The 1,153,433-nt window shown below is 40.5% G+C and overlaps 2 protein-coding genes and 3 long non-coding RNA genes across 10 annotated transcripts; 1 reads left to right on the top strand and 4 right to left on the bottom strand.

Annotated features, from left to right (window-relative positions):
* On the bottom strand, nucleotides 2,619-16,983 carry LOC106503513. Its single transcript, XR_001297206.2, has 3 exons — nucleotides 14,838-16,983; nucleotides 14,467-14,654; nucleotides 2,619-3,853 (listed from the first exon to the last, which is right to left on the bottom strand). It is a non-coding gene; the product is annotated as an uncharacterized LOC106503513 (long non-coding RNA).
* On the top strand, nucleotides 118,336-121,946 carry LOC106503516. Its single transcript, XR_001297208.2, has 3 exons — nucleotides 118,336-118,506; nucleotides 120,170-120,251; nucleotides 120,822-121,946. It is a non-coding gene; the product is annotated as an uncharacterized LOC106503516 (long non-coding RNA).
* Nucleotides 286,018-893,598, bottom strand: CDKAL1 (CDK5 regulatory subunit associated protein 1 like 1). 5 transcript variants are annotated; one of them, XM_018039026.1, is made up of 16 exons: nucleotides 893,516-893,598; nucleotides 892,650-892,693; nucleotides 884,968-885,142; nucleotides 883,643-883,755; nucleotides 787,196-787,280; nucleotides 723,346-723,442; nucleotides 704,768-704,816; nucleotides 678,055-678,175; nucleotides 612,670-612,773; nucleotides 522,614-522,780; nucleotides 482,807-482,952; nucleotides 427,288-427,468; nucleotides 398,222-398,284; nucleotides 310,880-310,963; nucleotides 307,248-307,412; nucleotides 286,018-286,600 (listed from the first exon to the last, which is right to left on the bottom strand). In XM_018039026.1, the coding sequence occupies exons 3-16, from the start codon at nucleotides 885,135-885,137 to the stop codon at nucleotides 286,409-286,411; spliced, it is 1,737 nt and encodes a 578-aa protein (XP_017894515.1). In that variant the 5' UTR covers nucleotides 885,138-885,142; nucleotides 892,650-892,693; nucleotides 893,516-893,598; the 3' UTR covers nucleotides 286,018-286,408. The 5 variants fall into 5 exon arrangements, with proteins under 5 accessions (XP_017894515.1, XP_017894516.1, XP_017894517.1 ...); XM_018039027.1 differs by having other exon boundaries at nucleotides 892,650-892,707; nucleotides 893,516-893,585; XM_018039028.1 differs by having other exon boundaries at nucleotides 893,470-893,578.
* E2F3 (E2F transcription factor 3) lies at nucleotides 935,793-1,019,249 on the bottom strand. 2 transcript variants are annotated; one of them, XM_018039226.1, is made up of 7 exons: nucleotides 1,018,764-1,019,249; nucleotides 948,942-949,053; nucleotides 947,536-947,755; nucleotides 946,002-946,160; nucleotides 942,580-942,694; nucleotides 940,724-940,859; nucleotides 935,793-939,372 (listed from the first exon to the last, which is right to left on the bottom strand). In XM_018039226.1, the coding sequence occupies exons 1-7, from the start codon at nucleotides 1,019,139-1,019,141 to the stop codon at nucleotides 939,110-939,112; spliced, it is 1,383 nt and encodes a 460-aa protein (XP_017894715.1). In that variant the 5' UTR covers nucleotides 1,019,142-1,019,249; the 3' UTR covers nucleotides 935,793-939,109. The 2 variants fall into 2 exon arrangements, with proteins under 2 accessions (XP_017894715.1, XP_017894716.1); XM_018039227.1 differs by lacking the exon at nucleotides 1,018,764-1,019,249 and adding an exon at nucleotides 1,017,529-1,017,644.
* Nucleotides 992,924-995,162, bottom strand: LOC102169347. The gene is made up of 3 exons (XR_001917131.1): nucleotides 995,036-995,162; nucleotides 994,836-994,947; nucleotides 992,924-993,656 (listed from the first exon to the last, which is right to left on the bottom strand). It is a non-coding gene; the product is annotated as an uncharacterized LOC102169347 (long non-coding RNA).

The raw sequence follows: 1,153,433 nt of genomic DNA, 5'->3' as shown, positions 1-1,153,433 counted from the left end.
CATGGTGGATCTCTGTAATAGTCAAAGTACTTACGACTCCATCTCACAAATTGTGAGTGTTGGTGATACTTTTCCCGTCAGTCATTTTTATTGGCCTCACACTTATCCACATCACTGACTCTAGGTATTTTGGTTTCTCAGTGTCAATATATTTGGGTGAAGGAGAATGATATAAAGAATAGACTAAGACTGGACTTTTTGGAGCTAAATTTGGAGAAATTTTCATTTTTTTTATAACATAAAAGTATTGTCTGCAAATGTTGTAGCAAGCTATTTGAAATATTGGGTTGGAAATGTTTTAAAATTTTTCTAATGCTACCTTGAATATTCTTTTATAACAGCTATCTTAAACTACAAGCAGTGTGGAACTCTTACTTTGAATTATAGTAGAAGAAATCATCAGCAGAAGGCTAAATCAAGCCAGCTCTCCATTGAGTTACAATCATGGAGACTCTAGTGATCTGGGCTGCATCTCAAGTTGTGTTGTGATTCATTAAAATTCTTTTTGCCCCTTTTCAATGGGGTGCATATCAGCATTCTAAATTCTAGCCTCTTCCTGTTTCAAAAAAATGTAGACAGTTAATAGAGTATATTTGTATCTCATTTGTTTGTTAATTTGATTTTGCAATGATCTCTTTGTCCCTTTACTTCATAACCCTCTACTGTGTCTATACTACCAGTCAAAATGCAAATTTCCTTAAAGGCCTGCCCCGACTGTCCCTAGCAAAAGAATTTTGATCTTGCAAGAATGATTTGCATTTGGATGAAGGATTCCCACCACATATATGAATTCACACCTAGATGTAAATCCAGGGAGAGGGGGGCTCAGTGTTGGGCTTGGGGAGAGGGAGCTGAGAACTTTTGGGGTGAAGGGAGGTGTTATATTACGTGAGGAATGCAACCTCGTGAGAGAACAGGACTGAGAGTGAAGGCTTTGATTTTTGCCCTTTTGGAAGTTCTGCAAAGGTTTGTATCCAGAAGATGTTGGCAGGTTAACTACATGTTGTCAGGGCAGTTGAGTTTATGTCAATATCCTGCCCTTTGGCTTTCAAAGATAATTCTGGGCAGCCCAACTAGGAGAGGTTATCAGGTCCCCTGCCTGCTGTTGGAGATCACTATTTTACTTGTGTAAACTCCGCGTGGGAATGTGTATCTTTCCTCACCACGGATCATATCCTTTCTGTAACTAGGCACCCAGGGAAGTCTGGAAGTTTCCCTCCTAGGGATGCGTAGCCTTGGAGCTGCCCATGTGAAGTTTATCTTTGCTTGTTCTAATGTTTGCTATCTGGAGAGGATTATCCAGGGAATCATTTGGCTTAGGTGTGAGGCTGATCTTTTTCATGTCTTTTCTGAACCCTGTGAAAACATCAGGGCTTTAGATTACAAACCAAACCTAATTCCTTTAGGAAGAGTGGACTCCCAGGAGAAAATAGGAAAAGTCAAGGATTACTGAAAATTGGGATACAATATGTTTTTCTTTATACTTTTTGGAGAAGAAGGGCCTATGATTTATGTTGGAGTTCTGCTCTGTGTTTTAAGATGTGAATCAGAGAATCTTTTAGAAACCATTGCTTATTCCTACCAAAGCAAAGGGGAAAATGAAGTTAGAAGTAACTTTTAATACATATCCAGTTACCTGAATATTATTTTACCAGTCTGAATAAAGAGAGAGAACATGATTTTAGATTATATATTATAGTTTAATATTTGTTAATGATCTCATAAAAATTAAATCAGATTGTGCATCATATACTCTACATTTTAACTAATATAGTTTTAATATAGGGACTTTTGAGTATAGTTCAGTATTACTAATCACAGTAAGTATACTGGTTAAAGGTTACATACTATAAGAATATAAAAGTATTTGGGCTGATTAGGAGTTTTATCTAATTACACTGGTCCATTAAAAAAAGTCTTGGCTAAATGGCAAAATCATAATACCTAAACTTGTTGCTGGAAATTCAAATGCTATCTCTCTAGCTTTCTCCTCTCTTTATCCTGTGGAACATGATGTACCAAAGATCTTATTCTGCAAGTTTTTGCAAGATTATTTCAACAGCTCTCCCTCTAAATTCTTTCTGTAAGAGTCATTGCTGTTTTTTGAACAGTGACTGTCTTTATAATTTTGGCTTTGCACCCCTGGAAATCCTTGGAGTTCCTTTAAGGGGTCCTGGAATCTATATTTATACCAAGTACTATCAAGGACAGAATAAATAGTGCATTGGAATATATGCACGTTTTTCGTGTGTAGGTTGCTGTTGTCATGATTAATAAATACAAAATATGCTGCTTTCACAGTAGCTTTTGGTAGTCTCAATCAACACAGACTAAAACAAAACTATTATTAGGTAGAACAGGGGCTCTCATACTTGAAAAACTTGGAAACTACTAGAAAAAAGGAGTGCAAAATGCCGCAAATACGGCATATTTCCATTTGAACTGAAGTTCCTTGTGTATACTTCTGAATTTGTTGTTTAGTCACTAAGTCATGTCTGACTCTTTGGGACCCCATGGACTATAGCCCCCCCAGGTTCCTCTGTCCATGGGATTTTCTAGGCAAGAATACTGGAGTGGGTTGACACTTCCTTCTCCAAGGGATCTTCCTGACCCAGGGATAGACCCTGCGTCTCCTGCATTAGCAAGTGGATTCTTTAAGCACTGAGCGACCAGGGGAGCCCATGCCTCTGAATTGGAGATAGTCAAAAAGAGTTATTCCAGTCTAAGAATGAATCATGCTTACAGAACACACTGGTAACAGAAGTGTAGGTTATTTAGGATTTGTGGGGGAGAAAAGGAGCCCGTACAAATGATCTGCTAATATGAACGTTTTTTTTTTTTCCCCCATAATGCTTTCAAATTAGCAAACTGTGGCTAAGTAGATGACAGCTGGCCTCAGAGGTCTATAAACTCATTTTTATTGTGCTTCCTGCCAGCCAGGATCCATTGAATCAAATTAAGGAGAACACTCCACAAAAGGTACCCAGCTCCGCCCCCTTCTCCAAGCTGAGCTCCATTTCTCCCAACCCTTGGTCAAGATGCTGGGTCTAGAAAACCAGAGTGGTGGGTGCAGAGGCCAGTGGGAGGCAGATGTCCCAAGGCCAAGTTGAAAAGACAAAACATCCTACTTGTCGAAGGACAGAACTGAGAACTCACAGATGGAGCACATAATCCATGTTGAGTTCATACCTGCCCTCTGCTAGAAACAAAACCGATAGTCTAACATTGGGATAGAAAGGACTAGGCCAGGAGGAGGCATTTCTAAGCACCAGAGTTGTCAACTGCCTGGAAAAACCTCCGCTTCTACTCTGAGTAGGCAAATCAGTCCATTCATTTGATACACTCCCCCAAAGTTTTTACTGTTTATAAATAACTGCAGCTCCCTTTCATGTTTCCACCTCCTGGGTCTGAGGACAGAAGGGAATGGGGCCTGGTAACCTTCATCTGCAACTAAGAAACAGTTTATGGCCGGCCAGGTGCAAACACCCTATCTAATCTCTGCCTATGTCTGTCTTGGAGCAGCTGCAGCAGTTGGAGGGAGTTATTAAATATCAAGGAAATGTTTGTGCCAATATTGTCCCACTTCAGGGAGGTAAAAGAAGTTTACAAGTTGTTTTCCATTTAGAAAGAGTGACAGTCATCACTGGGGAAAAGCTATTTTTATAGAGATCCCAACAATGGGGGTGAGGAAAAAGTGATCAAATCCAAATGGAGACTCTTTATCAGTCTGTTTCCTTTTTGGCACCATGGCCCCTACAGGTACAAAAGCGTTTAAATGTTCTTTTCTTACTGCCACTGGTTCGCTGTGACTGTGGACAGGATCCTCATGTCTCAGAGCTTCAAATATGTTCACCTGGAAAACAAAAGTTTTCTTTAATGCCTCCTGAATGCTCAAGGATATTTTAAAGGTTAATAATATAATTCTGGGTACAGTAAAATGAGATCTTGAAGAAAGATAGTATAAGACCAAAGGAAGTTTTGTATGAATTATTCAGAAGGGGTGGTACATTGCAGTGAACATTGGCTAAGAATCTGAGAGTGAGCATGGGCTCCCGGACTTGCTGAGAGCCTGCGGTGGAACAAGGCATCTGAGCCCATGAGGAGTTGATCTTTGCAAGACCCCTTTAGTTTTACAAATCTATACTGAATGCATATTACTGATCCAGGAGAGGGGTAGACACTGTGTCAAATATAAAGGAAATAAGACATAATCCATGTGTTCTTATAATGGAGATAAGACTAGCACAGGTGAAACAATTACCTATTGACATGACATTTTTTACAAAGTAAGATATTAATGTAAGAACAATCTTTATATGTGTATTTATATATATGTGTGTGTGTGTGTGTGTGCCTGCATGCTAAGTTGATTCAGTTGTGTCCAACTCTTTTGTGACCCTATGGACTGTAGCCCACCAGGCTCCTCTGTCTGTGGGATTCTCCAGACAAGAATATTGGAGTGGGTTGCAATGCCCTCCTCCAGGGTATCTTCCCAACCCAGGGATCCAACCCACGTCTCCTGCATCGCAGGCAGATTCTTTACCACTAGCACCACCTGGGAAACCCTGTTAATTAGTTCTGTATTATACTATTTCCTAAGGAAAAGTGATCTACTATCTAAAGAAGTTACTCAATCATGAACTACGTTAATAGTATCACAGTATTTATGTCTAGGGAGGTAATAGTCTGTCTTTTCTGATCAGAACATGTTCTCAGTGTTTCTGTAAAGTTCATTTTTCTTTTTCGCTGCACTTGGTCTTTGTTGCTGAGCGTGGGCTCTCTCTAGTTGTGGTGAGCTGGGGCTACCCTTGGTTGCAGTGCTCCGGCTTCTCCAAGGATGCTCTTGGCCCCATCCTGTGTTTCTCTGGAACTCCCATCAATCAACCCTACTATCTTCCATATCTCAATGGATCATTTTTACTAATAACATTTCCTCAGCCAATAACTTTATTTTAAAAGTTTCTATCCTAAATAAATACCCCCCGAACCTCATGTGTAGAAATATGTACCTTTTAAACTACTGCTTCTAATGAGTCCTTGTTAACCATCGTTCTTAAAAGAATATTTAATGTCATATGCTGTCTCCACTTTTTGCCTCCCAGTCACACCTTCCTCATTTTCCAACTATGTTGAATATCATCAGCCTTTGCAAATACAATTGGCTTTAGAAGTCCAGGTTGCTTATTGGGTGCTTGTATGTTAAGGGCTGCTTATTTATCTGATTTGCATCCAGAAAGCATTCATAAGTCTGTTATGAAGTCTAGTTTTCACAAATGTGTTCTCCTACTAAATCAGGATGACTTTTAATTCACTTTGAAACTGTGAACCTAAACTCTGCATGATTTATTGACTTGTTATTGGTTTTCTTGTTATATTATTTTTAACATAATAAGGCTAACTACTTCAGCTCTTTTATACTTAGGAAATAATTTTGATGGTTACAATATTATTTTACTGTGGAAACGGTGGTATGTTGAGTGATACAGTAAATGAAAACTGGCTAGATTCATTTTGAATTACCAGTGGAATAAGCGTTTGTGACATGAAGGGTCTGAGAAAAGAAACCATATTGGCTGCATCTACCCTGGGACCGGCATCATCCAGCACCCCAGCCTCTGAGAATAGAAGAGACATAAATCCCTTTGGCAAAATGCTTTGCAAATAATTTCAAAAAGCCATGGCAAACCTTAGGTTTCGATTGCAAGTATAATATCTTGCTAAGCTTCACCATCTAGACTATATCAGCAATACTTTTGGTGGTGTTCAAAAGTTCTAATTCTTAGCAGTTTCAATTCTTAGACTATTTTTGCATCCAGTTGATTGTAGCAAGCAATATCCTTCAAGGAAAAATTCCTAAAATTTCCTAAAGGTAGAAGTGCAACAATAATTAATTTCCTGTTAAGATACAAAGAACAAGTTTCCTACAAGGTTTGGCTTTTTTTTTTTTTTTTTTTTTTGCAGTTTCCTGTGCTTGACCAAAGCGTGATTAGAACAAGAAATTGCCAAAGACAGGATAGAATGAGAGGCAGGGTCTAGGAACAGTGAGGGGGTGGAGAGTGAGCAGTGGTATATAACTAGATCAAGTTCTATTACTAGGCTTTACTCAAAAACTTAAAGAATACTGTTATATTAGTGGCTGTATTTTAAAATAGTACTTACAATTTTTTGAAACACATTCACATACACTATGCATTTGTAGGCGTTGCTCACAAAATGTACTCATTCTCAGCTTAAAATTAATCAGCCGGAGATGGAGAAGGTGAATGATTTGCCCTGTCTTCTGTTTCCTAGCTCAAAGACTTCTCCCCAATGCCACAGGCATGCGCTTGTTTACTTTTAGCTCGTGTCTCAGATGGTAGAGAATCTGTCTGCAACGTGGGAGACCCAGATTTGATTCCTGGGTCAGGAAGATGCCCTGGAGAAGGGCATGGCTACCCACTCCAGTATCCTTGCCTGGAGGATTCTGTGGACAGAGGAGCCTGGTGGGCGGCAGACTACAGGATCACAAAGAGTCAGACATGACTGACTAATACTTTCACTTTCATCTCTTTTAGCTTCCATTTCTGAAATGAGAAAGGAGGCAGAGGGAGAGAGAAATACAGCTAGACTTGTTATTAGAATAAATGGAATAAGAAGCCAGTGATACTTGGGGAGAATTCTCCAAGCCCATCTAGGTGCTAGAATAGAGCCCTCCATTAATAAGCAAGAAACTTGCATGGCTATGTGTTTTCTCAAAGTAGGCTGTATTTCCAATCAGCTTTTAAAGGCGGAAAACCCTTACTCTACATAACACAGGAAAAAAACCCCAAATTTTGTACTGAACTCTAACTTCCACTTAGAGCTTGCACTTTAGTATATTGTGAAGTGAAGTGAAGAGCCTGCACTTTAGTATATTGTACCAAACAACATTATTCAAAAGAGTTATGGCTTAGCATTAAACAGAACCAAGGGGGAGGAAAAAAAAAAAAAAAGAATAACTTCAAAGTGTCCCAAGGTACAAGAAATGGTGTTGGGAATCCTCTGTTAAAGCTGTATGAATCAAATAGCATGCAGTTATTTTGTAACTGGGCTTCCCTGGTGGCTCAGATGGTAAAGAATCTACCTGCAATGCAAGAGATCCCAGTTCGATGTCTGGGTCAGGAAGATCCCCTGGAGAAGGGAGTGGCTACCCACTATAGTATTCTTGCCTGGAGAATTCCATGGACAGATGAGCCTGGCCGGCTACAATCCATGGGGTTACAGAGTCAGACATGACTGAGTGACTAACATATTGTTTTATAACTACCTTTCAGTCCCTTGCTGTAATTATTCATTTGGTTATATGTGCTTTATGTATGAGCTTCCCCAAAGATCTGAAAACAATGTTACAGAGAACATGGTGATTATCCTTAAAGTTACTTGGGTTCTCAAAGGGTAATTGCAGTTTAATTTGCTAGGTCTGAATTCCTATCATGACCTCATGGTAATCATGTACTTACAGAGTGACTTTGCATGGGTATGGGGACCTCAAAATACTGTGTACTGGCTAAAGCACAGGGGAGTACTTGAGAACAGGTGCAGATCCAAAGTGGTGAGTGTGGTATGTTTGTACAAGCACCTGGCGGTACAAGGCTTGCAATAAAGATTATTACATGCGTGTGAGTATTGGGGGCACATGCAAACTTTCACCTGCAGGCTCCTCAGTTCTCTTGGAAGCTGACCAATTCTCAGAGTAAACAACCTTTTACCCAGTTAGGCAAGGGTCACTCCCACTTAGAAAGCTATACACCTTTGTCAGGTTTAACTAGATAGTCAATGGAAGAGAAATATAAATGTCTCACCTTCCTTTAAAATCAAGAACAACAGAAGTAAAAACGTCTTTCATTAAATATAAGAGGTACAAGTACAGTTTGGGAGGGGAACAAGAAAGATACAGAAGACTATGGAAGACCTTGAAGCATCAGAGAGCTGGGGTTTAATCAGAGAGGTGAAGGCTGACCTGGAAGGAGAGGCATTGATCTGCTAAGGGCTTCTCCTACGAGCTTGCGAGAACCAATTGTTAAATATTCGGGAATCTTGGGAACAGGTCGTTACTGTTGGAGTCTTGAAATCAGCCATGGTCGGGGTATTTATACCATGAAAACTGGCAAACGCTACAAGCCAGGGCTTCCAGTCCCCACCCACGCCAATTTACCAGGATCTCTCTGAGTTAAAATATCATTAAAGGAACACTATAATGAAAACTCAGTTTTCTAATAATTCTTATGGGATAGGGTCTCCCTACTCACTAACTTTTAGACTTTAACCCTTCTCCTGTTGTTGTTTAGTTGCTAAGTTGTGTCAGACTCTTTTGTAACCCCATGAACTGCAGCACACCAGGCTTCCCTGTCCTTCACTATCTCCTGGAGTTTGCTTAAACTCATGTCCATTGAGTCGGTGATGCCATCCAACCATCTCATTCTCTGTCATCCTCTTCTTCTCTTGCCCTCAATCTTTCCCAGCAGTAGGGTCTTTTCCAATGAGTCAGTTATTGACCTCAAGTGGCAAAAGTATTGGAGCTTCAGCTTCAGCATCAATCCTTCCAATGAATATTCAGGGTAGATTTCCTTTAGGATTGACTGATTTGATCTCTTTGCTGTCCAAGGGACTCTCAAGAGTCTTCTCCAGCACCACAATTTGAAAATATCAATTCTTTGGCGCCAAGCCTTCTTAATGGCCCAACTCTCACATCCTTATATGACTGCTGGAAAAACCATAGCTTTGACTATACTGATCTTTGTTGGCAAAGTCATGTCTCTCCTTTTAATGTGCTGTCTAGGTTTGTCATAGCTTTTCTTCCAAGGAGAAAGTGTCTTTTAATTTCATGGCTGCAGTCACTGTCCACAGTGATTTTGGAGCCCAAGAAAATAAAATCTGTGACTTCAAATCTCTGTTCCATTTTTTCCTTCATTCTGTAGCTCTTCCAACCCTCTCAGGAGACTATTACAACTGAAAACTAACCTGTAAGAAGACTGTGCGTGCTTAGTCTCTCAGTTGTGTCCGACTCTTTGCGACCCCATCAACTGTAGCTCACCAGTCTCCTCTGTCCATGGGATTCTCCAGGCGAGAATATTGGAATGGGTTGCCATTTCCTTCTCCAGGGGATCTTCCTGACCCAGGGATCAAACTCGTGTCTCTTCCATCTCCTGCATTGCAGGCATATTCTTTACCACCTGAGCCACCAGGGAAGCCTGTATTTGCATATTAATATTCAAGAGCATAGATTTGAATTTGAACCCAGATCAGACAACCTGGGTTTGAATCCACAAACCTGTATACACCAGATGCGTGATTTAAATAATGCTCACCTGCTGGTGGCTCAGATGGTAAAGAATCTGCCTGCAATGTGGGAGACCTGGGTTCGATTTCTGAGTCAGAGTCTAAAAGATCCCCTGGAGGAGGGAATGGCTACCCACTCTTGTATCCTTGCCTGGAGAATTCCATGGATGGAGGGGCCTGGCGGGCTACAGTCTAGGGGGATCACAAAATATCAGACATGACTGAGCAGTTAACATTTTCATTTTTTTTCACCTCTTCAAGTTTTGGGTTGTGAAAGCATCATAATAGCTCCCCAATGTAATGGAATCATTGCAGGAATAATATCTTCCTATAGTGCTGCCGTAGGTATTAAATAAATTTTTTTTCTTTTTAAATTTATTTTCTAATTGGAGGGAAATTGCTTTACAATGTTGTTTTGCTTTCTGCTGTACAACAACGGGAATCAGTCATAATTATATATATCTATATCTCACCTTCCCCTTGAGCCTCCCTCCTCTCCTCCTACCCCACACCTCGAGGTCATTACGGAGCACCAAGCTGGGCTCCCTGTGTTAAATGGGTTCTCATGTGTAGTGCATTTGGAACTCTGGCCATAGGAGGCCCTATGTGTGTCTCTGTGACTGTATTTCCCTGGGAAGATTATCATGGGCTTAGGCACACTGTAGACACTCACTAAATGGGAACGTCTTTTATTCTTCTTTCTGCAGTTCTGTCATTATTCAGAATTGGCATTTCACTCTACAGGTGAAAACACATTCACGAGGGCTGATTGCACATTTTGTATACAGCGATTCCTAGTACATTGTGAGGTTTTATTTTGGCTTCTCTTTAACCTCTAAATCGTGCTGAAACTGATGTCCATCAGTAATTTTTCGGTTGGATTGTGATGCTTTCTTAGATTCTACAATGTATGCAAAAATAGTACCAGCCCTTCAAATCTCTATTATCCACAAGAGTCAGGAACCACAGGGAAACCTTCTGTTCTCCAGAATCTTAAGTCGGTTGTGTATGTGTGTATTTGTTTTCTGCCTATAATCTCTTTAAAATATCTTCACTTATCTCAGTCCAAAAAAGGTCAGTCTGCCATGCTGATCAATTAAATGAGATGGAGGAAGAGCAGGAGGAAGAAGAAGGGGGAAATAATCATGACTAATAGCCACTGGGAGCTTTGCCTGAGTGAGAATCCATGTAAGTGGTTTTATGCATGAATATAAACATATGTATACTCATGAATATACATAACTTGTGAGGTGCACAGTATTATGAGCCCTGTTTTATAGGAGAGGAAGCCGAGTCTCGCGGTAATGAACTTACCCAAAAAGTCTTAGAGATAATCATTGGTACAGGAGTCAAGGATAAGCCCTCTAAGCTATGAGCCTGTCGCTTAACCATCGTACTTTATATTTTTAAGCATTTTGGATTCTGAGTTTGAAATAAAGCAACATATTACAAGTTGGCATAATTAAATATATCACAACATGTAAATCCACTCTCCAGGAAAAACACCACCACCAAAGTTTTAGTATTTGTCTACTTCCATGGTATAAATATTCCCAGTATGGTTGATTTCAACTGCCTAGCTTTTATAATCCCTACACTGCTGCTACTGTTAAGTCACTTCAGTCGTGTCCGACTCTGTGCGACCCCATAGATGGCAGCCCACCGGGCTCCCCCGTCCCTGGGTTTCTCCAGGCAAGAATACTGGAGTGGGTTGCCATTTCCTTCTCCAATGCATGAAAGTGAAAAGTCAAAGTGAAGTCGCTCAGTCGTGTCCAGCCCTCAGCGACCCCATGGACGGCAGCCCACCAGGCTCCTCCATCCATGGGATTTTCCAGGCAGGGTACTGGAGTGGGGTGCCATTGCCTTCTCCAGTCCCTACACATCACTGATTAAATATGCCATAGGGTGGGGGAGGAGATTTTTATAAATACCAATGCGTGGGCCATTTTTGCTTGGTGAGTGAGGATTTGAGAGAAGTCACAAGGAAAGATAGGGTGCCCAAGAAGAGGGGGAGAGGCGCTGTCAGAATCTCTCTGGCCCCTATGAGCCACACTGACCATACGCATTCAGGCGTGTAGTGTCTCTGGTGGGTTCTAAGCCAAGCCTTTTGCTTAACCATTCTACTTTTTATTCTTAAACGTTTTGGATTCTAGAGTTAAAATAAAGGAACATAGTATAACTTGGCATAATTATATTACAGCATGTAAATCAGCTTTCTAGAAAAATCAACAGCACTAAAGTTTTAGTATTTGTCCACTTCCATGGTGTAAATATTTCCAGTATATTCCCAGATTTCAAGTACCCAGCTTTTAAAATTCTTGCACATCACTGGGCAGTCAGCACGTGGCACAGACCTGCCATCCAAGGAAGGAGATGTGCCCCGCCTGGAAGGCCTCCTTGCCCCATAGAAATGATTTCCCACCTAGAGCTTTGGTGCTTGAAATCTACCCCCAATAGGTAGCCATGCCTTTTCTGGAAGCCCTAGGTTCTTCAAAAGTATGAGTGCCTCTGAGGAATTAAATGAAACCTTATGGATTATTTGTACCATCTAGGGGCTCATTCCCTGATAGCAAGTTTTGAAAGAAGGTGGCACAGTGAATTTCTGAGATTTGGACTCTTGAATGGGAGCTCAAAAAAGGGTACAGGAGAGATGGCCTCTGTTTGGTTCTCTCCAGGTAGGACCCCCTCCGCAAGGGTGGCCTACACCCACCCACTGCCTCAAAGTAGAATCCCTGCTTTATTTATTTATTATTTTTTTTTTCCTGCTTTATTTAAATGTAACTTACTACTCATAGCAGTCACCTAATTACATGGAAGGCGCTTTTCCATCCAATTTTTTAAAAATATTTATTTATTTATTTTTAGAGCTTCCCTGATAGCTCAGTTGGTTAAAGAATCAGCCTGCAATGCAGGAGTCCCCAGTTCAGTTCCTGGGTTGGGAAGATCCCCTGGAGAAGGGATAGGCTACCCACTCCAGCATTCTTGGGCTTCCATTGTGGCTCAGCTGGAAAAGAATCCGCTTGCAATGCAGGTGACCTGGGTTCAATCCATGGGTTGGGAAGATCCCCTGGAGAAGGGAAAGGCTACCGTCTCCAGTATTCTGGCCTAGAGGGGTCGCAAAAAGTCAGACATGACTGAGCAACTTTCATTTTCACTGTTTTTGACTGTGCTGGGTCTTCGTTGCGTGAGGGCTTTCTCTGGCTGTGGCGAGCGGGGACTGCTCTCTAGGTGTGAGGTGCCTGGGCTTCTCATTGCAGTGGCTTCTCTTGCTGCAGAGCGCAGGCTCTAGAGCGGGTGGGCTTCAGTTGAGGTTGCGCGTGTGGACTCAGAAGTTGCGGCTCCCACGCTCTAGGGCACAGACTCAGTAGTTTTGGTACATGGGCTTAGTTGCTCTTTGGCACGTGGGGTCTTCCAGGACCAGGAATTAAACCCTTGTCTCCTGCGTTAGTAGGTGGGTTCTGCCCCACCCCCGAACTTCCCAGGTGGTGCAGTTGTAAAGAATTCACCTGCCAAGGCGGGAGACAAAAGAGACATGGGTTCGATCCCTGGGTTGGAAAGATCCCTTAGAGAAGGAAATGGCATCCTGCTCCTATTCTTGCCTGCAGAATCCCATGGACCGGGGAGCCTGGCGGGCTACAGTCCACGGGGTCACAAAGAGTCAGACACGACTGAGCCACAGGACACACACACACACCAGGGAAGACCACTCCTTCCAGTTTTGATCTCTCTGTGTGCTGTTGGAAAACTTCCTCATTCAATCAGGATTTGTGTCAAGAGAACCAAATAAAGAAAAGAAAAAAAAGGACCAAATAAAAAGCAAACAGAAGGACTTCCCTGATGGTCTAGTGGTTAAGATTCTGTGCTTCCACTGATGAGGGTGCAGATCCAATTCCTGGCTGGAGAACTAAGATTCCACATGCTATGGGACACAGCCAAAAAAAATTTTTTTTTAAGCATTCAGTAAAAAAAGAAGCAAATAGAAAAATAAAATTCATAAGGCACAAATAGGGGGAAAATGGCTCAGTCCTTGCAGAACAACTGGCATGGGTCAAGGTGGTGATCGTCTGTATGCAATCCATACAATATGTGTCCTTCTGGCATAGAACCCAAAGTGCCTGTCCTCTGAGGGGCCGGTCGCAGATTGTTCTGTAGAGTGCTTAGCACATCTCTGAATGTTGGGGATGTGAGATCTCCTTAAGGGCATGTCCTGTCAGAAGAAGGTGCCATGCAGATACTAGTATTGTTATTCTTTTAGTGCACATTTATAATTGACTTTCTGTTACACACTGCAGCAAGTTAAATTAATTCAGTATGATTACAGTCATTAAACAAATGCCTGGTAATGACGGCTTTCTTATTTTAGCATTCCTCAAATCACCGGGGTGATACCATATAAGGCTGTTTGCTCTATTGTCCATTAATTGGGATGCACAACCTGCCTTTTGCAATAGAGCCCTGCACACTGCTTTATAGCAGCTGGACCATGATTTAAGGCTAACCGCTGGATGAATTTACCTGCGAGCTTTCGCCTATTGCTCATGCCATTCCATTAGGTACAATTTACTAGTTCATTACGGCATACCAGTAGCTGAAGGCAATTTCTACCTGCTAAAAAAAAAAAAGCAGCGTGCTTTTAAAACCAAAACGCAGGTGAGAACTCTCTCATCATTCTCCTTTCGGTGCTGAAATGAACCTGAACAATAGGAACCGTGAAGGCTTTCACCTGTGTTTGCACTGGGACCGTCACCCCAAGAATCACCTGCCTTCTCAGCAAGCAGGACAGAAACAGTTAAGTCCCGAAGGCTGTGAGTTAAAAACTGTGCCTGAGAGGCACGCAATAGGAGGTGTCCCTGCCAGATGCGGGTTTGGGGGGGGCGAGTAGCCCTGCCAGGTGCTGCCCTCCTGCAAGTCCGCTTCACAGTCAAGGTCGTCTGACCGGTGCCACCCTAGAAACTGAGCCGCTTCTGTAGAGGACATTGAGCAATCACACCCTGCAAGTCAGCTGACTGCTGTGTCATCGCTATTGCTTTCTGCATCCCCGCTCTGCCCCAGCCCTGGCCCCTGCCTGTTCCTCGTCACAAGGCGTACAACTAGCAAAAAAAAAAGCGACAGTTTGAAAGTGGTCTGTTCCTGCTGCTACCTAGCATTTCTTCCTTGAGGAGCATTTACCTGTGTTTAGCCAGGAGCAGAGAAGCAGTCTGAATGCACACGATGGCTTCACACTTGGCAGCGTGCGTTTGCAGCAGAGCAGGTACTGCCCGGAGCCCGGTGGCCAGACCGCCCCGGTTGGAGCACGGCTGGCTCCCCAGCACTTGTGGGAATAGTTTGTGGGCTTCTCACGAAGCGCGGCGCCCTACCTGCGGGATAAAGGGTAGGACAAAGGAGGTGCTGATGCTGTGTGCCCGGCTAGGGCCTGGGCAGGCAGATTCCTCCACCGCACTGATGTTCCAAGCTCCCCGTTCGGGCGGCTCACGGGACTGGCCCAGATCCCCGGCTCCTCAGTTAGAACACGATTTAAAGGAGAAACCAGACTCACTGACCTAAATCCATCCCAGTCCTCTCTGGATTCGGGGACAAGCTGTCGACCAGCAGTGACACAGCCAGCCATCAAGTGGAGAATCTTTGTGACTGCAATCTGGGCGCAGGTGGAGCCTGGGAGATTGACAGTTTAATTGCGGTCCTCCGATGGCTTCTTGTTATTTTTCCTAAATAATCGTGCTCGCTAAGTTGTACGCTTGCCTGGATTAGTCTGCCTTCCATGCCGTCTTCATCTGTGCTGGTTGGAAATCAGGGTGCCAGGCAAGCCTGTTTAGTGCTGGCTCCTTCCTGCGTGATGTTATTCAACTGGGATGGGTCATTCCGACAACAAAGAAGGAAGCAGAAAGCGTCACTTTATCTCCTCTTGTGATGTTAGTGGAACATAACTCTTCTTTGCAGGATTCCCTCATCTTTGTGTGTGTGTGTGTGGGGGGGTGTGTATGTGTATGTGTATGTTTTAATTCATTGAATCAAGGAGCCTCACTGATATCATCATGAATGTGTGTGTATGTGTGTTTAAAATGATTTTGGGGAAAAAAAAAAAAGGCAGCCTGTGGAGACAGCGATTTGAGACAGCCACACTTTTAGGTTACTGCCAATTTGAAATACTTTGGGTTTGTGAAGCCGAGCCCTAAGGGACAAGCTGGGTAACTGAGAAAGAGATCGTAGATAAAGAAATAAAAATGACAAGCATAATGGAGGCTCTGTGGAAGGATCGTCAGAGCATCCACTCCTGGATGGCAATTGCACCAGGCTGAGATTGAATAATTCATAGATTGAAATTACTGTGCTTTCACCTTTCCATTTAAACCGGCATGATCTGAATCTCTAATCAATTTCCAAGATAAAGGAAAATGCCAGTTTGAATCTGAAGAGCTTTTGAAAGCAGATGCGGCATCCCTGAGCCTGAATCTTTCAGTATCTTTCACAATTATCCTGTGAGAACTATACTTCATCACGAAGCACCACTACCAGGGAAAATGACTGTGATTACAATAGCAACAATAGAATACCATCAAATGACCGCTAATTTAGCTAATTTGCTGAGACTGACTATATGCTTTTAATGCCCATGGTATGTCACCCTGCCTGGAACCCTGATTGCTCTCCCTCCAGAACAAAAATGAGGCAGTGTGTGCGATACCTCCACATTCTCCTAGGTTTCAATGTCTCTTGTTGGGTTTGCATTTGTGTGTGTGTGTGTGTGTGTGTGTGTGTGTGTATGTGTTTGTGTGTGTGTGTTTCCAGTGCCTATAGCCCAAATGGCCATTTGGGGAGATGGTGAGCCTGTTGTGGATTGGGGGTTGATTCTTCGGTATCGGAGAGTATGGACTTGTTTTTACACCCTTTAAATTTTAATGTATACAAGCATGTGTTTACCAGAAGGGAGGGAAGATTCTATTCTGGGAGAGGAGTTTAAAAAATGCAGCCAAGATGAAGTTTTCATCTTTGTCTCTATTTTGAAACAAATGCTGTCTGCTTTCAGGTTAGAGAGCCCAGGATTATAATCCAGGGTGATACGTTAAAAACTTTGCAGGTTGAAAGAAGCTCAAGAGACATCCAGTAACAACTGGATGCAGCCCCTTTTAAAGAGCATGTGAGTCTGAGTCAGTGAAGCTTCGGTCCTTGACTTTGGTTGCTGTTTGTGTCTGCTCGCTCTCCAAGCAGAAGTTTCACCTAAACAAGTGCTTCAGGTTCCATCTCTAGGGTCATTGTGCCACCCCAGGACCATGGCATGGCTCTTCAAGCCTCCGTGGAGAACAGACTGTAGTCATTTAATAGGCGCAGGGGCTTGTGGAATTTTAGTCTCACTAGCAGATAGTATGTGGGCTCCTGCTAGTCAAGTGAGTTCAGTTTGACTGTCTAGATAGGGTTTCTGGGATGACAGTCTCTGGTGGTTGGGGGAAGGTAGGGTTGAAAGGTACCTGTCCAATATTGAGTTTTTGGCTGAAGACTCTGAGCTTTGGTATATTTCTTAATCCATTACCCCAGCTTTACCCCTCCCTGCACCCCTGCAAATAGAATTGTCAGAAAGAGGTAAGTTCTGTTTCTAATTGTTTCTTTAATTGATGATGTTCCTTGTTGTCTGGTTTCAATAGGTATATGTTTTTTTATGTTGTGCTTTTTTCCCCACTCACTGTTATTCTAATTAACCATGGGATAACAAACAACTTTTTTCCTGTGTTTTTTTCTAAATACAAAGAAAACATGGTGTTTTTAAAAAGTGATTTAAATACAGTTTTTGTTTCTTTTCTCTGAATACATTCAAGGTTTTAAGGCTTTTCAAAGGAGAAGGGGAAACAATTTTACATACGACATAATTTATGTAAAAATAGCAACAATTCACTGGAGATCAATTGTGTTACCATACTGTTTTGTGAGATAGCTCACATTTTAAATACTGAACCTATTATGCTTATCTTTTGGAAAAGAAGCTTAGCTCTTAGTGAAAAAGGACTTTTCACAAACCTACACTGCCTAGATGCTAAAGTGTTTTCTTTTGTAGTAAAAAAAAAAAAAAGCCTTGATATTTTGCACAAGGTTTTAACCTCCTGGCATTTTAAAGCTTTCCAATAGTCAAAACTGGAGCAGAGTAATTAATCATTGATTGAACAAACTGGTATACACATCTGTTATAAGTAATAACAGGTATCCCCAAATTCTCTAAGAATGATTGGAGATCAGATTTTTGTTACTATTTTGGCAATCAGAAACTAATTTTATTCACTTGATAAACTAGCAAATTTTAAACATAGTTTTATGATTCAAGTATTTGTACTTCATATTCTTGGAAAATAAGGGGTTTGTTTTATTTTGTTAGGATGCGAGTGCCCCTAGTACTGTCTTGTATAAGAGCTTGATGATATTGAAATTCCCTTGTTTTGCCACCAAATAAGATGCAGTATTTAGAGCTGCTAACTTAAAAATCTTGAACTTTAGTATTTCTCTAAAATTAAATTTTCTCTTTACACTCTATTTAAGTCATCGAATGTACATGATAATAGTATTTTTAAATAAGTTCTTTAGATAAATTTTAATTCATTATTGACAAGTTTCTCACTATGGATGTGTCTTACGATGTTCTAGATAAGTATAACATAGCTGAAAAAGACTACCAGGATAACTTTACAACTGCAAATAATCTGAAAAATTAAAGAATCAACCGTGAAAGTAGATTGGCAGGGGTTAGTTTTGGTGAATCTCAGATAGTCATAGCTTAACACTACTTTGCAACTTATTTTTTTTTTTTTGATGAGCATGAGAAAGATAGGTAAAAAGTTATCACTTGCCTCCGAATTCCTAACCCCCAGTCACTGCAGAGAGTAAGCTACAGTTAGGAGCGATTTCAAGTATTACTACCTGGAACCATACTCACAGAATCTAGAAGAATGCCTTTAATGTGCTTTAAGATAGGGTGTACAAACTTTATCACATAATACCAAGTGTTTTCTACAACACAAATACTGTGGTGAAGGATGCATTTCACATGTAGTCAAATAGAATATTCCTAGTTGACATGGGATTTCTCTAATTAGCATATGCTACAAGAACAATGGCATAGTGTAGTTTTTCCCAAGTTTTAGGGGTGTAGTTATGAAACATGTCTTTCCCAAGTGCCAATATTTCTGCTGTCCTAGACTGTCAGAGAGAAAAAGGCAGGTGAGACAAAAGAAACAGGTGAGGAATATAAAAGACAAGCCCTCACAGTGAGGCTTTTTTAAAATAGCATAATCAAAAAGATTGAGAATCTTGTGTCTGTGTCCTGGGTCTATGTACTGTCTTTTAAAGAGAAACTTCTCTCTAGTAAGAACATCTTTCCAACGTTTTACTGTGAAAAATTACAAGCATACAGAAAAGCTGAAAAGTACATTTGAACACCCACATACTAACCCCTTAGACTCTATAAACATCATTTTCCTATAGCGACTTCATCACATCTACATCCAGCTATGTACCCCTCTGTTCATTCACCAGTTCCAGCTTATTGTTTTGTGGCATTTCAAAGTAAGTTTCAGGCATCAGTACAGTTTACCTCTAAGGAGATCTAGAAGGAGATGCCTGCTGAAGTGCTTAAAACTAGATTCAGCCTTTGTTTATAGTGTTTTCCTTTAAGTCAAATTTATATATGACGAAGGTAGAATTTTGAGAACATACTGTTTTTTTCTTATGCGGCAGTATTTCTTAAACATGATGAATGGCTGCCTGCAAAGCCTTACGATCTTGTGTTTTAAAGGTACTTCTCTTATCGTTTAGTTGCTAAGTCATGTCCGACTCTTGCGACCCTGTGGGCTGTAGCCCACCAGGCTCTGTCCGTGGGATTTCCCAGGCAAGAATACTGGAGTGGGTTGCCATTTCCTTCTCCATGTAAAGGTACAAATCCCACATCTCTGGTGGAGGGAACAAGGCCCTTCCCAGTCTGAATGCCCATCTCCCAGGAGAGCCTTCACCCACTAAGCCTGGGGACCACTAGGAATGCAGCATCAGTACTCGGATGCAGGAGGTTTCAGGTATACATGGTTAATTTCCAAGGTCTATGCCCATACTTGGACCAGTTTTTTCTTATTTTATCTGCAGATACTTATAAAGTTACGCCTTTGTCTCTTTCATCATCACCAGCTGTTCTTTCACTTGGGTTCTTCTCTGCCGTTTCCATTTCCTGCCCTATTTTTCCCAGTTGGCTTTTCTCTTTTCCACTTTGTTCTGACTCCTAATTTTTTTTTTTTTTCAGAACAAAGAAATAAACCTCTTTATTTTTCAAGTCATTCTTCTGCATGCAATTTCAGGGAAATGATTATGGGAAGCAGAGGTAGGGTGATAAAGAATCACAAGAACACTTACAGGGATTAATTTCTCTTGGTCATTTATGTTGTAAATACATAAATGAGTTAAGGATTGCCCTCTCAAGACGTCTTCACGAATTCATCTCTTGAGTCCAGTGTTGTGGGTGAGATTTATCTGGTCCTTTCTTAGCTGGATGCTACACCAAGCTCCTCTAAGGTCTTCACTGGTGCAGCTCCTAAGAATGAGCACATTCTCTCTGCTTCCCAAATCTTCTAAGTTTCAGAGACTCAGCTTCTGGTCACCAGTTCTGGTCCATAACACTCCTATCAGTAGCAGCACAAAGCCCTGCTTCTTAAATTATGCTTCGCCCTGACCCCTCAGGATGAGAAAATCCTCAAATCTTTGGTCCGTTTTCACATGGCAGTCACTTTCTAGGTGACTTCTCCCTAGGGCCATCTTTCCTCATTCATTGCTTTCATTAGATATTAGATAAAGAGATCATTAGAGCATTGTGACTGGGTCTGTCTTTGACTAGACTGCCACCAGTTTGCCTATATTTATAAAGTGCTTGTTGGTTTTAACAGGCCAGTTAAAAGTTTAGGTTCGGTAATCAGACAGACCTGGATTGTAATCTGTATTGTCACTTAACTAGCAACATTACTCTAAGCCAAGTTACTTAACCATTTTAACCTTCACTTCTACAGAGGTTGCTATGAGTATTAAATTACATATACATGTAATTTATATACATAAATTACATATATATATATATATATATATATATATATATATATATCTGTGCTTCCCAGGTGGCACAGTAGTAAAGAATCTGTCTGTCAGTGTAGGAGACAAAAGAGACGTGGGTTTGATTCCTGGGTTGGAAAGATCCTCTGGAGCAGGAAATGGCAGCCTGCGCCGGTATTCTTGCCTGGGAAATCCCATGGACAGAGGAGCCTGCTGGGCTACAGTCCATGGGGTTGAAAAGAGTAGGACATAACTGAGCACAGCACAACAGCAGCATATATAATATAGACATATATTTATATATAAATAGATTATAATTTATATTTTAAACCTTTTATTTATAATTATAAATTATGTATTTATATAAATGAAATGTATAACTATATAATATCATTAAGATATTTTATTAGGTATATATGATGTATTTAGCACAATGCTTGGCCCCCACTTGCTAGTCAGTATATTTTAGTGTCCTTACCATCATCATCATGTCAACTGAAGGTGCCATCGTCCTAGAGCTCAACTGACCCTCCATCACTCAGTGCTTTCTAATAGATCCTAGCACACTGCCCTCTCTTGTCATGCCCAAGTTTGCTCATCTTAATGGACCTCCCATTAAAGTCCTCCCCGTCCCCCTTTTAAGTCCTAAAAATACCCCTCTCCCCAGCTTTCAGTCTGGGGTGGAGCAGAAACAACCAATAAACTCACTGAACGACCAAGCTCTTCCATCTGAGGTCTCCAAGATTTCCCCAGGTGTTTCCCCTATGAGACTGCCCTCTGTCTTTCAGAATTCTGCTTTCAGTTCAGTTCAGTCCCTCAGTCGTGTCCGACTCTTTGCGACCCCATGAATCGCAGCACACCAGGTCTCCCTGTCCATCACCAGCTCCCGGAGTTCACTCAAACTCACGTCCATCGAGTCGGTGATGCCATCCAGCCATCTCATCCTCTGTCGTCCCCTTCTCCTCCTGCCCCCAATCCCTCCCAGCATCAGAGTCTTTTCCAATGAGTCAACTCTTCGCATGAGGTGGCCAAAGTACTGGAGTTTCAGCTTTAGCATCATTCCTTCCAAAGAATACCCAGGGCTGATCTCCTTCAGAATGGACTGGTTGGATCTCCTTGCAGTCCAAGAATTCTACTTTACAAAGTATGAAATACATACAAGCACAGGTTTAGTCTAATTTTGACAAAAGGGGGAGGCACAGGGTTTTTCCTTCCAGGAGGGTCAAACGTAGAGTTGTGGAAGATTAATTTCCTACCACGTCATCCCTGACGCTTCCCATCCCACAAAACATAGCAGACGACCAAGGATATACCAGAGAAAATAACAGCCTTAAGACCCAGCCAGGGGGGCCTCTGCCCTGGGCACCATGCATTCGAGAGTTATCCTTTAGAGGGTCCTGCTGTGGCCCCTTTGCTGTCATTCCCTGTCACAGCGTTCCCCACAGGGCAGAGTCAGTGGGTCAAGGGGACACCCCCTTGCAGAACCTGTGCTTCTCTCGCTCGGAGAGCATGCTCCCTGGAACCCTGAATTCCTGCATCAGCATCCTCGGCCTGCCTGGCTGAGGATAAAGGATGCTGCCAGTGTGTTCACTCCTAGACCCAAGAGGCGGGTGGAGGTGGCTGCTGATGGGGCTGCCTCAGGTTGTAGCCAAGCAGGACCCCGTAGAGGCTTCCTGGGAACAGACTCCTCCCCGGTATCCTCTGATTTAACTCCTCCTCACGTACCCAGATCACAGTGTCTGATGCCTGCTGCCAAAGTTGTTTTACAGATAAGAGAACCCCCACCAGATGGAAGATGTTAACAACTTGATGATCATGGCCCCATGCCTACTGGGGGTTTTACTAATGGATCACGTTAACAGGTGTGACACCTGTTACCTCGCCATCAACCAGAGTTGTGCACGAGCGGCTCACGTACCCTGGGACGCCCCCCACTCACCTGGCCTGTGAATGTGCTTTGCTGAGACCCACGGAGGAGCTGAGGATTTTGAGCACTAACTGTCCTGGTTTTCTTGCTTGGCGCCCTGCAGTAAATGCTGTTGTGTCCTTCATCACAGCCAGGTGTCCTTCGGTGCACCTGCTGGAGTCGGCCAAGGGGCTGGTCAGTCCAGAGGCTGCTGTCCGTATCCCCGCCAGGTTCCGGCTCGGAACCCCGGAGCAGAGAAGAACCCCATGTTCCATACTGGTCCCAGGAAGGAGGATTTGTCAAGGTAAGGGAGTGGGATTGGTTTTATTTAATAGCATTGTTGGCTCAGATTGTACCTTTTAAATATTTAGAGATGGCATGGAGATCTCCATCTACACTCTTGCCCAGACCCTGCTCATGCTTGGGTCTACACAGGAGCTCAAGCCTGAACCTGAGCTCTGGAGGTCTCAGCCCCTCAATAACCTGATTGGTTGGCTATTGTGTCTGTGGACAACTCAAGCTCTACTAGTTAGTACAGAGGGGAAGAGGCTGTTTACTAACTCAAATCTAGGAAGCTCATTCTCAAATTGAGGTTTTTTTAATCCCAAAATTGTTTTCTTTTAAACATTTGTTTATTTTTATTTATTTATTTGGCTGCACTGGGTTTTAGTGGAGGCATGTGGGATTCTTGGTCTTCGTTGTGGCATGTGGGAGCTTTTTAAAGTTAGTAAATTCGGAAAATATGAAAATTCCATTTTGTATTTACATATAGAACATTCTGTGTGTGTGGGAAACCTGAAAATGATTCTGTCTCTCTATGGGCATATTAAAGAGGAGTAAACTGGTCTTTTTGTATTTGAGCCAGAAAGCCAGCAGCTAACTGAATTAGGCAGGCACTGGATAGTATTCGTATGTTAGAGATTGTGTGAACCCAAAGGCCGCATTTTATTGAGCTACTTAAAGATGTGAATTTGCTTTCGAAAGTATTAAATTCAATATTTAGTCCTGAAGGGATGAATTGAAAGCAGAGAAGTTAAGAAATTAATACCTGGTAGTAGAGTACTTGTTTCATAAAATAAATCCTGGAGTGTATATGAGATATCTATATATGTAGTTATTATTTATTTATTTGGCTTCACCGGGTCTTAGCTGCAGCATACAGGATTTTTTGTTTTTTAGTTGTGTGCATATGGGTTCTTTTATTAATAGTTGCTGCAAGTGGGATCTAGTTCCCTAACCAGGGATGGAACCCAGGCCTCCTGCATTGGGAGCATGGAGTCTTAGCCACTGGCCCACCAGATAAGTGATATTTTTAAAACTGGATTTCCAAATGAAAATTCAGGGGACAAAAAGAGATTTGAGAAGCATGGAGAGGGAAGATGCTCAGGGCTCTGTGGGTGTTTTACATACAGTAAGTGATAGATGTATTGATGTCATTGAGTCCAGCATAAGACACAGGGCTGACCGTCTGGAGCCGGTCAGTCCGGATTTGAACCCTGATCTTGTTGCTTTACAATCTGTGTGAACTTTGTGAGTTTTTAACCCCTCTTCGTTTCTTGGTTTCCTCATGTGTAAAGTAAGGGTAATAGTTCTCTCCTTGTCAGGTAGAGACGAGGGTTAACTTAGTTAATATTTGCAAAACAAGGTGGGCACAGAGTAGATGCATTTGTTAAATAACAGAGCAAAAATGGAAGGTGAAGAAACTCAAATCGAGAGGTTATTAACTTGTTCCCAATCACTCTGTGAATTAATAAAAGATCCACCATCCAACACAAATATCAGGCATGTTTCTGAGAGTGGAGCATTGCCCAAGAGCTGATGTTGGCCAAAATAAAGTATCTGTTTGTGTTACTTATTAGATGTCTAAAGGGGAAACAAGAAGAACTTCTTAAAAAACTGCAGTACATTATCCTGATATATTTTTTAAGCTTTTGTTTTACCCTTTCTGTACTTAAATGTTGTTTTACACACTGTTATTCCATATTCAAGTTAACTCTTATAATAATGATAATCTGCCAATAATAATACTCTTACAACAATCTGCCAAGACAAGATAGCTTGCTGCCTCACTCTCTGCATTGTCTCCTCCAGGAAAAGGGCCACTGCCACACACATACACACACCTCCAACCACTGTACTCTGTAGTGAGTCTCGATACAAGAACAATACAAATATATGGGAGACATTGGGGAAATGCACAGAAGCTAAAAAGCAAAATAAACTTCAACAATAATCCCACTACTCATAAAATGAGCACTGATTGATACAATTGTGTGTATATATAAATTATAAAGATGGGACTTATATTGTATATCTTGCTTTGAAACCTGCTTTTAAAAAGTGAGTATATCAAGAACAGAGCCCTTTAATTGCTGTGTGTTATTCCATATACAATCCCTTGGAACATTTAAATTCTTCCAGATTTCTACTATTATAGATGTAATTGGAAACATTAAAAATTTAATGTGGCAGAATGCATTCAGAACCAGCTGGGTTTGTTTCCAGGCTGCGGGTTCATTATAAAGTAACCAAGGTCTGTCTTTCCTCCTCTTCCCAAGGACCTACATGGGGCTTTGAGTCATGGCTACTGGTGTTTTCTTTGGTCCCGGGGCAAGTCAATAGGCCCTTGTGTTTTCAAAAGTATATGTTTAGGGAGGTGAGTCAACCAGGAGTCCTAGATAGGAAAGCATTGGAGGCTTTGAACTTCTAGAGTTAGGAGGGGAAAGGGCCAGACCGGAAGCAGAAGATAGAATATTCCAAGATTGGGAATGGGTGGTGGGTTTCTCAGGAGAGAGGAATCCTCAGGAGACCGTGGTGGCAGCAAGCTCATGGTGGTATCCTGCAGGTGGCAGAACTGTGAATGGGGGGCTGTGGAGACCTGGGAACACCCTACACTCCTGTGGCTGAATTGGGTCCAGAGGGTGTGATGTCATCCACAGAGGCGTTGACCTTGACTATATGCATGCAAGCCTGAAGAGTAAAACTTTTAGGGACTAAACTACCTTGCCTAGATTCTTCTGCTGCCTAAGCCCAAGGATTCTCCACAATCCCAAGGGCTGGAAGAGGAAAAACTAGAACTTAGGAAAATGATAGAGTATCCCACCAACCCTAGGTGATAAGCTAGACTTTTTTGTTGTTGTTTAGAAAGATGATGGTACTCAAGTATTTGGGGTACTTTGCATGTATGTTTTGGGTTGGCCAAAAAGTTCTTTTGGGTTTTCTTGTACAATCTTACTGAAAAGCCCAAATTAACTTTTTGGCCAATCCAATATAACTTAGTATGCCTGATGATCTGCTTAGGATAAATTCCTAGAAATGAAATTAGTTAAAAAAAAGAAAAGGACAAAAAGGAGGCTCCAGCTTAAGGGGTTTTGTATATACTATGTCTTATAAGTTTCTGTATTTTTCAAGTCCACCAATTCTGTTTATCTCTCACAATGGATTGTTAGGGAAAGATGGAAAAGCAAAATTAGTCAAGTTAATTGATCATTAAACATAAATTTCCATTTATAATCTACCCCATTTGAGAGGACTTCAATGACTGGATTACTTTATTGATAAGCCCAAGTGATCGTTAATCATTAAGTATTTAAGCAAACAACATAAATTTCCACATGAGCAAGTGACATGCACTTTATCAGTTAATGCAGACTGTCAATAAATTATGTAAAAAGCCCAACTCCTTGGCAAACTTGCCAGTTGTATGACCTTGAGCAAGTCACTTAATTTCTCTGAGCTTCAGTTTCCCCTTCTATTAGCAGAAGTAATGGGTAATAATATAATAGGACTGACTTCTTGGGAGTGGTTGGGAGAATTAGAAGTGGTGATATGTGAGATACACTAGAAAAGTACCTGTTACCTGGTGTGTGCGTGCAAAGTCTCTTCAGTTGTGTCTGACTCTCTGCAACCCAATGGACTGTAATCCACCAGGCTCCTCTGTCCATGGGATTCTCCAGGCGAGAATACTGGAGTGGGTTGTCATGCCCTCCTCCAAGGGATCTTCCCGACCTAGGGATCGAACCCACGTCTCTAACGTCTCCTGCATTGGTAGGCAGGTTCTTTACCCTAGCACCACCTGGGAAGCCCTGACACCAGGTGAGCACCCTGTAACTATGATCATCTGAGCAGGCAGCCTGTCTTCCAAGGGAGGCCTCCTTCCTGACTCCCCAGTGTCGCCTCTCCTGCTGCTCATATTAGGCGCCAGCTATTCGGAATCACAAGCTCTAACCTTTCCACGCTCTCATTTTTCTTGCCATTGTACATGCCACTCATCAAGCTGGAATGACCTTGACCCTCTTCTTTCCCCAGCAAATTCCCTTATCGCCGCTCAAGATTTAGCTTCTGTGTTATCCTTCTTCCTGCAAAGCCCTTTGACCTGAGCTGGGCATCCCCTGATGTCCATTTATGAGATGTGCATGCTCAGTCATGCCCAACTCTTTGCGACCCCCTGGACTGTAGCTGTCCAGGCTCCTCTGTCCATGAGATTTCCCAGGCAAGAATACTGGAGTGAGTTGATGAGATGTAGCCAAGTGTATTTTAATTGCTTGTCTATGCTGCTGTGCTCCATGCCCAGGTAACCTCCCCAAGATCAGGGAACATGCCCAATTTTCTGTCATATCTCCAGGGCCCAGCCCAGTGTGGTCCATCATTGATATGATCGCTCCGTCGTGTCCGACTCTTTGCGACCCCAAGGACACCAGGCTCCTCTGTCCATGGGATTTTCTAGGCAAGAGTACTGGAGTGGGTTGCCTTTTCCTTCTCCAGGGAACTTCCTGGCCCAGGGATCGAACCCAGATCTCCCGCACTGTAGACAGACGCTTTACCGTCTGAGCCACCAGGGAAGTCCTCAATAATCATTTGCTGAACGACTGCATTTGTCATAACGTCACTGAAGGAGGGACGGGCCCATTAATGTTCACAGTGCTTTCAAGCATTGCCGGAAATGTCTCATTTGATTTCTGGGGACCAAACAAGCAGGGGTAATTCCCACTCTTCCAGACATGGAGACTAAGGCTCAGGGGAGTTGGAGCTCTTACCCAAGATGTTGTAGCGTGCAGTTACTGAAGCCCAGTTCCTCTCCTTCCTCTCCCCTCCGGGCTGCATTTTCTCTGTTTTGCATTACACAGCTCCATCTTTCCACAGCAGTCTCTGTAAGACACTGTGTGTGTTTCTGAGTAAGGGCTGGTCTCTCCAAGTAGGGTTAAAAGAAAGTGGGAAAGGGCAATGTAACACCCGGGGACAGGCGAGCGAGCTGGAAAACTGGAGTGGCTGATGAAGCAAAGGAACGCAGAAGACGCAGGTTTTGTGCAGGTTCTTAGGTGGGAAGGTGAGTCCCAGGGTTGTGCACCCACCTCTGGGTTTGAGAAGCGGATCAGAATTCTTACTATCCCTTTCCCGGGGGGCTTTAGGCCAACAGAAATTATTTTGACTTTCTTTCCTTCATGCCTGTCTCTTGAGGCCTCGGGACACTTGAAAACCTGCCTCTGGGATTCTTGCCCATGGGCATGTGGAGATGATTTGGCTCCATCAACGAAATGGAAATCAGCTGCCTGCTTTCCTCTGCTGTACTCTGAACTTTCCATTCAGAAGCTCTGATTGATACCCACTGGTTATCTTTCTTGGTTTTTAGATCGGTGAGGCAGGCGGGATCCCCTCTTGACCACAGTTGCATTTACGCTCGAGAAGAACGAATGCTCTTCAGAATTTCATGCCCCAGATACCAGTAACAAGGGAGCTGTGACAGACAACGTTTAATTTTATTATCCCTCCTTGGAGGCTTATAATTAAATGATGCTTTATTAGGAGTGTTGCAGAGTTAAGCCGATGTGTTCCTCCATGCTGCCTTCAATTTTCAGTCCCTTCTGCTTTGTGAGTTTGGATAATGGCCATTATTTCTATATTATTTTCCAATTTGCCAACCACTCTCATCTGTGGTATCTCATTTGTTTCTTATGACCCTGACCTTGAAGCACAGAGAATTTAAACAACTTAAAGTCAGGTGGACGGTGAGCAAGCAGATCAGAGGCTCAGCTCCAGGCTGCAGATTTAGGCTCTCTCCTCACCCCTCGGAGGATATTCTGACCCAGAGCTATGGGATGCCCAACCTAAGACTAGCCTGCCAGGTCAATTTGTGGAAACATGGATTAGCGCTCCTTACAGCTTCAAGGCTTCTGAAACCAGATCTTGAAGGTGAGCTGTCTGGGAAGGAAAGGACTCAGTGAAAACTCGCAGACCAAATTCAAAGGTAGAGACCCTCTTCCCATTTTCATACATGAACCTCTACTTTTCTGGCAGAGTAACTGTAAAGTTTCAGGAATTGTCGTCTTGAAAAAGAGTCCATGCATGTCCCATGATGGGCCTTTACAATAAGGCCAGTTGCTGGCAGGAAGGCAGCAAGATACTGGGTGGAAAGCATGCAATAGGGAGTGAAATGGACCTGTCTTCCAAGGCAACTTTGCCATGACTGGCTGTGTGACCTTGAGAAGTTAATTACTCTCTCTGGGCCTTTGTTTCTTAATTTTTACAATGTAGATAATAACAACTACTTTGTAAAGTTGTGAGGGTTCCCAATATCATGTACCTCCAACACTTACTTAGAACACCAGCTCATTAGTAGATGCTGAATAAAAATCTGTTGCATGGAAGAAATGAATTTGAGATATGTTTGGTGCACCTGGCATGGAACCTGGTGTAAACAACCAGGGCTTTCAGCTAGCAGAGCTCCACAGAAGCACTAGAAGTGAGTAAGTTTCCTTAAACTAGTCTGTGCTATGCTGTGATTAGGTACTCAGTCGTGTCCGACTCTGCAACCCCATGGACTGTCGCCCACCAGGCTGCTCTGTCCATGGGGATTCTCCAGGCAAGAATACTGGTGGGGGCTGCCATGCCCTCCTCCAGGGGATCTTACCAACCCAGGGATCGAACCCAAGTCTCCTGCATTACAGGAGGATTCTTTACCGTCTGAGCCACCAGGGAAGCCCAAGAATACTGGAGTGGGTAGCCTATCCTTTCTCTGGGGGATTTTCCCCACCCAGGAATTGAACTGGGCTCTCCTGCATTGCAGGTGGATTCTTTACCTGGTAGCTGAGCTACAAGAGAAGCCTAAACTAGTCCAGCAATGGAATTTAAAAAAAATGTGTATGAAAGAGGTGATTTGTTTGGTTATTGTGAAATCAATTGCAAATCTTGTTCTGGTCATTTGAGAGACTGGCAGGAAAGAAAGTGTCTTTTCTCTTTATCTTTTTTAAAGATTTTTTTTTTTTAACGTGGACTGTTTTTTAAGTCTTCATTCAACTTGTAATAATATTGCTTCTGTTGTTTATGTTCTGGTTTTTTGGCCATGAGGCACATAGGATCTTAGCTCCCTGACCAGAGATCGAACCTGCACCCCCTGCATTGGAAGGTGAAGACTTAACCACTGGACCACCAGGGAAGTGCGCAGAAGTGTCTTTTAGATCGTCTTGAAACATAGTTAAGAAAAGGGACTTTACCCCAGTCTTTCTCGGGCTTTCTGGCTGACAAGTATAGGCTAGTTGAAATCTTCACTGGGTTTGTGAACTTCAGGCCACTGGTACGCCAAAATTGCACCACATTTGCAAATCTTGTGCAAGTTCACAATGGGGCATTGTTTTCTCTGCCCCAGGGTATGAGGATTGTCTGGGAAAAAGGTTAGTTGTTGCCATTACGGAACTTGGTATAGCCAAGACCGCAGTGCAGTGTTGAAGCAGAAATAAACCATGGACTCTCGACACGTTTGCCAAGTGATTTACAGATGTGTTTACTTTAAAAGTAAGCATAACACATACTCTTGTATAATACTATGTCTAGGGAAGTTTTGTGACTCTGCTATAAAATGCCCACACCATATTTAAGTAGGGGCTTCACATCTCCTTAATAGGATCTCAGACCAATTTTTGCCTTTATCCGAATGTGTTTCAGTAAACTTAACCTATCTTGATTTCCTGATTTTTACTTACACCTCATTTATCCAGTTTTCTTGACATACCTAAAACTAGTTTTGAATAAGAGGAATGGCATTAACATTAGAACTTCTAAAAGCAAAGTGCTGTTAGAAGTTTTCCAAAGAAGTAGATGGAGGGGAAAAGGGTGTTCTTACATTTCTTTTTTTTTTTTTTTGGTGTTTCAAACTATGATATAGTTAATCAAATATCATAGACCAAATGAATCACTTGATCCAGTCTCCAGGTCACAGGCAACAGAATGTCTAAATCTAAGTCATATAATAACGAATATTCCTCAACTTTAAGAGGTGAAGGATAGAGACACTGCTGTCCGCCTTAGTAACGTGACTAAAGGGTTAAAAACTTCTCATATTAATACATTCAAGTGAAACTTTTGTTATCTAAATAATAAATGGAAAGATAACTGATTAGGCTTCTTGTGAAAGACAAATAGATTGATAGACCCAACACCCATTCCTAGCACATTTTCCTTCCTGTCTTCACTGTAAAATCTGGGAAAGTTAGCCAGTCCCTTTCTCAGCTTCTTTATAGAGAGAAATAATGATGCAAACTGTGTGGATCACAACAAACTGTGGACAGTTCTTCAAGAGATGGGAACACCAGACCACTCATCTGCCTCCTGAGAAATCTGTATGCAGGTCAAGAAGCAACAGTTAGAACAGGACATGGAACAACAGACTGGTTCCAAATCAGGAAAAGAGGATATCAAGGCTGTATATTGTCACCCTGCTTATTTAACTTATATGCAGAGTACATCATGAGAAATGCTGGACTGGATGAAGCACAAGCTGGAATCAAGACTGCTGGGAGAAATATCAATAACCTCAGATATGCAGATGATACCAACCTTATGGCAGAAAGCAAAGAACTAAAGAGCCTCTTGATGAAAGTAAAAGAGGAGAGTGAAAAAGGTGGCTTAAAACTCAACATTCAGAAAACTAAGATCATGGCATCTGGTCCCATCACTTCATGGCAAATAGATGGGGAAGCAGTGACAGACTTTATTTTGGGGGGCTCCAGAATCACTGCAGATGGTGACTGCAGCCATGAAATTAAAAGACGCTTGTTCCTTGGAAGAAAAGTTATGACCAACCTAGACAGCATATTGAAAAGCAGAGACATTACTTTACCAACAAAGGTCCATCTAGTCAAAGCTATGGTTTTTCCGGTAGTCATGTTTGGATGTGAGAGTTGGATTGTGAAGAAAGCTGAGAGCTGAAGAATTGATGCTTTTGAACTGTGGTGTTGGAGAAGACTCTTGAGAGTCCCTTGGACAGCAAGGAGATCCAACCAGTCCATCCTAAAGGAAATCAGTCCTGAATATTCATTGGAAGGACTGATGCTGAAGCTGAAACTCCAATACTCTGGCCACCTGCTGCAAAGAATTATCTCATTTGAAAAGACCCTGATGCTTGGAAAGATTGAGGGCAGGAGGAGAAGGGGACGACAGATGATGAGATGGTTGGATGGCATCACCGACTCAATGGACAATGAGTATGAGTAAACTCAGAGAGTTGGTGATGGACAAAGAAGCTTACCGTGCCACAGTCCATGGGGTTGCAAAGAATCGGACACGACTGAGCGACTGAATTGAACTGAATGATGCAAAAATTCAAGCTAATGTTCAGCAGATGAATATCTGCTGGGGGTGGCAATAGAACTAGGCTCTGGATAAGCTTTTGTTGTCCTGATAAAGCATGACAAATTTGTCTTGCAACATCTTTCTTTCTTCTGGTCTTAAATGCAGATGTGATGCCTGGAGCAACAGTAGCCATTTTGAATCCATGAGGAAAAGGCCAAGAGAATCACACAGATACTGGTCCTTCAGTTTTTAGCAGTTGAACCACTGCCAGCAACCACTAAGCTCCACATTTCTAATAAGAAAAATCCACCCCTCTTCCTTTAGGGCATTATTATTGGGTTTTCTTTTATTTGCAGTTGACCTCAATTCTATCTGAAATGCATTATCTGAAAGATTTCATGTGACCCAAGAGTCAAATCTATTCAACTTCTCAAGGCAGATCCTGTTCTCCCACTGCACTTTTGTAAGTTCCTCCTTTCCTCGGTCAAAACAGGCCCATGAAGGCATTAGTTCCTTTTCTTCTTTTCTCTGTTTACTCTTGGTTTACTTCTCTCTCTGCCCTCATCCCTAAATCTGCTCCATCTTTAAAGGCACATCCTTGTCTGTAGTCTCTCCTATAGACCAAGCCCTCCCCAGTTCCCTGCGAAAACACTTGCGTGTGGTCACTGTGTTTCTTAGAGTTTCCTGAGAAGTCTCAATTGTTCACCTGCTTCTCCGAGTCTGTCCACTAGAAATGCAAAAGAGGTGCAGGATAAATACTTTGGTTGAGATGAAGAAATGGCATTAATAGCCGTGGATTACTTTGAAAATGTGATAGAGCATCATTCCAAGTAACAATGGAGCTTCTAGAAATAAAAAGGAGATTCTTTAAAGAAGTGGTTCTGACTCCAGAAGCAGTTTTATAATTACAGCTCCATCAACGCAAAAGCTTTTTTTTTATTTACGACTCAATTTCTCATTAGTCAGAATAAGAAAAATTATTCCCAGATATTAGTTACTAAATGAAATAAGATGGTTGAGTTAGATTACCTTTATGTTTTCTTCTAGCTTCAAATTTAATGAACTTTTCAGACTTTTGCTTGATAAAAACACATCTCTACAAATAATCAAGTGATATTTTTCGGGAGCTAAACAAAATCCATTTCCTGCTCTTTCTAAATGATTCAGCCCCACAACGATTAGATGAAGCACAGGAAAGTAGAGGTTCATGGTGAGGGGAGGAAGAGATACAGGGTGGCCCAGGATGGGAAGTCAGAGGCCAAGCCCAGTGAGGAAGGTGTTCCCATGCTGGAAGGGGTAGCCCAGCATGAAGTTGATTGATCGAGTAAGTGTATTGAGAGTAATGGAAACCATGTGTATTCATCTGCTCAGGCTGTCATAAGAAAATACCTTGGACTGAGTGGTTTACACAACAGAACTTTATTCTTTTACAATGTTTGAGGCTGAACATTTGAGGTCAGGGTGCTAGAATGGTCCAGTTCTGGTGTGTTGTGGGCGGGGTCGGGGGGGGTGCTTCCTGGCTCTCATACAGCTGGCTTTTGTGTCTTCATATGACAGAGGGATTGAGTGTCTTTTCCTTTACTTTTCAAATGTTTTTAATTGTGGTAAAAGTCACATAATACAAAACATACTCTTTTAACCATGTTTAACTGTACAGTTCAGTGGCACTAAGTACATTCCCATTGTTGTGCAACTCTCGCCATCATTCGTCCCCTGAGTTTTTCAGCTTCCTAAACTGAAACTCGGTCCCCATTAAACACTAATCATTATTCACCCTTCCCAACCCCTGGGCCCTGAGGGGCATCAGCCTATGTACTTTCTGACTCTCTGAATTTGACTGTTCTAGGTACCTTGTATAAATGGAATCAAACAGTATTTTTCTGCAGCTAATATATACTGGAATGCATTTCTAAGGTTAACTTAATATATGTCCTATTAACAGATTGTACCTTCTTTTTTTCCTCTGTCCTATACAGTAGGCCTTCATCAGGCATCTACTTCATACACAGTAGTATATATACGTCAATCCCAGCCCCCAGTCCATCCCACCACCTCTCCCTGCTTGGTGTATTTGTTCTTGATGTCCGTATCTGTATTTCTGCTTTGAAAATAGGTTTATCTATACCATTTTTTCTAGATTCCACCTATCTGCATTAATATGTGATATTTGTTTTTCTCTTTGACTTCCTTCACTTTGTATGACAGTCTCTAGGTCCATCCACATCACTGCAAATGACCCAATTTCATTCCTTTTTGTGGCTGTTAATATTCCATTGTATATATGCACCATATCCTCTTTATCCACTCATCTGTCAGTGGACACTTAGGTTGCTTCCATGTCCTGGCTATTGTAAATAGTGCTGCAATGAATATTGGGGTAGCTGTATCTTTGGGAATTATGGTTTTCTCCTGCTTTGTGCCCAGGAGACGGATTGCTGGATCATATGGTAGTTCTACTTTTAGGTGTGTTTTTTTTAAGGTTTACTTATTTGTTTATGACTGTGCTGGGTCTTCGTTGCTGCACATGGACTTTGTTTGCGGCGAGTGAGGTCTACGCCCCAGTGGCAGTCCGCAGGCTTCTCGCTGCAGTGGATTCTCTCATTGCACCGGCTGTAGGGCATGTGGGTATCAGTAGCTGTGGCAGGGCAGGCTCAGTAGTTGCAGCTCCTGGGCTCTTGAGCACAGGCTGAATAGTTGCGGCATACAGGCTTACTTGTTCTGTAGCATATGGGATCTTCCTGGATCAGGGATCGGACCTGGGTCTCCTGCATATGCAGGTGGATTATTTACTGCTGGCTCACCAAGGAAGCCCTCCCTTTCTTATATAAGGTGTTGCCTGATGTACTGTGCTTGCAAACAGGCACGGAATCCGGGCAGGGTCCAGGCAGGTCAGAAGCAGATCAGAGGCCTGCTCTCCTGCTTCTGAAGCCTGAACAAGACTTCCCCTGTTTTAGTTTCCCTAACACTGGCTTTACATCCATTTGAGTTTATTTTTGTGTGTGGTGTTAGGGAGTGTTCTAATTTCCTCCTTTTGCATAGCTGTCCAGTTTTCCCAGCACCGCTTACTGAAGAGACTGTCTTTTCTCCATTGCATGTTCTTGCTTCCTTTGTCATATGTAAGGTGCCCATAGGTGTGTGTGCTTATTTCTGAGCTTTCTATCCTGGTCCATGGATCTATATCTGTTTTTGTGGCAGTGTCATACTGTCTTGATTAGTGTAGCTTTGTAGTGTAGTCTGAAGCCAAGAAGGTTGATTCCTCCAACTGTTTTTCTTTCTCAAGATTTCTTTGGCTGTTTGGGGTCTTTTGTGTTTCCATACAAGTTGTAAAAATATTTGTTCTAATTCTGTGAAAAATGCCATTGGTAATTTGATAGGGATTGCATTGGATCTGTGGATTGCTTTGGGTAGTATAGTCATTTTCACAATGTTGATTTTTCCAATTAAAGAACATGGTATATTTCTCCATCTGTTTGTGTTGTTTTTGATTTTGTTCATCAGTGGCTTATAGTTTCTGCATACAGGGATTTTGCATCCTTTTGTAGGTTTATTCCTAGGTATTTTGTTCTTTTTGTTGCAATAGTAAATGGGATTATTTCCTTAATTTCTCTTTCTGATCTTTTGTTGTTAGTGTATAAGAATGGAAGAGATTTCTGTGCATTAATTTTGTATCCTGCAACTTTACCAAATTCATTGATTAGCACCAGTAGTTTTCTGGAGGCATCTTTAGGATTTTCTGTGTATAGTATCATATCATCTGCAAACAGTGACAGTTTTACCTTCTTATCCAACTTGGAATCCTTTTTGTTTATTTTCCTTCTGATTGCCATGACTAGGACTTTCAAAATTATACTGACTTACAGTGGTGAGAGTGGACATCCTTGTCTTGTTCCTGACCTTAGAGGAAATGCTCTCAGTTTTCCACGATTGAGAATGATGATTGCTTTGGGTTTGTCATATATGGCATTATTATATTGAGGTAATTTCTGTGGCTACTTTCTGGAGAGTTTCCATCATAAATGGGTGTTGAATTTTGTCAAAATATTTTTCAGTGTCTCCTGAGATGATCATATGATTTTCATTCTTCAGTTTGTTTATATGGTGTATCACATTGACTAATTTGCATTATATTGAAGAATCCTTGCATCTCTGGGATAAACTCCACTTGATCATGGTGTATGATGTTTTTAATGTGTTGTTGCATTCTCTTTGCTACTATTTAGTTGAGAATCATTGCATCTGTGTTTATCAGTGACATTGGTCTGTAATTTTCTTTTTTATGTGTGATATATTTGTCTGGCTTTGGTATCAGGGTGATGATGGCAGCATAGAATGACCTTGGGGATGGTTCCTTACTCTGCAGGTTTGGGGAAGAGTTTGGAAAGGATGGGTGTTTGATACAATTTACCTATGAAGCCATCTGGTACTGGACTTTTGTTTCTTGGAAGATTTTTTTTTTAAACTGGAGTATAATTGCTTTAAAATGTTGTTAGTTTCTGTTGTATACCAATGTGAATCCATTGTTATACACCCCTCCTATCCTACCCTTCTAGGTCATCACAGAGCAGCAAGTTGAGCTCCCTGTGCCAGACAGCAGCTTCCCACTAGCTATTTTATACGTGGTAGTGTATATATGTTAATGTTACTCTCTCAATTCATTCCACTCTGCTTCCGCCTCTGTGTCCATAACTGTCTTCTCTATGTCTTTGTTTCTACTTCTGCCTTGCAAATAGGTGCATCAGTACCATTTTTTTCTGGATTCCATATACATGCATTAATATAAAATACTTATTTTTTCTCTTTCTGACTTATTTAACTTTGTATGATAGACTCTGGGTTCATTCACATCACTGCAAATGATCCAATATCATTTCTAGCTGAGTAATATTCTATTATATATATGTACCACATCTTTATCTATTCATTTGTCAGTGGAGATTTAGGTTCCTTCCATGTCCTGGCTATTGTAAATAGTGCTGCAGTGAACATTGGGGTTGTTGTTGTTGAGTCACTGAGTCATGTCCGACTCTTTGTGACCACATGGACTGTACCACACCAAGGTTCCCTGTCCTTCACTATCTCCTGGAATTTGCTCAAATGCATGTCCATTGAATTGGTGAAGCTGTTTATCTCATCCTCTGCCGCTCTCTTCTCCTTTTGCCTTCAATCTTTCCCAGCATTAGGGTTTTTTCCAATAAGTCGGCTCTTCTCACCCGGTGACCAAAGTATTACAGCTTCAGCATCAGTCCTTCCAATGAATATTCAGTGTTGATTTCCTTTAGGATTGACTGGTTTGATTTTTCTTGCAGTCCCAGGGACTCTCAAGAGTCTTCTCCAGCACCACAATTTGAAAGCATTAATTCTTAAGCGCTCAACCTTCTTTATGGTCCAACTCTCATGTCAATACATGACTACTGGAAAACCCATAGCTTTGAATATACAGACCTTTGTTGGCAAAGTGATGTCTCTGATTTTTAATATGCTAAGTCTGTCATAGCTTTGCTTCCAAGGAGCAGGCATTTTTATTTTTATTTTTTAATTTCATGGCTGCAGTCACCATCTGCAGTGATTTTGGAGCCCAAGAAAATAAAATTTGTCACTGCTTCTATTTTTTCCCTATTTGTCATGAAGTGATGGGACTGGATGCCATGATCTTAGTTTCTGAATGTTGAATTTTAAGCCAGCTTTTTCACTCTCTTTCACCCTCATCAAGAGGCTCTTTAGTTCTTCTTTGTTCTGCCATTAGGGTGGTGTCATCTGCATATCTGATGTTGTTGATATTTCTCCTGGCAATCTTGATTCCAGCTTGCGATTCATCCAGCGATGTACTCTGCGTGTAAGTTAAATAAACAGGGTGACAATATACAACCTTGTACTCCTTTCTCAATTTTGAACCAGTCAGTTCCACGTAAGCTTCTAACTGTTGCTTCTTGGCCCACAGACAGGTTTCTCAGGAGTCAGGTAAGGTGGTTTGGTATTCCCATCTCTTTCAGAATTTTCCAGTTTGTTGTGATCCACACAGTCAAAGGCTTTAACACAGTAAATGAAGCAGAAGTTGATGTTTTTCTGGAATTCCCTTGCTTTCTCTATGATGCAACAATTGTTGGCAATTTGATCTCTGATTCCTCTGCCTTTTCTAAATCCAGCATTTACATATGGAATTCTTGGTTCACATACTGCTAAAGCCTAGCTTGAAGGATTTTGAGCATTATCTTACTAGCATGTGAAATGAGCATAATTGTCTGGTAGTTTGAACATTCTTTGGCGTTGCTCTTCTTTGGGATTGGAATGAAAACTGACCTTTTCTAATCTTGTGGCCACTGCTGAGTTTTCCAAATTTGCTAACATATTGAGTGCAGCCCTTTAATAGCATCATCCTTTATGATTTTAAATAGCTCAGCTGGAATCCCATCTCCTCCACCAGCTTTGTTTGTTGTAATGCTTCCTAAGGCCTGCTTGACTTCACACTCCAGGATGTCCGGCTCTAGATGACTGACCACACCATCATGGTTATCTGGGTCATTAAGGCCTTTTTTGTATAGTTCTTCTGTGTAATTCTTGCCACCTCTTCTTAATCTCTTTTGCCCCTTTTAGGCCCTTACTGTTTTTGGCCTTTATCATGCCCACCCTTGCATGAAGTATTCCCTTGATATCTCCAGTTTTCTTAAAGAGATCTTTGCTGCTGCTGCTAAGTCACTTCAGTCATATCCAACTCTGTGCGACCCCATAGACGGCAACCCACCAGGCTCCCCCGTCCCTGGGATTCTCCAGGCAAGAACACTGGAGTGGGTTGCCATTTCCTTCTCCACTGCATGAAAGTGAAAAGTGAAAGTGAAGTCGCTCAGTCGTGTCCGACTCTCAGCGACCCCATGAACTGCAGCCCACCAGGCTCCTCCGTCCATGGGATTTTCCAGGCAAGAGGACTGGAGTGGGGTGCCATTGCCTTATCTTTGCCATTCTGTCATTTTCCTTTACTACTCTGCATTGTTCATTGAAGAAGGCCTGCTTATCTCTCCTTACTATTTTCTGGAACTCGGCATTCAGTTGGGTATATCTTTCCCTTCCATATATCTTTTTATATTATTGTTTTCTCAGGTATATGCCCAGAAGTGGGATTATTGGCTGATATGGTATTTCTGCTTTTAGATTTTAAGTAACCTCCATACTGTTCTCCATTGTAGCTGTACCAACTTACATTTCCACCAACAGTGTCAGAGAGCTCCCTTTTCTCCAGACCCTCTCCAGCATTTATTCTTTGTAGACTTTTTAATGATAGCCATTCTGACCAGTGTGAGCCCTCATTGTAGTTTTGGTTTCCATTTCTCTAATAATTATAGATGTTGAACTGTTTTGGATGTGTGTGTTGGCCATCAGTATGTCTTCTTTGGAGAAAAGGCTATTTGGGTCTCCTGCCCATTTTTTGATTGAGTTGTTTGTTTTTTTGATATTGAGCTGCCTGAGTTGATTGTATATTTTGGAGGTTAATCCTTTGTCAGTTATTTTGTTTGCAAATATTTTCTCCCACTCTGGGGGTTGACTTTTCATCTTTTTTTTTTTTTTATGGTTTCCTTTGCTGGGCAAAAGCTTTTAAGTTTGATTAGGTCCCATTTGTTTACTTTTGTTTTCATTACTCTAGGACATGGGTCCAAAAGGATCTTACTGTGATTTATGTCAAAGAGTGTTTTGCCTATCTTTTCCTTGTTGTTTTTTTTTAAAATTAATTTTTAATTCCAGGATAATTGCTTTCCAGTGTTGTGTTGAGCTCTGCTATACAATAACATGAATCAGTCATAAGTAGACACATATCTCCCTCCTCTAACTTCCCTGCCACCCTTCCCCCATCCCACCCCTTTAGGTCTTCGCAGAGCACCAGACTGAGCTCCCTATGTTATGCAGCAGCTTCCCACTAGCTCTCTGTTTCACACATGGTAATGCATGTGATTTAATGCTACTGTCTCAGTTCATCCCACCTTCTCCTTCCTGCGTTGTGTCTGCAAGTCTGTTCTCTATGTCAGCATCTAATCCTGCCCTGCAAATAGGCTCATCAGTATCTTCTGTCTAGATTCCATATATATGTGTTAATATACAATATTTGTCTTTCTAACTTACTTCACTCTATATAACAGGCTTTAGGTTCATCAACCACATAACAACGGACTCAAATTTGTTCCTTTTAATGGCCGAGTAATATTCCATTGTATATACGTACCATCACTTCTTTATCCATTCGTCTGTAGATGGAGATGTCCATGTCCATGTCTATCCATGTCCTGGCTATTGTAAATAGTGCTACAATGAACATTGGGGGTACATGTGTCTTTTTGAATTATGGTTTTCTCAGAGTATATGCCCAGTAGTGGGATTGCTGGGTCATATGGTAATTTTATCCCTAGTTTTTGGTTTTTTTTTTAGGAATCTCCATATTGTTCTCCATAGTGGCTGTATCAATTTACATTTCTACCAGCAGTGCAAGAGACTTGCCTTTTCTCCTCATTCTCTCCAGCATTTATTGTTTGTAGATTTTTGCTGATGGCTGTTCTGACTGGTGAGAGGCGATACTTCATTGTAATTTTGATTGCAACTCTCTCTCATAATGAACGATGTTGAGCATCTTTCCATGTGTTTATTGGCCTTCTGCATGTCTTCTTTGGAGAAATATCTGCTTAGGTCTGCCCATTTTTTGATTGGGTTGTTCGTTTTCTTGATATTGAGCTGCATCAGCTGTTTGGATATTGATTGCAAATGAAGCAACTGAAAAGATTATTTTCTCCCATTCTGAGGGTTGTTGTTTCATTTTGTTTATGGTTTCCTTTACTGAGGAAAAGCTTTTAAGTTTAATTAGGTCCCACTTGTTTATTTTTGTTTTTATTTCCATTACTCTTGGATGTGGGTCAAAGAGGATCTTGCTGTGATTTATGTCAAAGAGGTTTCTGCCGATGTTTTCCCCTAAGACTTTTAGTGTCCAGCCTTATATTTATCTCCTTAAACCATTTTTGGTTTATTTTTGTGTATGGTGTTAGGGAATGTTCTAAATTCATTCTTTTACATGTAGCTATTCAGTTTTCCCAGCACGACTTATTGGTCACCTAATCTATGACAAAGGAGGCAAGAATACACAAGGGAGAAAAGAGAGCCTTTTTGATACGTGATGCTGGGAAAACTGGAAAGCTACATGTAAAAGAATGAAATGAAAACCCTCCCAGTGTCCTGGTCCATGGATCTGTATTTCTGTTTTTGTGCCCGTGTCATACTGTCTTGATTAGCGTAGCTTTGTAGTGTAGTCTGAAGTCAGGAAGGTTGATTCCTCCAGCTCCATTTTTCTTTCTCAAGATTTCTTTGGCCATTTGAGGTCTTTTGTGTCTCCATACAAGTTGTAAAAATATTTGTTCTAATTCTGTGAAAAATGCCATTGGTAATTTGATAGGGCTTGTGTTGGATCCATAGATTGCTTTGGGTAGTATAGTCATTTTCACAGTGTTGATTTTTCCAATTAAAGAACATGGTATATTTCTCCATTTGTTTGTGTTGTCATTGATTTTTTTCATCAGTGACTTATAGTTTTCTGCATACAGGGTTTTTGCATCCTTAGGTAGGTTTATTCCTAGGTATTTTATTCTTTTTGTTGCAATAGTAAATGGGATTTTTTCCTTAATTTCTCTTTCTGATCTTTTGTTGCTAGTGTATAGGAATCGAAGAGATTTCTGTGCATTAATTTAGTACCCTGCAAATTTACCAAATTCATTGATTAGCACCAGTAGTTTTCTGGTGGCATCTTTAGGATTTTCTGTGTATAGTTTCATGTCATCTGTAAAGACTATTTTACTTTTTTTCCAATTTTGATTCCTTTTATTTATTTTTCTTCCCTGATTGCTGGGACTATGACTATTATTACGTTGAATAACACTGGTGAGAGTGGATATCCTTGTCTTATTCCTGATCTTAGAGGAAATGCTTTGTTTTACATCATTGAGAATGATGTTTGCTTTGAGTTCGTTGTATATGGCCTTATGTTAAGGTCGGTTCAGTCGCTCAGTCATGTCCAACTCTTTGCGACCCCGTGAATTGCAGCACGCCAGGCCTCCCTGTCCATCACCAACTCCCGGAGTTCACTCAGACTCACGTCCATCGAGTCTGTGATGCCATCCAGCCATCTCATCCTCTGTCGTCCCTTTCTCCTCCTGCCCCCAGTCCCTCCCAGCATCAGAGTCTTCTCCAATGAGTCAACTCTTCGTATCAGGTGCCCAAAGTACTGGAGTTTCAGCTTTAGCATCATTCCTTCCAAAGAAATCCCATGGTTGATCTCCTTCAGAATGGACTGGTTGGATCTCCTTGCAGTCCAAGGGACTCTCAAGAGTCTTCTCCAACACCACAGTTCAAAAGCATCAATTCTTTGGGATGCAGCTTTCTTCACAGTCCAACTCTCACATCCGTACATGACCACAGGAAAAACCATAACCTTGACTAGACGGACCTTAGTCGGCAAAGTAACGTCCCTGCTTTTGAATATGCTATCTAGGTTGGTCATAACTTTTCTTCCAAGGAGTAAGCAAGCGTCTTTTAATTTCATGGCTGCAGTCACCATCTGCAGTGATTTTGGAGCCCCCCAAAATAAAGTCTGACACTGTTTCCACTGTTTCCCCATCTGTTTCCCATAAAGTGATGGGACTAGATGCCATGATCTTTGTTTTCTGAATGTTGAGCTTTAAGCCAACTTTTTCACTCTCCTCTTTCACTTTCATCAAGAGGCTTTTTAGTTCCTCTTCACTTTCTGCCATAAGGGTGGTGTCATCTGCATATCTGAGGTTATTGATATTTCTCCCGGCAGTCTTGATTCCAGCTTGTATTTCTTCCAGTCCAGCATTTCTCATGATGTACTCTGCATAAGAGTTAAATAAGCAGGGCGACAATATACAGCCTTGACGCACTCCTTTTCCTATTTGGAACCAGTCTGTTGTTCCATGTCCAGTTCTAACTATTGCTTCCTGACCTGCATGCAGATTTCTCAAAAGGCAGGTCAGGTGCTCTGGTATTCCCATCTCTTTCAGAATTTTCCATAGTTTATTGTGATCCACACAGTCAAAGGCTTTGGCATAGTCAATAAAGCAGAAATAGATGTTTTTTCTGGAACTCTTCTGCTTTTTCCATGATCCAGAGGATGTTGGCAATTTGATCTCTGGTTCCTTTGCCTTTTCTAAAACCAGCTTGAACATGTGGAAGTTCACGATTCATGTGTTGCTGAAGCCCGGCTTGGAGAATTTGGAGCATTACTTTAGTGGCTTGTGAGATGAGTGCGATTGTGTGGTAGTTTGGGCATTCTTTCGCATTGCCTTTCTTTGGAACTGGAATGAAAACTGACCTTTTCCAGTCCTGTGGCCACTGCTGAGTTTTCCAAATTTGCTGGCATATTGAGTGCAGCACTTTCACAGCATCATCTTTCAGGATTCGAAATAGCTCAACTGGAATTCCATCACCTCCACTAGCTTTGTTCGTAGTGATGCTTTCTAAGGCCCACTTGACTTAGCATTCCAGGATGTCTGGCTCTAGATGAGTGATCACACCATCATGATTATCTGGGTCGTGAAGATCTTTTTTGTACAGTTCTTCTGTGTATTCTTGCCACCTCTCCTTAATATCTTCTGCTTCTGTTAGGTCTATACCACTTCTGTCCTTTATCGAGCCCATGTTTGCATTAAATGTTCCCTTGGTATCTCTAATTTTCTTGACGAGATCTCTAGGTTTTTCCATTCTGTTCTTTTCCTCTGTTTCTTTGTATTGGTCTCTGAAGAAAGCTTTCTTCTCTCTTCTTGCTATTCTCTGGAACTCTGCATTCAGATGCTTATATCTTTCCTTTTCTCCTTGGCTTTTCACTTCTCTTCTTTTCACAGCTATTTGTAAGGCCTCCCCAGACAGCCATTTTGCTTTCTTGCATTTCTTTTCCATGGGGATGGTCTTGATTCCTGTCTCCTATACAGTGTCATCAGGCACTCTATCAGATCTAGGCCCTTAAATCTATTTCTTACTTCCACTGTATAATCATAAGGGATTTGATTGAGGTCATACCTGAATGGTCTAGCGGTTTTCCCTACTTTCTTCAATTTAAGCCTGAATTTGGCAATAAGGAGTTCATGATCTGAGCCATAGTCAGCTCCTGGTCTTGTTTTTGTTGACTGTATAGAGCTTCTCCATCTTTGGCTGCAAAGAATATAATCAATCTGATTTCAGTGTTGACCATCTGGTGATGTCCATGTGTAGAGTCTTCTCTTGTGTTGTTGGAAGAGGGTGTTTGCTATGACCAGTGCATTTTCTTGGCAAAACTCTATTAGTCTTTGCCCTGCTTCATTCCGCATTCCAAGGCCAAATTTGCCTGTTACTCCAGGTGTTTCTTGACTTCCTACTTTTGCATTCCAGTCCCCTATAATGAAAAGGACGTCTTTTTTGGGTGTTAGTTCTAAAAGGTCTTGTAGGTCTTCATAGAGCCGTTCAACTTCAGGTTCTTCAGAGTTACTGGTTGAGGCATAGACTTGGATTACTGAGATATTGAATGGTTTGCCTTGGAAGCGAACAGAGATCATTCTGTCGTTTTTGAGACTGCATCCAAGTACTGCATTTCAGACTCTTTTGTTGACCATGATGACTACTCCATTTCTTCTGAGGGATTCCTGCCTGCAGTAGTGGATATAATGGTCATCTGAGTTAAATTCACCCATTCCAGTCCATTTTAGTTGGCTGATTCCTAGAATGTCGACGTTCACTCTTGCCATCTCCTGTTTGACCACTTCCAATTTCCTTGATTCATGGACCTGTCATTCCTGGTTCCTATGCAATATTGCTCTTTACAGCATCGGACTTTGCTTCTACCACCAGTCACATCCACAGCTGGGTATTGTCTTTGCTTTAGCTCTATCCCTTCATTCCTTCTGGAGTTATTTCTCCACTGATCTCCAGTAGCGTGTTGGGCACCTACTGACCTGGGGAATTCCTCCTTCAGTATCCTATCATTTTGCCTTTTCATACTGTTCATGGGGTTCTCAAGGCAAGAATACTGAAGTGGCTTGCCATTCCCTTCTCCAGTGGACCACATTCTGTAAGACCTCTCCACCATGACCCGCCCATCTTGGGTAGCCCCACGGGCATGGCTTAGTTTCATTGAGTTAGACAAGGCTGTGGTCCTAGTGTGATTTTCTGTGAGTTTGGTTTCAGTGTGAGTTTCAGTGGTTTCAGTGTTTCTGTGAGTATGGTTTCAGTATGTTAAGGTGGTTTCCCTCTATACCCACTTTCTGGAGAGTTTTTTATGTCAAATAGATGTCAAATTTTGTCAAAAGCTTCTTCTGTATCTACTGAGATGATCATGTAGTTTTTATTCTTCAATTTGTTCCATTAAATTGCTCAGTCATGTCCAACTCTTTGTGACCCCATGGACTGCAGCATGCCGGGCCTCCCTGTCCATCACCAACTCTCAGAGCTTGCTCAACCTCATGCCCATTGAGTCGGTGATGCCATCCAACCATCTCATCCTCTGTTGTCCCCTTCTCCTCCTGCCTTCAATCTTTCTCAGCATCAGGGTCTTTTCCAATGAGTCAGTTCTTCACATCAGATGGCAAAAATATTGGAGTTTAAGCTTTGGCATTAGTCCTTCCAATGAATATTCAGGACTGATTTTCTTTAGGATGGACTGGTTGGATCTCCTTGCTGTCCAAGGGACTCTCAAGAATCTTCTCCATCACCACAGTTCAAAAACATCAATTCTTTGGTGCTCAACTATCTTTATAGTCCAACTCTCACAATCATACATGACTACTAGAAAAACCATAGCTTTGACTAGCTGGACCTTTGCTGGCAAAGTAATGACTCTGCTTTTTAATGTGCTGTCTAGGTTGGTCATAACTTTTCTTCCAAGGAGCAAGTGTCCTTTATTATCATGGCTGGAAGTCACCATCTGCAGTGATTTTGGAGCCCCCCAAAATAAAGTCTGCCACTGTTTCCACTGTTTCCCCATCTGTTTGCCATGAAGTGATGGGACTGGGTGCCATGATCTTAGTTATCTGAATGCTGAGTTTTAAGCCAGCTTTTTCACTCTCTTCTTTCACTTTCATCAAGAGGCTCTTTAGTTCTTCTTTGCTTTCTGCCATGAGGGTGGTGTCATCTGCATATCTGAGGTTATTGATACTTCTCCCGGCAATCTTGATTCCACCTTGTGCTTCATCTGGCCAGCATTTCACATGATGTACTCTTCATAGAGATTAAATAAACAGGGTGACAATATAGCTTGTCACCAGTCTGTTGTTCCATGTTTGGTTCTAAGTGTTGCTTCCTGACCCCTGCATACAGGCTTCTCAGGAGGCAGGTAAGGTGGTCTGGTATTCCCATCTCTTTAAAGTTTTCCACAGTTTGTTGTGATCCAAAGTCAAAGACTTTGGCATAGTCAGCAAAGCAGAAGTAGATGTTTTCCTGGAACTATCTTGCTTTTTTGATGATCTAAGCAGATGTTGGCAATGTGATCTCTGATTCCTCAATTTGTTAATATGGTATATCACATTGATTTTCCCATATATTGACAATTGTTGCATAGCTAGGATAAATCCCACTTGATCACGGTGTATGATGTTTTTAGTGTTTTGTTGGATTCTGTTTGATACTATTTTGTTGGGGATTTTTACATCTATGTTCATCAGTGATGTTGGTCTGTAATTTTCTGTTTTTATAGTAGCTTTAGTTTTGGTATCAGGGTGATGGTGGCCTTGTAGAATGAGCTTGAGAGTGCACCTGTGTCTGCAATTTTTTGGAAGAGTTTGAGAAAGATAGGTGTTAACTTGTCTCTAAATTTTTGATAGACATTGCCTATGAAGCCACCTAGTCCTAGACTTTTGTTCATTGGAAGACTTTTAATCATGGTTTAAATTTTATTACTTGTGATTGATCTATTCATATTTTCTATTTCTTCCTAATCTAGTCTTGGGAGGGTATATGTGTACCTTTCTAAGAATCTGTACGTTTCTTTCAGGTTACCAATTTTATTGGCATATAGTTGCTTGTAGTATAATCCTTTCTGTTTCTGCAGTGTTAGTTGTGATTTTTCCCGTCTGATTTCTAACTTTATTGATTTGTGTTGTCTCCCCGCCTTTTCTTCTTGATGAGCCATTTTTTTTTCTTGATAAACCTTCTAAATGTTTATCATTTTGTTTATGTTCTCAACCAGCTTGTAGTTTCATTGATTTTTGCTATTGTTTTCCTCATTTCTATTTCATTTATTTCTTCTCTGATTTTTATGATTTCTTTCCTTCTACTAACTTTGGGTTTTGTTTGTTGTTCTTTCTCTAGCTGCTTTAGGTGTAAGACTAGGGTGTTTATTTGAGATGTTTCTCATTTCTTGAGGTAGGATTATATTGCTATAAACTCCCTCTTACAGCGTCTTTTCTTGCATCCCACAGGCTGTGGACCATTGTGTTTTGTTGTCATCTGTTTCTATAGATTTTTTTTCTTTCTTTGATTTCTTCAGTGATCTCTTGGTTATTAAATAGCATATTGTTTAGCCTCCGTGTGTGTGTGTGTTTTACAGTTGCTTTCCTGTTATTGATTTCTAATCTCATAGCATGGTAGTCAGAAAAGAGGCTTGATATGATTTAATTTTTTAATTTACTGGGATTCATTTGTGGCCCAAGATGTGATCTATCCTGGAGAATGTTCCCATGTGCACTTGAGAAGAAAGTATATTCTGCTGCTTTTGGATATCAATTAGGTCAGTTTGGTCTAGTGTGTTATTTAAAGCTTGTGTTTCCTTATTAATCTTCTGAATGGATGATTCATCCATTGATGGAAGTTGAGTGTTAAAGTCCCCCACTATTATTGTGTTACTGTCAATTTCCTCCTTGATGGTCGTTAGCATTTGCCTTGTATATTGAGGTGCTCTTTCATTGGGTGCATATTTAAAATTATTTTATCTTCTTATTGGATTCACCCTTCCTTGTCTCTTGTAACAGTCTTTATTTTAAAGTTTATTTTGTCTGATGTGAGTATTACTACTCCACCTTTCTTTTGATTCCATTTTTATTTTTTATTTTGTCTGATGTGAGTATTACTGCTCCACCTTTCTTCTGATTCCATTTCCATTTTTTTGATTTCTTTTGATTCCATTTTATGGAATATCTTTATCAATTCCCTCATCTTCAGTCTATATGTGCCCCTAGGTCTGAAATGGGTCTCTTGTAGACAGCATATATATGGATCTTATATATATCCATTCAGTCAGTCAGTGTCTTTTAGATGGAGTATTTGATTCATTTATATTTAAGGTAATTATTGATATGCATATTCCTATTATCATTTTCTTAATTGTTTTGGGTTTGTTTTTGTAGGTCTTTTCTTTCCTCGTGTTTCCTACCTAGAGACGTTCCTTTAGCATTTGTTGTTAAGCTGGTTTGTTGGTGCTGATTTCACTTAGCTTTTTGCTTACCTGTAAAGGTTTTGATTTCTCCACTGAATCTGAATGATATTCTTGTTTCATAGAGTAGTCTTGGTTGTAACTTTTCCCCTCTCATCACTTTAAATATATCTTGCCACTCTCTTCTGCCCTCAGTCTTCTGTGATACAATTATTTTCCAGTTTTGCGGTCACCCATCTAGCAGGTGATAGCTCAGTTGGTAAAGAATCTGCCTGCAGTGCGGGAGACCCTGGTTCAATTCCAGGTCAGGAAGATCTGCTGGAGGAGGGATAGGCTACCCACTCCAGTATTCCAGCCTGGAGAATTCCATGGACTGTATAATCCATGGGGTTGCAAAGAGTTGGGCACGACTGAGTGACTTTCACTTCACTTCACCTAGCAAGAATGGGATTTAATTTTATTGCAACTGGCCCCTCCTTCCATCTCATTGTGGCTCCTGCTTTGTCTTTAGGTATTGGTTGTCTTTTTTGGTAGGTTGCAGTGTTTTTTTGTTGATGGTTGTTTGGCAGTTAGTTGTGATTTTGGTGTTTTTTTAAGAAGAGGTGAGCACACATCTTTTTATTCCACCACTTGTCCCCATTTCCCAATATTGGATTTTTCCCAGGATCTTTTATTTAAACGAAAAACTAATGGGAAAAATCAGAACTTTCATAGCAGTCCTCCAGGCGTTATGATACAAATTATGGTTTACCCCAGCAGAAGAAGAAAATATTGTGGAATGAGAACTTGCTTTATCTATAACCAGGCATCCACTTTTCACTGCTTCTGCACAATCCTCCCCACAGCCCCTTGCAGATTCCACTGACTCCTTTTTGTCAGTCAGACCTCCATCCTGGCCACTTTAGGGTCATTGGAAGTGCACCCCACCAACTCAAAAGTCCCCAATTTTCATTTTGTCTTTTTCCAAGGTATTGTTGTTTTTCAGTCGTTAAGTCGTGTCTGACTCTTTGTGACCCCATGGACTGCAGCACACCAGGCTTCCCTGTTCTTCACTATCTCGGAGTTTGCTCAGACTCATGTCCATTGAGTCAGTGATGCCATCCAACCATCTCATCCTCTGTTGCCTTCTTCTCTTCCTGCCCTCAGTGTTTCCCAGCATCAGGGTCTTTTCCAATAAGTTGGTTCTTTGCATCAGGTGGCCAAATTATTGGAGCTTCAGCTTCAGTCCTTCCAATGAATATTCAGGGTTGATTTACTTTAGGAGTCACTGGTTTGATCTCCTGACTGTCCAAGGGACTCTCAAGAGTCTTCTCTAGCATCACAATTCAAAAGCATATCAAGATATATGTTCAGAATAGTAATAGAATTCTTTTTAATATTAATATGCATGAAACAGAAAAATCTAAGGTTTTCAGCTGAAATATAACAGGGAAGGGTTATTTTCCATTTTTGAACTTAGACTTTAAGTAAACCTATGTAACTTAGTTATGATTGCTTTAGCAGATGTTAGGTGACAGTCCTTTATGTCATTGGCTAAACAAAACTTTCATTTTGGTAAACCCACATTCTTATTTCCGTGTTTATTTTGTCATCTTTGTCAGTGGGCATAGGATGTTTATGTTTGTCTATTTGTTTTCCAAATGTGTCTAATAGTTTACTACCTACTGGGCATCAGACTAAGGCACTGAAATCCACCAGTTAACAAGATTGTCATGGTCCCTTCCCTCATAAAGCCTCACTCTGTTCTGTGTACAGCTCAGTGCTGGACTGTAAGGCTAGAAGCTGGGGAGCTTATCTATATTCAGGGGTACTAGGAAAACAAATTACTACATGAAATTGTGAAAACTTTACTGGAGATAACTGACATTAGAGGACTGTTTACACATGCATTTGTTGGATTACAGTCACCTTTTCTAGAAAAAGGAAAAAGAGTGGACCACATTTTTAGAGCTTTTAAGTTCTGGGTTTCTTGTTTAATCTGCGTATTTTGTAAAAATATTGTTATCAAACATAATGGTGACTCCATTGGCCAATTATTTGGTTTGCTTTTTCTAGAAATTGGGACAGCTTGCTTCGTTCTGTCTACATTCTCCTCTCTGGTTTCTTTGACAACTGACCTCATCAGGCACTTGATTCAGAATTCAAGTGAGACTGAGGCTAGAGACCATTAAAAAGAGGGAAGCTAATTACTTGGTCCATATGGACTTTGGATTTATGTAAATATGGATAAAATAGTTCAGTCAGGAGGGACTGATTTAGATAAGCATCCTGGGAGGCAGCAGGGATAAAGGAAAGAACTTGGGCGTCACATTGACTGCCTTTCCCCATTAGGCGCAGGTCTGTGTGACTCTTCAGGTATACGATCCTCCTTCAATGGTTTAGCAAGACACCTGCTTATGGAAGTAGGCTTCCATGACACTGAGGCCAGAGGAGCGGGTCCTGTAACTGAGGACTGGTGGCTAGATGCTTTGACTCAGATAGGAAATACCATGTCTGCTCACTTTGCATTGGTAAAACCTACGGCCATGCCTAAACTCAAGAGGCTAGAGAAACGCAGCCTTCTGTGTTCCCAAAAAGAGGACCAGAAATACTGGTGATGCCCATCAGTGTACCACAGTGAATAATCTCTAACCAAGATGGAGCTCTGGAGTGCGTGCTAAGAATTACTAGAAAAGTTAGAATTCTAAACCTTTACAAACTATAAAACCTTTCGTGGCCACTTCTGAAAATGATACTCTGTCTTAGAATAACATGGCTGTCTCTTTACTTATATTGCCATTAGCGTGCTTTCAGTTCCCTATTTTTCATCTTTCCTGTGCTTCTGTGACTCAGAGAAGTGGCAGTGAATAATACCAAGCACATAGGGAGTACTTACAACTCATTTGTTGATTAGGTCAAACCATCATAAAGAAACCACATTTGTAAGGGCAATGAATTGATATGTTTCCTGTTCAAAGTCACAAGGCAGTGAGGGAGCCAGAAAGAGACGTTCATGCTGTCATTGGCCACAAGGGTACATTTTATTACTTCCTCGAGAAAAGCTGGCCCCAGAAGAGTTATTCATGTTTGTTGGCAGTTTCCAAAGGTGATTACCTCTTTTAGTCTTGCACTGTAGTCATGCCCTGAATGTTAGGAGCAGTAATGATACAAAAACAATGGCAGACACAATTAAAAAGTCCTGAGTGCAGGCCACTCCCCAGTGTCTGCTCGAAGGAAGTATAAAACTTCACTCATCTTTCGGCTCAAATGTCACTTCCTCTGTGACTCCACTGCCAGTCCACAATCAGAACTGGTAGTTTCTATAGCTTTTAATATTTCTAGTGCTCCATAGTCAAATTTATATTAATAGCACTTCCATATCTTTTACTGGATTTTGACCTCTGTGACAGCACCTGAGAGACTTCTTAGACAAAAGAAAGACAAAATAACTTTGCTGAATTGAAGGCCTGCATTCACTTCAAAAACCCAAACTGCAGTACTTGCCTCACCCCCTTGCTGTGTTTTAAAATTGCTAAACCAAAATCTATAGGCAACGAAAGAGGATGGCGACAGTTCTGTGTTTTGTCACCGTGATCCAAAACACGCATCATGCCAGAGAAAGAATTTGATTCCATTTTAGAGCCAAGGTCTCAGGTCCAATTTAATTTGATCCCCAGATGACCAAGCTGATTAATTGTCAGCTCCAGCTTTTCTTCACAGTAAACCTTAATCCCTCCTAATTTGCCATGAAATGAGTGGGAGTTGACTGTTCCAGGCATGAAACGCGTAGGTCTTGTTCAAAGCTCCCCAGGCCTTATTGAGGCAAGGTGGGGATGAGACTCGCTGCTCTGGAGAGGAGCAGGTGTCGTGAGGATTAGGTCGCAGGGGGGAAAGGGGGCCGCAGTGGGCAGGCAGCTGGTGAAATCCCAGGTGTGTGTGAGCTGGCAGGGATACAAAGAGAGAGGAGAGTTGCAAACAGCTCAAAGTCCCTGGGCTGTGCAGCTGCTCGTTTGGCACTTGCACGGGACCCACCTGTAGTGTTGATGGGCACAGCCCACTCCCAGGAGCAGGGAGACATGAAAGGTCTCGAGTGAGCAGCAGCGGCCCCGCTCCGCCCAGGCAGAGGCTGGAGGAAGCACTATCCTGCCCGAGGACCCCTGGGTAAAGCATCTCCCCTGCATTTCATAAACCTCCCCAGGCTGAAGGCACGGCAGCTCTAGGTTTTCCTTTTGCAAACGATGGCCCTTGGAGGACTAAGATAAAGATATTTACTTTCTTTCCGATCGGGGTCCCTGTTCCCAAGCACACCTAGGAAGTACATGAAGAACTCCCTGAGCTGGAGAGTTAAGTCAACAGGCAGAGATAAACTCAGGGGAAGGGGGAAAAAAAAAAAAAAGCAGGCTCAAGGCCGAGAGGCAAAAATAAATGATCATCTCTTCTCCTGGGCTGCGGGGAGCTCATGTAAACAAACTCATCATAACAAGCCTTCCTTAACCTGTTCCTGTCCCACTACTAATCACTTCTGTGGTTTTTGCTGCACAGGAGGCCCTGCTTGGTGCTGGTGCTAGTGTTTCGGGTTTGTCACTGTGCAGGATAGAATGTCTCCTGATCTCTGAGGACAAGAGGGGACCACTGGCCACAAATCTAAATGCCTGTTGTTCCTGCCAGGTGAAATAGCCGTCTCCCTGCAGTGTACCAGCCCGTCAAGAGTGGTGACCTCTTCTCTCCACGTTAAGCCAGCCTCCAGAACAACTGTGACAGACGCAGGTTAAGGACTTCTTGACCCCTTACTGCTCTACTTTGGCTTCTCCCGTCTCTGCTTTCAAGTGCAAGTAGCAGAGACCACCGAGTTCCCCGCATACAGAATCCACGCCTCCACCCCCGCCGTCCCTCTTACTAACCTCTTCGCGACAAGGGGACAATGGCGATATGCACAGTTAACACATACTCACTCGACAGCCAGACTCTGTATCATCCCGGCACGGCTCTGTGATGTTTACTGTCAACAGAGACATAAGCAGAGACTGTCAGGGAAAGATGCGAGACCCACTCATTGTGGATTTGCCCATTTTTACTACCTGGCGTGCAGATGTGGCATCGAGAGCAGTGGTCCCCAACCTTCTGGCACCAGGGACCAGTTTTGTGGAAGACAGTATTTCCATGGCCTGGATTTGGGGGGCGTGGGGGGCTAGTGCAGGTGGATGGTTTCGGTTCCCCCTGCCAATCACCTCCTGCTGTGTGGCCTGGTTCCTGACAATTCATGGCCTGGGGTTTAGGGACCCCTGATCTAGAGTACATCTTGCTCCCGCGAAGATGAGAATCGTATGCTGAATATGTCAGAGCAGGGGGAGGGAAGCAGCTGGCATCCTCAGCATTGCTAAGTCAGAGTACCAGCTCCAACTGCTTCAACACTGGGCTTCCAGTTAGAATAACCCCTGTGGTCCCCATACTCCAGTGGGCATCTTCATCACCTGGAGGGCTCATTAAAACACAGGTTTCTGGGCCCCTCCCTCAGAGTATCTGATTCAAAAATTCTGGCGTAGGACTTGGACCAAGTTCCCAGGTGATGCTCATTCCACTGGTCAGAGATCAGGCTGTGAGAACCACTTGGAACTCCCATCTGTTGAAGCCACTGTTTTTACATTAATATATTCATAGCTAAACACAGTCTCAACTGATACACTGCCCTTTAACCCCTCAATAGCTGTAGGGCATTCCTGGTGGCTTAGACAGTAAAGAATCCGCCTGCAAGGCAGGAGAACCCTGGTTTGATCTCTGAGTCAGGAAGATCCCCTGGAGAAGGGAATGGCTTACCCACTCCAGTATTCTTGCCTAGAGAATTCCATGGACAGAGGAGCCTGGCAGGCTATAGCCCAGGGGGGTCACAAAGAGTCGGACAGGACTGAACAACTAACATACACACATTCATAGCTGAATACAGTCCCCACTGATACACTGCCGTTTAAGCCCTCAGTAACTATGTGGCTCACCTAATCTTTTACCTCCAAAAAAGGGCTGAAAACTAAGTTAATCACAAGGCATAAATAACCAATGAGATTAACAATCTATTAGGATTCTAATCAGAGAGCATTAAGTCAAAGAAAGGAATCTCCACTTTTAACTTTGAGGCATCACTGGAGCTGATTGGAAGAGAGATTTTGGAGCAGGAGAGCTTACCTGGAATCTCTGAAATTACACCAGACACTTACCTTTTCTGCTTACAAGTGGATTTCTCTAGTACCCTTTCTTTCTAGAGACCATTCACCAATGACAGTAGGGTACATTAGCTATGGGACTTGGGGCATTTTTTTCAATCAAAATTTTTTTTCATTCTTTTTCATCTTCTTTTCCATTATGGTTCATTACAGGATATTGAATATAGTTCCCTGTGCTACACAGTAGGATCCTATTGTTTATTTATCCTATATATACTAGTTTGCATCTGCTAATCCCAAACCCTCAGTATATCCCTCCTCCACCCTGGCAACTACAAATCTGTTCTCTATATCTGTACGTTTGTTTCTCTTTTGTAGATAAAGTTCATTTGTGTCATATTTTAGAATCCACATAGAAGCAATAGCATATATTTGTCTTTCTCTTTCTGATTTATTTCACTTTTATTTCACATTTATTTCACTAGTATGATAATCTCTAGTTGTATCCATGTTGCTGCAAATGGGCAAGTTTCATCCTTTTTATGGCTGAGTAGTATTCCACTGTGTGTGTGTACAGATACCACATCCTTATCCGTTCATCTAATGATGCACATTCTAGTCTAAATAGTGTCAGTGTGAACATTTGGGAGCTTGTATCATTTTGAATTATAGTTTTGTCCAGGTATATGCCCAGGAGTGGGATTGCTGGCTCATAAGGTAGCTCTGTTTTTAGGTTTTTGAGGAACCTCCATGCTGTCCTCCGTAGTGGCTGCGCCAGTTTACATTCCTACCTATAGTATATGAGGATTCCCTTTGCTCCACACCCTCTCCAGCATTTGTTCTTTGTAGACTTCCTAATAATGGCCGTTCTGGTTGGTGTGAGATGACACTTCACTGTAGTTTTTATGCGCTACTAATTAGTGATGAGGAGCATCTTTTCATGCCCCTGTTGGCCATCTGTATGTCTTCTTTGGAGAAATGTCTGTTTAGGTCTAATGTCCTACGCCATTGTTTTTTTATTGAGCTGTTTGGATATTTTTGAAATTAAACCTGTGTTGGTTGCATCATTTGCAAGTATTTTCTCCTAGTCTGTAGGTTGTCTTTTCATTTTGCTTATGGTTTCCTTTGTTGTGCAAAAGCCTGTAAGTTTGATTAGGTCCCATTTATTTATTTTTTGCTCTTATTTCTGTTGCCATGGGAGACCTAAGAAAACACTGGTATGATTTATGTCAGAGAATGTTTTGCCTATGTTCTCTTCTAGGAGTTTTATGGTATCAAGTCTTATATATTTAAATGCTTAAGCCATTTTGAGTTTATTTTTGTGTAGGGTGTGAGAGTAAGTTCTAATTTCATTGATTTACATGCGGCTGTCCAACTTTCCCAACACCACTTGCTTAAGAGACTGTCTTTTCCCCCCTGTATATTCTTGCCTCCTTTGTTGAAGATTAATTGACTGTAGATGTGTGAGTTTATTCCTGGGCTCTCTATTATGTACCAGTTAGCCACATGTCTGTTTTTGTGGACTTGGGACTAACTTTTTTTTAACTTCTCTGAACCCCAGTTTTCTTTTTCATGATTTTATTATTTTTGGTCGCACTGGGTCTTCGTTGTCACACAGGCTCTTCTCTAGTTGTGGTGAGTGGGGCTTCTCTCCAGTTGTGGTGCACGGGCTTCTCGTTGTGGCGGCTCCTCTTGTTGCGGAGCACTAGCTGTGGGCTTGCGGGCTGCAGTAGTTGGGGCTCCTGGGCTCTCGAGTGCAGGCTCAGTAGTTGTGGCGCACAGGCTCAGCTGCTCTGTGACATGTAGCATCCTCCTGGGTCAGGGATCGAACCCAGGTCTCCTGCATTGGCAGGTATTCTTTACCACTGAGCCACTAGGAAAGCTCTGAACCTCCGTTTGTTGTAAGGCCGTAAGTGATGTCAGAGAATTAGAGGCAACCTGAGTGTCCATCAGTGAGAGGATGGACAAGTAAGATGTATGGGTGAAAATCACAGGATATGATGCAGAAGCAACAGAACAGCTGTGCCCATAGCAAGACCTTGAAAACACAGTGCTTGGTGGAAAAAGACATATAATGCAACCATTTTATGAACTAAAGAATTCAAAATAGGTGTGTACCAGTTGGGTTTCCCTGGTGGCTCAGCGGGAGACCTGGGTTGGGAAGATCCCCTGGAGAAGGGAAAGGTGCTGCCCACTCCAGTATTCTGGCCTGGAGAATCCCATGGACTGTATAGCATACCAAAGAGTACCTGTCCTATATAATATGAATATATATTAAATATATTAGGGGCTGCCCAGGTGGTGCTAATGGTAAAAATCCACCTGCCAGTGCAGGAGACATAAGAGACACGGGTTCAATCCCTGGGTCAGGAAGATTCCCTGGAGGAGGAAATGGCAACTCACTGCAGTATTCTTGCCTGGGAAATCCTATGGACAGAGGAGCCTGGCAGGCTACAGCCCATGGGGTTGCAAAGAGCTGGACACGACTGAGCATCTGAGCACGCAAATAGATGGGTTGTCTGGGAGGGGAAGGCAATGGTGGTATTATATGAATATAAAAAAAAATGAGTGTCTATCAGATTGACAAAAAGTATCTGACAATACCTGATTTTAATGAACACTATGGAGGAAAAGGAACTCTCGTACCTTGATGATAGTGTAAATTGGTACAAGTCATTGGTACAGCCTACTAGTTAATCCCTGTATCCATTTCCCCTTCTGATACCCACCAGGGTTCTTGGCCTCCTTAATCAATAGAAATTGATCAGAGGCCAAACAGGAAATTCAGGCAAGGTTTTCTTGGGGCTCCTGCTGCAGGAGCAGGGAGTGAGAATGAACAACAGGTTCCCTCACTTGCTCACTCACCAAGGCAGGGCACCCTGGTTCTTATATGGGGTGAGGGGAGGGGCGTGTCCAGGAGTCAGGCTCGAGGGGTGGCTTCAGTGGTTTGCCCAGCCCTTTGGTGGCATTGTGTGCAGGGGGCGTGTGCAGCACCCTGCTTTTTGTTCCCGACCCTTCGTTCTTGCTCCCGGCTCTTCAGAAATGGCAGTTGTGCTCTGTGGGTTTTTTGTAGAATATGCCCCAACTGCAGAGGCACACAGTTACTGTTGCTGTTCAAAGAGACATCTGTCCAGGAGTAAGCATTGCAGCAAAGGGTCCCGGGTCCCAGCCTCACTTTTATAAAGTCGAACCCTGATTCTTTAACTTGGCACATGGCCCACTCAGGATCATTCTCCATTTCCCAGACTCCTTTTGAAACTAAGTGTGGACATGTGAATAAGTGCTGGCCAATGGCATAAGACTGGAGGCATCATCTGAAATTTCTGGGAAGTGTTATTAAATGAAATGAAGTGGGGGGGGGATGTCTCAATAAATGACTGGGGACAAAAGAGGATGGCAGAGACAGATGGAAATCATCTGTAATGTCTGTAATGTCGACAGTCGCCTTAGCTGACACAGCCTCAAACTGGGCAGCAAGTAATCCAAAATGCTCACTCTGTCCTTGAGGAGGGGTGGGGAATAGGCCTGTAATACACAAAATGATCATACAGTATGTAACTTAGCATTGGTACTGCTCCATACTAAGAGGATTTTTTTTTTTGTCGCTCAGTCGTGTCCGACTCTTTGCGACCCTGTGGACTGTAGCCCACCAGGCTTCTCCGTCCATGGGGTTCTCCAGGCAAGAATACTGGAGTGGGTTGCCATTTCCTTCTCCAGGGGATCTTCCTCAGGAATTGAACCCACATCTCCCGCATTGCAGGCATCGCTTTATGGAACTGTTAAATGGGGCAGCCGTAAACAAAATTTAGAGTGAAGTGATCTGACGCAATTGAAAAGAAGTTCTTTACGATTATGATTTTTTAAATTGTAGTATAATTCCTTTACAATGCTGTATTAGTTTCTGCTGTACAACAACATGAATCAGCTAGATGTGTGTTTGGATGTGTGTGTGTGTATACACACACACACATACATATATATATGTGTATATATATATCCTCTCCCTCTGGGATCTCCTTCCCACCCACCCACCATCCCGTCTCTCTAGGTCATCACAGAGCACCGAGCTGAGCTCCCTCTACTAGATAGCAGGTTCCCACTTCAGTTCAGTTCAGTCGCTCAATCGTGTCCGACTCTTTGCGACCCCATGAACTGCAGCACCCCAGGCCTCCTTGTCCATCACCAACTCCCGGAGTTTACCCAAACTCATGCCCATCAAGTTGGTGATGCCATCCATCTCATCCTCTCGTCCCCTTCTCCTCCTGTCCTCAATCTTTCCCAGCATCAGGGTCTTTTCCAGTGAGTCAACTCTTCGCATGAGGTGGCCAAAGTATTGGAGTTTCAGCTTCAGCATCAGTCCTTCCAGTGAACACTCAGGACTGATCTCCTTTAGGATGGACTGGTTGGATCTCCTTGCAGTCCAAGGGACTCTCGAGAGTCTTCTTCAACACCACAGTTCAAAAGCATCAATTCTTCGGCACTCAGCCTTCTTTATAGTCCAACTCTCACATCCATACATGATCACTGGAAAAACCATAGCCTTGACTAGATGGACCTTTGTTGGCAAAGTAATGTCTCTGCTTTTGAATATGCTGTCTAGGTTGGTCATAACTTTTCTTCCAAGGAGTAAGCATCTTTTAATTTCCTGGCTTCAGTCACCATCTGCAGTCATTTTGGAGCCCAAAAAAATAAAGTCAGCCACTGTTTCCACTGTCTATTTCCCATGAAGTGATGGGACCAGATGCCATGATCTTAGTTTGCTGAATGTTGAGCTCTAAGGTTCCCATTAGCTATCTGTTTTACATATGGTAGTGAATATCCGTCAACACTACACTCCCAATTTATCCCACCTTCCCCTTCCCCAGTGTGTCCACATATCTGTGTCTCTATTGCTGCCTTGCGAATAGGTTCATCTGTACCATTTTTCTAGATTCCACATATATACATTAATATATGAATTTTTTTTTTCTCTTTCTGACTTCACTGTGTGTGACAGACTCTAGGTTAGGGTTAGCAATCTGAAGCACAGTGGTAAAAGAAGTTCTTTATAATTTCTTTCTAAACCTCTTTCTCAGCCTGGAGATTGCTTATCACAAACAGCTCCCTCCACCCCCAGTGTTTGTTGTGGGCTGTTCAACATGTGCATAAATAAGTGTCTTAGAGTTTGTTTCTGATGGTTAGGCGACCCCTTGAAGAAAAAGATTCTGAATTCAATTTGTTACTATTTTTCTGTCCTAAAAAAGAAGATATTATATGGTTCTTAGTCAGCTGCTTGTTTCAATAACAGTTTGTCTCCTGCTGAAAACCAGGGCCCCACATCTGTTCCTAATAAAAATCTATAATCAGCAATGCCCATTGCCTTTCAAAACCTATTTTCTTCATCCCCAAACTATGTACAGACCTGGCCAAAGCTTATTTCTGTTGTCACCAAGACATAATGGCATTGCACTTATTCCAGGATAAATAAATCAACAGTGATTCCAAGTGGAATCAGTGTCAGCCACTTAGGCGATTGAAAATTTGAGCCTTAATTACAAATTGACATCTTCACGTATTAAAATGCTGGCGTAGGCAGGTTGTTGTTGTTGTTGTTTTTTTTCAAGTTTATGACATTCAGACCTTTGTGATACTTTGTTTCAGATCACAAGGCTAAAAGACATTTGATAATAAAAACAGTTCACATTTTCTAGAAAAACAGGCTCTCAAAACAGCAACCTTAAAATACCCTTTCCACAAGAAACGTTTATTTATAAAAATTATGGACTTTGAATGGAGCCTGAAAGACAGCACACAAGGCCACTATCTAGCAAAGAACTGGCCTGAGGCCTGCAGGTTCCTGGATCGGAGATTTAGAGGCGGTCCACTGCCCCACTTGGGCAAACTATCTTGTTGCTATGTGAGAACTAGCTGGGGGGGCATTTAAAAACAGTCTTTGGAGAAAGATAGTATATACTTCCAGGTCAAAGTTTAGTGCTGCTTCTCCCGGCACTGACAAGCCCTCCACGTTTTTCTTCCTCCTTTGAGAACAGTTGATCCTCACTGTTTTTTCAGCTTTGAGTCATTTTTAAAGAGAAGCATAAGTTGGGAGCTTCTGCAAACTTGTTTGTCCTAAAGCAAAGTAGGGCACGTGTGCAAAGTAACAGGAGACTGAACAAGCCCAGGGCACGTCGACACCGGCAGAGAGACATGTGGTCTGGGAGAGGCCTCATGGCCTCAGGAGCAGCCACGTGGAGCTCACTGCTGGGGATTTATTTATAACTCGACGACCACTGTCCTTCACCGTTCAGAGGTGGGCACCAACCTTCGGTCGCTTCAGACAATAACATCTACTAGTCCCACTGCTGACATTTAATAGGCATCTTTTAGCTACAGCCAGATCACCCACTCCAGCACTCTTGCCTAGAGAATTACATGGACGGAGGAGCCTGGTCGGCTGCAATCCATGGGGTCGCTAAGAGTCAGACACAACTGAGCGACTTTACTTTCACTTTTCACTTTCATGCATTGGAGAAGGAAATGGCAACCCACTCCAGTGTTCTTGCTTGGAGAATCCCAGGGACAGAGGAGCCTGTTGGGCCGCCGTCTATGGGGTTGCACAGAGTCGGACACGACTGACGAGACTTAGCAGCAGCAGCAGCAGATCATTAAAAGATGCTGAAAACAGCATATTCCCTTTGGAAGGATTTACATATTAGTTTGTTAAAATCCACATTTTTTCAAACCCAAGGCCTATGTGTGTCACAAGTTGACCAAGACTTTGTGTAGGGAGGGGGTGGGGGCTACATGCATGGAAGGGACATAAAAAGGGCATAATTTTGGATTTTGAAGTAAAGGAAGACATCACGGGAGGATGACCTCAGAATGATATATTTTTTTTCTCTACCAGGTAGCTCTTAGCTGTGATATGAAGGATACTAATTTTTGAATTTAGGGCAAGTGGCCGTCAGTCCATTAGGGCTGTGCTGGTTTGTGCTTCGTTTGGTGAGAATGTATGCAAAGAAAGGAACGATGATAGAAAGAAAGATAGATGATAGACAGATGGGTTAGTGCACAGAAAGCTGTAGCAGGCTTTCCCAGAATCCCCTAGAAGAACTGGGATGGTGTTCCCAGCAGGGGGTGTGGGAGCTAAGACTTGCCTCCAGATCCATATGTGTGAGACTGAGTCAGAAACAGAGGGTGGGTCGGCCCTAGGGGACCCTCGAAATAGAAGAGGGTGAGCTACACGGGGGGTCCTGTTGGCTCAGAGGCTGGAAACTTCTGGCTCATGGGTGATAGCTGCAGGTGCCCAGCCCTGAACTCTGTTTGCACAGACCCATCTGTGTTGGGTGCAGCAGTCGAGGTGTGTTACTTTGTGTGAGCACCTGGAAAGAGAAGCAAGGTGAACAAGCCCTCTGCCCTACTCCCCACTAGCCTGGCGGGTTGCCTGTAAAACTTGCAGACCCAGACCCCAGAGGCGCTGTGGCCAGTGAAGTTTTGAGCAGAAGCAGTGTGTGTGTGCGTGCTAAGTCACTTCAGTCATGTCCGACTCTTTGCAACCCTGTCCAAGGGATTCTCCAGGCAACAATACTGGCGTGGGTTGCCATTTCCTTCTCCAGGGAGTTTCCCTGCACCAGGGATTGAACCCAGGTCTCTTATGTCTCCTGCACTGGCGGGCAGGTCATTACAGAGTCCTCTCCATCACCCCGCTAGAGCCCACAGAGAAGCTCCAGGGCTGCGGAGAGGAGACTCCCAAGTCGTTCAAGTGGTTGACATCATGAGGACCTTCCTCAGGAGGGCACTGGCAGCAGGATGGCGGGCAGGTGCCTTGGCCAAGTTTGCATGGAAGAACATGTCAGAAACACAGACAGGAAGAGGTGTCGAGAGCCTGCAGTTACAGGGGTGGGAGTTGAGAGCACCTCGGATTGATGTTTCAGTGTCGAATCATCTCCCTTGGCTCTACACAAGGGTGAGGCCTGAGATACTCAGTTTGTGCATACAAAGAACCCCTTCACTATTGTACCCTCCACCAGGTCAGTGACCAATGAAGAGGGGATCTACCAGATTTCAGGCTGTCAGGGGCACAGCCAGAGTCTGGGGGGCCCCTCTGATGAACCCTGTGGCCCCTGGGAAATATGAGCTGGGTGTCCTCCCCTGAGCATAGTCAGGAATGGCAGTCAGTGGCCCTGGACCTGCTCTCAGTCTGTTCCTCATTCACGTTTATCCAACAAATGATCACTGAGCACGTAATCTGTGCCAGGCACTATTCTAGGGGCCCGAGATACAGGAATGAACAAAAAGGATGGGTGATCCGACATCATGGGGTATATGTTCTAAAAAGCAGACGGATAAAAAGATACGTTTTTCAACTACCACAGTAAATAAGACAGTCCTGAGTGCTAAGGTGGAAAAGTAAAGCAGAGGAGGAGGATGGCAGAGTGTACGAAATTATATGAAACCATGGAAAGGAATGGGAAAGGGGGGAGAGAGACTGCAGCGTAGGTCAGAGCCACTCTTTCCCTTGGCAAGTTCATGAGGAGAGGTGGATTAGGAAAAAGTCATGGGGTGGAAAACTTTGAAGTTTGGGATACTTGAATCTTTAAATTTTTTAATTGGAGGATAATTGCTTTATGATGTTGTGTTGGTCTCTGCTCTATAATAACGTGAATCAGCTATAAACAAACATATATCCCCTCCCTCTTGAGTCTGCCTCCTGCCCCCAGCCCGCTAGGTCATCACAGAGCACCAAGCTGGGCTCCCTGTGCCATACAAGCAGCTTCCCACCAGCTGCTTTACACACAGTAGGGTGTATACGTCAGTGCTACCCTCAGTTTGCCCCACCTTTTCCTTTCCCTGCTGTGCCCACAAGTCTGTTCTCTGTGTCTGCCTCTCTGTTCCTGCCCTGCAAATAGGTTCATCGGTACCATTTTTCTAGATTCCCTATGTATGCACTAATGTACAATATTTGTTCTTCTCTTTCTGACTTAACTCCACTTTGTGTAACAGCCTCTAGTTTCATCCACATCACTACAACTGACTCATTCCTGTTCACGGCCGAGTAATATTCCACTGTATATATGTAGCACATCTTTATCCATTCACCTGTCGATGAACATCTAGGATGTTTCCGTGTCCTAGCTATTGTAGATAGTGCTGCTCTGAACACTGGGGTACATGTGTCTTTTGGAATTATGATTTTCTCAGGGTGTATGCCCAGTAGTGGGAGTATATGACCCCATATGACCCACACACTGGGTCATGTGGTAGTTTTACTCCTAGTTTTTTAAGGCATCTCCTTGTTGTTCTCCATGGTGGCTGTATCAAGTTACATTTCCACCATCAGTGCAAGAGGGTTCCCTTTTCTTCACATATTCTCCAGCATTTATGGTTTGTAGATTTTCTGCTGGTAGCCATTCTGATGGTGCCTCAAATTCTTAGAGCATCAGAGCACCACTCTTACCTTCTCCCTCAGTAGAAAATCATCTAAGATGAAAGTTCCCCAGGGTAGAACAGCTTCCAAATTGTGCTGTAGATGGAGGCCTGGGCACAGAGACGAATGAGCCTGTGCCACCAAGCCCGGGAGAAGCAGTGGGGATTGGGGGTCACCAAGCCACCCTGGGGCCCTTCTCTCCAACGCTCAAATGTGAGCTGCACAGAGGGTCCCACAGGCGGGTACAGGCCGTGACTCCTGCTGAGAATGGGGCCAGTGGCTGGAGGCCCAGAGCTGCCCTCTGAGGAAACGAGGATGAGGATGAACAAGATGGCATCTGAGCCCAGACTCTGAAGTGGCACTGAGCCTGTTTCCTTTAAAGGTGTGGTGATAACTCTGGACTTACTCTTTTGCCCTCACTTTAAAAAAATCATGGTAAAATCCACATAACATAAAATTTACCGTCTTAAGTAATTTTAAGTTCAGCGGTATTAACACATTCACAATGTGCAACGAACAGCACCATCCAGAGCTCTCTGTACCTTGCGACTCTGAAACTCTGCCGTTAAACCATGACTCTCCGTTCTCGCCACTGTCCCCACCCTCACTCCCTGGCCGTCACCATTCTACTTTCTCTCTGGACCTGTTCTCAATCACCCTGTAAATGTTAGGGGAAACCTCTTAGAGGTCAGTGGGGAAACCTCTTAGAAGTCAGTGGGTGCAATTGGAGAAGGGGCCCAAATCAGGGTTCTCAGGTGGAGTTCTGCAGGGCCCAGGCCTTGACCGAGGGCTGTCGGCTCAGCTCCACTGCCGCAGGGAGAGGCCGTGGGTCCTCCCGCCCCGTGTGTCCTCCACGGGCACTGGCTGAGGCCCAGCAAACTACAAGGGGCCCCCTGCAAAGACCGCTGGACTCGTGCCACAAAATAAGAACTCATTACCATAAGGGTTGTTTCCATTTTAATTTTTTTATTGCTTTTGACTAGAAAAGCAAACAATTTGGGGAATTTGTGTGGCTGATAAAAAGGCAAAAAGACTGGACTGTGAGAATTTAACACATACCCACTTACCAAGCAGGATGAAACTTGTCTTTACTGAAGGACTGCAGGGTAAGACGGGACCGTCTGTCTGCAGGTTGAGGTTTGCACACAGAATTTCCCAGGTGCTGAGCTTCAGTGGGGTGACTGCGGAAAAGTCAGGACTCACCTCCCACGTGAACTTCTCACATGGAAGGGGGACTTGGCAATTGAGACTTCACTAATAAGTGACAAAAAATGATGTGGGTAATAATTTGACATTTTTGGTGTGAAAGTCTCTATTGAAATAGGATGCATAAATTAATCCTCTTAGGAGACCTGCAAAGAGGAAAAACAGAATGGAGATCGTGAACCCTATTAACTCACATGTCTCAAGCCTCCAATGAAACATTCCTGAGGGAATGGGAATGAGCTGGATGCTCTGATCTGTAGGAACTTTGTGAAGCCCACAAGCATGTGTTTTGTAAAGTTGCAGAGTCCTCAACTGATTTTATAACTGAGATTTATGTCTCCAACAAAGTAAGATACATAGCAGAAGAATCACTCTGCTAGCCTTTTCTGGAGAGGGAATGATAAGTTCTCAAAAGATACTGTTTACTCTGCTGAGTTATTTATTTTTTCTGTAAATTCTCTACATCGCCCCAGGTCAGAACTCCAAATCTGCTGTTCCTATCAAATCAGTTTCCCCAGAGAATGAAGAGTGCGGTAAATACTGTGCTTAAAATTCATTGTTATCTGTTAAGAACCCAACTCAGCAAGAATCACTGGAAGATTAAGAGGCTCTGTGTGGTGAAGGTGGAGCGAATGTAGAAAAGAGAGATCCACACGCTGATTATTTTCTAATAAAACTGTTCATTCTATCAGTAAGTAGAGAGAATTAAGTATAAACAGACAGATTTGTTTAAACCCGATTTTACTACTATTCTGTAGGTTGCCTTAACCCCATTCTGACAGAAGCTATTAAACAAACGGTGATATTTTCACAGACAGGAAACAATTGAGCCGAAGTTACCCAGAGCAACAGGATTGTTCTGTATTTAAACTTACACAGGTTGAAAAAATTATATGTCTATAGAACAGATTCACAGATTTCACAAGCTTGAATACCATCCAACAAAATGACTATTTGTCAAGAAGTATAACCGAGTTTTTAAAAATTAAAATAGAAAATAGCAGTAACAGCAACAACTTATTCAGTGCCTACATGACAAGAGACTTTATATTAAACACAGAGTTTATGCCTCTAAGCCTTCCAACAACCCCGCAAAATAGTACTAATATTCCAATGTCACAGAGGAGAAAAGTGAAACTTCTAGAAAATACCTAAGGTGAAATACAGTCTTATCCATGGTTAACTGATGCATAGAACCAAGATTTTACCTAATTATCTAACTCCTGTAATATTTCCCATCACTGTGTTCTATCCATTACTGTAAGTAGGTAGCTGTCAACTAGATATTCAAAAACCTTAATTTTCATAAAGAAAATTCCAGATCCACAGTAAAGGGACATAAATTGATTGCAAATGTATCTGTGTGTGTGATTCCCTAATCAGGTGGTAAAGACTCCGCCTGCCAATGCAGGAGACACAAGAAATGCAGGTTCCATCCCTGGGTTGGGAAGATCCCCTGGAGAAGGAAACGGCAACCCACTCCAGTATTCTTGCCTGGAGAATCCCATGGACAGAGGAGCCTGGTGGGCTACAGTCCACGGGGTCGCAAAGAGTCAGAGACGACTGAAGCAACTGAGCCCTTCCCGAATCAACTTCCTTGATTGAATTCAAATTTAATGGACTTCTTTACTATAAAAGGAAAACAGAAAAACTGGTTTTTATTTCCTTCTTTATTAGGTAACTGTGAGGGCCCAGATACTATATCAAACATAGGGATATGGAGGTACAGAGATTTCAGTCCCTGTCATTAATGCTTTAATGACAGCCTTTGTGAACGCTGCAGCAAGTTTTCACACATAATGGTTTAAAAGGCCCGATAATGGAAAGGACAAAAGGGCTCTTCAGTCTTAATAGGTGTTTCGATTTACCTCTTCTAAACTCACATGACAATTAAGCAACAATGCTGAAAAACATTTTATACTGCATTGAAAAAATTGAAATACAGAGAAGCCTAGCGGGCTGTAGTCTTTGGGGTCGCCAAGACTTGGACATGACATAGCAACTCAACAACAACAAATAGTTGATTTATAATGTGGCTAGTTTCTGCTGTACAGCAAGGTGAGTCAGTTATACACACACATATATCCACTCTTCTTTTAAGATTCTGTTCCCATAGAGGTCATGACAGAGTATTGAAAAAAGTTCTCTGTGCTTCCGGTTCTTATTAGTTATCTAGTCTATATATAGTAGTGTATATGTGTCGATCCCAAGCTTCCAATTTAGCCCCCGCCTTTTCCCCTGGTTATCACACTTTGTTTTCTACATCTGTGTCTCAGCTTCTATATTGTAAATAGGTTCGTTTGTACCATTTCTTTAGATTCCACATGTAAGTGATATCATATTTGTCTTTATATGGCTGACTTCACTCAGTATGACACTCTCTCAGTCCATCCATGTTACTGCAAATAGCATCATGTTCTTTTTTATGGCTGAGATTTCATTGTATATATGCACCACGTCTTCTTTACCCATTCCTCTGTTGATGGACATTTAGGTTGCTTCCATGTCCTGTCTACTGTAAACAGCTCTGCAACAAACACTGGGTCCATGAATCTTTTTGAATTATGGTTTCCTCTGGATATATGCTCAGGAGTGGGATTGCTGGATCATGATTTTTAAGGAACCTCCATACTGCTCTCCATCGTGGCTGTACCAATCTACATTTCCACTAACAATGTAGGGGAGTTCCCTTTCCTCTACACCATCTCTAGTATGTATTGCTTGAAAAATTTTTGATGATGGCTATTTTAAGTGTTGTGAGGTGACACCTCGTAATTCTGATTTGCATTTCTCTAATAATTAGTGATGTTGAGCATCTTTTCATGTGCCTCTTGGCTCTCTGCATGTCTTCCTTGGAGAAATGTCTATTTAGATCGTCTGCCCATTTTTGGATTGGGTTGTTTGTTTTTTTTTTATATTGAGCTGCATGAGATGTTTGTATATTTTGGAGATTAATCCCTTGTCGATTGCTTTGTTTGCAAATACCTTCTCTCATTCTGTGGGTTTTCTTTTCATTTTGTTTATGGTTTTCTTTGCTGTGCAAAAGCTTTGCAGTTTAATTAGGTCCCATTTGTTTATTTTTGCTTTTATTCTCATGACTCAAGGAGATGTTGCGTTTTTCTTTTTATATGGCTAGGGGTTATAAATGAAAAGTGAAAACAACATTGGATTGGAAGCCAGTTCTATTCTATACACACCTTGTGACCAGGCTTCTCTGCATATAAAAATGGGAATGGTAACATGATTTTTGCAAAGCTTTTGCTCACACTCAGCACGACATCCAAGAACTGTTATGGTCTCCTTTCCAGTCCAGCCTACAGCCCTTTCTATAGTTCTGAGTACACTGGGATCCGGTCTCTTTGAACTATTGGCTTTCTCCAACAGCTCAAATTGTTGCTGTGCTTGCATGGCTCTTTTCGGTTCCTCATTCAGGACTGCCTGGCACTCCCTTGCATATGGAAATCTCTCACTTGGAAACCTTCTTCCCAATACCCCCAATCTGAACTAAGAGCTCCCCTCTCCCTTTTCCCTGATTATCATCTGGATCGTGTCTTAATCCTGTCTGTTTCCTTCCCTGTGCTCTGGATGCTGCTCTCCAAAGAGTAGCATTCAATACACACTGAATGAGTGAGTGAATCTCTTCTCCGTTAGCACAGGGAAGGGGCTGGAAAAGAAGTCCTCTTCCTTAGACTTCATTCAGTAATTCAGTTCAGTCGCTCAGCCGTGTCCGACTCTTTGCGACCCCATGAACCTCAGCACGCCAGGCCTCCCCATCCATCACCAACGCCCAGAGTTTACTCAAACTTATGTCCAATGAGTCGGTGATGCCATCCAACCATCTCATCCTCTGTCGTCCCCTTCTCCTCCCGCCTTCAATCTTTCCCAGCATCAGGGTCTTTTCCAGTGGGTCAGTTCTTCGCATCAGGTGGCCAAAGGATTGGAGTTTCAGCTTCAACTTTGTTCTGTTGTGAAAGACATACCATTTTTAAACAGTGTATTTTCCAGTGAGGATATGATTTTTCCACCACTTAAAAGCTCGGACTCCAGTAAAGAAGTGCTTCTGAAGGATGATAGTGATCTCCAAATGTTTTTACTTGTATACATCTATTATGAGAATATCTTTTTGTGTAACATATACAAATTTTAGTTAGCCCTAATATACATAATAATTTATAAACTATGCATATATCCTATTGTACTAATATATATCATATAAGATATACAGAGAAAATATTTTTTCATGAAGAAATAAAACTACAGTTTTAATATTTTCTTCTTGCACCCCAATAAATGGTTTACACAAGCAAAGACAGATCTCAGCTGAGCAGCTACATTTTCTGGTAGAAAGGAAATCATGGTTTTCTTTCTCTAAGATATTCCCTGATGTTGGCTATTTCCTGTCTCTATTCAGGTTTCTCTTATGAGACCACCAATATTCTGCATATGTTGGTGAAATAAAACAGGAGGAGGGTTTAGAGTTCTGGAGTCTCAGTCTGGAAATGTCAGTTTGATCTCAAGTTTGCCGTGAAGTTGTAAGCATGACAGTGTGAAACTCCACATATTATCCTTGAGTTCCTTGTTTGTTTTCACTGTGACCTGACTCTCATAAAATTTTATTTTACTTTTTTCTTTAAAACTCCCAGGATGTGTGGTCACTCCCAGGATGTGTGGTCATATGATTCAACGGAGGAAAACACTGTCAACATAGTATGAAGGAATTATCACTTTTATAGTTTTTGTTTAAATAAAAAGCCCTAATAATCAGATAACCTTTTTATCTGTATCTTAAAGGGAAAAAAATCAATAAAGATTTAAACAGTTTTGAAAATGTATAAATTGTCCACAGTGTTAAAACTATTTTAATTGTGTGCAAACACACACAGAGATAGAGGAAAATAATTTCATATGGGTATTCTCCAAAAGTTAACAAGGTAATACAATCCCAGGATGGTGAGATTGAAGTTAATTTTTTTCTTCTTCGTGCATTTCTGTAATTTTCCAGACATCCTATAATGTCCAAGTGGCTCAGATGGTAAGGTATCTGCCTGCAATGTTGGAGACCTGGGTTCAGTCCGGGGGTCAGGAAGATCCCCTGGAGAAGGAAATGGCAACCCACTCCAGTATTCTTGCCTGGAGAATTCCACGGACAGAGGAGCCTGGTGGGCTATAGTCCATGAGTTCACAAAGAGTTGAATATGACTGAGCGACTAACACACTATAATGGCCAAGTAATTTTTCTGAAGTATAGTTGATTTAACAGTGTTATTGGGTTTCAGGCATACAGCAAAATGATTCAGTTTTTATACATAAAAAACCCCCACACATATATACATGATTGTTTTTAAGTTGCTGATCTCAGTTTCAACTGCACTTCAAATACTCTTACAATTACTGGCTTGGATAGCATATTTGTGTGTGACTTCCTACCTTGACTGTATGTTTGCCTAATGAGCTTTCCCATTTCATAACTTTCTTGTTTCTAGTTTTGACCTTTTTTTCCCCACCTAGAAAAGTTCCTTTAGCATTCGTTAACTGGTTTGATGATGCTGAATTCTCTTAGCTTCTCTTTTCAGTACAGTTTTTGATTTCCCCATCAAACCTGAACAAGAACCTTGCTGGATCGAGTAGTGTTGTTGTAAGTGTTTTCCCTTTCATCACTTTAAATATATCCTGCCACTCCCTTTTGGCCTGCAGAGTTTCTGCTAAAAACTCAGCTGGTAACCTTATAGGGATTCCTTTGTATGTTGTTTATTGCTTTTCCCTTATGCTTTTAATATCTTCCCCTTATCTTTAATTTTTGTGAGTTTGATTATGTGTCTTGGCATGTCCCTCCCTGGGTTAATCCTGTATGGAACTCCCTGCACTTCCTGTTCTTGGCTGTTTTCAGCTATTATCTCTTCAGATAGTTGTAAAGGCTCCTATTAAGTCAGCTGCTTTTGCCCTGGGTCCCAGGGCCCATGACACCTCATGTGCACCCTCCAAAAGTGAGTCTCTCTCTCCTTCAGTCCTGTGGAACACTGTATTCAAGACCCCTTGGTCTTCAAGGCCAAAAGCTCTGAGGGGTCTTCCTCCCAATGCCAGACCCCCCAGGCTTGGGAACCTGATGTGGGGCTCAGAAAGTTTACTCCTATGGGAGAACTCCTGAAATATAATTATCCCCCAGTTTGTAGGTCACCTATCTGGGGGGTATGGGATTTGATTATATCGAGAGTGCATCCCTTGTGGTCTTGCTGTGGGTTCTTCTTCGTGTCTTTGGATGTGGAATACCTTTTTTGGTAGGTTCCAGAGCGACTTCACTTTCACGCATTGGAGAAGGAAATGGGAACCCACTCCAGTATTCTTGCCTTGAGAATCCCAGGGACAGGGGAGCCTGGTGGGCTGCCGTCTATGGGGTCGCACAGAGTCGGACACGACTGAAGCAACTTAGCAGTCTCTATCAACAGTTGTTCAACAGTTAGTGGTGACTTTGGTGTGAGGAGGTGAGAACAAGGTCCTTCTGCTCTACCATCTTGTCCAGGAACCAAAGTACTTTTTAAAAAATGAGTAAACCAGTTATAAATAATTTATGTAGGTTTCTATAATATAAACTTCCTGTAGAAAATTTTAAGTTTCTGGAGTTATGGGTATTGAAGAGAATATTGTCCATTATTTTAGCTTTGTGATGCATCATAACACAATTTTTAATGTTATTATGTTATTTCTAATGTTTCACATAAGAAAATTCCATTTAAAATCAAATGATTTAATAGTAGAACCTCCCTTATCTAGATTTTAAACACAGTTTAGATAGGGGATACAAAGAGGTGGGTTTCCCTGGTGGTCAGTGGTAAAGAATCTGTCTGCCAATGCAGGAGAGGTGGGTTTGATCTCTGGGATTGGGAAGATTCCCCTGGAGAAGGAAATGGCAACTTCACTCCAGGATTCTTGCCTGGGAAATCTCATGGACAGAGGAACCTGGCAGGCTACAGTCCATGGGGTCCCAAAGAATTAGACATGACTGAGCGAGGCACACACACACACACACGCACACACGTACACACGCGTGTAAACTAATGGAATCAAAGCAGAAAAGAAGCGCCAATCAGGTCTATCTGGAGACTAAGACTGTAGAGAGCCCCACGTGGTCGTCCTTCTAAGGAGAAGCACCGTCACTTAAATCGTCTGGAATCCCAGTTCCTCTCATTATTTTCTGGCAGAGTCTCAGTTTGGCTCAGATGTCCCATGTGCCCAAGTTGGTCTAACTGTATATGTTGGTCTCTCTGCCCTTGTCACTGACTCACTGAAGTTCCAATGGCAGGGACTGCCTAAGAGGTATTCTGCTGAGAGCATACTGGATAGACTTTCCCCTTTTCGCCTCCTTATGAAGGTTGAACAAAATATTTAAACCAACTACTGAAAGCCATAGAAGAACAATGAAGGCAAACAGGAATTGAGTGGCCAAATTTCTGGAGAGAGAGGAGAAAGAAGCCCTGCATTCCTCACCCCCCCACCCCACCATCAGGACGTTCTACTTCTACCCATCAGTGGTGTAAGGAGAGAAGGTGGAACAGGAAATGACAGTGGGGAAGAGGGGCAATCTCTCTGGACTGGGAAAAGTTCAGGTTTGGAGTTTCCAAAGAGGATGAACAGAGAGAGGTTGAAGTTTGAGGTCCAACATGACTGAAGGGCCCAGATACTGTTGAGACCCCACCCCACCCCCACCCCCCGCCAAGATGACTCTGCTGAGAGCAAGAACAAACAATGAAAAGATCAAGCCTAACGAAGCCTAGGATCCACTCTTAGCCAAACCAGGAGGACCTGAAATTATTCTATCTGCCTTCCAGAAAATAATTAAAACCTCTGTGAATGAAAATATCATTAGTAAGAGCCTTACAGTTTTTCATAAGCAATGCCTGACAGTCAATGGAAAAAAAAAATTAAGCAGTATGTAAACAAATGGGATTGACTAAACACACAAATGAATAGAAACATACATTAGACCTAGGGGTGATATATTTGAGTAATCAGACAAGGAAGTAAAAATAATTATGACCAACATGTTTAATAAAATAGCAGAAAAGTGGAGAATTTCATCAGAATAACTATAAGAATCTCAGAGGGGGCTTAAGGTTCCACTAATGTTTATATCTTTATCTGTGTGGTGATGACTTGAGTGTTCTGGTAAAAATTTATCAAGCTGAACATTTTAGATTTGGGTATGTGTGTTGTACTTTTTAAGAAGCTAAGTAGTAAAAATTTACTAAAAGAAAATGTCTAACTCACCTTTGCTGGACATCATCATATCTGTGATCCTTCAAATTAATGAACCTCTCTTATCCATGGAGGAAGCTATTGTCGATGTGATGAAGATGGCAAAGGAGAAAACTGGAAATCACCTAGGTCCAAGAGAAGGAAATGGCAACCCACTCCAGTGTTCTTGCCCGGAGAATCCCAGGGACGGGGGAGCCTGGTGGGCTGCCATCTGTGGGGTCGCACAGAGTCGGACATGACTGAAGTGACTCAGCAGCTTAGCAAGGGTGATACAGCAAATATTTAAAAGCAGTACGCTACAGGCACCAACAAATCCGAATGCACACCACCCGTAAATTGAGTGGCATGCTTGAGTTGGTATGTTCTATCATTTATGAAATTATAGAACCAATGAATTAACTATTTAGACAACAGTCCTATTACAGTAGTTAGAAGAGTAGGAGCTAGACAGCTTGGGTTTAAATTCTGGATCTTACACCTAATATCTGTGCAAACTTTAATAATAAACTTTCCATACCTGAGTTGCCTCATCTCAAGTTCGGGATACATCATGAGCTTTATACAAGGGAATAAGTGACTTAATATAAGTTGAGAGCATAGAATAATATCTGGGACTTAGTCCTTTAATGTTATTTCTGAAATGATTATTAATACTATTATTTCTTATGGATTTTTATTATGTCAAATAATAAACCCCTTCCAGTTTAGGCTCTTATTTGGATCTTCTGTTACTCATCAGAACCATCCCAGTGATTCATGTGGCATTCAGTAAAAACACAAGTAAGCCTGGAGAATCCCAGGGACAGAGGAGCCTAGTGGGCTGCCGTCTATGGGGTTGCACAGAGTCAGACACGACTGAAGCGACTTAGCAGTGGCAGCAGCAGCAAGGCAGTTGCTAATTGGTCTTAAAATAAGAGTTTTTCTAGATGAACACTTAAGTAAGGATTCTTTCCAGCTAGTTCTTTCCCTTTTTTCCTCCCATGGATCATCGTGAACATGAGTGGTGCCATGATACAGATTTCTCCACATAGCTGCTTCATTTCAGCAGTGATCCAAGTACACTTTTCACATCGTCTTTTTTAAAACATTCCTGAACCTCTATTACCACTGTAGAGCAGTACTAGAATCGTAGCAGCAGAGCTGTGGAACACCTTCCCCTGACCTAGTACCTCTCATCTCTGGGATTCTTGCCACCTGGTTTGGAGTTGTGCTCAGTTGCTATCCAAGGTTACCAACACCCATTCAAAAATGTCTTTCCTAAGACTTGGTTCTACGTTGTCATACTCTTTTTCTAAGTAATATTACTTCTGAGACTCCTAAGGATAAAATCCCAAAGCAAGCAAGCAAGCAAGGAAAAGCTATGGTCAGGAAGATGTTCATGGCAGAGTTATTACAATAGTAAAAATTTGAAAATAATCTAGAGTCCCAATAATAAGAAAATATTTAAGTAAATGATTAGATAGCTACTCAGTGGAATAATCTGTTGCCATTAAAAGGATAGCCATGTTTGGCAGAAACCAACACAATTCTGTAAAGCAATTCTCCATCAATTAAAAAAATGATAGTGATGAAGATGTGTGTGTGTATGTGTACAGCAACAAGAAATATAGTTATGATAGTGAATTTTATTTTTATTTGGAGGATAACTGGTTTATAATATTGTGTTGGTTTCTGCTGTACAACATCATGCATCAGTTATAACCATATATCCCTGCCCTCATGAGCCTCCCACCCCTCTAGGTCATCACAGAGTGTCAGGCTGGGCTGTGTTTTATAGTGCCTTCCACTAGCTATCTAAGCTATATATTTTACACATGGGAGTATATACATGTCAATGCGACTCTCTCAATTTGGCCCACCCTCCTCTCCCCCATTGTGTCCGCAAGTCCAATCTCTGTGTCTCCTTTCCTTCCCTGCAGATAGGTTTATCAGTACCATTTTCCTAGATTCCATATGTATGTGTTAATATACTATATTTTTCTCTTTCTGACTTCACTTGGTATAACAGGCTCTGGGTTCATCCACCTCATTACAACTGACTCAAATTTGTTCCTTTTTATGGCTGGGTAATATTCCACTGTGTATATGTACCACAAGTTCTTTATCCATGACACAGTACATTTTACATAGTGCATTTTAAACACAGGATGTAAAAATACAAAGAGACTCCTATGAACAACTTTATGCCAATACAATGGGCAAGCTAGGAGAAATGGAAAAATTCTTAGAAAGGTACAATCTCTCAAGAGTGAACCAGGAAGAAATAGAAAATATGAACAGACCAAATACCAGTGCTGAAATTGAATCAGTAATTTAAAAAACTCCCAAGAAACAAAAATCTAGGACCAGATAGCTTCACAGGGGAATTCTACCAACTATTTAAAGAAGAGTTAACACCTGTCTCTGAAATTATTTCAAACAATTGCAGAGGAAGGTATACTTCCAAACTCATCCTGTGAAGCTACCAACCATCACCCTAATGCCCAAACCAGACCTCCCCCCAAAAAATCACAAAGAAAATTACAGGGCCAATATTACTGATGAACATAGACACAGAATTCCTCACAATACTAGCAAAGTGAATCCAAGAATAAATTAAGAGGCTCAGACAGGAAAGGGAACCCTCCTATACTGCTGCTGAAAATATAAATAGGTGCAGCCACTATGGAAACAGTATGGAGGTTCCTCAAAAAACTAAAAATAGAGTTGTCATGTGATCTAGCAATCCTACGCCTAGCCATATATCCAGAAAAGAACTTTAATTTGAAAAGATACATGCACTCCAATACCCATAGCTCCATTCAATAACCAAAATATGGAGGCAATCTAAATGGAACATTACTCAACCATAAAGTGATATAACCACAAAAAAGAATGCAGTAACATGAATGAATCTAGAGATTGTCACAGTAAGTGAAATCAGAGAAAGACAAATACCATATGGTATTACTTATAGGTCTAATCTAAAAAAAAAAAAAAAAGAACAGAAAAACCAAAGAGGTGAGGGATAAATTGGGAATTTGGGATTAACAGATGCAAACTGCTATATATAAAAGAGATAACAAGGACCTACTGTACAGCACAGAGATCTATATTCAGTATCTTATAATAACCTATAATGGAAAAAAATCTGGAAAAGAATAGTATATATAGAGAAGCATAACAGAATCACTTTACTGTACACCTGAATCATTGTAAATCAACTATACTTCAATACATTTAAAAATCCAGGATAAACACTTGTATAGAAGATGTCAGGATGTTTGCAAAAGCATATGTATGCATGTCAAAGAAATACCCCAAAGGGCAAGACATGGTAGAGTTAAGATTCAGGACTATGGGTTTTCGGGTTGTTGTTCCTCTGTATAACAAATTCTCTGTAATAGAATTATGTTAATCCTATTAGTGGATGTTTTACAAATTAATTAGAAACAAATAGCATGTTAACATATTGCATCACCCTGAAAATATGAAACTAAAAGCCAGAAAATAGAAAAAAAGGTTCTATAATCTGAGTATCTCATATAAATCTCTATCAGATGCCTAAATTCTATGCTATAATTAGCAGCTTTTATTAATTTCAGTGGTACCCCATTTATACAGTCAGCTCAGATCTTTGAAATGCGGTCAAAGAACAAAAGTGAAAAATACAAAGTTTCTAGCAAGCAGTCAATATCACTTTGCTCACAGGCCCCTACTGAGAGCCAGTTAGACTACAGTTCTGATGACTTAGAGGTTTAGGCCACAGCATGTTAAGAAGCAGGAAACTAAGTGGATGGGGTTGTGAAAAGCGAAATTAGCTAGCCTGACAGCAAAGTCCAGAGGCAGAGAAAACCACCCACAAGTGGACTAAGACATTTTCAAAGTGACTTCCTGTTAGGTGCCAAGCATAACTATAGTCCAGCATTTTCTGTGGCAGTTGGCTCTAATAATGACATTGGAGCTCTCAGTTACGAGACACTGACCCTCCTTGGGATGCTGTCTAGTCAGAGAAGGATGAGGAACACACATTTCAGAAAGAATTCCACTGAATATGGTTTCTTTTAAACACATATTTTTAGTACTTGTTTTGCCTTAAAATACACACAGATGCACACAACTGCAAGGAATTGCTCCAATCTCCATTACAGGCAAAAAATGAGGAGTTAAACTTGAGCTTTTCTGAGCCAAAAAAAAAAAAGTGGCAACTTTTTACTGAAGCAGTTCTCTCCTCAAACTTCCCTGTTTGGGGAAATTTGGTTTTGCTCTGTTACTAATAAAGTGCGATGAAAACGTGTTTCAATCTCAAGGCTTGCAATGTATCCTTTGTCTCCTGTTCCATACACCCCTCCACCCATGCCTTTTTTTTTTTTTTTCCTCTATACTCCATCCCCCCGCTTACTTATCACAGGCTTGAGCTGTACCAGTCTGCAGGGAATTAAAACTGAGATACGTAAATGTCAGATCCTATTATAGTTAACAAGAAACTTCCAGCAGGATCCCCACAAGCACTGTAACCCCTGGGAGGCGAGCGCCCCCCTCCCAGCATCGGTCGCCTGTGGATCACAGCCATGGGGGCGGTTGGGAAAGTTTTTAAGGTTGTTTGCTTTAATGGGTTTGTTCCAAGTGAGGCGCATGTTTTTCAAAAACGAATGCCAAAGATAACAAAGAATGCAAAGGAGAGGGGAAAGGGAGACTTATCCAGAATATATGAGTGAACCCGGATAAGACTTTACTAAACAGCAGAACGTCCAAGGGCACTTGGCTCTCCACCTCATTTGGAAGGACCCACAAAGACGGAGGTTAAAAACAACGTACATAATCACTTTGGAAGACAAGTGATTTGGGACCCGGAATGTGTTTAACATCTTCTTCATGTCACTTGGGGGCATAGGTCACTGCATTATTCTGTTATTTAAGCTGTTTACAGCTATATTTGAGTGGTCTTTGTTGACAATTTTGTTTCCAAGTCATTTTCTAAAAACATTCTAATTACTGTTCCCTATCATTAGCTACTGTAATTTGTTTTCAGGGCTGATGGTCAGCACTATAATTGCGTTCAGAACACTGAATGGGTTTGCAGGATCACTTGATGCACCTCCCTGTTCAGCATACTGCTGTTTCTTGAACCCACTTTAGATTGAACAGAGTTATGTTATTTACATCTTTAAAGAAGATAATGGAAGATGATTATTTTCTCCTATTATCATTTAGCATTTGCATAGCACTTCCATTTCCAAAGGCATTACAATCATTTATTCATTACCCAGCCCTGCACCCTTGAGCTCTAAGCCATATGGAGTCTCTGATTTCTAGATAAGCCACTGAGGCTGGGGAAGGGCTGTTGCCTAGTGAGAAGTCCCTCCCTTCCTGTTAGGATTCCCACCCTTTTCCCAGGCCACCCCACCCAACTGGGATCTGCACAGGCTGGCCTCATTGCTGTGTTTGAAGTTTTGTGTTTGATGTTCTCTGAATATGTGTATAAAATACATTCCAAAGTCACATATAGATTACTTTGGGATTATTTGATGTTTGGGATTTTCCCTGTTACTGTTCACTCCCATTCATTCATTTGCCCCTTCATTAAAACCTGTGTCAAGTGGCCCCTCTATGTCAGGCAGTGAGCTAGGCTCTGGGGAATGGGGAGCTTCAGTTTCACCATGCAGGTCATTAAGAATAAGGCTGAGAATACTGTTAGATGTGGCGTGGGATGGCGTCTGAAGAAAATACCTTGGAAGAAGCAGTAGAGTTGTTTCTTGGGAGGGCAGGGGCCACATTTTTTGAGCTGGAGGTTGGAGGCTCTGGTTTCTGTGTGTGTTTTGGGTGGTAAGTGGCAGGGGTGGGGGGTGGGCATGAAAGGTAAAGAAGAGATGGAAAGAAATAGGATTATTCCAGGGAGAAAAAAAACAACAGCATGGAAATTGGGAACTCGGGGGGAACAGTAAGTCACTTATTTGCCCTGATTAAAGGGCTTGTTGTAATGAATGACGGTAATGAGGCTGGAAAAATGGTTTAGAGGAACATTCTGGGTGGTCTTGAATTGTCTGCTGATCAGAGTGAGCTTCTCCATTAAGCTCTGTCTACAACCAGTTAGACTATAAGTGATTGGAAGTAGCCAGAAATATAGGGATAGTAGTAATAGGTTTGGTTACACACATGGTATGAGACAAAGTCACATAGAGATTAATTATGCAGATGAAAAACCAGCAACCAAGAGAACCAAAGAAAGTCAAGAGAATCGACTTTAGGAAGGAAAGTTAAGGGTTGATCACATTGAAGACTATAGATAGAAACAAGATCGAGGGGAATTTTCTTAAACAGCATGGGCTTCTCTCAATCATTTACTTATTGTAGGTGATTAAAAGGCTGAATACTCTGAATTTCAGTTCTTATTTACTCACAGATCCTTCTGTCTCTCCTCCCTTCTGACTTTGTCTCCACCTTGCATTCTGCATCACATTGGCGCCAACCGCCATTGCATACCAACAGGAAGTCCAGATGAAGCAATGATACTATGATACGTGCAAGGGACATGCGGGATGTTGGGAGTGTGGGTCACCCAGCTTTTAAAGTGTCCTCAGAAGCAGGAAGCTCCCCTTTATGACAGGCCTTCCACACCTGCTCTCAGCCTGTAGACACTGAAGACCTGGCCTGTGATCCACAATCTTGCTTTATGAAGATACAAAATATAATAAAGTTGGAACAACTACCACTTGATTGAACATCTCCTGTGTGCCGGGTCCCAACCTGAGAGCTCACTGGCATTATCTCATCTGATTCTCCAACTCTGTTACCAAGCCACTTTTTAGATAAGGAAAGAGAAGCACAGAGAGGTTAAGTCACCTGTTCAAAGTAGTCCAGATTCTAAGAGGTAGATCTGTGCGTCTCAACAAATGAAATTATCATCATTACTCCATGCTAAAAGACACATTGTCCTAGGTATCCTCTAGATACTAATGAATTAGGCTACAGCATAATTTTAAGCATTTAGGAACTTCACTTATTCAGAATGAAAGATCAGTGAGTGAGGTATTAACATATAAATTAAAGTCATTGATAAGTAAAATGATGGTCCTTCAAATACCAAGTCTTAACTACTTATACTTTCTGGTGAAGGTCTTTTCCAAAAGGTCCTGGGCACTTCTGTGTATCAGTTAATAGAACACAGTGAACTAATCTGACTGCTTCTAAGAGGTTTGTTTTTGAGACGCTGAAAGCATTTGTTTTTGCACTGAGGGTATCAGTGCAGCTACTAGAAATCAGCAGTGGGTGTCCCTTACGTGGGTTTTCACTGAATGCCACACCTCCCCGCCATCTGACACACGTTAAGGGTTGAATTTCATCCCCCCACAATTCATATGTTGATGTCCTAACATCTAATACCTTAGAAAGTGTTAGTCACTCAGTGGTGTCTGACTCTTTGTGTCCCCCTAAGTCACCAGGATGGAGAAGGAAATGGCAAGCCACTCCAGTATTCTTGTCTGGAAAATTCCATGGACAGAGAAGCCTGGTAGTCTATAGTCTATGGGGTCGCAAGGAGTCGGACATGACTGAGTGACTTCACTTCACTTCACGCCACCAGGAAAGCCCTAAAACTGTGACCTTATTTGGGAATAGGGTCTTTATAGAGGTAAACAAGTTAAAATGAGGTCATTAGGATGGCCCTAATCCAGGACAGGGCTTCCCTAGTGGCTTGGGTAAAGAATCCGCCTGCCAATGCAGGAGAAGTGGGTTCGATCCCTGGGTCGGGAAGATGCTCTGGAGAAGGAAATGGTAATTCACTCCACTGATGGTGCCTGGGAAATCCCATGGACAGGGGAGCCTGGGGGCCACGGGGCTGCAAAAGAGCTGGACACGACTGAGCAACTAAACGACAGCAGCAGCAAATCCGGTGTGACTAGTGCCCTTAAGAGAGGAGAAATTTGGACATAGACCGCTTATGGAAGGGAGGCAGACGGAGATGATGGTCATCCGTCAGCCCAGGTGAGGCCAGGAATAGATCCTTTCCTCACAGCCTTTAGAAGGAACCAGTCATGCCAACGCCTTGATTCTGGACTTCCCAGCTTCCGTGTGGGACCATACGCTTCTGGCCTTCCTCATCGGTGTGCTTTGGCACAGCAGTCCTGACAAACTAAGACACCTACTCCAACCCCAAACACCATGAGAGCTGGAATTCCTTTTTTTTCCCTCAGGTTCATTACAGAAGAACCAACAGAACTGACAGCGCTCTGATGAGCTGTCACTTTCTTGAATAAAGTACCAGCCAGTGAACTTGTCCTTAATTTCCTCTGAGCTGCAATGCAGAGACCCTGGTTCGATTCCTGGGTCAGGAAGATCCCCTGGAGAAGGGATAGGCTACCCACTCCAGTATTCTGGACTTCCGTCATGGCTCAGATGGTAAAGAATCTGCCTGCAATGCAGGAGACCTGGGTTCAATCCCTGGGTTGGGAAGATCCTTTGGAGGAGGGCATGGCAACCCACACCAGTATTCTTGCCTGGAGAATGCCCATGGACAGAGGAGCCTGGCGGGTTACAGTCCATGGGGTCAGAAAGATTTGTACACGACTGAGTGACTAAGCACAGCACAGCTCAAATGATTGAGTATATAAGAACAAATATTTGAATACCACTTTTCCTGAATTAAGGGAATGAGTTATCTCCCATCTGTAGTGTTTGAGCCTGATCTCCACTGTAGCAGGGGCTGATTCTAACGCCAGTAGGATTCCAAACGGATCTTAAAACAAGTATATGCAGCTTCTTGCTTAAGATGTGTAAATAAACTGGCAGCCGAGTCAACAGCCCCTTGTCTATTCCTTTTTTTTTTTTTTAAGTAATTTTCATGACAAGCTCAAACATAACTCTCACAGTTGGTTACTAGAGGAGTTAATGACTCCAAGCTCAAAAGGAATGACTTTTTTGAATTATCCATTTGACAAAAGTCTCCCTAAGGCAACACTTTTACCCCATGCCTGCTCCCCTAGTTGAAGACAGTGATTGTGTATTAATTACTTGAAGCCAAATCCCAGGAAGCACTAACCCTTGCCTTTTCTTTTTAAGAATACTGAGTTCACACTGGAAGAGAAGAAATTCTAGAAGTTACCTAGAAGCTTCTCATTATGTGAACTGAAAATTTCCTGGTAAATCTTTTCTACAAACTATCCAAATTAAGGACCTTTCATCTCAGTAAGACTGATGTGCTATGAAGGCAGTTTGTTCCCTACATGAAAAGATTAGAGAGTTAACAAAAACATGTTCCTTTCCAATGCATTGCCTTCATTGGCTTGTTGCAAATATCAGAATTTCACAACAATACATCAGTTTTAGAGTTAAGCATTGCCTTTGCTTCTGCATCAGAATGTACCATGCCAAGAAGAAGTTAACTTCTGGTTCTTACTGGAACCCACTCGCATGGAAGGAGGTCCAGCAAAGACAAATCAGAAGGGCCCTGCCAAGCCCCTAGAGCATGAGGCTTAGTTTTGCAAAGATCAACAGGACAACTGGTAGCAGAGGACATTCTCCTGGCAGGGTACTGAAAATTGAATCAGGGCTGGCAAACTTTTTTGGCAAGTCAGGCTTTCAGATCCTCCTTTGGGGAGTCAAACAACTCATAGTTTGGTGGTGCTACATGAGTAAGGAATCCATTATTGGATCAACAGGTAACATTTTAAGTTGCTTGCACATTGGTAGAAATTAGGCTTCTTTTGTGTCTAATTTTCTATGTGATCAAAATGATGCTAGTTGGATGCGAGCACTGGCCCCCAGAGGGGGCAGGGCCACCAAAAAGAGGAAACTGAAGACAAATATCTAGCCTCCAGAACTGTGAAAAAATAAATTTCTGTTGTTTGTGGTACTTTGTTACAACAGCCCTAGCAAACTAATACATTTGCCTTGCTTTAGTCTCTCTATTTTTGTGTGAAGCTCTGTAAAAGATTGGAAATGCCTTTCTCCAAGTACTTTGTTTCTTTTTGTGTTGAGTTACAACTATAAACTCAGCCCACATCCAACCCTATTGGAACATTTGAGGTATGTTAAAATATATCTAAGTTTTATTCTTGATAAGACAGTTGTCAAGACTTTCATTGAAAACATATTCCTATAATCCTATGTAAGAGTTTATACAGCCAGAGATGATAGTAATTTACTATCTGTCAGTACTTAGTGTCAGTACTTTAAATGCACAGACTCAATTCTTATGACAGTTCTATTATTTGAATTGTAAAGCAGACTAATGAATAGTTACTGCTGTATCTCTCTTTAAATGAGAAAGATGAAGCATAGAGAAATTAGGGAGTTTCCTTAAGATCATACAACTAATAATTGAAGAAGAGGGGTTTAAATCTCTGCAGTTAGATACTGGAGTCTGAACTTTTAATCACTCTGCTGTTCTGCCAAGGCATTTAATTATAGCAATAGAAAAACAAACTAAAGATGGAACCCTACCTCACACCATATACAAAAGTAGATTAAAGACCCAAATGTAAGAGCAAACTATAAAACTCCCAAGTAGAAAACATAGACATGTCTTTTCTCTATGTCCTTAAGCTATGATTTCTTGGACATGATACCAAAAGCAAAACAACAAGTGAAGAAAAAAAAGTTGGACTTTATCAAAATTTGTGCTTCAAAGACAGTATCAAGAAAGTTAAGACCATCCATAAAATAGGAAAAAAATATTTGTGAACAGTATATCTGATAAAGGTCTAGTATCAAGAATATATAAAGAACTCTTAAAACTCAACAATGAAAAGACAAATAACCCAATTAAAAAATAGGCAAAGAACCCGAATAGATATTTTCCCAAGGAAGCTATACAATAGCCAACAAGTATATGTAAAGAGGCTTTACATCATTAGTCTTTAGGGAAATACAAATCAAACACATGAGGTGATACCACCTCACACCTTCTAGGATAACTACAATTTTAAAAATTAAAAAGACAATAACAAGTATTAGGAATAATGTAGAGAAATTAGAACCTCTTACCTTACTGATAGGAAAGTAACATGGTACAGTTGCTATAGAAAACAGCATGGCAGTTCTTCCAAAACTTGGACATAATTCCCATATAACCCAGAAGTTTTACTCTTGGGTATATATCCAAGAGAACTGAAAACATATTTTGGCACAAAAACATTTTCATGACTATTCATAGAAGTATTACTCATAACTGTCAGAAACTGGAAACAAACTTAATGTTCATCAGCCAACTAATATATAAACAAAAGGTGGTATATCCATACAATGGAATATTATGCAGTCATAAAAGGCGTTACTTACTGATACATCTGTACCACAGATGAACCTTGAAAACATTATGCTACATGAAAAAAGCCAAACATGAAAGGTTGCATATTGTATGATTATATGAAGTGTCCAGAATAGACAAATCTATAGAGACAGAAAATAAATGAGGGGTAGTCAGAGATTGAGTGAAGAGGGAATGAGGAATGACCATTAATGGGTTAGGGTTTCCTTCTGGGACAATGAGAATGTGATGGTTGCGCATCTTTGTGTCTATATTCAAACCACTGAATTGTACACTTTAAAAGAGTGAATTTAATGGTATGTGAATTAAATCGCTCTAAAAAAATGCAGTCTAATGAAATAAATTTTAGTCAAGATAAAAACAAAATAATTTCAGATGTGCTATATTTATTAGAGAATGTGTTGGAACAGGTCTGTCCCTTTCCATTAATACATATGTACATTAAAAATAATTTTAAAGCTCCAAAGGTGACCCAGAGTGACTTAAAACAGCAGTCATTCAGTTCAGTTCAGTCGCTCAGTCGTGTCCGACTCTTTGCGACCCCACGAATCGCAGCACACCAGGCCTCCCTGTACTCACGTCCATTGAGTCAGTGATGCTATCCAGCCATCTCATCCTCTGTCGTCCCCTTCACCTCCTGCCCCCAGTCCCTCCCAGCATCAGGGTCTTTTCCAATGAGTCAACTTCTTCGCATGAGGTGGCCAGAGTACTGGAGTTTCAGCTTTAGCATCATTCCTTCCAAAAAAATCCCAGGGCTGATCTCCTTCAGAATGGACTGGTTGGATCTCCTTGCAGTCCAAGGGACTCTCAAGAGTCTTCTCCAACACCACAGTTCAAAAGCATCGATTCTTTGGCGCTCAGCCTTCTTCACAGTCCAACTCTCACATCCATACATGACCACAGGAAAAACCATAGCCTTGACTAGACGGACCTTAGTCGGCAAAGTAAGGTCTCTGCTTTTGAATATGCTATCTAGGTTGGTCATAACTTTTCTTCCAAGGAGTAAGCGTCTTTTGGTTTCATGGCTGCAGTCACTCTCTGCAGTGATTTTGGAGCCCAAGAAAATAAAGTCTGACACTGTTTCCACTGTTTCCCCATCTATTTCCCATGAAGTGATGGCACCGGATGCCATGATCTTCGTTTTCTGAATGTTGAGTTTTAAGCCAACTTTTTCACTCTTCACTTTCACTTTCATCAAGAGGTTTTTTAGTTCCTCTTCACTTTCTGCCATAAGGGTGGTGTCATCTGCATATCTGAGGTTATTGATATTTCTCCCAGCAATCTTGATTCCAGCTTGTGTTTCTTCCAGTCCAGCGTTTCTCATGATGTACTCTGCATAAGAGTTAAATAAGCAGGGTGCCAATATACAGCCTTGACGTACTTCTTTTCCTATTTGGAACCAGGCTGTTGTTCCATGTCCAGTTCTAACTGTTGCTTCCTGACCTGCATACAGATTTCTCAAGAGGCAGGTTAAGTGGTCTGGTATTCCCATCTCTTGAAGAATTTTCCACAGTTTATTGTAGAATTTTCCACAGTTTATTGTGATCCACACAGTCAAAGGCTTTGGCATAGTCAATAAAGCAGAAATAGATGTTTTTCTGGAACTTTCTTGCTTTTTCGATGATCCAGCAGATGTTGGCAATTTGATCTCTGGTTCCTCTGCCTTTTCTAAAACCAGCTTGAACATCAGGAAGTTCACGGTTCACATATTGTTGAAGCCTGGCTTGGAGAATTTTAAGCATCACTTTACTAGTGTGTGAGATGCGTGCCATTGTGCGGTAGTTTGAGCATTCTTTGGCATTGCCTTTCTTTGGGATTAGAATGATAACTGACCTTTTCCAGTCCTGTGGCCACTGCTGAGTTTTCCAAATTTACTGGCATATTGAGTGTAGCACTTTCACAACAGTTACATGGAAATAGTTGGAAAACCAAGTTATTCTGTGGAAGAAGAAAATTTCAGCTTTGTTTAAACTAAAAGGAAAACCAAGTTATTCTGTGGAAGAAGAAAATTTCAGCTTTGTTTAAAACTTCCTCCAAGTAATTAAGAACTAAAACTGACCAGATTTAAAATACATTTTTTAAAAATTCAGTAAATTCTAATAAGATTTATAGATATTGAAAATGTAGAATTTGGGGCTTGGGCTCTGCCAATGATAAAAGATGCTGTGCAAGTTTCTTAATCTCTCTGAACATGAGTTTTCCTATTTGTAAAATAGGCAAAATAATATCCCCCTAGCAGGGGATTTGTCAACATTCAGTGAAATAAGTTGAAAGTGCCTGATGTATAGTTCATTTCACGGGGGCTGTGTTGATGGTGATGGTAATGGTGGTGATGATGATGAGGGATGCAAGGATCCCAGATGAGCTAAGTTCCTGCAAACCCAACAACACTCAGCACAGGGCTAGACATGAAGTAGGTCCTAAAAAAACACATGTGAGTTGATCAGTTACTTCCTACTGGAAACCACACAAATCAAAAACATGTGTCTTCTCATTTGTCATCTTTGTCAAGGGACCTCCTACCCTTGGGCTTTAGCATGTCTTTAACTAGCAAATGCACCCTCCCTACTCATTAATACTGGGTCAGGGCAAGCCACTAAATGATATTATTTTCTTTTGAACATTTACTCATTCTGTATTATGCCAAACTGCATAATCTGGAAGAATGCACTCCAACTCCAGTTGGAAAGACCTAATTGGGTTTCAGCCATTGCTGGGAAAGTTGGAGTCCTTGTTTAAAATCATTATTTTAACTGGCCAAGTGCCCTTTGTTCCTAGATTAATAATCTCTGCATTGTGCCTGAAGCTTTGATGTTACTTTCATTTTTATGCTAAATTTTACCAGGTTCTTTCTGAGAGAAAAGCACACCCTCATTTTCAGAAGTCAAAATGTCTGTGAGTTTTTCTAGTTGCCCCTTTACTAAGCTTTTGAAAAGAAATCTCACTGCTTTGGCTTTCATTTTCTTCCGCCCATCCATTGAGCCAGCTATTTTCACTGGAGAAAGGAAACAATATTTGGTTACTACTATTCATTTGTTTCAGGGAAACTTTGGCATGCCCCAGTTTAAACCATATATATTAACAGTCTAGTAAACAAAGCAATATTTTGGGACCAAATCAGTCTTGGACCATTGCATTGGGATATTACAATAGAATGAATTATGTACAACAGGTTTAAGCTAATATTGCCCCCTTCCCAAATTACTAAGGGGCTTCCCAAGTGGTGTTAGTGGTAAAGAACCTGTCTGCCAATACAGGAGATGCAAGAGATGTGGGTCCAATCCCTGGATCAGGAATAAGGTCCCTTGGAGGAGGGCATGGCAACCCACTCCAGTACTCTTGCCTAGAGAATCCCATGGAGTCCATGGGGCTGCAAAGAGTCGGACACTACTACCAAAGCGACTGAGCATGCAAATTACTAAAAAATTCTAACAGTGAAAACAAGCTGAAGTCAAAGCCAAAAACAGATGTGCTCTTTCTTCAATAAGGTGTTTAATCAAATACAAAGTTTTGAAACTAGTGAGCTAATTCTTAGGTGTCCCATGGTAATTAGCCAGGCTACTGAAAACTTGAAGTAATCCAAAATCATTGCTTTTGCCTCCTCCAAGGTAGAATCCACTGTTGGTAACAAGGACAATAGTGTATTGGTTTCCATGCCCTTCTTTCCCCCGTCACCTTTCTCCCCTCCAAGTTCTGAAATAGCCCAAAGCCAGAAATATGTTCATGGCCAACACAAGGGCACGTTTACTGGTAGTTTGTGCAGTCTGCTTCTGAAAATCTGAAGCTGACTGCAATTCCAGGGAGATTTTTGAGGAAGAGACAGTCTAGTAGATGAAGTGAGGAGGCCCCAGTTAACCTGTCACCATGGGACCCACCTTGGGCCCGTCAGCCCAGTGCCTGCCCCAGTGAGGGGGCATTTGTGTGAGGGAACGAAATTGCCCTCGGATATTAACTCCTCTCCCCAGCTTCCTCTCAACAGCCTGTTATTGATTTATCGTCTGTATATTTGTCTAAACCCTAAAGCTATTTATCTTTTCACTGGGATAACAAGCTCTGTATGTATTCAATCTACTACATAAGATAGAAGAACTTCTCTTTTATTTTTCCCTTAAACTAGTGCCTCTAAGCTTCAAAAAGATTCTGAGATTTGGAGAACAAGTTCTTACACAGATTTTTCTCTACCTTTCATGATTTTATGGACTTTCATCTGTTCCCCTCCGCTTTCGTCTTTTACTGCAGTACTTTCATCCCAGCAGGCTTCAAGAAAGAGGGAGGAGAGGAGAGGAGTAAACTGGTGGTGATGGGGGGGATGGAGTAAGAAAGATGAAGGCTTGATGGATTGGCCATCATGCTAGAAAAGGCTTCTGGTAAAATACCAGTGATAACTTGGACGAACGTTCTTCAGGTTAATTTATTTAGCCTTGTCAAGTGGTATGTACTTAAAAGAAAAAGATTCAAGTTAAACACATTGCTACCCACGCCAGCAGGATTAAAAACAGTCTTGCTATACTAAAGACATTTTAAGTCACATAGATTCAAACCTTATTGACCGAAAAAGTCCCATACAGTTGTTGCCGTTTAGTCTCTGTTGTGACCGACTCTTTGTGACCTGTGGAAGGTAGCCCGCCATGCTCCTCTGTGCATGGGATTTCCCAGGCAAGAATACTGGCGTGGGTTGCCATTTTCTTCTTAAGGGGTCTTCTTGACCCAGGAACTGAACCTGCATCTCCTGCATTGCAGGTGGGTTCTTTACCATTGAGCCACCAGGGAAGCCCATACTTCCTGTCACCATGGGACACCAAGAATAAATGCAGTGGGTTGCCATGCCCTCCTCCAGGGGATCTTCCCAACCCAGAGATCAAACCCAGGTTTCCTGCATTGCAGGTGGGTTCTTTACCATCTGAGCTACCAAGAGGAAGCAGGATTCCAGTTGTATGAAATATCCAGAATAGGTAAATCCATAAAGACAGAAGATTAGTAGTTGCCAGCGGCTGGAGTGACCTAGGGAGGGAGTAACTACTTAATGGGCATGGGGTTGCCTCTTGGGGTGATGAAAACGCTCAGAAACTGAATAAAGTTGATCACTGCACAACATGGCAAATGTATGAAAAGTCACTGAATTGTACACTTTAAAATACTTTATTCTACGTTATGTGAATTTTAACTCAAAATCCTGTCTAATCATATGTATACATATAAATATAAGTTGCATTCAATTTTACAAAGAGTTGAGTGTTGATGATACGCTAACCATTGTGCAATGACTGGGGATTCATCAATGAAAAAGATACAGCCCTTTTGGAGTTTTTTTAAAAATAAATTAGCCATGAAACCACCCTGCAGTGTGAGAAGCACTGTAACAGGGAGTGTGTAGAAAGCTGTGGGAGGGACGATTTACCTAGACTTAGGTTAATCGTGGAGATCATGGAAGGCTTCCTATAGAAATCACATTTAAATGGAATTAAAAGGTACCATTTATTCCACAAATGTTGGTAGCAGTCATTGATAGGCCCTTGGGATGAAGCAGTCAACAAAATCCTGCCCTCATAAACCTTACATCCTTGTAAAAGACAAAGGACATAAGCAGGTGTAAAAGTCTCAGTGATCAATGCCATGGGGAAAAATAATATAAGGGGGCAGAGAGGTGCATGTGGGGAGCAAAGGTCCAAGTGCCGCTGTAGACGCTTGGGCCAAGGACGCCCTCACTGGTAAGCTGATACTGGAGCAGAAATGAAGAGTCAGTAAGAGGCGAAATCAGGTTGCTGTCTGGGGAGCAGCAGTCCTGGCAGGTCATAGCAAGTGCAGAGACTCAGATGCAGAAGTCTTGGTGGGCTTAAGGAGAAACCAGGAAGACAGTGGGTCTGGAACACGGTAAGAGGAAGAGGGGCAGGAAATGCGGTTGGGAGGATCGCCGTGGCCTCTTATCCGCAAGACACTGGCTTGACTCTCAGATGGGACGACTTTGGATGATCCTAAGCAGAGCAGCAATTTTAAAGGAACTCCTCTAGCTGCTGTGCTGAGAAAGCAGATAAAAAGGCACAAGAGAGGAAGCAGGAAGCTGGGTTAGAAGCTCTTGCGTTTAACCAGGCAAGGGTCGAGGCGGGGCTTGGATCAGAATCAAATGTGGAGGCAGCAGGAAATGACTTGATTCGGGATCGGTGGTCTTTGAAGGTGGAACTAACGGTTTTGCTGATGGATTAGAGATAGGAAGTGAGGGATGGGGTGATAAAAGTTTCTGGTCTGGTTGTATGGAAGAGTGACACTGACATTTGCTGAGAAGGGGAAGACTGCAGGGAGAGCAGGCTTGCTGGATGGGAATCAGGAGTCAGACTTCTGAACAGGAGAGGTTTGAGATGCCTATGACGCATCCCCGTTGTGATCCTAAATGCGAAGCAGGAGTTCAGATAAAACTCTGGACTAGAGGACATAGTGGGTTGGGTGTGCACTTAGTTGCTCAGTTGTGTCTGACTCTTCACGACCCCGTGGACCGTAGCCCGCCAGGCAAGAATAAATGCAGTGGGTTGCCATGCCCTCCTCCAGGGGATCTTCCCAACCCAGAAATCAAACCCAGGTCTCCCGCATTGCAGGTGGGTTTTTTACCATCTGAGCTACCAATTGGGAGACATTAGCAAACAGATGGTATTTAAACATTGAAACTGAATGAGATCATGTGGGAGTGAGTTACCCAGTGTTTGAAAGTCAAGGAAAAAACAGGCCTGAGTCTTAGGCTAAGCAGATCATTTATATGGGGAGGAAAGCAGTTGTTCCAGAGCTTGGAAGCTCAGTAAACATTTACACGCCAGATCCAGTTTTCACCAGACATCTCAAAAGGGTTCAGCAAAGAGTCAACATATATGTACAGACAGGAGAGATGGCATGTGTCCAGAGACAGATAGCAGATTTCCATGGGGGAGACCTGACAGTTACGGATTACAGCTCGCTGCCGCCCCGCCTTTGCTCTGCAGATTTCAGGGACATTGTGTTCCTACCAAGAACAGCATCCCAGTTCAGGAAAGTCAGATAGAAGCATGGGATGCAGTTTATTCAGTCTTATTGTGTTTCATTTTACTATTTTGAATAAACGTGTGTTTCCAGTAATCAGAGAAATTTTTTGAAATACATAGCATGAGAATTTTAACCAACAAAATCTTTTTTTTTTTTTTTTTTTTTACTTTCTTCAGCCAGCAGAATGGTACAAAATAGACCAATGTTTGCTCTCAGAGGGACTGGCTGTTACTCAGGCTCCATCGTCAGACAGACCTAGGTATCAGTGGCCCCAAGTGTCCACTCCCTCCTCTAGCTAGCCTGAGTGGTAGAAGACCCTTAGGACAGGGGTTGCCCCCTACCCTGGCATGTATCTGGTGATCAAACATCATTTGCAACACTATGCTAAGGCAGATATTACTGAACCAAATTCATTTGCCCAACTTGCAGCAAGCTAGATGCTGAGGCATCAAGGTCTGCAGCAGAGAAGGGGTTTTACTCATGAGGCAGCTGAACTGGGAGGTGAGAATAAGAAGTCCCACGTCTGCCTCCTGGAAGCAAGGGGTCTGGGGTATCTGTGAATGAAGAGAGTATGAGGTGGGAGGGACAGGGCAAGGTGAATGGAGGCAGGACAGGGGCAGGGTAATGGCTGCTCTGCACAGGAGTCTCTGGGTTATGAGCTTTTTCATGGGATATATGTTCAGAAAATTGTGGTGTTAGCATGATGTGAGGATGGAGTTTTTGACCCTCTGAAGTCAAAAGGTCACTAAGCAGACACTTGTGTGTGCCCAGTTGTCAGTTTGGTGGCCCCAGCCCATCTTAACTGGCTCGGACCCAAGCTGGACAGCAACTAACTCTTAAGTTCCTAAAAGACAACTTAATCAACCATAAACATAGTGATCCATAAGTCTGAGGTGTTATCTACAGAGGGCAGTGAAAGGAGTTAACCAGTCCATCCTGAAGGAGATCAACCCTGGGATTTCTTTGGAAGGAATGATGCTAAAGCTGAGACTCCAGTACTTTGGCCACCTCGTGTGAATAGTTGACTCACTGGAAAAGCCTCTGATGCTGGGAGGGATTGGGGGCAGGAGGAGAAGGGGCCGACAGAGGATGAGATGGCTGGATGGCATCATGGACTCGATGGACGTGAGTCTGAGTGAACTCTGGGAGTTGGTGGTGGACAGGGAGGCCTGGCGTGCTGCGATTCATGCGGTCGTAAAAGAGTCGGACATGACTGAGCAACTGAACTGAAAGCTGCATGAAGCTTGCAGGGTATGCAGTTTGCAAGAACTATTAATCAGTGAAGGCAGATAACAGGATGTTATTTATTAAGCAAGCTTTAGTTTAAGGGACTGAACTGATGATGGCCCTCAGTTTCACAGACAGAAATTATACTGCCCGTTCTCATTCAGTTAAGTGAAGAGCTCTTTATGGTAACTGTACAGGTGGTTGTTGGTTGATTTCTCCTCCTAATTTTTTTCTTTGGCTTTCATTCACCCAGAATTTGCCATTATTGACCCAGAATTCCCACATTTACTGGTAACCTTATGAGACTCTGCGTTTCATAATCTGCGATGGTTAACATCTTGTTCAGTTTGCTCACGTGCTTAACCTGACCAAAATTGCTTGGACCAGGAGCCCTGGAAGAATCATTAATTGTGTTTATTCCCTTCCTGGGGCAGAAAGCTTCCATTTCCTTTAAGACAATATCCTTTGCTATAAAACCAGATTGGTTTCCTCGCAAAGCTGCCACGACCTGACTGCTATTGCCAGCTGTCAGAGGCCACACATAACATGACTGCCAACCATATAGACAGGGACTGGGTGGCCACTGCCTGGTTGGATCTAAGAATGGGGAGAGGTGCCAACTCCCTCCCAGGCCACCTGAGCCCCGCTGCCTGAAACTCCACCAGAGTGAATCATTTCTTTACAGCAAGCAGTGCCTTTTGGAAAACATTTTTCAAAAAGGTATAGTGTTTAAGTCAATTGGTGGTTAAGCGGGTGGGAGGAGGGTCATTACAAAAAGGCAAAGCGGAAGAGAGGTGAAATGAAGGTGGTAATGTACAACTTTCTGTGTGAAGTCTTGTTAAGTACTGTATTGCAACACTGGTATAAACAGAGCAGGTAACAATTATGAGAGAATGACTCCAGTATGGCTCAAACCCACAGGCACATGCCTAATGTGGCCTTACTATTGATTATGTGTTTGTAGGGAAGCGTAATAAATAGCTGAAGATTCAACCTGATTTGTAATTGGCCTATCAAGTCAATAGAAATTATAGGGTTTTGTTTAAGACAGTGATGCTCAACAGTGGGCAGTTTGGCCCCATTCTCCCAGGGATTCTTGGCAATATCTGGAGACATTTTTGGTTGTCACAAGTAGGGATGGGAGTGGGTATTACCGGCATCAAATGGGCAGAGGCCAGGGATGCTGCTAAACATCCTACAAGGCACGGGAAAGCCTCTTCCAAAAAAAGGATGATCCAACTCGAAGTATCAATTGCACTGCAGTTGAAAAGCCCGACTTTATAGGCAAGTAGCCAGGATGGTAGAAATGACAGAACTGACATATAGTAGTTTCTAGTTACACTTTGCACAGGAACAGGGATATAGGGTATGAAGGCAGAAAGTGGCCCTTGAATGTTGTTCATCTTCAGAAATTCATTGTAACGTCCAGCCCCACAGTCTACTATTTAGACAGTTCATTTTTGGTCCCTACCTTTAATCTCTTTCATCACCATCTCAGAAGGAGAAGGCTAGGAATCTTAGCCAATTCACTTTAAGAAGCTCTGGGCTCCCCTTACAGTGATATCTCTAATCAGTAAGTTCTATGGGGAGGAAATTTCCTATAGATAAACCACTCAGTTGATGTGGCAAGAATGTCTCAGTTCCAGGCTTCTAACTCTTCCAGCCAAATTCATGGCAGACAGGTGCCATGTGAGGCCATCTGCTAGATTTCCTTCCCTCTGATAGGAACTTCCTCCTACTGCTCCTCCAGCACGGCGTGCGTGCTTTAACCCTCACCTGTCTACCTTCTCTGTCCCACCTCCTCCTTCCCCACGAGCGAGGGCAGGTGACTAAGAGCCGGCACAGAAGGACCTGCCATCACTCCTCGTTATTGATCGATGCGCTTTAACAGCAAGCCATCCACAGCAAATTGTGACGTCACAGGGTCTCTGAGGAATAAAAGGATTTCTCCATTCCACCCTCCTGTCTGGCAAAGCCACTCCAGACTTTCAAAACAGCAGAGAGATCTTGAGTGAGGGCAAACCAAATTTGGAAATTTCACTAAGCCTCCTGTGTCTGAAGATAAGTCTGATTTGGTTTTGAAAGCTCATTTGGGTGAGAGGGGACAGGTGTCATAATCAGCACGTGCTCAGAAGCCACCGGTAGTGAGCCTGTTACCTGACACCCCTGGGCTCAGGGAAGACCTGCCAACTAGGCTTGGGTGTAGGAGAAATCCTGTTCAATCCTTCTGGAACGCTCCATACCCTTAAAAGAATCGCCTCTGCTGGCAATCTGCTCCCTGCAAGCTTTCTTCTGGCTTCTGTCAATCAACCAACCAACCAATCAATTCTTTCCCTTAGCATCAAGGTTTCTGAAACACAGTTTTAATATCATCTTGCACATATTACTGGACCTACATTACAATTGGATGACACTTTTTCTTTTAATACCAGAAGTGCCCTGATGTAGCCCCACAGAGCCCTCCTTGCTCAAGGAAGGCTCCTATATTCTGACTCTGATCGTTTAGTTTCTGATAAGGCGTGTCCCTGGAATGCCCCCCATGACTAATGGAAGCATCATTGCATTACAGTCACGATCCCTCTTTAGGAGACTCTGGTTTTAGCCTGATTGCAACCTGACTGGTATCTGTAGGATAAAAGAGAAATGTTGCTGAGTAGTCAAGAGAATCTGTCCAGACCTCCAGCCACAGGGAGAAAAGGAAGGAGGGTGGGAAGGACCAAACTAATCTTCATTCTTCCAGCAGAGATATGGAGGCTGGGAAACATCTCAACCGTAGCCACCCAATCATGGCTCCCTCCCTTCTATGCTCCTTTCCATAAAGCACTTAGAGAAGAAGAAAAAAATTAAGTCCCTCTTTCCCCCTCGCCTTTATTCTCTTTGCCAAGTTGTGACAAGCCACTGATCTCCACCCTATAAATTATTTAAGATTCCACCTCCACATTGGGATTGGAAAATCAATCTCCCTGATTAAAAAGTGACCAGCTTCACATTTCTAAATGTCTCTTTAATCTTTTAATTATGTCTGGTTACACACAGCCTGAGTCTCAGAGAACCAGAGAAATGTACTGTGTGCTAACTGAACTCAAAAGATCTGTAGGTCTATCAGCATTTTTTAACTTAACCATCTGGCATGGTTACTGTCATGTAGGACTGCCTGCAGAAGCACTGCCTGAAGACGGGAATCTTAATATACTCTGATTTCAGTGTCACATGTAAAGTTTTGTTGTTTCTCATTTCTCCAACTAAGTTAAATATTATTGCATCTAACTGGAGACTTTGCAGATATAAACGCTAATTTATATCAGCATGTCAATGTTCATGTATAGGCCTGAGAATTCAACCGAAATCCACCATCAAAGGGCAAGTCAAAGCAACCCAGCTAAATGTATACATTTTAAAATCGATTCCGGTGCCAAGATTGTCAGAAGAAGAATTACAATCACTCCAACAACCCAATTCTTCATGAAAAACTACTCCTCTCTAGTGAGCTAGATGAAAAACAGTCTCCAGAAGGCTTTTAAATGTAAACAACAGATGATGGAGTGCAAAACAAGGGGAGAGGGATCCAGGTAAGCCTCACAGTGATACTTGGAGACTTCATTTATTATGTGTGTTGTTTGAAAATGCAGTGAAGTCTGTGATAGCATGGCCCAAGAAACCAAAGCATTTCAAAGCCCAAAACACAGACATGCAGCCAGCTATTCTTAATTTGCTATCCCAAGGACCATCAGCAGAAATCCCCACTGACTAAGCAGCTTGCTTAAACACCATAAACCACTGTTTTAAAATATTCTTGCCATGATATGAATTGCACTGTAAATTTCACAGCCCCCTTTCCAAGTTTCTAGTGGAGAAAAAGCACATTTAGCGTTTTAAGGTCCAGTCTAAACAGAGACCACAATGGAGGCTCCAAGTAGACACTTCGGAATGGAAATGGAAGGTTCCAGTACCTTACTTGTAAATCTGTGCACGGTTGGGATGTTTGGGTGTATAAGACACTGGTAAATCTGAAGCACCACAAAAGATGACTGCAGGTGAGAGGAGGGATTCCCTGGGAAGGTTCTACAGCAGTGACCGCTTTGGTGGTCTGTCCTGCCTGGCAAGTTCAGTTGGCTTTCCTGTCTCATCTGGGTGGGGCAGTGACAGTACCCATGGGACGCGATGTGTCCTGTGGTCTCAGCACCAAGTGCTTGTGATAAGGTGAGTCTCTACAGCTCTCGCACTCAAAGGACAACCTCCTTATCAATCCTTGTGTTTCAAGGGCCATCCCTGAAATCTCTTGGAAATCATAAAAACAAACATATCCTCCAAGACTGTGCTGAAAGAGATGACTTAACTCATGTCACCTATAATAATACTGCACAAAATGCTTCTAGTCTCCATCCTAGCTGCCTCAAAAATACAACCTTGAGCTAGTTTGGACCCTCCAGTTGAGTTGTCATGACATTGTCATGGCCTAGTGATTTCCTTGATAAAATCAACTATTTTCTGTAATACAAAATTGTATATCAATGCATTAAAAAATCTGGAAAAAATAGTTCCTTCCAATGAATTATTTTCAGGGTAGGAAAAGAGGTGCAGGTGCAAAGAACAGACTTTGGACACAGAGGGCGAAGAATGGGGGGAACGAATCGAGAGAGGGCCCTGACACAGACACGTGTGCACCCAGTCGCGTCCGACTCTGCGACCCCATGGACTGTAGCCTGCCAGGCTCCTCTGCCCACGGGACTCTCCCAACAGGAACACTGCAGTGCGCTGCCATTTCCTCCTCCAGGGGACACCAAGTGTCCAATAGCAGCTAGCTAGTGGGGAGCTGCTGTATAATGGAGGGAGCTTGGCTGGGTGCTCTGTGATGACCTAGAGAGGTGGAATGAGAGGGTGGGAGGGAGACTCAGGAGAAAGGGGATCTGTATGTACATATGGCTGATTCATGATGATGTACAGCTGATTCATGATGATGTAAAACAATTATAGTCCAATTTCAAGTATCAACTTTAAAAAATGTATATGTATGTCCTTATCACTTTAATTTTCCCTATAATCATTTCTGGAGAACACACTGGATCTGTTCCTTCCTATTGGATTGGAAGAATATTCAGCTCAAAGCACTGCCCTTTTGACCTAACTTTGTATAAATATAAAGGCCAGAACAATGAAGCAAGATAAACCATCAAACACTCACTGCTGCTGCTAAGTCGCTTCAGTCATGTCCGACTCTGTGCAACCCCATAGACGGCAGCCCACCAGGCTCCTCCGTCCCTGGGATTCTCCAGGCAAGAACAATGGAGTGGGTTGCCATTCCCTTCTCCAATGCAGGAAAGTAAAAGTGAAGTAGCTCAGTCGTGTCCGACTCCTAGCGACCCTATGGACTGCAGCCCACCAGGCTCCTCTGCCCATGGGATTTTCCAGGCAAAAGTATTGGAGTTGGGTGCCATTGCCTTCTCCACACTCACTCACTAGACATCTATATATGGACTTCCCTGGTGGCTCAGAAGGTAAAGCGTCTGTCTACAATGTGGGAGACCTGGGTTCGATCCCTGGTTCAGGAAGATCCGCTGGAGAAGGAAATGGCTAGCCACTCCAGTACTATTGCCTGGAAAATTTCATGGACAGAGGAGCCTGGTAGGCTACAGTCCACGGAGTCGCAAAGAGTCAGATACGACTGAGCGACTTCACTTTCACTTTCAGACATCTATATAGGCCAAGTGAGGAATGGGTACAGAGATAAATATCCATAGAGACATATCTTTATAGGTATAGCTGGAGAGACAGTTTAAAATCAAGTGAAACATATTGAAATAAATAAATACAAGGTAGACTAAAATAAATTCCAAGAGTGAGGATTACTGATTTCTGCAAAAAGGTAATTCATTTCCTTTTAGGTGTATTGATTGTGAATTTCCTAAGGGGTAAAGATGGGTACGTAGATTAGCTGTTATTAGCATAGAATTCATAATTTGAGCCCTAGAAATAGATGAGGTTCCCCTGGAGAAAGGAAAGAAAAAGACATGATCAGCAATAATATTGAAGAATCAAAAGCATAAGCTCAAAGAAGTTCTCGTAAGAGAGTTTAACCTAAAAAGGTATTTCAAAGAGACAGCTGTTGCAGAGTTCTAGGAAACACTAACAGACAAGAGGCCATTAGATGGTAGATCCCTTTGGAGCAAGGCATGCGCCTAGCAGTGGGAAATAAATGATGAAGGAATGCTCTTGGCACACAAAGGACTTCCAATAATAGGTGGGGGGGAAAAGCTGACCCAAAGAGTGGTACTAGAACTCAGAGCTAAATTACATGATGCCAGTTACCTGAGGGGGCAGGCAGTGTTCTGCAGTGGTCCAAGATGCCAGCTGCCATGAAGCCTTTTAGCTCCACAAACAGCGAAAGCAGCTACTTCCCAGATTGCTACTGTATGGATAACATTGAGGCTAGAACTTTTAAAATAATGACCCTAAGAGAATGGCATTGCCCCAACTAGAAAAGGATGGATTGTCTAGCCAACATTGTTCCTGCATTCACGAATGGACGAAAGATATGATGGAAATGCCCCATTCCAGCTCTATGGATGAAAGCTACCAATGCATGAAAAGACATGTAATAAAAAATAAAGACACATGAACTCTACATCTCACGATCTCCTCTCACCTTTTCTTCTCACTGCAGAGCCTCACAGCCAAAGACTGTCTTATCTGCATACCCACCAAGGGAAATGATGGCCAAAGAGTCTTTTAAATGAAGAATGGAGACAATCTGTTGCCTCCTTTTATTCTAGTATTGGATTTAAAATGTTACTTGGGCATTTAAAAATAAGGTTAGTGTCCCTTAGCTCTATTTGCAGCACTATGGCACAAGAAATCCAAGAGCTCAGAAAGCAATAGCAGGTGTCAGTCTTAGCAAACTGTTAAGGAAATACATTCTAAAGGAAGAAAGTGGCAAATGATTCATTTATCAGGAAAATAACCTCAACTCGTACAGTCCTAACATTCTTTGATTTATTCACTCATTCGTTAAATATGCACAAAGTGCCAAATTCATGCCCAGTATTGCACGAAGGGTGGGGCTACATGTAAGAACAGCATATGGTCTCTCTCTCAGGTTCACAGCCTGATGGTAAAGAAGAAAAACTAATAGCTACCATTTATTCTGTACCGACTTTCCATCAAGAACTGTGCATAGCCCTTTATCTGGCTTTGTTCATTTAATATGACAAGTTTGGAATTTAGGTATTACTGCATCAGTCTGAGATATCAGGAAATGTAGGTGTAGCAAGAACGAGTAACTGACCAAAGTCACACAGCCAATATGTGGAATTCAAACCCAGCTTCCCTACACAAGACTGCATTCTTTGCCCTGCACCATGGGACCCCCAGAAAACAGTAAGACCTTCAGCCTGCCCTCAAAGATTACACAGACGTGTTTACAGATAACAACAATGATATGATTATTGTAGTAATAATATTACTTTTCAGGGATTACCAGGGCTCTTCTCAGGACTGAAGAGCATTTTTGAGTCCACACCCACCCCACCACTGGATCAATTCTGAAGGCATAGCCTGAGGAGTCTCCCCTTGATGAGCAGAAGATGTATTTACAGCTTCTGTCCATCTCTGGTAATACTCCTGCAGGCTACCGGGCTTGCTAAAATAGAACATCCATCCATCAGATGGATGGATGTATTGTATTGATCTATCATCTATCACATATAGCTATATATCTAGGATAGAACTTATGGCCATATAGACTCATCTCCAACCTTCACGCTAGTCAGAGCCTTGGATTCTACATAAAGAGCATCAAGAAAAAGCAATTTAGATATTTTTATCACCATCATGGGGAGTGCTATTCCCACGGCATTGGGTACTTCAGTTCAGTTCAGTCACTCAGTCTGTCTGACTCTTTGCGACCCCACGGACTGCAGCACACCAGGCCTCCCTGTCCATCACCAACTCCCGGAACTTGCTCAAACTCACGTCCATCGAGTCGGTGATGCCATCCAACCATCTATCCTCTGTCGTCCCCTTCTCCTCCCACCTTCAATCTTTCCCAGCATCACAGTCTTTTCAAATGAGTCAGTTCTTTGCACCAGGTGGCCAAACCATTGGAGTTTCAGCTTCAGCATCAGTCCTTCCAATGAATATTCACGACTGATTTCCTTTAGGATTGATGGTTGGATCTCCTTCCAGTCCAAGGGACTCTCAAGAGTCTTCTCCAACACCACAGTTCAAAAGCATCGGTTCTTTGGTGTTCAGGTTTCTTTATAGTGCAACTCTCACATCCATACATGACCACAGGAAAAACCACAGATTTGACTAGATGGACCTTCGTTGGCAAAGTAATGTCTCTGCTTTTTAATATGCTGTCTAGGTTTGTCATAGCTTTTCTTCCAAGGAGCAAGCGTCTTTTAATTTCATGGCTGCAGTCACCATCTGCAGTGATTTTGGAGCCCCCCCAAATAAAGTCTCTCACTGATTCCATTGTTTCCCCATCTATTGGGTACCTATTTCTAAACTAAGATGAAATACACTGCCTGATGTTTGTCTGTTTTCTTGTCAGTTTCTTTTACTAGACTGTGATACTCTCCAGGCTGAGAACTATTTCCTTCATCATCATATTTCCAGCTCATACAGAAGTGTATTGCACTTGGTAGCTGATCATTACAATGTTTACTGAAGAAAAGGAGAAAACTGCATGTCTGTTAATTCACTGTTGCTGTTGTTTTAAGTTTATTTGTACAAGTCTGTGGGCTAAGTCCTAGGAGAATGGTTCACATGAAACTGAATAAAACAAACCCTGGTCTAACCTGTTTAGCACATCCCACTTTCACATATTATTTGTTTAATTTATAAGGGAAGATTGGGTCGACACCTATCAACCTTGAAATGAATGCTATGTTAATATTATATATAAATTCCCATTCTAATTTCATTTATCAATATATAAGCTATAACTCAGAAGTAATCCAGATACAAAATTCATATCTACTTAAATGTGAGACACTGAATACATACATATATATATTTATCCCACTTCCTCCTGGGACCCCATTCACGTGTCAGTAAAAGAATATAAAGGTAAAAACTCACAAGAAAAAGAGGACATCAGTGGACAAGGATGTCAACAAATATCTGCTATATGAAATCTACTGGAGAAGTGACAACAGGTTAAGCTGAGGATTCTGTGAGCCCACAGAGGCAACCCAATAAGCAACAAGCCAACCATCCCTCAGAATTCCAGGAAGTCTCAAGAGCTGGAGGTGTGGGGCCTGCAGAAGGTACAGGCATGAGGTCAAGGGTGAGTGAAAGTCAACATAAGGCAGCTAGCTCCTTCAGTCCGTGCATCATCACCACCTGCCTCCCTCCTCCAGAGACAGGTGACTTATTCTCTCAAAAAACTCAACCAAATGGGCTCAGGACCAGGGAGTCAGGGCTGTTAGCAAAAGCCTGATCAACAAACTCTTCTAGCCTCCTCCTACCTACCACCCAGAAAGCCTCAGCCCAGTTTATAATCCCAGGGAAGAGCTTTGGAAAAGCCTGTTGTCAAGAAATCAAAGGATTTAAGGAAAAGATCTGTAGAATTCAGGAGTAAACTAATAAAAATGTTGGCTTGCTGCCCCATCATTCTATAGTGAATCCCTCCGTTGGTGAGCTTTACATAACACAGAACGTTCAGTTCACACATGACCCCTCACAGCCAGGGATCAGAAGATTTGAGGGGCAGCCTCCAACAGGAAAGACAAAGACGAAACAAGCAAACAGGAAACAAGATAACCAGAGGGAAGAAAGACAATGCAGAGGTCAGAAGAACCCTTCAGATAAAGTATGATGACTATTCACAGAGACGTCAAAAGACAGATGGCATCTATAAAATAGCACCAAGCTTAGGTACTGGAAAAATGGAACAATCTTAGAACATGAAAGATTCCCTAGAAATTAGAAATGTGGGTCTTGATATTTTTAAAACATCAATAGCAAGTTTGGGAGACAAACTAGGTGAAATCTTCCAGAATATAAACCAGAAAGACAGTGCAGGCATTTGTGAGAGAAAAGATAAGAATATGTAGTATTAATCCAGAAAGGTGAATAACTGACCAATAAGAGTTCCACAGGAGAAATCAGGGAGATTGGGGAGTAGTGAGAGAAACAGGGCTGGTAGCAATACATTATTGAAGAAACACTATAAGAATACTTCATGGACCCAAAGGATATGAATCTTCAAAGATCCAAAAGGATATGGAACTTTTAATTAAAAGGACAACTAAATGCTGAACACAATAAGACCCAACCAAAATATATCATTTAGGAATTTCAGAATGACACAATGCTCACATAAAAACGATGGGCGATCAGAATGACATTAGACTTGGTAATCGAAACATTGGAAGCTGGCTGATAATGGTGTGATGCCGTTAAATTCAGAGAGAATTATTTTAACCTAGAATTTAAATTTCAGCCACACTGCCAAACAAATGCAAGGGTAGGATAAAGATATTTTCAGGCAGGAAAGCGCTCAGTAAATTTACCTCACAAGCACCCGTCTTAGGAAGGGTGTGCCACCAAAATGAGGGAGAAAGGCAAGAAAGAGGAAAACCAGGGAGGAACCAAGGAGAGGCTCCAACACAGGAAGGAGGTGAAGAGAATCCACAAGATGATAGCAGAGGGGAGTCCCAGGAGAACGGTGGTTAGTGGCCCAGAAGAACAGCTGTCCAGGTTGGAAAAAAGAAGTCAAGGGTCCCAGAAAGAGGTGCTTCGACGGACAGATTACCACGTGGAACGTTTGGGGACACTGTTGAAAGTTGGGGATAGTTACATACAAAGCCAGGCCGATGGAAAAAAACAAGCCAATTATTAACTCCAAGGAAAACAAAAAGTTGTACAAGAAAGGAAAGGTAATTATAGTGTAGTGTTAGCTCAGTAGAGAACATTATTTACACAGTTATAATAATATAAATCCTAAATATTGATTTTGCCAAAAAGGGCAACAAGAGGAAGCAGTGTTGGGGGATAGGAGACTTAAGTCCTCCCCAACTGTAATAGTCCCTAAATAATGATCTGGTGAGACACATATATTACTTAGAAATATGTAAGTAAACACCCGAAGAAACGGCTAAAATTAATTTACAGTAGCTATGCGCAGGGACTGGTGTTAAAGGGGGTGGGGCAGGAGTATAACTGTGGATTTTGTCTTTATTTTTTAAAGCTCTTAAGCAATATTTGACCCTTGAAATATATACATTTATTGGATACATTTGGAGTCATTTTTAAGCTCTGTAACTCTGGTTCTGAGGAGGCTTATGACCAACAAATTAGATACACTGCTGCCCTCAAGGATCATACCATTTAAACACAAATCTGAGAAGAATCAGACCATTTTCTAATACAACAAAGCTGGAGGAGATTTTAGAAACCAATTTGAGGGCAGTTTTCTCCTTCTCCTCTCCAATCTGTAGAAATCTTTAAAATGTGAAAAAGTTCCATAAGAAGATACACATTTTTCCAGGATGTTTAAGAGGTTACATAATTGCAAAACTCTGCCGCAATCTGAACATGGTAGCACCAAAAAGGGAGATCACCTGATCTTAGAATGCGTACAGAGTCCTTATCTGAGTCCAGATTCCAAGAAGGTACCAAGGATAGGGGGCTCTAAGCCAACCCTTCAGGTCCAATAGATGTACTAGGTGGCTAGAAGGGAGTTCCATCCCTGAGTTGCAGAAAACAGCTTGGAAAGGAGGAAAGCGGTTAGGTTAAACTGAGAGAACGGCTCTAGGGGTTCTCAGAAACCCACAGGGTATGGGGAAATCAGACACTCAAACTCACAGAGAATGTGACCTGCTAATTCATCCCCAAATTGTAATTTCTTCATCACAGCAGAAACCCCTGGTAGAGCAATAAAGACTCTTCTCCTCCAGCGGCATCTCCACCACCATGCGATAGCTGGCCCACTCACAACAATAATAATGTGTTAATGACTTTGATAAGGGGGATACATATCATTATCACCTCTTAATTACATTTTGAGCAATGGGAAGGCAGCTGTGGAATACACAAATACAGGAGCCAGGGGAGGAAGTGCCCCTAAAGTGGTCTCTGTGATTGTTAATGTTGTTTTATTCTGCTTCTATTATTTTTTTTTTTAAGGTCACCTGCCATTACTTAAGAAGCAAAGTATAGGCTTGTGGTTGATCTGTTTCTGATGACAAACATGGTGTTTACTTATGGGAAGACCGTTTCCTTTGGGCTTATGGCTTAGAATTCAGGTCCCCTGTTGATTTCTCTCACCATCTTCACATTCACAGGACATGGTTCTACACATTGACTTGGCAAACCAAGAGCCGGAAGGCACTTTGGGAAAGAGGGTGAGGCTGGGACTATGATTCCTTAAAAAGAAGGCAAGCTCTAGTTTTGGCACCTAGCACAGTCAAGATGTGGAATCCCCAAAATTTCAGTCCTGAGGTGTCCTGTCCCCCAAAATGCTGCCCAATGGCTGCCAAGGAATGAGTGAACCTTGTGAGTCACTGGATACCTTTTCCCTTTCCACATGAAAGGCAGTCAGCAACTTCAGTCACTCTCTGCAAACTGCTATGATTCAAAGTTACCTGAACACAATTCCCATGACGCCTTCAGGATTCCTCTGTCCTCATATTATCTAGTCCCTCATGGAGTTATTCTTCAGCTGTATGACATTCTGGGCCAACTCCCCCTTCAGAGTTTACTGTTAGCAGTTATAATATTCAATCTGCCAGAGACCACTCATTTCTCCACTGCTGCTGCTGCTGCTAAGTCACTTCAGTCGTGTCCGACTCTGAGCAACCCCATAGACAGCAGCCCACCAGGCTCCTCTGTCCCTGGGATTCTCCAGGCAAGAACACTGGAGTGGGTTGCCATTTCCTTCTCTAATGCATGAAAGTGAAAAGTGAAAGTGAAGTTGCTCAGTCGTGCCCGACTCTTAGCGACTCCATGGACTGCAGCCTACCAGGCTCCTCTGTCCATGGGATTTTTCAGGCAAGAGTACTGGAGTGGGTTGCCATTGCCTTCTCCGAGGAGGTTGGCAAAAAGTCAAGCAGGGGTGGAGGGAGTGAGGGAGAAGAAAAAGAAAAGAAACTGGGCTGTGAATACATTCAGCTGGAAAAATTAAAATGCTGGTTCTCAAAATTTGTCTTGCCTTGCTTTTTTTATTTTGATAGATTGTATTCTACTTTCTGTTTCTGGCCTGGCCTAGGAGTAAAGGAGTTACTGGAGTCCGTTATATTCATGCACCCAGGGCAATCTAAATCTAAGATTATCCCTCAAATCTGAAGTTAGCATAAAACCACAAATGACGAGTTGGCAGCTGAGATGACCACAGATTCTATTATTTGGATGGAACAAAAAGAGATCAGAAAAAGTGCTGTCTGGATTAAAGTATCCTGATTTTTCTATAGTCATTCTGCACTTAATTTCTATAAGTTAAAATGGGACATTTGAATTGTGGTTTAAAAAAAAAAAATGCAGACAGGCGCAATGCACTGGGCCAGCTTTTATCTGTCTCCTGCACAAAAGCAGATCCAGAGCAGCTGCCAGGCCCCTCTGGCTCACCAACCTCTGCTTTCTGGCTGTCCTTATCTCACCCTGCTGGGCAAGGGCAGAGTCTATGACATCAGAACAGATAAAGGTGAGGGGTGGAGGGAGAAGAGCGAGAGAGAAGCAAAATACTCTTCTCTCTTCCACCCCACCTGCCTCCTCAGCTTCACCTAACCGCTCATCTTACACTCTACCTCCCAGAAGCCCCTGAGTTTCTTTTCCTCTGTTCTGGCCACCAAGTCCTCAATGGTACCCTGAAGCTGGGGTTTTACTAAAACAAAAGAGTACAGTTGCTCCCTTGTATCTGTGGGTTCTGCATCCCCATCCCAACATTCAACCAACCTTGGACAGAAAATGTTCAAAATAAAAAATTCCAGAAAGATCCCCAAACAGCAAAACTTGAATCTGCAGTGTGCTAAAAGTTATTTACATTGTATTTACATAGCATCTACCATGTATTTGGTATGTACCCAGGTGGTGCTAGTAGTAAAGAACCTGCCGGGCAATGCAGGAGACTAAGAGATTTGGGTTTGATCCCTGGGTCAGGAAGGTCCCCTGGAGGAGGGCATGGCAACCCACTCCAGTATTCAGGCCTGAAGAATCCCATGGACAGAGGAGCCTGCTGGCTACTAGTCCATAGGGTTGCAAAGATTTGGGCATGACTGAAGTGACTTAGCATGCACAGTAAGGGAGGATATGTGTAACTTTACACAAATACTACACCATTTTCTATAAGGAGATTGAGCATCCTCAGATTTTGGAATCTGCCCAGTCCTGGAATCAATCCCCTATGGATAGTGAGATTTTTACTTTAAACAATGGTGTTTGAGAATAACCTGCTGCTAGCTTTTATCATCTAATGAATCTATCTCTGTTACTGGTTGAAATTGAAAAGGTGGAGGGGAAAGGCAAAAGACCCATCCTGCTGTGTGAAGGCTGTAAAGATGGCCAAACTAGAAAACGAGAAAGGAACCCTGGTTTCTAAAAGCCATGCAAAGGCAGGAATAGAGACACAGACAAGGAAAACATCCACGTGGACACAGCCAGGGAAGGAGAGGGTGGGACACATTGAGCGAGCAGCATTGGTACATACACACTGCCATATGTGAAACAGATAGCCAGTGGGAAGCTGCTGCATAACACAAGGAGCTCAACCTGGTGATCTGTGACAACCAAAGGTGTGGGATGGGAGGGTGAGAGAGGCGCATGAGGGAGGGGATATATATGTATACTTATGGCTAATTCATATTGCTGTATGGCAGAAACCGACACAACATTGTAAGTAATGATCCTCCAATTAAAAAAAATTAAAATAAAAGTCATGAAAGTGAAATTGGGACATTTGATAAGAGACCAGTGGGGTGGAAGAGCAAAAGCATTCTCAGGGAGCTCAAATGGGTCCCAGGAGAATGTGAGTGAGGTAGTGTGGTGGTAGCCGTGGGTGAGTGAGAGCAAGATGGCTGGGTTTCATGACAGATGTGTGAGCCCAGTGGCTCTCCTCTTCCTCCCCACTCTGCCCCTGTGACATGTTCACACATGACCCCCTGTCCCCTCTGTGGAGCCTGTGCACGTGTGCGCACTCACCCACCTTTCACTCTTTGTGACCCCATGGACTGTAGCCCACCAGGCTCCTCTGTCAGTGGGATTTCCCAGGCAAGAACACTGGAGTTGGTGGTCATGGCCTTCTCCAGGGCATCTTTCTGACCCAAGGATCAAACTTGAGTCTCTTGCGTCTTCTACTTTGGCAGGTGGATTCTTTACTAGCTGAGCCACCAGAGAAGGCCTCTGCTGAGCCCACCCACTGGAAACTACCAAGACCAAGTGTCCTGAATTTTCTAAGACAGTTTCAACTGTGAATGGTCTTCTGGCCCTACAGACAACAGCAGCAAAAGCCAGAGGGCTGGGCTCTAGCACCGAGATTGCGCAGTTTTGAATACCAGTTTTGCCACATAGTGACTGACCCTCCTTAATGTTCAGAATCTCAGTTTCTCAGTTATAAATCAGCCATAATAGTAGGACACTGAGCTTCTGTGAAAATTAAAAGTGATACTATGAAAAATAGCTTCAAATAGCATCCATCTCTGCTAATACCTCATAGTATCCAATAGTAATGGTAGTGACTTAGCAGCAGCAGCAGCAGCAAGCCGTCAACAATACTAAACTTATTTTACTCTTAATGGTCATTACTACACAGGAAGATAGTTTTCATACATGGCCTCTAATCCTTATGACAACCCAGGAAGGGAGAAAATGTGTTAGAAAATTCCAGAAGTTGGTGACAAAACAACATTTACCAGATTGCCACTACTGTCAAGAAAAGGATGCAAAAATCTTTTGCTACACTGCTTACCCTCATTTTTTTTTTAAATGGGAGAATGTGGCTATGACATACAAAGCTCTTTTTGTCTTCTCCCATGTATAAGTAAGATTGTGGAGTAGAAGGATCTGCACTTATTTCCTACAAGAGCACCAAAATCACAACTTGCTGTTGAACATCCATCACCAGGAGAATGCTGGATCCCACCAAAAAAAGATGCCCCCTGTCCAAGGGCAAAGGAGAAGCTGTAACAAGATGGTGATCTCATACTACCAGAGATGCTCAGAAGGCACAAACAAAACTTTGTATGTACCAAGACCCAGGGAAAGGAGCAGTGACCCTCACAAGAGACTGAGTCAGACCTGCTGGTTACTGGTTGAGGGTCTCCTGTGAAGGCATGGGTCAACAGTGGCCTGCCGTGGGGGTTCTCAAGACAGCAGCAGTCCTGGAAGGCATGGTGTGTGGTAAAAGTCCTCTTGGAGGATGTCACCATCAGCCCCACTATAGAGCTGCTGAGCAGATGCCCCACAAACTGGAGAACAATTATACCAAAGAAGTTCTCTAACTGTTGCAAAAGTTCTAGGGCCCACAACAGATCTTCCAACCTGGGGATCTGGCAAAGGGGCTGAGAACCCCCAGGGAATTTGACTTTGGAGGCCAGTGGGATTTGATTACAGAACTTCCACAGGACTGGGGAAACAGACTCATGGAGCACACAAACAAAATCTTGTGGGCTCTAGGACACAGGAGAAATGAGGAGCGATCCCACAAGAGACTGAGCTAGACTTGCCTGGAAGTGTCCAGGAGTCTCTGGTGGAGGCGTGGGCCATCCTGGGAGGTGCGGCATGCTGGCATAAGTCCTCCTGGAGGCGCTTTCTCCATTAGCCCTACCACAGTTTGGCCAAACTACAGGGAGGGAACACAGCCCTACTCATTAGCAGAAAATTGGATTAAAAATTTACTGAGCATGGCCTTGCACACCAGAGCAAGACCCAGTTTTCCTCACAGCTGGTCCTTCCCATCAGGAAGCTTCCACAAGCCTTTTATCCTTCTCCATCAGAGGGAAGACAGAATGAGAACCACAATCATAGAAAACTAACCAAACTGATCACATGGATCACAGCCTTGTCTAACTCAATGAAACTATGAGGCATGCTGTGCAGGGCCACGCAAGACAGATGGGCCATAGTGGAGAGTTCTGACCAAACGTGGTCCATTGGAGAAGTGAATGGCAAACCACTTCAGCATTCTTGCCTTGGGAACCCCATGAACTGCATGAAAAGGCAAAAAGATATGACACCAAAAGATGAACTCCCCAGGTCGGTAGGTGCCCAATATGCTTCCGTAGAAGAGTGGAGAAATAGTTCCAGAAGGAATTAAGAGGCGGAGCCAAAGCAGAAACTACACCCAGTTGTGGATGTGTCTGGTGGTGAAAGTAAAGTCTGATGCTGTAAAGAGCATAGGAAACTGGAATGTTAGGTCCATGAATCAAGGTAAATTGGAAGTGGTAAAACAGGAGATGGTAAGACTGAACATTGACATTTTATGAATCAGTGAACTAAAATGGATGGGAATGGGCAAATTTAATTCAGATGACCATTATATCTACTACTGTGGCCAAGAATCCCTTAGAAGAAATGGAGTGGCCCTCATAGTCAACAAAGGATCCGAAATGCAGTACTTGGGTGCAATCTCAAAAATGACAGAATGATCTCAGTTCGTTTCCAAGGCAAACCATTTAATATCACAGTAATCCAAGGCTGTGCCCCAACCACTAACGCCAAAGAAGCTGAAGCTGAACAGTTCTATGAAGACCTACAAGACCTTCTAGAACTAACACCCAAGAACAGATGTCCTTTTCATTGTAGGACTGGACTGGATCGTGGACTGGAATGCAGGAGTAGGAAGTCAAGAGATACCTGGAGTAACAGGCAAGTTTGGCCTTGGAGTACAAAATGAAGTAGGGCAAAGGCTAATAGAGTTTTGCCAAGAGAACACACTGGTCATAGCAAATATCCTTTTTCAACAACACAAGAGACAACTCCTCACATGGGTATCACCAGATGGTCAATACCAAAATCAGACTGATTATATTCTTTGCAGCCAAAGGTGGAGAAGCTCTACACAGTCAGCAAAAATAAGACAAGGAGCTGACAATGGCTCATATCATGAACTTATTGTAAAATTGAGACTTAAATTGAAGAAAGTTGGGAAACCATACTCATTCAGGTATGACCTAAATCAAATCCCTTACGATTATACAGTGGAAGTGACAAATAAATTCAAGGGATTAGATCTGATAGACAGAGTATCTGAAGAATTATGGATGGAGGTTTGTGACATTGCACAGGAGGCAGTGATCAAAACCATCCCCAAGAAAAAGAAAGGCAAAATGGTTGTCAGAGGTGGTCTTACAAATAGCTGAGAAAAGAAGAGAAACAAAAGGCAAAGGAGAAAAGGAAACATAAACCCATCTGAATGCTGAGTTCCACAAAATAGGAAGGTGAAATAAGAAAGCCTTCCTCAGTGAACAATGCAAAGAAATAGAGGCAAACAATAGAATGGGAAAGACTAGAGATCTCGTCAGGAAAATCAGAGATACCAAGGGAACATTTCATGCAAAGATGGGCACAATAAAGGACAGAAACAGTATGGACCTAACAGAAGCACAAGATATTAAGAAGAGGTGGCAAGAATACACAGAAAAACTGTACAAAAAGACCTTCATGACCCAGATAACCATGATGGTGTGATCACTCATGTAGAGCCAGACATCCTGGAATGCGAAGTCAAGTGGGCCTTAAGAAACATCACTATGAACAAAGCAAATTCTAAAAGATCAGCTGTGAAAGTGCTGCACTCAATATGCCAGCAAATTAGGAACACTCAGCAGTGACCATAGGACTGGAAAAGGTCATTTTTCATTCCAATCCCAAAGAAGGGCAATGCCAAAGAATATCCAAACTACCGTACAATTGTGCTCACTTCACATGCTAGCAAGGCCATGCTCAAAATCCTCCAAGTGAGGCTTCAACAGTACGTGAACCAAGAACTTCCAGATGTACAAACTGGATTTAGAAAAAGCAGATGAACCAGAGATCAAATTGCCAGCGTCCGTTGGATCATTGAAAAAGCAAAACTCCCAGAAGCAAAAATTCCAGAAAAACATCTGCTTCATAGACTATGCTAAAGCCTTTGACTGTGTGGATCACAACAAACTGTGGCAAATTATTAAAGAGATGGGAATACCAGACCAGCTTACCTGCCTCCTGAGAAACCTGTGCAGGTCAAGAAGCAACAGTTAGGACTGGACATGGAACAATGGACTGGTTCCAAATTGGGAAAGGAGTATGTCAAGGCTGTATATTGTCACCCTGCTTATTTAACTTATATGAAGAGCACATCATGTGAAATCCTGGGCTGGATAAAGCACAAGCTGGAATCAAGATTGCTGGGAGAAATATCAATAATGTCAGATATGCAGATGACACCACCCTTATGGCAGAAAGTGAAGAGGAACTAAACAGACTCTTGATGAAGGTGAAAAAGGAGAGTGAAAATGCTGGCTTAAAACTCAACATTCAAAAAACGAAGATCATGACATCTGGTCCCATTACTTCACAGCAAATAGATGGGGAAACAATGGAAACAGTGTCAGACTTTATTTTCTTGGGCTCCAAAATCACTGCAGAGAGTGACTGCAGCCATGAAATTAAAAGACGCTTACTCCTTGGAAGGAAAGTTATGACCAACCTAGATAGCACATTCAAAAGCAGGGACATTACTTTGCCAACAAAGGTCCGTCTAGTCAAGGCTATGGTTTTTCCAGTGGTCATGTATGAATGTGAGAGTTGGACTGTGAAGAAAGCTGAGCGCCAAAGAATTGATGCTTTTGAACTGTGGTGTTGGAGAAGACTCTTGAGAGTCCCTTGGACTGCAAGGAGATCCAACCAGTCCATTCTGAAGGAGATCAACCCTGGGATTTTTTTGGAGGTAATGATGCTAAAGCTGAAACTCCAGTACTTTGGCCACCTCATGCAAAGAGTTGACTCATTGGAAAAGACTCTGATGCTGGGAGGGATTGGGGGCAGGAGGAGAAGGGGATGACAGAGGATGAGATGGCTGGATGGCATCACTGACACGATGGACGTGAGAGTGAGTGAACTCCTGGAGATGGTGATGGACAGGGAGGCCTGGTGTGCTGCGATTCATGGGGTCACAAAGAGTCGGACATGACTGAGCTGAACTGAAAGACTGAGCCAGGTCATAGTCTCCCTTATATCTTCAGAACCTAGCAAGGTCTACCTCCCAGAAGGGGCTCAAAAATCTTGGTTGAAAGAATAAACTAATAAGAGTGGGGAGATTTCAATTGAGCATAAATGTGGAAGCGAGGGAAAGAGGGAGGAAGAAGAAAGACTGGAGGCGGTAACAAGGGAAGGAAGGAAGAAAGGAACCCAGCATTATGGAAGTGGTTATTTCTCTAATATAGCAGAGTTTATTTGCCATCTATTATCTGGATTTAAAAGTCCCGAGTCTAAGATGCTATGAATTATTGAACACCTATTATGGACTTAGCACTCTGATGGTTCCCGGAAGAAAGGAAAGTGAAAGTTTAGCAAAGAGACATTAGTCACAAAAGTTATCCTAAGGAGCTTACAATTTAAGTGGGGGAACTAAAATTAACCATGAAGCAGTCAAAGGACAATACATCCTACCATGTAATTAGATTCTAAATTACTTGTTACAGATAAAATTGTAAGGTTAAAAGGGAGGAGCTGTAGTGTGAGCTGGAGGAACTGGGAAAGACTTGTCTGAGGTTTAGGACTTGGGCTGCCCCCTGGAAGGCTAACAGGGAAGAGCAACAATCTCCACAAAGACAAGGGCCAGGAGGAGTCTGTTCAGGGATCCCCGAGGCCAGTTTGGCTGAGGAGAGAAGCTGGCAGGGCCAGGCCCAGTTACTGGCGGCCTTGGGAGTCAGCCTAAGGCCTTTCTGCTCAGGATGTGGTGGCCCTTAGGCGCGGCCAGGAGGAGGTTTCCGGGAGGACTCACATCCTAGTCTTTCCCTTTCCCATGGATGAGGGTGACTTGCAGCGGCTAGAATCATCCTATGGGTGATGAACTTCCCAGAATGTGGCAGATGAAAGTGGTGGTGGCAGGCCAGGCCTCTCATTCTGATTCCCAGATGGTGAGAGGGGGAAGCCAGGAAGCGTCACTGTTTCCCCAAATTCTGTGACTTCACAGAAGCTGCAGGAAATGGGATGGAGATGGGAAGAAAGAGCTCTTCTCCTCTGCCTCCGAGGGTGGTATTTTACAAGAGGCATATGGTGCTGGCTTCCATCTGAGATGGTTCCCACACATGTGCCTCTTCCCATGAGCGATAAACCAATCAGAGAAAGAGCCTCTTGGCAAAGCAGCCCATTGCTGGATGAGACCACCTTCCATCTTTCTAGATCACTGAGATTTTACATTGATAGGTAAGTATGTGCTGCTTCTATCTTCTCTGAAGATAGATTCTAAACACACTTAATGGGGTATATAATACTGGCTATCCACGAAATTAAATTCACCACAAATTTTGAGCTATCATTATAACACCCTGTTATCTCCGAATAATAACTGCTTGGAGCCATTGCGATATTTATAAAGTATCAGAGCTTTAACAAAATGAAAACAAGCCATAAAAGAAATGCCCTTCAAATTTTATGCAAATGCCTCAGTTTGAATAAAATAAACATTAATTAAGTTTACATATGCAAATTAATTCTAACTAGCCATGTTTTCATACTTGGTTATTAACCACAGTTTTCTTTTATGTCTCATTGAAATTAGCCCTATCATTTAGAAAATATTAACCAAAGAATGCTTTACATTTTTATGCATTAAATATGAAATATTATCCAAACAAGTAAAAAACCCATATATTTGAAAATATACTATAAAACAATAAAGAGATCATTTTATGCAACTAATTTTGTGTTAAGATTTTGCTTGAGATCAGAGAAACCATATGTATCTGTGCCTATCTCTTATGTATCTGTGATCTTACTGTGTTTGTATCTCCATTCTAAGACTGAGTCTTAGGATGATTTCTCATGGGAACAACAAAAAGGATCTTCTACCAGTGAATGAAGTGGCAACAGACTTCTCTGGCTGTCCAGTGGTTAAGCCTCTGAGCTTCCACTGCAGGAGGCAAGAGTTTGATCCCTGGTTGGGGAACTAAGATCCCCCATGCCACAAGGCATGACCAAAAAAGAAAAAGTAGCAAGAAAACATTTTTTTTTTGCCAGGGGATGGGGGTGGGGGGGTGGATACTAAGAAGTCGGATCTTTTGTTTCATATACCAATGAATAATCATAACAGTTTTGACTAAGGTACTTTCCGAAGCCTAAATACATTTCAAACCACATTGTCAACAAATGTACAGTAATTGCTTATAAAATCCATTTTGCAGGTAGAAAAACTGATTGCAAGAATAAATGACTTGGTTAAAGACTGTGAAAAACAAAATTAAACCTAGCTGTCTTCACTTTTAGCTCAAAATATTTCTCATTAATCCTCACATGTCTAGGACTCACTACTGGACAAGACTTCACTTAGCCCAGAGATGGGCTCACAAGAGACAAACAAAGGATTTTAGGATATATCTTCCTATCATATTTCCTCTCTTTTAATTCATATAGGAAATTAAACCATTGATTCTTAACTATTGTTGATTATCAAAATCACCCATGAGGCTTAAAAACGTGCAATGATCGGGACCCACACCAGACCCAGTGAAATATAATCTCTGAGGGTGGAATTCTTCAAGACTTCTTTTTCAAGAAAAATAACATGTTTACTAGTCAACTGCCTGACACACCTCCATATTGCTTTTTATTTCCTGTTTGGAAATGTCATCCTCTTAATTTTTTTCATCATTTCCCTTTTATATATTCTCTGTCCCTTTCATTTTTTAAAAAGCTGCCCACCCCAAAGGATTTTTCTGATGATCTTACGGATTTGGAAAGGAGACAGTGATAGAAAATTTCTAAAACTCTCTGCTTCCGAATGAAAGAATTAAAGGAAAATCATTTGCTCTGGGGGTTTCTCAATCATTGCTTCATCAGTATTTTTGGAGATGGTTGTCAGGCAAGAAGACTCAGGGATGAAGCAACACAAAGGGAAATACAAAGAAGAGATCATTCTTACCAATGGAAAAACAGACCCAGCCATGCTACCTCATACATATGCAAATGTTATTCTGAGACCAGTTTTAATTCTCTAAGTGGTAATTGCAAATGGAAAAAAGGGGTCTTTATAGGAAAGAATGGCCATCACTGAGGTTTCTTTCATGCTCTTTGTTGCACACAGTTCTATTAACCAGTGTTAGAATAGGATGCATTCATCCAAAAACCCAATATGATGACTTCCCTGGCAGTCCAGTGGTTAAGACTAAGCGTTTCCACTGCAGGGGTACTGGTTTGATCCCTGGTTGGGGAACTAAGATCCTATATGCTGTGTAGCCAAAAAACAGACAAATCAACAAAACCCCAGAAAGCTAATATGGTGAAACAAAACAGCAAAATTACAATTTACTATTCCTCCAGAATGTGTGGTAGAGAATTCTAATTAACCCAACATTGTGATAACTTAGTAATAATGATGTTTACTGTTTCATGCTTGTATTTAAGAGTAAACATATTGTGAATATAATATTTAAACTTATTGAGGTAACACTGGTTTATAATACATGTAACACTCATGTGTACAGCCTTATATTTCTACTTCTATATCACTACAGCATGCTCACCCCCAAGAAGTTAGTTTCCATCCAATATGGCTGATCTCCTTTACCCATTTCACAACCCCCCATCCCCGAATATAAGTTTTTTGATAAATCAAAGAAGTTCGTGTCTTTACTTCTCATTGGGTAGTTCTTCAGGTACAAATATACCCACACAAAATTGGCAGGAAGTGACTAAGCAGAATTGTCAGTGTTCTATCTGCCTTTTCCAACACCATGGAAAGAAGACACAGCTCATAGAGAGTACAGGTGTGTACTCATAATCATTCAACAACTGGTGCTGATTTTGTGCCAAGCACTGTGCCAGGCAATAGATATACCGCTGTGAGCATAAGTTATGGTCCCTGCCTTTCCAGTACTTACACTCTAACTAGAGAGACAGAGAACCATGGCATCAGGCTGTCAACAAGCAAAGCAGGCATCATTTTGCAGGAGACAGTGGAAAAAAGCAAAATCACTGATTTTGTCAGCTCAGGCTGCTATCACAGAATACCACAGACTGTGTAGCTTAAACAACATTTCTTTCTCACAGTTCTGCTGCCTGAAATCTAAGATTTAAGGGTTACTTTGGCAAAACTGGTGTCTGGTGGGGACCCTCGTCCTGGTTTGCAAACAGTGGTCTTCCCGCTGTATCCTCATGTGGCTGAGGAAGAAACTGGAGTCTCTTCCTGTAAGGACACTAACCCCCCATGGGGGTTGGGGGGTGGCCTCTATCCTCATGACCTTATATGAACCAAACCTACCTCCCAGTACCATCCACTGGGGAGTAGGTTTCTACACATGAATTTTGGAGAGACAAACACAAAGTTCTTAACAGCCATCTAGACCTGGGCTGTCCAGCAGGATCGCCAATAGCCACAGGTAACTACCAAGCCCTTGAAAGCTCAGTTACATGGAGATGTCCTGTAGTGTAAGTTATACACCAGATTTCAAAAATTTAGTATGGGGAACAAATACTATGGCAAGTACCTCATGAATAATATTTTGTATTCTTACCTTTTAAAATGATAATATTTTGGATATATTCAGTTCAGTCACTCAGTTGCGTCTGACTCTTTGTGACCCCAAGGACTGTAGCACACCAGGCTTCCCTGTCTATCACCAACTCCCTGAGCTTGCTCAAATTCATATCCATTGAGTCGGTGATGCCATCCAATCATCTCACCCTCTGTCGTCCCCTTCTCCTCCTGCCTTCAATCTTCCCCAGCATCAGAGTCTTTTCCAATGAGTCAGTTCTTCGCATCAGGTCCAATGTATTGGAGCTTCAGCAAGAGCATTAAGTCCTGCCAATGATTATTCAGGACTGATTTCCTTTAGGATCAACTGGTTTGATCTCCCTGCAGTTCAACGGACTCTCAAGATATTGGGTTAAGTGAAAAATATTACAATTTTTTTTTGCTAGCTTCTTCTTGTAGATGTTAGAAAACTGAAGATTACTTCTGAGGCTCCCACTTAGGTCTTGCATCATATTTCTTTAGGACAGCATTGGTCTAGCTCTGCAGTTCTCAAATGGAGGAAATTTTGGCCCCCAGGGGACATTTGACAGTATCTGGGGACATCTTTTGTTTGTGACAACTGGAAGGAATAGATGCCTTGAACGTCTAGCTGGTAGAGGCCTCAGAAAGCTGCAGAACATTTTACAAGGCACAGGACAGTCTTCCCCCATCACAAAGAATTACCCATCCCAAATGTCACAGTGCCAAAACTGAGAAACTCTGTTCGAGAGAATTCAATTAATAAGGTATAAAAAGAGCTTAAAGTGAACACTGTGAAATCTACAAATCTACGTCTATATAATGGACTACATATGATGTGGTAGGGCTTCCCTGGTGCCTCATACGGTAAAGAATCCGCTTGCAATGCAAGAGACCTGGTTAAATCCCTGGGTCAGGGAGATCCCCTGGAGAAGAGATTGGCAACCCACTCCAGTATTCTTGCCTGGAGAATTCCATGGACAGAGGAGCTTGGCGGGCTTTAGTCCATGGGGTCTGATATAGTAATCTATGACCAATAAATTTCTATTTGCAAGATAAAGGGCCTGAGGCCAGAGGCATCACCATGCGTGTGCCATGAGGCTGAAAAGCAGACCCGCCCACGTCACGCCTTCAGAGCCCTAGTGGCCGCACGTCACCAGCACGTTCGGAAGAGCTGGAGGATCCTCTCAGAACCCTGGGTAGGTGGTTTGCAGTTTAAGGCACATACTTATGTGTCTGAGTATCCACGCAAATATTCACAACAAATCTCCTTAGGTCTCATGGTAAAGAACTCATTGTTTATAATTCTGACTAGATGGAACCTTCCATAACCAAGATTTTTGAGTTCCAAATGAGCAATGTGTGGTAAATGGCTCATCTCAGCGAAGTTTATTTCTGCCTGAACGTCCCATGTGTTTCGAAGAAGTTAAGACATTTGGCTGAGATCAGTCCTAACCCTGTAGCATTCCAGAAATTGCCTTTCTTTTGAAGGTGTGCCTGATTTCAACTGGTTTACTTGCCTTTTTTTTTTTTTTTTTTTTCTCCTGACTCCCAGGCTATAAAGAGTTCTGATTATTTCAGCTTTCTGTTTGGATTTTAGCAAGGAACTATAACCATACTTGGCTGTGATGCATGACATTTGAAGCTGCAGGATCAAAGGGTTTGGGTACTTTGCCTAAATATTTGGAGCCCCTACTTCTCTATCTATTTCCATCCTGATGCAAGAGAGAAGTCCAGTGGTTATCACTGAAGTTCTTCACAAATAACAGCAGGAAAATAAGTTTCCTTCTTTTGTCCTCAGAGATGGAAACCTATTCCCCTCCTATCCACCCCAGTGTCTCATCTGAAAACTCCCCTTCTCTGATCCTGCAGATCCACAGGCCCTGCTCACCTGAACTGCTCCTTCTCAAAGCTCAACTGTTGCTCTGAGATTTAAATAAAGTTTTCTTATTCATGCACTGGCATTTTTACATCCAGGCCACCTCTGATTATTTTTTAAATAGGCAGAAAGTGGCGTGCCCCTGTAGTCACAGTCTTTGAAGTTTAGGCAAAAATCATGGAAAAAGACGAAACAATGCCATTTGCAACAACATGGAGGGACCGGGAGATTGTCACACTAAGTGAAGGAAGTCAGACAGAGAAGGAGAAATATTGTATGACATCCCTTATATGTGGAATCTAAAAGGAAATGATACAAGTGAACTTATAGAACAGAAAGAGACTCATAAACTTAGAGAATGAACGAAGGTTGTTGGGGAGGGAGAGAGGGGCGAAGGGATAGTTAGAGAGTTTGGGATGGACATGCATACACTGCTATATTTGAAATGGATAACCAGCAAGAGTCTACTGTACAGCATAGGGAACTCCGCTCTACTGATGTGGCAGCCTGGATGGGAAGGGAGTCTGGGGGAAAATGAGTACATGTGTATGTAGGGCTGAGCCCCTTTGCTGTTCGCCCAAAACTATCACAACATTGGTGATTAGATATACCCCAATACAAAATAAAGTGTAAAAGATGAAAAAAAAGGCAAAAATAAGGCTCTACTTGAAAGCAATAAAACAATTGATTAGTGATCGGGTGAAAGGAAATTGTCTTGTTATTGAAACCACTTGAAGAAGAGCAGGATTGGTGCATTTTCCATTATGTTTTGCTGTATCATCAAACCACAGGAAGATAAAAACAAAAAGGAAACCACATTACTTTATATAACTTTCAAACCTCATGTAACCTCCCGGGCCCTCCCCTCTTAGCCAGATTCATCATCTGCCTCTAAAGCATGATAATTTTCCAGAGTAAAACATGTCTAGGAAAAAAGTTCCTATACTTTGGATAAAAATACACATAACTCATTTATGTTCTAGGTGATGTATGACAATGTTCAGCAGCAGGGAAAATAGCAGAGTGCGTTGGCACATGTCACCAATACTCCAGTTCTCCTTCTGGGTAAGTACTTGGTAGAATTACATCTTTTCACTCTTTTGAATTTAGACATAGCCATGCGAAAAAGGCTATAAACAAATAACAAAAACAAGCAAAAGTGATGAGTGTCACTTCCGGTCACCTTTGCAAGGAAGTGCCCACGGCAGCATTAATCAGCCCAGATCTTGAGTGAGGTAGATAGCCAGGGTCCTTCTGAAGACCTGAGTTTGAAGGTGTAGCCTGTGTTGTTAAGTCCCAGGGATTTGGGGGTTTTGATTACTACAGCACCTACCTATCCTGGCTAATACATACGTCACTTAAGGTCTAGTACCTTAGTTTTACCTTCTGTACCTTTTCAAAATGTCATGTACTTTCTCCTAATAGAAGGAAACAAATTTAACAAACATGCTTAAAAAATAATAATTTCAAAGAAGAAAAGTACTTAAAAGCACAGAGAGTGTAGTGTTGGAGAAGAGGGTGATTGTCTGACAACAGATGTTGTTACTGAAGTTGTGTGTGTTGTTTTCTTGGTGCTACTTCATGGTGTTGAGCATGGTGATTTGATCCTTTTTTCTCTCCCTGCCAATTCAACAGTGTGACCACAGAACGATTTTTAGTGACCAGTGTTTCCATGCCCAGCTTTTGGTTGCAGCCGGTTTTCCATGATGTTTGCGGTCCTTATTTGACTCTGCAAGGACGGAGAATACCAACTTGAAGAACACCTGCAGTGTCTGAGACTCAGCATCTAACTTTTCCATATGTTCTTTTTTTTTTTTTTCCAGTTCTCCCACTGTGTACTAACCACAAGTATGCAGGCCTGAAGACTGAATACTAATCAAAAGGCAAAAGTGGGTTGGTTGCGGCTCAAGGCCTTAGTAGGAAATTCCTCCAGCTGCCAGGGCATGTGTTGAACACATGACTCCTGCTGGCAATGGTTGATGCTCTACACCAGCTGACTACCAGCAACTTGGAAGTTGGGCTATTTTCCTTTTTAATTTCCATTTAATTTGCAGTTTTATCAAAATGAAATGTTTACTTCACTTTTAGAAAGCAAACAATTCTACCAGCCTCTAAGGAAATCCTCCATCTCTACCAACCCCTGATTTATACTTCTCGGATTATCCATTTACTGACCAGATTATCCATTTAAAATCTATTCACTGTTTTTGTCCCCATGTTTCTAAGTAACCTGCTTCTCTTGTGTTGCTTGCTTTTTCAAATTTAGATAGATGTTTTGATTTCCCATTATAAAACACGCAAACTGCACTTTATTACCTACTCCTGTATACACACATGCACACATACATGTAGTATCAGTTAGTTTTGCTGTGTAACAAATCATCCCAAAACATACTGGCTTAGACCAGCCATTTATGTACTCACAAATCTGTGGATCAGAAATTTGAACTGGATTGGGCAATCCTGGTCTTGACGGAGCTCATGTTCAGCTGTAGTTGGTTACTGGAGTTGCTGGGGGCTGGCTAGCTGGAGTGGCCTCAGCTAGAGTGCCTCTGCCACTCTCCATGCAAACTTCCATCCTCTAGCGAGTTATGATGGACTCGTTCACATGGTGTTTCTGAGCATAGCAATAAATTTTATCCTCTTGTTTCTTCTAAATTCACTTGGTAGCTCTTAAAGGAAGACCTATTGTTAATATCTTTAACAGAGATCCATGCTGATGGCTTGCCATGGACCTTTTTTTGAAGTTTTAAAAACTATTTCTGCACCATTCTATTTAATATTTATTTATTCTATTGTATCAGGCTCCCTGGTGGCTCAGTAGGTAAAAAATCTGCCTGCAATACAGGAGACTTGGGTTTGATCACTGGGTTGGGAAGATCCCCTGGAGAAGGGAATGGCAACCTACTCCAGTATTCTTGCCTGGAAAATCCCATGGACAGAGGAGCCTGGCAGGCTACAGCCCACAGGGTTGCAATGAGTCAGATGTGACTGAGCAACTAAATCAGGTCTCACTAAAATATTATAAAATACTACTGTATTCATGTACCTATTTTGAAATTCTAAAAGTGCTTTAAGTCTTGTGAATGTTCCTTTTTAAGAGGACTCTGTCAGAAACTAACACAGCACTGTAAAGCAGTTATCCTCCAGTTAAAACAAAAAATCCATTAAGTAAAAGGACTCCGTTCTTGTGTTATGGATGCAACATCTTCTCTTATTTCCTCTGAGGGTTTTATTTACATTTTCTTCTGCTCCCTGAGTGGTCTGTTCCCTTTGTGATATTTATTCATCTTTGACTTCACCTTTCGTGTTAGCTATTTCTTTCAAATATCTGTTAACTCTTTCGCTGTCCATTTTCAAGAGAAGTCCTAAACAGTCTATGGCAGAAGTCCTCAAAAGTTCCTGTCTGAGGAATGAAAGTATATGGGTGGGATTTGCAACGAATGAGATTCACTGGAGGGTGATGGGGATTTTGCTGGGTTCCCCCAACTCTTCACATCTAGTTTTCTACTCCCACAGTAACGAATTACCACAAACTTGGCAGCTAAAGCAGCACGCGTTTACTGTCTTCCAGTTCTGGAGGTCAGATGTCTGATATGGTCTCGCTTCAGGTTGCTGGCAGGGCTGCGTTCCTTTTTGAGCCTCCAGGGAACAATCCATTTCCTTCCCTTTTCTGGGTCCTAGAAGCCACTCCTATTGCTTGAACTTTAGCCCTCTCCTTCCATCTTCAAAGCCAGTAACAGTGGGTCAAGTCTTTTTTACATGACATCAGTCTGACCTCTTTTGCTTCTCTCTTCCACTTTTAAAGACCTTGGTGATGACCGTGGGTCCACCTGAATAACCCAGGACCCTCTCCTTAGTGTGGTCGGCTGATTAGCAACTTTAATTCTATCTGCCACCCGAATTACCCTTTGCCACGTAACCTCACATAGTCACAGGTCTCAGGGATTAGGACTGAACATCACACTGCTTACCAGTTGCCTCACATCTGTACATACTTTCTTTGGGGCTGATCAGTTTACCCCAAGCCTCCTTTCTCCTGCCAGTGCATGTGCAGCCTGGCTGCCAGCTTTCTGCGAACAAGGGTGAAATGGTGCTGCTATTTACAATACCAAGACCTGGAAACGACCTAAATATCCTGTCAACAGACTAATGGATAAAGAAGAAATGGTGCATATATACAATGGAATATTACTCAGCCATGAAAAGGAATGAAATTGGGTCTTCTGTAGAGACACGGATAGACCTAGAATCTGTTGATACAGAGTGAAGTAAGAAAGAGAAAAACAAATATTGTATATCAACGCATGTAGTATGTGGAATCGAGAAAAATGGTATTGATGAACCTATTTACAAGGCAGTGGAGACACAGATGTAGAGTACGGATGTTGGACATGTGGGGGCAGGGGAGGGTGGGGTGAATTGGGAGAGAAGCATTGAGATATATACACCACCATGAGTAACACAGATGGGAAGCTGCTGTAGGGCATAGGGAGCTCAGCTTAGTGCTCTGTGATGACCTAGAAGAGGGGGATGCAGGGGCAGGGGGCGCAGCAAGGGAGGCTCAAGAGGGAGGGGATATAGATACGCATATAGCTGATTCATGTTGTACAGCAGAAACTAAGAACACTGTAGAGCCACTATACCCCGATTTTTTTTAAAAATGGTGCTGCTGATGCCACCCTTTGTGTACAGATGCCCCTCTTGGCTTCCCTGGTTTCCATATGTCACCAAGGCCCTCAGCTGTGTCCAGTATTCCTCTATCCAGAATGTTCTCTCTTAGCCTCTCTTGAGAATAAACCTCCAGACTTGTCCTGGGTAGGGAGGAGACAGTGGCTGGCAGTGCAGGAAACCATAGGGAATCTAGGTCCAGCTATTCCTTAAACAGATTTGTAGTCACTCCTCCTGGCATCAGTCTTGCCCACACCCCTTTGGGGGCAGCTGGTGCGTCTGCTGCTGAGACTCTCCAGGCCTTTGTGGCTCCATCAAATCTGAATTTTGGCTTTGCTTCTTAGAGGCTCTTGCCATTCAGCTTTCTCCCGTCTAGTAAATTAGTTATTGCCCATCCATCTGCTCTCTGGCTTTCAAAATAATGTTATTTCCTCTTTTGTCCCCATGGCCCTTACCGATGTACGTTTTCCATTCTCTTACTGTCATCCTACTGAGGCTTTGAGTGGGAATGGAGGTATAATCATGTTTGTTTGTTTTATCTGCTATGTTTAGCTAGAAGTCCCTCTGGTTTGTTTATGGGGAGGATTAAGTAATTGTGAAACCAATTATATTCTTTGTGTTCTGCATGACAATCAGTTTCTATTAGTTTTCACGAAACCCTAGTAAAAGGGTTCAGAAGTTTTTGAATTGCCTGTGAAGGAAAAAGAAAGGAAGTGAAGGTGGCAATTACCAAGAGCGTATTTGTGTGTGCTCAGTCATGTCTGGCTCTCTGTGGCCCCCAGGGACCATAACCTGCCATGCTCCCCTGTCCATGGGATTTCCCAGGCAAAATACTGGAGTGGTTGCCATTTCCTTCTCCAGGGAATCTTCCCAACACAGGGATTGAATCTGTATCTCTTGCATCTCCTGCAGTGGCAGTCAGATTCTTTACACCGAGCCGCCTCGGAAGCCCCAGTTACCCAGTTCTTGTTGTTCGGTTGTTCAGTTGTGTCTGACTCTTTGCAACACCATGGACGGTAGCACGCCAGGCTTTCTTGTCCTTCACTAGTAGCCATCTCAAAATAGTAATGTCTAAACAGTCTTCTTTGCCTGGTCCGGATCAGGTGCTCAATATTTATATGAATTACATGATGCTTAAAAAGTACTCCAAGAATCGGGTGGGTCCAGCTTTAATCCCAACATCTTTGAGCACAGGCCCATGAATACTGAGTTGTTGCTGAATAAATACTGAGGAATCCACTATTTGTTTTTCTGCAGTTGAAGCTAGAAAAGCAAGGCCCTTTTCATTCTAAATGTTTGAAATGAGAAGTGAAAACTACTACACCCTAATCAATTTCAAAGCAGGCAAAATACTGAATTCCCTGGAATGCATCAAATAGAACTTTGATACATGCTAGTGATACTGTCGGTAGTAAATCAGATAAATTGTGTATAGAAGGTGTGGATTTTATCACCTCTAGTGATGTTATCTTAATATGTCATGCTCTCTCCTCCTTCCCCAAAGCATGCTATTTCATTAATTGTTTTACTTCTGTCTGGGGACTGAAAGCTTGGCCAGCGGCTGTTGATGTTTTGACAGTGCAGGTGAACCGGACAGAAACATCACCCACTTAGAGGCGGAGTGGTGCCGATGATCTCTGTCTCCTCCTCTTAATGCTACAGCCCTTCTCAAGTGTCTGCCGCCCCTTCTGGATGCCTGCAGTTTGTTCCCTGTGAATATCTGAAGAGGTGCTGGGAGCTCACGGTGGGTTACCAAGGGGCTTTGGGCATCTAGCAGTTTGCTCAGACCAACAGCCAACACAGCTACTTGGCAGGCTCCAAGCGAGCACCCTGGCTGCTCTCAGAAGCCTTCTTCTAACCCTGGGCTAATTGTCTCCACTGTGCTGGGCTTTCTTTGCGGACACCTATGAGCTACAGCTGCATCCAACAGCACCATGACACAGAATCTCACTTGTGTTAGCAAGGCCAGCTTCTGCTCTGAAATGCTCCTAATTAGCTGTTAACACGTGACATCTCCACACATGCACCTCAGTGCAGAGAACAGCCAGTTCATCTCATGCATAGAAGGCTGATGACAAAAGTGAGAAAGAATGAATTGTTTTGATACATTTTGTTCTGAGTAAAAAAAAAAGAATATATATATATGTATATACATATATTTGATGAATTGTATATTGTAGTACTTTGTTGTCCTATATTTCTGATTCCAAACATGAGACCTCAACTGGAATGCTGGGTGGCTGAGAAAACAGAAGGAGAAGAAAAGCTATTTCTTTTTAATCTGTTCTGCAAAGACAGAAAAGCAATTGAAGAGATACTTATTAAAACTCCAACTGGCTCTGTGACCTTGGGCACAATCTTTCTTCTCTTTGGGCCTCAGTGTTTTTCATTTATAAATGAAGGGATTGGATTCTTTTATATATTGAACTAAGAGGTTTCTTTCAGTGTTAAAAACCTGAGATTCGAAGATAGCTACATTCCTGAAACGACGGGGAAGAAAGCCTTTTAAAAAAGCACGACTCCCATTATATGAGGATTTGTTATATCCAACTCAGATTTGGCACCTTTGTACACAGATGGGTGTTAGAAATTTGCAACAAGTCAGGAATATGCTGAAAGATTTAGTAGAAAGAAACAGCATATTGGGTTTTGCATTAAAAAAAAAAAAAACCCAGCAATACTGTTGTTTGAAGGGCTCTGTGCACTGGGAAATTATTATCTAGCATCAAAGAAAACATTTGTTTTATTTATGATTTCATGATCTCAAGTACAACTTTGTAACTGTAGCTGTGACTGGTCCACTGTCAATTCTTGGGACCTGGAGATCTCTAACTCCGGAGGGAAGACAGGAGACTACTGCCTTGCCCTGTATCTCTCAAAACCACACCAAGTGTCTCATCAGGTACCATCTCATGCAGGACTCATATGCAGGACTCATTTCTTACAGTCAGAAAGGCACAACTTGAAAGAACTTTTTCTGCAGACATTTTGAAAGCTGAACTTCTCTTTTATGGGTAGCAGATGAAAGCTCAGTGTTTGATTGCCCGTGACTTTATGGCTAAGATGAATGTTCTCCTCTGCTCCAGCCCCCTTCCCAGGGCACAACCAGTTTTCCTGAAGGAGAGTGGATTAAATTTGTAGATAAGCCAGTGCTGAGGAGAGTGAACGGGCTTAGGAGACTCAAGGGAGGAGAGTTCAAAGCCTCACTAACAGGCTGGGTGGTCTAGGGAGAGTCACCCTCCTTCCCGGAGCTCAGTCTGTCTACTGTATGCAACACCCACGTCACTGCCATTTTCAGCAGGAAGCTCCTCGGGTATTTTGTTCTGTGGAAGCATACTGGCCTGGAGTTTTTTTGGCGATCTCCTTTCAAATTCCCAAGAGTGGCTTAAATAAGGAGAGAGATCATCATTATTAATATAAAGTGATTTTAATATGTCAGGAATCATAAACCAAAGTCAGTTCCATGGTTGAGATAAACCATGCCACCAAAGTCTACATCTCCACGTTTCGAGCCCAGCTTCTGAGAGCGCTAGATGCCAGTGTGATCACATCTCAGCTTCCTTAACACTTTGTGGGCTTCCTTTTGCTGATAGCTTAGTTCCCTGGGACTTCCTGCCCTTCCAGAATCTTTGAATTGTACTCAGTTCAGTTCAGTCGCTCAGTTGTGTCTGACTCTTTGCAACCCCATAAATTGCAGCATGCTTACCTGTCCTTCACCATCTCCCGGACTGCACTCAAACTGTGTCCATTGAGTTACTCAGCTGTCTCATCCTCTATCGTCCCCTTCTCCTCTTGCCTTCAGTCTTTTCCAGCATCAGGGTCTTTGCAAGATATGTGAAGATATAGAAGAGTAGTAAAAGGGAAATGAATATAAGTAAATTATAGAAATGGGAGTAATTTGTTAGTAAAGCCACAAATGGTAAAGGATGAACTTTATATAGATTCTGAAAAAGCTTCAGTTCAGTTCAGTCGCTCAGTTGTGTCTGACTATTTGTGACCCCAGGAATCGCAGCACGCCAGGCCTCCCTGTCCATCACCAACTCCCGGAGTTCACTCAGACTCACATCCATCGAGTCTGTGATGCCATCCAGTCATCTCATCCTCTGTCGTCCCCTTCTCCTCCTGCCCCCAATCCCTCCCAGCATCAGAGTCTTTTCCAGTGAGTCAATTCTTCACACCAGGTGGCCAAAGTACTGGAGTTTCAGTTTTAGCATCATTCCTTCCAAAGAAATCCCAGGGCTGATCTCCTTCAGAATGGACTGGTTGGATCTCCTTGCAGTCCAAGGGACTCTCAAGAGTCTTCTCCAACACCACAGTTCAAAAGCATCAATTCTTTGGCACTCAGCTTTCTTCACAGTCCAACTCTCACATCCATACATGACCACTGGAAAAACCATAGCCTTGACTAGACGGACCTTTGTTGGCAAAGTAATGTCTCTGCTTTTGAATATGCTATCTAGGTTGGTCATAACTTTTCTTCCAAGGAGTAAGCGTCTTTTAATTTCATGGCTGCAGTCACCATCTGCAGTGACTTTGGAGCCCCAAAAATAAAGTCTGACACTATTTCCCATCTATTTGCCATGAAGTGATGGGACTGGATGCCATGATCTTCATTTTGTGAATGTTGAGCTTTAAGCCAACTTTTTCACTCTCCTCTTTTACTTTCATCAAGAGGCTTTTTAGTTCCTCTTCACTTTCTGCCATAAGGGTGGTTCCATCTGCATATCTGAGGTTATTGATATTTCTCCAGGCAATCTAGATTCCAGCTTGTGCTTCCTCCAGCCCAGCATTTCTCATGATGTACTCTGCATAGAAGTTAAATAAGCAGGGTGACAATACACAACTTTGACGTACTCCTTTTCCTATTTGGAACCAGTCTGTTGTTCCATGTCCAGTTCTAACTGTTGCTTCCTGACCTGCATACAGATTTCTCAAGAGGCAGGTCAGGTGGTCTGGTATTCCCATCTCTTTCAGAATTTTCCACAGTTTATTGTGATCCACACAGTCAAAGGCTTTGGCATAGTCAATAAAGCAGAAATAGATGATTTTCTGGAACTCTCTTGCTTTTTTGACGATCCAGCAGATGTTGGCAATTTGATCTCTAGTTCCTCTGCCTTTTCTAAAACCAGCTTGAACATCTGGAAGTTCACGGTTCACATATTGCTAAAGCCTGGCTTGGAGAATTTTGAGCATTACTTTACTAGCGAGTGAGATGAGTGTAATTGTGCGGTAGTCTGAGCATTCTTTGGCATTGCCTTTCTTTGGGATTGGAATGAAAACTGACCTTTTCTAGTCCTGTGGCCACTGCTGAGTTTTCCAAATTTGCTGGCATATTGAGTGCAGCACTTTCACAGCATCATCTTTCAGGATTTGAAATAGCTCAACTGGAATTCCATCACCTCCACTAGCTTTGTTCATAGTGATGCTTTCTAAGGCCCACTTGACTTCACATTCCAGGATGTCTGGCTCTAGGTGAGTGATCACACCATTGTGATTGCCTTGGTCGTGAAAATCTTTTTTGTACAGTTCTTTGGTGTATTCTTGCCACCTCTTAATATCTTCTGCTTCTGTTAGGTCCATACCATTTCTTTCCTTTATTGAGCCCATCTTTGCATGAAATGTTCCCTTGGTATCTCTAATTTTTTTGAAGAGATCTCTAGTCTTTCCCATTCTGTTGTTTTCCTCTACTTCTTTGCATTGATTGCTGAGGACTGAACTACGTTATGGGCATATAAAGGGAACATGCCCTTTGACATACAATTTTGATCTTCCTCTCCCTTGTAAATATTTTTAAAAAAGTTATTATTATCCAATCATAGCATGTGGGTCTTGTTTAAGGGCTATTAATAATTCTTCAGGCCTTTTCTATGAGTCTGTTCAGTTAGGATTAGGTCTGGCTGTGAATAACAGAACCCTAAATAAGGTACGGATGTGAGAGTCGGACCACAAAGAAGGCTGAGCACTGAAGAACTGATGCTTTTGAACCGTGGTACTGGAGAGGACTCTGGAGAATCCCTTGGATTCCCAAGAGACCAAACCAGTCAATCCTAAAGGAAATCAACCTTGAATATTAATTGGAAGGACTGATGCTGAAGCTCCAGTACTTTGGCCACTGATACAAAGAGCTCACTCACTAGAAAAGACCCTGATGCTGGGAAAAAGATTGAGGGCAGGAGGAGAAGGGGATGACAGAGGATGCGATGGTTTGATGGCATCACTGAGTCAATGGACATGAGTTTGAACAAACCCAGGGAGATACTGAAGGACAGGGAAACCTGGTGTGCTATATAGTTCATGGGGTCACAAAGAGTCAGACGTGACTTAGTGACTGAACAACAACAACAGCAAATAATGAAGACCCGCACAGAACAAAGGTCTTCTCTTTCATGTAAAAGAAGCCTGGAGGGCAGGGGTCTAGGAGCACATCAACAGAAGGTCATCGCAGGGACTTCCCTGGTGGGCCAGTGGGTTAAGACAATGCCTTCCAATGCAGGGCGTTCGGATTCAATCCCCAGTTGGGGCTCTAAGATCCCATATGCCTCGTGGCCAAAAAACCAAAATATAAAACAGAAGCAATATTGCAACAAATTCAAAAAAGACTTAAAAAAAAAGTTATCACAGACACAGGCTCTGTCATACTGCACATTTTTCTTCAAAGGAATGTGCATAGCTCTCTACCAGAGTGTAACCTCCTTGAGGGCAGAAATGTATACTTTTCCATCCTCACAGGATCTATAAGAAATAGTCTCTTCAGGATAGGGAGTTTGGGATGGTCATGTACACACTACTATATTTAAAATGGATAACCAACAAGGACCTACTGTATACTACAGGGAACTCTGCTCAGTGTTATGTGGCAGCCTGGATGGAAGGGAAGTCTGGGGGAGAATGGATACATGTATATATATGACCGAGTCCCTTTGCTGTCCACCTGAAGCTACCGCAGCATTGTTAATTGGCTATACTCCAATATAAAATAAAAAGCTGAAAGTCGAGCCAAACAAAAAAATTGTCTCTTCTGTTCCTGCCTATTCCACCCTCTATATACTTCCCTCCCTTTCAACATTATTCCCTTCCCATAAAATATCTTTTTTGTTAAATGGGGGAGAAACAAGATATGTATTTGTATGTATTCTTGCAAAAAAGGAATACTGGAAAGATAAATAAGAAACTAATAAAGAAAAATATTTGTCTCTCAAAGGAGAGGTTGTGGGGTAAATGAGAACAAGAATCAAAGCTAGATAGCTAAATATACATCTTTTTTATGTTGATTTTTTTCACCATGTAAGCATGTTTATAGTAGGAAAAATACACACTAGAAAACTTAAAATGGCAATTGTGCTAACATCTAATTGAGCAACTCATGGTATTATCAGAACCAGACAAGATTTGACCTAATAAAAAAGTCAAGGAAGCCTTCCTGGACCAGGTGGTTCTTGAGCTGAGATCTGAAGAATCAACAGAAATCAGTGGGTTCAGAGAGCAGAAAATATTATAATTAGGTAGGGAAACCTGTGCAAAGGCCCTGTGATGGGGAGGGAAAAAGTGCTTATAAAGAACTGAAGGAAGCAGAATTGCAAAGCCAGCTATGAAATGAGGTTGGACCAATAAGGACAGTCTAGACCACATGAGGCTAGTGGACCATGCTGAGAAATTCTTTTTCTAAAAAAAAAAAAAAAAAAAAACAACAAAGAGCAATGAGATGCAGGTGAAAGGTTTTAAGGAGGGGGGAAGGAATACGTCTGGGGAGAGTTTGTGCTTTATTCAGGGGAATATTCATAGTCACTGAAGATACAGAGGGAAAGATGTAGTGTGATTCACTACCCTTGTTCTTAGAAAAAATCATTGGTCCCACCCATCTCCCCAGTTCACCCGTAAAATCACACGTAATGCTTGCTAACAACAGTCTACGTATTTCAATTATGATCCATCAGTTGCTATTTGCTAAAAACATTACACAAATTGCACACAGGATAAAGTTGTTATAGTCAGATTTACATTGGGACTTCTCTTCGTTTCTAGGCAACGTCATTGCACTGGATAATGATGGCTCTGACCCGCAGAGTCTTTCACAATCTGGTGAGCGAAATGAACGAGAGAAACAGTTTCTGTGTGTTCAGGCCAGTATCAGAGCCTATTAGATCCAGCCTGGGAATAAAACCCATTTTTAATGCACCATTTGATAAGAACACTTAACCTCAGTATGTGTTGTAATTAGAGAGATAATTAGAACTTCAGTAGGACCTCTTAAGACTAGGAATATATTTGAAATTCACCTGGAATGAAAATGGCATTATCTAAGACCAATCCAAGGTATTTTCCCTTCCATTTCCACCTTGCCTTCCCTCCATCCCAAAGCTTTCACAGTGTAAGAAGTGTGAAAAGATAAGAATTTTTATAGGCAGTGCATATCACAGAAGGCTAATGGGTTCAGCTGAAAATTGCTTTATAGTTATTTGAAAAGAGGGGAAAAAAACCCCCTTAATTTTGAAAATGAGTTTCAGAGAGGCTGAGTATGAAGAAGATGGACTGTGAGTCATGTATACAAAGAGAAAAAAACTGCTCTTGTGAGAACCCACTCATAAAATGTTAATATATGCATAAGAAAATTGTGTTCCTTAATCTCTGAAGAAACACTTATCACTAAGAACCCTTTAATTCTTTTCCTGTGCTTGATTTATTAGCTTATGAAATTATGTTAATAACCTTCATGTTAATGGTTTGGGGGCTCAAATGACCTGATTTTAATAATGAAGTAATTTATGCAATAAATGCAATCAGCATCTATGAATCTCACTTAACACAAACAGTACTGGTGATTAGCCAGTGCTAAAACAAGTGACTGCCAGCGTGGGGCAATGCATGTTTTTCTGCAGAGAAAACAAATCTTGCTGGCAAGTGATGGGCAGGGGCAGTGGGGCTGGGTGTTACTCAGGGCATGTGATATGAGCTGCAGCTCTTAGCTGCATAAGCTTTGGTAGAGAGGTTGAGCCTGAATCCAAACATAATTTACAAACTGTAAGATGAGTCTGGTACTTCACCAACTAAGAGTACATCTACATAGGAGATGCATCCATGACAAGGAGCATGTGTATGCTGGGAGTGCAGTGATGTCCTGGAGGAAAATGGGGGAGTCCAGAAAACAGCAGATGAAGGAACAGCCAACAGCTGCCTAGGAGGGAGCAGAGTGGCAGTGGAGGAAGGCCTCCAGGAGATGGAGGGGACCCCTAGGAAGAATGGAGGGTTCCCCACCCTGTCATCGGAAAACCCAAGTCCTGCGATAAGCTGGGTGCTAGTATTACTCAGCTACGGCTTTTTGAGAGTATTATGCTGAATTACTCTTTATCCTTTGTTTTGTTTTCTTACTTCTTTACATTCCTTACAGATCTAAAGCTTAGAAACAACTAATTGACACCCTTATACGTTCATTGACGTGCAAAGACACACTTTAACCATGTGAGCTAGAGGAGATTTTTTCTCCTTTCTTTCTTCAGTAATTCCTAGGAAACAAATTTCCATTTCTTTCTCTTATGGTTTAGATATTTCTCTTAAAAATTCTACCTCCTTCCTGGGACTTCCCTGGTGATCCAGTGGTTAAGAATTCACCTTGCAATGCAGGGGACGTGGGTTTGAATCTGTGGTCGGGGAACTAAGATCCCACATGGCATGCGGCAGCTAAGCCCACATACTACAGCTACTGAGCCTGTGCCACAGCTGGAGAGTCCGTATGCCGCAATGAAAGAGTCCGCATGATGCAAAGTAGAGTCTGCTTGCTATAACTAAGACCTGATGCAGCCAAATAAATAAATATTAAAACAAAAATCTATCTCCTTCTTGGGACCTCCCTGGTGGTTCAGTGGCTAACATTTCAAACTTCCAATGCAGGGGGCGTGGGTTCAATCCCTAGTCAGGGAACTAGATTCACATGCCACAACTAAAGATCCCACATCCTCCAACTAAAAAGATCATGGACACCACAGTGAAGATCAAAGATCCCCAGTGTTGCGACTAAGATCTGGCATACATCATACTTAAATATTTTAAAAATTCTGTCTCCTTCTCAGATAAAATTTACCAAGCTGTTCTCTGACTTCTAGAAATAAAGATAGATGTAGTCATCGCCTCTTCTTACTGACCCTGCAAAACCACAACCAGGGGTGAGAAGGGATGCAATAGCCTTTGTACAATACCCTGTGTTTCCGGCAGGGTCGAGACACCACAGTGCGAACCTTCCAGCATTTTGATCTTTACCCTGAACACTGACATAAGATTTTTTTTTTACCTGTTCAAAAGCACTGGTGGGGTACTTGGCAGAATGATCTATCTCCCCGTAAAAAAGATTTACTTCAAATACACTTTTGGCACAGTGTTAAGTCAAAACAAAAAGTAGAATATTAATTTAGCTAAATGATAAACTGAGATGCCACAGAGAAAGCACTGGCTTAGAAATCAGACTTCCTGGGTTCCTAACTTAGTTTCTACTCTCACTGTTTGTGGAACTGGTTAAAGTACATGACTCTTTCAGACATATTTACTTCTAATTTTCTATATTTTAATGAATGGACATTAACTTTATGACAAAATCATAAAGCACATAATTTTTGGAAAATATACATAAAACTTACCCTGTAAGAAGATAAATCTTCAGTGGAATTTTAACTCTTCATCAGTTGTAAATTGGCTATATTGAAAAACAGGTCATCCAAACTCTTGTATCTCATATGAAATCTCACCCAAACTCTACCCTTTTTTGGGGGGATCTGCATAAAGTTTATCCTGATTTTACCATCTCAGAAAGCATGAAGTAAAATGCCTTTGAGAGTCTTCATGTGCAATCCACAGTCAGAGCTGCTATTCGCAATTCCACAATTTAGAAAATTAGAAGTGATATTAATACCTTGCTCGTTGCAGCACTCAAATCTCTACTCACAGGTTGTCAAGTCAAGTGACATGCTTCAACACCACCAATGCATTAATCCTCACCACTGAGAAGCAACTGCAACTGTCCCAATTACAGATAAAAATATCTGCCAAGAGACCTAGTACCTGCTTTGTCCACGTCTTCAAGCACAAAATCTAGAATCATGGTCCACTGCAAAAATTGCAATACAGGTATGTCTTCATCCATCAGCATTCTCATCAAATGTGGGCTTAACCTATGATATCACAAATAAATTAATTAATAAAATTGCAAGGACACATACTCTTTGCAAAAGAAATAACTCTTAAAGCTATTTGTCATCTTTCTGCATATAAAACCTTGAGAATTTTTTTTTCTCTAGCCAGAAAGCACTGTAAACAAGAAAGAGGCTATATACTTTTTCCTAATTATAATGTAAAAAGTAGAGATCTAAGCTAAGTCTTCCTTTGACTCTCAGCAATGGCATCTAAGATGCATGGTTTTGATGGAATTCCATCCTGTTGAGTTTTGATGGAATTCCACAGCTTTTAACATTTTTTCTAAACTCTTACCACTCTTTCTGTAGGTGCATTTCCTCTCACCTGTTTGAGCTCCCAGGCTCACAAAGACCCTTTCTTCCACTTTGGTGGCAAACACTGAGCCCTGCAAAGCAGGAAGAAAAAGTGGTCGGTGGAGCAGTGGATGGGTGGCAGGTGGGGCTCATCTCTCCCACTCTGCTTCCGGTCTCTCTCCTCTATTTTGCTGTACGTGTACTCTCCAACCTTCAAGAAACTTTGGCCAGATTACAGCCACCTCAACCATCTTGAGAGACTGTGTAAAATTATCCTTTGGGTGGAAAAAAAAAAATCCTCTTTCCAGCTTTGGTGTTGAGATATCCATCATGTTGAGAGACACTGTGCTTCCTACTGCAGTGAGGGATGTAGTAACCAACTCATCCCCTTCTTCTGAGTTTATCTCTGCTCCTAGTAAGCCAGGAGTTACTCACACCTTCTCATTCCATGGTTCAAAACATGTTCCTTCTTCTCTGCTCTGAATGGAAGCATTTTCAAAAATCACTGCTGTTGTGTAATATCTATAGGCCATTATGGGGACCTCCCTGGTGGTTCAGTGGCTGAGACTCCATGCTTCCCTGCAGGAGGCATGGGTTCCATCCTGGGTCAGGAAACTAAGATCCCACATGCCTTATGATTCGGTCACATAAACTGGCCATTATGTCAAAGGAAATAAACTTAATTAAAACAAAAAATCAGTTTCTTTTAAACTTTAGCTCCATATTTTTTAAAAAAAGGAAAATATGATCCCCTTCAGGCCAGGAAGATAAGACAAAGTCCCTTTAAGCATGCATTTCTGTTGTGCGCTCCACACCTTACTGTACTCTTTTTGGCAGTGCAGAAAACTCTGACTTGTTTTGTATTTAAACTGACTTAAAATGAATGGGTAACCAAAAAAAAAAAAAAAAAAGAGAGAGAGAGAGATTTCCTCTTGCTAACAAAACTATTCCTGGGATACATGAATATATTTTTATACTCATCGCCAGAAATAGATTATTTTTAAAATCCCAGTGCCTTTAAATATCTCAGAACCACAGTATTGTGGTTGAAAGAATGGATTCTAGAGCCAGAATAACTTGGATATGAGTCCAGCTTCTCTTGTAATAGCTGTGTGACCTGGGGCCATGATTTAATTCTGCAGCTCATTCGTCTCATCTTTAAAATGAGGATACCAATCATGCATTGATGATAGTGTAACCCAACTGAATTTACATATAAAGCACTTCGAACGATGTCTGGCATAGACACAGACATAGAATAGATGTTCAACAACTGTTATGTACTACATGTAATAATGATGCATCATACCACATCCCATAAATAAAAAGGCCATTGACCCACTGTGACTCTAGGACTGATTCTGAGAATCTCCAAGTTAGGATCGGGAACAAAGGAAATACTTTGCTGCTCTCATCCTCTCTAAAATACCTTCCTTTTTACTATTCAAAAATTCTTTTGATTCAGCACAATCTTGAAAAGATAATTATCAAGATAATAGTTCGAGGGAGTATGTGTTTTGAGTATGATAATTGGAGGTAGCCAGATAAGCATTTGACTCATTATGTTTAGTACTCTTAACAACTTTGGTTTTCATCCTACATAATCAAAAAACAATCAAAGCCAGTAACTGTCAGCTTCTCTACAGAAACAGAAAGTCATTGGAGGCCAAAGCAAGTTAAGATATTTGTCTTTTCGCTCTAAGAATTTCTCATTTCACATATAAAATACAGATTGCATCAAGCTTTAGTGAAATTAAGATAGAGCTTGAGGAAGGAATTAAAAATTATTCACCCAAAGCAGTTTTGCAGTGTTCTATGGGGGAAAAACTGTCATTGTTTCTTTTACGTCTACCCTATCAAGATTATTCTCCAGTCTGACATTTCTTAATCTGAGTTTATTTTCCAGGTCATTAATTTGATTTCACAATGTTTTGCAGCCTTTAAGTTTCTCAGTTAAACCAGCATCATCAACATCAATCATCATTTTCGGTTCTTCCCTTTTTTTTTTTCTTTTCTCCTGCCATCTTGGTTTGTCTGGTTTATTTAATCCTTTTTCCATCACTGTTTTTGAAAAGTCCCTGACCTTCTTTGCATCAGCCCAAGCTAATTCCACTTCATATATCAATTTTGAGTCTCTAAAGGGACACAAATGAAAAGATACTTATCAAGATAATAGTTCAAGGGAGTATGTGTTTTGAGGGCAAGCTTAGATCCTGGACTGTGGAAACCAGAAGAACAGCAACATGGAAGTATATGTGTATGTCTGCAGTATTTTTCCTAAAAAACAACAAACCAGGCTACCAACCAAACAGAACATTACCGATGGAAAGCAGATCTAAGTGCATCATGGATCAACAGATATCTGCCTACCAACCAGCTTCTCCTTTAGCTATCTTCTGGATTACAGAGCTGAACCAGGGGGATATTTCTCTCACCACTGACCACTCTCTGGTCTGGTTATAAGTAAGGAGGGCTTCTCTTTACATCTATTTTATACAAATCAGATCTCCCAGAATACTGAAACCTAGGGGTGAACTAGGATTTAAATTCAGAAGAAAGAAAAATAAGAAGAGTGAAATGCTAAGAACTTACTTGATTCATTATCTGAAACGTAAGTTAAATTAGTTCAAGTGAATGTACGTAAGGCCTAATATTGCCACTTAATGGTTTTACTGCCCAGAGTCACAAGTTGAAGGGCATCTGTGCACATTTGTTTAATATGTTTCTATATGCGTAAAGCTTTGGCTACTTTGCCAAGAATAGTCTTACTGAATTTTCTTTGAGACACTCTCGAGTCAGAAATTGTCCACAACTCGCCATTATTCTTATTGTCTGGGGTCAGGCAGCCCTGAGTATCTGACGTTCACCTGAAGGTTTGTTGACTGCTCCTTGAAGACCACCCCAAAGCCATTCCATGGCTTTCCAAAACAGAACAGCTGCTTTCTCTGCTATAAATTCTGATGTCTGATCACCTTTCTTCAACCATTCAATAGGACCCTTCATAAGCATTGCTTGCTGTCGTGTGCTTAGGCATTTTGAGCTTGAGCTGATGACGTGTATATGAAGCATCTGGGTAAAGACAGAAAGGTGAGGTACGTTACAAAACAGCTTTACAGCTTTACAAGGTTTTATGTTTTTTGTATGATTGGTTAATATATAATGCATTAAAAAAAAAAAACACAAAAAGAACAATCAAACAAACAAAAAATCTCCCAGAATTCTTTAGGTGTTTAGGTTTCCAAACCTGCCTCTAAAAATCTGTTTAAATGTTAAGGTAGTTGAACTGGTGTTAAAATAATTTTCCATTGTTTCTTTAAGAAAAACTAAGACCTAGTTCTCACAGGGATATTGGAGGCAGGGTAAAAATTCTGCTTTTGGTAGAGTCCCAGCCTACAGAAGTGTAGTTCTTTTACATTTCTTTCCTCCTTTTCCCCTCAGAGACAAATGAATTTTCTCTTCCCTTTTCCTTTTTTCCCTCTTTTGCAAGGAATGAGAGTGGATTTCTTCTTCCCTTCTTTGCCTGTCCAAAAAACAACAGGGGGTCCTGCCCTACCTCCAGGATGGTGAACCTAGTGGCGGACAGGTGACAACAAGGGTCAAGAGACAGTCTCCCTATACTCCTTTCCTTAACAAGGAATGTCCTGTGTCAGCTGTGCAGTCCTTGGGGACCACAGGTAACAAAGAATAGCCATGGCAAAACGATAGAGATTTAAAAAAAAAAAAAACAAAAAACAGCAGTGTGGTTATCAGAGGTTTGGAGAGAGAGAGAGAGCTGAACGGAGTACAGAGGAGTTTTAGAGCAGTGAAAATACCTTGCATGATACTATAACAGTGGATACATGTCATTATACTTTTGTGTAAACCCACAGAATGTTCAACACCAAGAGTGAACCCTAATGTAAACAAGGACTGTGGAGGATCATGATGTACCAATGGAAGTGAATCAACTGTAACAAGTGCATCACTCTGGTGGGAGATGTAAATAACGAGGGAGGCTGTACATGTGTAGGGGCAGGAAGTATATATGCGATAGCTCTGTAAACTTTCCTCTCAAATTTGCAGTGGACCTTAAACTGCTTTAAAAAATACTAAAGTATTAATTCTTAAAAGAAGAAAAAGAAATAGAGAAATTTTGAAAAAAAAAAAATAGCCACCAACAATAACTTATAGCTTTTAAAACATACCCCATCCATCATCACATTTGATGCTAACATTAACCTTGCAGGATAGGTGTGGTTTACCCCCCATCTTACAGAGAGGGTAACTGAAGTGGGTAAGTTTACCCTCCATCTTACAGAGAGGGTAACAGAGTGGGTAAGTAACTTAAAAGGTCACTTGGTTCATAAGAGGTAGATCTAGGAATTTAAATTGTTTTCACTTCACAATATCAAGTTAGTCTTTAATGTGTAATTGTCATCAATTATACTTCTATAAAGCTGAATAACTGTCTTAGTAACATAAGTAGAGAGATGAAGTACAAACTTCTTTTAACTATGTTTACTTGCCTTGGTATGTTTAGTTAAGACAAAATGACTGAAACTTAGTGCTTTTCCTTTTCTTGGTAAAGCACATTATGTTTTAAAATGTATTATTCTGGTTTATTAATTGAAATGTTAAGGGTTTGAAAAACTGAAAAACATACCTATCAGTGTGTAAATGATGGCTCTAGTACAGAAATCTAAGAATGTGAATTAGAACTTTTATCAACATAATTTATTTCACTAATAAATTCAGGGGAAATTATAGGACTATACCAATATATGGTAAAAGAGTAATTGGTATAATTCATGGTAAAACCTCTAAGTAAAAGAAAAATTATAAGTAAGAGCACTTATTGGAAAGTAGCAATGAAATACTAAAGACAGTTCTGTTAAAATCAGAAACAAGATAGAGTTATCCATATTACCACTATTATCAGAAGGTGTTTTGAAGGCAGCTAGAATGTGTGGGGGCATGGCCAGAGAAAGGGGAGTTATACAGAGCTGGAGCCTAAGAAAACTGGGTGGAGAATCCCTCAGATCCTGGGCCAAGACCTGAGAAGCACATGTACAAGACTGACTCTGAATTCTGCTGCTGGAGGCTGAGAGCTGAAGAGGTATTAGTGATCACCCAGAGTCTGGAGACTTTGGGATTACAGCTCAGCTGGAGTCGACATCCTCAGTGAGAACATAAGATATTCAATTGAGACCCTAGTAAAGCCATTTCTCGGTAAAATTTATATCTTAGAATAAAAGCCATTTCACAGGAATTAGGGCAAAAATAGTAACTGACCATTCCAAGACATTCTAAAACAAAGTCTGACTAGATCAAGATCCATTAATACAAATTATGTAACCACTACCAAAACAAAACTCATCACCCTTTAAAGGGAGACAACATCTCCCTACAACAAATTCTCCCTATAATGTATCATTTACAATATATAGCATGCAATAAAATATTATTAAATCTGCTAAGAATCAAGGGAGAAAAAATAGAAATAGACCTTGAAATGACCCAGATGTTAGGTTTAGCACATGAGGATTTTAAAATACCTATTATAAATATCCTTAAGGATATGAAATAAAGCATGAATAAATGTGATATAAGAGATGGGGAATCTTAGTCAATAAGTATAAATAATAAAAAGGAGCCAATGGATATTAAACTGAAAAATAACTAAATCTGGAATAAAGATCCCTTGGATAAATTTAATAGTAAATTGAATACTAAAGAAGAAAGCATCAGTGACCCTGAAGATGGCTCAACGGAAATTTTCCAAACTACTAAACATGAAGAAAAAAATGTTGGAAATAAATAAAACCTCAGTGACTTGAGGGACAATACAAAGTGATCTAGCATAGTGTAAGTGGAGATGAAGGAGGAGAGAGAGTAGAGGGGAAAAAAGTCAGCATTAGTAGAAGAGAATTTTCCAAAATTGATGGAAGACATGGAGAAAATTATATGTAGGCATATCATAGTCCAAGTAGTAAAAATCAAAGATAAATTATAAAGCATTTAGAGGAAAAGAGAGATATTGTATATCCAGGAACAAAGATAAGAATTATGAATGACTATTACTCACAGAAAATAACAAAGGTCAGAAAACAATTGAATGATATGGAAATGTACAAAACACAGAGAGAAAACTGTCAACCTAGAATTCTACAGCCAGTGAAAATATCCTTCAATAAATGAGGTTTAAATAAATTTCTGGATAAAAGAGAGCTGAGAGAATGCATTACTAGCAGATCCTCACCTCAAGAAATGCTAAAGGATGTTCTTCAGACTGAAGAGAAATGATAACAGATGGAACTTTAATTATACAAAGAGAAATCAATACCGCTCTTAGTAAATATGTGGATACCTTTTTAAAAACCTGCCTTCCTTATTTTTTAAAATTTCTTTAAAGCAAAATTGACCATTTAAATTAACTATAGTAACATTTTGGTGTGATTTTTACAACATAAATAGAAGCAAATATATGATAATTCATAAAGAAAGGAGTAGTAGCATGTGGAATTATACTACTGCAAGATTCTCATATTTTACATGAAGTGGTACAATATTACTTTAAGTGGACTATGACAAACTAAGAATGTATAATAAACTCCCTAGGGCAATAGTTTTTGAAAAAATACAAAGAGGAATACCTATAAAGTCAACCGACATTCAACAAATGTTGCATCACAATCGGATGTGTGAGCATTAGTTGCTCAGTCATGTCCAACTCTTTGCAACCCATGGACTATTGCCCACCAGGTTCCCTCTGTCCATGGAATTCTCCAGGCAAGAATATTGGAGTGGGTTTCCATTTCCTTCTCCAGGGCATCTTCCCAATCCAGGGAGTGAACCTGGGTCTCCCCATTGTGGGCAGATTCTTTTACTGTCTGAGCCACCAGGGAAGCCCCACAATTGGATATCCACATGCAAAAAGCAAACTTCTATCAATACAAAAATTAACTCAAAGTGGATCACAGATTTAAATATAAAACCAAAACTTTAAACTTTATAGAATACATAGGAGAAAGTCTCTGTGACCTTGGGTAAGGCAAAGATTTCTTAGATACGACAACAAAAGCAAGATCCATAAAAGAACAAATTGATAAATTAGATTTAATCAGAAATAGAAACTCCTGCCACTTATGATAAGAAAATGAAGAGGATGAAAATACCAGATACAAATGAGAGTAAATATGTGCAAATCATCTCTGATAAAAAAACCTTGTATCCAGAAAATATAAGGAATTCTCAAAATTCATTAATAAGAAAACAACAACCAAATTTTTAAAAAAATGGTCAAAAGATTTGAATACATATTTGGCCAAAGAAAATAAGCAGATTTTTAAAAAAATGTTCAATCTCAGTCATTAGGGAAATGCAAATTAAAATCACAGTGAGATGCCATAGCATCTATTAGAATGTCTAAAATTGTATCAGTGTGGATGAATATGTAGAGTACCTGAACATTCCTACACTGAGAATGGGGATATAAAATAATGCAACCATGGGAAAACAGCTTGACAGTTTCTTAAAATGTTAAACATAAACCTATCATAGGATCCAGCCATTCTCCTACCAGAGATTAACTCAAGAGAACAGAAAGCATGTGCCAAAACTAAGACTTGCATGCAAATGATTATAGAAATTTTATCTTTAATAGCCCCAAAGTGAACACAGTCCACCTGTTCATAAGTAGATGAATGGATACAAATGGAATACTTCCCTGTAATAGAAAGTAATGAATAGACACACTCAAATATAAGAAGGGCTTCCCTTGTGGCGCAGCTGGTAAAGAGTCTGCCTGTGATGTGGGAGACCTGGGTTTGATCCCTGGGTTGGGAAGATCCCCTGGGGAAGGGAAAGGCTACCCACTCCAGTATTCTGGCCTGGAGAATTCCATGGACTGTATAGTCCATGGGGTCCCAAAGAGTTGGACACAACTGATTTTCACTTTTAAGTATAAGGATGAACCAAAATTCATTATGCTACTGGAAAAGCCAGACAAAAAAAGAGTACACAGAGCATGATTCCATTTTTATACAGTTCTAAAAAATGCAAACTAATCTATAGTAACAGAAAGCATATCTGTAGTTACTACAAAGGTATTTTTAAAAATGGGGAGGAGAAGAGATGGGGAAAAAGATTACAGAAGGAGCACTGAAGAAATATGTCAGGAGTGATGGATATGCTTATTATCTTGGTTATGGGAATGGTTTTGCAGGTGTATACATATGACAAAACCTATAAAATTGTACACTTTAAATATGTACCGTTTATTGTATGTCAACTATGCCTTAAAAAAACTATTTTTAAAAAGTCAATAGAGGAAACAGAACACTAAAAAATATTTAACTAACTCCAAAAAAGTAGGAAAAGAGAAATAAAAATTTCTACCAATCAAAAGATATCATTAAGAAAATACAAAAGGAAGTCACAAGAGAAAAATCATATATATATATAATTACATATCAAGGGACTTGAATCCAAAATACATAAATCCACTACAAATCAATATTTTTAAAAAGGAAACTTATTTTCAAATGGGCAAAATGCTTAAATAGATACTTCACCAAAAGTATATTAGTATGATAAAAAGAAAACACGGAGTGCTCAATTTTCCTAGTCAACAAAGAAATGCAAATTAAAACCACAATGAGAAGCCACTCATTCCACTAAAAAAATAATAGTTAAAAAGACTAACAACCGTCAAATGCTGGCAAGAATGTGCAGTGATTCACACTCTCATACCATTGTTGGGTATATAACATTGTACAACCCCTACACAAAAAGTTTCTTGGCTTCTTATAAAATTAAAAATGTACCTCCCCACGACTCAGCAATTCCATTCTAAGTATTTAACTCAAGAAAATTAAAACACATATCTACCATAGACATGCACAAAAATGTTCACTGCAACTTTATTCATAATCCCAAGCTTACCCTAAAGTCCATTAGGAAGAGAATGGATAAGGAAATTATAGTATATTCATATGATTGAAAATTACTAAGCAATCTAAAGAGGAAAATGAAAACAGGTAACAACACGGGTAAATCTTAAACCCTTTTTGTCATGCTAAAGAAGTCAGATACACAAAAGAATATATATACCATATGATTTCATTTATATGGCATTTAAGAACAGGCAAAAATAATCTACTGTGATAGAACAGGATTTGCTTCTTAAGAGGAACTGACTGCAACATGGCACAAGCAAGGTTTCTAGAGTGATGAAAATGTACATCTACACTGGGATGTTTTACACAGGTGTGTAGGCCTGTCAAAAATCACTGGACTTACACTTATTTACTATGCATTTTACTCTGTAAATTTTGCCTAAATTAAAAATAAAACTCAAGAAAATCATAATGATTTGTAAATTCAAAATCGGAGTAGAAATTTATCCTGAGCATCACAAAAAGGATGAGATCTAAAATATAAAATAAATATTGCAAATGCAGCCTATTATGATCATGTTATATAAGGATGCTGGGTATACGGGGTGTCTGTAACATTAGCTTCTATGTTTTCCTGTATGCATAAAAGATTTCAAATTAATTAAAAATTATGATGAAGTTAAAATGTGTCTGCAATCTTAGTTGTATCTTTACAGTCAGACTTGGGTCAGAAATCAACAAATAATGTCACTGTTTTAAAAGATCCCATGAAAAAAGAAATGCAAGGTTATTGACCCATGATTTCTTTCCTTCTTTTTGAGCTTCTAAACACAATTTTTATTGCTATAGTCTGGAATGCATGTGAACAACCAAGGGTTGCCAGACATTTGAAGATTTGATCAAAACATAAGAACAAAAAATTCCCTGAAAAAACAGGAAATGCATAGAACAGAAAATATTAACATTAATATCCTTATTTAAAATATGTTGTATTCATGAAAGAACAGTATATTATGTTCATCATTTTATGGAAACAAAATACCTTGACAGAAAAGTGTAGAAATCATGAGTGGTGTGTCAACAAATTATCACAAGGTGAACATAAATGGGACCCATGATTTCTGAATGAAGTCAATATTCTATTGCCACTTAACAGTATGATATATAGCCTTCATCTCAAACCAAGATGTCAGTTTCCTAATTTGTTAGATTTGTCACAGTATTGTAAGTCTTACGAGCCAATTATTTCATCAGATAAATTGGGAGCATAATTTCTGCACTATGTTTTGTTCCAATTTTGCTCTTGAAATCTGGGCATCTGACTGTTACACTCAACTGAAAAACCAGAGCCAAGCTCTTTGGGCAATTTACTCTTGCATTTTAAATGCAAAGAGCTTTCTTAATGAACTGATCCTATTGTTTACAATGTCATTCAGTTGTCACCACTAAATTTCACTCAACTTGATTTACTAGAGAGGCCAGATTCTACAAAAATTTCATTTTCATACATGTCTCACATGGAGGTGACATTTTAGAGAATCACCTGCGTCATTAGTGTTCTTACTTCATTAGTACACTAATTAGTGTCCACTGAGTTCTCAGAGGCTGGGTGGTCAATCAGTCTAGTAATATCTGATTCCATCAACAAATTTCTTGTGCTTTATTTTAAACACAGACTCTACTGTAGGTAGGAGGTGAATACAAAACTATAAATGACACAGCTCAGCACTTTCCAATGAGAAAAGACCTGATGTTCACAGAAATAACTATAATGCCTGAATAGGAAAAATGCCAGAAGAGATGTAAGGAAAGGGTTTAGGAATTCAAAGGAGGGAAAACTTGCTGGGAGGAGAGAGTGGATTATGAGGAAAGAGTTCTTAATGGTAAGGATGTTTTTAAAAGCTTTTTAATGGTGAGGATTTCAGAAGCTGGGGAGAGGGAAAGAGGGAGGGTGTTGGGGGGGGCATTTATAGAGAAGCACAGATATATCTGGCTGGGAACCCTGAAGTGGTAAAGATTCATACTGGAGTGAGGTCGAAGCAGTAAATAAAAAGGGAACAACATTGGGTGCAGTGTTTTTGGCTGCAAGTAGCTGAAAGGCTGACCCTGATTTAAACTACGAAATAGTATCATATCAATATCACAGGGTGTCCAGAGGCAGGGCAGACTGGAAAGTTAGTAGTTGCTTCAGCAGCTTGGGGATGCCAGTAAGGACCTAGATTCTCTCTGCTCTTCCGTCCTTGGGGCTGGCTTACTTTCAGGAAACCCAGTCACATGCAGCATCCAAAAGCAGGCCTCACTTCTTTCTAAGCCTCTCTCAACAGCAAGAAAAGTTCCCGAGGCCTCTGACACACTTCTCACATCTCATTGGCCAGAACTGTGTAATTAGCACATTTCTAAACCAATCATTGACAAGAAGATTTGGATTATTGTTAGACCAATCAGAGCCTCCCTTTTACTCTGAGACACATTTCCAAGTAGAGTATAAATGGAGATCTGAGAAAAATAAGGGTTATCTTAGGATGCCTGCAAAGTCACTTCATTCGTGTCTGACTCTGTGCGGCCCTATGGACTCTAGCCCACCAGGCTCCTCTGTCCATCCATGGGATTCTCCAGGAAAGAATACTGGAGTGGGTTGCCAGGATAAAGGAAGGAGGGAAAGAAGTGAGTGCCAAATGCAAACCACTAACATCCACTATGGGGACCAGCACCTGTCACATCCCTCTATGAAGGAGCACAGGTCTGTGGTATACTGTAGGTTAACACCCAGGGGTCTGGATAATGAAGAACTTGTACAAGGGCTAGGCTGAGAGAGCTGGACTTAATTCCACAGAAATGAAGAGACTTATAGATGTCGAGCAGGGAAATAATATAATCAGAACATGATATTTAGAGACTTACAAGAAAGAAGAAAGTGAAGAAAACCGCTAGACCATTCAGGTATGACCTGATCAAATCCCTTATGACTCTTCAGTGGAAGTGAGAAATAGATTTAAGGGACTAGATCTGATAGACAGAGTGCCTGACTACCTATGGACAGAGGTTCGTGACTTTGTACAGGAGAAAGGAATCAAGACCATCCCCAAAAAAAGAAATGCAAAAAAGCAAAATGGCTGTCGGGGGAGGCCTTACAAATAGCTGTGAAAAGAAGGGAAGAGAAAAGCAAGGAGAAAAGGAAAGATATACCCATTTGAATGGGTTCCAAAGAATAGCAAGGAGAGATAAGAAAGCCTTCCTCAGCAATCAACGCAAAGAAATAGAGGAAAAGAACAGAATGGGGAAGACTAAAGATCTCTTCAAGAAAATTAGAGATACCAAGGAAACATTTCATGCAAAGATGGGCTCAATAGAAGACAGAAATGGTATGGACCTAGCAGAAGCAGAAGATATTAAGAAGAGGTGGCAAGAATACACAGAAAACTGTATAAGAAGATCTTCACAACCTAGATAATCACGATGGTGTGATCACTGTGATCACTCACCTAGAGCCAGTCATCCTGGAATGTGAAGTCAAGTGGGCCTTAGGAAGCATCACTACAAACAAAGCTAGTGGAGGTGATGGAATTCCAGTTGAGTTATTTCAAATTCTAAAAGATCAGCTGTTAAAGTGCTGCACTCAATATGCCAGCAAATTTGGAAAACTCAGCAGTGGCCATAGGACTAGAAAAGGTCAGTTTTCATTCCAATCCCAAAGAAAGGCAATGCCAAAGAGTGCTCAAACTACCACACAGTTGCACTCATCTCACACGCTAGTAAAGTGATGCTTAAAATTCTCCAAGCCAGGCTTCAGCAATATGCGAACCGTGAACTTCCAGATGTTCAAGCTGGTTTTAGAAAAGGCTGAGAAACCAGAGATCAAACTACCAACATCTGCTGGATCATTGAAAAAGCAAGAGAGTTCCAGAAAAACATCTATTTCTGCTTTATTGACTATGCCAAAGGCTTTGACTGTGTGGACCACAATAAACTGTGGAAACTTCTGAAAGAGATCGGAACACCAGACCACCTGACCTGCCTCTTGAGAAACCTATATGCAGGTCAGGAAGCAACAGTTAGAACTGGATATGGAACAACAGACTGGTTCCAAATAGGAAAAGGAGTACGTCGGGCTGTATATTGTCACCCTGCTTATTTAACTCATATGCAGAGTACATCATGAGAAATGCTGGGCTGGAAGAAGCACAAGCTGGAATCAAGATTGCCGGGAAAAATATCAATAACCTCAGATATGCAGATGACACCACCCTTATGGCAGAAAGTGAAGAGGAACTAAAAAGCCTCTTGATGAAAGTGAAAGAGGAGAGTGAAAAAGTTGGCTTGAAGCTCAACATTCAGAAAACGAAGATCATGGCATCTGGTCCCATCACTTCATGGGAAATAGATGGGGAAACATTGGAAACAGTGGCTGACTATTTTGGAGGGCTCCAAAGTCACTGCAGATGTTGTTTGCAGCCACAAAATTAAAAGACACTTACTCCTTGGAAGGAAAGTTATGACCAACCTAGATAGCATATTAAAAAACAGAGACATTGTCAACAAAGGTCCATCTAGTCAAGGCTATGGTTTTTCCAGTGGTCATGTATGAATGTGAGAGTTGGACTGTGAAGAAAGCTGAGAGCCAAAGAATTGATGCTTTTGAACTGTGGTGTTGGAGAAGACTCTTGAGAGTCCCTTGGACTTCAAGGAGATCCAACCAGTCCATTCTGAAGGAGATCAGTCCTGGGTGTTCATTGGAAGGACTGATGTTGAAGCTGAAACTCCAATATTTTGGCCACCTGATGTGGAGAGCTGACTCATTCGAAAAGACCCTGATGCTGGGAAAGACTGAGGGCAGGAGAAGGGGACAACAGAGGATGAGATGGCTGGATGGCATCACCGACTCAATGGACATGAGTTTGGGTGGACTCCGGGAGTTGGTGATGGACAGGGAGGCCTGGCGTGCTGTGATTCATGGGGTCGCAAAGAGTCAGGCATGACTAAGCGACTGAACTGAACTGATAAGAAAGAAAGAGGGAAAGTAGAGAAAATGCATGTGTACCTGAAAGTCCCATAACTACTTTAAATAAATAAAAGTAAAATTTTCACTAGCAAATTTCAATGTGAAATTTTTGTTTTTAGCGGCACCCCTTCCTCAGTCTTTCTGCCTGGCATTTGGCCAATGCAACCTTACAAGTTAAGCTTTTCTATCATATGAAGCAAAGCGTAGGTGCAAATAGGATGGAACCGAGGTACATAAACAGTAAGTCCCACGCTACTCCAACTGTCACCCTTTAAAAGCAAACAATTTCCCTGTCTGTGCCTCTGGCATAGATTCTGGTTTTGAGATTCTGCGTTTATCTAATTTATGGTGTATTTAGTTCCCTGAGTTGAGTTTCCATCTCCCTGTATATTTTCAGAGCTCAATTATTCCAACTCTATTCATTCCAATTCCAATTGCCCCTTGCTAAGACCTTGCTAATTAAGGTCTTCTATTGCTACTTCTTTTAAGACTCTTGCTATTATGACCTTCCCAGGGATGTCCTGTGATTCTTCCATGTAACTTATAAGGTCTCTGTCCTTCTCATTTTCATTTGGGTTTTTCAATATGTCATCTAGCCAACTTTGTCCAAATACACAATATCCTTGCTCCTATAAACCAGAGCAAGTGAGATTATTTAAGTGTATTTTAATTTCTCAATCAAATCTCTGAACTCACTTTGGGGAGTCAATAAATCTCTTACCACCAGACTTTTAAAGGGTGCAGAATGTCACAGGATTAAATTTGGAGCTTAAGTCTCTAAAGATGCTCAAGTGTTGGCAGACAGAAAAGGCTTCAGGGAATGATGCTGTGAACTCATCTCTGAGGTGGTGAGTCACTGTGTCAAAACTACATTTTGAGCACCCCTGACTTTCTTATTTTCAGCCAGAGGTTTCTCAGTTATAGCCCCTACATCCTGAGCGTCCTGAGAGAGGTCCCTTCTCCCTACCTTTTTCTGTGGTGGCTCCTTGCCCTGAGCCAACTGGGCATCACCAGTGGTGGCCTCTCTAAAGGAGAAAAGGGGCAGGGAGGCAAAGTCAACGCCAGGTCTAGGACAAGCCCTTTTACTCCCTTTTATCACCTTTCCATGACCCTTAAGCAATCCCATAGACACCTCAAGCTTGTCAGCAACGTGAGGAAACGGGTTGTGGTGTTTCCAAGGAAGGGGACAAATTCTGGGGGACTGGGAATGACTCATGGTCATGGAATGGGCTTTCCTGTGGCTTAGATGGTAAAGAATCTGCCTGCAATGCAGGAGACCCGAGTTTGATTCCTGGATTGGGAAGATTCCCCTGGAGGAGAAAATGGCACCCCACTCCAGTATTCTTGCCTGGAAAGTCCCATGGACAGAGGAGTTGGTGGCCTACAGTCCATGGAGTTGCAAAGAGTTGGACATGAGTCAGGGACTAACACACACAGACACACAGACACACGCATAGGTCATGGAAAGAGAAATAGAATAGCCAACATTGAGGTCAATGAAATAGAAGCTTAACTAGGGACCAGGGAGCCTTTTCCTGATCAAGGTCTGACTTCAGGGTGTGCAAACATAGGACAAGCCCCCATATGGTCTCCTCTCAAATTCCTCATCAGTCTCTGCCCAGGCAGCAGATGCAGTGATTCATCCTGCAGGAGGAGGTGCCACTCTGTGCCACTGCCCTCTGGGCAATGCATTCCTACCAGCCTGTACCAGAGCTGGGAACAGACTCCCCCAGTGGAAGATGCTACGTGGGGAAGGTGGGTTTTCTGCGCTCCTGAGACTGGACTGTCTTGAAGTTTAGAAGTGGAAATGCAGAGTCAAACCCACTGTCCCCAAACTCGTAACACGTTAGTTTCAGAGCTTGGACCAGAACCCAGTCTCCCAAACCAGAGCCCCTTTATGACGACATTTTTCAGAATGAGTCTGAGGGCCTGGACAGTTCTGCTTACATAATTTATATGAGAGGAAAAAGCATGTGGAATTTCTCACGATTAGTTCTGCTAACACTATTAATAAGGGAATCCCAAACTGGACCTTCAGCTTTCTGTGTCAGTCCTTCCCTCTAAATGCCTCTAGCATGTCTTCCTAGTATTGAACAAACATCGGTTCTGCCTAGATCATGGATTTTGTCAATATGAACTGAAAATGTGCTGGCTTTTTTTTTTTTTAATCATCACTAACAGCTTTCTTAATTAACCTGCTGATGGAATCAACAGCGCAGTTCACTGTTCATTGTTTGTCCTCCAGCCACTGCAGAGTCAAGATGCTCTTTGAGAAATACAGAACCCTTGCCTGAGGTTGTTTTGTTTTCCAGAAAGAAAGGGGGACAAGAAACCAAACCCTCACAACCACAGTGAATTTGACTTAATTGCTTAAACTTCCTTCTGATTGTTTTGCCCCGAGTAACAGCCCTTCCTTAACTAATAACTTTAATTATAGCAACCACTAGTTATAAAAGTGCACCTCTTCTCTTGACTTGGTCTGTTCCTGCAAAACTTCTAATTATGAAACCAAGGATCAGCAAGTCACCGTCCTGGGTTTTCATTAGATGGGATTAGGGTCCAGCAATTACACACATTGCATATTTCATGCTCAGTACATCGGGCTGTCGTGGCTGAAGTCAACCCGCTGGGCTTTGTCTTCACGTTTTCCTGACACATGCAATGAGTACAAAGCAAAAACAGGATTCTGATTCCCAAAGAGCTCATCTTCAGAAAACAATAAAGTGGAGGCTATTGTGTATCCTCTTTAAGGTGAATGTAGATTTCCCGATGAAACCCACATTCTTCATCTCAAAAAGTTTACTAGGACAGTACAGTTACTGTTAAAAAAAAAAGAAAAAAAAAGAAAAGCTGTTTAAATTTAAGGCAAAGGAAAACCCAGTATGAGCTTCTTCTCTGCCTCTGTACCCACAACATTTTCATCTGATGATGAAGAAAATAAAATGTTCCTGTACTTCAGACTACTGTGTCAGTATTCTTGTTACGGGACGCTTAAAGACCATGTTGAACTCAGTCAAAATGAGAAATTACTTAAATGTTCTATTTCAGCTGTGTTATTGCCAGGTAAGGATCATCTCGTGTTTGATGACACATACTCAGTGGTTGATTGTGCAAGAAATGGTGATGTTTTTCTAGAATGTTTTGCCTCCTTACACATCAGTGCAGCTTGCTTTCCCCACGCTGCCTTGCAAAAACTGCCCTTTCTCTTTGAAAATTATTCAGCAGTCTCAGAGATCCTCCCACTTGCTGGCTCTTCTGTGATGCTGTGGGGTGGACATTTTCACCCCAGCCTCGCCCCCACCCCCAGGCAGTCTGTGGTTGGCCCTCACTTTCCTAAGTTGGGAGAAGCAGCAAGGGCAGCTCTCAACATGTGGCCACCACATGCAGAGAGCTGATCGCTGGGTGGGTGGTGTGCATGAACTATCCTTTCTGTCGTGATGATGGACACCCTCCTTCCCACACGCCACAAGAATTTCCTATAGCCTCAGCTGAAAAACTGGATTCTAACAAAATGATTTCTAGACAGGGACTGTATCTGCTTAATGGGATACTGACTACAAAAGTTTTACTCCCCAGAGTTTTCTCCAGGTCCCTCCTTTTGTGTTTCCTCTTCTCTTTCTGTTGTTCATTGTTTATAGAGATATATAATGTTAAATAGGTGTCTGGTCAATTAGAATTGCTTTAAAAAAAAAAAATGACAGCAGGCAGTTATTTGAAATTTGTAAGCCACTTCTCTGTCCTAGAGATGGCAAGTCCTCTTGGAGGTGTCCCTGGCTTTGGGGAGAATCGTTTTAATGTAAAGTAAATAGGTATCAACAAATCAGTCTCTGGTGCATTAGAGTAGACTAACTAAGGGCTTCCTGGGGGGAAAAAGACACCAAGGGTCCCCAAAGGGGGTCTCAGCATGATGGCAGAGAGCAAGCCTGGAATCATAAGCCCAGCTCCATAAGAACAGTGTGATAGAGAGGTGGTTCTGGTGTAGGAGGGACAATGTGGGTATGGTGGGAAACAGCCAAGCAAGGAAATGTAAACCAAGAGCTATGGACCTTGAGAGAGTGATTATCATGCTCTCGGCAAGGAGACCTGGGACAGCAATGGCATCTCACAGGAGAGGCTGGAGCACTGAGCTGTGACTATGTGGGTCCACAGGAAGGCAGTGATGGAGCAAACGCAGCCACGAGGTGGGCCACCTCGTGTATAGGGCAGGTCTGTCTCCAAGAGGTGTTTATTCCCACAACTCAGGAGTCTGGATAACTTAGAGACATTGGATATCCCGTCAATCTCTGGAGGCTTAAGCTAGACCTAACTTAAGAATCAAAAGGATGTGGCTTCATATGTATCCAAGGTGGGACTCTAATTATTTTGGCTAATTTAGAACCAAGCAAGTTCACGGACTTGAACTTGGGTGAACAGGAGATGATGAGGGAGAGGGAGGCCTGACGTGCTGCGGTTCATGGGACCACAAAGAGTTGGACACGACTTAGCAACTGAACAGCAACAAGAACCAAAAAAAAAAAGACTATAGAAATCAATCAGTTCTCATTTTGCAGAGAAGAGGTAATTAAGTTCAGAGTAATTTACAAAGCAAGTAATGGGTAGAGTTTCTACAGAAGACACAGATGCCACTGCCAGCCCAGTGTCTTTCCATTGTCAAAAACGCATTTCTAAATTCAATATTATTTGCTTTAAATACTCTGAGATTTAGGAGGCTGCAAACTTCAGCTCCTACTTTGGAATTTTGACTAAGCCTGAATTTTCCAGTTTCATGCTTTGGGAATATATGTTATCAGCTTTCCTCTAGTAACTAGAGGAGCCTAGAGATTTCTTAGTAAGGTAATTATGTAGACAAAACTCTTATTTTTGACCCCAATCCCAGATCTCTCCTGAGCTCTTGTCCTTTATATGCAGCCACCAATACAACATCTCCGTCTAGATGATCAACATGGTTACAGCATAGTCATCTCAGTCTCCACCCAACCAGCCCCGGTGCCCCCAAACAAAATCCTGTTCCTCCTCCCAAGGTCTCTATTTGAGGAAGGGCACCCCAGTCTTCTCCTCAGCCATACAGTCCTACAGACTGCAGCTCCTAAAAAATTATTTTCTACCCTCTTTTCCATTCCCACTGTGATGACAGTACTACACGATCTTGCCATCTTTTACCTGTTTTACCTGCTTCCTTTTAACTAGGAAATTTAAAATAATTTCCTAATTGGCCTCTTGGTTTTTCATCTTATTCTAGATCTTCTTCCTCACTGTCATCTGAGTGATATTTTGAAAATATAAATCAGATCATGTTATGCTTTTAGTGGTTCCATGGGTCATCAAGGTAAGCTCCAAACCCCTTCGCATGCAATGAGCGGCTTTCATCATTTTATTTCATCCAGGTCTTACATCATACAGTCCATCAGGCATCTCCCCAAACACCACGTTCCAGCTGTTTCAAGCGCTCAGAGTTACTCTGATTAGTCAGCAATTTTTCATGCCTTCTTCTTTCATCATGAGTTCCCCCTACCCTGCCAGTTGGAAATGTTCGTCTGTCATTTCTCTGGGTGACCACTTGCATCCTTGAAGACTCAATTCGAATACCACCTTGTCTACAAAGCTTGTCCTACCCTCTTGATGTGCGTGCACGCTAAGTTGTTTTAGTCGTGTCTGACTCTTTGTGACACTATGGACTGTAGCCCACCAGGCTCCTCTGTCCATGGAATTCTCCAGAGAATTCCAAGAATAGTGGCGTGGGTTGCCATTCCCTCCTCCAAGAGATCTTCCTGACCCAGGGATCAAACCCACATCTCTTGCCTGCAGGCAGATTCTTTACTGCTGAGCCACCAGGGAAGCTCCAACCTTTCAATTCCATGGGGTAAAGATGAACATACAACTTTTCATGTCCTGACTGAATCCTTTTTCAATTTCTATCCAAGCGCCTCTAACGTGGTGGAGTCAAAATTTGTTCCATGTCTGTCTCTCCTCCATGACGTTAGGGACAACTTGACGGTAAAAAGCATGTCTTATTTATCTTTTATCTTTGATTTTCTAGCAGCAAGAACGGTGCCTGGAATATAGTAGAGATATGATAAATGTTTACAGAAGGAGGGTAGGAGAGAGGGAGAAAAGGAAGGAAGGAGGAGAGGGAGGGAGGAAAATAGATGTGGTCACAAACTGTTACAGTTTCACTTTTATTATTTCCAGAAAGAAAGGCATGTGACAAAACTTTGACCATTATTTCTATAAAACACTGCAATTAATTACCTGAGATAGTTCAGGAACTTAATTAGTAGTGTTAACAAATGTATTTATTCATTTACATACTGCACAATATTGCGAAGAACTGACTCATTTGAAAAGACCCTGATGCTGGGAAAGATTGAGGGTGAGAGAAGAGGGTGACAGAGGATGAGATGACTGGATGGCATCACCGACTCAATGGACATGAGTTTGAGTAAACTCTGGGAGCTGGTGATGGACAGGGAGGCCTGGTGTGCTGCAGTCCATGGGGTTGCCAAGAGTTGGGCACGACTGAGAGACTGAACAGAACTGAACTGATATTGCACAATGTAGCCATCACTGAGATTTTAAAAAGTCCACCTTAGTGACCATAGCGGATACTGTTTCTCTATTTAGATGCCCTGCCTATGTTTGGAGAACGCCCCTGAATATAGGCCTTTTGGGGAGGCAGAGCCCCCAATCCTCTCTAGCAGCTGCAAAGGTGGACACCACGATCCCAGGATCCCTGCCAGCCAAGGCACAGACTTAAATGTGCACAGGGCTCACTAATTCTAAGTCCCCATAAGGAAGAGAAACTGATGACAGCAAGATGTGGGGACACAGAGTAACCTTTTTCTAGTGGAGGCAGTGGTATCAGAGCCATCCGAGTTCAGGGCCAGCAGCCATGTGGACCGCAGACTGGTGGCGGCAGCAGTGTCCCCACTGGCCCGTTCTGCAGAGGGATGTTAGCCAATAATCTGATGCATCGCCTCCTTCTGATTCTGCCCAGTTGCTGAGCCTGGTCCTTCAGCTGTCCTACAGGTTCTCTGAGCCAACAAATCTTTTCAATAAGCTCTTTGGCTGCTTACGGTCCTTTCTGTTCCAACTAACAAACCCCCAAAGATCCAGAAGTCCTTGGTGATTCATCAGTGCTCCTGGCTTCAGCGATCACGGCCTACTAGTATGCATGATTTATCTGAGTCTGGTTGGTAAAATATCTCAGCCACTGGTGAGTCAATGGTTAGTTCATTCCACGTTATTACCGGGATTTTTGTTTGTTTGTTTGTTTAGACAGATTGTTTTCCAGAAAAGCATCACTGGGGCAAGTTTTCTTCCCCCAAATCACACTCCCATGTGTTAGTACAGTGCCCAGCACATAATAGGTGTTTGATAAATACTTGCTGAAGGAACTAATGAAGGACTCTTTAAATCCTGGAGACTGTTACCTAATTTTACTACATCAAATTGGTACTAAGACAAAATCCTACCAAAAGAAACCAGATGGTCTTTAAAAATTCTCTTCCTGTGTATGATTTAATGATGAACACACTCAAGAATGATGCTTGTAGATATTTTATCAATCAGTTCAGTTCAACAAATATTTATTTATCTTTATTGATCATTTCTTAGAACTATTCTAGATGTCCATGCTTGGGTTATGGCTCCTCCACTTGCTGTTTGGGACCTTTGGCCAAGCTTAATCTCTATGACCCTCAGTTTCCTCATCAATAAAATGGAGGTAATAATCCTTCCTCAAAGGGTTGTTACTGCAATCAAAATGTAACCAATGCCCATTTCTTTTGCTTTTATTATTCCTTTTTCTGCTCTCAGCATCCTCTTAAAATTTCAGTCCAAAACCCTCATGAGCACTCTCTCTGTTCCACTGAGTGAGTCACTATGGATACAAAGGTAAACAAAGCCTGCTCCTACTCTCAAAGAGTTCACTGCGTAGTCAAGGAGATGAATGGGCCAAAGGAAACCAGTAAATGTGGAGAGGACAGCAACGGAAGCAAATATAGGGACTGACTGCGAAGGAGGGAAGTTAAAGGAGGAAAAAAATGGCAAATATGGAAGCATTCCTGGAGATATTCTTGAGTGAAATCTCCAAAACGAAAAAAGAAAGGAATGGATCTCCAAAGAAAAATGAACTACATGTGCAAAGGCAAACACGAAACACGGCATCTTGGTATTTCTGGAAGGCAAAGTTCAAGATGGAGCTGGAAGGAAGCCAAGTTTGTAGATGGAGATGGACGACTGTTTATGCTAATAAAGGGCCATGGGGCTCTGGGTAGTAAAAGGCTTCTGGGGGAATTGTATGGGCTTCCCTGGTAGCACAGCTGGTAAAGAATCCACCTGCAGTGCAGGAGACCCTGGCTCAATTTCTGGGTCGGGAAGATCCCCTGCAGAAGGCATAGGCTACCCCACTCCAGTATTTGCAGGTTTTCCTGGTGGCTCAGATGGTAAAGAATCCGCTTGCAATGTGGGAGACCTGGGTTTGATCCCTAGGTTGGGAAGATCCCCTGGAGAAGGGCATGTCAACCCACTCCAGTATTCTTCCCTGGAGAATCTCAGTGGACAGAGGAGCCTGGCGGGCTACAGTCCATGGGGTCGCAAAGAGTCAGATATGACCGAGTGACTAAGCACAGCACAGCACAGGGGACTGTAAATGAGGGGGTATCTTCAAAGCCTCGGCTGGCAATGGTATGGAGGGTGAATACTGAAAGGCAGAAGCCTGAGCAAGGGGACCCACAGGAGGAAGTCACTGCCCTAGTCCAGGTGAATGACTATGTCGGTGCACTGAAGAAATGGTGTGAGAAACAGGAATGGAATAAGAAGGAGGTCAACAAGGTTTAAGAAAACATTAAACGTGTTACGTGAAGGCCTATTCATCTCCTCAGGGTTCACCTTTGTTTTATTTCTATTTCCTAGGCATTGTCGTGGTACAAAGGGGTTGAACTGATGAGGATGAATGGTTGCCTGGCACACACATTCCCCACTCGCCATGTTCAAATAGGAAGAACTAAAGAGCCTTTTGATGAAAGTGAAAGAGGAGGGTGAAAAAGTTGGCTCACAGCTCAACATTCAGAAAGCTAAGATCATGGCATCCAGTCCCATCACTTCATGGCAAATAGATGGGGAAACAGTGGCTGACTTTATTTTGGGGTGCTCCAAAATCACTGCAGACAGTGACTGCAGCCATGAAATTAAAAGATTTCCTTGGAAGGAAAGTTATGACCAACCTAGACAGCATATTCAAAAGCAGAGACATTACTTTGTCAATAAAGGTCCGTCTAGTCAAGGCTATGGTTTTTCCAATGGTCATGTATGGATGTGAGAGTTGGACTAGAAAGAAAGCTGAGCACTGAAGAATTGATGCTCTTGAATTGTCGTGTTGGGGAAGACTCTTGAGAGTCTCTTGGACTGCAAGGAGATCCAATCAGTCCATCCTAAAGGAGATCAGTCCTGAATATTCATTGGAAGGACTGATGCTGAAGGTGAAACTCCAATACTCTGGCCACCTGATGCAAAGAACTGATTCATTGGGAAAGACCCTGATCCTGGGAAAGATTGAGGGCAGAAGGGGACGACAGAGGATGAGATGGTTGGATGGCATCACTGACTCAACGGACATGGGTTTGGGTAGACTCCAGGAGTTGGTGATGGACAGGAAGGCCTGGGCGTGCTGCAGTTCATGCAGTCACAAACAGTCAGACATGACTGAGCAACTGAACTGAACTGATAGCCCCTCAGACACTGCCCAGCACAAGGTTGTGAGTTTGGTTCCAAACCATTGATATGCAAAGAGCACACAAAAATGGAACAGTTTCTACTATTTTTCATGTCAGAAGATACTTTTGACATGGTATAGATTATTCATTTCTCTGGAATTCCTTGTAAAATATTTTACATATTTTAGACAACCCTATTGAGATGTTCAAATGGATCTTTAGCTCGGATTTCTTTTATTTTCACTGATAGCCTCTATATATTCAAATCAAATAGGACAACATGGTAGAAGGAACTATATTCAATATCCTATAGTAAAATAAAGTAAATGTCACTCAGTCGTGTCCAACTCTTTTGACCTCATGGACTGTAGCCTACCAGGTTCCTCTGTCCATGGGATTTTCCAGGCAAGAATACTGGAGGGGGTTGCCTTTTCCTTCTCCAGGAGATCTTCCCAACCCAGGGATCGAACCCAGGTCTCCCGCATTGTAGGCAGACGCTTTACCATCTGAGCCACCAGGGAAGTCACCATAATAAGCCATAATAGAAAATAATATGGAAAAGCATATATATATATAAAACGGAATCCCTTTGCTGTACAGCAGAAATTAAGACATTATTGTCAATCAACTCTACTTCAATAAAATACAATTTTAAAAAATCAAAAAGGAAAATCAAAGGCAAAAGGCTCTTAGGGTAAACACATGATAACATTAGCCAAGAATGTTGAGAATAGCTGCCCCGTTCTGTCAAACAGAAATGAGGCCAGACAGTTATTTCACTGGTTTTACATTCCTCCCCCTGCCCCCCAACAAATCTAATCTCACCCTGGTGTTCCCAGTCTAGGCCAGCAGGAAGACAGGCTAAATGTGGAGGGCAGAGATGCAGATAGACTGGCTCTGTGCCCAGGAGGCCAGGTCAGGATGAAAATCAATATTTCAATAGCTCAGGATTAGGAAACACACATATCAAATCTTGTCCATTAAGGACACAAACATTAAAACCACAGACATCCTGTACCTCACACAGACTGATAGGGATGAAGTGTTTGACTCATCGCAGAAATGTACCCATTATTCTTGTACTTTTCCAACTCGTACAACTTGTATAAAAAAACTTCTCAGAATGAGACTGAGGCTGCTGAGAAGACTGCCATGAATAAGATCTTAAGGACCATGATAAGCAGCTTTTCGGGGTAAAGGGAAGGCAGAGCAGGGCTCTTAAATGTGGTTGTGTTATCTGGAAAATAAAAGTCACACTGTAGACTACAGGGAATTCTGCTCAGCGTTATGTAGCAGCCTGGATGGGAGGGGAGTTTGGGGGAGAATATGTATGGCTGAGACCCTTTGCTGTCCACCTGAAACTGTCACAACATTGTTAATCGACTCTACCCCAATACAAAATAAAAAATTTTAAAAGAAAGTCACAGAAATCTGAGAGAGAATATGGCTTGGATAGGCAGCAGCCTTTGCTCAGATCTGACAGACCTCCCCGGGTTCTCCCGCCCTGTCCCTCTCATCCAAACCTTGGGAAAATCCAGGCAACTCAAAGTGAGTCCCAGTCAGTTGGTACCTTTCCTGTTTGTATCAAAGGAAAAGCGTTGAAAGCACAGTTATGATTCATATCAGCTCACACACTGGGACGTGCATCTGCAGGTCTAACGGGGGGATTTCACTTGGACCTTTTTTCCCCTCAAAAATGATGAATGAAAGCAACTGTATTTCGAAAAGGGGTTTTCCTGGAGAGATTATGCCTCTGGTGGCCTAAGGCACACTCAGCCACAGGGTGTTGGTTCTCCGGGGCATGCCTCACTTCCAGGTGTCGGGGGCGAGGTGGGGGTGGGGGGTGGCAGGGCGCAGGGAAGAGAAGAAATCTCAAGAAAGGGTGGGGAGGGGGCGGTGTGGGAGGGGGCCAAGTGCAGAGTCTCAAAGATCTAATTGCAACTTTGACAAGCAGCAGATCAAAGGAGTCTCTCCTTGGTCTTTGATCTCTTGATAACCGCATTTAGCACCCTCCCCTGGCTGTGCCTGGGGCAGACAGCCCTCCTTCCTAACTCCCTCAGCTCTTTCAGCTTTAAATAATTCAACTGCTAAGCACTTTCAAAGGTGGGTGGAAATAAGCAAATGCTTTAAGATCCAACTCCTGTGTTAGATTGACTGAAGTCCCATTTACCATTCTAATACCAAATTGGAAAATCAACACCATCGAATCCTAACAAGGAAGGCTGTGGCTTCTAATCCCTCACGTGACTTAAAAGTTGTACAGCGAGTGCACACACAGGGGGCAGTGGCCACACCTTGACCTCCAGAGGGGCCTGGAGTCGGGGCAGGGGGCGGGAAGGCAAGAGGTGGCTTCCAATTCTTTTGTTAAAGCTAATGGAGGGGGGAATCTCCACCTGCAGCCGTCCTCCCCTCCTCCCACACCACCCACTACATCTCCCAGTGCTGAGTTTTCTTATCAGGCTGTGCCCAGAAGGTTCTGCTCAGAGATGGCCTCTATTAAAATGTTAGGGAGCTCGGAGGAAAGCCTTAAAGGTGAGTCGGGGTTGCCAGGTTGAGCAAAGAAAAATACAGCCAGCCAGTTCAATGTGAATTTCAGGTAAAAGATGAGTAATTGTTGAGCATGTATCCCAAATGTTGTATGGGATGCACTGAAAGTGAAAGTTGCTCAGTCGTGTCCAACTCTTCGCGACCCCATGGACTGTAATGGAATTCCCTAGGCCAGAATACTGGAGCGGATAGCCTATCCCTTCTCCAGCGGATCTTCCCCATCAAGGAATCGAATCGGGATCTCCTGCATTGCAGGCGGATTCTTTACCAACTGAACTATCAGGGAAGCCCTGGGATGCACTGGTGCTACCTAAAAAGTTATTTGTCATTTACCTAAAATTCATGTTTAACTGGGTGCCCCCTATTTTACCAGGCAACCTGCCAGGGTTTCTCTGTCACCAATTCTTGTTGGAATGCCATGGGGTGCCTGGCTTCAGGTTGTAGCATGGAGTGATTCAGCCTTTTCCTTCCTTTTCCTCGTGAATCTGGCCAAGGACAGGGCTTTTACCAGGTGGTGGGGGACAGAAATGGGGAGCATCTGCTGAGTATCCGAGCTCTGTCATGTCCCAGCTGATTCTCACAACACACCTACAGGGTAGGGACTGGTTCCCCTTTCACATTAAGAAAAAAAAAATGTTTTTTGAAATATAGCTGAACTCTTTTTCAAAAAACTTACATGATGTTGTAAACCAACTGTACTTTGAAATAGAATTGGTTTACAATATCAAGTAAGTTTCAGATGAACAGCACAGCAATTCAATTAGTTTACATACACACACAGACACACACACACATATATTCTTTTTCAGATTCTTTTCCCTTATAGATTATTACCTAGTATTTGATGGGATTAAGACCCATGAAAGTCAAGGAGCTGGCCAACTTCCCAGTGTTGGGGGCAGGATTCTCGTCCACATATCCCTGACTTCAAAGCCACAATCTGCCCACTCACTACATGATACTGTGTCCTTCCATCTCCCCCAGGGGGTACAACAGACCCTGAGGCTAATGAACTTGTTTCAATACAAACAGGTCTTTTGCATTCCCTATATATCTTTTCCAAAATCACTGAAGATGGTGACTGCAGCCATGAAATTAAAAGACGCTTACTCCTTGGAAGAAAAGTTATGACCAACCTAGACAGCATATTCAAAAGCAGAGACATTACTTTGCCGACTAAGGTCCGTCTAGTCAAGGCTATGGTTTTTCCAGTGGTCATGTATGGATGTGAGAGTTGGACTGTGAGGGAGGCTGAGTGCCGAAGAATTGATGCTTTTGAACTGTGGTGTTGGAGAAGACTCTTGAGAGTCCCTTGGACTGCAAGGAGATCCAACCAGTCCATTCTGAAGGAGATCAACCCTGGGATTTCTTTGGAAGGATTGATGCTAAAGCTGAAACTCCAGTACTTTGGCCACCTGATGCAAAGAGTTGACTCATTGGAAAGGACTCTGATGCTGGAAGGGATTGGGGGCAGGAGGAGAGGGGGACGACCGAGGATGAGATGGCTGGATGGCATCACAGACTCGATGGATGTGAGTCTGAGTGAACTCCGGGACATGGTGATGGACAGGGAGGCCTGGCGTGCTGCGATTCACGGGGTCGCTAAGAGTCAGACACGACTGAGCGACTGAACTGAACTGAACTGATATATCTTTCCACGTTCATCAAATGTTCTAGATCTTATTTTCTAGAACTCTCTGCTCTGCCATTAGGAACTGACGGATGTGGGAAAGCCAGACTAAGAAAAGACAGGAGATCTGAAGCAGGATGGGGGTCTTACATACTTATGTATGGAAGGGAGTCCCCACTGGTCTTCCCCAGTGGGTCTGTGCAAACTCACTAATCTGCACTAACTTCAAGCTAGGAAACCAGCATACTGCACAAGCCTGAATTCCTTATTCCCTGGGGCAGTGGTTCTCAAATTTGAGTGTGCTTAAATCAGAATCACCTGGGGGGCTTGTTAAAATACAGATTGCTGGGTTCACCCCAGCTCTGGGATGGGGCCTGAGAATCTGCGTGGCTCACAAGGTCTCAGGTAACGGATGCTGCGATCCGGGGATCCCACTTTGAGAACCACTGCTCTAGGACTAGAAAGAGGGCTTCCCTATAAATATAGGGTATTTGGGACTTAAATCCACATACACTGTGGAATTATAAGCCCTTTCTATACCTTTCATCCTCGGCATTTGAAAATCTCCCACAGCCCTACTTCTTTAACAAAGTCCACAAATATTCCTTCACTCAGCCATTCTCACAGATATGAATCAGGAAAATGGAACATATCAGATACTGTATGAATCCTAGGGACAGAGATGAATGAGACCCATGTCCTGCCAGTGCACAGGAGATGATCACCAGGTACACAAGATAACAACAGACTAAGAGATATTACAAGAGAAGCAGATAAACTTAGTCACAAAGGAAAAGACAGAAGGAAGGGCGTGCTCTCAAGTGACTCAAATGTTGAGCTGAGTTTAGAAACTGAAGATGGGTTATAGGAAGACAAAGGGCAGAGGGACAGTCCATGCAGAGCAAACAGTATGTGCAAAAAGCCCAGAGGTGTGAAACAACATGGAGAGTTCAAGGGCTGCACGAAATTGACAATAACTAACACATATGGTTCGCTTGGTGGTAGATGGGGGTGAGTGAGGAGGAGCCCAGCAGCAGGGCACACAGAGATGCTTGGCTTTCTTTTCTTTTAGATGTTGAGGAGACACTGAGTGGTTCTGAAAGGAGGAATGACACATTCAGGCCCATAGTTTGCAAAGATTATCTGTAAAGAGGGGCCAGGGAGATCAAACTCAGAGGCTGTCGCAGGAGGACCAGGAGAGATGGTAAGGGTGTGAGTGAAGGTGGAATTGCTGTAAACTGAACGGACAAGTCAATACTGATGGGCGGAAAATGACACCTTCATCCCCACTCTTGTTACTCTCTACTGCCAAAAGGACTCTAACTAAATTTGGGGGAATAAGATGCGAACATTTCTGTGTGTTTTTATACTGGCATCTTAATAAGACTGCACCTGAGCTGAACTGTGCACTTCTGTTCAGTACTTGGCGCCTTTTAAAGGATCGCTCTCATTATTCATTGTTTGATTTTACTCGCCTTCCATTCCCAGACGTTTATTTATTCATCCAAAATCATCTGGTAGCTTTCTGGCTGGTAGAAGAGACAAGCAAGTACACAGACAGCTGGAATTCAATGGGGCACATGATACAGTGGAGGTATCTACAGAGATCTGTGAGATGAACCTAAAAACAGTCAAACTGTCCAACAGTTAATTTTCACATCATTTTTCTATTCAAGTCCACAAAATTAATTTCACATGAAGTAGCATGAAAACTACCTCTCAGAAGAGCCTATATTTCTTCCTTTATGTTAGTGCCTAAGTTGCTCAATCATGTCTGACTCAGGTACCCTGTGGGCTATAGCCCACCAGGATCCTGGGTCCATGGGGATTCTCTAAGCAAGAATACTGGAGTAGGTTGCCATGCCCTCATCCAGGGGATCTAATAGACCCAGGAATCAAACCCGCATCTCTTAAATTTCCTGCACTGGCAGATGGGTCTGTAGAGTGATGAAATCACTGTAAATAAGGCAAGTTTTAAAAAATCATTTTCCAAAAAATATAAAATAAAATAAAATAAATAAAAAATCATCTTCCAGCAATTTGAGGCCAAACACTCGAACTGGAGATAGCAGAAGTTATACTAAAAGGGTAAACCTTCCTCTGGGTTTCCTTTGGGCTCCAAGTTCAACTGGGAGCCCTGAGGGTGGCAGTTTCTCCCTAGCTACACGGATGACCTTTGGCAAGTCACTCACTGCTGGGTCCACAAAGAGTCATTGTCTGCCTTTGAGGGCTGCCAGGAGCTCCATCCTTCGGGAGACCAAAAAATGTAAATGATCCTCCCCAAGCCCAGTGCCGTGACCTCACTGCAGGGAAAACCCACGCCTTTACAGCCAAAGGAACTTCTAAGATGAAACTGAGCTAAAATTAACTGGGAATAAATGAGAGAAAATAAATTAAATGGGAGGGTTCAGGATCTCCCCTCCTTTTGGCTCTTCCTGCTGAGTTAATTCATGATTGGCCCTATTCTTAATAAACTAATTCAAGATTGGCTGTTTAAGAGTCTGTGGCTAAGTGAAGGCAGCATACAGAGGTTTGTCCTGGGCTTGCCCCTCTAAGCCCATATAGTTTGGTGATGAACAGGCTGACTCTCAAAGGCAACAGCTGCCCAAAGCCAGGAAGGCATTCCCGCTCCTTCCTCGAGCTGTGCTGTAGGTTGTAGGTTGCTAGCATCTTTGTTAATGGCCTGGAAAGGGTCCTGGGTGTGGTTTTTTGGACAGCTGGCATCTGTGAAGTCTTAGTTTGCATGGCAATGAAAACAGAAATGAAACCCCAAACAAACAGGCACTGAAGAAGCTGTTGAGCAACTGGGATACCAGAAAAGTTGTTGGTACTGGGAAATTTCAATTGTAAGTTGGGCTCATCACTGCTGCTGTCACCTCTTGCTTTCATCACCCCATCCCATCACTCGGCCCTGCTCCCACCTTGGGACCCTCGACTGCCTGGCTTACCTATTAAGTGATCTGCACTTTGAACTTCCCAGAAACCTGGTTTCTTAAAGCATACAGCACGAAACTGTCCTTCCTTTCCTCACCTTGGGTCTATTTCTGTCCTCCCTGCCAAAATTCCTTTCCTATAGCGTAACAGCTTTCAGGTAAAAAAGCCAACTGATCAGTTATTTACACTAAGGCTCTAACAGCAACCCCAGAAGCAGATACCTTGCTCACCCATTCTTTTCCTCCTTATAGTTTTTAATGGAATCCCAGCCAGCTTACTGGTTCTCCCAGCCTTTCTAGTCTGGGGTGTCCAGGAGTCATTCTGGCCAATGGAACACAAGTACAGTGCTGGCAAGGATGTCCTTGACACTGTTTTCCTTCTACTGGGAAGCAGGCATGTTAGCTGGAGGCATAGAAGCTATGCCGCAACCAGGAGGCAGCTAGCAAGGGGGGACAGCTGAAGGAATCACAAGAGGACGAGCTACCGGCTTTGTTTCCATATTTACCTGTGTGGTACCCTGGATCCCTCCAGTCTACATACTCTCTCTCTGCCTCTGCTTCGCCAGCATCCTCTCTATTCTCTTGTGTCCTCTTCTGAAGCTTTGCCCCCTCTCTAATCCACCTCTCAAGCGCCATCTAATCATTGACTTTCTCCTACGCTGTCAGCCCCCTAACCTCCATCCTATTGCTGAAAAAAAGCTGAGTGGGTCCATTACACACTTGAGGTTGTTTGTTGTGGTGGTTTTTATTGTAGTAAGAAGAGTCAGCATGAGACCTACTTCTCTAGACTTTTTAATGTACAATAGAGTATTACTGACTGTAGACAAATGGCACACAGCAGGTCTCCAGAACTTACTCATCCTGCAAGACTGAAATTTTATATCCATTAAATAGCAACTCTGACATGAGTTTGAGTGAACTCTGGGAGTTGGTGATGGACAGGGAGGCCTGGCGTGCTGCGACACATGGGGTCACAAAGAGTCGGACACGAGCGACTGAACTGAACTGAACTGAACTAGCAACTCTGCATTCCCTCCTCCCTTCAGCTCCTGGAAACCATCATTCTACTCTCTGTTTCTATGCCTTTGACTTTGGGTATATTAGATTCCTCATGTAAGTGGAGTCAGGCAGTAATTTTCCTTTGTGACCAGCTTATTTCATTTATCATGTCCTCCAGGTTTATCTGTGTGGTTGCATGTCAAGACTTCCTTCAGATGACACCACCCTTATGGCAGAAAGTGAAGAGGAACTAAAAAGCCTCTTGATGAAAGTGAAAGAGGAGAGTGAAAATGTTGGCTTAAAGCTCAACATTCAGAAAACTAAGATCATGGCGTCTGGTCCCATCACTTCATGGGAAATAGATGGGGAAACAGGGGAAACAGTGTCAGACTTTATTTTTGGGGGCTCCAAAATCACTGCAGATGGTGATTGCAGTCATGAAATTAAAAGATGCTTACTCCTTGGAAGGAAAGTTATAACCAACCTAGATAGCATATTCAAAAGCAGAGACATTACTTTGCCAACAAAGGTCCATCTAGTCAAGGCTATGATTTTTCCAGTAGTCATGTATGGACGTGAGAGTTGGACTGTGAAGAAAGCTGAGCACCGAAGGATTGATGCTTTTGAACTGTGGTGTTGGAGAAGACTCTTGAGAGCCCCTTGAACTGCAAGGAGATCCAACCAGTCCATTCTGAAGGAGATCAGTCCTGGGTGTTCTTTGAAAGGAATGATGCTAAAGCTGAAACTCCAGTACTTTGGCCACCTCATGTGAAGAGTTGACTCATTGGAAAAGACTCTGATGCTGGGACGGATTGGGGGCAGGAGGAGAAGGGGACGACCGAGGATGAGATGGCTGGATGGCATCACGGACTTGATGGATGTGAGTTTGAGTGAACTCCGGGAGTTGGTGATGGACAGGGAGGCCTGGCGTGCTGTGATTCATGGGGTAACAAAGAGTCAGACATTGAGTGACTGAACTGAACTGAATATTCCATCGTATGCACACATTTGATACTTAAACCTTAGTTGCAACATTTCTCAGGCCTCATCTTCAGTGGAAAGCACATTTGCCCTGCCCCATGAACAAAGGAGAACGGAAAACACTACAAACTCTCAGTAGTTGCAGTTTCCCAGCTCTAGAAACAGTAGTTGTGGTTTCACGGCTCTAGAAACACTGCTGCTGCTAAGTCGCTTCAGTCGTGTCCGACTCTGTGCGGCCCCAGAGACAGCAGCCCACCAGGCTCCCCCATCCCTGGGATTCTCCAGGCAAGAACACTGGAGTGGCTGCCATTTCCTTCTCCAATGCATGCGAGTGAAAAGTGAAAGTGAAGTCGCTCAGTCGTGTCCGACTCCTAGCGACCCCATGGACTGCAGCCTTCCAGGCTCCTCCATCCATGGGATTTTCCAGGCAAGAGTACTGGAGTGGGGTGCCATTGCCTTATCCCTAGAAACACTACTGAGTGCAAAACACTCAGTGGTCGTGGTTTCCAAGCTCTAGAGTTGTGGCCCAGAGGCTTAGCTTGTGGGATCTTCCCGGTTCAGGGATCAAACTCTAATCTCCTGCGCTGGCAGGTAGATTTTTTTACTGCCGAGCCACCAGGGAAGCCCCAGCCCCCTTTATTCCTGAGAGTGAAAAATTCACTGTCACGAAGACATCAGGTTAAATCTGTTTTTTAAGTTTTGTTATTTTAGTGGCCCAAGCTGGGGTAGAACTGGAACACGAGAGTGTCACCGAGGCAGACAAGATGAAGACCGAGGGCGACAGGGTGGGGATGGAGAAAAGAGTGAGAAAAGTAGGAGAAACTAGGACCAGTGGACATTTACCCCAGAGACAGTCCTAATCGGGTTCTTTTCTTCTCTGTTGCTGTTTTTGCTTCCTTTGGATTAAAGTTAAAGCATCCTGCTTTAGCTCTAATTATGCCTTTTATTTTCATATTTATAAGATGAAAATTGCATAAGCTGTCCAGGACAAAACTGTGATCTTAAGCATTTGATGTGTGTTGGAGAAGGAAAGGATAAAAGGCCTCAAGCCCAACCCAAGGAGGCAAAATGCTTATGTAGCATGAGAACCGTAAGACTTGAGTTTCGGGACTATTCTCCCAGGCAAGGAAAACCATGTTACAAAACAACCAAACTAGTATTCTGGGGGTATTTCCCAGAAAAGACGCAGGTATGGTTTAGAAAGAGGGGATTTGGTTTTGTTTTTCGAGCTTCAGCCGGGTGGTAAAAGGTCAGCTCTGTGTTGTAATCCATTCTGCTGCCTTCCTCCCGTAATCCTAACCACAGCCCTCTAAGAGCTATGCAGCATGGCAATTAGTAAAATGAAATTTCATTTTCTAAACATCTCCTTGATACCTTCAGAGGTTACATTTTAGAATGTTATGAAAAAAAAAAAACAAAAACAAACTCTGGTGGTGGAAATTTCAGAATAATTTCCCTTGGAGCAAACTATGAAAACTATTTGGTCTAAAATCAGTTTATGAGATGGAAAGATGGGAAACAGTAGCATGTCTAACATGACTGAGGTCTTGAGAATGGGCTACAAGGAAAATGAGATGGTGATACGTAGGAAGAAAAAGTTTGTCTTTTTTTTTTTTTTTTAATAAGAGCTGCATCACCCTTTGACCTGCAAACGAGCATGTCTGTCAGCATAAAGCCCACCAGTCTTCCCAGCCTGTTCAACGAGCCACAACCTATTTCAAGCCCTGTCCTGGACCTCCAGGCAGGGATGTGCCAGCTTCACTCTGTGGAGAGTGGGCTCTGAGGTCAGCCTAGATCAGAACCTACCACCTGTACACACTGGATGAAGGTGTCAAACAATAAACCACATGGCAGTGAGCATCATTGCCAGAAAACATTAATATCATGGTTCCTGACTTTAAGGTGGATTGTAATCCTTACTTCATCATTGTCATTCTAATTAGATCTGGTACCTATCCTTAATTCAGCCAGATGGGAAGCCACTCTCACACACCATGAACTAAAAGCCTCATTTTGACCCTCACCTTATTCCCAAAGCTGTATGCAACAAAGTGAGGTACATTAGCTTGAACTTTGTTTTTTCCTTCTTAACCTTTTATTATAAGAAACTGGGCAACAGCAACAACAAAAAGTAAAAAGGGCAAGTCAAGAGCCTATATATCCTATCAGCTAATTAATAAGCTCATAACAATGGTTTTGTTACAGATTACACTGTATTTTCTCCAAAATTCGTGTTAAAGTCCTAACCCACGTGACCTCAGAACGAGGTCATTGCAGATGTAGTTAATGAGATCATACCGGAGTAGGGTGAATCTTAATCTGATACGACTTTCTTATGAAAAGGACACATTTGGGACTTTCCTGGTGGTGTAGTGGAGTAAGAATCCTTCTGCCAGTGCAGGCGACGTGGGTTCGATCCCTGGTCTGGGAAGATCCCACATGCCTTGGGGCAGCTAAGCCCATGCGTCACAACTACAGAGCCTGAGCTCCAGAACACGAGAAGCTACCACAATGAGAAGCCTGCACACTGCCACCCAGAATAGCCCCTGCTCACTGCAACTAGAGAAAGTCCTTGTAAAGCAGCAAAGACTGAGTGTAGCCAAAAGTAAATTAAAAACATATTTTTAAAAGAAATATTAAAAAAAGCAGACATTTGCATGCAGACACATGCCCATAAAGACAACACTGTGTGAAGAGGGAGGCAGAGACCAAGGTGATGCTTCTACAAGGCAAGGAACACCAAAGATGGCCAGCAACCACCAGAAGCGAAGAGACAGGCCTGGGACAGAGTCTCCCTCATGGTTCGCAAGAGGAGCCAACTGTGGGGCCACCTTGATCTTGGGGATTTTCTAGCTTCCAGAACTATGAGACAATACGTTTCTATTGTTTAAGCCACCCAGTTTGTCGTACTTTGTTACAGCAGGTCTGGATTCCATGATTTGAGGGACTTCCCTAGTGGTCCAGTGCCTAAGACTCCATGTTCCCAATGCAGGGGACCTGGCCTCAATCCCTGGTCAGGGAACTAGATCTCACATGTAGGAACTAAGATCTGGCACAGCCAAGTAAACAAACAGATATTAAAAAATAAAAAAATATTTTAAAACCCTGGATTTGGAAGCAGGGCCATCTCTCCATAAATAAAGAGTATGGGCACCCATTTCAACTTGAGACAGTTTCCCACAGGTTTCTCCATCAGCTCTGTGTTGACAGAGTTATGCGTGAGAGTCTCATAGGAATGAATGGAAATCTTCCCTGTTTAGGAATGAAACAAAAATGCAATCTTTTTCAGTCATTCCCCCTCAGTAAGTCTTGTCCACCTCAGGTTATCAGTGAGTTAATGTACTTCCCACGCTGCTTCAGTGTGATGAAGATGAGAGTAATCTCTAGAACAGTTCTCAATCTAGGTTTCCTACAAAACCACCTAGCTGTATCCCTTGCATTACTCTGCTCCAACAAGGAGCAGTACAGAGGTCACCGAAAATAAGGAGAAATAGTTCATGGAGCCATAGCGTCAACCCTTCTTCTGCTTTGCAGTGGTGCTTCCACGTTCAACCCTTAACGACCTGAACATCCGCTACTGACAAGACCATCTACCGTGGGCTTAGCAGGAGTCGGGAAGGGAGGCAGGGGTCTCTTTCAGCACCAGTCCTCACAATCTTTATTCCCAAAGCTGAAAACCATTCTAGCAGGTCCTGAAGGGAACTGTCTCACCATGACCCAAAGAAGGCTGATGCTGGGGGTGGGGGGAAGGGGTGGGGGGTGGGGCTTCCTGCCTGGGCTGTACACCTTCCACGTGGCTCCTGAGCACTTGCTCCTGCTGGAAAGTACTGACGTCAACAGGAAGGCGAAGGAAGTTGAATGAATATTATTGAGCAGATTTTCTGAACTCACTTTTGCCAAAATAACCCATGCCGCGGACTATTTACATGTGAACTGGTCATGAAAATACGCTTCTCTGTGGAAACCTGCTGTCAGATGGACTGGCGTTTCACCCTCCTCTCCAGGCTGTTTCCCTAATATTTACATTTCCTCCTCTTACTCCACTTTGATCTTATTTTCCCTTCCAAGCTCCCAAGCTGAAATTTCAACAAAACTCCACCCCAAAAGTTGCTCCTATACTATGGGTGCTAATCACTTTTATAAACAGAAAATGAAAATTGCTATCGTGCTAAGTGGGGCAGAAAATTATGGCTTTCACTCTCTGCCCCTGAAGGCAAACCTTCTGTCCAATCTGCACAGTGCCAAAGATGGCAGTTGGTGCTTAAAAGGAGGAGGAAGAATGAGTCTAATGACTCAAGATGCAGTGCTTCCATGGGGCTTTCTAATCAAGTCATCACTGAAGGGTGTGCTCTGGACAAGGCATTTTTAAACAATACTTTGCAGAAGAAAAGACTTTAGGCCCCAAGGCAAGTGATTCATTCGCTTATTCAATGTTGGGTGGGGGACTGACCCTTTGTCTCACAGGAGCACCTGGAAGATATGCCTTCTGTCAGCGACTCTGCCATCTTGCTCACGGCTTGCTCTTCATAAAAGTACTCACCACGGAGGACTATTGTGAGGATTAAACAAGCCAGTTCGCCAAGTACAAGCACTGATTTGGAGCAAGTGCCCAAGAGTAGCTTTTACTACTGCTGATGTCTCAGACCATCTCAGGTGCTCAGGCAATCTGGGTGGAAATCTCCTGGGGCTCTTGGCCTGTCCACCCTCAGTGCGCTATGCAGAAATACGCACACATACACAGTAAACCTGAGCATGGCCATCTCTTCCTTATCTGAGTACATTCATCTCAGTCAGTCTACTCAGAACCCTAGTGGGTTCATACATTCTTTTCTCATGAGTCTGTTAAGCTCCCCTTGTTCCCAGATTCTCACATACATTCTCCCAAAGTCACTCCTACTCCTGTGGAATTGCCATTCTCTGTTTTCTTTTCTCTTGTGCCCAGACTGCTGGGCACTGTGGCAAAATGTCTAAAAGGTTGATCGAGTCATTCATTCATTCACACGGCAGATCTTCACTGAACAAACATCTACTATGTGTGGAGAGCTCTTTGTAGAGAAGAGACAGGCCAGACACGGTGGTTCTCAATGCCACCACACCCTCAGACTAGTGGGAGGGCAGTGAATGAACAGGTTGACACAGAAATACATACCCTGTTCCCCAGTGTGACAAGCGCTGTGAAGGGAGTGACTAGGTGTTGGGGCTGGGCATGACGGGGGACACGGGAGGCCGCTTCTGCAGGAGGGGGCATCCAGGCTGAAACCTGAGGCATGAGAGGGGCTGTTCAGGGGGAATAGCACAGGTAAAAGCCCCAGGGAGGGCATCTATCGTCACGTCCAGGGACCTGAGAAGGCCTGCGTGGCTGAAGGGAGGGGTCTGAGAGGAAGGGTTCAGGTGGAGGGGGGCAGGTTAGGGAGGCGAGCAGGGGTCAGCTCCTGCCAGGCCTGGGAGGTCCTGGTAGAGTTAAGAGTTCTGTCCTCAGAGAAATGGGAAACCACTGACAAATTTTGGGCAAAGGGTGAACGTGACGGGATTAAGATTTACCAAGAAAAGGAGCACCTCCCACCGCACCCCTGAGCCTGGGCCATTCAGGCGCCCAGTTCTTAGGCTGTCTAGTATGGGTCCTCACTGCTCTTCACCCCTGTCCTTGCCCGAGGGGGCTGCCCACCTACCTGACTGCCAGACTGACCACACCCTCTCTTTCTCTCTCTCTCTGATAAAATATAGCTTAACACCAAAGTTCCTACTTTCACCATCTGTAATGTATGACTCAGTGGTATTAAGGACATCCACCTTCCATTTCCAGAGCTTTCTCATCAACCCAAACTGAAACTCGGTACCCGTTTTCTCTTTTAACATTCCTTCTCTGTAACTTCACCAGTAATTTCCATCCTGCGCCTGAAGAAAACGGGGGCCCCTTTTGTGCCAAGGCTCACAGCTCTTCTTCATTGCATCCTCTGAGCCGTTTCCATGGACACAGCCTGTTTGTATCGTCAACCTCTGCCCTCTTTTCTTATACCTCCCTGACAAAAGGACCTCTGTCTTTCTGACAGTAACATGAATGAATATTTTGAAAATCCTTCCCTTGATTACACTACCCACTTGGCATAAGGATAAACTGACCCCTGGCTCCAACACCTAGGTTGTGAATTATTCTATACTTTGCCTGTATTACTAATGCCAACAGTAGTCCTGACCCCTGGGTCATCTGGGGTCCTCAGCCCTGGCCTTGCGGCAGCAGCTGACACTATTGGCTGACACTTCCTCCCTGAGGTTCTTTGATTTGCTTGCTCCCGTCACGCTGTGCCACAGTGGTCCCTCCCTCGAGAACGCCTCCTTTCCTGTCTCCTTCCCTCCTCGCCTCGCCCACTCCTGCCTCTAACCAAAGCAGCTCCTGAGGTTCTGCTCCCTAACTCAGGGCTTCTACCATCAGGCCCATGTCCCCAGCTGCCAGCTGGACATTTCCACAGGGACTGCCTGCCAGCATCTCAGATGTAATAGTAGGTTCAAAATCAAACTGGTCATTTTCCTTGACCAGGCCCAGCTCCACTGCAAAATTCAAGTGTCCCAAAGGCCCTAATTGCCACTGCCCTAGTTTGTTGCTGTTGTTCAGTCACTATGTCTGACTCTGTGACCCTGTGGACTGCAGCACAGCAGGCTTCCCTGTCCTTCACCATCTCCTGGAGCTTGCTCAAACTCATGTCTATTGAGTTGGTGATGCCATCCAACCATCTCATCCTCTGTTGTCCCCTTCTCCTCCTGCCCTCAGTCTTTCCCAGCATCAGAGTCTTTTCCGATGAGTCCGATCTTCTCATCAGGTAGCCAAAGTATTGAAGTTAGGCCTCCATAAAACGCTTCCCTTGACTATGGTGAGAATCTCCTTTATGCTTCTGACTTCATTCTTGCCCTGTGTGAATCCACCTTAGCTGCGGCTTCCTAAACTCAATCTTCCTAAAACCTGGGCTTCATCATGGTACTCACCTGTTCCATCACATCACTGACACACACACACACACACACACCTTTAACCTGACATACAGGTGGGCTGTTCCCAGCCCACCTTTCAGCCGTATCGGGACAGTGGACCGGACCGCAGGAGTTGCGAGCATCCTTTAGCATGTGGGCTCCTGCCCCTTCCCACACTCCCCTATCTGATGTCTATATGCCTTTCTTTCTTCAAGGTCCCTCTGGCTGATGCTGTTTCTCCCTAAAACCTTACTCCCAAAGTGATGTCTCCCTACTGTGTTTTGTTACAGCTTTCCTGTCGACACAAGTCAAGATCAGGCTGCTTCAGGTCCTCCAGAGCACCACTGCCTTGGCCAGGAAGGCCTGTCCCTCTGCCCCAGGCCCATCCCTGTTTCTGTGCACTCAGTCTTTCTGAGGCCCTCGCCATTCCCAGCAAGTTCAACCCCATGCCAGTGGTCTCCCTGACCGACTGCCCCAACTCCTGGTCACAAATCCAATCAGCCTTCCTTGCAGTGAAGCGCCTGTGTCCTCAGAGTATCGAGTGTGCATGAAGCAGAGATGTCCATCTTGGGAGGGTGTCCAGGGAAACCATTCCAGATCATTCGGCGCCCTGTCTGCTCTGCAGGTCAAACACCACTGATACTCATTCACCGAGTTCCAAAGTTAAAGGCTTCGAACCCTCCTCCCTCCAGTAAACAATGGTTCCTTCATATGATCTTACTCACACTGTTCTTGAGAAGGCAAAGATCTTTTTCTAGTCTTTTTCATTTGTTTCTATGTTCTAAATATCTGTCTCATATGGATAATTATCAAGAGCTAGTCCTGAGAAAGCATGGAGGAGGTGATGGTACGCCCAAATTTTTCTGTTCCCTGCGATGCCCACGAAGCATATGCCCAGGGCTCCTCTCAACTTCTGGAGGAGGCATCCACCGTCAGCCACGCACACTTTAGTACAGACTGGCTCAAGTTATACTCCAAGTATCCCTGCTATCATTGAGCCCTTGTTATTGTGCCTGCCAGGCTCCAGTCCATGGGATTCTCCAGGCAAGAATATTGGAGTGGGTTGCCATTTCCTTTTTCAGGGAATCTTCCCAATCCAGGGATCAAACCCTGGTCTCCCATATTACAGGGAGATTCTTGTCTGAGCCACCAGGGAAGCCCTGGCGTGCTTGTTAAAATGCAAATTCCTAGCCTCACACAGACCTACTGAATAAGAGTATCAGGGAGGAAGAGTTGAGGTCTGTTGCTTGTGCTTAGCTTGCATCTCAGCCCATATGCTAATATATCTCAGGATATATATATATATATATTTAGCAGAAGGCACTGTCGTCAATTATGAAAACTTGGGAATTGATGAACGATCAGTAGGGGGGTGGAAGACTGGAGATGGATGGGGTTAGGGGAGGGTGGATTTTGAAAACCAGGGATTTTATTTATAATGTTAAAGTCACACCTTCGGGTCACACCACCTGAGTCTATTAATATATTTCTGTCTTCTCTAACTAGCTGGCACCTCAAATCTATACCAGTTTAGAAATTCTGAAAATAGGACTGCTGCTGAGCTTTTGAAATGAGCTGTCAGTGTCAAGAATGTGACACCCGTCTTTTACAAGTTTTAACTTCCTCCCACGTTCAGTTGTAACAACTGTACTTTATGCAGTTGGAGGAGCAAATGGTCAAATCCATACAGAGCACTGCTCTTTCTCCTCTCCCTTAGATACATAGCTGATCTATATTCCTTACATATACACAACTTCTTATATACATACAATATGGAGACTTTCTGCCACAGGAAGCCTCAACAGATCCAGCCAAAGAAGTTTGCAAAACATCCCCCTGCTGGGTGTTTTTTCCAAATATAATTCTCATATGGTACAAAAATTATTCTTTTCACTAAGGAACATTAATATTTTCCAGCCTTAAATAAAACATGTGTATCTATGTACCTTGATTATACATATGTTACACGCACATATAATTAAAATGTTAAAAATAAGGTACATAAATTAAACATATTTAGTATACCAAGTATAAGAAATATTTGTTCTTGTTTAGTCGCTCAGTCATGTCCGACTCTTTGCGATCCCATGGACTGTAGCCTGCCAGGCTCCTCTATCCATGGGATTTTCCAGGCAAGAATACTGGAGTGAGTTGCCCTTTCCTTCTCCAGGGATAAGGAATATATGTAGCTAGTATTACATATATGCATATCACATATATGTGATGTGCTTGCTCAGTTGTGTCTGGTGCTTTGCGACCCCATGGACAGGAGCCCGCCAGGCTCCTGTCCATGGGATTCTTCAGGCAAGGATACTGTAGTGGGTTGCCATGCCCTCCTCCAGGGGATCTTCCTGACCCAGAGATCAAACCTTCATCTCTTAAGTCTCCTGCATTGATAGGCGGGTTCTTTACCACCAGTGCCAGCTGAGAAGCCCCAAAGACTCTTTGACCTCAGACTACTTGTAAGTTCTTTCTGAAAATCAAATAACAAATAGGCAAGTAAGGGTAATAGTATGGCTTGATACTGCTCCCTCCCCACAAAAAGAACACTTTTTCTACAGTACTGGGAATCACTCCCATTTTAATAAACCCTGCATAGCCCATGGAATTAAAAGTTTGGAAAAGCAATATCACAATATATTTAGTGACTAAAAATGCCCTTCTGAACTGGAAAAGGAAATGGGAAGATATGGAAGAGAAAGACTAAGTAATTCATAAAGCAGCTTTTCCGATTTGTGATACTAAGAACTGCTGGGATTCCCAGGTGGCGCTAGTGGTAAAGAACCCGCCTGTCAATGCAGGAGACTTAAGAGATGCAGGTTTGATCTCGGTCAGGAAGACACCGTGGAGAAGGCCTGCCAATGCAGGAGAAGTAAGAGATATGGGTTCAATCCCTGGATTGGGAAGATTCCCCGGAGGCAGACATGACAATCCACTCCAGTATTCTTGACTGGAGAATCCCATGCATAGAGGAGCCTGGTGGGCTACAGTCCATAGGGTTGCAAAGAGTTGGCTACAACTGAAGTGAGTTAGCTCACGCGCATACACACATACACATCTATGATAAAATTTGAAGATTTGAACTTAGGATCTGAACACTGAGAAAACACTGAGTTTGTTATTATTATTATTTTAACAGCCTAATTCCAGGCACCATCTGAAGCTACATATTTTAAAACAATAATGTTGGAGACATTTTTTTTTAAACAAAAGAAACTCTTTAAAATGCTTTAAATTTAAATGCTTTAAAAATGCTCTTTAAATTTTGAGCAAACCATTGGACAGTGTCTATTCCAATAAAAATCTCATTTTTGCTTCCTTTCATTGCAAGATTCTAGGCCTGGCTGGAGCTAAAGTTTTCCTTTCCTGAGATGGTGGAATTTCCATGAAGGTCAGAGTTTATCCTTGCAGCAAAGGTTAGACAGGTCAGCAACTTGGCAGTAGAATAAAGGACTTGAGAGGAAATGAAAACCAAGATTACAGAGAATATTAAAGTACAGTCTATTTTCCCAAATGTAAAGCAACTTAGCATTACATACATGATGCAGATGAACAGAAATGCTTAGAAACCAAGGGAAGGAAAACTGTTTTCTTTTGCTGCCTTTTTTCCCGCCCCCCCCCCCCCCCCGCCAAAAATCTCTGAATCTGCACAGACACACCCCAAAACATCTGGCTTGTTCCCAAAACTCAAGACTTTCGAGCTGCTGTAAAAATAGCCGTGAGCTCGAAGGAATGAAGAGTGGCAAGAAGTCTGCGTTTCTGAGAGGGGCCTTGTTTGGCTTTGGCTCCAAAGATTTTTACATGTACAAACTCATTTGTCCACGTGGATAAACGCAGTTCCTATGATAATCACATTTACAGGGCGAATAGTCACATGAACTAAGAATCTCTGACAGTGTTCACGCTGTGAGGGAAAAGAGAGAGAGTCATCCCAGATGTTGCTAGATAATTCTGAGCTGTTTCCATGAAAAGCTTACAGAATGGCATTAGCTCACATGGAAATAATGTTTTAACTAGCTAGGAGTGGTTCCTGGGGCTTGCCCCAATCCTGCCCAGATCTAACCCACCCTGGGCCACTGCAGAAACTATACCCAGGTACTGAGCTGTTAGAAGTAGTTGAGCAGAACTCTGGTAGAAATAACCTCTGGTTGAAAAAAATAAGGCGACTGCCAACCTGGATAGGCGTAAACATGCCTCAGAGGACCCAAAACAGAACTCTTAGGGCTCCAGGTCACAGAAATGTTAAGATAACCCCACAGAGGTAACCAGGGAGAGCAGTTTCAGGGGACTGGATGGAATTGAGTACATCAGTTGCAAAGAAAGGCATCTTCTCTCTATAACCATTGGGTGGAAAAATGCCACTATGTGGTTATATATATATATATATATATAAAATTCCTTCTCTGTAATAAACAATCCTGGTGACATGAATTGATTTTACTTGATTTCAGTGCTAATGAAATGTCGAGACTGTCAGCTCAAATTAAAATCTTTTTATTTCAGGGTGAATAAATATGAAAGGGTTCTTTGGAATGAGGCTTTGAGCTGGAGTCTGGAGCTCCTAAGAAAATGGTGCAATGCCCTTCTCCCTAGATCTTAGTGTTATAAAATAAAATAGTGCAAAGATACTCTCAGATGTGCCCCTGCCTTAACCTAAGATCTCTGAGAACGGGCCTCTAATCAGCCCCTGGGGCTGTCTGAGCAGCCTTCACTGCGGAAGCTTTGCAGAACTTAGCCTTAAAGAGACAGTGCTCTGTAAGAGGGACTTGTGTCTCCTCATCTTGGCCTCCGCGGGCATGAAATTCTAGGTTTGACTAGTTAAGGGGGATCTATGAGATCTGTTGGGCTTGCAAATTGGGGTAAGTAGGGTGCAGTGCACCATCTTGGCCACAAAAGCAGCTCCCACTTGAAAGTGGGCAAGGCTGGCTCCCAGCTGGGGAAGTGAAGCAGAGGACATCTAGAGATGAGGGCGGGTCATCTCGGAAAGACAAGAAGTGGGGGAGTGGACCAATGAAGAGAGAAACTAGAAGAAAAGGGTCAACAATAGAAAAGCACAGGAAGGATCTAGCAGGTTCAGGAAGCAAGAATCTGGAATGTTCCTCATTGGCTGCCTACTCCAGTATCCTTGCCTGGGGAAGTCCCATGGACAGAGGAGTCTGGTCGGCTACAGTCCATGGGGTCACAAAGAGTCGGACACGACTTAGTGACTAAACAACAGCACAAGGGAATGGAAATTTTATAGAGAAATTGGAGAAACAGCAAATGGTGGAGCTACCGAGGACACTCAGTCCGTTCAGAGGACAACAGCAAAACCAAGATGGCCTTTCGCTGGGAGCCTCATGAGAAAAACAGTAGGTTTTGTGGAGAATGTTGAATGTGATACTCTAATGAGAACTGCATTCAGTTTAAGAACAGACACTGAAACAATTATTCATTGTTTAACCTCAAATTCAGATTTAACTGCTGCTGCTGCTGCTGCTAAGTCGCTTCAGTCCTGTCCGACTCTGTGCGACCCCATAGATGGCAGCCCACCAGGCTCCGCTGTCAATGGGACCCCCCAGGCAAGAACACTGGAGTGGGTTGCCATTTCCTTCTCCATCAGATTTAACTAGGTGTCCCTATTTTTTTTTTTTTTTAATCTGGCAACCCAGATTCAGTTTACAATGCACATTGTGATTATTTAAACAAAATGAACTATAAAGTTTACATAGTGGTTTGTAACACGTGCTTCCAATTCTTTCTCCTCTAAGGAACTGGGGGTGGGGGTGGGGTGGGGAGGGAATAACCTTGAACACAAATGTGGCTTCAGAAACAGTCTCTCCTCATCTCAAGTCTTGATCTCACTGTATATGCCACATGCGGTTTGTGAACCACAAATCACACCAACCGCACTATGGCAGCCCTTATTGTTTCCAAGCTGTTACTGCTAAGTCGTCTTCTCCCTTACGCAGTTACTCTAAGTACAGTTGTTAAGTACCAAGCCTATAAATCTTTAGAAATTAACTTCTACAGAAGGCTTTATTTGCTTCCAAAATACTCTTCAAAGGGCTTAGTAACCTGTATTCCTCATTGACTTAGAAAAGCTGCAAAAAACATCACATCCTTTTTCGGTGCTGTGAGAATTCTCTACATGGTGTGACTTTCCAGTTGCTACACTTGTCTCTCTTTTCTTCTTTTCCACTCTCTCTCTCTCACATGGAAGAGACCAGGCTCCCGCCCCATGGAGCTCAAGGTGCTATGGAATTTTGGTTCCATTTTCCGTCTCCTTGGCTGAGAATCTTGGCTTTGCAATTAATGTCAATGAATAGTTCCAGGTGGGGACGACTGTGACCTCTCTCCTACTTTCCAGACCTACATATTCCGCGGCCGGCTCCACCTGGCACCAGGGTGCTTAACAACAGAGCCAGAAAAACATCCCAGACCTACTGATTGTCAGCCACTCCTAAAAACACATGGTGTGAGGTGAGGCACCTGAGCCGCAGGAAGTAGTTTTACACGGGAAAGAAGGGTGCTCTGCAGGCGGCCTCCTCTGGGGACCTTTGAAGGATAAAGGGCCGTGGGATCAAGGAAGGGAGTTCCACTTTGAAGCGTTGATGCAGGGCAAACGCCCTGTTTTCTGAGACAGAGGGGCTGAAGGAGATTCTTTGTGGTTCAAGGAAAGTAAGAAGAACCCCTCCCCAAGGCTTGATGGAGGATGGAACGGGTAAAAAAGAAGCTGTTCCGTGGAGGGGTGCATGTCTGCATTAAACCAGAGCAGGGTTTGGCTGAGAAGGCTTTCTTCCTTTTCTCCTCTCCATTAACACTTTACTGTGTACATTTATTACAATCAATGAACCAATATTGATATATTATTATGAACTGAAGGCTATAGTTTACAACTAAGGTCACTCTTGGTCCAGTTCTAAGGGTTTGTTTTTTTTTTTTTTTTTTTAGGAACAATTGAAAATATTGGCTTTAATACTGGTAAATTGCATTGGAAAACTCTGTTTCCATTTCATCACATTATCTTTCGATGACTGCCATTAAAATTTAAATATGCTGCTTCCTGAAAAGTCTTCGGCCTGAGCTCTGAATCTGAAGAGACATTTGCAGTTTCCAGCTGCTCTGCCACAGTGTTTCAATTCAGTTTACCAGTAATAAAGCCAATATTTTCATCTGTTTCTTTCTCTTTTTTTTAAAAAAACATGAGTTCAGATAAGTTTTCTTCTTCTTCTTCTAAACAGTCTAATGCAGGCTAACATTTCATGGGTAACTTACTGTAAATTTGATAGTACCCCTGTTAAGGATCAGAGTGGTAGCATTTAGCCAATAGTGAAATATGCGGAAAAGACCGCAGGGACCGGCAGTAAGCCTGAGAAGGACGGCTACCTCTCAGGAGCATCTTGAGAGGCAGATCTGGTCAGTGCCCTGGATGGTTCTCACAGCTCAAAGCTTCAAATGAGATTATCGACTAGGTTAATCTTCTGTGGGGTACTGGATTTGGTTTGCATTTCAAAATCAGAGTTCATTAAATTTGCATTGCAGTTGATTATCTTCCATTAAGGAGCACATCTTGAAGCTTCATTACTGGGAAATGTATGTGTGTTGACACCTCCTTAGTTTCTATGCTCAGGATGCAGGCACAGGAGCTTCCTATTGATTTCATTGAATTTCACTAGGCAGCCTAAACCCGTATTTCACCCCAAATCACCATTCCAGTTTCTTGAAAAATTAGCATCACTACCCGTAACGACAAAGGAATAGTAGCTAGAAAATTAAATTGTATGTGTCCTTCATGTAATGAACAGAGAGTAATTTAACAAATAAAGCTGCTTTAAATAATATTTCTAACTTAGCAAACACATGATTCAGTATCTTTTGAGGACAAAGTTCACATATGGGAGTTGGGTTTTTTGGCTTTGGTTTTTCAAATACCATCCTATCTGTGCAGGTTTTTAAAGCTGTATTTCAGATTGATAATCTAGGGGTGGTGTGTCAGATCTCAGAACCTGAGCTCAGGAAAACCCATCACTCTACATCACAAAAAAGACTTAAGAAAGAAGATATAATCCCACAAAAACCAGGCTAGCTTTGTAGAACTGAAAATCTCTCCTAGTCAGCCTGGGCTGTGGGTAATATAAGTGAGTCTCCTACATTATGAGAAGGGGAATGTTCAAAAGCAAATGAGAGTTTCAAAGGAAGAGTTCACAACTCCTAAGCTTCTTTTTTTTTTAATGTTTCACTTGCAAGAGACCAGGACTCCTGGAGGTTTTAACCAAAGTTGTTGAGACATGGGAAGTTCTCATTCTTTTTTTTTTTTTTTGACCTGTCACCCAGCAAAGCCTGTGTCTCAGGATAACAGACACAAAGCAGGGAAGGGATTAGTGAGGTCTAATAAAGGTTTATGAGAGTTTCACCTTGATCTAGATTCCAGAAGCCACCCAATGTCCTCTCTGTCTCCTCAACAGTGAAATGACGACGTTTAAACACCACACAGGAGTATCTCAGAGTAGAGGCTGGGCATTTCTGAAGCAAAAATTTCCTACATTTGGAAGAACATGTTACTTAGGCAAAGTGTGAATGAACTGTGATCACCATGTTTTTCCACCCGTTCTGAGGTGTATAAAGTTCTATAATCGGAGTGCTGGCTCTGAGATGGAGAACCTTGGAAGCTGCATGTACACAACTTCTAACCTTGGGTCTTGAGCTCAGGGAGCCATGCAGACAGCGAGAGCCCTGGAGACATTTTGTTACAGCTTCGGGACTGTGCTATCAGGGCAGCCCTGGGCTACAGATTCCTCTTCTTAATGTCTCACAGCCAGAGACTGCAGATGGAGCCAGAAAATCATGTTCTGGTCTCTGGAAGTAAAGATCCTACTAAAATGCCTCTTGACATGATTGGGTCTTTCTGCAGGAAAAGCCATTTTCCAGAAGACTGTGAAGAAGAATGCAAGTTTCAGAGGACAAGTAGGCAATAGGTTGGGAGACAAGAGAAACAAATATCAAAGATCAGAACCCAGGCACACTGGGGAGTCAATACCAGGTCAACTCAAGAGAAGTCAATATAACAAGAGCATCAGATAAACCCTGGGCAGAACCCAGATGTAGATTCAGCTAAGGGGTGGTTCTCAGCCCTGGCTATATATTAGAACCATCTAGCTATGCTTCGGAGAAGGCAACGGCACCCCACTCGAGTACTCTTGCCTGGAAAATCCCATGGACGGAGGAGCCTAGCAGGCTGCAGTCCATGGGGTAGCTAAGAGTCAGACTGAGTGACTTCACTTTCACTTTTCACTTTCATGCATTCGAGAAGGAAATGGCTACCCACTCCAGTGTTCTTGGCCTGGAGAATCCCAGGGATGGGAGAGCCTGGTGGGCTGCTGTCTATGGGGTCGCACAGAGTCGGACACGACTGAAGCGACTTAGCAGCAGCAGCAGCTATGCTTTAGTCCAAATTCCATAATCAACCCTTGTCCATACCAAGCCCTCTCCAGTCCAAATTTAGAGCATAAGTATGGCTAGAGGTGACTCTAATTTACAGTCATGATTGAGAAACACTGAGCTAAAGACTTCTTAAGGAGTCCAGTGGGGGCAAGTAGTGGTCATGCCATGGGCAACAAGAGCTTAACCCTGGGGAAGGTTGGGAATAGGTCACCTGTTTCCAGCTCCAGCTGGAAACAACGTGCAAAGAGGCAGTTGGAGGTAGATTCTGATATAGATGCTCGGGCAGCTATAACTAGCTTGGTTGTAAAACATGTCTTTGGGCCTGGGAAAATGGAAGAGGGCCTGGTCCTTAGTCTAGAGGAGTCATATTGCTACTATTTCTCTAGGCTCACATAATCCCTTCAAAGTCCAGTGGTCACATTGTTGGCTCTACTCCCTCAGTGCCAAGCTTATCAATAGGGCTGGTGGCACTGTGATCTCCTACTAAACCCCATCCCTTCCCCCACAATGGCCCTGCCCTTCAGAGGCCCTAAATGTATGTGGGATCAATAACCCACATCTTGGAAAAACTGCATTCCCCCACCATCCCTCCCAGGCACCCAACACAAAGATGTTTCAGATCCACTCCATATCTAGCAGAAGAGAAAGTTAATATAAACATATATGATATGTTTCTCCCACAAGCATCTTTGAGCATCGTACTAAAATCCTGCCACCTTCTTTCTTGTCTGATTATGAAGGAGCTGAAAAGTAGTCAGTCTCATCAAAGCCACCTTGCAGACATCAGTCACCAAGAAGAGATATGTGGTTTTCTGGCCAAGTTCAAAGTACTTAGCAGATGTCATGACTTCCTCCCAGTGTGGTTCAATTTATCTTCTAACAATAAACAGTCAAACCCCAGGTGATGTCTCTGTTTCTCCAATAACCTTCCAACATTAATGGATTGTGAGTAGTTTCCCATATAACTGGAGCTATCCTGTCTTTCACTATTATAGCTTCTGAGCATCATTTCAGATTAAATTGGTTTAGTAGTTGTAGGCCTTCTGTGTGATAACACTGGATTCTATTATTAAACCAGTTTAGAAACCACCATCTGGCTTTGGTGTTGATGTCAGCAATTTCTAGGTTTGGGTATAATATATCCACCAGAGGGATCCTTCTGGTTGTAACAATATTCCTCAAATTGACCAGTACCATAGTTAAGAAAACCAGCACTAATAAAATTATTTTTCCTATGACAATCATATTCCCTTTCATGCTTTTCTCTTGCTTTCGCTCTCCTAGACCCTTGGGAGCTGTCCCTGAGACACCCAGCACACAAAACTCAGCCTGTTCTCTGATGACACCAAGGCAGGCATTTTATTAATTTTTTTTTCTTTACAGATTTTGTTAGAGATTTGTGGATTGGCAGGAGGAAGTCACACTGCAGATCTCTGGACCTTTGACTGTCTCCCTTGTTCGACCTCTATTGCATCACAATGAAACGAATCAAATCTTCCGCAGACAATGTTGTCAAAGGCACCATACTGAACGTGTATGTATCATCTCTCCCTCTCTCATCACTTTTAACTGAAAACTTTTGCAAATCAGTGGGTGAATGTGTTTATTGGAAACAAAGGCTTACAAATGACCTTCCTTCCTTCCTTCTCTCTCTTTCTCTTTTAAAACTCATCTCTAATGACTGAGGGTCCAGTGCATCCCTCAACACATACTCAAGAGTGTCGCCAGAAATGTCACCGCTCTGGAAACTGCCTCTTCCCACCCTTTGAATATGGAAGCTTTTCTAAAAGATAGCCTTTATTTTTAAGAGCAGTTCACAACAAAATTGAATAGAGAGTAGAGAGTTCCCATCTACTCCCTGTCCCACATACACAAAGTCTCCCCCTCTGCCAACATTCCACATAAGAGGGGTACATTTGCAGCAACTGATGAACCTACATGAACACATCATTATTATCCAGAGTCCCTAGTTTACAATCAGGTTCACTCTTGGTGAGTGGAAGCCTTTTTACTCATGGGTTTCATGACACTTGCTCTGTGATCTGAGTTCTGCTGGGCCTTATGAATTGATGTTTCTCCCCTGCTGTCCCCCATCATGAGGGCAGAGACTTTAGTTCCGAGCCGTCAACATTCTGTACAGCTACTGCTATGGACTTCAAGTTCTAGAATAGAAGAATTACACTTATCCTACGGTTGGGAAGAGTCACAAGCCTGACTTTACACAAGGCATCAGGGGTGAGCTCACACGGGTGCGTTTTCAGGACAGGGGTAGCGGTGGTGCCCTGGAAGGCTAGTGGGTTGGATCTCCTTGTGTGACTTAATCAGAGCCAGATGCAGTGAGTTCAGCTCAACGGCAGGGTGACAGCATCAGAGGCAGGGTAACAAGTTGCAAGCGCTGTTTAAAAAGGAGAGAGAGTCTTGGCCCTGCGTCTCTTATTACATTTGGATCCTCGATTTATTTCTACAACAGCCTTGGTTCCAAAGCAAACACGTCTCAGCTAATGTGCTCTGCTGTGGGCTTCTGAACCCAGCCAGGCCCTGATGGCTGCACTGTGTGGGCCCGTGAATTCACCACAGTGACTGCTGACCTTCTCATTGTGCAACCGGAAGGAGCCTTCATTTTTCAGTGATTCTGAAGACTGAACTCCTTGCCGAGAACAGTTTCTCAGGGAGCTCAGATGCGGCAGACTGTGAGAATTTGAAGGACGGTTTATCTTGCTATTTCATAACCCCTAAAACTCCTGTTAACACGCTAAAGTCAGACAGCCTTGTAATTTTTTGGACCCTGGAATCCAAGACAAAGGGAGGGCCAATTTCAAACTTGTTTTAAATTCGTGGAAAAGCAGATTTTCTGTTGGAATTGTGACACATTTACGTGATCGTCAAAGACTGAAAAGTCACCTTTCCAGTGGGCCTTCCTTCTTGATCAACAAAATCAAGAAGAGAGCTTCCTCTTCTTGATTTCTTAAAGGTAAAGCTTTCTTTCTTAAAGGTAAAGCTTAGTCAAGTGACTTAACTTTGTAAATTTCTGTTTTTTAAATTGATTATCTTTGGGTGGTAGAACTAAGGATGATATTTTCCATTTTTTTCAGTTTTTTATATGTCGTGTGTGTGTGTGTGTGTGTGTGTGTGTGTGTGTGTGTGTGTAAATGCTAAGTCATTTCAGTTGTGTCCAACTCTTTGTGACTCTATGGACTGTAGCTGGCCAGGCTCCTCTCTATTATCTTACTATTTCATAAAGTGTGATGCTTTTAGCATTTTTAAACCTGGTGTGTATATGTGTTTGTGTGTACATGTGTGTGTGTTGTTGTGGTGTTGTTTAGTTGCTAAGTCATGTCTGACTCTTTTGCAACCCCATGGACTGCAGCCCACCAGGCTCCTCTGTCCATGGGATTTCCCAGGCAAGAATACTGGAGTGGGTTGTCATTTCCTTCTCCAGGGGATCTTTCCAACCCAGGGATTGAACCCGTATCTCCTGCTTGGCAGGCGGATTCTTTACCACTGAGCCACCTGAGAAGCCATATATATAAACTCTAAGGTTCTTATAAGACAAATTAAAACCTTACTTTGAGCATCATTATGGATTAAAAATAGAGGTAAGCAGATTGATTTATTTTGCAAACTCTCCTAAACCAATTTGGCCATTCTCAATTAGCCTCCAGAGGCTACAGGCAGTGGTGTGCAGGGAATGTTTAATGACCAGCTTTCCCAGGGAATGTTTAATGACCAGCGTTCTCAGCTTTTTTGCTCATTTTCGTGGTGAATTTTAAGCTACTTTGTGACACAAGGTTGAGAAGCGATCTGCACAATGACCTCTTTCCAGCCCACATCAGTAACGCATGCAATTCCAGCCAACCAATTGGATAGCAGGTGTGCATGCGAGCATGCAGGCACGCATACACACACACACATACACACTCACCAGCAGGGACATGTTACAATGAAACTGAGTCCCAGATTGCCTTGACAAATGTTGACCAGCAAACAGGTACCCGTGCAGTCACAGCGCATGTTCTTGAAAGGCGAGTAAAACCCCAGGTCTGTTTACACATCCCAACAAGCACTTTCTGAAATATCTGAGGTGTGTATTCCTCAACCCTAACAGAAAACTTCTGTTTACTTTCCAGTGGAGATCGGGTGACTGCATCAGGGCCACACAAAATGCCATTCTGAGCAGGCCCTGTGGCCAGGCTGACTGCAGTTGTCAGCCCCGTCTGTCGCGGGCAGAGGGGCCTAGAGACTGTCCCAGCCTGTGCCTGCATCTTCACCACCACTTGTCCTGACAATAAAAAGTGTTTCCGAACATCTCCTGTGCTAACTCACAAAGCCTGTGCCGCTGCTGCTGGAGACAGTCAAGAAGTAAAGCTTTCCAGGAGCCACACTTGGACTGTAAAGTAGAGAGGGCTGCACACGTAAGAGACTGCCCCTGGGGGCAGGTGCTCCTAACCAGCGTACGTACTAGCCAGGCCTCTGTTCTCCCATCTCTATTCTTGAGAATAGAAATTAAAAAGCAACATCCCTAATCAACAAGGACCTAGTGTATAGCAGAGGGAATTCAACACTCTGTAATAACCTATAAGGGAAAAGACTCTGAAAAAGAGTAGATCCATGTATATGTATAGCTGAACCATTTGCTATACACCTGAGACTAACATAACACTGTAAATCAACTATATTCCAATATAAAATAAAAATGTCAAAAACTTAACATCCGTATGTCTCATAGGCTGCCTTTTGGAACATGTAATGCTAAATGAGGCCAGGAACCAGCCCGGTCCACACGCTGCCCGGGGTCTGCCAGTTGAGGCAGCATCGCTTTCATCCCTCTTTGGCCTGCCTCTGCATGGGGAGGGAAAGCAGGAATCATGAAAGCCTTTGAGTCACTGAGTGATTGGTCCATCAGCCATGGTGACCTAATCTCCTGGTCTCCAGATTTACCCGGAGGACCAAGTTTGTGTTTGTTCTCAGTCTATCCTGGGCTGGGCAAGTAGATAAGGCCTTGGAAGCAAAGAAGCACAGGACCCAGTGCAAGAGCAAGTTTCTTGGGGAAAGGGAGGCTAAATGATAGAAGATAATGAACAGCCCATAGGATATCCACATCGAAGATCTATGATATTTCCACCAGTGCATTTCATGGTTACAAGTTACATAAGCAACTCATTTGGTGGTTTAGAGCCTCTGCTTTCTCATCTATAAAACAGGGAGTGTTCCACCTTCCCCAGGGAGATCGTGTGATTGAGTAATTAATGAAAAAGGGCCTCCATCAGGCTGTCACATGGCAATATTATTATTAATCTTTGACTAACTGATATCAGTCTAAAAAATCATAGCCAACTTCATGTAACAAGAAACTCTTTAAAAAACATGAGAAGACTGTGCTGTGTGTCCTAAAAGTTTCTTCTTTCCTTCCCCTCATTACTATCATTTATTCTGAACCCAATTTGTTGAATCAATTTCTCAATCTATCAATTAACGACATCCTATTGTTTCCTTTCAATAAAAATTATATTGATTCCAGACTCGAGGAAGATGGAGACGCTCTGAGCAGGAACTGGGAGAAAAGGCAATGCTAACATCATTTTTACACACACACACACACACACAATCAGAGCTAAAAATAGTGCAGTGATGATTCAGAAAAAGATCTAGATGTGACAATCTTAGATTGTCCTTTTTATTTCTGCTAGACTATCGTGCCTCCTACTGTTTTAACCTAGTTTTTCAAAATTATTTTCTGTACTCCAGCAGCATCCTGCCTGTCACGAGGGGTTTTTATTGCTACGAGATCTCATGCCAAGAGATTTGTTGCTGCTGAGAACATCTTTAGGGGATAACATGATTTAATGATTAAGCCTCTGTAAGTAAATATGTAAGCACAGACATATGCAAGAACATATCATCTGCAGACGCGCTCATGTTAACAAAGATCTTTCAATTCCTAAATGTCTGCCCAAATCTCAGGACTTTGCTTTGACTCTTTTGGTTTGTCGAGTTCCCGCTGATGCCCTGATTATACCCCCGGCAAATGCATCAGGTGGGGTCTGGCTGGCATACTTGTGACCAGAGCATCCTTCTACCCCATCAGTGCCAGCCTGAAAGGCCTGGGTACCAGGGAGGTGAACAAGGGCACAGCTTGGAGGTGTAGTAGGGAGGGGAAAGGGGCGGTCATTGCTACCCTGCCCCCTCCGCCCCTCAGGAGAGGCTGTGACCCCACCGCGGCAGCCCATCTTGCTGGTCACAAGATCTCCAGAGGCCTAGCTCTGCAGGACATGCCAGGGCTGTGGCTGCTGCCGCCACAGCCTGGCTTCTGCTGCTCCCATGGGATCATGTCCAGGGCAGACGCCCTGGGCCCCGTGGGTCCACGTCGGTAGGGGCAGCTTTCCAGTAAAGGTTTCTCCCCAAGGCACCGAATGCGGGCCTCCAGAATGAGAGGCTGGCGTTAGTCTAATTTCTGTTTTACGTCAAAAAAGAGGATGCCCGTGACCAAATAAAAAGGGTGCTGAGAGCGCTCACAGGGGATGTGTAAAAGCCAGCTCAGTCAACAACAGGTATGTACAGCGCCAGCCCACACAGTTCTGGGCAGGGGTTCAGAATTGCCTGCCTGGTGGCTCAGACGGTAAAGAATCCTGTAATGCGGGACCCAGGTTCCACCCCTGGGTCAGGAAGATCCCCTAGAAAGGGAATGGCAACCCACTCCAGTATTCTTGCCTGGAGGATTCCATGGATAGAGAAGCCCGGTGGGCTACAGTCCATGGGATCACAAAGAGTCAGACACGACTGAGTGACTAACACGTTCACTTCACTTTTTCAGAGCTGCTACAACCAGAGGGCATTCGTGACACCTGGAAACGTCTGGTCATCTCCACCCTCTGCTGATCAGTGGGACAGGGAAGCCAGAAGGAAGTGGGTTGGAAGGGGGGTGCTTCACATTTTCTAGAAATTGATCTCTCCACCTAAAGCTCCAAGGGGCTTGTTGATCCCCTCCACTGCCTGGGTGGGGCAGGTCAGAGGATGTTCCAGATCTGGAGAGGAGCAGGGGCCACAGCCCTGGGCAACGAGATGGGCTCTCAAGCGCAAGCAGGGGTCATTCATTTCTCAAGGCAAAAGTACGTTCCTTGAAAGCGACACAATGAAAAACAGAGCCAAAAGAACTCTAATAATACAGATGACACTCTCTACAGGAGAAAATCATTTTTTTTCCCTCTGAATAAAATGGCTTGATAGGGTCTTGGAATAAGGAAGAAAAGGTAGAAGTGAAGCCCAAACAGCATGAGAGCTGGAGAAACAAGACTGCCCGTAGAGGAAATGCGGCAGTCGGAGGGGAGCTTAGATGCAGGCAGGAAAGGAAGAGGGCTGCCTGTAGTCTCTGGTGAGGTCTTACTCCTTCCAATACGTGCTTAGGCACAGTCCTCTTGCCTCTTCTGAAACCTCTGCTCCTATGCTTTTCTGCTCCTGCTGTAGGCATGGGTACCTCTGCTCAGACCTGGTTGCTCATTCAGCTTCCAACAGGTTCCAGACGAGGGGAGATGTTCGTAACGTCACCAGCATGCCTGCTGTAGCGTCCAGGGGGATTGGTTCTAGGAACCCTGCGGTCCCCAAACCCACAGCTGCTTAAGCTCCTCATTTGAAATGGTATAGTATTTGCACATAACCTACACACATCCTTCTGTATACTTTAAATCATCTCTAGATTACTTATAATACTTCATAAAATGTCTGCTATTAAATAGTTTCCAGCATGTGGCAAATTCAAGTTTTGCTTTCTGGACCTTTCTGGAAATTTTTTATTTTTTTGGCTATGCCACGTGCCTTTTGGGATGTTAGTTCCCTGACCAAAGATTGAACGTGGATCCCTTGCAGTGGAAGTGCAGAGTCCTGGCCATTGGACCACCAGGGAATTTCTGGTTTCTGGAATATTTTTAAACAAATATTTTTTATCTACAATGGTTGAAGCTATAGATGTGGAACCTAGAGACACAGAAGGCTGACTGTATACAACAAAAGCATATAAACGATATTTTATAAAGATTTACTGACTTCTTTCCTCCCAGGCTTTAAGGAAAGGAAAGCTATTAAAGAGTAACAGATAACTCTATTAAAGATGTCTCTTATTATAAGCTGAATTATGCCCCGCAGAATGATGTGATGAAGTTCTAGCCCCCAGTACCTGTGGAGGTGGATTTATTTGGAAATAGGGTCTTTGCAGATGCAATCAAGTTAAGATGAGGTCATGGGCGGGAGGCGGGGGCCTTCATCTGTATGTCTGGTGTCCTTATAAGAGAGAGGACCCCATGTGAAGACAGACACACAGAGGAAGATGGCCACATGAGGCCAGGAAGAAACTGGAGTGATGGGCCACAGGCCAAGGAATGCTTGGGCCAGCAGAAGCTGAAAGCAACAAGGAAGGTCCAAATCCGCTCTGCCAACATCGTGATCTTGGACGTCTAGCCTTCAGAACGGTGAGAGAACACATTTCGGTGTCTTACATCATTCAGTTTGTGGTACTTTGTTATGGCAGAGCCAGGAAACTGATAAATCCTTTCTGTCCCTCATTGGCTTAAGGCCTTGTCCAAACATCACAGCCCTTTACTGTCTCTTCCTCGAGGGTGAGTCCCTTCCTAGGAAACTCCTTGGATCAAATGCAAATAGGTCTTGGCGGCCTACCCCTGGCCTGCCAGATGCATCCAAGTCCTAGAATGAACACAGCTCACACTGAAGCTGCCAATGCAGATCTCTGAAACCTGGCATTTTTTTTCTAAATGTAGTCAGTAGAGAGACCCTGAAACCTCTCTTCAAAATCCTCCTTTTTCAACAGCATTTACTGACAAACTACTATATGGTAGTATTTAGACTGATGGGGAGGCCCAGATGAAGTAGATGGGGTTTTGCTTTTAAGGAGCAGATGTTTCTTGCTAGAAAGAGGAGAGTAAAAATACATATGTATTTCAAGTGGACCTATTTAAGTCGTAGGATCTATTTAAATGTTAAACTGCAATCTAGAGCTTAGGTTCTGAGGGAGTTCAGATAAAAGGGCTGAGAGATGTCAGGAAAGATGGGGCTTGAAGGGTGAAGAGAAGAGCCTGAATGAGGCAAGGAGAAAGGAGAGGGACGCTCCCACCTGTCCATTGTGGGAGGCCAGGGAGTCCTGGGGAACAAAACTATCCCCAGACCGAAGAGGGCCGTGAACCCCAAGCAGAAGGAAAGTCCATTTGCCTCTAAATTGCTCAGGGCAGCTGATGAGTCTGCAAGGGAGAGTGGGCAGGATGATAATCAGCTCTCAAGTTGTGATTTTCACCCTGTTTCTTTGAGTTTTTAAGATCATCGGGGACTAGAAGTAAGTACACACCCTCAAGAGCAATTCTCAGAAGACAAACAGAGCCCTGAAAGGTCACGGTGACTCTCCAGCGCATGTCATCCCTCCCCGTCATGAACGCAATCACCGCCGACGCACCCACGCGAGCAGGGGAGGAAGGCTGGAGATGTATGAGGTGTCTTAAGTGTGCTCTCAGAGATAGGCGCCACAAATAGCCCGGCCAGCATTCCTCCACCAAGAGTTACGGACGCCAGATGCTGTTAGCAGCTCCTGACTGCGGAGACCAGAAACAGGGGTCTGAGTGATACGACCAGCATCCAGTTCCCGGCCTTAAGGCTCTTATCGTGTTATTCACCCGCCAACTAAGTAGACAGCATTCTTCTTTCCAGGAATGTTTTGTGAACATAAAGTGGCTGAGTTCAGCGTGCCAAGTTCCAGAAAAATCCTTGAGGTGGCTTTTCAGAATGCTAATCTGAGTGTTTCCACCAGTTTGAAAGGTGGGTACCGGGGGGTCCTGAACACCAGCTCTCACACCAGGGAGGACCTGAGGATGAAATGTTAAGAAGAGTGACCACAATATTCCAACGCTCTGCTAATCCTTTGAGAAGGGTGCTTGCAAGTGGATACCTGTTTCTGGTTCCTAAGGATTTCAGAAACTCAGAGACATCACGTCCTCGGCTGCAATTGACAATAAGGCATTTGTGACAGATGTTCCTCTGCCCCTTCCATAGGCCTGGAGTTGCAAGCTCTTCGGCTCCTCCTTCTACTTGGGGTGGACTGGGCAACCTTCTAGAATCTACTGTAAGTGTCTGGCATGTTAATCACCCAAATTATTATCTAGAGAAAGTCTTGTGCAGTTATTTCACCATCTTCCAGCTAGTCCTGGAGACCTTAACATCTGAACTACTTGGTGAGGGGGTCAGAGCCACCTGGGCACCCTCAGACAAGACTCCAGGCTGGGGCTTTGTAAGCCATATGGTCTCTGTCTCAGTGACTCGATTCTGCCACTGTTGGTGCAGCAGCCATAGACATAGCAGAGGAACATGGCTGTGTGCCAATAAAACTTTATTTACAAAATCAGGAATGGGAGCAGATTCAGTGTGCTCTTCTAGATCTATACACACAGAACTATTTTTGAACAGTCATTATAATTTTAAAGGTGCTTTCACAGACACCTTGGTTTCTCACTCCCCAGGTAGGCAGATACGCCAGTGTTGTATACATTCATTTTATATACAAGGCAAATTGAGGTCACTAGTACCTTAACCGGAGAAGGCAATGGCACCGCACCCCACTCCAGTACTCTTGCCTGGAAAATCCCATGGATGGAGGAGCCTGGTGGGCTGTAGTCCATGGGATCGCTAAGAGTCAGGCACGACCGAGCGACTTCACTTTCACTTTTCACTTTCATGCACTGGAGAAGGAAATGGCAACCCACTCCAGTGTTCTTGGCCTGGAGAATCCCAGGGATGGGGAGCCTGATGGGCTGCCGTCTATGGGGTCGCACAGAGTCAGACACGACTGAAGCATTTAGCAGCAGCAGTACCTTATCTGATGCCAACAGAAAATCACGGAGGCGACTTGGACAAAGGTCTTTTGTTTCAAAATCCAACATCTCTCCTACCAGGCTAGAGTTTTCCAGGATGTGCCTCTATTAATAGGTGTTACCTGAAAGTGGAGTTCTGGAGTCAAATACGTTTGGGAAACTCCACATTAACCAAGGTCAAGGAGACGTCTAATGCTTGTTATGAATCTCCAAGTAGGGAATTAGAGCATACTGAGTTTTTGAAACATATTAGACGTCAGGCCCCCTTTTATTCTTCTTGTCAAAACAGCTCTCAGGACTCATGCTTCTTGGATCGGAGTCTAGGAAATCCTTCACTAAGTATAAATACAAGCTATAGGAAGATTACATTTCAGAGAAGAAATGTCAGACTGCGATATCAAACAGGCTAAGGCCCCATGGCAGCTCACCTCAGATGGACTACAGACCTGATCAAACCTTGATCCAGCAGAGTGATAACACAATGAATTAGGGCCCATCATACGGTCAAGTTCAACATAAACAAAGTGACGAAAAGAAGTGGAAAGGGAAATGAATTGCTCTACTCATATCATATCTGCTTCTGCTTTTTCTCCCGCTCAGTAGGAATTGCTCATCTGATTAGCCATGATTCAGGTTGATTGTTGGGCTTCTTTCCCTCATGATCTCTCAGATAGAGGGCAGAGGCCCTTGCTAAGATACTGTATGGCGTTTCATTGTAGTCTGTAGATTCTGAAGAAATATTCCTTTCTTATGATGCCAGATGTCAATTATAATCAGTATAATACGTCACTGAGCCAGTCAAAGAAGTGACTGTCCCCTGTGAGAGGGCTTGATGATACTTTGAAGGCACTGTGACTGGAGACCCAAGAATGTCTGTATCCTGACTACAAATACCCCACCTCCCTCTAGTATTCTGCAAGGGCAATACTCAAGGAAGAGTCACAGGAGAAGAATCAACATGCAGAGTCTTAATAATGGCACAAATGCTCCCTAATCCCCGGTGCTGGCTCCTCTGATAAAACCAGGACTCAAGTCCACCGTTGAAGCTCCAGTCTAAGCAAGAGCTTCACGTCCAACTAATCAGCAAATCCGAGACTAGGGACCAGCATGCTGGGGCACATGTGTGGGGATCTAGGGTTTAAAATATGATGATCCCTAAGAGGGATTGTGAATCAGGTTTCTAAAATGGCTACACTTTGTGGGAAAAGATGGGTAGTGATGGCTTCAGGGAACGGGGGCAAGATGCACATGGAACAAGGGAGAATGGTTATCACTTTATAACCTGGTCACCATGTCTCCCTTGAGCCTGTGTCTGCATGGCATGGTGCAAACCAAAGAAACGTATGCTGGTTAGTTAAGGTCCTCTGTCTCTTCATCTTTGGCCAACTGGCCAGGAAATATTCTGGGATCCTGAGGATATTTCTATCCTTAACTTCCTTTAAGGAGCATGAGTCAACAAACATGACTGCATGAGGGTCTGCAGTTGCAAAAAAGTACAGAATCACTGCCTTTGAAAGAACCTGTGGAAGCAGCTTACCAGGAGACTCGGCAAAATAGGGATGACAAAGTCCTTGGTAGAACATGGGCAAGACAGTAGGAGAAATATCCTCTCCCTCCTTTTGTGAAATGAGTGCTCCTTGTGCTTGGAGGTGCCTGAGAAAGGTTTGCTGTTTCCACTGACCATTGTGTGTATCTGCAAGAACAATACAAGTCTAGAATAAAAATCACCTCTCTTCATAAACAATGCATGATCTCATGCTTCTACCTTAAAACCTTTGGGGAATAAATTAAAGCATATAAAAGAAAAAACCCTACATTTATGCAAGTTAATCAACCAGTTTACAATATCACACCTACTTCCAAACATTTTCTTCTGAGCAAATAGTCAAGTTTGAGGGACTGTAGTGGCCAAGATGGTGGCCCCCCAAAAGTTATGCCCACATCCTAAACCTCAGAATCTGTGAATATGACCTTATTTGGGGGAAAAAAGTCTTTGCAGATGTAATTAAGAATCTTGAGATGAGGATATCATCATGATCCTAAATCCAGTGACAAGTATCCTTCACAGAGACGTACAGAGGAAAAGGTGATGAGAAGATGAAGGGGGAGATTAGCGCCATTCAGCTACAAGCCAAGGAATGCCCACAGTCACGAGAAGCTGGGAGAGGTGAGGAACAAGTCCTCCCCTTGAGCTTTCAGAGAGGCAGCCCTCTGACACCTTGCTTTTGGACTTCAAGCCTCAGAAGGGTGAGAATGCACTTCTGTTGTTTTAAGCCACCAGTGTGTGAGCATTTGTTACAGCAAAGGAAACGAACACAGGTATTTATTTCTTACTGTACTTTTTGTTAAATTTCAAATGTACACACACACACACACACACAGATACATATATTCAGATTTGCTGTTGCTAAGTCGCTTCAGTCATGTCTGACTCTGCGCGACCCCACAGATGACCGTCCAGTAGGCTCCCCCATCCCTGGGATTCTCCAGGCAAGAACACTGGAGTGGGTTGCCCTTTCCTTCTCCAATGCATGAAAGTGAAAGTGAAGTTGCTCGGTTGTGTCCAACTCTTAGCGACCCCATGGACTGCAGCATACCAGGCTCCTCCGTCCATGGGATTTTCCAGGCAAGAGTACTGGAGTGGGGTGCCATTGCCTTCTCCAATATTCAGACTAAGCTTCTGCAGTTCTCCATCTCCAAGTACTCAGACCTGAAATCAGATGCACGTGTAAGGAGTTGTGTAATCACATGCATCTGATTTCAGCTCCTCTCTCGAATATGGAAGAGGCAACAAGCATCTCCCTCGGTCTCATGGATTGGGGAGGAGAGGAAGAGGAAGGGCATCCTCTCATAGGACCAACCGACCTGCCAAATCAAATGGATCTGGAGGTGGTCATCACCTTTCACCAGGGACTCCACTTGTGTTTCACAGAGAAAGAACTGATGCGATGCTACCAAACTCAGCTCCATCCTTTCACTCTGCTCCAAACAGTGAGCACATGTCTTTGGTAGATGGTTTCTGAGCTCTGGACACAAGATTCTATGTGGCTAACTTCCTGGATCTGGAATTGAAGATCCCTATTCCAGCTCCCATTTAATCTAGTATGATATTCTAATTCTGTCTCATTTGCACCATCTTCAAAAAAGTGTTGGTTTACCCAAAGTTGATTTCTATCTCCCTTGAGAAACTCAAAGAGTAGAGTGGGCTCCAGGGGAGGATTGAGGAGGATGATTTGCCTGGAAAAATGATCCGGGTTCCCAATTCGTACAATTAAATGGAGGGCTTTTTGGTTTTAATCAATTAGGTCAAAAGATATGTCAGATTTTGACGGAATGAAATGACCAAAAGGCACTTTTCCCCCAAGATTTGAATAAGTTCAATTCAATTAAGTTTCTGATAGGAAGGCACTTTATTAGTAGTAAACAGGTCTCTAGCAAGGAGGCAGCAGAAAACAAATTCTAGTAGGAGAGCAACAGTCAGTGTTCTCTGTAGTTGCTTCTCAGCTTTCAGGGTCCTGTGCTGTATTTTTCCATTAAAAAAAAAAAAAAAAACCCACACATAGGAAAAAAAAAAAAAAGGAAGCTGAAGGTTACTGCCAAAACAGATCAGTTCCACCAAAAATGCTCCAGAGAACTCTTTTCCCAGCCCTGGAAATTATGCGGCTCTCTCCACCCTTCTAAATTACACTGTCCTGATAGATTTTATTTGCCCACTAAAAATACAGAATGGAGACATCAGCTGATAACACAGCTCGTGCTACTGTTGGCTGAGCCTGTATTTGTTTTCCAAGAACAGAACCAAGTTCTGGATCACAAGATATTTAGAAATAAAGCCAGAGTGTCTTTGTCCTTTGCAAAAATGAGGTTACTCTTCTTTTATCTCATATCACAGAGGGGACCCAGAGGCTGCAGCAATAATATATATGCAATAATTTTGTAGAAATCACAACTGAAATAGGAGTACAAGGATATTGCATTTGGATTCTGCTCAACATGTGTATCTCCCTTCCTCTAAACCTTCTTAAATATTTCAGAGCCTGAGACAGAGAAAAGAGTGACAGTGGAATCAGTTTGCAAATTAAAAGCAATCACAACCTTGATGTAAAAACAGCAGCCAGTAGCCTCAGTGTTGCTCGTGATTTGGGTCTAGACTGACCTGCTGGGGAACCTGTCAACGCAAGAACCCAAGCTGGTCCTATTACTCATGTCCCACTAAAATGAATGCATCCGACTTCAAATTGGTAGTTTCGAATAAAAGCAATAATTTATTTCCAGCTGGTACAACTGTTTAATACAATACCTGCTGGCTCTCCAGAAGTAATATTTTCCTCTCTTTGGCAACAATGAAAATTACCCTGTCTTGGGGACCACCAATTCAAACCATATAAAATGTTCTCAACTTGAAGTATAAGACTTTTCAATGATAGTGATTTGCCATATGGAGGAATGGGGGGAAAAAAAAAAGTTCCAGAGATACAGAATAAACTAGAGGAGAGAGGGGGGGAAAAAAATGTTAACAGAAGGCTGAAGCCATTTCACTATTGTAATAATTATTCTTGTAATGTTTTAATCAAAGGAAGCAGCCGGTGTCTCTCCCCTCATCTATATTCAAGCCACCACACTTTGTAGGTGTTAATCTCCACGCCTTCAGGCTGTTAGGAGGAAGCAGAAACTGGCAGCCCCTGCACTGCAGAAGCCTGTAGCATAACAGTACCTGGCACTGCCCTTAATTATCTCCATTATGTTAATATGTGTTGTTTGTCAACAGCTAGAAAGAACTGAGACTGTGAGGCAGTTGGGGAGATTGGGTTTTAGATGTAGGCTTGGGCAACTTGGAGGTTCCCCTTCGGTTATAATTTTTAAAAGATTGTTTAAGGGATTTTATATTTATGAGAGGGAAAGAAGAATCTAAAAACTCATTCCATAATCTCATCTGGTGTTTGTTTTCTGAAAGTCATTTGTCCTATGCCGTTTTTATTCTCCGGTAAGTTTTTATTCTTCATTGGTGATCAAAAAATATGTAAATGTATAAAGCATATAAATGAGTAAAGACAAACGGGATACCCACAGATTGTAAGGGGATGTGAGAGATTTCTCTCTCAAGAGCTAAATTAACTAATTAATTACTATATAAAATCAGTAGTCCATACTTTTCAAATACAACAGGAAAACATTTAAGACTATTCGTGTAAGAGAAAACAATGCCATTAATATTCAAAACTCTAACACTAGCCGCTCTTTTTCAGAGCAGCATGGCGAAGCTTATATGAGAGTTCTGGTCCATTTTCTAGTTTCCTGGCATAAACAACGCCTGGAACCCAGCCCAGTCCACTCATGCGGAGACCGCAGAAGTGAATCAGACCAATGGCAATGGAGTTATTACTAAGTCACCAAACACACACAGAGTGTGAGCCCATATCAGCAACAGAAATGAGAGACAGGGCTGTGTACTTTTTCTGTAAGCCATTTCTATTCACAATGTGAGCTTTTCTGAGGATTTCCTGGGCTGCCTGGGCTGAGCACGGCCTGATCACTCGAGGGAGAGAGGCAAGCTGTGGCTTGCCTGCTCTGATATCAACAATCTGACCTGCAGTTTCCTCATCTGTGGAAATAATGCTAATCAGCCTGGCTGGTTTTGATCAGCCAGCTCTCAGAGCCTCTGTCCTGGCTTGCTGGGTTGGCCCAGAACAGGGGCCTGTGTAAGGACTGGCATGTTAACATTCTGTCAAAAGCATCAAAAAGGCATTGAAACTTTCTTTCCAAATCACACGGGGACCCTAGAAATACGTGATTCTTCCAGAAAAACAGTTCTTAGACAGCAGGGCAGAAGGAGGGAACTGTGGTTAAGAACGTGGGTTCAAGCCCCATCTTCCATTGACTTGCTGGGTGATCTGGGGAAGAAATGTAACATTTCTAAGCCAAATTGTTTACCTGTTCAGTTCAGTTCAGTTCAGTTTCTCAGCCGTGTCCGACTCTTTGCGACCCCATGAATCACAGCATGCCAGGCCTCCCTGCTCATCACCAACTCCCGGAGTTCATCCAGACTCGCGTCCATCGAGTTAGTGATGCCACCCAGCCATCTCATCCTCTGTCGTCCCCTTCTCCTCCTGCCCCCAATCCCTCCCAGCATCAGGGTCTTTTCCACATGAGTCAACTCTTCGCATGAGGTGGCCAGAGTACTGGAGTTTCAGCTTTAGCATCAGTCCTTCCAAAGAAATCCCAGGGCTGATCTCCTTCAGAATGGACTGGTTGGATCTCCTTGGAGTCCAAGGGACTCTCAAGAGTCATCTCCAACACCACAGTTCAAAAGCATCAGTTCTTCGGTGCTCAGCCTTCTTCACAGTCCAACTCTCATATCCATACATGACCACTGGAAAAACCATAGCCTTGACTAGACAGACCTTTGTCGGCAAAGTAAGGTCTCTGCTTTTGAATATGCTGTCTAGGTTGCTCATAACTTTTCTTCCAAGGAGTAAGCGTCTTTTAATTTCATGGCTGCAGTCACCATCTGCAGTGATTTTGGAGCCCAAAAAAATAAAGTCTGACACTGTATCCACTGTTTCCCCATCTATTTCCCATGAAGTGATGGGACCAGATGCCATGATCTTCATTTTCTGAATGTTGAGCTTTAAGCCAACTTTTTCACTCTCCTCTTTCACTTTCATCAGGAAGCTTTTTAGCTCCTCTTCACTTTCTGCCATAAGGGTGGTGTCATCTGCATATCTGAGGTTATTGATATTTCTCCCAGTAATCTTGATTCCAGCTTGTTTCTTCCAGTCCAGCGTTTCTCATGATGTACTCTGCATATAAGTTAAATAAGCAGGATGACAATATACAGCCTTGACATACTCCTTTTCCTATTTGGAACCAGTCTGTTGTTCCATGTCCAGTTCTAACTGTTGCTTCCTGGCCTCCAACAGGCCAGGAAGGTACAGATACAACAACTTTTCATTGAAAAGTGTTAGTCACTCAGTTGTGCCTGACTCTGTGATCCCGTGAACTGTAGGCTCCTCTGTCCACGGAATTCTCCAGGCAAGAATACTGGAGTTGGTAACCATTCCCTTCTCCAAGAGGATCTTTCTGAACCAGGGTTTGAACCGTGGTCTCCCACATTGATGGCAGATTCCTTACCATCTGAGCTACCAGGAAAAACCTACACTTTTCACTGGGTTATTGATAAAAATTAATTCATACAATGTAAGAAAAAATTTGATAAGCTATCAAATGCTATATAATGTAAATTTCATCCCACTTTTCTTCTGAAGGTGACTCCTGCTTCTAGATTCAGAACACCCTTATTCTCACTGAGCTGCTGGGTAAGTCACTCTCAGTTCAGTTGCTCAGTCGTGTCTAACTCTTTGCGGTCCCATGGACTGCAGCACACCAGACTTCCCTGTCCATCACCAACTCCCAGAGTTCACTCAAATTCATGTCCATCGAGTTGGTGATGCCCTCCAACCATCTCATCCTCTGTCATCCCCTTCTCCTCCTGCCCCCAATCCCTCCCAGCATCAGAGTCTTCTCCAATGAGTCAACTCTTCGCCTCAGGTGGCCACAATACTGGAGTTTCAGCTTTAGCATCAGTCCTTCCAATGAACACCCAGGACTGATCTCCTTTAGGATGGACTAGCTGAATCTCCTTGCAATCCAAGAGACTCTCAAGAGTCTTCTCCAACACCACAGTTCAAAAGCATCAATTCTTCAGCACTCAGCATACAGTCCAACTCTCACATCCATATATAACTACTGGAAAAACCATAGCTTTGACTAGATGGACCTTTGTTGGCAAAGTAATATCTCTGCTTTTGAATATGCTATCTAGGTTGTTCATAGCTTTTCTTACAAGGAGCAAGTGTCTTTTAATTTCACAGCTGCAGTCACCATCTGCAGTGATTTTGGAGCCCAAGAAAGTAAAGTCTATTTGCCATGAAGTGATGGGACAGGATGCCATGATCTTCGTTTTCTGAATGTTGAGTTTTAAGCCAGCTTTTTCACTCTCCTCTTTCACTTTCATCAAGAGGTTCTTTAGTTATTCATTTTCTGCCATAAGGGTGGTGTCATCTGCATATCTGATATTTCTCCCAGCAAACTTGATTTCAGCTTGTGCTTCATCAAGCCCAGGATTTTGCATGATGCACCCTGCATAGAAGTTAAATAAGCAGAGTGACAATATACAGGTTTGATGTGCTCCTTTCCTGATTTGGAACGAGTCTGTTGTTCCATGTCCATTTTTAACTGTTGCTTCCTGACCTGCATACAGGTTTTTCAGGAGGCAGGTCAGGTGGTCTGGTATTCCCATCTCTCTCAGAATTTTCCAGTTTGTTGTGATCCACAGTCAAAGGCTTTGGCATAGTCAATAAAGCTGATGTTTTTCTGGAACTCTCTTGCTTTTTCAATGATCCAATGGATGTTGGCTATTTGATCTCTGGTTCCTCTGCCTTTTCTAAATCCAGCTTGACTGTCTGGAAGTTCATGGTTCACGTACTGTTGAAGCCTGGCTTGGAGAATTTTGAGCATTACTTTGCTAGCGTGTGAGATGAGTGAAATTGTGTGGTAGTTTGAACATTCTTTGGCATTGCCTTTCTTTGGGATTGGAATGAAAACTGACCTTTTCCAGTCCTGTGGCCACTGCTGAATGTTCCAAATTTGCTGGCATATTGAGTGCAGCACTTTCACAGCATCATCTTTTAGGATTTGAAATAGCTCAACTGGAATTCCATCACCTCCACTAGCTCTGTTTGCAGTGATGATTCCTAAGGCCCACTTGACTTCGCACTCCAGGATGTCTGGCTCTGGGTGAGTGAGCACATCACCATGGTTATCTGAGTCGTGAAACTCTTTTTTGTATAGATCTTTTCTGTATGTCACCCTCACCAAGTGAATTTTATTCCAATGCATACTGTGTCCAAGATTTTTTTGTTGAGGAGGACCTGCCTCCTTGGTTACATGCTAGAACTTGATTCCACAGAGAAAGAGAAAAAAACTGTCTCCTTATACTGAAAAGGAGTTATTACTTTTCTGTTTTTTAATGCTGATTAGCAATGTGGTCAAATTACAAAAACTACCATAATATTGTAAAGTAATTAGCCTCCAATTAAAATAAATTAAAAAATTAAAATAAGAAAATGTAAGGAAAAAACACATTATTGAATCAGCATATACTCATTGAAACCTCAAAATAGTGCCACTTTAAGGGTGTCTATCTCATGAGTTTCACTGCATGAACCTAAAGAAATAAAATGTTCTCTGCAACTCAAAAAAAAAAAGAAAGAAAGAAATGTGACTAAATTAAATATAATTTTGAGCTTTTTTGCCTAAAAGGATCTGGAGAGATTTTAATTCACTGTGTCCCTGATGAGAGAAAAGTTGAGTGGGACAGCAGGGTCTGACCTTGCTCTGCAGCCGGGGTGACCAGTGTGATTGGGTGGGAGAGCGCCCATTCTCACAAGCACCTTCCATTGGTCCTGTTTCCAGCCTGGGTCAGGGAGCAGAGAATGGGTCAGCCACTCTCCTCCTAGAAAAATGTAACTGCCATAGGGTTGCTAGATACAATACCGAACACCAAGCTGAAATCTGAATTTCAGATAAACAATGAACTTTTTTTAGAATAAAGTGAAGTCTCTCAGTCATGCCTGACTCTTTGCGACTCTATAGACTGTAGCCTACCAGGATTCTCTGTCCATGGGATTTTCCAGGCAAGAGTACTGGAGTGGGTTGCCATTTCCTTCTCCAGAGGATCTTCCCGACCCAGGGACTGAACCCGGGTCTCCCACATTGTAGGCAGATGCTTTACCATCTGAGCCACCAGGGAATTCTTTTAGAATAAGTGTGTCCCAAATATTGCTCAATCTGGTAATCCCTAACTGTTGCCCTGAGGAAGAAGAATCCTGGAAAAATGTCTTTTTTTTTTTTTTTTTTAGAAGAAGGTGAACCATAGTAATCTTCTAGTTCAACCTCCTCATTTTATGTATGAGAAAAAGGAAAGTTACTTGTCCTTATAAACACTAGGAGAGCCAGGCCTAGAATCCCCCCAAAGTGCTGAGGTTCTACCAACAGCAATTCTGGCATGGATTTCTTCTTTTTAAAAAAAAAAAAAAAAAAAGCTACTGAATTTACAGTACCTTCCATTTTTCTGAATATTTCTTCACATAAATATGGGGAATTATTGACTGCTGTTTTTATGTGTGTGAATGTGTGTTAGTTGCTCAGTTGTGCCCGACTCTTTGTGACCCCATAGACTGTAGCCCGCCAGGCTCCTCTGCCCATGGAATTCTCCAGGCAAGAATACTGGAGTGGGTTAGCCATTCTCTTCTCCAGGGAAACTTCCTGACCCAGGTCTCCTGCATGGCACTGTTTTCATACTGAAGCCTCTGTATGTCTGTGGCCAACAGAAACACCCAGCACTAAAAGGTTAATTAATGATCACCTAGACCTGTGCTGACCACAGGATGTGAGGACAGGAGAGAATTTTGCGTGAGGTCAGTTTACTTCACAGGGTTTCCACCATGACTTAACTTGAGACAATGAGGTCATCAAGCCAGGAAGGAGTAGAATAAAGAGGGAGAAGGAAGGAGGCCCATCTGGAAAAGGCTTTTACCTCAGAACTCAAAATCAAAGTACATTTTTCAGTCCCAGTCTCATCCTTTGCCCTTTGTCCTCTGACCTTCGCCTACCTGCAGACTCAAGGCTGCCCTTGCCTCCTTTTGCTTTCATAGCTGGGGCACGTGAGGATGCATCCATCTATCACACTAGCTCCCTTTCTTCTCTCAGGAGAACTGGGCCTGGGCATGGTTTGGCAGCAGATTTCTACCTCAAGGTCAAAGCACACAACAAAAACATCACGCAGCACAATTAAAGCTAGATTTGAAAGAAGGCTGGGAGCCCTACCATGTTTCAGGTGCATACGGGGCGGGGCGACAGCATTCAAAGGATTCAGTTTCATGAATATAAGGCAGGATTTCTCCCCCTTTCCTTGTCTTTTCAGATATTTTTCCCTTGTGGTATGAGACACTTGGTGCACACCGAACCTTCTAAAAAGAATGGTGGGGACAGGCTTTGTCTGGTCACTTTTTTCCCCATCCTTCAGAGCTGGCCAGCACACTGCAGCTCTGCAACAGGCCAAGCCTCGATGCCTGTAAAGTATCTTTGGGGCTGATATTCATCGTGCCCTCTTCTGTGACTGGCACACAAGGGACTTTCCCCTCTGTGCTCCCTAGTTAGTGCTGAATCTCCTTGGCAAGGCTGGTGGTGACCGCACAACCTCACACCTGCCAGTGCTGGAAAGTTCTGGAAAGAAGAACTCGGTGCCAGACATTCCTCTGGAGCACTTCACCCCATCCAGTTCCTCATTCTCGCGGCCGTTAGCCCAGTCGCCAATTTCTTGTACTTGGTTCAACTTTTTGCAGCGAAAAGTATGCAAAGAATGTAGCTGAGAACCAAGTGCCTTCCCAGCCCTCGGGCTCCAGCTCTGGTTCCCTGGCTGCTGTCAAGACCTCCCCTGGGCAGCAGGCCTGGCATTTTCCCAAGTTCCCTCACAGCTGTTCCTGCCTCACTATTTGAGCGACTTTCACTTCACTTCACTTCACTGTGAGACTGAGTGGGCAGATTCAGTTCAAGCAACACCTTGTGAGGATTTCCCTCGTGACAGGTTCATGCCGGGCCATTTCATCTATTTCACCTCGTGGTATCCTGCAGAGCATCGTACAAGGTCAAGAGAAGTTACCCATCATACAGATGGAATGCTTGAGAAGCAGAGAGAGGAATGCCCCAGGACTGAAAGCTGACTTTTCTGCTGCATGACAGCTAACTTACTTTCAATTCTCTGCTCCAAACAGGCATATGGATCAATGAACAGAACAGAGAGCCTAGAAATAAACCCACACACTCATAGTCAATTAATCTTCGACAAAGGAGGCAAGAATATACAGTGGGAAAAAAGGCTCTTCAGCAAGTAGTGTTGGGACAGTTGGACAGCTGCATGCAAACCAACGAAGTTAGAGCACACCTTAACAGTATGCACAAAAATAAACTTGAAATGGCGTAAAGACACAAACATAAGATATGACACCATAAAACTCCTATAAGAGATCATAGGCAAAATGTTCTCTGATATAAATCATACCAAAGTCTTCTTAGGTCAGTCTCCCAGGGCAACAGAAGTAAAAACAAGGACAAGAAAAAAACAAATGGAACCTAATCAAAATTACACGCTTCGCACAGCAAAGCAAACTATAAACAAAATGAAAAGACAGTCTACAGAATTGGAGAAAATATTTGCAAAAGATGCAACCAATAAGGGCTTAATTTCCAAAATATACAAACAGCTCATATAACTCACAACAAAAAAGCAAACAACCCAACTTAAAAATGAGGAAACCAAGACAGACATTTCTTTAAAGAAGAAATTTGTCATTGTTGTTTAGTTGCGAAGTTGTGTCTGACTCTTTTGCAACCCCATGACCTATAGCCTGCCAGGTTCCTCTGTCCATGGGATTTCCCAGGCAAGAATACTGGAGTGGGTTGCCATTTCCTTCTCCAGGGGATCTTTCCTGTATCCCAGGAAACTGACCCATGAATTGAACCTTTATCTCCTGCATTGGCAGGTGGATTCTTTATCACTGAACTACCAGGGAAATCCAAAGAACAAATGCAGATGGCTAATAGGCATTTGAAAAGATGTTCAACACTGCTAATTATGAGAGGAATGCAAATCAAAACTACAATGAGGTACCACTTCATGCTGGTCAGAATGCCATCATTAAAAAGTCTATAAATAACCGATGTTGGAGAAGGTGTGAAGAAAAGTGAACCCACCTACACTGTAGGTGGGAATCTAAGCTGGTACAGCCACTGTGGAAAACAGTATGGAAGTTTCCCAGAAAACTTAAAATAGAACTACCATCTGACCCAGCAGGTCCACTCCTGGGTATACATCTAGACAAAACTATAATTCAAAAAGATACACGTACCATTTATGTTCACAACAACACTATTTACAATAGCCAAAACACAGAAACACAAACGGATAAAGAAGATGTGGTACAAATATACAGTGAAATATTACTCAGCCGTATAAAAGAATGAAATAATGCTATTTGCACCAACGTGGAGGCAACTAGAGATTATCATATTAAATGAAGTGAGACAGAAAGACACACAAATGGCACATGTTACCACTTCTATGTGGAATCTAAAATAGGCCACAAACGAACCTGTCTATGAAGCAGAAATAGAATCACAGATGTAGAGAAGAGACTGATGGTTGCCAAGAGGAAAGGGTTTGGGGAAGGGATGGAATGGGGGGTTAGGGTTAGCAGATGTAAGCTTTTGTAGATTGAATGGATAAACAACAAGGTTCTACTGTATAGCATAAAGAACTATTAATGTAGTCAATATTCTATGGTAAACCATAATAGAAAAGAATATTAAAAAAAGAATCGTGTGTGTGTGTATATATGTATATCAATTGCTTTGGTATACAGCAGAAATTAACACAACATTGTAAATCAACTATATTTCAATTTAAAAATTTGGTAAATAAAGTCTATTAAAATTCTTTCATGAACTGACCCCCTTCAAATGTATGTTCTTAAGTACTATTTCCATAGGCGTGCTGAGTTTAAGTATATGTGCATTTTATTTGTTATAAATGTGGCCAGATTACTTTCCTAAAATGTTGTGATAATAACTCATGTTTCAGCCAGCAATGTGGGTCCAAGAGCACGCATCTCTTCCATATCCTGGCTGGCTCTTGGTGTTTGTTGGTTAGTTCTGTCATTCTAATAGGTGTAATGTGACAGCTGATTGATATTTTAACTTGCATTCCCTTGCTGCAGGAGGAGGCTGAGCATCTTTTTATGTTTGTTGACCATTTGACTTGGTTCTTCTTCAATTTCTCTGTAATTGTTTAATTATTTTTCATCTCCCCCTGGAGTGCAAGGTCCACCAGAGCAGACACCAAATGTGTCTTATTATTCTGGTTGTTATTTCTGGTTCCTGAGATAGTTGCTGGCAAATAGAAAACACTCTATAAGGAGTCGCTTAATGAATAAGTGAATATCCTTAACCAGTCATTCTCCAAGTAACAATATGAAAGAAATAACAATAGCTGTCTGTAACGGTCTGTCCATGAAATTTTCATTAGAGGATTATTTATAATGAGAGTTAAAACAGGTAATGATATTTGACACACATAAAAAAATAAATGTAACAGTGAATTGTGATTTAGTGGATACTAGTAGGTTGTGAGAAGGCAATGGCACCCCACTCCAGTACTCTTGCCTGGAAAATCCCATGGACGGAGGAGCCTGGTGGGCTACAGTCCATGGGGTCACTAAGAGTCGGACACGACTGAGCGACTTCACTTTCACTTTTCACTCTCATGCATTGGAGAAGGAAATGGCAACCCACTCCAGTGTTCTTGCCTGGAGAATCCCAGGGACAGGGGAGCCTGGTGGGCTGCCATCTATGGGGTCGCATAGAGTCGGACACGACTGAAGTGACTTGGCAGCAGCAGTAGGTTGTGACATTGTACAGGACATTGTACAGGAGACAGGGAGCAAGACCATCCCCATGGAAAAGAAGTGCAAAAAGGCAAAATGGCTGTCTGAGGAGGCCTTACAAATAGCTGTGAAAAGAAGAGAAGCGAAAAGCAAAGGAGAAAAGGAAAGATATTCCCATTTGAATGCAGAGTTCCAAAGAATAGCAAGGAGAGATAAGAAAGCCTTCCTCAGTGAACAATGCAAAGAAGTAGAGGAAAACAACACAATGTGAAAGACTAGAGATCTCTTCAAGAAAATTAGAGATACCAAGGGAATATTTCATGCAAAGATGGGCTCAATAAAGGACAGAAACAGTATGGACCTAACAGAAGTAGAAGATATTAAGAAGAGGTGGCAAGAATACACAGAAGAACTGTACAAAAAAGATCTTCATGACCCAGATAACCATTATAGTGTTTTCACTCACGAAGAGCCAGACATCCTGGAATGCGAAGTCAAGTGGGCCTTAAGAGACATCACTATGAACAAGGCTAGTGGAGGTGATGGAATTCCAGTTGAGTTATTTCAAATTCTAAAAGATCAGCTGTTAAAGTGCAGCACTCAATATGCCAGCAAATTTGGGACACTCAGCAGTGACCATAGGACTGGAAAAGGTCAGTTTTCATTCCAATCCCAAAGAAAGGCAATGCCAAAGAATGCTCAAACTACCGCACAATTGCACTCATCTCACACGCTAGTAAAGTGATGCTTAAAATTCTCCAGGCCAGGCTTCCAAGCTGGTTTTAGAAAAGGCAGAGGAACCAGAGATCAAATTGCCAACATCTGCCGGATCATCGAAAAACCAAGAGAGTTCTAGGAAAACATCTATTTCTGCTTTATTGACTATGCCAAAGCCTTTGACTATGTGGATCACAATAAACTGTGGAAAATTCTGAGAGAGATGGGAATACCAGACCACCTGACCTACCTCTTGAGAAACCTGTATGCAGGTCAGGAAGCCACAGTTAGAACTGGACATGAAACAACAGACTGGTTCCAAATAGGAAAAGGAGTCCGTCAAGGCTGTATATTGTCACCCTGCTTATTTAACTTCTATTCAGAGTATATCATGAGAAACGGTGGGCTGGAAAAAGCACAAGCTGGAACCAAGATTGCCGGCAGAAATATCAGTAACCTCAGATATGCAGATGACACCACCCTTATGGCAGAAAGTGAAGAGGAACTAAAAAGCCTCTTGATCAAAGTGAAAGAGGAGAGTGAAAAAGTTGGCTTGAAGCTCAACATTCAGAAAACTAGATCATGGCATATGGTCCCATCACTTTATGGGAGATAGATGGGGAAACATTGGAAACAGTGTCAGACTTTATTTTTTTGGGCTCCAAAATCACTGCAGATGGTGACTGCAGCCATGAAATTAAAAGACACTTACTCCTTGGAAGGAAAGTTATTACCTACCTAAATGGCATATTAAAAAGCAGAGACATTACTTTGCCAACAAAGGTCCGTCTAGTCAAGGCTATAGTTTTTCCAGTGGTCATGTATGGATATGAGAGTTGGACTGTGAAGAAAGCTGAGCACCGAAGAATTGATGCTTTTGAACTGTGGTGCTGGAGAAGACCCTTGAGAGTCCCTTGGACTGCAAGGAGATCCAACCAGTCCATCCTAAAGGAGACCAGTCCTGGGTGTTTACTGGAAGGACTGATGCTGAGGCTGAAACTCCAATACTTTGGCCACCTCATGAGAAGAGTTCACTCTTTGGAAAAGACCCTGATGCTGGGAGGGATTGGGGGCAGGAGGAGAAGGGGACGACAAGAGGATGAGATGGCTGGATGGCATCACTGATTCGATGGATGTGAGTCTGAGTGAACTCTGGGAGTTGGTGATGGACATGGAGGCCTGGCGTGCTGCAATTCATGGGGTTGCAAAGAGTCAGACACGACTGAGCAACTGAACTCAACTGAGTAGGTTGCGTGTTGAAATTTTTTAATAAAAAATAATTTACCCTGTTTAATCCTCACAATATATTGAGATTAAAAAAGTAATTATACCACTGTATGCTCAATATAATTCTCATTGTTTAAAGAAATGGCTTTGAATGCACCGACAAATAACTGGAAAGATATATCAAATTGTTAACAGTAGTTAATTTGTGTGATTTTAAAACTATAGATTATTTTTAGCTTCTTTTTTTGCTTAAACCTATTTTGATGTCAGTCTTCTCCATCTTTTGAAATAAGGAAAATAATGGAAGAAAAGCAACTCAAAAATAATATTCTATTACCTAGTACTTTCTTGTTTTTAATAAAGTATATATATGTATATTCAGTTAAAAATATACATATATATAAATATGTATATAAAAACCAAATAAAGTCTGAGAATAAAGACTAAAGCTGATAAATAATGAAACAGCTCATTGGCCACCTCATTTTTCCCAGATCATATATGTCCCGGGGCTTGTTTCCCCATGAACGAGGTATATTTGTCTCCTTAGCCTTGGAGGGTTGACCTAAGGGGCTATTAATCATTTTGTCAGGAGCTCAGAGAGAACCCTCTGGAAACAGAAGTTACAAGCCAGTCCAGCCGCAGCACCAATGATGAAGGTGTCCAGCCACTGGCATGGAATTGAGCATCGGCCTGGGTAGAATGATGGAGAGTGTCATTTCCTTTCTTGCCGCCCTGCGCTGCAGGTGAGACCCCCGCCAGCTCCACTCACACCCTCAAAGCAGTGCTTCCCCGTCATGTCGTATGAAATCGAATGAGATTTTTCTCTCAGTGGAAATCAAGACTGGAATCCTGAGGGCAGAAGTGAGAAGTGGTACAACATGAAAACAGAGAAGCCCCTCGACCAAAGAGCCTAAGGAGGGTTTCCCCTGAGCAGCAGTAGCAACTCCCCCTCCCCACCCCAATCAAACAAGTAAATCAACAATTGAAGTTTCAGAAAAACCTACTCTGGTTCTTTGGTGTGTTTCACCCTAAATTCCCTTTCTGTGCTGAGCAAACTCACTATGAGTCACACAAATGAATCTCCCCATTCTCCGCTCTCAGAAACCTCAGGCTGACTCCAGTTTTGTGAATGGAAGCTATTTCTAAGCACCCTGTGGACATCGAGCAAAGCCCAGGCCCAGTCTTGGGGCTTGAGGAATGCTGGGTTGAGACGTGATGTGAATGCCGCAGGGTCAGGACCCAAAGATGCAAAGAAAGAGCCTTAACATAAGTGTAGATTCAAGATGTTTGAAAGAAGACGCAAATGTAAAAGCACATGATGAATATGGTGGCTTCATCTGCTGGTCTCTCCTCAACACACATAAGCAGGAATAGAAAAATGGAAGATGTTGGTAAGCTAACAGGCTTTCCAAGTCCATCCAAGAAGCAAAATTCCTTCACAGCAATTATTCAGATGATGTTTTTGCTTAGAAGTTTTCTGTTTACCAAAAAAAAAAAAAAAACCACACAACCTCCAAGAGCATTTAGCTTACAGATGTAGAAATCCCAGTAACTTCTCATGCTTTGCAAAGCTGCTGTTGGAGCTAAGCATCCTTGTGAAGTGAGTGGTAGCAATAAACTTTTTCTTTCCCACACAAAGAAAGTTCTATTTTACCCAACACTTCACTCACCCAGGCAATCACAGTCAAGTATTCAAATCTGGATTTCTGTTTCCCACTTTGGTTACTAGCGCACTGGGCCCCCTGCCTTCTTTTGGACTCTGTGACTTCAGATATTTATCATTGCAGGGACAGACTTTGCCAAGAGCATTTTGGTTTCAGGCAGAAAACAAAAATAGACGCACTTCAAAAATGATCCAAGAGGCACAATGTTTTTGATTATTGTTTATCCCCTCAACCGCTAAAAAAAAAATTCCTGCCGTTTGAAAGAATCACCTGAATCCTCTGAGAAGCATGAAAGCACATTAAACAGATTCCTGGCATCACTAGGGCCAGCTGTGTGTGTGAGTAGCACGCAAGCAACACAGTGCGGCCAGAGGGACTGATCGGAGGACACGCGGCTGGTGTAGACAGCATCGTTTTTCCCTAGAAGAGACCACATCTCCAAGTCACTTTGATAATATCCCCAAGACTTCTTGTCAGCAGGAGGCTTCCGGCACTTTTGTTGTGAGAAGACTTTTGTGCCGAGGAGACGACGTGGGATTTGACCTGGATCTTGTTTTTTCACATTTAATTAATTAGAAGAAAACAGAGCTAGTGGACAGTACTCAAGACATGACTCCAGAACTTTCTTTTCTGCGATTATCCACAGCGTAGCATGTGCCGAGAACATGGACAGGCAGTACTGCTGCAGTGTGATAGTCCTGCCACCAAGGAGCTGAAAGGAGGCTCCAGGTTCTGAGCATCTACCTCTTTCGGTACAGGGTTACTTTGAGGCACTGACAGATCAACAAAGAAGAAGCGCCGTAGTGCAAGAAGAACTCTTCTGCCTTAAGTAGGTACAGTCTGCTTTCCGTACTCATGGGTTTGGCATCACAGATGGAGGGCCAACTATACTACGTCATTTTAGATAAGGGATTTGACCATCCCCCAGTTTTGGTACCGTGGTCCTGGAACCAACCCCTCATGAATACAGAGGGAGGACTCTACTGTGATTGTAACTCTGCGTCCATAAAGAAGTTATGGGTATAGAAGCAAATGTGGGTATTGCATGTCAATATCAGACGGTCAGAATGAAAGGATGCAAATGTATAGAGACACCATGTATAGAGAAAGGTGAGCAGTCACGGGAATGAAGAGCAAATCCACCGCAGCTCTCACAAGACCAGCCGGGAAATGAGCTTCAGGAAAGGCAGGGGCTGAAGGGTGTTGACAAGAAACATACATGAGAGGTAGATAAACAAACAAACAAACACAAAAAACCCAGAGGTGGATGGAAATGGGGCAGAAATGGAGAGAATCTAAATGAAACTGGAGGATCCTTCTACAGTTCCCTAGGCAGAAGGATAATCTGCAATGTGCTTGACCCAGGATGGAAGTGAGAGATCAAGACAGTGCAAAAGAACTCAATCATAGATCCCAGAGCAGCAAACAGCAAGCTAACTCAGATGCTTGCTGCATCCACGTGGTCCTCTATCCACCCAAGTCAGTGGATATAAGAAGGAAATCCACCGTAAAATCTACTTCTAAGCTAAGCCTAGAATTTATTTCCAAACGGGTAAGCTAGATTTCCATATTCCTTTCATAACACGCAAGAGTTCTGAGATTATATACTATTGAGGAAAAGCCTTCGGAGGCCGGCACTAGAATCTACTAGAAAAAAAAAGGGGGGGGGGATTTCTTCTAAATCCAGGCATAAATAGAGATGAAAATCTGTCCCATGGGATTGATGGCATGGATGGTATGGAAAAGAAAGTTTTCTCAGATTCTCAGAAAGATGCTTTTAGCTCTATAGAAGAGAAACTGTCCAATGTGGATGTTCCTGACAGCATCTCCCAGCTTTACTTGGAAGAATTTTAGCAGTGTTTTTGAAACTTGGAGAGTTTCCAGGCATATTCTATGGCTTTTAAAATAAGTCTATGGCCTATAGAACTAGAATATTCCTCTCGTACCTTATAGAAACACTCCCATTACACTTAGGCTGTAGTCAGTGCCAGGGTGGAGGGAAAGGGCACTGGTGTTAGGTTTCAGGACCAGTTCCCAAATTAATCAGTATTGCAACATGGGGAAGATCACTGAAACTCTCTGACCTTTAGATTTCTATCTGTAACCTGCGAGTGATAATCCTGTCTTATGAAAATCATTGGGAGGAATGTGACTTGAGTTGCATGCAAGAATGTGTTAAATGGATTTCAGGATATAATACTGAATTTCCAGCAGCACAGCAGATGAATCTGATGCAGCCTTGATCCCTCCAGTTACAAAGAAACTCAAATGTTGGATAAAGCAGAACGCTTACAAATACAGAGGGAGAGCTGAGCTTGAAGGAAAACAGGGGAATCGGCCAAGTGCCAGAAAGGAAAGAAACCAAAGTCAGAGGAATGAGCAGAAGCTGATGCAGAAGCAGTCCCCTGGGTTTGCACTGGGTTTCCCAAGTTCCTAGATGTAGACTGATGGGTTTCTGGTGTTCATGGAGATAAGAGGTAGAGCCCCTGCCTATAGATGGTAACGGGAGAATACAGTCCACAGTGAAGAGCTGTACTCTCTGTTCAAGCTACCATAACAAAATACTGCAGGCTGGGTGGCTCATGAGAAATTTGCTTTCACATACTGTTGGAGGCTAGAAGTGCAAGATTAAGTGGAATCTGGTATTGGCAGATTTGGTTTCTCCTGAGCCCTCTCTCCTTGGCTTGCAGATGGTTACCTGCTCCCTGTGACCTTTGAATGGTCTTTCCTCTGTGCATCCCTAGTGTCTCTTTCTTATACTGACATTTGTCAGATTAGATTAGGGTCCCACCCATATAACCACATGTAACCTTAACTCCTCTTTAAAGATCTCCTCTCCAAATATATTCACATTCTAAGGTACTAGGGATTAGGGGCTGCACCATACGAATTTTAGGGGATACAGTTCAGTCCATAACAGAGGCCAACAAAAACCCTACACAGAGGCTCAGAGAGGCAGTAAGAAGGTTTAAGAAACTTTCTCACCATTTACAAGGGGCTTTGGATGAGAAGGGTGTGAAGATCACCAGAGAGAAGTAAAAGCTCTTGTAATATGTACAGGTGTGGATGTACATATCCTCACTGGCTGTTGTGAGAACTGTACACTAAGAAACTGATACAAAATGAAATTTCTCAAACCCTACCAGAAACTTAAAAAAAAAAAAGACTAATCAGAGTAAGACTTTTACAACCCGAGATATGACACATGTCTGTTTTGATCCTGCTAAAAACTGGTTAAACAGTTTTAATCCGACTGGTTAAACAATAGCAAAAGGCCACAAACACTACAATGAGAACCATCAAATGCAATAGACCCATTGCGCTTCCCTTGTGGCTCAGCTGGTGAAGAATCCGCCTGCAATGCGGGAGACCTGGGTTTGATCCCTGGGTTGGGAAGATTCCCTGGAGAAGGGAAAGGTTACCTGCTCCAGTATTCTGGCCTGGAGAATTCCACAGACTACAGTCCATGGGGTCGCAAAGAGTTGGGCACGACTGAGCAACTTTCACTTTCACCTTCTTTTTCAGTGGTTCTCAAGTGTGTTCCCTGGACCAGCAGCATCAGTACTACCTGAGCAACTTGTTAGAAGTGCAGACCCTTGGGCCCCAGTTAGACCTGAATCAGAAACTTTGGGAGTGGGGCCAAGAAATCTGTGTTCCAACAAACCCTCCAAGGGATTCTGATGAAGTGTGGGAAGCCCTGCAACAAAGGAGCGCACATCTCAGCAGCAGTGCAGTACGATGCTTCCAACAACAGCTCCCTTCTCCCCACGACACCGCCACGACATTCGTGCCACCCAGCGCCCTCCCCACTGCCCTTCCCTGCTGGCGTGATGCTCAAAGCGCCAGGTCCCTTCCCTTTGCTCCTAAATGCCTTTCCCCCTTGCTCATCAGCTCTCCCTGAAGTCCTAGGGCTTAGCACTTAGTTGGTGCTCAGAACATTTTTTACTGGAAAGAATAAAGAAGAGGTGCATGTGTTGTGGGGCTATGTTCTCTTAACAGATGTTAGCCTTACCACATTTGTTATTTCAAATGGGAGTGGTGGTCTGCTACCTCTGACATTGCTAAACCTAGACAGCATAGCTCTAAGGCAAGGAAAGTAACTCTGTGGAAGGAGACTATCAGTCAGTGAGGGCTGCCCTAACAAAGTATCACAGACTGGGTGGCTTCAACCTCAGAAATAAATTTACTCACTGGAACCTGAGATCAAGAGGCTGAAGTAGAGGATGAAATGAATCTGGAGACCAAGATGGTGAGAATGACGAAAATGAAGATGATTGCAAGGAACAGCGCCATACCTAGCTCTAAAATCTCTAGGAATAATAGAGATTATATTATAACTTTGAAGACGGAGTCTTAAGAGAGCACTTCGGTTTGCTTCTGCAGAAAATAAAGATTTAGAAACCAAGTGAAAAACATGCACTAATATGACTATTAATATATATATTTTTAAAATGATGCCACCCATGTCGATAATCCTATTACTCTAACTTTATGCAGAACACACATCTTTTACTAAAATTCATCTGAACTGTCCCAAAATATAATTTGCAAAAAGCTACAGACACCAAAAATATAACATCTTGAGGCACGTGGGGGCAATGCTATTTGCCTTAGTTCATTGGTTGCTTATACAAGTTCTGTATTTGCTATTTTTACTTTTCAGACTTCGTGACTTTAAGTACTAACACATTTGATTTAATGTGTTGGAATCATTGTTTCTAAATTTGATACTGCAGTTCTTGGCTAATGATTTCCTTTTAAAGAAATGGATTTACTCAAAGGCAAGATAGTATGATCTGGGGGGTAACACAGCATCAGCCCTCCACCCAGGGTGACTCCTAAGATGAGCAGGACAGCAGTCTAGAATGAGTGCCTTGACATGTGATCTGGCTGCATCTGTGCCTCGGTGGAGACACAGAAGGGCACTGACGCAGTGCGGAGGAGCGCGTTGCTCAGAAACTTCTGCAGCAGTTTATCACATGCGTTTGGTTTTATTTGGTTTTTACTTGTTTTATTTGTTTTTATTTTAAGCTCAATATTGAAATGGACTATAAGTTAAAGGCTCATACAACTCAGGTTGAGTGTGTTACTGTTTGATTATTATTAAACAGATCATGTTCCTAGTTTTAAAAAGACCCAAACTATAGTTTATGATTTATTGGCATTTTTGCTGAATAGGTTTAAGTCAGAAAGTAGGCTTTTTTAAAAGCAATAAAGTAACATGTCAATATTCAATGTTTCCATAATAAAAATAGATATTTTGGTGCATGTTTTAAAAAGGGGGGTGACAGCATTCCCTCTGAGAGCTGGGATGACCTGCTCCCATACCTCGGGTGTTCCTTGGCTTATTCAAGGTGTTCTCCTGTGTCTACATCCCATCTTCCCCCTGGAGGGCTTTCTATTTCCAGGATGTTCTGTTTATAAAGACAGCAGTCACAGGGACTCACCCTACTTCAGTAGGGCCACACCATAACTCAACTAGTCTGCAAAAGTACTTTTTCCAAATAAGGCCAGCTTCTGAGGTCCTGGGGGTTAGGCCTTTAACAGGGGACTTCAGGGAGACAGAGTTCAACCCATAACAGATACCATCAGCCTACTGCATAAAATTTCAAGTTATATACAACCGTAAAACAAAAACCATGGCGGATATAATTCATGGATACATAAATGCACAGTGAAAGTATGAAAACATGTGGGAGGGAAAAGACCCACTTCAGCACAGCGCTTCCCTCCAAGGGAGGAGGAAGGAAGCTGTGCTGAGAAGGGCTCAGGAAAGGAACGTGCCTCTGTCTGCACCCTGCAGCTTTTTAAAGCCTGAAGCCAGCGTAGCTCAATGCTAATGTTTGTTTAGTGTTCATGGTGGGGTATTATTTTATCTCTGCATTTCCTCTCTCTCTTTTGTTGGGATGTCTGATATATTTCAAAGTATCTTGTTTGTTTATTTGAGAAGTTAGCATGAGGGAAGAAACACTGGGTTGGCCAAAAGGTTTTTTGGGGTTTTTGTACCATCTTATGGAAAACCGTGAATGAACTTTATGGCCAATCCAAAATTTCTACCTATAGTGAACATGACATTAGGACAAGCCCCAGTATACAACAACATGAACTTTGTTCAGGTGACAACATCACGGGGTTGCACAGTGGCAGGTGGCTCTACGAAAGGACAAGGGATTGAAACCAAGGGCCAGGCCAGACTGCAGGGGGACAGACATGCCCCATGTCAGGCCACAAGTCACAGGAGATGGGGGATCAGGCAAGTTAACACGTGCAAAACCCAGGGGACCCTATCCAATCAGCAGAGAAGGTGAGGCTGTGGCATAGAGGTAGGTGAGATCCAGGTGAGCCAGGCCCGGAAATTCAGTCCAGAGACAAGCATCCAAGACGTAAACTTGCTGCAGACAGTAAGCTCAGGCTGGTGGCTGGAATAGGCACCCGGCAAGCAGGACTGGATTAGGAATTTTACCTTAGAATACTAGTGGGGGGGTGGGGGTTAGAGTCCTACAGTTTCACAAGAGATGCTTGGAAAGTGAATGGCAGAGATTTAGCGGTGGCCCCAAACCACCTGGTACCTGGGTGTTTAGTTTTCCCCACACCCTAGGGCAAAAGTTAGGCAACAGATCTAAGTGGGGCAGGGGCAGGGAAGGGAGATGTGATATTAACCCTGGCCCATCTCTGCCTCACTCCAAAGACTGAAATGTTGCCAGGCCTCTCAGAGCTCAACACTTTACAAACATTATCTCACTTAATCCTCACAACCACCCCATGGAGTTGGTACTATTACCCTCACTTTCCAGATGAAGAAGCTGAGGCTTAGAAGGATGTCACAACTTGCCAGTAGACACAAGATGACACAAATTCAAGTAGTTGGCAAGACTGGGGATACAATCGCAGTCTGGATTCCAGAACTCACAGTCTCAGGCCTCCATTCATTTACATCAGAAATACTGGTCTGACCTCAGTTCAGTTGCTGGAGATGCAATATTGAATAAGTCAGAAAGGGGCTCTGACTTCCTGGCTCTTAAGTTCTAGAAAGTAGCTCACCACCCCCATCTTAAATGGCAACCATAGCATTAGATGCTTTTTCAGAACATGCTCTAGTAACCTTCAGTCAGAGTTCAGTCGCTCAGTCGTGTCCGACTCTTTGCGACCCCATGGACTGCAGCATGCCAGGCTTCCCTGTCCATCAGCAGCTCCTGAAGCTTGCTCAAATTCATGTCCATCAAGTCGGCAATGCCATCCAACCATCTCATCCTCTGTCATTCCCTTCTCTTCCTGCCTTCACTTTGCCCAGCATCAGGGTCTTTTCCAATGAGTCAGTTCTTTACATCAGGTGGCCAAAGTATTGGAGCTTCAGCTTCAGCATCAGTCCTTCCAATGAACACCCAGGACTGATCTCCTTCATAATGGACTGGTTGGCTCTCCCTGCAGTCCAAGGGACTCTCAAGAGTCTTCTCCAACACCACAGTTCAAGAGTATCAATTCTTTAGTGCTCAGCTTTCTTTATAGTCCAACTCTCATATCCATACATGATTACTGGAAAAACCATATCTTTGACTAGACAGACCTTTGTTGGCAAAGTAATGTCTCTGCTTTTTAACATGCTGTCTAGGTTGGTCAGAGCTTTCCTTCCAAGGAGCAAGTGTCTTTTAATTTCATGGCTGCAGTCACCATCTGCAGTGATTTTGGAGCCCCCCAAAAATAAAGTCTCTCACAGTTTCCACTGTTTCCCCACATATTTGCCATGAAGTGACGGGACTGGAAGCCATGATCTTAGTTTTATGAATGTTGAGTTTCAAGCCAACTTCTTCACTCTCCTCTTACTTTCATCAAGAAGCTCTCTAGTTCTTCACTTTCTGCCATGAGGGTGCTGTCATCTGCGTATCTGAAGTTATTGATATTTCTTCTGGCCAATAACCTTAGCCTTTTTTTTTTTTTTTTTAAAGTAGAGAAGGGTGGGGTCTGGGGAAAGGGAGTACAGGCAGGAGGCCCTGCTACACAGAAAGGCCAGGATTTCTCAAAGAGACACCTCTAATCATTTTTCATGTGACAAAACTGTAATGATGACCTTTGAGCTGAAAGGAGGAGGAGGCGGCTTGTATGGATGGAATGCCCACTGACAGGGAGCCCCGGGTCTGGCTGAGGTGCGCTGTGCTTATTATTCTAGCCTGGGGAGAAAAGAAGTCAATTCAAAAACTGCTTGTTCATGTCATGGTAAATCCTTAATGCTTTTAATGAAAATTCTTCTCCTTCATGAAATATTTTCTATTTTAAAGAAGAACAGCAAATTAATACAGCATTTCCAATAGCCTTTAAGTCAGGTTTAATTGGGGCAATTCCCTCCAGTGAATCGAAAGATGACATTCGTCTTCATTGCCTGGGTGGAATGTTAAACTAGAAGTGGGGGGGAAATGTCACCGTAAAATAATGCTAATAATTATTCTGAATGTTACATTCTCCTTGACCTTGGAATTTAAAGGGCCAAGATGAAGGCTTTTTGTCAAAAGTCAAGAAGTCATCTAGAGACGCTGCTGACATTTATGATTAATGTAATCTGGGATTATTAGGAGGAAAATGCAGAATATGATTAGCTTCATAGGATCTCAGTAATTCATTTTTATATCATTATAGAAACCATATAGTATATGGACATAAAACAAGCTGACATGCTGTGGATAATCCTAATCTCTAGAAATTTACAAAGGAAACCTCTAAAGATAAGTAAGACTTTTTAATTAAAGCTGCAGCAACCAAATAATTAAATTTATAGGTCGGTAGTAAAAAGAAAGAAGAGAATGACCCCAGTCTATGGAAAGATAATGATTTCTTATGCATAACACACATGTGCACACAAAAGAAATCAAGCCTCTGTCTGTCGGGTCCTGTCGCTTCAGAGAATTTTCTGGTTCATTTGCGGTGACAAGAGAGAGTGTGGCTTCCTGGGCACTGAGCGAGCAAGTCAAGTGCTCCCTGGAAAAAATGCCACTGAATAAGAGCAAAGCACCTTTGTAATGGGGAAAGATGGCTTTCTGTTTTTGTTGAAAGTGAAGCTCCTGTTTCGAATAAATCTTTTGGTCCAAAGCTCTAGCTGGGAAAAGTGCAAAGGGGAACGGGCACCCACTCTTTGGGACCTGGTTTCCTTGCCTCCAGCCCTGCCCCCCAACAGCACATTTCATCCCATTCTTCTCCTCCTTTCTTCCTCAGCCAGAAAGCAAGAATGTGGGAGGGGTGGAGCAGGCAGGGAAACTGATCTTGAGGAAGAAAAAAAATCTAATAAGAAAGGCTCACATGTACATGATAAAGAAAAAAGAAAAAAAAACTGTTTTGAGAGAGAAAGAAATATAAACTATTTAACGCACCCAGTCTAAAATTAAAAACTGGAAATGGGAAGCTTTACACCATACACTCAAGAAATATATATAATTCTGTTATAGGTACAAACAACATACGCATATGAATGGGATGTGTGTTACATGTACAGTAATTCTTCATCAACTGTTCCCCAAAAAAGGGGCAGATGACAGGTAGCGAGTGAGAAAACAAAGAAGAGGTAGGAAAAAGTGAGAAGGCATGTGCGGGAGAAAAAAATGTGGAAGGGAGAGGAAGCCAGGAGGAGGAGGCACAAAGAGAAACCCACATGGAGTGGTTTTCCTCGTATATCCTAGTCCATCCTGTATCCCATCCCTGTATCAGAGGTGTTTTTGATAGTTTTGATTTCTCCCCGGTAACTGAGAACAGGTTCTCTGCTTTAAAGTCTCACTCTCATCATCTTGGCCTCAGTACGGGCAGCTTTCCACGTTGGTGCACATACCAATCTATTCCATGTACAGAATCTGTAGGTCAAGAGAAGGGCTCGCTCTTCCAGGGGGGTCTGCACTGCCTGCACGACACTGCAGGTCTCCAGCATTGTAAGAAACAATTCAGGGGGAGTTATTTGAAAAGGCATCACATGAGCATTTCTTACGTTGTACTGAACATATCTGTGAGAACAAATGAAAGGAATGTACTTATAAAATCCCAATAAGGTTGAGAAAACTGTTGGAAAATGTTTCTAAGTCAATATGGCCAATGAAGGACTTGAGTAGACTTGAAAGCACCTGGGATCAGAGATGTAATCACAGTTCACTCTACTTGTTCCAAGCCTCCCCTTAACCCCACCCCAGATGTTGCCATCTTAAATAAACACACATTTAAATGGACATCATCAGCACCTTAAAGGGCATAACACAGATAGACATGGAAAAAGTCTCTAAACGTCAAAACTTGCCATTGCCACGTGGCAGCTGGGAGGTATAATGGTGACCACTAAAACCTGGCGAGTAGCTTCATTTGATTTCAACAAACATTCTTTGTGGACCAAGTGCAGACGCTGCGCTAGGCTCTGAAAGAGGGTGACTGGTAAGGCACGGGGTGTGCTGTTCTCATGGTCTCGGGAGGAAAAGACATGCAAACCAGCCGTGAGAAGACACTGGTGTGAATGCACAAGTGTAAATTCTGAGCACTAAGGAAGGAGGAGGGGAGAGACACTCACCCAGTGTATCTCTGGGTGGGAGAAGGGGAGATGAGGCTTGTAAACAGGCTACTCTTGAGCTGAAGTTTTAAAGAAAAAGGAGTTGGCCAAATCAAGAAGGAACAGTAGGGTGTCTGAGCAGGAGCTGGGGTGGGTGGGCATGAATGGGGATTCCCGCCCCAGGAAACTCTGCAGGAACATATGGCTGCCTGCTTCCCAACAAATGGCACCAGAGTCTATTCAGTGCCTCAAACTAGGACCTGGAAGTCACTCTGGATCCCCTTCTTTCCCTCACTGTTCACATCTAATCATTGATTCTTACTGAAAATTCCAAAGTGAGAAGACACTAATTTACCATTTTAAAAGATTACTCTCTGACTACCCTGGTGGTCCAGGGGCTAAGACTCCACATTCCCAATGCAGGGGATCTGGGTTCAATCCCTGGTCAGGGAACTATATCCTACATACTAGAACTGAAAAAAAAAAAAAGATCCCATGTGCTGCAGCTAAGACCTGGCACAGCCAAATAAATACTGAAGAAAAGATTACTCTTGATATCAAATAGAAGATGGACTGGGGGGGAAGAGAAGAGGAGCTTTAGCCTGATGTGTATAGTTGAAGAAGTTCACCTAGTCAAAGCTATGGTTTTTCCCATAGTCACGTACGGATGTGAGAGTTGGACTATAAAGAAGGCTGAGCACCAAAGAACTGATGTTTTCAAGCTGTGGTGTTGGAGAAGACTCTTGAGAGTCCTTTGGATAGCAAGGAGATCAAACCAGTCAGTCCTAAAGGAAATCAACCCTGAATATTCATTGGAAGGACTGATACTGAAGCTGAAGCTCCAATACTTTGGCCACCTGATATGAAGAGCCAACTCATTGGAAAAGAACCTGATGCTGGAAAAGCTTGAGGGCAGGAAGAGAAGGGGACAACAGAGGATGAGAAGATTGGGTGGTCAATGGACATGAGCTTGAGCACACTCCGGAGACAGTGAAGGTCAGGGTAGCCTGTTGTGCTGTAGTCCATGGAGTCACAAACAGACAGACCTGATTGGTGACGAACAACAACAGTATAGTTGAAGAGCTGTGATCCTCCAGAGTTGTTTAAGAATTCTGAAAATATAATCATAGTATCTAACTTTCAACTCAGTTTGACACCATGATTTTTATGGTTCCCAAGAATTATATGATAACTGCTGGACTAAAAGGTTTCTTCCATTCCATATAACTAGAAAATTCATCTCCATAAAAGAAATCAACAGCTACTTCCATTCCTTAAAAGAGTTTATAAACCATATAAGATCTCAATACTTAATCAGGATATACTATTTTCAGTTAAAAATTATATTTTCCAACCTGATAAACCATCTTAATCATCAAATTTGACCCCAAAAGAATCCCAGTTGTTTTCAAACAAGTCACCCTCCTAGGGCAAAAGTTTGTCAACTTTACTGTTTAAAAAATTTGAGACGAGTTCTAGCTGTATTTATTTTAAAAAGTCAAAACTGGTTTGAGCAACAGAAACATTTGACCAACATTGTTTTAATAAGTTTTTAGTCTCAGAGTGATTAGATGGTGGAAGCCATTGGGATAGAATTTCTAGCATGTGTATATATTAGAAATCAGATATGACTTTTTTGTTAAATGATATGTTTGCATGTGTTGGGGTGATGGAGGGGCAAGGCAGAGAATTTATGTATATATTTCATCCATTCAAATCATCACCAAGAATCTAATGGAATACTCCTAGAATCTCATTATTCCTGAGGTTATAGGCCACACAAAATGTAATTAAAATACATGCAAACCAGCCACATTATAATCAACCTTCTGTTCAGTTTCCTTTTATAAAACAAAAGAAGTAATAGCATTCCTTTGGTTCAGTTTCTAAACTCACACTGCTTTAAAAAATGACACTAATTTGGATACATTAATACACATTAATGTAAGATCCCATTAAGCAGTCATAGAGAAAGGCCAATTACTCTTGTTTCTGACAACACATCTTTTCCTGGCTAGCCCACACCGGCTTCAGCCAATTCAGAGAAGGACGAGATAACAGTTAGAGTCTACAGAGTTAATTCTCCTATTGCCCACTAAATACATTCTCCCACAAAAATACAAAAGGTTATCTCTAAAAACCACAGTGGAATTCATAATATATTGGAGGTAGATGATAAATATTCTGCACAAAAATTTTCTTTTAGAATTAAATATATGTCATCAGCATCAGTACCAATTATCCAATTACACAATACTTTTGGAAACTTAGCCAACTGTACCACTTACTGCGGTGTTCAGGGTTGATGCCAGAACAAACTCCAGATGTGCCAAATGTTTTAAAAACCAACTAAGAGATAAAGGAGATTTGAACACTTTTCCCCAGGTGTATTGAGATATGACCGACATTCAACACTGTGTAAGTTTAGGGTGTGCAATATGCTGATACACTTGCCATAGCATTGGCTAACCCCTCTATCACATCACATATATGTAATTACAATCGCTTAGCAACCTTCAAGTATACAGTACAGTATTAAGGATAGTCATCATACTGTATATTAGATCCTCAGAACTTATTCATCTTTCAATGAGAAGTTCATACCTTTTGACCCACATCACCCCATTTTCCCCATCTCCCAACTCCAGAGGATCTTCCGGATCCAGGGATCAAACCGGTATCTCTTGCATCTCCCGCACTGGCAGGCAAATTCTTTACCTCTGCGACACTTGGGAATCACCTTATTATTTAATAGTAAGAGTTTAAAACAATATACTCCATCTATATGCCCTCCATTATACACACACATATATGATTTACAGTGAGACATACTTATAAAATACTTTGGTTTTATATAAGATATTTTGTAAGGCATTAGATATCTATCTATAAGATAGATATCGTGTGTGTGTGTGTGTTTGTGTGTTCTGGATAGAAGTCTATCAGATTTGCAAGCATTATCTCTTAGTCTGTGACATGGCTTTTTATTTTCTTGCGTCTCTTGGAGGGCAAACATTTTCAATTTTGATGAAGTCTGATTTATCAACATTTTTAAATGGAAGGTAATTTTGGGGCCTAAGAAACCACTGGCTAACCCAAGATCACAAAGATTCTCCCCTAAATTTACCTCTAGAGCATCAGCTCTTACATCTGAATCTGTAATCTATTTTAAGTTTATTTTTTGTGTATAGTATAAGGTCTAGGTGGAAATTCCTTTTTTACTTAAGGAAAAAAAGTTGCTAATTGTTCCAAAACCATCTGTTGAAAAGATTGTTTTTTCTCCCACTGATCTGCTTTGCACTCTCATCAAAAAAGGCTGTAAATGTAAAAGTCTATTTCTAGAAGCTGAATTTTGTTCCACTGATCTATGTGTTTATCCTATGCCAATGCTACAGTCTTAGTTCCTATGCCGCTACAGTGAGTTTTAGAATTGGATAGTGTAAGTTGTCCAACTTTATTCTTTTTCATAAGTGTTTTGGCTATTCTAGGTCTTTTACATTTTTATATACATGAAAGATTAGTTTGCCAATTCCTACCCCAAAAAAGAAAAAACTGATAGGATTTTGATACAGACAGTGTTTAATCTATAGATCACTTTGGGGGAGAACTGTCATCTTAACAATACAGAGTGTTCTGATTCATGACCATGGGATGTCTTCCTACTTATTTTGATCATCTTAAATTCCTGACATCAATGTTTTACAATTTTAAGTTTTAGAGACATGCTCTTTAACTAATTTTTTCTGAAGTATTTTTTTCTTTTCGAAGCTATTATCAATGGAATTGTTTCCTAATTTTTTTAAATTATATATTTCTAATACATAGAAAAAACAATTGATTTATGTATCCTGATCTTTTATTTTGTTGTTGTTCAACAGTTGTGTCTAAGTTGTGTCTGACTCTTTTATTTTGGAATCCTGCTAAATACTCTTGATTAGTTTTAGTAGCTTTTGTGTAATTTCCTTAAGATTTTTTATACTGGATTCTGTTTCTGCAAACAAAGACAGTTTTACTCCTTTCTGATTTAGACGCCACTGATTTTTTTTATTGCTTTATTTCACTAGATAGAACCTTTAGCATATGTTGAATAGGCATGGTGAAAGCATTCAGTTCACTACTAAGTATTATATTAACTATAGATTTTTCATACGGCAGGTGCACTAAGCGCAGGCGGCGGCACTAAGCGTGGCCGAGAGCTACCCCACGTCGGAGGTCAGGGGCAGCAGCCTAGAGTGCCAGGCTGCGACGGCGCAGGAACGGCTGAGACGAACTACCCTGCATCTGAGGTCAGGGGCGACGCACAAGAGGAGATACCCCTCGTCCGAGGCCAGGGACGGCGGCCGGGAGGAGCCACCCCACGTCCGAGATCAAGGGCAATGTCTGAGTCTGCCGAGAGGAGCCACCCCGCGTCTGAGGCCAGGGGCAGCGCCCGAGGCCAGGGGTGGCGGCCGGGAGGAGCAACGCCACGTCCAAGGTGTCGTGGCTGTGCGGCCGCAGGAGGGCCTAGAGAAGCCATCCCATGTTGAAGGTCAGGAAGGGCAGTGGTGTGGAGATACCCTGCATCCAAGGTAAGGAGCAGCGGCTGTGCTTTGCTGGAGCAGCCGTGAAGAAGATACCCCACGCCCAAGGTAAGAGACACCCAAGTAAGATGGTAGGTGTTGCAAGAGGGCATCAGAGGGCAGACACACTGAAACCATACTCACAGAAAACTAGTCAATCTAATCACACTAGGATCACAGCCTTGTCTAACTCAACGAAACTAAGCCATGCCCGTGGGGCAACCCAGGACGGGCGGGTCATGGTGGAGAGGTCTGACAGAATGTGGTCCACTGGAGAAGGGAATGGCAAGCCACTTCAGTATTCTTGCCTTGAGAACCCCATGAACAGTATGAAAAGGCAAAATGATAGGATACTGAAAGAGGAACTCCCCAGGTGAGTAGGTGCCCAATATGCTACTGGAGGTCAGTGGAGAAATAACTCCAGAAAGAATGAAGGGATAGAGCCAAAGCAACAACAAGACCCAGCTGTGGATGTGACTGGTGATACAATGAAGGTCCAGTGCTGTAAAGAGCAGTATTGCATAGGAATCTGGAATGTCAGGTCCATGAATCAAGGCAAATTGGAAGTGGTCAAACAGGAGATGGCAAGAGTGAACGTTGACATTCTAGGAATCAGCGAACCAAAATGGACTGGAATGGGTGAATTTAACTCAGATGACCATATATCTACTACTGCAGGCAGGAATCCCTCAGGAGAAATAGAGTAGCCATCATGGTCAACAAAAGAGTCTGAAATGCAGTACTTGGATGCAGTCTCAAAAACAACAGAATGATCTCTGTTCGTTTCCAAGGCAAACCATTCAATATCACAGTAATCCAAGTCTACGCCCCAACCAGTAACACTGAAGAAGCTGAAGTTGAACGGTTCTATGAAGACCTACAAGACCTTTTAGAACTAACACCCAAAAAAGATGTCCTTTTCATTATAGGGGACTGGAATGCAAAAGTAGGAAGTCAAGAAACACCTGGAGTAACAGGCCAATTTGGCCTTGGAATGCGGAATGAAGCAGGGCAAAGACTAAGAGTTTTGCCAAGAAAATGCACTGGTCATAGCAAAAACCCTCTTCCAACAACACAAGAGAAGACTCTACACATGGACATCACCAGATGGTCAACACCAAAATCAGATTGATTATATTCTATGCAGCCAAAGATGGAGAAGCTCTATACAGTCAACAAAAACAAGACCAGGAGCTGACTGTGGCTCAGATCATGAACTCCTTATTACCAAATTCAGACTGAAATTGAAGAAAGCAGGGAAAACCGCTAGACCATTCAGGTATGACCTCAATCAAATCCCTTATGATTATACAGTGGAAGTGAGAAATAGATTTAAGGGCCTAGATCTTATAGATAGAGTGCCTGATGAACTATGGAATGAGGTTCATGACATTGTACAGGAGACAGGAGTCAAGACCATCCCCATGGAAAAGAAATGCAAAAATGCAAAATGACTGCCTGGGGAAGCCTTACAAATAGCTGTGAAAAGAAGAAAAGCGAAAGCCAAGGAGAAAAGGAAAGATATAAGCATCTGAATGCAGAGTTCCAAAGAATAGCAAGAAGAGATAAGAAAGCCTTCTTCAGTGATCAATGCAAAGAAATAGAGGAAAAGAACAGAATGGGAAAGACTAGAGATCTCTTCAAGAAAATTAGAGGTACCAAGGGAATATTTCATGCAAACATGGGCTCGATAAAGGACAGAAATGGTCTGGACCTAACAGAAGCAGAAGATATTAAGAAGAGGTGACAAGAATACACAGAAGAACTGTACAAAAAAGATCTTCATGACCAAGATAATCACGATGGTGTGATCACTCAGCTAGAGACAGACATCCAGGAATGTGAAGTCAAGTGTGCCTTAGAAAGCATCACTACGAACAAAGCTAGTGGAGGTGATGGATTTCCAGTAGAGCTATTTCAAATCCTGAAAGATGATGCTGTGAAAGTGCTGCACTCAATATGCCAGCTAATTTGGAACACTCAGCAATGGCCACAGGACTGGAAAAGGTCAGTTTTCATTCCAATCCCAAAGAAAAGCAATGCCAAAGAATGCTCAAACTACCACACAATTGCACTCATCTCACACACTTGTAAAGTAATGCTCAAAATTCTCCAAGCCAGGCTTCAGCAATACGTGAACCGTGAACTTCCTGATGTTTAAGGTGGTTTTAGAAAAGGCAGAGGAAACAGAGATCAAATTGCCAACATCCGCTGGATCATTGAAAAAGCAAGAGAGTTCCAGAAAAACATCTCTTTCTGCTTTATTGACTATGCCAAAGCCTTTGACTGTGTGGATCACAATAAACTGTGGAAAATTCTGAAAGAAATGGGAATACCAGACCACCTGACCTGCCTCTTGAGAAATCTGTATGCAGGTAAGGAAGCAACAGTTAGAACTGGACATGGAACAACAGACTGGTTCCAAATAGGAAAAGGAGTACGTCAAGGCTGTATATTGTCACCCTGCTTATTTAACTCTTATGCAGAGTACATCATGAGAAACGCTGGACTGGAAGAAACACAAGCTGGAAGCAAGATTGCCGGGAGAACGATCAACAACCTCAGATATGCAGATGACACCACCCTTATGGCAGAAAGTGAAGAGGAACTAAAAAGCCTCTTGATGAAAGTAAAAGAGGAGAGTGAAAAAGTTGGCTTAAAACTCAACATTCAGAAAACGAAGATCATGGCATCCGGTCCCATCACTTCATGGGAAATAGATGGGGAAACAGTGGAAACAGTGTTAGACTTTATTTTTGGGGGCTCCAAAATCACTGCAGATGGTGACTGCAGCCATGAAATTAAAAGACGCTTACTCCTTGGAAGAAAAGTTATGAGCAACCTAGATAGTATATTCAAAAGCAGAGACCTTACTTTGCTGGCTAAGGTCTGTCTAGTCAAGGCTATGGTTTTTCCTGTGGTCATGTATGGATGTGAGAGCTGGACTGTGAAGAAGGCTGAGCACCGAAGAATTGCTGCTTTTGAACTACAGTGTTAGAGAAGACTCTTGAGAGTCCCTTGGACTGCAAGGAGATCCAACCAGTCCATTCTGAAGGAGATCAACCCTGGGATTTCTTTGGAAGGAATGATGCTAAAGCTGAAACTCCAGTACTTTGGCCACCTCATGCGAAGAGTTGACTCATTGGAAAAGACTCTGATGCTGGGAGGGATAGGGGGAAGAAGAAATGGACGACAGAGGATGAGATGGCTGGATGGCATCACTGACTCAATGGACGCAAGTCTGAGTGAACTCCGGGAGTTGGTGATGGACAGGGAGGCCTGGCGTGCTGCGATTCATGGGCTGGCAAAGAGTCGGACATGACTGAGCGACTGAACTGAACTGACCCTTGTTTAAGTTAAGGAAATTCCTTCTAATTTTTTGAGTTTTTATAATGATTGGGAGATGTATTTGCCAATGGCCTTTTCTGCATTTAGTGATTATTATTAATCATGTAGGGAAGTTGGTCCTTTATGTATTAATATGGTGAAAGTGAAAGTTGCTCAGTCATGTCCCACTCTTTGCGACCCTATGGACTATACAGTCCATGGAATTCTCTAGGCCAGAATGCTGGAGTGGGTAGCCTTTCCCTTCTCCAGGGGAATATTTCCAACCTAGGGATCGAACCTAGGTTTCCCGCGTTGCAAGCGGATTCTTTACCAACTGAGCTAGGAGGGAAGCCATTAATATGGTATGTTGATTGATTTTCAGATGTTACACCAACCTTGCGTTTCAGACATGAATCTTACCTGGCAATGACATATCATTATTTTTTTCAGATGTTGCTAGATTCAGTTTGCTAACATGTTTAGAAAGGTTTTTGCATCTATGATGTCTTTGTTTGGCTCTGTTATCAAGGTGATAATGGCTTCAAAGAATGAACTGGGAAGTGTTCCCTTCTCTTCTATTTTCTGAAAGCATCATCTAGAAATGGTATTATTTCATCTTTAAATAAATGATAGAATTCACCACTTGGGACTGGGGGGACTTTATTTGTAGGAAAATTTTTAGTTACTACTTTAGTTTCCTCTTACTTTTTATCCTTCTATTCAGATTCTCTACTTTTTTCTTGAGTTAATTTTGGTAATTAATGCCTGCCTGGGAATCTGTCCATCTTTTAAGTTGTCTAGTTTATTAGCATAAAGTTGTATAATATTCCATTTATAATTCTTTCCATTTCTGTAGGGTCAGTGATGTCCCTTCTTTCATTCCTGGTTTGTGTCTTCCCTCTTTTATTCCTGGTCAGGGTAGGTAAAAGTTTGCCAATTTCCTTCATCTCTTCGAAGAAGCAACTTTGATTTCTCTGGATTTCTTTATTGTGTTTTTGCTCTCCATTTCATTGAGTCCTACCCTTTATATTTCTTTCCTTTTGGCTGCTTTGGGTTCAATTTGCTCCTCTTTAGCTGGTTTATAGTAGATGCTTAGACGATTTATTCTGAGAACTGCTTTTCTAATATAGGTATTTAAATCTGTAAATTTCCTTCCAAGTACTATTCTAGCTGCATTCATAACTATTGGTATGTTATGTTTTAATTTTCACTCAGTTCAAAATACTTCCCTTTTGATGTCTTCTTAGATCCATGTGTTATTTGTAATTCTGTTAATTCCCAAATAACAGGAAATTGCTAAATTTCTTCCTGTTAATGATTTCTACTTTAATTCCATTAGGGTTGAATAGTTCTAATCCCTTTATTCTTAGGACATAATATATGGTCTAGCCTGGAAAATATTCCTTTTATATTTGAAAATAATATAAATTACTGTCATTGGGTGGAGTGTTCCATAAATGTCATTAGGTCATTTAAGTTTGATAGTGCTAGTCAAATCTTCTATATCTTTGAGCATGCTCTGTTTAGTTATTCCATTAATTATTGAAAGAAGAGCATTAAAATCTATGATTATTCAATTTGACATTTTTTTGTCAGTTTTCAGTGATGTACCTTGGAGTACTGTTGTTATATATATATGCGTACACTTACATCATCATATCTTTTTCATGTATTGATTCTTCCATCATTATAAAATGTCCCTCTTTGATAATAATTTTTTATTAAGGACTATTTTGTCTTACAGTAATATGGTCAAACTCTCTTATGATTATTATTTGCCTAGTATATCTTTTTCTACCACTTTACATTCAATCTATTTGTGCCTTTGACTCTAAAATGTATTTGTTGTAGACAGAATATTGTCAGCTTTTGTTCTTTAATCCATCCTGGCAATCTCTACTTTTTAATTGGAATGTTTAGTTCACCCAGATTTAATGTAATCATTGATCTGGTTGGATTTATATTTGTTGTTTTGCTGTTTTCCATATTTCAAGTCTTCTTTATTTCTCTTTTACTACTTTATTTTGTGTTAAATAGATATTTTCTAGTGTGCCATACTAATTCCTCTTTTTAAGCTCTTTTTAAAAGCTGTTTTCATACTGGTTGCTCTGGGGATTACACTATGCATCTTAAATTATAACAATATACTTCAGTTTAATTCTGGTAAAATATAGAAATTTTGCTTCAGGATATCTTCATTTCCTTCATCTTTCTGTATGTTATTACTGCCACACATATCATGTGTATATATATTATAAACCCACCAGTACAGTGCTATAATTATTGCTTTACACAATTCTAAATGTCTTTTGAAGAACATAAAAAACTACATTTACACAGTCTTATATATTTACCCATATATTTGCCACTTCCAACCCTTAGTTTTATTTTCTTCTCATATGTTCTCTACCCCAACCTTCTCTTTTACTTCTTTCAAATTTGCCCAGCCACAAAAAAACATGTTAGTAACCAACTAAAGAAAACATCCTGAAACAAAAGGCTGTCTAGAAGTCTCATTTTTGATATAAGTCAGAAAAGGAGAAACTTGTTCAAAAATGATTCAAGCACCATCTTCCTAAATAGCCTCTGCCTAGAGGCAATCTTTCTGTATAAGATGAGAGAGCATTTTAGCCTATTGTTTCACACTCTTCTGTTCTGAGGGTAACTTGCAACAACTTATGAACCTCATCTTTGAATACGTGCTGATTTATTCCTTCCCACAGATATTCTTGGCAATCTCGTTTGCTGAGCTTGCTGTTCATTTCTAAAATCCAGGTGTTTCCCTTTACCTCTCAATAAGCTGATTCATTTCCTAGGTGTGATTACTTGGACTATTCTTCCTAGATGTATTTGAATGACAGGGTTAGCAAGAGGATATCTTTCTGGCCTGCAGAGACTGAACCCAGACTTAAATCTATGTTAAACACTACCCTGGAAAAAAATCCTTCTATTTTCAAACTCTTTTGACTGTAAGATAATTAATTGAACTCTTAGGCTTCTAAGTTTGCATCCCAAACAGAACAGTAAAATAATTATTCTTGGACCTGTTAAAACTTGACAATTATAGTTTTGAGACATCACTAAGGAAATATTCCAACATGTCATATCAGTGTAATTGTATGTATAAATTTATGTATGCAATTGATTCATAAACAAGCACACAGTTGCTTTCTATGTTTTGTTGTTCTTGTTCTTGCTGTTGCCCCAGTGGTTTGGGGTTCCTTAAAATACTGTCCATGTATCTTTTTATCAGTTTATAATAGAAATATAATGTTTATAGGTGTAAGATTCCTATACCGAGTCCTATACCTATACAGTAGGGTCTGCTTAATTCACAGTTGAAGGAGAAAGAAAGGAAGCAAGGAAGAGAGAGGAGGGAGAAGGGAGGAAGGGAGGGAAGAAAGGAGAGAAAGAAAGAAGAAAGAAAAATTATAAGCGAAGATACGTGTGAGAACTGGGAAGAAGTAACCTGTGCCCGAATCCTTTCTTTGGTCTAATTATTACCTGAGAGAGTGAAACCTTGGAGCCCTGAAGAGAAGGAAGTAGAGAATTGGGGTCAGGGTAAAGTCTAAAGAAATTGTATACTAGTCACTGAGGTGCTTTAATTAAAAAAGGTAAAAAGGACATTCTTCTCCCTCTAAACAAAAGGCCTATTGAAATGGAAACTAATGATATTTTCAGGAAAATAGAAGGGGTTTGATGCGGAAAATAACTAACATCCTACACAGTAATATTTTGTTATTGGCAAACAGAAAGCAATAGTTCAAAATTTATCAAGCTTATCAGTTCCACCTAATTAAGGATATAGCCAGAGGGTATAGTAAACAAAACTCTAATAACTCATTTCTGAGCTACTGGCTCCAGTGAAATGTAATATCCTTCCTGAAATGTGCTTGGTGGTCTCTGCTCATCTTGACCTTCGTCCAAGAGGCGACCACATGGAAACACTCTATTTCTGTTGAGGTCAAGGATGGAACTCTTTAGAGATTACATTTTTGTCCTCAATGGCAGACGCTTGTCTCCAGCCATAATTTTGCCAGGGGATGCATGAAATTTGTATGTGATCCTTCGAGGAAAAAGAAGGTCTATAGAATCTGGAGGAGGATAATTTAATCTCTATTTCAATTATAGACACCATTTGTTTCAAAATGAAGCCCAACATTTTCCGAGAAAACCTCCCCTCTCAACTGAGAAGATGTTTCAGTGTGAAAGTTAAAATGTTCATTAGAGTGTTTAAACAAGTGTCAGGAAAGGATCTCTACAGCTAAAGTTACAAGCGCTGGAAATAATAGGTGAATGCAGATCTGAAGACCTCAGGTTCCTCACTTCTAATCCTCTTTCACCTCTGCCCCCAAATCTCTTTTTTATTTTTTAAGACAAAATGGACTTTATTACTTTTTCTGAGTTAAAGAACTTTATTTTATTGAAAATATATTTGATTTACAATGCTTTGGGTGTACTCTGTCTTTTTCCTTGGAACTCACTTCTTACCCTCTTTCAAACTATAGTTAGAGAGGAGAAAACGTTATAAACACTAAACACTTGTGTCCCTCCCCCAATTTCTTTGTTGAAGCCAAACCCCCAATGTGATGGTGTTTCGGGATGGGGCCTTCAGGAAGTCATAAGTATGGGACCTCCATGATGGGAGCACTGTCTTTACAAGAAAAAGGTTTGACCAGAGCCTCCTTTCTCTCCACCATGTGAGCACAGAATGAGCAGGTAGCCATCTGCCAGCCAGGAAGAGAACTCTATAGCTCTCACCAGAACCCAGAGGGCAATCTGCTCTCAGACTTCCAGCCTCCAGACTGTGAGAAATAAATGTATGTTGCTTAAGCCACCCAGTCTATGGTATCTTCTATGGCAACCCAAGCAGACTAGATGCCCTTAAGAAGGGCTGGTCGGCCTTAGACCATGGAGTCTAAGTCACATGGAGACATGGGCAGCCATAGGAGTCAGCAGCCCAGAGGGGCAGGGCAACTGAGTCAGGCTGGCAAGACATCTCTGCCCAACGTGGATATGATGACTGGAAGGACCAGGCTGATAAATAAACAAAAGGACAGCTTTGGAAACTGGACTTTTTCTGTAGGTCGTAGCTTCTCATGTGAAAATGTTAACGTTGCCTAAGAGTTATAATTAAAGAGTGTAAGTGTGTGCATGCGTGCGTGTGTGCACACAGTTTCCTGGGAAGAGCATTTTAAAAGAATTCTCATAAAGGTAAAGAATAACTGCTGTGGGTAGAGAGGAGTCAAAGAACATTTTTTAACCTGGAGAAGGTCATGACCCAGAGTCTTTTCTCCTGTATTACAAAGTTGGGAATCTGCCACTAAAGTATTACTTATAACAACCGTCCTCACTTCCTTTTAAGGAAGCTAGGATTTTTTTTTTTTTTCCTCTGTCAGTTGTACTCTCTCAAAGAGATATTGAGTTGGCCAAAAAGTTCTTTCAGGTTAAGATGGGCTGGAAAAAAATCCGAAAGAACTTTTTGGCCAACCCAAACAGTTATACGTTGCAAAGTGCTAGAAACTCTTTGTAAGCAAATACTTCTAGAAGTGAAATTCCCTTTTTTCCCCACTGGAGCTAATACGCTGTCAAGATGAGGAATACTGTTTATTAGGCCCAGATATGCCTAGGAACTTGTTCCGGGCAGGTGGTGGAGAAACAAGCGTTCCATCCTCCAGCCCGGAGTTCACCTGATGGTCCAAGAAACCACATTCCCAGGGCCCATCTGCTAATCTGTGTCATCCTGCCTTTTCACCACGCGGGACACGCAAGCTTCTGGTTCCTGGTCCATCTGCAGGGCTTGCCCTCAGCGAAACTGAAAAGTAAGGAAAGCTTGCCTTAATGAGGCTCTGCCACCTTTCTGGCTTTGGGCTTCTAAAAATTGAGTCTGACAGCTAAGTAGTTTGTGGTTTTCAATCACATTGTCTGTTTCGCTACAAAATCCTCCTTTTAACCAAGCCCTCCTTGCCTTCTATTTTATGGGCATTTCTAGCTCCTCCTCTCTCTCATGTCCATGCTGAGAAGCAAATTCACCACCTGCTCTGGGACATGCGTGCCTTTGGAAATGTGCTACTTCTCCCAAAGGTGCTGAAATAGACAGGATTTATAGAAGTAGAACGAGAGAGTCTATCAGAGGGTAATAGTATCATAAGCTGTTTGGAGAGGTAGGGACGTTTTCTGACTGCCTAAACTCACACGAGAGGGTCCTGCCTATAGGCAAAATTTGACTTGGCCATATGCACCTGTAACCTGGGAGAATTTTCCTTTAACACACAACACTGTTTGGGAAAAAACTGGAGAACCCCAACTCCAAAATAGTTACACAGTCATCACCACAGGATCTCCTCAAATATGTGTTCTAAATCTGTTGACAATTCTTCTCTGTGTACTAATATGTATATACAATGAATCCATCTACTTCGTACTAAAAAAAGGCTGAAATAGAAATTTTTAGTTCAACATGCAAAATGATTATTTTTTTAAAAAAAATGCAGATGTCATCTGACTCATAGTTCCAACCAGGCATGTAAAAGGTCATTTTACACCAGGACTCCCACAAGGAACTCTGAGCCAGGAATTGTGGGCTCATTTCTCTTATAAGCTGGAGAACTGTTTTAAATCCTTTCCACACAATTTGCAGAAGTCTTGCTAATGCAAACCATATAGATGGTAAATGACACACACAGAATGACTAAGCCTTTTTTAAAAATATTATTCCTTCAATATCCTTGAGAGCAGGAACCACAAAACCATTCTGTACCTTGGAGAAGCCCAAAGTCAAGTCCTAGATCTTTCTCCTCAATCACTGGGGAAAGTTAATCTTCACCTTGATTATTTTGAAAAGAGTGGCAGTATTTTACCATCCCCACTTTAAATATGGCATGGTTATTCCCACTCTGCTTCACTCTGGCCAGAAGAGCATTGTCAAGTTTTTCTGTTTTTCTAAAGGCTGAAAAAGTATAGCTTACAAAAATTCAGTTTGACAGTTAGGGAGTTTGAGGACTTCAAATCACATTGCATGTCTTGCTGTAGAATTCTAACATTGTAATCAAAACGTGCTTCTGTGAAATCTAATTTTGACCAACCAGTTACAAGCAATGGGCATTATCAAACAGGAAATTCCATAATTCAAATAGACCATTTATCCATTTTCTGCATTTCAGAAAAATCCTTGATGGGATTTGAATTTTTTCCAATTTTCTTCTATATCACTGATCCTCTGTGGGACACACAAAGGCCCTCTTCTGGCTTTAAAGTCCATTATCTCCACAAGGGGCTCAAAATGTCTGGCCCTCCCACCAGGGAACTAGGAAAACATTCTCAAATGGTCTGAAGTGCTTTTGGATCTAGATGGTAAAGATGTTTGTGGCCCCCTTCTCTTGAAAAGAACCCCTCGAACACCCTCAAAACAACAAGGATGTAGAAACACAAAGTTTATGTTTAATGAAACCAGAAGATAACTGTAATGGAAACAGCAACATATAAAGATAGAAAAGGAAGGAACAGTAAATACTTTGCAGATAAGGGAAGATTCAAATTGAAGAGTTGGCAGAGATGACAATGCTGAGAAATCAGCTACTTTGCATCTCAGGAACCCAGAAAAGCATATTGGAGACAGTGTCAGCCTGAAGGACATACATACGAGATAAATACAGGGACATTGTTTAGAATTCTGTATAGGAAACAAATTGACTCTTGCCTCCTTCTCAGCCTTTATTGAGGAAAACTTCCAAAATGGAGAAAACTATAAACTGCCCTCCCCGCAAAAAAACTCAGGAAATAAAAATGACACAGAAAGTCAAAGAAAACTTAGACATTACATTCATGAAACAAGAATAAGATATATTTAATAATTATAATAATAATCAGCATTTAAGAGCCCTTGGAAGCTAAGAAATATGAGAGCCAGACTTACAACTTTAATAATACAATTACAAGATAGGGAAGACTTTAAAAAAATTATAAAAATGGAGAATAGGAAGAAAAAGGCAAGAAAATTAAGAGTTGGACAATAATGTCCAATACCCGAATAATAGAAATTCCAAAAGAAGAAAGCAGAGAAAATATTAGGGAGATATACAAGGGAAAAATTCCAAAACTGAAATAAATGAAGCTGAATCTCCAAATTGAAAATAAGATTCTCGAGCGTCCCTTGGACTGCAAGAAGATCCAACCAGTCCATGCTAAAGAAGACCAGTCCTGGGTGTTCATTGGAAGGACTGATACTGAAGCTCCAATACTTTGGCCACCTGATGGCGAAGATCTGACTCATTGGAAAAGACCCTGATGCTGGGAGGGATTGGGGGTAAGAGGAGAAGAGGATGACAGAGGATGAGATGGCAGGATGGCATCACCGACTTGATGGACATGAGTTTGGGTGAACTCTGGGAGTTGGTGATGGACAGGGAGGCCTGGCGTGCTGGGATTCATGGGGTCGCAAAGAGTTGGACACAACTGAGCGACTGAACTGAACTAAGTTCATGTTTTTTAACGACTCACATCAAGATATAATAATACAAGAGAAAGCTTCCAAAACTGAAATAAATGAAGCTGAATCTCCAGATTGAAAAGTTCATATTTTTAATGACTCACATTAAGATGCATTATCATATTTCATAACATTAGAAACAATAGATCCTAAACACCTCTAGAGAAGAAACTAAGGTTACATGCAAAGGAGCAGAGACAGAGCAGCATGGGGTACTGGGTTAGTCTGTCTGAGTTGCCATAACAAAGCATCATAGAATGGGTAGCATAGACAACAGAAATCTCTCTCTTCCTCTTCTTATTAGGCCACCAACACTACTGGATTAGGACCTCACTTTTTTGACCTTATTTAAACTTAATTGCCTCCTAAGAGCCATGTTTTCAAATATAATCATATTGGGGGTTAGGGCTTTCACATTTGAATTTTGGACAATTCACTCTCAATGGCTAAATTAGAAACTGGAAATTCTGTCTCAGGATGAGTCTTACCTCAAGTCTCCCCCATATCTGGTTTAGGTGATCTTTAGGTGAGATTTTTAGGTTTTAGACTTCAGAGTTCATCCAGTAATGAGTTAAGACTTTGGGGGCTTTGGGATGGAGTGAATGAATTTTGCACGTTGAGAAGGACATGGATTTGGGGAGCAAGGAGCAGAATACTATAGACTGAATGCTTGCATCTCCCCCCAGATTCACCATGTGAAAGCCCTAATCCTCAGTGTGGCTGAATTTGAAAATGGGGTCCCTAAGGAAGTAAAGTTAAATCAAGTCATAAAAGCAGGGCCCTGATCCAAGAGGATGTGTTCTTATGAGAATTGGCACCAGAGTCCACTCTCTACCCATAAACATGTGCTTAACAAGAAAAGGCCATGTGAGGACCTAGAGAGAATGTGGCCATCTGCGAAGCCAAGAAGATGCTCACCAGAATCTGAATCAGCCAGAACTTTGATCTGAAACTTCTAGCCTCCTTATCTATTGTTTAAGCTGCCCATTTTATGGTATTTTATTATGAAACTCTGAGTAGACTAATTCACAGTCCAATGCTCTAGTGTGTCTGTAGTTGAAAATAAGGTTTTCTAGGTTTATCCTAACTATTTAAGAAGTGCTTTTAAAAGAGAAAATATACTTGTGTCATAGATGGAGAGCAAATAAAACAAGAGCTTCCTTAATATAATACATAAGTACAACTTAAAATTGCTGGTGCTAAGTGAATATATCAAATAGCAGTGAAAAGAAGAGAAGCAAAAGAGAAAAGGAAAGATATAAGCATCTGAGTGCAGAGTTCCAAAGAATAGCAAGGAGAGATAAGAAAGCCTTCCTCAGTGATCAGTGCAAAGAAATAGAGGAAAACAATAGAATGGGAAAGACTAGAGATCTCAAGAAAATTAGAGATACCAAGGGAACATTCTGAAACAGATGGGAATACCAGACCACCTGACCTGCCTCGTGAGAAACCTGTATGCAGGTCAGGAAGCAACAGTTAGAACTGGACATGGAACAATAGACTGGTTCCAAATAGGAAAAGGAATCCATCAATGCTGTATACTGTCACCCTGCTTATTTAACTTATGAGAAACGTTAAGCTGGAATCAAGATTGCCGGGAGAAATATCAAAATCTCAGATATGCAGATGACACCACCCTTATGGCAGAAAGTGAAGAAGAACTAAAGAGCCTCTTGATGAAAGTGAAAAAGGAGAGTGAAAAAGTTGGCTTAAAGCTCAACATTCAGAAAACGAAGATCACGGCATCCAGTCCCATCATTTAATGGCAAATAGATGGGAAAACAGTGGAAACAGCATCATACTTTATTTTTGGGGGCTCCAGAATCACTGCAGATGGTGACCACAGCCATGAAATTAAAAGACGTTTACTCCTTGGAAGAAAAGTTATGACCAACTTAGATAGCATATTCGGAGAAGGCGATGGCACCCCACTCCAATACTCTTGCCTGGAAAATCTCATGGGCGGAGGAGCCTGGTAGGCTGCAGTCCATGGGGTTGCTAAGAGTCGGACACGACTGAGCGACTTCACTTTCACTTTTCACTTCCATGCACTGGAGAAGGAAATGGCAACCCACTCCAATGTTCTTGCCTGGAGAATTCCAGGGTCGGGGGAGCCTGGTGGGCTGCCGTCTATGGGGTCGCACAGAGTTGGACACGACTGAAGCGACTTAGCACCAACAGCAGCAGATAGCATATTAAAAACCAGAGACATTACTTTGTCCACAAAGGTCCGTCTAGTCAAGGCTATGGTTTTCCCAGTAGTCATGTATGGATGTGAAAGTTGGACAATAAAGAAAGCTGAGTGCCGAAGAATTGATGCTTTTGAACTGTGGTGTTGGAGAAGACTCTTGAGAGTCCCATAGACTACAAGGAGATCCAACAAGTCCATCCTAAAGGAGATCAGTCCTGGGTGTTCATTGGAAGGACTGATGTTGAAGCTGAAACTCCAATACTTCAGCCACCTGATGCGAAGAGCTGACTCATCTGAAATGACCCTGATGCTGGGAAAGATTGAGGGCAGGAGGAGAAGGGGACAACAGAGGATGAGATGGTTGGATGGCATCACTGACTCAACGGACATGAGTTTGGGTGAATTCCGGGAGTTGGTGATGGACAGGGAGGCCTGGTGTGCTGCATTTCATGGGGTCCCAAAGAGTCGGATACAACTGAGTGAGTGAACTGAACTGAATATATCAAGAAAATAGCAAAAATAGGAAAGAGAACACACAAGTCAATTATCTGGAAAGGATGTGCATGAAAAGTTTCATACAGGATGCTTATAGCAGCATCACTTAAAAAACTGGAGACAAGCTAAATGTCCAATAATTAGATTAGTTAGATAAATTATGTCATAACCGTGCAACAAAATCTTATGCAGTCATTTAAAATCACCTTTAGAGGAAAAATTAACACCTTAAGGAAACATTAACAATATTGTTAAGGGAAAACACACAACAGCATGAATAATTTAATCCAAATTGGGAGTGTGTGTGTCTTTATGAACAATATATGTCAAAATATATGTTAAAATTAAAAAATAAATAAATAAAATAAAACATTTTAAATCTTAAAAAAAAAAAAAATGCCAAGGGTTATCACTGGATGGTAGAGTTACAAGCAGTTTTACTTTCTTTTTACGGCTTTTCTGCATGTTAAATATTTTGCAATAAACATTTCTTGCTCTTTTACTATGTATGTGTATTATTTTTATTTAGAGACCACATAATGATAATTTTGCTCTCATTACTTCTCAGAGAATTTGACAAGTTGGTTTCTATATTTTAATACAGCAGATAAACCCCGATTTCATAGTTCTGTCTAGCACACTCTTCTCTCCTAGTAGATGAGAAACTTCAGTGGGCTCTCAGTTGCTCATCATGAAAGCTAATGGGGTTGCAGTCACAAGTAACATAATGGAAAGAGTAAGAATCCATCTCAAGGCTCTGCAGCCTCTGCTGTCTAGGCTTCCCACTACATCTGCCCTGTTGTGGCTTCCAAGACTAGAAAACACATTAAGTATCAGCTAACTCTGCTGGTGCTGCAAACTTCCTCTCTTCTTCCAGGATCCCTAAGGGTTTGGGTAATGCTTTCTCTTCAGGATTCAAATGGAATCCTCAAAGGAGAAGAGAAAAGAATACCCCAGCTCTCCTAGTCTTCCTGCCTCCCCCATTCCTTGTCTTCTCTTTCCTTCTCCTTAGAGAAGAGTGAGGCAGGGCCCCTTACAAGGACACCTCTTTACAGCAAGGATTCTTTTCTTCCTATAGACCCTGGTGTTCCTGTGCATACAGTCCAGGAACTGGGACAGAACACACTTCTGTTGTCTTAAGCTACCAAGTTTGTGGTAAGAAGCTATGGGCAACCTGATTGGTGTCTTCATAGTCTGGGTGCTTGATTTCAGATGTCTTAGCCTTTAGAGCTGTGAGAGGCATAAAGTACCAACAGGGCAAATGTTTCATTTTCAGAAATTAGACTAGTGAGATCCTGCTAGTGAAGACATTCAAACAGATGGGATGCCCACTCAGGACAGAAGGTAGAAAGGATTTATGTTTTCTATACGAAGAGACGGACTTTAGAAACACCTTAAGTATCTCACTGAATTCAATGCCTTCATCCAGAAGTTTGCAGAGTCCACCTGGCATCAGACTACAATTTTCTTGTCACGTCTCAAAGAAATTAACAAATGTTTGACAGGTTGTTCCAAAAAGCCTGGCATAAGCCTTAGTTGTTTATATCTTCCCCACCTGGAAAATATTCTAGGTCCCCAACTTAGACTTTTCCCAGTGGTTTCAAAATGAAGGCTCATGAATTGAGCACTTAATATGCTCCATTTTCTATGTGAGTATCCTCGTACACTGATACTCATAGTTAACCGTGTGCATTTTTTCTAGGATGTGTTATACTGACCAAGGTACTCTGACAACCGTTCTACAAAGAATGCAGCTTCCTTGAAAAGCCATTCTGCATGGGTAGATAAATCATGTTCACAGTTCATGAATTACTTTGACTTTGACCCACACAATGTTCACTTGCAGACAGGAGCCAGTCTGAGATCTTGTCCTAAGAACTGCAGGGATGGGCCAGGGAGAAATGCCAATCCTAGAAACTGGAGTGGAAGTGGCAGCTCATATCTGGATGTGTGGTGGTGGAGGACGCAGGACATTAGTATTCAACGCTGCACATTAGACTTCCCAGCAAGCACCATGCAAACAGATGCTGTGCAGTGCACACAGTGATCTAATTAAGGGCATGGGCTATTTCTCCAAAAGGAAAGGCAATTACTATCCATTTCAGTTGTAACTGCTTGGTGTGTGCCAAACACTTTAGGAATTTGTTACAAAATCAGAAGGTATATGATTTTAATAAAATCTATAGAGGATATAAAGAATCATGCAATAACTAACCCCTGTGTTCTCACTTTCTCAGTTCAAGAAGAAGTTGGCATTTATTTCTTTCTCCTCTGATGTAAGTGCTGGAGTTTGAGAAGTGTCTTGAAAGATGACTCTGATAGGAGTCTCTAAATACAAGGCTGAGTTGATTAAAACTGACCAAAGTGTATGCGAACTACAGCAAAATATGCTCCCATTCCTCTGGCCTGTGATGTCTATCTACCCTCAGAAGTTCCCAGATCATCTCATTTTTTATTCTGATTACACATTGGAATAGCTCTTGTCCTCATGTAAACATGTGTTAGAGACGCTTCTATCTACACCAGCCCAACCTCTCCATCTCAGACCTACCGCCAGCTTCCCTGGCTATGGATTCTCCCTATATTCCATCCCGTTTCCCAAGCTCAACAGTGCCATTCATACTGGGAGTAATGGGGAGACCTTGGAGTAACAGAAACACACACACACGAATGTCTCTGCTAGGGGAAGATCATCTGCACGCCTGAGGCAGAATTGTTCATGAACATCGACGAAGCTCTAACCAGAAAGGCAGTACAACAGAACCTCTACACACACAGGTTACCTAAGAGTATGGTTTCCTGGACCCTCCTCCTAGAACCTTCCCAAAAGCACTCCACCATCATTCTCCTGGGGACCAAGTTTTCCCCAGGGCAATGCCAATGCCAGAACCAGTAACAACATACTGTGGCATTCAGTAGATCCATTTTCAAGACAATCACATCTTTCAAACACCTGTTTGTCTTAGCATTTTAGAAGATGATTCAAAATCAAGAATCTTGCTTCCAGAACAAGGAGGTCATTCTTAAGATGTGCTACCTAGTTTAGGACTCAGTTCAGTTCAGTTGCTCAATCGTGTCCTACTCTTTGTGACCCCGTGGACTACAGCACGCCAGGCCTCCCTGTCCATCACCAACTCCTGGAGTTTGCCCAAACTCATGTCCATTGAGTCGGTGATGCCATCCAACCATTTCATCCTCTGTCGTCCCCCTCTCCTCCTGCCCTCAATCTTTCCCAGCATCAGGGTCTTTTCCAATGAGTCAGCTCTTCACATCAGGTGGCCAAAGTATTGGAGTTTCGGCTTCAACATCAGTCCTTCCAATGAACACCCAGGACTGATCTCCTTTAGGATGGACTGGTTGGATCTCCTTTCAGTCCAAGGGACTCTATAGAGTTTAGGACTAAGTGGTCATTATTACTAATATAGTTATCTATTAACTAATAGATACTTAAAACACTTTCAGCTAATGTTGCTGTTAATCAGTGTCAAAAACATTTAACCTGTGTCCATCATCTGATGAATGGATAAACTAAATGTGATCTATCCATACCACACACTATTATTCCACCACAGAAAGGAATGAAATACTGATAGAGGCAGACCCAAGAGGCTACATATTATATGACTCCATTTATATGAAATATACAAAACAGGCCAATACATAGAGACAGAAAGCAGATTAGTTAGTGGTTGCCAGGAGCTGGAAGGAGAGGGAATGGGGAGCGTCTGCTAAGAGCGTAAGGGTTTCCTCGTAGGGTGATGAAAAGTTCTGAACCCGGATGGTGGGAACAGATGCACAACACTGTCAGTGTACTTAATGCCATCAAATTGCATACTTGAAGATGGCTAAAACTGCCAATTCCATGTTCCACGTATTTTATCCCAGTTAAAAAGAAAAAAAGATTTAACCTCTGGGTTTCTGTTTCCTCAGTTATACCCTTAGATCTATTGTCTTTGGTATGTTATGGGAGATATAACCTATTTTGTGAAAACCTTTGTGAATGGAAACCTTTGAAAAAAAATTTTTTTTTGTCTGCACAACATGTAGGATCTTAGTTCCCTGGGACTGAGTTCAGGGACTGAACCTGTGTCCCCTGCATTGGAAGCACAGAGGCTTAACCACGGGTCCACTAGGGATGTCCTACAAATGGATACTTTTTTGGAAGAGAACTGTAAGACCCACCATACTGAGCACATCCTCAACGGCTGAAGAAATCCATGACACCAGGCCACTGGGATGATACTAAAGGTCACAGCTGCACTCTCCCGAGCATGTTCCCCTTAATGTCTCTTGTTCTCTCTCCACCCACCCCCAAGACAGACTGCTGCTCACAATCAGAACACTATTTAGAGGCATCAACAGGCAGTTGTGCCTGTTCCTAACGGATTCTAAGTACCTGATGTGCTGAGAGCACAGGATGATTTCTTTCACACGATCGAGCTCCATAGGGTCTGTCTTCTAGACCATTTTGTTGGTTTAAAATATACCAATGCTCAAGCATTGTGAAGTCCGTCCCCATGGGGAAAGGGGGTCAATTGGGTTCACTGTGCCGAGATTTTTCTTTTATTTAAAAAACCTAAATTTCAAACCACATCTTCTATTTCTTTCAACAACATCAGGCATTGGCATGTCACTTGCCTCTCCGTTTCTAGGAATAAAGACTAGAAATCTTAATATAAAACATTAACTCTGTGGGCTGGACTGGCAGAGTAATAGATCTTTGCAACTGCAGTGGCAAAACCTTGCCGGAGCTTCCTCAAGTCACAATAAAGCACTGTAATTCTTTTATTGAACCAAGAGCAGTTAAGTCACAAATGTATCTATGCAGAAAGCAATTGTGGCAGCAACTCGAATAGATGACTTCAGGAACCATTCAGTACCGGCGCCAAAGGGCCCTGATGCTAAAGGTGAAAATAATAGATTGGATTAGAAAGCACTGCTCAGACCCAGAGCAATCAATGACACCTCAGCACTCTCTTTATTTGAGCTCTGATCGCTCTTACTTCACATGCAAGGCACACTGCATTAGCAACCAGATGGTATCTTCCTTTTCCTGCTGGACTTTCTAGGATTTCCAAAAACTCTTGCCTGAATTAGTTCACTTTTTCTGGCCAGCCTAATAAGGTTTCAGCCAGCTGACAAGCCTGAATACAAGGAAAAATGAATCCCAACAGATAGCACAACTATTTATTAGGCTTAATAAGAAGAGAGGAGAAAGAAAAGCAAAAACACAGCTTAGATATCAATATAGTCAATACCTTTGGGTTTCATTTTTTTTTAACCCTTAAAAAACCCTATAGGTCTGGAAGCGCTATCAGAGGTCAACTACTCAATGTGCCAAATTAGTTATCTACTGCTACTTAACAAATCCCTCCCAAACTCAGTGACTCGAAACAACATTCATCATTTCACAGTTTCTAGGGGTCAGGGATCCAGGTGCAGTTTCTGTGAGTCTTCTGCTGTCAGAAACTCTCCCAGGCTGCAGTCCCAGGGTTGGCAGTGGCTGTGGTCAGCTGAGGACTTGACTGGGGAAGATACTGCCCTCGGTCACTCAAGAGGTTGATGGCAAGGAGGCATTTCCTCCCGGGCTGTTGGATTCAGAGTTTTGGTTCCCCGTGAGCTGGTTGGTGGCCAGAGGCCTTACTCTATTCCTTGCTTCCTCACATGGCAGCATACAATATGGTGGCCGGCTTCATCAAGCAAGCAAAGGAGATGGCAAGAGAGAGAGTATGAACACAACACAAGTCATGGTCATTTGCAAAGTAATACAGGCAAGATCAGATCAGATCAGTCAGTCGTGTCTGACTCTTTGCGACCCCATGAATTGCAGCACGCCAGGCCTCCCTGTCCATCACCAACTCCCAGAGTTCACTCAGGCTCACGTCCGTCAAGTCCGTGATGCCATCCTGCCATCTCATCCTCGGTTGTCCCCTTCTCCTCCTGCCCCCAATCCCTCCCAGCATCAGTGTCTTCTCCAATGAGTCAACTCTTCGCATGAGGTGGCCAAAGTACTGGAGTTTCAGCTTTAGCATCATTCCTTCCAAAGAAATCCCAGGGTTGATCTCCTTCAGAATGGACTGGTTGGATCTCTTTGCAGTCCAAGGGACTCTCAAGAATCTTCTCTAACACCGCAGTTCAAAAGCATCAATTCTTTGGCGCTCAGCCTTCTTCACAGTCCAACTCTCACATCCATACATGACTACTGGAAAAACCATAGCCTTGACTAGACGGACCTTTGTTGACAAAGTAATGTCTCTGCTTTTGAATATACTATCTAGGTTGCTCATAACTTTTCTTCCAAGGAGTAAGCGTCTTTTAATTTCATGGCTGCAGTCACCATCTGCAGTGATTTTGGAGCCCCAAAAATAAAGTCTGACACTGTTTCCACTGTTTCCCCATCTAAATCCCATGAAGTGATGGGACCAGATGCCATGATCTTCGTTTTCTGAATGTTGAGCTTTAAGCCAACTTTTTCACTCTCCTCTTTCTCTTTCATCAAGAGGCTTTTTAGCTCCTCTTCACTTTCTGCCATAAAGGTGGTGTCATCTGCATATCTGAGGTTATTGATATTTCTCCCGGCAATCTTGCTTCCAGCTTGTGTTTCTTCCAGTCCAGTGTTTCTCATGATGTACTCTGCATATAAGTTAAATAAGCAGGGTGACCATATACAGCCTTGACGTACTCCTTTTCCTATATGGAACCAGTCTGTTGTTCCATGTCCAGTTCTAATTGTTGCTTCCTGACCTGCATACAGATTTCTCAAGAGGCAAGTTAGATGTGCTGGTATTCCCATCTCTTTCAGAAGTTTCCACAGTTTATTGTGATCCACACAGTCAAAGGCTTTGGCATAGTCAATAAAGCAGAAATAGATGTTTTTCTGGAACTCTTGAAGATATTGTGCATTCACATCCAGACCACAGAAATAAAGGGCATGTCTCAATAAAGTGAGTTACATGAATCTTTTTGGTTTCCCAGTACATATAAAAGTTATGCTTACATTATATTGTAGTCTAATACACAGGCAGTAGCATTATGCTTTAAAAATGCCAGACCTTAATTGAAAAATATTCTATTACCAAAATTGCTAACCATCATCTGAGCCTTCAGAGAGTCATAATAGTAATATTCAAGATCATGGATCACAGATCATCACAACAACTATAATAATAATGAAAAGGTTTGAAATACTGTGAGAATTACCAAAATGTGTGTGGCTAAAATCTAACTCATAAACTTAAACAAAATCATCTAATGAATTAGCAAGACAATTGACTCAGATAAACATGGGTGGCAACAGGAAAATTGAAGCTTTTGTATTCCAAAGAGATAGAATGCCCCCTGAATCAATCTGCTGGAAAGGTTATTTCCAATCAATACAACGGTCAGACTGTATTGTGGGAGTGTTAACCTGTTTCAGTCACTTTCCTTTTTTAGTTTCTCTCTCTGCCATTTACACTCTTCTCAGACATGAACCATGACCTCTCCATTCTGTGTAGCTGTCCTCAGCTTCCAGGCTGATGGTCAGCATCCACCCAACAGGATTTCAATGTTTGTCTTTGGCTGAAGGGTAAGAATGAGAAGCAAAAAATGCCCTACCAACTCCTAACTCCAGTGCATTTCCAAATGCCCTGGAGTAAATTCAGTATGCTCAGTTCAGTTCAGTCACTCAGTCGTGTCCGACTCTTTGTGACCCCATGAGTTGCAGCACGCCAGGCCTCCCTGTCCATCACCAACTCCCAGAGTTCAGCCAAACTCACATCCATCGAGTTGGTGATACCATCCAGCCATCTCCTCCTCTGTCGTCCCCATCTCACTCCACCTTCAATCTTTGCCAGCATCAGGGTCTTTTCTAGTGTGTCAGGTGGCCAAAGTATTGGAGTTTCAGCTTTAGCATCAGTCCTTCCAATGAACACCCAGGACTGATCTCCTTTAGAATGGACTGGTTGGATCTCCTTGCAGTCCATGGGACTCTCAAGAGTCTTCTCCAACACCACAGTTCAAAAGCATCGGTTCTTCAGCACTCAGCTTTCTTCACAGTCCAACTCTCACATCCATACATGACTACTGGAAAAACCATAGCCTTGATGAGACGGACCTTTGTTGGCAAAGTAATGTCTCTGCTTTTGAATATACTATCTAGGTTGCTCATGACTTTCCTTCCAAGGAATACGTGTCTTTTAATTTCATGGCTGCAATCACCATCTGCAGTGATTTTGGAGCCCAAAAGTATAAAGTCTGACATTGTTTCCACTGTTTCCCCATCTATTTCCCATGAAGTGATGGAACCAGATGCCATGATCTTCATTTTCTGATTGTTGAGCTTTAAGCCAACTTTTTCACTCTCATCAAGAGGCTTTTTAGTTCTTCTTCACTTTCTGCCATAAGGGTGGTGTGCTCATTTACCCTCAAATCTGAGCCACTGGTAGATGATGAACACAAATCCCAATCAAAGTTAGAAATACCCTGACAGGACTGATGAGAGTGTATTTGGGTGTAGTTCTCCAAATGTTCTGCTGAGAACCAACCAGCATCAGCCTTTTAGAGATACATAGATGACACTGTGCGTGGGGGTATAACAAACATGGATCCAAACTTGCCCTCAGATTCTAGAAGTGCTTTTAGCAAATCTGAAGTTCTTTGGGAGTACAGAAATATTAGCACGATAAACCTAAATTAACACACAAGCTATAGGCTGATGACTTCCAGAATCCAAGGGGCCTCTCAGTTCATTTCAGTCACTCAGTCGTGTCCGACTCTTTGCGACCCCATGGACTGCAGCACACCAGACTTCCCTGTCCATCACCAACTCCCAGAGTTTGCTCAACCTCATGTCCATCGAATCAGTGATACCATCCAACCATCTCATTCTCTGTTGTCCCCTTCTCCTCCTGCCTTCAATCCTTCCCAGCATCAGGGTCTTTTCAAATGAATCAGTTCTTCGCATCAGGTGGCCAAAGATTGGAGCTTCAGCTTCAGCACCAAATCTTTCATTGAATATTCAGGACTGATATCCTTTAGGATCGATTGGCTTGATCTCCTTGTAGTACAAGGTACTCTCAAGAGTTTCCTCCACCATCACAGTTCAAAGGCATCATTTGTTCAGTGCTCAGCTTTCTTTATGGTCCACCTCTCACATTCCTACATGACTACTGGGAAAACCACAGCTTTGACAATATGGACCTGTCGGCAAAGTAATGATTCTGCTTTCTAATATGCTACCTAGGTTTGTCATAGCTTTTCTTCAAGGAGCAAGTGTCTTTTAATTTCATGGCTGCAGTCACTATCTGCAGTGATTTTGGAGCCCAATCTTGGGCTCCAAGGGGCCTCTAGGCCAGTTCACAGGTAACTAAGTAATAATAAAGCATTGTTAACTTTGTGAAAGATAGATGCTTTAAAGAAAAACCTATTAGTCAATGAAGAGAAGAGGGTCACAGAATGGTTTCCTCTCCTGTCTTTCTTTTCCCACTAGGAGAGAAAGCATGTTGGGCTTCTCCAAATGCGGGCTACATATATTCTCCACATGGTTTGTCAGCTGGCCTCTTTGTGAGATTCAAGATTACAATGAGGCCAATCCATGCCTGTCTCTGGCCTGACTTAATAACTTAACTAATTGTAATTGACTAAACACCAGGCGTCAACTCACACATGTCAAGACTCATTTCTATCACCATCTTGGATCTATTGTAGTCTATAGTGAAGCATGCTGGGAAATGTCCAATGGGTCACCCAAACATGGCAGATCCTAGGTCAATATCACGACCCAGAAGATGAAGCCAGATGGTCCCAAGGCCAGGGCATAGGAGCGGGGAGCTGAGGTCAAGCAGGCACTGTAGGCTGAGTGAATGAGGTCACTGAGCCCAGACCACTGTGACTGCACGTGCTCAATATGGGTGAGTAAACCCACATCAAGGGATTTAAAACAGGGCTGATCTCACTAGCGAGGCACACCACCCAAACCTCTGACTGTCTTCAGATTCAGGTATCTCTGGTCTCTCTAATCCTCATACCTGGAATTCATTGCTTTGGGGGAGGAGGGGAAGCGGGGCCAGAACCAGTCTTCTTTTAAAAATGTGAATTTGTCTAGATCTAGGGGTGATGAAGATGTAAAGGGGTAACACACCGCCCAGGGCAGTGGACAAGCCCAGTAGCACCCTTTGTCACCATCAAATAGAATTGTCCTGAGAAACTGGCGTGGAGAGAGATTACATATCTTGGCAAAAGAACTTCTGAATTTAAAAAGTACACTCCAAATCACCAGGACTTCTGATTCCTAATTTGATACTCTTTATAAGGACCCAGCTATCTTTACTTGCATATTATTAGGATGCAATATGTCTCTCCATTGCCTTCCAGCAACAAATATGACTGTGTCATTTAGAGGCTTCTACAAAACTAGGCCCATGAGATATTTCTTGAGTAGAGCACTATGACCAGAGAGTATTCAAAGAACTAGGAACAGGATGGCAGACAAGAGAGGATCCCTCATCTCAAGAAGATTGCCCTGGGGCAAGACAGACCCTGCTCGAAGCTACGTTTTCATGCATATTCTCCACCACGTGAAATTTCCCCTTGGCTTCCTTCCCTTGAACTCCCTCTGTGACAGGAAGCCCTGTTATACATGAGCTGAGGTATCTCTTCTCCACCCCCAGCCCTTCCCCCAGCTCACACGGAGGGATATTGAGCCCAGCCAACAACCTTTGCCTCAAATCTCTGCAAGATGGAAGAGCCTGTGAGCAGAGTCTGCCCCAAGCCCTGTGCGTTTGCTGGGACAGATTTCGCCTCTCAACACTGTATTTATTACTGGGGCGTGAAACACAAATCTGCAGATGCCTGTTCCACTTGCCTGCTGTTGAGAGCCTGCTCAATAATTTAGCGCTCCCTCCCTTAAGGACAGGACATTTGGTTTCTGTTGGCTGTTGCCTAAGACAGAAGACGATGTGGGATGGGTTCCGAGGTATCCGGATCCCTCCGTCCTCTCTCTAGACTCCCTTGCGGTTGGTTCTTGCAAACACTGGTTTGCAGCTGCAGAAGCAGCAGCTCCTTAACTCTTGGCCAGACATTATGGCTGTTTCACAGATACAGTACTCTTCTGTCTCCCCATTCCATTATCACAGCGAATTGATGACTACTTAAAAAAAAAAAAAAAAAGCTGTCACAATAGGAGACCAAACACTGGCAACAGATAAAACAAAAGGAGGCACCGAGCTCTTTAATTAAGGTTTGCGAAGGCATGTGAATCCTCGCTCTTAGTTAGCCTGCTGTGTCTCTGCCTGATTAGCGACGACGCATCTGCTCGGTTTCCTGGTATCCATCTGTACTGCTACGAAGAAATGTATTCGGGTCGCCCTGATCCTCAATGAGATGACTCAAAGGCATCAGCTGTAGATAGACAAATGGTTATGTGTGTTGACAGAGTGTTTCCTGCGCCCCTTGCTGTGCTGACATGCAAGATCACACCACCTTACACGTACCTGAAGTTAACCCACATCCACACAGACAGCCCAAATGAAGTGCCTACTGCCAGGAAACCCGAACAGTTTTAGGATGACCCGTTTCTCTGCTGTATTGTTCAAGACTGGAAATAGACCTCAATCACACTCTTTTCAGAAGCTCTGCCTACCTGTTCTGCCCAGGCTCCTGCTATAAAATTTCTCCTTGAACAGATTAGAAGGACCAGGAGAACTGGGATCTTCCTGCATGTTACAAAGGAAGGGACTTCTCATACCGATGTGTCCTGAAGGTGTGTCTGTATATCCAAGGATTTTTTATCACCAAGAGAAGGGCAGCCAAGACCTAAGTGGCCACTAGTCAGAGGTGTCTGGGCAGAATACGCCACACAACTGAAGTGATGTTGGCCCCGTGTGATTTTTGTTCCCCCAGTGACTTTACTTCTCTCATTTCTAAAAATATTATAGCACTATATGGATCTTAAAATTCTCTACTATACCATTCTGTGATTCAACATCATCAGCTTGGGTTCACAGAACACGAAACTGCTGAACTGACCCCTGTACACAGACTCAGACATCAGAGATTTGAAAATATTTTTCTAAAGCTGGTAAAACCCAAATAAAGTCTGGAGTTGCATTAATAGTGGCTATCAGCAGTTTCTTAGGTTTGACAAATGTACCATAGTAATGTGAGATGCTAACAGTAGAGAGAACTCGGTGAGGGTTGTGTGGGAACACTGTAATATCTTTGCAACTTTTCTGCAAATCTAGAATTATTCAAAAATGAAGCATTTATTAAAAAAATTTTTTTAGTATGTACTTTCCTCACTTGGGTATAAGTGAAAGAAACATTGAGTTTAAACTAAACAGGGGTATTACAAGATGACATTTTTGTCAGCCCTTTCATGTCAGAAAAGACAGGTTAATTCTGCTATCACCATGAATGCAATGTTTGCACCATCAGATCATGGTCACTTCTTGAACACTTTGTATTCCCTCTCTTAATGTGGGAAGGATCTCAGAATTTGAAGAATTCACATTCTTGGAAAACTCCAGATTGCATGCCTTGAACTATGATAGTAATTAGAAGAAAATACAATAAAATATTAGGAGTAGGACAAACCCCAGGGAGAATTTCCCTTAGAAAATGACCAAACCAGGGAACCTCAAGTGAAAAGCCTTCCAAATCCGGAGAGTTTATTGGCAAGTGTGGGCCAAGCATCGCTGAGTCACTGTATACTGGAATTCCTACTACCTGTTCACACTAGCATGTCAATTAGGCTTAAATTTGGTGCGATCATCATTAGGCTAGCCCTTTCTTTTCTTTCTCACTTAACCACCTTATCGAACTCATAGTGGTAGCTTCAAAAGAGACTTAGAATGGCCTGGCCCATTCTCTTCCTGAATCCCATAGGCAGGTTTCAAATGAAACAAGGACACACGGGCACAAATACTTTGAATAAATTGCTACAAGATTATAAAGTATAATTACTACTGATATCATGACCAGCCACTTGGCTAAGGTCACCCCGCTGCATAGACCATGGAAGATTCTAAATTCCAAAGAATCTGGCATGGACTCTTTGTAACTTAATTATGGACAGTAGTGAACCCCACGTAAGGAAGTGTTTAATAAGCAAACAACCCATCACAACGTGAACTCTTTAGCCCCTAGCCAGTAGACAGGCTCACTTTCCTCTTCAGAAAGAGCACAACCTGAAGAGAGAGCCTTTGTTTACCAATTAGAAAAGAGAGCAGAGAAAAGCCTGCCTTTATTCCTGGGGGAGAATAATGTAACTGTTATAAGCTGCTGTGTTACATCAAATTAAAAGCATTTTTTCTGAATTAAGAGAAAATTGAGTAGGGAAATGCTTCCTTTTGGAAATTTAATTCCCAACCGAGTATTTATGTGCTGATAGTCTTCACGAGTTCACAACTGTAAACTGCTTCAACGTGCCAATAGCATCAACCAGGACAGGAAAAGAGGCATTCTTTAGACAGTCATTTTCCTCCCTGTCTTAGCCTCTCCACACCCCCAACTTCTAGTCCTTGTGATCTCACGAAAGCCCAAGCCAGCTCCTTTAAAAACAGATTGGCACAAAATAATCAAGTTCCATGATGAATATCAACAAAATCCATGGCCATGAATGGGAATGAAGGAGAACGTTTCATTTCATATTTAAAATGTTAAATTGGGTACTTACAATTCCCCTGATTTAGCTTTTTTAATTAAAAAATTCAAGCTTTATTCAACATTTGCATATTCATGCCTCTAAATGTGCACTGATTGCATTAAAGGCGGAGAAAAAGCATGTAAGTACAGTACAAATATAGTTACTCATCAAGTGCACCATCTATGTGTGCATAGATAAATATTTCCAAACAAATTAACATACACCCCAGCGCAGGTGCCCTGGCCTCACAGCTCCCTCCAGCTATTTCAATCCGACTTTCCTTTCCACCAAGTTTCCAGAGCCAGAGCACCAGTTTAAAATTTTTATAATTTGCTGATTTGTAGGCTTGGTGGGTCCCTTTGCCAAAGGCTTCGATCAGTGACTAACCCTTCTGATGAGCAATAGACAGGGAAGAAAACATTCAGCTGCACTTTTTTACTGAAAACCAAAAGTACGGCTTCCACGATTCAGATTGCCAATGTCTAGTTTGTGGCCTTCAGTCACAGGAAGGGGCATTTCCCATGCCTGAGAAGAGAATGCCCCTGACAGGCATAGCTGGCCCTGTTAATGGCCCACCAATAGCTAGCATCCCCTGACTTCATGCTTACAGAATCATGACTGTCTGCAGCTCCAGTGTCCCCGACGCTTAGAAGTAGGTTGTGCTTTGTCTAAGCCAGAGGCTGGCAAACGACCCCTGGGTCAAATCCAGCCCACCACCTGGTTTTGCCCATAAAATTTTATGGGAACACAGACCCACCCACTCATTTACTTGCTGTCTATGGATGCTTTCACACTCTAAGGACAGATTTGGGTAGCTGCAACAGAGAGCATATGGCCTGCAAAACCTCAAATATTTACTGCCTGGCCCTTGCCAAGCCCTGGTCAAAGTCAACTCCAGCCCAATTTCCCAGCCTCCCTTGCAGCTAGGAAGATGCTGAATTATATTCAGTAGGTGAGGAATAAGACGTTAGCAAGAGCTACCTTTGAATACATAATAGATGATAGACACATACAAGGAAGTAAGAAGCACAGAAGAGCATTTGAATTGGGGAGGTGAATGGAGGAAGGAAGATGTAAATTCAGGACAGCTGAATATATAATTTGCGGTACTTTGGGAAAGTCCAGTAACTACTTCAACAAACAAGGCTAGAATTCAGAAAAGAGGTCTAGCTTGAAGACCTCTAAGGTCAACTGCTCCGTTAACTTTAACTCAAAGAGACTCTTTTTGGAGCTTGTCCCCTGCAAAACATGACCTCCAAGTAAAACCTTCTGACACTGCCTCCTCCTTACAACCCTGTCTTAACTTAGTTCCTCTGGCATTAGCCTGTCCTGCTCCTCTTCCCACCTCTCCCACTGTTCTTCCATCTTCTGTTAGTTTCTCAGTCGTGTCTGACTCTTTGTGACCCCATGGACTGTAGCCTGCCAGGCTCCTTCATCCATGGGATTTCCCAGGCAAGAATACTGGAGTGGGTTGCCATTTCCTTCTCTAGGGGATCTTCCCAACCCACGATCAAACTGGGTCTCCTGCACTGGGGGCAGATTCTTTACTGTCTGCGCCACCAGGGCATCTTTGTCTGCTCATATGTTGTCCTCCACTCCTTAAACTGGGAAATCCCTTTAGGATTTATCATCAAGCTTTTTTTGATTTCCTCAATATTCTCTTTCTGAACATTTTCTCATCAGCCTCCCAGCTCTCAAGCAAATGACTCTTCAAGTTGACATTTCCAGCCTGGACTTTCCCCTAGATCACTAGGGGATCCGCTGTTAACTGGTTGCATATCCCAAAATGGGTGCCATGTTGCCAACCCAAACTCTATGTACCTAAAATATTTATTGATCTTGCCCCAAATAGAGAAAAGACACTGATCATGGAATTGGAATTGCATGTTCTGAGTTCTGGCTTTGAGTCCTACTGTGTGAGCTTAGCAAGTTGCCTCACTTCTGAACCTCAGTTTCATCATTTCCATAGGCCCCAAGAGAGGTATGAAGTTCCATTTATGGCTAGAGATGAGAAAAAATGGCTGATTTGGAATAAATGGTGAGGGAAACCTAGAAAGAGTGGGAGAAGAGGATGGTGTTTCAGCTAGAAAAGCTTGTGGGGACCTTCAGGAATATACCTGTCCTCCTTTCATGGGGCCTATGTGGTCTGATTTGAGTATACACATGGGTAGAGCATACTTTGACTTCTGGCCCCTTGTTGAGAAGAAGACAAAGACCTGAATACCGTTTTTGCTTTTGTCCTCTGCTCCCAGCTTCATTTCATACTTTGCTTAGTTTCAATCTGGTTCCAACCTCAGCTCTGGTGTCTGTGACCTGTGCTAGCTGGTGTGAATCCAACTCACCTTAACTAACCTCTGGCCCTTTCTGAAGCCTGGCATCCAAGTCAGCTCAAATGTGATCTCAGGTTGTCTCTGCTTTTCTTGGGCTTTAACTTCCCAGATTTAAACAACCACCACCACCACCAGCTGTAAATTAACTTTACAAAGAGGCAGACACTTAGAATGGCTTTATATCAAGTCAGAAAATACAGACAAAATATCAGAAGCAACCTTCAGGGATGTTCTCTTAGGCTGTGGTCAGAGACCTGCATCCTGGCCCTTCCTGGCTGTGGCATAGCTCCCGCTGGTCACCCTAAGATGTCCAACTGAAAATGTAATCGCAGTGAGCTTCTTTTGTCCCATTCCTATTTCCTATACTCCAGTTTTTTTAGTGTTTGCTGAAGGATCAGCTTCTAGCCCTTACATGTGTCCTGAGATGAATCCTTTGCCAAAGAATGCATTTTCTGACTCCACAAGTACTCCAAGGCCAGGTTCAGAACACTTTATTCATTTCCCTTTGAAGAGCTTTTTCATGGGAGCCATCATTTCAGAGATCTACACCCTGGTCTCTCTGTTTCTACTCCCTGAGAACAGAGAAAGCAAACTTGTTTCTTGAGAAAAAGAAACAGTTTCAAGCCACAGTGGTTCCCAGCAACAGAAAGTAAAGATGGAATCCCTCATTGCTCTCTCTCGACTGTTGGCTGAAGATTGGGAGCTGCCCGGGAAGATGGAGTTAGCATAGACACATAGACGCCCCACTCCTCCTCAAGAGTCCAGGGGCAGAGTTCTTTCTTTGTAGTGATGACAAGATAGTTCTGCCAGTTAGTGTGAGGCCACAGGCCTGGCATTTGAACAGGAAGTGAGGCCAACCCTAAATGAAATCACACTGTGAATAAAGGAGGATTCAAATAAAAATTGACAGCGTAGTTCACAGAGCTCGTGGGTGGCTCGGCTGCCTGGAAGTCACTGCCATCGCTCGCCTTGGATGGGAGGCCTCCGGAGCGTTTGGCTGAGGAGGTTGTGTGAAGCGAGTTTGTCTGCACTTTGTCGTGCCTGTGACACGGAGAAGGTAAGAGGGGCTGGTGAGAAGGCTGACAGGCTGATAAGTTTCTCTGGAGACAGCCTGGAAAGGCTGCCAGGAATGCAGGAAGTGGAATGTTCTAATTCCAAAGCGCTACTCCACATGCTGTCTAACTGCGGCCATATGATTTTAAAATAACTATTTCAGATTAGGGCCACAGAACTCCGGTCCTGCCTTTGCTAACTGGTTGTATAACCTTGACAAATTGCTTCACTTCTCCAGGTCCATGTGTTTAAAGTGGGTATTTCCTACTGCAAGGAGAGAGAATAAGGTGGGGATTGGGGGTTGGTAGGAGATTGACAAGGGGGTGGCAGAGACAGAAATTTGGCTCCTGGAAATCTGGGTCCAGTCTGGGGAGCCCTAAGCCCTGAAGAAAAGAGAAAGTCAGAACAGGACTGAGCTGACACGGCTCCCAAGAGGTTTTAGCTTATATGAGCCACCACCTCAGTGGAAACATTCCCACAAGCAGAGGGTTGAATATGAGCTTTCCAAATAAGAAGTCCAAGTCCTAACCACCAGGATCCATGAAGGTGATCTTATTTGGAAGAAAGATCTTTGCAGATTAATTAAGGGTCTCAAAATCAGATCACCCTGGATTTGGATGGGTCCTACATAAAGTGACTTGTGAGTGTTCTTATAAGAAAAAGGCAGAGTGAGGGTTTGAGAAACTCAGATGCACAGGGGAGAAGGCCACGTGAAGAGAGAGACAGGGATGGGATTCTATACATCCAAGTCAGAGAAGGCCTGAGCCACCAGAAGCTGGATAAGGCATGGAAGATGCACCTCTGGAGACCCCAGAGGGAGCCTGTCCCTGCTGCCAGCTTCATTTGAGACTCCTGGCCACCAGGACTGGGGGAGACTATGTTTCTGTTGTTTTAAGCCACATGATTTGAGGTAATCTGTTATGGAAGCCCTAGGAAATAAATACAACATCCTTGTGAATCCCACAGCCAAGCATCTCTTGAAACAGACTTCCTTCCTCCCCTTGGGGTCCTAAAGATGTTCATTTAAACCAGATTTGAGGGGGGACTTCCCTGCTGGTCCTGTGGTTAAGACTCTCAGCTCCCAATGCAGGGGGCCCAGGTTTGATCCCTGGTCAGGGAACTAGATCCCACATGCTGCAACTAAGACCTGGTGCAGCCAAATAAATGAATAAATATTTAAAAGAAAAAAAACCAGATTTGAGTCCCAATTTAAACATGGGCAAGGGCAAAGAAACATGTCTCTCTTACACTATTAGTGGCTCAGCAGTAAATAATTCGCCTGCCAGTGAAGGAGATGCAGGTTCGATCCCTAGGTTGGGAAGATTCCCTGGAGGAGGAAATGGCAACCCACTCCAGTATTCTTGCCTAAAGAATCCTGTGGACAGAGGAGCCTGGCAGGCTACAGTCCATGGGGTCACAAAGAGTCAGACAGGACTTAGCACAGCACAACCCTATTAAAGTCTATGCTAGTCCCAGAAAAAAAGAGACCCTGCTGCTTTGGTTTAACTCCAAGATGAACACCAAAGTGTCAGAGGCGTTTGAAGCTGTCTCCGTCTCCCCTCTCTCCCCTAAAATCTTGCCACAGACTCCCAAAGGTGGCAGGGAGCCTGCTTCTCTTCCGGGTCCCTGTGGTTCTTAGTGTGCAGAGTCTGGCTTCTAGGAGCTGCCTGAGGAGCCAGCCTCTAGTTCTCTCCTCCACTCTCCAGCTTTCTCCCTCGTGCCACTGACTGGGTTCATTCGGTGACTGTGGCTGTCTCTGCTGGCTACATATCTTTGTTGCACCCCTGGCTCATCAAGAGGTGGGAACCAGCCTCCACCTTGCAGACACAGGAGCACGAAGACCATTTGGGGTTTAGGTTTGGGACTTTGGTTTCGAGGAGCACATTGTCCACAGTTTCCCAGGGGGCGTGCTTTGGGTAGTGAAACTGTTATCTCTGTTGCTCATCTGACTGCTAGTGTTTGTTCTCAATTAACTGACAATTGGAGTTGATGAGGGGCACGTGGATACTCAAACGCCCGGCAAAATCACGCAGCCACTGAGGACTTGCCAGGCACTCTGTTTTTGGATTCTTGCCTCTTTTTCCTCAATGCAGATGGCTTTCTAAGACTATTTCCCCATGAACTAAAGAGAACCTTCCATCCTATCTTTCAAACATAGGTTTCAAACTGATCTCCTTCACAAAGCCTCTAGAAATAATTTCAAGTCCACAGACACCACATCTTTACTTTGAATTTCTTTATAGTTATATAAATGTCATATATTAAGTTTTAATATGTCTAAATACCCTGGTTATTACCTACATATTCATCATTCTACTCCATATCTGTTCAAAGTTATACAATCAGGAATGATGTTTTTCCCAACATCTCTCCTGTCCCTATGAACCTTTCCAAATCTCAGGTTCTCTGAATGGAGTTTCAATTTTGTGTCATTTTATCAACTTATTCAGCCAAACATCTACTGAAATCCTACAACAGGCAGGCACGACACAGATAAAGATAAATAAAACATAGTTCTGGCCCTTGTTGCTCTCAAATTCCATTGGGAGGGAAGTGTCAATAGGAAGTATTGTTATAGGCTTTACTTTATATTTACTTTACTTTGGGAACAGAGTCATGAAAACCGAAGACAGAACAACTCACTCTGCCTAACAGTCAGGAAGGCCTCAAAGAGAGGGGATGTGCAAATAAGGCTCTTATGGATGGACAGGAATACACGCTATAGATTAAGAGGGAAAGGAATTCAAAATGGAAGACATAGTATGTGCAAAAGCACAGTCATCAGTGGACCAAGCACCACCCAGAAAACAATGAAAATCTCTGGGGAGCTGGAGTTGCCATGAAGATGACTGGCAAGGGATTAGGTTGGCAAGGCAATTGGCAGCATGCGGTGAGCCAAGCTAAGGTGTTCAGATATTATCTGGTCAACAACTGGCAGCCAAGGGCAATTCCTAAAACCAGCTTTAGTTTTAAGATTAAAAAAACTAGAAATTAATTTAGAATAAATTTCTGGTTGAAAATTACGGCTAAGGTGGGCACAACACCCAGGATAATGCTAGACAAACAGAAGGCACAAGGTAAGTGCCTAAGTAAGTAAAGTCGCTCAGTCGTGTCTGAGTCTTTGCGACCCCATGGACTGTAGCCTACCATGCTCCTCCGTCCATGGGATTTTCCAGGCAAGAGTCCGGGAGTGGGTTGCCATTTCCTTCTCCAGAGGATCTTCCCAACCCAGGGATCGAACCTGGGTCTCCTGCATTGTAGGCAGACGCTTTACCGTCTAAGTCCCCAGGGAAGTCAGGTAAGTGCCTACTGAGTATAAATCCAGAGTCAGAAGGGAGGAACTGTGGAAAGAGATGCCGAGGCCATAGTTATTGCTTTTCCAAATCTTAGCTGCCATTGGTATTTCCACCACAGATAGGATGTTCCAAATGATACCAACAGAAGTCCTTTTCCTCAAAAGGACAACTCTGCTCACAGCACTGAGCACCTCTGCTCTGGTCCCACTGACTCGCACTTCGCAGTGAGGAGATGGCAGAAACCACATTCACACACTCAGTTCATACTTGTGGAGGGCCTGTCATGACTTCCCCCCGCCTCTTAGCATGGTTGATGAAATGACTGTCCTATGTCTCGAAATAAATCTGGAGGTGGAGTCATCAGATAAAAATATTTTGAAAAATTAGCCACAGATGGTTGAGCATTTCTGTAACACTTTCTCAGATTTTTTTTTTCTCTTTTTTCCTCCTCCTTCTTCTGTAAATGATGTAATTAAAGGAATTCCTTCAGCCATGGGTCCCCAACCTCTGGGATCTAATGCCTGCTGATCTGAGGTGCAGCTGATGTAATTATAATAGAAATAAAGTGCACAATAAATGTAATGAGCTTGAAACATCCCCAAACCATCCCCCCACTGCTGGTCTGGGAAAAATGGTCTTCCACGAGACCAGTTCTTGGTGCCAAAAAGTTTGGGGAGTGTTGCCCTAAGGGGAGACCTGGTTTCAAATCCCAGCTCTGTAGCTTACTACCTACCACAGAGCTGACTTCCATCAACTCACTATACTCCACTGAGCCTCAACTGCTTTTCTGTAAAGGAAAGTTAGTCACTCAGTTGTGTCCGACTCTTGGTGACTCCATGGACTGTAGCCCGCCAGGCTCCTCTGCCCACGGAATTTTCCAGGCAAGAATACTGGAGTGGGTAGCCATTTCATTCTCCAGGGGATCTTCTCTGACCCAGGGGTTGAACCCAGTCTCCTCACTGCAGGCATATATTTTAGCATCTGAATCACCAGGGAAGCCCTTTGTAAAAGGGCGATAGTCAGGATTAGATAATATGCAGAACAGGCCTAGAAAAGCGTCCTGAACAAAACAGGCACTTAAAACACAGTACCTATTATTATAACAAACTCATTTTGATACTCCAGTCTCTCAAATCTTTGGATTAATTCTAAGAAAGACCAATATACATACAGTGTGTCAGGGTGACATTATGGGGAATTATCCAAGCAACCTTCTCCTTTATTTGGTTCCACCTTGACTCTGAGAGCCAAATCTGTGTTTTCAATTTCAAAACTTCCTTTTGTACTAATTATCAGTGAGACTCCAGTCTCAGGGGCCTCCCTGGTGGCTCAGGGGTAAAGAATCCACCTGCAATGGAGGAGACATGGGTTGGATCCCAGGGTTGGGAAGATCCCCTGGAGAAGGAAATCACAACCCACTCCAATATTCTTGCCTGGAGAATCCTGTGGACAGAGGAGCCTGGTGGGCTACAGTTCATGGGATCACAAAGAGTCAGACATGACTGAGCAACTAAACAACAACTCCGGTCTCATCCCCTTCATCTTTACTGTAGAACTGTGTTCCTTAAAAGGGGCTTTAGCTTACCTTCCTCCTAAAACAAACTTTTGGGCCATTGGTGAAGCTCTGGAAATGATTTAAAAGCATTTTAAAATCATGAATCAGGCCTCTGAAATAATGTATCCTGCCACAGGTGAAATAATCCAGCTCAAAGATACATGAAACAATTTCTATTAATTATAAGTGAGTGGGGAAAAAAAATCATCTCAAGTTTGTTCTGATTTCCATTCAAAATCAAAGCAGTCAGGTTTTGAACACAACACACTCTCACCCTTCCAGAATTAGCAGGATAGTATGACCACAGACAAGGACACAATGAAAATAAAATCCCCAATAAGAGTTTAAACAACTCACAGGGCAGCCCCAGGCAGAAAATTCATTACATCCAGAAGAGCTTCTCCCTCCTCCTACTCACAGCACCCTCCAACCCCACCGTCCACAAATAAAAGGTGTAATACTCACCTAGCTGTTGAGAGGGCTCTCAGAGTAGGGACTGAAGACATAAAAATATCCAAGGATGGAAAAGTCCTTTGCAAATCTCTGTGCCGGCAACCAGTGCTTTGTAAGCATGTTGTTGTTGTCTAGTTGCTAAGTCGTGTCCAACTCTTTGTGACTCTATGGACTGTAGCCCACCAGGCTTCTCTGTCCTTCACTATCTCTCGGAGTTTGCTCAAATTCATGTCCATTGAGTTGGACATGAATTGGATAATACAAGGCTGTAGAGATTGGATTATTCCTTTGTCTTAATCATTGTCTTTGAAAAGCAGCCTCTCTGTGGTCTGTCTACAGGCTCAAACGATACCAACTCTGAAATCCCGGTTTTTAAGAACAGGAATGGCGACCCACTGCAGCTCCCAACTCAGTACCATGAGTTTTCTGCTGAAAAGGGAGCTGTCTTCATGCAGTGGTTCTTGGGCGGGCTACACATTGCCGTCACCTGCGGAGCTCGAACAGATACTGAGGGCTGGGCTTGCTGGGAGCACAGTGGTTCCCAAACGTTGCTAGGTATTAGAATCACCTGGGAGGGTTCACCCCAGAGCGATCACATTATTTTTCTCTGGAGATGATGCCAGGATATCAGCAGTTCTTAAAACTTCTCAGGTGATTCCAACGTGCAGTCAAGGCTAAAACCCAGTGTGAGACATCAGTGGTCTGGGGTGAGACCTGGCAGTAGGATTTTTAAAATATATATATTTATTTATTTTTGGCTGTGAATGGTCTTAGTTGCAATGTGAGGGCTTCCTCCTAGTTGTGTCTGGGGCACAGGGTTCAGTTGTCCCCAGGCATGTGGGAATCTTAGTTTCCCGACTACGGATTGAAGCCACATCCCCTGCATTGAAAGGTGGATTCTTAACCACCGAACCACCAGGGAAGGCCCCCTGGCATGGAATTTTTAAATTCCATCTCCTTCATCCTTGCTTGATCCCACTGCTCACAGAATGTGCCCAGCTTTTAAACACTTTATTTCCTAGCTTTTTGTCTGGATGGGAGGGGAGGCTGCGGGAGAATGGATGTACGTATGTGTATGGCTGAGTCTCTTTGCTGTCCATTTGAAACTAGTTGCTATACTCCAATATAAAATAAAAAGTTAAAAAAAAAACCCACTAATTTACCAGCTTCCTGCAAGTACGGCTGGATGGACATACGATATGTTGCTGACCAATGAGACGTAAGCAGCAGTCACAGAGTGAGGATTCTGGGAAAACTTCAAAAACAGCCAAATCCATGAGAAGTGCTTTTGGCTTTTGTTCTCTTTATTCTTGCCTTAAGCACAAACGCAAGGCTACAGAATAGATACCCATCTCACCACCCAGAGGACATCACCACCACACACTAAGGTCTCAGCAGACATCTGGAAAGAATCTGGGCTCCTGAAGCCATAGGGAGCCACCTTACTAGCCAATCCACAGACTTCTTGTATGTGAGAGTATTCCCCCCTCACTTGTTTAAGCTTGTTCTCCCTCATATTCCTGGACTGTGCGATATACCCTCCAAAGAAGAAAGGGACCAGATGAACTAAGAGGAGAAGATTTCCACAGCAGAGGTAGCAAGGCAGTCAAGGTGGAAAGCGGGAACTAAAAGCAAAGCAGGAAGAGAGAGAAGCATCATTAGCAGAGCACGTTTATATTTTAGAGACAACCTTCTTGGAAAATACAGGTTTTCTTCCTATCCTCTCATCACTTATTAGTTCCATGACTCTTTGAAATTTTCTTGGATCTGGTTGCTTCTCAATTTTCATGACTCTAGAATTAAAGACTGTACCATTTTTTCATAATATAAGGTGGCTGAGATGGTAAAGAATCTATCTGCAATGCAGGAGACCTGGGTTTGATCCCTGGGTTGGGAAGATCCCCTGGAGAAGGGAATGGCTACCCACTCCAGTATTCTTGCCTGGAGTCAGGTTTTGGACAGAGGAGCCTGGCGGGCTATAGTCCATGGGATCATAAAGAGTCAGACATAACTGAGTGACTAACATTTTCACTTCTTTATCACACACACACACACACACACACACACACACACATATATAATGCAAAACAATGAAACTTATTTTTCTAGCATTTCTGAGCAGAAGCACAGATACTTCTTTAACACCCCAAAAATGCCATCTTTTATGTGGCTTTCTTTCCTGCTAAATAAACACTATTGGCTCTTTGCGGATGAGACCGTGTTTCTTTCGCCTTCATATTCCCATTACTTAATAGAACTTAGCACATAACAGATACCATTAAGTGTCTGGAAGAAGGAGGGGAGGAAGGATGTATATGTCAGGAGGGAAGAAGGGACCCTTCCTGAGAGGGCCGGAAACGAATGAGGAACAGTTTGTAAACAGTTTCCCATGCTGGCCTCTTGTGGGGAGGTTGCTTTAAGGCAGTTTTGTTGTTACTCAGAGCCCACATAAGAGGATTTAATCATTTTAAGAGGACATTCTAGAAGTCAGGTCTTCATAAAACAGTAATTTTTCATTACAAAGCTCAACTCCTCTCTACTTCTAGGTTTCTTCCCTGAGTTTTATCAAGTATCTGTAAGTATTTGCTTAAAGAACGAGTCCTGTCTCCATGCTGTATGGATTAAACTATTTCTAAATTTTGAGAACTCTAAATACTATTAATTATGTTCAGTGAGACAGCTCCTATAAAGTGCCCTACTTTGTGTCTGGCAAAATGAAAGAAGCACGTGTTGGTTTCTTTCCTTTTTCTTTTTTAACTAGTGACAAGAATTACAGAGATACTCTTCTATACCTGCTGTGTGTTACTGAAAACTCTTTGAAAAATCGAAAGCATTTTTTGAAAATAAATAGTAAGTTGAAAAAATGTTTCTAATTTTCCAATGTTTTCATTTTTCTCCTCCTTATTATCTCTTAATCTTTAATCTTTCCTGACAGTAAGATGACTCGTTATAACTGTCCAAGTCATAGCACAGGCAGAAAGAAAGTGGTTGACAGTTATGAGGGTGACAGTTGTGGATATGAATGAATGACGGTGAGCCAAGAGCCAAGGGTTCATTCTCCTGGTGCTTTCCTCATATGAATGGGCGGTGAACTTATGACCTGTGTTCCCCCTTAATTAATATTCTGTGGCTCATGACATCAGACATGTGCCGGTATTGAAACCTCTTAGGAGAAAGAACTAATAATGAATAGGAAAAGCAGATTCATTGTTTCATAAATGTCAGGAATAGTGATTACAGGAGAATACAAAGACCCAGAACCTCAGACACTTTTAGGAAGTAGGTGGGAGAATCTGCCTTAAATGAAGGACCTCACAGACAATTCTCTTCTCGAAAATCCACAGTTGGACAGTGATATAGCGAATGCTAATGTAAGTATTCTTGATAAAATACAAAGGCCGGTGTTTAAGGAAACTTACTTTAGAGAATCTGGTTAATTTTAAGAGCTTATCGAAGTAAATCTTCTGCTCAGAGAAGTGAATCACAATTTAAAGCAAATGCCATCAGTAATTTGAAAGTTATCCCCAAAGCTATTTAAAAGATTTCCGTCAGTTCAAACCCTGCATTTATACACAGAAGATGAATTATAAGATTGTTAAACAAAATTATTTGACCAATGATTTTAGGTGGGGCAATGATTTAAGAAATTAAGAAAGGAACAATAGTTGCTAGACAATTAACACTGTAGTTTTATTACAATAAAATGTAGTTTTAAGATATTCCAAATACTGTTATGGTAGTTGCTCAGTCGTGCCCGACTCTTTGGGACCCCATGGACTGCAGCCCACCAGGCTCCTCTGTCCATGAGATTTTCCAGGCAAGAATACTGGAGTGGGTTGCCATTTCCTTCTCCAGGGGATCTTCCCAACTCAGGGATCGAACCCGGGTTTCCTGCACTGCAGGCAGATTCTTTACCAACTGAGCTACAAGGGAAGCCCTAAATACTGTTACAGAAGTACACATTACAATATCAATATTTACAGTATTAAGACATGCACACAAGGATATTAAATTCCCCAAATCCACTAAGCATTTATCCCTGCTAGTCACAAACACTCAGAACAGAACACTGAATATATACCAATGTATAAAATAAGGCATTTGTTGTCCACAACAATTGACGTTATCTATTTACTTATTGCTTGCCATTTATTAACATGGAATGAGAGAGAAAACTGGTTTATAAGGTTGGCCAGATGTTGCTCTAGCACTCTTTCCAGTGCTTTCTGACCTACTACCGTGGTCAAGACAAACACAAACATGACAAACACAGAAACAAATATTTTAAAAATAGATAAAATATACAGCATTTGGGATATACTGAGACACCCCATCAGCTATCCCAGACCTCCCCTAGACACCTTACAGCTGAGGAAATCCACATTTTTTCAGGCCCAGGTGGGGACCTGAGTTTAGTCCTTTCGTTGGATAATGAAGTCGTGGGTAACTTAAGATGTGACTGAATCAGCACAGTGAATGTTGGGTGGTCATTTTTAGTTTACCTAGGGTAGCATTAAAGTAGCAACATTCTTATTCATACTGGGTTAGTTAGTTGGGTAACTGAAATCTATGGTTAAAGTGTGGAATAAAAAGTGACCATAAAGTACACACATGTCCATTCACACTGCACCATAAAGGTGAGGCTTCTATCTTGTAGCTAGGGACCACCTGCAACCAAACTGCCTGAGAAGTTTGCTTAAGATGCAGATTTCTGGTTTGTAACCCACACCTCCTCGGTCAGACTCTGGGAAGCAGAGGGGAATATGAAAGGAGGGGCACAAGAGCCAAGAATCTGCAGTAAAAAAAAAAAAAAAAACTCAGGTGATTCCTACTGTTGTTTTTAAAGTCTGAGAGAAGCTTTACATAACTGACGACTGTAGGAATTGACTACTATTTAAGAATTGACTACTGTAAGAATTGACTATATCACTATTATAAACAAGATATGTTTACCGTAACAGAGAACATCAACAATACCATGAGGAAGAAACTGGTTCATTCAAAATGAGAACATTCTGTAAGACATCCGTGTGCTGCGGCTTACTTGCTCAGTTGTGTCCTACTCTTTGCAACCCTTTGGGCTATAGCCGGCCAGGGATAGCCTGCTGTCCATGGGATTTTTCAGGTAAGAATACTGGAGTGGGTTGCCATTTCTTCCTCCAGGGGATCTTCCCTACCCAGGGATCAAATTCACATCTCCTGTACCTCCTGCATTGCAGGCAGATTCTTTACCTGCTGAGCCATCAGGGAAACCCTGACCTGGTTTCTTATACAAATCAACGACATAGATAAAAGAGAAAAAGATTTGGGAATTCCCTAGTTGTCCAGTGGTTAAGACTTGGCCCTTTAACTGCCATGGGCCTTGGCTGGATCCCTGTTGGGCCACTAAGATCTCGAAGCCTCAAGGTGCAGCCAAAAGGAAAAAAAAAGGAAAGATGCTAAAACCAACTTATACGATCACTTCAGATATAAAACAAAGAAATACAATGGATCTTGTTTGGATCCTGATTCAAACAAATCAAAGGCAACACAGTATTTTAAGACTATTGGGGAAATGTAAATATAGACTATTAATTGGTTGTTATCGAAGAATTAATGTTAATTTCGTTATGGTGGTAACAGATTGTGCTCTTTATTTTTAGTAGTATACTTAAGTTTTGATTGGGGAATGGAGGGATTACGTGAGGTAGTCTGCGGGGAGAAATAATGAAACAGCTGTAGCAGAAGGTTGACGGCTATTGCAGATAAGTTGTATCTACATGGGACTTGCTGTATTTTAAATTTCTAGATATGTTAGGAAATTTTTAAAGCAAATTGTTAAGAGGATCTAAGGAAATGGGAATGCATACTCCAATATAACGAGTTACCAGAAGCAGATTTGTAAGAAAACCGTTTGACAGTTCCTCAAAAAGTCAAACACAGAATTACAATATGACCCAGCAATTCCACTCCTAAGTATATACCCCAAAAGAATTGAAAACAGGAACTAAAATACATGTATTTTAGGAACTAAATAAAATAGGAACTAAAACACATATTCATAACAACACCAGTCAAAATAGACAAAAGATGGAAACAGCCCAAACAACTACCAACAGGTGAGCGGACAAACACAATGGTATATACATGCCACTGAATATTATTTAGCCATCACAATTATGAGATTCTGCTACATCTTCCAACACGGACTGAAAATATTATGTGAAGTGACATAAGTGAGACTCGAAAGGACAATTATTACAGGATGCCACATAACAGAGGAATGTACAATGGGCATAATTCATAGAGACAAAAAATAAAACAGAGGCTGCAAAGAGAGCAGTGACAGGCAAATGAAGTTACTGCTTACTCCATGCAGAGTTTGTCTCTGGTGATGAAAAAGTTTTGGAAATACAGCTGACCCTCAAAAAACACGGGTTTGAATTATGCAGGTCCGCTTAGATGCAAATTTTTTTTCAACCGTAAATCCTGTAGTTTTAATACTACAGGATTTGTGGTTGGCTGAACTGAGGATATGGAGAAAAATTACAGATACAGAGCAACCTCGGGCACTGGGAGCCGATTCTAAGTTGTGTGTGGATTTTTGAGCTGAGGGTTGATAGCCCTAACCCCAAGTTGGGGAAGGGGTTCAACTGAACACAGAAGTGGAGGTTGTACAGCATTGCAAATATACTACATGTCACTGATATGTTCCTTTTAAAGTAAGTTTATGTTATGTGAATTTCATTGCAATTTAAAAACAAAAGGTGGAAGTCATCCCCGTAAAAGCTGAGAAACAGGTGTCCTACTTCCCTCTGTATTCATGGAAAGCACTGTCTCCAGACACTGCCTGATGCTAAGTGATCATTCTACATAAAAGATGAATCCAAGGATTACTTTCCATCTATTATTTAATCTTAGTAATTTCCTTGTTTTTGTATGCCTTCTTTCAGGACAGCTTTATATTTTTTCCCTCTAAAATGTAATTTTTATTCAATGTCATAAATATTTCTATTCTTCTGCATAATTGTTTCCCCTAGGTTTTTCTGAGAATGGACAGGTGAGGTTTTCCAAGGCATTGGCCTTTGTTGGTTACCTGGGGTATGTGAGATATCGGAGCATCCTGAGGGTTGATCACAGGAGCTAAGTAGAAAGGTTGCACTAGAAATTGAAATTTCTCATCATCTGATCCCTTTGTCCCAGGAATACTGATGTGGCCAGTCTGAGGCTAGCCATGGACTTTCACGTATAGATGTAGCTGAAACAGGTCTTAATATAATTCCCAGAAGGGATACGGGTTTGGTGTGGAAATTTTATAAAAACTCTTTCAGAAGATAAATTTGGAATATAAGATGATAAAATCAAAATGATTTGGTAGTTGTAGAGAAAAGACCCGCTTCATAATTTTTCCTTTGAAAAACTGATCAGATCAAAATGCACCAAGGGTATAACTGGATAACGTGAAAACAGTGAACAAAAAGTGTCCCTGCTCGGGCCTGTGTTGCTGAGTGGGGGCACTCAGCAAGGAAGGAATGAAATCAGGGTTTGAGAGACACATCATCTACCTCTGCTCCATCAAGGCTCCTGACCACTGAGAAATTCCGGAGCAGACTGAGTGTTACTGGGTTACTACCAACTCTCATTGGCAGGTCTGCGTGTTTCTTCATCAGAAAGGAAATGAGTTTTACCCACATGGTTTCACTTGTAAACTGACACCCGGGTCTGGGGAGTAGAGTGAAAGAAAGACTCAGAGGGACTGACTCCCTTCTCTGCTAGATGGTTGTCTATTTTTAAATGCAAGAAGGAGGCTGCAGGAAATCAAACAGGAAATTGATCAGATCCACAAACACCTGCAGGGGTGAGTAGCTGATGGAGAAGGAGGCCTGAGACATCAGTTCAGGGAAGTTGCTCAGACTGGGGCAAGAATGCCCTGGATGCTTCTCTATGATTTCTCTTGTCTCCTCTTTTCCATTTCACTTTTTTAAACCAATTAGTGTTAAAAATTCCAGAGCCTTTTTCACCAGTGCTAAGTAGAATTTATTAACACCTTTTATTTTTCACTTTTTAAATGGTAACCTTCTATGGATGGCAAGTGACATAGGTTTCCCATTTGTAATAAATGTTTTCTTTTAAAATAGATAAACTTGAGCTTCCAAAGTGATTGACTGAAAACAAACTATTTAGTAAGCAACTCTGCTGATGGTACTTGGCTGTGACAAAAGTCCTGAGGTTTGGGAAACGTCACAACTGAACAAAGCCTTTATGTTTGGTCATAAAAGCCAATATTTAATCAGCATGTATTAAGGATAGGCCACTGTGTAGAGCACTTTTCACATCCGATCCTTCACAAGTTGCTCAGTAGTGTCTGACTCATTGCAACCCCATGGACTCCAGGGTCCATGGACAACAGGCTCCCCTGTCCTTCACTATCTCCCAGACCTTGCTCAAATTCATGTTCATTGAGTTGGTGATGCCATCCAACCATTTCATCCTCTGTCACCCCCTTTACCTACTCTAAATCTTTCCCGGCATCAGGGTCTTTTCCAATGATTTGGCTCTTTGCATCAGGCGGCCAAAGTATTGGAGCTTAAGCTTCAGGAACAGTCCTTCCAATAAATATTCAGGGTTGATTTTCTTTAGGATTGACTGGTTTGATTTCCTTGCTGTCCAAGGGACTCTCAAGGGTCTTCTCCAGCACTGTAATTCAAAAGTTGGGAAAGTAATGTCTCTGCTTTTTATTACACTGTCTAGGTTTGTCATAGCTTTCCTTCCAAGGAAAAAGCGTCTTTTAATTTCAAGGCTGCAGTCACTGTCCACAGTGATTCTGGAGCCCAAGAAAATAAAATCTGTCACCGTTTCCACTTTTCCCCCTTCTATTTGCCATGAAGTGATGGGACCAGATGCCATGATCTTAGTTTTTTGAATGTTGAGTTTTCAGCCAGCTTTTTCACTTTCCTCTTTCACTGTCATCAAGAAGCTCTTGCATTTCTCTTCACTTTCTGCCATCAGAATGGTACTATCTGCATATCTGAGGTCGTTGGTATTTCATCCGGCAATCTTGATTCCAGCTTGTGATTCATCCAGCCCAGCATTTCTCATGGCATCCTCTGCATTTCCCCTTCATCGGATCACAGCCTTGCTGTGGTGAGGGGTCTTGCCTAACTCAATGAAGCTAACCCATGCCGGGCCAGGCTACCCAAGATAGACAGGTCATAGTGGAGAGTTCTGACAAAACATGGTCCACTGGAGGAGGGAATGGCAAGCCACTGTAGTATTCTTGCTATGGGAACCCCATCAACAGTATGAAAAGGCAAAGAGATTGGTGTTAGGAGCCCCATTTAACAGAAAAGGAAGTTGAGCCTTGAAGTTAAATTTTGTTGTGAAATATAACACAATAACAGGAGAAGCCAGGACTAGAACTCAGGTCTAATGCCCAAATCTCTGAGTTTTCTGTTAAAACATGCTACTCCTGCTTTTCCCTTGCAGGGCTGGGGCAGAAGAGAACAATGAAGACCTTTCAGAGAGCTGTGGCAAAGGTCACGTGCTTCTGTGTCCTTTCCCAGGTTAGGGCTCAGAAGTTGCCCATGTTCTCATTCGGTTTATACAATAGTGAGGGCCCCTTTCTTTCTTTCTTCTTCTTCTTCTTCTTCATTTTTGGCTGCATCACACAGCATGTGGGATTTTATCTCCCCAAACTGAGATCGAACCCACGGCCCCAGCAGCAGAAGCCCAGAGTCTTAACTGCCAGACTGCCAGGGAAGTTCCCCATTTCCATTCATTTTCTTGCTAGTCTGAACACTTCTTCCCCTCCCAAGCCTTCTTTCTGCTCCACCATTATGAAAACACCTGTCTTCTGCAATCTAGCGCTATAACAAGTTATGCTGGGAGGAGGCAGTGCCCGCTGACCTCTGAGTGAATTACAACATATCAAAGGGTCCGAGTTTTTAAGTTGTCAGACCTCTGTTTCCATGAGGAGGAACTCTTTTTTTTCGCACTCATACCCCAGCAAGAGATTAGCAGCCTGAAATCACTTTGACAGTGTCAGTTGCTCTATTGCAGACCATAGGGAATTTTAATTCCAGCCTGTGAAATTGTAATTGCTTCTCAAGGAGAAGTGAGGAATCCTGGGTAATGGCCACAGCCGAGCTCAGTGTCAGAGTTGCCAGTTGCTGCCACATCAGATATTACTTGCTGTTATTCAAAAATCACTCCAGCTTTCCATATGTGAAGTCAGACTGGGGAGCGAAAGTAAATTAACAGAAACTGTCAGCTGTTCAGAACAGGACAGACAGGAGTGTGACAGAGGGGACTGACCTCCCATCAAAAAAGGTAACTTTTTCTCTTTTTGGGGGGGTTAAGATACAGAGCTTCACAAACAAATTTCATTACTTAAGGTATGCAGCTAAATGATATCATTATTAAGCAAAAAATTATCTGGTTTTTGGCATGACAGATTAAAGCTGCCAATTTCTATTCACTTCTTCCAGGAAGGAGTTGGGGGTGGGGGGGCAGTGTGGGCAAAGTGGCCCAAAAGAGTAATTAAAATGATGAAGACAGCAAGTCTATGTCAGGTTGATGTTTGCAATGGATTAAAATTACCTGCTATCAAAGTTAAACTGTCTGAGAAATTGCTTCCTGCCTATGTTTGGAATAAAGGGAATTTAGAACTACCACATCTGATTACGAAACACTGAGAGATAAAGAAAATTATCAGCAAAGGAAAAGACTTGTCACCTGCCACCTTCTGAAGATAGGGGAGGTTCTGACGAGTACTAAGTGGTTCCAAAATTAATTTTTTTTTTTTCTACAGAGGGTCAGAAAGAAAAGAGAAGGGGCTAAATAAAATTGCTTAGTTAAATGGCTACAATCTGTGGCTTTTTTGTTTTAGATGGTAGAAACAATTCATGTATGGGCTTTACTTTTCCTCATTTGATCATTTTTAGGGTAAATTTTAGGGATGACATTTCACTCGTCCAATTACAGGAAACTTGCCCTTAGAAGGTCCGTCAGCAGGGGTACCTTCTGGTAAAGGTGTGACTGCCCTAGTCACCTCTCTACTGACCCTTCAGTCTCCCCCAAACTCTACCCCAACCTCTCTGCCTGGCTAAATCCCCTCACTGTTTAGCAACCTGGTTTATACTCTGCTTGCCCCCTGATCTCATGACATCTGCCCTTTCACTGTACTCAGTTTTGTTTTGTTTTTTTTTAATTTTAATTTTTTGGCCATACAGCATGTGGGATTTTAATTCCCCAACCAGGGATCGAACCTATGTCTCCTGCATTGGAAGCATAGGTCTTCACCAATGGACTGCCAGGGAAGTCCCTTAGCTTTCTTTAGAAAGCCTTTGAGGACCTCCCCAGTCCATGTTAGATGTCCCTCCCATGCTCTGATGATTCCCTATATTTTCTACCTTGAGTGGCTGGATTGCAATCGCCACCCAGCTTCCCAAAGGTAGGGATGGCATCTGTCCTGTTCACGTTTTGTGGTTCCAGTGCCAAGCACAGTGCTTGGCACCTAGCACCAAATGACTGCCAAGTTGTCTTTCTCCTTCACAGAGTCTTCAGCCTGCATCCAGAAGGGATTCTGTTTCTCCCAGTGCCCTTGAGTTAACGTGAGCAGCTCCTATGTTCATGGTCTCAGTGAATTTGTGGGTGCCCTGCCCACCCTCTGGCTTGAGAGCAGTAAGCTGGTTGAGAACAGGCTGCAGTACCAGATTGCCTGGGCTGTAATCTTGGCTCTGCCATTTACCTGCTAATGACCTTGGGCAAGTCACATCTCTGTGTCTCAGTTTCCTCATCTAGAATAATTGCTTGGAGTGACTATGATGATTAAATGACCTAATGTATTCAAAGTGCTTGCCTGACTATGTAAATGATAGCTACGAGGATGACGCTGTTCTTTACTTTTACTATTACTGCTACATGTATCAGAAGTATGGCTAAGCTTCCATTTGCTTTGATTCTTGTGCCAATCTAACCAATCCTTAAGCATCATTTCTAAAACCACAAATGGCAGGGAGGAAATAAACTCGAGTTTGAGGAATATACATAACTCCACTCAAGCTTCTTATAACTCAGCTTTTTATGAGCCCATACCAGTGGAGAGATAAAAGTCAGTCTGGGTCGGTTCAGCACAGGGCTCCCCACTGCCTTCTCTGGGGTTGGGACTAAGAACTGAGGGCATGGAGACAGGTACAGGGGACACCTCTGGGCCCGGTGGCATCAGGTTGGATAGCATTCTCTTAGCCCTGAGGCGGGACCTCAAGAGACACATTGTCTGGACACAGGTAAGTCCCAAAGCATCTCAACACCAAAGAGAATCCTTGGAATTCCTGTTCAGAAATGCTCCAGACTAGAGGGATGGATCTTACACAAGCCACCAAACTCCTCCTAAGCTCAGCTTTGCCTCTGTAAGGGGGTCCACTTTTATGGTCCCCGTGAGCCCCTCTTGCCCTTATTCTAGGCTGATCTGCAGGGGCCACCACCTCTACTTTTCCTGCGAGCCCAAATCATAGGTGAAGCAGAAAGACGTGCAGCAAGCCCAGTCTTTTATCAAGTGATGAGAAAGAACAGTCTTTCTGCAAAACTTATTCAAATTTCCACTCTGACTGGCGGAAAGTTTAAATTCCCTGACGATGCAAAGAAACAGAAGCTGTTTGGGACTGATTACAAGAAGGCAGCCGCTGGTGACCTTCCAGGGGTTTACACTTGTGACTTCAGTGTTGGGCTGCTACGAGTTTTGCTTCAAATATTAATTGGAGTTACTGTAGCTACTCAGATAGACAGCTTGACTCTGCCACGCAGCGTGAGGGAAAGCTGGTGCTAAACTGCTCTCCCCCAACTCCCCCCCTTTCCATTTGTGTGTCCAAAGGCATTAAAAATAGTCTCCAACTTGAAATACGACATTTTTAGTTAGTGAATGTTCTTGTAGTTGGTATAATTCTGACTGCCCAAGGCAAACTGGTTTGATAAGATTAATTTTTTTCAGACTGGGATCCAACCAACTTGTGCTTTTTGTCAGACTGCTTTGGAACTTTCAACCTCTCTAACCTCAAAAATCTTGGAGGATGTTATGTTAAAGGGGGAAAAAAAGAAGATGGATCTTAATTGGAGGCTTGAGAATCTTATCCTGCCTGAATAGGGTTAGAGATCTTACATGTGAAAGAAATGTATAAGAAGCAAACCTACTGGAAAACCAGAAACCAAAAAAGACATAAAAACAGGAAAGGTGAGAAACGGTCAAGGGCGAAAACTAGAGCAGACCTTTTCAATGACACAAAACTCAACCCATCGGGAATGCCTCTTCACATAATGCATTTAAAGCTGAATTTCAAAAGCTCCTTTACTTTCTCTCAAGGCGACTCAGACTCTACCAGCTCCATCTCCTTGTGTATTTTCTGTTTAACTTCCAATTTTATTATCGGATATGGAACCAAATAAGACATGGCGCTGACTATTCTCCATTGATTCCCGGGTGAGAGATTGTGCTACAGGCGAGTCTCCTTCTTCAGGCCCAAAGCATGGAGTTGAGACCAAATTGTAGCCTAGTTTTTCCTTGTCCTGTGGACAAGACAAATGTTAACACTTCCATGGGCCAATAATCAGAAATCTGGAGGTTTTCTGTGGAGTTCAGAGTGGAGGGTAGTGGACCATGAAGGTTCTGCGGCAACAAAAACCCCTCCCTTGTATCTCAAATGGCACCAGGTAAGGCTGCAGAAATTACACTGATGGAAACCTCCAAAAACAGAGAAACAAAAAACCCAGAAGCATCTGCTGTCTAAGGTCATGGCCTGAGATAGTTATCCCAGGTGGCTTTTTCGTTAAGAATTCTTATCCATGTGTTGAGAACAAAGCATGTGAATTCTTAACTGAACAGGTGTATTAAGAGAATTTGAGATACAGGAGATCAAGAGCAGAAAGCTGGAGGCACTGATGGGAATCATGGTAGATAAGCGGAGTAAGTAGCAGGTGCTGGAGGAGCAGAGGGTTGCTAGGTGCCCAGAAGCTCCTCAGTGTAGGAGTGCCAAAGCAAAGATTAAGGATCAAGCACGCTGAACTACGAAGACAGGAGCCGGACTCTTGCTGAGGCACTCTCTTAATTGAAATATGATGGGATCCACACAGCCAGCTCTCGTTACATGTTCCAGCAACAACTGTAAAACAAACACAGCCCCACATCAGCAAGACCAGTGTCAGCTAGAGCAGCGGTAAGAACTATCACCCACTGGCTAAGTGAGGCTCAGCAAATGGTTCTCTTGAAAAATGGACACATCTGAAGCTTGGCAGCAGACAAAAAACTTAAAACCGAGGATAGAGATTTAACTCTCCCTAAGTCTTGCTTTGCGGTCCCTGAAAAGTGATGTACGTTTTCAAAAGTGGCAGAATAGAGTGAGGTAAGGGGAGCCCATTGGTCTGATCATCAACAGGAGAACAGACCACTTTCCAGACTGCTCATCTTTCCAATCAGGAATCTCTTCAGAGCTTAGAAGCCCATTTAGAATCCTAGAGTGACTCTTCTTTGACTATCAAACAGCCTAAATTCTTTAGAATGGGATAAAAACTTTTCACCACCTGAGCTTATTTTTAGTGTAATTTCCAGGCACTTCTCTTATATATCTTTCACTCTGGCTACACTATTTCTCAAACTCACGATACATACATTTGTAGACAACAATACCATTTTTATTTCAGTAACATATGTATAACATACTATTGATCATTGTAACCATTCATAAGTGTAGAGTAGATAAACTCAGAGACAGAAAGTACAATAAAGGTTACCTTCCACTTCTGCAAAAAAAAAAAAAAAAAAAAGGCTGTTTCAAATGCGAATGTATTGAATCTGTACATTACTTTACGTAGTACTGACATTTAAACAATGTTAAGTCTTACTATCCATGAACAGTGGATACTCTTCCATTTATTTTGAAATGTAAAAATGTCTTTCAGCAATGTTTGGTAGTTTTCAGCACACAAATTTTTACCTCCTCTGTGAGATTTATTCTTCAGTATCTAGTTCTTTTAAATGCTGTTGTAAATGGAATTGCTTTCTGAATTTCTAGTTCACTGCTGTCGTGCAGAAAGAACTGATTTTTGTGTGTTGATCTTGTCATCTACAATTTGGCTGAATTTATTAGCTCTAGTAGATTTCTTGTGGATTCTTCAGAATTCTCTATACATGGGATCATGGTGTCATCAGCAAATATAGTTTTCCTCTCCCTTTTCCTTAGCTAACAGTTCTGACTAGGATGACTAGAATAGTGTTGAATAGCAGCTGTGAAAGTGGGCATTCTTGTCTTGTTCCTTATCTTAGGGGAAAACTTTTGGTCTTTCACCACTACATGGATATTTCATAAATATGTTAAGGAATTTCCCCCATATTCTTAGTCTTCTAAGAAGTTTTGTCATGAAAGGGTGTTGGAGCTTGTCAAATGTCTTTGCTAGATCAGGGGAGATGATCACATGGCTCCCCGCCCATTTTTTTTTTTTTTTAAATTAATGTGAGGTTACGTTGATTAACGTTACATTCATTGGTTTTATACTGAACTTGTATTCTTGGAATAAGTCCCACTTGGTCATTGTAAACAGTCCTTTTGATATGTCATTGAAGTTAATTTGCTCATACTTTGCTGAGTATTTTGGCCTCTATATTCATGGGGGAGGGTTGATTTGTAATTTTCTTATAGTGTCTATCTGGCTCTAATATCAGGGTAATTCTGGCCTCATAGAATGAGTTAGGAAGTGTTCCTTCCTCTTCCATTTTTTTTGGGTAAGAGATTAAGAAGAATTGATGTCAATTATCTTTAGATGTTTGGTAGAATTCACCTGTGAAGCCATGTGAAAAGCTCCTGGACTCTTCTTCGTTTATGCTAGTCAGGGATGAAGCGCTAGTGCTTGAAGAAAACAATTCCTCCTGCAAGGTATTTTCTTAAGAGAGCCAAAGCCCACAGAAGGAATTTTCCGGGGACTTAGTTAGTTCAGTCTTTGGCGGCTCAGAGGTTAAAGCTTCTGCCTCCAATGTGGGAGACCTGGGTTCGATCCCTGGGTCGGGGGAAGATTCCCTGGAGAAGGAAATGGTAACCCACTCCAGTATTCTTGCTTGGAGAATCCCATGGACAGAGAAGCCTGGTAGGCTACGGTCCCCATGGGGTCGCAAAGAGTCGGACATGACTGAGTAACTTTACTTTCTTTCTTTCATTTGCTGAATACACTTAGTTCAGTCTTTTGCTTCACTGTTTAAATTACTTCTGGTTATTTCAAAATAAATTACACCTGCAAGATTGAAAAATATACAAATTCCTACTGCAAGGGCAAAGATTCACAAGATAGCAAGAGGAACTACTTTCAGGATTAAGTGTCATCAGAATAACTCCAAAGTCACATTTTGAGGGAGATAGCATTTACAAGTAAGCTGTAGTGTATAATTAGATTCATTACTTATGTATCCATTATGTGAATGGTATGCTTCAGGTCACAAAGGCTGGGTCCAAGTATATCAAGTCATAAGTACTCAACTTGCTATATTATCTATTTGAAAATCTTTAGGTCTGTTTAAAAAACACATGTGTAATATTGCTCTTTATGGCAACTGGGAGTTAAAAATCAAAGGTAAAAGCTTGTCCACAGAATTGGATGGTCTGAGATAACTCCATAGTTATTATGATTAATCAGGCATATTAAAAGCAGATTAGATAAACCCAAGAATTAAACTTCCTAGTTTTTCAGGCTTTTCTGAACTCCCAGCTTTCCCTTACCTTGATCCAAAATTTTTTTGGTTTTTTCCCTCCACAATTTTTCTAGGCACTTGCCTCATCAGTACTTATAAGTGTATTCAGATGCCCATAAATTAAGAAGACCATAAGAAACCAAAAGAAACTTTGCTTCGACTGCTACAGCTGGGATATTTTGGCTTTCGAGCTCTAGGAAACAGTTCGGGTAAGAAATAATTGACAGAAAACTAATGAAGAATAACAGTGTCTGCATTTCCTTCTATCCCCAAGGTAGAGTGGAGGAGGGCATGGCTTCTAGACCTCCCTATTCATCTCTTTGCTCTTTTCATCTTTGGCCATGGAAAAATCTGCTTCTTGATCTTAGATTGGCCACCCAAATCTGTGCAGCATTCATTAATTTGATCTCCTCACATACAGCTGCAACCCATTTTCTTTGAATTTTTCTTCCTCTGCTGCATTTGTTAAAATTAGACTGTAAGTCCCTTGAGGCAGGGATCTTTTTATTCCACATATAATTGTTTTGGGTGGCCATGTGTTAATATCAAAATTTAAAACATCTACCCTTATTTATAAAACCGATTTTCATGTTAAAACTGCTAAAGGAATCATGAAAGGGGAAGAAATGATATGTCCCAAGGACACGCTACTTGATAAATGTGATCTCATTTCATCTTTCAATGACCCTGCAATGGAGTTTTGTTCCGATTTCACAGAGGAGGCTCAGAAAGAAGAAGTGGTCTAGCTGCAAATGTAAACCAAACTTTGGTTGATGTAAAAAATCTCATGCTCTTTCCCTATAGTGTCTTCCTCAGATCTGTCCTGGAAACAGCTGAGATCTGAATCCAATCGATGAGGGTCCTTAACTCCTTCATGGTTCCTTAACTCAAATTCTACAGTTTCAACACTGTAGAAACGAAGCTCAATGGTAAAGCAAGTGTAAGTTTATTAAACATGTGCTGTTGATGACTTAACTTTTAACAGCACTTTGAGAAGTGATCAGGACACCAGATTAAATACACATTTGGCCTGGATGCTCTAGATTAGGCTGCATCATAGAACAGAGGTGCCCAAGCTTTATTGATTCAAGGTACTCCTAGGCCAAAAGAAACAGTTACCCATTCTCTTTCATTAAGTAGGTAGGGACTAACAATAAGTACTTCCCTCTTACTATACTACAAAAAGTGTTTGAAAAAAATGTGTGTAGATTGAAATAAAGATATCTTTATTTCATTCTAAAATTATAATTATCTGCATCTATTGGGCACTGCACAACCTCTCAAAGTTTGAAATAAAATCACATTCATTTCTTGTTGAAGATTGATTTTTTCACTTCACACCTGCTTTTTCTCACAGCAACCACCTAAAACCTAGTCTTAGAAAGATATTTTTGTTGTTGTTCTTTAGTCGCTAAGTCATGTCTGATTCTTTGCAACCTCATGTTCTGTAGCCCACCAGGCTCCTCTGTCCATGGGATTTTCCCAGGCAAGAATACTGGAGTGAGTTGTCATTTTCTTCTCCAGGGAACCTTCCTGATCCAGGGATCAAATCAGCATCTCCTGCAAGGCAGGTGGATTCTTTACTGTTGAGCCACCTGGGGAGCCCACGGTAACATCAAAAAATGTGCATTTTCATGTTGAAACTGTAAACTATTTTGAGCTATTATTCTACCTGGTATCTGACAGATTCACTCTGTTTCCTTCAAAAATTTAAAATAGCCCATAGTTCTCCTTTGTTCACTACAGCACCTTGGGATGCCTAGGGTCAGGCGAGCCTTAAGAAAATCATTTACTTCCCTTCTCTTTTCTTCCTTCTCTCCCTCCTTTCTTCCTCCCTACATTTTTTTCCTATGCTCATTTTATAATGCTAAAGCCTCTTGAAGCTTCATTTGTAACTCTTGATTCTTTCTCCATGACATCTTATATTTTACACTGAAATATGCAACCTGGAGTGAAGTCAATGGAAAAGCCTATGTTTTGACTGAATGACATATGGAAATCTGATGTTTAGACACATTTTCCCAGCAACAAAGCAAAGTTTTCACCAAAGAATTTTTACATTATCTTATTGACAGTCTCACACTTGGTACATCAGGCAAGACAGAAAGAAAAAGAGAGGGAGAGGGAGGGACGAAGGAAGAGAAAATAAACTTGCATGATACATCTTTTAAAAGTGCATCAGGTACCACGCACATTCTTGGAGCAAGACAACACAAAGGGCAAGGCTGGGCTCCCACAGAACCCAGGCACCCACAGGGTCAATCCTAGATACACATCTACCGCTTCAGGTCAAGTTCACATGGAAGATGGAGCCAAGAGAGTAGGAAGAGTATACAGCCCAGGCGCATAGGCTTTGGAGTCAAGCTGAGTTCAAGTCCTGCCTCTACAACTTAGTGGTTCTGTGTCCCTTGCAAGTTACTTAATCTTGTGGGCTTTAGGTGTTTGTTGTTTTTTTCCCTCAGCAAAATGAGAATAACAATACCTATCCCACAGCTGTGTTTTCAGGAGGAACACTTGTAAAGTCCTCATCATTTCGTCTGATGCTTTCAAAAGCTAGACGGTTCATGATTATCAGTATTATCATTATGATCAAAACAGGGCTAGTCATGATGAGAGACAACAGAGATGAGATCGGCTGAAGAAAGTCAAAGGTGCAGAAACAGCGGGGAGAATGGCAGGGTACATGTCAACAAGCGGACACACACAGAACTCTCAACGACTGCTGACGGGAATGGAAGTTGGTACAACCCTTGCAGAATGCCATTTCGCGGTGTGCACAAATGCAATGCAAGTTCACACAAATGCATATATATGTGGACCCAAACATACGTTCATAGCATCATTATTCCAATAGCCAAAATATCAGAAACAACTCAAAAGCAGGATGGATAATTACAATGGGGTATACTCATACAATGGAATTGTATTCAGCAAGCAAAGTGAATGAACAGCTGCCACATGCAACCACCTGGATGTGTCTCACAGGCAACGCCGAGCAAAAGAAGGCAGACGCACAAAACAGCACATGCCATGTGACTCCATTTGTATGAAATTCATGAACATGCAGACCAATCTCTGATGTTAGAAATAAGGACTGTAAGCTTTTGGGGGACAGAGCTAGGGACTGGGAAGGCGCACGGGCAGCCTGCTGTCTCTAGCATCAGAGGTGAAGCTTTTCTTCTGCCCTGTATAGTGTGACTCTAGGCTTTCGGTGGTATTTCCACGTCTGTAAGGTTTTCATTAAATCAGTACTATGCTGGAACCCACTGCTTATTAACAAAGAAATGATTGCATGTATCTCAAAAAGGAAGCACCCAGCGGGCTCCCTCCCATACTCTGCTAACTCTTCTCCCTCTTCCTGCTGATGGATCAGGAAGATCCTAAGTGGCTGAGTCACTGCAGGGCTTCCAGAGGGTCAAGAGCAGATCCTTGCATTTTAAACGTGATCTCTTAGAACCACATACCAGGTTTGGGAGGTATGTACTGAAGTCTTTGATTTTTTTTTTTTTAAATTCAATGACTGATGACATAATTTGAACTTAGATTTCTTAAAGACACAAAAGAGGTTGAAACATTTTGGGATAAAACCACAAGCTGAAGAGGGTGGGGATTTAAAATGAAACTGTCCTGTAACCACAAGGTGCCTGATGTTCCTGTGACTGTACAATCCAAATAAATAATTTAAATTCTGATAGTCGTGAGACTTGTTCATTACACCAACTGCTTTAATTGTAACAGAAATCACTTCATTTAGTGAACACCAATGATATCAGGTAGAAATAAACAGTGATGTAAATAGATCCCCCCCCAAAAAAAGAGCCAGGAAAGGGGCAGAGCTTGTTTTAGACAAATCCAGTTTTTGAAAGTTTGTGGGTTATTAAAGAAGGGGGTGATTCCTCAGATTTTTCAAAATGTTGCCACGATCCCTTAATTGGCAGGCTCTTCCTATGCATTCTGAAAGGACTGAAGTTCCAAACACAGGTTTCCATATAAACTTTTCCATAACACATCTGCTGTGGAAAATAAAAGCTTTGTAATGTTGGGGCCCCAAACAATGCATAAAGAGAAAGATAAGATTTTAAAATGTTTATTGAAAATGGAAAATTCTTCTGCATGAGGAAGAGGTAACCAGACCCACCATACAAACAGTTTCTGACTTGAAGACTGGTGATTTAAAGGAAATGCAACCACTTGCTTTTTTTTTTTTTGCTAAAAATAAACCCAAGGGCGCTTAATTGAAAAGATATGCTATGGCAGCCGTTATTAGATTTTAGGTCAAATAACCAATGGGTCCAACTCAATGTGAGACAGGGAAGCCTCATTAAAGAGTGTGGCTGAAGAGCCGTTAGTGAGGCCAGTATAAATCATTGCCCTTTGAGAACTGATGTGGTTGCTCTCCTTTTCTTTGAAGATTTGAATTAGAAATTTATTCTTCTTCACAGATGCTTCAGCTGGTTGTGTTTTAATTATAGACCTTGACCAAAAGCGCAAAAAGAATAGCAAACACAGCCAGACCCACAGACATCTTCAGCGCAAAGTCCCGGTGTAGCCTTTGCAATCGTAGCACCATTCGGGAACTGGCCGACACTCGTTGATTTGCAGCTGAGGTGTGGGATACTGAGTTCAGGTGATTCCCAAGCCTGTTTCTGAATTCCTATGGAGAGAGAAACAGAGAGGAAAGCAAAAGGTTTTAAGGACAAAGAAAAAGAGAAAAGCACTGATATAATATCAGTTCAGCAAAAGATTCCTAGAAGGAACTAATTTTTCTATTGAGATACAACTGACATATAACACTGTATTAGTTTCAGGTGTACAGCATAAGGATTCAGTATTTGTATACACTGAAATGAGCATCACAGTAGGTCTTGTTACAGCACAGTTACAACATTCTTCCCTAGTAAAGATTGCTTTTAAAGATCTATTCTCTAAAACTTCCAAATATACAATGCAGAATTGTTAACTATAGTCACCACGCTGTACCTTACATCCCCGTGATGTATTTCTAACTGTAAGTTTGTATCCTTTGACTCTCTTCACCTATGTCATCCACCTGCCATGCCCCTTACAACCACCGATGGGTTCTCTGCATCTATACAATCAGTTCTGTTATTTGAGATTTCATGTCTTTCTCTGATGCATTTCACTTAGTATAACGCCCTCAAGGTTCATTCATGCTGTTGTGAATGCCAAGACTTCCCTCTTTTTTATACTGAGTAATATTTCATTGCATACATACGCCATATCTTCCTTGTCCATTCATCCATTGATGGACATTCCGGCTGCTTCCATGCCCATGTCGTGGCTACTGTGAAAAACACTGCAATGAACATGGGAATGCAGGTATCTTTCTGAGTTAGTGTATTTGTTTCCTTTGGTCTAACACTCCAAAGTAGAATTGCTGGATTAAACCATAGTCTTATTTTTATTTGTTGAGGAAACTCCATACTGCTTTCCAGAGTGGCTGCACCAATTTACATTTCCACCAACAGTGCACGAGGGTTCCTCTTTCTCCATATGCTCACCAGCATTTGTTAGTTCTAATCTCTTCTGATAATAGCCATTCTAACAGGTATGAGGTGATATCTCATTGTGGTTTTAATTTGCATTTCCCTGATGATTAGTGCTGATGAGCATCTTTTCACGCACCTGTTGGCCATCTGTGTGTCTTTGGTAAATTGTCTACAGTATTCAGATTCTTTGCCCATTTTAAAAATCACTTTTCTTTTTTCGTATTGAGCTACATGAGTTCTTTATATGTTTGAGGTATCAACCCCCTCATCAGATATCAAATACACAGTCTGCAAATATTTTCTCCCATTCGGTTGGCTGCCTGTTCCTTTTGTTGATGGCCTCCTTTGCACTGCAGAAGCGTTCTAGTTTGATGTAAGCAGCTTCACTTACTCCTTCATCACAGACGCATTCAAACACCCACCACAGGTCAGGCGGGCTAAGTCAGGTATAAGCGACAGTTCCTTTCCTTTAAGGGTCAGACCAAGTTCATACATTTCCAGGTTATACTCAAACTATATGGGAGAGATAAAGAATGTTTATGGAGAATCAGGGCAGAATTCCCTGAAGGGCAGAACCGATATGGAGATGCATCACAAAGGAACTTAACTTTCAGGGATATGACTGTATCTACTCAGGAAAAGAATAACGACAAAGGAAAAACCACAGGAAGTAATTTTATTCAGCAAACATACTGGCTGTAGGAGGGCTGCTCCTGACCGTGAGGGGGCACCTGAAGGGCTCTGGGTGGCCAGAGGGCTCCACCCCACGCAGCCCCTCCATTGACCCTGGGTGCCACATAGCCCTCTGGGTGACCCTCTGGGTACCAGACATGGAAAGACTGGGAAACCCAGCTCGGCAGTAACACGAGGAGCCAGGAGATGTTACAGTGAGAACTCTGAGGCGGCGTCTGTTCCCTCAGGCATCTCTGCAGGTGTGGGGAGGACGGGGGCCCTTGGCCACTCTCAGGGGGATTCTAGGGTTTCAAAGTGTAGTTCTGATTCCATGATATAAGATTTCCACCTGATGCACAGGCCTTAGAATCAGTGCCTCCTCTGTTGAAACCTGGATAACATTCTGAGAAACGGAGGTGGGGCTGGGGGAAGGAGAATACCAGGTGGAAGGAATGAAGCATGAGTGGGGAGGAGGGGGCGACCCAGGGGCAGGACTGCGGAAGGACAGGAGATCCACAGAAGCACCAAAGGTCCCTGAACAGCCACTTCCCTTCGCTTATTCTTTCTTTCCACGCTTTCAAACAATCCGCTAGTGACAGCCTCGGCCTCTGCGGAGAACGGCAGCCCCACTGTGCACAGCAGAAGTGCTGGAAGTGTGCTTTACAGAGGTGACTCTGGCAGGAAAGTAGGGTGGACTTAGGGGAGGGGAGAGAATGCGGGGAGGGGAGAGAATGCAGGTAGGGAATCTGGGGCAAGGTGTGGCGAGAGATGGGGTGGAGGGGAAAAGGACCTCCATGCTGGAGGCATGGAAAGGAGGGAACGGCAGACTTCTGATGTAGAATCAACAATACTTGAGTTCAGGTGAGTGGGTAATGGAGGGACAAAGATTAGGAAGGGGAAAATGAGAAGAACTTTCACAACCCAATTTCCACCAGCAAAGACTTACATGTGAAAGATATGGAAGAATTTTCTTGCTTTGACCGCAGGAGACTAATTGCAAAATTAAAACAGCTTTGGATCACAAGGATACATCTCTCAAGTCCAATGGCAGTCACGCCATCATTTCCTTCCAGGCTCCTTGGGGACCTGGGCTGATCCCTTGCTGTCCCTGTGCCGGGGGCCCAGACAAGGAGGCTCACAAGCTGGTCAGATGGAGATACTGTCCCCACAGCAGAGACACGTGCACCTCGACACACCCTGGGGATCTCTCTCTTGTAAGATGGGTGTTCTGCATGGTATTTTGGAGTGGGGAATATGATGACAAGCTTTCATTCGGATTTGTTTAAAATAGCCCCAAGGTCTCAAGGACAGCACTCATGGATAATGGCAGCCTTGGGAAAGAACGTGTACTTCTACAGCTGAAATGACAGAAGCTCTGCACGTTCCTCAAAAGCAGGGAGGTCGCCTAGTTCATCTCTGGGCTCTTGGAAGTTCCACAGCTGCAAACACAGAGCAGGTATGCAAGCAAGTGTTCAGGAATGAATGGATGGATGGACGGGTATGAGGATGTATTGCAGATGAGATCTAGCTGGTCAAAAATGGGCTCAGCCATGTCTCTGGTGATCAATGGGCACAACTGTACACGTCATGAGTTGCTGCCTCTAGCAATTAAACCAGCACTTTCTAAGCTTAGCTTTATAAGACCAGAACTAAGAGGCTGATTAATTTCTCCTAGGCCTGTGTCCTTTGATCTTTTTAAGTCACAGATGGCTTTGAGATGTCAGTGAGGACTACAGACTGATGTGGAGGCATCTGTGCACATATATACACAGCCTGGCTCAAACCTGGCAGATAACTTCAGGAAGTTCACAGATTCAGATACTGTGGGGCCTGATGCTTTCTCTCAAAAAAAAAAATCAATTCAAAATTAGGTACAGGCCCTTGGAATGGCCCCCTCAAAGTGTGAGTTCCTGAGTCTTAAGCTCTACTAGCTTCAGGGAAGATCTACCCCAACCCTCAGCTCTGAAGGCTGGACCTTGGTTCTGTGCCTGCAATTCCAGAAGCTGCCACTAGGTGATCACTGGTGTTGGACCAGGGGTCAGGCTGCCCGGGGGCAGGACTAGGTGAGTCTCCAAGCTTTAATCATTTGTGTATGCTTAGTCACTCGGTTGTGCCCAACTCTTTGTGACCCCATGGACTGTAGCCCACCAGGCTCCTCTGTCCATGGGATTCTCCAGGAAAGAATACTGGACTGGGTTGCCATTTTCTTCTCCACGTCTCTTATATCTCCCGTGTTGGCAGCCAGATTCTTTACCACTGAGCCACCTGTTTGGTTGATTTTATGAAGATCCACTGGAGAAGGGAATGGCTACCCACTCCAGTATTCTGGGCCCTGGAGAATTCCATGGACGGACACAAAGAGTTGGACACGACTGAGCGACTTTCACTTCGTAACACCTTCCGCTTCACAAAGCTACAAGAATAGGTAAAGTGCTTGTGCTCTGAGTCTGAAAAAAAAATCCCTTTGACTGTTAACAAGAGTTTCATAAAAATTTTTCCTCTGCTCCTTCCAACTCATTTGCCATAAAATTTTGCTCAAAATATAAATGGTACCTATTAAACTAGCATTGTAGATTATCTGGGGCTGGGTTTGCCTTAGTCATTCTTCCTCAGGCACTGATTTTTTTTTCCTCTCGCACGCAAACACTGAACACATTTGAACATAACTGACCCATCTGGTGCCAGCACTCTCCTGTCCTGGAGGGATAGGCTGCATCACAGGAGCGTATGGAAGTGCAGCGGCATCCCTCCACAGCCACAAGAAGCCCCCTGACCAGCCACTCTCCCTGAGAGCAATGTGAGGCTGACAACAGGGCAGCAGAGAGAAAATGCAGCCTGTCTTTACCACGCTGTGCTTCGGTTATTATCTCTGCTCAGTTGTATCTGACTCTTGGTGACCCCATGGACTGTAGCCCGTCACGCTTCTCTGTCCATGGGATTCTCCAGGCAAGAATACTGGAGTGGGTTGCCATTCCCTTCTCCAGGGGATCTTCCTGACCCAGGGATCGAACCCAGGTCTCCCGCGTTGCAGGCGGATTCTTCACCATCTGAGCCTCCAGGTCTTCACTCTGTACTAAGTCATGATCTTGATTAAAAGAGTCTGATGATGTGTTTTTAAATATGATTGAAAAGAAGTTTCTCAGATGACAGAGTAATTGGTAGCCAACTACAATGCAGGTTTGTACATTTCAATTGTCAACTACCACTGGGATACTGAAGGAAAAGTAGTTTGGAAATAAAGGAAATACAAGGACTTTCTCGGAGAGCCCAAGTTCCTCTAACATGCAAATGCACAACTATTGCAGTTTCCACAGTCAGAGCAGCATTCACGGTTAGAGAATAATGTATATAGTATTTCCAGGCTGTAGTGGAACAAAGTGCTTATAGGTGAAGTGATGATAAATAACCAGTAGCAAGATGAAGTTTAAACATACACGTGTGCATAGAATAATGCACATAACTGACTTAAGAGGAGAAAAACTTGGCACAGTCAATAGTTCTGTAAAGTAAACAGAAGGCTTGAACCTTCCATAAACCTCTTAAACATTTGCAGAGTTATTAACTTTTGAAATTCAAGACACACTTTTATCTCTCAAGCTATAATACAACAAATAAAAGAAATTTTATTATTTACTATAACCAAACATCAACACTCAGATTTCTAATTCTTCAGACGTCAAATTCCATTTAGAAGTGCCTTTACAAAACAGAAACAAAGCAGGATATGACCTTTGCTCAGTCAAAAAGATTCATGTATTTATCTAGTCATAGTAGATTAAGGACATATTGAGAAAGTGCTAAGTTTAATTAACATGATCTTTCCTCCTTGTAAATCTCACTTTCATTGATTAAGCTCTAAACAAACTTACATCCAAATTCTTAAACATATTCTACAAATTTTCAAAGGTGTAGCGTATCAAATCCTATTAAAGCAATAAATCTATTAGAATAGAACCATGAATATACACTAAAAAAAAAAAAAAAATCCTAGAAACCAAACCAATGTTCAGAAACCTCAGGAAGCAGATAACACTTTCCTCCAATATCTCACACTGCTGTGGTGCTATTTTCAAGGAAACTAAAAAGGAAGGAACTAAGTCACAGCCAGCTCCAACTTCCTTCTCCTTTTCACCAAAAACATTTATAAAGTGAGACACGGCTGCAGAGCCAGAGGCATAAGGATCCGGCAAGACAGGCGGAAGGTAAGCTCTGTGCATCAACACGAAGGAGAAGACTCAGTGTTTCTGGAACGTTCCCCAAGTGTCCAGCACATGTTTTTATTCCCCATGCCATCTCTCCTTTAATTCTCCCAACCACTCAGTGAAGAAGTTGACATGAATTTCTCCCAACTTGAAGTACTTGTCCAGTTTATAGAGTAGGTGTAAAGGGGGAAGGAGGGGAGAGGTATGGCTTTAGTCATATTAAGTCTAGCTTGGGTTTTATAATGCAACACGAACAAATGAGAAAAATCAAGGCACTGCTTAATTATTAAAACAACTGCCAGTATCAAGATTCCTACCAAACTGACTTTGTCCACTTCACAGGGAGGTAATGGTGTTGTTCTGTGTTTCCCTACAGAATGCCCTTCCAGGAAAACCAGCCTCAGGTCAGGTGATTTCACACGACCTGTCTTGCGGCTCTGAGCCACGCTGAGACTCAGTAAATGTGACCGGTGGATGGTATGTCATTGGGTTTTCTCTGCATGGGCGACACGCACACATCCCTAATCTGCTCACATTAGAACATGTTGCAAAATGTGTTTTAATGAGGAACAGTTGGTCTGGTTCTGCTCAAATAAAAGACATTCCTGTAAGAGAGCTGCCACCTGTCTCCCCATCTTGCAGTGCAGCTTCTAAGTGAATTCTTCAGCCCCTGCCACCTGCAGGTGCTGCCAGGGCCCAGGGATGGCATTCCATGTGCCAGCTCCCCTTCCTGGACGAACAGACAACCTTGTCCCTGCGTTCATGTCATTATCTGATGCCAGGACAGACAGGGGATTACAGAGGCCAAGGCACCTTTCTCCACTATTCTTCGGGACATTTTTCTAATTGGGAGCATATTAATACCACGTCACTAAGAGTGTTCATTATCTCCAAACCAAACATGGCAGCATTTTCTAGCTCTTGCAGTCTCCGGAAAGAATGCTACACATACAGTCCATTAGTGTTACAGGCACATCATCATGTAAGAGGATCAACAAATGAAACTTGGAATCCATTACACCTGTTCATTTATTCTGGGAGAAAACTGGCATTGGAAAACCTCTGTTGCAATTACAAGATGACAGCACAGCACCCTCAGCCTTTGGGTGCCACGCAGGGCATGAGCAATTCCAAATCAGCCATTATTCATGTGTCATTTCCCCTCCCCCTCCCCTCAAATGTGTACTTGCTATCAGATCATTAAAACTGCAAAGAAAAGGTTTTCAACTGGACCACATACACACTTAAAAAACTCACTATGATCTTAGTTTTTTTCATCTTATTCTGGTGATCGAGTAAACACATGGCTTTGCTAATAAGGCCAAACATAAATTATTAAACTATCTACCATAGGATCAAATGCATTTCAGATTCTATCCTGAATAATTCTGGCTTGACATCCACCAAAGAAACAGATCTGATGTGCCCCTGTGTGGTCTCGGTGACCCCCCCTTGTTAGGTGCCCAACCTTCTGACTTGAGCTGCGCCAAGTGAAAGAAAGATACATAATCATATCAAAAACAAAAGCTCGGCATCTGCCCATCACCTAATTATTTCCTGTAAGATAGTATTTCATCCTACTCAAGAGATCTGAAAACAACTCTTAAGCTCTGAACTTCTTTTAACAAATTCAAAATATTTCTTATGTGTAAAATTTCTCATGGCCCAGAGGCACTGTTACAGCTTGAAGTGGAAGCTAACAGGGAGGAAGGAAAAATCATTTGATATCTTATAACTCAAGATAAATTAGAGTTCAGAATCTTTTTTTAACTGAGCCTGAACATATGGCCTACACAGAAAATCTATCGAAACCAAATACGTGATCAATGCAAGGAAACAGTCTTAAAATATACATTATGCAGTGCAATACACTACTGGAAAAGAAACTCAAGATCTCCTAATTTTGAAAAGTTTGCTTAGAATATAAAATTATCTTCAGAGCAGAAAACTACCTCTATCGTAACTACATTTTATCCCTAAAATATAAACTTAGGGAGGCACACCTTCACTCAAGCATCCCTAATGTCACTGCTGAAGAGAGTCCCGGGAAGAAGCGATGAACGAAGGTGACTGCTCAGTCTTGCTGCCTTCTCAACCCTCCACCATGGGCTTCTATCTGCATGCTTTCATCTTCTTTGACCTTCTTAATCTTAGCACCAAATGTCCATTCAAATAAACCTACACTTTCCTTATTTTCAACTTCTTATACTTACCAAAGTAAGGAGCAGGGTAGGGTAGAGAGTCAGATTCAAAATTAATAGTACAGTTCTCTCTTCTGCTTACTAAATATCAGCCACAGATGTGTACACACACCCACACAGACACCCACAGACACCAACATCCATACACACTCCAAGAGGCTTGCTTAGAACTATAAAGCCTGGGATTACAATGTTCATGACAGTAGCAGAAATCAGAACTCATCTCTTCCAAATCATTGGCTGGAAATAAGCAAGCTGCTCCACAGGTGTGGTAAAGTTAAAGAAAAAGAAGGGATGAATTGGGTCAAAATGCTTCATTGACAATTAATTAAGTCCTTTCGATAATCTCTTAAACCACAACCGAAACCATCCTCCTCCTCACGTGGAGGAAACTGAACTGGGATGTAGATGACTGTAACAACTGAGTGCCTTAAAGTTAATCTTTAATCAATTCAACTTAAAATAATAACTCTTAGGGATTTTGTCCAAATAGGTCACCGTGACAGTGTTTTGGCAGATATTTGGGTTTTAAACAATAAGAACAACAACAACAAAAAAAGGGTGATGTTACCTGCTGTCACAATCAACCCTGTCATCCTAAGTATTATCCTCAGTGCCACTGGATATATGGTTTTAGAATCAATGAGGTAAGGGATACCCCAACAGCACAAATATATTCACTCACTCATTCATTCATGAGACACCAAGTGAGCAGGCACTATTTCAGACATTAAGGCCAGAGGAATCAGCAAAGCAGAACAGCTCAGCCCTCACGGATGGGACTGCTAACACATAAATATTTGCTATGTCTGATGGTAAGATGTACCAGCAGGACAGCGGGTACTAGGTCTGACCGAACGTGGGGTTAACTAGTTTACAGAGGGCTCCTCAGGAAGCCTCAGGAATAAGGTGGTATTTCAGCAGAGACCTGAATGGAGGAGATGACAGACATGTCACATGGCGTCTAAGAGAAGCATGTTCCATGCAGAGGGACAAGCAAGCGGGAAGGCCTCTGCAGGGAGCAAACCCGGTGTGTTCACATCCAAGGAGCAGCATGAGCCGGTGGCTGGCTCAGCGGGTTCGACGGGGAAGAGGTTGATGATACGGTAGAGAGACCAGCGGAGTGGGCAAGGCACTAGGCCTTGGAGGTTACTACAGGGCCTTTGGCTTCCATGCTGAGTGTCATGGGAAACCCTAGACTTAAAAAAAAAATTTTTTTTTCCTGTGATGAGATACATAAAACATAAAAATTACCATTTGAGTCATTTTTAAGTGTACAGATCAGTGGCAATTATGATTGCCATGTTGTACAACCATCCCCACTGTCTCTTTGTAAAACTTTTTCATCGCTCCAAACAGAAACCCTACAACCATTAAGAAACAACTCTTGTACCCACAACCTCTGACAAACTCTAATCTACTTTCTGGCTCTACAGAAAGAGGCTCTGCTTATTCTAGATCTTGTATACAAGTGGAATCCTGTAATATTTGTTTTTTTGTGTGCCTATAGCAGAAAGTGAAGAGGAACTAAACTCTTGATGAAAGTGAAGAGGAAAGTAAAAAAGTTGGCTTAAAGCTCAACATTCAGAAAATGAAGATCATGGCATACGGTCCCATCACTTCATGGCAAATAGATGGGGAAACAGTGGAAACAGTGTCAGACTTTTTTTGGGGGGGCTCCGAAATCACTGCAGAATGTGATTGCAGCTATGAAATTAAAAGACGCTTACTCTTTGGAAGAAAAGTTATGACAACCTAGATAGCATATTCAAAAGCAGAGACATTACTTTGCCGACTAAGGTCCGTCTAGTCAAGGCTATGGTTTTTCCTGTGGTCATGTATGGATGTGAGAGTTGGACTGTGAAGAAGGCTGAGCGCCAAATAATTGACACTTTTGAACTGTGGTGTTGGAGAAGACTCTTGAGAGTCCCTTGGACTGCAAGGAGATCCAACCAATCCATTCTGAAGGAGATCAGCCCTGGGATTTCTTTGGAAGGAATGATGCTAAAGCTGAAACTCCAGTACTTTGGCCACCTCATGCGAAGAGGTGACTCATTGAAAAAGACCCTGATGCTGGGAAGGATTGGGGGCAGGAGGAGAAGGGGATGACAGAGGATGAGATGGCTGGATGGCATCACTGACTTGATGGATGTGAGTCTGAGTGAACTCCGGGAGATGGTGATGGACAGGGAGGCCTGGCGTGCTGCAATTCATGGGGTCGCAAAGAGTCGGACACGACTGAGCGACTGAACTGAACTGACAGGTCACTTAGCACAATGTTTTCAAGGTTCATCCTTGTGGTAGCAAATATCAGAACTTCATTTCTTTTTATGGCTGAACAAAATTCCATTGCATGTATATATCAACATATCAAACACATTCTGTTTCATCCATTTATTTGTTGATGGACACTTGGATTGTTTTCAGCTTTTGACTATAGTGAATAATGCTGCTATGAACACTGGTATACAATACTATTGGCATACAAGCAGAACAAGTATCTATTTGAATGCCTGCTTTTAATTTTGTTGGGTATATATGTTAGGTCATGGAATCCTAGATGATTTTGAGCACAAGAGAAACATGATCTGACTTTTATAGAGCGTAATAACAGGGAGACCAATTAGGCAGATTGTTTGTGTTTATTATCAGATTATACAGTACAGAGCATGGAAAACCACCTCCTACAAGAATTTTTTTTTTTTTTAAAGCCTGTAGCAAGTAACACTATCCTACACCATGGATGCTTTTTGACAGTTCAGAGGAACTGACATCATCTGAAGGAGAGCAGAAAAGAAACATCACTCAAAGTCAATGAAAAGGGGAAACTTAGAAACACGATCACAGAGTATTTATTTTAGGTAACTATACTTTAAAAAACACTGTTGCGGTTAGAAACATTACTGAAAAGACCAATGACCACCTCTTCTTCTCACCATGGATGTGATATTAACATCTCAGTTAACCAGGCCCAAATAAATCTTCAGTGAGCCTCAGCATGCCACCAATTTTGTACCACGCAGTCACGGATCACCTCCTCCGTGCCAGTACCACTGGGTGCCTCCCATGCATCATCTCCTTTCATTGCCAGAATTACTCTATTGAATAGACTCTATTACCCTCAATTTATAGAAGAGGAAACACACCTTGAGATGGTAAGTAACCAGCCAATGATCACACAGTTATCAGGGACAGAACCAAAATCCCAAATCTATGTAGAAAGATCACAAAGTTTATGTGCTTGAGGGATATACTAGTCTTTCAGTGTGGATATCTGCAAGAAAGAATCCCCAGGAGCCAGGGGCCTCCAGAAGGAAAATGCTGACCTCGATTATGTACATCTCCAGGGTTTTTTGGCTTTTATTTTTTTGTCTTTTGGATGTCTTTCTCAAGTGGTGGCAAATTTTAAAGTTACCAGATCTTACTTTTACAGGTTGACTTCCTACCAGATAACTGTTGACTTGACACATGGCTTGTACATTTATGTTTCTCAGTAGTTTTATACAATGGCATCAGGGAGGTTGAGGGACAGGAGAGAATTTCTTTCTCTGGAGCCCTTTAAATTTAAAATGTGGCAAACTATGCTACAAAACAGAAGGAATTCATAGGCACAACTCAAAGTTAGTACTCTGAACACGACAGGAGACATAGGCTGAAAATTGATGGTTAGAAGCATGCCTGGTTCTAAGGTACTCATCATTATAGTTTCTGTGAAAAGAATTTAAACTTGCAAGATTATTATCAATTTAAAAGAGGCTTTTGCAATCTGCTTATCAAGATGTCAAATGACTTCAAAGAGCAGGTTGGGTGGCTTGACTGTGATTTTTTTTTAGCCTTTGAAGAATATACTAATGTCCTGAGCTGAAGGAACTGAGGATTATCAGCCTATCCTGCACTGTCAACCTCCCTGCCTCTGGCCAAGAAAGCCTCCCTCCCACCGTGCGCATCAGTAAGAGTCAAGTTCATTCAACAAACGTGTACGGAGCACCAGTCTGAGTCAGGCACTGTGCTATGACCCAAAGGTGGTGGCAAATGGAGCAGCCGGGGCAGCCCTGCTCCTGTGATCTTGGCTTACACACAGGCGACTTTCACCATTACACTCGTGCTCAAAACCCTTCCAACATGCATGGCAGAAACTTCCAGTACTCCCTGATATCTTATTCATACAGAAGTGTGTATCTCCTAAACTCTAGGCCATGTGAATACTTCTGGCCAATGGACATAAATAGAAATACCCTAGCCCCTCCTGTGCGAGGCAGTGAAGAGCTGGCTTTCTAGGCAGCTGACCTGGGTCCCTGAGTGCCCGTGTAGAGCAGACAAGCCCTGATTCGAGATCACCCAATAAATGGTACGAGATGTGTTGCAGTGAAGAGCAGGAAATAAACCTTTCCTGTGTTAAGCCTGAGATTTCAGGGTTAATGTGTACTGCAGTATCATAGACTAATACATGCGCTTTACTGTTTTGGGTTGGCCAGAAAGTTCATTCAGGTTTTCCTGTCACATCTTATGAAAAACCCAAATGAGCTGTTTAGTCAACCCAGTGTAATGTGCCGCCGTTGTTGTTTTTGGTCTTTAGTCATATCTGGCTCTTTTTTTGACCCCATGGACTGTAGCCCACCAGGTTCCTCTGTCCATGGCATTTCCCAGGCAAAAATACTGGAGTGGATTGCCATTTCCTTCTCCGCAGGATCTTCCCAAACCAGGGATCAAATCTGTGTCTCCTGCATTGGCAGGTGGATTCTTTACCACTGAGTCACCTGGTAAACCCAATATAATCTGCTACTTCACTTCAAAGCTCAGGGGCCCACTTTTTACAATGAACATTATTATACACTTGCGCCCAACTGCCCACGTCTACTTACAGATGCCCAAAGAAAGCCCAATTCATTCCTGCTCATTCTGTCACTGACTTGTTCCTTTGGCATTGAGAAGAATCTTCTCCTTCACTTGCCTGATTAAGTCCTTCTTATCTTCCAGTCCAGTTCTAATCCCATCAGACCCATGACACCCTCTGCAGGGGAACTGTGTGAATACCCTCATCACACCAGTGTTCTCCACACTGTAAATTCCACCTCACTGATACAGATTCCAGGAAACACGTTCCATCTTCCTATCCTCTCTGTCCTTCTGGTACAAATCTGAGGCCCTGGTTCCACACTCAGATGCAACAGGTCTGAGACACGGATTGTGAAGCAAGCTTTGTCGGGAAGTAGACAGGAGCTCGGGGCTTCTGTCTTGCTGGGGCAAGAGGGACAGAGGCAACATCTCTTACTAGCAGCTTCTATGTGGTTTGGGTCTTATTTCTGGAAAACTTAGCAAAGAGTCTGCTCCGCAGCCCTTCTAATTATTTTGTGAACTGCTCAGTATCCCTTTTTAGACCCCTTACTGTTTAACTGTTTTCTGTCATCTTTAGAGAACCCTGATCCATATATTCGCTGATCCCTCAACTCTACAAAGGTCTCCCGTCTTCTAATTTCTTATGATCTGATGTCATCTCATTTATCACCTTATATATTACAGATTTTGTTCAAAAAGCACCTGCTTCCTTTCCCAACTACACTTCCATCTCCTTAAGGGCAAGGATCACACCTTAGACTCCTGACCCCAAGCAGTGACTGGAATAGTGCTGGACCTACTTTACAGACTGATCGGAGGACCACTTAATTTATCATCCAAATGAGGACCCCTCAAAGAATGAAAAAAGGGCATCACTATGAATTATACCAGGACAGCAGGTGTAAACCAGGACTGTCCCAGACAAACTGAGACGTGATCATACTCGGCACTGCTCACTGATGCCTGAGTAAAAAGCTCAAGACTTTTGCAAGGAAAGGAACATAGTCCAAATGAGAATACCAAAGAGCAGTCTTGGGCACCTTAGATTTGGTGAGAATCACCTATAAAATTTTCATCAGCGGAGCAGTGATGCCACACTGGGTAGCCACTGCACACCCACAGGATCCTTTCTCTCACTCCAGTCCCTCCCAACAAGGGTCACAACAGAACAGCAGTGCTATCAGAACATCCAGACTAAAGTCTCAAAGGCTAAGACCACGCTTATTATTTCTATCTCCAATATGTAGTCCAGTGCTGGGACAGTATGTTCAATAAGTGCTAGGACATATTCTAAGAGGCCAGGCATTACCTGTGGGTTGAACGTGTGAGTCCAGGCTTGGCGGTCTGATCCTTTTCTCTTACCCTGAGCCCCCCCTTGCTCTGGGAGTCTGCCCCCGCCTTTGCCACAAGCCCCTTGCACTTGCTTCCCTGCATGTGGACAAAGGATGCAAAGGACCCAGTCCCACCCTAGGATGCCTCTGTGCACAGCCATGTAAAGGACACTTTTGAGTGTTCTTGCTGCTCTAATCCAGGCTGGAATCATAAGTGGAGGTAACACAGGTAAGAAGGCTCAACACCCAGCACATAGTAGAGGCTCAGTAAATGGCAGCTATTATTATCATCACTGGGGTAGAGTCAGTCCCTTGATGTACGCAGTTCCCTTCACCATGCCCTGGCCACAAGCCTCAAGAGGGGAAATATCATGAGTGATCACACAGTTAGTGATACAAGTGAAACGAAAGCTAGTGGTTTAGCATCAGCTTGCTCTGACCACACTGTGGATGGTACTCAAACTGGTGAGTGGAAGGCACTGCTAACATACTAAAGGCCTTTTGAACTGACATAATCAAATGAGTTAGGCTGTAATCCCCAATAAATTCAGCTCAAGAGCACAGAATAAAAGCTATATATCTAGACTGTGAAACCCAAATACGCCCTAACAGATCTACAAATGAAATTAAGTAGAAGCCGTAAGAACGGAAGAAATGGACTAAATATTAAACGTGCTGCAGCGCTCACTGTGACACCGATTTAACATATGGGCGATGAAGAATTCAATCTTATATGAAGTCAAAAAGGAAAAAAAACAACTAGGAAAAACTGCTTTGGAATTGGAGCCAGTATCTTGGCGGGGTGGGGGAGGTGTGGAAGGGAAAATAGGAAGGAACACACCCTCATTTGCTTCTAACACGGTTAGCTGATCTGTTTGAAATTAGATCTACTTTCAAATGTTTTAACTTAATTATTAAGCCATTTCTTAACCTCATGAATGCAGTTTTCATGCACTTTCAAATCTGGCCCTGAACTAATAGACCCTTTTACTTCAGTGGTTTTGGAAATGAATGTTAGATGGAGAGGAAAGCATTTTAACGATGCCTTTCTAAGGGTCAAAGCTCTGAAAATATAGTATAGTTTGTACATAAAACTCAGTACACCTGAATATCCTGCTGGCCCTTTGTCTAGTAATGAGGCAAACCACGCCACCCTTTAAAACTCCTGCTTCCTCTCTGCGGGCAGTCGGCTGTGTTGGTGCTGAGCTATCTGACCGCTCAAGTGAATACATTATTAGGATCAAAGTCCCGGTAGATGAGAAACAGGTGACAGCCCAGGACCCTGGGGCAGCCTTCCCTTCCCTTGTGAGAAACAGGGCAGGTCCTGGTCTCCATTCTAGAATATTCTTCTTTAAAAGGCAGTGTAAGGAATAAGAGAAAGAAACGCCTGGCAGTAAGAACAGTCAGTGATATAAGACTGTTATGAGTCTCTCTCTGTGAATTTGTCATTCTCACTGTGTGGAGGAACCCTTAAATTGATCTGTATGAAATCCATGGCTGATGAGCACAACGTTTGCAATGATACACGACTGTGCAATTTTTACCTTCATTGCCTAAAGTAAAATGATGCTCTAGCATGTGTTGCAAATTATAATGATAATTATTATTAATTATCAGTGACCAACATTTACTGTAACAGGAGCTGACATTGATTGATTGCTGAGTCATTTCTACGGAAATCCTATGAAGTGGGTACTACTGTTATTCCCCAGTTCCAGAGGCAAGAACTAAGTTGGAAAGAGGCTGAATAAGTGTCCCAAGCTCTGTTTCTTATGGTAACTCAGGGATTCAAATGCAGATGATCAGAATCCAGAATCCATGTTATTTGCTATACTGTGTTGGATGGTGAAGACCAATGGAAGCAGTGTACCGCTCAGAGCAGTAAAGACACTAAAATAAGAGCCATTAAATCACTGATTTTTAAAGGAATACTTACTGCATCCCTTTATCAAATATTAACGTACATACTATGCAGTGGGTACGTTGTCCACATTATCTAATTTAACCTTCTGCAAATCACTCATCTCCATTTACAGATGGAGAGACTTGACTGAAGAAGGTGTGCTGTACAACACTGTAGGAACTGTGGTCTCAACCCCCACCTGCCAGACTCCAAGTCCCAAGCTCTTTTCAGAGAGCCACCCTGCCTCTTCTTTCTTTAAAGTGATTCTTTACAAATAAGAAGAAACCTAAAAAGAGGAACACTTTGGAATAAAACTGCTTACTTCTAAGTTTAGAATTAGGAGAGAATCTTCTTTTCTCTCTTTTGCAAGGCACAAAATAGCTCTGACTTCTTGAGTATGGATCTAAGAGATGGGAGGATTCAAATGGTGTATAACAGGGCCCACAGAAGGAGAAGAAACATTAGCCGTGAACCTGGTTCGTCTTTATCAAGCAGCAGCAGCGGTCCCATTCCCTGGTATTCCTAAGGCAGACTCACAGCTCAAACACCTCTTAGAATAAGGGGAGGACGGTTAACACTGTCCATTTTCTCATCCTTTTTTTTCTCTCTTTTTGTACCTAGTGTAAGCTCACTCTGGTATATTAAAAATCTGGTATTACTACATTAAAATAGTAAAACTCCTTTTACAAATATCAAACACTGCTCCACCACTTGAGCATCATTTTCTTGGAAGAGTAGGTCTTGAATTTCAGCGTGCATCTGTATTATCTAGACAGCCTTTGAAGAAACAGAGGACGAGGTCCCTCTCCTAGAGTTTCTATTCAGTTTTGGGTTGGGGCCCATGCATTTCCCTTATAACAAGTTCCCATATACTGCTGATGCTGCCAATCTGGGGACCACATTTGAGAATCACTATCATAGAAGTGAAGTTGAAGTCGCTTAGTCATGTCCGACTCTTTGCGACCCCATCAACTGTAGCCTACCAGGCTTCTCCGTCCATGGGATTTTCCAAGCAAGAGTACTCGAGTGGGTTGGCATTTCCTTCTCCAACTATCGTAGAACATCTATGAAGATGTACACGTCCTCTGCTTTCTCCCATCTCTTCTTCATCCTAAGAACAAAGCTGCCTGACAGCGTCCACAGAAAAATGCACAATCTGTCCCTTATGTTTTTACCCCTTTGAACCCTACAGTGCTTTCCATAGGATAACTATTACATAGCTTTTTTTTTCTGAAATTAATTATCCTTAAGGAATACTTATTCAAAAATGTTCCCTATTTGGTTAGAGGCGGCATTTTTGGCTCCCATCTTCTCTACAAATAATCAGACAAATTTTGTCTCTCTACCCTATTCTCTTTTTCCTCTATTCTTCTAACCAAACTGAAAAGAGGAATAGCAATAACCATTTAAAAATGTTACTGTTACTACATGCTGTTTTTATTAGGATATAATTTCTTAGAGGACAGTTACCTTTTGACTCTACAGAAGCTTTTCTTTTCTACCATGCTATGGGTATTTACATAACTATCATTATTTGAAAATAACTAGGCCTTATTTCTATTAATATTTACAGAATTCAAAGTCCTGCCACAGGGGAGGCATTCAACCCGTTTTTGTCAGATGAAATATTTCAAACACAGAGTCTTAGAGACAGCTGAGGTCCAGAGAACCTAAGTGATGTACAGAAGGTCAGAGTCTATCGCCACAGAGGCCAGAATCCTATGATCCAATCTCGTAACTCCCACCCGGCCTGTGCTTACCTCTCCCAGTTTTATCAGAAGTCAGTGGTTTTGCCTAAAGTGAGACAAAATAAGTCCAAAGTAGCATAGGGCTTCCCTGGTGGCTCAGAGGTTAAAGTGTCTGCCTCCAATGCGGGAGACCCCAGTTCGATCCCTGGATCGGGAAGATCCCCTGGAGAAGGAAATGGTAACCCACTCCAGTATTCTTGCCTGGAGAATCCCATGGATGGAGAAGGCTAGTAGGCTACAGTCCATGGGGTCACAAACAGTAGGACACGACTGAGTGACTTCACCTTAAAGAATAATCATAATATTCTCAATTAAGGAAACATTTTACTATGGGAAACACTTTTTTTTTTTTTACAGTATTTTGCTTTAGATGCTTTGGCTTTTCTAGATTTCTTTATAATATGTGGAGGAGGAAGCATTTACTGTAGAAAAACTCAGGAAAAGCCAAGAAAATTTAAGATAGAAATTCTGATGGGATTAGTTTCTTTGGCACCGAATAGATAACCGTATCAGAGAAATCCACCGCTGCCCCTGCCCCCACCATTGGATGTGCACTGCATAATCACAGCTAAATAATTAACAACCAGAGGTCATCTTCGGAGTCTGCTGTTTCTAAAGCAGCTAGATTTAGAGGAAAGGGGAGATAACCACTTAGTAATGACTCACTATGTCCCAAGCCTGGTTTTAGGTGGTTTACATACACTATCAAATGCTTTCCTTTCAACAACCCCATGAAAGAAATGATTATCCCCATTTAACAGACTAAACCAAAGCTCAGAGGAGTAAATTGACAAGTTGAGATGCAAACTCAGGTCTATCTGACCCCAGGGTCACATTTCATCCACAGAGTGAAGCTCATTTTTTCACTGAAGAGTTCCAGCACCTTTATCAGAGCTCAAAGAGCTCAAAGTGTCTGAGGCAGGATTATAACCTCTATCGCCTTCCTCTAAATCCTATAAAAATGGAAGCTGTTCTCCTGTTTAATCTATTTTGGTTCATATCATCAGCAAAAACATTTGTAACACCAGGACAAATGCTTTCTTGAAGGAGGCTTTTTGACCCCACGTTTGGCATATCTTTAGAAGCAGACAAATAATGAAGCGGAAAGCTCTGTTCATTAATTTACATGAAGTCACAAATGGTGATAAAGGGCTGCTGGATGTTCCCCTTAATGTAAATGCACAAATCAATATTCTGAACCCTTTGGCCTCATGCCTCAGATCAACCTATATTTCCTAGAGGGGCAGAAAGGCCAGCAGTCAAATGACCTTTATCCACATCTCACCTAGGACTTTAGGGTCAACCCAGCCCAGAGGAGGGCTGGTCGGGGAGCTGATGACACCATTTCCCAGGCTGGAGAGAGGCAGAGGAGAATAGAAAAGGCTGGCCTGTGGAGTTTAAACGGGGCTGCCCTCTTAGAAAGTAACATTACAGTGAAGGAACCAGTGAAAAGGCGCTGCTTTTCCTCATCTGTATATGATTATAATGTGATGTTTTAAAATACCAGCCATTTTGATAGGCATACATGAAGGAATTAAATCAGGCAGGGTCTTTGAAATAACCGTTTGCCCACTGCTGCTATTTGCCATAAAATCCTTTTCACTGTGGCAATTTAAAATCAACCTTGTAAAACATACCATGAGGAAAACCAGATTTTTTTTTTTTTTTTAAGTCACTTGCTTGAAAAATTTCTGAAGTACTACCTAACATATCAAAAGCAATATAAGTCAAATGCTGGATGTCATTGCTCCTTCCCGGTCATCCATCCAAACCCCCAAGTATGATGTATGATTTTTTTCCTAAACAACAGAAAACATTAATTTCTATGCTTATATGGTTATCAAGTTGGAGAGTTCCCTCCTGGTCAAGTAGGCTGACACACTTGGCAGGGTCATATCAGTCAGACGGCTATGCCCACAGAGTCTTCACATGTCCTTGTCAAGCTCGTGAGAAGTGTCATTCACTTTCCGATTTCAGAGACTGTCATCACAATAGGTGAGAATATAGATAATAAGACCCTCTTTGTCACTATTCCTAACATTTAATTAACATGGCTTTGCCATTTCTCTGGGGCGGGGGGTGGGGTGGGAGATGATACATCTACTAAAACAAATCTGGAGTTATACAGCCAAATAAATATCACTCATCATTTTTCTGAATGTTAAGTCAGTGCTCTACTTTTTATTTTTTTTTGGAGCACTTAACAATTGTGTTGAAGAAAGGACATCAAATGATGCTTAGAAATGTGATACACATTTTCATTTCACACTCCATCAGCTTTTACAGCTGTAGCTCAATGAAATGTAGGAGAGAGCCTGGCAAACAGCCATATTTACCAAGGTATAAAATAGGGGTCAGGTTACTTTTTTATAGAAAGAAAAAAAAAATGTTTAATTTTCACTCCACATGACTAAAGCAGATACTCAGCTAAAACCCTTGAGAAAGGCACCATAACCACATCCACTGACATGGTTTACTGCCTGTTTAACTGTAGGTAGGTTTTTTTTTTTTTTTTTTTAAACTGTATTATAACCATCTTCACACAGCACAAAAATGACCCTTTTCTTACCTGCTTCCACTCAGGACTGACACAGAAACATACTGGATCAGATCATCTTTGGTGTTAAATCTTCCACCTGGAAATAATGGCTTCTGCCCTCTGCCTCTAGCCTAGAAGCAGAAAGAGCTTCTTCCCTCCACAGGCAGAGAAGCAAAGCTACAGGCATCAGCAAAAACGCATCTTTCTAATTCGAATTTCAATCTGTCAGAAAGGATTAAAGCCTCATGCATATATAAAAAGGGAACTGTACAAGATAACAGAAACATGGTTGGAAATCACTGAGCTCCCATAGCTGCCTTTTTACCAGCTGGGCAGAGAGGAAGGCCGCTTTTACCCACCTCTGTTAAACCCGAGACTTCTCCTCTTGCTAATGGTTTGCTGATGGATGGCGTGTATACTTTGGCGTCCGAAACTGGCTGCCCCTTCATAAAATGTTTTCCTGATTCATAAATGTCCACTTCGACCATTTTCCCCATGAATATGGGGTTCTTTGGCACTAAAACCTGAAAAAAAATGACAGAAGACTTAATTTTTAAAAATGAAATTTTATCTTAGAACAGTTTGAGGTTTACAGAATTATTGTTAACATAGCACAGAGAGCTCACACACCCCAGGTGCAATTTCCCTCTCGTTAACATCTAACGTTGGTATGATACATTTGTCACAATTAATAAGCCAATATTGATGCACTGTTGTTGTTCAGTCACTAAGTTGTGTCTGACTCTTTGTGAACCCATGGAATGCAGCATGCCAGGCTTCCCTGACCGTCACGATCTCCCACAGCTTGCTCAAATGCATGTCCATTGAGTCAGTGATGCCATCCACCCATCTCATCCTCTGTCGTCCCCTTCTCCTCCTGCCCTCAATCTTTCCCAGCTTTGGGGTCTTTTCCAATGAGTTGGCTCTTCGCATGAGGTGGACAAAGTATTGATGTATTACTATGAACTAAAGTCTATAATTTATTCAAATTTCCTCACTTGTCTCTTAATGTCCTTTTTCTCTTCGGGGATCCCATCTTAAGCGGGCTCTATCTTCCAGATGCTCAAAAATCTGGGTATCTAGCACAGGGAGGGCATTTCTAGGAGGGGTGGGGCCGCAGACAGTGCTCACTCCTCGCAGGATGCCTATGGTCCTAAGGCACGTGGAAGGCACAGCCAGTTACTTTTGAACAGGCCTTTGATATCCTGCTCTCGGCTGTCCCAGGCAATGAAGAAAACTGAGACAACACCGACGAAACCCTCATACATTTGGAACCTTGCATGTTCACTGTCAGAGTCATGATTTAAGCAGCCACTTTAAATTAAGGCCTGAATATTTGGCTGCATGTGTGTGTGTGTGTGTGTGTGTGCACATGCCTGTTGTTTTGGGGGAAGAAGAAGAACATTTCACAGCCCCTTTTTCCATAGTTCAAACCTTGGTGTTTGGAGCTAAATGACTTCTTTAACTGATGGTTTCCATCGTTTCTTTCACTCTGTTATAAAGTGCATGTTATTTGCTAGCTCTGCATCCACGCAGAACCAGCTCCTCTGAAGGGTACTTTGGCTGGCTCACAGGAAACTGTCAGATGGTCTCTTTCCACTAAGATTACAGATCAAGGTACGTGTTTACTTCCAGCAAATGTTTCTCTTCTTCTGGGACCTACGGGTAGCCCGTATGTATTCTGTTCTCCCTCACACTTCTATTTCAGAACTGGCGCTACCTGCCAATCTTTTCAAGTCAGAATCCAAAATAAACAGCCTAATTCTGATCCAGCAGTCTACTCTGATATCTACATACAATCTTCACTTCTGGAGGTCATCTTTTGTAGAAAAATAATTCCTATGAAATCTTCAATAGGCTTGGTTGAAGAGACCAAAAAAAAAAAAAAGTCAGATGAGAGCCAGAAATTCCACAGCCAGTTTCTCCGAGAGGCTAAATTGGATCTTGGTGTTTCTGAGTTTGATTTTCTATGACCATTGAGTACACTGCTTCATCAAAGTATAGGAAAAAGGTCACCTGGGTGGTGGATTACTCATGGCAAGCAAATGAACTAAGAGAGCCTTAGTGTCAAGATATGAAAGCCCTTTTAAATCAGTTTTTATAAAACAAGAAAATCTCTAGAGTAAACTGTCCCTGGGAGATCTGGTAGTATTCTGGGGGAAAATAACTCTCCTTGATCTGCTGCCTTGATCTGAATGAAGAGCTCAGTGTTTTTTGCCCCTCCGGTTTTAATAATTGGAAAAAGCTCCACTGCTTTAAACTGGAGGAAACAGCTAATGAGGCATGCCATCGCCTTTAAAATAAAGGGGAAAAAAAGTTCCCTGCTGAGGCAAAAACCCAGATGGCAAGAGAAAGAAGAGGAAAGAGGCTACCAAAATATAATCCAGCTCCTCCAGAGAGCTGCGCAGAAGGCTGGCCTGAAGGGAAGAGGGTTCTCTGGAGTCAATTACGGAGATGGAGAATGGGGAAGGCTCAGCTTCAACACGGAGGACTGGGATCAGTCCTCAACTGGCTGGCTCAGAAGGGAAAGAATCTGACTGCAATGCAGGAGACCCTGGTTCAATCCCTGGGTCGGGAAGGCCCTCTGGAGGAGAAATGGCAACCCATTCCAGCATCCTTGCCTGGAGAATTCCATGGGCAGAGGAGCCTGGCGGGCTACAGTTCATGGGGTCGCAAAGAGTCAGACACAACTTACCAACTAAACAACCACCACCACCTCAACTGTAGTCTCTGCTGCTGCTGCTGCTGCTAAGTTGCTTCAGTTGTGTCCGACTCTGTGTGATCCCATAGACGGGGGCCCACTGTCTCTGGGATTCTCCAGGCAAGAACACTGGAGTGGGTTGCCATTTCCTGCTCCAATGCATGAAAGTGAAAAGCGAAAGTGAAGTCGCTCAGTCGTGCCCAACTCTTAGCGACCCCATGGACTGCAGCCTACCAGGCTCCTCTGTCCATGGGATTTTCCAGGCAAGAGTACTGGAGTGGGGTGCCGTTGCCTTCTCCAACTGTAGTCTCTACTGGGGCCTAAACAGGGCATGTTCAGCCTGGGCCTTGTAAAGCTCTCCCCTGTTCCCTGAGGACCCAGTGCCTGGCGTGAGATGAGTTCACATGGGACACCCATGCTCAAGCCCCCTCCCACTCCTGCTTCCCTGCTTCTAACACAGAAGGTTAGCCTTCTAACACAGAAGGTCAGCTTCCCTTGCCAATGGCCCCTGAAGGAGGTACTGTCTGCTTTAGTCACTTTTGAATTGCTTTACCCCTTGGGGAAGTGTAATCCCAAACACTGAACTAGAAGTCTGGCTGCTGGTGCAGCAAAGCACACTGCCTTAGATGGGCAGGGACTGGGGAGCCCCTTCAGGTGTGCCTCGAAGAAAACTCTCCAAGTGAAGCTAGTGTGATCCTCACTCTAGTCTCCAAAGTTGTTCACACAATGTGAGCTGAGTCCAAGGAACACACTCTTTTCCTTTTGCCTCCAAGTGCTTTTCATTATGATGGAAGTTTAAATAAAAAAAAGGCAATACAAAAAAATAAAACCCTGAAACTAAAAAAGCCAACCAACAGACAAACAACCAAAAGCCTGTTAGAGCGCTGAGACAGGGAGAGGAAGTCCCCGCCCTTCCAGGCTGATGTCGCCAGAGCAGACATCCTTCCTGTCCCCTGGACAGAACTTTTCCCTCCACGGTGCCAGGCTGTGGGAGGCTGGGGCGGTCAGAACTGCCGGTTTCAAACTCCCCAACGCCAGAGGCTGCTCCCATCAGAGATGAATGAGGACTAAAACAGAGTTACTCCTTTGGATAGAATGTTTTATAGATTAAGCCACAAAGATAAGCCCCACGTTAGCTTGGCTGGCTTGATTCTATAAAATAGCCTTCCTGCCACAAGATGCTATCAATATCAATCTCGGCTACTTTAAGTCTCTTTTGCTTAAATTGATTTACTTTCAGAATTCTTTCTCATTTTGGGGAAATCCTGAGAGTGTGGGAGTGTCTCTTACCTGCTCGTAGAATCGATTGTGCGCAACATAAAACTTGGAATCAAAAGATTCTTCGGTGACTAACACTTGTTGTCTCTGACCAATCTGCAGAAAGAGGGGAGAAAAAAAATAGGAGCCATCAGGCAAATGTCTGAGAATCCAAAATAAATGCCAACCCAGAGTTATGGACCAGCAAGTCATGTCTTTTTAAATTGTTTTTTAAGATTTTTTTTAAAAATGTGGACCATTTTTAAAGTCTTTGTTGAATTTATTACAATATTGCTTCTATTTTATGTGTTGGTTTTCTGGCTGTGAGGGATGTGGGATCTCAGCTCCTCGACCAGGGATGGAACTCACACCCCAAGCACTGGAAAACGACGTCCTAACCGCTGGACCACTGGGGAAGTCCCACGCTGGGTCTTCTTGAATTTAAAGTAAATCTAGATTGCTAGCTACTTAACAGCCAATACAGAATCATGGATGCAAATTTCCAGAAAGGCATTATTATTTATGTAGTAATATAAAATTTGGGTAGAAAAAATCTTATTGTCTTAGAGAACTATGAAGCAAAACTTGATCTTATGTCTTCCTTCAACAGAAGTTAGATAATTAAGGCTTCTGAGACACACAAAAATCTTCTAAATATCACTTTGTTTCTTGAAACAAAGTTGCAAAACAAGCCAGAACAAGCTGCTTCTAATCCAAATTCATGAAAATATTTTGGCAATATGAGAGACTGGTAATAAACATTAATTTGAGTTATGAGGGATGTAACACTAAAGAAAACACCTCAAAAACTAGTCATTAAGTCTCTGCACCTAAACATTTCATACGCTGCATGCAATTCTGAAATTATTGATTAATTCAGTTATTTGCTTAATATATACATTTTCTCTCTCATGGGCAACTGTCTCTTTTTTTTTGCTGCAGCTGTGACTGCATATTCATTTTATTTTTTTAAGAGACTATTCTCTACAGGATCTGTATTTATGATTTAAGCATGAATTTTTAATAACCAAGAAGTTAAATTAGCCAAAACGTTGGTTAAAGCAATGTGACCATTCTAAATTATTCTACCATTTCCAAGTTTATTCCACTGTGAAATGCAACATTTAAAGTATCCGTTATGTGTTTTTTTTAAACAAGGTTGTCAAAATGGCTGATGTAGCAAACCAGCTATATTAGATGATTATGCCTAGAATCATTCTTGCCATTGCTCCTTGATAAATGCAACCCTCCATGTTAAAGTACACTGGCAAGATTTTTTTTGAACAAAATCCCTTTTCTCATATGCAGGGACTTGTCACCATGTTCAGGCAGTTACCACTTAGGAAACATAAACACAGCTGCACTAAATAGACCACCTAACAATTAAAAAGAAAAACCTGAAAACACCAAGCTCCTCTCTCCATTATACAATGCCAACACCTAAATATGCTATAATTTGCTCTTTTTTTTTTTTAACTCTATCATTCAAATATAGCCACTTAGTAAGGTCTGCAAGATGACACATCACAGACTGAGGCAGTTCACTCCTTGAAAACCAGTGAAAGTTCCTACAACATTAATCTCTTTTAAAAATCAAGTTACAACAAAAGGAAGTTCTCCTAACTTCTACTTTGAGCTTTAATGGCCCTGTTTATTTAAAAAAAAAAACAAAAACCAACTGATGAATACTGGGTTTCACTGAAGTATATTCTTCTGGAAGGAAACTTAGAATGTTTGCACACATTTCACAGTGTGAGTTGCTTATAACAGGATAAGTATCTGTCAATGGTTCTTAAGGAAATCTGCAATTACACTTCATCTAACATTAAGTTTTCAGGAAATTAACAACAATACGAGACTGCAGAGCCACCAAAAATGAATGCTGAGACTTTCCTCTTGTTAGAATGAATGTGGATGGTTGCAGTTAGCACTTTGGGGGTTATTCCATTTTATCTGGAGAGACTAACCATGGCAGTAATTCACACACATAGAATTAGAAAAACTTGCTATGTTTATACAGCACAGGGCAGGGCATTTGATCAACCATCAGAGAACAATTTGTATGGAGTATTTAACTATTTGCCAATGGGATTCAGGAAAATTGCAATGGGCAGTCATTTCTAGTGGCAAACACCTCTCCAGTCACCCTTTTGGTCCCTTCAGCCATTGATTTTGTCTCATTGGCTCTTTAAGTTCCCCAGAAACTACTGAGCAAAAATGAGCATGAGCAACCTAGGACTTTGACCAAAAATTGATGCCATCTATCCCCACCCCTTGAAACCGCTCTCCACGCCACAAAAAAATAAATTATAAATGTTCTAATGCAGTATTTTTTAAAGAATGAACTGAACATCAAATATGACTTTTAAGAGAATCAACTGTTTCAAATAACCTTAAAAACAACAAAGTTAAGGAAGTGTGTAGAGGGGAGATTGAGCTGCAATTCTGGAAGAGGTAACATTGCCTTGGTGACAACAAGGAAACTTACAGACAGGCCAAATGTGTAAGTCTCAAATCTTTTTTTAAATGAGTCATCTCCCTATTTTCCAACTGCTTTCTCCCCAACCCTACATGACAACTCTGTGTAGTTAAAGATCACATAACAAGATTTAGGGTGTAGTCAGTTGCTCAATTGTGTCCAGCTCTTTGCGACCCAAAGGACTGAGGCCTGGCAAGTTCCTCTGTCCATGGGATTTCCCAGGCAAGAATAATGAAGTGGTTGCCATTTCCTTCTCCAGGGCGTCTTCCCAACCCAGGGATCGAACCCAGGTCTCCTACACTGCGGGTGGATTCTTTATTGCCTGAGCTACCAGGGTACTAGATTTAGGGTAATCATCCTAATTCGACTTAGAATGCCTCTACTGCCCAGCAAGGTAGTCTTGGTCTCAGAGGAAGAAGCAGGGCTTCAGGAGCATAAGAGCAAGGCTATAGATACCCTTAAGTCCCTAGGACTAACATCACCCAGCTCTCAAACATACTAAAGGCAGAGGGATCCCCCAGGAGAAGGATCAGCCTGTCTTACAGAAGGATAGGCCTACACGGAATCTTCTCTGAGGTTCTGCAGCATCTACTCTCTGCTGACGTTCTGAGATTCTGTGAGAAGGAGGCGTCTTCCATGGCTTCTCACCCTCGCTGACAGAACCTCCCCAGCAACTGGAATCTCTGACAGGAATGCAAGGCTACCTCACTGGCTTTGAGACAAGCCCCTCGAAGAGGAAGTTAACAGAATGACTGCTTGTGTAATTTTAAAAATGAACAAACTCCTGAGTTCACAGAATATATATACAGGTATACACACAGCCCACAGAGAGAGAAAGAGAATACAAAGGAGGTGAAAAGACTGGTTTCAATGTCCTCTGTGACTGGTAGCACAACTTGGCTACTCAGCAGGAAGGATTAAGACTCAAGTAGAACTATAAACCCACAGAAGGATCCAGAGGGTGACTCCCAGATAACTGGAACTTCCAAGGACAGGATGGAAGGGAAAAGTGATGGAGGGAGAAGGAAGGGTCAGAAGCAGGAACACACAGTTCCAGCAGAACCCTGGGGAGAGGAAGAAGGGTTATTCAAAGACACCAAATGCCACATGTTTGACTGGAGAGTGGGGCGAGGACACAGGTCTGAGAAGATTATTTTTAAGGTAAAAGAAATTTGGCTACATTTTGGGCCTTTGATTTCCTCACAGGAAAAAAAATGAGAGTTTGGTAGAAGTGATACTGGAGGGGAGAGGCGAGCAGACTGAAGAGGAAGTGAATTCTGATTTTTAGAGGACCTCTCAGTTCCAAAATTCTAAGTCATCATTCATGGTAGATTTGATCTGCTGACAAGGTTTCAGATGAAGGAAATTTGTACTCTGAATCCAGGCTGTCCCTTTTCTCCCAGTCAGTGTGTGCTTAGAGCCCTCTGCAAACTATAGCCACTTTCTTATTGCCCTGAAAGGAACAACTTGATTTTAATACCCACCAAAGAAACATTGACAAAGTCTCTCATAAAGCTATCCAGTGACCTGCACCTGAAGAATCCTGTTAAAATCTTCCCAACAAAGTCCTTTTTAAATTAATCTCTTTGCCTTTTGATTTGCTTTACAGGTATATAATCCATAGCCAATTTATAAAAATGCTTCTTTAATTTCTAAAGCATTTTAGAGTTTAAGAAGTTCGATTGGGAATAGAGTCTCTCGCACTTTTCACTTTCCATTTACAAAGTCTGACCTTCAGGACATGCATCAGAACTTTTCAGAGTGGTTGTCAGACCTGGCACCTGTTGTAAGCAGACAAATGTACTCTGTAACTTATTCATCAGATGTCAGTGAAGACAATGGCTTTTCCTATGACATGTACAACTTCTTTCAGTCCATGTGAACCTAACTTCAAAATCACATTTTATGAGAAATGAACTGCAGAAATGTTGCAGGGAGGAAGCCAACTCTGACTCCATGTTGGAAACTTTTGTTGACTTGCTTTTTTTTTTGCTTTTATTATTATAATCAATACTCCATGGCTTATTATTATTGACACTCCATGGCTTGCCTGGAGGACCCTGCGCCTCTGCTTGACTGTAAACTAAAGTGCCTTTGTTCAGCTCATGGAGAGAGAGTTTGTCCCTTCCCACCTGTGAACGGAAGAGATTAACACACCCCTTCCAAGGGCTGGCCATTCCCTTGGAGATGTTTGGCAAGACGGAAGACCCTTTCACTTGACTTGCCCACTGCCTCTTCCTCTCTGTTCTGCCTTTGACTTTAGTTCCTCATTGTTTCTTTCTCTCTGATCTATTAAAGAATCTGGCATCCAGACCCCAATAAGATGGTTATTTTGAGGTGCTAGCCTACCATCTTGTTGGTCTGCCAGCTCCCCGATTAAAGTCTCTTTCTTGCCTCAACACCTCGTCTCTGGGATTCACTGGAGCCTGTTTTAACAGAAACAGTCCTATGAAACCATCCCTCCGTTTCACAGATGGGGTCACTGAAGGTACAGAACAAGCCCACGGGATCCTGCATGATTGCTAATCTCACAGAGCTGATGGGAACCATGGTCCCTGCTATGAAGGGGGGAGGTGCGGGTTGGGGTAGAACCTTCTAGGCTTTGTTGGAAAGATGTGAAAAAAAAAAAAAAAGCGCTTCTGCTTTTTTTTTTTTTCCCCCAAACACAAAGGCAGAAAATAAAGACTGCATTCCCTTGAATAGACAAAGACGCTCAGAACCTGAAAGGGGCTTAGCAAACTCTGATTTCACAGAGAGGAGACTGAGGTTCAGCAGAATGCACTGATCTGTTCAGTGGCCGAGAGAAGTCTTGGAAGCATCCTTGCTACTTGATGTCGCCTATGTAATTCCTAGCTGCAGAAAACGTACATCATGGCTCTGATTCTGGAGTGTGTGGCTTTTCCTTGAGCAGGGAAACATCTGTGACAAACAAAAAGCAATAAAGCAGTGGCTTTTTTAAATTCAATTTGGGGGCAGATTTCTCAGTCCGTTATATAATCAGCTGGCTGTGTTCTTTGTGTCACATCTATGCTTCAAATTTCCCAAGTGCCTGAAGTGGTGAGAAACATCAGTTCTAACCATATGGGCAGATAACACACAGAAAACACACACTTGCATGAAAAAAGCAGTGGTTTCCAACAGAATTGGGTTGCTGAATGAATGCTCATTCAAGTACATTCTATTTCTCCATGGGTCCTAAAACAAACAACATTCTGCACGGCTATTTCAGGATGTAAAGAGAGAAGCTAAAAAGAACTGCTTCAAGACAGGCAGATAATACTGAAATTTAACAAAGACATTAAGAGTACTTGGGTTTTTACCTTTAACCCAGTAAGAATTGTGACTTGTATAAGTATTCCCTGAACTAGAAGAAGCAGAGTTTCTTTTAAGCCCATAATGTGGCTTTAAAATACAAACTTTATGTAAATTTTACTTTTTTCAACTCCCCCCCTTCTCACTTTTGTTTTACTTAAACAGAAAACCTTACGTGTGGCTTTGAAAAATAATTGCAATTCACTTTCTACTCTTAAAGGGTCAGGTTACAGAGACTTCAATAATTCAATATAACTGCTCAGAGTACCCAAAAACATTCATAAAGGACAGATGTATATTAGACTTGTGTTAGAGAAATATTTATTTCTTGAAAAGAGTTATAAGAAGGTAGAGGAATTATTTTGCTTCCTCTGAGAAGTTTCTAGCAATTAATTTTTCTGTCCAGTTGCCTTAGGTGGAGAAATAGAGATTAAAACACACGTATCAAAAGCTCTCATAATCATTTATTGCACATTTCTAATAAGCCTGAATTTTATCTCTGCTTATCCTATACAATATTTTGACATGCTACCTTTACAGCTAAGTTTTTTTTTTTAATTGTAGATAATAAAATACAATTTTTCTACCTGACTGGTTTCTGAATGCATGACTCTGGGAAATGTCAAATGTCTTTCTTTAGCTCCAGTCAAATTAGTTTTTTTTTCCCCCTAAGCTGCCTGGAACATGTTAAACACAAGGCTGTGACCTTAAACTCTGAAATAATATTTCTAGTGTCTGTGCAAAAGCCTGCCCTCACATACACCTTTAGACTAATTACTGCAGTGTAATGTTGCCAGTGAACCACTGTAATTACACTTGGAGAAAAGTATGGTCTTGTTCTTTCCTAGCTAATGAAAATGATAACCTTTCCATTTTGATTCATCATTCACAACAGGCAGAGCATGCGATGCTGGGTCTCCAGGGTATACAGTAATTTTCCTGACTGTTTATGCACACTTCTGTTTTCTGGCCCTGCTGAAGCTGGAATTAAAGAAGCAGGCACACTTAAGCTAAAAACAGTCAACAGTAATAATAGCAATAACATTAAAATTTAATATCATCCTTAGCCACAACGCCCTTCTGTAACGAAACAGGGCCATGACACAGGAATGTGTGTCAAGATGATGATAGAATAGAAAACGAGTAATGAGCCTCTAAGTCCAGCGTATTGAAAATGCCTGCTATCAGTTTACTGGTCTACTTAAGGATTCCGGAGAGACGATGGAGGACAGTTGACTGTGAAAGGGGCTGGACTTGGATCCGACTCTTAAACAATGATGGGAGATACATTGTTAGATTTTTTTTTTTTTAATACCAGCCTCTGTGTGAAAAAAAAAACATATTCGTTAGCTATTCTTATTATTAGAATTAAGTGTGTTCAAAGGGAAAGAACGCTCCTTTAAGTGTATCCATACCTCTCAAGTGTTTATTTATCTAGTAATTGCCATGAGTATCTTAGTGTCTCTATTATTCCTTCCTCACATTTCACAAATAACCTAAACACACGCAAAAAACAATCTGGCTTGTTGAAAGTCCTTCCTCCCAAAGCAGTGATGAAAGTTACAAAGACCAGACCCAAGGTGGTTCTGCTGAAATCGAATCAGACAATGAAATTTCTTCTAACAATTTTAGTCTTCAGTTGCTGGCTGATTTTCTTCTAGCTATGTGCACATCCCAGTAAGACAAAGGCAACCAAAGGGGTTTCTTCCCAGGTGGAGGCAATTTCATTCCTAACAAAGGCTTTTCTTCTTCTGTTGGTTGATCAGTTCTGTCCAGTCGCTCAGTCGTGTCCGACTCTTTGTGACCCCATGGACTGCAGCACGACAGGCCTGCCTGTCCGTCACCAACTCCTGGAGCTTACCCAAACTCATGTCCATCGTGTTGGTGATGCCATCCAACCATCTTATCCTCTGTTGTCCCCTTTTCCTCCCGCCTTCAATCTTTCCCAGCATCAGGATCTTTTCCAATGAGTCAGGTCTTCATATCAAGTGGCCAAAGTATTGGAGTTAGCCAACAATAATCAGTATAGAAACAGTGCTTTATTGATATAGTAATTCTCAACAGCAAATAATTACATGACAAATGTTGACCTGATTTCTTGGCTGCATTAGAAACCTGTACCTCAGTGCTGACTGAACTTCCAATTTGAAAACCAGTCAAGTTTTATTTATCTGCCTGGAGATTTTTGGTAATCTAGAATATTCTGAGGTATTATCTGCAATGCTTTTATGGAATTATTTTAATTGTGATAAGAACATACAACATGAGATCTGTTCTCTTAACAAACCCCAATAAATTGCCTTTCCTTATCACGTACTTGGCACAAGTACATTACATGTATTTTTTCCCAAACTAGGCAAGCTCTACAATGAAAAAACTCTACATTAAAAACTATCAAAAGTGCTAAAACCAGATGTTGCCAGTAAAATCTATTCATGAGGTCTTATTAATGGGATGACCAAGAGGGGCCAACATGGGATATGTACGTGGAACCCTTTTTTATTAAGATTTAAGTTCTAAGATTGAACAAATTATCTCCATTTGCTTCTGCCTTCCCAATCTTTTCCCATTGGTCCCTATCAACCATTGCTCAGCATGTCTGGACCATTGTTCTTTGATGAGCTTTTCACATAAGTGCGAAGGTGATCATACTTATATCTTAGAACTGTTGAACAGATTACCTCCTTGGAAAGCATCTTTAGAATTTTTGCTTCACTGGTAACACAATAAATAATTCAGATTACAAAAAGAAAGGAAGGTAGGCAGCTGAGTTTTAGAGATTTAATGTTAACATATAACTCATCAAGTTTATCTGTAACTTTAAAATTGGATTTTATCCTGACAGGTGCTTTTAGGCTTGTGGTAAATTAAAGAAGTAATCTGAAAATGCACCACCCAGTACCGTGGCCACCAGCCACAGGTGGCTGTGGAGCACGTGAATGTGGGAAACCCTTAGTGAGATATGCTGGAAAACACACACCAGGACAAAAAGCTCAGCAGATCTCAGAAATTTAACGTAACTGAGAGTGTGCAAACTAACTCATTAATTTTACATTGTTTACAGGTTGAAGTCATTAAAACTGATAAACAGAAACCTCAATTAAATTAGTCAAGAGGCCGGAAGGGGAAGCTTGCTTTGTGCTTTAGGAGGATTGTACCACCCAAGAGTAAAGAAGACTTCCTCTACTTTCCTGGCAAGAACTCAGCCAATGTGAGACTGAAACAACGCAGCCAAAAAAAAAAAAAAGTTACAGTAGTGCTCTGACTCAATTCCTCCAGCGAACTCCTGGCTTCCTGTAGCCTCCTGACTTCTTTTTCCCTTCTTGCAAAGAGTGCTCTTCTCCTTGCTTTGTGGAGACTGGTATGTGGCTCCATAGATGTGGCTTCCCAGGTGGTGCAGCGGCAAAGAATCCACCTGCCAATACAGGAGACCTAGGTTTTGATCCCCTGGGTCAGGAAGAGCTCCTGGAGGAGGAAATGGCAACCCACTCCAGTATTCTTCCCTGGAAATCTCATGGACAGAGGAGTCTGGAGGGCTACAGTCACAAAGAGTTGGACACAACTGAGTGACTAAGTACCCACCCATGCACCAAGGTGGTGGGCACCAAACTTGCAATTCTTTGTTGATCTGTAATAAATCTTTTTTTTTTTTTTTTTGAGAAACAAGTGGCAGCCTTATTTGTCGTATGGCAACAAAATAAAACATTTTTATGTGATCTTTAAAAATTTAACAGAAATTCCCCCTTTCACTATTTTAAGGACCAGGTTGATTAATTTTCTCTTTAACTCACCCCAAACACCCTTATTTGGACTAATTATGTAAACGCAATGCTTTAATTTTAAGAAAGAATACCTGCTGCTGCTGCTGCTAAGTCGCTTCAGTCGTGTCCGACTCTGTGCGACCCCATAAACGGCAGCCCACCAGGCTCCCCCGTCCCTGGGATTCTCCAGGCAAGAAAACGAGTGGGTTGCCATTTCCTTCTCCTACATATCTATAAATTGTTAAAGGCAGAGATTTCAAACTATTAAATTTCTCTTTTTGACCTTTAAATGAATCTTGTTTCCATTTTTTTCTGGTCAACCCTAGCCTCTCCAAAAGCCTAAGGCATGATCAATTTGCTTGTTGTTTTCCAGGTAATCTGGGCAACCAAAGAAAGGCTGTCTAAAATTTCCAATCTGTCATTTCCCATTCTGTGTGGCTGCAAGAACAACCATATAAAAAACAATGATGTGTGGCAGAAATAGACCTTTCTCAAATTCATTTTTTAAAAAGCCAAAATGAACATCCAAAATACCTACCACCTTTGGTAAGATCAATCTTTTGTTAGCAACCCTATTACCAAAGAACTCAGCATAGATGTGAGCAATAAATAACACGTGCAGCGCACCCACCATCTTTCAACCATTTGCCAGTCAGGATGGAGGCAGAGGAAGCAGAAAGGATTAAGCAGAAATCAAAGACAGCCAAGCTCTAATGGTGTCTAATTAACATAACAAAAGGCACAGCTCCAATCTTTCAGCAGTGGGCAATACATCTCATTAAAGAAGACTGAATAACAATTATTCTCTCCTGCTCCCTCCCAGCCCCACCCACCTCCGTGCTTCTTGGCTTAGCTCAGGGAGACCCTGAGAGCTGGGCTTGAGAGCTTCTGCCTTCTCCATCAGGCATTATGGCTGCAGGCAAAGAGGCCACTTTTATTGCTGGGCACCTGCATCTCAATGTTTTATTCTGCTTTCCTCTTTGGCTGTGAAAATGTAGCTTCTTCAAGCACATGGCAAGTCCTACTACAGGGCTGTTTATAGGTATATAATATTGAGAAGTAGCAATGATGACCTAAAAAATGAATACCAATTCCCTCCTAAAATAAATTTATTTAAAGACAATTGATCTGCTTCTCTTCCCTTATTCCGTTTTTCCCCTCCCTTTGATATCACTACCCTGTTTCAGAGCTAATGAAGCTAAATTGAAATTCGACCAAATTTATTGCAACCAGTAATTAGTCTGAGCATGTGTGCATGCGCGCATACACACACACACCACACACACCCACACACACACACACCCACCACCCACACCACACACACACCCACACACACCCACACACACACACACACACACACCCACACCCATGAAATTTAAATGTCTGGTTCAGACCTATCCCTTCTCCCCATCTTTTCTTGATGACAGACAACTGAGAAAATGTGTGAAATTCAACACAAGGAAATTGAGGTTGCAGGTGAACACGTGGGTAGTTTTTGTATAAATTTAAACCAAAAATAAAAGATTCTAGCTAAACCAAGGATAAAAAAAATATTCTTCCAGGGTGATCACTAAGAAAGATGAAAGTGTCAAGTAATCCTATGTACTTTTTCATATCAATCTACTTTGGGGGAAGGAATGAGGACTGAGAGGGTAGGAAAGATAAAATAATGCAGTTATTTAAATTGAACAATTTCCAATTCTGAGCTGTATTTTTTTGGTCAGTAACCTTTCAAAAAGGAATCTAGTTATGAGGCCTGCTTTGATTTTTTTTTAATGGCCTTTCCTGCCAAATACAGTATTATAGAGTCTACTTTAACCCAAACACTGCTCTAGGAAAAGCTGTTGATCACAGGGGTGGACAGGAACCTCTATAAGTGTTACAGAGACTCAAGAACAGAAACTGAGCCAAAGCCTCAAGCAGCTGGGAAAACGTCCTCAACCTGTGTAGTATGTCTGGATTGTCCACACTGTGGCAAAGTCACTGCCTTGCAGGGACTGAGAGACCTTGAGAATATTCAGGTCATTCACATCATGCATGGCAGACATGGAGTGAGATATTTTGATGCTACATGCACTCCGCATGTTGGCAGCACACAGTTAAAATAAAATTGATAAGTCACTTTAATCTTAAAAGGCCCTTCTCCTTCTGGTGAACTACTCCACATTCAAGAGCTGGTTGCCACCTTCTACCCGTGAGGAAGAGTGAGTTTTTAAAAATCTTCTCTTCCACTCAATGTCTCCTGTTTAATAGATCACCTTGTACCTTTAAAGAGAGAGAAAAAAACACCACCTTCTTGTCCACCTTAAAGTTTTGCAAAAAAGTAGTATGCAAATTGGAGAAGGGCAATGGCAAACCCACTCCAGTACTCTTGCCTGGAAAATCCCATGGGTGGAGGAGCCTGGTAAGCTGTAGTCCATGGGGTCGTTAGGAGTCAGACACGACTGAGCGACTTCACTTTGACTTTTCACTTTCATGCACTGGAGAAGGAAACGGCAACCCACTCCAGTGTTCTTGCCTGGAATCCCAGGGACGAGGAAGCCTAGCGGGCTGCCGTCTCTGGGGTCACACAGAGTCGGACACGACTGAAGCAACTTAGCAGCAGCAGCAGGAGTATACAAATATAACACGTTATTATGAAGTCTGTCCCGATTTATATTTTAAAGCACAACAATTTGGTGTTTTAACTCCCAGTCAGTAACTAGATCTCTAGAAACCATCACAATCTGAGTCTATGGTCTAATGTCTTACAAAGCTTTCTGGATACATTGGTACAATTTCATTCTCTTTTAAGACAGAGCCTTGGTCAACAGAAAAGCTTGAAGAGTCCTAAACAGGGAGTCAAGAAGTCTTTTGTTTCCCAGATGAAGGAATAAGATAAAACCCCAGAAGACCAACTAAGTGAAGTGGAAACAGGAAATCTATACAACAAAGAGTTCAGAGTAATGATTGTAAAGATAGTCCAAGAACTCAGGAGAAGAAAGGATGCACAGAGTGAGAAGTTACAAGAATATTTTAGCAAAGAGAAGACATAACAAACAATCAAACAGAGCTGAAAAATACAGTAACTGAACTGAAAAAATACACTAGAAGGAATCAACAGCAGAATGAATGTGGCAGAAGAGCAGATCAGTGAGTTGGAAGGCAGAGTGGTGGAAATTGCTGCCATGGAACAGAATAAAGAGTGAAAAGAAACAAGGACAGTTTAAGAGACCTCCGGGACAACATCAGAAGCACCAGCGTTTGCATTAGAGGAGTCCCAGAAGGAGAAGAGAGAGAGAGAAAGGGCCTGAGATAATAGCTGAAAACTTCTCTAACATGGAAAAGGAAAACAGTCACACAAGCCCAGGAAATACAGAGTCCCAAGTAGGATGAACCCAAGGAGGAACACACCAAGACACATAATAATCAAACTGACCAGAAGCCTGTGGTTTGACCTCTGCCACTAATGAGCTGTTTGATTCCACAAACAAATCATTTCACGTTGGGGCCTCAGTTTCCTCATCTTAAAGGGGGTTTGAAACCAGTCCACGGAAAGGCTACTTCTAGTTCACATATCCGTGGAGGAGGCAGGGCCAGCAACATGTCCTGCAGTGAGGGCTAAGTGCCCACGGAGGAAACTGCACTTCAGCAGGCAGCGTTTGTGGTGGCAACAGCAGCTTCGAGCATCCTCTGGACACCATCGGGCTGGCCCTTGCCGCACACCCAGCACTAGTCTAATCACCACTGTTCCTTCCTTTCACCTCCAGAGCTGACAGGTAGCCTGAAATTAACAACATTTGCCAAAGGCAAGATTGAACAGGAGAATGAATGGGAGTAACATTTCAGGGATTCAGTTTACCTGTCTGAAAGAAACAATTACAATAATTACCTGGCTTGACTCTTGAGTTGTCTTCAGATTAATGACCTAACTTTTGGGAGTCAGTATATGTGCTGGAAAAGTTGGATGACTATTGGCATTACAGCTGATGGGACTCCTGTTCCCACCAGGAGTAAGTTCCCAAATATCATGCATCTTTCATTGGCTGTAGAAGGTAGATCTGTTAGCTGAAACATATTTATGAGTTCAACCTTACTCCTGGATATCTTGATTGAAGGAGTCAGGAGAAAAATTTAATTTTAAGAAGAAAACCATCTCGGGGCTCTGTTCAATTACTGCTGCAGAACAGGCATAACTTTTAGAAAGCAATGCAGTATGGATGCAGGACTATTTAGCGTATATAGATGGTGGCTAAACAAGCTAACAAAACAGAAGGCTGCAGGGGGTCCTTGCCGGTCTTGCTGGGCCTGTTGTCACCTCTCTTGAGGAATTCTGCCCCCAAAGCAGAGATAGCTCTGTACTTCCTTTTCAAAGCCATGACTCACAAGGATTTCAGAGAAGACAGAACACATTTAATGGGAAAAAAGGAAGAAAACTGTCCAATATTGATAAACCTACAATTTATGTTTTCAGTAGCTATTGGACAGATGAATTATGCTAAAAAAAGAAGAAAACAACAACACCCCAAGCAGCTTCTTGTCATTTCTAAAACATGATCCTGTGCCTGCCTGAAAGAGTTAAGGCTATATAAATATTTATCATTCTTCTTTCAAAAGGATAAGAAAAATTCCTTCTGCATACATGAATTTCAGATTGCTAGGCAAACATCAGGATTTGGTCAGAGGCCCATCATCTTAATGAGGATATGGTAGTGATAATTTTTTTTTTTAAAGCTTGCTTATATGTGATCAAAAACACCCTAGAGGTTTTGATTTTATACTGGGGCACACACAGACCCATGAACAGTTGATGCTTTCAGAAGCATATGGGTGGGATAACAGGAATACCATCAAGGGCTTACAGTGGGACTAGGGTGAAAGATTCATTAAAAGTGATAAATAGGATATGCCTTGCTTAATGTCTTGCAACTGCATATTTAATACAGCAGGCCGGTGACTATGCATTTTAACTGTCTTTATTTTTAAGAGAGCTGCCAGATTTTAATTACAGATTAAACAGTTATTTGCAAATGAGTACCTCTTCATTAACATATCAGAATCATAATAATAAACAATTCTGTTACCAAACAGTGCATAGGGCAGTGGGAAGTTTAAGAACAGTACATGCAAATGGCACTACAGCAGGGCAAAATACCCTACTTAACGGTAAGCGAGCTGACACCTTAACATTTTTTTAGGGGAAATAAATAATCTAGATGAAAGCTCACAAGATTCTACATTTTATGAGATCAGAGATTGTGTTTCTTTTATTTACAGCTGTATCTCTAGTGCCAACACCATGCCTGGTTCACTGTAGGTGCTTAATAAAGGCTGAATCAATGAGTGAACTGGTTTAAAGAGTACATATTTGTATTTGCTATCAAGCACTGATATTTTGTAAAAATTTGCTAAACTGGAATCAAATCATCAGTGAGATTATTCTCAAAGGATTTAATTCTCTAGTTTATTCCAAGGAACATAGAAGAAATACATTTTTCTGTTACCACCTTCAAAACAAACTATTGCTGTGTGTGACTCAGTCATGTCCAACTCTTTTGTGACCCCATGGACTACAGCTTGCCAGGCTCCTCTGTCCATGGGATTTTCCAGGCAAGAAGAGCAGGTTGTTACTTCCTTCTGCAGGGGATCTTCCCAACCCAGGGATCAAACCTGCTTCTCTTGTGTCTCCTGCATTGGCAGGTGGATTCTTTACCACCATGCCACCTGGGAAGCCCAATAGCAGCTGCAATAATCTTGCTTACAGAGCTCCTTATTTATTTTTATTAAAGACCTATTTTTTTTTTATGGTGGTTTTATGTCCATGGAAAAACTGAGAGGAAGATCCAAAGACTTCCCAATATTCCTTGTCCAATATAGGCACAGCCTCTATTGATGTATCAATGCAGGTTCATAATTTGTAACAAATGTACTACTCTGGTGAAGGATGACAACAGTTCCCTGTTTTTCATTTTCACCTCTACTTTTGTTGTTTCTAAGTCTGAGACCAAGAAACACAAAGTTAAGTAACTAGCTCAAGGCTAAGTGAGTTAGATACAGCTCCCGGGCACCAAGCATCCTAGCCCAGTTGTTTTCTGCAGTCTCCAACGCTGTACCACCCTTCTATTTATTTTGTGTCTGGAAGAGAGCAGGAAACAAGGACCTTGATAAGAGGCATATAAGAAAGTCAAGGTCACATAGTGTATGACGGTGAAGCAGAATAATTTCCCTTTTAGGGAGGCATAGTTCACAGGCTACAATATTCAGTCACAAAAGTTTTATTTCTGATTTTTTAAAAATACAAAGTAATTTATTATGAATCAACAATTACTTCCAAATTCTTCAGCCTGCCAGAAAGCTAGTAGGTAAGAAGTAGAAAAAAAGTTAAGGCTAATTACTGAAATATACCCAGCCTAGAAAATAGGGTGGGGGGAAATGCCCTCCCTCCCCCAAACTACTTGCTTCTAACTAGGCAGTTTCATGTTCAGTGTGTGACTTTGTTGAGCTTAGTCTTGAGGTTAAATAAGGCCACAGACTAATAAATGAAGGAAACATCTGACTATCAACAAGCACACCCATGATAAAGAACTGTTGGGCAACTGACTTTATAAGTCTATTTTGGGTTATGTTTCTATTATGGTCTCATTCATCCTCTCTCTTTCTCTCATTCTTTCTTCCCCTGCCCATCATGCCCCTACCCACACACCCCACTTCCTCTTCCCTCTTTGAAAATCCCAGACCTTCTTGGCAAAGATACTGGGGCCTTTTCTCACTCTGAGAAGGGCTGAGGGAAGCTATGCAGCCATACCTGACACCATGGGAGTCAATTCCCTTCTAATGAGTCTCTCACTTGCTGTGTCCTAGGTTAAAAGATAACAGCAATGTTGGCGAGGAAGTTTCTAAACTTGTGAAACTCATTGTGACAGTGATCTCCTCACACTTTTTGAGCTGAAATGTTGTTTGTGTAAAAATTCAGAAAAATGTGGCAGGCTGGACTCACTCCCTAAGCTGTGTGCTCTGCAAGGAACCCAAGCATTACAGAGAGAACATGGAACCCAGCTGCAGACCAGAGCTGAGCTCCCCTGTGTTTTGCTAAGTCCTCTCTGGGCCTCAGTCAGATGTAAGTACTGCCAGTTCACTCAACAAATGACAGCAGGTGTGATTTCTTAAGAAAGTGATGACTGCTCCATGAAAATAAGTTGCTAGTGATGCTGGTATCACCATTACAACTACAGAGGCCCAGAGATTGTACAAGTGAGGAAGTTATTTCTGGAAGATGCCTAGGATTAGAAACTTTTTTGGGTACTATTTTTTATCAAACAATTCCTTCTGCAATGGCTTTTAATAGGATCATCTTTGACAACGTGACTCCTCCTTGCTTTCAGTTAAAAAACCTTGTGTATAACTTAGGGCTTCCCAGGTGGCACACTGGTAAAGAATCTGCCTGCCAACACAGGAGATGCAGGTTCAATTCCTGGGTCGGGAAGATCCCCTGGAGTAGAAAATGGCAACCCATGCCAGTATTTCTTGTCTGAGAAATTCCATGGACAAAGGAGTCTGGTGGGCTACAGTCCACGGGGTTGCAAAGAGTCAGACATGACTGAGCTGCTGATGCTGCTAAGTTGCTTCAGTCGTGTCTGACTCTGTGCGACCCCAGAGAAGGCAGCCCACCAGGCTCCTCTGTCCCTGGGATTCTCCAGGCAAGAATACTGGAGTGGGTTGCCATTGCTTTCTCCACATGACTGAGCATGAACACACATATACAATTTAAAATTAACGCTAAAAGTGAATATGAAAGTGTTAGTCACTCAGTCGTGTCTGCTCTTTGTGACCCCATGGACTGTGTAGCCCACCAGGCTCTTCTGTCCATGGAATTCTTCAGGCAAGATACTGGAGTGGATTGCCATCTCCTCCTCTAGGAGATCTACCCAACGCAGGGATGGAACCCCAGTCTCCTGCCATGAAGGCGGATTCTTTACCATCTGAGCCATCAGGGAAGCCCAAAATTAATACTAAAACCAAGCTTTTTTAGAAAAAAAAAAAAAAAAAAAGCTAAAAAGTATAGCCTCTTCTTCACTATTTGAGCTCAGAATCTACACAGAGCACATCTATATTATTATTACATTGATATCTTTTCCACTATCAGGGCAATCGCAACATCGATGGTGAAGGATTTATAAAGAACAATAGGCACGGGCTTTGTGCAAAAATTTTATATTATTAAAAATCCTTAAAGATATCACCCCTGTCATACAGTTTAGAATGATGATAAGAATGTAATTTCATGACAGTTTCTCATTCTCTCTCATCTGACTCTCTCTCCAATAACTTGCCCTCACCTTGGATACTGTATGATGGCCCCTTGAATCTTCATTTCTCATGTTTTTTCTGCTGTTCTGTGCTCGCAGCACTGGCTACTCCTATCTTGTAAGTGACATTTCCTTACGTAGTTGACAGGCTAGACAGAACCTCAAGGAGCGACTAAACAGGTTGAGGTCAAGTGAGATTGTGACTTTTGTTTGGACAAGCCATTCACTTCTGCTGCCTAGAAAATGGGAAAAGCTTACATCTAACTACCTTAGAATTAAAGAAACATACATAAAAAGAGCAGCTAAAATACCATGAAACATATTTTTAAATGACACTTTTCATATTGGTTTATTCAACATTTCCGGTTAGGTTGCTAGGCTCTAAGAAAACTTTTTTTTAATCAAAAATAAACTATTATTCTATGTGTTTGCTTTCATTATCTTTTTGGAAAATCATCAAATATCTCAGTAAATGATGATTCTCCAATTTCCTTATGGAACAAATGTTTGAGTAGATCCAGCAGTTATCTTTGAGGTAATGCATCATCGTCTTGCTACTAAAAGATGAAAATCTTAAATAATACCTAGCTGGGCTGAAAATCGTATCACACTCTTTAAATCAAGTCTTTGTTTTTATGCATCAAGTCTTCTGGTTTTGCTCAAAACACCTACTTTTTAATATATTCACGTTTAGGAGTTAAATAAGAGAGTAGAAAAATAATTAAAGAAAAAAGAAAAATAATCATATGAGGTTTCCAAACAGAATTAAGCAAATAAAATCTACGAAAAATAAGTAATCATTAGAAACCAGAACTAGTTCCTCCTTGTATTTGATAATAGATATACTTTCTACAAAATAGGATTTATGAGTGTGTGTGTGTGTGATGTGTGTTCAATTTAGCAAAACAGTAATTATCATGATATATAAAAACAAAATATCCTAAAAATGGAAATAAGCCAGTGTATTAATACGGAGGAAAAAAACCCAAAAACCTCCACAGTAGAAAGCAAGAGACCTAGTTTTAAAAACAAGGCCCAGGGAACTCTGCACAATATTCTGTAATAACCTAAATGGGCAAAGAATTTGAAAAAGAACGTGGGTATATATAAGCACATTGCTTTCTGTACATCTGAAACTAACACGACACTGTTAACTAAGTATACTCCAATTTAAAATGAAAATTAACAACACATACATATTAAAATGGAACACAAAATAAATTTCTATTAAGAGTATTTTTTAGCTGTGTAACAACAGTTTCAAGCTCTGCCATACCACAGAGCCACCACTAATATTCGAAGGGATTAACAGCCTCTATTTTCTGTCTCTCAGATCCATTTCCCATAATCCGTCTAAAGAGATATTTTAAAAACTCAAGTCTGGTCATGTCATACACCTCCATTAAAATCCTACAATGGGTCCCCAGTGCTCTCAGGAGAAAGCTATCACATAAAGCCATATTTTATTTTTTAAATCAGTGCACAGGAGGCCATGTAATAAAGATGTCATAATTTATCTGACTACTTTCCCTATTAATAGACATTTGGCTTGTTTCCAGTTTTTGTGAAAAACAACAATGCATACCTTTCTGGACACATGGGTGAGCATTTCTCTAGGAGTGGAATCACCAGGTTGAAGGAAGAATATTTACAGTTATAATTTTCACATATACAACCAAATTGCCCTTCAGAATGGCTTTATCAATTTATACCTTCTCATTTAGCATAGAGAAGGGGCAGGAGGAGAAGGGGATGACAGAGGATGAGATGGCTGGATGGCATCACTGATTCGATGCACATGAGTCTGTAAACTCTGGGAGTTGGTGATGGACAGGGAAGCCTGGCATGCTGCGATTCATGGGGTTGCAAAGTCAGACACAACTGAGCGACTGAACTGAACTGAACTGATTTTGCATACAGGGCTTTCTTTCCTAGACCCAACAACATGGTGTGTGCATGCTTGCTAAGTCACTTCAGTTGTGTCCGACTCTTTGCAAATCTATGGACTGCAGCCTACTAGGCTCCTCTGTCCATCTTATTCTCTAGGCAAGAATACTGGAGTGGGTTGCCATACCCTCCTCCAGGGATCTTCCCAGCCCAGGAATCGAACCTGTGTCTATACCACTGGCGTTGGCAGGCAGGTTCTTTACCAGTAGTGCCACCTTTGTAGCATAATAAGAAAAGAAATATTTTTGGTGTAATTTTCATCTCCCTAGTTGCCAGTGAGATTGCATATCTCTCATACCTTTGTTGAATGCAATTTTCCCGTTTGTCTGTCAAGTTGCAATTACTGAAGTACAATGATTAAGTATGGATGTGAGAGATGGATCAAAAAGAAGGCTGAGCACCAAAGAATTGATGCTTTTGAATTGTAATTCTGGAGAAGACTCTTAAGGGTCTTTTGGATAGCAAGGAGATTAAACTAGTCAACCCTAAAGGAAATCAGCCCTGAATATTCACTGGAAGGACTGATGCTGAAGCTAAAGCTTCAATACTTCGGCCAGCTGATGCAAAGAGTTGACTCCATGGAAAAGACCTGATGTTTGGAAAGACTGAGGGCAGGAGAAGAAGGGGGAACAAAGGATGAGATGGTTGGAGGGCATCATTGACTCAATGAACGTGAGTTTGAGTGAACTCTGAGAGACAGTGAAGGATAGGGACACCTGGCGTGCCACAGTCCATGGGGTCACAGAGTTGGACATAGTGACTGAACAACAACAAAATATTAAAGATATTTCCCCCTGATTTCTTGCCTATCTTTTATCATTTATTGTATAGAAATTCTTACTCTTTGGTAGCAAAATTTATCAAAAAGTCTTGTTGGCCTTTTGATTAAGATTATATTGACAATATAGAATAATACGGGGAAATTTGACAGTAGCATGATATTAAATTGTCTACAAAAGAATGTGTTCTGTTTTATAATTTAAATATATCCTCTATATTTTTAAAAAAAATCAGCTTTCATCCTGAAGATCTTATCATTTGTTACTGGATTTATATGTTGGTATACGTATCGCCTGGCTCATACCACTTAGTTTTTCAGTTAATTCTCCTGTGCTTGTACACTTGTCTGTATTCTCTACCAGAATAAAACTTCCATGAGAAAGGAGATGACGTCTGTCTTCTCATTGGCATGTTCCTACTGCCTGGCACAGATCTTGGCGCACAGTGGGGAATCAATAAACAGTCGCTGAAGTGAACAGAATTTAAAATGTAAATTCACATGTGAGTGTCCATTCATGTTCATTCCTCTCTATGATGGTCAAACTTATTGAATGGAACGAACTTAAGATTCTACTATCTTAAGACTTATTCACCTATTAAAATACATACGAAAATTAGAAACACTATGCTAGTCACTAGACCAAAGAGAAAAGAGAAACTCCAAATAAGTCAGTTTAAGAATAAGATTAGAACGCTACATACTAGACAGGGAAGAAGAAAATGAATTAACAAATACGCAAGTTTGGCAATCAGAGAAATAAGAACAACAACAGCCCCAACAATGGCCACACCCTATGAAATGCAGAATAAAGGAATACAATTAAAGCCAGAAACAGAACACATAAAAATAGGAATAGTTAATCATTCAAGCATATTTTTGTTCATGTTGAGGGGGGAGGAGCTCACAGAACCAAAATGAAACACAGCAACAAATCAATACTGAAGCAGACAAAATGTTAGCAAACCAGTCAAGATGGGGGAAAAAAGAAAAATGAGGAATGAAAAGGGCAAGAGAACATTACATACAACTCTATGCTAAAAAAAGGTGAAAAAGGAAATCTGTAGGATGGATTGTAGGACTGTATTACAAAAATTGACTCAAAATGAAAACCGATATAAGTTGCATATAAGCAACTGAAAAGATTACACAATTTCCCCTTAAAACACTCTATGCAAGAAAGCTTCTTAGCAGTCAGCTCAACCTTCTGAGAAACAGATAACCTCAAGCTAGAGAAACAGATCCAGAGCATCGAAAAATATGTCAAATCTCCCCGCTAGATTTTTAGGAAGTCAGCATTACTATCATTAGGAAAAAACCTGAGAAAATAATACGAAAAAGGAAGATGAAAGATGAGGTACCTTAACCTCAATACAATGTAATATGTTGGATAAAAGGTCAGGTTCTGGAGCTGGAATCCCAGTCGGCCACTCACAGTTGACCCTTGAGTAGCATAGGCATTCGGAGTACCGACCCTCCGTGCAGCTGAAAATCCTGGAGTAACTTTAGTCTTTCCTCCACATCTGCGGCTCTGTGTCTGCAGATTCAGCCAGCTGTGAATTGTGCAGTACTGCGGGATGGATGTATTGAAGGAAAAACATCCACATAGAAGTGGGCCTGTGCAACTTGAATGCATGTTGTTTGAGCATCAGCTGTGCTAGTTACATCACTCTGAGTGAGTTATTTTCCTCTGTGATGCTCCAAACTGTGAGGATTAAATAAAATAATCCTCATAAAGCATTTAGTATAATGGCAGCCACAATATTTTAAGGGAACGACTGTGGACAGTCCTCCCTTGAAAATATGTAAAATTATGCATTTTGTCGGTATGTCAATTTTTCTGAGAGGAAGGTTAATGGTTTTCATGAGATTTTCAAATGAATCATGACTTCCTCTAAATTAAGACCCACTGTTACACATTAATCTTACTTTAGAGCACAGATGTAGAAAATCTGGATGCAATATAAGCAAAATAAATACAAAAGCACATTAGAAGAATCATTCATCGGTACCCCCAAAATTAATCTTTGAAATTGAAGGCTATACTGGGGGAAGAATGTACAGTGGTCAGCTTTTCTAGAAAATAATTTCACAGTATCTATCAAGAACCCTTAACTGAGTAATATTTATACTCTTTAACCTAATATTGTGCTTCCAGAAATACATTTACTGAAAATGGATATTGGGACCAAAAAATGTGTGATATATGATGCTTATTATGGGGTAATTTATAATAACAAACATGAGAAACAATTTGAGTGGCCAACAATAGAGGAATAGCCAGCAAGCTGATGCATCCAGTCCAGGTTTAGGATATACCCATTCTTGACTTCATGAAATTCAAAGACACAAATGATGTTCACAATGTAATTTTTTAAAATTAACTTGTATACAGAGTATAATGCCAGCATCATAAAATAAAGGAACATAAGCTAAAGGAAATAAATACACAAAAAAGGGCTATTGGTTAACTCTGGGTTGTGGGATTATGAGTGATTAATTTTCTTCCTTCCTTCCCTTCCTCTCCCCTTTACAGATGCTCTAAAATAGGCATTTTTAAAACAACCATATAAAACTCATTTAATAAAAATATCTTACTAATAGGGGCTTCCCAGGTGGCTCTGTGGCAATGATTCACCTGGAACAGGAGAAGCAGGTTCGATCTCTGGGTTGGGAAGATCTCCTGGAGGAGGACATGGCAACCCACTCCAGTATTCTTTCCTAGAAACTCCTGTGGACAGAGGAGGCTGGTGGGCTACACACCATGGGGTCCCAAAAGAATCGGATATGACTGAGCAACAAGCATGCACACATCTTACTAACAAAAGTGAGCAAACAAACGAATCATCAGAACTACCACTCCCCATTTGGTAACTTTTGCTTATAAAATTGTTTCAGCTTTCTATTTAATATTATGAGAATTAAAGAATACTGACAATGAATGACAAGAGTTGTAAACAAACCATCACCTTACAACTCTCCTAAGCAGTAAAAAATGTCGGCTAAAAACAATATAGTCTGTTTTGGTAGGTTATGGTATCAGTACTTTCTCAGTCTCTGTAAATGGCAGGAAGTTTTCCCTACCTTTCCTGTGAAAACAGTGAAACATATTCATGGCCTCAGAAATATTTTAGAAACAGGGTCATGATTTTTTTGCTCCTTCACGAAGTAGAAGGGAAACCTAAAAAAATCCTTAAGTAGGTAATATGTATGAAATAAGATGACTAATAAAACTATTCATTCTTTTGCAATCTTCCCTCATAACTCCGGCCTTACTAATATTAAACGAGTGCCTGGTCAACCAGCCCATCTTCTATGACGGTGTGGTATGGTCCTGATGATCACCGCGCGTGATCGGGCGTGCTTTTAGGCACCTTATCAGACAAACGAAGCTTCACTTGCAAGCTCCACAGGTCATTAGCTACTCTCATGATTACTTTTGTTCTCTCACTGGTAGGTATGTGTTCATCTACATCCATCAAAAACTTGATGGCCTTTCTATTTGCTTTTCTTTTTTTTTTAATATAAATTTATTTATTTTAATTGGAGGTTTTCTTTTTTTTTCTTATCCTGTCAGAAGACTGACCAGGCCACCGAGGGTGAGGCTAGGTGTGATACGAGGTCTCAGTGGGGATACAGGTGCACAACATTGGTATCAACATTGCTGTCACTGGGTGGACTTTGTGAAACATTCTAATCTCATATATATTTTTAATGTCCAACTTATAGACCACCTCATTTTGTTTCTTCCTGTATTCCTTTCATTGGGATAAAAACTGTCCTGTGTAGGTTCCCCCTTTCTCTAAATAAATAATTTATTGGCTCTCACGTGGATTTCTCACAAGTCCTCACTGATTTGGAACTTTGTCTTATAGCCCAAGATACCTAGTCACATCACATCAGCTCTTATTTCAGGTAGGAAAGCATAGACTTACATATTTATGATTTGGGGAAGGAGGATATTTGTAAAGAGGAAAAAGGAATCTCTGAGAAAAAGACAAGAGAAAGAGAGGGACAAACAGGAATAGAAACCGAGATGGAGAGAGACAGAAAAATACTGTAAGTGCTGTTGGTTTGGGGTTAAATATATTACCTAAAAGAAAGCTTGCTATTTACCTGGGCTATGGAGACATTAAAAATTGTTTCCATAGCTCTTTGAAATCACCCTGATTTTCAGAATATTCCCTTTAGCCCTTAGAAACAGATGGTGTGCATTTTATTTTGAAATTACTCCTATCAACTTTTCCCAACTGTGGTGTATTACTTTCTGATTTGTAAGACAACAGCTTTGAGCCCAAGGAAATGCACACTTACAAAAATGTCCTCGTGTGTAGCTCTGCCAATCAAGCATTAAAGGTTCTTCCCCAAAGTGACTCAAAACTGATCTCTCTGTAGGCTCCATGTGTTGCTTGTAGAGCATCTGCTCAGATGAGTCGTCTTCCAGGCTGGATGACACTTGACGACCCTGATCACAACCCCATCTTGCTTTAATCTCAAATGCCCTTCATAAGCATCGCTGATGAAGCAGCTTGAGTGCCCAGATGTTACCCGCATGGAGTTTGGCTCTTCACTAGGAGTAGAAAGTTGAGTTCAACGGTGTGAGAAGTTGTCTGTTATCTTCACAAAGGATATACTGACTGACTTCATTTCATCTTCTGCTCCTGTTCTCAAGCCACTAGTCAGCATGCTTCCTTCGGTCACCTGTGGTATGTGGCCACAGATGGGACACATCCCACACACACAGCCTGGATAGACCCGCACCACGCCTCAGGCTTACTGTCAAGCACGAATGCGCCGCCAACTGTGCGCAGCCATTTATAATCCAGCACACCTTCTAGGCTATGTCTAGCATCTATCACATAAGACAGAGTCGAGAGTTTCAGAAGACATCTGTAGAAGGCAATGTAAAAAGGCCTCAAGAACTCACTCATGTACTCTGACATCAGCTTGCAGGCCCTTGTGTCTCCTTGAGTAAGGCGCATAATGCCTCCTGGCAAATACAGTTTATTAAATTAAATCAAATAGAATCTCTAACAGTCCTGATTTACTTCAATGGCAGAGAAGTACATGTTAGATAAGGTCTAGTCAACTGGCCATCCGTGTAAACATACTCAGGAGTTTGGTCCTTTAATCAGTTTACAAGCTTTGCTGTAGTCATCTGAGACGGTACATTCACATTGTGTCAAAGGGAGGTCACAGAATAGAGAACAGAGACCATAAAACTGTTGTGAGCAAGTGCATATTCTTGGCCACAATGAGGCCTAAGATTTTTAAATAATTCTAGTGACCTAGGCAGAATGATAAAGTTGAGTAGCCACTGCTAGGTAAGATCGTCATGTCTATTAAAAACTAGCTGCTGTCTTTGTTTCTGAGCTAATTAAATATTTTCTGGTATTTATTAAATAGCCCTTCCATGGTTCATATGAATTAGTTATGGTTACTTTTAGCAGCATTTTCATTACAAGTGATTAAATCAATCAACTGTCAGCTCTGACAGTGCATTTGGAAGAAATATTTTGGAAAAGCAATTCAAAAATTAAAACTGAATAGCATTACAACTCAAACTCCTACCCTGGCTCAAAAACTCCACAAGAACTAAACCCAAATTCATAAGAACCAGAGGACAAGCAGCTTAAAATAGCCCATGGGAGATGGATAGCTTGACAAACCACAGCACCTCCGCTATTTTTCTGCTTCACATGATTCTCACCTACATTATCACATTTGTTTCTCATGACAACCCTGTGAAGTTCAGATGGCCTTCTATATCTGTAGGTTCTGCATTAGCAGATTCAACCAACCGCAGGTCTGGAAAAAGAATTCCAGAAAGATCAAAAAAGCAAAACTTGAATTTTATGTATGCCTGGAAACTTAGATAGCATTTTCATTGTATCTACAATGATTTGCATAGCACTTACATTGTATTAGGTATTATTAAAATCTGGAGACCATTTAAAGTATACAGGAGGATGTGTGTATTTTATATGAAAATACTATGCCACTTTTATATAAGGGACTTGAGCACACACAGATTTTGGTGTGGGTATTATGTGTGTGTGTGTCTGCATGTGCGTGCATGAGTGTGCATTCTGGAACCCCCAAGGATACTAGGGCATGACCATATTATCTCCAGGAAACTGAAAAGGAAACCAAGTCTCTCAGAGGTTAAGGGATATGCTCATAGTTACCCAGGGCTTACCCAATGGCTCAGCAGTAAAGAATCTGCCTGCAAATGCAGGAGCCACAGGTTCGATCCCTGGGTCGAGAAGATTCCCTGGAGAAAGAAGTGGCAACCCACTCCGGTATTCTTGCCTGGACAATTCCATGGACAGAGGAACCTGGCAGACTACAGTCGATGGGGTTGCAAAGAGTCAGAGATGACTGAGCATCCACACATGCATAGGCAGTTGTACGGGTTTTATATATTCCACCCTCATAATAGACTGGTGCTGATGCAGGCAATAAATAGATGTTTAGTAGCAACATATGAGATTGTCAAAGTATGGTATCCATGATTAGCTTCTGCTTCAAAATCATTTTAGATAGTGATTGTAACCATGAAACTAAATGACACTTGCTCCTTGGAAGAAAAGCTATGACAGCTTTTCTAGACACCGTATTAAAAAGCAAAGACAAAGGTCCAGCAAAGCTTTGCCAACAAAGGTCCGTATGGTCAAAGCTATGGTTTTCCCAGTAGCCAAGAATGGATGTGAGAGCTGGATCATAATGAAGGCTGAGCGCTGAAGAATGGATGCTTTCAACTGTGGCACTGGAGAAGAGTCTGCGGAAGGAGAAGGGGACGACAGAGGATGAGATGGTTGGATGGTTATCACTGACTCAATGGACATAAGTATGAGAAAACTCCAGGAGACGGTGAAGGACAAGGAAGCCTGGCATGCTACAGCCCATGGGGTCGCAAAGAGTTGGACATGACTTAGGACTCAACAACAACAATAATCTTCACTGAGGTTATTTAATTATTCCTCTATTTAAAAAATCCATACTCCCAATAGTTCACAGCAGGTCTAAATTTTCTTTTCCAGTAATAATTTTTGACTATGCTCTCTTTGGTTAGTCTATTGAAAGCCAAGCCTTTGTCCATCTAAAGATTTTTCAGTAGTTAAATTCGAAATGAGGACAATATACTTGTAGTAGTGTTTGATTTGGCTGATGACTAGTGTATCAAAGGACGTGGCCCACCAAAAGGGATGAAAGCAATTAGCCTTTAACAAAACTTCCATGTGAGGAGTGGAGCACCCTCTCCTCTGCCGCTCCTGTGAGTCCACCCCCCTGCTTGTCTGCCATGTCACACTATCTGCTTTAACATTATCCTCAGTCTCCTTTTCCTGCCTTAAAACTGGCAGGAGGATATTCTTTACAAAGCCCAAACCCAGTCACCTAAAGCCTTTTAATGGGTGCCCCGCCGCTTCATCCCAGAATAAGGTCCAAAGCCCTTTGCTCACAGTTTTCGCCTCTCTTTACTCTTACGTGTAGCACCTCCTTTGGGGGCAATACTGAAAAACTACACAAAGTTCCCTGAGCTTCGGAGGCTCTCTCCCACTTCTATACCCCCACATTGACTTCTTTTCCCTAATTCAACTGTCGGGTCCACTCCTAATAGTAGTTAAAGTTAATTCTGTGCCAGGCGTTGTCCTAAGCACTCAGTGAGTATAACATGAGTCATTTCAACTGTGTAACACTTAGAAAAATTTATAAGAGGTAAGGGCTACATTTACCCTCCATTTACTTATGAGAAAGCTATCAGCGCAGGCAGGTTAAGTTACTTTCTGAAGGTCATGCAGGCGGTAAATGGAAGCATTAGGATATGAATCTGGGCAGTCTGCTTCCAGAATGTCCTCCTAAGCTCTGAACTAGACTTTAGGTTCAGCTCGGGTTTCTCTTCCCCTGTGAAACGTCCCTTCAGTTGCCTGCCTGCCCCAGTCCTCAGGTAGCTAGGGCCCTCCCTCTTCACAGTTATCACCCTGACAGCATGCTACCGACTCTTCGGTAAGTGCTCAGTGATACACAGTGCTGACCCCCACCAGCCTCCCCGTCTGCGACCGTGGCCTGTGTCCTCTTCACCCTTTCCTCGGTATCTGCCACAAGCTTGGGACACAGTCCATTCTGAAGAAATGCATTTTGCTTGAATAAAATGAAAAATTGTTCTTACAATGAGAACAATACATCAACACAACAATTTATTGACCTAATCTCTTCTGATGGTTCTCAAATCTGAGTGTTTTTTAGTAGTTCCTTCTCCATAAGGTAATATCAAGAAATTTTATATGAATATGAAATTAAAAAGAAGCTACTAGCTTATTTATCATGTCAGACCACTCTGAACAAATAAAAACAATCTGATATTTTGATTATCAATCAAGTATTTTTTTGGCTCTTTTGCTTAGACCCCTAAACAATACTATCGATACTTTTTTTACTTTCAATTCGGTCGCTCAGTGGTGTCCAACTCTGCGACTTTTTTACTTTACCACCACACAAAAATTTGAACACCAAATTTTAGGTGAGCTGGGCAACAAAGAAACTGATTTCAGGAGTGGAGTGATTGCTCAGACACTCTTAGAAGAGTTGAGTGATTTAAATAGGAACGAGGTGGTCCCACCCCTCATGAAAGAGAAAGTGGAAGGGAGTTGACGTAAGAAGTGTTCTTTGCTGTTGCCAAAGCTACGGTCCGGTCCGTAGCTTTGCAACAGGGGTTTAATCAGGAAGGAAGTTTGCTCCTCTGAAGGGTCACTTGGAGAAGAAAGAAAGAAAGTGCTTCCATCCTGCTTAGCCACATCTTTGCTGACTGCTCCATTCGTTTCAGTTCAAAAAAATCTTCCGAGTGTGTGCAAAGGTCACAAAGCTGAAGAACCCAGATTCCTTACCTTGTGGAACTTTCCAGCTTAGTGATGGTGACAGATGTAAAAAAAAGATTATTTCTGATATAATGTGCCCATGCTCTTGAGGAAAGCAGTGAGCACAGGTGTGGAGCACAGAGACAGGTACACTGATGGAGAGGCTGGCAGTCAAGTGGCAAGGATGAATAAAAATTCATCAGATTTTAACACTGCTAATTATTCAGTTCAGTTCAGTTCAGTCGCTCAGTCGTGTCCAACTCTTTGTAATCCCATGAACTGCGGCACGCCAGGCCTCCCTGTCCATTACCAACTTCCGGAGTTCACCCAAACTCATGTGCATCGAGTCGGTGATGCCATCTAGCCATCTCATCCTCTGTCGTCCCCTTCTCCTCCTGCCCCCAATCCCTTCCAGCATCAGAGTCTTTTCCAATGAGTCAACTCTTCGCATGAGGTGGCCAAAGTATTGGAGTTTCAGCCTCAGCATCAGTCCTTCCAATGATCACCCAGGACTGGTCTCCTTTAGGATGGACTGGTTGGATCTCCTTGCAGTCCAAGGGACTCTCAAGAGTCTTCTCCAACACAACAGTTCAAATGCATCAATTACAGAACTGCAAATCAAAACTACAATGAGGTATCACCTGACGCTGGTCAGAATGGCCATCATCAAAAAGTCTACAAACAACAAACGCTGAAGAGGGTGTGGAGAAAAAAGACCCCTCCTACCCTGTTGGTGGGAATGCAAATTGGTGTAGCCACTGTGAAAAACTAATTTAATTAAAAAAAAATCAAACCTCCCCAAATTAATCAGGTTTACAAAGGTAGAAGAGCTGGTTCAAGCAGAAAGGAAGCCATAGGAGAGGAAAGGGCACTCTGATCTAGTCTCAGGACTGAGAACTTTTTGACCCTGTGCTTATGAATATAAGTTTCTCGGTTACTATTATACCATCATTGATGTATTTTCCCCCAGCCAGTACTTTTAGGAATGAATGCCATCCAGCCAATTGAGTTCTGAGACAGGAAATGGTAGAGATGATGGAAAGTAGAGGGGGCCAGTTCAGGCCTTTGTGTTGCAGTGAAGCTTAGATACCAATGGGTGTTATAGGGTACTAGAGCAGGAATACTAGGAAAATTGGGGAAGAGGGCAGATGAAGCTTCTAAAAAACGAAAGAAAGTTTATAAGGTTAACCTTTTTTTTTTTTCTTTACTTTACAAGTAGGGACATACTTGTAAAATATCATAATATTTATGATCATAATCATTTCAAAATAGGAAGGCATTTTAAAAAGTATCTCTTCAACAGTGATTTTAAATTTACTATATTGTAGTGTCCTTACGTTAGATTGGTGAAAACATCACCCTGGACCAGCACTGAAGGCTTAAGAGCACTGAGACAGACCATTCTGGGACTATAATTTAGACAGAGCTACAGAGGCAAGACTGCGAGCTGCAAGCCTACCTATTTAAAACCATAGAATCACTATAAGGCCACAAAGTTTATGATAAGATTTGCTTGAGAACTCAATTCCACATGCCTTTTCCTGATATTCATCTAACAAATGTCTGTGGTGTATAAGCCTCCATGGAGTAAGGATTTTGGCATTTGGACGGAGAACCATTAAGGGTTCAGAATGGTAGGGACTAAGGTGGAAGAGAAACAGGCAAGGAAAGAGCAAAAAGTGGTGACTTGAAACCAAGGGCTACTCTGTCCCCAAACTACACAGGGTTCCCTCTGTAGCTCCACACTGGTGTTTGTTTCATGTTATTGTGACGACCAAGAGGCCAGAGTGCAGCTCAAAGAGGTGAGAAATATATGTGAGGCCTCTGCAGTGTTGAGAGAGGTGTGAAGTGGCCCAGGGTATTACAGAAACTCCAGGGAGGAGCCAGACGCAGCCAGGGCCAAGAAACCACCACGTCAGCTTCTGCCATCTGGAGAGAAGTGTCTTTTTCACAAGGCGGGACTAGTGAGGAGTAGAGAGGAGGTGAAAGGGCCATTTGCTGGCCCCCTACACCAGGCAGGAATTTAAGGCCAAACTCTGTGTGTTTTGTGAGACAGATGCCCTGACTTCACTCTGTGGGTGTGGTAAGTCCACCCTGATGGGCTCAGGTGTGACACAGGAAATGAGACATCAACAGTCTTATTCCAGGTCCATGAGAACAAACAGGTTGCACGGAAACTACAAACTGATGCTCAGCCTGACTGATCCCTGCAGTTTTGTTTTTATTTTCAACATAAGACCAAAACCTCCATTAAACAGAATTCATCCAACTTAAATACTGAGCCAGGGCTGGTTGTACGTAAAACTGAAATGAACTTCAGGGTTTTGAGTCCCGTTTATCCCCTTTCCATGAAAGTTTTTGGTTCCAGGGTCTCTTAAATTTTAAAATGTTGCCTCTCTTGGGGAAGTATTTATTTTCATGACCCCAAAGAGATGCAGCTTTATGGGGAATGAGGAATCTGTAAGGAGATAGGATGGGGGCTTCCCAGGTGGCTCAGTGGTAAAGAGTCTGCCTACATTCAATGCAGGAGACTCAGGTTTGATTCCTGGGTAGGGAAGATCCCCTGGAAGAGGAAATAGCAACCCACTCCAGTATGCTTGCCTGGAAAATTCCATGGACAGAGGAGCTTGGTGGGCTACAATCCATGGGGTCACAAAGAGTTGGACACACTGAGCATATATGTGGAGAAGGAAATAGCAGCCCACTCCAGTATTCTTGCCTGGAGAATCCTGTGGACAGAGGAGCCTGATTGGCTGCTGTCCATGCGGTTGCACAGAGTCGGACAAGACTGAAGCGACTTAGCAGCAGCTGCAGCAGCAGCAGCAGAGCATACAAGACCACACGCAAGGAGACAGGACAGGACAGGAAGCATCACCTCTCTGTTGCCCTGACAACCATGCCACTAGGAAAGGCTTTTGGATGTTCTCTAGACTTCTGGAGAAACTGTAAATTAAGGCTCATAATCAGAGAGGCAAAATTTCAATGAATTTTGTGGGGACAGTAAAGTTCAATACCTTACAATATCTACAGAGAGAATTTCAGTACCAAATATATTATTATGCAGGAAAAAAAAAAAAAGTCCTAAAAAATCAAAGATACCACACTCACTGACACTCTTCAGACAGAATTTTTAAAAACAAAGGTTGAAACTGCAAGGACACCCTGTTTAACCAGAAGAAGGCTGTTCAGTCTTCTAAACCATTCCCAAATTCACACTGCCGAGTCCTGGAGCTGTTTCAGTGTGTTTCTTGAGTCAATAATCAAATTGAAAACCTTTCTAAGATTTTAAATTGGTCTGGCAAATTAGTCACTCACATTTTTGGAATTTGAAACCAATCTCTCCCTTCCTACCAAGGCACATCTCCATCTCCAATGATGACTTCCTGCCATTAACACTGTTTCAAGAAAAATATCAGCATAAATTAGGGAACTCAGGCAAGCAGTGTCTTATTACTTATTAAAAGCCTCATGCTAGGCACAATAGGCACTCGCATTCAAGTGCTGAATTAATGAAAATGGCACTATGTACTTTCCATTCAAACACATCTTTTCCTTTGCACCGTAGTTTAACTTCTTTCTAAATGCGGCTTTTAGCAGAAAATGACAACAATTATGAGCCCTTTGAGATTTAAAACCAGAAACTCAAATTATCCAGCCTTAATAAAAGCCTAATAAATTCCTTTATGTGTTATATTATGTCTGCTTAATTACTCCAATCCCATAATGGCAGCAATGGAGAAGCAGAGTTTATAGTCAGCTTTACAGAAGAGTGATTTTTGAGACTTTTCCCTCTAAATTTAATTTTTATGTGTACAATGAAAAACATATATTCAGAAACATTATAAATCTGAAACTAAGATTGCTTCTATTAATATATTAAGTGGACAAATTCTCTTGAAAGGCAAAAAGTGATTAAAACCACCCCGAAGTTCTTTATCACAAAACAGTATATTCTCAGTTCGGTGGGCATCTCTTCATTATTGCTAACGGTTTATCTTCTGCACTGATTGGAAAGAGTGATATTGGTCCAACTTGCTTGCTAGAACTACCATTTCAATCGTGTTTTCTACAGAACATAAATAATCTTTTAATGAAGCAGGAAGTCACTGTTACTTAGAAAATGGCCTCTGCTTATCTGCTGCTGTTTAGGAAAAAAATAGCAAGCAACATTATTTTCATTCTGATAATGTCAATCTTATACAGTATCTTTGGAGGGGAGAAAAAAATGTAGCCTCGTCAAGTATGGGAGGAAGATGGGCCCATTTATATAAGCTTCCCATAATCTCTCAGCTCAGAGAAGTGGGGTAACTCATTATTCTGCACTTGTGACACGCAAATTGAGCTGGTGACACCAAAAGGTCATTCTCTGTTCACCTTGACCCCAACTTCACCATATCCCCTCAGTTCAGTTCAGTTTAGTGGCTCAGTCGTGTCCGACTCTTTGCGACCCCATGAATCACAGCACGCCAGGCCTCCCTGTCCATCACCATATCCCCTAGGCTTCCTGTATTACAATTGACTCCTATTTTTCCTAAACTTGCAATTTCTAATTAACAGCTATTTTGTTGACTGAATTAGTCACTGTTTAAGTAAAAATATATATGTATCCAAAAATTATAGTGAATAAAAAAATCATTTTTTTTTCCTCCTTGAAACTAAAAGATGAAACAAAAATGAAAAGGTAGCATACTCAGATGTCATTTTAAAGCCAAAAGATTCTTCCTGATCTTTCCCTGGAACCCTCAAGCCTGGGTCTGAGTGTGGTTTAAAGTGGGTCTACAACTATTTACAGACCACAAACATGCCACATACTGCCCAGCTCGGCAAAGCAATCCCCGAGAGAATGGCCACAAACGGACAAAAGCAAAAGGTAATCCAAAACCACAAGGACAGAGCCTGTACATCTGACGTCATGGTGTCTTCTTCTTTTTTAACATCTCTTGTTCTGAAAACACACAATATGAAAATAATCAGGTCTCACTGGAAGGATCTTTTTCAAGAGGTGCTAGGAAGTCAGTAATCTCCCTCTCTTGTCTCTATGGAAACATCCTCAAACCCGATCCATGCTGCTTAAAACTAGAGGGAATTCTTTGATTCCCTGGTGGCTCTGACAGTAAAGAGTGCCTGCAATGCGGGTGACCTGAGTTCGATCCCTGGGTTGGGAAGATCTCCTGGAGGAAATGGCAACCCACTTCAGTATTCTTGCCTGGAAAATCCCATGGACAGAGGAGCCTGATGGGCTACAGTCCATGGGGTCGCAAAGAGTTGGATACAACTGAGTGACTTCACTTTCACTTTCTTTTTGAATTTCAAACACTGCTTGGAGCAGGGATTTTCATTTTTAAAAGGCTAGTCTATACAGCGGACTACAAAACAAATATATAAGGGAAGCAAGTTCTCAACAGTGATAAGTAAGTGAATTAGGTGTCCCTGGTAAGAGTGATTATCTGTAAAGGACAGGTTTGTGACTGTGAGGGGGGCAGGGAGGGACCGATGGGCTGGGAGTTTGGGGTTAGAAGATGCAAACTATTGTACACAGAATGGACAAACAGCAAGGTCTTACTGTGCAGCACAGCGAGCTGTGATATATCCTGTGAGAAGCCATACTGGAAAAGAATATCACAAAAGGTATGACTGACTGCAGTCGCTCAGTCGTGCCGGAGTGGGTTGCCATTTCCTTCTCCAGGGGATCTTCCCAACCCAGGGCTCAAACCCGGGTCTCCCGCATTGTAGACAGACGCTTTACGTCTGAGCCACCAGGGAAGCCCAACAAAATGTATACATATGTATAACTGAATCACTTTGCTGTACTGCAGAAATGAACACAACACTGTAAACCGACTATACTTCAATTTATTAAAAAAAAGAGTGGCTCTCTGTGAAAACTTGTAAACCAGGGTGACTGAGGATATACTTTCATAAAACAGAAAATTCTACAGATATGGCTGTCTTCATTCCATTCTCCTACACGCTTCCACTGAGCATATACCATATGCCAGGCTTTAGGCTGGGCTCTGCTGACATGGTGAGCAAAACCAGGAATGATCCCTGTCCTTATGGAACTCAGTCCAGTGAGGGAGATGAACCGAGATCAAACAATGACACAAGCATAAAACGGTAACTCGGATGTGTGTTTAAGAGGCGTGTCACCTGTTATTAACAAGGATGGTGATCTGGCCTTGGCAGACAGGTCTGGGAAAGGTTCTCTAAGGAAGCCCTGGGGTGAGATCACAAGGTAACGAGGAGCTAATGGGGTTAAAAAAAAAAAAGGGTGAGCAGAGCATTTTGGGCAGAGAAACGGCACAGAAGGAACAAGGTTTGCATGAAGGAGCACAAGGCAGCGAGGTGTGCTCAGAGCAGAGAGCCGGGGGTGCATGGGGAGAGATTCAGCTTCATGTACAGGAGGGCTTTCCATGGAATGGAAAGTCCACATAAAGTTTCAAGCCGAGAAGTTATATGATCAGATTTATTGGTATGCAAGATCATTCTAGTTTCCCTTCAGTGAAAAGATCTGAGAGGGAAACAAGAATGAATGCAGAGGGAGGAGTGAGCAGGTGACTGCTGAAGCCCACTGAGAGAAGAGGGCTGCCCTGGTCAAAGATTTTAAGGAGAAATATACAAACGTTTCCCTGAACCAGGGTGGCATTTTTCACTACTGGCAGATTTTCTCTTACCTGAACAAGAGAAGTTGCATTCTATCCTAGCAATGAAAGCATCTTTAGGAAGCACAAAATTTCATCCCAGAAAGATAAGTCATATATAATTACATGTATGATGACAGTCATGTAAAACCAAAAATACATAATTATGTACACGTGTCTAATTAAAAAAAGAAAGTCTAGAAGTTGAAGATTTTAAACATCCAATGGGAAATTCATGTGCGTATTTAGCTATTCTAGACTGAGTTTTAAAGGATACAAGGTTCTTATTTATCCAAATTAAATCACTCAGATCACAGATTGCATACTTGTAGTTAGTGATGAAACGCACAGTGAATTTCTAGACTTATACTGTCAATACTTTCATGAATGCTATCACACATGATTTGCTTGTGGTTATTTACTGCTCAAAAGAAGAGTGATGGAAATAAGAAAGTACCCAACAGCCATAAAATGGACCACACTTTCGCGGTTTGGTGAAGGAAACAGTGGGGCGGAAACCTGAGCTTCAGCAAAGGGTTAACCAGCGCCTGCAGCCTTCATCTCGTGCATTTCAGAGTTTCCCCCAGAGTAAAGCAGGAACAGCATATCAGATCCCTGCAGATGCTGAGAGCTGAAAGTAACGGGAAAGAAAAGCTTTGACATTCTGTCATTGGAATGACAGGACACACTGGACTGTAATAAACAACAGTTTGAGCACGATAATTTGATGCATTGGGACCTTAAGCTTCTTCAGATGCTGAACTCGGCTTGGGCTGTGAGATAAGAGGACAGCATTTACCCTCTTGGATAAAGCAAGGGTGGGTGAAACCAGAGAAAAGAAACCTCCTTGGGCAAACAGAAATCAGTTCACCAACATGCACAGCTTCCGGTATTATACACACCAACTGACGTGCAGACCACATAGAATATCCATACATGTTACCAACACATGAAAGCCCTCACACTCACACTTATGTATAAAATATAACTTGTCCCTTGTCCTAATAGGAAATGAGCGTTAAGCCAGAAAGAAAAATAAACGCTCGTGAGGAATCTTCACATGGAAAGCGCCCTATACCACTATTCAGCTCACCCACTCTCATGTTGCTCCATAACTATTACAAATAAAATGTCTCTGAATAACATTTCTTTTCCAAATAAACAAGCACATGCAGACACAGACTTCGACTGTGAAGATTTAATTCACAACAGAAGGATGTTGCTTATGGAGTGAGAAATGGAATCACAGTCCCTGTGGGCACATCCAGGTGTCTGCCAGTTTTCCATAACAAGGCTGAGTGATGTGCTTGCATTTCTCAAAGACTGTTTTGTTCTGGGAAGGCCAGTTTAGGTGACTGCTAGATGTCAGAATGAAACAGAAGTATCACCACACTATTGATTTTGGTTAGGATCACTCAGAATCAACAAAGCAGCTTGCTTTGACTGGGGAAGATTTGAACTTTTTAAAGATTTTGACTAGTTTTTCTTTACTTAAGTAAAAATTTTTTGAAAATGACAAGCAAAACATCAACACAAGCATATGGTTTTGTAATTATAAGATAACCGTGCTTGTGTAAGCAAGAGCAATGAGAAAAGACAATCTTAAGGACAATAGCTAACATTTATTAGCTCTCTATGACTGCGAAAGGCATTGAGCTAGTGACTTTATATACATCTATCTGGCTTGAAACCCTGCAAGGTACTTGTTATTAGCCTCATTTTAATACTCTTGGCTCAGGGCATGGAAACAAAGTTGTCCAAGGTCATAGAGCTCAGAGTTGATAAAGCAGAGCTTGAGCTCCTGTCTGCTGAATTCAGCCAAGCCCCAAAGCCCATCTCTTTCCACTCTACCCACTGTCTCTCAAAATATCACTGCAGAAACAAACAAGGTGCAGAAAAAAGAAAGCAATAACACATATTAAGAGCCAAAGGAATACACGGCTAATCCTATGCTGAAAACCCACCCAGGCAGAATACAGACCCTTCCTCTAGACACAATTTACCAGGATTCTGTTTTCTACCTACTTCACATGGCTTAACATTCTTCGGAGGATTCCATGCCAAAGCAATGACAAAGATGAAGCATACCAACCTTGTTCCTCAGGTTCCAGGGATCTCTCTGCACCAGGCCAGCTATCCGAGCTCTACTGACCCCACTGGCAAACTCTCTGGTGGCTGTTCCTCTTGACCACTGAGTCATCTGTATCTTGAGCACACACCATCTCCACTCCTCACCCATTGCCCTTTCAATTCCTTTCTCATGCGTTTATCCCACAAAGTGACACTGGAAAAACTTCCTTTCTTCTACCCTTCTACAAAAGTACTATGTGTTTGTTTTAGAAATTTTCAAAAAATTCAGAAAGGCCACCAAAGGAGAAAATGGAAACCACCCAGGATTCTGTCACTTAGAGATAACTACTATTAATGTTGTGGTATGTGTTACCAGTCTTTTTTTTTTCTAAGCAAATGTATAATAATTATTATTTTAATAAAGTTGATATCAAAGATATTATTTCTATTTTTGACACATCAATAAACATTCCCCCACCATTCAATATTCCTTTACAACATGATTTTCAGTGACCTCATGGCCTTATCCTGTGAATGTAGAGTATCTATTAGCTCATTACCTATTGTTGGATATTTAGGGTTTTTTAACATTTTATTATTACAAACAGTTCTGTAATGAACATTCTCACAGATTTATGTTTACTCAGATTCACGACTGTTTCTTTTAACATATTCCTCTGTACACTTGGAAGGCCTTGATATGTACTGGCAGGCTGTCCTTCTCACAGATTTTATGAATTTAATTCCTTGCCAGACTAAGTACTAAGGCATGGGAAATGGGTCTTCTGAACACAGTGAATAATCACTAACTTGCAAAGTGATGTATAAGTGAATAGTCACTAACTTGCAAAGTGACGTATAAGTGAATTCACTAATTCATTCAACACACACTCATTAGCCCTCTAAATGCCCTAGGTACTGGGGATACAGCAAGCAGACTCAGTCCTTGTTCCTAGAGCTTTCATGGTATCAAGACAGAAAATGAATCAATAAGATGTAAAAAGTGCAAAAATGGGAGGTCATGAGAACAGAGAAGAAAGACCAGATTGGAAAAGTGTCTGGAGGTAAAGGGGGAAGTATTGGGGTTGGCCCGATGTCCTGAATGAGGTCGGATTTCTCCATGTTCTTCTCAAGTCAGGTCCCTCATCCTTTCTGCCATCACGATTTCCCTTATTCTCCTGTGTTTTCTATTTCTAACTTGTGCTGAGCTAAAACAGAGTATTTTATTTCAAAAGTTCCCTCCCAACTATAAAAGAAATTACTATTAAATAGTGTATCTTTTTAAAGTTGTGCCCCTACAACACCCTGCCACCCTACTTACACAATGATTAAAAGGCAGAATAATTCTGGAGAAAAATTAGGTAAAACAAACAGTTATTTAGGGGAAAAGGTTTTCTAGAAGATTACTTAGATATAAATTATAATTTTTCATGGCTAAGTTTCTAGATATATTGGAATCAATAAGGTAAAACAGTTTTTACGAACATAAATGGCTACCAAAATTGGTCAGTAGTAAATGGCCTAAAGGTTTACAAGGAAGCAATCAAAACACTCAGTAATTACACTCTCAAAATAACATCACCAGCCTTGTAGTTTAATATTTTACACAGGACAGCATTTAGTAACCGCTGAAGTTAATAACTTCTACAAAGTAAGCTGCTTTTCCATTTTATGCAGACAAAAGCCCAATGATTAAAACTATTAAAGTTATGTATAATGAGTCCTAGTTACACCATTACTTTAGAAACAAAGCACTACTTCTGAAGAGCAAATATAAGCAGATTGGAAAATATATCAAGACTTTGGTAAGATTTTGGTCTTATATATATAATATATATATATATAATATATATAAATATATAATGAAAAAATAAACACAAGATGACATATGGAGCCAAAAATATACAGATAATATATATTGATATCTATATTTTGTGATATAGATCAATATATAGATATCTATAGATATCAATATATATTCATTCATAGATATCAACATATATTGATATATAGATAATAAATTACTCATTTGTTTTAAGTATAAAATACCTTTTTATGTGTAAAAGAGAAATAAGAGTGTTAGAAAAAATGGATTCTGAATCAATTTTAACTACTTAAAATGGGCTTTACAGACTTCCCCAATGGCACAGCAGGTAAAGAATCTGCCTGCAATGTAGGCGATACAGGAGACACAGATTTGATCTCAGGGTCAGAAGGATCTCATGGAGGAGGAAAGTGGCAACCCATTCCAGTATTCTTGCCTGAAAAATCCCATACAGAGAAGTCTGGTGGGCTACCGTCATAGGGGTCCCAAAAAGTCGGGCACGACTGAGCAACTAAGCATGAGCATGGCTTTTATATGCGTTACTTCTTTGGAACTCAGTTTTAAGGGTATACATGAAAAGCAAACCGATATGTTCTGACATACGCGTGCTTGCATGAGGATGGACGATGTATATGGCAACATTCAATGCTTACTATGTACAGCATTTTTCTAACCTCTTCACATGTATTAATTTATTTCATCAGACAACTCAGTTTAAAAAACAATATATATATATATATACACACACACACATATACATACATATGTATGGACTTCCCAGATGGCACCAGTGGTAAAGAACCTGCCTACGAAGGCAGGAGACACAGAAGACGCAGGTTTGATCCCTGGGAAGGGAAGATCTCCTAGAGGAGGGCAAGGCAATCCACTCCAGTATTCTTGCCTGGAGAATCCCCATGGACAGAGGAGCCTGATGGGCTATGTTCCATAGGGTTGCAAAGAGTCAGATGCAACTGAAGCGACTTAGCATGCATGCATGTACATACACATATACATACATACATATATATACACATATATATACACACACACATATACTTTTATTATTTCCATTTTGTGAATGAGGAAACTAAGGCACAGTGCAATTATGTATCTTTCTGAAGGGTACACAGCTGGTAAAAAAGGCAGAGCTGAGAATCAAAGCCAGACACGACTATATATGAAACACAGATGTCATCTGGGGTCTTCTTACTCCTTTAGATCTAGGCTCCAATGTCTCAAATCTTGTCTTATCAAAAATACAGCTCCTTCTCCACATGACTTTCAACATCTAGGGGTCCTGCATTCTCAAGGTTACAACTAATTCCCAATTTCTGGTCTTCTGACTCAGTTTTGTGATTAAGGGCACAAAGGGAAAAAAGTACAAATCACTTATTAATTATTTAATTGAACTGAATATTAATTATTTCCCTACTTTATTCCTCTTTAATCACTCTTTCTTCCATTTATATTGAGAGAAAAATTCCTTCTATTTTTCTACTGCCAAGCAGTCAGTTCTACCTTTCACAGTGTTGTTTCCTTCTAATTCATGGCCTCAGGTTCTTTTTCCATCCATAAAACTGTTTCTCAAAATAGTTTCCTAGATAAAGCTATTTCCTTTCCTAAGAGCAATTCTTTTCCAAGCTAAGAGAGTGATACCTTCCCCACCTTGCCCTATATATGCACACAAAGATAAAGGTGAGACATCTTATATTTTGATTAATATGAAATATTGCTATTGATGCTATACTGCTGCCGTAACAGAAGAAATCTGACATATGTTCACTGACATCAGAACAGAAGCAGAAGCAACTCAAGTTTAAATGACATTACGTTAATTCATTGAAGTCTTAAATCCATACAAAAACAATCATTCTTCTTTGAGAATCCATGGTTAGAAATGACAACCCTCAATGATAAAAAGAAATCACATACCTCCATCCTTCCAATGAGGTTGTCAATATATATAACAAGTGTTACAAAGTCGTGTCAAAACACCAATAGAAAACAACAGGTTAGGAATATAATTGGAGGCATACACAGATTACTAAATCATATGTGTCTGATTCATAAGAAAATGAATTTTCAAAACATCACCTACTTCTGAATCAGTGAGTATGAATTATTTCCACGGCTCTATGTTCTAGAGGAAACTGAAGAGAGTAGGAGAAAGAAAGGATTGAAGGATACATTTTTGAAAACAAAATGATGTTTCATAAATTGCTGGCATCCTAAAAGTCAAACAAATATTTCTCGAGCACCAAGAGTCACTTAGATGGAGATGTATTTGGTCCCCCTGGAGCTGAACAGAGCACAGCTTGAGGGGCTGCAGGAGGTGGCCCTGTGGTTAGAGTCCCCCGTCAGGAAATGACTATGAAAGATAGAAAGCTATTCAGTTTTGGAAAAACAGTCTTTGCCTTAAAAATGTTTCTACCAAAACTGAAGAAAAACCACATGCAGCATTCTGGATACATATAAAATACACTTCAGAATTTGCGACAGGAAACAAGTGCAAGTTCAAAATGAGATGTGAGGCTGGTATGGGCTCACGGAACTGCAAACACTATGCAATCCCCGAGCTAGGAGTGTCATTAGCCATCACTGTGTTACTTGGATTTGACTCAGGAAATGTTTGTGGGGGTGATATGTAGAACAGGTTACCTGCTGAATTGGTTTGACAGCTGTCAGCTACTGAAAAGAAGAGATTCTACCTTATTCAAAGGTATATATATACATACCCACGTGGATTACTTGGCCCAATGTCTGGGAACCATTGAGTATGCATTCATGTTTAGTATTTCAGTTCAGTTCAGTTCAGTTGCTCAGTCGTGTCCGACTCTTTGCGACCCATGAATTGCAGCACGCCAGGCCTCCCTGTCCATTACCATCTCCCGGAGTTCACTCAAACTCACGCCCATCGAGTCAGTGATGCCATCTAGCCATCTCATCCTCTGTCGTCCCCTTTCCCACCCACCCCCAATCCCTCCCAGCATCAGAGTCTTTTCCAATGAGTCAACTCTTCGCATGAGGTGGCCAAAGTACTGGAGTTTCAGCTTTAGCATCAGTCCTTCCAATGAACACCCAGGACTGATCTCCTTCAGAATGGACTGGTTGGATCTCCTTGCAATCCAAGGGACTCTCAAGAGTCTTCTCCAACACCACAGTTCAAAAGCATCAATTCCTGGGCGCTCAGCTTTCTTCACAGTCCAACTCTCACATCCATACATGACTACTGGAAAAACCATAGCCTTGACTAAACAGACCTTTGTTGGCAAAGTAATGTCTCTGCTTTTGAATATGTTATCTAGTGTTGGTCATAACTTTCCTTCCAAGGAGTAAGCGTCTTTTAATCTCATGGCTGCAATCACCATCTGCAGTGATTTTGGAGCCCCCCAAAATAAAGTCTGACACTGTTTCCCCATCTATTTCCCATGAAGGGATGGGACCAGATGCCATGATCTTCGTTTTCTGAATGTTGAGCTTTAAGCCAACATTTTCACTCTCCTCTTTCACTTTCATCAAGAGGCTTTTTAGTTCCTCTTCACTTTCTGCCATAAGGGTGGTGTCATCTGCATATCTGAGGTTATTGATATTTCTCCTGGCATTCTTGATTCCAGATTGTGCTTCTTCCAGTCCAGCGTTTCTCATGATGTACTCTACACAGAAGTTAAATAAGCAGGGTGACAATATACAGCCTTGACGCACTCCTTTTCCTATTTGGAACCAGCCTGTTGTTCCATGTCCAGTTCTAACTGTTGCTGCCTAACCTGCATATTGGTTTCTCAAGAGGCAAGTCAGGTGTGCTGGTATTCCCATCTCTTTCAGAATTTTCCACAGTTTATTGTGATCCACACAGTCAAAGGCTTTGGCATAGTCAATAAAGCAGAAATAGATGTTTTTCTGGAACTCCCTTGCTTTTTCGATGATCCAATGGATGTTGGCAATTTGATCTCTGGTTCCTCTGCCTTTTATAAAACCAGCTTCAACATCTGGTTCATGTATTGCTGAAGGCTGGCTTGGAGAATTTTGAGCATTACTTTACTAGTGAACACCCTCTTCCAACAACACAAGAGAAGACTCTACACATGGACATCACCAGACAGTCAACACCAAAATCAGATTGATTATATTCTTTGCAGCCGAAGATGGAGAAGCTCTACACAGTCAGCAAAAACAAGGCTGGGAGCTGACTGTGGCTCAGATCATGAACTCCTTATTGCCAAATTCAGACTTAAATTGAAGAAAGTAGGGAAAACCACTTGACCATTCAGGTATGACCTAAATCAAATCCCTTATGATTATACAGTGGAAATGAGAAATAGATTTAAGGGGCTAGATCTGATAGATAGAGTGCCTGATGAACTATGGACTGAGGTTCGTTTAGTATTTAATGGTCATTAAAGAAGGTGGGCTTCCCAGGCGGCGCTAGTGGTAAAGAAGCCACGTGCCAATGCAGGAGATGCAAAGGTCCGATCCCTGGGTCAGAAATATCCCTTGGAGTAGGAAATGGCACCTCATTTCAGTATTGTCGCCTGGAAAATTCCATGGGCAGAGGAGCTTGGTGGGCTACCGTCCATGGAGCCACAAAGAGTCAGATATGACTGAGCGACTAAGCACACAAAGAAGGAAGGTAAACCGAGAATTACTACTAGGCCCATCAGAAATCAAAAAGACTCCTGGGGACAAGTGAGAGAATTCCAGGGAAGCCGGCAGAGACCTGGTTGAGAGTCGAGGGGAAGAGAGAGAAGAACCTATTTGGGACAGGAAGGAAAGGAAAGATCATGAACAAAGCCCAGGGTTACTTCAGAGGGGAAAAGGCGAGAATATTTAGAAAGTCACAGCGGTCTCCATCTTCCCAGTTAATGAAATAATGATACTTGTTTTAAAAGCGCATAGGTCATGGTCAGCAAAGATGACATTATTACCTGACCAGGAATAAGGGTGGACTGAGTAGAATCTGAGCCTTGAAAATGGAGCCTGAAAGTTACCGTGTGGATGGGGAGGGCGTGGCATGCTAGTGAGAACGAAAACATCGAATGAATCAGATATGGACCGTATTTCCCAAACCAGTGCTGTAACTGTTCAGCAATTTTATCAAGAACTGTGCTAGGCACTGTGGGGAATTGAAAGAAATGTAAGATACGCCTCTTGTCCCTGAGAAGTTAAATAACAACCCGGAGATATTTCATGGTAGAATGTGAACAGATGCCAAAAAAAAAGTGAGAGAGATAAGGGCAAGAAGTTCCAAAACAAGAACTACATTCATGCTATTTCTTTTTACATTAAATTCTAATAATTATCTCTTCTGCCCTTTTTTTTTCTTTTTTGCTGCTGCACATTTTGTTGTTTACAGTCAATAAATACAGTCATTTTCTGGCTTTCATCTTGGAGTAGTTATTTTAGTACGTATTTGAGTTCTTCAGTTTGTGAAGAATTTGCTTCTCCTCAAGGTTCACTGAACAAAACAAATCACAAAGCTTTGGTTGAACACAGGGTCATTTCTTAAGTAGACAGAACAGATTCTTTTAAGAAACATTCTGTGCAAATACAGACCTGTTTCTAAGCTATACACCAAACAAAAACCGTCATTAATGTCGGTCCACACTGAGGCTGGGTCTGAGAGGGTTAAGGTAAAAATCAAGTTATTGTTACTCCTCTTTCAGTTCAGTACGGCTTTTCTGTAATTCTCTAGAGCTAGGCAGCTGACAGCATGGATTTTTATTGAAGAAATGCTATGACATTTGTTCTAAATGTCACATTTCTCCCCCACAACCTAAAAATAGCATGTCACCATACCCCTACCCCTAATAAAATTGTTGGCTTGGAAATGACATTGATAAGCAAAATGAAGCTTATAACCTTTTCTCCCCTTTTCTATAAATGTTTTATTTATTCCTGAGTAACATTTGGTATCTTTTGTAGGCTGAGATCAAAGGGACAACTCAGTAAATTTTACTGCGGAAGTAGTCTTTACAGCACGGGGTTGTCATTTTTAAAGCCTGTTTCAGGCTGGCACTGCTGTCATTTGAGTAGTGATCTAGTGACTGACAGAAAATATCTGTAGAAATAATGTGTGCTCTCATAGTAATGTGACATTTTATGAGCAGTTTGACTGTTTTCATTACTCTGATTTCAGTCTGGTGAAGAGTGAGTTAGAAAGCCAGCAATGGAATATGGAAGCCAGTCAGGAGGAAGTTGACAGGATAACCTTGAAACCAGGCTGCTGTATTTAATAAGGCTCAGTGGCAATTATCTGAAAGGATTTTACATATTAAGTTGGCTGGAGTACTTAATCTGATCAATTCCAAGGTTACTGGTTTTATTGATAAGAATGTTTGGCTAGCTGACATTTGAGCCAGGTTTCAAGAAACTTCATGGAGGCTTTGACTATACCTGCCTTCATCATCTTAACTAGGTTTTAAGGGTGACCATTTGGTTATATAGGGAAATGTGCATTACCACAAAATTCCTGTCTGAACCATTCCCTTCAGTGGTGGGATTCTGTTAAAAAGAACATATTGCTAGAAAACACGGTCCTGGACCAAAGCCATGTAAACAAGCTTCCACCAGATGCTTTCAAAGGCATCATTGGACGTTTTGACTTTTAGTACTGCAAATAAGGGATACCTGCGTACCCTGTTTATGAATACCCAACAGCCATTTTCTCTTGCTCCTCAAAGTGTGTGCTGTTTGATAAATGTGCAATAGTGCAAGAACTCTTCAAACGAGTGTGAGATCTTACTGCTCCTTTGAACTGGGATGTTCAGGACAAGTGTCTCTTGGCTTTTTTGGTGACACACAATCTGGAATTCCCAACTTCAAGATTGGTGGATGGGACGGACTTGCTCAAAGAGTGAAGGCAGCCAGCTTCCCAGTGTTTACATCTTCACATGGCTTCTTCACTGCCAGGGTACACAGTCTATTTCAGAAAGCCCTGAAGCTGCCATGCCTTAATAAATTTTCAAATACTTTTATTAGCATAATGTAGGCTGGTAACGATAAGCTGCAAGGTTGTTGGGGAACCTGTAGTGTCACAAAGGCTCTAGGATATATAGCTGGCAGAATGCCAAAAGGCCACTGTATATACAAATTACTGTAACCAGATCAGTGCTATTTTCATGGTATACTACCAAGACCATTTTGTTATATAAATTCTCCTTAGATTGTTTTTTTGTATATAAATTACTACAATTTCTATTTTGCTTTAACTCCTCGTCCCTCTAATGTTGACTGACACCATAAGCTCCTTGAAGGAGGCTATCTTTATCTCCTGTATCCCTAAGCACACAGCAGATACCAGGCACACAACAGACACTGATGTTTCCTACTCAGAACGAATGCTAATGTCCAGAGATAAAATTTCATCCGAGTATTCTAGGACTTAACTAAAAATTCAGTCTTCATATAGTTTTTAAGATTTTAGTCATGAGTGGCCATCTTTTCCATCTGCAAAGTATGCAGCCTTGGTTTTGGACAATAGTCTGCAGCTCCAATTGTGCCTCATCTCTCCCCCGGCCTTTCAACTTTATCCTCTACTCCTGTGGACATTTTATCAGTATACTACCATTCTCTGAAATTATAATCAGATGCTTTAAAAACCTCTGATCACTCTCTGTAGCTGTGAAAACATAATCAAAGTGTTTGAAAAAAGACTGCTGTGGTAGTTGCTAGCTAAAATAGGAAATCATGTCCAGAAAATCTGTAATTTTTTCAAAAAAGGATAAAATAATTTATTGGGGGCTCAAAAGTATAGCACTGTGATTCTGTGCTTTGCTTAGCATATACAAAACACTGAAAAATCAATGCTGCTGAGTTTCATAAAACAAAGATCTATTCTTCTGTATATGTTCTGAATGAGATTATTAGGGTATTATTATTATTGTTGTTATTAGATGGTGATTATATCTGAGATCAGATTTTTTTCTAAAGGATGAATTAAGACTATTTCCCAATGTAAACAGTAGCAATAATGTGAAGCACAGAAGGGCAACACCAGAACGTCAGTCGTACATGTCTAGCATTTAACTTTATAACCCCTCAGTTAAGACACAGTCTCTTCCTTTGGTTCATTCATAAACATTCCCATCTTCTTGTCTGCCTCCCCATCCCCTTCCAAAACAAAACATTTATTAACTGAGGCTTCCAACTGTGACAGAAATTACAGTCGTGTTAATGGTACAGATGGTGTACAAAATGCAATCTAAAAACATGATTAAAAAACTCAGGAGTTAGGTAACCCAAGTTCATCTCGGATATGGCTGACCAGACAGCTCTCAGGAAGGAAATACACGTTTTTGGTTAATTAGTTTGCTTTTATCCATCCCTGTAATTAGAACATGCTTTCCCCCTACTTAATCCTCAAACAGTCATTAGATTTAATAAACCTTTCTCGATTGCCACAAATGAGAAAATGAATTAGTTAAAAAGTAAGCATTAAGCTGGTATTAGCAATATGATTGTAACATTATGTGAATAAAAATGTTTTTGTTTAATTATTCAAGATTAAATATATCATTTTATAGCTTGTTGCAAAAAGTATACCAGGCTTCCTGTTTCTTTTCTTTCTTCCTTATGTTGCTTTATAAGGGAGTAAAAGCATTAATACTGCCTCCACAGATTACATTCCACCAAATGGAAGTGATTATTAATCATTCTTTCAAAAAAAAAATCAAGCCATAATTAACTTCTCCTCAAGTCAAAGTAGAGTCAGAATCCCACATGACTGAAGAGAGAGGGTGGTCCTGGTTGCAGGGCACTAACCAGGGAGCTTGGCTCAAACAACTTGCAAGGCTCCTGGGAATTGACAAGGGAAGTGGAGATGCAGGTTAGGCTTCTTTATTGCTGCTAGTTTAGGCTCTAAGCCCTTGTGTGATGGTCTGACCTTTCCTAGATCCAGACCAGTCCAGAAAGGCCTCCTAACTCCACAGGTCCCATTAGTCCCCACCAGGCTCTACTGGCAGAAAGCAAGTTACTCCCACGGTGCTACTTTTCAGACGACTAAAGGTGAAAGCCATTTTTTAAAGTGAAGAACAATACACCATAAAGTTGAGGACCTAAACTTTCCAGACTTTCATCTTGCTGAGCCGTTCTCTTTACTAAATGAAGTCACTCTGTGTTATATGTCAAGAAGCATCTCAATAAAAATGACCTGATGTATGAAAAAGAAGCCAAGTTGGTCCCCACCTGTATCGTGTGATACAGTCATGGCAAAAACCTGTCTGCTGGGTGGCAGGTTCCAGGGCATCGACAGTCAACTTTCTGCCTGTGCTGGCTGAAGAGCCTTCGGTCATGGCACCCACAACCATGACGGCTGATGGGCGTGGACAAGTGCAGGCTCCCCCAAACGAATATATGGATCTAGATCAGTTAGGAGAGTGCAGGAGACGGGAGGTTTATTTTGATCCCAGGGAAACAGCAAAGATTTGAAGACACCTGGGTAGGAAGGTGAGTTCAAGAATGTCTTAGTGGTACCAGTCTCTCCCATGAACAATGCTAGACTCTCTAGAAATACATCCATATATTCTCCTTCCCACTTCAAAACTCGTAAGGTTAAGAGTGGAGGCAACTGAGTCCAGTCCAGTCTTTCCATATTTAATGAGTTGAACCTACCTTCAATTTCGTATGATAGATTGGAGAGGTTAGGGTCCAAAATCAAAATCATTTCTTCCTCTGGGCTATGGGACAACAACTGCAATATTTTGGGGTAATCTTAAAGGAAGAATGGTATGCTGTGGAGCTGATAGCTGGTCATGTCAGCCACCTTATCATTCTAATTTCAGAGCAGGGGAAAAAACCCAAGACCCAGAAAGTACATGCTGGCACTCAGGCAGCTGCCTGGTCCCTGACTCCCAGAGCCATACTTGAGGATACGTTTTCTTTTACTGGGCGATTGTATTGCACACAGTCCAGACCCAATAAGGACAGCAGGGAGATGTAATATTGAATACTAGTTTGGAAGTGCGAAGTCTCCAAGCCAGTTTTCACATGTATTTATTTTAATAAAAAACATTACATTTTAGTCCACCATAACCTTTAGGAAATATCACTCTTTACGTTGCCTAGTGTATCAAATTATAGAATCAGTCAGAAACCAGCCATGTGATTTTAGACAGACACTCAGCTTCTCTGGACTGTGGCAGCCTCAGTGCAAAATGAAGTGGTCAGATAAGATGATCTCTATGGTTCTTCTAATGCTAAACTTACTTGATTTCACCTATTCCCTAATACCACAGGCTGCAAATCCGAATTACTATTCTTTGTTGAGATTAACTTGGAATGCTCCCTAAAAAGAGGTGAGGAATCAAGTTAAGAAAAAAAATGCTCCTTTACAAATGAGGTAGAATAAGAGAGATGCGTGTCAAGGTGGATGCTTGACCTAGGGGTTAATAGAGAATTCTAGTTTTCTGGGATGTCACTAACACAGGAGGAAAAAAAAATCTCTTCTCATAATAATGTTACAAGCTTTCAGAATTTTTCTTTTTAAGGAGTTACTACAAAGGAGATATTTATTCTGAACATAAAAAGTTCAGTTCAATAAATGAAGACATTGACATTATTACTTTAAAATTTTTACAGACTTTCTGCTCTTCATTGTTAAAAACAAATACGAAAGTCTGCACACTTTTAACAGTCAAGACATTGTTCTGAGAAGGCAAACATTTTAACTGCTTGGGAAGAGAGGCTGTGACTCCAATACGTGTACAGGAGTCCTGCACACTCAGCTATGCAGACCTCACAGAAACACATGGAGGATGTTAAAATCTTCAAGGCTCCAGGCAACTGAAGGGAATGTGACCACCTAGTGCCCAAGCCTAGGGAAAGTGAAGAACTAACGTTGGTCACTTCATGAGGTTGAAGCCACTGTGTGTAAATCTCTGATTGAGAGTAAGTAAGAATACTTGATTGGAATAAAGATTACCGGGAGAAATATCAATAACCTCAGATATGCAGATGACACCACCCTTATGGCAGAAAGTGAAGAGGAACTAAAAAGCCTCTTGATGAAAGTGAAAGAGGAGAGTGAAGAAGTTGGCTTAAAGCCCAACATTCAGAAAACGAAGATCATGGCATCTGGTCCCATCACTTCATGGGAAACAGATGAGGAAACAGTGGAAACCGTGTCAGACTTCATTTTTTTGGGCTCCAAAATCACTGCAGATGGTGACTGCAGCCATGAAACATCCTAAAGGAGACCAGTCCAGGATGTTCATTGGAAGGACTGATGCTGAGGCTGAAACTCCAATACTCTGGCCACCTCATGCAAACAGTTGACTCACTGGAAAAGACTCTGATGCTGGGAGGGATTGGGGTTAGGAGGAGAAGGGGACGACCGAGGATGAGATGGCTGGATGGCATCACGGACTCGATGCACATGAGTTTGGGTGAACTCCGGGAGTTGGTGATGGATGGAGAGGTCTGGCATGCTGGGATTCATGGGGTCGCAAAGAGTCGGACATGACTGAGCGACTGAACTGAACTGAAGAATACTTGAAATAGAAAAGTCTCAGGAAACATGTGAAGTGATGGCGGGCATTCTCCTGGGCTGCCTCCTCACTGGGGTCCCAGCTTGCTTGCACCCATTTCCTTCATTTTGAAGAACTGACAGGTGATTCAGAGTGACCCGCCCCATCACAGAATCCATTCCTAGAGCCTGTGAGAGAGACACTGGGCTCTCCGCTCATGGCTCAGACCTTACCAGTGGGGTGGTTGCTTAAAAACAGTTGTTAATGGATGTAGGCAACTTCACTCGAGCCAAGGGGAAGATACCTGACACTTGCTTGACCGAACTCTACATCATTTGACCTTCACAGTTCGGTGGGGTTAAGAGGACCATTTACAACTTTATGCCCATTCTTTCCCCACCGCCCCTCCCCGCAACGGATCAAAAAACTGAGGCTCAGGGAAGTGAAATTAACTGATTCAAGAGAACAGGGCTTCATGGTGCCTTGTGTAAAGTACTATACAAATGAAAGTAATTACTAGGATGATTTTGGCACATCTCTATAAATGAAGGTAAAATTAAAACTTCACATAGAAAAAAAAAAAACTTCACATAGAAGGGTATGCTATTCTTTTCTGAATATGCCTACTAAAATGTTGGTGTTTCCCACCTTCAAATTCCCTCTTCACCTAGCCACCCATGAAGAGGTGTGCCTCCTGTGTGGCAGACAGCAGGCCGGCCAGCATGGGGAAATACACACTTCTATGACCTGAGCTATTCCAGACGGCCTGTCACTGGGCGTTCAACAGAAAGCAGCAAGACACACAATTACCCTCCCCACGAGGGTCCCTGGGGACACAGGCCTGGAGCGTTAAGAAACGGGGTTTGGTACAATCAGCGGTCTTTCGTGTTGACTCTGTGTGGAAGGAAAACAGTTATTAAACAATTACGCTGCACATGAGCCTGCTCTGGAAGAGTGCATAGTTGATCATTTTTATGGTTTAATAAAAATGTATTTGCTTTCACTTATTACAACTGCACCAGGAAACTGAAATACCTAGCAAGACACCGGCTGAAGAAAGAAAATGAAAGGCTGACAAATTTAAGAAGCAAAGTATCAATTTCTAATTTAAATAACATCAAGCCAATTTTGTTTAAAAACAAACACAAAGCTTTTGTGTGAGCTGTTAGTCACCCTCGTTTTTTTGCCATTGAAAAATGAACAGCAGCACTTTGGGGAGGAAACGTTAATATTAAAGGCTGACGTGGACCTGCCTTGCACTCATGAGACATGGGTCATCCTTACAGACACACTTGCTTTGATGACACACACGAAAATACAAAAGAAAAAAAACAAAAAACAAAAAAAACCCCCTATAAAACAGAGATATATTCAAAGAAAAACAAACTTCTAGAAATTTATTACTGTGTGTGTTTTTAACTTCCCCAACTAAGGGTATACTGACCTATCCTGGTTGCTCTTATTTTTGATGTCCTGGCAAAACTGTTTTGAGCTTCTAAAAAATAAAATGACCAAATGAAATATGAACTTACAGATTATCGTTCCTTCATTGGAAAATAAGGATTAGGCCGAATCAGCAAATTAATTGTGTTCACGACATTTTCGGCCTGATGGAATGATTATCTGGTTGGCTACAGGCTGCTGGATCATGCATTCTTCTCGGTAACAAGGCAAATTAGATATTTATGCTGCTATTCCAAACAAAGCAGACATGCTGTCTGGCAGGAATTTTTTTTTTTCTACACTAGTTAGAACTCTTGTGAGCAAAGCTTACGAGTTTTGTCATGTGGCACTTCTACCCCATCTCACATAAACAATCTTTATGAGGGTCATACTGTTTCTCATTTAACAGTCAATAAATGTACTACTGCCATTCCCGTCTCTGACTTTTTGCAAGAATTTTGTAAAAAATAATGTTTTCTTGCTTTAATCTGCACACAAACTAGTTCATGTTTACTCATTATGAATATCTTACTACAATTTGCACTTCCTGTTTCTCTGAGAGCACTCTATCTGTGTTCTGGCCTATGCTTTGGCTCAAATTGTCAACACAACTGTTCACCTCTGAATCTTCGTAATACCTGGCACAGCGCTCCTCATATCCTAGGCGTGTCAGCTTCCACCTCCCATAACCTGCTCAGTTGCTGCCAGTGAGAGTTCTCAGCTGATGAATCCAGCCAGTCTCACTTAGTTCTTGAGCTAAATCATTGTCAGGGTGGAGGGTACATTGGTGGCCACTAGCTCTCTAGGAGGTAGGAGGTGAAATTAGGTGTGCTAAACCCTGCTGCTTGAAATGAAAATGTAGTATCCCAGTTTCTGTGGAGTCTCAGCTCTCCTGAAACTCCTGACAGGTTGACTTGATCCACACAAATTCTTTTCTTTCTTTCTTTTCTGCTTGATGGCGCCATGAACTATAGCCCACCATGCTCCTCTGTCCATGGGATTCTCCAGGCAAGAATACTGGAGTAGGTTGCCATGACCTTCTCCAAGGGATCTTCCCGACCCAGGGATTGAACTTGCATCTCCTGAATTGCAGGCAGATTCTTTACTGACTGAGCTATGAGGAAAGCCCTAGGTACTCAGAGAGGCCCCTAATTCTAACCCCTTGGCTCTGTCTCAAGTTCACTAGTCCCTTTCCAGGAGGGGAGGAAAGGAAGGTGAGAATTAGCAGGAAGTTCCTGCTTTGGCATCACCCAACTTGAAGTCTTGTGTGAAACAAATTCATCACAATTCTGGGATTGCCTGGACAAATGATGCTCAAATATTTGAGGTGAAGAGCAGCTTAAAAAATTTTTCCCCTCTTTCCTTTCTTCCTTTCTGAAAAATATTTCAGATGCATCAGGAACCAACTGACTTATAAATTACTTTGTCAAATTCTTAAACGCTTACTCCCACCTCTGTACACAGCTCCTCTAAGATCAAAACGTTTGAGGACCTGCTGCATCTGATGATCTCACTTAGAACAGCACAGGCTAGGCTTCTTATGCTCTTGGGTCCCACGCACAGTCTCAGAGCTACTGAGTGAATCAAACCTGAGCTGGCCCCATGGGAAGGATAATTTTCCATCCTTTATCCTGACCTCATCCCTTCCCTCGCCGTCCACGATGTCAACGGTGCTGATACCCGTGTATGCCTCATGGCAAAGGCACTTCCTAGTTATGAAAGGTACACGATAAATATTTGCTGAATGAACTAATTCCTGTGTGAAAATTGCACTGATTGATTCACTCACTCAAAAAATTATTTATGAAGTGCTCAGTATGTGTCAGCCACTCGGTGAGATCCTGGGACATCCAACTTGTTCTTAAATAGATTTCAGTCTAATAAGGGAGACAGGAAACAAACCCATAACCACAGTTTCATGGGGATACGCATCACAGCAGAAGGATGAACACACACGAGAGGGCCACTTATGCCAGTCTGGGTTTGAAACAAGCAAAGGCTTCCTGGAAGAGCTGGTGCCTGAGCTGAGTCCCAATGGGTTAGAAGACATTCGCCAGAGGAGAACGCAGGACAAGAACAGAGGAAACAGAACCTGCAAAGATAACAAAGCAGACGGAGCTCGGCATGACTGAGAATCAAGTAGGGGAGGAAAGCTTAGACACAGCGGATAAGCGGCAAGGCGTGAACACGAGGTGTGAGTAGGAGGAAGGAACAAGTAGGGAATCCAGTGCTTCCTATAAGCTCATGACCACAAGTTCATGCTGTGCAGGACTGTGCTGAACAACACTCAGGATGCTGAGCATCCCTGACCCCTGGTACCCCATGTCAGGACACCATCATAGTATGACAACAACCCTGGTTGAAAACTTCGGGTAGACACATTATTTGGTCAAGAAGTGGCTAAGTCTCTTAAGAAGATGCAGTGGAACCAATCAGTCTGAATTAAAAATGTGATCCTAAAACATGTGTTCAAGGAAGATCACATCAGTCACATCTAGGTTTTTCCCAAGAAAAATCACATCAGATTCCTCCAGCGTTTACATCTGGCCTCTACACGGGAGGGAATCCGTAAGTAACTTTACTGTAAATCCAATTCCACTCATCAAGTATCTACTTAGAACCTATTAAATGTCAACCTCTGGCCTAGTTTCCTTTAAAGCATTTGAAAATGTAAGACATGGCCTCTACCCACGAGAAATTTATAATCTAGTTGCCAAGACATAATTAAGCATAAACACAAGGCGGTATATAATCCAGTGCTTGACAAGAGTATTATTCATATGTTTCATGGGAACATTTAGCAATTAAGTGGATTCCTCTTTACTCCTTCTTCGTGATCTTTCCTATCTGACCACATCCTCTATCAGAGAAGTGCAACAAAGAAACAGAAAGTCAGCAGAAAGCAGAGATTACCAGCAACTCCCTACCAGTCCTCCCAGTCTCTCTCTTACTAGGGATTTTGGAGAAGATGCAATTTTAATTTACCTAAGAGGAAACAAAGTTATTCTTGACTGTATCATATATCCTAACAATTAACATGATTTTCCTATATTCTCCGTAAGTGGTGATTTTAAGAAAAGACACACTACTACTGATTTTGTGCTGAAGGTGGAAGTTGTTTTTCTCTGTCTTCTCCAGTGCTGCTATGTCCTTCTTAGGATACGTTGGTGACCAGAAATAACTCCTGGTCATTGCGCTGCTGCCGCCATCCTCTCTTCACCCTAGCTCTTTTCCTCGATGACACTACATTTTCCTGAACGACATGGTCACAAAGTGTTATGGGCTTTGCCTGAAAGGGATAGCTGCCAGTGATTTGTGGATCTCTTTGCTGGGATCATAGTCATCAAAAGTAACCTCCCACTGGGGAGAAGGCTGATTTCAAGTTATCATTTTCATAGATTGCATAATTGATCAGTTCCAGAAAGCTTGTTAGAAAGTAAGAAGCTTCATTAACACAGGTGAGTCAACAATTAGTTATGAGTACTTGGGCTTGAGTCCTTGTCTCTTCTATTAAAATGAAAGCAGCCAGGGAGATTCTCACATTGACCCTTTTCAATCATTTATACCTGGTAATGGACATGTTTAGCATATTCTTTCCTGCAAGTGGCTTGACTGTGAGAGGTGGAGGAGCTTGGGAGCAACGAGCAGGTCAGGCAGAGAGGAAAGGGGGAAGGTAATTGCCAGAAGAGGCAAACTTGACTTCACAACCTTCTCCAGGTCTGGGCTGGACTTTGAATTTATATATAAAAATGGCCTTGACTGGGTCAAGCCATGATGTGTGCGTATTTTCATTACGATGTATTTTTCTCAACTGCCATGGAAAGGCATGAGAAATACAACATGAAAATATTCAATAATTCAGTATTTCTAAGTGTCTAGACTCCTGAGCATATTAAATAGCAATTGTTTAGCAGGAAGGGAAAGGAAATGGGTAAGAGACTTTATGAGCACTTACGTACAATGACTCGGCTGTTTTGAGAGGTTCATTTCTCACAACAATTAGACACTGTGCTCCCCTGCTTTACAGATGACCAATGAGAAGGTCAGACAGACTAGGAATTGCACCCAATGTTTCACAGCTAGTAAAGGAGAAAATGCACTTCCCAAGCTAGGTTCACCTAACCTTCAGATTACTTTCTCTTTCTCCTATTTGCTGTGCTGTCCAGATGTTTTGCCAAATTTAGATTACAGAAATGGGGGAAAAAATTATGTTTGCTGAAGGATGGACATTTAAAAAGCTTTGGGTTGTGGTTGCCTGGGTTGAAATGTTAAATAATGGTTTCCTCCAAACTCACACACCCCCTGATAATGTTGGTTACTATGGCTGAGCTACTGACTTTGGAGAAATTGTTTTCTTTTGCATGACAAAATTGAGATGGCAATAAAGTATCTACACAGATCTTCTGGGGTTAAGGGCACCAAGCATCATTTGAAATAAAAATATGGTCCTAGGAACAAATTTGAAAGTGAATTGCTTTGCTAATGTTAAAGGGAGAGAGGGGAAATGAATAAAACAGCAAGAATGAAACTGAAATGAGGCTGAAAGGAGGGAGGAGGATCTGTGAGGAGAACAGGGCACACATACACGGAGCTGTTCTAGGAATGTTTATAAACAATAGATGCGGAATGAAAAGCTGAAGAGCTGTGATATTAAGACTTTCTACTCTTAGGAAAAAGAGGGACACCTTGGCCTAAATATTATTTGATTCTGACAAGCATCTTCCTATCTTGTCTAACCTTTCTATTAACCATGCAAGAAGCTTTCCTTTCAGTATTTTGTTTTTCTGCCATCTGAAAAAAATGAGCTTTAACAGCCATCATGTCATCATTATGCCCTGTGAATAGATTCTTTTAATGAAGAATTCTAGTGAAATTATTGCTTAGGAAAAGAAAACCAATTCACATTTTTATATGTGTTGTTTTTAAAGCCTACATCATAAAAATGAAGACTCTTTCAAATGATAAATATCTCATATATTTAGAAGACTTCAGTCTATTTACCATTTCAAGACTTTTTCATGCTTAAACTACCTTTTGAAAATAGTTTGCAAATAGGTAACAGATTGAAAAAGAAGGTAAGTTAAGAGTAGTTCCTTTCTTTAATATTATAAATCCACCTTTGGCAGCGAAGGTCAAGTGCAGGTTGTGAATAATTGAAATAACTCATAACTAATACACAGGCTGATCAACTATTATAGAAAACAGCTAGCTTTTTATTTGTAATAGCAAGAATGGGTATCTTCAATGTGAAACTAAATAATTACAGCAAGCTAGGTTAACTATGACATGTAGAATTCTACAGAGCCAGTGTTCGTTCCCTATTGTAAATGAGCCTTGATGACCTTTGGTTCACATTAATGCTGACAAACTCTGCATAATGTATGACTGTCCCATTCTCTGGCTCCTCCCAATAGAGTTTTCCGCTTTTATTCCAGTCAGTGCACTTACTCCACATCCATGGATGTGGTGCAGGGCACACATTAGTCAGGGGTGGGGGTGAGGGGGTAGAAATGGTAGACACCAGGCTGGACTGTCAATAACTTTGGAGACCTTGGGGAAGATACAAGAGCAAATAATCTATTGTGGTAGAGAAGAGACAGCTAGGAAGCAATCCCTCAGTATTATCTTTATGATTTAAGCTAGCATCAAATAATACATAATACATGAGAGTATTTCCTCCATCAGGGAAAAAGCACCAGGAAGTTACTTGCACAGGTACGTGCTGGTTCTTTGGTTACAATTTAAGCTGGATGTAGAAATCCAAAGAGGTACATTGGGACCATTACCCTCTTGGTGAATGAACACAAGGCCCATGACAATTTTAGATAAACTTCTAAATAGGAGTTTTAGCGGGGAAATGTGGGTAATTTTAGGACTTAGGAGAATGAGCAATACATTCAGTTCAGCTCAGTCGTGTCCGACTCTTTGCGACCCCATGAATCACAGCATGCCAGGCCTCCCTGTCCATCACCAACTCCCGTAGTTCACCCAAACTCATGTCCATCGAGTCGGTGATGCCATCCAGCCATCTCATCCTCTGTCGTCCCCTTCTCCTCCTGCCCCCAATCCCTCCCAGCATCAGAGTCTTTTCTAATGAGTCAACTCTTCGCATGAGGTGACCAAAGTATTGGAGTTTCAGCTTCAGCATCAGCCCTTACAATGAACACCCAGGAATACATTGACCTGAATCAAATAATGAATGAGCCTTGTCCCCACAACTGTCTTCAGGTGTGAAGCTGGTACAGAATTCCTTGTGCTTTCAAAGTTTCATACAATGTGGGTCCTTTGAACTGTATCTGTAGCTTGCTATGAACAATATTACTGTAACAGAGTCATTGATAACAGTGGTGTGAGTGGCACTTGGTGTGGCTGTTAGAATTAAAATTAGCTGCTCACCTCTCTCCTCCTCAGCACACCACGTGTTGAGACCTTGGCCTACATGATTCTTTGTTTCCAGTGCCTTGCTTACAGCGACTGATTAAACAAATACAAATTTATAAAATTTCACATAATGATTTCTGAGTCTTGAGCTAAATGGGGACAAAGCTGGCATCAGAGCAAGACTTACTGTTTACAGACATCAAAATCCGCTCTGTGATACTAGGCTCAGTGCACAGAGGCACTTCATATCATCTAAAGTCAGAGCAAACACAAAATCAAGCCTTGAATGGAATTTATTTTTTCCTTATTTGCAGAACCATACACATCCCTCCAACAAGCTGACACATGAAAAAGTGCCTAAAATTCAATAACAAATAAACGTTTATATATTCATGATAATGCCAAAACAGAATAGTGTAGATTCATTAAAAAGTTACAGATTTAAAAGTCACTTGTGTTCTTGTATTTACTATTTGAAAGAGGTTTATTTGGCACTCTGGGACTTTATTGCCTTTTGAATCAAAGTCTAATGATGAGTCGTGGAGGAAGGGGAAAGCTGTCTAGTCTGTAACTTGTGTGTCAGTTCATGCCCTCTCTCTGCATGGCCCCGGTTCTCCGATAGAGAAGTGAAGCACTGGGCTTAGGCAGTGTCTTTCTGGCATTGCTGTTCTGAACCAATGAACAGTTCTGCTCAAAAGCCCTACCATTTCAGTCCTGTCCAAGCTTCAGGATGAATGTCCTTAATTTTAAAGAAGCACAGTCCAGTAATTTAGACGTTGCTTGAAGAAGGAATTAAATTATGTTTGAATTCACTAGCATATGGTCCTTTACAGGAAAAGAAAAGTTTTCAAACTCTGCTGTAAACTCTAAAGGGATTTTATACAAGAAGAGGAACCCACGTGTGATCATCATTTCACTGGTTTTTAAATTTACTGTGATGTAGGACGGGTATGTATCACTGTGCAAACTCTCATGAATATAACAGATAAAATCTAGGGAAGTTTCACTGACACAAATTACAACACATATATTTCTCATGTATTTAAAAGTTAACATGTGCATATTATACTAGTCGACCCTCACAAACCATGTTCAAGATAATAAATCAGGTTTGAATTAAAGATATTTCTTTTTTAGATAAAAAGCTCAGTGAGACTATTATGTATGAGAAGGATGATTATGTATTTTCTACTCTCTAGGTTTTCAATGCAGTGTTCTTAGTAGTTGAGTGTATTTTTAAAAGTCAATTAATAGAATGAATTAAGTCATAATAGGATGTAAATTACTGGAAATAGGCTGGCCAGTTTGAACCTATTTTCAATACTGTTCAGCTAGCTGAGTGGCACTGCCAAGATATGAACCCTGCCTTCCCTTAGCAAAATCAGAGTTTTTCACAAATTCCTAGAACTACATCAGTGTTCTCATGGTCATAGTCCTGTTTATCACAGATTTTCTACTCTAGTTTTTCAATGCAGTGTTCTTGGCAGTTGAGTGTATCTTTTGAAATCAATTAATGGAATGAATGAAGTAATAATGGGACGTAAACTGCTGGAAGAAATAGCTTAAAATAGCTTTAAAATAAGAAACAGATGAGATGAATATTTTATGTTACTGTTTTAAGTCTTAAAAACTATTTTTTTCTAGCTTTATAGATAATCTTACCTTAATATCATAAACCCTTCGGATGTCCATTTGGACCCATGGATTACATTTTATACAATTTTTATTGGTATTGCTCATAGCGCTCATGTGACACATTAAACCTCAATGAAATGACATTTCAAACAGAAACTGCAGTTTATGTTTTTCTCAACAAAAAAACACGGTATCAGCCTTGTGTCCCATGCATTCTTCTAGGACTGAGCCCTGTTAAGAGTCTGGCTTGTATTTTGCATACAACCCAAGTTGTATACAAGGTTAAAGTGAAGCTTTAACCTTCACTCTTTCTTCAGGAGGTGGATTCATTAAAATACATCCTTAGAATTTAAGGCACACATTAAGATGTAACCACTGAGGAATACGGTGCTTTTAGGATAAAATGTAATTAATAAAACACAAAATATGTTTTACAAAGTTATGGTTTTAATTTACTACCTTAAGAAATATGCTCTTGCAATTGTGTACAAGGGAACTTCCCAAGAGAATTTAAATCTTCTTTTACCCTCCCTCCTCGAGGTGCTGAAACGATTATGATTAATGCCCACTAAATCTCTCTTCACTGGAAAGGGCCTAGCAAATTTCTAAAACCAAATTTAAGCTACTGAGAAGTACAACAGTCCAGAATCTGGAACAACTTCCTCAGACTTGAGAATTTCTCTCCTCTCTCTTTTCCCCTTCGGTGTTATGACACAGCAGGAGAGAGAGTGTGTGAAAGGTGGGCCCAGCCGGAGGAAGCACAAAAGAGCGGGCCACATACAACCCCAGCGATCCCAGCAAACAAACGGATGACCGACATTGGACGCAAGCAGTTCACAGGAGAAAAAGTGAATCTGTGTTGCAGCCTGCATTTAACCTGCATTTTAAGAAGCAGTTAGAGAGATATACAAAGTAAATATGGGCAAGATAAGTACTATAAGCATGCAGCGCTCTAAATTCACAGGCGACATCAGCAAAACTATATATGTTCATGTAAATGTACATATGGCCTTCTTTCTCTTAATTCCTCAATCTTCACAAACAAATGTACTAGTGGGAGGTTAGCACAAGTAAAAACAGCATTAATGGGTCGCATATTAATATTTATGCTTTACTATATAAAGACCTTGCATACATTATGACTCTGTTTTGCAAGCTGAATGAATAACTAATGTTACATTATGTATGGGTACATATTAAACAGATGTGTCTACACTTTCTTAGTTCAGGATATGATTAATGCAGCCTATCAGAAGCCAGATGGTGCAGAACTAGAACCATCAATCAAAATGAAAAGACCACTGCGTGCTCTCCACAATGAGGTTCTCACAAATGGAGATGCTGTTCACAGACCCTAACTGGTAATAGGCAGAAAATGCCAAGAACATAGCTGCACTGTCCCACTGGGATAAAAAGTCGCAGCTCAGGCTTGGCGGGATACAAAATCTGGCGTGGGCATTCGTCGCTGGAGCCCTTGAGCATAAGAGCTGGGAAAACCCCAACAACCAAACAGACTGTCCTTAAGGTTAACAAAAAAGAAATTCAGAAGCTTTTTCATTATTTTAATAATGTTTGCACTGATGACAGTATGTGTCAAACAGCATCCATTTCCCATTTGATTTGGGATGGGACAGTGCCACGTAGCAACACAGCAGCTGCCACTGTCTGCCTGACACATGAGCTGGCGTCTTGCTTCTTTTGCACAGGCTTTATTATAAATAACCCCAAATGCTTTAGTATTACTTTGCAGCCTTTCTCCACGGATCTATGGGAAACAATTTTAGTCTCTGTTATGTTTAATACTAATGACTATTTTGGGGGCAGTTGTAGGCAGAAAGGTGGTCGAAAGATGTTTCCTGTTCCTTTAATAGCTTTACATAAAAATAACTACAGAAACACAAGGTGCTTTGTTTTTGTAAATGGATCATGTGTGCTTCGAAAATGTTCACTAATCCCCATGCATTGCAGGACTAGGAAAAAAAATTTAAAACAAATATATATAATAGCCACTGAAATACCATCTCGGAATTCTAATTTTCTAGAATTTAGAGAAGCTAGACAGATGTACGGGCAAGAAGAAAATTCCAGGAAATGTATACTCCTTCCAGAAGAGTTATGCAGCAAAATGAGATATTTAAATATGTTGAAAACCACAAATTTAAAAGGCTAATGGAAATAAAAATATTTGAAAAACTTAAATGTGTTATCTAAAGATATTTGCATCTAAAGATAAAAATTATATGACCTTCATAGCTTGACATGTGAAGAGAATTTGGAAAGAGAACAGCCTACTTTAACTTTTGTAGCAATAATGGAAAAAGAAGTGATTATGCATATTTACATAATTAAGACCTTAAATAGAATTGCAGTACTTAGGAGATTTTTAAATTTATATTTCTATTTTCAACATTTTGTTGCTTTAAACCAGGACTAATATGCAAAGTTATATAAAATTCTGTTACCATCTTTCCCTTAATAATATGACCATTTCTTACATTGTTATAAATTCTGTGTAAATAATAGTTATCAGCTGGGTATTATTCCACTGCACTTATATATTATGATTTACTTATATAATTAATTTCCTTAATGGCAAACATTTGAGTTTTTTTCTCTCTCTTTCCTATTATCATTAATAATATAGTGAACATTTTTGTGAAAAGTGGTGTTTCTGTCTTATGAAATATTTCCTTGGAAAAGATTTTCAGACGCAGAATTGCTGCTCTAAAATTTTAGGGCTCTAAAATTTATATTCTCATTTAGCACTTGGTAGTCTCTGTTTAAAAGTCTTCATAATTTTATAGGTGAAAATAATACTTTATTATAATTTAAATTTGTACTACTTTAATTACTGGCTAGGTTAAGAATTGTTCTGTGGTTAAATAACCACATTTCCTTTTTAAAGTCTTATCAATGTCTTAGAAAATGTGTCACGCTTATCTACTCATAAAATGAATCAAAGATACTCTTTCTTGGAATACTGAATTTGTCTAATTCTTTGAAATCAGTTGAGATTACTTGAAGGTAATAGCTTTCAAGTTTATGTATTTATTACCCATTATTATTTTAGTATAAACTAAATACTCCCTTATTTAAAAATAAATATTTTTCACTAATTTGGACCTTGCATACATTATGACTGTTTTGCAGGCTGAATGAGCAATTAATGTAACATTATGTATGAGTACATGTAAATGGATGTGTTTATACTTTCTTAGTTCAGGATATGACTAATGCAGTATCAAGTCTCCCTGGTGGTGGTGGTTTAGTCGCTAGGTCGTGTCTGACTCTTGCGACCCCATGGACTGTAGCCCGCCAGGCTCCTCTGTCCATGGGATTTTCCAGGCAAGAATATTGGAGTGGATTGCCAGTTCCTTCTCCAGGGGATCTTCCTGACCCAGGAATTAAACTCAGGTCTTCTGCGTTGCAGGCTGATTCTTTATATCAACTGAGCTATGAGGAAAGCCCAAATTGTTCAGTCCAGCTTGCTAAAATGTGGAATCCACTGAAGGTTTGAATTCCAGAGTAGTTAGAAATAAAGAAGCTCTTATTCTGTAGAACGCAAATATTGAAAATCAGTAATAGCTACAAACAAAAGTATACAATGATGCCCCAAATCTCCAAAGCACCTTGTGGTGAAAGGCCTCTCAGACTAGGAGTTGGCAAATCTCACTGAAAGGTGCAGTTTCATTGTTAATTAGCTAACTACCGGGGCATGTAACCCCTGTGGGCATAGTTTCCATATATAAATTAAAAAAGGAAGAAAAAAGAAGGAACTGCTTATTAATTTGACCTTAACAATTCCTCTCAGTGCTAACATTAATGCTTCTAAATATATACCCTATTACTTTGACTATTTAAGAGATAAAGGTAAAAACCATCTACTGCCCATGTATTGGCATGTAAAATAATCTAAGTAATCTTATTTTGGATTATATATATCTACAGTTATCAGTACACTTTATTTTTTTTCTCCTTGTTATTTTTTGGGGGTGGGGTGGGGGAAATGGAAAACTAGAGTTAGCATCCTGCAAGACAATACTGATTATACAAAGGAATGGCTGGACCACAAGAACCAGGCTGCGATATGCTAATATGGCAACACACGTCTAAGCAGCATTCCAAGGCAGGTACTGTCAGTCAAAGTGTGAATTATGAGGTCTACTTTGGGTTCACACATGTTAGTTAGCTTTTTGACCCTTCACAGCACAGGCTTTTCACTGTTATGCTATCCTGGAGGGTCTCAGTGCTATACTAAAATGACTTACTTCAAAAATATACATACGGCAGAAACAATCAGTTCACAGAGAGAACCTGAACAATTTTCACTTCTCTCCTTCAGATTTCAAACCGGTTAGATTTTTATCTAGTTGAAGGGCCCTAGTGATATTTTCTAGTATCCAATCACACGGATGCTTTAACTGCCATAAAACTACCTCATTGTTGATATTCTTTAACAGATATCTAATTATAGCAATACAAGTTTATTGGTGGATTTATTTTTTATCATTTATTAAGCACAACATTCAGAGCACTGTACCAATCTCTTCAACATATATTCTCTTTCTTATTTCTTATAATAACTCCATGGGGTAGGTATTATTTTTTAATCTCCATTTCAGAGATGGGAAAGTTGAGGCTCAGAGAAGTTTAGCAAACTGCTTATGTCACAGGGCTAATAAATGGCCTATTAAAACCCAGGCTTCAGTGTTCTCTTTTGAAAACTGTCCAAAATAGTTTGAAAGCTTACTGGGTTTTATAAATTTGATGGTACAATAGCCCATTATGCTGTTCAATGCCTCTTAACAGGAAGATTGATGGAGTATATTCTATTTAGAGATTTGCCCTAAGAAAAGGTTGTCACTCCTCCTGAGTGATATACTTTCCGTTATTACAAAATGAAAGCTGTGCATTTAGCTATTTATCTATTTGCCTTTGCTTCCCAGAAGCCCAGGCTTTTATTCTCAACTGTAACAATGACTCAGACTTTATGGGTAAATAACACAGCTCTTCTTGTTCTATTCTAAAATGTATTATGTACTTTTTATATAAGCCACCCTGGGGCTTTAGATAAAGCCAAAAAATAAAAACAAAACAGGTTTTAAGTAATGAAGGCAATGTGTCAGTAAAAGAGAATCATATTTTAATTATAATGATACTTTCTTTGGTCAGGTAAACTCAACCTGATGAAATAGCGAAATAAATAACAATTAACTTTGTTTGTTATTATATGCTTTAACATGTATCACCTCATTTGATACAATAACTCTGTGAGATAAATAAGTATCTACATCTAGCAGATAACAAAATAGTGATCAGACAAAATAATTTATCCAACATCAAGCCATGAAGCACCAAAGTTGGTTGAAGCACTTGAAGTTGGTTCTTCAGATTGAGGGCAGGAGGAGAAGGGGACGACAGGGGATAAGATGGTTGGATGACATCACCAACTCAATGAACATGAGTTTGAGCAAGCTCCGGGAGATGGTGAAGGACAGGGAAGCCTGGCGTGCTGCAGTCCATGGGGTTGCAAAGAGTCAGACATGACTGAGTGACTGAACAACAACTTCAGACTCTGTTTTACCATAATTCTAATATTTAGTGGAGCAATTTTATTATTTGTAAAAAAATTAAACTCATAAATTCAAATGACAGACAGTGATTTCCTATACTGCTTATAACAACAGAGCATATTATAACTATGTTTTGGCATTCGCTTCACTAGAAAATCAAAATGGTCCAATATGACCCAGCAATTTTACTATATCCACATGTATGACATGTCAAATTAAATATACATTGCTCAAATGTGGATAAAATCCTTATAGACAGACTATATTACGGCACCGTAGGGGCTGTGAACATTTGTCGTTTGCCCTAGCTGCGTTCATTCTTTACTCCTTGGGGAATTCATCGCCCCTTCGTCTCTCATGCTGCAGCCAATGTGGTCTGAGTGAGTTTAACAACATCTCTTGCTTCCCGGGGTGAGAATGCTGACTGGCTTAAGTCAATAAGCACACTGATCCCAAAGTCAGGGAAGTACATACAATTCAAACTGATCAGGTTTGGTGGAACTTCAGCTGGATATTTCAGGACAGTGGCTTTCTCTCTTCTTTACGTTTGGTGGTGTGAGGAGCAGGGGTGCCACAGCCACTTTGCTAACTCCAAGGTTGGGGAGAGCTTGAGGATGGCTGATACATCAAACCCTGCCAAGTGATACAGCAGAGATTGCTACTGGTGACTCCATGTGAGTTCTGAATCAAACTTGGCTTAATGCAAAAATCTACCTTGACAGTTCAATTAAGGAAGCCGATAAATTATACATATAAATTGTCTCTTCGTTCAAGTCAGCATGAGTTGAGTTATTCACAACATTACTTTAAATAAAATATCCAATAAGTCAATTAGGATCCTTGGGGATATGTCACATTATCAAATTAAGTACAATGTGGGTAAAACTAGCAAATCAAAACTGTAGACTTGGGTCTTCTGTTTGAGCAATATTAACTTAACAGAAGACCAGTTCATGACTGGGCTGTGGAGTGTGTGTGTGTGTGTGTGTGTTGTGTGTGTGTGTGTGTGTGTGTGTATACGGACATGTGTGTGCATGCTACAGGTAGTAGTGAGACAGGAGGACTCAGAAAAGTGATAAAGGTTTAGGATAAGTGCCAAGAGAAATGAGAAAGGGAGCTGACTGCCAATGTAGAAAAGGATGAGATGGAACACATAACTTTATAATGAAGCTGATTACACTCATATAGAACATTTGGAAGCAATGTAACACACACACATGTTGTGCCAACACGTGGGATTCAAGCATCAGTACATTTTAAAGCACCCCATTATTCTAATTTGCCATCAAATTTGTAAACCTTGGGTGTGGAAGAGGCAACATACCCTTGTACACTCCACTCAACCACAGAAGAAAGCATACCCTGCTTTCAAACCATTCTCCTTAATTTTATATAAAGGTAACACAACTGGGAACACAAAAGATAAACTTTAAATATGAAATACAGAAATCCAGTGGGATCACTGCTTGTCTGTACAAGCTTATAATTCTCATGTGTGCACAGATATAGATGCTTCAGAGATACACAGCCAAGAGTATAAGACAATCAGACCTTGAAAAAACATTATGTTCATCTTTTAAATTACCATTTATTAAACATATTCTATGTGTCAGCCATCCCCAATTCTTCGGAGCTGCAGACCTTACAGACAAACTCTGTCCTCAAAAACTTCAGTCATCCAGGGGAGACAGAAGGACCAAGAGGTTGGGGGAGCAGGTGAAGAGGAAAGAAGACAAGGATGGCTTCCTGGAGGAGGTGACTGGATTCGAGTTTGGAAGAGGAAAGATGAAACAGGGAAATCAAAGCGCAGCAGCTCCCAGAAATGGAAAACAGGGAGTACAGAGACATGGGGGGCAGAAGGAGCATGGGGTACCTGGGAGAGGCATGTAATTCTGTTGGACCTGGGAAGGCTGGAGAATGAGGTAAAAGGAAGGTGCAACCAGCCAGAAAGGGCCTTAGCTATCTCTCTGGGGCTTTATTCTGTAAGTGACTCAGGGCTGTGGAAGTATTTCATGCAGGGGATTAACACAATCTGAATTGTGTTTTATAAATATCCCCATCAAACTGGGAATGACATACACACACTGTGTGCGTGTGTGTGCTCAGTCATGTCTGACTTTTTGGGATCCCATGGATGTAGCCCGCTAGGTTCCTCTGCCCATGGGATTTCCCAGGCAAGAATACTGGAGTGGGCTGTCATTTCCTTCTCCAGGGGATCTTCCCGACCCAGGGATCGAACCCACACCTCCTGTGTCTCCTGCACTGGCAGGTGGGTTCTCCACCACTGAGCCACCTGGGGAGCCCCATATATACACTGCTATATATAAAATAGATAACTAATAAGGACCTAAGTACAGCACAGGGAATTCTACTCAGCACTTTGTAATGACCTATATGGGAAAAGAGCAGAAACTAATGTAACAACTACACAGCTATACAACTACAAATACACAACGATAGTTGTTAACAACTGTACTACAATAAAAAATAAACAATCTACTATTAAATTTTAAAAAACACAATCAACCAGGTAAAAAAGCAGTAGGAGAACAGATTAGAGTTTGGGAGCACAGTGAGAATGCAAACAGGGATATCAATCTGAGGCAGGTGAAGAAACTCAGGGGAGAACTGTCAGAGGCCCCCGTGAGGGTGTCTGTAATGAAGACCACGGTCAGATCTAGATGAAGCACAGGAGATCGGGGAAAATCTGACCAGGCAAAGGTGGCGGGTAAAGGGAGAGGGGATGCCATCCTGGGCTGCAGCTGAGAAGCCAGGATGACCTGCTGGTATTTGTCAAGGTGGTAAACTCAGAGTAGGTGTGCTGGGCATGGAGCGGAGGGAGGAGGTGAATTCAGTCCAGGATGTGGTGAGGTTAAGGGGTGATTCCAAAGGAGATGCCCTGGAGCCTGCTGCATGGATGCTCAGGTTCCTGGGAGCATCCACGGGCACGCGAGGAACAGAACACTGCTGTGAACAGGCGAGAGCTACCTTCGTCAGAGACACAGAGGAAGAACCTGGAGGGGAGACTGGGGAGGTGAGGGGAAACCCTGGAAGAGATGAACAAACTAACATGCGTGTATTACACTATGAACCTATTACCTGAAAATCAGCAAATTATATCCTCAGATCAGGGTTCTGCAATCCTTAAGGGATGTTTTAAAATACACGTGTGTTCCATCTTCAGAATTTGTCATTATGAATACTTAATCTGAAAGAGCTTTCTCATCCCTGAATTAAAACCATTTGTCTTTATTTTAAAATGAGTACATCTGCACATTACAACTGAAGTGAAGACTGGGGGATGTTTACACCTACCAAGTCCAAAAAGAGAGAGTGAACTCGGTCATCAGGCGGAGCCTCAGCAACTGCTGACCTTCAGTGGCGCGAGCTTAGTGACAGCTCGGTAGCAGTTCTCTTCTGTTGTTCTAACCTCACTACAGACTGTGACAGCATTTCAGCAGGAGAGACCAGGCTTGCCTCAATTTTTCAGAGCAAACTTTCACATTTTGACCTAATCTTCTTCAAGTAAGTGAAAGGTAAGTGACTGTAAAGTCAGATAAACCCATCAGCAAGTGGGGCTGTGATAAAAGGGGACTTTTATAACCCCCAGATTGACCTCCATCTACACTGAGATGCTCATACAACAGCAAGAGGCCCTCTTTCCTCCACCAAGGACCCGAGAGCAGGGCCAGGCTCTGCTGATTTAAGAGATAGCTGAATTTTCAAACGAACTGTCACTCAAACACTCAACTAAATTTAATTTTTGAGTACGGTTGAAGCCATTCAAAGAATTTTAAGGTCACTTCTAAAGTGGGAACAACTACCCAGAAATTGGCTATTTGCAGAGAATTTATTCAAGCTAACCTTGATATTGCTTGCGTGCTCAGTTGCGTCTGACACTTTGTGACCCCATGGATTATAGCCCACTAGACTGCTCTGTTCATGGGATTTTCCAGGCAAGAACACTGGAGGGGGCCGCCATTTCCTTCTCTGGGATCTTCCCGACCCAGGGATCGAACCCATGTCTCTTTGCATCTCCTACACTGGCAGGCAGATTCTTAACCACTGCGCCACCTGGGAAGCCCAACCTTGATATTAGCCAGAGCTTATATTTCAGTCTTATCACATATACACCTCTCTCTACACACTTAAATACACATACCCCACAAATATTTATAAGACATATACACACACTTGAAGTCTATATTTCATATCTCCTATATTTCATAGGTGGTACTAGTGGTAAAGAACCTGCCTGCCAACACAGGCGATGTAAAAGATGAGGATTCAATCCCTGGGTCAGGAAGATCGCTGGAGAAGGAAATGACAATCTGCTCCAGTACTCTTGCTTGGAAAATTCCACGGATGGAGGAGCCTGGCAGGCTACAGTCCACAGGGTGGCAAAGAGTTGGGCACAACTGAGCCCCGCCCCCGCCCCCCCCCCCCGCCACACACACACAGACCAACTATTTACATAGAATTTACATGCAGAGTACAGCATGTGAAATCCAGGCTGCATAACTCACAAGCTGGAATTAAGATGCCAGGAGAAATATCAATAATCTCACATATGCAAATAATATCACTTCAATGGCAGAAAGTGAAGAGGAACTAAAGAGCCACTTGATTAAGGTGAAAGAGGAGAGTGAAAAAGCTGGCTTAAAACTCAACATTCAGAAAACAAAGATCATGGCATCTAGTCCCATCACTTTAGGGCAAACAGATGGGGAAAAAGTGGAAACAGTGACAGATTTTATTTTCTTGGGCTCCAGAATCACTACAGACAGTGACTACAGCCATGAAATTAAAAGATGCTTGCTCCTTGGAAAAAGAGCTATGACAAACCTAGACAGGGTATTAAAAGCAGAGGCATTACTTTGCCAACAAAGGTCCATGTAGTCAAAGCTATGGTTTTCCCAGTAGTCATGTACAGATGTGAGAGTTGGAGCGAGAAGGCTGAATGCTGAAGAATTGATAGTTTTGAACTCTGGTGCTGAAGAAGACTCTTGAAAGTCCCTTGGGCAGCAAGATCAAACCAATCAATCCTAAAGGAAATCAAACCTGAATATTCATCAGAAGAAAATGATGCTTCAAAGCTTTGGCCACCTAATTGCGAAGAGCTGACTCACTGTAAAAGACCCTGATGCTGGGAAAGATTGAAGGCAAGAGGAAAAGGGGGCAACAGAGGACAAGATGGTTGGATGGCATCACTGACTCAATGGACTTGACTTTGAGCAAACTCCAGAAGACGGTGAAGGACAGGGAAGCCTGGCATGCTGCAGTTCATGGGGTAGCAAAGAGTTGGACATGACTTAGCAACCGAACATCAAGGTATTATAAGCAACCTAGAGATGATTTAAAGTACGTGGGAGGATGTGTGTAGGTTACATACAAATACTATTATCATCTTGTATCAGGGACTTGAGTATCTGTGAATTTTGGTACCCTTGGGTGAGGGGGTTGTCCTGGAACCATCCCCTGTGGAAACTGAAGTATGACTATACTGTGCTTTGACAATGCAAACTCTAACAATGTAGGACTTACACAAACCTTATTAGTTCTTATTCGAATCAGGTATGTGCTAAGTCGCTTCAGTTGTGTTTGACTCTTTTGCGACCCCATGGATTATAGCCTACCAGGCTCCTCTCTCCACGGGATTCTCCAGGCAAGAATATTGGAGTGGGTTGCCATGTCCTTCTCCAGGGGATCTTCCTGACCCAGGGATCGAACCCACATCTCTTATGCCTCCTGCACTGGCAGGTGGGTTCTTCCCCACTAGCGCCACCTGGGAAGTCCTAGAATCATGTACAGATTATATAAAACTTTTTTTGTTTGTTTTCAACCGACCAATAGTCTGATTGTTGTTTGGAAAAAAATTACACCAACAATATCCTGAAGAATTCTTTCTACTCAAAGTTTTTAGCTTTATAAATATAGGCTTTTAAGTGTTTACACTGAGCTCCATAGGGCTCTGCTATTTCTGGAACTAAAGCAGATGGTTTTTAATAAGGTCTAGAAGTTTCAGTGAATATGGAGGTGGCAGGGGTGGGGAGAGAAGAGCCCAAGACCACAGACCTCTAAGATCCCCACACCCTGCTACTCAGAAAAAATGAAGATTTCTACATACAATTCTGCTGAAGCTCTGGAGGAGGCAGTAGATTAATTTCTTCAATCAACATGCATTTATAGAGCACCTGCCATAGGCCAGCACTGTTTCTGGTGGTGGAGAAACAGCATTGAACAAAACCAACAAAATTCCTGATTACATTCTAACAATAAATTTTGCATTAATAATCAAAATAATTACAGCAGCAGTTACTTATTGAGAATGTACTATATGCTTAGCACTAGTGGTTAGAGCTGATATTTTATTAATTATGATTTTACTGCAAGAACAATAGCAGACATTTTTTTGAGCACTTATTATGTGCCTGCTGGGTGCTATTCCAAATGCTTTTCATTTCATCCTCAGGACAACCCTACGAAGCAGGTACAAGCAAATTTCACTGATTCTTAACTGCACATTTCTCCTTTACATTTTAGCATTTCTCAGTTTGAGATGTATCTTCTAATGAATGGTGTCTCACTACTATAGAAGCTAGAGTTTTTTCTTTTCTTAGGGTTATATACATTTTCATTTTGCATAGGAGAAAATGGAGATAAATACAGCTTTAGTTTCTTGGCAAAGGTACACAGCTGGTATGTATTGGGTTGAGCAAAACATTCTTTCAGGTTTTTCTGTAAGATGGTACACAAAAACCTGAATGAACTTTTTTTTTTGCCAAGCCAATCTATGTGTCAGAATTTCAAGTTTTAAATGTGGAGATAGCTACATAAAATCAAAAATTCAATCATTCTATTTTTTGTGGATATTTCTGACAACTGAGTCACTACATTAAAAAAAGAAATACAAATGAAAACTACAAGAAGATGTCTTTCTCTAACAGGAAAGGATTTAAAAAGTCAGTTGACATAGTATGTCAGAGAGGGTGTGGGGGAATGACCTTGTTGGTGAGCATGTACGTTGCAACATCTTGTCTAGTGGGTATTTTGCAACTCCTATCGTGATTTAAAATGCACACACCTATGATCCCGTCATTCCACTTGTAGAAATTTATCCTACAGTTAATATTTATACATGTGTGAAATGACATGTGAGATTATAGACTACAGCAATGAGTCTAAGATCAAAAGATCAGAAGTCATCTGAAGATCTATCAGTCAAAGTCTACTTAAATATAGTACACACCTGGAGCAGCACATATACATCCATTGTTTTATAAAAAGGAAAAAGGCAGCTCTTTATGTACGGACTGAAATTATCTTCAAGACATACTAGAAAGTGAAAAGGAAAAGCATTTGAGATGGGTGGGAAGGAGGTTCCAAAGGGTGGGGATATATGTATACCTATGGCTGATTCATGTTGAGGTTTGACAGAAAACAAAATTCTGTAAAGCAATTATCCTTCAATTAAATATAAGTAAATTTTCTAAAAGAGCATATATGTATGTAAAGACACATAGAAAGGTATGTGTTTTTATGCAGAAAGCAACTTGAGGTATACACAAAGAACTTAAAACAGTGGTTGCCTCTGGAGGGGAACAGGGATCTCTAATATTGGGTCAGAAGGGAGACTTTCTTTGAATATGGTATTAAGTGCATGTATTACCTACTTTATAAAAACCAAGAACAAACTTAGTGCCTCCTCCTAAAGCGGTGGTCATTACTACTGGAACATTCCAACTACAGTGACATGGCCAGAGCACCAAACTGGCAATGAATGAGAAGGCTGGATTTTCACCCTGTATTTGCTGTGGGATAATGGGTAAGGGCTTGGGATAGTTATGGTATGCAGAGCAAAAGAAGAAAAAAATACACTTCATGCATATAAGACATTCGATTCTAGTCCATCACTCAGGGTCTTCCCCTGGAGGGGAAAGAAAAAGACAAGACATGCTCTTTGTCCTGTTGACACTCATGGTGTAATAGGAGGAAACAGCTATGTCAACAATAAATACATAACAGAACAAAATGGCTCTAACGCAGCGTTTGTTGCCACCTCCTCCTCTTGCCCCACTGGATTCTAAGCATTTTATCCCAGGTATGGTACCAGTCCCCTAAAAAACAAACAAGCAAGCAAACCTCATGGCTGTTGAACGGAGCTGAGTTCGAAGAGCAAGACAACTCAAATAATAAAGACATACGCTCGTCATAGAGGCAACATGAGAACAATTTCCCAGGTACATCAGAAAAGATGCAAAGATGGTAAAATGAAACTGAGTCTTGAAGTAAGAGGAAGAATTCAACAGGACCAGAGAGACTTCTTTATGTGTACAAGAAGTGGAATGGGGAGGGTGGCAGGATTATAGGAGCTCTCTAGTTTAAGAAGGGGGAAGGGACGACACAGTGTTGATTTCTCATGTTTCTGTCTCCAAGGGAAGGGAAGCAAGTCCCAGAATACGTCACCAGGTTGAAGATCCCAAGAACTATAACCCATACAACTCCAAGCAGGAACACATTAGAGGGTAAAAAGCAAAAACATCTAAGGAACTGTGTGGAGAGATGTAAAAGTAAGTGGTAAGAGTAAGGAAATAGAGTACAAACAATGGATGGGGAAGATATTTAGCTCACAGGGAGAGACAAGTTGACGAATAATCAAAGGAAGCACCCAGCCCCTGGAGATGGGGCTGTACGTGCGTGCTTGGTCACTCAATCGTGTCCGACTCTTTGCCACCCCATGGACTGTTGCCTGCCAGGTTCCTCTGTCCATGGGATTTTCCAAGCAAGAATGGAGTGGGTTGCCATTTCCCTCTCCAGGGGAGGCAACCAACCCAGGGATCAAACCCAAGTCTCTCGTGTCTCGTGCACTGGCAGGTGTATTACTTACTACTGCGCTACCTGGGAAGCCCCTAGCGGTGAGCGGAGGGAGGCAGATGTAAAAGTGTTAGCTACATCGTAGTTTTAAATTAAATTAGAAGAATAAAGTGTTGATATGAAACAAGAAGTGAGGGATATAGACAAACAAGCAACTTTAAAATTACTCCCTCAAAAAATAAAGGGGGGGGAGCCTAAGCCAAACTAGAGATCTATGTCAGATGATCATAGTTTACAGTAATTAAAAAGGGAGTCATTCCCTTTCTTACTCATGTGTGTGCCATATAATGTCAGAGCTACATTAAAAAAAACTTGAGTTTTCAAAACTCCTTTATTTTTATTTGACACACGTGCATTTAAAATATTTCTGGAAATCTGAAAAGCATCCAAAGCTAGAACGCTGAATAAAGAAAAGTATTAACAATCATGAGAAGAAGCTGGTTGACTCATTTTTTTCTCAGATGCTAAAATTCTCTAGATTTACAATTTCAAGAGAAGAGTGTTAATGTATACATTTAAAAAACGCCACCGATGCTAACCGTAATTATGTCTTCTTAACCTTGCACAGAAACCCTAGAGAGAATGAATTACTGGCCCATGGAAATACTTTCATTTCACTACTCTTTGTCAAGAGAATTCTGGAATATGTGGAAGTCACAATCTATATTGAAGGTTGGTGATCACAGGAGAGTGGTACACAGAATGACGTCTGTACCTATTGTTAATAATGTGCTAAGGAAGATAGAGGCCAGGTCTGGGAAGAAAGCACTACAAAGAGCATCAACCCTCACACCACCAATGAGAAGATTCTCAACCAGCTGAAAACTTTAGCAGCAGAGCTATAGATGTGAAAAAAAAAATCAAAAGTAGTTTCCTCATTTCTCTAGTGGATGCCTGGATTACTTGGTTTAAGCATCACTGGCATTAATGCTTTTTAGTGTCAAAACATCTCAATAAAAAGAACTTCAGCTGGAGAGAAGTCATTAGCATATTTTACGACAAAATGTATTGCTGGAGAAACAAAGTGTACTTTTCAGGGGAAGATCTGAAAACTCTTCCTTGAAAATAAGCTAGGAGCACTTTTTAATTTCAACTTCTGTGTCTTCCAAGCAATTCTCCAAACAGGTTTCCCAGGTTAAAACACAGTCACAAGATTTTAGAGAACAAAAGTTAAATGAGTAACTTGTTTCATCTTCTTCATTCAAACAGTAAATGTTTGAAAAGCCATCTGACATTGGTGTCAGTCTTTGACAGGGAGGCCAGGCACATTATACAAGGATGGGGTTAGGAACAGGAAGACACTTGCGCATATCCTTCATGTGATATATAGGGGAGGTTTCAAACTCATTTTTTATTTCATTCTCTCTGGGATGTTCTTTTCCCTTTCATCTTTCTATCTCAATTTGCCAAAATGAAAAGTGTAATGCACATGCAACTGGGGTTGCCAGATAAAAACAAAACATCCACTTACATGTGAATTTCAGATGAATGAATAAATTTTTAGTACAAGTAAACTCCAAATATTGCATGAGACATACTAAAAAAAAGAAAAGAAAATGAAAACAAACAAACAACAACAACTTGTTGTTTATCTGAAGTTCAAGTGTAACTGGTGCCCAGTTTTCATTTGCTAACTGGCAACCCGACATGTTGGAAGGACTGATGCCGAAGTTGAAACTCCAGTTTTTTGGTCATCTGATGCAAACAGCTGACTCACTGGAAAAGTTCATGATACTGGGCAAGATTGAGGGCAGGAGGAGAAGAGGGTGTCAGAGGATGAGAGGGCTGGATGGCATCACCAATGCAATGGACATGAACTTGGGCAAACTTCCGGAGATGGTGGGGGACAGAGAGGCCTGGCGTGCTGCAGTCCATGGGGTTGGAAAGGCTCAGACATGACTGGGAGACTGAACAACACCGACAACCCAACATGCAACAGGCCTAATATGTCAAGTGGAGGGTGTGCTAGCTAAGTATGTTGCTGGGGAAGGCTGGCAAGCGATAGTGCCCACTGGTGGTCAGACACAGAAAAAAAGGCTGGGCAGGGTGTGTATCAAGACAGAAAGAGGCTGGTGATACATTTTAACTGCATGCAGAGGCTGATGGTAGAAGACCAGCCTGGGGAGTGACTGGCGGAGCAGAGGGAGGTAAGCAGCTCAGGGCTGAGTGGTACAGGCACACACTCTGGCTCTTGATACTATGTGGTTCCTCTTCCCTCCTCTGCTGATTTCTTCCTCACGCTAGTGAATTTCATATAACAAAGACAGTAGAAAATGAGATACCTTTAGACTTGATACATAATTTAGAATACAGTAACTGCCACTTCTGTGTAGACTTTATTTTTTTACCTGAGATATGATTGAAACACATTCTGTTAGTTTCAGGTGTACAACATAACGATTCAATTTTTGTATATACTGCAAAATGATCAGAGTGGGTCCAGTTAACATATGTCCCCATACATGTAAGATATTTTTCTTTTAATGAGAACTTTAAAGATTTACTCTTTTAGTGATTTTCAAATACACACTACAAAATTATTAACTCTAGTTGTCATACTGTACATTGCATCTCCATGGATTATTTATGTTATAAACAAAAGTCCTATCTTTTGACTCCCTTCATTCATTTCTCCCACCTACCACCAACACCTGCCTCTGGAAATCATCAATCTGTTTTTTTGTTTGTTTTTTAATCTATGAGTTTATTTTGATTTGTTTTAGATTTCACATTTAAGTGAGACCATGCAGTGTTTGTCTTTCTCTGCCTGACTTATTTCACTTAGCATAATGCCCCCAAGGTCCGTTGGTAAGACTTCCTTTTATGGCTAAATAATGTTCCACTGTGTGTGTGTACATACACATATGTTTTCCTTATCTGTTCATCTATCAATGAATGCTCACGTTGTTTTCATGTCTTGACTATTGTAAATAAGGTGCAATGAACAATGGGGTGTATATCTCTTATAGAGTTAGTGTTCCTGTTTTCTTTGAATAAATAACTAAAAGTGGAATTGTTGGATCACTTGGTAGTTCTGTTTTTGATTTTTTGAGGAACCACCAAACTGTTTTCCATAGTGGCTGTACCAACTGACAACAGAACGCAAAGATTCTCTTTCTTCACGTCCTCACCAACACTTATTTCTTGACTTTTTGATAACGGCCATTCTAACAGTTTGAGTTAATATCTCATTGTGGTTTTGATTTACATTTCCCTGATGATTAGTGTATGGATGTGAGAGTTGGACTGTGAAGAAGGCTGAGAGCTGAAGAATTGATGCTTTTGAACTGTGGTGTTGGAGAAGACTCTTGAGAGTCCCTTGGACTGCAAGGAGATCCAACCAGTCCATTCTGAAGGAGATCAGCCCTGGCATTTCTTTGGAAGGAACGATGCTAAGGCTGAAACTCCAGTACTCTGGCCACCTCATGCGAAGAGTTGACTCATTGGAAAAGACTCTGATGCTGGGAGGGATTGGGGGCAGGAGGAGAAGGGGATGACAGAGGACGAGACGGCTAGATGGCATCACCGACTAGATGGATGTGAGTCTGAGTGAACTCCGGGAGTTGGTGATGGACAGGAGTAATGCAATTCATGGGGTTGCAAAGAGTCAGACATGACCAAGCGACTGAACTGAACTGAACTGAACTGATGATTAGTGATGGATGATTAGTGAGTGATAAGGGCTTCCCTTATGGCTCAGCTGGTAAAGAATCCACCTGCAATGCGGGAGACCCCCGTTAGATCCCTGGGTCAGGAAGATCTCCTGGAGAAGGGATAGGCTACCCACTCCAGTATTCTGGCCGAAAGAATTCCATGGACTGTGTAGTCCATGGCATCCCAAAGAGCTGGACACGACTGAGGAACTTTCACTTTGATTCCTTTGACTTCGATGGTCAGCGATGCTGAGCATCTTTGCAGGCGCTTGTTGGCCATCTGTATACCCTCTTCTGTAAAACATCTATTCCGATTCCCTGCCCACTTTTTAACTGAACTGTTTGTGAGTTACTTTGCTACTGAGTTGTATGAGTTCTTTATGTATTTCAGATGTTAATCTCTCATGAGGTATTAAGATTTGCAAATATCTTCTTCCACTTGGTAGGCTGCTTTTTCATTTTGTTGATGGTTTCCTTTGCTGTGCAGAAGCTTTTTAGTTTGATGTATCCCACTTGTTTATTTTTGCTTCTGTTGCCTTTTAGATTTTCTTTTGATTAATTTTCATCAATACTTTTATATTAAATGCTGGCAAAATATTTGATCATGAACTTTGTTTCTCCTTATTCCTGAATTTCCTGGGAGCAGCTGGGCAGAGAGGTGTAAGGTAAGAGAGCATGCTACTAAATAAAACATTCTTAAATGAGGACCTGGGGAACTCTCTGACTTCTGATTTAGAACCCCAGCTGCCTATAAAAGAAGTCAGAAATGCTAGCTGGGGTCCTGATGAATGGAACAGGTTTCCAAACTGTCCTGCTGCCATTTTCCCATCTCCACGTGACTTCAGTTCATTCTCTCCTCAACCTTTTTCTGGGCTCTAGGCTTATAGGTGGGCTTGTCCTATTTCTCTGGCTTGGATATCCCCTGCTGTTTTGGCCCTAAACACTCCAACCTTTAGATGCAACTTGTCCCGTCCCCACCCTCACAGATGCAAGCTGAGAGGAGAGCAAGGTGAACAGGCTCTGCAAACAGAGTGCCCAACAGTGCTTAACAGTCATCTGTTAGTCTCCGATGGTAGAAGCCCTGGTGTCCAGCTTAATGAAGCTTCCCTTGCCCCAGGCTGACGGTGGATTTATCAGATTGGGGAAGAGTGGAGGTGAGGTGGTGGTTCTCGCTGCTCTACTGTCTGCTTTATGGGGAAGCAGTCTACGGAATCCCTGATGCTTTTCCCCTGGACTATTTCTGTCCTCTCTCTCTCCTTCCTTCTTCTCCTCCCTCTGTGTCTACATGGAGTTTGCCTATTTAGATTTAGATTTGCAGGTGGAGGGTAAGAAGGCCCATTTTGACCTGGAACTTGAGTTGCGCTCATCAATCCACCTTTACGAGAGCCTCTTCATCTGCAGATCTGCTGCTACTTGTGGTGCAGGGGTGATGAGCATGGCCTCTGGAGCTAAACTGCTCTGTAACTTACTAGCTGTGTGACCCTGAGCAGTTTTTAAACCTATGTCTCAGTTTCATCATTTGTAAAACAAGGGATAATACTGAGTTGGCCAGAAAACTTCTTTGGGTTTTCAGTAAGATGTTACAGAAAGCCCTGAACGAACTTTTGGGCCAATCCAATGACAGTACTGATAGAGTTGGTATGAAGATTAAGTGTATATATGCAAAGCTCTGAGAATAGTACCAGTTACATGGTGTGCTTTAAGTAGTGTAATGATGATGATGATAATTCAATCAGATTCCAGTCTCCTTGCCAATCCTCAGGGAAACTGCCAGAGCAGAATTCTGACATCTATGGGTCCCTGGATATATCATTTTAACATACCACTAAAATCTTCAATATTTACATATACTTCGATACAACCTATCCCTGAGGTTACAGTAACAAAATAAATCAATGTGTTAAAAAAAAAAAGTTTAATTTTTAGAACAATGCCATGTTAGAAGGAAAAGAGAAAAATACAATGGTACAATATCAAAGTTAGGCTCCAGGAAACATGACCTGTTATTCAACTTGAATCACAAGCTGAGGAAAGTTAAAAATAAAGAAAATGCTTTTGGATCAGGTCAGCATGGATCAGGAAGCAAAAGGGTGTCTAGAGATACCTATTCTTGAAGCCAGAAATAGCAGATCCGCCTCTGTGGTAACAATCATATGGTTACCTTGAGCAGGAAGCACAGATTTCACACCAAAAGAGCTCTTTAGAATGTCCATTATTCTGAGACTGAGTTCCTCATATGGCTTTAGTGTAGAGTTCCTGAGGCCAATGGAATGAGTTTAGTATTTACTGAAGTGTTCACTTCCCTGTGTTCCAAGGTCATAACCTGAGCACGGTTTTAGTATGCTGTATGCTCTTTAGTTTACTAAAACTGCAACTATGGTTTTAGTATGAATGTGACAAATGTTAACTCTAAGGGAAGTCAATCAGACATTTATCCAACTGTTCCTGCTATTTAGCAACATCCCCCAAATTACTTTTCAAACAACTTTTAGTCTTTGCCAAAGATGGGGACCAGAGTTCAGTGCACAAATAGTTTTGTCCAATCTGCTGCAGAGAACCGTTTTAAGCATGGCATAAACATGGCAAATCAATAACTTGTCTCTTCCTCTGCATGTGCCATGAAAATCTGGCTATCAAAGAGTGCTGGATCCATTAAGAACTGAAGTTGCTATTTCCAGACAGCAGATAGCTCAAAGCCCAGTAGGGCCAGCAGGCAATGATCCAAACCTGCATCTCCTTCTCTAAATGTACAACCCAAGGCACTCTGATGCTGCTTCACTCCAAGCACAGGGCATGATGCAGATTTGACAGTTCTGTAGCTGCCTCAGGATTGAGTCAAATGGCTGTGACTCTTCAAACATAAAGAACTGGATAAAGTAACTTCTATGTTAAATTACTAGATAGATGTGATTAATGGAAAATTGTAAATCAGTAGATGATTTTCTGAAATGAAACTGTTCTTTTGGCTTAACTTGTGTTATGTGGATTTATGAAACTTGATGCCATAGAGATTACTAGTCTCTTAGGGAAGAAAGGACGGTATATAACCAAAGACTTCTTTTCTCCAAGACTTCTGAAATAGATTGGGCCTCTGTCCAAATGAAGCTGCAGAAAATATAATTTTACACTTTCTATTACATAGTTCACTATACACTAGTAGGTACGAGTTCCAAGAAGTATTTGTATCCACAACAGTTCTTAAGGTAATCTTAGGAAGTGTGGATAAGGAAAACACACGTCAATTATTTTCGTACATTTAATACTGCAGGTTAAAAATGCACTGCACTGGACTCCCCTGGTCGCCCAGTGGTTGAGACTCTGCCTGCCATGCAGGGCACATGGGTTCAATCCCTGGTCTGGGAAGAGTCCACATGCCTCAGGGCAACTATGCCCATGTGCCACAATTACTCAGCCCGCAGCCTACAGCCCGTGCTCTGCAATGAGAGAAGAAACCACAGTGAGAAGCCCATGCACCCCAAATGGAGAGCAGCCCCGCTCACTGCAACCAGAGAAGGTCTGTGCATAGTAATGAAGACTCAGTGCAGCCAAAATCAATTCAGAAATTTAAAAAAACTCATTGTACTGATTCACTACTTACCAGTATTCACTCAAGTTATACCTAGAATAAGCTTTAGGATAAAAATATAATAACTCTCAAAGGCTTGAATAATTTTAGAGGATTTAATTAAATAAATAGTTGGGGGGAAGACAGATTCTACCCTTCTCCCCTCTTAGGCTCTCATACATCTTCTGTCCCACCTGGTTAGTTTCTTTACCCAATTACCAATACGTGTTCAACCACTCTTTGACTAATTCTCATTTACTAAACCACTCTCTATAGTAATACATACTTCATTTATCCAATGTTATTAACAACCAGCTCTTCCTAAGAGAGTTTTTAGGATAAAGACGATTTATTCTTAAAAGATCAATGTTTGCAAAAATAGATTATACACATCTCTTTTTTTTAAAGAAAACATCTGTTTCCTGAGGTAATTTAGGTCCAATTATTTTACTCTGGGACTACAAAAAATGTATTATAGGGATATTTGGATCCACATTAAGTGGCCTTGGGCAGCTGCACATTTAGAATCCCTCTGTTAATGACTTAGAGCTTTTATGGCCGACCTTGTCCTTGCATTCATTTTGCATGCTGCCACTTCTTAATGGAGCTCTGACTTCTTGAAGCAATAACCACCCTCTTTTTAACTGCTGCTAGAGTTAACTGTGGTTTGGGAAACCACGCATCTATGTTTGCTAGAACTATTTTTTTTTTTTTTTAAGTGGACTGTTTGTGGATGGAGAACTGAAGAACTAATGAGGCAGGGAGAGAGAGAATTAGACGATTGTGACAGTCTGGACCTAGGCTGGCTTACTTTCAGGTTCTGGGTTGTGTTTTTGACGGCTAAGATCGCTACACAAAAGACCTCCGGTTGAGTGATTTTCTGTCTATTCATATGCTAACTTCTCAAGTGCATTCAATTCACAGGCAGCTGGTTTTTTGGACACACATGAGTCTGTTTACAGTTCAAGCGATACATGTCTATGTGTGTAGAAAAAAACCATTAAAATAACACTGGTCACCAAAAGACAAAGAAAAGTTTACTTCACCAACACAAGTATGTTTCTACTCGTGTGTGTCCACTGATTTATGTCGAAAATTATTCAAACAACAGTCACTAAAAGAAAATGAGAAGCCCGCTTCACAAAATACAGAAACTATAACAATGACAACCTGTTAAAAAGACTCACTTTTAATGGTCGAGTATATATTAATTCATATAGATTATCTATGTTGAGGAAGCATTGAATTTTGCAGATGTAAAAACCACTACAGACCTAAACAGAATTGTGTACCTTTTCCTTTCCAAGTATGTTCATATTTTATAGTAGCATTTTATGATAGCAAATTATAAACATCTGTGTTTAGCTGATAAACCTAGATTTCCCCCAACACGTAATTCTGATAATATGTAACAAGAAAGAAAAGAAGGCAATAGGAAAGAAGGAGACATCATATATATGCAGGGCAATAGGTTCTTCAGGTCGGAGACAACAAGCATATGCTAATCTGCATAGCTTTAATAACAACGTTCTAATGATAACCTATTCCACTTATCCTTGACTTATCCAAAGGAGAAATGCAACTCCAGTTGGCTGTCCTTGGCCTGGGAGATCTTTGGTCCTATAAGCTTGTGGTTAGCTGTGATGTGGTTTCAGAAATTCCAAGCTCTGTTTATTATGTGTTTATTAAAACAACAGAGGACAGAATATAATGTACAAAACACAATCAGATTACCTGCAGCTACTGGATTTCCTTTACCGATGCTCCCTTTTTATTAGGAGAGAGAAATGAGACTTGGGTTTGGTCAAGCCTTTCTGTGCATGTTTACGAGAATTCCTAAAAACAATTTTTAAAAAAGATGAACATAGGACTAGAGATAACAATCCAAAGCGAAATTCTTCCAGGCTCCAGCAAAATTGGACTTAGAGTATAAAAAAATCCAAATCGAGTATTTTCCTCAAGACTCATCCTGAGTGCTCCTTTTGCCCTAAGCTCTATTTGCTTTTTGCAACAGCACTTAGAGAAAACCAACTGACCATTTACAACCTAAACAATGGCTTTCAAGTCTGATTAAGAAACACACCTGGCTTCACTCAAACAACAAATTTGTTTAACCTGGTGACTTTCCTGTGTCTGGGGTCAGGCAGGCGCAGTCTCGGTTTGGAGGAGAAAAGGAGAGCAAACATAAGTGACTCACTGAGAGCAAAATGGTGGGGCTGACTCCCCTTTCTCATTAAACTGTTTTAACAGTTTCTTGGAGGCAAGACTATCATTTAAGTGACCCACTATAATTATGACCCCAGAAAATTATGCCAACTTTAGAACAAGATTTGCATTTCTGGGTTTGCTCAGCATTATGAACCTTCTGAAATGCTAAGTATTCCTTCTTTGGTACAAATTTACATCAAGGGAAAAATGAACAATTAAAAAAATCTAGCTAGAGAAGAATAGAAGACCATAACACTCACTCCCATGAGTAGACCATAGTGTTTTTTTTACTTCTGGCGTCATTTTTACTATGGAAAATTTCAATCATATTAAAAAAAATACACAGAATAGAAGGATGAACTCCCACAAAACAATAATTTAGTTTTGATAATCAACACAGGCCAACCTTCTTTTTACTGTGCCCTACCCATGTCCCCCTTTTAATTCTTTTTTAAAGCAAATCCCAGACAGCCTATATTTTATTTTATATAAGCTTTCATTTACGACACATGTATATATTTAACCTGAAAGATCTCTCCAGAAAGCTCACTGAGCATGAGATGTTTAAACCAATTTTAACCACATCTTACAAAACATTTTACACTAAAAGCTATCTGTCTAGAAAACTAATTTGAATATAATCGGGCAATTAAAATGACAAGGTAACTCAAATCACAATCTTCTATTATTTTATTTATGGAGAAAAAAGGAACATTCTAATATTGAGAAAACAGTGTACCTCACTCAATGCCCATGATTCAAGAGACATGGTTAAAACTAAAACAGTTAAATTTGCCTGGAAGGAGTTTAGAAAAACATGAAGAGGTGAGTAAGGGGAAGGAGAAATTTTCCTAGAAAATTCCCCCCTTTTTACTGCATATATAGAATAAAACAGAATGCCATCAGGCTAAACCTTGGGTGCTTCAAAAATCACTCATCAAGCCATCCAGCTACTTAACAGTAATTTATGACCGACCTTAAAGCAAAGATCAAAGGGAACTCCATCTAGCATTTATGTTCAATTCCTCACTGCCTGATGACTAATTTGTAGAGGAATGAAGTCTTCACAGAGGAAGCCAAAACCATCTGAGGTGACTTTGATACAATGCCACAAAGGATATGAAGAGGAAGCCAGGAGAAGCTGTGAGTAGCTAAGCTCCATTAAGAGTTCTAATAAAAGAATAATGGAATTTCCCTTAACAGTGAATTCAAAAAATGTTAGAAGTGGGCAAAATTAGACAAGTCAGGCAAAACCTTTGATTTGTCACAGCTTATTGTTGCTGCTGCTGTTAAATATTAACTTCAGCCGCTGTTGCATTTATGTTAATTAAATGACAGTGCCTAAAAAAAAAAAAAAAAAAAGGCAACTTTCCCATCGGAAATCTGGCCAATCTCATTCCTCTGGCTGTCATGTTACTTATCAGTCTGCACCTTCCGCCTGCATTGTCAGACACTCCTGGCTTGCTCAAGCTCTTTCCAACAAATTGCTATTCTTCAGTGATCGATTCCACTTGAAAAATTTAACTAGAAATGATAAATGTTTAGTCTTGTACATCGCTGTGGTCACATGGAATACAATATCTCTTTTGACAGATTTTTGACGCTTAAGACAACTGGCTACTATAGAAAAACCAGAAGCTATTCAAATTCTTTCAACTTCTATGAACAACTGGCACAATTTTTTTCCTCCTGAATCCAGACATCTCTGTATTCTCAAATGAAGAAAGTAGTTTTCACACCTCTTATTTTGGCTAGTTAAAAAATCCCTACCACATGTCTCTTTGTAAATTCATAGATATAGATTTAAGTTTATATCAGCATTTCAACTGTGCAAATGTTTTGTTTGCTTCTGAAATCACCTCAAATTAACAGATTTATCAGAACCTTACTTGATATAGAAGATTTGAACAAGTCTCAGGATACTTTCATAAGATGTTGTATTGCGCATTTTCTTTAAAAAGTTGGTGGGCTTTTTTAAGAATTTATGTTTTACAAATATATAGTGAAATACTTATCAGTGAGAAGAGGCTTAAGAATTCTTCAAAGACAGGGAGTGGAGAGTGCGGGGTATAAATGCAACAAGACTGGCTGTGGATCTATGAAGTTGATGGATGGAGGGCCAAGGTCATTAACCATGTGGTCTTCGGTACAGCAAAGCTCTCAGGAGTGAGTATTTCAGGTATAATTCTAGGCACTGCTTTCTGTTAGAGTGTGTGTGTTGTTTTTTTTTAAAGAAATAGAACTTTCTGTCAGGAGCAATGGTGAACCAAGAGTTGGCAGATAATATTTCAACTATCTTCATCAATTCAAAAGCCAAGTTCATTTACCACACTGTTTGGAAAGGGAAAAAACACACTAATTGATAAACACCCCCAAATCTGTCTTTTGACAGTCTTTGAGGCTTCAGTGACAATAATGTAACCAGATTTTAACGTGAATACAGAAGAATATTTTAGTTCAGAAATACAAATTTTCTCTCTTCTTTACAAGAGATAAACAGTTAAAAATTAAAACTGAAATATGAATGTAATTGGTAGAAGTGCACTTCAAAACCGCTGTGCACTGGTGAACACTGCTCTGTGTTCAGAAGGCCTTCCATTAGCAGCCACACTGAGAACATGCTGCTCTTACCTTGTGATCATATGGGCTGTACGAATGGAATATCCGGGAAAGCTCTTTTGTTCTTTGCTTTTTCTGTGGGAGAAAACACAAACCTTTGAGTTGACAGGTGGCAAAAATACACACATGTGTATATATCTAAATGTAGATCTCTAGCTCTATTTCACTATCTACTTTATGACATTATTTTGAGATTTTTCCCTTTGTGCAGGCCGAGGACCTCCACGGTTAATTTGGGATGAATGGATACAACCAGAAACCAAGGCCACTTGATGGTCATGTGGATCACTGTCACAGACCAGCCAGGCAATCTCTTTATGGAAAGTTTCATAATTACAACTCTACGTATTACAAATGCATAAATTCAGACACTAAAAAAAAAAAAAACTATGAGAAGAAAGAAAATACATTTAGAACACTTTCAGTTTCACAGCAACACCCACTTCTGTTACTCTGAGTTGGGCACGAGCAAGGCTTCCCTGGAGGCTCAGCGGTAAAAGAATCCACCTGCAATGTGGAAGCTGAAGGAGACACAGGTTGGAGCCCTGGATTGAGAAGATCCCCTGGAGAAGGGAATAGCAACCCACTCCAGTATTCTTGCCTGGAGAATACCATGGACAGAGGAGCCTGGTGGGCTAGGGTCCACAGGGTCACAAAGAGTCGGACACAACTCAAGTGACTTAGGACGCATGCACGCATACATATATATGACTGCTATAGATACAATGGTGTCTCACACACAGTAGGCACTCAATGAATATTTGCTGAACTAATGAATAAACGAACATACCTGAGTTAGACAGGCATATACCAACTGTATCAGTAATGACAACATGTGACTCTCATACACAGTTACAAGGAAAATAGCCCTCTTCACTTCTCAAGATGTCTTCTTCATTATAAGAAGTGAGGCCTCTCCATCTCTTTTACCCCCAGCATCTGTGATGACGAAGGGTGCTATTCTCTTAGGAGAGGTGACTGTAAGAATCAGCTTGTTTACTTTTGTTTTACTGATTGTTTTGTTTACTAATTGTTTAATCACCGTGTTAATCCACTGTGATCTGTCCACCTTCCCATAACCACTGTGAAAAATTTTGTGGATAGTTCCAGACCTTCTGTGCATGTATCTTCACACACAACTGATAACTTTTACTTTCAAAGAAAAAGGATCATTCTGTATACATTCTTCTGAAATTTACTTTTTTTCCACTTCACTATTTATCCTTGCAAAACTTAAGTGCCTGTATATCCAGCACTGTGATCCCTTAAGAGTTCTAAAATCCAAAAACTCCTGAAATCTGAACTTTCTTCCTGCAATGCATTTCAATTTATAAATATAATGATAATCTTTGCACAAACATCTAGGCCATCTTGAGAGTATGTGTTTTTTAAAAGGATAAATTATGGAAGTCCAGTTGTAGAATCAAGGAGTAGGCATGTTTACTACCTTGATAGGAACAGCCAGGCAGCCCCCTCCTCCAGAGTAGACCTACCTTCCCTCTCACCAAGAGTGAATGAGAAAAGGGATTATGGCTTAGGTTGGAAATTCTTAATTTCTCTTTTCCCCTTAAAGGTTAGAACATTTATAAACTTAGAGAAAAGATAAGACATTTTAAAAAACAGGTATTAAACACCATCCCAGCTGCTGATTATAGAATGCATTTCTTGTATTTAGATTTTGTGTATCATAAAGTTAGCCCACTCCAGTTTAGTTCAGTTGCTCAGTCGTGTCCGACTCTGTGACCCCCATGGACTGCAGCATGCCAGGCTTCCTTGTCCATCACCAACTCTCGGAGCTTGTTCAACTCATGTCCATCCAGTCAGTGATGCCATCCAACCATCTCATATACCACATCTTAAAATTCTGTCATGAGAGTGGCCAGTCTGTCCTTAAGACTGCCCCCATCTGGCTTCTGGGTCTTTCTGATGTTGATCCTTGCCCGGTACCCACATTCCCTAGGGAAGGATTTCCTTCCTTTAAACTCCAGTCTCCTCCTGAGCACACCCATTGCACCTCCCCAGGGTGAAAGCCACACAGATCTCCAGCATAGACTACATGACCTTTGGCATCTCCCTGGTTGAGGAGTCAGAGCTAATATCAATGAGGCCCTTGTGTTAGAGTCATTTGCATACACTCATGGGTTTCCTATAGGTTAGTTCTCTACTTCGGAACTGTCTTTGGAGCCCAGTTCAAGTAAGCAGTCCTTCAAATCACTTGGCCTGTTTCCATATTCTGACACCCACTAGCCGAAATCCCTCTCTGCAGGTCAGCCAAAACTCCCACTTCCCCTGCCCACTTCTGAGCAGTGTTGCTGGTCAGTAACCTAACTCCATTTCTCTGGAGAGCAGAGATGTATGTCTAACTGTATGGAAACAGTTCCATGGCTCTCTGAGCCCTGGCATCTGTTCTGAACAGGTCACCTGCCTACCAGAGTTTTCATTAGCTTCTAATTTTCTCTTTCCTCTCCATACACCCACTTAGCTGGTTTAACAGTTCTTGGCTTATACTTCAATCAGAAGAGAAATGACGGATATTAACACTTCCTTTGGTAGGAGACAATATAAAACACTGGGGAAAAAAAAAATTTTTTTTTTTTCAGAAAGGAAATTATGCTAGAGAAGATAAAATAGGCAGCATATCAGTATTCAGCTTACGAGATCTCCCCAGAACCGCTCAGTCCAAAAATGGCAGAGCTACCAGCTTGAGTCAGCAAGTGGATAAGGAACAGGCAGAGGTAGTTTGGTGTGGCCTTTTTCTGTCGGTTTGGATTTTACATCTTTATTTTGATTGCTAAAACCTAAATATACCTTCTATTATTTGAGGAAGAAAGTAGGGTATAAATAAATAGCAAATAACACTATTCAGATTAAACCCAAAAAGAAGACAGTGAAGAATGCCCTTTTGTCTGACAACAAATTTACTATATACAACTACAGTGAAGTCTTGGCTGTGACTATGGAAGGTTATATATTATTAGTCCAGTTAACTGAATACCACTGCTGTTTTTCCTGTGAGGTCAGAGTCATGTAGCCCAGAGCTGCATCTTCTGGGATCTAGAATAGGGGTTGACAAATGATGGCCCCTGGGTCAATTCAGCCGATTGTCTGTTTCTGCAAATAAAATTTTAATGAAAAATAGTCACACTCACTTGCTTATGTATTATCTATGGCTGCCTTCACACCATAACAGCAGAATTTCAGTGGTTGCAACAGAGACTCTATAGTTCATAAATGCTAAAGTATTTACTATCTGACTCTTTACAAAAACAGTTATAGAAAGAGCCATCTCTGATCTATTCATAGAATCTCTATCTTTGACCATGTCCACTTCTGGCAATAGTCCTATGACCCCAAACTAAATGAACAACAATTTGTCCAGCAAAATTCCTTGTTCCTTTTGCTCACTGAATGAAGACAGTTCAAGAATCAATCATAACCTATATCCTGACACAACAGGATGAACATATCAAGGAAAATATCAATTAGCTGTTTTTTCAGGATTTTGCATTCTGAGCATTCTACACTCAGAGACTGTTACAAGTTGTTTTTGAGAGCATGCTGAAATAGGGCTTTTGGAGCTTTCTGTAGTCACATTATAATTGCTAGTGACAGAAACTTTGAGAAGAGACCCTTTACTAAGTTCTAGCACTAAAGCCATTCTGAAGGAGATCAGCCCTGGGGTTTCTTTGGAAGGAATGATGCTAAAGCTGAAACTCCAGTACTTTGGCCACCTCATGCGAAGAGTTGACTCATTGGAAAAGACTCTGATGCTGGGAAGGACTGGGGGCAGGAGGAGAAGGGGACCACAGAGGATGAGATGGCTGGATGGCATCACTGACTCGATGGACGTCTGAGTGAACTCCGGGAGTTGGTGATGGACAGGGAGGCCTGGCGTGCTGCGATTCATGGGATCGCAAAGAGTCGGACACGACTGAGCGACTGAACTGAACTGAACTGAGCGCTAAAGCCAAGTAGAAGGTTTTGTGTACGAGTAACTAAAGTAAGCCAGTTGCTAGTGAGCCAGTTTCTCACTCGCAGACCATGTTAACAATACGAAGCTACAAGACTTGTTGAGCCTTGCTATCAGCAGTTTTAACTGAAACTAAAAGCTGAGCCAAAAATGGAATAATTAGGTATTTTCCTATTGCATCACAGTGTGTGTCTAAACTACCTCCCACTTTTTCGCCTGTTAAAACAAACATCTCAGTCATGCAACCACCTGTTAATTCTCCAAGTGTTTAAAAAGTAAACATGTTAAACAAGTTGTGTGATGAACTTGGAATGAGGGTGGCCAAAGTACAGTAACTACGGCAAATATCTCCCCGAGAACTGTGTAAGGTGCCTTCAAGTCCACCTCATCACTAAGCTCAAGGCCCAGGTCACAGAGATGTGTGTGCATGCTCAGTCATGTCTGACTCTTTGCAACCCCATAGACTGCAGCCCACCAGGCTCCTCTGTCTGTGGGATTCTCCAGGCAAGAATACTGGAGTGGGCTGCCATGCCCTCCTCCAGGGGAAGTCAGAATCTCACTCTGCAAGGACAGAAAACACCAATGACCCCTTTTATGTCCACGTTTAAACTCCCTTTCAGACAAAACCAAACAAAATTAAAGGTCCTAGGGGAGAATTTTTTTTTAATAGTTCAGGTTTGCAGATAATGTAATTATTTCAATTTTCATCAAAGATAACAACAGAGCTCAGATCTGAAAGGCATTCTCCGTGTGATGAGAACCTGTATTTTGAACAAGATCAAAATATAATCAATTGAGTTTTAACAATATCCACCAATTTTACTTCTCCTGGTTCCCCAAATGAATTCAACGCTTTCTGGGCCCATTCTCTATTTATAGATTAATGTTTTCTATAATAAAATAATGCTGAGTATAAGGTGAAACTGAAATAACTCTACATATGGATTCTCAAAAACAAGAAAATCGACAAGCTTTCAAGGAGTCTGATGTGTTTAAAATATGTTCTAATAAAACTCAAGTGTTTCAGCAGGTCTTCATCATACTTTGTGGTAAGAAGACAAAAGAACAAGTTTGAGTTTCAGTGAACTGACTGCTGGTTTCTGGTTCTGTCTATAAGGAACTTGGAAGCTACTCTTCTGAAAAATCAGCAACTGTCTTGGACCCAAACGAGAGCAAAGGACACATGGAACACTGTTCCCCACCCACCCACCCTGAACTGGAGAGACCAACAAGCAACCGAGCAGAGCAGACCCTTGTTGGGACCAGAGTTGGGGCAGGGAAACCCGAACAATAATTACTGGAAGCTCAGTGCTGACAACTTTGGGAGTTAAGGACTCCAATGGGATCCAGTTGTAGGGGCCCCACAAGGCTGTGACATTTACCAGCAGAAGCTCCACAGAAAAATCAGAGAAAAATCCCCTTGGGCTTCTGGCAGGAGGAGGGGGAAATGGAATCATTTTGGAATACACCAGTGCATTTTTCTCTTCACAAGGTCCGCCCCTAAGAGAAGCTAGCTAATCAGAGCCTAACCCGCTAGGGTATTACCTAACTGACCTCAGAAGGGAACACACAGCTCCAGCCCACCTCACCATCCAATCCCACCTAAAGAGAGAGAAAAACACTGAGAAACACTTGTGAAGATCACAGTGCAGAGGCCTAGGCTGACTGAGAGACTGCGACACAATCACAGGAATACAGAACACTCCCCCCACACGTCTTGCCATGTTATTGAAGGCAGTTCCTTTTAACCAGGACACCGTATCTGAGATCAAGAAACATCACAAGGTATGTCAAAGGAAAAAATCACCCACAGTTTGAAGAGACAGAGCAAATGTCACAACCAGACATGGCAGAGATGTTAGAATTATCATAAAGCAATTATGATTAATATACTAACATCTCTAATGGGTAAAGCAACAGCATGCAAGAACACATGGACATTGGAAGCAGAGAGATAGAAATCCTAAGGAAAAAAAACAAAAGAAATGTTAGAGATCAAAAATAATGTAACAGAAATGAAGAATGTCTTTATGGGCTTATTAATAGAGCAAAGACAGCTGAGGAAAGAATCTCTGAGCTAGGGGGTATTTTGATAGAAACCTCTAAACTGCAAAGCAGAGAATAAACACTGAAAGAAAAGAGAATATCCAAAGATTGTGAGATAAAAGGTATAACATATATGCTATTGGACTTATAGGAGGAGGAAAAAAGAGAGGGGAAAAGACAAAATAACTTGAAGTAAGAATGACCAAGAATTTCCCCAAACTAAGGTCAAATTCTGGAAGGTTCTGGAACTAAACCACAGATTTAGGAAGCTCAGCGAACATCAAGCGGGACACATGCCAAGAAAACTACACCTTGCCATATCATCTTCAAATTACAGTAAATCAAAGAGAAGAAAAAATCTTGAAAGATGCCAGAAGGAAAAAACATATTACCTGCAGAGGAGCAAAGGTAAGAAACTTCTCTTCAGGAACCTTGCAGGCAAGGAGAGAGTAGAATGAAATATTTGAAGTATTGAGAGACAAAAATCCACCAACTTAGAATTCTGTACCCTGAACAATGATCCTTCAAAAATAAAGGAGCAATTAAGACCCATATCACGTATGCGTGTGAGAGTTGGACCATAAAGAAAGCTGAGCGCTGAAGAATTGATGCTATTGAACTGTGGTGTTGGAGAAGACTCTTGAGGGTCCTTTGGATAGCAAGGAGATCAAACCAGTCAATCTTAAAGGAAGTCAGTCCTGAATATTCATTGGAAGGACTGATGTTAAAGCTGAAACTCCAATACTTTGGCCCCATGATGCGAAAAACTGACTCATTGGAAAAGACCCTGATGCTGGGAAAGGTTGAAGGCAGGAGGAGAAGGAGACAACAGAGGATGAGATGGTTGGATGGCATCACCTCCTTGATGTACATGAGTTTGAGCAAGCTCTGGGAGTTGATGATGGACAGGGAAGCCTGGCATGCTGCAGTTCATGGGGGTTGCAAAAGCTCAGACATGACTGAGCGACTGAACTGAAGTGGAGACTCTTTCAGACAAAGAAAAACTGAGGGAATTGGTTAAAAGAAACTCTTTAGAGAAAAGGGAAATAATATATGTCAGAAATGTGAGCCTTATTCTTAATAGATCTAATAGGCAACAGTGTGTTCAAAATACATAAAACAACCACAATGTATTTGATTATGCATGCTCATGTATATGTGAAATAAGGCCTTACTCCTCCTGTAAGGCCATCATACAAGGGATGGGAGGAAGGACTGAGGATTGTTTTGTTATTACAAAGTATTCACACTACCTGGAGAAGGCAATGGCACCCCACTCCAGTACTCTTGCCTGGAAAATCCCATGGATGGAGGAGCCTGGTGGGCTGCAGTCCAGGGGGTTGCTGGGAGTTGGACATGACTGAGAGACTTCACTTTGACTTTTCACCTTCATGCATTGGAGAAGGAAATGGCAACCACTCCAGTATTCTTGCCTGGAGAATCCCAGGGATGGGGGAGCCTGGTGGGCTGCCGTCTATGGGGTCACACAGAGTCGGACACAACTGAAGTGACTTAGCAGCAGCAGCAGCAGTATTCACAACTACCTGTGAAGTTTTATTATCCTATATGAAAGTGGATCTTTTTATTGGGGGGGGGATTAGTTAGAAATGGATGTTGCAAATTCTAGAGCAACTGATAAAATAAGTTAGTTGCTTTTCTAAGTATAACTGATATGCTAAGAAAGGAGAGTTTCAACACACTTATGTTTTCCTGCTTCCTTTCTGGCAGTGGTCTAAGAAGTGGTGAGCCGATTAACTGGCAAGGAGCAGCAGCAAAGTCAGAGCGAGAGGCCGGGAGCTGAGCAAGCTCACCCTCTGGACAGTCAGTTCTGAACAGCTGCCCTTTGTGCTTGTGCAGGGGCAGCGGCGACTATCGGGCAGTGATGGGGCTGAGGGGACTAGGAGAGTGTGGCTCTAAATTCAACCCGCGGGGCTGGAGTCAAAACTCCAGGTAGTAAGGGCTAGGGAACAAGGGCTGGTCAGTCACTGCATGACACAGAAGCAGCAGGTGCTCCACAAAAGAGCCACAGAACCATGTCCTGAGACAAAACGGTGGAGACAGCCAAGACTTGCAAGGCAACAACCAAGGACTGAGAATCCAAAGGGTTGTTGGTGAAGGACTAGGAACTGGGAGAACCACAGTGAGAACAAGGACTAAGCACAGAGTAGTTACAGACATTGAAGCCAGGGATGAGAAAGGAAGTGGCCGGGACACCTTCAGAGGTCAGCGAAGGCCGTGACTCCCAGGGATGTGGTCTGCGGCTGAGGCAGGTCTGATGTCGACCATGGGACTCTCTATTATACTTTCTGCATCGGCAGGTTCCTCTAGTCAGGGTGTAGGCAAAGCGTAGCCCATTAAACTCAGCTGAAATAGGACAACGTTTGGTTGAAGAGGGAAAATGGTCTCGCCTACTGGGGGAGGTCAGTTTTTGATAAAAGCAGAAAGAAAAGAATTGAGTCTATAGATAGATTGTGCCATTTATAAACCATAAGAAAGTAGGTCGGGCACAGGCGTGCAGAGACAGAGAAAAAAGGACATGCTTTGTTGAACCAAAGAAACAGCTAAATGATTCGAGCGTGTGGTGTAAGAATTGTGAAAAACCATCAGATGCGTGTCTCAGAGAGAGTTTTGTCACAGTGTTACAGATGGAGCATGGGAGCAAGGCTAGAGGCTGAAGACAGAGAGAGGAGGGTGCAGTGGCTCCACAAAGTGACACTGTCCCACAGGAAGCGAGGGGCAAGGAGAGGAGTTGAGATGAATGTGAGAAACAGCCCAGAGGCAGGACAGGGGGCGCTTGGGTTAGACAGGAGCATAAGACGGGGGAGGGCAGAGGAAGACACCGTGATTTCTGGCACAGACGGCTCAGGGGAGAGGGCTGCCTTATGCTGAGATGAGGAACCTAGACTGGCAAGACCTCTCTGACCACTGGGCGGGGCATCTGCTCTGGACCTCAGTGCCCAGTGAAGGAGTCGGGTTAGGTTCCACCCTGCTTGCAGGTCAGAATCACTGCGGAGCCTTTCAAGTACACCTGAGCTCCGGTCTTCATCCCCGGTGATGCTGATTTCATTGGTGTGGTGTGACCTATGCAAGTGTGTGACTTAAATGCTCTTGAGTTTTCCAGTGAGCAGCCAAAGCTGAGAGCCACTATCCCAGACGATCTCTAAGGTCTCCTCCAACTGGTAACCTCTGTCCCTCTATTTCAGTTCCCCACTGTCTTTCAGCTGCTGCCATCCTGGGTTGTGAATTCTATCAGACATTCCCATTCTTAATCCCCATATTATGTCTGTGGCTTTGCCTTATTTCCTGACCTTTTCCTTTCCTTAAAAATGGATTCCATGCAGGAATTCCTCTGGGGCACGTTGAGGCTTTGACTGCAGAGAACAGGCTGCTGTTATATATTTAGTTCCCTATGTGGTAAGAGTTTTTGAAAAAGCAAGTCGGAAGCTAATTTAATAAACCAGAACCTTTATTTTGTTATCAATGTATAAAACGTCAGAAGCTTAATTAAAAGCACTTGACATCATCAGTGTTCAATCACAACCTCACTTTTACGTTGTATGTCTTTGGCTGGTGTCCCTAAAATTATGATAATCATTCAAGGTCACTGCAAAGAAGGAAAAACAAGTCCCTGGAATTTAAACAATAGACCCCCACATTTAGAAATTGGTGGAAAAAAATTAGTGATGTGAAGTATGTTTGGTGATCAAAAACACCCCAAAATATTCAGGACAACAAACAGATTCTTCAGAATATCATCTGTTTTTCCTTTATATGATATGTTTACTACTTCTGTGTTCTTTGAGAAACAACTCTACTGTGAGGATGGTAGGAAAAAAACCCTGCTCTAACTTTATAGATTTTTTTGACCTCTTATTTTCTAGTAAGATCTGTAAGAAAATGGAAATGACCATGAACGCTGCTGGCTGTAGTCTTAAATCTCCTTCTCTCCCTCCTGTAAGAGCAAATCCAAGGAGAGCGAGTGTGTTCTTTAGTTCTTCAGTCTTCACAGTCAGGAAAGGGGTCAGGATAGGCATTTCTCGGAGAACTCTGAGATAGCAGACTTCTAAGAGCAGAAGTCAGAAAACAGGTAAGTGAATCTGTTCACTCGATGTAATGGTGCTCAAATAAAATAACCAGGCCATCATGGAAATGTACCACTGATTCTAAAGCACAGTAGGTATCAGTGGGAAACTTTCACCAGTCTTACGTTTCCTAAAATAGTGGAAAGAAGGAGCAGCAATCAGCCTCTGGGTCTCCCAGTCGGGGTGGTGGAGGAGCAGTGGCGCCATCTGCCCTGGCAGGTCCTTAACTAGGCAACAAATGCTGGAAGAAAACGTAGAGGGAATTCTGCATAAATTCAGTGGTATCTGATAAAATAAAATATAAGTAGCCCTATCTCCTTATATCAGGCTCACCTTACTTTCTAAAGAGAACATTTGTTTGTAAGGAAAGGTCATTCTTTGAAAACAAAGGCATGGCTGGCACAGAAGAAAGGAAGGAGACTTGGCTATTTGGTGGTGATGGGTGCTGCTGAATGAAAAGCCATCACAAGCAGTGGGAAAAGAAACAGCCTTTCAACGCAAAACAAATCCCCGCAAAGAGAACAAAGTCAAAGGGAACTAAGCTCTACACACCACCAACAATGGTTCCTCCTTCCAGGCTCCTTTGTACAGTAACCTCTGGGTGCTCGAAAGTAGTGCATGAGAACGTGAGTTGCTATAAATATCGTCTCAGTATCACTTATCTTCTCTCTGCCCTTGCAATGAACCACAAAAGAGAGTTAACTTTACCTCTTATCTGAACTGCTGTAGAAATGTTTTCTTTCCTGGACTACCTGAGGCCAATTTTCACCCTCTAAAATCAAGAACTGGCAAAATAGACTCTGCGGGCCAAATAATGACTGGCTGCAAGTTTTGTACAGTCTGCAGTGTGCTTTTATATTTGCGAATGGCTATTTGAAAAAAAAAAAAAAATCCAGAGAACAAGAATACTGGTGACCTGTGAACATCATATGAAATTCAGATTTCTATAAAGTTTTATTAGCACACAGCCACACTCATTCATTCACATATTGTGTGTGGCTGCTTTTGTGGATCAAGGCGGCCTGGGATGGCTCCAACAGAAACCCTGTGGCCCATAAAGCCAAAAATACTATCTGGTCTTTGACAGAAAGAGTCTGCCAAGCCCTGTTCAAAGTCACTGGTGTGCAGTCCTCGTTGCATGCTAGAACCGCCGGGGGATTTAAAGAATACTGACGTCTGGGTGCCACTGTTAGAGACTCTGGTGACTCAGATAGTAAAGGGTCTGCCTGCAATGCAGGAGACCTAGGTTGGGTCCCTGAGTTGGGAAGATCCCCTGGAGGAGGGCATGGCAACCCACTCCAGGATTCTTGCCTGGAAAATCCCACGGACAGAGGAGCCTGGCGAGCTGCAGTCTATGGGGTTGCAAATGACTGAGCGACTAAGTACGCACAGCTGATTTAATTGATCTGGGGTTCAGCTTGGGATTTGGAATTTTAAATCTTTTCAGGTGAGGCTAACGTGAAACTAAGGTTGAGAACCACTGCTTAACCCAAGTCTGCGCTGAGGCTGGAATGAATTTTCTAAGACATGATCATCTGTCACTCTCCTCTTTCAGAACCTGCAAGGGTCACTCAGAGAATCAACTTTCAAGTATTACATCAGGGCTTTGTCCCACTTTCCCCACTAACACCAAAGAGAATGTCCTGTTCCTGGTAGACCCTGCCTTTTCCTGAGTCCGTATCTTGCTAATGCTATGTCCTTTGCCTGGAATGCTTTCCCTACCACCTCCACATATTATACCCATTTGAAAAGCCCAGTTTAAATTTGTGCTGGATCCCTGCCCCTCCCTAGCCAAACAGAAAGAACCTTTTAAACCATGGGCTTCCACAGATCTCTTCACCACCCTCCCTGTGTGTCACTGCCTCCTTGGGGCAGAAGCCATGTCCTGGTCATCACTTCTGTCCACAATGTTTTATTAAAGAAAGTGACTTGCATGTGGGATCTGCCCAACAAATGCTGCCACCTCCATAATCCCACATCATTTTGGTTTAATTTTCACTGATCCTTTGAATTTGAGCCTCAAACGACTAACCCAGGTCACCTTTTCCCCCAGGCTCTTGGTTCACGAACACAACACTCAAGTCGGTAACCTTGGCTTCCGCATATTCCTTTGTCCTTCATTTTTCCTATGACACCTGCTCCCCCACCTCACATTAATCCAATCACTTGCCCCCTGGGTAATTTGGGTACTATCTCTGAACCAAAGCCACTGCAGCATGCCTGGGTCATTCCTCAGAGCTTCCTCAACAGTTTCTCTGTCTTCACTCTCTTCCTCTGTATCTAAAATACCTCTCTAAGCTTTAAAATTTAGTTACTAAACCACTATGTGTGTAGCAGCATTATTTACAAAAGCCAAGACATGGAAGAAGCCTAAATGTCCACTGACAGATGAATGGGTAAAGAAGACGTGGTGCGTATGCACAGTGGAGTACTGCTCAGCCATAAAAAGGAATGAAAGATGCCATTCGCAGCCACATGGACGAGCCCAGAAATGATCGTACTGAGTGAAGTGAGTGAGAAAGAGATGACACATACCACATCACTTATATGTGGAATCTGAAATACGACACGAACTTATCTACAAAGCAGACTCCCAGCTCTAGAGCACAGACATGGTTGCCAAGGGGGCTGGGGGAGGTATGGAGTGGGAGTTTGAGATTAGCAGATGCACACTGTGATATACAGAACGGCTAAACAACAAGGTCCTAACTGTATAGTGCAGGGAAGTATATTCAATGTCTTGTGATAAATCATAATGGAAAAGAGTATGAAAAACAGTGTATATATACAACTGAATCACTTGTCTGTACAGCAGAAATTAATACAACATTGTAAATCAACTATACTCCAATAAATTTTTAAAAACCCTCAGCTACTAATAGAATCGATTATTCATTCAACTGATGCATTGACCGTGTACCCCGGGGGTCATACTAATCTCTGTTTAGCTGGAAACCAAGTCAGATGAAGCCACTGGTCTCAACAGAACTTACAAACTAGCAGGGAGAAATAATCAATCACATTTAACCACAACCAGGAACACAGACAGCAAGTACTGAAATGTTTGCTAAATGAATCGCAAAAATTCTGGCTATTAACATTTTGGCATTAACACTGTTTATTAAGTGACTGTGCTAACAAATGACCTGTTTATGGTTTGTATACAGATTACTAAGTCAATGCAAATTAATTTTATGCTTGATAGTTATTTTTATAACCATAAAATGCTGCTTCAAGATGATAATTATAAAAACTCCAGAATTTGAAACTTATTTCCATGGGACTTTGCTCTTGAGTCAAGTTATATGTATACAAAAATTTTTGTTGGCATGTCTACACTCTCATAAAGCCTGCTCCTCTCTCTGACAAGTTATACACAGGATGGGGAAGGACAGCACCAATATCTTTTGCCAGGTAGAAAAAACACTAGGAAAGGACAAAATCAACAGCTATAAGTCACGCATTACCCACAAGGGCTTCCCTAGTAGCTCAGATGGTAAAGTGTCTGTAATGTCAGAGACTCGGGTTTGATCTCTGGGTTGGGAAGATCCCATGGAGAAGGAAATAGCAACCCACTCCAGTAGTCTTGCCTGGAGAATCCCATGCATGGAGGGGCCTGGTGGGCTAGAGTCCATGGAGTTGTAAAGAGTGAGACACGACTGAGCTACTAACATTTAAAATAAACAGATAAATAAAATAACCAATAACAGTTCAGAATAGAGCCAGATAACTGATTCGCTATCCATATATTCAGTACTAGCTTTTACAACATACCCCAAATACTTGCTGAGCAAGATAAATATTACCTCCGTACAGAGGTTTTTCCATTCCCCGACCCCATCCCTTTGGGTACTCTTTACCTAAGTAGTTTGGCAAAGCAAAGAAAACTGGGCTTAATCTAATTCCTGTAAAATTTGCTTTCACACAATTTGAGAATTTCTAGACCAATTCATATATATAAATATTACCAATATAAGAAGAGGTTTCATGGTTACTTAAAAAATTTTAAACATCCCTTTAACACGTGACAACTGTTCTCACCGTGGTATTTTAGAATGGCCAGTTAACAGTGCTAAAACCCTCTGGATGTCTGGCCCATCATCACAACCCAGTGAACAGCACCAGGCAACAAATCCGCTGCCATCTATGCACTTCATGGTCTTTATTTTTGTCTCCAAACTTTGACTATGCTATGACCTGCCTGAAATTAGGGAGAGGGCAGGGACAAGTGATTTTATTAAACGGTTTTTCTACTTGCTTAATAATAACATCTGATGTCTGTAAACCATTTTAGTAAGGACAAATTATATAACTGAAAAAAGGTAAAAATAGGAAGTTGTATCAGAGACGTCACTATGAAACGATACTATTTTGCAAGTGGATAAAAATACATGCAGGTTGGCTTTTTCTAATTTAGTGCCCTGGAGTCCTATGTCTTCCTGTATTGTCATTAAATACTTTCCTTCCTGTCCTTTACAGAGAGACAGTAACATGCTTTTACTGTATCTAACATTTGGTGAGGTTGGAGTCCAACATAGTGAAATGCACAGGGTTGTAGAGTCTGGATCTGCACAAACTCTTTTAAGGCTCAGAGCCTCATTATGGCTTCCAGAGGCTAACCCACCTCTCACCCAAGGGGAAAAACGATGACACGAGAATGAAAGAAACTAAATTTCTCTGACCCACAAATAAGCTGCTCTACGGTTCTAAAAACTGATCAAAACCAATGTATCTCCTTCATGACCCAAAAGAACCCCTGGTATCACTCCATTCAAAGAGAAGCTCGAAAATTGTTCTGCGCCAGTTATTGCTGCATCTCGAGATAAGCCCACAACTCGTTTTTATTATGATTCCATGACTGGGACCTGGAAGGTCAGACATGACAATGTAGTTTTGATAACTCTTCTGCCTTCTACATCTAATTCAGCACCTACTGTTAAAAAATCACTTTTATCAGCAACGCGACCATCACCCATATCTCTCTCTGCCCCATCACATCAATAATAAGAGTCTAAAATTCATTTCAGGGGTGGCTGGGCTTTTTGACCTATTTTCTCTTCCAGTCCTACATCAAAAATAGACTTATTTTTGTTCTATGTATTAAACATACACATTTTCTTTTTTTATCTTTGGCCTTTATGACAGAGGACTCTTTATTTGATAACCAGAAGACAATTTAATATATAGCTCAATCTTCTCCATTCTCTTGTCCTCGTCACTTCAGAAATCAGTCGATTCTTTTTCACGTTGCAGAACAAGGTTACTAGGCATCCAGCCAGTGGATGGAAATTTCTGAGGCTGGCTCTAAGACAAACCATATTTTCAGCCACTGTCAAGAAAGATGCAGGTGGAGGTGGGTAGGTGGTTGAGGCCTGGGAAGTTAGACAAAGGGCAAGACAGGAGGAACACAGAGTGGCTGCGGTTTGCCCTGTGCCATTCCATCACTAGACAACTCCAGCTAAATGTAATTCATGTTACATAATAGCTTTTGGAGAAATTAACCCATGTTCACACAAGCAGGAAAAAAAAAAAAAAGTGCCCAGAGCGGGTAGGTTTCTGTACCAAATGACAGGCCTGACTAAGGTAAGTAACGAGAAGACAGACATGCTTCTACTAAGTCCAGGATTGCAAGCTTCCGTGGAGGTTGGAGAAGGAAATGGCAACCCACTCCAGTATTCTTGCTTGGAAAATCCCATGGACAGAGAAGCCTGGTGGGCTACAGTCCATGGGGTCACAAAGAGTCGGACACGACTGAGCAACTTCACTTCACTTTGGAGGTTGTACAACTGTTGTCACTTCAGCCATGCTCCTGGTTCTTAGGGAGTCATCCCCTGAGGCATATCCTCGGGGCTCGGGGTAGGACTCCCTCCTCAGCCTCTTCAAACCACTCTCACACCCTCACATCTCTCACCTATCTTTCTGTCTCCAAAGAGGAAGAGCTAAGTGAGAAGACCCTGATAGCTACTTGTTGTGAATATTGTATGCTTTCTGCTTTTTCACTGGGAGATGATCCTAAGGTGAAAAAAAAAAAAAAAAGAAAAAGAAAAGGCCTGTAGGTAAACATACATGCACGTTTACAATGCAAAATCACAAGAGTGTCTTAGAAAAAGCTGGATAAACTACCTGACTACGATGATTTTAAGAGTTATGCTTAAAGTAACTTTAATAAATGTCAAAGTCCAAACACTATTTTTTGACATTTATACAGTGCTTTATATATTTTCAAAGTGCTCATAACTATACAATGGTAAGTATTTATCCATTGACTCAAAGATTTACTGAATGCTCCATGCATTTTATCAGCAATTGGGCTTCCCTGGTGGCTCAGCTGGTAAAGAATCCACCTGCAATGCGGGAGACCTGGGTTCAATTCCTGGGTTGGGAGGATCCCCTGGAGAAGGGAACAGCTACCCAAATCCAGTTTTCTGGCCTGGAGAATTCCACGGATTGTATAGTCCATGGGGTCACACAGAGTCAGACACGACTAAGCAACTTTCAACCTCCGTTTCGTCACCCAGTGACTGGATAAACTGGTTTCCTCTATTACCAACAGCAAATGACCATAAGCTTCATTTTTTTTTTTTTAAAATTTCAGAGCAATGTTGGAAGTTCTTTATGAACCTATTAGCAGTAGAGAGAGCTATGCATTCTTTACAACTCTTTTTCTCCTTCAACACCGCTGGCCTTTTTGGCTTTTATGTGCACCTCGACAAGTTCCTAGGTTGGAGAGTTTGCAGTGATGGGGTAATCTCTTTTTTGTGAGTGTTGTTTGGTTTTAGCAACTCTCTTAATCCTAATCTCCCCATCATTTGCTTTTCTTTTCAGTTGTTTTCCAAAATCATTTATACCTGCATCTAATCTGAAAGAGTCAACCTCAACATACTTCCCAGCTGCCCTTTCCCAATTCTGCTTTCTCAGTAGTATTCAGTCTATTTATCACCATATTGCTAAGCAACATGTCTTTATTGTTATCCTTACTTTTTAGTCTTAAATACTATGTATTGATCTTTCACTATAGGACATGAGCTTTCACACCTTTCCCTCCCCCTGTTTACTTGTATGTTCCCTCCCTCCACTTCCTGCTATGATGACATCATACACATGCTATTCAGCATCTGGCTGTGTAACAACTATGGTTACATTTCCTTTTATGTATATTTTCTTTTCCTGGAGTTAAAGTCATTTTTCTCACTTACTTAATCTTCTATGCATTTGCTAATTCAACCCCCAATTCCCTTCCACTTATCTAAGTCTTTGTTCAAGAAATTCATTCACATGAAGTAGTCTATCCTTTTAATCTTCTTGAAGCCTTTCCCTCAGACTAAATGTTTAGTCTGGTTGTTCTCCAAGCTCTTCTGATTCATGGCTCTCTCTTTAACCATGGTCTTGGAGACTCTGCTTGCCTTTCATCTGTGTTGAGTCTTCTGTTTCCTTTATCTTAAATCCTTTCTCAGTATACTCCTTTGTTTTGATGATGCCCAGAAATTCTCTAAAAGTTTTCTGAAAAAGAGGTATCTTGGAATCTGATTGATACTTTGGTGAGATATTAAGTTCTAGGATGGGAAGCATTTTACTTCAGAATTGGGATGGTATCATTCGTTTTCTGGGTGCCACTAAAAAGTCTGAAGCCATTCTGATTACAGATCCTTTTAATGTGACTTGGATCGTGTCTCGTGTCTTAGTATAGGCCTAGTTTTCATACATACTGCTGGGCTCGGGGTGATGGCTTTCTGTTGGCAATTCATGTCCTATAGTCATAAGAAATATCCCTGACTTATTTCATTCATAATTTCATCCTTCTCTGTTTACTTATTTTGGAATTCCTATTATTTGAATGTTAGCCTGTTCCGGATTGGTTCTTTAACTTTCCTTTCTTTCCCTAGTAAATTTGCTATCTCATTTCCTTTTGTTCTACTTTCTGGAGATTTCCTCTACTTTATTTTCTAACTCTCCTGAATTTTTCACTTTGTTACCATGCTTTTAATGTCCAAGAATTATTCTTGTTCTCTAAATCTTTACTTTTGGCAGTCTGATCTTGTTTCAGAAATATAATACCTTCTCTCATTTTTCTGAGAATATCAAGGTCTTTTTTTTTAAAAAAGCTTTCTTCCTTCTGCATAGTCCTGTGCCTATTTTTTTTTCCTCTCATCCCACTTCTCTTTGTTTGCTTTGGCCCTATTCTTCATGTTAGTTGCGTTCCTCAGCTGTTTAGTAATCTTTGATTGCCTAAGCGTAAGGTACATGAACTGAACTGTGTCTCCCCCAAAATGCAGATGATGAAGTAAACTGGTTGTTTGGAACCAGGCTGCACTGTTTTCATTATAAATAATGATTACATTCTGATAGAAGGTCCATATCCCCTAAACCCAAAACAACAACAACAAAAAATCCAACCAATCATTTAACCTACAGAGCATGCGCGTTGTTGCAGTTACATTTAAGTGCCATTTATAAACTGCTTCAGTGAATTCTCTTCCAGTTTCAGGTCATATTTTTACGACTCTTAGAGTGGTCTCTTTTTCATCCTCTCTCAGATTTCTATAAGCCCAGTTTCTAGAAGTGCTGTGCTATCTTTGTTCTTGACTTGGTTTTCTCTGTTGGGTTTATACGAAGCATATTCACCAACCATATGTTCAAGTATGTTTTCCTCATCAAAGAATCTATTTATCAAAGTTAGTGTTTTTATGAGACTTCTTCAGCAATTATGTGGTTAGTCTACACTTAATCTTTTATTCCATTCAGCAAGCATTCACTGTTGGTACCTGCCATCTCTGAGGAAATGTCCAACTGCGGACAGGAAGTCAACAGAGTCAACAGGGGGCCAGTCAGGTGACACAAATCACTCTGCACACTGTTCCTTACCATGGGTGGCTTAAGGATATCTATACACTCTAAAAACATTAACATTTTAGGAAAATTTGCTTTTTTTCTGGAAAGAATGCACATGTATGGATATATATGCATGTATATATGTGTAGTAAATATTATATATATATATTTATATATAACATCAAATTCTCAAAAAATGTTAAGACCCACTGACCTAGAATTAGAGACCTAGACTAACACTTTGACTTTTTTGACCCTAACTATAGTTTTAACTATATTTTTAAAAACAGCAGATCCAATCTCCAAAGGGATCAAGAGACTGAAATTGCTCCCCAGCACCATGTCATTGGTCATTATGGGCACTCTGACTGCTGTGGTTACGTTATACTGGTGCGAGGTCCCAGCAGAGAGCCTCTTTCCATCTTCCAATCTGTCCCTGTATAATTCTGGCTGCTAATAGAAGATGAAATCAAATTAAACTACTTCACAGTGGTCTTTAAATTCTCTAATGGAATAGGATTTCAGGTACCCGACAAATTATCCATTTGGATAACCTTTCTAGACCCTTGAAGCACACTCTGATTTTCATTTTAATAGCATCTGAATAAAGAGGGCTGCTCCCTGGGGGGTCCTGGAGCTCCTGGGCTCTCTAAGACTTAATATCAAGTTAGTTGGGAAGAGATCCATCAATTACTGAATCTTTCCATTAACTCTGTAATGTCCCCAGTGATCTCAATCATGTTTCTGTGCTTGATTCCAAGTAGAACCAACAGTAACTAGATTCCGCCATGGAATTCACACACAGAATTCGCCCTCACCTTTTTATATTTGTTTGTCCTAAATTAATAAGTTAAAATGACTCAGAAAGTAGTTTGAGAGGATACCTTTTCATTTCGCCGATAACAAAGTTCAAGAGGAAAGACAATAAAGGAGTAAAGGATACATGGAAAATATTTCTTATTCCAACAGTATGACTTTGACACTCAGTATACTCCAACAGAGCTGGTAAGTGTAACAGTATTTCAGGAGAAATATCTCACTCATGACCTATGAATTCCCTCCAAATGTTAAAGATCCATGAATTTTCCTAGCTCCTCTTGACCCACACAAGTTTTTGAAATGCACAATTTTTAAGAATGAAAGTTCTACATGTGCTTATTTGCTGTGTAAATATACAGGGACGTCAATGAAACAATTTTTCTGCCTTTCCAATTTTAGTTTCCCCTCTCTGTCACTGCACACTCAATTTAAAGTGTCATGTTCAAGGGTGGGGAGGGATAAATTAGGAATTTGGGATTAACAGATATATACTACATTAAATAAAAAAACAGATGGACAACTAGGATTTGCTGCATAGCACACATAACTATATTCAGTTTCCTTCAGTAACCTACAATGGAATATAATCTGAGAAAATACACAAATATACACATTCACAAAACTGAATCACTCTGCTGTACACCTAAAACATTATAAAGCAACTATGCTTCAATTAAAAGATGGGGAAAGTATCTTGTTTAAAACAACTGTACTCTAAGGATTAAAAACTGATAGAAAAAAATCTGAAGATTTAGAATATATTAAAACTAAGAAATGAAAATTTGTTTGATTACATCATTATGGCAGTTCAAGGTATCATAGAATTGAAAGTGTGAACTAAACCACTAAAATTTTTGAGTTTTCAAGGCCTTTTTTTTTTCTTATTCCTGTCTATGATCCTATTAAATACTTGAGATTAAACATTCTTTTGCTAAAAATAGATAAGTATTCAGTGGAGAAAACCAGACTCCACCTTAACCGCATGATCACCAGCAAGGGACAGAAAGGCATTATGTATCTCCGGATGTGATATGCTGAGAAGGATATAACATCATTTATTTACTTAAACAGGGCCAAATATGTGACATGAATCTAAACAGGAGGAAAATTCACACCCCAATTGAGGGACATTCCATAAAATAACTGGCCATTATTCTTAAAAAGTGTCAACACACCATGAAATATAAAGAAAATCTGAGAAACTATCTTGATTAAAGAGGACTAAACAGCTTAAATGTAAGATTCTGAACTGAGTCCCATATCAGAAAAATGACGGTTATGAAGGACAATGTCGGGATCCTTGACAAAATTGGAATCTGAACTGTAGATTAGAGAAAGCACTGTATCACTGTTAAGCTTCCTGAATTTGATAACAATAATGTGATTAAGAAACTGTTTTTAGGAAATGCACACTAAATATTAAGGGGCAAAGCAGCATAATGTCGGTTTTGTGAGTGGTGTGTGTGTGTGTGAGTGTGTGTGCATTTTCTCAGATTATATTCCACTGTAAGTTAGGGGGAAAAGCCAATGTCTAAGTGTCTGTTTCTTGAGAAAAAGCAAGTGTAGGGAAATGTTAAAAATTGGTAAGTCTGGGTAAAGGGTATACTGGAGGTATACAACTTTTCTATCAGTTTAAAATCATTTATAAGAAATAAAAATTTTTAGAAATCACTGCTATGACAGAAAAACAACATTGGAAGCCAACACTCCTTGGTCAAAATATTCTTAAATTATTTTGACTCTGTGGGATAAATACTTACTTTACTGTTTATAAGAGTATGGAGCCAAGAGTCAGAAAAGAATGGGGTCTCAGACATGTCACTTATGTGTACGAGCATGCTCAGTCGTGTCCTCTTTGTAACCCTGTGGACTGCAGCCCACCAGGTTCCTCTGTCCATGGGATACTTCAGGCAAGAATAGTGGAGTGGGTTGTCATTTTCTTTTCCAGGGGATCTTCCTGACCCAGGGATTGAAATTGCATCTCCTGCACTGCCAGGTGGATTCTTTACCATTGAGCCATCAGGGAAGTCCATGGATGAGTTCATTTAACTTCTCCGAGTCTCACCTAACTCACCCCTAAAGTATGAAACAATACCTAAAAGTTTTGTTGGAGTAATAACATAGGACAAAGTACATGAAAAATACAGACTATATGATTCAGGCACATATTAATAATCAAACAATGGAAGCTTCTTTTCCCTGCCAATATATCTTCTAATCTTACATACCACTTTGAAAAAGGTATTTTATTATGAGTAGCAAAAATGAAGATAGTCCTTAATCATGAAATAAACATGATCCTAAGAGGCAGAAGTTAGAAAAGAGTGTCATATTAAATTACCAAATATATTCTGTTGACCTAAATACACATTTAACATTAGCTCTAATACTTGGAACTACACATATAAATCCCTTGGAAGGTTATAAATATGGAGTTATTAATGAACCATAGTTATCACAGAAAAAAATAATATAAGATCAAAAAATAGGAGGTTCTTTATCTTTAGAAGTTACTCCGAAGAGTCTACTCAGTTCTAAAATTGTTATTAAGGTAATAAAATGAGTTCAAATTGAATATTACAATTTTAATAAATCAAATTCATATAAAAGGCATAAAAGAATTATGTAGATCTTTCCAACTTTTCTGAAACTTGTATGAATCAAAGCATGTAATCATCACTGAAAAAGTTAGACTAAAATATAATAAAGATGACTTTGCAAAGGATAGAGTTTATATTCTCTTTATTTAATACAAAATCACTCAGTCCTTCTCAACCTGAATACCCACAATTATTCAGCATCTGATAGAAAACTTATAACCACATACCTTCCCACTAATTTGGTAATTATAAATTCATAAAATAAGCAGGCTAAAAATAAATGCCAAAATGAAAGAAAAAATCTAAAAAAATCATAAGAAACAAGCGAATTTTTTTCTAAGAAAGGTTAAAAAAAAAAAAAAAACCTTCTATGAGGTCACCATAAAGTATGAACTCAGACTGCTAACACTGAACTCAAGGTTCTCAAATCATATCCGACTTTTCACTGTCCTAAAATTGGGTTGTCTTAGAAAACTTGAAATACTAAGGTTTTCAAGACAAACCATGGTTCTAAAGTATAGCCATCTCTAATTTTTTCTTACAATGGCTTGTATTTTAACAGAAGAGTCATATGAAAGGGTTTCAGGTACCAACAAAAATCTGTGCTTTTTCTTATCTTTACCATCCTGAGCAAAACATGGCTCCATCCTAGAGTTACATTCTACATAAGTCTAGTTCTGTAGGCTTGATTACATGAGAACTGATTTACATGATTATGGAATTAGTTCATTACCATCACATCAGGACTTAATAGAAAGTTAGGCAGTGCTCTGTGGCAGGCAGGCAGGCAAAAGGTCAGATTCAGAGTGCAGAAATCAAGGTAGGGGCAGTGAAGATTCATGGAGGGAGGGCCAGGAAAAAGCCATTTACAAACAAAAAGTCATCAGATTTATAATAAAGGAAAAGGTGAAAGAACAGGGAAATGCAGAAAACATATTTAAGTGGATGATCTAGGAAACTAAAGCACCCAAAGTTTCTAAATATTGGTTTGAATGGTGGCCTTAAGACCAAATGATAGAGAATCAAAGACAATTAAGAGTTTCAAGGGGCCTTAGAGACCGTTCAAGTTGATTCTCCATTTGTTAAATGAATACCATGTGTATTAAAACTCATACAAGGTAGGTGATTCCCAACCACCTACATGGATGAAAGTCCAGCTCATACTTCTCACTATTTCTATAGAGTCATCATAAAAGATTCTAAATAATCTGCTGAAATCTATAAAAACAAAACTATTTTTAGGCTAAAAACTCTATCAAAAATGGAAGTAAAGAGATATGACATGTCCAGAAAAAAGAAACTTAAAAGACCCACTAGAGGAACCAAATGCGATTAACTGCTCTAGAAACCCAAAATATTCCTTCTGAAAAGATAAATCAAATGAAAAAGATCATGAGAAAAAGGGCTTGCCTTGAGGTATGATTGGAAATTGGTTTAGAATAAAATACAATGAACAATCTAGAGTACAAAAACTCTGGAAAATACTTTTCCCTCTCCTCCCAAAGAAAAAAGTTTAATTTGAAGATCAGAAACTGTGTAAATAATGTAATTATGCTATCAAAGGTAAAACTATCAGAATTCCTTCCATTAAGGCAACTTGAGATTCTCTAAAATATTGAGCTGTTAAACTTTTACATCATACTTAGAAATAACAAAAAGTTTTAAAAACATTTAGAGAAAGTGACAAAGTTCTTGTCTATCTGCTTTATTTCTCCATTCTGCTTTTTTAAAGAATCCATAGGCAGCTAGATTTGGGAGAGCAGTTATATGTCACTGTTCTTAAATCTGCATATGATTTAAGAACATTTCTTATTTGACATATATTCCAAGTGGTCACCTCGCCCTGATCCGAAACACCTCCAGCAAAAATTCACTCCCTCAGCGAAATCCACTGGGGACATTTTCAGTGAAGCTACCTTCATCTACCCCAAGGATGGCCCTGCAGCTGTCTCAGAAACAAGCACCTACACTCTTCAGAGCTGAGGAAGAAACGTTATCCCTAGGGTAAATGTACTAGAAACTGCACGTGAGTGAGTTATGAGTATTTTATGCTAACATAGATCTAAACACATTACCTCTATCTCTGGTTCCAAGATGTAAGACAAGCAAGCAGGTGGATTTAATATTACAAGGTAATGTTTTAAACCAACATGAACATTCCAAAGCTAGTCTTGTCACCTAAAAAAATTTTTTTTTCAAGTCATAGGCCTCTTAAAACACAGACTTCATTAGAGTTTCATTATTTATTCTTCATCAAAATTTTCTTAAAAAACAGTCTGGAAATGATAGCTAAGAATTAAAGGACTTTTAAAACTTAAGTTACCTCTTCTAGCTAGACTAAGAACCTCAGCCACAATTTTTAAAATACTAATAGAATTACTTAAGATTAATGAAGACTAATAAAGGAAGACTCAATGAAATAGAAAATATAAACATGCCAATTTGACCTTTGGAAAGAACATTTGGGAAGTTTGATTTTAATGGAAATATAATATATTCAAGGCAACAACATATTTTCACTGAGGCAATCTAAAGACAGGATAAAGAGTGTTGTTTGAAAGTAACTGTTATTTTGTTTTTCTTTCAGTATGGGTTAGAGCCTATTTTTATCACTGATTTTTTAGATAAGGAAATGGGAAACAAATTAGGGGAAAATCTCCTATCTAAGTATTTGGTAGCCGTGTTTTACTTTAGTGAAGTCTAGTTACTAAGGAGTTTCAAAAGTACCTACTTTAAAGTAGACAATTGTTAACTTTTGATAAATTTAAGAAAACCAATGAGATTCAAGGCACAGGATACATCCTCTCTTTGATGGAAAGCCTCTAAAGTTTCATCACTAATACTTAATTCCCTTTATTTAAGATTCTGAATTTTATAAAGATGAAAGTCTTTCAGGCTACAGTTTTCACCTAGAGCATAATTACAGAAATTTAGAGAAGTGCTGTGGATTATGTTGTATGTCGAAGTCATAACCCCTTAATCTCAGAACACAGTCTTATTTGAAAAGGGGGTTACTGCAGTATGTGTATGCTGTGTCTAAGCTGACAAAAACAAGCCTCAATATTTATGAAATTACTTAGTATATGGTTCGCTGCTCATGGTTGTCTAAGAAAAATAAACAAAAAGGTAATATAAAATAAAAAAAAAAATGAAAAGGGGGTTACTGCAGATGTAAGAAGTTGAGATGAGAAGTGCAGTGGGTCCCATACCTGTTCTGACTGGAGGCCCTTACAGGAAGACAGCCACATGAAGACAAGAGACACGTGGGGACATCATGTGACCATGAAGGCAGATATAAGCAAAGGGAAGACGATCGGGAAACCACCCAAAGCCAGCTAGAGACAAGGAAGGATTCTCCTGTGTGGTCCAGAGAAGCAGGGGCCTGCCTCTGGGCTTTAGTGTCCAGAATTGTCAGACCATGAATTTCTGTTGTTTTAAAATGCAATGAGCTATTAAGCCATAAAAAGACATGGAGAAACTTTAACTGCATACTACTAAGTGAAATAAGGCAATCTAAAAAGGCTACAATACCCTAGGATCCCGACTATATGACATAGTTGAAAAGGCAAAATTATGAAGACGGTAGTACTGAGGGGCAGGGGAACAACAAAAAGGGAGAGCACAGAGGGTTTGTAGAGAAGATCCAACTATTCTGTAAGAGACTCTAATGGTAGTTACATGTCTTTACACATTTCCCCAAACCCACAGAAAGCAGAGTGAAACGAAATATAAGCTACTGACTTTGGGTGATAATGATGTAACCAACATACCACTCTGGCGAGAGATGCTGGTATTGGGGGAAGCTGCATGTGTATGTGGCAGACTATAAGGGAACTCTATGTCCCTTCTACTCAATTTTGCTTTGAATCTAAAACTGCTCTTAAATATATAAAGTCATTAAAAAAAAAAAGGTTCTGCTATGCCACAGCTGGATGACGGAAGTCTAAAAATGTAAGGAAGATGCTAAGGGGTTATGTGTAAAAGATGAAAGAACAAAATAAAAAGCATCTGAAAGTTGATTTTATGCAGAGTTCTGCTTCTGGCTAAGGCAAACCAGCTTGTATCAGACCAGTGATCTTGGCAACAACAGTTAGAAAAGGTGAATAAAATTTATAATATGTACTGTTTCAACATCAAAAAGCTATCAAGGGAGTGAGAACCTGAGAAATTAAGATCCTAGAGAAAAGCTCAATATTTGAATCTACTTTTCCCCTCTGGGTATTTAGCAATTTGTAAGCAGTGGATGGGAGCCTGAGAAGCCAAGTAAAACCGAAGAGACTGAGTGACTAGGCAGAGCCTTCAGGGTTTTCATGAGCTTGCAGAGATAAAAATTAAAAGTTGAAAACCTCCCATAAAGAAAAGGCCCTGCTAACCACCACAGAATTTTGGTTTGCTCAGGCTTTTGACCAGTTCACAAGAGTTGATTATGTGTTTTTTCTTTCCAATTTCATGTTGAGTGATATCACACTGGTGATTTGAAATTGGCAACAGTGAAAGTATTTACACTATGGAAATCGGCGAAAGCTACAAGTCAGAACCCATCCCACTGAATGTCAGCTGTTAAATACCAACCCGCCACTGTTCGCCTTCAAAAAGTTAGGGCAAGCTAGAAATAACCCAATCCTCAGAAAGACTGAAAAATAGTTTCAAAAATCAATCTCAGATCAGTTGCAATAATCAGTTTTTGTTAGAGTCTAACAAAACTAAAGTCCTCCCAGAGGAAGATATATTACAGTCTAGAATCCATAGCTGTTTTTTTTTTTTAATTAATAGACAAAGGTAATCGTAGAATGAAAATGATCATATATATGGAAAGAGAAGACAAGTCATCAAAATCAAGGGAAAAAAGTCAATACAAGCTGATATTAGATTCAGATATTAGAGAATTCAGTATGGGCTTTAAGGTAACTAATTAAACATAAAAATACAGAGGAAAGTATGAGGAACTTCACCAGAACACTAGAATCTATAAAAAAAAGAATAATTTTGTAATTCTAGAAGTAAAAAAAAAGATTCATTAAAGTTAGAAATTCCTTAGGTGGATTTGAGGACAGATTAAAAATAGATGAGTAAAGCAATGGTAAACTAGGATCAGTTCAGTTCAGTTGCTCAGTTGTCTGACTCTTTGTGACCCCACGGACTGCAGCATGCCAGGCTTCCCTGTCCATCACCAACTTCTGGAATTTACTCAAACTCATGTCCATCACGTCAGTGATGCCATCAAACCATCTTATCCTCTGTAGTCCCCTTCTTCTGCCCTCAATCTTTCCCAGCATGAGGGTCTTTTCCAATGAGTCAGTTCTTGGCATCAGATGGCCAAATCCACTGGAGTTTCAGCTTCAGCATCAGTCCTTCCAATGAACACCCAGGACTGGTCTCCTTTAGGATGGACTGGTTGGCTCTCCTTGCAGTCCAAGGGACTCTCAAGAGGCTTCTCCAAGACCACAATTTTAATGTACACACAAATCACTTGCAGAGGAAAACTGAATGGGGAGGTCTGGGGTGGGGTGGGGCTTCAGAGTCTGCATTTCCAGTAGCCCCATGGGGGGACAGCAGCTTTACTTCTGTAGGGACCAAACATGTCACTGCTGCTGTTCACCTCGCTCCTCGCTACCACAAACAGCAAGAAACCAGAAAAGAGATGAAGAGAAAACATCTAGAAACACACTTTTCTGCATGTATTTCATAGCTCAAAAAAATTTTTTTTTATTAAAGAAGTTTAAAAAAGAATTAGACTATTTAAGGACAATAGAACAGTAGTTGCCAGGAGCTGGGGATGGAGAGAGTAGATGACTACAAAAAAGTAAAAGGGAATTTGAGGGGATCTGATGGAACTGTTCCATATTTTGATGGTAGGTGCAGTTACACTAGTGAATGCATTTATCAAGATTTGAAAAACCACATGCTGGAAAGAGGTAATTTTGTTGTATGCATATTATATGTCAATAAAATTTGTAATTTAGATATAAAAAGGAAAACTTTTTTTAATGTTTATGAAAAATTAATGGTAGCACACAATTTGTTTTAGTTATCAGAAACAAAGCAGAACATTTTCATTGAAAATAATCTACTTCCTCTTAAGGCTTACCAATATTTTTTCATCTTGAGCCAATGAATTTAACTGAAATTGGCTATTGTGTGAGGCGATTAATTTCTGGGGCATTCTGGGGAACAGTTTGCCTTTCCTGGATCTCAAACTCTTTCACATATATTTCATGTCATCTTATTCTAATATATCAATGAACATGTAAGAATGAAATTGAGGTTCACTGTGAAAGCAATACCACATCTGAAATAGACAGCATCAAATCTATCCCATGGAAAGGGAAGAAAACCAGGGGACTCCCCAGTAAGCAACAAATTATGAAAAGCAGCTCTTATGAAGTAGGGAAGCCTCTTTCACTCACAGATATTTAAATTTTGCCTTATTTTCAAACATCCAAGGACTTATCTTGTAAATACAGTTAGTACTAAATAAAAATTTAAAAAAGTTTTTCCCAGTGTTATCTGATCCTCATTCCCCAAGAGGGAAAAACAAAAAGTAACATTTTAGTCGCCTAAGGTCATTTAGTGTACTAAGGTCTCCCTGCCCCTGACCCCACCTGGGAACAAACGCTCCATAATTTGTAACTTAAGGGTCACACCATGAGTTGGTTGCCTGAAGGTAGGCAACACAGCTGCATTGTTATAGCTACTGGCTAAATTTAACATCTTGTAAGAAAAGTATCTTACCACTTGTGCTGGAACTTGTTCCATTTTTGCAGCAGGAGTTCCTGGTCTTGGGTAAAACTGGTTAATAAAGAGACTTGGAAATTTGTACTCTTCAACAAGTTTCACTGTTTCTTGAAAATCTTGGTCTGTTTCTCCAGGAAAACCACAGATAATATCTGTAGCAATAGTTATTCCAGGAACTCTAGAAAATAATGAGACAAAAAATGTACAAAGTTAAATGCAATCCATAATTATTCTACTTCCTTGACATTTCAAACCCCATTATTCCTTTAAAAATTAAATTTTATTTTTAGGAAAGAGACATTTGCAAAGAGTTTTAAAATGCCCTGAATAGTTAAAGTTTATAAAAAACATGGCTCCCTACCATTCCCCAAGAGTACCTATTTTTTAAATAATTCAGATGTTTGTCTTTTCTTTTACATTTTAGTACTGATGCTTATTCTGCTATTTCTAGATTTACTGATTGTTAGGCAGCACTTGACGACTTCAACAAGGATTTAGCTTTTAAACTACTTTATCCTTCTCCTCCCAACATAATCAGTGCTCAACTTTTAGTTAAGTTAACAGTATTAATGGTATTTCCATTGGTATAATTGCTAAGATATTGTTCACTCTACAGTCAACTGGTATGCTATCAATAGGGTTTCTTTTGCACATTTAATTTTTTGTATAATTAATAACTGCCTGTTTTTTTTAAATATTTACTATTCTATGTACTTAATTAAATGTTTTCCAGATCCATCAGTTTTGTCAAAATCCAATATTATTTTCTAAATTTTCAGAGTACCATATAATTCACCGGTTCCATTTTTCTCTCTGGAAATGCCATTCCTAACTTTCTTCAAGTATGAGTTGCTTTCATAATGGACCAGCTCTCATTCTTGAATATGATTCCTTGGTCTTTTCTTCAATCACCTTTTTTCCCTGGATCCTATGTCATCCTTTCTTGACTATTCTGTTCTCCTTAATTCTGCTGGAGTATTCTTTCAAAAGCTTCATTAAAAAGAGTGGCAGGGAAATTTTGTTGTTATTGTCTTAACATCTCTGAACATCTTAATCCACACAACTGACCAATAGTGTGGCTATGCACAGTACTCCAAAATAAAAAGTATTAGCCATCAGAATGTTGTGTTGTTCCTCTTTTTTTTTTTTTTTTTTACTAGGCAAGGATGCTGATGAGATTTCCAGACTGACTCTGATGCAAACTTTTTACATGTGCCCCCCCTAACTTTCTGTAAGTTTTTAGGGGGTTAATTTTTTTTGAAAGTATAAAAAATTTCACGTTAGCATCTTGGCAGTCATTTCTCTTTGGCTATTGAGTTTCTCCATAAGTATGCTACAATATTGTGTGAAAGAATGACAATTCATTTTTAAAAATGTTTCTTGCTTTCTGCTTAGTCTCACCCAGCTGTTCATTTGGCTGAACTTTAATTAGTAAAAGTTCCAAGTTCTGGAACTTGTCTATGTACTGCTAAACAGAAAAAGAGACAAAAATGCACAGAGAAGAATGAAACAGCATATTTGGAAAAAAATTTTTTTAAATTTTTATTGTGATATAAAATTATTTTTTCTTTTAAGGGTAATTATAACAATTATTTTTAAATATCATAAAAAACATATGCTTTAATAGTAAGTTTTAAATAAAAAGATGATTTCTAGACTTACTAAAGCATGTGAAATAAAACTATGTCAATAACTTCAATTAGCAATTTTTTTTTACAGTTGACATAAAACTACTTCTGAACAAAAGAAATCCACAACTAAAAATAAAAGCAATAGATCACAGCAGAAATGACAGAGACGAGTCTATCTCCCATAGGAAATTAGAGGAAAAAAAATCTGAGAAATTGCCTGTGAAACACTGCAGTGACAGAGACAATTGGCTAGTGTACTAGGCTATGAATTGGAATGAACTTGGCACTGGACTGCGGGGCATTCCCAAAGGAAAGTACCTACTGCTCCTCCCCCTCACCCAGCATCCTTCTTGATCCCGTGTAATTGGGTTCAGCATGATGCAACACCTGCTTACTTTGGCCTTCAAGTCGAGGGCAAAAGAAAAAAAGACAAACCTTCACAGTAGTCATCATAAATGTTAACAAAGAGGGTGTTTAACGCATAAATACATTTGATCATCTACAAAAAAGCTGACCAATAACAGAGGTGAGGGTAGCACACTATGAGTTAGTGAAAGACCTCAGTTAGAATTTTAAAACAAATGCAATTTAGGTTTCAAAGTATATAACAACATAAACTGACTACCCATAAGATGTCTCAAACTAGAGACTACACCTTACTGTTGAAACTCATCTATACATTGATTTTGTATATGCAAATCATTCTACTTAGGTTCTTCAAAATAACTGGGCTTCTTAGGTGAACCAAATAAAAAAATCTCATATTTACACTGTTAACTGCCTAGTAAATAATTCTCTTCAGTACATGAGAAAAATCAAACAAGTTTGAAGTGGACCAAATTCTAAATTAATTGCATATGATTTTAGAGTCTGTGAGGAAATTTTAAGGGGCGTAAAACAGAATACTAATGCAAATATTTAATGCTAATTGTGACTAAATGCTGCTTTTTGAGACAATATAAGTTTTCAAAATACTAATATTTTTAAATGACCATTTCTACAAATGTATTCAAACTGTGAGTCTAATAAATATAATTACTAGCTGTTAAGGCTTTTTAAAATCTAGAAGACCTTCTGTATTTACATTTTCATAGTAGTATTAATTCTGAAAGAATGATGAAAATGTTCAATTAGCGTAAATAAGATAAATTTTGATGCATTTTCCCCGAACTACACTAGTTATGTACTTGCAAAAAGATTCATTAAATAACTTGGGAATGGAATTAATGAGAACATTTCCAACTATGCCTCTGCTCTGATCTTATGATTAGTTCTGAGAAATCAGTCAGGGACATGTGAAGAGAATACGACCTATGTAGTAGGTAGGCCAGCATTTAAGAAAACTCCAAATATTTTAAAATATTTATTATTTAGACTAAAAATATTTACAAATATACACTCCATACTATATCTGAAATGCTACAAAAAATGTGGTGCTTTAATTCACTTCTATATTTTCACTTGCAATTTGGCGTTTTATTGGCTAAAGTATAAGAAGGATGATTCTACATCATTATTTAGGTCTCAATAAATCATGAGCTTCAAATTGCACATATGAAAAAAGTAAGACTAACACACATGCTATCTCAAAGCAGTAAAAATGGTCAGAAAAAGGATCAGACCTATTGAAATTATTAGGCATAAACAAAATATATGATTAAAAGAATTATTTTTTAGTCTTATGGGAATTAATTTTAGGATGATCAGTCCACACTTTCAGGAAACACTAAATTAGAAGTAGAAAGAGAAAAAAACAATCTTGAATGAAAATAAAAATATAACCTTTCTAAATATATGGGATGTAGCTAAAGGAGTGCTTAGAAATGAATTAATAAATTTAAATGTCTGTGTTAGAAAGAGGTAAACAATAATCTAACCTTCCATCTTAAGAGGTTTAAAAAGGAGCAAATCAAGTCCAAAGTAAGACAAATAAACTAGTAAAGGTAAAAGAAGGAAACAAAAAAATAGAAAATAGAGAAAAAACAACAAAAGTAGGGTGTATCTTTAAAAGTAATAAAATTACTAAACTAGTAGTAGACTGAGAAGATAAAACACAAATAATCAACTTCAGGCATGATGAAGGAGAAGCACTATAGATGTTATCAATATTCAAAGGATAATAAGGGAATATTATAAGCAATTTTGTGTCAATAAACTAAAAACACTTGGATGAAATGGGCAAATTCTTTGAAAGATGTAAGTTATAAAAATGGACCAAAAAAGACAGAAAAATCTGGATAGTTTTTTATCTATTACAAAAATCCAACTTGTAATTTAAAATATTGTCAAAGAGAACAACACAAAACAACCCAGTCTAGATGACTTTATATTTAAGAGGGAATACAACCAATTCTACAGAGATTCTTTCTTTTTTTTTTTTTTGGCCAGTTGGCATGCTTAGTTTCCTGACCAGGGATCAAACCTGGAGCTGTGGCAGTGAGAGCACTGAATTCTAACCACTGGATAATCAGGAATTCCTAGACATGATTTCAAAAACAGATGAGAAATAAACTCATTTTACAAGTTCAGCAAAAGTGGTCTGTATGAAAAAAGAGAAAGAGATGGAAATATTAATATTTTCAGACCAATAATCCTCATGAACTTGAGACAAAAATCCTTAACAAAATATAAACAAACCGAGTACTGAAATACATTAAAAGCATTCTATATCATGACTGTTTTTAATCAGAAATGCAAGGGTTGGTATGACATGCAAAAATTAATGAAATAAGCCATATGAAAAGAAAAATGGATAAAAACCCCATGGTGATCTTAGTACTTGCAGAAAATTCAGTTTACAAAACCAACCCTGATTCATGATAAAAATTCTCAGCATAGAAAGAACAGAAGGAAGCTACTGCAGTCTGATAAAAGGTCTAAAGCTATGATCATATTTATTGGTAGAATTAAGAATAGCAACAAGGCAAAGAATTCTGTTCTTCTTCAATTCAGCATTTTAGTGGAGCAGAACATATATTCAGGGCAGGAAAGCAAGAGAAAGAAATTAAAAGCATATAGATTGAAAAGAAAAAGTTTTTTGGGGGGCAAGTGACATAATCTCATATGTAGAAAATTTAAGGAATCAAAAGAATCCAGTAGAAAAAATGAGTTCACTAATGCTAAAGATCAACATATAGAAATTAATTGTATTTTGATATATTAAATGAAAAATGAGAAAATTAAATCAAGAAAAGAATTTCATTCACATTAGCATAAAAATACTTAAGAAAACATTTGAGCATAAAAACAGATAAGAGAGTTTCTTAAAATTTGCTGGATTATTAAAGAATAGCTAAATAAACTAAAAAATATCATTTTCACGCATTGGAAGATTTAACTGTTGTTGAGATGGGTGGTCTCTTCAAATTGATGCAAGATTCAATGCAACCACCATCAAAATATTTCAGCATGTTTTCCCATAGAAAACATCAGTAAGCTGATTCTAAAATTTATATGAAAATGCAAAGGACCTAAGATAGCCGAAACAATTTTGAAAAGGAACAGTTAGTGGAATGCATAAACCCAGCTTCAGTTCAGTTCTGTTGCTCGGTCATGTCCAACTCTTTACGACCCCATGAATCGCAGCACGCCAGGCCTCCCTGTCCATCACCATCTCCCGGAGTTCACTCAGACGTCCATCGAGTCAGTGATGCCATCCAGCCATCTCATCCTCTGTTCTCCCCTTCTCCTCCTGCCTCCAATCCCTCTCAGCATCAGGGTCTTTTCCAATGAGTCAACTCTTCGCATGAGGTGGCCAAAGTATTAGAGTTTCAGCTTCAACATCAGTCCTTCCAATGAACACCCAGGACTGATCGATCTCCTTTAGAATGGAGTGGTTGGATCTCCTTGCAGTCCAAGGGACTCTCAAGAGTCTTCTTCAACACCACAGTTCAAAAGCATCAATTCTTTGGCACTCAGCTTTGTTCACAGTCCAATTCTCACATCCATACATGACCACTGGAAAAACCATAGCCTTGACTAGATGGACCTTTGTTGGCAAAGTAATGTCTCTGCTTTTCAATACGCTATCTAGATTGGTCATAACTTTCCTTCCAAGGAGTAAGTGTCTTTTAATTTCATGGCTGCAATCACCATCTGCAGTGATTTTGGAGCCAAAAACATAAAGTCTGACACTGTTTCCACTGTTTCCCCATCTATTTGCCATGAAGGGATGGGACCAGATGCCATGATCTTTGTTTTCTGAATGTTGAGTTTTATGCCAACTTTTTCACTCTACTCTTTCACTTTCAACAAGAAGCTTTTTAGTTCTTCTTCACTTTCTGCCATAGGGTGAAACCCAACTTAAAGACCTACAACAAAAGCTACAGTAATCAAGGCATGTATACTACCATGTAAGAATTGAATCGCCAGTCTATGTCTGACGCAGGATACAGCATGCTTGGGGCTGGTGCATGGGGATGACCCAGAGAGATGTTATGGGGAGGGAGGTGGGAGGGGGGTTCATGTTTGGGAACGCATGTAAGAATTAAAGATTTTAAAATTAAAAAAAAAAAAAACTAAAAATAAAAAAATAAAAAATAAATTTAAAAAAAACCCAAAAAACTAAAAAAAAAAAAAAGACAGCATAGCAGCAGTATAAGAACAGACCAATGAGAGAAACAACACAGAGAATCCAAAAATGCACCCATAAATTTATAGTGCATTTTCAACAAAACAGCCAAGGAAATTCAACAAGGGCAAGAGACAGTGTTTTCAGTAAATGGTGCTGGACCAATTATATACCATGTGCCAAAAAAGAGAAAAAAAAAGAACTTATTAGACCCTTATCTTGTATTATACATAAAAAGTACTTCTATATGAATCATAGATATAAATCTAAGAGCTAGAATTACTAAATTTCCAGAAGAAACTTTGAGACTTGACTAAAAGGGCAAAGATCTATTAGCTGTAACACCAATACCAAAAGCACAATCTATGAAAAGAAGTTGGACAAACTGATAAATTGGGCTTACTGAAAAACACACTGTTAAGAAAACAAAAAGAGAAGCTACAGACTGGGAACAGCTTTACAAATCATATATCTGATAAAAAGATTTGTATAGTTTGTACACAAAATATATTAAGAACTCTTTTGGCTCATCAACACAGGAAGACAACACAACTGTACACTGGGCAAAGGATTATTAGCCCTTCACTAAAGAAGATATACAGACAGTATAAAAAAGTGCATTAAAAATTGTTCAACATCATTAGTAATCTGGAAAACCCCAGGTGAAACCGTGTAAGATGCCACATACTCAGGAGAGTGGCTATACTGAAAAAACTGGAAAACAGCAGACATCAGTGTGCATATTGAGAAACTGAAACCCTTATCCCATTGCAGGTGGGAATTTAAAATGGCACACTTTGGAAAATGGTTTGGCAATTGTTTAAAAAGTTAAAAACACACTTAGTGTTACTGAGAAAGTCTATTTCTAGTTATGCACCAAAGAGAAATTAAAACATATGTCCACACAAAGACTTGTACGTAGATTTTTACAGTAGCTTTCTTCATAATGGTTCCAACCCGGAAACAGTCCAAATGTTTATCAGCTGGTGAATGAATAAGCAAATGGATATCCATACAATGGAAATTTACAAGTAAAAGAGAACCAACTAATGATAGATGCACCAACATGGATGAACCTTGAAAACATTCCTAAATAAAAGAAGGGAGACACAAAGGATGACTTACTGTTTTCCACTTGGGTGAAATTTCTATAAGAAGCAAAACTATAGAGACAGAAAACAGATCAGTGGTTGCCTGGGGCGGGGGGCAGGGATTCACTCCAAGTAGTCATTAAGAGAATCTTTGTCATAACGAAAGCATTCTAAAACTGAGCTGTGATGACGGTTGCACAAATGTATACGTTTACTAAAAATCTTCAAACACACACTTATGTTGGGTGCATACTGGATGGCGTCCGAATTATACCCACAACAAACCTCTTAAAAGTGAAAAAACAACACCCAAACAAAAATTATCTGTCTGAAGATAGTTATGGAATTCTCCATAATATACTTTATTCTAAGAAGTCCTTAGCCAAGAGTTAAATACAGTCAAATAGGGGAGAAAAGGCAGAGATAATAAAAGGTAAAGTTAAGGTTGAAAGGGAGTTATGTTCAGAGCCTGCTTTCATGATGGACTAGAAGGAAGAAAACTTGCACTTATTTCCCAACTACTGATTTATGACAACAAGGAGTCATTTTCTTCATACTAAAGGAGGAAATTTAGGGAGAAACAGTATGACATCTTCAAAGAAAGTTGAAAAATTTTTTCAGCAGCTTTAAATTTATTTTCATAAGTTTGCAAAAAAGTTCTCAAAGGACCTGGACTGAAAACAGAAAAAACCCTGATATATTTAGCTAAGGGCTGAAAAGCCAAAATGGGTCACTAGGACAAAGAAAGACTAGAAGGCTTGGGAATCCATTCCAAATCTTTTAACATGGGTGACTAGGAGAAAAATCTTCCCTGAGGGGCTCTGCTACTAACAAGCTGCAAGCTTTTGGGCAAGTTACTTATTTAGTACCAGGATGCTTCAGTTTTCTTCTCTATAAAATGAGGATAGGGAAAGTATTCACAGATATGAGGATTAATGAGTTAGTACATATACTAGCTGCTTAGGATGGTGCATGCTAGTAGCATGCAACATACTACCTGCCATGTTTTAACCAGTATTCTAATCCTGTCAGAGAGATGTTAACAGTAACCATCATTTATCATATGGATACTAAGTAACAGGCAATATGTAAATTTAAATATTTTGTTTAATATAACCTCCATGTAAGGTAGTCTACTTAGCCCCTATGAGAAGGAAAGTAACATTAGTGAAATAAAATTCTGAAAGGTAGAAGAAATTGCCAGTAGTCACAGAATCACTAAATGGTAGGACTTCCCTGGTAGCTCAGCTGGTAAAGAATCTGCCTGCAATGAGGGAGACCTAGGTTCAATCCCTGGGCTGGGAAGATCCCCTGGAGAAGGGAAAGGCTACCCACTCCAGTATGAGAAGGGAACAACTACCCACTCCACTATATGGCAAAGGAAGGGTCAGTCTTATCACTTACCTGTGTCACTTAGGTACTGATCACACTTATGTATATATTTGAGCAAACCTTACCAAACAGAAAATCGTGTACAAAACTGGTGGTTAAGTTACGTTCTAAGTAGAAACTTGGCTCAGATATTTCAAGTTCTACTTATTTAATTTTATTTTTAGTTATCAACTTCTATGGACCAGTTTTTATTTGTGCAACAGGCTTTAACATAATTAACTTATAGAAACAAACTCAGTGCTCTTATAATTCCTGTGTTAGATATTTTTGGACTTTTGTCAGGTTGCGCTGAGGCCAGAAATTGCTAGTATTAAGAGTATTTTTGAATTTCTTATACTTTACACATCAGTTCACTTGCTCAGTCGTGTCTGACTTTTTGTGACCCCATGGACTGCAGCACGCCAGGCCTCCCTGTCCACACATGAACTCCCAGAGTTTACTCAAGCTCATGTTCATTGAGTCGGTGATGCCATTCAACCATCTCATCCTCGGCTGTCCCCTTTCTCCTGCCTTCAATCTTTCCCAGCATCAGGGTCTTTTCAAATGAGCCAGTTCTTGGCATCAGGTGGCCAAAGTATTGGAGCTTCAGCTTCAATATCAGTCCTTCCAATGAACACCCAGGACTCATCTCCTTTAGGATGGACTGGTTGGATCTCCTTGCAGTCCAAGGAACTCTCAAGAGTCTTCTTCAACACCACAGTTCAAAAGCATCAATTCTTTGGCACTCAGCTTTCTTTATAATCCAACTCTCACATCCATACATGACCACTGGAAAAACCATAGCCTTGACTAGACGGACCTTTGTTGGCAAAGTAATGTCTCTGTTTTTTAATATGCTGTCTAGGTTGGTCATAACTTTTCTTCCAACTTTATACATATTCATACATATTTATACTTCAATCACATCACCATGTCAGTATCTTCTAATTTTTTGTGTGATGAAGAGTATCAAACTAATCACGGCATGTCAACTTTTAGTGTCTTTTATATTCTCATCATATACTACTGCTATAATTTTTTACTAACACTTACCCACACTATCCTGATAGCTCAGTTGGTAAAGAATCCACCTGCAATGATGCAGGAGACCCCGGGTCGATTCCTGGGTTGGGAAGATCCACTGGAGAAGGGATAGGTTACCCACTCCAGTATTCTGGGGCTTCCCTTGTGGCTCAGCTGGTAAAGAATCTGCCCTCAATGCAGGAGACCTGGGTTCGATCCTTGGGTTGGGAAGATCCCCTGGAGAAGGGAAAGGCTATCCATTCCAGTATTCTGGCCTGGAGAACTCCACGGACTGTATAGTCTATGGGGTCGCAAAGAGTCGGACACGACTGAGCTCCTTTCACTTTCACTACCCACACTATCAGATACAGAAGAAACATGAGCAGAAGTAGGGGCCCTAAGTATAGCAGAAGGAGGCGAGTCCACATTCAAGGGAGCTGGCATGGTCTTGCTCCCCATTTCTGTTAGTCTCTTAAGGAACACAAAAGCAAGCTGGCATCTATTAAGCACATACTGTACAACAGCTGCTATTATAAACGTTTCATATTCATCACTTTACTTGGTCGTCACAGCAGTCTAGGAAGGAATGTGTTGTCATCTCTGTTTTGTGAAAGAGGGACCTGAGGCTCAGAAAACTAAGATAATCTGTAATTGAGTAGCTAGAAACTGGGGCTAGAAACCCAAATCTGCTTGGATTTAAAACCTGATTTCTTCCTAGGGATATTATTACTGCTTTCTTTCTCAGAACCATCTGTTAATAGGAATAATTATATCTACCCATTTCTTGATGAGTGATGATAAAGATAAAAAGGTATATATTATCAGGTAACCATTTAGGCTTTAAATGCTTCTATAATCACCAGAGAAGAGCAGTGGAGAGAGCACTGATCAGGCTGAAATGTTTGGGTTTATTAAATATCCTCTGTTAGAAAAAGCTTGCAAAATTTTTCCTCACGAAAGGACAACTGATCAAAACAATCAAATACATCAAAGTTCATATTCTACTATCTTAATGAGATCACATTTACACAGATCACATTCTCTGAGGATAAAATTACACATAAATGGTAAAAACACAGGTTTAGAAAAACTTCAACCCTATTTTTTAAGAACCTGAATACAGTAAGAACATAAATGTATTCCTACAAATAAATAGCTGTGATCTTTTTCAAAACAGAACATATAAAATTCCTGACCTTCAGAGAGCAGTTTAATCTACTTGTTTGAAGAAATTACTTTCAATAGTAGCCAAAATCTACATGCTAATATATAATTCACATAGTAATTTTAAGTGATATTTATAATCAGGGATAGACTTTCAAGGTCTCTCTCTGAGAAACAGCAGCTAGTAGTAATTAGTTGTTTTTTTTTAATTCCTTCTCTTTGAAAGTAATAAAATCTTTTGATAAGCTTAAAAGAATTCAGATGTTTACTGTTTAAATTTGGTACAATTTTACTTTTTTAAAGTAAAAAAGTAATATACATGAGACAAGCAAAGGAAGATGGATAAAGTGACAGATGATCTGTTAAAGCTTTGCAAATTTCTAGAATTTCTAAGAAATCAGGATTTAAAATGGATTAAAATTTTTAAATCAGGATTTAAAAAGAAATGGGTTGGCAGAGGGATGGCATGGGAGGTTGTGGTTAGCAGATGTAAGCTTTCATATAAAGAGAAAGAATGGATAAACAACAAGGTCCTACTGGATAGCACAGAGAACTATATTCAATATCTATGATAAACCACAATGGAAAAGAATATTTATAAAAAAGAAAGTATATATGTATAACTGAATCACTTTGCTGTACAGCATAAATTAACAACATTGTAAATCAACTATACTTCAATTAAAAAATATTAAAAACTGAAAAACAAAACAAAATAAAATGGTAAAAAAAAAAAGGCTATTAAATGTCTGTGTAAAAACTAATCAGGTTCATGGGTAGAAGTGTTTCTCAAACTCAGAAAGAAAAGTAGCTGGTAAATAAGGGGGGAAAAAAAAGATGGGGCTGTGCATATGCATAACACCAAAGAATTTAGTGTCATCCATTACATTTCTAAACCTGGTTTAAATCCAGAATATACAGTTTGGCTTCAAGCAAAAAATCAAATGAATCATCACAGTTGACTAAAAACTAAATAAATACTATGTTAAGTAAGTTTTTTATCCTGTAACACCATGTTTGCTTTTACAGCAAGTACGTAGGAGTAAGCACAAAGCCCTACATAAGACCAAAGATATTGCTTTAAAAATTAAAAGTAAGCAAACTGGATAATATTGTTATAATAGTTAAAGGAACCATATTAAATTTCACAGAAGTTTTACACATCTTTTATTAAAATCATTTTATGATATTGCTGGTTAAAGTGAAGGTATTTACTATCTATGCTACTGTTAACACAATTCTTATATGAGTTTTTCTGTTTCTATGGTAACATGAATTATAAGGTTCAATGAAGCCAGATTCTGTAATGTGTATTTTTCTGTTACTCAAGGTGAAAAGGAAATGAAACATTTCTAACATTCATAAACTGCCGCAAATGTCTGAATTCCATTTAGAGATAAGACGATAATTACTAAAGTAATTAGAATTCTTCCTGGATGGAATTATTTTGCACACACTGGAAATTTAGATTTGGGAATGAAAGCAGGGGCCAGGGTATATTCAGCATCGGTAATTAATTACAACCAGAACCAATACACTATTCTGATACCTTGGAACAGACTAAACCTTCTGTCTGCTTCCGACTACAATATGAAAGAGAACTGGTCCCCCACCCCCATCCCTTAAGTCAGAAAGATAAAGTGGGTAAAATCATTTTATTCAAGAGAAAATCCAATTACAGAAATAATCAACTTTTCTCTCTTGCTTTATTTTTTTCATATTTGAAAGGGTTTTCACATTAGCAGAACCAATTAAATGAATATCAGGACAGGGCAAAAACTACAAAGTTGGGCAAGTTGCTTAATTTTTTCTTAAATTAAACTTTGAAAAAAAATCACTTATTGAAATTTTAGAGACTCAGAGCCAGATCACAATAGGAAAGCATGACTAGAAGGTGACTAAACACTGGATTCAGGAAGAATAATTTATAAAATGCTATAGTGATAATTACGTTATCACTATGTTATCCAGTCAACTACAAATAAGAAATTAGGCACATTTCTACTTTTAATAGAGGTGTTGTTATCATTAAGAACTCAGAGACATCACATTTCAAGTCTATGCCATCCTAAACTGCAACCTGTATAGCATCTTAAGTAATACTGGAAAAATACAGACAGAGGGGGCATGCCCAAAGCCATCAAACCAAAACACAGAAGCAATATTCAAACTTTTGTTTTCAATCCCTCACTGGTTGAACTCCTGTTTCGCTTACTCTCAAAATCAGATCAAGGGTTGGCAAACTATGGCCCATGGGGCAAAATCAGCCACTGCCTATTTTTATAAATAAAGCTTTATTGGAACTTGGCCACACTCATTCATTTCCATGTCAACTATGGCTGCTTTGGCTACAAGAAAAGAGTAACTGTGATGGTTGCAATCACAAAGCCAAAAATATTTATTACTTGTATCATAAACATCCAAACAAACTGATGAGTCTAAAATTAGTAAGTACTCCCAGGGACACTCCAGGGTAACTGGCGGGGGATGGGGGAGAGGTGTCAGTGGGCATATGATGCTGTGCAAAATGCAGCCCAAATCAATCTTTTCATTATCACCAAAGTCCTCTTGATACAGTTCAAATCAGAATACTCTTTCCCTGAGGAATCCTAGTGCACAATCTATTAGCACCTATCTGTACAATTCATCCCTCATGACACATCTCTCTGACAAAATAATTTCTGATTTTCTCCCAGCATCTCGACTCCCTGGTTCCTACTTCGTATGTCTGTGAAGGCCAGATTATGATGGCACCTGGCACCTCTCACATTTGTTTCCTTGTCTTATGTGTCCTAGTAAATCATAAGCACCTGGTGGAACTAGGATGGGGTCAGAGTCACATTCTCATACTTTTTGGCAAGGCTGCAGCAGCTTTACTGATAGCTGAGGCTCCATAAAGGTGCCCATTGAATTAAAGGTGATGGGCAAGGGAGAACTGGGAAAAAAGACAGGGGTGATGAACAAAAAATTTCAATAAAGTAACAGGCTTTATTCATATGCGTGTGTGTGTGAGCATGCTCAGTCATCCAGTTGTGTTCGACTCTTTGTGACCCCACGGGTGTAGCCTACCAGGCCCCTCTGTCCAGTGGAATATTCCAGGCAACAACATTGGAGCAGGTTGCCATTTCCTACTCCAAGGGATGGTTCCAACCCAGGGATCAAACCCGTGTCTCTTGCGTCTCCTGCACTGGCAGACGAATTCTTTACCACTGCACCACCTGGGAAGCCCCTTATTCATATGCACTAATGAGTAATCTCTGTTCTGACTAATATCAATCTCAGCATTCTACTTCAAGTCCTAGAAGCCCCCTTCTGGCCTTTATCTATCTGGCAAGGGAAGAGAACGGGCGATGTTCAGGGCTTTTAAGTGTCAAGCTTCTCTTTGGAGTAAAGGCTTCATGGATGCTGCCCAGACACTGGCCACCAGAATTGATCTTTCCTGCTTACAATGAAGGCAATGATTCTCCAGCGAGCACTTTTAAAAATATGTATTAATTCACTAACAGTTGCTTCACTCTCAATTCTTATTTCTAGAAATAAGTAAAACATTTATAAGGGGTCAAGGCTTATTTTAAATGACCTGAGTTTATTTGTAACTTTCAGTTTAAAATTTGGCAAAATGGGGTTTGAGCTAGAATGTTTGAAGTTGAAGCCAGATTTATGAGATTTAGGAGAGGGGTTTACATTCTAATTCTGCATTAGAGTTGCTTCCTTGTGTTTTTCAGGGTGGTAAGTCCCATCATTCAAAAACTGCTTATTAACTGGATGGTATGTTCTCAGTAAAGCACACTCAGTCGCTTCCATTGCATCCAACTCTTTGAGACCCCACGGACTGTAGCCCATCAGGCTCCTCTGTCCATGGGATTCTCCAGGCAAGAATACTGCAGTGGGTTGCCTTGCCCTCCTCCAGGGGATCTTCCTGACCCACAGATCAAATTGGCATCTCCTGCGTCTAACACATTGAAGGCAGATTCTTTACCCAGTGAGCCTCTGGGGAAGGCCCTCTCAGCAGATGGATAGGGAACATCTCAAAGGGCTGCTGTGGCAGAGAGGCAGCAATGGACCGAGAGCCCTTTCCACACAAATATCACATGAAATGGGCCTGTTCATGAAACAGTATAGATTTTACATGAAGAGCCCATCACTCTTTATGACACTGCCTTCCGGATCCCCCGTTTGGGCCACATCTTTACCTCCAAAAGAGCAATTCTGCTCTGTCTCACACCACACTAGACTGGTCTGTCAGCAGTGGGGGTCCCCCAGCCCTCCACAGCATGACCTAAGACACGCTTCTCCAAGCCTTAAGATGCTTGAGGCTCTCCCTGACGGTGAGTAACCTGGTTCCATTCTGATCACAGCAGCTGTGTGCGGGCAGCCTGTGCCTCATACGCTGGGTTTAGCGGGGCTGGGATGCTGGGCCTTCTTCTGAGGCTGGTGGAAGCCGATCCTAAACCAAGAAACGTTCTAAAAGCCAGGAGCAAAGCATAAGGGAACATCAGGACGCTATAACAAACTCCAAAGTCACTGTTAGGAGAGAAGACAGACACGACTAGCCACACCTGAATTAGCTCAGTGCCAGGGTGACTGCGCGGTGCTTTCTGAGGCCAGCCTCTCTGAACCTTATTGAACACTTACCCTATTCCAGACATTCTTCAAGTATTTTTCATATACTGACTCATTTAATCCTCAGAGCAGTTAATGAGATAGGTAATATTTTCTCCATTTCATAGATGTGGCAGCGGAAGCACAGAGGGATTAAGTCTCTTGCCTACTGTCATGCAGCAATAACCAGTACAGCCTGGGTCTGTCTGGTTTCAGAGTCTGTGATTTTAAATGACAAACTGCCTCCCTGCAATGGTGGGCAGCGCATCTCCAGTAGTGCTAGATACAATTATCCCCAAAGACCTCCATTTTCAGAAATATGAACTACCGGATATCACTGTAGAGTGACTTGACTGAGACATTATCCAGAAACACGAGTGCCATCTGATGAGACCACAACCACGAAATTACAAAAATACCCACGTAACATTATCTGCTCAGTCTCTCCTCAGTTATGCAAGTATCACTTCCATGCTAAGGTCCCTGAGGACAAGGTCGCTTGTCCATGGTCGCAGAGTGAGTTAACAGGACAGCAGCCCTGGTATTATGGTTTCTGACTCCCAGTCCTTTACTCAGATGCTTACCTTTCAGCCAAGGAAAAGAAATGTAGAAAGAAAAGAAAGAGAGAAAGGAAAAAAAAAAAAATCCTCACCAGATAGCCTATCTGTGCCAGTAGCTAGCAAAAAGATATTCATGAAAGTTCAGATTTTATCACACATATTTTCAGCAGTGCCCAAATGAGAAGGAGAGGTAGGTTCCCAGGAGATTAGAAACATTAGCAGACAGAACTTGCCCTTGGCTCAGAGAGCCAGTGAGAAAACAAAAAATCTTGTTCATTTTGAACACTTTACAGCACATCCCAGATTATGCAAGTAATCTGGAAAGTAGCCCTGATTGTATCCTTTCTTGGTGAAATAATCTAAGGAATAGTTGGAAGATAACGATGGTGGTGCTGGATTCCAAGTCCTGGACAGTTCACAGCCTGGTACAGAAACCACAGTATCTCTGTCTCTCACACAGTTCAGACACTACTGACAGCTCTAAAGAACCACAGTGTGGCACACGCTGATACTGCTTTCTCTGCGCTGTTTCACAGACATCAAAACAACCGTCTCAGAAGGATGGGGTGAGATTTACAGAGGTTCTGAGAGGCAAACCCTCTGCACAGAGGAACACTACTACCTCTCAAACCTACTGAACTGAACAATTCTCAGGAACCACAGTCCATCTAAAAGGTTTCTGTACTGTGATTAGACCACCAAAAATTTTTGTGTGTGAGCACCAATGTAAACCGAGATGTGCAGTCTATCAGAAAGGCATTGGGGTGGTAGGAGCTACCAGATGAAAGCCTGATTTAAAGGCAATTTGATTCAATCCAACATACAACAACTGAAAGGTGTGGGTGTGCTCAGTCGTGTCCAACTCTGTGACGCTATGGACTGTAGCCCACCAAGTACCTCTGTCCATGGGACTCTCCAGGCAAGAATACTGGACTGGGTTGCCATTTCCTCCTCCAGGGGATCTTCCTGACCCAGGGACTGAACCCAGGTCACCTGTGTCTCATGTATTGGCAGGCAGATTTTTTATCGCTGAGACACCTGGGAAGCCGATAACTGAATTTCACCTACAGACCAAAGGGCTGAGCAAATAGAATCAGAGTCCACTGGAGGGCTGCGCACCCATGGGGGTGGACAGTAATGTAGCTGATGGGGCCAGATTCCATACAAGGGAGAAAGCGGTGAAATAAATGGGAGTATGAACCACAGAGAACACGAAATTAGGAATAACACGGGTTTGGAGATGGGGAGAGAAAGGACACAAGGAAAAACTGCAGAGGCTTGTTGGCATGATAACAGCATGGCATGACAGGGGGCACAGGGCCCCAGACTGCCACCTTCTAATATACAATCTCCTGAAATGAACAAAGTGTGACGTCACTAGAATCTACATGCCACTTCAGTCTATGTATGTAGTGCCAATCATAGAGAATACTTCCAAACATCTTTAACAAATCAATCTCTGATCAAAAAAATGAAAGAAGAAACTCAAGGTGGTGAAACACAACCAATAGCTATCACATCACATCTAAAGAGTAGATCTTTTTTAAAAGTCCTCATCGGAAGTACACACAAAATTTGTAACTCTGCATGAAGACAGATGTTAACTAGACCTATTGTGGCCATCATTTCATAATACATGCAAATATCAAGTCATTATGTTGTACACCTGAAACTAATATAATGTCGTATATCAATTTTAGAAAGTGTTAGCACAGGAGCAGGGACGGGGTGGATGGCGGTAGTGGTGGTAGAGTACACAGCAGGAAAGTTAAAAGGTAAAGTTGAAAGGAAAGCATAACGACTATATATGAAGCGCTGGAAAGGCAGGTGCCCTCTCTCAAAATGGACTCAGACTTGCTCTATATTTCCCATGCAGTTCAGAACATTAAGGGAATAAAAACAGGGCCAAGGGGGTGGGGGACTACACTTTTATCAGAAAGCAAATTGCACTCTAGCATTATAGACGACTATTCCTTTATACAAAGCTAAAACTGTTATGCATGTAATTTATTGTATTAAAACAAATTGTGCTGATGAACATGAAATAAGAAAATGAATCTTTGTACATCAACCATAATAAAGAGATGTTTACAAATCTGTATGCTACTCACCATAAAAATTACAACCAAGAGAGACATTAAACATTAAGTCCCTAATAGTCAAATATTAGAAATTCTACAAAAACCATTATCATATTATGCAAAGGATACATCACATATGATAGGCAATTATTGTATACTGTGTGTTAAAATATTTTCAAGGGGAAAATATGAAATACCCAGAAATATGAATTTCAGAATACTAGTGAAAAATCTAAGATAAAAGGTAATTTGATGCAGAAACTCTATTTTATTAAATTGGAAATTCAGTTTAAAGGAGTTACATGATTTTAAGCCTGAGTTTTTTATTCAAACTTGGTCCAATTACTTTTTACAAATTTAAATCTGCTGATGGTGTGCATATTTCCAATAAATACAACAGCATGAGATTCCATACTAGCAGGACACCTGCTAACATCTTTTATTCATGTGCGTGTCCCCAGTGCAAAGCAATTATATTATTTCAAATATTTTAAAATGTTTTCTATTACTGCCTAACATAACTGCAGGTTACCTTACAAATCATGACTTTCTTTCTGCACTCCCCCTGTCTAAATCTCTGGGCGGGAGAGGGGGAGACTTATTTGTGGTGTTATTTGTAGAAGTCACTAACAGCTCAAAAAATAATCTCAGTCTAGTTTACCTGCATCTGATTACAGATGGGAGACTATAGCTGCTTCCCATCAAATGCAGGGAAAAGGCATGCATATACAGATTTTGTTTATGGGCCACTGCAGTCTTGTCAGCTTCTCATCCACAGGAGCGGGCATAGAGATATGCGGGGGCATGACGCTTCAAAGAGTGAGGGGTGCAAGGAATTAAGGAATGCACAATGTGTGTTTATGTGGTATTTTTCTACATTTGTTGAAATGACAATCATTTAGGCATATTTCACAACTGAAAATGGTAAATCTGAAAGGCAATGAGTTTCTTTATATTAATTTCAGATCATCCTTTTATAATTATTATGTTAAATTATGTTAAATAATTTACATTAATTTTAGATCATCCTTTTACAGATTATAATATTATTATAAAAATAATCTACAATAATATTAATAAATAATAAATAATATTGTTATTATAAATGACATTATATTATGTCATTTATTTTAGTACAAGTAGTTGTACTAAAAGATACAAAGGTTGGCTTTGAAGATTAATACAGACATCTCACTTTTAGCATTGAACTAAGGACCCCAAAGTATTAATGTAACAATATTTTTAATAAATCTGAAACTCTTAGTTGACATATGCCTAAAGTGATAAAGATTTTTCAAGAAGCTATTCAATCTATTTAAATCCATTATGCATATGGCTTATAAAGTATTAATTATAGCTAGGATCTAATTTTTAACAGCCTACTATTTACTCTATCCCTTTTTTATCTAACTTTCTCAGCAATGGTGAGCACTCAACAAAAATATTTTTAATCTTGACTTGACAAAGAGACATTCATCTAAAACAGAACATGCTCACAAAGCTTTATCACAGGGGCACAGGACTTCAGACCATTATTGTTTTATGACTAAAAAATGAATGACTTAAGACAAAAAGCTCAACATCCTTAAACTTCATTTCTATTCATTCTCTAATAAATGCCATCTGTTGTGTACTTTAGGGATATAATACCCGTCAAGAACTCCATCGTATTATGAGAACCGGCACCAAGTTGATCTGAAATGCATATTTGAACAGATGTGTTTAAATTACATCTCCGTCAATCCACATGCATAAATTCAGAGCAAGCGTGTGTTGATTTAAAATGCATAAAAAAAGGGATTTGGAGATGCATCAAAAGTGAAGAGCATCTCAATGGATCAAGGCTCACATTACGAAAGGTCATTACTAAAAATAAAGTTTGCATTTATTAAGGGTTGCACCAAGGGGCTGTTCATGGGAACTGATTTAATGTTTGTTGCACAAAATCAGCCACTGAAACAACACTAATTTTTTATATAACTTCTCCATGTAAAACATTAAAACCATCATGCATGAACAGAAAAAAAAGGTAATAGAAGACATAAAAATAGAGAAAATTATATGACAAGTCTACTGACTGACATTGGTTCATATGGCTCGGTTCCCTACATTTCAGCCATACTTTGCTGTTGTTCAAGGGGAAATATCTGAGTGATTTCTATAGGCATAATACTGCTCTGATTTCATTTTTTACAGACATGCTTCCAAAAAAAATTAATTAAATCTCTTAGAATTATGAAGATTATGAAGTTCATCAATATTTAGCAAGAAATTAAACATACTAAAATACAAGTATGAAGGTTCAGTTCAGTTCAGTCGCTCGGTCGTGTCCGACTCTTTGTGACCCCATGAATCGCAGCACGCCAGGCCTCCCTGTCCATCACCAACTCCCGGAGTTCACTCAGACTTACGTCCATCGAGTCCGTGATGCCATCCAGCCATCTCATCCTTGGTCATCCCCTTCCTCTCCTGCCCCCAATCCCTCCCAGCATCAGAGTCTTTCCTAATGAATCAACTCTTCACATGAGTTGGCCAAAGTACTGGAGTTTCAGTTTTAGCATCATTCCTTCCAAAGAACACTCAGGGCATTCTGTCATTTATAATAACACCCTGTCATTTATAATAACAAATCTCCTTTAGAATGGACTGGTTGGATCTCTTTGCAGTCCAAGGGACTCTCAAGAGTCTTCTCCAACACCACAGTTCAAAAGCATCAATTCTTCGGTGCTCAGCCTTCTTCACAGTCCAACTCTCGCTTTCATACATGACCACTGGAAAAACCATACCCTTGACTAAATGGACCTTTGTTGGCAAAGTAATGTTTCTGCTTTTCAATATGCTATCTAGGTTGGTCATAACTTTTCTTCCAAGGAGTAAGCGTCTTTTAATTTCATGGCTGCAGTCACCATCTGCAGTGATTTTGGAGTAGAGACCCTAATTAAATGGTCCCTATATTCTACAAGGTGCTCATTTCTAAACACGTTTTTCACATGTTTAGAGCAGGCGTGTATCAATGTAAAGCTTAATGGTGAGCTGTTGAAAATCATGCCCACTTCTCATTAGGTTAGTGGTGTAAGAAGAAGACAAGTATGCTGAGTGAAATTCGTAGTTGTCAATATCATCATCAGACACTGAATTAATGTATACTATTTTACATGATATATATATATATATATATATATATATATAAAAACAGGTCCCATATATTTAGCTCTCAAGGAAAAAACTGAATATGACAGTAAATATACTCATGCATGAGGTTTCATTCTTAGGCAGTGCTACTACCTACACCAATACTAAATACACTGGGCAACTCATATTTTCTTTATTCATAGATGAAGAAAGTAAAGATTAAGCATAAAACTGATACAGGAGGGAGGAGAGATAAACTGGGAGATTGGGATTTATTGACATATACATACTACTATGTATAAAATAGATAATTATAATGAGGACCTACTATGTAGCACAGGGAACTCTACTCAATACTCTGATGACCTACATGGGAACAGAATTTTAAAAAGACTGGATACATGTATATGGTTCACTTTGCTATACAGGAGAAACTAACATGACACTGCAAATCAACTATACTGCGTCAAAAATTAATTTAAAAACTGATAATGGAAAAGCTTTATATTCTGGCCATCTTTCAAGTGAAGCTTCTCAGGTGGCACAGTGGTAAAGAATCTACCTGCCAAAGCAGGGGATGCAGGTTTGCTCCCTGGGTCAGAAAGATCCCTTGGAGAAGGAAATGGCAACCCACTCCCATGTTCTTGCCTAGAAAATCCCACGGACAGAGAATTTTGGTGGGCTAGAGTCTATGGGCTTGCAAAGAGCCGGACATGACTGAGCTCACACACGTGTATCTCTCGAACAAGCCTTTAAGGTACTATAATACGTTAGGGCAGTTTAAGAAAAATGACCATTTCAAAAGGAACTTCAGATTTGTACAAAAAGGATATTCTTGAGGTGTAAGAGGAGAATCATCTTTCTAAAAGTGGAGATTTACAGTTCTTCTTACTGAGCGATCCCCCTAATTCTCTCAAGACAGAATTAATTAACAAAGGGATGGTAATGAAAGTAAGCATGACTAGTAAGTGCAGTAATAACTACTATAAAAAAACCCTGCTTTTTATTAAACTTCAAAATATCATTCAGGTTTTATAATTTCTGCTAATTATTCTGTCCCCTGCCAGCCATTCCTAGCCTCTGTGCCCTGCTATGTGCCCCCAGAGAACTGAGCTGTGTAGGGTACATCATCTGAACTTCGCATCCTGTGTTACAGTCCATCCCACTGAACCTCCAACCCTTCTTTGCAGTCCCTGCTCTCTAGCTGAAGACATCACAAACAACAGTCTCTTTACTGCTCCTCCATGTCTTCTTGGAAAAGCTAAGCCTGTCTCATTATTCAGACCTCTAACTAACGGGCATTTCCTCTAGGAAAACTTCCCTGCACTTTGACTCATTCACTCCTTTTCCAAGTGGCCAAGTCCTCCATGTTTTCTAAGGTTCCAATGCAATTGCTTGTTACGTCTACGTTTTCTCCACAGGGACTGGTAAGTTTCCTGACGACACTGACTGTCCTGCTACCACTGCATTCCCAGGGTCCAGCTCAGTGCCTGGCACAAAGTGGGTGCTGACTAAACATTAATCAATCAGTTAAAGACCTAGTCCTCCTTTTAAGGAGGAAAAATCAAATCCCATAAATGCTTTTTATTGAGGCATGATTGTCAGTGTTTTAGTTTAAATAAGTGAAATTAAATATTTATGTGATACACATAACAAAACAGTCTAAGATAAATATAAATCACATAATAATCTTTCCAAGGAAATGAAAGTAAGAAGATCACTGGAGAGCCAATCAGTTTGAATGAGATTGTTACTTAGAGCTGAATTTTCACATATAGGAGATGCTATCTACCTATTCAAATGAAAGTGAATTAAAAGCAAATAAATTTAAGATTCAGTTCCTCAGTAATACCAGCCACCTTTCAGGTGGTTCGGTAGCCACATACACCTACTTTCTATTATCTTTGACAGCACAGATATAGAACCTTCATTTGTAACTATCACTGCAAAAAGCTCTATTGACAGCACTGTTTCTGAGAGCTGAGATTCTATAGATACTTAAAAAAAACACCTCTAACCACGAATTTGAAGTTTCTTTTTCCCCGTTTCACAAATTGGTGATATCTACTCATTATATTAAAAGACACTTACTCCTTGGAAGAAAAGTTATGACCAACCTAGATAGTATATTCAAAAGCAGAGACATTACTTTGCCGACTAAGGTCCATCTAGTCAAGGCTATGGCTTTTCCTGTGGTCATATATGGATGCGAGAGTTGGACCGTGAAGAAGGCTGAGCGCCGAAGAATTGATGCTTTTGAACTGTGGTGTTGGAGAAGACTCTTGAGAGTCCCTTGGACTGCAAGGAGATCCAACCAGTCCATTCTGAAGGAGATCAACCCTGGGATTTCTTTGGAAGGAATGATGCTAAAGCTGAAACTCCAGTACTTTGGCCACCTCATGCAAAGAGTTGACTCATCGGAAAAGACTCCGATGCTGGGAGGGACTGGGGGCAGGAGGAGAAGGGGCCGACAGAGGATGAGAAGGCTGGATGGCATTACTGACTCGATGGACGTGAATCTGAGTGAACTCCGGGAGTTGGTGATGGACAGGGAGGCCTGGCGTGCTGAGATTCATGGGGTCGCAAGGAGTCGGACACGACTGAGCGACTGAACTGAACTGACTCATTATATTGCCATGAAGATTGAGATATTTTAAAAGAGTTACTAGCTCAGCGTCTAATACATAACAGGGATTGGTTAAGTTTCTTTCCTCTTGCTCTGGTAATGCAAAGGCACTTTGTTCAAAGGACATTTTATCACATGTTCCCCAGTCAAGCTAAAAACAGTGGTTTCAAATTGTTCTGCACGAAAGACTAAGGGAATAGGGCTTGAGTGGCACTTTAAAGGACCACGGGCTCTAGGTCTCCCACTTCCTGACTTTTCAACCAGAACAACTTCAGATTTAATTCTTCCAGGTTGGGTTTACCCTGGAGATATTTTTTTTCTTCTCAATAAAGGCCTGTGAGGCCAATCAAACTAACAAACAAAAAATCCTAAAACTTTCAATGCCCTGTAAGATACATCTCTAGTATTATAAATAGCAAGCAGGTAAGGCCTGTAAGAACCTAACTCCTCTGGCCTCATCTCTCCCCACAACCTCTTTCTTTTCAATGTTCTATCCACACAGAGTTGAGGATTTTAGGACCAAGGTCAACAATCAACCAGAAAACAAAGCAAATGATTTTGACATGTAATCCTTGGCTCTGATGAATTAAGAGATGTTACAAGTACTGCAAAGTTATTTTTGTTTATGAGTTAGGTAGAAAATGTGTGTGTGCTCAGGTGTGTTCAACTCTTTGCAACCCATGGACTGTAGCCCACCAGGCTCCTCTGTTCATGGGATTTCCCAGGCAAGAATACTGGAGTGGGTTGCCCTTTCCTTCTCCAGGGGATCTTTCCAACCCAGGGATTGAATTATGTCTTCTGTGGCTCCTCCATCGGCAGGCAGATTCTTTACCACTGAGCCACCTCGGAAGCATGTTTATGAGTGAAGTCCATGCCAAAACTGAAGTAACTGAAAATTAGTCTCTGTGAATAATCTGCATGGCACACCTATAGGCAAGAATATTTTCAAAGGAGTTGAGAAAACAGTAATTCATTACAATCCAGAGTGGAATCTGCTATGACATAACTGATGGCAGGTAAAAATAAAGAATGAAACACAAAGAAAGCCTTAGGTGAACAAATCTACAAGTTTGTGAGAATGAAAGCTGATGATACTGATGAGCAGGTACTCTGTGGAAATATCTGAATCTTATGTTAGTGAGCCAAGAATACCAACAATTTCATTCACTCTTGTGGACTTAACTTTCATCAATTCCTTGAATTTTTGTTAGAGACAGAAGTTGAATATTTGGTCTCACCCTACTACAAACCACTTCAAAGTTTTAGCAGTGGTAAAGTCATATAGTAATTTTCTTGAGATCGAGGCTGATAACTGAAATTTTTCTTGACAAGAAGAATCAACTTCAACCAATATTATCAAAAGGTCTTGAAGATCATATTTTGTTATATATATGATAATGTTTCTTAATGAATTCAACCCAATTATTCAATTTCTTAATGAATCAACCTATTAAGCGGTAAGTTTTGCTTTTATGCAAAACTTATTCTACTGCAGTAAAGTCATTTATGGGCTTCCCTGGTGGCTCAGCTGGTAAAGAATCTGTCTTCAATGTGGGAGACCTGGGTTTGATCCCTGGGTTGGGAAGATCCACTGGAGAAGGGAATGGCAACTCACTCCAGTATTCTTGCCTGGAGAATTCCATGGACAGAGGAGTCTGAGGCCTGCTGGGCTACAGTCCATGGGGTCGGAAAGAGTCTGACATGACTGAGCGACTAACACACACACACACACACACAGTCATTTATGATGACAACTAAGTTGTTTAAATCACAATACTGTAAAGTAATTAGCCTCCAATTAAAATAAATAAATGTATATTTTTTAAAAATCACAATGTTCATCTGCTTTGTATATTTACTATGCTGTCAAAAGTGAAGCATGCTCTTCATTCCCACACAAATAAATAAATCAGCAGATTTATTTTCTGAGGTCAAACTACAGTATAAGCAGCATTTTTTCTGATCTTAATACAGGTGCTTGGGAAACATCCACATTTAAAAATAATTTAATTGTATGACTAAGAGGAATTTCCATTCAACCTTCAATTGGAAGTGACAGACTTGATAAAAGGAAAATATATATATATATAAAAAGGATCTAACAGAATTCTATAAATGACAAGTGATAGAAATTTTGAATTAAAACTATGAAATACTGATATCATGAAGTGATACCAATATTCAGCATTATGGATCTGTGTGAAAAGATATTTTCAAAAAAAGAAATACAAAAAATCTCATTAGATATCAACATTGACAAATGAATACTAGCGACTGAGTGATGACAGGAAACATTAATTTTTGTACTCCAATAAGTGAAATGTTATTCAAATAAATTAATCCTATCCTTCTTACTAGCAGGCCAATAGTTTAAATACTGTAGTACATTATTATTATATTTTTAATTTCAACAACAATAATTTGTGAAGGTTGGTCTTTAGAGACGGACTGTACATAAATCATCGTTGATTTTGTTTCTTGAGCCCTTTATCAAAAAATCTTGCTGATCCCTGTAATAGATGCTTCTCTAAATACTCTGAATAGTTTAAAATATATATAAAAGTAAAGCATTCCTCTCAGATATGTTATGCTGAAAACAAAACCTACGGGAGCTACATCATTTACTAGTAAAGATGAGCACCAGAGCACAGGAGACTCCCAAGAGGGTACTAGGCAGTAGTACCTTGTCTCAGAGATTGCCTGTACTTTAGTCTGAATAATTCTATAAACAGAATTTCAATAGATTTGAAACAAGCCCAGTCTCCAATCGAGGGTCTCAAAACCTTGCTTATTGAGAACTTAACTCTTTAGGCAATATTTGATGTTAATTAAATCTTGTATGTTCCTGTGATAAGTTTCTAAGACTACCTAAGACTGCTGTTGATAAGGAGAGAAAGGTGCTGAAATAAAATTTGTACTGAATCTCAAGCATAAACACAAAGAAGCATAAACATTAACAGAATAAGTATTTCAATATGAAAAGTTCTTAGCATCCTGTAAAAAATGAGCACCAGTAAAACACATTGTATCTTTACACATGCCATGCAGACAAATCCACACATTGCAAAATTTATAGATTAAAAGATTTCAAAAGTAATTGAGTTTACAACTCACAAATAAAATTCTTAAAATGGAATTTTGTACCCTTGTCTCTTTTGTTTGCATAGGGAAAATGTCATACATGAATTGCTCATGGTTTATTTCTTCATATTTATCTTGAACCAAAATTGGTTCTTTAAAAAATAACAAAAATAATTTGCTGAGATTAGATTATTCATTTTTTGGTTGGATGAACAAACAGCTGCATTAAACTAACCCTATGTTCACATGAGCACATCTTTTATGCATTGAACTTGTAGGCAGTTTGTGTTGGCCTGATAACAAAACAGATGTTTTCCTCAGTGATTTGACTAACTTTACTAGGTACAGGCCAGCCTTCAGATCAAACTACATGTGTGCTTTAAAGGACTGCATTCATCTCTGTAACATAAAGCCTACCGGACTAGCTCATCTATGAGCTGCTTTAACTGGCCACTTACTTAAAATTAAATAGGTGTAATTTCAAACAGTTGTTTACTTTACTATTTTTTTTTTAATTAAAAAAACTTAGAGGATGTTGGAATCTCCAGAGATAAGACAACGATGGCTCAAAGGTAAAGAGTGGGAAACTCATAACAGGACCAGTTGCAAAGCCAACATGGTGACAGAAAATAACACTGGCTGCTGGCAACCCACTCCAGTGTTCTTGCCTGGAGAATCCCAGGGATGGGGGAGCCTGGTGGGCTGCTGTCTATGGGGTCGCACAGAGTCGGACATGACTGAAGCAACTTAGCAGTGGCAGCAGCAGCTTGAGGGAGAAGATGGGGACCACCTGGTTGGACCAACATTTTGTCTTCATCCACATATATCAATATGGTTTGGTATCATTTTCTGTATCTTCCTTCCAGGTTCCTAGAAACACACTTACTTTTTCTTTGTGCTCTGGATTCCATTTTGCTAGAGACCCTGATGGGGTTTCTTGTCCTTAATGCTTGCTCCTTCCTCTAGCAGCACCAAGCTCTTCTCTATACTATGGCTTGCCTACATTAAGTAAAAAATCCACCCAGCTGATCTTGCCTGGGTCTTCCATCCCTTTCCTCTAATTGGTTCCAAATATTTCCTCTTCCTTTCCCTTCCAGACTTCTGGAAGAACAGTCCATTGTTGCTGCTTCTTCTTCCTCATGATTAACTTCCTGGTAAACCTGCTATAACCTGGCTCCTGCCCCAGCACAGTGATGAAATGATCTCATCTCTGGCAAATCCACGGATGTTATTTTCTGCCCTGATTCCACTTGACCTATTTACCGTGTTTGACGCTGTTCAAAATCCTTTCCTTAATTGTGCATATGACAAATGATGTAACGGGGTGAGCTTTAAGGTCGGTGGGTTGTCAGTATATAAAACATTATCAGGATGGTAGAAAGAAGAAGCTGAAAAAGATGCACTTTGTGGGAGCTAAATGATACAGATTATGTGTCTAAGCTATTTATCCTCCATACAAGCACAGGCACTACGGAGTGAAATCATGGTGTTATTAATAAATATGCCAGGACAACAGGCATAAACCAGGAAGGTCCTAGGCAAACAAAGGTAAAAAAAAGTCACCAGAGGTAATGTAGGAATAAAGGCCTAGATGACTCCACACTTTGGGGAAACTTGGGACATTGAAACATTTTCCTAATAATATTCAAAGGTCATGCAAATAACACACCGAAAGAGACTGGGCTTTGAGATGTCGTAATCTATCACTCAGTAATAAGAAATGAAGACAGAAAGAGTGAACTAAGGCCAAGTCCTAGACTTTTACTAAAACCCCTGTCAGCTTCAATGAAAAGAGAGGATGGAACGAGAGAGTAATTAAATCAACTCCTTTCAATTAAAAATACCCCAGAAAAAGAGAAACTGACTGGCTGGAGTGAGAGACTTATTTTTTACTGCATCCCCTTTCTACTTTTTTTGAAATTTTTTCTCTATTACAAAAAAAACAAAATGAAACAAAAAAAACAAAAAAACCAAAAAAAAACAAAAATGAAATTCACCATGACATATCTGCAGATGATTTCAAGAAAGCATTGGAAGATGAGATTTAGTGGAAACTGATGTTCATGTATGGATCACAATAAACTGGAAAATTCTGAAAGAGATGGGAATGCCAGACCACCTAACCTGCCTCTTGAGAAACCTGTATGCAGGTCAGGAAGCAACAGTAGGAACTGGACATGGAACAACAGACTGGTTCCAAATAGGAAAAGGAGTACGTCAAGGCTGTACGTTGTCACCCTGCTTATTTAGCTTATACGCAGAGTATATCATAAGAAACGCTAGGCTGGAGGAAGCACAAGCTGGAATCAAGATTTCTGGGAGAAATATCAATAACCTCAGATATGCAGATGACACCACCCTTATGGCAGAAAGTGGAGAACTAAAGAGCCTCTTGATAAAAGTGAAAGAGGAGAGTGAAAAAGTTGGCTTAAAGCTCAACATTCAGAAAACGAAGATCATGGCATCCAGTCCCATCACTTCATGGGAAATAGATGGGGAAACCGTGGAAACAGTGTCAAGCTTTATTTTTGGGGGGCTCCAAAATCACTGCAGATGGTGACTGCAGCCATGAAATTAAAAGATGCTTACTCCTTGGAAAGAAAGTTATGACCAACCTAGATAGCATATTAAAAACCAGAGACATTACTTTGTCCACAAAGGTCCATCAGTCAAAGCTATGGTTTTCCTAGTGGTCATGTATGGATGTGAGAGTTGGACTATGAAGAAAGCTGAGCACAGAAGAATTGACGCTTTTGAACTGTGGTGTTGGAGAAGACTCTTGAGAGTCCCTTGGACTGCAAGGAGATCCAACCAGTCCATCCTAAAGGAGATCAGTCCTGAATGTTCACTGGAAGGACTGATGCTGAAGCTGAAACTCCAATACTTTGGCCACCTGATGCGAAGAGCTGACACACTGGAAAAGACCCTGATGCTGGGAAAGATTGAGGGCAGGAGGAGAAGGGGACAACAGAAGATGAGATAGTTGGATGGCATCACCGACTCAATGGACATGGGTTTGGGTGGACTCCAGGAGTTGGTGATGGACAGGGAGGCCTGGTGTGCTGCAGTTCATGGGGTTGCAAAGAGTCGGACACGACTGAGAGACGGAACTGAGCTGAACTGATGCTCATATACACATACAAACCTTTAAGTTAGAGCGCTTAACCCTCATATCAAAACGAATTTATCCTACAGAGAAGCTGTAAGTTTTTAAGGAAATTTTATAGGAAAACAGGGCTTCTCCATGACTACTTGCATCACTCTGACTTCCAATGATCTCCACTTAGACTTTATCTAATTTTTTTCTCTTGTTCATTCAGAGATTTAAAACATTTGACTCCTTTAGTAAGGTTTAAGCCAGACTTCTATAGTCATATTTAGCAAACTGGAGGGGGGAGAAGTGAATGCTAGTGGTAGAGGCAAGGCTAGTGGTAAGGTGGGATTAGAAGTAAAGGAATGTCAAAGCTGTTATCAAAGAATGTCACTGAGAGAGGACAATGGGGTCCAGGCCAGGTGGAAACCAGGAGATCAGAGAATTAGGAGAGATCAAATGATGAGAGTTCATGACAAGGATGAAGAACAGGAAAGAGAGAGCACAGGGAGGCTGACGTTTACCCTCTGGCAGCCACTCATTATTGTAAATGGACAACATAATTTATAAAATCATGCCAAATAAGAGATGAAGAAGTGTCTAGAAATGAGGCCATTTTTTCTGACAACATCTTAGTTAAGACCACACATTTGTTTGTTTTCACACATGAGTAGTTTCCACTTTTCTCCAAAATAAATTCCTGGAAAAAACGTCATGAAAGTCTGCCTTTTCTCAAAGGAATAATAAAGATATTGGTTGCTGCCCTCCTGGTTGTGACTCAACATTAAGTAAATCAGAGATGAGACTAAGAATATATCATAAAATGCAAAGATAAAGTAATAATCATGTATAACAATTTAAAACAGCAAAACTATGTTTCTAGTTTTAGAATGGTAGACTTTTTAGAGCAAAGGTGAACTTCAGAGCATGTTGAAACTATTCTCTGCATGCAAAAGATGAGACTCAAATTGAGGGTACAATGATTAAATCAATTTTCCCAATTCAACAAAGCTATTTTTTTGACTTCAAATAAATGTTTTCACTGCTGCTACTGCTACTGCTAAGTCACTTCAGTTGTGTCCGACTCTGTGCGACCCCATAGACGGCAGCCCACCAGGCTCCGCCGTCCCTGGGATTCTCCAGGCAAGAACACTGGAGTGGGTTGCCATTTCCTTCTCCAATGCATGAAAGTGACAAGTGAAAGTGGAGTCGCTCACTCATGTCGGACTCCTCACGACCCCATGGACTGCAGCCCACCAGGCCCCTCTGCCCATGGGATTTTTCAGGCAAGAGTACTGGAGTGGGGTGCCATTCACAGCCTATTTCAAAAGAATCCCATAATATGAGCAAAATTATACTGTTTATTTTGATTATATACTGATATATAATCTACTTACAGTGAATCTACAGAAATGAAAAATGCAATTGTATAGTATCATAATTTTGGACTATCTAACATTAATACATTAGCTGTACATACAGTCACCCATCTGTATCCAAGGATATGGAACCCATGGGAGCTGAAAGTACTAAGCCACTTTATGTAAGGGACTTGAGCCAACATGAATATGGAAAGCAGACTGAAAAAGAAAACCCACGGATTCTGACATCTACTGGGGCTTGGGAACCAATTCCCCAGGGAGACCAAGAAATAGCTGTACGATGAATTTTAACTTGTTTCTATAGTCTCCACTTCAGAAAAAATGAAAAGGAATTCTTAGCCAACTCTTTACATGGTAGCTGGAAGCTGGACACAATTCAAATGTTCAACAATGAGGCATAACTAAGGAAAGAAGTGAATGTTAACTTTCTAAAATGTTATATAACCTCTTAAAATGGACAACACTGAATCATGGAAATGTGTATTCAAAAGAATGATGTGAGAGATATGGACACAAACTAATAGGTATTCAGCGGTAAATTCAGCAAACAATAATAAATAGTTGAAAATTAACTGACATTGTATTTTTTTTCTATAAAGTTCTTTCATGTCCATAACATAAACCAATGAAAAGCAAGCAGATGAAAGAGCAAGCTGTCAGGCAAGTTTGGGATGAAGTTTTCTCTCTCTTGATATTAAGTTCCTTGGCAGCTAGAAAGAGGAGCAAGGGTTCACAAAAATCAGTTTACTATTTATTTATTTCAAAGAGAATGACTACAGCACATATATATTCAAAGATTTCCCTTAAAGCTTTTGTTTCCAAGGCCCAGAGAAAACGATAGTTTGAATCCTTTTCATTCATCTCCATTTCACTGCTCATTTAACAGACCCAAATCTCTGTCTCCAAATGGAATAAGGAGGAAGTCAGAGGGGTGGCCTGTAAATTCTAGAGGGAGAGGGGTGACAAGAACACTCATCCTCCTTTGCGTTTTTTTAAAACTTGCTTAAATTTATAACAAATATAAATAAGCAAAACCAAGTCAAGACAAAAAACTAGAGCAGACAAGTAAGTCTTTGGGGAAAAAAAAAAAAAAAACCCGAACTGAAAGCATACAGAAAAGCAACTAGATAAGAGCATGCTTAATCAGAAAAAGTGTGTCTGAGTCATAAATACGATCTTATAAATACTGATAAATACTATCTTAGTCTATCTTAACAATCCACAAAGCAGAAGGAATTTGGAGGAAGAAAAAGGATGGGATGACAAATGTACTAGTGACAATTAACCAGAACCAACTTGAAAAGTGCTTGACACTGGAGGATGTATATTTTTAATAATAACCTGACCATTGGCATCATCTTATCTTGCCTACATTAATTTTCACCTTTTTCTTGATTTTTTCAATTGCATTAAAAAAATATATTTCACATTTCTCTATAAACTACTCAATCCCTGAGAGTAGGTATAAATGAATAAATTTGTTAATATATGTTAAAATGATATAAGCTCATGTCATGTATCAAACTGTTTCATACCTTGTCCCCTCAAACATTTACTTCTAATATTGATGCTTTTTATCAAGTCATCTCTGTAAAGTAAAACCTAGCAGATTTAAGCATAATATGCATATTATTTTGTTGGCTAAAATGGAACTGCCATGCCATGTTATTTTACTATCTCTATATTTATTTACAAATTAATATAAAAGGAAATGGCACACACTAAAATTCATGATACTTTCTTCAAGGACAGTTTCCTCTCATGTGAAGACATTATGTAAACCAAAGGAAAACAATTGTAACTTTCCTTTCCCATGTCACACCATGTGAGTAACTAACGTAACCCATTAAAGTGAATGACACAGAAAATGATGAAAGAGCCATGATGGATTTGTCCCCATTTTGCCAGGGAAAAGTGAAATGGCCATGATCAATGGTAAATAAAAATATATCATGCCATTCCATTGCTTCTATTCTCATGAAAATTCGCACTCTGTTCTAACATAACTGAAAAGCAAACAGAAAAGTAAAAAAACCAAGGGAAATTTGTAGCAGATATTCTCTAAAAGGGGGGTTTCCCAGGTGGCACTAGCGGGAAAGAAGCTGCTGCTAATGCACGAGAGAGACACTGGTTCAACCCTGAGTCAGGAAGATTCCCCTAGAGGAAGAAATGGCAACTCACTCCAGCATGCTTGCCTGGAGAATCCCATGGACAGAGCAGCCTGGAGGGCTACAATCCATGGGGTCACAAAGAGTCAGACACGACTGAAGCAACTTAACACACACACATTCTCCAAAAGATAAAATGCTAGTTATTAGAAAATGGAATCATTTATGATTGAGAAGCAAATCTTTTAAATGATTTGGAAACTTCCAAAATTGTAACAGTTTCCTTTATTCCCAGATAGGGAATAAAGTGTGATAAGGCAATGGAAGAAGAAAATCATTTGATTTATGTACTTCAAGAGCTGCAGCTTTTTGGCTTTCCAAACCAAAAACTAATTTATAGAAAGAACATGAAGATAATCCATACCAAAGCACAGTCCTCAAGGGTTCCTGAGACTCAAGAGTCAGGCACTAACAGGAGGGTGTGAGGTCACAGCCACCTTAGCTCACCCTCTGGGGTCCAGTTCCTCACAGAACCTCCCCATGAAATAAAAGTTCCCTTTAAGAGGATCTACTGAAACAAACATACCTAGAGATGGACATTCAGTCACCTCAGAGTAAATAAATTTAAACATACATCAAAGGGCTAACAAGTTTCCATTTGTCTGTGTGTCTCAATTTCAAATCACTACTTATCTTGAAAGACTAATGGCAGGAAAAAAGTGAATACAAATTGAGAAACATTTACCTTCAAACTTAAAACAAAAAAATCATACTGAACTGCTAATGTTTTGCCCATATTCATCCTCATGCTTTCAACCTTAGATCACTCTTTCAACCAGTATTTAACCCGAGTGACCTAATCATAAGGTAACAAGGATGATTAATGCTGATGCAATGTACTTCTTGCCCTGCCCTAGCCTAAAATATATTGGACAGATATGATTGCCTCTGAGAATCGTGAAGTGCAATACCAATGTGGCACACGATAAAGTGAATACTAATGCACTTCTTATTAAACATCACTAACAAGACAGAAATAAACAGAAATCAGACAAAGCACACAGTATAAAGCTTAGCTACTTAGTGACTAAAACACAGCAGAGTCAGACATGACTTATACTGACTACACACCACCACCACACTGGCATCTCCCTTGGGCTGTGAGAGGGTAACCAGCGATGGGAACAAGTGGTGTGAAGAAGCCAAAGCCTGGGCAGAGGAAAAGTCATTGAAAGAGCCTCGTGGCCAGGCTGTGAAGGCCACTGAGAGTGGGAGGAGGGCTAACATGACCAGAGGTCATCCCCTCCCTCCTCACACACAAAAGCAGCCTCCTTTACTGGTAATGGTTTACAGATAAGTCAGCTGATCCAAGCTGGTGTCAGGTCTAAGCATGAGTCAAGCTCTCTTGACAACTTAAATCAACAGTTTGGGCGCAGTCAACCCGCCACTTACTGGAGTTCCCGCCACAATCTATTGTTTAGAATTAACTGAAACTGATTACATCTCCCAGGACTCTGGGCAGTAGCCAGGCCATGAGAGTTCTGAAGATAATCTACCCTCTTTCAATAGTGCTCAAAATTAACTCTTGGGCTAGGCAGAAACCTGTGCAACAACTCAGGAGAATACTTTTCTGTATTTATTTTAAAACAGTGGAACAAGGTAATGTCTTACACCACCCAGAGCGGACAGAACTAAGTCTGCTTTTAAATGAAATGACATTTTGTGCCTGGGGGCAGAAAAGGAAGAGGCAGCGCTAGCAGCCTGTACTATTCCACATACTAAATGGGTAGGTGGGTTCATTCAAAAACATGCAACTTCTGACATTTCTTTCTGGACAAAATTATCTTGCATATTGGCTCTTCAGAATTCTTAACCTATTCTCTGTTATTTCTTCTTTTCCTTAAGTCAATAAAGACACCAACCAAATGTAAATTTTATTTAGGAAAGAAGTTTTCAGGCATTATCAATCAATGACATTTCAACAAGAATAACTTCATGTAAAATTAACTGCCAGTGACGAAGATTCTGAGGTGTTCCAGGAAAGCAAAGGTTTACAGTGAAGAGGAAATTTGATTTCTGGTTCCTCTGCCTTTTCTAAAACCCAGCCTATACATCTGGAAGTTCTCAGTTCATGTACTGCTGAATCCTAGCTTGGAGAATTTTGAGCATTACCTTGACAGCATGTGAAATGAGCACAATTGTACAGTACTTTGCACATTCTTTGGCCCTGCTTTTCTTTTGGATTGGAATGAAAATTAACCTTTTCCAGTCCTCTGGACACTGCTGAGTTTTTCAAATTTGCTGACATATTGAGTGCAGCATTTTAACAGCATCATCTTTCAGGATTTGAAATTGCTCAGCTGGAATTCCATTACCTTCACTAGCTTTGTTCCCAATAAGGAGAGGGGAGCCTGGTGTGCGGCAATCCATGGGGTCACAAAGGGTCAGACATGACGTAGTGACTGAACAACAACAATGAAGAGGAAAGACTGAAAGGTTTAGAGGACTGGAACAACTGGGGATTGAATGAGGCCATGGGGTAAACAAGGGAGAAGGGTCTTGAAATGGTGATGGAAATTCTAGTTCTCAAAAAAAAAAAAAAAGTGACCCCAATTCAAAGCATGATCTTTAGAGACATTCAGTTCAGTTAAGTTGCTCAGTCGTGTCCAACTCTTTGAGACCCCATGAACTGCAGCATGCCAAGCCTCCCTGTCCATCACCAACTCCCAGAGTTTACCCAAACTCAAGTCCATTCAGTTGGTGATGCCATCCAGCCATCTCATCCTCTGTCATCCCCTTCTCCTCCTGCCCCCAATCCCTCCCAGCATCAAGGTCTTTTCCAATGAGTCAGCTCTTCGCATCAGGTGACCAAAGTATTGGAGTTTCAGGTTCAGCATCAGTCCTTCCAATGAACACCCAGGACTGATCTCCTTTAGGATGGACTGGTTGGATCTCCTTGCAGTCCAAGGGACTCTCAAGAGTCTTCTCCAACATCACAGTTCAAAAGCATCAATTCTTTGGCACTCAGTTTTCTTCACAGTCCAACTCTCACATCCATACATGACTACTGGAAAGACCATAGCCTTGAATAGACGGACCTTTGTTGGCAAAGTACTGTCTCTGCTTTTTAATATGCTATCCAGGTTAGAGACATTAGTAGACTTTAATTAGCAGGTGTTGCACTTTCACCTTCTTCTCAATCTTTTGGATGAATTCTGCCAAATAAACTACATTTTTAACCTAGTGGGACATTTTCTAAAAATTTGCAGAAGAAAATAAAATAGAAAAATATTTTCAGTGAGTTTTTCTTCTTCCATACTGATTTTGTGTGTATCTTAAGACTGCATAGGCCACGTGCATTGTGTTTTTGTTTTTCAGTGATCACCTAACAACTGTTCTGTGTAGTGGTTGTGCTGTTGTTATTGTTATTAGAAGAAAAAGTAGCAGCAATCATTTAATGAGTGCATACCAAGCACTGTACTAAGTAAATCTTGCTGCATATTAGCTCACCAAAGTCTTAGAATCTTAAAGAAAGGGTACTGCTATCCTCATTTTAGAGGTAAGAAAGCCAAAGTCAAAAAGGTTAAGCAACTGGGTCAATATTCCAAAGATAGTCAGGATTTAAACCTAGCTTATCTGGCCTGTGCTCCAATATTCTGACTTTAAGTATTCCCACCCAAAAAAGTTCTTGTTCAGAATGAAGATATGGGGCCATCTCCAATACAACCAACTTACAGATTTCTGTTGGACATTTTCAGAAGCGAGCCTTTTTATGTTCAGAAAGGAGCCTCTTGAGTCAAGAGGTGCCACAGAAAACCCTAGAGACTGACTTGGTCATTTGTTGGTGTTTAGCTGCTCAGTCACATCCGACTCTTTTGCAACCCTGTTAAATAGATATAAAACAGAAAAGACAAAAACAAAGAAACCCCAAAACTTCTCTAGGCTTTGGTTGAGAATAAGGAAAGACAGACTATGTTTCTAAGCTTCCTTCTCATTCCTTACATTCATGAGCATACTAATTAAACTGGCAAAACCACAGATCTTTTCTTTTTTTTGGAGTAAAGAATAAAAGAAAAAGAGGAAGAAACATGTGTTTCTAATGAGGTTACCACCATAGCTCTTAACAGTATCATTTAGGATGCTGGTGTTAAAGAAGCATTTTTACTTTGGAGATAAAATATTTGGGGGGTGAAGAAGGAAAGAGAAAATGATCATTGCATAAATAAAATGATTTGAAAAAAAGGTAAAGCGGGGTGGGGAGGGGGGAATATATATATATATATATAAAGCCAGAAGCAACATTTGAGGTTCCTTGCTTCATGCTAGCTGACATAAGTAAGTTAAATGGCCATATTGTTATTTAGCATCTCCTAGTGGCCTACCGACATATGAAACATTTTGAAGGATAGACTTAAATAGGTTATATGTTGCTTAATGCTGTATGGATGATGATCCCTATGTACATCCCTATGTACAAAGTAAGGAAAAATTTTTTAAAAGATGCATGCCACACAAGACAGCAGTTCACTGTGTGTAACAGCTGAAGCACAGGCTGCTTACTGCTATACTGAGTGACTTTTAAGGCTCTGGCAGAGGTATTATTTACATTTCATATATCCAATTCATACCCAAAACCACTAAGACGTACGCCATCTACACTCCAGTCTGTTTTTTTAATGCAAAAAACAACTCCTTTAGAAACTCTAATTCTGTACATAGCACCTGACACAACAGTAGAAAGAATAACACATGGGATCTCAATTAGGAAAAAAATAATAATACATCTGCAGTTTTGTAAATAACGGGCACCCAGAAATAATTTCTCTTTAAGCTGAGAGAGAGAGAAAATAAAAAAGGAATAACTCCATGATGAACACAATAGAAATCAATTATTATAGTTAAAAATGAAAACCAAACCAAAATAAGAAAACACCTAACAAATGAGACACGTGACATATGACAAAGCAACAGAAATGAAATAAGGTAGGTGAGGTATAACCTCCCTTTCGCCACTAAGGAAACACACCGAGTTTATATATGGATAAACAACAGGTGAGGGAATGCAGATTAAAAAGGGTTCACTTCCTACCTTCACAAAAGACACTCTGACCACAATAAGGAATGAAAAGCAGTGACTGGAAATGATAAAACAAAGGTTTACTTAAGAGTTCACCTTTACCAAAAGCACTCAAAGTCACAATATTTGCAAAAGGGTAGGCAATCCTTCTATTTTATATCTAAGTATAACTTCTATTACTTAGCCACAAGTTTATTCCAATGTTTCAATGACATTTTTATAAGCATACATTCCATTAAACCTATATGAAATAAACAGACACAATGAAAAATTGCAACATATACATATTTATACTTGAAGGACCAACTTTGGTTTCTGCATTTTCTTTTATGGAATTAGCACCAAATTAGTTTCTCTGAAATCAGTGTTTCTTTAGTTTTTCTCAACTGCTTTTACAGCAGAAATAGAAATACAAAATCCGGTCTGGAAACATACAGTATGGACCAAACAGAGCCTGTCTGTATATACTTGCCTGCATTGTTAGATTTATTTCTCTTGGCTTGGTATTATTTCTAGAAAAATCTTGAGCCCTGCGTTTAGCTAAGTAAGAAGTTCTATTAATCCCCACCTATCTTAAGCAGCGAATATTCTAGCAATTTGTTTGAAGGCAGGCATAAATTCACTCTGCCCTTTCCGCTGGTGCACCAAGCACTCCAACGGCTTACCCAAGGGAGAGTGCGGAGCAAGGAGAGACTCCTGTTTGACCCCTGCTGGCAATCAATTTATGGCCGCAAGCACAGAGCCTGAGAGTCCTTGCAATTCTTTATTAACTTTTGTAACTCTTGGTATTATTCTTATTCACATAAATGTCAAATTCCTATTGGTAACCTGACCTAAAAGTGTTCACAAGCTCAGCTTACACCCTTTGAACACCTCAGAAATGGAAAAATTAAATTAAACTTTATATATTTTAAATTAAACACCCAAGAAAGGAAATTAAAAAGAACCGTTTCTGCTGCTAACCAGAGAATACCGTGCTGTGTGAAGGTTGATCATTTAGGAAATAAAAAACAGTTTGGAAGAGTCAGCTCTCTTACAGTAGCAATAATGAAATCACTGTCTTTCAGTGAAGGGGATCGGCAGTGAAGAATGAGGCAAACTGGAGAGAGGAAGGGAGCTGAATTTCCAAGGCTATTTTCTAGAGAATACAATTATTTTGCCTTAAAATATGGTGCATGTTGGCATGAGGCTGCTAGGAGGAGGCTGTATGCACTGAATCAAAGCATAAAGACAATCGTTTTCACCCTTTCTGAGACCTGCTACAACTAGGTGATGATGAAAGAGGCAGGGGCGCTGGGTTACAGAGCCTCTGGCTCCCTGAGCTGAGACAGGTATTCCGTCCTCACTAGCAAAGGCTTTGCTGTCCTTACTATAGGCTTTTCTACTACAGGTTTTGAAATCTCCACATCCCACAACACAAGTTAGTCCTACGTCAACAACAACAGAAATCCTTCATTCAGCGGAAATACACTCGGTTTATGTTTCAGGCACTATAGTAGGTGCTGGAGAGAAATACATGAAGAGACTCATGAAGTTATACAGGGTTGGGAGAGCGTCTGTGGAGGGAAAAACAAGCACAGAACCATGTGGGAAGCACCATAATGGAGATAAACTATAAGCAGATTATACAGGTGAAATCCTTGCAGAATTTCTGGCATACACAGTAGTAACTAGTAGTTGGTATAATGGCTACTGTTGTCATTTCTGGTACTGAAGGCCAGAAATGGGGATCTAAGGATGATTTTTTTTTTTACTGGAATATAACTTTGATTTAAAAATATAAGGTCAGTACGTATTTTAGAAACAACAATCTGGCAATGAAGAGAAGAATGGATTGGAGGGAATGAGCCTGGAGTTTGGGCAGGGGTTTAGGAGGCAGCACAATTCAAAGAACCTCCGTGATGAAGGCAGTGACAGTGGGGATAAGGCGTGGGACACGAGTCGAGCGGAAGATCAAACGCATGAGACCTGGTGGCAGATGAGACTGAGTGGGAAGGGGTGAGCTGCTAAGTCGCTTCAGTCGTGTCCGACCCTGTGCGACCCCATAGACGGCAGCCCACCAGGCTCCGCTGTCCCTGGGATTCTCCAGGCAAGAACACTGGAGTGGGTTGCCATTTCCTTCTCCAATGCATGAAAGTGAAAAGTGAAAGAGAAGTCACTCAGTTGTGTCCGACTCTTAGCGACCCCGTGGACTGCAGCCTACCAGGCTCCTCCGTCCATGGGATTTTCCAGGCAAGAGTACTGGAGTGGGGTGCCATCGCCTTCTCTGGGAAAAGGTGAGAGGGAAGTTCAAAAGACTGTGCTCTGACTTGGATGGATGAATGGGGGGCTTCGTACTAAGATGACGAGAAGGGCAGGAAGAATAAGCGTGAAAGGTGAGCACTGAGCACCTGAGGGACAGGCAAAGGCTCTCACTGAAAAGCAGTCTGTAGAAGGATGCATGCGTGTGAGGGCCGGGGAGGGAGGGGACAAGCATGGACTAGACTGAACCTGACTCACAGAGGAGGGAGCTGGCCAACATAAGAGAGGAGAAAATTAAGGCTGGAAGAAGACTGCCTGCCGGAGTCTGCAATGAGGAACTTGACAGGAGGGAAGGACAGTGGGCAGAAACCAGACCCTGGAGGGTTGAGAAGCGGACAGAAAGCTGAGATGGTGGAGGCAGGCAGGGGAAGCAGCCACTCTTCAAGAGAAAGTAGGCGTGAGGAGGAATGAGTCACAGGTAAATGCAAGCTCCATGAAGGGTTTCTGGAGACTGGGAGTAACTGGAAAGAAGACAAGACCAACACTCATCAGAAGAAAGCTAAGAAAATCGGGGGGGAAATGATACAAATCTTCAGTAAGACTGGAATTCAAAATAACTTAGCTCATCCTTTTGAAAGTTAAATTAAAAAAATTTTTTGGGGGCAGTACTACATAAGCATGTGGGATCTTAGTTTCCCAACCAGGGATCAAACCCACAGCCCCTGCAGGAGAAGCACCACTACAACGCCAGGCAAGTCCCACATCCTTTTCATTTTATAGATGAGGAAACTGAGAGAACGCTACCTTCTGCTCTGCTGTAACCATAAGAAGATCTGAAGTCCTCATTCTAAGCAATATTTACTAGTAAGCGGAAGGAACTAGGGTTGCCAATAGACATTTGAAGAACTGCCTCTAAAAAATAAAAATAATGTCTTACCAAAGAATTAATAAATGACCAGGTTGTATTATTCTCTGTAGAATTCAAGAATCTTTACATTTTAAAAATTCTTACTTCCTCAATCAAAGTTCTCTTTTATGAAGATAACCAACAGAAGAAAAAAAATATCTTGAAAGGCTTCAACAAATTTATATGTTTCAATATGAATATCGCCAGAGACAGGAGAATATGGTTTCTGTATTTTATAGAATAAAGAACAGGCTTTGAATTGTAGATCACACACACACACACACACACACACACATCTTCTTTAATCTTTAGTTTTTCAACCTAAAAAATATGTGACTAGCACCATAAACTTCCAAAGTTATTGTGAGAACTGAATGAAATTATGAATTTAAAAGCACCTAACAGCCATAAAAGGCACTTTACTCAGACCAGTGCTTCTTGAATGATTTGTGGAGAATAACCAGTTTTCCTTCCAATTCATTATGGACCCATACATTTCTAAAATGTAAGTAAGATGCATTACTAAAAATATATATCATAAATTTGATGTCCTGGAAATGTTAAATTACTAGAAAATCTACGTGCTTGCTTTCAGTTTCAGTAATAATCTTTACATCGATGACAAAGAATTTGCCAAGAGGCACTGGTCTATGAGCCAGTTTTTGAGCAGTACTTATTCAGAGGATAGCACATTCAATAGTAGAGCACAATAAATAGTTAAAAAGATCTAGCTCTGGTACCCGGCAACTAGGGCTCAAAGTTTTCTCTGTCACTTACTATCTGTGTGACCTCAAGCTCTCCTGTGCTTCAGTTTTCTTCATCTCTAAAATGTGACGGTCAAAGATACCTGCTTCAAAAGGTTGTTTTAAGAATTAAATCAGTTCATATATATAAACCAATCTGAAGAGTGACTGAGACATTTTTAAGTACTCAATAAGTATTAGCTATTAATATAATTATTCAGTAATACATATACAAAAGGTCATGACACTAAGTGTAAATATTTTTATGCAAATGTTTTTCTATTTGTATATTTCTGTTGTTTATTTATGTGGGGAAAAATAGAGATTTATTTTCGCTTACAGAAAGGGAAAACATACATCTTTTATGCATGAAAATATTAGTTAAAAATGTTTTAAAATTTAATAGTTTTCTTAAAGTTTCCTATGTACCAGGATTTTTAATGTTGTAAAGTGTTTCCCATTAAATTTAGTCTCTCTTATCACTAGAAGAAAAATTCAGGGAATTACACTGCTATAAAAGTTAAGATGAATTCTGACTTTCTTATAAGCAGAAAAACACTCTGCAAAATTTAATTATATCATGATTCTTGAAAGCACAAATTATTTAAAAGGAAGAAAAAAGAATGAAACCCAATTATAACTGTTGAAAGAGTCAGAACTAGACAATGAAGCAACTTTTTTCAAGGAAAAACTGAAAAGAAGAGTAATTTTTTCAAATGATACAATTAAAACACTGAATCACAATAAATTAGGGGAAAATACATGAGGAAGAGCCATTACTGGATGATTGAATTAAAACAGTATTTTCTAAACATATTTAATGCTTGGGCTTATTTACATGTTTAGACTAAAAACAATTTTACTCCAAATAATAATTCAGGGAAGAGAAATCTGCTTACTTTAAAGGATACTGGGCTTCCCTGGTGGCTTAGATGGTAAAGAACCTGCCTGCTATGCGGGAGACCAGGGATCAGTCTCTAGGTTGGGAAGACCCCCTGGAGAAGGGAATGGCAACCCACTCCAGTGTTCTTCCCTGGAGAATTCCATGGACAGAGGAGACTGGCAGGCTACAGTCCATGGGGTTGCAAAGAGTCAGACAGGACTGGGTAACCAACACACTCATTTTTAAAGTCTTTATTTGATTTGTTACAATATTGTGACAGATTGCCACCTCCAGTGTACTGTCATCTTGAACTGGAGATGGTAGCAGAAGAGATATACTTAAGACTTCGCATCTACTTTCTTATAACTAATAATTAATTTACATTTGGCTGCACTGGGTCTTCTCTGCTGGGTGCCATGCTTCCTCTCGTTGTGGCAAAGTGAGGGCTACTTCCGCTGTGGTGCGGAGCCTTCTTTTTGAGGTGGCCTCTCCTGCTGCAGAGCACAGGCTCTGCTGTGCAGGCTTCAGCGGCTGGGGCCCATGGGCTTACTGCTCCGCAGCATGTGGAGTCTTCCTGACCAGGGATGGAACTCATGTCCCCTGTACTGGCAAGTGGATTCTTTACCACTGAGATACCGGCATCTACTTTCTGATCTAGCGTGACAGATACAGGCAGTGGGTAGAAAGATATGCCCTAGAAGTTACAGAACCACAAGAAGGGACCCATCATGAGGCTGAAGCAATTAACAGTACACACAAAAAGAACATCAAGATAAGAAAAATTGAAGTTAACACTAATTTCTATTTAACATGAGAGCAAAAAAAAATATATATAGATGTTGAATTTCTTCAAGTCTTCAAGTTTTAAATGGCATTTTCTGACAATCACTCAAAATAGGCAACTGATAATTTGCCAAAATATTACTTATTTTGGGAGGTGGTTTTGGTATGTGTTCATTTTAAAAAATCAAATCACCATCCCCACCAGCAGCAATAAAAAATAAAGACTATTTATTGGCTTATGTGCAAAAGGAAGTATGATACTGAGAAAAGATACCCAGATGCTTAGAATTACGATTACAAATACAATTCATTTTAGAGGCAGTTATCAAACTTTAAAATGAGAACTTTAAAAAAAGTGTATGTAGTAGCAGAGATTGTTGGTGACCCCTCCATATTCACTCCCACCATCTTCTACAGAAACAGATCATTAGCTAGACACATGGATGCCTGGAAGGAAGTATTATTTCCAATTTTCCCTTGCAGCTAGGGATGGCCATGTTCTAAACAATGATACATAAGTGAAAGTGTCATATACAACTTCCAAGAAGGTAACTTTTAAGGTAAGGAGGAGTATGTGCATGCTCAGTTGCTAAGTCGTGCCCAACTCTTTGCAAAACCATGGACTGTAGCCCACCAGGCTGGTCTGTCCATGGGATTTTTCAGGAAAGAATACTGGAGTGGGTTGCCATTTCCTTCTCCAGGGAATCTTCCTCACCCAGGGACTGAACCTGTATCTCCTGCATTGGAAGGCGAATTCTTTAACATTGAGCCACCCGTGAAGCCCTTTCTTAAATTCTTTCTACTTTTTGTTAGCTGGAATGCAGACTTGATGGATGGATTTTAAGCAGTCATCACAGACCGTGACACAGGAACTCATCCTGAGGATAGCTGAGCAACAAGATCAATCCTGAGTCTTTGCTACGAGGGACCATTCCATCAGCTCAAGATCACTATCTCCTCAATTTTTTCTTTAAATGTTAGAGGGCAATATACATCCATCTTCTTTGAGATATTATTTTATGTTTTTGGCCATTCATAACCTTATCTAAAGTTGCCAAAGCCTCTGACTGTGTGGATCACAATAAACTGTGGAAAATTCTGAAAGAGATGGGAATACCAGACCACCTGACCTGCCTCTTGAGAAATCTGTATGCAGGTCAGGAAGCAACAGTTAGAACTGGACATGGAACAACAGACTGGTTCCAAATATATTGTCACCCTGCTTATTTAACTTATATGAAGAGTATATCATGAGAAACGCTGGGCTGGAGGAAGCACAAGCTGGAATCAAGATTGCTGGGAGAAATATCAATAACATCACATATGCAGATGACACCACCCTCATGGCAGAAAGTGAAGAATAACTAAAGAAACTCTTGATGAAAGTGAAAGAGGAGAGTGAAAAAGTTGGCTTAAAGCTCAACATTCAGAAAACTAAGACCATGGCATCCGGTCCCATCACTTCATCAAATAGATGGGGAAACAGTGGAAACAGTGGCTGACTTTATTTTTCTGGGCTCCAAAATCACTGCAGATGGTGACTGCAGCCATGAAATTAAAAGATGCTTGCTGCTTGGGAGAAAAGTTATGACCAACCTAAATAGCATATTCAAAAGCAGAGATGTTACTTTGCCAACAAAGGTCCATCTAGTCAAGGCTATCGTTTTTCCAGCAGTTAGGTATGGATGTGAGAGCTGGACTATAAAGAAAGCTGAACACTGAAGAATTGATGCTTTTGAACTGTGGTACTGGAAAAGACTCTTGAGAGTCCCTTGGACTGCAAGGAGATCCAACCAGTCCATCCTAAATGAATATTCAGGAATATTCAGTCCTGAATATTCATTGGAAGGACTGATATTAAAGCTGAAACTCCAATACTTTGGCTACCGATGCGAAGAGCTTACTCATTTGAAAAGACCCTGATGCTGGGAGGGATTGAAGGCAGGAGGAGAAGGGGATGACAGAAGATGAGATGGTTGGATGGCATCACTGACTCAATGGAGATGAGTTTGAGTAAACTCCCGGAGTTGGTGATGGACAGGGAGGCCCGGCGCGCTGCAGTCCATGGGGTCTCAAAGAGTCGCATACAATTGAGTGACTGAACTGAACTGAACTTTATCTAAACTGGAGTGCTACATTCAACAGAATCAAAAAGTATGGCAGAAGTTTAGTTGGGCAGCAGGTAGAAAGAGCCCATACTGCAGGCTGGAAAGCTAATTAATGTTACAAGTCGGCAAAATACTTGGTCAAACTGTCACCAGCTGAACCTTGGGAGACAGACCAAATGTTAACTAAGTCTGCAGCAGTAGAATTGTTACAAATGATTCAGAATGTTAAACACTATTTGGCTTCTCCTTGCTGTACTTAGCCACAAGGAACAGACTTGGGCTAGCCAGCTGCAAGCTGAGATGGAAGAAAACAGAGCTTTTCTAAGAAAATCTTTGTGAACTACTGTCTAATTGGACTGAGAATCCTGTGATTTTGAGGTTTGCAGGTTTGCAAAAGCCAAGGAAGGCTCTGGCTACAATACCATGGAAGATGGAACTGGTGCCCTGTCATACACTAGTACCAGTATACCAGCAGTGATGGGATTAAGAGTATTTTAGATGGTCTGAAAGGAGTCATCAGTAAGTTCAGAGGAGGGAGATAAAGAGGCCAGAGGTCAATAAATAAGACAGCCTTCAGGTTCAAAACTATGTCAAGACATGACTTTTGACTACAGTTGTTCATGGAACTGACAAGAAACAGACTGAAAGCATACTAAATTTTTGAGGGGATGGAACTGCTAAAGATACACCAGGATGCCATGTATAGACTGGACAGTTTTTAAAGCAATTTCCACATCTCTAATCAGCACCAGAAGGAAGCAGGCATGGGAGTGTTTGAACCCAGGCAGGAGATCACATTGCTTACTGCCTTTCTCAGATATGGCCATGAAGGCCTGTCAACTGGGGAGCTGCCCTCACAGAAGGAAATCAGGGCTTATCAGACGGGACAACTGAAGAATGTCCTTCAGTACTAGGGCAGAAAATATTCATGATTTCTACCAAGCAGTTCTAATGAGGTGGATGAAACTGGAGCCTATTATACAGAGTGAAGTAAGCCAGAAAGAAAAACACCAATACAGTATACTAATGCATATATATGGAATTTAGAAAGATGGTAACAATAACCCTGTATGCGAGATAGCAAGAGAGACACAGATGTATAGAACAGTCTTGTGGACTCTGGGAGAGGGAGAGGGTGGGATGATTTGGGGGAATATCATGGAAACATGTATAATATCATATAAGAAATGAATCTCCAGTCCAGGTTTGATACAGGATCCTTGGGACTGGTGCACTGGGATGACCCGGAGGGATGGTACGGAGAGGGAGGTGGGAGGGGGGTTCAGGATGGGGAACATGTGTACGCCCGTGTCAGATTCATGTTGATGTGTGGCAGAGCCAATACAATATTGTAAAGTAATTAGCCTCCAATTAAAAAATAAATTTAAATTTTAAAAAAAGTTATAAAATACTCATCTTATTTTTAAACGATTTTAAACAAAGACTTTATACCACTCTTTAGTTTATAGCATCAGTCCACAGAAAGCCACAACTGGACCTTCTAACAAGGAAGGAGCATCAACCCTAAGTCACGGTACAGTAGGACGGGGTAACTAGATGGGGCGTGGGTTATCTCTCTCAGATAAAGGCTGAGCTCTGTATGAGGCAAGAAGAGTGATCAAATGGGACAGACTGAGACAGAGACTACTAGTTGCTCCCCACTATCTCACCTACTCTTATTTCCAACAGAGCTCTTCATTTACAAATGGGGACAAAGCCACTCAAAATAAAGGTGACCTTTCTTAGCCTTTCTTTCTGCCAAGTGCAGACACAGGACTAGGTTCTGACCAACTGGATATAAACAGAGTAGCACGTGTGACTTTCAGAAAGCATTTAAAGAGAAGGGACACAGACTCTTCTTTGCCTCTCACATTCCTGCAGACTAGAATGCACATCTGACGGCTGGAGCTCAGTCTTAGACCATGAGATGGAAGCTTTATCCTGCCTGCATCCCTGATATCCCAGAGCCTTATAAAGACCTACTTCCTAGCTCTGGACTTCATGTACACGACTGAAAAATAAACTACTTTCTTTATGCCATTGTTTTTTTTCTGTCACTCACAGACAAGCTGAACCATGACTTTTACAGACATAAATATCCATGTTGTTTTTGTTCCAGTTATTATAGTGTTAGGCACAAAACAGATAAGTAAAAAACTGAACCATTTAATTAACATTATTAGAATCAGATGGAAGACTGAAACCCAGTAGAAATTGAAGAGCTAGTCCTATAACGAATTAAGTCACTATGGGATTTCAACAAGTCTTTTTAACCATGTGAACCTTGACGTTCATCCTATAGCGCAGATTGAAAACACCTAACCTACATACTTGCCTAGGTTTCTGTAACACCATTATGACAATGTGTGAGCCTTACGAAATAAAAGAAGCACGTGAAAGGAAAAATGCTTACTATTAGTATATGACTTTACAGCCTCTAATGTTTACAAGAAAACACTTAGGCAGAGAAAACATACAAAGGGTTGAAGGAAGGTAACATCTCAGTTTCTACAAGAAATATTATATTACAATCATATTACAAAAGAAGGTGGGAAGAGGTTAGGGGTGATGAGACTTTTAACTGGGCTAGAAGGAAAATAGCTACATCAATAGAAAACTTAATTACCTTCAAACCAATGAATCAAGTTTGGGGTAATCCAAGAGTAAAATGGTATTTACTATATGATGTCAAAATCTTCCAAATATAAATATAATACCATGTTCAAAAAAAATTAAAAACTTAAAAAATGAAAAAATTTAAAAGGAGAAAAGGGAGGAGAGCAGAACTTTACTACCTCTGAAAAAAATCTGACAAAAGATAAAAGTGTGAAAAAGACCCTAGGGTTTCCTCAAAATAACAATCGAGTTAAAGATATTAAAGATGATGATAAAGAGCCAGAAAATATATTTGAGGGAAGTGTTTTGCCTAAGTTATTTTGGAGGTGGGTATTCAGTGAACAGAAACACATCTGGGAAGGCATCTGGAATAACACTTAATTACCGAATCCTTCTTGAATCATTCTTCTTCTTTTTTTTGGGGGGGGGGAGCAACTTTCTTTTCTTCTATTGTGACAAATATTGCTAGTTGCCAAGCCACTAGGAATAAAACAAGATGGAGGTGGGAGGGGATGGAATAAAATACAAGTTTAATAATAATTTGCCTTTTATCAGATTGTGCTCCAGTATGAGCACATGAAAGGAAAAAAAAGAACTCAGCATGCTAAAAAGAGAGCATTACTTTTTTGCAGATAGATGGATAAAGTGAGGCATAGGACAGACTGGACATGGTAATTCCATGACTCACTTAGAGAAATCAGCCTGCCCGGGTGACCCCGGCTTCGTGCCCTTGTGACCCTTCGCTGTCTGAGTGTAGAGTGGAGAGATCAGAGGTCAGAACTTTCTCTGCAAAGCTGCCACTTCACCTCTACTTTGCTTTTGCCACTAGAAGATTCCTCTTTACCCCTGAGTGCTCACTAGTTATTGGTTATTGGCATTTCTCTGGGAAATCTGAGTATAGTAAACTTAGGGGTATGTGAATGGATGTCACAGGACAAAAGGGACAAATGATAAAGGTAAATTCTGAGACAGCAAATATCATAAAATTACAAGGCAACACAAAGATGCTATCATATGGTGTGACTTACTTTAGATGCATGCAACTTGCAAGTAAAAATAAACTGGTCATTAATTCACTCAAATTTTATTTACTGAGTAAGGGAGATGATTTTTTTTTTTTTAAGTCCACTGTGTATCTATAGGACTTTGCTGGTGGCTCAGACGGTAAAAGAATCCACCTGCAAGGGTGGAGACCCGGGTTCGATCCTTGAGTTGGGAAGATCCTCTCAGGGAGGGTATCATATCACATCTTCTTTTTTAGATTAATTAACTTATTTTAATTGGAGGATAATTACAATATTGTGATGGTTTCTGCCATACATCGACGTGAATCAGCCATAGGTACACATGGGTTCCCCCGTCCTGAACTCCCCTCCCACCTTCCTCCCTACCCCATCTCTCTGGGTTGTCCCAGGGTACTGACTTTGGGTGCCATGCTTCATGCATCGAACTTGCACTGGTCATCTATTTTACATATGGTAATACCCATTTCAATGCTATTCTCTCAAATCATCCCACCCTTGCCTAGGAGATGAATCTTGTCTCCCATGTTTAAGGTCTACTTAACATAAACCGCAAAGCCATTGGACTTTTAACAAAATAATTTGTGTAAACAGTTAAGTCTTTTAATTCATAAACTATTTCATTTCTTAAGATGCATCTATCAATACGACATTCTTGGTTATTCTGTTCACATATTCAAGTGTGAATCTGAGGACTAAGCAGTTGTTTTACTTAGCATTAGAACACATGATTGAGAGGAGAACTCTGCATGTTATCATTTTTTAAACATGTATGACAATATATAGTTTTCACTGGGGAGTGACTGTAAATTCAACACAGCTCAAATGGGGAAGGACTCAAAGTTTAGATCTAAGGCCCCAAGGTCCTGGGAACCCTAATTACAATCTCCTCATATATCATGGTGAAAAATTCTCTCATTGGGAGGTAACTCTTTAAAATTACACAAGAAAATAAAAGTAAATGATTCAAACATTCTACTTTCGTAAATCCCAGTATTATGTTAAAAAGACAATAGACCAACCAGTAAAGTGACAGGGAATGAAAGTAAATTTACGAGGTATTTACTAAAAATTATTAAAGCACTTGAAATTATTAAATCTCTTGAAAACCCGAATTGCATCTCATGCTTTCTTCTATATAGTTTCCTTCCATATTGCTATAAATCCCATCACATCTTTCAAGAAATCATCTTATTCATTTAAATAAAAACATCAAAGGACTATGGTTAATTTTCCAACAACATTAATAAATTTGAATAGAATAATTTCAGTCATATGAGTGTCTGCTCGTGACCAGCTGTTTTAAATTAGTACATTAAGTAATTCAGACACTTTTCTTTGCAAAGGTTGCATGATTTAATAAAGTCCCATATGCCTCCACACGTGCCAACACTTCGAGGGTATCTTCAATCCAGCTGCTGTTATGATAGTAGCTGCCAACTTTCAACCAACTGAAGAGAATAATGAATCAGCTTCAAGTTGGCTCATATGTAAACTTCTACTGCTCCTAGCTAAAACATGGCAATTTCAACTGTAAAGAAAATTAATTAAAAAGATTTCGCTTCTGCTGTCTGAGAAACATGGCCCCACAAATACTGCTGAATGAGGAGTTTCAAAGCGTGCAGCTTCAGGTAAAACCCCATAGTGTGGATTTCACTCTTAAATGCAGTAGGTTGTTTTAAAGATTGGATTTTTTGAAGAAACAGATTCGGAAATGCCTCGTCCCTAATTCATAACGTGATTATTTGAGAAGCCTCACACTGCTGGAGAAAAAATGAATTAATGTAACTCTTTATTTGTTAAAGGTTCATTACAGAAAAGGCTTCAGAGGAAACAAGATGCGAATAAAAAGGGCCACACTTACACAGAAGCTAAAAAGCAAGAAGCAAGCACCAGACCTACCATATTAAGTGAGCACCATCATTAAGTATTCAGTATGAGGCACAAAGTAGAGCTGCCTGGTGGCTCAGAGGGTAAAGCATCTGCCTGGAATGCAGGAGACCTGGGTTCGATCCCTGGGTCGGGAAGATCCCCTGGAGAAGGAAATGGCAACCCACTCCAGTATTCTTGCCTGGAGAATCCCTTGGACAGAGGAGCCTGGTGGGCTACAGTCCATGGGGTCGCAGAGAGTTGGACATGACTGAGCGACTTCACTCACTCACAAAATGGAGCAACATAGCATCCGATCTCATCACTTCATGGCAAACAGAAGGGAAGTATTTTCTTGGCTTCCAAAATCACTGCAAATAGTGGCTGCAGCCATGAAATTAAAAGATGCTTCCTTCTTGGAAGGAAAGCTATGACAAATCAGGACAGTATATTAAAAAGCAAAGACATCACTTTGCTGACAAAAGGCCATATAGTGAAAGCTATGGTTTTTCCAGTAGTCATGTACAGAGGTGAGAGTTGGATCATAAAGAAGGCTGATCACTGAAGAACTGACACTTTAGAACTGTGGTCCTAGAGAAGACGTGAGAGTCTCTTGGACTGCAAGGAAATCAAACCAGTCAATCAATCCTAAAGGAAATCAAGCCTGAAAATTCACTGGAAGGACTGAAGCTGAAGCTGAAGCTCCAACACTTTGGCCACTGGATGTGAAGAGCTGATTCATTGGAAAAGACCCTGATGCTGGGAAAGATTGAAGGTGGGAGGAGAAGGGGGTGACAGAGGATGAGACAGTTGGATAGCATCACTGACTCAATGGACAAGAGTGTGAACAAACTCTGGGAGATAGTGGAGGACAGGGGAACCCAGTGTGCTCCAGTCCATGGGGTTGCAAAGAGTCAGATACGACTTACAGGCTGACCACCACCACAGGAGCAACATGGTAATATCAGACCTTCTTTCTAAGAATGACAATACTGTATTAGATTTTAATAAACACTGGATGAAACAACTATGTGCTGGATCAGTTACCCAGACTGGGAGTCTATAGAAATCCATGAAACTTTGCTGTTTCCATGAAGCAGGAATTTATTTGGCTTGAAGTTACGTGAGATTTTTATAGGGAAAAATAAGCAAATGTCAGAGCTTAAAATATTTCATTTATTCCTATATGTCCATCATCACTGGAAATGATTCACTGGATAGATGGACTTCTCTGAGAGGACAGAAAAAGTTTTCTACTAAAGAGAAAGTTAGATTAGAGTCTGCACAAGAGTGAACCTGTACTAGTCCAAGCAAGAAGACAAACTGGACAAAACATATAATTTTTTGGTTCTGATGAACTGTCTAAAACTATAAATAGTACAAGAGTTAATTAAAAAAAATTTTTAGATCCTAACTGGCTAGACTTGTATTTTCTAATTCCAGTGATTCACAGCACCTGAAACTGAAACTGTGGATGGATGGGTGGGATGGGCTATCTTCTCCAGCAATCTCTAATCCCCTCTTACAGGGACCTCTGATATTTCTAGTGCTGGAAATCCTGGAGATCCCTGGGTAGGTTCTGGAGTCTTCCAGACAGTTTGGGTAATTCTAGAAAAGTTCTGTGGATGCCTCAGAGTAATTCAGAATCCAAAGAAAGAAAAATGAGCTCAGCACTATTTTCTAATTCCTTGGCGTGATCCATCTTTTGACCCCTATTTAGCTCATGGATGCTGCTGAAAGTGTTCAAGAGGCAACAGACTTAAAAGGTCCATCTTTGGAGTAGCATAAAAGGCTAGAACTTGTCAGGAACTTGTTGTCCAGTTAAGCAGCCACAGTAATTCCCAAAAAAACTGAGTTAGCACTTACCCAAATGGAGGCAAAGGAAGCTGTTGATTCCTTTACCTCACTGAATCACATTAATAAAACTATTTGGAAAGTGCTCTTGTCTATTTTGCACAACAGGATACGTCTGCTCTCGGCAAAATCTTGTGCAAACGTATGAACCGTGTGCTTATCTGCTATTGCTACTGCATTACCTGCTACTGCTCTGGTAAGCAAGAGGTAAGAAATTTCACAGATGTAACAATTTATTTGAGGCTTCCTAGGTAGCCCAGTGGTAAAGAATCCTCCTGCCAAAGCAGCAGACTCTGGTTTGATCCCTAGGTCAAGAAGATACCTTCAAAGAGGAAATGGCAACCCACTTTAGTGTTCTTGCCTAGAGAATTCCATGGACAGAGGAGCCTGATAAGTTATAGTCCTTGGGGTCTCAAAAGAGTCAGATATGACCGAGCAACTGAGCACAGCACATATCACAACAACTTATTTGTAATTCTGAAAACAAGACACTCACCCTACTGGTGTGCCCAAACTTGTCTGTACATGAGACAGCTTTACACAGAATAAGCTAGAACAGATGCAAAGGGGGGACACAGGCCAACAACAGACATCTAACATAAAAATCCTTATTCTTTAGCTTTGCCCTCCGTTCTCAAGATCAGGAAGTATTAGAGATCCATCATTATTCTGTTTTCTACTTTGAAAGTTGTATATACTTAATGATTATAATTATGAAATCCTAGAATAAGTATACTTTCCATTCACTGATTTGAATATTTGAACAATTAGCTGGATTTGCTTGAATGCAAACCAAGTGTCTTTATTTCTGGTGGTTAGGATAATCAAGAAACGCCTAGAGGTGAAAAAAAAAAAATTAGACACATAAAGCGAAGATGAGGAAGGAAGGAGAAAGTAAACAGAAGAAAAAGACTCGTATGTAGTCAGGATAAGTGGCTAATTGAAGGTGGAAAAAATAATTGCTTACAATTTGTATAAAGCAATCATATCCACGTAGTACTTGGTACAAAGGTACATAATTATAAACAAGATGGAAATAAAGAGTTGTATTTTAATTAAGAAAAACAACAGAGGAAAAAATTATGGGAAAAAAAATTATGGAAAGTAGAAAGACCCATGCCACAAATATGCCAAGATAAATGACATATTCCCCAAGGGGAGAATAGTGCCCTGGACTTGAGAACGTTCCGAATGACCTTGGCCGGCACTATTTCCTGCCTTGTATAATCATAGAAGGCATTCACCCTTGGTGATGATGAGAAGTAGGATTTTTAAGAATATAATTATAGGCTGCAAGTGTTTTCTGTGGAAGCAAAATTATCATTCATGCCTGAGATTGTGTAAATATGCCTTAATTTTGGTCAATGGCAATTTGAACTTTAAAAAAACAGAATCTCAAAACCTTCTTATAAAGCTCCATTCTTCAAGAAAACTACAGGGGTAAGTGTGTAAAAGCAAAGACGTTCCCAGATACTCTTCCAAAAATGCCATTTCGTAGACAATTATCTCTTTTGTAGTGACATGATTTGACCTATCTCCATGTCAGAAACAGTTGACAACTTCAAGAAGCCACATGAAAGGAGATGTAAGCAGAGGAAAGCTAAAGCAGTTTCCATCTACTAGGTCAGGTACAGAAATGATCACAATGCATACTACCTTAGGAAGACTGGCAACCTTACACAAATTACTGGTGTGTGATGCCCAGATGGAAGGTGGATAAAACTGAGAGGAAAGAAGAAACCACATCAAGGGTGTCTAAGGAAAACTTAAAGGCTTTGAAAGCTTCAAAAGTCTCACCTCTCTCTGGTGCCTTTAATTGTGGCTACCATAAGTGCATTTTTGCCACATGCTTTTAAAAGAAAAAAGAAACAGTGATTTTCTTAAGTGCTAACAGACTTACTTGTCTTTCAGAAAATCCACCACTCTTTTGAAGTCAGCCACGCAGTATTCTCTTTTCATTTCCATGAGCACAGCGTCAGAGGCAGACTGAACTGGTATGTGCAGAAAAGCATAGACTCGGGGGTGATGAAGGATTTTTGCCATTTCCTTGAGAAAGATGGAAGGAGAAAACATTAATCATTTTAACAAATCAGAGAAGGGTTTCCCTCAGATCAACTCTCACAAATGCAAGTGAATAAACACAGCTAAAAACAGACCAATCCTCTAGGCTCCTCAGTGAAGTCCACTGACTGCACTCTAGGATGCATCTGGGAGTTTAACATGACTTCCCGAGGATTTAACCGAAGAGCTGCTTTCTCATGGTCATTGCCTCTCTTAGGTGACGAAACAGAGATAAACTCATGTAAATCCTAGAGACTAAAAAGATTTCTGAGTTCTTCAAAAATAAGCACCACTCATCCCTTGCCTCAAGGCAATGTTATAATATTCTGGCCTGTTACATTAGCAGCAGAAACAGCAATATTTAAGGCAAACAGTTGAAGCTGTAGAGTCCTGAGTACTTGGATAAAGTTCCCAAATTTACAGCAAGTCAATACTTTTTTTAAAATACTAAAGCCGAAAAATATATCTGTGACTCACCTATTTCTTTTTCAGCAGTTACCAAACACTTATTTTTGAGCATGCAAAAGGCACAGTATCAATGAAGCCAAGTAGTTCACCTCTGGTCACCTACTGCTATCTACCTATAAGCTGCAGAGTTTCAAAGAGGAGAAAGAAGGGAAGAGCAGGAAGAAGAATCTGTCTGGCAAAGTTAAAAGAGAGCAGGCTTGAGTGAAATAATTAGGAAATACACAGATTGTTCTAAATTCTTCCAAGGATATGAAGTGGACAGGAAAAAGAATGGTAAAAGGAATACTGAGGTAAGGAAACCATTTAAGTGAGCAATAAGAAAAATGTGCCAAACTTATGGCCCATCAATGGTGGGGGAAGAGGAGGGAGAAGCGGGGAAAAGAGGGAGATGAGAGAGAGTGGACACTAAGGGTCCGAAAGAGATAACAGTGTCAAGAAAGGAACTGCTCTTTAGTAACCTGCATGGGTCCAGTGATTTTAGTTTTCAAAGTACTATACTGTACTCACATCTGCTATCTGATTTTATCATTAGAAAAGCATTTTGAGGGATCTTGAGGACTCAAAGAGCCACCTAATTCCATAGAGGTGACTGCCTCTTTGCTATTCAGGGGTCAGTCATGTATATGTATCACCCATGCCCTTTGCCCCTTCATCTTCTTTCCACTAGTATTTTGACCAAAGTGGAAGAAAAGAATGACAAACTCAAGCTATTTATTTTCTTAGGAGTAGCTTAGTTGGTTTAAAAAAATCCTTCTGATTAAGAAATTCAAATAACCAAATGATATTACTCATGGATATCCTTTATTGACCTTCTCTTCCAGGGATTAATTGGGATAGAGGACTGAGCAACTAACACACACAAACACACTGTGTTAAACATAGATTACTAAATTGGGACTGAAGCTCAAGAATTTATTTGGCAGCAAAATACCTGGCTAACACATTACCTGAAGTTCTCCTTCACAAAACTTACATTTCTTGCCTGGGTATTTAGTCAGAAGGCTCTTCACCTCCTTATTCAAGACTACTGTGTATAAGGCTGTGGGAGGCAGGCCTGAACATTTATCATCACTACCGACTCTGAGTAAATACATTGGCCTCCTGCTATGACTCTGCGTCTTTCAGGTTTTTTACACCTGAGTATCAGCATTCTTGAACAGTGTGAAAAAAACAATTAATCAAACATCTCTGTTTTCTAAAGGGGCAGGACTCAGTTTTAGCTAACCTGCAACATACATACTGTGGCAAAAAAAAAAATGACACCTTTACATGTAACACAATTTGTGAGTCGAAGTTCTACTCTCAATCTCTGTGCACTGGTTTTCTTATCTGAAGAATGAAGACTGTGGTAATTCCCACCTCATAGGGTTACTGGGCTATGGTAAGAATAAGACAACCCAGTAAAGTGCTTATGTGTTAGTATTTAAGACATAAATTATCTAACATTCTTCTTCTTTGGAGAATGTTTAAAATTCATACTAACACATTTTCATACATGTTAATTAAAGCATCAATAGGCAGAACTGCTTTTCAACAAGGTAGCTTCCTTAACTAGTAAGCGAAGGAGTGATAACTTGTACTGATTTGCAAAAAATAAATTTGGAAGGGGTTCCCAGTGAACATGACCTGGGGGCCAGAAGGGGTGCAGTCTCTAGTGGAAACACTCAGGGTGGCCCTTCTACTATAAACAGGATATTTCACTAGATGAAACATCACCCTATTATAGTATGACAATTTTCAAATTAAAATGGTAATAGAAAACAAGCAGGATAAATTTGGTGGGTTTTCCCCCCTTTGGCTCTCAAAGTAAGATTTCCCAACAGTAATTATCTCCAGCTTCATACTACAGACTTTGCAACTTCATAAAAGTAGCAACACAAACATAAGCTCACCCCTTGCATAAAGTCTGTACTTCTTTCATTAGAAGAACCACAACTTAACATATATTAACGTAACCCAAAGAGACAAAGTAGATATTTTTTGTATTGTTTTTCCTTCTATCCCTCTTCTCACTTAATACTGTTGGTTACATATAACCTCCAATACTTTGGCCATCTGATGTGAAGAGACAACTCATTGGAAAAGACCCTGATGCTGGGAAAGACTGAGGGCAGGAGGAGAAGGGGACGACAGTGGATGAGATGTTTGCATGGCATCATCGACTCAGTGGACTTGAGTTTGAGCAAACTCCAGGAGATAGTGAAGGACAAGGAAGCCTTGTGTGCTGCAGTCCATGGGGTCACAAAGAATTGGACACAACTGAATGACTGAACAACAAATGAATAACCTTTGGGCTACTTCCCCTTTCAAAATTCTTCTCTATTTTTAAGGTTTAGTTTGGAGTTCCAGATTCTCTGGTATAAGGGGTGACTTCTTATTCTGTGATGCCTCAGCAACCTGTTCCTGCTATCACCAACATATTTCCTTAAATCTACCAGGCAACGTGGCCGTGCATCTCCCAAACAGAAGGTCCACAAGGGCGGTAATCATGTATTACTCCAGTCTCTGGATTCTACAATGGCTAGGACTACGCCAAGTATACACCACCAAACACATAAACAGAGATTTAAGTCAAAACTACATTCACATACAAAGAGAAAGATTTAAAATATAATTGCTATTTGACAGTAAAACAAACTTTCCATTAGTTCCACTTGGCTAAAGAAGGTAGATAAGCACATATTCAGGCAGGAATACAAGCAGATAATTGGCCTGCCTTAATTGTAGAACTTTGGCCACCTGATACAAACAATCGAGTCGCTGGAAAAGACCCTGAGGCTGGGAAAGATTGAAGGCAAAAGGAGAAGAGGGCGGCAGAGGATGAGAGGAGAGTGTGAGGGACAGGGAGTCCCTGCCTGCTACAGTCCATAGGTCGCAAAGAGTCAGACACAACTTAGCAACTGAACAGCAACAATTTTAGAAGCCAAGATCAGATACTTTCTAGGTGACCCCAACATGGGTTATAGCTCTAAAAACCTGCTGGAGCTTTGGATTAAAATCGTAGTGGATTACTTATGGAAGTGATTTACAAATGGTGTGCTCAAGAACAGCAGTCAAGAGTAACCCTAAGCTCTGAGGTGGGTAATAGAGACCGAACGAAAGTGATGTCACTCTGCCGACAAAGGTCTGTACATTCAAGGCTATGGTCTCCCCAGTGGTCACGTATGGTTGTGAGAGCTGGACTGTAAAGGCAGAACACCTCCAAACTGTGGCGTTGGAGAAGACTTCTGAAAGTCCCTTGGACAGCAAGATCAAATCAGTCAATCTTAAGGGAGATCAACCCTGAATATTCACTGGAAGGACTGATGCTGAAGCTGAAGCTCCAGTATTCTGGTCATCTGATGCAAACAGATGACTCATTGGAAAAGTCCCTGATGCTGGGAAAGATCAAGGGCAGAGGAAGAAGAGGGCATCAGAGGATGAGATGGTTAAATGGCATCACCAACTCATGAATTTGGGCAAACTCTGGAGATGGTGAAGGACAGTGAGGCCTGGCGTGCTGCAGTCCATGGAATCACAAAGAGTGGGACACGACTGGGTGACTGAACAACAACAACAAAACAGGCAAGTGTGTGAGCAGGCATGTGCACACACAGGTGTGTGTTTTGAGGAGCCCTTGTAGCAACTAGCATAGAAATAGTATCTATTAATATTTTAATACAAGTTCATTTTTAATGTAAGGGTTGAAGTATCAAGGCTGCTTAAAATACAAATGTTGACTACTTTGTAGGTAAGGACCACAGAATGCCTAACAGATTAAGAAAATAGTATTTCTATCTGTTGTTTTCATATGGAGATTTCCTATTACAAGCTGGTAATCATCTCAGTGTTAGATTTTTAATGAACTTAAAAAGCAAAGAAAAAATTAATGAATGAAAACAGGCTTAATTTTGAAAAATAATTTTTATATGGTATATTTTTAAAAGCAATGTTAAGTCTCACTTTTAGTGCCCTGCAATTATCAAATTAGTCATCCTTTTCTACCTGGTATTGAATATATATACAGTAGGAGCCAACAAAGTCACTCAGTGTGTGGGAGTGTATAATATACATTAATACTTGCATTCAGATGTCCCTGCAATTCATTCACAGTGAAAGCCCTCTCAGATTATAACTTTGTTGGGAAGTATATGCATACTTACAATGCAAAATTTAACATTGCTATTTTTTTTTTAGCTAACCTAAGATACATGAGCTAACCTAAGAAACAAGCATACATAATATACATAAGCTAACCTAAGAATACCTTTAAAAAAAAAAAAAAGAAACTATGCCATTTACCCTTAGGAATTTAAAAATAGCTTATTTGATATATAAATACATACCATACCATTCACTCATTAAAAAGTAAGAAATTATTAATAAATGTTAAGTATATTTACAGGGTGGTGCAGAGTCCCTGGAAAATTCTTATCACTCAAAAGTAAACTCCACCCAGCAATCCCACTCCTAGATATACACCCTGAGGAAACCAAAATTGGAAGCAACACATGTATCCCATCATTCATTGCAGCACTATTTACAATAGCTAGAACACGGAAGCAACCTAGATGCCCGTTGACAGATGAGTAGATAAAAGAAGTTGCGGTACATATACACAATGGAATATTACTCGGCCATAAAAAAAACACACTTGAGTCAGTTCTAATGAGGTGGATGAACCTAGAGCCTATTATGCACAGTGAAGTAAGTCAGAAAGAGAAAGATAAATATCATATACTAACGCATATATATGGAATCTAGAAAAATGGTACTGAAGAATTTCCTTACAGGGCAGCAATGGAGAAACAGACATAGAGAATAGACTTATGGACATGGGGAGAGGGGAGGAGAGGGTGAGATGGATGGAGAGAGAAATGTGGAAACTTACATTACTTTATGTAAAACAGATAGCCAACGGGAATTTGCTGTATGACTAAGGAAACTCAAAAAGGGGCTCTGTATCAACCCAGAGGGGTGGGATGGGGAGGGAGATGGGAGGGAGGTTCAAGAAGGAGGGGATATATGTATACCTAAGGCTGTATATTGTCACCCTGCTTATTTAACTTCCATGCAGAGTACATCATGAGAAACAATGGGCTGGAAGAAGCACAAGCTGGAATCAAGATTGCCGGGAGAAATATCAATAACCTCAGATATGCAGATGATACCACCCTTATGGCAGAAAGTGAAGAGGAGCTAAAAAGCCTTTTGATGAAAGTAAAAGAGGAGAGTGAAAAAGTTGGCTTAAAGCTCAACATTCAGAAAATGAAGATCATGGCATCCGGTCCCATCATTTCATGGGAAATAGATGGGGAAACAGTGGAAACAGTGTCAGACTTTATTTTGGGGGCTCCAAAATCACTGCAGATGGTGACTGCAGCCATGAAATTAAAAGACGCTTATCCCTTGGAAGAAAAGTTATGACCAACCTAGACAGCATATTCAAAAGCAGAGACATTACTTTGCTGACTAAGGTCTGTCTAGTCAAGGCTATGGTTTTTCCTGTGGTCATGTATGGATGTGAGAGTTGGACTGTGAAGAAAGCTGAGCACTGAAGAATTGATGCTTTTGAACTGTGGTGTTGGAGAAGACTCTTGAGAGTCCCTTGGACTGCAAGGAGATCCAACCAGTCCATTCTGAAGCAGGTCAGCCTTGGGATTTCTTAGGAAGGAATGATGCTAAAGCTGAAATTCCAGTACTTTGGCCACCTCATGCGAAGAGTTGACTCATTGGAAAAGACTCTGATGCTGGGAGGGATTGGGGGCAGGAAGAAAAGGGGACGACGGAGGATGAAATGGCTGGATGGCATCACCGACTCAATGGACATGAGTTTGGCTGGACTCTGGGATTTGGTGATGGACAGGGAGGCCTGGCATGCTGTGATTCATGGGGTCGCAGAGAGTCAGACACGACTGAGCAACTGAACTGACCTGACTGATGGCTGATTCACGTTGAGGTTTGACAGAAAACAACAAAATTCTGTAAAGCAATTATCTTTTGATTAAAAAAATAAATAAATTTAAAAAACAAGTAAACTCCATTTGGAGTGGAACTTTCTGTGGCCCATAAAAGTACATTTCTCTGTCCCGTGTTCTAGTTTTGTAACTGATATACATTTCCATTCCAATATGTATTGAAAAGTGGTTAAGAGAAAGGACTCAGCAGTCTGAACAGGCTTAGGCTCTAAATCTAGTTATTCTATTTACTGTTCTTCACTGCAGTCACATTATTTAAATGTTTCTGAATGTTTGTTTTCTTCATTCATAAAATGACAGTGTATCAGTAGCATGCATCAGGTGATACTGTATATGATCTCAAAACTCTTGGTGGCCTGTAACAACAAAAATGTAACTCTTCCTCATATTACAGGAATGTCATGGATTGGTTGAAGCTTTGCTTAAGTCGCTTTCACTTCCAAACTTAAAATGTGGAAGAGGGGAAAGCAAAGAGAGACACAGAGAATCATCAACTTGAACCATATGCCCAGAAATCGTGCCTTCTGCACTTCTGCATGCATTTCACTGGCCACTGCAGGTCTCACAGCTACTCTCAGGTTTAATAGGCAGAGATTCTAACGCAGAGGAGGGAGAGGCAGAGATTCCATCACAGAGAGGGAAACCAGAATGCCTGGCAAGCAACGACACAATCTACCAGAGAATAAAAAATACCTACACCGAAGAGGGAGGGGTCAGATGAGAGATACATAAAGTACTCAGTGGAGTGCCTGACACAAGTGAGCGCTCCTTCATCAAAGGAGGCTGTTATGTGTCCCCATGTTTAGAAAACGCAAAGGAGGTTACTGCCTTCTTTGCATCCCCATCCCAGAGACACAGTTTGCTGTTTAATAAACACTGGTTTTGCTGAGTCATTTTATATACCAAGCATCTGTAACTAGAGCAGAACATACTTTCCACTCTATTCCATGTGACACATGAAACAAAAGTTATCTGAAATTAGCATCATTTGGGATAATCAGATCATAAACAAAGGAGAGTTGAATATTTCTAGATAGATCTTTAACATCTCCCTTCGGACTGGATTCTTTAATTGGGGCTACCAGGGTGGTGCTAGTGGTAAAGAACCTACCAGTCAATGCTAAGTATTTATTTACTTCATATTAAAGAGAAGCCAACTGAACTGTCTGAATTGAATGCTCAGTCTAACTAGGTTGAATGTATCAATCCTATCCCTATTAAATTGATCAGGTATTGACTCATTCTTTTAGTGTTTGGTAGACATGGTCTTTTTTAAAGGGAAAAGTATATATACTTTTTAAAGTATACACACACACACACGTATATATATACCTGTTTTTTACCATATACTTGTTCATGTTACAGAGTGTTTGAATCACAACAGATTTTGTTGTTTTCTTCTGTTTTATCTTATTTTAAAATTAGTACAGTAAACCTGACTTTTTTTCTATGTGTTCAGTTTCATGAATTTTAATATATGTGTAGATTTATGTAACGATCACCATATGCCAGATGTAAGAGCTCTCTTTGGATTTCTTGGCCTTAGCAGAGTAGAATAATAATTTTAAAATAAAACAAGCCATTGATAATATCAGTTGAAAATAAATGTGTTTATAATTACAACTCTTAGTGTTTTGACATTTAGTATTGACATATATTCTTATCTTCATAATGTAAAGTCTGATTACTGACTCGGACACTGAGATGAGTATGACACAGAGGTAAATTGGTAATGGTAATTGGGCACTAAAGTCCTTTTAACATTTCTATGGAAGCTAATTAGGACAGACATTTTGTCTTCAGTTATTTTAATGCAAATACTGAAAATGTTAACTCTGTGCAGTTTACAAGTGAATTTCCTATTATAATTAAGTTATAGATCAAGTGTAAATTAGAATCTGTTCACAATATCGACTCCTTTTCATTTGGGATATAAGGACGGGAAATGTTCTCTCTTTATGCTCCCTAGTTTACTTTCTAATGCTATTAGTGATAATTTATCTTTAGATGGCTGAGAAGAAGCTTGCATGAAGGTGTGCTAAGCTGTCTCAGTCGTGTCCGACTCTCTGCGACTCCATGGATTGTACTCGCCAGGTTCCTCTGTCCATGGGATTCTCCAGATAAGAATACTGGAGTCAGTTGCCATGCCCTCCTCCAGGGGATCCTCCCGACCCAGGGATGGAACTCGAGTCTCCTAAAGCTCCTGCACTGTAGGCAGATTCTCTACCACTGAGCCACCAGGGAAGCCTCAAGAATAAGTCCAGGTGCAGGGAACTGACTTAGTGGCTGATACAGTGTCATTAATGAAGTGATGGGTGAAACATAACTCTGGTCTTATTTTACCTTGACTTATATGACTTTAAGAGTGTTGAAGGTGACTCCAGAAATAGGATCTCCTAGAACACAGACACTGATTTTGTCTTTAATGCAAAACTGCAAAGAGTTAACATTTTCAGTGTTTGCATTAAAATAAGTGAAGACAAATGTCTGTCCTAATCAGACATTTTACCTTTACCTAGAAACCTTTGTAGGACTTACTCCAAAACAGCCAAGTTGATTATTATTGAATGATTCCATCATCCGTTCATTCAACTATAAATTAATTGTTTAAGTGCCAGGCAGCAAGGAAATGAGGAGATACAGAAAAGCGCAGTATGCTCTTGGGGTATGAGCATGGATGGTAAAACTGCAGGACAGAAGAGCTAAATGAAGTCTGTACAGAATGCTCTGGCGGTGAGAATAAAACTACCCCAAAAAGAGATATTTAAAATAACATAATATTGCTGCAACAGGGATGAACTTTGAAAACATTATGCTAAATGAAATCAGCCAGACCAAAAGGAAAAATATTGCATGAGCTCACTTACATGAGGTACCTACAACAGGCACACTCAAGAGAGATAAAGGGGAGAGAGGCACAGGGAGTGTATTGTTTAATGGGCACAGAATTTCAGTTTAGGAAATGAAAAAGTCCCAGAGATGGACTGTGGTTATGGGTACATCATACTGTGAATGTACTTAAATGTCAGTCAACTGTACACTCAAAAACAGTCAACAGGTATAACAACACATATGATATAAGGTGGTATATCTTATAAAGTGATCCAGTGACCTGTCATATCAGTTCTGCTTTTTTTAATCTAATAATATAAATTCTATCTTTAAAAGTACATTTGGGAAAAGTAATAAGTACGCTTGGAGACCACTTAATGATTCTCTACCTATTTACTCTTTTATCAAATACACTGACTGTAAAATTATTTGTTGAAATTACCTTAAAGAAAGAATTGTTTGAGGGTTGGACTCATAGATTTTACAGGCTAAACCTGCTACTCACTTCTAAAATAAAGATGTACATGCTAATTAGTGAACATAATGAAAAAACACATTATTCTGTTTTAAAAAATGAATGTCTTTATTTTATACAAAGGTAATAGATACTCATTTTTAAGGTTTTGGAAAAACAGAAAAAATAGAGAAAAACAAATCACAGTTCAAGCAATGTTGTTACTATCATCATGAAACAATTATAAAATCATACTTGATACGATCTAGTGGACTTAGAAAATCTAAAATGATCTTCAAAGACCAAATATCAAGTTAATAATATTTCTTGACAATATATCATTCTGTGAGAGCTCTATTTCTTCAGATATGAAAGAAGCAAAACTTTCTTCTAAGCAGGGTCCAAATCACCCAGGTTCTTATACTCAAGGGACTCCTAATACTCCCACATTAGCATAACGAGAGAAACTGGAATATGAAAACAACCAACAAAGGAGAATCAGAGTTAAGAATCAGCAAAACAGCTCAGAATCATTCCTGAAGAAGTTACTACCAGTAGAGCAGTGCTGGTATTATGATGAGAGAGCAGAAAAAAATAGACATGGAAGAAATTTCTTTGTTCCAAAAGACAAAAATGAGAATGAAAGTAAAAGGAAGAGGGAGGGGCAAATCTTTCCCCACTCTCAAATTTATTGCAAGGGAATTCTTGCTTGGAGAATCCCATTGACAGAGGAGCCTGGCAGGCTACAGTCCATGGGGTCCCAAAGAGTTGGATAAGACTGAAGCCAATTAGCACAAGGGAATTAAAAAAAAAAAAAGACCATAAGCAGTCATTTAACTGGAATGATTATTAGAGGAAAGGAGAAAGATCTCAGCAGTCTCTGAATCACATACTATTAAGTGGTACAGTAGTAGTAAAAGTAAAAGTGAAAGTTGCTCAGTCCTGTCCAACTCTTTTGACCCCATGGAAAGAGGTCTGTCCATGGAATGCCAGTCTCCTCTGTTCATGGAATTGTCCAGGCCAGAATCCGGGAGTGGGTAGCCTTTCCCTTCTCCAGGGGATCTTCGCAACCCAGGGATTGAACCCAAGTCTCATGCATTGCAGGCAGATTCTTTACCATCTGAGCCACCAGGGAAGCCCAACAGTAGTAGCTGTCATAGTAATAACAACAATGATGACAGATAGCCTCCTTAGGTGCCAGGGGGTACCATTTGCTAATTCACGCTGAAACCTGCAGAGCTCGGGGGCAGGGGCTTTCAGGCGAGTTTTAGTCCCTTAGGCCTCCCCCAAATTCCAAAGAGCAGACTCAAGTCTAATTATCCAAGTTTGAGAACGCAGACACAAAGGAAAAGTAGTGAAGCAAGAAAAGTACTAAAAGCTGAAACAATAGTTTAGGGATATAAGAGAGTCCAAGTTCCTCCTCAAGGGATATACATAACAATCTGACACATACCTTTGAGATGTTCTACAGAAACTAAGACCCACACCCAAGTGGGAGATGGCAATTACATACTGACCACAAGCTCTAGACTTCTGACTGTGGTACAGTCACAGGTCTGTGAACCATAAGGTGGATGATTAAGATTTCCAGAACATCACCCTGTTACCTCACCACCAACAGATCACAGAGAAGTCCATGAGCTGCAACCCTCACCCCAAATTCTGTCTTTAAAAATCCTTTCCTGAAAGTCATCAGGGAGCTCAGGTCTTTGGAGTGGGAGGAGCCCATTCTCCTTGCAAGGCATGCTGCAATGAATGCTACACTTTCCTTCATATAACTTAGTGCCAGCAGACTGGCTTTGGTGAGTCAGGAAAGCAGACCCAAGTTTACTTTGATGACAACACTCATTATCTCATTTAAATTTCTGTGCAAACCTAGAAAGCAGTTTTACTGAATCTAAGACTCAGGGAAGTTAAAACCTTGTTCAAGGTCAATGGTACAGCTGTAGTATAAACACAGGCACCCTAATTAAAGTTACAATAGACCGACTCTCAAATATTCCTCTTTCATATATACATTATTTTGAGCTAAAGGCAACTGAGAACCAGCAGACCCAGGAAAAGCTCAAAAAATGGCGCCTTTGTCTTCCTTTGGTAAAAGGAATTTCTACATATAAAATTTCCACTTTTAAAGGTAGAAATTTTGGGCAAAAAAAGATGTAAACACGGAAATTCCACACTGAGAACATAATTTTAGCAATTCCTATCAACAGTGGTGACAGAAGACTCTCGAGAGTCCGTTGACAGCAAGGAAATCAAACCAGTCAATCCTAAAGGAAATCAGTCCGGAATATTCATTGGAAGGACGGATACTGAGGCTGAAGCTCCAGTACCTTGGCTGAAGCTCCAATACTCTGGCCTAGTATCACTGATTCAACAGATATGAATCTTAGCAAATTCCAGGAGACAGTGAAGGACAGGGAAGCCTGGCGTGCTGCCGTCCCTGGGGTCACAGAGTCAGAATGACTGAGTGAATGAAAAACAACAACAAATCAATGGTGAAGACAAGACTTAAAAAGGCATAAGAAACCTTTCTAAACAATCCCTGTTCACTATACAGTTCCTAGTCACTTTCCCATAACTAGTTTTCTACACCCAGAAGCTACATTTGCTTTAGTTTTAGCATAAGATGGTAAGTAAACCCAAGTTCTAAACACCCTTTAGGGTTACTGACTACTGGGTGCTTCCATGCACATAGGCAGGAAGCACATGTTACTAACCTTTCTTCTCTTACTAATCTATCTTTGGCTAGTCTAACTTAGAGAAACCACCTGGAGATCCTCAGATAGGTAGAGGAAAAGATTTTTTACTCTCCTACACTCTGCTCCACCAAAATGTGTCTCACAAATGTGTCCTCACTAAATCTAAAATAATTTTTGAGGACCAGCACTAATTAATTCACATGACAATGTAAACAGTAAATCATTTCTAGAAACAGGGCCGCAAATAAACAGTGAAGAGTTTTCGCTCCAAAACAACACCAAAAACACAAAGACAACTAAAAATTTTCAGTTTGCAAAATTCTCCTTACATTCGATTTATTAAAATGTGAATTTCCCCCAAATGTCTCAAAATGCATGAATTAAATGGCTCTTACTACAGTACTTGAAATTAAAAGAAAACAAATTAATAGACTCTTTTTACTTTTTTGCTATTGAATAATATGGAATTTGAGTTCAAAATGATAAATGGGTATATGATTTTTATAAAGGAACAAAGAGGAGTCTTTTTCTTTTTTGTTCTACTTTAATTGTTCTCACTTGGTAAAACTGGCTTCACATGTCAGTTCTTTAATTGGACCCGAAATGAAAGCATTTCCAGTTACTGCATGGTAGGCTAGCTTGTCTAAGAACACCCTAACAGAGTATTTTGGGATTTGAATCTGCTGCTTTTTTAAGCACTGTGGTTCCAAAGTTATAGGATCAGATAGCTTATCTAGAATATAAAGAAATTTCACAAAAAAATTTCATTTGATGAGCCAAATTTACCTGTTAAGACTTGAGCTACTAGGTTGGGGCAAACATAATTGCGGTTTTTGCATTATTGAAATCTTCCCTTTTATATTGGAATAAACAAATGTGGTTATGTTAAACATCATTTGAATGGGCACATCTCCTTTATGTTTTTTTGCTAAAATTTATTACTTACTGCTTATTTTATATTTACTTTAGACTAGGAAACTGATGTTAGACAAAAAGCAAATCTGAGCGATTTTCTTATTTGAGTTCAAAATGGGTCATGAAGCAGCAGAAGCAGCTCACAACATCAACAATGCATCTGGCCCAGGAACTGCTAATGAACGTGCAGCATAGTGGTGGTTCAAGAAGTTTTGCAAAGAAGACGAGAGCCTTAAAGATGAAGAGTGCAGTGGCTGGCCATTGGAAGCTGACAACGACCAATTGAGAGCAATCACTGAAACAGATCCTCTTACAACTACACAAGAAGTGGCTGAAGAATTCAGCATCAACCATTCTATAGCAGTTCAGCATTTGAAGCAAACTGGGAAGGTGAAAAAGCTCGTAAGTGGGTGCCTCGTAAACTGACCAAAACCAAAACAAGTCGTCGTTTTGAAAGGCTGTCTTCTCTTATTCTATGCAACAACAACGATCATTTCTTGATCAGGTGTTATGTGCGATGAAAAGTGGATTTTATATGATAGCTGGTGATAACCATCTCAGTGGTGGGACAGAGAAGAAGCTCCAAAGCACTTCCCAAAGCCAAACTAGCACCCCAAAAAGGTCATGGTCACTGTTTGGTGGTCTGCTGCCCATCTGATCCACTACAGCTTTCTGAATCCTGGCAAAATCATTGTATCTGAGAAATATGCTCAGCAAATCAATGAGATGCTTCAAAAATTGCAACACCTGCAGCCAGCATCGGTCAACACAAAGGGCCCAATTCTCCACAATACTACCCAACCACATGTCACACAACCAATGCTTCAAAAGTTGAACGAATTGGGCTACCAAGTTTTGCCTCATCTGCCATATTCACCTGACTGCTTGCCAACAGACCACGACTTCAAGCATCTCGACAACTTTTTACAGGGAAAATCCTTCCACAATCAACAGCAGGCAGAAAATGCTTTCCAAGAGTTTGTTGAGTCCTATAGTTTGGATTTTTATGCTACAGGAATAACCAAACTTATTGCTTGCTGGCAAAAATATGTTGACTGTAATGGTTCCAATTTTGATTTAAAAAGATGTGTTTGAGCCTAGTTATAATGATTTAAAATTCATGGTCCCAAACTGAAATTACTTTTGCACCAACCTAATATTTTTTTAAGTGTTTTTAAAATCAAATTGAAGTCAAAATTCTAAGCAATTAAAATTTATTTCCTCCGATTAGAGGGGAAAATGAAGATTTTTATTTTCCTTCTCTCTGTCAAGGTCTGTGGCCTTTAAAAATATAAAAAACTGATGCACATTTTTGAAAGGATCTGCCTAATAAGAGAGGTGATCATTTGATACAAAAGTATTTTCAGATCTTACATGTTGCCATTTTTAGAGGGTTTACCTACTTAGAAAATAAAGATAATAGAGCAGGACTTGAAATTCATCTTCCCAATGATCAAAAGTTATATATTATTCACATATGATGTTTACTTGGCTTCAAAACTGGATAAATATAGATCTAAATAACAATCATTAAGGGCTTCCCTGGTAGCTCAGCTGGTAAAGAATCTGCCTGCAATACAGGATACCCTGGTTCGATTCCTGAGTCGGGAAGATTCTCAAGAGAAGGGATAGGCTACCCATTCCAGTATTCCTGGGCTTCCCTGGTGGCTTATCTGGTAAAGAATCCCCCTGCAATGTGAATTACAATGTGGATTAACAATCATTAAGGAGATGTAAGACACCATATTACATGCTACGTATTTCCTCCTTTGATCTTACATGGATGACCAGAGAGATGTTGTAAGTATTCATGTTTAAGCATGTAAGAATAAAGATTTAAAAAAAAAAAAAAAAAAATTAAAAAAAATAAAAAAAAGAATTTCCAAGTCAATTATTCTGTTTTTTAATATTTCAAAATTATCTAGAGATTGGTAATCTAGAAGATAGGAAAACAGAGTGTCAAAGAGAGGCTAACAAAACATTAATACGTTGAAATGAACCCTATGGAGAGTGACGGTGCCATCCACAGTTGTCCACAGAATGTTCAGATCATCTCCTTCGTCCCACCCTCACAGGACTCTAAATAACCTCTCCACAAAACTACCTAGACAGGCACAGTTCATACAAGCAATCTATAAAAACCTGGGATTATTCTGAAATAAGAGTAAAAATTTATTCTGAATAAACAATACTCAGTGTCCCTGAAGAAAATGGTATCAAGAAGTAGGAGAACAATCCAGATAAAGAAATTCCTCTGAAGAGGCTGCCCTGAGAACAATGAACACTCTGAAATGTTTTCAGCTGAGTGAAATGAAGACAGGAAAATCCAACCCCTTAGAGGTTTAAAGATTAGACATTAAAACTACTCATTAAAAATTAAAAACAAATGGGATACTCCCATCTGGGTGTTTATTTTCCCGTTAATAAACTATTGAAAGACCTTCCCAAGCACTGATTATATATATGACGTTTAAAAATGAACTCACTGTGGATGAATGGATAAAGGAAATGGGGTGTATGTACACAACAGTATACGTATTATTCAGACCAAAAAAAGAAGGAAATCCTGTCATTTGTGACAACTTGGATGGACCTTGAGGGTGTTATGCTACATGAAATAAATAAATCAGACAGAAAAGACAAATGCTGTATGATCTCACTTACATTTGAAATTTAAAAAAAGAAAGAGAATTCATAAGACACAGAGAGCAGACTGGTGGCTGCCCAGCCTTATCACCTACTGTGATCACTTCAGAATACATACAAATAACACATTTTTATGTTGTACATCTGACACTAGTAAGTAATATGTCAATTATAGCTCAGTTTTAAAAAATGAACTCAGCATATCTTTGCCAAAGAATTACAACCCAAAATCTCTGCATTTCTCACCTTCATCCATTACGCCCCATTATCTACTGTGTGCTGCTTCTACCACTCACCCTCAGAAGGCTCTGATATTTGGCCAAATCCACCTTCTGAACATGACTTTGCACTGTCTAGGTCACAGACTTCTTTCTTACAAAGCATAGTGTAAGTGCGGCCCTTCAAACGGGCACAGAGTATTCCTAGAGTGAAACAAACCAGCAGGTGAGGGTCATTTAAAAATGAATCCATGTCCAGGTCTTTAATTTCCATTTGTACATTTTCATAAAACCCATTTGTCCGTGGTCAAGGCTTCTTCATTCGGAGTTCTCCCGCCACACCTCCCTCTCACTTTTACTGAACACCTTCAGGTCACCACACAGGGACGTATGAAGCTGCCTTTTTCAAAGCACTATGAAGAGTTACCATGCCTGCCACCCTCAACATCCATGTCATTCAAAGCAGAATTTATAATGCACTTCTATATTCATGCTTACTAAGTATTTTTAGTTTCTGATGAATTATATACTACCACTAATGACAATTTAATAAAATAGGGTTCTTTAAAAAATACTTAGATACTTGTGGTCACAAATCTTTTAATTCATATGTACATTTTAAGAATCTTTTTATTCTATATTGGAGTATAGCTGATTAACAATGGTAGTTTCAGGTGGACAGCAATAGGACTTAGCCATGTATACACACATGTCCATTCTCCCCGCAGTTCCCTTCCCATCCAGGGTGCCATATAACACTGAGCAGAGTTCCCTGTGCTATACAGGAAGACCTCACTGGTTAGCTACTTCAAATATAGCAGAGTGTACAAGCCAATCCCAAACTTCCTATCTTCCCCCACCTTCTCTCTCGCTTCCCTGGCAACCATAAATTCATTCTCTAAATCTGAGACTCTGTTTATGTTTCATAACTAAGTTCATTTGTATCGTTTCTTTAAAATTCCACATATAAGGGATGTCATAAAGGATACCTGCACCTCAATGTTCACTGCAGCACTGTTCGCAATAGCCAAGACATGGGAGCAAACTAAATGTCCACTGATAGAGGAATGGATAAAATGCGGTGTGTGTGTATATATATACACACCACACACTAAGCAACTAACCCCGTATGGGCTTAGTTACTCAGTTGTGCCTGACTATCTGCGACCCCATGGAGCCTGCCAAGCTCCTCTGTCCATGGGCATTCTCCAAGCAAGAATCCTGGAGTGGGTCGCCACGCCCTCCACCAGGAGATCTTTCCAACCCAGGGATTGAACCCAGGTCTCCTGCACTGTATGCAGATTCTTTACTGTCTGAGCCGCCAGGGAAGCCCATATATGTGTATACACACACACTAGACTATTACTCAGCTGTTACAAGAATGACACAATGACATCTGCAGTGACATGGATGGAGCCAGAGACTGTCACGCTGAGTGAAGTCAGAGAAGATGAAATATCGTATTTATATATTTTGATACAGAGAAGGATGATAGAATGATCAATAGATGACTTTCAAGCTTAAAAATACACTATATTAGGCTTCTATAGAGAAAATGGAGATTTAAATCCAGGGGAAAAAAGGATGATGTAAATTTTTCTAATTTTTAATATTTATTTGAATACATATGAGTGATAACAGTTTTATTTGACTATAATTCTTTATTTAAAATATAGCAAAGATTACATCTTTTGCAACTATTTAAACTTACCATGAAAAAACTTCAATATCAATAAAAAAATCTATGAGGCAGCACATGATTTTAAAAAATTATTTTGGAGTAATAAGCAAATAGGAAAAGGAGTGCGTCAATGCTGCATATTGTCACCCTACTTATTTAACTTATAGGCAGAGTACATTATGAGAAACACTGGGCTGGAAGAAGCACAAGCTGGAATCAAGATTGCCGGGAGAAATATCAATAACCTCAGATATGCAGATGACACCACCCTTATGGCAGAAAGTGAAGAAGAACTAAAGAGCCTCTTGATGAAAGTGAAAGAGGAGAGTGAAAAAGTTGGCTTAAAGCTCAACATTCAGAAAACGAAGATCATGGCATCCGGTCCCATCACTTCATGGCAGACAGATGCGGAAACAGTGGAAACAGTGGCTGACTTTATTTTTCTGGGCTCCAAAATCACTGCAGATGGTGATTGCAGCCATGAAATTAAAAGACACTTACTCCTTGGAAGGAAAGTTATGACCAACCTAGACAGCATATTAAAAAGCAGAGACATTGCTTTGCCAACAAAGATCCATCTAGTCAAGGCTATGGTTTTTCCAGTGGTCATGTATGAATGTGAGAGTTGGACTGTGAAGAAAACTGAGTGCCGAAGAATTGATGCTTTTGAGCTGTGGTGTTGGAGAAGATTCTTGAGAGTCCCTTGGACTGCAAGGAGATCCAACCAGTCCATCCTAAAAGAGATCAGGCCTGGGTGTTCATTGGAAGGACTGATGTTGAAGCTGAAATTCCAATACTTTGGTCACCTGATGCAAAGAGTTGACTCATTGGAAAAGACCCTGATGCTGGGAAAGATTGAGGGCAGGAAAAGAGGATAACAGAGGATGAGATGGTTGGATGGCATCACTGACTCAATGGGTGGACTCCGGGAGTTGTTTGATGGACAGGGAGGCCTGGCGTGCTGTGGTTCATGGGTCACAAAGAGTCGGACACGACTGAGCTAATGAACTGAATATCAAGCAAAAGTTTCAATACCACTCATGGGCTTCCCAGGTGGCACAGTGGTAAAGAATCTGCCTGCAACGCAGGAGATGCAAGAGATGCAGGTTTGATCCTTGGGTCAGGAAGATGCCCTGCAGTAGGAAATGGCAACCCATGCTGGTATTCTTGTCTGGGAATTTCCATGGACAGAGGAGTCTGGTGGGCTACAGTCCATGGGGTCACAAAGAGTCAAACAAGGTTGAGTAACTGAATATGCATGGGTCTGCAAAGCCAAGTCCCAACATTTTAGTCGGGCATTCTGCTCTCTTTACAATCTCATTTCCCTGATGGCTTTCTTTTCTCTTTCCAACATATACCAACTCCCTGGGAAGCCATTTCCACTCAGAAAAGATCTATAGCATCTTGCCTGGAACGTGCTCTAGATTTTTCACCCTTGTTCATATTTCAGCCTCAGCCTAGAATGCAACTCCCTACTTCCAGGTTACTTGTGCCTATGAAAAACTACCCACATCTCATATATCAATTCTTCTTGTGTTTCACAAGGTACACAAAGGATCATTTCTTTTCAATTCTCATTTAAAGCACTTTATATAACCCTCCACCACAACACCCCCCCACCACATCATAAGTAAAAAAATATTTGGTATCTTTTGGTTTGAGTTGAATAGTAGTTAATTTCATCATGAGTCAATGTGTTTAAATGAGACAAATTACAGACTCAGTATTCACAATTCTCATTGTGGCTTTTTCAATGATTCTGTATGCGCCTCCAAAGGAATCCTCAACTTTATAGGTAGCGTATACCTGTTTCTGCACTTTAAGCTTGAAGAGTATAGGGCTGCTTTTTTGTACAGTTTGAGTAAGTTCGTACAGTGGTACACCAAAAGCAGAACTGGCATTCATTTTTTAAAAACTGATATATAATTGATATATAACATTATATTAGTCCCAGGTATACTTCATGATTTGACACACACACACACACACACATATATATATATATATACATATATATATATATATATAGCAAAACGATCACCACAATAAGTCAGGTTAACATCCCTCATGACACAAAATTTCTTTTTCTTATGAAGATAACTTTTAAGATGGACTTTCTCAGCAATTTTCTAATATACAATATTATTAACTACAGTCACCGCTATACATTACATTCCCAGAACTTGTTTATTTTATAACTGAAAGTTTGTACCTTTTGACTGCGTTTACCCATTTTGTCTACTCTCCTACCCCTGGCAGCCACCAATCTGTTGTGTTTTTATAAGGGCTCTTTTTTCTTTTAATTTCCAATATAAGTGAGATCATACAGTATTTGTCTTTCTCTGCCTATTTCACTTTATATAATGTCCTCAAGGTCCATTCAGGTTGTTGTTTTCTTTATGTGTTCATCAATGGACATCTTACATCTTTTATACAGTAGATTTTTTAATGAAGTTAATAAAAAATAACTTGTCACCATTTCCAAACATGAGGCCAATTATATATATTACTAAATTATAGGAACCTAAAATTAAAGCCATTTTTAAGATACAAGGAGGTCACATGACAAGGCCAATTGGTTGAAAAGCAGATAATACTGTTCAAATGCTAAAATACTCAAACATATCTTAAATTTTTCCTGTTCAAAATATGAAATTTTCTAAGCAGACAAACTACAATCCCAAAAAAAACAAAAAATTTCATATTCAGTAGCCATTTTACTGTTTATGTCTCTCAAATAACAACCAATAACAAAATGATAATTAAATACTTTAATTTTTTTACTCAACATTAAAATATGCAGTGATAAATTCCCATGTCCATTTCAAACAGAATATATAACATGTCATCACTCAGTAATATAATTATTAACTTATAGCCCAAAGAGAATATGAAAATATGGTACTCTTCGGATACAGCTCAACTTTATAGTTATCTGTATGTCTAACTTAACATCTGTTTCCTGTTTATATTTTCACAAGGTATTCTGCATTGCTCAGTGTAATTATATATTCTTCAGTAAGAAAAAGTACAATATAAGGCTTCCTTTAGTCCCATCTGGATGTAATAGAAGAATCAAATTCTGAAATGGCAAGACTGTGAAAGGAAATTTCTACCTTTAATCAGAACAGAAACAGCTATTGCCCTTTTTCCTACACTATGGCACTTACTAGTAACTGTAAGAAAAATACTAGCCACATGTGAAACTCTGAATCTGTGTAGGTAGAATCTGAAGGACCATAGACGAGTTGAATCTGTTTTAAGCTGACTTTACAAAATCCAGTCCAAAGCTGAACCTCTGCAATGTTATATGTGGAAATTCCTTTAGGATTCTGATTATGTAGTAGCGGAGTAGGCACATCTGTGACATATTACAAAACCAAAGCAGTTGCCAGAAAAGTTGCTGGCATTTTATTTTTTAAGAACTTAACATTTTTGGTTTACTAAATCCTACAGTCTCAGCAGTCGAAAATTTGAGAGTCACTTCCCATGTCTTTGAGCCTATAACCACTTTTATTCTTTGAGTTAATGAAAACTAATCTGTTAGGTCATTAATTTATTATTTAGATATTAATACAGAATATAATAATAACTTTAAGTGACAATATTAAACAAATCATAGAGTGAGGAAACTAAGTGATATATAAATCAAACTCCCATTCTGTCTCTACTACTTCTTTAGGAAGATTTAAAGGGGTTACATGACTTGCCTAAGGTCAAACAGATATATAGTGCTAGAATTAGGGTTAGAACCAAGATTTTCAGATTTTCAGAGCAGTGTCCTCTCAAATATAAATCTAAATTGTATTGTATGAGAGGAAGTTTAAACTAAATTATATCAAAAGGCATTCTAATAGAATATTTGGTTCAATTATTGAATCTGCTATCATATAAACATATTTAACATAAATAAAACCTGTACATTAAAATTTTTAAAAATTCTCTTGAATAGGCATTCCATCAAGTACCTATTGCAGAAAATCAACTCACAACCAATTCCAAACTACTAGCCTTACAGGGGGAATATTATACTAGGCCACCTGTTGAAGGGTCTTGCCATTCAAAAGTCTATTTAAGCAAATAGTGACAACTCTCACACAAGGCTGGTAATTTTATCAAAGCCAAACATTTGTCTACCCGATGGCCCAGCAATACCCCTCCTAGGTATATACCTCAGAGAAATGAATACATTGGTTCAGTAAAGGACACATATGATAATGTTCATGTAAGCTTTCTTCACAGTAATTGAAATCTGAAAACCACCCTAGTGTTCACCAGGAAAATGGCTGAACAAACTATGATATACTCACAATATGGAACCCTTCACACAATGGAATAGTAACAAATTCCCAATATAGAGAATAACATGTGGGACTCTTGTAGACATTCTGGTGGGCAATGACAGATAGCAGCACCACTGCAGAGCCCAGGTGACCAATGGCATCCCTCCATCTCTGCTCATACTTACCAGTTACCTACAAGCCACTCCTCCCCCAGAGCCCTTGGAAAGTCTCTCACTTCCCAAATGAATCCCGCTTCACTCCCCCACTAGATCTCTTTCTCCTTCCCCATGAGGACCTTATACTTCAGTTTATTCTATTAATTGTGAGATTTCTGATTAGCAAATACATGTGTGATCCAAACGACACCTTTATACAGAAAAAGAACAAGTACTTTCTGATCTGATGCATTGATTTAAGGTAAAGTTTCAAAACTCTGATATAATAATGGTAATGTTAATAGCTAAAAACTATTAGTACTTCTGTAGGTTAGATACTATTCTAAGATGTTCATTGTTCTGCCAATGTTACTCTAATCCAACTAAAACAAAAATTCTACATTTATATAGCATCCCATAGAGTACTGGTGATACACTGTTCAATACTCTTTGTATAGGTAACTGCTATTATGCCCCGGCTGATACATGAAAACATCAAAACCCAGAGAAATGTGAAAAATTCCCTCAGTGCCCCACACAAATCAGCAGCACATCCAGGATTATATACAAATATGGAAGTTCAGGACTTCCCTGGTGGTCCAGTGGAAGACTCAGCATTTCCACTGTAGGGGGTGCAGGTTTTGACCCCATGGTTGGGGAACTGAGATCCCACATGCCACACAGCACAGCCTCCCATCACCCGGCAAAAAAGGAACTGCAAGTATAGAAGAGCAGAGAAACAGAAGTAGGTTATTAATTTTCCTGCTCTATTTTGACAACTTCTTTACAGAAATAGTAAGGACTCTGAGGAATTAAGTTCTAGGAATCTAATGCACAGCATGGCAATTACAGTTAACAATACTGTATTATATCATGGAAATCTACTCTGAGAACAGAGCTTTAATATTCTCACCATAACAAGAACAACAACAAAGTGGTAATTACGTTATGTGAAGGATGCGTCAATTCACCTTGTTGTGGTGAATTTCACAACACTATTTGAATCAAATCACGTTGTACACCTTAAACTTGCATAATATTATGTGCCAGTTATAACTCAAAGTTGGGGGGGGAAGGGAAAAAGAGTGGGAAAAGTTATGTTTCTATTTTACTGTAGTCTATTAAGTGGGCAATAGCATTATGTCTGGGAGAAGGCAATGGCACCCCACTCCAGTACTCTTGCCTGGAAAATCCCATGGGCAGAGGAGCCTGGTGGGCTGCAGTCCCTGGGGTCGCAAAGAGTCGGACACGACTGAGCGACTTCACTTTAACTTTTCACTTTCATGCACTGGAGAAGGAAATGGCAACCCACTCCAGTGTTCTTGCCTGGAGAATCCCAGGGACGGGGGAGCCTGGTGGGCTGCTGTCTCTGGGGTCGCACAGGGTCGGACATGACTGAAGCAACTTAGCAGCAGCAGCAACAGCATTATGTCTAAAAAGTGTACATACTTTAGTTAAAAAATACTGCTAAAAAATGCTAATCAATGATCTGAGCCTACAGCAAGTCATAATCTTTTTGAAAGAGATTTATCAAAGATCACAGATCACCATAATAAATATAATAATGAAAAAGCTTTAAATATTGCAAGAATTACCACAATGTGACAGAGAGACATGAAGTGACCAAATGATGTTGGAAAAACGGCACTGATAGGCGCTCAATGCAGGGTTGCCACAAACCTTTAAACCTGTATAAAGCACCATATTTGGTAAATGCAATTAACCCAGATAGGTCTGTACACAAAAGAAGAGTGGCTGGTGCCCTGGGAGATTTGTAAAAGAACACTAAGAGAAAAGAGAGTGAAAGTGAAAGTCGCTGTCAGGTCCAACCCTTTGCAACCCCATGGGCTTCCCTGGTGGTTCAGCTGGTAAAGAATCCGCCTGCAATACGGGAGACCTGGATTCAGTCCCTGGGTTGGGAAGATCCCCTGGAGAAGGGACAGGCTACCCACTCTAGTCTTCTGGCCTGGAAGCCCATGGGGTCAAGTGCCTCAATCCCAGGAAGACTGGGAGTGAATGCTGGCGGTATACCCAACGGCTTATGGCGCCAGCCCCCTAAACGATCCACAATTCCTCTCCAGGGTTGTAAGTAGGGAACCAGAATAGTCTATGGAACAATTATTCCTTCAATAAGAGAGAGATCTTCTTGATATGGTTTTCTACAGATTCCATTTTTCTGTTGTATCATCTGCAGCATGAAAAACACTTGCAAGTGAGGAGCTCCATGTTTCTTTCTCAGGTGTTAGACAGAGGATACAAATTAAGTGACTCCCCACACTTAACTACAGAATCAGAAAGCTTTTGTGATCCAGGCCTCTCATTCACAGGCTTATATAAACATGATACAACCGTCAAAGAAAGTATTAGGATGATTATTTCATACCAAATATGGAATGATGAAATGACACATTTCTTTGGCTTTTTTTTGTTTGTTTTTTTGTGGGTTTCTTTCTTTTTTTTTTTTTTTTTTTTGGCTGCAACACACAGCTTGTGGGATCTTAGTTTTCTGACCAGGGATTGAACCTGTGCCCTCAGCAATAAACGCATGGAGTCCTAATCACTGGACCACCAGGGAATTCCAGCAATTCTCTGAAATGCTACGTTTTTAAGTTCTAGGTCACATCAAGTAAAATGAGTTTGCCAAGATTTTAGAAGGCTCAGAATTAAAGAGATCAAATGGAAAAATTTCAATCTTATCTCATTCATCTCAATCCCTTCAAAATGATGTTCCCTTTTCAAAAAGACTGAAATGTAAATAGAGTGATCAAGATTCAACTAATTTCCCAGATCAATGACAAACTGATTCAGACTCAGGTCTCCTACTTCTGTGAACATTTCAATTCAGTCATGTCCCTTTCAGCTAGAAGGATAACAAAGGAAAACATCATAAAGATATTTCAACAAAAATTTTGGTAAACTTTAAAACCTATGTTTACTTTCATGACAGTAAAACAACGCACTGCAAATTTCAAAATGACTCGCTAATTTCAGGAGTTACATATCTGCAAATTACCAATATTTTCCAGTGCTTCACTGCAAATTCTATAGCATACAGCTTAATTCTAAGTTTGATATCTTCCCAGTTCAGTAAAGCAGATCAACAGCAAACCTCTTTCGAATTAACAAATACCTAGTCAACTGATGCACAAAGCTTTCTGGAAGATGACCCAGAGGATGGAACATATATGGAAATATCATGTATCAAGAAAATGAAGCATTTTCATGAGAAGAGATTTACAATAGCTTCATCAGTACAGGAAAGTGATTTGGAGGCTGATCTATTAGAATATATATAACAGAGTAATATTTCATATGGTTTTTAGAAAAAGAATCAATAAAAAAAGACAGGGGGGCAACCATATGTCTCAGGCAAGGTTCCGTAGATGTAAGCGACATTTTCCTGTTTGATGCCCACAGCTATGAGTATCTAATGAGGGATGCATTTTAGTGGCTAAAATGCCTTCTGTGAGGCTGTTGTTTGTTACAGGCCACTGAGAGACTCAATTAATAGTGACCTTTTGCAGTCAATAACCTACTAATAACATGAGTTCCTCCTCACAAGCTTCACAAGGGCAGATGGAACCATAAGTGGCTGATGGCACCTTTAACATGGAACACAAAAATTAAGGAAGAAATTTGAGCCAATCCCATACACTCCTGGCCTGACAGACACAGAGGCAGCCCATTTTAAGGTATAAACAATATTTACTGACATCAGCAGGGATGGCAAAGTAAAGACCCCTGAAAAGCCTCTCCTCCATAAAAAACAATGAGGACAGTGACAAAAATGGTCAGAATCAATTTTTTTCTAGAACTCTGGAAATTAACTGAAAGGCTTACAGCAACCTGAGGAGTGTTTATTCAGGAAAAGTGGAGCACTCTTGGTAAGAACACAGAGTTACGTGGCATTTTAAACCGGCTCTTTTCTCACCTCCCACTCCTCAGTTCTGTGGTGGCCTTAAAAACCAACAATCTTTAATCATGGTGAAAAACAGCAGCTGCGGCAGCCACTGGAGGGGGCAGAAGAGGGTTGGAGCTCCTTCAAAACTCCATTCCCAGAAAAACGGTCACCATTTGACCTGTGTCGTGGTTTCATGGAAGACTCCACTCACATGGATTTCTTATTTAACCTGACCTGGCACTCACCCAGTGAGAAAAGCCTTTTTCCCAGGGGCATTTGTCAAAAATAATCAGCTGCAATTGCTTAACATCATGGCTGCCTGGGGCTGCAAATAACAGAGCAAATAATAAGCAAATCAAAAAGCTTAAAAAGGAAAAGCGAGGGAATGTGATGTCCAGAAGGGGTTTTGAAACACACTGACATATTCCTGGGACTCTAGAAGGCTGTGTGCATGCACAAGGACGTGTGCTTGTCTGGCTATGCACCTACTCAGCAGACATGAGAAGGCCCTTGCTCTCACTTATGGCTAAGTCTGAGATTTTACACAAACAGGAATTGTAAGCAACCTGAGTGCTGAAGGATGCTCCAGTATGCATAAAGGGCTCTTCTTCAAAGACAGAAACTTATTGGTTCTAGGCATTTAAGGAAATTTCTGTCCAATCATTAGTTGACTATTAAGCTTTTAATTTGATAGAGACTTCACTGGCCACATATAACAAAGTACTGACTTGACTGAATTTTTAAAAAGTCACTAAACCACCACCAACAACAATAGATCCTGGGGAGTAAAGAATATCTGATTTCCAGAGCTGCCACATTATATTTACAAGTCTAGTTTTCAACAAAAAATTACGAAGCATGAAAAACACACACACAAAAAGCAATCAACAGTAACTCACCCAGCAAAAGCCCACATAATGGACTTGCTAGACAATGACTTTAAATCATTATTTTAACATGCTGGCTCAGGTGGTAAATAATCTGCCTACAATGCAGGAGACGTGGGTTCATTCTTTGGTTCGGGACAAATCCCTGGAGAAGGGAATGGCTACCCACTCCAGTATTCTTGCTTGGAGAACTCCATGGACAGAGCAGCCTGATGGGCTACAATCCATGGGGTCACAAAGAGAGACACGATTGACTGATTAAGACTTTCAAAGAAGTAAAGAAAATCATGCTTAAAGAATTAAAGGAAAGCATGGGAATGATGTCTCACTGAATAAAGAATACCAATAATGAGAAGACATTCTGGTATGAAAAGCAAAAGAAACGAAATTTAAAAATTCACTGTAGGATCAGCAGATTTGAGCTGGCATAAGAAACAAATCAGCAAACTTGAAGACAGGTTAACTGAGATTACTCGGTCTGAGGAACAGAGAGGAAAAAAAAACAATGAGTAAAAATTAATAGTGTCTCAGATCTGTGAGATACCATCAAATATATTATAAAAAAGTAGAAAAATATCTGAAACAATTATATCCCCACACTCAGAAATTTGAGGAAAACCATTAATCTGCATAACCCTGAAGCTATACAAATTCTAAACAGGATAAACTCAAAGAGATCTATACCTAGTGATCTCACAAACCACTGAAAGACAAAAAGGGAATACTGATAACAGCAAGAGACAAGTATCTCATCATGAATAAGCGATCCTCAATAAGATTAACAGTTGATATCAGAAATCAGAAGCCAGAAGGTAGTGGAAAGACAAATATAAAGTGCTGAAAGACTGCTAACCAAGAACTCTCTCTCCAAAGAAGCCATCTTTCAAAAATAAACAAAAAGCTAAGCTATCCCAGGTGGCGATAATGGTAAAGAACCCATCTGCCAAGGCAGGAGACATAAGAGATGTGGGCTTGATTCCTGGGTCAGGAAGATCCCCCAGAGGAGTGCATGGCAACCCACTCCAGTATTCTTCCCTGGAGAATCCCATAGACAAAGGAGCCTGGTGGGCTACAGTCCATAGGGTTGCAAAGAGTAGGACATGACTGAGGCAACTTAGCACATGCCTAGATAAACAAAAACTGAGAGAATACTTTGATAAGAACCCCAATTCAGAAATACTAAATAGAGTCCACCAAGGCCAAAATGAAATGACACTACATAGTAAACTCCAATCCACACAAAGAAAGAAAGAACACGGGTAAAGGTAAATATACAAGATGATATAAATGTAGTTTCTGTTTGTAACTCTTATTTTTGTCTTTCTAACTTAAACAACTGCTGCTGCTGCTGCTGCTAAGTCACTTCAGTCGTGTCCAACTCTGTGCGACCCCAGAGATGGCAGCCCACCAAGCTCCCCGGTCCCTGGGATTCTCCAGGCAAGAACACTGGAGTGGGTTGCCATTTCCTTCTCCAATGTGCGAAAGTGAAGTCGCTCAGTCATGTCCGACTCCTAGCGACCCCATGGACTGCAGCCCACCAGGCTCCTCCGCCCATGGGATTTTCCAGGCAAGAGTACTGGAGTGGGGTGCCATTGCCATCTCTGCAAACAAATGCATGAAGTATTAATTATGAATATGTAGATACATGTACATTTTATAAAGATATGGTTGTGTATGATAACATCAGCATAAAGAAGGGGAGAGAGAATTGAGCTACATATAGAAGCAAAAATTGTGCATCCTATTGCAAAGTTGGTATTAGCCTAAACTAGACTACTATAAATTAAAATACCAAAGTAAGAACTGAGAAAGTAATTTTAAAGATAATAATATATAAATTCAAATGGCACATAGAGGATATGTATTTACCACAAAAGAATGCTGTTGTAGGCTAAACTGTGAGTCACAAAAAGACATTTTTGACATCATCATCCCCAGAACCTATGAAAATGAGCTTCTGTGGAAACAGGGTCTTTGCAGATGTAATCAAGTTTAACTGAAGGCACAGTGAGTTAGCGTGGGCTCTAACCCAATGACGGGTGCCCTTATAAAGGAGAGGCGGTTTAGTCACAGAGAAGAACACCACGTTACAATGGAAACAGAGACTGCAGTGATATGTCCACCTGCCCCCAAGGCACACCAAAGACTGTCAGCAACCAGCAGAAGCCGGGAGAGAGAACAGGTCAGAAGGAACTAACCCTGACAACACTTTGATTCAGGAACCCCTAGCCTCCCAAACTGTGAGCAGAGATTTCTGTTATTTTAAGCCACCCGATTTGTGGTACTTTGTTACAGTGACCTTAGGAAGCTAAAACAAAGACAGTAATAGAGCAAGAGAGGAACAAAAAACAAGATCTACTGAGATGGAAAAAAGAAGCATGAATATAGAGCAGACAATGAAAGAAAAGATGAATGTTTCAAATTTCAACCAAGTAGGATTTAGGCTGCTATTTCATATGACTATGTAATAAAAAGCTGATGTAAAGCTTGCTTTTTAGACATATTTTAACACATAACTATGAAAGTTACTTCTTTGTTGCCACATATTAGAGATAGATTTATCAACAATATATTCTCTAATGAAGGCTTTACAAGGAGCAGACTTCTAACAGCAATTTGAAAAACAGAGAAAGATACAAGCTATAAAGAGACAGAATGGATTTCTGCCCCCCTAAACTAACGAACAACTGGAGAACTTTCAATATTACTCTAAACAGTTTGACTTATCTGGCCCACGTGCAGCACCCACCAATGCTAACAATGATTTATTATACATATACCACTCATGCTCATTATCTACTTGATAGTTCTGTTCAACACATTCAAATAAAGGCATTCTTAATAGTTTAAGAACCCTTATGTTTCCAATTTAGGACACAATCATCATTTACTGTTAAATGACATTAAAGAATTTTGGACCTAAAATGTGAAAGCCTAACATTTTCATGTGGATTATTTTTGTGGTAGGCAAAGGAAGATATGGGAAAAAGGACAGATGCACACTGGATCTAAAAACAACAAACAATTTAGTAGATTAAAAATAAATAGAAGCAAACTAAGGAACTATTTCTGGAAAATATGCATAATGTCTCTCAATTCTTCTATGAACCATTAACTTCATTACCAACCTTTCTGTTCTACACCATGAATCACGTGAAAATTCCATTACCCACCTGATATAAAATATGAAGATTTCATTTTACTAAGTGCTGAATTAGCAATGGTAGCCTTTCGTAGGCTATCAGAGCAAAGAAATCAATACAGAAATGATCCTAGTATTCAAAGAGAGGTGTAAAGAAAAATTACATCAAATGCCTTATGTGTTAGCCATGTTCTGTGCTGTTGAAGGAAAAGTCAGAGGCAGCTTTTCTCAATGGTTTGAGCATAACTGACTTCCTAAATTAATGAGGAAGATAAAGCCCACAGATGGTGTATTGTGGAGTTTGAACTATACAAATTTTGACAGGTGACATGGAAGCCTTCTCAGCTACTCCTGTGAAATTAAGGATTCAGGGAAATGGCAATGTGAAATGCCTTTTAAGATGCAAATTAAAGCATATACATATCTAATGCCCTTCTTTAGAAACTGAGATGTACACCAGAATACTAAAAGATGAAACAGGAATATTTTGTATGCCACAATCAAAATATGTAAATTTCCAGGCTTCCAGTATCCTAGAATTATATTTACAATTCTGACATATTAAAGTGTTCTGCTTCGTTAAAGGATATATAAATACATATCCTACGTTTTATCCCTATGTTTTTTCCTCTCAGGAAAATGATCATCTCTTTGGGGAATGACTGTCAATAAGTCACTAGATTTCATGAGCAATACGTAAAAATTCAGGCCAATGGCAAGAGAAAAATGTTATCAGTGGTTGCAAAGTTCAGATGATATTATCACCAAGTGGATTAAACCATATTGTGATAACCAAAACCAATCTATTTATATTCGTTTGCTGAGTGTACACTCCAACCCAAGCTATCTGGTCATTCAGAAACTAAGGGCGGCCGGGAGGCCCACAGGGTGAGTCGCTGTATAAATTACCACCACATAAACAGAATCTTAAAATATGGATTTTCCACTGTTCTCCCCAAGAAGACAGAGATAATATTTTCAACATGAGAAACAGTCATGCACAAAATAGTTCATTCTCCCCCTGGGAAAAACATACCTGAGATGATAAACATAAAATTTCTGATGAAACTGATGAGTCTGTGGCTGTGAGGATAGCAACAGTTATTTGTTGAGATCAAGTCTAACTTTTTATGAGCTCGTTTCTTTTCTGGGTCCTCTGGCCTGCGTGCTGTTATGAGACTTAGTCACTCAAACACTACTATATGCAAAATAGATAACTAATAAGAGCCTACTGTATAACACAGGGAACTGTACTCAGTACTCTGTAATGACTTATATGGGAACAGAATCTGAGAAACAGTGGGTGTATGGATAACTGATTGACTTTGCTGTACAGAAGAAACAACACAATATTGTATAGCAGCTATATTCCAATAAAAATTAATTTTAAAAATACAAGCAGTGCCTTCATAAATAAATGAATTTATTTCCTGGTTTTACCAGGATTCAAGTCATTCAGCAAACAGGACTGGGGCACAAGTCCCGTTTATCTGGGAGGGCTGCTCCCAGCTCTCAGAATTTGGCTTGACGAGCTCTTTATTAAGGATATGGAAATCCTTTTAATAATTGATGAAGGCCTCTTCCCCCTAAATTTTCAGAGGCACAAACTCTGGTTTCCAGTTTCAGAAGTTTCACTGATCTCTTGAAATCCAGTCACAAATCAATGGCAGGTTAAGAATGAAGTAAAGTGCTGGTAATTCTAATTAGTAGAGAGCTGGGTGCCAACAGTCACATCAAACCACACTGACAAGACTCTAAAGCTATAGTGGACTGCAGAAATAAAACATTTCTCCTTTTCATTTCCTTGCCCTTCTAGTCACGGAAAGGGTGAAATGGTTTGCATACAACAGCACAAAATCTGTTTGCATATTTTTCTATTATGCTGCAAAATATAATCTCAAGGAAAAATCCAAAGGTTTAAAGACACATGTGAACTGTTCACTTCAATCTGGAAATTCTGTACTGTTTTGATGAAACATAAGCACAGCAGGTACTGAGTTTGCTATTATTTTGAAACTATGAGGCATTTTTCAGAAGTCGACCAAGCCAAACATATTGTTAATGTTTATAAATTACCACGCAGCGAAAGTCCTTGACAGATATCTACTGTTTTTTACCAGATAAATTTACTTTGCCAAATCAACAATTAGATAAAAATGTAAGGTCTTTTAAATAGAAGTAAATAAAATATACAAAAATCAAGAGTAGCAGGAAACTGTCTTGTAGTAACTACAAGATTTCTCAATCAAAAACGGATGGAATACTTAAAATATCACTATGATTAAACTTACATTATATAATACATATAACAAATATACTAAATATAAATCTTGTAAAAAACTATACATTTTAAATCAAGCTGATTAAAATGTAATCAATGTTAAATATGGGTGGCAATACTTTTCAGCAATGTTTTGCAGAGTGACATAAATTTAAAAGTAACCAATTTGCTTTATTCATAATCCGAACATAAGAAAAGTCCTTAATAAAAAGCATATGTCCTCCAGATTAATCAACTTGCTCTCTCTGGACCAGGCTGTAAGTGGCACACCAAAATTCTGATAAGACTCTTAAGACACACAGGCATCTTCAAGGAAGATAAAAGTTATTTTAAATTATTTGTAACACAAGGAGAACCAGGATAGGTTAGATAAATCAAATTCACAGATAATCCTCATATCCCTTACTGGTCAACAGCTTTCATATCCTTTCCCTATCAGCCAACCCATAAAATAAAGAGCAAGACAAACTGCCTGGTTTTAATTTCTCCTCCTTGACCATCCACTGTTGACTTCTCTGATGGAGGTGATAAAAAACAGTGAAAGCTAAGAGGCAGGAAAGAGAAGAAAGAAGCTAAAAACCTAAATAATCAACAAGTTCAGTAATCATATAATGAACTCATTGGCTCTAGGTAGTTCAAAAGAGATGAACTGTCACCATGATATGTTAGCAGGGCAAATAACTAAAGCATACCACTTAGGTGGGTTTCCCCCCACCACCTAGTGCCTCTTCACACTAGGGTGACCCACAATGAGAAGCATGTATGACAACCATCCACAAACTATTCCAAAACCAGATGCTCAGCCCTGATATGAAAGAGTAAGACACGTAGTCAAACAGCAGGTAAAGTGACAGCCAGCACATCATTCCATACACACTTATCAGGTACATGTTTTCCGTGGCGCTGAAACGCAAAGAGAAACAATACAGCCTCTCCCTAAAGATGAGAACACTTCTGCTGGATTTATGTGTAAATAAGGAATCATGTTGCCCCATGACAAATGCCGACACAGACATGTTGGACAGAGTCTGACAAAGCAAGGAAAGAAACTGGAAATTATTGGGAAAGGTCTTATGGAAGATGCAGGACTGTAGAAAATATTTTAGAATCAGAGGAGATTAGAGACCAGACAGCTGCTAATCACTTATGTAATACAGGCAATTATTAAAGCTTTCTAAGACTTGGCTTCTCTGCCAATAAAATGAAGATGTTGTTAACTCGCCCAGTTGTGCCCGACTCTTTTGCAAACCCACGGACTAGCCCATCAGCCTCCTTTGCCCAAGAAATTTTACAGGCAAGAATATTGGAGTGGGGGTTGCCATTTCCTACTCCAGGGGATCTTCCCAGCTCAGGGATTGAACCCACATCTCTTGCATCTCCTGCACTGGCCGGAAGATTCTTTACCACTAGCACCAACTGGTCAGTCTGAGGTAACATAATACCTTACCTGTGGGCTACCCACAACCCAGAGGGCAAAACTAAGTGATGCAGTTTCAAGAGTATCAAATTCACAAGCCACTCCATCTAGAAGGTCAGAGTTCATTGAAGAGGAGTATGCCAGCATTGCTATCTTAGCGATATCAACAGGAAAGCAAAAATAGAGGGAAAATATCTCTTACTAGATGCCATAGGAGCACATATTAGGGGAATATATTAGTCAATATATGCAGTTGCAAACATTAGTAATTCTGACTAACATTACTACCCAAAGTCGTCATATGGTAAGTATGAAATATAAAAAAAATTAAAGTAAAAATAGCAGGAGTATAAAATGGGTTAAAAAAAATACAGGCCACACTGGAGGCATCGTAAGGGTAGCAAAGGGAAGAGCAAACAGGATGAAAGAAGCATCTTAAGGACCCTGTCAGTCAATACAGTTGCTCAGCTGTGTCCAGCTCTTTGCGACCCCACGGACTACGGCAGGCCAGGCTTCCCTGTCCATCACCAACTCCCAGAGCTTACTAAAACTCATGTCTATCATGTTGATGATGACATCCAACCTTCTCATCCTCTGTCGTCCCCTTCTCCTGCCTTCAATTTTTCCCAGTATCAGGGTCTTTTCCAATGAGTCAGTTCTTCACATCAGGTGGCCAACGTGTTACGAGTTTCAACTTTAGCAACAGTCCTTCCAATGAATATTCAGGACTGACTTCCTTAGGATTGACTGGTTGGATCTCCTTGCAATCCAAGGGACTCTCAAGAGTCTTTTCCTACACCATAGTCAAAAAGCATCAATTCTTCGGCACTCAACTTTCTTTATAGTTCAACTCTCACATCCATACACGACTACTGGAAAAACCATAGCTTTGACTAGACGGACCTTTGTTGGCAAAGTAATGTCTCTGCTTTTTATATGCTGTCTAGGTTGGTCATAGCTTTTCTTCCAAGGGGCAAGCATCTTTTAATGTCATGGCTACACTATCTGCATGATTTTGGAACCCCCCAAAATAAAGTCTCTCACTGCTTCCATTTTTCCCCATTTATTTGCCATGAAGTGATGGGACTGGATGCCATGATCTTCGTTTTCTGAATGTTGAGTTTTAAGCCAACTTTTTCACTCTCCTCTTTCACTTTCATCAAGAGGCTCTTCAGTTCTTCTTCACTTTCTGCCATAAGAGTGGTGTCACCTGCGTTATCTGAGGTTATTGATATTTCTCCTGGCAATCTTGTGCTTCATCCAGCTTGATATTTCTCATAATGTACTCTGCATATAAGTTAAATAAGAAGGGTGACAATATACAGCCTTGACATACTCCTTTCCCAATTTGGAACCAGTCTGTTGTTCCATGTCCAGTTTTAACTGTTGCTTCTTGACCTGCATACAGATTTCTCAGGAGGCAGGTCAGGTGGTCTGGCATTCCCATCTCTCAGAATTTCCCCCAGTTTGTTGTGATCCACACAATCAAAGGCTTTGGCATAGTCAATAAAGCAGATTTTTTTCTGGAACTCTCTAGTTTATTCGATGATCCAACGAAGGTTGGCAATTTGATCTCTGGTTCCTCTGCCTTTTCTAAATCCAGCTTGAACATCTGGAAGTTCACGGTTCACATATTGCTGAATTGGAGAATTTTGAGCATTACTTTGCTAGCATGTGAGATGAGTGCAATTGTGTAGTAGTTTGAGCATTCTTTGGCATTGCCTTTCTTTGGGATTGAAATGAAAATTGACCTTTTCCAGTCCTGTGGCCACTGTTGAGTTTTCCAAATTTGCTGGCAGGACCCTATAGGTCATGATAAAGAGCTTCTTTACATGGTGAGTAATGAAGAGGCATCACAGATCTAATATGAGATAAAATGCTTTTTAATCTACTATTTTATCAATAGTTTCTATTTCATATTCAAATTAATAATGATTACATAGATTATGTTTCTTCAATTTTAGGGTGTTTTCCCACCAAGCATTTTATGCACACACACACACACACATGCATATATAGATGTATATACATATATATGTGTATGTGTATAAATAAGATCTTTGTCAGTTATGTCATCATTTAAAATGAATCCCGTACGGTACTTTACAGAATCGGTAAGTTAAAAATAGGGTTTGTAAAAAAAAAAATAAATTAATTAAAAAAAAAAAAAAGGGTTTGTAGGTGTTCCAATCAGATACTCAACTTTGACTGCCTGTTAGGCATTAAGAATTCTCCCTCCTTTCCTTTTATTACACATTCATGCAATATCTGCTATATAAAGTGCCACACATAACGCTAGACTCTCAACAGAAACTAAAACCTACATCCTATGTTAAGTGTGATATCTTCTGTTTCTGGGAAGATTTAATAAAATCTTATTATTAATTATTTAATAAATTTAATTAACATTTATTATTATTTAATAATATTTAAATATGAAATAATAATTTATTTGACTTATTATTATTTAATAACATCTTATTTTCAACAGACCCGTTTTTCCACACCGTACATTTAAATAATGCTAGAAACTTTGGTATTTTCCTTTAAATGACTTTTCCTTTAAACTGTTCAATTAAAAAAAAAAAACTGTTAAAAAAGAGTTTAAGAAAATATCTCAAGAGTCAGGTAATGTGAAGTGAACAGAACCAAGAGGAAGGAAAGCCACCTAGTGAAGTGTTCTGTAATTAAAGTCTGTAGCTTTCACGCATTGGAGAAGGAAACGGTAACCCACTCCAGTGTTCTTGCCTAGAGAATCCCAGGGATGGGGGAGCCTGGTGGGCTGCCATCTATGGGGTTGCACAGAGTCGGACATGACTGAAGCGACTTAGCAGCAGCAGCAGCAGCAGCATGAAGCATCTTCCAGAAACACAAAAAAGCTGGGTCCTCCCAATATAATATGCTAGGAATGCCCACCATAAAGGTATTAAAGCATCAGAGAAGTTATTCAAGAGTGGCTTCCTTCTATCCTGATGGTTAAAAAAAAAAAAAAAATCATCTGTCATTCACTGGGATTTTTTTTCCCTCTGTTTTCAGCTTTTCTTCTGTTTTCTTCTTTTCCTAATTGATGAATTCTCTTCAGCACTTTAGATAAATCAAGTAATTTCTTCAGAGTGGTCTAAGCTTAGGAAGAGGAAAATGGGTAAATACAATGCACTGTGGGTACGGGCGGAGACGCCCTCGGGCTGGCTCCCCTCCCTAATGTCCTTTTTCACACATGGAAGCCCTTGAAGCTCATTTACTTTGGTATCTTGTGCTGCCTCTTCTGGCCAGAAAGTTAACACTTTGAAATCCACTCACTCAATCACTACTGGGTGGGGTATCGAGAGACAGACAGTGACAATGCCCTCGTGAAGATGAGAAGGTAGGAGGGAAGGCCAACATTATAGGCATCTTAAGGCAAGCATTTTTAAAAGGTAATGTAACGACCAATACTTTGGTCACCTGATGCAAACAGCCGACTCATTGGAAAACACCCTGATGCTGGGAAAGATTGAAGGCAGAAGAAGAGGCCGACAGAGCATGAGATGGCTGAATGGCATCACCAATGCAATGGACATGAACTTGGGCAAACTCCAGGAGATAGTGAGAAACAGGGAGGCCTGGCGTGCTGCAGTCCATGAGATTGTGAAGTCAGACACAACTGGGTGACTGAACAACAACAACGTTATGACAATTGGAAGTTATTTTCACTCTAACTACAATCCATGAACTAAACACCTATTGTTTTTCCAGGTAAAGTATAAAGCTCATTTGGCATCTCCTATTGATTTAGCAGCTCTTCTGGAGCACCTATTCAGAGGTCAACAACTCTATCATCATGCCAGGTGCTGAGCATTAGGGTTTGCTATAACTGCAATATTAGCTTCTGCAATTTTGCAGTTAATTAAAGGACTGAATTTTTTCCAAGAGATATTAGGTTACTCATCTCAGAGCCAATACATTATTTTTTTCCGCTTGTGTTTACTCCCCACCTGAACTTCTCTGTAGCTACTCATGTTCCCTTGATCTTTAATCTTTTTTTTTTTTTTAATCCAAAGAAACTAGCCTGTTATCAGCTATATACTGGCAGGGCTTACTTCTTTTCCTACCCACCAAAGACCCAACACATCTCCCTGGTCTTCATGATGGCTCACATTTATTGCAAACACAGCAAGACCACTCTTAGCAGATTTGATTTTTTACAGAGAATCATCTTGGTTTTTCAAGTTCAAAGAGTTAAGTAAAAACAGACATGCCTGCAACTTATTTTTAAATAGCAAATCATAATTGTCCCACACTGCCCAAAGTACCACAGTTAACATATAAATCACACACAGTTACTAAAAAGATCTTGCTGGGAAAATGTAACAAACTTGCTAAATCTCTTCATTATATATTTATATTTAACAACCAGATTGCAATCAACTGTTTTCAGAATTTCTAAAATGGATTGTTCATAGTAGCGTGACTTTTCAGCAACAACCTCATGGTAAATGCCTCTAAACCAAATCAACAGAAACAATTCAGGGATATTTATTTGCATTTACACATTTAATTTCAGCCACTATACTTGCTTTTAAAACTTTGCGATGTCATTTTTCTGTGCAAACTTATTGCAAAGAACACAATTGATTAAAAATATAAGTGACTTGTTTCTACACTTTATGCATGATTTTCCAAGAGTACTTGTCCTCAACTATGAGATTAATAGCATAATTTATTTCTCAAATAAAAATCAAGGATCCCAGCATATACTTTTTCATTTAAACGGTTGCTTCCTTGTCCATATTCTTTGCTCATACTTATTGTACCATTTGTCATCAAGTACCATAGTTACTTGGGCTTCCCTGGAGTCTCAGTGGTAAAGAATCCACCTGCAATGTAGGAGACCTGGGTTCAATCCCCGAGTTGGGAAGTTTGGAGGAGGAAATGGCAATCCACTCCAGTATTCTTGCTTGGGAAATCCCATGGACAGAGGAGCCTGGCAGGCAAAAGTCCACTGGGTCACAGAAGAGTTGGGAGATAACTGAGTGACTAAACAATAACAACAACCATAGTTACTTGTACAAATGTCCATTTTCCTAATTTAACAGTAGGCTGCTTGAGGGTAAGCAACCTGATCCATGGAAGTTATAAAAATAAGACTCTGGATCTTACATTATCATAACTCCTTTTTTCACAGTGGTCACAAGAGAACCAAGTGGAAGACCATGAAGCTCTGTGTCTCTTTTTGATCTCATTTCACCCCTGACTATCGCCAGACAAAGGGATGGAGTTTAAAACATCCTTAAATTCTGCAGCACAGTATCCTTACTGGTAGGGCTAACAGCAGTTCAGATAATGCAATGTTCACAGTTGGTTGCAAAATCAATGCACCATATTATCTGTCCTGAAATAGACAAGAGTTAAAAATGGAGGGATTGAGGCAAATAAACACATTGGAAAACTGAAGGGCAAACTGTAAGCAAGATACAAAGAACTGGGACAAGATCGCAAATGCTAGAAAACTTAGGCAACATTAATTAAGGGTGAGGAAACAGAAACAAGATGTGCAGAATGACAAAGGGGACTTGAAATTCCCAATTCATTCTTGGTAATGTGGGACCACAAAAGAAATGTGAAAGTGGTCTTAAAGGAAACTCGTGGGATGGTGCTGAGGCTGCTGCCACGCTGCCTGGGTTGGTTCAGGTCTGTGTCAGCATGGAAATGAGCTGCTTTTCCTTACCTCCAGGTGCTCTAAAATATAGGGTGGATTGGTCATGCCCAGCCTCAGCATCGCTCCCTCAGGAATCACTTCAACCAGCTTCCACAGCAGGGCCGGGAGGCTGGAGCCAATATCTCTGCCGTAAGCCCCCGTGTCTTCACTGGTCAACCATATCTCACAAACACCCTCTGCGAATCAAAGGAGATAATTAACAAATCTGTTGCAGAGCCGTTTCCTTCATCATACAGCTGCTCACTCTTTTTAATGCAGGTTTTTTCAACACTATTATGCAGGCAAGTCTGGGTATTCAATTGCAGAGAAAAAGCAGCTTATCCCATGGTGGCACTGGGTTATTAAGTTCATTTTATGAACACCAGAGAGTTACAACAATGCTGTAAATTATCAGTGCGTCCTATGGAGTGATTAACATTCACAGCCAATCAGTTCAACCATGCTTCCTCCAAAGCCCTTTGATCAAGACTGAGGCTTTAGTCCCATCACAGAGGATACCTAGTTGATTGAACAGCATAAGCCCCAGAACTGAAAGAGTCCCTCCACAGAATAGGTACCATCAGCAGTTAACTCACTAATCAGTCTGTCAGCGACCTAAGGAAAAATGTCAAGTGTAGTTAAAGTTGGACTCACAAATTATTCATCATGAGGTACCCACTTCTCCTGCAGTAACTATGCCAATTTGTTTTCTTTATTCAATTAAGAATAGAGTGCCTTGTATTGCTGCATTCAAAGAAGCTGGTCGCTGTAGGAACTAAGCATCTGTGTGGGAAAACCTGTTTACTAAAAATAGGACAGACTGCATCCTATTTTCCATCAGTTGGACTTTAGGAAAATGTATCTACGTTTCCTTGCTACTGTTGTTATAAAGGATCCTGACTTCAAACATTACCGCTTGCAATAACAGTCTTCCAAAAATTGAAAGGAAATACTTTGGGATTACCTAGTATTATTTAAAATAAATAAAGCAGAGTTAGCAAGAGCCACCCAAGTTTGTAGGGTGCACAGAATGTTTCTGAAGGCATACTCAATGAAAGGATTAGCCTGTTTTATAAGGCCAAATGATTCACAAGGCAGAAACAGACAGTGAGAAGGGACTGTGAAACTTGCTCAGGCTAATGTGGTTTGTTGCTTCTGAAGAAACTTGATGCACACACAAGGCACACAAACAAATACTACAGCCTGAACCAAAAGTAGAAGTTTCTAGGAAGAGACTGAAAAATTAAAATTTTAAATTGTCTTTGGTTGACAGAAGAATCTAAAAAATACACTTAAATATTCCCAGCCAAGAGAGACAACAAATAAAACATACGGTTTCTATGTGAATGTGAACTTTAACAGAAAAAAGAAGCAAAAAAGAAAGATCCTCACTCTCTTTAATGTGTTACACAGAGGTGGAAAAATATACATGAAGTTATGATCTCCAATCACAGCTCTTTCCATTAGAAGAAGAGATATATTTACTCTATCAACAAACTAATCAACCGACATAAAAACATATTAACTCTTCCCCACTTGATTCTCTTTCTCAGACAAGCACATCCTTACCCACATCCAGACAACATGGAAAACACAAGGATAGAAATAAAATTTAGTTTCCCCAAATTAAAGAAGAGATTTAAAAACAAGTTTCATTTTAAAAGTCAGTTAAACATTTCTAACACCTCATATTTGAAAATCCGTAATGTTATGCATATGTCTTTTCTTAATTTAAATTTGTTGTTTCAGAAATTAATAAACATTTGCTTAGTTTTAATCATTTAATAAAAAGTTTTATCCTCAAAGTAAATAATCTGGCATATCCACAGGCTATCTTTGTGGTTCTATAATTTTATGAATATCCTCTGTACACAGAGTGTTTTTCTGTTGAAAAAGACTGGTTGTAATTAGTGGTATCATCTGTATTTTAACATGACATATGCCATCAGACACTGGACTCATACAACCTTTTTTTTTTTTTTTTTAAATCTTATCACAAAATCCACTCCAGGAAAAGAGATGGCTAAGTAACAACATAAACGGATTTTAAAACACTCTGAAAGAGGTTATAAAAACAGGACATTATCCATGATTTTCCAGTTACTGGCATTTGAGCAACACAATATGAATATTTTAAAATGAACAGAATAATTTTAATTTATAATTTTTCCATCCAAATGGTTCCATGTTATGCCTTATGTAGAGAGAGCAAGTTCCTGGAACAGTGCCTTGCTGTTTGCTAGATGAATATAGAAGGGGAAAAATCACTATGAATAGGGTGGAAATAATAGCCATGCGGAAAACAGCAGCCAGCTCTTCAGTCTGCATAGGTGGGGACCAACAGCCCCCTGGTGGGCTGAAGCTTCAAATTAAATCACAGAAAGAGGAAGCAGCTGTAGCAGTAAGTCAGCAACAACAGGAATAATGGTCTCCATGCCTCCAAGATCAAGGCTGCTAAAATGCTTGATATAATAGCAACCTGGTATAAAACACAATGAAATGAGAAAACATGTGCAAAATACGAAGTCCTTGGACTTGAGGAGAACTGTGCCTTGCTCATTCAATTCCCAACTTTGTCAAAGATGATTTTGCTCTTTATATCAGAAAGTTCAGGTTTTGGAAGGTGACCTTTCAAGCATTCATTCTAATGAGAGTGCCTCCCACCGTTAGGACACACAAAGCCATTTCATAGCAAAGGTGAAGCTCTGTGGTGCGGAATCCCCGCCACTGAAACCCTGCCCTCTGGGAAGCCTTGTGATTATTCATAGTGCAAGCAGTTCCGGTCAGGTCAGCTTGCATATGAATTCACCAGGGAAACCCAAGGCTGCAGTCTGAAATCACTGATGGATATTGGGACGCATGCATGCTTCGAGCTGCACACTTAATTGGCTATACTTATGGACAGAAGTGCTTGCCTAAACAGCTTCTTTCCTCAAGGACTTCAGTTATGAGCTCTATTCCTTTGCACATTTATTTCTTTATTTGTCCATCAAACATGTATTAGGCCCTTACCTACTATGCGCCCTGCAGCTCTTCCAGCTCATGACAGATATGGATTCATCATTAGACTTCTGTGATCTGAGACTGGCTATTACTCAGGCGTTGGTGAGGGGGCACTAACAGACGCCCTGGTGACTTCATATACATCCCTATCGGTGATGGTGGACAGGGGTGGATGCTGGCGGAACACAGCCTGAGAAACGGAAATCAAGGGCAATCTGAGGGGCCTGAAGTGCATATGAGGTAACCCCAGTGACACAGAGCCAGTCTACACTGCAACACAGATTTTAACTAATATCGATACATGTCAGAAAAACAAACATGGAAATGAAAGAGAGTCGGAGGCAGGAAGAACTGAGATAAGAGAAGTGAATCACCAATAAATCCTTCCATATTTATAATAATAAATACATGCATAAAAAGAAAGTGGTGGGTAGAAACTCAAGAGACAGGAATGAGTCTTTTTTAAGCATCCATGGAGATATCTTACTTTTCTTCCTAAAAATGACTTTTGTTCATGTTCCTTACTGTCTACCTGACTTTCCTAATAAACACTAGATTCATAAGATTATCTATCATTCCTTGGATGTATTAATTTTGGTTTTAAAGAAAGCAGATACCAGGAAGAAAGGAAATGCATCTTATAAAAGAAAATCCTTTAAAAAGTTTAGTTATTGGAATTTATTATCATTTTACCCAAGTAATTACAGATCAGCTTATAGCTGAAATGCTCTTTCCCCTGAAGACAGAGCAACATTAACAGCTGGATTTTGATCTCTGCTCCACAGTAATTTGAGATGACAGAGGATGGAAAAAGTAGAAGAAATAAAAAGTTAATAGTAAAAGAAAGATAATGTTCTCAGTAACACAGTCTCAAAATAAAGAAAATCCTTTCTGAAAAAACAAACTTTGCCAAAACTTAATTCCAAAAGACTATGACTCACTATAAATTTTCCTGTGTATGAGCTTCATTGTAATATATTAAAATATGGGTGATGATTGATTTCATCTGATCAGAGAAGTGATATTTCTCTGGTAGCTCATGCTTTATCACTGGGAAAAATTTCCACCATCATGAGTTGTTTCAGTTATTCCATATGAGTAGTCTCTAAAAATAGAGACTATACCAATATAAAAACTGCAAATTGTGATGTTTTCTTAGCACTATATGGTAAGAAAATCAACATCAACTAAACATAATATCAAAAAACCCACCTCATGCAGAAAAAAGAATCCTCCTACACTATTGGTAGGGATGTAGACTGGTACAAAAACAGAGTTGCCATATGACCCAGCAATTTCACTTCTGGGCATACATATCCAGAAAAAAACTGTAACTTGAAAGATTCATGCACTCTTCTGTTCACTGCGGCACTATTTACCACAGCCAAGACATGGAAGCAACCTTTGTGTGTTCATTGGCAGGTGAGCGGATAAAGACGGGGTACATATATAGGATGGAATATCAATCATAAAAAAGAACAAAATGCCATCTGCAGTAACATGTATGGACCTAGAGATGATAATACTAAGTGAAGTAAGTCAGACAGAGAAAGACAAATATCATATGATATCACTTATACTTGGAACTTAAAGACACAAACGACCTTGTTTACAAAACAGACATAGAAAACAAACGTACAGTTTCCAAAGGAGAAAGATACTGGAGGGAGGGATAAAGCAAAAAGTTGGGACTACCAGATACAAACTATTATACATAAAATAAACAACAAGGGCTTACTATATAGCACAGGCAACTAGATTCAATATACTGCTATGAACCACAATGGAAAAGAATTTGAAAAGGAATACACACACACACACACACACACACACACACACACACACACACACACACACAGGTATAACTGAATCACTTTGCTGTACACCAGAAACTAACACAACACTGTAAATCAACTATACTTTTATACTGAAAAAAATCACCTCACAATCCGCTACCCCTTCCTTCCTCAGAAGACGCATTGTCTCCCCGTGTCTTGTGCTCCCCACTGCCGGCCGTGCCCTTCCCTTTCTCCTACAATTCCGCTCCCCAGTCTTTCTCACCATCCATCCCAGCCTTCATGCTCCATTTTCTCCTCCATGTAGGGAATATAGGCCCGTGGGGAATATGAATTAAATATACATTATTTGTTGTCTTTATTTGGCTTCCCTGATGGCTCAGCTGGTAAAGAATCGGCCTGCCACGCATGAGACCCAGGAGACCCGGGTTTGACCCCTGGATCGGGAAGATCCCCTAGAGAAGGAAATGACCACCCACTCTACCACTCTTGCCTGAAAAATCCCATAGACAGAGAGTCTGCATTCCATTCTCTGCTCTTAATTCCCCATTCTCTCTTTTAAGGGTCACAGTGTATATGAACTAGACTTTTATGGGCTCTTTCTTCTTAAAAAACTATCTTAAAGAAAATTCAGAATTGAATATGACCCTCTGTTTAATCATATGAAAGGTCATGAAAATTGCTTCAATGGCAACATTTCTAAGTAATAATACACACAGGTAGCCTTCTACTTATTTAGCTAATTCATTTAAGAGTGAATTGGACAATATAACTCCTTTGGTCCTTTCTAATCCTACTATTAGACACTCAGCGATCTTACGTTTCCATTGAGATAAAAAGGGCTTAAGTAACACTTTTATTAAAGAAGCATCACAGCAGATCTAATCAAGGCTATCTTTTATAGAACAATGATTTATCATGGACAAATACCCAAACAGGCCACCAAAGAAGATAGTTATTGATGAGCTAATTCTTCAATTATGTTTATACTGTTTTTGTAAACTTTAAAAAAGGTTTATTAGTGGCCTGAAGGTTTTTGCCCTGTTTTTATTTTGAACAGTGTTGAATTTCAAGAAAATTTTCAAGAGCAGTACAACAAACGCATGTTCCTCTTTCACCCAGATGAAGAATGACATCTTGTCACATTTGTGAACACTTTCTCCACATCCACAAATACAACTTTCTTTTTTTCTTCCTGAACCGTCTGAGAATTAGCTGCAGACATTAGGGTACTTTACCTCTAAATATGTCAGCATATAGCTTCTAAGATCAAGAATATTCTCCCTCACATTCTCACAATACAACCACTACATCAGGCAAGAGGAACACTGGAGAACTCTGTGGTCAGAACTCAATGCTTTGGCACACACTGTTCTCTCTGTCTAAAATACACTTCACTCTTCTTGCATAATGAACACCCCTTCCAGGAAACTTTGCTGACCAACCAGGCTAATTGAGATGCTCCTCTCCTGTGCTTCCCAGCATCTTGTACAAAATTTCATACCACAATGCATTATAATTACAGGTTTAACTGCTTGTCTCTCCTGAGAGGATGGAAGAATCTTCTGGTCAGAGATGCAAAATCTTCCTAATACACTTATGCCGAGGACCTATTATGGTGCCTTAGCACACAGGAAGCCCTCAATAAACTTCAGTTCCAATCAATTTAATTAATAAGATTGTGTTCAATAAAAATGAGTAATTAAGTTGAATTCAGCTAACATTTGAAAGTACTCTTCCTTGTCCCCACATAGGTATATATAAACATATATGTATACACATGGATACATGCAGAGTGGACACAGTAATGCACTGGGTTCTGCACTAGGCAATGAGAAAATATCAAAACCACTTTTCTTTGGACACTATGAAAATGCAACTTGAATACTTCACATTTGTTGCATAGTTTAACTTGTAAGCAATCCTTACTTAGAGTTCTTTATTACCAGATAGTGGTTACAGGATACCATGACAAGTGACTACAAATCATCTTTTTACTTAGAGGTAAAACTTCCCATGTGCATGTAAATTCAGACGGATCAATTATCCACAAATTTACCAAACTTTAAAATGATCTTTTTAAGTGCTTTAACAATAAGAGTTAACAAAGAGACAGTATTTCCAGAGTACACTGACATCTGACTGCAGTCATACACAGGAAAAAAAGAATTGTTGGAATAGATTGACAATGTTGCTGCTAAAAAAAAAAAAAACAAAAACTACTTAATTCCTTTTAAAAGGTCATAATCATATAAAAATTGTTTATTTCCACAATTTCGTAAGAATCTGGAAATAATGCAAAGCTAAAACCAAACTAAACACCACAAAAGGATGACACGTTTTCTAAAAATAAGGCATCTGACTCCTCAGTCTCCAAGAATCTGCAATAAGCCTCAATAAGGCAGATTAAGTTTATCCTCTTAATACTAGTGTGTTCTGCTCCATACACGGGGCTTTTTAAATACCCCTAGAGAGAATACAGACAGCTGTGTCTATGAAGGACCCTCTGGTGTTTCAATAGGATGTAGGGAGAGATGTTATTTTGTTTTTGTTTCTTTTTTAAATTACAGCGGGCTCCACTCCCAGCAGTCCAAACAGTATAGATAAAAAAGGAAGTAGGAGGAGGAAAGAACAGACACCTGTAATGCAGGACCTAGTCTCAGAGAAGATTAATATGAGCTGATCACAGTGATGGGCAGAAATTTATCTGGATTCCAAGACAAACCAGAAGAGCTACAGAAGAGTTTAGAGGGTAAAGGAAACTGAAAAGATTTGGTGTTATTTTGGCTACTGAACTCAAGTAAAGAATGAGGAACAAAGAGAACTTAAATTATTACAGAATAATTTTATGTAATTATTACATATAATCATTATAAAAATATTTATAAACAGAATGTTTTTTTGACTAACATTTTTTGATCCTAAATGTCTTTCTCATAAGTGAACTCCATCAAACATACAGTCAAATAGGATCAGAAATTCTGTAGTTAGAATCAGGGAACTTTGACTTTAAATATAAAGCTTATTAATATTTCAAGTATTTAAACAGCAAACAGAGTTTTCTATTTTCTAGTAGTTTCTTATATTCAGCCTGAAGGTGCATCGAGCAGGTATCTTATTACAAATACATCATTCATTCATTCAATCATTCTTTCACTCATCCTTCTTCTAGCAAATATCTGCCAGACTATGTGCCAGACACTGTTTCAGATCTAGAGATAGGTCTCTGCCCTTAAGAAATGTATTCAAGTGAGAGACAATAAACTGAGATAAAGAATATGTTGTCAAGTAAAAATAACTGCTAATAAAATGTCTGAAAGCAGGAACAGAGGAACAAGTGATACAGTGGTTGGGAACGGATGCAGTCACTGTCGACAGCGAATAGTGAGGACAACTCAGGATGACTTGAAATCTGAATGAACCAAGTAGCAAGCCCGGTAGACCAGCAATCTGAAGGAAGAGTGCTTGCAGCAAATGCACTGTAAGTGCAAAGACCCAGCACAAGCACTTCTACAGTTCCCAAGGGAGCACAAAGCTGTCAGTGTGGTTGGGCACAATGGGTAAGGGATGTGTGCTGGGGAAAAAAAAAAATTGCAAAATGGGAGCCACCGGTGACAACAGTGAGGCTCAAGCTCACTGGGTGGAGCTAAGAGAGTAAATATTACATATCCATAACCTATTAACTATTGTATGCAATGGATATGCAAGCTGGATATTATAATTGCTAGTGAAAGCTCTCAATAACTCCAGGTTTTAAGATACTCTCAAACCTATGATCAAAAATATCCCAAACAGTTTGGGAATTCTCAGCTCTCTAGATTTGGCACATAAGAAGGGCCAGGACAAGAAGTAACAGGAAACGCCACTGTCCAGGCTTTGTCAGATTGCTTTCTTTCACTGTTTTTTCTGAAGGGAATTTATTACAATTGACCAAAATGTATGAAACAAAACTCATGTATTTAAATAGAAATAAGCAAAAAACCCAAGACCAGAAACACATTTATGCTTTCTAGTTGGGAGCACCAAAAGAAAAAGCAAGTGGTATCATCCTTATATATCTGCTCCTTTTTCTTCTTCCTCCCATCCAACAGAGCCTAAGCACTACTACTGGTTATAATGCTATCACCCCATCACTGAGCATCACTTAGGCTAACATCCAACAAACCAACAAGTGCCACAAACTCAGAGAGTCTTCAAAGATGCTCAACCACTACAATGACTTCAGGAAGAGGGACAGATAAGAAGAAGTAAAATAGAATCCTTTCTTGTGTGGCAGGGAAAAAGAAAGGACAAAGAGGCTCGTGCTCAAAAATCTATTACCCACACACCAAGTAACTATTATGATAAATAGAATAGCTGAGGTCAGTTTTACTCTTTTTTAACTGGCAACTGACCAAAAAATGGGCTAGTTAAAATAGTCGGGAAGCATTACTTGTGCCCTTTCCAGGTGTAATATCACAGAGATCAGAAGATATTTATGTTTTCTGCTGAGTAAAACTAAAAAAATGTGGGAGGAAGAGGTGAGTGCTATTTCTATATAATGAAATGTTACAGTATAATTTTAGGACAAAAACATATCTAAATGTTTGGAAGTTGTATGGAGAAGTTGGTGATTGGGCCTGGAGAAGAAGATGAATCAGAATAGCAAGGTCTGATTTTCATAATCAACTACTCTTCAATTTAAAATTTCTAAGAACAAAGCACTATAAACATTTGCACATGATATTAATAAAAGTTTTAATATATATTATAACAGAATAACATATATGCCAAAGCCTAGCTCTGTAGCTTGACCAGTCTATGCTAATCAAAATTATATCCACCAACAATCTGTTTCTGCAGAGGAACGTATAATATCCAGTATGAACTGTGGACTCTGGCCATGTTAATGACAGCAAATAATTTTAATTAAAAAGAAATACTGTGAGGACTTTCATTTTTACACATGAAGGATTAACCATAACAAGAATTGCCTTAATGCTATAAACAACTAAAAATTTTGACAAAATATATAAAACAACAATCATCAGACGAGGACCAGAAGGCAGTCCAGGACTATGATTTTTGAGGGAAACACATAAGGTGAGTCCTGTAACTGTCCATCTTACTGCCTGGAGACATTTTCTAGTCCACAGCACAGAAAAAGAGAAGCAAATAGAGCCTGGTGATCTTGCCAAAATGAGGAGATGGAAACTGGAGTTCAGAGAGCTACCTTTACAGGCGCAAATATAACCGACGAGAAAGACGTACAGAGATAGAGTTCCAAAGACTAGCAGATGGCTCCCCTCAAGCTTCTCACTGAGAATGCATGGGAGGAAAAACTAAACCCCAAAGTTGGGTTAAGAATCACAGAAAAGCAGTAAGACAAACAATTCCTTGAAGTCACAAAGGACCAGGAACAGTCTGTTCCTACAAGCCAAAAGAAAGACTTCAGAGAACACAAATCACTGGATAGAGTCCTTACAAGGTTAACCACCTTGCTGCTGCTGCTGCTGCTAAGCCGCTTCAGTCGTGTCCAACTCTGTGCGACCCCATAGACAGCAGCCCACCAGGCTCCTCTGTCCCTGGGATTCTCCAGGCAAGAACACTGGAGTGGGTTGCCATTTCCTTTTCCACTGCAGGAAAGTGAAAAGTGAAAGTGAATTCCCTCAGTCGTGCCCAACTCTTAGTGACCCCATGGACTGCAGCCTACCAGGCTCCTCTGCCCATGGGATTGTCCAGGCAAGAGTGCTGGAGTGGGGTGCCATTGCCTTCTCCATAACCAACTTAGGGGCAGAGAAAAAATTTGTGTTAAACTGAGAGCTGCTGTATGTGTGTTAGTTGCTCCATTGAGTCCGACTCTGAGACCCTATGAGCTATAGCCCGCCAGGCTCCTCTGTCCATGGGATTCTTCTGGGAAGAATACCGGAGAGGGTTGCCAGTTCCTTCTCCAGGGAATCTTCCTGACCCAGGGATCAAACCCAGATCTCCCACATTGGAGGTGTATTCTCGACTTCCTGAGCCACCAGGGAAGCCCCATAGCTGCTCTAGACCTATACGAATAGACCTGAAAAAAGACAGCCTCAAAAAATGAATAAAGCTGATTTCGAACTATTTAACTCTAAAATAGGACAAAGTCCCAAAAGAACACAGCAAAATTCAAAATAATTTTCAAAATGCCTGTCATCTGAACAAAAATTACCAGGCATGCATATAACAAAATACTGACTATGGTTATGATGTGGAGAAAAACATTAATCAAATGAAATAGAGTCACAAATGACGGAGATGACAGAGTTAGCAGACAAGGACATTAAACTAGCTACTGTAGATGTCATTCACATGTTCGAAAATTATGAACATGATGAGAAAATCACCAGAAAATTTTAAAAGACTGTACTGGAACTTCCGGAGAAAAAGATCTAGTAACAGACACTAACCAAAATGAAGCAAAGAGGCACAAAGAACCCTGAGTATGAGCACGAACAGAACAGTAAGCCGACTGACACAGGCAGAGTTAGAGTCCCTAAAGTAACAGCTGAATTTTTTTCCAAATTTGATAAAAACTATAAAAATATTAGAAACTCAATCAGCCTCAGTAGGATATTATAAATTAATTGTTTTTTTAAAAAGAAAGAGGAACTTTTAAAAGCAATTGAGGATAAGGATGATATTATACACAGGCATAGATATAAAAATCACAGAAAACTTCTTGTTAGAACCATGCAATCTAGAATGTAATGGAGAAACATCCTCAAAATACTCAAACACTGAACTAGAATTTTCTATTCAAAGAAAATAGAAAAATATTTTTCCAATGACAAATAAAGACTTCAGACAAACAAAGCTGAGAAAATTCATTGTAAAGAATACTATGCATATTTAAAGCCTAGAGCAACCATGGGCTTCCCTGGTGGCTCAAATAGTAAAGAATCTGCCTACAATGCAGAAGACCTGGGTTCAATCCCTGGGTTGGGACGATCTCCTGGAAGAGGGCAAGGCAACCCACCCAGTATTCTTGCCTGGAGATTCCCCATGGACAGAAGAGCCTGACAGGCTACAGTCCATGGGGTAGCAGAGAGTCAAACATTCCAGGTGGAGCTAATGGTAAACAACCCGCCCGCGAATGCAGGAGACACGAGAGACGTGAACTCGATCCCCAGGTCGGGAAGGAAACTTGAAAAGTATCAACTAGAACGCTAAGGAAAGAAAGCTATAGTAACATTAGAAATAAGAACTGACTGAAGAAAATCAAAACACGGTATAGATAACCCATGAGATGCATTAAGAGTATAAGCCTGCACCATTCAATATGACAGCTACCAACCATGTTTGGATACTGAATATTTAAAATATGATTAGTTCAAATTGAGATATGCAGTAAGTACACAGATTCTGAAGACTTAGTATGAAAAAAAGACTAAATATCTCAATAAGAACTTTTATGTTGATTATAAGTTGAAATACTCTGGATATATTGGGTTAATTAAAACATTTGATAAAATTTAACCTGTAGTTTTTTTCTTTTATTTTTCTTAATGTGACTACTAGAAACTTTTAAATTACATACTTGGTTTACATTGTATTTGTATTGGACAGCACCGTTATGTAGACTACAAAATTGTCTACAACGCAGAACTAAAAGAACACGAAGTTTCATTCATTAATAAAAAGGACTTTCTTCTAAATAATCAAGAGAAACTGAAAAATTTCAGTTAAATAACAACAGATATAAGATGTTATACCCTATACATTTTATACTTCATTTACTTATATCTATTTTTATTTGATTATGTTGCTATATTATATTAAAATCTCACAAAACATTAAAGTTAGTAAAAATGCCATTAGCAAACTCCCAATTCTACTACAACCATTTTGTGTATTATAGTTAAATCATCTTTGACATGCACATTTCATATAGTTCACAATTTAAAAAAAGCAAGATTATTCTTCTATATAAAACTATACTTAAAAATTCCTGAATACTTCATCTCATACTTTGTATTACTACAAACAGTATTCCCAAACTTTGATACAAAGATCTACCAATTGCCTCTAATTGTAAGCCATTATTTAGCTCATAATTTAAAAATGAGGAAACACAGACCATGAGTGAGGTAAGTGACTCACTTGTTATTAACCAACAGTTGTAGAAATCCTTTAAAAAGCTCCTAATTTTCAAGGCTGATATACACAACTTTTCTTCTTTGTGAAAAAATGAAATATCACCCATTCATTTTTGTTTGAAATATCAAACATTCATGTTAACTTAATAATAATTTTGCCTTCTCTCAATTCCCCTGCATGAAACCATTACAAGGAACTCTCTACCTTCTCCTCCTCCATTCCTGCAGTCAATACATTATAATACTTTCTAACTATGCAGAAATGATTTAAAAAGAAATTAGAGTACTTGTGGTAACTGCACCGGACCAAACTCAGCCAACTGCAGCAAAGTCATTTTGTTAAATTCTTTTTAAAAATAAGTAAGTTGGTTACATTTTTTAAATGCTTTATTTTACCTCTATTAAGTCTGTAAAATCTCTTCCAGGAAATCCAGTCTCAATATTTCAAATGGGTTTACTTAAATATTCTTTAAAAAATAAAAAACCCTTTGTGTGTGTGCGAGGGGAGGGATTTATTCTGTATTCTGAAATTTCTTAGTTCTTTTGTGTTATCTCATGTGACTTCAACTGGCTGAGGATTAAGCTGAGGTCCTAGAGAGGGTCTCTTTCACTCTCTATTTATTCTTAAAATCTCCAAAAGTATCCCTGGTAACTCGGTGAATAGCACAGGAGGGAGAAGCCAGCAGAAGGAAATATGGAGAAAAATGTCTAACACACAATAGCTTACTTCTAATTATGTTTATAGTGTATTTTCGCTCTTCCCCACCCCCAACTAGGATGAAAACTACAATAAGACTGAGATTTTCACCCATTTTCTTCACTAATGTATCTCCTGTAATATAGACCACTGCCTGAGACTTCATGAGCATCCAATGTATGTTTGTTGATTTAGTTACTCAATTAATAAAAGGACAGGAAGAAAGGAACACACAAAGCGCTAGAGAAGGAGATGACGACTTGGGGGTGAGAACATGGGGGACTAAACTAGGAGCCTACAAATGCAGGTCTCAGGTTTAAGTGGCAGGAACAGAAGAAAGTCACAGTATTTCAAACAGAATACAAAATATAAATATGGGGGGGGCTGGGCGGAAGCTTCTAGGAGGGAATATATATAGTTATGATTGATTTGAGATGCTGTATGGCAGAAACCAACACAATACTGTAAAGCAATTATCCTCCAATTAAAAATTTTAAAAATGTAAAAAAATGCTTTTCTCATTATAGTAGAAAACTGCACAATCAAAAAATACTTAAAATATACATTTAACAGAAAAAAATCAAAGACTATAAAATAATCATAATAAATTATTTGAGCTTCAGTTAATACATGTTTTCTATTTAGGAATTAATTTGTCATCTTTCATACATTCAGTCAAGTAAAGGGTAGACATCAAAACAATGAGAAAAAGTTCTCTGAAAAATACTGACAATTGAGATACTTCTATGAATTAAGTTAATATTTTCCTTTTGAAATGAAGAAAGCAGCATTATTTTAATGGGAAAAAAGAGTTCCACTAGAGAATCATTTGAAGATCATCACTTAATACAGAAGTACACTTTATTCAGTTCCATAAACCTCCACGCATTTGAAATGTCAAAGATCAAGCCAGAAGATGATAAGCCAGAAGCAGTCAGCACAACTAGTGACCTTGGGTTTAAACACCATTCTCCCATAAAAACAATGCAAATCAAGAACCCATTTCCCTTAGCAAAGAGTACAACTTCCTGATTTAAAGTAGCTAATGTCAGGATGCTTATAAAAATTATCACCTTATTTTTTTTAAAATACCATCAAATGAACCAAATCTGAAGAATTTGTCTTCAAATTAAAAGCTTCACACAGAACATAAAGAAGAAAAATGTTATATACTTATTTGCTATTAGAAGTGAAAAGTCTGGCTTTTGAAACAGGTCTTACTATTGCCATTAACATCACCGAGTAGTACTTATTAAGAAGTCACCACTGAGTCCTGGTGACATTTGCCAGTTTCTTAGGGCACTTATAAACAAAATGGATGACACGTTTTTGAAAGAGAATTTAAAAGTAAATGCACAGAATATTTTTAAGTTACATATTTATAAGATATTATCTATCTTGTAAATAATCCTAAGGAGTAGGCCAGGGAGATGTGAAAACGAAAATGTCAACATGCAATGGAAAGAATATTCCATGTTTCTGAGGTATTAAACTGAGATGTACCCGGGTTCAATCCCTGGGTTGGGAAGATCCCCTGGAGGAGGACTTGGCAACCCATTCCAGTATTCTTGCCTGGAGAATCCCATGGGCAGAGGAGCCTGGCAGGCTACAGTCCATGGGGTCGCAAACAGTCAGACATGACTGAGCAACTAAGCACAGCACAGCACATAACAAAGATAAAATATATCACATCTATATTTATTATTATATAAGCACTAATACAAAGGGGAATCAGAGGACAAGAAACTGGGGTGTAAAGGAATCAACATAACACTTATGGCTGATAAGGAGCAGACCCCATCACTGGGACGCTGCAGACACTCTCTTCCATAGAGAGGGCAGGGGAGGGTCTGGTGCGCAGCAGGAGTCCAAACCGCACGCACACAGGGCAACTTGAACAACTGGAGGAAAAACGGTGGGAAGGACAAGGGGGGAAAGCATCTGGCTTTCTATCAAATATATTACATTTCATCTTGAAACCATGACTTGCACAACAGACACCAGAGGAGACCAAAGGTAAAGAATATTTATTATAAATTACAAGGCTATTAATAGTCATATTGTAGATAGCCATATTATAGTATAATATGGCCATACTATATGGCCATACTACAATGTGGCCATACTATAGCAATAGACTGTTGCTAATAGTCATTAGCAACAAAAAGGGGCTTTCCTCGATGATGGCTCAGCAGGTAAAGAATCTGCCTGCAATGTAGGAGACCTGAGTTGAATCCCTGGGTCAAGACGATCTCACAGAGGAGGAAATGCCAACCCACTGCAGTATAATTGCCTGGAGAATCCCATGAACAGAGAAGCCTAGCGGGCTACAGTCCGTGGGGTCGCAAAGAATCAGACAGAACTTAGCGACCAAACAAAAACATACAAGAGATATGACTCCATCTTCCGTAAATCAGATATTCATAGGAAATCATTCTCTCAGTTAAATTCCATCCTTCTGAGATTTTCCATTTCACCTCCTCTAGTTCCATTTTTGACTGAAATTCTTTCACACCACGTACTGACCCTTGGTCTTTTCAAACGATTGTGATCAGCACCACAGTGCTCATGATGCTTTGAACATTACCAGTTTCAGCAAATAACAAACCAGCTTTACTATTAAAAGAAATAAAAACGAACAATGAACCTAGATTGCAGAAATCTCGACCACAGAATTGCCGTCAGTGACCCTAACAGCTATTTTATTATAAAAGGCCCTCAAATGACAAAATATGCAAATTATCTTTATGCAAGAAATGTACCGAATATAGTCTTAAGATTCAGTGCTTAAAAATATTCATCCAACTGGGATGATTTCAGATTAAAGAAAATAAGGACTGTGTAATTATATACACTTACCTTGACAAATAGAAAGCAATCTGTGATTAGAACATAGCAATTAGTTACAAAATGCTTCACATGGATTTAATTACCCATCAGTCTACATGTAGCTTAATTACTTTTATCTCATTGCATCAGTAAAAGATTTCTGCCTAAGGCAACTGCCAGTCATATATTTATAAGGCTTCTAGACTTTACAGTGAATACATTATAACATTCAGTCAAATGTGTTAAAGTTACAGTTGCAGAGACAGTCTTAATTTTGAGTCTCTAGTTTTAGTTTAAAAATGTCTCATCACTGTCTTAAATTCAACTCTCACCCAGCTTTTACAAGGACAGTGTCACCTATTTGGCTGTATAATATTGTTTACTAAAACATAACTTCTGTTTATTCTAAACCTGTAACAGCCAAAAGGAAAGACCCCTAAAACTGAAACAATTATCTTACTGTCCTGAGGCAAAGGACACTATGACACTATAGTCTCGTGAGTAAGGTAAATACTTAAATTCAGAAAGAGGGTGACTCTCTTTCAGAGGAGATGAAGAAAGTCCTTTCACTCAGTACTAATCTGCTGCGAAGCTCGGAAAGATGTTGGCTTCATTGTATGGGAATTTCTGCGTGGGGCTCGGAATGGGAAGCTCTGTCTTCCATTGTTCTTGCCTTAGGAAGAGGGTTGTGCAATTCAGCCAACTGCGGTTTCATTCCTAAAATCTTTGCTGATTAACTTGGTATCTTTGGGCTAGTTATTTAACTAGGATGTAAGAATAAATAAATAATAACCATCTCACCTAACTGTTCAATAACACAAAAATATCTAGTAGAGAGTTTGATCTGTAGCAAGGATATAACGAAGTTAACACTGTTTCCTGGGAGGGGTCTGTGAGGATTACATGAATTCATCAGAAAAAGAGGTCTCTTTGGAACTAAGTAGAAAAAAAAAAAAAATTCCCCCTCCATTTTTTTAAGGGAATATTTTTGGTGTTGGTTAGGAAATTAGATTCTTTGAGAAATGGGAGTTTTCAAAGCTCTGGAATCTGGTGTTATGGAATTCTGGCCTCACCCTACTTAGAACCTTTGAAGAAACAACCATCTGTTAAGGAAGGCACATCTTTGGCCAGAAGGCATACGGACACCTAGTAAGGCTTTCTTTAGGGCTCACAAGTCACTAAGTATCCCTCTGTGATTTCTGTTTTACTCAAACTAGAGTTGCTTCTGCTTAAATACATACAAAATAAAAAAGAAAAGAGAATTCAAGTGCTACTGTGCTTAAGAATCACTTACAAAGCATCTTAAAAATTCAAGCAGGGGGGTTAAAATTCTACTGAAGTACATCTGGGTGATGTCTATCTAAGTCTAGGTATTCTGCTGATACTGATAACCACACCTAGAGAAACACCCGGGGTTAGGCTTCATGGAAGTATACAGCAACAACAATTAAATATATTATCAAAATTCTTTAAAAACAATCTTTCCAAGACTTTTAAAATTTCCTCCCTGAAATCAGTTAACACACTGATTTCATACTTCCCAATTACTGATACCCAAAAGGATTATAGGCTCTTGATTCTTAACAAGAGTTTGCAAATAGTTCTTGTGTCAGCCTGATGAACAGGTTTCCCACCACAATTAGAAGCAACACAGAATAGAGAGAGAGAAGACAATGGCCAGATTTCATGGTTAGATGTGGGAGCTAAAATGCAGAATAAGATCTCAGTGTTTTGAGATGCATATTAAACATGTAAAGATAACCTATATTGAAAAAAAAAAAAAAGATAACCTATATTGGAAAACCAATCCCCTGATCTTAAGGAGCTTTACTCTACTTGTAAACCTCAAAGTAAGCAGTACACAGTAGTCGCTCAAAAAACACCTGGAAGTTCTTAAAGGTCACAGTGGTTTCATTCACTTAGGTGCTCTCAGCCCTTCATACAATGACCATAGCACATAATAACTACTTAACTAATATTTGCTAAAGGAAGAAAAGCAATGGGGCAGAAAGCAGGGAAATGATTCAAATATTTAACCTTTGTGGAAAGGATGCATTTCTTAAATAACAAAATTTTCCAATATTTCTGTAGTTAGGAAACAATTCTTTAGAAAGTGTTCTGAAGATGATTAGATCCCACAGAGACAAATAACCACCACACACTAAAACAAAACAAACAAAACCCCCTACCTCTGTACTTTAATCCTTTTGTGTAGCTTGTCCAATAGTACAGAAATAGAAAAATTTTTTCTATTTTCTAAATAGAAAATCCAGAAATAGAAAAATAGTTTTGTGTGGAGAAAGAACAGGTTTTTTCTTTTTTAATTTTTACTCATATTGTAGCACAGTTGATTAACCATGCTGTGTTAGTCTCAGGTGTAGACAGAAGTGATTCAGTCATACACAGACATGTATCTATTCATTTTCATATTCTTTTCCAATTTAGGTTATTACAGATTATTGAGCAGAGTTGCCTGTGCTATACAGTACAGGTCCTTGCTGACTACAAATTCTAATTACAGCAGTGTATACATGTCAATCCCAAACTCTCAACCTCCCCTTTCCCCCTATGCTTCCCTCCTGGTAACCGTAAGTTCGTTCTCTAAGCCTGAGTCTGTATGTGGAATCTACAAAAAAAAAGAAAAAGAACTTATTTACAAATTTTTTTTTTAGATTCCACATACAAGTGACATCATATGATATTTGTAAGAAAGACCAGGTTTTAATGTCCTAGGATGGCCTCTTACTAGTCAGTGACAATGACCACATTAAAATCTTCTGTGTTGTTTGTAAAGTGGGCACAGCAACATTGGATTGTGACAATTCAATGATGGCAAATTTTCCAGTAAAGAACTCAGCACAGGACCTAAAGCCAATAAGGCCAACTACTTTGTATAGTTACTCCTCTAAACTGAAGAGGCTTCAAAGATGAATTATCACTAGAAACACACATACAAATATACGTCCCTGGGTATCAGTACAACACAGATGCTCACGTTACAGGAGCTTTTGAGTCAACCTGGTTTAGAATTCTGGCTCTACCATTTGCCAGCTGGGTAGGAGATGCAGGTTCGATCCCTGGGTTGGGAAGATTCCCTGGAGAAGGAAATGGCAACCCACTCCAGTATTCATGCCTGGAGAATCCCATGGACAAGGAGGAGCCTGGTGGGCTACAGTCGACGGGGTCACAAAGGAGATGGATATGACTGAGCAACTAAACAAGAAAGCCTTGGGTAAAGTCAGCTCCAAAACTCAGAGCACACGTTCCCTCAGGTGTGATTTGAAGATAATTACATCCACACCTCACAGGGGCGATGTAAAGATAAATGAAATAATCCATACAAAGCAATTCCCACTCTGGCTGCCACAGAGTAGACAACAAATACTAGAAACGTTACTATTATATGAAATACCAAAGTAACAAGGCATTCTGGGTCCATTTCAGGTCTCAATGCAGGTTTTGTTTGCTGGATCAGGGGCCATTGCCTTTGGAAACTGGAAATGACAATACGTTTACGAAGGCATTTGAGTTACTCTGAATTTCCATTTGGAGAAGAAAACTACTTATTTGACAGTCAAGTTACAATAAAAAGGATAATTGTGGCACAGTCTGTTCAGACCTATATGCAGAAATGGCCCCATTTGCAAACGGGAACTACCCAAGCACAGAAATAGAGCTTGATGCTGGGCTTTAAAAACAATAAAGTTAATTAAAAGAAAAAAAATACTTTTTATAGAGTTCAAAAACAAGTTAATTTTTCTCAAATTCACGTTTATAGTGTTAACAGTCAAGGAGTTAAGAAAGCAATGAAATAAGTGCTTAGAACCACTTCAACTGACTTCTCTTAAATAGCTTTCATTAGTTTGGTTTGAGTCTGCTTTTTAACACATGAAGTGCTCTTAAAATTAGATTTGTTGTTTTAATGTAGCTTTTCTTGGCACTTTTTGGTCAAGAAAGAAGTCCAGAAATTACTGACACTTTTGATCTGGAAAATGCAAACCACCTTGATAAATTTTTTGAAAAGAACTTTATGAAGACAAGTTAAAATTAGAGAAGAAAAAGAAAATACTGTTTTAGAATATTTAAACAAGTGCTTACATCATAAGCCAGGAGCTGACACTTTTTTTTTTTTTTTTTAAATAAAAGTGCACTAAATCTCTAGCCTTTTTTCCTTGTATATTTTCTGGTCCAAATGGGATGGGAGACACTGATGTGAGTTGGTCCTTGAATGAATGATGTGCGGGAAGGGGCCATCAGCAGCCTACCTGCCCATGTAGAAGAACACAGGTGCCAGCGACTGCTGAGGTGGACAGGGGTAGATTTTCAGTGAGGGCTGGTGTGAGCAAGCAAAAATTAAAAATAATAAATTTAGCCTATGCCCTGCCTGCTACAAATCAAACCCCCAAAAATTATTTTGATGATTATGAATGTTAAATAAAGGCCAAAAACAAAGCAAAAATCACTGCTGCTGACAATAAAAATCACTGCTACAGAAAGACTATTAAAAAACAGGATTAAGATTAAACAGGAAACATGCAGTCTGCTATCATTCCTTCCTTGTGAGTAGCTGCCCTTGTCAGAACATCCCCATCCCACTTCCTTCTTGACTGTATCTGACTTTCCCGACTGTGGCTCTGAATGGAGACCTTCTCTGCTCCTTGGGACTCTCTCCTCCACCTTCTCCTACACTGTGCTGCACTGGTAACTAGTATCCTTGCCCTTAAGTGAGCCTTTAATACCAGAAAGAATGGGATAATATCTCTATGTGCCCTCGCCCCAAGAAGACCAGGAGTATCCCCAAAGAAAACCCAACAAATGAGTGGTTGCATGTATTAAAACCATATGTTGTCACCATCCTCATAGGAAGGCCATCTCACTAAGCTGGGGCCTTTAAGTGAGGATCTTTCCAGGGTCTACTGGGAATTCTCCTTATTATCTGGGAACTAGCAAGATTTATTCAATAGACATCAGAAGAAGGAGAAGCTAAATTCCCACTGTATAAGGTTAAAATTAGGCAGGGGAGGAGGCATTACTTCCTCTTACAATAATGGAATCAATACTGGCTGTCTTCTGCAAATAACAACTTCAAGTTCAGATGCAATTCAAAACAGGATCATAGAAGTATTATAAGTCCAGGTCTCTAGCTCATATGTATCGTGGGTTGAATAGACTTTTGTATGGAAAAGGTCCATAATTTTTTTTCAATTCCAGGTTTTTCGCATGTAACTTTTAAAATAGGGAAACCTCTGGGACAGTCTAGGTGGGAGAAAGGATTTTAAATGAAGCTCTTTAATAAGAGCTTTAAATAAGTCATTTGACTTTGCTGGCTCTTACTTTCTTCATCTGGAAAATAAGAAAATTAGAATAGGCTACTTAGCTCAAATCTTCTGGGTTAGAGATTGCCTTTGACATGGTGGAAGTTATGGATCCCTTTCCAGAAATAAGCCACACACAATATTTAGCTTGCTATTTCAGGGGATTCAAAGATGCCTGAAAGCACATGTGTGGAAGAATTCTTCAATTATATATTAAAAATATGATGCCAGAGACCATACACATAATAAACCATTAAAAAGAAATTAAGATACACAATTTTTACCACTAGAAAATCAGTTGCCTAACATCTGCACTAAATAACTGTCAATTAACTACTTGAAAGATATAAATTTAAAAGAACTGTGAAATTACCAGACTGTCCATGGTACCCACACATGCCCATACTTTCTGCTAGTTGTAAATAATCACTTTATCAACCAAGGATGGCCACTAATGATTAGGAAGTGACTTAAGCAGTACAAGAGTCATAATTTCTCTCCAACTAGAAACTTTCAAAGCTCTCACCAAACATTAATGAAGTAGTTGGATGAACTAAAATAACTTGTTTTCAGAAACAGTCATTACCCTTTTACATCGAACGTAGGCTATTCCCTTAGAAAGAGTAAGAGTGGTTAAGGAGACAGCATCTCAATTATCAACAGACAGATGAGACAGTTAATAAATAACCTTCTAAGATTTTCATAAAAATTCACAGAATTCGTTTTTATATTCAGCAAAGCTCTTATTACAGAGAACAAATTTTATTATGACTACTAAAGACAGTAATGTAATTAAAAATAGATAGTTCTTCCAAGTTTAACCTAGAAGACATCATTCTCAAAGGCAAAAAAAAAAAAAAGTGTTATTCCTGGTTAAGTGTTACTGGATGGTTTCCAATAAATAATCATCACTCAGGCTTATCAGCTACCAAGGCAAACACAAAACAGTAAGGCAAAAGGGCACATCCCTCCTTCAGGAAACCAAGGACAAGACTCCCAGAGTATCCTTTAAGTTGCAGAATTCTAGAGTTTAGGACATAACTTCTTGTCCAACATAGGTCAAAAATTTGATTTTCCACTTATCTTTGTTACTGTGGATAAAAATCAATGAAAAAGTAATATTAATGTAAAATAGGTGCACTCCTATTGAATTATTAATAGGCAATACAACTGTAAATGTTTCTGTTCATCATTCTTCACTGCCCTTGCAAACAATTTCAAAATGGAAGGTGCTGAAGCATGAAGATTGTTTGCAGCCATTGCTTTTTGAAATCACAGTGCTGGGAATTGGCGGAATTCTAGCTTCCTTGGGTTATTATCAGACATTGTGAACTTTTCTTTGAAAGCAAACTATAAATTCACAAGGGGGTCCCTTGCCTTCAATCAAGGAAATGTTTAAAACAACCCCCACCTGCCATTTTCATGTATTCCTCTCAAAGACTGCCATAAATATTTAATATAAGAAAGGCACTGTTTAAACACAATGAATAGCTTATGAAATTAAAGTTGGCTGACAGATTACACTATGTACATAATACACTGTAAATAATGACAAAGAAAATATAAGCCGCATTACTAACCTTCTCTTGCTTCTCTTGACATTTCTCAAGGAATATGCAAAAGAGACTTCAATAGGAAGGTCAGTTTAATTGACATCAAAGAGTGTCGAACTCTATAGAACCATTCTATTCTTGACTGTATGTAACATTGATATATTCACCTCATGGAACAGATACCACACAAGTTTTCCCATTTCTCAAGAAGTCTCACTCAGCCTGCTAACCACTTTCGTGAAAGAGAACTAGGAAGGGTACTGTGTATTTAGTCCTTCGCATCTTGGCTTCAAACAGGAATCAATACCTAACATTAGACCTTCCTATGGAAGACATTCAATATTTATGAAATGAGTACCTAGTTATTACCAGGTGCAATTATGTACTGTATTCAAAATTCCTAAGAACAGGTTCCTCTTTTTCTTTCTGGTACTAATGCAATGGCCAGCCTGCTTCCGCTCTCACTGATACTCATTTATTCTTACTCTCTGTTCACAGAAATGGGGGACAGCTTTTCTTATAACTCAATCGCTTGATTCTTCTGTTTAAATCAAACCATTTCAATTTTTAAAAATTTTTCTTAGAGGTATCTTTTTCTAACCCATTTCCCCTGAATTTCCCCGGAGACTAACAGAAGAATTATTTCTCAATACTTATATATCAATAGTTTATCCCAAAGTAATATTAACCCTTATAAGAACAACATACCCTTGAAATAATCTAAACGACCTGCCCAGACCCCCAAATCCCCAGCACCCCAAGCAGGGTGAGTGCTAGACCTCAATTCTTCATAGAAACAATTATACAAGTTCAACATACTAATACACTTACTGATGTTTCAGACCAAATCTTCTACAGTTAATTCAGAGTCTTCCATTCTGTTAACACCACCAATTTCTCCCATACTGATGTCATGAATCGGTACCTTCTGTAAGCTTTTCATTCTATTTACTAAATAAAGTACAATAATGTTCCAGTTTAATGATATCATCTGTAGGAAACCATCCACAGGCTAAATATTAATAGAGCATAGCAGAATATCTTTTAATATGTTTGAGTTCATCTTCCTAACATTCTTATGGAAAATATATACTGGAATTTGTCAAAATTTTCACTGATGTCTGGATAATTAACATTAATTGCTTCCCACATTTTCAGCTGGGCCATCCCTATCATAAAAGAGATAAAATTAATTGGAAGTATTCTTCAAGATGCCATAGTACTTACCAACCCATATCACTGGCTTAACATTAGAACCTCAAAACTGGTTGAGATTCTAGTATCTTTACAATTCTTATATATTGATATGTATACTTAAAAGATAATTATTATATATAATGGAATGTAAGACACCAACAATATAAAATACACCGTTGTTATATGTCAATTGTGTATCAATAAACCTGGGAAAAAATAAAATACACTTTGTAAAACGTGGTTCTAAGGGAAAAAACTACCATAAAATGTTTCCAAATAATTACAAAATTTCCTCATTTATAAAATATACCTTCATTTAGGTGTAAAATGATATATAAATGCATCCTCACTTCAAAGCAAAAATCAATGTACTCTAAAATTTACTGAACAGGGTACTGTGGACTTTTGCTCTTGCAACGCTGTATTCTATAGCAAGTACATCTTAGAATATCACTAATGTAGTACTTTTAATGTAAGCTAGAGAGTTAACTACCTAACAAGTCAGTATGCTAATGACCAATTTTCTCTATTAGAATTTTGGACACCTTAAATACCTAAGTTATATCTTCATGCTTTTCCTCTCTAAATACCTTTTAAAAATGACAGTATCATTTTTATAAGCGCTACTTTGCATAATGGAACATTTTTGAGTCAAATACCACCCCACCTAATAAGTACTCTGGTTCCTAATGCTTAAGACCTATACTTTAAACATAAGTTATGCTATTCATTATTTTTAATATATCAGCTCAAATGTATGCAGATGCAGCTGAACTTACAAACCATTTGATAAATGATGGGAATTTCTGTGCATTATTTAGACTTACTGAAATAACCTATTATTGTAAAGAACAAAAGTTTCCAAAGGGATAGTTATTGGGTAAATAAAGTCAAGCCATAAAATTCAACTCCCATTTCTCTATTCTCATCCCAGTCTTCAGTCAGATCTTGCAGACTGCAGACTATTTTGCTGGGTGAAAAAGCTTGGAGCTGTTTGACTCAAACAATTAAAAAATAATATTGAAGGCAATGCACAGGGAAATGAAGGAACCCTCAGTTTAACCTCGCCACTTTTTCACTATAGCAGTTTGCCTGTCATCCTTCCCAAAACAGTACATGCACACACACACACGACTAGATGTTACTAGATTATTATGCAAAACTGAAAATCTTCATTTCCATACTGTCTCCTCTCTCTAACTCCAGTATTTCTCAGGTGAGACCATCGCTTTGTTAAGTTCTTCCTGCCCCCCTACTCAGACATCCCAGGAATAAGAATACTAAAGAGGGTCAAGAAAGAAAAACTTCAAAACCACAATTTCTTTATAACTGAAAACACACAAAAAAATTTACAGTGCTTCCTTTTATGTCTGTATTTTGAGTACGTGACTCATTATGGAACATGAAGCAGACCCTTTGAATGTTGAAGGGGTGATGATCTATTCAAATATAAAGTTTGTTCTCCAAATAGCACAGGAGGATTGACAAAAGTTTGATGTGATTCTTCTCTCTGCATTGGCTCAGAATGCATGCCCTTATCACAAAACCAAGCTGAATTTTGTTCAAATATCCTGTTACATTTTATTCGAAATATACTATGCTTTTAAGTACTACAGCTCTGGAAAATCTATCTGAGGTACTTCATTCACAGTTAACAGCATACAAGCAATATATTAAGGCTCCTAAAATAAGTGCAAATCACGCCTGGCATCTCTCAGGATAAGAGGAAACGTTTGACTAATTTTTCCTTCTTAGAACAAGAAAATAGTGGAGGTATCTGCAGTTGCTGAGGAACAAGTCAGAGGGTTTACATTCTCCACACAGCACTCTCTCAACGCATTTTTACTGTTTTGGCCATGCGTGAAGAATGGAAACTAGAAAAGTGAAGCTGAAATCTATGAGGAGTTACTTCAACAGGGAGTGAAATGAAGTCATTCTCAGTAGTCACTGCTGGTTGTTCCAAGATAGTAACTTGTGACATCAAGACACAGATCTGGTCCCCAGAGTAAGGACAACTCTTCTCTGAATATAAAAGCTAGGATGGGCCACAGGGCCACTATATTTAAACTCTGAGATCAGGTTCAGGGTTAAGTAAAGATTCCTAAGAAAAGCATCTTTGTCTCCTTTTGTTTAATTTTAAATTACTCTGAGAACTTCCCTAGCAGTCCAGTGGGTAAGACCCTGCACTCCTGCTGCAGGGGACACAGGTTCCATCCATGGTTGGGGAGGCAGGCCTGCTGCATGGTGTGGCAAAAACAAACAAAACATTACTCTGAAACATCAACTTTAAACAGACCTGGAGAGCTATGAGCAAGTCACTCAAGCTCTCTGAGCCTTATAGTCTTGGTATTAATATGATAGGGATAACAACTTGTCTGGCTGGGTGTTGTTTAGATTAGAGATCATTTATGTAAAACATATAACACAGAGACTGGATCCAATCACCACTAAATAAATGGAGGCTATTTTTATTATTATCATTATATGTTTTTTAAATTAATTACTCATTTTACTTTACAATACTGTATTGGTTTTGCCATACATTGACTTGACTCCACCATGAGTGTACATGTGTTCCCCATCCTGAACTCCCCTCCCACCTCCCTCCCCATCCCATTCCTCTGGGTCATCCCAGTGCACCAGCCCCGAGCACCCTGTAGCATGTATCAAACCTAGTCTGGCAATTCGTTTCACATATGATATTTTACATGTTTCAATGCCAGTCTCCCATATCATCCCACCCTCGCCCTCTCCCACAGAGTCCAAAAGACTGTTCAATACATCTGTGTCTCTTTTGCTGTCTCGCATACAGGGTTATCGTTACCTTCTTTCTAAATTCCATATATACGTGTTAGTATACTGTGTTGGTGTTTTTCTTTCTGGCTTACTTCACTCTGTATAATAGGCTCCAGTTTCATCCACTTTATTAGAACTGATTCAAATGTATTCTTTTTAATGGCTGAGTAATACTCCATTGTGTATAGGTACCACAGCTTTCTTATCCATTCATCTGCTGATGGACATCTAGGTTGCTTCCATATCCTGGCTATTATAAACAGTGCTGCGATGAACACTGGGGTACACATGTCTCTTTCGATTCTGGTTTCCTCAGTGTGTATGCCCAGTAGTGGGATTGCTGGGTCATATGGCAGTTCTATTTCCAGTTTTTTAAGGAATCTCCACCCTGTTCTCCATAGTGGCTGTACCAGTTTGCAATAAGAAAATTTTAAGAAGGAAACCTTCAATTGTATAGGTATGAGAAGGACTTTAAGATAATCATCTGAATCTCAATGAAGAGAGGCACTTAGCACTTGGTCTGTATTATTAAAATAACATTACCTTCTAATTGTCATATTCCCAAATTAAGACTTAGTATTCATTTTAAGTAAAACTCACAATATTGGGATAAATCTACTAAGAGTATCCAAATAATAAATTTACAGGTCCACAGTTTTTGAAGTGTATTTTCATTATAAGTGCTTTCTTGGGTGTACTGTTCACTAAAAATTGAAAAATTAGCATCAGAATTTGAAAATCAACTAAACAGAAGTGTGGATGATAAGACATAATCCTTATAAAAATAATTTAGGCTTAGTCACTTCTGTATATAGTAGACAAAGAACCCAATTCTTTGAAACTTTTTAAGACTTAATATCTTGGAAATATGACAAAGGAAAGTCAGAATCAAAATTTGGTACTGAAATCTAAAATTGTCTAAAACCAATAAAAAAATCACCCATATTTCAACATGCCTATCCAGAGAAGGCAATGGCACCCCACTCCAGTACTCTTGCCTGGAAAATCCCATGGACGGAGGAGCCTGGTGGGCTTCAGTCCATGGGGTTGTGAAGAGTCGGATACGACTGAGCAACTTCACTTTCACTTTTCACTTTCATGCATTGGAGAAGGAAATGGCAACCCACTCCAGTGTTCTTGCCTGGAGAATCCCAGGGACAGGGGAGCCTGATGGGCTGCTGTCTATGGGGTCACACAGAGTTGGACACGACTGAAGCGACTTAGCAGCAGCAGCAACATGCCTATCAAGCATGAATCTAACATATTCCACTCACTTTCCTGACTTTGATATCTACTGTCACCTCATGCTGGAGTTGTCTTTTCCCAGAGTGAACTCAAACCTTTACCTTGAATCCAGGCATCACTTCTCATTGACAGGCCTATCATTCTAGGTCTAGTCCTAAAAACGTTACCATTCTTCAAGTTCTAAGCCTAGACCCTGCTTTCTGCCTTTATCTGTCCCTGAAATACAGGCATGCTAAGTTTAGTCTGGCACCCTAATGAGATGCTTCACCGTGTTAATTGAGAATTGATACTATTCAAGTTCTTAGTTGTAAGTAACAACAGCTGATTTCTGAAAAATTGCAGAAAAATGGAGTTTATTAACAGGATACTGAGAATGAGGCTCAGTCCTAAGCTTCCAGGAACAACATATGACACAATACAAAACAGGCTTAAGGAGAACGTCCGTGCTTCCACTGCACCAAGAATCCAAGCCTGCAATCATGGCCACCCCCAAGAACAGGCGGCTGCTCCACCCCTCTGGCTAGCAAAAATGGATTACAGGGGGAGCCTCTATCCTCAAGTTGCTCACTTCGGAATTTAGATTTCTTGGCGGAATCTAGGTCATGCTCTAGTGCCCTACGGCACAGGAGGTTGGTTTTCTGAGCTACATCCTGGGGAAGTGGTTCTCCAAGGTTGGAAACATCCCAGATTATACCCAAGAAAGTTCAAAAGGTACTGGGTGGCCAGCAAACACAACTAATGCCAACAGGATGAAGTTATAAACTGCTAAGACCAAATAAACAGCCTCACGAAGAAGAAAGTGAATAGCTTTCCTCCCTACATCATGGAAAAGAGAATGTTTTAAAACAAATAATTATATCAAATACAGCAAACAAGTATGGTCTGGCTGTAGTAGTATCTTCAAGCATGATTTAAGTCCATTATAAACAGAGAGGAAGAAAATCGGCAGTGTTTCTAGTTGTCTGATGTCAACATTTCCAATACATACCAGTCACCCTCACCCTTTTCAAACTGTACAGGCACAGCTGATGCTTCATGCCCTTTACTGATTTGTGTCCCACTTGGTGAATTCTGTTTCCTTTAATTCTCCTTTTCTTCTTTCCTTTTGCCTTTTACCTTTAGTAACTCAACGACTACTGACATACTAGTTTTTGCTAAGTTCTCACAAAAAAACGCTTTCATCATTAAACACGTGTATTCACGTTGAGCCACCTTCATAACATGGACACTTCGTTCTGACTCATAAAGTGAAGGATTTCAGGATAAAATATGTATAAAACTGCAACCGGTCAATCCTAGAGGGTAGGATCGTCCAGGAAAGCCAAGTGCTGTGGCATTCTTGCTCACCTCAGCATCATGCATGGATAAACACAACAAAGATGGGTGGATCTCCGTTTCTTAATCCTCCATAAGACAGCATCACTTTATGGAGCCTCCCAGGTGAAAAACTGTATTTAGGGATAGGAATATAAGTGAGTAAATAGACTGAGAAGTAGATGTAAGAGGATTATCAGCTCCAGACTGAAGTCCTAAAACAAACACTGCATTTACAGTGGGCCTTCACTGCATCTGTGGACTCTGCATCCTGGAATTCAACCAATCACTGGTCAAAACCAACCTACCATTGGTTGAATCAGTGAATGTAGAACCATGGATATGGAAGGCCAACTGTACTGTTCAAATTTATATAAGGGAGTTGGGCAATCTAGATTTTTGTGTCTCCAACAGTCCTGGAATCCCCTCCTGCAGTCAAGGAGAATGACTGGGTAAGCCTTAAAAATAATTAGAAGCACACACAAAACTTCACAGTACTTATATGTGGGCAGAATTATAGAATGAGCATGGCTTACTCTTCTCTGTGGCTTTTCTCTGATGTGCAAGAAAGACCACGTGTCACAATTCTCCCACTAGGGAAAACAGGCAGATTCATTTACTGAGTAAATAGTTTCCAAATCTAACTAAACTACAATGCTATCTTCTAGCAAAATTCAAGATTATTACGATTTTCATTTTCCTTTTTTAAAATAACTTTTAAATAAAAGTTAACTTTTTAACTTTTATTAAAAAATAAAAGTATTTTTTATTGTATTTCTTATAGTGCCTTACAGAAGTAAGCACTGCAATACTGGATGAATGAATAAATGATGCTGTGTGTTTATATGAAAATAAATAAATAAATAAAAGTATTTTTTAGAAAATACTTTTAACAGAGAAAGTTTTGTGTGAAACATGGACTTTTTAAAAGTGAGCAGCCTCGCACAAGGCAACGTGGAAAGTGAGATCTGCAGAAATTTTCCTGAGTTAAAGTTGATTCTTAGATCAACTGTTTGACCGTGTGTGCCTCCAACTTAATCCTCCTTGCTGAACTATCTGGTTTTTCATAGGGTGCCTCTGATTTCACTTCTGATTACCTGCCTCATTCAGCTATTCCTAAATTAGATCACCCCATTCCTCATGTATCTAGACTCCTGAATGCCTTACCCATGGTAAGGAACTGAAGGCCAAAGTAACACACCACTTCCCTGATAAAACTATATCCATCAGCAGAATCTAGGAGACCGACTTCACCTCAAGAGAAGGTGAAGCTAGTCTCCAAGTTGATGCCAGAACCCAATCCAGGAAAGTCTGCTGCTTCCCCACCCAGACAGGGAGTCCAATACGTTTCACTGAACTCCTCTTGAGCTGAAGGGAAAACAAACAAACAGTAGCTAAAGAGAAGCTGGGGGGGGTGGTTGGAGGGAAAAAGAACATGGGAAATTTTTATGAATTTGAATGAAACAATAATAACAACAATGAAAGCACCCAGTAGTTTCCTGGCAAACATCAAGAGCAGAAAGAGGGGCTTCTTCATACGCTTTCACTCCAAACAAAATGACAGTGGATCATGGGAACATCAATCACTGAGTGGTTAAAAAACAAAAAAACAAGAACTATCAAACTATTGGGTGGTCCCTCTCAGAGGAAAAGTTGTCAGATCCATCTGACTTTGATCTCTCATTCACAGAAATAGCCTGGAGAAACTTCTCCACCCCATTAAAATAATAAATCTCAGAAGCCACACACTCTGCATGCCAGAAATCACCTCTGGTGAGAAATCCTCCTTTCCAATGTTATTAGGCAAACATTAACTGTTAAAACGCTGGGCTAGACACATTGCAGTGAAAACTCAAAGGAATAAATCCGCACCACAAATCTCAGATGCTGGGGAAGGCACAGGAAAAAGAAGACAGAAGTAAAATCTTAACATTTCCCTCATCAGAAAGATTTTACTGACAGCAATCCTATAGGGAAACTGCTGAGCATTAATAGGAATTTAAAACCCAGAAATTAAATTTGACATCTATTCTGGTCTAGGTGTTGGAGAAGACTCTTGAGAGTCCCTTGGACTGCAAGGAGATCTAACCAGTCCATTCTAAAGGAGATCAGCCCTGGGTGTTCTTTGGAAGGAATGATGCTAAAGCTGAAACTCCAGTACTTTGGCCACCTCATGTGCAGAGTTGACTCATTGGAAAAGACTCTGATGCTGGGAGGGATGAGGGGCAGGAGGAGAAGGGGACGACAGAGGATGAGATGGCTGGATGGCATCACCGACTCGATGAACGTGAGTTTGAGTGAACTCCAGGAGTTGGTGATGGACAGGGAGGCCTGGCGTGCTGTGATTCATGGGGTTGCAGAGTTAGACACGACTGAGCAACTGAACTGAACTGAACTGATTCTGGTCTAAAGGCAAAACAGAAAGAGCATGAATAAAAGTGCCTGTAATAATATGAAAACTTTACTTTAATCACATTCTTCTAATTCTTGGTAAAAACTCATGAATGAAGGCATTGTGAGTGATCTTGCCCACGTAAAAGATTACTGATTCATGTGCATGTATGCAAAATGAGAATGTGAAGCAAAATACACACTTCTAGAGCCAAAAAAAAAAAAAAAATCCAACTAAATAAATAACCTATTTTTGTCTCATCTATTCCTTTAGAGCTACACAGCTGGTGAGCATCTTTGTCTAGAAGTGGTACAGAATAGAGCTTGGAGCCAGAGGACTTGAACTTGATTCCTGGCTCCTCCTCTTGGAGGAGAGTACTACTTGACCAAGCCCAAACCCTTCATCTTCCTCAGCTTTGATTTTCATCCATAAAATGAAGTTAATGAACAGTCCCTAACCACTGGTTATCTTGAACATTAAATAGATAATGTATATCAAGTTTTTGGCATAAGACAGTCACTCAACAAAGGTTATTACCTTCTACTTTACTGACAATAAATATGATTCCCTGTTCATATGTTAATAAATGTTGGTACATATGAAACACCATGATCAGTGGCTTGCTGTGTAAGCTTGTATAACTCATTTAACTACTTTGTGCTTCAGCTCTCACATTTATAAAATGGAGATCATGCTAGTTGTCAAGGCCACATTCCACGGGTTTTCCACACCAAAGAGAGAAAAAAAGCTCATCAGCCCAATTTTTGTACCACGTGTTTATTACCTTGCTAGGGTTGCTCTGCTAAGTCGCTTCAGTCGTGTCCGACTCCGTGCAACCCCATAGACGGCTGCCCGCCAGGCTCCCCCATCCCTGGGATTCTCTAGGCAAGAATACTGGAGTGGGTTGCCATTTCCTTCCCCAACGCACGAAAGTGAAAAGTCAAAGTGAAGTCTCTCAGTTGTGTCAGACTCTTTGCGACCCCATGGAGCACCATAAGCTGAGTGCCTTAAACAGCAGAATTTCCTACTCTGGAAGCTAGAGTCTAAGACCACAGAGTTGGAACAGCTAATTCCTTACAATGGTTGAATCTGATCCTGTGGTCACTGGCCATCTTTGGTGCTCCCTGGCATCACCCTCATGATGCCTTCATCTTCACATTGCATTCTCCCTATGTGAGTGCTGGCCAACAAGATTTCCCCTTTTGATAAGGACACCGGTCATATTGGGCTAAGGCCTACCTTAATGACTTCGTTTAAACTTGATTATCTCTGTAACAACACTATCACCAAATAAGGTGAGGTACTGGGGCTTACGACTTCAACATATGAATTTGGGGGAGGGGACACATTGAGGGTTTGAAGAGGCACCTCCATCTTATGTCCAAGAGACTTCTAACTCTGGCTAGAATTTATCTGGCCCCCAGGCTGTATAAGTTCAAACAGGTGCGTCTAGAGCAGAGATCTATTTTTTTTCCCAAAGGTAGGATTGCCAGATGAAACACCAAGTTAAATTTGAACTTCAGATATACAATGAATAATCTGGGGCATAAGTATGTTCCATGACTCTCCAGAATTTTTATTTGCTAAAGCTGGCATCCTACTCACATATGGATTGACAAATGGCAACCCACTCCAGTGTTCTTACCTGGAGAATCCCAGGGACGGCAGAGCCTGGCGGGCTGCTGTCTATGGGGTCCGCACAGAGTCGGACACGACTGAAGTGACTTAGCAGCAGCAGCAGTGCACTGCCACACTGAGGTCAAGGTCAGGCAGCGCTGCCTAAACCCTAAGAATCCTCTGAGGTACTTGTTATACACGTGCATTCCCAGGCTCCATCCAGAATCACAGAAGCAGACCCTCCGTGGGAAAGGCTAGAAAACTAGAGGCTTAACCGGTAGCTAAGATGATTCCTACCAAAGACATCTGGGAAACAGTGGTCTAGCTGAGGACAAAGAATAGCTGTCAGAATAAGAACAAAGAAGAATGATCAAGTGAAAACATCTAGAAATAAAACAGTTGAGAATAACAAGCCTTTTCTCATTTAAAGCATGAGAATAGAGGAAAGAGGACTTGATAACCACAAATAATTCATGCTTATCTGCTGGAGAGATGGGAGTGGGTGTGATGACTGTATGAGTTACACTGTTCCCCACTGGGCTCAATCCACCAGGTTCAAGTTGTAAACTCAGACTGCTCCACCACCAAGGGCCCCTCCTGGCGGAAAACAAGCACTTGCTGTCTGCCTCTCTGGGCACCACAGCTTTGCTCTGCCTGAGGCCTGCCCAGGAGTCTGTTCTTCCCGCCTCCTGAGTCTCCGCCTCCTTCTCACTAGGGCAACATTTTTCTCCCTGTAAATGGAGAAGAAGGGCAGAGGTGCACCTGGTCGGTGGGTGGTCTGGGTGCAGCACAACGTACTAATGTATGTTTCAAACACTGGAAAACAAAACAAAACCAGGGCAAACACCACATGAAAATAAAATCTGTGCTTTAAGTTAATTTTAAATGAAGCACCTACAGCCTTTAGATAAATCTTATTGACTGCCTATGCAATAATAGTCTAGATGTGACTAGTGGCCTTTTAAGCCAAGTATCAATGGTTTACAAAACTAAATTATAGAGAATGAGTCAAGACTTGTTGGATTAATTATAAGAGGTGCTGATCCGTGATATATTCTTGGGAAAATCTGACCCATTTTTGGTCGCTTCATCAATTCTGATTACCTAATCTCAATTTTCTTCTTGTATGAGATATTTAGAAAGATTTCTCAGCCCTGTGTAATCTGAACTCTGTCCTAGAGAGGCATAATTCAACAAAACCATTGTATGTATCACATCATACACACAAATCACAGAGAGAAAAGCATACATGGTTTTATCACATTACTGGTTATTTTAGCTTTTGGGTTTTAACATATAGTGCTTGATCTTTTATTGAATATAGTTTTGTATATGAGGAAAGGAGACAGCACCAAAGAGGAAACAACCACAAAATCTGACAAAGCATTAGAATAGATCAACGCCTAGTGCTCCTTCAGATGTACTGCAGCAACAGGGCAAACAAGGATATAATTTCTAGGATGAAAATGAATAATTTTCTTATTATTAAAGTGAACCCAGCACTTTCACTGAAAATACAGGTGAAGAATCCTCTTAGAACAACAAAGAAATATGAATACTTAAATTTTAATAAAAATATTCTGTCAAATTACAATTGCTTGAAGAGGGACTTCACTGGAGTCAGTCTTACTAGGTATTACACACGGTCTATTCGTTAAAAGGTTGTTACTTCAAATTAAAATGATTATAAGTTAACCTCTTTTCGATTGGAGGGAACTTTTCCCCTAAAGACGTGGTAATATCTGAAGACTGTATACTGCTTCTTAGTTTTCACATACATTATTTCTTTTAATCTCCATAAATAAAGTAGGTAAAGATGAAAAACATTAAATATTTATGCCAAGTCACAGAGTTGGTTTGTAACACAGCTACTATTAAAATCGAGAGAGAGTTATGCCTGGCCCAGTGTGTCTTTTTATTTACTTACCAAGGAAGATTCAGGACGGAATTCACTGTATTCACTCAATTAAATCTGAACTCGTAATTCCTATCGTTTTTTAATGAATACTAAATATTTTCAAACAATTACACTTAGGCCCATCTAAATCTGATAAACATTGGCAGTGCGTAGTAAGTTGACCTTACATATTCTAGGCTTTTGCTTTCTAGTGAAAAATACATTAACATTTCTTTTATCTCCATTCGATAATTCTGGTATTTAAAGTGGCTGAAAGCAAACATCAACTTTCAGGAGTCCTATTGCTCAGATTCTGCACTGTGGCTGTCTGTTTCTTTTTTTACTTTTTTAAAAAAATTCCGTCTGTTTCTACTCTGCTCTGTCCTGAGTGTAAGCTGCCCAAGGAGGATCTCACATGAGGCTTGGAAGCCGAAGTGAGGCAGCAGCCACAACTTTGAATGAAACTCATTGTAATTAGAAGTGCTGACAGCACAGAAATGCCAGCAGATTCGAACTTCTCATTCTCCTCCATTTTGTTTCCAGCACGTGTGTCTGAGCTGATCTTGTGGATCAGCAGCAGCCTGAGGCCCATGGCCAATCCCCTGCCTGGACATGCATCCTCAGTTTCTGCCCCACTGTGGAAGCTCAACGTCCTATCAGTTCAGTTCAGTCACTCAGTCATGTCCAACGCTTTGTGACTCCATGGACTGTAGCACAGCAGACTTCCCTATCCATCACCAACTCCAGGAGCTTGTTCAAACCCATGCCCATTGGGTTGCTGAAGCCATCCAACCATCTCATCCTCTGTCGTCCCCTTTTCCTCCTGCCTTCAATCTTTCCCACCATTAGGGTCTTTTCCAATGAGTCAGTTCTTTGCATCAGGTGGCCAAACTATTGGAGCTTCAGCTTAGCATCACTGCTTCCAATGAATATTCAGGACTGATTTCCTTCAGGATTAACTGTTCTGACCTCCTTGCAGTAAAAACGGACTCTCAAGGGTCTTCTCCAACAGCACAGTTCAAAAGCATCAAGTCTTTGGTGCTCAGCCTTCTTTATTGTCCAACTCTCACATCCATACATGACTACTGGAAAAACCATAGCTCTGAATAGATGGACCTTTGTTGGCAAAGTAATGTCTCTGCTTTTGAATATGCTATGTAGGTTGGTCGTAACTTTCCTTCCAAGGGGTGTATCTTTTAATTTCATGGCTGGAGTCACCATCTACAGTCATTGTGGAGCCCAAGAAAATAAAGTCTGTCATTGTTTCCATTGTTTCCCCATCTATTTGCCATGAAGTGATGGGACTGAATGTCATGATCTTCATTTTCTGAATGGTGAGTTTTAAGCCAACTTTTTCACTCTCCTCTTTCACTTTCATCAAGAGGCTCTTCAGTTCCTCTTCACTTTCTGCCATAAAGGTGGTGTCATCTGCATATCTGAGGTTATTGATAGTTCTCCCGGCAATCTTTGTTGGAGAAGGCAATGGTAACCCAGTCTAGTACTCTTGCCTGGAAAATCCCATGGACGGAGGAGCCTGGTAGGCTGCAGTTCATGGGGTCGCAAAGAGTTGGACAGGACTGAGCGACTTCACTTTCACTTCTCACTTTCATGCATTGGAGAAGGAAATGGCAACCCAATCCAGTGTTCTTGCCTAGAGAATCCCAAGGACGGCAGAGCCTGGTGGGCTGTCGTCTATGGGGTCACAAAGAGTCAGACACAACTGAAGCGACTTAGCAGCAGCAGCAGCCAGCAATCTTGATTCCAGTTTGTGCTTCATCCAGCCTGGCGTTTCTCATGATGTACTCTACAAATAAGTTAAATAAGCAGGGTGACAATATACAGCCTTGCACAGTCCTTTCCCAATGTGGAACCTGTCTATTGTTCCATGTCCCAGTTCTAACTGTTGTTTCTTGACCTGCATACATGTTTCTCGGGAGGCAGGTCAGGTGGTCTGGTATTCCCATCTCTTGAAGAATTTTCCACAGTTTGTCATGATCTACACAGTCAAAGGCTTTAGCATAGTCAGTAAAGCAGATATTTTTCTGGAACTCTCTTGCTTTTTTAATGATCCAACAGATGTTGGCAATTTGATCTCTGGTGCCTCTGCCTTTTCTAAATCCAGCTTGAACATCTGAAGTTCTCAGTTCCTGTACTGTTGAAGCCTCACTTGGAGAATTCGTTGCTTCCCCCACCCCCTATAGGGAATCCTTTGTCCCATAACTCCCAGTGGCCCTGCTTCCCCCGACAAACCTAACTGATCCATATACCTCCTAGACCACAGTGGTGAGAGGATCAGCTAACGGTTGTTATTTGTTTCCCTAATTACTAGTTTTTCTTCATAGTCACTTTTGAGACTACAATTTCTAATCCTAAAAGGATTTATGTCTACCATGACAAAATAAAGCAAGCCCAGCTCTGTGCTATGACAGGACTGCATAGAGATTTGAGTTCCATTTACTCCTTAGGGTTGTTATACGCACCTCCAAATAAAACACTTTCTATTTAAAAATAGCATGTTCGTTGCCAGAATTCGTTTGTCTTCTGTGTTACTACATGCACTCCTTAGAAAATACAACTGTGACTGAACAATCGAACTGAAGCATGCAGGAGCGGAAAACCGTCTAGTCTTTTCCAATAAACATATAAGGGCACGTAAGAGCAGCAAAGCTAAGAGAGGGAACATCAACATTGATCTCTGCAGACTTCTAAAATGATGCATATTACTAATGCTCAATTACAAAGTCTCAAAGGAACTTGGGCTGAGTCAAGTAATGAACATACACATTTACTAATTCCAGCAGCACTTTATTCAAGAACACATCTCCAAATAATGATGCTTGGGAAGATTAAAGGAGCTAGTGTTTCAAAGACTAACATCCTCAGAAAAGCTTTGATATCAAAATTAAGATATTCAGCATTAAAGGCATGTGTGTGTGTGCATGTGTATAAAGGGGAGGGAGGAAGGGAAGGACTGCAGTTAATCTTGGTTGTTCAGATGCAGAAATTAGGCATAGACATTTTGTAAGCAGGACTGGCAAATATACATTAAAAATAGTGTGGGTTTTCCATCCACAACTTCAAACTTGCCCATTTTCCCTCAAAAATCACCACTTACACTAATGCTGAAGCTCCAATACTTTGGCCACCTGATGCGAAGAACTGACTCATTGAAAAAGACCCTGATGCTGGGAAAGACTGAAGGCGGGAGGAGAAGGGGACGCCAGAGGATGAGATGGTTGGAAGGCATCACCGACTCAATGGACATGAGGTTGAGCAAGCTCTAGGAGTTGGTGATGGACAGAGAAGCCTGGCATGCTGCAGTCCATGGGGTCGCAAAGAGTTGGAAACAACTGACTGAACTCACTTTTATAAGCTAAGTGCTATTTAGCCTATAGAATGCAGTGATAGCCACAGTATTACAGATGGATAACTTGTGGGCAGAAGCCCTAACGTCACAACCAAGCATATCACTACTTTCCTGGGCTCCCAGGAGGGCTTTACCTCAAGAGGCTCTTAATTCATCATCCATGAGGATTGCCTGCCTAAATGACCTGCTGCCATCTACAACCAACGGCCATTCTTCAGTTATTGCCTTTGGGATCACATCTTCATTTCTCTGCCTCCCTTTTATGTTATTCCATGCCTTCTTAAATCATTTCTTTTAGCAATTCTCAAAGTCAGAGCTCCAGCTCAGACTCTCTTTCTCAACCTTCCGATATTGCTATATATTTAACCACCTCCTTGATCATCCCCCTTTGACAGCTCATTTATTTCAAAATAACATGCCCCACACGGACCTCCAGAGCTTCTGAGACAAATTCATACCTCTTCTGGTCCTTCTCATTCAGTACATTATATCACAACCATAAACCTGGGAAATATTAGTGTTTCCCTTGCTTCTTCCTCACACCTTACATCTAAATTCTGCTTACTTGACCTAGCCAGCTGTGCAGCCTAGGGGTGTGTGTTTGTGTGTGTGTGTGTGTGTGTGTGTGTGTGTGTGTGTTTTCAATCTGTCCAGTTCTTTCCATCTGCACTGCCAGGGCACTAGGTCAAACCACTTAAGATTAATATAATGTTTTGTATATATGTTATACCTGAATAGTGATATTGACTCTCAGACCACAGAACTGGGAGTGGAATAGAAGAAGAAGGATTCTAGGATACTATGTTTTGTTGTGCTGAGTTCACTAGAACTAGTTAGATAATTATATAACATGGGCAAGTCACTTAGCCCTTTTTGCTCTCAATTTCCATACAAATAAAATATGGACTTTAGTAAGATGATGTCCAAAATACTCATTAGCAATAAAATATTTTATATAGAGGGAACCTCTGGAAGTCATCAATCTTAGCAATAAGCTAGTTTGAGCAAACATATATTAGGAGGGAACTGTTTTGCAAAAAGCTCCATCATAAGATTAACTACAGAATCTGAGAATGAGATAATATATATGATTGACTTCACAGAACATTATTTTATTCAATAATTTTCTGGTGATAGTATTTAAATGTTGGTCCATTTATCAGCACTCTCAATAAGTATTTCCAATCCTACTGAATTCATAGTATTTAGAAAACAGAATTGGTTTTCTGTTAGATTTCAGATGCCAAGAAAAACAGCCATTAGTCAAGAGTAGGCCACTTTAGAATAATGATAGCATTCCTATAAAAATGTGTTCGCTTCTGAGAAGAAGCTAAAGAAAACTAAGCATGGCGTCTCTCTCTCGGTGACAGTCACACTGAGTGAGTCTGCGCTAGTCATTAAGGTCTAGCCTATTTAAATATCTCATCAGAATGCCCCAACTAGAGAGGGCTACAAATTGATCAGGAACAAGAAGAGAAACAAAAGGAGGGGGCAGGGCAGAAAGGCTGCACCTCTAAGGACCAAGAGAAGATCGAGAGGTATGGAGAAAGACACACAGGACAGGACGGTGTATGCTGAGATACGCAGAGGCAAATGAAACAAAATTCAGACCAAGCATTAACAGCAAAAAAGAGCCCAAGGAATCCCCCATTACAGAACCCAGCTGTTATAAACTGTCACAAACTGAAATAGACCCAAGAGTCACTGGGATATCCTTCTCCACCCAGGAGTGAACGAGTAAAAGTCTGTTGATTAACAAGACTATACCCTGAAGAGTAACTACATTTTTCATGGACTTTCTATAGATTTCATCAATTCATCAGACCTTGACTGAGTCATTCATATACTCCAGTCTTAAACAGATTGATTCATTAGTTGTGAAGCCATTTAACTGAAAAAAAAAAAAAAAAAAGAATAAATGACACAAAAATCACAGCTGCCATATATCCTCCTACTTTTTGTGCAGTATTAAAACCATTAAGTGCTTTAGCTATGTATTTTTAATTACTTTATAATGGGGGGTGTGATTCACACTAATTGCGTGAAAAAAGATTTTGCATACTCACTGTAAAGATATAAAGTTAAAAGAAGTTCCATTACTGAGAGATAACTACTTATTTCAATCCTCGTCCACCCTTTATATTTCAGTTGTTTTTGTTCTAAGAAGGTCATCTTTTCCATAAAGATAACCATGTCTCTAGCAGAACACTGGCTATTGAACACATTAAGATAATTGTCTAGGACAATTCTGAATCTACATTAGTAGCATAGGAGTCTTGGAAACAATAAAACTTAACAATTAGTTTCCAAATTATTAGGTACGTTTAGCCAAGACTGCCACACTTCTCAACACTCTACCTGGTAGCTCTTCATTTAAATGTAAGCTTCATACAGAAATTCTTTTTTATTTATTTATTTATTTATTTTAATTGGAGGCTAATTATTTTACAATATTGTACTGGTTTTGCCATACATCAACATGAATCCACCACAGGTGTACACGTGTTCCCCATCCTGAACCCCCCTCCCACCTCCCTCCCCATCCCATCCCCCTGGGTCATCCCAGTGCACCAGCCCCAAGCATCCTATATCCTGCATCAAACCTGGACTGGCTATTAGTTTCTTATATGATATTATACATGTTTCAATGCCATTGTCCCAAACCATCCCACCCTTTCCCTCTCCCACAGAGTCCAAAAGACTGTGAAATTCTTTTAAAATTAACTTTCACCAACAGAAGTTTCAAGTTCTTTTCATTTACTGTTGGAGACAGCAGGTCTAAGTAAAAAATAATTTATGAGATCATCCTCTAAACTCAAGAACATTTTAACCCAACTGAGTTCTACGAACTACAGGGTTCCAACACCACAGCTCTCTTTGAGAAGACAGATTTATTTTGAGAAAGGCAGGGAGAGAAGAGGGATGGAGTTTTCATCCTGGTGGTCCCTGCTGGACTCCACACCTAACCTGTAGCATCTAGCAGTCTCAGTCTCAAACAGTGGGGAGCAGAAACCTAATCAACATTGAAATGTTAACTGAAAAATGAAAGAACCACATTAATTTGATGAGTTCACAAATTAAATGCAACTATACATACTTATTTCCTAAACCACAAAACCCAATCCTGACTTTCAGTATTGATTTAAAATATTTTTTACCTTTTTATTTCCATTTTCACATGAGCAGGAAACACTCATATAAGCAATTTTCAAAATATGCATTTTTATATCAACTGGACGTAGGAGGTGGCTCAGTGAGTAAAGAATCTGCTCACAATGCAAGAGATACAGGAAAGGTGGGTTTGATCCCCAGGTAGCAAAGATCCCCTGGAGAAGGAAATAGCAACCCATTCCAGTATCCTTACTTGAAGAATTATAAGGACAGAGGAGCCTCATGGGCTACAGTCCATGAGGTCACAAAAGAGTCAGACACAACTGAGCATACATACATAGAGGACATAATACATATGTCTTTATATGTGCTTAATATGCTTTTACCAAGACTTTGTTATCCATCCTCCTGAATCTCATTTCTAAATTTCATAAAGTGATTTCAAAAGAAACAACAGCCATTTCCAAATCCCAATCTCTTAATTTTTATCTGTCAGGGTTCCCATCTAGCCTATGTCCAGAATGCTAAGTCATTTTTGACACGCTGCTGTGGAGCATGGGAAATCAGACTTTAAGCTTCTTCAAAAGGGGAAAAGAAAGCTGAGAAACAGAATTTTAAGGATTAAGAAACATGCATATTTCTACTGGGTAATCACACACCTGAGTACAGTTTGGACACAGAGGTACTCGCACTAGGGCAGATTATCACGGGAAGCCATTCCTGTTCTTTCTAGGAATGATTATAAACAGTGGAAGTTAAACAAAGCTAAAGAGACATGAGACTTATCTGACCTTCTCACAACAACCAATGTTAGATATAACCTGCAAATTCTGAAATCTCCTAATGAAAATTATCAACACAATGATGGTAAAGACCTACTGAACAAAACACACCTATGTCTGTTCACTGATCTATGTATCTGTCAGCTTACATCATTTTTCTGACAGAAAGTTTAGATTCTGACCTCTAAAAAATGAATTGTATGGATGTGGGGAAACAGAAATACTTATATGCTTCTGGAAGGATTATATGAAAGCAGTGAGGTAATGTCCAGTAAAGCTGAAAATAAACACATCCATTAACCCAAGATTTCACTTAGACGTAATATACCCTGAAGCAACTACCACACATGTACGCAGGGAAATAAGCATGGATGTTCACTGTGATTTCATCATTGGTAACTGTGGTTTAGTTGCTAAGTCACATCTGACTCTTGCGATCCCATGGACTGTATATAGCCTGCCAGGCTCCTCTGTCCATGGGATTCTCCAGGCAAGAATACTGGAGCTGGTTGCCATTTCCTTCTCCAGAGGATCTGCCCGACCCAGAAAGAATCCAAATGTTCATCACCAAATAAATGAATAAACTGTAAACTCATAAAATGAAATACTATAGAGCTGTTTAAATGAGTGAAACAAATATATGGACCAACATGGATAGCCCTGTAAAAGAACATGTTGAGTGAAAAGAGAAAAGTTAAAAAATATTTTAGAGTATGAAACCATTTTTCACTGTTACAACTCACAAAACATACACACATGATAAATACCAAATTCATGACAGCAGTTACTTTTGGTAGAAAAGTAGGAGAATAAAACCTGGTGGGAGATGATAGGGTATTTCAACTTTATAATATTTTATTTCTTAAAAACACTAAAGAGCATGTGACAATACCAACATCTACTCATTCTCTTTGAAAAATTCAGTTTTTGCTCTAACAGCGATATAGCTCACGTGTTATTTTTATTTGCCAAAACTAAAGTTAGAAAGTACATAGCTTAGTGAAAAATAAAAATGATGGTTATCTCTAAAAATCTGTGGTTCAGCTCTATAAATGTAGGGTCAATTGTTATACCTGAAACACTCAAACATGAAATAAAAGACCTTCTTCCAACTTTCCCAAGTGGAAAATCTCTTATTTAGAAGAGCAGCCTTTACAAACAATATTATCATTTAAAATTATTTTTAAAAACAGCTTAAATTGAAGGCTTTTAAAAAATTTAAGGTGTTAATGTGCTTTCCCTTTTATATCACTTGAAGAATTATTTCCTATATGATTGAAAACACAGCAAAAATAGTGCACAATGCAAGATCAGAGGTTAATTCTCCCAAGTTTTAACACTAATAAATTTATTATTGTCTATTGATTAAGACCATCTGAATGGTATGGTTAAAAAAAAATAAAAGGATTTTTGTTGAATATGTATACTAATTTACCATGTTTGACTGAAAAAATACTTAAGCTGAATTTTTAAAAACCAAATAGTTGAGGTCAATAATACACTGACTTGAAAACTCGTGTATTAGACTGACTCCAAAATGACATTTTAAATATTTATTTGTATTTATTTGGCCGTGCCAGGTCTTAGTTGTGGCATGTGGGATCTTAGTTCCCTGACCAGGGATCTAATCCTGGTCCCCAGCATTGGGAACACAGAGTCTTAGCCATTGGACCACCAGGGAAGTTCCCAAAATGACATTTTTAGATACTAAGCATGCAGCCAATAAGCAAATGAACTACCAGTATCCTTGGCAGTAATTCCATTCTTGCCTTGATTACAATGGGCTCAGTATACAATTATATGTCAAAAAAGCTTGCAAAACTTTTTTATGTGTTTATATTTCATTTATAATCACACCACTTGAATGCTTGAACAAAGTCTGTTTTGTTAGCATAAAATAATGCTAATTTCTAAAAATGTTCAAAGTTACATACCCAATCTCTTTGTTCACACACTGCTATACTACTACTCCTACTCATTTCTCCATCACCACCACCACGAGTATTACCATCATCACCTTCACTTAAGCACCTGTTCAAGCCTGATCCCTACCAAGCCCTTTGCATACATTTTTTCATTTGATTCTCACTGCAATTCATGAGGTTATTTCTATCATTTTCCTCACCTGATAGACAAGTAACTGAGGATAATTATGTTAAATAAGTTATTTAAAGTCATGGAGATTCAACAAATAGGAGAAGAGCGATTCATTTAACTGTGGAAGTCAATTACTTAACCATTACAATGGCACCCCACTCCAGTACTCTTGCCTGGAAAATCCCATGGATGGAGGAGCCTGTAGGCTGCAGTCCATGCTAAGGGTCGGACATGACTGAGCGGACTTCCCTTTCACTTTTCACTTTCATGCATTGGAGAAGGAAATGGCAACCCACACCAGTGTTCTTGCCTGGAGAATCCCAGGGACGGGGGAGCCTGGTGGGCTACCGTCTATGGGGTCGCACAGAGTTGGACACGACTGAAGTGACTTAGCAGCAGCAGCATACATTCTATACTCTACCAGACAGAAAACTTTGAAAACTATATAGATAAGTGCAACTCTGTTTACAAATAAATATCACGTAATGAGACACATACACCTTAAAATTTACATTAAGTGCCCTGCTGAGTCGGGCCCTCCCCACTTAAACAGACAGCCTTGCCTTAACACATCATGTAACATGCCTTCATGCACGCAGGCTAAGTCACTTCAGTCGTGTCTGACGCTCTATGACTCCTTGGACTCTAGCCCTCCAGGCTCCTCTGTCCATGGGATTTTCCAGGCAAGAATCCTGGAGTGGGTTGCCATGCCTTCCTCCAGGGGAATCTTCCTGACCCAGGGATCAAACCTGTGCTCTTACATCTCCTGCACTGGCAGGCAGGTTCTTTAGCACTAGAAACATCCTTGCACTTGGCCGCAATTATTAAACATTTGCTACAGGCCTGAGACCTAAAATGAATAGGCCAAGAACCAGTAAGCCATACAACAGGGAGGCAGGTGCACAGAACCTACTATCCTGCGGCTCTGAGGCAAGGAAAGGCCAGCAAATGCCTCGTGAAAGTAGGCTCTAAACTGCATTCAGGGCAGGTAGTGGAATGAAACATGATCACTTGACTCCAATCAAAATCCCAAAGAATTTAGTACCTTATTCAGATGTCCTAATGTATTTCTTCTGTGATGCCAAGTTAAAGCTATCAGCTATTAAAAATGAGGTTGCAAAGAGAGCTGCCTATTTGATATCATTCCAGACCCACCACCTACGGAGTAATACTATTCTGCTTTCCACAGCTGTTTCTCCTCACCTGAGGAGAGGCAGGTGCAGGACAAAAGAAGCCAAGGACTCTGCACCTGCTCCCTCAAATGCAGCTCAGGTAAAGCAGGTAGCCTGACCTTTGTGAGCCCGTCACCAGGAGCAGATGTTCGGTGGAGACCAGGAGGTTCTCATGCACTTGACTTTGCCTCAGTTGAATTCATTTAATTTAACCAATCTGATCAGACTCTACTGACAGATGCTGGGGGGAACTGCTTTCTAAAGGCTTGCTTTATCTCGAAAGATCTTGTCAGAAAATACTGGAACAAAATCTTAGCAGTTCAAGGTAGAAGTGGATAGTTACTATAAGGTAAATGAAAACTCCTAATAAAGAATCCATTTTAAAGTAAGAACTGCTTCATTAATTCTGGAGGTTGATGCAGATAAAGGAGTATAAGCACATATTTCATTTTAACTATTCATAATGAAAAATTGCAAACGCATATACAAGTAGATAGCATAGTATAATGAACCCTCATATACTTACCAAGCAGCTTCAACAAATAGAACCCATAGAGACCCAAGGCCTCCCATTCATAATACCCTCCCTTCTGACCCCACCCAGAGATTTCTGTGGCAAGTTGCAGATATATCACTTCACTACAGATATTTCATCACAACATTTTAAAAGTTTTAAAATATTTTTTAACTCATCAGTATTCAATTTTATAAGTGTCCATCTTTTAAAAGTTTGTTTGAATAAGGATCCACATGCACTCCACAGCCCACAATTTTCTTTTAAAATCCTTTCATCTATATGGTTCCCCTTCCATCTCTCTTCCTATCACTCTTTTTTTGATGAAGACACATATCTTTGATCCCATAAATTTCCTCAGGCTGCATCACTCAAGTACAGTTTCCCAGGCCCCATGTCTTTGGCATTGCCTTCATCAATTTTGAGTTTAACTTTTAGGTACCGATTCTTCAGGGGGGGGTGGTGTGGAAACACATATTTTAACAGAGATACACAATAAGCAAAAGTCACAAAATGCTAAAGAAGAGGAGAGATACAAAACCAGAGCAACTCTAAGGAAGCTACAGGAACGGAAAGAGTTGAGGAGAAAACTGCATGGAAATTAGACAAAAGAACCCACCTGCCAATGCAGGACACCTAAGAGACTCCGATTTGACTTCTGGGTTAAGAAGGTCCCCTGGAGGAGGGCATTCCAGTATGCTGGACTGGAAAATCCCATGGACAAAGGAGCTGGTGGGCTACAATCTATGGGGTCACAAAGAGTTGGACATGACTCAGTGACTAAACAGAGAGCTAAAAGGAAAAACAGGCAACCATCAAGAAAAGTGGATGAGCCCCATATACATAAAAGAACAGGAAGGTGAGCAAAGGGTGAAACGGCACAGTAGAGGATGAGTGACATATCCCTTGCATCCCCTGCCGTGATCCAGCCACCACAGGAAGCACTGTGAACTCAAGGTAAGGACAGGCTGCAACACACCCACCATCCAGTTGCTAATAAGTGATCTTGCACAGGTCAAGCCAAAGCCTTCCAACCCCTCTGTGGTTCAAGGTCAAGAGTGCTAGAGAGTCAGTAAGGAGATAAGAGGAAGGATCCAGGCACTGGAACATCATTCTATCTCATCACACTCATGGAGAAAAATTCCTTCCAACCTTCAAAAGAAGACATTCTCAGGACTTCCCTGGTGGTCCAGTGGCTAAGACTCTGAGCTCCCACTGCAAGGGGCCTGGGTTCGATCCCTGGTCAGGGAACTAGATCCCACATGAGGAGACTAGGTGGTCGCATGCCCCAGTGAAGATGGAAGATGCCACAACGTGCCAAAACTAAGATCTGAGGTAGGCAAATAAATATTAAAAAAATATATTTTTAAGGTTAAAATAAAAAAAATTTTTTTAAGAGGTTCTTTCCACAACCTATTTTTGTAGCCAAGCAAAATGCTAGGTGAGGGATGGAATCTGCAGCCAGAATATCTAGGTTTAAAGCCTGATCCTGCCACCTTCTATCCTCGTGACCAAGGGCAAATTAAATATTTGTCCTCTCTGGGCCTATTTCCTCATTTGTAATATGACGTAATAATAGCACCTTCTTCTTGTGTGGAGGATTAAACAAGGCAATAAAAACAAGGCCTTCAGAAGAGTGACTGGATTATATTAGCAGTGCCATATTCAATAATATTATTGTATAATTGTTATTACTGTCCTACTGAATAATTAAGCTATTATTGGTCACCACTAAGAATTACCAGAGTACTTCATGTCTGATGTGTTTACATACAATCAGAAAGCAGTGTCTCCCAAAGAATTTGATATGAACTGCCTTATGTACTTGTTCAAAAGACATGTATCAACCATGATTCCCATCCAGACACGTTGGGGCAGAATGTCCAGGAGAGGAGTGTAGAAAATGTATTTTGAACCCACACTCCAGGAGATTCTTATTTTAAGCAATGTTAAAGAAACACTTGGAGAAGGAAATGGCAACTCACTCCAGTATTCTTGCCTGGAACATCACACGGAAAGAGGAGCCTGGCGGGCTACAGGCCAGGGGGCCGCAAAGAGTTGCACATGACTGAGCGACTGTGCACAAAGAAATTAGGAGGGAAAACTCTGGATGTCACCAGAAGGTTCTTTGCCAACAGACTGAAATTACAAGGGGGACAAACATAAAAAGATAATTTTATAAATACTCTGTTATCCTTGAAAATGTATCGAATTATCTACTGCACACTTCCTCCACTTTCATTGCTGAGCACTTTTTTTTTTTTTTTACAACTGCACACAGTGTTCAAATCTGGGTCCCAATGACTTTATCACTAGACAGGAAGTTCTTGAGAAAGGAAAGCTTCCATAAACAGCATTTGTGCATCCTGCTCAGAGTCTACAAATGGATAATTAAGCAGTCAGAAACACCAAGATGTAGTTTAGAGTGTTCGTTGTTAAGATGCAAGGTGAGTGCATTGTAAAACAGCAGGCTCTTGCTGCCCAACGCCAGCAGTAACAGCCCCGTAAGACATGTAGTTGTTTTATGCTACTGAGCGACTGACTTCAAAGCTTAGAATTATTTTCCTCTTATGGCACGAACTAGAGTGTTTTTTCCATTTGATGCAAAATTTACATAAAAGGAAATGCACAGATCTTAAGCGAGTTTTGACAAATATTAACACTTGTGGAACCTAAATGACTCTCAAGATGCCATCAGCACTCCTCTGGAAAGTGATCCCCACGCACTACCTTCTCCAGCGCCACATCCCAGAGGAAGCAACACACTGAACGTTTTCCCACCCTAAGTTAGTTCCACCTGTTCTACAGACTCATGCAAATGGCAAACATACCTCGAGTACTTTTTGTGTAGTGCTTCTTTGACTTTGCACATTTTGAGACAAATCCGTTTTTGCTTCTATCAGCAAAAGTTTATCTATCAGCAAAAGTTTAAAAGTTTCTTTTAATCTATAAATAATACTCTCCTGTGTGAATAAACTATCCTTTGTTTATCCATTTTCAACTGATGGACACAAGAAATGTCTCCTTTTTTTTGGGGGGGGGGGGGCTACTGTCAACAAAATGGCTATGAACATTCCTGTACAAATCCTTTCTGACCATTTGCTTTGCTTTCTCTTCAGTAAATGAGTAGACTATCTGGATCGTTAGAAAAGTGTACATTCACCCTGATAGCTCAGTTGGTAAAGAATCACCTGCAATGCAAGAGACCCTGGTTCGATTCTTGGGTCAGGACGATCCACTGGAAAGGGGCAGGGTACCCAGTATTCTGGCCTGGAGAATTCCACGGGCTACATAGTCCATGAGGTTGCAAAGAGTTGGACACAACTGAGAAAGTTTCACTTTCACTTTTTAAAGAAACTATAAGACCTTTTCCTAAGTGGTTCAGTTCAGTTCAGTTGCTCAGTCGTGTCCGACTCTGTGACCCCATGAATTGTAGCACGCCAGGCCTCCCTGTCCATCACCAACTCCCAGAGCCTACCCAAACTCATTTCCATTGAGTCAGTGATACCATCCAACTAACTCATCCTCTGTTGTCCCCCTCCCTTCCTGCCCTCAATCTTTCCCAGCATCAGGGTCTTTTCAAATGAGTCAGCTCTTCGCATCAGGTAGCCAAAGTATTGGAGTTTCAGTTTCAACATCAGACCTTCCAATGAACACCCAGGACTGATCTCCTTTAGGATAGACTGGTTGGATCTCCTTGCAGTCCAAGGGACTCTCAAGAGTCTTCTCCAACAGCACAATTCAAAAGCATCAATTCCTCGGTGCTTAGCTTTCTTTATAGTCCAATTCTTACACCCATACATGACTACTGGAAAAACCATAGCCTTGACTAGATGGACCTTAGTCGGCAAAGTAACGTCTCTGCTTTTTAATATGCTGTCTAGGTTGGTCATAACTTTCCTTCCAAGGAGTAAACATCTTTTAATTTCATGGCTGCAATCACCATCTGCAGTGATTTTGGAGCCCAGAAAAATAAAGTCTTTTACTGTTTCTACATCTGTTTATCATGAAGTGATGGGACTGGATGCCATGATCTTCGTTTTCTGAATGTTGAGCTTTAAGCCAACTTTTTCGCTCTCCTCTTTCACTTTCATCAAGAGGCTCTTTAGTTCTTCTTCACTTTCTGCCATAAGGATGGGGTCATCTGCATATCTGAGGTTATTGCTATTCTCCCAGCAATCTTGATTCCAGCTTGTGCTTCTTCCAGCCCAGCATTTTTCATGATGTACTCTGCCTATAAGTTATATAAGAAGGGTGACAATATACAGCCTTGACAGACTCCTTTTCCTATTTTGGATCCAGTCTGTTGTTCCATGTCCAGTTCTAACTGTTGCTTCCTGACCTGCATACAGATTTCTCAAGGGGCAGGTCAGGTGGTCTAGTGGTCTGGAAACCAAAGTGGTTAGAAACTTCAATTTCCAACAACAATGAGTGAAATTCCAGTCACTCAACATCCTTGCCAACATTTAGTGTTGTCAACCTTTTAAATGTTGATTATATTGACTGTACACCAGTGGTGGTGTATACTGCAGATGAGATGGTTGGATGGCATCACTGACTCAGGGAGGCCTGGTGTGCTGCAGTTCATGGGGTCACAAAGAGTCGGACACAACTGAGTGACTGACCTGAACGGAAAATTTTGCTAGTGGAAAGGAGTGGGCTCCCATATTTAGCTAGGAACCAAGAGCAGCAAGATTGACTGTCCTTCTTACCTGTTACCTAATAAGCTTCTCCCTGTTTTCCCGAAGACACTGATCTCCAGCACCCCTTCTGTGCTAACCTCCCTTGCCCTCATTCCTACATACAGCAGCTTTCCACTGTTGTCCTGCACTCATTCAATTGCTGAGTAAGTCAATGAACCTTTGAAGCCAACCATAACAACCCTATGTTTTTAAATAAATCTCTCTCATCAGAGATAGTTCCAGTACTACGAGAACAGAGAAGTATTTAACAGTGTTAAGCCTGATGGTCATCAGGGCTTTCTTTCCATTTCTTTGGACCCAGAAAGCCCATTAGTACCGCTGACAAAGCTGAACTGGCAGTGAACACTCTAAAAGTGAGAGGAAAGTGCAGTAAGAATCTCTATTCAGTTTTAAAGTACAGTATTGGTGCACTCTGGTTAAGAGGAACAGAATACACCTCTTGGTTTAAAACAGCTCATATACGCTTTAAAAAGCTCTCAATAAATAGTATTTCCTGTCCATTATGTACAAGGTTTTTGAACAGTTCTATGTCATTTAATCTTCAAAACAACTTTTTTGGGTAATTATTATTCCTGCTTTTATAGATGAAAAGCCTGCGATTCCAAGATACAGGAAGCAAAAATGTATGTCCTGGTGTCAGGCTTACCACTGGCTCTGCCTGGTATTTTGAAATTAATTTAAACTTCATTTTCCTTTCTATCAGCTAATTCCTTTTTATCCTTGCTGAATTTCTACACTTTTAGCCCCTGACCTCCTCTAATTATTCTTACCTCTCTCGTTTTAGAAGTGATCCCTGATTTCCTGGACTTCCGGGTCCTTGTCTGTGCAACTATCCCTGCTGTTAGCTGCCTGCATCCTGTAGTGATATTTAGTGAAAGAATTCAACCCATTAAAACCAAGCAGTTGACCATGTTTCTTAAACAGAGTTTTTTCCTCGTTGTCAATTAAAAGGTTTACCACGACTGTCCATTTCTCAGTTACAGGCAGAACTGTGGTGCTGGTGATCCTCTCGCTATTCCCAGCCTTCTTTCAATTTCTGTCTTGCTGTGTTTTACATCTGCTTGCTTCTTTCTTCTTCCATCTCAGGCCTCCTTGGCTGTTATGAGCAGGGATGTCTGCCATGTTCTCGCCATTGTTTTCCAGTGTTTGGTTCACCAACAGAGTCATTTTAATTTTCTCAGAGGTTGTGACTTCTAATAGTTCAATTCTTCTTTTTTTTTATTTTTATAAATAAATTCCATGTCTTCAACATAACAGGCAGAGAAGCATTCAGGAATATTTTATTATATTGGAATTGTTGTAAGTAATTTCCTTATGCATGAACGCGAAGAAGTTTTGCCAGGGGTTCCAGAATATTTAGAATGGGAACATGAGATAAGGGTAAGAAGTTCTACATATTTTATGTTATGGGCTTCCTGCCCCCCTCCCCCGATCAGAGAAATGAAATTCTTTCAGTTTTTACAGTATTTTAATGTAAAATATGTAAATTTACATTTACATTACATCTTTAATGTAAAAGATGCTATGTCATAAAAGGTATTTCTGTTATTTATATAGTTCCCTGGTGGCTCAGATGGTAAAGCATCTACCTGCAATGCGGGAGACCTAGGTTCGATTCCTGGACTGGGAAGATCCCCTGGAAAAAGAAATGGCAACCCATTCCAGTATCCTTGCTGGAAAATTCCATGGAAAGGGGAGCCTGGTCAGCTACAGTCCATGGGGTCACAGAGTCGGACGCCACCAAGGACTGCTTCACTTCACTATGACCTATATATCTTATATGATCTATAGAAAGCCTCCTGAATTTATAATGTAGATCTGAAAATACATTGGAAGGTTGACTATCTAGAAATTTGAGTTATATGTTATATAACTATACACATATTGAGTTAAATGTTATAAAGGGCAGAAGTTTGCAAATTAAGTTCCCATAAGAAGATCATGAAATTTATTATTACTGGTTCTTGTGACACCCAAGCAGCTCGGCAAGTGGAAAAACATCCACAGGTGACTTGGCTGGATGGGTTTGGGTGTTTCCTTGGCAAGGGGTCACCAGCTCTCTGAGGATGGGGAGTTACCCAGGCATCGCCCTTAGCTACTCTTTTACCATCTGGAGCTTATGCAGGACAAAGTCTGTTAATATATATATGAACATATGTATGTGTGTGTGCTCAGTCATGTCTGAATCTTTGTGACCCCTTGAACTGTAGCTCCTGAACGATCCTCCTCTATTTATGGAATTTTTCAGGCAAGCATACTGAAGCAGGTTGCCATTTCCTCCTCCAGGGGATCTTCCCGACCCAGGGATTGAATCCATGTCTCTTGCATCTCCTGCACTGGCAGGCGGATTCTTTACCACTGCCCCACTTGGTACCCTTAAGTATAAATTGTGTATATATAATGAGGAATTAATGTGATGTCCTTCCGGATATCTGCTAAGTATTTGTCCCATCACTATTCCTTAAATAAACTACCAGTTCTCTGAGTATAATCCTAAAACCAGCATCAGCATCTTGGTTCTCAAACTTTGAGGAACATCACAGTCACCTGGAAGCCTTATGAAAAACACAGATCTCTGGGCCTCATCCCCAGAGTTTATGATTCAATGGATCTAGCGTACAGCATGAATACTTACATTTCTTTCAAGTTTGAAGATGCTGCTGCTGCTGGTGGTCTGGGACTGTACTTCAGGGACACTGTAAAGAAACCTTCCTTTCTCCATTTATTCCTTCTTCACTATGCTGACTTCAAGCGCTCAGTATGTCTGACTCTTTGCAACCCCATGGGCTGTAGCCCACCAGGCTCCTGTATCCATGGGATTTTCCAGGTAAGAATATGGGAGTGGGTTGCATTTCCTTCTCCAGGAGATCTTCCTGACCCAGGGATTGAATCCAGGTTTCCTGAGTTGCTGCATTGGCAGGGATTCTTTACCACTAGCACCACCTGGGAAGCCCCTTCTTTAAATATTTATAAACATATATTCTGTATATTTAATATGTAACTCTAAAAACCTTAATTTTTTTCTTTATTTGTTATGATTTTATTTTTAGCTTATTCTTGTGAATGGATTTTCTTATTTGGTTATGTCTTCTGACTTAATCAACCTACAGATGGGCAAGCTATTGATTCTGCTATATTTATCCAGACATTTGATTGAGCTTTCTTATTAATTATTAATCCTGTAGATTTTTAGTTGCTTCTTTTGGGCTTTCTAGGTAAACATCTATCTCTGTTTTCCTCTTTGAACTCTGCTTATTCCAGAAATGGCTCTCTGCGAAATTCTTTTCCTATCTGCTAGCATATTGTGTAATCTGTTTGTTAAGGCTTTATTTTTTTAAGTCTGTCCTTATTTATTTTTATGCAATCTCATATCTCCTATTTCTGACTTCAAATTAAAAAATTTTTTTTAAATTTTACATAGTTTAAAATTCTTTCTGTTTGGAAATTTTAACTGTCATTACAATCAAGATACTGAACAGATGCGCATGCTCAGGCACTTAGTCACGTCAGATTTTGGGGACCTTATGGACTATAGCCCGCCAGGCTTGTCTGTCCATGGAATTTTCCATACGAGAATACTAGAGCAAGTTGGCATTTCCTTTACCAGGGGATCTTCCCAACCCAGAGATTGAACCTGCATCTTCTGCACTGGCAGGTGGATTTTTCATCACTGAGCCACCTGGTAAACCCATTAGACAGCTGTACCACCCATGAAAAATGTCCTCTTTGTTCCTTTGCTGTCCAACCCTCTTCTCACTGCAGGCCCTGGAAACCACAGATTTGTTTTTTGTCCCAGTAGTTTCGCCTTTTCCAGAATGTCCTATGAATAGAATCATATAGTATATATGTTATGTAGACTTTTCAGACTAGCTTCTTTCATTTAGCATAGTGTATTTAAGATTCATCCGTATTGTTGCATATTTATTCCTTTTTATTGCTGAGCAGTATTCCATTGTATGAACATTCTTTTAAGTTATTTATCAGTTCACCAATTGGAGTACCTTTGCACTGTTTTGAAATTTTGGCAATTATCAATAAAGCCACTATAAAAATTTATGTATAGATTTTTGTGAAATAACATCCTAGGTAGTTTCTGACTTTCCTCACCAGTTTTTCTTTTTCATGTAATCTTTACTTACTGTGATGTCTTCTCTTCTCACAGTAGCTTCCTCTGATTTCTGGATTCAGTGTCCTATAGTGTGTTAAGAACAAGCTTTCAAAACTGAAAGAAAACTTCTTATATTTACATTTTGTACTGATGGAAACTTGTCTGTCTTTAGTCCTTGATTTTTTTTTTTTTTTCTGTTTTTCTGCTGAAATTTTTGTTGTGTGAGTTTTTTTTTTTAATTCATTCTTTGTAAGAGAGCAGTCTAAAGACATTTGTGAGTCATAGATAAAATTGGATACTTTATAAGTATTACCATGAGTTCTGTTATAGACTGGCCTACGGCCCCAATTATTCTTTCAACAGGAGTTCTCAGATCTATACTGAAGCATAATAAAACCCAATTCTTAATAGCTGACTGGATGGGAAACAGACTATGAGGAACTGAACTTGAGTGCCTCTTACCTTCTCTGGCATGCTTTGTTTTCCCAGTTGTTGCACTGTCGTCAAGATCAGGAAGTCTAATTCCAGGCAGCTGCCACTTTCCCACATGCGGTGAGCAGAGCTGAAATATGGTCCCTGAGATCCTCGCCCTCTGCTGTACATGCCTTACATAACTCCCTCCCTTTGAATGTGGGTGGAATCTATCAGTGGATTGGGGTATTGCTCCAGTGCTTTTGTAGCCACTAGGCACAGTGGCAATTTAACACTGAAGTGTGGCTAATACAACTGAGCAATTGAATGTTTGTATTTATTTAATGTTAATAAATAGCCATATGTGCTCACTGAAGTATTTGGAATGAATTGACTGATGTCTGCATTTTACTTTGAAATGGATAAGAATATTAAGATGGAGAGTTCAGTTCAGTTGCTCAGTCGTGTCTGACTCTGCAACCCCATGAACTGCAGCACACCAGGCCTCCCTGTCCATCACCAACCCCTGGTGCCTACTCAAACTCATGTCCATTGAGTCAGTGATGCCATCCAACCATCTCATCCTCTGTCGTCCCCTTCTTCTCCTGCCCTCAATCTTTACCAGCATCAGGGTCTTTTCCAATGAGTCAGCTCTTCACATCAGGTGGTCAAAGTACTGGAGTTTCAGCTTTAACATCAGACCTTCCAATGAACACCCAGGACTGATCTCCTTTACGATGGACTGGTTGGATCTCCTTGGAGTCAAAGGGACTCTCAGTCTTCTCCAACAGCACAACTCAAAAGCATCAAATCTTCAGTGCTCAGCTTTCTTTATAGTCCAACTCTCACATCTATACATGACTACAGAAAAAGCCATAGCCTTGACTAGACGACCTTTGGTGACAAAGTAATGTCTCTGGCTTTTAAGATGCTGTCTAGGTTGGTCATAACTATCCTTCCAAGGAGCAAGCGTCTTTGAATTCCATGGCTGCAGTCACCATCTGCAGTGATTTTGGAGCCCCCCAAAATAAAGTCAGCCACTGTTTCCAATGTTTCCCCATCTATTTTCCATGAAGTGACAGGACTTTCATCAAGAGGCTCTTTAGTTCTTCTTCACTTTCTGCCATAAGGGTGGTGTCATCTGCACATCTGAGGTTATTGATATTTCTCCCAGCAATCTTGATTCCAGCTTGTGCTTCTTCCAGCCCAGCGTTTCTCATGATGTACTCTGCATAGAAGTTAAATTAGCAGGGTGACAATACACAGCCTTGACGTACTCCTGAAAAATACAGAAAATATTTGAAACAGTCTGTTCTTCCATGTCCAGTTGTAACTATTGCCTCCTGACCTGTGTACAGGTTTCTCAAGAGGCAGGTCAGGTGGTCTGGTATTCCCATATCTTTCAGAAGTTTCCACAGTTTATTGTGATCCACAGAGTCAAAGGCTTTGGCATAGTCAATAAAGCAGAAATAGATGTTTTTCTGGAACTCTCTAGCTTTTTCAACGATCCAGCAGATGTTGGCAATTTGATCTCTGGTTCCTCTGCCTTTTCTAAAACCAGCTTGAACATCTGAAGTTCACGGTTCACATATTGCTGAAGCCTGGCTTGGAGAATTTTGAACATTACTAGCGTGTGAGATGAGTGCAATTGTGCGGCAGTTTTAGCATTCTTTGGCATTGCCTTTGTTTGGGACTGGAATGAAAACTGACCTTTTCCAGTCCTGTGGCCACTGCTGAGTGTTCCAGATTTGCTGACATATTGAATGTAGCACTTTCACAGCATCATCTTTTAGGATTTGAAATAGCTCAACTGGAATTCCTTCACCTCCACTAGCTTTGTGCATAGTGATGCTTCCTAAGGCCCTTAACTTCACATTCCAGGATGTCTGGCTCTAGGTGAGTGATCACACTATCGTGATTATCTGGGTCATGAAGATCTTTTTGGTACAGCTCTTCTGTGTATTCTTGCAATTCTTCTTAAAATCTTCTGCTTCTGTTAGGTCCATACCATTTCTGTCCTTTATCAAGCCCATCTTTGCATGAAATGTTCCCCTGGTATCTCTAATTTTCTTGAAGAAATGTCTAGTCTTTCCCATTCTATTGTTTCCCTCTATTTCTTTCAACTGATCGCTGAGGAAGGCTTTCTTGTCTGTCCTCGCTATTTTTTGAAACTCTGCATTCAAATGTGTTTATCTTTCTTTTTTCCTTTGCTTTTCACGTCTCTTCTTTTCACAGGTATCTGTAAGGCCTCCTCAGACAACCATTTTGCATTTTGGCATTTTGGTGGGGGGGGTGTGTGGTGGATGGTCTTGATCCCTGTCTCCTGTACCATGTCACGAACCTCCGTCCATAGTTCATCAGGCACTCTATCAGATCTAGTCCCTTAAGTCTATTTCTCACTTCCACTGTATAATTATAAGGGATTTGATTTAGGTCATACCTGAATGGCCTTGTGGTTTTCCCCACTTTCTTCAATTTAAGCAAAATTTTACTTAGAACCTGTATGAAGGAGATAGCACATGTGTACTCAGTCACTCAGTCACATCCAACTCAGCCCACCAGACTCCTCTTTATTCATGCGATTCTCCAGGCAAGAATACCGTGGTGGGTTGCTGTTTCCTTCTCCATGGGACATGGACAAAAACATCTTATACTCTAGTAGAGGGGACAAGGCATAATACAAGTCAACTACAATGCAAGGTAGAAAAAGGAAAGTATTGCTAGTATTACTAAATACAAGACACTTTCGAATAGGGAGAAATTATTTCTGGTAGGAGAAATCATCTCAAATTTCAAAACCAATGTGGCAACTTTGAGCTTGACTTGAAGGAATGAAACCAGGTCGGCCAAGATCCATCATTCTGGTGGCAAAGCTTGAAACACAGTGGAAAAGTCTAAGTAGGTGAGCTTGACAGGAGCAGCAGGAAGTGGGGTGGTCAGGCCACCGGCTGGAAATAGAGACCACAAGTCGCCTGAATTTCCAGGCTACGAAGCTAGGATTATAACCAAAGCCAAACAGACACTTCAAACATTCAAGGGCTGAGTCAACACAGGATAAGTATGAAATTCTGCTTCTAAGAGAAGGAAGGCTCAATTAAGAGTGACCCCAGTGTACACGTTTAAAATGAGAGCCGAGCCATGAGTCATGCATGGATGAGTAACGGTGAGAAATGCACACAGAACTAATTTAGGGTCACAAAGAGGTTCTGAGTTCACACTGAACTCCCGCTGAGGAGGCTGTCAGGGCCAGTCAGAGTAACACAAGGTGAGTCACTAGTCAATCGATGACACAGGTCTTCACCCTTGGGCAGTGAGCTCAGGCAGGCCTGTATAATGGCCTGATGGGCACTCTCAGTACTGGTCAAGCTGGGAGGACACCTGAAGGTTCTGTGATGGTGGGAACAGAACAGAAATTTTAGACAAAGAAAGATCTAGAAACTCCCAGGATACTTTCACTGTATTTACCTAAAAATTCTCTAAATTGGGGTCAAGTCTTAGACCATACAGGTTTGTATATGGCCCGCACAAATCTGTCAGAGTCAGACACTATGTTTATCAAACAACAGAGGCGTTTCCACATCTCTGAGTCCTAACTGCTATTACATACATTTTTAGGTAAAGTGTTGCAGATTTTGTACCACTGGCTACAGGAAAGCTCCCCTCACCACCCTGCTGCTGCTGCTACTGCTGCTAAGTCGCTTCAGTCGTGTCCGACTCTGCGTGACCCCACAGATGGCAGTCCACCAGGCTCTGCCGTCCCTGGGATTCTCCAGGAAAGAACACTGGAGTGGGTTGCCATTTCCTTCTCCAAGCTAGTCTTCCCCATCACAGCACTCGCCAGATCACAGTACATATGCTCGTCTTTTCTTAGACATTTGCAGCCATCCAAACTATCACCCCCTCCACTCCCATTAGAATGTCAGCTATGTGAGGCCAGGATTGTAACAGTCACAGCTAGGTCTTCCCATACCTAGCACACACAGTACACTAAAAATATTGTGTGTTGACTGAATAAATATTGACTTTGAGCTGTTTCTGGCTAGCACGTAAATTCTAGAAGACTTACAGTATCTTATAATATCTAGAAGACTTCTTACAATATCTTAGAAAGGCTAACTGGTAAGAAGATTGACAGTCAAGAGGTAAGAGGGAAACACAGAGATGGGTCTGTATGTGTATGTATCACACTGGGAACTGGTCAATCTATTACATAACTGTTTTCATTACTTGAAAGTGCTAAAAGTGAAACACTTAAAAGTGACTGTCCTCTTCACAATGAGGAAAGACAACAAAATGCTTAATGATCACCCACTGAATTCGAAATCTGTTCTAGAAGCAAAACGTATTGAGTTTGCATGATACTGCCAACGTAAGGATGTAGGACACTGACGTTTCAATTCTGAAGCAAACAAACTCTTAGTAAACATCTGTCCTTTTGATAAGTCTACACCCAGGAATCGAAGAATCAAACCAGGGTCTCCTGCATTGCAGGTGGACTCTTTACCAGCTGAGCTACCAATGTAACCTCCTATCTGTGAAATGAATATAGTATGGTTTTGGCACATTTTATTTGGTGAACCTTCACATCTGTGTCTCGGTTACTACTCATAGTATCACAGATCTTAACATGGTGGAGGAAATCAACAGATGACTGAGCTGGGCCTTATCTCTCAGAAAGGCGTAATGACCAAACACAAGCCATTGTTGTTTTTCTCCCTCGATTTACATATGTTCAGGGCTATAGAAACAGTAATCAGAGTGAGGTGGATTTCCAAGGTGTCAGAATTGTCCTGATAATTTCACCAGATAGATATCATCATTATTTTATAGATGGGGAAACTGAGGCGCAGAAGGTTTAAGCAATTTCTTTGACACGATCACATACCTAAGAAATGACAGAGTCTGAATTTACTTCTAGGTATGTCTACTTCAAAGTTCAAATTCTTTCCAAGAAATCATTCTCTCTTCTAAGCTCAGAATAAAAGCTTTGGAAATAAAAAAAGCTTTGGAAGGAAAAAAAATTGAGAATTTGGAGTATGAAATTTCATGGCAATATACAAATACTGCCATTTTAGCCTAAAATGTACCTACTATAAGGGCTGAAGCTCCAGTACTTTGGCCACCTGATGCGAAGAACTGACTCACTGGAAAAGACCCTGATACTGGGAAAGATTGAAGGCAGGAGGAAAAGTGGACAACAGAGGATGAGATAGTTGGATGGCATCACCAACTCGATGGATGTGAGGTTGAGAAAGTTCTGGAGTTGGTGATGGTCAGGGAAGTCTGGCATGCTGCAGTCCATGGGGTCGCAAGGAATCAGACACGACTGAGTGACTGAACTGAGATAAAAGACGGGTGCCATTTTTTCTTTTTTCCTCCTCCAAGGACAGCTCCTTGCTCAAACACTACTGCTGAGTAGTCAGAACAACATCCTGGATGTTCTGACCACTTAGTAGCAGGTAATGGTACCCATCTTCCTCCTTTGTACTTAACATCTATACACAAAGTGTACCCTTATCTCCTGCCTCAAATGGAAGAATCTCCCATGCTTAAAACTGCATGGTCCAGCCCTCCCTAAACCTGTAGTTTAGACTGTATCTATCAGTAGCAACCAACCCACTAGTGTGTTCAGATCCTGAGTAGGCTTCCAAACCCCAGCAGCAGCTGGTAAAATGGAATGCTAATTCATTACAGATGGCAAAACACTGCCTAACATTTTAATTTATTTATATTTTCAGAAATTTTGAATCTGCACTTAGATTGCCAAATTATTTTAACATGGAAGTTTAGCCTTTTTCAATTCAGTCTGTGCTCAATAAAAATTAATGTTTATATGTTAAAATCTCTTTCAACAAGCACAATTAATCCTATATTCCCACAGTTTACATTTTAAAAGCCATTTAAGCTGGTAAGCTTTTTTTTTTCTTATTATAAGCTGCACATAGAGATGAGGCAAAATTAGGCCAATCTCAAATCAAAAATTTTCAAATCAAACTATTACATATAAGGATAATTCTTAGTGCTTTCCACAATTGCTATGCTTAGTAGTGCGAGACAAATTAATTAATTGTAAAACAATTAAGTGCCTTTATAGACTCTTTTTTTTCATTAGTTAAGGTAATCGGGACAGAAAACACATTATTACTTAATTTTTAAAAGCCAAGTGAACAGAAGAAAGAAATACGTACCTGAATTAAATGCTTATAGCACTGCTGCCCCCTCCTGGAATCAGTCTTCCAACCCCCCCAACACATCTCAGAAACAACAGTAAACACTGACACATCTAAGAGCTTCTATTACTTTTTTCTCTTACTAATCTTAAAGGTCTACAGAAACATATAATTATCAGGTGATATACAACCATTCTCCTCAAATCCCCAGTGAGTCCTGGGGGCCAACAACCTTGCTACCTACTTCTTAAAAAAACTGGAGAACACTCATCTTAAAAGTCTCTAACCTTCCTTCCATCACTTCAAAATTTCTCTTTTTTTGACACGAACTCTCCTTTTCCCTTTTTCTGTCACAGTATGAGTGTTCCTAGTTTTCTGCTTGTCTAACCTTGCTATCCTTTCCCGTTTCATTTGAAATTGCTCTCCCATTATGCAAGATTTGTCTCTCCAGTAAGACCAAAAACTTTATCTCTACTTTCTTTTTCCCTGTCATACGGACACATGCATAAATAGCCCCTAATGTAAAAATAGCGGTCCCTCCATACAATTTCACGTCTACCACATCATTTTTGTTCTTCTGTCCATAGTTGGGGACACTGAAGGGTAGTTTTCAATGGGGCTTTAGCAATCTCCCCCTGACCCCCACTCCCAACCTCAATTATTTCCTTCTGTATCCCTGGCCCAATGCCCTAACCAAGTAGTACAAGTTAACATAACTCGAAGTGGACTCAGTGTGTTTGTTCTAAAGCCACAGCTTCCCCACCTCGGATGGCCTCCCTAAGTCCCTTCTACATAGACTTCTGGGCCAGGAGCTACTCCTTAGCCCCCAAACCCCTGCTGCTTCTGACTCCTCTGCCCTCCCTCAGCTACTAATTGCACTGCAATCCAACTCCCTCTGCAATCACTTGCCCAGGGCCTCTGGAAAGTGAAAAGAAACCTAGTCACTTACATTTATTAAGGCTCAAATAATAATAAAAATTACGCAAGGTCAAAACAGGGTTACAAGAACTGTAGCAGGAAACAAAGCAATGCCTTTTAAGACACCCACAGAAATAAATAAATATGATGACTAAGGGCCTTGGAAGAGGAAGGGTTGAGTCAGTGGTCTCCCTTTAGCTGCCTTTGATGCCCGGTGTGCTAAGGTACTGACTCTCAGCACTCACTGGAAGCAGTGCTGTGGTCAAGATCACGGGCGGTGGAGTCATCATTTCTCGGCCGTGAAAATTGGGGCAAGTTATTTAATCTCTTTATGATTCAGTTTTCTCATTTGTAAAATAGAGCAATTATGGTATACACCTCATAGAGTTCTTATGAGACTATGCTTATAATCAACTTAAAACAGTGTCTGGTATATGCTGCTAAGTCGCTTCAGTCGTGTCCGACTCTGTGCGACCCCATAGACAGCAGTCCACCAGGCTCCGCCGTCCCTGGGATTCTCCAGGCAAGAACACTGGAGTGGGGTGCCATTTCCTTCTCCAATGCATGAAAGTGAAAAGTGAAAGTGAAGTCGCTCAGTCGTCTCCGACTCTTAGTGACCCCAGGGACTGCAGCCCACCAGGCTCCTCCGTCCATGGGATTTTCCAGGCAAGAGTACTGGAGTGGGGTGCCATTGCCTTCTCTAAATCATATATATATGTGTTTGTATATATATGTATGTATGTGTGTGTGTATCAGCTACTTATAATCATCACTGTCATCATCATCATCTGAGTGATTTTCAAAGCAGACTTCTAGGCCCTGCCCTAATCCAAGAGACCAGTGATAACAATTTAATAAACCTACATTTTAGACAAGCTTTCTATAGCCATTCGAAAGTCTGGGGCCAGCTACTATAATAGAATTGTTCTCTTCAGGAAATCAGTGAGTTCCTAATTTTCACATCAATGATATTTTCTTAAATCTCATCCTAGTTAACCTCCACAAAACAGATGGCACCTCTTCAGCTTTCTCCTTCAAAGTCTGACTCCCCAATCTTTTTTTTTTCTCCCAATCTTCTTTAAACTTGAACTTCTTAGGAGAGCGTCACATGAGAATTTAGAATAGGCAGCTATATTTTTCTATGAAGAAAAGCTTCCAACACTACACTGAGCCTAAGCCTAAAATTGCCTTTTCCTCTAAAACAAGCTCTTCCTTTTTTGATTTCCAATTCCTTTTCCAATCATGCAGGTTAAAATGTCAGGTATTTGAGACTGTGTGTGTTTTTCCCCATCCTCTAATTTTTTAAATTCTGTATTCTAAGGTATCCCTTGGTTCTAACGCATCATTTTCAAAATTCCTAATGCTAAGTTCAAGTCTCTCACCTCAAACATTCGAACAGCCTTTGACAATCTCATTCTCCAATGTTTTCCGTTTTCTCATCATCCTTTATAATACAACCTGAATTATTTCCCTAAAACGTAGATTTGTTATGTTTTTTCTTATTAAAAAAGAAAAGTTTATTTCCTTCCAAATAATTACAAAATAATGGTTAAGCTTCTTAGCTGTGGATATAAATCTTCAATAATTGGGCTTCTATAGAGTCCATATTCAGACTGCTCCTAAGGAAAATATGTAAGTCACTCTTCTTCAGTATTTGATCATATTCTTTCTCCAGCCTAGCAAAGTCTTCCCTGGTGATTCAAACAGTAAAGAATCCGCCTGCAGTGCAGGGGGCTAGGGTTCAATCACTTGGTCAGGAAGATCCCCTGGAGAAGGAAATGGCTACTCAGACTAGTATTCTTGCCTGGAGAAGCCCATGGACAGAGGAGCCTGGCAGGCTACAGTCCAGTAACTAACGCTTTCACTTTTACTTTTCATTACTTCCTCCAGCCTAGAAAGGTCCTTTACCACATGAAAGTGAAAATGAAAGCGAACTCCTTCAATCGTGTCTGACTCTTTGCGACCACATGGACTGTAGTCTACCAGGCTCCTCCATCCATGGGATTTTCCAGGCAAGAATACTGGAGTGGGTTGCCATTTCCTTCTCCAGGAGATCTTGCCAACCCAGGGACTGAACCCCAGTCTCTTGCATTGTAGGCAGATGCTTTACCATCTGAGCCACCAGGGAAGTCCCTCATGACCATCTATCAAATCCTATATGTCCTTTGAAACTCAGTTTACAGGTACCTCCTAGATAATCCTGCATCCATCTCGAAAGCCAAAATTCATCTTTCTCTGCACTCTGATGACTCTCATTAAATTACTTTTACTTAGCTCGGAGTACAATTTTGATAATCAAAACCCTAATCAGAAAAGCCCATATTAGGAAAAGAAAGCTTTTCAGAGTTAAAAGAAAAAGGAAGTATTGCTCCTTTAAAGAATGTACTTTAAATTAAAATGTTTTCAATAATATAAGTTGCTGAATATGTTCTTAAAAACATGGCATACTTTTGTGGCTACAATCTTCTATAATTAAAGATACACAAAACTACACAACTACAATCTCTAAGAAATATGCTTGGATCTTTCTTGCTGCTCCATGTTTGGACAAAATAATTTGAAGATTTCACTTTAGGTATCTACTCAAGCTAAGATCCCATGGTTTGGGAACTCCAAGTCTACTGTGTTCCTGAATAATCTTGCTCACAGGTAAAGGGATAGATATTTTCTTGTAAACTAAGTGAATGTTATAGACCTATGACACAGATCTAACAATAAGTTTTATCAGCTTCACGGAAAGTTTGTATTCTAGTTCAAAGAAAATAGTCAAGTGTATTTGCAAACATCATCAAATAACAAGGAACTACCGAGTATAAAACTGAAGGGATGGAATGAGGTAGTGTTGAAGAGTCCATTTATCAGGGATCTTGGTCAAGGGCTAATACAACAGAAAACCAGCTGGTCTGAATCATTTTTGGATTGTTATGTTGATGTTGATAAGTGTGTGTACTAGCTTCTGTCATTGCTGGATACATCTCTTCCTTCACTAAGAAAGCTAGTTGAAAGTTACCTATACTCCACCTGGGGGACAAAAATCTGAAGGTACGACAGACTTGAGGGGCACAGGAAAGAATGCCTGAACTTGAAGGAGAGGGAAAAAAAATATATCACAACTCTGCTTTCACTAATCTTTTGCCAAATTTTTGCATTTCTAGAATTATAGTACCAAGTCACCAGTATTTACAGTAACTGTAATTTTTGTATATAGTTTTATATATTATAGTTATTCCAGATATTTTGATATATCACTATTAGGAAATTATTAAAATTATTAGATATATAGCTGCATCTTGCTATTTAATATATTCATAAAACACACATACCACAAAAGTGTCCTTTCTGCACATTGATGGTATTTCAATATAATCTGTTTAATTCTTATGTATTTTAAGTATTTAAAAACAATACAGATATAATACATACATACATATAATACCACAGTGAGAAGGGATGTACATGTATTTCTCCTAATTGATCAATACACACCAGCTGGCATTTCTAATCTATTAAATATCTTGGAACTATGTAGGTAAATGTCCACCTCTGCCTTTGAGAAATGTGTGGCGCTAGTCAGTATAGGATGACTTATTCTTGTATTTTCCTGTGTAATGGTCTCTTTGAAGATAATCTAAACATTGGAGTACAGGTTCTTAATCACACTTGTTAGTAAAAAAACTGTAACAACAGCAACCATCCACTGAGTGCCCATTCACAGGTCCTCCACTAGGAGGAATACATTATAAAGAATTCTCATGATTTGTGTAAAGGATTCTTACTTCCAGGTTTTAGATGAGAAGACTGAGGCTTGGAAAGGTGAAATCACTAGCTCAAAGTCACATAACTGGTTAGTGGCCAAGTCAGGATTCAAATGATTTGACCTCTTGCCCACACTTGGGCTAAGCTCACAGCCTAGTAAATAGGTGATTTAGCTAATATCCAATAAATGTATGAGAAAAAAAAAATCCTATTTAAATGCTCTGAACACAAATGAGTAAACTTTGAGAGAATAAAGTACTGCTGACATGTTTTCTGTATACCATCACACTACTTAGTAAGTAATAATCAAATAATTTCCCAAGAGATAACTTACAAGGAGTTTTCAACCTCTTCTCATCTGCTGCCTTAAATGAATTTATATAAATAGAAAGGAGGGGAAATGAGATACATTTTATTAATGTTTTAGGAGCCTTATTCAATACAAATATGAAAAAAAAAAAAGTTGGGTATTTTAAAGCAGTAAATTGCTTTTAACTCTCTCCTTCCATGCAGATGGAGGTATCTGGGTAGCAGGCTGGATCCACTGAAGTGACGTTCAGATGGCAGCATTGCTGCGACTAGAAATGTCCACCAAGCCTCTCTCTGTGCAAGCCCACTGACAGACCTCAGGGGCATCGCTGGGGGCATTCCTATAGTTTTTAGAAGGAGCTGATATATCTTTCTTTCATTTTCCATTTTAGGAAAATTCATGGAAATGGAATGACAAAATGCATGTGGATTCCCTTGGTGGAAAATTTCAATAGGGCTATTTTTATTATTTATAAAAAGCTCTTAGAGAACCACGCAGACCATACAAATATTATATTTGTATTTATTAAAGATTGTGAAATCACTAATCTCATGTCAGTTAAATGCAACCACAGACTCCACAATATTGTCCACATTATTCTGATATATCGAACTCTGATATAAAATATATGGTATAAAAAAGTCATCCAGTAGATGTTACTTTGCTATTTTTTGTATTTATATGAATGTATACTACAGATTTCACTAAATGTTTTCAGATATTAATATTTATATTAATAATTAAAGCAGTCATGAGAACTACCTACAAACACTATGCTAGATGCCTTAAATGTATTTTTCTTAATATTATGTGAAAATATTTATTAAATTCATTTAGCAAATTCCAAGCATTTTACCTCCTTACCAAACAAACATAACTTCAAATACCACTTTCTTATTCTTTTTTTAAGAACCATTTTAATCATTCTTAAATGTACAGCTCAGGGGCATTAAGTATATTTATATTGTTGTGCAAATAATTTATCCCTAAGGTTGGCTGTAAAGTGTTTGTTATTATCTGAGACAAAAATTATATCACCCTGTAGAAATAAGACATATAATTTTTATAATTACCAAAGAAAATGCACTTTTGTAATTTTTATAAATAATCTTGTGTTTTATAAAACGTTTTGGAGAACCATGTACATTTAGCCAATGTTAACAGCTATTCTACTTATGTTATTAAAAAATAACTACAAAAGTGGTGAATTGTTTATAATTAGCCATGTGGATGTAGCTTTACTGCAAAAACAAAACAAAACAAAAAAATCACCTCAATGATTTGCTCTAATATATTTCACATAGCTGAGACTGTGAATTACATCATATCAATACCACTGCTGAAAGCAAGTCCCAACTAAGATGAGATGAGATACTGAACAGATGAAGCGCTGTTCCAAGTCAATGTAGCCCAGACTTAGGGGACAGAAGAATTAATGAGAAAATGAGAATCTACCAGATGGTTGCTGCAGGGTCCCTCGCTGCACATCCGCCACCTCAAGCAGCGTCTATACATGCAAAGCCCCAGGGCCCCACCTGGTAGCAGCATAATTACCCTAAATGTGCACTTATGTTTCATTACACCTTGGCCGTGACTATGTGCACTGATTACAAGTATCAATCCCTTTCATTTTCATACACCTCTGCAGTTCCATAGCATTCAACTGTGAAAACCCAGCACTCTGGCTGCTTCTAACATGCGGTCCATGCTGATAAAACCGCAGAGGGTAAATTATTTGTCACTCTACAGGGTGCCAATTCAGTCTGATAAGGATGACATCATCCCCATTTTACCAATAACAATAGCACTAACAAGAACGTGTAATCAACAAACCTCAGTCCTCCACTAGCCCTGGCAGGTGCAACTCTTTTTATGCTAAAAATAAGCCAACATTAGCTTCCAGCTCAAAACTATTTCTTTTATCACAATGCTAAGCAGAAGTTGGCTTCCATAAGGCACTGCAGCTGCTGCTGCTGCCGCCGCTTCTGCAGATGCCTGCATTAATTGTATCAAGGACATACTGAAATAAGTGCTTATTCAGCACAATGGCTATTGGGGAGCAGCTGGAGGCACAAGACAAACTGTCTTGAAGAGAATGTACCAGCCCAGTGTGTAAATTACAATGATGAAGCACAAAGAGAGTCTCTAAGTTTAAGGGTCTACTCTAACTGCAGAACAGCATGAAAATGTAGTGTTATCAATGGGTCTGAACCCAAGTATTTTCGAAAGAACAGACCCTTTCGGATTTCACTAAAACCACTTTCAGAAAGGGAGTGATATTGAGTACCCTTCAAAAGAGCAGAAACAGAAACGTTACCATTAAAAATCTCTTTACATGTATAAGTCATAATAAAATTCCCCTCAGGTGTGTGTGTATGCAGTGTGTATATTTCAAAGAAACAGTAATTTAATAATAACATTGTTTATTACACAGAAGCAACCTGTAACTGAAAAGGACTGACTTGTCTTTCTTCCTCATCCTCTTATTACATACTCATGCCCCCTTTATACATCAGTTTTAGGTTCTTTAGTCATTTCCCTCCCACTTTCTAACCCTTACATTAGAGGGCAAAAATGAATTAATGGTGATGCTATTTCAGGTGATAGGGTATTATGGAGCATTCAGTTGTGGCAGTTTGGGTGGGGATAGGGGAAACGGATCCATAAAGGTACCGCTGGAGAGGAATGGAACATGAAGTCAGAGAAGTCTAGGGCCAGACCACAACATCTCATGATCCTTTGTCAGCCTGGTCCCCCCTTTCTAGAATGGACTGAGGATGGCCACACTCCTGCACTGGTTCTGAAACTGGCCTGAAAACAAACAGTGGGCCTAATAATCCATCAGTATATCTGATCTGACTTGTACTTGAGATCACAACCAAGTTGCTCTATATTTATATCACAGACTTCACACCCGCGCAGGCTACACTTCAACCACTGACATGTTTTTTGAACTTTCACAAAATGATCTGTACTCCCGATAAAGAATCACACTTTTACAAAATCAGAAATGACCTCAAATCAAAATAACTAAGTTTTTTAAACTTTTCAAATATTCAATTGTTAATACAGTAGCTCATTATCATCTACAGACCTCCAAATCCACAAAGGTTACGCCACTCGTACTGGCTTTCCTTTAGGTGACATCTTGGACACAGAAACAAAGATTTAGTCATTTACAACTAAAAAATTACAAGAGACTTACTCTACATCACAAGAGACAAACGCCGAGCTGCTATCTAAACTCACTCATCAGACAAACGACTTGATCTTCCACTTTAGCCTCAGAACACACCTACTCAAATACAAATTCAAGCTTCAGAAAATTCAAACTGCTCCTCTCCACTTTCAAAGAATCAAAAATAGTTACAAACATGAATGGTAAGTCTTGAACTCCAAAGATATGCTATGTAAGTCATTAATGTATGGCAGGTATAGTTTCTTTTATTTTAGCTAAGCACACAAAGGGTATTTTACACAGACTCGGGTGGATTTGTAGAAACACTGCTCAAAGCACACAGAGACAATAATAACTGTACTTGTAATCAGTGTGGGGAACTAACACCTCACTGCGTCAGTAATAATTTCCATCTCTACGTAGCATTTTCTAGCACAACTGCCACGATGCTAAAATGTTATTACAGTCATATTCAAACCATTATGTCATCTGCAATCCCATAAAATAAAAATTAACAGTATGTCTTCATTCAAATGACAGACAGCTGAATTTTAAAGTTCCTAACCAATTTAATCACAATGGATACCATTCAGATGATTTCATTCACTTATCCATAACCTTATACTCTATCAAACAGCATCCCTAGGAATATTTGAGGGGTTAGAAAAGATACATTAAAAAAGAATAAAAATAAAATTCCACTGTAAACCACAAGGCAGGATAGTCATGCTCCAAAGAGTCTTAATAGTTTTTTGTTTTTTCTGAAATAGTGTTTTTTCTCTTTGAATGTATTTGATATTTGACAGATATATAAGCTCTCAAGCATCATTTATCATGTTTATTTTTAATAGGGTTCCCTTAGAACAGCTGCCTAAGATGCTAATCTTTTCTTTTTTCTCGGGCCTTTTGTAAATATTTGAAATAGCTATTCATTAACAGTTGCACGTTTATTCAGTCCTGTTGTATGGCTTATGAACTGGAATTAGCTTTTATTTTATTTTTTCTATCTGTTGGCCAGACTAGAGAAACCCTGCTGTTTGGGTTCAATCTGTCAAGGTTCAAATTATCCTCCAACTGAGAGCTAATCAAGGGCGTCTGACCTGGTTTGCAAATAAACTAGGAACAAAAGTGGGTTTATTTTTCCTTTCTTTGGAGCACTGGTTCTCAAAAAGTAAAGCCAAACAAGAGTGGGTCAAAAACGCAATTGCCTAAAATTAAAAACAGACACAACTGGCAACTGAAGATGAACTGGATTTACTTGGCATTTCTGAGGTACCCAGTTTTCAAGCTATAAATCCATTTTTAATAGAAATTGGTTTCCAAATACATTTCAAATTAAAATTCACAGTTCATTTAGTGCAAGTCTGTAGCGTGAGGAGAACATAGATTTCAGGCAATCAAGCAACTCTGATGGGTACACTAGAAACTAAGGATCTTCACAGATCCAAAGTCTCAAGTTAATGGTTACATATAGAACTAATCTTTCTGCATCATTACCATCACTTCTATATTCATTTCATGTACAGTGAAATACACTTTTAAACCGTTCTTAAATCTCCAAACTTGCAAAGAACAGGTAATTTTACAATAAGGCAGAGTTTTAAATGTACCTTAATGAACTGACTTAATGAATGGACTTAAACATAGTCTATTTACTGACACAAATGAAAATACTTTCTTCTGGTGTATTAAGGTATCTAGAACCTAAAATTTCTGTGTGGGCCTGGTTTTTCAGCATTCTGTTATTTTTCTAGGCATCTAATCTTTTGAAAGAGTGGTGACCAAAGAAGCTGAAAACCTGTGAAATGCGTCAGTGCCACCATTCAAGAGCATGATGACTGCAATTTCACGAGGGCGTCTCTCAAAACGATCCCAACTAATGAAATGACCCCAGTTATGATAATAGACTAAACGGCACTATAGCAACCAATGCATTTGCAATATTCTCCCTAAGGAGCAGCATGCTACAGTGCAAAGCACACTGGCTCACCATCAGGAACTCTCTACCTTCACATTCTTCAGACCTTCAGAGGAACCTGTGCGGCAGTAAAACAGGGCCAACAAGCTCCAGCAGCTATAATTCACTCAACGAACGGTAAGGCTGAAGTGAAACACCAGATGTAACAGTGCAAAGAGCCTTACTTGACACCCACTTCTTACACAGTTTTATTAACTGTCTGAACTAGATTTACAATCGTACCTATAGTCATCACACACAAAAAATCAGTATCACTACTATGAATAAAATAAAGCAAGGAAGAAAATCAGTGATGTGCAAAAATTCTGTGTTGCTGGTAGAATACGATAAATGCTATGCAGCATACAAAATAATCTTTCTTTGCTTAGGGATGGCAATTCGGCTTCCTGAAGTCCAAGTTTAAAAATAATTAGCAATGGAGGGGCTGAATATGTGATAAGACGTCAAGAGTTAGCTGAAACCCAACTTGAGAAATATCCTGTTTAACCTAAAATACACTGATCCAAGTTTCCATTTACTTTGCTTTGATATGAATTATTCTGAACAAGTCAGTCATTTTTAAGTAGCAACTTTTATTTTATCAAATTCTGTATTTTAGTGAAGGAAAACATATATTTGTTTCATAACTTGCTATCAAGTCATATTTAAAAATCACAAATTGTTTCTTCTAGATGTCCCAAGATTCACTACAGAAAGATTTCACTACCACATATCCCCACTTAAGAGGTACCTGACAAATGTTTGTTAAATAAACAAATAATAATTACAATTGAGATTAAATCCAACACTAATCTTGGCAAAGGTGCTTAAAATATGAAACAACGTATATTTCCCTGTATGTACTCATTTCAAATCAAGAATTATTCAGCAAAATGACAGTCAATCAGAGCAAAAAAATTTACAGATTTTCAAAATTCACAGGGAGAGGTATATTTTCATGTGATTATAATATTTATGAATTTATAAAAAGCACATACTATTTGAACATTTAGGTGCAGAAATAATCCTGCTGAAAACATTCGAATACAGGGCTAATACAGTTAGAGAAATTATTTTTAAAATCTTTATTCAATTATTCTCCATTTAACATAGTCCCAGGCTTCTCCTACTCACCTCCCCTTATTATTATTTTTTTTTCCACTAAAACTAATTACACAGTGAATTATATCTGAAAGTCAGTACAACTGTAAATTAAGGTCAGACCATTGCATATAAATTTTTTCTAGTTTAAAAAATAAAGCACAGATGTAGCCGGAGTGAACAAATATAGATACAAAAGCAGAAATGAATTCACGTCTACGTAATATGTAGCAACCCAACTTTTCAAAGAAAAGATATTATCTTTTTAAATACAAGCTTTCTTCAACATTTCCTACCTAGAACATTAAATCTGCCTCAAATATTCTAATTTTCTACTATTTGTTTATATGATATAATATGGGTGTAGATTAATATTCACAAAAAGAAACAGTCTGAACTGTGTCCAATCCCCATTATCCTCCCAAAATTATTCACATCTGTGAACAATCCATTCTTCTCTCATTCCCAAGCAAGGCCACTAGCTGACTATTCCTTCAAACTCCAGGATTCACAGCCAGATATTGAGAAGGTTTATTCTCTGAACATTTACTATTTCCGATTAGTAAAATGGAAGATGAAGTTCCCAGTTCAGTTATGAGAATCATAAGGGCATGCACCAAAAGACATTTATTGAACATTAATTGTGATATCAAGAAAAGTGAGATGCAAGCAGTTATTATCAAAGAGATCACAGAGGAGGTAAGGTAGAAAAATATAAATATTTAAACAGATCACTTTAACTACACCTGGCAAGCACTATCACAGACGTATGAAGAAAAAATTCTGAATTAGTGAGTGAAGAACAAATTATGAATGGTGAAAGATGATGGCTGAAGAGGGGATTCAGAACTAAAATATGAACGGTCATGAGGACCAGCAGTATCAGTATCAATAGAGAACTTAAAATGCAAATTCTCAGGTCCCACTCAAGACCCATCGGAAACAGAATTTGCATGCTAACAAAATCTCCAGATGTTCTGTCTGCCCTTTAAAGTGTGAGAAGCACACCTACCAGCCAATGTTTCCTCTTACTGTAGCCTACCAGGCTCCTCGGTCCCTGGGATTTTGCAGGCATGAATACTGGAGTGGGTTGCCATTTCCTTCTCCAGCGGATCTTCCCGACCCAGGGATTGAACCCGAGTCTCCTGCTTTGTAGGCAGACACTTTAGTGTCTGAGCTACCAGGGAAGCTCAAAAAATAGCCAGGCTAGGGCATGTCCCTATATGCACTAATACACACAGGACAGATTTGGAAAGAAAAATAAAATGGCAACAATATTTTCTCTTTTCTGTTCCCCCTTCTTCCTCCTTGTCCTTTTACTAAATCATTAAGAACAAACACAATAATAATAAGCAACCATTTATTAGAAGGGGAAAAAGTAGAAGCAGTGACAGATTTTATTTTCTTGGATTCCAAAATCACTGCAGACAGTGACTGTGGCCACGAGGTTAAGAGACTTCTTTGGAAGGAAGGAATGACAAACATAGAGAGCATATTAAGCAGCAAAGACATCATTTTGCCTACAAAAGTCCATGTAGTCAGAGTTATGGTTTTTCCAGTAGTCATGTATAGATGTAAGAGCTGGACCATAAAGAAGGCTGGGCATCAACAAATTGATACTTTCAAATTGTGCTGGAGAAGACTCAAAAGTCCCTTGGACAATAAGAAGCTCAAACCAGTCAATCCTAAAGGAAATCAATCCTGAGTATTCACTCAAAGGACTGATGCTGAAGTTGAAGTTCCAGTACTTTGGTCACCTAAGCGAAGAGCTGACTCATTGGAAAAGACCCTGATGCTAGGAAAGACTGAAATCAGAAGGAGAAAGGGACGACAGAGGATGGGATGGTTGGATGGCATCACCGACTCAATGGACATGAGTTTGAGCAAGCTCTGGGAGTTGGTAATAGACAAGGAAGCCTGGCGTGTTGCCATCCATGGGGTCACAAGGAGTCGGACAGGACTTAGTGACTGAACAAAAACAAGAGTTTTTAAGTATTCTTAAAGTAGCATAGATTTAGTATTACAGCATCTTGCTTAAAATCTATGCTGATTATCTAACAAGTATGCTTTATTTCTACTGTTCAGATGAAAAAACTGAACCTGAGAGAGAACAAACAGCTTTCTTAAGGTCACAGAATCTAACCCTTTCTATTCATAACCAAAATGCAATCCTGAATCCATTTGGCTAAAATGAATAGGTACTGTAAATATAATGATAGCATTATGACATTTGAATTTAAAATACATTTTCTAAATAGCTAACACAATATACTTAATGCTGCAAAACAACTACACAAAAGTTAGTGGCATAAAACAATAATTTATTATTGCTCATAGTTCTGCAATGTGGATTGGGTTTTGCTTTTTTGATCAGTGTGACAGTGGGAGCATTAAAAATGGCTTCCTCATTCACATCTCGAGTCTCAGCTGGTACATCTGTGGGCTATGTCCATGCAATAACTGCAGCAGGTTAGCTGGACCACTTTCAAGGAGACACAGGGATCCAAGCAACACTCCATAAGAACAAGCCCCATAATACAAGTGTTTATAAAACTACTTGCATCAGGCTTTCTCATGCACCAACGGCCAAAGCAAGACACATGCCAAGCAGACAGCCAATGTAGAAGTGCCCTGTCTACACAAAGCATGACTACCAGCGGAGTGCGTCAATGGTGGCCACTGAGTGATACATTTTTCACTGTTCATCTACATGATATTTAGAGAGAAGAAAAGAGGGATTATGATTTGCTGGGTTCGTTAAATCTTAGATTCTAAAATGCATTTATAAAAATATGTAATTAATTATGAAACATAAAATCAACTAGCTTATGGGACTTCTTTGGTGGTCCAGTGGTTAGGACTGCATCTGTTCACTGCAGGGAGCACAGGCTGGTTCCCTAGTGAGAGAACTAAGATCCCACAGGTCATGCAGCACAGCCAAAACAAAAAAATAAAAAGCCTAAGCTTAAATATTTCAAACAGTTTATAATGCCAAAAGTGGGTTTTGTCCACTGCACACATTTCCTTTAAACCCTGAATTAACTTTATCACTCTGCAAGTGGCAAGCAAGCAACATGGCCCATTCTAATTAATTAGTTAGGACTTTCACCTATTTATTCTCCAGGCACTTGGATTTTATTTTCTATCTTTTTGGTTTCAGACTCTGGTTATAATCTCTATTCAGATCTCTGTTTTGATGCCTTTCCAGGCTACTTTTTTGGAGTTCGACAATATTTCTGGGCTCTAAACTTCCTGATGTTCAAGCTGGTTTTAGAAAAGGCAGAGGAACCAGAGATCAAATTGCCAACATCTGCTGGATCATCGAAAAAACAAGAGAGTTCGAGAAAAATATCTATTTCTGCTTTATTGACTATGCCAAAGCCTTTGACTGTCTGGATCACAATAAACTGTGGAAACTTCTGAAAGAGATGGGAATACCAGACCACCTGACCTGCCTCTTCAGAAATCTGTATGCAGGTCAGGAAGCAACAGTTAGAACTGGACATGGAACAACAGACTGGTTTCAAATAGGAAAAGGAGTACGTCAAGGCTGTATATTGTCACCCTGCTTATTTAACTTATATGTAGAGTACATCATGAGAAACGCTGGACTGGAAGAAACACAAGCTGGAATCAAGACTGCCAGGAGAAATATCAATAACCTCAGATATGCAGATGATACCACCCTTATGGCAGAAAGTGAAGAGGAACTAAAAAGCCTCTTGATGAAAGTGAAAAAGGAGAGTGAAAAACTTGGCTTAAAGCTCAACATTCAGAAAATGAAGATCATGGCATCCAGTCCCATCATTTCATGGGAAATAGATGGGGAAACAGTGGAAACAGTGTCAGACTATTTTTTTGGGCTCCAAAATCACTGCAGATGGTGACTGCAGCCATGAAAAGACACTTACTCCTTGGAAGAAAAGTTATGAGCAACCAAGATAGCATATTCAAAAGCAGAGACATTACTTTGCTGACTAAGGTCCGTCCAGTCAAGGCTATGGTTTTTCCTGTGGTCATGTATGGATGTGAGAGTTGGACTGTGAACAAAGCTGAGTGCCAAAGAATTGATGCTTTTGAACTGTGGTATTGGAGAAGACTCTTGAGAGTCCCTTGGACTGCAAGGAGCTCCAACCAGTCCATTCTGAAGGAGATCAGCCCTGGGATTTCTTTGGCAGGAATGATGTTAAAGCTGAAACTCCGGTACTTTGGCCACCTCATGTGAAGAGCTGACCCATTGGAAAAGACTGTGATGCTGGGAGGGATTGGGGGCAGGAGGAGAAGGGGAAGACAGAGGATGAGATGGCTGGATGGCATCACTGACTCGAAGGATGTGAGTCTGAGTGAACTCCGGGAGTTGGTGATTGACACGGAGGCCTAGCGTGCTACGATTCATGGGGTCGCAAAGAGTCAGGCACCACTAAGTGACTGAACTGAACTGAATCATGTCACATCAAATGTGCACACACACATTCTGTATCAGCCTGACTCATGAAACACTGCTACTGTCCCACACCCACCACTGAAGCCTGTCATTTCACATTCATTGACAAAGGCATTTAGAGAAATGGAAGACCTATTTCCCAATAAGATGAACATGTAAAAGACCGTTCGTGTAGCTTATGTTGTTTATGCTGATATTCTTGACATAAACAGTACATTACTTTGTCCCTTCAATATTCTGATCTAATGACTTGGTGTATTCAATCAAGAAAATTCTCTAGACAAGTTTCTGGAGGTGTTTCCCACAACACCTACATCTGGGTCATTAGGAGCGATTTATTTGAAAATGTACATTCCTGGGCCTACAGCACACCTACTGAATTGCAAATCTGGCCAGATCTGTTCAAGCTTGTTCAAACTCATGTCCATCAAGTTGGTGATGCCATCCAACTATCTCGTCCTCTGTCGTCTCCTTCTCCTCATGCTTTCAATCTTTCCCAGCATCAGGGTCTTTTCCAATGAGTAGGTTCTTCCATCAGGTGGCCAAAGTATTAGAGTTTCAGCTTCAGCATCAGTTCTTCCAATGAATATTCAGGACTGATTTCCTTTAGGATTGACTGGTTGGATCTCTGTGCAGTCCAAGGGACTCTCAAGAGTCTTCTCCAACACCACAGTTCAAAAACATCAATTCTTTAGCACTCAGCTTTCTTTATAGTCCAACCCTCACATCCATACATGACTACATGAAAAACCATAGCTTTGACTACACAGACCTTTCTTGGCAAAGTAATGTCTCTGCTTTTTAATATGCTGTCAAGGTTGGTCATAGCTTTTCTTCCAAGGAGCAAGTGTCTTTTAATTTCATGGCTGCAGTCACCATCTGCAGTCATTTTGGAGCCCAAGATAAAAACCTCTCAATATTTCCATTTTTCCCCTATCTATCCCATGAAGTGATGGGACCAGATGCCATGATCTTCATTTTTTGAATGTTGAGTTTTAAGCCAGCTTTTTCACTTGCCTCTTTCACTTTCATCAAGAGGCTCTTTAGTTCTTCTTCACTTTCTGCCACAAGGGTGGTATCTGGCCTGATACTTGCATTTTAAACATACACCTCCAACGTCCACAAGTTAGTCTCAGAGACAAAGTTTAAGAACCACTTCACTACCTCACCATCATTCTCCTTCCTTAACTAGAATTCCGCAATTCAAAGGGATCTATGTGTTATGTATGGTCATCGATGGTGTGATCACTCACCTAGAGCCAGACATCCTGGAATGTGAAGTCAAGTGGGCCTTAGGAAGAATCACTATGAACAAAGCTAGTGGAGGTGAAGGAATTCCAGTTGAGCTATTTCAAATCCTAAAAGATGCTGCTGTGAAATTGCTGCACTCAACATGTCAGCAAATTTGGAACACTCAGCAGTGGCCACAGGACTGGAAAAGGTCAGTTTTCATTCCAGTCCCAAACAAAGGCAATGCCAAAGAATGCTCAAACTGCCACACAATTGCACTCATCTCACACGGCACCCCACTCCAGTACTCTCGCCTGGAAAATCCCATGGGCAGAGGAGCCTGGTGGGCTGCAGCCCATGGGGTCGCAGAGTCGGACACGACTGAGCGACTTCCTTTTCACTTTTCACTTTCATGCATTGGAGAAGGAAATGGCAACCCACTCCAGTGCTCTTGCCTAGAGAATCCCAGGGACGGGGGAGCCTGGTGGGCTGCCATCTCTGAGGTAGCACAGAGTCGGACACGACTGAAGTGACTTAGCAGCAGCAGCAGCAGCACACGCTAGTAAAGTAATGCTCAAAATTCTCCAAGCCAGGCTTCAGAAATACCTGAACCATGAACTTCCAGATGTTCAAGCTCGCTTTAGAAAAGGCAGAGGAAACAGAGATCAAATTGCCAACATCCGCTGGATCATGGAAAAAGCCAGAGAGTTCCAGAAAAAACATCTATTTCTGCTTTATTGACTATGCCAAAGCCTTTGACTGTGTGGATCACAATAAACTGTAGAAAATTCTGAAACAGATGGGAATACCAGACCACCTGACCTGCCTCTTGAGAAACCCATATGCAGGTTAGGAAGCACAGTTACAACGTGACATGAACAACAGACTGGTTCCAAATAGGAAAAGGAGTACATCAAGGCTGTATATTGTCACCCTGCTTATTTAACTTATATGCAGAGTACCTTATGAGAAACGCTGGGCTGGAAGAAGCACAAGCTGGAATCTAGACTGGCGGGAGAAATATCAATAACCTGAGATATGCAGATGACACCACCCTTATGGCAGAAAGTGAAGAGGAACTAAAAAGCCTCTTGATGAAAGTGAAAGCGGAGAGTGAAAAAGTTGGCTTAAAGCTCAACACTCAGAAAAGTAAGATCATGGCATCCGGTTCCATCACTTAATGGCAAATGGATGGGGAAACAGTGGAAACGGTGGCTGACTTTATTTTGGGGGGCTCCAAAATGACTGCAGATGGTGACCGCAGCCATAAAATTAAGACGCTTGCTCCTTGGGAGAATTGTTATGACCAGCCTAGACAGCATATTAAAAAGCAGAGACATTACTTTGACACCAAAGGTCCATCCAGTCAAGGCTATGGCTTTTCCAGTAGTCATGTATGGATGTGAGAGCTGAACTATAAAGAAAGCTGAGGGCTGAAGAATTGATGCTTTTGAACTGTGATGTTGGAGAAGACTCTTGAGAGTCCCTTGGACTGCAAGGAGATCCAACCAGTCCACCCTAAGGGAGATCATTCCTGGGTGTTCATTGGAAGAACTGATGTTGAAGCTGGAACTCCAATACTCTGGCCACGATGCGAAGAGCTGACTCACTGGAAAAGACCCAAATGCTGGGAAAGATTGAAGGCAAGAGGAGAAGGGGACGACAGAGGATGAGATAGTTGGATCGCATCACCGACTCAATGAACATGAGTTTGGGTGAACTCCGGGAGTTGGTGATGGGCAGGGAGGCCTGGCCTGCTGTGGTTCATGGGGTTGCAGAGTCAGACATGACTGAGCAACTGAACTGAACTGAATTGATGATCATCGAATTATTTTATTTATCCTTTCCTTTTTTCATTCAATTTATTCTTTCATCATATCTTTCTCATTCTGTTCCAATTATATTTTTACTGGTTAAATCCTCTTACTGCCATCTTTTTCTTTTGACTAAAGGGCATAGTTTTTAAAGTCAGCAGTCTAAATCAAACTTTTCTTTCTTATATTACAAATAACAAGGAACTTACCAAGAGAAATAAAAACCATAACTGAGAGCAATAAATAAGAAGAAATACAGAAATTTATAACCTCTGCTGAACCGCCAAGGTCCCACTAACAAACATTTTTTTTCACGCAGAAAATTGTGCTTGCTGTACCTGACACTGCGCAAGTATGTTTACTGCAATTTAATATCCACACAAGCAGGAGAAGAAATTTAATAATTTTTCAGCTGGAATGAACTGACAGCCAGTGTTAGAAAACTGCAGACTCTGCAGAATCAATAAAAGCTGCTGGCATCACAAAATAGTACTTTTGCCCAGAAAACATCTCACAAAGGTCAGGTTTACAAACCACCAGGTAGCAGTATCACTTTCACATCTTTCCAGGGCTATTAACATTCCATTAAACAACCTTCCAAAACTAACTTGCAGCCTTTAAAGTTCACCAAAATGATCCCAGAGACAGATTACTTTCAGTTCGAACTTCCGAAGGCAAACCCTCAGTTAACTTTGGTCCCCTTGTCACCACAAACTGTTTGCTGTATTCTGCTTTGCAGAAGAGAAATGTCAAAGCAAATGTTTATTTATAATTAGAAACATGGGACCTACATGGATATACTCCTTTGGTAAAATGACAGGTACCAGGAGATACTTTCCAAAAGTAAATTAATTCTCTTCTGCAAATCTTAGAAAGCCACTGCCACCAAATGTCTGGTGTCATAAAATCAAGCCTGTGTTATGAGACACAGTACTCAATTGTGAAGGAAGAGCAGCTGAAACTAAGCAATATCCCTTGCCCACTTTAGAAATATAGCTTTTCCAGGCTGTATTTTCATTGCAGGTTCCAAGTCGCATATGGAATTTCATCGAGTATAATCAATTCAGGATCAGCCACCGATTCAACATTTACTGAGCACCTACTAAACCCAAATATGGACTGTCTCCCAGGCCCAACCCGACACCCTCCTGGCTCAGTCTTCCAATGATCTGAAACCCAGACGGAAGCAGAGTGGAAACATGTGTTGCTGAGGACTAAGAGCCTACCTCTGAGCAGATGCTCTGCAAGAGTCTTCATTAAGTACCACAGGTTTCCTCCAAAGGTCATCAACTTTATTCTTTGCTTATTTGATCTCAAAAGCAGACGGATTTGCCCTCAATCAAAACAGAATATGGGCACCTTAGGACCCTGACAGAGAGCAAACCCTACTCAAACCAGATGCCTGGTGCAAAGAACTGGGTTTCTAGTGGTAAACGGGCAGGCTATTTGTTCCTCTGAATCAGCAGTTTCCATATTTTAGAAAATCACTCTCCTGAATGAATTAAAAAAAGGTTTGTTTAATGAATCCCAATGGAGATGTATTTACTAATTATACTCAAGCACGACTGTGCTATTACACACAATATAAAACATATACCAAAAAACTTTTCAGGAAGAGAAAATACAAATCAATACAAATCCTTGTATCTTCTTCCTGCACTCTGATCTATCATCTCACAAAACAACCTTAGGGGTGCAAACCCTAAGCTATTAGCCTCTACAGCAGGATTCCTTTGTAGTACCCAAGGAGTACAACATGGGAGTGGAGCCAGATCACTAGCAAGTCCCAAACACTTGGAACGTATTCTCTTAGGCTCCCAAGAAATCCTGTCAGAGTGTTATGCTTTACAGGGCATGGCTGCAAGTTCTAACAAGGAATGCCAAAACATATAACTGTAAGAAACTCGGTATGTGGATCTGAGTGTTAAGGGGATGCTGTTGAGACCTAATACATCTTTCCCATTCCCTACAAGAGATCACAAGTGAAAATTTTCTCTCAAATCTAATGCCAAGCTGGTTTTTTTATTCTTACAGAAAATAAGCTTTTAAGACAAGTTCAGAGTTGAAACAGCATATGTGACTATGGCCTACTTTCCCAAGTTCCAATTCCACACCAAGTCTTGACTTTTCCCATTTGTTTTGCAAAGGTCTTATCATATTATATATAATTTTTCATAACTAATTGCATACTTGCAGGTTGTTTTGTAGAACAAAACAGAGTGAAAAAGGTAAAAGTCACCGGTAATAGTGGGGGATTGATTACACTCTAGTTTTCCTAGGGACCGATTTAAAGCGATATTCCCAGAAGCTTCAAATTTTCTGCACTTTCGGGTTATATGTACTCTGATCTATGAAAGCTTACAGAATTATAAACAGATGCCGTTTTGTAAAACAGCCCTGGGACTGCATCTTTCTTTCCCACAGCAGGGATAAGCAAACCTCACCACTGGTCTCCCTATCTTACTGGCAGAAGTAACCAAAGGCTGCTTATAATAATGTATCGTTATCACCACATTTCTAAAGCACATACCTATCAGTAGAACGAGGAACTGTTTCTAAGCAATGTTCAATAAATATTTGTTGAATGAATGTCAAAACAACAACCATACAGTTCCAATAGTTACCGTGGTTTCTTCCGTCTACCTCCAGCATAACACAAACTTTAAGATTCAGAATGGCAAGTAGAGTTCATCTAGAATACCAAGCGGTGGCAAATAGCACTCAGTATAGAGAGGGATTCTGAGGGGAAAGCTTGGCTGATTAGTGAAGGATGTCTGGAGTTAGGAAGGTGGGGAGGAGCACAAGGGCCATCAATTTGCTGACATCACCCGGACAGATCACGGATCAAAATCCAAAGTTAAAAAAGCTCTGTGTTTTTTGCCATCTGAACACTGTCTTTCCTGGCTCGGTGTACTTTAATTTTCATTAGTCTAACTGGCTACTCTGTCCTCCTGAATTAGGAGGAGCTCCTTGGAGACAAGCCTTTTCCAGCTTTCTGAGTTCCACAGAGCCCAGGAAACACTTGTAAAATGCCAGCTGACCCTTCTGTGATACCTAGTGAAAATAAAAGTCATTGAGCCTCTTCACGTAAGCAAGCACCATCAGGGGATTATGAAACCAGCCATTAACCAGCACAGTGGTATCTACAAACGAACAGTACTATGGGAGAAGGAAATGGCAACCCACTCCAGTATTCTTGCCTGGAAAATCCCATGGACAGAGGAGCCTGGTAGGCTACAAGTCCATGGGGTTGCAAGGAGTCAGACAGGGCTGAGTGACTTCACTTTCACTTTTCATTCTGCCCCACCACCCTCGCTGCTGCTGCTGCTGCTGCTGCTGCTGCTGCTGCTGCTGCTGCTGCTGCTGCTGCTGCTGCTGCTGCTGCTGCTGCTGCTGCTGCTAAGTCGCTTCAATCGTGTCCGACTCTGCTCGACCCCAGACACGGCAGCCCACCAGGCTCCCCTGTCCCTGGGATTCTCCAGGCAAGAACACTGGAGTGGGTTGCCATTTCCTTCTCCAGTACATGAAAGTGAAAAGTGAAAGTGAAGTCACTCAGTCGTGTCCGATTCTGTGCAAACCCATGGACTGTAGCCCACCAGGCTCCTCCATCCATGGGATTTTCCAGGCAAGAGTACTGGAGTGGGGTGCCACTGCCTTCTCCACCACCCTCCCTAGCCTGGCTCATTCTTTACTAATCAACCAGGGTTTCCTCCTCACAGTCCCTCTCAGTAGAGATTGAGAGGGTCAGTTCACTTTAAAACTTCAACCAAAAAAATCACCTTAACTACTGGATCTCAATTCAAGTTCTCAACTCTGGCTTACACGTTAGAATCATCTGTATTTTAGAAAATGCAGGGTCTCCCAATCCACAGAAATGATGATGCAGTTGTCAGCAAGGGGACACAGACATCAGTGTGGTTTTGGTTTTATGAAATTTCCAACTGACTAAAATGAACAGCCAGACTGATAATGTTAATCGATGCCAGAGGAACATTAGTTCCTAAAGACTATTTCCTTCTCTTATGAATTTATGTGTATTACCTAGCATATTAGAGACCATAAGACTGTTCTCAATAATATCTTATTTAAGTTACCTTTTCCCAAAGCTGACCACTAAACCCTTATTCGAACACAGCCACACCCACTCATTCATGTCTCCAGGTAGCTGACTCTATGCTACAAGGACAACAATGAACAGATGGGACAGAGTCCTTGCAGCCCACAGAGCCTAAAACATTTATGATGTGGCCCTTTAAGAAAACCTCTGCCAGCACTGGACTGGCGGATTTAAGGACTAGAGCAGAAGCATTAATCAATACCAGCCAGTTCAGGCTGAATCCTAAATGTTCTGAGGAAAGAAAGGCCTCAGCACCAAAGGACTCGTACCTTCAATCCTGGCAGTTCTTTTACTTTTCAAATTTCATTTGAAAAAGAGTTGCTTTATTGCTAAGAACACCACTGACTTAGAAACTCAAAGGTCTGAAGAGGCAAGAACCAAGTCAGTTATACTCCGGTCTGCTGTAGATAACATTCTCTGACACCAAAGTAATTAATCTCAGCTTATTTAAACCGAATATCTGACACACAGCTATTTAGGTGTCAGATCCTCCTATCAAGTTATACATATTACGTAAATTTATTTAGCTCTGCCATTAAAATTTCTTCTAAAAGTTATGGTTTAATGTTATATTGGGGGGTTTTGTAACAGTCAACAGAAGAAAAGGCCATGGAGAGACTATCTTGAAATTCTATACTTCACTGTGCTAAATCACTCAGTCATGTCTGACTCCTTGTGACCCCATGGACCGTAGCCCAACAGGCTCTTCTGTCCAAGGGATTCGCCAGGCAAGAATACTAGAGTTGGTTGCCATTTCCTTCTCCATATATGATAGGCTAAAGGCATTTCTATTATATTTGTCAATGTCTCTTAGAAAAGGATGTAAGCAAATAACTCTTCTTAGTATTTACAGCCTAGAGACAGGTGGATTTGTCATTAAAAACTAATTATCAAATTATATAAATCACCCTAACCCCCTATTCTTTGGGAGAGCCAGGATTCACAAGTTGGTAAAATTATCTTTCCTCTTTTGAAACACAATATAGTATTTCATATAGCCTTTATTTTGTTATGGTCTATTACATATAATCCTTTAATGTAAGCTGCCTAAAATCCTTTGGTGGAAGTTGACAATGTATAAGAAATATATATATGAATGTTACTAATCCTACAGAAGAAATAGATTTCTCAGTTTGAACACAGCACAAATGAAAAGATAAAAGAATAAAAGAGACATTTAAACAACTGCCATATAAATTAATAGGATGCAATTATTGGTCTCTTTTTCATCTTAGATGAAAATCAATATACAGTATTAATTGCTAAAGGTTATAAGTCAAATGTGATTTCATGTAAACCATACAACTCAACAATTTCAAGTTTATATACCAGAAAATCAAATATTGCTCATATCCTCTCTTATCCAAAAGGGCAGGAAGCAATGTTTTCCAGCTGCATTGCATAATTAATCTCATACACACTAGACAGTATCTTTGCAAGTCTTGAAATAAAACTGAATTCATCAAATTCCAACATAAATCACTAAGCATCAAGAAATTTTCTCCTTGCTCTGAATATTTCATCTTAATTTATTCACCTTTCCATAACCGGTTTATGCCACTCATCTTGTGGGGGGGTGTTCAGATTTATGAGGAAGAAAAAAAAAAGTAACAACACAGAAATGAGATCTAGAAAAACACACGAGAGCTATGAAAACAGCCCATCCATCATCTCTACATTTTGATTCCAGAGACAGCAGAGAAAGGTGCTGTTTCCACACCACTCACCCAGCACACTTAAAAAGGTTTGCTCCATCACTTATACAACTGAAACTGATTGATAGGCTGCTGGAGAAAAATCAATACAAATATCCTAGAAAACACTAGCTTGTAAATTCATTCTGGCCCCAACGAAGTCCTGGTCATTGCTTGACATGTTTTTCTAGATATCTAAAATGCAACTATGTCAAACCCCAGTCCCCAAAGACTGTCATGGCTAGGAATTTTTAAAACCTAAATCTCAGCACAGGTGAAGTGAGGGTGGGAGGTTTCCCAATGGTCTGTTAAGAACAAAGAGATGATACCCAGAAATTAATCCGGTAAATATCACACTCATATGCGGAACTGCCACGAAAATGAAAACACATGAGAAGGTTAAAATAGTCAATGAAAATGTAAAAAAAAAAGCTAGGAAACCAACAAAATATAAACTATATATATTTTTCATAAAAGGTAAACTACAGTGTCTATTAAAAATATAAAGTTTGTTTAATGATATCCATTCAAAAGTTAATGGGCTCCTTTTCTCATTCTTGGCAGCTGAATGTATAGTCAGTGTATTTTTAGTACTTTAGGAAGCCACTTTATATTCAGAATGATTTCATGATTATTTCAGAATCTCTTCTGAATGCTCCCTTGCCTATGGGCTAGCACTAGTCTCTTCACTCATTAGATGTCTAAGAAATAAATGTTTATGAATATAAAATGTCCCATGAATATGCTATTCAGAAAGAAATTGTTACCTTATTGTATAATCTATCACATGACAGGCAACCAGGGATATAATCCCTATCCTACAATTGGTATAGAGATTTTTAAAAAACCATTTTGTATTTGTGACACATCGTCATTTAAAAATTTAAGAAAAAGTAAGAAAAGAAATGCAATTTTCAGTTGGGAAATTTAACTTGCATTGACATAACAGCTTTAAACACTAAAATTTAGCGATAGCATATTTAGACTTTTCTTCTTAAATTCTCAAAGAACCATGTTTATTACTGATTATGGGAAAATTTAATAATGGTATAATATAGAATTTAAGGGGCTCTGATCCTCTAAATATTCCTAATTTCTTAATTATTAAAGAATGATACACAAGAGTCACCAAAGAAGAAAAACAGGCTATTTCTACTATTACATTTAACTCCATAAATTATTCTTTGCAATTTAAAAACTGATAGCAATTTTAAAACTCATAGGAACTCTGCACAACCATTACGATACCAAGGTTTGCTGCAGAACAAAAGACAACGCTGCTAACTCAATGTCTTTAAAATGTGAGCTTATGGATTGCTATTTCCTATTGTGAAATAAGGCCTTAACATGATTTTGCATTTGTCAAACTGAGAAAACAAAAGGTGACTATCATACTCAATAGTTTCTAGCTATAAAGACATTCTTCATAAAATATATTTTAGAAGTAAAAGAAAATGTCTCATGGTTCTAATCATTAATGTTACAGATATTACAATATTCTCACTCAAAACTGGACTTCTCAAAAAAAAAATTAGACTTCTCTTCTTCGATTTATTTTAAATTCCTCCAGTTTAAGTTGCATGCCTTCTTTATGATAAGGGCACAACCAATGACTTCATGTAAGTTATCTCAAATTCAAACAACAAGCAACACTACGTGTCACAGTAATAAGAAAACCATGACTTGTATACATCAAGTACCTTTGTCAGATCATGTAGCTGGAACCCAGCAGAGCACTGTTGTGAATTCAAACTCTCCTATGGCAAAGAGCATCAGATACTCACAACTTAAAATTCCCTAAACACACTGGCTTACCTAGAAAGTTAAGACCTCAGTATTTTAGTAACAGTTCCACCTATCAACCCAATGAGCCCATCAGTCCAAAAATTAGCCTTTAATCAACAAGACAATAGAAAAACACTGCACTGCACATATTTCATGGTGGGGGGACTAACCAAGCAAACTTGTATCTATTGATGATGATGAAAATAATATTCAATAAATCTCTTTTTATACTTTCTCTAGAAATAGCCACTAAGTCACTGTTAACCTCTGATATATTCTTTAAGTCACTCATTTTAATCAGCAAACCCACTTGTAATTTCTATGCTTTTTAAATCAGAGTTAGTGGATAGATCATACAGTTCTAAAATCTCTGTTATCCAATAAATATAGGGGAAAACAAACACCAAGTAAGAATGCCAGCAAAGGATCATTTTTTAAACAAAGTAGGCTTCTGTCCAAATTCACTCCCTTTCTAAAGAATCCTTAAAGTAACCATATTGCAGAAAAGAGAACCACTCAGACTTCTCCTCTGATTAGGCAATTCACCTGGTTCTGAAACAGAACAACTACAAGAGTCAGTGAGTTTCTATTTATTCCTTTCAGTACAAGCTGAATGTGAACAGAAGAGGGGACTGTGCTAAGAATATAACGTTAGAAAAAAAAAAAATTGTACAGAAGTGTTGAATTAATCAAGAGTATTTTTCTCTTTGTTTTAAAGAGCAGTTGAAATTCATGTTGATGGAAGCTTTTCACTAAATACGTGTGTTTGTAAAACATACTTTCTGAGATTCAGGGTGTGAAGTCCTGAGAGTAGCACTCTAAGTTACTTGCTAAAAGGAAAAGCACATTGCCAATAAGTATTAACCCACAAGATTATGAGACAATAGATTATCTCATGTTGGTTATAAAAACACACCAATGTTATATACACATACTATAAACAAAGACAAAAGAGGAAATTTATGGTTATGTGTCAACACAATTGTGATTCACGTTACAAATGTCTTACTATATGCTGAGAGATATTGAGGCAATCACATTTTCCAGCAAGTGATGAATCAGAAGTAGCTGGCCACCCACACAAAGAATTACTCTCTTTAGGACTCTATACCATTACCAATCTTCACAGCTCCAACAGTCCTATGGATGAGTGGAGGTTATCTTTACTTGCTCAAAGTAAAATCTACCTTCTCTCTCTTTCCTTATGTTTTCCAAATGGCCCAGAAATTAACAAAGAAAGAGGCAGAAATCTTTAAAAAATATTTCACTCAGTCCACAAAAGTCTAACACACACCAGAAGGTCATGGCTTTCATTTTTATTTTTTTGTCTTTTCCATGAAATATTAAGACAGGTGATAAATTTCAAAGTATGTCCCTTACCTTAGAGTCATAAGAGAACAGAGTGGTGAAAGAAAAGTTATGCAAACAGCATAACCTGATCTGATAATATCTTCTATTAGATACGCTGAAACATTTGCAAATTCTTCAGAAAGCTAAACAAGCATACACATAAAGTGAAGTTTTACTTAGAAGACTATTAAAATTTATTAAAGAGACTGAAATCACACAGAATTCTAGAAACGCTTACCTTGAAAAGACTGTTTGGCTCTATCTACTAATTCATCAATTGGATAACTGGCCAAATTTCCTCTGGCGTGTTTAGTTTTGCAGTAGGTACAAGCATTGAGACACCTATTCAAATGATAGCGATAAATACAGTTAAAAATTTTAAAGACACTTAACACAGGGGGAAAATATCCAAAATATACACCAAAGTGCTGTTTTAGTATCATTTGCCAGTTTATATAAAAGATATGGAAAATGAGTATCTACCAAGCTTCATATTTATTTCCACCAGGCACAGAAATCTGCAATTTGCAATTCTTTTAAAAGTTTCAGCTATTCAAGAATGGTTGTACAAACCACATAATACTAATTTCAAATGCACACGTTAATATGGAACAAAGTTTATAAGTGCTTAAAATGGTTAATCAAAAGAAAAAACATTCATAATTCTTAAACCAATGGAATTTATTTGGCTATTATAAAACTAAAATTTTAATATCACTTATTATATACTGCATTATTCACAAATGAAAAAGTTTTAACTTTTAACTAATGATATAAGAATAAATCAGCAACATAGAATTCTCATAAGCAAATACATTCTTAATAATCTTCAGATAATATCTTTAACTCTTTGAAATCAGAAAGAAATATTCAAACAGGTCCAATGAATGGTCTTTGGGATTATATTCATCACGAAACCGAATGACAACATTAGCTTCAAAAAAATTAAAAACTAGAATTATCTCCCAAAAAAACTAAACAGATGATAAAGAACTGTCTTTTAATAATGAAAATGTTGGTTCTAATCTTATAATTTAAAAATAGTTTAAATACACTTTATTATAAAATTTAAAAAGCCATTACACATAATAAAATATACTTTTGCCAAAAAGATAAGTCTCAGCAACACTGAACGGAACAAAGAATAACATCTCTTCAAAGACTCAACTGCTATAATAAATAGCAAGGTTTTTTAAGACCATCACTAAGTGATGCTTTAAAATTTCAAACTGAGAAAAATTAAACATCTAATAATTACAAGTAGCCAATGTGTCATCCTGTTAATATATAATTTAAAAATACATATAAATCATATAAATCAGGAGGCAACAATGTAATGCTTAATTTATAATTATTTTTGCATGGAACTCTTGAGTAAAATAACACATTTGTTTTGGCAAGGATTTTTAACTTTTTAACAGATCATATACTCTTAAAAAACTAACATCCCCTTCTTCCTAAGCCATTTACACACACACACACAAATTGTGGTCTCTCATATGAATAGAAGTTCTGGTCCCCCAACTGTTACATATCTTCTGTTTTGAACTTTCATTTGTTCCATAATAAGGAAAAAAAGTAATCTTTTTTTAAAAACTTCTCCTTGGAAGACTGCTGCTGCTAAGTCGCTTCGTCGTGTCCGACTCTGTGCGACCTCATAGACGGCAGCCCACCAGGCTCCCTCGTCCCTGGGATTCTCCAGGCAAGAACACTGGAATGGGTTGCCATTTCCTTCTCCAATGCATGAAAGTGAAAAGTGAAAGTGAAGTCGTTCAGTCGTGTCCGACTCTTCGCGATCCCATGGACTGCAGCCCACCAGGCTCCTCCATCCATGGGATTTTCCAGGCAAGAGTACTGCAGTGGGGTGCCACTGGAAGACTAGGGTTTCCCTTGTGGCTCAGCTAGTAAAGAATCCACCTGCAATGTGGGAGACCTGGGTTCGATCCCTGGGTTGAGAAGATCCCCTGGAGAAGAGAAAGGCTACCCACTCCAGTATTCTGGCCTGGAAAATTCCATGGACTGTAGACCATGGAGTTGCAAATAGAAACGATTGAGTGACTTTCACTTTCACACTGTAGAAGACTAACTTCCTTTTGCTTAGCCCAGATGAGCACCAGGCATTTTTCTAGACGTCGTACATATATTATCCCATTTAACTCTTCTCAAATTGGGTGTTACTGTCTCCATCTTACAGATGCTTCGAAAAAGTTAGATAATACAGTTGATTTCACAGAAATACAAAGGAGCGTAAGATACTACTGTGACAACAACTACACACCAACTAGACAACCTAGAATAAATAAACCCTCAAGAAACAGCCCACCAAGACTAAATCATGATCCCACTTACAACAGCATCAAAAACAATGAAATGCCTAGGAATAAATTTAACCAAGAAGGTTAAAGATCTGTAGAATGAAAAGTTTAACACATTGATGAAACAAAAATTTTTTAAAAGAGCAAAGCCAAAGGCAGCTCATTTCCTAATTTCAAACGATATTACTAAGCTACAGTAATCAAAATAGTAGGTGCCAGTGACAAAACAGGAATATAGGCTAATGTAAAAGAACTGAGAGTCCAGGAATGAACTCATGAGACACTACTTTGCCAACAAAGGTCCGTCTAGTCAAGGCTATGGTTTTTCCAGTGGTCATGTATGGATGTGAGAGTTGGATGTGAACAAAGCTGAGTGCCGAAGAATTGATGCTTTTGAACTGTGGTGTTGGAGAAGACTCTTGAGAGTCCCTTGGACTGCAAGGAGATCCAACCAGTCCATTCTGAAGGAGATCAGCCCTGGGATTTCTTTGGAGGGAATGATGCTGAAGCTGAAACCCCAGTACTTTGGATACCTCATGCGAAGAGTTGACTCATTGGAAAAGACTCTGATGCTGGGAGGGATTGGGGGCAGGAGGAAAAGGGGACGACAGAGGATGAGATGGCTGGATGGCATCACGGACTCGATGGACATGAGTGTGAGTGAACTCTGGGAGTTGGTGATGGACAGGGAGGCCTGGCGTGCTGTGATTCACGGGGTCGCAAAGAGTCGGACACGACTGAGCAACTGAACTGAACTGAAAAGAACTGAGAGTCCAGGAATAAACTCGTGAATATACAGTCAACTAACATTTGACAAAAGAGCCAAGAATACTTAATACAGAAAAAACAGTCAATTCAACAAATGTTGCTGGGAAATTTGAATATTAACTTGCAAAAGCCCTTAATTGTATCACTGAGAAGAATTAATAGAAAATGAACTACAGACTTAGATGTAAAACCATAAACCATGTAAATTACAATTACAATTAAATGTAAAACCAGAAACTCCCAGAAGAAAACACAGGGAAAAAGTTCCTTGACATTGTTCTTAGCAATGATTTTATTTTCGGATATTACACCCAAAGCACAAATAACAGAAGCAAAAATAAACAAGCTGGACTCCATCAAACTAAAAAGCTTCTGCACAGCAAAGGAAAACAATCAATGAAATGAAAAGGCAAACAACAGAATGAAAAAAATATTTGTAAACCACATATCTGATTCAAAATATATGATTGAATTTCTGATTCATAATATATGATTATTATTGCATATTTCCGTTTTGTTTAGTCACTCAGTCATGTCAGACTCTTTGCGACTCCATGGACTGCAGCATGCCAGGACTTCCTGTCCATCACCAACTCCCGGAGTTTACCCAAACTCATGTCGTATGAGTCAGTGATGCCATTCAACCATCTCATCCTCTGTCATCCATCCCCTTCTCCTCCTGCCCTCAATCTTTCCCAACATCAGGGTCGTTTCCAATGGGTCAGCTCTTTGCATCAGGTGGCCAAAGTATTGGAGTCTCAGCTTCAGCATCAGTCCTTCCAATGAACACTCAGGAATGATCTCCTTTAGAATGGACTGGTTGGATCTCCTTGCAGTCCAAGGGACTCAAGAGCCTTCTCCAACAGCACAGTTCAAAAGCATCAATTCTTTGGCACTCAGCTTTCTTTATAGGCCAACTCCCACATCCATACATGACTACTGGAAAAACCATAGCCTTGACTAGACGGACCTTTGTTGGCAAAGTAATGTCTCTGCTTTTTAACATGCTGTCTAGGTTGGTCATAACTTTTCTTCCAAGGAGCAAGTGTCTTTTAATTTCATGGCTGCAGTACTGCTGGCACCTAGTTAAGTGATCAGTAAGTACTGGTCAGTGGTTGTTCACTGTGACCATCCTCAACAATTCTGTAAGGAAATCATTATGCACCATCATGTTCCAGGAATACCTGACCTTCTGGAACTGATGCGTTGCGGATAGGTTGATGTCAAAACCAAATCATGACTATGAAAACCAAATCATGTTTTCCTACTGGCTCACTTAATAAAGGTGGGAATGTACTGCTCATGGAAAACCAATTAGGAAAATGGACTAAAACATTTAAATAAAACAAGGTGACTTATACTCGGAAACATATATAATCATCAAAACAAGGCAGAAAGTATAAATGTTACATTAAGAATTCAAAATATTCTTTACTAAACTGCTCCCTCCAGGCTAATCAGAGTTGTTGATGTGATATATTTTTGAAGTTCTAAACTCTCCATTGTATAAGATTGGTTTATCCCTATCTGTAGTTACCACAAGAATACCTATTATTATTTAAATAAAGTGAAAATTTCTATGGGGAGTATTTCTTAAGCATGTTAAAACAGCACTAATCAAGCACTAAGTCTGCTAGGTCTTACATTTTAAAAGGAGAGGTTTGTTAAAATACACAGGAAAAATAGCCAATGCAAAATCAGCGAACAGTGAGCTTTTTGCTGCTCTTTGGTTTAAAAACAATCTTCTCAATCACCAGGAATTATGATGATCAATCATTTCCACACGACAAGCCTCCATCAAAATAGATTCATCACAGGAACCTTTCGTAGTTTCAGTTATCTGTAAACAATTAAGTAATTGTTTAAGAATAAGAACACTAAGCCTGTTTCTTTAACTGTCAGAAAACAAAAGATCTTTGAGGGTTGACTGTTGAAAGCCAAAACCAAAAAGAGATGGCTGTTGAACTGTAAGGAAGAAGCAAAATCCTAAACAGACATACCCTGTTGTCACAGAAGGGTAAAGCTAGCACACTCCACCCACCCATCTTTGTACAGGTTGTTAGATGGCCACACGCCAAGAAATAACTGAAAACCTCAAAAGCAGAGGCAGACCAGGCATTTAATTTAGCAGTATAACTCAAGTCTTGAAAAACATCTGTGGTAGAATAGTTTTACATTATAGAAATGAAACAATAAAATAATGAATTTCCACAATTAAAATTTTAAAATTATCAAAAAATATTTCAAAGGGTTCAAATGCATAACATGATAATTTGATACCTAAACCACATGCAATGAATGAAAATTAAAAGCTTTAATACATTAGGCTTTTTCTTTTAAAGAGCATCTTCTGAAATCACAAGCTTTAGAATGACTTAAACATCAGAGTTATACTTCTAAAAAATTCACCTATACCTATACTGATATCTCTTTTTTTAAGGGGAGAAAAAATTATGTGACTTAGGATTCTGTTTCTGCTTCAGGACAAAGATGATTTTAAATATGCAAAAACTATTGTTTTTAACAATAACATTAACATTTCAAACTAACATTCTGTGTCATTCACATACTCTAATTCTTATTTATTTTTAATCAGTTGAAAAAGCATCATCTTTCTCAAAGTTTCAAATTTTACAAAATAAGTCCTTTGTAAACCAAAACCTTGGAAAAATCACATTGTGCCTTTCCATATGGAACCCTCATGAAGCAAAGAAAAAACAAAAACTCAAGAAACAAAAAGATTCACACACTGCAGGCTGTGCCAGACTTGATTGTTAAATATAGTCTATTGTGAACCCTCATCACGGTTTTTAAAATACTCGAGTACTTCCCGGAAACTTACAAACTTTTTGATCTTTTAAACAAATCCAAAGATACTCTTTAGCAGCAAAATCTGATTGGAGCTTCAAATGATAATTCCTGTTTGCCAAGAACAAAATCCTGAACAAGCAAAGGAAAAAATAACATACCTGAAAAACTAGAATATATCCTAAATTCTTTAAGCTTCCTATGGACATGGAACAACAGACTGATCCAAATTGGGAAAGGAGTACATCAAGGCTATATATTGTCACCCTGCTTATTTAACTTATACGCAGAGTATATCATGAGAAACCCTGGGCTGGATGAAGCACAAGCTGGAATCAAGATTGCTGGGAAAAATATCAATAACCTCAGATACACAGATGACACCACCCTTATGACAGAAGGTGAAGAACTAAAGAGCCTCTTGATGAAAGTAGAAGAGGAGAGTGAAAAAGCTGGATTAAAACTCAACATTCAGAAAATTGAGGTCATGGCATCCAGTACCATCATTTCATGGAAAATAGATGGGGAAAAAATGGAAACAGAGAGAGACTTAACTTTGGACCTCCAAAATCACTGCAGATGGTGACTGCAGCCATGAAATTAAAAGACACTTGTTCCTTGGAAAAGCTATGACCAACCTATATAGCATATTAAAAAGCAGAGACATTACTTTACCAACAAAAGTCCATCTAGTCAAAGCTATGGTTTTTATAGCAGTCAGGTATGGATGTGAGAGTTGGACTATAAAGAAAGCTGAGCGCTGAAGAATTGATGCTTTTGAACTGTGGTGTTAGAGAAGATTCTTGAGAGTCCCTTGAACTGCAAGGAGATCAAACCATTCAATCCCAAAGAAAATCAATCCTGAATATTCATTGGAAGGACTGATGCTGAAGCTGAAACTCCAATACTTTACTTTGGCCACCTGATGCAAAGAACCGACTCATTGGAAAAGACCCTGATGCCAGGAAAGAGTGAAGGAGGGAGGAGAAGGGGACGACAGGGGATGAGATGATTGGATGGCATCACCGACACAATGGACATGAAGTCTGAGTAGGTCCGAGAGTTGGTGATGGACAGGGAGGTCTGGATGAAAGAAGGCCTGCAGTCCATGGGCTCACAAAGATTTGGACACGACTGAGCGACTGAATTGAACTGATGGCCAGGGCTCCTCCCATGGAACAAATCTCTCTACTTGAGTTCCTGCCTCCATATCCAGTCTCAACATCCTACCCCCAAATTTCTTTGTAATAACTGCTGCTTCTGTCTTTAACTGTAATTGTACCCTTTGCAATTGCAGGAGTTGGGACAGAAGGGTCTGGGAGCACAGCTGCTAACCTTTCTACTATTTGTACTAAATTAAAAAACAACTGCAACTACATTTTTTCCTTATCCTACTCCCATTAGCTGCTGTGCTACATCTTTTGCTTCAAGGAGTTGTGTCAATGTATTTAAACTCTGTACCCTTATTTCTCATTTCCTTTACCTGAAAGATATCTTTATCATCATCATCAATCAATCTCCATAAAAGTCAACACAAGCTTTAAAATCATCTGGGGTGGGGAAGTACTGCTGCTGCTGCTGCTAAGTCACTTCAGTCGTGTCTGACTGTGTGACCCCAGAGACGGCAGCCCACCAGGCTACCCCGTCCCTGGGATTCTCCAGGCAAGAACACTGAAGTGGGTTGCCATTTCCTTCTCCAATGCGTGAAAGTGAAGTCGCTCAGTCGTGTCTGACTCTTTGCGACCACATGGACTGCAAGCCTACCAGGCTCCTCCGTCCATGGGATTTTCCAGGCAAGAGTACTAGAGTGGGGTGCCATTGCCTCTTCCAGGCGAAGTACTAGTAAGAGTAAAAGATGGTTGTGGAATGCTTCCCAGGCACTCAGGCATACAATAATTTTATATTAATTGTTTCATTTATCCCTGCAACAATCTTGGTATAAGTATCATTACTCCTAACTTTCATACAGGAAACTGAGGTTGAAAAGGATTTAAAAATTTGTCCAAATTTGCATAGATGGCCAAGTAGAAGATGCAATCGATCTGATCGGAAATTCCTGTATCATGGATTGTACTCTACTTCTCATGACATACAATAAATTACTCTAGGTAAGAATACATGATTGTCAGAGAGGATTAAGATGAGATGGCAGAGTGGGAAGCTCTAGGAATCTGTCTCCCCACCTAGACAACAACTGCACTGGCAGAATCTGTCTGGTGTAACTGTTTTAGAATTCTGGAGTCTGCTGAAGACTAGCAACTTCCAGCGTAAGATCTGAATGCAAACTGCCCAACAACAACAGAATAAACATGGGACATTTTCCAGGACAGACCAGATGTTAGACTGCAATTTAAGACTCCAATATTTTAAAAGATAGGTATCACACAAAGTTTCTTCTCACACCACAAGAGAATGAAGTCAGAAGTAAGTAACAAAAAAGGAGAAGAAAATTCACAATACTGTGGAAATCAAACAACACATTTGTAAATAACTTATGAATCAAAAAAGAAACCACAAAAGAGAAATTAGAAAACAATTAGATATGAATAAGAACAAGCACTGCACACCAAAAGTTATGGGGTGCAGATAAAGGAGTACTATGGGAAATTTCATAGCCAGCTAAAAACACTTCAAAAAAAAAAAAAAAACTCATATCAGTACTCAACTTTACAAAGTAAACAGAAAAAGAAAAATAAACTAAAATCTAGACTAGTAGAAGGAAGGAAATAAAGATTTGAGAAAAGATAGAGAATAGAGAAACAAAAGAGAAAATCAACAAAATCAAAGGTTCATTCCTCAAAAAGATTAATAAAAATGACAAACCTTTAGCTAGATAAAGAAAAAAAAGGAGGAGACTAATTAGTATAATCAGAAGTGAAAGTGGGCCATTATTACTAACTCTAAAGATATTAAAAGGATTATAAGAGTGACATGAACAATTGTATACCAACAAATTGAATTACCCAGTTGATATGAACACATATCTGAAAATAAAAAAACTATTCAGACTAAATAGGCTTCCCTGGTGGCTCAGACAGTGAAGATCTGCCTGCAATGCAGGAAACCTGGGTTTGATCCCTGGGTTGGGAAGATCCCCTGGAGGAGGATATAGCAAACCACTCCAGGATTCTTGTCTGGAGAATCCCACAGACAGAGGAGGCTGGCAGGTTACAGTCTTTGGGGTGCAAAAAGTCAGACATGACTAAACGACTAAGCACATACATATCCAGACTAAATCAGGAAGAAAAAGAAAATGGGAATATACCTGTAACTAGTCCAGAGCTTGAATCAGTAATCAAAAATCTCTCAACATACAAAAGCTTTGAAGCTGATTACTTCACTGGTGAATTCTATCAAACATTTAGAGAAGAACTAATAACTACTCCTCTCTAGCTTTTTCGAAAATTGAAGAAAAGGGAATATCTTCCAACTCATTCTCTGAGAGCAAAATTACCCGAACACTCAAGTCATACAAAACCACTGAAAGAGAAGGAAATCACAGAAAAGGAGAAGGCAATCCCTTGTGAATATCCTCAATAAACAAGATGCTGCTACTGCTGCTGCTAAGTCGCTTCAGTTGTGTCTGACTCTGTGCGACCCCATAGACGGCAGCCCACCAGGCTCCCCTGTCCTTGGGATTCTCCAGGCAAGAACACTGGAGTGGGCTGTCATGTCCTTCTCCAAAACAAGATGCTACCAAACAGAATTTAGCAGCACATTACAAGAATTATATGGTACAACCAACTGGGATTTGCTGCTGAAATGCAAGGATATTTCAACAATATGAACTGATCAACATAATATGCTATATCAACAGAATGAAAGAGGAAAAAGAAACATGATGTCAGTTGATGAAGAGAAAGCATTTGACAGAATTCAACATCTTTTCACTATGAAAACAATCAACACATTAGAAACAGAAACTTGCTCAACATAAAAAAAAAAAACCCATATATGAGAAACTCACAAAGAACATCATGTGCAGTGATTAAACTGAAAGTTTCCCTCTAAGATGAGCAACAAGGCATGGATGCCTACATTCACCACTTCAAATCAACGTAATACTTAAAGTTTTAGCCTGATCAATTAGGCAACTAAAAGAAAGAAAGGACATCGAAATTAGGAAAAAGAGGTAAAATGATCTCTGCGTACGATTCCATTTACAATAACATCAAAAAGAATAAAATACCTACAAATTAACTGAACCAAAGTGCTGTAAAGTCTTTTGCAGTGAAAACGACAACACTGCTATAAGAAACTGGAGACACAAAAATACAAATATACATCAATTTAGATTAGAAAACTTAGTATCATTAAAATGTCAATGTTACCCATAGATAATAAATAAAACATAAATAAATGTGAATAGACCTCATGTTAGATTAGAAAACCTAATATCATTAAAATGTCAACATTATCTATAGTGATCTAAAGATTCAATGCGATCCGGTTTAAAAAAAAAACAAAAAGACTCCAACGACATTTTTTGTAGGAATAGAAAAACCTATCCCAAAATTTATATAAAATATCAAGGTAACCCAAACAGCCAAAACAATCTTAAACAAAACAGAAAGACAAGAGGATTTACAGTTCCTGATTTCAAAACTTTCTATAAAGCTACATTAAAACAGTGTGGTACTGACATAAACAGACATGTCAACTAGTGGAATAAAACAGAGAGCCCAAAATAAACCCTCATGCATCCGGTCAAAAGACTTTGACAAAAGAGTAAAGATCACTTTTTCAGCAAACGATGCTGGGAAAACTAGATAGCCATATGCAAAAGTAAAGTTGGACCCTTACCTGAAATGATATACAAAACTTAACTCAAACGGATCAAGGACCTATATGCAAGACCTAAAACAATAAAGTTCTTAGAAAAAAACAAAGGACAAAAGCTTCACAACATTGGATTTGGCAATAATTTCTTGGATGCGACATCAAAGACACAGACAATGTAAGAAAACAGACAAAGGACTTCAGGAAAAGTTCTTAATTTTTTGCATCAAAAGACATTGTCAACAGAGTAAAAGAGCAACCCACAGAATTGGAGATAATACCTGCCAACTAAATACCTGATAAAAGATAATGTCCAGAATATACAAAGGACTTCAAAATCTCAGTAACAACAACCGAATTAAAAAATGTGCAAAGGACTTGAACAGACATTTCTCCAAAGAAGATATATGAATGACTAATGTCTGTGTTTGGTCACTGAGCTGTGTTCAGCTCTTTGCAACCCCATGGACTGTAGCCTGCCAGGGGGACTCTCCAGGCAAGAATACTGAAGTGGACCACCATGCTCTGCCCCAGGGGATCTTCCCAAGTGAGGGATTGAAACCCAGCTCTCTTGCATTGCAGGTGGATTCTTTACCTCCTGAGCCACCAGGGAAGCCCAAGAATACCACAGTGGGTAGACTATCCCTTCTCCAGGGGAGCTCCCCGATCCAGGAATCAAACCAGGGTCTCCTGCATTGCAGGTGGACTCTTTACCAGCTGAGCTACCAGGGAAGCCCTACAAATGACCAAAAGAAGGACATGACAAGATACTCAAACCACTAGAGAACTAAAAGTCAAAACTCCAACGAAATACTAATTCACGCCAATTAGGGTGGCTATTACCAAAATAACAAAACAAAACCAAAAAACAAGTGTTGAAGTATACGTGGAGAAACCAGGATCCTTGGGCACTGGTGGAAATGTAAAATGGTACAGCCACTGTGGAAAACAGTATGGTGCTTCCTCGGAAAAGTAAAAGTAGAATTACCATTTGATCCAGCAGCTCCACTTCGAGAACTATATTGGAAAGAATTAGTAGCTCTATTTTTAGTTTTTTGAGGAACATAGATACTTTTCTCCATAGCAGATGTAACAATTTACATTCCCAACAACAGTACAGGAGGGTTCCCTTTTCTCTACACCTTCTCCAGCACTGACTAGACTTTTTGATGATGGCCATTCTGATCGGTGTTAGGTGATACCGCATTACAGTTCTGACTCACAATTCTCTGATAATTAGTGATGCTGAGAAACAGTGTCAGACTTTATTTTTGGGGGCTCCAAAATCACTGCAGATGGTGACTGCAGCCATGAAATTAAAAGACGCTTACTCCTTGAAAGAAAAGTTGTGACCAACCTAGATAGTATATTCAAAAGCAGAGACATTATTGCCGACTAAGGTCCGCCTAGTCAAGGCTATGGTTTTTCCTGTGGTCATGTATGGATGTGAGAGTTGGACTGTGAAGAAGGCTGAGTGCCGAAGAATTGATGCGTTTGAATTGTGGTGTTGGAGAAGACTCGTGAGGGTCCCTTGGACTGCAAGGAGATCCAATCAGTCCATTTGAAGGAGACCAACCCTAGGATTTCTTTGGAAGGAATGATGCTAAAGCTGAAGCTCCAGTACTTTGGACACCTCATGCGAAGAGTTGACTCATTGGAAAAGACTCTGATGCTGGGAGGGATTGGGGGCAGAAGGAGAAGGGGACGACCCAGGATGAGATGGTTGGATGGCATCACGGACTCGATGGATGTGAATCTGAGTGAACTCCGGGAGTTGGTGATGGACAGGGAGGCCTGGCGTGCTGCGATTCATGGGGTCGCAAAAAGTCAGACACAACTGAGCGACTGAACTGAACTGAACTGAGCATCTTTTCATGTGCTTTTTGGCCATTTGCATGCCTTCTTTGGTCAATGATAACCTTTAGAATTGAAGCTGGATAAGTGAAAAAAGCAGAAAAAAAAAAAAAGATTTTTACTGAATATTAGCCTAAATCAAGTAACATGCCAACTGATACAAACATAGAATATAATTAATAAGCAACAATAAAAATCACCAGTTGGATTTCCAAATGTGTTCTATTTGTAGCTAGTGGCTTACTCCTTGGGGGATACACTTCCATACCCATAACAGCAATAACTGTTTTCTGAATGTGTTTACCAAAACATATGGTGAAAGATGAGGAAATCTTGACAATCATAAAGCACATACTTTTCCAAAACTTTCTTTTATTCCATCTACACTGTTATTTTTAATTTTATAAAACAATGACAACAGTACAAACAACTAAGGTTAAGCTATTGTCTCTCTCTCTCTCTCTCTCTCACTGGAGATAGCTGTAGTCATCAAGTAATATGGACTAGTGAAGCAAAAACAACTGATTGGCCAAAGTGACTATGTGCAGCAGAGGTGAATTAACTTATTTATGTCCAAGCTGAAAAAGAAATAGGGACTCTGATGGCAACTATTTATCTGCTAACAGAGTAATAAGGCACTTTACTTACAAAGTGTGTGTAAATCATATATATATGATAAGGTCAAGAAAGCAGTAATGAATACTCTTTTAAGGTAATGTAATCACGTAGATATACACCTGTATGTAAAGCACAGATGTGCAAGTACACAGACATACACACAGAGAATTCTGCCACTTTCACTCCTAAATACTCACTGCATCTCTGAGTTTGTTTTTTGTTTTGATTTTTTTTTTTTTTTTTAAGATACAGACAACTGGTCCCTTTTCCAAACATACTGTATCAGAATCTACAAGAATGGAACCAAGGCATATGCATTTGTAAAAAGTGGTACTATTCTTATATGCCTAAATTGAGGACAAATTTACTTGGTGGTATTAGAAATAACAATTTACTTTTTGTGGCTTAATAGTTAACATATTTGCTAATGTTATCTGCTATTAAGGAAAACTGAAGCTTCACTTCCAAGTATTCTAATGGATAACATATGAGAAGTAATCTCCAGCAACACTTATCTAAGGGTTAATCTCCTCAAAGTTTGATGAACCACACACTAATTACACCAAGAGAATAAAAACCTGAATAACTGACCCCAAAATCTATTAAAAAGTAAAGGAGTATCAGCGAAGAGCTGTTGTTTTTGCTTCCTCAGTGGCTCTGGAGGCAGACGTCTGCCAGGGTAAAATCTCACAGAAAATACTAGCAGCAATGAATTCTATAACATATAACAGGTACCATATTTTGGTGCCTAGGATAAAAGGTATTGCTCCAACATGGGTCAAAACATCCTGGGGAAAGAAAAAATATATATCTTATATTCCAACTGTGTTAAAACTAGAAAGCTAAACTCAGATAATTTTCTAACCTGTGTAAGAAAATAGTTTGGGCCAAATAATAGTGCAATTACATAATGAAGAGAGAGGAGGTGTTTTAAATTGAAATGTAAAAATAATACCTAACCATTTATGCAATTACCCACCATTTTAACTTCAACAAAACCTCCAAATTTGAGAAGTACAATTCTAATTAGAATTAAAATAACTGAATAAGTAAAATCCATCTACCTATTTCTTCCGTTTGGCAATTATACCTAAAGCAGGGCCAAGACAAAATACCACATATCAACAATAAAATGAGGGGACCAGCAGGTCCCTAATGTAAGGTCGCTGCCCATGAAGCAAGCCACCAAAACCTCCAAAACGTCTGCATTCAAGTCTCAGCTGCACAAAGGTTTGTTTTGTGTACAGTATTCTCCTCCTTCATACATATTGCACCTATTTCCTTGAATAATTGCAAGAACCCTTACTGATCCCCCAAAAGCTCTTTTTCTTCCCTTTTTGGGGGAACAGGGAGAGGAGTGATAAAAGGTATCCCAATTAAATACAGAATTTAATCCTTTCTAAAGAATCATGCTTGGGTAAAAGCATTTCCCAAATTTGGGAGATCAGACCAGGTAGCTGAGTGCCCACAACTCCCAAAGAATATAAAATAAATGACAGGAAATGCTATTTATTAGCCTCTTCCAGAGTAGATGTCTTACCTTTTTTGGGGGGGCTTTCAACAGAGTCGGACACGACTGAGCGACTTCACTTTCACTTTCAACAGATCCTACTGGAAAATTCCAGTGTCTCCTATTCTATATAACTTTTCTTCTAGATAAAATAGGGGAAATAGGTTCATTTTCAGATTTTTCAAGATAAAATCATGCTAATTTGTCTTGGTAATTCCATTTCCAGGGTTCTCAAAGGTTGCTGATAAGGGTGCAAATTGGTCTAACTTTTCCAAAGACAAATCTGCTAATATGTGTTAAAAGACTATTTCCCAATATCTTGATTCCCAACCTAATACATATTTTATTGCATTTTAAAACTGCACAATTTGTATACAGTTTATAAAGAAATAATCTTTCTACTACAGATTCTTAAAAACAAAACACTACTGCTGGCATAATAATAAATAGTGAGGTAATACTGGCACAATGTTTATTGTGTGTGAGGTACTATTTTAAGCACTTTCCACGTATTAAATCACTTCTGTGGTCTTCCCTGGTGGCTCAGTGTTAAAGAATCTGCCTGCCAATGCAAGAGATATGGGTTTGACCCCCAGTCTGGGAAGATCCCGCGGAGAAGGAAATGGCAACCCATTCTTGCCTGGGAAATCCCATGGATAGAGGAGCCTGGTGGGCTACAGTTCATGGGCTCAGACAAAACTTAGTGACTAAACAACAACAACAAATCCCTTTCAGTCCTTACAGCAACCTAGTGAGGGTCATGCTTTTATCGACCCTCTTTCACACATGAAAAAACAGGCTGAATGAGCCTAAGTATGTATAAAATGGATAGCTAATGAGAATCAAGCACAGGGAACGGTACTCAATGTTCTGTGGTGACCCAAATGGGAAGGACATCCAAAAGAGAAGGGATACATATGTACACATACAGCTGACTCACTTTGCCGTACATACAGCAGAAACTAACAACATTATAAAGCAACTATAGTCCAGTGAGTTCTTTTCTTTTTAAAGGCTGCTAATGAGTGGTGAAATGGCAACCCACTCCAGTATTCTTGCCTGGAGAATCCCATGGACGGAGGAGCCTGGTAGGCTACAGTCCACGGGGTCGCAAAGAGTCGGACACGACTGAGCGACTTCACCTTACCTCACCTTAATGAGTGGTGAGGCTGGGATTTGAACTTAAGAAGCCCTAGGTCATCAGACTTCAAGATTCAAAGTCAAAATTAGGTAGATTAACAGACAAGATTCCACTGATGATCTGATATCCATGACCAAATATCATATCCTAAGGTATTTAAATTTCAAGGAAAGTAGCTTGTAAGCTACACTAATGTTAACCTAGAACAGCTGCAGCCCCTGCAAACTCACTACTCCTTAACCTGCCAGGCATCCCCCACTGCAATGTGCTACAGGAGCAGGAGTATCTCTTTATTTCTTACTATAAAGTCTTTCAATTCGCCACAGAAGGTAAGTTTAAGCTGAGTTTCTAGCTATGATTGCCTTGGTGGTGCTGCCTTTTTATTTCTAAGAGAAAATATTTTCATAACATGCAAATTAATCACATGTACAGTGAGCTAACAAGCAAACTTCAGCAAATTAAACAGCCTTTGAAAAACAACAGACATTACTTTGCCAACAAAGATCTGTCTAGTCAAAGCTATGGTTTTTCCAGTAGTCATGTATGGATGTGAGAGTTGGACTATAAAGAAAGGTGAGTGCTGAAGAATTGATGCTTTTGAACTGTGGTGTTGGAGAAGACTCTTGAGAGTCCCTTGGACTGCAAGGAGATCCAACCAGTCCATCCTAAAGGAAATCAGTCCTGAATATTCATTGGAAGGACTGATGCTGAAGCTGAAACTCCAACGGTTTGGCCACCTGATGTGAAGAACTGACTCATTTGAAAAGACCCTGATGCTGGGAAAGATTGAAGGCAGGAGGAGAAGGGGATGAAAGAGGATGAGATGGTTGGATGGCATCACTAACTCAATGAACATGAGTTGAGTAAACTCCGGGAGTAGGTGATGGACAGGAAGGCCTGGATGAAAGAAGGCCTGCAGTCCATAGGGTTGCAAAGAGTCAGACATGAATGAGTCACTGAACTGAACTGAAACACAATCATCAGTTTGATCCACTTCAAGCCTTTTCTATTCCCACTGCCATTTCTTGAGGGCATCTCCAAACAAATGACACAGGTACTCGGTCAATTCACAACTCAACAGTGCATGTGTGGACGATATTACCTTTCCATTACACAGGAGGAAAAGGAGGTCAAAGCTGGAACCCATGGGCTATCGTTCCAATGCTCAGAAGATGGAAGGAGGGAGAGGAAGAGGGTTAATTTGAAGGACACAAGCATTCTCTCTCTCAGCCTTTTTGGGGAGGCATCCCCAAAATGATGAAATGATGATGAATGATAAAAAAAAAAGATGAAGAATGATGAAATGTGTTGCCTACTTAAGATAAACTGAGGCTGAAAGCAGACAGAGAAAACAGATCTTTGCTACAATAGACTCACTCTGCCTCAATAAGCCAAATAACCTAAAAGTCTGGCCTTATGTGGACTCCAGCAGGGTTAAAACAAAAACCAAGCAAACAAAAAGCTAAGTTGTGAAAGCCAAACTAAGGTTTGTGAAACAGTCTGGGAAGTTAGATTCCACAGGACAGGAGACTGCAGCCTAGAAGACACCTAACTCCCGCCCCCACAGCTGTCCTTTCCAGAGCACCTCCAGCTAAAATAGGCCTTACCCTAGCCTAACAAAGAAGACAATACACTTCATTGTGAAAATGGATTTGAAATGCAGCCTAAGGGTAAGGAGCAAGCAGAGGCCAAGATAGGGCAATGGCCTTTAAATTAAGGTCCCAGGGCCTGGGTGGAGGCTTCACGTTCTAACAGGCTCAAGAAGAACAAGTCTGGGTACCTAGAATGGGAAATGACCACAAATCAACCAGTAGTCTACTTGGGTTTTGTGGGAGCTAATCTGCCAAAGAAACCACAAAACCTGCTAAAGGCCTATGTCAACGGCTCGGAAACTCGAGAGTAGGTCTAGAGCTCTAGAAAGTGCTGTCAACAGACAGGTTGCTGACTCAGTAGGTCTGGGGTGATACCTAAGAATTTGCTCTCTAGGTCATACTTGTGCTGCTGGTCCAGAGACCACACTGAAAACCACTGCTCTGAGGCAGCCTCGCATCCACTGTGGGAGAGTTACTAGAAGCTACAGTTCCCAATGGACAGTCCTTCCCAAAGGCCACCCCAGATGTGCCATGGAAGACAAGAAAAAGGAAACATTTCCAGAGGTAAAATTCGCTTGCTGTCAAGTACACTGACTAAGAAACTAACTTCCTGCTGGTACAGGGAGTACTCATCGTTCCTGGACCATGAAACCGTGGCCAATGTGGGTAGTTTCCCATTATTCTCCTTTAAAAGTGGGAATTTTTATCGCCATCATCCTGCTCTTGCTCCAGCATTATGAGTAGACACAAAGAAGTGATGCTCCAGCCTTAGGCTGCAAGACAGAGAGGGGTTCCATCAGACCGGAGAAAGATGACCTGGTCTTGGAACTGAATGAGACACTGAAATGTCCCTGTTTGGGGAGGTGGTGAGGGTGTCTTGTTGAAGAGCAAATTTTAGTTAAGAACATGTATGAGAGGAGTCTGGGAGTGAAAAGTGAACTATAAGGCATGTTGTTAGGTTCCTGCCCTGGATTTAGTCCCATTCCCTTTCCTAAAAGAAGACTGGCTTTGTTCAGGAATTGATTCCTCCCTCATATCATCCATAAAGCTCATGAAAAACCGGCTCCAGCACCAGTTCTAGAGCAGGGCATGATTACAGAGAAATCCCTTTTCCTTTACAATAAATTATTTCAGGAACTCAGAACTAAGCCAATCAGCACATGGCATTCTTACAGAAACTGGAATTAGTTTAGAAGTGTGCACTAATCAACAAAATGCACTGAGACCTTGGGGGAAATATTTTGCTCTTAAAATATAGTCCCTCTCCTTTAGAGATTATGAAGTACAGGTCTGCACCCAAGACCATTTGATGTTCTGAAAGTCAGAGGAAGGTTGCCATAAATACCACCAAAAAATGCAAACAAAGCCACTGAAGTACGGTGTATCTCTTAACTTAGCATTATATAAATCATTATATTTCATTATCAGTAGGTTATTGATGATCTGTAGTTGAAATATGTGAATGCTAACAACCAATATATGCAGCAAAATCCATTAAGAACGTCTAAGAACCAATTAAATACAGTCTGCCATGATAATCTTATACCTTTCTTAACTTGAACAGGGCTTCTCTGGTGGCTCAGATGGTAAAGAATTTGCGTGCAATGTGGGAAACATGGGTTCCTTCCCTGGGTCTGGCAGATTCCCTGGAGGATGGCATGGCAACCCACTACAGTATTCTTGCCTGGAAAATCTCATGGACAGAGGAGTTTGGCAGGCTACAGTCCATGGGGTCACAGAGTCGGACACGCTTTAGCCTGAACAACATTCTTTGCACTTGCATTTTTTCTAGGTGCCAACTTTCAAAAATGCCTTATATTGGGAGATATGAGGTTTACAAGATAGAAAGACTCTTCAAATTAGAAAAGAATTATAGCATAGACATATTATCAAGGCTCCATAAAGATTATTTGGGTAATATGCTATAGGTTTCAGAATTTGGGGTGTTCTAAGAGTCTGGTGTCATACTCCTTTCCCAAACAAACACACACACACACACACACACAAAGAAGAAAACCAGAGTTAGAAAAAAAATCAGAAAGTACATCCTTCTAGTTCAATCCTCTCATTTTACCACAAGAAATGGAGACCTAGTGATTCAGCTAATTAATCTGAAGAAGAAAAGAAAAAAGCATGTTTTCTAAAATGCAGTTTAATAGTACTGCTTGTTGTCCACCTTTTCTCCTGACCAAAGATGATGCTGAGACAGGCCCCTGTCCCATCAACAAGAGGGATCCTTGACAAAAGAGGAGAGAGGAGGTGGAGTGAGACAGCATCACCTGCTTCTTTTAAAGCTTAAAGTAGAGAATAAAAAACCTACTGTTAGAAAATTCATTATCATACTCACATTAACACAGTCACATTGAAAAAAGCTAACCCAAGTACTAAGAGGTACATGATACAGTCTCTTCTGTGAATCTGAGAAATCAAAACTATAAATGTTAGATCACTGCCATACTATCAGGACAGAAAGACCTGAGATAAAATACCTGAAGCTACTTTTTGTGTTTTGTCATCTCAGTCTTTGGTAAGCTTGAAAAAAAAAAATTGTTTTTCAGGATGACTTGAACACAAGATTCTACTTTATCCTACAGCTACCCATTTTGATGTTAAGTCGTAAGACTAAAGCTGAAAGGTAATGCTGTGCACTTCACCTTCCCAGGGAAGTTTTGGTAGAACAAGGAAACACGTGGGTGGCTTAATGAAACTAATGTCTGGAATACAGTATTCACTGTATTAGGAATGTAGGAATTAAAATGAATCTGAAAAGGACTAAATATGAGAACAATGGCTCACTTTGAGACTTTGACCAAATCTCGTAATTGATTCCCAAGAAAAATGTACACAACACAGAATTCTATAGACAGCAGAATGTCACCCCTGTGGCTAACAGTAAGCTGGTTCTTGAAAAACTGAAACACGGAATCACAATATGATCCAGCAATTCCACTTCTAGGTATACACACAAAAGAACTGAAAGCAGAAACTTAAACAGCACATCAGTGTTTACAGCAGAATTATTCACAATAGTCAAAATGCAGAACAACCCAAACGTGTGTCAACAGTTTAATCTGTAAACAAAATGTGGCCTATACATAAAACAGAATGTCATTCACCCTTAAAAAAATAAAACTCTGACCCGTGTTGCAACGTGGATTAGCCAGGAGGACAAATGTATAATTCTACTTATTTGAGGTATCTAGAGTAGTCAAGTTCCTAAAAACAGAAATTTTAATGGTGGTTGCCAGGGGCCTGGGGTGGGGCAGTGGATGGAGAGTCACTGATTAATGGGCACAGAGTTTCGGCTTGGGACAACGAAAAGTTCTAAGAGATGAACGATGCTGATGATTACACAAAAATATGAATGTATTTAATACCAATGAACTAACTGTACACTTAGCAATGGTTAAAATGGTTAATTTTGCTATATATACCTTACTACTCTGTTAAAAAAAAAAAGTAAAAATTGATTAGTGAAAACAAATACCATAATATCTGCAAAAACAAAGTAAACTCTATAGATAATTTCCAGAGTTCACATATCACCTAAAGATCCACAAGGAATCCCAAGTTATAAACTCCTGCTAAATGTCAACACAAATATAATGAAATAGGCACCATAGGACTTTTTATAGAAATTAGCTTTTCATGATCCCTATAATGATTGCCAAGAAAATCCCATGCCTAAATATAATAGAAATTTATTAAAACAGCAGAAAGTTTTCTCCTTCTCTGAAGTTGTCTTTCCCACACAAAAATAGAGCACCAGCAATTCCACATTTGTTGTTTGTGTTTCATCACTGTTTTCAGACAGAACAAGAGATCTGCAGCCTACACACCATTTCTCAGCATCAACACCCATTTTCTTATGCAATTTTAAGTTCTCTTGGCAGGTTAAAGACATTTTTTCCAACCACAAACAAAAACTTCTTTTGATACTTTAAGTGAATGTTCAAGGAAATGTTCCCAATTAAAAAAAAAAAAGACTATTTAAAACAATAATGTGGAAGTGTATCAACAGTCAAGAAAACTTAAGTGGTAGCTCAATGAAAACGTAAGTTTTAGATAGAAGACATAGAAGATTTGGTATCTACTTTCTGTACAAAATCAGATGTTTTATGTCTTGAACTGGGAACTTAAGTAAATCTTTAAAGAACAAACAATGCTAAAAATGGTAGAACCACATTCCTTGGTCTTTCATACAACTCCAGGTATATATATATTTTTAATGTTTAAAACACTTCTCTGTGGGAAAGGGAGAGGGTGGGATGATTTGGGAGAATGGCATTGAAACATGTATAATATCATGTAAGAAACGAATCGCCAGTCTTGGTTCGATGCAGGATACAGGATGCTTGGGGCTGGTGCACTGGGATGACCCAGAGAGATGGTATGGGGACGGAGGTAGGAGGGGGGGGTTCAGAATTGGGAACTCATGTACACCCGTGGCAGATTCATGTTGATGTATGGTAAAACCAATACAGTATTGTAAAGTAAAATACAGTGAAAAAAAAAACAAAAACAAAAAAACACACTATTTTGCAACTGTCTTTGGTAGTGAAAAGTGTTTTGCTTCAATTAGTCACTTCTTAAAGAGTTATGGATTAAAAGAATGGTTTCTACAGGAAATTTTTAGCTTTAAAAACTATAAATCCTAGTACATTTAATATAGAATAAATTCTTGTTATTAACAGTTTTGCTTGTTAGTAACATTAGACAATCACAAAGATGATTAACGATAGCTAAGGCTTACATAAACCTATCTGTTGTAAGCACTTTATATATATTAAGTTAATCCTGAAAACAACCTTCTGAGGTAGGTACTATTATTGTTTCCTATTTTTCTGAGGCACATAGAGACAAAAGTGATTTGACAAAGATCACAAACATCACAGAACCAGTTGAGTGGTAGAGCTAGTATATAAGCCCAGACAGGGCAGGTTCCACATCCACTCTCTTAACCATTACACATACTATACTTGGGAAATAAAGGTGATCTTGATAATGCTGAACAGGTTTTTCAATAATATATGAAGTTTTTCAGTTGTCTTTTTGATTATTAGTATTGCTTGCTTTTTAAAACTATAAGCCACTCAACTAGAGACTGTAACTCACAGGATTCAACACACAAATGAAATCTAGATTTTTGGTACTGCACATGACTAAGAAGGATATAAGTTGCAGAGATTGAGTGATACTTTTTTTTAACAAAGTTGGTGCCAACAGGACTGGTAGATACTCAACCAAGACAAAATTGCAGTAACCTATGAAGGAATAAAAAGTATAAATGACTCAGCTATCCTTTATAAACAGGCGTACAGTTGAAAATTTTAACCTATTAGCTTCTAAATGCTTAGGTAAGTTGTTCAAAACAACTAGAGGTTTGGAAGAAGGGCACAGTTCATGAAAAGTATGACTCACATGTGTCTCACAGAAAAACAAAAACCACCAGACGTTTATCTCTTAAAAACAAAAGGCGTAGCGTCTGGCACCAGCCGGCCAAGCAAGAAACACCACGTGCGAGTCAGACACTCGTGTGCCGTTTAAAAATAAAAAAGGGAGATAGGCATGTGATGACTGATGACCTTCTCCAAAATACACAACTCCATTTATAACTTCCCTCCAAATCAAAACACCTGAAAATAGCAAGTTTCACCAAAGAAGCAAGAGAGAAAAAAGAAACACTATAAATCAGAGGATGAAATATGTCACAGTAAGAAATTATTATATTTAGAGAGAAAACAGTCACAGCTTTTTGTCATAAGGACTTAGTTCAGCAGATCCCCCTCCTTCCTGTATTTACATGAAGCCCATGAGGACAACCATTCTCTCCTCAAGCCAACAGGCTGAGTCCACCAGGATGGGGGAACTGGCTTCCCCTGAGAGCAATTTTCACTCAAAACTCTACTTCTATCTCAAAAGAGAAAGGCTGCAGATACACTGTAAGTTGCTACATCTACTTAAATGTGGATCCTATATGAAGGGAATTAAATAATTACACGTTGCAAGAACCTCTCTTCCAGGACCAAATTTACTCTGTGAATAAAAAGAAATTAATTTTTCCCTCAAATATAATGTAACACAGTAATCTCTCACATTTTATTTAAAAAATAGAATGGAGAGGAGATATAAATCCAAAAGAAATAACAGACCACAGGAGGTTTAGAGGCCTATGGAGCCTACCCATATTTGGAATCTGGCAATACCTTCATTAAGGCATTTACAAATAACCAACTTGGACCAGTATCTGTAAACTGGGATCACTTAAAAATTCATTTATTAGACTTATATTATCAGCAAAAGTTCTTCAAAGTCTTTACATTGAATACAGCATGTCACTAAGGGATATCCCTTCATGTCACAAGTACTGCCAAGAAGAATCACGTCATCCCCTAAAAGTTGACAAGGGCTGGCATAAAAGCACAGCGTGTGACACAATGAAATATTACTTATATCTAAAATGACCAAAACACAAAACAAATTTTAAAACCTGATGCAAAATTTCTCAACGCTAACTATTTCTGTATGTACCTTGTCTTACACCAGTAACACATTCTTTACAAGGTTCATATTTGGGGCATCTAAGCACCTAGAGCTAGAGCGCCATACTGTTTTCCACAGTGGCTACCAATTGATACTCTCACCAACAAACAGAGCACAAGGGTTCCCCCTCCTCTTCCTCCGTGACCACCACCATCACCACCACTAAAGAACAGACTGGCTTCCAGACATGAAAACTTGACTCCAGCAAGACTAAATATGTTTGTGTAACCACAGGCAGCAAAAGGAGCTGAAATCAGAGTCAGAAGCCTACACTCTCTTCTGCCCGCACTATTACAATCCTCGTTTCTGAGGAGCTGTGAGCAGTGACAATATTGTCGACACGTTTTAGGCCTAAGCACTTCTGCTTACTTTCGGGATTTCTGAGGAGCACCAACAGAAAGCAAGCACAGACTTCTTGGAGGGAATCCACTGGCGCCCAGGGCAGGCCACACCCTAGACTTCAGCCCTTTGGTGTTCTCGGAGTAGAGGAAGCAGGGGCAACCACGGGTACTAGGCAGCCACCACATCAGCTCACAGCATCAAAGGCAGGAGTGAGCAAGGTTCTTGAGCAATCCTCTAAAATTTTCACTCAGAACACTGAATGAAAGCTAACATTTTCTGACATGAGATTTACTGCTATCTTCCTATCTCTGTAATAAAAATCCATTTGTAATGCAGAATGTAAGAAAAATATTCATATACCACAAATAAATCTTTCAACTTAGCACTATTTTCAAGTATAGAAAAGTCTCATGCGCTTAGTGATCAAAGATTTCAAGGCGTCAGAAGATGAATACTTAGATCATCTGTCACCACAGGACAGTATCTAGTTAGTTGGTGTTTTCTGTCATCAAAGGGGTAAAGCAAAGTTCTGGTATCAGTTTGACCATCAGGAATATAGGAGATAGAGTTCTCAGTTCACTCAGTCGTGTCCTACTCTTTGTGACCCCATGAACAGCACACCAGGCCTCCCTGTCCATCACCAACTCCCAGAGTCCACCCAAACCCATGTCCATTGAGTCGGTGATGCCATCCAGCCATCTCAAGATAGAGTTCTAAATGAACCCCAAAGAAATACATTTGCCAGCAACAATGAAATATTCTGCCACTTCTTCAAAAAAAACCTCCAAATCATTGTATCTATAGAGGCCTGGAGTCAGAAGAAATCTACCAGCCACATCTATCACATTCTCATTCTTTTCCCAAGCAAATTAAAAAAGATGTTTGCTTATAACCCACATGAAATGTTCTGGACAGCCCAGCAGACTGTCATCTTTGCCAAACTATCCATCAACATAGGTAAGAAAAATATATGCAGACTTTTTGCCAGCTGAGCCACCAGGGAAGCCCAAGAATACTGAACTGGGTGGTCTATCCCTTCTCCAGTGCATCTTCCCAACCTAGGAATCGAACCTGGGTCTCTTGCATTGAAGGTGGCTTCTTTACCAGATGAGCTATCAGGGAATCTCTATACTCTAAATCTTTTCCCGAGCAAATTAAAAGAGATGTTTGTTTATAACCCACCTAAAACTTTTTTGGACAGCCCAGCAGATTGCCATCTTTGCCAAACAATCCATCAATATAGGTTAAAAAAAAGACATACTCAAGATAAACAGTAGAGCATACAAAACATGGGGAAATAAAACAGCAAACAGATAAATAAAAGTTTTGCAACAAGATACACTGACCACACGAGGGGCAAAAATATAGAAAACACCACTGAAATGGGCACTATGAGAAACTGTTCAACAGTCAGATCAATTGAGTAACTTGCAAACACAATTAAGCCAAATGATTGTTTTAACAGAAAACATATATCAAGCTCTTGAATCATCTATGAACTGGAGAAACACATACTCCCGCCATCAGTTAATAACACATAGAGGATGAAAAGATGTTTAAAACATTTTATAAGATGTGCCACAAGAGGATAAACACTGAGCCACTCTCCTTACTCCCCCGGGTGCCTCAGCATCTCACTGTGACTTGACAAGGAGCACTTTTAAAATACATCTACCATACTGGTATAGCATAATTCACTGATATGAATTTTACTATGAATTCTTAAATGTTTATGTAATTTGAACACATCTGTTCTAACAAACCTTATTCTTTGATTCCGAATGAAGCTTTATTAAGGAGAAGCCCAATATGGGCAATTATGTAGTTACTCTTCTTATGTTCTGTGGTTAATACAGGTCTACAATTCTTTGAAGTAACTCATTTCAATCACAGGAGGTAGAGAAGTAACACTGGCTCGATTTTAATGAGAAGAACCTTATCACTTTTCTTAAATACAAAACACTCAGACAAAAAAGATAATTAGTTGATACTGGTTTGCTATTTATAATACTGACAACCCAATAATGTTGCATGATAATTTGATTTTATTGCTCCATAGTATGTGAGTAATGACTGAGGTACTAATCTGAGACACACGGCATTACTATCAGAGAACAGTTTACAGGATGCAATTCAGAAACAAACCTCAGGTGAAGAAACAGTGCTTACTCCAACTCTGAGACACATTATCAAAGACCGTAATCTAACCCTTGACTGTGATAGTGTAACATTTGGTTCCACGAGACCAAATAAGAGACTGCGAAAGCTCTGAAATAAGCCATCATCATACAAATGACTCACTAGCTTGAGGGGAGCACCTTTAGGAAAAGCCGACACCATAGTATGAACCATAATGTAATGACCACTTGGTAAGTATTGTCGGGGATGGGGTTGGGTATGGGAGCACAAGGCTTGGAAAAGAGTAAAAAGACCTTTTTTTTTCTTTTTTGAGGAATAGGAAGTTTCTTTGAGAGCCAGGCACGTTAGGTTATACTCATGTTCATCCAGTCTGCCGTTATTTCTGTAAAGCATTCTGTAAAATCAAGTCATTTTTTTTTCCCCACAAAAATCCTATGATAAAGTTCTTTGTTAACGTAAACCATAAAAACTCTCAGTATAATGTAGTAAGTCGGCTTTCTCAGGTCACACCAAGCTGATTAGACAATGGTGCATTTGTGTGCTTGCTGGAGATGAAGAGCAACTTTATATCATTATTACCCTTCAAAAAATATTAGTAAACTCTTATTAGACAGGTTTTTTTTTTTTAAGGCAGGTTTTTAAAACACCTAAAAAGTCCCCTTTTATTTAATTCAACAACATAAAACAAGTCAGTAGCATAAAATAAAGGCAGTTTAACAATGATTTTCTCCGACCTTTTGACAAATAACTTATTTTAAACCTATAATGATGATGAAGAGATAGTGTATGGCTGAGAATTTAAATGATTTAAATAAAAAACTAATTAAGCAAAATTCCACTTCAGCTCTTAAAAATGGGTTTCCTTACAGAAGACTTTATAGAGGATGCTTACGCACACACACGGAGAAAGCAATGGCAACCCACTCCACTACTCTTGCCTGGAAAATCCCATGGACAGAGGAGCCTGGTGGGCTGCCGTCTATGGGGCTGCACAGAGTCAGACATGACTGAAGCGACTTAGCAGCAGCAACACACACAGACAGACACACACAGAGACACACAGACACACACACACACATACACAATCTCCTGTCTCTACACCACGGCCTGTGTGTACATTTCCTAATGTGAACTACATACCTTCCTCAACTTACAATGAGGTTAGGTCTTAAGAAACCCATTCGAAGTTGAGAATATGGCTAAATCTAAACTGCATTTAATACAGTAAGCTTCCAAATCTCCTAGTTTAGCCTACCTCTCCTTACACATGCTTACATTAGTCCACAGTTGGGTAAAACCACCTAACTTAACATAAAGCCTATACTACAATAAAGTGTTGGAGCTCTAATGTACAGAATTCTGTACTGAAAATGAAAAACAATGGCTGTCTGGGTGAGGAATGTCTGTAACGTGCAGGTGTTTACCTTCTTGGTGGCCTGGCAGGTGGCGGGCTGCTCACCACTGCTGCCCAGCATGAAGGGAAAGCACTGCACCCCCTACCACTAGCCTGGGAAAATATCAAAATGAAAAGTCTTATGGAAGTCTTCTGCTGAATGCGTATCACTTTCACAATAATCTAAAGTTAAAAATCCTGTCTGCAGTGCTATAAGCAAAATTTTGAATATTAAGGCCTAAATTACACCTCCAATTGTACCAATAATCACTGATATAATTTTGTCTTCATGTTCCTAATACTGAAAGTGGTGTTCAGTTCAGTTACTCAGTCATGTCCTACGATGGACTGCAGCACGCCAGGCTTCCCTGTCCATCACCAACTCTGGGAGTTTACTCAAACTCATGTCCATTGAGTTGGTGATGTCATCCAACCATCTCATCCTCTGTCATCCCCTTCTGCACCTGCCTTCAATCTTTTCCAGCGTCAGGGTCTTTTCCAATGAGTCGGTTCTTCGCATCAGCAGGCCAAAGGATTGGAGTTTCAGCTTCATTGTCAGTCCTTCCAAAGTATATTCAGGACTGACTTTCTCTAGGATGGATTGGTTGGATCTCCTTGCAGTCCAAGGGACTCTAAAGAGTCTTCTCAAACACCACAATTCAAAAACATCAATTCTTCAGCACTCAGCTTTCTCTATAGTCCAACTCTCACATACTTACATGACTACTGGAAAAACCATAGCTTTGACTAGATGGACCTTTGTCAGCAAAGTAACATCTCTATTTTTTAATATGCTGTCTAGGTTGGTCATAGTGTTTCTTCCAAGGAGCAAGTGTCTTTTAATTCCATGGCTGCAATCATCATCTGCAGTGATTTTGGAGTCCCCCCAAAAAGTTCTCTCACCATTTCCATTGTTTCCCCGTCTATTTGCCATGAAGTGATGGGAACAGATGCCATGATCTTAGTTTTATGAATGTTGACTTTTAAGCCAACTTTTTCACTCTCTTTCACTTTCATCAAGAGGCTCTTTAGTTCTTCTTCGCTTTCTGCCATAAGGGTGGTGTCATCTGCATATCTGAGGTTATTGATATTTCTCCGGGCAATCTTCATTCCAGCTTGTGCTTCACCTAGCCTGGCATTTCGCATGATGTACTCTGCAAATAAGTTAAATAAGCAGGGTGACAATATACAGCCTTAACGTACTCATTTCCCAATACAGAACCAGTCTGTTGTCCCATGTCCAATTCTAACTGTTCCTTCTAGACCTGCATACAGATTACTCAGGAGGCAGGTCAGGCGGTCTGGTATTTCCATTTCTTGAAGAATTTTCCACAGTTTGTTATGATCCACAAGGTCAAAGGCTTTGGCATAGTCAATAAAGCAAAAGTGGATGTTTCTCTGGAAATCTCTTCCTTTTTTGATGATCCAACGAATGTTGGCAATTTGATCTCTGGTTCCTCTGCCTTTTCTAAATCCAGCTTGAACATCTGGTAGTTCACGGTTCATGTACTGTTGAAGCTGGCTTAGGAGAATTTTGAGCATTACTTTGCTAGCATGTGAGATGAGTGGAATTGTACAGTAGTGTGAACATTCTTTGGCATTGCCTTTTTTTGGGATTGGAAAGAAAACTGACCTTTTCCAGTCCTGTGGCTATTGCTGAGTTTTCCAGATTTGCTGGCATATTGAGTGCAGCATTTTCACAGGATTATTGTTTAGAATTTGAACTAGCTCAACTGGAATTCCATCACTTCCGCCAGCTTTGTTCGCAGTGATGCTTCCTAAGGCCCACTTGACTTTACATTCCAGGATGTCTGGCTCTAGGTGAATGATCACACCATCCTGGTTATCTGGGTCATGAAGATCTTTTTTGTATAGTTCTGTGTATTCTTGCCGCCTCTTCTCAATATCTTCTGCTTCTGTTAGGTCCATACCGTTTCTGTCCTTTATTGTGCTCATCTTTGCATGAAATGTTCCTTTGGTATCTCTAATTTTCTTGAGGAGATCTCTAGTCTTTCCCATTCTGCTGTTTTCCTCTTATTTCTTTGCACTAATCACTGAGGAAGGCTTTCTTATCTCTCCTAGCTATTCGTTGGAACTCTGCATTCAGATGGGTATATCTTTCCTTTTTTCCTTTGTCTTTAGCTTCTTTTCTTTTCTCAGCTATTTGTAAGGCCTCCTCAGACAGCCATTTTACCTTTTTGCACTTCTATTTCTCGGGGATGGTCTTGATCCCTGCCTCCTGTACACTGTTATGAACCTCCGTCCATAGTTCTTCAGGCGCTCTGTCTATCGGATCTAATTGCTTGAATCTAATTCACAATTCTACTGTATAATCGTAAGGAATTGATTTAGGTCATATCTGAATGGTCTAGTGGTTTCCCTACTTTCTTCAATTTAAGTCTGAATCTGACAATAAGGAATTTATGATCTGAGATACAGTCAGCTCCCGGTCTTGTTTTTGCTGACTTTATAGTGTGTCTCCATTTTTGATTGCAAAGAATATAATCAATCTGATTTCGGTATTGACCATCTGGTGATGTCCATTTGTAGAGTCTTCTCTTGTGTGGTGTAATATTTACCTTTCAGTCAGTTTAAAGAAACAAGCAAAAACATCCAGATAGCACACAGTACATTACATGTAATACCCACAAAGAATGTTTGTGTCCTTGCCCATAACCTGGCCTCTAGAATCCTGAATCGGGACTAATTAAAATTTAAAATGTTAAACAACCACATCAGTAAGTACTTATTTATTAACTCATCACAATAAGGAAAAGCCACTGAGTTTTGTTTTACAAAAAAAGGAATGGAACGAGATCAACATTTGTTAAAGAAATAACTAGAGAATGTTACAGGGTACATGAGGACCAGGATGGGTATCATGATAAAGTCCAGGAAAAAGCACCACCAGCACCAACAACAACCAAAAAAATCACTCAAGCCACCCTTTTTTTTTTAAAGTTTTCCAATGACACAATTTGATTAAATCTATTTGATTTTTTATAATAATTTGGGTTTCAAAATACCATTCAGTCAATTCACTTATATATGACATACTTAAATTATTTTCAAGAATAACATGAGAAAGAACATTCTCAACCTCTAAAATGAACCAGAATATAAGCTCTAAGGAAATGTAATGGGCCATATTCCTCTTTTCTGTGAAGATGCTTTGTTAGGTAAAGACAGCAATTTGTGCTTGTGGGTAAACTTTAAATATAGTTTGCTGCTGGCTCATCACAATGCTGATTAATCTAGCACTGACAGTGCCAGCAGCAGACCCTAAAATTCACCTATAAAAACAAAAGTACAAAGAAGGCCTTGTAATCTATAGAAAGGGAAGTAACAGAATACAGTATTTGGGTGAATGGTGAAAGTTGCTCAGTCGTGTCCAACTCTTGGCAAGCCCATGGACTGTATAGTCCATGGAATTCTCTAGGCCAGAATACTAGAGTGGGTAGCCTTTCCCTTCTCCAGGGGATCTTCCCAACCTAGGGATTGAACCCAGGTCTCCCTCATTGCAGGCGAATTCTTTACCAGCTGAGCTACAAGGGAAGCCCTGGGTGAGTAGTATACCCACCTTACTCATGTTCACCCAAAACCTGTGACCTTATTTGAAATATAGTCTTAGCAGACATAATTAGGATGCCTTAAAAACGTGGATTCAGACGAGTCCTAATTCAATGACCAGTCCTTAAAACAACAGGGAAGTATAATCACACAAGAGAGTAAGTCACATGAAGATGAACAGAGATTAGACTTCTGCTTGGAAGGTGCATGGCCATGCCTACTCCTTGATTTTGAATTTCTGGCCTCTGAAACCAAGACAGAATAAGTTTGATATTTTAAGCTACCCAGTTTACTTTTTGATGGTTGCCCTGGGAGATTAATACAAATATGTGCACAGAAAACTGATGTCAATTGTGTTAAATTAACACGCAATTAATTACACGCATAGCAACATACGAAATGTTGCCAAACTGTTAACAAAGGTTATCTCTGAGTGATAGACTAGCTGATTTTTATCTTGATAGCTGTGCTTCTTCCAAATTTTGTGAATCATTTTTCAATAAACATGTTTACATCTTTAAATCAGAATAAAAGCCAATAAAGGAAAACTCCATAAAAAAAGGATACAAACACTAACCTAATCCGGAAGCAAAGCATAAAGGAAAAAACATGCAGAAGCAGAAAGGCCAAGAAAGAAATACTCATCAAAACAGGCGAATTTTAAAAATAAGAAACTACTTTGCAAAAACTTATCTAAATGATTTTAAAACTTAAGGTAAAACGAATTAACTTCTAGGAAAATACAAATTAGCAAAACTGATCCCAGAGAAGATATGAAGACAAAACACCCAATATCAGAGCAGACAATCGAAAGCATTCCTTCCACCACTGAGTCTTGAGAGGGCAGATGTTACAAGTGCTACATAAACTATTCCTCAACACAGAAAAACAAGTAAATTATCCGTACTTTTCTTCTTAAACAAACATAACAGTAATTCGGAAATCTGACAATTAAACCAAAACTGCAACCATTCCTAAGAATATTGGAGCAAAAACGCTAAATAAAACGCTGGCAAAAAGACTTTAGCTTCTGGCCAAGATGAAGTAATATAAAATCATATTTATTATGTGGTTTAGAATACATAAAAAAGCAAAATGGAGGAATTCTGAATAAAGGAAGAAAAGAGAATGCAATCATATACTGCTATAAAGTTATTCACTTCAGTTCAGTTCCTCAGTCGTGTCTGAGTCTTTGCAACGCCATGAACTGCAGCACGCCAGGCCTCCCTCTCCATCACTAACTCCTGGAGTTCACCCAAACCCATGTCCATCGAGTTGGTGATGCCATCCACCATCTTGTCCTGGGTCGTCCTCTTCTCCTGCCCCCAATCCCTCCCAGCATCAGGGTTTTTTCCAATGAGTCAACTCTTCGTATGAGGTGGCCAAAGTATTGGAGCATCAGCTTCAATATCAGTCCTTCCAATGAACACCCAGGACTCATCTCCTTTAGGATGGACTGGTTGGATCTCCTTGCAGTCCAAGGGACTCTCAAGAATCTTCTCCAACACCACAGTTCAAAAGCATCAATTCCTTGGGCCTCAACTTTCTTCATAGTCCAACTCTCACATCCATACATGACCACAGGAAAAACCATAGCTTTGACTAGACGGACTTTTGTTGGCAAAGTAATAGCTCTGCTTTTTAACATGCTGTCTAGGTTGGTCATAACTTTTCTTCCAAGGAGTAAGCGTCTTTTCATTTCATGGCTGCAGTCACCATCTGCAGTGATTTTGGAGCCCCCAAAAATAAAGTCTGACACTGTTTCCACTGCTTCCCCATCTATTTTGGCATGTAGTGATTGGACCGGATGCCATGATCTTAGTTTTCTGAATGTTGAGCTTTAAGCCAACCTTTTCACTGTCCTCTTTCACTTTCATCAAGAGGCTTTTTAGTTCCTCTTCACTTTCTGCCATAAGGATGGTGTCATCTGCATATCTCAGGTTATTGATATTTCTCCTGGCAATCTTGATTCCAGCTTGTGCTTCTTCTAGCCCAGCGTTTCTCATGATGTACTCTGCATATAAGTTAAATAAGCAAGGTGACAATATACAGCCTTGATGTACTCCTTTTCCTATTTGGAACCAGGCTGTTGTTCCATGTCCAGTTCTAACTGTTGCTTCCTGACCTGCATATAGTTTTCTCAAGAGGCAAGTCAAGTGGTCTGGTATTCCCATCTCTTTCAGAAGTTTCCACAGTTTATTGTGATCCACACAGTCAAAAGCTTTGGCATAGTCAATAAAGCAGAAATAGATGTTTTTCTCGAACTCTCTGGCTTTTTCCATGATCGAGCAGATGTTGGCAATTTGAACTCTTGTTCCTCTGCCTTTTCTAAACCCAGCTTGAACATCAGGAAGTTTACAGTTCACGTATTGCTGAAGTCTGGCCTGGAGAATTTTAAGCATTACTTTACAAGTGTGTGAGATGAGTGCAGTTGTGCGGTAGTTTGAGCATTCTTTTGCATTGCCTTTCTTTGGAATTGGAATGAAAACTGACCTTTTCCAGTCCCGTGGCCACTGTTGACTTTTCCAGACTTGCTGGCATATTGAGTGAGGCACGTTCACAGCATCATCTTCCAGGATTTGAAATAGCTCAACTGGAATTCCATCACCTCCACTAGTTTTGTTCATAGTGATGCTTTCTAAGGCCCATTTGACTACACATTCCAGGATGTCTGGCTCTAGGTGAGTGATCACACCATTGTGATTATCTGGGTCATGAAGATCTTTTTGTACAGTTCTTCTGTGTATTCTTGCCATCTCTTCTTAATATCTTCTGTTTCTGTTAGGTCCATATCATTTCTGTCCTTTATCGAACCCATCTTTGCATGAAATTTTCCCTTGGTATTTCTATTTTTCTTGAAGAGATCTCTAGTCTTTCCCATTCTGTTCTTTTCCTCTATTTCTTTGCATTGATCGCTGAGGAGGGCTTTCTTATCTCTCCTTGCTATTCTTTGGAACTCTGTATTCAAACACTTACATCTTTCCTTCTCTCCTTTGCTTTTCTTTTCTCTTCTGTTCACAGCTATTTGTAAGGCCTCCCCAGACAGCCATTTTACTTTTTTGCATTTCTTTTCCACGGGGATGGTTTTGATCCCTGTCTCCTGCACTATGTCAGGAACCTCCATCCATAGTTCATCAGGTACTCTATCCATCAGATCTAATCCCTTAAATCTATTTCTCACTTCCACTGTATAATCATAAGGAATTTGATTTAGGTCATATCTGAATGGTCTAGCGGTTTTCCCTACTTTCTTCAATTTAAGTCTGAATTTGTCAATAAGGAGTTCATGACCTGAGCCACAGTCAGCTCCCAGTCTCGTTTTGCTGACTGTATAGAGCGTCTCCATCTTTGGCTGAAAAGAATATAATCAATCTGATTTCAGTGTTGACCATCTGGTGATGTCCATGTGTAGAGTCTTCTCTCATGTTGTTGGAAGAGGGTGTTTGCTATGACCATTTTCTTAGCAAAACTATTAACCTTTGCCCTGCTTCATTCCGCATTTCAAGGCCAAATTTGCCTGTTACTCCAAGTGTTTCTTGACTTCCTACTTTTGCATTCTAATCCCCTGTAATGAAAAGGACATCTTTTTTGGGTGTTAGTTCTAAAAGGTCTTCATAGAAACGTTCAACTTCAGATTCTTCAGTGTTACTGGTTGGGGCATAGACTTGGATTACTGTGATAATGAATGATTTGCCTTGGAAATGAACAGAGATCATTCTGTCGTTTTTGAGATTGCATCCAAGTACTGCATTTCAGATTCTTTTGTTGACCATGATGGCTACTCCATTTCTTCTAAGGGATTCCTGCCCACAGTAGTAGATATTCTGAGTTAAATTTACCCATTCCAGTCCATTTTAGTTTGCTGATTCCTAGAATGTCGACGTTCACTCTTGCCATCTCCTGTTCCAATCTGCTTTGATTCATGGACCTAACATTCCAGGTTCCTATGTAATACTGCTCTTTACAGCATCAGACCTTACTTCTATCACCAGTCACATCCATAACTGGGATTGGTTTTGTTTTGGCTCCATCCCTTCATTCTTTCTGGAGTTATTTCTCCACTGATCTCCAGTAGCATATTGGGCACCTACTGACCAGGGGAGCTCCTCTTTCAGTATCCTATCATTTTGCCTTTTCATACTGTTCATTTTGCCTTTTCATACTGTTCATGGGGTTCTCAAGGCAAGAATACTGAAGTGGTTTGCCATTCCCTTTTCCAGTGGACCACATTCTGTCAGACCTCTCCACCATGACCCGCCCGTCTTGGGTGGCCCCACACGGCATGGCTTAGTTTCATTGATTTAGACAAGGCTGTGGTCCGTGTGATTAGACTGACTAGTTTTCTGTGATTATGGTTTGTGTGTCTGCCCTCTGATGCCTCTCACAACATCTACCACCTTACTTGGGTTTCACTTAATCTGTATCTAAAATGGTGTAACTTGGAATTATAGTAAACATAAATACTGCAAAGTGTGCAGAGCAACTACTAAGAAAATGGAACAAAAATAAAGGATAGAATTTTAAAAATCACATTTCATTCACGAAGGCATGAGAGGAGGACAAATGGAATCAAAACTCATGTGATGATAGCAAACAGCAAAATGGGTGAATTAAATCCAGCACACCAATAACCCATTAAGTGTGAGTGGTTTAAACATACCAATAAAAAGATGGAGGTCAGCATTTCCCATATATAAAAGCTAGACTTCAAGAAAACTACAGAACAACGTTTTACATGAAAATATGTTTTAAAATTCTTTGCAAACTTTAAGCAAGTTGAATCCAAAAATACATAAAATAATAATACTTCTTAACCATGTGAGATTTATACCAACCAGTAAAGCAAAGTTGGTTTAACATTTTAAAATCTTTTAATGTAATTCACCATACTAAGACTGTAAATAAATAAATATACACATGATCATCTCAATAAATGCAGAAAAAGCATTTGACAAAATTAAACATCCATTCATGATTAACATCCCTAGCAAATTTAGGAACAGAAGCAAATTCGCTCACGAACATAAAATCCACAATTAACAACAAAATTTGAATGTTGAAATTCTAATCCCTAAAAGTGATGGTATTAGTAGGCGGGACTTTGGGGAGGGGAATAGGTCATGAGGGTGGGGTCTTCATAAATGGAATTAGCACCCTTATAATTTTGAGGCTCGAGAGAGATTATGTGACCCTTCCACGTGAGGACACAGCAAGAAGGTGACGGCTCTGAGCCAAGAGGAAGACCCTCAGCAGAGGGTGACCATGCTAATACCTTGATCTTAGGCTGCTTAGCCTCCAGAGCTGTGAGCAATACAGTATTGTTGTTTATAAACTATTTAGCGGTATTTTGTTATACAGCCCAAAGAGGCTAGGTACTACTTAACAAAAGTAAGGTAACTAAAAATAAGCTTCCTGATATGGTGCAATAAGTAGTATATACCACTTGCTATGAAGTATTTTTGCCAAAATTCTAAATTCTGATCAAGTCTCTAGATCTAATTTCCAGTTTACAGCAGAAACTGGGAAATAAAGAAACATATCAAATAACATGGTGAGGATATAATCAACAAAACCTAGAATGTGAGAAACTGGAGGACAAATGAAATGATTTCCTAAGATCAAAAAGAAAGAAAAAAACTAAAACATTCTTAAAGAGAATATGTGGATGGAGAAGCTCTATACAGTCAACAAAAACAAGACCGGGAGCTGACTGTGGCTCAGATCATGAACTCCTTATTGCCAAATTCAGACTGAAATTGAAGAAAGTAGGGAAAACCGCTAGACCATTCAGGTATGACCTAAATCAAATCCCTTATGATTATACAGTGGAAGTGAGAAATAGATTGAAGGGTCTAGATACTGCCTGATGAACTGTGGAATGAGGTTCGTGACATTGTACAGGAGACAGGGATCAAGACCATCCCCATGGAAAAGAAATGCAAAAAAGCAAAATGGCTGTCTGGGGAGGCCTTACAAATAGCTGTGAAAAGAAGAGAGGCGAAAAGAAAAGGAGAAGAGGAAAGATATAAGCATCTGAATGCAGAGTTCCAGAGAATAGCAAGAAGAGAGAAGAAAGCCTTCCTCAGCGATCAATGCAAAGAAATAGAGGAAAACAACAGAATGGGAAACACTAGAGATCTCTTCAAGAAAATTAGAGATACCAAGGGAACATTTCATGCAAAGATGGGCTCGATAAAGGACAGAAAATGTCTGGACCTAAAGAAGCAGAAGATATTAAGAAGAGGTGGCAAGAATACACAGAAGAAATGTACAAAAAAGATCTTCACGACCCAGATAATCATGATCATGTGATCACTAATCTAGAGCCAGACATCCTGGGAATGTGAAGTCAAGTGGGCCATAGAAAGCATCACTACGAACAAAGCTAGTGGAGGTGATGGAATTCCAGTTGAGCTGTTTCAATTCCTGAAAGATGATGCTGTGAAAGTGCTGCACTCAATATGCCAGCAAGTTTGGAAAACTCAGCCATGGCCACAGGACTGAAAAAGGTCAGTTTTCATTCCAATTCCAAAGAAAGGCAATGCAAAAGAATGCTCAAACTACTGCACAATTGCACTCATCTCACATACTAGTAAAGTAATGCTCAAAATTCTCCAGGCCAGACTTCAGCAATACGTGAACCGTGAACTTCCTGACATTCAAGCTGGGTTTAGAAAAGGCAGAGGAACCAGAGATCAAATTGCCAACATCCTCTGGATCATGGAAAAAGCCAGAGAGTTCCAGAAAAACATCTATTTCTGCTTTATTGACTATGCCAAAGCTTTTGACTGTGTGGATCACAATAAACTGTGGAAACTTCTGAAAGAGATGGGAATACCAGACCACCTGACCTGCCTCTTGAGAAATCTGTATGCAGGTCAGGAAGCAACAGTTAGAACTGGACATGGAACAACAGACTGGTTCCAAATAGGAAAAGGAGTACATCAAGGCTGTATATTGTCACCCTGCTTATTTAACTTCTATGCAGAGTACATCATGAGAAATGCTGGACTGGAAGAAACACAAGCTGGAATCAAGATTGCCAGGAGAAATATCAATAACCTGAGATATGCAGATGACACCATCCTTCTGGCAGAAAGTGAAGAGGAGCTATAAAGCCTCTTGATGAAAGTAAAAGAGGAGAGTGAAAAAGTTGGCTTGCTCAACATTCAGAAAACGAAGATCATGGCATCTGGTCCAATCACTTCATGGGAAATAGATGGGGAAACAGTGGAAACAGTGTCAGACTTTATTTTGGGGGGCTCCAAAATCACTGCAGATGGTGACTGCAGCCATGAAATTAAAAGACGCTTACTCCTTCGAAGAAAAGTTATGACCAACCTAGATAGTATATTCAAAAGCAGAGACATTACTTTGCCGACTAAGGTCCATCTAGTCAAGGCTATGGTTTTTCCTGTTGTCATGTATGGATGTGAGAGCTGGACTGTGAAGAAGGCTGAGTGCCGAAGAATTAATGCATTTGAACTGCAGTGTTGGAGAAGACTCTTGAGGGTCCCTTGGACTGCAAGTAGATCCAACCAGTCCATTCTGAAGCAGATCAACCCTGGGATTTCTTTGGAAGGAATGATGCTAAAGCTGAAGCTCCAGTACTTTGGCCATCTCATGAGAAGAGTTGACTCATTGGAAAAAGACCCTGATGCTGGGAGGGATTGGGGGCAGGAGGAGAAGGTGACGACCGAGGATGAGATGGCTGGATGGCATCACGGACTCAATGGACGTGAGTCTGAGTGAACTCCAGGAGTTGGTGATGGACAAGGAGGCCTGGCATGCTGCGATTCATGGGGTTGCAAAGAGTCGGACACGACTGAGTGACTGAACTGAATGGCCTGGGCATTACTTTACTAGAATGTGAGATGAGTGCAATTGTGCAGTAGTTTGAGCATTCTTTGGCATTGCCTTTCTTTGGGATTGGAATGAAAACTGACCTTTTCCAGTCCTGTGGCCACTGCCGAGTTTTCCAAATTTGCTGGCATATTGAGTGCAGCACTTTGACAGCATCATCTTTCAGGATTTGAAACAGCTCAACTGGAATTCCATCACCTCCACTAGCTTTGTTCATAGTGACGCTTTCTAAGGCCCACTTGACTTCACATTCCAGGATGTCTGGCTCTAGGTGAGTGATCACACCATCATGATTATCTTGATCATGAAGATCTTTTTTGTATAGTTCCTCTGTGTATTCTTGCCACCTCTTCTTAATATCTTCTGTTTCTGTTAGGTCCATACCATTTCTGTCCTTTATCGAGCCCATCTTTGCATGAAATGTTCTCTTGGTATCTCTTCTAAGGGAGGTCAGTCCTGGGTGTTCCTTGGAAGGAATGATGCTAAAGCTGAAACTCCAGTACTTTGGCCACCTCATGCGAAGAGTTGACTCATTGGAAAAGACTCTGATGCTGGGAGGGATTGGGGGCAGCAGGAAAAGGGGACGACAGAGGATGAGATGGCTGGATGGCATCACTGACTTGATGGACGTGAGTTTGAGTGAACTCTGGGAGATGGTGATAGACAGGGAGGCCTGGTGTGCTGCGATTCATGGGGTCGCAAAAAGTCGGACACGACTGAGCGACTGAACTGAACTGAATGGCTTGGGCTGACATCCTGGCAATGATGTCAGTGTCTGTCTTCTCCCACTTGGAAATGTTGGGGTTATAAAATCAGAATGTTATGCCTTCTTTATCTGCAGTATGGAACTGCCCCTTGTATTCAGCAAAGCAGTATGTAGGTTGGGGTCTACTTAATTGAATGGTTTAAAAATTTAGTAAAAAACTGAGGCTGAGGCTTCACTGTGTCAATGTGGCATCCACACTCTTGACTCTGGCAGTGAAATAGTCAACACAGGTGAAGGCTAAAATAAGCTGTATATGGAGTAGGTAGGCAAGGCTTCCTGCTGAGATGAAAAGGCTGTACCTGTTCTGTCTCCTAGCCTTAGTCCTTCTATGAACTGAAGTAAAAGCCATATTAAATTAAACTCACTTGAGTCTTATGAGTCTGATAGCCAACTTGGACATGTAACACCAGTGCTGTGATGTTAGATATTTCAACTAAAAGCATTTGAGGATCTCCTTCAGGTCCCGATTCAAAAGAACCAACTGTGAAGACGGTTGGCGAAAAGCAGGAAAAGAATGAGCAAGGGCATCAGCGGAAAGTTATGTATTTGTTGATAGTAAGGAAATTTATTAATTTTATTTTAGGTGTAACAATGATATTAGATTGGTCTCTCTTTCCCTTCCCCTCCACATAAGGAAAAAGAATGAACAAGATCTTTTCTTCAGAGATATATAACTGATATACTTACCAATTAATTGAGACAATGTTTGAAACTTGCTCTAAAATAATCAAGTTGAGCTAGTGCAGACAAGGGGCAGGGGGTGGTGGGAGGCACATGAAATAATAGATTGCCCATTGGTTGGTAATCACTGCAGCCTGGTGAATGCTTGAGGGTTCATTATATTACCTTTTTTTCTATATGCTTAAAACTTTCCATGATGAAAAAATAAATAAATAAAGGGAATGTGGAAGAGTACAGGTAGAAAAATGGGACACAAAATAAAGGATAACTATCAGCCTGTAGCGATGTCTACCCCTAAGTTTGTTGTTGTTTAGTTGCTAAGTCATGTCTGACTCTTTTGTGATCCCATGGAGCCTGCCACATTCCTCTGTCCATGGAATTTTCCAGGCAAGAATACTGGAGTAGGTAGCCATTTCCTTCCCAGGGACACTGCAGACCCAGGGATGGAACATGCATCTCCTGCTTGGCAGCCAGATTCTCTACCACCAGCCACCAGGGAAGCCTTGGAAGTTTAGATGCACCTTTAAACTGACTTGCTGCATTCCCTTTCTTTTTGAATTTGTTAATTTTTTTCATATGACAAGATTGGAATACTAAACATAGTTAATATTGTTGAGTAATTTCATAAGATCTCAAAAATAAAATTACCTTTCTTCAGGGAGTTACACTCTTAAAAGAAAAAAAAAATTATCTAAAAGGGATAAGTCAAACCAGTCCCCAAATTTCTGTCACTCTTTAAGAACCAGAGCAACTCATCTACAAGTGTCCTTTCTCCCTTTCTAAAATGTATTTATTCTTCAATTGTTAATCCTCTATTTCACTGATTTCACTGAGTTCAACTGAACAAATATTTACTGAGTATTCACGAGAATGAGGCATTCTGATGAGAGCAGACAACAAAAAGAAGTGTGTTGCCTCCTCGAGCCAGTGCTTCATCTCACATACTCCAGATGCAAAAATATCAATACATTAAATTCTCTGCTCACAGTTGGCTATTGAAGAGATATTACTACTCAGCACACTGAATTTCTAATCTACTTTTTCAAAAAAGGGCAAAAATAAAAGTTAAAAATCACTTGTGATATGAAGTAAAACAACTTTTTGTAACATTTTAAGCTAAAAAAAGCACAGCTACCAGATGCTGACTAATAGCTTGAAATACACACTGTATTATGGAAGGAATGTGTGTATGCGCGTGGGGAGTGTGTGTGGGGACTATGTAAGGAATGGCCCTATGGGTGATGGCTGGGACTGGGAGCCCCAGCGCTAGCTGAATAGTCTTAATTAGGAAATACTGACCTTAGATGTCTGTTACAGTAAGTTGTTTTGGAAAGAGTCCTCGGGCAAAAAAGATCACAGATTTTGTTATGCTTTCCACTATAAACAAGTTTTTGCTTTCCCCCTGATAAAAACACTGTGGTTTCTGCAAGCAACATTGGTGAAGCAAAATGCATGTATGCCTTTTGCCTTCAAAAAAGATCTTCTAGATGCTACTTCAAGTACTGTAGCTGAGAATTAAAGGTGTGGGTAGTGAAAGAGAATTCTATCATGTAGTCAAGAAAATAATGTGAAATATTCCTCTTAGTATAAAATCAACGACCGGTGGTTACTTAGTGACAAGAGTCTGTGTTTTAGAAACTCCATGAAAAATAAGCATTGTTTCAAAACAGAAAACATAGTAGAAAAACATACTTATTTCCTACAGGATTACAGAGTACCTTTAAAACAATATCCTTGGTTTCTATCATCATCTTATGCAAGTAACAGCATATCTAGTCCTGGTTTCTCTCCTGAAACCCAGACCCAAATTTTCAACTGGCTCCTGAAAATCTCCCCCAGGCACCCCAAACACAGAGCCAAAACTCAACTGCTCATCTTTGTCTCACCACCAAACCTCTTCTCTTGACCTGTCTGCAAGAACATCATAGCAATATCCCACCAGAAACCATGGGCTGCTCCTGCTACCATGGGTAGCATCATGTCTCCTGTTACCAATATTCCCTCTCCACATTCAATCAGCAAATAAAGGCATGGAACACTTTTTTTACAATAAAGGGCCAGACAGCAAATATTTTTTTAGGCCAAGCTTTCCAGGCCAAAAGGCAATATCAAGGTCAATATGTAAGTACTTATATAAAAAATTGATTCTGTTAATAACAAAACTAATCAATACATTAATGTATTAATGTAATAAAAGTATATTAATGAGTGACATTCTTTCCTTATGAGAAAGAACATTTTACTTAATTTCAAAGTTAATGTCCCCTTATCATCAAAATCAACTACAAATGTTCATTTGTTAAGACTGACATGTGAAGAGACTTTATTTGACCTTTGAAAACATCTTTTCACACAGATAAGTTAAGCCGCTCAGTCGTGTCCGACTCTTTGCGACCCCATGGACTATAGCCCACCAGGCTCCTCTGTCCATGGGATTCTCCAGGCAAGAATACTGGAGTGGGTTGCCATTTCCTTCTCCAGGGGATCTTCCTGACCCAGGGATCGAACCCAGGTCTCCTGTATTAGAGGCAGATGCTTTAACCTCTGAGCCATCAGGGAAGCCCCTGAGGGGTTTTCACACAGATAGGTAATGGCAAAATACCAAGAACCACACATAAGGATGATTTTAATTGAGCATACTCATCACTTGGAAGGCATCTACAGAATTCTATTCTTGATATTTGCCTTTTAGTTTGTCATTTACAAGACAGATGAATCCTTTTCAATGAAGATCAGATGGGAGCTCCTCACTACACATTCAAATGGATTTTGAAGTATGGAAATTTCCTTTGCTCTGACACTGTGGTCCAAAAAAATGCTGCTAGGATGGTAGCTGGAGATCAAAAGATGTATCTGGTACAAAACCTGTGGGGAATGGAGAGTGTGCTTCCTGGTTTAAGTTCTGATGGCACATGAAGCAGAGAGTAGGTGGAGATTATTTGTGATGTGAACATTAGTTGCAAACAATGAATTTACTATAGTGTAAGCTTTACATGTAAGTTCCATTTTACCTTTTCATTTTAAGAAATATTATCGGATCTTTAGCAAAGATTTGTTATCTCCAAAGTCACTTAATGTTCAGCAATAGTAGTTAGGAGTGGTTCTCCCCATTCAAAAAATTTCAATTCCAGCCCCCATCTCAAAAAAAAAAAAAGTCACAGTACAACTTTGCCACTGCTAAGTAGCCAACTGCTGTGTAGAAAGGCAAGTCACTATATTTAGCTTTAGTTTCTGACAAAAATTCATGGAAATGAGAAAAGCTTAGTCTGTGAGACAAAACATGAAGTTCACCAATGACATCACTGGTGCAATAATACATGCCAAGATTCAGATTATTTTCTTTAAATCTTATCTGCTGATGAATAAAACAATAAATAATGATATGCTTTACACATCTTACAATTTCCCTTTGTAACTTCATCAAAGATTTGAACACATCTTCACAGATTCCATTTCAGCTCGTACTGAATTAATGCTCTCTTACTTTCTCTGTAAAAAATTCTCACCTGTAGATCATTCCACACAATCTATTCAGAGGCTCATCCTTCCATCACCACAAATTCATCAGTGACTCCACTAATAAGCCATAACCAAGCAGCATTAGCAACATCTGTTGACTAATAAAGACCCAGAGAAAACCACACAAAATCATTTGTCTTGCCTTTTAATTAACTCTTGATGTAGCATCCCACATCCTCAACTCTGAGCAACTGTTCTCACCTAACGTTTAACAAGTTTATTTTCACTGGATACACTTCCTTAGCGCTACAATCAAACATGATTTAATTAAGTTACTATTGATGAGCAGCTTTTCTTATTTGGCTAACAACAGTGCTCATCAGAAACTTAATTTGCTTGCAGCCTCACTTTCATTTTTTCACTTCTCTAAAGAAATTCTGCTGTGAACAGATATTTTATGTTAAATTGCCAATTTTTCTGATTGCTCCTTTCCTGTGGATTGGGAAACCTGTGATGAGTGCTCCCTCTGGTTACGTCCAGGCATGTTGTATTCTTTCAGCACAGTGCCAGGGAATAATAAACACAACGCTCTGCCACCTAATCTGGTAACAAAATTATCCTCACTACACTATATCTTTAACAGTAAGACATTCAAAGTATACCTTTCTTTTGTTTGGGATGATGGCTATGCTCTGATCATCAAAAATATCAAAAATAAAATAACAGCAATACACATCTCAAAAACACTGCAGAATTAGTTATAACTGTAAATTGCAACATGCTGATCATCAGTGTAATATCCACAGTAAGCCCCTGCTTTAGGAGACCCAAGACCACGCTCAGACGTGGTGACTCACTATCAGGGAGACTGCCGCACTCAGGGCTATAGTTGATTCTAGCAATCGGCAAGAGAGAAACAACCTAAGTGAAGGCTGGAGGCATCATACAACAGGCTTCCTGTTTTCTCTCTCAGGAAGGGCCGTACAGAAAGTACTCCTTTCTCCAGCAGTGACACGGATAACACACATGGATGATATTTTGGCATGTAAGACATGCTACGACCATGACATACAAGCCCACCCAAGAAGTGACCAGTCTGACATTCTAGTAGTAAAGGCTTTATTTACAGGAGAAAAATACAGAAACATGAGAACTCCATCACACACTTACTGCTGGTTCGTTGAAAAGAATAAGCCAATTTTTTTGTAACTTATTCGGCAAAAAAGCAAACTTAGCAATCACCCTTAGTAAAACTTTAAGTCTACACAACCTAAGGGAATGTGGAGTGAAAAAAAAAAAAAAAAGGGAAAACCCCAAACTGGTAACCCAATGAAGTCAATCAATGATGACACTTCTTAGAAAAGTAAGTTTTAAGAAGGGTATTAGAGGTTCAGATAAAGTGAATAAACCAGACTTTCTCAACCAGTGTGCCAAGATAACTAAGTAGTAGAAAAAATAATCTAAGTGATCACTTTCTCACTTCTCCCAAGACTCGTACATGGCTATTTACCCATCCAGATGCCCAGGAGAGATCCATGAACCACAGTGAATGCCTACAACATTTGGGTTGTAAGTTTAGGCTTAATTCTCTCAGCACAAACTGAGAAAGGCTGGAATACATGGCCAAGTCAGGAAACAGTGACACTTGAAAATGAAAACACACCATTACTGGGTCTTAAAATCTTTTTTGAGAGCATCTGCATGCTAGTTGCTATTAGCATACAGGCACTAAGTATACAAACACATAAACCAACAGGAATAAATGTAAGGTACAAATTAGAACCAGAAATATTGACAGAAAAGGCAAATAATGAGTCAATAAAAGAGGAACACAAGGATATATGAGGTCTGGAGCTACTGTGAAGGTTCTCACTCATCACACGAAAATCTTAGGTCTCAATAGCCTTGTTAATCCATGCAATCCAATTCACTTCGTAGAGTCACTGTTTTTCATTGTTTATTAGCCAAATATTAATGGCCAAAGCGATACCACTTTCTGGTGTTTTGATCTATATTTAGCTCAACACAAGCTAAAATAAAATAACATTTTTATGATGTCTTGCAGACTACAAATGCTTCTAATCCTCCCACCAACCTTCAAAATCCTAAAGGTGAAGATCTACCACCTGTCAAAGTGGCTTCTGTTTGTCATGAACCAAATTCTCCAAAAGTGAGTGTGACAGGCAAGCCACCAGACCTCAGGCTATTGAGTGTCCTGTGGGCCTCAGCTTCATCACCTGTGAAAAAGAGATTTTGAATCTCTAAAATCTTTTCTGGCTCTAACAGTCTCTGAATATATAAATCTGCCAAAAGGATTTTTAATTATCCAAGAATAGATTCGTATTAAGTAGGTGTGTGGGCAGTTGGTATTTGGCCATAGGGCTACAAATAATAAAGAAAATTTTCAATAGTTTGCAGAGTCTATCCCTAATTAAAAGATTTTATTTTTTCCATCCCTTATTTAAAAGGAGGCCTCAGACCATTCTCATTAATTGGCAAAAGATCTTAGGCAGTATAACCCATTACTAAATAGCTTAAATGAAACTGCTGTTCAAAATGCAAACTATCATGTTACTCTATGACCCATCCAAACATTTGGCAAGGAAATGTTACAAAGGACAAATCCATATGTTTACAATAGACATTTTTAAGTTAGACTAGTTCTTCCTCATCTAGTATATCAAAATAAGGAGGCTATTAGTAAAACATCATAATTATATAAAAGCCAAAGATGTGGGTTCTAGTCTGGTTGGCTAACTGGCTGGCTTTCTTTCATCCACACAAAATGGTTTGAATGGTTCAGTAATCCAATTATCCAAAATGCCTATGTTGTTTTAGAAAGAATAATGGTGATAATGATAACAATCTCTTATACAGCAATTATATTTACCAGATGCTTGTCTAAGCTATACATATACAGAGATATACTTAATCCTCACAACAATCCTATGAAACATATTATTTTCATTATTATTCCTACTTTAGAGATGAGAAAACTAACAATGAAACCTGCCCAGGATTACATAGTCAAGCACTGAAGCCAAGATTTAGACCCAAGAAGTTTGGCTCCAGAATTATAATCCTAACACTAGGCCTAACAGGCCTCTTTAATAAAATGAGGCTGCAAATTTTAGCTATATCTATACTAAGGTGGTAGTTCTGGGCACATTATTTAATCTCTCCAACCTCAGTTTCTCTAAAACAGGAAGTAAAACGTGTACCTCTTGTTAGCATTGTAAATGACAATATTTTGGAAAGCAATGAGTTTATATTCCAAAATCCATAAAAAGGTTCTTAACCTTGACATAACAATTCCACTTCTGTAAATTCACCCTAATGAATTTATGAATGTATTTGAAAATCTATGCTCTTTAATATGTAATAGTACAAGTTAGACATGTCAAAGCTAACTGCACTTAAGACCAACAGTGTGCTCAGTGACTCCAGTCAGGTCCGACTCTTTGTGACGCCATGGACTGTAGCCTGCCAGCCTCCTCTGTCCACGGGATTCTCTAGGTAAGAATACTGGAGCAGGTTGCCTTGTCCTCCTCCAGCGAATCTTCCCGACCCAGGTCTCCTGCATCCCCTGCACTGCAGGGGGATTCTTTAACCCCTAAGCCACCTGGGAGGCCCATCAGAGCACCTGGGAAGCCCATCAGAGTAAAAGAACAAGGATAAATTTACAAAGTACTATGTTCTAAAAAGAAGAGATAATCAAGCCTAGATCATACATAAAACCAACTTTCTGGCTGTTGTCACTGTATCTATCTCAATTCAGGAGAAAAGTTCTGCCAAGGTCCACTCTTCAGAAAAAAACAATAAACAAACAAACAAAATACTAATAATTCCATATCAGATGTAGAGAAAAAAACAGGACATTAGTGATTTCTTAGGACCAAACTATTCTAATAGTCAAAGCACCTGGGACGCCCCCATGGTAATGATACCTCAAATGAAAAGACAGGAGACATAAAAGGTGGGAGAATGGGAAGGGAACAAAAAAATAATTTAAAGAAAATAAAGAGACTATAAGACAAATCAGAAAATACAGACATGACAGGATCAATTAATTAAAGTTGTCTAGGATATATCTTTAAGATACAAGCAAAAAAGATGATGAAACTAAAAAATTAGGCAAGTCACAGTGATGCTGCTTCAAATAAGCATTTTTAAAATATATCAGAAAAGTACTCTACATATGAATTTTACCCACATTTGGATTCTGAATTAGGGTATACAAAAATAAGATAACCCAATTAAAACTTTATAAAAAGAAATCCTGAAATATCTGTATTATTCTTATTTTTATCATTCACCTTTGAAAATCTATCACTGAATTTAAAGTTAGTGGAGTATTAAATTGTATTAGTCATATTGCAAATAGAAAATTTAACAGCAAAGTCACAATAAAATTAAGAAGATGTATTATTCAAAATTTTAGTGTAAAAAGCAAAATATGTAAGTTTAAGTCAACTCAGTTACACATAAGACTTGCAGTATGCCAGTCACCATGTAGCAACCATCAGGTGTCACTAAATATTACTAAAATTTGCTTTCAGCACCAATAGAACCTCATTCTCACTCTCTCCTCATAGGCATTGGACACAGTGATACTTATTTTAAACATGAAAAAAAAATGTGGGGAGTTCCCTGGCAGCCTAATGGTTAAGCATTGAGGCTTTCATTGCCAGGGCTTGGGTTCAATCCCTGGTCAGGGAACTAAGATCCTACAAGCCATGAGATGCACCAAAAGAAAAATACGTGAACATTTTTCAAAGTTTTGTTTGCTTTTATTGTTATTGTTTTGCTTCTTACTTTGCATGTTATTGACAATTATGGTAGTAAAATGGAAAAATAAACATAATAGTAGAAATAAGAATGAGAGAGAAGTTGGAGGAAGCAAAAAGAGGTCTTAACAGTTTCATTCTTTAGAAGTGAAATCAGGTGTTTCACAGAGTAGGCAGAGGATCAACATTCAAAAGATCACAGGTTTCCTGAATTCCAGAGTGAAAACAGTATGTGGCAACAGATGACACAATTCTCAACAGTAATCAATTTACCAAAGAGGCCTACCCAGTTGACTTGTTACAAAAGTGATATCCTACTGTTGTACAAATCCATTTTCAGCCATCATATATGAGACAAGTTCTGTTCTATTCATTCTTTATTTTTGCAGCCATTTCTAGGCACACAGCTCTTTGTCTCACGTATTAAAAAATCTGATGATTATTATATTCAGCGAAGATTAAAACAGGGTTACTTATCAGTTAACTAAACTACATTAGTAATAAAAGACTCATGGGCCAGTGATAAAATAGGTAAACCTTGTTTCTTTCACTGCATTTAGTAGAGGATTTGATACATACAGACACCTGTAGATGTTTGCTGAATAACTGAAGTGAAGAATAAACAAACGAATATATGAACAAACCAATGAATAAAGTATATGATCATCAGTAATGGCTAGGGATATTGTTCAGTCAGAAGGATTATCAGTCCGAAATAAATTGATCCATCCATACATACCTTGTTCCCAAAAATTTATAGAAGGGGTAGAGGAGAGAAACAGAGATGGGGCAAAGGAAGTGGGGAAGGAAGAGAACAGACTAAAAAATCTCATTTCAGACAGTTTGTTTTCCTCAAGAGCAATAATGGAACAACATATAAAAGGTACTGTGCAAGGTACAAAGATTTTCTGAAATCTGCATTATCTCTCACCATTAATATGTTAAGGACAACTTAAAAGGAACCAAAAAATACACATTACAAATCACAGACCTATACACATTGTTTAAAAATAGAAAACCAGGATTTTAAAAGATGACCTCGCCTTAAATCCCATTTCCTTAGTGGATTTACAGAAAAACAGACATTCCTCAGAGATGACTTCATCAGATAAAGTAAAGGTCTTAACTACATGCACTACTGCCTTTTTAAAAAGCCAAACAAAACATTCTGCTTTGTTAGGGTTAGCAAAAATAAAACAACTGGTGTGCTACCCTGCTGAGATATAACAGAATAAAAATAAAGCAGTTTCAGAAATAAATATAAAATATATATTATTTTTGTATTGAAAAAACTGACAGGCTTTTATTACATATGTGTTCAATTATACTTCATTAAAGTTGAGCAACCCAAGTATTGGGGTTATTCTCCCCTTCCTGACAAGACTGGAAAACAAGTTTTCCTGAAGCAACAGGAAAATTGACAAATGGCAGTGCTTTGGGAACATCCATCATCCAGTCCTATTGCGCCCTTTTACGTGCAGCCTGGACTTTCCAAGTGGCTCAGTGGTAATATGCCTGCCAATGCAGGAGAGGCAGGTTCAAGCCCTGTGTGGGGAAGAGCCCTTGGAAAAGGAAATGGCAACGGACTCCAGTATTCTTGCCTGGGAAATCCTATGGACAGAGGATTCTGGTGGGCTAGGATCCATGGGGTCGCAAAGAGTTGGGCACAGCTTAGCAACTGAACAGCAACAAAGTGCACCCTAACTCAAGCACTGATTTAAAAACCAACCAACCAAACAAACAACAACAACAACAAAAAACCAACCAACCAACCAGAGAGGAATGCATACTTATCACCCATCTCTAAATCTGTATGACTGAGCGGTCCTAGCCTTTACACATCAGAATAGGAATCTCAGATTCTGTCCCACTGGATAAACTTAATGTGTCTTAAGAGGTATCTGACACAGTAAAACCTAACAGCAGAAATTCTCCCAGTCCATCTTCACTTGACAGCCCATGTTTTCCATTCTCCTCATAAAATCACAGGGCCCAGAGCATCTTTTTTGAGTTTAGATGACTATCCTGTAGACTGGCTTCACTTTCTGCTAACTAAACAACTATGGTTCCAATGCAAGGAAAAACAGAAAACTATGCTGGAAGCCAGTGAGCCTGTGGTTTACTGGGAAAAGAACTGGTTAGATGATGTGGTTTAAGTTACAACGCAGTCACTTACTCCTCCATGGTCTTAAGGAAACTGTAGTCTAGTGAAGCCAGAGGTCTAGCTTCTGTGTAGTTGTGACTGTTGTTGCTGTTCAGTCACCAAGTCAGATCCAACTCTTTTGCGACCATGGACCGCAGGACGCTAGGCTTCACTGTCCTTCACTATCTCCCAGAGTTTGCTTAAATTCATGTCTACTAAGTTGGTGATGCCATCCAACCATCTCATCCTCTGCTGTCCCTTTCTCCTCTTGCCTTTAATCTTTCCCAGCATCAGGATCTTTTCCAATAAGTTAGCTGTTCCCCTCAGGTAGCCAAAGTATTGGAGCTTCAGCATCAGTCCTTTCAATGAATATTCAGGGTTGATTTCCTTGAGGGTCAACTGGTTTGATCTCCTTGCAGTCCAAGAGACTTTCAAGAGTCTTCTCTAGAACCACAGTTTGGAAGCATCTGTTCTTCGGATAGCAGTAAACAATTATCATTGCATGAACAGATACTACATGCTACGCGCTGTGTTAACTACTTTAAACATATGATCACTTTAAATTCTCACAACACAATTACTACCCCCTTTTATAGGTGAGCCTATGGACTGTGTGCTGCAGTCCATGGGGTCGCAAAGAGTTAGACACAACTGAGCGACTGAACTGAACTGATAGATGAGAAAATTGAGATCTATAGAGGGGCTGAATAACATACAATATCACAAAGCAAATGATAAAATGATGAGGCCATATTTGAACCCAAGAAATCTCAAGCTTTCTCTTCTTAGCCTTTCTCCTACCATTCCCTTACTCAAAATACCACCACACTGATCCACTCATCATTCTCTGTATGAGACACTGCCTTTCACAAGTCAATACCACTGTTCATGGTAGTAGGAGGGGGTGCCTGCTTAAACTGCTTTTGAACCCACCTATGAGATACACTTTGAGAGACAGGATTCACTTTTCAGGGAAGCGCCTTCTAACTCATTCAAACAATCCATCATGCTCGTAAACAACTCTGTTCACTCCTGTACTGCTGTACTCACAACATTACCATTTAAATGTTCCATGCTTGTTTCACTCTCTCTCCCATGGAATTCTTAAGGGCAGACACCAAACTAACACACCTTTCACTCTCTGCACTTAATAAATGTTCAGCCATGTTTGTTGAATAAATCAATGTCCAAAAATAGGGTTCTTCAGTTTTCTTAAAGAACAAATATAAAAGACTTCTATATATGAAATAAAATAATAAACCTCCTAAGCTATAAAAGCATGTGTAACTATCTATAACTAATGTATATCCTCACTATACAATCTCCAAACCTGAAAAAAAATTGTGAACCATTCTATTCAATTAACTTTGAGGTTTCTTTAACAATGTATTGAAATTTGTTGTTCCTCAGTTGCTCAGTCATGTCTGACTCTTTGTGACCCCATGGACTGCAGCACACCAGGCTTCCCTGTTCTTCACTATCTCCCAGAATTTGCTCAAATCCATGTCCATTGAGTTGGTGATGCCATCCAACCATCTCATCCTCTGTCGTCCCCTATTCCTCCTGTCTTCAATCTTTCCCAGCATCAAGGTCTTTTCCAATGAGCCAGCTGTTTATGTCAGGTGGTCAAAGTACTGGAGCTTCAGCTTCAGCATCAGTCCTTACAATGAATATCCAGGGTTGATTTCTTTTATGTCCTCATCTCCTTGGGGTTTAATCTCCTTGCTAAAATTTGAGTACTTTTAAATTTTGCTTTTTTATTCAAATTCAGAGTTCTTCTAGCTTCATCAAACTAAACAATTTTGTTGATCAGAGAAATATAGTAAGGAAGATGCACTTTTTAGTTACAATGATGTTATAGACTGTAACATGCTAGAACTTGAAATGGCTTTTAAAAATCAGCCATTATATATAATTACTAAAAGAGTTGTATATTCATTTCAAAGTTTATGTAAAATAATGATACATAAAAAAGAAGTTACAAAATTTAAGAACAAATCTACACCCTAACACTGCCTCAAATTTTTAACTGGGCCACTTAAAGCCATTTATTAAACCTTGCATTTCAAAATTCTGCAACTTAATGATAATCATTTCACAGATATAAGCCAATAGTGCCATCCACTGTTCTTATAAATGATCTTGCCCAAATACAGTTTTTATGATGCACTAAAAATAAGATTACTTTAAAATTTTATTTGCACAATAGTTAAGTGGAAATAAGGTATCTGGGGATTTCACTGATGATATGAAAAAAAGCTGCAAATTTCAGGACAACTAGTTATGGGATAAAAGCAAAAATGTAACAAGTTCAAAATTGACATGAATGCTTCAATTTCACACATTTAATTTTTTGAGATAAGTTTCACTTCATTCATGGTCCAAATTAACATTTTTTCTCTACAAAACAATCATCTATAGCCAGAGAGAAATAATTAGAATTATATTCCAGCTCAGCCAAAGAACTTCCTGCATTTAAGTAATCCTGCTGTCACTGAAATACTAAAATGCTTATGAAGTGAATATTTTGAGTAACACTGCTATACAAGCTATGGGTGAGACTAAGATTAGGTTTTTTTTTTTTTTCCATTTATTTATCAAACATTCACTTAAAACTCAACAAGTGAAACAGGAAGTTGAGGAGCTGATGATTCTCAGATAAACTCCTAACCTTAAATTCTAGTACCAGCACCTTTCCAGCCAAAAAAGCACAAAGGGTGAAGAGAAAGGATGGGGGAGGTGGCTTGGAGAATGCTGACAGAGAACAGGATACAGCAAGATCATAATACTACGGAAAACACTTATTGAAATGCCCATGATGTGTCAGGCTACGTCTACAGCACGTAGTATATGTCCAACTTACAAAAGAGATCTGCTCTTAGAAGTTACCCAACATAGCTGAGTCATGGAGCTAGAAAATAACAGTGTCTATGACTCTAAACCCCAAGCACAGAGGTCCCTTCGATGAACCATAAACTCTATCTTCTCTGGAATACACTGGAGCCACATTCCAGGCTCATTACTAAGAGATATTTCCTGGCCTCCATAAGCTTGCAGAAGCACAAGAATAATAACATTTATCTACTGACTTCAGAGATGTGCCAAAAGAATAGTTACAACCTTCAGTTTCAAGATTCACGTGGCCCTGCTAGGACTTCTATAAGTTACTTTCGAAAACCCTAATGTCAAGGGTGTAACATAAAACTGTATGAGTTATTTTAAGATACAACTGAGAACAGACTCCTTTTGCTGGTACTTAATTAAAAAGATTACCTTCCAGAGATAATTGATACATTTTAGCTGTCTTTTATCTTTGGTCAACAGCACAGGCTTTTCAAATTAGCATAATAAATGACAGAAATAAATTTTCATTTCTGAAAGTAATGGCTAACTACTAAACACAAGTGCTTACTGATCAGCACAAAAGATAGTAGAAATGGGATCACATTACTGAAATCAGTGACTCTCAAGATGAGCCAACTGGCTGAAACGTTTTGCCGAAAGAGGGTAAAGAATCTTGCAACACCCTAGCTGAGATTGATATTTATCAAATTGTAGTGACAGACCAGGATTTGTGTTTCCAACCTCTTGTGAACCAGTATTTTTGTAAAATACAATGAAAAGGAATTATAAGACATCAGAGCAACGTTAAACCATCTTAATAGTTTCTAAGGTGCCTGCTCTCAAGTTCTATAATTGTCACAGACAAGCCATCCACAGTTGTTAACAAGCCAGCACTAGTCCACAGATCACACTTCGGGTAGCACTGTCTTGGACCATTCAGTTCAGTCCAGTCCTGTTCAGCTCACTCACTCACTTACATCCAACTCTTGGGAACCCCTTGGATTGAAGCATGCCACGCTTTCCTGTCCATCATCAACTCCTGGAGCTTGCTCAAACTCATGTTCATTGAGTCAGTGATGCCATCCAACCATTTCATCTTCTGTTGTCCACTTCTCTTGCCCTCAATCTTTCCCAGCATCAGGGTCTTTTCAAATGAGTCAGTTCTTCACATCAGGTGACCAAAGTATTGGAGTTTCAGCTTCAGCATCAGTCCTTCCAATGAATATTCAGGACTGATCTCCTTTAAGATGGACTGGTTGGATCTCCTTGAAGTCCAAGGGACTCTCAAGAGTCTTCTCCAACACCACAGTTCAAAAGCATCAATTCTTCAGTGTTCAGCTTTCTTTATAGTCCAAACCTCACATCCATAACATGACTACTGGAAAAACCACAGCTTTGACTAGATGGACCTGTATTAGCAGAGTAATGTCTCTGCTTTTTAATATGCTGTCTAGGTTGGTCATAGCTTTTCTTCTAGGAGTAAGCATCTTTTAATTTCATGGCTGCTGTCACCAACTGCAGCAATACCTTTTAAAGGAGGTCACCATTTTCTTCATTACCTTCACCATAGTTTGGTCTCAGGTCAAGCAATTGGGAGGGAACACAGTCCTGCCCATAAACAGAAAATTGGATTAAAGATTTACTGAGAACAGCCCCGCCCATCAGAACAAGACCCAATTTCCCCCTCAGTCAGTCTCTCCCATCAGGAAGCTTCCATAAGCCTCTTATCCTTATCCCTCAGAGGGCAGAAAGAATGAAAACCACAATCACAGAAAACTAATCAAACTGATCACACAGAGCACAGCCTTGTCTAACTCAATGAAACTATGATCCATGTCATGTAGGGCCACCCAAGATGGACGAGTCATGGTGGAGAGTTCTGACAAAACATGGTCCACAGGACAAGGGAATGGCAAACCACTTCATCATTCTTGCCTTGAGAACCCCATAAACAGTACAAAAAGGCAAAAAGATATGACACCAAAAGATGAACTCTCCAGGTTGGTAGGGGCCCAATATGCCACTGGAGAAGAATACAGAAGTCACTCCAGAAAGAATGAAGAGATGAACCAAAGTAAAAACAACGCAAAGTTGTGGATGCCACCTGTGATGGAAGTAAAGTGCGATGCTATAAAGAACGATACTGCATAGGAACCTGGAATGTTAGGTCCATGAATCAAGGTAAATTGGAAGTGGTCAAAGAGGAGACAGCAAGAGTGAACATCAACATCTTAGGAATCAGTGAACAAAAATGGACTGGAACAGGCGAATTTAGTTCAGATGACCATTATATCTACTACTGTGGGCAAGAATCCCTTAGAAGAAATGGAGTAGCCCTCATAGTCAACAAGAGTCGAAATGCAGTACTTGAGTGCAATTTCAAAAATGACAGAATGATCTGTTTGTTTCCAAGGCAAACCATTCAATATCACATTAATCCAAGTCTATGCCCCAACCAAGTTGCTGAAGAAGCTGAACTTGAGTGCTTTTATGAAAACCTACAAGACCTCCTAGAACTAACACCTCAAAACGATGTCCTTTTCTTTACAGGGGACTTGAATGCAAAAGTAGGAAGTCAAGAGATACCGGGAGTAACAGGCAAATTTGACCTTGTAGTACAAGATGAAGCAGGTCAAAGGGTAACAGAGTTTTGCCAAGAGAACACACTGATCATAGTAAACACCCTCTTCCAACAACACAAGAGATGACACTACACAAGGACTTCACCAGATGGTCAATACCAAAATCAGACTGATTATATTCTTTGCACTCAAAGATGGAGACGCTCTATACAGTCTGCAAAAACAAGACCAGGAGCTGACTGTGGCTCAGATCATGAACTCCTTATTGCTAAATTCAGACTTAAAATGAAGAAAGTAGGGAAAACCGCTAGACCATTCAGGTATGACCTAAATCAAATCCCTTATGATTATACAGTGGAAGTGAGAAATAGATTCAAGGGATCAGAGCTGATAGACAGAGAGCCTGAAAAACAATGGACGGAGGTTTGTGATATTGTACAAGAGGTAGTGATCAAGACCATCCCCAAGAAAAAGAAATGCAAAAAGGCAAAATGGTTGTCTGAGGAGGCCTTACAAATATCTGAGAAAAGAAAAGAAGCTAAAGACAAAGGAGAAAAGGAAAGATATACCCATTTGAATGGAAAATTCCAAAGAATAGCAAGGAGAGATAAGAAAGCCTTCCTCAGTGATTAGTGAAAAGAAATAAGAGGAAAACAATAGCATGGGAAAGACTAGAGATCTCTTCAAGAAAATTAGAGATGCCAATGGAATATTTCATGGAAAGATGGGCACAATAAAGGACAGAAACAGTATGGACCTAAGAGAAGCAGACGATATTGAGAAGAGATGGTAAGAATACACGGAAGAACTATACAAAAGAGATCTTCATGACCAAGATAACCACATGGTGTGATCACTAACCTAGAGTCAGACATTCTTGAGTGTGAAGTCAAGTGGGCCTTAGGAAGCTTCAGTACGAACAAAGCTAGTGGAGGTGATGGAATTCCAGTTGAGCTATTTCAAATCCTAAAAGATGAGGCTGTGAAAGTGATGCACTCAATATGCCAGCAAATTTGGAAAAATCAGCAATGGCCACAGGACTGGAAAAGGTCAGTTTTCATTCCAATCCCAAAAAAAGGCAATGTCAAAGTATGTTCAAACTACCACACAATTGCACTCATCTCATAAGCTAGCAAAGTAATGCTCAAACTCTCCAAGCAAGGCTTCAACAGTACTTGAACTGTGAACTTCAGATGTTCAAGCTGGATTTAGAAAAGGCAGAGGAGCCAGAGATCAAATTGCCAACATTCGCTGGATCATCAAAAAAGCAAGAGAGTTCCAGAAAAACATCTGCTTCCATTTTATTGACTAGGCAAAAGTCTTTAATTGTGGATCACAAAAGAACGTGGAAAATTCTTCAAGAGATAGGAATACCAGACCACCTGACCTGCCTCCTAAGAAATCTGTAGGCAGGAGTTAGAACTGGACATGGAACAACATACTGGCTCCAAATAGGGAAAGGAGTACATCAAGGCTGTTTATTGTCACCATGCTTATTTAACTTACATGCAGAGTACATCATGTGAAATACCAGGCTGGATGAAGCACAAGCTGAAATCAAGACTGCGAGGAGAAATATCAATAACCTCAGGTATGCAGATGACACCATCCTTATGGCAGAAAGTGAAGAACTAACGAACCTCTTGATGAAAGTGAAAGAAAAGAGTGAAAAAGTTGGCTTATAACTCAACATTCAAAAAACAAAGATCATGGTATCCCGTCCCGTCACTTCATGGCAAATAGATGGGGAAACAATGGAAACAGTTTGACCCTTAAGGACACTATTCTGTCTTGGTCCCTCCTTGACACTCACTCTAGACACTGGGTAGAGGATTCTGGCTGCCTGAGGCTAATCATACTGTCTCATCTGACTCAAGGGACCCTTTCCTGCAAGGTCTGATTTAATCACCCAGAACAGGTAGAAGGTGCCAGCTTACTTAAACTCTCATTGCAGATTTTGCCTTGGGACTTGCTTTCATTATAACCTGACAGCTAGGTTGTAGAAAGCAAACTAATCCTCACTGGTAGCTACTACTGTCCATCAAAAGACCTCTAGAGTTACACAGGACAAAATTGACTTACATTAATTTATAGTCAATCAGTGGTCTAAATGTAAAAAAATGATACCGACTCATAAATTTTAAGTAAATGAGTGACTATTAAGTCTGCTGAATTCTTTTTGGAGCGTGTTTTATCTTGAGATACAGTCTCCTAGAGAAAGGTGTCAGGACCTGAATGTCTCTGAGGATGGCACCAGGCTTAGGGAACTTTTCTCAGGAGAGCAGATTCAGAATAGGGACATGGTTAATACAATCAAGACATGTGAACAGAACAGTACAGTATAACTGAGCAAAAAAGAACATCTTATTTATCGACACCATGCTAAGATATTAACAACTTACAAAATATTAGAAAGATTCAGCCTAACACAAGTGTGATACTGCATATATTCAACCTCCAAGGATCTCTTTGGAACCTTAATTCAAGCTTTATAAGAACACTTACAATTAAATACCTCCAAAAAGTTTTTTTAACAGAACATTATTTTCTGAAAGCTATAATTTAAAAGTAACATTAAAAACCAGCATTTGAGGTTTACATTTTCCACGTCTGTACTGATAAGGGCAGTAGTCTCGTTTGATGACAAAGGTCAAGGAAAAGACAACCATTTTCCTGTGTGGCTGTCACATCTCACAGAAGGGCAGTAAGAGGAAAACTGAGTGTCTCACATCTCTTACCTTCAGAGGTCTCAGGACTCACTGCTGTGTACCCTCACTCCTAGACAAGGGTCATGCTGGAACTTATGAGCACTCATTCCCCAGAATATGGAACAGAATAAGCTCCCCACAAAGGAGCTGCTATTTACTCTGATTTAGAGCCATATGTTTTAGATTATTTCAGTCTGTACTGGTCACCTGTTGACTCCGGAAATGTTTATCTTTGTATATGTCATAATATCTAACACAATACCTGGTAATGTGGTAATAATCATTGTATTTTCAAATGCATTGTGATTATATCAAGTTAATAACTACTTCATGTTTTACCATTAGAACCAGAAAGATAACCAAATGTTATTAGTAATTCTGTTTCTCTAAAAATAAGATCACTTGTATGAGAGAAATTTGCATTTTTGCTCTTTCATTCATTCAGTCACCTACCTATCTAGCTCTGGAATAGGGACTTATAAATTCTGGACATTACAGAAAAAAGTTAAAACATCCGAATTAGTTTATTTTCCCAAAGCTGAAGTGTCATGGGGCAGAAAGGGGAAATAACAGATACTTTAAAAATAAAAATAAATTTAAGCATGTAATCTCAAAAAAATTAGATTCCCCTTAAAAGTTCCCATATACCATCATTTTATGTCTGGCAGATGGCAAATAACAAGAAAGACAAGATAAATTTTAAAAGAGAAAGTATCAGTAAAGTATTACAGGGTCAGAGGGTATTTTCTAAGATGTGTTTAGCCCTGTGGAGGATTATCCCTTCAAATTGGGGATAATTTGATAGTAGTCTAAAAAATGACATATCAGAACCGCTGAGCAGCATCCAACTCCTGGCTTTGGAAGAACAAAAATTGCCAAGGGATTGTCAAAAACGATGACTTTAATAGTGACAGAGAAGGCAAAATGAACCAGAGATTTTCTTTATGGCCCAATTTCTGATTTTTAACTTTTTGTCCCCAGCACTACCGTCTATCTCCACACTCCATTCTCACTACTGAAAGATAAATAAGCAATCACACAAATGGGGTCCCTGGACAAAACACTGAGCTTTTCAACCTGAGCATACTTCTTCCTTTTATGCGCATGTTGATTCCCCATTATACTGACCAGAACACTTGGTTGATACACTTCTACATAAATACCCAGAGATTTCCTACTCTCTCGTGTGTCAGAACCATGACCTCACTCCATGAATTTAATGAAGGGGAAACAAAAATTAGAAACAAAAAACACTCTGGATGAATCTTCAAATTTCATTAAATATATCCTCAGAAACAAGATTATTTCTGGCCAAATATTTAAATAGAATCTCAGATTGCATATGGATTCCAGTTTTTAAAAAATGCCAAGAGTAGAATATCAGCTGAACACTACCATCAAAGGCAGAAAAGAGGGGAAGAAGAAAAGTGATAAATCCTTGAAGGTGAGGGTTATTCTAATTGAGCACTGGCTGTATCTGAAGTCAGTAGCATCAAAAAGAGACCACGACATTAACATATCAACCAAAGGATAAGGGGTGTGACACAGAACTGCCACCCTCCATCCCACCTGATGACATGGAGAGACTGAACATCTTTTTCTAAATCAGTGAAAATCTTTAAGAAAAATGAAGAGATAAGTTCTACAACCAAACTTACGTCCTTAAATCCTATCTCTAAGGAATTATGAAAGCATCTTTCTCCCAGCACTTACCTGTCTACCTATGTTCACAACTGTTCCTGTTCAGTTTCTCCTGTCCATATATTTCTAATCCTCACCTCTCTGCCTCTATAAACAAGCTCAGAAAAATCTTTCTAAAGACCATCTCTCTCACTTTATAGTTGAACTCCTCCAAAGAGTAATCATCATTTAGCAAAGTCCACTAATTTCTAACAAGATTTCTAATTTTCCCACTCTTTCAAAGTGGTTCACCTATGAAATTAAGACACTTGCCCCTTGGAAGGAAAGCTGTGACAAACCTAGACAGCATATTAAAAAGCAAAGACCTTACTCTGCGGACAAAGGTCAGTTTAGTCAAAGCTATGGTTTTTCCAGTAGTCATGTACAGATGTGAGAGCTGGACCATAAAGAAGGCTGAGCATTGAAGAACTGATGTCTTTGAATTGTGGTACCTGGAGAAGATTCTTAAGAGATGCTTGTAGAACAAAGAGATCAAACCAGTCAATCCTAAAGGAAACTCACCCTAAATATTCATTGAAAGGATTGATGCTGAGGCTCCAAACTTTATTCACCTGATGCGAAGAGCTAACTCATTGAAAAAGACCCTGATGCTGGGGAAGATTGAGGGCGAGAAGAGAAGGGGGCGACAGAGGATGAGATAGTTGGACTGCATCACTGACTCAATGGACATGAGTTTGAGAAATCCAGGAGATAGTGAAGGACAGGCTGCAGTTCATAGGTTTGCAAACAGTTGGACAGGACTTGGCAACTGAAGAGCAACAACAATCCCAGTATTACTTCTCCTTAAGGAATCAGAAGTAATAGTTAGACATTACACATTCATAAAACCTTCACCTCTGACTAGTTCTACTTCATAAATAATTCCTCTCTCTTATTTTCTGTACACAGGCACTGACCATTCACCTTCAATGACCTCAATTCTCACCCCTCCAACTAAGGCTTCTTTTCAGCCTTGTACTTCTACCTCCAAACGCTCTTTGGAACTTCTAGCTCCATGGTAACAAATAAATCCACTGAAGAATGCCAAAGCCCATCTCCTTAACCATTTCACAGTTCTGCCTCCCTAGCTTTTCATTCCCGAAACTACCACCCAGGCACTTGTTCCTTCCTGGTTAGGTTGCTATCAGAACCACAGGCAAGAAACATGGGTGGCCTACAAATACTGATGTGGGGAGAGAGAGAGAGGGAGGGAGGGAGGGAGGGAGGGAGGGAGGGAGGGAGGGAGGGAGGGAGAGAGAGAGAGTGTGTGTGTGTGTATGTCTATAGCATTTCAAATGTTATTATAATGCAAAGATTATTCTGTCCCCTCACTTAATATGACTCCTTGTTCCTATGAACCCACAAAAATATCTGATGGGAATAGTGGATAAGTCACAGTCTCAGCCACCTACTAGCTGCAGGACAATGTGAAGTCACCAAACTCTCTGTAACCTAGTTTCCTCATCTACTAAAAAAATCTCCTGGGCTGTTCTGAGGATTAAATACAGGAGAAAATACACATTTCACAGAATTGTGTCTGGCACGTATTAAGCACTTAACATACATTGCTGTTGTTATTGTTCAGTCATACTCCTTTTCCAATTTGGAACCAGTCTGCTGTTCCATGTCCGGTTCTAACCGTTACTTCTTGACCCTCATACAGAAGACAGGTTTCTCAGGAGACAGGTAAGTTGGTCTGGTATCCCCATCTCTTTAAGAATTTTCCACAGTTTGTTGTGATCCACACAGTCAAAGGCTTTAGTGTAGTGAAAGAAATAGATGTTTTTCTGGAAATCCCTTGCTTTCTCTATGATCCAATGAATGTTGGCAACTTGATCTCTGGTTCCTCTGCCTTTTCTAAATCCAGCTTGTACATCTGGAAGTTCTCGGTTCATGTACTGCTGAAGTTTAGCTTAAAGGATTTTTGAGCATTGCCTTGCTAGCATGTGAAATGAGCCCAATTGTATGGTAGTTTGAATATTCTTTGGCATTGACACATACATTCGGTTCAGTTGCTCAGTTGTGTCTGACTCTTTGCGACCCCATGAATCACAGCACGCCAGGCCTCCCTGTCCATCACCAATCCCCGGAGTTCACTCAGACTCATGTCCATCGAGTCAGTCATGCCATCCAGCCATCTCATCCTCTGTCGTCCCCTTCTCCTCCTGCCCCCAATCCCTCCCAGCATCAGAGTCTTTTCCAATGCAATGATTAATTTTATTCTTACTTGTATTGAGTCATATCCATATAGTTTTATCATCCTATTAGACAACATGTGCCTATTTATGTCTACAAGGAGTCCTTACCCCATAAGGGACAGTCTAGAAACAAGAGTGACATTGGACAAGGGGCAGCTAACCTCAAAAGGTTCATCTCAAAAAAAAAAAGGACACTGTAAATTGGGACAAGGAACAGAGTGGACCAAATTTATACATGCAATACAGCAAGGATAAATAACTGAACATAAAATTGGGACAGTATAGAAGGAAAAGATAAGTGCTATTTAAGAAATAAAGGTACTCATATTATACACAACATGATCAAATAAATAGTCGTCTCAGCTCATCCACAATCTAGCATGATCTGAGAGTTTCAATTTGTTCCTTGGCTAAAGCAACCAATATACCCCTTTTACATTTTAATTTAGAACTGTAAAACTGTAGAGTTTAACAGTCACTTTGATAATTTACCAATACATGGAATGAAATTTGTTACAAATGAATCCTTTCCCTAACTGATAAATACAACATTTAAATGAAACTTGTATATCCATATTTAATTTGAAAGCCATAAAACTTTGAAAAGCATAAGATTTTGATGGAGGTAATCATTTTCATTTGAAAGAAATAATTACTCATAGAACTCTTAAAATATTTAAATATAAACAAAAAAAAAAGCTATGAGCTCTATCAGAGGTTTAAAAAAAAATCAAGGTAAAGATGTTAAGAGTGATATCGTTGACAAACACTCACAGAGATACTTTCATCTGGGAACAAGTGATAAGGCTCCAATTGACTCTGAAGAATGATTAGCAGTCGGAAAAGTTTAGAAACTCTTACCTCAAGGAGTGACAGTATGAACTGAATCCTCTTAATAGTGGAAGAATGTTTGCTTATTTACTTACTAAGGGGCAATCCTATACAGTAATAAGAGAGATGTAAGAAGATGAGACAGTGAAAGGAAATATCCAGCAAGCCTCATTTTAAGAAACATTAAGTCCAAGAGAAGAAAATGTTAAATTATAATATAGGGGAAGAAATTTTTAACGTCATGCATTTACAATGGCTACCTATGGGAAATTTTGAAAAATGTATAGCCAAATAAATCAGAAATAATTTAAAAATACAACATTAATTCAACATTTATCGAGTACTCACTTTGTACTAGACACTGAAGTCAGAGGTAGTAACAGTGACAACTGAAATACTTTCTAAACTCAGGATGCTCACGATGCGGTAGAAAATATAAAGTATACATTCTGAAAAGTGCCACAGTCAAGGCAGACAGGGAATGCTGCAGGTGCAGAGGAAGGCCTTCAGTCATGAGGGAGGGACAAGCAGCCACCCACAGAAAGGGGCACACAACACTGTCAGCAGGACAGTGAGGGGAGAATAGTAAGACTTGCTTGGGGCGGTGGCGGGGTTCTGAATCTTCCACACTGAGAGCCAGAGTTAGTCCTGGACAAGTTCACAAAGTCAGCTGAAAGTCCCCCAGGGCTTTTAGGGAAAAATCAACATTCCCTGGTCTTTGGCTGCAGTGGTGGGATGAACCAGAAGGTGATGAGACAAGAGCAAAGATGACCAGTGACAAGACACTTGCCATAGTGTAGGGGTAAAGGATGGCACGGGCTAGGAAAGAGGCAGGAAGATGCTGAAGCAGGAAAGATAAGTTCACCTGTTCTCAATGGGAAAAGGCATGAAGAAAGCAAAGGGCAGGTAAAGAACAATTTTTTAAAAGAGGGAAGGAAGATAAAATTTTAAAGGAGCAGGAAGGCTTAAATCTGTGGGAAATGTGAGGCAGATGCATAAATGGAGGGACCCCTTGATGTTTAAATTTAAGTTTATTATCAGCCTATGATAATGTAGATCAAAGTGGGAAATAAGTAACTTTATCAGATGCAGTCATAATTTAAACAAAAGGAAATAAAACCAAGTATCACTCGTTATCCCAGGAATTAAGAGTCAGGCAGAACTTCAGATCAACATGGAACTCAGAGTACTTGATATCCAGTCACAACGTGTATTTATTTGCAGTTTAAGGCTCATAAAAGTAACACTGAAAAACCTTCATTTCAGATAGTTAAGAATCAGAATATGGTTAGGATCTTGGGCAATATTTACTATAAAACCCACTCAAAAAATAGTCAAAGATGATGGGTGTAGTAACCATTTTACAAAATGTAATACTCTTCTTAAAAAGATTTTATCCAAGGGCAGAGCTGAAAAATAAAATCCGTGTTTCTAACCAAAAAGGAGAAGTTAGAATAATGTTAATTTTTTTATTTTTTATCTTCATAAAGACAAAAACCCTTGCTGCAAATATAAGTGTAACTGTGCACAGGGAACATCTTAGAGGGAATGATATTCAGGTATGATTCTTTAAAAAATTCATTTTTTATTTTTCTTTCCCATGGAAATGTTCAATTACTTTCCTATATCATATAGCTAGGAAAAAAAAAAAACAGACTAAAAACTAGAGTACACTGAATGTTTAATGAGTGAGTGCAAGAGAAGCTTACCCCGTATTGATGGAAATGATTTCTATCAGTGGATTCTTCCTAATCTTTGGCAAATCCAGTCGTGCTCCCCCCAAACGTTTTCCATTATCCTTTTTCTGACCCAACAGTCTCACAGAGTGACCTTCAAATAAAGCACATAAATATATGTGAGCATGAGTCACACAACATCACTTTAATTTACTGCTTTCAACGAATGTGTTGATATTTGCATTTAACTTTTTCTTTTATGAAAACAAACAAAAATGACCCAGAGAAGATATGATCATTGACCCTAAGTAATACTACCAAAGGGAAAGACAGCTGTGGTCAAGTCCTCCAGTCATAAGCGCCTTGCTTAGAATATTTGCACATTTATACTGCACTGATGAGAGAAATAGGAATATCTTCAGAGCGTCATTCCACAGGTCTGAGTGGTCTAACACAGACATGTACAGGAAGTAGGAAGGGTTTACTTGGTCCTGAAGGCCAAGTGCAAAACAGATCATCTGCTCAAGGCAAACTGTCAATCAAAGAAGTAAAAAATAAAAAGCTGAGATAAAATGACACATGAGGGTTGGATTTTTAAGAAAAAAAAAGTTTTTAAACAATTTTCCAAAAACCATTACAAAAGAATCAGAACACTAAGACCCATTAAAATTCTGAATTAACTGTAGACTTACAGACAAGTTGGAAGAACTGAACAAAGAATTTCCATCTGCTTGATATTTCCTAATTATTATTTTGCCATTTTATTTATACACATACATACAATTTTTTAATAATAGCACTGAGGTACATCCTATATAACTCACCCATTGTACATACACAATTCAACAATTTTAAATGAACTTATACAGCTGTACAGTCATCATGACCCATTTTTAGAACATTTAGAACATCACCTCCAAAATTCCCTCAAGCTTATTTATAGTCTATCCCTGCTCCCAAACCAAAGATACATTTTGTTAATCTATCAACCAGCTGATGAACATTTGGACTGTTTCCAATTAACACCTTTTATAATAAAGCTTCTATATCTGAATACAGATCTTCATGCAGATATATGTGTTCATTTCTCTTGGATAGATATCTAGAAAAATTGTGGGTTATGCTATAAATTTAAATTTTATAAGAAAAAACTGTTTTTGAAAGAAGTGCTACCATTTTATATCCCACCAGCAATGTATGAGGGTTTGAGTTTCTCCACATCACCAAGACCTCATACTGTAACTTCTGAGAACAGCTATTCTAGTGGGCATGTTGTGGTATATTATTGTGCTTTGAGTGACTGCATTCCATGATGATAAGGATACTGAGCACTTTTTCATGTGATTAGCCAACTGTACTCCCAATTGGTAATATGTTGTGATGGTTAATTTTATATGTCAAGTTGACTGGGCCACAGGGTCCCCAGACATTTAGCCAAACACTATTTTGGGTGTGTCTGTGGGGGTGTTTCCAGATGAGACTGATATTGAATTAGTAGACTTGAGTAAAGCAGATTGCTCAGCCTAACACTGGTAGGCATAATGCAATTAATCAAAGACTTGAATAGAACAAAAAGGCTGAGTAAGAGGAAACTTCTCCCACCTGACTACTGAGCTGACTAATTGGTCTTTGCCAGCCTTCAGACTCAGAATGAAATATTAGCTCTTCTGGGGTCTCATGCCTTCCCAATTGCTTACCAGAACTTACACCGTCAACTCTCCTGATTCCCTGGCCTTTGGGCTTGGACCAGAACTACACATCAGCTCTCTGAAGTCTTCACCTTGTTGACTATTGGGAATTCTCAGCCTCCTTGATGGTGGGAGCATGTAACATAATAAGACATGCCTTTACACACACACAAACACCCTACTGGGCTCTCTTTCTCTGGGGAACCCTCACCAGTGCAAATGTATTTTGCCAATATTTTAGTTGTAGTGTTTGTCTTATTATTGAATTACAAGAATTCTTTACATATTCTGGTTATATGACCTTTATGACATATATGATTTGTAAATATTTTCTCAGTCTGTGGCTTACAGTTTCACTTTCATGATGGCATATTTTGAAAACTGAAGCTTTTTTAAATTTAATGAAGCTCAACTTACTATATTTTATTTTATAGCTCATGCTTTGGGTGTCATATCTAAGAACTCTCTGACTAGACCGAGAGCCCAAAGATTTCTCCTGCATTTTCTTCTACAAGTTTTATCATTTTCACTCTAATAATTGGGTCTAGGGCCCACTGTGTTACTTTTTTTTAATAAAGGTCTAACTTTATTTTTGCACACAGATATTCAACTGTCCCAGCTTCATTTCTTTTCCTTCTTCCTCCTTTGTGCTATTGTCATCACATATATTAACATATACTGCTGTGAAAGTGTTAGTTGCTCAGTCGTGTCTGAATCTTTGCGACCCCATGGACTGTAGCCCGCCAAGTTCCTCTGTCCATGGAATTCTTTAGGCAAGAATACTGGAGAGAGTGGCCAGTCATTCCCTTCCCTTTCATTCTCTTCTCTAAGGGATCTTCCAAACCCAGGGATCAAAGCAGGGTCCGTTGCATTGCAGGCAGATTCTTTACCATCTGAGGCACCAGGGCAGCCCTCAAATAGTTGTATAAACTCAAAAATATAATACTAGAATTGTTGTTTTATACAACTGCATGTTTTTTTTTAAATGTTAAAAATATCTATGTACAGAGTACAATATATTTACCCACATAATCACCACTTCTAGCACTCTTCATTTCCTCCTGGGAATTTCCAGTTGGCACTACTTTCTGCCTGAAAAATTATCTTTAATAGTTCTTGTAAACCAAGAAAAAATGTTATTTGGAAATGTCTTTGGTTTGCTGTTATTTGTGAAGGATACTTTTGCTAGGTATAGAAATCTTAGTTGACAGTTTTGTTCTCTGAGTAAAAATCTTAGTTGACAGTTTTGTTCTCTGAGTACCGAATGCATCACTCCACTATCTTTGACCTCTGTTGCTTCTGATGAGAAGTCAACCATTAATCTTGTTGTTCTCCTACACATAGTATTAATATGTCACTTGTCTTATGCAATAAAGTTTTTCCCTCTCTTTCAACAATGACTATGATGTGCATAGGTGCAGATCTCTGGGATTTTTCCACATGAACTCACTGTTGGATCCAAAAAGCTAAGTAACAGTTTTCATCAACTTTGGGAAGCTTGTTGTTGCTGTTATTGCTTTTTTACTGGATTCTTTTGTGACTCCCATGATGATACATCTGTTGGTGTGCCGGATGTCCCACTGGTCTCTGAGGCCCTTCTCATTTTTCATCTGCTCTTCTACCCAAGTCAGGTCTTTCTCTTCATCTATCCACAAATGTTCTTCTTCTGCCATCTCAGATCTGCAGTTGAGCCTCGCTAATGCATGTTTCACTTCAGCTACTGTACTTTTCAACTCCAGATTTCCTCCTGGTTCTCATATAATTTCCATTATTTGGTAATTCTTTATTCAAGTCATTGTCATCATCGTTTTCATAAGCCTTTTAACATCACTTCACTTAGTTCTATCAAGTCTCTGTCTTCTAAATCCAACATTTCTGGCCAAAGACAATAGATACTTACTGCTTTGTCCCACCTTGATTATGGTTATACTTGGTTTTGTTTCCTTTCATTGAAGCATAGTTGATTTACAAAGTTGTGTTTAATGTCTGCTACATAGCAAAGTGGCTCACTTACATGTATATTTGGTTTCTTTGTATCTATTATAATATTTTATTAAATATTAGAAATTTTAGGTAATATATTGCAGCAATTCTCAATTCACATTTATCCCCTAAAGGTTACTGCTGTCTTTGTTTAGTAATTCACCTGGACTAAATCTATGAATTCTATGTCTCTACAATGAATGGCCATTGATCTCCCTTCTTGGTTTTTTTGGCTTTTATGTCCCCAGACTAACTTTCTAGCAATCAATTCTGTATCTGCATAGCAAAGCTAACTGAAGGACTAGTCAATATATGCTCAAACACCTTAAGCCAGTAAAATTCCTAACTATGTGTTGTTGACTAATCTGTGTGTCAGCTGAGAACATTCAATGTTAGGGCCATTTTCAAGTCTGCCCCACCTTTTACTTTCTCCTGGACATTTTTGGGCCCTCTCCCATCTTCTCAGGGTGAGCATGCAAGCTCCAGCAGACAGGTAAGTTTAAGTGGCTTGGGCCCGCTCTGGTCCCTGCTAGGCATATGTACCCTCTAATCAACTTTCAGTCTGTGAAGAGTTATCAAGCATCCTCTCTCTGTCTCACTTCCCAGAAGTCTCTGCTAAAGCCATGGCTAGTCTGTCTGTCTACTACTTCTGCCAAACAAGCTACAACTTCAGGTATATAGAGTCAGAGACACTCCATCCCCTACCTACCACCGCCCCCTCCCCGCCTCCCCCACCAAACCTACTCACCCCTAGCCACTTGCCATTAAAGTCTAAACAGTTCTTCAAGTCAACTGAGGCTTCTTGGTGCAGCAGTGAAGCTGCTGGTTTTCACAACCTGCTCTGCCCTAGGTGAACAACCTTGCCTATGGAGCTGAGGAAAGAAAATAACAGTACCACCTTAGACTCACACTGTTCTTACCAAAAGCACAAACACCTTAGACTCGCACTGTTTTTACCCAAAGTTCAGTTGTTCACACAAAGACACACTTCTCAGTTTGCTGACTGCTATTGGTCAGTTTCCACAGTGACAGAATGGTTTGTTTTCGACCACTTGTCCAGTTTTATTGCTGCTTGTGGGGAGATTTGTTGACCTTCACATACAGTCATGCCACAAGCTAATCAAAGCCAAATTTTTAAAAGCAATTATTTAAAATAACTTCAAATACATAATTAGCACAGATATAAGACTCATATAAGCAATTATACGTATGTTTCATCATCCCTCAATTCAGAAAGCTATATTGCTTAAACATCTCCTGTTCAGATAGCTTTTCAGGACTAGAAGTAATAAAACCATTAGTCATAGCCTTTTTGTGCTAATCACTTTAATAAGAAACATTAAGTACTTCATTTACTCTGAAAATTCTTGCTCTGATGGAGAAACATAGCTCGACTCAGGCAAGCATTTGGCATACCAGATTTCACAGATTTCCAAGATAAGTTCAACTCTTCCATCACAAGTCCAGTTAATGAAGAGGTGAGCAAGATTGGCATGATAACATAATAGTTCTGAGAGATGCCAAAAGTTCAATAATGACTATGCAAAGGCATGCTATTTTCATACTAGCATGAGACAAATTTCATTATATCCTGCTGAGACTTCAGCAATATGAGCCCGTACTAATAACATTTGATAAATTATTCATCTCCACTATCTACATGCAAATAAAGGAACATATCTCTGCCTGATGATATAATGAGTTATTTTCCAATCCAATGATTCATTAAAGAGCAGCAGACCTAACAATAGTCTGGGTTTTTTTTTTTTTAATTGAAAAAATGTACTACACTAAAAATAAAGTAGAAAATAATATAAAAGCCCTTCATTATATCTGGCCAAAGATGAAAGAAAGGAAATTCAATCACATAATGATTATTAAAAATAAAAATAAAAACAGGCTAGCAGTATAAAACTTTTACACCTGTTATATATCATCTCTTTTAAAAATCTTTTTGCAAACAGAATTGCTGCATCAAATTAACTCCTTATATCTATAGACCACAGAATAAACACATATGCTCTTAATATTAATATAAATCACTACCCATTATATGAGTAGGTATCAGTATTACCCTCTAAAACAAACTGAAATTTGGCAAAATAAAGAATAAAACTGAAGATGTCTTAAACAAGGTTTATCTATGGGACAGAAAGATAGGAAAAAAGGGAAACATGCTCAAGGAATAAAAATCTGGAAGGCAAAAAGGAAACTCTGAGAGCAAATTTATATTGAAAATGAACATGCTATACTTCTGAAGGGACCAAGCCACATGGACCACCAATAGACACTCACACATGGCTTCTCTGTTCAATTCCTTCTGGATGGTCACTGATGCCTAGCACTGTAACGGAAAGAGAACACCGTTCAATGAATACTGATTTATTTTGTGACTACTGTGAATTTCATCACCCTTTGTGGCTAAAGAGAAGGAGAGGAAGAAAAGAAAACAGGACAACAGAATTTGAAAGAAAAGCCGAGTAAAATATTAATTTTTACATCATTTCAACAGGCCTTCCTGATAGCTCAGGTGGTAAAGAATCTGCCTGCAATGCAGGAGACCATGGTTCAATTCCTGGGTAGGGAAGATCCCCTGGGGAAGGAATAGGCTACCCACTCCAGTATTGTTGGGCTTCTCTTGTGGCTTAGCTGGTAAAGAATCCACCTGCAGTGTGGGAGACCTGGGTTCGATCCCTGGGTTGGAAAGATTCCCTGGAGAAAGGAACAGCTACCCACTTCAATACTCTGGCCTGAAGAATTCCATGGACTATATAGTCCATGGGGTCGCAAAGAGTCAGACACAACAGAGCACCTTTCACTTTTTCAATCACACATAATAAGAGGAAGAAGTATTAATAGGAACAGTTGGAAACAACAATGCTCAGGATGGCCAGGTCAACTGATAATAACATGAGACCTCTGAGGAGACAGAAATAAAGATGTAAGTGATTAAAACAGAAATGTATGGTTTTAATGCAAGGATGAAAAAAGAAGATTGCCTTATATGTAGAATGGGACACACTCAAATGTTCTATTTCCAGAGATCTTTTATCTTTCCAATTTTCAATGTAAATTCACATTTCATCTCCTTTAAATAATGGTCAAATATGTCTCAGTGGGCTTATTAACTATCTTTAATAAACTTCTCTCTAAGTTGTTACAAGTGTCACATAAAATTCATCCTGTTAAACCAAATTTAATTTTAAGCCTGAGGCTTTCAGCAGTTATTTATAAATCAGCTACAAAACCCTGATTCTGTGCTGGTTTTTACACTTGATCTAATTCAGTAAAGAATGTTACTAAACCATTTTATTAGCTAAAATTATTACACATTACAAAGTATGGAACCTAAAGCTAGTTTGCTTTATATAATTCACTATGCATACTTGTGAATTCATAATACTGACAAACCTATATGAAAAAGGCATGTTTTGAACAATAATTGCTATACTTGTTGAATTAACATTCAATGTTCTTTTGGATTTTTCAGGAGCAAATAATCTTTTCCAAATCTCACAGGGCTAACTGCATTGAACATTATTAGAGCTGAGGAAAAACATCCCACCCATACATACTAGAAAACCCAATCTGTCAACATATCAGGAATCCAATTATAATGGTCATTTACAAGCAGAAACGTACCAACCCCTGGAATATGTGTATATATAAATAGACACATACACAGAGTGATAGAAATAGGACTACGTACAAAATACATATTTATTAATGAAACTATGTTTCCATGTAAAAATCAAACCTCCCCCTCTGATTCTTCAAACTACAGTGAGTTATACAAAAGCCTTAGAATATCATTACACATTAGAGGAGCACTGGTAATCTGGCAGCTTGTATTTCAATTGTTTATTTCTTTTCCTTTTAATTTCTTTTTCTTCTAACGGCTCTATAAACAGCCAGACTTTCCTTTAATATTTCATCCATTTCACCTAATTTTAAAGGTCATTCACTATTTCCTTAATATGTGACCACCCACCTCCACCACCACCAGAGAGGCCTCATGCCAAATTTTTTCATCCCTTACTAACTGCTCTCACTTCACACAAATTCAGTCCTATTAATAGACATTCCAAAGACCTATCTGAACCCTAAGCTCTGGGTCAGCCCGCTGGAAAACTTCCTAATAAAGCAATCCAACATGATGCTGGGGACAGAGGGTAAGAGAAGGCAGATATATACTCAAGCAAAAATTTCTAAAAACGAGTAACTGCACTACAAACACAGCTCTCACCTAAGTAAATACAGTCCCATCAGTTTGAATATGGTTTAAGAATATTAGAAAGCCAATGCTCAATTTACTCTGTTTTTCTACAAAACGCTTGGCACTGTTTCTTGGCATAGCCTCCAAAGGCTTTTTAACTACTTAATTACACAGAAAAACAAGAATTTGGCCAAAAGTTTGTCTCTACTCCAACCAATGTCATTCTTTAGATGTAGGCTCCTCCCAAGAAAGCCAGCATTCTCCAACAGTCACACTTAGTAACTCTCTTGAAATACTGTCATCTTAAAAGAAGAGAGCAATGTAAAACAAAGAAGCTGGGTTAAGTGAGAGAAGCAGCTAATCTAAGCTGGAAATTTTTACCTGAAATTCCAGAATTGATGCAAAAACAAGATCAGTACAATTTGAGTGCCAATTTTAACTACTAAGATTTCAGCAATCATGAAAATGTTTAATGTTAACTAGAACAACGACACTTAGAAAAAGACAATAAGAACAGTAAGAATCAATTGTCCAAAAAGACAGAAGTCAAAGCGTGAATCAAAGTAAAAGTGAAGAAAGCCTACTAAAGTTCTGATGTTACCAGCATGCATTTTCAGAGTTTGGGGTTGGAGAGGAAGAGGACAAGAACAGAATACAAAGCCTAACCGCCCCCCCCCCCACCAAAAGTCTGAGGGTTATTTCAGTATCAAAACTCTTGTTGTACAAAAATGTATTTATATTGTAATTATAATGATGTGAAATTAATGTATGATCTGGAACTATGGGAACCCACTCCAGTACTCTTGCCTGGAAAATCCCATGGATGGAGGAGCCTGGTAGGCTGCAGTCCATGGGGTCGCACAGAGTCGAACACGACTGAAGTGACTTAGCAGCAGAAGCAGCTGGAACTATGGAAGATGTAAAGAGGAAAACATGTTGGAATGGAATGTTCTAAGGCAATTTTTTTTTCTTTTATTTGCACAGCGTTATTGGTATAACTAATGGCAACTATTTTAAAGTCATCACACTGGACAAAGAATACTTATAATAAACAATCTGCATAAGCAAGATATCTTCATTAATGGAGATACCCTCTGGAGGCAAACTAGCTCAGGTCACTGGCTACAGTAGGCTCTCCTGAATTCTAAAGTTAAGTAGCTCCAACACTTTAATGTTTATAGCAGTAAAGCTACTCAACACTTCAGTTTCAGTACGTAAAGCACCCATGGCAGTAATGCAAAAACTTAATCATTGCTCATGCTCAAACCCATATCCCCCAAATTACTGTACCAGGAATGGAAAGCAGAGATAACAGACCTAATAACAGATGGCATTCAAGGGTCCTTAAAAAATAGAGAGAATGATATTATACAAGAATTGAGAACCTGCAAGCCACATTTAACTTTCACAAACTGAAGCTCCAATCCCCAAGTCCAATCACAAATGAACATGTCAAGTTCCTCCTGCTATTATTCAAATCATTATAAAATATGGCAGAGGAGAGGTGGGAACAGTATAAAAGCAGCCTCAGAGGAAGGAAGGAAGGGAAGGGGGCATCCGGCACTTGCTTATTGGCTTTCAGTTCACACTCATGGTCCTCAACCCCTTGTGACAGGCATCATCACTGCCTTTCTGCAGAAATGTGGACAGTGAAACAAGTGTAAAAATGTAAGGAAAACAAAGAGGAAGCACATTTTATATCACAACAGAACACACTAATGCACACGCATAACTGGAACAGAAAGTTCCAAAGTGGCACAGATGAGTAAAAAAATGAAGTATGTTTGAAATATTATATTTGTTATTTAGGTACAACATAAAGAGTCCCCAAATACAAACACCCTGATCCCCAAAAAATTATTCTGTCCTGAGTCACCACAGTGACTTCTGCCTAAAGGGATTTAAGGTCTTGAGGAAAACAACTTGCAAACAAATAACTGGAATGAAGTGCCAGAGGTGATCAACGTCTTTAAGTACAGTGGTTCACCATGAGAGAGTGGTCAGCTTTCCTTAAAAAAGGAAAAAGATCAGGAAAGGCTTCGAGGAGAAATGACACAGTAGTGTGGGAGGCCAAGCAGGAGAGGCGCCAAGTTACATACATGACTACTACATACGTTTCCCAGCACATCTGGATACCATACTACTAACACAGCGAGCAGATCTTTGCTACAATTCCTGCTTGTTCATTTCCCACTTCTTAAAACCAGCCTATCACTACAATCAGAATTCACTGAGAAGACTTATTAAGACTTGCCATAAAGGAGCTCCACTGTGAAAAACCACACCTTCAAAAATTAAATGTGTCTAAACATAGTTTATGAGGTAGAAATTATGTGGGTTTGAGATGAATTCTTAGTTCTAATCAGAAGACTGGTCAAACATTATTTTTAAAGCTTAATTCAAACCTTGAGTGTTGAATACTGGAGGGAAAAGAAAAACAATCTTAATTCAAGAAATTACAATTAATACTGATTATGAAATATTAAAGACTGAAAGCTATCCACATCAAAATCCTCTGGTTACAGCTTCAGTACTTATCTGGCATAAACACAAAACTAGCATTTAGAACATAGGCTATATCCTTAAAACACACAGGAGGATTTTCTTGACCTAATCATTTGACAGCAAAAACTGTACAAACTGTGTTTTACTTTAAAACCTTCCGAAATTACCCTTTAAAAAACACCCAAGAGAATGCTCTGCAGAATCTCTTAGCTTTTTTTTAATTAGATTAACTTTTTATTGGTTGCTTACAGTTAATGAATATGTGTGCTCACTCATTGCCTAAATTAAATACCTTTACAACAAGATTAAGACTAAAATATGCTTTTCAGAATTTTTTTAAAAGATATAGCAAATCTTTACTGAAGTGAAGTGAAGTGAAAGTCGCTCAGTCATGTCCGACTCTGCGACCCCATGGAGTAAATGGTCCATGGAATTCTCCAGGCTGGAATACTGGAGTGGGTAGTCCCTTCTCCAGGGGATCTTCCCAACCCATGGATTGAATTCAGGTCTCCCATACTGCAGGTGGACCCTTTACCAGCTGAGCCACCAGCAAATCTTTATCAACTCCGTACAAAAAAGTTTTTTATGATGGCACAAAATAAAATCTCATGCAAAACTGAGGAGAGAGAAAAAGAAATCACGTAAAGGAACAAAATACGTGAAGAATATGACAGGGAACTAGAAATAGGTGAGCCAGGACCTTAGTCAATAGTCAGGAGGGATGGAGATAATAAACAGGTGTCACTTTCTCACTTCCCTCCATTCAAGGTAAGCAGCTTAACAGAACTGGAGATTAGAGGACTAGGTTTCAAATTATGGTACACTGCAATGTACCATAATTACTGTATAATCAGCAATGCCAGGTTCCTGTGGAGTACAAATGAATTAACGTATACGAAAGGGTAAGCTACAAAGAGCCAGAAAGAAGTTAATTACAGTTGCTACTGTAATTAATGCAATTGTAATCCTATCAAGACCTATAATGCAAATGACGCTTCTCAAAAGGAAGAAAGCAGGGAGATTTTTACAACTTTAAAGCACTGTATGTTAAAGTCAGATTCCATTTATCTTTAAACCTCTGGAGGGCTAGGAAATAGGTCACAAATAATTGCATTGATAATGATAATCAGGTTTTCAAATGGTTTTTTTTTAATGTATAAATCAAAGTAGATTCAAGGTCATCCTTCTCAGATCACTCGCTGGCATTCTGATACAATTTCTTGGATATGAAGAAAGAGAAAGAAGGCAGAAGTAGGGCACCAGGGACTGCACCTGACCTGGGTAAGTCTAAGCGTACGTGCTCCGACAGCCATGGCTATCTTCTCACCCCAGGACACCTGAGTGACAGGATCCTGAGCATCATACCAGTGACTCACAAGGCAATGAATCCAGCTGAGAGGCCATGTGGCAGTCTCCAGCCTGGCTTCCCCAGGTTCAAATAAAAGACCCTACTATCTTGCCATTCTGGCGAAGGGTCCCCCTCCCAACAAACACTCTAGAGAATCACTGCTGCAAGTGAAGTTCATGCCTTACATTAAATCCTCTCAAATTACTTCCCCCGCGCCCCCAGCAATCCCAGCCACCAAGAGGCAAAATACCTGTCTCAAAGCCCCAAAATAAAACACACCCCAGGGTAGAACTGAAAGTTGCTTTAGAGAAGCACGAAACTCTTAAGCAACACGGGGAAGTACACAGCCTGTCATCACCTAGGAGGGTGATACCAGGGAATGGAATAAGGGCAAAGGACTGAGGGAACTGTCTTTATTCAAGACCCTCTTCACTGGAGAATATGAGGACACAGAGAAGAAAAATGCACAGTGTGTCTGCCACAAATGCCTTCAGATTCATTTTGTAAGACAACATGGGAAAAAAGGAAAATCTGGCATGTGGAGATTAGTCTGCGAGAAAAAGCTACCGACATTACAGTAACTTTTGCTAGAGATCACTGTCCAAAATGTCACCATTTCCTTCTAATGATGGGCTCAGAAGCTCATTTTATATTGCAGACTCCCAACACTCCTAAAATTTCCGAGTTGAAGGGACCTACCATATCCTACAATTTATGGCCCAGGAAATGGAGAACCAAGGAGCTTGTGTGGGTTGTTAAACATGACACTGTGAGCATCAGAGCCAAGTATTTCAGCATAACCCTGCATAGTCTCAATCCATGATTCTCACCCATTACAGCACCAGACTTCAGCGCAGCTTAAAGAAATGGTGCACTTGTATTTTCAGTTACAATAAAGATTTCATGTGTTGGACAGCATCTTTTATGAAGACATTTCAATTACTATTTGTTTCTTACTCAATGCAGCATACGCTTTGTTATAAAACAGTAGTACTGATTAAGTTTCTACTTAAAAATCCATCCATAGTTGATCTCCTAACTGGAGATTCTGCAAATGAATTTTTCCATCCTCAAACTAGTAAGGAAGTGAAATTGGTGTTTATTCTTGCAGTCTCCGAAGTAATGGCTGCATGTATGCTGTATGCTTTGTAGAGGATTATGAGATGAAGTTTTCAAAGAAAATATATGCATCTTCAAACATTAGATACAAAACTTTAATATTAACTGAGCATTCTTTCTCAACATCAGTTGCTAGCAAGATTAAATTTTCTAAGGAAGGGCCAAGGACATCACCTAATAGAAGACAACCTACAACTTGTCTCATTAAGTAAATTCTTCTATCAAAATGTTCAAGAAAAAGAGAGGATCAGATTTCAATTTCCTGTCCAGTAACATCTGAGCCATCAAATTACTCTATGTTGCCAGTTTTCTCACTTGTCTGTGATATATAATTTTACTGGCTATAAAATATTTTTAAGAAATTTTTCAAAGATGTCAAAATTTTATGTATTTTTTGCTCCTGGGGTTTAAGATAGTACACCTCTAACATGATCTAACATGGTTTTTCACTTTGTATTTCTATTTTTATAGAACTCAGCTATAAAGTACTAAAGAAGAATTACCAATACAATTTACTATTTTGTTGACAGTCATATTGAAACAGACAACACCACAATCAACCCACAATTTTACTCTCTATTTAAAAAATGTAATGAAGCTGCTAGGATTATTTTCCCTAAGTTTACAGTCTTAACTATTCTTGCCACATTTTACTAAACAAAAATAGTAGAGTCTTTAAATGAAGACAAACTTCTCCAAATAGTAAGAAAGTACATATACACAAGCAGAGTATAAAAGCAGTGTACCACAGGCTAATTCTCTAAAAAGATAGTTACAATAAAAGAACTTAGGTACATTGAAGTTTTTTTAATTATATTAATTTTAAGGACTTCTATGAGAGCCTCAAAATAGGATTAATTGATCTACTTGGCATTACTAAAGAAAGTAGCAAAGTGAAGTGAAGTTGCTTAGTTGTGTCTGATTCTTTGCGACCCCACGGACTGTAGCCTACCAGGCTCCTCTGTCCATGAGATATTCCAGGTAAGAGTACTGGAGTGGGTTGCCATTTCTTTCTCCATAAAGTAGAGTAAACAGAAATTGGAACTACAGGACTCGGAGATCTTTACATCCGAGAATACCAAATACTTGAAAAGAAAATTATTACAGACATAATTAATGTGACTGATGTTCAAACTTTATAAACTGTTTTAACATGAACAGCACTCACAAAAATTTAGAATACAATAATGCATTTTTAGAGAATTCAACAATCTGCAATCTGCCAAGGCAGTATCAAACTTTGCAAAGAGTTAACATGTAAACCCAATTTTCACAGCAGGCAAGTCTTTGTTAATATTTAAACAAGGAAGGATGAAGCTGCTTTACCAGACAGATCACTGAGACCACAAACACATGGGCTGGGTCATGGGAAGCCTGAGAAGTTCAAACTTAAAGTAATTTCCTTTCCTTGTTTTGAACAATCAAATCCAGTGAACCATTATAACAGTTATGTGAAAACTACATTACAATCGTCAACCTGACGAACTAATCAACAGTATGCACCCACCCCACTCCCACTCTGGAATAAAGAAATCGAACTTAATGAAACACCCAAGACTTCATATCAATAAATCCCATTATCAGTAAAGGTAGCTGCTGCAAACGATAAGATCATGCATCTCTGAATAGAAAATATAAGTGATGAACACACAAAGCAGTGTAATTATAGTAACACAACCAAAACATATAAAACACTGAAGTTAGCATAGCAGAATTCACCTGAACACACAAAAGTAGTGTAATTAAATTAACACAACCAAAACATATAAAACACTGAAGTTAGCATAGCAGAATTCACCTGGGAAACATACTTATGCATTTGAGTTTTAAAAGCTTTACTGGCAGAAAAGTATTTGACCAACTTAAAGTTCTTTAACTACTTTTATTTTCAAAAATAAAATAAATGCAACTATTTCCCATGTTTAAAGAAGACTCTTGGGAGAGCATCTCTTGGCTATTTTTGAAGCAGATAAATAATACTGGGACCGCTTATTATTTCTGTGGCTAGAAACAGGATTGATAATTATAAAGTTATAGATATTCAGACAAGACACAGTGGTTTCCTCTCATGAACAGTCCTATCCAGTCATGATTCCAAACCATCTATTATAGAATTAAGTGATGTGAAGAAATCAACTTACAGCCTTATGGGAGAACTTAGCTGTTTGGGGTCATAAAGAAATTTGCTTGGTCTTATTTCTAAAACTATTATGGTTTGAAAAGTGCTATCTAAAAGAGATATGATGAATAAAAAGTTCATTCTAGGACAGACAAGAAACATAGAGGACAAATAAGTAAAGGTAGAGGCCTATGGTTATTCGGGGAAACTAAAGGAGAGGAGAGAAAGGAAAGAGGATGGAGAGAACATCAACTGACACATCGAAGGAGGCAAAAATGCAACGCTTACCAACCCGTAACCACAGGCTAATACAGAACATACAGGTAAAACAAACAGGCTTATGAAAAATAAAAAAGACTGCAATAAATTCTGGCTCCTTTTGTTATCAGGAGGCAGAAGTTATCACCTATCTAACTGCACCAGGGACACTGGAAAGTGTTCACAACATGTAGAACCAACATCCACCTTTTTCCACTATATTCAAACTATAGTAACTACAGCAGAGATTACACATAATGAGAGGCTGTGTAGGAGTGCCCTTTCAAAGCATATTTTGAAAAATCAAGAAAATTATTTTCAGTTCAGTTCAGTCCCTCAGTCATGTTCAACTCTTTGCGACCCCATGAACTGCAGCACACCAGGCCTCCCTGTCCATCACCATCTCCCAGAGTTCACTCAGACTCACGTCCATCGAGTCAGTGATGCCATCCAGCCATCTCATCCTCTGTCATCCCCTTCTCCTCCTGCCCCCAATCCCTCCCAGCATAAGACTCTTTTCCAACGAGTCAACTCTTCACATGAGGTGGCCTAAGTACTGGAGTCTCAGCTTTAGCATCATTCCTTCCAAAGAAATCCCAGGGCTGATCTCCTTGCAGTCCAAGGGACTCTCAAGAATCTTCTCCAACACCACAGTTCAAAAGCATCAATTCTTCGGCACTCCGCTTTCTTCACAGTCCAACTCTCACATCCATACAGGACCACTGGAAAAGCCATAGCCTTGACTAGACGGACCTTAGTCGGCAAAGTAATGTCTCTGCTTTTGAATATGCTATCTAGGTTGGTGATAACTTTTCTTCCAAGGAGTAAGTGTCTTTTAATTTCATGGCTGCAGTCACCATCTGCAGTGATTTTGGAGCCCCAAAAAATAAAGTCTGACACTGTTTCCACTGTTTCCCCATCTATTGCCCATGAAGTGATGGGACCAGATGCCATGATCTTCGTTTTCTGAATATTGAGCTTTAAGCCAACTTTTTCACTCTCCTCTTTCACTTTCATCAAGAGTCTTTTTAGTTCCTCTTCACTTTCTGCCATAAGGGTGGTGTCATCTGCATATCTGAGGTTATTGATATTTCTCCCAGCAATCTTGATTCCAGCTTGTGTTTCTTCCAGCCCAACGTTTCTCATGATGTACTCTGCATAAAAGTTAAATAAGCAGGGTGACAATATACAGCCTTGACGCACTCCTTTTCCTATTTGGAACCAGTCTGTTGTTCCATGTCCACTTCTAACTGTTGCTTCCTGACCTGCATACAGATTTCTCAAGTGGCAGGTCAAGTGGTCTGGTATTCGTATCTCTTTCAGAATTTTCCACAGTTTATTGTGATTCACACAGTCAAAGGCTTTGGCATAGTCAATAAAGCAGAAATAGACGCTTTTCTGGAACTCTCTTGCTTTTGAAAAGCAAATACTGAAAAAGCAGATGTGATCCAATTCTACCTGTGATCCAATACTATCCCAGGTGTACAAGACTACTTATCCAAGCTCAGGTCACTTGCTCATTAACTTTGAAACATCTTCAAGAAAATTTTCATTGGACTTTACAGGGAGGTTCCTCAGTCATTAACACTGATAAAACTATACTTGAGACAGTTCTGCCTTGCAGTCTCAATTTACAAAAAGTTTATATTCTAAATCAGTAACAAATGCAACATACAATTCTGAGAGAGTAAAGATTAATAGCAATGTGTTACATAAGAAAGAACAGTTCGGTGAAGTACCCTGGGAATTCAGGTCAGTCTAATCCAGGACCACATCAATTACCAAGAAGTCAGAAGAAATGGAAAATCAATTAAACTTGCAGATTGTACCATATTGGAAAGTTCTGAATTAGCAACACTGGAGGCATCTGGAATTAGACTAAACGAAATACCAGCAAAACAGATAAAATAACAGAGGCCTCCTTTACTAGAGACTGATGAGGGAAGAAATATGACATAACAGTAAAAACATTTTTTCTATTTTCAATATGCAATATTTATTTACAAACACTTATTTTAAGTTACCTGGTTAGGCTATCTTTTACACAGATGAAAACATTTTATAAATATTACTTTTGTTTAGAGGACTTCATATATCAGAAAAAAATGCTTAGATTTGTATTTCCTTCAAAGCTTTTGTACCAAAAAGGGAGTGGGGGGCTTTAATGATCATATGAAACATGACTAAGGTGCTCATGATTACTTTTTAAAGAAATGTAAATCCTTTAATTTACAACCAAAAGTGCAAGGAGCAGCGGCTGCAGGCGCAGGAGGGCCTAGAGGAGCTACTCCACGTTCAAAGTCAGGAAGGGCGGCAGTGAGGAGATACCCCTCATCGAAGTTAAGGAGCAGTGGCTGCGCTTTGCTGGAGCAGCTGTAAAGAAATACCCAACAACCAAGGTAAAAGAAACCCAAGTAAGATGGTAGGTGCTGCGAGAGGGCATCAGAGGGCAGACACACTGAAACCATAATCACAGAAAACTAGCCAATCTGATTGCATGGACCACAGCCTTGTCAAACTCAATGAAACTAAGCCATGCCATGTGGGGCCACCCAAGACGGGCGGGTCATGGTGGAGAGGTCTGACAGAATGGGGTCCACTGGAAAAGGGAATGGCAAACCACTTCAGTATTCTTGCCTTGAGAACCCCATGAACAGTATGAAAAGGCAAAATGATAGGATACTGAAAGAGGAACTCCCCAGGTTGGTAAGTGCCCAATATGCTACTAGAGATCAGTGGAGAAATAACTCCAGAAAGAATGAAGGGATAGAGCCAAAGCAAAAACAAAACCCAGTTGTGGATCTGACTGGTGACAGAAGCAAGGCCCGATGCTGTAAAGAGCAATATAGTATAGGAACGTGGACTGCTAGGTCCATGAATCAAGGTAAATTTGAAGTGGTCAAACAGGAGATGGCAAGAGCGAACATAGACATTCTAGGAATCAGCGAACTAAAATGGACTGGAATGGGTAAATTTAACTCAGATGACCATTATATCTATGACTGCGGACAGGAATCCCCTAGAAGAAATGGAGTAGCGATCATGGTCAACAAAAGAGTCTGAAATGCAGTACTTGGATGCAATCTCAAAAACGACAGAATGATCTCTGTTCGTTTCCAAGGCAAATCATTCAATATCACGGTAATCCAAGCCTATACCCCAACCAGTAATGCTGAAGAAACTGAAGTTGAACAGTTCTATGAAGACCTACAAGACTTTCTAGAACTAACACCCAAAAAAGATGATCTTTTCATTATAGGGAATTAGAATGCAAAAGTAGGAAGTCAAGAAACACCTGGAGTAACAGACAAATTTGGCCTTAGAGTACAAAATGAAGCAGGGCAAAGGCTAATAAAGTTTTGCTAAGAGAACACACTGGTCATAGTAAACACCCTCTTCCAACATAACAAGAGAAGACTCTATGTATGGACATCACCAGATGGTCAACACTGAAATCAGATTGATTATATTCTTTGCAGCCAAAGATGGAGAAGCTCTATATAGTCAGCAAAAACAAGACTGGGAGTTGACTGTGGCTCAGATCATGAACTCCTTATTACCAAATTCAGACTTAAATTGAAGAAAGTAAGGAAAACCACTAGACCATTCAGGTATGACCTAAATCAAATCCCTTATGATTATGCAGTGGAAGTGAGAAACAGATATAAAGAACTAGATCTGATAGACACAGTGCTTGATGAACTGTGGATAGAGGTTCGTGACATTGTACAGGAGACAGGGATCACGACCATCCCCATGGAAAAGAAATGCAAAAAAGCAAAATGGCTGTCTGAGGAGGCCTTAAAATAGCTGTGAAAAGAAGAGAAGCGAAAAGAAAAGGAGAAGAGGAAAGATATAAGCATCTGAATGCAGAGTTCCAAAGAATAGCAAGGAGAGATAAGAAAGCCTTCTTCAGCAATCAATGCGAAGAAATAGAGGAAAAGAACAGAATGGGAAAGACTAGAGATCTCTTCAAGAAAATTAGAGATACCAAGGGAACATTTCATGCAAAGATGGGCTCAATAAAGGACAGAAATGGTATGGACCTAACAGAAGCAGAAGATATTAAGAGGAGGTGGCAAGAATACACAGAAGAACTGTACAAAAAACATCTTCATGACCCAGATAATCACAACGGTGTGATCACTCACCTAGGGCCAGACATCCTGGAATGTGAAGTCAAGTGGGCCTTAGAAAGCATCACTGTGAACAAAGCTAGTGGCGGTGATGGAATTCCAGTTGAGCTATTTCAAATCCTCGAAGATGATGCTGTGCACGTGCCTCACTCAATATGCCAGCAAGTCTGGAAAAGTCAGCAGTGGCCACGGGACTGGAAAAGGTCAGTTTTCATTCCAATTCCAAAGAAAGGCAATGCAAAAGAATGCTCAAACTACCGCACAACTGCACTCATCTCACATACTAGTAAAGTAATGCTCAAAATTCTCCAAGCCAGGCTTCAGCAATACGTGAACCATGAACTTACAGATGTTCAAGCTCATTTTAGAAAAGGCAAAGGAACCAGAGATCAAATTGCCAACATCCGCTGGATCATGGAAAAGGCAAGAGAGTTCCAGAAAAACATCTATTTCTGCTTTATTGACTATGCCAAAGCCTTTGACTGTGTGGATCACAATAAACTGTGGAAACTTCTGAAAGAGATACGAATACCAGACCACTTGACCTGCCTCTTGAGAAATGTGTATGCAGGTCAGGAAGCAACAGTTAGAACTGGACATGGAACAATGGACTGGTTCCAAATAGGAAAAGGAGTACGTCAAGGCTGTATATCGTCACCCTGCTTATTTAACTTATATGCAGAGTATATCATAAGAAACGCTGGGCTGGAAGAAACACAAGCTGGAATCAAGACTCCCCGGAGAAATATCAATAACCTCAGATATGCTGATGGCACCACCCTTATGGCAGAAAGTGAAGAAGAACTAAAGAGCCTCTTGATGAAAGTGAAAGAGGAGTGAAAAAGTTGGCTTAAAGCTCAACATTCAGAAAACTAAGATCATGGCATCTGGTTTCATTACTTCATGTCAAATAGATGGGGAACAGTGGAAACAGTGTCAGACTTTTTTTTTCTGGGCTCCAAAATCACTGCAGATGGTGATTGCAGCCATGAAATATTAGACACTTACTCCTTGGAAGGAAAGTTATCACCAACCTAGATAGCATATTCAAAAACAGAGACATTACTTTGCCAACAAAGGTCCATGTAGTCAAGGCTATGGTTTTTCCTGTGGTCATGTATGGATGTGAGAGCTGGACTGTGAAGAAAGCTGAGTGCCGAAGAATTGATGCTTTTGAACTGTGGTTTTGGAAAAGACTCGAGAGTCCCTTGGACTGCAAGGAGATCCAACCAGTCCATTCTGAAGGAGATCAGTGCTGGGATTTCTTTGGGAGGAATGATGCTAAAGCTGAAACTCCAGTACTTTGGCCACCTCATGCGAAGAGTTGACTCATTCGACAAGACCCTGATGTTGGGAGTGATTGAGGGCATGAGGAGAAGGGGACGACAGAGGATGAGATGGCTGGATGCATCACCAACTCGATGGACATGAGTCTGAGTAAACTCTGGGAGTTGGTGATGGACAGGGAGGCCTGGTATGCTCCAATTCATGGGGTCACAGAGTCGGACCTGACTGAGCGAGTGAACTGAACTGAACTGATATCCTTTAAATACTCTACTCCTTCCATTAGCTTCAGCTACATATCTTGTTGAACTGTGAAGATGACACAGAAGAAAATCCTAAAGTCATTACAATTTAGTCTCTCTTAAAGCAAATGATGTATGTGGATGGTATTTTCAGGCCACCAATGTCACCCCACTCCAGTACTCTTGCCTGGAAAATCCCACGGATGGAGGAGCCTGGTAGGCTGCAGTCCATGGGGTTGCTAAGAGTCGGACACGACTGAGCGACTTCATTTTCACTTTTCACTTTCATGCATTGGAGAAGGAAATGGCAACCCACTCCAGTGTTCTTGCCTGGAGAATCCCGGGACGGGGGAGCCTGGTGGGCTTCTGTCTATGGGCTCGCACAGAGTCAGACACGACTGAAGCAACTTAGCAGCAGCAGTGTTAGACACTGAGAAGTCTTTAAGTGTTAACTTAAATTCTCCATTTTCCCCCAACCAAAAGAGACATTAAAGGAATATGCTTTATACAGTTTTACTATAATTATCTGGGTTGGCCAAAACATTCGTTTGGGTTTTTCGATAACATCTTAACGAAAATCCTGAATGAACATTTTGGCCAATACAATACAATAGATTTAAATATTTTGTCACCAATGTTTCTTATTAATATGTTTTCTAAAAAAACATGACTTCATATAATGCAAACACAATGCAAACTGGCTGTGGTAGAGGCTGTGTGTCCAAATCCCCATCAAGGAAAACATATGAAGGAGCCCAACAGGAATCAAATGTAGAAAGAAAACAGTTACAGCAGAATCCCCTAGTCAGCCTGTATTCCATCTGGCCCTTCTGGGCAGAGCCTTCTTGTCCACCGAGCATTTATCAACCAGGGTCCCAGCAAAGCAGATGGCACACTGTATAATGGAAGAGATTTTAATAAAGGCACTAATTACTGAAGTTTGGCAAGGTTAGGAAGACCAACAAGAGACAATGCAAGAGTCTCAGGCAAGCAACAACATGATGCTGTTTCCAGCTTTTGGCCTGAAAAAGCAAAGGAAAAGAAGAGTTACAGGAACCAGGAGAAAAACAGATGACTAGAGAGGGCCACCTGATAGGAGTTATGACCTTCGGGTTAGGATGAGCAGGAAAGAAAGAACTGAGAGAAGGGAATGAATCTTCCCATTTCATACTCTAATCACACCTCTAACTGGAGAAATGCAACTAGACACCAGGTAACAAGGATCCTACCAATGTAGTCCACACAGGTCTGCCTCCATGGACACATGTCGAGGTGGGGAAGGGCAGGGAATGGGTCTCGCAGGCAACCAGAACTTCTCTGCTTATGTGTAAGTTCCTAAGACAAATGCAGAGCAAATTGCAAATAATATACAAGACACATCAAACAGTCCAGTTGGCTGGAGCAAAAGGCTTAGTATGGAAGTGATGGAAGAAACAGTGGAAATGGTGGAATGAGGCAGAAGTCATCAGTTAACTTGGTAGGTAACAGGCAACCATTGAAGGTACACATGCAGGAGAGGCAAACATTTCCAGAACATGAGGGCCGTATACACAGTCCAACTGAAAGGAGCATCTCTGCTATTGAAGGTGAGTTAGATTATTCCAGCAGCCTAAGTATTAAAGAGGTAGAAATAAATACACAAGAATTTCCCCCTAGTATATCCCAGGTATTGCAAAAGTCTTACCCATTTAATCCTCTCCATTTTAAACTGAGCCTCAGAGAAATAACTTACTGAAAGACAGACAAAAAGTAGTTACTGTTACAAGGACCACATTATTTCACTAACTTGTGCTGTTTTAATGAAAGTAAGGATTGGCAGAAGAAATAGAAAGCAAAGAATGGAAAAATCAGTCCCAAATTTCCATTAACCAGAAGATCTCAGATGAGTCACACAACTCCTTCCTGGATCAGCTTCCTGATCTGCAAGCTAAGGACATCTATCAAAATTGTTTCTTCTGTCTCTAAAATTCTCTTGTATTCAGTTTGATTCAGTCACTCAGCCGTGTCCGACTCTTTGTGACCCCATGGACTGTAGAACACCAGGCCTCCCAGTCTATCACCAGCCCCAGAGTTTACTCAAACTCAAGTCCATTGAGTCGGTGATACCATCCAACCATCTCATCCTCTTTCATCCCCTTCTCCTCCTGCCTTCAATCTTTCCCAGCATCAGGGTCTTTTTCAATGAGTCAGTTCTTCACATCAGGTGGCCAAAGTACTGGAGTTTCAGCTTCAGCATCAGTCCTAATGAATATTCAGGACTGATTTCCTTTAGGACAGACTGGTTGGATCTCCTTGCAGTCCAAGGGACTCTCAAGAGTCTTCTCCAACACCACAGTTCAAAAGCATTACCTTTTGAGTTCGGCGCTCACCTTTCTTTATAGTCCAACTCTCCCATCCATATATGACTACTAGAAAAACCAAAGTTTGACTAGACGGACCTTTGTTGGCAAAGTAATGTCTCTGTTTTTTAATAAGCTGTCTAGGTTGGTCATAGCTTTTCTTCCAGGGAACAACTGTCTTTTAATTTCATGGCTGCAATCACCATCTGCAGTGATTTTGGAGCCCCCAAAACTAACACCTGTCACTGTTTTCACTGTTTCCTCATTTATTTGCCATTAAGTGATGGGACCGGATGTCATGATCTTAGTTTTCTGAATGTTGAGTTTTAAGCCAGCTTTTTCACTCTCCTCTTTCACTTTCATCAAGAGGCTCTTTAGTTCTTTGCTTTCTGCCACAAGGGTGGTGTCATCTGCATATCTGAGGTTATTGATATTTCTCCCAGCAATCTTGATTCCAGCTTGTGCTTCATCCAGTCCAGCATTTCGCATGATGTACTCTGAATATAAGTTAAATAAGCAGGGTGACAATGTACTGCCTTGACATACTCCTTTCCTGATTTGTATTACTAAAATTTAAATCCTCAACCTTCCTATCTCAAACCAACCTGCCAGTGAACACCCACATCAACTCCACATCAACTTCATCTTCAACTCAACTCTTGCTGTAGACTATCAAAAACTCAACTACAATCTCTCCAATAAATCTACTTAAGCAAAACTCTTCAGTGAGAGGCTATTCCTAATTAAACCAACCTGGAAGTGATATGCCTTCTATGATACTGTGATACAGAAATACATAACCATCCCTCATTCCTGGTACTGATTTCCTAAAACTCTTATTATTTCCTGAGTGACAGCAGTGGGAGGGGCATTTTTTGTTACTCATAATAAGCTCCTTTCAAGCAAATCTGAATCTGTACTAATGAGTTAACTCCTGGAGCAAAGAGGCTGGTTGGTATCATCCCTGATGACATATGATGTGAAGCATCTTTTCATATGGTTATTTTCCACCTGTGTATCTTTGGACGTTTCTGATACAGTCACTGGCCCATTTCTTCATCAGGTTGTTTATTTTCCAATTGCTGGGTTTTAAGAGGTATTTTGTGTACTTTAGATTACAGTTAACCTGGTATGTCTTTTGCAAAAGTCTATAGATCACCTTCCCATTCTCTTGATGCTATCTTTTGCAGAGCAGAAGTTTTTAATTTTATCGAGGTTCAACTCATCAATTACCCTTCACAGACAGTCCCTCTTTGGTATATCATCTAAAAAGTCATAGCCACACCCATAGTCTGCTAGATTTTTCTCCTGTCTTCACTGTCATTTAGTTTTTTTATAATATAATTTAGGGACTAGTATATGCCTGGTGGGCTTCCAAGATGGTTCAGTGGTAAAGAACCTGCCTGCCAACGCAGGAGAAGTAGGTTTGAGCCCTGGGTTGGGAATATTCCTGAATATTCCCTGGAGAAGGAAATGGCAACCCAGTCCAGTATTCTTGCCTGTGAAATCCCATGGACAGAGGAGCTTGGTGGGTTATAGTCCACAGGGTCACAAAGAGTCAGACACAACTGAGTGACTAAACAACAACAACAGTATGTGCCAGGTACTCAAGACAAGCAATAGAATCCTCAAGCATCCTGAAACACTACTTTAAGAAGCTCAACTGAACAACTGTTAAGGTAGTGATTCTCAACCAGGAGAGAGCAGAGCAGTCATAGCAGAGTGTGAATGGAGTGGCAAATTTAAGAGCAGGGCCATCAGTCATAATGCTTAGATTCAGCTTCCAACTCCACCATTTACTACCTGTATACCCGTGTCCAAACTTCCTCTTCTGAAAAATGAGGAAAACAGACGTACTCACTTCACAGCACTGTTGTAAAATATTGAAATGACTTACTCCATGCTTAGTACAGTGCCTGTCACCCTGTAAGTGCACAATAAATGCTAGTACTTCTAGACCTTATAAGATAGGGCTGAAGTATGGTTTGGAAAAAAGTTTCAAACTTACCACTGCTACAAAGTTTTAATTCTGATATTTCATTTTATCTCAAAATTTCAAGGCAGACTAACATGTAAGTCTAAAATTCTCATATTCTGTGATCATATAATAAATTAAATAAATCTGGACCATAAAGAAGGCTGAGTGCCCAAGAACTGATGCCTTTTAATTGTGGTGTTGGAGAAGACTCTTATGAGTTCCTTGGATAGCAAGGAGATTAAACCAGTCAATCCTAAAGGCAAACAACCCTGAATATTCATTGGAAGGACTTTTGCTGAAGCTGAAGCTTCAATACTTTGCCACCTGATGCAGACAGGCAACTCAATGGAAAAGAGCCTGATGCTGAGAAAGACTGAAGGTAAAAGAAGGGGGCAGCAGAGGATGAGATGGTTAAATAACATCACTGACTCAATGAAGATGAATTTGAGCAAACTCTGGGAGATAGTAGAGGACAGAGGAGCCTGGAGTGCTGCAGTCAATAGGGTCACAAAGAGTCAGACACAACTTAGCAACTCAACAACAACAGTAAATTAAAGATTCAAAATTAATGAATAACAGCATGTAGAAGGTAGTAAATACAATCCAGCAGGAAAAGTATGCGGTTAAAAATATCAACTTTGCGGAAGTAGACTTTTTAAAAAAAAACAAATTTTCATTTACTAAAAAAAATGGTTAAAATTTTAAGCGAGAACCTCAATTCACTTAACATTTTAATATTATATTATCAGTTTTCATTCGTGCTAATCTAACAGAAGCAGACTATAAATATTTACAAATCAATTCACAGAATTAAGAATGATTTATTCCTCAGTGGCTTCAATAAGAATCTATTTCAAAGAATATTGCCTAATAAGACAAAGCGTAATTCTATTTTCTGGTGTAAATACAAAAATTACATATAGAAGAGAAATCAAAACTGAGTAGTATCAGAAGGAATAACTACAACTAATTATGTGATATAAAAGCAAGCAAAAAATGTCAATTGTACTCAATAAAACCGAAAAAAAAAGCAAATAAAGCCATTTCCTTATTTTAAGATTAAATCCTATCTTCCTGATCCCAGATTCAAATTAAGTCTATTTTACGCTAAAATAAAAAGCCAAACAAACATATGCCTCCCATATTGGACTGGTCAATGCACGAAGCAGGCAAGGACAAAATTTTATGATTTTTGTCCAACAATAACTTTCGTAAAAATGCTTAACAAATGTTAAGTATAGTACCTTCATGATATAGTTCAAACATATACATTATCTCACTCATAACACCCCCTAATACCACTCCTCAGGTGAAATCACTTTACGGTTTGATGAGTAGATACCAAGTGTTAAATATTTATGCAGAGTTGTTCCGTGGTGTTTGTTCCCACTTACAAACTATGAGATGGGTGACAGATAAGGTAACAGACCTGTCCCCTGATTTTTTTCTATACATCATCAATACACTTAGATCTACCTCATCTGTGATACAGTTCAAACAACATACACATTATCTCACTTTCAACACCTACCTTTAATTGTTTCCTCCACAACTTCCACTACACGATCTATCTGTTGAACCTGAAAAGAAAGCAAACGGTCAGGCAAGCAGTTTATATGCAAAAGAAACATTAATTTTTGTTTATCCTTCTGCTTGGGTCAAGAGAACACATTTGAAACACCCAAATGCAGGTCTTCTTTAATTAAAGCATTTGAAGAGAGTATAAAAATACTCCATATTGTTTTGTGTTATGAAATTATCACTCTCCATCCTACAATTATAATTAAAGAAATCATATTACATTTAAATAAACTGCCTGGAGTTCAATTAGAATAGCCTATCAAATATAAACTCAGCACATCCTGAGATATAAACTGCAGTTTAATTAAAACATGTATCTTCACACAGAGCTTCAAAGAAAATAGCATAATATGACAACCTACAAAAAAGGACTTGCTGGTATTAAGAAGATCTACTCCAAATTTGATGCTTTATTATTTTAACACTGAAACCCCTTTTAATGAATTTCTACCATGTGCTGAGTACTCCACTCAGGTCCATGGAATACAAAATCAAATAACAGCTCCTGCTCCAGACACCAGTGACTAAAGATTTCCCAGGGTGCCATGGGAACACAGAGGGAAAACATTAATAATAAAATATGTCTGAGTAATCCAGCAATGCTTAGTGGGAACCAAAGGTGACTCCTGAGGGATAAACAGGATTAAGATAGGAGATGCCCACTAAGGGGATTCAGAAGAGTGGCTAGAGTTTGGAAGGAAAATGAAAACAAGCAAAGATTGTAGCCTAAGAAGCTAGAGGAAGGAGAGCAAGACAAGTAAGAATAGGTCATAAGCTGATATTTTTTTCTACATTTAAAACTCTCAAAATCATTATTGTTCTATTACAAAACAGAAATATTAAAGATAAATAAAGCAATTTATAACACCCTCCATTTCCAGTCCTCAGATGAACTCACTCATAATGGTCTGATGAGTAGATACCAATTGTTAAACATTTATACATAGTTCTGTTCCATAGTGTTTCTTCCCCCTTACAAATTATGAGATAGATGACAGATAAAGTAATAGAACTGCTCCTTGATTTTTTTTTCTAGACATCATCAATACACCTAGATCTACTTCATTCATTTTACTAGTGCCTATTATCCTATGTATGGATATAACATAATGTAGAAAGCAAAGAGGAGCTAGAGCCTCTTGATGAGGGTGAAAGAGGAAAGTGAAAAAGCTGGCTTAAAAGTCAACATTCAAAAAACGAAGATCATAGCATCTGGTCTCATCACTTTGCAGCCAATAGATGATGGAAAAGTGGAAACAGTAACAGATTTTATTCCCATGGGCTCCAAAATCACTGCAGACAGTGACTGTAACCATGAAATTAAAAGACGCTTGCTCCTTGGAAGGTAAGTTATGACAAACCTAGACAGCGTACTACAAACCAGAGACATCACTTATCTGACAAAGGTCTGAATAGTCAAAGCTATGGTTTTTGCAGTAGTCATGTATGGATGTGAGAGTTGGACGATAAAGAAGGCTCAGTGCTGAAGAACTGATGCTTTCGAACTGTCGTGCTGGAGAAGACTCTTCAGAGTCCCTTGGACAGCAAAGAGATCAAACCAGTGAATCCTAAAGGCAAACAACCCAAAATGTTCATTGGAAGGACTGATGCTGAAGCTGAGGCTCCGAATACTTTGGCCACCTGATGTGAAGAGTCGACTCATTGGAAAAAACCTTGATGCTGGGCAAGATAAAGGGTGAGAAGACAAGGGGGCAACAGAGGATGAGATGATTGGATGGCCTCAGTGGCTCAATGGACATGAGCTTGAGCAAACTCAGGGAGACAGTGAAGGACAAGGAAACGTGGCGTGCTGCCATCCATGGGGTCGCAAAGAGCCAGACATGGTTTAGCAACTGAACAACAGCAACAATCCACACATTCCCCTATTGATGAACATTTCTGTTATTCTCAATCTGTCATTATTATACAAAAACGTCATAATAAACTCAACTGAAACAAGAAGAACCTTTTAAAAACACTTTATTAAATCTCTTTGGAACATTCTTTTGGCCTCAGTGCTTTATAGGGAATAAGGGAAGACGTGTGAGAACACACTGAATCCAGCTCCACCTGTGATCACTCAGCCTAGCATGACGGCGGTGGTAACAATAATTGCTCAGAAATTGTCAAAGGCAAAGTAAATCTCAAAGTTAGATCTTCACTCCTCAACAAACCTACCTAACTGGAGATGGATATGTCCACCTAGAACCACTGGAACCATTAAGCTTGGTCATAAAAGAAATCCACATGGCTTCCTTATATTAATAGAATGTGATCACAGCTAAGATAGCAGAGAGTTCAAAAAAGAAGAAGTAGCCAACAGTGTCAAATGCTTCAGAGATAACTAGTAACATGAAGACTAAACTGATTTAACAGTAAGGGGGTCAATTAACTCAGGAGAAACAGTTCATTAATCATGAGTCATAAGAAAATGGTGACAGCTAATTTCGACGATGCTTACTAAAAGCAAAGTAGGAAAAAAGAGAAAGAGGGCTCCTGTAGCTTAAGAAAAAAATTGAGTATACATGTGTTAGTGTATTAATTCTTCCTTTTTTACAGTATACATGCTAAGTAGAGAAGGGCCATAGAGAAAAAAGAACTGGAGACAGGAGAAATAATTAATAGAGCTAGGTCCTTCAGGAGCTAGAGAGAGTAAGATCCAAAACACGAGTAGAGACACAAGCCCAGAATGGGAGAGGGGCCAAGTCATCCTCTTCTGAAATAGGGGGTTAGGAGGGAAGCATGAAAACAGATGCTATTATTCTTCTAGAAGCCAGAGAATACTAAGCAAGATTCCCATCTGTTGGCCTCGATTTCCTACATGAAATAGAAGTTCATCTGCTATGAGAAAGAATATTGTTAAATGAGAACACAGTGGATGTTTAAAATATGTGTTAAAAGGTTTAGTACCTTTTAAAAGAAGTAAAGACTAGAAATACATAAATATTGCTGAAGTACTGAGATATCGTGAACTTTTACCAGTGACTCCTTGAATAGGTGTCATTTTTCTCAGGGCCCTGGAACTGAACACTTAAATAAATTGATCCAAGGTTTGCTCATTCTATCATTCATTCACTCACTCATCATTTATTGAACATCTAACATATGTGATGAACAATGAGTCTGAGCAAACTCAGTGAAGGAGAGGAAGGCTGGTGTGCTGTGGTTCATGGGGTTGCAGACAACTTAGTGACTGAACAACAACATATGTGAGGAAGGTTCAAAAGGCTGAGGAAATAGCATGGAGAGATTTACAGGCCAGACATGAAGAATACAGAAAAAAGGAAATTAACTATGCATGTTGGATAAGATGACACTTCAAGTACAGGTTGGAGACCAGAGCCAGGAAGGAGAAACAAATTGGCTGGGCACTGGGGAAAGCAAAGAAAGAAGGGGAGGATGGGTAAGAGGGAGAGAGGAGAGAGAGAGAGAAAGAAGAAAAAGAGAACAGGAGGTGATAATAGAGGACAGGTATAAGCATTTAGCATTTTTTGAAGAATGGCAAGATCTTGGCACAAGAACAATTTGCTGAAAAAGGATAAAAGTGATAACCACTGGAGCTGAAAAGTAAGGAAGGTTAGAATGTTGATAAGACATTCCATATGGACACTCAGATTGCCCACAATATTAGAAACACCAGTAGGAAAAGGAAGGAAGAGTTGGTCAAATTTCCCAGCCAGTGTAGGTGAATAACCGATACATCAGTTAAGGATGAAGGCAGCATAAAAGAAGTACGATATGAAATAATTCAATGATGGAACCAAAACAAAAATGCTTTCTTATGCACTTGGAGACACAGCAGTTCAAACGAGGTACTGCACCCAATTTCACAGCTCATGGACTGAGTAAGAAGCAGGATCTCTAGAGAAGAGTCAGAATAGCATGTGGAAGGGAACAGCTGAAAAGTTGGAGGTAAGCTAAAACTGTAAAATTTAGAAGAAAACACAGCCATAAAGCTAAATGAACTGTGTATAAGACAACAGTTTCTTACTATTACATCAAAAGTATGACCGATGAAAAGAAAAAGGCACACTGAACATGAAAATTTGGTGCATCAAAAGACACTACCCAGAAAATAACAAAACAACATAGAAAATGGAAGAAAATTTTTGTAAATCATATACCTGAGAAGAGACACGAATCTAGACTGTATAAAGCACTATTCCAACACAGTAAAATGATAAATAAGCCATTTAAAAATGGGCAACAGATCTGAACAGACACTTATCCAAGAAAATATACACATGCCAATAAGCACATGAAAAGATGTTCAACATCATCAGCCAACCAAAGAATGCAAATCAAAACCACAATGGAGGAAGTAGAAAGTTATTGTTTAATGTGCACGGATTCTCAGTTTGGAAAGATGAAAACGTTCTGGAGACAGATGGTGGTGATGGTTACACAGAAAAGTGAACGCACTTAACACCACTCTACTACACACTTAAAATTGGTTAAGACAGTAAATTTTATGTTATGTATATTTTATCATAATGAAATACTACTTCATACTTATTAGGATGGCTATAATAAAAAAAGGCAGACAGTAACAAGTATGGGCAAGGATATGGAGAAATTGGAACCCTCATCACATGCTGCTAGTGGGAATGTAATAAAATCATGTTGCTGCTTTGGAAACCAGTCTAGCAGATCCTCAAACCACTAAAGAATATGATCCACCAATTCCAATTCTAGGTGGATACCCAAGAGAAATGAAAACATATGTCCACATAAAACACTTGTTCACAGTCACAGCATTATTCATAATATGCAAAAGGTAGAAACAACCCAACTCCCAGTTTCTGATGAACAGATAAAAACAAAATCTGGTATTATGCATACAACAACGTATCATTAAACCATTAAGGGGGATGAAGTATTAATAATGTTAAAAACATTATGCTAAAGGAAAGAGGCCAGAGGGAAAAAAAAAATTGTCTGATTCCATCCAAACGAAATAACCATAACAGGGAAAACTTGAGAGCCAAAGTAGATGAGTGATTGCCTACAGATGGGTCGGGAAAAAACGGGAGAGGCCCTGCTAAGGAGTATTGTGTTTCTTTTTGAAGTGATGAAAATATTTTAAAAACTGATTGTGGTGATGGTCACATAACTCTGTGAAAATACTAAAAACCACGGAATTACACACTTTAAATGGAAGAGTAGTATGGTGTTTGAATTGTATCTTTAAAAAACTGTTGTATGTATCTTTAAGGAAAAGGTGGGGGGAGGAGGGAGCATTTGGTTACAAAAAAGCAGGGGAGAAGTTCATTAAATGCTTTAAAGAGAATATTATGTCATTTCCATTTCTAGTAAGAAGGTTACTGGAGGAAGCAGTGGGAGAAAAAAAGAAAGGAGTCAGTGAAGAAAGAGAAGAGTCAAGGGAGGGGGAATTAAATGGAAGAAGGAAAGGTCAGGAGGCAAAAAGCACAGGGTGGGAGGCAGGGAGAGAAGAGAAAACAATCATGAATGAAAACAAACTCAAGATTCACATATAATGAAGAATACATTGAATTCATTCTGGGGAGAAAAAGAAAGCTGTTCTTAATTAATACTATAAATTGTAGCCCCGAATACACAAGAGCTTAGTCTCAGGCATATAATTCAAATAAAATAAATAAAACAGTATCTTGTGTCCTTCAGGCACTTCGTTATAAATATACAAGGGGAAAAAAAGACACGCAGTATGTTCTATTAGTGACTCCATATGTTCTTGACAATGAAGAAAAGAGTTGGTGAATAAACAATTCATAAATAACATTCATGAGTCATTCTGCTCCAGAACTTTTAAAAGAAACCCATAAAAATATTTTTTCAGCTATTATGAACTACTCCAAATTTATAACACAACATATATTCAAGAAATAAACCTATACAAAGTTACCCAAAGCAAATAAAAGAGCTAGTCTGCTTCCTAATTCTTTCGAGCAGTGCTCTCCAACAGACCTTTCTACGAGAGAAACGTTTACACGTGGGGCTGTCCAACATGGAGCCACTAGTCACATGTAGTTACTGCCTGCCTGAAACATGGCTAACTGTGACGGAGGAACTAAATTCTAACTTTAATTAATTCATACACACACCTGTGGTTATTGGCAACTGGGAGTATGGCTAAGACAGCCACCCGGTTTGCCTTGATACAGGCAGCCCCAGGAAACTAATACACACCTCAAACACAATTTTGCCACCAGGCTAAAATAAAAGCACAGACCAGGAAGAGGTTGAAACTGTCCTGCAGTCAGAGATACAGCTTTAGTATGTGCATGAAGTATCCTTTTTTCTCAATAACCAGCAACTAGATAAGTTAATGACTAGTAATGATGAGCAATTACCTTGCCACAGGCTCCGCACTAACACGCCACATGCACCATCACTTTTAACCCTCACAACATCCCTCGGCAGTAGATACTTACTGCTATTTCCTAGGCTGAGGGAACACAGGCATGAAGGTATCCTGCTAAATTCTTAACCAAGTAGTCTTGAAAAGACCCTGATGCTGGGAAAGACTGAAGGCAGGAGGAGATGGGGACGACAGAGGATAAGATGATTGGATGGCATCACCGACTCGATGAACATGAGTCTGAGCAAGCTCCGGGAGTGGGTGATGGACAGGGAAGCCTGGTGTGCTACAGTCCATGGGGTCGCAGAGTCGGACACGACTGAGCGACTGAACTGAACTGAGTCTCAGTAAATCTTATCTAGTAACGGTACTGAGGGGGCAAGTTTCTCTAATTTCCCCTTTCCTTTATATGCAGACATCATTACTAAATAATCAACAAAATGCTATCCAACTGAACTTGGACTTTCAAGTGAACCCAGGCAACAACTATCCCCCCAAATGCTCATCCACAAATCACTCGACAAATATCTATTAAGCACCAACCAAGCACTATGACTGTTCTAGGAACCCAGGAACTAATGGCGAAAAACACCAAGTCCCTGCTTCTGGTTGGGGGAGATAAACAGCTAAACAATGGAACATGTTCATTTCCTATCATGACAGACGCTATGAAGAAAGCAAAATGTGGGAGTGACTGGAGGAGGAGAGGGCAGTTCTTTTACAGTGGTCCAGGCCAACCTCTGGACAGGCAGTATCAATGCTGGGGACCTGAGCCATATGCCAGAAACACCAGCGCGAACCTCCAGGGGGAAGATCACACACAGAGGAAGAGAGACGGAAGCCATGGTGAATGAGGGGCGCCGTGGTAGGTAATGAAGTGAGATAATCAGAGGAGGGAGCCTATGGAAGACTTTGCAGCTCATGCTGGGCCGATCAGATTTTATTCTACCCGAAGAAGGAAGTCACTGAAGGATTAACAGAACAATCTCAACAGCATCGCTTAGGCTAATACTATCAAAAATGTGCAAACACTACTCTTCATCCATATTCCTCTATTACTTGATGTGAGTCTTTTTATACCTGCATGAATCTGGCTGGGGTTTCACTATCTCTTGATTTTATCCCAAGATACTTCAGATCCTTTCAGGAGTAACAAAGGTTATACACTATAGATACACATCAACATAGATACAGAGGCTCTCTCTCATTAGCACTCTTAACCCCGCCTGCACACAAATAAACTAGGACAATCTGTCATTTCACTCTAATTAAGCAATATCAGACCAAAACTTTAAAAAGCTTTTCTTTTTCTGTGAAGAACTATACTATAAAAAGCCTTTTCCATTAAGTATATATTCAGATTTTTCACTCTTACCATAATGGGAGTTTGATCCAATAATCAGCATTTGACAGGTTAAAATTCAATACTGACTTCATGGCTAAAAATAAAAATTTTTCTCTCAAAAAAAATTTTTTCTTTAAGCTGTTAAGGAAAGTCCCTATCTCTATAAATGCTATTGGAAGAGAATTCTATTTCCAAATCTCTTAAATTTGGGGAAGTCCAGAGTAGTCACTAGTTAACTCTACTGGAGTAAAATTTCTTGAATTCACAAGCCCCTGAACAAGTGTACTCATGAATTACACAAAAGAGCATTTGACGCTACATGTGGTTTAACTTTTTCAAAAAAAAAAACAACTCTCTCATCTGCCAGTACATGATCCCCTTTCATCTCTTCATTGAGAAAAATTCTTCCCCAGTGGTAGAAATAGCCCTTTCATCAAAAGTTATGTGACAACACATTCCACACACTACTGAAAGCATACTTTCTACCTGAATGGTACCAGTGAGTGATGAACACCGAGTAAGAGATAAAAATTACTAAGTGAAAGATGAAGCCAGGCTAGATGGATGCCAGCAAAATGGGGATCAGTACCAGGAACTTTTCCCTCTTAAATCTAATTAAAATACCTATAAAACTTTCTCGGGGGGAGAGGGAGAAACCTTAAGCAGCTAATCAACACACTAAACTCAATTATATAAGGAAACATTCCTTGGGACATTAGAATATTATGGCCATATTAAATAATAGGACATGTTATAAAGTAAAAAAAACTATGTTTCAAGTAATACTAAAGTTGAAAAAAACAGTACTATTAGAATTAAAACAAACATATACATTAGGGATGTAAATCATCAATAAATAATTTGCATGTAGTGGGCAGAATAACAGCCTCTCAAACATGTTCCAGTCATGATCCATAGCACTGGAGAGACAAACGGACTTTGCAGGCATGATTAAAGACCTTGAGATGATGAGATTAACCTGGATTAGGCAAAGGGGCCCAACCTAGTCCTGTTGGTCCTTAAAAGCTAAGAATCTTTCCCATCTCAGGAGGTGAGAGGCGATGCCAGAGAAAGGTGCAGACAAAAAGACAGTGTTGCTGGCCGTAATGATGGAAGAAGGGACCCCAAGTCAAGGGATGCGGTGCCTCTAAAGGTTGGAGAGACCAAGGAAGAAGACCCCCCCTCCCCCGCCCCTGCCCGAGACTCCAGGAAAGAAGGAAACCCTATCAGCACCTCGACTTTAGCCCAGCAAAACCCAAGTCCAACTCATCTCCAGAAGCATAAGATAACAAACGTGTTATTTTAAGCAACCATGTTTATGGTAATTTGTTAAGCAATCTACAAAACTCAAACATTAAGAAACAAACATAAAGAGGTAGCATCAAAGAAGGAAAAGACTTTTAAAATTAAATGCTGCTGGTAAAACTGAGAACAATATGGAAAAACATAAATGCATACTTGATATTTAATATCCACTCAACAAATTTACTGAGCCAGGCACTGTACTAAGTACAGAAAATAATGTTAAATATGTAAAGCTGTAAAATAAGAGCGAAAAAAATCCCTGGCTTTCTGGAGCTTGTAAGTGTTCACCATGATAGACTGCAAACAGATTGAAGAGTTGAACAAATCCCTTCCATTCTTCCAAAAAAAAAAGGGGGGGGGGGGTTGGGGGGAGGTTTAAAGAGAAAAAAATATATATTTTAATCAGACCTGTTCCTAGATCCTGGAAACATAAATTTTAAGTTTTGAAACCACAGGAGATATTACCCATTCATTCCCTTCTTCCCTCAAATTCCAAGCTTCCACAATATCAATATTTTAAAAGGCAATAAAAAATAGTGATTAAAAGACACACACACATTTTCCCCCATGTTAAAATAGGTTCATTCCCTGCTGTTGAATTACAGGAGTCCTTCATACATTCTGGATATAAACCCTTTAGGAGATAAATGTTTTGGAAATATTTTCTCCAGTTCGTGGCTTATCTTTTCATCTTAACAGTATCTTTGAAAACTCCAATTTATTCATTTCTTTTCCTTCCTGTCCTAAAAAACAGTGCTCTGTGTGTCTCTGTGTGTGTCCGTATCCTATCTAAGAAACACTTTCCTAACTCAAGGTCACCAAAGGAGAAGGTGATTTAAAAAAAAAATTCAAACGCTCTATTAAAGATACATGGATAGCAAATAATCACAAAAAATACGGTCAGCATCACTAGCCAACAGAGAAAAGCAAATTAAAACCACAATGAGATACTATTAATACTAATCTACTACTACAACTGCTAAAATTAAACTGGCAGGACCAAGCTCTGGTCAAGAGGTGAAGCAACTGAACTGCTGGTAGAAATGCAAAACAGTACAGCTGTTTTGGAAAACAATTTGGCAGTTTTTAAAAGGCTGAGCAAATGCTAACTACAGGACCAACCAGTATCATTCCAAGGTATTCACCCAAGAGAATGCAGACACACAAAGACTGCGCACACATGTGTCCAGGACCTTTATTCTTCATAGCCCCAAACTGCAAACAACACAACTTTTCCATCAGCTAGCTGAATGGACAGACAAACTGTGGTCCATCCATATAGTGAAATAACTCCATACAATAAAAAGTAAAAAACTATTAACCACAACATGTATGAACACTGAATGAATTATGCTAAGTGAAAAAACAAAGTAACATATACAGAGGCAAAGCTTGTACTACCGCCCTTTACAAATACTGAGGGTTATATACATATATTTATATATATATAGAAGATTTATGGAAACGCTATTGAAAAAGTTTATTGGAACTATTTTTCTTCCAGCATTTGCTCACTTCCTATCTCTGTGTCACATTTTGGTAATCCTCACCATATTTTCAACTTTTTCATTATTATATTTGTTATGGTGATCTGAGATAAGCGACCTTTAATGTCACTCCTGTAATTTTATTTTTGGGCACCATGAACTGTGCCCACATAAGACAGCAAACTTAATTGACTATTGAAATGACAAAAAAGGCTTTAGAATATTATATAAACTTAGTTGATAAAGAAGCAGCAGGATCTGACAGAACTGAGTCATTTTGAGAGTTCTTGTAGGAAAAATGCTATCAAATAGCATTGCAGGCTACAGAGAAATCATTCACGGAAAGGAGAGTCAATCAATGAGGCAAACTTCACTGCTGTCTTATTTTAAGAAATTGCCACAGCCACCCCAACCTTCAGCCACCACCACCCTGATTAGTCAGCAGCCATCAACACTGAGGTTAAGACCCTCCACTCCCAAAAAGATTACGACTCACTGAAGACTCAGATCACAGCATTTTTAGCAATAAAGCATTTAAAATTAAGGTATGAATATATATTTTTAGACACAGTGCTACTGCACACTTAAGAGACTATGGTGGTGGTGGTTTAGTCACTAAGTCATGTCTGACTCTTGTAACCCCATGGACTAGACCCCACCAGGTTCCTCCGTCCATGGGATTCTCCAGGTAAGAATACAGGAATGGGTTGCCATTTCCTTCTCCAGGGCATCTTCCCAACCCAGGAATCGAACCCAGGTCTCCTGCGTTGCCGGCAGATTCTTCAGAGGTTGAAGCATCTGCCTGCAATGCAGGAGACCTGGGTTCAATCCCTGGGTTGGAAGATTCCCCTGGAGAGGGAAATGGCAACCCACTCTAGTATTCTTGCCTGGAGAATCCCATGGACGCAGGAGCCTGGTGGGCTACAGTCCACGGGGTCGCAAAGAGTCAGACACGACTGAGCGACTTCACTTCACAAGGGACTATAATATGGTGTAAACATAACATTTATATGCATTTGAAAAGCAAAAAAGAAACCATGTGACTTGCTTTTTGTGATGTTTGCCTTATTGGTCTAGAATCAAACCCACTATCTATCTCTGAGGTATGCTTATAATTTTATTTAGTGACATCTGAAAAACGCAAAACTGTAAGAACAGAAATCAGAAAATTGACTTCCAGGGACCCTGTTTACATTTGTTGAGGGTGGGGGGTGGCGGATATAAGAGAACTTTCCAGTGCAATGGAAATGTTCCACATAAAACTCAATGGTGATTTCATTACATGTTAATTATATCTCAATAAATCTTACTTAAAAGAGAAGTTAGTACCAATAACATACAAGAAGAGTTTAAAATAATGAACAAAGGGTATATAGAAATAACCACCAGATTATACTGCTTGTAACACCTGTTCATACTGTCTTATTCCTACCCCCATCTTTAACCCAGTCATGCTGACTCTGACTCCTCCTTCCCACTCTATTTATCACTAGTTTGTAATACTTCAAACCACACCTCTTAAAGCCAGTGCCTCCAGGTTATACTCAAATCAGGACACACTTCTTGATATTCCTTCTACCTGCACAGCACCCTTAAGCACACATGCTTTTCCTTAGATATGAGCCTTCTGCTCAGAAGCCCTCTCCCCTTCCTCCATTCATCAAACCACTACTTGACCTTTGAAACCCAAGTCAAGAACGACTTTAACCTCTGTGTGCCCACCAGACTGGATCCTTAGGTGTATTTATCATGATTACTTGCAGCTCTCTTCAGATTTCACTGTCTTAAGGGAACAAATTTTATTCAGCTCTGTATCTCTAGCAGATAGCTTCATTGCAGGCACATAGCTGTGCTCAGTGTTAATCCTACTAGTAAGAGAATTAAATAATTTTAAAAAGCTAATACAGAGCACTAATGATGTGCCAGGGACCATGCTAAGCACATTACATTTATTAAATACTTTAACCCTTACAAAATTCAGAGTTAGGTTCTATTATTATTCTCCACACTACAGACGAAGAAACTGAGGCACAGAAAGGTTGGGTAACTTGAACAAGGTCACACAGCTAACAAGCGGTGGGCCGGGACATGAACCTGGATCGTAGTATGCTAGACCTCCTTTTATATACTTCAGTAGGCGAAAATTCCCTGGTGGCTTAGGCAGTAAAGCGTCTGCCTACAATGCGGGAGACCTGGGTTCGATCCCTGGGTCGGGAAGATCAGCTGGAGAAGGAAACGGCGATCCACCCCAGTACTATTGCCTGGAAAATCCCATGGACAGATGAGCCTGATAAGTTACAGTCCACGGGGTCACAAAGAGTCGGACACGACTGAGTGACTTCACTTTCACTTTCAGGCAAAAAATATGTACACATATAGGTAGAGGCCCCAAAAAAGTAATGACAATAGATCTAGCAAGGCACAAAAATGAATGGGCTTTTACATCCACCTGTCATTCTGTGCCAATGCTGTCATTTTGATAATTAAAGGTTAAAAAAAAAAGGAATATGACAAGAAATATTAAATGACATGAAGTAGAAAAAAATAGAAGAACAGTTTCTCAAGTTTTGCCCTTAATATCGATGCCACTGTTACTAGGACATTGTTTAATTTCATAAATTCACCTTTTGGAATACAGTATATCATAGAAATATTCTAAAACGTATCCTCTTTCAAATGTTCTTTTATTTACACACATAATTTTCAAAATTAACATTCATATATGAAACAGTCACCATGCTGTCTGACTCTTCGGGATTAGAGTAGCCTGCCTAAAAAAATGTTTAAACCACTGCAAATCAACCTGGTAATAGTCCCTGAGATAAGTGGACACCTGTGTTAAAGCACATTTTTGTTCATTTCTCCAAAGAAAATATGCACCTGCCTGCAGGGCTCACAGCTGGCACACCAGGAAGTTCTATCACTCACAGATTTTGAACATCCAACTGTATATTCTGCTTGGAACTGCATGTTTTAAAGTGTTACAACCAGTTTATTAATTCAGTTATTTAGTATTTCTAGAGATATTAACACAAAGACAAGACTAATGAGTCAACACCAAGCCAAGTTCAGATGCAAGTCTTTGTTTTCTAGCACAAAAAAACACACAAAATGTATAGTTCTGTAAGCCTGCTTTCATGTAACAGAATAAAAACCAAGCTTCTTAATAAACATCATGGCTATCAATAATGAGTACTCTAAGAATTGAGGAATACCACCACCTCAGGAAGAGCTCAAGTAAATAAATATTATTTCAGCTGTCTATTCCTAACAGAACTCCCAGCTGATAGACACAAAGTTTATTTGCATCTGACCCTTTTAAAGAAATTTCCACCTCATCAATCTCCCTGTTGCCTAGGGACCCATCCCACCAAATGCTCCAGGAGGCTGAAGATGTCCTGGGCTCAAACCAGATTTCTCTCCCCAAGAACTGGAATGTAAGCTCTATGGGGACAAGGATCGTTTTTATAAACCACTGCATCCCTCACACCTGGAACAGCAGCTAGCACTTAGTAGGCACTCAGTAAGTACTAGCTGAATAGAAGAAAGAATGGTGTGGCAACCCTGGGATTTAAAGCCTGGCCTTCTGAGCTCTGATGTCTGCTATTCTTTCCTGCTACCAAACTTTAAAAGAGAACATCCTTTCTGGCTGACTAATTTATTTTATTTTATTTTTTTTAATAGGTATAATTCAATTTTATTTTTTATTTTTTTTTTAATTTTTTATTTTTTTTTAATTTTAAAATCTTTAATTCTCACATGCGTTCCCAAACATGAACCAACTTTCCTGCCCAAAAATGAACAAAGTGAAGAAAAATAGCATTCAATAGAGCAGTCACACAATCTTGGAACTACCTACAGCTAGCCACAGAGTAACCAATGTAAACAATTGAGAGCTGGGATTGAAAAAAAAAACAAGGAAGCACTGCATGAAAACTAACTGCAAGGTGAATAGTTAACTCTAAGTATTTGTCAAAAGAGAAATAACAGTTTTCACGGTAAGGTAAAATGTTTCAAGATCCCTTAAAAATGGAAAAGATCTTGATTCTGCACTGATTACCTATAAATTTATCTTTATAAATTTATATTCGACAAATAAACTTCATTTAATCACATTAGGGAAAGAGTTTTGGTTAAAAAAAAAAAAAGATCTTTTTATCCAACATATATATGTTTTCAAATCTGTCCTTTTTCTTCTCCTACTATAAGGAAAAAACCAGGATGAGAGAAATCTAAAGATTACTGCCACTGAAGCCAGTACTTCTGGACCCAGAGGTTGATAGGTCTTACCTCTGGTTTTGATATTGTTACTCTCTTTCTCTATCCCACCACACAGATAATATTAATTACAACTGGATTCAGAAGGCATTAAGAGATGATATTATAAAGCCCAGGTATCAAATCACCAATTACCATGTGCCCCCACCACACTGTTATCTCTGATTCTGGAAACAAATTAAATGTCCCATTTCTAAAGGCTGATATGGGTGGAAGTTCGCATGTCAAAACAGTAACAAATATCACTCTTCCTTAGTAAACATCTTCTTAAACGCTTACTCCAGGAGCACTTGCAAACACGGGACAGTATGTCTTTTTAACCCCAGGGTTGCAATAAGTTCCTTGCTCACGATCTAAAGCTTTTTATTTCAATCAGTTGGTCAACAGAGCAGACCACCCTCCCTGTATTGAGGGGCAACAAAGACAAATAGCAGGAGGTGGAAGCACAGGACATAGTTGCAGCTGGTCTTCCTTCCATCTCTGTTAATGCCTCCATCACAGAAACACTATGAGGGAAATACTGAGATGGAATAACAGTTTTCACAGAGTCTATAAATCAACTGTTTAATACAATTCTAAATATCCTCCTAAAAATACTTTCCCAAATAATTGAATTTAAACATCTTCATACTGTTTTACACTTCAGAATTCTTTTGTGTAAACCAATATAATTTGTTTCTTTACTTGACTACAACTCACTATATTTCAGAAGGTTTTTTATTTTGTAGCAGTTCAACAATTCTATTCAGAAACTACCGTTGTTGTTGCTTAGTCACTAAGTTGTATCTGACTCTATGTGACCCCATGCACTGTAGCCTGCCAGGCTCCTCTGTCCATGGGATTTTCCAGGCAAGAATATGGAGCAGGTTGCTATCTCCTTCTCCAGGAATATTCCTCATCCAGGGACCAAACCAGCATCTCCTGCTTGGTAGGTGGATTCTTTACCACTGAGCCATCAGGGAAGCCCTATTCAGAAACGGATCTCTCCAAATGGCAATTATAAATGATATCGGTTTCCTTCTCCAGTTTTTTTTTAAGATTTCAGTTCTCCTGGATACAGCTTTTATACATAGTCAGTTATGACAGATGACATACAGCTGCCACATATACAAATGCTGTGTAAAACGATGTTGACAGAGAACAATCTTCTACTTTAGTAATATTACTAAAGATATAATTATATTACAATGCTGAAATGTTGTTATTGATAGAGCATTCTACTTTTGGAAACTTTTCACAATATGCTGATCTTAAGATAGAAAGCCCTTGATGAACATTACTGTATTATGTATATTTCCTAAAAATTAGAAAACTACTTATATCCAACAATTATAAACACGTAAGTAACTTGTGGCATATCCTTCAGTAGAATATTAATACAGGACTTAAGAGTTCATGGAATAAAATCTCATGGAAAAACAGGGACACGAAATAGTTTTGACACTGCAATTAAGTAAACTAAGCAGAGGTTAAAGAAAGTCTGAAGAGGATGAAAGTGAAAGTGTTAGTCGCTCAGTCATGTCTGACTCTATGCAACCCCATGGACTGCAGCCCACCAGGTTCCTTTATCCATGGAATTCTCCAGGCAAGAATACTAGAGTGAGTAGTCATTCCCTTCTCCAGGGGATCTTCCCGACCCAGAGACTGAACCCAGGTCTCCCACATTGCAGACCTGTTCTTTACCGTCTGAGCCACTAGGGAAGCCCCTGAAGAGAATAAGCAAAGTTATAAGTATTGTGTTGCTGCTGCTAAGTCACGTCAGTCGTGTCCAACTCTGTGCGACCCGAGATGGCAGCCCACTAGGCTTCCCTGTCCCTGGGATTCTCCAGGCGAGAACACTGGAGTGGGTTGCCATTTCCTTCTCCAATGCATGAAAGTGAAAAGTCAAAGTGAAGTCGCTCAGTCGTGTCCGACTCCTAGCGACCCCATGGAATGGAGCCTACCAGGCTCCTCCATCCACGGGATTTTCCAGGCAAGAGTACTGGAGTGGGGTGCCATTGCCTTCTCTGAAAGTATTGTGTTGGGGTGATAGGATCATGAATTTTCTTTCTATTCACTTTCTTCAAATGTATTATTTCTCCAATTGTAAAGAAACTAAATAAATCTAAAGAATTTAAAAGGTAATAAAATGAGACAAGGAGACAGAACACAAAGCGTGCCAGGTCAAACGGGGAAAAATTTTTACTGCCACATCCTTGAGTTACATCATCTCTGAAAATCATCCCCTGTATCACCAGCACTGGCATCCTCTCTTACAACATCTTGAGAATCTCCCCAAGATCCTCACATACACTGAACTCTTCACAACACACAGCAGAGTTCTGGGAAATGTTTCTATAATGCACACAGGGAGGAAGCTTCTGCCATACTACAGAAATTCTATTATTCTGGGAACTTTATTCCTTGAGATAAACTAAAAAATGAATTCCAAGCTTTTACCACACTTTGTCTCTAAAACAGCATTCTAACTAGTTTTCTATTTTCCTAACACAGCAGGATCATGTTTATGGAGAAAGTTAGTTTGACATGAAAAGATAACTCAGGAGTCCATATTCAGTTCATTCCTTAAACCAAGAGAAATCAAAATGTAAACAGACAAGTGGTAAAAACAAACTAAAGTTCCCAAACATTCAGATTCTGTTTGTTTAACAGGAGAATGTTTGTTCAAAGATTATTAAATTTGCCAGTGGGGTAAGGACTTCACAGCGGAAAACAAGTTCATTACACTGAGAATACAGTATAAAACCTATCAACAGTATATGAAAGAAGAAAAAGAAAATCCAATGAGTCCAATCCAGATGGCGATTTTATATACAGTCTTTTCTATAAGCATGTAATATTTTTATATATTTTTAAAACTATGAAACCTCTTTAAAAGAAGATCATCACTGAGTACAGTGAGTACAGCTGTAGAAGAATGGTGGAAACGATGAAGCACCAACATTTGGTCAACAAATACGGTTCGAATTTGACCTCTGGGCATGTGTGAATAGTGATGACCACAAAGATAGTAGGTCGTCGTCTCCCGACTTGAGAGAGCTTACTGCCCAACAGGGAAAGGAACACACCAACAATAAAAGTACAAGGGGAAAACTTCCTTCATTCAGTCACCAAATACTGCCTGAAAGACTGTCTACTGTGTCTCTGGCACCATGGAAAAGGCTGGAAAAACACGGTCAGAGTTTTAAAAAAAGATAGAAAAGCTGTTGGCATGGAGCTAATAATTCAAAAAGAGAGGTGGGCTATATTCAAAACATCATACAAGTTAACTCCAAACTTACAACTCTGTGAAATGCCGAGAGAGTAAATGAAAGGTAACTGAATAATAAGGAAAGGGAAACCGAGAGACAGGACTGTCGAGGCTGGCACAGAGCAGTCAGCACGGACTGAGACAGCGTACTGGTGGAGCCAAGATTCGGGCACAACTATGACAAAGCGGGACATTCCAAAAGACGCATCTATTTACTGTGATACAGAGAGAGACAGTGCTAGAAGGCAGACACAGATTAGGTTATAATTAACGAAGTTAAATTCCATACCACAGTTTTTATTGTGTTTTTTTTTTTTTTTTTTTAATGAGAGAACCTAGAACATGTTTCCATGCTAGGTTCAAATGTTACAAAGACATAATAAAATTTTCACAGCAATAGGGAAAGTGTGTGAAGGACATCCAGAAGTGTAACCAAGCTTGTAAATAACCTGGAAACAGAACATAAGGGGCCATGACAAGTTTTAACAGTGAGGGACTACATTCCCATCAGGCGCAAGCTTACCCCGATGATGCTCAGCCCTTTGAGGTACTCCTGACGAGGCTGGGCTTGAGGAACACAGCCAGCAAGCACTATTTTCTTGTTCTCCTCTTGAGCTTTTCTAAAAGACAGAAGAGAAAGCAGTGTTAATTCTTTTCCTCGCAAGTGTGCCCTGGGAAACCGATGTTAGTGCACATAAGTTCCCTAGAACTCAAAAGGCCCATCTAGTATAAAACAGGATTTTCTTACAGCTGCTTCGAGAGAGTACATTATAATATGACTTCTGGACTAGGCGTCTATTTATCACACCATAAGGGACACCATGGCAGTTCAATCTGGTAAGGTCATTCATTACCGCCTCATTCTAAAACAAAAAAATTTCACTTATATAGAATTCTCAAGGATATAAGTCATTCTTGAAAGCCACATTTTCCAGACAGACATCAGCCATTCAAATAAGTTATATTTATTTTAAATATTAATGACAATGTTCCTAAAACATACTATATGATTTCTGAGTCTTTTTGTCTAGTATAAAAGTAAAATATACATTTTAAAAGTTGAACAGGAAACAAACAGAAGGTATAATATCCCCCTCTCTTCAGAGAATTCACACAGCTCCTCACTTCTGTTCCTCAGAGATGTCTACAAGTTATGGATTATTTATGCTTCTGTCTAGACAATCCCTCTCAATGCAGGTATGATGTGTAAATAGACCTGTGTTCACTATAAATACACAAAGATGAAACAATACTTTAATACTTTATAACTTCCATCCAACACTCCTTGTTTATCATTTGTGTCTTTACCTAAAGATTAGCCTCCTCCCTTTTTTTTGTATTCTACTTTTTTTTAATAGAAGTACATTTGATATTACAGTTGATAGTACAGTACAATATTATATAAGTTACAGGTACACAACATAATGATTCCGTTTTTAAAGGTTATACTTCACTTGCAGGTATTATAAAATATTGGCGATATTCCCCATGTTGTATATCTTCATAACTTACTTATTTTATACCTAAATTTGTACCTCTTAATCCCTTACCCTGATCTTCCTTCTTCCCACTCATAACCACTCGTTTGTTTGCACTGAGTCTATTATTTTTTGTTAACTTCACTAGCTTTTTTATATTTTAGCTTCCACATATAAGTGGTGTTATATAGTACTCGTCTTCCTCTGTCTCATTTCATGAAGCACAATGCCCTCCAAATCCATTCCTGTTGTTGAAAATGGCACAATTCTGTTCTTTTTTATGGCTGAATAATATTCCATTGTGTATACAGTAAATACATGTGACATTTTCTCCATCCATTTATCTGTTGATGGACACTTAGCTTGCTTCCTTATCTTCACAATTGTAAATAATGCTGCTAAGAACATTGGGGATGCATGGTATTTTTTTGAATTAGTATTTACATATCCTGGATATACATCCAGGAGTGGAATCTCATCCTTTTTAAACATAAGAGTGTAGGTATACTATAGCTTAACTAATCTTGTTCTGAGAGGCATTTAGGGTATTTCCAATTTTTCACTATTACAAATTATTCTACAATAAACATGCATATAGATATGTGCACACATATACATGCACAAACACATGAGGCTGGATAGATAAGATAATCTTTGAATATTTGACAAAGTATTTTTGGATTATAAAAACCTAGGTGTGAAAGCTATGCGAAGTTCTCTGTTTCCCTAACATAAATTCTCAGAAGCGGAAATGCTGTTTCAAAGGTATATATGTCTGGTTATTGTATTAGGCGTTTCTTTACTTAGGAGGAAGTTGGGACATATTTGATGTGAGTGCAGGTTAGGGTGTCAATCATTTGTCTGGGCATGTGTGCATTTGGCAAACACTGATGCTCTGCTAGAAGATGGTGGAATACCAAGCAGAGCTAACAACTCCTCCTGGAAACTATCAATATTCTTTGCTTATTTTACATTAAAATTTTAAATCTTCAATTCTTTTTCGAGTATGTGGTTTTTGGACCTGTGATACTCTGTATATTTTTTTCACAGGTTGCCCAGTTACGGGTGATTTATACACCCAAATGTGCTTCTGACTGCCCTCTCCAGGCAATGCCTAGGGTTCTGAAACCAATCGAGAAAGCTAAGGGAATCAGCAGCCCCGTTTCCAGAAGTGGAAACTTTAGGCTACACACTATGAAGTGAAAAGTCTCTATACCTGGCACACCTTGTTTCTGTCAACTTTCTCAAGTGCACAAATTCAGAACTGAAAGCCTAAAAAAGTGAGGGTGGGTGAGGGGGGTGGGGGGTGGATTAACAGAGCCAGCTATCTGTGACCAACAGCCAACACCAAAACCTGCTGTGAAGTATGCAGAGAATGATTAAATGAATGAACAGGCAGAGGACAAAATACTAGTTTATCAGCACCTATAAGCACCTAATAGCACTTCCATAACTTCTTAAAATACTCTGGTATAACTTATCCACTTGGAATCATGAAAAAACTTGTTAACGGGATCAAGGAAATGTGACTGTGGTAAATTGCTTAACATAACCAAGAGAATTACTGCCTAGCTCTGCCACTTAGTTTTACTTTTTAAAAAAAAATCAGTACCAAGCACATCATTGCACACAAATAGCTTTCTTGCAGTAAATGTGAAATATGAAATACCTTATCAAACAAACAAACAAAAAAATCAATCCATTGTAACAAAATTTTTTACATTAATAACACATACAATGGAATAATATCTGGTTTCTTCAAAAATTTCAGCTATATACCTAGATTCACTGTCAAATGTGCAAGAGTCTGATAGGTCATCAAAAACTAAACCCACCCCAAAAAACGTTGGCTTCCAATAATGTGATTCAATTACTCATTAAGTACATCTAAGAAAGTTATGACCAACCTAGATAGCATATTCAAAAGCAGAGACATTACTTTGCCAACAAAGGTCCGTCTAGTCAAGGCTATGGTTTTTCCAGTGGTCATGTATGGATGTGAGAGTTGGACTGTGAAGCAAGCTGAGCGCTGAAGAATTGCTGCTCTTGAACTGTGGTGTTGGAGAAGACTCTTGAGAGTCCCTTGGACTGCAAGGAGATCCAACCAGTCCATTCTGAAGGAGATCAGTTTTAGGTATTCATTGGAAGGACTGATACTAAAGCTGAAACTCCAATACTTTGGCCACCTCATGCGAAGAGTTGACTCATTGGAAAAGACTCTGATGCTGGGAGGGATTGGGGGCAGAAGGAGAAGGGGACAACAGAGGATGAGATGGCCGGATGGCATCACCGACTTGATAGAGTGAGTTTGAGTGAATTCTGGGAGTTGGTGATAGACAGGGAGGCCTGGTGTGCTGCGATTCATGGAGTCGCAAAGAGCTGGACACGACTGAGTGACTGAACTGAACTGAAGACATGATGTAGAAGAAAATGGCAACCCACTCCAGTATTCTTGCCTAGAGAATTCCATGAACAAAGAGCCGGGCAGGCTACAGTTCATAGGATTGCAAAAAGTCAGACATGACTGAGCAAGTATCCACACAAGACATGACAGTAAGTGTTTAAGGGACCACAGTAAGAGGAAGACACGTACTTTGTACTTGACACCATTCTGGTTTATAACAGATAAGATGCAAAAGAACAACAACATCACAGCATTAAGCAACAGAAAGATATACAAACAACATATGATGGAGGGGAAAAGAATATGCACACAGGAAAAGACAGTAAAAAGCTTTATGAAAAAATCTGAGAGGATTTTAAAACAAGATAAGAGTGGAGAAGGCTTGCCAGGTGGCACAATGGTAAAGAATCTGCCTGCCGATGTAAGAGATACAAGAGAATCGGGTTCAATCTCTGGGTCAGGAAGATCCCCTGGAGAAGGCAATGGCAACCCACTCCAGTATTGCTGCCCGGAGAATCCCAGGGACACAGGAGCCTGGTGGCCTATAGTCCACAGGGTCGCCAAGAGTCAGACACAACTGAGCATGCGCTCATAGGAGTGGACAGGGTGCAATGGAGGCAGAAAAAGCTTCAGGCAGTTGTTACAGCATGGACAAAGGCAAGAAGAGAGAAAGCTGGGGGAAAGCATTTCATTACAGAGAAAATTTCTGTATAAAGGAGATGAATAGGGCTTATAATTGTGGAAGGAGCCGCACAAAAAAAAGGCTGGGCAGGCTCCAATTTAGTGGGCAGTGGGGAAATTTTTTAAGTTTTGGTGGCAGAGTGGACACCAAGTGGAGCCAAACTGAGTAAAGGACCAAGGTGGCAAGGTGCAAAATGAACTGCATGGGGGAAGAAGCCAAGGGGTGGTGACACTCATTTAATAAAAACCTGAACACATGTGGAGGATCCAAAAAAAAAGAAAAGAAAAGAAGTTAAACGGAGACGAGTTCTCTTGCTAGAATATACTTGGGAAAGCTTAAGGATGGATCAAAGGTGGTGCCAAGGTTTTGAGACTAAGGCAAGGATTAACATTTTCTAAAAAAAACAGCCAGACAGTGAATTAATTCAGGCTTTGGTGACCACAGGTTTCCGATGCAACTGCTCAGCTCTTCATCTTAGAGTAAAAGCAGATAGACACGGTACTTAAATGGGTGCGTTTATTTCAATAAAACTTTATTAGAAACAAGCAGCAGGTGAGATTTGGCCCAAAGGCCAGAGATTGCAAATCTCTACTCTAAGAAAATACAAAAGAACACTGGTGCCACCAGCTATCAGCAGAAGCTGAGTAGTAAAGATAGAAAGCGAAAGTGTTAGTCTCTCAGCCATGTCGGAGTCTTTGACTGTAGCCCACCAGGCTCCTTGCTGTCCATGGGATTTTCCAGGCAAGAATACTGGAGTGGATTGCCCTTTCCTTCTCCTGGGGATCTTCCTGATCAAGGGATCAAACCTGGGTCTCCTGCACTGCAGGCAGACTCTTTACCATCTGAGCCAACCGGGAAGCCCCAGTAAGGATAGAAGGAAATTCGAATAGGACAGATCAGATCTGAGGTGACAGTAATGCCCAGCAAGTCTCTGAAATGCAACTGGGCTGGCTGGCCGGCAATAAAGTTGGGGGTAGGTTTTAGAAATGCATTCCAAAGTGATGGCTGATGATAATGGATGCGACAGTCTCTAAAGATGTGGAGAGAATCTGTGGAGTACAAAACTGTAAGGTTCTTTAGCAATGTATAAACATTCCCATACGCTAAAACATATTAGTGTGAGAAACAAAAAAGATAAAATCACTACCAACAATTCTATAACAGTAATAATCATGGATAGCATTTATACATACTTTATTACGTATTTTTGAAACGTAATGCGCTCTTTATTATGTACTTTTGAAAACAGTACAGCCAATATACGACAACCCAGGGAAAGTGTTCGGCTAACATTGTCAACTAGACCAGGTCAAGAAACAACAGTCCAAGACGGATTTTAGGGTGTAAGCAGAACACCAGAAAATCAGGAGGAAAAGTTCAAAATAGAGATGCTTAAATAATTTATTTAAAATATTATTTCATGCTTTTTGTTGAATTTGGCTTTAAAATGCTAGGGCAGACCAGAACTATAAGCCAAAAATCATACCCCAGCTATGGAATATTGATGCTACACTCTGTGACGAAAAGTTTTAATGTGATTTCTCAAAGACTGTTCTTGTTCTAAATATTCCTTGCTTACATCCTGTTCTTTTTGCTTTGTGAACTTTATTCAGGTTAATAAGCCTGAAATTTCTTTTATTTAGAAATGTACCTAGCACAGACATATTTTTTAAAGCCTTATCCTTCAAAATATGAATGCTGACAAGAATAATACTTTAAGAAATTCTAAAATACTATAAATTTTAGATAGCCTTGAAATGTCAATTAAAATGAAAATTGAAAAGTTAATTCAATATAATCTTTCATATTTCTGAAGCCTATTTCTAAATTGAAATAGAGATATATCCTTGTCTAAAGCATTAATCTGAATAATACAGAACACAAAGAAACCTTTTCTTCTTTTCTACCAAGCATCAAAAGACGTAATTCGTACAGAATCTTAAAATTCATAGCATCATAGAAAATAAGGGGCCTCCCAGGTGGTGAGAGGTAAAGAATCCTCCTGCCAATACAGGAGACCAAAGAGATTACCCTGATGCAAAGAGCTGACTCACTGGGAAAGACTCCGATGCTGGGAAACCTGAGGGCAGGAGAAGAAGGAAGCAAGAGAAGAGAGATTGTTGGATGGCATCACTGACTCAATGGACATGAGTTTGAGCAAACCCTAAGAGGCAGCGAAGGACAGGGAAGCCTGGTGTGCTGCAGTCCATGGGGGTAGCAAAGAGTCAGACAAGACTTAGTGACTGAACAAAAACAACAGAAAATAAAGATGACATAATATCATTATTTCACAAATGAGACTTAAGACGCAATGGTCCAGGCCCAGAGTTCCACACTTTATGGAGTTAGTGCTAGAGCTGGCATGAGAGCCCATGATATCCAGGGTCCTTGAGTCTTACATTTCAGAACATAAATCAAACTTGAGTTTTGACTGTATAATAAACATTGGAGCAAAAGTTTCTTGATTAAAACAACACAGAAAGACAAAGATTATATTACGCTGAATGTCTTCAAAGTAGAAACACTATTTAATACTTCACAATTCTTGTTTTCCTGAGTCTCATGAACAAAATCATAGTCTAACAGAAGAGTAATAAATTCATGGATCTATCAAGAAAAGCACAGTTCTCTAAAAGCAGCAGATAAGGAGGAAATGTTGCTTCTTCTCCATGTTCATTTCTGTTTTTCCTTATATGCTTTCTGCAAATTGACACTTAATCTATATAAAAATAGTCATAGAATATCTAAGCCTTCAATCAAAATTCTCTTTCATGAGAAAGTATTCTTAAATCTACATCTGATTTTTTTTTATTTCTAAATGTCTACTGATAACACTCCTGAAAACTCTTATTCACAACAGTAATGGAAAGAAGGTCAAAACCAGCTGCTTCTATGCAAAGCAAGCAGTCTAAACTACTCTGCACGTGAGTATTGTCTCCATTCAAATATTCAAGTGAGAGGATGCTATTTTAAGTATTTACATGCAGGCCTATATAGCCCTCTGAAACTCATTATAAATATCTCAGCAAATAATCTAAGACAAAACAACTAAGGATCTAAGTTTGTGATCTGTGTCAATAACCACATGTCCTTCCTAAGTTTTGGAACAACCAGTCAAAGAGGAAAGTTTGTAGCAACAGTGCCACTGTCTCCAGACATGACTGTTGTCGGGACTTGCAAAGTTAGGCTGCTGCTGCTGCTGCTAAGTTGCTTCAGTCGTGTCTGACTCTGCGACCCCAGAGGCAGCAGCCCACCAGGCTACCCTGTCCCTGGGGTTCTTCAGGCAAGAACACTGGAGTGGGTTGCCATTTCCTTCTCCAATGCATGAAAGTGAAAAGTGAAAGTGAAGTCGCTCAGTCGCGTCCGACTCCTAGCGAGCCCATGGACTGCAGCCTACCATGTTCCTCCGTCCATGGATTTTCTAGGCAAGAGTACTGGAGTGGAGTGCCATTGCCTTCTCCGAGAGTTAGGCTAGGAGCTGCCAAAGGTTGAAAATAAAGTTACTCTAAGTGTTGATAGGATTTATCAACCTAAAAAATAATCCAGATATATTCAACTATGTAACTGGGGGTATCTGGAGACATTCAAATACAAAGTAACTGGAGTATTAATCTCAGGATCACAAGACTGATTTCAATGAGAAGTATAAAAAAGTTTTCTTTAAAAAAAAAAAAAAAAACTACAGGGGAAAAGTGATGGGGATGGGGAAGAGACCAAAGACAGAAAGTCTGGGAAGAAGCTACAGTCATCAAGACTGGTACTGGCACAAAAAACAGAAACACAGACCAATGGGACAAGATCAAAAGCCCAGAAGTAAGCCCGTGCACCTACGGGCACCTTATTTTTGACAAAGGAGACAAGAATATACAAAGGGGAAAAGACAGCCTCTTCAGTAAATGGTGCTGGGAAAATTGGACAGCTACATGGACAAGAATGAAGTTAGAACACTTCCTAACACTATACACAAAGAGAAACTCAAAACCGACTAAAGACCTAAATGGAAGACCAGAAACTATAAAACGCTTAGAGGAAAACACAGGCAGAACACTCGATGACAAATCAAAGCAAGATCCTCTATGACCCACCTCCTAGAGTAACAGAAATAAAAACAAAAGTAAACAAGTGGGACCTGACTAAACTTAAAACCTTTTGCACAGCAAAGGAAACTATAAGCAAGGTGAAAAGACAACCCTCAGAATGGGAGAAAATAATAGCAAATGAAATAACTGACAAAGGATTAATTTCCAAAATATACAAGCAGCTCATACAACTCAATACCAGAAAAACAAACAACCCAATAAAAAAGGGGCAAAAGATCTAAACAGACATTTCTCCAAAGAAGACATCCAGATGGTGAACAAACACATGAAAAGATGCTCAACATCGCTCGTTGTTAGAGAAATGCAAATCAAAACTACAGTGAAATATCATCTCATACTGGCCAAAATGGCCATCATCAAAAAGTCTGTTGGTGGGAATGTAAATTGATACAGCCACTATGGAAGATGGTATGGAGATTCCTTAAAAAATTAAGAACAAAAGACTATATGATCCAGCAATCCCAATCCTAGGCATACACCCTGAGGAAACCAAAACTTAACAAGACACGTGTATCCCATTGTTCATTGCAGCACTATTTACAATAGCTAGAACATGGAAGCAACCTAGATGTCCATCGACAGATGAATGGATAAAGAAGTTGTGGTACATATACTCAATGGAATATTACTCAGGCATAAAAAGGAATGCCTTTGAGTCAGTTCTAACGAGGTAGATGAACCTAGAACCTATTATACAGAGTGAAGTAAGTCTAAAAGAGGAAGATAAATATCAGCAAAAAGCAAAGGAGAAAAAGAAAGATATAAGCATCTGAATGCGGAGTTCCAAAGAACATCAAGAAGAGATAAGAAAGCCTTCCTCAGCGATCAATGCAAAGAAATAGAGGAAAACAACAGAATGGGAAAGACTAGAGATCTCTTCAAGAAAATTAGAGATACCAAGGGAACATTTCATGCAAAGATGGGCTCGATAAAGGACAGAAATGGTACGGACCTAACAGAAGCAGAAGATATTAAGAAGAGGTGTAAGAATACACAGAAGAACTGTACAAAAAACATCTTCACGACCCAGATAATCACGATGGTGTGATCACTCACCTAGAGCCAGACATCCTGGAATGTGAAGTCAAGTGGGCCTTAAAAACCATCACTACAAACAAAGCCAGTGGAGGTGATGGAATTCCAGTGGAGCTATTTCAAATCCTGAAAGATGATGCTGTGAAAATGCTGCACTCAATATGCCAGCAAATTTGGAAAAGTCAGCAGTGGCCACGGGACTGGAAAAGGTCAGTTTTCATTCCAATCCCAAAGAAAGGCAATGCCAAAGAATGCTCAAACTACCACACAATTGCACTCATCTCACACGCTAGTAAAGTAAAGCTCAAAATTCTCCAAGCCAGACTTCAGCAATACGTGAACCATGAACTTACAGATGTTCAAGCTGGTTTTAGAAAAGGCAGAGGAACCAGAGATCAAACTGCCAACATCCGCTGGATCATCGAAAAAGCAAGAGAGTGCCAGAAAAACATCTATTTCTGCTTTATTGACTATGCCAAAGCCTTTGACTGTGTGGATCACAAGAAACTGTGGAAAATTCTGAAAGAGATGGGAACACCAGACCACCTGACCTGCCTCTTGAGAAACCTATATGCAGGTCAGGAAGCAACAGTTAGAACTGGGCATGGAACAACAGACTGGTTCCAAATAGGAAAAGGAGTGCGTCAAGGCTGTATATTGTCACCCTGCTTATTTAACTTCTATGCAGAGTATGTTATGGGAAACGCTGGGCTGGAAGAAGCACAAGCTGGAATCAACATTGCTGGGAGAAATATCAATAACCTGAGATATGCAAATGATACCACCCTTATGGCAGAAAGTAAAGAGGAAATAAAAATCCTCTTGATGAAAGTGAAAGTGGAGAGTGAAAAAGTTGGCTTAAAGCTCAACATTCAGAAAACGAAGATCATGGCATCTGGTCCCATCACTTCATGGGCAATAGATGGGGAAACAGTGTCAGACTTTATTTTGGGGGGCTCCAAAATCACTGCAGATGGTGACTGCAGCCATGAAATTAAAAGACACTTACTCCTTGGAAGAAAAGTTATGACCAACCTAGATAGCATATTCAAAAGCAGAGACATTACTTTGCCAACAAAGGTCCGTCTAGTCAAGGCTATGGCTTTTCCAGTGGTCATGTATGGATGTGAGAGTTGGACTATGAAGAAAGCTGAGCGCCGAAGAATTGATGCGTTTGAACTGTGGTGTTGGAGAAGACTCTTGAGAGTCCCTTGGACTGCAAGGAGATCCAACCAGTCCATTCTGAAGGAGATCAGCCCTGGGATTTCTTTGGAAGGAATGATGCTGAAACTGAAACTCCAGTACTTTCGCCACCTCATGCGAAGAACTGACTCATTGGAAAAAACTCTGATGCTGGGAGCGATTGGGGCAGGAGGAGAAGGGGATGACAGAGGATGAGATGGCTGGATGGCATCACTGACTCGATAGATCTGAGTCTGAGTGAACTCTGGAAGTTAGTGATGGACAGGGAGGCCTGGCGTACTGCTATTCATGGGGTCGCAAAGAGTTGGACACGACTGAGCAACTGAACTGAACTGAACTGAATGCATGTACACAGAATATAGAATAATGGTACTGAAGAATTTATTTTCAGAGCAGCAATGGAAAACAGACATAGAGTTAGACTTATGGACATGGGGAGAGGGAAAGAGAGGATGAGATGTGCTAAAAAAAAAAAAAAAGAAGAAGAAGAAGAAAGAAAGAAACAGGACTTCTGAAAGCATGGAAAGAGTTAGTCCAGATCAAAGTCCTTTTGGAACAGTTGGTATAGGATGGCCTTGGCAGGGGCTTTCTTGGATGATGTCTCATCATTATCCATATAGTGTCAGAGTATTAGTGGAGTTAACGATAATTTCAGTATTGAACAGAAATCCTATGATGAGGCCAGGTGTTGTTAGGGCTGGAGGAGCTCTTGTAACGGATCAGGGACTAGGATTTCTTCTGTGACAAGCAGGGGTTTGGTGGGTCATTGTCTGTTGTCATGTAAGTAAAGACTTAAAGGAAATCCCCAACATATGAACCTTCAAAAAAAAATTTTTTTTTTAAATTAAAAAAAAAAAAAAATCTACAGGGGAAAAGTGATGTGGGACAGGGAAGAGGCCAAAGACAGGAAGTCTGGGAAGAAGGACATGGAAGGACCTCCTGCACGAATCAGAAAATGGGTGAATGGTGCTTGCATGGTGGGTAGAAGGTAAGAAACGAGGTTATAGAGCACCAGGTGGGCCTAGCTGACCTCATGCTCCAAAGGAAGTCAAGAGCAGAGAATGACAATGATTCCTCAGGCTCATGGGAAGATGTTTCTCTCTGAATCCCACTAGGGATTCTGAAACAAAATATCCCAAATTGTAAATAATAGTCATCTCTATTGGATAAGGAATTAAGAAAAATAAAGACAACACTCGTAACACTGTTTGTAGAAACCTGACACCCAAACAGGGCAAGGGAACGATTCTCCAGTGTCTGCGGTAAGGCAGGCCGACCAGCTTCTTGGAGACATCACCTTGGAATAAAGACCACCCTAAGAGGATGGATGTGCCATACTCCTCCCTATCTACTTCCCTAACTTACTTAGGTAATCTTAAAGTGGTTCCCACATTCCCAGACCTTCTCTTGGATAGGAAGGTTGTCCAGATTTTACTCAAATGGTTAATATTTTCTACAATATCCCTTGTATGTGGACGTGTGGCTTCAGCTTTACTTCCTCAAAGAAACCAAGTTCACTACTTCAAAACTTTCTGTTTAGTCACCGCATACCTGTTTTTGTCCATATGTTTATATTATTAAACTCTAACTCTATATAACTTCCAGTTAGTCATTCTCATTTGCATTCTTTCACCTCCCAAAGCTTTATCCTCTACACACTGGCCTACATCCCAGGCAAAACATGTGTACCCGTTTCAAGGAAATATTTCCAAAATATGTGGCATGCCTACACTTATTACATAAGGTACCGTGAACCTAACTGAACCTGTATTTGACTGCCTTAGATAAACACTGTAGATAGACTTTCACATCTGTAAGAGACATCTGAAACTTTCCAACCCTGTCATTTCACTTTTAAAAAAGGAAACAGAGGACCACAAAGATTAAATAGATTACCCAAAAGCAGAGTAAAGACAGTACTAGTGGTCACGCATCACTACCCTTTGCTTTGATATAATGATGTCCTAACCAGGGAGTAACAAGATCCATAAGGTTAGGTGGCCCCATGATAAACAATCCCGATAAGCCATATATATTGATTCTTCTTTTTCCTGTGTGTCAGCTATTACTTCAAGAGACTTCTAACTTTTCTATCCAAATCTACCACCATTTCTAACTGCCATGCAATGAATCTACAAAAATTTCTGGAGTAATTTTGAAACAACCAAAAACTTCATTTTAAATTATTTTCACAAATTCATTAATGAAATATTTTGTGTTTATTACATGTACAATATATGCTTAGAGGTCTGTCAGATACCAAAAGGAATTTGCGCCTCCAGGAATACACATGAAGTTAAAAAGATCAAGACAAAAGCATGAAATATACAAACTGAACAGAAATATAAAAGCAATATATTTTATGCACAAGGTTCAGTTCAGTCGCTCAGTCGTGTCCGACTCTTTGCGACCCCATGAACCGCAGCACACCAGGCATCCCTGTCCATCACCAACTCCCGGAGTTTACTCAAACTCATGTCCATTGAGTCGGGGATGCCATCCAACCATCTCATCCTCTGACATCCCCTTCGCCTCCTGCCCTCAATCTCTCCCAGCTCAGGGTCTTTAGAACTTGAGTAAATACAAGTAAGTTTACAGACAAGTAGCAACCAAACTTTTTATCAAGGGACATGCCAGTTAAAAAAAAAAAAAGTGATGGCTCAGTGGTGAGAGTCCGCCTGCCAATGCAGGAGACGTGATTTTGATCCCTGGACTGGGAAGATTTCCTGGAGAAGGAAATGGCAACCTACTCCAGTATTCTTGCCTGGGAAATCTCATAGACAGAGAAGCCTGGCAGGCTAGAATCCATGGAGTCGCAGAGGAGTCAGACACGACTTAGCAACTAAATAACAAACAAGGCCTCATAAAATCTGGTGTAATGTTATCAGTCGCCTAGAAGCTTTTCTCATAGAAGGGTTAGAATACGCCAACACAAAATAGGCCAATTCGGCATAGCAACTATTGCTGAAGGCAATTAAGAAACAGCAGACTCAGGAAAAAACCCTTTTTATCTGTAAAAAGCAGGACATAATTTCCGTTTGTAAAGGTGTCTCCCTCTCTAGTCCCAGGAAGAGAACTACTTCAGAGACAGCTCTTATCACCAGACTCTTATCTGCATAATAAGCCTTACTAAAAAGCCTTTCTTACTGTACATATCCTAATCACCTTCTCATCATCTATACCTCCCCAATAAACCCCAAACCCCTAAATTTTTCTCAATTCTTTACCCCCTTTATTAAGGGGATAATAATCTCCAAATTCTAACTCCTGCATACTTACATAATTACATCCATTTTGTTTTTTTGATTAGTTTGTCTTTTATGACTTTAATTTACATGTCCCAGTTGCTAAACCTAAGAGGGTACATACAAAGAGGTTCCCCCCTCCATTCCTACATCATGACGTTTAAGGTTCAGTGAGTTTATGTAACTTCAAAATTCAAGGCAAAATAAAATGAATGAAGCTAATCATCACCAGATCACTATATACACGATACCTCACTACAAATAGACTTTTAAAAATATTTTTTAAAACTGCATTTAGAACTTGCATAGCACTTAATATTTCCATAAAATGAAAAGCAAATCTGTAACTAGTTCACCTCCCTACAATCAATACATTGATACTCCAGTCATAGCAAACACTTGAGAATATCCTTCAACAGAGAAAAGGAACAAAGAAAGGAAAAAGAAAAAGTTGTTTCAAAAGAAAAAAAAAAAAAAAAAACCTCAAATATATCAGTATATAGGAAGACCTTAATAAGGTGACATTGAAAAGAAGTGTCCTGATCAGCTGTTACATTTATTCAATTCGCCATCCAATTTGCACATTTAATTATAACTTACTCTAATTATCACATACACCAAGAAAGACCAAAATTAATTTACGATAGGAAGCTATGTTTTGAGAAAGGAATAAAGAAAATTCACAGTTCTTATTCCAACTAAACATGGTATTACAGGGATAAAAGTTCTGAAGGAAAACACATAGTTGGTAGTTTTCACCCATATTTAGAGTTCCAACCTGAGTACAATTTGAGCTAGAGTACTATTAGGTCCCAACCTGATTTCTGGTGGAAGACCCAGGCAAAATTAGAATTTATAATTGGTTCACACAGTCTAAATAAAAAGCTGTTGTAAAAGCTTATAAAAGGTTCCTAAACAAAATTTTCAGTTTTTTTACATCTTTTCAAAATCTCGTTTCCAAAGAGGCATTAGTTAATGGAAAAACGGATCCTCTGGTAGCAGTACCAGAAACGTCCTTTGTTTAAACTGGACAAGCAGGAAATACTTTGCCCTGGGAAAGGTGAGGACCAGCAGTTGTCATCTCTTTGGCTAATTTAGTCATGGAATCCCCAACCCACAGGAGTAAGGCAACGGAAGAGATTCAGTGAAACCGCCCTAACTGGGCTTCAGGCAGCTCTAACTCCTGCATGATCGAGAGGTGTCATTAGAAGGGAAGAGACAGAGAATATCAGCATTTTGCGGTGCTAGTTTTCTAAATATTCATTTACTCATTTGGCTGTACTGGGCCTTCGTTGTGGCAAGTGGGATCTAGTCCCCAGCCAGGGATTGAACCCAGACCCCCTGCGTTAGAAGTACAGTCCTAGCCACTGGACCACCAGGGAAGTCCCTGCTGCCGCTAGGTCGCTTCAGTCATGCCCAACTCTGCGACCCCATAGATGGCAGCCCACTAGGTTCCGCTGTCCCTGGGATTCTCCAGACAAGAACACTGGATTGGGCTGCCATTGCCTTCTCTGAGAGAAGTCCCTAGGGTGCTATTAAAAAAACTCATTTTTTAACATACTCTAGTTGAACTAGCTAATTCAGAAGAAGTCATAGTCTTAAATGATCAATACTGTTAAAGCAAATGATTTCATACATTGACATGAATCCACCACGGGTGTACATACATTCTATGGCAAAACCAATACAGTATTGTAAAGTAAAATAAAGTAAAAATTAAAGTTAAAAAAATAAATAAATAAAAATAAAGCAAATCATTTCCAATCTTCAGCACTGATCTATGTAGTACTCTGTCTTTCAATAGACATCTCTGCCCTACAAGACTGTAAGTTCCTTGAGGGTAATACCTAGATGATTCTCTACACATCTCAGAGTACATTTTCAAGAAACTTCTTGCAATATAATAAACCAATGAAAAAGCAATTAGCAGGAAATAACACTAGAATCAATTATTCACTCAAGTTGTGATTAAGAGCCATGCGTATATCCCTTAAAATTTAATAAAGCCAGCACTAAGCAGGAATCCATATTTTACATCACCAGGAATACAGACAATCCAAGCATAGGAACTACCTTCGATTAGTATCAACACCATTTATATACTCTGAATTAAGTCCTTAAAGGTCTCTGACTTTCAGAAATTAAATAAACAGTTTATAAGAATTACTATCATATTCAGAACTATTTTCATAGGGTTTAAACAGCACCATTTTCCTTTCAACTCTCTCCTTTGTCCCCTCCATTACTCTTTCTTTAAATTTTTATTTTATCTTCAGAAAAGTAATATAGCTATTGGTTATAATTACTCTTGACCTCAGATGAGAAAGGTATTGATTACAAACATTTTTTTTTTAACCTCACAGACAAACCTTGGAGCCACTACTCAATTCTACTCCTAGAAAGCAAAGCAATTTCAGCAAAACAAACACTGCCTTCTATGTGAAAATGCCCCATTACCAAAACCCACTTTGGGGTGGGGGAGTCTGTCAAGGTTTTCCTGTTTGCAACACCAGCCAAAGGGCAAACTTCATCACCTTGACACCAATTCAAACTATCAACTGAAATAGCCAAGCAAATGACATTCACCATTTAGCAACATGATTCAAACTAAAGTATACCATAATAAACTAAAGAGAAGTTTTTTCATTTTTATTTCATCATTATCAGCAGAATCATACAGAAAGGGACTACAGGCTCCCACTGAGACATGTAAAACAACGTGTGTGTGTGTGTATATACACACACACAAAGAACATATAGGACTGCAGCAATTTAAAAATTTTTACTTAATCAACAAATATTTATTGAACAATTGCTATATAGCAAGCATGCAATATCTTGAGTCAAAAACTATATGTTAAAAGTGAAGGGAAAGATTTGGTTTAGTTTAACTGTATAACCTTATTAATTATCCATTTCCCTTTATCTGTACAAACAAAGCATGTCATTCTTGTGATTTCTTTCTTTTAATTATTAAGGCTAGTAGACATCCATGGGTAATTTAAAGTTTCCATTTTCCTCTGTAGACTTTTCTCTGAATTCTACTGAAATTGATCAATTAATTGGTCCTATAAGTAACTATATTTTACTAATGCACAGAAGTAACACAGACATATCTATATACATGAGAAAAAGGGAGAACTAACAGTATTAGACTGATATTCCTTCATTTTTATCTTAGAACTAATAAACAAGATACTTCATATTATCTGTATTTAACAGTTAACATGTTTTCTCCCTAAGATGAGAAACAAAGCAAGGATGCCCATTCTTATCACTCTTATTCAGTATTATAATAGAGGGCCTCGTATAAGGAAAAAAAGGCATACGACCACAGGGGAAAGGAATTAAAAAGGTTTCTTCACAAATGAAATAACTGAGTACGTATAAAGTTCTAAAGGAATAAAAAGCTACCAGAACTAACAAGTTAGTTGAGCAAGACCATGGGATTCCAGAGAAAGTAGCAATTAATAGACAGGCAAAGACAAGCTATCATATGAATAACAGGAGTTCCTAAAAGAGAAAAAAACCTGAAGGCAATGGAGCAGTATATGAAAAATTATAATTCAAGAAAAGTTACATAAAAACATTTTAAATGATTTGTCTATATATCGGAAGATTATACTATATACCTGAGAACATCACCCCAGAACAACAAAAACAACCAACACCAAGACACACTCAATAAGATTACTGGACTCTTAAGGAAAAAATTCCTTTGAGCTTCTAGGCAAAGACAACACATGAGTTTTAAAAAGGGGAAAACTTACAGTGTCACCAGACTTTGAAAGCAGTGCTCTACGCCAGAATTTTAGATCTTGCAAAACTGATTATCAAGTATAAAGAGCACTATTATCGACATACCGTGACCAAGAGGCTGCTGTTCCCAGGAATCCTTTCTAAGAAACCTACTCAAATGTACTTCAAACCACCAAAAATAACTAGAAGGATATTTACATGGGATCTTGTGGCAGGCATTAAACACACAGTCATTTGTGGAATGAATGCCAAAGAAGGGCTGAAAATGAGAGATTATGTAATGACTACATGATGATAGAGAATTCCCATTGAAAATATTTGGGAGGAGAATGGAATCCAGTATTAGCAAAAAAATTAAAAAAGCTTTTTAACATCTTCAGTAATTGTAACTGGTGATGTCCAAGTATTATTACCCTGACACTACCACATGGGCTTCTCTGGTGGCTCAAACAGTAAAGAATCTACCTGTCAATACAGGAGACCCAGGTTTAGTCGCTGGGTCAGAAAGATCCCCGGGAGAAGGGACTGGCTCTCCACTCCAGTATTCTTGCCTGGAGAATTCCTGTGAAGAGCCTGGCGGGCTACAGTCCATGGGGTCACTAAGAGTCGGACACAACTGAGTATCTAACACTTTCACCACATGTAGAGAGTGAGAAAAGCTAGTGACAACTATGAAAGTGAAGTCACTCAGTCGTGTCCGACTCTGTGAGACCCCATGGACTGTAGCCCGCCAGGCTCCTCCATGCTCTGGATTTTCCAGCCCAGAATACTGGAATGGGTTGCCATTTCCTTCTCCAGGGGATCTTCCAGACCCAGAGATGGAACTCAGGTCTCCTGCATTACAGGCAGGCTCTTTACCATCTGAGCCACCAGGGAACCCCAATGACAACTATGGGATAATTCTAATGCTATCATCCTCAGTGTACTTGAGAACTAGGATTCTTGGTGAAGGAAATATATATGTAATATATGAGATTAAGGTGAAAACCCTATAAATTTAAGTGTAAATTGGAAATGTCAATATGAACTCGTGAGCTATTTTATCTTAAAAGTTGGGTTTGTGTGTGTATGTGCCCACTGAAAAGAATGAAATGGACTAGAAATAAAAACCAACACAGAAGCAAACCTCCAGATGTGGTGATGAAACTCCATTTCCCATTAAAATAACCAAGGCTTTGCAGAGAAATGTACATCTGGGACAAGACATGTACACGATGAACTTGGAACATCTTATCAAACCATCTGAGAGCAAGGAAGCAATCAGAGAGTTCCAGGGTCATGTCAAAGGGTCTCAGAAACCAACCTGAAGGGCATCACAGTGGCCAACGACAGGACAGTTTGAACTTGGGCAAGAATCGCAATTGACTAAAGCCCAAATATGTTTCAATTCATGAATTTCTAACTATGGTTTTTAAAAAATGGATTACCAGTCACCTTCTGAGAATGACAGAAAACCAACTTATTATCTAGGAAATCGGGTAAACAAAAAGAATCTAGAATTTAATCTGCCTTTCTCTATAAACTCTACCAGCAAGTAAATAGCAGATGAGGGGGAACATGTCCTTATAACATCATTACAGCTAATTTCTGACAACAGGATGATATGGTAGAAAGTCACCATTTTCCAAACTCCAAAGAAATATAGACTCTGGGCATCATGCATCAAAAGCTGGTAACACTGCAAACAGACAAACCACCACCTGTTACGAGCCTCCTGATGAGAAAACAATTCAACCTAAAATCCCATCAAGGCACTGCAGCAAGCTGCCAATTTGCAGCAAAAACAGGACAGGGGAACATACTGAACCGCACTGGAATACGCAGTTCAGCAAAATCTGGTCTATGAAGAATTCGCAGGTTGAAAGGCCCAGGTTCTTCAACAGGTAAATTTTCAACAGATAAGGAAAGAGACAGAAGGGGAACCTACTGATTAAGAGATTTTAAAATACACTTCAGGTGTTTCCTCCTAAATGGGTCATTTCTTGAACTGAGGGGATAGTGACAGAGGTGTTTGCTTTAAAGTAATTCCCTAACCTATACACTGTTCGGCATACAATTTTATATATTATAAAATTATAATAATTTTTAAAATTTATTATTGTAGAGTTAAAATAAATCTTTAACAACAACAACAACAAAATACTCTAGAACTAAATAACCACAGATTTCCCAGTAAACAAAAAGGGGAAGAGAAGTAAAAGTGTGGTAGCTGTCTCTAAAGTCTTTTCAACCTCCCTATATATCTCAGAACCCACACAAAAGCGGTTTGAACCCATGGTATGTAAACAGGATGTCACAGTTAGCTGGAAGAACCCCAGTGCATGCTTGTAGAAAGAAAACTGTATTCTGTCCTCTGATCATCTTTGGAGGAGGTAACTGGAATGACACTGAAAGAGACCAAGCAAGTCAGAATTATTACTAAAGAGATTCCAAGAGAACATCACAAAAAAACCTGCTTGTTTTCTATATTTTGTGGCACCTGGTTACTGTTTACACCACCAAAAGGACAGGAAAATGAAAAAGCATGAAGAGTGAACAGAATTGCACTCTGCCTGCTCTTCTGTACTGAGGACAGGGAACTTCACTCATTCTTTCTGAGAACATAACTGTGAGCTTTAAGAGGCAGGCGATTCAGGAACGAAGATCCTAAGCTGCCCATTTGGGTTCTGGCTGTGTCACAAATCATCAGCAAGACAAACTGCCTTTCGTCTCTGAATCTTCGTTTTCTCACATACACATGAACATGGTTCAACAAGATGAACACTGACACTTATTCCAGCACTAAAAATCTTGTTGAGAAATATTTGCCCCCAAAAGGTAATATTTGCCACAAGAATCCACCAAGATTTAGCAAATAATACCACAGTGGCAAAGATCATTAGACATTTTTTTCTTTCCCATTTAGAAAGTTTTATTTAACTACAAAAAAATAAAATTTCTTTGAAAATTCCCCCCAAAAAGCTGTGATAGATGCTCAATCTTTTTACACCCCACTGAGCTCCAGTAGAGTTGAAAATCAGCAAATGAAAACAGAAGAAGAATATTGAATTTTGAATATTTTATATTCTGGTTTATGGTTTCACAAATCCATTTGTAAAACTGTGACAGAAATTACTGCGGCTTTAAAAAGTGACAATAATGAAAACAGGTAAAAAAATTCCATTTCCTTTCTCTCACCTCCAGTTTATAGTGTTCAAATTTAAACTCCATCCATCAAAATTCCAAGTAACATTCAAGTCACTACTTTAAGCGCCAAACAGAAAAGAAATAAGAACACAAGAAATGGACATCCCTGAAAGGTGAAACCCAAGAGTCTAAAGGATGGTCCATGTCTCCTAGAGGACAACAAAAATGATCATGACCACAGAATTTTCCTTTTTACATCACATTAGGCTTTTTCAGAACAATTTTCATAGATATTACATGCTGCCTCATGCAAGCTTCATGAAGAACCTGAGTTAAAGGATGGATTATTACTTTGCAAATAAGGAAAATGAAGGTTAGAGAAGCAAGCTAAAAAAAAATGGAATATAAGAATAAGAGAGGAAATTAACATTAGGCTCTAGAACTTTAAACAAAATGGATACATCAAAATACTCAGAAAAAAAAAAAAAACAATACATGGAAGAGATTGCTACCTGCTGAAGAAGAAAGATGAGGCTTCACTTAAAACCTGGACAAAACCATCTGTCTACTTGGGTCACCCTCACTAGAGGGGTAGGGAGGCCACTAGAGCTTCACAAGTTGGAACACTTCACTGTAGAAGAAATGTGTTTTCAACTACTTGCAAGTCTTGTAAGCAAGCGGATGCTGCGGAAAGTAACTGAACTCGGTGAATCCATCTTCCCTCTCTACCACTGCAAAATTAAAGAACTAGAACACAGAGAAAACCCCAAACCTTTCCTATGGTTACAGAATTTCAAATCCCCATACTCTAAAAGCGGTGGGAGGAGAGAAGGTTGAGTCTGATATACGATGTACAAGCCCTAATGAAATTCAACTCTCCCTGTTAAAATAAAATGTATTTGGGCATAGACTGCTATCCTCCATAGCAACAACAGAACCCAACAGCAAAGGGAAAAATATATTTCTAAAATAGTATTTAGAAAATAAAACATTTTCTATTGCTCTGACATGGCCTCTTTCCTTTCTCAGCAGATGATCTTACTTCTTATTTCACTGAAAATCAGAAGCAATCAGAAGAGAATTGTTGTTTCCTTCCACCACTGTGTCTATCAAACTACTTGCTCTGTGTCCACATCTGTTAAAATAAATCAATTGTCCTTACTGCCATGTAAGCCCAATACTTCTGCTTGTATGCAGGATCCCAGTCGCTCGTGCACACTCTGCTCCCACGTGTGTGCTTAGTTGTTCAGTCATGCCCAACTCTTTGTGACCCCATTGACTGTAGCCCCGCCAGGCTCCTTTGCCCATGGAAATTTTCCAGGCAAGAATAGTGGAGTGGGTTGCCATGCCCTCCTCCTGGGGATCTTCCCAACCCAAGGATCAAACCTACATCTCCCGCATTGCAGGCAGATTCTTTACCATCTGAGCCACCAGGGAAGCCCATGAATACTGAGTGGATAGCCTATACCTTCTCCAGGGGATCTTTCCAACCCAGGAATTGAAGTGGGGTCTCCTGCATTGCAAGCAGATTCCTTACCAGCTGAGCTATCCTGTGCGCTGCAACTTGAGATCCCACGTGCCGCATTTAGGACCTGGTGTAGCCAAATAAATTGCTTTTTTTCTTTTTTTAAATAAAAATACAAAACAAAAACTCTCTTTGGCCCTAAATTTTTCCCTACTCAACTCTAGCTCCATTTCTGCTTCACTTTATATACCAAACCTCCTTTAAGTTGCAATCTGTACCCTGTCTTACTCTCTTTCTGTTTTAAATTCACTCACATCAGTCCTATATCCATCCCCACGTCTCCACTGCACCTGCTCAGCAAGAACCACCACCAGCTCACTCCCGGTTGACAAACTCAGCAGATCAATTCTCGGTCTGCAACTGACTCAGTCTCTCGGCAGCACTTACACAGCTGACCGCTCTCTCTTCTCGAGACGTATCCTTCACTTGGCTTCTGAGACAAAACACTCCTGGTTTCTTCCACCTGGACTGAGCCCCCTCTGCTGGCTCCTAGTCCTTGGTCTTCTCCTCTGTCTACCCCAATTCCCTAAGCAAACTTCTTCGGGCTCACGGCTTTATATACCAGAATGAGGATTCCCAAATACTTCTCTTAAATCTCAACCTCATCTATATAAACAGCTGTCTTGTAACCATCTCAAATGAAGCATGTTCCAGCCAGAATTCCTGATCTCCCTTCTGTGAAACAAGTGGGGAAATCCATCTCTTTTCTATCAAAACGGGTCAACTGCACATGCTCTGCATCCTAATCAAAAGGAAAGGTCTCTCATCTGCGCTTCCTGAACAATGAAGTCATCCTAGGTTTTATTCTACTCAACTCTTTTCTCACTACAAGGCGTCAGGTAAGTAATAGCTGCTTCGTACAAGAGTTAAGAACATCGCAATTACAGTTCTCCGATTATTAGACTCTTATATAAGGTTTCATACTAAAAATATATGGCCCTTGGAAAGTTATTATCTAACTTTTACTTGAAGAATAAGAAACATTCTGAACATTAATTGTTATAGCTATAGGTAATGAGGCTGAAAACTGTTGGGTTTTGAATCCAAAACTTTTGCCCTAAAACTTTTCTTAAAATAGTCTCAGATACACCATCATGACTAGGTTTTGACCTCTTACAAATGTGGGGGAAAGCAGCAAGGCCCCATGACTAATAATTGCCTGATTTCCACTCATTTTTCAAGTAACAACTTAGATGTCATTTCCTCCAGAAAAGTCTCTTCTAACCACTGCAACTTTCGGTCTTGAGTTTTTTCGTGTATTCTTCTGTAGTGCCTGATACATTTCCCTAGCATAGATTGTATCGTATTCTATTACGACAGTCTCTTGGTTAGTGTGCACCTCCTATTAGATTCTGAGAAAGCTGGAGTGCTCACTATTGCTTGCCAACTCATATCCCTTCTCCCGATGCATACCTTTTTTCTTACTAACAGAAACTTGATTTTGTTTGTTGTCAGTCCTTTGAGGCATTGTGCTTGGGAATGTCTCCCCAAATCCCAGGTCAGGTTAAAAAAAAAAAAAAAAACCAGTCTAAAGAAGTCAGTGAAGATGTCTCCATTCTCCTTGCTAGTAAGTAACTTTTAGGTCTGACTTTGGGATCCACTTCTAGCCAGAGGTATGCAGTTGGAGTTTTGAGGAATGATTCTCCTCTCTACTAAAAAAGAGAATGATGAGGGTAATCTCTCTCTTCACTGGCTGTGCATCGTAAGTGCACATAATACTGGAAACTATTGCTACGATAGCAATATTGCCACAAAGGAAGAAGAGCAGAATCAAAAGGACCATGTATCATAGCAGACACTGTTGAACGAAATTAATCAAACCAGAACTGTGATCTCCAGGCTTCTTACTATGTGAGATGATAAAGCCCTCACAGTTCAGGCTACTTTTGGTTGAGCCTTTTGCTACTTACAACCAAAGGTACCCAAGCTGAAATGTCTTGGTTCATCACAATATATTAATGTAGCGGTAAAGCCAAACAAATCCCAGTATCCATATTATTCTACTGTACTACCAGGCTTTCTTCTTAACTGGCTAAGCCAGAATTTGAACCAACTCTCTTTTTTGGCCTTAGCGCAGGCCTTGCCTCCTTGTTTGCCACTACGAGATGCTCCTGCCTAACAACCAACAGAGTCACCCTCAACGGCGCCGCTTCACCCTTTCATAGGCTGAATGGCGACTGTTTATTTCAATCAACTCTTATGACTCCAAATCCAGACCTCTTTTTACTGAATCACAGTTGATCCAGGAAATCTAGGCATCTGCACTTTATTTACAAACCCACTAGCCTGACATCATTCCAGATGCCAGACATCATCAGAAGTTCATTTTGGCAAATGAGGTACAAGAAGTGTTGGGAAAATGTAAGACACTTATACCTACAAAATACTTGCCTTTCTGATGAGTTCATATGTATGTTTCAGAACAGAAAAACTCTTTTCTATAAGTACGATATGCACTAAACACCGAACACCTATCTATCTCACAACCAGGACTCACTTTTTACCTGTCCCTCCTAGTTCAAATAAACTTAAAGTACATATAACGTTAACCACACTAAAAACCACACCTCTAAAGGAAAAAGATACGTCACTAAATTCCCAGGAAAGGAATGGTTTCAACCAATTTAGTGCACATTATTAGGAAACTAAAGGGGAACTCTTTTACAGATAAAGAAAGGAGGGCTCACAGAGGCTGACCGTTTCACTAGAAATCAGATTGTCAGGGCCAGAATCAGAACTAGAAATCTGGATTCAAATTCCTAATTCAGCGCTTTCTCTACAATATCACAGTGCTTCCAAGTTGTGCATTAAATATTTACTGATAATTCTTGGCCAAACAAAAATAATCCATTACTGTATGTTCAAGTAAATCAAAAACCTTTTAGCAAGTTTAGGTGACAGATGCACGTTGCCTTGTATATTGACTTTTTTTTTTTTTTAAGTAAGCTTCACTATGTCCTATTTATCTTTTCCACTTTTCAAGTCAACAAGATTTAGTTTTATTTACATAATTTAAACAAACCAATTGTTATCAGTGTAAATACACTTAAGGGGGAGTGATGGTTCTGCCTTTAACACATCTACTTTCTACTTTATAAAAACATTGCAGCATATCATATTTATTAGACTTTTGCAAGACAGACCAAAACTGTCACAATTTTAAACACTATAATTTCCCTAATGAAGCAATTATCATGATAACGTTGACTTCACTCAGCATCCTCTTGGTTATGAACCTAATTCCTTTGGGAAGTACTAACCTGGGACTCAGGAAATCAACAGTCTTTAGAAATTTATTTTAAAAGGTTAATTTATATGCGATCTTAGTGTTGTACCCGATTCCAATACCTATTTCACTAGAGATGAGGAAATCCCATGGACGGAGGAGCCTCGTAGGCTACAGTCCATGGGGTCGCTAAGAGTCGGACACGACTGAGCAACTTCACTTTCACTTTTCACTTTTGTGCATTGGAGAAGGAAATGGCAACCCACTCTAGAGTTCTTGCCTGGAGAATCCCAGGGACAGAGGAGCCTGGTGGGCTCCACCTTGGGGTCGCACAGAGTTGGACACGACTGACGCGACGCAGCAGCAGCAGCAGCAGAGATGAGGAGTCCAAGTCAATTGCTATATTTCCGTCTTCTCTGCCAGTGTTCAGGAAGTAGTCTGACGTCAGTCTGGACCAATGATACAGCAGAAAGTCTTGCTTAGGTCTTCAAAGAAGGAAAAGCCAGTCTCTTCCCCACTTTTATTAAAATAGCGACTCAGCTATATTTGTGGTCCTTATAACCACAAAAAGGACCAGGTTTAAGGATGAAGGTAAGAATATAAAAGGAAGAAGAAAAAGAATAAATGAACCTAGATCTCTTATGACAACAATTAAGTTCAGTCAACCCACCCTGAAGCTTCCCGAGGCTTCCTGTTTTGAGAATAATCCACTTCCTTATTGTGTAAGTGAAATTCAGCTGAGATTTCTATTACTTGCAGCAAAAAGGATCTTAACTGATGAAATAGTAAAATCAAGTCTATGGACAAAAAGCACTAGAAAGACAAGAGGCTGTAAGCCTATATTATTACAACAAGAATCACTACAAAGAACTTCCCCCCTCAAGAGATGGTTCAAATACCAGCCAAGACTCAGGTTTTCTCTAGAGCAAGGGAACTCCAAGACCCTCCCTAATTAATATCTTGACTTAATAAACTATCAGGAAACTAAAGTATTTCTATTCATTTTTTCACATAGTTATTAGCCACCAAGCATACTTCTAGGCTCTAGGAATACAGCTATAAACAAAGCCCTGGAAGCTTCCACTGCAAAGAGGGAAAGATAATTAACAAGTAAATAAAAATCTTCCTCATGGATTTAGTTCTACTGTATAAAAATCAGGAAGCACTGAGCAAGTTCTATCATGATCAGTATCTGAAAATTATGAACCATTGGACAGCAAGGAGATCCAACCAGTCCATCCTAAAGGAGCTCAGTCCTGGGTGTTCATTGGAAGGACTGATGCTGAAGCTGAAGTTCCAATTCTTTGGCCACCTGTTGCGAAGAACTGACTCATTGGAAAAGACCCTGATGCTGGGAAAGATTGAAGGCGAGAGGAGAAGGGGATGACAGAGGATGAGATGGCCGGATGGCATCACCAACTCGATGGACATGAGTTTGAGTAAACTCCGGGAGTTGGTGATGGACAGGGAGGCCTGGCATGCTGTGATTTATGGGGTCACAAGGAGTCGGACACGACTGAGCAGCTGAACAGAACTGAACTGAGAGTAGAAATAAACAAGAAGACTGCATGAACTCTTACTAACATGAAGAAAAAGTCAGAGAAACACGACCTGAGAACAGGAAGAAAAAAATTGAAATAAAGAGAAAAAAAAAAGTCAGGTCAGAGTTGTTAAAAAGAAGAGAAAGAAGGAGAAAGGTCAAGACTATGAAATCATCAAAACACAGACACAACAAATAAAGAAATGGGAATTTACATATATTACAATTTTCACATTAGAAAGAAAGAGACTAGGACAAATGGCATGTCAGACCAATTAACAAGGTCTAGAACCCCAGATCTTCTAACATCTCTCTTTAAAAATTTTTTTAAAAACCTATCTCAGGCCAGCAGAAAACACTGAAGTTCCCAGCCCACATCACAGACTACCTCTAAACCACAACTGACTTTTCAAAACCCACCACACTGTAACCCACATTCCAGGGTTCAAAATCCACCTCATGAGATGGCCACATGAGCAAGAGACACCATTTGATTATCTCATATACAAAAAGAGAGAAATTCCTGCACCCTCTTCTATGTCTCATATGTAAAAAATAAAGGCTAGTAGAGAAAATTTAAATCAAAGAAAAATTTTAAAGTGATAAACACAAACTTAAAGCTCTGCATAAAAATTGTCCAGAATTTCAGTGTTCCCGCATTATGAATCTCTCTGACTGGGTACTATCAGATAACTAAACTGAGTAACTTGGTATCCTGATTTTGTCAGAATAACTTGGTATCCTGATTTTGTCAGAAGAAATTAAGGAATCATTAAGTATCCAGTGAATTGTTTAACAACTTCAAGTAACAAGGTAAAGTAAGTTACTAGGCTAAGTCATGAGCACTGGACTAAATGGCTCCCTCTTTTAATGTGTATTTTAAATTATTTTAGACAGAACCATAGGCAATTGCAATTTTCAAGTGCTATCGCTACCTTTATAGTATACTACATAATGAAATGGTTTCAGAGTTCAAACCATAAGCCAATGGGAACTATCACTATGGGGCAGCCTGAGACTGGGCCCAAATAGTGGGAAAATACACAGAGGATTTTTAACCCAAAGTTGCTTATAAATGTACATTTTTAAAGACAAATATTTTTAAATAGCAGGAAGCTTTAGACATTTAAAAAATATAAACATTTATTCAATTGCAAATACTGAATGCTTATTCTATACCAGCCACAATTAATGCAATTTAAATAAAGAAATCATCCTTAAATGCATATGGAATATTTGGTTATTCCTGATCACAGGGGATGATAAAAATGCCCATGTTTTATACATATAGTACTCACATGTCCTCATGTATGCCTCTAAGCCCAGCATAATTTTTAGTGGCTCTCTGTCGCTCTCAGAGGTCTCAGGTTGGCCACTGAATTACAGGCTTACTCTACCACAGTGGGTAAGCCGACAGGTGCTATATGGTAGCTAGTTACCATAATGCCAAATACTACTATTAGATTTTTGTTACTATGTTGTAGATAAGAATAACCCAACCTCAGATAAAATGTAAGGACTCAGATGTTATATCAACAAGATAAAAGCATTCTGTGATTGCTGAATAACAACTTTAAAAGGGATTTGTTTTCTTAATTCAAACACCCAGTAGTCAAATATTCCATCGTTCAGTGCTCCCAGATTAATGGTTTGCAACTAAACCCAGCAGAGCTTCACGGCCACGTGACCAACGAAAGACCCAAAACACTGGGGCCACTTGCCAGACTACCACAAGAACAAAGGCCTAGCAGGTGGCCATCCGCTGCTCCAAATTAAATCATGCTGCACAGAACATTATCTCCAGCATTGTATGATGTTGTTTTTGTGTCATGTTACTCCTCATATCCAATTTTCAAAATTAAGACAAAATTGGTTTTAACGATGGGCAAACCACAATAGGAGATAACAATGATCTAAATAACATTGTTCAAGACTCAGTGAAAAGGGCCCCTCCCAAGTTACAGAAGTAATCACCAAACCCTACCCACCCCTCACCCCAATATTTGTTCAATGAAGCAGTGCTATATCTGGAACAAATCCCGGGGCCTAGTTAAACACCAGGTGGTACACCAGGGTAAAATTTTCTTTTTTTTTTAAGTAACAGATGGCTCAAACTTTTCATCTTTATGACAGGCAGCAAAGGACTTAGGCAAGTGAAACTGTCTTCCAAGTACTTTGTACAAGTTATACAATTACTCATGTGACTCATCCCTTCACATCATAAAGAGAGCAGCAGGTGAGAGACAGATGCTATGCTCCTGGATTATTTATTACTCTGTATAACAGACGTACAAATGATACGTCTTCTGTACATAAATACAGAAGCATAACTAAATATGCTTCTGTACTTAAATACGGTTATATATTTGATGGTATTCTGCTTCCTCTGTTGTAAAATTAGGGGGCTCAATTAAATGAACACACCTGTTTCAGTAAATAAAGGTGAGATGCTACAAATCTGAAATAAAAGTCAAGAGCAAGGAGAAACATGTAGCCAGCTTCCTTGAATTTGACTTGCAGGATATTTGTAATAGAAATTTAAGAATGGAAAGTAGGCAAAAGCTGGATGGGTCAACCTACAGGCATCTGATCACTATTTCAAATTTGCCCAAATGGACCAGGAAAGCCTAATGTAAAGTAAAAGGAATTAGGCTGAGTGATTTTTTCTTCTTCCTTCCCTATCTATTTTCCCCCACCACACAATTCACTGTCCAGCCAATGCCCAACCACAAACAACCCTGCACCCTTGCATCAGGCAAAGTTAGTGAAAGGGGTGGGTATCCCCTCATTAGAGTCAAGTTAAGTCAATGAAATCTTCACAGGAAGCACCCTGGGCCATTAAGAAGAAAGAAGGCAAGGTACTCAGCATTTACCACCTCCTACTCCAGGACAAGGTGAGAAGCACATGGTGGGGTCAGGGGCTGCCCTGCCCATCACCTCAGCTTTCTTATGGCTGAGAATCAAGGGATGGTGACCTATGGGTAAGAACTGCTGACCCAGGGAAGAGCTAGTGACAGGTTAACTGTTTGGTGACATCAATAACAGCCTTACCTATAGACCCAATACATGAAGCAATCCTATGAACACGGACTTCCTTACCCACCACAGGGGACACGGTGACACAGGCAGCAGACAAGTAACTCCAAACAGACTCGAGGAGGAGTGTGCTGCTCAAACACGTGCACCAGGAAAAGGAAAGCTACAGGTTTTTACTGGAAATTAGATCTGCTCAAAACTGCACTAGAGTTGTCTCTAAAATCCATTTGAATAGATTCCTGATACATTTTGAGCTTGGCTGAAAATCAAATACCATATACATTATTACTCCTGAGTAAAAACGAATCCCGAATTCTGCCAAGTTTTTGCAAAAGACCTTTTTTAAAACACAATCTGTTTACATGTAGAAGCCTTCTTGGTGAAATACTTCTCTGAATGGTACAGATTTAACTAGTCTTACCTTTGTATGGCATTTCATAATCATCACTGAGTTTCAAAAACCTGCACTGTTTTAAATATGGTAGCTTTATAATAGTTGATTATGTTCTTTATAAATATTTTGTGAATAAACTGAAGCAATAATATTATGCCTGAAACAAAATTTCATTTATTGATACCTGTGTCAAAATTGAAAATCACCAAAAAAAAAAAAAAACAAAAAAAGTGCTCAGTAATATTACAAAAAATTAAAACTCCATAAATATTTTCTTTGGTAAAATGAAAAAAAGCAATTATTTTTAAATATCTGCTTTTACTAAAGCATATTACACAAGCCCTGAGTTAATTAGTTCACACTTGAGGTCAGCTACCTAGCATGCCTGTCAATTACAAACACTATGATCTGTGTTTCTACAATTTCTGGAACTTGACCGTTTTGCACAACACTTCCAGGAAAAATTAACACTTGGAATAAAGCTGACTTTTAAATTTACAACTATTAATTATCATTCTACTTCTGGTCTCCCCTTAACCCTACTACAATGAAAAATTATTGCAGGCTGTGCACATTTTAATTGAATGTGAATTGTTATTCTCATTTTAGTCAGGCTTTCTGACCCATTTATTCCAAACCTCATATTCTTTGTTGCAATTAACCGGATGGCCACACTGTAATGGGTATTGGCACACCATAAATTCAACAATTTATACAGACCTCAAGGGCATGGACTATACCACGTAGAATTCCACTTTGAAAGAGTCAATCGCCAAGAGAGTCACAGAAGTGAGATTTAATTTCAGGAACAATGAGCAAATTGACTCTATTATTTCCTGGTCTGGTCTAGGGACATCTTCCACAGATCCTTATTTTCTTGTTTTATACCACTGTCACTTCATATAGAATTTAGCCTGGCCCCATGTGACTTTACTCCTGATATACAAGCATAGCCATTCATTAAGCAGAAAATGAACTCATCTCCTACCATTCTTCCACTGGCTCCTTCTCCACCACCACATTGGTCTGTCCTAGCTGTTCACTGAACAACCTAGCACGTTCCTATCCCAGCACTTTCTCACCGCTATTCCATTCGCTGGGAATAGTCTTTCCTCAAATATCTCCACTGTTAGCACCTTATTTCATTCAGGTCTCAGCTCAAATGTCACCAATCAGAGAAATTTCCCTAATCAGAGAAATCTTAATATTTCTCAACCATTCTATCCAAACTAGAATCCCCAATCTCTCCCATGACTTTGCTTTCATTTTCTTCATAACATTTGTCACCGGAATTACCCATTACCTCTCTTCTCCAACTACAATGTAAACTATATGAAAGACACGTCAGTTCACTTCAGTTGCTCAGTCGTGTCCGACTCTTTGCGACCCCATGAGTCGCAGCACGCCAGGCCTCCCTGTCCATCACCAACTCCCAGAGCTCACTCAGACTCACGTCCATCGAGTCAGTGATGCCATCTCATCCTCTGTCGTCCCCTTCTCCTCCCGCCCCCAATCCCTCCCAGCATCAGAGTCTTTTCCAATGAGTCAACTCTTCACATGAGGCGGCCAAAATATTGGAGTTTCAGCTTTAGCATCAGTCCTTCCAAAGAACCCAGGGCTGATCTCCTTTAGAATGGACTGGTTGGATCTCCTTGCAGTCCAAGGTATTCTCAGGAGTCTTCTCCAACACCACAGTTCAAAAGCATCAGTTCTTCGGCCCTCAGCTTTCTTCACCATCCAACTCTCACTTCCATACATGACCACTGGAAAAACCATAGCCTTGACTAGATGGACCTGTGTTGGAAAAGTAATATCTCTGCTTTTGAATGTGCTATCTAGGTTGCTCATAACTTTCCTTCCAAGGAGTAAGCATCTTTTAATTTCATGGTTGCAGTCACCATCTGCAGTGATTTTGGAGTCCCCAAAAATAAAGTCTGACACTGTTTCCACTGTTTCCCCATCTATTTCCCATGAAGTGATGGGACCAGATGCCATGATCTTCGTTTTCTGAATGTGAGCTTTAAGCCAACTTTTTCACTCTCCTCTTTCACTTTCATCAAGAGGGTTTTTAGTTCCTCTTCACTTTCATCAAGAGGGTTTTTAGTTCCTCTTCACTTTCTGCCATAAGGGTGGTGTCATCTGTATATCTCAGGTTATTCATATTTCTCCCGGCAGTCTTGATTCCAGCTTGTGCTTCTTCCAGCCCAGCATTTTCCATAACGTACTCTGCATATAAGTTAAATAAGCAGGGTGACAATATACAGCTTTGACGTACTCCTTTTCCTATTTGGAACCAGTCTGTTGTTCCATGTCCAGTTCTAACTGTTGCTTCTTGACCTGCATATGGGTTTCTCAAGACACATAAAAGACTGCATAAAAGATCTGCTTTAATCACTACTATGTCCTCAGGACTTAAGAGTATTTGGTATACCTCAATAAATAACTTATCAATGCTCATTTATTTCTCTCTGTGCCCATGTAAGCTTAAGTGCTTTTATATTCAGTGAAGCCCCAGTGTCTAGAACAGTGTTTAATTCCTGAGGCACCTTGAACATCATGCTGACTGAACCTCACAATACAGGCCTGTTACTTTCAAATGTTCTCAAAATAAACAATAAACAACAATAAAGATCTTTAATTCATGTTTAAGTTGATCGTAACTTCACTATTTCCCTAATAATTGAAACTTTGAGCAGTTTTTGAAGTTTAAATTAATACCACAATGAACCATATGTGCACATTTAAGCATTAAATATATTCCTGAAAATATATTACCTGTAAAACTGGTTACATAATGTCATGCTTACATACTTACTGCCATTATATTCTTCCTTCCAAAAGAGTTGTAGCCCAAAATATAACAGAAGTTTCATTTCACTAATTTTTACTAATATGATTTTACTAACTATATTACTCCATGTTTTCCTGTTAATTATTATTATAATCTTCCCTGGCAATAACAACATGGTGCATGGAGCGGGAAACAGCAAACCTGGCAATTTTAAAATGGGGAACTGCCTAATGTAACCTGAAGGTAATAAAACCCTATTCCAATAAAAATTTGCATTATTTTCTAAGAAAACCAAGAAAAGGACAACTTAGGTATTCCCAAATATAACTAAAATTGCTTTATTCTTTAAAAAAGTCAGCTATGCTCCTAAGACTGAAAATCAAGATGTTTTAGAAACAGATAATATAAAAAATTACTTTTTAAGAAAAAAGGCCAGACCACCCTCCTCCTTGGGTGTTGAGTGATTTATTTCAGTCACCATGTAAATCAATTTAAAAACTCATCTATAAAAATTCCATCTGGTTGTGAAGTCACACAAAAGGTAGCTCAACGGACAGTTTCCTTTCTCAATATTCTGTATATGTTTCTCCCTTTGCAGCTGGTATCTAGTCTCAATCACTGTAGTCTTATAGCAGAAGGTGAATTTTGTGCTATAAAACAAATCTGAGCTTGCCATGAAATCTAGGCTACTTAACTCAGGTCAGACCTGTCACAGGTCAGGCCTGCCAGCTGCTCTGCAACTTCTGTTCTAGTTTCTGCCCAGGCCTGTAATTATTTACAGTTTTGCACCTGTCAAAATCTTGAAACAATGACTTCCCTTGTTTCTCAGGATTTATAGACAGCTAAATGTACTGAGTTTCAGACCTGAACACCTCAGGCACATATGTGAAAAGGTGGTCATTATCATTTAAGTTTTTAAATTTTTATTTAAACAGAAGTAAAATAGAAATGAGGGGGAAAACATAAATTCAGATTTGATGGTTAATAAATAAAACATTAAAAGTAGGTATTCTCCGACTTCAATGAATAAGGTAATTACCCACAAATTGTTTTTTTTTAAATGCTTAATCCAAGGCCAGATCTCCAAAATCAGAATGTAGAAATAGAGAAAGTAGATATATCTTTACCATGTGGCCTGGAAAACATGGTTTTTAAAATATTGAGTATAAATAATATAATAAACCATAATCATCATATTAAAAGTTTGATCACTCTTAACTACTGTTGAGTATACAGTTGGGGGTGGGGGTTATTTGCTTAATTAGTAGGCAGGTAAAATAAAAATACTAAGTCAAAAGAAGGAAAGGTAAATAATAACTGAAAGTGGTTCTTTCAACTAATGTGACCACTCATGAAGACCACTCAGAAATCAACGTCCTTCTCGGTACAGCTGAGTTTGCAACTGAGGGCTGGAGCGCTCTGGCTGGCAGAGCTTGTATTCCTTCTCCTAAGTTATGCAACTCTATCCAGAAGGTGTCTACTCCTTTAAGAAATCAGCAGCACTGGGTAAACAGAGTGCATCTGGTGCACACATGTCCACGTACAGGTAAACACATGATTTCAGTAATTACTTCCAACACCATCTGTCAGGCAGGTAGTTCAAAAGCTACTCAACAGGAAAGGCGGTTTGAAGTAATTTTTAAGTAAGTACACTTCTCGTCGGCCTAAATGAAAGTAAAGATCAAAATACAAACCTGGAAGCCTGTCTGCTCCATCCTGAATTTATCCAGGGCAGAAGCAGGCAGGTTCATTCTTGCCGCTAAAAAAGATGACAACCCAACACTGGTTGGGAAATATATGAATCTGATTAATTATCCTCAAAAGAAATTTTCTTCTGATTAAAAATGGCAGTAATTTATTCATCACTAATCAATAACTAACAAGACTAGTCTCTGCAACAGATTAAAGTGTGTCATCCGTCTGCAAAACCACCTCACCATTAATTAAGGGATAAACTACTCTGGTGTCAAATGCTTTGAAATGTTTCTCAATATCATTAACTCGGCCTGAAAAATATCAACCCTAATGCATAAGAACACAGGGAAAGCAAAACAGAGCCACAAAGGAAAAAAAAATACCATTAAGAATGTTTCTGACTTCAAAAAATTGGTTATTTGAGAAACTTTTTAAACATCATTGCAGTACTACCTTGATGTGCATCATCCATTATACCACTGGCCTTTTCCTTGCTCTGATTTGTATCACTCAAGCATTTAAATAAAGTGAATACTATCAACTCTCCTACATACAGCACAATGCACGACATGAGTATTTAGGACTGAATTCCCCAGATAGGTTTACATTTTTCTTTAAGCTTCAGAGTCCTTGACTTATCCTTACCACAATTTTTAGCATGTCAAAATGGATTTAAAATTTTACCTTCTTGCTCTCTCCACCTCTCCACTCTGACACTGAAATATTAAAAATTTGTTTAGTATGTACTCCTGATAAGTGGCACTTCATCTCTGATCTTCCTCCCTCAAAGCATAACCCCACTCTATATATGAGGAAAAATAACAAATGCAAACTTTAGGACATTCTACAGAACAGCTGACATTCTTCAAGACACTATTTCTCAAAACTGTCAAAAACAAGGACAGTCTGAGGAACTGTCACTGACCAGAGACTAAGAAGACATGACCATCAAACGCAATCCGGGATGACATCCTGGAACAGAGAAAAGGAAACTCGTGAACTCTGGATAAATCACGGTGTGGACTTAATGGTAATGTACCAAGGCGAGTTTCTCAGTTGGAACAAAAGCACTGCAGTGATGGAAGAGGCCAACAGTGAGGAATGGGTGAAAACATGACTTCACAGCAATACTGGGTGAAGGGTATACAGGAACTCTACACTATCTTAGCAACTTTTGTGTAAATCTAGTTCTTCCAAATTTAAAATGCCGTCTGACGTTCTATTCAGCGGGCATTTTGACTGTCCATTATTCATTCAATCAAAACTCATTCAGCAGCCACTGTACTATAGCCACACACAAGGAAACGTACTGGAGAGCATACCACGAGACGGGGACCATGTGAACACACGCTGGAACACTTCAAACGTGGGACTGAAGGAAACCCTGATAGGAAAATGATTACAAGCAGGTGGATATGAAACAAGGGTCTCACTGAGAGAAAACATACAATTATCTGTTGTTACAATGTCTGTCAGCTAATTTAAATATTTGAGCATAAAGAAGGAAGTTTCTGTAGTTCAAACCTGGAGTCTAGGGACATTCAGGGTGCTCTAAGCAGAATCCTAATTCCAGACACAAAACGAGTATAGCTATTTCTATTATCAATATCTCAAGTAACAACTTAGTATTTGCTAAGAGGGACATTAAATGTCAGAAATGAGGGTGTTTTTGTTTTTGTAAAAACAGTAGCTTGTTTCTGTGCAGAATTCTTGCCAGAAATGGGTTTCACTTACTGAAAGTAATGGGATGCAAGATACGTGAACTGACTGAACAATTTAGGGATATGACCCACCCTAAGCTGACAAGGCAGACAAGTTAGTGAGGTCCGTAGCGCCTACCCTTAGAGACAGCTCCCGAAGTTTCATCTCCAGAAGGTCCTGTGTCCAGTTTTGGGTGTAGGAGGAAGTAACTGAATCCTGCTTCTAAAACGTCACTGCATCTGCCTGGATGAACCTTCCAGACAAAGTGCCAGTTGAGGCACCAAAGAGAACAGAGATCTGAACCTTCAGTCAAGCTTACGGAACAAACTGCATGAACTGTTCTGAGCCTGTTTCTCTAATGACTGATTAATACACACTGTGTATTAATGTGGCGTGAGACTAGTAGGGAAGAAACCCCCCTACCTCAAACTTATTTGACAAAAACTAAGTGTCATGAAGGACAAACCCAACCTACGTCAATTCACTACAGTCTCTAGAGAAAGACTTGGCATCTGTGTATGTTCTAACTTCACCTCCATGGATGGCCTTCCAGAAATCCAACTGAAATTGTATGAACATTTCTCACATATTTGTGCTTCTTTTCGATACGGAAAGATGTCCTTAGCTTTTACCAGATTATTAAAATGATTTGTGACTCAAAAATCATATCACCAAATCATATCCCCTAATCACTCACCAACAACTACTGTTTTTTTCCATTAAAATCAGTCTTCTTTTAAATTACACAATTTACATTTTCCCAAAAATAAGTGGGCCTTCTCATTCGATCTACATGATTACTCCATCCCCTCCAAAAACAGATAAAGTCTTAACTATTAGGAAATACAATTCACTTGATATCCCAAACATCTCACCCTAAGCAGAAATCAAAACTTCTCGAGAAGTCATTATTTTTTGATCAATGATGCGTTTTGGATTTCAAATGATTTTATCCAAAGGTGTGAATGATCTGCACAGCTCAGTGGGATTTAGTTTGGCTTGTTTTTTGTTGTTGTCCATTTTAAACAAAATCCGTTTATTTCAACTATGTTTTACGCCAGTTGCACCTCTCTCATCTTTTTCATCCTGAATGAACTGATATAGAAAAATGACTTTCTGCGTAGTCACCAGAAATGCGGCTAAACATCAGATCATCATCTAAGCAGTCAAGTGTCTGATAAAGCAACATACAAGATTTTTTTTTTCAATCCTCATGAGCAAATGTGGGAAAATGCTAAAATTTATTACAGATGAACACTATGAAAAGTGAGTGCCGAGTACCAACATCACACAAATATCCTTCAGCATGTACTATTTTGGATCAAATCCTACCCGGAGAAAGCTGGAAGAAAAATGAGCAGCGGGCGCGGTCATGGACTTACTTCCATAAAGTTAACGAAAGCATAAAACAGCATGGACTCAAATGCTATATAACCATCAGCTGTGATACTTCTTCCATCATAGCATATTTCAATTTCATACATTCTATATTAAAAATAACTTTAGAGATATTTGGTTAAAATACACTTTTGTCAAAATATTTACTTTAAAAAATTATAAAAAATAAAAACAAATTTATCTAATCCAAGCATGAAATGAGAGCTAGAGATAAAAAGGAGTTCCAAATTTAAATGTCCATATGCTAGTGTTAGAGAGAAAAAAGCTAGCCAAAGGAAAATGTCCTTGTTGAATTGCTAGGCGAAATTCTAATTTTTGTTTTCTAAGAATGGACTTTATTTCATTCACTAATTTGAGAGGCCTTTAGTTACCCAATTTCTGAAAGAATTCACAGTTTAACCTTAAAAATCTTTGGAAACTAAGTAAAGCCTGTGTAACTTGCAAGTTTTTCTGTTTTGTGGAACTACAACATCGCTGTCACTGAGGGGTATAAAAAACATGGGGAAGAACTCTTTCACTTTTAGATAACTACTCAGGATTAGTTCGGAGAAGGCGATGGCACCCCACTCCAGTACTCTTGCCTGGAAAATCCCATGGACTGAGGAGCCTGGTAGGCTGCAGTCCATGGGGTCGCAAAGAGTCGGACACGACTGAGCGACTTCACTTTCACTTTTCACTTTCATGCACTGGAGAAGGAAAAGACAACCCACTCCAATATTCTTGCCTGGAGAATCCCAGGGATGGGGAAGCCTGGTGGGCTGCCGTCTCTGGGGTTGCACAGTCGGAACACGACTGAAGCAACTTAGCAGAGGCAGCAGCAGCAACAGGATTAGTTTTTATTAAAAGGAAGAAGGCCCATCATCTCAAGGGTCTCCCTGCATGTCTTCCTCTCTTGCTTCTAGCTGGCCAGTCACTGCAGAATGCCTTTTGGGGCCACAGGCTAAGAGAAGATAAAATGTAAACTTAACTGGTGATTTAAGCCATGCATTCAAGAAACATGGCAGTGATCTTTTCAGATCTATGTTTTACATTTCAGTGACTCCACTTATGTGAGGTACCTGGAACAAATTCATGAAGACAGAGAGTAGAATGGGGTTTACCAGGGACTGAGGGGAAGGAAGAAAGAAGTTATTGTTTAATGGGTAGAGTTTCAATTTGGGAAGATGAAAAAGTTCTGGAGTGGACAGTGGTGAGCATTACATAGCAATCTGAATGTACTTAGTGCCACCTGAACTGTATATTTAAGGGTTTAAAATGGTAAATTTTATGTTATGTACATTTTATCATGATAGAAAATAAAATCAGTGAAACCCAGACTGGCTGCACACAGCATCCTGCAGAATGAGTGCAGAATCAAGGGTGTACCTGCACAGCCAGAGAATATGCGAACAAAATAACGATGGAAGTAGCAGGAACAGGTACAGGAAGCCAGGTGGCAACTGAATTAGCAGACATGAAGACCCAAAGCTCCCTCATGATATAGAAATACCACTTCCTCCAAGGACAACCTGACATCTGGGCTCGGTTCTGAAAGAGAAAACCGTGTGTGTTTATGAACATCTGGATAGACTTATAACCTGAACAGCCCTAGGGGATGAGTTTTACAACAAGCCCTCCATCCGAGAGATAAAGGATTATTGGACGGTGGGCCAAACGTCCTAGATACCCTTTTAGAAACAATTCTGGACAAACCTATTGGGATCAAGTTTCATCTGGAAGTATGAGAACATTGAGTTCTGAAAGTGCTAAACAACTCCATTTCTCCCAGGAAGCCAACATCCTAAAAAACAGTCCTATATCTACTTTCAAATTTACAAGCTGGCAGAGAGGCAGCTATGTATTATATAGGGACTTAAAACATTTTTACTTCTTCTCTAGAGGTGAAATGGAGTGACAAAGGTCTTCAGTATGTTTTTTATGTATTTCGGTACATGAGTGATGACATGTTTCATTACCTTCTTGGGCTGAAAAGACAGAAAGGGCTTCTTTAGCCCTGGCATCAGTGTACCTGTGGTTCCTGTTACCTCTGCTGAGTGGATGCCTGATAACAAATTGACATGTAAAAATATGGAAAGATGGGGGCAGAGAGCACTCTGTACAACTCAAAGAATGACACCCTGATGCACAGGTACAGATGTTATTTCTTCTCCTTCTGTGGAAGGAAAGGGGTTCCTCCTGTATCAAGAGCAAAAACTGACTCCTACAAATTTAGCTTGCAGGTTCTGAACTCCAAGTTAATTAAACCAAAATTTTTCTAAGTCAAGTAACCTCAAGTTCAAGTATAACTAGGTCTTAGAAAAGCTTTTACTATTAGATTTCAATCATCCACATTAAATGGATGAGACATGACAAGAGAAGGCAGAAGTATTTCTGTGGTCTTGACCTTATGGGAAGCCACAGGCAAGAAAGTAAGGCTGCTGTTGTGTGTAGTGCTAGGCGTACATTAATAGGAAGTCTATCAAATAAAAAAAAAAAAAAACTGAGAACAGAATATTCATCCCTGGAAGACACACATCTATCTGGAAAGACAGTATGGTCATCTGTCCTGTTCTTCACTCCTAGGTTTCTGGAAAACAAGAAGATGACTTTTTCTTCCTCTGATTAAAAAAAAAAAGTACTAATAGCTGATAATTCTACAGGTTTTAATTTCAAAGGAATTTCAGTGATGTGCAAGTAAGTAAGAATTCTTATCTCAATTAGGTAAATTATCACAAATGGTTAGTATTTCTAACAAGAAAAGCCAGTAAGTATCTGCACATTTAAAACATACGTCAAGGAAATGAGAATGTAGGAAGAAAAGTAAGTCTCCCTTAGAACTGGAAGGCCCACTCCCCTCAAAAGACCAGCTGAGATCTGATCTCTTCCAAGTTCTGGCTCCTTCTTAACTTCTTGCCACTGGTGGCAGCTCCCATTTTCTCTTAATTGTAACCCCTCAAAATATGGGTTTTCCAAATTTATCCAAGTGGTTTGATTTTCTTTCTCATGTTTGGGGCTGTGGAAAAACAACAACTAAAACTAAAAAACGAAGCCCTAATAAATTATTTATTCTAAGGGGAAAAAATGCAAAAATAAGAATTACTGTAAATTCTCACAGCTGATATTCCCCATCAATAAGCTTTCTACAATGGTTTCACTGTAGGTTTCATGATTTTCAAACCACAAGAATAATAAAATATCAGAGTTCCCAAAAATAACTAACCCCTCAGCAACTCATACACAAATTCTGTGCAACACACCAAATTAAAAGGCCAGAATGGTTTCAACTTCATAAACAAACACTTAAAAGAAGTAAAGATGAAGAAAACCAGAGACAAATTACCATCATTACACCTATTTATTAGCTGTAGACAGAATTCACAAGAGCTCATGATGGTTGGGGCTCCAAACAGAAAGCTGCCTAAAATAGTTATAAAACTCCAGGTCAACTCTGAGGTTAAATAACAAACCGAGAATACATCCACACTAGCCATCTCCTTCCTCTTTTTGACATTTTTAAATTCAGAATGTAATCCTGGCAAAGAAACAGTGAGAACTGTCCTGGACCTCATGGCCTTCATATGTACTCTCTTAAGCACATATGTACTCTGATTTACTCTGAGGGGGAAAAAAAAGGCAGAACAAAAAAACTCTTAATAGGTAGACAGTAATCTTATGTAAATGTCCCAATGATAGGGATAGAGGAGGATAATGAAATAGTTACTTTAAAAGTGCCACTAAGGGATTAAAGACAGAAAGGGAATTTTAAGGGAGCTTGGGAGACCAACCTAAGCTAATGACCACTCAAGACAAGAATCCAGTAACCCGGCAACAATCTACACTACCTTGAAGGAAGAGCAGGCGCACTGGAGTTCGTGGCACACCCAAGCCACAGGTCCTGAAAGTTGAAACACAAGACTGTAGATTTGGGGTCTGGATCTTGTTACATGACAACAGGCAGTTAACAGTCCTTGAAGAGTTGCATTTCTGCTTTTGCCCAAGACAGGAATATAGGTGAAGGGGGAAAAAACTAGGTGAAAGGGGACATTATACCGAAACCTGAGATGAATTACTGTATTTCAGTATATGCTACCACTCTTTTCTTAATATGCATATGACTTAAGCAGCACCATAACAGTTCCAGCTTGGGATGGTTATATACACACTGCTATATTTAAAATGGATAACCAACAAGGACCTACTGTATAGCACAGGAAACTCTGCTCAATGTTGTGTCGCAGCCAAGATGGGACGGGAGTTTAGGGGAGAATGGGTACATGTATATTTATGGCTGAGTCCCTTCATTGTTCACTTGAAATCATTACAACTTCATTAATCAGCTATACTTCAATATAAAATAAAAAGTTTTAAAGAAATAAAGAATAATAATAATAATAATAAAGACAGGGGGTTTGAGTCCCACTGTCAGGGATCATCAGGGATCATGGATTCAAGTCCCATCCAAGAAGGACTGTGGTTTCACCAACGTCCTAGTATCAATATGCAAAAGTTACCAGACCTATACAACAAATCCCATAGGACAAAGTCCTACAAATTTAAAAGCTGCCTGCTGTGAAAATAAAGTCAAAACTGAAAGGCTTCTAAGCATACCACCCCAGTTTATATATGTTTATTTGTAAATTATATACTTCCTCAGGTGGCACTAATGGTGAAGAACCTGCATGCCAATGCAGGAGACATAAGAGAAATGGGTTTGACTCCTGGTCGGGAAGATCCCCTGGAGCAGGGCACGGCCACCCACTCCAGTATTCTTGCCTGGAGAATCCCATGGACAGAGGAGCCTGGTGGGCTACAGTCCATGGGGTCACAAAGAGTCAGACACGACTGAAGTGACTTAGCATGCACACACACAACTCACTGTGAAAACTGTTTGTGTACTTCAGAAAAATACACAGAAACAGAAAATGTAAAGAATGAGATAAAAATGAAGCTTTTACTATTTTCTTCCCACCCAACTCCCAGTGCACTGTTTTATCTACCCTGCGGGTATGTGTACTCTATTTTGGAAATACCTACAAGAAAAGACAGAAACCAGACTGAGGCCTTTACACTGCCTTGGAATCCATTCAAATTATGAGAGCACCAACAACTGATTATCTTCTCCAACTCAAGATGCTTGCTTTCTGCCCTTTCTGAAACCTTTAGTACCACCTCCATCAGAAGATACAGGGCAAGAGATGGACAAGGAGGCAAAACAGCATGTGCAGAGGCCACTGCTTAAGAGCACTAATGAGGAAGTCTAATAAAACTCAGATTAAATTAAGTGTGCATGCTTGCCCTGCCACTGCTGACTTTCACCTAGCCTGGTACACTTGCTGCCCTTGCTTCAGACCATCATGCAGGGCAAGCAGTGTGATCAATCACCTCCAGCACCACCAGCAGAAGGCAGGCCGGCCCCCCACACCATCTGCACACGCACCTGCTCTCAGCAGCACTGGCTGCTCGGGGCCTGCTGGCCCAGAGATGCCCTGGCCCGGAGGGGCACCACTGTGAACTCACATTTTCCACAGAAACAAGTCCAAAGATGAAGGAAGAAAGCTGCAGATAGTGAAAGACAAGAGACAGAATAATGAATGGCAGCTTACAAATGAGAGCTACAAAACCTCTTGGGAGCTGGGTCATACAGCATTTTACCCACCCACAGTCCCTGAAGATCTTTTTTAAGCAGTACTGCCCACTCCCTTGGATATTTCCTACTTTAAAAAAAAGTCTAGTAATATAGTATTTGTTGCATGAAGTATATATTTCATCTTATTTGAAAAATATATTTATTATTATGTATGAGCAAAATGGTTATTAATATAACATATCATAATCTCTATTTCCTGTTTTTGTACACTGATGAAAGTACTCAAACAGACCATGGTGGATACACAGGAAAAATAGCAAAAAATTGTTAAATTCACTGTCTTGATTACTGTCTAAATGGGCTCCCCTGGTAGCTCAGATGGTAAAGAATCTGCCTGCAATTCAAGAGACCCACGTTCACTCCTTGGGTCGGGAAGATCCCCTGGAGGAGGAAATGGCAACTCACTCCAGTATTCTTGCCTGGAGAATTCTATGGACAGAGGAACCTGATGGGCTACAGTCCATGAGATCACAAAGAGACAGGACTGAGCAACTAACACTTTCACTTTCACTGTCTTTAAGAGCACAGTAAAGCAACCCTGACTTTAAAAGTTCTCCTAGAGCTGATTCTCAATATACAAAGAAGCTCACATGAGCATACTTATAAAACAAAGTCTGTAATTAAAGACAAAGTAAACAGTAACTAATCCAAATACATTAAAAATGGTCGATTCCACTCATAATCAATGAAACACACATTAAAACAAGGAACTATCATCCGAATACCCATTAAATTAGCAAAGTCAAAAGGTGTAATTCTAAAAGAAATGTGTCTCTTTCACTGCTGGACAGGAAGCTGATTCATACACTTTTTCCAGAGAACAATGTGACAACATGTACCTGGAGTTTTTGAAATACTGTTTTCAACCAAATTTATACCTTTGCAAATATAAGCTACATTAAAATATATATACATTAGCCAGCCAGCAATGAACCCAAAGACGTATACCCGAGATGTTCATTTCTTTCATGTTCATAATACATGTATTGGATGCACTGGACAAATTGGATGAAATTTAAGCATCAAAGAAATGTACATAAACTATAATATATCCATAACATGAAATATGACACAGCCATTGAAAATTCATATCAAGTAATAAATTTGAGTGTTTAAGTAAGACACAAAAATAGCACCAAACAATTTCACCTGTATGAAAGAGGAACCCATGCAGATAAAGACTGGAGAGACACAGAGCTGCATGCTAAGTGCACAAAGGAACACAAGCAACTCTGAAATTGCATTTTCCAAACATTCTACAATCTGCTGCTAACCTTATTTTTTAAATAATCAGGAAGAAAAATAGTTTGAAAAGTCTATGGATCAACAACCAATGATACTGGAAGACCGTAAAGGTACAGGTGGTATGGTACAGCCAGGACCAGAGCTGCCTGAGGGATGCGGCCTGCAGTGTCGTCATTGCTGGAAAGGATCTGTACTGTCCACTCCATCCTCCCCAGGCCTCCAAGCACCCGGCCTGGCTCTGCCGTGAATGAGAAAGGAAGGAGGCCTAGAATCCAGAGAAGTGCTTTTCTCCTCCTACAGCCCTGCAACTTCCCACCAGTGCCCTCTACTGACTGCAGCAGCTAACACGAGAACTATTATTACCGGGTCCAGTTCCAATTCCACAAAGCAAGACAGAGAAGGCTGGACTAGGAGCTAAGAGACGATAAACTGAGAGCTGGCACACCGTCTCTCCTATCAAATAAAGACTGGACTCTCCCTTATTCATTTTTGGGTCCCTGGCCCCTAATACAATGCCTGGTGTAAAGTAGGAATTAAAAACATGGAAAGAAAACAGAATTTAGACCCAGGCAAATACTTGGTTCAAGCCTGTCCAGTCAAAGGCCAGGGACAACGCACAACTTAGCAGCAGGAAAGCACTGATTTCCCCGACTCCAGGGAGCACAGGACCGTGGCTGCCTAGAAACATTTCTGACTCCAGGTCACACTTTAGGAGTTATTGTAACAACTTCCTATGTTCCTTATAGGGATTCATCTACAAAAGAGAGGCCATCCTGCAAAAGAACTGCAAATGCATTCAGGACAACACTGAACAATTGAGGCAAAGCGGGCCAACAGGAACGAGGCTTAATCTAAAGATCCCCACCTAAAGTGACGCAACAAACAAAACTGAAGTCATGGATCCTTCCCAACCTTTCTCTCATTTTTCATTGTTCATCTCAGATATTAAAAACTTTGGATATCATTGATATCCAAAACTGTTACTTTTTCATCTTAAAATCACATCCTGATGTCAGAAAACTTAGATGATAAAACAAAATACCTCTTTACAAGCTAGCAAATAAGAAATATGGGTTTAAGTTTTGCCCTATTATCAAAAACCTCACCTTGCTGAACAGAACCATCATTAAGTTGTCTTTTTCAAGGTTTTTTAAGGCTCAAGATTTGATCCAAAAGTGCCCTGTCCAGCCAGATTTCTACATAAAGCTACACGAGTGTGTGCTCGGTTGCTCTGTCATGTTCGACTCTTTGTAACCCCAGGGACTGCAGTCTGCCAGGCTCTTTTGTCCATGGGATTTTCCAGGCAAGAATACTGAAGTGGGTAGCCATTTCCTCCTCCAGGGGATCTCCTCCTCCAGGGGATCTTCGCAACCCAAGGATCGAACCTGAGTCTTCTGCATCTCCTGCATTAGTAGGTGGAACTAAACATTGAGCCACCTGAAAGCCCCACAGAAAGCAACATGCAGAAAGCAGACATTTTCTTTCAATCAGAATAAAGAAAATCGCAGATGTAGACAATGACAGACAACATTCAGTCTTAATGAAGTCTTGCTCACTGAGAGAGCAATTCGAGGCAAGTGACAACTTGTCTAGTCTTAACCATCTTATAAAAAAAAAAACTAGTCCTAGAATAGTAGTGCTTTGAGCAATAAAGATAAAAAAATAAAATCAAACACTGCTAACAGGACTGTCAGGAAATTCACTCTCAGTTTTCCTTAATTTGGCACATATTTATAACAAAACTAACTTCAAATATAATGTTATAGCTTTAAAAACTACTAATACATAGGAGTCTACAATCATTACAAAATAAAGTTTTTCTTAAAATAGCAACAAAATTGATAATGTCCTTGTAACCCAAGATGTTCTTCCAATAAATTTCAGAAGGAACATCCATTCATCTTTCAGAAACTATACAATTATGCCAGAACCTCCCTCTAAAACCATTCAACACAAAACAGACCTAGACTCAAAGTTCACCCCTAAAGAGGCTTATCTACAGCTGAGGACAGGGTCCATGCTCCAGTTTCCAGAACACTGTCCAATGTGTAAGACATAAGGGATGATATTTGCTGGAGATGGAGAAGGCAATGGCACCCCACTCCAGTACTCTGGCCTGGAAAATCTCATGGATGGAGGAGCCTGGTAGGCTGCAGTCCATGGGGTCGCTAAGGGTCAGACACAACTGAGCAACTTCACTGCTAAAAGGGTCTCTCCACATAGATGTCTAACACACAAGGTGGCCCAGGTTGTGGATAACAACGCCACTCATTTTATCTCATAGTCACTATTACTAATTAAAAAATATTTCAATTTATTCTTATTCACTGCTACTGGTCATAATGAACCCTTTGTCAGCTGGTTCCAAACAGAACAAAATACTATCCCCATATAATTTCCATTCCTAGCAATAATCTAGGTCTCGTCTAAGGAGGGCTGGAAATGGAATGGCAGAAATAGGAATGGCAATGGCAATTTAACATACAGGTTGTTTTTTTTTTTAAGTGTTTTTCTGCTATGTTTGAAATATTTTTCTCTTACTATGAATAAATATTCTAGAATTCATTTGAGATCTAGATTAAAAGTTACTCTTTCAAAAGCCTTCCCAACTAGTTCACCCCAAAATGATCCCACCTAACTATAAAGAACCATTCTAAAACTAATAAAAATGCAATAGGGAATAATTAAGAAATGCAGTAAATCAATCAGCACCCAGAAAAATGAGATAAAGAAGCTAAAAAAAAAGGCAATTCGAAGAGAAAGTGGTGGAATTAGAGAACAGGAAATGCGAATAACATTCATAAAACTGGATTCTGAAAGATTTAAAAAAAAAAAAAAAAGGATAGAGCCAATATTTAAAATTAGAACCCAAGAAAACTTTCCGGAAATAAACAAAGATCTGAGTCTACATATTGAAATTCTTCCAATATCTAGGAGAGTTAACGTGGAAGAATCCCCTGGATAAACCTTAGTAAACTCTTAGGCTTTAAAATAAAGATACTCAAGGCCCACAGGCAAAAGAAAAAACCACAATGAACAAAGGCAAGCAAATCTGACACATCTGAGTTTCTAAAACACGATGCATGGCAACAGTAGAGCAGCTTTTTGTTTTTGTTTAGAAATTCAATGAAAGAAAGTATGAATAATGGATTTTACATCCAGTCAAGCTGTCCTTCAAATATCGCTATATAAAAAGTCTTAAACGTAATAGGAATTCATAATCCTTTCTTGAAGAATCTACTACAAAATAAGCTTATTTATGCAACCAACCAATGACTAGGGAAATTTCAGAGAAACAGAGTGGTAAGTCCATTCATACAAATAACTGTAAATCTGAGACTAAAATAAAAGGGATAGACAAAGGTATAAAAAGCGTACAAAAAAAGAGCAAAGTAGAATTCAAGCCGCAAGGGTTAAATAGGAAAAGAACACTTTAATTCTAAAGCCACCACTGACAACAGAATTACAAGACTTAGAAATATTCACGGACCAAATAGTGCTGGAACCACACATAGAATAAAGAGGCTGAGTCTGAAAGGGTTTTAATCTTAGGGGAACTAGAGGATATGAAATGGAGAATCTCACAAGTGTGCCATCAGAAGAAAGAACCTTAAAAACAAAGAGACGGTCTTTTTTTTTTTTTTTTTGGAGAGTACTTTGGTAACTAACACCTATGTATGCACTTACCTTTCAACCTAGCCATGTCTACTTGAGAAATTAATCCTGAAGATACACTTCCAATAATGCAAAAGTTTAGTCACTACACACTATTTGGAGCTACAAAATATTAGAAACAACGTAAATGTGCACATGTCTGAAAGTGGCTGAAAATACAGCCACTCGAAGTGCTACTCAGCCATAAGAAAGGATGATCTCTATCAACTCAAGCAGAGTTTCCAGCCTCTATTACCGAAAAAGGGTAAAGAATAAAGAAATCTCTAGAATATGCCATCATTTAAATAGAGGGAGATTTCTAAAACTTACAAGGATTCTGCATACAGAATTCTGTATATTCTGTGGAATAATGATCCACAGAGTAAATAACTGTGAGTCAAAACTGATATAAATAAATGATTAAATACAACTGTTACCCTCATAGTAAAAGTCCAATTAAAAAATGTAAAAGACATGATGGAAATAGAAAAATCAAGATTTGACTTGCGCTTATATGTCCAAAAAAAAAAGAAGAAGAAGAAACCAGAAGCTAATGGAGACAGGTGGGAACAGGATGGAAAGAAGAGAAGAATCGGGATGATAAGCAGCATAAGTTCCAAGTGATACTTCTGAGTACTATAGAAAAAGCAGAAGAATCAGAGATCAAATTGCCAACATCCACTGGATCATCAAAAAAGCAAGAGAGTTCCAGAAAAACATCTATTTCTGCTTTATTGACTATGCCAAAGCCTTTGACTGTGTGGATCACAACAAACTGTGGACAATTCTGAAAGAGATGGGAATACCAGACCACCTGACCTGCCTCTTAAGAAATCTGTATGCAGGTCAGGAAGCAACAGTTAGAACTGGACATGGAACAACAGACTGGTTCCAAATAGGAAAAGGAGTGCGTCAAGGCTGTATATTGTCACCCTGCTTATTTAACTTATATGCAGAGCACATCATGAGAAATGCTGGGTTCTATGAAGCACAAGCTGGAATCAACACTGCTAGGAGAAATATCAATAACCTCAGATATGCAGATGACACCACCCTTATGGCAGAAAAAGAAGAACTAAAGAGCCTCTTGATGAAAGTGAAAGAGGAGAGAAAAAAAGTTGACTTAAAACTCAACAGTCAGAAAACTAAGATCATGGCATCTGGTCCCATCATTTCACAGCAAATAGATGGGGAAACAATGGAAATAGTGGCAGACTAATTTTCTGGGCTCCAAAATCACTTCAGATGGTGACTGCAGCCATTAAATTAAAAGATGCTTACTCCTTGAAAGGAAAGTTACGACTGACCTAGATAGCATATTGAAAAGCAGAGACATTACTTTGCCAACAAAGGTCCATCCAGTAAAAGCTATGGTTTCTCCAGTAGTCATGTATGGATGTGAGAGTTGGACTATAAAGAAAGTTGAGCACCAAAGAATTGATGCTTTTGAACTGTGGTGTTGCAGAAGACTCTTGAGAGTTCCCTTAGACTGCAAGGAGATCAAACCAGTCCATCCTAAAGGAGATCAGACCTGAATATTCATTAGAAGGACTGATGCTGAAGCTGAAAACTCCAACAATTTGGCCACCTGATGTGAACAACTGACTCATTTGAAAAAACCCCAATGCTGGGAAAGATTGAAGGCAGGAGATAAGCGGATGACAGAGGATGAGAGCTGCAGTCCATGGAGTCTCAGAGTCAGACGCAACTGAGCGACTGAACTGAACTGACATATACACAGATATAAATATGTGTGTACAAATATACATTTCCTAGGCCTGTCCACAATTAACAGCCACCTCATGCGAAGAGTTGACTCATTGGAAAAGACTCTGATGCTGGGAGGGGTTGGGGGCAGAAGGAGAAGGAGACGACAGAGGATGAGATGGCTGGATGGCATCACGGACTTGATGGACATGAGTCTGAGTGAACTCCGGGAGTTGGTGATGGACAGGGAGGCCTGGCATGCTGCGATTCATAGGATCAGAGTCAGACACACTGAGCGACTGAACTGAACTGAATTGCAATGATATCCCAGTAACAAGGAGCGTACCTATTTCTCAGAGGTTTCTTTATATCCTTCACCAATGAAAGAAACCAGAGCTCCTTGGAGAAATGGCTCAAATCAAGACCAAAGCAAGGAAAGCACAAGAGAAGCCTGGACTCTCATGGCATTGGGAAGAAGCCAACTTAGAGGAGTGTCCATTGGCCAAATCCAGACAATTTGAGCAGCAAAATAATGATAGCAAGGAATTATGTCTAAGATTAAAATAAATAACCTTGACTCTGTGTGCGTGCTCAATCATGTCCAGCTCTTTGTGACCCGTGGACTGTAGCCCACCAGGCTCCTCTGTCCACGAGACCTTTCCAGGCTAGAATACTGGAGTGGGTTGCCATTCCCTCCTCCAAAGGATCTTCTTGATCCAGGGACTGAACATGCATCTCCTGTGTTTCGTGCATTGCAGGTGGATTCTTTACTGCTTGAGCCATCGATAGACAGATAAAAGAAGGAAAGAGTCAGCTGTTTCTTATAGCAAGATTCCAATTAATTACCAAAGTATGCACGATGGCAAAAGAAAAATCATCACTTGAAAAGTAACACAGAATTGTTATATGCAAAAATAATCAATGAGGGCAAAAATTAATGGTGAAAACATGAAACTGGATACATGCATAATACCAAAGTATCACAAAATACTCATTCATTCCAAAGGCAAAGATAGGAACTAGTGCAGAAAGCTGAAAGCCACCACCTTAAGCAGATACATTTAATATCCAGTATATGTCAAAGTTAACAACAACAACAAAAAGATTTAACAATACCCTGAATCTTCTTAGTATGATACACTGAGAAGGACACATACCTATCACTTTCTATATTCTCGATAAAATGCATAACATCTGAATCCAATCATGAGGAAATACTAGAAAAGCTCACATTAGGCAATATTCCACAACAAAGGTCACCAGTACTCTTCGAAAGTGTCAATGTCATAAAAGACAGACTGAGGAACTGTCCTATATTGGACAATGTAGGATCTTAAACTGAATCCTGAACCTGAAAAGCACAAAATTTTGAATGAAGTCTGAACAACAGTTCATGGTATTGTCAATACCATGACTTATTATGGTTTTTATTTATAATAATAAATTTATTATAATTTATTGTCAATTATCAATAAATTAATAATTAATCAATATTAATTTCCTGGTTTGATCACTGCATTATGGTAATGTAAGATATTTAAACATTACAGGAAGCTGAGTGAAAGGTCCATAGAAAATCTCTGCCCTGTTACGCAACTTTTCAGTTTTACATTATTTCAAGATGCAAATTAATACAGAAGTTTAATACTCTATAAAATTCCAATCAAAGCATGTTTATAAACAATATTTATAATAGCCAGTTATTAGGGAAAAACCTAAATGTCCATCAATAGATGAGTAAATAATATTTCACATATATAAAAGAGAACATTTACGAATCCATAAATGAACGAGAGCACAAAGAAGTAGTCTATGAATCTCTGCAGGGACACAAAGACGCTGTTGCAGAATGTTCAAGTCACAATCTGGAATGGGAATTGGATATTCAACTTTCCTCTAATAATATCCAATAGCACCTACAGAAATCCAACAAGTATTATAGAACTCTTCTCTTTCGTTAGATTTTCACTGGTTGTATCTAATTCTCCATTTTCAAACTAAATGCAAAACACTAAACTTTCATCTGAGAACAAGAAGCATTGTTCTCAGATGAAACAAACTTTTCAGAATTATGTAAAAATACTGTTTTCAAGCAGTTAATTATATAATGGATTTAAATTTCAACCTGTCTTCCAATTGTTTAAGACCTTCTGTGATAAATTTTAAACTCTGTTTTTGTTTTCCGTCTAAACTGTTCTAACACTTTTCTAAACCAGGTTTACTTGTTATCACAAAATGAAGTATCAGAAACAATGAGATACATACTTTCCTTATAAATTCCATGTCAAATATGGTCACTGCAATTCTTAAGAAAGTATGTGAAAATTCCCATTTTGCTATTGTTATTATTTCTGAAATAGCACAGGGTAACCAAAAAGAAGAAAAGTTCTCAAACATCAACTATGTTGTTTCTTAAATATTCTGAATAAAGTAAACAGGAGCGAGAGGGTCCATTGGTTCACAAATGTGCTAAGAATGTCACCCAATATTCCAGATGTGATAAATGAGAAAGATAAAACACGTATCTTGCCTCAAAGACTACAACCTGTGGCAGAGGTATCAAGGCACAGTAAGTATTCTCCCTTTCCTCAGTACTAACAGAACCCCAATTCTGCTGGAAGCAAAAAACAAGACTAAAATGTAGTAAAAGTTTTAGCCACACAGTCGTGTCCGACGCTTGGCGACCCCATGGACTGTAGTCCGCCAGGCTCCTCTGTCCATGGAATCCTCCAGGCAAGAACTAACCTAAATCAAATGAAAATACACTGCATTTCCTAGCCTCCCTTACAAATAGCGGTGGTCATGTGATATGGCTCCAGCCAACAGGTGCAAACACAAGGTTTTGTGTGAGACTTCCTATGAAGCTTCTTTAAAAAAGGGACAAACTCAGCTGGCATTGTCCCTTTTCGTAGTTCCTCCTCTTTGTAAAGTACATATAATGCCTGAAGAGTAGCAACCACTTTACATCATAATGGAAAGATCAAGAGAACTTTAGAGACTCAGATCTCAACATCCTTGAGTTGGTAAACTAAAGCCAGCAACTTCCTAACTATGGACTTTGTATTACATAAAGAAAAATAAACCCCCAATGTTACTTAAGCTTCTATTTTTAGGGTTTTCTATGACATGCACCTGAACTTAATTTCTAAGTAATGCAATCTAATAGGAAAGAGATACAGAAAAAGTTCTATGAAAAGCTACAAAGGAAGACATTTGTTCTGACAGAGGCAGGGAGTGGAGTAGGTCAGGAGAAAAGGGGGGGGGAAAAAAAAGCCAACACAACAAGAAAGCAAACACATGGGCTGACTCATTCATTTGTTCAACTATTACTGTCAACCAATGTATGAGGTGCTGGGATACAGATAAAAGACACAGTGGCTGTCCTTAAGGAACTTCAAAATGGGTTACAGACAAAGATATGATTAAAACTCAGGGTTATTTATAGGGGGCAGCCACACACAGCTGTGTCAGATGGTGTCTACGAAAATTGGTATCTTTCCCTCATACCCTCAGTGGTACCATCCACTCAAAGTCTGCGCTCAAAGGTACGCCTTAAGGACTGCCCTCAGCCCCTGGGCTATCAAAACAGTAATAGAGAAGCTAAACATAGGGTACTTAGGATAGAATGTGCATCCACAGGTAAGACCACTCTCTAAAGGCAGAGCTGCACTTTACCCGATGACTCTATGTATCCTTCACTGCACCCCACCCAGTTTCCCATGGTCAATGACAACCAAGTTTTAATGTAGTCGAAAATTCAAAGTAACTCTTTTAATATGACCCAGAGGACACCTAAACCTAATTGTAACCACAAGCAAGGGACAGAAACAGTTAATACTTAATATTTTAGTATCTTGTCCTATGGGTTTAAAGTCATACTTTTCATTTATTATCAGCTAATAGCACTGCTGAATGACCAAAACTTCAGAAAGATTATGTTTTTTACACTTAGAGCATACAAGAAGGGGAGGAAAAAAAACACAAGCATCTTTTTTTCTCTCCTGTTGCATAAACACACACACACCAAGAATAAGTAGAATGTCTTTCAAACCAAAACAATAGGAAATCACTCTTGGCTGAAAGCACAGGCTTAGATCATGTTGATTTCATCTTTAATCCTGCTGAAGCAAGTTTCTGCATGCTTTCTGGGCCTCCACCTACAGAGATGTTAGGACAACAGCCAACACATATATTTAATTACGTAAGTATTCAATGCTATCAGCCAGCTGTTGCCAGTACATAATACACTGACCTCTTTCACTTACTCTCCTGTTTAAAACGGCAAACACAAAGCAACTGTTGCTGTAACAGTAATCATGAAATATGCAAAATACTATTCTCCAAAAACATGTTAGGTAGCTATGAAACTCAGCTTTGCATTTTAAAATGATTTACTACATCTAAACTGCTTTTTCTGTTCCTGATTTGCAAATTAAGGAACTAATCTTTCAACTGCAAATTTATTCCTTTTTTGTTTGTTTGAAGTTAACCAGGACTTCAATCTTAAATATACTTTCTCCTTTATGCCCCATCAAATTTCTCACTGGGATTTGTCACATACCAATCTCCCTGTACTCCCATTCATCTCCATGCTTTTCCATGGATAGGGGACATGCAACTAAAGCCTGTAACAGGAAATGGGTCAAAATCTGCCCTGAATTATTTAAGTCTCACCCTTCACTTTAGGAATCAACAGAGAGCTCTTCATTTATGTTTCCAGAAAGCATGTTCATCCAATACCATCATTAACCCCAGACTAGCTGACAGGGGAGAAAAACAATACAAAGTCCTAGCAACAACAGAAAGTAGACTAAACAGTCCCATGACTTAAGACTTGAATAATATGAATTCACATATGGCAGACAGGAAGAAGATCTAACGCAGAAACAGCAACTCATCCAGAGAAATTTGGCCTGCATCAAACCAGCTTTCAATTCGACGAAAAACTCAGTGCCAAATACTTAACCAGGCACCATTCTAGAAACTAAAGATCCCTCAGTAAACAAGACAACATCCCTGTCCACATAGATCTTACTGTTCCACTCCTCTCACAAAGATCCTGTATCAAGTCAACCTCCTCAAAACATCTACTTCTTCACCCACAACAGTCATGTTGATTTTTTTTTCTCCCACTTTGGGGTTTTTAATATTTTGTTCATTCATTGAAACTGGACCACTTGATACTCAAATATAAAGTTATATAGTTAATAATATACTTAACATAACACAAAATAATATATTAGCAATGACTTGTTGATGCCCTGACAGCAGAATGATGCCAAGCACTCTTCCCCCAAAAGGAAGAATAAATCAATTTAACCTAATTGTACAAATACATGTTGAGTACAACTATGTGTCTACAACAAGGTCAAATACTACCTGTTTTATATCTACCCTTTCCCACCCTCTGACTTGAGATGAGAAGCTTCAATTAAATCAATGGCCAAGATTCTGAAGCAGGCCCAGCTTGCTTCATGTGGCAGGAAGAACAGGGTCCTGCCACTTAGAGCTGAGGTTCTGCCAACATGACCAAGCGAAACTTCAAGAAGGAAGAACTCTCACTCCTTTCACTACCTCCCTCTGGGAAGAATTGTGGACTCATTGTGACAAGCACGCTTCTTATCTCATTTAGGACAACAAGGGAGCAGGTTTCTTCCTAGTTTATAAGCAAAACATAAAAAGCAAAATGCCATGATTCCTTAAAAAGAGAGCCCTTTCGTACAGTCTTGCAACTTAGAAAGTTCTTTCCCCTTGTAGCAAATCAAAGCCTGTGTCTACAAGGGAGTCACAGTGGTCTTGGGAGTCTCCAAATAGCTGACAAGCAAGTCTTACTCTATTGATGGTATCTGTTTCCCAAGAAAAAGAAAATCATTATATGGTGGAGTCAGAGGGTCAAAGACTTCATAAAAAAGGATTTTCCTGAGGTCAATAACCTGACTTAAAGACCACAATCTAGTAGAGAGCCAAATATGTAAACAAATAATAAAATGTAATATGCAACAATAGATGTTTGTCTGGGATAAAGCAGCAGCACAGAGGAGAAGGCGATTACCTCTGTGGACGCTAGCGGTGAAAGGTGGGTGGTAGCAGGAAGATAACCTTGCACTGAATTACCTCTGATAGGAGCGCCACAAGATGACTGGGTTGCCAAGTAGGATTGCGTGGGGTGCATAAGAGAGAGAAGAGAAGAGAGAGTATTCACATGCATGCACTTGTGGGGGAAGAAGAGCACACTCCAAGGAAGAGGAAAAACATACGCAAACACATTATGTGTCTGGAAAATCATACAAGCCTGGCAGGAAGTAAAATTCTATGGAGGAGCAGAGAGAAAAGAGGCAATGGAGGCAGGCGAGGAATAGATTTTTTTTTTTTTTTGAAGGCTAATTACTTTATAATGTTGTATTGGTTTTGCCATACACTGACATGAAACCGCCACGGGTGTACCTGTGTTCCCCATCCTGAACCCCCCTCCCACCTCCCTCCCCGTACCATCCCTCTGGGTCATCCCAGTGCACCAGCCCCGAGCATCCTGTATCATGCATTGAACCTGGACTGGCGATTCGTTTCACATATGGTAATATACATGTTTCAGCGCCATTCTCCCAAATCATCCCACCCTCACCCTCTCCCACAGAGTCCAAAAGACTGCTCTATACATCTGTGTCTCTTTTGCTGTCTCGCATACAGGGTTATCATTACCACCTTTCTAAATTCCATATATATGCGTTAGTATACTGTATTGGTGTTTTTCTATCTGGCTTACTTCACTCTGTGTAATCGGCTTCAGTTTCATCCACCTCATTAGAACTGATTCAAATGTATTCTTTTTAATGGCTGAGTAATACTCCATTGTGTATATGTACCACAGCTTTCTTATCCATTCATCTGCTGATGGGCATCTAGGTTGCTTCCATGTCCTGGCTATTATAAACAGTGCTGCGATGAACATTGGGGTACACGTGTCTCTTTCAATTCTGGTTTCCTCGGTGTGTATGCCCAGCATTAGGATCTCTGGGTCATATAGCAGTTCTATTCCAGTTTTTTAAGGAATCTCCATACTGTTCTCCATCGTGGCTGTACTAGTTTGCATTCCCATCAACAGTGTAAGAGGGTTCCCTTTTCTCCACACAGATTAGTTTTAAATACCTTGTTAAACTAAGAAATTCTATCTTCATTCTGTATCTGAGAAGGAACTGTTACAGAGTGTGAAGGACAGGAAAGCATGAGCTGGAACAGAAAAGAAGCTGAGAACAGGCTCAACTTCTGCTGTAATATTAAGTGCAAGAAACACGGAGGACCGTTACTAAGACATTAGCCACAGGGATGGAGAGAAAAGATTCAATTTAATGTGTCCAGTTCGTGGCAATTTGATGAAACATGAGAACATACTGGTTCACTGCAAATTCCAAGAAGCAATAAACACTAATAGCACTGGGCAAAAGCAAAGAGAAGAAAGAAATTGAAGGGAGGAAGAAAAGGGCATTTCAGAAGGAGAATCAATTCTAAAGGACAGGGAAAACTGGCAAGGGAAAGAGGGAGACAAAGAAAACTCTCAGACTCTCTGATCAGTGACTTGTAACCCAACAAAGACAGGTTATAGGAACGTTGCTGGAGAAAAGGTGAGGCAGATAATGGAGAGGTTCTGACACAACGATTTAAAGTGTCAACGGGGCATCTAAATGACAAAGTCCAGAAAGGAGCTAGATGTACAAGCTTGGTTCTTGGAAGGGGAGACCAGGGTCAGGAACAGAAATTTGGGAGTAATCAGCATACAGATAGTATCTCAACAGTAGAAGATGAGAAATGGTAGCAGGAAGTGTAAGCTCATGTTAAAAATAGCACTGCTTTCAGAAAAACAGTCACATTAGACAAAACTTGAGCAACAATACGTATTAGGTCAAACAGTACAATATTTTGAACTAACACTCCATGTTGAGGGAAACCTTTAAGGTGGGAAAGGAGAGCTGGAACCATGAGACTGTGACTGGTACAAGCAAACAATGATTCACTTTCTGTGGCTGACGCTTGAAACAATAACATAAAACTGATACTGAACTAAAGTCACTTCATACAATCAGAAAAGCCAAAATTAAAATATCTCAGTGTAAAGAAAAAATCCACAGCCTACAGTATTAAAAAAAAAAAAAGTAAGTTTAACAAAACAAACTGTTATCTAACCTGTTTCTTGCGAAAAGCCAAACTAAAAGGTAGTAGTTTTATCTCCCAATGCCAATTTTTTTAATTAAAAAAAGACTGCCTGATTACTAACAAATCTAGTTAAAACAGAACTAGTTGAGTTTTTTTTTCTTTCTTTAAACGGTGTAAGTACTAACTGAAAACGAAAACATTTCTGTTCTTAATAAGTCAGTTTTTCGAAGGCAATTTATTTTACAAATTCAAGTTGAAATAATATTCTGATGTGTCCCCCAACTTTAACTTATGAGGAAGTCCACTAAATCCACATAAAGCCAAAACTATTTTCATAATAGGAATGAAGTTCCAATAATTTGTTTGATCAACAAGATGCTGTTTCTAAAAAGAGCTCTCCTTTAAACTGAAGATATCATACAAAGCACATTACCCTCTGTCTCAACACACTTTCATCTTGGTCCATTTCTCCTTATATTTCCAAGGTTCTTTCCAGTAATTTCACTTAGATATCTAAACCATCCCTTTAACATTACCATTTATTTCTTCAGGCAAAGGTGGTTCAAAGAACTCGTGACTTGTCTATCTACTATCAGTATGGCTAAACCACAGTGCCCATTTGGGTTAATAATGCACAAGGTCAAACAGAGGTTGACAGTCCATGATCAAAGCAAGCTGGCTATTCTTTCTGTCATTTATATGGAACACACAAGACGTGTTTATTTTCACCAGCCTCTGAATGACCTCCTTTAGGTGGCATGGAAAAGATCCCACATTTCTATAAAGCATGAACCAAAGGAGTTTTCTTATTTGATACTCTCATTAAGAGGAAATTTTTTTTTTTTAACTTTTGATCTTTTTCGTTTACTCAAGAGCCCCTCAAGTTAAAGGCCATATTGTCTAAATCAAATTGGTATACTGGATAAAAACAAGGACAGGACAACTGGCAAGGGCTCAAGAGGAAAGAGTATGCATGCAACAGCCTGCCATCACAAAACGCGGGGCTCATTAGCAACTTTTTCAAAATTAGTAAAGGCAATAATAGCATTTAAGATTTCAGAGTTCAAAAGGCAGACAAAAAAATCATTCTTAACTCCTTTTTCACTACTTAAAACTCCTACTCTTATCAATCTGAGTATCAATGATATAAACACTGCAAAACCTTAGTGATTAGACCAACTAGTAGAAAGTATTGAGCGGTAGAGCCTACAGATGAACAGACATGCATTTTCATCCCAACTATGTTATTTTGACTAGGTTAAGAAATTACTGAAGGACACAATGATTTATTATCAGTACCAGTGTACAAAATGAAAATTTCCAAATAATTTTATGCCAATATGCTCTGCAACAAAGGTTAAATAATACTCCCAATATTTTTTATACTGTGATGCTGCAAACCTAATACTTTTGACCACCGCCACCAAAAGAAAAGAAAAAGGCCATGGCTGCCTTGTCACATATTTACAGTTCTGAGATCTTAATCAAGGCTGCATTAATCACATGAAAGATAATAAAGCTCTCACAGTTTTCTTTCTTTTCTCCTGTAAATACAGGAGGGTCTACTGCCGGGTAGCTCAAGAGATAAAATGATTTGATAACAGGCAAACTACTCTTAAATATCAAGATTACATTGGGAGAGAAACAAAAGCAGATGATCAGAAATAATGACAAACACCCAGACATAAGTGGCAAAGTGAAGCAATCATCACTCGTAGGGCTTTCAGACTAGAGAAATATAGCCCCCAGCCCATTCAATAAAGGGTGAGTTCGAGCATAAGGGATTAGGTGCGGCTGAACAAAGAGAAATGCGACATCCTACCAGGCACTGTGCTGCACTACTGAGCGACTCTTTGCAACCCCATGGACTGTAGCCCACCAGGCTCCTCTCTCCATGGGCATCTCCAGGCAAGAGTACTGGAGTGGGTAACCATTCCCTCTCCCAGGGGATCTTCCCCACCCAGGGATAAAACTCAGGTCTCCCACATCACAGGTGGATTTTTTACAGTCTGAGCCACCAGGGAAGCCCCGATAGTACTATCCTCGCATTTAAATGTTGCCTCACTATGATGAGAAGAAAAAAAGGCATCTAGTGAGCAGGCTGAAGGGAAAGGATGGAGCCAGAGGTAGAGAGAAGACAAACATGCCGCATGACTGAAGGTATAATAAAGTTTATGAACTATTCATCTTTGTTTTGCTTTGTTAGGAGACAGTGATGAAAGAGGGGAAAACATTTAAATAAAGTGAAATGCTTGACAAGAGTAGGTAATCTTTCACTGAAAGTCTTTACATATATAAATGTCACTTGAATTGGATGTTTTCTCAGTGTTAATTGTTAATGTGCCTTCTACAGGATTATATTTATTCTGGAAACAAATCCAACATTAGCTTAGGTGTTACATTAACAAGAGCTAGTTATGATTATCAAAAGCCTTCAAAGCCACTTAAAACAGAAATACTTAATCACCTATAGTACTGTTTTTAAATTTTCTCTCAATCAAGCAGAACAGCGCATTAAAGGAACCTACGCTCACTACCGCTAGCTTTGTAGCATTAAAATGACAAACACATCTTAAGTGATTTCCTCACTTAATCAAACACCATATCATTATCTTAAACCACTTTCACAACAGTTTATATAAGAAAACCCACTGACACAAGTTATATTTGACTTTTTAAGTAAACTTGTAGAAACAGTCTAGAGGTGTATCCATTAATTACATTATAACATTGATAATCACAGAAACTAAGTTCTCTGGGTTTTGAGTTTAGAGGCTATCAGTAGCACTAAAATATCTTTGTATCTTACACCTTTCCAGTGTGGAAAAAAGTAGATAATGTGAAACATGACAGACGTCTCACAAAATAAAAAGCATTCTTTGAAAATAAGCAGCACCTGGCAAATTTCATGCTCTGCTCTTGTTTTAACTCTCGCTTCTTCTGGTCCTAACCACAGCCCTAACTCCCTAGTTCCTTCCTACATCACCGCCACCCTCCTAAGCCTCCCACCATCGTTCAGGTAGCAGGTCTTCACTGCTCCTTCCATAGTTACTGAGTTGAGAATCCCATCACATTCAAAGGTCACTTCTATGGAAATACAAAAGCTGTATCTCAAGTGTTGTCTGATAATCTGCCCCAAATCTACAACTGCTTACCTGACATCTTTACCTGGAAAGCATAGTATTAAATTTAACAACGCACAGACTGTAGTGAGACTGCCTACATTAATATCCCACCTCCACCATTTATGAACTCAAGGGCTTTAGAGAACTTCATCTGAAAAACAGATGCTTTTTCCTCTGTAAAACAGAAATAAAAGTGAAAACTATAATTCATTGGAAGACTGTTAAGAATTAAATTAGATAATATCCAATTGATGTAAAGCACCTTGAACAGTGCCCATCATACAGAAGACGCTTGACGAGGATCAAATATTACCCATTACTTTATAATAATATATAGCTATAACTTCACATTTTCAAAACTAAAACTTGTCTTCCTTCAAACTGAAGAACAAAGAGGCACTGGCACTGTCAAACGTTTGGGCCTAATATAAATCTAGACTAATTAGGACTATGTAGAGTAAGCACCGACACACAGAACTAGATCCATGAAACTGAACACTGTGCCAAGGGACAGACCCACATATCTGTGGACAATGAGCCTATGACAAAGCGGGTAATAAATAAATAAAAGGAGAACGGGCAGGCTTTTTAGAAAAAAATAATAAATGATACCGGAAAAGTTGGTGTTTATGCAAAAAAATAAAATGGGACCCCCTTCCTGGTACCACACCAAAAGAAAAAAAAAATCAATTCCAGATGAATTATAAATATGAATGTAAGAATTAAAAACCACAAAATTTTTAGAAGAAAATACACAGAATATCTTTAGAGTAAGGAAAGACATCTTAAAGAAAACAAGCACAGACCCAAAGGCAAAGATTGAACATTTTAAGCCAGAATTTCTCTTCAGCCTGAGATACCGTTAGAGAAAGTGAAAGATAAGCCACAGCTGATAGCTGCAACAAATGTAATATGTAAGGGTTAGTACACAGAATGCATTGAATGTATTCCCACAAATAAAAAGACAAGTATCAGAAAAAATACTTTAAAAGCATTTCACACACACACACAAAATTCAAATGGCAAACATACAAAAAGATCCTCAACATCACTAGTAATCACAGAAACAAATTAAGACCACATTGAAATACCATCTCCACCACCAGACTGGCAGAAATTTACAACCCTGACCATATCAAGTATTGGCTAGAATGGAGAACAACCACACACATCCATGACCGGTGGGAATGAGGTTCAGTATATCCGTCAGGGAAAAAGTTCAGCATCACCTAAAAGTTTGAATATGCACACACCTGTGACCCAATAATTCAACTCCCAGGTACATATCCTAAAATAACTTTTGCACGGCTGCACTGGAAAATGTTCAAAATATTCAGAGCACCAATGCTCATAAAAGCAAAACATAGGGAAAACTCAAAACTCTTTCAATGATAAAATGAATAAATTATGACAAATTCATTTAGTAAGATACTACAAATGGCCAGAGTTATTTTACATCCATCAACATGGATAAATCTAAAAGCAAAATGGTGAAGAAGCAAATTCAGAACATAAACAGTGTAAGTCCAATAAATAAAGCTTGAAACAGGGCAAAACTAATTAAATGCATTGTTTACAGATATATTTAGCAGATGATAAATTAAAGGAAGGGAATGACTCACACAAGTCAGGATAAAGATTACATCTTGAGGATACGAGTGAAAGAGGAACAGGGGGCAGTTACCTAAGGTCTTGGTAACGTCTTATTTCTTATGCTAGATGGTGGATGCATAAGTGTTACATTTGTTATCCTTATTTAAACTGTACATGTTTCATAAACTGATTTATGCATGACATATTTCACAATAAAACCAATGTGGTGGGATAGAATTTGAGAGTGAAGTCAGGAAATGAAGACTTAACAAGTTTCTCAGGAAAGGCAAGAAGAAAAATAGGATGATAGCTAAAAGAGGTGCATTGGGGCCGAGTAGACCTGAGTGTGTTTATAGGTCAATGAAAAGGCACCAATGTGGTTGGAGAGGTTGAAAATAGAGGTGAATGAGAATATAAATTTATAGAATGAAGGTTCTAAGAAGGTGGGTGGAATAAGATTCAGAGATGTGAAAGAAGAATACTTCTTTCACTGTAAGTTGAAGAACAATTCAATAACCATGGATTACATGCCCACTCCCCCAGTAAACTGCAATTTCCTTGATGGCCAGGCATTATTAGCACCTAGAACAGCATAACAGGCAGGGAAGAGAGAAGAGGTAAGGACTGCTTTGGGCAGTTTCAAAAACTAGGGACTGGATTCCCTGAGAAAACTATGTTATTAATACTTAACAGATAGTCAAAACATCTATTAGCCACCTTTATAAATACTCAAACATCTATTAGAAAAGTCTACATTCAAGTTTTGCTCTTTATCAGATAAAGTCAAAACAGTATAATTAGAAAACTCCAACTCATACTTTTACTGATAACATCCTGAATATTTGTAATGTTAAGAATCTTTTAAAAGCTATTTTCCCAAAATTCTTACAACACTTAGAAAAGATGAAGAAAGAAAAAAAAATCAGCTTTCACTTACTTAATTGAGTTTCTAAAGTGGTCTTCAGCCGGATTTTTTACAGTACAACTATTCAGGAGCCATAAGTCTGCATCTGATGCATTTTCTATTAAAAACAGAAATATGAAACAGGAAAGTAAGTATCACATTTAGTCAGCCAAAAACATCCAAGTGCTTACTCAAATGGCATTGGGACTGTGGTGGGGTGAGGGGTTGGGGGAAGAGCTAGAGGATGACTCAGGTCAATGGGCCATTACAATACAATATGCAGCTGCTTCAATATGGAAACATTGGTGAGAAATAAATATTAAAAATATATAACCTGTGCTCTCATTTTCCCATTTAAAATATAAAGAGGATAAGCACTTTCTTCCTACGTTGTCAACACCTGCAAGTATTTAATAACGTCCAAAAGATAAAGTGAAACTGGCCTAATCTTACCTCTGAATATGAAATTAATTGCCTCTCTGGGGACTGTGTGCTAACATTATTCAAGCACATGTATTATACACTGAATATTCTTCAGCTTGAGATGTTACTAAAAATATGGTTTGTCTTCTTTGAAAAAGTTAATGATTTACATCAAAGTGAGCCTTTTATTCCTCTCGCTAATTCGATTAGATACTGTTATATACAATAATAAAGTCACTAGCTATGCAACAAATCACCTAAACTCATGTTTACTGAAATGAATTTATAAATGCCTGGAGTGCTTGATGCTATTCCAACAACCTTACTGCCTAAAAGGACTTAAACAGTAAAACAGGATTACCACGATGAAAGGAAAACCAAAATTGAAAACTGCAGCACCTTCACTGGTATTTCATTAAGAACAGAAGCAAAGGTCAAAAGACATGAAGAACCAAGGACACTTGATGTCTGTGTGTACAGCCTCTGCCTGGGAACAGAACTTCCAGTGAGAACATAACATGAAAGGGAGGGTGAGCATGTCCAAGCTTCCAGTAAAACTTAGCAAAACCTTCTTCCCCAGCATCTTTTATAAAAATGGTAAATTTCTTTCTACAAAGAGGCAAGATACACAACTATCTGAAAAGAAAAGCTCCTCATTACTATACATCAGCTGAATACTAAGATTCCCTCTAACTTGTCTTACTCCTTCCATTCACACGCCTCACCCGCACCCCAGAGTCGATCTTCCCACCCAGAACCCAGCGGGGCTGTCCATAAAACATCCACCTGGCTGCCTGCTCAAACTCAGAGATGACGAGTATTCACCTACCTTTTCTAGTTCCTCCCAAATTATCCCCAGAGATGCTACCTAAAAGACAGTCTTCTTGTAGCAATCTGATCAATTACCTTTTCAATCTTCCAGGGAATTCCAGTTGGTATTCAAAAATCTCTACCTCCTTAACTTCAATATTCATTTCTCCCTATATTCTTTATCCTTCCAGCCACACCAAAGCAAATTCCTCAAGTTTGCACTAGTCCATCTGAGGAGCACACTTGATTTGCTTCACAGAAACAGCTCATGCCCCTTTCATCTGCCTACCCACTTGGCTAACTCCTATTCGCCCTTCAGTTCCCCCTTGATGTTGGTTTGACGCCTCCTCTCTGCACTCCCATAGTAGACTGTGTTGAGACTATCCTTGTACTTTACAATTCTGCATTAAAATAATACATTTTCCCAGTCTGTCTATATTACTATTAAAGAGATATTGAAGACAACATTTTTTTCTGCTGTTATCTGAAAGTCCAGGGCCTAACACAGTGATGGGTACAGAACAGACATTAAAATAACCATGGGAAACAAAACAGGGCACAAGCAGGAACAAGAAAAAAGATGCTAGAGAGATAATGTGTGGGACCACATGCATATGGCTTGTTAGATGCCGTCTACCAATTTCCTAAAGCTCTGAAGGCCACACCAATCCTCCAAAATAAGCTTCGAAGAAGCTCACCAATTTATTTAACAAATATTTAGGACCGAGATTTTACCTTATTCACAGCCAGATCCCCAGCACTTATTACAGTGCCTCGTACATAGGTACTCAGTCAGTATCTACTATTTACTGAATGAATACTGAATCTTGAAAGACAAAGCAATACTAGGAGCTATGTATTATGCACACAGGAAAAAGTCACGGGTGTCTGTTAGCTAATGATGAAGAATGTAGAGACTATGGGCTTACTTCAAACAAACAAAAGTCAGAAGACAGAACCATATGTGGCAGAAGACAAGTCTATATCCTGGCACATTCTTTTCTTCAGTCACCTTCAAGTTGTCAGACCACTTTCCCCATACTTCAACAAAAGCCTTCTCAAGGAGAACTCCATTAATAAATAAGGCACGTTATTCTACTTTGTCTGGAATTTTGCCAATGTTGAAATGTATTGCCTTTCAAAATAAAGTGAATACTATGCTTGGTGACTCAGTACTCGTGATCAACAGGAATCCTGTGAATATACCAATATGCCCACAATGTTATCTAACTTTTTTGGTGTGTGTGTGTTAGTTACTCAGTTGTGTCCAACTCTTTGTGACTCCATGGACTGTAGCCCACCAGGCTCCTCTGTTCATGGAACTCTCCAGGCAAGAATACTGGAGTGGGTTGCCATGCCCTCCTCCAGGGGTTCTTCCCGACCCAGAGACAGAACCTGGATCTCCTGCATTGCAGGCAAATTTTTTACCATCTGAGCCACCAGAGGACAAACTTTTTGGTAACCACCTCCAAAAAGACCATGTCCTTTCTCCAATGAACACGTGAGTTTCTTATCCAGTTATCTTTGAACTTGGTTTTGAGCTAATATATTTAATATTGTCAAAAATATCATTCTACTTAGAAGTCAAAAAGATTGTTCTACTCAGAAGTGTAAATCAACCAGCAATCAAAATGCAATGAGGCTGTACTATGTGTCAGGCTCTGTCCTAAGTGCTGGGGATGTGGCTGTAAAAGAGATTCCAACCTCAAGGAGTTTACAATCTTAAAGAGGAAATCTGATCAAAACAAAAGAACAGAAACGAGCAAGGTAATTTCAGGCACTGGTCAATGATATTAAGATGATTAAAGAGGGTAATGAACAGAGAATAACTGTGGGGTTGCTGGTCAAAGTAAGTGTCCCTCAGAACTTTAAATCTGAGTTGAGACTGACACAATGGGAAGGAATCTGCCAAGCAAAGATCAGGAGAGAGAGCACTCCAAGAGGAAAATACCACAAGTGCAAAGGCCATGAAAAAGGCCCAAGCTTATCATGTTCCAGTAACAGATGATCAGCGTGACTGGACACAGGGAGAGAAAGTTCTGAGAAGCAGGGAGGAATCAGATAATGCTGGCAAGTTAAGAGCTTTCAGTTCAGTTCAGTTGCTCTGTCGTGTCCGATGACTCTTTGTGACCACATAGACCAGCACACCAGGCTTCCCTGTCCATCACCAACTCCCAGAGCTTGCTCAAATTTATGTCTATTGAGTCAGTGACGCCATCCAACCATCTCGTCCTCTGTTATCCCCTTCTCCTCCTGCCTTCAATCTTTCCCAGCATCAGGGTCTTTTCAAATGAGTCAGTTCTTCACATCAGGTGGTCAAAGTACTGGTGTTTCGGCTTCAGCATCAATCCTGCCAATGAATATTCAGGACTGATTTCCCTTAGGATGGACTGGTTGGATCTCCTTGCAGTCCAAGGGACTCTGGAGAATCTTCTCCAACACCACAGTTCAAGAGCATAAATTCTTCAGCACTCAGCTTTCTTTATAGTCCAACTCTTAACATCCGTACATGACTACTGGAAAAAACATAGCTTTGACTAGACAGACCTTTGTCGGCAAAGTAATGCCTCTGTTTTTTTTAATATGTAAGAGCTTTACATTTATTCTAAGAGTAAGGGGAAGTCACCATTGGATTTCAAACATATAAACTAATTTCTACCTCAGTAATCCCATTCTGCAATCACTGCGAAGAAAAGTCTGTAGATAGGGTAAAAGTAAAAACAAGTGGGAGAAGAAAGTAAAGGCAAGAAAACCAATTGGAAGCTGATGCAATGCAATGGTCTAAGAGTATGCGAAAGGTGATGAAACCTAGACTGGGGTCAGAGCAATGACATGAATCAGAGAAGTGAGGAGAGGCATGTTTCGGAAGCAGAATTTAAAAAAAAACTGATAGAGTAGGTATATGCTGTGCAAGAAGGAATCAAATAGGATCCCTAGGCGCATGGCAAAGATTCTGGCCTGAGTATCAGTTGCCTGTGGTGCCATTTATCAAAATGAGGAAGGTTTAGAAAGACATGATTTGGGGAACAGAGAATCCAAAGTTTTGTTGTGGCCATGTTATATTCGAGATCCCGATTAAACATTTAACTAGAAATACTGATCAGTCATTTGATCTCAGGAGTCTTCCAGGCTGGAGACACAAATGGGAGACTCAGAAACCCAAAAAAATAACTGAATTCATAGGAATGGATGCGCTCACCTAAGGACAGCAAATAGAGGGGAACGGAGAGAGAGAAGCGGAAGACAGAACACTGGTGCTCCAGGGTCTCATAGAAGCAGAGATGAGAAAGGCCATCAAAGAGAAATAGCCAGGAAGATGAGAGGATAGAAACGAGGGCCCATGGCGTCACAGAAATCCACGAAGAGAGTATTTTTAAAAGGAGTAATCCACTGTACTAAATGCTAAGAGTTCAAAGAAAGATATCTGTACAGTTACTAAAAAATTAAGATGATCCTCCACCCTTTATCATTTTCCTTTCTCAGTTTTGAGTATTTTCTTGCTCTGTGCCAACCCACACACACACTCAGCAAAGGCCTTTTTCTAAGGTTTTTAAATAACAGAAAAATTCATTACAAAAGGGGAGTGAGGAGAAAAAATTATATATGGCTATTTGCCATTAAGAAATGTTGATTCCACATGTTTGTCCCCTTATGAACCCATTTTCTGGGTTTTAAGATGCCATCAACCATAAGAAACACAGTCAACTTTGTAATAGCTCTTCAAGAGCTTTAACAATGAACACTATATTCAGTTCTTTTAAGTTTTAAGATACATCCCAACTTCAAACACTACTATAGGAGGCAGGGTGACATGCATTTAAAATGGAAGAAATAAGCTAGTATTTGGTACATCTACCGTAGAGCAGCACCATCTAGAACAATCAGGAAATATCAGAACACCTGCAGTGTCTAGAACCTCATCACACAAAACAAAACAAATGTTCAAACATCCTACTGCTAGTAGGTAATTTGGTTATTGGATTAATGTCTTTGTTAGACCTGGAGATCAAACTCGAAACCTCTTGACACCAGTGACTTTTAAGTTATTATCTCCTAGTGTCATTTACAGAGAAGGCAATGGCACCCCACTCCAGTACTCTTGCCTGGAAAATCCCATGGATGGAGAAGCCTGGTAGGCTCCAGTCCACGGGGTCGCTAAGAGTCGGGCACAACTGAGCAACTTCACTTTCACTTTTCACTTTCAAGCATTGGAGAAGGAAATGGCAACCCACTCCAGTGTTCTTGCCTGGAGAATCCCAGGGACAGAGGAGCCTAGTGGGCTGCCGTCTATGGGGTTGCACAGAGTCGGACACGACTGAAGTGACTTAGCAGCAGCAGCAGCAGCAGTGTCATTTATATTTGTCCTGCCTTTCCATTCTTTTTATTATCATCCTAATGGGGCTTCCCTGGTAGCTCAGACGGTAGGGCGTCTACCTACAATGCAGGGGACCCGGGTTTGGTTCCTGGGTGGGAAGAGCCCCTGGAGAAGGAAATGGCAACCCACTCCAGTATTCTTGCCTGGGGAATCCCATGGACCGAGGAGCCTGGTGGGCTACAGTCCATGGTGTCGCAGAGCTGGACATGACTGAGCAACTTCACTTCACTTCAAGAGAAGGTTAACATCTCATGGTCTTGCCTTAATCCATGGCAGATTCTCCAGTCCCAAAAGAAGCAGAATTAGAGCAAGAACGGACCAAGAAAGGGAAAGGCAGGGAGAAGGCACCAAGATGGGAGGCACAGACTTTGAGAAGCCAAAGAACTGAATTCTACCTACCCTTAAGTTGTTCTAACACTTGTTAACCCCTGATCTGCAGCTGAAAATCATCTGTACATAAGCCAAATATTGCCAATGCCAGAGCTGGGATATCAGGACGGGTGTGAAAAGCTACCTGCTTGAGGCTGGCCAGATGGAATCTGGAGCCCAAAATTTGATTATTCACAGCCCTTCATTATTACAAATGGTGTTGTAATAAACAGCACCGTGCATGTATCATTTTGTATTTTTCCCATTTTACCTTTGGAATGAAGTCCAAGAAACTGGGGCTGTTCAGTCAAAGGATAAATTCCCGTCTATAAGGGGTACACAGCTTCACACTCCCATGAGCAATGCATGAGATTACCTACTTATCCACAGCATCGCCCATGGAGTGTGCTATCAAACCTCTGTACTTTTGCTAATGCAATGAGAAATACGAAGCCAGTAGGATTTGAATATGTGCGCTTCTCTTATGAAGAATGAGTTGAGCATCATTTCACATGTTTAAGGATCAGATACAGAGTCATTCCCCATCCCCACCCCCATTTTTTGTCTGTTCAGATCTTTTGCCCATTTTTCTACTAGGCTAAACAGTCATTTTAATCTCATGTTTTAATTTACTCATACCTACAAAGACACACACATAGAGGATGTTAATCTTTTGTCTGTGATAGAAGGTACAATATTTTCTCCTGGCTTGTTATTTTACTTTTTATAGTTTCCTCATGCTTTTTAATTTTCAGGATATCAAATTTATCAAACTCTTCTTTTAATTTTATTGAAGTATAGTTGATTTACAGTGTTAATTTCTACTATAAAGCAAAATGACTCAGTTATGCATATATATATATTGTTTTTCATATTTTTATTATGGTTTATCACAGGATATTAAATATAGTTCCCTGAGCTACACAGTAGGACTTTATTGTTTATCTATCCTACATATCACAGCTTGCATTAGCTAATCTATCAAATATTTCTCTTATTGCTTCCAGATATTGAGTCATAATTAGAAAGCTTCCTCTACTCCTGGATTACTAAGGAATTCACTCATATTTTAATACACTCAGGGTTTTACACTTAGATTTTGGCTCTATTAAAACTATCCCAATGTACATCGTTCTTACTGAATTTTTTTCATGCAAAACAAAATAAGATCCTTTGTTCTCATACCAAACTGAAAAATATTAAAAAGTGTGGAACTACCTAGTGATAGCAAAGGAATGAGGAAGTGTCAAGCTCTGCTCTATTGATGCAGCCTCTACTGATGAAGCTCTTTGGAATACAACGTGGGAAAAGCTATCAGATAGTTAAACTTGCCCTAGAATCTCTCCTACACATGCTTGTAGGATACTTGCAGCACACACATATTTATATACAAACACACATATATACATGTATGTGTATATATGTACACATACAAAAACTTTAGTTCACATGGAAGATTGAAAAAGAACTCAGAAAGCTTACATTTTTGTTATAAGGAGACATTAAATAGATAATGGGACTGAAGCTACAAAACCATTTAGCTGTTAAAAAAGCAAGATATATCTATAAGTGCTTATTTATAATAATCTTTGTTATATCATCAATGAAAGCAAGGTAAAGAGTAGGTCTTGTACTTCCCCTGTGTTTTAAAAAAAGGAAAAGGAGAAAAGAGGAAATTCTAAGTAAAAAACAAAATTTCTTGAAGCATAAATATGAAAGGGTTTGAGGTGTTTACCCTTGGAAATAAGATGAAGGCTCAGCTGGCCTCCAATATGGTCTAATGTGCACCTTTTATAGTCTTTCCCTCTCTTCTTTGTTTAAACTTGCATGGATATTACTTTTATAATTTTATGAAGTTTAACCCTGAGAAGGGACATGTTAATATTTAATTTATATCCATCTTCATTGTTTGAATTTCTAAAAGCATTTAAACTAAAAATACTAATCAACCCTTTAAAAAAATCATTTTTAATTTCCTTTTTTTATAGAGCTCAGAATCAATAGCATTCTTTCATTTTTAAGGTAGAACATAAACTGTGCTCCTGCTGTGATCCATCATGGAAAAAGTGACCTGATAAATATTTTCTGGGACTTTTCTCCCCACTGCTAAAAGCTTTTGTACTCACTGAACCAAGAAAATAATGGCCATTGACACACCACCCACTCTGAGTATGAAGACAGAGAAACAAACTATTATTTATTTTAATAGAAATGCATTTAGTTTCCAAACTATTTCTTTATGTACACAAGATAAATCGCTTCAAAATCTAAAGTAATATAAATTTGATTAGCAATAACGATAATAGCTAACATTATTGAGTACATATTATGCACCCAGCAATGAGCCAAGCATGCCATATTCCTTTTCTTTTTATCCATCTAATCCTCCAAATTGAGGTGGGTTTACCTTTTACTCTGGTTTTACAGAGGAGGAAGCTAAAGGATAGAAAGGAAAAGTAACTTGCCCAAAATCAGAATAAGACAGTGGGGGAAGGATTAGAAATCCAGACAAACTGACTCCAAAACTGTAAACCTAAGGAAATCAGAATGCCTCATTAGTGGCTCTTTGCCTCCCGATCAAAAATAACACAGCCAATACCTAAAAACAAAATAAAGCAGCATTCCATGACCGTGAGATTGCCTCATGATACTCTTTCTAAGAAGGCAAATAACCAGACTTCAAAAGGAACTGTTAGGCTATTTCCAAAATTTCCAAGACCATGAACACGTCAGCTCTTGGCTTTCCATAATCAGTGGGAAACTGGCAAGTGAAGAAAAGCTTACTACTGACTACAGGAGCACCACTGGAAAGCACAGGCTGACTCTCAAAGCAGCCCATCTTCCCATCCCCTCGCAGCCTTCTGCATAAAGGTGACGTTACAGAAGAGACGGGCGTGGCTCACATCAGCTACTCACAGTGAGACACGCGCCTTAGAGAACTGCTCCACTGTCAACTGCGCACAGGAACAGCCGCAAACAGTGTGCGGAGCCTTAAAAGACTTAAATCCATAGATGCAGGCAAGAAAGTTAGCAAGCTGATACAAACAGAAATCCATTAAGAACAAAACGAAGGGGACAAATGGTCTTGACTGTTTTAGACCCAGCAGCATCTGGGGGCAATTTCTTTACCACAGAACTCTGGAAGACAAATCATGTCCCAACAGTTTCAATATCCATTACATTTAATCCAGCTGGGGAAATTTCTTTATGTAAGACAAACCACTGGATGCCTACGAAAAACTCGGAGAATGGAGAATGCTTTAATAAAATTTCAAAGCACCTTTAAGGAACATATTGAAAAATAATATCTTCAAACCAATGAAGGGCAAAAAATAAAAATTCTTGTCAATGCATTCATATTTTCCTTTCACATTTTATTGTTCTTTATAGGGAATGTATAAATGCACAAAAGCATAGAATAACCATGCCTTCAAGATCTATTTTATAAAAGCAAAGTGATCCTGACAAAGTACATTCCCTTCAACCAGCTGGGCTTGGAGGGCCGGGAGGCTGGGGAGAAGACAAGAGAGCAAACAGAGTAGGAAAGATGAAGAGAAGAAATAACCAGGAGAAAGAGGGACAGACTGACGGCAAGTACCTCCAGCTCCCAGGCTGAAACACTTGGAGCCAGAACTGACCCTCCCTCACTGGACAGCACTGGTGACTGTTTGGCATGTTTCTGAGTGAATCAGAATACAGCATCTCCCGGGGAAGCACTTATGCTTGGAGATTACATGCATAATGAGTTTGTTCTTTTAAAATACTCCTGCTGGGAAAGGACGAAGATGGCGGAGGAATGGGACGGGGAGACCACTTTCTCACTCACCAATTCATCAAAAGAACATTTCAACACTGAGTAAATTCCACAAAACAACTTCTGAATGCTGGCAGAGGACATCAGGCACCCAGAAAAGCAGAGCATTGTCTTCAGAAACAGGTAGGAAAAAATATAAAAGACGAAAAAAGAGACAAAGGAGGTAGGGAGGGAGCTCTGTCCCGGGAAGGAAGTCCTGTCCCGGGAAGGGAATCTTAAGAAGAGAGGTTTCCAAACACCAGGAAACACTCTACCTGCTGAGTCTGTGGCGAGCCTTGGAAGCACAGAGGGCAACATAACAGGAAGGAAAAATAAATAAATAATTAAAACCAACAGATTACGAGCCCAACAGTAACTCCCCCAGCAGAGAAGCAACGTAGACGTCTGCATCTACCACTAGCGAGTGGGGGCTGGGCAGGGAGGCTCGGGAGGCGCGGGCTGCAGTGCTTTCAAGAATTGGGCCGGAATGCCCTGCGCATAACAAGAGCAAACTAACTTGGGCTAGCAAACCAGACTGTGGGATACCTACCACGTGAAAAGCTCGAACATAAGACACCGCCAGGACCGCGCACAGAACAAAGGACGGATCAGAAATACCTGGCTGCAGACCATCCCCCACTGATGACAGGCAGCCAGAGCCGCAAGGGCTGGAAGGGGGCAATCGCAGCCCCGGAGAGACTTTACCTACCAAACTGCAAGCAGGCTTCTTTGCTAACTAAGACTTCTGGGGGTTCTGGACAGTCATCATCTGCCTGAGAAGGGATGCCAGCGGTACACCTAAAAAACTGAGCAGCAGAGACGGGAAAGGCGATAAGTCACAGCGACCGCGCTCACCAAACACCTGAGCTACTTGGACCTGGGAGACCCAACAGAATCTGCGCCTCTGAGGGCTACCTGAGCACCGAGCCTGAGCGGCTTAGACCGGGGAGGTGCATGCATCCTAGGGCCAGCCTCAGACGGTTCCCAGGGGAGCAGGGGCAGGCCCAGCGGGGCTGAGACACTGCGAGCACACGCCAGTGTTATTTGTTTGCAGCATCCCTCCCTCCCCACAGCACGACCAAACAAGTGAGCCTAAAAAAATAAAAAAGTGTCCACCACTGACCCCCCTGTGTCAGGACGGAAATCAGACACTGAGGAGACCAGCAAACAGAAGAAGTTAAACAGAGGGAACCACCTTGGAAGTGACCCAACACTGCCCACAACACCAGAGAAAAGGCCAGATATATCTTTACTATTTTTACGATCATTCCTTTTTTTGTTGTTGATGTTGTTATGTGATTGTTTATTCTTTTCTTTTTTTTTTTTAACTTTTAAAATTTTTAAGTCCTCTATTTCTCCTTTAATCTTTACTTTTATAACCTACTATTACTTTTATTTTTTTAAAAAAGACCCTATTTTTAAAGCAAACACCGTATATAGTCTTTTTGTGGTTGTTGTTGTTGTTTTTTAATAATTCTTATGGCTTTTTTTTTTCTTCTTTTCTTTAATATTGTATTCTTGAAAATCCAACCTCTACTCTAGATTTTTAATCTTTGCTTTTTGGTATTTGTTGTCAATTTTGTACATTTAAAAACCCAATCTTCAGTACCCAATTTTACCTGAGAGCGAGATTACTGACTTGACCACTCTCTCCTCCTTTGGACTCTCCTTTTTCTCCACCAGGTGGCCTCTGTCTCTTCCCTCCCCCTTCTCTTCTCTACCCAACTCTGTGAATCTCTGTGTGTTCCAGATGGTGGAGAACACTTAAGGAACTGGTTACTGGCTGGATCTGTCTCTCTCCTTTTCATTTCCCTCTTTTATCCTCCTGGCCACCTCTGTCTACTTCCTCCCTCTCCTCTTCCCTGTATAACTCCATGAACACCTCTGAGCGGTCCAGACTGAGGAGTGCACATAAGGAAGTGATTACTGGCTAGCTTGCTCTCTCCTCTTTTGATCCCACCTCATCTCGTTCCAGTCACCTCTAACTACCCCCTCCCTCTTCTCTTCTCCATGCAACTCAGTGAACCTCTCTGGGTGTCCCTCAATGTGGAGAAACTTTTCATCTTTAACCTAGATATTTTATCATCGGTGCTGTATAGATGGAGAAGTCTTGAGGCTACTGTAAAAATAAAACTGAAAACCAGAAGCAGGAGGCTTAAGTCCAAATCCTGAGAACATCAGAGAACTCCTGAATCCAGGGAACATTAATCAATAGGAGCTCATCAAATGCCTCCATACCTACACTGAAACCAAGCACCACCCAAGGGCCAACAAGTTCCAGAGCAAGACATACCACACAAATTCTCCAGCAACACAGGAACACAGCCCTGAGCTTCAATACACAGGCAGCTCAAAGTTACTCCAAAACCACTGACGTCTCATAACCCATTACTGGTCACTTCATTGCACTTCAGAGAGAAGAAATCCAGCTCCACCCACCACAACTCCAACACAAGCCTCCCTAACCAAGAAACCTTGACAAGCCACTGATACAATCCCATCCACAGTGAGGAAACTCCATAATAAAGAGAACTCCACAAATTCCCAGAATATAGAAAGGCCACCCCAAACGCAGCAATATAATCAAGATGAAGAGATAGAGGAATACACAGCAGGTAAAGGAACAGGAGAAATGCCCACCAAACCAAACAAAAGAGGAAGAGATAGGGAATCCACCTGAGAAAGAATTCTGAATATTGATAGCGAAAATGATCCAAAATCTTGAAATCAAAATGGAATCAGAGATAAATAGCCTGGAGACAAGGATTGAGAGGATGCAAGAAAGGTTTAACAAGGACCTAGAAGAAATAAAAAAGAGTCAATATATAATGAATAATGCAATAAATGAGATCAGGAACACTCTGGAGGCAACAAATAGTAGAATAACGGAGGCAGAAGATAGGATTAGTGAAATAGAAAACAGAATGATAGAAATAAATGGATCAGAGAGGAAAAAAGAAAAATGAATTAAAAGAAATGAGGACAATCTCAGAGACCTCCAGGACGATATGAAACGCTCCAACATTCGAATTATAGGAGTCCCAGAAGAAGATGACAAAAAGAAAGACCATGAGAAAATACTTAAGGAGATAATAGTTGAAAACTTCCCTAAAATGGGGAAGGAAATAATCACCCAAGTCCAAGAAACCCAGAGAGTTCCAAATAGGATAAACCCAAGGCGAAACACCCCAAGACACATATTAATCTAATTAACAAAGATCAAACACAAAGAACAAATATTAAAAGCAGCAAGGGAAAAACAACAAATAACACACAAGGGGATTCCCATAAGGATAACAGCTGATCTTTCAATAGAAACTCTTCAGGCCAGGAGGGAATGGCAAGACATACTTAAAGTGATGAAAGAAAATAACCTACAGCCTAGATTACTGTACCCAGCAAGGATCTCATTCAAATACGAAGGAGAAATCAAAAGCTTTACAGACAAGCAAAAGCTGAGAGAATTCAGCACCACCAAACCAGCTCTCCAACAAATGCTAAAGGATATTCTCTAGACAGGAAACACAAAAAGGGCGTATAAACCCGAACCCAAAACAATAAAGTAAATGGCAATAGGATCATACTTACCAATAATTACCTTAAACATAAATGGGCTGAATGTCCCAACCAAAAGGCAAAGACTGGCTGAATGGATACAAAAACAAGATCCCTATATATGCTGCCTACAAGAGACCCACTTCAAAACAAGGGACACATACAGACTGAAAGTGAAGGGCTGGAAAAAGATATTCCACTCAAATAGAGACCAAAAGAAAGCAGTAGCAGCAATACTCATATCCGATAAAATAGACTTTAAAACAAAGGCTGTGAAAAGAGACAAAGAAGGCCACTACATAATGATCAAAGGATCAATCCAAGAAGAAGATATAACGATTATGAATATATATGCACCCAACATAGGAGCACCGCAATATGTAAGACAAATGCTAACAAGTATGAAAGGGGAAATTAACAAAAACACAATAATAGTGGGAGACCTTAAGATCCCACTCACACCTATGGATAAACAACTAAACCGAAAATTAACAAAGAAACACAGACTTTAAATGACACAATAGACCAGTTAGACCTAATTGATATCTATAGGACATTTCACCCCAAAACAATGAATTTCACCTTTTTCTCAAGTACTCATGGAACATTCTCCAGGATGGATCACATGCTGGGCCATAAATCTAACCTTGATAAATTCAAAAAAACTGAAATCATTCCAAGCACCTTTTCTGACCATAATGCATTAAGATTAGATCTCAATTACAGGAGAAAAACTATTAAAAATTCCAACATATGGAGGCTGAACAACACGCTTCTGAATAACCAACAAATCACAGAAGAAATCAAAAAAGAAATCAATATATGCATAGGAACAAATGCAAAGGAAAACACAACAACCCAAAACCTGTAGGACACTATAAAAGCAGTGCTAAGAGGAAAGTTCATAGCAATACAGGCATACCTCAAGAAACAAGAAAAAAGTCAAACAAATAACCTAACTCTACACCTAAAGCAACTAGAAAAGGAAGAAATGAGAACCCCAGAGTTAGAAGGAAAGAAATCTTAAAAATTAGGGCAGAAATAAATGCAAAAGAAACAAAAGAGACCATAGCAAAAATCAACAAAGCCAAAAGCTGGTTCTTTGAAAGGATAAATAAAATTGACAAACCATTAGCCAGACTCATGAAGAAACAAAGAGAAAAAATCAAATCAATAAAATTAGAAATGAAAATGGAGAGATCACAACAGACAACACAGACATACAAAGGATCATAAGAGACTACTATCAGCAATTATATACCAATAAAATGGACAACATGGAAGAAATGGACAAATTCTTAGAAAAGCACAACTTCCCAAAACTGAACCAGGAAGAAATAGAAAATCTTAACAGACACCTCACAAGCATGGAAATTGAAACTGTAATCAGAAATCTTCCAGTAAACAAAAGCCCAGGTCCAGACAGCTTCACAGCTGAATCCTACCAAAAATTTCGAGAAGAGCTAACACCTATCCTACTCAAACTCTTCCAGAAAATTGCAGAGGAAGGTAAACTCCCAAACTCATTCTATGAGGCCACCATCACCCTAATACCAAAACCTGACAAAGATGTCACAAAAAAAGAAAACTAGATGCAAAAATCCTTAACAAAATTCTAGCAATCAGAATCCAACAACACATTAAAAAGATCATACACCATGACCAAGGGGGCTTTATCCCAGGGATGCAAGGATTCTTCAATATCCACAAATCAATCAATGTAATTCACCACATTAACAAATTGAAAAATAAAAGCCATATGATTATCTCAATAGATGCAGAGAAGGCCTTTGACAAAATTCAACATCCATTTATGATAAAAACTCTCCAGAAAGCAGGAATAGAAGGAACAAACCTCAACATAATAAAAGCTATATATGACAAACCCACAGCAAACATTATCCTCAATGGTGAAAATTCAAAGCATTTCCCCTAAAGTCAAGAACGAGACAAGGATGCCCACTTTCACCGCTACTATTCAACATAGTTCTGGAAGTTTTGGCCACAGCAATCAGAACAGAAAAAGAAATAAAAGGAATCCAAATTGGAAAAGAAGAAGTAAAACTCTCACTGCAGATGACATGATCCTCTACATAAAAAACCCTAAAGACTCCACCAGAAAATAATTAGAGCTAATCAATGAATATAGTAAAGTTGCAGGATATAAAATCAACACACAGAAATCCCTTGCATTCCTATACACTAATAATAAGAAAGTAGAAAAAGAAATTAAGGAAACAATTCCATTCACCATTGCAACGAAAAGAATAAAATACGTAGGAATATACCTACCTAAAGAAACTAAAGACCTATATATAGAAAATTATAAAACACTGATGAAAGAAATCAAAGAGGACACTAATAGATGGAGAAATATACCATGTTCATGGATCGGAAGTATCAATATAGTGAAAATGACTATACTACCCAAAGCAATCTACAGATTCAATGTAATCCCTATCAAGCTACCAGTGGTATTTTTCACAGAACTAGAACAAATAATTTCAAGATTTGTATAGAAATACAAAAAACCTCGAATAGCCAAAGCAATCTTGAGAAAGAAGAATGGAAATGGAGGAATCAATTTGCCTGACTTCAGGCTCTACTACAAAGCCACAGTCATCAACACAGTATGGTACTGGCACAAAGACAGAAATATAGATCAATGGAACAAAATAGAAAGCCCAGAGATAAATCCACACACCTATGGACACCTTATCTTTGACAAAGGAGGCAAGAATATACAATGGATTAAAGACAATCTCTTTTAACAAGTGGTGCTGGGAAAACTGGTCAACCACTTGTAAAAGAATGAAACTAGATCACTTTCTAACACCACACACAAAAATAAACTCAAAATGGATTAAAGATCGAAACGTAAGACCAGAAACTATAAAACTCCTAGAGGAGAACATAGGCAAAACACTCTCCAACATAAATCACAGCAGGATCCTCTATGATCCACCTCCCAGAATATTGGAAATAAAAGCAAAAATAAACAAATGGGATCTAATTAAAATTAAAAGCTTCTGCACAACAAAGGAAACTATAAGCAAGGTGAAAAGACAGCCTTCTGAATGGGAGAAAATAATAACAAATGAAGCAACTGACAAACAACTAATCTCAAAAATATACAAGCAACTTATGCAGCTTAATTCCAGAAAAATAAACGACCCAATCAAAAAATGGGCCAAAGAAATAAATAGATATTTCTCCAAGAAGACATACAGATGGCTAACAAACACATGAAAAGATGCTCAACATCACTCATTATCAGACAAATGCAAATCAAGACCACAGTGAGGTTCCATTTCACACCAGTCAGAATGGCTGCGATCCAAAAGTCTACAAGCAATAAATGCTGGAGAGGGTGTGGAGAAAAGGGAACCCTCTTACACTGTTGGTGGGAATGTAAACTAGTACAGCCACTATGGAGAACAGTGTGGAGATTCCTTTAAAAATTGCAAACAGAACTGCCTTATGACCCAGCAATCCCACTGCTGGGCATACACACCGAGGAAACCAGAATTGAAAGAGACACATATACCCCAATGTTCATCGCAGCACTGTTTATAATAGACAGGACATGGAAATAACCTAGATGTCCATCAGCAGATGAATGGATAAGAAAGCTGTGGTGCATATACACAATGGAGTATTACTCAGCCATTAAAAAGAATACATTTGAATCAGTTCTAATGAGGTGGAGGAAACTGGAGCCAATTATACAGAGTGAAGTAAGCCAGAAAGAAAAACACCAATACAGTATACTAACACATATATATGGAATTTAGAAAGATGGTAATGATAACCCTGTATGCAAGACAGCAAAAGAGACAGATGTATAGAACGGACTTTTGGACTCTGAGGGAGAAGGAGAGGGTGGGATGATTTGGGAGAATGGCATTGAAACATGTATACTATCATGTAACAAACGAATCTCCAGTCTATGTTCAATACAGGATACAGGATGCTTGGGGCTGGTGCACAGGGATGATCCAGAGAGATGATATGGGGTGGGAGGGGGGTTCAGGATTGGGAACTCATACGGTGGCAGATTCATGCCAATGTATGGCAAAACCAATATAGTATTGTAAAGTAAAGTAAAAAAAAAAAAATTAAAAATAAAATAAAATAAAATACTCCTGCTGAGCATTTTGCAGAAATAAGATGAGGAAGCCAAGGGTCAGCTTGAACCCTGTTTACTGTATGAAGGGAAAAGAATATTTTTTTTCTCTTCTAAATGAGAAATAAGAGTTGCAAAACTCTACCGATAACCGTTGAAAATTAATTATATAGGAAAATAGACCTGTATGAATCAGAATGCTAGACAGACCTTTTACAGAACACTGCTAATATTCCTCCATCCTCTTTCCAGGTTAAACTGTTCTGCTGATCCTGACACATAATTACTTCAGAAGTAACTGTGTCCAAAGAATCCCTATTTCAAATGTGTTAAACAGGCTTCTTGACTAAGCAGCAATATACACACCAAATGGACTTTACGGGGCACTGCATTATTGGGTCCCCATCCCTCTGTCCAAAGCCCCCCTTATATGCTATGTTCCTGCCACTGAGCTTTTAGGCCCTCAGGCCTAGTATGTAAAATTCAAATCTGAGACGACCAAAATCTAACTGGATAAAAAAAGGGCATAGAATATGAACACAGTTTATGAAAGAAGAAACACATAAGGCTCTTGAACAAAGATGTTCAACCTCATTCTTAATCAATGAAAAGTAAAACTATACCAAAGACAAAACAAAACTATACCTGCACCATTTTTCTTCACTTCCTATATTGTCAAAAGCCCCAAAGCTTGATAAAACACTGAGCTGGTGTAACTATGAGGAGACAGGAACTCTCATGCATAGTAGAGGTTACAAACTAGACCATCATCCATGGAGGCAACTTGACATTATCTCTGAAAATAGCAAATGCATATCCTGGGACTGAGAAGTTCCATGAATTTTGCCTATGACAAACATATTTGCACGGGTGTAAAGTCATTCCTTGCAGCATTATTCGTAACAGCAAAAGATGACCGGCTAAAGACATATTAGTCTATTCAGAATTGAAACTACTATAAAGATGCTTTAAAATAGGAGGAAAAAAGGATAACCTCAAAGCCCTAAAGTAAAAAGATGTCCAGAACATATGGCTCAAAGAAAATAAGAAACGAAATAATAAAGATACTATGCCACCGCTGGAAATCAAGAATATATATTTACAGTTGCTTGTATTTGCATCAGAAATTTGGGGGCATGTGTATAAAAAATGAATAGCAATGGCTGGGACTGGAACGGGATTGATGGGAGACAAGAGGAAGATATTTTCCTTGCATAACTTTTTACAATTTTTGAACTTATTCAAAACTTCAGTATTTTCAAAGAAAAAAAAAAAGAGCAATTTTACAAAATGTAGTTTGTCTTAATCATCCCACTATCTTCCCGTTTCTTAAACTCCTTTCCACAGTCAAATACCTGGAAAGAACTGTCTCTGTGCACCAGCTATACTCTGTTACCTCCCAGTCACTCTTCCACCACTCCATTTGGATGAAGAGCTTCAGCCACTCTCAATTTCCTGCAAACTTCTTTCATCAGGGAAACGGATAACCAAACACAACAAGACCGCCCACCATGCCGTCAAACACTCCCTTCCATTGTCAAGAGCATCCCTCTCCTGTTTCCCTCTTACCTCCTCAGCTACTTTACTTTATCCCTCCCCATCTGTCCTCCACGAAGCAGACTTAAAGCCTAGATTTTGGTTCCCTTGTCATCTGCTCACTGGATGCTTCCAGCTGTATTTCTCACAGTGTTAAACACTGCCAGCGCACTGAGAGTAGCATCCACACTTAAATCCCCAGTTGAAACATCCATCTGAACTCATCATCCAACTTATCTAGCAACATCTCCACTGGAACATACCAAAAAAGTATTAAATTCAACACCGACCATTTCCAAAACTGAACTCTCAAATTTTCACCCTTGTATTCTTAAGGTTCTAGTTAGGAAAACAAAAACCACTCTAGGCATTAAGATAAAGAATAATTAATACAGAAGTGTAGTTACATAGGCAATGAAGAAGCCAAGTCACCAGATGGGGAAGGTGAAGTAACCAGGAGCTGAGTAACATTAGGAAACTGTTACCAGCCCAAGGGCGAGAGGGACCCACTGGAAGAGCCCAGAACCTGCATCTCACCACTGGAAGCAGCAAGAGCAACAACAGGAGCTGCCCATTGGAAACTAGGACCGCAAGCAAAGGAATAGCCCTCTGATAGGGATTGAAGCCACAGGAATGAAACCACCTACTTCCTGGGACCTGACCCAGAGTGAAAAAAGAGGGAGAAACAACCCTACCTCATCCCTACTCCCATCTGCTAGGCTTCCATCAGTGCCCATTACGTGCCAAATCTAACCACAAACACCAAAAGGCAAGGAGACTGTGAAATGCTGCTGCTGCTGCTGCTGCTAAGTTGCTTCAGTCGTGTCCAACTCTGGGCGACCCCATAGACAGGCAGCCCACCAGGCTCCCCCGTCCCTGGGATTCTCCAGGCAAGAACACTGGAGTGGGTCGCCATTTCCTTCTCCAATGCATGAAAGTGAAAAGTCAAAGTGAAGTCACTCAGTTGTGTCCGACTCTTAGCGACCCCGTGGACTGCAGCCTACCAGGCTCCTCCGTCCATGGGATTTTCCAGACAAAGAGTACTGGAGTGGGTTGCCATTGCAGTTCCCTGCAATACAGAGGACAGAAGTCAGGAAACAATCTTAGAGCAAACAGGCAAATGACTGACTCTACCTTCTTCCAGAATTCCCCATCTCTATAAATGACACATGTTGTTATTCAGCTGCTAAATTATATCCAACTATCTGCAATCCCATGGACTGCAGCAGGCCAGGCTTCCCTGCCCTTCACTGTCTCTAGGAGTTTGCTCAAACTCATGTCCATTGAGTCGGTGATGCCATCCAACCATCTCATTCTCTGTCGACCCCTTCTCCTCCTGCCTTCAGTCTCTGTCAGCATCAGGGTCTTTTCCAACAAGTTAGCTCTTTGTGTTAGACAGCCAAAGTATCAGAGCTTCAGCTTCAGCATCAGTCCTTCCAATTAATACTCAGGGTTGATTTCCTTTAAGATTGACTAACTTGATCTCCTTGGAGTCCAAGGGACTCTCAAGAGTCCTCTCCAGCATCACAGTTTGAAAGCATCAGTTCTTCAGTGCTCAGCCTTCTTTATAGTCCAACTCTCACATTCATACATGACTACCAGAAAAACCATAACTTTGACTATACAGACCTTTGTCAGAAAAGTGATGTTTCTGCTTTTTAATATGCTGTCTAGGTTGGTCATAGCTTTTCTTCCAAGGAGCAACAGTCTTTCAATTTCATGGCTTATGTACTCAGATGCTGAAACCAGAAACCTGGGAATCATCACTGATGCTTCTTTCACCTCATCTTCTCCCACAGCAAATCCAACAACTTCCAAAGGATTTTACCTCCAAAACAATGTGAATGTGTCTGCTCTTTATCTCCACAGCCAACACTCTTGTTTAAGTCCCCTGGACCACGGCACAGGCTTGTCCCTCCCTATGGCTGCCATTAAGGTAACTATGAAAACTAGCAATGAACCAAAGGGAAGCATGAGCTGTTTTTGTCTTCACTAGATTATCATGGATAATCTATGTATGTGGATAGTGAAAACTTGGTGAACAAGATACATACTACTGGCAGCTATTTGCAACTATATTTTGGTAAGGAGAAAATAAGTCATTATTGAAAATTTGCTGCAAACCAGAAAATAGAGTTGTTAAAAAAATATACACAACTGTATCTTTTTTTAAAAAATGACTTAGTAAAATACAATTCCAGTTTATTTTTGAACAACGTTTCACACAAGCAGGCAAAAAAATAAACAACTTCATAGACAAAAAAAATCATCTCATAAAACTACTTAGAGTACAGTTACATACATACACAGAAAAGTTTACCAGCATCCTGGGAATAAGAATGCTTTTGTTGTTGTTTTTGTGGGTTTTTTTAAAACCAAGTTTTTTTTTCTCCTTTGAAATTAGAATGAATTGGTCACTCAACAAATCAAGTCAGAAATAGGAAGGAGAACACTCCAAAGGTTGGTCTGGTCACCCACAATCATTAAAAATGGCTAAACTCTAACAGTATGTTTAAAGATAAAAATCCAAATTAAAAATACAAACAAATCTTCCTTTCAAAAGCACTTTTTTTAAATCGGCGTATAGCTGATTTACAACACTGTGTTAGTTTCAGGTACGCATCAAAGTGACTCAGTTATACAAATATATATATTGTTGTTCACTTTCTAAGTCTTGTCTGACTCTTTTGAGACCCCATGAACTACAGCATGCCAGGCTTCCCTATCCTTCACTATCTCCTGGAGTTTGCTCAAAATCATGTCTATTGAGTCAGTGATGCCATCCAACCATCTCATCCTCCGTCACTTCCTTCTCCTCCTGCCCTCAGTCTTTCCCAGCATCAGGGTCTTTTACAATGAGTTGGCTCTTCCCATCAGGTGGCCAAACTATTGGAACTTCACCTTCAGTCCTTCCAATGAATATTCAGGGTTGAAATAAATATAAACGTATTCTTTTTCAGATTCTTTTCCATTATAGGTTATTACGAGATGCTGAATATAGCTCCTTGTGCTATACAGTAGGCACTAGTTGATTACCTATTGTGCATTTAATAGTGTGTATACATTAATCTCCAGTTCTGAATTTACCCCTCCCATCCTGGTTTTCCTCCTTGTTAACCATAAGCTTGTCTTCCATGTCACTTTTAAGCAGCAGGACATGCCTGGAAAACTTGGGAGTTTTTTCCTTCTCTTATTGCAGATTTGTGTTGTGGGTTTGTTGGATGGTGGAGAGAGCATGCATCACCTTCAGGTGGCTCTGCCCACGAGGCGACAGCCTCGCCCCCCCAAGGTAATCATGTTGCTGAGATTCTAAGAAAGGAACTGGAAAATGAATGGCTCAGGGTGGCCTTTTTTATTTTGTCCTCTTTTTTCCTTTTTTGTTGTCTAGTTATCCTCATCTGTCTTCTTCTTCTTCTTGTGTCAATATCGTCATCCCACTTCCCTTCAGCTGCCCTTTTGCCTGCAGCTGCCTCAGTTTCCTCATCTTCATTTCACCACCTTCCTCACCAACACCTCCTTCCTCTAGGCCTTCTTCTACCGCACTGGCAGCCTCTTGCCCTCTACTTTCCTCACTAGCCTTCCCATTGTGGGTACACCTCTCCCACTTTTCATCTCCCCCACAACCTCCTCCTTCTCCTTTAAGTCCTTGGCGGTGACCTCAGAGCTGGTGTCCACAGCGGCGTCTGACATGGTGGAGCACACTGGCTATCCGGTGCACCAGACTAAAGAGAAAGCCCAGTTCACGGACTCTGGCAGCACAGTCACCTGAGTCCATATCTGATGAGGAGGTGTACCAACCTACAGCTGCCGTGTGCAGGGAGCTAGGCGCAGGGACAATGAAAAGATGGCTTTTTGGAGCAGCCAACTAGTCCGATTATATCTTTATAGTCATGTATTCCACGAAAAATTTTCTTCCTGATTCAAATATTTTTTAAATGGTATACTGAAAAGAGTTCTATTCAGCTGAGGAATAAATCTTCATGGCCTAGAGAAACCACTCACGAGCAAATTCTCAAAACACATGGTTTCCACTCAAATTATATACAATCCTCAACTGGTTAGCAATTGATAACTCTGCTTGGAATAGCACACTTCCATGACCAATTTCAGAATGCAGAAGTATCTCCTTGAAGGGAAGTTTACGATATCTGCTGAATATTATTATCTCTAATACAAGAGTTACTTCCAATTTTAACACCCAGCAAACATACTGGGCCAAAACAGTTATCAATTTGGCAGTCAAAAGAAAAATACATGAAACTACCAAAGGAGGAAAGACCCACATCAAAAAAAAAAAAAAGCTATGGACTAGGCATAGGTTTGCTAGATTTCAAAACACAAAGAAGAAGAATATAAAGGATCTATGACTGAAATAATGAAACTGTTGAGTGAAGTACTTTAGAGTCAGTCTCCATTCTGATTTGCTAAGGCCCACACCACACCAATGCTTGATATTTTGAGTATGACCCCTGAAGAGAAACAAAGTGAGTCAACCATATACCTAAGCAGGCATCCAATAATTGCTGTTCAACTGACTGACAGATATGCATAAATAATATCCCCAAATCACAGCATCACTTTCTGAAGTTACAAATGTGTTTGACCAATTTGAGATAAAGAGAAGAAAAACAATGGCATTAAAGGCTATTTGGGCAAGAAGAGCTATTAGAAAACGCTGCCCACTTGTCAGAGCGGCTGGGGACTCTCTGAGAGAAGTCTTCAATTCTCTGACACCAGTGCACATCAGTGGGGCTTCCCAGGTGGTGCAGTGCTAAAGAAGCCAATGCAGGAGGATGCAGGTTCAGTCCCTGGGTCAGGAAGGTCCCCTGGGGGAGGGCGTGGCAACCCACTCCAGTATTCTTGCCTGGAGAATCCCATGACAGGGGAGCCTAACGGGGTTCAGTCCATGGAGCTGCAAAGACTCAGACACAACTAAGCAGCTGAGCTGGCAAGGCAGTGCACATAAACAGGCAGAAGAAGCTTGATAAAAACAAGTATGACCACTTAATAGCATTCGACTTGTGGAAACTATGAATGTCCTTTTTGGAGATTAGTATTGATACTCATCTCCCAATCTATTTTTCAGACTTAAATTCTTTCTTTTTAGGTGATTCAAAATTTTGATTGAGTCATTTTCTACTCAAAAGTCAAAAGCAAAGTGGTATTGGTTTTGCTTCAAACCACTAGAGACAATAAAATATCACTATAAGTCAATGATAAAAAGGCAAATAATCTGATTTTAAAATAGGCAAAAGCTCTCAATAAGACATTTATCCAAAGATACACAAATAACTCATCACATGAAAAGATGCTCTACGTCAACAGTCAGCAGGAAAATGCAAATCAAAATTACAAGGAGTTACTTCTCATCTACTAGGATGACTATAATAAAAATAAGTACAAGCCTTGATGAGGATGTAGAGAAATTAGAACCATGATATACTGCTGATCAGAATGGAAAACTATACAGCTAATTTGAAAACAGTCTGGAAATTCCTCAAATTGTTAAGTATGGAGTTATTATATGATCCAGAAATTCCTTTCTTGGGTGTAGATCTCAGAGAAATAAAAATATATGTCCACACAAAAACATGTACATCAATGTCCATAGCAGCATTATCTATCATAGACAAAAAGTAGGAAAAACCCAAATATCCACCAGGTGATACCTCTCACAGTTCAGGTACAAGTCACCGCCCCAGGAAGCCTTCTCTACCCTCTTCAGAAAGAGTAAGGCACTGCCCTCCATGTGCACCCAAATGAGCTTGGGACACAACCTGGCAGTCATAAGTATCTCTCTCCCTTAGAAGAAGTCCCTCAATTGTTTATTTATCTTTAAATCCCCAGAGCCAAGCTCGGGACTTAGAAGAGAACATGCTCTTACTGTGGATGGATGGAAAGAAGGGAGGAGGGGAAGGGAGTGGTGGAGGAAGGAGGGAGTGAGAGGCAAAGAGGCGAAGGTGGGGCTGAGAGAGAAAGAAAATAGGAGGGGGAAGGGGAGGCACGTGGATGAACAAATAAAATAAGCAAAGCAGCAAAGATCAAGATAGTTAATGGATTTGCATCAAGACCAAACTTTGGAGGCAAAGAGAGTAGTTTTTGTCAGCAATCAAAAGTTACATCTAGAGAAATACTGCTTTCAACAGAAGCTGGGATCAGGCTCTGACAGACAATCCAGTATTTCTTCCAGGGATCTTCTTGTTCTAACAGGAAGAAAGATAGCAGCAACTTTTCATTCTGTGGAACACTATGCACCAATCATTTTTTTCAGTTGCACTTGCAAAAATACCATGGGAAATGTTTTCCATTTAATAGACATTATGCAATTTATACATACAATTATAGAAAAAGTAAAAAAAAAAAAAACTATGCATTAAAAATAAATTGGAAGGAAACATGCCAAAGTGTTAACTGGAGCTACATTTAGATAACGACACTCATGTTCTAAAGATGCGGTCTTCCTAAATTCTGGAGGCTTTCAGATAGAAGTCTGAGCCTGACAAGGCAGAGCTTCTTCCCCAAGCCTGATCTCAACTAAGGTCTCTGGAGACGTGTTCTATACCATCCTACTGACTCATCTGCAAGGGCTGGCCCCTCTGAGACTTGGCTTTGGCCCGGAGGTTCCTTTTCATCCAGTTATTCAATAGAGGCCCAGGCTGGGACCTGGCAAGTCAAGCTTCTGACACTGGCCTTGAAGAAGGCTATTTTGATAGCTCAGAGATTAGGTAATAAGGGCCAGAGATAGGCTGTTAATTACAGGAAAAGGAAGGCTCAAGTGAGAAAGAGGTTTCTGCAAAAACAAAAGAACTTATCCTTGAATGATGATGTGATAGGAGGTTGATGGGTGCCACCAGAGTAAAGCAACCGAAGGTTCGTTCCCTGTGGATCTGAGAATGGGACGACAACTAAGGGAGGAGGCTGGGTCCTGCCCAGATGGGAGATAAGAGACCACATATTCCTCATCCTTGAAGTCAAGAGACCTCCCTGACCACACAAGCACAGAAAGAGCCCTTGGAGGTCAAAACGGGAGTGATCCTGATGTTCTACCCATAAGCCTCTTTGGTATGGAATCGATCTTGGCTAAGAGATGCATGTACACTCATGGGAGGTATCTTAAGATATCAAATGTGGACTCTGAACCAGGCAAATCAAAATGACTGGCCATAGGAAACCTGGAAGAAATGCCCCATAAAAGTAAATCAAACTACCACAATGGCGCAACTCAGCAACTCTGAGTCTGCTTGTGTTTCTATCCATACTTACTGTACTCTTTTTCCTCCTGATAAATACTTTACTTGTTTCACTACTTTCATCTTTCGGGGAGTTATTTTTCTGCAAAACTGAAGGGCCAAGGCCTTGTCACTGAACACTGGTCTACTGGCTAGGATTTGGTGCTCTCAATCTCCAGCAGGAAACCAAAGCCCTGCTTCAAGCCACTGCAGGCCCAGGCCACCCAAGATCAATTAGATAGTAGCAAATGACAGAGGGTTTAAGGTTTCTAACGTAGAAGGAGCACGCAGAGCGTGACACTAGTAACATAAATGGAAGCTGTAGGGAGGAGCAGGTCACAGGAAAAGCGTGTGACAGCAGCATTAGACACACTCACTTAGAGATACTCTCCAGTGGTCTGTGAGAACACAACTGCACCACAAACAACTCCTATGAGGCCAAACGCAGAACTCATATAAGGTCGATGATGCAGGGGTCACCACGGGTGACAGACAGCAGGCACCGTGGTGAAGAGGACTACTGTACACCAGGGGTAAAAATCATCAAGGAGGTGGAAATGTGTCACAGAGGCAGAATGGGTGGGCAGGACTTCAAAAGAGGAGTGTTTGCCAGATTGAGTAATGCTGACAGAACAATGGATTTAAAGTGGTAGCGAAAAGCAAAATCTATGCTGACCTCTTCCCTGCCTTATGAATCAGAGGGAATTTGCCTAGAAATCACAAGTGCAATTTAAATGCTTGACTTAATTTCCTGTAGATTCCCATTTGACTCTGCAATAAATTAGAACTGAAGAACCACATCTGCATGGCATTTTACCCTCTGCACAGCACTTTCAAGTACATTATCTCATCTGAGCTCCAAGAGCTCAGGTAAGTATTTATGATCCCCAGGTTGTGGATGAGGAAACAGGGATAGAAAGACGTCATGACTTGCAGACTGGCGTCCTAAGCTGGAAGCCAGGAGGCAGGGCCAGGATGGATGTGTGTCTAACAGGTGAACTGAAGCACTTGTGATCTGAACTATCGCTTTTCCTTTTGAGGTAAATAGTGATGTTGCCTTAATGCCCATGTAGGGAGATTATTTCTTTCATGATACTTAAAACAGCTAAGATTTGCACACTGTCACAGATTATAGTCATATATTTTTCTCCAAAGAAAGTAAATTGAGCACTTTGAATGTTATAAATTACCTCTAACTACTCCTCATAAAAAAGAGCTATGAAGTAGAGAGAGGAGATGAGGAAGCAACAACGTGGGGGCTGGATAAGAGAGTAACAAGAGGAAACCTGAGCGCCCCTCACCCTCCCTGCCCTTCGATACAATTTCCTACAGGGCAATGAGGGGCACTGAACAAAGTGGGCGCTGGGGAAGGTGGGCGGTGGCCATGAAGTGGTATCAGAGCCCACCGAGCGGGCAGGGGTCGGGAGGCGGGGAGTGTCAGAGCACAAGTAGGAGGATGAGAGTGACTGGCATGGGGTATCAGTGGCCAAGAAATGAAGGAGTGTGGCCTGACACCAGGTGGCAGAGTCTGAGCAAAGTGGTAACACCCACTAGGGTGGACAGCCCAGCCCAGGGTCTCAGGGCCCAGGAAAAAGGGCATCCTGGGGTGGGGGGTGGGGCAGCCCAGCAGGGTGCCAGAGCTGGGGCACAGTAAGAGGGGCATGTGCACAGAGGGCAGCCTGGTCCCAAGCCCATGGGAGGTGAGGAGGGTGCCACATGAGGCAGGTGTCTGCTGTCAGAGCATAAACAGTGTGAGGTGACCGCACATGGGAGGACAGCCTTGTGAGCTGTTAGGAGGGTGTGCTCACAGGGCACCAGGCTACAAGAGGGCTGAGGAGGACAGCCCTGTAGAACGCAGCAAGGTGCAGAGTACAGGAGTTTGAGAGAGGTGAAAAGTTTTAAGAAGAAATTTACATAGCTCAAAGAACCTTCTCACAAAATACATTATTAACCATAACAGGGAAAAAATAGCCCTACATCACCTTAACAAACGGATCAAAGTTAACGTCATCCATCATTGATAATGAGACAAATCCAAGGCAGGTGTCACCAGACAGGATACACTAAGAGGATCGATTCTAAAGACAGTCCTTCCAAAGATGCCTAACATGAACCTACTCACGAGCACCTTCAGACAAACACAAATGACAGAATGATCATTCAAATAACTGCCTGTACTCCTCAAAAATGACAAAAGTAAAAGGGCAAGGAAAGAGAGACTGGTCCAGATTAAGACAGTCTTAAGGAGATGTGACACCTCAACACAAAATGTGGTTCCACTTTTCCCAGCACTACTTACTGAAAAGGCCAACTTTTCTGTGCTATGTTTTTGCCTCTTTTGTCAAAGGTAAGGTGCCCATAGATGCGTGGGTTTATCCCTGGGCTTTCTATCTTGTCCTATTGATCTGGATTTCTGTGCCAGTACCATAGAGTCTTGGTTATTGTAGCTCTGTAGTACAGTCTGAAATCAGGAAGGTTGATGCCTCCAGCTCCATTATTCTTAAGATTGCTTCAGCTATTTGGGATCTTTTGTGTTTCCATACAAATTGTGAAATTGTTTGTTCTAATTCTTTGAAAAGTGTCATTAGTCATTTTTCCCCATTAGTCATAGGGATTGCACCAAATCTGCAGATTGCTTTGGGTGGTATAGTTTCTTCCAACCTAGCAGCATGGGATATCTCTCCATCTGTTTGTGTCTTTGATTGCTTTCATCAGTGTTTTCTGTAAACAGGTCTTTTCTCTCCTTAGGCTTATTCCCAGGTATTTTTTTCTTCTTTTTGCAATGGTGAAGGGATTAGTTCCTTAATTTCTCACTGTTAGTCTTAACTGTTAGTCTTTCTCACTATTTCTCTTAATTTTTCACTGTTAGTATATAGGAATACAACTGGACAGCTACATGGAAAAGAACAAAATTAGAGCACTTCCTAACAACATATACAAACTCAAAATGGATTAAAGATCTAAATGTAAGCCTAGAAACTATAAAACTCTTACAGGAAAACATAGGCAAACACTCTTTGACATAAATCACAGCAATATCCTCTTTGACCCACCTCCTAAGAGTAGTGGAAACAAAATTAAATAAGTGGGACCTAATTAAACTTAAAAGCTTTTGCACAGCAAATGAAACTATAAACAAGATGAAAAGACAACCTTCAGAATGGGAGAAAATGATTCAAATGAAACCGACAAAGGATTAATATCCAAAATATACAAGCAGCTCATGGAGCTCAATACCAAGAGGGAAAAAAAAAAATCAAAAAGTGGGCAGAAGACTCACACAGACATTTCTCCAAAGAAGACATACAGATGGCCAACACACACATGAAAACATGCTCAGTATCGCTCATTATTAGAGAAACGCAAATCAAAACTATAATGAGATATCACCTCATACTGCTCAGAACGGCCATCATCAAAAACTCTACAAATAATATATGCTGGGAAGGGTGGAGAGAAAAGGGAACTCTCTTGTGCTGTTGGTGGGAATGTAAACTGATACAACCACTAAGGAGAACAGTTTGGAAATTTCTTAAAAAACTAGGACTAAAATTACTGTATGACCCAGCAATCCCACTACTGGGCATATGCTGAGAGAAAATCATAACTGAAAAAGACACATGTGCCCCAATGACCACACAAGTACTGTTTACAATAGCTAGGACAAGGAAGCGATCCAGATGTCCACAGACAGATGAATAGACAAAGAAGCTGTGATACATACTAACAATAGAATATAACTCAGCCATAAAAAGGAATGAATTTGAGTCAGTTCCAATGAAGTGAATAAACCTAAAGCCTGTTATAGAGAGTGAAGTAAGTCAGAAACACAAAAACAAACATATTAACAGATGTATATATGGAATCCAGAAAAACGGTACTGATGAACCTAACTGCAGGGCAGGAACAGAGACACAGAGAACACTCTGGACAGAGCGGGGGAAGGAGAGGGTCGGATGAAGTGAACAAGTAGCGCTGAAACATCTGCCTCGCTATATGTAAAACAGCCAATGAGAAGTTGCTGTGTAACACGCAAGGGAGTTCAACAGGGTGCTCTGTGACAACCTAGAAGGGTGGGATGGGGTGGGGAGGGGGAGGCTCAAGAAGGAGGGGACATATGTATACTTACGACTGATTCACATTGTTGTATGGCAGAAGCCGACACAATATTGTAAAGCAATTATCCTCCACTTAATAATAGAGTTTTAAAAAATAAAACAAGCAAACAGAATTTCAAAGCAGATCCTCCTGCTATGAAGGACATTATGGGGATAACCCATGTGAGGGCCAAGGAGGAGGTGGTGAGGAAGCCTAAGAGCCCATTCCCTGTTTTTGATCGCGGTGTTTTGGCGTTTGTTGGACAATAACTTTACAGGAAACAGAGACTAAGTATTTGGGGGTGACAAGACATCAAGTGAATGGCTTACTATCAAATAGCTTAGAAAAAGAAACGGATTTTCTACAGTGTTCTTACAACTTTTCTACAAACATTATTTTTTAGTTTTGAAATGAAGTAACTAGAGAAAACAGGCTGTTCCCCAACATGAGAACACCACACTGCCACGAAAAAAACTGCAAGAGAATGTAAGGCACTAAAAACCATGCAACATGACTATCCAAAAACAGCATTTTTTCTCTGACAGGAAAATACGCATCATTTTTATGGGAACAATGTCTGGCAGGACCAACGAATACACTGACAAAGTAGGTTTTTTCTAAATCTCTTTATTAAGGGAATATCTATTTTAAAAGCTAAAGAGAAAAATATTCACGTGTAATTATATTCATAAATCTTTCCGTAAATATGGAGAACTAAGTGAAGTTGATTCAGAGCCAGATACTTATGTCTTTGGTGTGTTGTGACATATGTATTAGCTAAGAGACTTTATCATTCTGCTATTCATGCACTAACATATTTCCAACTAAAAAATAATTCAGTCTCCCCTCACAGCATTTTTAAGTATCTATAAGTCATCCACACCCTTTCCTGATAAAAACACTCACAAAACTAGAAAGAAAAAGTATTTTCCTCAAATAGATAATGAATATCTACTAAAACTCCTACAGCTCACATCACTTAATGGTGCAAGACAGCTCTTTCCCCCTAAGATCAAAAATCTAGGCAACTGCCCCATCTCACTTCTCAAATCCAACAAAGGACAAGGTGGTCCAGATAGCACAATGAAGAAAAAAAAGTGAAATGCAAACAAATCAGAAAGAAAGCCTTCTCTTTTTGCAGATAATACGATTATTTATATAGACCATCCCAAGAAATTTACAAAAGAAACTGCTAATAATCGAGTTTTATAAGGTCACAGAATATAAAATCAATAAACAAAAAGCAAGCGCACATGTATATTCTAGCAACTAACAAGTGAAAAAAAAATCAACAAAAAAATAACACTAAAAAGTGCTTCAACAAAAATGAAATAGGTATAAATCTAAGAAAAGAGAAATATGTACCAGATCTGTATGCTGAAAATTACAAAATTTTGTTGAGATAAATTAAAATAGACCAAATCATTGGAGAGACTTACCATGTCCATGGATTAGAAGATTCAACATAGTAAAGATGTCAATACTCCCCAAATTGATCTATAAGCTTAATGCAATTCCCATCAAATCCCAGTAAGATTTTTAGTAGAAATAGATATACTTACTCCAAAATTTAAACGAAAAAAGAAAGTCCCTAAAATAGCGCAAACAATTCTGCAAAGGAAGAGGAAAGTGGGAGGAGTCAGTCTTCCTGATAGCTACAGGAATCAAGACCTTTATGACTGAGGAGATCCTCCCAGAAAACATAAAATGGGGCAGCAGATAGATTAATTCAGGAAGTTAAATTCACTGCCAGAACAGAGCCCTTTGATATTCATATCCTCCAGAGTATGCTGTGTTTGTGGACCAGTGAGTTTCTAATTCCCCACTTTCCTAAGTGGGAGAATTTGTTATCTTGTTCCTTAATCCACTGTAGTATACTAGGATGCAGATTTTCTCTTTTAACTTTAGGTCATCGGCTACAACCAAAGTTGATGAAGAAAACTACATGTCAAGCAGACATCCTGATCTATGACGTAGATGTATGTCATCTCCCCAGAGAGGAGGTAACTGCAGTCATAAGAAGGCTATGTTTTGATTCTAGCTAGCCAAAGTGATATACTTTGCAAATACTATGGATGAAGCACAAGCTGGACTCAAGACTGCCGGGAGAAATATCAATAACCTCAGATACACAGATGACACCACCCTTATGGCAGAAAGCAAAGAACTAAAGAGCCTCTTGAAAATGAAAGAGGAGAGCAAAAAAGTTGGTTTAAAACTCAACATTCAGAAAACTAAGATTATGGTATCTGGTCCTATCACTTCACGGCAAATAGATGGGGACACAGTGGAAACAGTGACAGAGTTTATTTTTTGGGAGGGGGACTCCAAAATCACTGCAGATGGTGACTGCAGCCATGAAAATAAAAGACGCTTGCTCCTTGGAAGAAAAGCTATGACCAACCTAGACAGCATATTAAAAAGCAGAGACATTACTTTGTCAACAAAGGTCCGTCTAGTCAAAGCTATGGTTTTTCCAGTAGTCATGTATGGATGTGAGAGTTGGACTATAAAGAAAGCTGAGCGCCGAAAAATTGATGCTTTTGAACTGTGGTGTTGGAGAAGACTCTTGAGAATCCCTTGGACTGCAAGGAGACCCAACCAGTCCATCCTAAAGGAGATCAGTCCTGAATATTTATTGGAAGGACTGATGCTGAAGCTGAAACTCTAGTACTCTGGCCACCTGATGCGAAGAACTGACTCACTGGAAAAGACCCCGATGCTGGGAAAGACTAACGGCAGGAGGAGAGGGGGATGAGATGGTTGGACGGTATCAACAATTTGATGAGCATGAGTTTGAGCAAGCTCCGGGAGTTGGTGATGGACAGAGAAGCCTGGCATGCTGCAGTCCACGAGGTCACAAAGAGCTGGACACGACTGAGCGACTGAAGTGAACTGATGGTTAATAAGGGGCTTCCTGGTGGCTCAGTGGTAAAGAATCTGCCTGCCAATACAGGAGATGTGGGTTCAATCCCTGGGTTGGGAAGATCCCCTGGAGAAGGAAATGACAACCCACACCAGTATTCTTGCCAGGGAAATCCCATGGACAGAAGAGCCTGGAGGGCTACAGTCCAAAGAATCATGGAAGAGTCAGACATGACTTAGGGACTAAGCAAAAACAACAGTTACCAAAATCAATACCTATTTCCAAACTTTCTCCCTTCCTCCCTCTTTGCCAAAGGCTGGGAAAGCTTTTTCAGGCTTCCTTTCCGTTAGGAGAGACCACTTGAAACAGTTTGGCCGTAACACTTAGGGCAAAGTCAGCTGTGCAACAAGGTTTCCCAACAGCTTCTGGTTTCCTGGTGAAATGAAGAGAGATGTCTCACAAAGGCTTTTGGCTTCCTGACAGATACTTCTGTCAATCCATACCCTTTTCTTGGCACCCCACACGGAAAGGTGATATTAGAGCAGGAGCAACCATCTTGCAACCCTGAAGGAAAGGCCAAGAAAATTACAGAACAGACCTGACATTGTTGAGCAGCTCAGCCAATGTCAGCAAGATACCTGCCTCCAAACTTCTCCTCATGTAAGAAAAATAAATCCTCATTAGTTTACGCCACTGCTGATTCGGTGTTTTGTTATATACAATATAAAGCAGCCCTACCTAGAAACAAGGTATGTTATCTAGTAATAGATTCTTTTAAAATATGAATAATTATTTACTACTGCATGAATATCACACATAATAACTCATCTTTTTAAAGCCTTCTGGAGCACTTTTATAAAGGATGTTAATTTGATAGTGTGTGTTATAATATACACTCTCCACATATATTCACTTAACCTCTCTGGGATCTCATTTCCTATCTTTCATTCAACAGGTATCCTGAGGAGTCTGCTGCTGCTGCTAAGTCGTTTCAGTTGTGTCCAACTCTGTGCAACCCCATAGATGGCAGCCCACCAGGCTCCCCCATCCCTGGGATTCTCCAGGCAAGAATACTGGAGTGGGTTGCCATTCCCTTCTCCAATGCATGAAAGTGAAACGTGAAAGTGAAGTCGCTCAGTCGTGTCTGACTCTTAGTGACCCCCTGGACTGCAGCCCACCAGGCTCCTCCATTCATGGGATATTCCAGGCAAGAGTACTGGAGGTGAAGGTGAAGGTGAAGTCGCTCAGTCGTGTCCGACTCTTTGCGACCCTGTGGACTGTAGCCTACCAGGCTCCTCCATCCAGGGGATTCTCCAGGCAAAAATACTGGAGTGGGCTGCCATTTCCTTCTCCAGGGGATCTTCCCGACCCAGGGATCGAACCCAGGTCTCCCACATTGGAGGCAGACGCTTTAACCTCTGAGCCACCAGGGAAGCAGGGGGTGCCATTTCCTTCTCCCCTGAGGAGCCTACTATGTGTTAAGCACTCTACCAAGTGCTGGGAAAACAAAGTGATCAAGATTTTGTCAAAGCCTGTTTCTAGCCAGCTTACATTCTAGCAGGATTGATTTGTAAAATCAGACAAATGGAAAATGGTATCTCCCAAAACCCACAGTTACAAAGCAATGAAGTTAGGTTCAGCATATAATACAGGCATCAGGAAAAAAACAATAAAGGGAGGGGGCTTCTGAAAGAGACTACTCCAACTCGGTGAGTCTAGGAGGGGGAAAAAAGGTAGTAACTATGAAGTTAGAAGTTAAATAATTACAAAATAAAAGAAACAGGAAAAAAAAATCACTCAATCCACATTCTCAACACCACTCTGCGCAAAACAACTGCAGTAAAGAAAACAGATCCTAAATCGTAACAGTTGGGTAATACGAAATACAATTAACATAGGTCTGGGAGACAGTGCTATGGCTTTAAGCCTAAACCAAAAAATAAAAGAAAGCAGGATTTGTCAAACGAGGGTAGAGTCTCCCGATTTCGATTTTATAAAATCTCACATTTTTTTTTTAACTTACCAGTCAACATTTTCTTCTATGATGGTATTTTATAATCTTCACTACAGCCAAATCTGTTTGTTCTGTTCTACCCAGAAGCAATTCATTGATTGTTAAATGCCTTACTTCTACTTTATCTCATGGGGCAAATAGATCTAAATATTACAAATCACTTAAGAGAGTTAAAATACACAGAGTGCATTTAAGTCAAATGTGTCTAAACACTTATTAAAATGTACCTTACAGCAATATATTGACTTCTTACACACTACCTATATAACTTGACTCATTAGAAAGCCCCAATTTTCAGCAATTTGTCATGAGTCACAAAGACATTAAAAACTTTTCATTAATTGAGTGAAATTCACACATTTCCCTGGTGAGAAACTGTGGGTAACATTCTAGACTAATACAGACACCCTGGAATTCTTGTTTAACTAACCAATGCAGAGAAAGTAAAATGAATGCATACTGACTACACACTAAATTAATTAACCAATAAAATTTTCTCTAATAGCCATTCTTACATTTGATAGATAAGAGAACTTATGTAAATAAAAGTTTTACAATGTATTTAAAAGAAGTTTGCCAAAGCGGAATAGAATATGAAACTATTTCTAGATTACAGTTGTTAAAACAGATACCAATCATATCTATGCCTTTATTCTTAGAAAAAGCTTTAAAAGAAATAAAATAATTTTTTCTAGGAATTAACTGTCCATAATATCTTTATCCAGAATGCATCAGTGTTTTATGTCACTGCAACCACAGCAAAGACAAATATTGTCTTTTTGAATTAAGTGTGCTAAGTATTCTGGGAAATCATGCTACTACTCAGAAAACAGATGAAGAAGAAGGTGAGAATATTTTTACAAACCATAATAGTAGGATCTATGCAAAAAGTATATAAGCATTAGAGACAGAATTTTGTTTCAATAAAATCATTGTTACAAAGAAACTTTCTGTTCTACAGCCTACTCTAATACCAGTTGTTGGTGTGAATAAAACAAAGTCAATTAAAACCAAACAAAAATTTGCTTCCATCAACTATGCAAAAATATTACACTACACAGCATTTTAAACATAGAAGTTTATGTACATATTTTAGTACTAAGTCATCTTATAATTTGAAATACTTTTCAGATTTTCATGTCTCTTTTTTCCCCCTACTATTCCCTTCGTTTGTGGAAATAGATGCTTTTAAATTAAGTCTGGCCCTCGGTTCTCATCTGAAATGATAGCCCAGTTTCATGTGAGTTTGGGGAGCTTAGGGTGGTGGTGAGCTGTTGATACGGAATAAAGATGGAAAGAAGTAGGGATTCAAGTATATCAGAGGCAGGACCTATTACCTGCCCAGAAGCTGGACACACTATTACCTCCCTAACCTACTCCTGAGTCAGACGATAACAATAAGCATCTTCAAAAGAGAAGGAAAGTCTTACAAAAACAGACAAAATACTATGCGTTTTTCCTACTGAGTCCTCTTCACTGACTGAAGAAGAGACCATCTCCATGGGTCTCACCTCTTAACTACTACTACTCCATTCCTAAACCAAGAGCTGACCAGCCCCTCACCCTAGCAGTCACCCCAAATCACCAAATGCTTTCTCATAAACTTTGAAAACAAACCCCTTGAATTAGGTAGTAAACTCTCCAAAACTTCAGAGGAACTAGTTTCAAGAAAAGAATTCCACAATAAGCTGCAAATAAAAGGCTCTCCAATCTCCCAAAGAAAGCACATGAATAAACCAATATGCCTTTTTAAAATGAGATGTAAAAAAAAATAACAAATCATAACTATTACTTATTCAGCACATTCTTGTGCCAGATTCTCAGAGTTCTACATGCATAAATTCATTCAATCCGTACAATTCCACAAGACAGGAACATGGTTGTTTCCACTTTACAGATGAGGAACCTGGGCGTAAGTAACTCGGCCAAAGTTACACATTGCCAAATGATAAAACAAGGATTTGAACTGAGCAATCTGGCTCTAAACTCTCAACATTAATCACCACTTATACACTCCTGCTGTCAAATGTAGGTAAAAGCACTTCAAAATATATCAGGAATAAAATAAGGGTCTATTCAGTTCAGTTGCTCAGTCGTGTCCGACTCTTTGCAACCCCATGAATCGCAGCACGCCAGGCCTCCCTGTCCATCACCATCTCCCGGAGTTCACTCAGACTCACGTCCATCGAGTCAGTGATGCCATCCAGCCATCTCATCCTCTGTCGTCTCCTTCTCCTCCTGCCCCCAATCCCTCCCAGCATCAGAGTCTTTTCCAGTGAGTCAACTCTTCACATCAGGTGGCCAAAGTACAGAGTTTCAGCTTTGGCATCATTACATAGCACTATTTTTCTTTATGTCAGGCACTATGACTTAGAAATCAGCAAAACCTCCCTATGAATTACTAACTTCCATCTTGATTTACATTGTAAAAACACATACAGTAAGCATCTTGCACTTGATAAAAAAATTTCTGAATCAGTATACCTCTCTTTCTGTAAATTACAGTAATAAGACTTCATTTTAACAAGATCTGAACACAACATAGCAATCTCCCTTTTGGGAAAGTATATTGTAAAGGAACCCAATTTAAAACCTTTAATACAGTAAATAACTTAAGTGTTACAAAATAAGTGAGTTGGCAGGCTGTTATAACACTGTATCATCTCCCCACTGTCCACAGTCCAAATGGATCACTACATAAACTTCTTTGCTTTCTTGGCTTATAAAGTTAGCTTATATACTGATTATCTTCAGATCTTTCCAAACATATTCCACTAAAGTCAGGGTATGTACTTCACTGGAATGTTAAAATTCTTTGTTACTAAAAAATGAATGGGATTTTAGCAACAACAAAACTTGTCTATAACTTTATTTGAAGAGAAGTTAGCTTTGCTCTGGAAATATAAGATTGATTTCTATTTCACCACTCACTAACCAACAAAGCAACTTTAATACACATTTTTCTTCGCCAAAAAGCCATATAAAAACAATACAATTAATCCCCACAAAGATGTTTAGGAACAAAAACATTTTATTGAAAAAGCCTGACAAATCCAAGTGGTCTCCTTTCTGTTTCAGATTAGTATAAAAAAATCAATTTGTCAGTTTCTCATGAAAATGACAGCTGATTAAGTTCTTTAAAAATTGAGAGTTGTACTAGACAACAGCTAAGATTAATAATTAGATGGCACAATAGTACTGAAATGAAAATAGTAAATTTGAGGAAGCAGCAAACCAGAGTAGGAAGGCTTTCAAGAAAAAATGTGCTGGTCAAGGAAAAAGATGGCAGATTAACACAGAATCACTGAACCTTTTTCTAACCCCAATGAACTAAACAGAAAAAATAAAATTAACAAAGAAAAAAAAATACCACTGGCATTCTAATCTGAGAAGGGCCAAACTTAATTTATAAAAAAAATTTTTAATGTCATCTGGAAGCAGAGTAAACATATAAAACTGAAAACAAAATATTTTAATCATCATCTCAGTTATCCTTCACTCTTTTGCCCCCACTATCTATTCAAAATCAGAAACTATGACGGAATTCCCTGATGCGCCAATGGTTATAAGACTCTACACTTCCACTCCAAGGGCTGTGGATTCGACCCCTAGTCAGGAAACTAAGATCTCTCATGTCTCATGGCCAAAAAATAAATAAATACATGTAAAAATAAAAGAAATATTATGAGGATGAAAGGTGAATGGATAAAATTTTCAAACAGCTCACTGATAGAACTTAATTTTTATTTAAAATACAATTTCAAACATATGAGTAAGAGCTTAGGAAATATAGCTATCCATAAACACTGGGGAAGGAGGAGGCAGCAAGTTGAGTTTAAAAAAGCTATACAGTCCATAGAAGAATGAAAATGACACAGGAATGGAGAAGTCCTTACAGGAAACAACTGGGAGTGAACAATGAATCCACCTAATATAGCTAAACAAACAAAGCTGAAGAACAGAAGAGGGTATCTATTATGGGACAGGATAAAATTGCCATAAATTTGTAAAAGAAAAAAAAATTTTAATTACTTAAAAAATTAGAGTTATACTGAATTAGAATTGGAGACATAAGTAAGAACTCATGTTTAACATAGATACAGATAGAAATATTCATACATATGTATAGACACATGGGTTAGAGTACCTATATATATTTCCTTGATCTGCCATCAGAGATGGTCTAAAGGTAATGACAAGCACTGGCAACCAGTATATCCAGCACCCCAACCTTGGTTTCAAACACCTCTCTCCAGTAAAGGGAACCAGGGCTCCCTGGAGAAATGGCTGCTTCTGGGGATGAACAAAGAAGAACATCGGGTGTTGCCCACCACCCAGTTCCACAACGGTGAAGTGGGAAGCCACTGCAGCTGCTGACTGACAGTGCACCCTAGAGCAATTCAGGATGAAAACGAAAAAAAGAGGGTAAGGCACTCTCTGTTTTGGATGAACTAGCTGCATAGATAGTTAGAAGCCTACCTCGGGAAGAATTTCATTGACCCCCGATTCCTGCATCTACCCATACACAGAAAAAGACTAAAATCATTAACTTGAGATAAAGAAAGCTGAGTGCCGAAGAATTGATGCTTTCGAACTGTGGTGTTAGAGAAGCCTCTTGAGAGTCCCTTGGACTGCAAGGAGATCCAACCAGTCCATCCTAAAGGAAATCAGTCCTGAATACTCATTGGAAGGACTGATGCCAAAGGTGAAACTCCAATACTTTGGCCACCTAATGCAAAGAACTGACTCATTTGAAAATACCCTGATGCTGGGAAAGATTGAAAGCAGGAGGAGAAGGGGACAACAGAGGATGAGATGATTGGATGGCATCACCGACTCAATGGACATGAGTTTGAGTAAACTCTGGGAGTTGGTGATGGACAAGGAGGCCTGGCATGCTGCGGTCCATGGGGTCACAAAGAGTCGGACATGACTGACTGACTGAACTGAGATATTCATTTTTTGTGGCTAGCAGTAATCTCTTACCAACATGAATGTTGACTGCATGTATTTCCTAGCCAAAAATCAGATATAGACTGGTTTCTGCTCTACCTCTTCAGAGGAGTTTCCTCAGAGATGAGTGATGGCCTCTTGGTCTAAAGAGGAGGAGCCTGGCAACCTACATCTGGATTTAGTAAAAAAAAAAAAAAGCATCAATATTGGCTGTCTAATTGTAATAAATATACCGTATTAATACGTTAATAACAAGGTAATGTATGGGGGAATGGGGACATATATATGAACTCTGTACCATATGTTTAACCTTTAAGTCTAAAACTGTCCACCAAAAAGCCTATTAAGAAAAAATATTCACTATTTCAAAGTTTAAAGTTCTCCAATCTACCCCTGAGATAGACAGGGAATAAAAGTATAATAAATGTCAGAGTGTTATCGAGTTTTGTCATCTTCACGAATTCGATAGAAACCATCAAATGCTGAAAAGTTAAGAACTTTGCATTCAGAAATGTAGCTCTGAATCTTCACTGCTTCATATACTAGTAGTGTGAATGGCAGTGACAACCTCTGGAGCTTCAGTTTCTTCATCTAATGAGGATAATATTCAGTTTGTGGATTTGCTGTCAAAATTAAAAGCGATATATGCAAAGTTGTTACTAGGACAAGATAGAGCAAACTGTGAAGGAAACTGCTGAAGCTTAAGAGATGGTACAAACATTTAAATTCTTTAAGGATCTGGACTAATAATTATTTTCAATAATTCTGAATTTAGTAGTTCTGAAAGAAGGTTAGTATTTATAAAAACTGAAAAGCTATCTTGTTAAACACACAGTGCCTAGATACTACTTTGAGATTTTTTACCATTTCCCTCAAACAGATTGAGGATTTGTGTTTGTTTTTCCTTCAAATACAAAGTATGGTTTTTTTTATATGTAGAAAAGTAAGGTTTTCAGCCCATATTCTGTTTTATTTAGCCAGCACATATGTAATAAGAGACAAAAACCTACCAGAAGAAAACAAGAAATTCTGTCTAACATGGAAAAACGGAGTACATCTGCCATAGATAATTTGCCATAGGGTGAAAAGAAGATTTCAGACAGTTTATTCAAGTCAAATAAGAGGTGGTAATTAGACTTCCAGTAAATTATTCATTAAGAGATTGTGCTATAACCTTTCCAAGTCAGCTGAACACATACAGAAGTTAAGGGGATATTTAAAAGCTTAAGAACATGGAGAGTTTATTTTAATTCAATCAAATGACAAGAGAGTAAAAATCAATGACATAAATGAAAAAGTGCCTCCTCAGATCATTTCCGGGAGTTGTAGGGCTCTGGAAGACCTCACTAGTCAAATATCTATGAGACTCACTAGACAGTAACAGATTTTAACAAGGCATATAAAAACACAGTGAAACTAAAGAAAATCAAGAAGTGGTAAAAATCTTAAAAAAAAAAAAAAAGGAAGAATTCCTAGTCAAATTGGATATATGAAATGTACAAATGCTAACTAAATGCCAAACTCATTTTACATCACAGTAAGATATTTGGTGAATCATACAGAATATCAGGGCTAGTTGATGAAAATGGCTTATCATTTCCAAAAGTATTATACTGTGAGATAATGTTTTAAGTTTCTGAAGCTGCTTTTGGAAGTAAATCTGAGGATACAACTGAATTATTAAGAACAAGCTCTGTGAAGTTAGATCAGTCTTAAGATTAAACTGAAAGGAAACATTCTAGCCACGATACCTGACAAATATAAGTTAAACTGAAATTTACAGTTCTGTAAAACGTTTGTACCCATCTGGCACTGTGGACGTGTACTTTCTCATATGAAACTGACATACCTGAAATAGCACTAACGCTAGAGATAGAACTCTAGAGTCAAATGGGCCACACAATCTGAAGCCCTGATTCTCAAGTTCAGTTTCGGGCAGCAGCAGCAGCAACAGCAGCATACAGTGTCAGAAAACAGATTAAGATGGAGCTTAACTGCTCATGTATCACTCCCTTGCTCTCATCCATACATTTGGCTATATTTAACTGCCATTTACAATTTTATTATTCACATACCCTACACACAGACTGGTCATTATGCAGCCCACTAGTGAAATCATCGGAACACCTCTACACTAACAAAAATATCTCAATACCCATGGTACACAGATCCAGGCTCTTCAAAAAAAAAAAAAAAAAAACAGTCCAGGATGAGAACTTCATGATGATTCAACACTAAACAACCAAAGGGCTAATATGACATCACCCTCTGAAGCAACAGATGACTAAGAAAAGCACAGAGACACCAAATATTAGCCTCAAATGCTTTTTCTCTTGAATTTGAAACTAAAAAGTCAAATATTTAACTTATCTTTTAAAATATGTGTATTTTTAGAGTTGTGAGCAAAAGTTATATAAGAGTCAAATAACATATCTGGGACTGCTTTAAAATTCCTCAGCAGAAACAAATAATGAAAGAAAGATAAATCTTAATTACTGAACCTGTTGATAGCTGTAGAGGGCTCACTCAACTATCCCCTCTACTTGGGTGGATGTTTGCACTTTCACAATAAACAAACGTAACTCCTAAATATGGAAAAAAATACAAATGCATATACAAAATTAATGTATGGTAAAGGTAGCATTTCAAATTAAAGGAGAAAAGATAAATGACTCAGTTAATAGTGTCAGGAGAACTGGTTAGTCATCTGGGACGAGGGGGAGGGTTGGATCCACATGTCAAACATAAATCAAAATGAATTCCAAGCAGCTCAAAGATTTAAATGTAGGAAAGTGAAACTATTAAAGTCACAGCAGAAGCGATGAGAGAATTATGATCATCATCTTGGTACAAAAGAAAACACTGATAAGGTCAACTGTATAAAAAAACAATTACTTTATGGCAAAAGCAACCATAAACAACAAGCACAATAAAGAGGGGACAATCTGGAAATCATATCACAAAGAGACACTTTCCCAAACAGCGATGGCCTACCAATTAGTAAGCATCACCCCATGGAAAAAGGATAAAGGGATATGCACAGGTCACAAGAGATAAAAATAGCTCTTCTGAGAAATGCATATTAAAAGACATGGAAATACCATGTTTCATTCATCACATTAGCAAAAAAAGCAATTTGGCAGCAACCAAAATTATAAATGCATACACTGTTTGACCCAATAATAACACTTCCAGATATTTATTCAAACAGATATACGGGCAAAATAACACACAAACACAAAGATGCGCGTATCCCTGCAGTGCTCTTGGTAACAGTAACAGACAACAGAAGCAGTGTGAATGTCTAGAATAAACAGCCCGGTTAAAAAGAAAAAAATGATCCTACATTTATAAAAAGTAAAAGGAAGCAAAAGAAATCTTCTTTGTTTATACATGTGAGTGTGATTATGTATGCACATTTATCCTTATAATTCCAAGCCCTTCTTTATAAAGAGAAGGAAATTTTAAAACCAGATTTCTTCAGGAAAATTTAGTAACTAAAGCGGATGGAGACATTACTGTACACCCTTTCATTCCTTTTGAATTTTGTGCCATGTGAATAAATTATTCATTCAAAAACTTTTTTTTTTTAAATATTCTCCACCTGATTCAAAAGCATGATGGTAACAGTAAACACCAGAGTCTTGGTTACATACACTATTAATGTAAAACTAAAGGACGTAACTGGAGAAACAGTGGGAACAGTGGCTGACTATTTTTCTGGGCTCCAAAATCATTGCAGATGGCGATTGCAGCCATGAAATTAAAAGACGCTGACTCCTTGGAAAGAAAGTTATGACCAACCTAGACAGCATATTAAAAAGCAGAGACATTACTTTGTCAACAAAGGTCAGTCTAGTCAAGGCTATGGTTTTTCCAATGGTCATGTATGGATGTGAGAGGTGGACTGCAAAGAAAGCTGAGTGCCAAAGAATTGATGCTTTTGAACTGTGGTGTTGGAGAAGATTCTTGAGAGTCCCTTGGACTGCAAGGAGATCCAACCAGTCCATCCTAAAGGAGATCAGTCCTAGGTGTTCACTGGAAGGACTGATGTTGAAGCTGAAACTCCAATACTTTGGCCACCTGATGAGAAGAGCTGACTCATTGGAAAAGACTCTGATGCTGGGAAAGATTGAGGGCATTGGGAAAGAAGGAGACGACAGAGGATGAGATAGTTGGATGGCATCACCGACTCAACGGACATGGGTTTGGGTGGACTCTGGGAGTTGGTGATGGACAGGGAGGTCTGGTGTGCTGTGGTTCATGGGGTCGCAAAGAGTCAGATATGACTGAGCTGAACTGAACTGAAAGATGTAACAAATGCTTGGTCCTGAGTCACAAAAAGTCTTCCCTACTCAAAATACGCTGATAAAAAAGTTAAGACGCCTGACAATGATACTATCACTTAAAAATAATCTCTAATTTGTTCTCAATCAGACTATTAGAATTCCTCCTACATCCACAGAAGTAGCAGGCACAACCAACTGCTTGTTATAATTACTACTCTATCATCAAGGCACAATGTCTGGTTTGCCTGCCATCTGTCTCTACACTAAAGAAGTAAGATGATGAAATGGCCACAACTAGAAGAAAATTATTCTGGGGTGGGTAGACGGGCACTGGCACACTTTCTCAGGCTAGGAAAGAGGCAGCAAAAGCAAAAGATGGTTAAGTAGTTAAAAGAAAGTAACCTACAGCAGAGAACTGAGAGAAAATTCCAGAGAGGCATGAAACATGAGCCCAGAAGTCACTGTTGATAAAGAGGTGGTCATCCTAGCACACAAAATTAACACTCTGTATGTATATATAAATTTGAGAATATATTAACAATCTGCATGAAAATGTGGAATATGGAAAACATTTCTTCAGATATAGTTAATGCACATACGAATTTTTAAATATGCACTAAAGTTAACTGCTACCACGTATTTTTTAGTGTACCACTGTAAAGGAAATTCCAGAAAGTGCCGCCAAAAGACAAACAGAAAATAAGTTAAAAGGCAAAGAAGTTCAGTCCACGACAAATATAATAAGACAAAGGAAATAAACGTATGGAAATAAAGAATAAAATTGAAAACTTCCTAGAGATAAGATATTGGAACCTTCTGACTGATAATAGAGTGCTAAGTATGGTAACGGAAAGATCATCCACACCTGGAAATACCCTTTTGCTGTTTCAGACTGAGGCTTTCTGAAGATAAAGTCCTAAATGTTTTCTAAAAAGGAAAGATAAGAAAAGATAAGATACCTACAGAGAGAAAGCCAGATTGTCATCAGATTTCCGATCTATTAGCCTGAATTCTAAAAGGAAAGAATGCCTCAAAGATCTGAGGGAAAATCATTTTTGGCCTAGAAAACTATGTCCATTCCAACAAGTATGAATCATGTTCGGTCGAGGAGAAGCAGACAGTGTACTACCGCAGACCTCTTCAGACACAATGACTCAGGACAGATTCTAAGTCAAGGGTGAATTTTGTTGCCATATCTCCCTACCTTTTATATTTTGTTAATTTTTGGTTTTATCACCTGGATAAGATTTACTCATGGAAGGGAGAAAGGAGGAAAGGAGGGGGAGAGAGAGGGAAGGAAAATCCTAACCTGATATTGGTTATTGGTCCTTTAAAGAGTTTGGGCAGGAAGGGTGAGTCAAGAGGACACCAGACAGAAGCACAACCGTAAGTAATTTCAAAGTCAAAACTATTAAAAAACAATAAAACTGTCCCAAGAGCCCAGATGGAGCGGTGAAAAGACTGACAGCGCGCACATTTACTACTGTCACAGCACAACCACGGAGGGCTGTAAGGAACCCCAACAATGTGTACACTCCTACCCTCCAACAAGGCCTCTAACTGTGTTATTGCCCCATACAGGCAACGCGAAACTTTATTTCACAACAGAGTCAAAGCCATGAAAAGGAGCAAATTCTAAATGTCTAATAATTAAGTGCTGCACTCAGTAAGCCAGCCAATTTGGAAAACTCAGCAGTGGCCACAGGACTGGAAAAGGTCAGTTTTCATTCCAATCCCAAAGAAAGGCAATGCCAAAGAATGCTCAAACTACTGCACAATGGCACTCATCTCACACACTAGTAAAGTGATGCTCAAGATTCTCCAAGCCAGGCTTCAACAATACGTGAACTGTGAACTTCCAGATGTTCAAGCTAGGTTTAGAAAAGGCAGAGGAACAAGAGATCAAATTTCCAACATCCGCTGGATCATGGAAAAAGCCAGAGAGTTCCAGAAAAACATTTATTTCTGCTTTATTGACTATGCCAAAGCCTTTGACTGTGTGGATCACAACAAACTGTGGACAATTCTGAAAGAGATGGGAATACCAGACCACCTGACCTGCCTCTTAAGAAATCTGTATGCAGGTCAGGAAGCAACAGTTAGAACTGGACATGGAGCAACAGACTGGTTCCAAATAGGAAAAGGAGTGCATCAAGGCTGTATATTGTCACCCTGCTTATTTAACTTATATGCAGAGCACATCATGAGAAATGCTGGGTTCTATGAAGCACAAGCTGGAATCAACACTGCTAGGAGAAATATCAATAACCTCAGATATGCAGATGACACCACCCTTATGGCAGAAAAAGAAGAGGAACTAAAAAGACTCTTGATGAAAATGAAAGAGGAGAGTGAAAAAGTTGGCTTAAAGCTCAACATTCAGAAAACTAAGATCATGGCATCTGGTCCCATCACTTCATAGGAAATAGATGGGGAAACAGTGGAAACAGTGTCAGACTTTATTTTTTTGAGCTCCAAAATCACTGCAGACAGTGACTGCAGCCATGAAATTAAAAAATGCTTACTCCTTGGAAGGAAAGTTATGACCAACCTAGATAGCATATTCAAAAGCAGAGACATTTGCCAACAAAGGTCCATCTAGTCAAGGATATGGTTTTTCCAGTGGTCATGTATGGATGTGAGAGTTGGACTGTGAAGAAAGCTGAGTGCCAAAGAATTGATGCTTTTGAACTGTGGTGTTGAGAGTCCCTTGGACTGCAAGGAGATCCAGCCAGTCCATTCTAAAGGAGATCAGTCCTGGGTGTTCACTGGAAGGACTGATGCTGAAGCTGAAACTCCAATACTTCGGCCACCTCATGTGAAGAGTTGCCTCATTGGAAAAGACCCTGATGACCCTGATGCTGGGAGGGATTGGGGGCAGGAGGAGAAGGGGACGACAGAGGATGAGATGGCTGGATGGCATCACCAACTCAATGGACATGAGTTTGAGCAAACTCTGGGAGTTGGTGATGGACAGGGAGGACTGGCATGTTCGATTCATAGAGTCACAAAGAGCCAGACACCACTGAGCAATTGAACTGAACAATTTTCTTAAGATTTATTTTACTGTATAAACTTGTCCTAAATCCAGTCTATAAAAATCATTCTTGTAAAAGTTTCTGCCTCATTATGTGAACACCTTTTTGAACCCTCAGCATGTTAGCTGCAATCACAAACCACAAACACCATATTTCAAGAGTATTAAAAAACAAGGAAGTGAAGTGAAGTCGCTCAGTCATGTCCTACTCTTTGTGACCCCATGGACTGTACCCTACCACGCTCCTCCATCCATGGGATTTTCCAGGCAAGAGTACTGGAGTGGGTTGTCATTTCCTTCTCCAGAGGATCTTCCCAACCCAGGGATCGAACCAAGGTCTCCCGCATTGTAGGCAGACGCTTTACCATCTGATTCACCAAGGAAGTTCCTTTTAAAACAAGGTATATCAGGCAAATCTTTTAAAATAACTTAATCAAGTGTTATTTACTTTTTATAACACATTACCCTTTTGCTAAGAGTAAGTAAAGATGCTAAATCATGTTCTTTCCTGATCTGGTTTCCCAACGTAGCACTAGCACCAACTGTTTTGACTAAACCCATTGTAAAGTACTTGACTGCAGGCAACTTCATACATACTGTCGTTTACTCCATGCTTACAAACTAAATAAATAATTGGCTTCCTCGCTACTGGTATCAGTCATAGTTTTAACAGATGGTGCCATTAAATGAGGAAGGTATGGTACTGAATACAACTAATGACGAACCATATGCCAGCAACAAAATAGTGTTCTTGTCAAGGATATAAAATTGAATTTTATTTACTTTTTGGTTTTGGCTAAAGTAAAACATAGTACAATGCAGTTATAAAAACTGATACCAATTTGGAACCAGGAACCTAAAAAGTACTAAAAAAGATCTTCAATTTCTTAAATTTTTCAATTCCTCAAATATCAAGTATATGAGCTTCCAGGGTGGTGTAAAGGTAAAGAATCCGCCTGCCAGTGCATGAGACGCAAGAGTCATGGTTCGATCCCTGGGTCCTGACCCAGTAGAAAATAGCAAACCACTCCAGTATTCTTGCCTGGAAAACTCCATAGATAGACGAGCCTGGTCGGCTACAGTCCTATGGGGTTGCAAAGAGTCAGACATAACAGAGCATACACACACATACACAGTATACCAAAGAAAACAAAAACACATAAAGTGCCAATTTCACTGACACAATCACACAATGAGAATTATTTTTATTAGTTCAAGAATCTTCTCAACTTTGGCCACAGGCTTTATACATTACCAAAAGCAGTAATATCTTTTATATGATGAGCACTAAACTGCTTTCCTCAGTAAACTTCCATCTGTCCACATGGTGGTATCTCAGAATCTACTACTCATATGTTATTTTAGGAACTACAGAACATACTCAGACTTAAAGTAATACGAGCTATCTAAGTAAACCACTGTTTAACATTCTTAATAATGCAACAGGCTTTAACAAAAGAATACATGCTGCACTGAATGTGTTCAACTCTATTCTTACACTGCCTTCAAGAAAAAGGTACAGCCACCACCCCCCAGTCATAACAACTCTGCTTTTATAGTATTATTTAATTGTGCTTTGGGATCAGATGATTTTATTTGGGAAATAGACTCTGAATCTTCCTGAGATACTAAAATTATGACTCCAAGTGCTATGGGATACAAAAACTTACTTTAACCCTTGGATCATTTAGAAGAATGCATGATTAACTAGTTTTAAAAAGGCATTTAAAAATATGTAACTATTTTATTTAGAAACATATATGGCCATTTCAACAGTGACTGTGGGCATTTCAACAAAATGTACGTTAAGTCTGAACAGGGAAAACACAAAACTTGGGTTTTAGACAGGCTACTCAGTCTATACTTCCCTTTTCCTGTTAATTTGGTGACCAGAATAAACTGAGATAACCTAAGAACTACTTTCAGTTCTTCAGTTTTTGCTCTTTACCCACGGAAAGAAATCTTTATCTATTACCTTCAGAAGGAAGGTATAAACACACAACCCAAGTATGTGATGAAGTATAAAAAATACTTGTCTATGAGTCAAAACCCCAGCACAATCCTTGCTCACTAACCAGCAGTGACCTTAAATAAACTACCTAAAACCCTTATAAGCCTCAAAAATCTCCATTTTAAAAATGAGATTAACACCAAATACTTCACAGGATTTGTCAAGGAAAAAAAAAACAAAAAACAAAAAAGATGAAATAATATATGTAAAGCACCTGGCATGAAATGAAAAAGTTAGTTGTTCAGTTGTGTCCAACTCTTGGTGACTCCATGGACTACAGCCCACCAGGCTCCTCTGTACATGGAATTCTCCAGGCAAGAGCACTGGAGTGGGTAGCCATTCCCTTCTCCAGGGAAAGCACCTGACATAGAATAAGGCAAAAAGAAGTTAAAGGAATAAAAACCTCACTTCATAAAGACTCAAATCAACAACCAGAATAGCCTTCAAAACCGCAGTGGGAGCCACAGGGTTTTGCCATTTTCTCCCTTAATTGAGATCAATTCTATGAAAAATTGCAAAGTTAGCTCTTTGCTCTCCCATTTCTTATCCAACTTTTCTGCAGCATGTCTGGACCAACTCCTTCAGCCTGATAAATTCTCCAACGTACACAAAGCCAATCTCAAATCAATAAACAACAAACACAGAAACATATACTGAAGACAAGACCTTAGGAATACTGGGCATTAAAAGCTTCTCTTTTGATTCTTCATTTTCATCCCACGTTTACTTACAAATGATTCTTTGGTGCTCAGATAAACTCTCCTCTCGACTCTCTATCACCTTGAAATTCTACACATTCAGCTGCTTTGCAAACACAAACCTACAGAGGCAATCAGGTCAATCTTATCTGCATTCTCTCTTGTCTGTGTTCTACTGATAGAATTTATGAAGAAAAACTCTGGAGACATACAAATCTTCAATAAAAATACATCTCGCCATGATTAAGAAGTGGATATAAATGGCTAAAAACAGGTTCCCATGATGCAGAAAGGTTTTCTTTTGACTTTTGAAATAATATGTTCTGTTCTGTTTAATCTTAGCCTATCAAATGTTACGTGAATATGTGGCCTCAAACACTACACTAAAAGCTCCCACCTGAAACAACCCAAAAAAGACATGCAAAATATATAAAACAACAGTCTAAGATACTGAACATCACACTGTGAAGGACAATGAGCCCTGTGAGATGGGATACAAAGGAGGTGGGCTCTCAACTGCCCCAGCTTACTGCCTTCACAGTTTCCAGTCTAGATGTATTTGACCAAGACAGTCTAGAGGAATCTAAATTGAGAAGAGTTAAGGGTCTGGGGAAACCAAGGTTTCCTACGGTTTGCAAGACAGAGTACGGGAAACAAGAAACTCCAGAGATCTGTAGAAGAGACTCTTCAAATATTCAGCTGAGCATTAATCAGTGCAAACATGTGAGGAAGCAAGCCAAAGTCAGAAAAGGAATGACCTCAAAAGAACGGAGGTGACAGTGCCCAAAGCTCACTTGAGGTTGGGAATAATGCCTGTTCTCTCCAGCCAGATGGAAAAACCTTATGATTCACGGCACACTGTGTAGAGTACACAGAAAGGGCTTGTCTCAGTAGCAGCCCTTGATCAAGCATGGCTCTGGCCATGCTCCAGAGCACCAAACTGCTTCCAAGTAACTTAGCTGGATCCCAGAACAAAGCTTAAGAATATTTATAGGAATATAAAAATTCACATCCAACAGGGTAAAGTCTGCAATGTCTAGCATCTAATCAAAAATGCAATGCAAAAATGAAGGGAAATAAAATCCCATAATGAGGAGAAAAGTCAATAAATCAAAACTGACCCAGAATTAACAGAGACATTAGAACCTGCTGACAAAAACATTAAAAAGTTATTATAACTATCTACATATGTTCAAGAAATTAAGCATAGACCCGAAGACTAAAAAAAAAAAAAACTGAATCTCTAGAGATTAAACTATCTCAGCTGCTCTGGGTTCCTCATCTGGCAGAGTGAACCCAAACCTTCATTTTTAAAAGACGAGTCATTAATCACTGTCCTTTTTTGACTGATACAGTTTTCCAGTGACCTTTATTACTATGAATAAAAATACTAAGTGGAATGCCCCAAAACCCTTTGGATTCCAGATTTTGTCTCCTTGACTCCATAAAATAACAGTAACCCAAATTCCCCTTAGTAATCAACATTAATCACTCCAGTGCATAAGTTAGCCTCATTTTTCACCACGTGTTGGTTCAATGGTACAACGTCTCTAAAATGGCCAAATGGTATCTTCATCTTCCAATTCAGCAGAGCCACCGTCATTCCCCCTAGTGGAAACATTCTCCCTTGGAGACTAAGATCTCCAAAACCGCAGAGCTTGGTATTCCCAAGACAGGTAGCAACAGTTCTACAAGTGGATTATTAGGTATAACAGTGAGAAACGCCACTCTCACTTCAATCCTTAATTCCCAGAGCCATGAATTCTAACTGTGGAAGAGACAGAACCGTATAAGTCAAAGTCTAGACTGCATCCTATAATGCAGAACTCCATCCTTTCATGGTATTGAAAGGATGCTACTGTAATGGAGTATTCAGTGAGCCACTCCACTTAAAGTTAGGCAAGGCACTTTCGGTAACAGGGTATGTGGCAAGACCAGCTAATTCCAAGGACAGGAGCCTATTTTACACCTTTGCTGCCGTGAAATGAATGCCCTGACCAGAAGCAAGACAATACAGACTGCCATGTTGTTGTTGTCTAGCTGCTAAGTCGTGTTCAACTCTCTGCAACACACTGGACTGTAGGCCACCAGGCTCCTTTGTCCATGGGACTCCCCAGGCAAGAATGCTGGAGTGGGTTGCCATTTCCTGTCTCCAGGGGATCTTTCTGACCCAGGGATCAAACCTGCATCAGCAGGCAGATTCTTCACAGGGAAGCCCACAGGATGCCACAACAGTGGATGAAATCTTCTGTGAACCCAAATGATGCTGCTGGCAGAAGCATTAGAGGTGAGAATGCAAATTCATATGCAAATTCATATTCATATGTGACTACTGCAGTGAAGATTTAAACCTCTGTTCGCTCCATGATAGAAGAGGTCCAATATAATCAACTACTGGCAGGCAGATGACTGGCTCCCTGAGTAAACGGGGTCCTGTCAGGGACTCAGCATTGAACCTGCTGCTGGGCAGATGAGGGACTCAGCAACAGTGTCAGTCTGGTCAGTCTTGTCAGACAAAGTCCACACTGTTGAACCATGAGCACCCCTCCAGCCCTGCCAACACGGTCACTATTCCATAAGCCAACTGAGCAAGAACCAGGGAAGCTGGAGCAAGAAGCTAACTGACATCCACAGAGTACATCGTTCTGTCTAACTCATTTGCAGTAATGCCCTTTGGTGGGCGTTCACAAGGGAAACAATCTTCACAGCCTGAATATGCAGAGTGGTCCATCCATACATCTCTTCCCTAGACTTCCTTGTCACCAATCTTCAGACTGTGTTCCTTCTACACAAAACATCTGCAACTGCCCATTAATCAATCTAGGTCTTTCTCTCTGGTCATCTCCCACTCCAAGAATAGCAGGCAACAAAATATACTGCTCAGCGTTTGCCCACTGTAGGGACTCTCCTTCACCACTGTCATGTGTAGTTGGTCTTGAGCAGGGTTTCAGTGCTATAGCGTCTGTGCTTTTAAGTGATAACCAACGTATCATGCAGACTCATCTGTAAACCAGGCTCAAGTCATTTTCTTCTTTGCTCAGGTGATCATAAGGAACTCCAAAGAGGCCAGAGACACAAACTGAAAAAGCAGCAGCAATGCAACTCAAGTTGGCATTGAAGGCGTTGGACCCCCCTACTCATACAACCGACTTACACATTCCACACCTGCCCGAATTTGATCTCATATACCATTCCCATCTGATAACAGATGGTGCTCTTCACTCCCAATCTCTGGCCAAATGGGGTAGACAACACCCAATGGCTCAGGGAGCTCGGGTCACATGGTCACCTGGTATCTCATGATTGCATATTCAATCTCCAGTAAGGCCCAATATAGGCCAGCAGCTATTTCTCAAAATAGATTTGCCTCTAAATCCTTGACATCTGCACTGTGATTCTTACTGGTGTTTGCCAGAGGCAAATAATCACAAGAGAAAGGAAAAAGTAGGAGGGGGAGAAAAATCACAGAATACAACTTTTGCACCCAAAAGGGAACAAGTGAATGTTGCTCCCTAAATCTATCCCCTTGAGATTTCATCAGTATACCAGGACTACAGTCCCAAGCAAGAAAAGAGACCCAGAGTAAAGATGATTACTGAGTTTGTCTTTGTTGCCTTGAGAAACTGGATGTGACCCTTTTTCTTCAGATCAGAGAAGAAAACAATGAATGTGACAAAAAGGAAATAGAGGCCAAGATGAGGAAGAATAAAGTGTCTCACTGTTCTAAATCCAGCCCAGGCGACTGATATCTCAGGTAATGAGAGAACAAGCAGGTGAGGCTGCCCAATCCATTACTAATCTCTGAAGTTTTGGAGAAATAAAGAAAGATGGGGAGACAAAAAGGTAGGTAAATAGTCCAATTTTCAAAGATCAAGTACCTTGGGCAACTTGTCCATTTGCCATTAATCCTCAGAGGACTGTAAATAAATCATTTTAAAGATGATTTCAAACCACTTCAGAAAGTAATCACTAACCAGTCAGGGGAAGCCTGAAATCTTGAGGACTAAAATTTCCTATCTATTTGCGTATCTGTGATCAACCTAACCAAACTGTTCCCTTTCTAAGGGTTATCAGCCCATTCAGCATGAGCTCTATCACAGGAAGGAGTCTGCTCTCTTAGAAGTTAGAGTGAGTTCCAATAAGCTAACTTTCCCATTATAATTGAAAAGCAGAAGAAAAGATACTAAAATTCAGTGCTCACTAGATTTTAAGAGCTAGAAAGGGCTTTGGGTTTTTTCAAAGGCCTTCCCTTAGATGTTGATAGAATACAATGGGAAGCAGAATGGGAGTTCAGATCTGTGCTCCTACACTCAGCAGATACTTATCTTTAGCAGATTACTTCATCTCTTTAAGACTTACCTTTTGCATCTACAAAATAGAATAACAATGCTCTCTAGTTCCCAGATCTCTTTTGAGGATTACAGGCAAGTACATGGAAACCTCTCTGCACTATGCCTCTTAGCCAGCAAGCCCTCGATGCTTGGCTACTATGACTGTCAGCCACCCTGGTCCTCAGTAGAACTGTGAAATAGGGAGGTCTTCCTACCTCCTTTCTCAATCACACCTAACCATCTGGTCAGGTCAGTTCAGTTGCGCAGTCGTGTCCAACTCTTTGCGACCCTATGAATCGCAGCATACCAGCCTCCCTGTCCATCACCAACACCTGGAGTTCACTTAAACTCACATCCATCGAGTTGGTGATGCCATCCAGCCATCTCATCCTCTGTCGTCCCCTTCTCCTCCTGCCCCCAATCCCTCCCAGCATCAGTCTTTTCCAATGAGCCAACTCTTCGCATGAGGTAGCCAAAGTATTGGAGTTTCAGCTTTAGCATCAGTCCTTCCAAAGAACACCCAGGACTGATCTCCTTTAGAATGGACTGGTTGGATCTCCTTGCAGTCCAAGGGACTCTCAAGAGTCTTCTCCAACACCACAGTTCTAGCCCAATAATAATTCCGTATAACCAATAAACAAGTAAGGACAGTAGCAAAGGAAAAGGTGCTGGGCTAAACAAAAAAGACCTGGAATCCAAGCTGTCATTTATTAGTTCAATAACTTGGCACAAGTTCCCCATTCTTTATGGGCCTCAGTTTTCCTATTAATACAATACATGTGTGAGTCAAGTGCTGGCAAGAGTTTCTTCCTCCACTACAATTCTATAATCAATAATCACAAAGCAAACTTTTAAGTTCTGTGTTATTAATATACCTGTGCTTGATCCTCCTGGATTTTTACTCATATCTTCACCTTCATCACCATCACACACCAGCTCACTACCAGGGGTGCTCTGAGTACTCCCATTCCTCCAAGGACAAATTTAAATCAATTCGCAGGGGTTTTCTTTTCCTTCCACTTATTAAACTCAGAACTTTAATCACTACTTACCCTTCTCCCAGAAAAAGTTTGTTCAAGCTTAATAAAGTTTGCTATACTCAAACATTAATTTATCTAAAAGGAAAACTAAGAATCATTGTTATTTATTAGACTGACCCCATATCCCCAAGTGGTCAATGACGTGAGATTAACCTACATTAACTCAAAATTAAACAAGTTACTACCTTTTGCATTTAATTACATCTCTCCTCTTTCTCAGAGGTCCTGAGCCTTCTATAATCGTGTACAAAGCATTCATCAGTAACACTGAATTTCTCAGAAATCTGACCTCAGTGTGAGCCACACGGAGAGCAAGTCAGGAAGAAACTGGAAATTTAGAAATGCCATTCAAGGGAAATTACCAGTTCCCTCAGGAGATCCAGGATCAACCTGACTAAGAACATAACTGTTTATCACTCAGTACACACAACACAGAATTTGGGAACAAAAAAAACATGCCAGGTTTCATAGAGGCATTTGCCTGGCTTTACATAACACATGTCCTAAACTAATATTGTATATAAAGTGCATTTTACAAATCTAATATTTTAAATACACTAAGGAGTGCACATTAGCCAGAAATAACTTATAAATAATGCTACAAAATATTTTATATTTATATATCTATAATTCAAGGCTTTTGGGGACATCATTAGATTTGTTCAAGGCAGCCAAAACTTTACAAATACCTTGAGTATTACTCAATTACCATCTTATTAAAAACTTATTTTAAAAGGGCATAGAGACTATTCATAACAAAAGGGGAAATTTAATTGAAATTTTACTGCTTAAGGACTGATGTTTGTTCAGCCACTAACTCGAACCTGATATCATCCTGAGGTCCTACAGAGAATAACGACTTCAATGGAATTGATAGAATCAAACTGTTCAAATACAGCCGCCTAGTCAATGGCCTAACACCCTTACCAATATATTTACAGTAGGTTTAACAGATGGAGAAAGGTAAAGCAAGAAGTGTGATTTTCCTCTGCCTTTGCAAATCTCAGGCAATCACTGTTCTCAAAAGTAATCAACCTTTGTAAATAACCAGGAACTTTATCTGAAAAGATTTATATAAGCTCACTGCCTCCAGTGAGGGCTTCCCTAGTAGCTCAGACAGTAAAGAGTCTGCCTACAACGTGGGAGACCCAGGTTCGATTTCTGGGTTGGGAAGATCCCCTGGAGAAGGAATGGCAACCCACTCCAGTATTCTTGCCTGGAAAATCCTATGGATGGAGGAGCCTGGTGGGCTACAGCCCCTGGGGTCACAAAGAGTCGGACACGACTGAGCAACTGTCACTCACTCACTCACTCACTGCCTCCAGTAGATCATCACACATACATACACTCACACAGTATTTAGTAAAAAAAAGAATCCGCTCCAAAAGCAATAACAAAAAGGATGAGATGACTGGGAAGTTGTCAGTTAACACCAGAAATAAAGCCTACAATGAAACAAGAGCAAACATGAAGTAAACAAAATTGGTGCAATTTCTTTCAAAATTATAAAACACACCCTTCTCCTGAAAGATCCATATAGAGAGGATTTAACACGCTTCTAGGATTTGAAACATGCCATCCACCATCTCCTGTGTGAAAAGGCAAACCTGTCAGACATGTGTCTGACACTGTGACATGATACCACAGCTAATTTCCAGAAAAAATTATCAGTGAACTAAATGTGCTTAGATTAGCTTTTCATCATGACAGTCAGTCAGAGCTGCACATGCTACATAAATAAGGAGTTAACATTTTGCTCACTATACCATAAGCTATCAAGCAGACCAATTTTATGCAAATCTTCATCAACTGTAAATGGAGTTGGGTTAATAATCATAGGTCTAGATTCAATATGCAAATTAGAATTTGAATATCTGAGACAGAGTTATCCTGAGAACGCTGCCTATCATAGAACTTTTCTATTTGGTACACACTGTAATGTTTCATATCCACAGCATTTGAACTCCTAACAATACACAAAACTAAATGAGCTGAATCACTATGCAAATTTTACCAAAAACTCCTTTGAGAAACACAAATAAAAAATACAGGTGGTAATATTTGTATAAAGCACTCAGTGTTTGCATGACTGAGTAAGTTTGCATAGGATGGGTCCAACAGAAACAGTTCCAGATAGGGTAGATCTTCACCAGGAACTTTCTATTCTGAAGATGAAGCAAACACTTACACTCAACCTGAAATAATAGGGGAGCGGGTGATACACACAGCTGAATGATTTCCAAGAATAACAATACTTTGACTTTGTTCTTTCCAAGGCATTATCTAACATTTGCTACCTATTACCTTATATGCCTGGATCTCTACCTTTTTTTTTTTTTTAATGTGACAATGTATTTATTTGCATTCTTTAAACTATGGAAGGATACACAGAAACTAATCAATGTTTTCACAAGGAGAGGATATGAAAACAGAGCAAATAAGGAATGAATTCAGACAGGAACATACCTTTGTCTGTGAATCTTTTTATGTCTTGGGTATTTTAAACCATGTGAAGACATACACCACACTAGAGACTAAGAAAAATGTAAATAAAATGATTTGACAATACACCACAGTAGCAGAAAACACCTTTTCATTAATTGCAGAAGTTAAAGAAGGAATTTTAATATTTCAACAGACTGTAATTGAACTTAGGTAGACTAAAAAAGCATTAAATATATTTTATAATTATAGGTGTATAATTTAGAAAACTCAGTAAGTTCTTTTGTTATATATAAAGGCCCCAGAGAATAAAAGCAGAAATGCCAATGTTTAAGTGTATGAAAAATAAATGTCCTATTTCATCTTCCTGAGGCAGAAATCTTATAGCATGGAGTAAATCTATTTTAATTACCTTTATTCTTAGTGCGAAAAATTAATTAATTATTAAGAGTTGATAAAATGAGCTGTTTGAAATAACATTTCAAATATGATTCCAGCTTCATATGTATACTTTAATGAACACAGTAGACATTTCTCAGTGGGCCACCATTTATGAATTTAAAACATGTGTCTGTGCTCATTGACAGGAGGTCATGCCATTACCGACTTGCTTCAGCAAGATGTGTCAGACACACAGCACGTGCCACTCTTAACGCAGAAGTTCAGACACATTCTCGCTTCAAAAATGGCTGTAACCCATTTTTCAGTCATCACTATACAGCCCTCAAAATCAATATTAAGCTCAGTAAGCTGAGGTTTCAGTTTAGAAACAATGTTGCCTTCCGGAGAAAAGAAAATCAGTATGCGACATTAGCAAAAGCAAACTCTGACACAAAACTAGCCCAGGCCACAGCCTTCCCTAGGTTCCAGATTATTCTCATGCTTTCGGTAACTGTAACCATGACAAATCTAAGAATTTAAGGAAATGCAACTTCATCTTTCTAACAGTGCCTCTGAAACTCATTTAATCCTTTAATGCCTTTACAGTTTTATGTGGCCCCATGCCAACACTCTAAAAGGACTGTGATTCATATCACAGGGTCTGACCGTAACTCCAGGCACTGTAACAACCTCACAACAGAAACAATACTGGACAAAGAGAAGGGGCTATCTGCAGACAGACAGGAGATAAAGGAGAGGGAAAACGTTGGCCCAGCACTCACATCCTCACACGCAGTGCTGAAACCATAATGGTCCCCACCCATGTTTCTCCCACAGTCAGCAATGAAGCAACATTTATTTCAACTCTGTCTAAAGTCCTGAATTCCAAAAGCGTTCCTCTTTTTGGAAACTCTCTAGATGTTCATTTAGCAGGATACAGTGAAACATTACAACAGGTTAAAGAAAAAGGAAAATGGATATCAGGTAGGATTTTCAAGAGAAAAAAAAATACGAATAATACAACTGCTAGTAATAAAGTTATGATGCCCTACTCTGCTTCAAAATCAGTGCAGTAGATCATTTGGATATGCGTCTATGCCTCCTGATGACTTTTATTAAGTACAACATAATATAATCTTCATTTTAAAGATGAAAACTTAGATGTGAAGTAAAGTAAGCTGGGAGAGTCACATAAATATTCAATGACAGAGCAAGAATCCAGGCACAGAACTGTTAATACTAATAAGGACAAGAATAATAGTAGTAGCAGCTGCATCACTATCAGACTGTTTCTTCTCAATACACTTTAATGCATTTCTAAGTGTCTTAAATATTTTAATCTAAGTTCATTTATTATTCATAACAACCATACAGAATAGGTACTATCATCCTCCTTACAGATGAGAAAACTCTGTACAGAGAGGTTAAACAGCTTATTCAAGGTGACAAAGAAAATAAGTAACGAGATGGCTCTTGGACTTAGGCAGCCTGGTGCCTGCTTTCCTATACCATCCCACTAAGGTCTAAAATAACAGAATGCGGTTCTACAGTCAATGAGTCACCCTGTAAATCTCTGAAACGTAAATTTGAGCTTCATAAAATTTCACCAAAATAAGAGAAAACTCACCTAACAAAATAATTTTTAAGTATTTTTGTGCAATATATTCTTTACCTGAAACTCAGTCTCACTGATGTGAAGAGGGAGGCTCTCTACTTTCCTAAAGAACTGAGAGACAGGTAATGAATAATTTTCTAATCAAACAAGAAGTATTATAGGATACTGGAATGTTCCATGAGAATCCCTGCCAAAGGAAACTTGAGAAACAATAATTATTAAGTATACAATTGAAGAAACAAAAACTCTCTTACAAAGTTAAGCCTTTCAATTTCATTGACTTTCAGTAAGAGTATCAGTGACATCTAAAATCAAGTTGCAAGTGATCTGAAACTAGAAGGGTGTGTGTATGTGTGTGTACGAAGTATAAAGGAGAAAGCAGAGGCAAACCCATCACCAAAGTAAAAGCCCAACATAAATATGCAAGATATTATGATACATGTAGTAGAACAGCTCTGACTAATGCTATTCACCCTGAACATTCATAACATATGAATCTGATAACAAAAAGCAAAGCACATTTCTCAATGTAGGAGAGTAGATACGAGATTAAAAAAAAAAAACTACCAAAAATCTCACGTAGGGCTACCTGAATGAAAAAACAACAAGATACCTTCTTTTTCTGTAGTAGAGTTTTCATATTATTCCCTGGCCCAAGACTCTGATTCATGTAAAACCACAAAATAAAATCTCACATTGTAAGTTTTCAGATTTTTCATTTCAAAAATTATGTGTGTAATTCTATTAAACAGAAATGGATAGTAGCTAGACTAGACTAAAGACATCTTGATTAATTGAATTTTCTAGTCTAGACAAGGAAAACAACAGCTTGTTTTTTGGACTATTATACCTACAAGAGAAGCAGCAATAACATGTAAAATAGATTTTAAAAAACACTTTAAAAGGAGATCTTTCTAACTCGAGCAATAATCTTGGTAGAGAGGTGGAGTCTGAAAACAATAAACAAAGTTCAAAGCCTAATTTTACTAATTTTGCCTCTGAACTTCTGAAAGACTGCCAAAGAGACCTAAGTGAAAGGGGAAAAAAATGTTTTAATGAAAAAACCCACCTCTGAGCCACTGAACGTAGGAGTGCTAGAGGGAAAAACTGAGAAAGAAAGAAAACTTCAAAGAGATTCCATAATCGAAGATGCCTGACTCTTGACTGCCTCATCTCAGAGATTAAAGAAGATTTTTAAAGCTGTTCCATGGACTTAGAGATCAAACATTTATAAATGTTTATAATTTTACAAGTCCAAAATTCAAAGGTGGGCTCAAAGAATTAAGAGGAACATAGGCAGCTAGGAGGAAAGATGAGTTTTCTTGGGTGAGGGAGGGAAGGTGACTTTGAAGAATATACTCTTTGGGTTGAACAAAAGGAAGTAGTTTTGAAGAGCTCATTCTTCACCCAGGATATCTAAATGAACCACAACACACTGGGAAATGGGTACTAAGACACTGTCTCAGTTTATATGTACTCAATTTTAAAAAGCACTAAATTTATCAAGTATGCACATAGATCTACTCTGCAGCAATCCAAGATTATCATATTAACCTAGTTAGTGCTCCTCTTTAACAATGAAAATCTTCACAATTCAGATTTGTTATTTTTGAAAGTTCATAGACAACTGATGAGTTTTATTGGCCTGGTTAGATTTCTACAGAACCCAATCCCATAATGAAAAGAGGAGGGAGGTAGAAAAAATAATTGATCCCCATCAACAACAGCTTGGAGCAAATCAACCACGAGGAAGAATGGTCATTATCAGTACTGATGGAATCAAACAGACATTGCTCAATATATTTTTAATATGTCAATCTCTTAATTATTAAATAATCCATATATCATTTAAATGCCAATAGAAAGAGCTGAACTTAAACTTTTCACTACTTTACTCTATTTCCAATCAGTGAATATCACTATATCACGTACAATGAGTTCCTGGAAGGAAGCAAGAACATCATATTTATCTTCTTTATCTCACTAGGACCCACCACAGAGTCCACCACACAACAGAACTTGTGTATTCATTTGAGTTGCCTAAATGTCACCATTGTTGAAAACGAGGTAAAAACAAAATATAAATTAAGTCACATTAATTTTATCGCTCCTAAAATAAGACAATTTTCTATTAATGCCTAATTCGAGCCTCAGTGTTCTATGAGGATAGTTCTAGTCCTGAATCTGAAGTCATTACTAATTCCTCTATAATGACAAGAAGCCTTCATTCATCAGTCAACAGGAGTATGTCATCATCTTGACTCTAACCACTTACTCATTAACTAGTTACTGACTGCCAACAACTGCTCTAGGCTCTGGAGCTATGAACAGTCTTGCGACACAAGGCCCTTGCTCTCACAGCACTTACATTCTAGTGAGGAAGACACAGATCACAAACAAGTAAGTCTATCAGCTGGTGATCATTACTCAAAGGAAATACAGAAAATCAGAGATAGAAGGGAAAGATGCTATTTTATATAGGGGAGTCATGGAAAGACTCTCTGGGAAGGTAACATTTGAACGAAGTCTGAAATGTGAGACCAGAACAAGGAGACACCTGGAGGGAAAACCGTCCAGGTGAAGGGAACAGCAAGCGCGGGCACATACTCCCCGTGTTCAAGGAACAGCAAGAACATGAAGGTGACAGTGGTGGCGGATCAAGTCAGAGAAATGAAAAGGGTGTTCACCCCACACCTCCCAAGTTATGACAAAAACTCCCACTTTTACTCACATGCCTATTTATATTTAAATTCACTAAAGTTAAATAAAATTTAAAATTCAGGTTTCTGGTTACACTAGCCAATTTTCACAGAGAAGGTGATGGTGCCCCACTCCAGCACTCTTGCCTGGAAAATCCCATGGATGGAGGAGCCTGGTAGGCTGCAGTCCATGGGGTCGCGAAGAGTCGGACACAACTGACCGACTTCAGTTTCACTTTTCACTTTCATGCACTGGAGAAGGAAATGGCAACCCACTCCAGTGTTCTTGCCTGGAGAATCCCAGGGACGGGGGAGCCTGGTGGGCTGCCGTCTATGGGGTCGCACAGAGTCGGACACCACTGAAGCAACTTAGCAGCAGCAGCAGCCAATTTTCAAGTGCTGAACAGCCACCTATGGTCAATGGGTACCATACCGCGTGCATGTATGCTCAGTTGTGTCTGACTCTTGGTGACCCTATGGACTGTAGCCTGCCAGGCTTCTCTGTCCATGGGATTATCCCAGCAAGAATCCTGGAGTAGGTGGCCATTTCCTCCTCCAGGGGATATTCCCAACTCAGGGATCGAATCCACATCTCTTGTACTGGCAGGCAGATTCTTTACCATTGAGCCATCTGGGAGGCCCCAGGTACCCACATTAGACAATGTAAAACAGAACATTTCCATCACTTAGAAAGTTTTCTTGGACAGTGCTGTGATTTTTGGGCTGAACAGCAAAAGATGGTATTCAAAGAATCTCTGACTGCTGGGTGGAAAACAGACTGTAGGAGTGAAAACAAGGAAATAAGTCAGGCAACTATTATAATCTAGGCAACAAGAAGCTGCTGACTCAGCGTTAAGATGGTAGCCTCGGTGTGGATGAGAGAACTAGCAGGACTGTGGATGTCAAGACAGAGCCACCAGCATCTGCTGACAGATTCAGTGTGAGGTGTGAAAACCAGACGTGTTCTCCTTGACTCCAAAATTTTGCGCACACGCAACTGGAAGGTGGACTCCTCTTACTGAGATAAGAAGACAATAGAGGAAGAGATCTGTTGGAAAGATCAGGAGTTTTAGACATGTTAAATAGACAGGCCTATTAAAGATCCACAATCAAATAATACGTAACTAGACAGTTTAGGACCCAAAGGAGCAATTAAATTCAGAAATATATATTTGAGAAGTGCCAGCACTTTTCACTCTAGTGCATTGGAGAAGGAAATAGCAACCCACTCCAGTGTTCTTGCCTGGAGAATCCCAGGGACGGGGGAGCCTGGTGGGCTGCCGTCTATGGGGTCGCACAGAGTTGGACACGACTGAAGTGACTTAGCACTGACTTAGCAGCAGCAGCATATAGAGATTATTTAAAAGCTGTAGAGCTCTATAAAATTCCAAATCAGTGAGTATAGGTAAGAAAATAAACAAAGAAGTACCTTGGAGACTCTCCAACATTTAGATATCATATCATAATAATGAGGAGGAATCAACAAATATGACTAAAGGAGCAGCCAGTGAAATGGGAAGAGAACCAGTAACCAAAAGGGAGTGGTGTCCAGGAAGACCAGTGAGTGTATTTCGAGAAGGAAAGAGCTATGACAAATGCAAACAGACAAAAACTAAGAGGACAAAGACGTACTGACTGCATTTGGTCACTGGTGAACTTGACAAGAGCATTTTAGTAATGGGGTACAACTGGAGTAAGCTGGGAGCAGAAGGGGAAGCAGTAGGTATAAACAACTGCTTACAAGGAGCTTTTGCCACCTACAAAAAGACATGGAACAGTTGGAGAAAAGTATGGTGCCAAGGAAGGAGATTATTTTAAGATGACATGTTTGATGACAGGAATAATCCAATAAAGAGGGGAAATGGTACAATAGAGGAAGGAGAAAACAGCAGGAACGTCCTTGAGCAGATGAGAGGAGGTGAATTCACAATGATAAAACTGGCCTCAGTTCAATTTAGTTCAGTCGCTCAGTCGTGTCCGACTCTTTGCATCCCCATGGACCACAGTATGCCAGGTTTCCCTGTCCATCACCAACTCCTGGAGCTTACTCAAACTCATGTCCACTGAGTCAGTAATGCCATCCAACCATCTCATCAGAAGGGTGCATAGACCATTCATCAAGGGCCATGGAGGGGCCAGGGTAGGTTGGTGAAATAAATTCATGAAGACAGGAAGATTTGGCATTGGGAACATGTGACTATTCTCTTCTGATGGTTCTAAACAGTTATGTGCCCCGGTAGACATTGCTTTTCAAAGGAATCAACTGTGTTTTAGTTATCATTGTATTCCTAACACTAGCAAGCTGGCACGCATTAAATTATTCAAGAGTTCTATCCAACAAACATATCCTTGGAACTATCAGACTACACAGGGACCTCAGCTTAAGCCCTGACTTGTGCAGGACTTACCAATCCATTCTGTATGGAGAACACTCAACATTACACAGAAGAAAAGGTGTCACAGTCATCACCAACCACAGCTCGCCACCTTGCCCTCCCCACACAGCACTGCTACTCTAGGATGGGGTGGGAGGATTATACATATATCCAGCTTCCATGTGCAGAAAGTATCTCCTGCCTGTAATCCCCAGATGGCAACTACCCACTTTTATTTTGACTGATTTCCCCCTTCAGACAGTGGTCTGTTTACTCAGGACAGACCAAGCGGTTCTACTTTCTTAGACTATAACTGAGTCTCTTTGCCTTTAAGCTTACCATATATAGTGCCTTTCTCATTGTGATCAAACCCAGCTCCTGTGTGGTCTTTCCCTTCCTAGCCTCCCAAACTTGCAAACACTACAGACCCCTGTTTACAATGAGCTTTCAGAAATTATACAAAACTTGAACAATATTAGGAATTAACTATATAAAATGTAATTCAATTTCCTGAGCCCTTTTCTAAGAGTAAGGGCACTGAAAACAAATCAAATGTTAAACAGGAGTAGTAACATTAAAAAAAAAAAAAAGCAGTCAACATTACTGATGTTCATTAAAGGGGCAAAGTCGTATCCCCTCTAATCTGGACTACATCTAGCTCACTTCCTATACTTGCTTTCCTAGCATAACACAGTGTTTTTCTAACCAAATAAATTTAGGCCTATTAAGTCTGTTAAAACTTGACAAAGAAAAAATAATATCCTCAGTCTTCCAAAAATTGTGTAAGTAGTTCAAATTGCTGAGAGGAATCATTCTCTGCAATAAGCATGCTGAAACTAATGGGGGGGACGCTTTGACTAACAAAAGTGTCTGATTAGATAAGATAATGCAATACATCTATTATATCTAGTGTAACAATACCATTCACTGTAGCTAAGACTCTTAGCATTTCCATTATAAAAAACCTGTTTTTCAACTCTACCACCTGCCAGCCATTAAAATAATTTTCTTTTTCTCCTACAACACTCAAGTGTTGATCCTGGAAACATTCTACCACCACTCCCACTAAATGTTTTTGTTCTTTAGATTATCATGCAAATATTTTAAAAGCGTATTTTGTCTTTTTGCACTGCACAGGTCTGAATCCAAATATTAAAGTTCTGATGTGCAAGGATGGGCCACAGGAACATTCATTCCAGAAATATATCAGCATGTACTAGAGGTCAAGTTGGTAGAATCTTAGCCAATAGAACATTATTCTAATGCCCCAAATAAGAGTTACAGATATTATGATCCTGAAGACATCAATAGTGATAAACGGTTCTTCAACTGACAAGGCAAAAAAATCTAACAAGATAATATGAAACCAAAAAACATAAAAATAAAGATCAGGTAAAAAGAACTAAATTCATGGCGAGGAAAAGCAAGTATGCAATGGTGACAGTACAGTAAGAAAAAGTGGGCAAAAATACAACTATCCACTCTCTCCACCAGGTGTTAGATAGCTATTAACGAAAAAAAAAAAAAAGCCCAAATGCAAAGGTACGGTTATCCCTCAGAAGAGAAAATTGTTTCATATTCCTATCAAGTCCATATCAAGTCTTTCTTTTTTACCACAGCTCTTACTCTCTCCATCCCCTTATTGTGAGTTACAGTATCACTTTAAGTAGACATTACCCCAAGTAACAGGATCCCTGGAAGCCTAGGGAAGTCACCTGTATCAGTCAACTGAACCGGTCAGAAGGGCTGTAAAGGATTTAAGCCTGATTTAACTCCTAAGGATATAACCTGACACTGGCAAGTATTTGATTTCACTGTAAACAAGTCCTTCAAAGACAAATTTTTACAAAGCATTATAATAAGTGGTTACACTTTAGAGATCAACATATATGCTTCTCCAAGAGGAAAGACAAAACCAACTGTCCTTTAATAATGAGAACAGGCACCACGGAGGAAATTTCCAGGGACCTCAAAGCCTCAAAATATGTCGGATTTCAAACAAGTCCAATGGAAGTAAAGTCAAACTGTCAGACAATTCAAAGTGATTTAAGGAGGGAGAAAAAACCCTTATGTTCATGATGCCCTGGAAGTGTTTAAATTGCTTCACCAAAAGCCAGGGGAGGAAAGCAACATTTAAAAACGACTTCATATGATGCAACTTTAAAGCACACATCCTTAACTTATGTTAAGGATATGTGACAATTTCATCTGCATTCCTAAACTTTATATATTCCAGTTAGTCAGAACACTTTCCTTAACCTACTCACTGGGAAGACAAGGGCATTGCTTTATATCAGAATCATAAGTATTTGCCACCTGCAATGATTGAAAAAAATAAGGACAAAGACCAAATCTTTTCATTTTTAAAGTCATTTCCTTCAACCCACAGCAGTGTATCTCAGATTCGTTCAATAGCTAAGCAACGTGTAAAACTGACTTCACATAAATGAAAAGGTTGATATAAAATGTCTTGTGAAAGAAATAGCATTTTATGTATTACAGACATGAATTAGAAAATTGCAGTGTGTCTACATTTGAAAATATATTTATACAAGTTATACATCTGTAAGCACATTTTTTTTTTTTTTCCCCTAAAGAAAGGATTTGGGGATACAGGTGCTAGGCTTTTCAAACCCAGGTTCTGCAAGACAGCTTTGTTCTATTTTCCCAGAAAGATTTAGTATTACTTTTTGGAAAACCATGCATTAACATTCAGAGTAATGCCTAGCATACAGTAAAAGGTAAGTACGTTTTCGATATGACCATGAATAGCTAAACCAAAACTAGGGTGTTAAAGGTTGTTTACTGACTTGTACTTTACTGAAAAAGGCAAAACCTGCCTTTTTCATGATATTTAGTATAAATCATAAGTAAAATAATACCCAAACTGAAGACTGTACTTCAAGACCACTGTAGGCACTTCGCGCTGGCTGTAAATCTGCTCAGTTCTGAGGGCGCTACAGCAGCCGCCATTACTGACTGTCACACTATATGGCTCACTTTAATACCTACATTTCATTAATGTAGGAACAGCATTAAAGGAATAAGGAATAGCATTAAAACTGAGGGTTAATGAAATTTGTGATAAATTAATATATATGTATAGAATTGTTCTTCAAAATTTTACCCATGCTCTAACAAAAGAAATTTATATTTGGTTTGCCCAAAACATTAATACCTTTCAACTTTTAAAAGAAGGAGGAATGTTTTCTAAGAATGGAAGACAAGGTTTCATCTCCAAGTCCCCCACAACACAAACCTCAGTATCTTTTACACAGTTAAGTACACACTGCACAGCTGCAATGAAAACAACTCCTAAGAATTTCAAGAAGTGTAAGCTGGCCTGTTTACCAAACCAAACACAGGCGGTATATCTCATGAGTCAGTATACGGATAAAATACTCTTTCACAAAAGAATTCTCAATTTGAGATAATCTCTACCAGAAAGGATATATGGTTTATTTGTTCAGATTCAAATGTGAGATAATCTTTTATCCCCAAATCACAGTAAAATGAAATGTAAGTATGACTTTGAAAAATGAAAAATGTGTATTATAATAACCCCATTCCAGGTTTCCACAAGGTCCAAAGATCCAAGTTAGTAGGCATCAAGGTGCTACTAAGGTTCTGAAGGCCGTGCTGAAAAAACATCTGGGCTTTTCTTGCAAAAATTAATAATGTATTTTAAGATGAAAAAAATTAGAGATAAAACGTCAGTGAAGCCAACCCAGCCATAAGTTGAGGGACAGATACAAGAGTGACAGCAGAGTGAAAAGGGTAAATCTTCTCCAGAATGCTTGAACCCACAGCTAAGAAAGGCGACAGCCATGAACACTCTCTGTTACAACCTGGAGAGGGGAGACAGACAATAAACAATAAAGGGGTTTCATCTTTGAAGACCAAACAGGAGTAAAAAGTAACTGCTCCATAAGTGACAAGGGGGCCTAAGCCCAGGGAAGAAATTTGTGCCGGTCTGGACCCGAGTGACAACAGTGCCTCCTTGACATGGCAAATGGATGAATTCTGAGATCCTCCCAAATTCATGAACATCAAAAGACAGGTGGGAAACTCTGCTGGGGTCACTGTCTAACAAAGGGACTAGAAATTGTAATCCCACCTCCTGACAGCTAATTCCTACAACTACAAAACTGATAGTATTCTCATAACAAACTACCAAATGTCATAGACTTTCTGGGTGCTTGAAAATAATTGAAACCCTGAAGGCTAAGTTCACAAATGTCAAGGACCTAGTGCAGATGCGTCCAGTCCTTCAGAGTACCAGACCCCATGTGGTGATATACTCCTTTCAACTGCCAATGACTGAGAACACACACACACATATATTCAGAGACCTTGCCTACAGCGAATCTTCTAAATCTCTCACCCACAGGGGGTACAGACAACTAGCTGAGAAGTATCAATCCTCTGCGCATAAAGGCTTGAAGAGGCACTATTTCATGGACTACACAAGTCTTAATTTAAGTTCCAATCACTACCTCTGTATAAATATTATCAATCCTCCAAATAACCCAATACTCAGCCAGTCTCACCACCAAGGTCAAGCAAAAGGAAGAAGTTGGTTGGAGGACTGTGGCTTATACTGTAGTGACTAAAAGCAGTGTGGGTTCTAAAACCAGCCGGCCAGGGTAAGAATCCCGGCTCACCGTTATGACTCACGTGACTTTGGTCCAGGCTTTTAGCCTCTCAGTGATTCAGCAGCCTCACATGCAAAACGGGAATTAAGAAGAAAAAGTTCCTACTTCGCACATTTGTGAGAATACATGTAAAGCAGTTAGGTCAGTGTCTGGCACACAGCAGTGCAAGCAAAACAAAACCTACATGAAAACTCAAAGCTGGACTGAAAATCCTCAACAAAAAGAAGGGCACTGTATTATTACAAGCATCTTTTTAAAAAGTCTTAACGCAACAACTTTTCATATATACAAAGGCTATTTCCTTGCAGCCATGTCAGGGGAATCTAAAGCGAGCTACCACACGGCTTTCTTTCCTACCCAGTGCCACTCTTCCCCTGTCCTTTTAAGCTCCTGCTCTTGGTTCATGTTTCAGGTCATCAACACCTGCCAGAAACATTGCCTGCTTCTAAGGAAAACAATTAGAATTTTACAACACAAGACAGTCCTTCATCAGATGTCAAGACTTTCACCAAATAGGTCTGCCACACAGGACTAAATAAACACATAACCACAGAACTCAACTAAATAAGATAATGTGTGCAAGGAACTTAGCATAAGGGCTGGCACTCCATCAATGTGAGTTGTAGTCATTAATTCTATTAACAATGCTCCTGAAAAAGCATTGCTCAATCTCTCGGCTTTAGGTAAAAATAAATTTTTATTTGGTTGTGAGTGTACATGTTTTGTTATCAGAAGCAAATGGAATTTGTACATGCAACAATACAAATTTCAGAAACATTTTGAGTAAAAGAAGCCACACACAAAAGGGTACACACCGTATGATTTTGTTTATATGTCTCCCAAGAACAAACAGAGATAGTATCAGAAACTGGCTGCTACAGTTGGGAAGGAAAAGGGAGGATGGATGGGAAAGAAGCACAACAAAATTTTCCGGGATGATGGAAATGGTCTCCATCTTCTTTGGGTGGTTGGATACACATGGATACACAAAATGGGAAATATTCATCGAACTGAACACTTAAGACCTGTATATTTTATTGGATATAAATTATACCTGAATTTTTTTACTAAAAAAGCAAATACCTCTTTGTAATTGAGAGTTAGGGATGTTATATAGGTGACTTAGGAGAAGGAAGACTGAAGAATTGTGAAATTTAGGGTCAAAACTTAATGAGTTATGGTCCACGGAAAACAAATATATGCATCTGTGCTTTCTAGTAACAGCACACCTCCTATTTATATCCACCTCATCCATCTCCTATTGTCTCTCTCAGTTCTGATCACTGGCTCATTCTTCCACTCAACGCAGAGTTTGCTGTCTCTGCTCACACCACGATGCTAACAGAGTTAACAGAAAGAAAGACTGTGAATACTCAATCAAAACAGCAACGTTTTTATTAAATAGGCGAGCAGCTGTGTGAGCAGAGACTTGTAAATGCATCTCTTCTACAGGATTTTATGTTTAATTCAATTTGTTCAAATCAGAGCAGCAAAGCCCTATAACTATGGCCTAGACAAGGAAATAGTTTTGCAGAACAGAACAGAATCCTACATTAAAATGGTGTTTGTTAACAAAGAACTGCACTATTCATTCGTTCACTCAGCAAGCACTTACTGAGCACCTATCCCATCCCGGTCACTGTGTGCGGTGCTGGGAGTACAAAGGTGAGGCCCAGTCTGGCAGAGCTGACCGACATCTGAACAGATGGTCATAATATATTGGGTTCAGAGGCCTGGAGTATAGTCCTCTGAAAGCACAGAGGAGGGGGAAGATTTCCTTTGAAGGCTGGAGCTTTTCTGGAGAAAATAGGCAGAAAGAGAGAATGAAAAATAGACTCCCACCTAATTTCTACCCTATACGTAAGGGAGCTGCTACCGAAAGCATTTGTTTCTAAATCTGGGTTGGGAGTACATACATGGCTGTTCTGTGCCTTATTCTTTTAACTCTTTTTCTCTGTCGAGTATTTTGTAATGAAAAAAATTTAATGCAATCCGCCAAGTAGTGCCTGTAGACTCTGAAAACGTTCCCCACCAGCAGCTGCTTATTTCACGACAGACAACTTAGAGATGCCAGGGTTAGCTAGTCAGATGTGGAAGTGAATGGGAGAGGAGACAGGCTAAGATGTCTCTAGTGATGGCTGTGTGTTAGGCCTGGGGTGTAGGACATATTCCAACTTCATTTTATATATCCATAGGAAAAAAAAAAAAGGAGTATATATACCTTTGCCATAGAAAAAAATAGTTCATCATAAACAACTAACTCCACTCATTGTGATCTCTATTCTCTAAGCAAATGTTTACTGAACACTTGCTAACATTCACCCAGAGAAAAACAAACTCCTGCCTCCTAAGTGCCTGCCATCCAACAGGAGGGATAGTCAGGGGTGCCAACTGCAGAAATACAGCGGGTAGACTCTACAGTAAGGACTGGAGAAGACACAGCACAAGTCTGCAATGGGGGGTGCGTATGATTCAGTAATGATTCAACACTCATTATCCTCCTATTCCATAAACAAGTGGTAATCACATCATCTCACTAGCTCCTCCCCAACAGGGGAGAAAAAAAAAAACTGACAAAATTCTGGAACTCACTGTGAACTTCAAGGTGCTACTCTCATGCTGAAATAATACTGCCTTAAGCCAAAAGGACGGATGAGAATGTGCTAGATTGAGGCTTTAAGCAAAGGTAGACTTTTCTTGACTGGAGTGACTAATATGTTTACACGGATAATACAACTCGGTTACTTCTTCTTCTTTTGCTGTTCTCATAGACACTAAATGACCGGTCTCAAGTTAGTTTTTTAGAAACTTCATTTTTCCATTCTAAAAAAAAAAAAAAAGTTTGATTCAAAATAAAGTCAACCACACACACACACATACCACGCATGTATAACAAAGTAAATTTAAAGTACTTTTGAGATTAATTTTTTTAATTGACTTTCCTCTCCTTCCTCCAACCCTTCGGTAATCCAACATGCTCTAAGAATAACGCCACTGCTCACACACCTCCTTCTTCCTGCACTTGAGAGTTTAAAGGTAAGGGACAAGACAGATTTGCGATGTTTTGATAGTGTGTTGCCATGGAAATGACTGGCTTATTCCTTATGAAGCACCATGACTTCATGGCAAATGAGAAAGGAATAGGATGATTTCTGAAGATTCAACTCAGAGAAAAATTAACACCTAGGGGGGGATAAAAAACCAAAAACTAAACAGACAACCTAGAAAATACTGCAATGTCAAAAGTTATAATGAAATATTTTCAAAGAACTTATACAAGCCTGACCTCCAAAACAGGAACCCTGTAATCAAAAAGGAAGATATAATACTAACGTGAAGATAAGCCATTCAAATAACATGGACCAGTGGTTTCTAAATAAATACATTACACCCTTAATCCCGATAGACTATGAGCAAAATCCTATGACTTTCTGTGGATACATTATAAAATTAAACCCATACCATACTTTTCCCTTCCTAAAAGCAGTCTGCTTTTTTTTTTCTTTCTTTCCTTTTTTTTTTTTGCTGCCCCTGTTTATACAGCTTATCCCTTATCACACTGACAAGACTGGGAACCACAGCAGATGGTCCCCTCAGACATAATTCTAACAGGTTTTTTGTGCAAACAAAAGATAAAGAAGGCTACAGCAATGATTTACTGATATCTAAAGTTGAAAACTGACAAAACACAAACTGCTTTTTTCTTACTGTTTGAACTGTTTATCCTTTAAATTTCTAAGATAGATATGGCCAAAATTAAATATGATTTCAAACTACAAAACCAAATACCCAGTTTTAACAGCCATTAAGTCTTGTCTTTTGAGTCACCAAAATGTCCTAAATTACATTTTTAAAAAACACTATTTACCATTCCTTTTGTACTGGCAAAAGGGGAAAATATTTGTAAGTTTCTGACTTATAAATTCAACTTAGTTGCTAGTTGTGAAATAAACTACTCATCTGAATTTTTCTTAAGCAAGGAAAATGCATTTGAATTGAAAACTCCAAAATGTTTTCCCCAAGAAGAGTTAAGAATGAATTAACTGAATCAATTCTGGAATCTTGGTTGTAGAACTAAAGCCTGTTCTGTTTCAAAATAATCTACCTAGTGAATATAACACAAAACCAAATGAAAAAGTCCTCCAAATTACTCATCCTTCAAGATTAAAGAGTGTTTACATACCATAAAACAGAAGCTCCCTCATGATAATCTAATTGCAAAGAGCACTGTTTTTATGGCATACCTGAAAATCTAGCAAGAGCCACAAACAATAATATATAATGAAACTGACAAGCATCTGAAATAAACTACCCAGACATCAAGCAAAAATACACCAGACAGACCCACAGGGCTCTTGTAATGTAGGTCATGACTGTCAGACCATGGCGAAAACATGGTGACCCTTGATAAAAATTAACCTTGATTATATGTAATCATGCACATATTTTGCTCTCAGTAACCAGCCCTTTGAAGTAAGTACATAAAGCTGCAAGAGGTGGATATCGGAGTTTGTTGTGAACTACTTTTCACAAAGAAAATATCTGCCTCATCATCTGTCAATGGAGGTATAAGGTAGCTTCCAACAAAATAGTCCAAGACTTCTGTGGCCTTCATACCTCTTACTTCTGAGAGATCTTACTACTTCAACAAAATGCACTTCCTCTATAATGTGTTTGTACAGATGTCTACTGCTGCTGCTGCTAAGTCACTTCAGTCTAACCCTCCATAAAAACCTACATGTACATATATTCCAGCTAAACTCATCCTTTCTAGAGGTAGAATATGGCTGAGTTTTTTGGGGTTGGTTTTTTTTTTTTTTTGGTAGAAAATTATAAAATAAGCAAATAAAAAGTCAGATCAGGAATAATAGGCCTGATCATCTAATCTTATACGGTCTCTTTTTTGTAGAAGTCACTCACAAAGTCTCAGACTGGGAAAGAGGCGGTGCTAAAATACTGACGTCTCAATGAATCCAAACTCAGACACAAAACCTCTTACAAAGCCTTAGACAGGGACAAAAACCCCCCATGCAGCAGAACAGAAAGATATGAGCATGTTCATATGGTATAAGACAATTTATCCACAGCTAGTTTTAACTCAGGTAGTGACAGCATGATACTCTGAACCCAGCATAAGCCAGCTAGTCACATTGCCTTCCACAGCCACAAAGCAGGTGTTTAATTCTGCCAGCCAGCCGTCACACGTGAGAACTGAAAGCAGGACCCAGTGAAAGACTGTGCTTCCAGGTCCATGATCACTGGAAGAGCAGTGGGTCACAAAGTCACAGGAAACAATAGGTGTTCTCTGTGCAATGATTCCAAATCCAGTCTAAACCCACTGGATCATGGGTAAAAGTACATAATTTTCTGATGGAGGAATATCCAAGATCCAGGACACTAAAAGTGTACTAAAAAAGTGTAGTCTAACAGCTGTTATTTGATGGTCTGTATCCTAAACTAAATGATTTATTTCTGAACAGAAAATTCTGTAAGACAGAGCAGAAACCTAATTTTGATATTTGCAGCAAAAGTATGCCATTTATTACAACTCTAAGACACAATAAAAAGCATGAGGCTGATTCTAAGAAATAGAATTTAAAACAAATGCAGTGTATTTTCTTTAAACACATATTAGGTTCACTTCCATCTGCCATCTTTCTAAAGGATGAAAAACTCGCTAACTGAAATATGTTTGCTAATAAATATAACTTGAGATTCTTCTTTGAAATTAAACTGTAAACATGTTATGAAAACTCTTGTTTGCAGACGGCGCCAGTCACACACTATTCCCACTGTGGTCACTACGTGCGCTTCTCTGTGTTACCTTGCTTGTCAGTGTTTGTTACTTATGTATTAAGAATGCATGTATAGTAAATGTGTATATATGCTCACACACGTATACACACACACACACGTTTGTTACTTGTGTGTAAATATGTATACACATATTCTTAATACATAAGCAGCAAACAGTGACAAGCAAGGTGAAATAAGAATACTGTATTCCACAATGGAAAATTTCCATCTGAAAAGGCAGATCTAACATGCTTTTTTAAAAAGGCAAACAGGAAATGTGTAACAATGAGTTGCACAACGTGGTCCTTAAAATCCTGAACTCACTAAATGTCATCATGTTAGCAGGAGACTGGCTACAGGCTAATTTAATACTTAAATGTTAATATAATTTTCCCATTACTACATCTGCCATGAATGTTCTTTTAACCAACATAAGCAAGGTTAGAAAATGGTAAGTAAGGAAGAAGAGAAAAGTCCTCCAGCAATATCCTTATTACATAAATAGTCACAAATAGGCATTATTTCCAGGCCTAGTTTGTTAGAAATTGCTATACTTTCAAAAATGTATGATTTGAGCAGAAATAAAGGAAGTAACTAGTTTAGTTAAAAGAAAAAAACTGAAAATAATATAACTGAAATTAGACTACTTGTCTTGCCAGGAATATCTTTTAAAAATAGTGTAATTTTATTTAAAACATGCAAAGACTAAATCCTAAAATAATTAATTTCTTTAGCCACCTCAAGACGAGTCACAAAAAATAGCACTGGATAAATCTTGTTACAAATACTGCAATGTGGACCCATACATATGATAAATAAAGTATAAGAAAGCACTCAGCATTTCTATGTAAACTGCTTCTGAAGGATTATTATGGAATGCACACACTGGCTGAACTTAAAGTGTTCACATTTTAAACATTAATTTACTTTGACTATGTGCATGTCAAAATGAAAGATTGCTGTCTGGATCCAGACATGCCATATTAATATTGAACACAGGCATTCACTTCAGGTCAGTAGTCACTCCAAGTCGACTTCAGCAGGTGGTAACAGTAATGTACTCATTAAAATGTATGTGTTACAGGGTTATCTCCCCAAAACAGCTCTCAAATAGAGGGAGCCTTGAAACTGAAGCATTAGATATGCTAGAACCAACCTCTAATTGTCACAAGTCTGGAGAAAATTGAACTTACTCTCTCTCCCTAATAACTAATAAATTTAGCAGCTTTCGTCAGTATCTCAGGAAAACCCAGAGTTTTAAATTCTATGAAGCTAACCTGGTTGCCTCCAAGAGAGTAAAATGCTCTTGAATCAATGTACACAGACTAGAGGATCACTTCAGATGCAGAAGCCAAATATAGGAGTTTCCTTCATTTTGGATGCTTCAGTGTATATCTTAATTAAGTAAAAATTTACTCCATTCACTTCAATTAACTCTATTCAAATTGTTTTCCCCTTTTCTGAGATAAATTCAGTTCTCCAACTAAAGGCATAGAGCTCAAGATATTAGAGCTGATTCAAACCAAGGAGATCCGCCCACCCCTCTGCCACCCCAAAAAATTACATCTGACCTTAGGCATGAGAAAATATACCAAAAAACTCACTTCTTAAACTACTTTTCAACACCAGGGATAAATCTATTCCATTTATAACTGGCACACCAAAACTCAAACAAGATCATTCTCTAGCAGTCTTTCAGTTCTCTCACTCCTAAGTTATCCCATCATTTCCACTAGCAGATAACTCACTTCATTTTAATAACTTTTAAATATACACAAACTATGTTCTTTACAAGGTGTTCCCCCACCAAAAAAAAACACTGATCTATTCTGTACATAAATAAGCAGGATCCCCAAATTCGTAACTAATCACCTCACATTGCTTCATTTCTTCATTATCCACCCAATTACTAGATAAGCAAAGAACAGGGAGAAAGACAGGTCAGCAGAGACAGGAGAAATAGAAGCCTTCTTACAAGGAAGAGACTGTATCTGCCTTGTTCACTGATAAATACACAGCACCATAGGCACATGATGAATATTTAATGAATAAATGAATTTATAAAGAACCAGAGAATACTGGAGTTCAACTCACTCATTTTAGATATAAGTATACTGAAACCCAAAAAGATTAAATGGCTTGGCTAAGATCACAAGGCAAGTTGGTCAGTCTTGCAGAGTTTAACACACTAGATGCTGTTTTTACATCGTTTTTTCTTGTTCTCCCACCTTTAATACTAATTCTTTAAGCTCAACATAAATCTTTCTAGAAATTAAGAAATACAGATGCAATGTAGACCCTCCCCAATCAGGGGGCTAATGTTTCTAAAGATTCCCATAGCAGGAGAATAATAAATTTGGAAGGAATTTAAGATCTAACTGGAAGACAGGACAGGGAAACCAAAGGTAGAAAAAGAACCCACAGAAGCCCCTATCAATATCTGTAAAATTTACTACAATCTAATGAAGATACCACACTAAAAGAAAAGAACAGTGACATTTTACTTTTACTTCGTAATGACAAAGACTGCATTTTCAGGTTCTCTAACCTCCCCTGCTTCCGAGAAAATTCAGGATTTCCTTTCTATAGTTTAATTCAAATATGAGTAAACTTCTTTTGACTTGCAGCAGATAAAATGCATACTCAAGATGTATCCAAACATTTACAAGTCCAATAGATTCTTTCTGGGAATTCCAACAGATTCCCATTTGCAGGGAGGGGTCGCAAGAGGTCCCAGGGACCCTCCAGCACATATCTCAGCTTCCTCCCATCTCTCAGATAAAAGATGATAAGCACTAGGGCCCCAGAGTATCTCTCTTTTCCAGATACTTCTCTTCTCTTAACTGAAACGTTAAGTCTCTACAAACGATCTAGGAGCCATTTTTCTTCCTTTTTAATCACTAACCCTCAGTGTCCTCTTTTCTAAATTATCTTTAAAAGGGGTGATTTAAATATACCTGAGGAAACAAATTCTAACGATCCTGAAGGATTATTAAAAAAGTAAGTATATCTATAGGAACGTCACACAATGTAAAAACCATACTGGCAGTGGGGGAAAGTATTCAAACTTAGTAGCTAGTTTCATACTCCGATAAAGCATTTTTCCATCCTCTATAACACCTTTAGGTTTAAAAAGCAAACCACCAGAATTAAGCATTCTAGTGGCTGCTAGTCAATGCTAATTAGCACAACATGCTTAGATTTCTCAGGTGCTCCATAACCTACACCATAATGAAATCTAACTCGCCCCAGATGTTCTTGACCAAAGTAAAAGCATGTCTTTGGCAGGTGGCAGAAGAAATGATGAGTCAGGAAGAAATACTCAGCACTGGCCAGATGCCTTAAGGTATCACCAGTAGGAACAGGAAAATTAAAAGAACCAATTGAGGAAACTAACAAAGAACAATGTGTCTATTCTGTTCAGTCATTTCAGGCAGGAAATCTATGCTTAAGGCGCCCATGAATCACAGCATTTGTAATGCACCAAGAAGGCCCCTTACTATGGTCAGGCTCATTAAATGGTCTCAAAAACTTAAGACTACTTGACCTAAAAAAAATGCTAAATATAATTCTTTCAGGTGGTTAAGAAACCATCGGTGGTTTACACCTAATGGTAAAAGAAAGGGCAACGAAAATGAGAAACCACCTCTGTACTTACATGGTATCACTCGGTAAATTTGACCCATTTCTCATGAATGACATGAATATTGATATAAATTCATTCAACAAACATGAACTGAGTGTTTATTATAGACCAAATATGATAAAGAGTACCAAGAATACTCCTTGGAAGAAAAGTTATGACCAATCTAGATAGCATATTCAAAAGCAGAGACATTACTTTGCCAACAAAGGTCCGTCTAGTCAAGGCTATGGTTTTTCCTGTGGTCATGTATGGATGTGAGAGTTGGACTGTGAAGAAAGATAAGTGTCAAAGAATTGATGCTTTTGAACTGTGGTGTTGGAAAAGACTCCTGAGAGTCCCCTGGACTGCAAAGAGATCCAACCAGTCCATTCTGAAGGAGATCAGCCGGGATTTCTTTGGAAGGAATGATGCTAAAGCTGAAACTCCAGTACTTTGGCTACCTCATGCGAAGAGTTGACTCATTGGAAAAGATACTGATGCTGGGAGGGATTGGGGAAAGGAGGAAGAGGGGATGACAGAGGAAGAGATGGCTGGATGGCATCACCGACTCGATGGACGTGAGTTCGAGTGAACTGCAGGAGACGGTGATTGACAGGGAGGCCTAGCGTGCTGCGATTCATGGGGTCACAAAGAGTCGGACACGACTGAGCGACTGAACCGAAATGAACCAAGAATACAAGAAACAAGGGCTATCTCTGTACTCAAGTTCAGTTTTATAAGAGAAAGATATGTAAACAAAAACTCTAGAGTCTAATGAGTGCTATAAGCAGAGATAAAGATGATCTTGGTGGTAATAACGTGTTAAGGAAAAAGCCTGATTTGGGAGGTGTGGTGAGGGAGATGGGATAAGGAAGAATGGAATTAGGATTTCACACCTGGTACTTAATCTGGAGCTTTACCTCTTTCAAAGTGAGACAAAGTAAGTGAGAAAACATGATCTGTCCACTCGCCCCTCACATTTCTGTGTCAAAATGTGTTATTTCACAAATGAGAATTAAAAAGTCAAAAAAAAGATACACATACATGTGTAATGAAACTAACACTGTGTGCATGTATTCAGTTGCTTCAGTCGTGTCCAACTCTTTGCAAGCCTGTGGACTGTAGCCCACCAGGCTCCGCTGTCCGCAGAATTCTCCAGGCAAGAACACTGGAGTGGGTTGCCATGCCATGCCATCCTCCTCCAGGGGATCTTCCTGATCGAACCCAATGATCGAAGACGCGTCTCTTACATCTCCTGCACTGGCAAGAGAGTTCTTTACCACTAGAAGGCAATGGCAAGCCTCTCCAGTGTTCTTGCCTGGAGAATCCCAGGGACGGGGGAGCCTGGTTGCCTGCCGTCTATGGGGTCACACAGAGTCGGACATGACTGAAGCGACTTAGCAGCAGCACCATCTGGGAGGCCTATGTATGTATACACTATCAACTACAGTCCAATGACAGCAAGGAAATCAAACCAGTCAATCCTAAAGGAAATCAGCCCTGAATATTCATTGGAAGGACTGATGCTGAAGCTTGAAACTCTAATTCTTTGGCCACCTGATGTGATGAGCAGATTCACTGGAAAACACCCTGATGCTGGGAAACACCCTGATGCTGCATCCTGATGCAGGAGGAGAAGGGGATGACAAAGGATGAGGTGGTTGGATGGCATCAACAATTCAATGGACATGAGTTTGAACAAACTCCAGGAGCTTAGTAAAGGACAGGAAAGCCTGGCAAGCTGCAGTCCCTGGGGTTGCAGAGTCAGATACTACTGAGCAACTGAACATCAAAAACACAGCCCAAAGTAAAACATTTTTTAAAAAAAACAAGGGGGGAAAGCCAAAGAAAAGATAAATAAGTTCCCTGATAATCCATGTCATCTTAGAAGCAAGATCTCCAATCTCCCAACTTCTAATCTCTTATTTCTTCTATGAAATCACCTCATTCTGCCTCACTGGTTCCCTGAAGAAGCCATTTATTATACATTACTTCAATATACTAGCCTCATGTCCTAATTAACACTCACCATAAGAAAAAGATGTGCAAGAGAAATACTTTAAAAGATATTTAAACAGATTATAGTAAATTAAGCACGTTTAAATTAAATTTCATTAAGTTACCAGTTCATTGCAGAGACTCAAATTTAAAACATAATGGTGAATTTTCTTTATTAAATACTTAATATAATAAAAGCTAACATTTTATCAACCATTTATTAATTTTCACAACAACCCCATAACCCATTTTAGAGACAAGGAGTCACAGGCTCAGAGAGGTATGAGAAATACTTACTCAGTGATGCTGAGTATGCGTATTTAAAAATTACCCCACGTTGTTCAAGCATCTGAGTGGATCAGTGTCTTTCAGATTATGACAAGAACCAAAACTGGGGGACAAAAATTCCAAGGCAAAGCTACAGGGGCATTACACTTTCAGATAAAGGGCTAAATAATAGAAGGAAAAGTAATCCCCCCTAGAATACTTTTCACAGAAAGAATAGAAAGAATAAAAATACCTTGTAATTCTCATTGGATGAAGAACAGGTAAGTTGAATTCCTTATGTTTAAGTCATATACATTGTTTGCTATGATATTTTTATTTTAACACGTTTTTTAAAATATTTTAGTTCACCCATATTTTAAGCTTGGTCATCCTCACTGCATAATCATCATAAGGTCTTGCAATTTTCAACCACGGGCAGTATTTTTCTACTATTGGGGTTTGGGAATACATGATCCTCAAAGTTCACCAAATAGGAAAGAAGCATAATAAAATGGTTCACTTCTTAGCAACTGCCTATGATGTCTGTTTCTTACTCTTGAGATATTTTCTCATTGACATTTTTAAAAATTAAAAAATAAAAAGATGTTGATAAGCCTCTGCTTAATAAAACCAATGATCCAATTCCCTTTCCTAATTAAAAGCTGACAGTACTTGGAGTACTTACTAGTTTCAATGAATGTTCAGATGTAACAGTCTTATTAAAATTATGTCTATTTTGTAATTTCCTTCATTACTAATGCAGGCTTAAAGAAACTGATTCTGAGATTCGTTTTTCTTGTTCTTTTCCAGTCCCTGACATAGACTGGTGAGTGGTACGGTGGACTAACAAGTATATTCAACCAACACAGATGACTGAAATTAAAAAGCTGTAATAGATCCACATATCTAGGCCACAGGGAAGGGTCATACCGTTAGACCAGCAGCATAAATTAGCACATTATGAAGGCATCTAAAGGAGCCAAACAGAATTTGTATGATGGATTTTTTTTCATACAAATATATAATGCTGATTGACTGGATTTCTTTTAATCACAAGCATTATTTAGGGGGAAAAAAACTGCTTGTATAATATCACATTTTATTACTTCAGCTCTTATCCTGAGAAGCACATCTGAAGCTATGGGGAACCTTGGGGAAGGGCTGGTAGGTGGGAACCCATTGAAAGCATTTTGGGGACACATAGCTGTCTCTCAGTTTCATGCACAGAAACAATTTTTTTTTAAGTTATTATGAGTGCATTTCTGCTCTAACTTACAACAAATCTGTAAACCCAAAGTCATTTAGGAAAATAATCTGTTATTTACCAAACCCACAAGTTTTACATATATTAAAAGACTAGGTTAAAAAACAGATCTGTCTCTTGCTGAATAATTAAGACATTATTAATCTCTACAATAAGAATTTCCTGAGTATGGGCTCTGAAGTATTACAATGTCACAATACTTCCCTTCAATTTTTCATACTATTCCATAGCTCACAAAAAAATTGTCAACCACTGGAAGAAAATGTCTAAATGATAGTTTTTAGCTACTAAAACAGTTGCTGAATGGTCAAATCCTCCTTTAATTATCCATTTTTTAAATAATTCAGACAAATCACACACGCATCATATTAGTAACACCAGAAAAAGCAGCAATAAGAGGGAACATTTAGATATAAGCACATACACTCTCATGAACATAATGAACCCTCTCACTGCCAAGTATGTCTTCACCTCCCCCAAGCTACATACATTTAGTAACTGAGACAATCACGTCAGAGCTATAAAGATGAGTTTTTAATGGAGCAAGATGTTAACTATTTCTAAGGATTAGTACCTTAAAAAGAGATATTTAAGAAAATAACAAAAACTGAAATCTACAAGCTATGTTGGCTGGAAACATTTTCTACTTTCAAGTAAAGGAAACAGTGGAACCACACCTGAAGTTGTCTTAGATTTCTTAATCTTACCCCCAAACAAAAGTCAAGCATTTTATACTACTGGTCACAGAAGCATTCTGTGCTGGTCTACATCCAGCAAAAATCACTGGCAAATTCTATTTATATTTTTTAAAAAAACTACAGAGCTTTGATTGGACATTAAAAATGTAATATTAACAGTTGTATTATCTTAGGTCATAAACTACATTGGATGTAATATGCTCCATGAATTAAAAAAAAAAAATCAGGAGGTTTTCACCTAATAGCATGGGAAATGTATTCACCACATCCTATTATGTAAATAATCCTCACTCCGAGTCAAATTCATTTTATTTAATTTTTGCATTCTTCACCTAGAAAGCTAGTCATAGAATCTAGAGTCTCCTTTCATCACACTACTGCCAGTAGGAAATTCAAGCAATGGAAGATCTTGGTAAATTTTCAAAGGTATTTTTACCATAAAATAACACTGCAGAATGGATAACCTATGTGGTATGACCTAAAAGCCACATAAATCATTTATTTATAGCTGTTATGTTTTAATCACTGGATAGTTTTTAGAGGCTTAAAAAAAATTAATGGTTTGTGCTATACAAAAGCAACTATGTTTTCCATGAAACATTAGGCTGTCACATTAATACAAGGTTTTATCATTAATTATACTGGATTATACAGGAGTTTATGTCTACAAGATGATTGCTAAATATCTGAATTTCCAAACCATTTCCAAATAAAAATGAAACCTGGTCCTAGCAAACTTCACATGAATTAAAAATCCATTTACAAAACAGAAAATTAAACCTAAAAAATATAACCTCAATTTAATACCTTTGCAGATAAAACATGGAACATTTTTTTCAATCAAAACGCAGAGTATACATATGTAAACAGTGCCACCTTTTGGAATATTTAGGAACTGAGCTTCTAAATTGTACAAAAATACCTTTAAATGTAACAGATGAAAGAGAAATTTAAAAAACACCAGTTTACAATTTACTAACATTAAAGTGTAATAAATTAGCTGTTTATTTTAAAACTTCTAAATATTTTCAAAAACTGTTAGTATTATCTCATGTGTATATGCTTCCATTTCATTTTCATGAGGTTGGCAGACCACCATGTCATTTCAAAGAAAACTGAGGTTCAGAAAATGTTAATGCCTGACCCAAATAATTCCTCAGTTAAGAATGGCTGAGTCCTCAATATCCTGAAACTGCTAGTTTTCAGATGTCAACGTTAGTTCCTCAGTCAAATCCTGTAAGTTACAATAATGCACTGTACTGAACTGAATTAAAAAAAAAAAAAAATCAGGTTTTCCTGATTCATTTCCACGCTACATAAGATTTTGCAAAATAACTATTATTTGCACAATGTTTTTTGTATACACTTGCAAAGAAAAGATATTTATGTTTAAATTATTACATCAAGAACACACACTGACTACATTCACACAACTGTTTACATTTTACAAACACAAAAACTCTTCATCTAACACAGTATTCTTCCTGCCCCTATGCTAACAGAGAAAACCTTCACTGAAAACTAAAAAACTTTCTCTCATTTTTTTCGCTCAGGGTAAAAAAGCCCTTGTTTATGGCTTGCACGTGATTTGCAACTTAGGTAAGACACAAGATAAAAAGCTGCTTACAGATGAGATGGAAATGATAAGCTTCAAATATTCTCCCTAAAGCTTCTCTGTCTTAATTTGATCTCTCATATTTAGATGTCTGTAAAGCATTTTCAACGTCTTCTATTTTTAATCTCTTTCACTGATTTCCTGAATAATTTTTATGAGACTGTAATATATTTATTCTAAAACACCCTCACAACTCCCTGATTTTTGTAAGCTCACTAAGAATTCAGCTCTCACATGGAAAAAAGAAAATATTCAACAGTCTTATCTTTGATTCATTTGTTACTATGAATTTTACTCAAAGTGCAGTCATTGATAGTAATTTATGGAAAATTCAGAAACAGTTAATATATGTAATGAGTTCTTCTTAAATTATTGTATACCGCCACTCAATTCAAAAGAAAGAAGAGCTGGTAAGATGGTAACTAAAATGGTTCCTGAAAATACTGAAAGAGTAAAAGCAAAGAGCAAGCCAGAGGGAAGAGTCAGAAGTACATCTTCTGAGAAACCGAACTCCACAATCAATACAATTATCAGACATTAACTAGAAATGTTCGTTAAGTAGCCTCACCTCTTGTTCCTAATATATTGGAGAATAAGCACAGTGTGAGACATAAAAGCTGGTAAAGCTAGCCATTTCTAAAAATAACTTAGTGGGAAAGATTGAATATAAACATACTGAATACATTTTTGAAGGATTCCATTTCACCCTCACAGTTCTTTTTTCATCACTGGGAGGGCTGAATGCACCGCCCCCCCACCGCCCCCACCAAGAGTAAATAACATAGAAATCTTCTCTGCTACTCCTGCTAAGTCGCTTCAGTCGTGTCCGACTCTGCAACCCCATAGACAGCAGCCCACTAGGCTCCTCTGTCCCTGGGATTCTCCAGCCAAGAATACTGGAGTGGGTTGCCATTTCCTTCTCCAAGAAATCTTCTCTAGATACTCTTAATTTCCCTCCACTATTTCTGAATGAATGAAAATCCCATTTTGAAGGCCCTTAGTTTTATTTCTTTTGCTTTCACCCTAGGTAGAAGGGGAAAAAAGGAGAAAATGTCACTTTCGTTGACACCCTGTACTATATGCCCCCTTACCAATTCCTGCAAATAACTCATTTGACTACAAGCAATGCTCCAAGATCACTTCTCTCTGCAAATGTACAGGCATACACATAGATATATGAAAATATATATAACTAAATTTTACTGCATTTGAAGGAACATCAAAATTTCTAATACTGAATTCAATCCTACTAAATTGAAAGCAATTACTTCCAATTTATAAGAATGGATTAAATTAGATTGCTGATTCAATATAATTTGCAGTGTCCATGTCAGGCAAAGTGATAATATGAAGATCTTACCAAGACATGTCAGGACCATACAGTCTGGACTTGACAGGCACTAAATTGGAGTTTACTGAAAAAACTCCTATTTAGGGACTCACACACACACACACCACACACATTTATTGAACCTTTAGAATATACTTTAATTTGCATATTTTACAAATATTCTTTAGAGCATAAAGAATAAAGTTAACTTCATTATAGTCAAAAAATAGTTTTCATTTGGCACTAACACACACATACAAAAAACACTTGAATTCCTATTGTGTGCCAGGTACTGAATTTGATAATGATGAAACCACACACTGAACACTTCTGTATATACTAACATTTAATGTTTAGAAAGGATGGCTATTGTCATCTTCATTAGATAAATAAGAATACTGAAGCATAGAGGTACTGTCCTTTGCCCAAAGTCATAAAGCTAATACACTGCGGTAGCTGGTTTCACAGTCTGGCTCAATATTAATAGCTGGCTACAGTCTGCTCTTAATCACTAAGCTACAGTGTCTGAGATGCCAAACAAAGGCAAAGATGATTAAGACAGAAGGAACTCACACACCATGGGAGAGAAAAGGTAAAAAAAAAAAAACATGATAAATCATCCGAAGACAGAAAGTAGCTGAGTTACCACTCTAAGTCAAGGGAAATAAGCTGAACGGTGAATTATAAAGTAATTATAACTAAGCAGAGCAAGTGGAGACACAGCTGTAAAAGGAGTTAAATGGAACTAAAATGACCAGATCAGGTGATCAAAAGAGTAACCACACCACACACAGCCCTTAAATCACCCATATACATGAATATGTGTATACAACACGACACAAAAATTCGTAGACACTCTTCAATTTGAGAATCATCAAGCTACAATGAAGAAAGGACCAAACAGAAAGTCTCTGAAAATGCCTGGACATTCAAACCATCTTGAATTAACCAAACACATGTTGGTAAAGTGGGAATGAGGGGGAAATTTTAAAGTGCTATAATCCACTCTATTCTCCTTTAATCTCAATATTTGTTAACAGATTTGGGGAGTAATGAGATACTCAAGATGTACCTTACACAAATGTTAGTTTTTAGTTAAGCATGAAAGCAATATAGTGGCAAAAGGAATCAAATGTTTGTCCTCAGATTCAAAATTTCCCACTGTAGCACGGCAAAAGGACAATAACCACATTCTAGAAAAACCACAGTCAGGGCAACAGAGTAACAAGGATGTCAAGTAGTATGCAATGAATGAATAATTTCACATGCAGCGTCCAGCATATGATGGGCTGTATCCAAGCTGAATCATGCTGCCTCTGGAAAGGTCAATTTGTCCAATTCTTACACAAGGCCTACTAAAAAGTTTAAAAAGCAGTAAGTCAGAATAAAATAGAGTTAACAAACTTAATGACTTCTAATAATTTTATTAGAAGACTATTTGTAACACGAAATTCACTTTTCCTAGTAATGACACAGCTGCAGTGATCATGTAATGTAATACTGCCATCTATTGTCCAAGAGCTAAAAACACATGTCTCTCTAACCCAAACCCACTAAAATTTAAAAGCCAAAAAAAGCCAACATTATTTTACATGCTCTGGTGTCAATATCTCAAAAAAGTTTTTTCCCCAAAATCAGAGAAAACAATGCCTAGAAAGATTTTCAAGTGAAGCCTTGGTGATAATTACTCATCTGCCCATTTTCTTAAAAAATAAAATTTTAAAACAGGCTATTTCTAAATTATCAAAAAGAAGTTTCATAAAATCTCAAAGGGTAATATGAATCATTAAGCAATTAAGCAAAAGTTTCTGAAAATCTATCAGTCTACATCAATTTGTCACTCATAAAAATTCCAAAATACTGAACCTAGAAACTATTTGAAGTTCTTCAGTACCAGAATGCCAGCAATTCTAAAAAGATGTCCTCTTAATACAACTCAGCACTCCACACCAGTTTATTCACAAAAATTAATGCAACTATGTGTGAGTTGAAGTACTACCACTTACATGCTACATGGCAAAAACCACAATATTGTAAAGTAATTAGCCTCCAATCAAAATTAATTAATTAATTTTAAAAAATGCAAACAAGAAGTTTAAGTGACTTGAAAAGGTCCAGCCAAAAGTGGAACAGGATGAAAAATGATCTTCACGTTCTCAAAGAAAGACGATTAAAAAAAAAAAAAAAAAGGTGAAGCTTCCCCACATTTATTAGTGAGAAAATTAAGAAAAAGAACACAGAACTTTTATCCAAATAATCTGATTACCATGCACATTATTAACTACTACTGGGCATTCACAACCTGGAGCCAAAATATTTTAGAATTCACAAGAGTAAACTAGATTTTCTCTTTATCTCTGAAAAAGGTGAAGATTCTTATCAACCATGTAGGTTCACTCTCAAATACAAGGGAGACACTGCTCAGGATGTAAACAATGACAAAGTTGACACTACTTAATCTGCATGGATAACAGTACAATCAAAGCTAGGGCCACTTAGTTGGTTGTTGTTTGAAACACATGTAGCTTTGTGCTTCTTACTATGATAAGAGGACATTCCTGTTGAGACAAAAAGAGAAATAACAAACTAAATATTCCCATGCTCTATTTAAAGAAGAAAAAACTAGAATGTAAAGATTAAAAAAAAAACAAAAACAGTACGTATCCTGATTCATAGTAACATTCCCAACACACCTTTTTGAGATGTTTCATTCCACTTAAAGCACTGTAGGATTTAAGTAAATTTTTAGTACACAGAATTTAAATTTTAGGAACTTGAATAGAGAAAGCTATTCACTTTTTATAATATAAAGCATACTATTATTCCTTCTGTAACAAAAAACAATTTTCTCCTATTTTCTCAGTCATCTTAGGCTGATTTTAAAATAAAGACAACTTCCTTACAAGACCTTATATGGAAAACAGGTAAATTTTAAGGGTAAATATAATCTAAATTATACATCAATAAAGTTGCTTTAAAGTAAAACAAAAAGAAAAGAAACTCACAGGAAAACCATTCATCACAATATGCCAATTAAGAAACGCAATATCTTTATTACAACACTTATGAAATGTACATATTCAGCTCCATTTTCAGGTAACCTAAACAATGTTATAACACTTCTATAAAGTCTACTTACTCCCTGAGCTCACAAAGGCAACAGTTGATAGTTTTCCAGAAAGTGATGCACAACATATGGCAATTAATTATATGTACTTTAAGACCCGATTATAAAAATGATTTCTCAATTACGTTTGTCCACATTCTTCCAAATGACGGAGTTTTTCATTAACACACATGCACACCCTCGGCTAATTAATTCTCCTCCAATGACTTTCATTTCGGTCTTCGGTTTTATTTAGGAAATCAAATCTGCAGCCTGCAATTTCCACTTTAAAAATCACACTTTAGCCCCCTTGAAATAGCTGCTCATCTTCCACACTTCAAGCATTGCATCTTTTACTTTGTTACCATTCCTTGTCATCTTCAACAAAAGGGGGATGCTGCTGAAGACTAAGTCTTGACTCAATTCCTTCTGAGATCACAATGTTCTTGTTTCAGGTAAGCCATTCCAGAACTCCAAGTACAGGATTCCACCCAGGACAGGAAATCGTGTCTGACTCTTTTCGACCCCATGGACTGTATAGTCCATGGAATTCTCCAGCCCAAAATACTGGAGTGGGTAGCCATTCCCTCCTCCAGGGGATCATCCCGATCCATGGATCGAATCAGGGTCTCCTCATTGCAGACGGATTCTTTACCAGGGAAGCCCTACCCAGAACAGGAGGTCTGATCAAAAAGAAAACGTCTGGTTCGACTGTTTCAATCCCAATAAATAAAAGTAAATAATATATATTTAGATTTAAGATATAGATATCATCTAATTACTTTCTGTCTACTAATCCTAACATTGTGAGTTGTTTTGGTTTTTCTTCTGTCTAGGCAGATAAAAGGGTCTTTAAGACTTCTCTTTAAGACCTCTATCCTTAAAAGCTGAATCTGTTGGAGAGAGACTCCATAGAAAAAACAGAGCTCAGTGATCCAATACCAACTGTCATCCCTGCCACAACTGGTTCATCCCTTTTATTTTGCTGGAAGACACACCCTGAAAAAATGGTTTACTCTTCTATCCCTGCACCATCAGTTCTTCATACAAGACCAGCTTTTAATAAAATTCTCAATTTTCTAGGTGATTTAATAGTGGCAAAAAGTAACCATAAAAATTTTATGACTTAAGAAGAATATTCTTACAAGATTACATGAAAAGCACCTAATATAGTATTTCCACAATAACCAGGGAGAGAAAATGAAAGTAAATTACTGGGAAGTTAGTAAAAAGTATTTTCTTAAAAATACTTTCTTACTTAAAAGAAAGTACTTTTAAATAAGAGTATAGTTTTCTAGAACATAAGATATATATAAAAAAGTAAAAGCTTATAAAATTAGCCTGAAATGCCCACATGAGGACATTTTACAGATCAGATATAGCTTCTATTTTAGTGGAGGAAAGGCTTTGTTTCCCTTTATATAATCCTTTCTATGTTTAACTTCTGGGCTTTAAAATAACGCTAAGATTCAACAATGTATAAGCTGCAGATCCCTCTGCATTACAAGCACTCTGCAAATGATCACAGTGAAATTTACTTTCACTGTAATTCCAGACAGACTTCAAAACCTTCAGATAAAAGCACCATCTCTGGCTACACAAAAAAGAGTTTCTGCAAGGAAATTCTGTATTACATTAAGAAAATGTTCTACTCAGCACATAACTAAAACCTTCATTGTAAACATTAATGACTAATATATATAATTTAAGTCAGCAACCTATATGTCAGGATATTTTTAAATATCTTTTTCAAAGCCTAGGTCAACAGTCTTTGTTCTGTCTTTATCCCAAAGCTACATAAAACTAGCAATTAGATATGAATGCATTTTACAAACTGTAAGACACTGCTGCTGCTGCTACTGCTGAGTCGCTTCAGTCGTGTCCAACTCTATGTGACCCATAGACAGCAGCCCACCAGGCTCCCCCGTCCCTGGAATTCTCCAGGCAAGAACAATGGAGTGGGTTGCCATTTCCTTCTCCAATGCATGAAAGTGAAAAGTGAAAACGAAGCCACTCAGTCATGTCCGACTCACAGCGACCCCAGGGACTGAAGCCTAAGGGGCTCCTCTGTCCATGGGATTTTCCAGGCAAGAGTACTAGAGTGAGTTGGTACCCACACGTAAATAACTGTGGCGACGGTGAAGGGGCAAGAAGGCTAAATTACAGAGGTCCATGGAAGGCAAGCTAAAAGCTCTGCATTAAGATGCCTGATGATTCTTTCACTGAATTGCACTAGAAAATTGCACTGGAAAAGTCAAGAAGATGGAAAATGACTTCATAATTAAGGAGGTAGGAATGGACCAGGAAGCTCTCAGCCGACACCGCTGTCTATAACTAAACAGCGACTCCCAACTTCTCACTCAGAACAGAAGTTAATAAGCTGTGCACGTTCCTGCAGCATGGAGTCCAATGGTATAATCCCTCTCGCCCACCACTCCAGGAGAAAAATGGATTCTAATAAGGATCACATAGAAGAGACTAGCACATACAAGAGAAGAAATTTCAAAATGAAGGACAGCAAAAAGCAACTACTCTAATCATTAAAGCCATTAATATTATTAAATGTCCATACTAGATCGCCCTTAAAATGTTATAGAATTAAAAGACGCTTACTCCTTGGAAGGAAAGTTATGACCAACCTAGACAGCACATTAAAAGTAGAGATATTACCTTGCCAACAAAGGTCCGTCTAGTCAAGGCTATGGTTTTTCCAGTAGTCATGTATGGATGTGAGAGTTGGACTACAAAGAAAGTTGAGCGCAAAAGAATTGACACTTTTGAACTGTGGTGTTGGAGGAGACTCTTGAGAGTCCCTTGGACTGCAAGGAGATCCAACCAGTCCATTCTAAAGGAGATCAGTCCTGAATATTCATTGGAAGGACTGATGTTGAAGCTGAAACTCCAATACTTTGGCCACCTGATGCGAAGAGCTGACTCACTGGAAAAGATCCTGATGCTGAGAAAGACTGAGGGCTGAGAAAGATTGAGGGCAGGAGGAGAAGGGAAAACAGAGGATGAGATGGTTGGATGACATCACCGACTCAATGAATATGAGTTTGGGTAAACTCCAGGAGTTGGTGATGGACAGGGAGGCCTGGTGTGCTGCAATCCACACGGTCACAGAGTCTAACACAACCGAGCAACTGAGCTGAACTGAACCAAGAGGAACTGAAAATAATTTACCAACTTTCCAAAAGAAATAATCCAAAACCAATAACCAAAGGAAGCACTATAGTGAGGGGGGGAGTGCATTTCTACTTAGTCTATAAGAAATCACTCACTTGAAGAACACACTCATGAAATGTATGTGTTCAAATCATACCTCTTTTAAAAGCCACTGTACCTACCAGGACAGTTTGACTGCTTTCCATGATACTAATTTAATTATATCATGCAAACAGGTGTCTGAGTTTTGGGGAATGACATCATTTTTCCCTCAGCAAGGCAGAAAATGAAATGAAAGGCAAGCAGGAATTATTTTCTAAGGTTTAAATCACCTTCTCCTCAAAATAAAAAGGGTTTGAAAGAGTCACCAAATAAGCACTTACTACTCTGAGAAAGCCTCTGTGCAGTGTTACGATGGAGTAATTATATTCCTGCTGCTGCTGCTGCTAAGTCACTTCAGTCATGTCCAACTCTGCGCGACCCCATAGACAGCAGCCCACCAGGATCCTCCGCCCATGGGATTCTCCAGGCAAGAACACTGGAGTGGGTTGCCATGTCCTTCTCTAGTGCATGGAAGTGAAAAGTGAAAGTGAAGTTGCTCAGTCGTGTCTGACTCTTAGCGACCCCATGGACTGCAGCCCACCAGGCTTCTCCGCCCATGGGATTTTCCAGGCAAGAGTACTGGAGTGGGGTGCCATTGCCTTCTCCAAATTATATTCCTAGATTTACACAAAAGCAACAATTTCAAGTATTTACTGACATAATCTCTCTTCTTTCCTCAAATAGTAAAAAATGTCTACTCTCCTCAAATAGTAAAAATATCCACCACTGGTAACTGAGAATTCTGAATTTCTCTGTATCCTGTTTTCAATAACCTCTGTGAACATTATACATAAACTATTTTATACCTCATTCTTATCAATAACAGAGTTAAATGAAAATATTTTAGGTATGTGCTGTGCTTCGATGCTCAGTCATGTCCAACTCTTTGTGACCCCATGGACTTTAGCCCGCCAGGCTCCTCAGCCCATGGGATTCTCCAGGCAAGAATACTGGAGTGGGTTGTTATGCCCTTCTCCAGGGGATCTTCCCAACACAGGAATCAAAACGCAGTCTCCTGCATTGCAGGTGGATTTTTTACCAGCTGAGCTACCAGGGAAGCCCATTTTAGGTCTACATTTGATTAATTATAAGCTATTAAGAAATAATATTTTTTATAAACTCCCATTATTTCACAATAACAAAAGAGACCACTGGCATAGGCATCCAGAAATCATTCATATATCTAACTTAAGTGAGAGATTTCCTTATTAAATGTCCTACTGAAGACAATGCTTATATTTTCTGGGCCTACAGCATCTAGACAAGCATGAAAAGTGGTCCTAGTGTCTACTGCATGCAAGCCAGACTAAACTGAAACCAATTACAAATTTCTGAAGTGAGTAAAATCAACAACATGTAAAATTAATACAAATATGTATCAGTTACACAGGCATATAAAATAAACCACATTAAGAAAAATAAATTTCATATTCAAGTGATTGGTTCCTTAATTCCCTTTTTAGTATTCCCAAATGAGAAACCAAAATTAGGTGTACATAACAAAGTTTAACATTCTTGTGTAAACACATTAAGACTATTACTTTACATAGAAGAGTACTGTTATAAGATTTTTTTTAATGCTAATAGACAAAAACATTAAAATATGTTAGATATTTAATATCATATAGGATAATGGCAACCCATTCTAGTATTCTTGCCTGGAGAATCTCATGGACAGAGGAGCCTGGTGGGCTACAATCCATGGGGTCGCAGAGCCAAACACGACTGAGCAACTAACACACACACACACAGGATAAATCAAACTTTGAATTTTTTTTAATGTTTCAGGAAATTACCTTTAAAGTGATTTCCTTCATTTTCAAATGCACCATCAGAATGTATTAGACAAGTCTAGGCTAAATTATATAAAAATTACTAATGAACACAGAGAAGTGATTCTAAAAGCAGATTTTGAGTGGATTTTTTTACATAAGACTTGATTTCGCTCTCTAAAAAATGGTATCAAAAACAAAATTAATGACATTTGAGCATTTACTTATTGAAGGAAACAAAGCTATGAAAGGAGTTACCTTTCCAATCTTCCCTACTCCTAACACCTGCATTGAACCTGGGACCAGCCAATTTCACATGCAAAAGCAAGTTGCTATGCGATATAGACTAGCAGTCAAAAGCAGTGTTTTGGAGGAATGCAGGAGATTCAGGTTTGATTCCTGGGCCAGGCAGGTCTCCTGGAGAAGGAATGGCAACCCACTCCAGTATTCTTGTCTCTGTCCATGCCCATGGACAGAGGAGCCTGGAGGGCTACAGTACCTGGGGTCACAAAGAGTTGGACACAACTAAGCAGTAAGATAACACAAATAAAGCATTGGGCCACTGCCTGTCACAAAGCACTCAAACTATGTTCCCATCTAATACACATACGACAGAAATAAAGATGTGTGTGCGCCAGTCAGTATACCTACGTATTTCCTAACTCTGTCTGCGGAGAGGACCTAGAAGCCCTGATACTTCATGGTGGCAATGAGCACACCTAGTGCCCAGGTCTTTGGTCCGGTTCTAAACACTAGTCTCCTAATGAAAAGGGTCAAGATTCCTCGAAAAAGTGGTTGCTTCTGAGGCTGGGAAAGGGAAATACAAGACTAGAACCTCCTGTGGTGCCAGAAAATAAGGAAGTGATCAGAAAGCAAGGGGGGGCATGTCTGAAATACACAGGCGCCAGCCTGATGAGGTCCTGTGGCCAAAGCTAGAACAATACAAGCAACAACATAATGACAGCAGCGAACTATAACCTGTAGAGTAAATATCCGTGAGTCCATACTGATAAAAACAAGTAGCATGGTGGCAAAAGGACAGCGCTTCCTCACAGAAGGATGTGTGTACGCTCGGGCGCCCAGCTGTGTCCAACTCTTTGTGACCCCATGGACCTCCTGGACTGTAGCCCACCAGGCAAGAAGAATCTCCACTGCACAACTATCACAGTAACAACAGTTGCAGACGAGATCCACCAACAGATACTAAAATTATCGAATACTAAAATTAGTATGCAAACGGTTGAGGAAACACAGGATACTTATCGGTGACAGTGAGAAAAATAACTCAGAAGAGAAATCTGGCAGATAAGGGTTAGTGTACTAACATCATGAAGCCCCTGACGCGCTGAGCTGAGAAAGATACAATAACACTTGTATGTTCCTCTTGCCAGAAATGCATTAATTACTTTATTCTAACCATGAGAAACTATCAGACAAACCTAAGATGATGGGCATTCTACAAAATGATTCTCTTTCAGAAGTGTCAAGGTCACAAAAAATTAGAAAAAATTTGAGAAACTGGCAGATTGCTCACTTCCCAGTGAATTATATCATAATTATATTATAAGATATAAAAGGCATACAGAAACGTAATTTTGCCACTTTTCTGTCAGTTCAAACTTATTTCAAAATGAGGAGTTTTTATTTTTCTTTTTTTAAATGAGATATATACTCATCCCTCAGCACTTGCAGGGGACTGGTTCCCAGACCTGCAGCCGTTATCACCCCACATATCCCCAAGCGCCACACCTGGCTCCACTATTGGAGAGCTCCATATCCCAGGACTCAACCAGCCCCAGACTGTTAGTCCAGTAGCATCTGCACTGGAAAAGGTCCCCAGATGAGTGTGGCACACAGCTCAAAGCCACGTTGCTCAAGAGTCTAGACAACATATTAGCATTTTCTCTTAAAATCGTTAAGTCATGCTAAATTATTCTTTAGTTGCTGAAGCTAGAACTTATACCTCTAAAAACCTTGGCTTTAAAAAATGTAATCAATAAAACACATTACGTATCTCATTACCTGTAATTTTGTATCCATAAGCAGCCAGTTGTCCAGCCATGTATTCTCCATCTGAATTATTATGAGAACAACCCCAAGTTCGTATCCAAATTTTCTGTATGCCTGGAATAGTGCTGTTAATCAATTTTTAAAAATAAGCCTCATTAAGGGATTTTTTTAAATAAAAAGCACAAGTTAATTTCTGAGCATATTATGCAAAAACACTCCCTGCATTCTATTCATAAGCTATTCATTAAATGTACCAACTTAACACATAATCTGCTGTTACACCAAAAGTCTAAAATCAAGATAAAATAACAGTATAACATTCTAAGACTATCTTTCTATGTAAAGAATATCTTTTCTCCAAGTTGTATTTTAAGTTCAATACTACTAAATACTACCACTAAGTTCAATTCCTGGAAAGGTACAAACAAATAACAATAGCACAGAAAATGGTTCTAGCAGCAAAAGCAAATAAAGAAAACCTAAACACATCTGAAGACCACTATATACTAATCAAATCTTCATAACTTAGATATAAATAACTGAATCAAAATGAAAATCTGTCACCCTACAGCACTATTAATAATAAAAGTATTCCGCATATAAAAAGAGTTCTAGAAAATGTAATTTTTAGAAAGGGAATAAAAGGACTTTCAACTTGGATTGCCCTAAATAATTAACAACTAAGTAGACATTACCTTTAATCATATGGTCAAGAAAAAATTAATAAATTTCAAGTATTAAGCAAATTTGAATTCATAGACTTTATGACTCTGTTCCAAATAAATCAAATGGATCAAAGTTTTCAAGTTTACTAGATATACAACTATAAGCATATTAAAACTATATAACTGCATAATCCTTTCTAGCTAGGTTGTATTAGAATTTCACTAGATACCTAATAGTACAAACAGCACAAGAATTTGTGTCAAAAGCCTTTAGTTGATTCATAAGTACTTTAAATTTGCTAAGAAAAACCACATGCCCAAACCACCACTATCTCCCACCACTATCTCCTAAGAATCATAAATTCCAATAAAAATTTTAATGTGGAAGTAACAAGAACATACCAACCAAAATGATATCAAAGAGATCTGGTCGAAGGAGGGTGGGAGGCAGGGTGATCTATCTTTGTGCCAAATACTGCCCTAGGCCAATATGCAATTTGACATCTTTAATTAATGACTTTGCTAAATATAACCATTCAAATTTAAAAAACCCTACATATTTCCTTTCAAAACTTCAAAGATTCTTTTAAAAGATACATTATGTATATCACATACAGTAGTGTCAGCCTCTCCCATGGTACGATACTGAATATAATTTCAAAAAAAGCTTACCTATCGCTTGGTGGACGGTTTTCCTCTTGCAAATATTTTTGGGTATTTCGCCTTCGCACCTTTGGAACAACGTGCTTTCTCGAAAAATGCCTATCTTGTGGCTTTGAATCTTCTTGTGACACAATATCTTCTATGTCATCCAGGAATGTATCACAGGATGCAGAAGGCATCTTCTCTATCGTATAAACAAGTTATAAATGATACAGGCATGAGTCCTCAGAACATCTGTTTAACATATCACCTATGAAATATTCTTGCCGAACTTAAATCTAATAAAGCCTTGTAGATTTTAACTTCAACTTTACAGAAAATACAAGAGATACTGAAAAACAAGAAACATCGGATAAATCAGACAAATCTTACTGAGTGGGATATAAAGTACATGAAAAGAGATTTAACATTGCCAGCAATCAGAGAAATACAAACCACAATCAGATATCACTACAAATCTGTAACACACCACAGCATGCATCAGTTCAGTTCAGTCGCTCAGTCATGTCTGACTCTTTGCAACCCCATGAATCGCAGCATGCACACCACCTGTCAATTACAGGCCTCCTCCCTCCCCAGGCGCAGCAATGGCACACGTGACCCATGCCTGCCAGAGTAATTCACCCTGAGCCATAAAGACCGGCTCAGAGTTGGACCTAACAAGCCCAGTCAGTCACAATCACCATGAGGACTTCCATGCCACTGCTAACTTCTCTCTCACTGAAGTGGCTCAGTTAGGAGGATGTCAACTTGAGGCTACTGGGGGGCCATTCTGCCTGCCACAAAGCAGAAGACTACCCAAGGCAGGAAGTCTTATAAGAGCTGCAGAGATGAGATACTTGAGCAGCTGGATCCAACCAATGCCTGAAGCCAGACATAGCCCTGCTCTGCCCATTCATGTGAGCTCAGGAATTCCCTGAGGCTTAAATTCATTTGAGCTGGGCTTTCTGCTCTTGCCAACTAGAGCCCTGACTGACTCAGCACACTAGGGAAGGTGAAATGAACTAAGTGTCTCCCGAACTGGTTCTATGAACTATCAGTGAAAAACTAGTTCTGTGGTCAAATAAATTTGGAAAATTCTGCCTCTCACAGACTCCCAGTATGTGTGTGCATGCATGTATGTGTATACCACGAGAGCAAGCACTGCGAAGAACTACAGTAAAGAAACAAACTCATTGATCTTAGAAACTTTCTGAAAATTAATTTCTCATGCATTGCCTCTTCATGAGGCTATAGATGGTACTGAAAACAGGAGGCCTGAGTGAAGCCCACCCTCAGATCCCCTCCCACATTCCGCAGACAGAAGACTGCACTCTCTTAATAGGAAATGGTTCTTTGCCCACGTACCAACCTGTTACTAGGAACTACCCACCCCTCTAAGAGCAACCTACTATTCTAACCTGCTGGAGCACAGAATTCTAGTCATGCTCCTCCCTACCTAATTACTAACTGTCTATGGGTACTGTTATTTCCCCCATTTAAAAAACAAAAACCTTATCATGGCCTCACTTCCTCTACCTACTGTCTCCATCACATTTCTATGCTTTAAAACTCCTTGCAAGAACTGTCTCCAGTTTCCCCCTCCCAGTCCTTCATATGCCAGGCTTTCACCCCCACCATCCCAAAACTGCCGACCTGATTTCAGTGACTCCAGCAATCTACGGAGCAGTCAACTCTCAGCCACCTCATGTGATCCTGCCGGCGGCACTTGACACTACTGACCCTTCATTCCCTCAAGATATCTTCTTCCCTGGCTTTCGGGATCCCACACGCCGAGTTCTCCTCCTCCTGCATTAGCCACTCCCCAAGTTTCCATTGCCCGTTCCTCATCTCTCCAACTTCTCAAGGTCAGAACACCCCCAAGGCTCCGTTACAGGATGTCTTCTCTTTAGTTACAGGCGCATCCTAGGTGATCTCATCCAGCCTCGTGGCCTTGAAATACTAACTATATATGCTTATATAACCAGCCCCAGGCCTCCCTTGAACTTCAGACTCAGATGTCCATCCAACTGCCTACTTAACACCCTGCTTGAATGGCTAAGGGTTACTTCAAACTTAAAATCAAGAACAGAACTCCTAATTCTCTCCCCACCTGACCCCACCTGCAGCCAGGAGGATCACACAGATCCCTCCCCCCGCCCCCCCGACTTTCTCCATCTCACTGAAAAGCAATACCAACCTTCTAACCTCTCAGGCCCCAAATCCTGGAATCATCCCTGACTCCTCTTTCCTTCACCCTAAGTCCAAAACATCAGCAAAATCCCATTGGCTTGAGCTTCCAAATATATTCAGAATCGAACCATTTCTGACCATACCCTCTGTTATATTCTTGGTCCCAACATTAACTCTTGCCTGGATTACTGTCATAGTCACCTGCTTCTACCCTCAATTCCCAAAGGAACCTTGCTGCACAATAAGCCAGGGATCCGTCTAAAACCTGAGTTCATCTCAGGTTTCTGATCAAAACTTCCATTGGTATTCTATCAGTGTAAAAAGCCCAGAGTTAAAAGCACTGTTTTACAAGGACAGGGGCTTCCATGGTAGTTCAGTAGTAAAGAATCCAGAATCCACCTGCCGATACAGGAGACATGGGTTCGATCCCTTGTCCAGGAAGATTCCACAATTCTTAGCCACAGGACATGACACACTGGTAAGAACCAACTAGGTCCAAGGTAGCAGAAGACTCGACTTCCAGTGGGCCCCGAGCCTCGTACGCTCACTGTACTACATCAGCACACTAAAGTAACACAGCCACCGCACGGCAGCTCAGAGCTGACCGTGAAAGGCTGAAGAGTAGCCCAATTCCTGGAAATCCCCATCCCTTCCCCAAATTAAGTGGAATAATCCTCTTCCTCATTAGCCTATGAGATTAGAGACTGCTGGTTTAGTCGCTAAGTTGTGTCCAACTCTTGCGATTCCATGGACTGTAGCCTGCCAGGTTCCTCTGCGCATGGATTTCCCAGGCAGGAATACTGGAGTGGGTTGCCATTTCCTTCTCCAGGGGATCTTCCCAACTCAGCAATCAAACACAGATCTCCTGCATTACAGGAAGATTCTTTACCAACTGAGCTACAAGGGAAGCCCATGACATTAGCCTATGAAATTACCCAGACATAAACACTAACCACGCCATATTTGGGGGCCTCTTACCTTCTGATAAGGCCCACATTCTGTGGAGCGTGTTTCTCTCTAAATAAACCCACTTCTTACCTATTACTTTGTCTCTCACTGAATTCTTTTGATAAGAAGAACGTGAGCTTCATTAAGTCCTGAGACCAGGGATGTGTTATGTGCTAGTCACTTGGTTGTGTCCAACTCTTTGCAACTCCATGGACTGTAGCCCACCAGGCTCCTCTGTCCATGTTCTCCAGGCCAGAGTACTGGAGTGGGTTGCCATTCCCTTCTCCAGGGGATCTTTCCAATCCAGGGATCGAACCCAGATCTCCTGCATTGCAGACAGATTCTTTACTGTCTGAGCTACTGGGGAAGCCCTGAGACCACGCGTGTGATCTCGATTAAAAGATTGTGGGTTCAAGTCCCAGTCTGGGTTCTGGTAAGGTTTGGGTCCCAGCCTGTGGATTCAAGTCCCATCTGAAGTGCACAGTTTCAACTCCACTCAGACACATGGGCTCCCTGGCTAGTTCATACCCACCAGGCACACACTCATCTCAAGGTCTTGGTCAAACCTGGAATGCCTTCAAGCCCTTTGGAACTCTGTCCAAATGTCACCAGTGAGGTCTTTCTGAACAACCCCCACCTCGCCATGTACACACACCTCCTGTCCCTCTCCCCCCAGCCTCGTTTTCATGCCACAGCACTTCCCCACGTGCTTAGATACTACAGAGGAACAAACCTGCCACCCAAAAATGTCTCTTTGCCATGTGGATTATTTTGAGCTGAAGACAAATCAAGGCCAAGAAGAAATTTTGACCTTCCTTCTAACTGCTAAAAGAATGTAAAGAGAAGACATGTTTCAGGAAGGGAGGCGATCCCCACGGATAACTATAGTATGAACTATGTGCACAGATGGGGAGGAACCAGGCAAAGTCTGTCTGTTAAAACTGTTAGCAAACATTTGCTTTTCCATCTCATAGCAACTGCCTTCCTCCCCTTTGAGGTCCCAGACCACTACCCCCAAGATCTTTTGTCTTTAGCTGAAGACAATATTTAAGGTAAGTTTCAGGCATTTTGGCAAGTTACTCAGTTTCCCTGGGTCTGTCCCATGTATGTGAAAGTGTGAGTTGCTCAGTCATGTCCCACTCTTTGCAATTCCATGGACTATAGCCTGCCAGGCTCCTCTGTCCATGGAAGAGAGGAGTAGGTATCCACTCATTCTTCTCCAAGCCAGAATACTGGAACGGGTAGCCATTCTCTTCTCTAAGGAATCTTCCCAATCCAGGGATCAAACCCAGGTCTCCCACATGACAGGCAGATCATTTACCCCCCGAGTCACTAGGGAAGCTCATGTTTACATGCCACATGTTACTACACTTTTGTTTGAGAACTGTAGAGGAAAATTTCTTCCTCCACAACAGTATCTTCATCATCTTATTACCCTCTCTTTCTACTAGGATATATACTCTGGGGGTGGGAAGATTTTTGAGTGTTTTGTTCACTGCTTTATCCTAGGTGGTGCCTAAACTACCTAGCGCATGGCAGCTTCTCAAAAAAAAAATTTTTTTTTTTAAACCGTCCACAACCCAGTCTACAAAATATGGTCCCTCTGCCACCTCCCACTCTGCCCCAACTGTAATAACCTTTCCGACATTCTCCAAGCAGACCAAGCTAGTTTCTGACTCAGGGCCTTCACACTTGCTCTTCCTCTGTCTGGAATATCATCCCCAGATATTTGGATGCCTTGCTGCCTACTCCTTTACTCAAATAACACCTCCTTGGAAAGGGCTTTTCCTAACGACCTTATCTAAAATAACCACACACTGATCAGGCATCCCACACACTCTCACCAGCCTCTAACTCCACTTTATGCTTCGTTTCCCTTCATCACACTTACCTGACTCCATATATGTAACTGCTGGTGTCTTTCTCACTACAGTGGAAGCTTCAGAACAGAGGCACCCTGTCTTTTTCACCACTATATCTACAACACTTGTAACAATGCCTAGCACACAGCAAGTGCAGAATATCTGCTGAATGAAAGGATGAATAAATCCTTGTTTAAGCTGAATTTAGCTAGTCTTTCTATAACACAGAAGGAAATTCTTACACTAGATGGGAGAAGTCCAAAGGAGTTAGATTTGTCCACTGACAGAGCTAGAATTGGACCCTCTCTCAACACCAAGCTCTCCCCAGATGACTCTGTTTCATTGGCAAAGCACAAACAATGCAAGAGTCTGAGATGATCCTAAGAAAGAAAAACATCCCAGAAAAAAAATGGGCAAAGGAAAAACTGGCAACACACTTAAGCAAGTCAAATAGCCATTAAGCATAGGAAAGAATGCTCAAACACACTAAGGGCATGAACTTAAACAAGAAATTATTTTCCATCTACCCCACTGGTAACAAAGACTGACAAAAAACCAACTGTTAGCTAAAAGCATGGTAGAACTGCCATACCCTTTCTGAAGGGCAATCTAGCAGTACGTATCAAACTTTAACACATATATATCCTTTAGCCCAGCAATTCCATTTCTAGAAATTCACTCTGGACGAAAGAGACAAATATAAAACGCAGAGGTTCCTAAACCTGGCTGCATATAATAAACACCTGAATAAACTCACCTATCACTATTAACAAGCTTTTTACTTCCAGCAAACTGGTAAAGTGAATTGTTAGCCTTCAGAAAATATTAAATAAGTGAATAATAATGAAAGTGTGAGAATAGAAGGAAAGCAAGATAGTAGTTCAGTGCTACAGAATGAATTATATAAAGTTCTCTCTCAAAGGTAGAGAAAATCAAGTTTGATACAGGAAATAAAAACAAAGTGAAAAAGGAGACATGGAAAATGATGACAAATAGATAGTATAGAGTACTGGCTATTTACAGAGGTGATTTATTAGGAGAGCTTTTATAACAGCCAACACCGAAGCCCCATTTTGAATTAGAATCTCCAAAGTGGAATTTAAGGGTGGCTATGTAAAACCTGTCCAGGTGATCCCACTATACATCCCACTGAGAACCACTGTTCTCCTACGAAGGTTCTCAGTTGATGTTCATTATAGTCACCTGGGGAGCTATAGAAAATTATCAACAACAAAATTATCAACTAGAGCTTGCTCTAGTTGAATCAATCTCTAGAACTCAGCCTAGCCATCAGTATTTTTTAAAACTTTCCAGTAAGTCTCATGTGCTGCCACAGCTAGGAACAAAAGTCCTACACCCATAGTTTTTATAGTATGGCTCCCACACCAGCACAATTAGTGTCACTAGAGAACTTCCTAGAAACGAAGTCTTGGGTCCCCCTCCAAACCAACTGAATCAGACACTTGGAGTAAAGCTCAGCAATCTTTAACAAGCCCTCCAGGTGATTTCAACATGCACTACAGTTTGAAAATCAGTGTCCTGGAGTTGTTTTTCTGTTTGTTTTCATAAAAATCATCTAGAATGCCTGTCAAAAACACATCACCTACTCAGCTGATTTTCTAAAAGGGTGCCAAGAATATTCAATGAGGAAGAGTATGCTTTCAAAAAACAGTGTTGGAACAACTTGATGGCTACATGCAAAGAATAAAGCTGGATTCCAACTTCACGTCATAAACAAAAATTAAATTGATTACAGACCTAAATTTAAGAAGTACTATAAAACTCTTACAAGAAATCATAGGTGTATGTGTTTATGACATCTTTCTTATGACACCAAAAGAACAAGAAACAAAGGAAAAGAGACTGGACTTACAACTTTCATGCTTCAAAGAACTCCATCAAGAAGATACATATTTGCAAATATGTATCTTCTCCAAAGAAGATATACAAAGGGCCAGTAACATGAGATGTCAACATCATTAGCTATCAAGGAAATATAAATCAAAACCACAACACACTTCTCACATACTTAAAGTGAAGACTTAAAAGTGAAGTTGCTCAGTCGTGTCCGACTCTTTGCGACTCCATGGACTGTAGCCTATGAGGCTCCTGTGTCCATGGAATTTTCCAGGCAAGAGTACTGGAGTGGGTGGCCATATCCTTCTCCAGGGGATCTTCCCGACCCAGGGATCCAACCCAGGTCTCCCGCATGGCAAGTAGACGCTTTACCATCTGAGCCACCAGGGAAGCCCTCTCACATACTAAGATGGCTAAAATAAAAAAGAACTTGGTGTTGCTGAAGAAGTAGATTAGATCAACCAGAGAGAAAAAGAATAGAATTTCTTCTAATTGGAAAAGGTGATGGGCCAAGCCTTAAGGAACTCCAAATTTACCTACCAAACAGAAGAGAAACCGCCTATAATGGAGATCAAGAAGCAGTCACCAAATGAGAAAAATCAGAGGGTCACAGAAGGAAAATGAAGACAGAATGTCAAACAGGTGGACGTGGTCAGTGCTGCTTAAGGCAAGTGATGAAAGCTTGAGTAAAATGAGTGAAAATGTTTCTTGGATTTAGTGATATAGAGATCTTGGTGTTTCCATATAATGATGGCAACAAAATCACTAACAAATTAAAATTAGGCTACCTCTTTGCATATTACATTGGGTAAATATCACTCCCAACATAAAAGTTTTAAAATAAACAAGTACCTTGATTATTTGCAATTAGTCTCAAATCGTCTTGAAAGATGAGTCTGGAAAATAAAAACTGTTTAGAAAAGAAAGTTGCAACAAGTTTACAAAACCACAGTAAGGCCTCTAAAATTGCCTAAAAGAGATTACACTCTATAAAAGGTGGTTTTATAGAGCAAGGTTAACGGTGTTCCGTACTACTCCCAATTTCTTACTGATTAGGACAGGTATGTTGACATCTGCTACATTTGCTATGACTGAGATCCAGCGTATGGCCCTAGTAATAAATTTTATCCGGCACTACAATACGTCGGCGTGATCCAGTAGTAAGAATACTACAAAACAGAGCAAACAAGTAGGTTTCCATATCACCCGACACCCGAAAGACACGTGTTCTCCCGAGATTCAGAGACAGGTTTCAACAGTAAACGAGAAAGAAAAGTGAAAAATCAAGACACCTGCTCTTCAGACCAACTTCAGTTTAAATTTTTATTGAGATGCAGCCTCGTGAAAGCATGGTAACTGTAAAAGCCTTATCCCGTCCCACGAACTAACGCAGAAAGTGGGAGAACGGAGGAAATTAAATTTTACAGTAAGCAACGAGATCTCTTAAGTACTCCTAACAGTCCTGCAGCACCTAAGGCCAAGGTCCCGGTCCTCACTTCAGGCAACGCTATCTGCTTCCCAATGTTCCCAACCCAGCTGGTAAGTTTTCTTTCAATTTCGAAACAAACCAGCGAACGGCCACGAGAAGGACTGAAACTGGGGGAACAAGGCTCTGCCGTAAAAGCAGCTCTGGTCAACCTCTGCCCCACACTGATCCACCCATCACCCTTACCCAGCAGTCGGGAAATAACAAGCCAACCAAAAGTAACAGAACCTACACGCCACTCGCCGGAAACTGCAGCGACTTTAGCTGGAGCTCGCCATGACACGTACGTGCCGCCACATTTATGTACGCATGCTCGCAGACGGCGGCCCGGAGAGGTCAAACTACATCGGCGCCGAACGTGCGCGTTCGGGTTTAACTGATTACACTTAATTCCTTTGACGGCAGGAGGGAGAAGACCTTCAAGACATCGAGTTCTTAGAATCGTTTAATAGCTAACCTCCCCGAGCTGTTCCCTGCAGAAGGAAATGGCAGCCCATTCCAGTATTCTTGCCTGGGAAATTCCATGGACAGAGAAGCCTGGCGGGCTACATACAGTCTGTGGGGTTGCAAAGTGGGACACTACTGAGCCACTGAGCATGCATGCCTGAGCTCTTACTACTGTGGGACACTGTGTTCCACGCTTTATATAAATATTATCTCCCATTTATTCTTATTTTACAGAAGAGGAAGCTAAGAGTTTAATTACTTGTCCAAAATAACTGTGCTGGTAGTGACTGTCCTCCATACTCAATCCAACTCTGCCGAACTCCAAAGAACCTGCTCTTTTCATTACATTTTCCCAACTTCCTCAGCCTTTTCTGAAAAGAGATCGTGTTAACGAAAATGGAAAAGGGTAAAGAAAGAACAGCTGCATTAAACTTAGTATAGATCATTTAACAGCAAGCAAGGGTTTTTGTTGTTTTTTGGTTTTGTTTTTTAACGGTCAGAAGACAGTTTAGAAGTCTGGCATAAAAAGAGAATTTTAATAAGGGGTATGTAAGATTCTGACGTGGTTACCTTTTACATGAATTATCTCACCTTATTCTTTACCCTAGACATCGTATTTGACCTTGTTTACCAGAAAAGCATCTCCACTATAGAAAACAATAGGACACGAACAGGAATTCAGAATTATGCCTGACTCTGGGTTTCACAGTGATTTGGAGTTATTGTCTTGTTTTGTAAATACCTTTCCTAGTGCAGCTCCCTCCAGTTAAAATGCCACACTTTGTTCATCCTTATCTATAAAGAAAATTCTAAATTGTGATATGACATCCATGGCAATCTTTACCCAAATGAATTAGAATTGTGTGTTATGTTGCCCCACCTCTTTCTCTAGACCAAAAGTAGGCTTTGGCTCATCTTCTTCTTGGTGATAATCCCACTGCCTAATACATACTCTTGCACTTAATAGCCTCTCATTAAACATATGTGGGGTGAAAGAATGAGTGCACCCCTTCTCTACAAGATCTGATTTAAGTTCAGTCAAAGAAAGTGTACTGAGTGCATGCCATGTGACCTCAAGCAAGATGAAGCTGGATGCTAGGGTTAGAAAGGAAAAAAGATAACTCCCTACCACTCTTTGAGGCTGCTACAAGGATATAGCTTCAGTAGAGAAGAGCAATCCCTGTCGAAGATGAATGCAAGGGGCTTGTGGACACAACAGGGAGGTTCCGTTTCTTACGTGAGGAAATCAGTACTTGCCTCTGGGATGCCGTGAGAGTATTCCAGACTCAGAAGACAGTGAGGGCAAATACATAGTGGCCTAAAACCATAAACTGTTATATATTATAAAAGCAAAAAGAGTAAAGTTGGGTAATAGCAGAAAAGGCTGAAAAGGAAAGGGCAGGGACCAGATTAAGGTGAGCTTTGTTTGCTCAAATTAAGACATTAGACTTAATCCTGGTTGTGCTGGGTAGCATGAAAGTACCCGAGCAGGAGGCTGGGTTTGAGGACATTTCAAACGAAGGAACAGTGAAAAGCCTAAATGAAATTGTTGGCTGTGAGCAATGGGAAAATGAAACGAGAAGACAGAAGAGATATTGAGAAGGTAAAATGAGCAAGACTTAGAGATTGATAGGTGTAAAAGAAAGGATACAAGGATGTTTCCAAGTTTGGGAATAAAGCAGCTGACACTAACACTTCTTTGGTGAAATCTGTCTCTTTAAGGCACTCAACCTGCATCATTTGAAAAGCCAGTGACACTACTTCTAGGAATTTCACTTATGGAAATGCTCATGGTTACACAAAATGACATATGTGCCAGATTAGGTTTTGAAAGATTCCTTTCAAAAGCAAAAGACTGAAAACTCTCTGGCTTCTCAGTAGGGAATAGGTTAAATATCTTTATGGTAGCTATACAGTTCTTAAAAAAGAACAAGGTTATTTTTAATGCAGTATCTATTTTTTTAATTTATTTTTAATTGAAGGATAATTTCTTTATGCACTATCTATTCTTAAGTGGAAAAAGAGTGTGTGGCTATAGCTAAAACTACAGTTTTATACATGTATAAAATCTCTGGTAGGATGTATAAATAATTGGTAATAGAATCATGCCTCTAGGAAAAGATACTGAGTGGCTAAAGGAAGATTTGCTTTTCCCTGTAGGTCATTTTGTACCTTTCATTTCTGGACCATGCAGATGTATTATTTATTCAAAAAGTAAGTGGATGCATTTTATAAATAAAATTAAAATGACATTTGTAATTTATTATTTACTGGTTTATCTGCTTACATTGTATTATTTCCTTATCAACATTTAAATTTCAAATCTTTTCTTTATGTTAAGATGTACATAACATAAAATTTACCATTTTAACCATTTTTAACTATACAGCTCAGTAAGCAGCATTCAGTACCTTCACATTCTTAGACAACCATCTATCTCCAGAACTTTTTCATCTTCCCGTACTGAAACTCTCTACCTATTAGACAATAACTCCCTAATCCCCATTTTTCCCAAACCCTGATGACAACCATCCTACAGAATTTGTTTGTATGAATCTGACTACTATGGTTTCTTCATATAAGTGGAACCATGCAATATTTGTCCTTTTGTAACTAGCTTATTTCACTTAGTATAATGTCTTCAAGGTTCATCCATGTGGCAGCATATCAGAATGTCCTTTCATTTTAAGGGTAAATAATATTTCATTTAGGTATATAGCACATTTTGTTTATAAATTTAAATATTCATGATTTGTTTCTCTAATTAGCTTTCAAATTTCCTAAGAATAGACACTCCATATTATTATTGTTTTTCCAGCCAACAATATAATATTAAAATATTATATTTTTAATGCTTTATAAATGATTGATGGTAGACAAACCAGTTGGTGTATAAACAGATACATTAAAAATGCAACTGAGCCTATAAAATAATTGTAAAAGCTAACATGTTTTGAGAGTTGACACGTGCCAGTAACCACCCTAAGTCCTTTATGTGAATTATCAAATGTATTCTTTACAATGACTCCATAAGTAATCCTATAAATTAGGAGTACTAGTATTAGTCTCATTATCCCCTTTTTACAGAGAAAACTGAAGGTTAGGCAGTCTGACTTTAGGTTTTTGTGCTTGTTTCAACTCTATATAAATAACTCAGAAGAAAAACTGTATACTTTCATTTAAATGCATAATTTCAAATAAAGAATATCACTGGAGAAAAAAGAAAAGAATGAAAAGGGAAATATGGAATAAAATTATAAACCTTCATAGTGATTAACTCAATCTTTTAATGTTATTCTTCACAGTGAAAATTAAAGAGAAAATGTGGGCAATAATGAAGTTAGAGAATTCTTACTATCTCAGCCACTAATGAAGAAAGAAAGTAAAATATGAAAGCTATAAAAATTTAGGAGACATATTTTACATTTAGTTTATGATTTGAGCAATTATCTGGCATACTTATAAATTTGTGCCAATCAGTATCTCTTTAGGATAAATGAATCATACATTTAATTAACTCTTGAAAAATGATAATAAATATATATGAAATTTTCTGTGTAGAATATTAGATAAGTTTAGTAGAATGAAATTTAAAATGAATTAATCTATTTATATATATATGTTCCCAATTTTTAAAGTTCAGCAGGTCAACATGTATTATGCAAATATATTATTACATATGCTACCTTCCCACCACATGTAGTAGAAAGTAACTGTGATTTCTTAACTTCAAAAGAATAAGGGGACGCATGAAAATGAATTCTAGACCCAGGGATTTTGATTGGGTCTGATCAATTGTCAGGTAAATTTCCCAGCTGAATGCCATACAACTAAAGCAGTTTTTTAGTAAGAGTTTTCAGGTGTTTGTTTACATAAAGGATAAAAAATAAGGAAATAAGGATATTATCACAAGTGTAAATATGAAACCAAGATGATGATAGTAGAAACAGAGAATTAAAAAAGGATACAAGAATAGTCAAAAGAACATTCGTTCCAAATGGGTGAATGCTTCAATGTAGAGGATAAAAAAGGACATTGGTGTCCTTAAATAAATTGAAAAAGTGAGTGAGTGAAAGTTGCTCAGTCGTGTCTGACTCTGCGACCACATGGACTGTAGCCTGCCAGGCTCCTCTATCCAGGGAATTCTCCAGGCCAGAACACTGAAGTGGGCAGCCGTTCCCTTCTCCAGGGAATCTTCCCAACCCAGGGATCGAATCCAGGTCTCCTGCATTGCAGACGGATTCTTTACCATCTGAGCCACCTCATGTTAGAAACATGATGTGAAATAAATTAACATGCTATTGTCTTTGGGCTAACGTTGAATTTTCTTGGTGTGATCTAACCACTAGGGGTCAGAGTGCCATACTTCTAGTATCAGCTATCCTGTTCTATCAATTTACACAAATTGGTTTGGCTCAATTTTATAATTAATCTTATCTTTCCCTTCTCCCACTCTCACTGTGGGTGGTTGGGGGCTGTTCTTGTGCCCCAGGCCAGAGTGATGAGATCACCATATTGCCTTGCCCCAGGGCAGGTAACCCATGCCAAGCTAGAGAGGATTCTGGGCTTTCAGTCAGTGGGAGAATCTACGGCTAAAACTTCCAGGGCCACCACATGGACAACACCTGCCTGAGACCGAGCTATTTCAGAGGAAAGTAGAGCTGAGTGATGTAGGGAGACATCAAGAAGTTCTAAAGACAGCTGTAAGCCCCCTACTTCCACATGCCTGGAGCTAGGTTTTCTTCTGAGCTCTCCAGTTTTGTGAACAAGTAAATTCCCCTTTTTATCCCTAAAACTACTGTGAGCAGAAGTCTTTCAATTGCAACCAAAAGAGCCCTGACTAATCTTTTTTTTCCTTTTTCCCCCAGCTTCCCTGGTGGCTTAGATGCTAAAGAATCTACCTGCAATGCAGGATACCCAGCTTCGATCCCAGGGTCAGGAAGGGAATGGTAACTCACACCGGTATTCTTGCCTGGAAAATCCCATGGACAGAAGAGCCTGGACAGTCCTCGGGGTTGCAAAGAGTCAGACACGACTGAGCAACTAACACTTTCATAATCTTATTTTTACATATTCTCTTAGCTTTTAAACAACTGATATTGGTTGTCTAACTCCCTGATTGGAGAAGAGACATATGATATTTTTTTATCCTTCTCTATCCTTTCTCTATCCTTCAGTAATATATGACTCAAATAACAAATTTATTGAGTTATATAATAATATATTCATTGAGTATATACAGTATACCAAGAACTGTTTTAACACTCAGGGGAAAAAGTACAGACCAATATCTCATCCCTCTTCAGAGTCTACATGACAGCAAGTAGAGAGAGACAATACATAATAAATATGATATAAATTAAAATTATATAGTATGTTCAGAGGTGATAAAATAACCTCAAAATTGCTTCAGATTAAGGAGAATCAAGAGTGAGCAATGCAATTTTTAAAGATAGACTTGCAGTTTTTAAGCCTACATTGGTTGGGTTGTTGAGAAAAAGACCTTTAGGCAAAGACTTCAAAAAGATAAGGAGGTTAGCAAAAAAAAAAAAATGTGTGTGAAAGAGCATTCAAATAAAAGGTACCAGCCAGGGGAAAGTCTCTAAGGAAAGCGAACACCTGCCATGTTCAAAAGATAGCAGGGTCCATCAACAGATGAATGGATAAAGAGGATGTGATACCCACTCAGGCATAAAAAAGAATGAAGTTTTGCCATTTCCAACAACATGGATAAACTTGAAGAGTATTATGCTTGGTGAAATAGGTCAGATGCAGAAAGACAAATACTATATATTATCACTTACATATGAAATCTAAAAAATAAAACAAACAAGCAAATATAAAGAAACAGACACAGATACAGAGAACAAACTAGTGGTTACCAATGGGAGAGGGAAGTGGGGGGGACAAGACAGGAGTAAGGGATTAAGAGGTATAAATTGTTATGTATAAAATAAATAAGCTTCAAAGATATATTGTACAATACAAGGAATATAGCCAATATTTTATAATAGCTATAAACAGTATAACCTTGAAAGATTGTGAATTGAAATTTTTCTATGTTGTACGCTTGTATCTTACATAGTACTGTAAGTCAACTATACTTCAATAAAAATAAGTAAACAATTTTTTGAAAAAAGAAGGAAGATAAGTGTGGTTGCAACAGAGCAAGTAATAAGATGTCAGAGATTGAACAAAACCAAACTACAAGTGTGTTCAGACCTTTGACTTTTCAAGAAACGAGACTTTAGAGAGATCTCCAAGAGGAGGGGCAGATGAAGAAGTTTGGTTAGAAAGCTGTTGAAATAACTCAGAGAGTCACTGATGGAATCCTAGACTAAGGGGCCATGAGAAGGGGGTGATAAAAAGTGGTTAGATTCTGGGCATATTTGAGGACACAGCCCTTAGAATTTCCTGTGGATTGATTTAGGGTATCAGGAGAAAAAAGAAATAAAGGATGATGACTTCCAAGTTTGGGGCCTAGACTATAAGAACAATGAAATTGCTATCAATTGAAATGGAACAGACTGCTGAGGGGGAGATCAGGAACTTAGGGTATTTTCGAATCTGCTTAATTTTTTTTTAATTTTAGATTTTTTAAAGTTGTAAAATTATAATTATTTCAGCTATAACCTTCACCTAGCTTCCCAAGAGGATAGCATTTTATATAACCAAAGTACAATCCTTCGTGGCTCAGACTATAAGCAATCAGCCTGCAATGCAGGAGACTCTGGTTTGATTCTTGGGCTGAGAAGATCCCCTGGAGAAGGGAATGGCAACCCACTCCAGTATTCTTGCCTGGAGAATTCCATGAACAGAGAAGCCTGACAAGTCATAGTCCATGGGATCACAAAGTGTTGAACACAACTGAGCAACTAACACATACCCACACAAAGTACAATTATCAACACCAGGAAATTAACATTGATGCAATACTATTAACATTGATATGATATCCAACCTAGGGCAGTTCTTCATTCTTCCTTTGTCTTTTGTGACTTTGACACTTTTGAAGAATATGAATCAGTTGTTTTGTAAAATGTCCCTCAATATGAGCTGGTCTGATGTTTGCTGATGACCAAATTCAGGTTACAAATTTTTGGCAACACTCTCCAGCAGTGATGCTGTGCCCCTCTCGGCCCATCATATTAAGGAGATGCTTGATGTTGATAGGTCTCACTTACCAGTGATGCACTGTGAACCTGGCTTCTGCAATGTAAGGTTACTATATTTCCCATTGTTATTAGTAAGTGTCTTGTGGGAAGATACTTTGAGAATATATAAGTATTCTGTTTCCCATCTTGTATTTGCTTCCATTATAGTATCCCTTAATGATCTAGGGATGTAGACAACAGCTGTTATTCTGCTGTTTGACAAAGGTCATTTTCCATTTCCATTATTACTTCTATTTTTACTATTAAATGACCTGTCCCTTCTCATTTCTCTATTCAATTGTTTGTATTAGTTCACAGATACTTACTTTATTTTCTGGTTTATAATCCTCTACCAAAATTAGTTTGATGCTCATGTTATTCCAGGTTTGGCCATTGGCCTTCAGGTTAGCTTCTGTGCTCTTTTGACACATCTGCATTTTTTTTTCTTTCCTGGATGTGTTGAGCAGCCTGTGGGATCTTTGTTCCCTGACCAGGAATTGAACCCCTGCCCTTGACAGTGAGAGCACAGAGTCCTAACCACTTGACTGCCAGAGAATTATTCCTTTTTTTTTTCCACACCTCATTTTCTGGCAGCGCAAGATGCCCTAGGCTCATCTTGCACTTGCTCTGTCCTATGCCTAGAACCAGCCAGTTCTCCAAGGAGTTGTGGTTCCTTTTAGTGGGAAATGGTGTTTAGAAACTAGACATGAGCTCACTGCTAATGGGTGCGCTCATTGCTATCAAGTGGCATTGCTTCTGGAGCTCGGAATTTAAACCTATTTAGCTTATGAGGCCTACTAGACATCCAACTGGATTGTTAACTTGGCAGTTAGAATTATGATTCTGAGGTTTGCGTGAGAAATTTAGATGATGTTTAAGTCAAAATATTAAATGAGATTAGAATTGACAGAAGAAGCGAAGAGGATCAAAGACTGAGAGACCTGAGGCACTCCAATACTAAGATAAGAGGAAAGAAGAACCAGCAGAGAAAACTGATAAGGAGTAACCAGTGAGGTAGGAAGAAAATTAGGAGGGTTGTATCCCAGAAGTCAAATGATAACAATATATTATGGAGGAGGGAGTGATCAGCTGTGTCCAATTATGTGGCCAGGTCAAGTAAGATGAAGCCTGAGAAAAAGTTACGGAGTTGAGCAACTTGGAAGGGTGGTTTTGGTAGATGGGAGTGGGTAAAAGTTGAATGAAGTGGATTCAAGGGGGAAGAAGGGAAGATAATTGGAGGTAGGACTTAGAGACAACTTTGAAGTTTTAGCGCAAAGAGGAGCAAAGATCAGCTGGGTGCTCGGTGAAGACCTACAGGGCAGGGGCAGGGGCAGGTGGCGTGGGAGGGAGACTCAGGAAGGAGGGGACTTATGTACACCTATGGCTAATTCATGTTGATGTATGGCAAAAATCAAACCAATATTGTAAAGCAATTATCTTTCAATTACAATAAATAAATGTTAAAAATAATTTTTTTTAAAAAAGAAGAGCAAAGATACAGGACTATAAAAGTGGAGAAAGTAGGTTCAAAAGGAGGGAAATTTTGTTAAGATAAAAAACAAGAGAATTATTATGTGTTAAATGAGAATAATCCTTTGGAGATGGGAAAATTCATGGTACTGTACAGAGAGGGGAAAACTACTGAAGTCATACTTCTGAGAAAGGACAGTGACGATTTTCTAAGCATTATATCATAGTACCTGAGACGTAAATATTCGGAGACTAAATAAAGGTTGTTCACCTAGTTTTAAAAAATCAAGTACATTTGGCTGATGTTATTTTAAAAAGCATATTTAAAGAAATGTGACTTTTTAATAACTAGAACTTTCTGTGAAATAATAAGACCTTAGCAGTGATCATCAAGAGTCAACTAATATATTATACTGGAGATGTATTTCACTGGAAAGTAGAAGAATGTGATCATTGCCAGAAAAATGTAGAAACAGAAAATCCTTTTTTCCTTTCTCCTTTTTTCTCCTTAACCATAGATGGCTTGTGTGTGTGTGTGTGTGTGTGTGTGTGTGTGTGTGTGTGTGATGCATTCATTAAATACTCTCTATTAGTCATATCTCTCACTGGCTTCTTTCCAAGTACTTTCTTACAAGTGATAAATCTGTAGGGGAAATTCAGAGATTTGCAGTTCCACTGAGAGAAAATCTCTTTGAGAGTGAGTGGTGAGAATGATAAAGGCTGTGGAGGACAATACTAGTCAGAAACTCTCTGCCAGAGAACAGAACAACTCTTACAACCCAACTGTATCAACACATAGCTGATATAATGAGAACTTATTCCCTGAAGTTACAGAGAAGTCAGATTTGAACTGCAACAGCAGGGACTTTCCTGATGGCCTAGTGGCTAAATCTCTGTACTCCCAATGCAGGGGGCCCAGGTTGGATCCCTGGTCAGGGAACTATATCTCACATGCCGCAACTAAGACGGGTGCAGCCAAGTAAATAAAATAAGTAAATAAGCTGCAATAGTTAGGAGGGGAGGAAATAGAGGGAGTGTCCAGTTATGGTTAATTTGATTATTCTAAATTTCTCAAAGACCTCCTTGAGTTTGTGTCCATTCAACCAGAAAATAAGAACAAAGATCAAAAGAAAAAGCAAGGAAAATAAAGGAAACAAGACATTTTGTCTTCTTTTTGTTGTATTCTTACATTTACCCACTTTAATTTCTCAATAAATTATTTGTAAGGAGGCAAAAACGGCTGTTTAGCAAAAAAGCACTCACTGAATAATTAAAGCATTTATTTTCAAAGGATATATTTATGTTATCTGTAAATATGGGCAAAATTAATATCCTAAATGAATTTGCTCAAAACAAAACTGCATTCCCTGAAGTTGACTTGTTTTGACAAAATTATGATATATTATTAGACAAATGACATATAAGTTTATTTAGCTGATTGTTGATTATCTTGGCTAATGGAGGGAAACAATGATGTGGTTAATCCAAAATAATCTAAGGTCACTTATATTTGACTTTGAAAAAAGTGTTTGATATTTGGCAATGAATGTGGATATTTTTAACATGCTAAGATCTTTTTAAAAACTTCAAATAAAGCAACAAAAACATACTGAGTGAAAACTTAGATCATAGCTTAGCTCTGCATATGAAAAAATTTCCAATAAACAGATGTACCAGAGAGTTTCTCAGATTCATTATCTATCATTTAGCAACTACATCAGATAGTCATTGTTTTTCTCTGTCCAGAAGAACCTACTCTAATTCTGTGTGGTTCAGGCTGCCATGGACTACTTTCAGCCTCTATTTGTGGGAAAGTGACTAAGACCAGTTCAATCAGAACATAGTATTCCTCCAACCACAGTACTGGATTTACATATAACTGGGCAAGCCCCATCAGAATATCTTATTCTCCCTGGCCATAAGTTCATGGATGAGTATATGGTAACACAATCCCTTGGTAACAAGAGTCCCCAGCTGCCATTTTTATAAAACATGACCATGCCTTTCTGGCTCTAATAGATTAATCTAGAGTTGACCTCTGACCAAAATTGGCCCAATCAGAGGTCTTCCCCTATGAAGTCAAAATTGAGACTAAGAGTCCAATATCAGTTTTGACATCTAACAGAAGAGTTGTTTGTAAAGGAGATTCCATGTGGCTATGGGAGATAAGAAAGCTGATCCAAAGAGAGAGAATGAGAGAAGAAAGAAGCATATCAGGCAGATAGAAACAGAGATAAAAATGAAGAGAGAAGTCCTGAGCAGATACAAATGTGAACCTTCATGATAATTTCTTTTGAAGCTAGCTCCAGTTGATTTCTCATTGTCAATAAAGAATCCTTACTGATTCTGCAGCCTCTGAACGCAGTTGAATGAGTGTATTGACAGAGAAGGCAGATGAACGTATTGACCCAATGGTGGGGCTCTGTAGGATAGATAGAGTAGAAGGGCCAAGAAGAAAAGGAAATTAAAGGTACCAGCGAGAACGAAGCTGCAGTGGTTGACAATGAGAGTCAAATTGGAATGAGAATCCCAAATGGGATAAATCCAGCTGGAAGAAGGAAAAGAGCGGAGAGGCTACAGGACATGGTTAGATGAATTTGTTGCTTTGTGGGAGTCAGGAATCAAGAAGAAAAGATGTGGTCTGATAGAGCAGTGTCATAGGTGGAGGAGCCCCAAACTGTAATAAGGTCCAGGATATGGTGAGGAGAGTGAGCTGTTGAAAGGAAATAAGAGTTGGAGTAGAGACTAAGAAACTCTGACAGGAAGAAATGGTATGTGTAATTTACGTGCAGAAGTTGCAGAAATTAGATAGAGAATGTGACCCAAGTGTCAAAACCCTGGTGTATATGTGTTTGTTGGAAACACAGGCAACTGACAGACTCAAAATTACGCTGGAGATTTTAATTCTCCATTGTCAATATGAGAGATTGAGTGAATGAAGTATTGTATAAAAGGTCTTGACATCTTCAAATACAGATTTAATTGATGTTTGTAACAAATTAAATGAGGTGCAAGAATTCTATTTATAGTACATATATAATGTTCTTCAGGCCATCAGTTGTGATAAAAACAAATTAATAACAAAAATATTAAACCAAAAAAAAGCCTAATTACATACAAAAAAATTTAATTCTCCTAAATAGTAGACTTATCAAGCAAAAAGAACACAATAAAAACTTACTTAAAAAAATAAAGTGTTTCTCAAAAACTGTAAAAGGCAAGCAAATTCAATATGCTGGGAATTCCCTGGCAGTGCAGTGATTAGGCCTCCATGCCTCCACTGTGGGGGCAGGGAGTGGAGAAGAAGTGGGGGGGCCCAGATTTGAATCCTGATTGGAGAACTAAAATCCCACAAGCCATGCAATGTCACCAAAAAAAAAAAAAATTAAAAAAAGAAAAGATATTCTTCTAAATTATTTGGTTACTAATAATTAAATAAACATTAAATTAAGGTCTTAGATAAGAAAATTTTTAAACCTTGGGTAAAAAAAATTAAAAGCATAATAAAATAAACTAGAAATTAAAAACACATGACAAAATCAACAGCTGATTTTTCTAAAAGAGACTGCTATAACAAGTGACAGATATAACACAGTAAAATAATTAGAAGCTAGAACATAGACATGGCAAGCAAATAAAAAATAATATAAAGCTATACAGGAAAATGGTATCAAAAGAATTTTTGTAGAAATGAGGAAATGTTCATAAACTTCACTTTTTCAAATACCAGAAAAACCTGAAAGCAACCCAATGTCTTTCAACTAGTAAATAATTGAACTTTAGTACAGACATTTAATGGAATATTATTCAGGAAGAGAAATGAATTCTGTAACACATATAAATATTCTGCATGAAAAAGACATAAATGGTTACATACTACATGATTCTATTTGTATAACATTCTGGAGGTTAAACTATAAAAACAGAAAACATCACCTGACAGGAATTGGGAATAAAGGAAAGGGTGACTGTAAACAGTGAGAGAACATATTAAGGTGTTAAAAAATGTTCAATATCTTAAGAATGGTTGTTATACGATTCTGTGCGTTTGCCAAAATTCTTAGAATTGCACACCAAAAATGTTGAATTTTATTGTATGCATATTACACCTCAATAAAACTGGATTACCCTGATGCTGGGAAAGATTGAGGGCAGGAAGAGAAGGGGAAGACAGAGAATGAGATGGCTGGATGGGATCACCCACTCAATGGACATGGGTTTGGGTAGACTCTGGCAGTTGGTGATGGACAGGGAGGCCTCGCGTGCTGCAGTCCATGGGGTCACAAAGAGTCAGACACAACTGAGCGACTGAACTGAACTGAAAACTGGATTTTTAAAAATTTTAATGGACAAAATATTGAAGAATAATTCTGAAAAGAACTGATAAAAAAAGTGCTCTTGGGCTTCCCAGATGGTGCTAGTGATAAAAGACCTCCTTGTCAATGTAGGAGACATAAGAGATCCCTGGGCAGGGAACATACCCTGGAAGAAGGCATGGCAACCCACTTCAGTATTCCTGCCTGGAGAATCCCATGGACAGAAGAGTTTGACAAGCTATAGTCCAAAATCACTGCAGATGGTGACTGCAGCCATAAAATTAAAAGACGCTTACTCCTTGGTAGGAAAGCTATGACCAACCTAGATAGCATATTCAAAAGCAGAGACATTACTTTGCCGACTAAGGTCCATCTAGTCAAGGATATGGTTTTTCCTGTGGTCATGTATGGATGTGAGAGTTGGACTGTGAAGAAGGCTGAGCGCTGAAGAATTGATGCTTTTGAACTGTGGTGTTGGAGAAGACTTGAGAGTCCCTTGGACTGCAAGGAGATCCAACCAGTCCATTCTGAAGGAGATCAGCCCTGGGATTTCTCTGGAAGGAATGATGCTAAAGCTGAAACTCCAGTACTTTGGCCTTCTCATGCAAAGAGTTGACTCATTGGAAAAAACTTTGATGCTGGGAGGGATTGGGGGCAGGAGGAGAAGGGGATGACCAAGGATGAGATGGCTGGATGGCATCACTGACTCGATGGATGTGAATCTGAGTGAACTCCAGGAGTTGGTGATGGACAGGGAGGCCTGGCGTGCTGCGATTCATGGGGTCGCAAAGAGTCGGACACGACTGAGCGACTGAACTGAACTGAGTCCATATGGTCATAAAGAGTCGGAATGACTGAAGCGACAGCATGCATGCACACACAAAACAATGCTCTTATAAAAGAATATTCTATAGACCAAAATTAAAATAATATGTTAGTAGCATGAAAACAGAAATCTAGAGCAAAAGAAAAAATTAAAGAAAGCAGCTGTGTTTTTGCTGTTGAATCTCTAAGCCATGTCTGACTCTTTGCGACCATTTGGACTACAGCCCGCCATGCTCCTCTGTCCATAGAATTCTCCAGGCAAGAATACTGGGAGTGGGTCGCCATTTCCTTCTCCAGGGGGGTCTTCCTGACCCAAGGATCAAAAGCTTGTCTCCTGCTTGGCAGGCAAATTCTTCAGCACTGAGCCACCTGGGAAGCCCAAACAAACCAGACATAGATATTGACTTAACTATAGGTGATAGTTTACAACCATCTTTTCCTTTTCCTCTTTTCCTTCCCTTCCCTTGTTTTCCCTCCTTTGCTCTGCCCTGCCTGAACAATTTAGTGAAAAAGTCATTAGACCAGGAGAATGTAATGGGGTAGAACCACTCTGGAAAAGAACTTGATGGTTTCTTTAAAAACTAAACATCAGATGATCTATAAATTACATTTCTGGACATTGATTCCTAAGAAATGAAGACCCATGTTAACACAGAAACATGTTGCTGTCCACAGCAGCTTTATTTGTAATACTGCACACTATTACCGGAAATAACTAACACATCCTTCAACAGGTAAATGATTCCATGAACAACGGTATCTCCATACTATGGATACTACCTGCCAGGGATGACCCAGAATATCTGTATGGGACAGCACCTGTAGCAACCTGGCACAAAGTATCAGAACTCAGACTGAGTAAGAAGAGTGTCTGCCAAAGGTGAGGGTGGGGTGTCAGATTCCAAGGGTGAGAGGGTGTCTATGACAAGGGAAGAGGCATGGTGGCCATGATGGGAGATTAGTTACATATAAGAGGATCAAGCAAATAATGTATTGGGGATAATGGGAGCCAAGTTTCTCACTAACAAGAGAATGAGAAATACGAAAACAGACAAAATAAGGAGGAATCCTGGGGTACTGGATTTAAATTAGAGATGTCAGTGTGAACTCATTTTTAATATAAAAGTAGATATAGAAGAAAATATAAACAGAACAGCATGTGTATATACGTGTGTATATACATTTTAGGTCTGTGGGGAATGATGTGTGTGTGAATACACATAAACCAGATTTTCTTAAGTAACACAGGACGTTTAAATCCTTGGATGGTTCATGCTTCAGGCAAAAAAATGGATTTAGAGCCTCAAATAATTTCACCCACAACCAATTTCTCCCTCCATGGCTTGACTCTGTCATTCATTTTGACCTCATTTTCATTCTCAGACTCTGTCATTAGTTTCCAGGCCAATTTCCAGATTCAAATCCAGAAGAGAAGAATAAAAGATTAGTTTTCACTCAATAATCGAAAAACAAAAGTCTCATCGCAGGCCGTTGGCTCTGACTGGGTATTGTGCCTCTCCTTAAAGAGTTGCTATGGCACAGGGGCTGCAGTACAATGACTGAGCGGCTCTCACCCCTGGGTGCAAGTGTGGAACAAGCTCGCTCCGAACCACCTGCACTGATGTGGGATGGGGGGCCTCCATAGAGGAAAATTGGAATGATGACCAAGCACTAGGTAGAAAAATGGATTTCCACTAGTCATTTCATTCCTTTCAGCAGCTCAACATTCCAACACACCCTTCTTTCCATATGCACACCTGAAAATATGCCCACACTTCTACACAGGAATACCATATGCAACCAAAACACAACCACTCCATTCTTAAAATAAGACAACTCAAAGACCTGTCTAGTTGCTCCATTGAAATACATGTCTAAGTTCTCTAAGTGATTCCATATACTCTAGCAAAGTCCAAATTAAATGATAAAAACAACTCTGGTGCATGTGCATGCAAGCACACACACACACACACACACACACATATGCAATGTATAGTAATGGTAATGAGAGACACAAGCTGCTCAGATGGTCAGATCAACTGGTTACCACCCCGTGGCAGCCATGGAAGTGCAACCAGCAGGGTTGCTCTCAAGAAAGCACAAGCTGCTCAGCTCTGAAGAGTGCAATTAGCCACCCGCTTCAGCAGCAGCACTTCAGGATCCACCCCAGCTTCTCAGCTGTGGCCATGCTCTTCCTGAGCAACTACCCTCAGGTAATGATGAAATTTGATATTCATATGTAGCCATTACTCTGACTGCAGTTTTTGCTACAAAACTGTCCATGGCACTGGCCTAGACTTCATGTGATTGCTGTTGTCAACTGAAGGTTTTTCCCTATCCAACTTGCTCCCCCGGTATCTTTTACATACATTTGTTGTTGTTGTTGTTTAGTCTCTAAGTTATGTCCAACTCTTTGTGACCTCATGGACAGTAGCCCGCCAGGCTCCAATGGAGCCTGGGTTGGGCTGCATTTCCTTCTCCAGGGGGTCTTCCTGACTCAGGGATCAAACCTGTGTCTCCTGTATTGGCAGCTGGATTCTTTACCACTGAGCCACAAGGGAAGGCCTTACAGACATTACTCCCAATAAATTTTTTTAACGTAGTATAAACCTCTCTCCACCCGCACTCCCTATCCCTCCCACCCCCCAACTCCTGGCCAATACACCTTTTTGCATTTCTGACTTCATCAGCATTTGCTTCTTAATAGGCTAGAACCAACACTACGCTCTATACCGAGTTTCAAGTTATCCGGGGAAGAGAATCAAAAATAAAAGTGAAGTCATGATCTGTCTTTGTTACCAAGCTTCCATCAACCCTTTTTTGAAAAAGGAAAAAGTATGAAAAAACACAAAGTGGTCCCCAGTTCATATAGATCATATACTGCTGAATAGGAATAGCAAGGTCCCCAATCATGGCAGTGGAGTCAGTTTCTTTTTTTTTTTTTTTCTCTTTTCTTTTATTTATTATTTAAAATTTTTATTTTTACTTTATTTTGCTTTATAATACTGTATTGGTTTTGCCATACATTGACATGAATCCACCACGGGTGTACATAAGTTCCCAATCCTGAACCCCCCTCCCACCTCCCACCCCATATCATCTCTCTGGATCATCCCTGTGCACCAGCCCCAAGCATCCTGTATCCTGTATCAAACATAGGCTGGCGATTCGTTTCCTACATGATAGTATACATGTTTCAATGCCATTCTCCCAAATCATCCTACTCTCTCCCTCTCCCACAGAGTCCAAAAATCTATTCTATATATCCGTGTCTCTTTTGCTGTCTCGCATACAGGATTATCATTACCATCTTTCTAAATTCCATATATATGTGTTAATATACTGTATTGGTATCTTTCTTTCTGGCTTACTTCACTCTGTATAATAGGCTCCAGTTTCATCCACCTCATTAGAACTGATTCAAATGTAATCTTTTTAATGGCTGTGTAATATTCCATTGTGTATATGTACCACAGCTTTCTTATCCATTCATCTGCTGATGGATGTCTAGGTTGTTTCCATGTCCTGGCTATTAGAAACAGTGCTGCAATGAACACTGGGGTACACATGTCTCTTCCAGTTCTGGTTTCCTCAGTGTGTATGCCCAGCAGTGGGATTGCTGGGTCATAAGGCAGTTCTGTTTGCAATTTTTAAAGGAATCTCCACATTGTTCTCCATAGTGGCTATACTAGTTTACATTCCCACCAACAGTGTAAGAGGGTTCCCTTTTCTCCACACCCTCTCCAGCATTTATCGCTTGTAGACTTTTGGATCACAGCCATTCTGACTGGTGTGAGATGGTACCTCATTGTGGTCTTGATTTGCATTTGTCTGATAATGAGTGATGTTGAGCATCTTTTCATGTGTTTGTTAGCTATCCGTATGTCTTCTTTGGAGAAATGTCTATTTAGTTCTTTGGCCCATTTTTTGATTGGGTTGTTTGTTTTTCTGGAATTGAGCTGCATAAGTTGCTTGTATATTTTTGAGATTAGTTGTTTGTCAGTTGCTTCATTTGCTATTAGTTTCTCCCATTCAGAAGGCTGTCTTTTCACCTTGCTTATAGTTTCCTTTGTTGTGCAGAAGCTTTTAATTTTAATTAGATCCCATTTGTTTATTTTTGCTTTTATTTCCAGTATTCTGGGAAGTGGATCATAGAGGATCCTGAAGTCAGTTTCTTAATTGGTCAAAATGGTCCCTGTTCTCCATGGCCATTTTTGAGGCGGACATTGGGGAGGATTTCCCTTCACATCTCTGTAGCTACTAATAGTGTGGCAAGAGATTCAGATGTGAGATAATCACTAGTCTTTGTTTGCCAGACTTGGAGTTTAGTTAGCTCTTGCTTCTTTGCAACTCTCTGGGCTAACAGCCAAAGCCAGACAACTAGTTGAGTCTAGACCAGGATCTATGGACTTCTGTTTCTTAGCAGCAGGTTTCAGTGCTCTGTTGTTCTTCTATAACCCTTAATTTAGTGACCTTTCTTTCCACATCTGTTTTGAAAAGTTCGAAATGATCTGCTGGGGTAGGTAGATGAGGTTATTCTGCTCCAGGCCTATATTCCATCCACTCTTTTGTAAACAGTACTTGCTCAGTTTCTCAGGCAGAAGCACTTTTTGCAAGGTGGTTAGATTGAATCTGTGGGGTTAGGAGTGTTTTTAAAATGTTGATGCTGGCTCTTAGATTTCATAATGAATCACTTGCAGCCTAAGCCCTCCTTTTTGGAACACAAGAACATAGGCCACAAGAAATAGCCAGTATACTCTAAAATTCTGACATCATTCTGCTCCATCCTCTGATGTTCCATCCTTTGTCAATAAACAGTCTGAGTCCCAAGATAAAATACATTATAGTCATTTGATCAGTTACTACTTTACGTGAAAGGTTAAGAGTTACCAACTTTCCAGCCCAGGAGAAAGGATTCTTCACTTTTCTTGAAAATACCCTACCCCACCTTAGATTTTTCTACAGTTTAGTGTCCTTCTATTATGCATTTCTTTATCATTTAGAACGTCTATGTCATTGCAAATAACAGAAACTATACTCCAAATTGGATTAAATAAAGATAGGTTATTGGCTTGTTAGTGAAGTCTTGATTAAGATCCCACTTCAGTCAAGGTTGGATTGGGAGAAAGGAGAAACAAAGTGTCATCAGGAAACACCATTTCAATTTCTTGTCTTGAGAAGCCTGGGCTTATTCTCTGGCTTCATGAGGTAATGAGATGGCTGCCTGTTCAATTAAAAAAAATTTTTTTTAAGTGTGCCTTTCAACAATCCCAGCAAAAGTCTCATTTATTTTTACTAGCTTGATTAAGTTGCATAACTGTCCCTGAACAAATTTACCGTGGCCAGGAAAATGTAATATTCTAATCAGCCAGTCTAAGTTGCATGAATTCTGCTTTTTAAATAACAGCTCTATTGAGATAAAGTTCACAAGCCATAAAGTTTATCTCACACCAACTCTTTGGAAGTGGGACATGGAATGAATGCCATCTACAGCACCTGGACTGAAGGTTGGGGAGGCAAGGTTTCACAGAATAAAATGAGCATTCTTTTTAAAAGAAGGGTGAATGGATGCTATCCATCAGAAACTGAGTTTAGGAAGAATGAACTGATTTTCTGAGACTCTCCCCTGATATGTTGACGCTTTGTCCAGTTAACAATGATCCTATGGGTTGCCTCCAAGATGCAGCACCCTGTGAAACTTGGCCTAAAATACTTTAATCACTGTTTTTCTACAAATGTTGAAAAGGTCTTGGTTCCAGTTTATATTCACAACTCTATCTTGCTTTGTGCTTTGCACAAAATTGACACAAAAGAAAAGTTTTCTAAATGTATATTTAAAACAGTTTGAGTCACAGTTTTAATTCTGTAGTTTTCCAGCAACATCCTGAAAAGGCTGTGGAGCTGATTGAGAAATGACTCTATCAGTGCTTCTCAGCCAAAGCTCAGTGACACAGCATGGTTCACAGGTGCACTTAATGTAAGATAAAAATCAAAAGCCCAGAAATGGAACCAGACAGCCTGTCTTCAAATCCTAGTTATTCCACTTCCTATCTCAATGAGTTTGAGAAAATGGCTTAAACTCATTGAACTTCAATTTCCCAATTGGTAAACTGAGATAATAATATCCCAAATGACAGCCATGGGGATTGTATAAGAGTTGACCTATGAATAAAGAGAGAGGAGATAACATTCTCTTGAATTCCTCTTATCATCTAGCACATTTGAGTTTAGAAGAAATACTTTGATGACACAGATCCCAAGATTCAAGCTATGCCAACAAAATATACTGCCAAACTTATATGCAGAATACATCAAGAGAAATGCTGTGCTGGAAGAAACACAAGCTGGAATCAAGATTGCCGGGAGAAATATCAGTAACCTCAGATATGCAGATGACACCACCCTTATGGCAGAAAGTGAAGAGAAACTAAAAAGCCTCTTGATGAAAGTGAAAGAGGAGAGTGAAAATGTTGGCTTAAAGCTCAACATTCAGAAAACAAAGATCATGGCATCCGGTCCCATCACTTCATGGGAAATAGATGGGGAAACAGTGGAAACAGTGGCTGACTTTATTTTTGGGGGCTCCAAAATCACTGCAGATGGTGATTTCAGCCATGAAATTAAAAGACACTTACTCCTTGGAAGGAAAGTTATGACCAAACTAAATAGCATATTCAAAAGCAGAGACATTACTTTGCCAACTAAGGTCCATCTAGTCAAGGCTATGGTTTTTCCAGTGGTCATGTATGGATGTGAGATTTGGACTGTGAAGAAAGCTGAGCGCTGAAGAATTGGTGCTTTTGAACTGTGGTGTTGGAGAAGACTCTTGAGAGTCCCTTGGACTGAAAGGAGATCCAACTAGTCCATTCTAAAGGAGATCAGTCCTGGGTGTTCATTGGAAGGACTGATGCTGAGGCTGAAACTCCAATATTTTGGCCGCCTCATGGGAGAGTTGACTTATTGGAAAAGACTCTGATGCTGGGAGGGATTAGGGGCAGGAGGAGAAGGGGATGACAGAGGATGAGATGGCTGGATGGCATCATCGACTAGAAGGACATGAGTTTGGGTGAACTCTTGGAGATGGTGATGGACAAGGAGGCCTGGTATGCTGCGATTCATGGGGTCGCAGAGTCGGACACGACTGAGTGAATGAACTGAACTGAACTGAATGAGAAAGAAATGACAACCCACTCCAGTATTCTTGCCTGGAAAATCTCAAGGACAAAGAAACCTAGTGGGCTATAGTCTTCGGGATTTCAAAAGAATTGGACATGGCTTCACAACTAAACAACAACCTCCACACATGGCAGAGTGAGGTCTAGAAAACAAACCTAAGCATCTAACTTTCCTCCTGACAATTCTTCAGTAGCTTCCAGCTTTTTTTGTAATAAAGTCCTACATCCAAAGACCTTGCATAAATCAGCCTCTGCTTGGCATCACCCACACTTTGTTCCTTATGTTCCAGTTACACTGGCTGGCCTTCTGTTCACTGTCTTCCTGCCTCAGAGCCGGCACACAGGCTGTTCTCTCTGCTTGCAACACTCCTCCATTTCCCACCTTGCTAATCCTAAGTGTTTCTTCCTCACAGAGACCTTGTCTGATTACTCCATGGAGGTCAAGACGTACTGTTAAACTTCTCTTCAGTTCAGTTCAGTTCAGTCGCTCAGTCGTGTCCGACTCTTTGTGACCCCATGAATCGCAGCACGCCAGGCCTCCCTGTCCATCACCAACTCCCGGAGTTCACTCAGACTCATGTCCATTGAGTCAGTGATGCCATCCAGCCGTCTCATCCTCTGTCGTCCCCTTCTCCTCCTGCCCCCAATCCCTCCCAGCATCAGAGTCTTTTCCAATGAGTCAACTCTTCGCATGAGGTGGCCAAAGTATTGGAGTTTCAGCTTTAGCATCATTCCATCCAAAGGAATCCCAGGGCTGATCTCCTTCAGAATGGACTGGTTGGATCTCCTTGTAGTCCAAGGGACTCTCAAGAGTCTTCTCCAACACCACAGTTCAAAAGCATCAATTCTTTGGCGCTTAGCCTTCTTCACAGTCTAACTCTCACATCCATACATGACCACAGGAAAAACCATAGCCTTGACTAGATGGACCTTAGTTGGCAAAGTAATGTCTCTGCTTTTGAATATACTATCTAGGTTGGTCGTAACTTTTCTTCCAAGGAGTAAGCGTCTTTTAATTTCATGGCTGTAGTCACCATCTGCAGTGATTTTGGAGCTCCCCAAAAATAAAGTCAGCCACTGTTTCCACTGTTTCCCCATCTATTTCCCATGAAGTGATGGGACCGGATGCCATGATCTTTGTTTTCTGAATGTTGAGCTTTAGGCCAACTTTTTCACTCTCCACTTTCACTTTCATCAAGAGTCTTTTTAGTTCCTCTTCACTTTCTGCCATAAGAGTGGTGTCATCTGCATATCTGAGGTTACTGATATTTCTCCCGGCAATCTTGATTCCAGCTTGTGTTTCTTCCAGTCCAGCGTTTCTCATGATGTACTCTGCATATAAGTTAAATAAGCAGAGTAACAATATACAGCCTTGACGTACTCCTTTTCCTATTTGGAACCAGTCTGTTGTTCCATGTCCAGTTCTAACTGTTGCTTCCTGGGCTACATATAGATTTCTCAAGAGGCAGGTCAGGTGGTCTGGTATTGCCACCTCTTTCAGAATTTTCCACAGTTTATTGTGATCCACACAGTCAAAGGCTTTGGCATAGTCAATAGAGCAGAAATAGATGTTTTTCTGGAACTCTCTTGCTTTTTCCATTTCAGAGCATTAATTATAGTAGTAATGTTAAAATTATGGATGTAGTTGGCTAGCTGGCTGCTAGATTATTAGCTCATGAGGACAGATAGCTGTCCTTGTTCACTGCTGTATTCTGAGGGTTGGGCACATAGTTGCTGCTCAATAACTTTGATCAAATAAAAAATATATATATACTGCCTTCTAGGAGGGTTGAATCTTGTTGACTGAGGCCCTTTGATTTTCTGAGTAGGGTTTGGATATGGGATGTTTGATAGTCAGGAGCTGAGAGAGAAGTTAAATCTGTGAGGAAGGAGAAAAGAATCAATGTGGTTGGTGCTAAGGGGGTAGTAGGTGCACTAGTTGGCTCCTCTTGGCTCCCAAGGGCTGATGGTTGGCATTTCTTCATAACTCCATGTTCAGTGACATCATGTTGATAGTGTTAAATCAACTACAATGAGAATATTTACACCGAAGCAGTTGGCAGCTCTACAAATAAGTCCTTTCTACCCCTGAAAGAGCTGGTTGGTAAACATTAACACTGGATCAGTTCAGTTCAGTTCAGTTGCTCGGTTGTGTCCGACTCTTTGTGACCCCATGAATTGCAGCCCACCAGGCCTCCCTGTCCCCAGTAAACACAGGATAAAATATACCAAAGCAGCAAAGGAAGTTGCTTAGAAATGGAGATATATAAGAGATATATTTGCAGATTATTTTCTTCTCGTTCTTCCCATGACATCTTTAGTAAAATCCCTTTTATTCACTCTTGCTTTCATGAATTCTTAAAAAAGCTGAGGACAAGGGTACCACTGCTCTCTAAGTGCTGACAAATAACAGTAATTGTCTTTATCATCCTTCGTAATAACTGTAAAAATGGTGCCATCTCTTCCCCACGTGGGTGCTAATGGAGCTGCCCTCCTCAATCAGAGCAGAGTTCTTCTCACCTGCTTCATGGCAAGATGTCAGTTTCGGGGCCCCTCAGTTATGAGAGGCCACTACTCCGTTTGAATCTCATATGAAGAGGAAAGGACTCTGAAGTAGTGGTATGTAAACTGAAGCCTAGAATAAGAAGCCAGAGGAGAGAGAATATGTGAGGAAGCAAGGAAGAAAATCCTAGGCAGACAGGACTGCAGATTCAAAGGCTCCAAAGTGGAAAAAAGGGCCAGTGAAACAGAAATATATGAATGGGAAGAGAGTGGCCTGACAGGAGTGAGACAGAGACCACTATGCTAGTCCTTCTATACTGTTAGACACCAAGAAAGCTACATTGGCCTCAAGGAACCTGTCAGTGATTACTGTGTCAAATTTTCTGATACTCAACATTGACTACAGCTCAGTTGACAGGTTCAACATTAGTAAAAGATTGCCTTATGGGTATGGAGTGCATGCTTGTCTCCTGCCTACCAATGCAGGAGACTTAAGAGTCACAGGTTTGATCCCTAGGTCGGAAAGATCCCTGGAGAAGGGCATGGCAACCCATTGTCCTTGCCTGGAGAATCCTGTGGACAGAGAAGTCTGGTGGGCTACAGTCATAAGATCGCAAAGAGCCAGACATGACTGAGGCAATTTAGCACACACTCACACGTGGATTAAGTCAGATGAGCTGAGAGCTAGATTACACTGTTGAAAGGTTTTATGACTTCATGCCACAAAGTGAAGTTAGAGGACATATGGCAGCCAATGTCCAAGATGATCCCAAGAGGCTTAACTTTATATATTCCTCTTTCACAGTGAATCTGGCTGACTTGGAGAACCACAAAGATATCGAGGAAATGACTGTGTGTGATTTGGAAGGCTAGGACATAAAAAACAGTGTAGCTTCCATCTTTTTCTTTTTCAGATCATTCACCCTGGGAAAGCCAGTGGCCAAGCAATTAGGACACTCAAGTAGACACTCAAGGGTCCACATGGGATGGACTGAGGCCTCCTGCCAAAAGCCAGAACCAACATACTGACCACGAGTGAACCAACATGAAGTGGATACTCCAGTCTCAGTCCAGTTCAGAAGACTGCTGCCCTGGCTGATGACTGGAGCTTCATGAGACCCCTCAAGCCAGAACCACCTAATAAAGCTGCTCCCCAATTCCTGACCCACGGAAACTGTATGAGATAATAAATGTTTATTGTTGTCTTGAGCCAATAGGTTCTGGTATTTTGCTATGCAGTGATAGATTAAAGCAGACATGAAAAGAAATGACCCTAATAAACTATTGCTAAAATAGTACCCATTTTTAAGAATGTCTGTAACATCAACTAGAATAATAGATGCAGCTATTTCAAAGAATAAAATAGAATTATATAGACATAGTAGAAGCTCCAACTCACTCCAGTATTCTTGCCTGGAGAGTCCCATGGACTAAGGAGCTGGCAGGCTACAGTCCAAAGGGTAGCAAAGAGTCAGACATGATTGCATGACTACACACACAGTGGAAACTCATGAGATGTCATCTATATCTTATTGCAGTTATTTTTGTGACTATTTTTTTACTTTTAATTTTAACCTAATCTGTTTCTCCTCCTCTGTTGTTTTTTTAAAATCAGGAAGACAACGATCCAGACAGTTAAAATACCAGAAAACTGGATATTATCCTTGATATTATATTATGCTTTTATTCTTCCTCTTTATATCCAATCACTCATTATGCTCTAATAATAATATCTATAAGTACTTTCAGATAATTTTCTTTATTCCTACTCTCATTGCCTAGTTCAGGCCTCCATCCATCAACTCCCATCTAGACTGTTAAATAGTTTCCTGAATTATTTCCTGCCTCTAATCTTATTCCCCTGGAACTTGTTTTTCACACTGCAGCCTGTGACCTGTCTACAACACAAATATGATAAAGGCATTCCCTGATGAAACCTTTCCTGGCCTTCTGACAGCTGTACAGCATCCAGTCTCCTTAGCATGACCTGAAAGGCCTGTCAGGACCTGGCTGTTGTCTGTCTCTCCTCTAAGGAACACAGTGTAACCAAGAGTTAATTCTCTTACTTGCTGCACTTGATGCCACTCCTTCAAAGGGTTGCTCTTCCCCAGATGGATCCCCCTTGGTGGATCTTGCTTTGTTTCTTTTTTTTTTTTTTCTTTCTTGTTAATGTTTGCTGTGTGGACCTAAATTAAGCATCTTATTTCCACACTCCAATGAGCGTGCATGTGTGCCGTCATCACCCCTGTCATGCCTGACTCTTTGCAACCCTATGCACTGTAGCCTATCAGGCCCCTCTGTCCATGGGATTCTCCAGGCAAGAATACTGGAATGGGTTGCCATACCCTCCTCCAGGAGATTTTCCCGACGCCAGGATTGAACCCACATCTCTTATGTCTCCTGCATTGACAGAGTGGGTCTTTACCACTAGTACCACCTGGGAAGACCTCAAATGAGGCTCTCTGGTTACCTATCAGTGGATTCAAGTTTGTTTGTTTGTTTTTTAAACATAAGGTCCCGCCTTTTTTTTTTTTTTTTTTTTACTTATTTTTGGCTGCACTGGGTCTTTGTTGCTGCATGTGACTTTTCTCTGGATGCAGCAAGCAGACTCAGTAATTGTGGTGCATGGGCTTAGTTGCCTCGCAGAATGTGAAATCTTCAAGCTCAGGGATCAAACCCATGTCCTCTGCACTGGCAGGTGGATTCTTAACCACTGGACCACCAGGGAAGTCCAGTGGGCTTAAGTTTTGATCATGGAAAACTATTTCTGATGATGGCAAGTGAGAGCTGGGTCATGTGGCAACAGGAGCATTCACACTCTGACACTTGGGCATAAAAGACTCTGCACAGAAATAAATTATTAAAGAGAACACAGGTGCCTTTTCTACTCAGGACAGGAACTCAGTCCTGGCACACTGAGATCTGCATCCCTAAACATCTGCTGTCATGCCAATACCTTCCCTCAAGTCCATGACCTTGAAATGGAAAAAAAAGTAATCCTGTCCAAAGGCCCTGAACGTTTGTTAGCTGTGTTCTGTCAATTTCAGAAATGGGTATTGTTTTAGCAGGGAGGTTTCAAGAGGCAGAAACACTAAAGAGAGAGAAAATACAAAATAATTCTTGTGACAAATCCTTTCTCTCAAGGTGAATGCAGTAGATTCTTGCATAATGAAGGATTATTCTCTAAGTGGGCTCAGTATCCATTTTTCTTGCCTGCCTTTGTGAATCTGAAGACTCTTTTACATTAGCTCAACATTTGTAATAACTGTACAGCTGAATAAAATTTTCCAATATTATCATTCATATTACTCTTAAATTTGCATATATATGTACATGTTTAGACATAATAGGCATGTCACATGATGCTGATTCTACTGACAACCAGAAGGATAATAAAAACTAAATATGTGACTAGCTTTTAATGTATTTTATTTTAAAATTAATAACATTTAAATAAATTTTTAAAAACAAGATTAAATTTCAGTTTTAAAAGTAATTTGATTTGAAAATTCAATATTCATTAACTTAAATTTGTGGTTTGTCATTTTAATGATTTAGAACTTTAGAAAATATAACATTTGAAACCTTATGTAAGAAATAATGTTCATATTTTCATACACATTTTCATTAAAATAATTGAAATTTTATACATTTTAAAGATATTTACATTTTTAATCCCTCAGATAATAACTGCCAGTAGAGCACCAATTATGTGAAAATATTGATATAATAATAAATAGTTTGCTGATATGGTCAAGAAAAAGAAATGCTATGGATTAAATACATAATCATTTATTAATTACAGATTTTTTTTTTTACACATTTAAGCATGATTGGTCATCCAGACAGATGCCATACTTTTAAAGTCAGACATCTTGAATATTTTACAAACCATGGCTTTGATACAATACTAAAAAAATTTTTGTTATGAAGGAGTATTTGTCAAAGTAGAAAGATAATATATACATAATATACATGTGTGTAAGTATGTACTTGTTTATATACAGAAAGAGAGATTGAGAAAGATTGAGGATGATTTTTGGAGGCACCTTCCTCTTACCTGGGGCCTCTACCTATCTTTTGAAATACAATTCTCTTTACAGAGCAGAGCTCCTGACTTTAATTTGGAATCTTTCACCGTCTATGCTGCTGCTGCTACTGCTAAGTCGCCTCAGTCGTGTCCGACTCTGTGCGACCTCATAGATGGCAGCCCACCAGGCTCCCCCGTTCGTGGGATTCTCCAGGCAAGAACACTGGAGTGGGTTGCCATTTCCTTCTCCAATGCATGAAAGTGAAAAGTGAAAGTGAAGTCACTCAGTTGTGTCCGACTGTTAGCAACCCCATGGACTGTAGCCCACCAGGCTCCTCCATCCATGGGATTTTCCAGGCAAGAGTACTGGAGTGGGGTACCACCACCCTCTATAGTCTTGGCCAAAGTCTAGAGTTACCTCTGGCGCCTCCCTGCTTTGCTCTCTGACCCAAATATCCATGATAATTCTAACCCTAACCATTCCTTGCCACACTTAGAAAAAACATTCCCAAGCCTTTATTCTGGGAGGAAACTGTTGGCTAGCACATAGGGAGGAGAGGGAGATCCAGAAGATACTGCTGTCCCAAGTCAGACCTTTCAGGAATTCCATTTTGATGTATCTAGGCTCTTTTCTTTTTTTCTATGTATGGACAACCAAACTTGGGGTTTCCTTAAGAAAATTCATTCTTACTCTTGAAATATTACTGAAGTGACTTTCTCTTATTTGTGTTTTGCCTACAGTTTCTCCATTTTGTTGCTTTGCTACTATCATGCTATAAATGTTCTATTTTCCATGAATCCCTCAACTCTTTTATCTGCCACCTATAGCCCTTCTACATTTCTAGTGTCATTATGAATTACATTTTTTAAAATATCTTTCCTGATATTCCAATAGGCGTATGCACAGACAGAAAATCATCATGTTTAGTGTATTATCTGAATCCTTGAACATTTACTGACATTTTAAATCTCCTTGCCTGCACTGGTGAGCTTTGGTGATACCAAAATGCTTGAGTTCCCCTCTCACATACTGCCATGTCGTGCTTCTATGCCTTTAGTCCTGTTATTTTCTCTCTCTCACTCAAATACACTTCCTGCCTTTCTTCCCCTGGTGAACTCACACACTTGTCCTTTAAAACTTAACCCAAGTGATCTTTTTCCAGAAAAGAACTAACCAAGCAGATATATAAATAAATAAGATTTCTCTGACAACACAGTTTGAATTAAGTACCCCCATCTCTAACAGCGCTTCCCAGGTGGCACAGTTTCTAAAGAATCTGCCAGCCAATTCAGAAGACACAAGCGATATGGGTTTGGTCCCTCAGTCTGGAAGATCCCCTGGAGGAGGACAACCCACTCCAATATTCTCACCTGGAAAATTCCATGGACAGAGGAGCCTCATGGGCTACAGTCCCTGAGGTTGCCAAGAATCAGACATGCTTGAGCTAGTGCGCACGCGCGTACACGCACTTCTCTAACATCTGTCTGCGGTTTATCCTTTCATTGGGGTTGCCAGATAAAATATTTGGGAATCACTTATACTAAAATGTGTTCATCGTTTATCTGAAATTCAAATTTCACCAGGCATCCTGCTTTTGTTTTTGTTTTCTAAATTTGGCAACACAATGTATCTCCTCACTTAGTATACTGTGTAGACTTTATCTGCTTAAGTGTGTACCTCTCCGTTGGGTACTGGAAGTTCTCTGCAGGAAGGGACCATGTCTTTTTTTTTTTTTTTTGGTGGAGAGTTGTGGGCTGGTGGGATAAGAATATCTTTTTTTTTAATCTCCATATCCCTATTGGCTGATAAACTGTCTGACACACTAGGTTATTAAATTAGTTAAGAGGTTTTGGTTGCAAGTAATACAGAAAACTTAAGCCCAAGTAAGTAGTGAAGAATTTATTATAAGAAGAGTTTCAGGGCTGGAGGGCTGCTGCCCTCAGGAAGCATGTGGAACTCACTGCTCTCTTACTTCAGTTTCTCTTAACCTCTGGAGTTCCTTTTCCTTTAATTGCCATGGCTTCCTCTGCAACTCACTTCATGTGAAAAGTGGCTACACAACACTCCTGAATCGTTTCATCTCCTCTATTCAAGAAATAGACATGAATTTCTCTTAACTTTAATTCCAATTCCTAGAGAAGAGACTTCGTTCAATCAACTGCATCTAAGAAATGAGGGTCATGTAATGTTAAGTGCTGAAGAATTGATGTGTTTGAACTGTGGTGTTGGAGAAGACTCTTGAGAGTCCCTTGAACTGCAAGGAGATCCAACCAGTCCATTCTGAAGGAGATCAGCCCTGGGATTTCTTTGGATGGAATGATGCTAAAGCTGAAACTCCAGTACTTTGGACACCTCATGCGAAGAGTTGACTCATTGGAAAAGACTCTGATGCTGGGAGGGATTGGGGGCAGGAGGAGAAGGGGACGACAGAGGATGAGACGGCTGGATGGCATCACTGACTCGATGGACGTGAGTCTGAGTGAACTCCAGGAATTGGTGATAGACAGGGAGGCCTGGCGTGCTGTGATTCATGGGGTCACAAAGAGTCGGACGCCACTGAGCGACTGAACTGAACTGAACTGAATATTAATCAGAAGGCCCACCAGTGTTGACTCAATGGCTTGATTTTGGAGGAGGTGCAGACACAATTTTCTACTACATAGATGCTACAGTAGTCAAGTTCTCCAGAAAACAGAACCCATAGGATAGCCATATAACAGACCAGTCTTTTTTTTAAAAAGTCATCCTGTTACTGAGCCCAAGATTGTTCTGCTTACCTCACAACAGGCCAATAAATTGGGAGATGAGTTCTTAGAACAAGAAATAATTATTTTAATCAGAAAGCTAGCAGACTGAGAAGTTGGTAGACTAGCCTCTCAAAAAAACCAACTTGTCTCAGTCAGAATTCAGGGTCCTTTTATATACAAAACGGGGAGGGGCCCCTGTGGCACCGACCAATGGGGCAGCAGGAGCACTAACGGTCGCTAGCTGACAGTTGCTCGCTACTGGTCGCTTGCTTGGGGGAGGGGCCGATGTGAGCACCAACCAACGGCCGCTATAACTCGTACCCGCCACAACCGGTGCCCATCTCGCCACCACAGTACCCCGAGCTGAAAGGTGTGACTCTAGAAAGCTGCCAGGTCCGAAGTAACCGCCGCTCCAGCAATGTCATCCTCCGTCCCCAGTGGAGCGAGGCTTGCAGGCGGCAGAGATCATGAAGGCCACGCAGAGGCAGTTGACACACCCGTTAACCAGGACCACTGCCTGAGGCGGTGGGAGCCGAGGGCTCAGCCTTTCTCTGGCCCCACCAGTCACCTCATGACCAACAAGGCGGTCCGGGAGCTGGCACCTCCTGAGTGGAGCTCCCGTGTGCCAGTTTGTACAGCTGTGGGTAGTGGGAGCAGTGGCCTAATGAGTTAGGCGCAACTGGGCTCAGAGAGGCGCGATGAATCAGCCCCTGCCTCAACAGAGAGCACTAGCCAGTCCAGGGAGGGAAAAGGGAAGGGATCATCACACCTCGGGTTTGGGCTGGGGAGCCACCACTACAATCATATGATTTGATTCTCACATTCGTTCCATTCCAGCCTTCCTGTTAAGAGTTTCGAAAGAAACAGCACATACCATTAATCTCTCACCGTTCAAAGCATAATGAAAGCCAAGCGCTCAATGATGCAATGTGTTGTCAAAACAGCTCCAGGCATTTTTTTAAAATTGAAGTATAGTTGATTTAAATATGGTGTACCTTTCAGCTGGAGAAGACCATAATTCAAAAAGATACAGGCACCTTCATGTTCATTGCAGCACTATTTACAATAGCCAAGACATAGAAGCAACCTAAATGTCCATTGTAAATAGTCATTGACAGATAGATGGATAAAGATGTATATGTATACAGGAGTTTCCAAGGTGGCGCTAGTGACAAAGAATCCACCTGCTAATGCAGGAGACTCAGGAGAATTTGATCCCTGAGTCAGAAAGATCCCCTGGAAGAGGGTATGGCAACCCACTCCAATATTCTTGCCTGGAGAATCCCATGGACAGAGGAGCTTGGCAGGCTACAGTACATAGGGTTGCACAGAGGTGGATACATCTGAAACAACTTAACACACATAAGGATATATACAGGCTTTTTTCTTTTTTTTTTTAACTGACTTAAACTGTTCTCCATAAAACCATCTTAAAACATATGCTATGGGGCTTCCCTGGTGGTCAGGTGGTTAAGAATCTGCCTGCCAATGCAGGGTACATGGGTTCGATCCCTGGTCCAGGAAGATCCGACATCCTGAAGAGCAACTAAGCCCAAGTACCATAGCTATTGAAGCCTTAGTGTTCTAGAGCTCTGCAACAAGAGAAGTTACTGCAATGAGAAGTCCATGAACCACAACTAGAGAGTAGCCCCAGGTCGCCACAACCAGAAAAAGCTCATGCACAGCAAAGAAGACCTGGTGCAGTGTCCCCGCCCCACCCCCCACCTCCGAAAACTATGGTGTTTTCCTCAGATCTACAAACAAAAGGATTCTAGAAGAAGCCCTTTGTTTGGGGGTATAGTGTATAGTGTGTTAGTCACTCAATCATGTCTGACTCTCTGCAACCCTATGGACTCTAGCCTGCCAGGCTCCTCTGTCCATGGAATTCTCCAGGCAAGAATACTGGAGTGGATTGCATTCCCTTCTCCAGGGGATCTTCCCAACCCAGTGATCAAACCTGGGTTTCCTGCATTGGAGCAGATTCTTTACTGTCTGAGCCATCAGGGAAGCCTTGTTTGGCAGTGGCAGGGCTAAAAAGTGAGTTAAAGTAAGAGAGAGTTGCTGAGGTCAAGACGAGAACTGAGAAAAGTCTTTGTAATTATAACTGAATCTGTTCAATAAACATGGATGGCATTAGAATTTTCCTGAACCATCTGGAAAATCTTAATTACACAGCTATATACTTAAGTTTAGGAGGTTACATTGAAACCACTATATTTTTGATAGCTGAAGCAATAGGAACTTTATTATGTACGTAACACTAAGAGTTGAGGCTTTCTAGGTGATGTTCGTTCAGCATCTCCCCGGCATCTCCAGAGTAGCAGCTCTAAGTGGTACATAACAAAATGAGGAAAGGCCAGAAACTGGTCCCCATTTCCTTTTTTGTTTTTTAATCTTTATTGAATTTGTTACAGTATCACTTCTGTTTTATATTTTGGTTTTTTGGCTCTAAGACATGTGGGATCTTAGCTCCCTGACCAGTGATCGAACCTGCAACCCCTGCATTGGAAGGCAAAGTCTTAACCACTACCAGGGAGGTAGCCCCCATTTCTTTTTCTATTATCATATCACCTTTTTACCCTAGAGAGAAAAATAGTCACCCTAAAATAAAAGTTTTCATAAGTGACATAGCATTAGTACTATCTATTTCAGTTATGTCAAATAATCATATATATATATATAAAGACAAAATTGTGATTTTACCAGAAACAAAATATCTCTGTGATTTTCAGAAGCTAGATAGCTGGGATGGTGGAGGAAACTGGCTAGTCTGGTTTTAAGCTGGATTTGGGTTTTCTCCATCTGTTTCCAGGCACACGGTGCTGCACAGGGCAGGGAGTCGGCTCAGCAGAACCTTGGATTTGGTTCTAAGGGTCCTGGGTTGAGAAAGGGTGACTGGAAAAGATCTTGGGATGGCCAGAAGCTAGGTATGGCTGGAAGTGAGAGAGAAGATCCCAGGAGGGAGAGGGCTTCCAGTCTTAAGGGGGCAAGAAAAGGTGCAAAAGTCGCCTGAGAGCAATGGGTAGGCGGCAGGCGGGTCACTGTCGCTGGTCTGTTTGGGAAGCACAAGCTTAAGGGGAGAGCCAGCGAGGGGGATGCGGGGAGTCCAGGGTGCTTCCGAATGATCAGGAAGACTTAAGCCAAAGGGATCTTGCACAGCTGTAGAGAACAGGGGAGAGAAATTTTTAAGGTTATTGCAGCCAAGAGCCAGGAGCCAAGGGGTGCAGGAAGTGTGGGTCGGACTTAGGCATGGCTGGCCGGTAATAGGTGGGAGATACTGATTTGGAATTTTCTAGTCTTGCCCTCCTTGGGGAGAATCACAGAAGGAAGGAGCCAGGATGGCCTGGGCTCTGCAGCTGCCTCTGGTGGAGAAGGTGACTGAATACGGCTGGGGTAGGACTTTGATGCTAGTCTGTCCTGGATCCGCCAGCAACTGGTACTGGTACCTGTAGCAGAGGTGAAGGAGACCCTGCACCTTCTAAATAACAAAGGTAGGGGACAGAATAAGGGGGTATAAAAAAAGTGTAAAGAGCTAGTTTGTTTCTAGTTCTTCCAAGGAAGAGGAACTTGTTTCTTTTGTTGTTTTGAGTATTGTGGGAGAAATGGACAAAGAGCTAGTAGGCAGTGTCAGGAAAAATGACTCCTAATTAGCAAGCAGATGAGTGTTGAGAGACTGTTGTGTGTTGTGGGCGACTTGGAGACGCTTAATGTGTGTGTATGTGAGGGTAGTTTGCACTGGACTAAAGAAGAGGCCACAGTGAACTTGTAGGTGGTAGGGAATTGAAGCTTGATGATAAATATTGGTTGACTGCTTGGGAGGAAATGTGAAACTTCAGTGACGAAATCCACATCACTGCAGCTTTACTCAACTGTAGGGTTTCTGATTTTTAAAACATAAGCAGTGAAATGAAAAAGTGTCAGAAATAACTTTTAGATGCTTCTAGACTTTCATGTGTTAAGCCAAATGTTGATAATACCTAAAAATCTATTTTGAAAGCAAAGAAGAGGAAGAAACTAAACAATTAAAGGATAAAAGTACATAGATTATATAGAATTTTCCCTCAAAGTACAATAAGTGGGGGAAAAAAAAGATCAGAGAACCAAAGAAGGTTGTAAAATGAGTTGAATGGCTCTTTCCAGAGGATAGTTAATGCAGGATTGTTTGATTGTCTCTGCTCTTTCATTAGTGCATACTGTGAGAGTCAGAATTGGAATATTAAGGACTAAGATGCAGAATACTAACTCTGGGTGGTAAGGGGGGATTTGGGCTCAGGGTTGGGAGGTCAGTGCTGGGTCAGTAGGCATCTGCATCAAGTTCACACTGGTTGTGATCTTCTGACAAAGAGCAGGCCTGAAGGAAGAAAGAAGATAAGGCAAAGATGATATGATATGGGCTGTGAAATTTGGAGGTGAGACAGGCAAGAGAGAATAAATCAGCAAGAATGGCTTAAAAAATCCTTTCTTATTCCAGTTTTTGCTGAGTATTTTCATGAAATTACTACAAAAGGGGCAAGGCACACATTTCAGTATCAGTGGTGGTTCCTGCTCTCACCGACCTCTACCCTATTGGCACCCGTCCACAAGCAGGTTGTGCCTGGGGCCTTTGAAAAGGTAACTGAACCCAGCTGGACAAGGGGCCTGGAGGAAAAGCAGTTTTAATCGAGGGCAGTTCGTGGAACTCTGTCTGCACACATCAGCACTTCAAAGAAGTGCTAGGCAGAGCATGCCGTCGTCCTGCTGAGGTGAAACTAATTTTTTCTGTCTACCTGTTTCTCTCCTAAGCATTCTGTTTCTGATTTAATTCTTGGCTTTAAAAAATAATGAATTGTAAAGCTTTGCCTTTCTCTTAATTTTACCCAATTCCCTATTTTTATCTATCAGAAGGCTTTATTGTAGTGTGCAGCACAGAAAAAATAAAAAGATAATTCAATCTATGGTGGGTTAGCGGAGAAGGCGATGGCACCCCGATGGCACCCTTCTCCGGTACTCTTGCTGGGAAAATCCCATGGATGGAGGAGCCTGGTGGGCTGCAGTCCATGGGGTCGTGAAGAGTCGGACATGACTTCACTTTCACTTTTCACTTTCATGCACTGGAGAAGGAAATGGCAACCCACTCCCTTGTTCTTGCCTGGAGAATCCCAGGGACGGGGGAGCCTGGTGGGCCGCCATCTATGGGGTTGCACAGATTCGGACACAACTGAAGTGACTTAGCAGCAGCAGCAGCAGCAGTATATGAGGTATTAATCTATCATATTTGGTACTCTAAAGAGCAGTTGTCCCCCTTCCCAGGTGGCTCAGCTGGTAAAGAATCTGCCTGCAGTGCAGGAGACCCGGGTTTGATCGCTGGGTGGAGAAGATCCCCTGGAGAAGGAAATGGCAACCCACTCCAGTCTTCTTGCCGGGAGAATCCCGTGGACAGAGAAGCCTGGCGGGCTACAGCCCATGGGGTCGCAAAAGAGTCAGACATGACTTGGCAAATAAACCACCATAAAGATCAGTTGGTTGTCGCAGAACATACCAATCCGTTGCCTTTATCCTTCTGACATTTTGAGGCCCAACCTCAAAATTCAAGAAAAAAAATGTGTAATTATTTTACAAAGTATTATGTGCAGGGTGAATGTAAGGTTGATACTTAATAATAAAATGAGTACCTATGAACTCACTACCCACTTTTAAGAATAAAGGACCATTACCATCATATCAAGAGAAGGCGATGGCACCCCACTCCAGTACTCTTGCCTGGAAAATCCCATGGACAGACTGACCAACTTATCAAAACGGTTTTTACAAATCATGCTTTTGGTGTTGTGTCTCACAGCTATAACCAAGCCAAAGGGGACCTAGATTTTCTTCTATTCTATCTTCTAGAAGTTTTATGGATTTGTGTTTTACATTGCTGTTGCTGTTGCTAAGTCGCTTTAGTCGTGTCCGACTCTGTGCGACCCCATAGACGGCAGCCCACCAGGCTCCTCCGTCCCTGGGATTCTCCAGGCAAGAACACTGGAGTGGGTTGCCATTTCCTTCAATGCATGAGAGTGAAAAGTGAAAGTGAAATCGCTCAGTCGTGTCTGACTCTTAGCGATCCCATGGACTGCAGCCCTCCAGGCTCCTCCGTCCATGGGATTTTCCAGGCAAGAGTACTGGAGTGGGGTGCCATTGCCTTCTCCAATACATTAGGCCTATGATTAATTTGGAGTTAATCTTTGTGAAAAGGGTAAAAGCTGTGTCTAGATTATTTATTTTTTTTGCATGTAGATGACCAATTGTTGTAGCACCATTTGTTGAAAAGACTGTCCTTTATCCATTGAATTGCCTCTGTTACTTTCTCAGTGATAACTTGACTACATTTTTGTGGTTCTACTTCTGGACTCTTTTCTGTTTCACAGATGAGTTTGTCTGTTCTTTTACTGGTGTCATACTGACTTAATCACTATGGCTTTATAGTAATTCTTCAAGTTGGGTAGTATCAGTCTTCCAACTGTGTTCTCCAGTTTTGGGTTGGCTATGCTGGGGATTTTCTCTTTCCATATAAAATTTATAATCTCTTTGTTGATATCCACAAAATAACTTGCTGAATTTTAATTTGGGATTGAATCTATAGGTCAAATTGGAGACAACCGATCCCTTAACAATTTTTTATCTTCTTATCCATGGACACGGAATAGCTTTCTATCTGTATAGATCTTTGACTTCTTTCATCAGAGACTCACAGTTCTCCTCATGTAGATCTCATACATATTTTATTAGGTTTATGCCTAAGTGTCTGCTTCTGGGGGGCACTAATTCAAATGGTGGTGTTGCTCTATCTGAAACTAATATAGTGAATCCACTTGGCTTTGGTTAGTATTTTCATGGCATTTCTTTTTCCATTCTTTTCCATTTAATTTAGCTGTCTTTGTATTTAAAGTAGATATCTTATAAATAACATACAGTTGGCTGTCGGTTTTTTGTTTTTTGTTGGTGTTTTAAAGGCCAGATTTGGAGGTGATGGCCAGTGCTTTCATTCATTCCATTGCAGAGAAGGCAGCCACGTGCCGTGCCTCGCTGCAAGGGCAGCAGGGAAGTGCAGTCCAGCTGTGTGGCCAGGGAGCAGGGAGGTACAGGTTGTGAAATGAGTCTGAGTCACAAAGGACTGCACACATGTGTGAGAATATTCTTGAAGTAAGTGAGGTCAGCAAGGGCTTGGTCTTTGTACTGAAGTCATGTTTATGTTAAAAAAATGTGTTGCAGAACTCTGCACCTCCCCTGTGTAGTGTCAGCATCTCTAGATGAGGCTAGAACGATGTATTTTGCCCACCTGTTCTAGTTGCTTCTGGAGGTGGTGTGGCACAGTGAAAAAACATTGGCGTTGAAATCCCCAGTTTGCCACTTATTAACCCTGTGAATTTGAGCAAATCACCTAAGCTCTTGGAGTCTCAGTTTCTTTATTGTTAAATGGGGGGCAGAAAGAAACTAGGTAAAGCAGTCAACATTTATGGAGGTGCTCCTGTGTGACACGTTCTGTAGTCCATTGGGAAATAGCGGAGATCTGCTAGTGTTGGAGGGTTTCTTATGAAGACGTGGGTCACAGTGGCTCACCATGGGGGCGGGGGCACTGGCAGCAGCAGTCCTGGGAGGTGCCCCTTGGTCTGAGCCCTCCTCGAGTTTGTAATTCACTCTGACGGTTGTTGATTTTCACATTGTTCAGTCTTTTTCTTGTTTTGAGGACAGGCGTGACAGCTTCGACACTCTACATGTTGGACCAGAAACCACCCACCACCTCTTTTTGTACAACCTGTGAGCTAAAAACAGTTTTTACATTCTTAAAACGGTTGAGAGAAGTCAAAAGAATATTATTTCATGACAAGTGAGAAATACATGAAAATCAAATTTTAGCATCCCTAATTTTTATTGGAGCACAGCCATGCTCATTTATTTACTGACTGTTTATGGCTGCTTTCACACTACAGAGTTAAGTAGTTTTGACAGAGACCTTATGGCCCACAATGCCTAAAATATTTATTATCTGGATCTCTCAAAATGTATTTATATTTTCCATCTCCTTTTCTCTCTGTGCTACACTCTGGGTAATTCTGTCATACCAATTCATTTAGATCTCTTTAGCTGTATCTAAACTGCTGGTTTAGCCATCATTTCTTTTCTTCAACAATTATATTTTTAATTCCTAATATTGTATTCTTTTCCAAGTCTCTGGGGCAGGTTTTGATCATTTCTTCTTAATCACTCATTTTTGTAGTACTGTTTCTTAAACACTTCATACCTATTTATCTTATATACTATATCTGGTAATTCCATTATTTGAATTCTTTGAGCTCTAAATCTGATGTTTTCGGCTTCTGTTATCAATGCTGGTCTGTTTCCTTTTGTATTTGTTTACCTTTCACTGTGATCTTATATTAGGGGCCTCCCTGGTGAGTCAGATGGTAAAGACTCTGCCTGCAATGCAGGAGACTCAGGTTCGATTTCTGGGTTGGGAAGATCTCCTGGAGAAGGGAATGGCATCCCACTCCAGTATTCTTGCCTACAGAATTCCATGGAAAGAGGAGCCTAGGGGCACTACAGTCAATGGGGTCACAAAGAATCAGACATGACTGAGTGACTAACACTCTATTTGGTAGATACAGTCTGTGGTCCTATGTGGTCTTGTCCGGAATATGGATGAGTTTGCTCTGCTGAAAGCCAGAGAGATGACTCTGAGCTGGAGCACTAGAGCCTTCTTCCAGTTTATCTGGTTTAATCTGAATCTTAGGTTTAGTTCTTCAGGCTTTCTTTGTTGACCTGAGACATTTTTTCTCAATTCCAGCAACAGTATTAGAAATGCAACTGGTAGCCAACCTTAGGCTTATCTGTCTTTACTGTTTACATGCTCTTCAACCTTTTTAGCTCAGCTCTTTTTTATTCTTCTGGCCCATGGGAATTCCTTGTAATCTCAGCAGTATAATAAAAAAATTTTTTTCTGTGCAGTCTAGATGTTTTGTAACAGGAGGTTTCCTGGCCATTTAATCTGTCATACTGCCAGAGCAGGAGTCCTATCCAATTCTTTCTTCTTCACTTAGAAATAACTTTGCCCCCCTGTTGCTGGTTTAGCTCCTTCTCAGTACCAGGTAAGGGAATAATTTCTACACTTCCTATTGTCTCCTTTTCTTTGCTGCACCCCTATGCCTGTCCCTGTCTTTAGTACTCACTTTATTCCTTTGATAGATAACCAAACTTTGAGTCAATGGTGATGGTACCTTCTCTTTGACTAAAGAACAGCTGTACTTTGGTTTCTTGCCAAGGGTAGGATTTGGCTGTGGCTCTTTTCAAGCATCTTGGGTCTCGTTCTGCTTCCTCCCATTTCTAAGCACATACAACCTCTCTTCCCCTCCCTAAACTATTGAAACATGCTCTTTGTTGACATGGTTTAATTTTTACTTACTGATGTCTTTATTTCAGATCTCTCCTGCGGAATCAGTGTTCTTTCTTGTTCCTTGGGTCTCCAGAGTATGGCTTAAAGCTAAGTGCTTTTCGTCCTTTCTTCATATCACGGCCCACATACTGTTCTGTCATTTTTAGACTGATTGGTTACTTCTGCAGCTAATGCCATCAGTTACAAATGGCTTTATATGCAGAGATAAGGCAGATGAAAATGCATTGTAAACTGTAAAGTCCTGTACAATGCTAAGGGCTGTTCAAGGCTGAGAGACACAGTATAATTTAGGTTTCAGCTGAAGCAACTGTTCCTGAATTTGATTATGCAGAAAAAAAGTCTTAAAGCCTTCTGGAGCTGAAAAGTAGTCTGTACAGGAAGAGAAGTTTGAGTCTTTCAAGGGGGAAATGGAATATCCTATTTAGAAGCTGTTGTGGATTCAATTCTTCCTCTGTTTAAATACAGTAAATTCATTTTTGTCAAAGACTGAGGACAAAAGAACCACTGAGGAGTCCTTCAACTTAGCCTTCCAATGGTTTTCATCTCTCTCAGTTTGTAACTGTGCAGAGGCACAGAAGACAGTGACAGCAACCATCAAACACGATGGGGAAGAGTACAAGAAATTAGTGCCAGTGGACAGGATGGCCACAGATCTTCCAGAAGGTGATGTTAACTCAGAATGAACTAACCGCGTCAGCCAGGCTGTGGTTCCAAGAGTAAAACTGGGAAGAGGCAGGTTTGTCATATATGTCTGAGGAGGAGGAACTAGGAGACCTTAAAATATCGCAGAAAAAGCACTGGATTAGGATTATGGAGATGGTTTTCTTGGTGAAAAAAAAAAAGCTAAATTGGCACATGAGGACACCAGTTCCTTGTTCAGGATCAGGTTGCTTTCCAGTTCAAATCCTGTGACTCTCTGGTCATTATTAGTTGACATGGTTTTGCTCAAGTTGAAAAAGTAGGCCTTAATTAATGTTTTTGGTTTGTTTATCTGAATCCCCTGCTTAAATTAAAACATGGTTCTGATTCTCTTGTTTCTGTATTCCTGATGCGTGCAGGCAGCTACTGAAATTGATGCAGGAAAGAGAAAAGACACACATATTCTCCCTTTTCCCTAGGAACTAACTCTGTCTTTTCTGTTGTATATACTCAAGTCCTAAAACAGCCCAACAGAAGCCCAACATGCCAGAATTTCCAGTTTTGTTACTAAGGCACGTGATAACATGGGGACTTTGTCCCTTCTGTTTCCCACAACACTTTTCAGACACCCCAGCATAAGGAATTCCAGAACTTTTTGATAGGACTCTTTGCACAACAAAGTGTAATAGTAATTCCTAGTGTTATAAACATTCCAGAGTATTTTAAGAACTTGTTCTATTTGTCTTTCAGTCCCAGACTTAAGGGCACAACAGAAAGCTTGCTCTTTGCATTCTGTGGATCACTGCAACTTCCTGCTGTTAATGGTATTTCTGTTAACTTCTGACTGACTCCTGGGTGATTAATTCTAAGTTGGCAGGGCAGGGATTCTCATTCATATCCCAAGGCATGACCTACCATTTAATCCTTCCATTTTCTTTCATGATATCTGGATTGTAGTCTAGATTGGATTCAAGGGCTCCCCAGCTTCCTAGATACTAGAAGATGAATCCATTGGCTATTCAAGTTTGAGTTATGCCTACCCAGGCAGTCTTCTGCAAATCTTCCTGCCTCCAGATGCATAGGCCCCTAAAGCTCTTCGGATCAGAATCTCTCCTCCTTGTACAGCTCTCCAATAGCAAGGCTTTATCTTCCCTTCATTTCCATTTTTGCCTCAAAGCATCTATCCTGAAGTCTTCCAAATATGGCTTCAGAAGAAAAAATCACTTAAGAGCCTGTCCTCAGAATTTAATTCTCCTAATTAAAACTTATTTCTCTCCCTACTAGACTGTAAGCTTCTTCATGCTGATAAGGATCTATGTCTCTTTCTATGTGGACTCCAGCACTTGCAACCATATCTAGCATATAGTAATCACTTCATGCTCATTCCAAGAGGGACTGAATGAATAAATTAACAACTACTTCACTTAATGAACATGGAGTGAATCGAACAAGAGAGGCAATTACCTGTATTGAGAAATAATCTACTGCCTTCCAGCTCCTTATGAGGAAGAAAACTTGACTTGGTGTTTTCTTGGTGTACAAATCCGTCTTCCATACCTGGGGTGGCTTCTGCAGGTGATCAGAGATATGGCAAGTTCTTTTGCTTCCTAAAGTGGCAAACACTCACAAGTGGTCAAAAAACCTTTTGCTTAATGTTCCCCAGATCCCAAATAAACAGGAAGGCATATGATATTTTGAATTTTTGTTCAAACTTTCCCCTTAACTTAAGCATGTCTTTAGAAATATAATGTAGGAGCATAAGCCAATAGTAAGAAACCATCCACAAGGCTGAACTCTTAAAAAAAATCATTTTATTGATCCTTTACCATACAAAATTTATTCAAATTACACCCATTTGAAGTGGTAAGATCACAGCTAGAGAACAGGTTACCCTGTAACAAATCTATTTACAAAATCCATCATAAAAGCTTTTTTTTTTTTTTACATTATATTACATATTTTCTTTTTTAAACTAGCATACAACACAAAGCTAAACTGATTAGTAGTTTGCATACTCCCAATTCTGGGAGAAATACTTCCTTTTGACAAAATCTCGTACCCCACAGGAAAAGAAATTCCCACAATCGGACAGTTGCCACCCGACTCACTCTGCAAGGCATCTTCCTTCAAATCCCTCATTTCGTACACACGAGTTGTCATGCACACACTGAGTTCTTACTTTCTTTTTCCTGAAAGCTAAAGCTTTAAATACTGCAATTGTATTTACAGATCTACACTTACAACAAAAATGAACACAAGAACCACCACAACAAGAACAACAACAAGAAAAAAAAAATAACACTCTTTAAAAATTACAAACCAGCTAGAAAATATTCTGGCAGTGTTTACAAATTAATTGCTATTTTTGTACAAAATTGCTAGATAATGAAAATATGAGACTGCATATCAACTTAAATAAAATGATTACTACGCACAAATCTGTACATATAAACACACACCTAACACTGTTTGACAGCTCATGTGTTGCTCTTTATACAATTTACTCTCTAAGGCTCACGCAGTCATAATTCGCATACTTGTAACTTTTAGCCATTTCATGTGTGAGCTTTAATAGCAGCAACTCAATGGTACCAGGAAACCTGCATACTCAGTACTTAAAGTAACACAAATACTGTAGTACTAACCCACTTCGTGTGCCAGAAACTTATGTCAAAAAGAAAATGACTAATGCAAACAGAATACAGTATGGACGTCTACTTACTATACACCAGTTAAGCCCATTAACTGGGAAAGCCTTATGCATGAAGGAACTTTTAAGACTTATTAGGATTCCTTTCGTTTTTTAAAACAATAAATACGGCATCACGTTACGAAAAGGTTTAACGAGAAATTCAACCAAACACACAACCACCTAGCCAGGTGAGCTCAGTCTTTAGACTTTGGGAAAAAATCAGCTTTGTGCAGCTGGCAAAGAGAATTACACAGAGGCAGCTAACCAGATGAGATAAATATGGGAAATAGGGAAAAGCTTGGCATAAATGGTTTCCCATACAGGAAAAAAACCCCACAGTGCATTTCCAGTAGGCACTTGACACAAAGCTCCCCCTCCCTCCCCAACCCAATGCTTCATCTCGGACCAGGTCCAGTGTGTGTCCAGGGGAGGAGGGTGGGGATGGAGGCCGAAGAAAAAGGAGGATAAACTGCACCTTTGTTTTTCTTCTCAAACATACACCCATGCATACCTACACAAATAGTTTAAAGTGCTGGTGTCATTTGTGTTGACCCCACCACCACTTTGCATATTGTGGAAATCTACCTAGAGTAAATTGGCTGGGGCTTTCGTGGGTTTTGTTTTGTACTTTTCCTAAGGGATATAAGTAAGGAATATTCTGTAAGATGGTATGGAAAAGCCCAAATGAACTTTTTGGCCAACCCAGTATTTCTTTTTTCCCATCCTGTTGAATCGAGTGCCTACCACGTGCCTCCCACTGTGTCGGGCAGAACAGCAATTCAACTCAACCATTCTTGGTGTTGAGGTTTAATTTATTTATTAGATGACTCCCTCATTCCCACAGTCGTTAGCATCCAAAGAATGGATGTGAGGTACTCTGCCACATTCCCAGTGGGAGATGGCCATCTACCCCGTGGCCAATGGGAAAGCCATTCTTGGATTCAACTGGTAGGATTTTGCCGCTGTCAGGAAGCCTCCGACTTGGGACGCCATTCCTAAAGAGTTAAGCGGAAGATGCCCTGGCATCCTGCCCTGCCTTTTTTCTACAGCCCCAGCTTTCCTTGGTCCAACCTGCTCCTTCACAGTGGAAGGGGGAACAGGGGCTCTGGCCAGGACTCCTGTAGCCCCCGACACAGTGGGAGCTCCCTGCTCTCAACGGCTGAAGTGAAGTGCTACTGATAGCATGCTACTCACGACAGGGGATGTCCTTCTCCCCAGAGGCCTCTCCATCCGACCCCATCCTGAGAAGTGGTCTCCCTGAGTGCAGTGTAAGAGCCCTTTCCCCGGTCACAGGGGGCCTGGGAAGCCCAAGGGACGGAGGGATCCATCCATACCTGCTGCTCCTTGGGGTCTGACCTGGTTCTCTCCAATGGGCCACCCCCGTCAGTGAGAGCTCCACTCGCTCCGAGCACCCCCTCCTGGGGAAGGATGCGAGATGGGGCAAAGCTTCTCGCCGAGGCTATTAAGCCTTAGATCACACATGCTCTGATCAGTAGAGGTTCTCTACCTCTGCTTAAAATAATTTGAATTAGCAAAAACCGCTTCAAAGTAAACAATTAAATTGAAATGGTTGATGGGTGCCACAGGAATGCTTAAATGGCAGCTAAAAAAAAGGAAGAAAAAAAAAAACAATCCACAAAGAACTCCTAAGTAGGCATTTGCTATAAACTTCAAACTTACAAATACGTTGGGGGCAAGAGAGTGGGAGTGGTTTATGGAGACAGGAAAATCCACAACAGCTTAGAGGGGCAGAACTCGACTGTTCTTCTGTATCTGCAATGAATATTGGAGAACAGTTTCTTCATCCGAAAGGCTGTGGAAGATCTCTTGGCCTCCAAGTGGGACACGCGGTCCATAGCTTAAACTGAATTATGACAGTAATTTAAATATTCCTAAGAAGAGCTGAAGAAATCCATTTCATACTTTTGCATGACTTCAAGTTTACAGTTCCTGCAGTTTCCATCCCAAATTAGCAGACCCCAAAGACATGCATTCTGCGGAGAAGGCACGGCTTGAAATGCTATTAAGGAAGATTGCTGTTTTCGAGTGGGCCAGGTGGCCAGACCCCATTCTACAGCCCATCCGTCAGGCACAGCAAGCCAATCCGGGAGGGAGGGAGGGAGGAAGAGGACGGGTGAGAGACACCTGATTGCACATTTTCTCACTTGCTGACTCATCCAGGAGATTTTGGAGCCTGGGGCAAGGCAGGGCTTTCCCAAGGGAGCCTGCAACTGTGCGTTGATAGACAGTTTTGTTTTTTTTAATTCATTAAAATGTCAGCTTTGTCCTGAAGTCTGTAGTTTACTTCATGATACTATCTTGGAGGAAGAAGGGAGGAAGGGACAACACTGCATGACACATGTTCTGGTTCCATAATAAAAAAATATTGGTTTATAAGGGGAGTTCACACAAAGCATAATCAACTACACATAAAGTCTTCCACCAGCGGGAGCTTTTCCAAATCGTAAGCATCAAAGAGATCACTGATGCCTTCTTCCTCCCCGAGGCTTAGGAGATAGTCTTCTTGGAGCAGGGGAGGCAGTAAGTTCACAAATGGTCCTTCTAGGTTGGAAGGAATTTGGTCCTCAGTCTGCTGTAAAAGGTTGGCCGGGGAGGCCAGAGGAGAAAGGTTTGCCATAGAAATCGAGCAATCACTATGTCCTGAGTTGGTTGAAGCCAAGTCTGAGAAGAAAGAAAAAGGTGGTGGAAACAAGAAAATAAGTCAGGCAGAAATCTAATCTGGAGGAAGCATATACATGTTGCTGTTATAGAAGCATGCGCTCTTTCGCTAAGGACAATTAGATGACATTACGACGTTGTTGTTTAGTCTATAAGTCATGTCCAACTCTTGTGTCTCCATGGACTGTAGCCTGCCAGGCTCCTCTGTCCATGGAATTTCTCAAACAAGAATACTGGAGTGAGTTGCCACTTCCTTCTCCAGGGGAACTTCACAACCCAGGGATGGAACCCATGTCTCCTGTATTGGCAGGCAGATTCTTTACCACTGAGCCACTAGGGAAACCTGACATTATGGTATAGATCACCTCTTATACTAATGTGCATTGTTAAGTAGGGACTCTGGTCAGCTTTTTTTTGTTCTTGTCTACTAACTCATCTTTTAAAATATCAACTGTTAACAAATAAGAATACAGGTAGCTTCAAAGATTAGAGACTAACAAGTTCAAAAACAAGTTTCTGATACCAGTTAGCCATCCTTTAGGAAAAACAGAACAAAATATGCAGATGGAAAAGCTGGCTTCCCCACAGAGATCACTGATTTTAACTTAGTCTTTTCTTTTTTTTTAACAACTAGCTTATTAAAGATAATTCTGAAAATACAAATAAAAGGACACATCCACTTTGAAGTTCTAGGGTGGGGGAAAAAAGTGGTCTTTGGTTTTACCATTTGAGGTGCCTTTTTTTTCTCTCTCAATATTAAGTCAGATCTGATTATTTAAATCACTTCTTGCTGCTATCTTGGGAGAAAAAAATGCAGTGCATATCTCCAATCTGAGACAACAAAAAGACTACAAAGAGCTTCCTTTGCCGTGGAGACAATGAAGGGAGGGATTAGATTTATTTTTTCTTCTCTTCCCTTATTCTCTCCCCATCACACTGGGGGGGAAAAATTAAGATAAAACTTCTTGGGCAAAAGGCTTCCTTCTCCCAACTTTTTTTCAGTTCCCTCTCCAACGATCTGTGATATCACTCAGAGGTATGTGGCCAAGTATAGCTGGTGGTTCAGCTGGACAGCTCACACCTCCACTCTTCATTTTCGCTGGTTTTCCAAAACACTGTAAAGAAACCGTTTCTGCTGATAGCAAAAGCCTGAGGGGACTCCATTAAGTGGGTGGAGGAGCCGTTTGCCCAAGATCATTATTTTCTTCTGCAAACTATTCGGAATTTTTTTTTTAATGTAATATTAATGATAGAAATTTTTGTTTCTTGCCAAGACTTGTGATTCTGATACTGGATCCTTCTAGTTACCTTCATTTTTAACATAGTTTCCAAATGACAAAAGTGGAATTTTTACCTTTGGAAGTGGGTTTAGGGATATTCCCATTGTGGTCTTGGTTGTTTGTTTTCATTGGACTGTGTGTTTCAGTCTCTTCTGGACACAAATAAACCTCAATGGGTCCTTGGGTACTTGCCAAATGTATCTGTAGGCTCTATGAATAGAAGTGAGAAAAGTTCAAACTGGAAGCTGTTTTGTAATGTTCATGGAAAAATGGAAAGTAAGGGTAATTTTCACTGTTGCGTTTGCTTCTCCACTGGTAGGCTATCTCAGTCAATGACTGTTAACCTCTAGAGCAGGGGTCAGCAAACTACAGCCCGAAGGTAAATTCTGTCCACCAACTGGCTTTGTAAATAAAGTTTTATTGGGAAAAGTTACACCTATTCTCACTGTTTATCTGTTGCCTCTGGCTTCTTCTTCTTCTTTTTTTTTTAATGCTGTAACAGTAGGGCTGTGCAGTTGAGTAGTCCCAACAGACTATAGGGCTCACACAGCCAACAATATTTACTTTCTGGCTCTTTATAAAGAAAAACTTTGCTGATCCCTGCCAAGAGGAGGTGAATCTTTTTTTAAAAAAAAATTCTTTTATGCAAACTATTAAAAGGTCTTTTAAATGTTCCAAATACCATATTTCCATGTTACTCATTCCTGAAGAATAGATTTTTTTTATATTGAACTTTAATCGCCACTGCATGAATAGTAAGTAGTCTTAAGTGCTAGGAACTGAGTTTAATAAAAGAATACAGAACACTTATATTTAAAATTCTTAATCTATGTCATAAACCTATTATGATCATTTAAGACGAGAACTCTACACTAGATGGGAGTTTGTAAATTCCATTCTTTTTATTTTGTGTGCATTCTTTTACTACATTTCTTTATCTTATAGTCTAAGCTTATATTATCAAAGTATATCTGAAAACAATCACAAAAATATGCTCTAATTCTCATCTATCAACAATCCCAAAGTCTCATTTGATTGTGTAAATGTTAATGTGTTATAAATAAATAAATTCTTTAAATGTGCTAAGATAAGGTAGGGAGCTACTTTAAAACATCTATATCTCTATTCATGGTGGGGACCATATCCAGGGTAAGCAACATAAAAGTCCCCCCTGGTTCAAATCAATCAGAACCACCAGATAACAAATTATGAAAAAGAGTAAACCACAAGAGGGACAGGGCCCCATATGCCACTTTGTAAACTATCAACCACTTTGAGTTGAATGCTCTGCTGTGTTAAAATTAGACTTTATGGACATTCAATACACAGCAAGCTGTTCATATGTTTTTAAGGTTAGGATTAAGTAAAACAGATGGGGAAGAACTCTCAAGCTTTCAGGAATATATGGATTTTAACTGACGTCAATGGTTCTTTAAACACTAGGCATTCCAATTTGTAGCAACACGGATGGACCCCGAGAGTGTCATACTGAGTGAAGTCAGTCAGATAGAGAAGGAAAAATATCGTATGACATCCCTTATATGGGGAATCTAAAAGGAAATGGTACAACTTACAAAACATAGACTCACAGACTTAGAAAATGAGCTTATGGTTGTGGGGGTAGGGGGACAGCTGGGAGTTTGGAATGGCCAGGTACACACTGCTACATTTAAAATGGATAACCAACAAGGACCTACCATATAGCACATGGAACTCTGCTCAGTGTTACGTGGCAGCCTGTATGGGAGGGGAGTTTGGGGGAGGACGGATACATGTTCTATGCATGGCTGAGTCCCTTCACTGTTCACCTGAAACTATCACGACATAATCAGCTATACTCCAATACATAATACAGTTTATAAGGAGAAAACCAAAAAGACACCGGGCATTCCAAAAAGATCTCTGCAGATGAACAGAGATATCTCCTTACCTCTATTGGGTCAGGCACTTCAAGTCTTGTTTCTGGAGGGGCTTTCACAACTATAACAGTTTGGTCTTTAAGGCCACTAATTTTTCGAATATCTTGATATGTAACATAAGCTAACGTAATGAGCGTTAAGGAACTCTTCCAACTAATTGTCTCAGATGTAACCACTATGAACAGAACCAAATAGATGCATGGAAAAAAATTTAAGTATTTTACGTCTTATTATCTCCTTGTAGATCTTCCAAACAACAAATCAGATATATAGCTTTTTTCCTGCCCATTTCTAAAAAGTCCATGGCTACTTAAGATATTAACATAAAAACAGAAACAGAATAGTTAAACTCTCAAAAGAAAACTAAAACTCAGTTTGGTCAGGGCTTTTCAAACCAGATTCTGAATGTTCTGTCACTCAAGCTGAATGACGGCAGAATCTCAATTTACAGAAAAAATTTGAGCTCTATTAGCCATAATTTTGTTGAAACTGCAGTAACTTCTATTTGCTACTCTACTATTTGAAAGTGTCAGCAGCCACCCAAAATGAATGAATGAGTAGCAACTACATTTATCCGTGGAAGAACTCCAAGTCCCACTCAGGCAGACAGCTTGTTTTCTTAAGTGCACCTGGGCTGGTTGTGCTATAGACTGCTTGCTGATAAGAGTGTCATTATTTCTCTGTTAGGAAAACTGTCCTTTCTATAATATTATTAACTACAATATTTTGGTGCTCACAAGGAGGAAAGCAGCTTCCAGATGCTCTGCAAACTAAATGATTAAGGAAAAGAGAGTAAAATCATATTCAGTACTCTCAGTAGCTACTTCTGGGCACTGAACAATTCTTTAAAGTGCCCTGACTGACAGTCAAACCTAAGAGGATATTATGAAAGAATATGGTATTTATTATATGATAAAGGTATTTGTGCAAGCTTGCTTAGAGAGACAGGCTTTGACTTGGTGCTACTAGAGAAGAGGTCACATAGCTTTCTTTTATAAAGGATAGGGAATAACATAATTAATCTACAATGGCTTTAGCCAGTTGCTTTTTTATATTAACTTACCAAAAAATGCCTAGGATGAAACAGCAAATCACAAGCCAATGAAGGCATTTCCGAAGATAACATAGGGAAAGGAGTCTGTGATCTAATATGTTCGATACAGTCATAGGACTTAGCCTAGAGGAAATGATGTCCCTTAGATTAGTAGCTTTTTATTAGAAATTAAAGGAAGCTATGAACCTACTGTCCAGAAAAAAACACCTTCACCCATAATCTACATGCACATTAAAAACGGTTTTTTTGGCTGCACTGAGTGGAATGTGGGTTCTTAGTTCCCTGACCAGCAATCAAACCTGCCCCCTGCAGTGGAAGTACAGAGTCTTAACCACTGGATCCCCAGGGAAGTCCCTGCATGCACATTTAGGGGCATCTCTCACAGATTATTGGAGTAGGAAATGGCAACCCACTCCAGGCTTCTTGCCTGGAGAATCACTTAAACAGAGGAGCCTGTGGGCTACAGTCCATGGGGTCACAAAGAGTTGGGACATGACGGAAGCCACTGAGCATCCAGCATCTCACAGCCTAGCATGTTAAGTCTCAGTAGTTCAGACAACAGCTAATTTACTGCTGAGTTGGACAGAACAGCTCATGCAGGATTCTAGGTTTTAGGTCATCTGTCTCATCAAGGAAGCCAATTGCTATCTTTATGGAAGACTTGACAGTTGTGAATTTTTACTGAGAACAGTGGGGAAACTGATAACTAGGTACTTGCCCCACAGCCCACTGTCAGAAAGCTATCTGACAACTTATTAAAATAAAAGCTCATCTACAATTACCCAACATGCTACAGGAAGGAAAATTTCAACACATATGTGAACAAGCTGTACCACATTCGGAACTGGATGGCAAATTGAAATAAATTGTGCAAACATATTCTCTAATCTTACAAACTTGAAAGTGCTTCCCCTGTGGCTCCCTCCTGAATTTGTTTCTCAGGATAGCAGGCCCCTGTAAGGAAGCTTTCACCTTCTGCCACAAAGGCCCCAGAGAAAGCTAATGGAGGTGATAAGGCTACAAGTTGCCAATCATGTGTAAAAACCACACCTCCTCCTCTAAGGGGGCTCCTGACTACACAATGTAGGAAACAGCCCAGCTATAGCTATTCTTATTTCTTCCCCTGTAAAACCACCCTGGAGGGCGGGGTGGGCGTCAAATCATCACACCTCTTCTCCAGCTCACTAACCATCAGCTGACAAGGTTAATCCTTTGGCCAACAGGAAATGAACAATTGAGTTTTTTAAAAAACTTCTTGAATTGGAAAACAAATGTCTCCATAACTTTAAGCAAAAGGTTACTTTAGATGAGACACTACAAGAAACTGGGCAGGTCACATTTTATTTTTTGTCTAACGAAGATAAATGTTGAGCTAAAATTAGAGACAGGATTATTTAAAATGCTGGTTTTGTTTTCTACTAATAACTGAGAAGATTGCAAAATCTTCTTGTCAACATAATGAAGTAATCGCCCTCCTCTATGGTCTGACGTGAAGTGATGACCAGTAAGTTCCCTTCAAGTAGTCAACAGACTGCCAGCCAGTTAAGAACAAGAGCTGGCCTTTTAGTACTTTTACTTTCAAGGACTAGAAGAATGGATAAACTGAGATTTCTTAAGCCTTAGGGTGCTTCTGAAATCAGTTTTCAGTGCTGTGATTCATCACTGTTGTTGCTGTTTAGTCCATCAGTCATGTCTGACTCTGTGACCCCATGGACTGTAGCCCACAAGGCTCACCTGTCCATGGCATTCTCCAGGCAAGAAGACTAGAGTGGGTTGCCCTTTCTTTCCCCAGGGGACCTTCCCCACCCAGGAATCCGACCCGCCTCTCCTGCATTGGCAGGCAGATTTTTTACCACTGAGCCACCATAATGTGCTTTTAAAATTATAGAACAATTCTTCTTACACTCATTCAAGTCCTTCAACTATAGTTCGGTCACAGAGTCAATAAATTCCAACTGCTTCCAATATCTGATGAAATGAAAACAGAATATAAGAACCCCAACAATGACAGCTAACACCCATCCAAAATCCGGGAAGCCTAAGATGAATCTGCTCAATGTTATCATTAATATGAATACTGACACCTTACAGATCTCATGAATAGTGTTGCCCTATGCTATGAATGTACTCGTATGTCCCAACCACACGTGAATAAAACGCTTCAAGAAACAGTTCCCGTCTGGTTATCAGAAGAAAGATGATAGGATACAGTCTAATAACTATCATTCCATACATACTGAATACACATACATGCCCCCCCCCCACTTACTTGGATGAAACTAGGGTAAAATTCTACCTTGCACATAAAAGTCAGATGGTCAACTCTGCAAATAGTCTAGAAAGCACTGACCCCCACTGAACAGGTGGCACAAAGGATATCTTTGATTCTCTGAATCCTCGGTTAACAGTTTGAGGTCCAGGGTGCAGCTTTGGATCAGTTCATCTAATTTCTTCTCTTCCTGACTGAGCTCGGTCACTTCTTTTGACAGGCCTTGACACTGGGCCAGCATGCCCCCGTCCTCAGATAGACTGCAGCCCCTGGAAATCCAAACACAGACTCTGCCTGGCTATTCAACGGGCCAAAAGGGTGGTGGTGGGGGGGGCGGGTAGGGGTGGGGCAGTGAAAGGTAGGGATGGGAGAAATGGTCCTTCGGGTAAATGTCCCCTCTTGATGCAGGAGGTCACACTGCTTGTTAGTCAAGTGTTAAAATTAGAACGTTTATACATTTTTTTTATACATACAGTCCTTCACTTTTCACACCATAGAAATTAAGTGAAGAAACACTGCTATTTTCAGGTTTCTTTCCTCCGTAGGAGGCCTGTTTCTTTAGAAGACTCAAATTCAAAGGGCAGAAGGAGGCAGCTCTTCTTCCTGCCACGTGCCTCCCAGCGGGGGAAAAAGAAATGGGGAGGTGGGTGTGGGGGGAAGGAAAGAAACAGTAAGGTAGAGAGACTGGAAGGAAAAGATGGAATCGTTCAAAAATTCAACCAAACATCATCCCCAAAAAGCATGAAAAACCTAGGTAATTTCTGAGGGTCTTATATCAACAACTAAAAAGGAAAAGGAGGTTAAGGAAACACAGATGTGCTGGATGCAAGAACAAAGACCAATCCCCAACAGGTCTGTCTCAACCACTAGCTAAAATGGGTTACTGAATCGTCACAAAATTCCAAAAAGTTCAAAAAAACTACCTGTTTGTTTTATTATGTTTGAAGCAGTACTTTTTCAAAGTCAACCCATAACAGACTAATTCCCTCTAAAGGCTTTGGAAGTTGCTTCTCAAATACTGGGTGTTCAGATTCTCTGTCCGTAATTCACAAATGATATGATCACACATTTAATCATGCACGTAGGTGTGTTGGTGACAAGTATTATCATCTCGGCTTTCCAGAAGGAACCAAGGCATTTGTCTTGACTTACTTTACACAGAAAGTGAGTTAATCTGCAGTGAGAACCATGGATAAAGATACTGTGTATATACACGTATGTGTTCATACACAGCCATAGACAGTTTCTAAATTCCTATTAGAGACAAGCCAGAGGCCTGTGTAAGCATCTATTAGATTACATGGGAGCACACATGCTGATATGAGGGTGACAGTCGGACAGCAAGTTACTGTACATCTGCAGGGCCCTATTTAATCCCAGGATCCCCTTGCTTGAGGCTGATTGAATATAAATCCTTTTATCTACAATACCATCTAAACAGAAGGTCTCTTTGTAAAGAGACTTTGAACTTCTGGCTAAGGAACTGAGGAGAGAAAAGAGAGTAGGAGAAAAAAAGGAATGAAGTGTGGGCATGAGTGTGAAAGCTGGGGCTGGGAGAAACCCCGCTGCAGTTTGCAAGGAACCCCACCCCCAACCCAGCCCAGGGCCAGCAAACTGGAGGTGGCGGGGGTGATCCATACTCACATCCACTGCACGTTATTTTTAGACTTCTTCTTAATGAGGTGGATGCCTTCCAGGACATTGGTGATGTCATAAATCCTTCTCTTTTGCACCTTCAGCACCTCTGCTGCCTTGTTCAAATCCAAGACCCCATCAGGTGATTGGCTCAGTAGCTGAATGAACTTCTTGGTGAGCAGACCAAGGGATGTATCATACCGTGTTTTTTCTGAGGGAGATTTTGGAGCTTAAAGAAAAACAAAAACCAAGCGGGTAGGGGGGATAGGGGGAAAGGTAAAGAAATGAAGGGTTTCTTTGCAGTCAAGCAAGCCCCTTCTCCCCCAGCAGCCCAGGTATTAGCGTCAGAAGCAAAGCTGTTGTTGCTGATGTTTTTGGTGAGTCATAGAAAGCTATGAACTGCTTTATTAGAAAAGGAAGGGATGGAATAAAAATTCCTGTTTGATGAAAGTGTTTCACTGTGAATTTCTCAGTAGTTTTTATTTTGACTTATCTTACTCTCTGGGACTAGTGAAGTATCTCACAGATGGTAGGTGTTCAAAACTATCTGTTGAATGAATGAAAAGTGCTGTAGCCTTATGGAATCAGCACACATGGAGCCTAACTCAATGGGTTCAGACTGTGAACCTCTCAGCTTTTGATGACAGACCCATCCTAACTGGCTTTTCAGACTCCTTTATCTGTTTGTATATAACTTGTTCACCAACTTTTCAAATAATGTAGATAAAGAATGCCTAGGAAAGTCTGTCAATCCCATCTCCCCATCCCTCTGGTATGAAATATCCCCATTTAATATTGTATTTACTCTCTTATAGGTATATAGGTCAAGGGTTTAACTGAATATGACACACAATTTGTGGACTCCCTAATTCATAAACTACAGGTTAGAAGATGAAGTCTAATTTAGCCTCCACATTAAATGCCAGAGACATAAAGGACAATTTAGCTATTTACAACCTCCTTTTCTCTCAAAGAAACAAGGATAGTGTTGATGGAAATGCAAACTAGCTGCAATTCACTGGTCTCCATCAATTCTTATGCTGCCATATGCTGAGCTAGAGATTTAGGCCAATGGAGATAACACCTTTGGTCCCTCAAGTAAGGTCCACGAAGGCAAGTGAAAGTTAGATTTGACTACAGAATGGTACCAAAGAGTTTACATTCTGAGTTGAAAAATCAAACTGCTCACATCAACAGAGGCCTCCCCTGAAGTCAGCATACAGGTAACAGGACTCACTCTGTAAACCTTTCACTGGGTGTCTGCAGACATATTTATTTTTTTGGACAGGCAACGACAGAAATGAAAAAAGAACCAAACATGCCAAAATTGTCCACACCTCGGCGTCCCTTCAGCCACGAGCTCTGAAAGTTGGGAAGCTCACACCTGGGGGAGGGAGAGACGACAGAATCCTTACTTTTTGGGCTGTCTGGACTCCGGAGTGCCGCTCTTCCTTTGCCCTTGGGGGTTTTTAAACCATCTGAGAGGTACTGCTGCCCGCTTTCTCCTAGCTCCAGCCTGCGCTTTGCCTAGAATAAGAGAGTACAGTTGTTGGTCGCGGGTCATGTGGACGATCACAAGTGAGGCTGCAGCCTGGCTCCTGCCAAACGCAGCAGGCTTGCATCAGCCCTACCCTGGCCCCCTCGGCCTCCTCTGGGTCTCAGGTCCCTCCAGCCTGGGCTGCCTGGAACCCTCCAAGGTGGGGCTCTCGCCTCCTGTGCACAGATGGACAAATCCAATGATCCTTCAGGCTTAGGCTCTGCAGCCACTTTGTTCACTTACTCATGGATTCCACACACGTGCCAGGCATGGGGCTGGAGACTAAGAACACCACAGGCACCGTGGAACTTTAATTCACTTTCCCCCAGCAAACCCTGGCTGCTACCTTCATCTCTGACCTGGACTGAACCCCCTTCCATGTGTTCCCCAAACACTCAACGTTTGTTGGTATCATAACACTTGCTGGATATGAGTTATTTTACTTATCTGTTTCTCATTTCCTTTAAGGCAGGGACTGTTTCCCATTTATCTTTGCATACCTAGGGCTTGGCACAGAGCCTGGGTTTCTGTAGGTATTCAATCACACACACAGTCTCTCTCTATATATATACATATATTGATATATTCAGTGAAAGAAAGAGTGATTGAACAGGAACACAACTAGTCACAGACTACAAATGGTCATTCATCAGAATAAAAAAATACCACAAACACTCCATCTTGGGCTTCCACTAGGATTACTTTCTGCATTTTGTTATCAACCTGGGCAAACGAGAAGTTCTCACCCAACTTTTTCATCTGATTTTCACTTTAAAAATATCCACTTTCTGTCTTCTGTGTACTGGGCTCTGGGCTTAGGGAACAGAGCTAAGCAAGACAGATAAACAGTCCCTTAGTTCCTACTGTGTAGAGACCAGGAGAGAAGCCAGATAATTAAGTAAGTAACTGCTGACTGCACGGGTGTGAAGGGCGTTCAGACAGGGGTGGTACCAGCTAGACACCCACGTGGCAATGTGCATTTAGGCTCATTTCAGGGCGGATTCTTCTAACGAGGAGATTCACAATTTCAAAATAACTCCCCATGACGTAGACACTGAAGTAACAACTTATCAGCTGATGACACATATCCAGCTTCTCTATGGAAAAGTTATCAGCTAAATTCACTCTGTTCACTACAGTGGCCATGAGCCATAGGAGGCTCATGTGAATGGACATGTGCTGTCCATGTAAGACACATGCTGGATTTCAAAAACTAAGGGTGAAAGAGCTCATGAATCATTTTTTTAATATTGATTACATGTTAAAATGGTGCTGTTTTGGCTTGATTAAATAAGATACTATTAAAGTGATCATTTTATCTATTTCCATTATCTATACACACACATACATATCTTTTTATTGTGTGGCCTGCGTTTGTGGCACACATTATCTTTCCACTGAGCAGTGCTGAGCTAAACATCGTCCACTCCAAAGGCTCAGAAATGACAATTAGCAAATTAACTTTGTGTGTGTACTAAGCAGCTTCAGTCGTATCCGACTCTGTATGACCCTACGGACTAGCAAAGCCCACCAGGCTCCTCTGTCCATGGGATTCTCCAGGCAAGAATACTGGAGTGGATTGCCATGACCTCCTCCAGGGGATCTTCCCGACTCAGGGACTGACCCTCTCCCGTCTCATGCCTCCTGCATTGGCAGGCGGGTTCTTTACTACCACTTGCCCCACCTGGGAAGCATGTCATCATCTGTTCCCAAATAGTCCGTCAAGTCCTTGTATGGGCCTGTTGCTTTTGGCTGGCCCAGCGAACGTTCCTTCTTCATCAGGCAAGTTCCCTGATTGTTCTTTGGGGAGCATCTCTTCCCAGAGACAGGTGTATCCATGCACACAGGTGACCCTGACTGGGATTGTCTTTCTTTCCATCCTCCCCCTCCCCCACAGTGATTGAATCAGATGACCTAGAACCAAAGCTGTGTGAACAAGGCAACCCAAGGAAGTTTTCTGGAACTGCTAGGAAGGGGTGTGGCTTGTTAGTAAGGTTAAGCTGTTAGCCAGAAATGGCCTGAAAATGAGGCCTCCCCAGGGGAAAGCGGAGTGAGGAAAAGGAGAGATGGGAGTCTGAGGCCATCCTTCAGAACTCTGGGTAAGGTCATGAAGTTGGTCTTCCCCAGACTTTTCAGTTACACTAGCCAATAAAGCCTCTTTTTTTCCTCAGAGCACTTTGAGCTCCTGAAGGTGTGCTGAGGACCTTCTGAAAGACCGACCTCCTGAAGGAAGGTGAGGTGGGCAGAGTAAGAGCCTGTGGAAATGGCTGAGTCACGACGGGCTCCAGTGCAATGTGGAGCTGGAGTGCATCGCTAGAGAGGGGCAGGGTGTGGTGGCCACTTCTTGTGGTCTTCAGGAAATTATTACTGGGAGAGACAAGCTTCATTTGAGGCTTACCTAAAAGTAGAGAAGGAGAAAAACTCTACAGCTCTGCTCTAGAGATGCTTTCTCTCTGTAAAAAGGAACCCAAGAACTTAAGAGAGCTGTATTCTCTGCCCTGGCTAGCGCCCACAGAAGGAAAGTAAAATGGGAAAAGAGCTTGGGATCCTAAACTCGTGCACCCTACAGGTTGCATCCTCCTGACCCCTCAATAAAGAACCATCTGCTGGCCAGCAGCCTGGGGACAAACTTGTTTTTGCTCCCCCACCCTAGGCTGTTGTTTCTAACTGCTCTAAGGCTAAGGTCTGTAGAAGCAGTAGGCTGCGGGCTGGGGGAAATTCTGAGATCTGTTGCTAAGAAATTCAGATTCAACTTCAAGGACCAGAACTAGCCAGGCTGTGTGACTTTGGTAACCAAGCACCAAACCAGAGTGGACCAAATCTCAATACTAGATAGAAAATCGACTCAATTTGAAAGGCACCCGAGAAACTGACGGCCTATGACACCTCCATCTCTAAGGGAATCAGTCACTAAGCCTGTGAATTTATACCCAAAGGAAATAAAAGAAGGGCACCCTCAGAAAAATCCTCCCAAAGGATAGAAATCAGAGTGGCCATCTTGGCCCCACAAGCAGGTTACATCTCCAGGAAGCCTTCTGCTGCGGGGAGGACACAATGTGCTTTGGGAGGTGAACTCTGTGTGTGATCTCCCCTTTTTCAAATGGAAGTTTCGAGTTATCCTGGTACCTTTCTTCCACTGGGTAGTGAATGGGGACTAAACTGAACCACACAGAACTTGTGCAGGTCCTAGATCTGAAGACAGGCACAGTAACAGGACTCTGGGGGAAGGGCTCCACATTTTGATATATGATCCAACAGCATTACCTTAATGGTTACCTTAGCAAGTTCCAGCACACATGCTTGCTGAAACAAACAAGAAGCCAGATGGGAGGATTTAAACAGGGCAGGTAGTCTCCACCTACACACTCCCTTGCCCTGGGCAGAGCAGCAGCACAGAGGAAAATCTCCTCCTGGTTTGTTTGTTTGCTCTTAGTCTTGCTGAACGGAGAGCTACCCAGTTTATAAAGGGATCTTCATACTACATGCCCCCTACCAGTAAAGCAACTAATACATCTGGTACTTAACAGAAGGTCCAGCCATTTGGTCCTGAGGAGGAGTAAATGCTGACCAGGAGCCATGCAGCATCTTCCTCAGCTGTCATTATCAAGGGTGGCTTTTACTGGAAAGGAAGTATGTGCTAACTTTAGGACCTCAGCCCCAACTATGATGACATGACTCTCTATGGAAGAGTTGCACCATTAAGCGGCTCAGAAAACATACACATGAAAATAACAGGAATAACTGTCAGGCAGCCAAGCAGTGGGCTGAGAGGAACATATATGGTTTCTGTCTACCTTGCTATTTCTGGCTCCTAATTTTTTCATCCAGGGAACTTCTTCACAGTTCTTAGTTTAGGTGGTTTCTTTGTCTCCAAGCTTGAGAACAAAATGTCTGACACTGTTCAGCATCTTAGGCTGGCCCTTCCCATTAAAGTTGCAGAGGTGGGTGCCTCAATCTGGGCCCACCCATCAGCATGGTCCAGTCGGCTGGCTAACCTGACTGGTTGACGGATGGGCCCATGACCAAAGCAGGATGAATCAGTCAATAATGGGATTTCTGTTGTATAGTACTGGGTTCTTTTCACTGCGAGTTATTAGGCTAGTAGGACATGAGCCTGGAGCTCTCTAGGAGATGAGCCAACAGAGAAGAAAGCAGAGTTAAGAGCTGAAGGGAGACTGAGTCCCTTCAAAGGGGTTGCTAGATGTCACCAGTCCCCAAAACAGAGCTACTCTGGACTTTCATTTGTGTGAGCTGACAAATGTCCCTTTTTGGTAAATGACAACGGTTAGATTACTATCACTTGCAACAAAGAGTCCTAGATACAGCCTTTTGGTATTAACTATAGTCCCTTGGACTGCAGGGAGATCCAACCAATCCATTCTGAAGGAGATCAGCCCTGGGATTTCTCTGGAAGGAATGATGCTAAAGCTGAAACTCCAGTACTTTGGCCACCTCATGCGAAGAGTTGACTCATTGGAAAAGACTCTGATGCTGGGAGGGACTGGGGGCAGGAGGAGAAGGGGATGACAGAGGATGAGATGGCTGGATGGCATCACTGACTCAATGGACCTGAGTCTGAGTGAACTCCTTGGTGATGGACAGAGAGGCCTGGCGTGCTGCGATTCACGGGGTCGCAAAGAGTCGGACATGACTGAGCGACTGAACTGAACTGAACTGACACTCAACATTTGAGTGCTTACAACATATCATATAACAGGTTAATCGCTTTCCATTTGACTATGTATCTTATTTTTACAACAACCCCATAAAGTGGTTAATATAATTTCCTACTTTACAGGAGAAAGTGGAGATTTAGATCTCTTAAATAACTTTTCCAATATCCCCACAGCCAGTAAATATGTACTCTAAAGTCTGTGTCTATAACCATTCCATAAAATGATAGTGAAAGATTGGCATATAAAAATATTTGAAGTTATATTAAACTGATACCATCTTACTTTATGATAAACTTGTTTTATTTTATTCATAATTAAAAAGAAACTTTCCTTTACATAATAAACGCAGAAGATAATTTAAGCAGCACAAATGGATATACCTGGACAGCTAATCTGTCTCCCATTCTTTTCTGTTCCTTTTAAAATTTTTACTGAGGACAGTTGATTTTCAATGTTGTGCCTTTCTCCCACTCTAGATCCCCAATTCCCTTCCTCAAAGTAAGCACTACCAAGTTACTTAGATATCCTTTCAGACAGGCTGTGTAAATACAAGTACATATAGTTTTAAACCATCACACCTTATTAAAAAAATTTTTTTTTCTAACACAAATGGTAGCAAACCACACACTGTTAATAACATGTCTTGGATTTGGTCCCTATCAGTATACATAGAATGACTTTATATTTTAGAGCTGCATAATAGTGTATCCATTAATATATCATGGTTTGTTTACCTAGACAGACACCTACTAATAGGCATTCAACACTCCTCTGCTATAACCACTTCCCCAATAAATATTCATGACAGCATCATAGGCTAGGCATTCCTAAACCCATCTTGCACTGAGGCAGAGAAGTTAAGGATTTACCTAAAATCTCAGTTAATAAATCACAGAAACCAGGATTGAACTCGGGTCTGTTCAAATAGCTTGTCAGTGACCATGACTTCCTGGACTGATTGACACGTCCCTCCTTTGCTGGATAGTGGTTTCTGAGCTGTTGGGGCATGATTTCACTATCATAACACATAGACTCTCCAGGTTTCCACACTGGACCATGAGCTCAGATCTTAAGTAGCTTAGTTTCCCCAAAGCCTTGCATATGGTATGCACTCAATCAAACTGACGTATTTATTTTCAGTGAATCGAGGAATAAATTCCCAAAGATTTTTGGCAGGTAAATCATAAAACTCCAACATTACCAACCTATAAAAGGGATAAATATATACATATATATACATACACACAAACATACATCTACATGTTTTGAAATATTTTTTTCAGATATATTTATAAAGGGGAAAAATTAAGGTTGCACAAGAATATCTCATGGGGGTAAAAAACTATAAAACTGTAGACCTCAATATGAAATGTCCCATGTATCCACAGAGGAGAGAAGTCTGAAAAGATCCACATCCAATGTTAATGGAGATTATGTCTAAGAAGTAAAATTAAATATGAGGTAATGATTTCATGTTTATAGTTCTGTAATATTTGGTTGGATTTCACAAAGTGAGGAGTCTGTATACACATTAAATGTCTATCTTTCAAACTAAAACTTCCATTTTTTGGAGTATATTCTGAGAACATTTATGTTGTTTCTACGGTTTGTCTATTAAAAACAGCACACCCAGTTTCTTGAATATTTATACTTTTCCATATATATCTAACATAAATGCCCAATCTCAGAAGAAAAATTCAGGAAGTTATTCTACATTTATATAACGTGATGTTATACAATTAATAATGATATACATTTATGTATATAAGTTTAAGGATACATAATAACAAACAGTTTAACAGTATTAATCTTTGGGTGGTAGGATTACAGTGATTTTATTTTCTTAACTTTTTCTTTTTTCTTTTTTTTCTTTAATTTTCTTTTTTTTCTTTATTTATTGGCCTCACTGTTCCCTGACCAGGGACAGAACTCATGCCTCCTTTAGTGGAAGCACAGAGTCTTAACCACTGGACTTCCACAGAAGTCCTCTTCTTAACTTTTAATATTACTAAGTCACTTTAAAGTGAGTGTGGGTTTCTCGCATAAAAAGAAAAATGAAAATCATTTCCATTTGGAGTTCAACAAAAAAAGTCTAGTGGTTTATACTCACTCAATGTGTACAGGTACTGGTTCAAAACAAAAATGGGGGTAGGCTACCAGAACAGGCATCCCATTTTCATGGTGGGAAGGGAAGTGGTGTTCTTATGTAGCATTCAACTGAGTCATAGGAAAAAAAAAAGATAAATCAAGAAAAAAATTATTCTGTGAACATTAAAATAAACTGCCTTTACCCTGGTTAACAGATCCGAGCAAAGGAAAGAATTTAGAGATATTTTGTCTCCAAGTCAAGGGCAAGATAGGGCATTCTGAACAGAGGGAGGGAAATAGAGGAAAACAGACTTTAAATAAATAGCATGAGGACCAGATTCAATACAACAGTGAAATAACCCAAAGGAGGCGATCTCCAGCTTGAGACCAGACCACACTTGAAACTCACTTGGATTCTGGCCATTAGGTCAGTGGGATAGGGCACGGGGATTTTAAGAAAAGAATACCTAGTTTCCAGCTGTGACTATATATTAACTCAATCTGGTTAACCATTTAAAAAGGGAGTGGGAGCTGGGGGCCTTAAGCAGGCAGTCCAAGCACAACTGGAAGCACAGTGACTTGCAAGGGCCCTGGTTTGGAGGGGCTAGTGGGTAAGGAGGGGAGCTTGGGCGCAGAGGATGAAAGAAGGGCCAGATCATCGTCCCTGAAATACCAGACTAATAACCACACTGCCAGCATCAATCTTTCACTGAACATGAGGTTACCTAAGAGGAAGAGCTCTGGTCTTCCCAGTTTTTCCCAGCAACAGGTTAAGTTTAGAATCTATCAAGAGAAGCTGTTAGGTGAGAAGCCTACTCAGAAACCAGTATTTCAGGGGACTGATGAACTGAACAGCACCCGAGAAGCGCAGATGGGAGCACTTGGCACCAGCAGTAGCCGGTGTGTGTTTTTCTTGGAGACGCCGCCTGAGGTCCCTCATTCAGCCACGAGCATCTGGTGGGCAGAATACTCTTTTCTTTTTCAGGTGCCCCCCTCCACGCCTGCTTCACGGCCCCAGCCAAATCCTTCCATCACTTCTCACTGGACTACTAGAATGGACCCCAAAACTGACCCTGTTGCTTCTTTTGATTTGTAAACAACAGATTTAGGCATTTTAACTTCGCTCTAACTTGTATTCGTGGACTAGTTTGGAAATCTAACCAGGTACACAAGGATGCTTCTAAAGGAAAAGAAATCTTAAATTGACATACAAACTTTTGAAACAGAAGTCAATTACTTATGAACTGGTGACTGCCTTCCTTTCTATATTTAAAAACTTTGAATTAAAAGTTACTTGACTGTGACAACCTAGAGAGGTGGGATGAGGTGGGAGGTGGGAGGGAGTCTCAAGAGGGAGGAGATATACACATGGATACTTACAGCTGATTGAGGTGGGTACTTAATGGCTGAATGTGGTGGGTATATGGCAGAAACCAACACAATATTGTAAAGCAGTTACTCCCCAATTAAAAATAAAAGTTACTTGAGGAAATAGATGGGAAAAAATATATTTTAAAAAAAAACCACCCTGTCCATCCCCCCACCCCCACCCCATTCCCCATGAAAGTGGGAAATAACTCTTTTATATGAAGGTATAGAAAGCCTCCTTATTACCAGAATTAGGGAATTCAAGGGTAAGGAAGCCATATAAACAAACTTTGTTACTTCTTCATCAGTTTGTTACCCCAAGCACAAGCCCCTTTGTGGTTAAATTTTTACAAGTAATTGGTTCTTCATCTAAAATGATAAATGGCCTGCTTTGGTCACTTTGGGGATCTTAGTCCTCTGAGACCTCGTGCGTATGAATTGCTTTTTCTTTTTTCCCCCTCCTCTGTTAATCTGTTTTGTGTCAATTAAATCATTACACGAGCCAAAGGAACTCAAGAGGGTTAGGGGAGAAATTCCCCCCTCTTGAATCAACCACAGAAACTGAAGACTCCTAGTCCTCTCTCCCAATTTCCCTAGAACCTGGGCTAGGGTTCCCTGGGCTGGGACAGGCAGATACACCTTCCCTAGATATGCAATTTGGAGTTGCTCCGGCCCAAGAGCAGATCGGTGGTGATGGCTGCGGTGAAATGTTTTAGCCGTGGTTCTGGCTACAGAACATTCCTTGTTTCTGCCTGTTTGCCAAGCCCGGTTCTCTAATCTTCCTGACAATTTAGTGGAGTTATCCAATATCCTTTCAATAAACATCTTTTCTGCTTAAGCTGGCCAGAGTCGGGTACTACTGCTTGCAACAGAGTCAGTTTCCGGATCCTGCTGTTAATTCGTTGTTTTCCTGGAACGCCTCCCAACAGTAAGTAGTATGGAAGAGAGAGTCTGAGCCCTTACATGCCTGAAACGTGTGTTCCACCCTCGCACCTGATGGTCTGTCTAAGCTAAGAATCAAAGGTTGACCGTCAGCAGCCCTCAGGACTCTGAAGTCACTGTTCCCAGGGTTTTGATATCCAGGGTGGATGATGAGAAACCTGCGGTCACAGATTCTCATTCCTTTGAAGCTCTGCGATTTTTAACTTCCCTCAAAGCTTCCAGGCTTGTCTCACATTTATTGTAAAATTTCACAACACATAGTCAGGTGTGCGTCTTTTTTTCACTCACTGTGGGCTTCTAGAAACTACATGCTTGGCCTTCAGCTGTGAGGAATATTTATGCTGTAAGCCATTCCCTCTCATTGTCATGGTCTAATCTTTCCGGAATTCCTATTCCTCCTGGATTGATCCTTTAAAGCTTTTATCTTCTATTTTCCATGTCTTTTTGTTGTTGTTGTTCTACTCACTAACATCAAATTTACTTACTTGCTTACACCAAATTTAGCTTTTACTTGACTTAAAAAACGGGCAACTAGATTTTTAATTTCCAAGAACATTTGTTTCGCTCCCTCAACCTATTTTCATGGCATGCTGTTCTTGTTTTCTGAATAGCAAAGCCTCTCTAATACCACTAATTATTTCTAAGTGTTTTTTTTTCAATTGTGAAAGTCACACAACAGAAAACATACTATTTTAACCATATTTAACACTATAGTTCAGTGGCACTAAGTACATTCACTAGTGCATGTATGTGGAATTCAGAAAAATGGTACAGATGAACCTATTTGCAAAGCAGAAATAAAGACAGATGTAGAGAACGTATGGACACCAAGCTGGGGCGGTGGCGGGGGTGGGGGTGGGGGTGGGGAGAGGGGACAGGGAATTGGGGAATGGGATAAATTGGGCAGTTGGGATTGACACATATACACTGTTGGGTCTCTAAGTATAAGGCACTGTGCTTGGCACTTTATATCAGTAAATGAAACCACATAATAAAGGCAATTGTTTCTTTTACAAATAGCAGCTGAAGCTCTAATGTCTTTTACCCCTAATAATATGCTGGTCTTAAAAAGTGAAGACCTCTGAAAACCTTTAACAGAGTAATTCTGTCAATCTGTCTGGCTGGCTATGTATCTCAAACTAACAGTAAATGGGTAAGAAGCTTAAGATAAAGTAATGATTAATAAGTTATATAGACCTAATGCTACTCAGATGAAATAAGAAAAAATGAGTAATACTTTTAATAATAAGAAACACTATGATCACCCTTTTTATCCGTGAGTCACAGAGGTCTCTAAATCAGAGTGGGCAAAAGATTTTTATCCCCTCTGCAATGCTTACGCTTTATTGCTCCCTTCAAAGTCTGAATTTTCTATGCTTTTACAGAAAAATAAATGACAGGGAAAATTGTGCAATTAAATTGCTAACTTAAAAGACAGCTTTACATTTATTCATACTACCAAATTCATAATGTGTTCTTCTTTAATTTAAATGATTGCTAGCCTTGAATACGTAGTTATTGCCCATAAAATGGAATTCAAGAATTCTTCTCTTTAGACATCTGAATTTCCAATTTGGAGGTTGGCAAAAGTATTTAAAATATATTCAGTGATGGGCAGTTAGGAAACAGGCTCTCATTCTGCTGCTCCCACTGGAGTACTATTTAATCTCTACTTCCCTTTCCAATCCCTAGTTTTTTTTCCTTAAGATTTTACCTCTTTTCATCAGCAGTGGAATAAAACAGGAAGACCAGGCAGTAAATATCTTAGGCCTTGTGGGACACAGCTCCGTTGTAACTGCTCAAATCTGCTGTTGTAACAAGAAATCATCCAGAGGGCATACATATATGGGCTTGACTCTATTCCAACAAAACTTTATTTAAAAACAGGCAGTGGAACAGATAGGGCCTTGGACCACAGTCTATGGACTCACAGGATAAATCATTACCATCTTATAAATGTTCATTATGTTTTATCAAAGGACATCTATGTTGCTCATACCAAACACTAAAATTTTATGAAGTGACAAAGCCAATCATCTTTTGGGCTAATGAAATTATATCTCTGTCATGCTTAATGTTATCTGTGAGGACTCAAAACAAGTACTAAAAATAAAAGCAAATCTGAGCTATCCATTTGAAGAGTTGGACCTCATCCCATCCATGGAAAACAATGATAATTAAACACACAAAGGTACTTCTTTTTATGTCCTCGACCATTCACCTCTAAAAAAGATAGTTTATAGATGCAATAAACAGATATAAACAAATTCTTACCATGGGTTTGATGGATCAGTTTTAGAGAGTAGTAATTCACTGTTTCATTACTAGCACCAAAAACTATCAGCAATCTTTCTCCCACTGAGTTACTGTTAACACATGAGGGTAACTGTTCTGAATCCAGACTGGTGAGTTCACAGAAGCTTGCTTCAGAACACAGTTGCTAAAATAGCTTGTAGCACAGTGCTGGTACCTTAAATCTCAGAAAAACAGCATGTGTTTAATTATCACCCAGGGTTCAAGGGACAGGGCACTTCTCTCTGGAGGACATAGATTCACAAACTATCTCCTGGTACAGAAGCAAGATATTAATAAATGGACTTCAAGAAGTAAGAATGGTTTGGGAAGATTTATGACCCTAAGAACTAATTGAAGAACTCCTTCTTAAAGTAGTAAAGTGTTACTTTAAGAAATACAAAGAACATAAAGCCGACATCTGCTAGTGTCGAATCATGTCAGCAATATTCAATACTTGTACAATTGACTTGATGGCCAAAAAGTGTTGTTTTCCTGCTCACTCAACTTTCATTTTGTGGCAAACTCAATTCCTCTATTTGAGGGCTGGGAGTTTCTAGCCTGCAGTAGTACAGCAGGAAGGAACCCAGGTGAAGGCTGAGTTGAGAAGATGTTGCTTAGAGTCGGGAATTCAAAATAGCTACAATTGGACAAAGGACCAAAAAGGAAAGACCTATTTAAAGAGAATCTTAGAAATCTGCAGAAGGTCCCTTGAATTCAGCAGACCCCTGACTGGTTGATGTATGTGAAGACACGAATCAAGTCCAGGAAAAACAAACACCCAAAGGGGATGGAAAACACTGTCAAGAGTTCCCACAGGGCCTGAAACTACAGGCACATTGTTCCTACAACTGTTCTCAGACTGGAAAAACAACAACAACAACAACAACAACTACTCATAATTCATGAGGTATAGGGTAGAAAACTCAGAAAAGTGTTGTCTCATTGCTGAAGCAAACGTAGCCCTTGAATAAACATGCTCTTGTCCCACCCAAAAAAGCAAGGCCTGAAAGATCAAACTGTTTCTAAGAAACGAAACTGCATTTCAAAACAAAACTCAAGAATATTTACAGAAATACAAAGATGTCTAGCACCCAATAATGACTGTCATCCGACCAGAGATCCCACCTGTATTTAGGAGAAAAAAAAAATTCAATCAATCAATCAACAGAAATGAACCTAGAACCAACACAAATGTTAGAAATAGTAGAAAAAGACATATATAAAAGTTGATGTAACTATATTGCATATGTTCAAAAAGTTAAGTAGAGACATAAATGACATAAATGTACAGTTTTTTTCAAGAAGTTCAGTATCTTAAACACAAGAAACATAAAGAAAACTGTATCAAGGCAGATCACAATCAAATTGTTCAAAAATCAATGACAAAGTGAGAAAATCCAAAAAGCAGCCAGAGGGATTAAAAAAAAAGGACAAGTTAAAAAAGGAAATTAAAATGATGGGAACTTTCCCATTTCTAACTATGTAGTCAGAAGATAGTGGAGCAACATCTTTGAAAGCATTGACAGAAAAGAAACTGTCCAACCAGAATTTCATACCAAGCAAAAATATCTTTCAAAATCCAAAAGGCAAAACAGAGATTTTTTCTGAGACACAAAAGCTGAAAAAAACTTTAACCAGTATTATGTGCACTAAAAGAAATATTAAACGAAGTCCTCTGAGCAAAAAGAAGTTATGCCAGATGGAAGTATTTGTTGTTCAGCAGCTCAGTCAGGACAGACTCTTGGTGCAAGTCCATGGACTGCAGCATGCCAGGCTTCCCTGTCCTTCACCATCTCCCAGAGCCTGTGCAAACTCACGTCCATTGCATTGGTGATGCCATCCAACCATCTCGTCCTCTGTCATACCCTTCTCTTCATGCCTTCAAGCTTTCCTAGCATCGGGGTCTTTTCAAGTGAGTCAGCTCTTTGCATCATGTGGCCAAAGTACTGGAGTTTCAGCCTCAGCATCAATCCTTCCAATGAATATTCAGGGTTGATTTCCTTTAGAATTGACTGTTTTGATCTCTTTGCTACCCAAGGGAGTGAAGAGTCTCCTCCAACACCATAGTTCAAAAGTATCAATTCTTCAGCACTCAGCCTTCTTTATGGTTGAACTCTCACATCCATACATGACAACTAGAAAAACCATAGCTTTGACTATATGGACCTTTGTCAGCAAAGTAAAGCTTTTTAATACCTTGTCTAGGTTGGTCATATCTTTTCTTCCAAGGAGCAAGTATCTCTTAATTTCATGGTTGCAGCCACTGTCTGCAGTGATTTTGGAGCACGAGAAAATAAAGTCTGTCACTGTTTCCATTGTCTCCACATCTATTTGCCATGAAGTGATAGGATCAGACGCCATGATCTTTGTTTTTAGAATGTTGAGTTTTAAGCCAGCTTTTTCACTCTCCTCTTTCACCTTTATCAAGAGGCCCTTTACATTCGTCTTTGCTTTCTGCCATTAGAGTGATATCATCTGTATATCTGAGGTTGTTGATATTTCTCCCGGCAACCTTGATTCCAGCTTGTGCTTCATCGAGCCCAGCATTTTCCATGATGTACTTTGCATATAAGTTAAACAAGCAGATAACAATATATATACAGTCTTGACATATTCCTTTCCCAACTTGGAACCAGTCCATTGTTCCATGTCTGGTTCTAACTGTTGCTTCTTGACCTGCATACAAGTTTCTCAGGAGGCAGGTAAGGTGGTATGGTATTTTCATGTCTTGAACAATTTTCCAGTTCGTTGTGATCCACACAGTCAAAGGTTTTAGCGTAGTCAATGAAGAAAATGTTTTTCTGGAATTCTCTTGCTTTTTTATTTGATCCAACGGACGTTGGCAATTTGATCTCTGGTTCCTCTGCCTTTTCTAAATCCAGCTTGAACATCTGGAAGTTCTCAGTTCACGTACTGTTGAAGACTCACTTGGAGAATTTTGAACTTCATTTTGCTAGCATGTGAGATGAGCGCAACTGTGTGGTAGTTTGAACATTCTTTGGCATTACCCTTCTTTGGGCTTGGAATGAAAACTGACCTTTTCCAGTCTTATGGCCACTGCTGAGTTTTCCAAATTTGCTGGCATGTTGAGTGCAACACTTTCACAGCATCATCTTTTAGGATTTGAAAAAATTCAACTGGAATTCCATCACCTCCACTAGCTTTGTTCATAGTGATGCTTTCTAAGGCCCACTTGGCTTCACACTCTAGAACGTCTGGCTCTAGATGAGTGATAACACCATCCTGGTTATTTGAGTCATTAAGACCTTCTTTGTATAGTTCTTCTGTGTATTTTTGCCACCTCTTCTTTTATCGTCCACATCTGTTAAGGTCTATACTTTATTATGCCCATCTTTGCATGAAATGAGAATACCTGACAGCTCTGTTGGTAAAGAATCTGCCTGCAATGCAGGAGACCACAGTTGATTCCTGGGTTGGGAAGATCTGCTGGAGAAAGGATAGGCTACCCACTCCAGTATTGGGCTTCCTTTGTGGCTCAGGTGGTAAAGAATACACCTGCAATATTGAAGGCCTAGGTTCAATCCTTGGGTTGGGAAGATCCCCTGAAGAAGGGAAATACTGGAATACCCACTCCAGTATTCTGGCCTGGAGAATTCCAAGGACTGTATAGTCCATGGGGTAGCAAAGAGTCAGACACGACTGAGCAACTTCCACTTTGCAAGAAATATTCCCTTAGTATCTCCAATTTTATTGAAGAGATCTCTAGTCTTTCCCATTCTATTGTTTTCCTCTGTTTCTTTGCATTGATCACTTAGGAAGGCTTTCTCATCTCTCCTTGGTATTCTTTGGAACTCTGCATTCAGATGGAAATATCTTTCCTTTTCTTCTTTGCCTTTAGCTTCTCTTCTTTTCTCAGCTATTTGCAATGCCTCCTCAGACAGGCCTTTTTGCAGTTGTTTTTCTTGGGGATGGTCTTAATCACTCCCTCCTGGACAATGTCACAAACCTCTGTTCACAGTTCTTCAGGCACGCTATCAGATCTAATCCCTTGAATCTATTTGTCACTTCCACTGTATAATCGTAAGAGATTTGACTTAGGTCATACCTGATTGGTCTAGTGGTTTTCCCTACTTTCTCCAATTTAAGTCTGAATTCAGAAACAAGGAGTTCATGATCTAAACCACAGTCTGCTCCTGGTCTTGTTTTTGCTGACTGTATAGAGTGTCCCCATCTTTGGCCGCAAAGAACATCATCAATCTGATTTTGGTACTGATCATCTAGTGATGTCCATTATAGAGTCTTCTCTTGTGTTGTTGGAAGAGGGTGTTTGCTATGACCAGTGTGTTCTCTTGGCAAAATTCTGTTAGCCTTTGCCTTGTTTCATTTTGTACTCCAAGGCCAAACTTGCCTGTTATTCAGGTATCTCTTGACTTCCTACTTTTGCATTCCAGTCCCCTATGATGAAAAGGACATCTTATTTGGGTGTTAGTTCTAGAAGGTCTTGTAGGTCATCATAGCACCATTCAATTTCAGCTTCTTTGGCATTAGAAGACCCCTCATTATTCTAATTGGTTTTTCCCCAGTAACTTCCATGGAGGCTTCCTGTTTCTGGGAAACATTATTTTAAATGTACTACCCACTTGCAAAAAAAATGTAAGTTTACCTGCTTTATAATGACAGAATTTTACCAACAGGCCTACCTGTTCTTGAGAAACTTCCCAGAGTTTAAAAGATAGAATGGATTCACTGGAAAGTGAATAAAATAATACTGATAAGACACATATTGCCTCTAAGATGAGAATTCAGCACTCAAAATGTTCATGTTATTACATGCGGCTATTTTTTTGTACCTCTGTACCTGAAACATTTTATAGTAAATTTAAAAAAATTAAACAATGAACAGGAGTTGGCCAGTAAAAGAGTAGGTACATGCCCAACAATTTGGAGGGTAATCTGGCAGTGTGATCAACATTTTAAATGAGCACATCATTTTGACCCTACAATTGCACTTCTGAGAACCAATTTAGAGATATACTAAAAACACATGCACAGAGAGGTAAGTACAAGGATTTAAATACAGCTTTGCATTTAACAGGGTCGGGGGCGGGGGGGTGAGGGGAGCTAAAAAAAAAAAAAAAACAAAACCCTAAATGTCTGTTGTCCATTAATTGAGGAATGGTTAAGTAAAACATTACATTATACACCCACATTATATAGCTGCAGTATTTTATGGTGAGATCTATCTTTGGCTTTATCTAGTTAGAGAAAGAGAAAAAGCAAGTCAGAACAGTATTTACCCTATGGTATCCCAAGTAAAAGCAAAAACAACCACTGTTGAAAATACACAGAAAGGCCTAAGTAGAAGTCCATCAATGAGGAGGAAGGTGAGAGATGAAGGAAGGCACTAAGTTTTATAGACTTCTGCTAGAAGGTATATCATAATACACTACCTTGTGATTCACTTCAAAAACTGATTAAAAAAGAATATTAATAGAGGAAACGTTAAAAACAAAAATGCCTCGGGACCAGGAATTTGCAAATGACAAATGTGAGGAACTAGAAATTAAAGATGAGAAGTGTGAGGGCCAGCCAGCCCTGGCCTTCATGATGATGAGGTTTGGGGATGGCTGGGCTTCTGGGAGGTAGGGTGGGTGGAAGCTCTGTGAAGACTGACCAAGAATCAAGTCTATGAAAAGGATGGAAGGATAAGAGGGAGAAAGGAAGAAAGAAGGGGATGAGAGCCTTCAGGTTTTAGGATTATTGATCATTTCTATAATATCACTTCTTTGCTTCCCTATAATTAGGTAACTTTCAAATTTTCATAAAGGAAATTGATTATCCAATGCCTACTGTGTACTTTCATATAGATTATTTCAATTAAGGAAAGGTGGGTCCTCTGACAAACTTTTCACTTCTTAAGATGAAAATTTCTTCTTATAAAAAAAAAATGTAAACATAGTGATGTCAATTCTCAGATACACTGACTATTTAGAAGCACAATATTAAACACAATACAGTGGTAACTGGAGATTTTCAGAATTCCTTTGTCCTTCAGTGTCCACAGGGGATTTGTTCCCGTACTGCCTCCCCACCCCACTGCCCCTCAACCAGGATACCAAAATCAAAGGACTCTCAATTTTTTTGTACAAAATGTCATAGTATTTGCATGTAATCTATGTACATTCCTCCCATATGCTTCAAATCATCTCTAGATCACTTATAATATCTGATATGCTTTGTAAATACAATGTAAATGCTATGTAAATAGTTGCTAGTGTGCATGTCAAATTCAAGTTTTGCTTTTTGGAACTTTCTGGAATTTTTTCCCCAGAATATTTTCAATCTGAGGTTGCTTAAATCTGTAAATGCAGAACCTGTGGATAGGAAGGGCTGACTGTAGTCTCTCCATATAAAGGTAATAAGGGAGTCTTGGTTTTTATAGGTTATCCTGGGATTAATGAGTCTCTTCACATAATCCCTGTAAATCCATTCCACCCACTGGTGTTCTTCGTGGCAAGATCACTGAAGAGCAAATACTTATGGAAAATTTAACATAGATCCTAATTCATATGATCCCCAACAAAGTAAATATGGGATTAAACAACTTTTGAGATGGGAGAATCACCCTAAAACACCCAGACAGGGAACACATGATAGAAGACCCTCATTATTCTAATTGTTTTCTCCCCAATAACTTTTACAGACGCTTCCTGTTTCTGGGGAACAGATTATTTTAAATGAACTACCCACTTGCAAAAAAATGTAAGTTTACCTGCTTTATAATGACAGAATTTTACCAACAGGCCTACCTATTCTTGAGAAACTTCCCAGAGTTTAAAAGATAGAATGGATTCATTAGAAAGTGAATAAAATAATACCCATAAGACATGTATTGGCTCTAAGATTCAACACTCTTAAAATGTTGAATTTTCAACATTAAATTTCTAAACATTAAATTTTTATTCTTTAAACAATAAAGAATAGAAATTTCTCACCAAGTAGGACAGCTAGTGAGTTTTCTAAGGCTGAAGAAATGGAGAAATGGTCTCAAGCAAGGGAGGAGAGGAGTCGTCTGTGTGAGTGGGGAACCTTATTTAGCTGCAGAGCAATTCCTGAATGGTACGTACTGCCTGACCTAGGTTTTAAAGACCCCGCAGTCTGGAGAACACAAAGCACGGGTCCTCTCTTTTTAAATTTGCAGGGCAAAACAATACAGCCATCAAGATAGAAAAAAATATAACCCTTTGAAAGGAGTCAAATTCTCCTACTCACTTTTGCAGTTTTTATTTCTCAGGTTCTGACACACGAAATGGACTTTAATTCCCTGTTATATTAACGTGAGCAAACATTTTGATAGAGATTATCATTCAGAATCCTTTCACTTACCCAGGAAAGGTTCAGAACAAGGTCTTCGCTTTTTCTATTTCATAATGAGCCACTACCTTTGAGGTCCAGAAGAAAATCAAACAGAAAGGCCTATGGCAGTGATGGCTAATGAATACATATGAAATCGGTTCATTTCCCAAACGCACATAAAAGATCTTGCAAACATATTAGGAATAAATGCTATGAAAAACGTGGGATTGAACACTGGTGCTACAATAGCTCTAAAAATGTACAAACTTGATAATATTGAATTCAAAGAGCATGTAGGCAAAAATGTTTTTTATCGCGAGTTAAAAAAAAAAGCTACTGGGTTGTATAGGAGATGATGATAACTGTTAACCTTTAGTAATGATGAAAATCAATAACAAGCTATAAAGCTTATCAAGTTCCTGGCTCTATTCAGCAGCTTGGTAATTACAGGAAAAGCAGCGATTTATCTGAACAGCGCTTAAGCTCAGTCGTGGAACAAATCAGGTTCTTTTTTAGGGGCCAATGGAGCTTGTCTCTTTTTTTAAAAGTGAGGGTTTTTTCCTTTTTCTAACCCCCTTTATCTTTTTACTACCTCTAGCCTATGTACCTTATTCGGGGCACTGGATGTTATCTCGATAGATATTATGTTAATTGGGAGACAAAAGAGAGATCATGAAAATGACTTAAGTTGAACCTGACAACTTGGAGAACAATTTCTCCCCTGTCAGTATACAGTCTGCCCTCTGGCTCAGTGGGTTCCGCATCCAGGGATTTTGGCATACGCAAGGGTCCTGGACCCAAATCTCCCGGGGAAACCGAGGAACAACAGAACTTACTTCCAGATGCCGGCATGGTGGAGGCACGAAGCACAAGCACTCTCTTCATGTCTGAAGTGGTACCTGCATCGCGACCAAACACCGCTCCTTCTGAGTGCGGTGAAGCCTCCTCCCGCGGCTTCTGGGCCAGGAAACCTCGCGGTTAGCAACGTGAGGTCACAGACCGGAAATGCATAGCTTTTCTTAACCTAGGACCCCTGGCGAACGTTCCTATAACTTGTGTTAAACTTTTCCACAATTAGTTATTGTAAATGTGAAGTAAGTACCTGGTCATTAAAAATAACAAATCTGTGTGATAAGTCAAACTTCCTGATCTCTGCAAACCACTATGTTTACCAACCTGAGGATGTTAAGATTTTTATAAAATAAATGGAACCAATCCAAAAAAGAAAAAACCTGGATAGTTTTTATTAAACATATCATTAATGAATCCTGTAATTACTTTGGTACTTTTTTCAACTGGTGGACTGACATTGATTTTTCACAAAAATCTCTATTTGTACTCACAATTGCATTTGCTCACTGAAAGACATGTGCAGTGTAGGCAGCCACTTCATAAAAAGCAGAGAGGAAAAGAGGGCTATTTGAGTCACATTCCAATTTTGGAGAACGCTCTTTATTTTGATATTCTCAGAGTGGTTTATAAAGGGGAATAAAATAAGCTACAGGAACATATACATTACTGTTATTTCTACCACAGTAGTATATCATTCTTTTTGTCAGTTCACAAAATATAACTTAAAAAAAAAAAAGATTTTTCTTTTAACAGTGAAACTGTGAAGGGCAAGAAATGTTGGCAAGCTGCAGAGCTTTCTGGGCCTCAGTTTCCTTGTTTGTACACAGTGAAGGGAGGACTAGAAAGATCCCTAGAATACGTTCCAGAGTCTTGATGCCTGTGAACATTTCTGAAACCTCATCTACTAATAAAGTTCATCTACTAATAAAGTTCACTTGTATTTACATTTCTGAGGAAGATCCCTTCCATAAGAGGGTTCTAACCAGACCCTGGGAAGTGTTAAATTCACCAGAAATTTTTACTAGATTGGTTATGAAAATAAAGACACTTCAAAAGCTGTCATAGAACCTGAAGCAGAAATTTAAGAAGAGCAAAAGTCTCTTGATTTGTGACTTAGTTCGTAGCCAAACACAGTTTTGCCCTCTCCCCAGCTCCTTCAGCCGTTAAACCTGAGTGGCCAAGGTGTGTGTGTGGGTGTGTAAGCAACCTCTGGATCATTTCCCAAGCTCTGTCCCGGGTTCCTCAGGGTCTGGTTCTAGACTTGTCTGGAGATGTAAAAGGGATGAGAGAGTTTCTTTTCTGTCCCCACCCTGTTATTTGTTTATGACCAAATGGCACCCTTGTCAAAGCATCTGGGACACCCTTGCCTCAGGGCTTGTGCAAAAGAATGTTTGCTTTATTATGAACAGTCCCCTGTATTCAGGGAATGCAGAATGTTCAAAAAGTTTGCACTCAATCTTCATTTTCCCTTTCGGCCAGCTATGATTCTCTACAGAGAAACTTATATGGCAGAGTCAGTTAATAAAGTCACAGACTTCTAGGAGTGATTATCGACTCCTGCTGTAGAGAAAGCAGTATCTGATGGGCAAAAGGCAGGAAAAGATCTGAAAAGGACCACGGCTTTCCCAGAGGTGCTCAGACAGCAGAATCTTCAGGAGATCAAAGTTTCCAAAGAGGGTTGGAATCAACCCACTAAATGCACGAAAGCAGAGCCAATGGGAAAGTCCAATAATGACCCACCTGGGCACTTTGTCACTTTCTCTGCAGCCAACCAAATCAGAGAGGCTGTTACCACGAAATACAGGGGGTTTGGAGAGAAACACATGCTACCACCCCGAATCTTCAAAAGATGAGAAAGTCATCCCCAAAGCAAGTGATTTAAGTTTCAAGCCAGTTGCTGTTTCAACTATAAGTTTCTTGTTCTGATTGTATGTGGCATTTTCAGGACCATTTTCTTTGCATGTGATGTCTGGTCACTGTTAAAGAGTCTTTGTTGTGATATCTGGGATGATGGTAAAATAAACACCCAAGTCCTGGTTCCCAAACTTGGACATACATTGGAATCAACTGGGACATTACTGATTAGGTATATGGGTGTGGTTTGGGTGGCAAAATTGTTTTTCATATTCATTTATTTAAGCCTTTTAAAATGAAATATAGTTAATTTGGGTTTCCCTGGTGGCTTAATGGTAAAGAATCCTCCTGTTAATGAAGGAGACACGTTTGTTCCCTGGGTCAGGAAGTTCCCCTGGAAGAAGAAATGACAACCCACTACAGTATTCTTGTCTGGAAGATCCCATGGACAGAGAGAGGAGCCTGGCGGGCTATAGTCTATGGGGTTGCGAAAGAGTCAGACATGACTTAGTGACTAAACAACAAAAACATAGTTAATTTACAATGCTGTGTTAGTTTCAGGTGTACAATATATATATATGAATATATATATTCTGAAAAGGAATATATATTCTGTTTCGGATTCTTTTCATGATAGGTTATTACAAGATATTGAATATAGCTCCCTGTGCTATACAGTAGGTCCTTGTTGTTTACGTTTTATATAGTAGTGTTTATAGTAAATCCTAACTCCTAATTTATCCCCACCTCATCATCCTCTTTGGTAACTATAAGCTTGTTTTCTATGTCTGAGTCTATTTTTGTCTTGTAAATAAGCTCATTTGCATCATTTTCTAGATTCTACATATAAGTGATATCATATTTTATTTGTCTTTCTCTGTCTGACTTATTTCACTTAATATGATAATCTCGAGGTCCATGAATGTGGCTACATGGGTGGCAAGAGTTTTTAAAGCCTTGCAGCTGAGTCTCACGCCTAGCAAAGTTTCAGAACTACAGCTCTAAGGTAAACCCTGGTTGGCAATTAGGCTCAGAAGGTACTGCTGTTTATGGGAAGTCTGCCTTAACCTGCCAAACAGAAGCACAATTTTGGTGTAGCGAACACTCATCAGAGGGAAATATGTATTCTGTTCTGAAACCAAATTATTTTTAAAGGCAGAAGGGCAAGAGACAGAAGGAACAATGATGCTTTGTAGGAGTAAGGCAGGTCTTCAATGCTACAAAACTTCCTAGCGTATGACAGAAACCAGTTTTTTTTTTTTTTTACTATATGACAAAGGGAAGCACTGACCCAATCGGCTGAATTCTGGATGGAAGATGTACTAGTCCAAAGCACTAATGACATTATCTCTGGGAGAATCCAGAGAAGACGTCTATTCTAAGAATACTACTGTCAAAGTGCAGATATTGTCATTTCTTACCAGTCTTTAATTTTCCCATGGCAAGAAGATAAGGATCAAACCTATCTACCCTAAAGGCAGTGCTCTAAGGTTGCAATTTTCCATTCATAGATTGAATATAATTTCTAAGGCCATGGGTCCCAAACTTAAGCACGCTGAGAATCACCCACAGGGCTTGTTAAATGCAGACTGCTGGACCCTGAGCACAAATCTGTGATTCAGAGGCTGAGGATGCGAAGTTGCATTTCCAAGTTCCCGGGTGCCACAGATGCTGCTGGTGTGAGGACCCTATGTTGAGGACCTCTGTCCCCAGAGCTCAAAAATGGCATGCTCTGAAGTAACAAGAAATGTTTCTGTCTTGCTTCAGGCTTTGTGATAAAGAGAAAACTCACTTTGACTGAAATGAGATATTAAGATAAATCTTGAGATTTATGTCAAGAGGCAAATTTGTATCATCCCCCTAGAAAGGGACAGAGGAGTTAACTTCATTCATTCCCTTGTGAGTAAATGTTACCCTCAGAGGAGAAAATGAAAGAGATGCCTCAAGTTAAAAGAGGAAGACCTTAAAAGATTTACCCTCAAAAAAACATCAACTCATGATTTCTTTTTTTTTTTTCATGGTTTCTTGTTTTAGAAAAAAATAGTGGCTATTTTTCATTTACAAAATGCTTATTTCATAACGCGGCATCTGTGCTGTGTGTCCAACTCCTTGCAGTTCTGTCCAACTGTTTGCAATCCTATGGGCCACAGCCAGCCAGGCTCCTATGTTCTTGGGATTCTCCAGGCAGGAATACTGGAGTGGTTTGCCATGCCCTCCTCCAGGGGATCTTCCCAACCCAGGGATCGAATCCACATCTCTTGCATCTTTACCACTAGTGCCACCTGGGAAGCATTTAATTGGCTGTAAATGTGGGCTTTTTAACTAAGTGGTCAGGGCCATTGAGTAATACGTGGGAAAAAAAAACAACAACAACAAAGTTGAGTCTGTACTTTATAAAAGAGTAGGAAAAACCTCAAATGAAGCAAATATTGAAATATTTTAAAAAAAACCTACATAATTCCGCAAAAAGAATAAAACGGGCTCAATTTTGTATGTGTGCGTGGAAGGGGGATAGTGGAGGATGCTTTCTGTGACTCAAAATCTGCAAACCAAAACCCTAAAGACTAAAGAAAATTATAAACTGAGAAAAATATTTGGAGATCATATCATGGTCTTAGAGCTAATTAATCTCCCTATTAGATAAAGCGCTCTATAAATTAATAACACAAAGACCAGCAACTCAGTAGAAAAGTAAGTTAAGTACAGGAAGATACAGTTTGCAAACAAAGAAATACAAATGGCCTTTAAATGGATAAGATGTCTCATCTCACACTCTAAAAAAGGCATGCAAATGTAAAATATATATTGAGATATGGTTTGCATATCAGACTGGCAAAATTTCAACAGTGTGAAAACTCACTCTGTTGGTAAAACTCTCATACACTGTTGGAAAGAGAGCAAAATAAAACAATTCCTAGGAAGGGCAATTAACAACATCAAGTATGTGTAAACATATTCTCTGATCAAAATTTTGACCCATCCTTCAGGAAATTGCTCTGCAGTTACAGTTGCAAGTGAGTGAAGCTGATACATCTGCAACCTTGTTTGTAGTAAAAGAAGACTGACAGAATCTATGAGACTATTCACAGAAGCTTGGATTAGTACCTACAACTTCCATGCAGTGGAATGTTCAGTTCAGTTCAGTTCAGTCGCTCAGTCCCGTCCGACTCTTTGCGACCCCATGAATCACAGCATGCCAGGCCTCCCTGTCCATCACCAACTCCCAGAGTTTACCCAAACTCATGTCCATTGAGTCAATGATGCCATCCAGCCATCTCATCCTCTGTCTTCTCCTTCTCCTCCCGCCCCCAATCCCTCCCAGCATCAGGGTATTTTCCAATGAGTCAACTCTTCCCATCAGGTGGCCAAAGTATTGGAGTTTCAGCTTTAGCATCAGCCCTTCCAATGAACACCCAGGACTGATCTCCTTTAGAATGGACTGGTTGGATCTCCTTGCAGTCCAAGGGACTCTCAAGAGTCTTCTCCAACACCACAGTTCAAAAGCATCAATTCTTTGGCACTCAGCTTTCTTCACAGTCCAAATCTCACATCCATACATGACCACTGGAAAAACCATAGCCTTGACTAGAAGGACCTTTGTTGGCAAAGTAGTATCTCTGCTTTTGAATATGCTGTCTAGGTTGGTCATAACTTTCCTTCCAAGGAGCAAGCGTCTTTTAATTTCATGGCTGCAGTCATCATCTGCAGTGATTTTGGAGCCCCCAAAAATAAAGTCTGACACTGTATCCACTGTTTCCCCATCTATTTCCCATGAAGTGATTGGACCGGATGCCATGATCTTAGTTTTCTGAATATTGAGCTTTAAGCCAACTTTTTCACCTCCTCTTTCACTTTCATCAAGAGGCTTTTTAGCTCCTCTTCACTTTCTGCCATAAGGGTGGTGTCATCTGCATATCTGAGGTTTTGATATTTCTCCCGGCAATCTTGATTCCAGCTTGTGCTTCTTCCAGCCCAGCATTTCTCATGATGTACTCTGCATATAAGTTAAATAAGCAGGGTGACAATATATGGCCTTGACGTACTCCTTTTCCTATTTGGAACCAGTCTGTTGTTCCATGTCCAGTTCTAACTGTTGCTTCTTAACCTGCATATAGGTTTCTCAAGAGGCAGGTCAGGTGGTCTGGTATTCCCATCTCTTTCAGAATTTTCCACAGTTTATTGTGATCCACACAGTCAAAGGCTTATTTACCTCCAAAAATCACGATGTAGCTCTGTATGTTCTGACATGGAAGGCTCATTAAAGTTTTTCATTAAGGGACCTACTGTATTGCACAGAGAGCTCTACTCACTACTCTGAGTATATGAGAAAAGAATCTGCAGTAACAAAGACTGGATATATGTACATGTATAACTGAATCACTTTGCTGTATACCTAAAACAGCATTATAAATCAAATATATGCCAACAGAAATTTTTTTTTAAAGTATTTTGTTAAATATAAATACAAATTGCAGAATAACAACAGCTCTCATCTTTTGTAAGAAAAGGAGGAAAAGAAAAATATTTAATTTTTTGAGTTTGCACAAACAGTGGAAGAATTCACAAGATACTAATGGAAATAGGAGGGTGGGGTGGTGGATGGGAACAGGCCTGAGAGTACGATTTTCAGATACACCTCATAAAAGTTCCTCTATAATAGTGATTGAAATCAAAGTGTGCTGGGCTAAGTTATCTCAGTCGTGTCCGACTCTGTGCGACCCCATGGACTCTAGCCCGCCAGGCTCCACTGTCCGTGGAATTCTCCAGGCAAGAACACTGGAGTGGGTTGCCATGCCCTCCTCTAGGGGATCTTCCTGACCCAAGGATCAAACCTGCATTGCTTAGGTCTCCTGCACTGCAGGCAGTTTCTTTACCATCTGAGTTATTACCAGGGAAGCCTCAGCCAAAGTGTAGTACTATTCAAAACATGAGATAACTTTGGTGTCTGTGAGTACTTTTCCTTTACATGTTTTCAGCACCTTTCAAAGTCCTGTACCCTGCCCCCATTCAAAAAACAGGGCTTAGCAAATACAAGTCAAGTGATAGGGTTGGGCCAAAACCACTGACCTCTAGGAGGCCAGACATTAGGTGGCAAAGTCCACTCTGTAGGCAAGGGCTTTTCAGAAGAGCATTTACTACAACAGGTCTCTGAAGATGAAAGAAGCCAGGCTTTTAATTTTACTGGATCATTCAATTTCTATAAATATTCTCTTCCAATTGAGTCAATGAATTTCCATTTCTTTGCAGCCCATGCTTTCAAGCCACACTCAAGATGTTTGCCATCCAGTGTTTTTCACTCCGTGGCACTCTCCCCCCACTTTTGTTTTAATACATAAACAATCAACAGAAGCACCTAATTATAGACTTCAGGAACATAAAATTCCCTAGATCAGACCAAGAATGACACCCTCCCCTTCCCCCACCTCTCAGACCTGTCTTTTCTCTAAATCAAAACCAGGAAACATCTTTTGATACTGTACAAAGTACAATATATAGAATATACAAATAAGTCAGAGTAACCACATTTTTAATACCTCCATGCCTCCCTGAAGAGATGCCAGTTTTTACATAATCCCTGAAGTATCTTATTTTAAAATCATCTCTATATTCAGACTGTTGTTGCATAAAATTTATAAAGTAAATATAAACTTCAATTTGTAGTTACCAGAGATGAGGGGAGGGGGGAGGAGGAATTGGATGAAGGCAGTTAAAAGGTACAAACTTCCAGTTATAAATAAATACTAAGGAAAGTGAAGCCGCTCAGTCGTGTCCGACTCTTTGCAACCCCATGGACTGTAGCCTATCAGGCTCCTCTGTCCATGGGATTTTCCAGGCAATAGTACTGGAGTGGATTGCCATTTTCTTCTCCAAGGGATCTTCCCGACCCAGGGATAGAACTCAGGTCTCCCACATTGTAGACAGACGCTTTACCGTCTGAGCCACCAGAGAAGTCGTCAAGGATATAATGTACAATAAGAGAAATATTAATTAACACTGCTGCATGTTAAATCTGAAAGTTAAGCGTGTACATCCTGAGTGCTCCTCATTTGCCAAGTGTGCTAAGTTGCTTCAGCTGTGTCCTACTCTTTGCAACCCTATGGACCATAGCCTGCCACTGTCCATGGGGTTCTCCAGACAAGAATACCAGAGTGGGTTGCCATTTCCTCCTCCAGCGGATCTTCCTGACCCAGGGATCAACCCGCGTCTCCTATGTCTCCTGCATTGGCAGGCAAGTTCTTTACCAGTAGCTCCATAAACACTTTTTTCTTTTCTTCTCTTTTGCACATATACGAGATGACAGATGCTCACTAAACTTGTGGTAATCATTTGATGATGTAAGTCAAATTGTACACCTTAAACTTACACGGTGCTGCATGTCAATAACATTTCTATAAAATTGGAAGAAAAACAAAAACTAAAGTTAATATAAACCTTATATATATAAATGTTATAGAAAATTTTTAAAAATAAAAACAAGCACATTTATTATTCTGGCCACATGTCAAGGCACTAGAGTTACAGTTCTGACTCTGTGTCACATAGCAATGAAAGAAAACAAGTCAGCTGACCTTTCCTGCATGGACTCTCAGCGGCAGGAACCTACAAAAGGGCCTTTATCAGCAAGCACAGACCCGGCCACTGCACAACACTCCCTGGAGAACCAATGATCATTTCCCGGGAGGTGTTTCTAGGCTGTGCACAGAGAGTGCTCCTGACAACCAAACCAAAAAAAAAACAAACCACCTACTCCACAAACTAGCTTTCCAGCATCTCTTGCTCAATTTCTACAATTGCTACCTGTAATCTACTTGGAAAAACAGAATGGGGTTGGACAAGTCAAAGACCTTTCACTTCAACCCTAAAGAAGGAAATCTGAGGAAAATCCTATCCACTGTGTCATCAGGAAATGGATTAGAAAGACCCAAGGACATTATCAAGAACTACCCATTTCCTGACCCTCGATATGGCCCTGAATTGCTGTGTGACCCCGGGCAAGTCACCGCTTTCTCTGGGCCTCTATGTACTCATCTCCAGAAGGTGGTGGTGGTAGTTGAGGTCTCACAGAGGTCTTCCCCAGCATTCTCCAGCAGAGACGGGAACTCCAAGTTGCTTAATTCCGCGAGCTTACTCTGTCACAAATAAATTATGGTGACGACAGGGGCTTCTGTTGCTTTACAATGAATGAGCGTGTTGTAACCTAGCTCGTGGGCAGAGTGACTTCACGGCCTAATCCTTTCGATTTCTGACTCCTGATTATGTAGCAGTCTCTGCATGAGATGACATAGTATAAAAATAAATTCTCTATTTCATCCTGTCCCTTCCCCTTGGAGGTTGGATCAGTACAAATCACTGACACTCAGGAAAAAGTATCCCAGAAGATCGCCATGGGTCTCTGTCGAGGGCAGTGGAGGAACTGCCTCCTTGAGAGGCCCAAGCAGAGAAGGCAGTGGCTTGGCTGGTCAGATGTAAACCAAAATGGCAGGACCTATTCAGCTCTGCTACTGTGAGGTTCTTTCTCTCTCTCTCTCTCTCACACACACACAACCAATAATGCAGTACTGCTTAGCTCATTTGTCCCATGGGCAAAAAAACCTCACAAGAGAGTCTGGGCCCTTCCCCCAAGTTTGTCAAAAGCTACAGAACACCAAGGCAGTGGCTGGTGTTATTCCTCTTCCAGTGGCATTCAAGACAGCGTGGAGGGTCCTCTCTCCTCTGTGCTCTGAGGACCCTCCCTGTCTTCTCTGGAGCCACAGCTAATACAATCCATTAATCTAACTTATCACACTACATCCCGATATTAGCCAAGGAAGACACTTTTAAAAACTAATGTCTTCTGGGTCCAAGGTGGCCGCGTTTCTTTATAACGATGCAGTAAACCAGTGATATTTCATAAAGCTGCTTTTTTGGCATGAAGGTTTATTTGTTCTTAAACTTTCTAGGTTTATATATATATATATATATATATATATATATATATATATATATATATATATGGAGAGAGAGAGAGAGAGTTGTCCATTCTGTCAAAAATAAGACAAAGGGTGGGTTACAAATCTCATTTTTTGTTTCCTAATCCAGAAACAGGTATTTTACATCAGGGGTCAGTAATGTGTCCAGCTTAAGCACAGCCCATGGTATTACCCAACTCCTGTATGTGTGTCAAGGGGGTATTCCTTGAACTTTCAGGAGTAAGTCCCTAAACTTTTGGTGAAATAATTATAGTTAACCTGCACTGAGCCTCTGCTGAAAGTTGGATTGGGGTGCTCAAAATTATTATTTCATCTTTCCTGAACTCCTATGGCACAGATGAGGAAACAATGGCAAAGCGAGCAGCCACTTGAACCCGTGTTTTAAGTTCCAGAACCTGTCTTTCTAATACCCAATTTCCCACCAAGAGTGGATGAGAAAACAAAGTCCTTGGCTTTGAGAAGCCCAGATTGCAAGATGTACCATCGTTTCATAAATGAACGGAGAGATCAATGGTAAGAGGCAGATAACATCTGCCAAAAAATGTCATGTCTTGGAAAATGGAGAAAATACACTGATTCTTACACAAAAGCGACAACTCATGATGACCTGCTCCCCACTTCCTGCCCTGATTGAGGAGGAGCCTGAGGTTCAAAAGGCTGTGATTTGACCAAGGGTTCAAGGCGTGGCAGGACCAAGGCAGTTCAGCTCCAAAAAGCACGCACCTATTATGTGGCAGAAACTAGGCTAGACCTGGGTCCTGTGTGATACCTGCCTCCGGGGAACTTAGCATCAGAATGAAAGCTCAGAGGCCCTGATGCTATGTCCCGGCCATAAACTACATTCATTCATAACTCAGGGTGACTTTCCAAGGCCTTTAGATTGACTCTGTAACATTTCCTCAGACTTAGTAGAAAGCCTTGAATTGAACAGTTAAGAAAGAAAATGTGTTTTCTCTGTTCTTTTTGTTTTGTCTTTTGACATAACATTTCATTTCCAAGGGTCTTGCTGCTACTGGGTGAGGATGTGAACAACGTGGGCAGAACTGCCAGGATGGCACTCACTCTGCTTTCTTGCCTTTTCTTCTGGAATCAGTCATAGTAAGGAACTGACATACAATGGGATAAAGAGAAACAGACCCATGACTGGGACAGGTGGATGGAAACTAACATTTTTTGAGGGCTGCTAGGGATCCTACTAGAAACTAGATGTTCTTGTTTTGTGAAGGGATGAACTAAGAGATGGATAAACCTTTAAACTGTTCAGGTGGCGCAGCTGATAAAGAATCTGCCTGGCGATGCAGGAGACACAGGTTCGATCCCTGGCTTCGGAAGATCCCCTGAAGTAGGAAATGGCAATCCACTCTAGTATGCTTGCCTGAAAAATCCCAGGGAGCCTGGCGGAGGCTACAGTCTGTGAGGTCACAGAGAGGTTGACACAACTGAGCACATACTGGCTGGCTTAATCTGTTCAAGGTGTCAACTACGCAACTCTTCTGCAAAACACACTGGACATTTCAAAGGTCTGAATGAAGCTTATTTCACAGAGGTTGAACTTGTGATGAAGCATGAGTATCTAATATTAAAAATCTCTTTGCGAGACTTCCCTGGCGGTTTAGTGGTTAGGACTCCACACTCACAGTATAGGGGGCCACCAGTTCAATCCCCGACCTGGGAACTAAGATCTTGCATGCTGCAACACCTACCCCTCCCCGCCCCCCCACAAAATACCTCTTTGCTCGAAAGTACTGTATCAAATCATAAATGTGTGGTACAGGACACCACAGGGAAGACAGTAACGTGTCTTCAAAGGTACAAGGCACTAATATGCAACTTTTATCTCAACAAAACTTACAAGCTAAACAATGATCAAACAGTTGATAGGAAATTAAACTGAAATAAATAAAATAAAATAACCACTAACTTTTAACTTACAGAAGACATGCAATATTAGTACACTGTAGTCCACCACACTCCTCTGTCCCTGGGATTTTCCAGGCCAGAATACTGGAGTGGATTGCCATTCCCTTCTCCAGGGGATCTTCCCAACCCAGGGTTTAAATCTAGGTGTCCTGCGTTGCAGGTGGATTCTTTATTGTCTGAGCTACCAGGGAAGCCCATATTGTCGCTCAGTTGTGTCCGACTCTTTGCAACCCCATGGGCTATACAGTCCTTGGAATTCTCCAGACCAGAATACTGGAGTGGGTAGCTTTTCCCTTCTTCAGAGGATCTTCCCAACTCAGGGATCAAACCCAGGTCTCCTACATTGCAAGCAGATTCTTTACCAGCTGAGCCACCAGGGGAGCCCAAGAATACTGGAGTGGGTAGTCTATCCCTTCTCCAGTGGATCTTCCTGGCCCGGGAATCAAACCAGGGTGTCCTGTACTGCAGGCAGATTCTTTATCAACTGAGCTATCAGGGAAGCGCCTATATTAGTACACACACAGTCAAATAATTTCCATAGGCAATAAAGCCATGGGAATTCACACAGGCTGAGAGCATCTGAAGCACTACAGTTTTCAAAAAACGTTATCCCAAATCCCTGGGGATAACAGAGCTTATCCCCATACTGGGGATTCCAGATGAAGAAAGTGTGTATTTGTAAAGTGTGAGGGTATGGGGAAACAACAAGTTGTGATGTGGGACGGTTATGTCCATATCCAGCATAGTAATCCAGGAAGAGAAAAAGAGTGAGGACCCAAAAAGGATAAGGCTACACAGAGAGACAGAAATGAAAGCAGAGGTCTCTGCCCCTACTTGTGCCTACACAGCTCCCACCACAGATGGTGGTACCCAATCTACACTGGCCTTTCCCACATCATACCCCCAAGGGAATGTGGGCAGGTCCAGCTTTCCTCATTGACAGACATGCTCACTTCTTCATCTGCCAAAAAAAAAAAAAAAAAAAAAACGGTGCTCAAGCTACCTACTTCATGCAAATGTGTCAAAGGTTACAATATAAAAGGTTTCATTGGTTTACAATAGCTAGGACATGGAAGCAACCTAGATGTCCAACAGCAGATGAAAGGATAAGGAAGTTGTGTTACATACACACAATGGACTATTACTCAGCTATGAAAAAGAACTCATTTGAATCAGTTCTAATGAGGTGGATGACACTGGAGCCTATTATACAGAGTGAAGTCAGTCAGAAACAGAAACACCAATACAGTATATTAACACATATATATGCAATTTAGAAAGAAATGATGTCTCTATATGCAAGATAGCAAGAGAGACACAGATGTGAAGAACTGACTTTTGGACTATGTGGGAGAAGGTGAGGGTGGGATGATTTGAGAGAACAGCATTGAGACATGTACATTACCAAATGTAAAACAGATGACCAGTGCAAGTTCAATGCATGAAGCAGGGCACTCAGAGCTAGCGCTCTGAGACAACCCAGAGGGATGGAGTGCAGAGGGAGGTGGGAGGGGAGTTTGGGACCGGGGGACACATGTACACCCATGGCTGATTCATGTTGATGTATGGCAAAAACCTCCACAATATTGTAAAGTAACTAGCCTCCAATTAAATAAATTAATTTTTAAAATTAATGTAAAATTTAATTAAATTGACTAATTTAAAATTTAATTTTAAAAAATCTCAGATTTCCATAAAAATGATTATTTGGCAAACCTACATGAAAGGCTTTATCTGCATTGACGAAGGAAAAGAATCATGTCCAAATATAAGTGCACACACACACACACACACACAAATACATATGCAGTTGAAGGTGTCATAGCATTTCAAATAATTCTAAAGTTTGCTTAGTTTACTGTTACTAAATAATTACAAAAAGGTGTAAAAAGTTGAAGGTTATGGAGACTCAAAATAATTCTAACCTTTGCTTGAAGAAATGAAAAGTACAGAAGTTACCAAGATAATTGGTAAAATAATATCTGACATGTGAGGAGCCTCTCCTTTGGGTAAGCAGCACAAGATAAATTTTTCATTTAGATGACCCGGCAGCTATTAAGATGGTTACCGAGAGAACGAAAAGCCTGGAAAGTAGGCTGCTTCTGGAGGGAGGGTGAGCCTTTGCCACGCGGCTCCCTTTACAGTGGACACACAGACCACAGCACCCACAGCCAGGCCCCAGGAAGCCTTCCTACACCTCACAAACAGGCCTCCGTGTCCAACCAGGTAACAACACGACAAAAACGCTCCTTTCCCCAATCACAGCCAACTCACCAGATAGTAAAAACAGTTACTCATGGGAAACCCAGTGAGGAATGAGGCCTGGTGAGCAAATCAGAATTAGGTGACATTCATAGGGGTCAAAACAAGGATTCCCAGCCTTGTGCAAGGCTGGTGGAAATGTGGAAAACAACCTCTGTGGAAAACAGCTCAGAGGTTCCTCTAAAAGTTAAACATGGAAATGCCATATGACCCAGCAATCCCACTGCTGGATCTATACCCAAAGGAATTGAAAGCAGGAACTAAGATATTTCTACACCAGTGTTCATAGCAGGACTATTCACAATAGCTCAAAGACGGAAACAACAGCCCATTGAAAGATGAACAGATAAACCATGGGTGTATTATGTACACAATGGAATATTATTCAGCCATAAAAAGGAGTGAAATCTTGATACATGTTACAACATGGATGTACCTCAAAGACACTAGGCAAAGTGAAAAAAGGCAGACACAGACAGACAAATAGTTTATTATTCCACTTGTATGAGGCACTCACAGTAGCCAAGTTCAAAGACAGTAAGTACAACGGTGGTTAGGAGGGACTAGGGGGCAGGGGGTGTGGGGAGTTACTGTGTAGCAATTTCTATTAGGGATGGTAAAAAAAATCCTGGAAATAGTGGTGATGGTTGTACAACATTATAAATGTACTTAATGTCACTGATTTATACACCTAAAAATGACAAATGTTATGTGATATATATCCTACCACAATAAAACAAACTAACTAAACAAAGATTCCTAAAGGATTGCTCACCCCTGCAGGTCCTTGCCTGGTGTGGGCTTCACTGGATTGCCAGGTCTCCCCACCCCTACCCCTGACCACTTTCCCTCTCCTTGACCATCTGTACACAGTGAGATATCCACTGAAATTACTCCTGGCAGAAGGAGGCGGAAATAAATTTGAGTTAAAGCAGCTTTGTGATCCTCCGTTCTGTTGTTCCACTGTGAGCTCCAGCGTGTGACTTCCCAGTCCAGAGGAAAAGAACTCATTCCTAACGAGTTTTCACAGAGACGGTAACTACCAACACTTAAGATCATTATGGAAAGAAAACTTCAGTGTCTCCACTGGTTTCCAAAGAGCAGACCAAATCCCAAGTAAGAAAAACGGCCTTTTTGTACTGGAGTCACTGACTTCCTACCAAGAAGCCTGAGAGACAGAGGTGAAGCCTCGAGGTGTGTAGATGGTTTTTGCTCTCCTGACGGGCAGGGGAGGGGGGCTAAATTTGCTCTTCTCTTTTTTGGACAGATGGATATATAACTCTCATGATAAGAAGTAAGCTAGGGCTAAGGTAAAAACTCATAGCAAAAAAAAAAAAAAATCACAGCAACCACTTGTTTCTACTGAATAATTCTACAGGAAAGTTCAATGTAAGATAATAGTGACACTATTAACCTAGGTTATTATAATTAAATAAAAATAACTCATTATTACCATTTCTTTGATAGTAATATCTCTGCCACAAAATAATCATTGGTTAAGTGTTTGTGGAATGATGAATACAACTCCCTCCAATGAAAGATGAGTTCAAAATCTCTGAAGCTTATAGTTCAATAATGTGACTACATCCTTGATGTACAGTGACGGGAGTTCGGAAAGTGCGATGAAGGGTCCTGATGGCACAAAACGTATTTTTGTTTTTAATTTTACTTCTTTATATTTATCCTGCTTATCATTATAATTGAGTTTCATTCTATTTATTTGACTGCACCAGGTCTTAGTTATAGCATGCAGGATCTTCAATCTTCATTGGGGCATATGGGATTTTTAGTTGCGGTGTGTGGGATCTAGTTCCCTGACCAAGGATCAAACCCAGGCCCCCTGCAACGGGAGCTTGGAGTCTCAACCACTGGACCACTACAGAAGTCCCCATTCATAATGTTTTGATAAGGGGATTTCACAGCAACAGGTGAAGTATTGGGCAGAGAACACCCTGGCTAGGCTTATGATTCACTGCTTTCTCCACTGGAGTTTATAAACAAAATACAAATATACAGAATGCATGGGTCATAAAGTATCTTCATTACATATGCTTAAGTAGGATGAGGTTTGTGAGGTCAATGAAAGGTGAATTTTTTAAAGATTTTTTTTTGGATGTGGACCATTTTAAAAGTTTTTATTGAATTTGTCACCGCATTGCTTCTGTTTTTTGTTTTGCCTTGGTTTGAGTGTTTTGGTCCTGAGGCATGCGGGGTCTTAGCTCCCTGACCAGGGGTCATACCTGCACCCCTCCACATTGGAAGGAGAAGTCTTAACCACTGGGCTACCAGGGTAGTCCCTCTTTCTTTTTTTTTTTTTAGAAAAAAAATAGGAGGGAAAAAAGAGGGATTCAGATGGACACGTCACTACACTGGTAATCAGTTAAAAGTATGTGGAAAGAACTTCAGGATTCAAATCAGATTCAACAGAGAAACGGGCAAATAAATTAAGAATAAACATACACACAAACAAAATGAAACATGTGAGTAAGCACCTTCCTCCCTCTTGAGAAAGCAGCTTGCTTTGTCAACCCATGTGGAAGGGTGGTGTCTACATTCTAGAATTCAGTTCAAGATTTCAGCCATTTTACATTTGTTTTCACATTGACAAAGCAGCTCTTTGCCGCTACTTATTTATAATTTAATTCCCCTGATGGTTCTAAAAACAAGGGAAGAAATATTTTCAAACAAAAATCATTATTTATACAGCTGGAGTTTCCATTTAGTTAGGAAAATTAGTAGAAAAATATTTGGTCAGAATGTGAGATAAGTTTTGAATATTTCACAAAATCTCAGACCATCAACTTCCAAATCTTTTATTGTGTGTGTCTTTCCCAGAGCCAACAAGGGAACCCCCCAAATCAACTAAATTCATGGGTTCTCATTTGGCAACTCCTTTGGCAAGAGACGGGGGACCTTTGAATCAGTGGCAAAAATAGCTCAATTAAAATACCATTCTAATATGTAGTTTGGTTTTGTCTGAAAATGGAAACCAGCAACTTGCTTGCATGAGTAAACAAGACAATTGCTCAGGCTGGGGTCTACAGAACAGAGAGCAGAGGAGACAGCTGGCAATTATCTGGCTAACTTAACCAGATAACTCATGCCTAAAAATTCACTCTGGTGCCCAAATTGCCCAGATCGGTTATATTCATAGAACAAAAGAATGCGATTACCAGATCTCCCTACAATCTGTGTTGCCTAGGTGGGCTGTTTTAAAGTGATGCTCTTATCACAAACCATACTCAGTTCTCCACTTCCCCAGTGGAGAGCAAGCCAGGATTTTCACAATATAAGTTTGAACATTTGCTTCACATCAAATGAAACAAAAATTTAAGACAGATCGAGGGACGGACAAATTGCACCAGAGGTACTACTTTGAGTGCATACACCTTGAGACAAAGGCCAGATCAGGAGAGATGCTATCATTCCTAGCATCTAGAAATTCTAATGGGAAAAGATACTTACAGTAAAAAACAGAGAAAAAGCATTTGTATTGACTATGCAAATTAGGGTGAGCGAAATTTGAAAACATGAATACCCTCGTGCTTATTTAGCACTTTATACTTTACAAAGCTTTTCACAACTAATCCTCACACTATGGAGGGTAAATTGGGTATTATTATCCCCATTTTATGGATTAAGAATACAGGGCTCTGAGATTTGTTGAAGAGAAGCTAAGGTCGAAGCTGAAACTTGAACTCAAGTCTTCTGGATCCAAGTTTAGTGCCCTTTCCAACACACCATGCTAAGGGCTAAAGTTAACTTAAAGCAAATAAAAAGGATCACATTACCCAGTCAAATCTGTGGTATTCACCATCACAAATAATCCTAGGTCAACACATGTCGTTAAATAAATCTTATAACCAAGCATGGCCGGGGAATACAGATGGTGCAGGGAAAGTGGTAATGAAAAAAGCAGCATTCCCACTGGCTTTGTCTGACCCTGGGCAATCGATTTCTCTGACTCAGTTCTTAAGCAGTAAAGCAAAAGTACTAAGTACAGAATCTCCAAAGTCCTTTCAATAGCAAGTTGGTTACACAACTGAGTGGCTTCACTTTTTTCTGTTCATGCCTACTCAGAATTCCGTGTTGAATTTCTTTCCCTTCTGGATATTAGATGCTTCTCCAAGTCAATCACTCTCCATTCTTCCCAACTAAATAGAATGTTGTTGCTGTTGTTCAGTTGCTAAGTCATGTCCGACTCTTTGGGACCCCATGGACTGTAGACCACCAGGCTCCTCTGTCCATGGGGTTTTCCAGGCAAGAATACTGAAGTGCGTTGCCATTTCCTTCTCCAGGGGATCTTCCCAACCCAGGGATCAAAACAGAAACTGGGTTATGAAATGCATTTTGCCAACTTTTGGCCAACCTAAGTAAAGCAACATATGAACACTGAAGAACCAACATTTTGAGACTCATCTAATGTTTTCTGTAGATTAGAATGCTGTTTCTTTTCCACACTGGATTTGCATCAGCCAATTTTTATACTCTTCTGATAGATCAAGGCTATCAGAAGCCTTAATAAGAACAGTCTTGCCCTAGAGAGAAGAATTGTTCCTTTAAAATTGATGCCATTTCAAAGGCTGATAAACGCTACTCAAAATGACCGGTCACCTGTAGCTGGCAATGACTGATGTTTCTTTCACTTTCCGTATCAGTTAGGTCCAACCAAGAGACTTCATTTTCTTGGTAGTACATCCCACCTGGGAATGTTGATTTTTGATACTTTAAAAGGTATGAAAGATTTCCCCGCTCCCTAAATGGACTTAATGGCTACAATTTTATAAGTCCATATTAGAACTTTACTGGAATTCAAGGGCTTGAATTACAGTCACTGTGATCTCTTTACCTGCATGCTTCCCTACTCCTGCCTGGTCCTTTTGTTTAAGGGAGGGGGGAAAGGGCTGCTAATGAGAGAAAGCTCCTAATGCACAGAGAGAGGAAGAAAATCTAGAATTTCCATTCTACTGTAAATGTTCTAAGAGAAAACGCAAATATTCCTTTTTCACAAAGGCACTTCTTTGGTGTATGATCTTAGTTTTGATAAAGTTCTCTTTTTCCCCAGGGGAAGTTGGGAGGAACAAGAAAGCAAGGAAAGAAGGAGCTGTAATAACAATTGCTGAGACCGGAGCTCGATCCCTGGGTTGGGAAGATCCCCTGGAGAAGGGAATGGCAACCCACTCCAGTATTCTAGTATTCTTGCCGGGAGAATTCCATGGACAGAGGAGCCTTGTGGGCTATAGTCCATGGGGTCGCAGAGCTGGACATGACTGAGGGACTAACAACACTTTTATTATTCTAGAATAACAAAAGGAGCTCATTCTTCTTACTTCTGCTGCTGCTAAGTCACTTCAGTTGTGTCCAACTCTGCATGACCCCATAGACGGCAGCCCACCGGTTCTGCTGTCCCTGGGCCTGTTATCCCTTTAATTATGGTATTCAGCCAGTGCAATGAATTTTAGTAACACATATTGTTCCCTCTTTTTTATTTTTATTTTTTAAGTTAACAAACAGACTTAGTAAACTTTTACTATGCTAAAAAGTCTGCTCTTGTTATCAAGTCAAAAAGTCCAAGCAATATTCAAGTCGCCACATATTCAGGGTGCACTATTAATTTTTTACATGACTTTGGGCAAGTTATAACCAACCTAGGTCTCAAGTTCTTCCTCTGTAAAATGGATCCACTAGTAAACTACTTCAAAGAGCAATTGCTGGGAAGAACACATAAAAACCATCATGAAATATTCTGAAATAATCCAGTGGGACCTCACTCATCCACGGTGACACCCACTAGCACATCGATGCTGTACTGAGGGCTGGGGGCAGATGCCAACTGTCCTGGCTCTGGCGCCATACTCCAGGGCCTTTCTCCATGGAGTACACCTGGAACTGGTCACTCTCTAGGCTCCCCACCTCCTCTCCGTCCGCCAGGCTCTGATTGTGCGCATGTGCCTCTGCTGATTTTGGAGGGCAGAAGCCACTCGCTCTGCTCAGTATGGCGCGGGTCTGGTCCCCAGTGCTGTCATTCCAAGGATGCCCAGAGGCATTAAAAAGTTTGCAGCAGTGAATGGGGTGTCCAGGCAGGGAAAGGACATTCAGCTACCTGGCTCCTTTCGGATCCTAAATGAGACCAAGAAGAGAAGCTTCCAAGGTCTGACGGTTGAGCTGAATAAAAGGGCATTTTGGAAGAAACCTGCATTGCTCTATGTATTGTCTAGAGAAAGAACAAGCAGAACACTTTTGTCAACACTGAAGAATCCACTGATGCATTGAGGTGCTTTTTGTGGGTCTAAGAGGCTTCTCGCATGAGAAGAGAAACTTGAGATGTATCACTGGTAAACTGTTCTTCTAACACCTTGACATCACAGTTTAAACTATATATAAATATGTCACAGATTATTGTGTCTTCAGGTTCAGAGACTCCCAGATCTTAGTGACCAAACCACTCCCTAATTATATGGTTCACAAACTGTTAAGTGACCAGTCCAAGGTTTCTTGGGTACTCTGCACCAAGTTCACCAGGATTCGAGCCTCCTGACCCTTGCTGGCATACTCCTTTCTTTAGACCACAACAGAGACTTACTCATGGTTATTTTCCTTTAATAAATTCTTGCCACAAGTGAATTTAGGCTGTTTTTAATTAAGGTCTTAAACCAAAAGATCATTTGAAAGCCCTGTCCCTCCCACAAGGCAGGACAAGCTTGTTTTGACCAGCTGTCCTAAGATTTTTCTGCTCTATCATCAAAGCTTGCAATATCCTCTTACAGTCCTGTCAAGGTGAGTATGTCTTCCAATCAAACTACAAGAAAAAAAGAATCTTTCACACAAGGTCCATCTCAAAATTACAAAAGATCCTGGGGGCCGGAAGAAGACTCAAGAAGAATCAGTAAGCCCAGAGCAGGGGACCATTTTTGATAGGAATTACCAACCATCCTAATTTAAGATAAAGTGATATGACCCGTTTTGTTTGTTTTACATAATTCCACTAAGCCTCTTAACTTCTTTTGTGCCAGGGGCTTCTTCTGGGGAAGCCCATGTACTCTTGCTCAGACTTATGGTTTTATATGCCTAAGATAAAATACACAGGATCATAAAGGAAACACTTGTACTGAGATAGATATAGCTACTCAAAATATTAAAAAGACACTTATGATACAGTAATCTGTGTGTTTCACTAAGCATTCAATAAAAATATCCAGTAGCAGGTCCAAAAATCACTGTCTTTTTGAAGCTGTGATGAGCATTTGAAGATATCTGCCAACAAGTGTAACATGATATGAAAATATCTGTGATTTCTATAGGTGATGAAGTCACAGGTACTGTCAGTACTGCTCTGATTTACTGCCTACATTCATAATGAAAGGAAATGCAACATTTCAGTCATTGCTGCTGTAGTTTACTTGCTAAGTCATGTGTCATTCTTTTGCAACCCCACAGGTCACCAGTCTTCTCTGTCCATGGGACTCCCCAGGCACGATTACTGGAGTGGGTTGCCATTTGCTTCTCCAGGGGATCTTCCCGACCCAGGGAGGCAACCTGCATCTCCTGCATTGTCAGGCAGATTCTTTATCACTGAGTCATCTGGGAAGCCCCAAATTTCAGTTAGAGGCTAGTAAAAATAAAGAAAGAAAAATCTAGAATTCTATTTGGGAACCCATCAAGAACCATACACACTGGGGCCTTCCCTGGTGGCTCAGTGGTAAAGAATCCACCTGCCAGTGCTGGAGACATGGTTCAACTCCTGACCCGGGAAGATCCCATATGCCACGGAGCCACTGAGCTGGTGTGCCACAATTACTGAACTGGTGCCCTAGAGCCCAGGAACCACAATTACTGAGCCCACGACTGAAGCTCAAGCACCCTAGAGCCTGTGCTCGGCAACAAGAGAAGCTACCACGATGAGAAGCCCGTGAACCTCAACTAAAGAGTAGCCCCTGCTCTCCGCTACTAGAGAAAAGCCTGCGTGGCAACAAAGACCCAGCACAGCCAAAAACAAATAAAATTGTTGAAAGAAAAAAAAAAAGTTACTGCAAACTCAAAAAAAAAAAAAAAAAAAAAGGGACCATACACTGACCTGTGATCTCCCTGAGGTCTTATTTGCTCTGTGATTCCTGAGACCTATTTAACAGTAAGTTTAATGCACAGTCTGGAGGAGGGCATGGCAACCCGCTCTAGCATCCTTGCCTGGAGAATCCCATGAACAGAGGAGCCTGGTGGGCTGCAACACAATTGAGCAACTAAGCACAGCACAGCAACACACAGCAACAAGACAGGCACTCAGTAAGTATTTGAACTGGAGTAACCAAATATGACCTAAAAAAAAAAAAAAAAAAAAGAAGATGCTGAGGAAACTCTTAGTGACCTTCAACCTCCCACCCACTGCCAGCAACTGAAAAGAAACATCCTTAATCCACTGCAACAGACTCGCAACTAGGTGCACGGGACCCAGAAGCCAAGTCCACGAGGACAGCTGGTCAACTGGACGGTTGGGGCCCTGGAGCCCAATCGAGTTCTTTCATTTAGCAAATATTCACCAGGCACCTGGTCAGTGGCGGGCGACATTCTAGGCACTGGGTGAAGAGCCCAGGTCCAGGGGGAGGTTAGTGTGACACAAATAAAACGCAAGAAGAGGAGACAGTGGCTGGTGGGAGAGGGGCATTTTTAGACTGGCTGGTGCAGGGCCCTTTCTGAAGTGTCGGCTGAGTCAGTCCCGACCAGGAACCACGGCCACGTGGGAAGACGTGAGCGAGGCCATTCCAGGCAGAGGGAACAGCAAGTACCAAGGCTGTGAGGTAGGAAGAAGTTTGGCTCGGGCCTTTCTTACTCCCGAACTTCTTCCCCTCTAAAAAGCTACTCTACTCCCTAGACCCCCCTTCCCTCCCACAAAACACCACCTAGAGCATCTTCCTTTGTTCTGTGGGACCCTTGAGAAAACACATAAAAAGGTCCCTTTCCTTCCACTCACCTGACTGCACCATGACCTGTCAGCATTTCCTCTCACAGACCTTAAAAAAGTAAATATGACCTTAAAAAAAAAAAAAAAAAAGGTAGGAAGATGCTGAGGATCTCTTCTTCCAAGATCCCAAAAGAGACTCTGTTCATCTCTGCCGTAACCTTCCCTTCTTCCCTTCGTCTATCACACGAGCTCACACGCTCCAGGCCACACTGATCTCTCAATCAGGGAATCTCAGGGTAGGAGTTCCACAAATCACCTAATTCAACCATGACCTGTCACAATCTGATCATTCTTTCAGGGATAAGAAATTCAACCCACTGAAGGAGCCCATCTCCCCTAAACTTCTAAGTTCATGGACTATACCATATAGTCAGTTATTATCTCAAACAGTTTTCTGCTCATGTATGTCTAATAATCTCTTTTTCTTCTTTAAGACATTAAGCTCCTTCAGGCTAAGAGGCAGCCTTGCCTGGCATGACTGCTCCAGAATGTAGGCTGCTCGCTAAACTTAAAGCAAGATAGCCAACTACTGTAGTTTTTTTCCACTCCAAGTTCCTAGACCTACCTCTCCAAGGTCCTAGGATAGACAAGATGGAAAATTTTTGTGGAAACAGCCACAAACTTGGGACCAAATAATTATGGTGGGGCTGGCTTCTCTGGTGGCTCAGACGGTAAAGAATCTGCCTGCAACTCCAGAGACCTGGGTTTGATCCTTGGGTTGGGAAGATCCCCTGGAGAAGAGAATGGCTACCCACTCCAGTATTCTTGCCTGGAGAACCTCATGGACAGAGGATCCTGGTAGGCTACAGTCCATGGGGTTCCAAGGAGTCGGACATGGCTGAGTGACTAACTTTCACAACGGTTCGTTTTCTACATCAACCTTTTCTTCTTCACAGGCGTTCTGGGCTGAAGAACATCCGCCTCAGAATTCATAGGTTGAAGCGCTAGCCCCTAGTACCTCAGAGTGAGTCTTTCAAGAGATGACTAAGAGAAAAAGAGGCTGTTAATATGAGCCCTAGCACAATGACTGGTATCCCTATTAGAAGAAGAGATCTGGACACACAGAGGGACACCAGGATCCACATGCCCAGGGTCCATTAGAAGAGGCAGCAAGAGGGTGGCCATCTGCAAGCCAAGATGAGCTGGGCCTCAGGAAAAACCAGCCCTGCTGGCCTGAACTGAACCTAACCTTGATCCTGAACTTGCCAGCCTCCAGAACTCTGAAAAATAAATTTTTATTGCTGAAGCCACCCAGTCAGTGGTTATTTCGTTATGACGGCCCTAGCAACTAATGCAACAGGTGTCTTAACATTAGACATTTCCAAAAACAAAAACCAAGACAGGGATTTGGGTGCAAACAGTTTATTTGGAAGTGCTCCCAGGGAGAAGTGGGCAGCAGGGGGCAGGAGGCAGATGTATTGTTTAGGAGACTGTGGACCTGTTCACGGCCATGGGTAACAGAATGCCCCCTAAAATTGTTCTGGGAGGCAGGGCCATTTAGCTGATGGCTTCCTTCCTATCCCAGGGAGCGGAGGGTTGCCTCTAGGGGTGTTAGCTCCCTTGACTTGTAGGCTGCAGTGCGTGTGGCACTAGAGAGCTCCTCGGGAGAAAGCAAAAAGCAGTTCTGCTGGCACCGGAGATGGCTGAAAACAGGGTGGACCACAGGAAGAAGATATGGGCCCCAAGGGAATGTGCAGTTAGGTGACGACAGTTGACACAGCTGGCTCTTCCTCCAGAGGCAAAAAATTCCTTAAGACAGCAACATTCTGCGATGGACCCATTTCCAGGCCACAAAGACGTAAAAGATGTTGGCATCCATGACAGCTGCTTTCTTCCCAAAGGGTAAATATGGGTATCAGCAGATAATTGAGAGGAAGGTTACAGAAGACTCACTTGGGCATGCAAGCTTTCAGTAGACTCCTGCGAATTCTTTTATTGTTTAAGATTCTTTTTTTAATGTGGACCATTTTTAAAGTCTTTATTGAATGTTAAAATATTACTTCTGTTTCACGTTTTTTGGTTGGTTGGCCACGAGGCATGTGAGATCGACCTTAGCTTCTCAGCTGCCTAACCAGGGATCCAATCTGCAGCCCCTGTGTTGGAAGGCGAAAAGTCTCAACCACTGGACCACCAGGGAAGCCCCACAAAAAATCCCGTCTTTCAGAGAAGAATTTTGGTTGGCTTTTTTGTGTGTGCTATTTTCCAAAGCCAATCTAAAGTCTTTTACAATCTACCTGTTCCATTTGATGTAACGGGCCCTTCAGCACCGAAAAGGAATTCTACCGCTTTACGAGAAGCAGAAAGAGTTTAGAGATTATTAAGTCCTCATTTAAATTCCAGGTAATCCCTGGAAGTCACACCATAGAAAGGATTCTCTCCCATCCAAGTTTCATCTCTGAAGCTGAGTTTTAAGGTCAGATATATGGCACTTCTGAACTTCAGATGGGATTACTTCTAGTTTATTCAAGCTACCCTTAAAGAGAGATGAATGGGATCACAAAACAAATTTTCTAAATTTCCTTCAGAAAATGATTTCCATCTTTTTGGCAAATAATTGTCTGAAACGTATTATTTAACAGTTTTGTAAAGTACAGCATCCAAGATGAAGTTATGCAGGGAGATGCCAGACATGAGTGGTATTTCCTGGTATTTTCCAATACTCTTGAGTTCTAGCACCAGAGTTGCCAGATTTAGCAAATAAAAATGCAGAACACTCGGCTGAATTAGTTTCATACAAACAGCAAATAATTTATTATAAGTATATTCTAAATATTGCATGGGACATACTTAAAGTACTTATTTTATCAGGTGGCATCTTTTATTTTATATGGCAATCCTACCTACCTTAATATCCTGGAATGGAAAATTATCAAAATTAGGATTTAATTTAAACTTCCTATTTTAATTTCAATAAACCACATGCTCAAAGCATGACTAGTTCAAATAAGCTGCTATTCTAACAGACAGGATTCCCATTAGAACTGATGGTTCATTCTAACAATTATGGTCATTCAATTTGAAAGAAATTAAAAAGTTTAAGAATAAATATTAAAATTCCCCTGAAATCCATGTGCAGGAATAAAAAGCCATAAACTACCTGTACAAAAAAGAGTGATTAAAATGTATTAAGAACCCATTTTATTTGAATAGCTTACTGTTTACCTAGTGCTTACAAAAACATTAATGTAGGCTACATGACCCTGGGGGGGAAAGAAACACACAAAAAAGAAAGTTGTTGAGAAAAATTGATTGGATTTGAATGCTTTACACACCTCGAGGAAGAGCTGAACAATTTCTTCTCCTGTCTCCTCCTCCCCTTATAGTCCGAGACATGGTCCAAGGTTTTCAGGACTTAGAAGACAGCTCACATGGAAAACACTATACCTTAGGAAATGAGTACACCTTGTTTGAAAAGATTTGAATGATTCTGCAATAACGGAAGAAAGTCTGACTGTAATAGATGTAGGATTACCTGAGAGCACGACCTCTCAACCTCAGCACTGCTGACATTGGGGGCCTGATAATGGACTTCCCAGATGGGAGATGCAAGAAACATGGGTTCAGTCCTCGGGCCAGGAAGATATCCTGGAGAAGGAAATGGCAACCCACCCCAATATTCTTACCTGGGAAATCCCCCGGACACAGAAGCCTGGCGGGCTACAGTCCATGGGGTCATAAAAGTGTCAGACACAACTTAGCAACTCAACAATAATCCTGTGCTGCAAGGAAGGCTGCCCCTGTGCATTTCAGGGTGCTTAACATCCCTGGCCTCTGCCCTCCAGATGCCAATAGCAACCCAAAATGTCCCCAGACATTGTCAAATATCCCTCCCCAGGAGGGCAGAATTGCTCCAGTTGAGAATCACCGGCCTAGGAGAACCTTTAGTGTCTTGATTCTCTAGTCCTGAGCTCCCGGCAATTTTTTAAAGTATCATTGCAGCGCAGCTTAGAACAACGGAGAGAAGGGGGGAAAAGGTTATAACAAAATTTGCACCAAATCCATGATGATCAAAATTGCTCTAAATATATTTATTGGAGAAGGCAATGGCACCCCACTCCAGTACTCTTGCCTGGAAAATCCTATGGACGGAGGAGCCTGGTAGGCTGCAGTCCATGGGGTCGCTAGTATATTTAAATGCAACAGGTCTATTTATCTAAAGACGCCTCCAATTCTCTTTATATGAGGAAGTGGAGCGCTGTTTTCGGTCCCATCTCTCCTACTTGCTCACCACGTCTAGAAGACCTAACCTGGTCACTTTCTATGATGTGCCTTCTCGTCTGTCTATCCGTCAACCTGGAGATGCAGGCCATGAATTGTCCCACCTTATGGATGAGTAAACTGAGGTCTAGAAAAGCGAAGTAACTTTACTGAGCCCCCACAGCTTGAGAGATTTTAAAACTAAGTAACTGCAAAGTTCTAACCTCTTAACCTCAACGTGGGGGGAAAACAAGTCACTAAATGTCTCTGACCTTCATTCTGTTTCCTCACCTGCAAGCCAGAAATAACATTTCTCAGTATTTCTCAGAATCGCTGCAGGAACTTAAATTTCAGTTCAGTGAGTCGTTAGATGGCAGGGACCAAAGTCCTGGCCGAGGGCAGGCGGCGATCTTCAGCGATTTCTGAATGACTGTGGCATTCTCTAGGCCTGCTGCACTTGAACTGTGCCCATCTCAAAGGCCAGAAGAACCACACCCTGCTTCTGAGATCTACTTAGACTATGAGCCAACTCACTGTGAAAGAGCACCATCAGGAATGCAAATGTAAACAGTAAACAACATAATTAACCCTTAGGACTTGAAAAGAGGAGAAGTGAGCAGACATCAAGTCTGGCTGGGAAAGGGTGTGGTGACTGATGGGAGGACTCCGCCCTCAGTGGTTCCCCTCCCTGCTAGGGTCCCAGTCACCTCCAGTGGAGCACCCAATGCATGGGTGCAGCTGAGCGGCTACCCTGAGCCCCCAAGTACCCCTGTAGCTTAGTGGACAAAGTCACAGGGGACCTGAGCGGAAGGAGGCCATAAAGATGGCTCACACCTGACAGATCAGAAATGAGCCAAGGTGTGAAAGAACTGATCTGGCCCTTCCAGGCCGTGAGCCCCACCAGGCCCCAGGTCGCCACGAGAAGCCTGACCCCCCGGCAAACCCCTCTGCCGGCTGGGCCCTGGTCCATCCTTCTTTCCTAAGCAGCCTCCCAAGAAATCACCGCACAGTCTGGCCCGCCTCCAGCACAGTCATATTTGTCACACACCTATCTTTGCAGGAGTAGTTTTGGGACCCAATTATTATTTTGAACCTCTAAAGGAAAACGCCATTTGGGCAGCACATTCCCTAAAGCACAAGGGAAACGTTTCATCTTTGGGTTACGAAGTCACACTAGGGTAAGAAGCAGCTATGGGTGTGAATACAGGGAAGGTTCTCGATTCCTATCACAGAGTAAGAAATGCAATGAGGTTGAAGTCCATTCAATATGCTTGAGGGGAGGGAGCAGTTAGCGATGGTGGGCAACACCCCGCTGCTTTATTAAGGAGGAAAACCAGTTAATGCAGTACCTTATACAGAACTTTTGATTCTAAGTCCCTTTCCCCATTCCCCCCACCCCCCAGTTATCACAGTGGGGAAGGAACAGATAGGTGGTTTGGAGTAGCAGTAGATTACTGGCTGTTCGAAGAGAAAAATGTCTCTCTCACCCATCATTCCATGAAGCCGCATTTAGATTCTAGGTCTAATTTCAACAGATATCAGCACAACGGAGCTACAGTTACAGTGGACAGATCATTTGTCAAGAATGGAAAAAGCCAGGATGCCGAGGCGGTTGTATTGGGGGTGGCAGGGTGGGGCGTGGATGGGAAGGAAAAAAGTGAAAGTATATTTTAAAAGAAAGATGGAGAAGAATGGCTAATAGAGTGGGCAGAGTTAAAACTTCAGCCCCAGGAACAAGGGAAAGCTCAGGTCAGCAGAGGTAAAGCCAGGGCGTCAGTTCCCCGCATCATGTGGTCACCACCAGAGCAGCCCCGCGGCCTGCCTGGGGGTCATAGTCCCGGGACACTAGGTGGTGATTGGAAAGAACTGCCCAATGGGCAGGTGGGACTGAAACGGATGTATCAGCCATAACTGCAGACCTAAAGTCAAGGCCAGGTAGCCAGTGCTAAATAGGTAATAAAGTAATCATACATTTACCTTTCAGTCTGGAAGGAAACCTTGCAAGTTTTCACAAAATTAAGAGTGCAGTCATGCAGCGAAAGAATTCTTTGATGAAGTGCCTTGTGTGTTACGGTAAAGTGGACTGATTAAACGAGTGAACAACAAAGCACAACTATATATTATTATTTTTATATAGGTCCCTGAGATTTAATAACTACGCCTCTATCCTTACACCTGTGACTGTTGAAGAAAAGGAAAAAAATGAAAGAATTTAGGATATTAAAAAACAAAATTTGACCTGCTGATTGCCAATTTACTGCACACGAGAAATTCACTAAGCATCTAATAATTTACATTCGGGGGGTAGTAGTTCTGCCCGGCTATTCTGTTAGGTATTTTAAATTATAATTTCAAATGGACTCATTGTCACAGGCCTCTGGGTCCATTTTACACGCAAAATCAATATACTACTACTAATAAATAGGATTACTTTTCCACAGCTCCTGGTGGGAGCTCAGCTGGACTTGTATGGGAGGCAGTTTCAAAGTTCTCCTAAGAAAATTACTTTCCTGATGTTCACCCTTAAAAAGCCACAGAAGGCACCTGAGAGAAATTGAATCCAGAGGCAACCAGCAGTGGGACGGGAAGTCTTAGACTGGTGCTCACTTGCTCAGTTGTGACCAACTCTGCGGGCCCGTGGACTGTAGCCCGCCAGCTCCTCTGTCCAGGGAATTTTCCAGGCAAGAATACTGAACTGGGTTGTTATTTCCTATTGGGATCTTCCAATCCAGAGATTGAACCCGTGTCTCTTGTGTCTCCTGCATTGGCAGGTGAATTCTTTACCACTGCGCCGCATGGGAAGCCCCATAGACTGGTAGGTAGATGGATTTAGACAAAGAGAGAAAGCGTCCCTGTTTAAACCCTCCTCTTAGGACCTCTGCAGGCCTTTGTTCCTCCAACATGTGCTGCCCTTTCTCTGAAAATGTAGAAGCTCCCAGAGTCCTGTCTGTGGCCTCTTCCATCAAAACACCCCTCCTTTAACATCCAGGGCTGTGTATACCTCACCTCTGTATGATTCATGCCCTGACCCGAAGATGCTCTCAGAGCCGAGGATGAGTTAAACCAGTATCCAGCCTAAGAAGCATCTGCTAAGTGATTCCTCTCCTCTTACTTTCTATATTTTACACTGTGACCCCACCTTGACTCATCCTAAATTGGAAAAACTACTCTTGGTAAAGCCAGGTCTTTCAACTCTTGCTGCCCCAATGTGTGAGTCCTTAGGAGAGATCTTGTTAGGTCTTCTTCACACAATAAAGACTGCTTAAGTGCCATCAGCTGCCCCGCAGAACACGGAAACACTTGATAACCCACCCCAGACAAAGGCCTGTAAGTATCCCATGAAGAGACTCCACGTGTCTGGGGGTGGGTGGGGAGCATCAGAATTAAGAGAGAGGTTTGAAATCCTTTCGTCTGGAAGTGTAGCTGAGGACAAACAGCTTAACCACTGAGCCTCACCTTCCACCTTTACAGATGAGGGAGGGTTGCTTTACAAGATGAAATAATATATGTAAGATGCTCATTGCCATTCCTCGTGTACAAAACTATTCAATCAGGTTGTTGTGGTGGTGGTTCAGTCACAATAAAGTAGGTAACTGTTATCTTTCTTATGGCCCCAAACTGACAGTGGAGAGGGGAGAGAGAACCCCAGTCTGCACAATTGCAAGAATGAATAATGAAAACCAATAATGAATCAATAATGAAAAGGAATTTTAATGAAAAAAACAAGTATAAGATGAAAGGGGATGGGATTTTTCCAATTTATAGCAAAACTTAGCATAAAATTACTGTATTTAGAGGGATAGTATTTCCTTAGAAAGAGACAAAGATATCAGTAGAGCAGAGTAGAAGGTCCAGGTACTGATCAACACAGATCCGTGCACAAGGCTGCACATGTACACACACACAACAAAAGTGGCATTTCAAATTTATGGGTAAAGGCTGAACCACTCAATAAATGGCACTAGTATAACTAGCTATCCATTTGGGAAAAATACAGGGTCAGATCTTTAACACCTACACACAACCCCTTCCAAAGAGGTTAAGCATCAATATAATAAAATTATAAGATCAGAAGAAGAAAACAGAGAATAGTTTATAATTTGGGGATTAGGAAGGGCAGCCAAACTGACAAAAGTAAAGACTATAATTTTATATATTAAAAAATGAGCAAAATTTCTGTACAGAGAAATACATCTCATAGATAAAAGAAAAATGACAAACTGGCAAAAAAATATTTAGTACACACACATGTGCACACACATACATACAGAGAACGTGCAGTATCTGAGAAGCTCCAATAAATCAGTAAGAAAACTATAAATAGCTGTATAAACACAAATGATAAAGGATTCAAAGAGGCAACTCACAGAAATACATTGGGCAGAGATGTTTAAATTGACTAATTTCTCTCTCTTTCATCATCTGTAAAATCACAGCAATAATCATACCAAAGTCACAGGGATGTTGAACTTTAAATTAGTAAATTTCATTTAACGTGCTTAAAACAATCCTGTCACATAAAACATCCAACAAATATTATTAACCAGCAGCAGTAATAATAGCAGCAGTGGTGGTGATGACAGTCGTATAATTAAGGAAACACAAAACAAGAATCAGGAGATAGTATCTAGCATTTCTAGCAAAACCATCATGAGCGAAACTGCAAAACACCTAACGTGATCTCACATTGTAAAGAGTATGAGAAAAAAGCATTCTCCATACTGGTGAGAGGAAGAAGAATTGCTTTGGCTTTTAGTGGGGGACAATTTGGCCCTATCTATCCAGCATTTTGGGTTTCCAGGAAGCTCAGTGGTAAAGAATCCACCTGCCAGTGCAGGAGACATAAATTCAATCCCTGGGTCAAGAAGATCCCCTGCAGAAGGAAATGGCAACCCATTCCAGTATTCTTCCCTAGAAAAATCTCATGGACAGAGGAGCCCGGCAGGCTATAGTCCATGAGGTTGCAAAAGAGCCGGACGTGGCTTAGTGACTAAACACCAACAATCCAGCATTTTACTATACGTGCCCTGTGACAGAAATTCAATATATGTACAGAAATCTACATATTCAATACAATATATGAATATGTATTCATAGATATGAACGTATCTACATAGTCGATAGAATATATACAATACAATCTACAAATTCAATATATGTATAGAAGTCTACATATAAGAACTTTGAATGGGGTGTAATCTATAAAAAATTTGAATCACTATGTTGTACACCTGAAACTAATATTATAAATCAACTCTACCTGAATTAAAAAATTTTTAAAGAAAAAAATCTAGCCTTCAGAAATACACATATGCACAAAAACATATGCACAAGGATATTCAGTGTAGAACTGTTTATAAAATTAGGAATAACAATCAAATAGGAAGAGTTAACTACATTCTGGCATATCGCATATAATGGGCAGCAGTTCCCTGGTGGCTCAACTGGTAAAGAATCTGCCTACAATGTGAGAGACCTGGGTTCAATCCCTGGGTTGGGAAGATCCCCTGGAGGAGGAAACGGCTACCCACTGCAGTATTCTGGCCAGGAGAATTCCAAGGACTGTATAGTCCATGGTGTTGCAGAGTCAGACACGACTGAGTAACTTTCACATACAAGGTGTAATGGACATTAAGATGGAAATACATCTAATACCTGTTAAGTACAAACTGCAAGCTGCAATTTGCATCTGCATATAAGATACATATTTGCAAATGGATATAAAAGTGACAAATCAAGCTGCGGTAGTCACCTCTGGAAAGTGAAGCAGGACTAGGAGGGAGTGGAGAGGGTATTTCAAATTTTACTTCACTGACTTAGACCATCTTTGATTTCTTTAAATAACAAACCTGGACTAAAAACAAGTATTCTCCCTTAAAAAAAAAAAAAAGGCAACAAAGTCAGTGTTATCCTTACAGACACCACTGGACGCCTGAGTAAATGACAGTGTCCATTATGTTCTTCCAGCAGAAGGCAGGACTCCCGACCCTGCAGGTGATCTCCAGAGGGGAGCCGGCACAGTGGGAAGATGCTAACAGGATGAGTCAAACCCCTATATTCTGACTCAGCTAATAATCTTCTGATCGCAAACCCAAGGCAATACCAATTTCTGCAACTGTCCACTTGGCAGTTATGTTTCTCAGAGTAAATTAGTAAGTTTGCATTCCAGTTCATCAACCTCCAGAACTCTGATTTACACCAAGTAGTCCCAAGAGCAATAAATAAATAAAGTCCTTAATCGTGCCAAGTTGGGGTCTATGTCTAGTCTGACTGAGTGCACTTCTCCAAGGTGCAAAGAGCCGGAGATTAGCTGACTTGAAAGGGGCAGCCCACAAGCTGACCACTGTAACTTTATTCTTCTATTACAGCAAAACTCCAGGGCTCGGTAACCTGTTACTGTCAGATGGGATGATGCTTATTTAGATCCATCTAAAAAATATTTATGAAACTCAACTATGCAGCCAGCATGGCTCTAGTCCTTTACTTCTAGATACTAGATTCTAGTCTTTTACTTCTAGTCTAGATACTTCTTTTATTCTGCACGGCACAGGGGAGGCCCACACCCTGGTCCCCAGAGCTAGTTTTGGAAAGGGCGGTGGGCACTGCGTCATAACAGACCTTCAGAAGGGCGCCACTGCAGGGCCACACCTTGGCCACCCTTACCATATACAGGAGCGAACGTTGAAAGTCAAGGACTGAGAAAAGCTGATCCTTATTCTCAAGCGAGGCAGGAAGCAAGAAATGAGTACTGCTCACCTTACTTTCCCAACCTCTAAAATATAATCAACCACAAATGGCAAACCGAAAACCATCACTGTAACCAGAAGTTGTTTTGGCTGGAAGTGGGGGGAGGAAAGGCCCACCGATGGCCAGAGAGACACTTGTAGAAGACGACAGCAACAGGACCAAGCTGGACCACAGTAAAGCTTTATAACCTTCCACATGCACGTTCAAGACAAAACCCTTTATCAAAAGGAACCATCAGTCCATCTCAAACACGCCTTTTAACATAATCAACATAATAGTAATTAATTAGCATTTGTAAACTGAATATGGCTCTTACATTAACAGATTCCATATAAGCAGAACCAGGTTTGGGTTAGTGCAGAAGAAAAGAATTTCTATTAATCTGATCAGGGCTTTAAAAAAAAAAAAAATCCATCTTTGGGACTTCCCTGGCAGTACAGTGGTTAAGATGCCACGCTTCCAGTGCAGGCGGTGCATGTTCAAACCCTGGTCAGGGAACTAAGATCCTACATGTCTTTCAGACAAAGAAAAAAAAATCCATTTTCATGGAAAAAAAAAAGAGAGAGAGAAAAACCAGGTAACATATACTTCTTTTAAGCCTCTAAAGTTTATTTAATTACATACATATTTAATACGAGTTTTAATAGATCAAAACTTCTGATTCCATGATTTTGGTTATAATTTATACGATGGTTATTCATACTCATTCAAACTGTCTATAGTCAAAAGCTTTTCATATGAATAACTGTGGTATCTATTTAATGCCTTTATTGGTTTTCATAATGAGTTGGGAACAGGGGCGGGAATTTATCAAGTGGCTGGACACTCTGTGCCCAGCTCCAGGCTGGACACTGGCCCAGGGTCTCTCGTTTCATTTACTCCTCACGGTATCTTTAAATACCCAAATTACCAGACGTGTACGGACAGCTACCATTTCATCTTCAGGGAAGCCTGGTCCATCTAGCTGGCTTATGATGTGAGGGTTTTTTTTACTGGTGCTAGATAGGAAAGAATGGGATTCCCTGGTGGCTCAGGTGGTAGATACCTGCAGTACAGGAGACCTGGGTTCAACCCCTGGGTCGGGAAGGAAATTACAACCCACTCCAGTATTCTTTTCTGGAAAACCCCGAGTACGGAGGAACCTAGTGGGCTACAGCCCAGAGGGTTGCAAAGAGTCAAGACACGACTGAGCGACTTCATTTTCACTTTCACTTTCAGATAGATAGGAGGACGATTAAAGGAGAAGACATTAAAAGAAGGAGCATAACTGTCAAACACACACATCACAAGGCTCTGGAGAAAAGGGAAGGAAGCAGTTTTCCCATTCTCAGCATGCTGAAAGACCCAAAGATGGCTAAGAATGTCTGTGACTGAGTTCTGCACTGTGGCTTGCAGGATCCTCCTGTTTCAAGGAGGGAGGCCAGGCCCGGAAGAGATCAAAGCACACTGCCCGTTTTGAACTGTCTTGATACATATAAGACTGTCTTTCGTAAGCTCTGCTGTTTTTGGAAATGTACTATATGGGGCAGGCCTTCCCTGGTGGCTCCGACAGTAAAGAATCTGCCTCTAATGCGCGAGACCCAGGTATGGTCCCTGGGTCAGGAAGGTCCCCTGGAGAAGGGAATGGCAACCCACTCCAGCGTTCTTGCCTGGAGAATCATATAGACAGAGGAGCCTGGCGGGCTACAGTCCATGGTGTCGCTAACAGTCAGACATGACTGAACGATTCACACATACACTATATGGGCAACTCCCTCTCTGATGGCAGCACGCAACACAGCCCAACCCAGACCTTGGTTTCCCCTAGCCCTTTTTGTTGAGAGGCATCTTTCCCCAAACCATGCCTCTCAACTTGGGCTGGGGGTATCTATCAAACCCCAAGCTGCTGGCCACACCCAGAATTTCTGAGTCAGTAGGTCTAGGGTATAAATCCAAAATTTGCATTTCTAACAGGCTGAATGCTGCTACTGATCTAGAACCACAGATTTAAGAAACAACATTGTAAAACAAAACAAAACAGGACAGGATCCATCTAACACAGGAACGGGTGCTCTGGGACAACCCAGAGGGATGGGGTGGGGAGAGCGGTGGAAGAAGGGGTGTCAGGCTGGGGGTGGGGGCACGCGTGTGCACCTGTGGTTGCATACATTACGTTGATGTATGGCAAAAACCACCACAATACTGTAAAGTAATTATCCTACAATTAAAAAAAAAAAAAAAAGAACAGTAGGAGGTTGGGAGGAGGTGGCTATTTTGCCAAAATGTGGCAAATTTTTCATCAATCGTAATCCAAGTCACATGAAGGCAGGGGATTTTTGTGCCTAAACAGCTGCATCCCGGAACTTAGAACAGGGGCTGACATATACACTCGGTGCCCCAAACATACCTGCTAAGTAAGTCAAATGGATCAGTTTGCCCTGTGGTGGGAGATGGAGGTTCGAGGAAAGTGCTTGTGGAAACACCAGCAAGGAAGGGAATGGTTTTTAATAGCTGAACTGCCCTGAGAGGGAAGCTCAGCTTGACAGCAATGATTGCAGCAACAGCAATAACGACATGCATGATGACAACACACAGGTCGGAGTGCACATGGCCAGCGCTGAAGCCAGCACTTAACACACAGGAGGGCGTTCAATTTGTACAATTACCTTAGAGACGGGAACCCTGATTCTCTTCATTTAACAGGTGAGGAAACAGGTTGGAAAGTAAGTGATATGACCAAGTCCTTAGTCTATCAATGGAGCAGCTGGTCCTGAGCAGGTCCCTGTTTTTTCAGAAAGTCTTTTCTTAATTACCCAGTTGAGTCAATGATAAATGCGAAACTTCTTTGGCCTTCTTGGAACTGCAGACTTTGATCCCTTCTTCTCCAGCTTAGGGAGGGGCTTCGAGTGGCCCATTCCTAGAGCGCCTGCCTGATCGTAAACAAGCAGGGCTTTGCTGGCTACAGAGCCTGTTTCCTCTGTATCATCTGAGTGGTGGACAGTGATCCCAGTGCTGGGGCTCCATGTGGAGCATGCCCAAGTTAAAGAGCTAGTTCAGTGGTTCATCAACAGGCCCGGGGAAGGGAGGGGGCCAAGGAGAAGTGTGGGCCAGTTTTGCCCTCAGGGGACACTGGACAATGTCCAGAGATATTTTGCTTCTCATAACTGTAAGGTGCTACAGGCATCTAGCAGGCGGAGGCCAGTGATGCTGCTTAACACCCCACGGTGCACAGGAACGCCTGCCCACCATGAGGAGGAGTCTGGCCAAAGTGTCAACAGTACCAAAACGCTGCTCCAGTTTTGAACCTCCAAAATCCTTATCCGTTCTCGCCCCCAGGTTGGATGCCTGAGAAACTTCATCCATACTCTCTTAGGTCCCTCACCATCTTTTATCTCATCTTAATTACTGAAAAACTTGTTTCATCTCCCCTAGATCAAATTGCCAACATCTGCTGGATCATGGAAAAAGCAAGAGAGTTCCAGAAAAACATCTATTTCTGCTTTATTGACTATGCCAAAGCCTTTGACTGTGTGGATCACAATAAACTGTGGAAAATTCTGAGAGAGATGGGAATACCAGACCACCTGACCTGCCTCTTGAGAAACCTGTATGCAGGTCAGGAAGCAACCGTTAGAACTAGACATGGAACAGACTGGTTCCAAATAGGAAAAGGAGTACGTCAAGGCTGTATATTGTCACTCTGCTTATTTAACTTATATGCAGAGTTATATGCATATAATTTATATGTAGCCCATCATGAGAAACTCTGGGCTGGAGGAAGCACAGCTGGAATCAAGATTGCCAGGAGAAATATCAATAACCTTAGATATGCAGATGACACCACCCTTATGGCAGAAAGTGAAGAAGAACTAAAGAGCCTCTTGATGAAAGTGAAAAGAGGAGAGTGAAAAAATTGGCTTAAAGCTCAACATTCAGAAAACTAAGACCATGGCATCCGGTCCCATCACTTCATGGCAAATAGATGGGGAAACAGTGGAAACCGTGGCTGACTTTTTTTTTCTGGGCTCCAAAATCACTGCAGATGGTGACTGCAGCCATGAAATTAAAAGATGCCTGCTCCTTGGAAGGAAAGTTATGACCAACCTAGATAGCATATTCAAAAGCAGAAACATTACTTTGTCAACAAAAGTCCTTCTAGTCAAGGCTATGGTTTTTCCAGTGGTCACGTATGGATGTGAGAGTTGGACTATAAAGAAAGCTGAGCGCCTAAGAATTGACGCTTTTGAACTGTGGTGTTGGAGAAGACTCCTGAGAGTCCCTTGGACTGTAGGGAGATCCAACCAGTCCATCCTAAAGGAGACTGGTCTTGGGTGTTCATTGGTAGGACTGATTTTGAAGCTGAAACTCCAATACTTTGGCCACCTGATGCAAAGAGTTGACTCATTTGAAAAGACCCTGATGCTGGGAAAGATTGAGGACAGGAGGAGAAAGGGATGACAGATGGTTTGAGGACGTCACTGACTCAATGGACATGGGTTTGGGTGGACTCCGGGAGTTGGTGATGGACAGGGAGGCCTGGCGTGCTGCGGTTCATGGGGTCGCAAAGAGTCGGACATGACTGAACTGAACTGATCTCCTGATGAACTTGAAGGCAAGAGTATCTTAGTCACTGGAGCACCCAGAATACTGGGAACCCAGTCAGCTCAGTGCTCAGTATCTGTCCTGTAGTTTGTTTTCCCTCCAATGGTTAAAAGCAGATAATTCAGATGTAATCAGTTCTCAAGAGCTCTTACCATGGAAGAGGGACAGTCGGGTGTATACACTAAGCTAGGAATGCACAGTACACTTCCTATAAACACAACTCATTGAATCCTTTCAATTACTGAAGGAGACAGGAGCACTATTTTCGGTAGTTACAGCTCATAGATGGAATTTGTGAAGGCTCACAGGCTGGTAAGTGACAGGGCCCATTTCTGGAGCCAGATCGCCAAGCCCTCTGCTCCCCAATGCCGTGGGTAGCCAGAGTTGAAAACCTCCCTCCTAAAGACCAGTCCCAGGATTAGAGTGTCTGAGATGCTGGCAAGGAAAACAGGAATAGAAAAGACTGAAAACTTTACCACATTATTAGTGGAATCATCACAAGTTTGGGTATCCACCACACCAACGAAAATCAGTCAATTCCAGGGTTATTGCAAATAGGCTTAAACACAAGTTACATATTTAAAAATCAATAACAAAGAATTTACACTTTCATTTTTAAGTTTTAACATGCTAGGGCTTAAGAAAATAAATCCAAGATGTTTTTTTTTTAACCTGTAAAATCAGAGAGCCTAGGAAATCATGGTCAAAAAAGCCATCTTAGTTCAAGACATAATTATGTGACCTTTCTCTATGCACAGCTCTCTCCAGCTGGCTCCTCTTTGCTTTGAGAGGCTGTAAACTGTGGGCTTTCTCAAAGCAGCCAGGAGCCAGGCCCAGACCTGGGAAAGCACGTCATAAATAACAACTGATGGCTCGTCTCTGGGAACCCTGACAGTATTGATCCTCCCCCCGCCCAAATCAACCGGATGAATCTGTCTCGTTTTCATATTATAAAGGGAGAAGTGAAAATGAAAGGTTTTTGTGGCACTTTTTTTTTTTTTTTAAAGCTAGGGAGATCAGTTCTCGGCTGGCTGTTGTTCATCAAGCCTTCCCCTCTAACCTCTGTGCCAAAGCCATATTTCTAGTGCTGGGTCCCAGCCTCTTAGAAAGCTGGGTGGCCCCTGGCATCCCTCACGGCCAACACATTCCAAACTCATCATTCCCTCCATGTGGTACAAACCCTGATGGAGGAAAAACTCAGTCCATTCTTTCAGCCCCATAAGCTAACCACGTGGGGAGCCAAGGCCATATATTTCTTCTCTCTCCCATCTGGCCTTTCACACCATCCCATCGCTGTCCTGCTTCTAGATCCATCGACACTGTAGCACCCATGTTCTAACCCACATGGTAACCTGTTCCAGGCAGGCCCAGACCCAACAGAATGGAAAGCCTTCCTACTATCAGGCAAAGCAAATCCCTCAAGGGCAGGCTGTCCAGGAAATTGCCATGGTTCCCAGTGGTGCTGTGCCAGGCAGCAGTGCTCCCTTGGACCCTCTAAGATTCTCAGCCTTTCAGGAAGTCCTTGTTTTACCTCCTTCGGGTTTTGGGTCACATTTCTTTGGATGGTTTGCCTTTGGCAATGAGCTAGAAATCCAGAAGTTGGGAAAAGGGTAGGTATGGGATACCGGTGCACCTGGCCCTGGTTTCTGGGGTCTGCGAGGAAGGACTTGGGATGGATGGAATGCGCTCTGATTCTGCAGGCAGCTCCTGATTCTGCAGGTCATTCCAGCTGCAAGAACCTTTGCTTGTGCTCAACCACCTGCAACAGTGTTTCCCAAATGTTCCAGAAGGCCAGCGCACTTCTCTGACTGAGGGTAGAGAAAGTGCCTGGAAACCTGCATCTGGAACACACGCTGCAGGCAATTCTTATTCTCGAGCAGCCTTGGAAAAAAACACTGGATCCCTTCTTTTTGACAGGTATCTGGGGTCCGTACTATAGAATTTATACCATAACAGAGACCATACAGGATAAAGACCAGGAACAAGCAGAGACCTTGGAGCCAGGCTTCTTGGGTTCAATTTCACCTGCCTCACTCCTCAGTGGAGCCCAGAGCTAGCCACTTAACCCCTCACTGTCTGCTCCTTTCTGTGAAGAATAAGCATGATAATGACACCCACTCCACAGGTTATATGGATAATGTGCTAATGCACGTAGAGCACTTAGTTTAGGGCACTCCACGCGTGGGCACTTGATAAACATTAGCTATTATTATCCCATAGACCAGAGACTGCTGAGAGGCAGCACTAAAGCCAGATCTGGCCTAGAGACCTATTTTGTTTGGCTTGCACATTTTCCTTTTAAATTGAGCCAACATTTAAAAACTGGTAGATTCCTGGCCATTTTAAGACACTTGAAGACCTGGCAACAAACGCGGCCTGTTTTCCCCTCTGGCAACCATCACCTGGGGTGGGGTCCCTTGGCACTCTTCAGAAAGGGCATTTCTTCTCTGTTCAAGACCAACTCCCATGCCACTTATTCTCACCTTCCCATTCCCCCCTGGTGGCTCAGACAGTAAAGAATCTGCCTGCAATGCAGGAGCCCTGAGTTTGATCCCTGGGTCGGGAAGATCCCGTGAAGAAGTCAATAGCTACCCACTCCAGTATTCTTGCCTGGAGAATCCCATGGACAGTGGAGCCCAGTGGGCTATGGTCTGTGGGGTCACAAAGAGTCAGACACTACTGAGGGATTAACACGTTCACTTTCCCATACCCCTGGCCCTTGCAGGAAGGTAATCTCTATTCTAGACCAGTCATCTCAATGTATCCAGTGTTGGGTCTGAATATTTCCGTTACGGATGCCAGTCTAGCTGGTCTCCTTATGCCTTCTTCCCACCTCGCTATTTGGCTTCAAGATGTCTCCCAGCCATGATCAGCTTCCCCAGCCCTCCCTGTCTACCTAGTCCAGAGGTTCCAACTGAATGCACATTAAAATGACCTGGGACACTTTCAAAATCTCATGTCTAGATGGGGGTATTTCTCCAAAGTGCTCAGGTGATCCAGAAGTACAGCTGCACGTGCTCTAGGTTGGTGACTACGGGAGCCATGGCCTCCTCATTCTGCCGGCCCGGCGGGCACGTCCTGTCGACACTGTACAGCCAAGGACGAGATGAGTCGTGTTTTCCTCCCGACTCCTGTTTAGTCTTGCCTGCGACTCAGCTTGTGTTTAAAGCCTGGCTCCCCAAACAGACTGTAAACGCAAAGAGTGGGTGGATCGCACACCTCATACTTCTTTTGCGTCCTCAACAGGAAGACTGGGGTGCCAAGCACACCATGGCTGCCTGATGAAAAGGCCTCTTCTCAAGTAATTGAGCATCCACGATGAAGAAGCCATGGCAAGGGCAACATGAAGACAAACCACAGGCTGGTTTTCTTGAAGCTTGTGGGTTTGGAGGAAGAGCGAGTCAAGGGCACCGCTGATGGGGATGGAAGGTGAACTAAAATGTGCTACAGGAAGGAAGGAAGCAGGAACTCGAGGAAGGGGAGGGGACCCGAGGCCCCAGGCATCAGGGGAGGCCCCTGTGCAGGACGTGTCCTTGATAGGCCACCGGGAAGGACCGGGAAGGACCGAGAGGAGCGAGCAAATAAATGCCTTAGAGAGAAAGCTCCTGGCGAGCTGCAGTCCACGGGGTCACAGAGTTGGACATGAATAAGCGACTGAACAACAAAGAAGGAGGGCAGCAGCACCTTAAACGCTGCGCCCGCCAGCATCCCAGCGGGGAAGAAGAACGGGAAGGGCGAGATTTCCCAGGACCTCAAACTGTAGGGAGGAGGTTGTAATTAATTTGATAAGTCACTCTAGCATCCTTCTATAAACGCCAGGCAGAGGGAGAGGTGAGGGGTAAGTGGGAGGAACAGGCAAACACACTGAACCACCGGGCGCTGCCAGCCGGAGATGAGAAAGGGAGAGAGGGGCCCAGAGGCAGAGCCCCTCCCCCACACCGACGTGGTGACCTCCCCATCCTGCCAAGGCCAGGAGACCTCGGACATCCTGATCTCCACCATTCTGTCTCAAGCCCTCGTTTACTGTACAGAAGTGACATCACGTTAATACTTGCAACTTTTGTAGCACAGATCACCACAGAAATAAAAAATTCTAGTCATGAAACTATCAGTACTGAGAGGGCTATTATAATAAAGAGCATATTTTTCTGCTCTTTCTCCCAAGTCCATGCACAATTTACAAAGACATACAAAAATCCTGAAGAATATGTTTAGGAGAACCCGCCTCGCAGTTCACTGTTCCTCCCCATCACCGTCATTTTTAGAGGCATCACTGGGTTTGGATGAACGCTGGGGCTGGTTCTGAAAATAAACTACTGGAAGAAGGGCCTGAGAGACAGCCCTAAACAGAAAGAGCAATTCCATCAGGAATCCACCGAATCCTTCCCATGGGCCAGGCACTGGTCTAGACACCTTACGACATGAACTCATTTAATCCTCCCGATCCCATGAGGTAGGTACAGTGATGCACCCATTTTACAGGGGAGGAAATGAAGATGCAGAGGTTAACCGGACTTGCCCAGCGACACAGTTGTTGAGAGAATAAGAACCCAGACACTGGCTTCACGCTCAATCGTCTGAATCGTCTACTTGGCTGCCATTTACTTTGCCCTTTAGGTGGAGGGCATGGGTTTGGTACACAGAAGCTTTCACCTCTCCTAAGGGCCGCCAAACCCAGAAAGGCTCAGAAGGGATGGGGCCACAGGGCGGCTGCTCGGGTTCTATTTCTGGAGCCTTAAAGCATCAGACACAGAAAAGGGGCCAGGGAGGGGTGAAGTCTACAGGCTCCGAGTGGACCTCCCGTGACCCCCAGTGTCCAGAGCTGCAACATTCAGGATCATCTCCAGAGCTCGGAGAAGCCCTTCTCAGCAGTCAGGCTGGAGGAGCCAACGGGATCTCCTGGGTAGCCAGGCATGAGCTGGCTGGGAGCACCAAGGGTGGTCAGCTCCCCCGCTTCCTGAGATGGACTCATCCTCCATAGAGTCCTCCAGGGGAAATCCGCTTCACTGTTGACCACAGGTCTCACCAACAGCTGCCCTGATCGAGACTGTACCTGCAGGCGACACCTTTCCGGTCTGTGAATTATAGACCAGCTATATATCCCCGCCCCCTAACTAGTCAGTGGACTACCGCCACACTGGATTATGTTTCACTTTTGGGCTTCAGGGCTTGAAGTGATTCTATTTTTAAGCTTTCTCAATTTCAGGAGTAAAAGAAGACGTTTTAAGGAAACTAGTTCTGGCTTTTAGGGGATGAGGACTTCCTCTGAAAGAGTTAAACTGACCGGCCATTCTGTTTAGCCAGCAATCATCAAAGACGGCAGGGCACCTGGTCTAAGGTCACTAGGCAAGGGCCCCTGACCTCTAAAAAGCCCAGCAGTCACCCAGGATGTGGATGGCCCAGACAGACCTCCAACACCAGAGCTACGGCGTACCCCTCTCCCAAAGACGATGGCAAAAATCCTTCCAGGTTCTATTCTCAGTGAAGTGTATGTTTCACTTTCTGAGCACCGGAAGTGTCATATCCACATAAGTCTGCAAATAACACATAAAGCTTTAAACATGCTACTCTCACGTTTCTATGAGTCAGTCATTCCTTCTGTTTTTTTTTTTTTTTAACTCCCTCTCACTGAACATCTAAAGGAGCTTCGCTTATTTTGTATCTTTGAGAATGAGCTGTTACTCTAAAGCCAACTGTTCAAAGGACACTTTTGTATGTGTCTATTTTCAAAAAGTGTAACCATTCCTGAAGGCAATCTAAAATATATTCTACTCATCCCAATTTCCCCATACAGGGCACATGGGACACAGTTAACTTTCTCTTGGCGAATGAGGCTTCTAAGAATTCAAGTCTCCGGTTTCAGTTCTGGCTTTGTCGCTAGTTAGCTTGTGACCTTGGGTAAGTAACTCAACTGCACTGGGTCTTAATTTCCTCACCTGTGAAATGAAGGGCATTGGGTCACATGATGATTCTTGCTTTTACAGCTCTCACATGTTATGATTCAAAGACCATCAAGAATATCAATTATTGCCTGTGCTAATTGTAAGACTTGTTATAAGAATGTTGCCGGGACACTAGAAATGGCCCCAGACAGTTGGGCTAAAGTAATAGAAAGCAGACCGAAGTCAATTACTTTTATTCTTCCCACCTCCTCCGAAGTCCTCTCTATTCCATCAGCTGTCTGTTCTCACTATCAACCTCCGCTGATGTAAACCTAAGCAGTGGTCTGTTTCACCCAGGTTCTCCAGCAAAGCAAGGTACACAGGCTTTGTGATTATAATCTGGTGACTAGGGGGTTTACCTCTTTGATCCGGGAGCTTGGGCACCCCTACTGTAGATGACCGTAGCTGCCACAGCAACATGCCTGATCCCCAGTTAAGGTTGGAGGCTACCTGAGAATACATCCTTGTAGCCCACACATTCTTTGCGTTCTAAAAATGCATTGCTTTGGGGGAAGAGTGTTTGAAGCAAAAGCGAAAACAGAAAACAAACCAATTCTCTTTCTACTGATGCAGAAGCTGTGTGTATGATCCCTCTATATTACCCCACCATCTCCTTTGTGGATTTCTTGACCCCATCCCAGTTGCTGCTTTTTTGTCTCTTCTGCTGTACAACTTGTCCTTGTGTAAGATACATTTTCCAAGTCACTCTTGGAAGCCAAAGAAGGGGTCAGGGTAGGAGGAAGAAGATACCACTGGTGGTTTCCTATACTCACTGCTTTCCCAGTTAGCTGGCCTTCTTAGTCCCCTGAAAAATTATTAGTAAAAAAAAAAAAAAAGCTTCTTAGCCACTGTAAATACAGTACTCGAAACACTATTTTTAAGCTGCTAACAAGCATGAAAAATATGCATTAAACCACATGCTTAGTACCTCAAAGAATTCAGGGAAGTTCCTCTATTTAAAAACTAAAATGAAACAGAGCATCTGATAAGAATTGCAATCTACCTTATTTGCCATGCACTATTTGCGATGGTTTCACGTGCATCTAGGAGTGACATGATTTAGTGAGCACAAGCAGTGGTTGATTTTTCACTCATCCTAGTTTAAAATGTTAGTAGAAAGCAGATGGTTAAAAAAGAATTGGGAGTTAGTCAGCCGAGGAAAGTGGATGAAAACTGGACATACAAATGGAATATATGAAACTCATGTCAAATTAGAAGAGTAGCCAGAAAATCAACTATGAATATTTGAAGCCTTGCCAAATGGGTCCAGGTCCTTTGGAAAGAGGCTAAAGGTACGGATGGTATATCGCTGGGAGTGGCAATAAGACAACTATGCATTATACCTGTAAGAAATGAGAATAAAAGCCACTTTTCTCTACAACCTTTCAATCTCCAGGTGCTGTTATTTATTCATGTCTAAGATTAGAGTATTATTTTCTGTTTTCAAGTTAGCTTTTGCACAACACAACATTAATCTCAGAATCTACTCTTCCAAGTATTACACAAGGTGACGATTTATAGAAAAAGAGAAAAAAAAAATCCTTTCCTGTTTGCAAGCTTGGGTTCCTTAGCTCACAGAGCCACATTTAAGAGTGCTTTGTTTCAGAGGATGATTAGAGTGGCACCATGGGTACTGATTATAGTAGAGCTATTTGTACTGCCCGAGTCTGGGCACTGCATTATATTAAAACTTCCATTTTGGGGTATGTAGTGACTAAAAATTCTCTCCTAGCTTAAACTTGGCACTAACCATCTATCTCAGCAGAAGCAAGATTATTGAGTACAGAACCACAGGAACCCAGCATTTTTCTTCTTTTATACTCATACAGGAAAAGAAAAGAAAAAAGACTCAGCTGTAGCACCTATGGTTTCTCCATTCTTACACGGAAATTTCAAGCATTGTGGGTTCCTTCCCAAAGTCTAATCAGCGGGCTGCTGTGACTGGATCAAATTAAATCAGATGTGACAGGTCATTGTCTCTTGCATTAATAGATCCCAAACTTTCTAGAAGTGGGATGAAATCATTCAGCTGCTTTTTAGCAGAGACAGAAAATAATGAAGCCCCTTCTGTTCTAGAAAACAGTGCTTGTTGACTGTGGTTTCCCTAGATCCCTTCTGTGCCCAACAGCTCATCATCTGAAACTGCGTTTACCTGGTGCATGTCTCTGCCATGGCAATGATGAAGAGCCCAGTTCTACAAAAGCTACAGAGTACAGGCTGCACCCAAGGATGGTAGGTCCCTGGGATCAAGGTAAGAGCAAGGCCAGAAAGTGAGGGTGAGTTGATCTAGATTTGTCTCAACTCAAGCCACAGGCTCATGCTGGGGTAGCACATCACTGCCATCTCTAACATAGGCCTGTCCTAGTGATGTATCCCTATTGTATCCATTCTTGAAGATCGCCGAGACATATGGATTTAAAAACTCAAGTAGGTATAAATAGTTATGCATCACTTTAGAAAGTTTTAGCCATTTTACTCATACATGTCAACAAAGGGGCAGTGTACACATGTTCTTGTATTATTTCTCTAAGTTAAAAAAAAATAACATTTCTGGATATCCATTTTCTTAGGCATCTACTATTTGCCTGGTTCAGTGCTAAGTGTTTTACTTGCATTGTCATATTTAACCCTAAAAAATATTTTCATGTTCATATTTCTCATTGCCCCCTTTTTACAGTGCTGTTGGTGAGAGAGATTGTTATTTGCCTAAGATCTGATGACTTGTAAATGACACAGGCAATTGCAGCTAGTAAGGCAGTACTAAATGTGTATACATATATCTATAAATAATATATATACAAATAATAGATACACACATATATATGGATTTTTTCCACATTAAAAAACAAGTGAAGAGTATGCTCTTAAATTCCAAAGACAGAGCATGGAAATCAGAACCAGGTAGGTCTGCAACTCTGGCAACCTCAACAGGATTTCTCAACCTGTTTTGGATGCAAAGTGTTTAAATGATCTCTTTGCTCAGCCAATCACTTAGCGCTCCCCGTGCTGTCTCTCCTGCTTAGGGAAAGAATATCAACAAAAGTTCAAGACTTAAATAGAGGGCTAATACAATTTTGATAAGAAAAAAAAAAAAAAGAAACCAAACTTTATACACAGTTTTCGTGTCTTTAGAATAATCATCTCACGAAAAGGAGGATAAAGTTTTGAAATAGTTTGGAAGGTGGTGAGGGTAATTTTCAAAACTTAAATACAATGAACTACAGAGAAGTTTGGCTACATAGTTTCAAAGACTCGGCCCAAGTGGGCTAAAACTCAAAAGTTAAAAAAACAACAACAAAACAAAACGGTGGTCTTGCAATTTCCCATGATCAAAACTACCCTCCCATAAATCTGAATCCAATCCCAGAAGTATGTCAATAGCTGGTTGTTTCAGATTAGGTTTATGATATAGGGGCAGAACTGAGTAGGGGGCATATATGTTTGAAATATATCCAAGCATGTTTAGGTAAAGTCAGTAATAGTATTTAATGCCAGTAAAAGCGTGGCATATTTCTGCGACTGAGAATCCGGCACAGTGGATACTGTATGTGTGAGCAGGTCCTATACTCTTTTCCCCCCTGCTGGCAGACCCTAGTCACTAAACGCGATGAGAGCTCCTTTGACTGAGAAGGTATCACACATCCCTAGCAAGTATCTCCGGGGCTGAAAGCACTAAAGACCCAACTCGAGGAGAAATTGAGAAAAGTCAGGAAATAATATATTTCATTCTTCCCAGACCCATCTCTTGCCCCCCAAGTGCTGCCTGGGTGCTGCCGCTCTTAAAGACCTCTGCAGAATCTTGAGTCTCCCCAAATTTCAGCCCATTCGGAGCCGAGACAAGGTGAGGTCAACGACGGGTAGGACCAACCCACCATTTATCTAAACTGGGTCTGGTTCGTTTCTAGCCTCGTGGGGGCCAAGCCTCACCACGAGGGAGAAGACTGGAGGCATGGAGGAAGGGAATGCAGGAGAGAAAAGGAGAAAGGGGGAAGACCTCCCGGCCACACTTCTTTCTAGTATCAACAAAAAAAGAAGCCGCATACTGACCTAAATCATCTCTCAAAGGCGCTTTATAAATTACAGGGACAAAGGGAGGGGGTGGCGGGTGGCCTGGGAATCCTACAGACACCCTACCCTCTGACCCGCCCCCCTCCCCCTCCAGCACAAGGAAAGGAAGACAGAAAACAGAGCTCAACTCGGCCATCGGCGAGAAGCCCCCCTCCGATCGCCCATCCCTCGGCCCCCCTAGGAAAAAATCCACGTAAACGCCATACCCACCCCCTGGGGCGGACACTCCTGCCCCCTGGGTTCCTAGAACCGGAGGCCGGGGCATTTACTTAGTTACATTTTTCTTGCTTACTCATTTCCCTCGAGCACCCAACCCCCCGTTCCCACTCCAAAACCCCGCTCAACCGCCTACCCTCACGGCTCCAGCCCCCCAACAGAATCCTGTGCCCCCGCGGCGGCGGCGGCCCCCCGAGCCGTCCCGGTCACTAACCTGCTGCTGTAAGGGCATTTCCGAAACCAGCCTGGCTCCGGGGGGGAGGTGGGGGGTGCCGGCTGGAGAGGGGGCCCGGAGGGCCGAGCGGACCGGCGGCGCCGGGCGAGGGCGGGCGCCCGTGGAGGGGGGGGGGGTGCCGGGGAGAGGAGAGGGAGGGTGGCCGCGCCGGGGGCGGGTGCGAGGGCGCCGGGACGGTCCCAGGCCAGGGAGCCGGCGAGCAGGAGGAAGTGGGTGCCCCCTCTCCCCCTCCAGCGCCCCCTCCCGCCGCCGCCGCCTCCTCCCCAGTCACAGGCGCGTCCTCCGCGCACGTGTGCGAAACGTCACCGGCGGGTCCCGGGGAGAGGGACAGACCCAGGCGGCGGGACGGGAACACGGCTGCCCCCGCCCTCCGTCGCCGGGGGGCGGAGAGGGGGACAGGGCGGGGGGAAGGAAGGGGCAAGGGGAGAGGCGGGTCAAGGGCAGGCCCGGGGCCCGGCGAGGAAGGCCCGGGCGCTCGGGCCACGCGGGCGCCGCCGCGGCCACCGCCGGGATGCGCCCAGGCCGGGGCCGCCAGCCCGCGAGCCCCTCACCCCCTAGACAGCCCACGCCCGCGCCCGTACCCGGCTCCCTGCTCCACCGCCTGCCTCCACTCCCCCCAGCCCCTTTGTTGCCGGGAGTTAACAGATCCCCAAATGTGTCAAAGCGCAACCTGGCAGAGCCCCTGCACTCCGAGCACGCCTTAGGGACCCCCGGCTGCCAACGGGCCTCGGAGGCCGGAAGGGGGGGCCATCACCCCCAGGGCCCCCACCTCGGTTTCCACCCCCCGGAGTCTCCCACTCCCCAGTTCCCTACTCCCTCCTCCACCCCCTTCTCCATCCGGGGCGTGACCCCTTCCTACGCCCGAGAAAGAGGAAGCTTCGAGTTGGAGGGGAGGGGAGAGTGGGGGTAGGGAAAAGTGCAGGAAAAGAAGAGGGGGGGCGGCGAAAAGTTTCGGAGTTTTTGATGTGGTTCGCGCCAAGGCGATCCCCGCCGCCCCGCGCTCGCGGCGGAGCCCCCCGACCCTCCGGGCGCTGGCGGGGGTCAACACACGAGTCTTGAACAATAAACCCTCGTTGCAGGGGCAGCCGCCGAGGCCCGAGACGCTCGGCCCCGCACTCCCCACCAAGGGCGGCCCGCAGCGCTCCCACCACCCCGCGCAATGCGAGCCCACCTCCCGCCCGGGCTGGGGACGGTGGGGACGGGAGGGCATTTACCGGAGGGCCGCCGCCGCCGCTGCCGCCGCGTCCCAGCGCTGGTGGCTGCTGCAGCAGCCCGGCTCTGCCGGAGGGTCCGTGCGGCGTGGTGTAGATGAGGCTGCCAGCGGTCTGCTCCACGCCGGGGGCACTGGGGAGGAGGGGGCCGGCGGCGACGGCGCCGCTTTGGAGGGAGGAGGAACAGGAGGTGGTGGAAGTGTTCGTGGTGAGGATCTGGATGTACGCGCTCGGGGCGGCGGCGGCGGGGAAGCCGGGGCTGGCTAGCAGTGCCCTTTTGTCCATGGAGGCTGCAGCAGCCGCGGCGACGACAGCCGCCCCCTCCCCACCCCCGGCGGTCACCAGGTACTGCTCCAGGGCGGGCTGGATCCCCTTTCTCATCTCTCGCTCCTGCTCTTTTTATTGCTATGGTAATATTAACGTATTGTTTGCAATTTCTTTTATTATTTGCAGTCGGAGTTTCCAAGTCTCTCCTTCTCTCCTCCCCGCCCGGCGCTTCCGAGCCCCTTCTCTCTCTTTTCTTTTTATTTTTCCGCACTGCACGGGCCCCGGGGGCCAAAAATAATCGGGGCCCTGGAGAGAGGAGGGTCCCGGCCGCACGGATATCGGGCCCCGAGGGGGGATGGAGGCGTCGGGGGCGGCCGATGCAATGGATTGCGAGGCGGCGGCGGCTGCCCGAGTGCTGCGGCCGGCAGCTGAAAAATGGCTCCAGGAAGCTGCTGCTGACAATGAATGAAGGGATACGGTTTACGCGCCAAGGTCCTCCCGCGAAACTCAGATTTCCCGCCGGCTTTTCAAACCATATTTGCATATCCCCGCCCCTCAACCCGCCGAGGACCGTTCCCACAGCCCATTGGGCCGCTGTCTCATTCCTTCCGTCCCAATCGTGGAGCAGGGCCGCGACTTGCCGGTTTCAATTGGCTGCCGCGCATCATGGTTGTCGGGGCGACAGGGCTCCTATTTGCATAGGCTTCCTTGATTGGCTGGGGCGGAGTGTGGGTTTTAGGGGGTGGGGGGTAAAGTCTGCCTTCTCTCCCACGGAAGACCACGCCTTGTACAGACTCCTCCCCCGTCCCCGCCCTCCAGCCGGGCGGGCGCTGCTGACCTGGGCAGGGACTCCGCGCCCCGCAGACTCAGTGTGGATTTAACCTAGAGCGCAAGTTTCGCTTTTGGAAATTGTCAAGGTGACCAAGGGGACACTTTTCGGGGACTCGCTTTCGTTTGACCAGTAACCGTAATAGGTGAACGACAGCGAGAGATTCTCCCAAGTGTGTGCCAAAGGCAAGTTGGACCTTGCAAATGACGCCTGGCAGGTGGAAACTGAGCCCTTTAAATCGTGGGTTTCCCCCTTCCTGAAATCCAACCAATGCGGCAAGAGCTGATCCCGAGGCCGAGGCTGACAGACAGAAGCATGTGGGCAGACAGAATCGTGGGGGCAGAAGGTTCGACTGACGTGGTTGCGGGCACCATTTAGTAACCATTCTAGATCATTTCTGGTAGTTTCATTATTAGCCTGATGGGATTTAAGTAAAAATTAACTCCGAATGTTTTGCCAAGTGAAATCTTATAACGAATTTTGAGTTCAGCAGACACCTCCAACCCCTCACCCTCTGGCCCAGAAGCACCCAGGGCAGTTAATCTGGGCTAACCTAGGACTGATCGGCGGGTTTCTAATCCGCCGAACGGTAATCCGAAGAAGTACATGCTTCCCACGATGACGTCTTGCTCCAAACAAACGCTGCACGCCTGGCACCAGCACTTTACAATTTTGGTTTCCTAGCAAGTTCTCTGACAGGACTACCTAAACTTATTCCAAAATATTTTCAAAGAATTTTTTAAAGTAAACTAGACATTGCCACCAGAAAAATATTAAATTATTGTCAAACTGACTTTTGTGCTGCTGCAAGTATTCATGGATTTTAAAATTGAAGATTGCGCCTTTGAGACTAAGCAGGAAAAGGACCCTGAGCAGGTTAAGAGAAAAGGTGTACATAGGTCAGGTCATCATTTACAGTTCCAGTCAATGAAAACTGTACAAAATAACTGCTGATCTGGTGTTCACTGGGTGATGAGCGTTGCAATACCTCCAGCCATTTTGCAAGACTATTATTATTAATTTCCAAAATTCATATACTCAGTCCTATGAAAAGCCTGACAAGATATATCAGTCTTATTACCTGAAATAGGGTGAGCTCAAAGTATTGTTAAAACTTGCACCAGGCTCAGGAAAATTTTGGTTTTAGCATTCAAGCTAATTGAGGATTCAAGGCCCAGTACCCAAACCTTTATTAACATGAATGATACATGTCATCAAACTGACAATATCTTTACGACAGATTAGGTGGTATTCACAGGGCATCAATGCCTCATTGGGCTAGAGGCATAAGGTATTAGCAACTTCCTTGGTCTTGATCATCAATGTTACTTTCCACTGTGGGTCACTGTGGAAGAAACTAGTAACTACTTGGGTATCACCAGCTGTAGAATGTCACTGGGCTTTACCGATGGCTCAGCGGTGAAGAATCCTCCATTGTAGGAGACACAGGTTCTATCCCTGAGTCAAGAAGAACCCTTGGAGTAGGACATGGCAACCCACTCCAGTATTCTTGGCTGGAAAATTCCATGGGCAGAGGAGCCTGGCAAGGCTGCAGTCCATGGGATTGCAAGAATCGGGCGCAACTGAACAGCAATAACAGAACATCACTGGCAGCATGAATTGGGTGGATATAGTGGGGGTTGTGGAAGGAGTGATGGTACAACAGGCACTCTCATTATAGACCTGCATTTTAAGATGAGAGACAAGCCTAGGACTTGGGACTGTGCACAGGATCTCTGCCTGAACTCCTCACACTCCTCCTTACTGCTCATGGTAAGATGGATAGGACAGTCACAGGTAGCAAGTGTTCACCACCTAGACCCACCCCTGTGGTTCTAGTTTAGAAAGATTTGAAATATTTACCGTTCTACCTTAGCCAAGTTACACTTTTTAATACAAGGTATTTACTGGAGAAAGACATGTTTTGACATGTTATGCTCAGTGAACCCCAGGATGGGGTGGGAAAGGTTCAAAGAGAGAAGAGGAAGCGCTGGAAGTTAATTTGTGGAGAGGTAGAATGTTTTAGTAGAAAGAAAAGGGGATTTGGAGCCAGAGTGATCTGGGTTTAAATTCTACCTCTTCTACTTACTGGCTATCTAACTTTCATCTTTAAAAGCTTGTGTTCTTGTATGTTAAATGAGATCCCATGTTGTTAATACTGATATCACAAGATTATGATGAAAAGGAGCAATAATAATAGCACTTTAATTAATAGGTATTTATGATTCTGGGCTTCTCCAGTGGCTCAGCAGTAAAGAATCTGACTGCCTGTGGAGGACAGTGGGTTTCAATCCCTGGGTCAGGAAAATCTCTTGGAGAAGGAAATGGCAACCCACTCCAGTGTGCTTGCCTGGGAAATCCCACAGACCATGAGCCTGGCTACACTCCATGGGGTCACATAAGAAGATCTGGACATAAATTGGTGACTAAACAACAAACAACAAGTTATGAATCTACTTATTTGTGCAATTGTGCTGTAGCTCTTTTTGGTCCAGTTCTGACTCAAGCCTCTAATCTTCCCACTGCCACCGGATGTCCACTTGCCATGGTAGCTTAGCTTTGTTCCAGGGCAGGAGCACAGTCGAGTCCTGGTTAGGGGGGATTATAGAATCCTGACTCAGAAGTTCAAGGTAACAAGGTCAACTTTGCAGCTCCTACTCCAACCCGCTCATCTGTCGGAGGCCAGCTTCTGACTGGTCCCTAAATCCGAGCCCCAAGATCTTCCCTCAAAGGTCAGACTGCTCTAGCACTGGAGCCAGACTGTTTCTGCCAATCACCCCCACGCTCTCCCTTGCTCTGACAGTGACCCAAGGCAACTAACTGTCCCAGAATTGGTCCCTGATTCTGTTTGAATGGTGTCAGTGCTCCCAAAACACATCTTCGTACTAATCTCTAGAAGCTGTGATTGTGACCTTATTTGGAAGAAGGGTCTTTGCAGATATAATTAAGCTAAGAATCTTGAAACAAGGTCATTCTGGATTATCTGAATGGGCCCTAAATCCAATGACAAGTATTCTTAGACACCCAGAAGAGAAACGTGTAGAGAGGGCGAGATGGCCATGTGAAGACAGCAGCAGAGGTTGGAATGAGGAGCAGAATTTGAAGAAAGCCTGCAGCCACCCGAAGCTGGAGGAGGCAAGGACCAGAATCTCCTCTAGAGCCTCTGGAGGGAGCAGAGCCAACACTTTGATTTTGGACTTCTGGCTTCTAGACCTGCAATAGAGTAGGTTTCTGTTGTTTTCAGTTCCCCAGTTTATGGTGATTTATTATGGCAATCCTGGGTTGGTTAGCCTGCCTACCTAAGCCTCAGACCTCTTAGGTGCTACTCACCCTGTTTTGAATTGTTGCCAAGATACAATTCTTTACTGTACACAGATGATATTCATTGCCAGCCTGGGTGATAGCTCCTGTTGAAGATTCTTCAAAGTATGACTTGCTGACCACCTGGTGCAGACTTACCCTGCTGCTGCTACCGCTAAGTCGCTTCAGTTGTGTCCGACTCTGTGCGATCCCATAGACGGCAGCCCACCAGGCTCCCCCGTCCCTGGGATTCTCCAGGCAAGAACGCTGGAGTGGGGTGCCATTAAGTGCAGATTCCTAAGCTCTACCCCAGCCAGTCAGAATCCCTGAGACTCATTTAACGAGTCCTTCCAGGTAAGTCCTTTATGCTCTAGAGTTGAGGGTCAGAGTCAAATAGTCTGCCCATTATTTCCCATTGCTACAGCCAGCCTTGCCACCCCAATGTCTAATACCCTGATGGGTGCTTCCAATCTCTTACTGCACCTTCTTATCCTGCCATTTATTCTAACAAGTTCTTTATTCACACACACATACATACACACACACATTTATAGGCTTCCCAGGTGGAGAAGGCAATGTACTCTTTTCCACTCCAGTACTCTTGCCTGGAAAATCCCATGGATGGAGGAGCCTGGTGGGCTGCAGTCCATGGGGTCGCTAAGAGTCGGATACGACTGAGCGACATCACTTTCCCTTTTCACTTTCCTGCATTGGAGAAGGAAATGGCAATCCACTCCAGTGTTCTTGCCTGGAGAATCCCAGGGATGGGGGAGCCTGATGGGCTGCCGTCTATGGGGTCACACAGAGTAGGACAAGACTGAAGCGACTTAGCAGCAGCAGCAGCAGCAGCAGGTGGCACTAGTGGTAAAGAACCCACCTGCCAATGCTGGAGACAAGGGTTTGATCCCTGGGTCAGGAAGATCCCCTGGAGAAGGCATGGCAACCCACTCCAGTATTCTTGCCTGAAGAATCCCCAGTCCATAGGGTTGCAAAGAGTGGGACATGACTGAAGCAACGTAGTATGCATATATATATATATATATATATATACACACACACACACACACACACACACACATTATACACACTATTGGTAAAAGTCTTCATTTTTCAGTGTCAAATACAATTTGGCCAATAATAAGATCTATATAAATAACTCCCAAGAAATAATACTATTCAATATTAAATGGTTGTCTTGGAATTAAATGTTAAATCTTCAGATGGAAAAATTATGAGTTTCCAAGATTAAGGAAACTGCTCACAAACCCAGATAGTCTTTGGAACATCTAAAGTTTAAATTGTGCCTCTAATTTAGTTTAGCCAAATCTGGTTCCTGCATTGGATTGAGAGTATAGAGTTTTGAATCTAAAGATTTGAATCTAAGGGTTTTCTATTGCAATTCAGTTGGTTGCCCACATAGAAATAACATTCTGTTTTTTTATCTTCCTGGTTAGGAGGAAAAAGGAGCATGTCCTTAAGCCATTACCATAGCAAACAGTAGTAACAAAATTTCTAGGTACTTATCCTTGAAAATTGACCATTATGGTTATTATAGATGGTTTAGGTGCTGGTGTCGAGTTTCTTGTCTTTGGTTCTTTGACCAGTCCAGGAAGGTACTGTTTAGATAGAGCTTTTGTGTTTTTAAATAAATCTCAGATGAACTTCCTGCATTAGAGCATTAGTCTCCGTATCATCTACTGAATCTGAATTTCTGGTTGGACTCCAGGAATCTACATCATAAACAGGATAATTGTGATGCAGGTGGTCCACAGAATACACTTGGGGAAACACTGCCACACAGGCGTGCATGCCCCAGCAGTCTGCTCTATGCATTGGCTTCCTAGGCAATGATGACATAGACAATTTTCTTGTATATAGAATCTTTGAGCAACTAATGTTACCATTGTTAGTGTAACTATTTATTTAGCCTGTACCCTGATTGCAGATTGCCTCTTCTACTGAAGCTCTTCCTGCTCAGTTAACAATACTATTTAGATACACTATACTGGATGGGGAAAAAAATGGTATTATCTCAAAGGTGTGTGTTTCCTTGCTGTTTTGAAGCAGAATTAAATCTTTTAAAACTTTTTGACAACTTTTAGTTGTCTCCTTATTCACCTTAGCTCACTGAAAATGTACTTACTTTAAAGATCCTATAAATAGAGTGACCACCCACTAGTGTGGGATATAAGTAAGTCACCCCTCTCAGTGTGGTATTTTTATCTTTAAAAAGCAGAATTTCTTAGAAGAATCTTACAGATCACACACTAGTTACCAGGCTTTTATGGAAACAAAAAAATACAGAAAACTAAACAAAGCAAATCACAGATTAGTGAATTATTACAAGGTGAACACTTGTAAGCACCATTCAAGTCAAAAAGTAGAACTTAATCAGCACCCCTGAAGTCCTTTTCATTCCCCACAATCCTGATCACAGCCCCTTCCCTCCCAATAAAAGTACCATTAGCCTGATAGTTTTAAGTCTTCACTTCTTTGTTTTTAAAAAAATTTGTCACCCAAATATGCATCACCAGGAAATATAATTTAGTCATGCCCATTAAAAAATGATATGCCTTGATATGCCTTTCTCTGTGCTCAGTCACATCTGTAGCCCACCAGGCTCCTTGTCCATGGGATTTCCCAGGGAAGAATTCTGGAGTGGGTTACCATTTCCTTCTCCAGGGGATCTTTCCAACCCAGGGATCAAAGCTGCATCTCTTGAGTCTCCTGCATTGGCAACTGAATTCTTTACCGTGAGTGTCACCTGGGAACCCCTGATATAAAGTTTTTTTTTAATTTATTGAAATATAGTTGATTTATAATGTATCAGTTTCAGGTACACAGCAAAGAGATTCATTTATATATATGTATAAATTTTTTCTTTTATTCTCTTATATTTTCTTCCATTACAAGATTCTGAATGTGGTTCTCTGTGCTGTACAGTAGGCCCTTGCTGGTTATCTATCATGTATACACTAGTGTGTATCTGTTAATCCCAAACTCATAATATATCTTTCTTCCCCTTTATTAACCAGAAATTTGTTTTCTATGTCTATAAGTCTATTTCTGTTTTGTAAATAAGTTCATTTGAATCATTTTAGATTTTAGATTCAACATATAAGTAATATCATATGATATTTCTCTCTCTACTTGACTTACTTAGAATGATAATCTCTAGGTCCATCCATGTTGCTGAAAATGGCATTGTTTCATTCCTTTTTCACGATTAAGTAGTATTCCAACACACACACACACACACACACACACACACACACCACATCTTTGTCCATTCATTTGTCAGTGGAGATTTAAGTTGATTCCATACTGTCCTGGTCAGTTTTGATTCCACTCCCAGCAGTTCCTCCTTGGTCTTCCTCTCTGTCTTAAAAGGGAGCCCTGAGGGTCGGTTTTGAGGGGAGTTGGGTGAGACTGCTCTGGTCCCTCTAGACCTTCTACTGCAGCCCCTTGTTCTCACCTGCTCCTGGGGAGCAAAACCGCTCTCTGTCCCAGCCATTACCCCATCAGTCCACTCACATCCCAATGAAAATCTGGATCTCTTGGAGGGGGGCTGTTCTCCTGTTCTTAGGTCCAGCAGGCACCGAGTACCATGCAAGTCTTTCCTTCTCACTCATATACAGGCTGAGACCACACAGCTCTTATGGCAGCTGGTGGCTGGTTCACATTCATTTGTATTTTGGGATTCCCGGGGCAACACTGCCGCCAAGTCTTGTAGACCATGGGTTTCGGTTTTCCTATCTAGATGTCTCTCTGTTCTCATGTGGGAATAAGGAGAGATGGGAAAATGATGCTGCTTCATCCTCTTATTCAGATTTACCTTTCCTTTTTTTTTTTAATGTTTGTTTTGAGACTACCAGATTGGAAGTGCCCTTGAAACATTGCCACATAAGCCAAAAATGTTTCCAACAAATGTTAAGGGAGGGACTTCCCTGATGGTCCAGTAGTTAAGGCTGCTCTGTTCTCTCAATGCATGGGGCCCAGGTTTGATCCCAGTCAGGAAACTAGATCCCACATGCTGCAACTATAGATCCTGAAAGACTTGCACAGTCAAATATGTGTGTGTGTGTGTGTGTGTATACACATATATATATATATATGTATATATACGTAAAGTGATTGGAGAAGGCAATGGCAACCCACTCCAGTACTCTTGTTCGGAAAATCCCATGGACGGAGGAGCCTGGTGGGCTGCAGTACGTGGGGTCGCTAAGAGTCAGACACGACTGAACGACTTCACTTTCCCTTTTCACTTTCCTGCATTGGAGAAGGAAATGGCAACCCACCAGTGTTCTTGCCTGGAGAATCCCAGGGACGGCAGAGCATGGTGGGCTGCCGTCTATGGGGTCGCACAGAGTCGGACACGACTGAAGCGACTTAGCAGCAGCATGTAAAGTGATGAGCTGTTTTCTTTTCAGTTTCTCAGAGAGAACTTGAAAAAGTGAAGAAGAAAAGTGGTCCCCTTAGATAATGGTTAGAATGAGATCTGGGATGGGAGGAAGCAGAAGGATGCAGGCTACCTTTTCAGACTTGATAATCTGGACGTACTTCTTTCTTGTGGGTTTTAAATAGGGAACATGGCGGGCAGCATGTCACAAATGGACCTGTGGGCAGAAAAGTACTTTTTCTTCTCCACCTTGGTTTCCTTGACAGCACTGCCTCTGGTTTCTCATTCTAACCCTCTGACCTTCTGGATCTTCTTGATGGCTTCATTTTCTTATTTCTTTACAAATCTATTTCTCCTCTTCCTCTTCTTCATTCTCTCTGGGTAATCTTTTATATTATTATTATAAAATCTGTATAACACAGTAGATGTCATTTTAACCATTTGTGAGGGTAAAATTCAGTGGTATTAAATAAATGTTGTATAACCATTGCCACTATCTATACAGCAAACTTTTTTTTTCATCCCCAACAAAAACTCTGTATCTACTAAACTATCTTCCCATCCTCTTCTTCCCTCAGTTCTTGGTAATCACTGTTTTACTTTTTGTCTTTATGAACTTGACTACTCTAGGTAGCTCATATAAGTGGAATCATATAATTTGTCCTTTTGTGTGTGGATTATTTTAATTAGCATAGTATCTTTGGGGTTCATCTGCGTGGTACCGGGTCAGAATGTCCTTTTTTAAGGATGAATAATATTCTATTATATGTATACACATTGTGTTTGTCCATTCATCTGTTGGTAGACTCAGGTTGTCTCCACCTTTTGGCTATTGTGAATAATGTTGCTATGAATATTAATAAGCAAATATCTGTTCAAGTACCTGCTTTCAATTCTTTTGGATATATAGGTATACCTTGGAGATATTGAGGCTTTGATTCCAGACCACACAATAAAGTGAATATCACAATGAAGTGAGCCACACACATTTTCTGTTTTCCCAGTGCAAATAGGATATGTTTATACTGTCCTGTAGTTTATTAAATGTGCAATAGCATTATACTAAAGCAACAATATACATACTTTAAAAATGTTTCATTGATAAAAACTGCTAACTGTCATCTGATCCTTAAGTGAGTCATAATATTTTTGTTGGTGGAAGGCTTGAAATATTGAAGGAATTACCGAAATGTGACACAGAGCCATGAAATGAACAAATGCTGCTGCAAAAATTGTGCTGGTAGACTTGGTTGGTGCAGAATTGCCACACAACTTCACTTTGTAAAAAAAAATACAATATCTGTAAAAATACAGTAAAGCAAAGCATAATAACATGAAGTATGCTTGTATACCAGCAGTGGAATTTCTGGGTCATATGGTAGTTTTATATTTAACTTTTTGAGGCACTCTTGGGACAATCTTGACATAAGCTACAATGTCAACAACAGTTTATGTAGTTTTGTCCCATAGAACTTTCTACAATTGAAATGTTCTATAATTCTGTACTGTCCAAAATAGCCATTAACCACACATAGCTAATGATCACATGAAATATAGCTAGTTTGACAAATGACCTGAGTTTTTATCCTCTGTCCATGGGATTTTCCAGGCAAGAATTCTGGATTGTCATTTCCTTCTCCAGGGGATCTTCCCAACTCAGGGATCAAACCCAGGTCTCCTGCAATGCAGGCAGATTCCTTACCATCTTGAACCGCTAGCAAAGCCCCTTATATAATTTTAATCAACTTAAATTCAAATTTAAATAGCCGCATGTGGGTTAGTAAATCAGACATTGTATATTGACAGGCTGTGACTTCTTCTAATTCTTTATTTCCAATCTGGCCATTTTTCCTGTTTTAAATACACACTTTCACTAACTTTCCACTGACATTTCCTTAAATCACATGGCCTTTATTTCTTACATGCATTGTCATTGCTAACTCCAATATTATTTCCCTTGGAAGTTGGCATCGAAGTCCAGTTACCTCTACTGCCAGAATGATCGTGTCTGCTTTATCCTAGGCACTTTCATTTTATCTAGACTATCTCCATGTGCAATGAAATCTAAGTGAAATTTCTAAAATGTAAATCCAACAAACTGTCTTTCTGAGGCTCTTCATTACCTAAAGATTTAAGACTAAATTCATTATCTTCATCTACAAGTTCTCCAGTTATCTCTTTAGCCTCACTTCCCATCATTTTCCAGTAGGCAGCATGAACTCCAAGCTGTACTCACACTGTCTGGAGTATCTCAAATGGTCTCTCCCACTTCCATGTCTAATATAGCTGTCACTCTGCTTAAAAAATGCCTACCGCTCCTTGTCAAATTTTTAAAATATTTATTTGGTTGTGCCAGGTCTTAGCTCTGGCATGCGGAATCTTTGATCTTTGTTACAACATGAGGGATCTTTAATTGCAGCACGTGGGATCCTGTTCCCTGACCAGGGATCGAGCCCCAGCCCCCTGCACTGGGGGCGCAGAATCTTAGCAACTGGACCACCAGGGAAGTCACCTTGTCAAATTGATAAACTCTTACTCATCTATTAAGACTTTGCCCAGGGGACATCTCCTCTGCAAAGCCTCCTAAGATAGCCCTCCTCATATTACTTATTTATCAGATAAATGCTTGTTGAGCATCAACTTTGTGCCAGACCCCAATTCAGGAACTGCGATGTAAGTGAGAAATGGATAGACTTAAAGCTGTCTTCATCCAGCTTGAAGATACAGGCTGGCAAACAGGAAATGATAATAGCATGGTCATTGTAATTACATATTATGATATTAATGATATCGTATTTAATCGGTGCTGTGAGGTAAGGCAATACACAGGGCTATCAAAACACTAAGGACATCTAACCCAGGCTGGGGGAAGAATTTAAGGAAGATTTCCTGGAGGAAAAAAGTAGGTAGAAGAATGAGTAGGGATTATTTCATTATTGTGGAGTGGGAGCAGGGAATATCGGATGCATGACTTATTGGAGGAAATGAAAGTGTTTCAGCAAGAAATTGTGAAGAAACTTACCATTAACAAGATATGTGGAGTTTATTCTGAAGGCAATGAAAGGTCACTGAGACAGATGTGTGACATGGTATGACTTGGTCTTAGAAGGATTCCTCTGGTGACAGGATGGGGAATGTATTGGTGGGGCCAGGACTGTGGCAATGATCTAGGTCAGTCAGTCAATCAGTCAGTTCAGTCGCTCAGTTGTGTCTGACTTTGCGACCCCATGAACTGCAGCACGCCAGGCCTCCCTGTCCATCACCATATCCCAGAGTTCACTCAGACTCACGTCCATCGAGTCAGTGATGCCATCCAGCCATCTCATCCTCTGCCGTCTCCTTCTCCTCCTGCCGCCAATCCCTCCCAGCATCAAAGTCTTTTCCAATGAGTCACCTCTTCGCATGAGGTGGCCAAAGTACTGGAGTTTCAGCTTTAGCATCATTCCTTCCAAAGAAATCCCAGGGCTGATCTCCTTCAGAATGGACTGGCTGGATCTCCTTGCAGTCCAAGGGACTCTCAAGAGTCTTCTCCAACACCACAGTTCAAAAGCATCAATTCTTCAGCACTCAGCTTTCTTTATAGTCTGACTATCACATCCATACATGACCACTGGAAAAACCATAGCCTTGACTAGATGGACCTTTGTTGGCAAAGTAATGTCTCTGCTTTTGAATATACTATCTAGGTTGGTCATAACTTTTCTTCCAAGGAGTAAGCGTCTTTTAATTTCATGGCTGCAATCACCATCTGCACTGATTCTGGAGCCCACAAAAATAAAGTCTGACACTGTTTCCACTGTTTCCCCATCTATTTCCCATGAAGTGATGGGACCAGATCAGAGATGGGCAATCTAGCTTCTGGAGCAAATCTGGCCATTGTGTGTTTTTGTGCAACCTGCAATCTGGAGCCATTTTTAGACTTTTTTTATTCTTTTGAATGGCTGAAAAAAAATCAAAAGAAGAATATATCCCATGATGTGAAAAATTAAATAAAATTCAAATGTGGCCTGGTCCTGGCCATTAAGTCTTTCCTAAGCCTTAGATTTTCCTGCTTTAGAGCTCAGAGGCCCACTTTCCCTTCTGTTGATTTTGCCTAGAGTTGACCTTACTTTCATTCTACCCAAAACTGGTGAGCTATCCATGAGTAAAATTGAAAGAATTATCCCTCTAGGGATAGGAACAGGACTCACTTGTCCTGAGCTTGTGTGACACCAAAAATAATAAGATAGATAAGATCAGTTCAGTTCAGTCGCTCAGTCATGTCTGACTCTTAGCAACCCCGTGGACTGTAGCATACCAGGCTTCTGTGTCCTTCACCATCTCCTGGATCTTGCTCAAATTTATGTCCATTGAGCTGGTGATGACATCCAACCATCTTGTCCTCTTTCATCCCCTTCTCCTGCCTTCAATCTTTCCCAGCATCAGGGTCTTTTCCAATGAGTCAGTCCTTCACATCAGGTGGCCAAAGTATTGGAGTTTCAGCTCCAGCATTAGTCCTTCCAGTGAATATTCAGGGTTGATTTCCTTTAGGATTGACTAGTTTGATCTCCTTGCAGTCCAAGGGACTCTCAAAAGTCTTCTCCAGCACCACAGTTCAAAAGCATCAATTCTTCAGTGCTCAACTTTCTTTATGGTCCAACTCTCACATCCATACATGACTACTTGAAAACCATAGCTTAGACGAGAAGGACATTTGTCAGCAGAGTGGTGTCTCTGCTTTTTAATACACTGTCTAGTTTTGTCATAGCTTTTCTTCCAAGGAGTAAGCGTCTTTTAATTTTGTGGCTGCAGTCACTATCTGCAGTGATTTTGGAACCCTCAAAAATAAAGTCTGTCATTGTTTCCATTGTTTCCCCATCTATTTGATGTGAAATGATGGGACTGGATGCCATGGATCTTAGTTTTTTGAATGTTGAGTTTCAAGCCAGCTTTTTCACTCTCTTCTTTCACCTTCATCAAGAGGCTATTTAGTTCCTCTTGGCTTTCTGCCATTAGGGTAGTGTCATCTGCATATCTGAGGTTATTGATATTTCTCCCGGCAATCTTGATTCCAGCTTGAGCTTAATCCAGCCCAGCATTTCACATGAGATACTCTACATATAAGTTAAATAAGTAGGGTGACAGTATACAGCCTTGATGTTCTGCTTTCCCAATTTGGAACCAGTCCATTGTTCCATGTCTGGTTCTAACTGTTGCTTCTTGATCTGCATACAGGGTTCTTAGGAGGCAGGTAAGGTGGTCTGGTATTCCCATCTCTTTAAGAATTTTCCACAGTTTGTTGTGATCCATGCAGTCAAATGCTTTAGCGTAGTCAGTGAAGCAGAAGTAGATGTTTTTCTGGAATTCTTTTGCTTTTTCTATGCTCCAGTGGGTGTTGGTAATTTGATCTCTGGTTCCTCTGCTTTTTCTAAATCCAGCTTGAATGTCTGGAAGTTCTCCATTCATGTACTGTTGAAGACTAGCCTGGAGAATGTTGAGCATTACTTCGCTAGCGTGTGAGATGAATGCAACTGTGCAGTAGTTTGAACATTCTTTGGCATTGCCTCTCTTTGGGATTGAAATGAACTCACCTTTTCCTGTCTTTTGGCCACTGGTGAGTTTTCCAAATTTGCTGGCATATTGGATGCGGCACTTTCACAGCATCATCTTTTAGGATTTGAAATAGCTCAGCTGGAATTCCATCACTTCTACTGGCTTTGTTCTTAGTGATGCTTCCTAAGACCCACTTGACTTCACATTCTGTCTGGCTGTAGGTGAATGATCACACCATCGTGGTTATCTGGGACATTAAAATCTTTTTTGTATAGTTCTTTTGTGTATTCTTGCCACCTCTTCTTAATATCTTCTGCTTCCATTAGGTCCATACCGTTTCTGTCCTTTATTGTGCCCATCTTTTCATGAAGTGTTCCCTTGGTATCACTAATTTTCTAGAAGAGATCTCTAGTCTTTCCCATTCTATCGTTTTCCTCTATTTCTTTGCATTGTTCACTTAGGAAGCCTTTCTTATCATTCCTTGCTATTCTTTGGAACTCTGTATTCAGATGGATATATCTTTCCTTTTCTCCTTTTGCCTTTTGTTTCTCTTCTTAAGGTAAGATGAGGTAGAACTGAATGTCATCGGTGGGCATATGGCTTAAACCAAGCCAGTGAAACTCCACTCAGGGTTTTTTTTTCTATATCTATTGGAAAAGAGGAATTTTTTCTACTGTATTCTAAGCTGGGAAGCTATAAGTCTAAATCATCTAGAGACCACCATTTAGAGAGAGACTGACTGCCTGAGAATGAAGTCAATGCAAAGGACAATGCAAATGAAAAAAAAAAAAAAAGAAGAGAATTCAAGTACTAATGATACAATTAGAGTCCCTAAGCCTAGGTGTACTTTCAATTATATGAGTTGGATCCTCTTTGCTTAATGTAGTGTGAGTTGGGTTTTTGTTATTGCAAATGGAACAATTCATACATATATGGATGTGAGAGCTGGACTGTGAAGAAGGCTGAGTGCTGAAGAATTGATGCTTTTGAACTGTGGTGTTGGAGAAGACTCTTGAGAGTCCCTTGGACTGCAAGGAGATCCAACCAGTCCATTCTGAAGGAGATCAGCCCTGGGATTTCTTTGGAAGGAATGATGCTAAAGCTGAAACTCCAGTACTTTGGCCACCTCATGTGAAGAGTTGACTCATTGGAAAAGACTCTGATGCTGGGAGGGATTGAGGGCAGGAGGAGAAGGGGACGACCGAGGATGAGATGGCTGGATGGCATCACTGACTCGATGGACGTGAGTCTGAGTGAACTCCGGGACATGGTGATGGACAGGGAGGCCTGGCGTGCTGCGATTCATGGGGTCGCAAAGAGTCGGACACGGCTGAGCGACTGAACTGACTGAACTGAACTGATCTAAAGACTTATGGAGTTGAAATCTATGAGATGTTGTATTTTTTTTAATATCAGATGTTGTCTTAGTTTGAGCTCCTTAGCCAGAGATAAGTATTAGGATGTGGGTGGTTATTTGGGTGAAGATATCAAGGATGAAGAAGCAATAAGAGTGAAAGGGCAAAATCCAATAAAGAGGGGTTTGTGGTGACCTGGGGACCCTCTGGGTAAACCGTTTCAGACTCGGAAGGAGTCTGAAGGAAGACCAAGGATGAGACGGTTGGATGGCATCACCGACTCAATGAACATGAGTTTGAATAAACTCCAGGATTTGGTGATGGACAGGGAGGCCTGGTATGCTGCAGTCCATGGGGTTGCAAAGAGTTGGACATGCCTGAGCAACTGAACTGAACTGACTGATGATTTATTAAGTGTAATAATACCTTAATTTGGGAGTGCTTTACAGATTATAAAGCCTTAAGCTTTTAATGAAGGTATTTTAATTTTACAAGTAATCTATGAATACAGTCTTGTTTTGAACAATTTAAAATATTCACAATAACCCACTTGGCTAGGTGCTTTTGCCTCTTGAGATACATAGGTGTTTCTAACCTTCTGAAAAATCTAGGTATTTTTACCCTCTCTAACACAAGGGATTACAGATATCAAATGCATAGCCCCAAATCATACACTTGCTAGATGGCAGAACTAAATTTCTTTTTTTTTTTCACTTTTGTTAAAAAACAACCTTTTTGTTTTATATTGAAGTATAGCTGATTAACAGCATTGTGATAGTTTCAGATGGACAGCAAAGGGACTCATCCATACATATACATGTAGCCATTCTCCTCCAAACTCCACTGGCAGAGCTGAATTTCAAAGTCCAATGTTCCTACTCTTGATTTAGTGACACTTCTACAACTCATACCACCTAAATGGGAGCCCAGTGACCTATATATAACAGAGCTCTGAAAATGGATCACTGGTCTAGACTGAGTACCCAGCTCCTCCAGAGAACCATACCTGGTTTCCAAGTCATTCTCAAATAAAATGGCAGATTCTGGATGTTATGGCTTGAGTCATGTCCCCCTCAAAAGATATAGTGAAGTCCTAGCCCTCAGGAGGAGAAGAGGACGACAGAGGATGAGATGGTTGGATGGCGTCACTGACTCGATGGACTTAAGTTTAAGCAAGCTCCAGGAGATGGTGAAGATGGGGAATCCTGGTGTGCTGCAGTCCGTGGGGTCACAAAGAGTCAGACACGACTTAACAACTGAATAAGAACAACCCCCAGTACTGCACAATGTCCTCTTATTTGGAAACAGTCATAGTTAAGTTAAACAAGGTCATACTGGAATAGTGTGGGCTCTTAATCCAGTAAGACTGGTGTTTGCATAAAAAGATGGCCACGTGAAGACACAGGCAGGGAAATCACCATGTGATGATGAAGGCAGGGATTGGGGTGTGTAGCTGCAAGCTGAAGAATGCCCACAATTGCCAGAAAACTACTAGGGACTGGAAGAGGCAAGGAAGGATTCTTCTACAGCTTTTAGATGGAGTATGGTCCTGCTGACACCATGATTTCAGACTTCTAGCCCCCAGGACTAGGAGACAATAAATTTCATTGGTTTTACAACCCTACATGACAGCAACCTAGGATACTAACACAGCAGGTAAATTTGTTTCTAATAAATTCTACAAAGGTAAATGTCTTTGCTAACATCTTATTTGCCAAAGGAAAAAAAAAAAATCACATTCTTTTCTCCAGGATAGTATTTTCTGTTTATATGTTAAGTTTCTCAACACAAAACAAAAGCACACATAAAAAGCCAGAAACAATATGATTTTTATCTTCTGTTACTCAATGATGGTTTCAAAGTTCAAAGAGAAATGTGTTCTTGGTTTAAGAGCAAGTAGCTGATATTTAATTCCTATAATTATTTTCCCCAACATTTATTACAAAAACATTTCTTTTTAAACTCTGAGGTTATTTTTTTGGGGGGTGGGGAAAATGTATAGAAAGATACTTACACAATATGATTGTGTGAAAACATTTTAAACTATGGCAGAAAGTATATAAAGCATGGCTACCATTTGAAGTATATATTAATGTTTTTCCCTTCATAATAAAGATAATTTGCAAGAAGGTTACTGAATTTTCTTTGTTGAACTAGTTTTGTTGGGGGATGACCTATAGGTATTAGTATGAAGAGAAGGACCCTCCGGTACTAATACACCTCCCTCTTCCCTTTCTACCCTAGCCTAAAATTCCTTCTCTTACAGAGTCATTTCTTTGGGTTAAGCGAACAAAGGTCGGGACATCATTGTTTTGAGAGATTGTAATAATTCACAGATGACACCTGAGACAGGTAACAGATAAGTGTTTAGATTATCCATGGCTCTTCTCCCATGAGCTGATTAGCCTGGAATAATTTACTTGATCTCTTAAAGTTTACCAGCAATGCCAAAGAATCTGGATCAGAGAAGCTAAATTTGGTAGTGGAGAAAGCACAATAACATGAGCTTGGAGGACTGTTGGAGAGACCAGAAGGCTCTTTATATTATGTGGACAACAGCCCTTTCTGTCTAGGAAGGTCGTCCTCCCCTTTGGCCAGGCAGCTTTAAGGGCGGGAGGAGGGTGCTCTCAAGCAGGGAGGAAGGGAGGTCCATCCACCAGAACAGTTGGACCTACTCTGTTGATGAATGAAGGAGGGGCCTGGATAGAATGCTGTATCCTCATACCCTAGTGAGGAGGCAAGACAAACTGTAGGACCTTGGATAGCCATGTCTGGGAGCAGAAAGATGGGAGGGATGGTGATGAGAAAGCCCACTTGAGGGTGAGCAGGAAGAACAAAGGAGGAGAGGATGCTCCGAGGGTCACCTTCCCATCTTCCTTTTTGTTGGTTTTTATCAAGAAGTGACCTTATTTTCATCCTGCCCAAAGCTGGTGAGATATTCAGTGAAAAGCTCGTCCCTTTAGGTACACACTATTCCCATTTTTGCATCTCTCACTCACTGTCTCTCTCACTCTTTCTCTCTCTCACACGCACACAAATAGTACCTAATGTGAAACTGTTCTATACAAAGCAATTATTATTTTGACTTTGGACTGTTAATTCAACAGGAGGTAATTTGCCTGCCACCTTTAAAATCCCTCCTCTCCTCTGCTCACGCTACTGAAGGGAGAGGGTAGGTCTCCGTTACCTTGGCTGTGTTGTCTATCACAGGAAGCTTGGTACACTTCTTGAGAGTGAGAATACTGTTTTGTATGTTCAGGAATGTCTCATAAGTCTTTGTCAGTTGATTATGTCTACATTGCCCATCAAATTGTATCTACCCAAGCTCCGTACATGTAAACATCCTGCTCCAAGACGTCTTTCCCACATGTCATCCTGAATATAGAACAGAAGAAAATGAAGCAAGGAGCAAGCACGTGTTACCCAGACGCACTTGTTTTACTGCAGAATCAAGGGCAGAAATATGCAGACTAATAGACTTCAGATGAGCAAACGTTAAAACCTGTGTTTGCGAATAAATAGAAATGACTTTCCGGAGGGAAGAAAGGGTGACAGAAAGGGGGTAGGGTGAGAAGGAATGTTTGGAATTATGGGGAGAACATCTGGTTTAGTTAAAGAACCAAACCTGAGAAAACAAAAGCTGGGGGTCTGGATGCCCAGTTTATGTTGGTAGAGCTTCCTCAGAGCTGGGACTTTGTCCTTTTCACTGCTGAGACCCTAGCGCCACAAGAGACATACAAGAAATATCTGTTGAAGGAATGAAGGATGAGTGAATGAATGAATCTCTAGAAATCATTTTCTGTTCAGGAGGATGCCCATTAGACCTACGGTGTTTCAAAATCAAAGGTTAATTTTATTTTATTTTAGATGATGAATTCTCTGTTCAACCAGGATCTTGCTGAATATAATAAGGGCAAAGCCTCAGTGATGCGAGTTTGGATGAGAAGTCCAGGGCGTCATCTAATTACCTCTCTACCTGTTACATGCCTCTTCATTCCTAATGCTCCAGTTCACTGGATATGGGGAGAGGCACCCAGGGATTGTGTTCACAGGAAGCTTCCCAGGTGAATGTAATGGAGACACTCCAGGCTTAGACACTGCATCTCCAGGGTTCCCCTGGACACTAGGCTGGATGCTCCACAGGAGCAGGGAATATATAGGTTGCATCTCCCACAACTGGAGGGCCACCTTCACCCTGGACCACTGTGCTATTTTCCCTACTTCTATTTCTGCAGTTGCCTGTTTGTGGTCTTCTAAGCTTCCCCTGGAGCTGATTTGGAGTTATCGTAGATGCTCAGTGAGAGTTCATTTGTCTAGCTTTTTCAGAAAATTTGGGACTAGGACAGACAGATATTTTCCTCTTCATCTGAGACAGAGCTTTCCCCTCTTTGAAATGTCTCTCTCTCTCATTTTTCTTCACAGCATCCCAGTGGGTGGGGAAAGAGAGGTTTTGTTTTTGTTTTGGCTGTGCTGGGTCTTAGTTGCAGTATGTGGGATCTTTAGTTGTGGCATGTGGTTATAGTTCCCTAACCAGGGATCCAATCCAGGACCCCCTGCATTGGGAGCATGGAGTCTTAACCACTGGACCACCAGGGAAATCCCAAAAGATAGGTATCTTAATTCTTATTTCCTAGATGAGGAAACCAAGGACTAGAATAGTTATTCATTTCACTCTTTGCCAAAAAAATAATACCAAGTGCAGCTGGGGTTGGCTTCCATGGACATATGTACAGTAATTGGTTTTCCTTAAGCACTAACAAAAAAGAACTTTTCTGGGGAGACTACATTAGAATAAGCCCTTATATGAATGTCTTCTACTTGGCAGAAAACTAGTAACATATGATTACAATACAATCTGATGGTTTTGTTGAGCAACAAATACAATCTTATATTTTATTTCAAAGATTATATATTTTGCAATTAGTTGATATTGTTGTATGCACTTTGGGTTGGTCCCTCAGTTCCTTTCAAAGTACTGCTTAATATCTTTCTCATCACCAATATTTATACATTGCATTTCCCATTAATTTTCAAGTTTGTTCTCTTGAAGTTTCTAATAAGCTTCCTTTGTAACTGAATTCCTCCTCTTCCTCCCCGGTATGCATTAAAAAACAGACATCCTCTGAAAGGCACAATGTTTAATGTATTATCTTGCAGTCTAATTCTCAGACTTTTTGAGATAACCTTGAAAAGGCATCAACTCCATGGCATTCTGTAATGAATATCACAGGGACGTGCATGTTTTGACCCAAACCGTGAGAGGAGTTCCTTTGGCAGCAATCCCAGAATTTGGGTCTGCAGATCATAAGAATGAGTTTATTTATGGACAATGATGATGTGAAATCTTCTGTAGAAATACAGAAAATTCTAATCATTGCCTTACTCTCGAGCATCTCTCCTCAATCTGAGCATAATTTCTTTCAGTTTTGATCAGGATGTGTGATGCATAACTAATGGGCTTCCCGCAGCCATCTGGCAGAGTGTGTGAGTTTGCAGCTCATGCTATGGCAGAAGCAAGACCACGAGTCAAATTTAAAATGAAAGTGAGCTATGGGACACTTGAACTTGTAAGAATGAGTTCTTGTTTTGCTCTGTAAATTCTTTCTGGTGGGACTGTCACCTTTAAAAGTTGGCAAATCTCTGTAGTCTTCCCACTGGTCTTCTTTACCTGTGCTGACAAAGGTAAGTCTGAGTTTATCAATGGCTTTGTTCCCAAAGAAAAGTTTGCTTATTTGTAAAGTTTTAAAGCTTTCTTTAAAAAAGTTAATTTTTACTGGTTATCAAACCAGTCAATCCTAAAGGAAATCAATCCTGAATATTCATTGGAAGGACTGATGCTAAAGCTGAAGTTCCAACACTTTGGCCATCTGATGTGAAGAGTCAACTCACTGGAACAGACCCTGATGCTGGGAAAGACTGAGGGCAAGAGAAGAGGGCAGCAGAGGATGAGATGGTTGGATGACATCATCACCTCAACAGACATGAACTTGCGCAAACTCCAGGAGATGGTGGAGGACAGAGAAGCCTGGCATGCTACAGTCCATTGGGTTGCCAATAGCTGGACATGACTTAGCAACTGAACAACAACAAAGCTTTCTTTAGTTCGAATTATTCTCTCATCACTAATTGCTAGAATATGAATTAACTATATGAAGAGGCTGGATTCTGAGGACTTTCTGACTCTTGAGAAGATGCTTATGTATATGAACCAATATCCAAAATTGTGTTTGTTTGATAATTATAAGAAAACAGCTTAATTGACTTGCTTGAAACTATTGTTACTGTCATTAGCTCTTCACCTCAAGATGGGGCACCAGAGTGCTTCCAAGTAATACTGGGGCAAATGAGGACACTGGCACTCACACTTACTTTCAGGGTAATTTATGCTGTTTATAATTCTTGCATGAAATAATTTTTCCCTTAAGAAATACTTACTGCCGTGTGTTTTTCACATTATCCTACTCCCAGGTCGGAACTTTTTTCTGCATCATATTCACATATGTAAGTCCGTAATATATTAGTTATTCTTGTCATTGTAATTCATGGCAAGCCAACTTGAATTTGCTTAGATGCCAAGGAAGAGTTGAATAACTACTCTATCTCATTGATACTAAAATTTGCATTATAATTTTTTAAATAGCTCTGAAATGAGTCTGACAATTGATGGAACATTACTGTTTTTACAAGAATATTTACATAAAATGCATACATAACGTGCGGTGCATCTTTTGTGTGATGGTGTCTGAAACGTCATCGGGTAAATCACAGAGGGCTGTAATGCAGGTACATCCTGGGGACGACTTGAACCAGTAGCTCAAGTGCTACTGGAACTCTGTCTATGGCCATGGCTTCCCTCATTTGGGTGAGCTTTATTTCTTTCATTGCAGACTAGTAAGAGACAGGGCTATGAATAGCTCTCTAGGGTCAGATCTTACGGGTTCCACCACCAAGCCACAAATTCAAAACCACCAGTAAAGGTAGGCATTATTTTGGTTTGGCTCCAGTTGCCTCCCCTTCGCTCAGCCACCTTTGGCTGGGAATTGTAGTCATGCAAGAATGATAAAGAGCATAGATGAACAAGGGAAGGGAAGTTCTGAAGTAGCCATGTATTGAATAGATGGGAGTAGGGATGGGGAGGGCACTTCTCAGGAGCAGAGAGGTCAGTGCTGGGGGGGACAGTGCCATGGATGTCCATTACTGTCATATCTGTATTAACAGGTGACTGGCTATCCTGGCTTGGAAATGTTGACTCTTCACCAGTTTCCAGTTCCCACCTTGTTCTTTTATTTATTTATTTATTTTGGGCTGCATGGGGTCTTAGCTGTGGCATAGACTCTCTAGTTGAGGCCCAAAGGCTCAGTAGTTGCAGTCCTTGCCCCACAGCATGTGGGATCTTAGGTCCCCACCATGGATCAAAACCACATCACCTGCATTGCAAGGTGGATTCCTAATCACCAGATCACCAGGGAAGTCCCCTCACCTTGTTCTTATAGCTGGAGCCTCTAATTCTCTCTCACAGCTCATGTATAGGACACATTGTAAGAAAGCCAATTCAGGAAAAACAAAGATATTTCTAAATCATATTTCTTTTCATCCCCTCATTCACAGAAGACAAAACTTTATTGAATCTTTAGGGGGAAAAAGTATGTTTCCTTGTAGTGAAATCTGTCAATTGTGTAGAGCTCACTCCAAACCCTTCTGGATTATACTTAGGAGACTGCTGCTGCTGCTAAGTCGCTTCAGTCGTGTCCAACTCTGTGTGACCCCGTGACAGCAGCCCACCAGGCTCCCCCATCCCTGGGATTCTCCAGGCAAGAACACTGGAGTGGGTTGCCATTTCCTTCTCCAATGCAGGAAAGTGCAAAGTGAAAGTGAAGTCGCTTAGTTGTGTCCGACTCTTAGCGACCCCATGGACTGCAGCCCACCAGGCTCCTCCATCCATGGGATTTTCCAGACAAGAGTACTGGAGTGGGGTGCCAATTGACTTCGGAGACTAGAAAGCTTAAAATCCACTTTGCAAATTCATTTGTAAGTAGCTTCTGCCAGAAACTCAGAAGGTGGAGCAAATGATATGAGCTGGCAGCCCCTGGGGAGAGAGAATTCTGTGGTGGAGACTGTGATCCCTCCAGGGCCACCCGATGGCGGCACAGCTGTTTGGTGCCCCATGGTCCTAGCGGCAGCTGAGTGGGTGTTAGACAGGGTCCTGGTGTGGTTGGGTGTTTATCCTGAAGGCATTGTTCCTGGCCCTGTGGCCACCAAACCTGGACCTGCCCTGTTTGGAAATTCCTTACGCTTAGATAGCAGTGATAAGTCCATTTCTGTCATGGCTAGCTAGAGTGATTCTGTTGTCTCTGACTCAGATCCTTCACCAATACCCTTATGCTGTCTGCAAGAACTTCAGGACTTTTCATTTAGTCACAAAAATATTAAAAAAATGGGTTCTGGTGGCTCAGATGGTAAAGAATCTGCTTGCAATGTGGGAGACCTGGGTTTGGTCCATGGGTTGGGAAGATCCCCTGGAGGAGGGCATGGCAACCTACTCCAATATTCTTGCCTGGAGAATCCCCATGGACAGAGGAACCTGGCAGGCTACAGTCCATGGGTTGCAAAGAGTTGGACACGACTGAACGACTATAGGGTCTGTAGGGACTTATGTATGACTAAGTGAGTTATCACATAAAAAAGAATTACAAAAAAAAAAAGAAAGGAAAACAAATATCAAAGACAAAATCACCCCGATTAATATATCAACATATTATTTCACCACATAGAAGAAAATTTGGGAAACCTCTCGAGTTATTAGTAGGGTTTATCGCTAAGGAGTGGAGGGAAACTGAAAGTGAGGAGAAAGCAGACTTTCTGATTTTACTTTGTAAATCCTCTTTTGGCTTCTTTGAATTATTTACAGACATGTTTTAATGATACCTTTTGTAATTAAAGCTAATAATAGACAACACATTTTTCCAAGCAGCCCCTAGTAGGGTTTCTATCCCATTGACTTTCTCCCCTGCTCACTGTACTTACTACAAGTCTGGGCTGCCCTTCTTCACCTGGCTGACTCTTCAAGGACACTGCCTCAGAAAGTCTTCCTGGATTTCTTTCCCATTCTCTCTTCCAAGCTGGCTTGATAACCCTTCCTATGTCTATTGGCACTCCCTATAGACCATAGTCTTTACCAAATGGCCCTGAAATGATCTGTTTTTGTATTTGTCTTCTCTATTATTCTTTTTTATCTGAATATAGAAATCATGTCTCATTCATTGTTATGTCTCCAGATTATACCCTAATGCCTGGCCCATGGGAGTACTCAACACAGTGTTTATTTGGATTCTGTCCCTCTATTCACATCAGAGAGTCATTACCCCAGCATACTAAAGAAATATGCAAATACAAACAATTACTAATGCCAACTCAGCTTTCCCTGATAATTGATAGTTCTTTTTTCTCTATCTTCCATATCTCCTTCTTCACATTAGTTGTTCCAACCTTCTTTACATTCCAAAGGTGAACTTCCTTTCTCCTAAATTTACCAGGAAGATCAAGACCATCCCTGCTTTCTCTAATTCTAACAGACTCTGAGTCCCTCTGTTGGGACTACTCCCCTTCTTTGGCTTTTGATAGTATTTCTATTTCCTCTTGAACCAGTTTAGTTACTTTGTTAATTATCACTCTTGTCTCAGACATAGTTGGGTGTGACTTGATGAACTGCAGCAGGATGACACATTTATTCATGCAGTTCATTATTGAGCACCTACTGTCTGCCAAGCACTCTGCTAGATGGGAATATCCAGAGATAACTATCCTGTACCAGTTAGGATTCCAGTAGAAAATGTATGGTATTTAAAGCTGGGTAAGTTGAAGAGAATGTGGGGTGGAATTGGGCAATTGGAATTGACATATGTACACTATCGATACTGTGTATAAAACGGACAACTAATGAGAATATACTATATAGCACAGGGAACTCTAATATACTGTGGTGACCTGATATGGAAAGAAAATCCAAAAAAAGGGGGGGATATATGTATATGCATGGCTGATTCATTTTGCTATACAGTAGAAACTAACACAACATCATGAAGTATACTCCAATAAAAACTAATCTAAAAAAAAGAGATGGTTTTAAAAAAGTTTAAAAATGAAGAGAATGTAGACAGAATGTAGGAAAACACATGGGATAGTGTAGTCTTCTAAGACCAGTAACAGCAGGAATCCCTTACTGTCCTTTGGCATGACACTGGGGGAGATGGGGAGCAGAGCTACTGGGACATGGGAGGTGAAGGAGAAGAAGGACCAGGAAGGTAAGCAGAGATGCTCCTGCCCAGGTGTGGTTGTCAGTCAAGGGCCCCGTTCAGCCAAGGACAAACTAGCAAGCAGGGAGCTGGGGAATAAATACCCTGACCTCCTCACCCTGATGCTGCTGCTGCTGCTGCCAAGTCACGTCAGTCGTGTCCGACTCTGTGACCCCATAGACAGCAGCCCACCGGGCTCCCCCGTCCCTGGGATTCTCCAGGCAAGAACACTGGAGTGGGTTGCCATTTCCTTCTCCAGTGAATGAAAGTGAAAAGTTAAAGTTAAGTTGCTCAGTTGTGTCCAACTCCTCACGACCCCATGGATTGCAGCCTACCAGGCTCCTCCGTCCATGGGATTTTCCAGGCAAGAGTACTGGAGTGGGTTGCCGTTGCCTTCTCTGCCTCACCCTGATGGGTCCCTTCCGAACCGATTGGAAGCCAGTGAAGGAGGAACCCAGTTGATGCTTGGTACATCAGCCTCCTCGAGGAGAATAAGAAGGAGTAGGGTGGAGTAGATCTGGATGCCCAGATGAAAGGTATCCTGCAAGTCCTCAAGTAGCTCAGTATCTAAGACAAATAGGAACAGGTTCTATAAATATGATGTGGGATGCAACAGAGTAGCTGTGTAGTGTACTGGCGGAGAAGGCAATGGCACCCCACCCAGTACTCTTGCCTGGAAAATCCCATGGGCGGAGGAGCCTGGTAGGCTATAGTCCATGGGGTCGCTAGGAGTCGGACATGACTAAGCGACTTCACTTTCACTTTTCACTTTCATGCATTGGAGAAGGAAATGGCAACCCACTCCAGTGTTCTTGCCTGGAGAATCCCAGGGACGGGGGAGCCTGGTGGGCTGCCGTCTATGGGGTCGCATAGAGTAGGACACGACTGAAGTGACTTAGCAGCAGCAGCAGTAGTGTGCTGGAGTTATTACTCTAGGCCGCTTGTTGGGTACAATTCTGAGTGTTTTATTGCATGAACTAAAAATCATATGAGGTACTAGGAGGAAAAGTAGCCTGGAAGGACCAGATAAACTTTTTGGAGAAAGTTGAGTCTTAAAGTATGAGATGGTCAGGCTGAGCTGGGTTCAGGGAAGAGGCATGAGCAGAGAAACAGAGGAATAAGTAGCATCACGTGTAATTAGAACCTCATAAGTTTCATTGTTGTTGGAGTTTGGGGAAGAGAGCATTGGGAGGAGATGGAAGAGGAAGGCAGGGGTTGGATGATGGAGGGACATGGAACTTTTATCCAATGCATGATGGGCAGCAAGTGAAGTTTCTTTTTCAACTGAGATACAATAGACATATAACATTATGTCAGTTTCAGGTTAATGTTATATGTCTATTATACAGAGTCGGACATGACTGATGCGACTTAGCGGCAGCAGCAGCAGCAGTTTCAGGTATACAGTGTGATGATTTGATAGTTGTATACGTTGCAAAGTGATCACCACAGTAAGCCTAGTTGACGTCTGCCATCATACATAGCAAATATTTTCCAGCGACGATAACTTTTAAGATCTGCCTTCTTAGCAAGTTTCCAATATGTAACACAGTATTATTAACTATGGGCTTCCCTGGAGGTTCAGATGGTAGAGCATCTGCCTGCAATGCAGGAGACCTGGGTTTGATCCCTGGATTGGGAAGATCCCCTGGAGAATGGCAACCCACTCCAGTAGTCTTGCTTGGGGAATCCCACGGACAGAGGAGCCTCACGTGCTATAGTCTATAGGGTCACAAAGAGTCAAACACGACTGAGTGACTAACACATACATGCATTATTAACTATAATTTCCATGCTGTACATTACATTCCATGACTTATTTTTTATAACTGGAATTTGTATCTTTTGACTGTCTTCACCCATTTCACCCACACCCACCTCTTGCTTCTGACAAGCACCAATATGTTCTCTTTACTGATGAGGAGTTGTTGTTGTTATTTTTTTAAAATTCCACATATAAGAGAAAGTGAAAGTGAAGTCACTCAGTCATGTCCAACTGTTTGCGACCCGTGGACTCTAGCCCACCAAGCTCCTCCATCCATGGGATTCTCCAGGCAAGAATACTGGAATGGGTTGCCATTTCCTTCTCCAGGGGATCTTCCCAACCCAGGGATAGAACCCAAGTCTCCTGCATTGCAGGCAGACGCTTTAACCTCTGAGCCATCAGGGAAGCCCTTAAATACAAGAATACAGTCTCTCAGAAAACCTCCTATAGAGACACAGAACTTCAGATCTAAGCACTAACATCAAAGATTTCAAGGGAGGAAAGGAAGCCAGGTTGAAAGAAGAAGGGGGAGGAGGTGGGAGAGGGGGGCAAAAGGGGTGGCCTTACAGATGTCTCCTGCCACCTACAGATACCCAGTCATTATGGGACTTTTCCCTGGGCCTCCAGAGAAGGGAGGACTGGAACTCGGCCCTACCAGAAATCAGACCAGACCAGAACCAGAATTCGAGTTCTCTGCCAAGAGGAGGTGATCAATCTCTAATCCTCAGCTCAGGCTGAGGGCCCTTCAACCAGATTCCTATGTCCAGGACCAGGGGACTAGAAAAACAGGGAAGGATAGGAAGGGTTAAGGAGAGGAAAGAGAGAGGGAAGGGGAGAGAAGTCAATCAAATCTCTTGTTCCTTACCGGTCGGGGCACTCTGGCCAGTTGTCCGCGTCAGGAGGTGACCAGGGACAAAAGGGTCCCAGTTGCGGCCGCTGGGTCTGGTCCATTGGCAGGCAAGCTGGCCCCTGAGTACTCCAAGTGGTCAGGATGTCAGTCTCAATGAAGAAGAGTCCCACCAGAGTCACCATTTGTTGCAGGAAGGCGGACCCCTTCCAGGGCCCGAAACTGGGCTCTTGTCTAACACTGGGAGATGAATTGTCCAAGGAGACGCATATAAGAGAGATCACATGATATTTCTTTCTCGGACTTATTTCACTTAACATAATGCCCTCAAGATTCATCGATTTTGTTGCAAATGACAAAATTTCTCTTTTATGGCTGAATGATCTTCCATTGTGTGTTGATACCACATTTCCTTTATCCATTCATCCATTGATGGACACTTAAGTTGTTTACATAGTGTCCATGGACGTTGGCAGCAATTGAAGAGTTGGGTTTTTTGGTATCTGTTTATTTATTTGGCTGCATCGGTTCTTCAGTGCCACACGTGGGATCTTCACTGAGGCATGTGAGATCTTTTGTTACCCTGTGTGTGCCTCTTTGGTTGCGCTGTGTGGGCTCCACGCACACAGGCTCAGTAGCCCCACAGCGTGTGGGGTCTTAGTTCTCCCACCAGGGAGAACCCGCATCCCCTGTATTGGACGGCAGATTCTTAACCACTGGACCACCGCAGACGTCCCAGAGAAGTTTGAAAGAGGAGAGTGAAATGGTGAGCTTTGCCATCAGCTGATCCTGAGAATGTGTGAAGGATGGTTTGAGGGAGGCAAGGCCAGAGAAGAGGAGATCAATAATAGGAGATCGTCATGGTGGCGGCTTCCCAGGTAGCTCAGTGGTAAAGAATCTGCTTGCCAATGCAGGAAACGTGGGTTCAATCCCTGGGTAGGGAAGATCCCCTGGAGAAGGAAATGGCAACCCACTCCAGTATTCTTGCCTGGGAAATCCACGGACAGAGGAGCCTGGCAGGCTACAGTCCATGCGGTAGCAAAGAATCGGACTTGACTGAGCGTGCACGCGCATACGCGCAGTGGTGGTAGAGGAGAGAAGAAGTGGCAGGAAGTACTCAGGCTGGAGAGGGGATGATGAATCTGAGAAATGTTTAGAATTCGAAAGAGGCAAGTCTCAGGTATCAGAAATGAGGGTTGGAGGTAAGGAATTGTAAAAAATGCCTTTCGGGTTTCCAGCTTCGGTAATGGTCAGATAGTAGTGCGTCTAGCTGAAAGTTATAGACAGGGAGATTTGTTCACTTGGGTCAGTAGGACATCCAGGTGAAACTGTTTAGCAAGTAGTTGAAAAAGAAAAAAAAAAAAAGCCTAAACTTGAGGGAGAGATAGAGAGAGGTAGGGTTGATCTGGGAGTCTGAACACGTAGATGAGAGGTGGCTAAGAATAAGGGAAGTGTTACCAAACTAAGCTTGGATTTGCTCACCCACACACAGTAAAGTCAGTCTGGTTGTGGTGAAGCAAAGTGCAGCATTTACTGCAGGGCACCAAGCAAGGGAGTGCTCAAAAAGCTCAAACTCCTCCAAAGTTTTCAGCAACGCATTATTAAAGGCCAGGTAAGTGGGGCGGGGGTGGGAGGGATGCATTCCAGGGTACAGCTCATGCCCAATCCTCTGATTGGTTCGTGGTGAGGTAACAGACGTCACAGGTATTAAGCTGATCACCTTAGGCTTCAGCAGGCATGGGGGGCTACCTGCTCATGACTATCAGGTAGTTAATTTCTTCCATTTGGTTAGGGTTTCACATCTATAAATTAACTCAGAAAACATGCGTCAGATACTGTGACCTGGGCATTCGAGCAAGGAGGTACAAGAGTGGATGGAATTACTCAGAGGCAGGGTGGAGAGGGACAAAAGGACAGTGGACTTCTCTTGAGGAAGAGCGTGGTTGGACAGTAGTTGGGAGAGAGCACAAGGGAGATGTGTAGGATTCAGAAAGGGCTTCTTTTTTTTAAAGGAGTAAACATTTCAAGACATCTACTATTTGGACAGTTTCTCTCTTCTTGAAACTCCCTACCTTCTTGGCTTCCCTGTAATTGCTTTTCAGCGGCCCCCTTTTTCCCCTCTTCTCACTCTTCCTGGTTCTTGCACCGATACACTTTGTTCTCCTGTCCCCTGCACTCATACCAGTGCAAGTACTTAAATACCCTTGATGATTTTGAATAGTAGTAGTTCTTGCTGACTTGTTCTCACTTCGAGTCTAAACACTCCTGTTGCTTCAGGGAGGGCCCCAGAGTCTCCCTAGATGTGAGATCATTTCCTATAGCGCACCCTCATTGCTGCAGGGGGGAGTTTTACTGGCGCCAACACCGCTTTCAGCCACAATCCTCCTTTTGACGTCACCGGATCTCTCTTCCTGCTTATCTTCCTAACACCTTTACACCTAACACCTTTATGTGCCAACAGTTGGGTGTACTATAGAGACAGGAATACTAATATTTTATAGAGAATAGGTCACAGAGGATAGGGCTGCCAATGACTTTTTTTTTTGGTACGCCAGGCAGTTTGCAGGAATCTTAGTTCCCCGATAGTTCCCCGACTAGGAATCGAACCTGCACCACCTAGCAGTGGATGTGTGTATTCTTAATCACTGGACCATCAGGGAAGTCCCCAATGATCTATTTTTTACAGTCAACTTCTTATAATCAGGTCTCCAATAATCAGCTCCTTCTACCCTTCCTATTCTCACAAGTTTTCCATACACTCATACACCAAAAACTTTAGAGAAGGATCAAGGAACAAACAAAACAGAGAGGAGGGTACAGCATTTGGGTCGAACACTTTTGCGGCCCCACAGGCTGTAGGTATTTCCTGTATCCCTCATGCTTCTGAGCTGAGAACCCTGGCTTTGTCCTTCTCTCCTATTCTTGATTTGAGAAGTTTGATATAATTTAGGTACTTTCCGGGAGATATAAAAAAGAAAACATCATCATTCACATGTGGGAATTATTTAAGGGTAATCAACCCTAGAGCACAAAATATTGAGTCAGAGTCACTGGTTTGGAGACCAAATTCCTCTCTGGAAGAAACATTTGGGCTTATCACCGAGTTTGTTGTTAATTGCTGCAATATTACGCTCCCCACAGTGGACTAGTGATTATAAGACAGTTCCCCCCCTCCCCCACCCCGTTTCAAGAATTCATTGCAATAAATGGCCTATTCTGCCTTCTGCTAATTGAATCTCCAACCCACGATGCATCATGTTAGTACTGCTCTAGTAGAAAATGGATGTCATCCATGCTTATGTAACTCTGGTTGAGTGCTTTATGCTCCAGCCATGGTTATCTGTGAGTCATAATTATGTCTGTGTTAAAACACTGCTGCAAGCTGTGTGTGCCTGCGTGGGTGTTTTATGTATGGGTGTAGTCTGCAGCCTGGGAAGCCAAACCTGTTGGTGGAGGGATTTTCATTTACCCAAGAGAAAGCTCTTAACACTTAACAGAGATCGCATTAATTTCACCTGGTTTTTTACATGGACAATAAGGTTTGTTAGCAAAAGTGTAACCAAGTGGGTGGCTGATGCTTTCCTTCTTTACCTGTTTCTGAGGATAAGAGTGGGAAGGAAAAAAAAATCAAAAAAACTCTTAACTTCTCTCAGGATAGGCAGGCTGTGGTTAGGTCTGCCTGTCCAGTAGTTCTAATGGGTTCCTCTAGCTCTAGAGGAAGATTCTTTTTCTTTTTTCTTGAGTAAAGGGGACTCCGGGGAGTATAATGGATAAGAGGGTAGATTCTGAATGCAGACCACCTCTTCAGCCCCTGGGTAAATTTATTTATCTGTAAAATGGGATGATAAGAGTATAATCTCGTAGGGTTACTGTAAGGATTCAATGATTTAATGCAGGAAAAGAGCTTAGTACCTAATGCATCATGGTACTCAAATAGCTGTCTGCAGGTGTGTGTGTGTGTGTGCACGCGTGCTCAGTTGTGTCCAACTCTTTGTGACCCCATAGACTGTGGCCCACCAGGCTCTTCTGTCCATGGGATTTTCCAGGCAAGAATACTGGAGTGGCCTGCCATTTCCTCCCCTAGGCAATCTTCCTGACCCAGGGATGGAACCTGAGTCTCCTGCGTCTCCTGCGATTGCAGGCATATTCTTTACCACTGCACCACCTGGGAAGCCCTTGAAGGGTTCAATATTAGTCCGAAAGCTGGAGCTGGCTCACTTCCTTGAATTTCATGAAAGAATAAGGTCTTCAGCACTGTCTCAGGTGGATGCATTCTGGCTGGTTCTCCTCTCCTCCATTTTCTCCTCTCTCAAAGGTCCCGCTGCCTGGGTCTGCCTTGTCCTAGACGCTGGTAAGGTCAGATCTTCCTTTTCCTTGTGTTACATCTTCACGCCAGCTGCAGTGTGTTTGTCTTTTGTTCCCCTTGGTTCCTTCCACCCCCACTCCGCCCCCAGCCCCACAGCACGGTGCGTCCTCTCCAGTGCTGAGGCTTTTCATCTGCTCAAGTTCGGGCAGCTCTGTCAACCCCCCGGTTTGCTCTGATGATGTGCGGGTGACTCCGTGACTGTCTTCCCGCCTTATCTGAAACCAGTTTGTTTTCGGTGCGGTGCGATAATTGGAGGGCTCGATGCATTTCCTGTTTTTCTGCACCCTTTGGCCATGGCAGGGGGGCTCCTCTGAGGCTGGAGCCCTCTTAGAAAGCCTGGGCTATGTGCTTCTCTCTGAGTTCATTCCTCATTTTGCATTTCTACAGGGTTTGGATCCCTTCTCCAGTTTGGAGCAGTGGTCCCCAATTTTCTGGCACTCGGGACCAGTTTTGTGGAAGACAGTTTTTCCCTGGATGGTAGTGGATGTGTGATGGTTTGGGGCAAGTGCATTACATTTATTTATTTATGTAATTTATTTGTTTGGATTGCTCTGGATCTTCGATGCTGTGCTCAGGCTTTCTATAGTTGCATGGAGTAGGGGCTACTCTTCCTTTTCAGTGCACAGGCTTCTCATTGTGATAACTTCTCTTGTTGTGGAGCTTGGGCTGTAGGGCATGGGCTCAGTAGTTGTGGAACGGCGTGTGGAATCTTCCCGAGCCAGGGATCGAATCCGTGTCCCATGCATTGGCAGGCTGATTCTTTATCATTCTGCCGCCAGGGAAGTGCTCAAGAGCATTATATTTATTGTGCACCTTATTACTATTATTATTACATCAGCTCCACCTCAGAACATCAGGCATTAGACCCCGGAGGTTGGGGACCCCTGGTTTAGAGGGTAGCCTAGGAGCTTTCCTGTCCAGGTTATTCCAATTGACTATTTCACCCAATTTACCTCAGCAGCCATTTCCGTTCCCTGCAATCCAGAAAGCAGAAAAAATAAGGGTAATCACATAGATTTGCAGATATGAAGTTTTGATGAGAAGGTTTAGGGTTTAGTAACTTGGGACCCAAGGAACTGGGGTTGGCAGCCCTGCTTGACCCTGAGTCTGTGTTCTTTCTGGACCATTGTTTCAAGGTTTATGGCAGTGGAATAGGTTCCTTTCCTCACTGATTGCTGCTGATGAATTTTTGGAGGACTTGCTTCTACTTTTTCCCATTATTTCCTTAGGAATGCAGTAAGATTCAGCTTCATTCTACCATATTAATCCAGAGGTTGTATTTTTCCTTTTAGTATAAAACAACCTATTTCATATGCAGTAGAAACCCTGATTCATGAGCCTATAATACAGTTGTCTTTTTTTCTAGCCTGGCTTTTTTCTTTATAAGGCTCCACACAAACCAGAAATACTTGAGCTACCTCATCAAATGGCACCATATCTATCTTCACCCTTCAAATATCTTCCTAGTAACTGGGATGATGGTGGATTAGAGGCTCAGTGCAGTGCGCCATACAAGCTAATTTGCTATAACCAACCTGGTGGCTCAGAGGTTAAAGCGTCTGCCTCCAATGTGGGAGACCCGGGTTCGATCCCTGGGTCGGGAAGATCCCCTGGAGAAGGAAATGGTAACCCACTCCAGTATTCTTGCCTGGAGAATCCCATGGACTGAGGAGCCTGGCAGGCTACAGTCCACGGGGTTGCAAAGAGTCAGACACGACTGAGCAACTTCAAAATTTAGGCTTCCTCAAGAGCAGTGAAGTAGTAGAGGGATTATCAGCCTGGGCTTCAGAGCCAAATTGCTTGGGTTCCATTTCTGTCTCTACCACTTCCTAGTTAGCTATGCAAACTGGAACAGGTTCGTTTCCTGTGTCCTCATCTGTAAAATGGGCTGATTATAATTAATTTGACCTACCTCTTAGAATTCCTAAGAGGCATAAATAAGTAGTTACATGTGATACAACAGCTCTTTGCTTGTTGTAGCTATTTAATATGTAGTATTTAATATGTATTTAGCAATCTTCTTACTCCACTGTTTATTGTTTAATGAAGCTATTTCTGGCAAATCTTGGTCTTCATTGACTACAGGAGCAAATATATCTTTATTTAAGAAGAATAATGTATAAATATAACAGCTCTGCTGGTAGAAGAAATGGGAGTCGGAAGGGGCAGAGATGATGTAAGAGTGGGAATTACTGGTGCTAGCTGATGGGTACATGGTCATTCATATATTAGTTCCTCATTTTTGTGAATGTTCATTTTCCATAGTTAAACTTTTAAAGATTAAACAAGACATGAATTCTGTAATATGTCAGTGTGGATCAGTGCAGTGCAATGGGAGGTTTCGTGTGCTCTAGATGGGAGGCCAAATTGCCATAAGCTGCCTAGAAAACAAATTGACGGGATAAACCAAGGACCCTGAAAATGTTTGATCCGGTTACTATTGCTACCTGAATAATTACCCAGAAACTTGGCTTACAACATCATTTTATTAAGTTCACAGATTCTGGGAATCAGGAATTCGAACAGTGGGTTTGTCGAGCAGATGGTTTGTCTGCTCTAGGACATGTGGGGGCTTCAGCTGGTAAGACCTGAAGGCTGGGGGTGACTCAGTGGCCAGGGGCTGAAAATCTCAGAAGGCTTGCTCACTCACAAGTTTGGTTTCTCAACTAGCTGTGCACAGGCCAGCAACGTCCCCTAAAGTCCTCCTTTGGCTTCCATGTGGGTTGGCTTCCTCCCCGCGTGGTAGCCATAGGGTAGTCATGTTGTGTATATGACAACTCAGAGGTTCAAGTGTGAGTGCTCCAGCCATCAAATTTCAGAGACCACACAGCATCAGTTCTGCTTACTCTGTTGGTTGAAGTTGTCCCAAACCTGCCAAGATTCAAGAAGGGATATAGACCCTCAGCCCTCCCTAGAAAGAGTGTTGGAGAATTTCAGGGTCATGTTTCAAAACTACTTCAATGTTTGTCTTCTGACTCTTGGATTTCACTTCTCAGAACTTATCTTAAAGAAACAATTCAAAATGTGGACAAAGTTATATGCTCATATATATAATATAATATACTTATATTTAATACGTATTTCTGAAGGAGACCAACCGTGGGATTTCTTTGGAAGGAATGATGCTAAAACTGAAACTCCAGTACTTTGGCCACCTCATGCGAAGAGGTGACTCATTGGAAAAGACTCTGATGCTGGGAGGGATTGGGGGCAGGAGGAGAAGGGGACGACAGAGGATGAGATGGCTGGATGGCATCACTGACTCGATGAACGCGAATCTGAGTGAACTCCGGGAGTTGATGATGGACAGGGAGGCCTGGTGTGCTGCGATTCATGGGGTCACAAAGAGTCGGACAGGACTGAGCGACTGAACTGACCGATCGACCGATATTTTAAAATTATACTGAAATGCATTTATGAATGCCTTTCAGTGTAGCTTATAATAATGAAATGTTGGACTAACAATATTGGACTAACAATAGAAAAATGAATAAGTGCTAGTGAACCAGTAAGATGATGTAAAGCCATTAAAATAGTGTTAGTTTCCCATACATAGAAAGACATTCATATTTTATTTAAAATTGACAAATATAGTGTCCAAACTATATAACATATAAATGTTTTTGCAAGTCTAGATTGTTAAAAATTGCAAAGAGAAAATGGAAGGAACTATTTTAAACATTAACAATAGCCATCTCCTGGCAGTGAGCTTATGGTTACTTTAAACTTTTTTCTTTATAGTTTTCTGCTTTTCCAAAAATATTTGCAATTCTTAGATATTAATTTTATAATTACAAAATATTTTTTAAATTCCAGTATATTTGATGCACTAAAAAAAAAAATTGCTCAACCACTTTGCTTATTATATTGGACTGAAAAAAATACTTGCTGGCTTGATTGAAACATGCATGTATATTACCAAACATACACCTTCTGGACTCTAAAAGAAGGGTGGACTAACTGGGCCATTGCAGGATTGGCAGAATTTTTCTGAATCCAATTTCGCCTCATCTATCCCTCTTCTCTCAGCCTGTCCCCTCCATTTTTAGGACTAGGAGACCCTCACGTCTCTGCTCAGAGTAGCCGAGGTCTGGCAAGAAGTGTGTGTGTGTGACAGAGGCCAGTTTCACCCTCCCTAAACTGCTCAGGGACCAGGAAATGAAAGCCAAGCCCTCAACCACCAGCTTGGAATTTCCCTCTGCAGCAAGCTTTGGTTCTTCAGAGTCTTCATGAATTTTTTCTAGGAAGCATCCTCCTCTGCTACCCCAGGTGCAGAAGTCCTTTTCTGCCCATATCCCAGTAAGACTTGCCCTGGGCCTCAGGGAGTCCTCTGTGTGCCCCCTGCTGGCTCAGTTCCCCTTTCCAAGGGCTACAAACTGTCATCCCATCATCTCCCCTTTTTCCACTCTTTACCAGTGAGTTGACAAGATTGGTTATAAACGAGCATTTGTGTCTAGTCTCATCAGAGGTCACCCCTGGAACCTGTCTGCCTCGAATCCATAGTTTCTAGTATGACTCAATCAGCTACCTTGGCCTCCATCTGTGCTGCCACCTAACTCAGAGGGCTGTGTACTTTGGTACCCAACTTGTCCTAGACTCAGATCCCCTCTTAAGATGACCTTGTCCATCTTTCTCTTCCCCAAGACCGTGCCCTTTGGGATCTACCAATATATGTAACAGTTTGATATATCTTAGTTGCATCGTACAATGGCTAAAGATGTTGCTTTCCCATATTCTATCTAATGTATCTGTATGTGAGCTTAGTTGTGTCTGACTCTTTCAGACTACATGGACTGTAGCCCACCCGGCTCCTATGTCCATTGGATTTCCCAGGCAAGGATACTGCAGTGGATTGCCATTTCCTTCTCCAGAGGGTTGTCCTAACCCAGGAATCAAACTCATGTCTCCTGCATTGGCAGGTGGGTTCTTTACCACTGAACCACCAGGAAAGCCATATAATATATCACTTCTTTAAAAAACCCTTTAAACATTAATCAGTTAATATATTTGGTAGGCATTGAAGTAAACTGGTCCCTGAGCTAGCTACAATAGTAGGTAGTATTTTCATAACAGTTTCCTGGTCTGAATCACTGATGATAATGCTCTGACATTAATATTCTATTCCTTGGGATAGTTTTTAAAGCAGTTTAAATAATCAAAACTATTCAGAATTTGTTTTAGATCCCCTAGAATGAATAACTCTGGGCTTTTTATTTAATAGCATACCACAAAGTCATCTTCTGTGCGAGTTACTGACACCAGCTGTCCACATCCTTACTTTCTTGTTCACTTGGTAATAGAGGAACAGAGGAATTAGGGCAAGGGAAAAATACAGTTTGAGATAGAAATGGAAATGATTTATGATGCACACTCTGACTAATACGGTTAAATCATTTGATCCTCTTAGAGGATTTGCAAATTGGGAAAGATTTTATTTTCCATTCCAAACCTAATTTCGACTACTAAATTGTTTATAAACTCCAAAAAACAAAATGTCATCTCTGCCGCTTGCCACTCACAAATATCTTCATTCTTCTGAGGACATGTCAGGGTCACGTGGCAGGATTGCTGCCTTAGAGTTGTTAGCTTGGCTATGAGACTTGCTTTGATGAATGAGCTATGATCAGAAGTAAAAAGATGTATCACTTCTGGGTGAGGCTTTGCGAACTAGGGTGTGCTTTGCCATATTCGGTGTCCCTGCTGGGTTGAATGGAAATTTTATTACCCTGGTTCCCAGGTACCTAGGTGAACAGAATCTCCCCAACCAAGACTGGACATGTGGTAGGATGAAGAAATACATTTATTAAGCCACAGAAATTTCACAGGTATTTGTTACTGGAGCATAACTTAGTCTATCATGTCTGGTATAGTAGGTTGCTAGCCAGATGGTGAATAGGTATGTATGTTGGTAGAAAGATACATAGACAAAGAGATGGAAATCCAGATGTATTGGTAGTAGTTGTTCTTGGGTAGGAATATAGGTCTGGAAAGCATAACTGTAAATGTTTACTCTAACATTGATTAATTAGTCCAGTGGTCACTATCTCTGATTACAATTCATTTGATTGTCCTTACTCTGAATTAAAAACTATATTTCGATCTTGTTGCTATTTATATAGAGTTTTCACAAGGTATTAGGTTGGTCAAAAAGTTCCTTTGGGTTTTCCCATGACATGTTACAGAAAACTCAATGGAACTTTTTGGCCAACTTAATATTTTAAGTGAAAAAAACCCAAATTATAATGCAGGATATACAGTATGACTCAAATTTTGCAAGGAAAAGAAATATATGATTAGAGAAGTGTCTGAAAGGCTATATACCAGAATATAAACTTCTTGGGAATATAGGTGATTGAAATTTTCTTTCTGTATATTTATTTTTATTCTAAAAGTATAAGCGCATGTCATAAACAGCTATTACTTCTGTCCTAATCGGAACTATCCTGCTTTCTGTCCTTGTGGTTCTGTTTACCACCTTCTATCCCACTAACAGAAAAGCAGATAGATATCACCTAAAGTTAGCCAATCTGATACTTTCCTGGAATCTAAATCTTAATACGGATAATATAGGAAAAGATGGTTTTTAGAGTCGAATTTCCTGTTGGCCGTGTTAAAAGAGACCTGAAATTTCCTTGGTTTCTATCTTTCTTGAGGATTTAGGAATTTCTTTTATTTTAGGGTTACCCATCTTCTTCTATTTGTTTTGTCTTTGGTTTTTCAGTTACTCTAAATTGATTTGGCAGTTTGCAACCAAAGTATCACTTTACTGACACAACATGTATTGCTTGTTTAGTTTAAAAGATCAGTGAGATAAAACATAAAGTGTAAATCAATCTTGTCCTCTTGCCTATGAAAAATTAAATCATGGAAAGGTTTGGGGCTTTTAAAATTCTTTTTTCAAGGTGATGGTAGTTATTACCAAGCCTTTAAAAAAATGAACAAGAGATTTATAATCAGCTAGTGCTGGGTGTATGTATGTGCGTGTTTATGTGTCCCTGTAGCATTATGAGGTAATTGGAATTTAAACTGATACACGTGTGAACTCAGACGCACTGAGCGTGTGCGTGAGTCAAGGTGATATGAGTCTTGAGTGTGTGATGATGAGAATAGTGGGTCAATATCCTTCCATCCTAGCTAGCTGTCCACCATCTCACTCATGCCTCCTAGTTATATAAATTTGTTATTTCTGGCTCCTTTCATGCGGTGAATTGAAATGCCCCAAGCAGGCAGTCACCCTTCTTAGCATTCTGTTCCTATGCTCTCCATCCTCCAGTACTTTTTATATAAGAGCAATTCCCTCTCTCATCCCTCATTCAATTAATATTTGCTGAGTAATTGCCAGGAGATGTGCCAGGTGTTGGGGATCGAAAGCAAATGAGATGAGATTGTATCTTAAGGAGACTGCAGATTCATCAGGACAATGGAAAACAAACCTGAAAACCCTTAGAAAACCAACCAAGATGACTCTGAAGTTTCCTAAAACCTGAAGTGCATTCCCCATCCCCTACGTCCCGGGGAATGAGAGTCTGATCGCCATTAGTGCTATTCTCCAATGTTTCTGGTCCTCCTCCGTCACGGATCCTGGTAGAATTTCACTTCTCCTCCCCCTTGAAATGAAGTCTAGCCGTATGACTTTCTTTGGTCAATATGATCTGAGTGGAAGTCACGTGTCACTTTTTTAATGTATTATTTCATTTATTTTTGGCTGTCCTGAGTTTGCTTGGGCTTTCTCCAGTTGAGGCGAGCGGAGTTTGCTCTGCATCCCGGTGGCTTCTTTCCTTGTGCAGCCTGGGCTCTCGAGTGCACGGGCTTCAGGATTGTGGCTCGAGGGCTCTAGAGCACAGACTCAATAGGTGTGCCGCCCAGGTTGAGTTGCTCTGAGGCATGCGGAGTCCTCCCAGACCAGGGATCAAACCTGTGTCCCCTACATCGGCAGGCAGATTCTTATCCACTGTGCCACCAGGGAAGTCCCCACATGTCGTTTCTGAGAAGAAGCTTTTGTGAACAAGTACATGATTTGCTGTGTTAGGGGCTGGCCATGTTCCACATGGTGAGGCTCTATTAGGTGGGGTCTCGTGCTAAGAGTGGCATGGAGAAAAGCCCGCTACTCCTAAACAGTCACAAGGTAGATAGTGCTGTAAGCGTGAAAAAGCTCTGTTGTTTTAAGCCACTGAAATTTGGAAGGGTTTGTTACCTCAGCATAACAGATACTGTGAACATCTCCCAGACCTGGCAGGAGTTTTTGTGGTCCTGGCTCAGGCTCTCAGTTAGGACTGGGAGTCCTGGGTGACCAGTGACATTAAAGGAACAAAGATAACACTGAATTTAGTTTACCTGGAATTCCTGGGAGGAACAGACCTTTTAAGTTCTAAGGAATTCAGCCCTAGCCTCAAAGGGGCTGCCTCACCACGCCATGAAGTCTTTGAAATAGTAAAACCCATGGGTACCTACTTGGTAATGGTAGATCCATACCTGGTGGGAAAAAAGGGCCACTCCTGAGAACCAGGACTAGAACCATCTGCAACAAAACAGCCCTGGAAGATGCTAGGCAAGCTGGCACGCCCTGCTGAGTGTCCATAATCCTGAAATCTGGGTTTCTCGTTTGGCTCTGCATTTAGAATCTCAGAAGTCACTTCTAACATGTATTTCACCAGAAACATAAATGTTAGAAAAATCACCAAAAATTAGGAAAATGCAAAATAAAGTAGCACGATGATCATTTTCTTGAGTTATTAATTTGGCAGGATATTTGAATTGTCCTGTGTTGGCACAAGAGAGGAAAATATAAATAGCTACAGTCTTTCTGCAGACCAATAAGGTAATTTATATCAAACACCTTAAAAATATGTATGCTTGTTAACCCCTTCTTCTATGGTGATGGAATTTTCATACAGGTTACCCAGGATAAAGATCACATTCCCAGCTTCCCCTGCCGCAATGAATGGGTACATGAGTAAGTTCTGGTCAATGGGATGAGAGCAGAAGTAACGTGTGTAACCTCAAGATTGAGCCCTAAAAGGGCAGGAGTGTATGGGTGCAATGTCTTGTTCCCCCTTTTTCTTGCCTGGCATTCACGTGTGTCTTTCACTCACATGGCTAAGAGCAATGTCTAAAGATGGCAGAGCCACAAGATGGAAAGAACCTGGATCTTGGATGTCACGATGCAGAATCACCATCCCAACTCTGATTTTATCCCAGATATAAAAATACTCATGTTATTTAAGCTACTATTATGTCACACATGTGGCCCAAAATATCCTAAGTAATGCCTCTGAATTCCTACTTTTGGATATTTACCCTAAGTCAGTAACTGGGGATATGTGCAAAGATTTAAAAACCAGTGAAGTTTATTATAAACCTTATTTGAAAGTTGCAAATAAATTAAATAATGGCTTGGTTAAAGAAATTATAGTTTCTCTGTACAATGGAATACAATGAAGCCAGTCAAAATTACAACATAGAATACTGATGGATGTAAAAAGCATTCTTTTTTTTTTCAATGCACATATAAGACAACGATTACCAGAACATGAGCTCGACTTTCCCCTCTCTCCACTTGCAACGGAGAATTCTAACTGCCTGAGAGGTTTCTTTTCCTTAAACTCCATGGAAGGGCCTGTCTTGCCGGATGAATTCCTTTTGGCTTTTGTGATGAGTATTAAGAGGAAAAGCATATTGGCTAGGGCGAGGAGGATATTTTCTGAAGGGTTTTGAGAATTGAGAAGTGAGCTGTTGAGTGTGGGACAGTGGGTGAGAGAAGAAAAAGAAGATTTTAAAAAGGATGTCATATGCCTTGTCAAGATATTAGGGGTGAAGTGATTTCAGGCTGCTATGATATGCAAGCATTGGGCCACGGGGCTCTCTGTTGTGGGCACAGAAATGAGTCTTAAAGACATTTATCAACCACCCACGGTTTTTACCAGCTTTTCCTCTTCCCTGGTGGCTTAGATGGTAAAGAATCTGCATGCAATGCAGAAGACTCAGATTTGATCCCTGGGTGGGGAAGATCCCCTGGAGAAAGGAATGGCAACCCACCCCAATATTCTTGCTTGGGAAATCCCATGGACAGAGGAGCCTGTCGGGCTATAGTCTGTGGGGGTCTCAAAGAGTCGGACACAACTGAGTGACTAAACACAGCACCTCTAAGTGAGTAGCACTTTGTTTTCTGCCTTTTTGCCAGTGTTTGTAATTAAAAACAAGTGTTAAATTTTATTTTTCTAAATGGTTGCTGAGCCCTGCATAAGAGGCTGCTGCGCCCTGCATAAGGGGCTGCTGCTGCTGCTGCTGCTGCTAAGTCACTTTAGTCTTGTCCAACTCTGTGAGACCCCATAGATGGCAGCTCACCGGGCTCCCCCGACCATGGGATTCTTCAGGCAAGAACACTGGAATGGGTTGCCATTTCCTTCTCCAATGCATGAAAGTGAAAAGTGAAAGTGAAGTCGTTCAGTCGTGTCTGACTCCTAGCAGCCCCATGGACTGCAGCCTACCAGGGTCCTCCGTCCATGGGATTTTCCAGGCATCCATGGGATTTTCCAGGCAAGAGTACTGGAGTGGGTTGCCATTGCCTTCTCCGGCACAAGGGGCTGTGGAGGCATAAATTCATCTCAGCCTTTTCACTTAGCACAGGGAGAAGGAAGTGGAGAGGAGGGAAGTTCCTGCTTTCACTGCCCTCATCTCACAGGCACACTCACCCCCATCTGCTAGTGATGACCATCTGCTTCCCCGAGCCTGTTGAGTCAGGGCAGGTGGTGTATGTCAGCGGCTCTCTGCCCACTGGTGGGGAGGACGAGGGAGCTTGGGAAGAGTCTGCTGCTTTCTTTCTGGAAAATGGGGCCATAGACACCCTCATGGACATGCAGGCCCTGGTTCTAATCAAACCCTTACCATCTGTGGGCCACCCCCTCAGCAGACCTCCCATCCCTTTGCTTGGTTTCCATTCTCGGTATGACTAAAGCTCAGCCCAGCTGGCTGGAGACCTGATCACCGTGCCTTTATCTAGAATAGGAATGAGCTCTGCATCTGGGATTCTTGATCCACAGTTATGGCACATGCCTTCTGGTTTAGTCACTCAGTCATGTCTGACTCTTCGCGACCCCATGGACTGTAGCACGCCAGGCTTCCCTGTCCTTCACTATCTCCTGTAGTTTGTTCAAACTCATGTCCTTTGAATCAGTGATGCCATCCAACCATCTCTTCTCAGTCATCCCCTTCTCCTCTTGTCCTCAATCTTTCCCAACAAGAGAATCTTTTCCAATGAGTCAGCTCTTTGCACTCTTGGCCAAAGTATTAGACCTTGAGCTTCAGCATCATACCTTCCAATGAATATTCAGGTTGTTTCTTTTAGGATTGACTGGTTTGATCTCATTACTGTCCAAGGGACTCTCAAGAGTCATCTCCAGCACCACAGTTTGAAAGCATCAATTGTTTGGCACTCAGCGTTCTTTATGGTCCAACTCTCAAATCTGTATATGACTACTGGAAAAACCATAGCTTTGACCATATGGACCTTTGTTGGCAAAATGATGTCTCTGCTTTTTAACACACCTGACAGCTCATAAATGACAGCTTCACAAAACACTCTGTTGTCCCCTTTGCCCCACCTTAGGGGTGTCTCTGGGGAGCAGTGGGTGAAGTCCTAGCTTCTGGTAATCTTAAACATAGAAAGGAAAAAGAGAACAGTGTTTTGTTCATCTACATCAGTAAGAGTAGATGGATCAGATCACTTGCTTAACTATTTTTACCTCTTCACATCCTCAGAGAGATATCCTGAGATCTTCTGAACAGCTAGAGAGAGAAAATACAATGAGTATGGTGACCAAGGTCATTGCATCCATATAGAATCCCCTTTAATCAGCTGCATTCTTTTTTAAGGACTTCATACCATGCCTTTGCCCCATGAAATGTGTCCCTGAGACTGACCAGGAGTGCATCCTGTGGGCGCAGTTGTAGTCATGGGCTGGATGGAACAGAGAATTCATAATTACTGTGGTAAGAATATTTCAGCTGGTCACATAGAAGGTATTAGTCAGCTATGGGCCACTCAACTGCCCACTTATCTGGGCATAATGGGGTGTAGTTCTTGAGGAGTTAATCATAGGTCTGCTTGTACGTTTGACACTGTGATGCAGGTATTGGGCAGGAGACTCTTGGGCTCGAATGAATGGTCTGAATATGGAGGTACAATAGTCTCACTTCTCTTGTGGTCATCTGGCCCAGGACTTGTGGGAAATGGAAAATTTCCCAGATGGAAAAGGCCACTTTTTTTCTTTTCTTTTCAGAGGCTACTTTCTTGATGGCCATCTGGGGATCTGTCTATATGCCACCCAGTGCCACATTATTTAAAACTAGAGGAATATAGTTCCCTTAAGACAAAAATCCATTAATATTAAAAGTCCAAGTTGTTTCTTAGCACCTCACATATGTGGGTAGTTGGAGCAAGAAACTTTTAGGCAGGACTGTCTACGTGGTTTGCAGGACTCTGCAAAATGAAAACATGGGGCCCTTATTCAAATCTCAAGACATTCAAGACAGAGAGTAGAGCGTTACATCACACGAGAGGTCCTTCTCAGCACAAAACTCTGGGCAGCTGTATAGGTTGCATGCCCTGGAAACTGGCCCTGTTCTTTTTTTTTTTTTTTTTTTAATCATTTATTTATTTATTTTTGGCTGTGCTGAGCCTTGTGCCTTTCGCTCCTTTGTGTGGGCTTTCTCTGCCTGTGGCAAACACGGCTACTTTCTAGTTGTGATGTGAGGGCTTCTCATTACAGTGGTTTCTCGGGTTGTGGAGCACAGGCTTTGGGGTGCGTGGGCCTCAGTAGTTGGGGCACATGGGCTTAGCTGCTCTGCGGCACATGGGATCTTCCTGGACCAGGGATCAAACCTGTGTCCCCTGCATTGGCAGGTAGATTCTTATCTACTGTACCGCCAGGGAAGTCCTGGCCCTGTTTTTAACAATTCCAAGGGAGTCTCTGAGACTGGCTGGTCTATGGCCATACCACCCTGAACGTGCCCGATCTTGTCTGAAGCTGGAAGCTAAGCAGGGTCGGGCCTGGTTAGTACTTGGATGGGAGGCCGGCTGAAGACAGCGAGAATCAAATGAAGATTGAGCTGTGCCAAGAATTGCTGAGGTCATCCTCTTTCCAGTCTTTAATCTCTCAGGCTTTGCTGGATAGGGCCTCATGGATTATAAAATTTCCCCATAGGATCCCCCATCCCCAGCCCAGCTACCACTTCATGTTCTTATTTTCTTCAGAGTCAGATTTCTCAGAAGAGTAGATTACAACTGCTACCTCCACTTTCTGATTAGACAGTCACTGATATTTTAAAATCAAGTTTTATCCCCACAAAATCCACCAGATCTTACTAGGCTAACTGTAAGTAACAGATAATCTGGCATATAGCAGCATAAACAAACAAGAGTGTGTTAGTTTTTCCCCCATTTCAAGAGGTTTGGAGATAGTTGTGGGTGTTGGTTCAGCAGCTCAACAATGTCAAGGCCAAGATCGTGCTTTCACCACATGGTTGTAAGATTTCTGCTGCTCCCACTCTGCTCAGCTCCTAGAATCAAGGTTGGAAGAAGAAAGAAAGGGTCAGGCCAGCTATATCCACACTCCAGATATGAACAAATCACCCCAAAGCTAAGTAACATAAAAGGAATTACTTTATTTAAAAACAATGTTTTATTGGAGGGTAGTTGCTTTACCACGATGCATTAGTTTTTGCTGTCTAGCGAAGTGAAACAGTTTATGTGTATACATACATCCCTTCTTTTTGGGGTTTCCTTCCCATTTAAGTCACTACAGAACACTGCGTAGAGTTCCCTGCGATATACAGTTGGTTCTCATTAGTTACCTAGTTATCCCTGAAGAACCATTTTATTTTGCTTGTAGATTCGATAGGAATTTGTACAGAGCACAGTAGGGAAAGATGGTTTCTGTCCCACCATGTCTTGGGTCTCAGCTAGGATGAAGGCCAGGCACAATTCTCTGGAAGGGACTACAGTCACTGAGAGATGTCCTCACTCACACCTCTTGTAGTTGGTGCCAACTGTGGGCTAGGACCTCTGCTATATTGTCCAGAACATCGCAACATGGTCTCTCCCTGTGGTCTCCTGGCACAGTCTGGGCTTCCTTGCAACATGGTGGCTGGCTTCCGGAAGCAAATATGCCAAAAGAGCAAGATGGAAACACGTAGCAATTTTATGATCTAGCCTCAAATGTCACAATGCCACTTCTGCGCCCTGTTGTCTAAGACAGTCAATGCTCACTCCAGGATCAAGGGAACGGGACCTTGACCCTATCTCTTAATGGGAGATGCTTTAAGATCACATTGTAAGAAGAGCATAGGGCTGAGAGCCATTGTTGTGGCCACCTTTATTTATTTATTTTTTTTTTAGTATAATTGCTGTACAATGTTGTGTTAGTTTCTGCTGTAAAGTGAATCAGCCACCCGTGTACATATATCCCCTCTTTCTTGGATTTCCTTCCCATTTTGGTCACCAGAGGGCATTGACTAGAGTTCCCTGTGGTCTACAGTAGGTTCTCAATAGTTCTGTTTTATACATAGTAGTGTATTTGTGCAATCCCAATCTCCTAATTAATCCCAACCCTTTTCTGCCATCGATATCCATATATTTGTCCTCTACATCTGTATGTCTATTTGTGCTTTGTAAATGAGTTCATCGATACCATTTGTTGTGGCCGTCTTTGAAAAATACAATCTTCCAAGAACACTTTTATTAAGAAAGCAATTCTAGTACATTTATTCTTGTATCTCACAGAACGCATCTGTGTCACATGCATGCTTAGTTGCTTTGGGAGGGTGAGAAAGGGACTATTTGACCTTGAAGTCTGTCCAGTGGGTAGCAGAGCTGGGGAAGGGGAAAGAGCAATTGTTAGCTAGGCAGTCAGCAAAGTTTGTCGCCCTCCCACCCCCAACCAACACTAGACTCAACCACTTCCTCCTGAGTGCTATTTCTTTTCCATACAAACTTCTATATGCCACCCATAAATTTTTATTGCATTTATTTGTTTCTTTCATTTATATTCCAAGCCCTTTATAGGCAAGAATTCAGAATTCTTTGTCTTAGCATCTCCAAGGTCTATTGCTGTGGCTGGCACAGAGGAACATTTAATAACACACAATACTGAACAATTGACAGGGTGGCTCAGATGGTAAAGAATTCACCTGCAATGCAGGAGACCTGGTTCGATCCCTGGGTTGGGAAGATCCCCTGGAGGAAGGCATGGCAACCCACTCCTGTATTCTTGCCTGGAGAATGCCCACAGACAGAAGAGCCTGGTGGGCTGCAGTCCATGAGGTCACAAAGAGTCGGACATAACTGAGCAACTAAGCACAGCACACAAGATTCTGGATTTTCTGAGTCGAATACCTTCTAGTCTTAGATGATTGGGATTCAAGATTACAAGTAATTTTAATGGAAAGAAGTCCACCTTTAATGCCCACAATACCTAGGTTGCCAAGTGGTCTACAGAGAGCAAAGAACCCAAAGGTCTCGAAGACACTTTTGAATCATTATCGTCACAATCCCTTTGTTTTATATAAGATGGTCTTACCAATATGGTTCTATCTGTTCCTCATAACCACTTTGAAAGTTCAGAAGGTCAGATATCATCTCATTTTGTAAAAAGGTGACTAAGATTTAGGTTAAGTGACTTGTTAAAGATACTATGTATAGGAAAAGCATGGTAATTTCTTCCTAAACCACCCTTACACTTGAAGTCTAGAAGTCTGTGAGATGCAATCAATTCACTTACTGCTTAGTCATAAGTTGCTCTAATTATAGTTTTTGAAAGTAACTAGGAAGTTGACACTCAGATTATCTATCTATCTACATGGATACACACACACACACATAAGCAAGTACCACTTACCTTGAAGTTTTATATAAAATAATATTCCAGAGAAATAGCTATGGTTTTCCACAAACACTATTTTCTATCAGAATTTAGGATACAGCATTGTCTGCTTGAAGATTTGGATTCATCCACTTCTTGAGTGCCTGTCTTGGAGTGTTGGCAGTGGTGGAGACATGTCAGAATGTTAGCTGCTCTCAGAAGGAAGGAGTGGGAAAGAATTGTGAAGGATGTTATCTCAGCATCAATAACCTTTGTTAAGATACCAGGGAGAGTCCCACAGAGAGGAGAGTCCACACACAACTGTTGAAATTTAGCTCTCAAATGTTTCTGGGTAACATGGTGCCGAGCCACCAGAACTGGGAATCAAGTAATGAGAATGTGATAAAAGGATTCTGCAACTAAAGAAAGAAAGCTGGGGAATAGAAGGGAGGCTCAGGAGGGAGGGGATGCATGTATACATATAGCAGATTCACATTGTTGTACAGCAGAAACCAACGCAACATTGTAAAACAAAGATACTCCAATTTGAGAAAAATTAAAAAGTAATAACTTTAAAAAGCTAGGAATAGTTTTAAGATGTCAAGAGCAAAACAAGAAACATCCATTTCCCCTCAGAGATTTAAAATTGATTTCATGGGTGTATGATAATTTGCAAAAAAAAAAAAATAATAAATAAAGAAACAGGGCTTCCTCAGTGGCTTAGTGGTAAAGAATCTGCCTGCCAATGCAGGGGATGCGGATTTGATATCCGATCTGGGAAGATCCCATATGCTGCGGAGCGACGAATCCTGATGCCACAACTATTTAGCCTGTGCTCTAAAGCCCCGGATCCACAGCTACTGAAGCCTGCGAGACTAGAGCCCATGCTTTGCAACAAGAGAAGCCATCACAGTGAGAAACCCGAACTTGGTAACTATAGAGCAGTCCCCGCTCACCGCAACTAAAGAAGAGCCTGTGCAGCAGTGAAGATCCAGCAGTCAGGTCAGTCGCTCAGTCGTGCTGACTCTTTGCGACCCCATGGATCGCAGCATGCCAGCCTCCTTGTCCATCCCCAGCTCCCGGAGTTCACTCAAACTCATGTCCATTGAGTTGGTGATGCCATCCAACTATCTCATCGTCTGTCGTCCCCTTCTCCTCCTGCCCTCAATCTTTTCCAGCATCAGGGTCATTTCAAATGAGTCAATTCTTCGCATCAAGTGGTCAAAGACATTGGAGCTTCAGTATCAGTCCTTCCAGTGAATATTCAGGACTGATTTCCTTTAGGATGGATTGGTTGGATCTCCTTGCAGTCCAAGGGACTCTCGAGAGTCTTCTGCAACACCACAGTTCAAAAGCATCAATTCTTCAGCCCTCAGCTTTCTTTATAGTCCAACTCTCACATCCATACCTGACTACTGGAAAAACCATAGCTTTGACTAGACAGACCTTTGCCAGCAAAGTAATATCTCTGCTTTTTAATATGCTGTCTATGTTGGTCATGGGTTTTCTTCCAAGGAGCAAGCGTCTTTTAATTTCATGGCTTCAATCACTGTCCACAGTGACTTTGGAACCCCCCCAAAATAAAGTCTGTCACTGTTTCCATTGTTTCCCCATCTATGTGCCATGAAGTGATGGGACTGGATGCCATAATCTTAGCCTTTTCACTCCTCTCATTTTCATCAAGAGGCTCTTCAGTTCCTCTTCTCTTTCTATCATAAGGGTGATGTCATCTGCATATCTGAGGTTATTGATATTTCTCCTGGCAATCTTGATTCCAGCTTGTGCTTCATCCAGGCCAGCATTTCACACGATGTACTTTGCATATAAGTTAAAAAAGTAGGGTGACAACATACAGTGTTGACATACTCCTTTCCCAATTTGGAACCAGTCCATTGTTCCATGTCTAGTTCTAACTGTTGCTTCTTGACCTGCATACAGATTTCTCAGGAGGCAGGTAAGGTGGCCTGGTATTCCCATCTCTTTCAGAATTTTCCACAGTTTGTTGTGATCTACATGGTTCAAGGCTTTGGCATAGTCAATAAAGCAGAAGCAGATGTTTTTCTGGAACTCTTTTGCTTTTTTGATGATCCTATGAACATTGGTGATTTGATCTCTGGTTCCCCTGCCTTTTCTAAATCCAGCTTGAACATCTGGAAGTTCTCAGTTCACATACTGTTGAAGCCTTGCTTGGAGAATTTTGAGCATTACTTTGCTAGCATGTGAGATGAGTGCAATTGTGCAATAGTTTAAACACTCTTTGCCATTTCCTTTCTTTGGGATTGGAATGTAAGCTGACCTTTTCCAGTCTTGTGGCCACTGCTGAGTTTTCCAGATTTGCTGGCATATTGAGCACAGCACTTTCACAGCATCATCTTTTACGATTTGAAAAAACTCAGCTGGAATTCCATCACCTCTACTAGCTTTGTTCATAGTGATGCTTCCTAAGGCCCACTTGACTTTGCATTCCAGGATACCTGGCTTTAGGTGAATGACCACATCATCATGGTTATCTGGGTCATGAAGATCTTTATTGTACAGATCTTCTGTGTATTCTTGCCTCCTCTTCTTAATATCTTCTGCCTCTGTTAGGTCCATACCATTTCTATCCTTTATTGAGCCCATCTTTGCATGAAATATTCCCTTGGCATCTCTAATTTTCTTGAAGAGTTTTCTAATCTTTCCCATTCTATTGTTTTCCTCTATTTCTTTGCGTTGATTGCTGAGGAGGGCTTTCTTATCTCTCCTTACTATTCTTTGGAACTCTGCATTCAGGTGGGTATATCTTTCCTTTTCTCATTTGCCTTTAGCTTCTCTTCTTTTCTCAGCTGTTTGTAAGGCCTCCTCAAACATCCATTTTGCCAACACACCCAAAGAAAAAAAATAAATAAAATTATTAAAAAAAAAAAAAGAAGCAAAGCTCTCCAAGGTCATCCTAAAAATGTTCCTGCATTTTCCTAGGACATAATCCCACATCTTTTTGTGTCTGTCTAAACATGGGCTTTGGAACCAGAGGAGCAATGGAGGTGGTTACCAGAAGAAAGTGTCTGGGTTAATCGTGAAGAAAGTAATTGAGGTATATAATACCACATGAGTCAGTATTCCTTATCCTCTGTTTCAGGAATAAATGCATACAAATCTGTGGGCAGGGTCATTATTATTTCCAACAAATAATTCAGGTCATTACCATTTCAACCCAGTAACTGAAGGTAAACTTTGTGAAAAAGGTTGATCCCTCTTTACATTGCTTTTGCAGTATTTATCTTAATTTTCCTGGGTTAGAGTATATGTACACAAACCCTAATTGTTCTGAGACCATGGTCTGCCAGACAAGAGGGACTGTGTCTTGTTTATCTTTGTGTCCAGCCCAGAGCTTTGTACTTATTAGTAGCTTAGTAAATGTTGTTTGAATTGAATAGCTCTGGGCAGAGGCTGTGAAGGCAGATAACAGTAAGCAAAGTCTTGACTTAATTAGGTTCAATCAATATATCATAAAATGCTCAGGGAAATTCAATGATAGATCCAGGCTATGAAGGCAAGAAAGTATCTAAAACAGCCAGGATTATTATCTGAATTTTTTGGCATTCAGAAGACATTGACCCCCATATCCGGATATCTACAGGAGGTACAAAAAGGATCTGGCTGGGAATTTAAGGAAGAGCATTTTCCAGCAGTGCCTGAAATGCATTTTAGAGAATACTCCATACCTTTGGTGGCTTTTTAGAAGCAGAAATATCCAACAAAGAAAGTATACTGCCTGTAGATCTTCCTGCCCTGACTAGATCTTTGATATGGCATAAAATATAATTACCAGTCTCCAGAAGTCAGGCACATCACATAAAGAATATCTTTATGCCTCTGACGGCAGCTTATTATAAGATTGCATGACAACAGGGATAAGGGTGGCTGAACCTTGACCTGCCTGGCTAGTGAAAAATTACTTTTAGTTTCATGAAAGCTCTGGATGGATGATAATGTCTCAGACTCCTGTCTTCTTCCTTATTTGATTATTGTGATCCCTGACACCTGAATATTGGGTCAAAGTTTACAAATCTACTTAGCTGGAACTACCTCCTGTTGTTATAGAACCCAACTGATGACAAGCTGTCATCTGTTTGAACTGTGCTATTTTTCATGGCTTCACTGCTTACCAATGAAAGGGGGTTATAAACTCTAAGACTTTGGCTGAAGCCTGAACATCTTGTTTGGGGGTCATCTCATTCGTTAATTCATTGAAAATTTATTTATTGAAAATTTATTTATTGAGTATCTGTTTGGTGCTGGATAGTGTATTTGGTGCTGGAGATAAAAGAAGACACGATTCTTCACCTAAGGAATTCACAGGCCGTTAGGGAGACAATTGTTGATTTGCTAAGTTGTGTCCAACTCTTTTGAGACCCTACAGACTGTAGCATCCACCAGGCTTTTCTGTCCATGGAGTTTCCCAGGCAAGAATACTGGAGTGGGTTGCCATTTCCATCTTCAGAGGATCTTCCTGACCCAGGGATCAAACTTATGTCTCCTGCATTGGTGGGCAGATTCTTCACCACTGAGCCACCTGGGAAGCCCATTGTGGAGACAGAAAAGCCAGTAATCATGCTTTAGGGGCGTCAGGGCTACAATTAAGGCATAACCAGAGGATTCTGAAAGCACCAAAGGTGAGGAGGAGCCCTCTCACAGGAGATGACCTTTCAAGTGGCCATTCCCACTTACCTAAGACTCAGCATTTCAAATAAAAAATCTATAATTTTCTCTCCCCAACTCATTGCATCCTGACATTTCCCTTTCTGTAAATAGTACTACTATTTATCTTCCCAGTGATTCAGGTTTAAAACCTTGTGTTTCTATTTTATTTACCCCCTGGAGCCGTTCAGTTATTATGTTTTGCTAGTTCTTCCCTTTCCTTTCAGGTCATCAAGTCCCTGGGTACAATCAAGCCTGAAGCCTTTGTTATCTGCCTCTAGTCATCACAATTCTAGGTGCCCAGTATTATCAAAATTTAAAAAAAAAAAAAAGAAAATCCAACTAGCTCAAACCACCTACTAGTCCACACCCCATGGATGACTGAACTAGCCTCTAGACCCGCTGAGCACAGTCTATCCTGGATTCTGCCACCCACATCATAAAGATATTTACCTGGAGTCTGACTAGCTAGGACATGGGGCTTTCAGATGAAGATTGCAAGAGAGAGAACATCCATGCATGAAACTGTGAAATTAAGATGCAACAAATGTGAGTGGGCATCGCATCAAGGGTAAGAATAGGAATTATCTAGCAACTCACCAGGAAAGCCGACAGCAAGGTGCTGTGACCTCCCAAAGGGACAAGATGCCAAGAGAAAGAGCAGCATAATCATGTTAGTTTCCTGTGGCTGTTGTAACAAATTGCCATAAATTTGGTGGCTTTGAGCAACAGAACTTTATTCTCTCACAGTTCTGGAGGCCCAGATATCTGAAGTCAGAATCACTAGGCTGAAACCAGACATCACATGGCCACCCTCTCCACAGGTTCTAGGGGAGGATCCATTTCTTGCCTCTTCCAGCTTCAGGTGGCAGCTGGCATCCCCAGGCTTGTGGCTGCATCATTCCCATCTTTGTTTCCGTGGTTACACTGCCTTCCCCCTTTTGGTCTGTTTTTTTCCCCTCTACTGTTCTTTTATAAAAATCCCTGTGATGGCATTTAGGATGGGCCCAGACAGTGGACTATGCTCTCCCCATGCCAAGATCTTTCATTTAGATCCATCTGCAAAGTCCTGTTTTAGCCACAGAAAATAACATTGACAGGCTCCAGAGATTAGGATGTCTAATCTCTGGAGAGAGATTAGGTATCTGGGGAGACGGCAGTAGGAGGGGGCATTTATTCAGGCTTCTGCGCTAGTGGAGTAAATGTGAAATGAAGAGCAGGCCTATAAGTCAGATCTCCTGGTTGTCTCAGGATTAGAGTTGAGTTTTGAAGATGTGGGCGAGGCCAGGGTATTTCTTTGCAGGGAAACGGCATAAGCAATGGCCTAGGAGTCAGCCAAGAGGATGTAGACGAGACAGTCAGGACCAGGCCACCTGGACTGAAAATGTCATGTGATACATTGCTGCGGTGGGAGAAGAAACTGCCTACATAATTACAGAGGGCCCAGAGAAGAGAACAGCTGGAGCAGCCAGGGACCAGTTCCCATAGAGAGAGGATGCTGCTGCTGCCTGCATGGGAAACGGCATCTTGGCAGTTCTGTTGTAGGAGGACCAGTCTGCACTCTCCTTGTGAAGGCAACCTCGCTCCTAAGTAAGAAACTTAAAGAAATGGGCCAGAAATCCATACTCCATCTCTGGACACCTATGCCTCTCAACTTGTTACTAACAAATCTTGCCTTAGAAGGGTGAATAGAATCTAAACTTTACCATAGTCTATCAGGTCCTCTTCAACATCATCTCTTGTCATTTTTTCCTTTACTCTGGGTCCCCTTTCAATACTTTGAAGATGTCAAATTCATTTCCACTTCAAGTTCTTTGAATGTGTGTTGTTGTTGTTTTTTTCCTTCCGGAATGGTCTTCTCCCCCCTTGGCAGGGCTGGCCCTATCTCATTCTTCTAATCCTAAACATCATTTCTTTCCCAAGATCCCTTTTGACCAGCCTATTTAAAGTGGTTTCTCCATCACTGTACCTGTTAGCTTCCTCACAGCATTCATCACAACTTGTAATTATATATATAGTTTATTCTTTTCTGGTTTATTGTCTGCCTCTTACAATGATTATCTTCATGAAGGAAACCATTTGTTTGCCTCTGTGGATTCAACAAATATTGAACAAGCATTTACAACAATGCTTCACCATGCTTCCTGGTGGCTCAGAGGGTAAAGCCTCTGCCTGCAATGCGGGAGACGGAGGTTCAATCCCTAGGTCAGGGAAGATCCCCTGGAGAAGAAAAAGGCAACCCACTCCGGTACTCTTGCCTGGAAAATCCCATGAATGGAGAAGCCTGGTAGGCTACAGTCCATGGGGTCTCAGAGTCGGACACGACTGAGCGACTTCACTTTTCCCTTTCAGGTGTTATACCTGATACTGGGAGATAGTAGTGAACAAAAACATACACTCCCTATTGTTGGAGAATTCACATCCTAATAGGCAGGCAATAAACACAAAAGTGAGGGACTTCCCTGGTGGTCCAGTGGTTAAGACTCTGCTCTTCCAATGCAAGGGGTGTGGGTTCGATCCCTGGTCAGGGATCCAACATGCTGCATGGTATAGCCAAAAAACAAAACACAAAAACATGGAAGTGAATATACAACAGGTGCTGATGAGCATCAGGAAAAAAACATCAAACAGAAGAAGGGGATAGCAAGGAATAGAGTGCTACTTTATAAGAGGTGGTTTGGGAAAGCCTCTTGGAGAAAGTCATCTGAGTAGAGACCGGAAGGAAGTAAGGAAGCAAGACATGCACATGTCTAGGAGAAGAGTTTTTTAGGGAGAGGCAATAGCAAATTGAAAGCCTCTGAAGTGTGTGCATCTTGGCTGGTACGTCTGAAGACAGCAAGGACACCAGGGACCAGGGTGGCTGGACTGGAGAGAACAGGGGGACTATGGTAGGCCTGGTTGATATAGTAAACACTGTATTTCACTTAGAGAGATATGGAAATGGCTGGAGTGTTCTGAGAATGATAATGCTATAGCTTACATTTTTAAAGCTCCCTCTGGCCTTTGACTTAATAATAGACTATATAGGAAGGCAAGGATACTAGCAGGAAGACTGATTAGGAAACAACTGTAATATTCCTCCCTATTCCCCCATAGGAGATGACTGTGGCTTGATGCAAAGGAGTAGAGGTCAGCATGGAGAGAATGGTCAGAAAATGGATATATTTTGAAATAGAGCAGATAGGATTTGCTGACAGATTTGAAATGGGATGTGAGAGAAGGAAGAGTCAGGACAATGCCAAGATTTTTTTTCCTATTTTATTTTATTTATTTTTTATTTAATTTTTCATTCTAGGCAAGAGGACTGCTCCATGTCTTCTTTTTTTTTTAATTTTTAATTTCATATCTGAGTATGGCTAACAATGTTGTGATAGTTTCAAGTGCAGAACAAAGGGACTCAGCCATACATATGTATCTATCCATTCTCCCCCAAACGACCCTCCCATCCAGGCTGCCACATAACACTGAGCAGAGTTGTTTTCAAACCTAAACAGCTGGAAGAATGGGTTTTCAAGATATCAAATTGGAGCAGATTTTAGAGGAGAAAGTAGAAGTTAGCTTTAGATGTGTTCCATTTGAGATGGTTACTGCACATCCAAGTGGAAATGTTGAAAAGAGAGCTGGATGTATGAGTCTGGGGTCCAAGGGGGAGGTGGGACCGGCATTTGGTCATGGAGAAGAGGAGATGTTGCTGCAGCATAGATTGAATTTGCAGCCATTGGAAGATAGTTATAACTTGGGGAGTTTGTGATGGTAAAAAATGAGGTATGAAGACTGAGGGAGCTCCAGGATTAAAAGATGGGGGCAGTTGGGAACTAGTTAAGAGATGGAGGATTGGACAATTAAGTAGGAAGAACTAAGAAAAAGGGATGTCTGCGGCGACAAGGAGCAAGCTTTTCAGGAAGGAAATTTCAAGGTGGACTCATCAAATTCTGCTGGTAGAGCCAGATGTCTGTTTTGATAGCTCTTCTATTCAATGCTGGGCATAGAATAGACATTGCACAAATATTTGTTGAATGAATAAAGAAATGAGGTAAGGTCTGTGTCCTTAGTAATCTAATCAAGGACTAATTTTTCTTGTTTCAGAGGTGGAGCTAGGGCAGGTTTTGGGATCTAGGTGAGAAGGTGCTAGCAGAGTCAAAAGCCCTACAAGATATTTTAATGGAGGTTCTGTCCTCCAAGGTACCAGCTGGTGAAAAAATAGAGGGTTAAGAATTTCTGTTTCTACGCACACAGGCAGGAACTATAAGGTGCTGATGGTGGGGAAAGGGTGGGAGTGGTTCTTCTGCTGCCTGAGTGTCCTTCGTGTCTGACAAGAAGCAAGACAGCACTTCCTTAACAGATCCCAGCAGCAGGGATAAAAGGAATGTCAGCTATTTTTTAAAATCTATTTTTTTAGGTATGGTTGATTTATATTATACGAGTTTCTATAAGCTTATATATATGTGTGTTCAACAGAGTGTCAACATACTGACTCATAATTTTTAAAGGTTATATTCAATTATTAGTTATAAAATATTGACTACATTCCCTGTGCTATACACTATATCCTTGTAGCTTATTTACACATATTTTATACATAGTGGTTTGCATGCTTAATCCCCTACCCCATGTTGCTCCTCCCACCTTCCTTTTCTCCACTTGTTTGTTCTCTGTATTTGTGAGTCTGTTTTTTGTTTTGTTTTGTTTTTTACATTCCACATAAAAGTGAGCTCAGATGGAGTTCATCATTCTCTGTCCGATTTATTTCACTTAGTCTAATACCCCATAGGTCCATCCATGTTGTTACAAATGGCAAGATTGTGTTCCTTTTCATGGCTGAGTAGTGTTCTACTGTGTGTATGTATAGTATTCTATTGCATGTATGTGTATTCTATTGTGTGTGTGTGTGTGTGTGTGTGTGTGTGTGTATAGACACCTCACCTTCTTAATCCATTCACCTGTTTTTTTGTTTTGTTTTGTTTTTGGCTGTGCCATGCAGCTTGTGGAATCTTAGATCCTTGAACAGGGATTGAACCCGGGCCCTCGGCAGTGAAAGTGCAGAGTCCTAAGCTCCTAAGTCAGGGAATTCCCCATTCATCTGTTGATGGACATTTAGTTTGCTTCCATATCTTGGCTATTGTAAATAATGCTGCTATGAACATTGAAGTGCATCTATCTTTTCAAATTAATGTTTTCATTTTCTTTAAATATATACCCAGAAGTGGAATTACTGGGTCACATGGTAGTTCTATTTTTAATTTTGTGAGGAAACTCCATACTGCTTTTCATGGTGGCTGTATAAATTTAATTCCCACCAACAGTGCACAGAGGTTCCCTTTTCTCCACATTCTTACCAACACTTATTTCTTTTTGATTAAAGCCTTCCAACAGGTGTAAGGTGATAGCTCACTGCAGTTTTGGTTTGCATGTCTATCATGGTTAATGAGCTTGAGCATCTTTCCACATTCTGTTGGCCATCTGCTTGTCTTCTTTGGAAAAATGTCTACTCCAGTCTTCTCATTTTTTTTAATGGGATTGTTTGTCCTTTTGATACAGAGTTGTATGAGCTGTTTATATATTTTGAATATTAACTTCTTATTAGTTATATCATTTACAACTATTTTCTCCCATCCAGGTTGTCTTTTCGTTTTGTTGATGGCTTCCTTTGTTGTACAGAATGTTCAGTTATCTTTGCCTACCTGGAACCACCACCTCCCTCTCACCAGAGGAGCTGCCCCTCTGTGATTGGCCAGAGGTCAGGTATCCACCCAATTGATCGATCCCTGTGGGGGTGGCCAGACCTTTGGGGGCTAGGGCTCTTTGGACAAAACTAAGGCATCAATTTGTCTAAAACAGTACTGTCTGATAGGAACATAATGCAAGCCACATGCGGAGAAGGCAATGGCAACCCACTCCAGTACTCTTGCCTGGAAAATCTCATGGATGGAGGAGCCTGGTAGGCTGCAGTCCATGGGGTTGTGAAGAGTCAGATACGACTAAGGAATTTCACTTTCACTTTTCACTTTCATGCATTGGAGAAGGAAATGGCAACCCACTCCAGTGTTCTTGCCTGGAGAATCCCAGGGATGGGGGAGCCTGGTGGGCTGCCGTCTATGGGGTCGCACAGAGTCGGACATGACTGAAGCAACTTAGCAGCAGCAGCAAGCCACATGTGGAACTGAAATAATTTAGTAGTTACATTTTTAAAAACCTATGAAAAGTGGCAAGAGAGTTCCAGAAAAACATCTATTTCTGCTTTATTGACTATGCCAAAGTCTTTGACTGTGTGGATCACAACAAACTGTGGAAAATTCTGAAAGAGATGGGAATGCCAGACCACCTGACCTGCCTCTTGAGAAACCTGTATGCAGGTCAGGAAGCAACAGTTAGAACTGGACATGGAACAACAGACTGATTCCAAATAGGAAAAGGAGTACGTCAAGGCTGTATATTGTCACCCTGCTTATTTAACTTAAATGCAGAGTACATCATGAGAAACGCTGGACTGGAAGAAACACAAGCTGGAATCAAGATTGCCAGGAGAAATATCAATAACCTCAGATATGCAGATGGCACCACCCTTATGGCAGAAAGTGAAGAAGAACTAAAGATCCTCTTGATGAAAGTGAAAGAGGAGAGTGAAAAAGTTGGCTTAAAGCTCAACAGTCAGAAAACTAAGATCATGGCATCTGGTTCCGTCACTTCATGGGAAATAGATGGAGAAACAGTGGAAACAGTGTCAGACTTTATTTTTGAAATTTAAAGACGCTTACTCCTTGGAAGAAAAGTTATGACCAACCTAGATAGTATATTGAAAAGCAGAGATATTACTTTGCCAACAAAGGTCCGTCTAGTCAAGGCTATGGTTTTTCCAGTAGTCATGTATGGATGTGAGAGTTGGACTGTGAAGAAAGCTGAGAGCCGGAGAATTGATGCTTTTGAACTATGGTGTTGCAGAAGACTCTTGAGAGTCCCTTGGACTGCAAGGAGATCCAACAAGTCCATCCTAAAGGTGATCAGTTCTGGGTGTTCATTGGAAGGGCCGATGTTGAAGCTGAAACTCCAATACTTTGGCCACCTGATGCAAAGAGTTGACTCATTTGAAAAGACCATGATGCTGGGAGGGATTGGGGGCAGGAGGAGAAGGGGATGACAGAGGATGAGATGGCTGGATGGCATCACCGACTCGATGGACATGAGTTTGAGTGAACTCCGAGAGTTGGTGATGGACAGGGAGGCCTGGCGTGCTGCAATTCATGGGGTTGCAAATAGTCAGACACAACTGAGCGACTGAACTGAACTGAAGAAAAGCGGAATTAAATTTCAATAATATATTTTATTTAGTCCAGCATATTCCGAATCTTATCATTTCCACATGTAATCAGTGTATAAAATTATTAAAGAGGCATTTTACATTCTTTTTGTAATAAGTCTTTGAAATCTGGTGTGTATTTTATATTTATAACACACCTCAGTTTGAACCAGCCACATTTCAAGGGCTCAGGAGCCACACATGGTTTGGGCCACAGGTCAAAAAGTTACCTTTGCAAGCCAACCGCACATACGTTTCTCATGTAGCTTTCGGACCTAAATTCAAAGCTCCCTCAGCCAGATTGTGTCCAAGTATTAGCTTCGTCGGGGGAAGTCTGCAGAACAAATGAAGAAGGTCTCATCAGGGTTTTAGACACCAAGAAAAGGAAGTGGTGGAGCCAATGTTCCTCTACTTACCTTTCCAGACCATCTTCCTATGACCAGACGCCTGTAGTCCTCATGCTGAGAACTGAATCTAGAAACTAGACCTCATGAAACCCCAATGTGAGCAGGAAGAAGAGAACAGATGCTGTGTGAACTTCCATCTTTTCTCACTTTCTTCCCGAGTCTTCCTAAAGATGCTTCCTCATCTCCTCTGGTGCTGGCTGCCCCAGGTCTGGGAAGGTCGCTGCCCACGTGAATCCTCTGGGAGGGTTGCAGGCATCTCAGCAGATGGAGGTCTCGTTACACAAATATTGAGTGACTCAGTGTGTTCCACATCTTCCAAGGCCTATGTTTTTGAACAGTTATGCCCGGGGAGAATAATATTTAACTCAAAGAAATGAACATGTAATGATGGAATTTTAGGTACCAATGGTCCTGAATTAAGGAGAGGGGGTATTTTTTGGATGACAGGGTACACTGGCTCTCAAGGTGATGAGCTGTTTATTTGCTGAATCCCACATCCCTTCCCTGTTTCTGCAAGGGTTGTCTGGACCTTGCTTATAGGCTTGGTGCTCCTTGAGCTGCAAACAGAGGCCAGTGAGTGGGCACCCCAAGGCTGGTTCTTCTCTGAATCTGAACTCCTATGTTAAGAAACACAGCCCTTGCTTTTTCCGTAGGACCAAGCCCACTCCTGGTCCCTCTGTCTCAGCACCATCCAGCCTCCAGGCTGCTGCCAAGCTGCTAAGTCACTTCAGTCATGTCCAACTCTGTGCGACCCCATAGACGGCAGCCCACCAGGCTCCCCCATCCCTGGGATTCTCCAGGCAAGAACACTGGAGTGGGTTGCCATTTCCTTCTCCAATGCATGAAAGTGAAAAGTGAAAGTGAAGTCTGACTCTTTGAAACCCCATGGACTGCAGCCTACCAGGCTCCTCTGTCCATGAGATTTTCCAGGCAAGAGTACTGGAGTGGGGTGCCATTGCCTTCTCTGAGCCTCCAGGCTAGGCATCATCCGTTTCCTTTGTTGATCTGGACCAACCTGGCAGCGTATTAAAGGCTCCATCCGCCTTCCTCACTGTAGGTGTGGTTTGGATTTAGTCTTAATGATAGTAATAGCTCTGTTTACAGAGCATCCAGCATGGCGCCAGGCACCAGGCTTAGTGCTTCATACACGTCCCGTCACATAATCTTCACAGCCACCGTGTGCCAAGTCCATGTTGTTATCCTCCTCTTCAGGATGAGACAACCGCAACTCAGAGACGTTAAATAACCTGTCGACAGTCTCACAGCCAGCTCATGGTAGAATCAAGACAAAAACCCCAATTAGTCTGAGTCCAGAGCGGATGCCAGGTTCCACCCCCCTGCAGTCCTGCTGCCCACGTCCAGGATCTGTGGACTTGGGCGGGTGCAACACGCTCCGGCCTCACATCTCTCCTCACTGCCTGTGCCTCATCCGTGTGTCTGTGCTTCTGTCCTCGATTCTGACGTTTCCTCCTAGACCGGAGCTCCAGTCTGACTCCCAATCTGCTTTGCTGAAGCCCTCGCATCCTGCCTCAGACCTTCCCTACCTCCTCTTCTGCAGCTGTGCCCTCCAGCTGCCTGGTGCGATCTTGTGCTCAGCTGACCAGGCTCTCATCGAACCAGGAGCCTCCCTCCTGCTTGACCACTTGCCCAACCTTTATCTGCAGATGGTTGTTGCCATGCACCATCGGCTCCTCAGGGGCTCAAGCGCATCTATGTCAGTCCTCTTGGGACCGTTACACATAAAGGCCACTCGAGGCGCTCAGATTTTGTCATGAAATTGCCCCGGAAACTGTCCTGGGTGCTCCGCGCTCTTCACCTCTTTCCCCTAGTTTCCTGATCTCCCAGTGGGCTCTTTAACTCAAAAACTATTCTCAATCAAACCCTTGCTGTATGACCTAGTTTTATTTATTTTTCCCAGCAGAATGGGTTTATTAGGAATCAGCAGAGAATTGCAATCTGGCGTTTGCAACCATGATGAGCCATGTTAAGTCTCCCTACAGCAAGAGAAAGAGGATGCTTTTATGGAGCAGAAGAGGAAGTTGGGAGGGTTATATTGATAGTAAACAAGGAGTTCATGGCTTTTCATTGACTGAGAATGACCTAGTTTTAGATTTGCCGTCTAAGTATTTTGTGTGTTGAAATGTTATGATTTTTTTACTTTTTTATTGAGGTATAGTTAATTTACAATATTATATTAGTTTCAGGTGTATAATATAGTGAATCAAAAATTTTACAGATTATACTCCACTTGAAGTTATTATAAAACATTGGCTCTATTCTCTGTGCTACACAATAATATTCTTGCAGCTTACTTATTGTATAGATAGTAGCTTGTACCTCTTAACTTGCTACTCCTATTGTATCCCTCCTTCCTTCCCTCTCCCCACTGGTAGCCACTAGTTTGATCTCTATACCTGTGGGTCTATTTCTGTTTCATTATATTCATTTGTTTTGTTTTTTAGATTCCACAAATAAGTGATAGCACATGCAGTATTTGCTTTCTTTTTCTGACTTATTTCACTTAGCGTAGTACCCTCCAGGTCCATCCATGTTGCTGGAAATGGAAAATTTTTCATTCTTCTTAGGCTGGGTAGTATTCCATCCCGTGCGTCTGTACCACATTTTCTCTAGCCTTTCATCTGTGGAGGGACACTTAGATTGTTTCCATATCTTGGCTGTTGTAAGCAGTGCTGCTGTGAACATTATAAAGATTTGTCTTTACTAAGAGTCCTGAGTTACTCTTTCCTAATAGAGCTGAAGAGATTATGTCAACAGATATTATTCATTCGTCTTAGGAGGCTATTCATGCCACAGAGATTGAATTGTTGTAGGTGCATGAGAGTGAAAATACTTCTTTATAGGATTATTAGAGTCTAGGAGCACATTTCTACTGGCCACCTAATATTTTATTATATCTAATTCCTGTGCAATATTTTTGTTGGTATAAAACATGAAGTCAAATACAAAGTCAGTTTTAAAACACATCCAGTGTAAATATTAAAATTTATATTAAAAAAAGAAGTCTCTCCCTTCAGCCTCACCCACTGCAACCCTCGCCCTGGGAAAGTCGTGTTATGCCCAGGGACCCATCATATCTGGTGGGATTAGCCCCAGTGGTTTTGCCTGGTTCTGTCTAACAGGAGGCAGGGACTGGGCTTCTGCTGCCAGATTTGAACACTGGTACTAACCCAAGTCAGACCCTAGTTTGTGGTTTGGACATCCGCTTCTCTCCCTGGGGCCATGCCTAAAACCACATTAATCCCACTTCTCGGTCTCCGCCAACTTTCAGCTCATTCTTTCAGTTCTCACCCACCATTGAGATCCCAGCACGTCCCTTGGCCAAATCAGCCCAAATTAGAGCATCCACTTTCCCCCAACATTCAGAAAGTTCCTGCCTAAACCACTATGCCTTGTTCTTTTCCAGGGTTTGGCAGCTGCATGGGGTTGCCTGGACCCAATGCCTGGCTTGCCCATAGCACGTTAACCCCACTGCTGTTGGCCTATTTGCACAAGGACCTGACTGACACCGCTGCCTGCCTGGATTGCTGTCAATTGTCTCACTCTGCGGAGTGCTGCCAGCCAGCCAGCCAGCTAACCAGGCCCACACTGTGCCTCCCGATACTCACTACCTTGAAATCCCTGTGGCCCTAGTCACGGTTCCCACTTGGTGGTCTGCTGTGTCTGGGTCCTGGCCGTTGCTCAGCTGGCTTCTCTCACTGGCTCTGATGTTCAGAATCTCACTTGCTGTGATGGGAAGGACCACCTGTGGTACAGTGCACATGGGATCTGCCTGCAGGCCTTCTTATGTGTCTTGCAATTTACCAGCCCTCCTCGGACACTGGTTTGTACTGATTTCCAGAGACTTCATACATGTAAGTCATCTCCTCAGCTAGGTTATGAATTCCTTTAGGTTAATAATTATGTCTTACCATGAATTAATTTAATATACACTGAGTCCTTATTATGGCCTAAGCCCAATGCTGGATCCTAGGGTGTGCGTGTGTATGTGTTACGGTGTGTGAATGTGTAGATGAGCCACTGGCATGCAGGTGTTAGTTGCTCAGCTGTGTCTGACTCTTTGCCACCCCATGGACTGTAGCCTGCCAGGCTCTTCTGTCCATGAAATTCTCCAGGCAAGAACACTAGAGTGCATTGCCATTCTCTTCTTCAGGGGATCTTCCCGACCCAGGGATTGAACCCGGGTCTCCAGCCTTGCCGGCAGATTCTTTACCATCTGAGCCACCAGGGAAGACTGTAGGACCAGCACAGCATCGTGAATCAAACAGAGGCCATGGGACTTCCCTGGTGATACACGCTCCTAATGCAGGGGTCCTGGGTTTAATCCCTGGCCAAAGGAACTGGATCCCATGTGCTGCAACTAAGTAAGGGTTCACATACTGCAACTAAAGATACCGCATGCCACAATAAGACCTGGCACAGCCAAAAAAATTAAAACACATAAGTAAATATTTTTTTAAAAATAAATATAAGCCTTAGAGAAGTCATATGATTATCATCCCAAATCGGGAGACTTCTGAGAGTGAGTGCTAAGTCACTTCAGTCATGTCCAATTCTTTGCAACCCTATGGAATGTAGCCTGCAATTCTCCTCTGTCCATAGGATATTTCTGGGGCTCCTTTTACTCTCAGAAAGGAGCCCTAAAAATAATTAAGTCGTTGATCTATAGCACACAGAAATCAAGACTATCATGGGATGCTGGGAATTTCTTATGTGCTATCCAGTTTGGTCTTCAAAAGCCCAGCACACTGAGTGGGCACATATGCAAGGCCTGATGCCTGGCAGTGCCAGGCCCAGAACTTCCATCTTCTGGCTCCTAGCCCTTGCTGTTTCTGTTGTCATTTGAATCTTTGCCCTTTAGAAACTTGTAATCAAGCTGGCGAACCTATAAGAATCAGGGGGAAGCATAAGACAGTGTATGCCAATTAACTGCCAAGTAAATTATCAGTTCAGTTCAGTCGCTCAGTCATGTCCGACTCTTTGCAACCCCATGAACTGCAGCATGCCAGGCCTCCCTGTCCATCACCAACTCCAGGAGTTTACTCAAACTCATGTCCATTGAGTTGGCGATGCCATCCAACCATTTCATCTTCTGTTGTCCCCTTCTCCTCCTGCCCTCAATCTTTCCCAGCATCAGGGTCTTTTCAAATGAGTCAGCCCTTTGCATCAGGTGGCCAAAGTACTGGAGTTTCAGCTTCAACATCAGTCCTTCCAATGAACGCCCAGGACTGCTCTCCTTTAGGATGGACTGGTTGGATCTCCTTGCAGTCCAAGGGACTCTCAAGAGTCTTCTCCAACACAAGTTCAAAAGCATCAATTCTTCGGCGCTCAGCTTTTTTTATAGTCCAACTCTCACGTCCATACGTGACTACTAGAAAAACCACAGCCTCAACTAGACGGACCTTAACGACAAGCATTCTTTAAATAGTGTTCCAGGGTACCCTAGGTTTCCTCAAGTTTTCAGTGGAGAGATGCCCAGGCAAGCACATCCCCACTTCTCACAGAGCCCCTCTGATTATATCTGGTGTTCATATTGGCCTCTGCAGAATTCTTGTCTTCAATAAAGATGTTTACATATATATGCACTATTTACAATAGGTAGGCCATGGAAGCAATCTAAATGTTCATTGATGGAGGAATGGAGAAAGAAAATGTGGTATGTCCTACTCTTTTGCGACCCCATGGACTGCAGCACGTCAGGCTTCTCTGTCCTTCACTTTCTCCTGGAATTTGCTCAAACTCATGTTAACTGAGTCGGTGATGCCATCCAACCATCTTATCCTAGGTTGCCCTCTTCTCCTCCTGCCCTCAATCTTTCCCAGCATCAGATCTTTTCCAATGAGTCGGCTCTTTGCATCAGTAGGCCACACTATTGGAGCTTCAGCATTAGTCCTTCCAATGAATATTCAGGACTAATTTCCTTTAGGATTGACTGGTTTGATCTCCTTGCTGTCCAAGGAGCTCTCAAGAGTCTTGGACAATTCAAAAGCATCACAATTCGCACCACAATTCAAAAGCATCAATTCTTTGGTGCTCAGCCTTCTTTATAGTCCAATTCTCACATCCATACATGACAACTGGAAAAACCATAGCTTTGACTAGATGGACCTTTGTCAACAAAATGATGTTTCTGCTTTTTAATATACTCTCTAGTTTTGTCATAGCTTTTCTTCCAAGGATCAAGTGTCTTTTAATTTTATGGCTGTAGTCACCATTCACAGTGATTTTGCAGCCCAAGAAAATAAAATCTGCCAGTGTTTCCACTTTTTTCCCATCTATTTGCCATGAAGTGCTGGAATGGAATATTACTCAACGATAAAACGGAATGAATGTGTGCCATTTACAGAAACATGGATAAACCTAGAGAGTATCATACAGAGTGAAGTAAGTCAGAAAAACAAATATTGCATATTAATGCATATACGTGGAATCTAGAAAAAAATATAGTACAGATGAACCTATTTTCAAAGCAGAAATAGAGACTCAGACATAGAGAACAAATGTATAGACACCAAGGGTGGAAAGCAAGGGTGGGGGATAAATTGGGAGATTAGGATTTATACACACACACACACACACACACACACACACACACACTACTGTGTGTAAAATAGATACCTAATGAGAACCTACTGTATAGCACAGGGGGAAAAAAACAAGGTAAGAATAAAGTTTGAAAACTTCTGGCAGATGAGAAATAGAAGTTCAGAGGATTCTTCTTGGTAGGTTTTTTAGAAGCTGTGGTACTTAAGTTAGGCCTTAAAAGATGGGTGGGATTTAGGTACTTCTAATGTGCTTCCAACCACATCCAACTCAATACTGTGATCAACGTTGTTGCTTAATGGATACTAGTTGACTTTTCTTGGGCCCTCCTGTATGCCCAAGTACATTCTGTGGTTTTTTTTTTTTTTTTTAAGTGCCATAATAATAGCTAACCAACATGACCTCATGCTTCTCTCTCTCTCTGCTTCCTGAATCATTCCACATCCTTACTCTTCCTACCTTGTTGCTAAAATACACTTTGCATTGCTGTTCCCAGTAATGATGGTGTGAGGATCGTCCTCGGGTAGGACTGTCCACTTTCCCCAACATGAAGGAGTCCTGTGGTCTTTCTTCCGAGTTAGTGGTGGTGTTGACCTTGTGATGGGGATGTGATGCGGCTGTTTATCCACAGGTCAGGCAGCTGGTGGTGGGTGTGAGTGTGTGTGAGGGAGAGAGAGAGAGAAAGAGAGTGACTTTATAGGTGGTAATTGGTCTGACTGTGGCTAACTGATTCCCACCAATTGAACACCAAGGCAGTGGTCCCATTCACACAGGAAAAGTGCTAATGAGCTCCGTGCATGCCATGACCAGTGATCTGATCAGCAGGGATTCTGCAGGGCTTTATACACCTGTATCAGAGTGAACCGAAAGCAAAGACCTGGAAACTGCTGCATAAAGTTCTGCTAGTGGCAGCTGCTGGTGATTCCAGATGCCGCGGTGGTTGTAAAAAGGTGCAGGGGGGCCAAAGCATTCTCCTAAGCATTTGCAGAATACACCCAACAGAGCAAGAGATGGAAGAGAAACTGAGTTCGGGTTACATCCAGGTCTTCATGGCTCAGCTGCCTTACAGCCACGGGGGTGTCAAAGGACACATCATAAGCTCCAATTCTAATTCAGTTCTTAGTAAATAAGAGATTATTCCCTCTTAACCCCAGAGCTTCAAATTAGATCATCTGCAAAAATAAAATTCAATTCCATCACATCTACAAAGATTTTCTACTTACAAAAGGGTAACCAGCTGGGTTCTCTAATCTTCAAGGATACACCATTACCTTTCTGTGATCCTAGGGAAGTGGGAGGAACTCTGTCTCCCTCCTCTTAGAAAAGATTGGAAATCAATGCTCTCATTTCTTACAGAAACTGAAAGCTCTACCACTTGCCCATGAGACAACTGGACCATCTACACTCATTCAAATTATAAATGGACACATAGTGACTTTGCTACCTTGTGTCTGAGACATACAACAGTATACAAGATGAACAGAACAGGATGCAGAGTTCAGCTTATCACCAATCATCAAGGACAAATTGCCTTGAATATTCTCATACACACTAGTGCAATTAACAGCCTTTGAAAATGTTTAAGCATACTCTCAAACAGTTGCTATTCATTGAGTATTACAAGGATGCTTTACATGCTCATTTCAGCTCCGTTTGGATGCTAGGAACTGGGTACCATCATCGTTTTATAAGTGAGGAGACAGGCACAGGAAATCAACTGACTATCCCAAGGCAGCAGAGAGCTAAGCTCTGAGTCCACAGCTCTCTGCAGCTCATTGCTGTTAATCAACACACTCTATCCTCCTATTAAAAGCCTACTCGAATATTGATTCTTTATTCTCTCTACTTCATTTTCAATGATACATTTTCGATTAGGGAAACAGTGTCTAGAAGACCCTGACACCTTATTTAGCATGAAGGCGATTCATGCTAAATAAATGCTTCCCCTCCTGGAATCTGCAATATATTTAAGAATAAGTGATGTGATCCAGGAAGAGTTTGGTGTTTAGTGTAAGCCCTTGGAAGCTTTCTGAACTTGCTGTCAAATGCCTATTTAAAAACCAAAGATTCAACTTTTCTGTCACCTAACCATGGAAATGACAAGGACATTTGACTACAACCCCTAAGGAAAGTTATACCCCTTGGGAAATTAATTGTTATTTAACCCTAGTTGGAAAAAAATCAATTTGTCAAATTTAGCCCTCCATCAGCAAAGGGCAGACACATGCCTCCTGGAAATGAAGGCTGAATAGCATAAGACCCGTACTTTCTGCACCCACAAACCGTTGTATTTTGATTGTACAACATTTTGTGCTCCACTTAACAACTCAGCTGCATTTCAATGTATGTCACAAGGATTTTGGTTCATGTCTTTTAGCTGGTAAAAATAAATGCACTCGTGAGCTTTAGGAACACAAACAGGAAATCAATTCATACTCAGAGACAACCAAGAATCAGGGAAAAAATAAAAGATTTTGGTGTCAGGAAGAGAATTGATATCTGAGATGAAAGTCAAGGGAGACAGAAAGAACGGCAGTGTGCAGAATAAAGGTTCAAAACCAAGCTGGGTGGGTTTTTGCTTTGAAAAATATGACCAGTTTCTAGACTGGGATTTTATTCCCAGCGTTATCTCTAATGTATGTGACTTTGAGAAACTCAATTATTCTGTACCTCAATTTCTTTATCTGTAAAATGGAATCACTGACCGCCTACTCAGCTCCCCTTGTGGTTTTAAAGATCACTGAGATAAGGATTACAACATTCTGTGAAGAAATGCACGGTACAGATATAGACCAGGTCTCTTATCATAAGCTATGCTATATTTCACTTTCGGTTTCCTCTGACTGTAAAGTAATACTGGAAGACAAATCCTCAAGCACCCATTAAAATCCACTTTTCTGGGTAACTGCTTCCCTGTTCTCCTTTTCAAGTTCTTATTTGGAATGCATAAGAAATGAAAAGTTTATTTGTTACTCCAGGTTCTTCTCTGATGCCTGAACTAGAATGCATGTCTATAATTAATGTCTTAAATGTCAGGCTTATTTAAAAATAATATGGGTGGTGAAAATAGGAAATTGGGTATTTTACCTTCTGGAGCACAATTTTCATGATAAAGGTCAATAGCTGTTCTATACAATGTAAATTTTTAAAATGAGTGCATCAATTTGGCATTACCGACTCTATGGACATGAGTTTGAGTAAATGCCAGGTATTGGTGATGGACAGGGAAGCCTGGCGTGCCACAGTCGATGTGGTCACAAAGAGTCAGACACGACTGAGTGACTGAACTGAACTGATTAATTAGGCAGACATTTAGGAGAAAAAAAAATTAATTATTGTGGGAACAAAAAGAATATGACTAACATCCTGTTAGGTTAACTTAGCATGTGAGAGTTATAATTCAAGACGATTCAGTCAACTTTAAGTTCTTTGGGGATTACCTCTAAAATGACAGTAGCCAGGAAATGAGTGTATCTTCTTACAGATGCTAGACAGGGTTTAGCTATTGACTGTTTCAAGGGCACAATATTTTCTGGCCAACTAGTAAAACACTCTGAGGTGGAAATTTACCAGTGTAGTTATACTGCTTAGACACTAACTGCTGCCATCTTGAAAGATCACCGGACTTATTCTCAGGATACCAACCAGATAAACTGTGGAAAGGAGGCCCTAGGTGGCTAGGAAAGAGGAGGCAATGAAGGAGCTAGAGAACAGAACTCCCGTTCTGGAATGTTTTTACTCTCTGTCCTTCATCCCGGTGTAGCAATGCACTTGTCCCAATTTGTGTCTCACCCGGAACAGCTCAGGTCCAGTTGAGTTTTGAAGACCAGGGAGGGAGGCAACTTGGACTTTGCCTTCTAAAGAGCTCGACCTCAGGGGAAAGAAGGTTGACTGGTTACGACTAGGAAATGGAAGGCATGCTGTGAAGCAGAGCAGATTATGCAGGATCAAGTCAGAACTGAGAGGAGAGGCGCTGAGAGTAAAGAAAGCCAAGAGGGGCATGTCTTACCAACACCACTGGGTGCTAGAGTCAAGGCACTCCTCCAAGCACAGATCTGCACCAGGAAGACCTCTTACTGCAATAATAAATTGAATAAAGACTTATGAGCTCCTACAATGTGCCAAACACTGTGTTAGGCAGTGGGAATACTGTGCGAATAGGTGTTGTATCAGGTTTCCCAGGTGGAGCAATGGTAAAGAATCCACCTGCCAACGCATGAGACCCTGGTTCCATCGGTAGAGAAGGAAGTGGCACCCGACTCCAGTATTCTTGCCTGGAAAATTCCATGGACAGAGGAACCTGGTGGGCTACAGTCCATGGGGTCACAAAGAGTCTAACATTATGATCGCTTACTATCTGTTCCACCTTTTCTTCCAGAAAAAGCTCCATGCGTTTCTTTCAGGGAACTACTCCCATCCAACCTTGCTCAGTCCCAATGGTTTAGAGTCTCCACGCCCCCCCCCCCCCTTTAGAGTCTCCCACGTCAGAGATGAAGCACGTGCCTCAAGGCTGACCAATAGCAGAACTGAATTCTCCTAGCTAGTGATTGGTTCAGAAACGGCTGAGTCACTCAGGTTTCTCCAATCAGATTGAACCCAGAACTTCAGAGGGAAGCACTGCTGCTGCTGCTGCTGCTGCTGGTAAGTCGCTTCAGTCATGTCCGACTCTGTGTGACCCCATAGACGGCAGCCCACCACGCTCTGCCGTCCCTGGGATTCTCCAGGCAAGAACACTGGAGTGGGTTGCCATTTCCTTCTCCAATGCATGAAAGTGAAAAGTGAAAAGTGAAGTCGCTCAGTCGTGTCTGACTCTTAGCGACCCCATGGACTGCAGCCCCCCAGGCTCCTCCGCCCATGGGATTTTCCAGGCAAGAGTACTGGAGTGGGGTGCCACTGCCTTCTCCGGAGGGAAGCGCTGGCACTACATTAATATCTTCTCGGGTTGATAATAGTAAGAATGAGGTGAACCTGACCTTGCCAGCAGTCAGCACATAGTGTTTAACCCACACCATGGGCTTCCCTGGTAGTTCGGAGGTTAAAGTGTCTGCCTGCAATGTGGGAGACCTGGGTTCGATCCCTGGGTTGGGAAGATCCTCTGGAGAAGGAAATGGCAACCCACTCCAGTATTCTTGCCTGGAGAATCCCATGGACGGAGGAGCCTTAGTCCACGGGGTCGCAGAGTCGGACACGACTGAGCGACTTCACTTTCATTTTCTTTCACTTATGGAAAGCAGAGCTGAGATGGAGAAAAATGGAATTCTGAAGATAACTATTTGAGCCTCTGGGTCCAGGCATTATCAATCTGGTACTAACCTTGAACTTTTCAGTTTCATGAGCCAATAGATTTCCTTTAAAAAACAAAACAAAAATAAAACACCACACTTCCTCTTAGCTTATGCCAGTTTGAGTTAACTTTTTGTCTTTTGCCACCAACAACTCAGAGTTTTGACCCAGAGGCATAAATGACAAGACGTCATTCCTGATACTGAGGTGGCAGGTATGTGGTAAGTACAAATTTAGACATACCTTCCTCCTGTGGTGGGAGCAGAGCCGCTGCCTCTGTCTGGGGGAGTAAGTTTCCTCAGCCTGGAGAGGGTAACAGTCGGTGACTAACCAACACTCCTACTGACCATGAGACATATAATCTCTCTTCCTACATGCCTCTAGCTAATTAGTTCTAGGAGGAGCCAGTGGTCTGGAAAAAAAGTTTCTGGTAACTCCTTTTCTTCTCCAATTTCCCCTCGTCTGTGCATTTTCATTAACTGGTGGGTATTTCTGAAGACCCTACAGCGTTAATCAAAGACTGAGCAGGTGAAATGGTGAGAAAAAAAAAAAAATTTTTTTTTCTGTCTTTTGGGCAGCAGTAACTGGCCTTAAGCCCACATCCCCAGAAAGAATAGTTCATGTAAATTACCAAAAAAAGAATTTGAAAAAAGGCAGTGATTTATTGTTCTGTCAAATATTTCTTATGGCTGGATATACTCTTGAGAAAGATAATTATTGAAAAGCATTGAATTCCTGGATACATATGGTTCCAGTGCTCTCCTCCAAGCTGGGCAGCACACTTGAAGCTTCAGCATCAGTTCTTGTGGGGTGATTGTTGTGGCTGCGTTTTCGATTTGTATGAGTTCCCTGGCAAAACTTAAACTGGCCGTATTCTCCAGGATCCAAGGTCTTTAATAGCAGGCTGGCATGGAGGAGGCAGAACAGTGAAGTGGAAAGAACGTGACCTTAGAGCCTGATGGATCAATTTTGATTTCTTACTGCACCCAATCAAGATAATGAACTTCTCTGAGCACTGATCTCATTTGTAAAATGAAGATAATAGTGTATCACTCTCTGGGTTTCTGTGACGGCTGAGTGAGATCAAGTGCTTTGCACATGGCAGGCCACGGTCTGTGTTCATTATAAAATAAATGGTTATAATCAGTGTGTATATTCTATTAGAAACATGTCTTTAAAAACCAAGATTTAATAACTACCTAACCAGACCTCTGCTCCCCCTTCTCTAAGCTCACTGTACCCCAGCTTACTCTCCTGTTCCCAGAACATGAGGCCTAGAGTTCCTATCCATAATTTACAAAGGAACGGGGAAGCCGGTGAGCTGTGAGTCCAGCTGGGATCACGGTGGGGAGGGCAGATTAGAGAGAGACAGCTGGCCTGAGAGAGAAACCCTCCCTTAAAGGGCGAGGGGGCTCTGTCCCAGGCTGCAGAGCCGTCACGGGCAGAGATTTCTTTTCTATTTTCACCCACGCAGTCACCTTCTCTTGGCTGATTCTATAACTCAGCTCATCTTCCCAGCAGGAGCCCCACCAGAGTGCCCGCTCCCTGAGGGTAGAGCCTGATCTTTCATTCCTTGTTGCCACTTACTACCCAGACCGTGTCTGGCATATACAGTGTTTTTGTGTGAACCACAACGAATAGTTAGGAAGCCCTGAATAAACAAATGAATCCAAAGTCAGGCTTTCCACAAGGCTTTGTCTGGATAAAGGGCTGATGAGAGGGAGTCCCCTTGCAGGAAGGATGAAGGGAAGGGATAGTCTGGGAGTTTGGAATGGTCAGGTACACACTGCTCTATTTAAAATGGATAACCAACAAGGACTTACTGTATAGCACAGGGAATTCTGTTCAGTGTTATGTGGCAGCCTGGACGGGAGAGGAGTTTGAGGGAGAAAGGATACAGGTGTATGTACAGCTGAGTCCCTTGACTGTCCACCTGAAATGATCACAATCTTGTTAATCGGCTATACTACAGTATACTAGAAAAAGTTAAAAAAAAATACTCCACACACACAAAATAAATAATTTTTATTTTTAAAATGAAAGAATTCCCTTGCCAGATAATAGGGCAGTCTTTCATCATCTCTGCCTTGACCACCTGGGTGAACATCCAGACCTTAAACTGGCTCTGAAGAAGGAAGGAGACCCTTTTGACAGCTCGAAGGAGATTAGACTGGGCAGGTGAAAAGACCAAGCTGACTTTCTAGTTCCCCTTTCCCTAGAGCAAAAATCACTCAAACAGTTTCATTTCCAGCTGGATATTTTGTTGCATTATGTTGAGATTATGAAAGAACTGCTCTAAATGCTTGGGAAGGGAGAACCCCTTCCCACCCTGTCCCTATAATAGTAGCTTAAACAAGATCAGTTCGTTGCTGACATAACAGGAAGGCTGGAGGCAGGCAGCTGAGGGCTGGTGAGATAGCACCGCTGTGGCATCAGCATCCAGCCTCCTCCTCCTGGCTTTCTTCTCTGCCATCCCTAGCACATGGCTTCCATCTTCACATGAGCTGTTGTTAAAAACAGCTCGTCCAAGTTGGAGGATGGTCTGGACAAATGAGTGCTTGCCAGCGAGGACAGGCATACTTCGTTTTGTGGCGATTCTCTTCATTGTCCTTCACAGATAGTGGACTTTTTTTTTTTTTTTTTAAACAAATTGTGGGTTTGTGGCAAGTCTGTCGGTGCCATTTTCCCAACAGCATTTGCGCACTTCGTACCTCTGTGCAGGATTTCAAGCTTGTCCATGATGACTATATGGGTGATGGTGATTTGTGATCAGCGATCTCTGATATGACTATTGTAAAAAGATTATGACTTGCTTAAGGCTCAGCAGGATGAGCTGATGATGGTTAACGCATGTTTTTAAGCAATAAAGTATTTTAAAATTAAGGTCTGTACATTTTTTAAGACATGGGCTACTTAGCAGACTACAGTATAGACGTAACAGACTACACACTTAATAGACTACAGTATAGTGTAAACATAATTTTAGATCCACTGGGAAACCCCAAAATGGGCGTGACTGGCTTTATTGTGCTATATGCTTCATTACGGTGGTCTGGACCGACCCTGCGGTATCTCTGAGGTCTTGCCTCTAGACCTTTCCCAGAAGCGCTGTCCAGACTCTTCCATTTCATCTCCTTGGCCATTCATTCTGCAAAAGGGATATGGAGATGAAGCATATGTTTTTAAAGCAGGACATATTTACACCTCCCAAATATAGAAGTTAGTGAAGAAGAGAATAGATACAGGGTAGGCAATTTGCAGTTTCGGACCAATTATTCTATCACTCAAGAGGAATAAATGAAGATGACAGAATCCAGGCTGTAAATTTAGGGAGAAATTGTTGGGAAGATGCAAGAATAGATTGAGGGGGCTGTGTTTGGGGGAACAGCTCCCAGAACCACACTGAGGACTGGCCTGCTCCTCTGGCTGCTGCTTCCAGGCCCCAATCAGGTCTGCCGGTCTCCGAATAACCAAATGTTGCCCCACGACTGTGCTGGCCAGAAAAACCACTCTCCCTGTGGCCAACTTTCTCCTTCTGTGGCTTCATGTCTCCTTCCAAGTTGGGCAAAGTAAGTTTGTCAGGACCACGCTCCCCTGATTGCTGTGTGGGAGTCTAGGAAATGTGGTTGTAACTAGAATAAAAATTATTGCCTGTTATTATAGAAAATGCAATGGACAGAAGAGCCTGGTGGGCTACAGTCCATGGGGTCACAAGAGTTGGACACGATTTAGCGACTAAACCACCACATTTGCAATAATTCTCTACATTTCACATTGTTCTAGAATGAACAGTTTATTAAAGGGACTTACCTGGCGGTCCAGTGGTTAAGACTCCACACTCCCAATGCAGGGGACAAGGGTTTTGATCCTTGGTCAGGAAACTAAGATCTTGCATGCTGCGTGGCATGACAAGGAAAAAAAAAAAAGTTTATTAAAAACAAGCACCGATGTGTTTGCACTAAATTAAGGTGGAATTGCTCAGAGGGTAGCATTCAGACACTGACACGTTTTGAAAGTTTTCCAGGTGATTTTAATGTGCAGTTGGGGTTGAGAATCAGTGCTTTGCCTTTGGCAACCCATTCATATATTTTAAAAACAGTGATGGTAAAACAAAACATCTGTGGGACCATACGCAGCCGTTTGCCACCAATTTGGGAATTCTGTTCTGTACTTTCAAGAAACTTAGAGAAATGCAGAGAATCAGATACAGGAGCAGTGGCTGAAATTTGTACAGCAGATAAGAAGCAGGAGGATTCCAGTGGGAGAGGAAAAGGTGGTGGACTGAGATAATATCTGTGGAACACCCTCCGAGACATTTTCCCATTGAGCGCCTATTTTCTTTCCCTGAGCCATCTCTGCTATTATTGTCCCAGGGAAGTGGAGTGGGCGAAACAAATACAATCCAGTGAACGAGGATGGGTCAGCCTGGTTCCTGAAAAAGTGGCAGTTGACCAACCTGCTTGGTGTCACCTGGAAACTCCTCAGGTCCCACTCTAGAAATACTGAATTAGAAATCTGCATTTTAATAGCATCCCCAGGGGATTTATATTCACATCAACATTTGAGAAGCACTGATGTAAGTAATTCCTGTTAAGTTGGGAAGGGCCATCAGAAACCCATTCCAGCACTAAGAGAAGGCACTCAGGAGAGAGGAGGTGAAGGGCAAGGGTTGAGTTATAACTGTTGAACTTCATCTTCAGGGTTGGGAAAGGATGTAGAAACAGTCTGGTATTATATTGGGGCAGATCCCTTGTTTCTTTGGGTATTTATTTGGGGGCAGTTCATCACATCATCCCACTCTGTATCTCTCAAGAACAACAGGATGGCACTGGCAGAGGATGGACCATGGATGAGCCTGATTGCAGAGTACCAGGTGCCCGAAGCCTGTACGTGGCATGAGGGTTCCAGAAGCTCCACACACACATCAGAGCAGGACTGTTCGTTCAGCCAGGAGACTGGAAAGACTCCTGGGCTCAGACTGAGGAGGCTTTAGAATATAGGCATGATGCCAAAGGTCATGGATTTCTTATTATTACAATCTCCTCAGACCAGGTCGACTGTATCTCAGCAACTACTTAGTTCATTATGTTCAGAGACTTGACAAGGCAGGTGCCATCTCAGCAAAGCCAGGAAGGAGACTGGTATCTTCAGACTCCTATCTTCAGACGAAAGTGGTGAAGATATGGGATGTCCCTGCAGGGAGTGTTGGGTGGGGGTGGTGGGGGCGCATGAGTCTCTTTGAAAAAGAAGAAATTGACTCATGAGGTGTTGGAACCTTCCCCATCTTCCTGAAAGTTAACAGTTTAAAACCCCAAGAGCCGGAATTATCAATACATTTTGGTACTGCCCCTATCACTAGCAGGAGTAATGCAACAGAGGGGAAATCAACGTAGGAATGCATTTTTGCCTATCTGAGACAAAAATGCACGCATTTTACCCCAGCTATGCGACCGAGGACTTATAAGGAAGTAAAGCTTGAGTGAAGGTTAAAAGGTGAGGTGTGTTTGTCAGGAGGACAAGAGGGGAGGGGAGAGCATTCCGGGCAAAGGAAACAGCATTGTAAATTGTCAACAGCGTGATGAACTTGCTGAACTGAAAATGGTCCAGATGGTTAGGAACAGGGTATATGCGTGTGTGTGTGTGTGTGTGTGTGTGTGTGTGTGTGTGTAGGGAGTGGGGGATGGGGAGTGGTGTGAAGAAATAAACCGGGTAGGTAGGGTCAGGTCTGTGAGAACTTTGGATGCCATGCTGTTTAGATTTTAATTTTATGGGCGATTGGGGAGAGGGGGATGGGCGCTATAGGACTTTAAAGTAGACTCGAGTTTCAGAATTAGCACTCTGGCACTGTTGCGGAAAATGACCTGGAGGAGTCTGAGATTGGAGGCCCAGACCAGTCAGGAAGCTAACAGATGGGGGGAGGGCTGGAATATGGTAAAGAAAGAAGTCTTAGGTTTCTCTGTTGGGTTCCTGTGTGGGCGGTGCTGTCATTCACTGAGAGAGGGGGTGAAGGAGAAAAGCGAGCACTTCACACAGCACTCGCCTTCATCTGCTTAAGCATCTACTCCTGGTTGGGCATTTCGGCTGTTTATAATAGCTTGCTATTAAACGGCTGCCATGAACATTCTTACGTAAACTATTATTCCTAAAATTTGGAGTTTGGAGGAGAATGAGAATAGATTTGTCAACGTGCAGAAGAGTTTAATGATGTTTTTAAATATTGTCAGATTGCTTTCTGGAAAGACATGCCCCGACGTAGCTGTTAGTATACCCTTCTGCATGCAGTCCCAATGTATTGGACTTTTGCTATATAAATCAATTTTAGGTGATTTAAAAGGTGGATCCTAGAGTTATTAAATTTTGATTTTCATAATGAATGGTAAGCCTGTGAATTTTGTATGCCTTGTTTTGTTGTATTTTCTCATCCTACCCGTTCATCTCTTTTGAAATCTTATCTTTGATTGACAACAGTGATAACCAGCCATCCATAGCTGTAATACTCTTATAGCTTCTATTTTTAAAATAGGCTTTATTTCATTGTATGACATAACATAGTAATCCACATAATTTTTGATATGGATATCTAGTTATCCCAATAATACTCATTAATGAGTGACTCTTTTCCTGATTTCTGTTCTTTTTGGTTAATCATTGTTTCCTGGTTTCTAGAACAAAACATCTAGTATCACCACTTCACTGGTTGTTTTTTTAAGGCATGTCACTAATTTATGACAATCCAATTAAGATGCATGAATCTTCCTTATAACCTGCTTCTTCATGCAACTCGTATATAACATTTTGTAAAAAGTCATAGATTATTTTTCCCTTTGTCTATATTTGCATCTCTTTTATTTAGAATACAATGGACAACTTTTCTAGTACAATATTAAGTAGGATTAATGACAAAGGGAAATTTGTCAGCTTCCTATTTTGAAGTTGAACATTTCTAATGCTAAGTTCTATGCTATGTGCAATAGTTACTATCAGTTTTAAGAATGCACTCTTTATCAGATTAAGAAAGAAAAATTCCTAAACTTTTAATCAAGAAAATATTTTGTAGTTAATGGAATACTTTCTTTGTACCTATTCATGTAATTATATGATCTTTACTCTTTCCTGTTAATATGATGATTGTCTTGATCATGTTTTGTTATATTAACCTTGCATTCCCGAAATAAACCAAACTCAGTCATCAGTGATTATTTGTGTTTAGATGTTTGGAACAATCTCATTCTCCTCCTTCCTACTACCTCACTTACTCCCTCACCTTTTCCCCTTCCTTCCTTTTGCCCTTTCTTCCTTTGCATCTATGCTGATAATTATAGTTTTCTTCTTTGTTACTGGCCTTAGGTTTGGGCCATAAATTCATGTTTAACTTATAAAGTCAGGTCAGAAACATATTGTTTTTTTTTTCCATTTTTGAAACAATATGTGACAGAATTATTTATTATTGGAAAGATCTGCAAATTTAGCAAGAGTCAGTTGCCTTTTCTCCTTTTTTTTTTCATTTTATTGTAAAAGCTTTTCCTTTTTTTCCCCCTTCTATTTAATTCTGCTGGGGCGTTTTTTTCTCTGCTATTGTCTGGCCAAAAAGTTTGCCTTGGTTTTTCTGTAACATGTTACAGAAAAGTTGAACGGAATTTTTGGCCAACTCAATATAGTAAGTGTGTTGTAATAAATCATCTCCTGTTGTTAATTTTTCACTCTAAGGTGGAGTAACAAAGGTACTTGGTGCTTGGAGATTGATTTTTGAAGACATTCTCAGAAAACCTCATGAGGTATTCTTTAGGACAGTACACTAATCAAAATGAGACCTTTTATTTCTGCAAGTTTTGTTAGCTTTTATATTTTTGGAAACTCATCTGTTTTGTTTTGGTGATCAAATATTTTAACATACAATAGAAAATAATAGTCCTCCATCTTAGTGAAATAAAAAGATTGGGGTTTGAATTGGGATAGCTACTTTTTTTGGACTGAATGTTATTAATCCGGATTTTCTTTTTATTTCATTGATAAACACTTTTTAAAAAATTGTCAAAGAACCTCCTGTTACTCATTCTATAGCTTTTGCTTCTTTATTTATGCTTAGTTTATCAGTTCTCCTTTTCCTAGTTTTTCTTAATGATTTTCTTTCTTCTTAGAAAACAGATAATTTAGAAAATTCATTAAATAAGGAAAATTAGGGCTGAGTCTGACAACCCAAAGACAACTATGTTTATTTTGATGCATTTACTTGCATTTGCAAAATTTTGTGACAGTCATGTATAAGCTTTATCGACCACACGTGGGTATTAGACCAAACAGATGTGTTGTTTCAAATATACTGAATTATATAGTGGATTTCCTCTCTGATGTAGGTTATTATTTAAAATTTTAATCAACTCTACTATTGTTTATTCTTTCAAGTTGCACTATTTTTTACTTTGGGAATGTGGTGTGTAGAATCTCTTTTTTTGTTGTTATTCAAGTGAAGAAAATTTTTTGTGCTTTATTTGATTGATATTTTTGATGACCCATTGTACTAAAACAAAGTTTTACTTCTGTGATTCTACGTCTGTTAATTATACCTAATTTATTATAATAATCAATCCCACACTTTCTTTGTTCAGTCTCGATCCTTCGGATTTGTCGTGTGGAACACCATCATTTCAAAGTGCAATTCTATTTCTGTCTATATTTTCCTTGCAAGGTATGCTGGTATTCTTAGACTTTTTGCTGTTTACTATAACTTTGATTATTCTTTCAAGCAGTGAGATAGCCACTCTCAGTTTCCTTTCTTCTTTTTTGACAGGGACCATTGAAAATGTCTGCTGCATTTGCTGCATTATTGCTTCTGCTTTATGTTTCAAATTTTTGTCTGTGGGACTCTTAACTCCCCGACCAGGGATCGGAACGGCACCCACTGCTTTGGAGCTGAAGCCTTCACCACTAGACCACTTGTCAAGCCCTCCCTCAGTGTTTTCCCCAGACGTGTCCCTCGGCACATGTATTGGTTTCCTGGGACTACCTTAACAAAGGGCCACAGACCAGGCGGTTTACACAACAAAGGTTTGTTGAGTCACAGTTCTCCAGGCTCAGTCCAAGATCACGGTGTTGGCAGACTCAGTGGCTGCTAAGAGCTGTGAGGAAAGGAGTGGTTCCGGGCTTCTCTCCTCGGCTTGCAGACATGCGTCTTCTCCCAATCTCTCTTCGTACTGTCTTACTTCTGTGTGTCTATGTCCACATTTGCCCCTTTATAGGGTCACCAGCAATACCGGATCAGCGCCCGCCCTGATGATCTCATTTCAACTTGATTATCTCTGTGGAGACCTGTCTCCTGATAAGGTCACATTCTGAGATACTGGAGGTTAAGACTTCAATGAATGAATTTAAAACATTAAACATTCAGAGGATGATGTTTTGAGGGAGATACTCAATTCAGCCATTCACTTCAGCAAATCTTTATTAAGTACCCAGTGTGGATTGGGTTCAATAATCAAACTAGTCACACACTTTTCTTGCATCTCCTTGGAAAATTATCTTTGTTTTTGCTATTCTTTCTTCTTTCATTCATTGGGTTTTTAGAATGTGCTTTAAGCTTGTTATATCTTGAGATGATGATCATCTTATCTAATTTGGTTACTTTTCTCACATTTTTAAACATTAAGTATTTAAACACAATATTTACTATTTACTTATGTAGGCTTCTCATACAAACTGGTGAGCTTTCTCTCCTTCTGGGGGTGACGAGGAGTCAGAAAGTTTTCTGTGAAGGTGCCGTGCATCGGCAGTGTACGTGAGCATGTATTTTCTTTTACATACATTGGGCTTCCTGATAAGATCTTGTTTGAAGAAAGCCATGAGTTCCCTGTCTGTGTTACCTTTCCCAGGTAATCTAGGGGGATGGGTGCACCCATCCCCTCACTGCAGGGAACATTGACTGTTTATGACCCACTGCTGCCCCCCTGGTCCAAAGAATTGCCCTTGGCATGGAGCTGCTTGGAGGTTATACCCCTCTCAGCCACCCCCAGTCAATGGGATACAAAAGGCTGACCCCTTGCCTAATGCATAATTGACTCTGGTGTAGGCTCCCAGGCTCCCTGGGGATCCAACTGAAGCTAGGCTCCAGCTGAGACAGCATCCTTGTCCTTTTTAAGGTTTTTCATCCTTCCCTATCCTTCTTCTCTTATTCCTCCTCTCCAAGAGCATTTCCTCCGTAAATCACTTGTGCAAGAATCTCCATCTCAGCTTCTGTGCTAGGGAACTTCTATTCTAGGAAAACTTTCTTTAGACAAAAGGGTTCCACAACTAGATATTGAGTAAAAATCATAGCTCTAATATAAATACGTTGTTGAGACATCTACCAGGGTAGGTGGAATCCCAGGTGGTTCTAGGAAAGAAGTTAGAACTCGTATTTCAGTGATCTTGCTGTCTTCTGAGAAAGAAGCCACTGGAGACCACTTTTAATCAACAGATATGAGATGAACCATATAACTAACCATTATTGTGGGGAAGTTCCAGACCAGTGAATACCATCCAATCAATGGAAGGATATGCATCAGACTCTGATATGAGATTGTCAAATGTCTTCTGTGCTGCTGCTGCTGCTGCTGCTGCTAAGTTGCTTCAGTTGTGTCTGACTCTGTGCGACCCCATCCCTGGGATTCTCCAGGCAAGAACACTGGAGGGGGTTGCCATTTCCTTCTCCAATGCATGAAAGTGAAAAGTGAAAGTGAAGTTGCTCAGTCATGTCCGACTCTTAGCAACCCCATGTACTGCAGCCCACCAGCCTCCTCTGTCCATGGGATTTTCCAGGCAAGAGTACTGGAGTGGGGTACCATTGCCTTCTCCAAATGTCTTCTCTAGGGAGAATTAATTATGAGTCCTTCTCATAAATATGTTTTTATTTTTGTTTCCTCTGATGGGAATTCAAAGACCTGAGGTTGGGAGGCCTTAAACTCAGGAGAGAAAGAGAACAAGGAAGAGAAAGGAAGCAGGTCAGAGGCACATGGTGGGAGGTGGGCAGCCGAGAAGGTGTGGTAAAAGCTTTCTCCAACTGGGCATCTCATGGTTCCATCAAACACAAGTGCAAAACGAAAGCATCTTGTCCCTAAATCAACCTGTTCTTCTTCCCTAGCTCACTAGATAATGTGACCATCTATCCACTCCTTGTCTTTTCCCAGACAGTTATCCTCTTTTCACTGTAGTCTTTCCCATGACTTCTGATTCTCAGAAACCAATCTAACAATCTAACAATTGTGTCAATTGTACCTTTTTAAATATTTCTCTGGTCCATTCACTCTTCTCCACCATTTCTACCAATCCTGTCTCGGCTACCATTACATCATACCTGGACTATGCAATAGATTCCTAATGGGTCCATTCTCTACACTATAGCCACCGTGTCTTCTGAAACACAAATCTGACTTCTGCTATTGTCCTGCTTAAAACCCCATAGTAGGTCTCCATTTCCCTCAGGATGAAGGGAATATATATATGCCAAAATGTATATCGTAACCCACATGACCTTGCTTTATTTGGACTCAGCCTATGAAAATACTTTAAAAATCATTTTAAAGTGAAGTTTATTCATAATGTTCTGTTAGTTTCTGATATACAGCAAAGTGATTCAGTTATATATATATATATATATATATATATATATATTTCTTTTCAGATTCTTTTCCATTATAGGTTATTATAAGATACTGAATATAGTTCCCCATGCTATATGATGAGATGTTGTTTATTTTATGTTATGTATACTGGTATGTTTCTATTAATCCCAACTCCTGTCTTATCACTCTGTCCATGTTTCCCCTTTGATAGCCATAAATTTGTTTTCTATATCTGTCAGTCTGTTTCTGTTTTACAAAACAGATAAGTTCATTTTTTAGAGTCCGCATATAAGTGATATCCTATGATATTTGTTTTACTTACTTCACTTAGTGTGATAATCTCTAGGTCCATCCAGGTTGCTGTAAATAGCATTATTTCTTTCTTTTCTATGGCTGAATAATAGTCCAATATATATATACATACACGCACGCACCACATCTTCACATCTTTATCCATTCATCTGTCAACAGACATTTAGGGTGCTTCCAGGTCTTGGCTATTATAAACAGTGCTGCTAAGAATACTGGAGTACATGTATTTTTATTGTTTATTGCACTACTTTAAAATTGTCTTAAGTTGGAATATAATTAGTCTATAATGTGTTCATTTCTGCTATACAACAACATATGCACTATTATTGTTCATAGAATTCATATGGATATATGCTGTGCTGTGCTTAGTTGCTCAGTCGTGTCTGACTCTTTGCCACCCCTTGGATTGTAGCCCACCAGGCAACTCTGTCCATGGGGATTCTCCAGGCAAGAATACTGGAGTGGGTTGCCTTGCCCTCCTCCAGGGAATCTTCCCAACTCAGGGATTGAACCCAGGTCTCCTGCATTGCAGGCAGATTCTTTTCTGTCTCAGCCACCAGGGAAGCCCATGAATACTGGAGTGGGTAGCCTATCTCCAGGGGATCTTCCCAACCCAGGAATTTATCCGGGGTCTCCTGCATTGCAGGTGGATTCTTTACCAGCTGAGCCACCATAACATGGAATAATTATGTAAAAGCATATTGATGTCTAAGGAAAGATTGAATCTTCAGTTCTTTCTCTTTCTCTCTCATCTATTATCCATTATGTGAATTAAAAAGATTGTGTTCCTTACTACAGTTTTTATCTTTTATTAATCATCTCTAGAGCAGGAATTGGCAAAGTATAGCCTATAAACAAAATCTGGCTCATGCCTTGTTTTCATGAGTAAACTTTTGTGGGAACACAGCCATGCCCATTCATTTCAACATTATCTATGGCTGCATTTTTGTGACCAGGACAGAATTGAATAGTTGTGACAAAGACCTCAAGGCCTGCAAAGTCTAAAATATTTATTATCTTACCCTGTTACAAAAAGTTTACTGACCCCTGTACTGGAGTCTCATTTAATTCTACAGCAGTCTTGTAAGACATGTATCATGGTTCCATTTAAGCTATAACGGTGCTGGAATACATAGCAAGGTCAAGGTCACGTAACAATGCCAGGATCCAATCCCAAGTCGAAAATTCCACTATTTGTGCTCAGCCTCTTTTATATACACAATGCCACAAATCTTACAAAAAATGCTCTCATTCCTCTTTTTGAGATGAGAAAACCAAAGCTTTGTAATCTGTCCAAGTTATATAGCTGATGAGTAGAAGAGTGGGAATTTGAACCTATGTTAGTCTAAAGTGTCATTTCTCAGCCTCTACATACTACCAGGTAACCCTGCCTCCTGCCTGGAAAATTCCATGGACACAGGAGCCTGGAAGACTACAATCCATGGGGTCGCAAAGAGTCGGACATAACCCTGGGACTTTCACAACCCTACCTCTAAAAATGTATTCCTTCTCAAAGTTTTTTGAAGAGCCATGATTTGATCCTAGGTTTAGAAAAAAATTGTCATGAAATTAATACTGAATTCCATTCCCTTCAGATACAAAGGTAAGGAAAACAGCTGATGGGGTTGGCATTGTTTTACAGATATGTTTTTGTACTTCCTGTGCTGGGATTTTCTAATCCATAAACCATTTGAGGATATCATTTACCAAACAAAACTTGTTAAAACTGAGCTGATTCATTGCACAATAGTCCTATTCTTCCCCCTATTTTTTTTTTTTTTTTGCAGATTAGCAGGCAATAGATGCAAAATTACTTCTTATACAAATTCACTATGTAATCCCATCAGATTGACTAGAAGCATACAGTTTAAACAGGAAATTGGGGACTTGCTTGGTGGTCCAGTGGTTAGGACTTTGTGCTTCCAATGCAAGGAGCATGGATTTGATCTCTGGTCAGGGAACTAAAATCCTGTGCAGTGTGGTCGAAAAGAAAAAAATTTTTTAAAAAAGAAATAAGCTGTTTAAGACTCTCCCTCCTGTATTTCTTTCTGACCTTCGAACATGTAACACTACAAAGTAATCATCACTTTATGATGTCCAAAGAGTCTCATTTTATCAAAGTACAGCTAGGATGTATGGGACAAGGAGGAAATCCACATTTGATCGGTGCAGTGTTGGGTTGTAATTCCATCTGGCTTTGTGGGAATGAATTGGCAGCCAGATGGAAGTGAGTAGAACTAGAGAGACTGTGTCAACAGTGGGAATAGAAAAAGAGGCTGTGATAAAGACAGAGAAAGAAACAGAAATTCCCCTTGCAGATTTTCATGGGGGTTTTGCGGGTGCAGGCAAGGAAAGTGACACAGACGTAGACAGGGGCATGACTGTGAGCCCAGGCCTCACGGAGGTACTCTGTGTGAGGTTATCATTGTGCTTGTTTCACACCTGGGAGAACAGAGGCTTCGTGTGATGTCTCACCCAGGGAAGTAGGGAGAGAGAAGGGCACACACAGCAGGACTGGTTAACAGAACTGGTGCCTTTGAGCACCTGCCCATCACATGACAGCAACAGCCTCTGAGGTGAAATCTTCCACCCATGGGCTCGTATGCCTCGTAATGCATTTTGTCTCCGTGTCGGTTTGTTTTTATCCCAATAAGAATGAGCCGTGTGGGCTTGCTTTCCATCACAGACAAGAATGCATTTGCCTGTTGCTTGTTATGCTTCTTCTAAGAAGTGGCATTTTTAGATCTGGAGCTCATACTGCAGAGGGCAGGAAAGAAAGAGAAAAATACTCCTGGGACAAAGAGTTCCCTTCTAATTATGTTATGAGGGGTTGCTGTTGACTCCCCCGGCTGCCTTGAATCAAGCCTTGGGATCCTTAACAAATGGCAGGTGAAATTCACACCAGGCAGTCTGCCGGGGTTGAAAACTGACACCAATAATTCCCAGTGGACTATTTTTGCAAAGGTATAAAGTTTGTTTTCTTAAATTACTTTGAACACAATTCCCATGATTTTAGAGGCTCTTTTAACAGGACCTAAAAGATCTGGCAGAAGGTAGGGGAGGAGCTTACGATGATCAGAAGGACTTTTAAAATTAGTTACATCAATCTTAAGTACTCAAAACATTGCTCCTGTAATTGTCATGCTTTTTTCTTCATAAGCCACTGCAGCAGGACAAATAACAGATCGCTTATTCTGCCAGCTTCCACACACCACTGAAAAAAATAATTTGCAGAGCTAGTGGGGGGAGTCTATGCTGCATTGAATGAGAGAAAAATCAGGTGATGTTTCATTTGTATTAGCTAGAAAAACAAAGAAATAAATTCATGAAACAAAAATATAGACTATGAAATCAACCTTGAATATTCATTAGAAGTACTGATGCTGAAGCTGAAAGTCCAATACTTTGGCCACCTGATGTAAAGAGCTGACTCATTGGAAAAGACCCTGATGTTGGGAAAGAATGGGGCAGGAGAAGAAAGGGACGACAGAGGATGAGATGGTTGGATGGCATCACTGACTCAATGGACATGAATTTGAGCAAACTGGGAGATAGTGAAGGTCAGGGAAGCCTGGTGTGCTGCAGTCCATGGGGTCGCAAAGAGTCAGATACAACTGAGCGGCTGAACAACAACATTACAATAGGGAACATTTGTGATTAGAGAGGCTGACAAGATGACTCTTACTGGCCACTGGAAAATGCCACTAATGTGAAGGAAAGTGACCCAATGGGCTGTTTTTCTGCCTTGTTTGAACAAGTTTTGCCTGTGTGTGGTTACAACAGTGTGGTATACCTACAGGTTTGCTAGTTTGGTGAGCTTCTAGGATTTCCAGCAAACATTGACACTGTTTTACAACTCCTATGATTAATAAAAAAGATGATTTAAGAAATAGCTGATAGTAGAAAGAAGACACATAAAGCGTGTGCAGATTGTATTTTTTTTAATTTTGCTATTTGTCAGTGCTAGAGTAATCAAAATGTCTCACAAGTGAGAATGCAGAGGCTTCTAATGAAGGCAGGCTGGATCTCGACATGCTTGGGGTTGTTGCTGCTGAAGAATGTCTCCCAGCAGCCTGTCAACTGGTGCCTGAAATAGTGCCACCCGATTCATGCCTTTGGATTTGGGGTGGCTGTTAAAGAGCCAGTGCCCACAAGGCATACAACCTTAAGTCTAGGCTAAGTTATTCATGAAGGGCCTCTGTCCCCGGTGTGGCAAGTGATTGGCTGGGGAGGGTTCTGGGTGGGCAGAGAGTCATCAGGTGGCACCTGGGAGAAGAAGAAGCTCTGAGGGTGCCAGCAGGTGTCCTAACAGAGCCAGGGTGGGCTGACTTCACCCATTTCACTGTTTCCTAGCCTGGTAATCAAATCAAGGATGACAACATAATGCTGAGACACTTGCTCAGCGGTTACCTGCAAAGTCAGAGAACCAAGAAAGTGCCTCTGGATTTCAAAGGCCTCCTACCCTTGTTATTTGTAGAGCTGGGTGGAAAACCACCCAGGACCTAAGAAAAAATCCACTGTTGACAAGATCTTGACTTCTGGGTTGACTAGCATTGTCAATCAGGAAGCTTTGGCCCCGGTGTGAAAGAACAGATTGAACCGTGATCTTCGCAGAGTGATGGAGGCAAGGAAAACCAGCAGATGGTTGGCAGTGATGTGGCCAAGGCGTTGACAGCAACAGAGCCCGGGGCTCGCAGTTCCTTAGTCAGCTGAGGCCCTGCGTACTGCACAGACGAGGGAGTGGGCTGTCCCAGGGTCGTGTCAGGACACGCATGGAGCCCGAGTCCCAGGCTGAGCAAAGCAGATTTTCCCTAATCTCTTCAGCACATGGTCCTGCGGGTGCAGCCCTAGAGAGCTTCACAAATGGCCTAAGAGGATCTCTAATGGTTTGTACAATTGCATACTCCTAGGATATTTTCTGAAATTTTAGGGGCAATTTTCAGTCTTTAACAAATTAGGAAAGATTCCTGTGTATGAAAGTTGTCTTCAGATATTGACTGTCTAGGTCGGTTTTAAAGTTTTTTTAAATTTTATTTTGATGCTTGATTATGGTGGTATAAAGGGATAAAACTGGACCTCATAAGAAAACCTTATACACAAATAATTCCCAATTGGGAGAGAAGGTGTTGGGGGCTACACACACACACACACATACACATATACACACACATAGTTATAACGTGTATACTCATATACACACTAGTTTCCAACTACAAATATTCTGATAGATCCCACCCCCGTCCCCAACCCTTTCAACTTGTTTCATGACTGTTTTGGCTATACTTGTATTTATTTATAATTCATTTATTTAAAAAAATTAAAATAATAAAACTTACTTAAACTAAAAGAACCCAATTCTCCCATTTCTTCTACTGCTTCACCACCACCTCCCCATAATCAGATTGAATAATCTAATATAATTGCATTTAGGTGTGGGAAACAGAAAATACATCTTCAGTGGCTTAAACAAAAAGAAAATAACTTTTCTCACTTGAGAGATCTGGCATTGGTGGGTTTTGGTTCAGCAGGGAGACAATGGGAGGGCCCCTATTGTGTGATTTGCTTGACCCTTTCCTTCATAAACGCAAGAAAGCTGCCGTAGCTCAAGCCATCACATCCATAAGGAGGAAAGGGAAGTGGGAATAGGATCATGCCAACTACCAGCATCTGCCTGGGAAGACTTCTGCTTATGTATCATGGATCTGAATTGAGTCCCTTGGGTATCTGCACTTCAGTGAGGAATTTGTAGTAGGAAGGTCTAAGGAGAAGTGGGGGAGGCTTGGGGTGGCCATTTAAAGAGTTTGTTGCAGTTACAGCCTGGGTGGGAGGAGAGTTTGGGGGAGAATGGATACGTATACATGCATGGCTGAGTCTCTTTGCTCTTCACCTGAAACTATCACAACATTGTTAATCAGTTACACCCCAATACAAAACAAAAAGTTAAAAAAATAAAGTTGGTTGCCTTTGTAATTACCCATGTGATAAAAGAGTCTGCCGTAATTAGTTTCCACTATGGTCAGAAAATGACCAACTCTGATTGAGTGACCCTCACAATTGAGATGGCTCTTTATTCTGCTTCTAAGGTAAGGTTTCATTGCTAGATGTGGGCACTGAACTTTGATCCTTAGGGACATCATCTAAAAGTGTATTTCTATGAAGTAAGAAATAGGCTGGAGAAGAGGCCTGGAGTGGTTGCAAAGTCCAGACTTTAAATCAAGAAGGCAGAAATGCCTTGTCCTTTTTAGTAATGTGAAATCCTGAGCATGTCTTGGAGGCCATATCTCTATGTTCAAGCAGTTCTTGTACATATTCACCTTTGCAGAAAACTAATGAAGAGTGAAGACTTGGTGTCTAACAATGGTTCCCTGGGTGGGACAGCAGTAACTGTAGGATCTCTGGGTAGCTTTGGCCTTGGTAAACCACACACAGTTGTGATGAGCAGTTTTGAAGGAATCCTCCAAGAATACACCAAAACAGAAATCAAAACAGTGTGCCCACAATTATGAACTACTGAGAAACAGTATGAGCTCTGGATTCCAGTTCTGTTTTGCTACATCCAACTGTGTGAGTTGGGCTTCCCTGATGGCTCAGTGGCAAAGAATCTGCCTGCAATGCAGTAGATGCTGGTTCAATCCCTGGGTCAAAGAAGGAGGCAATGGCAACCCACTTCAGTATTCTTGCCTGGGAAATCCTATGGACAGAGGAGCCTGGTGGGCTACAGTCTCTGGGGTCACAGAGTCGGATATTACTGAGCAACTAAGACTTTCACTTTCAGAAGGGTGGGTCACTAACATCCAAAGGATATTATTTCCACATAAGTGAAATGATGAGTTGGATTAGGAGATAATTTTTTAAATATAAAGGATAATGATGTTCCCATAAAGGCCAAACATTAATCTGTATTTTTAATTAGGTGGATTATAGAATATATGGTTTAAGATTGGATATCATCCATTAAAATTGACTCAGTTGCAATTAAAAAAAAAGAGTAGCATTACCCCAATTTTTTTTAAATAGAAGTTTCATTTCCTGCATTCCTTACAGTTTAAAAAATATGACCAGCTTGGCTGACTATGAGAGCACATGAGTCTGTTTAATTGGCAGCAGTGAATATGTACATTTAAATACTAATTCAAACAGTATAACCTCCAACTAACTGCTGCTCAACAGTTATCAAAATTTCCACTGAGATTATATTTATGAACTGCCAAATCTACATTTCTAACCCAGATTTCTCTGTTGAAGAAATTGAACTGCCCACTGAATATTTCTATGAAGAAAGTCCACTCTGAGTTTAAGATGGAGTTCACTTCTCCTGCAAACCTGCTTCTCTTTCTGACTCTTCTACTTCTTTGAGAGAACCCACCATCCCGCCTCTTGATTTCCTCTTCTAAATATCTGTCTCCCTGAATCTTCTTGTTTACCACCCCCGCCATCATCCATCCTGGCTGCTTTAACCACTTGTGTGATTAAGAAGCAGCCACCCAACCTGGTTTCTCCCATTCTAGTCCCCATTGCAATCCATCCTCACAATCTTGCTGAAACAGAACTATCATTATTCTTTCATTCACCACATATTTATTGAACGTTTCCTGCATGACTGCCTCTGTTCCAATGGCTGGAATTCAGTAGCACCCAAAACTAAGTCCTAGTCTTCATGGAACTTAACATTGCAAGAGAGACAGACAAGAAATTAACAAATGGATATATACTAAAATGATGGGTGGGTTGAGTGCTATGAAGGAAAGCAAGGGAGCCATATTTTTAGGTAAGGAGGTCAAGGAAGGTGTTTCAAGGGTAATATTACCTTCAGAATGAAGTAAGAAAGAAAACTAGGTGATCATCAGAGGAAAGGATGTTCCAGAATGAGGAAGACCTAAAGTAAAGAGCTTTCTTGGTAAGCTCAAAGAGACCAGTGAGGTTGGAGTGGAGTCAGCCTTTGGTAAGTGGAGGAAAGGAGGCCGCGGAGGTGATGAGGGACCAGATATCTAGAGGCTGTCCAGCCGCTGAAAACTGTTTAGCCAGAGAGGAGGTGACCTGACTCATGTTTCATCCATCACTTGCTCTATTGAGTAGAAAATAAACTTTGTACAAGGGATCAAGAATGGCCCGAAAGAGATCAGTAAGGAGGGTTTTGCAGAGTTTTTGCAAGAAATAATGAAGAGTTTATTTCAGTTCAGTTCAGTTCAGTTGCTCAGTTGTGTCCGACTGTTTGTGACCCCGTAAATCACAGCACACCAGGCCTCCCTGTCCATCACCAACTCCCAGAGTTCACTCAGATTCATGTCCATCGAGTCAGTGATGCCATCCAGCCATCTCATCCTCGGTCGTCCCCTTCTCCTCCTGCCCCCAATCCCTCCAGCATCAAAGTCTTTTCCAATGAGTCACCTCTTTGCATGAGGTGGCCAAAGTACTGGAGTTTCAGCTTTAGCATCATTCCTTCCAAAGAAATCCCAGGGCTGATCTCCTTCAGAATGGACTGGTTGATCTCCTTGCAGTCCAAGGGATTCTCAAGTCTTCTCCAACACCACAGTTTAAAAGCGGCAATTCTTTGGCTCTCAGCCCTCTTCACAGTCCAACTCTCACATCCATACATGACTACTGGAAAAACCATAGCCTTGACTAGACGGAGCTTAGTTGGCAAAGTAATGTCTCTGCTTTTGAATATGCTATCTAGGTTGGTCATAACTTTTCTTCCAAGGAGTAAGCGTCTTTTAATTTCATGGCTGCAGTCACCATCTGCAGTGATTTTGGAGCCCAAAAAAATAAAGTCTGACACGGTTTCCACTGTTTCTCCATCTATTTCCTGTGAAGTGATGGGACCGGATTCCATGATCTTCGTTTTCTGACTGTTGAGCTTTAAGCCAACTTTTTCACTCTCCTCTTTCACTTTCATCAAGAGGCTTTTTAGTTCCTCTTTAGTTCCTCTGCCATAAGGGTGGTGTCATCTGCATATCTGAGGTTATTGATATTTCTCCTGGTAATCTTGATTCCAGCTTGTGTTTCTTCCAGTCCAGCGTTTCTCATGATGTACTCTGCATATAAGTTATATAAGCAGGGTGACAGTATACAGCCTTGATGTACTCCTTTTCCTATATGGAACCAGTCTGTTGTTCCATGTCCAGTTCTAACTGTTGCTTCCTGACCTGAATACAGATTTCTCAAGAGGCAGGTCAGGTGGTCTGGTATTCCCATCTCTCTCAGAATTTTCCGCAGTTTATTGTGATCCACACAGTCAAAGGCTGTGGCATAGTCAATAAAGCAGAAATAGATGTTTTTCTGGAACTCTCTTGCTTTTTCAATGATCCAGCGGATGTTGGCAATTTGATCTCTGGTTCCTCTGCCTTTTCTAAAACCAACTTGAACATCTGGAAGTTCACGGTTCATGTATTGCTGAAGCCTGGCTTGGAGAATTTTGAGCATTACTTTACTAGCTTGTGAGATGAGTGCAATTGTGCGGTAGTTTGAGCATTCTTTGGCATTGCCTTTCTTTGATAAAATATGCATAGCAGACAATTTACCATTTTAACCACTTCTAAGTATACAGTTCACTGGCATTAAATATGTTCATATTGTTATGTAACCATCACCACCATCCATCTCTGAAAGAGTTTGCATCTTCCCAAACTGAAACTCTGTACCCATTAAACAGTAACTTCCTATTCCCTCCTCCCCCAAGTCCCTGGTAACCACCGTTTTACTTTCTGTCTCTATGAATCTGACTGTCCTAGTTACCTCATATAAGTGGAATCATATACTATCTCTCTTTTTGTCTCTAACCTGTTCACTTAGTATAATGTCTTTAAGATTCATCCATGTAGTAGCATGTGCCAGAATTTCCTTCTTTTTTAAGACCAAATAATATTCCGCTGTATGTATAGACTATGTTTTGTTTATCCACTCATCTTGATGGACACTTGAGTTGTTTCCATCTTTTGGCTATTGTGAATAGTGGTGCTATGAACATGGGCATATAAATGCATATTCAAGACCTAGCTTTCAATTTTTTTGGTATCTACAGAAGTGGAATTAATGGATCATATGGTAATTCTTGTGGATTTCTTTGAATGTAGAGATCATAAGAATCTACTTCTCTGTGTAAAATATTTCAGCGGTTTTCCGCTGCCTTCAGGACAAAGTCCAAAGTCAGGTCAAACATCCTGCCTGATCTCACCCTTTGACAATCTCTCACAATCCTCTACCCCCACATTCTAAATTCTAGTGAATTTCTTTGAATCTGTAGAGGAGGCCATGCTGTTTCCTCCTCTGAAAACCGCTCCTCCCCACAGCTGATCTAAGCTTATCCCTAGTTCTCCCTTACAGAGCATCTCCATCCTGTGTGGCCCCCATGGACCTTGCTTTTCCCCCGTCACACACATCACCCATCCTTGCAGGGCTGACATAGATTGATTTGTCTGTGCTGCCCCCGAGATGGTAAGTGCTGTGTTGCCCCAGACTGATATATGTAGAAAGAGTACTGAATCAATGAACAAAAGAGGATATACAATAAAATGACGATCTGTCCTTCCTCAAAACGTGGTACTTTAGAACATGAGTGACACACAAAAATACCTCTAGGGGCCAGACAACCTAAATGTGTGATGTTGAGCACGGGAGGTTTAATAAAGTAGAAAATGGTGGGACCTGCGGTCTTCTAGAGCTGTACTGCCCAGTAGGGTCACCACGAGACACACATGACTATGTACATTAAAATTAAATTAAATTTAAATTCCGTTATTCTACTAAACCAGCCACGTTTCGCATACTTAGTAGGTTGCTGCCTTGGACTGTCAGCTACCGCACTGGACAGTGCAGATAACAGAGCATGTTCATCACAGCAGAAAGTTTTTTTACCAAGGCTCCTCCAAGGAGTACATGTCCCACCTGGAGGCATTCAAATTAAAAAAACTTAAACACCATGCTGGCCAAGCAAAGTACTTTGGCACCCAGTTTCTAACCCCTGCTCTCAAAAATGAATCTTCTGGCAAAGCCAGACACTTGGAGACCAAAGCACAGGGATGTGTCTTTGTGGAAATGAGGGTCTCTTATGAATGAGAGAATGACAGCGAGGATGTTAATTACTCCACTACCGTGGTGGTTGTCGCTTTCTGAAAACCCTGGGGGAAGTTTCCCTTGGATCTTAGTGTCAGGAAGAGTTGTGTGTTTTTCCATCACAGTCTGATTCTGTGATTGATCAAATTTCCTTGTTTTGCATTGGCTGCTAAAGGTTTCCCTAGTGAATCTAATTTACTTTAGTATTATGGTATTCTGTTGTAAACATGTACTACAATTTAATTCCCCACCCCATTATTGAGAGATCCTTCAGTTGTTGCCTTTTTTCCCTATTACAAACGATGTTAACGGATGTCCCTGTCCATATATCTTCACGCTGCTGTGGGAGAGTGTGCAGAGAAATGAAACGGAAGTGCCAGGTGGGAAGGTATGCTTATCTTTAACTTTGAGATGTTGCCAAATCGCCCTCTGAAGCTCTTGTACCAATTTACATTCCCACCAGCTGTGTGGGAAAGTGAGAATTTCACTTTCACATCCTGATATCATTTGGAATTGTTACCATTTTTGCCAATATGATGGCCTTACCTATCTCCTTGTTGTCTGCCCTCTGCATTTCCCCCAACTCTTTGTGGGGGGAAACCACTTATTCATCTAATTCTGGTTCCTCTTCTGAGAGTTCCCAATACATATCCTTTGTGCATTTTCTTTTGGGTTATTTATTATCTTCTTATGGTCGGATGGGAACCAGGTACATTTTAAAAATAACAGCTTTATTGGGATCTGATGCACAAAGCCGTAACATTCCTCCCCTTCAGAGTGTACAATACAGTGGTTTTCAGTCTATGCACAGAGTTGGGCAACCATCGCCACTGTCTGGTTTCAGAACATTTTCATCATCTCCAAAAGAAGCCTTGCACCCCAAGCAGCCTCTCCCACTTCTCCCCATCTCCACCCTCCAGACCTAGGCAACTGCCAGTCTCCTTTCTGACTCTACAAATACGCTTATCGTGGATATTTCCTATAAATGGAATCATATAATAAAATTAAGGGCTTCCCTGGTGGCTCTGTGATAAAGAATCCACCTATAATTCAGGAGACAAAGGATGCTCAGGTTCGATCCCCAGGTCGGGAAGATCCCTTGGAAGAGAGCATGGCAACCTACTCCAGTATTCTTGCCTGGAAATCCCATGAACAGAGGAGCCTGGTGGGTCACAGACTGTGGTGTCACAAGAGTCGGACACGACTGAGTGACTGAGCACCATAATAAAATCCATTTTGAAATAATATGGAGGTATAAGTAAACAGTTATTTTAATGGTTAATAGTTCTGTGTTTTTGAATTATGACAGTGTCTGTTCATGCTTAGATGCTTTTTACTTGCATCTAAATCTAGTTTTTCCCCCTCTAACAAGAATGATGAACAAATATATATATATATATAATTTTAATTTTGCCTTCCCGATCCTTGTCATTATTCACCTTCAAGGATTCCCAGAGATCAAAATCTCCTCCTTTGGAAAGCATTGGCCTGAAGTAAATCACAATCTAAACACAGCCCTGTAAGAGCAGGGCTAAAATTCAGTTCTGTTTACATTTGGCTGAACTAAAAGGGGTCATTTCAAGAAAGAGTCAAAGACTAGAAAAGGAAATGGCCTGGAATGAGTCTAAAAGACTTAATGTTTAAAAACTGGGGAACTCTAAGGGAACTTCCAGCTATTATCAACTGCATGATTGAAAAGGATTCAACTGTTAGGGTAACCATCCACATCAGTCCTTTAAGGGTAAACAGCACAAAGTATATACTTAGGTGTATGCATAACAGTGTGCAGTGCAGGAATGAGAACACCGACCAGAAAATTCCTCTAGGAAATACATTCCTTGAGAGCTCACGTTGGGGGTGGGGAGAAGAAAGGATGGTCTGTGTTGAATGAGAACCAGGATTTTTCAGCTCATGAGGTGAAAAGGATTGGGTTAAATAGCAATGAAAGTTAAATCTAATCATAAGTCAAATATAATGTTCACAAATTTTGTTTTTCCAATCGCTCCAAAGCAAACAATGAGTGGTGGTTATTGGTTTTCTTTGCATATTCTGATAGAAAGAGTGGTATGTTTAATTGCGTGGATTTAAAGTTCAAAAGCATGTTATTTTCCGTGGGAGTTGTCTTCCTAGTTTTCTACTGGGTTTTAGGAATCCAAGTTATTCTAACATTCAATGTTAATGTGGAGGGTTGTTTTTTTTTACCCCTAGAATGTAAACACTTACAGAGGAATTATAACTCATCCAGCATTCACACATGCCCACAAGGGCTTGACAAATGTGATCTGCTACCAGACAGAGATAATGATTGCAGATATTGTTATACAGGCTGCCATCTCCTCCCAAGGAAATAAATGTATATCAAGGTCTTCTGGGCATGCGCTAGATCTCAATATAAATGGGATTATAAAATAAATGCAGTATGTTTCCTAGACTTGAAATTTCTATTTCTCACTGGTTCGCCTCTTCTGTTTATCCTGTTTTTAACAAGAAAACTGACTAATCCTCCTGTGGTTTACTGAAGTAAGAATGAGGAGGGTCACAAAACATAGACTGTAACACTTCAGTAACCTCAACGAAGTGTGGGAGTACAATCTAAACTTAAGAATAGTTTTAAAGAACTATGGTTTGTGACTTTCTGGCTCATACGTGAACTAAGGCTTCAGGCAAGGTATTTCCAAGTTAAGGGCCTCCTGCTCTGTGTTTATGTCCCATCTGTGGGCTTCCCTGGTGGCTCGGTGGTAGAGAATCTGCCTGCCAATGCAGGAGACACGAGTTCGATCCCTGACCTGGGAAGATCCCGCATGCCTCGGGGTACCTAAGCCCGTGCGCCTTGGCTATTGAGTCTGTGCTCTAGAGCCCAGAAGCCACAACTGCTGAAGCCCGAGCATCGTAGAGCCTGTGCTCCGCAACAAGATAAACCACTGCAATGTGAAGCCAGTGCTTGCCGCAAAGAAGTGTAGCCTCCACTTACTGCAACTAGAGAAAAACCCAAGCAACCTAGCACAGCAAAAAACAAATATGTAAAATTAAAAAAGCCCCTGGGGGCTCAGCTGGTAAAGAATCTGTCTGCAATGGGGGAGACCTGGGTTTGATTCCTGGGTTAGGAAGACCCCCTGGAGAAGGGAACAGCGACCCACTCCAGTATTCTGGCCTGGAGAAATCCATGGAGTCTATAGTTCATGGGGTTGCAGAGAGTCAGGCATGACTGAGCAACTTTCACTTTTACTTTCAAAAAAATATTTATGTCCCATTTGTGATGGGTGGTGCAGTGTGCTAACATGCTTACAGCTGGTAGTTTGGGCAAATAGAAGTGAAAATATGATCAACCTTTTTTTTAAAATTCAAGTGTTTATCGAGACTTTTTTTTTGAAGAAATGATCTATAGTATGGCTTCTTTGGTAGACTTACACACTTCAAAGTATTTAAATTGCCAAGGTTCAGTCAATAATATTGAAGGTTTGCACCCCAGGCACTTACCAAAGAACTCAGCACTTAATTGGCTGCCAAAAGCACAGTGGAAGCAATTAATATCGAGAGATGGTTTAAAGGGCATGTTACTTAATTATTCATTTTCCCAAATCCTTCCATTTCTGTTTCTGCATTCTATGGGACCTAAAAGTAACCATATTTTTCAATTGGGGTGGTTTTTCAGACTTTAATGTACCAGGTTCCTGGGCCCTGTCTACTCAAATTTTGAATGAGTTTTTCTGGGATAGGGTTTAGGAATTTGTATGTGTATCAACTAACACCAGCTTCCCCAGTGGTTCAGATGGTAAAGAATCTGCCTGCAATGCAGGAGACCTGGGTTTGATCCCTGGGTTGGAAAGATCCCCTGGAGAAGGGAATGGCAACCCAATCCAGTATTCTTGCCTGGAGAATTCTATAGTCAGAGGAGCATGGGAGGCTAGAGTCTGTGGGGTGGAAAAGAGTCAGACACAACTGACTAACACACACACACACACGCAAATAACACCAGGTGATTTTGACCCACGTGTACCAGTGACCATGTTTGAGAGACTGGATATGAATACATTGACTTTTCCTACACGTTGTGTTCTGATAGATTATTTGGAAGGTGGAATGCAATGCAATTGCCTACGAAGAAATTTTTGCATCTCCTGCAAAACTGTGGTTTTCATGATGCTAGTCAATATTTCTTATGGATCTTTTATATAAGAAATTATGTGACAAATTTGTCTGAGAATTAGTGAAGGAAAACGTTTTCCTCCGATGAAAAAATTAATTTTCTCCAATTAACAACCAAAAGAATTTTTTTTTCTTTTTGCCCTGGAAGATAATATAGGAAGCTCAGAGAACAAATAAGCATCCATTGCAAGTTTGCAGCTGAATTTTTTCCTTTCTTCTTCCTTAATACGGCTTCTGAGCATTCTGTCTGATCTAGGTTTCAGTTGTTTTGGTGTATATGTTGTAACAGTTGTTTAGTTGCTGAGTTGTGTCTGACTCGCTGTCCATGGGATTCTCTAGGCAAGAATACTGGAGTGGGTTGCCATGCCCTTCTCCAGGGGATCTTCCTGACCCAGGAATCAAACCTGTATCTACTGCCTTGCAGGCATTTTTTAAAAACCATATGAGCTACCAGGGAAGCCCAATAATAAAACAAGCAAAGCAATTAAAAATAACAAAAGATTTGAATAGACATTTCACTGAGGAACTTATATAGACGGCAAGTAAGCATGTGAAAAGATGCTCAACATTGTCACTAGGGAAATATATATTAAAACCACAATGAAATAAACCTACTGGAATTGGGGAAATAACAATAATAAAAAACTGATAATACCAAGTGCTATTGAGGGTCTAGAACAACTATCCTATATTGTTGGCAGGGATGTAAAATGGTGACAGTCTCTTTGGAAAACAGTCTGACATTTCCTTAAAAAGTTAAATACACTACCTGCTCCAATAATTTCACTTCTGTATGTTTATCCAAGAAAAATGAATACATAATGTTCACACGGAAACCTGCAGATGACAGATTTTGACGGCTTTGTTCATAATTGCCCGAAACTGAAAGCAGTTTAAATGTTCTACACACTGCTGGTTCTCCCATAAAACAGAAAAAGGAACAGACTACTAGTATATGCAACAAAATGGATGAATCCCAAATACGTTCTGCTAAGTGAAAGAAGCCAGGCTCAAAAGATCACATAGTGAATGATTTCATTTATATGACATGCTAAAAAAGCAAAACCTATAGGAACAGGAGACAGATCAATGATTGCCAGGGGCAGAGAGAGAGGCTGACTACACAGGGACACACGGAATGTTTCAGCAGACTGCCCTCACTGTTCTGTATCGTGATGATGACAGTGGCTACGTAACCATATGCGTTTGTCAAAGCTCAGAGAATTGTACACCATGCAGAGAAAATCTTGCCTGTGTGCGTGCTAGGTCGCTTCATTCGTGTCCAACTCTGTACGACCCTATGGACTGTCCCTGCCAGATTCCTGTGTCCAAGGGATTCTCCAGGCAAGGATACTGGAGTGGGTTGCCATTCGCTCCTCCAGGAGATCTTCCCGACTCAGGGATCGAACCAGCATCTCTTAAGTCTCCTGTATTGGCTGGCGGGTTCTTTAACATTAGCACTACTTGGCCACAAGTTTTCTTTTCCATAGCTCTGGTTACCTTCTTCCCTTCTAGCATATGTTACTTACTTATAATGGCTGTTGTTGACTGCCTTCATTTGATAGAATACTAACTCCCAATGGCAGGGGTCATTTGTATTTTTGTTCATGGATGTATCCCAAGCTCTCAGAATATACCTGGCACAGCAAAGGCAATCAATAAATATTTGTGAGTAATTGACATCTAATAATTAACGTTTATCAAGCACATTTTTGGACAAAGCACTTTACTATATTCTTTTTATCGTTTAATCTCGTTGAGTCCTTACAATTGTTCCATACTCTATTAGTTTTCAAATTGAGGTATAGTTGATGAATATTGTATAAGTTTCTGTGCTGCAGTCCAGGGGGTCGCAAACAGTTGGACACGACTGAGCTGAACTGAACTAAGTTTCAAGTGTACAACATAGTGATTCACAATTTTTAAAGTTATAGTTATTATAAATGGTTGACGATATTCCCTGTGTTGTACAATATATCCTTACAGCTTATTTATTTTACATGTAGTAGTTTAGACCTCTAATTCTCAATCCTTATCTATGCTCTATTATTATTTGCATTTTACAGATAAGGAATCAGGTTGAGGCATATTGAAAGACTAACCTGAAGTTACAAGTATCCAGTAAGAAGTGGAGCCAGCATTCAAACACAGAAACGCCCGACCAAAGAGCTTGTCTGGCCTGTAGGGCACACACCACTTCTTGGCTGCTGGGCGCCTGGAAACCTAACAGATTCTTGTTAACAGATTAGATCTATAGGATGGATTTGTTGGGCTTCCCAGGTGGCTCAGTGGTAGGGAACCTGCCTGCCAAGCAAGAGAAGCCGGTTCGATTCCTGGGTCAGGAAGATCCTCTGCAGAAGGAAATGGCAACCCACTGCAGTAATACTGCCTGCGAAATCCCATGGACAGAGGAATCTGATGGGCTACAGTCCATGGGGTCTCAAAAAAGTCCTGAGGGACTGAACAAAAACAATGGCTTTATTAGTGGAAGTCATCTGAAGGAGAGTCATCCAAGACAAACCCTGTACCAATGATACGGAGATCAGTGAGGCTGAGACAGCTGCGAACAACATTTTTGGAAGATAAAACTGGAATTTGAACTCAAGTTTTTCACTCTTCAATAGTTCATAAGGAATTGAAATTTAAATTCACATCTCCCCTCCCTCCCTTTCTAAAAAGGAAATGCAGGCTGAATCCCTTTTATTCTCCCATTTTTTTTTTTACTAAGTCTATCTAAAATAAAATTCACTTAACGCTGACTCTTACTGTAATTATTTTATGTGAGCAGTTTATTTGATTTCTGTTTTGCCATACAGACAGCAAACTGTTTTCATTCTTTATAGAATGTCTCTTAGAATTCATTAAGAAATGGGATTGACGACACAAAAATGGTATTGGAGGGGAAAAAAAATGTTAATTTGGATCATTGTGTGACCAAACCATCTAGCAGCAGCGCCTGATGATAAAAATATTCTCAGGCTTTTCAGACAGGGATTTACTCTTCCGGTGCATATTTAGGGCAGGATGACCTTTCACTCCCTTTTGATGAGCGCCCTCTTGTGGTGGACTGTCAGTATGCACGTCTCCATCTTGCTCCCGGGTTCTTTGTGACATGAGATGAGCCGTGGTTTGTCTTGAGTATCCTCTGCCATCCCTGGTGAAGAGAAGCAGGCCCCGTCTTGAGAGGTCTCTGGTTCTTGAAACATAAGGACAAATATGTTGTTTTTATTTCTAGATTTTATTTTTCTCTGTTTCTTTTTCTGCCAACTGCTGCTACTATCACCGGTTTTAGTTTTCATTTTCTCTGTTTGATGGAGGATAATTGCTGAATGAAAGCAGAAAATCCATTTTAAACAGGTTTTAAAGGGCTTTACATTTTAAACTATGAATTCATTCCTAACCCATACAACTCTGCATTTTTGTGTTACAGGGATAATGTGATTTTAAGGCTGAGAAATCTCAGAATGTCTTGGGATTGTGAGTTCAGCTCATTTCAAAGCTATCTGAAGGTCAGGGAGAAAATGACAAGATTTGGGGAGCCGTAGGAGGATGCTGATTGTACACGACTTTAGAAGGTGTCTCCTGCCCGTGGACTCTTGATAATTTGCCTCTTGGAAAAATGACAGATGTTATGTATAGGTCGCTAGTGTCAACTGAAATTCTTCTATACGATGAGTGCCATTTCAGTTTCGCTAACTCAGGGGATGGTAACCCAGGTGGTGCAGTGGTAAAGAATCCCGCCTGCTAATGCAGGGGACCCAAGAGAAGCAGACTCAGTCTCTGGGTTGAGAAGATCCCCTGGAGAGGGAAATGGCAACCCACTCCAGTATTCTTGCCTGGAGAATCCCATGGACAGAGGAGCCTGGGGGGCTACAGTCCATGGGGTGACAAAGAGCTGGACACGACTGAGCAGGCATGGGCATGCGTGCAAAGGGAATGATGTCTTATGCTTATTTCAGGATCCACTGTAAAGGTCTTGGCTCTTTGGAGTCAAACAGAACTAAATTTAAATCCAAACTCTGATACTTAGCAGCGCGATTTTGGACAGACTACTTTATCTCCTTTGTTGCAGCAAGGCCACACCGTTCCTACCGCATAGGGGCATGAAGCTCAAAGGAGGTCGAGAGTACAAAGGGCCTTTCACTGGGAAGGAAAACACCCACTCACCGCTGATTTATTGCAATCTAGTTGGGGTGACAATACACACATTGAAATACTGAACGGAATATATCATATGTTGAAATGATTTCATGTGTTCACCAGATTTTTCTTTCTGTCCTATTAGTTTTTCTTTGTGTTTGGAGGCTCTCTCAATAAGAATATATTCATTTAGAATTGTTATACCCTCCTGGTGAACAGAAGCTTCTAGAAATATTGTTTGGTAAGCCCTGATAAAGTTATTTGCCTTAGAACTTCTTCGGTTTGCTATTATGGCAGGTATACCAGTCCTTCTGCCTAATACTTGCCTGCTTCGAGTCTGTAATAACCCTATCTGCTGTTCTGAAGATCAAAAAGCTCTGGAAAAAGGTTTCTTCCGTGATTCATTTGGCAGCAAATCCTGATCTGTGCTGATGTGAAGCTCTTTAGTCTTTATTCCACTTAGAGTGAATAGTAATGTTTCTTTCAGAAGTATTATTGTGCTTGATTAAGAGGTGCTGCATTGAACTCCACTGGGGGTGTCATGTAGATATAACATATACCTCTATTAATTTCTTAATAAATTAAAATTAATATGAATTTGGAAACATTTTGTCCTAGGGTTTGGATCAAAGACGTGTGTGTGTGTGTATACATTTTTATATGATACAAGATATTTACAACATATAAAATATACAAAACTATATTATATATAAAATATGTAATACACATTATATGTTATATAACAAATACAATATAAAATAGGCACATTTATAAATTATATAGGATATATTTTATATAGTTGCATATATAATTAAATATATAAATATATTTTTATATGTATATTTTTCCCCGTGTTCTTGTTTTAGAAATGTATGTCTAGGTGGCATTTAGCTGGATTTAATTTTTTAAGAATATTTTCATGATATATTGAGTAGATGTAAAGTAATATTTATAAAATTTATGAAAGAAATACACATAGCTGGATTTACTTTTAATCTAATATAACGATATGTCTTTTAAATGGAAGGCTGAGTCCACTTACATCTATTTCTGATGTATGTGCATTTTTTTTCTGCCCTCTGTCTTTTTTGCTTTCTAATTGTCCCACATTATCTGTTCTTTCCTCCTTTCCAGCATTCCAGTGGATTAACTGAGCTTCCTTTCTCTTTTTTTTAAGTTTTTGCTCAATTAGCTAGGAAGTTATACCCTCTTTATTCTTGTAATGGTTCCTTTTGAAATATTTTCATGCGTATTTAATTTACAAAGTCTGCCATCCATCAGTCGCTTTAACCCAGGCCTCAAAGATGCCAAGGCATTTCCTTGCTCTAACTGATCACATTCTCCCAGCTTACATGCTATTGTCCACTATTTTCATCTTCTTTTTTTGGTTTAACCATAAAAGTTAGAATTTATTGTTTAATGAAAATCATTATTTAGATTTATGTCCCCATTTACCAATTTGTTTGCTCATCAGCCATTTCTCCAATATGCAATTAAAAAAAATATATATATTTATTTAATTATTTGGCTGCAACGGGTCTTAGTTATAGCATGTGAGACCTTCAATCTTTGTTGCAGTATGCAGGATCTTTAGTTATAGCATGCGGGATTTTTAGTTGCAATATGCGAACTCTTAGTGGCAGCGGCATCTACTTCCCTGATCAGGAATCATCTGGGTCCCCCTGCATTGAGAGCACGGAGTCTTAGCCACTGGACCACTAGAGAAGTTCCTCAATGTGTAATTTTTGAACATCAACTATAAACCTAGGGACTCAGCCAGTAAACAAAACAAAGTCTCTGACCTTCAGGGATTTAACTTCCAACTTTCCTACACTTCTTGTCTTTTTTCCTGAGATCATTTTTCTTCTTCTCTCTATACATCTTTTAGAGGTTCCATTACTGGAAGCTGGTTGAATCTTAATTCTTTTTGCTTCTTAAGATAGTTTTTATTTCTGAGATATAATTCACATCCCATATAGTTCTTTCATTTAATGTATGTGGTTAAATGGTTTTTAATATATTCATAGGCTAGTACAGTCATCACCATAGTCAATTTTAGGACATTTTCATGACTTGAAGAAGAAACCCTATACCAGTTAGCAGTCATTTCCTGTAGTGGATTAAATAGTATCTCCTTAAACTTCACCTCTACCTGGAGCCTTAGACTGTGACCCTATTTGGAAATAGTCTTTGCATATGTACTTGGTTAAGATGACATCAGTGTAATAACCTCCACTTAATTTGTGTAATAGCAGTTAAAATGGGGATATCTAAAGAGATGACAATATGAGTATTATACATATGTGTCTAGAAGCTAAACTTTGAGAACTGTAGGTATAAATGACTGAAATCTGCTCTGCAGCCCACAGATCAGATTGCAGAGGGTGTGGACAGACGTGAATCAGCATAGGAGGTGGACCGCCATGGGATGTGGTCCACGTAGAGAAGCACCTCAGCTGATGAAGAAACAGGATGTGATGATGGAGATGCAAAGTGAGAGAAGAGTCTTCAGCGAGGACACTTTGAATAGCAAGGGACAGAAAACCAATCCAAACTAGGCTGAACAAAACGAGCAATTTATCGGAAGAGCATAGAGGTAGCTCAAAGGACCGTCACAGGACCTGGAGCCATTCTGGAGTGTCACGGACTAGAACCCAAATGTTCGCTCGCTGGTTCTCTGTCTCTCTCTCATCTGCTCCACTTAAGCTTCCTTCTGTGTTAATAGAGATGGACATTCTCTGCCCAATAGGATAAATGGCCTTCAGCAACTGTCAAAGTCACATCCTGAAAGATCTGCAGCTAGAGATGTCTCTTCATCTTTGAATTTCAGTTGCAAAGATCCTGTGGAAGGATTTAGATGGTTCATATGGGATTCTGATGCCCACTGCTTGGACTATTGGACTAAGAGCCAAGGGGTGGGCTGTCTGTTGACCTAGTGAAAGTGAAAGTGAAGTTGCTCAGTTGTGTCTGATTCTTTGTGACCCCATGGACTGTAGCCTACCAGGCTCCCCTGTCCATGGGATTTTTTCAGGCAATAGTACTGGAGTGGATTGCCATTTCCTTCTCCAGGGGATCTTCCCGACCCAGGTATCGAACCCAGGTCTCCCACATTGTAGACAGGCGCTTTACCATCTGAGCCACTAGGGAAGTAGACCTCTGTTGACCTAGAGGGGTCACAAATCCTTCTTGGGGTTGGAGTGAGCAGCTTCTGTATCGGGTGTTGGCTTAGCACAGACATGACCATTGGTGCATTAGTCTGTGTGGGATGGCCCCTACAGTGCACCCTGACAGTCACCACCCTGGTCATTCCCAGCACAACTTGGAGGAGGATGGCTGGATAGTTGCTATGAAGCCTTCACCCTGGGGGTACACGTGCACACCTGTGCAGTCAGACCGACGAGATTCCAGTGGCTACTCCCTCCATCACTTACTTGCCAAGAGATCTTTCTATGTATCAGTTTCCTTGTTTATAAAATGAAAATCATAACAGCACAAACTCCACGGGGTTGTTAATAGGATTAAATGGCTTCTATGTAAAACCGCTTGAACAAGCCTGGAGTATGAAAGCTGAGTTGTCACTCTTCCTAAGGATAAAGCCAGAAAGACAATGGACTAAATAAGGACACTTTTCAGGATCTCGTCCATGCCCTTTGCAGACCATGAGGTCCGCGGAGTCACTTTCCATTCATCCTCGTTGGCTCACCAGCAGCTGTGCGAGCTGTCCTGCCAGATGCTCAGTGGGGCTCTGAGGCCGCTCTGTGTCTTTCTGGGCCTCCATCCCAGAGCGAATGTCTTTCTCATTTTATGATCCCAGACAGTTTACTTCTCAAATAAATAAACTTTTATTGTAGGGTCCCTATGAGGCCTCTGAGATAATCACTGAAAGCTGGCAGTGAGCAGAGCTGTATCAGCCTTGCTCAGCTTCCTTGACCCCATCAGGCTCGTGTTTCTCAGCAGCCTCCCTGACTCTGCAGCCAGGCTTCCTCCAGCCCTTGGTGGCTTTGTGTCAATCAATTTGAGATACTCCTTTACCCATCGTAGGCTTCTCATTCATAGTAGTGAGTTTCTAAAGCCTGCATTTACTTTCCCTCAGCCTTTTTAAAAATATATATATCTTTCTCTCCACTTTATTACATAAGCCTTAATGTCCTTATCTTGATCCAACTCAAGTCAGCAAATATTATATACCAATAATCATGCTTGTGGGCTTCCCAGGTGGTGCTGGTGGTAAAGAGCTTGCCTGCCAATGCAGGAGATGCAAGACATAGGTTCAAGCCCTGGGTTGGGAAAATCCCCTGGAGGAGGTCATGGCAAACCACTCCAGTATTCTTGCCTGGAAAACTCCATGGGCAGAGGAGCCTGGTAGGCTACAATCCATAGGATTGCCCAGAATTGGACACAACTGAAGCGACTTAGCATGCATGCAGCCATGGTTGTATCACTCATTTTACTTCCTTTTTTTCTGCCTTTGATTCTCTTTTTCAATTTCCTTCATAGAGGGAATCACAACTTTTAATACACATTTTTTAAATATTTGAAGTAAAACTCTCTTTTTGTTGAAAATATATTGGAAAATAAATCTTCACATATCAGGATTTGATGTGAGAGTAAATTCCAATTGGGAAAAGGTTACATACACCTGGCTCTTTTATCTATAATATATATCTGCCGTTAGTAAATTGCATGTTGTCATTCCATATAATGGGTTCATTAGTCTTAGTTAATCTTTTTGTTGAATTTATATATCCCTGAGTTTTGAAGTTGTTCTTCATATACTTTTAAGAGAGGTACCTGAATCAGACAGATTGAATAACACTTATGGTCTCTAATTGGCTGGTGTGTGTGTGTGTGTGTGTGTGTGTGTGTGTGTGTGTGTGTGCTTAGTTGCTCAGTCGTGTCCAACTCTTTGCAACCCCATGGACTGCAACCCGCAGGCTCCTCTGTCCATGGGGATTCTCCAGGGAAGAATACTGTAGTGGGTTGCCGTGCCCTCCTCCAGGGAATCTTCCTGATCCAGGGATCGACCCCAGGTCTCCCGCATTGCAGGTGGATTCTTTACCATCTGAGCCAAGAGGGAAGCCCAAGAATAGTGGAGTGGGTAGCCTATCCCTTCTCCAGGGGATCTTCCCGACCCAGGAATCAAATTGGGGTCTCCTGCATTGCAGGCAGATTCTTTACCATCTAAGCTACGAGGGAAGCCCCTAATTGGTTGTTGAAGGTGGTTAAATCAGTCAAGATCTTTAGACGAATGCCTGAAGAGGATTTCCTCTCATGTAGGTGTGGCTTCTTACACTTTCATGTCTCTTAAAGTGAAAATAATAATACCTCACATATGGAACAGGTAGAAGATAACAGGTTAATTGAATGTCAGTACAACTCCTTGAATATGTAACTATGTAACTAGAGAAAAACAGGTTTTAAATAATTTAATCATATAATCATAATCCATGGGAAGGCAAGGATCCATAGAGAGATAGGTACTATGTTTGGAGACATTTACCTAGTTTCATTGCATCTTATTCTTTTCAGAGGGAGCATTAGAATTCTGAGTTGATTTCTATAAAATGGTACCTATTTCTTAAGTAGTCATTTTATTGGAAGATATTCTAGGTCTTCAGAAGAGAGGATTGAGGAAAAGGGAAAGGGTCCATGATCTGAGGGCTTTCCCGGGGGCATGAAGTGTAGCACAGCTGCCAATGCAGGAGACGTAAGACACGTGAGTTCCCTCCCTGGGTGGGGAAGCTCCCCTGGAGGAGGGCATGGCAACCCACTCCGCTATTCTCGCCTGGCGAATCCCACGGAAGAGGAGCCTGGTGGGCTGCAGTCCATGGGTCAGAAAGAGTCGGACATGGCTGAAGCGACTGAGCACAGACGCATGCCACAACCTGAATCTTCTGTTTTAAAAATCAGAGTTACTGTTTATTCATTAATTCCCAAATCATTTTCCAGCATATATGTGTCAAATCCCCTGACTTGAAAACGAACGGCATAGGGACTTTCCCGGCGGTCCAGTGGTTGAGACTCCATGCTTCCACTGCTGGGGATGTGGGTTCGATCCCTGGTTGGGGAACTAAGATCCCACATGCTGCATGGCATGGCCAAATAGTAAAATAAAATAAATGGAAAAGAATGGCGTAAAGTGATCCTCTTGGAAAAGTTGATTCTCTACTGGTGAGGGTGAGGGAGGGGGATCCAGACCTATAAATAAATGATACACAGGAAGGTTAGTACTAATAGACAAATGTACCAAGTATTGTGCAAGGAAGAAGGAATGAATGACTACCTGTTCAGCGAGGAGTCAGGAACATCTTCATTCGTTTATGGGATTAACGGTTCACTGAGAAGACAGGGGCCTAGAGAAGGGCATTTCTGGAAATACGTGCAAAGACCACAGTGGTCTGAAAGAATATAGAATGTTCAGAGGGTGGAGGGGAGCTCAGTGGGACCTGCAGGTAGGATGTGTTTGAGGAAAACCTAGGAGTGAAGCTGGAAAGATGAGTAACAGATTGGGGAAGACCCTGCATTTCGAGCTAAGGATTTCAGACTTTCTCTTGCAATGAATGATTTACTAATATTAAATGGGGAAATGATTTGATCAGAATGCAATAAGAAATTACAGAAACAGTGAATAAGGTAACAAACCTCCAGAGATAGTTGAGTACTTGCCTTCCAGACTAGCTTGGGGATGTTCACTTAAAACATGAAGTTCTGTTAAGTTTGAGAAAAACTGCACATTCAGTTCCCTCTCAGAGAAACATTATTTACCAGAATCTATTTAGTGGCTCTGTGAATATTAGCATTTAAAAATATTTGTTTAACTTAAATCAGTATTTTATAAGGCCGTAGTATAGATTTGACACATGAAATTCTGAACATTCAGTTTAAAATTGAATTTTAGATAAACAAGGAATTAAAGGATATTGCAGGGGACATAGTATGTGAAATTAAAATTCTGGGGGATGCTTGTCCAGCATTGTAAACTTCAAAGATACTTTCTGCTGTATTTCTAATGAGACATGAAAAAGGATCCCACTCCCCATAACTCCATGCATGCTTAAGAGATCTGTTTGATGGAATCTAAATCTTTTTTATATTAATTGTGGTAGGTACTGTATGTTTGTCATCTTTTTTGTGTATGTAATAAGAACTTTAAAGTCTACTCTTTTAGCAGCTTTCAAACATGTAATACAGTATTATTAACTACAGTCACCATACACCATGTTATATCCCCATGATGTTTATTTTATAACTGAAAGTCTGTACCCTTGATCACCTTCACTCACTTCTGCCTCCCTCCCCAATTTCTCTGTATCAATGAGTTTGGTTTTTTGATTCTACATACATGCAAGATTGTATGGTACTTACGGTTCCCTGTCTGGCTTATTTATCTTAGTATAATGTCCTCAAGGTCCTTCAGTGTTATTGCAGATGGCAAGATAATCCTTCTTTTTTGTGGCTGAATAATACTCCATTGCGTATATATGCCTTTTCTTCATCTATGCATCCATTAGTGAACACTTAAATTGCTTTCGTTTCTTGGCTGTTGTAAATGCCAAGATGTTGACCCTTGTTGACCCTTGAAAAGCATGAGTTTGAACTTCATGGATCCACTTGTACTGGATTTCTTTTCAACAAATATGTAGTATAGTAGTACAAGATCATCAGTTTGTTGAATCTGCCATTGTAGAAGCTTGGATGTGGAGGGTTAACTACAAAGTTATAATGTAAAGCTTTGACTGAGCAGAGGCCAGTGCCCCAACACTAAAGTAGTCAACTTTATGACTATTTTAAGGGTCAACTGTGATGCTACAGCGAACATGGGGGTGCCAGAATCTTTTCAAGTTAGTGTTTTTTTCCTTTGGCTGCTGCTGCTGCTAAGTCACTTCAGTCGTGTCCGACTCTGTGTGTCCCCATAGACGGCAGCCCATCAGGCTCCCCCATCCCTGGGATTCTCCAGGCAAGAACACTGGAGTGGGTTGCCATTTCCTTCTCTAGTGCATGAAAGTGAAAAGTGACAGTGAAGTCACTCAGTCGTGTCCGACTGCTAGTGACCCCCATGGACTGCAGCCTACCAGGCTCCTCCGTCCATGGGATTTGCAGGCAAGAGTACTGGAGTGGGGTGCCATTGTCTTCTCCGTTTCCTTTGGCTAAACACCCTTAAATGGGACTGCTGGATCACATGATAATTCTATTTTTAATTTTGTGTGGCACCTCCATACTTTCCACCATGGCTGCACCAATTTAATTCCCACCAACAGTGCACAAAGTTTCCCTTTTCTCCACGTTCTTAGCAACGTGTGTATGTGTGTGTGTGTTTGATTATACCTTTCTAACAGGTGCAAAGTGTTATCTCATTGTGAGTTTTATTTGCACTTCTCTGATGATTTGTGATTTTGATTTTCATGTATCTGTTGGTCATCTACCCACCTACTTTGGGAAAATGTCTATTCACTTAAGAACAATGTATTGTGCTGAAAATTTTTTTTACCATAAACACATGTCGAATTTGTAAAATGTTTTCAGCATCCGTTGAGATGATCATATTTTTATCCTTCATTTTGTTAATGTAGTCTATCACATTGATTGATTTGTGGATATCAAACCATCCTTGCATCCCTGGATAATATCCCACTTGATCATGGTGTACAATCCTTTTACTGTATTGTTGATTTTGACTTACCAAGATTTTGTTGATAATTTTTGAATCTATGGTCATCAGGGATATTGGTGTATAATTTTTTTTTCTTGTGGAGTCCTTGTCTGGTTTTGGTAATTGGCCTTGTAAAATGAGTTCAAAAGTGTCCCCTCCTCTTCAATTGTTTGAGAAAGATTGGCATTAATTTTTCTTTAAATGCTTGATGGCTTCTCAGGTGGTGTTAGTGGTAAAGAATTTGCCTGCCAGTGCAGGAGATGTGGGTTTGATCCCTGGGTTGGGAACATCCCCTGGAGGAAGCCATGGCAACCCACTCCAGTATTCTTGCTTGGAAAATTCCATGGACAGAGGAGTCTGGTGGACTACAGTCTATGGGTTTGCAAAGAGTTGGACATGACTGAGCAACTGAGCACACACACACACACAATTATTGGATAGAATTCAACAGTGAAGACTTCAGCTCTTAGACTTTTGTTTGGGGGGAGGTTATTTTTTTATTTTTGGCTGTGCTGGGTTTTTGCTGCTGCGTGGTCTTTTCCCTGGTTGTGTGAGGAGAGCACAGGCTACTCTCTGGTGGTGGTGTATGGCCTTCTCATTGCAGTGGCTTCTCTTATGGAGGGGCACGGGCTCTCGGGCGTCCAGGCATCAGGAGTTGAGGCTCTTGGGCTCTGCATGCAGGCTCAATAGTTGTGGTGTGTCGGCTTAGTTGCTCTGAGGTGTGTGGGATCTTCCCAGATCAAGGATCAAACCCATGTCTCCTGCATTGGCAGGTGAATTCTTTACCACTGAGCCGCCAGGGAAGCCCTTCGGGAAGGGTTTTGACTACCTAGCCAATCTTCTAATGGAAAAGTCTCTGTTCAGATATTTCTGTTTCCTCATAATTCAGTTTGGTAGGTTGTATATTTCCAGGAATGTACCCATTTCTTCTAGGTTGTCCAATTTGTTGGTATCTAGTTATTCTTAGTAGTCTCCTATGATCTTTATACTTTTGTGGTATCAGTTATAGTGTCTCCTATTCCATTTCTGATTTTATTTATTTGAATTGTCTATTTTTCTTGGTGAGTCTAGCTTATTGCCAATTTTATCTTTCAAAAAACAAAAAAAAATTATTTACGTTTAACTGAAAGTATCTTTCATATTTTAAATTAAAAAAATTTTTGCAGTAACTATATGCTAATATAAATAAAAGTTGTCCTTTCCTGTAATTGATTTAAAAACTCTTCTCCTTCCAGTGACAGGGTTTAATTAATAAATTAATCTAATTGTCCAACACCCATGTATTGAGAGTCTATCCCATTCTAGGCACCGAGGATATAGAAATGTACAAGGAAGATCTGTTCTCTGCCCTTAGTAGCATTGACAGTACAGGAAACAACTTAAGCCAGTCTGTGGTCCTCTAAACTGAGCTTAGCACAATAGCTACAGCATGATCTGGCTCCGCGTGACTTATGTAGTACCACTTCCCACATCCTGCAACCCACCTTTATCTCTAGCCATATTTATGGTTCCCAGGACATCCCAAGACGTGGTACCTCCATGCCGTTGTATGTACTAAGGCCTCTCCCCAGAATGCCCCTGCTCTTTCCTCCCTCCTCACTTTCTCCATGTCATACTTAGCCTTCAAGATTCATCTTAAACATCAACCTTGGAAGCATCTCTTAATACCACTTCCCCCAGTCAGATTGGAAGTCCTGTTTTTTTGTAGGGGGTGAGGTTTGTATTCCAAATACTAGTCAGGAGACAAGGAAGATGAAACAAGTTATTCAATAGCTAAAATGAGCTAAAAGATGGTGAGGGTCGTAAGAGAATATCAGTGAAGTTTCTTAGGCATCCACTCTGGGGGTGAGGAGAACAGAGAAGGCCTTTGGAGGTTCAAAATTGGAGCAGAGATTGAGCACCATTGACATTTTGGCCAGACACCTCTTTGTGGTAGGCAGGCGGTCCTGTGCCCTATGGGGTGTTGAGCAGGGTCACTGGCCTATGCTCACTAGGTGTCTTCCAGTTATGAGAAGCAAAATTGCCTCTGGACATTGTCCAGTGTTCCCTGAGGGCAAAATCAGCCCCATCTCTCCCCAGCCCTCTTCCCCTTCCTCACCTGTTGATGAACCAGTGAACTAGCCCTTTAACTTGGGCACGCCTAATCCTCACAAGGAACCCCACTGCTGTGACCACTGTCTACCCTTGAGAGATGCTACAGAGAAAATGGACTCTATGCAGCCAGCAAAGCCCTGCCTGTTTTACAGTCAGGCATACTAGGAACGGGCTTCCCTGGTGGCTAAGTGGTAAAGAACCCGCCTGACAATGCAAGAGACACAGCTTTGATCCCTGGGTGGGGAAGATCCTCTGGAGAAGGAAATGGCAACCCACTCCAATATTCTTGCCTGAGAAATCCCTTGGACAGAGGAGCCTGGCAGGCTACAGTCCATGAGGTTGTAAAGAGTCAGACACAACTTAGCAACTAAATAAACAAGCCCAAATATAACTCTATCATAACATTTACTGAATAAACTTGCTGTAATTGCTATACACCAATTGTGCAACTTTATGCAAAATAAAAATTTTAAAAAGAATTATCTCTTGTTAGAGGAAAATGAAGTTACAATTTAGTTAATTGTGACTTTATTGGGCTAAGAATGAAGATGGAAGCATACCTTTTCTGTATCATGTTCTTCTATTCCATTTCTATATGCCTGTCTCTCCTGATCCTGTTTCACCAACCAACAGGTGGGCAGACATGGTGGGGCTGTGGTTCGGAGGTTGAATCGCTTTCAGTGGAGAGTCTGGCTTCCCCAGCAGGGAGATTATGCAGTGTCCTTTGCAGATCCAAACAGAAAGGTGCTTTCCCCTCCTCTCCTAGTCACTAGTCACACCCCTGATTTTGAGGAGGTATTTGGAAACCTCAGTCACTGTGACAAAACTTCACCCCAACCATCTAGACTAATATAGCCCAGCATATGCCCTAGGTGGGACCCCCCCCCGCCCCCCGCCAGGACAGATAAGACCCTGCAGAGAAGGGGGTTCCTCTTTGATCAAAATTTTTGATTGTTGAGCTGGGAAGGGGGGGTGATGGCTGGAGAGGAAGTTCTGGAGGTACACGCTGTCATGTTGAAAGATGCCTGTGTAGTTTTTGCCCTAAGTTTCTGAGGTTCAGTTCAGTTTAAGGAAGATTTATGGGGTGCGGGAGGACCAGACGCTAGAGAGATGTAACAGTTAGCAAGGTAGGTGCAATCCTGCCCATATAGCACTGGTGGACAAGTGAACGCAAAGAGATTCAGACAAGTGTTGTGATAAGGGACGTACGGAGGGTAAAAGACCAGCCTGAAGGAGAGGATATTATACACCTGCTAATCAAAGAACATGAATCAGTTCACTTCAGTTCAGTTCAGTCGCTCAGTCGTGTCCGACTCTTTGCCACCCCATGAATCGCAGCACTCCAGGCTTCCCTGTCCATCACCATCTCCCGGAGTTCACTCAGACTCACATCCATCGAGTCAGTGATGTCATCCAGCCATCTCATCCTCTGTCGTCCCCTTCTCCTCCTGCCCCCAATCCTTCCCAGCATCAGAGTCTTTTCCAATGAGTCAATTCTTCACATGAGGTGGCCAAAGTACTGGAGTTTCAGCTTTAGCATCATTCCTTCCAAAGAAATCCCAGGGTTGATCTCCTTCAGAATGGACTGGTTGGATCTCCTTGCAGTCCAAGGGACTCGCAAGAGTCTTCTCCAACACCACAGTTCAAAAGCAGCAATTCTTTGGGGCTCAGCCTTCTTCACAGTCCAACTCTCACATCCATACATGACTACTGGAAATACCATAGCCTTGACTAGACGGACCTTAGTTGGCAAAGTAACGTCTCTGCTTTTGAAGCCATCCCCATGGAAAAGAAATGCAAAAAGAACATGAGTGGAACTGTCTAGTCTATCTGTGTGAAAGAAAAGGTAGCTGGCCTGACTCATACCTCTTCAGATAAAGAGCGACGTTGAGGATCTGCGTTGGGCAACAGAATGTCTACAGCCTAGATGTCCCTTCTTTCCTCAGCTTCTCAAGGAACTAATATGAGGGTCAACAGAGCCAGTGATGACAGTCAGTGATGGCTGGCCGGGGACAGAGTGAGAAATGTCACTGGCAGGGGCATGTCTGTGAGGCTGGCTGTCGCAGCCATGACTGGGTTCCAGCGGTCAGGAAGTAAGTGCCAGCTTGGTGGCTGACAGGGCAAGGTGACTGGCAACCAAGAGAGCCCGCAGAGAGAGTGGAAGCAACCTGGCACTCGAGGGCAAGGAAGAGCAACCTGAACAATAATACCTGGGGTTGGCAAAAGGATTTACCTGGGGTCCATGCGTTCCTCTGGAAGGGGAGAAGTAAGAGAGAGTCTGACCCCTTTTCCTGAAGACTTCTGATTGAGTTATGGGCATTTGTTACTTGAAAGGGAACCATCCTTACAGGATTCAGTTTCATCTGTGTGGTGAGTGAACTTCCTGGGTTGACCAGAATGTTCCTTTGGGGTTCCCACATGTTACAGAAAAACCTGAGTGAGCTTTTTGGCCAACTGAGTATATTCTCTTCAGGACATTCTTTTACCACTGTATGTTGTGTGACCAAACCAATAAGAGGATAGAATTTAATACTTATATCAAATCTTTAATTAAATACCCAAAGCCTAGTAATATGGCAAGGGAGCTAAGTAAAGTAAAAACAAAACAAAACCAAAAATCCTGTCCCCTTTTCACAAAGACTTTGAGAGCTTCTGTGCTCATGGTAATTGATAGTTTACAACCATGCTGTTGCCTGAGATGGCTGTTAGGGCCAGGGCACAGATACCATCCCCTGATAATGAGGTTCCCTGGCAACTTAGTCCCTTAAACAGTGTTAGAGACAGACTGTAAAGCAGGATTCTGTACTTTGTCAGGATGCATTTAACAAGACTTTGGTGTCTATTTGGCATTTTTATGAGTGGAGCAGCAAGGCAGTGATCCCGACCCCCAAGCTAGTTACTATAGTAATAACCAGTGCAAATTCTGAGAGCTACTAAACACTTTTTAGAATTAAAGATGTTTAAATATTTTGCTGGTGCTCTCTCTAAAATAAACTAAAACACAGACAATTCATTAATTTACTAAATACTCAGACTTTGAAAAGTCCTTTCGTAAAGACATCTAGGAAGAAAGTGTCTAGAAATTTAAATAAATTGAACAGCTGTCACTAGAAACATCTTGAAACCATAATCCAAACTGACACCTTCATTTTCCTTTACATTAAAAACCATAGCCCCTCTTCTGGTATTGTCATGAATTATTGACATAAGTTACAAACTGCTCTAGGGTATAGAGCATACCAATCTCCTTAACAGAATGAGAAAGTGACACATATTAAAGAAACAGCCATTTACTACTGACCAAATTCAAATCCTTGTCATCATGAAAGCAATAAATAACCAACCTTTGATTGAAGTGCATGGTATACTCACCCCACTTCCAACACTTGCATGACCTAGGCAAAAGCAACAGTAGAAACCCACATGGAATAGCTTTAAACAGCGGTCCCCGACATCTTTGGTCCAGGGACCAGTTTATTGGAAGACACTTTTCCCATGGATGGGTGGCAGGGATGGTTTCTGGATGATTCAGTCACATTACATTTATTGTTCACTTTATTTCTATTATTATTACATCAGTTATACCTCCAGATCATCAGGCATTGGATCCCAGAGGTTGGGGATCGATCCCTAGAAAGGTTAAACCAAACTAGCGACTTGCTAAACAAAATATGTTCTATCCTCCTATATCGATTGATGTACTTTCATGATTGGAAGTCAAGGTCAGATTTAGAATTCTTAGACCACTTAGTGTTGAATGTCCGCAGCCCCTGGCCACCTCTCTTGTCTTCCCATCACCAGCTCCATCCGGTACTGTGGGCTCCTTGTGGCATTTGGTACACGTGGGCACCCTAGTCTTGCACAGAATCTCTGTCCACATTCTGCCACCTCCATAACAGCTGTCCCGTGGGCTGGGAGTGGGTATCCTAGCTGTTCTGCCTGCCCTTGCACCAGACCCAGAGAAGAGACCAGGGCAAGCCCTGGAAGAGGGCTCAGGGTCGTTTGGGAAGGGAACTCCAAGGTCTTCAGAGAGAGGTCATGAGCTCCAAGTTGGCGTGTCCTTTTGCTCATGAAGGTAGGGGTGATGGGTGGAGAAGAGCCAGAGGGAGCTCTCTATGCATGGAGTCCAGGACAGGAAGCTTTCTTGCCCACATCGTAGGGTGGGCACCAGGTAACTTCCGGATACTTGCCTAAGGGCTTATCCACCCCGCTCCTATTTAACAGTGTTACTAAAATACATACTCTCAGTCCATCTTGTTTATTTTCCTAAGATAATTGCTTTTATAAGCTTCTGGACAACCACGAAGATATGCCATTATTCATGGGAATATATAGGCCAGGAGAAGGCAAAGGAGCGTCCAGATATTACCGGAAGTTTGAGCTGCAGAGAGGATGTAGAAAATGGAACTGAAACCACCCTTTCATCTTTGAGGATCCTCCTTCAAACATGGGAGACTTCCTGAAACAAGCAAGCGCCTGAACTCCTTCGGTCAGGCAGACCCCCTTCCCAGTGGCCCCTGTGTTGCTGGCTGTCTCTCTTCCCTTTTCAAGGATGTCAGCAGGCGACCTGTGCTCAACCATCGTCATCTCTCTCTGGTACTCATCTCTTAGCTCTTGCCACCTGTATCTTCCTGTGTGACATCAGTGGTTTCTGTGTAGGTCAAGACCTGACCTGGTTATGTTCCTTTCCTCCGGCAGAAGCGTCGATTCACTTTCCTCTGCTTACCTCCTGTTGAGTGACTCATCTGGGGGAGGAGTGGGAAGACCAACTGCATCTGAAAAAAAAAAAATGTGCCTAGACATTTAATTGCTCTGTATTTCATATTGGATTTTACTATTTCAACCAGTGTGATCAGAGAGATGAGAATCAGGCTATATGTTGACATTTTGTCATCTCATTTTGGGAACTAGAAAATAAAAAAAGAACACATCATTTTTACTGGTTGTGGGGTGGTGGTGGCATCTCTCTTTCACCTGGACTGTGTTCTTTAAGCTCATTTCCTGCCTGCCAGGGCAATTTCAGGTTCAACCTTTTTTTTTTTTTTAATGTTGTGAATCATATCAGTGACTCAAAGCCAATTTGGGGAGAAAAAAAAAAGTTAAGCTGGCTGTTTATAAAGAATCAAGCCTAGTTGGGAATGTGAATTATTATTCTTGGAACTTTTGGCAAACACCCACTAAAGTATTATTCATTCCTTCATTCAGCAAAACTATGTTGAAGCAAAAATATGCTCAATGGATGGTGTCATATGTAAAGCCAATTAAATATTCTTTTCTGAAAGATGCATAGGTTTTTGTTTTTTTTTTTTTTAAGTTGGATTCTTAACTCTTCTCATGAGGGGAACAAAATTTAGAAGTGGTGGTTACTTTAAATTTGTCAACTGTGTTGTTTTAAAAAGAGAATTATGGAGTTCCTCAACCCAGACATACTGTGATAAGGAGTTGATACATTAAACACTTATTTTCTAAGTCATAGAGCTGGGAGACACCTCAAGGATTATATGTACTTTTCAATTTCGTATATGAGAAAAGGGAATCCCAGAGAGGGTGATGACAAGGTTGCACAGCTGGTCAGCCTGTGTCAGAGCTGGGCGGGAAACATCATCTATCTTTCTATGAGTAAGCTCCCTCTCCAGGAACAATCATGTATAATTGTTGTTTATTTATTATGAGAGCAAGGCACTTTCTCTAACACTGTATTATTTAGTATTCATACATCATTACAAATAGGTATTGTTTTCTTTACTTTAGAGAAAGAGAAAGCAAGTCTAAGCCTAAATATCATTTAACCAACAATTTCCTGATTGGCTAGGGACAGAGCTAGAACTGGAGAAGGCAAGAATCTGATTCCCAAGGTCATATTTTTCCATATTTCAACATCACTCTACCTGACACCATGCTTCCAGAAAGCGTCTTCTGATGGTTGCCATCTTTTCTTATATACCCAAGACAAAATGGGGCTGAATGAGATTCTGTCCCAAAATTGATATGTTTGTTTATGGGGTCATTCATTGTTTTATTCATTATTCTATCTGTAAAGCGCAGCTAGGTGTTATGCAAGATAAGAAGAATGGTAACATACATACCTGCCCCTTAAGATATTCGGTGTCTGTAAGGGGACATAAGAGTTGTTCACAAATAACTACTGTATAGGGTAAAATGTAGAAACAAATTAAAAGTGGTAGAAGGTGTTACAGGAATTCCCATGGTGGAGGAAAGTAAGATAATTTTGTACAGTTAAGAAGGTTTAGGAACTCTGGGGTGGAAATATCTTGGGAAGATTATGAGTTGTTTTACTCTTTGACCTCTAGGTGGCAAAAGACAGGGAGTACATGTGTATGGAGATTTCCTTCCAGGAGAATGGGCACAAAGCTTTGTAGGAAAAATAATTTGAATGAATGAACTTGAAGGGAAGATAAGGAAGTTTGGGTTTTCCAAATGGGTCCTTGGAAGATAACCCAAAAAAGCTTCTAAATTTCTAGATAGTCTTGTCTTCTAGAATGTGAAAATTTCAATACTAACTAAAATTTAATTAATAACTAAAAATACATATTTATTACATTTGCTGGGCTCTCACCCTGAGTTATGTAATTGATGGATAAGTAACCATTCAGACTTTGATGGAAACAAGTAAAAACTTGAATAGGAAGAGATTCAGTTGGGCAAGAGCAGCAATCAGTTATTTTTGCAGGAAATTTTGCAATTCTAAATGGCTACTCTATAGGGAAATAAAATAAAAATCAAATATCTTAACTTGTGAAATTATACAAGATTTTTATGATATCTTTGGGTATCTTAAACTTTAATAACTTAGATTGAAGGCAGAGAAAAATTTCAAAGCACATTCAAATCTGTTTTTTGTTTACAGCTTAATAGCACAATGAATCCTAATTCCGGGTATGAGATTATTTGGAAAATAATGAAAAAAAAAGGCCTATAAATGAGAAGTAAAACATGCCCTAAGACTTGTTAAATTAAAATCCATAGCAACAGGAGAAGAAAAATTTCACTTTGCCTTTGAATGTTGTTTTCAGATTTATTACTACCATGCTCACAACCTAGTGTTTATAAAGTTTGAAGAATAACAATAACTGCAACTTCCAAAAGAGGTATAAAGAAGACTTCAACTGCATCTGTGATATTTTATTTCCTCAGAAACATCTGAAGTAAACACGGGGAAATGAGAACAATCTGGATATTGGTGACTAAGAGCCTATTATTTTGTTCTCCCTGGTTTATTTTCTGTTTGAAATACCTCATAATAAAACACCTGTACACAGGCTTTCTGAAGCCATGATCACTTTAAAGTCATCAAATTATTTTGTACACCCACTCTTTTAATCAGTGTTTTGATTTACCACTGGGGAAATTATACCACCAGAATGACAGGCTATAGGGATAAGAACTTCCAACCAATTAGTGGAGGTAGGGAAAGTGACTGGAAGAGGGGTGGGGAATTTGGAGGGGCAGTTCAGTTCAGTCACTCAGTCATGTCTGACTCATTGCGACCCCATGAACTGCAGCACGCCAGGCCTCCCTGTCCATCACCAACTCCCAGAGCTCACCCAAATCCATGTCCATTGAGTCAGTGATGCCATCCAATCATCTCATCCTCTGTCGTCCCCTTCTTCTCCTGCCTTCAATCTTTCCCAGCATCAGGGTCTTTTCAAATGAGTCAGCCCTTCACATCAGGTGGCCAAAGTATTGGAGTTTCAGCTTCAACATCAGTCCTTCCAATGAACACCCAGGACTGATCTCCTTTAGGATGGAATGGTTGGATCTCCTTGCAGTCCAAGGGACTCTCAAGAGTCTTCTCCAACACCACAGTTCAAAAGCAGCAATTCTTCGGTGCTCAGCTTTCTTTATAGTCCAACTCTCACATCCATACATGACTACTGGAAAAACCATAGCCTTGACTAGATGGACCTTTGTTGACAAGGTTGTCTCTGCTTTTGAATATGCTGTCTAGGTTGGTCACGATGTTCCTTCCAAGGAGTAAATGTCTTTTAATTTCATGGGTGCAGTCCCATTTGCAGTGATTTTGGAGCCCCCAAAAATAAAGTCAGCCACTGTTTCCACTGTTTCCCCATCTGTTTCCCATGAAGTGATGAGACCAGATGCCATGATCTTCGTTTTCTGAATGTTGAGCTTTAAGCCAACTTTTTCACTCTCCTCTTTCACTTTCATCAAGATGATCTTTAGTTCTTCTTCACTTTCTGCCATAAGGATGGTGTCATCTGCATATCTGAGGTTATTGATATTTCTCCCAGCAATCTTGATTCCATCTTGTGCTTCTCCCAGCCCAGCATTTCTCATGGTGTGCTCTGCATATAAGTTAAATAAGCAGGGTGACAATATACAGCCTTCACGTACTCTTTTTCCTATTTGGAACCAGTCTGTTCCATGTCTGGTTCTAACTGTTGCTTCCTGACCTGCATACAGATTTCTCAAGAGGCAGGTCAGGTGGTCTGGTATTCCCATCTCTTTCAGAATTTTCCGCAGTTTATTGTGATCCACATAGTCAAAGGCTTTGGCATAGTCAATAAAGCAGAAATAGATGTTTTTCTGGAACTCTCTTGCTTTTTCAATCATCTAGCAGATGTTGGCAATTTGATCTCTGGTTCCTCTGCCTTTTCTAAAACCAGCTTGAACATCTGGAAGTTCATGGTTCACATATGGAGAATTTTGAGCGTTACTTTGCTAGTGTGTGAGATGAGTGTAATTGTGTGGTAGTTTGAGCATTCTTTGGCATTGCCTTTCCTAGGGATTGGAATGAAAACTGACCTTTTCCAGTCCTGTGGCCACTGCTGAGTTTTCCAAATTTGCTGACATTTCGAGTGCAGCACTTTCACAGCATCATCTTTTAGTATTTGAAATAGCTCAACTGGAATCCCATCACCCCCACTAGCTTTGTTCGTAGTGATTTTTCCTAAGGCCCCCTCGGCTTCACATTCTAGGATGTCTGGCTTTGGTGAATGATCACACCATTGTGATTATCTGGATCCTGAAGATCTTTTTTTTTTGGTACAGTTCTTCAAGAACTTGTCTATTCTTAGCATCACCAATGGAGAAGGCAATGGCAACCCACTCCAGTGTTCTTGCCTGGAGAATCCCAGGGACAGAGGAGCCTGTTGGGTGCCATCTATGAGGTCACATAGGGTTGGACACGACTGATGCAACTTAGCAGCCTCACCAAAGCTTGTTGATGTCGTTGTGCATGGTGCGGGCGGGGCGGGGAGGAATCTGCGGGGAGGAGTTCTTCTCTGTGAGTCCCCTTCCCTTGGCAGTAGGCATTGGTTAGGTTCCTTCTGAGATTATCTGGCTACTGGAGGACTAAAGAATGTCTTTTCAAGAGTCTAGGAAAGGTTTTCTGCCCACAAAACTGGGGGAAACCTCTCAAATATTTTGTGAAATGTCGTGTTACATTTAGGTTGTCAGAGATCCAGGAAAGAAGGGCCAAGTGTATGATATCCAACTAGGTATCACCAAGGTATCAATGAGGTCATCTTTTACTACTAGGTGTCTTCCTCTGTCTCATAGTATGCTTTGAATGAGAGGGCAGGAGGTTTAGCTGCAGAAGGCCTCACGGAAAAGGATGGTGTTTATGGGAAAGTACTTTAGAAAATGTCCAGGTTTCTCACTACTATTCTTTGATTTGCCGTCAGTCATTTAGCCCTGGGGCTCCCCACAGCTATCAGATACAGTCTCAGGCAGAAATAGGTGAAAGGTGTTCTTACTGCCTGATGTGAAGGATTGAGTGCTTCTAATGAGGTGGCTACTACAGAAACATTTCTTTGTGTGCATTACCTTGTTTGATTCTCACACCATTCTTGAAGACAGGAAGTGTCCCTATCTTAATTATAAGAAAACAGGCGCAGCACTATGGGGAAGAGTATGGAAGTTTCTGAAAAAACTAAGACTAGAGCTACCATATGATCCAGCAATCTCACTCCTGGACATATATCAAAAAGATGAAAACTCTAATTTGAAAAGATGCATCCTAGTGTTCATAGCAGCACTATTTATAATAGTCAAGACATGGAAACAACCCAAACTCAAATCAACAGTTGACTGATTTAAGAAGATGTAGATGTGTATATATACACACACACAATGGAATACTATTCAACCATAAAAGAATGAAATATTGCCATTTGCAGCAGCATGGATACACCTAGAGAATATAATACTAAGTGAAATAAGTCAGAGATAGAGCAAACATTATATGATATTACTTAAATGTGGAATCTAAAAAATAATGCAAATGAATCTATATACAAAACAGAAACAGACTCACAGATATAGAAAACAAACTTATGGTTATCAAAGGGGAATATTTGAGGGAGGGATAGATTAGGACTTTGGAGTGAACAGACACACACTACTGTATTTTAAATAGATAAGCAGCAAGGATTTATATATAACACAGGGAATGATATTCAACATCTTGTAATAACCTGTAATGGAATATAATCCGGCAACTATATATATAACTGAATCACTTTGCTGTACCCCTGAAACTAATAAAATATTGTAAATCAACTATACTTCAATTTAAAAAAAAGAAGAAAACTGTCTCAGAAGTTTAAATGACTTGATAAAAGTCACTTAGTAAATGATAGAGCTGGGATTTGAACCCAGGTCTATTTGATGCCACAGATGTCATTCTTTTTAAAACCCCTTCCTTTGCAATCATCTTCAGAGGCTCTCATCTTCCTTTATGTACTGTTCTTAGAGGAGCAGGGATGGGGTACACGGAGATGGAGTATAAGGGTCTAGAAGTAGTTTCAGAGCTGGAGTAATATGTTCCTCCTCTTCAAGTCTGGTCTCTCTGGATCCTGTGTCCTCACATCTCCTTGGGGACCTCGTCCATCACTGTGAGGTACCCCCTCTCCCTCTCCAGTCAGCAGCATCCCTCTCCAGTCAGCAGCATCCCTCTCCAGTACTGTGTGTGCAAGCCTCTCTTGTCTTTTGAGATGCTCTCCCATGACCCTGCATTTCCTTTCACTATTGCCAATACGGTAACTATTAGTCACATGTGGTGGGTGAGGACTTGAAATATGGCCAGAGTAACCGAGGAACTATATTTTACATTTTATTTCATTTTAAGTAATTTCCATTTTAACTTAGAAACCTAAAGCAGTGTGAAACACTTTCCCATTAAACACAACTCTACCATTCTGGTAGAGCTGTATTTCCCTTCAACCATTGCATCACATAGTAATGCAGTACACGTGTAGAGTGTGTGTCATCTAGTGTTACTCATAAACGCATCACCGATCTAATTGGTCAATACTCGGTGTGAATTCTTTTTTTTTTTTATGCATACCAGTGTGACATTGTAAAGTGTTTATTTGAATATTTTTGGCAGACAGCACAAATTAAACTCATACCTATTGAATCATAATTGAGAAATACATTTAAATATGATCATTTTAATTTTTACTATAATATCTCTAAGTCATTTTCTAGTTATCGGGCATAGTTATTTGTAAGTCTTATATCTTCTATTAAACACTGAAACTCTTAAGAGGTAGATCTATAAGTGCAGAAACATTTGAAATTTAAAATGAAGGTACACTCCTGATGCAGAGTAGAGATGTAGCGGCTGGTACTACAAATGGGCCAGTGATGAGAAAGATTGAAAGGAGATACAGATTTTGCAATAAATGGTAATTGCAATTTGCTTCAGCAGAGCAAAATGCAGAAGCTGTTCTGCGAAACAAAAATCCGCTTGTGCTGTTTTCATCATATAACTATTGAACGCCATGTCCTAAAGTGAGTTCCACAAAACATTAATCGGGAGAGCTGTTCACAAAAGAAAAGCAAGGGGGTCTGTGATCAAAAAAGTTTTGGCATGGTGACTATCTTAGTTCTTTACTGGAGATTCACAGTGTAACTTACCACATTAAAAGCATTGCGATATCTGGCTTAAAAAACAGAGAGATTTTAAAAACCTCATTTAATCCAGTGTTCCCTAAAGCTATTTTCACTCTAAAGCTTATGTTTTACTTTGATTGATCTATTCAGATCATGTATTAGAGCATGACACTACTACTGCTGGAAAACTGCCTCTTGTTCTCACACAGTAGATAAACCTTTGGGCAGGAAGTTCTCGGCTAGTGGGAGGGCCCCTTCCACATCATGCAGGCAGAATTCTCTGGCCTGTGATGTGATGTGCACAGAAGAATAAATATAATTCAAACTGATTAAATAAGACTCCAGGAAGGGGACTTCCCTGGTGGTCCCATGGCTAAGACACTGCTTTCCCAATGCAGGGGACCCCGGTTCCATCCCTGGTCAGGGAACTAGATCCCACATGCTGCAGCTAAGACTCAGTGCAGTCAAATAAATTAAAAAATCCAGGAAGTGTGGTCAGGAGCTTGGAAGGGAGGGGACTGGAAGTTTGGTGACAGACAGGTCTGGATCAGAGGCTTATGGTTGGGCGTATGAAAATGGGTACAAAATGGGAAGATATTTGTACCACTATACCCATCAGAAAGTATGGGTCATGGGCGATGCATCTAGCCAGTGGACATGAGCAAGGCCCCTGTCATTGGCCATTCAGGAACTGGGCAGAGATATAGATTGATTTGGGAAGAAGTGCCATGCTAGCAAATATTGAGTCTTCTAATCCAAAGTATAATCTTGGATGCATGAGGTATAATCTCTCCATTTTGTTGTTGCTGTTCAGTTGCTAAGTCATCTTGGACTCTTTGTGACCCCATGGACAGCAGCACGCCAGGCTCCCCTGTCCTTCACTATCTCCTGGAGTTTGCTCAGATTCATGTCTGTTGAATTGGTGATGCTGTCTAACAATCTCATCCTCTACTGCCCTCCTCACCTTTGCTTTAATCTTTCTCAGCATCAGGCTCTTTTCCAATGAGTTGGCTTTTTGCATCAGGTGGCCAAAGTATTGGAGCTTTAGCATCAATCCTTCCAATGAATATTCAGGGTTGATTTCCTTTAAGATCAACTAGTTTGATCTCTTTGCTGTCCAAGGGACTCTCAAGAGTCTTCTCCAGCACCACCAATTCCTTTTGTTTTGACCTCCTTTAATTTTTCTCTGTTTTTATGTGTTTTGTGATTTTCAGCGTAATGATCTCAATTTTAATTATATATATATTATTTCTCTTCAGTTTTTCCTTGTAGATACCTGAAAAAATTCTCAGAAAAATTATTGAGCATATCTGTAGCCCACAAAGTATTTTTCCCACAAGTAAAATGCTGTGAGCAGAGCAAAGCCAGAAAGAACTTTACTAGAAAATAAGAATATAACAATATTTTTTAATTTAAGAAATTTATTAATCAAAAGTTGCATACAAAAATTTGAATAAAATTTTAAAAAATTAACTCATTATTCACTCATTTATTTTACAAATGTTTCTTTTTTAAAATTTAGCATTTTTTTAAATTGAGGTATAGATAAGGTAAGAAAATTCTTAATAGAGGTAGGCAGAGTAATGTATTTTCCTAGTCACTATAGGAAAAAGGATTTGTTTTGAATTTGGCCATGATTTCTTACTGAGTTCTCACTGGAAGTCTTCCCAATGTCTGGCTGCTCAATACCTTTGCAAAACATATAGCAATCTACCGGGTTAGAGACAAATTATGTAGATAATTCTTCCTGCAAGAAATAACCTCTTGTCTATGTTTTCAGAAGTTACTGGTAGAGAGAGAAAAACATTAAAATAAGGATAGCTAGAGTTGCATTTTCTGATGCCTGTAAAAACCACAACCCAGAGATAAAGAACTGACTTTTTATTGTAAAAAGACACAGTGTTGGCTAAAAGGTAGACACAAGTACTTCAGTTAGAAGCAGGGGTTAGAGAGGAAAAAGGGGAACCAGAACCATCACTGTCTCCTGCTGGCTCTGCAGCTCCCGCGTGCTTCATTAGCCATGGGAGAGATGATTCTTTGAATTAAGAAATCATTGAAAATAATTTGCAGAGAGCAAGGATATGTCAAGTGTGAGAAGTTCCTCGTAGAGGAACACTTCAGAACTAAAGATGAGGAGGATGACAGCAGTTTGGAATCTCTGGATCTTATTCTGGCAGCTTGAAAGAGCACCCAATTAGCATCAGTGGTTACGTTAAAAATAAAATGAGGGCATCAGGATACTGTATGGTCTTGGGCCAGGGCATTTTCAGTGGCAAGAAACCTTTATGTACTCAAGGAATTCGGCCAGTCCTGTTTGTTTGTTTTCTTTGGGGAGTGGTCTAACAGCATCACAGGTTCTTTCCTCCCAGTTTTATTGAGGAAAAAAAAAAATTTTTTTTTTCTCCTTGTGATGCAAACTCTTAGGATTTTCTCTGTTAACGATTTTCTTATGCAGCAAACGGCTGTGTTAACTATAGTCTTCATGTTGCACTTTACATCCCTGAAAGTGAAAGTGTTAGTCGCTCTGTCGTGTCCGACTCCTTGGGACACAATGGACTGTAGATTGCCAGCCTCCTCTGCCCATGGAATTCTCCAGGCCAGAATAGTGGAGTGGATTGCTTTTTCCTTCTCCAGGGAATCTTCCTGACTCAGGGATCGAACCTGGGTCTCCTGCATTGCAGGCAGATTCTTTACTTACTGAGTCACCAGGGAACCCCCTATTACATCCCTAATACTTGTTTATCTTAAAACTTTGTGCTTTTTGACCACCTTCTTCCAATTCTCTCTCCCATAAATCTGATCTCTTTTTCTATGAGGTGTTGTAGGACGTGACTTCGAGGTCCATCCTATTGTCATAAATGGTAGAATTTCCTTTTTTTTTTTTAAATGGCCATATAGTATTCCACTGTGTGTGTGTGTGTGTGTGTGTGTGTGTGTGTGTGTCCAAAAAAGGATTAGTGGATAAAGAAGTTGTGGTATATACAATATATATATATATTTCAGTAAACATTATGTATATACACACACACACACACACAGTGGAATACAATACATGGGGATACATATATCTTTTCAAGTCAGTGTTTTTGTTATCTTCGGATACATTCCCCAAAGTGGAATTTCTGGTAAGGTAGCTCTACTTTCAGTTTTTTCGAGGAACTTCCATATTGTTTTGCATAGTGGCTGCACCAATTTACAATTTCTCCACCAGTGGACAAGGGTTCCCTTTTCTTCACATCCATGCCAGCATTTGTTGTCTCTTGTCTCTCGGGCCATTTAAATAGGTGTGAGGTGATATCTCTTTTTAACTTGCACGCTTCTAAAGACTAGTGATGCTGACATTTGTGTATCTTCTTTGAAGAAATGTCTATTCAGGACCTTCGCCTATTTTTCAGTTGAGTTATTTGGCTTTTGCTATTGAGTTGATGAATTCTTTATACATTTTGGATATTAAGCTCTTATTAGATACATGATTTGCAAACATTCTTCCCTTTCTGTAGATGTTCTTTTCACTGTGCTGATGGTTAGAATATACAATTTTTAGGTATATATATTTTGACCGTAATTATGTGAAATAGTGTTTAGCAAAAAATGATAGACAGAATGCAGAAGGGAGGATGGCAGCAGTGGTGAAGTGTTTCAGTCTTTCTGAATCCACAGCCTGGTGGTCCAGTCGTTTAGACTCCGTGCTCCCAATTCAGAGGGCATTAGGTTTGATCCCTGATGGGGGAGCTAAGATCCCATAATGCGGTGTAGCCCAAAAAACCCCACCCCCAAACAAATGCAAAACAGAACTAAAAACAAACAAAAGACCAGACAGGGAACATAAGAGCTTTCTGAGCCTCACCTGGGTTTTGCCAGGTGCTCCTGAGCTTTCAATATATGATTTAAAAATGACATGACATGGAACAAACAAATCCGTGTTTTGATTTGGTGGCGCTTTACCATGAGAATCTACACAGATATTCCAGGGATGTTGCCACTGTTCTAACTGTTCTGGATTCCTCTTTGGAGTCTCTGGCATATCCTTTGGAGATCTTCAGAAGATAAAAGACCATCGTTTGTGGACAGGCATAATATTTAGAGCAAAAGTTACCTTGATCCCAGGATGGTAAATGAAGTTGGTTATCAAGTGGGTCACATGCACAACCGAGATACAAACAATCAAATGAGACATTTTGTGGGATGTGCGCCAAACTGACCTTAGTCTGGGTAAGAGGAGCCCAGATATCGGGCCCATGATTGAGAGGGCCCTGTGTATGTCACAAATGTACTAACAAGTAAAAATCCGTGGGGTCTCTATACTCAGGGTCTAGTGCTGGTCCAGTAAAACTCATATCCTTAAGACATCTGCCCTCTATGAACACTGTCGAGGCCCCAGGAGCTGCTTCTTAATCTCTGTTGAGATTCTTGAAACATAAGGCAAATGTCTGACTATTGCGAAGTGAGACTTGGTTGACACTGCTTTGGAAAGCCCGGTGGTTACAAGCAGTAGCCATTAAGATTTAAACACATGTTCTCAGAGAGTTGAAGGCAATGGATTTTTTAAAATATTGAAGTACAGTTGACTTACAATGTTGTGTTAATTTCAGGTGTACCACCTTGCAAAACCTAGAGGAGGCTCAGAAAACTCCTGTGTTTCCTGGGTTTTGTTTGTTTTTGGTTCTGTTTTTTTTTGTTTGTTTATTTGTTTTTGGCTGCACAGCACATCATGTGGACTTTTTCAGATTCTTTTCCATTATAGATTATGGGATATTGAATATAGTTCCCTATGCTATATAGTGGGTCCCTCTTTGTTATTTATTTTTTGCGTAGTAGTAGTGTTTGTATGTTAATCCCAACCTCATAATCTATCCTTTTCCCCCTTTCCCTCTTGGTAACCCTAAGTTTGTTTTCTATGTCTGCAGGTCTATTTCTGTTTTGTGTATAAGTTGGTTTGTATAATTTTTTTTTTTAGATTGCACATATAAGTGATGTCATATGATATTTGTCTGTCTGACTTACTTCATGTAGTATGATAATCCCTAGGCCTACCCATGTTGTTGCAAATGGCATTATTTCATTCTGTTTCATGGCTGAGTAATACTCCATCGCTTAAATACCACATTTCTGTCTTCATTCATCCTTAATTCATCTGTCCATGAATATATAGGTTGCTTCCATGTCTTGGCTGTTGTAAATAGTGCTGCTATGAACAGAGGGGTGCATGTGTCTTTTCAATTTATGGTTTTTCTCTCTTTAGCAATAGCCCCTATGACTGCCCACATGTTTCAGCATGAACATTACATATATGTGTTCCTAAAAGGTAACATGTAAATTAGATTTCTTAAGTGATTTAGAGGGCTCACTTCTTGAAATATTGCTTATGATCAATTTAGTATTGTAGAGCAAAGATTTTTAACAAAGCAAGTTATCATTTTTGTAATTTGCATATTTTTGGAAATCCATATTTGGCTAAAGCAGTGATTCAACCCTTAATGCACCTTGGAATAATCTGGAGAGAGTTTAAAAAGTATTAATGGTCTGTCTTACCCCAGGAAATTTTCACCTAATTTGTCTGGAATAGGGCCCAAACATCAGCATTTTGTTAATGTATTTTTTTGGCTTAAAAGTTTTACTTTGAAATAATTTAAATTCACAGGAAATTGGAAGAAATGTACAGGGAGATTCTATGTGCTCTTCATTCCATTCCCCCCAGTGATAATCTTGCATTAAGTATAGTGGAATATCGACTCCAGGAAAACTTTGTTGGTACAGTCTTGTTTGTGTGCATGGGTGTGTGTTTCTATGCAATTTTAGCACACATGTAGAATTGTGTAACCACCACCACAATCAACACAGAGAACTGTGCCATCACCACGTTTCCCTCATGCTTTCCCACCTCTCACCCCTGGCAACTGATCTCATCTCCATCCTGACAGTTTAATTTGGTATTTCAAGAGTGCTATGTCGATGGGATCATTGAGCATGTGATGTTTTGGGGTGGACTTTTTTTCACTCAGCATAATCCCCTTGAGATCCTTCTAAGTTGTTGATGTATCAACAGATGGTTGCCTTTTATTGTTGTGTAGTATCCATGGAGGGCTTCCCTGGAGGCTCAGATAGTAAAGAATCTACCTGCAAAGCAGGAGACCCAGGTTCAATCCCTGGATTGGGAAGATCCCCTGGAGAAGAAAGTGGCTACCCACTCCAGTATTCTTGGCTGAAGAATTCCGCAGACCGGGCTACAGTCCATGGGGTTGCAAAGAGTTGGACATGAGTGAGTGACTAACACTTCATCCGATATGGAATGGGTGTTTCAGCCTATTTTACTGTTCACCCACTGAAGGATGTTTGAGTTGTTTTCAGTTTGGGACTGTTATGAATAAAGCTGCTATAAACAATCATGTAGAGGTTTTATGTGTGAACTCAAGTTTTTACTTCTCTGAATAAATGACTAAGTGTGGAATTGATGGGTCATATGGTCTGCATATTCAAAGCTATGTTTTTTCCAGTAGTCATGTATGGATGTGAGAGTTGGACCATAAAGATGGCTGAGTCCCAAAGAACTGATGAATTTGAGTTGTGCTGCTGGAGAAGACTCTTGAGAGTCTTGTGGACTACAAGGAGATCGAACCAGTCAATCCTAAAGGAAATCAACCCTGAATATTTATTGAAAGGACTGATGCTGAAGCTCCAATATTTTGGTCACCTGATGCAAAGAGCTGACTCACTAGAAAAGACCCTGATGCCAGGAAAGACTGAGGGCAGGAGGAGAAGGGGGTGACAGAGGATGAGAAGTTTTGATAGTGTCACTAACTCAATGGACATGAGTTTGAACAAGCTCCAGGAGATAGTGAAGGACAGGGAAGGCTGGCGTGCTGCAGTCCATGGGGTTGCAAAGATTTGGACATGACTTAGCAACTGAACAACAATGGAACTACATGCTTACTTTTATAAGAAACTGTCAAACTGTTTTCCAGAGTAGCTGTACCATTTTGCATACCTACCACCAGTATATGAGTGGTCCAGTTTCTCTCCATTCTAAGCAGTATTTGATGGTGATACTTTTTTTTTTAAGTAGCCATTCTTAATAGTGATATTTCATGATTTTGATTTACTGTTCCCCAATTGCTAATGATGTTGAACATCTTTTCATGTGTTCTGTTCACTGTCTGTACATCCTCTTAGGTGAAATGCCCCTTCATGACTTTTGCCCATTTAAAAATTGGCTTGTTGGCTTTTAACCATGAGTCTTGAGTTCTTTACATTTTTCTAGAAACAACTCTTTTGTAGGATATAGGGTTTATATGTATGTTCTCTCACTCTGTAGTGTCTTTTTATTTTCTTAGAAGGGTCTTTCACAAAGCAAAGAAATTTAATTTCAATGAGATCCATTTTTTTTCATTGGATCATGCTCTTGGCCTCAAGCCTAAGATTTCTTCATCTAACCCTCGGTCCTGAAGATTTTCTCTTATGTCTTTTCTAAAAGGCTTTTAGTTTTATAGCTTACATTTAAGTCTGTGACCCATTTTGAGTTAATTTTTCTAGAAGACATGAAGTTTACTCTGAAAGTCATTTTTTTGCCTATGCATATCCAATTGTTTCAGCATCATCTCTCGAAAAGGTTATTCTTCCTCACTAGAATTATTCTTCCATCTTTGTCCAAAAGTAAGCTGGGCATATTTATGGGGATCTATCTTCTTTTCTGCTCCATTGATCTATGTGTCAATATCTACCTTTCCATTGTACCACACTATACTGATCACTGTGGTTATGTAAGTTTTAA

Source organism: Capra hircus, chromosome 23 (assembly GCF_001704415.2).
Source record: "Capra hircus breed San Clemente chromosome 23, ASM170441v1, whole genome shotgun sequence".
In the NCBI taxonomy this organism is placed as follows: domain Eukaryota; kingdom Metazoa; phylum Chordata; class Mammalia; order Artiodactyla; family Bovidae; genus Capra; species Capra hircus.
Note: the sequence above shows the minus strand (reverse complement) of the source record. Positions and strands in the feature narration are given on the sequence as shown.

What these genes read in the sequence shown, in the direction of transcription:
- CDKAL1 (XM_018039026.1), bottom strand. Translation starts at nt 885,137, where the DNA reads ATGCCTTCTGCATCCTGTGATACATTCCTGGATGACATAGAAGATATT. An exon ending in AAGGGCTGAGCATCATCGGG is followed by an intron (nt 704,817 to 723,345) that starts GTAAGCTTGCGC and finishes CTTTCTTTTCAG; the next exon opens with GTTCAACAGATAGATCGTGT. An exon ending in ACAATCGATTCTACGAGCAG is followed by an intron (nt 307,413 to 310,879) that starts GTAAGAGACACT and finishes ATTTTTTTTCAG; the next exon opens with GTTTTAGTGCCAAAGAACCC.
- E2F3 (XM_018039226.1), bottom strand. Translation starts at nt 1,019,141, where the DNA reads ATGAGAAAGGGGATCCAGCCCGCCCTGGAGCAGTACCTGGTGACCGCC. An exon ending in AAGTGCCTGACCCAATAGAG is followed by an intron (nt 940,860 to 942,579) that starts GTAAGGAGATAT and finishes TTCTATTCATAG; the next exon opens with AGCCTACAGATACATTTGGC. An exon ending in CCCTAAACCCACTTCCAAAG is followed by an intron (nt 939,373 to 940,723) that starts GTAAAAATTCCA and finishes CTTTCTTCTCAG; the next exon opens with ACTTGGCTTCAACCAACTCA.